Raw genomic sequence first — 1,153,433 nt, forward strand, 5'->3', positions numbered from 1 at the left:
CAAAAAGGTTGGGGACCACTGCTGTAGGGTACTTGTGGTGTGTGAATGATCACTTTAGTCACATTATTGTGTCTGTGCCATGACTTCAACTTTTTCATTATACTAGAAGAGCAAATACCAAATGTCCTTGTTTGTGTATAACTACAGTAATTTTATGAAGAACGGCCTCTCCCCAAACGTTTGTGTACATGAAAATCTATTTGTGTGAATGCTTACAAATAATGAGTAATAAGGGGCACTCAACGGTCAACAAAACCCACATTTGGAATTCCAATGAGGGCACATGAACTCAATGTGGTGTCACATATATAACTTCAGGGCAAGGAACAGCAGACAATGGGTTCATGTTCATTAGTGCTAATTACAGTTTAACTGTACTAATGGGCTCTATTCTCTTGACATGAGCATGTAATCCATTTAACAGAAATGAGAACTGCACATTTATATGTGGAAAAATAATCTCTTTACTTAGCAAATGCAGATACAAACCTCTCTTTTGTTTTGAGAAAGTACATTTGTGTAGTACAACGGGTAGGCTCCATTGATCCTGATATGCACTGAGCCACTGTGGGAGAGATGGAGAGCTACCTGCCTCGAATCCATTCTGCCACAATGGCTGCCGGAGATCTGTGGTATGACTGCTCTCATACACCTTAATTTGCATGCCTGTCTCTGCTGGCCAATATGGAGCGGGGGCAGGGTCTTTCCCCCACTACTGCTTTGCCACTTTTGATCCTAGCATCACTATCTAACCCACAAGAATCCTTCTGTTCAGGGGAGTATAGAGGCTGTTCTTGTGACTAGCCCAGGCATATGGAGTGCAAGGGGGGAAAGGATCCTCCCTTGTGCTCCTACACAAGGGCGAGGCAGAATCTATCCTATATTATTTTTATGCTACAGTTTAATACAATGTCCTTTCTGTGTGTGGGATAAAAGTGTTCACATCTGATCTGCCCTTCACCATAGTATGTCTGAGTAATCCCTCTGAAGAGTTCCGGGAGGGTTGGTGAATGAGGTGAGGAGCAGAATGACTTTTGGATGAATAGTTTCTCTAGTCATTGTTGTTCTGTGCTTGTGCACGCTATTGCCTCTGCAGAGTTTTGGAGGAGATACATTATGGACGTGCTAGTACATTTTATGACTTGTGATCACATTCTAACAACAGAATGAATCAAAACAAAATGCAGCTATTGAATGACCCCTTTCCCGTCCCCTCTTTCTCCCATGTAATTTGGTTTTCACATCTTTCTTTTAATAAGATTGGGAAAATGTTACCTTTCTCTTTGGAATGTAGCTGACAGCCATTAGGTTTTCAGTGTTCTAGTAAAACTTATGTACCTTGTTAAATCTGACTTTTCCCAATTGTCTGAGAAGAAGATAGACTGTGTAATTATAAAACAACATCTTCACCTACCATTAGATAAAACAGTTACAAAATAATTTACTAAGTGTAATAATGCACTCTAGTGTGGGTGGTTACAAAGGTGTCATTTTCAGGAGCTGGAGTCATCCGGCCTTCACCTTCATGCATCACATGAATCACATTTCAGCTAGAGTGTGCTTATTTAGGTCCTGGTCGTGCAAGTCAGTCTGCTAGTGCTAGTGCCTAAGACCCCATCATAATACCATTTTGTGAAGACAGTGAGTAAAGTGTGCTGATTTCTACTTGTACTATTAGACTCACTGCATAAATAATACTACATGAACCACTTGCCATATCTTACAAAAAAGATTGTTTACAGCTTATGATCATTTCACACCTTTGTATTGTCTGTACAAACTAAACACATACTTTGACTTTTTATAACAATATTTAGCATAATAAAATCTGACCTGGTTTGATACTACTCACCTTATCAAAGCCAACTTCCAGCTGAAGTCCGTGGGAAGTTTGGCCTGAGTGAGATATGTAGGATCAAGCCCGTAATGCTTGCTTGGTAGTTCACAATTGTTTTCATTATTAGGGGGAGGTTTTCCAAATCATGCAAAGGATTTAGGAGCACAAATCTCATGGAATTTGTGCTCTTAAATCCCTTAGATGCTTTTGAAATCCAGTCCCTTAATTAGTTTTAAATAACTGTTTGCAGTACTGAAATTTTATCTAATGGGGAGCCACTCATCATTATCATGCCAATCTTACACCCGTGTAACTCCACTGATACTGACTATGTTTCTCTGACATCTCTTTGTGGATGTCCAGACATCAGCTTAAGCTTAACATGGCCAGCACAGAACTCTTAATTTTCCTGCCAAGCCTTCCCCCCAGCCTCTTCTTTCTTGGTCACTATGGAGAACACCACCACCCTCCTTTTCCCTCAGGGCCATAAACTGGTTGTCATCTTCAACTCTGCTTTCCCTTTATATCAGGGGTCTCAAACTCGCAGCCCGCAGGCCATTGGCGGCCTGCGAACCTCCCCAGTGTGGCTCATGGGGCTCCAGCAGTTTTGGGGATGGGTCTCTCCCTTGGCTCCACCTGCTGCCTCCGGGTGCTCCCCCCAGGTGATTTACCATGGCCAGGGGCCCCACTCACCACCGGCAGCATGGCGGAGCTGAATAGCGTCTGCCTGCTCGCTCCACGTGTCTGGCAGCCCCTCCCTGCCTCTGCCTCGAGCACCCCTGCTGTCAGTGGGATGCTGTGGGGGCAGTGCCTGGGGGCAGCAGCGTGCGGAGGCCCCCCGGTCTGCCTCTCTTGGAGCCCCAGGTAAGTGCTGCACCCCTTGACCCCCTCTCAGAGCCTGCACCCCCACTCCTTCCTCAAATACCCCCTCCCGCCCCCAAACTCCCTCCCAGAGCCTGCACCCCCACCTCTTTCCCACCCCCCCACCACCAAAGTTCCTCCCAGAGCCTGTGCCCCTCCCCCTTCCTCCCTTCCAGAGCCTGAAACCCCACCCCCACCTCCTGCACCCCCACCCCCTGCCCCAGCCCAGAGCCTGCACCCAGCACCCAAACTCCATCCCAGAGCCTGCACCCCAGACTCCCTCCACCACCCAAACTTCCTCCCAGAGCCCAACCTCTCACTCCTTCTGCACCCAAACTCCCTTCCAGAGCCTGCACCCCAATCTCCTCCCCTGAACTCCTCCCCCACTCAAACTCCCTCCCAGAGCCTTAGGGGGGCAGAGTTTTGGGGGGCGGGTTCTGGGTGGCATGAGTGACATTATTGGCCCGCTGGGAGGATTTGAGGACTGGCACTGGCCCTAAGGTAAATTGAGTTTGAGACCCCTGCTATATATCTTTGTGTCCAGATCTTGCTGATTTCTCCTGCTGAACATCTCCTAGTTGTGGCCTTTCCTATCCTGGCTAAAACTCTCATCCAAGTGCTCATGATCTCACATCTCGATTACTACAACATCATTTTCTCTGGGCTTGACAAATCCCATCTTGTTTTATTCAAATCCATTCAAAAGGAGCTGCAAAGATCCTTTTCCTAGCTCATCCTTTTGACGCTGTCACCTCTCTCTTTGAATCGCTTCACTTGCTCCCCCCTCCCCATGACATCAAAAACAAGCTATTTGTCTTCACTTTTCAGGCCCTTCATGGCCCACCCTACCGATCATCTCATTCACTACTGAGATTTTGACTCCCGCCTCTGATTGGCTTACGATGCCAGCCTTCATTGGCCACTTGTTACATTTTCAAACAAGCACATTTGTGCTTTCTCCCATGCTGCTCTCACGCTTGGGAAGAATTTCCTGTAAACACCTGCAAAGCCTCCACATTGGGCTCTTTCAAATCCCTTCTTAAAGGGAAAAACAAATACAAAAAACTTGACAACAGTTAGGTTACTGGTGTGCTGAGACCACTGCTTGTCATACTAATACTGTCTCATTGTTTCCTTGTGCTTCTCCATCTGTATCCACCAGTTGTCTCTAGTCTTAAACTTAGATTTTAAGTATCTGTGGAGCAGGGCTTATCTTTTTCTTCTGTGTTTGTACAGCACCTAGCACAATGGGGGCCTGGTCCATGACTGGGGCTCCTACGTGCCACTGCAATACTAATAAATAATAACGATGACTAAAAAAATGACTGAAAAAATATTTGAACATTTCTACTGATCTAGAGTCTCCTTCCTTGGAAGCCTCTGTTTGTAATTTCTGGTGCTATTTTTCTGTTCACAAAACAGTGGCTCGAAATTCTCCTAAAAACTTAGGCCAAAAGCAAGGTTGTGAAGAGTACAACCTAGAAATGGAAAACATTCACCATCTGTCATTGGGAAGGCTTCCAAGAACATGCTGTAGCAGAACAACAACAACAACAACAAAAATCTTAAGCAAAGATTTGCCCATTGATCATTTTTAAAAATAAAACACAAATAAGTCCTTAAAAATAAAAAAAAGGAAATTCAATAGGATTTCTTTTGATTTAAGATGAAACTCCTAGAATAAGGAGGAATTCAACTGAATACAAATGAGATTAGCTGATTGCCTGGGACATGATAGCTGCTGGAGCTGCCATCTGCCTGATTTCAAACTCAGAGATCTGAATCCTTTTGTGATTTTTGGTCCTTCAGTTTTCACTGTGTGTGATCAGAACTGAATTCCTTTATTATTACTACTATTACTTTGCAATTCCATAGACCCCCTTCTATCCGAGGATCTCAAAGCACTTTACAAACATTAATAAACTAACAATCCTGTATAGATGGTATTATTATCCCTTCCTACCTATAGGGGAAGTTAACTGACTTGCCCAGGTGATGCAGGAAGTTTGCCACAGAAGCAAGAGTAGAATACATCTCCTGAGACCTGTGATTTAACCAGAAGACCATTTTCTTTCTCTCTCTGAGAAGGCAAATTCCTTTATAAAGTGGCTTTCAAAAAGAATAAAAAAGTAAACAAGCTGGAGCAGAAAAAGAAATGAATTCAAAGGAACGCCTTCTTCCTCCCAACATGGCTAGACAACAATTATCTCCATGTGATGAGGGAAAAATCAAACAGTTTTAACCTTAAAACTGGTGTCTGCCTGACTATCCAAAGACCTGATCCACCGGACCTAATTCAGACAAACCTCACCCTTGAAATCAATGGTGCTGCATCTGCTTATTACACCACATCCCAATCTGGCCTATAGACTAAATGGATTAGCAGTATGAACCGTATGCACGAGAGGACAATACAAATTCCAGTAAAACTGGACATGCACAGTTCAAGCAGCAGTTCCCAAATCTGAAGTTTTCATTAATAAAATATTTCCTCTCCTTTGGGTTCTTGACAACATCAAGAAAGTTTCAATTGATACAAAAAGCAAACACATGAACTACTTAGGCATTTCCCTGCACATATGTGGAAATAGACAACAGAAGGGTGGCTTTTAAACTCAGTTTTTATATAGATTACTAACTCATAGAGATTAACTTTAAGGCTGAGATTTTCAAGATTTTAGATGCCTAAACAAGTAACCTGGTTTCAAAAGTACTGATCAACCATCAGTTCCCAATTATTTTAATCAGAGCTGATAGATCTTCAGCATTTTTTTTTAAATCAGGCCACTCCTAAATTTGGATTTAGAGTTGGAATGTTCAAAAGCACCTAAGTGACTTAGGAGCACAAGGACCATTTCAATTGAGGGGACTTGTGCCCCTAAATCAGCAGAGCAATGATGAAACTTAGAAATCTTGAATTCCATTGCACATTAAATAATGTTTGTATAGCACTCAATACTATAGTGATGTCCTCATGAGGAAATAAACAATTTGGTCATTGAATCAGGGTTTGAATAGTGTGCAGAAAATAAGGCCTGGGGTCACACATTGAATAATGGGGGGAAAACAAAATATTGAAGCTCTGGTCATTAAATGTTCATCCTGATTACTGAATGAGTTCTTGAACTTGCACAATGAATAGTGTTCTTTTCATACAGTTTGTGTGTGTCAGAGCATCAAATAGTAGTGTTAAACAATCCCAACAGGATGAGTTAAGGGCTAAATTTTAGTCATGACTCTAGGATAATGATATGATATGATGGGATAGCCTAATTTTGGCAATTAATTTGGCAATTGATCTTTGATTATCCTCAGGTAAGTATGCCTAGTGGTCTGTGATGGGATGTTCGATGGGGTGGGATCTGAGTTACTACAGAGAATTCTTTCCATGGTGCTGGCTGGTGAGTCTTGCCCACATGCTCAGGATTTAACTGATTGCCATATTTGGGGTCGGGAAGGAATTTTCCTCCAGGGCAGATTGGCAGAGGCCCTAGAGGTTTTTCACCTTCCTCTGCAGCATGGGGCACAGTCATTTGCTGGAGGATTCTCTGCAGCTTGAGGTCTTCAAACCACAATTTGAGGACTTCAATAACTCAGACGTAGGTTAGGGGTTTGTTACAGGAGTGGATGGGTGAGATTCTGTGGCCTGCATTGTGCAGGAGGTCAGACCAGATGATCATAATGGTCCCTTCTGACCTTAAAGTCTATGAGTCTATTTTTTTTTTGTACAACTTTTTTGTAAACTGCAGACTAAAAAAGAATAACCTGTGGAAATTACAAGAGTTAATTCTATAAACTGCACGACTGTAAACACTGATGACTTCTTTACTGACACTAGTGTAATGACTCTCTTAACTGCAGTTTGTGAATTTCCCACAATCATCACCACAACCCCTACATTTTACTATGGCACCACTGTTTGCAACCAATTGGTAGTAACTGTATGGGACTCCTATTCCAGAGTGAATGGAACACTCAAACCCCTAAATGTCTGTTACTTCAACTCGATTGGGGAACAATGAATAATTCTGGATAACAGAGGAATTTTTAGCATAAGCAATAGACATTGGGAGAGATGGTCAGATTTCAGGTTACAGGGAGTTTTGGATACTTGAGGTTCTGATAATGGAGATTGACACATACATCATGTATTTACCATAATAAGTTAAAAGAAACAAAGTGGATGAGGAAATATCTTTTATTGAACCACCTTCTGTTGGTGAGAGAGACAAGCTTTCGAGCTTACAGGACTGAAGAAGAGCTCTGTGTAAGCTCGAAAGCTTATCTCTTACACCAACAGAAGTTGGTCCAATACAAGATATTACCTCACCCACTTTGTCTCTCTAATATCCTGGCTACATGGCTACAACAACACTGCATATAGGAAATTCAAAGTCAGACATGTTTGGGAATATTTCCTCTCGTTTCTGGTTCTTGACTGAAAACCGAGAAGAAAAACATCCATTGTAAACATATTTGAATAGGATAGCATGATTCCAGGTCTTCTGGGAATGTGGACACAATTTGGCTAATATTTGTATGTACTTTATAATTTTATTTGGTTGAAGCCAGCTGATAAGTTCAGAACATTCAGAACTGATATCTTTAGGCTGGCTAGCCTAATTGTTAGAGCTGTACAGGAGTCCAGAATCACAAGTTCAAGACCACAGAATGCTCATTTTTTGGTTTTAATTGTGGGTTACCACCATCATAATCTTTACTGGAGAAGTCAGAGCTGTCACCCGAAGGCAGGAAGGTCTAATAGTTATGGCTATAGCTCTATTATGTTTAAGGTTTCAGGCCCAATACTAAAGTATGTTTATTGCATTTGATGACCCTATAAATGCCTCTCTAATTTGAATTAAACCCCAAACCTTGGACTCAATAGCACTACAAATTTGAATCATTAAGACATGTATATATTTATCCTAAGGTTATCTAACCTTGGTTTTTCTTCTACTTAACCAATGGATTTTACAAAATAAGTCACAAGGCCCCTCAAGTGCTATTAAATAAATGAAATAAATTAGCCTTCTTGGCGCCTCTTCACCCAAGCAAAGTGACACCATGCCAATCCCCCTCTTGCACAGTGAACACTGGCACAGTTCGTGGCTACTGGTACAGGTGTCTACAATTTTTACCCTCCTTGTGCCAATAGGGGCAGCTTGTGCTGTAGCCCTAGGGACTCATCCCCAAGGTAGGGGAGGGAATGTTTGCACTAACTCCCTTCCCTAAAAATGTTCAGCTGGGAGAAAGCAACTTAGCGCAGGGTTCCATACAAGCTTTGTTGACAGAAACTGCCTGGCAGCTGCACCAAGCTGCCCATGGCACATCTCCTGCCAAATAACATCATCCACTTTTGATGCTGCACTCTCTGTCAGCAAGTCCCCTAACAGATTGGGGGCTGCCATCACCTTTTATCACTGCAATTACCCACAGCCCACTTGCTAATGTTGGCCCTTATCCTACCATAGATTATTTGGACAGAAACTGGCATTATCCAAGCTGAGTAAAACCCCTGCTAGCTCCCTGACTCTCTGTCCCCGATTCCACTGTCACTCCACCATGTGACCTTTAATTCACCATTTTCTTTCTGTGTCCTTCTCTCTACAAAACTCCCATGCCTCTGATTTTAGCCATTTATTTATTTTCTTCAACTAAGAGACCTGGATGGCGTACTTTCCACAATACAAGGAGTCTACCAAGCCTGCTGTTCACTTAAAAGTAAGCTAGAGGTCAGGCCCAGATCTTGCGCTGGTGATTGAGATTAAAATTTGTTTGAGTATATTTTCTACCAGTCACATGTGTGAAACTCTGTTTGGCTGCATGTAAATTTGGCTAAAATGGGTTGCATGAGTGGAAGTGATTGCAAAATGTAGTTTGGCGCATACAGGGGGATTAAGGTACAAACCCTTTTCATTGTCAGATGCTAAAAGCATAGCTAGAAGTTTTAAACTCAGGATTCAGAGTAAGGAAGGGATTTGCAATGGAGTCATCTTGCTCACAGCAGTAAGCTCCTGAATTTTCTTTTTTACAACACAGAATCCAGCCCTTTATTTTTCAGAGGAGGAATGGGGTTCGGTTCCCAATCTCTTTCTTTCTTTCTTTCTTTCTTTCTTTCTTTCTTTCTTTCTTTCTTTCTTTCTTGGAGTTTAGGTTACTTTTATTTCTCAGTTCCAGTATAGCAGGTTGTCTGTTTGAAGGCCCAAAGTCCAGACAAAGATGTCCTGGACACTTTCGATAAAAATGTAAAATACCATTTAGTACAGCGTAATAGTGCCCTTGGTGGGTTAGGTGGCCTTGTGGTTAGCAGACCTAGTGGCTCCTCCCAGTCCTGGTCCTCCTTTACTCAGAGGTGTGGTGAGGTGGGCAGGTGGTTTGGGGTCCCTCCTGTAGTAGGGGCCGTGGTAGAGGAGCCCCGGCCCACCCACTCCACTGGGCTCTGACCCAGGGCCCTAGGAGGGCCAAGAGTGTCTGGCACCTGAAGATGTCCTCTGAGTTACTCTCCCTGGCTCACTTCCTACTGCTGCTGTTCTCTCCCAGCTTCCAGTACCAGAGAAGGTGAAAAGAAAAAGGTAACCAAACCATCAGCCCCAACAAGGCTCAGAATATAGTCTTATTCCCTCATGGAGACTTCTCTTGAGCCCTTGTTGGGACCCTTCAGGGTAGGTCTGTCCTCCTCACCAGTCTTCCTCCTTCTGATCTAGATTGCTCCCTTTTCAAGTTGGAGCAGGATCTGCAGAGCTGGAAGGGCAGGGCTACCTGGGTGCAGTAATGTGCTTTAACCTGTTCTGGCCCAGTGTGGGATTTGTATATCCCATCACGTACAGCATCAGACTATGTAACAGAATGTACACAAATAAAAATGCAGATCAAGTGGTGAATACTTTGTAGGTGTAAGTTATGGTGAGATAATTTCCTTTCCTTGGATACCTCTTGTACTAGCTATCTTCCAAAAATCAAATAGAATGCAGAGGAGTGGAGCTATGCTAGTTTATGCCAACTGAAGAACTGGCTCAGAATAGCTGAGATGAAAGAATCCTTTACCTAGTCTACATTACTTAAAGATGATCTGCAAAGGGAAAAATTGGTCCTGGGCCATTTTTGCTTCTTTATGACCGCTAAAGAAAGCCTGAAATGTCTTTCCGTCTTTCTCTTTTTTTAAAAAAAAAGTTTTTAATTTCTGCTTACAACTGGGGTAGCTGGGAAAGCTTTATAGAGACCAGTGAACAAACAAAGTTATATTGTGGGGTTGAGACTGAAAATTGAGCAGTTGAGGGGGGGGAAAGGATTTTTAATCAGACTATTTAAAACTCTGTTTTTATTAACACCTAGTTACTTATCTCCACTGATGAATAATTATTTTGGATAAAGATACAGGACTGCCAACCTTTCAAGCAGGGTTTGAGAGCTTTGAAACCCCCAGGAGGCTCCTCCAGCATAACCAAGCAACATGAGATTTCTGTTATTTGCATGTTAAAACCAAGCAGGATTTAAAAACAAAACACCTTTCAGGGCTTCTTTAACACACTGTAATAAAACAATAAGGGGAACAAACAATTTAAAAAAAAATCTTTTGTATGCCACCTTTGAGGTTGCAACATCAAGCTAATAAATCATTTGAAAAGAAGCAGAGTAAGTCAATATTATTTGATAGCTATTTGATTTATTTTTGAGTAGCTGAGTATCCTTCTAGTTTGCATGAGTGTATAATAAGGGCATTACAGACAGTTGCACGGGTCAACTCTTTAAGAAAACTATCTTCTGAAACAGTCTAGTACAGCATGACAAGAAGGGATGCCATAAAACGCTAAGAGACATCTAAAGGAAATCGAAAGAAAACCTTTTTTTTTAAAAGGATGAAAACAATAGCGCTAAATAAACCACATTTACCAGAATCAAAGAGAAGAGAATCAAAGAACTTGATCTTAGCTGGCTGCAACAAGGAGTGAATTACTAAAACATTAAACCTTTTTTGGCACAACAATATCACTGCCAATCATCAAAAAGGAGTAACAGCACATGTAATCAAGGAACATTAAGCATAGCAAAGGATTATTCACATTGAGTGGGAGGATTAAAAAGAAGTCCTTCTGCTTCTCAAGTGTATTTTTCACTGGAGTGTTAAAAGATTCAAACTTGGCCTGTTCAGTTATGATCCTGATAAAGTCAGCCTTGACTTGTCTCAGTCTATTCCATCAATCATGAATGATTCTTCCCCTGATCTATTCAGCGCTTTTCTGACACATGTTGGCTTACTTTAAAAGGAAAGAAGAACTAGCACGCTCCCTTGTCCAATCCTTTTTTATTTAAACTACTTGCATCTCATGTCTCTACTTTCCTTTGTGAATGAAGAGCTTGCCCACAGCTCCTTTGGCTGCTGGGCTGGAGCTGGGTGCAGAATGTGAAATAGGCCAAGAGGAGTTGCATAAGGCAGGGATGAAGTACCTTGAAACCTTTCTCCAGCTAAGACAAATGGTATGTGCCACATTAGAATGAATCTATTCAGAGTTGAATAGTACAGTAATGGTACCCACCATTAGCCCCTACACAGAAGAATGAACTTGCAATGTACATGCCAATTTGGAATGACAGCATTAATTGCTCAGTCCCCTAATTCTGCAAAGCATTCTGAGTGGGTGGTTCCCTGGGGCTGTGCTGAGCTGACCGCAGGATCCAGGACCTTGTATTGCATCAATATTGTCAAAAGTGACTAGTGATTTTAGATGCCTCAGTTTTTGGGTGCCTAATTTGGAACACCTTACATGGGCCTATTTTTCAGGGTGCAGAAGCTCAGCACTTTCTGAAAATCAGCCCCCCCCCTTTAAAAAAAAAGAGAACAAACAACTATTGGCCCTTTAAGAGAGGAGAGGGTTTAAAATGGAGTGAGATAAAAGGCAGTGAAAAAAAACTTGCGAGAGAATGCCAAGCAAATGGCAAAGGAATTTGACTGAGTGTGAGGAACTGTTGCTGAGAACATAAATAAAACTAGTTGGGGTCTGTGGATGGCTAGAGAAAGAGAGAGAGAGAAAAAACCCAAACATATACCACACAATGTACAGAGTGTGGCTGGGAGTCAGCATGTAAGCAGTCAGCTCCATTGCATATCTGAGCCCCAGGCACTCCCTAAGATGGAACAAGAAGCAGAAGGAGCATTGGAAAAAAAAGATTTAGAAGAGCCTTGAGTAATCAAGGCTACCATTTCCGCCCTCTTCCCCACCCCCCGGAAACTGGTCCAAGTGATTTCTAGATTGCCCCAACTTCCACCCATGCATTGAAGCCAAAAAAAGCTCCAGTGAGCCAGCCTTTTGTGAATTTACCATGGTGGCATGAGGTGTTTTGGAAGTAGAGTTCTAGAGATGAGTACAACAAAAGGCCAAAGTGTGTGATCAAATGTGACCAGCAAAGAGGCTGTGCTAGTATACAGATCAGGTGGAGTCCTGGGAGGCATACCTAGGTTTGACGAAGATTCAAAGAGAGAGAGGACAAAGAGAGATACTGGGATTAAGTGTGAAATGCAGCCTAGAGATGGTTTGAAAGGGCCCACGAATATTGCTTTCAGCAACCATGTGGATCAAATGAGAAACAAAAGATTGAGAAGAGAGGGGATCTGGTGGATTTGGTATTTTTATGATTCACTAAATACGTAAATCTCAGACTGCACTTACCAGCTACCCCTTGAATGTGATATGGACATGATCATTGTGATACTTCCCAAGAGCGTGGAGGGTTGAGGCACCTCACCACCACCTGCTCATAGAGAGAGAAAGTCTTGTCTGTGCCTGCTGTGGATCAGCCACATGACTCCACCAGCTTCTGGCAACACAAGCACTGCCTTCCAGGCCTCCACAGGCCACCTCACTCTCTCTGTACAAGTTAGTGATAGATACACACCACCCCTTAAGTCTCCGAGTGTTCCCTGTAGCATCCAGCCCCTTTTCCACTGAATGCTCACAGAAATACCAGGCCTGCAATTCCCAAAGGAACAATGTACACAATAGCTTGTAAGTGTCAGCTCAGGACCAGCACTGTGCTTAACACCACAGCACAGAGATATACTTATAGAGAAAACAAGTATTATCAAAGAACAGAGATTCAAGTGATCGTGAGTAAAAGTATTGGAAACAAATGCATACATACAAAACAGAATCATAACATGCTTTCTAGAGACTAAACTTAACTAACAAGTTATCCTCTTGGTTAAAGAAGCTTATCTCATCCAAAGTTCTCTCCAGCCTTTTCAGTCAAGCTTGGTTGAGACCCCTCTTTCATGATGCAAACTTGCTGTCCATTTGCTTCCTCAGTGAAGGGTGGTAGGGAATCCTCTTTGTCCCCACAATATAGTAAAGAACACCTTTGATGTGCACCTCTAGGTAAGGTTCTCTTACACCACCCCACTGTTTTCCTCTTCCTGTTACTTTTCTCCCTTGAAGCTTTACAATCCTTCACTGATATTTAGTTCAGACTGGTGAAAGGAGACCCACTGTGAACCATACAATACTTAATTTACATGTGAATATCCAGCTAGATAAATACATTGTCTGAAACGAAATCTGATTTCCCCTTTGCTGGTGACCAGTCCCTAGCCAAAGACGTTAAGAATATATTTTCAGTATATACACTGCTCCTTACGTAGTGTCTGTGCATACATTCCACAATGAGGATGATGATCAATGTGACAAAGGCGTTTATTAGAGACCTCACAGGACACTCTTTTGGTGAACCAGAATGTATATACCAGACGCAGGAGATTTCTGTAACCGCTGTGCACCCCCTCTGTACTCCTTGCCAGTTGGCACTACAAGGTTCCTGTGTCACAATAATAAAATAAGTCAAAATAATTATTAAGGACTTTTGATATATAACCACTGTCTTACTTTGGGATAGTATGGAGCGACTGCAACCCTTTGTGGGCTACAGTTGCTCCTGCTCACATGAGCAGGTGGTTCTGCTAGCTGGGCGGAGAGGGGGAGCCATAGCCCTGACCCTGCACACATCACCTGCCATATTTGCAGTACGAATTGGGGGAGGTATTCAGGCGGCTAGTGAAAGACAAAATTCACTAATCTCTTGGTAACTATTCTTTAATAATGTTGGTAAGTTTAGTAATTAGCCTGTATTACCTGCTACTAGAACTGGCAATCACTACTGTTATCATAATTTCTTTTAAAGATTAAAGTTGGCTTGAAAAAGAGAAAAGTAAATGGAGCATCTAATGAAAATAGAAAATCTTAAAGTATGGTTCTACCCTGAAAAATGATCCTCTAAAAATGTCATCGTGGGGTTCCCTGTTTATTGAGTCTCATTGATTCCATTTCAAATTTGGTTAGATTACAAATACATGTGGTGTTACTTATTGTCAGCTTACAAATTCACCCTGGGATCTGAAAGTCACCCTAGGTTCTTCCCTTCTGGTGCATCAGCCCCAATAATAAAGATTCTACAAGCCAAGTTATCCCTCAGATACTCTTATCCAATTCCAATGGCTTCAAATTATGCTGTCAGTAGTCATCTGTACTTTATATGGCAGCTCGGTGACCCCTTAAGGTACTAGGTAGTGCACTTGTTGTTCCATGACTCTGAGGCAGGTGCTGTAGCTGTGAGGCCCTATAGCCTCCAGCCCTCATGAGTCCCATGAAGCACACAGACACGTGGCCCCAAAGGACTGGCAGCAAATGGAAGGGTTGAATATAAAGCTGACTGGACAATGGAAATTGGAAAAAAATGTCATGTTTTTTGGGGAAAAAAAGGGGCCCAAATTGAGGTGAAAAGTCAAAATTGCAAATTTTTTCAAGGGGACGGATTTCTGGGAAAATTCTTTTTTGTGAGAACTGAAAGACTTTTCTGGTTTACTGGCTGTCTGCCTAGAACACTCTTGTCCATTTAACTTTATTCCTACAGGCAGAAAGTAAAATTTTCCAGGCTAGCTGCTGGAGGCCGAGCCACGTAGATTCTCCACCTCACAAATCTCCACTGCCTTGAGCCTCCACCTCATCCTAACCCTGCCAGCAGGAAGCCAGAGTGTATAGCTTCCCAGCCTCTCTCCCCAACCTGGCTACTGCACAACTAGGGCACTCAGTCTTCTCATCTATTTCAGGATTCTAGGACAAGCTGTTGCAAGAAGCAGTCCTTGATGGTATCTAGACATTTTATCTCTGCATCCCTTCCTGAGACTTAGTCAATATGAGGATTGGTGAAATATCCCAATATTATTGCATTTTCTGCCTTTGTACCTTTCTAATTTCTTTGAGCATTTCACAGTCACTGTCACCATCTTGGTCAGATGGTCAGTAGTACATTCCCACTACCATATTCTTATTGTTCAAGCATGGAATTTCTATCCACAGAGATTCTATGGTAAAATTTGATTCATTTAAGTTTTTTACTTTATTTGACTCTATGCTTTCTTTCACATATAGCCACTCTCCCCCGGCACATCCTACTTTGACATTCCTATATATTTTGCATACTGTATTGCCACATCCTATTGATTATCCTCATTCTACCAAGTTTCCACAGTGCCTATTATAGCAATATCCTCATTTAATGTCAGGTAGTCTAGTTCACCCAGTCATTCCATGCCTCAGTGTCCCCATTTGTAAAAGGGGGATAATGATATTGACTTCCTTTGTAAACACTTAGAGATCCACTGACAAAAAGCGCTATAGAAGAGCTAGGTATTACTGTAGTACATGAGATATATAAAGGTATATGAGATATATAAATCAGTTTTGAGAACATGAATTAAAGCAATATTTTTCTATATTCATTTTATAGGTTGACTGTACAGGAGAAAAAAACCCTCCATGTACTGAACTGAACATCTGAATGCTGTAAGAAGATGACAATTTAAGTTATAATTTTGTAAGTGTCTCTACTTGTTACTCAAACCATTTTGATTTTCCATAATAGATTTGATTGTAGGCAGTTTGATTGCAAATAACTTACCTGTAAAAATTAATCCTGATAAGTTTTTTTTGGCAAACCTAGGTAGGCAACAGGGGCATATAATAAAAACAGAAAAATATTTATGTGGAAGGATGCCTTTTTAAAAAGGAAATTATGTAAAATAAATTATTTTAAGTTGCAAGTTTTGATTTTTATGGTAGAAAAACCTCAAATGTTTCACTGTGTAATCCTTGAGATAAAGATGAGAACACACTCTTGAAACTGATGCAAAAGTATGCATGGCTGAAACAAGCCAGCAGCCACTGGAGCCAAGAGTCTAATTGAAAGGCTAAAATATAGGCTGATGCCTAGATTCTAATTGCAGGGCAGAAATGGAGGACCAGCAGCTTCAGCTTCTAGATTTCATCAATAATCATCCTCCCTCTCAGACTGATGCATATTAGGAGGTGCTCCACTAAATCAAAGGAACTGAACTGCTGTAAAATGGGTGTGAAAAGAGAGTTGGGTGCAATTATTCTAACTGCATGGATGGGGAAGTGGAAAGCAGCAGAAGGCTTTATTACATGGAGAAACAAGAAAGTCTTGGCTCCAGTTGCATGGTTTATGTGGAGATGACAAGCAGCCAAGGTCTAGGCTATAATCATGTGGTTTATTGGGCAAGAAGAAGCTAAGACTTGGTTCTAATTTCAGATATTCATGTATATACTGAAGAGCATTGTGATTACTTCAAATGAACAAGCTAGTGCAGTAGGAAGTTTCTTTCAGCACACAGTGCTTGCCATCATATCTGAGATTATAATCAAGCCCTTAAAAAATGAACCTAAAAAGCCAAAGAAATGGATATGCAGTGTTGTTGTAGCTGTGTTGGTCAGAGGATATTAGAAAGATAAGGTGGGTGAAGTAAGATTTTTTATTGGACCAACTTCTGTTAGTGAGAGACAAGCTTACACAGAGTTCATCTTCAGGTCTGAAGAAGAGTTCTGTATGGCTCAAAAGCTTGCCTCTTTCACCAACAGAAGCTGGTCTAATAAAAGATATGATCTCACCCACCTTGTCTCTGTAAACAAAGAACTGTCAGATAAAGAGGACTGGAATTAATGCGGACACTGTGCATAAAATTATCCTAAAACGAAGTTAGTTGTTTTAAGGTTGTCTATAACACCAGACTCTGTAGCATCTAAGGGCTTGCTATGTTAATTATGTCAGCACAGTGAGGTTTTAGTGTTGTTTTCAGCTTTTCCCTCTTCTGTGGCTATGGAAAGCTCTGCTTAGGGTCTATTTTTTCCCTCTGGCATTTGTTAATCTCATTCCAGTTGTTGTGGAAAAAGAGGAAGGTCTTGCAGTGTGTCTTGAAGCCAGCCTCCATTATACTGAATTACAGTGATCTCATCTGGAGGTAACAAATGCATGGATCTTTACAGCCTGGTCCTTGTCCAGGAGGAAGAGGCAGAGTTTCATAGCAAGTTGCAGGTGAAAGGTATTTTTTGCCACAGGCATTCTGTAAACAGTGTGGCACTGCCCACTGATGAGGCAGGAGTTTCTAGCTCTCCCCTCCCTCCTACACTGAGATAGCAGGGGCTGGGACTTTGAATAATCAGGTCTGCTCTAGTAGGCCTCAGGCAAAGTCTCCCCCCACTTGTTGTGCTATCTGCTGTGTGGGATAGGGGGGCCCAGGCCCACCCTCTGAACCAACTGCCAATCCAGGGTCCAACCGTGGGTAGCTACAACTGGCCCCTTGGGGTATCAGGCCTCCATCCTCCCTGGACCACTTCCTATCCCAGCCCCTGCCAATTGCACTAGCATAAAACCCTTCTTTTGGGGCTCTGACCTGCACACCCTGTCACTTCTCTTTTGTAGATTTTCCTCAGGTCCATGCAGGGAGATCTCAGACAAGGTGCCCCTAGGGTAATACTTTGACCCACAGACCCCATTTGTTCCCTTCCACTTCCTGCCCCTCTTCTGAGCTGCTCTTCTCCTTTTTTTAAGCCCTGCCTGCAGGTGCAGCTGAGCAGGCTATGAGCTGCTCTTTAATCTCCTACTTTCCAGTGTGTAATTTGTAAACCACATCACACATTTCCTTACTATTACTTATGATATATGGAGCTATACCTATCTCATAGAGCTGGAAGGGACCTTGAAAGGTCATTGAGTCCAGCCCCCTGCCTTCACTAGCAGGACCAAGTACTGATTTTTGCCCCAGATCTCTAAGTGGCCCCCTCAAGGATTGAGCTGACAGCCGTGGGTTTAGCGGGCCAATGCTCAAACCACTGAGCTATCCCTCCCCCCAATTCAGTGATGGCGTTAAACAGGACTGCTTAGACTCCTGCACTTTAACAAATTGAGCAGTGGGCTGGGGGGAGGTTGATGCCTTTGATGGAAAGGGAGGACAGTGTCCCAGCTAGTTTTCCAAAGCATTTTCTCCCTTCTGACCAGTACCACTTCAGTTTTGCCTGCATTGAATTTAAGAGAGCCGCTCTTCATCTGGGATCTGATATCCTGTAGGCAATCTGACATTTTAGCAGTGACTTTGGTTGCATCTGTGGACAATGAGAGAGATCTTGTTATAATGCTGTCTCATTATCTTGCCAAATAGATATTTGCAAAGAAGGGGGTACAAGATGAGTATTGGATCTCTGGGATCCTTGAGGAAGTGGAGCAATTACCACACTCTGGTTCCTGTTGGAAAGGAATGATAGAGCAGCTTCTGTGCTATGCCACCAAATCCAGCTACATGTATGTCCCAAAGTGGACTTAACTCCTTTTTGAGTATCATTAGTTTCTAACACCAGTATTAATTTGTATGAAGTTATTTCATAACTTCAACATTGGCACTAGTACAATAGGGTATTTAATAGTATAATATTCTGCTGTGGACTGAAAATTGGCTGACTATACACAAAAGTTTATGTAAACAAGTTGAAGGATCATAAACCAGGCGTTATAATAAATTGTCAACTGGAATGTAAACAAAGGATTTTGTTAAAAGGCAAAGTGTCAGATTGAGCAAAAGTATCTAGTGGAGGAATATCCTTATTCATGAAGTAGAAGAGGGAATAAACAGAACATTAATAAAACTCAGAGATGATATAAATTAGGAGGATTTGCAACTATCAATGAAGATAGAGAAATAATAAAAAGAAACCTAGAGAAATTAGGAGCAGAGGCCCAAAATACAAGAGCAACCACTGGATGGGTAGAAACTGGTCTTGCCTGCCCTGCAGATTGTGGCTTTAAAGCACAACTGAAACCTTTATGTTTATTTATATTTATAAAGTATTTGATCCATATATGAGAGCAACATCTATAGTTAATGTTGCCTAACACTTTCCATTATAAGCCCTTTTTCAGTGGCTTATCACTTTGCCAAACTTACTGTTGGGGCTGAAATTTTCCCTGCTTGCTGTTTGCTTCAGGCTGAAATTATTAGGAAAGTTTCATTGATAACAATTAAGCCATTTCAGAAATGAGGGAAAGATATGTAGTTTTGACAATCTCAAATTTTCTCCAAAACATGTCTGAGTAGAGCTCCAGTGTTTCAGGGCTTTGGAGCAGGAAGTAGAGATTCATAGAGTTTAAGGGAGCATCAGATCACCTGGCCTGACCTCCTTATGTTGCAGGCCATTACGTTTCACCCAGTAAGTCCTGTATTGAGCTACGGTGACCAGATAGCAAGTGTGAAAAATCAGGATGGGGATGGTAATAGGCACCTATATAAGAGGGTAATAGGCACCTCTATAAGAAAAACCCCCAAATATCGGGACTGTCCCTATAAAATAGGGACGTCTGGTCACCTTAATTGAGCCCAGTACCTTATGTTTGTTTTTGGCTCAAGCATATTTTCCAGAAAGGCATTCAATCTGGATTCAAAGACCTCAAGAGATGGGGAATCTACCACTTCTCTTGGTGTTTGTGCCAATGGTTAATAACCTTCAGTATTAAAAAGTTGTGCCTGATTTATAATTTGAATTGTCTGAGTTCAACTTCCAGCCATTGGTTCTTGTTATGCCTTTCTCTGCTAGATTAAAGATCCCTTTAGTACCCAGTATTTTCTCCCCATGAAGGTACTTGCACATTGTAACTAAGTCTCCTCTCAGTCTTCTTTTTGATAAGCTAAAATAAATTGAGCTCTTTAAGTCTCTCACTGAAGATCATTTTCTCCAACCATCAAATCATTTTTGTGGCTCTTTTCTGCACCCTCTCCAATTTTTCAACATATTTTAAAAAATGTGGTGACCAGAACTGGACATAGTGTTCCAGTATTGGTCTCACCAAGGCTGTATGCAGAGGTAAAATCATCTCCATTCGTGTCAGGATTAACCAATGTGCACTTGGTGTATTTGCACAGGGCCCTCATTTTACAGGGGATCCCAATCACCAGTGAGGGGAAACACCCCAACCCAGGACTAGGAAAGGGTGGGGGCCCTGCCTGCATGCTGTGGAATGAGACAATGTACCAGAGGGAAGTTGGGCCAACCACTGTAGGGTGAGTGTGAGGTGGTCTTGCTCTCTAATGACCCCTTACGGACAGGGAAAGTGGGAGGGCCCCAATTGCCATAGTGCACAACTAAAATTCTTTAATTTAGCCTTTCTCCCTACTCTTGCTCACTGCTCCCCAATTTATACATCCAAAGATTGCATTGGCCCTTTTTGCTATGTCATCACACAGTTCTTAAGACACTTAATGTGTGATTTTTAAATAACGTATTGTGGAAATTTTCAGTCAGAATGTTGTGTGGTAATAAGTCAAACTATGCAATTGCCTTAATCAACCAAACTAGTGATATCATCAAAGAATGAAATCAGGTTTGTTTGACAAGAGCAATTTATCCATAAAATCATGTTGACTCTCTTCTAATTATATTCCTATATTTTAGTTCATTATCAATTGAATCCTATATCAGATTTTCCATTATTTTGCTCAGAATAGATGTAAGGTTAACTAGTCTATCGTTATTCAGGTCATCCCAGCTGCCCTTTTTGAATAGTGGCAGAAACTGCACTCTTCCTGTCTTCTGGAATTTCCCCCTGTATTCGAAGATTGATTAACAATTAACATGAGCGGGCCAGAGATATCTTCAGACAACTCTTTCAGGACTCTTGGGTGCAAGTTATCCAAGCCTGCTGATTTAAAAAGGTTTATCCCTAGTAGATATTGTCTAACACTTTCCTCAGTTACTACTGGACTAGAAAGTACTTAATCTTCATGTGATATGAATACATCATCCTGCTTCTCTCCAAAAATAGAACATGAATATATATTGACCACATCTGCCTTTTCTGTATTATTAACAATTTTACCATCCCAATTTAGTAGTGGGCCTATTATACCATTGCTAGCATTTATTTTAGTTCTAATATACTTTAAAAAAATCTTCTTTATTCTTAGCCCTGACAGATATGGATTTTTACCTGATGTCCTTCCCTTCCCTTATCAATTTTCGGTATTTCATGACTTCTAATTTATACTATCTGAGAGCTATTTTCCCCCTTTTGCATTTGTTATATATATATATATATTTATTTCTAATTGCTGCCTTCACTTTGCCCCTGAACCAGTGTGAACTCTTAGCCAAAGGTGTCCTCTTTCTTGATTATGGAACTGTGGCTTTTTAGCTATCTAGTAAATTCTTCTCAAAGAACTCTCAATTTTCATTACATTTTTCTGTCTAAATTTTTCCTTCTTATCAATGTTGCTAATAGTTTCCCTCAACTTTGCAAAATTAGCCCTTTGAAAGCACCAAATATATATATTATTGGGTTCAATAACTTTTGTGTTAAAAATTATCATCTCTAATTCAGCAGAGGGTTGTTCTTAGGTTGTCCATATTAAAAAAATCCAGATTTGGTTAATTTGTAAGTCTTGGAAAATTGTTATTTGCCCATGTTCAGTAGAGCTTATTAAATACTTGCTGCTAAAATCTCTGGACATGCTATTTGCATTAGGCATGCTTCAGCCCCATAGATCTCTTTATATGTGTAATGAAGTAAGCATGGCCTCAGCCTTCACTGAGCTCCGGTTGGGATGAGAAAGAATGCAAACCTTCCCTTCACCTTTGGCTAAGAGAAAATGCACTGGGCTGAAAGCCAGGAGGAGACTTTGAATTCTAGTCTCAGCTCTTCCACTGAATGGTGTTAATTCTGTTCACTTCATAGCCCTTATTCAGTATTGCCAATCCTAAACATTAAAGAATCATACAAGAGCGACTTAAAAACCATGAACTTTTAAAAATAATAATGTTAGGGTTCTTTTTATTTGTGTTCTTGGTTTTAAGTCTGTAGGCTCAAGTTTCCTAGCTTTTCTCCACAACCATGAGTCAAGAAACACTTGCCTTTCTTGATGAAAGCTGAGAGTCTGAGGTAATAAACTGATTCCATCAGCTGAACACCCCCTCTCCCAAATCATAAGACTTGTGATTAAGGGTGCATCAGATCAGCTAGTATTGAGCATGATCCCATATCTTAGTGTATTTCAGAAAGAATGTAGGAATGTACCCTATCTGTGCTGACTGTTGCCACTACACAGCTGCTCAGAAAAGACACCAACCCCTTCCTCCCCCATAAAATTTCATAAAAATTAAAATACTGAAATATTTTGGCCACAATCTGAAATATTTCAATTCAGAAATGATGCTGCAGGAATTGTAGTTCAAGTGCCTCATGCATAGGCTGGGCATCATCATGGGAAATGTAGTCTTACAGAGGAGAGTAAGGACATGAGGCAACTAAACTTTAATGCCTGTGAGGCCCTCAGGCAGCATAGTCAAATCAAAATATTTCAGTTTTGGGGTGTTATTTTTTTCAATGAAAAACCAAAAATTTCCACTGAGATTGGGATATTTCAGGGGAAAAAAATCTGTAATCAAAAATCTTATTTTCCTTAAAAAAAGCATCCTCATGGTAAGTTTTTGGCTAGCCTTAAGCCACTACCCCACACCGCTCTCAACAATGAGGAATGGGACCCAGTATTGCTAAATCCCATCATTTCTCTGCTGTCTAGCAAATAGTTGTGCTGTCAAAATATGCGTTGCATCTCCTTCTCATCCGCATAAAGTTTAACAGCCTACTACAACTAGTGTTTCTTCTTGAACTTCTATATAAATGTCTCTATTGTGCATCTAAAGGTTCTGGGATCCAGCTCTACTGATGATCCATATGGGGGGTGGGATCAATGTGGTTCCACTTGATTAAATTTTGGGGTTGGGGCAATTTTCTTTTTCTTTTTTTTTAAACCAAGCAAATTACAAGCAACTTTGTTATAAGAAAATATTAAAATGGCTAAGCTATGCACTCAGAAGATAGGAAATGCTATAATTAAGATTGTCTGTGCAGTTGTATATTTTACTTCTCCTATTGGATGCTAGAACTTTTCCCACTTAGATCCACTGTGAACCCTCTTTATTCATTTCCACAAATATGGGCTCTCTTTGTCTTGATTTTTCTTGAGAAAAAAATCTTGTATGGATGGTTCAGCTACAGTGTTAGCTTTAGGTCTGAGTTAAAGATATTATCTCTGCAGTACTGGTTATGTTACTGAGGGATAAAAGCCTTCAATCTCTAAAACACTTAGAGCTCTTGTGGTTAACATCCAGGCTGCAGAAAAACAAACAACCAGAAACTGACTGATAGACCTGAAAAGCCTTCTGTGCAACCTAAACATTAATGATTTTCCTACTTTTACTTACTACTGCCTTTGTTTGGCTAGTGGTTCTATAGAGTCTGAACCGGTTGAGAAAAGTTAATGTCTGGTTCCTTATGAGTAAATGTCCCACTCTGTCTCTCTCATTCTACTCTCATCACTTTATTATTGGAGATTGAACATAAATGTCATTAGCAAAATTGAGCCCAAAGTTTGGGTGGCCATATCCCCTGTATGAAAGATTATTCAAAAACACGATAAGCTGAATCATGGTAAGTGTCCTAGATCATCTCTTTCCTCTCTCGCAGGTTTTTCTGAATGGGGATAAAATATGGCCCAATAACAGAAGCTACCGTCCCTCATCCCAATCTTAATTAAAGAACTGACATGCAGTCCTCTTCTTCTGTCCCTACACAGATGGAATCTCAAGTTCATCGCTTCTTCATGCACTCTTCCGGCAATCCATGTATATCTAGGAACAGCAACAGCAGTTACATCCCATCCAATACAAGAACAGACACTGGATTTAGCACTTAGTTATCATGTGTCTGTGGCACATAATAGTTTAGTCTCCTGTGGGCTGTAATACTTTGGTTTAATTTGGGTTGTTGGGTTTGGTGTGCAGATGCTGGATGATATTAGGGTCTTGTGATATACAGGAGGGCAGACTAGATGATCTGGTTGAACCTTCTGGCCTTGAACTCTATGACTTATACCACTAACAAATATAGCATTGCATTATTGCTCAGCCTACGAAGCTGAAAGCAGTGCTGATAATTCCTGCACCTAGGTGTCAACATGGTTTAGCATTACATGTTAAGTCAGATATCAGAAAGAACACTAAAACTACTGGTTTTGCAAGGCTCACTCCTATTAGAGGCTATTCAGCCTAAGTATGATGGGAGAAAGCAATCCTCTGGAATTTTGCTTCTGAGCTATTAAGAACCGCCCTCCCCCCCAAAAAAAGTTAAATTAATTCTTTCTTTAGCTGGGTGGATGGGTGGATCTAGATTTTTTTTTTTTACTTCTTATTGTAAGTCTTGTAATTCTTGTTATCCATATAAATGTCCAGTCCTTTTTGTTGATGAATGCTTGGTCTCACTGATCTCTTTTGGCAATCAGTTCCACAGGCTAATTGTGCTTTGTGTGAAAAATTATTTCCTTTTATTACTTTAAAATTTGCTGCCTTTCAGTTTCTTTGAATGTCACCATGTTTTTCTATTGAGAGAAAAGCTGAAGAGAAGTACCTTTTCTATACCATTTATTATTTTGTATGGCTTTATCATATCCCCTACACAGAAAACAAAAGCCAACACTGTTTATTTCAACACTACATAGCTTAGGATAGAATGATTAGCACCCATTAGAATGATGCAGGAAGCTGGGGTTTTTTAATATTGAGAAACTTCATCTTCTGTGTTTTGGTTTTAAAAACCAAACTCAAACCCAAAGGTAGTTTGGATCCAAGTTCCTTTATCCAAGCTCTCTCTTTTTGGTCGTTGTTGGGGGTGGCAGCGTTTAGGGGGAAATATGGGTTCAGAAGGAAAGCTTTAGTTTTATAGTTTCTAGCATGCCTCGACAGAAATAGCAGGAAACGTGGGGATGTTCTGCTTTTTGCAAAACAACATCAGTCAGGTTTCAGTTTTGCTTAAATAAAAATAACATTTAGGGTGGTTCAGACATAGGTTTCATTTTGTCTGAACTACCAAATTTGGGCAAGGAGGAGATCAAAAGTTTTAAGTTCTGGCTTATCTCCAGAAGATTTATATTTGATTTAGGAAGTGTGATGCCAATTACATTGGCATCAGTAGCATTTATATGTGGTCACTTTGCACCATGCCATGATCCCGGCACTTAGGAGATTATTTGATTTAGTTTATAGACTACCTTGTTTTTTCTCAAACCTTCCCCCCTTCTTCCTTGTCCTCAGATACAGTCTGTGACAGGGTGAAACAGGCAGGAATGGGTTAAGGGCAACCTGTCATGTCTCAGCAGGGTGTTTTAAGGAAGGGCATGTCCTCTTTCTGGGACTGAGAGAAAGGCCTCTGGCAACTGCAGTCTAGCTAGGACAAAGGAATAGCTTTCTTTGATGTTACTGCATGAGTTTATGTGCTTGAGTAACAATACATTGTGCCCTGAGGCAAGGGCCAGAAATTGGCTTGAGTTTGGCATTGATTCTTTCTTGGGCTGGTGAGAGAGCCCAACACCTTACATCTGGTGGAGAATATGATCAGTCGCCACAGCCTGAAGATAGGACTGGATCCAGAAGTGTTGTTAAAATGGCTGAGGGAACATCAGCAGCAGCTGCAGCAACAACAGCAATTACAGCAACAGAACTATTGGATCAGGATGGCTGAGACTCACAAATTGATGTGGTGCCTTGGGGTATGTCTACAATGCAGTGTAACTCCAGGGTTAGTGGGACTTGACCCATGTTACACAATTTGACCCATGTTACATTTGACCCATGTTACACAATCCTGGGTTTGAGTGTCTATACTGATTCTTAACCCTATATTAGGACTTTTCTAACAAAGGCTTGAACCTGGGGTTCTGGCATCCACATTGCAGCATGCGGGCCTGAGTCACTCCAGCCATATCCCAGAGTCCCTAGTGCCCTCCTGAAATGTGGCTGCTCTAGCCTTTGACCATGAAGCACTGTGGGAAAACTTTGCGGCCAACCCTGCATATTACAGGAAATTTGAACAGCCTGCTAACACAGCCCGCCGAGCAATCATTTTGGTCTGTGTGCTCCCAGCAACTGGAGCCAGCAACATGGAGGTGCCTTTTGAAGAACTTCTCTTCCTTGCGCTTTCACTCCTGTGTCAGGAAATGGGGAAAGCTTCTGTGAGGTGCTGGTGGACATTTTGGCAGTGTTTTCTGACCCACCAAAGGTACCTGATGGATTTCATGATGGAGCAGACAGAGAAGGCATAGAAGGAAGAGTACCCTGGCATGGCAGACTTGCACTGGCAGATGCTGCTCAGTACAATCAGCATAGTTGCTGATGTCCCCTATATAGACCAGCGTTTCTGGCACAGGGCCACAAACACAGACTGGTGGGACCGCATCATTACACAGAGCTGGGATGACCAGCAGTGAGTCCAGAACTTTTGCATGAAGCAAGCCACATTTCTGGAGCTTTGTGAGCTGCTTACCCCACCATCTAGAATAAAGATACACACAGGAGGTCACCCTTGCTGCTCCAGAAGCACGTTGCTATAACTGCCTGGAAGCTGGTTACCCAAGACTGCTACAGGTCCACTGCCAACCAGTTTGGTGTTTGGAATTCGATAGTGGGTAAAGTGGTGGCGGAGGATTCTGAGGCAACCAGGCATGTGATTTACCCCAAGGTGGTGGGCATTAAAGATATTCCTGAAGTAACTGCTGGCTTTCAGAGAATGTGATTTTCTAACTGCTCTGGAGCCATTGATGGGACCTATGTTCCCATACTTTTCCTTCCTCAAGGAGCACATGAGAACGTAAACCGCAAAAGGTACTACTTCATTGTTATGCAGATCCTTGTGGACGACAGAGGCTGATTTATGAATGTCAATGTGAGCTGCATTCGAAAAGCTCCCAATGCAAGAGTTTTTCACCACTTGGGAGTCTACATTCATGGACAGGCTGGGACATTATTCCCATCAAATGACATTGTCATAAATGGAGTTACTGTCCCCACCATTATTCTGGGGGACTCCGCATACTCCCTCTTGCTTTGGCTATGAAACCGTGTCCTGATTTCAGAGGCCCTGGCAACAGAAGGCTGGATGCCAGTGTTATTAATGCTGTTTGCATTACTGTGACTTGCTGTGCTCTTCGCAATCTTTGTGAAACCAGAGGTGAGCCATTTCCCCCTGAAGGGCCACTGAATTGGTGCCTTCAGCCAGAAAGTGCATCTACCTCAGTTGGTGCTGACTGCACCTGTGCAACAGAAGTCAGGGATGTTTTGTTTTCTTACATTATGAACTTGCCTGGCCCAATGCAAGAGGAAGAATAGTACCTGTAAGAATGTGCTTAGAGAAATAGTGTTTGCCTAGTAATGTATAATTGCTCCTGATCACATTTTTAGCTTTATTATCTCAAGTCATGATTCTATGATGTGATGCAATGATAGCAATAAACTTTCTTGATGACATAAAAGGCTTTATTTGTAAACGTGTAAAAACAGAACAACAGTCACCCATTGCTAGGCTGGCCAGCTGCCATTACAACACCCCAAAACAAGTAACAGAAGAACATTTCCAAAACAAAACAAACAAAAAATAAATAAAATAAAAGTGCAGGAACCAGTGCAAACATGACACATCCCCCCTACTGCTGCTTGTTCCCTGCTCCCACGTTCTCCTTTCCCTTCTTTCCCCATTTTCCATGCACTTGGGGCCGGGGTAGCGGGATAGAGGTATACACAGGAGAGGGGTTCAAGAAGAAAGGCTGCACGCAGTTAATTGCCCTGCCCAGCCAGTCATGGGGCTTGAACGCTGCCACGAACGATGACATTGAATTGTCCAAGCTACTTCTGGACTGAGGGTACATTGCAGGGGGATCAGGCCATGGTGCGGGAGAGGCAGCAGGAGCCAGTGCTTTACCAGCCATGATGAAGAGGAGTCACTCAGACAGTTCTCCTTGTTGCGCTCTGTCCACCTCCTTAGCCACCATTCCTGTTCCAGGAACTGCGTTGCAAGTGCCTGCTCCCTTGCTGAAACCCTGTCCTCCATCTGTGCAGCAGGACCCACCCTTTCCTCCTGACTCTCAGCATGCCAGTGCTTCAGTGTTAAGTCCCTCTGTTTCTGATAATGGACTTGCATGTCAGCCCTCTCAAGAACTTTGACCATAACTTCATCACGGAAACCCTTCCACTTGGAACGGTCTGTGAAGGTACGTTGGGCCAGGGCTAAAGTTCTGGATGTACAGCAGCCAGCGGAAGTCGAGGGTCCTGAAATAGGATAATAAACAGAGGGTTATTGTCTCAAACAGCTCAGTGGAGGAGCACAGAATTAGTTCTTGTGGAATCTCAAGGGGATACAATGTTACATTTCAAAATTGAACTAAAATATATTGGGAAAGGGATGTCTGTGAAGGTACGTTGGGCCAGGGCTAAAGTTCTGGATGTACAGCAGCCAGCGGAAGTCGAAGGTCCTGAAATAGGATAATAAACAGAGGGTTATTGTCTCAAACAGCTCAGTGGAGGAGCACAGAATTAGTTCTTGTGGAATCTCAAGGGGATACAATGTTACATTTCAAAATTGAACTAAAATATATTGGGAAAGGGATGCTTCAGTCGACAGAGGGATTCTCTCTGAACATGGCTTGGTTAATTGCAGTTACAAAAGTGCAGAGATGGTAAGTTTAATGTTGTAAGCGTTTTCTGTTTTATAAAAATTGCATAAGTACTTGGGTTGTTGGGGAGTGTGGCAAGTGGCCTTGCAACAAAAGGCTTTTTCTATCATTTCAGGCCTTTCACATTTTGAAGGACATAAGTGTTCTTGTGGTGCCTCATTGACAAAGGGAGCTGTTATTCCAAGCTGTGATGGGACCCCTGAAACATATGCAGCTGAAGTATTCAAACGTATTGTAACTAAACAGCACATCTGTGAATGGAATGAGCTACCGAGGTGGCCCTAGAAAATACGCTCTTCCCCAAAATGTGACTACCTATCTGGAGTTCCTGCTTCACAAAAAGTTTTCAGCTATCAGCAACCATGATTGGGTCAGAATCCATGAGGGAATTAACAGGATGCTGTGTTTGCTTCCACATGGCTTAGCCTGTTGTGGCTGCATGCAAACATGCAGAACTCCACAGCTTTCCTCCTCCCTGATCACAGCACATTTCTGGACAAAAATCAACACTCCAGTCGTACTTGGGAGAAATGATTTTGTTACGTGCCTGAGTAACCCCTACATGGGTTACCTCTACCAGAAATGGACTAGATTTGGAAATAGAACACAGTTTCCAAAACACATGCTGAGTTCACTGTTTCCAGACAGCTCCATAGACTGTTGAGCAGTTATAGAGTGGCATACGTACAGGCACGGCAATGTAAGGTTATTATTTTTGAGAAACAGGAATGGCCCTGGCAAAAAATTGTGCCTTTCAAGTAAAAATACTCTTTAAAGCTGTTCTTTATTGTTTGTATTTCCTGACTGCCATTTTGAACCCCATGTGGTGCAAGGGTAAGAGGAGGAGAGGGAGAGGGGACGCCGAGGCGCTGGGATACAATCTACCATTAGAGGATATACACTGGTAGCAAGGCTTCTCATAACTGTTGCACTGGTTCTTAGAGTGGAAAACCCTGCCATTATTGTAGTAATAAACTTTATATTGGAGTCAGAAAATTACCAGGCTCAGGGACGGCTTCTGTCTCTTCTGGGTTTTCTGCAGGCTTGGCAGTTGGGATGACATCAAAGAGCTCTTCTGAGTATGGGATGTTGCTGTCCCTCAGCCTGCTTGGGACTGGTTTCAGAAACAGAGTCACTTTCTGCTCCTCAATTGAAGACTGCTGCTGGCTCCCATCAATTCCCACAGTAGATTCAGGAGTCAGCCTGGCACCATCTCAGCTGACCAAGTCATCATGCACCCTGGCTGGCTCTGTGCTGGGTGCAGTGCCCAGCATCTGGTCAAACTCCTCATAGAAAGGGTCTGAGATTGGTGAATTGCCTGAGGTGTGGTTCTGGTCCATGGTCTTCTGGTACTCACTCTTGAGCTGCTTAATCCACTCCATGCACGGGTTCTCAGTCTGGAAAATTTGCAAAGCTGTCAACTTTTTAGCTGTCTGTTGGTACGCATGGTCATTGCTGGTATTTTTTCCTAAAGTTCACAGTTTTACTGACCTAACACCAGAAATTTACCAAAATCTGGCTGTGCTCCTGTGACTATGAAGCGGCGCACTTTGCAAAAGGCTTGTTCTGTTCAATCTCCATTGCAAACACAGAACGCTCTCCGATGGTATGCTGGCAGCTCAGTGATCAGAAGACAATGGAATGGTTAATGCTGAGTCTGACTCACTGAGCTGCTGCTGTACACCAAGAGAGGTGGCTTCCATTTTCCTGAGATTGTTGGGATAGAGAGGACTAAAGGTATGTCTACACTACGAAATTAGGTTGAATTTATAGAAGTTGATCTTTTAGGAAGCGATTTTATACAGTCGATTGTGTGTGTCCCCACTAAGCAATTAAGTCGGTGGAGTGCGTCCACAGTACCGGGGCTAGCATAGACTTTCGGAGTGTTGCACTATGGATAGCTATCTCACAGTTCCCGCAGTCTCCACCACCCATTGGAATTCTGGGTTGAGCTCCCAATGCCTGATGGGCAAAAACATTGTCGCGGGTGGTTTTGGATACATGTCGTCAGTTGCCCCTCCCTCCGTGAAAGCATCGGCAGACAATCATTTTGCACCTTTTTTCCGTGCGGGCGCATACTGCTTTCAGCAGATGGTGCAGTAGGACTGCTAACTGTCATCATCGAACGACTGCTTCTGCTGCAACTCTGCTCTCCTGCTCTGGTCCCAGACGGTGCAATAGGTCGGAAAAACTCGTCTTCCAACCACCGCTTCCGCTGCTACTCTGTTCTCCTGCTCTGGCTGCAGATGGTGCAATAGGTCGGAAAAACTGGTCTTCCAACCACCGCTTCCGCTGCCTCTCTGCTCTCCTGCTCTGGCTGCAGATGGTGCAATAGGTCGGAAAAACTGGTCTTCCAACCACCACTTCTGCTGCCACTCTGCTCTCTTGCTCTGGCTGCAGATGGTGCAATAGGTCGGAAAAACTGGTCTTCCAACCACCGCTTCTGCTGCAACTCTGCTCTCCTGCTCTCAGGAATCTACCTCACAGGTCCTCTCGTCATTCTCTATAAATATCTATTCTTGTGGCATCCGTCGTCAGCCACCGTTTCCGCTGCAACTCTGCTCTCCTACTCTCCTGCAGATGCCATACCACAGCAAGCATGGAGCCCGCTCAGATCACCGTGGCAGTTATTAGCATTGTAATCACCTCACATATTATCCCGTAGTATGTTCAGAACCAGAACCTGCAAAAGCAGGCGAGGAGGCAACGGCAGCGTGGTGATGAGAGTGATGAGGACATGGACACAGACTTCTCTCAAAGTACAGGCTCTGGCAATTTGGATATCCTGGTGGCAATGGGGCAGGCTTATGCCGTGGAACACCAATTCTGGGCCTGGGAAACAAGCACAGACTGGTGGGACCGCATAGTGTTGCAGGTCTGGGATGATACCCAGTGGCTGAGAAACTTTCGCATGTGTAAGGGCACTTTCATGTAACTTTGTGACTTGCTTTCCCCTGCCCTGAAGCACAAGAATACCAAGATGAGAGCAGCCCTCACAGTTCACAAGCGAGTGCTATTAGCCCTCTGGAAGCTTGCAACACCAGACAGCTACTGGTCAGTCTGGAATCAATTTGGAGTGGGCAAATCTGCTGTGGGGGCTGCTGTGATGCAAGTAGCCAACACAATCACTGAGCTGCTGCTACCAAGGGTAGTGACTCTGGGGAATGTGCAGGTCATAGTGGATGGCTTTGCTGCAATGGGATTCCCTAATTGTGGTGGGGTGATAGACGGAACGCATATCCCTATCTTGGGACCAGACCATCTTGGCAGCCAGTACATAAACCGCAAGGGGTACTTTTCCATGGTGCTGCAAGCACTGGTGGATCACAAGGGATGTTTCACTGACATCAACGTGGGATGGCCAGGAAAGGTGACGTTCGCATCTTCAGGAACTCTGGTCTGTTTCAACAGTTGCAGGAAGAGACTTACTTCCCAGACCAGAAAATAACCATTGGGGATGTTGAAATGCCTATAGTTATCCTTGAGGACCCAGCCTACCCCTTAATGCCATGGCTCATGAAGCCATACACAGGCACCCTGGACAGTAGTAAGGAGCAGTTCAACTATAGACTGAGCAAGTGCAGAATGGTGGTAGAACGTGCATTTGGACATTTGAAAGCACGCTGCCACAGTTTACTGACTCGGTTAGACCTCAGCAAAACCAATATTCCCATTGTTATTTCTGCTTGCTGTGTGCTCCACAATCTCTGTGAGAGTAAGGGGGAGACATTTATGGCGGGGTGGGAGGTTGAGACAAATTGCCTGCCACTGATTATGCGCAGCCAGACACCAGGGCAGTTAGAAGAGCACAGCAGGGCACGCTGTGCATCAGAGAAGCTTTGAAAACCATGACTGGCCAGGCTACGGTGTGAGAGTTCTGATTGTTTCTCCTTGATGATGACCCGCCCCCTTGGTTCACTCTACTTCCAACCGCCCTCCCCTCCCCTCTTCGATCTCCGCTTCCAGAGGCAATACAGTCATTGTTGTTTCAAAATCATGCAGTCTTTATTAATTTGTCACACAAATGGGGGGATAACTGCCACGGTAGCCTGGGTGGGGTGGGGGAGGAGGGAAGCACTGGGTGGGGTGGTGGAGGAGGGGAGGAGGGAAGGACAAGGCCACACTGCACTTCAAAACGTATTGTATGCCAGCCTTCTGTTGCTTGGGCAGGCCTCTGGGATGGAGTGGTTGAGTGCCCAGAGTCCTCCCACACACACGTTCTTGGCCATGTGGGTGTGGAGGCTATGGAACTTGGGGAGGAGGGCGGGCGGTTACACAGGGGCTGCAGTGGCAGTCTATGCTCCTGCTGCCTTTTCTGCAGCTCAGCCATACGCCAGAGCATATCAGCTTGATCCTCCAGTAGCCTCAGCATTGCATCCTGCCTCCTCTCATCACGCTGCTGCCACCCCTCCTCTTGCTCCCACCACCTTTCGTCTTGCTCGTCCCTCCTGTCCTCGTGTTCATTTTCTGCTTTCCTGGACTCTGCCATTGTTTGCCTCCACGCATTCTGCTGAGCTCTTTCAGTGCAGGAGGACTGCATGAGCTCAGAGAACATTTCATCGCGAGTGCCTTTATTTTGTGTTCTTATCTGTGCTAGCCTCTGGGATGGAGATGATAGGGGGAGCGTTGAAACATTTGCAGCTGTGGGAGGAGAAAAAGGGAGAGTATTCTTTAAAAAGACACATTTTAGAGAACAATGGGTAGACTCTTTCACAGTGAACCAAGCTGTTAACATTACATAGCACCTTTTAGTACAAGGTCGCATTTTTCCTCTTATATTGAGGGCCTGCCAGTTTTCGGAGGGGCTGTGGTTTTTGGGTTAACGTGCAGCACAAACCCAACTAACCCCCGCTCCCAATTCTCTGGGATGATCGCTTCACTCCTCCCCCCACCGCGTGGCTAACAGCAGGGATGACTTCTTTTCAGCCACAGGCACACAGCCCAGCAGGAACGGCCACCTCTGAATGTCCCCTTAATAAAATTCCCCTATTTCAACTAGGTGACCATGAATGATATCAATCTCCTGAGGATAACACAGAGAGATAAAGAATGGATGTTGCTTGAATGCATTCCAGTAGCTGTACTGGCCGCGAATGCATCCCAAGTCTTCAGGGCAAATTAATCATTAAACACACTTGCTTTTAAACCATGTATTATATTTACAAAGGTACACTCACCAGAAGTGCATTCTCTGCCTTCAAGGTCCGGGAGACCACCTTGGGAGGGTTGGGTGGGTATTGGCTCCAGGGTGATAAACAGTTCCTGGCAGTCGGGAAGAACGGTTTCTCCGCTTGCCTGCTGTGCGCTACCCTCCTCCTCGTCATCATCTTCCGTGTCCCCAAAATCCTCATCCCTGTTGTGTGAGACTCTCCCCTTGCAGGAGTCCACGAACAGGGGTGGGGTAGTGGTGGGGCACCTCCTCGAATTGCATGCAGCTCATCATAAAAGCGGCATGTCTGGGGGTCTGACCCGGACTGGCTGTTTGCCTCTTTGGTTTTTTGGTAGGCGTGCCTGATCTCCTTAAGTTTCACGCGGCACTGCTGCAGGTCCCTGTTATAGCCTCTGTCCTTCATGCCCTTGGAGATTTTTTCAAATATTTTGGCGTTTCATCTTTTGGAACAGAGTTCGGATAGCACAGTTTCGTCTCCCCATATAGCAATCAGATTCAGTACCTCCCGTTTGGTCCATGCTGGGGCTCTGTTGCGATTTTGGGACTCCATGGTCACCTCTGCTGATGAGCTCTGCATGGTCAGCTGTGCTGATCAGCTCTCTACGCTGGCCAAACAGGAAATGAAATTCAAAAGTTCGTAGGGCTTTTCCAGTCTACCTGGACAGTGCAGCTGAGTTCAGAGTGCTGTCCAGAGCGGTCACAATGGAGCACTCTGGAATAGCTCCCAGAGGCCAATACCGTCGAATTGCATCCACACTACCCCAAATTCGACCCAGCGATGTCGATTTTAGTGCTAATCCCCTCGTTGGGGCATAGGCGCCAACTTTCTCTGGTGCCAGTGGGTGCTCGCACCCTCCAGCCCCTGGCCCTGCCCTGAATCCACCCTTTTCCTGCCCCTGGCCCTGCCCCCATTCCAACCCCTTCCTCAAAGTCCCCACCCCAACTCTGCCCCTTCCCTGCTCCTTCCCTTCCCCAAATCCCCACCCCAGCCCCGCCTCTTCCCCCAGTATGCCACGTTCTCCCTTCTTCCCCTGTTCTCTCCAGCTGTTTCGTGGCGCAAGTGCTGGGAGGGAGGGGGGAGAAGCAGGATGCAGTGCCGTGCTCGCGGAGGAGGCAGAGGTAGAGGTGAGCTGGAGGAGGGGGGTGGGGTGGGGGCACGGGGAGCTGCTCAGCACCCACTAATTTTTCTCCGTGAGTGCTCCAGCCCCGGAGCACCCATGGAGTCGGTGCGTATGCATCGGGGAGGAGTACAGAACTCGATTTTAAGAGCCCTTTAAGTCGACAAAAATGGCTTCGTCGTGTGGACGGGTGCAGGGTTAAATCAATCTAATGCTGCTAAATTCAACCTAAACTTGTAGTGTAGACTAGGGCTAAGGTAGTTAGTCCATAGGCAGCGGCGGCTCCAGGCGCCAGCACTCTAAGCGCGTGCCTGGGGCAGCAAGCCATGGGGGGTGCCTTGCCAGTCCCTGTGAGGGCAGCAGTCAGGCTGCCTTTGGTGGCTTGCCTGCAGGAGGTCCGCTGGTCCCGTGGATTCGGTGGCAATTCGGCGGTGTGTATGCCGAAGCCGCGGTACTGGCTGACCTCCCGCAGGCAAGCCGCCGAATCCATGGGAATGGGGACCTCCCGCAGGCAAGTTGCCAAAGGCTGCCTGACTGCCATGCTTGGGGCAGCAAAAAAGCTAGAGCCGCCCCTGTCCATAGGATTGTGGGATACTTCTGCTGCATTCCCAGGATATGAGTCAAGTGGCACTGTGTCTGTACTGCAAAGCAATAGGGCTCGAATCCTGGGTCCTGGCTTGACTCAAGCTCGGACCCTCCATCCTCACAGGGTCCTGGGACACTAGGTCTGAGCCCTGGGTTACTGTGATTTGTGTGTAGATGGAAGAGGGGTTAGGCTTGACCCTAAATTTGATCCTGGGTTTATATTGCAGTATAGACGTACTACCTCTGGATGAAGGAGGATTTCTCACTAAAATGGAGTTGGAGGCCTCTCTAGAGTCCTTGGAACAGGTGACAACTGGTCACCAATTGCCCCAAGAAATAAGGACTATCACGATAGCTCCATGCTTGACAGCGGAGTCCCCAGCTGCCTATTGTGCTTTGGGACCTTTGCAAAGGACTATGGTGTGCTGAAAGCAGACATCTGGGGCTATTTGGGGCTCATCGGGGAAGGAAAACCAATTTAGATGGGAACAGTTTTCCCTAGATTTTTGGCCTCAAGCAGTGGCAATGGCTATGGGATTTCTGCCCTTGATGGCAAAGGAGGATGTACAGTGCTTTGAGGAAATTGTGCAGGTGATGCACTGGACTGTTTTGTCTGATCCTACCAGGAGGGCCCAAAAAAGTGGATTTGCCACCACCAGGTAACACACCTGAAGAAGGCATCACGACTCATAAAGAATTTCTTGGTGGCAGAACTGGACTATGGGATAATTGAGAGACCTTTGAAACAGGTCCCCCTTTTGAGAGTGAGGCCAGCAGTGGCTGAGACTGAGGCTGTGGCCAGGAGATACACAGACTTCTATTGAGAAGGTTCCAATGGGTCATGGGGCCAGGTTACAACCCCCAGGAAGGTAAAGACCAGGGTGTGAATTTGCTGGGTGCAATCTGGTCTGTTAAAGCCATAGGTGCAGGAACTGGGGATGCTGGGGGTGCTGCTGCACCCCTTGGCTTGAAGAGGTTTCCATCATATTCAGGGTTGACAGCCTGGTTCAGTTGCTCTCAGCACCCCCACTGTACAAATTGTGCCAGTACCTCTGGTTGAACCGCTCTGTCCGTTTTAGTTCTTCAGTCCAGCATGTCTTTTACAATGCTTTGCCAGTGAACAACAAACCCCTCCAGGCTCTGTTCACTCACAGCCACCAGCATGCAAAGTCACACCCAGCTGAGTTACATGAATGCTGTCCCAGACACTCATGAACTACACAAGAGACAACACCCACAAATTCCCCAACCTCAGCATCGCACCCCAGAAATATGCATCTCAGCACCCCCCACCCCAAACAGTGTAAGCTCATTAAAAGTTTGTTATTCCATCAGAGAGTAATGAATATGCAACAGCCTTTGTTAACCTGAGTAGAGAGCCCCCAAACACTTCAGCCAAAACACATTACTTTACATAAAAGAGTGAAACAAGTTTATTAGCTAGAGACAGATAGATTAAGTGATTATAAGGGATATAGGCATAAAAGTCAGAATTGATTACCAAAGAAATAAAAGACAAAACTGCAATCCAATTCCTAACCTTTACCATGCTAAATAAGATTAGAAAGCAAAATGGTGTCTCTTACCCAAAAACTGTCAGCAGACCATACTGACTGAAAAGCTTTCCAGACAGGACCATCCTAACCCCCCGCTCTGCAACAGTTCCGTGATGGTTGTCTTTCAAACAATCTTACTGCTATGAGTAGAGGTAGGGGAAGAGAAGTAATGGGGAAGCCATTGTCTCTTATTTTATACCCTCCTCCTCTCGTTGAGGATTACCACCCCTTCCACTAGGGTGCAGACAATCAATCTGTGGCTTATGTGAGAGTCAAAGCTCCTTCCAGGTGAATTGTAAATTTCTTGTTCATGCCTTCTGCATACATGAGGATGTGATGTTCTGTACCTCATGGGAACACCCAGCCCCACCATGTTCATCCTTATAAAATGATTGTGTGGTATCCAATGCAATGTTTGTCATGTTGGGTGTCTTCGGAAGGCTCATGAGGCACTGAACATTGTTGTTATAGTCAAGGATTGGAGTGACCTAGCAGATGCCCAGTCTAGATAACACCAGGGAAACGTCACAGAGGGATGACATGCAAATCCTTTGTTTATATTCCCCACAATGGCAAATGGTTGCTTCAGTAGCTAAGTTCTCTAACTCCTGTGGTCAGTCTTTTGTTGACACTGAAGAGCGAATCTGCAGGTGTTCCTCAGAATTGCAACATGTTTCAGTAGCAAACATATAGCAAAATCTTATAACTCCATATAAAATGTACACACATTTGAACAGAACAATGATGCTCAGCAGATTATGAGTTTTCAAATGATACTTCAAAAGGCATACTTTGTACAAAATATATCATAACCATATGAAAGTGGTGAATGTAGGATACAGGTGTCATATGGGGTACAGTATTAGATCCCAGTTTGGGGTTTGGAGTTGGTGAGGGAGTCCATGACTAAAGGTAAGGGGGAGTTCCATGGTGGGGTTGGGAAGTCCCCTCATTTACTTCTGCCTGGTCTTTCTGCCCACAGAGTATCAGGACTGTCCTCATGTAGGGGGATTATTTACAAGACTTTTATAGTTTCACTCACAGCGAATGGCACAGAGATGTTAGGCCTGGTGGATTCAGGTTCCTGGGAGATATTTGTGCAGGACCAGCTGATAACCCTATAGACCAATAGGCTTCATCCATGGGGATATCCAGCCCTATCCCATGGACAATGGGAGGTTGGAATACTGTAGCTAGACAGTTAGCTTACTTGGTGGGTTTGGCCCATGTCTGTGGTCCCAAAGCCAGTCTCTGAATGGAATCAGTTGAGATAGACCAGAACTATCATCAACACCTAGAAGAGAACTGGCCATTGGGGGGTCTTTCTATTCTTTGATCTTGAACCCTTTGGTCCCTGGCCCAAATCTCTAAGGGAATGTCATCGTACAAAGAGGGAGGCTTTTAGAGCCCAGCAGCCTCTGGGAAAGGCAGAATGGGGCAATGTAATGTTGAACCTACATTCTGCATTTGTAAGGACAGGACCCCTCTAAACCCTCTCCTGGGGTAGATGCTCAGTCCAGTCAGTCAAAACCAAAGGGATGATGCAGTGTTCCATTGGCTGTCTGGAAGACTGGCTAGTGTGAATGGGGTATTAGTCAACCCTGCCTGGGATTCTCTGTATTCTTACTGTGAACTTGAGGGGAACATCCTGGATAGGCCAGACAGAAATAGCTGAACCAAGCTCCTTGTTCCCAAACCAGACCAGAGAAAGGTATTGAATTTGGCCTGTCATACACTATGGTCAGGTCATTTAGGGGAAGAAATGATCCAGGAGAGGGTGGCAGGTTGATTCATTGGTCTGGAAATCTACCAAGACATTAAAGACTATTGAGCTTCTTGATCTCAATACCAGTTGGTGACAGATATGCCCACAAGGCTTCCTTAGTCTCTCTCTGCTGGTGGGAGCTCTGTTTGATCAGACTGGGGCGGGCCTAGAGGGACCCTTAAAGCCAAGTCTGAGTGGTTGATATTTATCCTAGGAACTGTGGACTGTGCCACTGGAAACCCAGAGATTATGCACCCTCGTGCTTGGCATCAGCACAAGATATAGTTAATGAGGCACTTAAGGTATTTTCCCACTTAGGGATCCCAAGGGTGATCAGAACACTGTGTTCATGTGCTGGCTAATCTAGGAGATATTGCCTAGATTAATATATGGTTGTCTTAATATATGATTGTCAGGACCCTGCTTGCCACCTGCAGACAGATGGGCTAACAGAGCACTAAAACTTTAAGTTAAAGTGAATGCTGCAAAAATTTGTGACTACTGAACCTCAAAACTGGAGTAAAATGGTACAATACTTATTGTTCACAGTCGCAGAGGTCCCACAGGCCTCTATGGGTTCCTCATTGTTTGGCTTATTATAAGGTAGTCAGTACAGGGGTAGTAGTAAGAAGCCCCAAAACAAATGGTGCAGTCTGAATGTGCTGGTGCTAAGCTGAATAAGATTATCTGGTTCGGCATTGACTTCAGGAAGGCTAATACAGTGTTGAGGTTTGACACCTATCCCATGGACAAGCTGTGGGATAGAAAAGGAAAGGCTACTACATAGATAACAATCCTGGACCACAGCAAGGGGTTCTGGCAGACACCCTTTACTCCAGAGTCCAGGGAGATAACATCATTTGGACTACACCAATTTTGGACCCTTCCATTCGGGCTCCATGGGTCCCAAGCCACATTTCAGTGGTTGATGGATAAGGTGATTTTACCTCACCAATCATATCCTGCGGCCTGTCTGCGATGTGGTAATCTATTTAACCATTTGCTTGGAACATCCTGAGGGGGTGTGGCAATACTACTGTCTCTTAGGGCAACGAGACCAACAGCCAACCAGGCCGAGTATCAAATTGGCAATGCAGAGACGAAATATTTGGACTACATCTTGGGGAATGGGTAGGTCAAACCTCTGGCCAGAAAGGTTACGATCCTTTTAGAATCTGTGAACCCCATTACAAAATGGTAGGTCACATCCTTTCTGAGGTTAGCGAGGTATGGTCAATGCTCCGTGCCTCAGTTTTCCACGATAGCTACTCCCTTAGCTGATCTCTCGCACCATAAGGCACCCCGGAAGGTACTGTTATTCACTGGGTGAAACCTTGTTTTGGACTGAGTTAACCTCAGTGAGGTTGATGGGTGTGAACACATCCTTTGATTAGCATAACTGTAAGGCTAAGAGTCATGAATGCCCACATAAGACAAAAGGGTAATGTGAACCCGCCCAGGAGTTTTTAGACTGGGTGGGTGAAGGGGCTTTTGCTGAGTATTATTTTGGGTAAAGTTTTCTTGTGTGAGGGAATAGAGACCAGAAACTAATAAAAAACCACCCCCCGAGTGATGCAAGTTTCAGTGCTGTAAAGTGGCAGTGTAGACAGTACACCAGCGCTGGTAGCTACTTCCCTCGTGGGGGTGGTTTTTATTACAGCGCTGAGAGAGCTCTTTAATGTTGGTAGTAAAGACATATGAGAGAGACAGGTAAAAAGCAAGAAAACCTAGCCAAGCAGTAGCCTGTGAACTCAGAATATGACCCTGCTAAAAGCTAGAGAGAGAGTTTTTAGGTCTCCTGTTGGCTAATGAGGCTTGGGGCTGTAAGCTAACGAACTATTCTTTTGTTTCTAGTTCCTCTTGTGTCAGAGAAGAACTTGTACATTCCTGGTAAATAAACAAGATTGCAAATAAAAAAAATACCACACTATCAACGTTTTTTACCCCCAACTGAAACACCCCTAGGGTCCCAAACTTTGACTAGATGCATGGGTTGAAAAAAGGAACAGTACATTGGCTCCCAGTTTGTGCAAATGCTTTTGGGGAGTTCAAACGGCTCCTCTGCAGTAAATGGTGCTGTGTAGTCCAGACTTCGTGAGGAGTTCATCCTGCAGATGGATGCCTCTGAGCAGGATCTTGGAGCCATTCTCTAGCAGGGGCACGAGAATGGAGAGCAGAATGTCCTACATCAATTCTACAATGTTCCACAGAAAATTTCTGCCCTTAGAGAGAAACTGTTTGGTAACAGAGGAGGAGAGTTTAGCAATAAAATAGGCAGTCAAGGCCATTAGATTTTACCTGCTTGGGGCACCTTTTGCACTGGTTACTACCCAATGTCCCTCTGAAGTGGCTGCTTACACAATCAAAACAAAAATTTACACTCTGTCCCTCAGCCTTGGAGTGGGTGATAGATTACATGACCCGCTAGTTTTATGAAAAGCATAAAATTGGGCTTCTACTAGATTGACTCCATAAGCAAGAGATCCCAGGCACAATAATCCAGTCAAGGTTCTAGAGGCTGTGCCTTGGTACCATATTCCATAAGATATTTCCCATTTTTTGCAAATTAAATTATTAAAATAAAGATATTTATTATGGAATATAAAAAAACTTCAACCACTTTTGAGACACTAATGCCTTTACAAGCAGCTTTGAAAAATCTGTTTGAAGCTATGATGAAGGAACATCTAATGTCATTAATCTGACATTAGAAAAGCACACTATTTACTGTAGATTCATCTATAAAAAATCTTGCATACAACTGTTTAGCAGAATTTATTTGGAAGTCAGGTTTAAAATTAGTGCTACATAATTTAGAGAGGAGACAAATAATAGGGGATCTGACAAATATATAATAAATGGCATAGGAAAGGCCCTATTTGTATTTTCTCAAAATAAGAGAGCCATGTAAAACTCAAGGAAATGTGAGATCTAAATGCACAACAACCAGTGGAGACTGGGAGCCTTAGGAGTGGGAATCTGGGGAAGGTGGGGTCCAAGAAACTTGATGGGCAAAGGAGAATGGGAGTAGAGACCTGGAATCTGAGGAGCAGGGGCCTAAAGTCTCATGGAGAGGGAACTGTTGGGGACGGAGGGCTTGGTGATGGGGGCCAGAAGCTGGGCTGGGAGCTAGAGAGCAGTAGTTTCAGTGTAGGAGTTAGGGGGGTGTGAGGGCTTGGAGCTTTGGGGAATGGGGGCCTGGGAAGAGGAGAGAGAAGCCCTAGGTAGGATGCACATGGAGCATATACAAATCAAGGCACCTGGTCACTTTTGTAAATGCTAATACAATTTCTTTAAATAATAATTTGGTGAAAATCTAATGTCTATATTTTTAAAAGTCGAATTTAGTTGTATAAAATATATTGGCCAGAGATGGATACAAGAGCTGTTTACTATCCCATCTGATTTGCAGAATGGGACTACTAAACAGCATATGATTGTATTATGGTGCTGACATTGAATATGACTCCAAAACTTGGTTTATGACCTTGAGCCCTACCATGAACTTCTATCCAGGAAGTGGCTGAGACACTAACCAAGCCAATTGTCTGAGAGATGGTTTACTTTTTAATATTGTCCTTTTTTTTTTTTACCAATGTTTGTCTCTTTTTTAATGGTGTGAAGAGCAGGTTGTTTATTGTACACATTTCCTCATCAAAGCCAGAAGTGGCAGCAAAGGGTGCACACAAAGGGATCTTTCTGTTGATTTGCTCATTTCATTTCCTTTTGGCAGAAAGAAAAGGCATTTGATTTTCTCATTTATTGTCAGATGAAAATAACAACCTGTAAATTGCACTAAGGAGGTTGAGAATGGTACACCTACAGAAACACACACTAACAGCTTAAACAACAAACTGTAGAGATATGACTGGATATGAATCACAAACTGGCAAAATTATTTGTTACAATCCATCCGATTGGTCCTCCCACTATTTTTTTTAATACAAGTGGCAGAAACCTCCAGCCCCATAAGGGCAGTCTATAATTTTCTCACCAGTGCTAGCAGTGTTTAGAGCAGTATTGTTCTGCCAATGGTGCATTTACCACTGCCATTTAACCTTACTCAGAGCAGCCTTAGATGACGCAAGGGTAGAAATACCAGCTGTCAGGCTACACTCACTCTTCCACCACGTCTTGTACAGGTGGAGCTGTCTCTGGTGTTTGCACAAGACTGGGAGAATTTCAGCAAATTGTAGACACGGCAAGCCTCAGAACTGGTGAGAGACTTGGGACAGGGCTGCTTGTCTCTCACCAACAGAAGCTGGTCCAATAAAAGATATTGCCTCATCCACCTTATCTCTGCCTTTAAGGAATGCAGCCCAGTAAGCTGCTACCTCCATTTTTGCAGAGGAAACATTCACAACTCTTCTTAGTATGCGTTGCTACTGAATATAGTGTAGTATACTATAGTGCAATGACGCATTGGGCCACAGAGTAATTGTACATTACTTAGGGTGACCAAACAGCAAGTGTGACAAATCAGGAAGGGAGTGGGGTGGTTACAGGATCCTATATAAGAAAAAGACCCCACAATTGGGACTGTACCTATAAAATTGAGACATCTGGTCAATATTGCAACTGTGCAGCAGGCAGTGGTGTAGGCGTGCGGGGTGTCACAGGCGCGCACATTATAGTGCGTGCACAAAGTGCTCCGGGCAGCGTGCTCTGTTTCGCCTGCACTTTATGCTGCCACGAAGCATCCTGCAGCGGTGCGTCGGCTGCTTTATTCCAACTGCGCAGCCAGCGGGCTGCTCGGCAATGGTGCGATAGGCTACAATGGTGCAGCGGTGCCCAGCAGCGCGGGGGTAGGAGGAAAGCAGCGCGTGACTCGCCCACGTGGGTGGCTGCCCAGCCGCGAGCCCGGCTTCCTCCTGCCAGCTACAGCGCTGCCCGCCCGCGCGCCCTGCAGGCACCTGTGCGTGTGGGCGGGGCGAGGGGGAAGCCGGGTGCGGCGCCTGCGCAGTGCGCCGCCCCGAGTCGCCGCGGCCGCAGTCACTTCCTGCCCCTGTGCCCATCCGGCTCCGGGGTCAGTGGTCGCCGCTCCCGCTGCGCCGGCGGGACACGGGACGGTGAAGTTTACTTCGGAGGGGGAGGGGGGGAAAGAGTCCGCCCGGCGGAGGCTGGTGCGGCGGCTCCCTGCGGGCGCAGCGTCCCGCCCCGCCCCGCTCCCTGCCGCCGCCGGCCGCCGCCGCGCTGCTTTGGCGCCCGCTGTCACCTGCCGGCTCCGCGCGGGACCCGCCTGGCTCAGCCCCGGCCGCCGCCCGCTCCCCGCGGGGCTCTGGGAGAGCCGCGCCCCCGCGGAACGGGAGCTGGCGGCTGCCCCGCACTCCGTCCCCAGGAGCCTGCGTAAGTGCAGCCCGGCCGGGAGCCCCCCGGCCCCCGCGGGGCGGCCGCTGCTGCTGCTGCCCCGTGTGCGGGGCGGGATCGGATCTCCCAGCTCCGGCGCCCGACTGTCCCGCTCTGCCCGCGGGCCGGGCCGGAGTGCCCCGGGGGGAGGCTGGGCCGGGTTCATGGAAGGGGCGGGGAGCAGGGCTGGGTTCCTGGGGGGTGGTGGGGGGGCTGGGCCGGGCAGGGCCAGGGAGATCATGGGGGGCAGGGTCTGTGTTGGGGGCGCTGTGGGGTGGGGAGGGGAGGGTTCCTGTTGCTGGTGTGGCAGGTTCCTCGAGGGGGACTTAGGGCAGGGCTTTCCTGTCTGTAGTATGGAGGTGAAAAGAGTTTGTGGTGGGGCCATTCATGAAGTAACATACAGTAAATGGGGCCTCAGTCACACTTCAGTATCCTGCACAGAGCAGCAGTGGAGCTGAAAATTTGGCAGCTGTGTGGGTCAATATTGTTAATAGCAGTTATAGTTTGGTTTTCACAACTGTATGGGTGCTTGTTATTATTGGGGGATGAGTCAGAAGAATCTCATCAACTAGTAGGAGTCTAGGTGGGATTTAACAGTTGTGGGTGCTATGGTAGTACAGACAATAACTGAAAAATAGGTTAAGTCCCTACAGCTGGGCAAAGTGGTGTTGACAGACATAAGGGCCCCAAAAACATGGATCTTTGTGCAGCCTTATTTTTTTACACATGCCTAAGATTGGTTCTTGTAGGAGCCAGGGATTCAAAATGTTGGTTATTTTATCTTTTGAGTTAGGGATATGACTGGAATTTAGGAGGAAGAAGGGTTTCCTTGATTCTATAGCTCTTGAAGCGTTTTCCCTTCATTGAAATGCACTGAAGTAAACAGATTTTTTAGATTTGAAAATGGTTGATAAACACTATAGACTTTCCATCTTAAAAAAGGCACAGTTGACCTCTGAGTGGGTTCAGTGCAGTTTTAGTCTTTAGAAAGTGGGGGTATGATGTTAGTGTTGTTTAAGTCTTGTGGTCTGGGAGGTGACAGAGAATTTGTTTATTTTAGCAGAAACAAGCTGCTGGATGTAGAAGGAAAGTAGGTCGTGCACACAGAAAATGCCTCTAAGGGATAAGTGTTGTCAGACTGACCATCATCACCATGGGTGCTGTGAACCAGGTATAGTGCTATGTAATACTTTTTTTTTTTTTAATTGAATCTGTCCTCTAAGAAGCTTTCAGAAACTGGCAGTGACATCAAAAATGTGCAGTAATAATGAAGCCATTACATCAGCAAATATGAATTTTCCTAATTTCAGTTTTTAAAATGTTTTTTAAATATCCTAAAACTGTCACAGTAAATTACTTCAGGAAGATCAATTTCTCAGTTCTTACAGGGTGCATAATAACCCCCAAGCTCACATGGGCATTGTGTGCACTGAACTGAGGGGAAGGCAAGATACTAAAATCATAGTGTTCTGATTTTTTTCTAGTCTGTACGTTCTTTTGTGTTCTGTTATGCTCAAATATAAGAGGATGTATTTACTTTGTACCTTATCTGTTAAATGTTGACAAAGTCGTAAGTTTTGTTCTTGAGGGGAAAAAAACAACTCAAACTACCACTAGCTTGTTTTGAAATTAGGTTTGTATAATAACATGGAAAATGTCATCTATAAAGGTGAAAGTGTGCACTGTGGAGTTCAACCATCATTTTGTTAAGAGACTTTTCATTATTGTTTTACTTAATGTTTATAGTTGGAAGTTTCAAACAGAAATCTGTTTCCTCACCAATTTCTTCTTCTTTTTGTCTATTGCTTTGTTGTAGTAGGGCTGTTTATGAGGAAGTTTCCTCTTTTTTCATCTCTTTCCCCCAGTCCTCCTTTTTTTTTAAAGTATGAATGGCATGAATTTTTGGGACTGATGGGGGAAAGTGTTGTCTACCAACTCTGAAAGTGTATCTGTAGCTTAGCTAAACGTAGTTTGAGAAATAAATTGAATAGTCTCAGCAATAAATCTTTCTATCTAAATAGACACTTTCAAGTTACTGTAATTTAAAAAAAAAACGACTATACAATTCTTGCCTTAGAGCCATGCATTTTTTCCAGTTCACATATGAAACTCCCCTTGATGTCAAGTGGAAGTAGCACACACATATCAGAGGCAATATATAGCCTAAAGTGTACTTTTTTTATTAAGAATGGCAAGTAGGTTAGTAGGATACAATATGTGATTGTGCTAGATATCACCAAGCAATTAGATGATTTGTAATGGTTGTTAAATATGTTTGTGTTTAAGGTATGGGCATAGTTGGATAGAATAAAAAGTCTACTGTTCTTAGGCTGTTTTTTCCTAAAGTAATCATTGCAATTTGAATTTGTTTATAACTGCTCATATTCTAGGGCAGTATTTCCCTTTATCTTTGAAACATGTCTAAACTATTTTTTTAATGTTCAGAAATAGTTTTATCTTATGCATTGACCCCGTTAGTATAAATATATGTAATTTAATTGCAATGTAGACATTCTGGGACCCTCCCATCTCGCAGGTCCTAGAGCCCAGATGCCAGTCTGAGCCCAGACATCTACACTTCAGTTAAGCAGCCTGAGCCCTGCAAGCCCAAGTCAGCTGGCACAGGCCAGCTGCAGATGTCTAATTGCAGTGTAGAAATACCTAAGGAGATCTGAGCCCTGACTTTGCGAACAGTTACATAAGTAACTTTGCGTTTGAGTAGCCTCATTGAGTTAAATGGGGCTATTCCTGTGTGCAAAATGATTCATCTGTGTGTTGCCTGATCAGGGTTATGGTGTCCATATCAATATGGATATATACTATACATCAGTATATCCCACTTAAAATATGACTATCTTGACCACTGGGGATGTTTTAGCTTTTTAGTTACATGTCACTAGAGTTTGTAAATATATTTTAATATTGTTTACAAAGAATGGGAGGTGAATCAAAATCAAATTTAGAAAAAGTGTCATTTTAGGTGGGATATCATTTCTGAAGTTTGCTTGATTAAAAAATGCTTGAATATAAAATGAATAAGAATTGAAATATATAATTTGCAGTAAACATTTACTAGATATGTTCATACTTATTTAGTACATTTGTTCTAAATAATAGTTCTTTTGAGGGCATAGTCAACCCTTGAATATGAATCCGTACCTTTGAGTAAAGTCACTGGGATCTGCCCATATGAGTGCAGATGTTGAATTTAGCATTTTCATTTTTTTTCCACATACTTATTTTGTTTTCGCTTGTACCGAAAAATGAGACGAGGCTTTTGTGAAGGCACAATCTAACAGGCAATTCTATGAAGTGAATAGTCTAAGCTGGCAGAGACCACTAAGTTATCTACAATTCTCTTCTATTTTTGTGTATGTACATCATACACAGGACTATATGAATATACATTTAAAAAAACTAATCAAAATCACAACATATTGCCTGAAATAAGCAGCTTTGGTAGAAAATCTGTCACTCTTCAAATTGATTTCAACAGCAAGGAGGTGAGAGTGCAAAATTCCAAATGCCATCCCTAAGCCCTTATTATTACAAGGAATAGAGCTAGTCACTTTTATTAACTCTCAACTTCGATGAAAAAGGGAACAAAATTTTTCCTGATGACTTTGTCCTGTTTTTCAACCAGCCTCAATTATTGAGAGAGAGGTGTGTGTGTGTGTGTGTCTCCTCTAACTGTCATCCTTGATGTCTTGCAGTGTATTTGTTAGAACCTGGTGATCCTCCTTTGTTACAGCAACCTCTGCAGATGTCAAAATCTGGTATTCAACAAATTATTGAGTGTTTTCGATCAGGTATGAGTACTTGTTTTTGTTTTTTTATTTCCTTGCTTCCAAATATATGATAATATAAGTGTGTCAGTAAGGTTACTGATTCCATAGAACCAATTTTCTACACATAATTGCAAAATGTTTGGCTGAGATTTAAGCTCTGTTCTTGTGAGATCACCAATTCCTGTAGAAAGTATTTTCATACAAGATGATGAAAAGACAGTCCCAATTACATTATGCTATATTCTTAAAACCAGAAAGTTTCAAGGAATTTTGCTTTTGTGACACAGTTGTCATTATCTCAGATACAATTTCTGCTAAGGGTCCATGCCCATGTATCACCTTTGCTTGATGTTTTTTCCTTAAACTTTGAAAAGAGAATAAAAAAAAATTAGTGTCCGTCTTGCACTGTTTTATATAGATAGTAGTGTAACAGCACTGCTATTACAATACTAGGATTTTTTTTGTGTTCTCCAGTACTGTCGGGGGTTGGCTGTGTACTCCAGGCTGGCAGCATTGCCTAATGGTGATACTCCTGAGTGTAACATCTAGCAGCAAGATTCCAAGGGTCGATTTCCCCGGCAGTTACAGTTTAGGGTAGTGTCGCCCACTGGGGAGAATCCAAAGGCCGCTTTGCCTAGTGGAAATAGCTCGGGGTAGAGTTGCTCACTGGCGAGAGTTCAAAGGCTGCTTTGCCTAACGCAGGCAGCTTGCGGCCCAGTTAGCGCACACATACGGCCTAGCTGTGTGCTAAAAAAAAATTCAGTTTGCTGCTCCCTGGTCCTGGCAGGGGTGGGACTGGCTGAGGAGGAGATGGTGCCATGGAGCCCTGCTGGAGTGGAGGGAAGGTGAAGTAGCCCTCTGTGGCGGGGGAGGAGCTCCCATGCTGCAGGGACACACTGTAGGCTTGCCAGGGTAGGGGGAGGTGCTGGGTCATCAACTCACACCACCCATGGGCATAATTTGGAGGGACATTGCCCCCTTTTCCCATCCTGATTTCAGGTCTTGCTCTGCTCAGCCTGTGTGGGCAGGAGGTGGGAGCTTCTGTCCTTCCCATGCTGTGCCAACTCGCTCAGCACCTCTTCCCTGGCTGAGCTGGCAGCTGTGAGACACTGCCTCCTGGTTCCTAGTGCCTGTCGTCGTCTATGTGTTCTGTTTCTGTACAATGATGAGGGTCCATATTGGGGCAAGACAAGGCAGTGGGGAAGGAAGAGGGCTGGGATAGGGCAGGGAGAAGAGAAAGGGATTGGGGAATGGGGCAGGACGGAGGGGGACAGGGGACAGTGTGAAGAGGAAAGGGGATGTGCTGGGGAGGGGGAAGAGAAAGGGATAGAGGATGGGGAGTGAAATAGGGGCAGGTGACAGTGGGGAAGAGAAGGGAATGACTGTGAGTGCCACTGCTGGGGTGAGTGCTGCCTCCTCGCTTCTGGGCGTCCATGCCAGAGGCGTCCGGAGAAATAGTGGGGTGGGGGGAACATGTTCCCCCACTAGCCACAGCTATGTGTCACCTCTGGGGTGAATAAGCATGTTCCAGGCTGCAGTGCACCCTGAATTTCCTGTACCAGATGGCCAGCAGGGGACAAGCAGGCAGGCGCTATGTCCTGACCTGGAGCTCACAGTCAGAGCAGGAGGCTGTCCTGTAAGTCTCATCTGTGGGGAAGAGCTGGTGTGGGGTGGAAATGTGTCCTGTGGGCAGCTTCTTAGCCAAAGTCCCCCATGGCTTGGTGGATGGGTTCAGCCCTGCCTCTGACTGTCTGGGATCAGGCATCGAGGGACATGTACCTGACTGGGCAGCCACAGCAGACGGGGTGGGCTGTGTGTGTGTGTGTGTGTGTGTGTGTGTGTGTGTATATATATATATATATATGTGTGTGTGTGGATGTGGCCCATTTAACAGAGAGCTGTATATGCGGCCCACAGTGGTAAAAAGTTTGAGAACTGCTGGCCTAGTGGCTATTGTTCAGGGTAGTGTTACCCACTGATGAGTGGGTAGGGGAACCTGGGCCCACCCTACTCCAGTGGGTTCTGACCTTCGAAACAGTGGCCCTTGCACAGGGCTCAGGGCCTGAAACCTCTAAGTGCACTCTCTGGGTCACTTCCTACCCATGTTTCAGTTCCACCAACATCATCACAGGTTGGACTTGGGGTCCCTCCTGTGTTATCAGATCTGTCTCCAGAGTCTCTTTCATTGGCCATAATGAGTCGCCACCCTCGGCTTCTGCGGTCAACTAGCGTCCAGCGGCTTGGCTATGGGATTCTGTCCTGGTGGTGTAGAGTCTTGGTGCCTTTCCAGCAGGAGGCTGCTGCACGTGACTTCTCTCCTCCTCAGTCAACCCAGACCGAGCTGAGTTGCTCCCTTTTAAATGCTCCCTCCACTGGGATCATGCCCAGCAGGGGGAAGGGGGCGTAGCCTCTTGGGTCTAGAGCAGCTCTTTAACCCCTGCCCACCAGTGCGGGATTGGTACACCCCATTACAAGTGCCAGTACGTAACAGTGAATATATGTGTCTGATAGTAAAAACTGAGTTTTGATTGGTTCTGTAGAAGCAGCAAAGAATCCTGTGGCACCTTATAGACTAACAGACGTTTTGCAGCATGAGCTTTCGTGGGTGAATACCCACTTCTTCGGATGCAAGAGTTTTGATTGAGCATGCTCAATATAGGTAATGTTAGAAAACTTTGACCCATTACAAGGGTAAACCCATCTGAAATGTACTAAAGTACATTTTTATTTCCATAGTTCACTGCATAAAAACATAGAGATTCAGTACCAGTGTTAAAGTTTTAGGAGATTTCTTTAATGCTAAAATCTAAATTTATTTAGAGATTTTCCTTTTAGATCTGTGGCAACACAGTTATGTGTGTGATTGAAAGACTTGTGAATCATTTCTCTTACTATATAACTACCAAGAAATATGTCTGTGCTAGCTTCTGCAGATCAGTGTGATCATTGTTGGCTATCCTCGGTACGAGGATGATGTCTGCCAGGGCAAAAAAAGTTATTGATGAGACTTCTGTATTCTCCCTTCATTTGTATTTAAGAAACACATAATACAGTGACCAGAGGGAAAATGGGATGTGAGATATGTCATCTGTGACCTTTTATAAGGAGATGGAAATTTGGATGGAATTGCCTAAGACCTCAAATTTGTGTGTACGCCCTTCTCCCACCTGAAGTGGATTAGCTGGAGTCTCCTTGGGTAGCAGAGTGACCTAATTTCAAGTAATTTGTCCCCAGGCCGTTCCAGAATATCTTTGCTGGCATGCCATAAATTCATGGCTGACTTCCCTCTTTTTTCTCATTTGCATTAAGAGAGTTGGTCAGAAAGAAAAACAACTTTTGACTAGGGTTTTATTAGTTACCACTTTTGAACAAATGACATTTCATTATGGAAAAAGTGACAGAGTCCTGTGGCACCTTATAGACTAACAGACGTATTGGAGCATAAGCTTTCGTGGGTGAATACCCACTTCGTCCCATGAAAGCTTATGCTCCAATATGTCTGTTAGTCTATAAGGTGCTACATGACTCTTTGTCGCTTATTACAGATCCAGACTAACATGGCTACCCCTCTGATACTTGACTTCGTTACGGAAGAAACCTTTGATTCTTTCAGTAAACTTTTAAGTGAAATAGGGCAAGAGAGCAGGATGTTTAATAAGCAGTTCCAATCAAGGTTTTTCCTAATTTAACAATATTACATATAAAAAATACACATGGCTTTGTCCTCATTGTTAAGGGAGTATGCATGCTGAATGCTATTATACCAGGAGAACAAATTGCTGAAGTTTTGAAAGATAAAATTGCATATATGATACACAAACAATCTCAGTTCCCTCAGCCTCTCCTCGTAAGTCATGTGCTCCAGCCCCCTAATAATTTTTGTTGCCCTCCGTTGGACTCTCTCCAATTTATCCACATCCTTCTTGTAGTGTGGGGCCCAAAACTGGACACAGTACTCCAAATGAGGCCTCACCAGTGCTGAATAGAGGGGAATGATCACATCCCTCGATCTGCTGGAAATGCCCCTACTTATACAACCCAAAATGCCATTAGCCTTCTTGGCAACAAGGGCACACTGTTGACTCATATTCAGCTTTTTGTCCACTGTAACCCCTAGGTCCCTTTCTGCAGAACTGCTGCCCAGCCATTCGGTCCCTAGTCTATAGCAGTGCATGGGATTCTTCCATCCTAAATGCAGGACTCTGCACTTGTCCTTGTTGAACCTCATCATATTTCTTTTGGCCCAATCCTCTAATTTGTCTAGGTCCCTCTGTATCCTATCCCTACCCTCCAGCGTATCAACCACTCTTCCCAGTTTAGTGTCATCTGCGAACTTGCTAAGGGTGCAGTCCACACCATCCTCCAGATCGTTAATGAAGATATTGAACAAAACCGTCCCCAGCACTGACCCTTGGGGCTCTCCGCTTGATACCGGCTGCCAACTAGACATGGAACCATTGATCACTACCCATTGAGCCCGACCATCTAGCCAGTTTTCTATCCACCTTACCGTCCATTCATCCAGCCCATACTACTTTAACTTGCTGGCAAGAATACTGTGGGAGACTGTATCAAAAGCTTTGCTAAAGTCTAGAAATAGCACATCCACTGCTTTCCCCTCATCCACAGAGCCGGTTATCTCATCATAGAAGGCAATTAGGTTAGTCAGGCATGACTTGCCCTTGGTGAATCCATGTTGACTGTTCCTGATCACTTTCCCCTCCTTTAAGTGGTTCAGAATTGATTCCTTGAGGACCTGTTCCATGATTTTTCCAGGGACTGAGGTGAGACTGACTGGCCTGTAGTTCCCTGGATCTTCCTTCTTCCCTTTTTTAAAGATGGGCACTACATCAGCTTTTTTCCAGTCATCTGGGACCTCCCCCGATTGCCATGATTTTTCAAAGATAATGGCCAATGGCTCTGCAATCTCATCGGCCAACTCCTTTAGCACCCTCGGATGCAGCGCATCCGGCCCCATGGACTTGTGCTCGTCCAACTTTTCTAAATAGTCCCGAACTACTTCTTTCTCCACAGAGAGCTGGTCACCTCCTCCCCATACCGTGCTGCAGAGTGCAGCTGTCTGGGAGCTGACCTTGTCTGTGAAGACAGAGGCAAAAAAAGCATTGAGTACACTAGCTTTCTCCACATTCTGCGTCACTAGGTTCCCTCCCCCATTCAGCAAGGGGCCCACACTTTCCTTGACTTTCTTCTTGTTGCTAACATACCTGAAGAAACCCTTCTTGTTACATCTCCAGCTAGCTGCAACTCCAAGTGTGATTTGGCCTTCCTAATTTCACTCCTGCATGCCTGAGCAATACTTTTATACTCCTCCCTGGTTATTTGTCCAATCTTCCACTTCTTGTACGCTGTTTTTTTGTGTTTAATACGAGCAAGGATTTCACTGTTAAGCCAAGCTGGTCGCCTGCCATATTTACTTTTCTTCCTACACATCGGGATGGTTTGTTCCTGCAACCTCAATAAGGATTCTTTAAAATACAGCCAGCTTTCCTCGACTCCTTTCCCCGTCATGTTATTCTCCCAGGGGACCTTGCCCATCAGTTCCCTGAGGGAGTCGAAGTCTGCTTTTCTGAAGTCCAGGGTCTCTGTTCTACTGCTCTCCTTTCTTCCTTGTATCAGGATCCTGAACTCGACCATCTCATGGTCACTGCCTCCCAGGGTCCCATCCACTATTGCTTCCTCTACTATTTCTTCCCTGTTTGTGAGCAGCAGGTCAAGAAGAGCTTTTCCCCTAGTTGGTTCCTCCAGCACTTGCACCAGGAAATTGTCCCCTACACTTTCCAGAAACTTCCTGGATTGTCTGTGCACTGTATAATAATTGGAGATATACCAATCTCCTAGAACTGGAAGGGACCTTGAAAGGTCATTGAGTCCAGCCCCCTGCCTTCACTAGCAGGACCAGTTTTTGCCCCAGATTTCTAAGTGGCTCCCTCAAGGATTGAACTCACAACCCTGGGTTTAGTAGGCCAATGCTCAAACCACTGAGCTATCCCTTCCCATTTCCATCCCCATTTCCCATGAAGCTGGATGAGATCTTTCCTCCTCCTCTTCCCTTTCAGTGTGCCCACGACAGCAAGGGAGGTTGTCTCTCTTCTGCTGACAGTTTCCCAAAACTTTACAGTTAACCAGATTCTTGAGTTTATTTTCACTCTTGCATAGTACATACTTGGGCAGTAGTATCAGTGAAATTGACTATTTCCTTGTAAATTTCATTCTACTGTTGCTAGTGTGGGAGAGGCATGCTACCTGCACTGACCAGAAAATCTTTTGTCAGGTGCCATTAACAAGTTGGAGATCTCCCCTCCCCACACTAATTACTGCACTTAGTAGAATTTTGTCTGTATGTAGGGAATCTTCAAATATGTTTAGGTATGTTTTCCTCAGTGGTTCCACTTTGTGCAAAAATTCAACTGTTTCTGGATGAGATCCAGGTAAACAGCTTTCCCTCAGAAGGGATTCTTTGCACATTTTTCTCTAGTTTGAAGTTGCTCTTAACTCTGTGTCCGAGTTGGGGAGACTGGTTTAAAAAACAATACCATCTTCCACACCCTTCCACCAAAATGATTAAGGTGATGGTAGAAAAAATCATTGCTATTACAAATATATTATAGGTATATCAAAAAAGTATTTGAAGAAATTTGATTCAAGGGATTCTAACTTTGAACTTTTATTTGAAGGGAACCCTTCTTTGAAGTGTTACGGTGGGCCCTGATTGGTTTTTTGTTTTTTTTTTGGCATTCTATGTCAACTTGGAGAATATCTTGATGTTAAGAGATGTGACGATAACACCTGTCTGTCTACGTCAATATTTTTGACTTGGGATTCTGAAATTAACCATAGCGCATATTTTTTTGACATATTGCATTGTATGATGAATGATCCTGTAGTATGGTGCTTTACTACACCAACAGTTTAGGTAAACTCATATTTTCTTTCCAGTGGATGTTTTATGTGAACTGTTTACTTGTGGATAAAGTGCAGATATCTTAGGTACTTGTATGGCTCCTGTTACCATAGTCTGAACATCTCACACTTTTTAATATATTTATCCTCCCCAAACCCCTGTGAGGTAGGGAAATATTATTGGGAACTTGGCACAGAGAGATTAAGTGACTTTCCCAATGTCACACAGGAGTGAGCAGAGCAGAGAATTGAACCCAGGTCTTCCACGTCCCAGGCTAGTGCTCTCACGCAGTGATTCTCAAACTTCAGCAACCCGAGGACCCCCATTTTGATTTAAAAATTTTCAGGGACCCCGAAGCCTCCCGTTCAGATCCAGGCCCTGCCCCCACTCCACCCCGTCCCCCCAAGGTCCCACCCCGCCACACCTGTTCCCTTCCCCCGCTCACTCCATCACCCCTTCCTCTCTCACTCTCCCCCACCCTCACTCACTTTAACCAGGCTGGGGCAGAGGGTTGGGGCGCAGGAGGGGGTGCGGGCTCTGGGCGGAAGTTTGGATGCGGGAGGGGGTGCAGGCTCTGGGCTGGGGCAGTTGGTTGGGATATGAGAGGGGATTCAGGGTGCGGAGCTTACCTCGGGCGGCTCCCGAAAACGACTGGCACATCTCTCTGGTAGCGGCTCCTAGGTGGGGGGTCAGGCGGTCTCCATGCGCTGCCCCTGCCTGCAGGCACCACCCCTGAAGCTCCTATTTACCACCATTCCCAGCCAATGGGAGCTGTGGAGTCAGTGCTTGGGCGCTGGCAGTGCATGGAGACCCTCTGCCCCCACCCCAAAGGGCCACAGAGATGTGCCGGCCACTTCCGTGAGTGGTGCAGAGCCAGGGCAGCCAGGGAGCCTGCCTTAGTCCCGCTGTGCCTCTGGAGGGAGAGGAGTTAATCAGCGGGGCCTGCAGACCCTCTGGAGTATCCTCAGAGACCCCCAGGGGTCTGCGGACCCCAGTTTGTGAAAGGCTGCTCTAACCTATGGGCCAATCTTCCCTGATGCCAAAGACCAAAAAAAGTCTCTAGATAGTCCGTAACTACTTAATATACTAATCTTTAATTAAAGAGTCCCTGTATGTTTTATTGGAGTTGTTTAAAATTGTATTCTTTTAAAGTACCTGAGTAAATTGCCACAGTAGATTAATCTTTATAGCTTCTTGGATTTTTATAAAGTTGTTTATATATTATAAAAATATCTAAAATCACGGCACTTCATTGAAAGATTCTTTTCATTTTTCAGCTCTCTTTACAAGAAAACTCACATTACAGTTAATAGGGTTTGTCTTAAACTCTCTAAAAGCTAATATATTGGGAAATAATGCTGCCATTTCTAACTCACCCTGTTGTACCTAGTTATTGGTGGTGGTGCTCAGAAGCCTGCAGCACAGCACCATTACCCAGTTCCTACAAATGGTATTGCTACCTGCCTGATAAATGTTACAGAGGCGGACAGCGGCAAAACATTTGAAGGAGAGGTGAAGAAGAAATGGCAGTACTGCAAACAGTGCGGACCTGAAACAGAAAAAGACTTCCAGCCTTTCACCACAAATGAAATAGAAGGGGCAGTTTAAACACTGAAAACATGTAAAGCCTGTGAGCTTGATAACATCTCCCCTGAATTCCTGAAGAACCCTGGAAAAACTAGCAGACAGTGGCTAGCCATGTTTCTCTTTAGTCATCCAGGAGAATAAAATATCTAAGATCTGTCGCAGAGCAAAAGTAATAGCCTTGCTAAAACCTGAGAGACTGTTGATTTGCAACAAGTTAACACCCATCTCTTTGCTAAGCCGTGTGTGCAAAGTATTTGAAAGGATTATCCTTCAGAGAATTTCCCCAACTATTGATGAGACTCCTGCGTAGATCATGCAGGTTTCAGACCAAACCACAGTACTTGTGACCAAGTGCTGGCAGTCACTACCTACATTGAGAGTGTTTCTGCATGGTCTGGAAGCCAGGCAAAAGTGCAGTAGGACCCCGTTTATCCAGCCCGCCATTATCCAGCTCTCCATATTAACTGAACAAACAGCACCCAAAGGTCCAGAAGTGGGTGATCTCTCCTGTGGCCGCTAGATGGTGCTGCAGCCTTGCACTTTGCCATTCTCTAGATTATCTGAATTTTTGATTGTCTGATCTGGCCCCAGTCCCAATTAGATTGGATAAACAGCATTCTGCTGTATTCCTATTTTCAAGCTTCAAATGTAGCTAATGCCTATCATGATGAATCCAACAGACCAGCATCCTGATTTTGATCTTCCATGCCATCTTGGGGTAAAGCTCAATCATTTCAGATGTGGAATGGTCAGATGTGCTGCTAATAACTACAAGTGGGGGCCTTTGACTCCCTGCTTTGTCGTAGTGGGCAGTTTAGACCATGTACTTATAGGTTGCAGCCATCGGCAAGAGCTGTCTGGTTTCCCTCATGGATGTGCATAATGCCCTTCCCTCACCTGTTGAATGGTTGAGACATAGATTAACCTGTGTGACTTGATTGTGTACGTAGATGCAATTGCAATATGTATGTGTATGTATAGTGTTGACTGGGGACTTCGAGTGACACTTATACATTTCATATAAACTGCAGTATGTAGGCAGAGGAGATCTCCAGATACAATGCCAGCCTTGACGTTAAATGTTATTTGCATAAAACTTCTGTTTTCTACCTTAAACTGAGTAACTCATAATATCCTAGTGCAGGGATCGGCAACCTTTGGCACGCGGCCCCTGGCTGGCCGGGCTGGTTTGTTTACCTGCCGCGTCCGAAGGTTCGGCCGATCGTGGCTCCCAGTGGCTGCGGTTCGCCGCTCCAGGCCAATGGGAGCTGCGGGAAACGGTGCGGGCCGAGGGATGTGCTGGCAGCAGCTTCCCACAGCCCCCATTGGTCTGGAGCGGTGAACCGCGGCCAGTGGGAGCCGCGATCGGCCGAACTGCGGATGCGGCAGGTAAACAAACCAGCCCGGACCACCAGGGTGCTTACCGTGGTGGGCTGTGTGCCAAAGGTTGCCGATCCCTGTCCTAGTGTAAAGTTAATAATTGTGTGCATAATGCCAGGTCCACAACCTGTTAGGTTCAATGGGAGCCTTTCCTTTGGCTTTAAACATCGAGTCACGATCATACAGTCTTTGTCTGAACTCTCGAAGCACTTAGATATTATGGTGTATGTAGTGCTATCTACTTTTGACTTCTGTTAAGTATATCTTAACCTTATGGTCAAAACACTGTCAAGATATACTTTTTAATTCATATTTAAGAAAACCCTCTTGTCGTTTTTATCATACAATATAAAATTTAAAAATAACGTAATTTTAAAATCTCTCACTTCACCATTTAGGATGTTTTATTTTTTGTGTTTTACTAAAGTTGAATAATCTGGGTTCACAACTCTGCAGAAGAATCTTTGAGTCAAAAATATTTGTGGGTGTTTTCTGCCAGTAAATGAAAACAATTGTATTTCTGCTAAATTGTGGGACTATAGGAAGTTTCTTTTCTAGTTCCATAATTGTGTAAGAAGATATGTAAGCCACACAAAAACTTGTATATTGTCTTATTTTCAGCTGTTCAATTTTATAGACTGTTACAAATAATTTGGTTATACTAAATCTAGAGGAAATACTGTTGAGTTCTTGACTTCCACTGCAGAAAGTCACGGTTAAATTTATCTTTTGTTTTGCTTTTAATATGTATATCAAAGTTAGTATTTCAGTGACTATTATAGGTTTCACTTTTTGTGTTTATGGCAGCTATTTTATTATTTTAGTTCAACTTCCCAAAGCCTCTATAGATACTAGTTTTTCTGCATCTGATCTCTGTATATTCTGTATAAATTAATACTAAGTTATATTTTCAGAAGAGGTAGTAATATCTACACCTCCAATTGTTTTTAACAGGAGGACTTCCACTTAGTGAGCTAAAATCTCTTAACCCACAATCCAACATTTAAAAATACTTTTTAAAGGGACAGTATACTTATGGTGGACTAGATGGCTCAACTGTTCAGTAATTTATAGAGCTTTTCACTGATTCAAACTACTGACTTAGTAGTTATTAGGGCAGTCAAGCGATTAAAAAAAATAGAATGCCATTTATTTAAATATTTTTGGATGTTTTCTACATTTTCAAATATATTGATTTCAATGACAACACAGAATACAAAGTGTACAGTACTCACTTTTGATTACAAATATTTGCACTGTAAAAATGACAGACAAAATAAATAGTATTTTTCAATTCACCTCATACTAGTACTGTAGTGCAATCTTTTTATTGTGAAAGTGCAATTTACAAATGTAGATTTTTTTTTTGTTACATAACTGCACTCCATAAAAAATAAATGTAGAACTTTAGAGCCTACAAGTCCACTCAGTCCTACTTCTTGTTCAGCCAATCGCGAAAATACACAAGCTTGTTTCCATTTGCGGGAGATAATGCTGCCCGCTTCTTGTTTACAGTGTCACCTGAAAGTGAGAACAGGCGATTGCATGGCATTGTTGTAGCTGGCATTGCAAGTTATTTGTGCCAGATGCACTAAAGATTCATTTGTCCCTTCATGTTTCAACCGTCACGCCAAAGGATATGCATTCATGCTGATGACGGATTCTGCTCGATAACAATCCAAAGCAGTGTGGACTGACGCATGATCATTTTCATCATCTGAGCCAGATGCCATCAACAGAAGGCTGATTTTCTTTGTTGGTGGTTTGGGTTCTGAAGTTTCTGCATCAGAGTGTTGCTCTTTTAAGGCTTCTGAAAGCATGCTCCATATCTCCTCGTCCTCAGATTTTGGAAGACACTTCAGATTCTTAAACCTTAGGTCAAGTGCTGTAGCTATCTTGAGAAATCTGATATTGGAACCTTCTTTGTGTGTCAAATCTGTCGTGAAAGTGTTCTTAAATCAAACAAAATATGCTGGCTCATCACCCGAGACTACTATAACACAAAATATATGGCGGAATGCGGGTAAAGCCATGGAGCAGTAGACATAAAATTCTCCTTCAAGGAGTTCAGTCACAAATTTAATTAACTTTTTTTTTTTTTTTTAAAGAGCATCATCAGCATCAAATCATGTCCTCTGGAATGATGGTCGAAGAATATTTGGCACGTAAATACCAGTTTGTCATTGAAATCAATATACTTGAAAATGTAGAAAAACATCCAAAAATATTTAATAAATGTCAATTGGTATGGTTTAACAGTGCGATTAAAACTGCGATTAATTTAGATTAATTTTTTAATTGCATGAGTTAACGTTGATTAATCAACAGCCATAGTAGTTATGTAAAGTTATTATCATTTTACGTCTAATAGATTGACATTAACTGGTAATCTTGCTCCATTTTTGTTTTGTTTTTTGTTTTGGAAACTTCTCTTTTAATGACCTAGCATACTAAAGAAGTTTGAAATAAAAACTCAGTTAAACCCCATGTCAATTAACCAGTGTGTCACTAAAGTTTGTAGTGGACAAGTGTCCATGTTACAAAACCCACCATCACTATATGCACTCTTGTTAGCAGTTTCAGCACAGAGGCCGATGAAGGAATGGATTTGGAGCATGAGCTATTCTCTCACCACTTTAATTGGTTCTTCAGGAAAAGTCAGGGTTGGAGTACATTAGCAAGGCACGTCGGCACTTTATGTATGTGATTTTTAAACTATAACATTTGCATGCTCATAAACACAAACTCTACACTTGACACACAACATGCTAATTCAAAACTAATCTTAAATTTTGTATTTTTCTTTAGCGAGGAAGACAATGGGCAGACTAAAGATATGAGTCCAAATTCTGCTCTGTAATATAAGTGCAACTACATTGATGTCTGGTACCCTCATGCAACAGTCTAGAATTTGTCTATTATTCGCTTTTCATTTTGTTGTGTTCTTTACAATTTTCTGCCCCGTTTGACAGTCTTTTTGAGTGAAAGTGCTTTGGTGTACATCCTCAGCGCTGCCTGAGGACCTTGGAAAGGTGCTAAATAATTATTTAAATGACTAGGTGGCTGTTCTTTCCTGCCAACTGATGGGCAATTATAACTCATTAACCAAAAGCTCCCTTTCTGAATTTAGTTCTTGGTTTTAATCTTAAATCTTTCAGTCCTTTTACTTTTAACAATATCTATAATCTTGATTTTTTTTCTTCAGCCTAGTCTTTATGCAGTAATCCAGAATGTATGTAGCTGACTTACAAATGACAATGATAATGGCATTTTGTCTTGCATTATTTCCTGCTTTAGCACTGAAATTTGTTTGATTTTAAAATGTTTTTGCTTTAATGAGAGAGTGTGACTTAAAAAAAAAAGTACCTTATTTTAAGTGTAACATTTCTTTTGTTCTAGGAACTAAACAACTTAAACATATCTTGTTAAAAGACGTGGACACCATTTTTGAATGTAAAATATGCCGCAGTCTCTTCAGAGGATTACCAAACTTAATTACTCATAAAAAGTTCTATTGTCCTCCAAGTCTCCAGATGGATGACAGTAAGTTTTATTCACCAAAATATTTAATCAAACAATCTAGAATTGAGTAAATTTTCCCTTTTATATTGTACGTAAAAACACCATCAGAAACAAGATGTAACTAATTTAACAGGTAAATTAGAGGATTGGTGAAGCAATGAAGTACTTCACTTTTATTAGCTTGTCACTTTCAGACTCATTCTTCAATTTGTCTGAAACTCTCTCTGTCAAATGGGAGTTTTCTATTAAGAGAAGGAGGGCAAACAATGCTCCAAAGATATTAATTTGTGCCATGTGGCAATTTAAGGCCTTGGTTCTGTAAAGGATGTATGTACGTTTTACTCACATGAGTAAAGTTGTGAATGTGTTCAGTGTTTTGCAGAATCATGATCCAAGTCATGAAATTCAGGGTAGTTGAAAACTCCCGTATTTCCACAGGAAAAAAGAGTGAGAAAATATAAAAGAGGTTAGGTCTTGTATATGATGATTTTTGAAGGTTTCTCCTTAGAGATCGAAAGCCAGGGCCGAGAGCATTATGATGAGCCATACGGTATTAGGTAATTTTCATGTTGGCCTTGATATGTTATTGAACAAGTAGTGAAAGTGTCTTTTTAAAATTAATAAAATACCAAGATCTAAAAGTCGGTCACTTTTACCTTTACACACGCCTCTTGTTAGCATATGCTTCCTTGAACTCTTAAGATTTTTGTTATTTTCCTTCAACCAATCCTTTATGCAGTGAGAAAAATGCAAGATTATTGATGGACTGACACATAATTTGCTGTTAAAAATGATTAGTATATTATGACAAAACATTCCCTAATTTAAAATAATGTATACCCAGATGACAACCTGAATTTGGTTTTGTTCTTATGGAGGTTGGGGAGACAAACATACAAATGTGATAGACCTAGAACTTAGCTTGGCATAGGCTAACACCTTGCACAGTACCTCTGAGTAAAAGCACGTTTTAAATAGCCCAGACAGACAAAGCGTGGAAGGGGCAATGAAGGGATAGAGAGGTAAATTGCCTTGCTTGGTGTTATGTCACAGGTTAGTGACAGCTGGGAATAGAACCCAGGTTTCCTAGTGGTATGTCTGCACTTAAAATGCTGCTGTGGAGCTGCTGTAACATGTCAGTGTAGATGCTACCTATGCGGACAAGGGCTTCTCCCCTTGGTGTAAGTCATCTCCTTCCTGAGAGGCAGTAACTAGGTTGACGGAAGAATTCTCCCATTGAGCTAGTGCTGGTCTATGCTAACGGTTAGGTTGGCATAGCTACACCTCTCAGGTATGTGGATTTTTCACACTTCTGAGACGTAGCTATACCAAAGTAAATTCCTAATGTAGATCAGGCCTAAGTCTTTCTCTTATGCCTTACGTATTGGCTTACAGTACCTTTTTGACCAGCTAACGGTCTGCTTCCTCATTCCCATCTTACTTTAAAGCTATACTCCTGCACAGAGGTTTTACTTGTGCCTGCTGCTCCATTAAAGTAACAAGGATGGGTTGATGATGTTCTAATAAATTTCATTTAGCAACTGAAGATGTGGGTAAAGCACTTCTGTTATTACCATGCAAGTGTATGGCATTAACTTTCTCTCATACTTTCTGGACTGAACTGGAAAAAAATAAACCAAAAATAAAGGGAAGAGGGTGAAAAGTTTAGGAAAACATACTTTGGACTCCACCATCTAATTTTTTTATTCTATGTAATTTTTATCCATAGGATTATATGGAATTGAGCTATTAACATTTTGCAGCTCATGTGTCTAACAGTTTATTAAAACGTTTTGGGAAAGGACCATATCTATACTCTTTACAGCAATGAACACATTGGCAGTTTCAGTTTTTAAAATATATTTTTACCGAGCATGCTTTTTAAACCATGTTATTAAGAGTTTCTGATTTGAAATTGAAAACACATTGAGCAAAGGCAATTGGCAGTATTCCTGGATTAAATTTCTTTTTGTTGCACTTATCCTTCTTGCTGAATTAGATGTAATGGGCAAATATTATGTAGATATTAAATTTTAGAGGAGCATAATGTTAGTTGTACTCACATTTGAGCATGCTGGAGCTGTGAAATTAACAAGGAAGCCAAGCAACTAGAGCCTAGTTGTCCCCTGTGCAGGAAGGTGAGAAGTTCAGGTGGCTGCTGCCCACTCCTGACAGGGAGATGAGAAGCCTGGGTGGCTGTCCCCCACTCTCAGAGATGAGAGCCCAGGGGGCAGCTGGGCTCCTGGTGGAGAGCTGCGTGGAGCTCTCAGGCCCCAAACACTGCCCCTCTTGAGTCTGTGGAAGCACTCCTGGTGAGGATGTGCATCATGGACAGAAGGAGGGTAGTGTGGACATCAGCCACCTCGGTAGTTACTGTGGTGGCTATAAGCTGACCTTTAAGTCTGTTGTGTAGACATGCCCTTAAGGATTGCTTTTCTGTTGCTCTTGAATATTTTTCTGTGTAGGGTTGGATGCTTCAAAAACATGTAGATGTTTGAAAATCTTCTTCAAAGCTTAGAATCTTTATTCCAATAGCCAGAAGTCCCTTTTATGCTAGATTGTCACAGTCCGTACTTGTTGATTGTATCAGGAAGTGAAGAATAAGGCCTCCTTTACTAGTCCCTGTTCAGATTGTGCCTGAGGACGTTGGGAAGCCTGTAGTGACTGCTTGTCTGATACTCCTCTCCCCACAAGAAGGGGGTGAGGCCTAGGAGCAGTCTTGGCTCCCCACTTAAATTATTGGCCAAAGTAGTTGGTCAGTCACATGGGGTGAATAGGCTTTTCCATGAAAAGGGATGAAGTAACTTGCTTCCTCCTCTGAGCAGGAGAGAAATTGTGACCCTAAGTCATCATTAGTTTTCTGGTCTGCTCTGAGATGCAGCTATTCATCACTCTTTATTCAGGGTAGATTATAAAGCTATAGTCTAGCCCTTGGTGTTTTGTCCTCTATTTAACTGTGGGTGGGGAGGGGGTTAGCCTTGACATCTATTATGCTATATGAATAAAGGCATATGAAAGACCCCTATTGTGCCCAACTAAAAATAATCTATCCTAATGCAGAAACTAATTTCACAATGTTTGGACAGTGTCTCCAATGTTGATTAAGTTCTTATGAAGAGATTTTCATAAACGGACAAATTTCTTAATCGGAGTCCTTGCATGCAAGTGAAAAATCAGTGAGAAAGTATGGGAAGAAAAGTGTACATCAGTAAGATACAGTATTTTGAATTTTCTCTTGACCCATCCATACTGAGGAGGTCAGCATGTGTAAGATTTTTGTGATTGTGTTGATTTTAATGTTAGAAAAGTGTAAATCAAACTAACTTAAATTTTTATCTCTGCCATTCTATCTACAACTGTATGTTATCCCACTGAAACAAAACAAACTGCCCAAGCAAAAGACTTACTGTCCAAGGAAAAACAAGTGCTATCAACAGCTTTTTTGTGTAATATATTTAACTCTAGTAAATAGATTGAGTCCCTGTTTCATTTTATAGGTATACATATGAACAGCCTCAATTTTTTAACAAACTTTAAAAGCTACTGTCATGAGCATGAAGGTATAATAAAAATGCAAAGAATCTGTGAACCTTCAACCAGCTATTTTTAAAAACTATTCATTTACAAAGTTTTAACAAGTTTACAAATCCTTGCCATGTAAATATCAGAAACAAAACGATCATTACAACAATTAGCTTTTGTTTAATGAGGAATATAGTCATCTGATCTTTCTGTTTAACAGGGTGTTACTGTGTTACAGACTGAGCATCATTGCAACACCTGTGTGTTGATTCTCGTGGTTTGATCAAACTGAGTGAAATCTCTGTATACGTATAACAGACCAGGCTTGTCTAGCAAATATTAATATTAAAAATAAATAAATAAAATTGGGCAGGAGTGCTGTTTTTTCTCCAGTTTTAATGTACTTTGAGTATTAAAAAAATTTCACCAGTTTTCTAAATATCCATCTGTCCCCCCTTTCTTTCTCTCTTTCTTTCTCTCTCTCTTTCTCTCTTTCTTTCTTTCTCTGGGTACATAATTGGTGTGTTAACTTTTCCATAAACACAACCTCCCTTCTTTTTTCCAATAAGAACTCTGTGGTTGAGCTATTTTTCTTTTTTCCAATAAGAGGCTACCAATAGCAAAGCAGCTACTAGCAGATGAGAGATTAATTTTTCATTTTCTCTTGTGACCATTTTCATTAGGAAGCCCTAGGAGGATTACCAAAGAAGCATTTGGTAATAAATATCCAACACTCCATGATACTTAGTTATGGATAGGGGTCTACCAAATTTGCAGCCATGAAAATCATGTCACGGACTGTGAAATCTGGTCTCTGGCCGCCCAGCTCTGGAGGCAGTGCCACTTGCCAGCAGCATGGAGAAAAGTAAGGGTGGCTATACCATGACCCTTAATAGGGTTGGGGCCACTAGACTGAGAAATGCTGCAGAGAATTCAGACATTTTTCATGGGTTGGTCACCATGGGTTGGTCGCCATGAAAATTGTGTGATTTCTTTGTGATTTAAGTGGACCTACTTATGGATTGCATCCCAGTACTTTCTAATGACTGGACATGTTGACCATATATACATACAAATCTTCCCTTTCATCACAATTTCTATATTAATCACCATTCAGCTGATATTCGTTTTTTAACCTGATTGGTGCGAGGTACCACTGAAACGGTACCTTAAAGAAATTTTCTTTTTTTCTTTTACAGACTGAGGTTGTCTTGTTCTCTTTTCCAGATCAAATGCCATTTCTCTGTGGTAATTTTGTCTAAACTGGTCCTTCTCCCAGCTGTCATATATGAACTTTCTTTTGTTGGGAAAGATGTCTGCAAAGATTGATATCAATTAATTATGTTTTTTGTTTTCTAATTGACCAGATGTCATTGCTTCTATTAAAGTTCGCTTTCTGTATAAAACAGGTTTTCTAGGAAGTTATAATGCCTGACTTGAAAGTACTGGTACCAGGGGAGAGCAGACCAGTTTAAGTTAGTTTTGATCTTTAAATAAGTTAGAAGAGTTTCTTTACTGTGTAGCTAGCCAACCGTGTGTATTTCATGGCTTCTCCAATTTTTGAAGTTCTCTGATTTGCAATGTGGGTTAAGATCAGGATTATTTGCAATGAGTGTCATTGGCAAGGGAAAATAATTTCTTACGTCTAATTCTATTCCAAACCTGTAGAGTAGCCTTTGCTAAAGAATGTGTATAAATTTCTGGAGAGTGTGTTTTTTGTTCATTAAGCCTAGTAGCCTAGTGATGTCTACATTGCTGCAATTTTCTTGTTCAATAAAGACCCAGTGTTGGCTGGGTTAAAGTGTCCCCAATCCATTACTGCTTTGAGCTGGCTGGCTTGATAGTACCAGAGATTATTTGGAACAGGTAGTCCACCCTGTTGAATGGGACTGTACAAAATATTTGCACTCACTCTTGGTCTTTTCTTATTCCATATAAATTCTAACATTCTCTGTATTCCTGTTAGGGTTTTATCAGAAATTACTACAGAAAGATTTTGAAACAAGGAAGATATCCATGGCAGAATGTTCATTTTAACTCTGGTTATTCTTCTCCACCAAGAAAATGTTTTGTTCCTTCAGCATTCAAGGTCTTCTTTCATTTGCTGAAGGAGTAGTTTGACATTTAAATCAGAGAGCTCTTTTTAGGTTGTTTGAGATTTGAATTTCCAAATATCGTATAGAATTTGTTGTCCAATTGTACCTACATGTTTTCTGGAGGTGTTACTTTTCAGAGTCTGGCAAATTTGTAGCTAGCATTTCATATTTGGCATAATTTGCTTTAAATCCAGATGCTTTCCCAAAGTCCTGGACTTTGTTAGAAACTAATTTTAGGTAAATATTTGGCTTAAATAAAATTATTACATCATCTGCATAGAGTGCTATTTTCTTATGTGCTCCTGCAGGTTTTATTCCTGTGATTAATTCCTTGTTCCTTATCTGCTGAGCAAAAGACTTCATGGCCAGTGCCAAAATTACAGATGGCGACTAAGCAAGGATTTAATTCAAATGGGAGATTTAACCCCATTACTTGCACAACTGCTTTTGTGCTGGTGTAAAGAGCAGTTATCCATTTAAGGAACTGGGGGTCCTGTATAGGACAAGACTTGAAACAGCAAGTTGTTCTTTGAGGAGTGTCCCTGTGGGTGCTCCACTTCAGGTGAATATGCATCCCTGCACCTTTGGGCTTATCTACACTACTGCTTAAGTCGATGCAACTTATGTTGCTCAGGGGTGTGAAAAAAATCCCGGTGATCAACGTAAGCTACATCGACTTAAAGCTGTGTCTACACCGTTCCATGTTGGTGAGAGATGCTCTTCTGTCTCCATAGCTTCCGCGTCTCATTGAGGTAAAGTAATTATGTCGATTGGCGAGTGCTCTCCTGTCAACATAGCATGTCTTCACCAGACACGCTACACTGGCACTGCTGCAGTATGGTAGTGAAGACAAGCCCTCAGCTTGGAGAATTTCAACAATAGTACTTGTCTGGGTTGCTCTCCCCTCTCTCACACCATTGTCAGTGCCTATATTGTGTGCGTGACAGTTCCTTGTCAACCATCCTTGGCCTGAGATGGAGCTTCCAGCAGTGTGAAAACTGATAGCTTTATTTAGTGTTTAGAATAGGTTTTTAAGAGTAGTCTTAGGGTATGTCCATACTACCCGCCCGGGTCAGCGGGTAGCGATCGACTTCTCGGAGTTCGATATATCGCGTCTCATCTAGATGTGATATATCTAACTCCGAACGCGCTCCCGTCGACTCCGGAACTCCACCACCGCGAACGGCGGTGGCGGAGTCAACGGGGAAGCCGCGGACTTCGATCCCGCACCGTCAGGACGGGTAAGTAGTTCGAACTAAGGTAGTTCGAGTTCAGCTACGCTATTCGCATAGCTGAACTTGCGTACCTTAGTTCGAACCCCCCCCAGTGTAGACCAGGCCTTAGTATACTAGTTAGAATCCCTTTTTACTTTCCCTGTTTGTTTTTTCGTTTAAAAAAGAGAGATATTTTCCTGCCTCTTAGAATAGTTCATGTTCACCCTTAGGGCTGAACCACTATAGTTTGAGCCATTCCAGATTCACTGGGCTTCAAGTGCTGCCTTTCCTGCTGGGACGCAATCCCAGTATTGGATGGGCACTCTCATTGCGTCCGGTGCTTAGGTGAGACACACATCCCACAAAAGTGCTTTCACTGCAGCAACTTAAAGGTTTGCGCCAGGAAACCCTCTTCACAGAGGAAGGCTAATTCCTCCAGAAAAGGTAGCGAGGAAAAGAGCATCAATTTTTCCCCCTTAAAGAGCCACCGAAAAAGATTGTGTCTCCGGCTCATTCTGTATCCTTGGTACCGACCACTCAGCGGCTGAGTACGTACAAGGCACTGGGATCTTCTGGTACCATGCATACTGTGGAAGCCAGTGACCCCAAGCAAGGCGGCTCAGAGTCAAGAGGCAAACAGAGGCCCACCTCCTTTGCTACGGCACCAATGGAGCTGCCTGAAGACGCGATACTGAGGTGCTCCCTGCAGCGCCGCCACCTGCTCCAGTAGCGTAGAGCACTCAGATGTTGGCACCGATGCCCGCAACTGCAACAGTGTTGTTGGCACCAACCACTTCGGCTCCAAAAACAGTGGTACACCATTTCCTGCAATACAAAGATATACTTATTTCATTGACGTCGGAATCACCACTCTGTGGTAACTGATGTATCTCTGGTATGCATGGTACCGTGTCAACTGGCTTCACCTCTGGCCACTCCATTTTCTAATGAGGAGGGTTTTTTCATCTCACCGCTCCTCTGCCATTCAAACTACTGCAACTTTAGGCCCACCTGTACAGCCTAAATCTCACACAGGATTGACACCCAGACCTGGGATGGCCACCCCTGGATGCCACCACCTGTGCCATTTCCCATGCAATGGCCCTGTTGGGACCTCTGGGCAGCATACAGGAGACAATACTCCAGGCCCCTGAACTCCTACAGGGAGGGGATTAGATTTCCTGCACCACACTCAGTGGGGCTACACCATAATTTGCCCTTCCTGAAAATGAGTTTATTGAAGTAGAATATTCTGAGTGGGTTTTTAAAGTTCTGCTAAGGCTTTGTCCTTTTAATGACATTATTTTGCCCTTTGACATTCAAAGATGTTACTTTTAAATAAAAGTAAGAGTCATTGGGAGTAACTATTTAGCTTACTGGAAAAACTTGAAATGTTTAATTCTTTAGCTGTTTGATTAAATGAATCCTTGTGTTGCCAGTATCTCTGGTTTCTGATTATTTTCTATTCACAATTGTGTGCCTGAACATGACTTGGTTTTTGTTCCATATATCTTTCTTGTATTAATTCTCCCCACCATCCCCAGTTCCCTCCCCTCTCCCCTTACTCTAAATCAACAAATAAAATGCCAACATAACATGTAAAACAGTCCCAAAATGATTGTGCTTTGCTGTATTCTCCTTGTGAACACTTGGACTGCTTCTCTAGCAATCCAAAGAAGGTACATTTTCCACCTATGGAACCTTGACCCCTCGCCCTGAGGGATAGATCAGCATCTCATCATTTGAGTTACAAGGAAAATTTAGACATAACCCCTAAAGGCTCTTCCCCATCCCTCTATTTTTTTTCAGTCTCTTTCATCCTGGGGATCCACCTCCATTCCTCCCTTATAGTCCTTTATTTTGTCTGTCAGGGCTGGCCAAACTTACAGACCCTCTGAGCCGCATGTGACAGCCTCTATCCCCACCACTCTGCAACAGGGCAGAAGCCCCAAGCTTTGCCCCCAGTCTCTTAGGTGGAAAATGGGGGGGGAGATGCCACAAGCCACACTTGAACTGTAAAAAAGCCACATGTGGCTTGCAAGCCGTTGTTTGTCCACTCCTGGTCTATGTTTTAAAATGCAGAACACAGCTATTACTGATCATCCCAATTAAAGCATACTTCATACTGTTTTCTTTGTAATTTTAACGTAGTTACTGTTCAGTTGGTCATTCCTGGTGACTCCCAAGAAATCTCTTCTGGTTAGTCTTTAGGTTACTCCTCTAGTATCAGAGTTCTTTTTTTCATTTTCACTTCTGCCATTGCCAGTATGGTCTCTAGAGTCTTACGTTTTTTCTTTTCCCAATTCCCTTTTCCTGGGTTTTATCATTTGCTAAGGGTTTTTCAGTGGCTTATCTGTAGTTACTACCTCTGGAGAGTCTTTTTGTACATTTGAGATTTGGATTTCTATCCCAAGCATCTTGAATGTACTTTCTCCTTGTTTAAAATATTTTTCTGTATAATACTGATTTTTGAAAGCTAAGTGGGAGTCAACTTTTGCAGTGGATATCTGCCCTCCTGAGTGCTGCTGTAATTTTCTCAGTGCTGCTTTTTTTTCTTTTCTTTTTTAAAGTTAGGGCAGAAAGGTCAAGGCCTTTGAGTTTGAGCTCTAAATTCTCTGACTTTTTTTCATAATTAAATTTTTCTGCTGATAATAGCAACATTTCAGCATTAGGTCTCAGGGTTTATTAATTTATTATTATGAGGTCCAGGTGTGTGTGTGGGGGGGCAGGGTGCAGTAGTGCCCCGTGTGCTTTCTCCACCTTTACCTTTTACAGACAGCTCAGCTGTAATGACTCCACAATTTAAACTTTTTACATACCAGATTGGGTTTCCTCCTTCAGCATTTTCAGGCAGTTCCTTAATTCTGATGTTGTTCCTTCTCACTTTGTGTTCTATGTAATCCAATATAAACAGAATCGCACTCTGCTCCAGCTCTGCAAGTCTGTTTCTCTCTGTGTATGTCTGTGCTGTATTTAGACATCTGTGGTTAGCCCACAGTAGCTGAGTTGGGCTTGTGGGGCTTGGGCTTAGAGGCTCTTTAATTTCAGTGTAGACTTTTGGCCTTGGGTTGCAGCCCAAGGTCTGGGACCCTACCACCTTGCAGGGTCCTAGAGCCCATGCTCCAGCCTGAGACCGGAAGCCTACTCAGCACTTAAACAGCCCCTTAGTCCAAGTCAGCTGGCACAGGCCAGCCAGGTGTGGGTATCTACTTGCACTGTAGACTTACCCTCACTTGCTTCTCTTAGGCCATTCTCTAGCGTAGGGCTCGCTATTCCTTCTTGACTGCAAAAAGCTTGGTCGTCATATCATCTCTGATGGAATTATACTCTGAGATCATCTCCAGAATGCCTACTTTGGAAGCCATTTGATTTTCTTCAGCTCTGGCATTTCTGCCTGATTTGGCTGCCGTGTGTTCACTTGGAGTCTGAGAAGTCCCACCACGCTGCCAGAAACACTCTTCTGAGTGAGGTCTCTTTACATTTTCAGATTTTCTTGGAGAATCCATCCTCTGCAACTTTGATCTCTTTTTTGGGGGGAGCTTAGTAGGTTTTGGGAATTGATGGAGGCAGTTTGCTTTACTATTACCTCAGAGCATACGCTGCAGTTAGCCATTTTATTTTCGTCTCCTGTCACAACCAGCCATTTTAGTGAACTCGATTGACTGATCTAATGATTGTTTTTAGGAAAGGTGTTAGCTAGTCAGTGGATTTTAGAGAGACCGAGAAATGTAGTATTGGTTTAATGTTCACATCCTATATCAAGAACTGTAACTTGCATCTTGTCTGGATGATCTAATAGAGCTTCATCTCTAGTTAACTGTAAGGTTATTGACCACTCTTTTAAAAAGCATCTTAGAGGTAGTTTATAATATATTCTAATATATTGTCATATGCAGATATTAATATATCCTGGAAATAATAGAATTGCAGGGAAAATGTGTCCCAGTTCTTAATTTTGTTTTGGTGATTCAATAAGACTCTCAGGATAATACATTTTGAAGGACATACCAGGAGTATTTTTTAACTGGTTGAGGGCTCATTATAAATTGAACATATAACTAATTTCATTTGGAGGGAAGGATCAATAAGTATACTTTTTAGTCTGTTGTGAATATTTACAAGCAAAATCTCATCTGAACTTAAAACACCTTATGCTTCCTTGACCTTTCCATTGCAAGTTATTTTAATATTAATATAGCTGTTTACAATTGAAACATTTAAAGTAAAATTTAAAGTAGCTTAATTTTTTGATTTGTTTACACAGATTTAAATGATCTGAACGCTAATCATATTAAGGTTATTTTGAAAAGTGCTGATCGAATTTCTGTTTTATGTATATCTTTTTTTCAATTTACCAAGCACCCATCTAGCTCTCTAGGCACTTCCCATTTTATAAAAACATATAAAAAGTTCTTTCTACCAATGAAACTCCCAACCCGCCACAAATGAAATTCTCCTTTCATCCTCATACCCTATTTGTTGTTCCCTTATAGAAAATGTGCGGTTGTATAGGCCTTGTAGTGTGTCCTAAAGGTCAGTACATCTGGGATCTGATGGACAAAGTTGAGGGTTGGAGGGAGGCAGGGAGAAGTAACATCCAGAGTTGCAGGTCCTTCATTGAAACTACTCTACCTCTAGCCCCCGGAAAAGCTCTCCCTAATGATATTGTACACTAGGTAACACTCACGAAGAACAAGGTCAGGTGTTGCATCTTGATAATTTTGACGTTGGCCAGTAGTTGGTTTGTTGTTTTCCTAGAAAAGAAATTCATTACAGACACAAAGCACATCTTAAACTTGGGGGCTGCCGGTTCAAGTATACCAAAAGGAGTTAGTTGATCTCTGAGGTAAACCAAGATCCTTAATAATTCTAAGGACATTTATACTGATGTAATAAGATTTGTTGATTATCCAGAGAAAATCCACTACTGGACATGGTAACTGGTGGTTGATTTGGCAAATTAAGCAAGATTTCTCCCTAGTAGGCTGGCTGTAATTATAGCAATTATTGAAAAGTAGTACAAACATGAACTTTAAATTAAAAACTAAATTTGTGGGCACATAATTCAATGATTAGGCTGATATTCAAGGCTCACTTTGAAATTTAAAAACGTAATATAGTAACTTGAGATTTCTAGATGATTAAACAATAACCTTTTGTTTTTACAGACCTTCCAGATGTCAATGATAAACAAAGCCAAGCCGTAAATAATCTCCTGGAAGCCATTTATCCTAGAGTGGACAAACAAGAATATGTAATTAAGCTGGAACCTATAGAAACAAATCAGAATGCTGTGTTTCAGTACATTTCAAGAACTGACAACCCAGAAGAGAACATTGAGATTAGCAGTAGTCCTGAACAAGCTCCATTACAAATACAGGAACCTACCACTGAGCAACCCAAAACTGTTTCAACTCCAGATACAGAAACTTTAGAGTTGCCACCTGCTGATGCTGTAATAAATGTAATACCTACTCCTGACGAACAACCTCCAGCATTAAATCCTGAATTGGACTCTTCTGATAATTCTGATTTTGGCCACCAGTTGATTTGTTGTTTATGTAGAAAAGAATTTCATTCCAGACGTAGTGTACGTCGGCACATTAGAAAAGTACACAAAAAAAAGATGGAAGAACTAAAGAAGTACATAGAAACAAAAAAGAAACCAAATCAGCGCTCTACAAAAGGACGAAATAAGAATGTGCTTGTAACATTAGGTAGAAGTTGTCCTGTATGTTATAAATCATTTGCTACAAAAGCCAATGTAAGGAGGCATTTTGATGAAGTTCATAGGGGGTTAAGGAGGGATTCCATTACTCCTGATATTGCTACAAAGCCTGGGCAACCTTTGTTCTTGGATACAGTTTCTGCTAAAAAATCTTTTAAGACCCGAAAACAAAAGTCTTCCTCAAAGGCTGAATACAATTTAACTGCCTGCAAATGCCTTCTGTGCAAGAGAAAATATAGTTCACAAATAATGCTTAAAAGGCACATGCAAATTGTTCACAAGATAATGCTTTCCGGAAAGAACTCTAAAAGAGAGAAAGGACCCAATAATACTACCAACGGCACAGAAATAAAAGTAAAAGTTGAACCAGCAGATTCTGTAGAATCTTCAACCCCTTCCGTCACCCTTTCTCCACAGAATGAGTTAAAGGGAACAAGTCATTCAAATGAGAAAAAGAACACACCAGCAGCACAGAAAAATAAAGTTAAGCGAGACCTTGAAACCCCTAAATCAACCAATCCATCTGCTGCAGGTGGCCAGCAAAAAACAAGGAAGCCAAAACTTTCAGCTGGCTTTGACTTCAAGCAGCTTTACTGTAAACTGTGTAAACGCCAATTTACTTCTAAACAGAACTTGACAAAACACATTGAGTTGCACACAGATGGAAATAACATTTATGTTAAATTCTACAGGTGTCCTCTCTGCACTTATGAAACACGTCGCAAACGTGATGTGATAAGGCATATAACTGTAGTTCATAAAAAGTCATCACGTTACCTTGGTAAAATAACTGCAAGTTTAGAAATCAGAGCAATAAAAAAGCCTATTGATTTTGTTCTAAATAAGGTGGCAAAAAGAGGCCCTCAGAGGGATGAAGCAAGACAGATTGGTTCAAAACAGGATGTCGCCTCTAACTCACCGAGTAAAAAGTTTGAAGGAGCTGATGTTGGCATAGAAGTAAAAGTCACAAAAAACTTTTCTCTTCACAGATGCAATAAATGTGGAAAGGCATTTGCCAAAAAGACTTTTCTAGAACACCATAAGAAAACTCACAAGGCAAATGCATCTCATTCACCAGAAGAAAACAAAACCAAAGGCAGAAGTACAAGATCAAAAGCTCTTGTCTGGTGAGAAACAACTAGTGTTTTGCCTCTATTTAAAAACAAACACCACCACAGCCCCCACCCCCGTTATTTTGTTGCCTGAACATATGCTTTCCAATAGATGATGGTGTAGGAGACCCAAAAGTAATGTGGCTATCACATTTGCCTCTTCAGCAAAATATGTTTTCAGTGGCTTGGAGACAAGTCAATTTCCAAACTACTTCTTTTTTTCTTCAGGAAGTTGCAACCTAATAAAGTTAGGCTGTACAGTTCTTCTAAACTGTTTTAATATTATAAAAATCAATTTATATTGGCTTATGTTTACAGTAGACATTTTAATTAGTTTTGCACTTGTTTGGTACTTGTTCACATGGTTTATCCTGCTAATGTACACATTTGTAGGATAGTTACAAAAATATTATGGTACTTTTATATCTGATGTAAAAGTGCATTACAGCAGAGTAAATAAATCTCTACATCTAACTTGGAATGAGCAGCCAGCAGTAAACTTTTATTTTTCTTTTAACTTATTCTATTAAGTTTTCCTCACTCTCCCAACATCATGGTATAATCCTAAAAGCATCTCTTTGCATGAGTAAGCGTTTCCAGGATAGCGCCTTAAATATGAATGTTTTTTCTTTATTGTGATGACTTACTGTTTTTCCGCAGTCCTGCTTTATAGAAAAAATGGTGGCACAGGTAGTCTTCTAATTATAAAATATATTTCTTGGTTAAATGGAAATAACCTATAGATGGCCATTTTAGATTTCAGAATCATCATGAAGGCTTTTTGGATATTGCAGATATTTGTAATAAAAACAGGCGTGGGTGTGGGGAGGGGAAGCAGTCTTCAAATTATTACTTTGGAACTCTCTCCTTATAATAAATACCTGTTAATTGAAAATAAGGCTAAATACATATACCTTGTCCTGTATGTGCTATTGACTTCAACTCAGAAGTGCTCTCTTCCCGAAGACAACTGTCTTGGTATACCTTCTGCAGTGGATTACCAGTCAGGCATACGTAGGTGGGTTTTCAGTGGTTTGGCAACCACTTTCTGCTAAAGAAAATGCAACTTAACAATGAGCTGGGTTCTCTCTTAAAATCCCACTAATCTTGTCTGAGGAAGAGAATGTTTTTAAATTTTTTGTTTATGGTAAATTTTAGGTACCACCTTGCATTTAAAAATAGTTTCACTGTTGTATAACTAGTAAACAAGTTGTTTTGGTAAACTCAAAATATTAATTTATTCCCATTTCTCCTCAGATAACTTCAAGTGATGTACAGAAAGTTTGGAGTTCATTTGAGTGGAAAGACTTTAATTTGGTGTTAGAACTACTAATATCTTGAAAATGGTACCATAAGAAAAATGAGGAAATACTTTAGTAAACTATTGTTTTCTTACTAAATTAATAACTATTCTCATGGCTTGTTGTGACAGTGCCTCATCCCAACACTGTCAGGTAACTGTTGATTTGCAATGCACAAGCTGCATCTATAGACTAGCAATTAACTACCCTTGTCTCTAAGCAGTTCAGCAAAGTTATCAATAGAAAATGAACTTTCTGTGCTTTAAAAACAAAAAACCCTTTACAAAAAGCTTTTTTTTGAAGAAAACTTATTTTTATTTAGGAAATCAACTTGAGAGGTCACCACAGATACTGACCTTAGTACTGCTAATACTGATGAACCAATTCTGTGACTTTTTATGTGGTATTCTACTTGGCTGGCAAACTTTTGCTTTGTTATGTACTGTTTTAAATTTATTACAAATGAATGTATAAGAGCAAACACCATATTAGTGTATATTGGCTGAATTGTTCTAATTTTTAGTAATTGTCATAACTTCAGTTTGTTCAGTTTGACTAATTTCCCAACTTTTGGGTGTACTGAATTTCACTGTACTAAAGTTGCTGCAGAGATATTGCCAATACTTTTTTTTTTTTTCATGCATGGTTCATAGGACAGCCTTTCATTTGTAAACATTTAGGAAGTTTACAAAAATACCTACATCCCCTATTCCATATTCTTTAATTTTGTGTTTAAATTTTATACACAAGCACTTTAATGATAGTTGCAGTTAATTTTTCAGTTATTGTTTTAAAAAACACACTAATGTTAATATGAAGGTAGTGAATATTTTCTGATGTTTTATAGACACAGACAATCCATGCACAACCACTTCTTATAATGCTAGTTTTATTTCTTTAAATATTAATAAAAGGGAGGATAGTGTGAGAGAAACTCAGAATATTTTTTTCTCGCAAGATCTTAAATGACCACTTTAGGTAGCACTTGACTTTATTGTAGGATTTGCAAAATGCTTACTGATCCTTTTGTCTATTTTATAATCAAGATATTAGCAAAACAGTAGCACACCTGCCATTATGGAAATCTTGGCAGGCTTCTGTGCATCAATTTTTTTTTACTTTTTAGAAGATATTTTGTTTAGTGATTTGTGTCAAATTGCCACAATTTGAAAGGTACTGTACATCAGAAGAAATACCATGTTTTTATAGAGGTTCACTCTCTTGCTTAGGGAGGTGCCTTGTCATATATACTTTTTGTATTAAAAAAATCTAAAAATGTTGATCACAAGGTCATCGATTAAAAAAAAATGCTTTTATGGATAGAAGAATGTTTGGCCTTTTTAGTGCTTTGCACTAAAAAAAATACACTGTGAATGGGAACTGGACTATAACTGTTGCTGGAAATGTTCTATATTGAATGTACATGCTCTTGTTTGGATAAATGTACTGTATTTGGAAATAAATCAGACTGGAAGTTACTTTAACAAAGTGTGCTTAGAAAAAAAGGTATATTCTAGTGAAACTGGAATGCCTTTCTTCAGTCATAAACCAATTCAATTACTACCACCAGCTACACTTCAACATTTGCATTTCTATAAACTTTATTTCTCTATCATTGGGTCTGGTTTGTTGTATTATTCCACTGGAATTAAAAATACTTTTTGCCTTATGAGAAACTTAGCAGTTGCAGTGAACCCTTTTTTCCTACACTTATAGTGACCTCCATTATGTAATTAAGAAATCCTTGTCTAATCTTAGTTTTTTGTCACTTGTAAAAACTATCCTTGTCTTGATTTTAGTTAAGCAGAACTTTGTTATGGTCCTTGTTAATAGAGTTGTGAATCAAATACTGATGCTCAGGAAGAATGAATGTAGATTTTTATAAGAAGGTAGGATCCTTGTTTTTTATATAAAGAATGAGCGAGGCTTTTGTAACAGTTACCCATTTTCATTTGGTTAGAATATGCACAGAGAACCCCTACTGTTGGCTTATGATTTTAATATATTAAAAAGTAGGTTGCCCTTACGTGTCCAGCTCCTTAACACCTATTCCGGGATCTCTGTGTTAAGATCAGGAAAATAAAATGCAGGAGCGGCGGTAGAGTGACTGGAGGTTATTCAGCTAATTTTAGTATTGTAGTGAGGCTTTGTGGTCTTACTGTGCTACGTCCTTCATGTCTGCCGTAAGAAAAAAAAATTGAAGTATTCATAAAGATTTTTATAGATCTTGTGTTTAACATGCACTTTAATACAGGAAACTTTCTGTATTAAGTGCCATTTTGTTTGGTAAGTAACTGGACCTTAACAAAAGGACCCTGAAATATAATAGCTTTTAAATTATCCAAAAGCATAGACCATTTTTTTACATATTCCTTTAGCTTTTATAACAGGATCTGTTATCCCAGAGCCTCTTTCCAGTACAGTTTCCCTCTTCTATACCATAAATATCTCAATTCTTCTTCTTGCCTTTCCTGGTATCTTGTTCCGATTCCAAGTGACTTAAAAGTATCCGTATTCTCAGAACTATTCAGGAGATTACATTGTAAATATTTTTCCAATACACCTAAATCATTTTATAAGTTTAAACCTAATCAAATCATTAACTTCTAGAATTAGCTAGGCAGTTACTTTTTTTTTTAAAGGTATTAATAATGAATCATTTATGTTGAAGGATTTAGATGGAGGAAAAGTAGTATGTTGTAAATGTGGGGTTTTTTTTGTTTGTTTGTTTTTCCTGTTGGGGTGAGAGGTCAGTAGGATAAGAAATCATTAAGGTAAGACAAGGGCTGGCTCCAGCTTTTTTGCCGCCCCAAGCGGCAAAGAAAAAAAAAAAACCTGATTGAGCTGCTGCCGAAGTGCTGCCTATGAGGAAGAGAGGGACTGAAGGACCCGCCGCCGAAGACCCGGATATTCCGCCCCAATAACGGATGGAGTGCCGCCCCTTTCTGTTGGCCACCCCAGGCACCTCCTTCCTTCGCTGGTGCCTGGAGCTGGCCCTGGATAAGACTCCCTTGGTGAGATACCTATGGGTCTAAACTCTGGCAGGGACGCTGGTTATAGGTGATGATGAGATCAGAAATGTGGGCAGTGTGGTGTGAGAGGCCAGGAGGTGTCATAAACTTGAGTGAATCATGAAATTTGAGAGGATAGATGAAAGGGTTTGTACCATTATGAGAACAAGTCTTTTGGGGTTATGAGGTGGGGATGATCTTGAATTCTCTCAGCTAATTTCATGGAAGTGGGACTGATTGGACTGGGATGCAGAGACAATGGGAGTGGGTGATTGTGTTGATGTTGCTCTCCATATTTGGCAATAACAGCAGAGTGACGATACACACATTTATAGACCTGCCAGGGATCAGTGCAACAGCCAGAATGAGTATGGGTGATGGCGTTACACAAGTGAAGAGCCTACAAATCCATGAATCTCTGGGGCAGACCTTCAGGTGGCTCTGTGAAGGTGCTCCAAATCTGCCTGTAGGAGGGTCCAAGTTTCTGACCTTTGTAATAAAACAGGTAGTACACAGGCTTGATCCTGAACTTTGTCTCAGTGCAAAGACACTTTTGCATCCATAATCAAGACATATACTTCATAAGTATCAGAGGGGTAGCCGTGTTAGTCTGGTTCTGTAGAAGCAGCAAAGAATCCTGTGGCACCTTATAGACTAACAGATGTTTTTGCAGCATGAGCTTTCGTGGGTGAATACCCACTTCTTCGGACTTGCATCCGAAGAAGTGGGTATTCACCCACGAAAGCTCATGCTGCAAAAACATCTGTTAGTCTATAAGGTGCCACAGGATTCTTTGCTGCTTATACTTCATAAGGAGGCAGCAAGACCTATTTGCTGAAGAACATCTGGTTTGCTACTACTATTTGAACTCTGCTTGTTATGTAGATGAATTCATCAACACTCTCCATGGTACTCGATTCCACCTGCACTGAGGTTCTGGTAGGCCAGCTCTGAGGTTCTGGACCTTGATCTAGTGCCAGGAGATAGTCAACCCCATAGTGCAGGTCGTGTCTTGGAGGGGAGGGCTGAAATTCTCTGACTTTTCCACAAGCAGGGTGATATCACTGGTGTAGTCTTGGTCGGTAAACACTTCTTGACTAGTCTTTGTTCCAATGTGTGGAGTGGCAAGTCCTAATGTCAAAAGCTGTGAATTGGTGCTGGTGTGAAAATTGTGCTCCAGAGTTAGCACAACATTTTGAATACCAACTCCTTTTAGCATAAGCGAAGGTGGAGACCTGTCAACTGAATCAAAAGCTGCTTTGAAACAGCAGTTAAATCCTTGGTGCAACTGAGTCAGAAACCAGAGGGTAAAGTACTAGCAGAATGTGATCAATGGCTCCATGTCTAGTTGGCAGCCGGTATCAAGCGGTCGGTCCTGGGGCCGGTGTTGTTCAACATCTTCATTAATGATCTGGAGGATGGCATGGACTGCACCCTCAGCAAGTTTGCAGATGACGCTAAACTGGGAGGAGTAATAGATACGCTGGAGTGTAGGGATAGGATACAGATGGACCTAGACAAATTAGAGGATTGGGCCAAAAGAAATCTGATGAGGTTCAACAAGGACAAGTGCAGAGTCCTGCACTTAGGACAGAAGAATCCCATTCACTATTACAGACGAGGGACCGAATGGCTAGGCAGCAGTTCTGCAGAAAAGGACCTATGGGTTACAGTGGACGAGAAGCTGGATATGAGTCAACAGTGCCCTTGTTGCCAAGAAGGCTAACGGCATTTTGGGCTTTATAAATAGGGGCATTGCCAGCAGATCGAGGGAAGTCATCATTCCCCTCTATTTGACATAGGTGAGGCCTCATTTGGAGTACTGTGTCCAGTTTTGGGCCCCACACTACAAGAAGGATGTGGAAAAATTGGAAAGAGTCCAGCGGAGGGCAGCAAAAATGATTAGGGGGCTGGAGCACATGACTTATGAGGAGAGGCTGAGGGAACTGGGATTATTTAGTCTGCAGAAAAGAATGAGGGGGGAGGGGGGATTTGATAGCAGCCTTCAACTATCTGAAAGGGGGTTCCAAAGAGGATGGATCTAGACTGTTCTCGGTGGTACCAGGTGACAGAACAAGGAGTAATGGTCTCAAGTTGCAGTGGGGGAGATTTAGGTTGGATATTAGGAAAAACTCTTTCACTAGGAGGGTGGTGAAGCTCTGGAATGGGTTATCTAGGGAGGTGGTGGAATCTCCTTTAGAGGTTTTTAAGGTCAGGCTTGACAAAGCCCTGGCTGGGATGATTTAGTTGGGTTTGGTCCTGCTTTGAGCAGGGGGTTGGAGTAGATGACCTCCTGAGGTCCCTTCCAGCCCTGATATTCTATGGTTCTATGAATGGAAAGATGGCATTATAGTCTCCCCGTACAAGCCAAATAACCCCCCCACCAAGTGTAGCAGTTTTCATCGCAGGGCTGTCAACAATGGGCACTATCCTTACTCGCTGGCTTCTGGCTGAGCTGCACTGAGTGTGACTATGGTGGGAGGAAACAATAGGTTGTAATGATGAGGGGGATTTATGTTTTGAGAGGGATGGCATTATGGGGAGGGGGAGTCCCTAAGATGTAAGAGCCCGCCAGTGTGAAGTTCTGAATTGTGGTGAAAAGTAAAGATGGGTTAGGAAGAGTTTATTTTAAGATGTCTTTTTCAGCTAGCCCTGGGTCTTGCTGTTTGGGGTACCTAGTTGCAGCAACTGAATTCCTTTAGAGGTCACTGTCAAATGGACAAAAGTACAGAACAGTGCTGCTGTATGCTGGAATATGTAAGCCCAGGATGGGGTCTGGTTGCAGGGCTTAGTTCCTTGATCTCCGTGACAATTGGGGGAGGGGGAGAGTAATTTTGTAAGGAGAAATCAGGAACAAGATGTTTAATTTCTCTTTATTTTTGGTGTCACCTCAGGAGGCTTAATTGTCAAGAGACAAGGTTCCTGGCTTTCAGTTCCTGATGATAACTCTTAGAGGGAAATAAATCATCAACAGTCTGTGCTTTAATAAAAGCTTCAACTCCTGATCCTGTGCATCACTGAAAACAAGGTAAATGATTCTGCTAGTCTAATGTTACCCACGTGGTGTTAACTGCTATTTGGTACATTATAAACCTAGTGGGACTCAGCAGGGAGGAGGTATGGCCATGCTGATTGCATCCAGCCTAATGAGGTCTCCTTCTCCAAAACTGGATCTGATAGTATGTTCACTTAAGTCTCCCCCCGCCCCCAGTGTAGATCTAGCCTAAGATACGCAACTTCAGCTACGTGAATAGCGCAGCTGAAGTTGGCATATTTTAGGTTGATTTACCTGGCCATGAGGATGGCGGCGAGTTGACCGCTGCTGCTCCTCTGTCAACTCCGCTTCTGCCTCTCACCACGGTGGCGTTCCGGAGTCAACGGCAGAGTGATCGGGGATCAATTTATCACATCTACACTAGACGCGATAAATTGATCCCCAATAGATCGATCACTACCGCCGTTCCGGCGGCTAGTGTAGACGTACCCTTACTAGGAAAGTCCCAGGATGGGATTAAGATGGGACTGGTTTCAGTTTGTTGCTTGACCTGTTACACTGCTATGTCAGTTTGAACTGACTAAACTGATTGCTAGAGTGGCAAAATTTAATTGTTTTCTGATTTCAATTTGCATGTAGATGACGACTTTTTTGGAGTAGCTCAGGATTTCCTGGTCAGTTCATATAGCTCGTCACACTCTGGATCTGGTTTTTGGATTGAGATTGGAAGTTAGACAATTGGCTGTTAATTGTTGATCCTTGACACAAGTTTAACTCCTGTGCTTTGAGGTTGTCAAGGTGAAGGACCTGTTTCGATGATTTGTCCTCAGATTAATGGAACAAGAAAAGATCCAGATTGCTCTGAGGGAGAATCTTGTTTCACTAAAAGACCCTCCTCATGGGCTAGTAGAACAATATACTTTTTGTCCTCCACCATTAATGAGGTGACCCCTAGGCATTCTCTTCATTTTCCGAAATTCTGACTTCATTTTCATAGGTCACCCTTGTTTGTGGCTGTTCAGTGATGAATTGAGAGAGAAAATGGCTAGGGTACTGGTTGTGGAAGTCTCATAATAAGACTGATCAGTTGCAGCATAAAGAATTTTTAAAAACTCTTATGTGGCTGTCAGAAGGCAAATAAAAATTTATTTTCCACCACCACAATATCCACAAAATCTCAGACTACAGATTTGTTTCAGATGGTAGATAATCTGATGAATCAAGACAGTCTGAGCTCACTCACTAGTCTGACTACCCCACATTGTGAGCAAATTGCTAGTCATTTTGCAGGAAAAATTAATCAAATTATGGATGGACTGTCTGTGGTGGCAGAGCAAAATCTTGAAGGAATAAGGGCAACATCTTGCCTGCTAGAGTTTCAACTGGTGCTCCCTGAGGCACTTGAGATGTTGAGAGAACTTTGTCCCTCAGTCTTTGGAGCAGTGCCCTTCCTAGCTGGTGAATTACTGGGTCCCTTGCTTGTGGAGATAATCGGCACCACCTATAGCATTGAAAGAAGCATTAAACAGTAATCTAGTCACCTTTTTAAAAGGTTGAGACCTTTCCTTTCTGATGTGGTCATTGCCATTGTTCATGAGATAACAAAAACGAGACTGGGCTCTACAATGGGCTCTACATGGACTACACCCTTAAGCCATTCAGAAACTGAAGCTGCTGCAGAAAGCAGCAGCTGGCTTACTGAGCAGGGCACCTTGCTAGGAGCATATAACACCAGTGCTCTGAGATCTGCACTGGCTGCCTGTTTTCTGGGTGGAGTTTAAGGTGTTATGACCTGTAAAGCCTTAATGTCTGTGACTGGCTTCAGCCATGGCATAATACCATAGCTGTAGTCAGGAAAGGTGCCTGAATAGGATTCTCCTGGTTACAAAAGAGAGGGTGTGTCTGGCAGCGGGCTCTAAGCTATGTCTACACTGCACTCCCCTGGCAGCTGCACACCCCTGGCAGTGGCATGTGGTGAAAGGCTCTGGCAGCGGGAGACAGTGGGGAAAGGCTCTGGCATTGGGACATTACCCTACTAAAAACCCTACCCTTAGATGGGGGAGGTGCTGCTTGGGCATGTACAGAGCCCTGTAGGATACATACCCACTGGGTTCAGGCATGTCTCTACTTGTTCATGTAGTGTCATTATCTACACTGCTACTTATGCCTTTGCCAGGGGAACGGGGCATGTGGTGTATATACTTTCCACACCACTGTAAGTGGGCAGTGTAGATGTGCCCTGAGACTCTGGAACTTGTTTCCCCATTTGTCTGAAATAGCCCAAATTGGGTGACCTTTCAAGCACCCTGCAAAAGACATCTGTTTGTTGGGGTTTTTGGATAGAGTTGAGGGTATGCTTTCCGTAATGGTGAAGGATTTCTGAACACCATTACTATTATAAAAGCCCAAACCAAACAAATTGTGTGATATTGTGGATTCTTAAATGAGAATATTTGCATAATTGCTGTGGAGGTCACGTAAAATATATGCTTGGAACTTGTAACAAATTACAGCAAATGGGAAAATTACTAACGCTTCCAATCTTCACAAGCAGTCCACTCTTTCACACTTTAAAGATTTAACGGACTGTTTTGTTTTATTGCGATAGTGCCTAGAGGTGCCAATCAAGGATTAGGTCTCCATTGTGCTAGGCACTGTTGTTGCATGCTATCTAAGTACAATTTATGAGGTGTTTGCAATTTGTTACTCTGTCCATGTTCCAAGATACTCAGTTTAATTAGTATTACTGTTTCACAGTCCTAATTTTATAAGACTTGCTTCGTCTATTCTGCCTTGCTACTTGAGATTACATTGGAGTCAAATTTCTATTAGATTGGCAATTTTTGTTCAAATTTTAGCTTTTGAAAAAAGTGTTTTCATGGTAGTCAGTTACTTGCCAGCTGCAATTATATTGAAGCGTGCAATTTCTCCTACCCGATTCCCTTGTTCTCTGTTGTGTTTTGAATTTCAGTGAGCGGCACCTGGCTGGTTGCAACAATATGGCATCAGGTAATCACAGGGAGGAGGTTAGGTCACCTTTAAAAGAAATTTCATATTGCAAAGGGAGTTTTACCCTGGAAAATGCTGGGTTATTTCTCTGAAACTATTCTGAGTTACATGGCTGAAGGCTATGGATTTAAATACTGCAGAAATTGGCCGCCGATTATTGGCGAACAAAGCAGCAGTTAGCATCCTTGACATTAAAACGGCTTAAAACTCAAACACAGAGAAATGAGTTTGGTTTTTTATCTTGATGCCAATTTTATAATCTCAGTATGTTGGTAACTGAAATACGATGTTGGAGTCTAGGCCAAGTGTAGGCCAAGTTTCAGCATAGTGTGAACAATGGATAAGTGATAAACCCCTGGAAACATGAGGCTATAATAGAAATGCTGACTGTCCTTTACTGTAGTATAGCTGTATTAAAACACTTATCTCTGTTCCCATTGCAGTCGAAAATATCTTTTAAAAAGTTCCATTTAAGATTCCTTGAAAATGCTTAGTTTGCCAAGTTTTTATGGTTTTCAGTTTTAAATTATTCATTAGTACATAATAGCAAAAAGGTACAATAAACTCTAAAAGTAGTAATCTTGTTTTGCTTTGAGATTAAACTCTTACATTTCAGCTGATGAATGAGATTTGTTTTTACAAAAACAGAAATATTTTCTCAGGTGTAATTGCCATTAAAACAGTACAGTTGTACTGAGCAAATGTACTACACTTCTGTTTACAATTCCCGAGCTGAAGTCTCTATCAATGTTACTGTGACAGATTTGGAGTTCCTCTGTAATTTATGAATACTGTGTGCTAGCCTGTTTGTTGGGGTGTTTTTTGTATGACTATATTGGGATAGCTCATCAAGACAGAATGCTGAGAGGTGGCTCATCTTCAGTCAAATACTGAAGTTGTTAAGGGACAATGCCACAATTGCTAGCTTTGATTTCCCCTTCTGTCAAGTCAGCCTACAAATTGGTTTGGACTGGAACAGGAGAAGACTTGGAAATATAGAACAAAAGAATTCCCATGGGCTTAAAAGGGACCCTCAGGAGACAGAGGGAGTAATTGTTCCCTGAACCTAACTAGTGTTCCTAGAGAAGTTAAGCCTGCCTAGGTCATCATCAAAGGATGGGTAGAGTAAGGTAGACAGATGTGTGTAGACTTTTCTCAAAAAAGAGAGAATATTATGTTTTGTCTGATCACTCTACATGACTGGGCACCAGAAGTTTTTCTTTAGGAAGTCTGTGACTAATCTCGGACGTGAAGGATAAGAACAATTGATATTCAGGGTATTGTAGTCCAGCACCTGGTAATGGAGTAGGAGAATCTCAAAGTGGGAGATAATCATGTCTTGGTCAAAAAATTTGGCTGTGTGAACAGAGAAAACATCATGTCTTGGAGCTGTTGTGCAGAAAAAGTGGCAAGATTTAGAAATGGTATGGATGCATGATCAAAAGAGGGCTGAGTGAAAGATGAAGCCAATATAATGGGCTTGAGTGACAACGAGACAAGTGACAATTGAGAACCTTTGAAGGTTGCTATCCTGTAAATTCCTTATAGTAGTCTTCTATACAACTAATTCACATAAAAGATTTACTAATACATGTCACCCTTTTATACATCCAAAAGGTGGCAGCACTCCTCATTATTTTTCAGACATATGTAATTCCTATAGAGCAGGGGTCGGCAACCTCTGTCACACGGCTCGCCAGGGTAAGCACCCTGGCAGGCCGGGCCAGTTTGTTTACCTGCCGCGTCGGAAGGTTCGGCAGACCACGGCTCCCACTGGCCGTGGTTCGCCGTCCCAGGCCAATGGGGGCAGCAGGAAGTGCTGCGGGCTGAGGGATGTACTGGCCGTGGCTTCCCACCACCCCCATTAGCATGGGGGTGGTGGGAAGCCAGTGGGAGCCGTGGCCAGTGGGAGCCGCGGTCCGACGAACCTGCCGACGTGGCAGGTAAACAAACTGGCCCGGCCTGCCAGGGTGCTTACCCTGGCGAGCCATGTGCCAGAGGTTGCCGACCCCTACTATAGAGTTCCCCCCCATCTGTTACTTTTAAGGAAGTGCAAGTATATATTATAAATATAAGATTAGCAACCTAAAAGGGAAGAAAACTTGCATTAGAAAGGTCAATGGTGCTTGAGTCTGACAAACAAGTTAGTCATTAATGTGTTTATGGAAAATATCATCTAAATTGTGGCATTTGAAATTCATGACTGACATCTCTCCAAGAATCAAGATTTGTGGTATGGGATGTTTGGCAGGCCTTAACAGCATTCATTCTGTCATCAGTGCTGTAGTTCAGTTTAAGGACAGTGGTGCTGCATAATTCCTTAGTGAATATCAGGATATGAATTGCACCTTATCAGTGTCTTTTACCAGCTCCAAGCTTCATTTACCTTTTATCTCTGCATTTTAAAATAGCAAAATACTTAGTGACAGCAAAATTACATCTCCCTTTCAAAATGCAGTTGTTTTTCCTTTTTGGGGGGAAAAGTCTCAACTAGAATTTTTCATTTTGCTGCCCAAAAGCCAACTAGAAGTACTCTACACATGAGGATGTCTCTTTTCCCAGCCACACCTAGTCAAAGAGCCAGTGCTTCCTTTCAATCCTCCTTCCTGTGACAAGCTAGTGTCCATCTGCCCACAGACCTGCCAGGTTGGAGCTAGAACCATCTGCTTCTCCCCCAGTCCAGTTGCTCATTGTTGCTAATAACATGAGCGGTCCCACAGTAAGGAGCAGTGCTTAATTGTGGTGTCGGGGCTCAAGCAAATTTTTTTTTTTTTACTTTCATAATTGATGAGGCAAGCCCAGAGGTGTTGGGGCTATGAACTGCCATGCAGTGCTGGGGTTCAGCCCTGGCACAAATTAAGGACTGGTAAAAGGAGTATATAGATCACTTCTTGAGGAGCCTAGGAGTTTTCTGGGTAACAATATTTAGCAACTTTTTTTCCTAAGAGCACTTAAAAGTGGATGGCATTGAGGAAGCCAAATGACATTCTTCACCCCGATAGCTGTCTGGTAGACGGGAGAGTAATTCTGAAGCACAAATAGGACTGTAAGCAGAAATTTCACAAGAAAGGGAGGTTCAGCTGCATAACTGTGGGATAGAGAGGGCCTTGAGATACTGTAACTACTGAACTGTCATTGCATCACCTGCTTATCTGTTGTACACTTGTGGGTTAATTGGTAATATATTTACTGTGGTTGCCATTAAGAAATTGACACTTGCCAAGAAATACTAGGCACTTAGTACAGTTTGCTATTCTAAGGATGGGCAAGACCTGTGATATCTCAGCCTATTGGCAAATGCTTGCTTTTTTTAAGGTGACCACTTTACCTGCAGTATAGGAAACCGGTGTTTGCAGCTAGCTGTGTGATTAACCTCTAACCTATGCAAAATATAGTTCGCCTTACACGATACTGAAGTCTAGATTTTATATAGCCTGGGTATAATTTTCACCAATCTTTCCATTTCATTTTGTCTACCCTCTATTTTGAGTTACACCCTCTGTGATTTAATTGAATTGGTTTTAATAACTGAGTGAAGCAATTTAAATATTACAAGTTTGTGGTATTCAGAGGGACATTGACTACCACATAGTCTTTTCTTCTTTTGGTTTTTGATTGCCTCTGTGTCTGCTCTGTTCTGTCCACTTCATACTCTTCCTACCCTATCTGCAAAGGCTCTGACTGTACTTTCCGAGGGGGTAGCTATACCAGTGCAAAGCACAGGTGCACATGCAATATGCCAGTGTATAATGGGGATTGTATCAGTCCAACTGATTCTCTAGTGATTTACTGGGGAGTCAGACCAGTGGAAGCCTTGTTCTGTATTGGTGTAGTGTGGTTAAGTGAGGAGTTTTCACCAGTGTACATTGCTTCCCTAGTGTAGTCAAGCTCTTATTTTTTTTACTGTATACTAGCTTCATGCTTTCAAACCCTTTGGGCTTGTCTACACTTGAAATGCTAGTGATACAGCTACTGTAGCATCTACAGTAAAGCGCTACCTATGCCGATGGAGGGGTTATCCCACACATGTAGGTAATCCACCTCCCCAAGTGTTGGTAGCTAGGTTGACAGAAGAATTTTAGTGCTATCTACCTGGAGTTTTCACACCTCTGTGAGACATAGTTAAACTGGCCTAATTTTCTAGTGCAGACCAGGCCTGAGTTTCTCTCCTTATACTGTGTATTGATATTTAATTCCTTCTACCTGCACTTAGCAACAGCTTATCCTCTTTCCGATTGCTACCTCGGTTTTTATTGGCCAAGCAAAGCTGGTTCTGAGTTCAACTTGATGGCATTTCTTTGTTTGCTGTTTGGTTGTAACATGACAACTTTTGTATGCTGCATCCAGTCACTTCCAAAAATCGAGGCAATGATCTAGGCACCCGTCATTAACACCTACCACTGTAACAGTCCCCCCATCTGCAGTTTAACATGTTGATGCCCTGAATGATTATCTCCCAGACAGACAAGAAATAATAATGGGGGAAGAGGGAGGGGAAAACACAGGGCCCTGGTATCAGGGAATTGTGGGGCAGGAATGGGAGACACAGACCCTGGAAGGGGGAGAATGGGGACTTCAGTATGGGTAAAGGGTGGAATAGGGGATACAGCTCCTGGCATGGGGGTAAGAGGAGGGACAAGGGGAAATACTCCCTTGTATAAAGGTGGAGGAGAGGATGGAGGGGGACACATGAGTCCCTGGTATATGGCAAAGCAGGCAATTGAGGGGGTGGAGTTAGCCCCTGGAATGCGGGAGAGATTGGGAGAGTTCCACAGAGTCCTGAAATAAAGGGAAAGGGGAGTTTGACCCAACGAGAGCTTGTGGGGTGGAAAGGAGGAACGCAAGAGCCTGTGGCATGTGCAAAGAGCTCAGCTGACAGAAGCTACAAAATGTGAGACCCCCTAGTTTTATCATGGTGATACAACTCTAGCTCTCCATGGTTTTGTCATCATTTCTTGATTTATGCCTTACTTTAATGTTTACTTCTGTTTTCACACAGATACTTTTTAAATCTTTTTCCCTCCTATAGTTTTAAGGCTAGAAAGAACCATTATGATTATCTTAGTTAAACATAACACAGTTACAGAATTTCACAAAGTAATTCCTGCATCAAATCCATAGCTTTTGTCTGAGCTAGAACATATTTTTCAGAAAGAATCCAACCTGGATTTAAAGACTAATCTTTCCATTGTTCTCATTTTCCAGCTTTCTATTGTATTCTTTTTACCTCTCTCCTGCACCTCTTGTCATTTTCCATCATCCTCCATACCTTTGGAGTTCCCTTAATCTTTAGTTAATTACTTTGCTGTCCTCGTAAGGTCTGAAGATTTTTTTTTTCCAGTGTGGAAAAAGGAGTGAGTGTGTGTGTGTATGTTTGGAGCCTTGGTGTGTATGTTTGGAGAGAAAACATCCATCATTCTCTGTATTGGGACTTTAAAAATCCTACATTTAAGATATGTTCTAGGTCAAGCATACAGAAAGCTGTTATAAACCACAATAACATTAAAATGATTTTCCATACTAGGCACTAGGCTTCTATTAGAAGCTGAAAAATGAGGGCTGGTGACTTTGATTTCTGGTCCAGTTACCTGCTTCTCTAATAGTACCCATTGTCCCTGCCCACTGAAAATTTAAAATAAATAAAAGTGGAAGTGTTAGTGTCTGGAATCTGCTTACATTATTTAGCTGTATGGTATCTACATTTTGAATTATATATGCTGCTTCTAAAATATTTTAAAGGTTTGTAAGTAATATGCCACATAGGAGGAAGAGTCAGGTTACATGATCTATGGACCATAGGTGGTTAACAAAAAACAGACAAATCTGTAAATGATTATTGGTGACATGTATTGTATATAAAATATTTTCAGCTATTGAAAAGATGAAGTTAGACATTTTTCTGATTAGCTTCTGTGATGCAGAGTAGTTCTCTTTATGTTTATATCTTCTTTCTTGGGTAGCAGCAGGAAAAGAGTGACTGTTTTGTCACCCACAAAACAGCAGCTATCATGGTAGAACATTACTCACCACACCAGTTTCTTTGTGGCACTGCTATCTTGCAGAAGGGTCCTCCAGAAAAACAAAAGGGATGCAAACTAAGATGCTGAACTGTGTTGCTTTCCTAGGATTATGAGATTATGGAAGAGAAATTTAATATTTAAGGAAAGTTATACTCTCCCTTAAACTGTCCCCAAGGACTGTGGAATTATTTATTTATGGCAGTGCCCTCAATGTGCTGAACACTTTTCAGACATTCAGGAAGAAACTAGGGCTGTCAATTTAATGGCAGTTAACTCACGTGATTAACTCAAAAAGTATCACGATTCATCGCACTTATAACAATAGAATACCAATTGAAATTTATTAAATATTTTTGTTTTTCTACATTTTTAATATTGATTTCAATTACAACACAGAATAGAAAGTGCACAATGCTCACTTCATATTATTTTTATTACAAATATTTGCACTGTAAAAATGACAAAAGAAATAGTATTTTTCAATTCAAGTACTAAAGTGCAATCTCTTTATCGTGAAAGTGTAACTTACAAATGCAGATTTTTTTTTGGTTACATAACTGCACTCAAAAACAAAGCTGTGTAAAACTTTAGAGCCTACAAGTCCACTCAGTCCTACTTCTGATTCTGTCAATTGCTAAGAGAAACAAGTTTGTTTACATTGATGGGAGATACTGCTGCCTGCTTCTTATTTACAGAGTCACCTGAAAGTGAGAACAGGTGTTCGCATGGCACTTTTGTAGCTGGTGTTGCAAGATATTTACATGCCAGATATACTAAATATTCGTATGCCCCTTCCATGCTTCGGCCACCATTCCAGAGGACATGCTTCTATGCTGATGATGCTCGTTTAAAAAAAAAAAGCGTCAATTAAATTTGTGACTGTACTCCTTGGGGGGAGAATTGTATGTCTCCTGCTCTGTTTTACCTGGATTCTGCATATATTTCATGTTATAGCAGTCTTGGATGATGATCCAGCACATGTACGTTTTAAGAACACTTTCACAGCATATTTGACAAAATGCAAAGAAGATTTAAGAATCTGAAGTGCCATCCAACATCTGAGAGGGACAAGGTGTGGAGTGTGCTTTTAGAAGTCTGTAGTTTCCACATCAGAGTGTTGTTCTTTACAGAACCCAAACCACCAAAAAAGAAAATCAACCTTCTGCTGTTGGTATCTGACTCAGATCATGAAAATGAACATGCCTCAGTCCACATTGTTTTGGATTGTTATCAAGCAGAGCCCATCATCAGCATGGAAGCATGTCCTCTAGAATGGTGGTTGAAGCATGAAGGGACATATGAATCTTTAGCACATCTGGCACATCAATATCTTGCAACGCCGGCTACAACAGTGCCATGTGAAAGCTTGTTCTTACTTTCAGATGATGTAGACAAGAAGCAGGCAGCATTATCTTCTGCAAATTGTAACCAACCTTGTTTGCCTGAGTGATTGGCTGACCAAGAGGTAGGACTGAGTGGACTTGTAGGCTATAAAGTTTTACATTGTTTTATTTTTGAATGCAGGTTTTTTTACATATTTCTACATTTGTCAGTTCAACTTTCATGTTAGAGATTGCGCTACAGTACTTGTATGAGGTGAATTGAAATTTTTGTTTTTTACAGTGCAAATATTTATAATAAAATATAAATACAAAGTGAGCACTGTACACTTTGTATTCTGTGTTGTAATTGAAATTAATATACTTGAAAATGTAGTAATCATCCAAAAATATTTAAAATAAATGGTATTCTATTATTGTTTAACATCGTGATTAAGATTTTTAATCGCTTGACAGCCCTAGAAGAAACAGTCCCTGCTGAGGAGCTCACAGACTCTGGTGAGACAAGACAAGTAGACATAGATTTAGGTATCTTTACTGAATTTCAGCTAGGTCTAAAAGGAGGTTTGCTTACCTGGTATTTGAAATGCAAAAGTCTGTTTATGCCTAATCTGTTTAAGAATAGTTTTAATTAGAGACTGTTTACTTATGATTTGTCTCACAACACTTTTCTCAAAAGATAGATTTATCACTATCTTCTATTTCAGAACCACCATGTACATTATAGTGTGAGTAATTTGAATATATTTAAAAATCTAGGAAAACTTTACAATGAAATATATTAAAGTGGAGTGAAGATTAACACTGTAGGCTTATTTAAGAAGATCAGAAAGCCAGGAATTTCAAGCTTACTGTTGTACTTAAATAAATAAAAAGTCTGACCTATATAGAGCAGGTGACTATACAAAGTGGGACCTGGGAGAGAAAATGCTGATATCAGTGGGGGGATGTACTCTTTTGTTTACTGCTTGCTGTGTTTTGGTTTGGATTCTTTTTTTGTTAAAGAATACAGTTCTTAGTAGTCATCCCTCCCACCCCCACCCGCCTCATCCAGCATACTGCTGAGATGCTGACTTGAATCTTTTCAGCCACCTGGTCCTTTTCAGAGGGTAACTTTTAGAATTTGATGTATGAACATTAAAAAAAATATTGCTGACCTTTCATTGGTTATTGCTGGGGTCCAACCCCCCAATTTTACCTGCACTACCTTCCTGTTAACCTAATGTTGCCACTATTTTTGGTGGCCTCAGAGTGCAGCCACCAACTTTTGCTAGTGGTCACTCTCACACTAAAATACTTCATTAGCTTTAAGAAAAACAAATAAATATGCACATATTCACATCAAAATCATTGTAATTTGTTTATTGGTAGCTAGTAAGTCTGTTGTAAAAAGTGATATTAACAAACATAAAAGTATCACAGTTTTAACAGAAGACTTACTCAGCCCCGGCAAGCCTGGGGACAAATAAAGCCCTGGATGGGGAGGGGGGTCGGTGTAGGCAGTAGGGGTGAAGGGTGACGGAGTTGCGGGGGGGGGGAGAACTGAGGGACAGAGCCCAAAGACCCATGGCCAGGGGACAGGGATGGAGCCTGCCACCCCATCAATGCACGGGTGAAGCCCAAAGCCTGAGCCCCACCACCCCAGCTGTTTCTAGAGAGGGGCAGGACTCAACCCCTCTTTGAAGTCCCAGCAGGCAACGCCAAGGCCTGGTCTACGCTAATCAGTTATTTCAGAATTAGCAGAGTTAATTTTAAAAAAAATGATTCCGTCCACATGACCAAACTGGTTTTTTTGATTTAAAGGGCTCTTTAATCCAATTTCTGTACTCCACCTCAGCAAGTGGAGTAGCACTTAAAGTGAGATCGCAATCCCAGGTTAAAGGTATTGTGGACACAATTTGATGTTATTGGCCTCCGGGAGCTATCCCAGAATGCTCCCTTGTGACCGCTCTGGACAACACTCTCAACTCCAATGCACTAGCCAGGTGGGCAGGAAAAGCCCCGGGAACACTTGAATTTCATTTCCTGTTTGGTCACCACAGTCCACCATCATAGGCGACCTTGCAGAGTCCACCATCACAAGAGATCACGCAGTCCCGGATTCGTAGATGAACTCCAGCATGGTCTGAACGGGAGATACTGGATCCCCTCGCATGTTGGGGAGACGAATCTGTTATGGCAGAACTATGTTCCAAAAAGAACGCAAATACGTACGCTACAGTCTCCAGGGCCATGATGGAAAGAGGCTACTCCAGGAACAGAGAGCAGCGTTGTACAAAAATGAAGGAGCTCAGGCAAGCGTACCAAAAAGCCAGGGAGGCGAATGAGTGCTCTGGGTCACAGCCCCATACATTCTGCTTCTACTGTGAGCTGCTTGCAGTTATGGGGGGTGACGCCACTACTACCTACCACTGTCCATGGATACCTGCAAGGGGGGAGTTGCACGGAGAGAGGTGGATGAGTTTATTGGAGGACAAAGAGGAGGAGGAGGAGGACAGTGCACAGGCGGCAAGTGGGAAATCCGTTTTCCGCCCTAGCCAGGAACTATTCTTAATGCTGGAGCCAATAGCCTTCCTCCACTCCCAAGGCGGGCTCCCGGACCATGACCCTGGAGAAGGTATTTCTGGTGAGTGAGAGCCTGATGGGAGCCACGTGGTAGGGGAGAAACCCAGCCGTGCCGGGCTGTTTGCGTTTAGTTTAAAGGGCTCATCTCTGCTCAGAGCCTCATCAGAGCCACGCGTTGGGTGTGGGGTCGGGGGTCGGGAGGGGAGGGGTGTTGTGTGACGCGATCATCCCAGAGAGCCCGCAGGCCCTCCTTTTATATGGCAAACCCACAAGGCATTGCTTGCTGTGGGAGAGGGGGCCCTGCAGTTTGAAAGCATTGAAATGAATGTGGAAGAAGCAGAACCCCATGTACCCCTAGGGCTTACCATGGCTGCCTGTAAGATGAATTCTGTTGCCTGGCCATGCTTTGGCTTACTCACACTAAAGTGTCTGCCACTTTGGTGTAAGAGGCAAAATGCTAACTTGTACAGAAAGAACATGTGCTGTGTACTATGAATTGCCTGTTTCACTGAGAAAGTGTGTCCCCTTTGTTCTCTGAAATGTATATTTTAAAATACTACTCTCCCTTTTTCTCCTCCCACAGGTGCAAATGTTTCAACGCGGCCCCTATCTACTCCGGCCCAGAGGCTGGTCCAGATTAGAATGCGGAAAAAATGAACTCGGGATGACATGTTCGCTGAGCTCATGCAGTCCTCCCGCACTGATAGGCCCAGCTGAATGCATGGAGGCAAACAATTGCAGAGACCTGTAAAGCGTTTAGTGAACATGAAGAGAGGAGGGACGCACGCGATGAGAGCAGGCAGGACGCTATGGTCAAGCTCATGGGGAAGCAAACTGACATGCTGCGCTGTATGGTGGATCTAATGTGGGAAAGGCAGCAAGACCACAGACTGCTGCTGCAGCCTCCATATAACTGCCCCCCTCCTCCCCAAGTTCCATAGCCTCCTCACCCAGATGCCCAAGAACACAAGGGGGGAGGCTACGGGGACCCACACACTCAACCCCAGAGGATCTCCCAAGCAGCAGAAAGCTGGCATATGTGAACTTTTGATTTGGTTTCTGGACTTGTCCTTCCCTCCTCCTCCACTCCTCTAATCCAATTTCTCCCCCCCCCCCCGCCCCGGGTCTACCTTCTGATTTCTCTCAATGTATTGTGCAACAAATAATAAAGAACGTTTTTTAAACAATTGTTACTTTATTTCCTTTTATATATATATTTATTTCCTATATATATATAGGGGGCAGGTAACTTCAAGAGAAACAAACACAACTGTCACACCGTACCTTGGCCGGTCATGAAACTGGCTTTCAAAGCTTCTCTGATGCACAGAGTGCCCTGCTGCACTCTTCTAATTGCCCTGTTGTCTGGCTGTGTGAAATTGGCCGCCAGGCAAGTTGCCTCAGCCTCCCACCCCGCCATAAATGTCTCCCCCTTACTCTCACAGAGATTGTGGAGCACACAGCAAGCAGAAATAACAATGGGAATATTGGTTTTGCTGAGGTCTAACCGAGTCAGTAAACTGTGGCAGCGTGCTTTCAAATGTCCAAATGCATGTTCTATCACCATTCTGCACTTGGTCAGTCTATAGTTGAACTGCTACTTACTACTGTCCAGGGTGCCTGTGAAAGGCTTCATGAGCCATGGCATTAAGGGGGAGGCTGGGTCCCCGAGGATAACTATAGGCATTTCAACATCCCCAACAGTAATTTTCTGGTCTGGGAAATAAGTCCCTTCCTGCAGCTGTTCAAACAGACCAGAGTACCTGAAGATGCAAGCATCATGCACCTTTCCCGGCCATCCCATGTTGATGTCGGTGAAACGTCCCTTGTGATCCACCAGTGCTTGCAGCACCATGGAAAAGTACCCCTTGCAGTTTACATACTGGCCGCCCCGGTGTGCTGGGGCCAAGATAGGGATATGCGTTCTGTATATTGCCCTGCCGAGTTAGGGAACCCCAGTGCATTAAGACCATCCACAATGGTCTGCACATTTCCCAGAGTCATTACCCTTGATAGCAGCTGGTCAACGATTGTGTTGGTTACTTACAGCACAGCAGCTCCCATAGTAGATTTGCCCACTCCAAACTGATTCCTGACTGACCAGTAGCTGTTGGGCATTGCAAGCTTCCACCGTGCTATGGCCACTTGCTTCTCAACTGTGAGGGCTGCTCTCATTTTGGTGTCTTTGCTCTTCAGGGCAGGGGACAGCAAGTCACAAAGTTCCATGAAAGTGGCCCTACACATACGAAAGTTTTGCAGCCACTGGGAATCATCCCAGACCCGCAATACTATGCGGTCCCACCAGTCTGTGCTTGTTTCCTGGGCCCAGAATTGGCGTTCCACGGCATGAACCTGGTCCAATGCCACCATGAGTTCCCAATCACCACATGCTGTGGCATTTTCCCCCCTAGCCAGGAACTATTCTTAATGCTGGAACCAATAGCCTCCCCCCACTCCCAACTCAGGCTCCTGGACCATGACCCTGGAGAAGGTACATCTGTGGAACATCTGTGTCCTCATCAGTATAGTAATCACACTGTTGTTGCTTCCTCGCCTGGTTTTGTAGGTACTGTACATACTGCTGGATAATGCGCGAGGTATTTACAATGGTCAAAACTGCAGTGGAGATCTCAGCGGGCTCCATGCTTGCCGTGCTATGGCACCTGCATGGGTAATCCTGGAAAAAGGGCACGAAACATAGGAAATGTGTTTGGTTCAAGATGGCCAATAAAAGGTGGGAAATGATTGTCTTCTGTAGCTTTCACGGAGGCAGGAAGCTTGCTAGAACTGCAAGAGCGGGAGAGCAGAGTTTGCGGCGGAAGCTGTGTGGCTCAGTTCACGATGGCTGAAAAAAGGCGGGAAATGGTTAGATAAGAGTAGATAGACGAGAGGACATGCGAGGTGGATTCATAGTACCAGGACACAGGCAGTGCACCGTACTACACCGTCTGCTGGCAATATGATGTCTGCCATAGCTTTCACGGAGGGAGGAGCGAGTGACGACACACACCCAGAAACACCCGCGAGAATGTTTTAGCCTCATCATGCACTGGGAGCTTAACCCAGAATTTCTATGGGCAGCAGGGACTGCGGGAACTGTGGGATAGCTACTCACAGTGCATCACTCTGACATTCGATGCTAGCCTCGGTACTGTGGACGCACTCCGCCAAATTCATGTGCTTTAGTGGGGACACACAACACCGAATATATAAAATCGCTTCCAAAAATTTGAATAGAATAATTTCAAATTAATTTAGTACTGTAGACATACCCATAGGCAGTGCATCCAGGAGCAACAGTGAGGAGGAGGGGCTGCTGCTTTGCCCCCCCCCCCCACCTCCTCCCAATCATAGCCCAAGAGGATGTGGCCACAAGGAAAGCTCCATCTGAGAAACACTGATCTTGTTTGATTTCTTACATAGAACAAGCCGTAGAATTTAACCCAATAAAATCCTCCATCAAGACCATGAGTTCTAGCTGAGTTGCAGCATCTCTTTTAGAAAAACATCCACTCTTAAATACTTCAAGTGATGGAGAATCCAACATATCCCTAGGTAAGTTTTTTCCAATGGCTAATTCCTCTCACTGTTAAAAATCATATTTCTAGTCTGAATTTTTCTAGCTTCAACTTCCCACTGTTGCATTTTATTTTGCTAGATTAGAGCCATCTTCTATCAGAAATCATGCCATGTAGAATTTAAAGGCAAAGATCAAGTCACCTCTTAAATCTTCTCCAGGATAAGCCAGATCTCAGCTCTATTCTAAACCTTTCCAGTTTTTCAACATCCTACTTGAAATGCGGACTCTCACTTTCAGTATTCCAGTAATGATCTTATTAATAGTTGGGTGGAAAAGTTTCTTCCTCGCAAGAACAAGATTTTCAATTATTCCTCCACCAATCTCAAATGTTCATGAAGTGATCATTGGAAAAAATTCTGATTTGGGTAAATGAAAATGTTTCATACCTATTATTTTGAAATATTTTATTTAAATTTCAACCTATTTTTTATCTTGTTAGTATAAATTAATTAAAATAGTGAAATGAAAAGGTGTTTCAAGCCAGAAAGTGAAACTGTTTAGCAAATATCATAATGGGATGTTTTGTCAACTTACACTGTTGTTTTTCAAATTGGGAGATTCTTCAAAACCAGCCCATTCCCATGGACAATTTTGATTTCAACAAATCAATATTTTCTAATGAACTTCCCCAGGCAGTCCCATTCATTAATGCTGAACACAGAGGTAATATCACCTCCCTGCTTCTACTCAATATTCACCTATTTACACATCCAAGGTTCACGATAGTTCCCATAACTACAGCACTGCAGGTCATGTTCCGTTGGCTATCCACTGTGAACTTAAATCCTTTTCACTGGTTTATAGGAAAGTATCTGAATGTGTGACCTACATTCTGTTTCTAGATTTGACTTGCCATTTGGTAGTATTAAAACACCTGTTCTACTGAGCCCAGCTCACCAAACAATCGAGATAGCTCTGTCCACCTGACTTATCCCTATTATTTACCACTCCACCATTTTTTGTCATCTGCATACTTGTGATAGTAGTGATTTTATATCCAGATTGTTAATGGGGATATTGAATAGCATTGGGTCAAGAACAGATTGCTGTAGGATCCCACTAAAAATGCTTAAATAGATGGTGATTCCCCATTTACAGTCACTTTCTGAGATCTGTCATTTTTAAATCCATTTCATGTGTGCTACAGTGATTTTTTGCATCATGTTAACTGTTTAATCAGAAAGTCATGCAGTACTAAATTAAATATCTTTCCAGAGTCTAAGTAATTATATTGTCAGGTACCTTTACCACCCAAATTTTTCATCTCATCAAAAAATGTGTGTGACATCTGTTTTCCATAATCCTCATTGAATGGCATTAATTATGCCACAGGCCTTTAATTTTTTACTGATTTGCATCCATATCAGCTTTTCCATGATTTTTTTCCAAGAACAAGGTCAAGCTCACTAGCTTATGTATCCATTTTAATTAGCAAACTTACCTTTCCCCAGTCCGTCCTTCCTTCCTTCCTTCCCCACTATTTCAAGATTTGTTAAAAATGAGCTTTATTCTTGCCCTAAAACTTTTCTGCTCCCTGAATGAGCTCAAGAAAATACGCCTCTAAATCCATAAGGAACACCAAGCCCAAGTCCTTATGAATTGTTCTCACAGGTTTTATTATCAGATGCTGAGTAACCTTTTGACAGGTAGTTGCATTCCACTCAATCATACACAGTAGAGAAATGTGGTCCAGGTAAAACTTCCCGAAGGACATGGAACTAAACTTGATTGACTGTAATTTTGAAGAAGTGGATTAGGCTGTAACTTCTTTAACTTTCTGAAGTGATCTTGGCAAGACTGCCCACAATCGCTTCATCTTCAAACTAGAGCTTGAGAACTGGCAGAGATAAGGAAAAAAAAAAGGGGGGGGGGTAACATAAGGGAGGCAGCATGGTTGAGTTCTTAAAACAGGGACCAAAGCCAGGACACCTGGGTTCAAATTCCAACTCTTTCACTGGCTCAGTGTGCGACCTTAACCTTTCTGTTTCCCTAGCTGAACAATAAAGGATAATGCTTCTCTCTTTTGAAAGATGCTGAACTCCTCAGAGGGCCCTGTAACATAATGTTATATTAGAGGTATGCCTATTTCCTTATAGCAGCATTCACAACCTTTACAGGTTGGTTATTCCTGATCTGAAGTAAAAAATGTTCAGCCTCCCTCAATTTACTATAAAAGTATAAATGGTAACCATATGTAATTTGTGTCTGCTTTGAGATGTTGACAAAGAATACAGGGGGAGGGGATAGCTCAGTGGTTTGAGCATTGGCCTGCTAAACCCAGGGTTGTGAGTTCAATCTCTGAGGTGGCCACTTAGGGATCTGGGGCAAAATCAGTACTTGGTCCTGCTAGTGAAGGCAGGGGGATGGACACAATGACCTTTCAGGATCCCTTCCAGTTCTATGAAATAGGTATATCTCCATTTATTTATTTTATCCTGAAGGACATGGGAGGGGGGGATGTAACAAAGGATTTTGAGCTTCTCTTTTGTTTCTTAAGCACAGCACTGGAAAACCTTGATCTGCCACCATTAACTGAAAAGAGGAGTTTGACTGGGGTCCCTCAATTAGGGTGAACTGTAAAGAATGGGGCAGGGAATCCCCAAAGCTGGGTGATAGTCTAATACTTAGATTTACCAAGCCAGCACAAAACAGCTTCTGTTACCCCTCACTGGTTACCTAGAAGCCAACAACACAATTTCCCTTAAAGTAACCCAGTGTTAGGTCTCCATCCAGACACCAAAGTCAAATATGATGAGGATTACTTAAACTCTTATTCATCATATAAAAAAGTTCTACCAATCCCAAAGGATCAGACACAGTACCTCCCAGGGTAATGAATATTCCAGATCTTACCCAAATACATGCTTATAGCCAATTTTTATTAACTAAACTAAAATTTATTAACAAAAAGAGAGAGGGTATTGGTTAAAAGATCAGTATACATACAGACATAAGTTCAATTCTTGACTTTGTTTCATAGCAGAGATGGTGAGCGTTGTAGTTGCAAAGAGTTCTTTCAGAATTAGTTCATAGGTTATAGTCCAAATGTTTATATTCAGAGTGGTCCAGTCAGGACTGGGTTCTCAGCCTTGTGGCTTAAGCTTCCCCTGCATGAAGCATCAAGCGGATCTGAGATAAAAAGGATTGGGACCCAAGACATCTTTAGACAGTTTTCTAGCAGCAACTTAACCATACAGTCCTGGGTGAACAATAGGCTTTTGATGTAATCTATTTCCCAAACCTCACCGGTAGTAATTAACTACATGGATTAATATAACATACTTTATCCATTAAGCAGTCTTATCACAAACTTTAAAGAGACATATAGACAATAACATTATTTCACTCAAGATTCATCTAAATGTTAATATTCTCCTTTGATCTCTGAATTAATAGCTACAGGGACAACAGGAACTGTCTGTTTACATGGCTAATCATTAAACAAGATAAGTAAACACATACAATTAGTATCACCTTTAACTTCTAACAATATAGGTTTGCATTTCAAAGTTCTAGCCTATTTAACATGCAGTGGGCCTAATTATAATTTACATACCTTTCTAACATGTCTCTAAAGGTTGACTCTGGGTCAATTAGCCTGCAAGCTGCTTAATCCTTTCTGGCTATCTGAAAATGAAGTAAAGTTAATTAAATTGGTAGGAAATGGGATGGCAGCAGTAGACCATAAGGTGCATAAGTTAACAATTAAGCAAATACTAAAGAAATAAGATGATGGTTTATAGTTTAAAAGTTTGGTCATTTAAATGTGTGTACAATGTTGGCACACAGCTAAGGACAATGAGATGGCAGTTTTAAGCAGTTTAACCTATGGCCGGTATGTTGGTAGGCAGAGTGTGGACTGAGGTTAGGAAAAGATCATTCCAGAAACTTCAGGGAGGGGGTCAGTCAGGCATGCTCAATCCAAAACTAGGTGAGGCTCACATCCCATAATAGTAAACAGCCCATAATACTAAAACTTGTTGTGCAACAGCTTTAATTGACAGATTCAGCAGTTGTGATTGGTCTACAAGTATGGACAAATCAGCGAAGGACTGAAGGTGACTGGAGGGATAGGCATGCTAATGCAAACAATGAAAAATAAGCCAATCAGAACAGGCCAAAAATTGTATATAAGGCAGAGATCAACCAGACAAAAGTGAGTCCAGCTAGGAGCAAGAGAAGAAGGAGAAACAGAAAAAGATCAGAAGAAACCTAAAAGAGCAATGGGATCTGAAGCAACTGCAGAGTGATGGCGGCAGCAGCAGTGGTGTTGCTGGACAGAGCAGAAGGACCCTGATGGAACAGAGGGACAGAAGACTACAGAGAGTAAGCATGCCAGTCGTCATATAGGTTATAGACTAGAAATAGAGTTAATGAATGTGTATGTTTGGGATAATAAAGATGATTATCTCTTCTGTTTTACTATGTATGACGTTTAGGGTTTATTAAGTTCGCTGTCAGTGTCCTGCACGTGACTGATCACCATGTACAGAACAGAATCACTTAAGCCATTCCAACTGTGTGACACTACAGTCTTGGGTATTTTAACTTGTATACCTGTGCTAAGGGAGTTATGTTTGTTTTGATTAGGTTTAGATGAATTGTATTAGGAAAAGTTGGTTACACTAAATAAAGAAAATACCTTGTTTTGGAAAAGTACTGCCCCGGTGTCAATCCTTTGAGCGGAGGGCTGTATCCATGTCCTCCAGGGGTGAACAGATCTAGTCTGTTCTGGGGAGTTTCTGGAAGGGCATAGGGAGATCCTTGATAAACACTGGCAATTCTACAGGCCCCCTCCTTTGGCCTTGCAGGAACAGATTAATAGGCCAACATCTTGGGAACCTGGAAGTAAGCAATAGGTGGGCTACTCTGGGATTTTTGAATCTGTTCTTGTGGTAACAGGGACAAAAAGATTTCTTTGCTTTAGACTGTAATAAAACTTAATCCTTGCCACACCCCCGATTGTCATTTGTGACCCCCCTGGGGGGTCACAACCCATTGGTTGAGAAATGCTGTAGAGGCCATATATATTGCTTTGTGTTAATGAACTTATTGTGGATTGGAGATCCAGAAACATCATCTACAATTTATTAATTTCTTGTAGAAGTTACAGTCTGTGTTTCTAAAATGACTGATTTTAAGTCTGAGATGATGCTCTTTAGATCGGCCTCCCTTACTCACGTTCTCTTCATGGAATTTTAAGTAGGTACCCAAAAACATAGGGATCCTTATTCTCTGTTCTGTTAGGTCTCCTTGATACTGTTCTAGCAGTGCCTTAATGTAATTAAGAATTGGGTCCATTTTATGTAGGAATGAAAACGAAAAAGGTCCAGATGACATAATTGGAGATAATAGGCCAGCTTGTCAGCTGGTGTAAATCTGAATCTCTCTAGTATTGAGCTGAAAATGGGGTTAAATTTTTGTGCTGATTCAAAAGACTCTTCATTGGAAGTAAATCGGTATTGACTTTGGCCTGATTTATTCCCAGCTATAAAATACACTAGGGAAGAGCTGGAGCAATGGTCCACAATAAATTTTAACATGAGAGGAAGAGTAAACATGATTAAAATCAAATCAACATCTGTTTAAAATCTGTCAGATCATATCCAGACTGTATTTCTCTTTGATAAGAAAATATTTTAATACGCTTGGAACAAAAAGAAACCTCAAATATTTATTTAAAATATAAAAATGACAAATAATAAAACTCACTACTTCCATTCAAAATGCAGCTCTTCCACTAAGCTTCCTTTGTTAAAACTGTAAGAAGGAAGGAGAGTTATGGTTCATAAAAGACAATAACAAAACTTTTTCGTTACTAAGTATTTCTACCAAATGGACACAGCACTGGATGACCATTTGGCCTCCTGCTCAGTAGATATCTCAGGGGAGGATTATCTCTTCTGTTTCTATGCACTGGGGCAGAGTTGGCATTCACTAATTATTAATTTTCCAAACAAGCCCTGTTAAAAATGGACACATTGCCAAAAATCTAAAACTCTTTATCAGATCATATTTGTTCTCTCTTTTTCATGCTGTATAATGAATGAGACTATCGGGTGACAGTTGAACAATGCATTATGAAATTACGTGCACATGAGGTATTTGTTTTATGAAGTGACAGGTTTAAATATTGATACATCCAAAAACAGGATCAAATTCTTCCTTTGGTAAACATCTGTGCAATCCCACAGAAGACTATGGGGAAAGTAATTATACCTGAAGTGTTAGATGCTTGTTATTTTCCTTTACCTGAAGATGATCTAGTAGTTTAAATTAGCAAAATTCCCATTGGTTTCAAGTTGAAGTGTTGACATCATTGTTTCATAGATTCCAAGGCTGGAAGGGACCATTGTGATAATCTAATCTGACCTACAGTATAACACAGGCCATACAACTTCCCCAAAATAATTCCTAGAGCAGGGGTTCTCCGACTTTTGAACTGGTGACCCTTTTCACACAGCAAACCTCTCAGTGTGACCTCCCTTATATCTTTAAAGACACTTTTTTATATATTTAACACCATTATAAATGCTGGGAGTGAAGCAGGGTTTGGGGTGGAGGCTGACAGCTCACAACCCCCCATGTAATACCCTCGTGAGCCCCTGAGGGATCCTGACCCCCAGTTTGAGAACCCCTGTCCTGAAGCATAGCTTTTAGAAAAACTTCCAACCTTGATTTAAAAATTATCAATAATGCACAATCCACCAAGACCCTTGATAAATTATTCCTATGGTTAATGATTCTCACCATTAAAATATTACTCTTTATTTCCAGTCTGAATTTGTCTAGCTTCAGCTTTCAGCCTTTGGATCGTGTTATGTCTTTCTCTGCTAGACTGAAGAGTCAATTATTAAATATTTATTTCCCATATAGTTACTCATAGACCATAATCAAGTCACCTCATAACCTTCTCTTTGTTAAGCTAATTTCCTGAGTCTATCACTATAAGACATGTTTTCAAAACCTTTAATCATTCTTGTGGTTCTTCTCTGAACACTCTCTAATTTAACAACATCCTTCTTGAATTATGGGCACCTGAATTGGACACAGTATTCCAACAGAGGTCACATCAGTGCCAAATATAGAGGTAAAATAACCTCTCTACTCGTACTCTAAATTACCTTGTTTAAATATCCCCGGATTGCATAAGCTCTTTTAGCCACCACATCAGACTGGAAGCTCATCGTCTTCTTTGAGTGATTGCTCGTGTATTCCACACTAGATGTGCGTGCTCGCCACGTGCACCGGTGCCAGAAGTTTTTCCCTTAGCAGTACCCATAGTGGGGAGCGTCCACTGGAGTGGTGCCTGCCTGGCGCGGTATAAGGGGAGCAGCACACTCCCCCCCCCAGTTCCTTCTTGCCACCAGTGAAGGTGTGTCGGAACTGCTCTGCTCCAGCTTTGCTCTAGCTTGTCCCCAGAATTGTTCGTTCATTTAGTACCTGTAGTTAGTTAACTGAGTAGTTAGTTTTAGTCAGTGAGTGAGCCTGGGCTAGGGCATGCCCTGGGATTTAAGTTGGGCGGTTCTTGTCATGAACCTATGCCAAGAAGCGACCCGCACACAGACTGTTTGTGCTGTGTGGGAGAAACCCACATCAACGAAAGGCAAAATTTGCAAATCATTTACGCCCCGGACTGCAGCTCTTGGGTCATATGTCGGCATGCACGGTATGTGGTCCATCACACCAGACTCAGGATGAGACCCCTCCAGCTCTGGCTGGCCTCGAATTTCTCCCAGGCCACGGACGGGATGGACAAGCTCCTCACAGTGCCACACTCAGTGATCACCTCCCTGAGGCGGTGGTCCACCCCAAGCAACATGCTCCAACGGGTCCTGTTCAGGGACAAGGCCCTATCATTGGAACTGGTGTCCAATGCGTCAGATCTCGGTTGGGGTGCCTATGTGGGGAGCGTTTAGACCCAAGGCCTGTGGTCGGCTCAAGACTTGACCCCACACATAAATGTCAAAGAACTCAGGGTGGTGCGGCTGGCATGTATTGCCTTCTGCTCATGCCTGGAGGGCAAGGTAGTCAAGGTCCTCATGGACAACACGGCTTCTATGTTCTATATCAACAGGCAAGGCGGGGCCCGATCCTCTGCCCTCTGCCAAGAAGCCCTCGGGCTGTGGGACTTCTGTATAGATCACGTATCAGAGGGGTAGCCGTGTTAGTCTGGATCTGTAAAAGCAGCAAAGAGTCTTGTGGCACCTTATAGACTAACAGACGTTTTGGAGCATGAGCTTTCGTGGGTGAATACCCACTTCGTCGGATGCATTACATTCACCCACGAAAGCTCATGCTCCAAAACGTCTGTTAGTCTATAAGGTGCCACAGGATTCTTTGCTGCTTATATAGACCACAATATCCACCTGAAGGCCTTCCACTTCCTGGGCATCTGGAACAAGAAGGCGGATCACCTAAGCAGGGACTTCTCCCCACTACACGAGTGGTCCCTCTACCCGGAAGTGGCCCACCGGCTCTTCTGAAGGTGGGAACTCCCCAGGTGGACCTTTTCGCGACTCACCGGAACCAGCGATGCCCCCAGTTCTGCTCTGAGGGGCCTGGGGAGGGGCGCTATCTCCGATGCCTTTCTCTTGTCCTGGTCAGGCAGGCTTCTGTATGCCTTTCCCTCGTTCCCTCTAATCTGCAGGGTCTTGGAAAAGATAAAGTTGAACAAGGCATAGGTCCTCCTGATCGCCACGGCGTGGCCCAGGCATACTGGTACAGGACCCTCATGAGCCTGGCAGTAGCTCTGCCGTGGCTGTTACCGCTCCAGTCAGACCTGCTCTCACAGGACCAGGGCCGCCTCCTCCATCCCAACCTAGTGGCTCTCCATCTCATGGCGTGGCTGCTCAATGGTTAGGGGGAAAGGAGAGGGCGTGCTCAGAACAGGTTCAGCGCGTCCTTCTTGAAAGCAGGCGACCCTCCACTCGCCGCGCTTACTTGGCTAAGTGGTCATGATTCTCTAAGTGGGCGGCAGACCAGGTTGTCTCCCCGGTGTCCGTCCCATCCAGCTTATTCTTGATTACCTCCTCCACCTGAGGGCCCAGGGCCTGGCACCCTCGTCAGGCAAGGTGCACCTGGCGGCCATATCGGCCTTCCATCTGCCGATGCAAGGACACATGGTGTTCTCCCACACTATCACTGGCTGGTTCCTTAAAGGTCTGGAACTCCTCCTCTTCCCATACTCTAGGCCCCTGGTTCCACAGTGGGACTTATACTTGGTCTTAGCTCATCTCAGAGGGCCTCGTCGGCTGCCTATGTGGCCCATGTCTTCATCCAGGACATTTGTAGGGCTGCCATGTGGTCTTCGGTTCACACGTTCACCTCGCACTATGCGATTGTCTCCCAAACCAGGGATGACATCAGGTTTGGCAGGGCCATCCTGGGAACTTGTGAACTCCTACCCACCTGCAACAGATATAGCTTGGAATCACCTATTGTGGAATACACATGAGCAATCACTCGAAGAAGAAAAGACAGTTACCTTTTCCATAACTGGTGTTCTTCAAGATGTGTTGCTCATGTCTATTCCGCATCCCGTCCTCCTTCCCCTCTGTCGGAATTGTCTGGCAAGAAGGAACTGAAGGTGGGGGGAGCACGTGGCGCCCCTTATACTGCGCCAGGCAGGCGCCACTCCACGGGTCGCAGGGGGTGCTCCCCCCTACGGGTACTGCTAGGGGAAAAACTTCTGGCACTGGTTCACATGGAGAGCACGCACACCTACTGTGGAATAGACATGAGCAACACATCTCGAAGAACACCAGTTACGGAAAAGGTCTTTTCAGCTAATTGTCCACCATGATGCCAAAATCTTTTTCCGAGTCGCTGCTTCCCAGGATATTGTCCCCCATTCTGAAAGTATGGCCTACATTCTTTGTTCCTTGATGTGGACATTTACATTTAACCATATTAAAATGCATATTGTTTGCTCGCTCCCAGTTTACCAAATGATCCAGATCACTCTGAATCAGTGACCTGTCCTCTTCATTATTTACCACTCCCTCAATTTTTGTATCCTCTGCAAACTTTATCAGTGAGGATTTTATGCCTTCTTCCAGGACACTGATAATGTTAAATAGAGTAGGGCCAAGAAATAATCCCTGCAGGACCCCACTATAAACACCCACTCAATGGCCATTCCCATTTACATTTTAAGACCTATCAGGTAGCAAGTTTTAATCCATGTAATGTGTGCCATGGTTAATTTTATACTCTAGTTTTTTAATCACAATGTCATGATGTACCAAGTAAAATGCCTTCAAAAAGTCTAAATATATAACATCAACACTATTACCTTTTTCAACCAAGCTTGCAATCTGAAAAAAAGATATCCAGTTAGTTGGACTGGATCTATAAATGTATTAATTATATTACCATTCTTTATTAATGTAGTGCCATATCTTCCACTCCATTGTCTTGCCAGGGATCAGTAATTATTAGGCCATCCTGTTTACTCTTTTTAAAAATTGGCACAACACTAGCTTTCTTCCAGGTTTCTGGAACTTCCCCAGTGCTCCAAGATTTATTGAAAAATCAACATTAATCTTCCACTGAGCAGCTCAGCCAGCTTTTTTAAAACTCTTGGATGCAAGTTATCTAGAGCTTCTGATTTCAAAATGTCTAACTTAAGTAGCTTCTGTTTAACATCCTCCAGAGATACCAATGGAATGGAAACAGAGTTATCATTACCATGTGAAATTATATCATCATTTCCCCCCCATACACAGAAACAGCAACATTTAAACACTTGTGCCTTTTCTGCATTATTATTGATAATTCTACCATTTCCATCTAATAAATGGACCAATACCATTGTCAAGATTTTTTTGTTCCTCATATACTTAAAATAACTACTTATTGTCCTTGACACTGTTGGAGTTCTTCTTCTGTCACTTTGATTTCCTTATGAATTGTTATTCTATTTATTCTGCCCCAGAACTAAAATTTAATGTTTACCATTCTGTTTTATGATTCGATTTCACTTCAGCGGGAGGATCACCTGTGGTAAGACTCTTAGATCAGCACACATAGATGAGAAGAAGAAATATCAGAATTCCCAACTATACAATGTTGTATAACTTCATCTGGGAATTCATTACCCTGGTAATTTATCTGTGACAGGAGTATAAAGATCTCATACCTATTCTTTATGGTGATATTTTTGGCTGGATGCTTGAAGGCAATGGAATACAGAATTACAGTTGACTCAGACTACTAAAATTGGATACTTTGGATTCCATACAAAATGTACAAATTAGGGCTGAACTCTGGGACATGTTAGACATGCTTTCTTGAAAATTACCTGTCTCATGCTCTCTAAGCAAACCAGCAATGGGCAAAGGCCTTGATCATCAGGAGTCCAACACTGCTGACCTGCTTTCAGGGTTGAGGGCACAAAAGTTTTAGACTCAATCCCAACATGTTTAGATGATTTATTTATTTGTAAATCTGGCCAGCTAGAGCCTTGTTCAGGAATTACTGTTTTTTTCCCCAGGAACATCCAAGAAAGGTGATTTCTCCAGCTTTATGGCTGTACAATCTTGTGTGACCTGCATGAGCACAAAGAGGGTAAAGGAGTGGGTGGCAGATTGGCATAATCTCTCCTTCCTTCCACCGCTAACTCTGTAACATGCAGCTGCAGAGCTAGAATTGTTTTCACTGTGATTTGGCACTGGCGGCTTTCCACGGCTTGTATAGCTTGGAATATCATGGTTATTTTCAGCTGGCTCTGGACCCTGCTTAAGTGATCTATATGTGCTATAACTTGCAATAGTTTCCTTCTTCCTGCTCTTCAGTGCACCATAGACTAAATACGTGAACTATAAAATAACAGTTCATCCATTTAAAGTTTCTAATTATCAAATTATTTCATTTGTAATTGGACACTATGTAAAGTTGACCAGAGGAGCAGGTAAATTGCAGTGTTAGCAATCCTCAATATTTTATTGGGAGTGTCATTATATATTTGGTGCCTTTCTTAAAGCACCAGTTACTGGATTCATTTGATTATGTGAGAATCCCAGCTTTCATTTTTTTAAAAGTAAGTTTCTAGCCTTCATGGTTGCAGAGAATAGCTTGAAAATATGAACTGAGTATACCTAAAAAGCGCAGAAACCAGATGACAAATAAAACGAACTTCCAATTTAAAAAAACAAAAAACTTATAATTCTAAAGCCAATTATGATTTCTGACTGACTGGTGGTTGGCAATTCTGAAACTGACCAATGCATGGAAAACTTTACTGAGTACTGGATGTGGAAAATGATGGTCTAAACAAATCATGCCAGAATCGGCTCAGTTCTTCAGCCTTCCGAGATATTGCAGCCAACTTGAGTACTATGAAGTTTAACATTTGTGGGTTAAATCGTTAGGATAAGGTAAGTTCCTTTCTTCTCTGTGGGAACATTCTGATAATTTTCAGAAGAATGAGTGGCCTCAGATCAAGTTTTCCCTTTCCCCACATTTTTGTACACCCTGCTGGTATAATGCCTCCTTACACCCAAGGAGTTAGGTATACTATGGGTACGTCTACACTACCTGCCAGATTGGCAGGTAGTGATCGGTCTATCGGGGATCGATTTATCGCGTCTAGTATAGATGCGATAAATCAATCCCTGATCACTTTGCTGTCGACTCCTGTACTCCACCACGGCGAGAGGTGGAAGTGGAATCGACAAGGGAGCGGCGGCAGTCGACCCCGTGAGGACGCGAGGTAAGTCAACCTAAGATACATCGACTTCATAGCTGAAGTTGCATATCTTGGGATCACTCCCCTCCCACCCCCCCAGGGAGACCAGGCATAAGTGCTTTGATATAAAAGATAACGGGTGGATGTATAGTAATAGTATTAGCTGCCTGGCATTTTGACAATATCTGCTGATTGTAAATTACTTTTTTATTGCTAAAAATATCAATAACATGCCTGTAGCTATTCTCACAGCAAGTATTGCCATCAGATGAAAACATGCTATTCTAGCAAAGTCATCTCTGAAAGAAGGCATTAATCAATGTGAATATAACCCAGAGCTTATTTTACATTTTTAATGAATCACACGTAGTCTAAATATTCATCGAGCCATTATTATTTTATATGGGATTCTTATGAAAAGTCCTTAAGCAAACATCAGATGTATGAGGAAAAAAAGTCTGAATGGTGATATTAGCTGTACATTGAATCAAAAAATTAAATGGGTTCCACTAAGTAAAGATTTTCAAAAATTATCCAAATTAACCCAATTAGCTTATTTTGGGGCTTTAATGTGGATTATAATGGGTATATTTTTAAAAGAGAACGTCAGATTAATTTTCTTTTAGTAAATACATTTTTAAAATATCAAATTTGCTTTCATTTAATTAGGTTCTGTTCATGGTCCATGTGACATGACTTTAAGTACTACATCTTGGAAATAAAAGCATTTCAGAGTCTTGATTTTAATACTCTAGTGAAATTGTTAGAATTATGAACATCAGACATGAAAACCTAATCTATAAAAGAACTGATTCATGGGAAGTACTAGAGAGATCCCATGCTTTGGGAATCCTCTAGGAACCCTAGAGGAAAATTCAGCCCCCCAGATGCTTGTACTTGTACTGTCAAGCATCTGGAGATTTAAGAGCGTGAGCCACTTATGTCAGCTTGCTTAAATTTCAATTTTGTTATTAGGTTTGTGGATAGAGAAATTTTCACAGGCCTGGTGTAAAGTATAAAAAAAGAAGGGGAGGCACAGACAAGTAGTTAATTTTTATACAAGTAGTGAGGTCTTCATAATCACACCTAATGAGCAAACAATACGACTTCTGTGTGGAATAATGGTAGCAGTTTGTTCCCAGTGCAAAACTGGATGCTGTTCCTCTTCCCTGCCCTGGCAGAAAGTCCCTCTTTTCCACGGGCTATGTTACTTCTACTTCCCTGAGGCTGTAAGAATTTCTATACCCTTGCTGGAGTTGTCTAGATTAAGGGCTGCTCTACACAGAAAATCAGCATAGCTATGTCTCTCGGGGATGTGAAAAATCCACCCCCCGACAGACATAGCTACATTGACCTACCCCTGGTGTAGACGGTGGTAGGTCAGTGGAAGAATTCTTCCATCAATCTAGCTACTGCCTCTTGGGAGGTGGATTACCAACACCAGTAGTTCTCAAACTTTTGTACTGGTGGCCCCTTTCAGACAGCAAGCCTCTGAGTGAGACCCGCCCCCCTCCCCTTATAAATCAGAAAACACTTTTTTTTAATCTTTAACACTATTATAAATGCTGCAGGCGAAGCTGAGTTTGGGGAGGAGGCTGACAGCTTGTGACCCCGCCCCCACGTAATAACCTCGCAACCCCCTGAGGGGTCACAATCCCCCAGTTTGAGAACCCCTGACCTACACTGATGGGAGAACCCCTCCTGTCTTTGTAGTGAGTGTCTACACTGAAGTGCTACAGTAGTGCAGCTGTAGTGTTTTAAGTGTAAACATTGCCTAAGGAAAGTGATTGAGGTTAGGTTGGGGCTAGTTAATATAGGTATGACCCACAGTAACATGGGGTGGCTCATTTCTTCCCTAGTGGCTTGACCACATAGAGAGGTTTGTGGGTCTGCTACTGCTGTTGAGCTAATGCCAGTTTGGCCAGTAGAGGCTCACTCTCTAAATGTCTACATGTGGTCTAATTAACATTTGTTGGCTAACCCGGACCTCTTTTTCTAAATTAGATAACACCACTCTGTGTGGGGCAATGGCTGGTGGACCTTAGTTCACACCTAACCAGTCTTTGTTTTCTGCAGTGTTCAGGCTTTCAACATTTAAAATAAATCACTGACATGTTTGTCTGGATGTCAGAACCTCATTTTAAAAAAAGGTATTGTCATTGTTACTCCTCCCTTTCCTGCTAATTCAATGATAAATTCACACCGAGCATATTTGTTAGTGTGTCAGTACTGCTTGAGCTGTGAAATCAGAAATCCTCCTCCCCCTCTCTAGCTCACTCCAGCCTTCTTCCGACTTCTCCTCAGGGATGTTCAGGAGAGAGAGAGAGACATCATGTGGTGGGACAGCATCGCTTGTTTCCCTTGATTTTCAAACTGTCATTTTATTTAGTCACAACAGGTAAGAGGAAGGATGGTCCAGTCATTAGGGTGGTAGCCTGGGGCTAGGGCAGGGGTGGGTAAACTACAGGGCATCCAGCCCTTCAGATGTTTTAATCAGGCCCTCGAGCTTCTACTGGGGAGTAGGGTCCGGGGCTTGCCCCACTCTGCATATGCCATAGCTCCGCATGACTCGCGCAGCTCCCATTGGCTGGCAATCACAGCCAACAGGAACTGCAGGGGCGGTGCCTGCAGACGGGGCAGTGCCGCCTGGCCACACCTGTGCGTAGGAGCCGGAGTGGGGACATGCCGCTGCTTCCAGTAGTCGCTTGAGGTAAGTACTGCCCGGAGCCTGCACCCCGACTCCTTCCCATGCCCCTGTTCTAGCCCTGATCCATGTCCCGATCTCCAAACCTCTCGGTCCCTGCCCGAAGCCTCCTCCTGCACCCCCAGCTGGAGCCCTCACCCACCCACACCCCAACCTGCTGCCCCAGCCCAGAGCCCCCTCCCAAACCCTGAACTCATTTCTGGCCCCACCCCAGAGCCTGCACCCCCAGACGGAGCCCTCACCCCCTCCCACACCCCAACCCCCAATTTTGTGAGCATTCATGGCCTGCCATACAATTTCCATACCCAGATGTGGCCCTCAGGCCAAAAGGTTTGTCCACCCCTGGGCTAGGGAGTTCATTGCTCTGCTACTGCCTTCTTGTGTGACCACAGGCAAGTCTCTCTGTGCCTCAGTGCCCCATCTGTAAACTGGAGATAATAGCACTTCCCTGCCTGAGAGGGCCGTTGTGAGGATAAATGATTAAATATTGCTCAGCTACTACAGTAGTGGGCACCATATCTAAAACAGACAGAATAACTGCAGGTCAATTACAGTTCTCAGCAGAGGGTCTATGGTTAGTTTCTCTAACGCATTATTAAACGTTGCTGTAATATACATGTAGTTTAAATCTTTAAGGGCTAGATCTGTAAAGAGCAGGGGAGGCTCTATGTTTTTTGCCGCCCCAAGCACAGCAGGCAGGTGGCTTTTGGTGGCGTGCCTGCGGGCAGTCCGCTGGTCACGCGGATTCGGTGGCATGCCTGTGGGAGGTCCGCTGGTCACGTGGATTCGGTGGCATGATAAGCTTGACATAAGGGGAGGACATAAGTGATTGGTCCTTACATGATCCATATGATGTCCAAACCAATTAGATTCAAGAAGTATAGGTGTCAGTAGCTAAGAAAAATGTATACACATGGTATAGCATGTGACATGATGTGGAATTGCAATATCAGCCTGTGCCAAAAGGCCATGTGCTTGAGCCAGGCCAGTTTGGGTGTAGTGTTGCTGTTTGCCAAATAAAGGTACCCAAGTGACAAATTCCAGTGAGTTTTTGGAAACTGAATGGAAGAGGGTCTCAAGGGAGCCCAACACATACAGGGATCAATTCTTTCCCTACAGCCTTCCTCAATCTCTGCCTACCCCAAGGGGGACTTCCTCAGCCTTTTCTGGCAAGGAGGCAACTAATCACTCCCAGGTGTGGAGCATGACTAATTGGAATTATTTTCTTTGCCTTGCAGGTGATGGGAATTAAACCCAATCACCAGGCCCTGGTAGTATAAAGTCTTTCCAACTCTTCCAGAAGGGTGGGAGCCCCTTTGGACAGAAAGTCCTGTCCATCTGCTTGATTGGACAATGGAGGGACAAGACTGGTAAGACTGGAGTGGAGCTGGTAATGTTGGACCAGAGAAGAGCTCATTGGTTGGAGGCAGACCTGTCAGAACTGACCTTGGCTGACCAAATCAGTCCGCAGCAGACAATGCCCAGGGCTTGTGATACCATGTACAGGAGCCCTAGCTGCTGGTTCAAACTGGGGTTGGTGGATCAGATTTAGGCGAGGATTTTGTGTTGAGATGGAACTTCAGAGTCCCTGATGAACCAGTCAACAAGTTCTAACAAATACTTTGGAATCTGCCATACCTCCTGCACACTTTGGGGTTTCTACTTAATTTCATTTTTTTTTATCAACAAGTTGTTTGTTCTTCCACTAGCTAAAATAGTTGTGTTACACTCCCCAAGACTCCTGTATGCCTGTTGAATGGAGAAGGTATACTGTTACGGTGACCATGATTATAGTTTTAAGTTCCTAGGACCTGTAGATGTGAACAGGATTTTAGGTGGTAGTTTGGTATAAGTATTTGTTTATTTTGAAGGGGACCCTAGCTGCAAGCTAAGTATCAATGATAGTGAACGCTGCTCTTTTTTCTGCTTTGGTAGTGCCCTATCTATACAGACACTGATTAATGTGCTGGCCCTGTCTTCTGGCCAAATGGTCTGTGATGATGGACTGATTGTATAAACATTAATAGAACATGAATCTCCATTTTATCGGACACCTATCCTAGATGTTTCTACAGGTCTCATTACCATAGTATAATGTCTCACAACACCTCAGTGAAATAGAGAACTGCTGCTAGACCCATTTTATGTTTGACTTGCCTGAGGTCACACATGAGGTAGAGGAGCAGGTAATTGAAGTCTGTTTTTCCAATTTCATGCTAGCATTCCTACCACTGGACCATCCTTCAATGTCAACTTGAAACTGCTTTGGACATTTCCGACCATTCTTGGCGACGTCAATCCACTTGCTAACTCAAAGACATTATTTTTATAAGTCTTACTAAGAAGTTTATTTCTGACAAGTAATCTGATAATATGCTTGTGAATCACTCTTTCAGTATCACTATAATGTATGCTGCCATTCGTACAGGAAGTAACCAGGTTAAATAATGTTAGGCAGAATATAAAAATAGAACCATTTTTTTTAATTGTAGGGCATGTGTTCATTTCTGTGCTAGGCTGAGTGGCATGTGAGTATAGACTTGCAGCCATACCACCGTGGGATTTGATCCTGCAGTGAGCAACGTGTGATTGCATAGGGCTGCCTACACAAAGCTCATTACTGGCTCAGGGCTGGTAATCCCCCTTTATACCGTACTGTACAAATGGCTAGTTGCATTTTTTTCATCATCTACTTTTAAGTACAGGCTGTACAGGCCCTTTAAGTCCTACTCTTACGGCATATCAGCCCTTTTAAGGCCAGGATTTTAGAGCACTTTCAGTTATAAGAGACGGCCTCTGATTGAACGGGAGCATGTGACTGGACATGAGCACAACCCGCTGGTGAAGCTGCCTGTTCTGTGTGTGTGTGTGAGGAGGGGATTTGGAGGGGAATAGCGGAGTGCTAGAAGATATCAGAGCATGACAGGGGGCAGGGTTTGAAGAGGACCAGCTCTGGGTTTATGGCTGAGAGGGAGCTGGGGAAAGAGGCTTGCGACAGAGCTGGGGTAAGAAGCCTTCCTGAAATGAAAAGAGAAGTAGTAGATGGAAGCCAGAGCAGATGGCTGCTTCTCTGTATAAAGCCTGGAGTAAAGAGAGGGCTTAGATTTCCTTATTTGCAATAGTGAACCTTGTCATGGAAGGGGAAAGGGAAAACTTATCTTCACACTATCTCCCACTGTCCAGGAGTCTATTGGTTGAGTGTCTGCAGTGTAAGTACTGGTCAAACCTTTAATTACAAAATGTTGACCAAAAAAAGGGAAAATGCAGACTTCTTCCCTTCTCACCCATCCTCCAGCCTAGTTTTCAGCCAACACTAATGGGCAGGAAGTAGGAACCTTATGAAGCGTCATTATTATGTGCTCATGCTGGCCCATTATTCAGCACTGCCTCCAGAAGTTCCATGCTTTCCTCCAGTAAGAGCACTCATAAACCAGTCAGGAAAAAGCACCAAGAGCGTCTTCCTTTTCAGCAGGAGTCAAACAAGGCTGGCTTATGGCATTTCAGTAAATTGTTTTTTGGGGGAGAATGAAGGGGGCAGAGGCAGGGAAGAGGCTACCCATTGGTGCCCCAGAGTCTAAGCTTGCATTTAAAACAAGTCTCTTGCTTTACTCTGTAGTCCTTAGTATGATAACCTTCAGAACGTGCGCCAAATAGAAACTAATGCGGTGATGCCTTTCACCCATGATTTGGCGAGTGAGAATATAGGCACAAATGGGGATTTTGAGGGAGGTCCTGCTAAAATGACTCCTTGTGGTGAAATGATAGTGTGATGAATATTTTTTTTCTGAAGGGCAAGAATAAAGGACACATAAATCAATTATTTAATCAACTGATTGATTGCTGATTCCCCCTCATGGTTAGGTAGATTATTTGTAAGCAGGTCTAATCCACTGCATGGTACTTGGCTCTCTTCTCATTACATAAAGAGTAAAAAATAAATGAAATATTTCAATTCAAATGTCATTAAAAATGTCAGTGCTGGAAAATAGAAAGCTTTCAATAAAATACTTGTTCAAAAAAATTCCTTCATCTCTAATAATTTAGTCCAGACATCACTGTACAAGAAAAATTGTAGGTTAAGGTTACAACACACTTGATTCCTGTAGCAGGGTGGTCACCCCGCTCCGGTTAGGAAGGAGTGGGCTGAGCTGGGTTTCTCAGGGCTGGTGACCTCCCAAGCTGAGGCCTGACAGGAAGGCCTAAGGAGGTACTGGGCCTTCAGGGAAAGGCAGCAGGTCCAACCCCCTAGCCAATGATGAGTGGCCATTTCAGACTGCAGTTTGCCCCTGAGTAAAGGGGCTAGATGAGGACTGGCAGTGGGTCACTGAGGCGACGTGGGCTCAGGGGATAGGGGTTCCCTGGGGAGGGGAGACCCAGAGTGTGGGGGCACTGCTGTGGGGCAGCACCTCAAGGTAAGGGGCACCGGGGTCCGGGAGGGATGCGGGGCCTGAAGTGCTATAAGTGGTGTAGATCAGGAGGAAGCAGGCACCAGCAGGAGGTGCTCTGAGGCTGGAACTGAGCTAATTCCCGGTTGACCAGCAGGAGGCGCCACGGCGGTGAGTGCCTGCCGTGCTACAATTCCGTTCACTATTCTTTTTTTTCAGACACACCTATACGAATTGGAAGCCTGTTTATTTCTGTGCATTTCAAAGATCTTTCAGCCATTTCAAAAGAACTCTTTGAACCCATTTAAGGGAGACCTTTCAGGTGCGTACAAAATCGTCAATCTTTCTAAGGATCCCTCACATCCCATTTTGGGTCTGAGTGGATTGCCTACTTGGAGTTATTTCTGTTAGCATGTTAATGAACACTTTACCTGAGGGGTTCTTTTTGTTTCCTAGCTAAATACAATTTGGAACATTAAAGTACATAGAAAAAAATATAAATCTAACCTACTGCTATAGCAGATAGAGTTCATATCAAACAGCAACACATCAACTGTCAGTCATAACATGTCCCATTAAGATGACAGATGAAGTAGCAGTTAATGATTGTTAATGTTTCCACCACAGAAGAGTTCCTGTTCAGTAAATAGCTGGCCTAAATGCTGTCTTTAATTATACGATCGGTGATTACCATTTTTTAGCCCACAGTTAAGCAATGAAACACAATAAGGCAAGAATCATTAGCCTTAATACCAACCACAAGAGTGAGTGGCTTTTAAATGTCCTCGGTGAGTTTGTTAGAAGAAAAATATGTCTGTATTGTAGCAACTTATTACAATTGGCCATTGATTGTTTTGTATTTAAAGCAAAGTTTAAGTACAAAACCGTCAGCTTAATGAATTCACCATATCGTTCACAAATGAGAGTAATCAAAGTGTTTTGTGGATACAGAACATAAATTGAACAGGGAATTATTTTGTGGCTCTGAGATGAGTCTTGTTTCATGATGGGCCTGCTCCCACTCCCACCAAGTCTATGGTAAAACTCCTATTTATTTCAGTAGTGCAAGATCAGACCACTGAGGGGAGGAAGGACGCATGTGTATGTACCGGTATATGCATTTTCAAATGAATAGTAAATGTCAAGTGTAACAATAAGTGAAATGAGTGTCTCTTGCGACTGTAATAAAGAAGGATTAAGATAGGATGGGATCATGCTATCCCTTCAGTAGCAATAATATGTAGCTCTCTTATAGCATTCTTTACCCATAGATCTCAAAGCACTTTACAAAGGAGATGGGGAAACTGAAGCACAGAGAGGTGACGTGACTTGCCCAAGGTCACCCAGCAGCTAGTCAGTGGCAGAGCTGGGAATAGAAATCAAGTCTTGAGTCCCAGTCCTGTGCTCCACTAGGCTACATGGCTTCTCTCTTTCTGTAGAAATTACATAGGGGAAAACTATGTTATTTGTTTTAAGAAAAGAGGTTTAAACTGATACATGGCTCTCCCTTTCTCTTGTAGATAGAAGAAGAATAATTATGGGTGAGGATGCATTGTATAGACCCTCCTATCTGGTTGGGAAAGGTTTTAGTGTTATCCCTGAGCAGGGGAATCTCAAGGGAAAAAAAATGTTAGCATAAAAATTATTTGCTTTCTTTGTAGAGTCTGGACACTGGGAATGGGACTGACCTCAGGTGGAGATGATTGTTCCCTTAAGTAAGGGGATTTTGAGCTTTAGAAGAGAGGCTGTGAAAGTCACTGGCTCTAGAGTTTCAAGGAACAGGGAACAAACAAGTGAGAGTCGCTCACCTGAAGGCAAGAAAAAGCCATTTGTTTTGGAAGAGAGACAAGTGGATGAAGTAATATCTTTGATTGGACCAACTTCTGTTGGTGAGAGACAAGCTTTCGAGCTTACACAGAGCTCTTACTCAGGTCTGGGAAATACACTGTCACAGCTTAATACAAGATGGAACAGATTGTTTAGCACAGTAGTTAACACATATTTCAAAGGACCATTCAAGGTGAAGTGGCCTGTTAACCATTCTCCAGTCATAGGGGGAAATGAGAAGGAAAAAAAACTGGTTGGGGGGGGGGGGAGTGGTTTAGTGGGTTACAGATTGTTGTAATGAGCCATAAATCCAGTGTCTCTATTCAGTCCATGATTTTTAGTGTCTAGCAAAGATTTTTGTTTTGCAAGTAATCTGGACCATAGGAAGACTAGTTTTTGCTGTGGTTGCTGGTCAGAGTGGACTGGTCAGTTCCAACCGGGGTCTGTCTGTAAACTTACACAAATGTTTTTTCAAAGATTTTTCTCTTTCAATATCTAACGCTATTGCTCTCAGATATAATGGGTTTGATGTTGGCTTTAGGCACAAATATTATAAAGTTTTATTTGGGGTGGGAATAAGAAACAAGGGACAATATGAAAAGAGAAGAGGACAATACCAATTGGCCTGTACCAATGTGGTGACCTCCGGTCCTAGGTGAATGTCTCCTAGTGGTCTCCTGTGATTAGATCCAGTTGAGTAGGAAGTCTGGAGGGGAAAAGTATCAGAGGGGTAGCCGTGTTAGTCTGGTTCTGTAAAAGCAGCAAAGAATCCTGTGGCACCTTATAGACTAACAGACGTTTTGCAGCATGAGCTTTCGTGGTATTCACCCACGAAAGCTCATGCTGCAAAACGTCTGTTAGTCTATAAGGTGCCACAGGATTCTTTGCTGCTTTTGGAGGGGAAAAGTTGTCCTCAGTCTCTGAGGCCCTCCACTGCCCATCTGGACGTATGTCTTTCCTTTGTGGCAGGACACGTGTGGCCTGCTCTTATATTTGGCATTGTTGCAAGAAATAACTTTTCCTTCTTAAAAAAAATTCACCCCATCTTCTAGGCTGAGCACTAATACTATTTATTCAAATCACAATAATGTCTGTTTCCCTCATTCCAGTCAGCTGTTCTTATTGAGCCTCTGCATGAAAGATGAAGAGCCAGTGACTGCAGATTGCCTTGTGTATGACACAAGTGTGGTGTCCAGACACCTCTCCTACTAAGGTTTGGCTGTGGAAGACCTTGTGAAGTTATTGAGGAAAGGTTCTGAACTTCAAAAGAGACCTCGGAAGCTAAATCGATATAGTGAGACTGTATTACTTACAGCTGAAGTTTAGAAACTACTAAAAGACTTGAGGCTGTTCTAGCTTATGCCAGGGACCAGGCTGGTCTCTGGTTAGCCTCAAGATCCTGGGATGTAAAGATGGTGTAAATAGAGCAGCTCAGATATAGCCCAGGAGTAGGGCCAATATCTTAAATCAGCCTAAGTACTTGCACCTGCACTTGCACACACACCCACTTAAGCAATATGTGTAGCTGAGGAAACGCACCCAAGTTTTAAATGTACCTCCCAACTAAGGGCTTGTGTACACTGTTGCAATGGTGCAGCTTCAGTGAAGACATTACCTACACCAATGGGAGGGTTCTCTCGTCCACAGAGGTACTCCACCTCCCCGAGAGGAAGCAGCTACGTTGACAGGAGAATTCTCCCATTGTCCTAGTGCTGTCTACACTGGGGGTTAGGTTAGTTTAACTGTGTCACTCAATGGATTTTTCACATCCCTCAGCAATGTAGTTATACTGACCTAATTTCCTAGTGTAGGCCTAAGAAGCTAAGAGATGTTCACACTTCAATACAGTTGTAATCTAAGGTGACTGGGATCTGTGCTGTTTAACTAAAAATCACTTTTTCTACAGTATTTTATTACTTTAAATGGAGTCTGAATTCCTGAGTTTGAATTATACCTGAAATTACATTTCTACTGCTTGTGTGAAAATCCACAAAAACGTAGTGGTTTTGTAGCTGAGTTGGTCCCAGGATATTAAAAAGAGAAGGTGCATGAGGCAATATCTTTTATTGGACCAGCGTCTGTTGGTGAGAGAGAGAAGCTTTTGAGCTTACTGTAAGCTGGTCCAATAAAAGATATTACCTCACCCACCTAAGCCATGAAAAGTAATGTTTGGTTTTGCAGTGTAGTGCATCGAAGTGTACTTGACAGATTTATGTTAGATTTCTTGCCATTGAATAGGCAGTAATAAAAGTAGAACCTAGTTTATCTCATACTGAGATAAGTACACTTTCCATTTTGAAAGAACATGGCATTTTGTGCACTTAGTGTAGCAAACAATCTTCTGTTAAATTCTGTTATGTACACGACTTACAAGAATGCAGGGCTTGAATATTAGGTAGTTTCATGCCCTTGCAGGCCAAATCCTGCTCCTAACCTCAATGGGAATACTAGGGCATGAAAGCCAAGCCGAGGTCATATCCTAAGAGGCAGCTGGGACCACTGAGGATCAGTGACTCTCCAGCAGAATTTGGTGGGAGGGAAGAGGCTCACAAGTGTTTAGCTGAAGTGCATGTTAGATGAGAAAATCAGTGAAGGGTAGCAATCTACAGTGATTTTCTTTTGGGCAGGGAATGGAGTGCTGCCCACCAGATGCCATTTAAAAGTGAAGGTTAGACTCCACATGTGGAAAAAAATAATGTGGCTTTATTCTCTGCTTTATAAATTGTTGCTGAGTCTCACCTCAAGGATGGCTGCATTTCAGTGGTGAGTGAAACTCTCTCTCTAGTTTTATATCATTTTGCGAAGTGCTCAGGGATGAAAATCACTATATCAACATTTCCTTTTTTCACTAGTAGAAAAACAAAATGGGAGACTTGTTTTCAGAAGCTACAGAAGTTGGTACATACATGGAGATGTTATTAAATGTATATAGAACCACATCGGCCCCACCCTAGAGGGAGCTGGACTGGAGAGTCCCTGTGAAATAGGTATAATATGTACTTCCCTACATTGGGTGTTGTGATGCTTAATTAATTAGGGTTTGATTCTGATCCTCTTACTGAACAGTGCCCTATTCTACAGGGGTTCACAACCTTTTGCTTTCTGAAGCCCCCCCCAATGTGCTATAAAAACTCCATGGCCCACGTGTGCCCCAACTGTTTTTCTGCGTATCCAGTAGATTAAAAGCCAGGGCTGCTTTAGAGGGTAGCAAGCAGGGCAACTGCGTGGGGCCCCACACAACTAATTTGCTCAGGCTTTGGCTTCAGCCCCAAGAGGCGGGGATCGGGCTTCAGCTTTCTGTACTGGGCCCCAGAAACTCTAATGCTGGCCCTGCTCTCTAGTTTATTTTGGCGGACCACCTGAAACCTGCTTGTGGGCCCCCAGAGGGCCATGGACCCCTGGCTGAGAACCTCTGCTGTTCTCCAGGTGACCCCACTGATTTCAATCGGACCACTTGCAGAGTAAGACAGTATTTCAGAGAAATAAGAATATCAAAATCTGACTCTCATTTCATTAGTAATTATAGGGGTTAAAATAAAAGTGCAGAGTTCTGGCTTGTGTTGGAGAGGATTTAACTAGTTCGTGACACTTCCATTTTCTGGAAGGACCAGGTTTGATCCATAAACTTCATGCGTCTTACACTTGAATTCATATGAGCCCACTGTATTCTACTTCTGGAGGGGTCGCTCCTTCAGATTTAAACCATATGGAGAGGCATATGTTTAAAATCCTCACTTTTGTAGCAAGAAAATGCATCAAGTTATGTCACAGTGCTCAAGATGGCAAGTCTGACTGCAGTGATGTGCATTTAAAACAAACAAACAAACCAAAACCCAGAGATCCTGGCATGGATATATTCTAGTATACATCAGAATCTCAAAACCTGTTTACTGAATGGTGGGCTCGAATGTATTTTTGCTTTTTCTAACAGAGGGGTAGTTTCCAGTAGCTGAAACCTTTAAAAAGCTGTGGATTGTAGGCTATTCAAGTTTGAGAATTAGGCACTACAAATATTCTGTTTCATTAAAGTATCTCGATTCAGCTATGTGGTGCTCAGCACCTCTGCGACCTGATAACTATTTCCCTGCTTCACACTCCCAACTCTGGTATCTCAGTCATCTCTGAAAAAATTATCTGCAATAAGAGTCACAATCAAGGTTTTCTATATATATATTCTATCTTAGAAGATTGGGTGCTTCCTTTGCTTTCAGATACCAGTCTGGGTATAGATCCCATTCTTTTTCCTCTTTTTTTTCACTTTTAAATTCTTAAACATGTTTTTATTGTTATGCTTCATCTCATAGAAAAACTTAATTTGTTAGAATACACAATACACAAGAGTTGAGCTTGTAAATGCTGCGATCCTCCTACTCACAAAATGATATGTGCTTGAAAAATTAAATCTCATAAAAGATACTCAAGATGGGGGTTAAGTGAGTATCAGTGAGCACATCTTAGTTTGTAAAAATCAGCCATAGTAATAATTAGCACTGAGTTCCTTATAATAATAGTGTTTTTAAGCATGAATTGATCAATGCTAACAGTACCATTATGATATAAGTAGGTATGATACCTATTTTATAGAAGGGTAAATAGAGGCACGAAATAATTCAGTGAGCACATCTTAGTTTGTAAAAATCAGCCATAGTAATAATTAGCACTGAGTTCCTTATAATAATAGTGTTTTTAAGCATGAATTGATCAATGCTAACAGTACCATTATGATATAAGTAGGTATGATACCTATTTTATAGAAGGGTAAATAGAGGCACGAAATAATTAAGGCAGGGCCTTCTTGGAGTTAAATGTGCTCAAAAGTAATGCTTAAGTGGAACATAGGCCTTGTGCTGGTCATCAACCCAAGAATGGATTTCACCCAGGTGTGTAGCCAATTTACCCTGGATGGTTCATTCCCCTGCACTAATAATTAGAGCTGGGCATATAGCTGATATTTCAGTTTTGCCAGAAAACTGAAAGATCAGGGGAAATATTTGGTTCAGTTCTGAAGACATAGGTGCTGGAGGCACTGCAGCAACCCCTGGCCTGAAGTGGTTTCCATTATATACAGGGTTTACAATTTGGTTCAATGCACCCCCACTATAAAAATAGTTCCAGCACCTCTGTCTGAAAATGTTTGGAATGTCAGCAAATCAGAAAGTCCAATTCTTAAAAGTTTTGTAACTTATCAGCCAGTTGGAAATGTCGGTCTTAGGCTTCAGAAAACTGTGTGTCCTTGGTTGTGTCTATTATAATCTTTAATCCTGTGGTTAGGGCACCTGCCCGGGATGTAGGAGACCCAGGTTTGAATCCCTACTGTGCAGCAGGGATACAAACTCAGATCTCCCCCATCCCAGGTGAGTATCCTATACACCAGACTCTTATAGGCTCATCTGAGGTGGTTTGCTCTTGGGGTATGTCTACACCATATGCGCTTCAGTGGCGATGCTGCAGTGTAAACACTTGCTATAGCAATGGAAGGGTTTTTTTCCAATCGATGTAGTAAATCTACCCTCTCAAGAGGGGGTAGCTGGTGAAATGTTTTTTCCACCTAGCAGTGTCTGTACCAGAGATTAGTTCAGTTTAACAATGTTTCTCAGGGGTGTGAATTTTTCACACACTAGAGCGATGTAGCTAGGTTGACCTATGTTTTAGGTGCAGACCAGGTCTTAGTCTCTCCCGTTGAAGCTGTTCCAATTTACCAATCTACTAGAATTCTTTGAGGGGGTCGACAAGCATATGGACAAGGGGGACCCAGTGGATATAGCATACTTAGATTTTCAGAAAGCCTTTGACAAGGTCCCTCACCAAAGGCTCTTAAGCAAAGTAAGCTCTCATGGGATAAGAGGGAAGGTTCTCTCATGGATCAAACAAAGGGTCAGTTTTCAGAATGGAGAGAAGTAAATAGTGGTGTCCCCCAGGGGTCTGTAGTGCGACCTATGCTTTTCAACATATTCATAAATGATCTGGAAAAAGAGATAAACAACGAGCTGGCTAAATTTGCTGATGATACAAAACTATTTAAGACGGTTAATTCCAAAGCACACTGGGAACATTTACAAAGGGATCTCACAAAACTGGGTGACTGGACAACAAAATGGCACATGAAATTCAGTGTTGTAAATGCAAAGTCATGCACATTGGAAAACATGATTCCAACTATACATATAAAATGATGGGGTCTAAATTAGCTGTTATCACTCAAGAAAAATTTTGGCGTCATTATGTTCAATTCTCTGAAAACAACCACTCAATGTGCAGTGGCAGTCAAAAAAGCAAACAGAATGTTCGGAATCATTAGGAAAGGGATAGAAAATAAGACAGAAAATATCATATTGCCTCTTTGTAAATCCATGGTATGCCCACATCTTGAATACTGCATGCAGTCCTGGTCACCCCATCTCAAGAGATATATGGAATTCAGGAGCGGCGCCAGAGTTTCTGGCGCCCTAGGCAGAATTCGGGGGGGCAACATTTTGTGAGCTCCCCACAGGGCGCATGGGAGCTTCTGGTTCCGCTCCTGTCACACTGCTGAAGAAGGACCCTCCGCCGAAATGCCGCAGGTGACAGCGGCAGTCATTGAGCTGCTCAATTGCTTGCCGCTGTTTTCCGCGGCATGTCAGCAGAAGGTCCTTCTTCGGCAGCACGATGGGAGTGGAACCGGAAGCTCCCGTGCTCCCAGTGGGGAGCGCACAAAATGCCGCCCCCCGAATCTTGGCGCCCTAGGTGACCACCTAGGGTTGCCTAATGGAAGCGCCGACCCTGATGGAATTGGAACAGGTACAGAACAGGGCAACAAAAATGATTAGGGGTATGGAACAGCTTCCATATAAGGAGAGATTAATAAGACTTGTACTTTTCATCTTGGGAAAGAGATGACTAAGAGGTGATATGATAGAGGTCTATAAAATCATGACTGGTGTGGAAAAAGTAAATAAAGAACTGTTATTTAGTCCTTCTCATAACACAAGAACTAGGGGCCACCAAATGAAATTAATAGGCACAGGTTTAAAACAAAAGGAAGTATTTCTTCATACAACGCGCAATCAACTTGTGGAACTCTTTGCCAAAGGATGTTGTGATGGCCAAGACTATAACAGGGTTCAAAAAAGAACCAGATAAGTTCCTGGAGGATAGGTCCATCAATGGCTATTAGCCAGGATGGGCAGGGATGGTGTCCCTATCCTCTGTTTGCCAGAAACTGGGCATGGGTGACTGGAAATGGATCACTTGATGATTACCTGTTCTGTTCATTCCCTCTGGGGCACCTGTCATTGGTCACTGTCAGAAGACAGGATACTGGGCTAGATGGACCATTGGGCTGACCCAGTGTGGCCATTCTTATGTTCTTATATAAACACATTGGCCAAAAGGTGAGAGTGACAATGACATTATAGCTGGGTGATTAAGGCACTCACCTGGGAGACAGGAGATGTGGATCCAAATCTTTCCTTTGAACCAGGCAGAGATTTGCCCAAACTTACTAATAACTAAAGCCTTTCTCCAACTGCCATTAGCTGCAATAGAAGCCGGATGAGTGTGTGTGTGTCTAAATAGTTAGAGATACAAAAGGCAGAATTTATCATTCAACCTCACTGAACAAAACCATTGTAACTTAATTTTTTCTGAAAAATAGAAGGTAGGAAACCTTATCTTCTGTGCCTCTACTTGTGAGAAATCTACACAGCTCTGTACTTGCATGTTTGCTTATTACAGTGGCTAGGGCACTCATTGAAGTCTGGGAAACCTATGTTCACTTCTCCTCACCTGGCAGACGGGGAACTGAGCCGGAGCCTCTCACATCCTGGAGGAGTTCCTTAACAACTGGGCTAAAAGTTGTAAGGGCAAGGACGCTGGAACAATTTTTATAGTGGGAGTGCTAAGAGCCACTGAACCAAACTGTAAACCCTGCATACATAGGTGCCAAATTTCCCATGCCCCCCTGCCCCTGTCTCCACCTTGCCCCTGCCCCACCCACATTCTAACCCCTTCCCCAAAGTCCCCACCCCAACTCTGCCCCTATTGGACCACTTCCCAAATCCCCAGCCTTGCCTCTTCCCCAAGCGCACCGCGTTCCCCCTCCCTTCCAGTGCTTGCCACGCGAATCAGCTGTTTCATGGCGCAAGCACTGGGAGCCAGGGGGAAAAAGCAGGCATGCGGTGCACCCAGGGGAGGAGGCAGAGTGGAGGTGGGGGGGGGAGGGGAGCTGCTGGTGGGTGCTAAGCACCCACCAATTTTTCCCTGTGGGTGCTCCAGCCCCGGAGCACCTACGGAGTCGGTGCCTATGCATGCATATGATGGAAACCACTTCAACCCCTATACCATGCCACCCTTACTTCTGTACTGCTGCTGGCAGCAGCTCTGCCTTCAGAGCTGGGCTCCCAGCCAGCAGCCACACAGAATTAAAGGTGGCAATACCGCTGTTGACTGGTTTTAGGATGGCCAAGATCAGTCGAGAGATTCATCTCCCTATCTGCAGCTATCACCGGGGTTTAAGCTTGCCCAAAATAAAAACCAACAGGAGTAAAACTCAGGTATGTTTATTAGACTAACAACAGTTCAACAAGGTAAGTAAACTGGGTATGCTATAAAGGACTCCCAAGACAGGTAAGTAAAGTAAATAGGCAAAGGTGACACTATGATTATACTGACTGTGACCAAAAGGGTTTACTCCCTCCCCAAGATGGATCCCAGATAAGAGGTATGGAGGATTCAAAAGGTCTCTACTATATCTTGCAGCTTGTCTGGAGCCTCCTGACCTCATGGCGTGGATCGGGTCCAGGACCGACCAGGTGACTCAGCAGGGTGAGAAGTGGACCTCAGGCAACAGGTAGGTGGTAACTCGGTTTAGTGCTGGTGATTCTTCTTCCTTCTTCCCTGCGGCATCGTGGGTGTAAGTAAGATCCGGATGAGAGGGTGGCAGCTCACCCTTGTGTGCAAGTGTGTTAAACCCTCCCACAACCCTAAGGTGCGGTGCTCTGCCTTACGCACCTGAGTACAGAACTCTGCCCCTCAGATGGACAGCACCCTGCTTTAGGTGTGCTAGCCCTTATATGCCCTGCTGTTACTGGGCAGATTGCATGTCACATGGTTGCCCGGTTTCTCACCTTTTGGCAAAAAGGGTGGGAAACTCCCTAAGGAGGGGGAAGAATGGCAGCCAAGATGGATTCCTAGTTATTGTTAGGAATTCAAGATGACGTGTGGGTATTAATAACTAGAACAGAAATACAAAAATTCTCCCCCTACACTAGCTTTGTTGACCCCCTTTTGGGTCAGGACCCCCCAGTTTGAGAAATGCTAGTTTAGCCCATGTAAGTGTGTCCTAGATTTCTAACACACGACACCACTAACAGAAGCTAGCCCAACACCCTGATTTTCTTTGTTAGCAAAGGATTAACACCCTCCCCAACACCCAAATCCTCAATGACAGCCTGGCTCAACATGTTCAGGATAACAGTACATGAAGTTTCCAGGGCAGATGTTTGTGACCCATTACAGGATAGCAATTACAGGCTCGGAAGACCCAGCAAGGGCTGGCAGTGCCCTCCAGCTTGCCTGGGGCAGGCCATTTCTGCACAAAGCCAAGCAGTAACAAACAACGAAGCCCAGGATGACAGCGTCAGCGGGCCTTATTACATTATATATAAAACCCCCAGCCCCACTATGCACAGCGCGCAAGCCCACCCTGGAGCCACCCTGCACCTCCTTCCCAGCAGGCCTTTGAGCACCAGCTTTTAATAAAGGTTCCTTGTGCCTCACTTGAGCTCAAAGGAAACAGAAAGTTCCGGGGGGGTGTGTGTGTAATTAATTCCACGCCCCATTGCACCTGTTCCTGCCCTGTTGCCATAACCCCTGCTCTGCCCCGCTCTTTCATTTCCGTGCTGCCCCTTCCCGTTCGCAGCTCGGCCTCTGCCCCCGCCTGTGCGCGCGGCAGCCTCAGGCTCTGGGGAGGGATCTTCCGTGCGTCACATTCACCCAGCTCCGGAGCGTGCAATTACCAGCCGCTGCCTCCAGATGGAGCCTGTTCACCAGGCCCGGCCCGGCCCGCTCCGCGGGAGCCGGGAGAAACCCCAGCAGCGCCGGGCGGGGAACAACCCGGCGCGGGGCTCCCAGCCAACACATCCCGGCCCGCCCGACGCCCCGGGGAAGCCTGAACGCCGATCCCGAGAGGAAAGCAAAGCTGGGGCGTCCCGTTCCTGCCTGCCCCCACCCCCCACGCGGGCACAAGCACCAGGGGCGGGGGCCGCGATGCAAGATAGAGAAACCCCCCTCGTCCCAGCACCCTCCTCCCCGCCCCATTGGAGCCCCCTCCCCGCCAACGCTGGTGCTGGAGAAAAGTCCCCCACCCCCAGGGGAGCCTCTGGGAACAGACCAAGACGCGGCCACTTAAGGCATCTGCAAACTTTGATGGGCAACTGAGGTGAGAGCCGTGATGTTCTGACTGCCGCCTGCGGCCAGCTGCTTGTTAATTGCCAAGCGCGGGCCACGTGTTCCTCGATGGCCCGGTGATTATTATTTATTGATCACAGACCAGCACCGCCCGGAGCCTCAGGAATGCCCCGCCCAAAGGGTTCCCTCGCTGTGTCTGAATGACTTAGCTCCAGCCCGGGCAAGAGATGTTAACAGCCATGTTCCTTAGGAGCCCATATGTTTCCCCCGCCTTATCTCCCTCCCTCCCGCCACCCTCATAATTGGCTTTTACTGCAAATCAAACCTGATAGAAACACTTGTTTACCTGAACCTTGTGGTCTCAGGCCGCCGCCCTGGGGAAAGGCGCGTGTGTGTTAACTGCAGTGTGTGCAAAAGGAGGCGAAAGCTTGTAAGACATGGGAGGCGGGGTACCCGAGTCTCAGCCTTCATAGCCAGATCCAGGGGGCTTCCTATCAGCGGGGTTGGTTTATTCTGCATCCCAGATGAGATTTGTTTGGCGCTAAACGGTGGGGATTAGCCTGCGAGATCCCGGGCAGGGAAAGCTCCCTTTGCCCCTGGCCAGGCTGAGTGCCTGATAAGAGGTGGATTAGGAGAGTTAGACAGACCAATAGCGGCTGCCAGTGGGTGTATTTGTTATTCACATGGAAGAGACTTCGCGTCGTGCTCTGGAATCGCTGTCTCGTTCAGCACCAAGAACAGCTACAAGTGCAGCTCCTCGCGCGCCGGCATGCATTGAAATGGGGCTAAGGGCCACCGAGCCGGCTCCTTCCCAGCAGCTTCTTCCCGAGCCAGGGTAAGACCGGGGGCGTGTGTGTGTGTGTAGCCAGCCAGCCAGAGCCCCCACTATGCTAAGAGCGCGGGGGCTGCAGCTATTTATCCGAGTCTTGGATGCATCAGGCTGGCCCGTTCTTGGAGTTTGGTGATTTGATTTACTGCGAGGGGGAGGGAATTAATCGGGGTATCCAAACGCAGGCTGGCGATTGGGGAGAGGAGAACAATGGTCCTTTGCTTAGATTCATTTCAAATGCCAAGAGGGGGCAACCCAGAGCTCAGCCCTCGCGGGTGAAAGGCAAAGCAGTTGGGCTAAGAGAGCAGCACTGGGGTTTGAGCTCGAAGCGGTCCCTAAAAGTTTTTTTTTCCGGAGTGTTTTTGGTGGGCGAGGAGGTACCCGGGCTGGTTTTGCTCGGCTGCTCTACAGTCTTCTGCAGCAGCATTGAAATAGCTCTCTGGCTACCTGTCCCGGTCTGAGCTCCGGCCCCTCCAGCTGACGTTACCGGGGGCGATAGCTGAGTCGCGGATCGTAGGGAAATTACCGAATGCTAGTTCCCAGCGGTAGGGTTAGGGCGGCTTTGATCAATTCCCGGGACTTCTTCCACCGGTTCTCAGCAATACGGACATGCAACTATTTTTGATCCAATGGAGGCTCAAGGTATTTGTATCATTTTTTTGGTGCGGGAGAGGGGGAGGGGAGAAGGAGAGAGGGCAGTCAACAAATAAGCGTCAATGCAAGTTTTGTCCTAGTTAATATCTTCTGCTAGACAGTATCTGCTTGATTTGTGGGGCTTGAAATAGCCTGGGCTTTTATTGTCAATTTCCTCCTAAAACCAGCTCGAATTAAATGGCACGTTAAAAAGACAACGAGCAAAGAACTCTCCCAACAAGGACATTTGTAGCCCTGAATTTCAAGATCCCCCCTTCCTCTTTTAAATGCATCCGATTATAAACCACAAAGAGGGGCAGTTTTCCCTTATAAGCACCCGAGCTTTCCACCTCCTTATTTGTTTCGGTTTCTGCGCGCTGGGCGGATAAATTCACATTAAGTATTTAACCTGTTTATTAAATGCGTAGTGATAAACATTGGGTGAGTGCAGGAAGCTGCTGCCACAAACTTCGATTCTAGCAGGGTGGGAATATCCAGGGGTGGGACGCGTAGGTAAGGGCACCAAGGATTCCCTTCTTTCCGTTATTTTCAGTAGCTTTTTTCTTTTGTCTTTTTTTTTAAATCAGCCTGATTCTGTCCCCTTTCCCCAGCGGTAGGTAATTCCAACCCCAGGCACCACCAGAAAGGAGCCGGGCGGAATGTTTGTTAGAAGACAGAAAGCCCCCCTAGCAATACTGAACCCAAATCCATCTGCTCAGCGAAACAGCGCGAAGATCCCTCGCAGCTTGTTCGAAGCTGCTGAAAATATATAATAGAACCCCACAAGATACTGGCTGGCTGACACGTGCCGGCTTGTGACAATGAAACGGCCACCAAACTGCGCAAGATATGACAGACCCCCCTGACAGCCAACACGAATTATTACTTCAATCCGGTTGCAAGTACCGGGCGGGGGGGAGGGATAGATATCTGAGGGGGGCACGGTGTGTGTGTGCGGGGTGGGGGAGAATCCCTCTGCTCCCTTGATGTTTCGTACAATACTCAACCCAAAATAAGGCTGTTAATGGAGAGGAATCTGCACCTCTCCAAAGTAATCTCACCTCTGTTCGGGAAGTGTTAGCTCTCCCACTGGATGATGAGTCTTTTCACAGCATTGTGCATGTGTTTAATGTGAGAGTCATAAGTGTTTGCAAGGGCTGCGTGAATAACGCATAACCCTCCCCCCAACCACCAATGAAAATCGATTACCGATCCGAATTGCACGCAGACCCGGTACAGGATGGGCATTTGGCGTTGGAAAGCTTCTGACCTTTGGGATTGGGGATTCGTTAAAAGAATTTTTGTTTTTGTTCAATAATAACCTGTCCCATTAAAAGTGACCACTTAATTTAAGGAGAAAAAGAAATCGCCCGTAGCTGTGCATAGAGGCTGATGATCATGTATAACCAATTGGAAAGTTTGTTTATTTCACGTTAGATTTTTTTTTAATTAACTGTAATGAACAACAGGAGCATTTGGTTCTAATCTGGTCATTTGCATAACTACCTTGCACACCACTATTTAGGTTCTAAGGAAGATTGGTGGGTAGTAAAACAGTTAAAATACTACAGCTGCTAATGATAATGAAAGACGCCCGGAATAGTGGGGATAGCTTAGCTCAGTGTTTTAATAGAATTCCTCAATAACAGAAGCAAATTGGTATGGTAGATATGAGTGTGGGAAGATAAAAATGGCTTAGTTAAGTAAAAGTAGAGAACAATAGAGGGCTCCCTGCTAAGAAGGCTCACACCCTAGATAATGGTTGATTTTTTGTGTAGTTTAGCAGGAAAAATTGGTGAAATGCAGCTTATCCTATTTCACTGCTGAAATGATTACTGGACCTTTTCACTATGCAGTAAAGGACCCTTCCAGGTGGAACTAGTCTAAAAGATCCACTTAATGTTTAAGTAGTTTGAGGTGCTGGAATGAAAAAGGCTACAGAAGTACAGAGTATAATTATTAATATAAAGGCAGCCAGGAAAGAAGAGGGAAAGGAAAGGAAAGATCTGCCATAAAGAAAGTAAATGAGGATGCTGAATGTTTCAACTGAGATATTGGATGTGCAAATTAAAGCTACTGATAGGTAGCTTTGACTGTGTATTGGCACTTATACAGCCAGTAACCCAAGCTGACAATGACCTTGACAGTATTCAGATGGTGATCTTTATGTTGGGATGAAATTATTCTTGAGCAATTTTGATAGTGTATTAGGCACAAGCAGATTTTCCTTTTAATATTAACTTTCCTGTGCCACCTAATTATTTTTCTTGGACAAATACATTTCCTAGAGCTTTTGCAAAAAAAAAAAAAAAAAGAAAAGAAAAAAGAAAAAATCCTATTCTGCACTTACATTTGAGTTCCCCACTGTCCCTGTTAGGGTGTTCCAGGTCCTGGATGAAGCATGGAATCTTGCTCTAAACTACAGCTGGTGGCCAGAGATTTGAGCTCTGGTGAAGAAACTCCTCTAGGCTGACCTGGAAAATTTCACTGCTCTTCTTCACCTGTTAGACCGGGGGTGAAAAATCAAGTCTGAAAGGTGTGAATATTGATAGTTTGTTCAGTTGTAAGATCAGTCAGGAACAGAGAGAATTGCTTACTATGATTTTCCTTTGGAAGATTTATGTATTAGCGTTAAGCTTTTATTAGGCCCACACTTGGAGAGGATTTGTTTTGATTTTTAAAGATAGCTTGTTTAAAAGATGGAGATTCACAGGGTAGGCTGTGAAGGCAGAAGCTCTGGTGGTACTTGAAGTTGCCTTGAAAAGAGTCTGAAATAGACTGATCTGAGACATTTCTCCCATGCCGTATGATGAAAAAATAGTTCATGTGGACTGGATGCTGATGGTAACTTGCCTTGTTTTTTTATTGTGTAAAGGGTTCCCTCAGCAGGAAGAAGTGATAAAATCTTTACTCATAGGACTGAGTACTCCTTAGGGGTGCTGGAACATTTTGTATAGTGAGTGGCTGAGGGCCATTGAACCAAACTGTAAACCCTATATATGATAGAAATCACTTGAACCTGGGGGTGCAGCAGCACCCCCAGTTCCAGAACCTAAAGTACTCCTTCAAGTTAGGGTTTTAAGAGTCAGGGGCTGAGACTTCCACAATCCACTTACATTGTTAACAAAAAGAATCAATCTGCTTTTATATGAAACTCAAATTGTTGTGTTCACCTGGCAACACTTTTATGTGCTATATAGTCCTCTTCACATATTTTCTCATCACTGAATATAGTGCAGTATAAGAGAAAATATTTCCCAGGAAAATATGAGTGTTCACATAAAAACTAGGAAGATAACAGTCTGTTACTATAAATAGCTTATTTTCATATTATAAAGAGGAAAGTAAAAAATACTTGCAACATCCTCTCCCCAAAATTTTGAAATGGAAGATTTTTACATTTTCATTTTATGAAATCAAATCAATTTTTCATAAATCTGAACAATTTTGTGTGTTATCACTTGAAAAGAAGATAAATTTGAGAAAAAATAGCCTCTTTTTTCTCAAAAATATTCTTTTTTAAAAACAAAATTTTGATACGATTTTAATGAAAACCTCATCAACTCTTCAAAATGCTGTGAAAAGTGAAATCAGGGAAATGTGAAATGGCCTCAAACATAACTGTCAATATTTTCTTATAGAAAAAACTTGCTCTTTTCACACAGCCCCAGTAAAGAGTCATGTCTGTTAAACTGTCTAATAGGTCATTGAGATAAAGATCCATGAAACTAGAGCAGTGGTTTTCAAACCCAGTACTGGGTCGTGGAATGTAAGGCACTGGGTCGCGGTGGCTTTGGTCAGCACCACCGAGCGGGCCATTAAAAGTCCCATCAGCGGTGCTGCCTGGATAAGGCAGGCTAGTCTCTACCTGTTCTGACACCACACTGCACCCCGGAAGCGGCCAGCAGCAGGTCCAGCTCCTAGGCGGGGGAGCCACGGGGCTCCGTGTGCTGCCCCTGCCCAAGCACTGGCCAGTGGGAGCTGGGCGGGCAGTGCCTGCGAGCAAGAGCCACGGGGAGCCGGTTGCATGCCTCCGCCTAGGAGCCAGACCTGCTGCTGGCTGCTTCCGGGGTGCAGTGTGGTCCGCGGTGCCAGGACAGGCAGGAAGCCTGCCTTAGCACCCGCACTGCACCGCTGACTGGGAGCTGCCCGAGGTAATCCTGTGCCCCAATCCCCTGCCACAGCCTTGAGCCCCACAAACCAGGAGTCCCTTCCTCCATCCCAAGCTCCTCATCCCCAGCCCCACCCCAGAGCCTGCACACCCAGCCCCGAGCCCTGACCCCCTCCTGTACCCCAATCCTCTGCCTGAGCCCCCCACAATCCAGACAACCCTCCTGCACCCCATGCCCCTCATTCCTGGCCTCACCCCTGCACCCCAACTCTCTGCCCCAGCTCTGAGCCCCTCCCACACCCCAAACCCCTCACCCCAGCTCTGTTGGGTCATGGGCATCAACAATTTTCTTCAACTGGGTCAGCAGGAAAAAAGTTTGAAAACCACTGAACTAGAGGAAAGATATTTCCCTATTTGTAATGCATAGAGTGCTACTTGAAATCACAGCGGGGGCATATGTGATTTTAAGAATATTTTTTGTGGGAGGATCTCGTCACGATATTTGTATTCATTTTAGCTGACACTACTGTAAATTAAAGGTCACTCTTTCAGTAGTTTTGTTACCAAAATAAAGCCACTGTCTAACCCATTTCACTATTTATCATTTCAGCTTATTATTTAGAGTTCTTTATATTAATGAACTCCAGTAATGGGACTGACTAGTGTAGAAGTAATGCGTTTGTGATCAGAATAATGAACAGTCCTATTACATAGTGCGCATGTGCACACACTGTCATTGCAGTATTCATGAGACCTTGCGTAGTGCAACACTGAACTCCAGTTTGTACTGAGCCTGAATCTTTTATAGCCATGCTTTACCAAACAAGAAATAGTAATATTCTTAAAGATCTGGGTGATTGCTGAAGGAAGTACTTTCAGAAGTTAAACAGTATCCTAGTTCGATGATAAAAGCTTCCACCTCCACCCTAACCCCACCTACTTATGTATTAAAATGAATGTACATGATAATCTATGGAAATTTGTACTTTAAACTTTGCTTTAAAAAGGAATTAAATTAAGTTACTACCAGATACAATTTTAAGGCAATTAAGAGCAAGCAACTTGTGATCTTTTATGTTTGAAGTGAAGCTCTGTGATGCACTTCCTCTTGAATCTATATGCTCAGTGCTGAGGAGATGTGTACATTTCTTCTCTGAAGTTATTTCCCAGTGAGCACTGACTACTACTATAAAAAACCTGGTAAATTGGGAACACATTTGGATTAATCCAGATTTATGGTCAATCAGAAAGGGATTATATTGTACTTTGAATGGGAAACTCTGAACATGAAACACAATTGTCTGGATTTGTAGCACAGAAGGTTAATATTTTTCATATAACTAAAAATCATTGATAAAAATAAAATGTTTTTAAATAAAACTTTCTACTTAGCTATACAGGCTCACAACAACATAGTTGTAAAATTTAATCAATATAGCCAAAGTGCTGTGATACAAATAAATTAGGCAATATAATAAAAGCTTTGATTTCTTAGAAGACGTACAATAAGACTAAATCTATTAAAATTTAAAATTAATACTTTATAAAGAATTTCCCTTCCATTTTATAGGCAAGTTATGGCCATTAACATGAAATACACATTTATTTTTGAAAATTAACAATATCTAATGATAGAATGCTTGATGACTAATCAAGTATTATGTAATATTGCAAAATGCTTATGATGAGATTTCTTTAACCTTCCAATTATTCTAAACTTACTCATCCTAGATAAGTTACTGGGCCCACTTGTACTCCAGAAAATCCTTTAGAAGTCAAGCCCACTGTGTTTGACCTGCCACTGTACATGTGTACAAGGATTGATACCTATTTTTGACGCTTCAATTTCTGAGTAGAATATTCTTCATTAGAAATGGACTTTGGTCTAACCATGCAGCCAAATGGAAAAAAAGCAGCAGTTTTCTTATCAGTATTCTGAGACTTTTTAAATTCTCTACTCTTGCCTCCAAAATTTCAGCATATTGTTAAATATGAGCTGTTTTAAATTTTGTTAATTCAAAGAACTGATTCTGAAATTCTTGAAAAGTGGTGCTAGTATGTATAGTCTAAAGACTTGGCTGTTCATAATGAACAGGGGATCAGTAAAGAAGTATCTCTGTAGATTACTTTAGATCATGTAGAGACGCTCTTGTCTCTGGATGCTTAAGATGATCAGTTCTGATTGGTTAATGGTTCTCTTGTACTCATCAATATATTTTTGAGCCAATTTCTGCCCTCAGTTACTCTGATGTAAATCAGGATCAACTCAACTGAATCCAATGTAGATTTGTACTTGGAACAGAGCAAATTTTGTCCTACCGTCTTTAAAGCTGGAAGTAAACTAATTGGGCTAAAGCCTGCACTCATTTATATTTTGTATATTTACAGTGAGGCCAATGAGATTATGTCAATCGGCACAGAATTTGGTCTATTTAGATTCAATCCCCAAGTAAATTCAAACAAACTAAATATTTAGAGGCATTGAAAGTTTTGTGCTTCATGCACTTCGGCACTTTAATATTCCCAATGGCACTGCTTTTATTCACACCAATTATACATGGTGCAATTTCAAGTCTTAGTTTTGTTACCGGCTCTTGGTGAGCTACTTCTATATAGATGACACTCCACAACCAATCTTTTTCACAGGCCTTCAAACATCCATTATTTTAGAATTCTTCTGTAGCTTCTGTGATTTGAGTAAAATTTGTTCTGAGAAAATTGAGGAACAAAATAATATTTAGTGGAAGATGATCAGTTTAAGGGATTATAGAATCACATTTTTATTTATAATATATTATAGCAAGTCATATTAAGACAGGGGGCTTAACCCGTCCCCCCTCCAATATGATATCCTTGGTACTTGTAACAAAATGCATTTAGAGCTAGACTTTTTAAAATATGGGTGCTAATTAGGTAATTTAAATGTCTAAAAAACTAACAAAGTCAAGTTGACAAAGTTAGTTACTGGTGCTTGGATACCAAGGTAATAGGTACCTTAGAAATATTTAAGATAGTGTCACTCTAATTTTTAGATACAGGGTGAATTCCTGGCCCCATTCAAATCAATGGGAGTTTTTCAATTGTTGTTAGTGAAGCAAGGATTTCACCCCAATTTTGCACACTCAAACCGCAAGCACAAAACAGAGGCCCTGTTAATGTTGGGCCTCAAATTAAGTAAAATATAACTGAAAGATATATACCTTATCTGGTAAAATATATTGTGAAACTTTTTCTTGGGAACTCTATTTTCCCATGAACTATATTCAGAGTTTGAAATTATGATTGATTATGGAGCACTATAGATGTACATGGAACTGAACAGAAAATGAGTTGTGCCAGAGAAGTAACACCGTTACTATCAAGTGCTTAAAAAACTCAAGTTTGTGCTTAACTTTATGCACATTAGTAGGCTGCTGAATTCAATGAGACTAGTAAGTGTAAATCTTTGCAGGGGAAGAGCCTTAGACTGTAATAGGATGGATGGGTCCAATACAATATATTATGAGATTTAATATATTGCAGAACAAAACCCAAAGAGGTACTTAGTCTTTGTATCTAAATGTTCCTTTGTATCTAAATGCAGTGCAATTGTAAATAAAAATTACTGATCTGACTGAGCATCAAGCTAGGCTTTGTTACCTCAGTGTTGCTTCTGCTTTGCTGGTATCATCAATCTCTCAGCTTTTAGTACAGTGCAACCAGGTGTTCAAATTCACAGTGGGCCAAGCATTAGTCCCTTACATAATGTGGAAAGTAAAACCTATGCAATGTAACTCATATTCCAAAGTAAATACTGTTGACAAGTGCAAAACTGCTGAACTAAATAATATTTTTCACTGATTTTTCAGGAGTACCTCAGCTGCAGGGCAAAATGCAAGGACATGAGTCGCTGACTTCCTCCCAACATCAGAGCCATAGATATTAATCTATATTTCAACATCAGTCTACAATAGCTGAAAACACCTCACCACAAAACAAATTAACCCATGGTACTGATGGGCGTTTTTTGTAAAACATATTTTAAGAACTTTTGCTGAGATCTATTTTCTACTTGTGGCGCAATTCTATATTGTTACTTATTGGGCACTGATGGTAGCTTTCAGAAGGTGCTGCTTCAAATGGTCCACCTCCTCTTTTAGCAAGAAGGAACTTCGGGTCTTGGATAGCAACAACATCTTCAGGAAAAATGCTATACGAAGGAAAGCGGCTCGTCTCCTGCCATTGTTTCTTCCTATTAACAGCCAAATTCTACTGGATACTCAGTACGATGCAAAGAACTCATGGCCAGGAATATGCCCACTCTATTCGACTGGATGGGGACGTCATCTTGGGAGGACTGTTCCCTGTCCATGCAAAAGGGGATAGAGGGGTGCCTTGTGGGGAGCTGAAGAAGGAGAAGGGGATCCACAGACTAGAGGCAATGCTATATGCAATAGATCAGATCAATAAGGACCCCGATCTTCTTGCCAATATCACTTTAGGAGTCCGGATCCTAGATACTTGTTCCAGGGACACTTATGCATTGGAGCAGTCCTTAACATTTGTGCAAGCTTTGATAGAGAAAGATGGTTCAGATGTGAAATGTGCTAATGGAGACCCGCCTATTTTCACTAAGCCAGACAAGATATCAGGTGTAATAGGTGCTGCTGCAAGTTCTGTATCCATCATGGTTGCTAATATTTTAAGACTTTTTAAGGTAGGTAAAGTTTTCTACTCTTCATTTAAATAACAACCATCATGATAATACGTAATATGACTGTGGTATTTCCATTTTCATAAATAAAGGGCCAAAATCAGAAGGTCTTGCCTAGTTATTTCTCCAACAAAACGTTGAGCAATGATAGAAGGCACTATTCTTCGAGATGCGGAGTGCCTCTTGTGAAGTGCTAAGTACCCTCCACTCTCGCTGGCTACACTAGGCATTGCGAGTTCTCAGCATCTTGCAGGAATCATTCAGTACATCAGCCCTGGGCAAACACTATGGGATTTCACTCAAACTGTGTACTTGTTAATATTATGACTGCCCTACTGTTTAGTCCAGGGGACAGATTACATGTATAGTGCCACTGACTGCAACAGAGCAAAAGGGGCTTCTCATGCGTGTAAGATGCTCAGGATTTGGCCCCGGGTTGTCAGTGTTTGCTTCATAATTTAGTATTTTCAAGGGTCCTAGAACTCAGTAGTTAAATTTCATCTTAGGGAAACTGTTTTCTTAGAATGGAAAATTCTGCCAGGAGTTACACCCCTATATAGAGTCTCATCTAATCTGCTAGGTGTTAGGAACATTATTAAATATATGATCTTTCTAAAAGAAAACAGAGAGTTGTCCTTTTAAGAATTTTTTCTATCCTGGGGTGAGTATCTGGCAAGTAACTAGACCATAAATCAGGCTAATCATGCTGGATATTTTGAAAACAAAAATTCTAAGGGTATGAAGTTTTATAAATTGGCTATCACACCTGTATTATTTTACCATCAGATCTGAGAGCTGAAAGGCGTAACAGGGAATCCCTGGGATACTTTCACAGACTAGTGTTTTGTATTGGATGTGTACCTGCTTCACATTGGGACAAATGGATCCTCATCTAGGAAGTGTTTTGACCACAAAAGGGGACAATTGTTGTATGTTGCCCCGCTAGCTGAGAACTCACTGTTCAAAGCCTGGGATCAATGTTAGGCCAGTTCACTTGAAATATTTACTCATCATCCTCATCATCCTCAGCAGTTACTGTAAATGTTGCATACCTCTATCTGCAAACATGTATTCCTTAAAGTAAAGGTTTTAATTGAAACACAAGCAGCTGCAGTCAAGAATGTAAGATAGACTTGGCATATACTCTTCAGTACTTTAGTTCCACAGTTTTTTGGGGAGCAGTTTGAGACAGATATATTCACATCCTCATAGATCATGCTATTTAAAGTAATACCATACAGTTTATTAAAATCTACTGTGCTAAAAATTCCAAATGGAAGAAGCATCTCTTGGCGTAAACATACTTATATATAAAAATGAGGTATGCACTATGGCCTGATTCAGAAAAGCACTTAAAGTGATTAAGGGCTGAAGTTTTATTGACATTTTATTGGCATTTAACGTGTGCTTAAAGTTAATAGTGAATAGATGTCAGATTTCTTACATGTTTAAGCATGTGCTGAAGTGCCTTGCTGAATTAGGACTGTGCCTTTTAGCTTCAATGAGATATGTCACACGCTAATGATAATGTGACCCCCTTCTCACATGAGGCCTATTCCAAAGTCCCCTGATGTTATCAACTTGTGAAATTTCACAGCCGTTGGATGGACATAATGAGTCCAATTTTTGTTTAACTAGTTACAGACTATACTTTCCAGATTCCTCCTTGGTTTAACTCCCCTGACTTAAATTGAATTACACCATGGATGAATTTAACTCAGAAAGTCTGAAAATATAACAGGCTATACATTATGCATGCAAAATGAGCCTGCTTCCATGATTTCAAAGGGTTTGGGTCAGGCCCAATATGCAAAGAGGGTACATCTCTTCACCTAATGGGATACAAAAACCTTTCTAGAAATATTTTCAATTTGGTCTTAGTGAAAAAAGGAGGTTAAATATAAAAATAACATGAAAGTTATACTCGGGCCAGCTTCACTCTTGCTTTGCACCTTGTGGTATTATTTATGTATGTGCACAGTGGTTGTAAAATGCTACTATTCTGATGTGATACCATTTTGCACTCACTCCGCACATGTATAAATGACTACGCAAAGCTGCAAGACAAAAGACCATCAGGCCCATGATGTCTTACTGTGACAAGCACCCCAAAACATTACAAGTAGTACTTTGTCAATAAACTGATTATGACTGAAAAATAAAGTCTGTTGGAATGAGGAGAGAACGGCATGTTGGCCATATGTTTTAATGTTCTTTATTTTTTGTCACTGCTAATCTTCTTTCTGTATTTAATTCTGTTCTTCAATACTAGATCTGACCCACTTTGCATATTGCCAAGACAATCAAATAAAACGTTTAAATATAAATCCATCTGTAGGAGGACCAGATAATTTCTCTAAATGGGAATATATGCTTGTAATAAACTAGTGATTTGATATGCATGTCCAGTCAAATGAAGTGTAGCAAAGCATCATCTCTTCTCTTGAAATCTTAATCTCTCCCGTAAATTTCACAAGGTGATATTTTTTCCATTCAGACTAGTTACCATTTTTGGCAGATCACTTCAGTCCAAGGGTTGTGTTGACTTACTATTCTTTGTCTTCAGTGTGCTTTATTATGTTCTATGGTATAAACAGTTGAAAGGTGAGCCTGCCACATCTACACTGGTCAATTTGGATGGGCGGATGAATGAATTCTAATCAATAAACTCAGTTGGAAGTGATTGGTCAGCTAACATTTAATTTTAAATTCTGCTTGATGGTAAACAGATAATGGTAAATTGAACGCTAGATGCTTCCAGTACACACAGTGGTTGTAGCTTCTGTCTGAAACTGTTCCATTGCCTGTTAATATTCATGCTGATTCCTTCCATTAAAACATCTTATCTCATTTCCTTAAGACTTGGTGCCCATTGAAACCCATATAAACCCACTGAGTTCAGTGGTGCAGGAACAGGCACTTGCGTACTATCGAGACTATTGAGCTCAAATGTTTACTCCGCAGTTATATAGCCCTGCAGCCAGCTGACCCGGGCCAGTGTGGCTGTGCCACAGGGTCTTTTATCACAACATAGACATACCCAGAGTGTCACGGACTCTGGGGCTATAAAATTGCATTGTAGACATTCAGGCTCCGGCAGGAGCGCATGGGCCCTCCCCACTCTGAGTACTTTTCCCAAACCCAAAGAAGAGCTCCATGTAGCTTGAAAGCGTGTCTCTCTCACCAACAGAAGCTGGTCCAATAAAAGATACTACCTCACTCACCTTGTCCCTCTAATATCCTGGGACCAACGTGGCTACAACAATGTGCTTACTATAACTGTTTTGAAAACTATTATCTTCCTTGTTATTTATTAATTTTGGTGCATGTTTGACTGTTGAAAAAATCATAAGAAAGGAAGAAATTTGAGTAGAATTTAGAGTGACCAGCTAGCAAGTCTGAAAAATCAGGATAGGGGGTGGGGGATAATCCTATATAAGACAAAGCCCTGAATATCAGGACTGTCCCTATAAAAATGGGACATCTGGTCACCCTAGTAGAACTTGAATGTCTTCTTGAGGGACTCTGAAGCTGGAGTAGAATATGTTTTCAATTGTTTTAAGGGGGATTTCTTTCTGTCCTTTCTTCTGGCTTTACACTTCAGCTGAGAAGCAGCCTGTGCACTGGAGACTTGTTAAGTCTGTGTTGTAGGCAACGGGTTGATCTCAGGCCACAGTCACTATGAAAATTTGAGAGCATGAGATTTGCACCGGTCAAATTATTTGCTAACTGTGAAAGTCAAGGTACAAATGAGATTTTAAAATATTCTATATTGATAACAGCCTTTTATTCTTTTGAGTTATGCCTGGTTGAATTCCCGTCTTTACTGGTAATAATCACACTGGCTGTTGAATGTATCTCTTTTTAATTGATGCCCTTTTTGAAGTGGTTAACCTATTAAATAATGCATAGCTCTGAAGTAATGGTCACTTTAATGCTTTTCTTAATGCAGAATCACCTAGATTACCACTTCCACTCTTTGTTACTATTGAAGACAATGTAGTAGACTGATTTAAGAAACTAAGCCTTGTAAGACATGTATTAGCTGTGAATTGAGAGCAGCTAGAAGGAAAGAAACCTATGAATTGTCTCAGATGTCAGTAATTTGTCTTCTGAAGCCATGACAGCTAACTCCTGATTTCCATTATGCAATAAGATTGCAAATAACGTTCCGCTGCAGACTTAATCAATATAGCATCACATGGCACCCCTCTGGGGAAAGCTCCTATTTACTCATTTAATTGATGTAACACAGTTGCTGGTGAAAGAAGGAGACATCTCTCTTACATTTAATTATAGACCCTGCACAAGTGCCCTTAATGTACAAATTACATAGGATGATTTTTAATGTTTGCACTTTGGATTGGACTCAAAAGGTCTGATTCTGCGACCCTTACATGAGTAGCCCCATTGACATGAGTGGGACAACTTGCTTGATTAAAGGCTTCAGGATCAGACCCTATTTCAGTGCCATTTTAGGAAATATTCCCAGTGATTTTATGCAAGCAGAATAGAAACTATTATTATTATTATTATTATTTATTATTATTTACCATTAATATAACACCATAGGGGTTCATGATACTTTACAGGAAGACTTGGGGCTAGATTCTCAGCTGGTGAAAATCAACATAGCTTCAGAGCTGAGCATAAGGCCCATAGTCCTTGTCTCAAGAAGTTTGTGCTCTAGATAAGAAATTAGTGCTCAGTAAATGTCGCTACATATGGGGCCAGATGCTCAGCTGATGAAATCTATGTAACTTTATTAAAGTCAGTGATCACCACCATACAAATCTGTGTTCCACACTATTTTCAAGATACATGTTATTCACCCATATTCCAATCATAACAGTTCTACTTAACAGCTTGAACCTGTAGTCTGAAGTCCAATATTACTTGTGCACTCTGGAGCTACTAAATGCAAGGGTTGCATACTTTGCTAGATCTGCACGTGCAATTTATCAAGTGGAAATCTGTGATGAAATTATGGGCCATATATTAGATAGTCCAAGTATGACTATATGTATATATGTATAAAGTGGTTACAAAAAGATTCTGAACAGTAGCTGGGGTTTTTATGCTGCTGTTGCTCAATTTAAAAAAAATATTGATTCAACAACATAAAACACACGGGTCGATAAGCCTAGCTGATAATCTGGTTGGCAACGTAAACTGATTGATATTCATAGGATCCTTCTGTCTCAGTTCCTTTGCAAGAAGCAAGCAAATTGGGGACCAAAGAGAGAGGCCATTATCCTCAGCCAGTCTCCTGACAAATTAGACAAGCTACAGTTCTGGGTTTTTTTATGTTTGTATATCTCCACCAATATCATATGGGGGTGTTTTTTTCTTCTTCTTTTCTGCCAGCTGTTAGACTAGGTTGAGTTAGACTAGATTAGACTAGGTGTTAGATCCCAGCTGTTGCAATGAGGTTGCTTGTTGTTACACTCTATACTAATCAAGGTGCTTGGTGCAAACTTTGTCTTGTCTTTATCTTTGTAGGAAGGGAAGGGAGAGGATGTGAAAGATTATGGTTAGAAACATAGGGTACATTTACACTTCGAGCTGGGGTGTGTGATTTCCAGACCAAGGAGCCATTCTTGTGCCAGTTTGCTGAGAGCTACTAGGAATATGTCTTCTCGAGCTGCGAATCATACCCAGGGGCGGCTCTAGGCATTTTGCTGCCCCAAGCATGGCAGCAGGGGCGGCTCTAAAAATTTGGCTGCCCCAAGCAGTCATGCCCGGGAGGCGCCCCCGAGCCGCGGGAGCAGCGGACCTCCCGCGGGCATGACTGCGGAGGGTCCGCTGGTCGCGCGGCTCGGCTGGACCTCCCGCAGCTGCGGGCGGCTCGCTGGTCCGGCGGCTCCGGTTGAGCTGCGGGAGGTCCAGCCGAGCCGCGGGACCAGCGAACCGTCCGCAGTCATGCCTGCGGGAGGTCCACTGGAGCCGCGGGCCGAGCGTCCCCTCTGCAGTCATGCCTGCGGCAGGTCCGCTGCTCCCGGGGCTCCGGTGGACCTCCCGCAGGCATGACTGTGGCAGGTCCGCCGGCCCAGCCTGCCGCCCCCCCGGGAAAGGGCCGCCCCAAGCGGGTGCTTGCCCCGCTGGGCTCTGGAGCCGGCCCTGCATGGCAGGCAGGCTGCCTTTGGCAGCTTGCCTGCAGACGGTCCGCTGGTCCCGCGGTTTCAGCGGACCTCCCACGGCAGCTTGTCTGCCGCCCTCGTGGCGCCGGCAGAGCGCCCCGCGCGGCTTGCCGCCCCAAGCACACGCTTGCATGCTGGGGCCTGGAGCTGCTCCTGATCATACCCCCAGCTTAAAGTGTAGACATACCCATAGATTCCAGTGCCAGAAAGGGTCACTGGTCGAGTCTGACCTCCTATAGATCACAGACCACAAGACTTCCCCCAGATAACTCCTGTTTGAACAAGAGCTTAACTTTTAGAAAAATATCCAATCTTGATTTAAAAATTGCCAGTGACGGAGAATCCATCAGGACCCTGGCAAATTGTTCCAATGGTTCACGACCTTCACTGTTAAAAATGTGCCGTTATTTCTAGCCCAAATTTATCAAGCTTCAACTTCCAACTGTTGCATGCTTGACTTTAATAACAATGCAAGATGTCAAAAATAACAGGCTCACATGGAATTATTAATCGAAGATTAATAGAGCACTACACAGGACACAGAAAGAAAACATAGGTCACCACCTTCTGTGAATGATGAAAGGATGGCATTCTGTTCCTTCCCTCTGTAACTGGAGGAATTCTGTCAGTGTTCATTCCCAATCTCCCTTTCCAAACCTGTTTCCTTTTATAGGGTGTGAGGCAAAGAAATTCCTGTTGGAGAAAAAAAAATACTTTCACATAATAGATACTGTTTTGAGTATCTCAGTTGAGCTAATTATTAATGGCATTTCTTTTGTGATATCTTATCTTATGTGATTGACAGGCTAAAGGACTTCCAATTCCATTAGTATTCAAAACACCTGTTGTGCTAAGACATCCTAGCATCTTCCAATGGGTCATTACTTCATAAATCATAGAAAACATCTGTGGTAATAAATATCCCTTATCAATTACAAAGCATAATTGGGTTATATTAATTACCCAGTCTAGTTTACTGCAATATACTTTTGTAGGTCCCTTCATTAGTTTTGAGAGACTCATTCCCTGGATGTCTGGACTCTCACAGACTCAGAGGTGCAGGGGATATTTAGGTGCAGGCAGCCCAGTACTTAATTACATGTATTCCTGAGCATTTTCATGTCCTAAATTCAGTTTAAGGACAGCACTTTTCGGCTTCATACATTCAGGGGACTAAATTTATAGATACACAACATAAAAAGGATTTTGGTTAACATATACAAGAATTCTGAGAGTTTAACATATAAAATGTTAATATTTATTAACATAACCTTTGGATCTTATCCTACCTTCATTTGCGAGAGTAAAGCCTATTATCAAATATTTTTCCCCATGTAGGTACTTACAGAATGTGATCAAGTCACCCCTTAACCGTCTTTGTTATGTAAATATAGTGATAGACCAAAAAAGCACAATCTAAGGCATGTTTTCTAATCCTTTAATCATTCTCTTAGCTCTTCTCTGAACCCCCTCCAATATATCAACATCCTTTTTAGCCCAGGATTAATTGATATCTATTTATTCTTTTTCAGTTCCTGAAATTGGCTGGGGATTTCACAGTACAAATAGGACATGGGGTGAGATTCTAAACTGCACCTTTGAGAACTCACAGCCCAGGGGGAGGTGGGTCTAAATGGATTTAAGTCACCTATGCACCCTCCGGATTGTGGGCTACTCTGGCTCTTTTACTCAATATAAAAGGTCTGGAGTGATGGTGAAGATCTCAGCCATGGCTCTTGTCCCAAAGAGCTTCAAAGTGGGATAACGAACATTAGAGAGGATTTTTTTGTTGGTGGGGAGAAGAAGGGTGGATTACAACAATATGATGTCATGGCTCCCGAGTGAAGACTAGGGCACAGTGTGCATTTATTTTTTATTCCAAGGTTTAGGGTTTCTGGTGGTAAGGGTAGGTCTTATTACTGTCTACAGGTATAAGGCAGACACTTCTGCCTTATAGCATAGCATCCCTTATTCTTCCAACAGAGAAAGTGTGGGTTCTGCATCTCTGTTGAGCATTTCTAACGTGGGGTATCTAGGCGTCAACTCAATTTTTATATTGAAAACAAATTTGCAGAGTTTGAAAACTTTACCAGACAGAGGTAGGGAGATGCAAAAGGTGAGATTAGGGAATCTACCAATGAGGGAATCTCCCCTACCATCCACAGCAGCTCAGTAGGGAAGGGTATTGGACGTTCTCTGTGGCTACTGTCCAGCATCCTGCATGGTGGCTCCAGCTCCCATAGCAACATCTGGCTGGGCAGTATTGAAAACACTTGAAGCTCCATTTCATTCTTGCAGCTGTAAAACAGAAAGAGCTTTCTGTTCCTTCTCCCACCTCCACACTCTTCTGGCTGTCATGAATACAGGATCTTCAATAGCCTATCCCTCCCTCAGAGCCTCCTCGCTGCTGAGAGGTGCTCTATCACTCCATCTCCGGGCAAGCTGTAGGGAACTTATATAACATTGTGAACCTTGACGAACTTGTCAGCCTGGCTGTTTGCATGTGTTACTTACACACACAGGGCCAAATCCTGTGCCTGGTTTCCATGGTAATGAGTTTGATAGCTCCGTATGGCTGTGTAAACTGATGCTGGGGATGTTCTGTTTGTGAACAATGGGGAAAGGAGACAACCTGCAGTGGCAGACAAGGACGTGCTCAAGGCAATAGAGTAAATGAGCTGCGCAGCTACCTACTCCTCTGGATCCCAGTGCAGATGTTCCCCAGCTGAGGCTGCCACCAGAGCTTCTGCGGCTCTAAAATAACATTTTTTGCTGCTCCCATGCATGGTGGCTGGGGAAACTGGGGAGATGGGATGAGATCAGGGTTCCTCCATTGTTTTGGTAGGTCAAAGGTCACTAGTTCCCCTGGTGAATGGGAGGAGATATTTTTGGGCGCATTGTTTCTTCCAGGCCAAAATCTCCATTTCTCAGCTGTCTGCCATGGAGGCTTCTATGCAGTCTATAAAGACCATTTAGTGTCTGTCTCTCTCCTGGGCTGATTGCCGGTTAGCATATCACGTTGATATATGCCATCATGTGCCAGCAGTGCCCCTCTGCCATATACATTGGCCAAACCGGACAGTCTCTACGTAAAAGAATAAATGGACACAAATCTGACATCAGGAATCATAACATTCAAAAACCAGTGGGAGAACACTTCAACCTCTCTAATCACTCAGTGACAGACTTAAAGGTGGCAATTTTGCAACAAAAAAACTTCAAAAACAGACTCCAAAGAGAGACTGCTGAACTTGAATTAATATGCAAATTAGATACAATTAACTTAGGTTTGAACAGAGACTGGGAATGGTTGGGTCATTACACTAATTGAATCTATTTCCCCATGCTAAAATATCCTCCTCACACCTTCTATGGGTCATCTCGATTATCACTTCAATGGTTTTTTTTCTCTCTCCTGCTGCTGATAGCTCATCTCAATTGATTGGCCTCTTACAGTTGGTATGGCTACTCCCACCTTTTCATGTTCTCTGTATGTATAAATATCTTCTGTGTGTTCCATTCTATGCATCTGATGAAGTGGGTTTTAGCCCATGAAAGCTTATGCTCAAATAAATTTGTTGGTCCATGCATTTAAGACTAGTATTCTTTAAAATGTCTGAATCTATATTGAATGGTTAAAGTCTGACGGAAAATAGAGACATTTGCCTACACTGGTTTCCTCCCATCTAAAAATCTCAAGCTATCCCTAATCTTCCCAGCGCCACTCCATCTGTCGCTTTGACTAGGACATGTGTGAATGTCACCGTGGGAGCAGCCCAGGGACAATGGTTTGCGTGTGAATCAAGATGGGTGGACAATATGCTTGGAGAACTGGCATGTTAGGCTTTCTATTTTTTTGCCAAAATATACCTTTAAAATATTTTTGTTTAAACAATAGAGGCCTTATTTACCCTGTACAGACAAATTCTCCTTGTTACACTAGTGCAACCCTATTGACTTCAGCTGCCTCTTGTTGTATGAAAGGAATTTGGCCCATAATATTTACTTTAAACATGTTTACCTTATGTGGATTATATGCATATGTATCTATAAGGCAGGTGATTTTCAGGAGCTTCTGTTTTGGGTTTACATATAATTGTCCAGAAATTCAGGAGGCATTTTTTTGCAAATAAACACAAAGCTTGAAATTGCAGTTCTCCAAGCATGTTCTGGCAATTTCTTTGCCTTGTGTTGTTTCGCATGAATACCCTCAGCTGTCAGCCTTGTGCTGCTCCTACTGTGACATTGATTAAGACATGCATGATATGTGAGTGTGTGTGTGTATTCAAACGACTCATTTGTGACTTTTTGCCACTTGCATTGGGCACATAGTCGCAGTGGGAACAATAATCAGGACAGTGTCTCAATCCCTCCCTGATTGCCCAGGCAGGTCCCCAATGAGTGATAGGAAGGAGCAGTCCCTGAACTAAATGGAATATAGGGACTGCACCTGTATAGAGCCCTGCCCAATATGGCCCCCATATCAATATATCTGGATGTCCTGTGTGTATGTCCTCCATGATCAAAAGTTGGGGGGAGGGATAGCTCAGTGGTTTGAGCATTGGCCTGCTAAACCCAGGGTTGTGAGTTCAATCCTTGAGGGGACCATTTACGGAACTGGGTCCTGCTTTGAGCAGGGGGTTGGACTAGATGACCTCCTGAGGTCCCTTCCAACGCTAATATTCTATGATTCTAAGTTGGTTTGAAGAAAATATATGCCCTTTGGTGGCAATTTGAATTGTGTGAACCCTGATCCTGAATCCACAGGGGGGTTATTTGTGTCCTTGTGAAGTCTCATTGACTTCAGAGACTCCATGTAGGTGCCAGACCCATTCAAACCTGGCTACAGTATTTAGGCCATGGTTTCTGAAATTTATAAAAGGCCTACTCCTCTTGTCAAGGAGAGTTTGGCCATTAACTTTGATGGGAGTAAGAGCAAGCTCTAGAAATCTACCCAAGACATTGGCATACTCATCAAAATGTGGTGATTAAACCATACTAGTGTTCAGTTTACTGTATCAGCCTGTATTTGTCATTAATATTTTCTGCAGCAGGATAGTTGAACTAATTAGCTACTTAAAATTAATTAGGATGAGATGATTTTCCCCCTCTGTAGTTAAAACCAAGCTAGAAAAAAATCTTATCTGAGATGTGAGAAAATTTTTCTTTATTTCCCCCCATTTAAAAAAAGGGTTTAAAATCAACTTTTTAAGATGAACAGATTTGTCGTTAGTTGTTTTCTAGATATTTTCAATTTCTGAAAATATTTAATTATAAAAAGAAGCCATAGCCAACACAGCTTTTATTTTTACAGTATTTTGTCGACTTTATTACAAGCCCGTGTCTATTTAATGCCTGAACATCTTGCCTATTATTGGTTAGAATATGCCATTGAAAATGATTTGATTCCCCCCCTTGTTTTTGACAGTTCTGCTGCCTTTACATAAAACAGCTTTTATATCTCTTTATGTTTCCATGGTAATAGATACCTGGATCACCTTAGAACACCCTAAGATTCAACTGTGATTATGCTGTCAGTGACAAGTGTAAGTGTCATGGGAGAGAAAGCAAATACCAGGGCAACAGTATAGATAACTGAAGTGTACAGCAAATACTTTACAACTATCAATAATGAAATAGTTTGGAAATATTTTAACTGCAGCCAGAGGAAATAATGGATTTCCAGATTCCATGAAAACTGTTCAGAGTGATGAGCATCAATTTTAATTTGTGCTAAGATGTTCAAGGCAAGGGAGTGCAAAATCAACCTGATACATTTGTATTTTACAGTATATTAGTAATTTATGCTTCTAAAGTTCTAATATTTCTTATCCATAGCTGAAGGTAGTAGTGACTAGTGGATACAGAAAAGGCCTAGCAGTCAGGACGTTTGGGTTATATTCCCAGGTCTGCCACTGATTCACTGTGTGACTGTGGGCAAATTACTCAACCTCTTTGTGCCTCACTTTCCTAATCTCTATAATAGTTAATAATATAGAAAGGTCATGTGAGGCTCAATTAATTTTTATAACATGGTTTTGTTGTTGTTGTTGTAAATAAATCTAAGATGTTCAGGTTTCTATATCATTCCATGTGTATATCAACCTGTGTATCTGAACATCTTACAAAGAGGTTGTAAAGAAAGGCCAATGCTCTAATTTTCTTCCGACATCCCCATGGCAAATGGGACAATGTGGTTTGTTTTATTTTTCTTTTCTCAGATGAAGGACTCTGCATAGGTGGAAAGCCCTCTTTTACCCTGTGACAGAGTGGACTAGGCCCAAAGGCCCCCTGCTGGAAGGCTCAGAGTCCTACCACATCCATCCCAAGAAAGGAGCAGTGGAGAGGTCCTCCAAGCAGGCTAGAGTGGCTGCAGGGGAAGCAGCCAATCATAGAGACTTCAGGAAGCAGCCAATGAGGGTCTAGCAGGCTCATATAAAAGAAGCTGCAGGGCTAGAGTGAGTTCAGTCTGCTAACAGGGTCTGGGGGAGCAAGAGGTGCTCTTGGCAGGCTGCATGGGGGGGGGGTTAAGGCAGGTAGTTGCTGGCATGGACCTGGGAAGCAAAGGGATAGCTTCTGGCTGGCTGCCAGGACTCGATTAAGATGGGCTATGGGGAAGTGGACCTGGGAAAAGCAGTTAGTTAAAGGGACATGGCCGAAGGCTGCTACTTAGAGGATCCCTGGGCTGGGACCCCGAATAGTGGGAGGGCCTGGATCCCTTCACCCTCTACAGCCTGAGAGAAGGGAGTTTAGACAGGCCCAGGGAAATGACCTCATGTAGACCTCATGCATCCGATGAAGTGGGTATTCACCCACGAAAGCTCATGCTCCAATACATCCAATACTCTATAAGGTGCCACAGGACTGTCTGCTGCTTTCTCATGTAGACCTGTTAGTCCCCTGGAAGGGGACTTTACTGAGACTTGCCCAGCTGGGGTCAGAGAACTAAAGGGCATGTGAAGAGCCTCCAGGGAGGAAGCCCTGCGGGATGCGGCTCCACCCCAGAGCAGGATGCACATAAGCTACCAGCTAGGATTCTGAGATAGGTCCTGTTGGTCAGATTGAGGATGGGAGCCTGGGGAGAGCTAAAGAGATGTTTCCAACAGAGGGGTACCATGATGGACCCGGTTGGACCATTAAAGAACTGAGCCCAGGGAGGGCTGTAGGACATTTGGAGAGAGTACTCCAGGAGGGGTTTGTTTGCACATGGACTGTGGGTGCCTTGGCCAGAGGACTGAGTCACTGGAGACCTGCTTGACACATGCAGTGGCTGACAAGGGGCATGGTGAGCTGCGAAATTGAGAATACTGCAGGCATGCACACAGTCGACCAGGGGCCGCTTGTGAGAGGTGGGTGCCACCCCATTACATACTCTTTCAAAGATGATTTTTTTTCCCATGAGATCCTGTCCATAATAATATAAATACAGCACAATTCACTGAATTATTTCCCCTGTCACTTATATTTTCTTTAACAGTGCAAATAAATGCTAGTTTCACAAAGAATTCCAAAAACAAGGCCCAAAGGCTAACGTACAGAGTCCACTAAGGGCCAGCTTCTGAACTGGAACATGAATCCCATGGCGAAAGCTTTTTAAGAGACTTTGTCAATAGAATACACATTTTCTCAGTGTAGAGGTCTCCTGCTGCTACATAAATGTGAGGTGAAGCCAAGACATTTATTTTTAAAGGAGACATTGATCCTGTGACAGTGTTTTAGTGCAATGATTTTATTTTTATTAGCCCAAATGATATTTATTTTTCTGAAGGATGTCTGCTGTAGTAGAGTGACAGTTGTACGATATTATTACTGACCTCCTGCGTTCTGACGGTCATTGGAGAACAAGCACTACTGTGTGCTACAGCCAACTAGTAAAATAACCGAGGTGTGGTTTTTTTGTTTGTTTTGTTTTTTCTGAAGCACACTGTGCTTTTAGAAAGAAACTGGCTTCTAACTAGCTAAATGTTTCTTCTTTTGGTAGCATTTATCAGTGAACAATAGTCAGCCATACAAGAGTCTTACTGAAAGGCACAATTTCTACTTGGTTTAATTGAACAATGAATATCAAAATGCTTCTCTGGGCTGTGATCTGCATATGGACCCTAACCAGAAAAGCTTTATGCTGTCTGTGAGAGGAGAATGGATGTTTCTTCTGCTTGCTCCCCTCTCCACGCAGAACTTCTTCACACATGGAGGGCTTGAACAGAGCCTGAGATTCCATACCATAAAAGGCAAAGAAGGTCTTAGATATATTTACTGGAAGGTTATGCATTGATATGGGTGTGTGTGCGCCTGTTTCTTAGTCTTGTTGGTCCCTCTTCCGTCGTCATCTTCCTATTTTTTTTTAAAGAAAATTTTACTTTATCACCACCATTCCCAGCACCTTCACAAGAGAATACTCCAGTCAACATTCTCCAGTCAACATTCTCCAGTCACATTCAGGCAAATGTTCCCTGGCCCTGCGCTGATAAATGAATGAGGCTCTACCTCGGGGCGGGCAACCTACGGCCTGAGAGCTGCGTCCAGCTCTTCAGACCTTTTAATCCGTCCTTCAAGCTCCCACCAGGGAATAGGGTCAGAGGCTTGCCCCACTCCGTGTGGCTCCTGGAGGCTGCACCCCAACCACCCCCATGCCTCAGCCCTGATCTCCCCCTCCCGCCTTCTGAACCCCTTGGTCCCAGCCCAGAGCACCCTCCTGCACTCCAAAACCCCTCATCCCCAGCCCCGCCCCAGAGCCCGCACCCTCAGCTGGAGCCTCATTCCCTCCCTGCCGGCACACCAACCTGCTGCCCCAGCCCAGAGCCCCCTCCCACTTCTCATTTCTGGCCCCATCCCAGATCCCACACCCTCAGCCAGAGCCCTTACCACCCCCACAGCCCAACCCCCAATTTCACGAGCATTTGTGGCCCGCCAGACAATTTCCGTACCCAGATGTGGCCCTCATGCCAAAAAGTTTGCCCACCCTTGCTCTACCTCAGGGGTCTCAAACATGCGGCCCGCGGGACGCATGCGGCCCTCGGAGCTCTTCCCTGCGGCCCGCGGAGCTCCGCCAGTTACTTCCTGTCGCCGCCAAACTCCCCTCACCCCTGCCCCCCTCCCCGAGTTATTTTCTGTGCCTAAGCTCCCTGCGCGCTGCTCCCCAATGTTTGGGGCCGGGTCTCTCCCCTGGCCCCACCTGCCGCCCCCACACGCCTCCCCCCAGTGTCTCCCGGCCCCCACTTGCTGCCCCCTCACCGCCCGGGAGCTCACGCTGACTCCACTCCTCCGCTATGCGGCTTCCGGCATCACCTGCTGCCGCAGGGTCCTAGCGCCCCCCCTGCACTAGGGCCAGGGCAGGCTGCCCTTCCCCTGCCCTTCTGCCCTAGTCCTGAGACTCTCCAATGCCCCGAGCCTCTCCAATGCCTCAAACCCCTCACCCTCAGCCCCACAGCCCTCACCCCTGCACCCCCTCCTATCCCCAAACTCCGTCCCAAAGCCTGCACCCCCACCCCCTGCCGCAGCCTGGAGCCTGCACCGAGCACAGAGCCTGCACTCCAGACCCCCTCCCCCACCCAAACTCCAGCCCAGGGCCTGTACTCCAGACCCCCTCCCCCACCCAAACTCCCTCCCAGAGCCTTAGGCAGTAAATCTAAGTGCGTGTTTTGTCCTTTGAGTGAGGTGCATTACTGAGTGTATATATTTATTAAAACTGCTTGGAAATGACTTCGTCAAAAAAAAAGAACACTCATGGAAGAAAAGAGAGTTTTCCAAGACAAATGGGAGAATTTATATTTTTTCACAGAGGTAAAAGATAAAATTCAATGCCTTATTTGTCAGCAAACGATTGCTGTTCCCAAGGAGTATAACGTGCTTTGGCACTATGACACGATGCACCGTGAAAAATATGATGCATTCACTGGAAAAATCCGAGAAGAAAAAGTTCAGCAACTTAAAGCAGCATTTGCCAAGCAAAGAAATTTATTTTCAGGAATTAACAAGTCTAGCGAAGATTCAGTAAGAGCAAGTTTTGTGATAAGCGAAATGATAGCTAAATCATCGCGACCTTTTACAGAAGGCTTATTCATAAAAGAATGTCTTATGAAGGCCAGTGAAATTTTATGTCCTGATAGGAAGAAAGTTTTTGAAGGCAAAAGCTTGTCTGCAAATACAGTTGCCTGCAGGATAACGGATTTAGCTGATAATGTGCAAAAACAATTGATTCAAATGGCAAAAGACTTTGAAGTATTTTCAATTGCTCTTGATGAGAGTACAGATGTATCAGATACCGCACAGTGTGCAGTGTTCATTAGAGGTGTGGACTGCAATATGAATATAACTGAAGAATTGCTAGACTTAATGTCACTGAAGGGTACCACAACGGGACGTGACATATTTCAAGGATTGGAAGAGTGCATTGAAAAAGCTGCGCTGCCATGGAACAAACTCGTATCTTTGGCTACGGACGGTGCGCCATGAATGTGCTCTGAAAACATTGGTGTGGTTGGATTATTGAAGACCAAACTGAACAGCCTCAATATACCAGGAATTAGCTTCACCAGTATACATTGTATTTTGCACCAAGAAGCCCTGTGTAGTAAAAGTCTACAAATGAAAGAAGTTATGGATGTAGTTGTTAAAACTGTTAATTTTATACGTGCACGAGGGCTGAATCACAGACAGTTCACTTCTTTTCTAGCAAGTATGGACAGTGAATATGGGGAACTTCTGTATCACACTCAAGTTAGATGGCTGAGTCGTGGAAATGTTTTGAAGCGTTTTTTTGCACTTAAAGAGGAGATTGATTCCTTCATGAAAATGAAAAACAAGGAGGTTCCACAGCTTGCTGATTCCACTTTTATCTGCAACCTTGCTTTTCTAACAGATGTAACTGATCACCTGAATGCACTGAACTTGAAACTTCAGGGTAGAAAACAGGTGATAACACAGATGTATGACAGTATTAAGTCATTCAAAGTCAAGCTTACTTTATGGGGGAAACAGCTGACTGCTGGCAATTTGGTCCATTTCTCAACTCTGAATTCCTTAGGAAAAGTTGAACCCAAATCCTTGAAAGAATATGCAGAGATCATTTCTAACTTACACAAACAGTTTGATGTGCGGTTTAAAGATTTCAAGGCACTTGAACCACATTTTCAACTTTTTTCCACACCATTTGCTGTTGAAATTGACAATGTTGCAGAGGAAATGCAGATGGAGTTAGTGGAGCTTCAGTGTGACACGATTTTGAAGCAGAAGTATACAGATGTTGGAATTCCAGAATTCTACAGGTTTCTTTCACAAGAAAGATTTCCCATGTTATTCTCTGCTTCTGCAAGGATAATGGCAATGTTTGGAAGTACATATATATGTGAACAGTTTTTCTCTTCCATGAAGATTAACAAATCTGTGTTAAGGTCAAGGGTCACTGATGAACATTTGCAAGCAACACTGAGATTGGTTTCGTCTCAGGATATCAAACCTAATATTGATGCTCTGGTTGATGCAAAACGCTGCCAGCTAAGTGGCCAAAAATGAAATGACTGTCAAAATTAGCACTGATGTTTCACATTACAGTTAAAGAAGTTAATAAAAAAGTTAATAAATTGACTTTTAATAGCATACTATATTTTAATACTATACTACTATATTACTCTTCATTTTTTTTTCTGCCTACCTCCAGGCGCTTCCCGCCGCCAAGCCGCCAACAGCTGTTGGTGGCGCTTAGCACTTTCCAGGAGGGAGGGGGAGGAGCGGGGAGCCGCGCGCTTAGGGGAGGAGGTGGAGAAGAGACAGGGCAGGGGCGGGGCCTCATGGAAGGGGTGGATTGGGGGTGGGGCCAGGGGCAGCAAGGGGGCGTGTCAGTGATGCGGCCCTCGGGCCAATGCACTAGTCCTCATGCGGCCCTCGGGGTCATTTGAGTTTGAGACCCCTGCTCTACCTGGTCTCAGCTTGTGGAGGCAGCAGGTGCTGAATCTCAGAAGGAGGAGCTGGAATTTGAGTAATGAGGGGGACCACATACATGCTGTGGTTGGGGGCTGGGAGCGGAGTATACTGGGAAGGCAACCTCATGGGGGTGAGGGAAAATACTGCTTGTTGAGAAGATTGAGCGCTAATGGGACAGAGAGGTAAAAGATTTTCACTTAGGGTACGTCTACACTACGGGATTATTCCGAATTTGCATAAACCGGTTTTGTAAAACAGAATTTATAAAATCGGGTGGAGCGCGGCCATACTAAGCACATTAAATCGGTGGTGTGCGTCCATGGTCCGTGGCTAGCGTCGATTTCTGGAGCGTTGCACTGTGGGTAGCTATTCCCTAGCTATCCCATAGTTCCCGCAGCCTCCCCCGCCCCTTGGAACTTCCGGGTTGAGATCCCAGTGCCTGATGGGGCAAAAATCATTGTCGCGGGTGGTTCTGGGTAAATGTCGTCAGTCACTCCTTCGTCTGGGAAAGCAACGGCAGACAAGCATTTCGCGCCTTTTTCCCCTGGATTGCCCTGGCAGATGCCATAGCATGGCAATCATGGAGCTTTTTTTGCCGTTTGTGACTCTCACCGTATGTGTACTAGATGCCGCTCACAGAGGCGATTCAGCAGCGCTACACAGAAGCATGCTTTTGCTTTTGCATGACAGCAGAGATGGTTACTAGCCATATTGCACCATCCAAACCCTTCCATAAATTGGAACTGAGGATGATCATGGCTACCAGTCCTTTTGTACCATTTGCTGCTAGTGCCCCTGGTCAATCAGCCAGGGGCGCAAAAGCCAAGAGTGGTTACTAGCCATATTGCACCTTCCATCGTTTTGTACCATTGGCTGCTGTCATAAGTGCCCCTGGCCGATCAGCCAGGGGCGCAAAAGCAAAAATTGGGAATGACTCCCTGAGTCAATCCCTCCTTTTTGGTATCTAAAAATAGAATCAGTGCTGCCTAATATAGGCAAGTGTGCTAGAGAACCACCTGCTCTGTGTCAGAGCCCGCAGAAATTATTATCTGTATGCTATTCACAGGGGGTGCTCCTGTAACAACCCCACCTGTTGATTCCGTTCTTCCCCCAGCCTTTCTTGGCTACCGTAGCATTGTCCCCCCACTTGTGTGATGAATTAATAAAGAATGCAGGAATAAGACACACTGACTTGTTAGTGAGAAATGAGTGGAAGGCAGCCTCCAGCTGCTATGATAGTCCAGACAGGACATTAAGCAGTGTGTAGGAGAGAAGCCCAGCATCCCACTGCTAGTCCAGGGGCAACTGAATCTTTTCTTTACACATGAAGGGTGGGGGCTGATGGAGCTCAGCCCCATGTTGCTATGATGAGGATGGTTACCAGCCATATTGCACCATCCATCCACCAGAAAAAATTAGGGCCAATAGGCTGATGACGAGGACGGTTACCAGTCCTTTTGTACCATCAGCTGAGGCTGATGATGAGGATGGATTTCCATCCTTTTGTACCATCAGCCGCCCATGGCGGGGGGGGAGCAAGGATGTTGGTGTTGAGTGCTGCACTATCGCGTCTATCTGCAGCATTCAGTAAAGATAGGGTGACATGTAAAAGAGTCAGAGGATTGTTTTACCTTTCGCTTCTGGGGGTGGGTGGGGGGTGGGTGAGTAGATTGCCAAGCTATGCCCTGACCCGCGGGCACTGTGTTTGACCCTAGAAGCATTTGGAGCTCAGCCAAGAATGCAAATAATTTTAGGAGGCTGCAGGAACTGTGGGATAGCTTCAGTCCTCCAGTCCATGCGCATCCATTTGATTCTTTGGCTTTCCGTTACGCTTGTCACGCTGCAGTGCGCTGAGTCCCTGCTATGGCGTCTGTCTGGAGATTTTTAAAAAAGGATTCTGAATTTCATCTTCTGTAACGGAGCGCTGATAGAACGGATAGAACGGATTTGCCTGCCCTTACAGCGATCACATCCGCATGGTCCATGCGGGAGCTCTTTTTTTTATTTTGATTTCGGACTGCATCGCCACCCGTGCTGATCGGAGCTCCACGCTGGGCAAACAGGAAATATTCAAAAGTTCGCGGGGCTTTTCCTGTTTACCTGACCACTGCATCCGAGTTCAGATTGCGGTCCAGAGCGGTCACTGGTGCACTGTGGGATAGCTCCCGGAGGCCAATACCGTCGATCAGCGTCCACACTAACCCTAATCCGATATGTTAATACCGATACTAGCGTTACTCCTCTCGTTAGGGAGGAGTACAGAAACCGGTTTAAAGAGCCATTAAAATCGATATAAGGTGCCTCCTAGTGTGGACGGTTTTGGCGTTAAATCGGTTTTACGCTCCTAAAACCGATTTAAACGCCTAGTGTAGACCAGGCCTTAGGCCTGCCATGGGGAGTTGAGTCAGAATGATACTGCTAATGGGGAAAAAAAAAGAAGGGAGAAATCTGACTTTCTCTTGTCTGTAACTTCATTTTACTCTAACACTTACCAGAAGAGAATTACTTTTAGTTTGGGCTTCTGAGATATAGCAAAACAGTTTGGGTGAATGTTAGGGAAATAGTGCTTACTATACCCCGTCTTCCATTGTCTCATGCACTGTCTCTTACTTCCTAACCCAGAATGGTGGAATAGGAGTGGATTGGACTTCTCTCTACTCCACAGGAGGAGCAGCTTGCCAGGTGGATAGGGGCAATTAGTCTTCTCTCCCTTGCCTGCTGCTGTGTCAGAACTTCTCTGCTGAGCTGCCAATCCAGCTTTACACTACAAGAGAGGCACCTCAGCAGAGTAGCTGGCTTGAAGCAGCAGGCAGCTAGCACAAAAAACTCATCTCCTCTTTGGCTGGATAGAACAGTAATTTCTTAAATTCTGGTTAGTCAAAACAAATATGGAGTCCGAGTCTCTTGTCAATCAGGAGTAACCTCAAGGAGGCCAAAGGAATTATACTCATGTAAAATTGGATTTGAGAGAAAAATCAGGATAACAGAGTCAAGTTGTAGAAGTTGAGTGCTATTTTTCATACTTCTACTGCTCTCAGTGGGACTACTGGCATAGTCAGATTCTACTCCAAGTGAATAAGTACAGAAAGAGCAGAAGTAGGCCCTTCATTATTTCATCATGCTAGGATCTAATGATCCTCCTTTTATCTTAGGCTGAGAGGGATACAAATGCCTCCCTTGGGAGCAGATGATGATTTATTTCTGAAGGTCAGCTGTTGGTCCTGTAAGAGTGGTATGACTAGTATATATTTCAAGGACATATCACCTCAGAAATGGCTTTTGTATTACTGGCTAGATAGAAGATGCATGGCCTATATTCTGATCTCATTTATTTCATAGGGAGCTCCATCTGTGTTTCAGAACAAAATTGAGCTTACATCAATCTAATTGTGTGTGTGGTCTCTCTCCTCTCTCTTTCTAATGTGTTTGCATTGGTCCATATGAATATTTGAAAGGTATAATCCTAAAAAGGAAGAAGAATTAGTGTAAGATATATGGGGTGACTAGGAGTAAACTGTACACAAGTTAAGAAAGGAGAATTTGGGGCTGAATATCAGGAAAAAATGTGTTGGGATGTTCCCTATTGTCCATTGTCTATGGCTTTGTTCATTTGCAATAGCTTGTGTAAAAGTCTCCCAAGAGAAGAGGTGGGGACCTATTTGCTTAGAATCTTTAAAATTAGACTAGGCAAAAGTACAAAAATGGCAAGTAGGGAACATGCCTGCATTGGCAGGAAAGTGGTCTAGGTGAGTGACTGGTCTGTTCCACTTCTAACTTGGATTCTGAATGAGATTCTTTCCATAACAAAGCCCAGGACTTAAAAGTTACGAGCTGCAATATTTACTTGCCAAAGTCTGAAGGCAATACATATTGTCTGGAGGATTAAAGGACTGATTCTCTTTGTGCTCTACTGAGGCAGAACTGAAATGTTTATAATGAAAATAAAAGCTATTATAAAGCATGAAAAAAGAAACCAGGCTGTAAGTCCTCTTTACTGGATAAAATATGATCGTGCCCTTTGAACATTTAAGTGTATACATTGATCTCATTAACAATATGTCTTTGTCTTTCTCAGTGTTACAAAAAAGGGCTATATTCTTTTTTCAGTTACACCTCTGCAACCTCACTGAAGTTAATGGTGTTGGATCAACCTACTGGGAACAATTTGGTCAACTATATCTAGAAATTTCTGAAAATCAGAAATTTATCATTTTGGGGAGAGGGACGCTGTCTTTAGCTCCAGCTGAACAACAATACAAAAAACAGATACATAGGAGACTCAAGACAAATTGACTAGTAACCTGAGGAAAAAAATATGGTTTGGAATGTGTGTATAACGGGAAGATTTTTCAGTGCTTTGTGGTGGAAGTTACGCCTGGGACTGCTCTTGGAAAATGTCCAAATGTAACTAGAACTGTCAGAGTACAGAGGGGATGGTTAATCAGAGAACTTGGGGGTAGGGAGGGGAAGAACCACAAAAGACCTGCCCATTTGGAATATCATAAAAATGTCTTGAAATCAAGGTATTATTTTCTGAGTGTATCACCAGTTGGAAAGGCCAGTTAATATACATATAAAACTTTTACTGTCAATAATGAAGGACTTACACTTTGGCGATAAGCATCTGAAATCCACAGTTCAAGCTTTACTTATTTTATTTCCTCATCCATTTATAGTTGAAAACCTTTTGTATCTGGTAAGGGAGGAGTGATTGGCAAGGGGGTGTGGGGTGCCCACAAGGAAACAAAGTGCCATCCTGCTGATAGCCCACGGGTCCTAAAGGATCCACTTGCTTTGGGGGCAGGCCTTGCAGCCTTTCCTCTGAGTGGGGCAAACCACCTCCTCCTTGGTGGGAATGGATGCTGTGTGCCTGGGTACCTGGAGAGGAAGGATGATATGGGTGGTTAGGGTGCTAGTTTAGGACTCAGAAGACTCAGGTTCAATTCCTTCCTTCATCACACAGTCACCTAGCCTCTCTCTGTGCTTCAGTTTCCCATCTGTAAAATAGAGGTAATATTTCCCAACCTGACAGTGGTGTTTTGAGCATTAATACATTAAAGAATGTTGGGTACTCAGATAACTATGGTGATGGGTGCCATAGAAGTACCTAAAATAGATAGAAAGATCTTGATAAGAGACTCCTCCTCCACAGCCCACTGCCATGGGTTTTCCTGTGGGAAAAGATGATCTGACCCACTATAGGGTTTTAATGTGCAAATTATCAGTTGCTATAAGCAAATGTTGAAATCCTGCCTGAACTGTAATTACAGATTGTATATCCCCAAGAGAAAAGCATGACAGTCAAAGAAAAACAGCTCAACTGACAGGAAAAAAATATTCAGATTATTGCCCCTGAAAAATTAAAACTGTTAAAGTTCAGTGCTGAAATTTATTTTAAAATCAGTGGAAGAACAAATGGCTGTCATTACCACAACAAAGCATGATATTAAATACTATGTGATAAAAGAAGATTAAGATAGAATCTGGAATTTACATTAATTCTACCTAGCCAAGTGGATTATTTTTTTTTCTTAAATGCTTGAGAAAAATGACAGTCAAATTGGATTTGAAAATGACTTGCATGACGATTATTCAAGTTCACTCTTGTGCCTTAGGAAACATTTACAAAAAAAAAAGATATTTTGTTTTCACTAAAAGCTTGTTTGCTTTTCTGTATCTGGGGAATGAGTCCCTGTAGGGCATAGCCCCTGGAAGTCAAATGACTGACTGATCTAGTCTGAATGGAATGCATCAGTAACTAGGGCCTGGTCTATGTGAGGAAATTAGGTCAATATAACTACATTGCTCAGGGGTGTGAAAAATCCACCTCCCTCAGCGATGCAGTTAAACTGTCTTAATCTCCAGTGTAGACAGTGCTAGGCTGACAGGGAAATTCTCCCATCAACCTAGCTACCACTGGGAGCCACAATAGACTGAACCCGCGGACGTGGCAAGTAAACAAACCGGCCTGGCCCGCCAAAGGTTGCCAATCCCTGATCTATGCCAATGGGAGAATCCCTCCCGTCAGCATAGGCAACATCTTCATTGAAGCACTACACTGGTGCAGCTGCCCCACGGCAGTGTTTTAAGTGTAGACAGGCCCAAAGATTAACTCTGATACATTCTAGAAAATACAGCTTCATATATTTACTTTCTGCTATTTCTATTTTTACCAAGAATTAAAAAGCATCAATGCAATATTATGAGCAAATATGAGGTACAGTTCTTTTTTTCCACTTACTCTGGTGTAACTCCTTTACCCTAGTGGGAGAGCACAATCTAGCTCAAGCAATTCAACATAACAAATATATTACTACTGAAACAGTGAGTGCTCAGTCTACTAAGAATAACCATTAACACTGTATGGAAAAGGACATTAATAATCCAGAACTACTATATGCTCAATGACAGATTCACTATATAGTTGTTTTAGCCATTAATTATCCATTTGGGAAAGTATTGTACATCAACTAAGGAACAGTTCAGAGCTTGTTTAAAAGTGGGTTCCATATTCACTTCTTGAGAAAAGCCCTGTGCCTATTATTCCAGCTAAGTATTGGGTGAACTGGTAGAACTGAAGGGGCAGTTGAAAACAATATGGCAGATTACAAGAGGATTCTGTTTTAGGGTCTGATTAAAAGCCCACTGAGCTCAATGAGGCTCTTTCAATTGATTTGGCTTGATGGCTTTGGATCAGGCCTGCAGAAATCTAGTGGATTCAGAATAGAGCCAGCTCCTGCACTCCCGCAAAAACCAGTGTTCACAGTTGGTTTCAGAAATGTCCTCCCTTTTTCTGATTGTTGAATGGCTGTAGCTGTTGGAAAAATGGGGGAAAATTAATGGGAAAATGGTTTGAAAAAATTCTGAATTAAAAAAACAAATTTCAGCAAAATTTCAAAATTCAAGAAATGTTGACCCGCTCTAGTCAGGCTACTAAAGGGCAATCCTTAAACATTATCTGAACCATCTGAAATTTTCGCATCTGCAAAACTAGACTGGAAGACCAAACCCTCCATGGAAATTTCCATTGAAGTCAATGGTTCTGTGCCCATTTATACCAGCAAAAAATGTGGTTCTTAGATTAAAATAGTTGGTGGTGTGAGGTTTTTAAGGAAATCTGAAATCAGGTGAGTGTAGCAGGGTTTCAAGCTTCATAACAAAATTCCAGCATCTTAGTTCTTTTTGTCCTATATAAGGTCTCATCACACAAGTCTTTTGTGCACAGAATGTTCATTGAAGCAGATGGGAGTTCTGCACTCAGAGCTGTTGCAAGATCAGGCCCTTAATCATATACTATTCAGAGAGAGAAAACTGGGAAATAGCTTTCAAAAGAGCAGGTGCACAACTTTAAAGCTGCTGTATATGTTGCTATTGCCAGGTGAGGGGGCCCTTTACAATGTTGGCTGCTAATTGTCAGTGTGCTTTCAGGATATGAATGTTATACTCTATCCATGCTGCAGAACAATGGGAATGCTTTCCTCAGAAAAATAAAAGCCAGACTATTCTATTTGTTCTTGGTTCACTATTTATAAAAATCTTAAGGGATCTGTCCCATGATAATTAAACTTTAATTGCAAAATTTAATACCAGACACAAGAAACCACCTTACCTTAAAAATCTGTCACAGATATTTTAAGTAGGAATATGGGGATGAATTGAGAGCTGGTATAAATGGGTTCAATTCCATAGACTTCAGTTAGCCAGAATTCCTCCTGAGGGCTCCAAATGAGTGTGTTGCAGAAGAATCATTCTGCATATACCTGGATATATCACCTCATCAATGACCCACCCTATCCTGACTCTTGAGGAGGCAAGAGACACTGGCAGCATTATCTGTGTACAGTACCTGCATTCCCCAGGTTCACTATCATCTGTCCATGTTATGAACCTAAGGAGGAAAAAGATTTGTGTACCTGCCTATGACCTGCCAGAATCTATCCATAAGATCATAGCCATCTGTTACAGTTTCAGCATAACTGAACCTGTATTCACCCTTTGTGCTCCCTTGAGGGAACCCACTTAGAGTTCCTGGCTCCAAGATGTCACCTTTCTTGGAGGGAGATCTGTGTGTGTCTCTATCTCCTGACCAGGGTTTTTAAAGCTGCATAGCTCCCTGTCTTACATTGTGATATCCCCAGCAAGCTAGTCTTCCCAAAAGGCCAATGCTTGTGCTCTGCTTCCTCTTTCTAGGGCTGTGAACAGTGTATGCCAGCAGTTACAAGTTACCACACAGCTCTTTCTAAGCAAGCACATTTATTCATAAGGTAAAAGCACCACAGAGAAAAGATATAAAAGCAATAAAAGTTCCTATATGCATGCTAAAAGATTACCAGAAGTCACCCATCAGTCTTATGGGACCCTAGTAGGCCAAGATCTTTACAAAACTTCTGCAAGTTTTGGTCCTCCTTTGGACAGAAGGTCCTGTCTGTCTGCTGGATCAGAAAAAAATGTCCTGAGTCAGTTCAAATGCAGTCTTTTTATGCCCAAAGCCCTTTGTTGTCTGTTGGCCTCTGAAAACCCAGATGGGGCCTGTATTAGCAAGCATTCCCAGGGGATGGTACCTCTCTGGAGGTGTTTACGACCTGAGTGCTTCACCATAATTCCCCACCCATGCCCTCTTCTTAGTTCCTGATAGAGCTGTGGTGACTCTCCCCCGCTGGAGCTGCAAACATTCCCTGGGCCACAGTGATACTTAAACCATTGATACACTTAATACAATAAGGTTCCCAAAGGTACTGCGTGCAGTCATCCAGAATGCCGTGATATAGCTAAGCCATGATTTGGTACCCTGGTTTTTGAACATGAATGAGGCTGGTGTTTTGAAAAGAAACTAAATGGCCAATTAACTTGAAAAATGCACAATCCAGTATTATTAATAGTGTCTGGTCAGAAAATACTCAGAACTGGAAAAGAAAGAGTGGGTGCAGACTGTGAATAAGATGAATCATAGAAATGAGAATTTTTCCTGCTATGCGACCTAAATGGTCCTTTTCTTTAGTTCATCTTATTATTTTTAACTATACTCCCTTGTATGCTATATCCTACATGATTTTTCTTCATCCTTGGTGTGTACACTCTTCCAGGAGTTGTAGATTCTTGTCATCTCCTTATATAGTTGCTGCTTAGCTAAGCTATCTCTCTAAATCTCTTTTGGCAAACCAACTTTCCACACTTAACCCATTCAAAAACAAGCCAATATTTAAAAAAAACAAAAAAGAGACTAGTGATTTTGGGTGTCACAAGTGCTAAACAATCTGAGAATCAGGCTCTTTTAAGTGGGGAATCCACAGTCACTCATCATTTTTGAAGAAGTTCACCATAATCTTTTATGCTCAAACAGTAAATGCACCCCCAAACTGAAAATAAATAAAAATTATCCACTGTGGTTGTATTGTAACATATTCTTTTTCTGTTACTTTAAAAAGGGTTTTGGAACTTGCAACAACCCTTTCTAGGTCAGTGTTGGGCTTTGGCTCTGATGAGGTTCCACATGGATGTAAAATCTGCCTGCATGGGTTAGTCTGCAGGATTGGGGCCCTAGTCTCTCTGTGGCTCATTTCTCCTTCGGGGGTGTGTGTGTGTGTGTGTGTGTGTGTGTGTGTAAGATAAACTCATGCATGCATGAGAGGTACTCGTGTACTGTAGTGACCAGAACCATTGAAAAGCCTGCACATAAACGAAATCCAACTAACTGATTGCCTATGGGAGATTCTGGGAGTTCAACACTTCTGGAGATCAGGTCACTTATTTAGTTGCCTAACTATGGATTTATGAGACTATCTTTTGGTATTCAGGTGAAAATGTTGAAAAACATTTCTGAAGACCACATTTTGTGTAAGGGGTTTGGTCCTGGTTCTGAGCAGTCTGGTCCCAATCAAGGAAAGCACTAAAGCACTTGCTTAACTGTAAGATTGTCGTTCCATGGCTTCAGTAGAACTATGCATGTGCTGATACGCTTTGCTGGATCATGGCCAGGGTGCTCAGCACCTTGCATTGTTGAGCTGTAGGCACATAACCACCCCCTCCATAAATGCAGATGTTGCATGTTCTTAGGATAAGACTCTAAAGTTTCTTGGCTTTTTTTTTTTTTTTTTACATACAGCTTTCTATAAGGACCTTAAAGATTTTTCCATTTCCAGTATGCAATATTATAGGACCTTCCATAGACAGGCTATTGCTCCTCCTTCCTTTAGGATATTGTGACTTCTGTTGGTACTGAAGTCACTTAGGTGGACTAATGTAATAATGATAATAAATAATGCTATATTTTAGTTTATGATGCCTATCTGCTGCAGCACTTCAGCCACTTCCAAGTAACGTAGTTAAAAGCATTAAAATATTAAAACACAGAGCAAGTGAAGCATAAAAATAATGCCACATGGATAAATAAAATAATTGGGCTGCGCCAAAAGCTTTTTCATATAAAGATGCTTCTCTCTCTCTCTAAACAGCACACGTCTGTGGCGTTTCTTAACTCTGGGGGCAGCATGACACAGAGACATGGGGAGGCAAAGATACTCCCTGTAACGAACATCTTCTTGGAAGCCCTAATGAAAGAATATAGTAGTCATGACTTTAATTGGGATACTTTTTCAGGCCCAGTGACTAAAAACATGAGTTACAGTGTTACATGTCAATAATAATGAATCTCACTGATGTTACTAAAATCTCTTATTGAAAAGATTAAGGAAAAGACTTTGCTAAGAAATGCTACATACGTATTTATTCCTACTTGGTAAAAGCTAACTGCTGCCATTGCTTGCACTGGGGCACATATTGGGAAAGAGGGGACATCATAGTGGTAGTCCCAAACCAGCACTCACGCAGTGCTGTACAGTCTCTGCTGCCACCCAGAATCCCTTGAGAGAGTACTAGGAGAAATAGCTGGCAAGACGGTGAGCCCATGGCCTGAGGCATGGTTGTCGTGGGGAAAATGGAGATATCCTAGGCCATAAACCAGCCTATGCATATGCTACATTAGCAGCAAATACTGTCTGGCAGAATATCAAATGCGGGCATTGCTACCATTCAGAGAACTAGCAATATATGCCATTTGATATGTTAAGCTGCCCATACTAGGCCAACATGTTAGAAACTGCCCATCCTATTGACAATATCAGGCTGTCTTTTGTGCTAGCCAAGCCTCCAGCACTATACCACTGGATTTGCTCAGGGCAAGATTTCACTCTGAGTATTTTGAGACTAGTTCTGCTCTTGAAGGCATTTAAACAACTCCCATGGAAATCAGTGAGAACTTCTGAAGTGGGTCTGAGGGAAGAATGTGGTCCATTAAGACGTACTGCCATCCATGTGTGCAAATTGCTTCTTCATTTGGTTATTGTTAAAAAGTGATTTACAAAAGAGTTCTAGGATGATGTAAATTAAGAAATAACTTTTTGCATTTGACCTAGTACTTAAAGAAATACAGTACAATCTGGATGAAATTCACCCTCTGAATTAGGACAACACAAGACCTATACACTGCTTAATCCAATTTAAGACCTAAATAGGGTTGATTTTCATTCTCTGAGAATTGAAAAATTCATTTAAAAGCAAGTGAACAGATATTGAAACTGACAGTGTCACTAAGACAAGTTCACCATACTCTGGAAAATATCCAGCTAGAAAGGCTCAGGAATATTGTATTTTTTTTAAGTATGAGAGTATCGAATAGACATTAGCAGTAGCTGAACGTTATACTGTCATACAATTCTCTTGCTAGTAAAGAGTTGGAAAGCAGACAGTAACAATAGTTCCATACATCTCTGACCATTTTACAGAGCTACATGTGTTTGTCCCTTATCTGAAAGCATTACACTAAATGATCATTGAACTGGCCATCTATCATGGAGTTCACTCCAAAGTACTTACAAGTTTAACACCCAGAATGATGAGGGTAATTACTTGTTCCTGAAACATATGCCATAATTTATGAATATTAAACAACATAAGCAAGAGATCAAATCTTGGTGTGAGCAGATATCCAAGCAATCATCTTGACATTTATTCCATTAGAACCTTTCTTTCACTAAGACAGTGAGAACATACTTATGTAACCATATAAATCAATGCAACAAGAGGCATATGTAGATAGATATCAATTATTATACATAAGCAAAGAAATAGGTATAGAAACACAATTTGTGCACTTGGATTTCAATTACATTTTGCAAATGTTATGATGCAGGGGTTTATCATGCTCTTTTATTACTCACCAGAGAGGAATACTTGGAACATAAATAATAAGGTTCCTTTTCCCCTGTCATTTATGCCCTACATATTTCAATGTTCAGTGTAATTTAGTTGCGAAAACTGTGTACTCTGAATTAAACTGCAGAAAACTGGTGTTCTGTCATCCTACAATATTTGACCCAGTTTCTTTCCTAATACTAGGATCCAGTAGGTGCAGGAACAAAGAGGAGGGTGGCACCTGTTATGGTTCCCTGAGCTTATGGGTTGATCTGCGCTAGCCCAAACTGCTCTAACTCATGCAAATTGGCCGTAGTCCCCAAATGCACCAGTGAGGATTGCTGGAGCGTAGCATGCTCAGGTTGCATCACTTCCCCACCTCTTCTCTTTCCACCTACATGTGGGGCATAGAAGCAGGCTGTACTGGCTCTACGCTCACTTGGAAATCCTCCATGCAGAAAGAATCTCCATTTGGGAGTTTAGGAGCTTCCACTGCTTTTGTGATGCAGGAGTGGTGGAAAGGGGCGGAGCCAAACACTACTCAGTAATTTATGGAATTTTGTTTCTACTCCCCATTGTCTATTACCCGCCGAGGACCTGAATCTGTCTCCTTTACTCTGGCTGAGTATTAGCTTACTTCAGAAATGGTTCAGCTAAAGTCAGACAACTGGAAGAAAGCCAGTATATAGACATGGTAAAAGGAATGACTTAGATGCAGATAAGCTGGTTAGCTTGACATCAGTCCTGGGCAAAATAATGGAACAGATGATATAAGATGCCATCCATAAAGAATTAAAGGATGGGAATTTAATGAAGGTGGGTCAATATGGATGTCTGGAATGTAGTTCTTGTCAAATGAACTTATTATACTTCTTGTTGTAAAGGTGTTGATGTGAAACATTTAGACTTCTTCAGGGCATTGTTAGTACCACATGGTATTCTGTGAAGTGCTGAGCTAATCCTAACCCTTGCTGCCTTAAGGGCTCTCAGCACCTTGCTGAAAACCCCTAATGACTGGTAGTTTATTCAGTTCTTAGCAATGGGGTCAATGATGGCTTTAGGGTTTAGCTAAATAAGCTTCTGTTTAGGGGGGGGTCACACTGCAAAATCCCCTGTCCTGAATTTCTGCTGCCATTGCTCCTATGCCAATATCTGACTGAACTTTAAGAAGAGGCTGCTTCCCCCTGACCTGAGAGACTCACAGGCTTCATTCCTGGGCCTTCTGGATGCCATTTCCCAATATTCATGCCAGCTGGTGTTTTGGGGTTTGAGATTGCCGGGGTTCTTTGCATCTATATATTTTATCTAGCTTTGATATTTCAAAGTTACTTATCACTTTGCTATATCAGCAAGGGAGATGACACAAAAAATTAGCAATGCAGGGGCAAGCAGTGGGTCTGCCTGTAGCTGCATGCCATCAGGAGCCTCTTCCCATGGATGTGGAGCTGGAGTAGATGATGTACTCTAGTCAGATTATCCTTTAAACCAGTGGTTTTCAAACTTTTGTATTGGAGACCCCTTTCACACAGCAAGCCTCTGAGTGTGGCCCCTTCTTATAAATTCAATTATTTTTTATATTTAACACTATTAAAAATGCTGGAGGCGAAACGGGGTTTGGGGTGGAGACTGTCAGCTCACGCCGCCCATGTAATTTTGTGACCACATGAGGGGTCACAACCCCCAGTTTGAGAATCCCTGCTCTAAACTCTCCAGGAATGGGTCCCTGGGGACTGGAACAGGGAGGACAACTGGCGTGGGGCTGAGTGCTGAAGGAGACTGACATCTTGCTTGAAAATCCCATATGCCTGCTGAAAGTATGCAGAGAGAAAGAGAATATAATCAGGAGTAGACAGAGGGAACCATGGGAGAATAGAGAAAATAAGAGAGAGAAGATAAGTATGCGGGGGGAAAAGTATGCTATAGACAAGTTACAAAATTTTTTCTTCATCGCCCGAACTGTAAAAACCCAGAAAAATAGGAGCAGTGAGTCTAACAAAGCCAACCCAGTTCTGCTGAAGATAGTGAAGAGCAAAAAGAACTTTGAAAAATATAAAAAAAAGAATAATAAGTAAAATATTACAATTCCCCCACTGTGAATAGGAGGAATACATTTGTGGTAGCCTTTTGAATATCTGCAGTATTATAATTTGCAGAACATGTAGCTAACCTACAAATGCTCCAGACTTATGCATTTCATTTCAAATATAAGCATAACAATTCATTAAAAAGTGCTCATTTTCTATCTCATGTAATCTATGAAACCAGCTCTGAAAAGTGCACATTAGCTAAGGGCATCATCTATCAGTGTCACTGTCTGCCCAAACTTTAATGAAGAAATTACACACATGACAAATTTGGAATGGATGGAATATTATTTTTTAACATATTGTCATTGTGTTTTTCAAAAGGGTCTAACTTCAAGTTATACATATTAAAAAAAACCATTTTTTCCTTCTCTATCCCTGAAGTCAAAATTATCAAGTCAGGTATTCATTGTTTTTGCCATTCCAAGTCTTTCCCTTTGGTTGGTTATAAAACCCAGAAAGAATATTTTCTTCCATCAGGAGCATCTGCCTCCTTGGCAGAATCCTCAGGCACTTGTGTTGGCATTCTGTAGTTTCTTGATGGTTGGCCATGTGGTTAAGCTATAGACTTACTGTCTGAACTGCCTTATCCTCTATTTGACTCACTGTTAATGCAAAAGTGCACTCTACTTCTTATTTTCCATATGATTGTGACTGATACTTGGTATCAACATAGGAAGCTATTCCCCAACATGTATTACATTGTTTGAATTTGTTGTCTCCCAGGTTTCAGTCCAGTGGGCTGAGTTTTCTGAATTGTTTCAAGAGAGAAACACCCTATCCGTCTAAGGAAATAGGATTTATGATTTGGGAGTATTTATGCTATGCCAGTGCAGGGAGTATGTATGCAGCTGAACGTAGTATAATGACCAGTATATTACTTGTATTTAAAAAAAAAAGATCAAGCAAAAGCAAGCTTTACAGGAAGGATAGTGCTCAAATTGTCCTCTAGAGAGCTCATCCAAAAAACGTGATCGTTTATCAAGAGATTAGGAGATTATCTACTGCTTAGTTCATGCTTTGACCCTAAAGGTCAATAGGAAATACAAGGTTGGGGAAGAATAGTCAGGAGGTAGATCTGGGACTCCGTCTTCTTCCATAGAAAATATTCTTGAAAGGCAGACAGGGAATAAGGGAGCAGAGAAAGAAGGATGGTATGGTGAAAGTGCCTATTAGCACTATTTGGACAGGGGGGCTGCAATTACAGTTCTAAATTTCCTATTAAAAATAGATGTATTTTCAGTCAGGATATATAACATGACCTTATGGTACCTCAGTATCACAATAATAGTGTCATGCAGGTTTCCAATCCGTCGCTCCTATTAAAGGATTAATTGGCCATAATACGTTTGTTACCTGAAATCCTACCTCTGCTGTCTTGACTCTTGGACTGATAAAACCTATGTTTCTCGGCATTTGAAATGTCTCAGAAAAGGCTTTTCAGGCTGGGAATACTGTATTTCCAGAATTGCACCAAAGCTGTGCTTATTCATTGTCAAACATAATACTATGAAGAACGACGGAACAGATAGATGTGAACATACGCACTTAATGTTTCCCGCAAACACTGTCCATGTTACATTTTTGGGCAGATGTATTACTTGACTGAAAATTAGCTGCCTTGAACTTATGCACATTTACTGGAAGAATCAATGGTATTCCTCTGAGGTGTTATTTTTACTGTTGTTCACTTTACTTGGGAGATTTTGGGGACTGATGTTGCCATGTAAAATTGGGGATTAAATCACATCTGGTCAATAAAACCCCCATGGGACATTTTACAAGGGTTGGGGTATTATTAATTGCACTGTCCTAGCCCATTTTCTGTAGGAGTAATTACATAGGGCCCCATCTAGCACCCGACCCCTATAAATTTGTATCCACAGTTTTAAAGGAAGGTATTTATACTTAACTTTCCTAAAAGCTGTTGTGTTGTAAAGCACCAGGGACAACTCTAGAGGCAGTTGTATATCACTGGAGGATGAAGCAGCCAGCGGACACACAAATTATTTTCTAAAGCACTTTGGGATCCCTTTGGAAGACAGATGCAATATACATGCAATATCTGTTATGATTATTTGTTACTTTTAGCACAGGCACCAGGCAAGCCCTAGCTTCATCTAAACATACTGAAAACACTCGTGGAGAATGAGATCATGACACAGTGACCTTGTTCAGCAGCTCCACTGGCCCTCGTTTTTGATAAAGTCTGAAATTTCCCTTGGTTCGCTGGCAACAATTTTTTACATTGTTTTATGCTGCTCTTCATTGTGAGCCCTCAATGGACTCACTGAGACTCATGATAAACAGTGAACCTGCTGGGTAAAAAGCTGATAGGTCATAGACTAAAGCTCATGAGCTCTCAATGCCCAGTTTTGCTGCAGTTAGTATCAGCTCTGGAAAAAAGATAAAACAAAACAAATGACCGAAAACCAATACACGGGATTCGTTCTGTCAGCTATGCGGCCTTTTTTTTCAGGAATTTGGAAAGGAAGAAAAGTTAGGGGTGAGATTTAAATGCACCTGGCACTGGCTGCTGTCAGAAGACAGGACACTGGGCTAGATGGACCTTTGGTCTGACCCATTATGGCTGTTATGTTCTTAAATGAAACTCCAGTTCTTTAAATGTACTTTGTCAGCCATTCAAAATAATGTTGCATCATTTGCCAGCAAAGACACATTTTCCTCTTATGTATTGATGCTTTGTAAATCTTTATTTGGGAGTAGAAAAAGACACTTCACATATACACCTCTACCCCGATATAACACGAATTCGGATATAACGTGTTAAAGCAGTGCTCCGGAGGGCAGGGCTGCGCACTCTGGCAGACCAAATTAAGTTCGATATAACGCGATTTCACCTATAAGATGGTAAGATTTTTTGGCTCCTGAGGACAGCATTATATCTGGGTAGAGGTGTATATTGTGTGCCCCAGATAGCATTTCACAATCTGGATCAACTGCACAGCTTTCTACATTGCTTTGCTTAACATGTATAATAATGCCAGGAGCAGTGGTTAAATAATCATTGTTTTTAAGTGTGTCTTAAAATAAGCAAAACAAAATACATATTTGATCAGTTTTTTTATGGAAATTTTAACAGGGATGAAAAAGTAGAAATTTCAGTATATGTGACACTAATAAATTTAGCAGCTCATGCTCCAGAGAGGAATGGAAAATTGCAGCCTTAAATCAATGTTATATGGTAACAAACCAAAACAACAGATTGTTTGGGGTTCTTGAGGAAACCACCTCTCCCTGGTAATATATGGTTGTCAGTATCACTTAGCATCACATTCTTTGGCAAGTTTATAGTGAGAATACCTGACAGAGGCAGGGGAGGAATTAGTTTTAAGGCTCATGTCCTTTTGGTGACTCATGCTGAGAATTATATTATTTATATTAACTGGCAAAATAGCTGGGAAGCACACAAGCAATTACCTCAATTTTGTGTTTAGTGTTCTGCTCATAAATCTGTGTAATGATGGCATCTCTCTGATGAGACTATATTAACTTATTGGTTGGGGTAATTGTATTGAAACAAGTAAATGTCCACTATGGGAGGAAGGTACCAGGGTTAGGATATCTGCAGTAAGTTATTGGTTAAAATATAAATAGGAAGAACAGATTAGGGCTTTAAGAAAGGCAATTTTTCAATTAATTGTGTAATTAGCTACAGTTTGAACAATGATCCTTTTTATTATGTATGTTTATGTTTTCTTGGAAGATACGGTCTCAAGAAGGCTAAGGGCACAGGAAGTTGAAATTCTCCATTTATTCACATACTTATCCCCTCCCTGTGCAGTGTTTAAAGCCATCAGATGAGATAAAACTATATGTGGAGGGCTCTCCCCTTTTGTTTGGTCAGAAGAGATTTCTTTTTTCTGATACCGTAGGCTGAGCTTTCCTCCTAAGTAAATCTAACAGCATGAATTTTTGCCTGGTGGCTGGGGTTTGGGACTGAGCTGGAATTTCAATACCTATACACTCAAGACTTCAGGCCAGACTTCAATCGCAGCCCCAGATGCAAAAATATAGAGCTTCATCCAAAAAACTGGTGTCTTCATAGAAAATCATTAAAACTTTTGATTCCCATTTACTCAAGTCAAATAAGACAACCTGACATCACTTCAAATATTCTTTTATCTGTTAAGAAAGATGAATTGTAGCCTGTATTATAGTAAGAAAAAAATAAAACAAGTTGCAAAAATATTTCCCCCTTTAGGAAGCCCAGAAGTTGATTTTAATGTGCCCAGCACATTTAAAACAGATATGCTGAAGTAAAAATAGCTTCTGAATTGGCCACTTGTTAGAAGAAATTACCCATTTTGAGAGGTTACTTGACCTACTAAGTATCTGCAAAAAATTCACTCCAGTGTTGTCTGTCCAAAGCGGTTTACTATCTGACAGCAACTGTGTGTGCAGGGCTGTCAGCAGGAGTTAGAAGAACATATTAGGAAAATTAGAAAAGTATCTGTTGTAGGGCATTTGGCCCACTACTCATGTGTACACAAACCACTGCAGAATAAAGCATCAGAATCAGACTTGCCAGAGAAAGGAGATGAGACAGACTGTCATAGACCTTCCTTATTGACTTGAAAATAAGGATGCCCCCTCTCTCTAGGCTGTTTCAAAATGAAGTGATTTTGGTGTTCTGAGATGAATCATCATGTACACAGATCTGGCATTGAGAATTACCGTTGTTTAGGGAGAACATCACCAGCAGCAAGGTTTTGGCAGGGCCGGTGCAAGGATGTTTTGTGTGCTAGGCAAAACTTCCACCTTGAGCCCTGCCCCCGCCCTGAGGCGCCCCCCTTGCGGCACCGGCCCTGGGTTTTGGGGTTCCTTGCAGTTAATAAACAAACCAATTTGTAGAGATGAGTCAGAAAATAGCCACTACTTGCTGATGTCTGCAGGTACCTTTAAAACACCACTGCTCAGGCCACTGCTCTGGGATGTCACAGGAAAGGGAGGGAGGGATAGCTCAGTGGTTCGAGCATTGGCCTGCTAAATCCTTGAGGGGGCCATTTAGGGATCTGGGGCAAAAATCTGTCTGGGGATTGGTCCTGTTTTGAGCAGGGGGTTGGACCAGATGACCTCCCGAGGTCCCTTCCAACCCTGATATTCTATTCTATTACTTCCAGGGATTATGCCATAAAGTCAGCTAGCATTCCTGGAAGTGCCATGTCATTTCCAAGTATTATGGCACTGGCAATTTTGGAAATGAGATGGAAATTTGGTGATTCAACTCATGTAGAAGGAGTTACAAAGTACTTGCTTTCAGCCACTTTCAACCTAATGTTTATATGATGATTTAAGAAAAGGCACAAGTCAAAGACAGCTTACCTCTTCAGAGATGTGGGAATACTTAGGGCTTTTAGCTGTTGGATGAGTACAGTGCTGAAATCCTAGCTGTTACAGATTACTTGCTGCGTAGCTACTGGCAGGAAAGGGTGAATGTCACAAGAGCAGCCCTAAGGGTTTTGATGGGTATTTTCTTGGCAAGGTAGATTGAAATAAGTAGCAGAGGGAGAGAGAAGATGGGAATGATGAGATAGATAATGCAGTAAAGAGAAATAGAGTGATTTCCAGTCTGCAAATGTTAAGAAAACTAAGGTTATTTTTGGTTTACTTCCTTCTAATAATAATAATAAAAATGATATTAGAATTCTGACATCAGCGGTAGGAGTGTTGCTTTGATCCTTCATATAGTCAAAGAGCACAGGTTTGAAATCAAAATTACTGACTGCTGTGACATGATGAGTATATTTTTCCTTTAAAAGGTATCTTTCTGAAAATAGATTTGTCTCTGCTAAGCAAAAAGCAGATGAAATGTACCAAAGCATTCAAGAGAGACTGTGTTATAATAATAACATGTATCATTTCATTGTGAAATGTTATTCACTGAACTGTCTGGGCCTCTTTTTGTCAAAAGAATTTCTCTCTGAACTAGCGGCACTGTGTTACTCCACAATCTCTACTTTACATAATGGCTGGTTCATTCCCTGGTTTGTCTCCATCTCAAATAAACCAATTATGTATATCTCCCTCATCATTTAAAAAAGGCCTTAGTGAACTTTTCTCATAGATCCCTGCCCATAACAGTGCTCATGATAGCTCAAAACACTATACATTACTCAGATAGCTGGGTTTTGGGACATGTTACTGCATAGATTTCTAATACTTCCTACATTTTTTCCCCTGATCTGTCTTGAGTCTGCAGATCTGATGTACTTTCATTGTTAGTTAGGTCTCTTTGGGGTTTTTTATTTTACAGGTATAGTTAGCATTCATTTATACTTACAAGACCTGATCTAAAGCCAATTGAAGATAATGGAAAGACTCTCTCAGACACCAGTGGAATTTGGATCGGGTCAATATACTGTACAAATAGGGAGATTACCTGCTATGTATTTAAGGGAAGTATTTTATTTGATGCTTAAAATCCTGTGACCAGGGCCGTTCAGAGGATTCAGGGGGCCTGGAGCAAAACGAGGGAGCTGTGGCGCTTGTACTCACCCGTCGACGGTCCGGGTCTTTGGCAGCATTTCGGTGGCAGGGGGCTCTGCAGCAGCACTGAAGGGCCCCCTGCCACCGAAATGTTGCCAAAGACTCGGACCGCCGCTGGGCCAGGGCTCGTGGGGCCCCTGCGTGGCCTGAGGCAAATTGCCCCACTTACCTCCCCGCCAGGGCAGCCCTGCTTATGACATCTCCATTAAACAGCTACCAACAAACATTTGATCAGATAAAATGGATGTTGTTTTCAGCAACAGATGTGCTTTCGTACCACAACTAAAACACAGGGGAGAAAAAGAATGTTCTAACAAGATTGAACCCATCATCATCCTGATCACGATGCTTGCATATTGTCCCACTTTCTCTGGACCCTTGTCTAGCCAGGGCAGTCCTGTGGGTGGTTCACTTGTAGAAATAACTAATAGACCTCAGATTATTCTCTTTCTCACCTAAGGTGCACGGGGTGCATGTCAGGAGCAAGGGCCTGCAGCTGCACCTGCTCAGTCATCAGGCAGTGAACAAACATAGTTGTGCCACAGGAGAACTCCCTGAATGTCTCAGGCAGTTAGGTGGCTTGCTCTTAAGCCCAGCACCTGCACAGAGTCAGTGGCTGCTCAACGCATATGCGTGTGGATTCTCTACCTCCCTGTGCTAGCTTCACTTCAAACCCTGCACCCAGACGTGTTCCAGCCTTGCTCCTGCCCCGCATCCGGCCTAGACCCTGCCTTCCCTGGCTCCAGGTCATCTGGTTCTCACTCTCAGCTCTGATTCCTGGCTCTGACTCTGTCTTGACTCCTGCCTGTGGCATTTGGACTCTGAGTTTGTTTCTGATGTTTGACTCTGAGCCCCAGCTCTGGCTCTGCTTTGACCTTGGGCTCTGGCATTTGGATTCTGACCCCTAGGCTGGGCTTCTGTTCTGATCTGGTCTCCTGACAATGGGGAGAGAGAATGTGTGCCATTCCTCCGCTCAGCTGACCCAGTTTGCACCTTCCCCATTTGGTGGAGAAGAGCACATTGTATGGGGTTGTGGAGGGGTAGGTGTGGACCATGTGTCTGTGGGGAGATCTATGTGAGGTGGGATCTAGGAGAAAAGGTTTGGATCTTGTTAATGAACCTCAGCCAAACCAATGTAAAAATAATGCCTGCTATAACATTACTGATGGAATTTTCAAATGCACAATTCTCATCCAGCTTAGGAGCCCCTTAGCACAGGCAGCCAACCAGCAGTGCTGATTTCCTTGTCACCCGTGACAACATTACTTTTGAGAACACTGTAGAACACATGGAGAAATATAACAGGGGATGTGGTTCTGTAATATGAGGCTCTGAAATATGAGGGCAAGGGAATGACAGGAAAACTATTGAAAATGCATAGTATAGTGTATGCTTTTTGCATTGGTCCAAACCAGTGGTATTTTAAGGTAATTCTATTGTTTCTTAAGCAAGGAAACCTGGGGTCTGCAATTATCTAGAGAATAGCTAGAGAATCAGATAATGATGATGAGGCATGGGAGAAGTGGTTTGGAGAAAACCTTCACTGAAAGCAGATGCTACATCCACTCCTTTCCTTTTTGTGAGTGAGATTTGTGGCTCCTTGTACAATTTCCTCAACCTTTACGTTTCTACCACTGAGTTTGCCAGATGGGCTTAACCTTATTTCTTAGTTACCAAGTCATTTAGGGCACTAGGTGGACGGGAACTGGAGAACTCTTCCAAGCTTAGGAGGCAGCATGAATGCTGTGAAAGCAAGACAGGAGAACTGGGATAAGACACAGTAAGGAGAAGCCAAAGACTTAGAAGTGAACAGCATGAGGGAAACCTCTGAGTCAGTAATGGGGCTGAAGGATAAGAAAATAGGATGGAAGACATGAGAGAGATAGGATCAGGGAGGAAGAAAACGTTTACTGGATAATATTGATGTCCTTGGATCTTGTCAGAGAAAGAGGTGGATGAGAGAGAGAAGGCTGGGAAGAGATTTTGAGAGACTCAAAGACAGAGAAAGCAGTGCAAGAGTTAACCATCAGACTGAGACAGAGTCCTATAAAGGCATTCAGGTAAGATAACTAGAAAACATAATATTAGCAAAATGTGTAATAAATGTGTTGGTGAAAATTGGGTGGGGGAAAGGAGGATTAGTGAGAAAGTCAGGCCATTAATAAATGAGAAGGGTGCAATTTGGTGACTTAAAATAACCAAGATATTGAACTGTTTTTCTTATTCTGTCTTTAACAAGAAAGATTAAAAAAGAGGTTTAAATAGGAAATAATGAAGACCTTGTAAATTAGCTATTGTTAAAAAGCAGTGAAATAAATACTTGGAACGTTTCAATAGATACAAATCAATCATTCCTGGTTACATGAATATAGCATGTTAGGGAATTAGCAAACAAACTCACTGAACACCTGATGGTTTTGAAAAGTCACTAAGAACGTAGATGGTATCATAGATTGAAAAAAAAATTACTCCCTCAAGACGAAGAAAGAAGACTGATAATGGCAATTACTACCCAATAAGGACAGCTAATTAGACATAAGATTGCAATGTGATAAAACAGCAGAAAAAGGCCAGTGTGATTTTAGTCTGTATGCAAACTTTTAATTTGTATGTCATTACACTACACAGCAAGAAGGTAACCATTCCTGTGTCTATACTTTTGTATAATTATTCATATGTATTTTGTTCAGAATATCAGAAAGATACTGAAAAATTGGAGGGAAGTCAAAGAACAACAAGACTGATCAGAAGTCTAGAGGGATAGTCTTCTGAGGAAAGATTAAAAAAACTAGATATGTATACCTTGGTTAAGTGGGACTAAATGGAAGGAATACAATGACTGACTTTGTTTATTTAAAAGATGTAAAGACAAAAGAGAAAGAGAGACACGTATAGAATGAGACATCAGCTGAGAAATAGTTTCCAAAGGGACGCGGAGAAAGCTCAATTGCTTGGTACTCATTAGGCCAGAGAAAACACACACACACACACACACACACACACACACACACACACACACACACAAAACCAAAAAAACAAACAAAAAACCACATTGTTGTAACTTTCTGCACTGGCAGGGAGCTGGATGGGATAATCCAACAGGTCTTTTCCAGCCCTAACTTCCATGGGCTTGATTCACCATTCTGTTGCTCCAGTTTTACAGGCATGCAACATCACTGATTTCAGTTGAGGCATGAATGGGTAAGAGAAGGTTAATAAGACCCCTCTGATTCTATCTCTTGGAAAATATTGGAACAAATTAGAGAATAAATTTCGAAGGTCCAAATTCTATCTCCAGTTTTGGAGTATAAGAGGGTCCTAGATAGGGTGACCAGATGTCCTGATTTTATAGGGACAGTCCTGAATTTTGGGGTCTCTTTCTTATGTAGGCTCCTATTAACCCCCACCCCATCCTGATTTTTCATATTTGCTGTCTGGTCCCCCTAGTCCTAGACTAGCAGAATCACCAGAACTAGTATGATACTAATCCAAAGGAACTGTAGACAGGATTTGTACACCCCAGGCCTCAGCAGGATGCACAGTCCCTATTCCATGGGGAAGGTCTGTGTCCCAGCATGAAGGACAGGAATAGGGCTGAGCAGCTGTATCTACATCTAAACAGATCCACCATCCATTCATTCAGTTCCCACCCTCCCTGAGACAGAAGCAGCAGCCATGTGCACACTATGGAGGCAGATTCCTTCCAGCCAGCACCCATTGAGATGCCCATTGTATAGCCTGGCTACTCCAACTGAGCAGTGGAATCTAAAGTTTAGCTCTAAATAGCTAGAAGATTATTGGCCCAGGAGCAATTTACTACTCGGGTTAATAAAAAACAACCCCCCTGCCACAACCCAAGAATTGCCACATAGAGCTGATTGCTGTTTTTGATAGAATTGCACAATGAAGATGAAGGGAATGTGGCACATGATGTGTTTGGATTCTGGTAAACCATTTTGTCCAGTGTCCCATGAAATCTTACTTTCAAGCAAATTCAAGTTGGCTTGGAGTCATGAGAACTGGCATGTAGACTTATCTGCTATACCATAAACAAGAGGCAATAATAATTGGCAAAGTAACGAATTGAGGAGTTGTCTAGCAGAATACCACAGGGAATGGTATTAAACCCTATCTTATGTAACATCTCCATCAATGTCTAGAAGAGGGGACAAACAGCAAACTAATAACATTTTCGGATGATGCTAATAAATGGAAGAAGAGAATGTAGAGAACAAGAAGAGAGAGGTAAGAAGGAATAGTAGGAAAATGCAGAGAAGAGCATCAGCTGGGTTGTAGGCAGGCAGACCTAGTAGTTAGAGTGCACAGTCACAGGACAGGAGTCAGGAGTCAGCATACCAGGAGAAAAACAGGAGATCAGAACCACAAATCAGATGCCAGGAGTCATGCCAGGTCAGGATTCCAGAAAATCAAGCTAAAGGAGCAGGAGTAGTAGGCAGCACAAGGCACACAGTACAGGGTGGAGCCCTGTTGTCAGACAGCTTCCTGTTCCTGCTGCTGGCTTAAGTAGGGCCAGCAGGCCAATCGGCTGCCCTGGGACTCCGCCAATAGGACTGCAGGGGTGGAGCCTCAAACTGGGGCTGGACTTCATGGATCCCAGGTGAGCAAGCTGCCAGATGGAGGGTTGGAGGGAGCCTGTTCCTGCAGACCCACGTTTGAGACCCATGGATCATGACGGAGAGATGGAAATAAAAACTCAAAGAAAAATAAAACAAACAAGAAATAAAATAGAAATATTTGCCCAACTGCTGTGTGGAACTAGGTAGGAGAATTATACTGCAGGACATTTCTAGATTTGGGAGGCACTCAAATATCACAATAATTGTCACTGTAATAAATACCAATAGCTAGGCAAGAGTTAAAGATGGCTGAAAAATACATTTTTTCCAACAAAAATGTGCACAAAAAACCTGACTTTTTAAAAATGAAAACAGACATTTTTTCATGATTTTTTCTGTTTAATCAGAAAAGCCATTTTCTGTCAAAAATGATAAACAAGTTTTGATGGGAACTTCTTGACAAGCCCTAAAGGTAAGTTTTACAAACATCACTGATAGAGAAATAATGCAAGTGGACCTAGAAAGTCTACATTTAATTGCTGAAAATGAAATGTGAGTAATTTGGTAAAAAAGCAAATTAGCCCATTTCAGGGAATATGTTCAAATGTACAAATATTCCATAGGGGGGGAGAAACCTAGAAAGGTTTAAGATGGAAAAAGATCCAGGGTAACAGTGGACAGCAAATCTGATGTGAGATTGCAGTGTGGTGAGGGAGCGAAAAAGGCCAGTGCGATTTGGGACTGAATGTGCAGCGGCGCCAAGTCACAAATAATTCCATTTCTGTATTATGGTGCTACTGCAAATGCAATATTGCCTTCAGTTCAGGGCACCTCTGACCCCAAAAGATATTTACAGATAAGGAACAATTCAGAGAAGAGTAGCAGAAATTTGTATAAAAAGTTATAAAAAAGATTAAAAGTTAATGGCCCCAGTTCATTCCTGGTATCAGCCATACAATGGCACAGAAGGAAAGTGTGTTATGCCAGGACTGAATTTAGCCCATTATCTGTAATTTGGCAAGGTGATGACAATGGGGAAGGGTGAGAGAGGATGATAGTCTAATATTTGAAGGGTGTAAACACAAAGGTGGGCAGGGGAGGAGAGAATTTTTTAAAAAAAGATAATTACAAAATGAGATATTGGGTGAAATCCTGGCTCCATTTAGGTCAATGGGAATTTCCGCATTGACTTCAGTGGAGACAGGATTCCACCCATTATGTATGGATATAACCTACTGTTATTTAATGTGGTAGGGGATTTATAATGAGTCAAAATTCAAAAAATGGAACATTGACCTTGAATATCAAGCAAATTAACTTAATACTGTGATGTTATTGGGGGAAATTAGTTTCCCAAACAGAGCATGGAAATCCCCTCTCTCTTGAGATCTCTACAACTATACTGAACAAAGTACTAGAAGTTGTACTGTAGGGAATAATCATATATTGGCAGGGGGATGGACAGGATAGTAATAATACTAATTATTGTTATTAAAGATGGATGTTTTTCATCTTTAATTTCTACATATCTGATTCTACAATTCAATATGATAATTCTGTTGAAGTCAGTGGGGATTGTACCTGCATATCTGAGGACGAAATAAGCTCCTATGATTCTATTCTGCTTCTCTCATTCAGTTCAGGCATGTCTCCTCAGTATTTAGGGTGTTTACACTCAATCATGCTCAAGCACATCCTTCTCATCTTTCATGTAAACAATTTCAAGTCTTAAAGGGTTAGATTCAAAAGAGGAAGGCTTGTGAATTTGCTTCCAGTAAGGAAAATGTATCATACAGGAAATGAAAATGAGCTAAAAAAAACTTTCAGATTTTCTGTGAAAATAAACCACCTCTTTGAAATGCTTTTCACTGGAAGCCTCTGCATCTGAAATCAGCATGACACAGGCTAATTTATTTGTTATTTGAGAGCATTTGTCCTGGGCTCTTGTTCATCTAGTCTACAGCAGGTTCTTACAGAAGGTATGTGCATATCTGTAGTGGATTAGAGAAGAATTTGTGAGTCATGATGAGGGGAAAGAGACTGTTGACTCTGCACTTCTGTTTAATGACCCACTGTATAGAGCTGTGGGCGAAACATAAAGTCTGGAAGACTCCTATTGTTGATCAGCTTTGCTGTAAGTTTGTTCACCTTGCTAACAAAATAGAGATTTTATCAGAGATGAATGAAATAGCATCCTATATGTAAATTTAAAGAAAGAGACTAGAAGGTATAGCTGGAGAGTTTATTGCTTGATAATTCACATTATGAATTGTTACTTGAGTTGCTGGGGTAGCGTCAAAGCAGAGAGGCTCTAAATTTATATGGTCTTAAGAAGTTAAACCTTAAGAAGTTAATTCTTAAGAAGTTAATGCCTAAACCTTTTACGTTTCCTAATCTGAGTGGCTTGAGGCTCTACATATAATAAAAAAGCTAAGGAAAAAGAGAGGATGTGAATAGAAGCATTTCTATCAATCACAACGGATTCCAAAAAAGGCGAGAAGGAACTCCAACTCTCAATTGTTCTAGCAATCTTACCCTACCACTTCCTGAATGCTGATTTACCAGCAGGAGTATAATCTCAGAGAATTACTACAGGTGACACAGTAGTCCCATATACTAAAAGCAGGGTATATACTTCCTTCTAAAAGAGCCTTTTACACTTTTCTAAATCAAATACTGGCTTTGCTTTTTGTGTGGAGCTGAAAACCTAGGCAAAAGTTGAATTATCTTCCTGTTCAAGTCACTTAGTTCAGATATAAAGTATTGCATTGCTCAGTGGCTATAACTGAAAGCGTAGGAAACCTTCAGCTTAGAGAGTGGAAACACCAGCTGTGGATGCTCTAAAGCATGCACCTCATTTGACCGTTTTTATGCTAGATGATATAACAGTACTCCCTTCCCCTAACTCAGGAGTGGGGGCATTTTATCAGAATGCAGGGAGAATGTACACATCTACCTCGATATAATGTGATCCGATATAACACAAATTCGGATATAACGCAGTAAAGCAGCACTCCGGGGGTGAGTGTGGCTGTGCGCTCTGGTGGATCAAAGCAAGTTCGATATAATGCGGTTTCACCTATAACACGGTAAGAGTTTTTTGGCTCCCGAGGACAGCGTTATATCGGGGTAGAGGTGTATTGTCCCTGGAAAGGAAGCGTATGTGAGGGAGAAGAGTCAGTACTTGAAAAATGCCTTCCCTCTGCCACATTGGGTCAGGGGATTGTGGTGGGTTGGGCGAAGAAAGGAGATGTGCTTCTCCCAGGAGGGAGAGGATGGGGAAGTAGAATAGCACTTGCAGAAGTCATCCTCCCACTCAAGTATCAGTGCATCCCATTGGCCAGCCAAGGGAGAAAGATGGTAGCTGATTGGCTCCCATTCTCCTATTTCCTCCACCAATAATTTAAATCTAATCTTGTGCTGCTTCAGTCTCTTGCCTTTCTAGCTGCCCTGTCCTCCCTCCCTGTAGCTATAGGCAGTGAGCTGTGGTTTCCAGGATGCTGTGGGCCTGACAGATGATCGGTTTTTCAAGATCAGGAAGGAATATTTTCCCACTGGCTCAAATTGGCTGAAGTCTGCTGGGTTTTTGTGCCTTCGTCACAGCATTGGTGTAAAGAATAGGATTTAGAAGCCTAATATGAGAACATATGGGAATGTTTAGTTTGTCACAACTTGTGGCCAGTGTTGAATGCAGGTAAAGACTAAAAGGACCAGCCTGTGATTTTCATTGGTGTACCTTGTGCACATAAGGGGAGTCCTGAAGTCCTTGCATACCGGGATCTCCCTCAGTACTCTATGTGTTGTGGGGGGCAAGGCTAGAGGACTCAGTAATGAGCTGAGTCCTGGGGCAGTAGGCCGAGGAGGGTCTACTGTGAGATACTGATTATATGGTAGGGGACCTGTAAACCTGCACTGGAACCAGTGAAATGCCTAGTAAGTGAGATGGGTGTGCATATACCGTCTCTACCCAATGTTAAGTTAGTAAAGTTGTGGCCTGCTGCAGTGTCTGACTTTCATTTACCTGCATGTCCTGAGCAAGTACTTCTGAGAACTGTGTTCCTTCAATGACATCAGATGTAGCCAGTGCATCCAGATGTCCCATAATATGGAATGCACTTTAAACCTCAGAACTGCTGCTGCAGAGACACTTGCAAATTTGTGTAGCTAAAAGAGTCTGGATTGCTTGGATTGGCTAAACTTATAGTCTGTTGTCTAAGAAACAGTCTCCCAGGGAACTCCTTGTGTGACATTTTGAACAATACTTTAAAAAGAACAGATTACATTCGGGAGTAACCTAAATATCTGTTCACAATAAAGGGTATCTAAGAAAACCCATCCAAACTGCAGTATCAGTGTTATGAACCTGCTAAACTGTTGTACAATATGCAAAGAGCAACTACCAATTTAGCATAACTCTTAATGATTCAGCCAGAGGGCTACCACTGTGTCACCTGTCAGTGCCACCTGCTGTGGTCCACACAGATCCGAGCTGGAGTCTCAGCTACAGTAATGCACTGGACCCTTGCTTAAAGGCCTAACGTTGCCCTTGTTATTCAGGTAAAATTTCATTTCAATGGGAGATTGGCCTGAGGAAGGAGGACAGGATTGGGGGCTTAGTGTGTTCGGACACTGAATACTGTACTTCAGGTCCTCTGTAGCATCATCACTGTATCACTTTTAAAGAAGGATGCATTGGTATTCACAGCAGGTTAGGCTAGATAATTCCAGCAATAATTTCAAAGGAAACTCCCAGACCAAAACTTCAAGAGATTCCACAGGAGGCTGTAAGCTTTTCAGGGCAGAAATCGGCTCTTTTCTGTGTTTGTACAGTACCAAGCACAATGGGGGCCTGACTCTGATTGGAGCTTAGGGCGGGGCTACCATAATATATTTATTACTACTACAAACCTACTCATCCAAGGGTCTGGTACAAAGCACAATGAAGTCAGTTTGAGTCTTTGCAAAGACTTGAACATGGTTTGGATCAGGCCAGAAACGAGGAAGGCTTTTACAGGTATTCATGGGGATGTAGCAAGTATTTGAAGGTGACTGTGTCCATATATCCTTCAAAAGTGACCTCTGTGTAAGGCTGCTATATTTAATGAAAATGTCATCTCCGCTCTGTCAGGAAAAATAAAGCCTTATGTGGTTCTTTGAATTTGTATCTGCCACTCCCCCTTTTTCTGAGTTTTAGGGAAAATGGTTCATTAGGGGGGGAAAAATACTGATTTAAAATCTGCATCAGCCCTCTGTAAAGACACTTGTTTGGACATTTTGAGAAACATTAATATTAATATAGACATTTCAAAAAATCCCATTAATTGCGCCAACTCCTAAAGTCCTTACTCAATTTTTTTACTCATTGGAGTTTTGCTTGAATAGGAACTGAACAAATACTAAGGGCCTCATGGTGATGCTCTTACTCCCAGTGAGTAGTACCATACATCACGTGTAGTCTCGTTGATGTCAGTGGAACTGCTTCTACTTAATGTAACTAGGGTATCTGAATCTGGCCCTAAGTAAGGACTTCAGGATTTACTTTATTTTTTTTAATTAAATACAGAATAATTATACTTTTTTCTGTAAAGGATATATTGAAACTAAAATGGGGACTTCTACTGGGAAAAAATAAAAATGAAGAACATTTCTAAACAAAGGATGAGAATTTATTAGCATCAAGTGAAACAAAACTACTTGTGAATAAATACAGAAGTCTTCCGGTTTTGCATACTAGGATAACAAGTTTCCGTAAGATTCAAGAAATGACTGCAACAAAGAGCAGCAAATGCTGCTGAATTCAGCAGACTCAAAGTTCTCAAAATGTTCAGTGATTCCATGGGTCTAATCCTGGTTCCACTGAAGTCAATGGAAAATTTGCCTCTGTCTTTGGGTTGATCTCAAGAAAGTATTATAAAATATCCAAGTTTCATAACTGGCTATGCCCTGGCTGTGGAATCATCTCTTATGCTCCAGAATAAAGAGAGAACCATTTGAAGTAACTAGCACTGAACTGTTAAATCATTTGGGAACCAGTTTTTAGCAACAAAAATGATTTGTATGTTTTATTTTATCTACTATTTTATTTAGCTTATCAATCTATATATTCCATTTGTATTAGTTCAGGGCTTCCGCTCTGATTAACAGACCAGTAGCTGCAGGATGGCAGAGTTTAATTCCTAGAGTACAAGACTGAATTACATACATGAATGTTTATTCTTATTGTCACAGCTCACTCTTTCAATCTGCTGTACTGTATTCAGTGCTTTGCAGGCATAGTTAACGTATATCTTTTTTGCTGGAATGACAGAAGAAAATAATCTAAGTCATGCAGTGGTAAGATATTAAAAACTGCATTTCAAAGTGAAATAAAGTTCTCCTCCTCTAATGTAATGAATGGCACTGACAGATGACAATTATAATATTTTATCCAATGCTCAGTTGAATGCAAGATTATTCATTTGTTATAAACACTGAAAGTTCACAAGATTTATCTACTCTTACTTTGTCATTCTGTTTTTACTCCTAGGCTATTCATGGCTCTTTTAAAAAGTAATTGCATCTAGAGAGAGACAACTCTGATTTGAAATATTTTTCATGCACAAAAATCCATGAGTCAGATCTCCATCTGGTACAAATTGATGTATTAGTTGCTGATTTACACCAGCTAGGATCTTGGACCCAAGTTAAATAAAACAAGAGGTTCATACATATAGTGACAAAAGCAGCCATGTTAAAAGAGGTTACCTGTTTAAATGGAAAAAATTAAAAATAACAATAGGGATTAACATACAAACCATTCCTGCAAATCTTACTCAAAAGAGCATTCTCACTGAGTGATTAGGCTACTTTTGCGAATAAGCACTAAGCTTGGAGGATAGATATTTACTTTCTCTTGGAAGAGGGCGATCCTATTTCAGTCTGTTTTAACCACTGCAGTTGGTAGCTTGGAATAGATGAGAAAAGAGCTCCTTAGCCCTAATTGTCTCTTGTTTAATTTGACCTTTGAAATGACTAACCCTGTTCTAACACAGGTGCTTTTCTAGATCAGCCCATTTTTCTATGTCTGAATTGTTGTTTCTCTGAACTGGATTTCTTTTTTACTTACAAAATGTTCTTGTTTAACTGTCATTTCTATTATTTGGTTAAAATAATAGCAAGGTTCTGTAATTGCAATGATGGAGAAAAGGTAAGAGAATGCAATGAAATGACAACATCAAAAATGTCAAAGTCATATGGCTAAAATCAGCCTCCAGGCAAGGCCCATTTAAGTCCATGAATAAAATTAATATATTTATACTGACAAAAATAAACGCTGGCTATAGAGTTCATAGAGTTAGGGTTTAGTTGACTCCTCAAACACAACCCTGTAATGTGGAAGTACAGAGCACCACTGACCCAGCAGGAGCTTCTGGAGGCTCTGTATCTGATTTAGACACAATGGACCTGATCCAAATCCCAATGGAAAGACTTCCAAAGACTTCAGCTGGCTTTTGATCAAACCCCATGCCTGCCTCTATGAACTCCAGGGAATACATGATGGACAATAGCTGCCATTTCCAGGAGTGCAGTGGCTGCTTCCTCACCTCTCCCCCAATAAAGGGCAAGTTCCATTGTCCAGTGTGTTGGATGGGAGGAGGTGATGGTGGGGAGCCAAAGAGTGGGGCTGGCTCCATCCCTAGCCTCCATGGAAAGGCCCCTATGGAAAGACCAATACTTCTTTTCCACAGCAGATTGCTGTAGACATAGAGGACTAGAGTGTGCAATTTGCACAAAGGCATGTACCTCAGGAGGCACAGTCTTACCTGGAGCTGCTCAATAGAGCTGTGTGAATACTTCTTCTTTTTTTTTTTTTGAACTGACAGTGAACCAAAAAAATTGACATTTCAGGTCAAATTAAACATTTAGATTTTCCAGGCTAGATTCACAAGGAGACTTAGGCACCATTCACAAAATGCTGATATGGCAGTGTATAGTGGGCAATGCACTCACCGGGGATGTGGAAGACCTACATTTGAATCTCTGCTCAGGTGGTGAATGCTCTAACCTCCGGATTATGTGGAATGAGTCTCTCTCAATCCCTGCTGTGGAAGCTGTTCCACTTTGTATTAATAATTAACTATTAATTGGAGCAGGGACTAGATCCTGGGTGTTACCTTTCATTGGGGAGTGCCCTAAACCCCAACCTATAGAGTCATTGTCACTTTCTTTATCTGGACCGATGGATATCTAAGTATTACTACGAAGTGGTGGTGAAGGCACTCACCTGGCACGTGAAAGACTTGGGATGGCATAGATTGTTCCTCACAGTAGAACTCCTGGCCCCATTTCAAGCAATTTGCTTTCTGGGGGCAGGAAGGGCTGACCAGTGTGTTACATCAGAGGGACAGCTAATGTGATTGGCCCTTGTCTATGGAATATGGAGGGAGGTGAGGATATTATTTGCGTGACCATCCCCTGTAGAAGAGCCATTCACAATCTGGCCATTCTTTACATACACATATTCCTAATCAATCATTTGTTTTTTTCCCTTTGGAAAATATCAATATTGTAAAGATTATTATCAACAAATATTTCTTCTTTTAAATGAAGAGTATTTTTGATGATAGAGATAATTAAGTAGTGAAAATATGCTTTGCACTTGACATTGAGAGGAGATAGGTTGCAGTTGTTTTTATGGTGTGTGTGTCTGTGTACCATACACATTCCAGCTGGATTTGAACTGTAGAGCCCTAAATCTGCCTCAGCCACATGGGTGCCACCCCTATATTGTACTAAATGAGAGCTGCAAACATGTAATTGAGGGCAGAATTAGGGCCAATACCTTTGAAATATAAGAGATTCTTCTATCATTTACACCAGCTGTTAATCCAGAATAACAACTCTGATGTCAATATTGTTACTCTACATTTATACTGATGTAAAAGAGCAGAATCTGGCCCTATATCTACTAGACCAGTGGTTTTCAACCTGCGGTCCGCAGACCCCTGGGAATTCACAGACTAGTCTAAGTCTGCACCTCCATTCAGAAATTTTTATGGGTGCAAAAAAGAAAAAAGGCTGAAAACCACTCTGCTAGACTAACTGGTTACAGTTAAAATCCACAAGAATTTAAAGGTACTATTTTGCCACCAGAGGGTGTCCATATTGTTCTAGGAATGCATAGACATTGACTGAGAATTATAAGGAAATGTTAATAAAATCCCCTGGATGTTTTAGAGCTTTGTAATGGGACACAGACACTTTCACCTCTAAATTCAAATTCAGCTCATTTCAGTAGTGAATGAAAGTTCATTAGAAACGTAGATAGCTGGGTTTGTGATGACCGGGAGAACCGTATGGTGACTTGCCTGCCTGGTGCGAAGGTTGCGGATCTCTCGAGGCATCTAGACAGACTTATGTGTAGTGCTGGGGAGGAGCTGGTGGTCGTGGTTCATGTAGGTACCAATGACATAGGGAAGGGTAGGAGAGATGTCCTGGAAGCCAAATTTAGGCTGCTAGGGAAGAGACTGAAATCCAGGACCTCTATGGTGGCATTCTCAGAAATGCTCCCAGTTCCACGCGCAGGGCCAGGTAGGCGGGCAGAGTATCAGAGTCTCAATGCGTGGATGAGACGATAGTGTAGAGAGGAAGGGTTTACATTCATTAGGAACTGGGGAAACTTTTGGGATGGGGGGAGCCTATCCAGGAGAGATGGGCTCCACCTAAACCAAAGTGGAACCAGACTGCTGGCACTTAACATTAAAAAGGTTGTAGAGCAGTTTTTAAACTAGGAGATGGGGGAAAGCCGACTGCTGCAGAGGAGCATGTGGATCGGACACAGACTTCTCTTAGGGGAGAGTCTGATGATAGAGAATCTCCAGGTTATAGTCAGGAGCAGAGGACGGAAGAGGATAATGTAAGGGCCAGATCAGATGATAAACAGTCACATAAAAAAGAATCTGGCACATCAGAAAAGGGCAGACAAATAAACAGGGACAAGTTTTTAAAGTGCTTGTACACAAATGCTAGAAGTCTAAATAATAAGATGGGTGAACTAGAGTGCCTTGTGATAAAGGAGGATATAGATATAATAGGCATCACAGAAACCTGGTGGACTGAGAGCAATTAATGGGACATAATCATTCCGGGGTACAAAATATATCGGAAGGACAGAACAGGTCGTGCAGGGGGAGGAGCGGCACTATATGTGAAAGAAAATGTAGATTCAAATGAAGTAAAAATATTAAGCAAATCCACATGTTCCATAGAATCTCTATGGATAGAAATGTCATGCTCTAATAAAAATATAACATTAGGGATCTATTATCGACCACCTGACCAGGACAGTAATAGTGATGATGAAATGCTAAGGGAAATTAGAGAGGCTATCAAAATTAAGAACCCAATAATAGTGGGGGATTTCAATTATCCCCATATTGACTGGGAACATTTCACTTCAGGACGAAATGCAGAGATAAAATTTCTTGATACTTTAAATGACTGCTTCATGGAGCAGCTGGTACGGGAACCCACAAGGGGAGAGGCAACTCTAGATTTAATCCTGAGTGGAGCGCAGGAGCTGGTCCAAGAGGTAACTATAGCAGGACCACTTGGAAATAGTGACCATAATACAATAGCATTCAACATCCCTGTGGTGGGAAGAACATCTCAACAGCCCAACACTGTGGCATTTAATTTCAAAAGGGGGACCTATACAAAAATGAGGGGGTTAGTTAAACAAAAGTTAAAAGGTACAGTGACTAAAGTGAAATCCCTGCAAGCTGCATGGGCCCTTTTTAAAGACACCATAATAGAGGCCCAACTTCAATGTATACCCCAAATTAAGAAACACAGTAAAAGAAGTAAAAAAGAGCCACCATGGCTTAACAACCATGTAAAAGAAGCAGTGAGAGATAAAAAGACTTTCTTTAAAAAGTGGAAGTCAAATCCTAGTGAGGCAAATAGAAAGGAGCATAAACACTGCCAACTTAAGTGCAAGAGTGTAATAAGAAAAGCCAAAGAGGAGTTTGAAGAACGGCTAGCCAAAAACTCCAAAGGTAATAACAAAATGTTTTTTAAGTACATCAGAAGCAGGAAGCCTGCTAAACAACCAGTGGGGCCCCTTGACGATTGAAATACAAAAGGAGCGCTTAAAAACGATTAAGTCATTGCGGAGAAACTAAATGGATTCTTTGCTTCAGTCTTCACGGCTGAGTATGTTAGGGAGATCCCAAACCTGAGCCGGCTTTTGTAGGTAACAAATCTGAGGAATGGTCACAGATTGAAGTGTCACTAGAGGAGGTTTTGGAATTAATTGATAAACTCAACATTAACAAGTCACCGGGACCAGATGGCATTCACCCAAGAGTTCTGAAAGAACTCAAATATGAAGTTGTGGAACTATTAACTAAGGTTTGTAACCTGTCCTTTAAATCGGCTTCGGTACCCAATGACTGGAAGTTAGCTAATGTAATGCCAATATTTGAAAAGGGCTCTAGAGGTGATCCCGGCAATTACAGACCGGTAAGTCTAACGTCGGTACTGGGCAAATTAGATGAAACAATAGTTAAGAATAAAATTATCGGACACACAGAAAAACATAAACTGTTGAGCAATAGTCAACATGGTTTCTGTAAAGGGAAATAGTGTCTTACTAATCTATTAGAGTTCTTTGAAGGGGTCAACAAACATGTGGACAAGGGGGATCCAGTGGACATAGTGTACTTAGATTTCTAGAAAGCCTTTGACAAGGTCCCTCACCAAAGGCTCTTACGTAAATTAAGCTGTCATGGGATAAAAAGGAAGGTCCTTCCATGGATTGAGAACTGGTTAAAAGACAGGGAACAAAGGGTAGGAATAAATGGTAAATTCTCAGAATGGAGAGGGGTAACTAGTGGTGTTCCCCAAGGGTCAGTCCTAGGACCAATCCTATTCAATTTATTCATAAATGATCTGGAGAAAGGGATAAACAGTGAGGTAGCAAAGTTTGCAGATGATACTAAACTACTCAAGATAGTTAAGACCAAAGCAGATTGTGAAGAACTTCAAAAAGATCTCACAAAACTAAGTGATTGGGCAACAAAATGGCAAATGAAATTTAATGTGGATAAATGTAAAGTATTGCACATTGGAAAAAATAACCCCAACTATACATACAATCTGATGGGGGCTAATTTAGCTACAACGAATCAGGAAAAAGATCTTGGAGTCATCGTGGATAGTTCTCTGAAGATGTCCACGCAGTGTGCAGAGGCGGTCAAAAAAGCAAACAGGATGTTAGGAATCATTAAAAAGGGGATAGAGAATAAGACTGAGAATATATTATTGCCCTTATATAAATCTATGGTACTCCCACATCTCGAATACTGTTTACAGATGTGGTCTTCTCACTCAAAAAAGATATTCTAGCACTAGAAAAGGTTCAGAAAAGGGCAACTAAAATGATTAGGGGTTTGGAGAGGGTCCCATATGAGGAAAGTTTAAAGAGGCTTGGAAAAGAGAAGACTAAGGGGGGACATGATAGAGGTATATAAAATCATGAGTGATGTTGAGAAAGTGGATAAGGAAAAGTTATTTACTTATTCCCATAATACAAGAACTAGGGGTCACCAAATGAAATTAATAGGCAGCAGGTTTAAAACAAATAAAAGGAAGTTCTTCTTCATGCAGCACACAGTCAATTTGTGGAATTCCTTACCTGAGGAGGTTGCGAAGGCTAGGACTATAACAGTGTTTAAAAGAGAACTGGATAAATTCATGGTGGTTAAGTTCATAAATGGCTATTAGCCAGGATGGGTAAAGAATGGTGTCCCTAACCTCTGTTCATCAGAGGATGGAGATGGATGGCAGGAGAGAGATCACTTGATCATTGCCTGTTAGGTTCACTCCCTCTGGGGCACCTGGTATTGGCCACTGTCGGTAGACAGTTACTGGGCTAGATGGACCTTTGGTCTGACCCGGTACAGCCGTTCTTATGTTACGTTGTTCTTAGCCGTGGGCTATTTGGTGGCATATATGAAATGAGTTTGGTGATCTCAGTCCAATTTTCAGGGGACAGATGTCCACATCACAAAACAGTGCCCACAACTGGCACCCTGTTGGCAGTCTCAGCAGCAGTCAAATTTACACGAAAACATTTGGAGGAAAAGGAAAATGCAACTTTTTAATAAAACATGTAAGGACTAGAAAATGTTCCCTATATAGCTAGAATATACAAGGAGACTTAGACACCGTTCACAAAATGCTGATATGGAGTGGAATACCTTATACCCCAGTGGATAGTGCACTCCCCTGGGATGTGGGAGACCCACATATTATGAAAAAGATAATGTAATGGATTTTGCTTTTTTTTTATCATGAAGCTAACATGGAACAGGAAGATGTTACAAACCAATTTGCCTATAATTCATTTACTAATAGAGCATCTATTAAAATGATTTTCATATGTGATGTCTGAATGAATGCGTACTAAGTTTCAGTGGTTGGAATGATCAGTGTAATGGACCAGATGACCTATTACCTTATTTGTCTAACTTGAGTTTGAGGCGCTATTATGTTTCAGTTGAAATTTTAGCAGGACTGCAATAGGAGTTATACAAGAAAAAAACAAAACAAAGATATGATTTGTCTTGTAAACAAATCTCATGCTAGCATCAAGATTTAGGAGACAAGCTGCCACAGAAAAGTATCTCACAAATGCGCTCCTAGAGATAGCAGTGAATAACTATGGTCAGCAGATCTGTAACCTTCTGAGATATTTTAAATTATTTTTAGATGAAACCCAGATAAAAGAAAAACAGACTCATAAAACATTTCTGACCCATGGCTTTATCCTATTTGGTTATACATCCCGGCCTGATTTTTCAGAGGTACTGAGTGCACACAACTCCCACTGAAGTGGTAGGTGCTCAGTATCCATGAAAATAAGGTCCCATTTGTCTTAAATGAAATACATATACTGATGCCCTTTGGGGCAGGCCATTTTCACCATTCTAGGGGAGTAATCATTTTTGTTGTATGGAGCAAACCCAATTCCATAGTCCATACTGGAGTGCTCAATACTAAATCAGTCCTTATGCCAACCCTATGTGCTCCCAAACTACTATAATCTCCACAGACTGAAAAGACAATGTATTTGGGATTGGGCTCAAGAGCAGATACCCAGCATTCCATGCTACCCAAAGTGGCTGGCCATCAGCCCCAGCCTGCCTGAGAATCTACTTCTACCCTATATTTGAAATAAGTGTCACTATGCAAGAGCAGCAGTTACTGAGACACCTGAGGGAGTAGTGGCCAGAAAACAAAAGACTCATGCTGAACAATCACATGTCCCTTATTTCCTTCTATGTATGGGTTCAAGGTTAATGTGTTTCACTTACGATATGCTGCTACAGTAGAACAGACTGGACATCATATATACACACACTACTGCCTGATTAACCTAATTGCCTTCTATGAGGAGATAACTGGGTCTGTGGAGGAGGGAAAGCAGTGGATGTGTTATTCCTTGACTTTAGCAAAGCTTTTGATACAGTCTCCCACAGTATTCTTGCCAGCAAGTTAAAGAAGTATAGGCTGGATGATTGGACTATAAGATTGATAGAAAGCTGGCTAGATCGTCAGGCTCAGCGGGTAGTGATCAATGGCTCCATGTCTAGTTGGCAGTGGATTTCAAGTGGAGTGCCCCAAGGGTTGGTCCTCGGGCTGGTTTTGTTCAATATCTTTATTAATGATCTGGAGGATGGCGTGGACTGCACTCTCAGCAAGTTTGCAGATGACACTAAACTGGGAGGAATGGTAGATCTGCTGGAGGGTAGGGATAGGATACAGAGGGACCTAGACAAATTAGAGGACTGGGCCAAAAGAAACCTGATGAGGTTCAACAAGGACAAGTGCAGAGTCCTGCAGTTAGGACGGAAGAATCCCATGCACTGCTACAGACTAGGGACCGAATGGCTAGGAAGTAGTTCTGCAGAAATGGACCTAGGGGTTACAGTGGACGAGAAGCTGTCTATGAATCAACAGTGTGCCCTTGTTGCCAAGAAGGCTAACGGCATTTTGGGCTGTATAAATAGGGGCATTGCCAGCAGATCGAGGGATGTGATCATTCCCCTCTCTTCGACATAGGTAAGGCCTCATGTGGAGTACTGTGTCCAGTTTTGGGTCCCACACTACAAGAAGGATGTGGAAAAATTGGAAAGAGTCCAGCGGAGGGCAACAAAAATGATTAGGGGGCTGGAGCACATGACTTATGAGGAGAGGCTGAGGGAACTTGGATTGTTTAGTCTGCAGAAGAGAAGAATAAGGGGGGATTTAATAGCTGCTTTCAACTACCTTAAAGGGGGTTTCAAAGAGGATGGATCTAGACTGTTCTCAGTGGTACCTGATGACAGAACAAGGAGTAATGGTCTCAAGTTGCAGTGTGGGAGGTTTAGGTTGGGTATTACGAAAAACTTTTTCACTCAGAGAGTGGTGAAGTACTGGAATGGGTTACCTAGGGAGGTGGTGAAATCCCCTTCCTTAGAGGTTTTTAAGGTCAGACTTGACAAAGCCCTGGCTGTGATGATTTAGTTGGGAATTGGTCCTGCTTTGAGCAGGGGGTTGGACTAGATGACCTCCTGAGGTCCCTTCCAACCCTGATATTCTATGATTCTATACTTCAGCTGGACCTAAGATAAGCCTAACTCTCTGAAAAAGATTTTTGGGTCATGGAGGATAATCAGTTGAACATAAGCTCCTAGTGCAGCATAAGGGCAAAAAGAGTTAATGTGATCTTTGGATGCATAAACGGGAAATTTGAGTAGATGAAGAGAAGTTATTTTACCTCTATATTTGGCACTGGTGTGACCGCTGCTGGAATACTGTATCCAGTTTTGGTGTTTACAGTTCAAGAAGGATTTTAATAAATTGGAGAGGATTCTGAGAAGAGCCCTGAGAATGATTAAAGGATTAGAAAACATGCTTTATAGGGATAGACTCAAGGAACTCAATCTGTTTATTTTAGCAAAGAGAAGGTTAAGATATGCCAGTCACAGTTTATAAGTACCTACATGGGGAACAACTATTTGATATTGGTCTCTTCCTACATAACATAAAAAGGTATAACAGCTGGAAGCTGAAACTAGACAAATTCAGACGGAAATAAGGTATTAATTTTTAACAGTGAGAGTCATTAACCCAGGATTGTGGTCAATTCTCCAGTGATTCTCCATCACTTGCATTTCTAAATCAATATTGGATGTATGGCTAAAATAAATGCTCTATTTTTGGGAGGTTCTATGGCCTGTGCTATAGAAGAGGCAGGAGTGGCTCCAGGCACCAGTGCAGCAAGCGTGTGCCTGGGGCGGCAAGCTGCGGGGGGGGGGGGGGGGGGGCGGCGTGCTGGTCGCTGGGAGGGCAGCAGTCGGGCAGCCTTTGGCGGTATACCTGCGGGACGTCCGCTGGTCCCACGGCTTCGGCGGCGGGTACGCCAAAGGTGCAGGACCAACAGATCACCTGCAGAAATGCCACTGGAGCCGCGTGACCGGTGGACCTTCCGCAGAAACGCTGCTGAAGGCTGCCTGACTGCCATGCTTGGGGCGGCAAAAAACAGAGCCGCCCCTGAGAAGAGGTCAGACTAGATTATCACAATGTTCTCTTCTGGCCTTAGAATCTATGAATCTACTTGAGTGGGGTGTTCTGTTTTGAAAAATAATGGTTTGGCACCAGGTTTGAAATATTTAGCCTCTTTGGTGACACAGGTTGAATTGTTGGCAAGTTTGGTTCATTCCTTCATCCTTGAGAGAGAGATTGAATTCTGTGCAATTTACTGTGTGAGGTTTTCCAAACGAGGAGCTGTCTAATTTACTGAAGTGCTCTGCACTCCTAGCTCATAGTAGCTGTGGGTGCTCAACATGTCTGCAAAGCAGGGCACTTTTATATAGGTTCCTTAGCATGTATTGAGATGCCTAGTTTTGTGCACACAAGTTTGAAAATGTGGGTCCAAGCAACTACTGAAGACTATACGTACCATAAATTAGTGTTGTATTACATTATATATAATGTAACTTAGCAAAAGGAGAGCATATTTTAAGAGATTAACTCTGCTTCTGTGTGTCAAAGTTAAATTTTGAACTTTAGCTGTTCATTAACGGACTTTTGAGTACTTGATTTTTAAGTCTTAATAATGCATATTCCTTTACATTAGCTATTCCTTTACAAAAATTCCTTTTTCTTCCACTGAAGGATAATATCTTTTGTTTGGTCTCTTTCATGTGCCAGGTTAAATGGACAGACTTAATTGACAGCTGTTTGCAATACCCAGCAATTTTCAACTACCTATGGACATTAATATTATTCTTGCTGTGATTTTGGCATCAATCACATGCTTGTAATTTTGTGCCAGTGGCTTGCATGAAAGAGCTTTGATGTCCTTGCAAACCAGCCTTTTGCTGTGATTGTAAATAAAGCATTAGATTAATTCTATACTTAATAAATGAATGAAATGGAAAATGCGTGAGTGACTTTTGGAATGGTGTCCTAATATTAGACTAAGTACACAGTGTTTTCTACTAGGGTCTAATACGTTGTCTTATACAGCACACCTTTTAGTAAGTTAATTTTGATCTTGTGATTATTGTTGTTTGATGTGCACAGTGGGATCAGGGTTTCTCAAGTGAACTAATCCCCATGCCTTTTTTTTTTACAAGAATTATAATTATTAGTTTGTGAGCTATTAAGTTGACTATCTAATTAGTTAGCTATAATGAGCTGGTACCATAGATTGAAAACACATGTAGTTTAATTTTGATTGACAAATGATCCCTTTGCATTAACAATTTAAAAAAAATAAAAAGACTATTATATCAACAGTAGGATACCAGCACCTGATGTAGAGATATTTATATACATGAGCCTGAAAATATTTTATTCATTGTCTCCAATGTGGGGAATTTTCCTTAAGGGTCTTTTAATTGTCTTCAACTGTCATCAGCTGTATTTCTAATTGCACAGATTTCTGTACTTATAATTTCTGCCTCCGTATCCCCGCACCCGCAACAGAAAGAAACTGCACAACAAAAATAAAGCAAGCAACAAATGAGAATCAGACTCCCTAATCCAAATGCCACGTGTAGGAACAGTACTCTTTGTAACTGTACCAGGAAATATAGTTGTTAAAAACTTAATGACGGAAAAATAAATCAAAGTATCTTGCTTCACCAAAATAATGTTTTCAAAGATATAAACCTTTGGAAGAAAGACACATCTGAATGAGAGCTGGTTGCATTTTTTCATTGGAAAAATGGTCTTTTTGCAAAACTGAAAGTTTCAGTGGGAAAAGATTTCAATTTTACTGCCAGCTCTAATTTGAATATAGAGGCTGCTATTAAATATAATGTATAGGTATAGCTTATATTATTAAACTGAAATTGACTCTTCTTAGCTAAATGGAATACTAGGATAATTAATTGTTACTGTCCCACTTACGTCTCATTTCAGCAACGCCCTGAAATCTGACTGGCTGAGGAGGTTTGATTTGCCTAAGTAATGACTAAATGGCATTTTCTGAACAGCTATAGAGTGCATATGCCCTGTACACAGAACTCCTTGCTCACATGCCCATGATAAACATGGTCCTCTCCAACTTCTGACTCCCTCTCCACTCTGTGTTCTTACCTAGCCCCAGATATTATGTATAATTTGAATTTAAAAAAGGAATTACTCATAGGCTCATTTTTCTTTATCCAAGAGACATAGTGGGGCAGGAGGGAAGTGGTGAGAAAAGATGGACAGCTGAAGACTGACAGTGTTTGTTGTGGGGCCTATGAATTGTAATTCTGAGGCCAGTACACATATTAACAGGCATATTTATGATAGCTAATGAAAGCAGAGATGATAGGAACAGGAGTGCATTTCAGTACAAGAGTAACTAGGATTTGTCCAGTCAACTCAGCTTTATACTGTAATAGTAGTGTCTCAACCAGTCAGAGCCCAAGGTTACTATACAGTTATTGATGCATAACTGTATATTTTTTGTCATTTATGCAAATCCCTGCAGCCAGATTGGCTGAAGGGGTCTGATTTGCATAATCGCTGCATGATTATTTTTCAATAACTCTACTGTATGTAAATCCCTTAATTCTGATGGTTATTTGCCATTATTAGCCAATCAGAGCCCAGGTATTTGCATAATCACATTAGGGTTATTGCTGAATAACCATAGTGTGACTATGGAAATCACTTGCTTGATTGGCTGCTGTAATCATAGTGGCAGACTAGTCACCAATGATTACAACAGTCAGACTGAGAGAGCAGCTGGGTCTATTTTTGATTTGTTGGGCCCTGCTGAGATGGCGTATTGCTGTTAGGAAGGCTTTGTTCAGTGATGGGTTGTTGGGGATTGGTTGCGATGATGAAAGCCTTACTCTGGGAGGTCATAGAGAGCTAGCACAGGTTTGTCAAGAGAGGCATCCCTCAGCAGCATTTCACCAAGAGCGTTTTGCTGGAGGTTTTACTTGGCAGGAGATTTGTCTAGGGAGGCATTCCCTAGAAGCATTTTCTCTTTCAGGGGCTTGTCTGTATTCCCCTGAGGCTTTCTTCCCTAGCAGGGGACTTATTTATGGCATAATATCTTTGATGTTTTCAAAGCATATTCTGTTTTTGTATGATTTGTGTCATTCTTTTTCTGCAAGAAAAATACTGCAGCATAGAATAGTTATAGCCTGAGAGTGCCTATTTATCCCATGTCACACTGAGGTGCTCTGGCTTCCTTGTCTACTTAGTTGTGTGCAGTGGTGTTGTAGCCATGTTGGTCTCAGGATATTACCTTACCCACCTTGCCTCTCTGGTATCTTTTATAGGACCAACTTCTATTGGAGAGAGAGAGCCAAGCATCAAGCTTACAAAGAGCCTTTCTTTGGAGTCTTTTATCATTTTCTTGTGTGTGTTCATTCGAGGGTGTAGTGATTATCCTGTTTCACCCACATAGTTGTTATTGGGGCATGTAGTGCACTGGAGGAGGTACTCCACAAGACCTATGGATCTTGAAAAGTGTGTGGTGGCAGGCGTTGATCATTGTAGCAGTGGAGATATGTCTGCAGGGTCTAGTGCAGGTTTGAGTTGGTGTGTCCTGGTCTGGGGGGAGCTTGCCTTTGATGATGAGCTTGGAGAGTTTGAAGGCAAGAAGAGGGGGTTCAGGAAAGATTTATTTCAGGATATGGTCCCCATTGAGTATGGGTTTTTGTTGTTTGGCACCCTGCATGGGCTCCAGGGTGGAGTAGTAGGTGACAACTAGGGGTGTGCAGTTAGAGGGGGTTTTATTTCTATACTGAAGAAAGGAAAGCCCATGTGTAAGCCTGAAAGCTTGTCTCCGTCACCAACAGAAGTTGGTCCAATAAAAGATATTACCTCTCCCACCTTGTCACCTCTACTTAATGGTTTTAACTGTGTACCAGCAACAAAAATGGTCATGTCAGTTCATCAATTCTTTCAACTGAAGCAGAACCACCCACTCCAAACAACATATATTTTATGAGTGCCGTATTTAATTACTCCTCCCTCAGTGCACATGCATCACTCTCATTACCGCTAATGGGAGTTGTGCATATAATCAAGGCAGGAGCATAGCACCATATATTTGGCTCTTTCAACCACAGGAACACAAATAAGCTCAATGTTCCCACTTTTTGGCTTCACATTTCTCCAGTGCTAGCTGGTGAAATGTTCAATTACATTTACAGAGTTTCTAAATTTGTCAGTCACCTTTTAGTGAATATGAAACTCCACTGCTTCCTTTCCAGCATTCAGTACTGTCTAGAAAAATTGCACTGTTTGTTGACAATTCTTACTAAGCAAAACATGTGAGCGAGTGCATTCCTGCTGATTTTCCTCTCATCCTGAGCTTACATACCTTGACTTCAATAGAGTAATTTCTGATTTAAACCAGTATGAATGGAGAATCAAGCCAAGGTCTTTAGAAGTAGGAAACTAGTGCATCCACACGCTTCTGTTGGCTGACTAAACTGTCTTTTAAGCCCTGATTCAGGAAGGTATTTAGGTATGTGATGTCAATGGGACTACTTATGTGCTCAGAGTTAAACATGTGCTTTGCTGGATTGGGGCCTTAAAGAGCAGTATTTTCTCCTCTTACTGGAACAGCCACCGGGAGGTAATCCTTTTGCCCTAAGGTATAGAGTAAAGTCAAAATCAGGGAATTTAACAATATAGTCTGAGTGTTGAGTTTCAGACAGCTGCATGCTTCATTGCTGCTACAGCATTTACTATAGTCTCTCTTAGGACTCTCTTGTCCTATTTTCAGAACTTGGCCTTGAAGTACTACTGATTTTCTGAGGCCTCAAATACTATGTGATGTGAATACGATTTGCCAAGATGTTTGTATTGTCTTGTTATCACTGGTTAGTATGACCATGCAGCTGTTCAGCAATTATTTCCTATGGAAACAAACAGAAACTACAGAACTGAGAAGCAGTTCATAGAAAGTTTGGTAATTGCTAAAACCTGGCCCAAACCACACTCAAATGCTACAAAAATAGAAACGTTATCTGTGAATGTTGCGCTGGTTTGGAATGTCGTTATTTTCGAAGTAATATCTACATGGCTAGAATTGAGATCAGCAATGTTTTCTCCAGTAGAGAAAATTAATTTAAAATGTTATCTGTTTAATTATTGTTTGTTATGCCTAATTAAGAATGGTAATTTATTAGCATACTTAATATGTTGATTTACGGGAAAAAAATTACAAGAAATTTGTTTTCTAGTGTCAAAGTTTTGGGAGCTCTTTAAACATCTCTTACTATGGGTCAAATTAGGGTCATGTGGGCAACATGGGTGCTGGCAGGGCACACCTACCGTTCCTAAGGGATGTGCAAGGGGGGAGGAGGTATTATGTCTGCATAATAAGTGCTGCTGGTGGACAGAATGGTGAATGCTAGCTCTTGTGCACCTTTAAAGAGACATAGCACCCTGTGCTTCACAGTGCAGACCTGCCAGTGCCTCCTAATGTTCAGGGTGGATGGGGCCACAGCAGTGCCTATGTTCCAACAAGATACGTTTCTATTGTGCTAGTAAGCGCTGGTGACAGAGCTAATCTATCTCCCTTTGTATTACTCAGGGCATGCAGCCAAGTTATGGGTCCCACTCCAATGCACCTGGGCAAAATCAGCCATAATTTACTCTTTTTAGGATCAATTAAAAAGAACACATTTCTAACCATAGAGGATTTGGAGGACTGTAGATGTCCATCTACAGTATCTATTGATGGCGTTGCTTTGTGGCTTGAATGCCTCGATGCACAGAACTGGACCAATAATTGTTCCGGAACAGGAACAACAAAGGCTGCTGTTAGGAAGCAGAATAAAACTGAAAAATAAAGATATAGTCTTCATTAAGAGCAGAATGCTAATGAAAGTTAATCAAATGCAAAAAGTTCTCCGAAAGCTGTTTTAATGTAGCTTTATTCAGGAAAAGAAATTGATTAGAAGAGATGGACTTTGTGAAAAGGAGCCATCTTCAAAAAGCTGTGGGAAAGGGCAGAAATGCAGATAAGGGTTTTCATCATTCTCTGCTGAAGTGACATTGACCTTTCTAGCTATTTCATGGAACTGATGTGCATTTTAGATACTCTGTTACAGATATGTAAGGAATATATGTTGCCAAAATGTTTTGAATTCTCTTGAAGGCAAGAGCCCTAATTCTCGGTATATCCATATCTGTGCTGAGCCTGGAGGGATTAGGAAAGGTGGGTTTGTGTTCCCTGTGTTCCTGGAAGCTGGTGTAGCCCCCAGTGTCATTTAGAGTAACCTCAGGGCTCTGGGCCTAAAGATGCAGAGACTAGCAGAGTGCAATGTGCCCCTGACCTGACCCAATATCCGGTCCCACGGATTCAGCGGCATGCCTGCGGGAGGTCTGCCGGTCCTGCGGCTTCGACGTACCCGCTGCCAAATTGCTGCCGAAACCGTGGGACCGGTGGACCTCCCGCAGGCAAGCCGCCGAAGACTGCCTGACTGCCTCCCTCATGACGACCGGCAGGGCACCCCCCGCGGCTTGCCGCCCCAGGCACACGCTTGGAGCACTGGTGCCTGGAGCCGCTGCTGCCCAATATGCTCCTCGTGCTGGGGGCAAGGAGCAGGACCAGTCAACGTCTGCTACAGTAGTTGTACATTGGTGATGGAGAGCACTTACACAGGGAACGTTCCCTGGGTTTTATATTAATATTGTGTAATTCTATCCTCTTCTATGAGCCTTTGTACCACCAGAGTATTGTAAAGGGGGTTTAGCACAATGGAGAATCGGACCCCAGTTTTCACTGTTCCCTTTTTTCTCTGTCCTGTGTCTGTGTGTGCATGCACACACCACCTTTCAGTTCATGAAGATTTTTATTTGGCGGAATGCAAAACAGATCTGTTGTGCTAATTCAGGATGAGTTTCTTACACACACTGCTGAGAAGTTCCCAATCGTTTTTCATGGAGTACATGGCCTTTTTTGATGTGTAACTTTTTTTACGTGTAACTGATGCTATAATGCAACTTGGCAGCATTTTGTGACTCTCTCCTCTAGAACTTTTGTGTCTTGCTGAATGAAAATTTACTTGCTCTTCTTTGTATGGAAAGACTTAAAGAAAATGCCCTTATAAACTGAACACAAAAATGAAGGATGTCACAGCTGCAGCTTCCTCCATTGGCACAGATCCTGCTGATGCACTGAATCTAGTATGTTTAACGTTGACTAAGATGTATTGTCTATTGCAGGGGCACTCACACTGCCTTGGTCCTGGCCACTGGTCCAGGGGGCTCTGCATTTTAATTTAATTTTAAATGAAGCTTCTTAAACATTTTAAAAACCTTATTTACTGTACATACAACAATAGTTTAGTTATATTCTTGACTTATAGAAAGAGACCTTCTAAAAATGTTAAAATGTATTACTGGCACGCGAAACCTTAAATTAGAATGAATAAATGAAGACTCAGCACACAACTTCTGCCGACCCCTGGTCTATTGTAAAGACTTAGAAAAGGACCAAAGTTAAATCTGGTGACTCCTGCTTACTTTTTAAAATTGTGTGAATTCTGGCAGATATTGACTGGCTGGTGGTATATGCTTGAATATTTGAGAGGTTCTGTGTAGAAAATGTGTCCACCAGCTCAATATTGATACGATTACTAAATATAAATGTAACCCTGCAAAAGACCTACTATTGATATGCAGGTTTCTGTAGTAGGATGGCATTTTCTAGGACTCCACATAGGAATGCAAGGCTTCCTGTTGATTCAGATTAACAGATTTATAAAGCGGGACCATTGCAGAGGTGAAAGTAAGCTGGTATGGGCCGATATGGTGTACCAGTAAAAAGTGGCTGCCAATACCAGCTCATATGCAGCCAACATTAAAGCATTGCTGTGGCAGCACTTTAACGTTGCTGCCACTTTAACATTGCTGCCCAAAAGGAGCAGCTGCCCCGGGGCTGGTGATTTAAAAGGGCCCGGGGCTCCAACTGCCACTACTGCAGCAGCGGATGGAGCCCTGGGCCCTTTAAATTGCCACTGGAGCCCTGGGTGGTGCGGCCCAGGCAGCACAGATGGGCTGGCCGGGGGATGCTGACCCCCCAGCCCCGCCCCTTCGGCCCGTGGCCCTGCCCCTTCTGGGGGCCAGAGCCAGCCCCCGTACCGGTAAGTGTTGAATGTTACTTTCACCCCTGGACCTCTGTGATCATCTAATCTGACCTTGTGACTAACACAAGCCATAGAATTTTACTCACTAAATCCTTCAGCAAGCCCATAACTTCTGGCTGACCTAAAGCATGTCTTTTAGAAAGAAATCCTAGCTGATTTCAAGCGATGGAGAACCGACAAGATTGTTCCAATGGTTAGTTATCATCCTAGTTAAAAAATTGCAACTCCTATTCTGAATTTTTCTACCTTAATCTTCCAGCCACTGGATCTTGTCATGACTTTGGCTGCTAGATTAAAGAGCCCTCTACTGTCAAAAATCTTGTTCTCCTCTAGGTGCATATAAGCAGCAATCAAGTCACCTCTTAACCTTCTCTTGAATTCACCCTCAGCTCAGATGCTAGAAACCTCCATAAAGAGAGAGAGTTATTAACTGGGGACTAATGCAAGCAGGTGGAACTCATTAACTCAATTAGGCTATATCAAATTTTGAGGACTGTCAAGGCAGATGTAACTAGATGTTGTGACAGAGGAAGCCCTGTAAGGAAACCCTATGAATAGCCAAGTTTGGGGAGAAAGCTGAGGCCTATATTATATTCTTATTGTCTGAAATAACAATAAAGCCAAAATCTAAGGAGAACGTAAGTTTGGACTCTATACAATGTATGTAGACTGTTACCAAGCAGGAATAGACCACCTTGTAACCGTTCTTTGGATAGTCAATCGAAGGGATAACACAATTTTTACATTCGGACAAAGATTTAATATTTGATATTATTTCACCTGATGCTTTCTGAGTCTGGAGTAACAAGAATAGAATGAATAAATTCATGATATGTAGGCAAAACTGATGATTGCTTGGTAGGTTTTGACATATTATTTTTATTTTCTGGCTTCTTAGATTTCATTCCAGCTGTACGTATGAACAAGAAGTGAGATGAGGTGGGGGAATTGATGCAATTTTATGTTTTGATGCATGTGAGAAGAATCTCAAGTGCTTTTGTTTCTTGAGAACATGGGAGAGTGTGTTAAGAAGTAAAAATAAACAGATAAAACAAAGATAATACTGTGAGTTCGGCTTTTATGTCTATTATGACAGAGTCAGATGATCTATTTGATTTATTTGATCTATTTGGGCAACAAAATGGCAGATGAAATTTAATGTTGATAAATGCAAAGTAATGCACATTGGAAAGCATGATCCCAACTATACATATAAAATGATGGGGTCTAAATTAGCTATTACCACACAAGGAAGAGATCTTGGAGTCATTGTGGATAGTTCTCTGAAAACATCCACTCAATGTACAGCAGCAGTCAAAAAAGCAAACAGAATGTTGGGAATAATTAAGAAAGGGATAGATAATAGGACAGCAAATGTCATGTTGCCTCTATACAGAGGTGAAAGTAAACTGGTATGGCCCGGTACGGAGTACCGGTAAAAAAAAGGTGCAGTAGTGTACCCGCAAATAAGTGGAGCATTCAGTACGGGCTTACTGTCACCTCTTTTGGCTGCATAACAAAAAATTCAAACTCAAAGCTAATAAAAGCTTGGAAAGGGAAAACTCACTGTCACATTTTTCTCTTTGTCCTCCCTCCTCCTCCTCCAGCCAGGCTGCCCCACGCAGCTAGGCTCTGTGTTCCCCCGCACTCAGCAGGGGCTGCAGCGGCTCCCCTCTAGCTTGTAGCAGGGAACAGGGGGACTGGCTGAGGGAGAAGTCTCCCCAGGTAGCCTGCTGCCTGCATAGGAACAGTTTAAATTTAGCTGTTCACCCCCCTCTGAACTAGGGGATTAGGGGCTATTTCTGGTATCCTTGTTAATTTCACTCAGGGTTGTTGCTGGGAGCAGTGGAGGGTAGGTGTGGGAGACCAAGGCAGGGGAAGAATACAATAGGTATTTGACTGCACAGCTTAAAGCCAGTGGAAGGGGAAAACTCACTGTCACATCTGTTTCTCTCCTCCCTCCTCCTTCAGCCAGGCTGCCGACAGGGCTAGGCTCCCCATTCCCCTGACCAAACCACTCAGCAGGGACTGCAGTGGCTCCCCTTTAGCTTGTAGCAGGGAGCAGGGGGACTGGCTGAGGGAGAAGCCTCCCCAGGTAGCCTGCTGCCTGCATAGGAACAATTTAAATTTAGCTGTTCACTGGGAGGTCTGAACCTGGATTAGGGGCTGTTTCTGGCATCCTTGTTAATTTCACTCTCCCTTGTTGCAGGGGGTGCCTGGGTTGGTGAGCAAAGCCGGGGCAGTTCATTTATATTCAATTTATATTATTGAAGATCGCCTCATCCAGGGGGCAGAAAAGAACTGCCCCAGCTTTGGTCACCCACCCACCTCCAACAACCGAGAGTGAAAGAAAAGAATATTGTATTCTGTATATGTATTCTGTGGAAGAGAATATTGTATTCTTTATATGTATCAATGAAAAGTTTAGTGATGGAGTGCAGTGAATGAAGTGAGGGCTTCCATGAAATCTTGAAAGCCTTAACTTATTTATTGCATGTCTTGCAATTTAAAAGCTGCAGGCCTTCTAAGGCTCTCTTCTGTGAACCTCGTTAGATGTTTGGTATATGTTTGGTGTTCTGGTGATGGCTACCTAAATAGTACCACAGAGTAATAATTTTCCTCTTAAAACCTAGGAAATTCCATTTAAAATAACTGTTGGGAATATGCATGCACAGCCTTAATTCTTCTCCCTTGCACATATGCCCTACAATTCAATTTTTTTAATTACATCATCACATACTATTTCTTAAATATTACAGTATATCATTAAAAAAACTACATTCTTAATACATATGTGAAGCATCTTGTAATACTATTTACCACTGCATGTATGTCAGATACATTGCATTAAAACTGTGTATGTGAAGAGTACACGGTGTACTGGTCTTACACAATACACTGCATAGTAGGTATATAATATAGAATAACGGTGAAAACTTGCTGGCATAGAAAGATCACCAAAATTGTTGGTAAGTTATTTTTGTGGCTAATTGCCTCATCTCCTAAGGATGGCAGTGCTGCTGATTGAAATGAATTTGTATAATACATGGTTGCTGTTTCAATGGCATGAGTGGACATGAAGAGTAGAGTAAAAAGTGTTTCTTCTGTTTTTTTTTAGCTCACCCCTTCCCCCTGGGAGCTGTCCACAGCTGTATTCCTTCCACTAATCTGTATGAAAGGACTGTGCAGGGTTAGCACCACTAGGCTACCATCTAAGAAGGAGAGATGGGACCATAGCCTTGTGCCACTCAAAACATTTGCTGGCAATACTGCTCAGCCCAATAGGGGAACATATGCTGCAGCCCTTTTAGGGATGCAGCAGTGAGTGAAGATTCCCCCACACCCTGAACAGATCTGTCTCCCAGATCTCTAGCTAGAGCGTTGACTTCTCTTGCAAAATGGGTTTGTATCTACAAGGCAAAATTGAGAGCTGTGGTATTAAAATACATACCTTAGCGCAAAGAGAGTGTATCCTAATAACCCCAATGCCAACATATTCAAAACCTGTAGGGTGTAAAGTTAGGATCTTAAATCCATAATTATGTGCCTAAATATAAGTGATTTGATTTTCAAAGCTTCTCATCTCTTGCAGCTCTCATTGATTTCTGTGGGATTTATGGGTGCTCTTACATTTCTGAAAATGAGGCCATGTATACATTGGAGCACCAGGTTTGAAAATTTGACCTAGGTCAATAAAGATACTTTGTACCATTATGGCAATAAAAATAAAGTCAATACAAAAGAATGAAAAAAATGCTAAATGTGCGAATCTACGGTAGTAGAAAAGAATATATGAAGCTCTATTGTAGTATATGACAAATGTGATCATGTAATTAAATACTATTTCATAATACTTATTCAGGGTATAGTTCACCTATCCATAGCACTTGCAAGAGATCTGGGCAGAATCAAGATTGCATTGGCAACTTTAGCTTTGTAAATTTCTGACACTTTAAGTGCGTAAACATGCAGCTATTACGTTTGCTTATTATAGCTCTTTTCAGATGGAATTAAATACCAGTTTTTGGGGAATAAAGTATATATATATTTTCAATTCTTAATAGATACTTATGAATGCCTGTAGAACAAATGTAAAGAACTCTTAAATTTCCACTACAGAAAAAAACTCTGACAGAAACCTAGTTAAAAAGCTTTTCCACAAACTGGGGGAAATTGGAATCACAGTGCTATGACAATTAGGTGTAAGGAAATATATTTTAAATATCTACATCACAGAGTAATTTATTCATCTTTTGGAGACCATTTAGTGTAGCAAGCAACTGAATGAATGGAATGAGATTATTGCTACACAGCCCTGATTTTATTCTCATGTCTGGCGCACTGTATTCATCTGTTAAACTGAATGCTAAGAGTATGTTTGAAGCCAGCCAGTCTTTTTGTTAGTATCCGACTGTTGTGACATCTGCTTCTATAAAGCCAACATTTTCATCTTTCCTTAGTAATTTTATTGTTAATAGTTGTTTCAGTATACTGCAGCCAAATTAAACCCATTTGAAGGATATGTATTATGGAGTGTGAAAAGACTTGCATCAGCAGTAGCATACATTTATAAAGACTGAGTGACATAAAAGTCTATAGAAAACAACTTCATTCATGAATGGTTAGGCTTGCTAGTGTATGTTGATGACTAGAGTTGATTGACTGGAGCTAGAATTTCCTTTATGCGGGAAATTCTGACAATTTGAAATTTCCTTTTGTCCTGAGTTGGAACAAAAAATCAAAATTTTGAAACTTCCTGCAAAATGAAAATTCCAAAATGTTTCATTTCAAATATATTGAAGTGGCCTTATTGAACCTTTTAGTATTGATAAGGTTGACATGCTTCATTGAGGCTTTTCTATTATTATTTACAATATAAAAAAATCAAACAAAGAAGTCAAAATGAAGCACATCAACCATTTTTTGATGAAATCAGTATGCTCCTGCAAAAATTTTGGATCTTGTCAAATCAGGATTTTTTGATGGAAAACTTTCTTCTGAAAAATTTCAACCAGTTTTATGGTGACGACTGAAAATGGATTAGTGAAACTGAAATGTAAAAAATTCACTTGGGACTAATTTATATTAGCAAGTGAAAATCAAATTGTGTATGCATCACAGGTTGTCTTGGCATTGTGACAGATTTCTGTTACCAATCTGCCTGAGGCGTCAGGTGATCAGGCTGAGGCCGCAGGATCATTAGAGGAGGAGATGATGAGGCACACCAAGTGTCTAAGTTTTAAAGCTTTATTAATAAAATAACAGCGGCGAGTGCTGGGAATGCTCCCACGTCACTCACAGGAAGAAAGAAAGCGTTAGTGCCCCAAGCCCTAACCCACTTTCATACTCACACCGGCACTACCCAAGGCTGGCCAAGCCTGGGTGTAACAGAAGAAGAAGCGGGGGAAGGGTGGACACGAGTTCTTGTCCCATGCTCAGGTCATCCAGGGTCCTGTGATTTCTGGCTTGCTTTGGCTCTTGGGAGGGTTTTAAAGTCCTGGGTTCTTTTGAGGGAGTTTCGTTCAGGGACCTCTGCTCCTGGTGCTCTTTGTACCAGTCCAAACTGGCTTTCTGTGACCTCCTCAGCTTTCCCGAAACACACTGGCTCCAGGGATGTGGGACTCGCTGGCCTTCACCCTCTTGCCAGTTTTGCAATCCCCTGCCCAGCTGACTCCCCGCTTTTCCCACAGTTGGCTGGGGTTGGGTAAGAAGCCGATGTGGTTGCATAGAGTCTGTTCAAGTGCCGTGACCTTGGACTGGAGCCAGGGTCTTATCTTCAGGCTGAGCTGAGACGTTGAGTTAACCCGTTCTCTTCTCCCTTCCTCCCCCTTCGGCCTTTCACAACCTGCAAAGGAATCTTCCACCCCACACTCGTACCTTTAACCCTTCCCAGAATGCCAACAGCGTTAGCAACATACAGTACTGATCTGCCTCCCCAGGGGACCCCCTGAGTGAGGGGGCCACTGGGTTGTGACAGCATTTCTAACCTGACTTGTCCTCAGAAGCCACCACTTGGGTTTTTGAATTTTCCAATATTTATTCAATGCAGTTGGCACATTTAAATTTGGTTTGGTGTCATCTTGTTTATTATGAGTTCTTTTAGCATATGCAGCCACAGACTGAAGGAAGAGCATTTAAAAATAAAAGATGTTCGTTCATCAAAATCTGCTGTGGTATTCATAAATAATACAGTATAGAGCCCCTAATACAAATCAACTGTGCACTGTGTACAGAAATACTTCTTTAGAGAGATGAAGATTGTTGGCATAGAGAGATGCAGATTGTTGGCACAGTGTATCTACTAGCAAAGTCAGACATAAGCTATCCTGTGTGAGGTCTCTTTACAGAGAGTGATGATAAAATTGTGTTTAGAAATCTGGATATTCTTCATCCATCAAAACCTTTAGCAGGTTGTTAAAGCATGTTGTAGACTCCTGCAGGTTTAAATCACAGCAGGGCCAGAACAGCTCCTCATTCTACAAAAGTAGAGAAAAGGAATTCCATGAAGTTTACTGTGTAGATATCCTGAAACCAATCTCAGCCAATGAGTTTCTGTCTTCTCTGACTGATCAGGAAAATTCTCATGATACTTTTTTATCGGGGTAGGGGTTTGCGTGGAGGTCCCTGACCAGCATTCCTTCTCACTCCTCTGATATGCTATGCTACATGTTCTGGTCATCTCCCTGGCTACGAATTTCCATCCCAAAGGTGGTTACATTTCAGAGATGTGATTTACTTTATGTGTATGGTTTATAGCATTCTTGGGATCCTCTGGGATGAAAGACAAAATGTTTCCATTTTGCCTAAGAGGAGTGGAGGGAGACAAGATACGACAACATATATGCACAAAAGCAAGACTGAGGAGATTTGACAGACTATTTCTTCAGAGCAAAGGACATTCAGGTTATCACAATGAATAGTTCCCATGGCTACTGGAATATGCACATATGCATCCCATGAACCTAGGGTAGTTGTGTTAACTGAATTCTATTAAGCTTTCCCCGCAATGCTGCTTACTCCTGCTCACCCATGCTCAGGTATGTATCCCACAACACTTTGCAAAACTGAATTCAGATCTTGGCACTGGCAAATACTAAATCTGTCAGAGACAAGATATGTTCATTCTACATCCTCTACAAGCAGGGAATGGCTTCACAGACCCTTGGTGCCTAGAAAGTGGTATCCAAAGCAGAGATAAGAAAGGAACAAGCTGATTGGTGGGTTTAGCCTTGAGTGACCTATAGAATGTTCTCTAACTTGTAAACACAATCATGCTATATATACAGCTAGTGAATACATATAGCGAGACTCTGCTATCCAGACTGGATTGGTAAATATTAACTCTTTCCTTTCTGTACAGTTCTTGTCACAGAGTAGCTGTAAGCATTTCCCTGGGGCACAGTGAGTGCAAACTGTGTGTGAAATGCTGCCATTCTTATTTGGTGGTGGGTTGTTGGGTTTTTTTTTTTAATTCGGTGCTTACTTCTCACTGGTGAGAAGCAGGGATTTTTCAAAGGGGCAAAAAACTTTGAAAAAGTCACATAAGTTTTGAATTACATGAAAGAAACCAAAATTTTTCAATTTTTGGGTGTAATATACTAACTTTTTTGACTGTAAGTGTGCTACAGCTCCCAGTTAGAGGACTTGAAGCCAAATTTACATCCATATTAAGACATCTGAAGATAGGTATTTCTGAAAATCCCCCTACTCACCTAAGTGAGTTAAGTACTTAACTCTTATTGAAGTCAATGGGAGTTAGGCACCTACCCTGCTTAGTACCTAGTGGGATTTACTGAGGTTGCTAGGTGCCTAAATCGCTGTCCCTTATTAGTTCTGTAGCTCAAACTGTAGAAGCTCATACTTTAGCTCTTCAATCCATGACAATAGCCAAGATGATGGTTGTTACATCTGTGTATAAGTGCTAGCTGGGGAAGCTCGGAGGCAACTACAATGCATTTAAGGGAGTATATTGTCCTTTAAAACTTCAAACACTTCTTTAAAAGTGGGTGATCTGACTTGGTTTAATACTAACACCTCATTTACGTTTTTCACCCTGACTTATAATTCTGTCCCACCTCCCCCAGTTATATTCTCTTCAGTCATTACTGTACCAGCACAACTGCCACCAAGCCAATAGTTCATGATCAACAGTGTGTGAAAATGATACAAAATCTGTTTTCACTTCTATAGGGTGGGAGGAGAGGTGAGGGCAGGGGAAGAGAAAGGACAATCATCCCAATGGTTAACTCCAGAAATTATCCAGTCTCTGATGGGGATCTGGTAGCAGCAAGAGGGTTAATACAGCAACTTTAGTCACCGGCATAAGTAAGTGCAATTCCTACTGACTTCAGTGGAGATTCTACCTTGCTACTTCAGAGCTGAATTTGGCCCCTGGTGAGTAGAACCACCAGGGCAGCTCATTCTCCTATTGACTAAAACAGAATTGCCGATAAAGCAAGAGATTTCCCCCTTCTTCAGGATGTTCTCTTAAGTCAATAAACTGGCAGCTGACTATGCGAGATCCTACATCCCTTAAATTACTAGCTATATACTCTATAGCACTAATTAGCAAATGAATTTAAAAAGAGAGAGCCGACTGGAGCAGAATCCAATTTTCCAGCTACCACGTAACTTTATTGTCCCTGAATTAAAAAAGCAGCTGTGCTACCTCATCCTGAGACTGATCTCTCTTTACATATTCTCATAATTCATCACAAGCAATTACACTTCTTGAAAAAGTGGGTAACTTGACAGACCCTAATGAAGTAAATACAGCTAAGAGGGCTTTGAAATATCAGAGCTCACACTGAGCTCAGAGTTCTGAGCAAGATGAACAAACTGATGCACATAATTAAATCTGGGCCCCCCAATAAGTAGAAAAGGAATTTGAATGGGTTAAGAAGTCCCTAAGGCTGTCTGACCATTCTTAGTTTCCTGTTTGATCTACTGATTGGAGAATGTGTGAAATGGCAAAAGAAGAATTAAGTCATTCCCAAGCTCAAATCTCCTCCCCATATGCTCTGATTTCAGCATGAATATTATCCATTTGATCTACATTTTTTTCATCTAAGGCTGTGTTTAAACCTCAGTTGAGTTTAAAATATTTAGAAAGTTGCTTACAGATGGTGGGATAACTTAATGTGGTTGGTATTCAGAGAGGCAAGAGACATGATGTAAAGTGATGTGAATATATCAGAGTGGAGCTCCCTTACTGGGAAAACGCCACCGTTAAACATTTTTCAATAGATTTTTGTTGCATACAACACTGACAGTTAAAGCTGTCCTTACATGGATTTTCATCCTCCTGGAGTTCCATAGCAGTGCTAAGCGTGGCAAGATTTGTTTCAGATGTAAAAATGTGCATAATACATAAGTACCTTTTTAATGTTTTCCCCTTAGTGTATCACAGTGCATAGAGAGATGTGTGTGATGGGTTCAGTCACAGAGAGCCCCTTGGGACTGTCACCTGATGTGCTGAAACTACCTCTGAGCCTGTTTTCCCTGCCAGCATAGGACTCCAGAACCCTGCCTTGTTCAGCCAGACATGCTGGCCTGCTGCAACCCAGACTCAGGGTCTGGGCCATGCCCCCAAAGCTGCAGACTTTAACCAAAAACAGCTCAGCAGGTTACTTTTCGAGCACCCAGACACCCAGTTCCCAATGGGATCCAAACCCCAAATAAATCTGTTTTACTCTGTATAAAGCTGATACAGGGTAAATTCATAAATTGTCCGTCCTCTATAATACTGATAGAGAGATATGCACAACTATTTGCTCTCCCAGGTATTACTCTGGATTCATTAATAAACAAAGGTGATTTTATTAAGTATAAAAAGTAGGATTTAAGTGGTTTCAAGTAATAATAGACAGAACAAAGTAAGTCACCATGCAAAATAAATAAAAAACACACAAGTTTAAGCCTAATACATTAAGAAACTGATTACAGGTAATATCTCACCCTCAGACATGTTCCAAAAAGCTTCTTTCACAGACTAGACTCCTTCCTAGTCTGGGCCCAATCCTTTCCCCTGGTACAGTCCTTGTTAGTTCCAGCAGACATCTCAGGTGGTAAGCAGGGGTTTTCTCATGACTGGCCACCCCTTTGCCCTGCTCCACCCCCTTTTATAGCTTTGGCACAAGGTGGGAATCTTTTGTCTCTCTGGGTCCCGACCCCTCCTTCTAAATGGAGAAGTACCAGGTTTAAGATGGATTTCATTATCAGGTGACATGGTCACTGTAAGACCCCTAATCTCCATTCCCCATGGGCTGGCCCACAAGTACACAGGGAGACTTTCAAGTAACTAAGGCCATTTACAACTGATTGTTTCTGGAGCACCCTTAATGGTCTCCACTTAATATGTTTACATCAGTGATACAAGCTTATATCTTATTCTCCTAACTCCAGACATAGAAATAATACATGCAAGCAAATAGATAAACACACACAGTAGATTATAAGCTTTGTAATGATACCCTTACAAGAGACCTTCTGCATAAAATATATTCCAATTACATCATATTCACATTCATAAGCATGTTTTCATAAAGCATATGGAGTTCAACATCACAACATGTATGTTTCAGGATTGGTTGATTTGTTGCTGTATCTTACATAGGATTCAAGGTTCTGGTATCAAATTATATTCCTTTGTGGTATCCCTTGTGTATAATTACAAATAATGACTTCTGATAAGTCCCTGACTTTCTTCAACCCATTAGAAAAAAACTACTTTCCAAATTTTTAACACTTCATATTGTACAAGATAACCACCTTGATTATATCCTACTATACCATGTTGGCACAGCAGATGATGAAAACTAACATGTTTTGTCGTAATGTCACTTATTAAACTTTACTAAAAGGTACTTTCTAGCTAATGGATAAAACTCAGGTGGTGCTAAGTATCTTAATTTCTGCTACCCACAGCCTGCAAAACAATTACCCATATTAAATTCAATAAGTTTATCTTCATTTTATTAAGAGCCTGATCCTACAGACCATTATCTATTTGCGTAAACCTACTGATGTGAGTAAGGATGTGGATGATTGGCCTTATGTGTGTAAGGCCTTTTGGGCAGGGACTATGTTTTCCCTTTTATAGAAATAATAATACTGTTACTAGCAAACAACCATTAAGAGTCTTAATTCTGCTCTGTGCTCATGAAAACAACAGTGTTGCATCTAAAAGCTGACCTCTGCTCAGGTTCACGGACACATGGGGTTAGCCATTAGTCAAGACAGCTGGAGGGAAGCCAGGGAAGAGAATAGATAATGAAAAGAAATGTAGTAATGATGTACGCTTCCTACCTCAAAAACATATAAGATGTGACAGAGCATGATGTACATCTTCATGATGCCTGCACAAGTGATGCCAACAACATCTATACACATGCACACAAATGCTCTGCCTCACCATACTACCCATGAGCCTTTGATGAATTTTTTGTTGTCACTTATGTCCTGAAACGCATGGGACTAACAGAGCTGTAAGGTGCTATTCAACATAATGAGGGTGCAAAAACTGGACCATAGAGGAGATGATAAAGGAGGAAGGCAACAGAACAATAAGAAGAGTCTAATGCATAATTAATGGCACTGATAGCAAGTATGGTACATGAGTGAGGAAAGAGGAATCAGGTCCTTACATGGAAACTCTTCAGGGCAGGAACCTCATTGCCTTCTGTGTACTGTAAGGTACCTAGCACATATTTAAAACTGTTCTACCACCATGTGGGTGTCCATGTGCAAACTGACAAATTTTATTGGAGTTTCAAAATAAACTGTTATGAATCATATCCTCATTTTTTAGGAAAAAATGGTTTTTGTTCTACTGATAAAGAGCAAAGGTTTCATTGCCTGACATTCTGTGTTAGCATAAATGTTATCTTTATACAGCAACACTTACGTACATAGAAATCTTCCAGAGGACCTGAAAGTAGCTGACCATTAACTACCGATGTGCAAGATATTACTGTTCACAGGAAACAGGGCAGTGTGTATTGTTAACTAACGGGAATCAGAGTGATTTACAACCAGCTGATGGCAGCCTATAGATTATACTTTTGTACTTCACTTTTCAAATACTTGTAAGTTCTACTAAATTTTCTTTTTTCTAACCAAAATGGATTTTAAATTGCAGACAGTTAGATGCGGGGCATAACTTTTTTTGCTTTAGCTAATATTGGTAAAATATTTTTCATAGTAAATGTATAATGACTTCTTGAACCAGATGCATTATTGGACACCCAAATTACTTCTGTGGTTGATGGGTGTCCTGCCAACTATGTCACACACCTCAACTTAGATGAACAGCTAATATCTGTACTTCTAAAATGTACGTATAAATGCTCTACCAACAGGGAATCCATCGCTAAAAAATTATTGGGACAAACTACCTGCTCCCACTGTAAAGCCCATAGAAGGAGGCCTGAAGTGTAGACGTATCGCTTCATGGGAGGAGGGTTTTGTTGTCCCTGGAGTTGGCAGGGGCCATACTTCTCAACATTACAGATCATAGATGTCTATGGAGCTTGACACGCCAGGCATCCTAAAGGGAAGGCTCTGTGTTGATGCTCTGGTCACGCTTTTCTGGTGGTACTACCACTGGGTGTTTCTCTGATCTACCTCAACCCCATACCTGTGGGTTTGTGGAGCCCCAAGAGAGTGGTCTTATCTTGGGCAGGATAAATTACTTCTGACAAGGGTCTCATGTGAGCAAAGAGACTCTTCAGCCCCTTTCAGAAAGATTTTAAAAGCCATCGTCAAGTCAAATTTGGCTCCTATCTAGGTTTCAGACACACTGGCATCTACAACCGCTAAAGAGCATTGAAGTGTGTGTTCTCCTTTCAGCACTGAGAAAGTCAAGGGGAAGAGCCCTGAAAGCTGTGCCCACAGTGGGCACAGGAACTGCTTTTGTTTTTGATGTTTTGCTTAAGTTTTGTATCTGGAGAATAAAACTGTGCCTGGAAAGAGACGTGGCCTGCGAAGGTTGGGGGATCCAACCTGAATGAGGGGTTAGCCTGAAGCCAGACTGGGTGGCAGCATGTCTATAATCAATTTTTCTTTAATTTCTGTGGAAACCAATTTAAAAACCAAACCAAACCCCCACTCTTTCAAGGTCTACAATTCAAGCAATGGAGCACTGATAATGTTATATTGCGTGAGAAACAAAAGCTGACTACACAACAGTGAAACTGGTGAGACTATTTTCCTGGCTGAGTGAAAGGCCCAAACACAACACGAAAAGTAAATCAGACCATTACAGTTATCTCAGCTTTTAAAAATCGGAAGTGTCATGAGTAACACAGGTAAGGTCTTTTAAAATACAATTTTTAACCTGACACGAGATCTTTAATGGCAGAAGTGAAACAATCACAAAGCAGGTATCAATGGCTCTCAGTAAGTGAGTACAGATGGTTTAAAAACTGTGTAGGCATTGGTTTTTCATTTTTGTTTTTTTCATTCAGCCCTTCTGAGGGTTTTTAGTCTCCTTTTTAAGGAAAGGATCTCAGGAATGTTTATTTTGTAGCCTGTGAAAGCTTTAATCACCCTCTTAAAACTGAAGATCCAGAAACTTCTTGTGCCATGCTTTGGAATCTTTGCTTTACTCCAGAGTGATCCCCCTCAGGAAGAGGGAATGTGTTTGTCGGGAAGAAGGAATCTTTGGAATCCAGGAGAGTTTGGAGGGAAAACCTAGATTATTGCCTTGCTCCAGGGCCAGAGATTGCATTACTAAAGTGTGGGATGGTGTGATGGGGTATACAAACTTCCCACTAGACAACAAGGTGTTAAGGAACTTCTATGGGCTCAGCCAGCCCCGCCCTGGCCCACCACACCTGCAAGGCATGCACAGGCTGAGCCCTTCACAACGGGTGGACAAAGTGGGCGTCCTTCCCACCCTGGATTGGGGGGAGGACTGACTGAACCAGACAGTCAAGTACCATCGACCGAGAGACATGGGCTGGTAGGTCAGACAACATAGACCTAGATCATCTCCTCAAGTCAGTGATTCAGAACTAAGGCTACGTTTTAGTCATGGGTATTTTTAGTAGAAGTCACGGACAGGTCACGGGCAGAAAACAAAGATTCGTGGCCTGTGACTTGTCCATGACTTTTACTACATACTCCTGACTAAAACTTTTTTTTGGGGGGGGCCTTCCCGGGGGTGCCATGGGTGCTGGGGGAGGGGTGGCAACACATGGCCTGGGACCCCACTGGTGCTGGGGTGGGAGGTTGGCAGGGCTGGCAGACTCCCTACCTGGCTCCGTGATTCCCCTCCCCCGCCAGCAGCAGCAGAGCTTGGGTGTGAGAGGGGGCAGTGGATTGGGGCACTAGGATGGGGTGAGGCAGATTCTGGGCAGCGCTTACCTGGGGGGCTCCCTGGAAACGGTGACATCCCCTCGCTTAGCTCCCAGGGGGAAGTGTGGCCAGGCAGCTCTGCGTGCTGCTTCCTCCCTGAGCGCTGGCTTCGCTGCTTCCATTGGCCAGGAACTGCGGCCAATGGGAGCTGTGGAGGTGGTGCCTGCAGGGGAGGCAGCATGCAGAGCTGCCTGGCCACGCCTCCAGGCTCTTAAAGCATGCCCATATCCAGCCACGAAAAAGCAAGTCTGAAGGTTTTTGGGGCTCACGGGCTGCTACTGCTGATTTGTTCCTGGGTTTTTAACAATAGCAGCCCCTCTCACAGACCTAATTAAGGACAGGAGCCCCAAGAAGGTGCACTGGTCAAGGCCTGCGAAAAGGCCTTTCAGACGTTGAAAGACCTCTTATGTAAAGAATCTGTCCTGTTCAGTTCTGACTCCTCAAGGGATCATTTTATAAGCTGATGCCTCAGAAGTGGTGAGCCGACCCCTTCACAGATGGCTTAGGATTGCCTTCTTTCCCTGCTACCATGGTATAGCAGTGAGTGAGATGACCCCAGGGTGAAAGTAACTTACAGGACTGCCACCGCAGAGCTCCGGACCCTTTAAATCCCCACCGCAGCTCTGGCTACTGGAGCCGCGGACAGGATTCAAAGGGCTCTGTGCCCTTTAAATCCAGCCCCAGCCTGGCCACTGGAGCCGCAGGTGGGATTTAAAGGGCTCTGGGTTGACCGCAGCTGTGGCAGCCCAGAGTCCAGCTGTGGCAGCCCAGAGCCCTTTAAATCCGGCCCCGGCTCGGCCGCCTGAGCCACGGGTGGGATTTAAGGGGCTCTGGGCTGCCCGCTGTGGCGGGGAGCCCAGAGCCCTTTAAATCCCCGCTGTGGAAGCCGGTGTGGTCGGGCACGGCCTACCGGCTCTTGCCGGTACACCGTACCAGACCGTACTGGCTTACTTTCACCTCTGGATGACCCCATTGCAGCTGCACAGGGAGACTGGTTTACTACTGTCTGATTGGGAAGAATGTCCCCTACTGAATCACCAGTAAAACTTACTGCATCTCCAAAATGTTGATTTGAGATCTCTGATCAAAGTAGTAAAACAACACGCAACCCTGCTTACCTTATTTGATCACAGCATGAGATGGTATTAGCGCAGATCAAACACTTGAGTCCTGATTATCCATACCATGGAAGCTTTTATTCAGTGAAGGGAGACTAAGATGATGATCTGATGGATGGCAATTTGCAGATGTGACTAATAGCTGGAGGACAGTGACCTCGGCTCTCATCCAGCAAGTGTTCAATATCTAGGCCCTAAGGATCTATTTCACTTCAGTGCGGCTTTTGTGCTCTCAAAGCTTTTCTGTACAGAAGAGGTGGTGATAATTTTGAAAAGACAAGGCTTTTAATGATTAATGATAGACATAAAACATGAGAAATCACCAATATGAAAATGTTTGACTGTGCAAACTTCTTTCTAAGCATTTATACTCCTTAGCAAAATTGTTTTGTTTATTAGTAGCTGGCAAAATACCAGTTGAAATTGAACTGTTGCCAACAATGTTAGCTGTAATAACTATTTTTTTAAAGTGTCATTGCTGATATACTGGGGATGGAAGTCAGTTGCATCAGTGACTATTACAGCTATGTCATTGTAACTTCTCATCAACAACTTTCAAGATTCTTGGCTGCCTGTTTATAGGATCATTCTATCTCAACTCACTTCCCTATATCTGGTAAACTGCTCCCAAGTCATCTGTCTTTGTCTGAAAGGATATAGAGAGATTTCATATGAAACCTTTGGCTAATGTTTTAAATTGACAAATCTAGTGGGCAAGAACCCATTGAATATTTGTCCAACTCTTGAATGGAACAGGTGCAGAAGGGAAGGACTTTTAGAAGCAACGTGCCCACTGGACACTTGCATTGGAGAAGTATAGAAGGGTCATGCAGTTTTCTCTACTATTCTTCTCTGTCTTGGGCCTCCCTTAGGTTAGTCTGGACCCTATGTTGGGAACACCAGAATAAACCCATTAGTAACATTCCCTATTCAGTGGTCCCTGGATCAGAAAGTGTTGAATCTTCCTTCTGTGGAGGACTCTAGGCATGGATCACCACTTGCCTGAAAATAAATAAAAGGTGCTAGTCTTATGCGTCTGGCACTAAGAGGCTTCTTTTTTCACGTGTCTCCTTCATCTAATGGGATAAGACCTTTTACTGGTATCTCTGATAGCTGCCTGAGGCATTGATGTTGTCCTGCCCATGCTGATGTGAGGGTGTCTGGTATTTCCAGGAGGAGTAGGTCAGCATATTGCAGGATCAAGACCTAAGACTATACATACTAAAACCTATGGGTCTTTCAAAATGGTACACTATAGCTTTAAGTGACAAAGTACTAAGGAATGAACATAGAAATATATATAGTTAAATAACTTTAAGGCTGTGGCATAAACCAGCCCAAGCTAACAAATTCAAAGGCTCCCCCATGTGTCTCTCCTCCTACTGCCCCACAATTATCAGGACTGCATGTTATATGAATACAATGGGGATATTGTTATATGTATTTGTGTTTAATTTTAAAAGATAATAAAGGATAAATATAAGAAAAAATCCCCACAGGGGATTTTTACCCCAGTTACCAGTAGGATCTATAGTGTAGATAGAGACCATATTTAGGGAGTTTTGAAAATACATATTACTGAATTGACAGACCATAACAGCTCCTTTCCATAGGAAGCATTGTGCTCTGTCATGTAAAAATGTTCCTAGGGATATGTAAAATATGGTTTATTAAATCTACAGTCTGTAACCAGAGTTGTTCCAGTTAAAGTATAGATTCCTAGTTCATGGTTTATTGATCCAGTGCATTCTAACAACTTGCCTGCATGCCAAACATGCTTTTGAATTTTGTTGAAAAAAGAGTTAGTGTGTCTCTTTAGCTACTTTTTTCCCCTCTTGTAACCAATGATAAGGCTGTATTTCCTCTCTCCCCTCCCCACCATGAATAAATGTAACTTTTCACAGAGCAAAATGGCAAATATTAAGGGGAACATTAAATGTTATAACAAACATGTTTACAAGCCAGTATCTACCTATTGCTTTTTAAAGTGCTGGAAATGTTTCAGAACATCCCATGAAGGAATTTATATTTCCTGTCAGTTGATGAAGCTTTTCATTGTTGATAGTAGCATTTTCTTTGAGAGATCACCTGTATTTTACATTTTTGAGATTATTTTGTCCTTCTGACCATTTTCTAAATGGCTTTGTCACCCTCAGCCAGTTGAAACTAGTAACCTGCCTTTTAGACTAGACCTTAATAGTGGCAGAGGGAAGGGACAGCTAATTTAAGTAAGAAGCGATTTAGTAACTTGCTCAAAGTCACAAAGTCTCTGACAGAGCTGGGATAAGAAACCAGATTTCCTAAATACCATTCCTTTTGCCTTAATCACAAAATCATCCTTCCTTCTTGTGCTAATGACACAATATTTCATTGGACCTCAGACAATAATTTTGGGGTAATTAGCTGGTATTCCACATTCCCACTCAAAGTATTTTCTGATAACTTTCATGACTAGTTGGTGAATATTTCAAGTGTATCCCATCACCACTGTTTTCAAATCATACTCATTATAAAACATCAAAAACATTCTTTGGTGAAAAAAATTATAATTTAAATATTTTTGCAAAAGAATTGACAATAAACATTACCTCTAGACAATAACTTTTTAACCTCCCCAAACTTTACTTATTTCAGAAAGCAAAGTTATGACTGAACCCTATCAGATTACCTATTTTGAGGCTTTTCTAGATGCATAAATGCAATGTAGATGTTTCTTTAAATATTTTAACTAGTCCTCAGAAATAGCATAACCATATTTCTTTGCAGTTATTTAAAATCTCTTCTGCTCTCTGCATGCAAAATAATTGTGATGACAAGCTGTATAAAAATCACTAAGGCCCTAATTTTTCCTATATAGGTATATAGCTAATATCTGTTTTTAAAAAGATCTTCCTGCATAACCCAATTACTTAGACTTTGTATTCTTGTGTGATGCTATGAATGATGCCATGTTAAATCATGAAAAATCAAAACAAAACATGAAAGAGACAAACCTTATGAAATAGGGAAAAAAATCTTAAATGTCTTCCAACTATAAAAAGTAACATTTAAACATTAAGCTCTTCAGAGATGTGACCTTTTTTCTTGCTTTGTCAGTTGTACAAGTTCTCTTTCTTCCTTCACTTTTGCATCAGTTCTTAATATGGCTGGAATGGGGTAAAATGTTGTTCTGGTATGTCACCAGGAGTCATGACTCATGACATATGGAGAATAGCAGAATTCATTATTCACTGGGGGAAAAAATTATGCAATGAAACTTAACTGACATTTTACAATATCTGAAATGGTTTCTGATTAGTTGCTTTAATTATGACAAGCTATTCAGTTCTGTGCTGCTCCTGTGCATAATCTGTTTTAAACTGAAAATTATTTTAGATTGGCTTGAATTACTTGTCATTTTGTTTGCAGATACCTCAAATCAGCTATGCATCTACAGCTCCAGAATTAAGTGATAACACCAGGTATGACTTTTTCTCTCGAGTGGTTCCACCTGACTCATATCAAGCCCAAGCCATGGTTGATATTGTGACAGCACTTGGATGGAACTATGTGTCAACACTGGCTTCAGAGGGAAACTATGGAGAGAGTGGTGTAGAAGCATTTACTCAGATCTCGAGGGAAATTGGTAAGTGTACATTTATCAGATTTTGTATTTATAGCTGACAGGTTACTAAAGTCTGAGCATCACTAAACACTGTCTGGTCTATGTGGGATAATTAGAGCTCCTACAGATACATGACCTAGACTGTATTCTTGAGAGAAGTGGAGAATATTATGAATGATTTTGCTGTTCATGGGTTTGTCAAGGTGACACTTTGGTGCTTATTTAGGAAGGAGAGCTCCTGACAAAGGCAAGAAATTAAAAAAGATCACCCACTTTGGAAAGGGGAAGCTCTTTGACAAATTAGAGACTCTACAGGTTTGATAAATGGGATATAATATGGTCATTTAGATTGAAACTGATGTTAGCAAATTGTCATCCTTTTAAAAAAATGGCAGTTGGACTGTAGCCAGAGAGGTTATGATTGAGTTGTTTTTAGAAAATCCTAATCTTTGTGACCCCAAAGTCCTGGCAAATCTTTCTCACTGTTGTTCATGGAGTTTTTAATCTTGTTGCTCTAAAAATTCTATAAAGTACAAAGACATACCCTGGTTGTTTTTATTTCAGCATGAAATGTGTTATATAAACATTGGCATATGATGAGGAGTATTTTTAAGGTCTGTTTAATCTTTCCTCAGTGCAGTAGTTATTTCTGGCCTGCAAAACTGGCTGTTTTTCAGGAGCAATGGATTTTAGACTCCAAGGAGGGGAGCAATAGGTGGTATGAAGGCGAGAGAAGTAGAGGTCTGGTATTGATATTTCACCAACTAAACCAATGTTAACAAACACAAATAACACCTCTACTGTACAAAAACCTCAAACAGCTTTGCTATTCTTCCCCATATAGCATGGATTAATTTATTGGGCTTGCAGCATGCCTTGAAGCTCAACAGACTCTGACTTTGTCAGGACAAATTGTGGGGGGAGGAGAGAAGAGTATGCTAGAGCAGGAGCTCCAATCTGTCCCCAGCTTCCACTTACAGATCTAGAGACCATCAGCTTGAACTTCCAAGCTGTCTAGATAAGGCACAAGGGGAGAGGCATCTCCTAGCTACCCAGGGCTCAAACCATAGAGGGCCTTGTGAATCAACAACCTGAAATGTGCTGGATCCCATGCACTCTATACAGAATATAATGATCCATGTGAGAACCATCACTAAGTAACGACACCACTTTCATTCAGTACACTCTGGTTTCCAAGTGGTCTTCATATGTCAATCCAAGTAAAGTACCTTCCAATTGTTTGATCAAGAGGGGACCAAGGCATGGTTGACTTTGGTGAGGTCTGCTTTCAAAAGACAATACTGAAATTTTCACACTAAGCACTAACAGTAGAACATTCTTTGCCAGTGATGCAATGTGGACTTCCACTAGCACCTGAAAATGCAGCAGGATCCCCACAAGAGAGAGCCCTTGCAGCTCATAATCACTTAATACTTCCTATTGGAAAGAACAGTACAGAGTGACTCAAGCAGTACTGTGTATCTGCCAGGGGCCACAGGTGCATTAACAGCATCTCTCTCTGTCAATGATATCAAAGGGAGCTGTTAGATCTAAGTGGAACAGTATGGGTGTTTGACCGACATCACGTGTGTGTATTAGATAGAATTGCAGTCTCCCTGCCATGTACTAGTATAAAACTAGTTTGAAAGGAAATGCATTGACTCTCGGGATCGACAGAATAACTTTCTCAGTCTTCCTTTACATGACTTTACATTTGTCCACCCCAAGTATAGCTCTGACACTGCAGAGGCCAACAAATCATTCCTAGTCCAGGTTATCTTGTTTGCACAGTATACAGAAATATCTTGCTGATAAACATTTGTCTCTGTAACCAAGTGAAGATTCATCAGGCTGTTTACTACTTAGTACTGTTCTGCTGATCAAGACTCCATGGATGCTATGATGGAGAAGAATCATTCTTGGTTTCCAACATAGCCACAGCACAAGAGTTCAAAAATTCTTTGTCAAAATCTATTCAATTTGGAATAGAAATACTGCCTAGAGCTAGTCAAAAAATGTCCCATGGAACATTTTTCTGCCAGAAAATGCTGATTGGACAAAAGCTAAACATTTCATGGAAATGTACTGATTTTTGTCCAAATTTTCAATGGGAAATCATGGAAATGTTTTGTTTTGATAAGCTTGACACATTTTGTTATGTTATAATTTATAAAATTCAAAACAATAAAGTTGAAACATTTTGTTTTGACTTTATCAACCTGAAATATTTGGATAAGGTCAGTGAAATCTATCAAATATTTCATATTATGACTAATTACGTGATTTTAAAACTTTTAAATATTGGAATTCCCACAGGATATAATTACCCCCACCCCAACACCTCTACATCTGCCACTGACATTGGCTTTTCTCCGCAGGCATAGAACCATTTTTGTTTAAAAATGAAAACATAACGGCTCACATAATCACTGGGCTCCAGGACCTATAAGAAAGCTACTAAATATGAGACTCTCCAGATAATAGCAAAGGATGGCAACACTATAATAATAATAATAATCCTTGTATGGTGACACTCAGAGGCCCTAATCAGAACTGGGAGCCTGCAATAGGGTGGGCTGCAACTTTAAGGGCAGGAGACATTTGGCCAGCCAGCACTAAATTAAATTAGCCCAGCCCCACTCCACCTGTGCAGGATGTGGGACTTCAAAGAAAGAGAGCCCATCAGCTGAGGGCTGTATACAAGTGGATAAAGGATTTCTTAAGTAAAAGAACTATGCAGTCAGAGTAGGGAAATCCGACTCTAGCATATACACATTCACAAATGACACTCCTCTGCAGAGTGCCATCAGCCCTACTTTATTCAGTGTAATGATAAATGATTTCCCAAAAAGGATGAGTGCAGAAGTAGGCTTTTCCTTGTTTGCAGATGACTGTGCCGAAGGGACTATAAACAGAAACCAGGAAATAACTGAAAAGTGAATTAATTAAGCACTTAGGAAAAGTGCAGAATGGGGAAACAGAAGGGTATTTACATTTGCAATAAGCAAAACTAAAGGAATGATATTCAGTAAAAGGAAAATTAAAAAAGATTGGAAACTGTGTCTCTATGGACAGCAAATAGGTATAGTTAAAAACTACAACTTCCTGTGTGTGACATTTGATAATGAACTAACATGGAAGGATCACACTGAAAATATTGTAAATAAATGTAATAGTAAACTCGGTCTACTTAACAATGTTTCTGGAATCACCGGGGGCGGGGGGTTGGGGTACTGATAAGACAGCAGCGGTAATGCTTTATAGAGCATCAATAAGACCAAACATTGAGTATGGATGCTACATGTTTAGTTCAGGATCAAAAATTAACCTGAGGAAGCTAGACTCAATCCAAGCCAGGCATTGCCTCATCACAACATTTGTGTGTATAACATTTGTGTGTATAATGCAGACAGGAGTTGGTGAAATGCCTGTTGTGTTAAGAATGAAGTTACCCAAAAGGTCACAGGGAAGATGGAAACACTAGACAAATATATGAAGAATACTGGGAATTCAGTGGACAACATGGGGTGAGGGACCCCAAAATACTTCATGTGAATAGGATTAAAGTATAGACAAAGGAACTAAGAGAAAGGAAAGAGTTAAAAGTAATTAGCAAATAATGCATTTTCCATGGCTATCTGGATGTAAAGTCATACCCTGATATAAATGTGGAACTATATAATGAAATTAAAAGGAGAGCTAAATGTATTAAAATGTAGCAAATCTCTCTCTCTCTCTATAATGATACATGGGGCAAACATTGCTAAATATTTATAGATGGGTCTAAAGAGGGGGACAAAAAGGAGAGTGGGGCCAGCATTCTCTGTCCTAACACTTGAAATAAAGGAATCCATAAGACTATCAAATTTTGTAACCACTAGGATGGCCAAACTAGCAAGAATAATGTTGGCATTATACTGGATTCTAGATGTGTGACCTACCTCAGTTGTCATCTTGTCAGATTCACTATCAGGACTACTGGCTATGAAAAATGGGATTCAGATAGTAGAAATGATATTACTAACAGAATTGGCAGAGATGGGCATAAACATTGAAATAGCATATTGGGATATCAGAAAAAGACGTGGCTGAAAAAGTAGCAAAAAATGCTGTAAAAACGCAAAATTTGACAGATTCCTCTAAGTAAACAGGCAACTAAAAATGTAATGAAAATGAACTAAGAGAGGAGTTGCAGGAAGTAGGGACAAAAGAAACCAGGGGGGAAAGATGCCATGAAGTATGCCCTAGAATTAAAAATGCTGACATATTGCAAGCACCTGAGAGAAAGAAAGAATGAGACAGCTTTACTCTGAGTAGTTACTGGACACTGACTTGAACAGTAACTTTGACTTAATTAACAGATACAACGATGGGCTATGTGAGACATACAAGGTCAAAGAAATAGCTGATTGCAACCTCTGGTGTTGTAATGAGTGCAATAGCGATATGGGGATTTTGTATGAGAAACTCAAATACCTGAAAGTGACGAAGTTCACAATGAAATACCTTGTTAACAGCATTAGGAATACGGGGCACCGTTCAGAAAACAATATTACAATTTTTTAAAAATACTGTGAAAAGACGGAGATTGTAACAATATATCATGAAATCCAGCCCTTGGTGGTCACAGAATGTGTATCTGCTACATCATTAAATACAAGAAGTAGTAGTAGAAGTAGTAGTAGAAGAAGCTGAAGGCTGGCTGGGGAGGAGAAGGGACAAGTTGCTCATAATTTGGGGCAAGAAGCCTGGCTGAGGGACAGGAGCTGTCTGAGGACTGTAGCTGTCCAGAGCCCTTTTGTAGAAGGGTGAGTCTAGACTGGATTGGTTGACTAAAGCCTAGATACCTATTAGTGGGGTAGACAGGCCATTGCAGCTGGGGTCTGCCTGGAAAGAAGGGGGCTGGATACTGAGCCCATTTGAATCTTTTGGTTTTGGGATTTTGTTGGATTTCATTTAGAGGACTCCATTGCACCAGAAGGGATGGAACTCTCTCTAAGGCAGCTTGGCTGGAGAGTCAAGTAATCTCTATGACTGGAGTTGGCCAAAAAGTGTGGTGAGGAAGCTGTCAGAGCAACTGCAGTGCCACACTATGCTGCAAGAGGGCACTCTGGGATAGTGACTCTTGTACAGACCCTTTATGCTGGATGATGTCTGAATTCAGAAAGACACAATTCCTAACTGGAATCACTTACATTCTAACTTAAAAATGGTAAGTGTTACTAACAGCAGGAGGCAAAGTGGGTGTCAAGATACAAAGGGTGGTAATAGTAATAAGACTATTATGCAGTAGAGGAAAATTATTAATCTGTGGAAAGAATGTGAGACAAATTGTTGTCTTCATTACTGTTAGAAGTTCAGCACCAGAGGGAATATGTGAGATTGTAGTCGTCAAACTCTAAACTAGAATGAGTTTCCATTTTTTTAATAAAACTTTTTCCAGTCTGGTAGGAATTACCATAATAAGAATGGAGTTAGGAAGTGCTGTGGTGGTGGGTTTTTTAAAATCCTCTTCAAATAGAAAATATTTTCAGTGCCTTGTATATCTGTTGGTTATAACAATGTTTGGTTTGTCACTGTGTTACCTGGGGTTTTGCTGAACCCAAAGCTCTTGGTAACTTTAATCTTTTAGCGAAGTATTGGAAGGAAATAAATCAATGGAGACATGGAATTTCCAGCCAACAGATAGTTGATGCAAGCAGGCAAACAAAAGTGCTTTCACTCAAAGCTTCAACTTTATTTAGTCTCCAGCACTTACACATATCTGCAGCAGGTTAGTAGAGCACCCCAAATTAACCCCAGATTAATATTTACTCAAGGTCTTGAGAAGGTCTTGAGTGGATATCTGTAGACTTCCAGCGGCCAGCCTTCCATCTGCAGGGGAACATGAGAGGTGTCCAAGAAATGTCCAAAGCGTCACAAGTGTTCCAGAGTTCCAATTTCCCCCCCTTTTTTTACCCTATTTGTTTGTATTACAAAGCTTGTTCATTAAAACCAAAACCAAACCAAAAAACTTCTGCTCAGCAGTTGGGATAAGTGTGGAATTTTCCAGCCTGTCAGGCGGGGAATTTTCCATCAGTTAACCCAATGTATTTCACATAGCAAGAGTTAACTCTTGCCAGACTTCCTATCTTGCACAACTGCATAGTTCAGCCAAAAGCTCAAATCAAGAGCGCTCAGGGTCATGTTTACTCCTCATGGTCACTCACTTCCTCCTCCCACCGGGTCTGTTAGTCATGCTAAGATCTCAGAAATGACCTTTCTAGCTGCTTTAGCAATGAGCTATAACAATTGGTATTCCAGTTGCTGGCAGTGGTTTAAGCATGTTACTGGGCTCTGGGCTACCAAAAATCTCCCGCTTTTACAGTTAGTTTATTTTTTTTTATTTTCTAATTTGATTGGCTGTCCATTCAGTTTCTGCTCCCTAGTCACTAACTTGTGCAGACAGGGAGTAATGGCCTCTCAGTTGAAATGAAGAATAATGAAAATGTCAGTGGTACCACACTAATGTGCCACAGAATATAGTAAGTATCAAAATCTTCTCTCATTTTAATGACAAATATAATATCTGGTACAAAACATAGCTGAAAATTAAATTATTTTACATGACAATGATTGGAATGGGAAAAGGTAGTAATTCTAACTCTTTTACTGTACTTTATCATCTGAAGGCAATGTATTAGAGTTTTATTATTTGGTTCTCTTATTACAAAGTTTCCCAATGATATCATCATTATTTAGGGTGTTGAGTTCAGTTCATGGTAGTATATTTGCCCCAAGAATGAACTGATATAAAAATATAATGCTTAAGAAATCACTGACTTGCTCAAGGCAACTTTACAAAAGCAAACATATTTTACCAAGTTCCCATTAAGCTGTCAGGCACAGTACTTCTTTTTTGTATTTCCTTTCCCATCAGTGCTGCTTCCCAAAATGTTTGTTCGTAGATCAACGCTTTCTCCTCTCTAATAAGCTTCATCTTTCTGCTAGATTCACTCAGGCATAGTGTACTCCTAGTCAGATCACAAATTCACCACCAGAGAGGCAACTGTGGGGGGGGCTTTCATTTTCCAGGGTATGACAGTACGCTGTGGAAATTGATTAAAGAAAAGTCTCTTTTGGGGTTAGACTTCTTGCTTGGTTTAGCTAGTGCCCTGTTCATATTGCAAAACCTCCTCAGATGCCTTAATGGGATGTGAAATGCTGGAGGATATGTTTATCCACACTAGTGGCCAATGAAGCATCAGTATGCATCCTGATAGGAAGTATCTGTTTCTTATGGCAGACTATTAAAGGAGAAGATAAAAATGATAAAAGCAGAAAGCTGTAGCTTATTAAGGACAGATAAAAACATTTAGCATTTTGTCTGTCTTTGCTCATACGTCTGCAAAATAGCATATATATCCTGCCAGGAAGAGAGGGTAGAGAATGTGGGAGAGACAGAGAAATGTAGGGCCAAACATGGGCAGTGTGTGACTCCTCTATGTGGGGAGGCTGGGCATGCCTGGATCGTGGCCCCATCCCAAGGCCCACCCCTGCTCAGCCTCCTCCTGCTGAATCCCTGTCCATGCTTCAACCCCTGTCCTGCTCAGCCCCCTCTCCCGAGGCCTCCTGGCCCACCACTCACGCCTCTTCCCATGAGGGCCCCCCCGCCCACTGCTCATGCCTTTTCACTTCCTCGCCCAGATCCCCTGCCGCTTGCTGGTCAGTCAGCTGGCGCTCCCAACTCTCGCCTCTTCGCTCCCTCCCTCAGGCCCCCGACCCACTGGCCAGCCAGCCACTCACCACTCCCTTGCACCTCTTTGCACCCGCAGCCAGCCTGCTGCTCACCACTCCTACGTGCCTCTTCACCCTCTCCCCCAGGCCTCCCCTGCCCACCTGTCAGCCAGACACTCACCATTCCCGTGAGCCTTTTCATCCCCTCCACACTCCTGTTGGCCAGCCGGCCACTACTTGCATGCGCTCTCTTTGCCCCCTCCCCTGAGGCTCCCATGTGGGTGGAGTGGGGACAGGAAGAGGCGGAGGGAGTGCGGGGCCTCGCGGGGGGGGGGGGGAAGAGGCCAGTTGGAGCAGAGCCTCGGGGTTGAGCACAGGTGGGGCTACAGCCGAGGTGCCCTTTTGGTCATTGTCATAGGTCTCACCCCCACTTGGAGCTGTTGGGTTCCAATGTGGGGACCTGCCTTAGTTTCCCTCTAAACTAAAATCCTAGTTTAGGTCTGGTTCTCGCTGCCACCAGTCAGGTTAAAGTGTCTGACACACTGCCTGTCCCCCAACTTTCCCTGGGGAACACAGATTCAATGTCCCTGAATCTCTACACACAGGGAAGCAGCCCACTTCCCCCCTCCCTCTCTCCTAGCCACTCTGGAGAGATATACACCGAGTCAAATCCTTGACTCAACACAAAGAGGGACTTACCTCCCCCTCCCCTTCCCTAGTCCTGGAAAGAGATACCTGATTCAAACTGCTTGAATCAAACCCAGGAGGAACTCTCTCTTCCCCCCTCCCCTTCCCCTGAATTTCTCAAGAGAAGGAATTAACCAAGTCCAAAGAAAAGAAAAGAATTTATTAAAGAATAAAAAGAAAGTAACTTGTCTCTGTAATTCAAGATAGAACAATACAAGGTCTAAACTTATCAGTCTCTGGAGAGAATTCCCCCTCCCCCTTTCTCAGTAAAAGCAATATCAGCAAACAGGAATAAAGAATTTCCTTTAGCAAACACACAATTGCAAATGTAGAAATCAAATTATAAGACTAATTCACCTTTCTAATTAATACTCACTATTAAATAGTAGAAACTACTCCAGGAGAACTTGGAGACATGACTGTCCTCTCTTAGATCCAAAGAGAGCTCTCACAAAGAACACAGACAAAGGCTTCCCTCCACAGAGATTTGAAATTCTCGTCTCTGATTGGTCCTTTGGTTAGGTGGTCACCAGGTACTACATGTTAACCCTTTCCAGGGAAAAGAGACCTTAACCCTGATCTGTTTATTTATGACACGCCCCCCAAATCGCAGACAGTGGGGGAACCACACTGGCAGTGATTTCCTTCTAGAACTTTAAAATAAACAGATTAACAAAACACATGCACTATTACATATACTACTAAGTATGTAAACAACAAGGTATTTGACATTGAAGAACACTTTTTATGCATTTGACCGGACATACTTGGCAACGTCCTTGCCCATCCCCTCCCAGTGGAAGGACTTCTCCAACCTGTCCTTGGTTCTGTTTACCCCAGAATGACCACTGGGATGTCATGGCCCAAGCTTAAGAGCTTGTACCGGTACTTAGTTGGAACTACCAACTGTTTTTGAGGATTTTGGCCTTTCTGGTGTCCACCAGAAAGAATCTTGTTATATAAAAGTCCTTGTTTTACAACAAACTGGGATTGATTAGAAGAGCTGAGAGGCGGTGGGTTGCTCTGTGCCACCGCCCAAGCTTTTTTAAGGCTGTCATCGGCTTCCTGCTCAGTCTGGAACTGTTTTCTTGAGGCTGGAGACACCAGTTCCTCCTTAGACTGTGGACTTGGGCTTGGTCCCTCTGGAAGCGATGTAGGTGATGAGGTTGTTTCCATTGACTGTGAACCGCTTTCCGCTGGTGCACAAGGTGATATTTCAGGCTCTGGCTGAGCCTCTTGGGTAGAGTTTTCTGCTGCTTCTGCCAATTCAGGCCCATTGGCATCCCCTGGCGGTGGAGTTGCAAGCGCTGGCGTCAGTGCTGGCGCTGGTTCTGCCGCTGGTTGCTTTTCCAGTTCCGGTCCTGGGACTGGATGTACTATGGCTGCTGTAGTTGTTGGTATGGGATCCGGTTCCACCACCTCTGTCTGGGTGTCTGGTAACACAGACCGGGTCTTGTTGGATGGCTCAGGAACAGGGATGGGAGTGCCTGCTTGTTCGGCCTGGCTGCGGGTGACCACTCCCCCCCTCTTGGCCAGCTGCACATGGTTGGCCAACTCTTCCCCTAGTAGCATGGGGATAGAATAACTGTCATAGACAGCAAAAGTCCACTTTCCTGACCAGTCCTTGTACTGGTCTTCAGGGATGCTGTACCCATGGCAGGTCCTTTTAAAATTTTTCAAGAAGGCCTTAGTGTCCTCACCTGCCATGTAGGTGGGAAATTTCTTGGGATGGGGAACAGTGCCTGGAGAAGGATTGTTAGGGTTGGCTGGAACATGTGGGTTAGCTCTGGCTAATTCCAGGTCTTTGTTTTTTAACTCCATTTGTCTTTTGTGCTCAGCCTCTTTGGCTGCCTCTTTGGCTCTGTGGTCAGCTTCTTGTTTCTCCAGCTCCCTCTTGTGGTTAGCCCCTCTGGCTTGTTGCTTCTCCATGTCTTTGTGCTTTTTGGTGCTGGCCACACCCCTCTGCATTCAGGGAATTGGGTTGCTTGCTTCCCAATTCCTACCCTGTCTACTCGCGATTGAATAGAAAGAAACAAAAGCTTTTGATTTGCAAATGGTGTTTGCTTGTTTGCTGGCTTACAAGAAACTAGAAAATCTGGTTTGGTAACTTGCCTTTAGCAATTTTTAAGTACCTCACAGTAGGGGTCCTTCTAACAAAGCCTGTTAGAAAAACTAATTCCCTCCAGCCAAACTGCTGAAACTGCTTCTAACAATACCAGTTAGAAAAGAAATACTTGTAAACCCCTTCTTCTCTCAGGTTGCTTTCCTGCTCTAGAAGAAGAGAATAGCTCTTTTCAGCTAAGCCCAGCTGAAAAAAAAAACTGCCTCTAACAAAGCCAGTTAGAAAACCTTGTCTGTTTGCCTTCGGGGTATCTCTCCCTCCTAACCTGCAGTCCTGCTTTAGGAGAAGAGAATAGCAATGGCTCTCTGGTTCAGAAAAAATCCTCACCGCTGCCCACCATGTCATAGGTCTCACCCCCACTTGGAACTGTTGGGTTCCAATGTGGGGACCTGACTTGGTTTCCCTCTAAACTAAAATCCTAGTTTAGATCTAGTAAACTGCCACCACTCAATCAGATATGTGGATTGAGACACAGTCCTTCCCCAAAATCCTAGGGGATTCCAAGAGCCCCAAATCCATGGAGTTCTTACACCCAGGAGAAATAAACCATTCCCCCTGCTTCCTCCCCCCTCCCTTTTCCTAGGAGAGATACCGGGATCTAACTACAGAGGGATACCTCGCCCTTCTCTTTCCCTGAGAATCCACCCAAGGAAAGACCAAACAAGTCCTTAATAGAAAAGAAAAGAATTTATTAAAGAATAAAAAGAAAGTAACTTGTCTCTGTATCAGAGGGGTAGCCGTGTTAGTCTGGTTCTGTAGAAGCAGCAAAGAATCCTGTGGCACCTTATAGACTAACAGACGTTTTGCAGCATGAGCTTTCGTGGGTGAATACCCACTTCTTCGCATCCGAAGAAGTGGGTATTCACCCACGAAAGCTCATGCTGCAAAACGTCTGTTAGTCTATAAGGTGCCACAGGATTCTTTGCTGCTTAACTTGTCTCTGTAATCCAAGATAGAACCATACAGGGTCTAAACTTATCAATCTCTGGAGAGAATCCCCCCTCCTTTCTTTCTCAGTGAAAGCAAAGTAACAGCAAACAGGAATAAAGAATTTCCTTTAGCAAAACACACAATTGCAAATGTAGAAATCAAATTATAAGACTAATTCGCCTTTCTAATTAATACTCACTATTAAATAGTAGAAACTACTCCAGGAGAACTTGGAGACACGACTGTCCTCTCTTAGATCCAAAGGGAGCTCTCACAAAGAACACAGACAAAGGCTTCCCTCCACAGAGATTTGAAATGATCTCGTCTCTGATTGGTCCTTTGGTCAGGTGGTCACCAGGTACTACATGTTAACCCTTTCCAGGGAAAAGAGACCTTAACCCTGATCTGTTTGTTTATGACAGTCATGACGCTCTCCAAAGGCAGTGGTCAGCTCTTTGGGAAGGCTTAGCCTCCCTTGGACTCGTATACCTACCACCGATGGGGTCAAATCCTCGCTGGGATAAATAGATGTAGAGCCACTGAACTGAATGCAGCTATGTAGATTTACCCCAACTGAGGATCCTGCCCTTTGTTCTGATGGGTACCCTGTTCATTTGGTTTTAAGACTGGTATTCTGCTGGTGGTATTTTTATCTGCTCCCTTCATCTTGATAGATTCTTGTGGTATGTAACAGGGTGTGGACTCACCACCTAGTGCCTCCCACTGGTGACTCTAGGAATTAGCTCACTGCCGGCAGAGCGCCCCCTCCTGGTGGTGTCCCATCCGTCTTTCTGCCCTCCGTTGGCATCTCTGGACCCGCGTTGCTCCCTGCTCGGTGGCAACCTCTTCGAGGCCACTGCCCTCCAGCAGTGCCCCTCAGTCCATCTGCACCCCCTTCCGGGGGTCGGTGATCAGCAGTCCTACACCCCAGCTACCATGTCCAACCGCCCTCTGAGTCCAATCCCTCCTGTCAGGGATCTGGCGTAGTATAATGGCCACTCCCTATGGCCAATGGCTGGGTGTACTGCAAGGGGGGATGTGGGGGACCCAGGCCCACCCTCTACTCTGGGTCCCAGCCCAGGGACCCTCTGGCAGCAGCCTTGCTGTCCTCCTTCTCTCCCCTCCACTGTCTGTTTCCCTGGGGCGCTTCCCCTATGGCCCCTTGCACCCGCTAGGCCCTTCCCTTCAGGGCCTGCAGCCTGGCGGCTATGGGCTCAAGCTCTCTAGCCTCCCCGAGCCTGGCCAGCACTGCACTGTCCGCGGTGCTAGTCTCCACCCTTGGAGACTGACCTTCCCCTCTTGAAGGCCTGGGACAGACTGACTGCTCCTGCTCTGGGCAGCCTTTATATATGTCTGAGCCTGGCCTTGATTGGCTGTCTCCAAACTGGGCCCTGATTGGCTCACAATAAGCCCTTCTTTAATTGGCTCCCTGTCTGCGCAGGCGCCCTGGCCTGCTGCAGCCCACACTCTCAGGGAGTGGGGCAGTCCGCCCCACTACATGGTAAAATAACATTCTTCTGTGAGGGACCTCAATGACTGGACAGTGGTCCTTCATATAATAATTTTTTACCATGAAAAATGGTGTCATGATAATCACACCAATCACTATACATATATAATTGATTGATGAAGCTACAGTTTTTGTGTATTTTTAAAATTTGATAAGTACATTTTATGTAATTTCAAAGACCGACTGACATAGATGAGTTATCACATTTTCCTAATCTTAATGAATGGCCTATTGAAAAAAGATATGCACATAAATTGTTGGATCATCTGTCTTTTGCAAAGGGTTTATATGGCCATGTGAATACATTGTGTCTTTGCTTTGTAAATATTCCCAAACTACTGCATTGTCTGCTGCCTTTTAACATCTCTTGGACTTGAACAGTCCTGCTTAAAAAATGAAGGTACAAAGTTTAATAAATAATAGTGCAGAGAAACCCAACCCTTCCCTTCCACTTAGAAGATTCTTATTGCCCTTAGCTACCACAGCAACAGGTGCCTTAGAAATAAACAAGACTGCTTGCATTCACATTTCCTGCAGTTATCTTTTAATATCAAGCCTTTTTTGGTCTTGGAAAGTACATGGCTGACTTTATATTAAAAAACAAACAAACAGTGCAAAGAAAAAGAGGTTACATTTCATCTTGTATTATTTCTTGTCAGAGAATTTTCCTGCTTTAGAAATGGATTCGAGCTTAACAAATTAATGTTATAAAACTAATAATATTCTAACACGCTATCACAAAAGGGAAATATTTTAATTCAATTGTGAGTTTTATGTTTATATGTATGCAGCTGAACTCTATTGATAATACTCCATTTCAATTTGCAGACTGTATTACTAACACCATATAACTGTCAACAAAAGCTTGTAATGTTTGGAAAATTGCAATATCATACTGTAAGTGCATTAATATTGCAATCTATAAAAAGATTCTAGAATTTTTAAAATAATTTTACACAATTTTTACAGAACCTGATAAAGTACAGCATAATTTTAAGGGCTTATTATGAAGGTCCCATTTTAATTCCTTACCTTCACTGGTGCTAATCAATATTTTTTCTCTTAACTGTATTAAGTTGGGCATATTACGTCTCTATTAAAACAATATATAGGACATTTTTGTGTCTAACTTAATTGGATTTCTACCTACATTCTATGAATGTTATGTTAAGAGTTAAGAAGTTGCCTAATGGATTTAGAGACCCAAATACCATTAATTGTGGGAAGCATTAATTCCCATGCTGAATGTGTTCTCCTTATGTTCCAGTTCCAGAGAAAATTATGTATAATATTCACTCAACAATATATTTTTTTGCTTGTATGATGTGTTTTGGTTTGATAAATGCAGCACAAGAAGACGCTATGCTGAAAGCAGTCTATTTGTAGTGCTCCCATTAACTACAATTGGAGCTTGCTAGACTGTTTTATACCTCCCCCAAACAGAAAATTGTGAGCCATACTGTACTGATAAAGGCAATATAACTAACCCCGCACCTCCCCTTTCCCCTGTCCCACGTAAACAAACAAAAGACACAAAATGAATGTTCTAGGATATGTTCACAAGCTTGAAAGAGTTATTTTCAGTTTAACATGTGTGGAGGCCAGGAAATAATTAATAAGGATTTGAAGAGATCTTAAATGTTTTGCTGCACCCAAACAAAAAGCGAGAACTGAGTTTTTCTTCGACACATGCTTAATTCTTTCCAACCAACTTAATACATTTCCAATTAAGTAGCAATAGCTGTTTTCTGGAGATTACAGGAGAAGATAGATGACTCACCAATAATAAAACTCCAAAGACACTGGTTTACAAGCTTATCAGGGTTTCTCATGGGCTCTTTACCTAAGGAAAATTATAGTATCATGACATATTTAAAAACTATTATATACATTTTTCCCATTGTTCAGTGTTATCCTATATCTGCTCCTTGGTACAACACCATAAAGATGTCCTTCTAAGTGCCACTCTAAATATATATTAATTTTAAAGTGAATTTGTTGGTCATGAAAGCTGCCAAAGTGGGTACCCTGGAGACTTAGTCCTCACAGAATATGTACAGCAGAGGAATCAGCAGTGCAAGTCTCCTTGCTTCCTCACCACTGGGTTTCATTCCTGTTCATTTTGCGGGAGAAAAAATGTAATTGAGACCTTGATTCAGGAAAACATCCCTATTCAAGAAAGCACTTGAATACATGCTTACAATGGGACTTCAGCATGTGCTTAAGCACTTTCCTGAATTGTGGGCCTTCATTTGTATTTAATCATTGTCCTGTCTTGTGAGACTGCCCACAAGGATACCAGCTGTGATGTGGATAGTGGTCAAATCTGAGACCACCAACTAATTTCCCATTGACCCCCTAAACAGCCTGCAGATGCCACTGACTTCCAATGTCTCCTATACCATATTGGATTTGAACCTGGCTTCATATTTGAAGTTGCTGTGAACTTTCATCAAGTGTGAAGTAGATGTGATATGACAAATATAAGCTATTTGGAGTGAGGACTCGTATTACATTTGTATAGCCCTTTGCACAATGAAGTGCAGCCTGGCTGTGGCCTTTTGGAGCACCCACAATAGAAATATTAAATGATGATGATATATAGGCCCCCACTCCTGCAAAAACTTATGCATGTGTTTAACTTAACTCATGTAAGTAGACCCAGCACTGCAGCCATTCACTTGAGTAAGTTAAGCATGTATGTGTGTGCAGGATCAAGGCAATAGTTTTTCTTTTTAATTCACTTGAACATCAGATAATACAACGATGATAACTAATGCAAATTCAACAGACAGGTCAAGTGGAATGAAAGCAAACATTTATTTTAGCGGTACTTTAAATGCAATATCTTGTTGGTACAGCATTATAATTTATCTGTTAACTAGTTCAAAATTCTTAATCGCACTAAATTAACCATATGTTAATGCTAATTTTAAGCAAATATTGCCATTAGATTAGAAGTGTGGTTTAGTTGAAATATAGTGTATAGCTATTTAATACACCTCTACCCTGATATAACGCTGTCCTCAGGAGCCAAAAAATCTTCCTGCATTATAGGTGAAACCGCGTTATATCAAACTTGCTTTGATCGGCTGAAGTGTGCAGTCCCGTCCTCCTGGAGTGCTGGTTTACCGTGTTATATCCGAATTTGTGTTATATTGGGTCGCGTTATATCGGGGTAGAGGTGTACTGAATGTGTTAATAAAATGGTTTTGAAAATGAAGGGCTCATTAATGTAGTAGACAAAGAATTGAGATTACAAGATTCAGTGTCTGTATATTGAAGTCAGCAATTCAGACTGGAAATAAGATGTACATTTATAACGTTTGAGATAACTAACCATTGGAACAAATTATTAAGAGATGTGATTTATGTGTTGCTTGCAGTCTTTAAATCAAGACTGGAGATCTTTCTAAAATATATGCTCTACTTTAGTTACAAAATGTTGGGCTAGATGCAGGAATCACTGGTTAAATTTTATGGCTAGGGCCCTACCAAATTCATGGCCATGACAAACGCGTCACGGATTGTGAAATCTTGTCTCCACCGTGAAATCTGGTCTTTTGTGTACTTTTACCCTGTACTATACAGATTTCACAGGGGAGTCTAGAATTTCTCAAACTGGGGGTCCTGACCCAAAAAGGGGTTGTGTGTGTGGGAGGTTTGCAAGGTTATTGTAGGAGGGTTGTGATATTGCCACCTTTACTTCTGCACTGCCTTCAGAGCTGGGTGGCCAGAGAGTGGTGGCTGCTGGCCGAGGGCCCAGCTCTGAAGGCAACAGCACAGAAGTAAGGGTAGCAATACCATAGCATGCCATCCTTACTTCTGCACTGCTGTTGGCAGTGCTGCCTTCTGAACTGGGCTCCTGGCAAGCAGCTGCCACTCTCCAGCTGCCCAGCTCTGAGGGCAGTGCCAACACCAGCAGCAGCACGGAAGGAAGGGTGGCAATACCATGACAACCTCCCCCACAATAACCTTGTGACCCCCTCATTCCCTCCCTTTGGGTCACGACCCTTACAGTTACAACACAGTGAAATTTCAGATGTAAATATCTGAAATCATGAAGTTTATTATTTTTTAAATCCTATGACCATGAAATTGACCAAAATGCACCATGAATTTGGTTGGGCCCTATTTATGGCATATGTTATGCAGGTAGAGTGACCAGACAGCAAGGGCGAAAAAGCAGGACAGGACTGGGGTGTAATAGCTACGTAGATAAGACAAAGCCCCAAATATTGGGACTGTCCCTATAAAATCAGGACATCTGGTCACTCTATATGCAAGAGATCAGACTAGATGATCAAAATGATCCCTTCTAGCTTTAAAATATATTATAATAAAGTAATATTAATGCCTACATATTTGTCAGGTCTTAATCATAATAGAAATTAAGTTCCTCCAATGTTGTTGTTTTTCACCTAGGAGTAGAACTGGGTGAATAACTGATTCCCTTTTTTTTTTTGGTTCATTGGCAGTTGGAAAAAAATTAAAGAAAAGCGAAATCAGTTTGACTTGAACCAAAACCAAAAGTGCTAAAAAAAAAAAAAAAAATTCACTGAATCTAAAAATTCTGACAAATTTCATTTTGGGTTGAATGAAACTGCGTTTTTCTGCAAGTAAATTATTTGTGCAAAATTTTTTGCCCAGCTCTCCATAGAAGCTCCCCGCAAAGGATTGAGATCCTTTTGTGCTAGGCACTGCACGCGTGTGCACACACACACTCACTCTCACTCTCATTCTCTCTCTTCAAAGAGCTTCAGTGTCTAGAAGTAAATGTAATTCTTATAGGTGATTATGGACAAACTGCTTTTTAAAAATGAAAGCCTGTCAGGACTCTGGATTACCGCCATGTTGATCTGAGTAGATTTCCTATCACAAGTTGAGAGACTCCAGAGAGAACACTGCAGGGCAAAGCATCAAGTGATAACAATATAATAGTATCAATATTAGAAAGGCTGCTTGTGTCTTGTTTCCATCAGTCCATAGGGCTGGTGGTGCAGGGGATACAGGGCTTTACCATATGCATTGACAGCTTAGTCTCCACAGTGGTTGTAGGTTGTTCAGAGATTCCTGGAATCTCGAGTCCCAACAGCGCCACAGACTTGTACTACTTCCTAAGTGAGATTTGTTTCCCTTCATCAAGGGCTTGCAAACAGCTCCTTTGTCTTTGTCTGTCATCGTCCCCCCGCCCAGCAAGTTTCAATATGGTCCCTTTTGTATTGTTGAAGTATGAATAATCACTGAAGCGGTACACCTTAAATTAGATACACAAGCCACTGTGGCCTTATTCAGACTCAGTGTGACTGAACCTTTCCAATACAGCCTCTAATATTTTAGCTTTCATATCATGTAAGTCTTTGTCAGGTGTACCTGTGGTTAAGTGCACTGTCAGAGCACAGAGAACAGGAAGGACCATAAAGACACTGGCTTGGTTTGCACTTACACTGTATCTTTTGTTTGTGTACATAGTGCTCTCCATCAAAGGGTGTTAATAAACGTTCCACATCCAAACCTAAAAAAAAAAAAAAACCTCCTCAGAGGGTTCCAAGTATTACAATCTCAGCAAGATTCCACTACCCTGGGGCCTGTGGGTAGGTGCACCAAAAAAATCTCACCTGTAGATAAATTTGTTAAATTTCACACCTCTTGATCCTGTGCAGAACACTTTTGCTCTTGGTTTAAAAAAAAAAAAGAAAGGGCCAGTGTTGTGCTTAGTAGTTTTACAATTTTGCTTTCCAACCAATGTCATGATCAAATCAGGAAAATACCTGCTTTCATACAGTATAAGCAAGACAAGATTTCTTGACTAAAGTATTAGTATAAGTAATTTGTTCTTGCTAATTGCATTTTAGTTATCAATATCTACAACTATACATTGGAATGTGGGAATTAACAGATTGAACTAGACCATCTAGATCAGTGTCTTGTCTCCAACGGTGGCCACAACTAAATGCAAGAGGAAAGTGCAGTCTCAATAATCTGCCCGTAGTGCTTTATTAACTTATTCCCAAATGCACAAGAGTTTATATCCCTGACATATTTTGATCCTTTCTAATAAAAGTGTGGAAGTTCCTATTAACGATGTACATGTCTAGCCTCTCTTTGAACCCTGCAGCAGTGATTCCATAGGCAGTGGTGAATGAGCCACTGGGCCCACGGGGCCTGTGCCCAAGGGCCCTGGCCAACTGGCGTGCCCCTGGCTTCCACCTCCCGGCAGGTCAGGCAGGGGAAGCCCCTGCATCCCCAGACCCTCTCCTTGGCAGAAGCCAGGGGAAGCTCCCACAGCACTCCCTGACCTCTATCCTCCTCAGAGCCCCTCCTCCATGTCCCCAGCAGAAGCTGTGGGATGGGGGAAGCCCCCTCAGCCCCCCCCCCGAATACCATCCCCATCAGAAGCCGTGGGACAGGAGAAGTGCCCCCAGTAGCCCCCCCGACCCCACCCCTGGCAGAAGCCGCAGAGCAGGAGAAGCCCCCCACCCGTCCCTAGCAGAAGCCATGTGGTAGCAGGGGAAGCCCTTGCACCTGACCCCACTCTCTGGCAGAAGCACCGAGTGGGTGGGGTGAGAGAAACCTCAGCGCCCTGATCCTGGTCCCCTACAGAAGCGCGGGGGTGTTGGGAGAAGCCCCAGCACCCAGACCCCCGCTGCGGCCCTGGGACTGCAGGAGCTTTTACTCCCCGCTGTGGCCTTGGGGCCATGGCGCGGGGACAGAACTTCTTCGGTTTTGGGGCCGCAGTTTGGGGGGGGCGGGGCTCAGAAAGGAACAAACGGGTTGTGGGGTGGGTGAAATGGGGGAGGACCCTGAGTGGAACAGGGGTGGGGCCTTGGGGAAGGGGCAGAAAAGGGTGGGGCTGTGGGTGGGGCCACAGGTGGAAGGGGCCGAATGGGGGTGGGCCCACAGGTGGAAGGGGTGGGAATCCCCCCCCCCCACTTGCTCTGGCCCCAGGAAATCTTAATTCACCTCTGTCCATAGATTAGTTATGCATTAGCCACAAAAATACTTCATGAGTTTCAAATGTTATTACCTTTCTGTTTCATTGATTGTCCCCTTGTTCTGGTATTATGAGACAGGGTTAATTAGGAGTTCCCATTTATCTTCTCCATAACACTCCTTCCTATTTGCCTTCATTCTAAAGTAAACAGTCCCAACCTTTTCAGTCTCTCCATAGACAGTACTTTTCCCCATACCTCTAATAATTTTCATTATCTGTCTTTTGGACCCCTTCTATTTTTCAGTTATCTCTTTTGAGATAAAGTGACCAGAACTGAACACAGTACTCAAAATGAGGCCAGACCATTGATTTATATAATGCTATTATAATCTCATTTATTTTCGATTCCATTTTTATACATGCTAACACTTTGCTAGCTTTTTGATGGCTGCTGAGCACTGAGCAAAGGATTTCATTGAGCTGTTTACAATAGCACTCATCTTTTTGCTGAATGCCTACAGATAATTTAGAAGTTAGTGATGTGTATGAATAATTCGGTTTTCCTTCTGATGTGTACTGCCTAGTATTTGTCAATAGTGAATTTTATCTACCATCATTTGCCCATTCACCTAGTTTGTGAATGTCCTTTAGAGTGTCTCACTTTTCTCTTCTCGTAAATCCTAGATAATCTTGTGCACTCTGCAGATGTGGCCACCTCACTGTTCTGTTCTTGATCAACAGCACTAATCATAGCATGGATCCTTGGGGTACTTTTTCCATGTTAAAATCTACTATTTCTTCCTATGCTCCGTTTTCTAAGTTCTACATTGTATGTGCGGGGGGTGGGGTGGGGGTAGTGGAGGGGAAATCCCATCACTTACTTATTGTATCTTCTGTGTAAATTCTGATTACATAATTTACAATTGAATTTGATTCAATTCTATTCTAATTCAAAACAACTTGCATTATATATCTATCTTGAATACTTATTGTTATATCCTTGGGGCAGCCAGTGTAGGAAGCAATCACTTGAGGCCAGAGAGCAGGCAGCTAACCAAAATCTCCATTTTATTTACATATATACAGAGAGCTCCTCAGCCGGTTGAAACCGGTTGAGCTAACCCATAATAATCTAACTCGGTTGCCATAGCAACAAAACCATGACAACCAAATACACAACACTTATAGGGCACCATTACCATAGTATCTGAGCACTTCACAGTCTTAAATGCATTTGTGGTCACAACACCCCAAAATTTCTGACCAGCCCTAACCACTGGACCATCCTTCCTCTCCATGTCATGGGCAAAATTGTGTTCTTAGATTAAATCTGGTGTGTGGCTCTAGCATGTAATTCCATCTTAAGTACAAAACTACTAGTTTTAAGAGCCGGGAAGCTGTTAATTCAGATAATTATTTATCCGCAAAAGGTAACCAGAACAAAAAAGGAAATGTACCTGTAGGTGTGCATGGTTGTCCCTCAGTGTCCGTCTCCAAGGGTGGCCATGCCTCTTTGCTGTCACACACCTGTCTGTACAAGGGGGAAATTAGCTGTCTCTAGGGCTCAATCCCACAGTCAGGGTACAGCAGTTCAGGTGCCCAGGCCCTTACACAGGGTTGGGCACCTTGCAGTCTAGTGCTCCAGCCCTCAGGCAGGGGCGAGCACCAAGCAGTTGAGGGGCCCACCCAAGGGTGCATGCCAACTGCAGTCTCTGGGGCTCAGGCAAGAGGTGAGCGCCAGCCATAGTCTCTGGGGCTCAGGCATGGGTGTCTGAGGACAGCAGGCAGGAGTACTGCCACCCTAGGGGTGGGGTGGTAGAAGAGACATGGGCCTGCCCAACTCCACCGTGTCCCAGCCCAGGGCCCTAACAGTGGCAAAGTGGTCTGTCACTGGGTCAGCGGGGAATCCACCCCATGTGACTGTGTCTCTGGCAGCACTATAGCCAGAGGGTAGTCTGGTTCCCCTGGGCTGCTTTCTATACTCCTCCTCCAGCCTATCTGCTTTCAAGGGTCATCCTCCATCTCCCCGGGATACACTGCGAGCGGCAGTCCCAGCGACTCCTCAGCATCAGGTGTGCCTGGCCGTTCAGGTAGCTCGGGGGCCTCTTCAGGACAGCAGAAGTCTTCTGCGGGCTCCTGCATCAGCAGTGGGGAGAACGCATCTGTCTCCTTTGGCAGCTGCTCCCCAACTGAACTAAAGGGGCCCTCTTTTCTACTTCCTGTTCCTGTCCACCCCTCTGCTTCCGGCGTGGAGAGCGTGGCCTTCCTGGTTCTGCCCACCCAGGGGCGTCTGGCTGTCCCTCACTGTCAGTCTCTGAGGGTGGTCACGCCTCTTTGCTACAGTACCCCTGTGGGTTTGTTGCATAATATGGCATGTGACATTACACACGTTACAGCGTGGCATGTGCTGCGCTGTGACATATTGCTATGTCCTCTTTAACAGGATGTACCATAGCCAAACTGCTGCAGCCTGCAGTGTCTGAGTTGCTTGGCAGCTGCCTCGAGATTGAACGGATCTATTGGCACATGCCAAGTTTAGCATCCCGATTAGTTCTCTAGTGTTCTTTAATCTGATAGATAAGGACTGAGAGTGTAAATAAAAACAAAACAAAAATGCCCCGGGACCTAGCAAAAGGACATAACTATCGCTATTCTTCCTTAACATACTGATGAAGGCCCACAGTGTTGAGAGTCTTGTCACTTGGATCTTCACTCATAGTTTTACAGACCGTAACTTGTTTCTTTATGGCTCTCTGCACTCCTTCTGACATTCTCGCTCCCCTTTTTTACAGTAGACGAGAATCTAGGGCCTGTAGGGATTAGCAGAAAGTTGTCACTGACTGTTATTTTTAATATTATATGCTAATACAAGACACTTCAGTTTTGCTCATCTGCTTGATATAGAATGGTTGAATGAGTGGAATGCTGCAATGATGACAATGCTCTTGTAAAATTACAAGACTAGAGTGTTTGATTGGAAATGTCAAAACAGCATTGTTTTCCATTTCAGTTTGTTTATTTTCTTATGGAGAAGGGGGAGGGGCCAACTTCTGCTTTGGGTCAGAGTGGGTACAAGTCTGCTATTGAAGTCTATGGGAGCTACCCCCTTTCACTAATAGAAGAATTCAGTTATGTGCAGTTGTGGCAGGATTGTCTGTTTGATCAGCAGTCCTAGTGGTCAGAGCTGCCTCAGTCTTTTAGATCTGTGTGTCTGGGCCGCCCCCCGTAACAGGGTTCAGCTGGGTCAGTTGACAACTCTTTTCCTGCCATCCCATTGCTTGGCGTAGGGGAATCTGGGTGGGTGTGGGGACCTGGGCCCACCAGCCTCACCGGATCCTGGCCCAGGGTCCTGAAAGTGTGACAGCATGGGATGGCCTACCTCCTGCTCATCTTCCCCTGCATCACTTCCTACCCCATCCATGCCTCAGTTTGGAAGTGGCTACTGTTCCATTATAGCCCTTGGCTCCCAATGCCCAGAGTCTCAGGGCTGATTCAGGTAAACCTCTGGTGCCCTGGATGTGGTTCTTCCCACCATTGGGGTGATGTCTCAAAGGTGAGAGACTCACAGCCAGGCCTTATCCTCCTGGAAACGGCTTCTTTCCTCTGCCTCCTGGGCTGTGGAGCTGTCTTTATACAGCATGGTCATCAGTGCCAGAAGGGTGGAGCTTTCTGGGTCCAGGATTTCTCCAGCCATTCCCCTGTATTGGCTTTACTGTGGGGCTTGTAAACACCATTGTACGCTCTGTCTGTGTGTGAGTGAGTGAGAGAGAGAGAGACTTGGTATAACCTATTTACCCACATGTCCCTTAAATTTCCATTACCTAGTTAACTGTACACGGAACTTCAGAGAATTATGGCTAATTCTAAAATAATTGCATCACTTATCATTACTCATTCAGGAAAAATGGGCAGTTGTGTGTGCTTCAGTAATATTTGGAAAGACTGCTACACCTATTTTTTTAAAAAGATGCCTGATTTAAATGCAAATTACAAGCTGTGATACCATCACTATAAATCGGGATGGCAGCAATATGCATATTTTGTAGAACTTAAAAAGAAAGAGAGGGAGAGCGCTTTTATCCCTTGCTAAGACACAAATGATTTCTTTAGTCAAAAAATCCTTTCTCATTTAGTCTTTCTGCTGTGGCCATTCTGTTTGTTCTCTCTCTGTAGTGTCTCACTAATATCGAATGATTAGTGACTTCTGATTTCTGTTTAGAAGAAACTCAACTGGAACTAATTGTTTCAACTGCTGAAATTCTACCAAAAATATTGGCCTGTCTCTTTTACTTCCAATAATTCAAGCAGGGCCTTTGGACTATAGAATTAATTAATCAAGAAGTGGAGTTATAAAATAATATCCATGAACAGCAGTGGTTGTCAACCAGGTAAGTCCCCATGCATTATTGGAGACCATACCTGTAGAAAGAAGCCTAATATATATTGATTATATGTAAGAAGTACAGTACGCTTAAGTGATTTTGTATTGCTGCTTCTTCATGGCTCCCTTACAAAAATAAGATGTGTCCCATGAGGCTGAGCAAATTTTAAGTACATAAATGATGGCAACAAGGAAACTGCTTCTTTCTAAAGTGAGACAGTTCATTGAATTCCCCATGCAGAGGCAGATTATGTAATTACAGCAAATGGAAAAAATAGATGTCCAGTCACTTCCATAAATAAGAATAAGGCCCTGATCCTGCAAACACTTGTGTTTTTTACTTTCACATGTGAGCAGTCTCATTGACGTCAATGTGCTTAAAGTTAAGCACGTGCATGTGTTTGTAGGATCAAGCTCTAATTAAGGTAAGAACATAAACAAAATGACCTAATTACTTTGCTCAGAAACTGTGCTATAATTAGGATTAGAGGAAGAGCCTCTAACGACCCTCTCACCAAAACAATAGGAGGACACAAGTCCACCATTTTAAAGAGTCTATATTTACTCACAGTGCTATCTGAGACACAACGTTTTAACAGCTGTGTTATCTCAGCTACTCAGTACTATGTTTTGTTTCTGTATTGGTATTTCTATCTCCTTCTCTTTTCCCCCTTTTTTCACAGTCCTAATATTTCTCTTGTGCTCTGCCTGCTCTCTGCACCATTTTCTTCCTAATTTGTCACTGGTTTTGTAAGTCTCTCCTAAGCAATATGTGAACCCACTAACCTCTGAAATAGAGTCAAACTTTCATATCTATAATGAACTAAATTCAAACTCTGTTCCTATTGAGGATCACCCATTAGTACTTGAGATGTAGAGAAACAGACAATGGTAATCTTCCTGGAAAGGTCCCTGAAGGATGAAAGAAGAGGATATTTTGTGGTCCAAAGAAATGAAAAGCCTTAGTTTTATTAAACTTAGCGCTCAGACATGGCATGGATACTGTGAACCAAGAAAATCTCGCCTTGCAAAATGGAATGCTAGATAATGTAACAAATCCTCAGCTTCTAGGCCTTCAGAGTTGTTGTTGTTGCAAGTAATGGCTATTTGGAACTTCCCAGGGACAGCAGGGATAGAACACAAATCCCTGTCTTTCAAAACCACAATTGCCTAGCAACTGAGAAGTTCTGATTCTAGCCATTAAAGGAAAGTCTATCCAATAGGCAGACACTAGCCGGGTTATTGTAATAACTTTTGCTTAGCATATGAGATCTCTAACTAGATGTGTTTCAGCATTTGGGAAGTCCAGTAAATTGAGTGATATGGTATTAAGTGCTTTTACCAGGTATGTTAATGCACTTAATGAGGTGCATCGTGCTCAATTGGCAAGATTTGCCAAACTGTAATTTTCCTTTCATTGTGGTTTTGAGCTATTTGTTGCATTACTTCATTTTAGTGCTTATCTAAGGGAATGGTGATGGGGAATATGATAACTTTAAGTATTTTATTTTCATCAGTTTAATCTTGTTGACTGCCTGAGGATAATTCATTTTGCATAATGTCTCTTTCACAGTGCTGGAAGGATGTAACCTGCTAGCTTAGTAGTAGTAGTAGTAGTGAGCTGTAGCTCAGTAGTATCTAGGAACTCTAATCAAGGATCAGGATCCCTTTGTATAAGGTGCTGTACTGACAACTAGCAAAGACAATCCCTGCCCCAGAGACAGGATGCCAGAAATGGATGAAACATACAAATTGGGGTGGGGATGAGTTGAGGGTAGGAGGAGATGACAATGAGACAGACAGTTTGCCAGAAAATTAAAACTCATTATTTGGCCAACCAGTGACAGATGGTAGTGATTTGTAGGCATCCCAGTAGAAAGTTTGAGCAGGGTCAAAGGAGGATAAGGTGGTGATATGAATTTTGATAAGTAGTTTTCTCCATGTGTTGGGGCTCTTTGGGAGAAAGGGTGGAAGTACCTGAGGAAGAAGGTACCATCAATTTACAGAATGGAGTGTAGGAGTCGACATCTCAGTAACTGGTAGATAGGGTGGGGCTTGTTAGCCTGAATTGTTCAAAGGGTGCCATTGCTTACAACAAAACAGATTAACACCAGGTGTTCCAAGTGTTCAGTTCACTAGAGAAAACAGCAAATACATGCATAACTGTGATGTGACTTTGAAAATCACCAACTGGTACAGGGGAGAAAGATTGAGATTTTCAGAGTTTGAGTAGGAGATTTGTCCATACAAGTGGTATTGAAAGTAATGGGAGTTGCCTCACAGTATATCTAGTAGATAGATCACTGGACTGGGAACAGGAGCCCTTGTTTCTATTCCTAGCTCCACCACTAGCCTGTTGAGTGACCTTAGGCAAGTTGCTTCACCTCTGCGCCTCCATTTCCCTGTTTATAAAATAATGATAATGATATTTCACCTCCTTTGTAAAGGCCTTCACAGCTATTGATGAAAAGTGCTATATAGGAGGTATTCTAAATCTCCTAGTGGTCTTTTAAAATCTCAACTGAAGCAATCAGCAAACCCCAGCCCAGCAATCAGATCTACATGGACCAATGCTTATGCCTACACAGTCCATTAAAATCAATGGGGGCACTATAAGAGCATAGGTGTCCTTCCATGCAGACTTCATTGCAAGATTGGGACCAAAGACAACACAGTGGCACAGAAAGATTTCAACTGGCGGGAAGTGGTCAGCACAGATGTAGTATGGCTTCCTAATTAGAACGGGCTTGGAAATGAACAGTTTTTCACCGTAAGCATCATGAAACAATGAGGCACATTAAAACCTCGTTAGTTTAAATGGAGCTAAACTTCTCAGCTTCCTTTGTCTTTCTCAGATTCCTTTGTCTTTCCAGAAGACTGGAAAAGGGCAAATATAGTACCAATCTATAAAAAGGGAAATAAGGACAACCCGGAGAATTACAGACGAGTCAGCTTAACTTCTGTATCCAGAAAGATAATGGAGCAAATAATTAAGCAGTCAGTTTGCAAACATCTAGAAGATAATAATGTGATAAGTAACAGTCAGCATGGATTTGTCAAGAACAAATTGTGTCAAACCAACCCGATAGCTTACAAGCCTTGTGGATGGGGGGAAGTGGTAGATGTGGTATATCTTGACCTTAGTAAAGCTTTTGATATTGTCTTGCATGGCTTTTTCATAAACAAACTAGGGCAGGGATGAGCAACCTTTGGCACGCAGCTCACCAAGGTAAGCACCCTGGTGGGCTGGGCCAATTTGTTTACTTGCTGCATCGGCAGGTTCGGCTGATCACAGCTCCCACTGGCCACGGTTCACCGCTCCAGGCCAATGGGGGCTGCAGGAAGCGGCAGTCCTCGGCCTGTGCCGCTTCCCGCAGCTTCCATTGGCCTGGGACGGCGAATCGTGGCCAGTGGGAGCCGTGATCAGCCGCACTTGCGGACATGGCAGGTAAACAAACCGGCCCGGCCCACCAGGGTGCTTATCCGGGCGAGCCGCGTGCCTAAGGTTGCCGATCTCTGAACTAGGGAAATGCAACCTAGATGGAGCTACTATAAGGTGGGTGCATAACTGGTTGGAACAGCATTCTCAGAGAATAGTTATCAGTGGTTCACAGTCATGCTGGAAGGGCATAACGAGTGGGGTCCTGCAGGGATCAGTTCTGGGTCCAGTTCTGTTCAATACCTTCATCAATGATTTAGATAATGGCATAGAGAGTACATCTACAAAGTTTGTAGCTGATACCAAACTGGGAGGGGTTGCAAGTGCTTTGGTGGATTGGATTAAAATTCAAAATGATCTGGACAAACTGGAGAAATGGCCTGAAATAAATAGGATGAAATCCAATAAGGACAAATGCAAAGTACTCCACTTCGGAAGGAACAATCAGTTGCACATGTACAAAATGGGAAATGACTGCCTAAGAAGGAGTACTGCGGAAAGGGATCTGGGCGTCATAGTGAAGTACAAGCTGAATATGAGGAAACAGGGTGTGACACACTTTATATGATTTTATGAAAATATGCTAATGTAACTGGAATATGCTTCATGCAAAAGGTCTCTTGTAAGGTATCATTACAAAGCTTATAATCTACTGAGAGTAATTATCCTATTTGTATAAATGTACCATTCTTGTATCTAAACCTAGGAATATGAAATATAACTCTGAGGGCCTATTGTAATTATGCAAAGTGTGGGCCATTAATGGTGGTTTGGAATCTTGATGACTCCCATTAACCAGGACAATTGACTGCACATGGCTGTGTTTTACCTGTAAGTCTTCCTGTATATGTGTGTGCTGGCAAGTGGGTAATGAAGTCTTACAGTGACATGTGATCATGTCACCTGAACTGAAATTCATCTTTAACCTGGTGCTTTTCCACTGAAAAGGGGGAGGAGGGTGGAACAGAGAAAAGAGGGGCCATCATGAGAAATCCCCTATCTACCACCTGAGCTGGAACAAGGGCTGTACCAGGTGAAAAGATTGTGCCCAGTCTAGGAAGGCATCCAGTCTGTGAAAGAGACTTATTGAAACTTCTTTCAGGGTGAGATTTTATCTGTACTCAATTGTATTACTGTATTAGGCATAGATTTGTGTGTTTTATTTTATTTTGCTTGGTAATTCACTTTGTTCTGTCTGTTACTACTTGGAACCACTTAAATCCTACTTTCTGTATTTAATAAAATCACTTTTTACTTATTAATTAACCCAAAGTATGTATTAATACCTGAGGGGGGGGGAAACAGCTGTGCATATCTCTCTATCAGTGTTATAGAGGGCGAACAATTTATGAGTTTACCTTGTATAAGCTTTATACAGAGTAAAATGGATTTATTTGGGTTTAGATCCCATTGGGAGTTGGGCATCTGAGGGCTGGTCCACACTAGCACTTTAAATCGAATTTAGCAGTGTTAAATCGAATTAAGCGTGCACCCGTCCACACCAGGAAGCCATTTAATTCGACATAGAGGGCTCTTTAGTTCGACTTCGGTACTCCACCTCGACAAGGGGAGTAGCGCTAAATTCGACATGGCTATGTCGAATTAGGCTAGGTGTGGATGCGAATCGATCTTAGTAGCTCCGGGAGCTATCCCAGAGTGCAACGCTCTGCTGACGCTCTGGACGCCAGTCCGAGCTTGGATGCTCTGACCAGCCACACAGTCAATGCCCCTGGAAAATTTGAATTCCTTTTCCTGTCTGGACAGTTTGAATCCCATGTCCTGGTTGCTCATCGGGGCGAGCTCAGCAGCACCGGCAACGATGCAGAGTTCTCCACCAGAGGAGTCCAGGCAATCTCACACTACAAAGAGGTCCCCAGCATGAACTGACCGGGAAGTCTCGGATCTGATTGCTGTGTGGGGCGATGAGTGTGTGCTTTCGGAGCTGCGCTCCAGCAAACGGAATGCAAAGACCTTCAAGAAGGTCTCCAAAGCCATGAGAGACAGAGGATACAGCCGGGATACAACGCAGTGCCGCGTGAAAGTCAAGGAGCTGAGAGAAGGCTACCAGAAACTCAGAGCGGCAAACGGACGCTCCGGAGCCCAGCCCCAGACATGCCGCTTCTACGAGGCACTGCATGCCATTCTCGGTGGGTCTGCCACCACTGCCCCACCAGTGACCGTGGACTGAGAGGATGGGATACTGTCGACAGACTGTTCCTCGGAGATGTTCGCGTACGGGAAAGTTGAAGAGGACGAGGCAGTCGACAGCGCTTACAACACAGATTTCCCCGACACCCAGTATCTCTTCGTCACCGTCAATGAGATCCCCTACCAACACTCCCCACCCGTTACCACAGACCCTGAATCAGGAGAAGGATCAATTGGTAACTGCTTCAAACATGTTAATTTATTTTTTAAATAAACTGGGAAAACAACTAGGCGAACACAAGGTCTATGTACAGGTGGATGGAACTGTCATCTTCCTCTGACATCTCCAGGAAGCTCTCCAGGAGGTAATCGCCAAGCCTCTGCATGAGGTTCCTGGGCAGGGCTTGCTTATTGGGTGCCCCGAGGAAGCACACTTTTCCACGCAACGCTCTCAGCTGGAACTCGGGGACCAGCGCCTTCACGAGCATGGCAGCATAGGCCCCAGGGTTGTGTTGGCTTTCCTCCAGCATGCGCGCTCTCTCTCTCCGTGACACTCTCCTCAGTGTGATGTCGCGCGCAGACTCCTGCATGTAATTAGAGTAATTTGTGTACCATTAGTAATGGTTGTGCTTAACTGTTCCTTTGCATAACAAGAAGCGTCACTGTACAGCCACGTGTAGGAGGCTGCAGAGTGGGAGAATACAGGGATCTCTAACAGGGAACGGCCGCGAGGGGCTGCAACAGGGGCACCGATTCTGCTTTCATGTTTGCCTGCATCAGGAGGACAGTGCTGTAGATGCAACTTAAAGCTGCAAAAAAAACTAGGCTTACTATGCCTGGCCGCTCCACGGATTCTTCTTTCCTGCCCCGCTTCTCTGGTCTGCAGTGCAATACCACAGGCAATGAAAGCGAACCCAGAGAAATCGAACTTTCCCCGAGTGAGTGCTCATGAGAGAGGTGCTGTGCTTGCTCTTGTTCACACACACTGAGTAGACTTTGTTTCTTTTTTGACCAAAAATATCTCTCTATGGAATTCACTCACTTTTTCCCGTCACACAGGTGCAACTGTATCCCTACCTGATCCAGGCGCCTTGTCGATGTTCTGCAGCACCGCAGGAAGGAGGACGGAGCTCCCCTTCACTGCATCTGCGACTGCCGCCCCCCGCCGCAAAGTCCAATCCCACCATCACCCAAAATGACAAGAGGAAGGGGCACCAAGGGCCGTGAAAAATGTTAATGCACCACAGCAGAGTGCTAAACTTACAAAACGCTCTCAGTACCTTACTTTTGAGAAGTCCTTCCCTTAATGTGCTGTTCATTATAAAAAGTTTTTATTTTTTGGTAATTTCTTTTCCCGTCAGGTTTCTTTGCAGAATACTTTCCGTGAAGGGGGGAGAATGGTTTGGGAATTGCATAGGACTTTCACTGTTAATAGTGGTACAGATATGGGGGCAAGATCAACAGCTGGTCACTCACAGAGTGCAGCCTCTAGTCACCCTGGTCAGTCTGTGGGGTAATTTTCATGTTCTGCTCATAGGCGGAAGGTGCCCTGCGCCAGGTATATTTGCAGGTGGGTCTCTCCACCGGCCATGCCTGGATCATGCCCTGTCCCACGCGGGTCTCCCCCAGCCCCGTCAATTCCCTGCCTGGAGCAGGTACCAGCCCCCACCTGCCACCCCTCCCCCGGCGTGTCGTCTCGCACACCCCCCGCCGCGCCGCGTCCCTGTCTCACAGTAGAGAGGCTACCCGCAGAAATGCTGTCTGCTGCCCCAGGGTCATTGAGCATGCCATCCACAAGTGGCAAGGCAGGTTGCCCTCATCCTGCCCTTCTATCGTAGCCCTGAGCCTCTACAATGCATCAAACCATCAGCCCCCAGCCCGCAACCCCCTACACCTTCTCCCCATTATCACACACCACTCACACCTTCCTACGCCCCCAACCCCCAGCCCAGAGCCTGCACCCAAACTCCGTCGCAAAGCCTGCACCCCTCACCCATTCCTGCACACGCACCTGTACCAGTCCTCACCACAGAGACCGCTGTACGAGCAGGAGCCTATCAGTCCTATAGTCTAGAAGCGGTCTCTACATCACTGCACACCCAACCCACCACAGTCACCGTCCCTGTGTCAACCCTTTCACGCGAAGTCAGTAGTCCAGAGAAGGTTGTTGCTGAACAATGCTCTATTAACTTTATTTGTACACGTGTGTTGGAAGGGGGCAAACGGGGTGAACGGGATATGAAACTGTAGAGGAGAGTCAACAGAAACTGGGTAAAGAAACAGGGGCAGGTTCCGCTTCTCTATACACAAAGTTAATACACAGGTTACCCTGCTCGCTGAGGAACCTGGCTTTCAAAGCCTCCCTGATGCACACGGCTTCCCGCTGTGCTCTTCTAATCGCACGGGTGTCTGGCTGAGCGTAATCAGCAGCCAGACGATGTGCCTCAAGCTCCCATCCCGCCATAAACGTCTCCCCCTTGCTCTCACACAGATTGTGGAGCACACAGCAAGCTGCAATGACAATGGGGATATTGTTTTTGCTGAGATCCGAGCGAGTCAGTAAGCTCCTCCATCTCCCCTTGAGACGTCCAAAAGCACACTCCACCACCATTCTGCACTTGCTCAGCCGGTAGTTGAAGAGTTCCTTGTCAGTGTCCAAGGCGCCTGTACAGGGCTTCATGAGCCAGGGCATTAGCGGGTAGGCTGGGTCCCCGAGGATCACTGTAGGCATCTGCACATCCCCAACATTTATTTTGTAGTCTGGGAAGAAACTACCTTCCTGCAGGCGTCTAAACAGACCAGAGTTCTTGAACACACGTGCGTCATGAACCTTGCCCAGCCACCCGACGTTGATGTTGGTAAACTGTCCCCTATGGTCCACGAGTGCTTGCAGCACCATGGAAAAGTAGCCCTTGCGGTTTATATACTGGCTGGCCTGGTGGGCCGGTCCCAGGATAGGAATGTGAGTCCCATCTATAGCCCCACCGCAGTTTGGGAATCCCATTGCGGCGAAGCCATCTATGACAACCTGTACGTTTCCCAGGGTCACCACCTTCGAGAGCAGGAGATCAACGATTGCGTTGGCTACTTGCATCACAGCAAGCCCCACGGTAGATTTGCCCACACCAAAGTGGTTCGCTACTGAGCGGTAGCTGTCTGGCGTTGCAAGTTTCCAGAGGGCTATGGCCACTCGCTTCTGCACAGTCAGGGCTGCTCGCATCCGGGTGTCCTTGCGCGTCAGAGCAGGGGACAGCAAGTCACACAGTTCAAGGAAAGTGCCCTTACGCATCCTGAAGTTTCGCAGCCACTGTGATTCATCCCAGACCTGCAGCACTATGCGGTCCCACCAGTCCGTGCTTGTTTCCCGGGCCCAGAATCGACATCCCATAGCATGAACATGACCCATTGCCACCATGATCTCCACGGCACGGTGTACCGTGCTTTCTGAGAGGTCTGTGCCACTCTGAGACTTCATGTCCTCACCACGCTGCCGTTGCCTTCTCGACCGAGTTCTCAACATCTCACTGTGGAAGAGGTGTTCGATAAGGTGCGAGGAGTTGACAATGGCCATAAGTGCAGCGATGATCGCAGTGGGCTCCATGGTAGCAGCGGAGTGCTGTGGCGTCCGCGCTGTCACTTATAGCAGGAAAAGTGCGCCAACTGATTTCCCGCCGGCGGGAGTGACGGTTGAATAATGACAGTTACCCAAAACCACCCTCGACACAGTTTCCCCCCCCCCAGCATGCATTGGTGGGAAATCCCAGCATTCCGATGGGCGGCGGGGAGTGCGGGAACTGTGGGATAGCTTCCCACAGTGCACTGCTTCAAAAGTCGACGCTTCGCCCGTTACTGTGGACTCACGCAGTCGAATTACTGTATTTATTGTGGATACACAACTTCGACTACATTAGGTCGATTCCAGAAATTCGAATTAAGATGAATCGAAATAGTCTTGTAGTGTAGACGTACCCTGAGTGTTAAAGTCAAGAACACTTCTGTAAGCTGCTTTCAGTTAAGTCTGCAGCTTTGGGGCAAGTAATTCAGATCCTGGTTCTTTGTTGGAGCAGATGGGCATGTCTGGCTCAGCAAGACAGGGTGCTGGGGTCCTCAGCTGGCAGGGGAAGCAGGGGCAGAAATAGTCTTGCCACATCAGGTGCAGCTCCCAAGGGAGGTTCTGTGATGCAACCCTTCACACAAGGTAACACTGTTTCAAAAAAAGTGAACATCATTCTGGGATGTATTAGCAGGAGCGTTGCAAGCAAGACACAAGAAGTAATTCTTCCGCTGTACTCTACACTGATTAGGCCTCAACTGGAGTATTGTGTCCAGTTCTGGGTGCCACATTTCAGGAAATGTGTGGACAAATTGGAGAAAGTCCAGAGAAGAGCAACAAAAATGATTAAAGGTTTAGAAAACATGACCCATGAGGGAAGATTGAAAACACTGGGTTTGTTTAGTCTGGAAAAGAGATGACAGAGAGGGGACATGATAACAGTTTTCAAGTACATAAAAGGTTGTTACAAGGAGGAGGGAGAAAATTTGTTTTTCTTAACTGCTGAGGATAGGACAAGAAACAATGGGCTTAAATTGCAGCAAGGGAGATTTAGGCTAGACATTAGGAAAAACTTCCTAACAGTCAGGATGGTTAAGCACTGGAATAAATTGCCTAGGAAGGTTGTGGAATATCCATCATTGGAGATTTTTAAGAGGAGGTTAGACAAACACCTGTTATGGATGGTCTAGATAATACTTAGTCCTGCCTCAGTGCAGGGGACTGGACTAGATGACCACTCGAGGTCCCTTCCAGTCCTATGATTCAAAAAGAAATAATTAAAAAAGTGATAATTTTCTGGAAAGGGAAGCTGTTTGTGTTCAGGAAACATGTTGATGATGGAAGAGCATGAGCAGGATTTGTGAACGTATGCTTCCTGCAGGCTCAGCTACCTCTCTTGAAAATTCCCTATGGTTTACATGTTTTAGGTCGCTCTTGGGGCCTAAAAGACTTTGCAGTTGGCAGGAAGCCACTTCTATCTTCTTCTGAATTAAACTTTTCTTCCATTCTTTTTATTTGGATATATTTATTGTACTGAAATAATAGACACACACAACAGTTTCAGAAGGAAAAAACCTCACATTACATACAGATAGCTTTTCACTAATCAAAATTACAGTGAATCTAAAAAGAAGATAAAAGAAAACAGAGGAAAGAAAGGTGAGGGGGAAAGAGGAGATAAATTAGGATAAAATGCCAGGATCAACCTTATGACCTACTGCAGCACCTATTTATAATTTGTGTTCAGCATTTTAGAAACACTTCCTGGAATGTTAGCTACATTTTTAGAGAGAATGATGTTCTAAAGATAACATTTTTCTGAGCAGTAGGTAAATTCCTTATCTCTCCCCTATATTCATTTTGACAATGTGGTTCTACTCTGGTATCACGAGGTTCACCAGTCATTGGCTCTCAATAATTCCAGATCAAGTATGCTCTCTTTCCAAGTACATATACTTTGTCTTCTGTCAACTCTGCAAACTCTGAGAATCAAGCTTGGCTCATTCATTCTTGCTTATCTCCACCACTAACCCATTATACCCTTTGTTAAACCTATGAATCTCCCTTCATATTATGTCCTTGTTGATTCCAATGGGTTATCTCAGAAGTAACTGGAATTTAGGAAATAGTCCTGGTGATGCACAAGGAGAACCAGATTCCAGCTCACTTTCTCTTAGCTGTTGTTGGCTCTGCGGAGGCAATAGGAATAAAACACAGTAAAAATGTGGTTTTATCACTTCTAACTTTTGCAGTGCTTGCCAAGTCACCCAACAGCAGTTTCATCTGCACAATTAAGGGTCCTAAGGCCACCACGAAATCTAGCCAGTTGCCACTTGTTGACATGTGGCATTGACTGATGAAAACCACAGTGACAAAGTGGATCATCACACAGACCCCATGTGTAGAGGTTGGCTGCACATATTCCTTGGCCAGTTTGGAACCTGTTCAGCAGAGTCCAAAGATGATGTGGCAGGTGAAAATCAAGCAGCTGAATGGTCAGATCAGTGACAAGGAAACCATTCCAAACTTCTTTAGCTGACTACTCACAGCACCATAGGGTTGCTTCTGACAGATTCCAGTCTGGAAGTTGAGACCACAATGGATGCCTCGACATAAATTATGCTCTGGGGTGATTGGAAATGTCTGTGTATGGTGGGAGACCTGGATTGGCACATAGCTTTTCCACCAGTCTGGCTGTAGACTGTCCATGATGAATGTGTGGAGGGGCTATGTTGCTCAGAACTGGTAGCTATGGGATAGGAGTGTGGTGCAAGGTATCGATGATGATATGCATGGTCGAGTTCAATTCAGCATCAACCAATTTAATCTGAGGCGAACGAAATTACAGAGGGCACAGTATTCCACTGAGGAATAGCACAGCACCACAACCGATGTGCAAAGTGTCTCTGCTCTTGTGCACCATGTTGAACTGGGTAATTTCCTGATTAGATGATTCCTAGTACTGACTTTGGCAGCAGTATTTTTTAGATGATCATGGAAAGTCAGAGTAACACCAAGGTAGACCAGTTTTGCCGCATGTTTCAGTCATTTTCCATTGAGGAAGACATCTAAGTCACACTTTATCATAAACAGATAGTTAAGGGTTAATGTCTCTTTTACCTGTAAAGGGTTAAGAAGCTCAGTAAACCTGGCTGACACCTAACCAGAGGACCAATAAGGGAACAAGATACTTTCAAATCTTGGTGGAGGGAAGTCTTTGTTTTGTGCTCTTTGTTTTGGGGGTTGTTCGCTCTTGGAACTAAGAGGGACCAGACGTCAATCCAGGCTCTCCAAATCTTTCTGAATCGGTCTCTCATGTTTCAAACTTGTAAGTAGCACAGGCAAGGCGTGTAAGTCTTATGTTTGTTTTCTCAACCTGTAAATGTTCCTTTAAGCTGAGAGGATTTTACCTCTGTTTGCTGTAACTTTGAACCTAAGGCTAGAGGGGTTTTCTCTGGGCTATATAAATCTAAGTACCCTGTAAAGTATTTTCCATCCTGATTTTACAGAGATGATTTTTACCTTTCTTCTTTAATTAAAAGTTTTTTTTAGAACCTGATTAATTTTCCTTGTTTTAAGATCCAAGGGGATTGGATCTGGACTCACCAGGAATTGGTGGGGGGAAAGGAGGGGGAATGGTTAATTTCTCCTTGTTTTAAGATCCAAGGGGTTTGGATCTGTGTTCACCAGAAAATTGGTGAAGTCCCTCAAGGCAGCCCAGGGAGGGGAAGGTTTTGGGGGGACAGGGAGTGCACCAGACACTGAATTTCTGGCTGGTGGCAGCGTTACCAGATCTAAACTAGGAATTAAGCTTAGAAGGGTCCATGCAGGTCCCCACATCTGTACCCTAAAGTTCAAAGTGGGGGAGGAAACCTTGACACACTTACATTGCGGAGGTGGAAGACTCTCGAAACTGTCTTAGTCATGCTTGGTTGGAATCAGTAACTGCTACAGTAGACAGCTATATTGGTCGGCATTCAAGATGTTCTCCAATTTGGTGAAAGAGCTTCACTGCAGCAGGTGTCATCTGGCATAGATAAATTTGCATGACTGAGTCAGGTCACTTGTATACAGATTGAACAGGGTAGGCACAAGCACAGAGCCTGGGGGTAAGCTGTTGGATTGTGTTCTTCATGAACTTGTTCTGTCTCCTATATGTACCTGAAAATACCTGTTACAAAGTAGAATTTCAACAATGTCCACCACCATGCTGAAAGACCTCTCGACAGTTTTACCAGAAGACCAGTATGCCATACTGTATTGTAGGCTGCTGTCAGGTCCAAGAAAACAGATCCTGTCTTCAAGTTCTGTTGAAACCCATTTTCTATATATGTAGCGAGGGCTAGGACTTGGTTGTGTGTGCTTCGACCCTTCCGAAAGCCAGCTTGGTTGATGCTGAGAGTTCTCTTTGCCTCTGGAGATTCACGGAGGATAAGTCACTCAAAGATTTTGAAGACGACAAATAGCAGAGAGATTGGTTGGTAGCTTGCTGCATTGTGTGGGTCCTTTCCGGGTTTTAGAAGGGCGGTCGCTTTTGACATCCTCCAAATCCTTGGCAGGTTACCCTCATTAACAACTCGCATTAGGAATTTGGATAGCCATTGATGGGCATTGATTCCAAGGTGTTTCAGGAACTCTGGTGAAATACTGTGATATCTTGCTGCCATTCTGGGTTTGATGCTCCTCAGTACAGTGTCTAATTCAGTGCTTGTGAAGGGTGCTATGCACTGACAAAGCAGATTATATCATCTGAATTGCTACCACTCGTTGCAAATCTGCTGTTTTATGAGATTATTCAGAGGAACCTTTGCAACCTGAAGGAAGTGGCTAGCAACTTGATTTGGAGTGACAGCAGACAGGGCAGCACTGGTGGTTGTTGTGCAAGTTGACCCAGAGGGTTCCAGGATTTCTGTCTGGAATGGGTGAAATTTGTATTACTTGTGATGTAACTGAGAACAGAACCTGCATCTTCTGCATGACACTGTAGAACAAATTAGTAAGCTATGAGACCAGGCAAAGAGTTTGTTATTTTCATCCATTTTAAAATCTCTGAATATTTTCCAATTGCAGTTAGATAACATATAATACAATTAGGTGGCATGCGAAAGTAGTAGTAACATCACTTAAAAAGGGATAAAAACCTCTTTAAAATGCTTACTTGAGAAAACTGATTGAGGTCATCAATATTTCTTTGACCCACCTGAAACAAACAGATTTCTCCTGAGAAATCCTAATGACGCTGGTATTTCTGGCCAAATCTCTCATGCTTGTCCAGGAAAATTGCTGCTATTTCACTAAGGCCACTATTGGGTCTTCATGACATATGGAAGACAATACTGCTCAGTTCTGTTTATTGGTTTGTGCAACACCATATCTCGTGAAAGTATAAGGGTCAGACCACTGCAAAAATAACAGCAGCTCATTACAATATCTCATGTAGTGAAATAGAAGTAAATAAAACCACTTGGTTACATCTTGCCTTTGGGATTAACACTCAACAGGCAGGTGGCAGGCAGAGAGGAGAGAGGGCAGATTGTGTTTTATGCTCTCTGGAACCCTGGGTAAAGAAGGAAAATGAAAGCGATATGAAGTGCAGTTTTAGAAATGGACTTACTAGTGCTGCAGAGGTACAGTTTTTCTCTATAATACTGGAGAATTAAAGGCAGGTGGGAAAGATATCCTACAAGAATGATCTGGATGGAAGACAATTCTGATTCTTCATCAATAACCTGTGCTGCAATAGGAGGGCAGTAAACACTAATACAAACAAAAGTGAATCCCAGTTTCTCTTTCATGGGCCTCACTGAATAATATATTTGCTCATTAAAATAGTGGCTGAATCAAACATGCATAACTAAACTGGTGAGGAAGAGCACCCAGGTTGTGCTTAACACACTGCTGAAATTGTTCCAGGACAGCGTTATCCTCATGAAAAATGTGTCCCATCTCTTAGAGACATGTTACTTCTAGCTTCTATGTAAACGGTGCTGCATAAGTTAGAACTGATAATGGAAGAATCAGTCAAACTTGTTCTGGTCCAAATTCTGCTCTCTATTAAAATTCTGCAATTCCACTGAAGCCAATATATTAACAAAGCAGGTGCCCAGTATGTATTATATATTTCTCAGTATTATAAGCACCTTTAATATTTGTGTGCATTTGCATTCTTTGACAAATGCATTTATAAAAACATTATTTGTATCCTGAAGACTTTGAGCATAATCAAGAAGAAAATCATAATGTTTCAAATTACATTGCAGCAGTGACAATTTATTCAACTGTGTTGCTGTTATACTTCTGTACACGCGGGAGTGACGTTATCACAGAAAACCATTTCTCCTCTTCTTTTTCCTCATTCTCTATCCCACATTCCTTGTTGCATACCCCAAAGCTACCTACTAACTACTTCATCCATTGAACAGCATCAGCTAAACTATGTTGACAAATCCCTTTGTCATATAACTTCCTGGGAAGATGCTAATTACATGCTTGTTCCAAACAAGCTATAGAAAACCCATGGTGTTGTAGGTGCAATTAAAACTTGACATTTACTACACACAGTACAGTAGGTAAAGTTACTGTGGTATTTACAGTATGCCACATTCTGAGTGTAGGGAACACCACAAATACCATGGGGATGGTAAATACTGCAATGCACCAAATATGATTGTAATGGAGCTCAAGGTATATATGGTGCATAATTCATGATAGTCAAATCCTAAATTAGGTTCCTCTAGCCTTCCTTTATCTGTTAAGTTTGGGTAGAGATTAGTCTCTTTTTCTTCCCCGAACAAACCTTGACTTCCAAGGGAAAAAAAGAGCAGTGAACATTTTGAATCAATCTTTCATTTTCGACTGAACAGTTCTGACTTGGGGGAGAAAATGGATAAAAAAGGAGCTGTTCGCTTAGCACTGCAAAGTGGATTTTGACACTGCCCTTTGCACACATTGATTACCTTAATTGGTTTTTCTTTAATGTTCAGAAATAGAAATCAGCAGTTTAGGAAACCCCAAGTCACTTACCTGCTCTGTCTCAGGAGCTAGTGAAAACACCTGATGATTGTTCTAATCAAAATGATCTTTCACTTAACACAGCCCTTTCAAACATGTTATATAATCACCTATGAAAAATAGCTTAGGTATTTAGTATCACTGTATTTTTAAAACAATATAATCTCTGGTATTCTGTATTCATATTTATGATGTTAAATGATATTTTTTCAATGGACTCAGCTATAATTCCTAGAGGAAGGAAGGACTATCATCAAAATTTCTTATTCTAGCATGGAGTTCATATGGTTTCTTATCCTAAATCATCTATTTTCTCTCTTTTGTCCTTATTCCTCTCTCCTTCCCGCGAACTACACCGCCATCTTAGTTTTGTCTGGAATAATTCAACAAGCAGCTCTCTCAGCAACAAAAGCTTTAATTTACCCAAGAACCTAATGGTAAGCATATAGTATTATATGCCATCAGTGGCACTGCAGTTTCCCCAGTTTTTTTTTCATCATTCTTGGGATTAGGAGCTCTGCATCTAGTCTCAACGATTGCCATTCCACACCCACAATAATTTTAATGATTCCTACAATAGTGACAATGCATCTAAATCATTAATTGAAAGCATCTTATTCTATAAAAAATCAAGAGTTACTCAGTGCTTAGAATAACTAGCAGAGGATGCTGTAATAAAACCTAATTTCACTAGCTGTGAATGCTGGAAAAGCCCATTCAACAATTAGCTTGATTTATGAAAATACTGCAAGTCTGACAAATTCTTTTTCAGTCTTCTTTCAGAAGACTGTGATGCATGAGAATAATAGTTCAGCTTTGTGCTTTACCTCTCAGAAGTTCATTTAGTTTAATGCTTCCCCTTTGTTTTATAAGACACTAGCCTACATGGGAAAAAAAAAACCTATCAGAGTAGTTAAGCCCTAGAACAAATTGCCTAGGGAGGTTGTGGAATCTCCATCATTGGAGGTTTTTAAGAACAGGTTAGACAAACACCTGTCAGGAATGGTCCAGTTATTATGTAGTCCTACCTCGAGTGCAGGGGACTGGACTAGATGACCTCTCGAGGTCCCTTTCAGTCCTATACTTCTATGATTAGATGCCAGAAACTGAAAATGCAGTTAGACAAAACTGACATTTTTATAATAAATCTAAATTCAATCAAAATTAGAATGGGGACTCTAATCTATTTTAGCATTTCTAATGTTCCTATCACTTTATTATCCAGGGACCCAAATACAGGCGCAGGGCTCCTCTATATTAGAATTATAAGTATTTATCTAATACAAAAATTATACTGTCATCAGCTCTCTGAGGCTGGCTATACCATGGACTGATTGCTTTCTCCTCAGTTTGATCAGTGGTGAACATTAACTTGCTAGATCAACATTTTAACTCTCAGTAATGATTAGCAGAGAAGGCTGAGAATTCTAATCTGCCATATCCTACAGTCATCAGTATCATTTCCATTCCTTCCCTATACATTATGAATATATTTATATAGATAGGTGAGAGGGAGTGGATTGGGATTGTGCATGACTTTGGGGTTTATGGAAACAGGGCATTAATAATGTTGGGTATGCTAAAAGGATAGGCAGCATATAAACGTTCCCACAACACCTTCAATAATGCACACCACAGACTGCTAACCATGCTGAATTGTGCAGTGATTTTATTGCAAGAGCAACTATCCAATCCACTCATAAGGCTTGCAGAGCACCAAAACCTCTTGACTTGCCACCCAAATGGGATTTGAACCCATTTCCAGAGGTGGGAAAAAAAGCATACTAACTAATCCTCTATAACACCAGTGAGCTGTTTTCTAGGCTTAAAAATTTTAGCAGAGATTAACAGGTAATTCAACAGAGCATTCTGGGCCAAAATTTGACTTATCCTACATTCCATGTAACTGCACTGATCTCAATAAGAAAATGTTATTATTTGTATTATAAAGATCAATGCTTCTCTAAAAAGTGATGAAGTCTAAAAGACACCTTGTAACTCAACAGATCTGCTCTTTGGTTATATTCCCGGGTCTCATTTCCTCATTTCAGTGACACAGCCACCCGTGCACACTGGGAACTGCCAGTGTTACCCACTCTCTCACCCACCCAGATGAGTATGTGGGTGATTTCAACAGCCACCACACTGACTGGGCTTAGTCAGAGCCAGACCCAGATGGCAAAACGACTAGTGTATCGGGCATCAAACAATGACCTTGTTCTTGTACATGACCCAAACAGTGGGTACGTTTCACTCGGCTACATGGTCACATGATTACTCACCTGACCTCTGCTGGGAGACATCCCCAATCAGCATTGTGTGTGGTCCTGGACAACTTTTCACATAGTCAACACAGACCATTACTCATCCCTGTGAGCTGCCCATTGTTAGAAACTTTAAGAAAAGAAGATGGAATTTCAGTGAAACTCTGGAATGAAGTACCATTACCATCCCGTCACATTCTGTCCCAATCGACGAAGCCTACAACTGTTTCCATCGAGTCATCTTCAAGGCAGCCTGAGTGTCCAGGCTATCGCCCTGTCTACATAACTTGTTTAGATGCTATATGTTCAGAACTATTGAAGCTGTATAACTGGAAATCCAGATATTGCTGACCACTTAGAGTCCTTAGATGCTGTGAGATGAGCAAGATGGGAAGAAACAAGGATGGCCAGACTCTGTTCCTGGTGGAAGAGGGTGTTTGTGTCTTTGGCCAATTAAATGTAAGCCTCAGAGCTAGAGGCTTTAAAGCAGAGGCAGGCAATTTTTTTGGCCTGAGGGCCACATCGGGTTTCGTAAATTGTATGGAGGGCCAGTTAGGGGAGGGGGTCGAGGCCCGGGACTCCTGCCCCATCCAAACCCCCCTGTTTCCTGACGGCCCCCCGGGACCTCTGCCCCATTCACCTCCCCCCACTCCCTGTCCCCTGACCGCCGCTGGACCCCCGCCACCCTATCCAACCCCTCCTCTTATTCCTCGCTGCCCCCCCAGGACCGCTGCCCCATGCAACCACCTCTTCTCCCTATCCCCTGACTGCCCCCAGAACCCCTGCCCGATTGCCCCCTGCCACCCCATCAACCACCCCTTCCTGACTGCCCCCCGGGACCCCTGCCCCCATTCAACCTTCTGTTTCCCCTCTACCACCCTGACACCTATCCACACCCCCACTCCCTGACCACCACCCCAAACTCCCCTGCCCTCTATCCAACCCCCGCTGCTCCATGCCCCCTTACCGCTCTGCCTGAAGCATCAGTGGCTGGCGGCGCTACAGCTGTGCCGCCCAGCTACAGCTGGGCCACACTACCGCCACCGCCACCACGCAGCACAGAGCACCAGGTCAGGCCAGGCTCTGCAGCTGCGCTGCCCCAGGAGCTCACAGCCCCACTGCTCAGAGCATTGCACTGGTGGTGGCACAAGCGAACTGAGGCTGCGGGGAGGGGGAACAGGAAGGGAGGGGCCGGGGGCTAGCCTCCTGGGCCAGGAGCTCGGGAGCCAGGCAAGAGGGTCCCGTGGGCTGGATGTGACCCGCGGGCCATAGTTTGCCCACCTTTGCTTTAAAGGAATAGGAACTTTACTTTCCATGTAGGAAGAAAGAAAGTGGCTAGGCTTCATTTATATGAATTATAATTGTGCCCTAGGGGATTTTTGAACTCTCTTGTTGTATAGTTAGCAGAGCTGGTTGAAACTTGGAATTTGAATTTTTTAGGAAATTCTGAAGCTTTGAAAAGGTTTTTCATTCTGATTTGGAATGAAAACTTGAACATTTGAAATATCCTGCAGGAAGGAAATGCTGGGAAAAAATCATTTTGGGAAAATCAAAAGGTTTTCAATACATTTTTCCAAAATGAAAAGGAGAAGGAGGCTGTCCCCACTCCTGGGGAGGCTCCAGGAGTCAGGAAAGTCCTCCACTGCAGAACAGGGAGTGTAGAAGCCCTGAGAACCCTGGGTCTGGCTGGGGCTCTGAGGGCTTTCAGTCTCCTGGGAACCGGGTACTGGTCCCAAGAGGGTACTGGTCCCCAGCCCCAGGGCAATCTGCATGCCATGGCTGCCCAGCGCCACCAGCCTTGAAAGCCTGGTTTCCTTAGCAGCCTGCCCAGAGAGCTGGCAGGGAACCCTACCAGTGTTTCAGTGGAAGTCCCTCAAAACCAAAAGGTTTCCACAAAACATGTCAGTTTCAACGAACCAGCATTTTCTAACTAAAACCCCATTTTGTCAGAAATTTGCCAACCAGTTCTGTTAGGAGTGAATTTGTCTGGTTTTGGAAATCCTATGGTATATGGCAAGTATGCAAGTGGGGAAATTATGTCACCTTTAGCTGACCGGTAATGGACTCAAGTTGGATAGGGAATTAATATTTAACAACAAGGCATTTCTGTTGCAAAGACATGGGCTTCCCTTTGTTTTGCTCTGGGTTTTCTATCCAGAGACTTGAGTTCTGTGTACAGCTACCTCAGAGGGAGCAGACTTGACCAACAGCAGAGCTGATTTCGCAAGACCAGACCAGTGGTGGCAGAAATGACTTCATAGGACCAGACTGGAGTGAGCAGCAGCTGAGCTGGTGGAGCTGGACCATGTAGCCATGAGTTTGAAGCAGGATCTGGTGGCATGGGCTTTCCTGGCTTAGAGCAGGCAGGCAGAGGGGATCTGCCCACTTGATCACCACTGAGTCTGTTTTGGATTCTTCAGTGGGATTTTAGAGAGGAGGGGCTTGTCTTGTGAATAAGAACTCCATTGTCTGAAAAGGCCAGGCAGTTAATAATTGGGATTGGGATGTCAGCCATCCCCTTGACATACGGTTTCAGTTCTGTCATCTATTTCTATGTAGAAGTGCTGCTAGTAAGTGTGCTCTGCTCAGTACTTCTAGTGACATTATGCTTGTAGAAGTCAAGTTTAGGGCATGGGCATTACCATAACCAGTGCTGCTCCTACTCTTACCCTCCATGGCTCAAACTTACAAGGCTCGATTATCCTCTTACTTTGTAGTGTACAGGAATATGATAGTAACCCTTGAAATAATTTGTGAGCCCCGTAATGACACTTACTGTGTTCTATGTTTTAGCAGCTGCCAAAAACCAGTTATAGCAGCAGTATGTATGTATGTAGCTAGGCCTTGCATGATTGGGACCCAGCTGTGCCAATGTGGTATCTTCATATCTGCACCAAAATGAAGAGTTCCACTGTGTTCATGAGAGGAGAGGTCTTTCTGAACCCATTAGTGAGAATAAAAAATGGAGAGGTTTTGGTATATTTCATGATCAGTGCCATGCATACCTTTGAGATTAGACACGTCCCATAACTGCTTCTCAGATGCAACAGGGAAGAAGCTAGCAATGACATCACTTAACTTGGTATCAGCCAAAAAGGGGGCATATGACATTAATTTTCCTTCCCAGTGATGTGCATGTTAAAATGCAGACGCCTGTATTGCTTTATTTTCAAGTATGATTTTTTGATGACAGTAAGAATGACAGGAAGGACAGTTCAGTAAAGGAGTTATCACATATTGAAAATGGGCCATTTTGGAAACATTTTATCTCAAAGAACATTGAATAATCTGTCCATTCTGTCTGCCTGTTGAAACCCTGGTGTTCTGATACTTGCAGTGAACTGCTCATGAGCAAGCTGCCCATTGAGAATTATTCACAGAAAACAATTGCAGTAGCACTCACAATGTTCTAAGTGCTTTCTAAACATAGAAGAAGAAACAGTCTCAGTCCCAAAGAGCATCCAGTATAAAAAGCCAAAGACACACAAAAGAGAAAGGGGCATAACACACAGGCAACACAATCAGGGTGACAGGCATGTACCTTATTTGCTATACATTTGCTGTTAGGTTACTTTTACAAGTTGAATTCACTTAATTCTCCTCCCCACTCACTCCTGTCACAATTAATTTCTCTTCATTTGTTTCCCCACAACAATGCCCAGCATGGGGCACCCTCCAGTATCCTTACACATCTTACTCCTCCTTCCTGCATTCACAGATGATGGCAGTTCATCTACAGGATAAATAAATGCAGCTGTAAATAGATCACCGTGTAAGCTAGCTTCTCGTTGGTGTGGCAGAAGAAATCAATCTTCAGGAATTGAGTTATTCAAGAGTTATTTGTCCAGCCCTACTGATGGACGTAATGTTAGGATGCAGTTATCACAACATGCTGTCAGAACACTGTGATTTAATTATTTTGTGGCTTCCTGAGGATTAATTCAATGACACATATTGTGACTGTTACAGTTTCAATATGAATTATATAGCTACTGCTCTGGGGGCACCCCAAATTAGTTAAACTATGGGTTGTGTGAGGCAATACTGCTCCAGAACAGAGAGCTGCAGAGCTGCAGAACTAAATAAATTGCAAATTCCAACCATTTCATTGCATTTAATGCTTCTGTCATTCATACAAATGACCAATTATATAAATTGCAAATTTGTGCCATTTCTTAGCATTTATTCTTCTTGTGGGCAATTACAGCAGTCAGCATACACTTTCCCGTCATGTGCAGCAGCTGTCACATGGAATTACTGAGAACAAATTCTCTTTTGACTACAGAGCATGAACTGGGACTAAATTTAAATGTAGAAATGAAACAGAATCAGGAAAAATACAAACTGTAATAAATTGACACCTCTTGGCAGTCAAACAAACAGCACACATCTTGATACCTGGTGATGATAACGCCGGCGCAAACATGAATTAAGACTGAAATGGTTTCCTAGTATGCGCTTTGTGCAGATGCAATTTTAATTTTTATTATTTTATTGTTTCTATTACATTAGTGCCTAGATACAACAGTCAGGGATCAGGGCCCATTGCGCTACCCACTAGACAATCCCTGTCCCGCAAGCCTATAATGCTGATGCTGAGTTAAAACAACATGGTTTAGACGCAAAAAACAAAATGGAGATGATGAATAGAAAGTCTTGATTGGGGCTAACTTATAACTAAGCCATAAAAACATCTCTTTGTAGATGATGGTATGATCAAGAACTATGCATTCTGGTGAGCTTGAAAAGGCATTAAAGATTCAGTTGGACTATATCTGAACCAAGTCTTATACTGGCCTTGAGCTGTTGGGTTTTGTGGAAGTTGGTCAATTCCAAGCGCAAGTTATTAGATCTAAAGGGCTCACTAAAAACCACACTGTTATTGTAGAGGCTGGCCTGATCTGAACCTCCGCTGAGATCCAATATAATAAGATAAGAATCAGAGCAAATTCTGCCTGAAGTCTAACCAAAATTGTCCGCACACCCATTGTTCAATTTGCTGGTTACTGTGCTGAGCTCTTTATCTTCTCTGTTATTTGGGAAATGCTTTTGAAAAGTGATGAGAATAGCAATTCAGGGCCACCCAGAGGATTCAGGGGGCCTGGGGCAAAGCAATATTGGGGGGCCCTTTCCATAAAAAAAAGTTGCAATACTATAGAATACTATATTCTTGTGGGGGCCCCTGCGGGGCCCGGAGCCTGGGGCAAATTGCCCCACTTGCCCCCCCACCCCGGGCAGCCCTGCAATTCACACATCCAAGGTAAGTATTATGTTGCAGGTGTTAACACTCTGTTGGCATAACTCACCTTGATTCTGTGGGAAGACATGGCTCTTCTGTGCAGATAAGGCAAGTTGCAAGGACCCATGGGGAGTCATGGCAAGATCAGTATCCAGAAACATGTCTTTCTCCCATCCACTCTCTTGTGTGATAAGGAAATATTCTACACTGCTGCTTGTACTGGGTGGTGGGAAGGGATAAAAAGTGTCTTTATTCCTCCTCCTAGCACATTCAAAGGTAGGATCCTGCCCATGGCAGTTGTCTGGGTATCATATGGTTTCTGTGACCTCCTTTTTCTGTTTCTGTCCTGCCCTGCATCTGGCGTAGAGCAAAGTAAGGGCAGAACATTTAAAAGATTAAGTCATCTGAATTTAACAACAAGCCAAGAGGGGTAGGCCATAGACAAAGTGGAGCCACTCAATCTGGAATCCCATTGGTATAGAAGAGGGGGACAGCTGGTGAGATGTTCTCTGTGGGAGCTTTTAGACTTTGCAATTCTCTCTCTCCTTGTTTCAAAGGAATTGCTTCAAAGACTTTCCCTGGCTTTCAGAGATGTCTGTGTTGAGGGTGGTAGGGAAAGAAGGTGCAAGGATCGAGTGCAGTGAATGGTGGACCCTATTTATTTATTTATTTATTACCTGACCATATGGGGCATCGGTGAAACAAATAATTGTGGGTGAAATCCTGGCTCCATTGAAGTTATTGGGAGTTTTTCCTTTGTTTTCCATGGAAGCTAAGATTTCATCCTTTGGATTTAAATAATGCCCAAAGTTCCTCGAAGCATGGGTGGATGCATTTTTATTTTTTTGATGTCAAGATAAATTACAAATAATTATGTTTGCTGAAAGGAGACTTCTAAGAGAAAAAATATTGGAGGAGGTGTCTTGCATTTGGAGAAGAATACTTCCCTCTTTCCCTGAAAAGTCTCTGAGGAACGGACTGCATGTTTGTTATTACTGTGTCCCACCTGTTGGTGTGATATCTATTCATCTGAAGAGAACCATACAAAACATAAATTGTCTGAAACTGCAATTTGGAGTCCTCTGAAACTTAGTGCAATTAATTATTAACTGAGACTGCCCTCGCTAAACAAAGGCTAGCTTATACAACCAAGGTCTTTGTTGAACTCTAACATAACTTTTGCTGTTTGCCAATCTTCACTAGCTTTATTTATGCTCTTTTTCTTAAAATATATTTGAGAACACAAACCATGTAATTCCCATTCTCATGATGGATTATTAGTTCCCTTCACTATCACCAAGACCATTGTAAACAAGAGAGCTATTAAAGCAGACAGCCGGACAATGAATAAGGGCTACAAAGATTGGATCAGACGTGCAAAGAAAACCCTGGGTACTATGGGATTTCTTGTTTTAGCGTGTAAGTAATGTTATATTAAAGCCACATGGGTTTAAGAAGTGAATAGTGGAGTTGTACAGATTTGGATAGTGAAATGGCATACAGTTTTAATTGAAAATGGACTTGGCATGTCAAAATATTTGGGCATCTCTAAACATAACCTTGTGTGTCTAGATCAAGAGGATATCTTACTATTCTGAGTGTTTCCTACTCTGCTACTACATCTGTTGGCATGGATTATGTGCATTAACTAGCACTAGAAGAACTTTGTACAAAAGATGCTTTTAAAAGCTCAGAAGTAAAGCTGGGTGGAAATTTTGACAAACTTTTTTTTTTTTTGAGAAAAATGGAGATTGAGATGCAAACATTTCATGAATTTCTGTTGGTTTCACTGAATTGTTCACTTTGAGGAAAATTAAAAATCAAAATATTTTGTTTTGACATTCTCAAAATAAAATATTTTGATTTCTTTCAGTTTAAAATGACTTTTTTTCTCATCATTTCCTTTAAAAAATTCGAAATGCTCAATCAAAATGAAATGTTTTGTCTGATCTGAAACATTTTTCTTTTACTTTTTGATTTGTGAAAAGTTAACATTTTTTTTTAAATTGTCCATGAATTGGAAAATCAGTTATTTGTCCTCTGTTTCTACTCAGAAGTAAGAAAAAACAAATAACAAACTTTCTAAAAGGTTTATTTTTTGTTGGACATCTATACGTAGTGGTCTTCAAGCTGCCTAAGATGAATATTATTACAAACAGCAATATATAAAATCTTACATTTATAAAGTTCTTTTCATCCTAAAAGAGCTTCAGTACTCTTTAAAGTGTCTGAGAGAGATGTATTTATATATACACAAACTCACACAAAGGAACCAAGTCATCTATCCCTAAAATGCAACCACTTCAGGGGTGGAGCACAACAGTTTTATAGTTCCCACCAACACTATACAGGAGTTTAGGGGAAGAAACATACCACATTCAGCTGGAAGTGAAAAAATTCAGTTAGGCAGAGTGAAATTATCCAGATTAAACTTTGTTCCAGTCATGGCCACATCACCAGCTCAGCTGACACCACTTAACAGTGCAGTTACAGAGTATGGCTTCTATGCCTTCAGTGTCTTATCCGGACAAGTATTTCTCATTTTGGTGTTTCAGTGGCTTCTTGAAGTCTAGTTATACTTTAATACAAAGTAAAGGCGAAAGGGCAATATATTATTTTTATCGAGTGTTTGTTTTTTAAAGGTCTGTGCTATATAGGCACACTGGGCAATTTGGTGCACCGGCACTGCCATTAATTTCATTTTCATCTCACAGCACTGACAGCACAGTCACATATCATGAAGTTAGTAACAGAGAAAGCAAAGAAGAAATAAACATTTTTGCATTGTATGAAAGTTCTTTACCATCTCTGTGCTTTGTCCACAGAGATTTTATTTCCATCTCACTGCACTAACTGTACAGTAAAACCCTTCATTGCAAAGGGAGCAAAGGAAAATGCATAATTGAAATAAGACATTGTTACCATGGGTGGCGGGAATTTAAGCACCCTGAGTACCATTGCTCCATTTCTGCCCTCACTGAGAGCACAGGCACATCCTTAAGAAAGTGCTTAAGGCACAGAATATCCAATATGTTTTAAAATGTTCTTCTCAGTGCTCTGGCACGGCTGGCTCCTGATTCACTGCAGCGGAGCATCAAAAGCTTCACTGTCACTGTACTCAGTTCTCCTGGAGCCAGCCCCTGAGAGCAGCAGGGAGAGACCCAGCTCTGCCTTCCTACCCCGTGAGGACATGGATATTAGAAATGGGACCCCTTGTTATGTAGGTTCGCTATGCAGGGGCTCTGTTCACAGCAACTCCCCTGCTCCCAGCCATGTGGGTTAGGGAAGCAGAGCTTTCACAGTTTGGCTGTTGTCAGTGGACTGCTTTTGTGTAATTTCAGTGCTAGAAATGATTGCTGCTGGATGGCTGGTTGTTGGCCCCAGCCTCTGCCCACCTCCCTCTCTTCCACAATCCCTTTCTATGTTCCTCTCCATCCATCTCTCCCTCTTCTCTCCGTTCTTTCTTCTCCCTCAGTGTCCCTCCACCCCTTTCGTCCTTTTCCCCACTCCCTTGTTCTGACTCCAGTACAAACAATACATAATTAAATAAAACCAAGTTTCATATATAAAACAAACACGAGGGCTCCAGTCTTCGCATGCATATTCTACTCTCTCTCCCCACCCTTTGCCTGTTGTGGTTTGGTTTTTTTTGTCTTGTCTTAGATAATAAGGTCATTGGGCAGAGATCACGTTAAAATATGTTTGTATATATGCCATGGTACAGTGACAGCATGTCCGGGGCTCTACCAAAATGTGAATAATACCTTGAGCACCTACTGACTTTAGAAAACTGAAGTGCGATGTGAGTTTATGATGATGATCCAGATGGCTTTCCTGATGCTGATATTTTAGATGTGCAGGTTATTCCAAATGCCCCTGAAATGGGTAAAATGTACCACCTTTCCATGCCTGTGGCTCCTAGGTGCTACAGTGATACAAATGAATAATAATAATTCCCTTCCATACCATATACAACTATCACTCCCTTCCCTGTCTACTTAAAGGGACACATAACGGTGAGCATTTGCACAAGTAAAGCCCACATCTGTTACATATACAAATAGAGTAGTTAGACATGTAATTACCTGATTTGCTCATACATTTGGGAGCATATGCAAAATTTGCAGGCCTAATTTTAGAATTGAGCTTGAAAATTTGGCCCTGGGAATTTGGTTTCCCCCCCTTCAGAGTGGGCTCATTTCACTGAAACTATTTTGCAACATGAGATTGAGCATTTTGTGGTCTGTATGGGATCATCCATTGAAGTTGTACAGTATGACACTAAGGCTTTGTCTACACTACATGCTCGGGGTGTGGTTCCCCGTTCAGGTACACATACTCAATGAGAGCTCACTTGAGTATAGCACGGGCTGCAGCGGCATGGTTTGGCTGGGCCGAATACAAACCCAGCTCAACCCTGTGGATATGCACTCGGCATGGCAAAGCTGTGCCGTCACTGCCCATGTTCCAGTGGCTACGCTACTATTTAGACTGGCACTAGCATGAGAACATGTATGTGAGCTGGGAATCAGACCTCTCACTTGTAGTATAGAGGCAGCGTAGGGCTCTCACTGCTGAGTTAGTTTGGCATGGGAACAGGCTTATGCTCATCACCAGGTAAAGCTGCTTTGAGTGATGCATCCTCCAGGCAATAGACCTCTGTTACCGTGTAATGAAAAACGTAATTCTTCCTGTAATGGAGTCTAGAGAGCAAAATTGTAAGCACATTTTTTTTTAAAACTAGACCTTTTAAAATATACTTAGAAAAAATGAATTACAGGCGAAACAGATTTTGCCTAGGAGTCCCTGTTGTGAAGTTTTAAAAGTAATAGTTTAATCATTTGTATGGGCAGTGTTGCCTGGGGGATGGAAAAGATTGGTTGAGAGGCTACATATAACTCTGTAGTTTAAAATATATATTTTTGAAAGAGATAGCCAGACCTGGATCCAGCTCTACATTTTGCAAAGGGAATGTACCTTCATCTTACAGGGATAAAACTCCAGATCTGTAACATTTTGTGACTTGAGCTATGTCAGTGGGAGTTGCAGGTGCCCAGCACGTCTGAAATTCAGGTCCTGTGTGTACCGTAATTGTCAACCATTTTTTTTTATGACCACCTACAGGGTTTTTTCTTTGAACAGCTACTGTGACAGGGCTCTGTGTAAGGCACAGCAGTGGCTCTGTTGCAGCAAGAACCAGTTATTTAAAACTCCAAGACACTGATGTGGCCTAGCCTGCATATTCCCAGAACAGTGGCTATTATTCCTAGGTTATCCTAGGCAATTGAGGACATCTGGTAGACTTGTCCCAAGGTTACTCCTGAGAACACATTGCTCCCATCTGTGCTGTCACATCCACTCAAAGTTTCTGAATCTTACCTGTCAGGGGAAATGATATTCCTCAGGAACCTTCACATAGGTATCCAAATTATTATATTTTTATCATAAGAGCGGTGTGACATTCTCTCAGATCTCTTAGATTAGATACCAAAGTGGCATTTTTTGCTGTGATACTCCAATTCTACACTGCTGAAATTCCACTGGTTTCATTGTTGTGGTGAATCAGGGAACACAGTGGAAAATCAGACCTTGAGGTTAAAGATGTGTTAAAAATACTTAAGATAGCCAGCAGGACACTAGAATAGTGAATAGCATACACTAATGCTGCTTGTTCTGGTTTGGGAGTTATTAAAAAGCATATCTTCTTGGGCCATCCCTGAGACTTTGGTTGGAAGCAGGGTCAGAAATCAACATTTCATGTTAATCAAAATGGAAGGGTGTGAATGAGGACGGAGAAGAAAAGACTAGTGTTGCAGTGAGAGACCAAAAGGGAATGGAACTTCTTCATAAACTCCCCTTCTGCTTCCAACCTATTCTGGGCTATCCTCTGAACTGGCCATGAAGAAGAAAAGAGTTCTGTGTCTGTTCCTTATCAGTGCACCTGAGAACCTTAGTGTGTCAATCAATTCAGTCCTTTTCTTGCATTTCAGTTCTGTAAAGGAGTTATAGTATTATTGTTAATACTGCTCAAGGGGCTCAATCAAGATTGGCCTCGTCCAATACTAGGCACTGTACACATTCATAGATACAGCTCCTGCCCCAAGAGCTTTCAGTTTCTCTTGAAACAAGATAAAAGACGTGAGTATAACAAATGGGGAAGGTATAATGACAAAGGAAGGGCAGAGGAGGATAATGAAATGAAGGCTATGTAGCCTATCTGCCTGAAACTGTAACTACATGCACAGCTTGATTGTTCCAAATAATATGAATGTTTTAAAAATAACAACTTAAAATCATCTGGTACCCAAGGGCTGCCCAATCAGGACATCCCTGGCCGGCAGATTTCTCAATACGTAATAGAGTGAAACTGGGTTTTGGGGAGGGACTTGAAGGAAGAGAGGAAGGAGACTTTATGGGGTTTTTTTTATATCAAGGATAGTGTCCCATGTGCCAGGGAGGCACGGAAGATAATAGAATAAAAAATGTCCTCTCTATTTTCTTTTTTTTTTAATGGAAGCCTCTTGAAAGTCTGCAGAGACTGAGTTTCTCACCGTATTTGAGCCAATATTATGAACAAAATGTAATACCAGTCTTCCATGTGGAACAGACCGTGCTCCCTTTACATTGAGTTGTACCTTATTTGACATAAGTAAGTCACAATCTGGCCTATTATTATTATTATTAAATTCTTTAAAATGATTTGAATCATAACAGAGACCTCACAATGGAAATCTGTATGAAAACTACTCACACTAGATTTTTATGCTGCTTTGTAAGTCACAATCTTGGGCATTAGAAATATGATTTCCTATGGAAGGTTCTGAAACCTTATTACTGAAAAATAACTTTTAGGGCTCAAAGTCACAAAGGAAAATGAAAAATGGAAATAAAGGAGAAAAGATTAACCTGTTTGTTCAAGTCACACTTACAGGGGACGTTAGAATAGGAAGTTTTCAAATAAAATAAGACTGATGCAGCACAGTATTGACCACAATAATACCCTGATAAAGTTCCACTGCCACATCAAGCAACAGATTAAATAAACCCCATAAAACCCATTATACAGGTACTGTTTGTGTAAAAATGCACAGCTAAAAGATGTGTAGAGTATGTAGCACAACAGCTAAATAACATTAAAAGAATGTTCCTCAACAACAAAAATGCAACTCTGATTTACCATTGTCATATAATATCAGGTCTCCATGGAAATTTTGACAAATGAAAGACCAGATTATGCTATCTTTACTCCCATGGAGCATGGTCATAGTTTACAGGGGTAATGGGATGGGGTATAGTAAGCTGCTGTGTTCAGGAGGTAAGAATAGATGATCTGATTCTCTCTGCTGCCTTTAAATTCTATAATTCGGTGATACACCTGGAGTAATTCCCATGATTTCAACTGAACTACTTGAAGAATAAGGATCACTTGCTTTGAGTAAGGATGGCACAATCTGGCCCCAAATCAGTCTGTTATCCCAGTTGCTACTGTTGTACCAGCTAATCATCTTTATTTTTCATGCAAAGAACTAAAAAATAATAATTTTAAACAGCGGTGAGTTGGGCAAAGAGAATGTGGAGTGGTCATGTAGAACAACTGATACAGTGCTTCACATTATTTTATGCAGTCTTAGAGAGGCTTTGAAATATGGGCAGGAAATGAAATAAGATTGATTATATCAAGGGATAAGTAATTCAAAAACACAGATATTCAACTGGAAGAAGATTAATGGAAATCAATAAGGTGGTAGAAAGTCCTATAGGCAATAACAGACAATTAGATATAAGTTTGCTATGCAATATTGCAGCAAAAACCCAGTGCAGGCTAGAGATGCAGCATATTTAGAGGATTACGTTTTTAAAACAGGGAGATGATAGTTCCCTTCTCTGTGTGGTCATGCAAAACTACACATAATAAAATAAAATAATACAGTCCTGGGCATCTTTATACCAAAATATGGCAACAAAATAGATTCAAGGAAGAGCAAATAAAAATAAAAAATTAATGAGGTGCTTAAGGGAATGGTTTAGGGTGGAAAGAATAAAATAACCAAACTCATTGATTGTGAGAGCTAGTCAAAGTTTTTTTTGTTGTTTGATGGAACAGGTTTGGATGGAACAAAATGCAGCTGTGTCGAAACTGAAATATTTAATGGAAACATGTCCGTTAAAATGGACAAGTCTCGGAACTGAAATGGAGTTTCTCCTTCCTACTTTCTTGTTTCATTTGGATTTTTTTAATTTTTGTTGACTTCCTCATTTAGTTTCATTTTATTTAGACTTTTATATTACCACATTAATTTTAAAATATATACATATATTCTATTTTAATGTTTAAACATTATCTAAATGAAATGTTTTGACAAGATCATTTGCATTTCCCACATAGATTTTTTTTTTCAGAATTTCCATTCTTTGAAACATTTTGATTTTTTTTATCCCAATTAAGGATGAAAACAAATGTTGTAAAGTTGGAATTTCCTGTGAGCTGGAAATTCCATTTTTCCAGCCATTTCTATCTGTGAGGTGAATTTCACTGAAATTGTGTTTAAAATTGAGGGTGCAGAATTGATTAATATGCCCTAAAAGGGGTAAGCTAAAAAGTACTCAGGTGACACAACATAGGAAAATCTAGGCTGATTATTAGGGAAAATTTCCTTCAGTGAAGCTTCTTATACTAGACTGTCAAACTCTTAATGGAAGTGGTAGAAGCCTCAGTCATTTGAATCTTCTAAATCTATGCACAGCATACACAGTGCTAGATGGAAAAAAATAGTACTTGCAGGTGAAATAGCTAAGACCACAATGTTTTTTTTCTGTCTACTTGCTATGATTTGAGGGTTGGTGTAAAAGACGATATGCTGAAATGTACTAGCCGTCCATCTTTAGAGATCCAGGTTCAAAATACACCTCTACCCCGATATAATGCGACCCGATATAACATGAATTTGAATATAACGCGGTAAAGCAGTGCTCCAGGGGGGCGGGACTGCGCACTCCGGCGGATCAAAGCAAGTTAAATACAATGCAGTTTCACCTATAACGTAGTAAGATTTTTTGGCTCCCGAGGACAGTGTTATATCGGGGTAGAGGTGTGTATATATAAGTCACATGTGCAAATGAATTAGTACTCCCATTCTGGGTTTGTGTAGCAAATTAGTCTGGTATTTGTCATGATTAGAAGTCTTTGCTGAAAACAGACTTATGTTAGGGCTGACCTAGCAGGGGTAATTTGGATTAGGATTGGGGCACACTGGCAGAAATGTTTTGGGGTAATTTGTATAGCAACTAGCAATATTTTTTCTGTATCTATATTCCTGTGAGTTGCTACTAATCTTCATTTTCATGAACAAAAATTTGCAAACATAAATAATAAATAACAAAATATCTTCAAAGTACTTGAAATGGGGGACTTCATAAAATATTTCTCAAAAAATGACATTAAAGAGTCATTAGATTACACAGCTGAGCAGTAAAAAGTCAGGAAATGTCACATTAAAGTAGCATGTGCAACCTTAACTCAGCCCTCTTGATTATATGCTTGACAAAGCCCTGGGTGGGATGATTTAATTGGGGATTGGTCCTGCTTTGAGCAGGGGGTTGGACTAGATGACCTCCTGAGGTCCCTTTCAACCCTGATATTCTGTGGTTCTCTGATTCTAATGCTGGTTGAAATCAATAGAATGACCAGGATCAGAATGAGGAAAGGCTCATATGGAGCCCTAGTTCATTCCATATATATATGTACAGTATAACCTTTGTCTCTCCAAAACTGTACCAGTTATTACAAAAGCATGAGGTCTGAATTTGATTTCTGTCCTATCAAATCCAATTTTTGCTGGAACAATGTTAACATAGCACCCATCTTTAAAATGGGGGAGGGGGAGGAGCCGGGGAACTATGGACCAGTCAGCCTGACATTGATACCTGGGAAGCTACTAGAGCAATGAATAAAACATTCAATTTGCGAATACCTGCAGGATGAAGGGGTAATCACGAGCAGCCAGCATGGATTTACCAAGAACAAATCATGCCAAACCAGCTTGATTTTCTTCTTTGACAGGGTAACTGGTTTGGTGGATGGGGAAAATGGTGGATTTAATAGACCTGGACTTTTGACACAGTCCCACCATTCTGATAAATACACTGAAGAAATGTGGGCTTAACAGAACTACCATTAAGTGGATACATAACTGGTTAAACAACCGCAAACAAAGAGTAACTATTAATGGAATGATGAGGGGTTGGAGGAAGGTCTCAAATGGGGTTCCACAGGAATCTGTTCTTGGTCCAGTGTTGATTAACATCTTTATTAATGACCTGGATGTAGGAAAAGAGAGCATACTGATCCAATTTGCAGATGAACAAAGCTGGGGTCGGGGTTTCCCAACACTTTGGAGGACAGAGCTAAGATTCAGAGGGATCTTGTAAACTGGAGAACTGGGCTATTGACAACAAAATGAAATTCAGCAAAGACGAATGTAAGGTGTTACACTTATGGAAGAAAAATCAAATGCACAAATGCAGAATGAGGGGAAACTGGTTTGGAGCAGCACCGCTGAGAATGATCTGGGAGTTGTGGTATATCACAACCTCAACATGAATCAGTAATTCAATGCTGTTGCAAAAAAAGCAAATGCAGTTTTAGGTTGCATTAATAGTGGCATAGCATGCAAGTCACAGGCAGTGACAGTACCACTCTACCTGGCACTGGTTAGGCCTCAGCTGAAGTACTGTGTCCAATTTTGATCACCAGTGTGAAAGAATGTAGGAAACTGGAAAGGATCCGGAGGACATATGGCATTCCAAGCCATATGAGCAAAGGCAAGCCATATGAGCAAAGGCCGAAGGAACTGGGTATGTTTAGTTTGGAAAAGAGGAGATGAATGGGGGACATGATAGCAGTCTTCAAATACTTGAAAGGCTGCCATAAAGAAGATGGAGAAAAGCTGTTCTCTCTTGCCACAGAGGGCAGGACAAAGGTAATGGGTTCAAACTACAGCACAGCAGATTTAGTTTAAATCTCAGGGAAAAACTTCCTAACTGTAAGAACAGTAGCACAATGGAACGGACTGCCTAGGGAGGTTGTGGAAGCTCCTTCACTGGAGCTTCACTTTTCAAAGGAGGCTGGGTAGCCATCTGTCTTGGATGGTTTAGACACAACAAATCCTGCATCTGGCAGGAGGTTCGACTAGATGACCCTTGCGGTCCCTTCCAACTCTATGATTCTATAACAATCAAAAGTACTTTTCAATGAGAGCAATTTCCATGCCCTTTCTACAACAAGCCATCTAAAGCTTCTCAGACTCAAAAGCAGTCAAATAATTTGGGCTCAGAGTTGCAAGAAATATTCAATGTTTAGCAGAGACCAAACCTTGAAAAACTGAGCTCCATATGTCAAACTTTTGGCAGTTACTGAATGAACCTTTATCATAATGCATATAAATAAGAGAGCAGAGTTAAGTACTCAACTGTGTGTAAGCAAGGGAATGTCCCTGCAATTGTGGGGAACTTTCCTGGTTTATACACTACCCCGGTGAAATGGGTTAGCGAAAGAATCTGAGTCCTCGCTCCCACTTCGTTTACCCAAAGATCTACCTGACCTCAAGGGCTCCCCTTCCATCCTCCTGTGTGGCAGAGTCCTTGTAACCCCAGCAAGGCTGGGCCCAGGATCCTGGGGGGCTCAACCCCCAACCTTGTTGTGGTCACTTAGGGCAGGGGCTAGGGTGTCCCCATTCTGGTCTCTCCGCACGGGATGCTTCCCTGACCCACTGATCATTACATACAGTTCAAAGCATTAAACAGCAATCAATTAAAAATAAGGAAAAAAAATTAGAAAGGTTAAAGGAAAACCCATCACCCCACTCTGTGGCACGGGGACATCACAACCAGTGTCTCTGGAATGTAAGGGAAGTTCAGTTTGTTCCTCACAAGTCCCAGATCTCCTCCTCAGGCCCTGCTGTACTGCAGGGATGCTGCGGGTCAAACACTTGTTCTGGCAGTGGCCACACAACCCCTGGCTCTAGGTGGCAGGACCCTTCTTCCCAGCGTCACCCCCACCCCATTGGGGTTACTCAGTGATGAGCTGCCAAAATCTTAACAACCGGTTCCCTATAAAAAGTTCTGATTTAAAGGGGGGGGAGCACGGGAGGGGCCAGGGAGAGATCCTCATGGGGCCGGAGGCCCCTGCAGGGCCTGGGCCAATTATCCCACTTGCCCCCTCCCCTCTCCTCTGGCCAGCCCTGGAGCTTGCAGCAGCCCCCCCCACCTTGCTGGGCCATCAAAAAGTGGCAGCAGGACGACTCCAGAGCTCAGCTGAGCTGCCGAGCTGGTGCCGGCAGCTGGCCACGCTGCAGCTGGGGGGAAGCGGGGGAAGGGCCGGGGGAGCCTCAGCCTCCCCAGCTGGGAATCCTGGGAGCAACAGGATCGTCCAGCCCACGGACCAGAGTTCTTTGCCCACCCCCTGGCCCTTTAACAACCGGTTCTCCATGGAGGTCTAATTTTAGCAACCGGTTCTTGAGAACCTGTGGGAACCTGCTCCAGCTCACCACTGGTTACGATCTCCCTCCAAGTCTGGCCTGCAAGGCTTCTTGGCTGGGGGCATCTCCCTGCACTGGGCCTGCTGCCCAAGGTCCCCCTCACTCTCCCCAGCTGCTCACCCGCATCTGGCTCTGGACTGCTCCAGCCCCAGCTCCAGCTCCACTCTGCCTCAGCACGGCTGCTGCTGCTGCTCTGCCTCCAGCTCCCTGGGCTGCTTCTCTGGCCCCTCTGGTTGCTACAGCTTTCCTCCCAGCGCAGGTCTGCTCTGTGGGCTACTTCTGTGACTCTGCTCCCGGCACTGACCTGCTTCCTGAGCTGCTTTTCTGGCCCCTCTGGATCTGATTGCTCTGCTCCTGACTCCCTGATTGGCCTGCCTGCCCTTGTCAATCAGGCTGACCTGGAGCACTGGCTTCTCCCCATTGTTCCTGGGGACTGTCAGTCTCAGGGTCCTGATTTCCTATTGACCCATCCCCTTTCTTTTGATACTGGGAGCTAGCCAACCAAAACACCCCCACTGAGTTTTAGTAAGGGGGCAACAGTCCCCTTATATGTGCAATCTAAAGAATCTTTCATGTCACTTTTTGATGAATCAGTAATTCTGCTGACTGATTCACAGTACAAAAGTTAGTATTTCTGGCTAAATGGAAGCGAGTACACAAACCTCCTGGTGTTAACATATTTGTGACATCCTAACAATGCCAGAAGATCGCAACTTACTTACCAAGGTATTAGTGGAAGCCCAGGCATCAGTAAAGGGTTTCTCAGTACAATGAGACCATATAATGTTTCCAGATTTGTTGAGAGAGTTGTTTGGAGTTACTGTTTTTCAGCATAACAATGAGATACTTTCTCTCTCCACTCCAAATCAGAGCTCAGAAATGTGTGGAATTGCCTACAAGGCAAGGTTGTCAATTAAAAACACTAGCTTCATTGGAAAAACTGGACAGCCTCAAGGGAAAACATTTATTGAAAATGGAGTAAGATGTAGTGAGCCAAATTGTCTTCATATATTTGCTTAAATTTCTTAGGTTCATACATACTTAAAGACCTGGACCACTTATCTGTAATGGGAATTAAGATTGTTATTGATTTTTTCTAAGTACCCAAAATTAAGGTACTAAATGAACATTAACAGAGTATAGGGTTTAATTGTCTTTAAAGTACTAAAATAGCAAGATTACAAGAGTGTTTTTAGCCCACATAATGTATACGTGCTGTGTTATCTGGAGCCCAAATGCCACACACCTGCATTAATGGGTGAGGGAACCTGATGGGGCCAGTGGTGAAAGTGGGACAGTCCCAGAAGCAAGGAAAGGAGACACTCGCTAAGGACAATAGGTAGCTCCTCCCTCTGGGAATCTCTGGCATCTATTGGCCACTTGGGGGAGAAGATTGCTGACTGGTCAGCATTCTCCAGCTCCTAGGATTTAACCCAGTGTGGGGGCCATGTGGAATATCTTTTGTCTCCATTCCAGCAGATCACCTGAACTAGGAATGGGAACCCAGCCTGACAGATATTGCAGTTGTAGCTGATTACATGTTTAGGAGGTCAGGAAGGAATTTTTTCGCTCATTGGCCAATTGGCAGAGGACTAGGGACTTTTTTGCCTTCCTCACAACATCTTCAAGCCACTGTGGATTAAGTAGGAATGAGCTTAGTACCTAACTGAGGTATTGGGGTGTTGGTGTTTTGTTCATTGCAGCTTGTGGGCATTTTTCAGTGCGGTTAAGATAATAAAATGGAAATGTCTTTAAATATGTTGCTTTTGGAAATGCTAGTAGTGTAGGGTGAAAGTTGAAATTGATGAAGCAGCAAGATTAGGGATGAAGCATGTCAGGAGATGTAGGAAACTCCTGTGTATTGTGCATCCTGGAATGTACTACTGTTTTTTAAAAAGTGGTTATTTAGAAGTATGTGTAAGTGAATAAAACTTAAATTTTTTTGTGTGTGTTAAACAGTTTTTATATAATCAGCAGTATTACCCCAGAAAAAGGTTTTTTTTTTACCCTTTCTGATTATTTTTCCCTTCTACATTTCTATTTACAGTTGTTTATGTTCAGTTTGTTAGCTCTGTATATCCACATAATGGGCTACCGGGGAGACACTGGCCAATCCTACAGAGTGCTGAGCATTTCTGTCAAGGTGCTGAGCATCATCAACTCCCATTGACTTCAGTGAGAGTTGAGGATGTTCATCAGCTCCACAGAAGGTGCTTGGCCCCTTGCAGGATTGAGCTTTCATACTGCAATTGCTTTCCACAATCTGAATTGCTCTGATGAGGCAAGTTGGCAGGATGTTCAAAATCACAGGTGTTTTCAGAAGTGTCTTTATTTCAGAAAACTACATAATCGCTTAATAAGTGCTCAGTTTTTAAGCCTTTCAGATTTAGCTCTGAATCAACAAATGCTCTTATTTTCAAAAGCTATTTTCCCGTGCTCCTGTAGGTCCTACAACAATAAAATGTTCTCCTGGGAGTGCTCTGCTGGCTGTTCAGCAATACTTAACCAATACACAAATTGCTGTGCAAACATTAGAGAGATAGAAACACGAGTAATAAATATGGAACCTTTGACAGCCAACCAGATTATTTGATCTCTCTTCCTAAATTCAATTTAACAGTTTTTCACTTGATGAAATAATCAAAGCAGGTGGCTGCTGAGCTGGAGTTGCTTTGAAATGTTAAATTAATAATTTGAAACTTAAAGGGTTCATGGACATGACTTTAGACCCTACACATGACCACTTGTTACTGTGTATCTGATGGTGAAAGTTCATGGACCCTGAATAGCTATTGTCGTTTTTAAATCTACCACTCTAGTGAAAGGCTTATCTTTTAAAATAGCAGCTGAACTTGCACACATCATTCAGATGACATGCAAACTGAATTCAAAAAAATGTTTTGGTTCAGGAAGGAGTGCAGAAATATGCCCAGTTTTACAAAAACTCTAGGGGGCACATGTGAGACTTAGCCACCCGCCTGAGTTGGGCAGTACAGAACCACATAGAGCCATGGATACTTCAGAGAGGGCTAGTTCCTCCGAAAGCACACCAAGTGTATTGGCCCCGCATTCCCCTTGGAACAGGGACTGCAGTTGTGGCAGACCTTTGTGAAAGCCCTACAAGAGGAGGCATGCCATTTTCATTCTTCTCTCCTCTCCACCTGGTTAAGGGCCTGTTGAAGTCTAGTCCTATACTGCATCTCTGGCTAGCTGTCCAGTAGCAGGAGAGCTGTGCTGGCATCACCTGGTGATGCTAATCTACAGAGATGCCTTGTCATAATGAGGGAGACTGTGTATAAACTGAAGGACCAAATCCAAACCGCTCAGGTGAATAGTCGCAATAAAGTCAGGAAGGTGTTGTTTTTTTAGAGAGCCACTTTAATTTCAGGTTTCAGAGTAGCAGCCGTGTTAGTCTGTATCCGCAAAAAGAACAGGAGTACTCGTGGCACCTTAAAGACTAACAAATTTATTTTAGCATGAGCTTTCGTGAGCTACAGCTCACTTCTTCAGATGCATAGAATGGAACACACAGACAGGAGATATTTATACATACAGAGAACATGAAAAGGTGGAAGTATGCATAACAACAGGAAAAGTCTAATCAATTGAGATGAGCTATCATCAGCAGGAGGAAAAAAACTTTTTGAAGTGATAATTAAGATGGCCCATAGAAGGTGTGAGGAGAACTTAACATAGGGAAATATCTATGAAATATCTAACATATCTATTTCCCTATGTTAAGTTCTCCTCACACCTTCTATGGGCCATCTTAATTATCACTTCAAAAAGTTTTTTTCCTCCTGCTGGTGATAGCTCATCTCAATTGATTAGACTTTTCCTGTTGTTATGCATACTTCCACCTTTTCACGTTCTCCGCTCATACTTTAATTTCAGTTGCACTGGGAACAGAGAAGAAAAATACTCGCCAAATGTTGAAGGAAAAAAATGGTATATTTTGAAACTTCTGAGTTGGAAGGCTGATAAAATTTGAGGGTGACATAGAGATGGGTGGAGTGGTCAATATTGATTAGGGCAGCTCAATTCTACAAAATGATCTGGATCACATGGTTGAGACGGGCACAATCACACAATATACATTCTTTGTTCCTAGATATATGACCTTGTGTTGTACCAATATAATAAAAAAAAAACCAGCAGGATCTTATTAAGAGGGATAAGGCAAAGATGCCACATTTATTGTAAATACCATAACAAAACAAAAGACAATGTTTTCCTACTTGTTTCCATTACTACTTATTCCTTATACACACACACACACATATTCATCCACACAATCATTCATTCAGGTTCTGTATAGATGTTATAGTTACCAGCCTAGATGTTGCTCATGCCAAGTTACTGGCCAGGTATCTTGGTCATGAGGATGGAGCCAAGTCTGTGTCAGATGCATCTGATGCTCCTGGAGGTTGGTATCAGAACCATAGACTCAAAGTCCTCAGTCTTTAGAGTCCAGTTTTATAGGGATTTTTCCCTATGTCAGTTCATGAGAGTTGCTTCATTCTGCTGTTGCTAAATCAATCAGCAGATGGCTGGCTCCATGTTATTAGATGTTTTGTTTTTCCTTCCTTTGAGGTGTGGTGGGTGGATTCCAGTTTGCCCCCCGGGGGTCATCTGGTTGATCCCACTTGACACCTTCTTCAGCCGACATTGAATTCTTCAGGCTGGTAACTCCCTAACCATTCATTCACATACATTCTCTATCTTAATCACATTTATTTCACTGTTTCTTTACTTTTTGGGGTGTTACCAATTTATGTGAGACTCCCTGTCTTTTAACAATCAAAGATAAAGTGAGGTGAAAACTTACAGAGGGTGGGGGTCTCTATTTATACACTATAACAGCTACTGTTTTGGCTTACTTAGAGTTAATTAATGTTTAACAAGTTTTATACAAAGTATTTATTTGAGCAGGCTTCACACAGACACAGCTGGTGGCTTGCAGGTTAGAATCACAAATTTACTTTTAACATAAACCTTTAGTTATGAGGCATCAATTAACAATAAGTCATTTTTTATATAAACCATGTCTAATATAAAACTTCAATATCCCTACACTTGCATTTGGCTAAATTAAAATGCAAGTCCCATTTATGAGATGAAGGATTGTATCAAATAAGCCGGTGACTCTGAAAAGAACTTTGGGATCATGGTAAATAACCAGCTGAACACGGGCTGTGAATGAGATGTTAAGGCTAAATGGGCTAATGTGATCATTGTATGTATAAACAGAGTAACACTGTGTAGGAACAGCAAGGGGGTTTTACTTCTGCATATGGCACTGATGAGACCATGACAGAAATATTATGTTCAGTTTTTGTGTCTATGGTGTAAAACCATGTTGAAAAATTGGAGAGAATTCAGAGGTCAGAATGATTTAAGGTCTGGAAAACGTGTGTTACAATGAGAGACTTAAGGAGCCGAATCTACTTAGCTTATTGAAGAGAAGGTTAAGAGGCAACTTGATCGTTGTCTGTAAGTACCTAAACAAGGAGATTTCTTTTACTAGAGTGCTCTTTAATCTAGCAGACAAAAGCATAACAAAATCCAATGGCTGGAAGTTGATGCTAGCCCAATTGATTATTGGGGGAAAAAGCACATGTGAGGGTATTTAACCACTGACGCAACTTGCTAAGGGAAATAATATTATATATTCTCTCTTGCTTGAAGTTTTTAAGTCAAGATTGGATATCTTTCTAAAAGAAATGTCTGTATCTGAACAAAAAGATATGGGCTTAATGCAGAAATTACTGGGTGAAATTCTATGGTGTATATTAATTACACAGGAAGTTGAGTTTTGCTTTTACATCTCTGAATTACAACTGTTAAGAATAAAACCCCAATTGATAAAAATATGTCTCTTGGGGATTTTTCTCCTTCTTAGACAGGTGTTATTGTCCATTGCCAGAAGCAGGAGACCAACCTTGATGGACAAATGATCTGATCTGGTTGTCAACCAGAAACTCCCAAAATATTAGGACCAATTCTATGAATTGTCATAGCTCTATTGAAATAAATCGAGCTATGACAATGTATATCAGCTGAGGATCTGTTCCATACTCCCTTTAATTAGGACTGTGTGGAACCGTTTCATACATGAAATGAAGGTGGAAGATTCTGGCTTCTTGCTACGTTTTCAAAAAGCAAAAATAAAAGTCACTTTTCATTGGTGGAGTTTTGCTTCTCTTCACCAGCAGCTTTTGCAAGCACTGTGTCTGTAATTGTTATGTATATAATTGTCTGTAATTGGTCTAGTCTTGGCCCCCTACCTGTCACTTGTCTTCTCTTTCATTATGATGAACAGGGTTGTGCTTAAATATTTATGTAACTTTAGAAGACACTGACTGGTTCTTCCCTTTTGCACTATTGAATGCCCAAGAGCAGCACTGTTAATGCAAAATTTCTGTGGGGATGGGCACATTTTCTATCAAGCCTTTGTTCATCCTCTCTTCACATTGTGCATGCACAAGCTTGCACTTGCTAAAAATTCTAGCTCTATGCTTGCCGTCCTAAATAGTGTAACCTGTGCAGGAGAAGGTGTTAGAACTTGCATCTGCAAAACCACTTAGATCCTTAATGGGTATAGAAGTAGAAATGTTACCATCTGCACAAATGCAAGGCAAGTATAAAAGGAACATGCAAATGTTAGTGTATGCAAGTGTTTGCAACTGCAACATGCAGGTACATGTTTGCATATAGGAAGAAACGATGGATGGGGGCTGAAAAATCTGGCCCTCCATGTTTCACCTTGTAAAATGAAATTACAAAATTGAGAAATCTTTGGGTATGTCTACACAGCAAAGAAAAGCCCACTGCTGGCCCGTGTCAGCTGACTTGGGCTTGCGGGTCTTGGGCTGTGGGCCTGCTTCATTGCAGTGTAGACTTCCAGGCTCGGACTGCAGTACAGGCTCTAGGACCCTGTGGGGCAGGAGGTTCCAAGAGCCCAGGCTTCACAGCCCAAGCCTGAGTCAGTTGGCATGGGCCAGCCGCAGGTTTTTCTTTGCTGTGTAGACAAACCCTTTATGACTAAGGAATAGTGGCCTAATGGCAATGCTGGAGGCCGTGTCACAGAAACATTTAAAAGTAGAGTGGATAAAACACTAGGACATATGTTGCAGGGAACAATTATACAGTGGTAAAAAGGATGCAGTAGGTGACCTTATTATCTTTTCCACCTCTTTTTTTCTTCTGAGTATATGAAATTTCAGAAATCTTAAGAAATTCCTATAATCTTCATGAAAAGAAGTGTATTTTTGTAAGGGACACGACTAAGAGCCAGGAGCCTTGGATTATAGTCACTCCCAGCTCTGCACAGACTTCTTGTGTGACCACACGTAAGTCATTAAAACATTCAGTGCCTTGGTTTCTGCATCAGTTAATAAGGGTCAAAAATACTTTCCTCACACTGTTGTTCTGAGTCTTAACTAATTAATGTTTGCAAAGAAGGTTGAGATTCTCAGACGGAAGGCGCTATAGAAGTGCAAAGTACTGTAAACTCCTGTGCCTTTCTTTGATATTTCACCCAGCTCTATCCTGTATTACTTAAGGCATCCTCTGTTATTCATGCCATCACTAATCCAGCCTTCAGTGATCTAATTGTCTATGAAATTATGCACAGTCAGTTAGAGAAGACAATAAATTAGTCATCTGATCCATTGAGGTGCTGAACACTTCTTGGAATCTGCTGAGGAACTTTAACTTCCAGGGAAACTAATGAAAACTGAGGGTATGCTTCTAGGAAGTGCTTAGTCCCTTGCAGGATCAGGCCCTTCTACAAGAAACCTCTCTGCAAAATCCCAATACAATTTGACAATAAATTAATATTATAGTTGAGTTTTAGTAATTTATTTCCTAGTCAGGAAAATCAGAACCATTACGTGCTGCTTTAATATGCTGCCAAGTATTAATTGCTCAGACATCAGTGCATGGAGTCTGACCATATATTGTGTCATCAGCATTCATTCCCACTGCAGTAAACTGAAGGGAAAAAACAGAAGCTAGGGAAGGAGACAAATGGAACAAGAGAACAATGAGATGAATAAATACATGCTGCAGCTGCTACTGGGCCTGATTCTATTTTCACTCATGCCTAGAGTTGGGTGAAATGTTTTGCATGAATAGTTTATTTGCCAAAAAAATGCAGTTTGGTCAACCCAAAACTAGTCATGAATGTGCCAGATAGTCATGGAGGAGACTGCTTTGCCTGATGAGGAGAGAGGCTTTGCACTTGGGTTCCCTACATTGTAAGAGTGTCCTGGCTACAGAGCTAAGGGAAGCCTGCGGAGTTGTTGCTCAGTCTCTCTGGTTGAAGTTGTTCCACTTTGTATAAAATATTTGAATAGCCACTGAGACTGAGGGAGAGAGAGCTCGCCGGGTAGGGTACACACCTGGGATGTGGCAGACCCAGGTTCCAGTCTGTGTGCCAATGAATATTTAATTACCTTCACAAAGTGAAACAGCTTTAATAAGAGAGATATGTCCTGGACTATCTTATAGCCCAGGGCTTAGGGTGAACTTCTGCTATGGGGGGGACCACAGTCCAAATCCCTTGTCCATATCAGACAGAAGAGAAAACTGAACCCAGGCTTCCTACAGCCTGGGTGAGTGTTCTACTACTGGGTTATCAGGGGAGGACGTTTCTCTTCCTCCAAACATTTTGTGAATCTGGACCTTTGAAAATGCCAAGAACAAAATGTTTTGGGTTGAATGAGATGTTTTGTTTGATCTGAAATGGGCTTTTTTGATTCACTGACGGATTTTGGAATTTTCAGTTCAACCCAAACTGTCTTTTTTATTATTTTTATTCAGACGTGCCATTGAACCAAAAAAATCAGTTATTCACCCCGCTCTGCTTACACCTGAATTTCACTGAAGCAACTCAATTGCCTTTAGTGGCATTATTCTTTAGTTTACAAGAACTTAAGTGAAAGGAGACTCCAGGCCTCTGCATTCCCCAATAAATCTCTATCCCAACATCTGAAATGGGGATCAGCAATGACACATATACGGTATCGCTGTGCATATGTGGGACATGGATGATTGGTTTTAACTTTGCTATTTTGCCAGCAGTCATATATTTAGGTGGCAGTGGCAGGTTGAGGAAAATCATCTATCGATGTTGCCTAGAGAGAATCTGTAACTTAATTTACAGCACAGATAATCACGTGCTCAGTGTTTTCATGTGTAACACTTGCTATAAGTTCTTTAGTGTTTTTTACCTCAACAGCAGCTCTTTATCATTCACTCTTTTTTGCTTAGCTGAGAAGAGGGATTGAGGATCAATAAGCTCTTGGTTATCTCCAATTGTCAAGGGGCTGTGTACTTCTATGGGCTGTTATATCACTAGATGTAGTGCTCGTAGATGGCATTTGAAGATGTGTGCACAAGGATTGCAGACCTTATTTCCTTTTTCCAAAATTGCCTGTAATGTTTCCAAAAGTCAGAGGCTGCTACGAATAATACAGGCACTTTTACTGGTGCGTGTAACACAGCTGCTTGCTTCCTTCTCTACTGTGCTGATGAACATGCTATGTAATTTTCTTCAGACACAACGCTGCATGCTTACCTCACTTGTAAAGCCTGGTATTCAAATTGCAAGTTTCCTCTGACTAGGATCTGACAGCAATTATGGTAATCGTTACTGTGATCACTTAGGGTGGTCACAAAATTGGGTGACAGGAATTTCAAAAGGATTGAAAGACCAGTGATGACTAGGCCTCTAAATAACAGAACAGATTAGGTGTGAGATTGTAATTTACCATAGGTGCCCACACAGGGGAGCAAGGGGACGTCTCACACGTAGCACAAATGGGAGAAGAGCCTCCATAGGTCTGGTATTCCCCAGAAGTAGACAGGACATGGGTGGGCCAGGATAAGGAATCAGTAGAGCCTTGCCTTACCTCCCACCCCTGCCATCCAAAGCACTGGCCACATCAACTGAGCCAGCGCAGAAGGGAAAATATTCTGCACTAGGTGTAGGAGTAATACACTATATCCAATTCCCAAGAGCAAGGGGGAATCTAGGGAACAGTTCATAACTCTGAGTCACAGTCTGGATAGTCTATTTCTGGGGCAGCGGAGCAACATGCCATCCCTTACTTAATAGTTATAGCAAATCAAGCCTTAAGGGTATTAAGAAATAGTTTGAAATTGGAGTACATGCTGCTGGGACCTAAACTATATCACAGTCATCAGGAAAGGGAGCTATGGATCATTGTAAATAGTTAACTGAATATTACCCTGCATCAACTAGGGATGGCTGGAAAGAATGGGATGCTCCAGCAGTAGAGCTGGTTGAATAATAATTGATGAACTGTAAAATTATTTGAAAAACACTGAGACATTCATCAAATAATTGGGCAGCAGTTGGACACATCATAGTGTGGCAGAATATAGCAGGGGATGCTGCCTGTTGCCACTGGGGATTCCTGGTAGAGCTGGAACTGCCCCAGAATCCACAGGCTGCAGGGCAGGCAGAGCTTGGTATTTTGACCATCAGAATAGCTAATTCTAGAACCGCCTTCTCAAAGACAGAGCAAGGCTCCTCAGCACCTGTCTCATACTGCCTGCACCCTATGCAAGTGAGACAATGGGGGTGATTCTCATTTAGACTAAGCTCTCTTACTTTGCTCTGGTAGTGGAAAGGTATGTCTTCAATGCGCAGTTAAACCCGGCTCTTACCCAGGTTTTAGTCCAAGCTCACTCCCCCCACTACCTCCAAAATCCACTGGGAGGTGCTGTAAACCCAGACTGTTTTACCTGGCTGGGGATATAGATTAGTACCCATGCTCCAGTTTCACTCGGGCTGCAACATGCCCACTTTTGTTGGGAAGATGCGGGCTAAATCATTCGAGTGCTGATAGTGCTCCAATAGCTTCTCACAATTCCCCGTGAAGGACAGACAAGTTTTCCCATGACTGTCACAGTTGACTCCAATCCTTGAGTGTCTCAGCACCCAGAACCATGGGATATGCACCCAGACACACGTGGTTGAGTGCAGAAACAGTGAAGAGAGAGTAGGGTAAGTAGAGCTTTGCTGTGGGATGCTCGCACCAAGCCTAGGTTTACTGGTCATCCTGGTTAACTGTCAGGGCCGGCTCTAGGTTTTTTGCTGCCCCAAGCAAAATAAAATTTGGCTGCCCCCATCCCAGCCCTGGGCTCCCCCCGCACCCCCCTGCTGCCCCAGCCCTGGGCTCTCCCCCCTCACCTGCACCCCTTGCTGCCCCAGCTCTGGGCCTCCCCCTTCCCGCACCCCCCTACCGCTCCAGCCCTGGGCTCTCCCCCCCCCGCACCCCCTGGCACCCCAGGCCTGGGCTCAGACACACCCCGTGCTGCACCAGCTCTGGGCACCCCTCTTTCCCCCCCACCAGTGCCCCCCGCCGCCACCCCAGTCCTGGGCTCTGCCCCCTCCACCCACACCCCCTGCCACCCCAGCCCTGGGCTCTTCCTCCCCCTCCCCCACCTGCACCCTCCTTCTGCCCCAGCCCTGGGTCACTGGTAACTCGCTCCCAGGGCAGGTCATTCAGCAGGAATTTTGGATGTGCACAGAATACAGACAGGATTGGTTCCAATATGGTTACAGAACTGCAGTAAAGTGGAACAATTTTCAGCTTGTGTGATTGGAGGATATCTGGATGCATATTATAAGACTGTCCTCCATAAATGAGGAAAAGTCAAGGTGCCTTTATTATTCATTTGTTCCACTCTTTGTTTCTATGGGGAATTTGCCAATGCAATATCACTGTCTTTCTTTTAAACAAATAAAACTTAAAAAAAAAAAGCAATGGCTGTTGAAAATGGCAATTCCAGTCCTAAAAACCACTGGGAAGCATTTCTTGCTCAATTTTATCTACTTTTTCTACAGCAAATTACAGTGGATCAGTATATTTGATTTGGGAGAAATGAAGTAACAGCTGCCCAAATTGAGCTTGAGCACTCCTGAATTTTGAGGTGTTCAAATCTGGAAGGCAGGTGCTAGATTCCCTTTCTGAATATTAGCTAAATCTGGAAAGGAAAAGTCAATTTCTGCGTCCATGGCTCAGAAGTGGAAATCCTCCTAAGTGCCTGGTACTGTATCTAAAGCGTCCCAGGTCCAGTGGAGCCTCCCCTCCCTTACTTTTCATTTTAATCCACGAACCTCATAGACTCATAGGTCGGAAGGGACCATTATGATCATCTAGTCTGACCTCCTGCACAACGCAGGCCACAGAATCCTACCCATCCACTTCTATAACAAACCCCTAACCTATGTCTGAGTTATTGAAGTCTTCAAATTGTGGTTTGAAGACCTCAAGCTGCAGAGAATCCTCCAGCAAGTGACTCATGCCCCACGCTGCAGAGGAAGGTGAAAAACCTCCAAGGCCTCTGCCAATCTGCCCTGGAGGAAAATTCCTTCCCAACCCCAAATATGGCAATCAGTTAAACCCTGAGCACGTGGGCAAGACTCACCCGCCAGCACCCAGGGAAGAATTCTCTGCAGTGACGCAGATCCCATCCCATCTAACATCCCATCACAGACCACTGGGCATACTTACCTGCTGATAATCAAAGATCAATTGCCAAAATTAATTGCCAAAATTAGGCTACTCCATCATACCATCCCTTCCATAAACTTATCAAGCTTAGTCTTAAAGCCAGATATGTCTTTTGCCCCCACTACTCCCCTTGGAAGGCTGTTCCAGAACTTCACTCCTCTAATGGTTAGAAACCTTCGTCTAATTTCAAGTCTAAACTTCCTAGTGTCCAGTTTATACCCATTTGTTCTTGTGTCCACATTGGTACTAAGCTTAAATAATTCCTCTCCCTCCCTAATATTAATCCCTCTGATATATTTATAAAGAGCAATCATATCCCCTCTCAACCTTCTTTTGGTTAGGCTAAACAAGCCAAGCTCTTCGAGTCTTCTTTCATAAGACAGGTTTTCCATTCCTCGGATCATCCTAGTAGCCCGTCTCTGAACCTGTTCCAGTTTGAATTCATCCTTCTTAAACATGGGAGACCAGAACTGCACACAGTATTCCAGATGAGGTCTCACCAGTGCCTTATATAACGGTACTAACACCTCCTTACCTTTGCTCGCCTGATGCATCCTAAAACTGCATTAGCTTTTTTAATGGCCATATCACATTGGCAGCTCATAGTCATCCTGTGATCCACCAATACGCCGAGGTCCTTCTCCTCCTCTGTTACTTCCAACTGATGCATCCCCAATTTATAACTAAAATTCTTATTATTAATCCCTAAATGCATGACCTTGCACTTTTCACTATTAAATTTCATCCTATTACTATTACTCCAGTTTACAAGATCATCCAGATCTTCCTGTATGATATCCCAGTCCTTCTCTGTGTTAGCAATACCTCCCAGCTTTGTGTCATCCGCAAACTTTATTAGCACATTCCCGCTTTTTGTGCCAAGGTCAGTAATAAAAAGGTTAAATAAGATTGGTCCCAAAACTGATCCCTGAGGAACTCCACTAGTAACCTCCTTCCAGCCTGACAGTTCACCCTTCAGTACGACCCGTTGTAGTCTCACCTTTAACCAGTTCCTTATCCATCTTTCAATTTTCATATTGATCCCCATCTTTTCCAATTTGACTAATAATTCCCCATGTGGAACCGTGTCAAATCCCTTACTGAAATCGAGGTAAATTAGATCCACTGCATTTCCTTTGTCTAAATAATCCGTTACCTTCTCAAAGAAGGAGATCAGGTTGGTTTGCCACGATCTACCTTTTGTAAAACCGTGTTGTAATTTATCCCAATTACCATTGACCTCAATGTCCTTAATTATTTTCTCCTTCAAAATTTTTTCCAAGACCTTACATACTACAGATGTCAAACTAACAGGCCTATAGTTACTCAGATCGCTTTTTTCCCCTTTCTTAAAAATAGGAACTATGTAAGCAATTCTCCAGTCGTACGGTACAACCCCTGAGTTTACTGATTCATTAAAAATTCTTGCTAATGGGCTTGCAATTTCATGTGCCAGTTCCTTTAATATTCTTGGATGAAGATTATCTGGGCCCTCCGATTTTGTCCCATTAAGCTGTTTGAGTTTGGCTTCTACCTCGGATTTGGTAATATCTACCTCCATATCCTCATTCCCATTTGTCATCCGTCCATTATCCCTAAGCTCCTCATTAGCCTTATTAAAGACTGAGGCAAAGTATTTATTTAGATATTGGGCCATGCCTAGATTATCCTTAACCTCCATTCCATCCTCAGTGTTTAGCGGTCCCACTTCTTCTTTCTTTGTTTTCTTCTTATTTATATGGCTATAGAACCTTTTACTATTGGTTTTAATTCCCTTTGCAAGGTCCAACTCTACATGGCTCTTAGCCTTTCTCACTTCATCCCTACATGTTCTGACCTCAATAAGGTAGCTTTCCTTGCTAATCCTGCCCATCTTCCACTCCTTGTAGGCTTTCTGCTTTTTCTTAATCACCTCCCTTGCTACGCTTCAGATAGAGAGGGGCACTGTCCATTTAGTCCACCCAATTCCTTCTTTGGGGGCTGCAAGGTGAGGTCACACCAGTATCCCTAAGCCAGTCTGGGGATGTCTTCTGAAGGGGATATCTGGGCCAAAGCCTTCTACTCCTTGGGCACACTTGTTCCCCATTCACAGTGCCACTCCGCTCTAGCAGTGAGCTCAAGCTGTAGCATGAGGTTTCAGCTACCATACTCCCTCCCCCACTTTCCTGTTGGTAGTGGCCAAGGGAATACTGGGAAATGTAGTTCTTTCCCTGCTCCAGGGCTGGTTCTATAGGCAGGGAGCTAACCAAGGAACTACAGCTCCCAGGGCCCCCTGTTGGTTCTCAGCTCCCAGGCTCAATCCCTGCTAGCTGCCGCCCCTGCAAATGGGCTGCCCCAAGCAGCTGCTTGCTTTGCTGGTGCCTAGAGCCGCCCCTGTTAACTGTGCAGTGAAGACCTAGCCTAAAGCCTCTAAAGTGGGTGTAACTTCCTTTTATACCCACTTTAAAGACTGCTTTATGGGGCTTACTGAAAATGAAAACAAGGCCCTCTCACTACTGAACTTCAAGAAGTTCAGAGAAGGGGAATATGATGGTGAAAGGTTAGGCCAGGTTTATATATGAGGAGTGAGTAAAGAGATTTGGATCATTTAGTTTAGAGAGGGCAATAAAATGTGACATGATAGAAATAGTTTGAAGCAATAAAGGGCTTAGTTAAGACTGATTACTTATTCCCCTTCATTCAGTCTCATAATATACTAGTGGACATTCATTGATTTGTAGCAAATTTAGCACAGACAAATTTAGAAAAGATACTTCTTTACACAACGTAATTAATGGGTGGAATTCACTTCCATGCGGAAATGGAATCAAATAGTTTAAAGGGAGATGGATGGATGTGTGAATTACAACAGCATAAGCAGTTAAACCGAGACCCTAGGTTAGTTCAGCATGATAATGGAGCATACCCATTCTGCTTTAGGCCTTAAGATGACTACATGAAGGAGATGGGAAAGAATTTCTCCCGCAGATAAAATCAGTTGCTTAAGCTGAGTCAAGTGCTTAAAATTAAGTACAGAACTGTTATAAATGCTTTGCTGAGTAGGATGCTAGTATTATTACATTAGTATTTTATTTTTTGTTTCACTTCCAAAATGCAAGGCTGAAACTATTTTTGGTTTGGTTTCTAAAACTGTTGATATCATATTGTTAAAACTGACAGTTACATGATTTGTAATTGCAACTAAATATACAAAAAATACCACTAAAATTGAGAACATTCCAGAAATCAAAAAAAATTGTCATATCCGATGATGCAAGGAATTTGTCAGGCTAGAATACTAAACAGCAGGGTGCAGGTTTTAAAAAGGTCACTTATAATTTCAAATTAATATTTCATATTTTAAAAGGAAATTTTCTATACAGGTAGAAAGTAAAAGTGCCCTGTGTTAATATTTTTTGCCTTGAAGTTTGATATCTTCAAGACAGATTTAATAAAGTAAATAGATAAAATGGCAGCTCTCTAGTTCTATGTTTACGGTAGCAATCATATAACTAACTCAGGAATGAGCTAGCTTTTATAGGATTTATAAATAATATATAAAATCGTAAATATGGACAAAACAAAGCAGTGGAATATCTACAGTAAACCTTTGCAAGTAATTGTAGAAATCCTATTCACATTGTCTTGCTATTTTACGAGAAGTTTTCCCCAAACTGCAAATTCTTCAGGAAATACAATTTGTAGACATCATTAATAATTATACTGTGGGATTTGTATTGTAAAGGAAGTACTTTTGCCAAGTAAGGTCCTACTCCTGTGTGATGTTCAATAACTCTTCAACACCCTCAAGTCCCTTGGTGGATGAGACTGCTCAGGACCTCACAGGACAGAGCCCTGAGCAGCTGAAATTGAAGGTCTTTCTGTTGTTACCATGAAACCTTGATTAGTTCGTGCAAATTCTTCTCTGGTTTCAACCATTGAAATGTTATTAGCCCAGCTGCTGCTTACTTTACACTTTAGCAGTCTTCTTTTTCTGTCAGTTAAGTAGATATTTCTGGACCAAAGACTCTGAGGCAGGGATGTCCAATTTTTAACCAGTATTGGGCCTATGGGTATAGACCAAACCCAGACATTCAGACATATATTGTATGGTTGGGATTTTCCAAAGCAGCTGTCAGACACCCAAGTCCCAGAAGGAGTCTTGCAAAGCATTTACAGTATGGCACATGTAGTTATATTTTTACTGAGAAAATTACTTTCTTCTCCAGCAATGTGTATGGAATAGTTTGTGTTTTCTTTGTGTTTGTTTCCTTATTTGTAGAAAGAGGAGATTCTTAGAGAACTTTTCCTGTTAATTGAAACTGCTTAATTTTTGAAGCCCAAGTATTTATCTCTCTCATAAAAGATGCTTTACCTGTGGGTTCCCAGCTTCAAGCCTTTGGTTGGGTTTTGCAAACTATAGTAAAATGGAAACAATATAAGCTATGTTAGACAGAGGACCTGATAGTATTATTATTGAGATATGGTCTATAGTGAAGGTTGTGAGTGACTATAGCTTTCCATGCAAGAGTGATTTTTGACCCTCCCCAAAGTAAAGTAATCCTCCTGAAACTTCTCATATGCAGTCATGGGACTTTGGAATATTTTAATCCAGGAATTTACTGTAATCAGTGAAGGAAATATAAAAGTAATTAAATCAGAAAAGTATTTCAGTTCCCTAACGTTAATGAGAATAGGGTGCAAACATATTGATGTGGACTATATTCTGAAATGCAGATGAGAGTTTAGCACAGACTAGGGAATGGTGGCAATGGTGTTTAATATGCATGGAAGACATTTTCATGTTCCATAATACATTTTTTGTAAGGAATGGAAAAAACTGGAAACTGAAGTGGGTATTTATTACACAAAGATTTTGGGATGGAATATGAAGCAACAGGAGTTTATTTCTAGCGTATTAAGGAGCTATTGCTTTGGGCTGTATAAAACAATCAATGCACTTCGAAAAGACGCTGTCAAGGGTTGAAATGGACTGGCTCACAAAGAACAAACCAAAATAAAGAAGCCAACCAACACACCAAAACAACTTGTAAGCATGAACTGATGATCACTGCATTGATGTCTACCTGAATATGCAGATTGACTGAAACTATAGCTACGGTTGCCAGGTGTCTGGTTTTTGACCGGAATGCCCGGTCGAAAAGGGACCCTGGCGGTTCTGGTTAGCACTGCTGACTGGGCTGTTTAAAAGTCTGGTCAACGGTGTTGTGTATTTGGTTGTCATGGGTTTTGTTACTATGGCAACTGAGTTAGACTATTAAGGGATAGCTCAGCCGGTTTCAACCGGCTGAGTGAGCTCTCTGTGTCTGTAAATAAAATGGAGGTTTTGGTTAGCTGTCTGCTCTCTGGCCTCAAGTGATTGCTTCCTACACCGGCTGCCCCAAGGATATAACACTGGTGACGAGGATGGGATCCTGGTGCTGCTCCAGTAACAGAAGGAAGTAGAAGTCAAGGTAAAGACCAAACAAAGAAAAAAAGCTGCTTGTTTGCACTGACTGTGAAAGTGAAACTAAAAATCATGGCTACTCTGACCAGGCCCCTGGAGCCTTTTGATGAGAATACAGAGCAGTGGCATGTGTATACTGAGCGTTTTGAGCTTTTTGGTATTGCAAATGACATTACAGAAGTGAAGAAGGTGCCAATATTCTTAACTGTTGTAGGGGCTAAAACCTACTCTCTGCTACGCAGCTTACTACACCCTGTTAAGCCTGAGACTAAATCTTACAGTGACATTGTGGAAATCCTGGGGTCTCATTTCTCCCCAAAACCACTGGTAATTGCTGAAAGATATAGGTTCCACAAAAGAGACCAAAAGGAAGATGAAACAGTTGTACAATTTGTAGCCATTTTAAAAAAGCTAGCAGAACACTGTGAATTTAAAGAGATGTTAAATGATGCCCTGCGTGACAGGTTAGTGTGTGGCCTCTGCAGTGAAGCTATACTGAAGCGCCTACTGACAGAGGCTCAGCTTACATTACAGAAGGCTGTTGATATTGCTGTCTCCATGGAACTGGCTACAAGGGAGGCACAATACATCGGTGCACCCCCTAGGGTGCAAAAAGTGTCACAAGAACCGACCCACAAAACTGTGCAGAGTCAAGAATGTTACCGCTGTGGTAAGCCAGGACACCAGGCATCAGAATGCTGGTGTAAGGACCTGGTGTGTCGACACTGTGGCAAAAAGGGACACATTGAGTGTGCCTGTAAACAAAAGAAAAAGAGGCCTGTGGTCTGGCCGACAAAAAGAGGAACCTTGCATACCCTAGAGCAGACCCAGGATGATCAAGGTGACACCGCCTCACAAGAGGAAGTGCCACTGCATGTTTTGTCTTTGGCAGCGGGCTCACATGAATACTGGGTAACCCCCTTATTGGAGGGCAAACCTATACGCATGGAACTAGACACCGGTGCAGCTGTCTCGCTGGTTCCTGAGACTGTGTATAAGGAAAAGCTACAGCATCTTCCGCTTAAGGCAACAAAAACTGTTCTGAAGACGTATACAGGTGAAGCTGTGCCCATGTTGGGCACTATTGATGTTAAGGTGGAGCTCAATGGACAGGCGGCTAAATTGCCACTGTTTGTGGTGAGAGGTAACTACCCAGCCTTAATGGGTAGGTCTTGGCTTGGGAAGATTCAGCTGAACTGGGCAGAAGTGCACCGGATGACTAAAGAAGAAACCAGTCTAACCCCTATACTAAGGAAACATGCTGCTGTTTTTGGAGATGATGTGGGAAGTATGAAGGGAATCACTGTGACATTGAACATTAAACCTGGCAGTCCACCAAAATATCTGAAAGCCCGAACTGTGCCATATGCCATCAGGCCAAAAGTTGAAGCAGACCTGGAGCGCCTGGTCACCAATGGAGTCCTAATACCAGTTACCCATAGCTCATGGGCCACTCCTATCGTTCCAATAGTGAAGAAAGATGGCTCTCTCCGGATTTGTGGTGATTTTAAAGTCACTGTCAACCCAGTGTTGTGTGCAGAGCAATACCCACTTCCCCGCATCGATGACCTCTTCGCAGGCCTGGCTGGGGGACAAAAGTTCAGTAAGATTGATCTGAGTCAAGCATATTTACAGATGCACGTCGATGAAAAGTCCCAAGAGCTGTTGACTATTGTGACTCATAAGGGGCTTTATCGATACTGTCGCCTACCCTTCGGAATCACATCGGCTCCCGCCCTGTTCCAGAGGGCTATGGACCAGATCTTGTGTGGCTTGTCAGGAGTTCAGTGCTATCTGGATGATATCCTGGTCACTGGAAGAAATGAAGAAGATCACTTAAAGAATTTAGAGGCTACCCTACAAAGACTGGAAGAGTATGGCCTACGAGTTCGCAAAGACAAGTGTGAATTCTTCAAGCCCTCTGTTGAATATTTGGGACACATCATCAATTCTGCAGGTCTTCATAAGGCCCCTGCAAAAGTTAAAGCTATTGTGGAGGCTCCCCCACCTCGAAATGTAAGCCAGCTGCGCTCATTTCTAGGACTACTGAACTATTATGGAAAGTTCATCTCACAGTTAGCCACACTGCTAAAACCACTTCATGAGCTCCTTGGGCAGAACAAGGCCTGGAAGTGGACTGAAGCCTGTGATGTTGCATTTAACAAAGCTAAGGATGCATTGTTAAATTCTGAAGTTCTAACGCACTTTGATCCATCCTTACCCCTGCAATTGGCCTGCGATGCTTCCCCTTATGGAGTGGGAGCGGTCGTGTCACACATTATGCCTTCGGGAGAAGAAAGACCTATTGCTTTTGCTTCACGCACTCTAAGCAAAGCAGAAACTAACTACGCCCAAATCGAACGTGAGGCATTAGGAATTGTTTTTGGAATTAGGAAGTTTCATCAGTACCTGTTTGGGCGAAAGTTTACTCTTCTTACAGACCATCGACCTCTGACATCAATTTTTGGACCCTACACAGGCATTCCCCCATTAGCTGCTAGTCATATGCAACGTTGGGCATTGATACTTTCTGCACACACATATGAAATCAAATATCGTAAATCCACTCTGCACGGCAATGCAGATGGCCTCTCAAGGTTGCCTTTACCGGTCAAACATCAAGATAGTGCCCAAAAGGAAATCTTCTACTTTGAACAGGTAGAGAATACACCCATCACTGCTACTCAGATAAAGAAGGCAACCCGCGTTGACCCAGTATTATCCCAAGTTATGGACCTGGTGATGCATGGAAAATCTCAACAAACCTCTCCGGTCTCACCCGACCTTGTTCCCTACATGTCCAGGCGGACGGAGTTATCGGTCCAATCTGGTTGTTTGTTGTGGGGGAGGCGTGTCATTATTCCACCACCCCTGAGATCACAGATGTTAGAACAGCTACATTCCGGTCACTGTGGAATAGTGTGCATGAAGGAAATTGCACAAAGCTATTTTTGGTGGCCTAGATTGGACAGTGCTATTGAAGAGAAGGCAAAAGCTTGTATGTCATGTCAGGGTGTAAGAAATGCACCCCAGTTGGCACCCCTACACCCATGGGACTGGCCTGAAAACCCGTGGCAACGTATTCACGTTGACTTTGCTGGCCCCCTTGAAGGAAGCATGTTCTTGGTGGCAGTAGATGCCCATTCTAAATGGCCAGAAGTCTCTATAATGCAGTCCACTACTGCAGAGAGTACTATTCAAAAACTACGAGGACTCTTTAGTCGTTTTGGTCTGCCAGAACAACTTGTGAGCAACAACGGACTGCAGTTCGTCTCTCGGGAGTTTCAAAATTTTATGAAGGAAAATGGGATACACCACATCACGTCAGCACCATATCATCCGTCCACCAACGGATTAGCTGAAAGATTTGTGCAGACAATGAAAAATGCTTTGAAATCAGCAAAGGGACAACACTCCATTCAAAAGCGTCTGATACCTTCTTACTTTCCTATAGAAACACACCTCATGCTACGACCCAGGCTTCCCCAGCCTTTCTAATGATGGGACGACAGCTGCGCACTTGCTTTGATTTGCTGAAACCTTCTGAACCCAGACAAACTGTGCAACATCAGCAGCAATATCAAGTCATCAGACGGGCACCCAGAGCAAAAGACCGAACCTTTAGCCCAGGATAGCCAGTTTTGGCTCGGAATTATACTTCCAGAGCTAAATGGGTCCCGGCCACAGTCATCACTCAAACAGGACCTGTTTCCTATACAGTCCGGACTGCAGAGAATCTTACCTGGCGGCGACATGTAGATCAGCTGTTGCCAGGTCATGCCAGTCTTCAGGACGCATCTGCAGTTGAGGGGTCTGACTTCACCCCTCCTGGTGAGACACCGAATCATGAGTCACCTGTTCCTGACTGTTCTCCTCCATTACCGCCGGCAGCTGAGATACCCCTTTGCCCAGCACGAGCTGATACCACCTCCTCACCTATTCGTGCTGCGGACCCTGAGCCCCTAGTACTTTCGGGTGCAACAACACCAGAAGTTCGCCGTAATCCACCTAGAGACAGAAGGCCTCCTCATCGGCTGGATCTTTAGTTAGGGCGAACCCACGGTTATGGGGCAAAATAATCCCCAGGGTTTAGCCGGGAATGGAGGCAGTCTACCCTCTTTCTCTAGTTTAGTGTGTGTTTTATTTTGGGGATGTTCTTATTAGGGGGGGAGGAATATGTTGTGTATTTGGTTGTCATGGGTTTTGTTACTATGGCAACTGAGTTAGACTATTAAGGGATAGCTCAGCCGGTTTCAACCGGCTGAGTGAGCTCTCTGTGTCTGTAAATAAAATGGAGGTTTTGGTTAGCTGTCTGCTCTCTGGCCTCAAGTGATTGCTTCCTACACCGGCTGCCCCAAGGATATAACAAACGGTGTTGCAGGTCTAAGGCAGGCTAGTCCCTACCTGTCCTGGCACCGTGCTGTGCCCCAGAAGCAGCCAGCAAACATAGTCTGGCTCCTAGGTAGGGGGGCCATGGGGCTCTTGCACACTGCCCCCGTCCTGATCACTGGCTCCGCACTCCCATTGGCCAGGAACTGTGGCCAATGGGAGCTGTTGGAGCGGTGTCCATGGGTGAGAGCAGCGCACAGAGCCTCCTCATCCCCCCACCTAGGAGCTGGACCTGCTGCTGGCTGCTTCCAGGGTGCAGCACGGTGGCAGGACAGGCAAGGAGGCTGCCTTAGCCCCGCTGTGCCACTGACCAGGAGCTGCCCGAAGTAAGTGCCATGCCCCCCCCCAAACCTGGAGCCCCCTCCTGCACCCCAAACCTCTCATCCCAAGCCCCACCCAAGAGCCTGCACCCCGAGCCAGAATCCTCACCCTCCCTGCACCTCAACCCCCTGCCTCAACCCATAGCCCCCTCCTGCACTTCAAATTCCTTGGCCTCACCCCGCCCCAGCCTGCAGCCCCCTCCTGCACCCCAAAACCCTCATCCCCAGCCCCACCACAGAGCCTGCACCCCCAGTTAGAGCCCTCATCCCCTTTGACACCCCAACCCCTGCCCCAGCCCAGTGAAAGTGAGTGAGGTTGGGGGCGCCACCAAGGGAGGGGGAATGTATGAGTGGGGATGGGGCCTCAGGGTGGGGTGGGGATGGGGCCTCAGGGAAGGGGCGGTGCTGGAGTGTTTGGTTTTGTGCAACCCTAATTATAGCTCTGAGAAAGGTGTCAGCTGCTCTTATTCATCTTGATGGGGTGTGATCTCTGAATCCTGATGATAATGATTTAAATGGCAGCATTCTGACCTATTTCACTGCTGATCAAACACACACACACACAAAATATAGGATGAAGAACTTCACAATCTACTATTTGTGGCATTTCATTTTGGAGTCCTGAGAGGGTGGAGTTTGGGAAAGTACCACCATTTATTTTGTTCCAATCTAATCCCCAAACAGTATTGATGTCTAAATTATACAAACGGTGAGAAATAAAAAACAAAAATATCTAGATGTCTGTTTTACAGTAAGATATATAACCAATGAGTCTAGCATGGTCTACCCAGTTTCACAAAAGTAAGGAGGAAGAATGGTAGTTCCAGAGAATACTGACTGATCCCAACAGGCTATTTGAAATAGTAGAAACTATATATAATCCCCCCTTCCAGGTCATTAATTAAAGTAAAAAAGGGGAAAGTATAAGACAGTAGTTCTCAGAATATGGTCTATACAGCAGTGGTCTATTCCAGGATGACTGCAGAATGCTCCTTTCACATATCAGTCTCCAACTCATGATGCTTCCTGCAAATCCAAGGCTAACTTAGGTTTTTCAGTCTTTCTTGTGATTACTTAACCCCCTCGCCAAATCAGGAACCTCTGTTCACCCTGCATGACTGATGCATGTCTGTCTTTGTCTAATGTTCCAGTGTATGTTCAGCTGTATTAACCCCTCCACTTTTGTTTTCATTACACACATTAGCGGCAGGGATGAGGTAATGATGAAGCATTTCATATGCTTTCTGTATGTATCACAGCACACAAAACTAATGCAAGATTGAGATGAATGCACAGACCTCAGCAACACTAGATCACCCAAATGTGTCCCAATTAAGCAGGGTTACTGGGGACCAACTGGCTAAGCAGCAGTTCTGCAAAAAAGGACCTGGGGATTACAGTGGACAAGAAGCTGGATATGAGTCAGCAGTGTGCCCTTGTTGCCAAGAAGGCCAACGGCATATTGGGCTGCATTAATAGGAGTGTTGCCAGCAAATCGAGGGAAATGATTATTCCCCTCTGTTCATCACTGGTGAGGCCACATCTGAAGTATTGCCTACAGTTTTGGGCCCCCCAGTACAGAAGGGATATGGACAAATTGGAGAGAGTCCAGCAGAGGGCAACAAAAATGGTTAGGGGGCTGGGGCACGACTTATGAGGAGAGGCTGAGGGAACTGGGATTGTTTAGTCTGCAAAAGAGAAGAGTGAGGGGGGGATTTGATAGCAGCCTTGAACTACCTGAAGGGGAGTTCCAAAGGGGTTTGATCTAGGCTGTTCTCCATGGTGGCAGATGACAGAACAAAAAGCAATGGTCTGAAGTTGCAGTGGGGGAGGTTTAGGTTGGATAGGAAACACTGTTTCACTAGGAGGGTGGTGAAGCACTAGAATGGGTTACCTAGGGAGATGGTGGAATCTCTATCCTGAGAGGTTTTTAAGGCCTGGCTTGACAAAACCCTGGCTGGGATGATTTAGTTGGTGTTGGTCCTGCTTTGAGCAGGGGATTGGACTAGATGACCTCCTGAAGTCTCTTCCAACCCTAATATTCTATGATTAAGAAGCAGTCATTGCCAATAAGTATCATTGGGCTTAAATGTGCCTGCTTGAGAGACATCCTGAGTTAAGCAGATTTCCTAATAAAGTGCATCTTGATTAAAGGGTGTATCTAATACTAGACAGATGTTTATAACAGGTCACTGGCTTAATTACAATATATTTCTATATTTCCACTGAGTTAGAACTTAGAAATTTGGTATACACGGGATATGTCTGCTTTACTGATATTATACTGGGATGGTTATGGCAAGGTAGCTATGCTGGCATAACCCCATGGAAGAAGGTCTACACTGATGGAATAGGTTTTTCTGTCACTGTAGGAACATGATGTCCTCAAATGACACTATTCAAGTTGACAGAAGCATTGTTCTATCAACCTAGCTGCATCTCCACTGGTGGTTAGGTCACTGTGCGAACGGTGCTGAGAACTGTAGTTGTTTTCATTCCAGATTTAAAATTTTGACATTTCAAGTGGATGCCATAATGTTTTATTGGTTTTAATCCATTCAAGTATCTTTGTATGGGAGTTAGGGAGCATGAGATTTCCTGTTTGAAGATGGGAAGTTGACCAGAGGCCACCAGTTCTGATTACTGGATTCTAATCAAGTAAATTGCTGAAAGACAAGTTAGCGTGCTGGTGCCATGTTTGTCCAAAGGGTGGAATGCTCTTACTTAGTGCTAAATATTGCTGCAGCATGTATATATTAAACGCACTAAATAAGAAAATTGTTTCATTCAGTTATTTAGGTTATAGCAAATAGCATGATAATAAAATCCCATGAAAGAGGCAGATTCATGAGCAATAGTCTTGAAAAACTACAGGAGTGATAACTCTCCTATATTTTGCAATAATCAGTATATATCACAACTGTCTGTTTCTAGTAGCTATTTTCAACACTTTTCAGCTATCTTCTCTCTCTGACATGGAGCCGGTACTTTGGATAATCCTGGATGAGAAGAAAAGGAGAACAATGAATTATAAGAAAGATGAGATGGGAGTGCGAGAGAGGGCAGTAGTTACAATTTTATTCTCCCCCCACTCCCCAACAATGAGATAGTCTGGGCTTTAAGCACCTCCCAACTCGAGTCAGAGGTTTTTGTGTGTGGATTTTGTGGAAAGAGGGGGGGAATGAGCTTAGCACTGAGGAGGAACAGTTAAGTAAGTAAATGAAGAGTTGAACTGAAGTGTGTGTGAGAGAGAGAAACGGGGATACAATAGATGAAGTAAAAAAGAAAAAAGGGAGAGGAAGGAAAGAACAAAAAAATAAAACACTGCACCCAATCTGAGCCTTTGAACTAAGTCCAATTTATAATTTCTTTTCTTGTGGAAATTGAGGGTGCTGAAAGGGATAGAATCCTCACCTCATAACCTGCACCCACACAACTACCTTCTACAGGGTATGGGGAGGAATAGAGGGCATGGCTGGCTGCTCTTTCCATATGTCTGTTTTGTTGGCATGAGTCTCTCCATGGATGGACCCACTGGCCATGCCCCTTTCTGCAACCTCAAAATGTCCACATTCCTTCCTACTTCACAACATGCTGTACAGATCTCCATCACGTACAAAAGAATGTAGAATCCACTGCATGAGATCTTAGTTGTCCCCGCTCACCCAACAGTCCCACGTTTTTTTCAAGCTTCCATGAGCATGCTAGGTCCCTCAGGATTTGTTACTAGAATAGTAACAATGTGAATAAGTGTTTATTTTTAATAGGTTCAACTTTGTAGGCTTCTGAGAATTGCATAAAATTTATAATGACACAATTTTTCTAAAAGGCAGTAATGCCCAATAACCAGTGACGAATTTAAGAGACAGATGGGAAGGTAAAGAGGGAAAGAAAATGCACTGTATGATATATGATTTCAGTGCACAACAAGCTGCTGCCACATAACGAAGCTCTTAATTTTTATCATTTGAACATCTGCCACATAGCTGCTTTTACCTCCCAAGACTCGCAATTCTCATTTTCGGTAAGGATTTATGGTCTTCTACAGTTATTTTCATATTTTCCCTTAAAAGAACCATGGAGCAATGGCAAAAATTCTAGCCTCTTGAGAATTCAAGTTGTGCTATTTTGTAGAATGAAGAAGCAACATTAGCCTTGGCCAGCAGAACATTTTTGACTGCATATCAACCAGGTATTTTATTAAAACAGTCTTTTCAGCATTTGCATGCACACACATCCACAGATTTCTCTTTTAAGAAACAATACCTTATAAATCAGAGCTGGCAAACTTTTTTTAAAAAAAGGCTTCCATAACTTCATGTACAACTTTGTCTGCACAACACTTGTGTGTGCATTTTCAGCATTCTCACCACATATATGACAGAGGGGAAGTATTTGCAGGTACACAAATGGGAGACCAAGTCAAGGTCACTTGAAAATCCTTTTACAGGATCATGTCCATTTCTCTCCCACAGTAAGACTGCTTTGTTTAGCGTAATTTCCAGCAGCTCAAGACATGCTGCTTCTGCTAGTTCTCTCAGGAGACCATTCTACAATTTATTACCTCCCTGTGTTATGAAATCTTTCCTGACATCCAGTCTACATTTCTTTTAATGTTACCCCATGTAACAGTTTGTGCTTTCACCACCGCAGTGCCTACTGTTGGTCAGCCAGCAATTAGCGCATCCCAGCCTCGGAGCGCATCCTGCTGGCCGGTGTCTCTCCTGCTGTCGCAACTTGTCTTTTCATTATCAATCTCCACCACTATACTTCAGGTCCTGTGTCCCTCCCGGCCCGCAGTGCCCCTTCTCCTGGGTACTGCCCCACAATAGTACCCCCACACTCAGGGTCCTCCCCTCCCCAGGGAACCCCAGTCCCCTAATACCACCTCGCCTCAGTGACCCACTGACAGTCTCCATCTAGTCCCTTCCCTTAGGGGCAAGCTGCAGTCTGAAGGGCCACTCATCATCGGCCAGGGGGTTGGATCTCTTGCCTCTTCCTTCACTGGCTGCCTCCCCACAGCCCCAGTACCTCCTCAGGCCTTGGAAGCAAAGCCTCAGGCAGGGAGTTTGTCAGGTTGGAGCTCCTCAGCTCCTCTTAGCACTACTCTGTCCAAAGTAACCCTTTTCTCCTTCAGGCAGCCAGGTCCATCTCTCACCAAAGCTGGAGAGAGACTGACTGCCTTCTGGCCCTGCAGCTCTTTTATAGGGCTCAGCCTAGGCCTGATTGGCTGCCTCCCAGCCTTTTCTGATTGGCTCCCAGCCCTCTTCAAGGGCTGGCTTTTAACCCTTTCTAAATCAGAGCGGTGTGACTTCCCTGCTACACTCTATTAATCCCCATTTGGACCATCGTAAATAACATCTCTCTTCTTGCTATTTCTCCATTAACATACTAATAGACAGTTAGTCATATCCCATCCAGTTCACCGCATCTGATTAGCAAAATTCCCCAAAGACCATAATGATAAATTCTCTGTAATTATACCACACCCCAAATTCCTTGATAATGTTTGTAAAAACTTGGATTTTTTTAAAGCAAATTCACTCAAAACATAAACTAAGAGTGTGGGGTTGGGTTATCGATTAAGTTTACCCTAGGTTTTGGGGGTTGGATTTGATGCCCTATCAGATCTAGGGTTCAGGTTCAAGTTTCTTTTTGGATCAGATCAAGAATTCATAGGAAAGGTGGATTCAGATCCAAGGATTTAATTCTGAACTTTTCCAAAATTTGATGTGACTATAATCCAATGTTCTTGTTTTAGCTCATCTCCAGTTAAACTCTTAAAAGTATATTCTGCAACTCTTGCTTACGTTCAGTGGTATTTATTCACACAATTACTTCCATTGAACTTCCACTGACTTCAATAGAACCCTAAGATCAGGCCCTAAGTGAACGAAATGAACAGCTACTCCATGTGGCACCATTTCAAAAGGGAAAAGGAAAAGTGAGGGAAACCAAAATAGGTGTGAAATGATTTCTGACAGATGCACTTGATTGGGTGAGAACATGAGCAAGCAAATTACCTAGCTTTTGGTCAAATCTGCCATAAATGTAATGCAAAAATTATTTTTCAAAAGTATACCAGTTACACAGTTAAGCTGAGAATGTCCATGTGGTATTTGAAACCATTGTGGTGTATGGACTAATTGCTCATTTGTTCACTTAGGGCCAAATCCAGTTCCCACTAATTAATTAAGATATACATATTTAGTTCTTTTATGGGGATACAATTCTCTCACCATTGAATATGTTTTCAAATGAAAAGCATCCCTCATAGTGTACTCTGCACATTGTATTATTGTATAGATACTTAGCTAAATCGAAACAGAAATGCTGAAGTAGTCTGCCCATGTCCTTTATTTAAAAATCCCTCTGCATAGGTTAGTGTGAAGATATTGTATATGTTGAACAAGGAGTTGATTGACACACAAAGGTGAAATTCTCTACTGTGCAGAGACCCAGCACAAGCCCAATGTACCACTTAAGCCCTATTTTGAGGCCTTAAGTGGGGCTTAATTGTACCTAGACTTTGGACTGATCCTCTGCATAGGGAGAAATTTCATCCCCAAATGATTAAGTATATGCATTGGTATAGGTATGGGTTAAACCATATGTGCCAGAAGCATGGATATAGGCATGTAACTTGCAATTAGACTGGCGAAAATTCAAAGGACGGGATACTATATAACTTTTAAAAAAGGGCAGAATTTCACTCTCAGTAAGGTAGATAACATAAGTAGAATAGACTGTGGCTTGAAATGTGATGTGGCATTTCCTGAGCTGCCCTTAATTTTAAGTACTCGTGGTTTGATTCTGAATAGCATGTCTCTCATATTCAGTAGTAGCCAAATTAAATTTAAATTCTTCATCACCCGATCTTTAATCTAATAATTTCTATAATTAAAAAGCTAACATTTAATTAGGGAGGTTAACATTAAAGTATCATATACCAGAACATTCTACAAATCCCCTTTTTGCAGCTTTGAAGGACAGTATCTCTTGCTTCTTTTGTAATTGATATCAAAGCACTTTTGCTAACGTCCTCGTAGTTGTAAAGCAGATGACGTGGCCCTGAGCATTCCTCACAGAAAGAAATCAGTGGCCCCCACCTTTTATAAACTGTAATATTTCCCAGGTTATGCTGCAGTCTGAAAATAGAATGAAAATTCACCAGTGACAAAGCAGTGTTTTTGAGATTGCAAAAATTGAGAGTAAATTGGAGGAATAAAAGAATAGTAATCAAAAATAGAGGAGGAGGATGGTAGGATGGAAAAATAAAGATGACTCATTTCAGTGGGGATAGAAATTTATATTAGCTTGTTCAGAGAAAAAAAGTTGCAAGAAACAAAGTATTAAGCAGTCAAAGGTATTCTGCTAAGGGATATTTCATAGAAATGATTCCTCTAGAGGGAATGAAAGCAAGGCAGCCTTTTCATGCTAGCAGAGACAGTGTAAGCTAAAGTATTCCTGGGGTAGAGAGTTACTTCAGTACTGTAGCCTCCTCATATCTAGGGGCATGAGGTATTTAGGAAGTTTCATCTTGCTTTGTTTAATTTCATATGTTTTTGACAACAAAGCTCTTAGCTAATGGTATGAAGAAAATCACCAGAGGAGATCAAACTGTAGGTGGAAGAAAGAAGTAAAAGATGAATTTAGTTGTAGCACATGATTTATCTTTTTTTCTCTCCTTTTGGAGGGTATTAGTTCCCTTGGTGCATGCTTTCGATTAGCAGGCATTCAGAGAATTAAACAAGGTGCATGCTAGAGATGGAATTCAAATAATAAGTTAGATTATAGGATAAGCCATTATTAGCCCAAAGGTTGAACATGACACTGACCATGCCATCTCTATATAAATGTCACTATATCTGTAAGATTTTTGTGATAGCATTGAATTTCTATTGTGTTACTCATTTTTGTGAATTAGCAGAGATATGTAAGCTTTTTAAGTATGACTACCTAGATTCCAGAGGATTATTGATCTAAATGTAAAACAAACAAACAAAATCAGTAGGGTAGGTACCTGCTAAAACCAGGCTTATATGTAGGGTTACCATATCTGAACATTCAAAAAAGAGGACACTTCACGGGGTGGGGTGGTGGTGGTATTTGCACCAGTATCTACCAACTCGCATTGTATTAATGTGTTGTTATACTGTTATATATGCTGTGCGCTACATGTCATCTATATTGAGTGTATATATAAGAAAAAGTGATATGGCCTCCTTACCCTCTTGCCCACTGCTGGCTCTCTCACCGCTCACCTCTTCACCGTCCCCGCCCTCCCCTTGCCTCCTCACTCACCCGCCAGCCAGCCAGCCACTGGCTCCCTCGCCTCTTCACCACCCCACCCCCGGTCACTTACTCACCCCCGCACCCACTGCTGGCTCACCGCTCGCCTCTTCACCCCGCCCCGCTCATCTACTCACCCCTCCTGCTGCAGGTCCCTCTGGCTCCTAGGATCGGGGGAGCCGAGGGGTCTCCACGTGCTGCACCGCCACAAGCGCAAGCTCCGTGGCTCCCATTGACTTGGAAAAGCGCCAATGGGAGCTGCCGGAGCCGCGGAGCGGGGCTTGCAGGTGCTGGCAGTGTGCAGAGAGCCCTCTGCCTCCCCCGACCCAACCAGACCCATCCCGACACTAAGAGCCAGAGGGACCTGCCGGGGGGCAGGAGGTGGGGAGTCCTGGCGGTGCTCACCTGAGGTGGCTCCCCGGAAGCATCCGGCAGGTCCCCCTGGCTCCTAGGGTTGGGTTGGCTCGGGGGGGGCAGAGGCCTCTCTGCCAGCACCTGCAAACCCCGCCCCTGCAGCTCTGATTGGGCAGGAGGGAGCCAGTGCAGCACGCAGAGACCCCCTCTGCCTCTGTGCCTAGGGGCTGCCCACACTGCAGGCTCTTGCCGGTGGGCAGGTGCTGGGAGCTGCCCAAGGAAGCACCACCAGCCCTGGGACTTTGGTGTGCGCGATGAGGTGAGCGGTCCCCGATATAGGGACAAAGGGCATCCCAACTGATGTGGCAAAATCCTGGACATTTTTAGATATTTAAAAATTCCTTCTGGACGGTGATTTAAGAACCAAAAAGCCAGACATGTGCAGGAAAATACGGATGTATGGTAACCCTATTGTATGGCCATTTCATTATAAGGAAAGCTAATGGAAAGGGAAACCTCAGTTTCTGTCTTCCAGAAGTCTGGCTGGTATGATTAAAAAGATAACTGGTATGATTAAAAAGATCTTACAGTGGGCCAATTTTTTCAAAATTTTGCTGGTATAAATTTGTGCAGATGCACTGAAGTCAAGAAGAAAATAATATGGTCCATTATTTTGATTGCAACAGATAAATAGATGCTGAAAAACCAGCAAAATTTATAAGACAGAAAGACAAACAAAATATAATTTCAAATTCCCAGGTTAGTGAATGGATAAATACATTTCTGTTGCTTTTACATTCCAGAAACTATATACTTCATCATTCTCTTCCAGCACTGGAAGAAATAATTTTATTACTTATGGGCAGAAAATCTCTGAATAAACTTCAGTCTACACTTGATCGTATGTGAATACAGGTAGATATGAAATAGTAATCCCCCTTTAAAAATCAAAATTATGCTCCCGTAGACTGAACTGCAGGGCCATGTAAACAAGCCCTAGGTATTTACACCCATTTGGCACTTATTCTGTCCAGTGAGACTTCCAGCAAGGATGCTTCCCTTCCCATGTAGTCGACCCCTTCCTAACTAAACCCACCCCAACCAAAAATATAATTATGGAACTGACAATACATTTGCCACCATCCTACTATTCATTCCATTTGTGTGTTCTACCCTAAACTATGTCTGTATTGTTTATTTAGATTGTAAGCTCTTTGGGACATGGGCTGTCTCCTATCCTGTGTTTGTATGATGCCTCGCACAATGGGGCCCTGTTCTTGATTGGCCCCAAGGCAGAGCTATAAAAACATGATTAATAATAGTCATGGTGGGGGGTGGGGTTGTGTGATGTGATGTGTTCATGAAGCACTAAATTGGAACTACCAACTCATTTTACACAGTCATCAATGGTAATTGCTTTCAGGCACTATAGATCAGGGCTAGATTTAAGACAATGATTCAAAGCTGCAATAGCCTATTACTATTCTTCTGAGTTATCCTCTCGTTATCTATTTCTTGATGGCAACACAGGCTACTTTCATCTAGATCAGCTTTACCTAAATCTGTCATTTCCTTATTCCCCACTCACAATAGTTGGCCTTCTTGGCAAATAGACTGTTGCTTTTGTTCTCTGTAAGAAATGAAACTGATTAACCTGGTTCAACAGGAGCAAACTGGAGAGGGAAAAGTTTGTCACTTTTTGCTCTGGATGCGAGACAGGATCTAAGGAAATAACATGAACCTCACAGGAAAATGAACAGAAAAAAACCCATTGGTTGAGGGATCATAGAGATTCTCGGACCTTATTCTATTCTGTTTAACTATTGTGCAGCTAAAGGTTGAAAGGCTGTTCATTAAATAGCAATGTTCCATTATTGCCTTAGGATTGGTAGGTTGCAAGCTGCTGTATTTGTGAGCTCTCCCATACAGTTTCACAGCAATTTTCCTGTGAAGGCTAAAAATAGTCTGTGAAAGTATTTTTTCCCTCACTATTTCTGCATTTTCTGCTGATGTGACATATTGTATTTGACATCCCTTGCTACATAACATCATAATGTCATGGGCATTGACTTCACATCACAGAAAAAATGTGGAAGTTTGCAATTGTTTACTTGCTGTGGGTGTTGGATGGAAAATCTCAGCTGGGGTAATTCACTCTGTTAGCTGTGGCTCACATTTAATCTGAAATGTTTTATGCAGCTGTGCTGGCAATACTTCAGCCAAGGGAGATTCAGACTTCCCTAGTCTGAAATGAAATAATTAATTTCTGAAAATATTAGAAGATGAAGAACTGATGTAACCTGCATTAACAGGTTTTTGGTATGCATTTTCTGGGGTGGAGGAGGGGGATCCCTGAACCAATTTGCAAAAACCTCACTTTATAAAATCTGTGTGGGAGCTCACACCTTAAGAAAGGTGCTGAAATCAGCTATGAACAGTATAGGAATCTTTCTGCTGTGCAGCCCTGTTCTAATACAGTGCTGACAAATGTGTTCAACATATTTCCATAATGTCCTATATTTAGTGATTCTCTGTAGTATTTGCAGCTAGTTGATGTTTGCCTTTAGATTTGCTGTACAGAAAAGAAAGGAAAATATGCAAATCATAAGCCTTGAGAGAAAAAAATCATTATTTTAAAGCAGATTTTGTTAATGGAACATTCAGATTTTTATACTGGCACTGAAGCAAATGATAAGAGTGTAGTATAGTAAGATACTCCTTTCCTCAGCAATTCTTCCCCCCCTCACCCTCAAGCTGAGCCCTCCTTCTAAATATGTTTGCCATTTTAATTAATAAAGCTAGTAACTGAATACTATTTAAAGATCTCCTACACGTCCCCCTGGGCGTTCAGTTCCCTGTCATGGTGAATCAGCATGTATAGAAACATTTCTGCCTCTGACAAGCATTGTCATTGGAGATAGTGCTGATTCAGCAGGCTCCGAGGTAGGAAGCCTAGCAGCCTCAGTAGGGAACCATTCACATCCAAATCCAATATTTCCAGATGCATCGAGTTACCATAATTACTTGGGCATTTGGCAAAGCTGCTTTCCATCCAAAATGCAAAGGGTAAATCTTAATTCTGAACACCTGTCTTTCAAACCCAGACATTGACAAGACTTGAGGCATCCAAATGTGTCTGATGACTCTATCCTCAAAATGAAGGGTTGTGCTCTAAGTGCTTTAAGAATCAATATGTTTTGTTAGTGTATCAGGGAGAGAGATGGGGCTGCTCTGAAAGAATCACAAGGGTGTTGCTGATATTGACCAGGCCTTTATTAATGTAGAAATCAATGGGTATAAAAGAACAGATTAATAAAAACATGAAAAATGTATTGCTATGTTGATAACAATGATAATTAAGATTATCTATCAGCATTGAAAGGACTCCTCACAGTTCTGTAGCTCAATGGATACACTCTAGCCTTATGATGTATAAGTTCAAAAGAGTGCAGGCTGCTAAAAATAAGATGATTCCATTTCTTAGGCCTGGTCTACACTGGGGAGGGGGGTTCGAACTAAGGTACGCAAGTTCAGCTACGCGAATAGCGTAGCTGAACTCGAAGTACCTTAGTTCGAAGTACTTACCCGTCCTCACGGCGCGGGATCGAAGTCCATGGCTCCCCCGTCGACTCCGCCACCGCCGTTCGCGGTGGTGGAGTTCCAGAGTCGACGGAGCGCATTTGGAGTTTGATATATCGCGTCTAGATGAGACGCGATATATCGAACTCCAAGAAGTCAATCGCTATCCGTCGATCCGGGCGGGTAGTATGGACGTACCCTCAGTATCAGAGACTCATAGAAACATAGGTCTGGAAGGGACCTCAAGAAGTCATTTAGTCTTATCCCCCTGTGGTCCTCTAACTGATAACTCTGTTATGTGGCATATATATTATAGAAGCTGGGCTTACATATCTTGGTCTATCAGCTCTCGCATTTAATGTGTTAGTTAGCTTACAATTTTATAAGTAATCAGTGGGAGTTTGTGTGTATGAAGTAGCGATGGACAAATACCAGAGTGAGAAAACTGTTTTATAAGCGTTTCAGAGAATTAGTAAATACATTTTGATTTGCCAGATTTGTCCCCACTTTAGGTTTGCTTTTCACAAACATTCAGATGAATGGAGCTTTGCTTGTATGAATTTTCACCAAAAAATGAATTTCAGGCCCATCATCAAAATTAGTTTTGTGATGAAAGCCGAAGTAGAATGCTAGACATCTGTCATTTAATGTACTGGCCTTATTTATTGGGGGTGATTAGTGAAAAAACCAATACACTTAGCTCACAGGCTTGTGGCAAACATAGTAGGTGTCCTCAAACCCTTTGGGGAGAACTAGTGGAATTGGTATAATATGGAGAGTGATTTGCTGGGATGACGAATTCTTGGTTGTGAGAAGGATGTAAACAGGGTCTGAATGAGCTCCCCCCGATATCTAGTGATAAACTCGGGGTGAAAGATTTCAGACATGCTTACTTTATCTAGGTATGCAGCAGATGGAACTGCTTTGCCAAAATAATCAATTTTAGGTGATTTTGGGCTACAAATCACAGTAGTATTTGAATGCAGGAGTAATAGTCTGTCGTTATCCTTATTGTATGAGTAAAGGGCAACAGAACTGAGCTTAGCATGCCCTGATTGAGGGGACACCCTAAACCAGTGGAGCCGGAGCTGGGGCCGGAGCAGAGCTGGGGGAAGACTGGGGCTGGATGGTGCTCCCTCCCTGCCCCCTGTAGGGGATGGCCTGGGCCCCCCTGTACTCCCTGAATGTTTCTCCATGCCCCCTTAGAAGGGCACGCCCCAAACTGCTTACCATTAAACTCAACCTCACTTGCTAAGCAAGGGATAGGGGGACTCCAAAGCTCAGTGAAGGTGAGACTGGGTGGGAGCAGGTGTTCCTACCTGGTGATGTGGACTTTGCCTAAAGAGTCCTAGACACCATTTGACCTGCCACTCTCCAGTGTTTAATGACAGATGCACTCAACCTGTGGAACTCTTTGCCAGGGGATGTTATAAACGCCAAGACTATTACAGAGTTCAAAAAAGAACTAGATAAATTCATGGAGGATGGGTCCATCAATGACTATTAGGGATGATGTCCCTAGCTTCTGTTTGCAAGAAGCTGGGAATGGGTGACAGGGGTTGGATCATTTGATGATTACCTGTTCTGTTCATTCCCTTTGAAGCACCGGGCAGTGGCCACTGTTGGAAGACAGGATATTGGTCTAGATGGACCTTTGGTCTGATCCAATATGGCCATTCTTGGGTTCTTATGTAGAGCTGATTAGACTCAATTGAGATTCCTTGTTTCTGGCTGATGATTTTTTGTGCTGACATCACTGTTGAGCTGGTTTAAGAGCTAAGCCTTAGAGTGTGTGTGGGGAGAGTGCAAGACAACACAGAGACTACAGTGGCTGTAAGGTCCCCCACTACTCTTTGAAATCATTAAGAGCTGGGTTAAGTGGAGGAACCTCAGAACATGGTATCACGGAGGCAGCAAACATCTGTGGCCATTGGCAGCAGATAGTGTCAGCAGAGAGACAATGGCAGTTGTGAGCCAGTTGCAGAGGCATTGATTGATGCTTCTCCCTGCCCTAATAGGTGGGAGGTGAACTCTGTGAATGCACCTCTGATCTCTGGGTCTTTGTTAACCAAGAACAGCCAACGGTGAATGGGGTGCAGTAGAGGGAGAGGGGAGTGATATGTTAAAAGGACATTTGTTCATCAGACTTTACCACCACAAGGTGGGGACCTGAGGCAAAGGACATTGGCCAATGCACTGTGGAAATGCGTTTGTTTATGGTCATATGCTTTAGAATGTGGTTATGTTGTTTCCCCAAATGAATACTTGGCTCCCTCTCCCTTTCATTAAAAGTTCTATTTTGTTATACACAGATTCAGTGCTTGCCAGTGGGGAAGTATTGCCTCTTATAGGTGCCCAGGAATGGGTTAAATTTTCCCAGGTTACTGGGTGATGGCTCGGGTCAGTCCTGTTTTGTATGATCAAGAGGAACCCCTAGATATTGAACCTGGCCCTTGTTGCTACCGACTCCACTTGGCAGAAGGGTTACAAAATGTTTAAATGTGAATGGAAATAATCACCCACACTTTCTGTCTCAGTGGAGAGATCGTGATGTATGTGGGAACTAGCGTGGCCTGGGGATGGGTGGGGAGGGGAGCGAAGGGCAGGAATCAGAAGAAACACACACAATTAGTTAAGCTACAGCTAACCTTGTTTCGTGATTCTTCTGTTTTTGTCAGTGAGCAGAATAATTTAGCAGCAAAAGCCTTTTATTTATATTCATGTGGGAGAGAGAAGGTTGAAGAGAAATTGGAGAGACAAAGACATTTATTAGAAAAAAATTCTAAAAAGTGTTTTTTCAGCTGAAGGAGCTTAAATGAGTGTAGACACATCCCACATTTACATTGTTATCCTACACATTTCCAACAATTGCAGATGCAAGAGAATGTGTCTGTGCACCAGCTCAAAGAAGAGATACAGTAGGTGCCAACCAGATGGAATTCCACCAGCTCTGTCTTGAGTGACTCTGAACAACAGACCTATACAGGCTATTAATGACCTTTTGCAATTATATAGAATAATGAAGAAGAGGCACTTTCACTCTGACACCCACAGTAGGGATCTTGCAGAAAACCTAGCATCCTGACACCTTACGATGATGCCACAAAAGCACAAAATGACAATCCTGATTTTATACAAAATTTCTCTCATTTGACTGAAAAGACATAACATCATTTTGAAGCAAATACACTGTATGCTGCATTTGGTTGACAGTGGGATTTTTCCATGCTAATTTAATTTTTAGAGTGTTAGTTTACAGATCTCCTGGCATATGAGTGGGTGAGAAAGATTCAATGTCTTGTATTTCTATGTGATTTCTTATTTTATTATTTGCTTCACATCTCAAAATATTATTACTTTCTTTTTTTTTTTTTTTTTAAAGCCACCCTATTGTTGGGAGTGATTTTCCCGAATACTTGGGGTATGTGTGCACTGCAATCAGAAGGTGTGATTGCAGCAGGTGTAGGCTTCCTTAGCCTAGCTTCAATGGAGCTAGCGCTCTGAACATAGCAGTGTAGTCACAGTGGCACAGGTGGTGGCTGAGATAGTTACCTGGACACAATCACCCCTAGGTATGTACTTGGATGGCTAGCCCATGCTGCTATGGCTACACTGCTATATTTAGTGAGCTGCTTTGATCAAAGTTAGCTTGGGTATCCATGCTGCAATGCTGATTATAGTGTAGACATGTCTTCAGTGTTAGCATAACTCTGCTTCTAGTGAAGTCAATAGGAGTTTTACCTTTGACTGCAGGGGGTGCAGAGTTTGGCCAAAGCTGGGAACTTCTGAAAATCCCACCCCAGAGTTTTATTTCTACTGTTTTGCCCAATCTGTTTTATCTCCTGTGTTTCTATTGCACTCACTACCCTAGTACCTGGTCACCCGAAACAAATATTTGGCTTGCATATGTGTATAAAGGGATCTGCTCCCTGCTGTCAGGAACTGGGACATGGGCAGTCATGTCCAGTGGCTAAAGCTGTAGGTGATCAGGCCTGAGGGCTTGAGTCAGAGGTGGCAGCTGGAGTCTAGAATCAATAGCCAGGAACCAGATGGCAGGGTAAGGAGGCAGGAGTCAGGCGGGTCTATTTCAACAACAGGTCAGGGATCTGTCTTTTTGCACAGACAATTTCTTGCTACACCAGGCTTAAATAGTAAGTCTGGGAGGAGCTGCCAGTCATCTATGCTGTGGATGGCACTTCCTGCAGTGATTGGTCTCCCAGAATGTATGGTGCATTGAGAGTAGCTCTGCCAAAGCTGCCTTGTGGCAGTGTAGATGCCCCACCCACCTGGAGTCCTGCTGATGCAGGTTTGAATCCCCACATCACCATTCTTACTTGGATGTTTTTAAATTATTTTTTTCCAGCCTTTGTTTTGTTGTGGCTTGTGAAAGGGCTGAGACATTGACAGAGATCAGGTGCTTTTGGAGTTTGGTGATCAACACACTGTGATTCTCCTTAGGAAAGAGAGATTGATGAATAAATGATAGATGATGAGATTGTTGGCATCAGGTTTTGGTTTCAGATGTATGTAGATTCCCTTTTGTGAAAGAGGGAACAATGATTATCTGAGGTCAGTGATGGGCCTGATTATTGTTACCTGGTTTTCACTATCTGAAAGTGGCTGGGATCTTTCATGTATATTTTAGTCTATAAGGTGCCACAGGATTCTTTGTTGCTTTCATGTATATTGGATCAGACATCTCTCAAAGCTTCCAGGATCTCCATTTTTTAAACTGGGCAACACACCTATGTTTTTATTTGAACTTTGAAGAGGTATTTCCTATACATCTTGAGCCTGATTTTTGAGACGTGCTGAGCACCGATAAATCCAATGTAAGTCAATGGAAGCTGCAAGTGGTCAGCACCTCTGAAAAATCAGGCCCATAATAAGGAATTCCAATGGAATTTTTAAGTCTCTCAAATGGTCAGAAATATTGTAAGTGTGACTAGTGTAGTGCTAATCCTATAGATCAAAAAGCAAAACTACAATGTAATTGCACTGCAGTTGCAGTGTAACTACATTGTAACTAACATCACTATATCATAAAACAGGGGTTCTCAAACTGGGGGTTGGGACCCCTCAGGGGGTTACAAGGTTATTACATGGAGGGTCGTGAGCTGTCAGCCTCCACCCCAAACCCCGCTTTGTCTCCAGCATTTATAATGGCGTTAAATATATAAAAAAGTGTTTTTAATGTATAAGGGGGGGTCGCACTCAGAGGCTTGCTGTGTGAAAGGGGTCACCAGTACAAAAGTCTGAGAACCCCTGTCATAAAAGGTTAACTCACATCTAAGTATTATTATGAACTTCCTGTTAAGCAGTTGTCTGGCTTTTTGCTTGGCTTTTTTCAGTGACCTGTGGAGGAGAGATTGTAGGAGCTTTTTTCGGGCTTCCAGAAGTGTGAATAAGGAAAGGCCAATAATTTAGGCCTTTGTCCTTAGTCAAAGTTGCTCAGGCAGATCCCTGTCAATGGGAGTTCATGCAGGCACAGGGACCTGCCTGCTTAGATTTCACTGCAGTGTTGAGGCCATAAAATGCATTTAAGCTTTCAAATGAACTTGATGTACAAAATAGATGCTTTGAAATTGGATTAAAATATGATCTAGATGCTATCAATTAGAGGAAGTAACTAAGAAATTTGATGAGAGTTTTGGAAGGATGTTGCTGATATTGTAGGCCAGATCTTAGGGTCCAGTCTTTCAGCACCTAGAGCAGTTCAGGATAGGGCAGATGCAAGCCACCTTTGCTCGGTCCTGAAACTCAGGTCTCTGGATACTACTTCTCTAGCATAATGTACTGCCTGAAAGGGCTGTTTTGGTCACCAGAAAACACCAGTCACATCCCCTTTTGTGTAGCCATGCTCTGTCCAGAAGAGCAGTGGGGCTGGATTCTTCTTTAAGGCTTCTTTATATCAATGGAGCCATGCAAAGCAGCTTTAGCAGGGCTGAGGATCTGGCTCTGTGAATCTGGAGTTGGATTGGAACTGAAATCCCAATCCAAATACCCTTGAACTCTGAGGAAGTTCTGACACAGATCTGGAAAACAACAGTTTTGTCTCCTATGTCTATAATGGACTGGACCAAAATTCTGAACCCAGATGCTTATATTGTGGGGAAGTTTGAATCTAAATCTGTGTGGCCTGATTCTCCACTGCCTTGACCCTTGTGTAGTCCTCCACATCTGTGCAAATTTGCAAAAGGCTACCATTCTGATTTACACTCATTTAGCACAGGCATGACTACGCAGTACGCAAGGCAGTGGAGAAACAGGCCACAGTGATCCTGCTCTGTAAAGCCTTACATCTTCATAATTAGACAGGAGTTTATTATCAGAACTCTGAGCACCCAACTGACTCACTGTTTCCCTTCACGGGAATCAACAGGGACCAATTTTTATATATGGGCGTTTTAATAGGCTATGTACATTCTGCATTTGGATGCTCAGCCTGGCACTTCAGTTCTGGAATCTATACACTTAAGAATCAATTGTAGCATTGAAATGTAAGCTTTGAATGTTCTGTTAAGGACCCATGTTTGAAAATTGGTCTAATTAGGACTAATGCAATAATAATCTCAGCAACGAAGGGCACTGGAAGTTACAACAGCTGGCTGAGCAGAGCTTGAGAGCGTTCGCTATGAAAACTCCGCATTCTAATATATTCCTTTGAGCCAAAATATGCCCTTAGATGCATGTCTGAATAATCTAGTGGCTTCAGTGGCAGCCGCACGCACTAGCATCTGATGACAAAATTTGATGATTGGTGATTACAGGAAGGCTTTGATCTTATACTGTACTATTTTTAAAACCGCTCACTTTTGGCCTACGTCTGTTACTGTTGAAGTAAATGGAAATTTGGTCTTTGACTGCTATGGGAGCAGAGTTAGGCCAGTGCGGAGAGACTCTGAAAATCCCACCATTAAGTTTAAATTCATTTTTTTCAAGCAAAAAGCTAGAAGCTCCAGTCCAATCCCCACCGTTAGCCTACCTTGTAAAAGAAGAGGTTCAGCCCATCTCAATAGATACGTAACGGGTCCGACTCCCCCTTGCGGTGCCTCCTGCTGGTGACTCTGGGGAATTAGCTTTTTCCAGCGTTCGGAGCGCCCTCTGCAGGCCGGTGATCCACCTGTTTGCTACTGGCCCCGTGTCCCTCCCAGGACCCCGGTGCCCCTTTAACCGGGTTTCCCCTTCCCAGGGGAACCCCCACCCTTCTATCCCCACTTCGCCTCAGTAGTGGCTACTGCCCAGTCTCTATCTAGCCCCCGTTCACTGGGGCAGACTGCAGTATCCAGTACTCATCATCGGCAAAGGGGGTTTGGACCTGCTGCCTTGGCCTACCCCTAGGTTGCCCTCTGCAACCCCCAGTACCTTTTGCCCTATGCTAGGCCGCAGCCTGGGGTTTTCTAGGCTGGAGCTTCCCCAGCTCCTCAGCCTTTCCCCAGCCCTGCTTCACCCTAGGTACCTTGTCTCAGTTCCCTGCAGCCAGGCCCTTCTCTCTCTGAAGGCAGAGAGAGACTGTCTGGGCTCCTGGCTCATAGCCTTTTATAGGGGCCAGCTGTGGCCTGATTGGGGTGTGGCCCAGCTGCGGCTACTTCCCCAATCAGCCCAGCTTTGACAGCAGCAGCTCTCAAGCCCTGCCAAGCCACTTTTAAACCCCTTAAAACCAGGAGCAGGGATCCACCCTGCTACAAGGTACCACCCACCATTTCAACCAGATTGAATGCACACCTCTAACACCACATGGGCATACACAAATTCCTGTTCAGAAAACATTGTGCATTATGTAAAATCAAAAGAAGCTTTTAATTTATAAGGCTTGCTATTGATGTGATACATGGTACATAGTACAGTCTTTGAAAAGACAGCCATAATTGTAGGTGTATTTTTTCTAATTGTATTGTCATTTCTAAGTAAACAGTAAAAGTCAGTGTTCACCTTAGAGATTAAATTCTTCCCTCAGAAACACGCACACACCAGAGTTGTGCATACACATTGTCATGCTATCTGGAGTGGCTCACAACTGTGAGTGCCAAAAAGGGCAGACACCCCAAACTGGTGGTATGTTCTGTAGTTAGATTTCACCAAGCCAATAACAAAGGCGAACTCCTGGATCACTATACCAGTCTTACCATGGAGTCACAGACAGTCCCCTTAGGCTCTTCAGTTTATTTTCCCAGCTGGACAATCTGGACTTCATGATAAAAGGTTGTATAAACCAAAAATCAAACCACATCAGGTTACTGCCAATCGCAAAGGATCAGTCGCTCATCCCAGATCAATTTGGTGCTCTGGATCTCACACCAAAAACAATGCTGGCAGCCAATTCTCTAGTAAACTAACTGTAGGCTTATTAGCTAAGAACAAAGAATAGAGTTATTGAGAGGTTAAAGCAGGTAAAATATAAGAACAGGTGAGTCAAAGTGTGTAAGTCCAAAATGATAGCAGTTCATGTAATACAGTGCTAGTTTCCCAAAAGTTTTTTCAGGGAATCTAGATCTTTCTGGGGATCACTATTTTGCATTTGGTATCTTCCCTGTAAGAGTCCAAACACTCAGAGATAAAGGATCTGCCTTTGAATCAGCTTCTCCAGACAACAATCTGATAAGTGTTTTTACTCACAGTGATCAATTGCTTTGAAGTTAGCACTCTTCTTCATTTACATTTCCAAGGCTCCAACTGAGTTTGACGGGTAATTTTATTTATAGTGATATACACAATATAAAAGGTAATGTAATTAGCAAACAACAATCCTTCATTAGTTTTCATGAAGTTTATACATCAAGTACATTCTCATCTGAACACTAACACACACTTTTGATCTAGGTTTAACAAGTTACAGGCATATACATAATGTAATGTGATAGCAATCAACAGGTTATAGATACATGAAGACAATACCATTAACATTTCCTTTGAACTAAACTAACACACAAGAATTGGCCTGATTACACTACAATACCCTTTGACACAACTTTGATTTCTATTAGCATACAAGTGAATTAGTCTGTATGCACATTAATACACATAACCGTTGTTTGATATGCATATACAAGTTAACTGGCTTTGGCTTGAGCTGGTCTGTCAGTGTCACACCCATAACTGCACAAGCCCAGTTTGAATGTACACTAAGGAAGATGTGCACCTAAGTCAGGTTGATATTATTGTATCACAGGCTAATGCTCACAAAAAACTCTAGCATAACAAGGAAAAATACATTCTCAGAATAATAAATGTTACCTCTAAAATATGTATGTTGGCCTGGTCAAAGATAGTGGCGATAGAATCTCAAGCGATTCAGAGTTTGGGCTGAGTTTGGGTAACCTCAGAAACAGTGGATGATCATCTTAGTTAACTAAACTTTTTGAGCCTCTATGATTGGGCTGGACATCCCATGAGGAGAGACTTTCTCATGAGACTTCCAGCATGCCTGCTCCAGTCATGGGCAGAATTACAATGATGAAAAGTCTTGCAGTATTTCATTTCTTTTGGTTCTGATCTTGACAGGGAATTGGAAGCCGGAGGAAAAATAACACAACCCTTTAACTAAATATTTCAGAAACTTATACAAAGTTTAGTTTGATTTTTCTTCTACAAATAACAAAAGTTCAGTGTGGGTAGGTTTATTTTTATTTTGCAAATGATTCTCGTATCTGTACTTAAATGCAGCTCACTCACGTGGAGCTTGGTGGTTACAAATGTACAAGAGAGAAGGGCAAATCTTTAATATAGTAAGGAATTGTTTGTGCTCAATTTCTCCCCAACTTTGAGCTTGTTTAGGATAGGTTTCAATTAGAAAGTAGAGTCTTTTACAAGGTCAGACACATTTTTTCACCTTTCTTGCTTAGCCTTTTGTATGCAGTGGAGGTCTATTCTTCTCACTTTCATTCGGTTTCAATAGAACAAAAAGAGATTCAAGTGAATGCTTATTTAGTCTGGTATATGAAATTGTAGTAAGGCAAAAAAGCTGTCAAAACAAATCTGTGATACATATCTCCCAAGACTGAAGAAATTCAGGGAGCAAAAAGCTGCTGTGATGAGTTATAATGAATATCTGATGTATAATGTGCTTATTCTGCTTCTTAAATAGGTTTAAAAAAAAAACAATTGTCCACTGGAGCTACAAAAGAAGGCTTTAGATATATAGATTTAAAACACTTGCCTGGAGTTTTATGCAAAATAATGGAGGCTATTTATCTGCATAATGAACTGAGTTCTACATAATAGCTGTCAGTGCACTTAAAAATTAGATACTCTTGACTACATTCTTACATTTCTTTCATCGATGCATAGAACTGCTTTTGTAAACCACTTGGGCATTATATATTAGCAATAGCTGATATGCTGTATAAATATAGAACCTATTAAGGTTATTTGATTGCTGTCTCACATGTTGTAATACTCAGATAATGCCATATTTGCTAGGTTGACTGTACTTTTGGTTGCTTAATAATGACTACAATTGCATTTGCTCAAATGTGTTTTAATTATGGTTCCCAGTAGGCCAAACTGCAGTATCAAAATATAGCAGGCTTTCATGTTTTTTGTATAATGAGCAGAAGCAGAGTCTTTAGCACAAATGGATTACAATTCCCAGTACTGGATGAAAATGCTTTAGAACTGCAGTATGCTTTCTTTTGTTTGACAACCTCTTGACCTTAGTGTTTTTCTAATCCTATTAATTCCTTTCTTCAGAAGTACAGAATCCAGTATCTGTATCCCTGAGAGGACAGGACAAACTGACAAGATCACTGACTGCATCATGCTGTGTTGAGAGATTGTTTAAATCCTACATTTGTAATGCAGATGGAAATAAACAGTTTCTGAACAAAAGCTGATTAAAGAATTTAGTCAGAATTTTGTAGCACAAAGAAATTGCTTATTTAAGCAGAATAAAAAAGTTGATAGAGCTCACACGATTAAGGAAAAAAAGTAATGAATTCTTCAAGGTGCTGAATGCTCTGTATTCCACTTGTTAGCAGTGAGTGTTTTGTGTGCTCAGGACAAGCACCTCTCAGGAGGCAAGCAGCACTTAACAGAACTGGGCCCAAGGTAAATGACTTATGATTCTAATAAGGAAAAAAGTCCTATTGTGAGAATTACTCTAGCAAACTACAAAGGACACTTTTCCAAGGTAACCACTGCACAAGTGATTGTGAAAAGGATTTGCTCCCTGCAGTTACCACCATGTACACTTTTAAACTCTGATTTTAATTGGAGATGGGCTCAAACCAAAAATACGAGGTCCTTGAACTTTTGTGAAGGGGGGTGGGGCTTGGAATTCAGACCTCAATTTCTTTGATGGGGTGTTTGTAATCCAGACCCAGGTGTGGGTCTGGACCATTTCTAGTCTCAATAATGATCTGTTATATATAACATTGTGTAAGCGTATATTGTCCCATTCTCTTCTGGAGACTATTGAATGCAGTATATTTTTCCTGCATTCCCCAAGGCCTTCCCTTGCTTGCCAGTTGCCACCCATCTCTAAGCTTTCTTAAAAAAGATCTTGGCCTTTCATATTGCATTTGTTTAATTTAGAACTACCCTTTGAAACACCTCAGTGGGATTCATATTTTACTTCTGCTTTTACAATAAACCAAAAACTGAGCCTACCGTTACAATAAGAAGTTTAACATTGGAGCCGTTCTATAAATTTTAAGCTAACAAGCTGGATGTACAATATTCTCAATGAAGTATAAAAAGAAAGCTAAATGAATAAAATGCAACAAGACTGGTGACCTATAGAAAAAAAAGAGAGGGATGGGGACTACTGAATATAGTCACCGAACAACTATATAAATATTACTTATTGGTCGATATTTATTTTTATTTTTCCTTCCTTAGAGGTTTTTAAGGTCAGGCTTGACAAAGCCCTGGCTGGGATGATTTAGTTGGGTTTGGTCCTGCTTTGAGCAGGGGGTTGGACTAGATGACCTCCTGAGGTCCCTTCCAACCCTGAGATTCTATGATTCTATTTTGTACCCAAGAAATATAATAAAATCCACTGACAGTATGGAATCAGTTTTCTTCAATAAGCCTTTTATTGATCTCAATTTATATTTTGTTATTGGTTTTGTTATGGTGCCATTCATCCCAAACCACCCACCCGTAGGTAAAACACAACCAGCATTTAACAAAATACAACACCACTAGCTAACATTTGGGAAGGAAGTGAAGAAGAATACAGCACCTAACTGTGAAGCTACAGTATGAATTTAGGTGGGTAAAGTATTAACTATCAAAACAGGAATTTAGTCAGGACAGTGAATGATTAGAAAAGTAACATAGGATCTTTAATGACTTCATATGGGCAGGACTTTAGTTTTACATCTACATGTCTGATGCAATATGGGACTTGCATCTAAGGTACTTATATGCTCCCATTACAACAGTATTTGAATACCTCACAATCTTCAATACATTTATCCTCACAACACTCTGTGAGGTAGGGAAGACTATTTCCTATTTTACAGCTAGGGGGAACTGAGGTACAGAGAAACTAAGTGCCTTGCCCATGGTCACATAGGAAGCATGTGGCAGAGCATGGAACTGACCCAAGTTTCTCAAATCCCAAGCTAGCACCTTTTAAGCACTGGGCCAAGTGTCCTCTCCTACCCCCACTTGCAGCATCAAAAAGCCTCCTAGATCTGTGGCAAGGTATTACTGATTTCTTAATATTACTTAGGGACGAATTCTGGCACTCCAAGCAGTTCCGGTGACCTTAATAGGATTGACTTCCTGAGGTTTATTTCGGTGAGCAGTTCTGGAGATATTTTCTCTTCAAAGCCCTTTGCAAACATTCATTAATCCTCACAACACCCCTATGCAGCACATAGGCCCCCATGCCTTCACCACTCAGAAGTTCCTGAAAGATTCCCTCCAAATTTGACCCCTAGGGATTTTACTTATTTTCTGAGATGTAACAAAATCACAGCTGGAGGTGGCTTGGGTGCAAGATTTGAATACAGCTTGTCAGTGATGTTTCTGTTTATTATAGTGATCGCCCCCAAACTAATACTGTGAAGTGACTATGAAGCCGATGGCCAAGATTTTAAGAAGTAACCGGTGATTTTGGGTGCCTCAGTTTTCAAGCCCTTTTTAAGGTGTCTCAAAATAAAGCAACAAAGGTACCCGAAATCACTAGTCACTTCTGAAAATCTTGACCAATACAAGCCATTGCATAGTTTTTAGCTCTGCCATACACGTCCTAAGTGATTCCGGACATCACAACTTCTATCAGCTTCAGTGCTTCCATCTATAGTGATCAACTAGAGTGTGAACTAATGTAGCAGTGTTAACTTCAATACAGTTGTGCTGATTTATACCCATTGAGGTTCTAGCCTCTTAGTTCCTAAAAAAAGTCTCACCAAGGGGAGTTTTCTTGATGTTTAGATCCTTTTTTGCTCTTGCAGTGAGGTAATTCCAGCACAGTACTCTTTCTGTGAAGCTGACCTGCAGAAAGCACTGGTATCAAAGGATTAATAGGAGACATTGACCATTTTGCAGCCATCTTTTTTGGCTCTGATAACAATGTCAAAGCTTTAGATCTTTTTTAGCCTCCAATTAATAACTAGAATGTATTTATCCTGCCCCTAAATGTTTGACTATCATAAAAAGCAAACGTGATAGTGAAAAGGGAGCATAACACACAGAACACATAAATCTCTAATCTGCTTTTGGCAATGAACATATTAAATGGCACTGAAGTCTTATACCTTGCACTGTCTGCTGCTGGCAATGGTTATTTGAAGTTTAATAAGTACTGCTGGAAAAATAAATATGATAAAAATGATTCGTTATAGACGCAGGTATAATAGCTATACTGTAGAGAAGATTTATTGTAAATATGTGATACAAAACTCTAAAGCCAGAATAATTTACAAGGTATTTTCCCTGAGAACTGATGTTTGCTTGATTATGATTTATTAGTTTAACTCTCTCTGGAAGTTAAGATATTTCATTCAAAAGAGAGCAATATAGTGTGAGTAGTACTGTTAGGTCTTGATTTGGATCCCACATATGCCTTGCGGTGCATAAGAAGCTGAAGCAATTGATATGAAGAGGCAGTGTAATGACTGCCTATCTTAAATTATGCAGCACTAGTATTCTCTCTCCTACGATTTTGTGTGCATTTCAAGTAACTTGCCAACCATGCAAAAGGAGAATGGGATGATTGAGGTGGGGTGGATGGGAATAAAACATATTAAAAAGGAGATGAAGAAAAGGTGGGGGGGAGGAAGGGGAGAGGAAAGTGGCCCATGAAAATAGATCTGATATTTTGAGAAAAACTGATGTGCAAATTGACCATTTTAGAGACGGTTTTTACAGGTGTACGGCCACCATCAAGTGAGCCGATGACCACAGTCCAAATCCTGACACAAAACTCCCATCAAACTACAATGAAAGTTTTGCATGCATAGGGTGAGCAGTATTTAGCCCCCTAAGACTTATCACTTGGATCTTCAAAGGTCATTTTCATATTGCTGGGCTAGTTTTGAATAAGTCTCCAGTTAATTAGGAAGCCAATACTTCGATTTAACACTGAGCAGACATGTCTTCCCCCCCACCCCTTCTTGAACACAGTTATTCATGATCATGTAAGCAAAACACTATTGCCCTTGTATTTCCTTCCCTCTCAAAACATCCAAGAGCTGTAATAACGGAGAACAGAATCTGACTCCTCACTTCTGTCTTTTTTGGGGTTATCTCCCTTTAGGATTACTGTAATGGTTGTGGCTGTTGTCTAGGAAAACTTCTGTTCTTTTAGTGAAACAAAAGGTGGATTATCCTCATGGTGAGAAGACCCTATTTTCCAAGAGTTTTGACTACCACTTGCAGCACAGTATATAAAGGCATCAGCTTGTCAGGGTCAGAAATGGCTGCATTAGGAGCATTGGAATCTGCAGGCTGCACTAGGACAGTTTGACCTGCACATTTCCTGTGACTCCCATAGGTTCATGAATGCTTTTTACATGTGTCACAGATCCTAGTGAGTGAACCTTCCTGGCCACCCACTAGGACTGCTCTGAGGGGAGCCTTTGTGCTGGGGTCCCTGGGGTTTCAAGCCCCTGGAGTCTGAATGGAGTCCAGCCACTGCCCCAGTCTCAGGGTCCTTAGGCACACACTCATGGTGCACACCATCTATCTGGCACTGAGTGTTAGAACCTGTTGTTCAGCCATGTAGCCCCTCTGGTCACAGCACAGAGCCTTCAGAATCCTCAGTACTTAACCACACTCCTCTCCCGGAACTCCACCAAAAGGTGTGAAGCTTCTGGTTTACAGCTTAACTCTCTCAGGGATAAGCAGCGCATGTGCACAGACACACACACACACACACTTTGCGTAATCTAACAACTTTATGCTCTTTACTTAACAGATAAAGCACAGCAGAGTACCAACCCTACAAAACAGTAAAGTGTCCTCAAAGCAATGTCCCTCAGTAATTCACCCTTCCCTTGGGAGTCTTTGGCGAACCATCTGGGCCCAGGAAAGCAGGCAGGCAAGGCATCCCCTCTTTATGCAGGCTGTTACATGCTAGTTGGTCTCACTCTTTCATGCACCCCCAACCCAGCTTTATGATATTGCTCTATCCTGCCTCACATTTCCTGACCCTGTCCCTATGTTTTCCTTTGTTTTAAGTCCCTCCTAATCATCGGATCGCTCTTGTCCTGGTGGGTTTCCATTACTCCCCAAACCCCCCTCCCTTCAGGCAAAAGGAGGGACTGTCTTTTCCTAGCTAAAGCAAACCTATTGTCTCAAGAGTAGACAATCATTGAGTGCCGATCACTCACCATTGTTTCTGACCTGGCAGAAACTTAACACAACTCTGCTAAGTTGAGTGGATCCACATACATATAGACTTTCTAGGACACTAATTTGATTATACAATTTGACTAAATCATCCACAATTCAGAAGGGGTGCAGACAAAACCCCAGTTCGTCACAACGTGGTACCCTGTAAAATGTCAGTTCCTTTTTATGATATGAGCTTTATATAGTCATATTCCTATACAAAGCACTAATTTGAAATACACCTCTACCCTGATATAACGCAACCCGATATAACACGAATTCGGATGTAACGTGGTAAAGCAGCACTCCGGGGGGGTGGGGCTGCGCACTCCGGTGGATCAAAGCAAGTTCAATATAACGCAGTTTCACCTATAACGCGGTAAGATTTTTTGGCTCCCGAGGACAGCGTTTTATTGAGGTAGAGGTGTAGTTTCCCCAAATCTAATATAGAACCTGACGATGCAATCCTGCTCCCTTTGAAATCACTGGCAAAGCTTGCATTGAGTTAGTTGGGAGCAGATCAGGCCCTTATATTGTATAGCATCTTTACAATGTGTTTTGTAGTGCAGCTTATATGAGAGTAGATGCTACAGTGAAGAGAGAGAGAGAACAGTGATAGACATGGGGGGAAATGAAATTTGAGAAGAAATAGCAAGTTAATGAGGTTCTGAGATAAGATATCTATTCCATGTGGCAGAAATACGAGAAGGCACTAGTTCCCAAAAGTGCTAAGACAGTGCTAGATGAGCAGAGGGAACTGTCAGAGAATTAGTAATACTTTCGCCAAATTCACTCTTGGTATATGCAGGCACAACTCCATTGAAATCAAGGGACCAGAATCACCGGTATGCTTTGTGTTGCTCAGGTGATGCAAACAGCCATCAACCTGGCTCATCTAATCAATTTATCTAGTGATTCAAAGCAGCTGGAGCATAGTGGTGACTCTGGGCAAAGATCTGCAGAGCAGACTGGAGAAAGCGTGTGAAGGGTTTTAAAAACATAGCAGCCAGTTTTGAACTGAATTCTCATATTCATTATTCTTTTGTAGATCTTCATAGCCATAGTGTAAGCAATTGTCACAAACTTTAAGGTATTAACCTTCATAGCACCCCCGACAAGTCATAAACACATAGTACACCCATTTTACAGATGGAAGCACTGAAGCTGATAGAAGTTGTGATGTCCGGAATCACTTAGGACGTGTATGGCAGAGCTAAAAATATAGCCCCCAGATTGCCTGAGTGCCAGGTCTTTGTCTTGATCACAAAACGTCCATCCTCCCTCAAGTCATTACATCTGTTGGCCCTGCCTGCCAAATGAACAAAGAACCAGAAATGTTGTTAGAAGACAGATTTTGCTTGTGGCTGCTCTTCCTTTTAATATGGGAGAAGATGGGAAGCAGCACTTCACATATGCTAGAGTTTGTAAAGGTGGGACTTGCTGAAGCCATTGCAAAAGGAGTTTCAATAGTGAAGATTAGCGGAGATGAAGGCATGTATCAGGATTTCAACACAAATCAGGTCAAGGCAGTGTCATGCAAAGAAAATGTTGCAGATTTAAGCACATGCAGCAAGGTACATGAGTATGTACATAACTTTAAGCACACCAGTAGTCCCAGTGAAGTTAATGGGACTATTCACATGCTTAGTTGGGAAGAGGAGCTAAGTTCGGGATCTCAGATAATGCCAACATTATGGACAATAGAGGTAAATTGGAATCTGAGCAAACAATGGCGATAAAGTTGATTGAGAATGCAGTGAATTTTGGACAGTCTTTCTGTAGAATACTCTTCCTGTAGTCTACTGTGTAATGAACTGGACCGCCTTTCCTTACCTGCCAAATCCATGAAGAGGAATAGAGATGATACACATGGTTCAGATGAAGACATTTACGGTAGGGCTGAGCTCAACCGGTTACTGCAGACAGCATGATTTCTTCTAATGACAGGCATTCAAAAATTATTGTGTGTTCTGAACAAGTACTTACTAAAGAAGACTTGGTTGCAATAGGAATTTGTGAGTTATTAAAACACAGTATGTATAAATTAATTATTCTAAAATACATTATGACATTACCAACAGCCTTTTGGAAGCAGACCCATTGTATTGGACTTCCTTTGTGTATTATGACAATGTAAAACTTAACAATTTAAGTCCGGGTTATACGTGGCTCCAATACGTGTTTGCTGTGGAACAAATTCAGAGAGAAATGGATTGCAAATCAATACACTTTTTGCGCTGCAGTCTTAAATTTATTTATTCTCAAGATCTTTCTCTCCATGTACTGTACATTTCCCAGGGTTGTGACTATTGTGGAATAAAATGAGGTTGCAACTTGAATAATTTTGTTTGGTGTGATTTGTAAGACGAATGACAGTTAACTTTGATTCAAATGGCATGTCTGCACCTGCCTACGCATCTCTGGGAGGTAAAGAGAAATCACCTTCCTTCCCACCTGTGAAACACAACACAAGGGACCTGATTTTTGATAAATTGTGGTGGTCATGGTGATTATATATAATGCCTGTTGTTGGGATAGCTTTATGTTGGATTTAAGGGCTCAACACCAGTACTGTAGGTATGTCAAAGAACATATAGGGGAAAAGGACTTCAATGAGCCCTTCATTACACCAAAATAAGAAATAATTTAATCTGCCATCATCCTGCTCCTCCACCTACCTTAGTTAGTATCTCAGAGCCTTCTCTAGTCTTGACTACTCTAATAATTATCTTCAAATTTTGCCTCAACACTATGTATCCCCATTACCTATTATCTATAATAATTATTTTAAACAAAACTGATCTTACTAAAGATCCTTGGGACACCTTGCTGACAAGCCTCTAAAATACTACTCTGTGAGTAAGGACTGCTCATGGACAAAGGTACTTACCAATGCAAATAAAGGTGGAAGAATCAGGCCTTAAATAAGTAGACCTATGGCTGCAGGCTGCTTATGCTAGGAAAGTGGGTAATTACAAACACAGCTAAGGTATATATCAGGGTCACTTGGCTATCTCAGAAACAGAGTTGTTTCAAGAACTGGAACATGTTGGTCAGCCCCACGGGCACAGACCGCTTCAGCACCCAAAGGAATTAAATCCATGTTCTATATCGGAGCAATATTTGTTTTCTCTCTCAGCAAGACAGGCAGAACTTCCATGAACTGGCACAGGAATCTCTGTATTTTAGTGTTATGCTTTGGGGCCCGTTAAAATTGTCTCCTTTTCTTTTCTCCTTTCCCAGTGTGGAAAGAGCATTGGTTGAAGGGACACAGTAGGATGAAACATGAGGCTGAAAAAAGCTCTCTGTCAACCCTCCTCGTTCTGCTTCCTCCAGACTGTTCGGCTGTGTTGTTCTTTTTCTTATGGCCCACTCCCCCTCACCCCCAATCCCCCAAGCTCCAAGAGCAGATAGATCCACTTTCAGCTGACATTTTTTCCTAGTACACAGGACTTCACTTCAGCTCAGGATCTTTGATTTTAATGGTGCTGTGTGAGGCGCTCTCATCATACTGTTGTGTGCAGTCGGCACAGATTCATGCTAGTGTTTAAGACTGTTCTCCATCTAGCGATCTATTCAGTTCTTATACCATGCTCATCACTGGTGTATCTGAGTGCTAGTGCCAGTCAGGGCCGCCCAGAGGATTCAGGGGGCCTGGGGCGAAGCAATTTTGGGGCACCCTTCCATAAAAAAAGTTGCAATACTATAGAACACTATATTCTCGTGGGGGCCCCTGTGGGGCCTGGGGCAAATTGCCCCACATGCCCCCCCCCTCTGGGCAGGCCCTGGTGCCAGTGTGCAGTGTCTCTAACAGGAGTGAGACACATCCAAAGGGGAGTGACTTAGGAAATTCAATGATATATTCACAAATAAGTTGATGTGAAGATCTAATGGTGTTAAATAGTAATGTACATGTACTGTAAATTATACTAAAATAAATCAAAAGAACTTTTTAATTAAAAATGACAGCTTGACTAATGAACATTTTTTTAAACAATTAAACCTGGAATTCTGTAATGGCCCTTTGATCAGCATCTGCAGTGAATGACAGATTTTGCGTCTTCCAATAATTTTTTTGCAAAACATATTAATAGCAAACTTGATAATCGTACATGTTTTATATGCTTAATCTTTTTACGTTTAAAAAGGATTTCCCTTATCTTCATTTAATACAAGCCTTGGATAATTTAGCTCAATATAGTTTGACATTGCACATTTCCATGCTTTGGATCAATGATACAACTATCGAAGTCAATATGCAAATGAAGGAGGAAGGATAATTTACAGTCTTACTTTTAGCTGGTGCAGCATGATGGTGTATATTGGGTGCAAAGAACAATGGAAGAATGTACCTGATTGCTTAAGAAAATGGGAACAAATCTGTCATTTTGCCTTTAAGAAATGGGAGGAGGTGTGAAATTCAATGAACTGATGCGCAGCAGTAAAACCCTGCTGGAGAGTGCGAAGTATGTGGAAAAGATTATGATTAGCTGAACTGATTGATACCTGAGCCTGCAAAGAAGCCTAAGTGGAGTCTGGATGTGGATGGAGAGAGAACACAGCGTGTAGCAGAGTGCTGGGAACCATAATGTAGGCAGACAGTCAGCTTCATGGGATGTTTGAGCTCCAGAGCAGGCATATGGGCATAGAAATTGCAATACCAAATCAGAGCAGTAGTTTTCCTAGTCCAGTATCCTGTCTCTAACAGCAGAAAATGCTGCAGAGGAAGATATAGTAAAGATTTTGAAATTTAGGTCAGCCCCCATAGGGGGCATGGACGGAGCACCACTGAGTCTGGCTCACAACCCCAGCCCTGCCCCCAGCCTCAGCCCCTGGCTGCTCCTTTCCAGGCCCCACTCCTACACAATCCCCGACACACACCTAGCTGGGGCCCGAGCCTCGGTGCCCTTACCCCTGTCCACATCCCCCCTCTCAGCCCTGCGCACAGACAGGAGTAAGGGGGAGCGACCCTGAAAAGTTTGGGGACCACTGAGTTAGTGGTTGGCTTATGCCCTGAATTGTAGAATCATAGAATCATAGGACTGGAAGGGACCTTGAGAGGTCATCTAGTCCAGTCCCCTGCACTCATGGCAGGATTAAGTATTAACTAGACCATTCCTGACAGGGATTTTTCTAACCTGCTCTTAAAAATTTTCAGTGATGGAGATTCCATAACATCCCTAGGCAATTTATTCCAGTGCGTAATCACCCTGACAGGAAGTTTTTCCTAATGTCCAACCTAAACCTCCCTTTCTGCAATTTAAGCTTCTTGTCTTATCCTCAGAGGTTAAGCAGAACAAATTTTCTTCCTTCTCCTTGTAACAGCCTTTTATTACTTGAAAACTGTTATCATGTCCCCTCTCAGTCTTCTCTTTTCCAGATTAAACAAACCCAATTGTTCCTTCCTAAGTGGAGTACTTTGCATTTGTCCTTATTGAATTTCATCCTATTTATTTCAGACCATTTCTCCAGTTTGTCCGGATTATTTTGAAATATAATCCTATCCTCCAAAGCACTTGCAACCCCCCCACTCAGGTTGATATGGTCTGCAAACTTTATAAGTGTACTCTCTATGCCATTATCTAAATCATTGATGAAAATATTGAACAGAATTTTCAGAATAAACAGTTTTTCATGAGAAGATCATGTGAGACAGTATCAAAATCTTTACTAAAGTCATGATATACCATGTCTACCACTTCCCCTCTATCCACAAGCTATCAGGTTTGACACAATTTGTTCTTGACAAATCCATGCTGACTGTTACCTTATTATCTTATTACTTAATTATCTTCTAGATGTTTCCAAATTGATTGCTTAATTACTTGCTCCATTATCTTTCTGGATACAGAAGTTAAACTGACTGGTCTGTAATTCCCCAGGTTGTCTTATTTCCCTTTTTATAGATTGGCACTATATTTGCCCTTTTCCAGTCTTCTGGAATCTCTCCTGTGTTCCATGACTTTTCAAAGATAATCTCTAATGGTTCAGATATCTCATCAGTCAGCTTCTTGAGTATTCTATGATGTATTTCGTCAGGCCCTTGATGACTTGAAGAAATCTAACTTGTCTAAGTAATTTTCAACTTGTCCTTTCCCTATTTTAGCCTCTGATCCCACCTCATTTTCACTGGCATTCACTATGTTAGATGTTCAATCACCACCAACCTTCTTGGTGAAAACCAAAACAAAGAAGTCATTAAGCACCTCTGCCACTTCCACATTTTCTGTCCCCGACCCCAATTGAGTAATGGGCCTCTCCTGTCCTTCCTCTTGCTTCTAATGTATTTGTAGACTGTTTTCTTGTTACCCTTTATATCTTTAGCTAGTTTGATCTCGTTTTGTGCCTTGGGCTTTCTAATTTTGTCCCTACATACTTGTGTTATTTGTTTATATTAATCCTTTGTAATTTGACCTAGTTTCCACTTTTTGTAGGACTATTCTTTGAAAGATCATTGAAGATCAGAGTGGTCTCTTGCTATACTTCTAATCTTTCCTACGCAGTGGAATAGTTTGCTCTTGTGCCCTTAAAAATGTCTCTTTGAAAAACTGCTAATTGTCTTCAATTGTTTTTCCCTTTAGACTTGCTTCCCATTGGATCTTACCCACCAACGCCCTGAGTTTGCTAAAGTCTGCCTTCTTGAAATCCGTTGTCTTTATTTTGCTGTTCTCCCTCCTACCATTCCTTAGAATCATGAACTCTATCATTTGATCACTTTCACCCAACCTGCTTTCCACTTTCAGATTCTCAACCAGTTCCTCCCTATTTGTCAAAATAAAATCTAGCTCAACCTCTCCCCTAGTAGCTTTCCCCACCTTCTGAAATAAAAAGTCTCCAATACATTCCAAGAACTTGTTGGATAACCTCTGCCCTGCTGTGTTATTTTCCCAACAGATGTCTGAGTAGTTGAAGTCCCCCATCACCACCAGGTCCTGTGCTTTGGATGATTGTTCTTTAAAAAATGCCTCATCCACCTCTTCTTCCTGGTTAGGTGGTCTGTAGTATGAGAGTTCAATGCCCAGTAAAACCATTTTTATCCTATCTAATGTAGCAATGGGCAGTCTAATTTTTCATGTAAGTGCCTAATAAGGAAAATCAAGCCTTTTCTATGACCTCAGTGGAGCTACTCACATGGTATGGTGGAAAAATATGGTCCCTACTACAGATGGCTTGAAAAGAGGAACCCTTTACAGCGAAAAATTGTGCTTTTTTATTATTATTATTATTTATTATTATTTATTATTTATTATTATCCTGAATTGGGATTAATTGCCAAAACATTAACTTATTTTTTGCAATAAATAAATAAATAAAGGGGGAAAAAAGCATTTTCAGGAGAACCTAAATAGACTTTTTTCAGCTTACTGGCTGCCCACCAGGCTGGCTGCCCGCCCACCGGAAGGCTTTAGTCAGTTTCATTTGTGAAATTGACAAGAACCTTTCAATCCCCCGCAGTGGAAGTCCTAAGCACTCAGCCTGACCCTGCAGCACTGGGAGCTAGAGAGGCAGAGAGCCTGGATGTCCAGGCTCTTTGTCTCTCCATTCCCTGGAGCTGAAAGGGAGGCTGAGTGCTCTGACTGTTGGCTTTGCCATCCCTGGAGCTAGCGATCCAGGAAAGTTTTTGTCAGTTTTACTGGCAGAAAGTGAAATTCACAAGAATATTCCAGGCAGGCAGCCAGAGAGTCACCAGTATGATTTTTCCCAATGGAAAATTGATTTTTTTTCAGCTAAATTTTCTTATGGAAAATTTTGGTTTTGCAAAAAGATCATTGTTGCCAGAATATCATTCTGATGGAAAAAATTACAACCAGCTCTAGTCCCTTGTAACAAGCTTTTAATAAATTTGGTAATTTGCCTATAAAATTACCTTGCACTTAGACTGGAAAACGATTTCACCTTCTGTAGTTGAGAGTTACAGATGTAGTCACCTCCCATCTACAGAGGAGAAGGATACCAAAAATGTATCATATGAGAACTGTATAAAGAGCACAGTTGTTGCAGATATATAAAGGAAAGTAGATTTTTGCAGGAAATAGATAAACTTTTGTAAAGTTAATAGAAATCAAAGGAAATAGAAAAGGCTGGTCACTGTCAGAAGCAGCATTAACTCTGGGATGGACTATCCTTAATAAACTAGGTAGAATAGCTCTGAATCCATTCTAGGATTGTTATTTTCAGGCATCTATAAAAATACGGTTCTCCCACTTCTTTAATGCTGTGTTAGAGCACCAAACTTTCTGACTACCATATAGGATCACTCCATATATGTTGTCTACTAGACTGTAAAGGCCAGTATTTTAAAAAAACTTCCATCCAGCCTTTAAAGCTTCTGCATTCACATTTTTGCATGTGCTATTTTTCATGGCCAGTTTTTTTTTTTCGGGGGAGGAGGGGCATGAAAAGTTATGTATGAACACACATCAGCATAAGAAGCAAGACTTTCTGCTGAGTCCATTTTTTTTAATCCCATAAACACTGTTTTATATCATCATTGGTCATATTCAGGAATTGTTGCTGAGTAATCAAATCACACATTCCTTTAAAGCTAGTTACACCCCTGCCGTTGACCCATTTATCTAACAGATCCTTCATCTGGTTCACATAAGTGACATTACTTAGTCCAGGCCCTCTCTTAAGGGCTCTAAATTTTACTCTGTAAGTTTCAGGTGTAACTTGAAATTGTTTCAAAACCAAATCCTTAAATTTACCATAGTCAGAAGCCTCCTCAATAGGCATCTTGTTGAATATGTCCAGAACTCTTCCAGTCAATTTTGCTACCAATGTGGTCATCTTATGATCGTCAGGAATTGCATGGAGTGTGCACAGTCTCTCAAAGGTGAGGAAATATTCAACAATATCACTGGATTCATCATACTGTGGACATAGTCGCTCCCATTTGTGGATTTTTGGAGAAAAATTGTTAGGGTTATCTGGTAGACCATCTTAGCTCTTTCCAGATCTAAGCGCTTCAGTGCTAACTCCGTCTCCAAGCATTTTGCCTCTGCCTCCAAGCGGTGCTTCTCTGCCTCTGCCTTCATCTCTAAGTGGTGCTTCTCTGCCTCCGCCTCCATCTCCAAGTGGTGCCTCTCTGCCTCCAAGTGTTTCACCAACATCACCGCCTCCAAGCATTTTAAGGCTATCTGTCTCTCATGTTCTTTTTGTCTCTCTTCATCTTCAAATTTAGCTGTTCTGTTGGACATTGCGTTTCACCATCCTAGCTCCTGTTTGCCTAGTTTACCTGAGAGCTAGAAAAAAAAACACCTGCTTGTGAATTTCCTGGCAGTAAGCTAACACCTGTGCCTCCAGGCAAAGCGAGAAAACTCCAGCTGTTCTCAGCGAAAAAAAAAATTCCTTTGTTAAAAAACCTAACACCTCTGCCTCCAGGCAAAGAGAGAGAAAAAACTCCTAGGGTCTGTGCTTCTGGTTCAAAATGATCCCACCGCTCTGCCACAGTGTCAGGCTTCCCTCCCCACTCTGAACTTTAGGGTACAGATGTGGGGACTCGCATGAAAGACCCCCCTAAGCTTATTTCTACCAGCTTAGGTTAAAACTTCCCCAAGGCACAAATTCTCCCTTGTGCCTTGGATTAGGTAAATACTGTCACCCCCAAGTGATTCAAACAAACATTTAGGGAGGGCCACTTGGAGCCCTATCTCCCCCCTAATAGTCTCAGGAAGATGCTGGGAACACTGATACTTCATAGAGCATTCCACAAGGCAGCTCTATCAACAGAATCAAAGGCTGCTTTTAGGTCTATGTATGCTACTATCAAAGGCTGGCTAAATTCATGATGGATCTCAGATAAAAGACAGAGAGAGCAAGTATAGCATCCATTGTGGATCACCTGGCTGTGAAGCCTGATTGCTCTGGCAGGTGATGTTTCACAAGGGGAGGCTACAGCTGGGTGGGTAGGATATGTGTGAAGACTTTTCCAGGAACAGAAAGCAGAGTTATTGGCCTATAGCTACTGCACTCAGTTTATGGGCCTTTCCCTTTAGAGCAGGATAATGATTCCCTCCTTCCACTCCATTGGTATCTTTCCAGTAATACAAGCATGGACAAAAAATCAGTGTAATACCACACTTATGGGCTCTATGGAGCAACTGAGAAGTTTGGATGTTATGCTGTTGGGTATGGCAGTACACCCACTTTGCAGGTTCTTTATGGCAGAGTGAACCTTTTCCAACGTAGATGCATCTATACATGTTTTGGGTTCAGGTATTGTATCTACTGCAAAAGCATCCAGAGCTGGATATGGAGTCACTTCAAGATGGTTAAGTATGGACTCATAATATTCTTTCCATCTTTGCAGGACTTCTTGGTCAAGCATGTTTTACCAGCAGCCTTGTTTATTGGCACAGACCCTGTGCAAAGTCCCGTTTTGGATCAAAGTGATTGAATAGCTTTGAATCTAGGTCATAATTTATTAGATCTTATTCCCTCTTCTGCCTCTTTTGCCATGTTCTCATAAATGCATTCACAAAATTATGCTCCCATTTTTAGACATACTCAGATACTTTGATGAGGCAGTCCACTTTGCAGATGTGCTTTCTAAAGGAAATATATATAATGTATGGGTTGCATGGGGTACTATCTTTGTTACAAGAGAGAGCTGAAAACTGTCTGCCAGAATTGACAGACCTGATCACTGACTGAGCAGAGTTAAACAGTGACTGACAGCTGCTGAGTAGAAAATTATAATAATGAAGAAAGCCAGGAGAAAATATATCTTTAAAGACTGCCTGATTCAGAGTTTCGTGATATGGAATGAAAACTTGAGTGTTTTGAAACATTCAAGTCTGGAGCATCGCTGCCAGAATGGAATGGGATTTTGTCAGGAAGATTGAACTAAACTGACATCAGTCACAGAACTGTTGGGCTCAAATATGTTACAACAACCAATCGGAGTGGAAACATGTTGCCAAATCCCTATGATGAGACTCAACAAGAAAACAAACATGGATAACACAGAAAAGCTGCCAACTCTTGAAAAATGCCTTGTGTGAAAAGTCACTAGTGAGGAAACAGAAGTCTTCTGTCCTCGGTGGTCTCAGTCATGCACTTTTAACAGAAGGGAAAAGTTTTCAATATTCAGGCTTTTACCAAGAATGACTCTGAAGCTGTGGTTCTGTACTAGAGGAGGGTAAACAATATACAACAAATTTATTCAGTGAATTTACCCTTATTTCGGTGGGCAAATTATCCACAAACATGTTCTGATGTTTATAAATTTGTTGGGTATTCATAATTGGTCAATCAATATTTGGTAAAAATAATTTCCAGCCAAAGGATTTCTCAAAAACTGTCTCTCAGCTGTTGTTATTTGCAATCTATCAGATTTTACATATGATGCTTGTTTCAGCTAGATCCTTCTCTGTTTCATTTAATAGCTTCTTTTCTGCATGCATCCAATCAAGTGGGCTGTAGCCCACGAAAGCTTATGCTCAAATAAATTTGTTAGTCTCTAAGGTGCCACAAGGACTCCTCATTCTTTTTGCTGATACAGACTAACACGGCTACCCCTCTGAAACTTTTCTGGGGCTCTGTCCAGCCGGTATTCTTCCTTATCATATACAGCAAACAATGCACATATTTCAGATATGGACTGAATCCACTGACTTTGATTTAAACCTCACTCTTACTGCCAGGGCCCAGCTCAAAATGCCAAGCAGAGACATGCAACTCAGAAAGAAGTGCAACAGCAGCATCACAGTGGTAATTAAGAGTGGGGAGGACCCTGTGTGAAAGAGTCTAGCACAGGGGTCGGCAACCTTTCAGAAGAGCTGTGCCGAGTCTTCATTTATTCACTCTGATTTAAGGTTTCGGTGCCAGTAAAACATTTTAACGTTTTTAGAAGGTCTCTTTCTATAAGTCTATAATATATAACTAAACTATTGTTGTATGTAAAGTAAATAAGGTTTATAAAATGTTTCAGAAGCTTCATTTAAAATTAAATTAAAACGCCGAGTCCCCCGGACCGGTGGCCAGGACCTGGGCAGTGTGAGTGCCACTGAAAATCAGCTTGCGTGCCGCCTTCAGCACGCGTGCCATAGGTTGCCTACCCCTGCTCTAGCACTTTGGCCTCCATGGTGCTGCTCTTTCTCCTGGAGGACTGAGCTGAAGCTAGAGGCTGCTCAGATGGTGAATGGGTATCTGTAAGACACTATTGTTATATCTCCCAATACAGATCCTTCACTGTATTGGCAGCTCAAGAAGGATCTATGGCTGGTTCTATTTCACATAGTATTGTAATGCAGGCTGTACTCCCCATCTCTTTCCCCACACATAAGGGTTTACTCAGACCTCAGTGGTTCAGGAGCCACATTAGCTATCAGCATTACCCAAAAGAGCCACAGGAGTGTGAATTCATTGTTTCATTTACTAGAGTACTATATATTCATTTTAAACAGTATGACAGGAAATATTTAGGTTTTATATATATATATATAGAGAGAGAGAGAGAATTCTCACAGCAAAATGACTGACCAAGTATTATGATTTTATTCACTACAATTAGTAATAACATAGTAAAAGCATCCTGATTGGTTAATAATAAAATCACACAGTGTTTTATTATCATGTGCTGCAAAGAGCCACAGGAGACACATTAAAGAGTCATTTGTGAGCCTAAGTCTGAGTATCACTGCTCCAAACACTTCTTTAGCATAGCAGATATTATAGGCTCTAACAGGCATACCTGTCCATAGGCAATGGGTCGTAGTTGGCCTTCGTTAGAATGAATGAACACCTGACTCCATCAATAACTGAATGCCAAATCATGTGATTAGCAGTGACAGAGAAGACCATAATAACATAGAAGACAGGTTAAAGGAGGAGGTTAACACAGAGCACTGATAACTTCATAAACCAAAATATGTTTCTTGGTGAAAAGCTGCCAGTTTTATTTACGTTGGGTTATATTCATCCCTGTGCAGGAGGCCGTCACAAGCCTGTGATCCATTTATGCCTTCAGGAAGAGGGGTCATGTGAGACTAAACTGGTGTGTAGCCCTTATGTTGGTCCTCTGCACAGGGGTGAAATAGAGAATCCAGGCTGCCTTTCCATTTATTTGTGTTTGATTGCACAATAGTTAGATCCCTCTGTGTCAGTGGTGGGTAATCTGCTGGCAGGCTGCCAGTTTGTTTACATTTGCACGGCCACCCGCAGCTCCCAGTGGCCGCAGTTCGCCCTTCCCGGCCAATGGGAGCTACGGGAAGTGGCAGCCAGGACATCTCTGTGGCTCGCGCTACTTCCCGCAGCTCCCATTGGCCAGGAACGCTGAACTGCAGCCACTGGGAGCTGCGGGCAGCCGTGCAAATGTAAACAAATTGGTGGCCTACCAGCGGATTACCTTGATGGCCATGCGTGGCCCACGGGCCGCAGGTCGCCTATCACTGCTCTGTGTACATGATCTAAAAAAAAGATAGGGGAGAATAATCCTGCTTTTGCTCATTTTTGATTTTGAAAAATGCCGTCTCCTGGTCCTCTGTGACAGCCTGATTCCCGCCTTGCCCTTCCAGCTTCCAACCCACAAAGAGCTCTCAAAATGGCTACAAGAGGGATTCAGATAAGAATACTCTTGAATATTATTTCACGGGAGCGTGTGTGCATGTTCCACTGTTGGAAAGTGCCTTGGTATGTTGAGCTAGTTTGAAAAATGGGGAAGGAATTTTGTGTGTGTTTTGTTTGCATCAATGTTCAAAATTTGGATGGGATTTCAAGGAAAATTTTCTAAATTCAGAACATTTCCACTAACTTGACCTGAGGATGAAAGAAATTTCTAACTCAAATGTTCCTGAGTAAGGAAGCAAAAAAAAAAAAGTCACAAAGTGACAAGGCAAGTTTTAGCTGCAAGTGTATTGGTGAATGCCCCTGTGCAGTACTCATTTCTCTCTACTGTGCATTGTACAGATTTGTTGGCATTATGGTATGGAACTACTTGAACAAGTAAAGGGAGAAAGTTGTGTAGAATTTTTTGAGAACAAGGTGACTCAGTCCAAGTAATATTTTTTCCATTCAAAATCTGACAGTGATTAAGGTTAAGGCATTGCAAACAAATGCATAATATTTCAAATGGTAATATTTTAGTTTGGAATGCTAAGCAATTGGTGAAGGTTTTATTTTAGGACCAGTGCTTTATTTGTGCATTATTCAGAACATTGAAAGCTCTGGCTGTTTTTATTTCTTTTGTTATCTTCATTTTTCATCTCCACTCCCTAACTTCATCTAGTAAGGTAGGATAGACTTTTATTACTGTTTGCAACATGGAACTTCTTTCTCATGAGTCCACTGTGCTAATCATATTTCTTTATTCAATGTATTATACATGGCAAATTGAAGTACCTTATTATTTCTTCCATTACCTCTATGCCAAGGTTGAATCGATAATATGTTTGTAGAATTAATAATGCTGAAAACAGGTACATATCTGCAGGGGTGCTGGAACAATTTGTATAGTGTGTGGGGTGCTGAGAGCCATTGAACCAAAATGTAAATCCTATAGATGATGGAAACCACTTCAAGCTAGGGGGTGCAGTAGCACCCCCAGTTCCAGCACCTATGCAGATCCGCATATTTTTGTGTTGATAATGAGCAGAATGTGCATGCTCCATGTATAATAGACCTTTGTGTAGTATAAGTTTTCTTATTTTTTTCTTTAAAAAATAAGACTGTTTAACAAGTGTTATGTATAACAGAAAGGGAGAGATGTCAAATTATTGTAACCAGCCGAGCAGCCTGGTAGTATGGATGGAGAATAGACTATCCATCAGATGATGAGTATAAAAGAGGTGAATAGCTGGTAAAAAGATCTACCTGGAGATTAGCTTCACAGTAAAATAGGCTTTTATTTCAGCATGAATTACAGGAAAAATTGTGTTCATGAATTCACAGTGTTCACATTCTGTTCTAAAAGTAATTGTATACCTAGTGTTTGCAGGCTTTTCAGAGCCTTAGCTCATCTCTGGGTTCATTGTCTACAGAGTGTGGTGGTTCTGGTTAGCGGTTTATTAAATGCAGCAGAGCTACAGGAGTCTTTTTGGCCAATCACTGGTCACACCAAGATTCTTTGCTGTTATACCACTGCTACTTCTCCAACTGCTGCCTTCCTTTCTTCCTACTGATAGATGTGCCTTCTAGCATAACATTTGCATGGAGGGAGCAGGGCACTTACACCTCTTCTGCCTGTCTCTGTAAGTTTAACAAATTAAAATCCATGCAAAAACAAAGACTGGAGACAATTTCAGAATTACGCCTCTACTGTATTAGTCAATTGTTCTTGTGCATTTAAAATACCTACCTATTGTATTTTCACAATAAAAATAATACCTTTGAGCTAAATTCTGCTTGTAGTTCCTCACATTCACCTGAGGTCACTGAATTGGTTTGGCAGGATTCCCCTAAGATCAGGTCTAAACCAACCACTGTCAGCATAGGCCCATAAACAGCAGTTTGGCCTCGTTGGGTAGAAACTCCTCTTCTTTCCTCTTTCCCTCTAAGCTGTCCTTCTAAGTCACCGCTTTTTACCTTTGCTATCTTCTTGGGGAGGTGTGCTGAGTCCACTCCTGTAACCTTGTAGGGCCAGATTGTTACCTCCTCAATATCTTCCTGGCTGGTAAGTGGCAAACTCTCCCCACATCTTCCTTCTTTGGGGTTGGAGTCTGTGCTATGTAGAGTCACTGCCCCCTTGAGTGTATCTTGTTTTGAGTTACTCCAGACTTACATTGCTACATTTAAGAGTAGAAACTGAATGGCAGTTTTGTCTGAGTAAACACTGCTACATTCTATTGTGCACTTCTACAGTTTGGCCCAGATTCACAAAAGTACTTAGGCTCCTAACTTCCATTGATTTAGGATCTGAGTGTTAGTGCTTTTCATCCAGGGATAGGGATGATTAAAACACTTCACTGGAAAACTTGATCTAAAGCCTTCTTTTTCTAAAATGGCACTTCATGGCTTAAAGCACACTACCATGTGTTACCTCCAGTCTACAAGCTCTCTCAAAGATATCATGCTTAGAGTTCCTGAACATGTCTCTGCTAATGCATTTGCCTCTAAGTCATGGAAATCACAATAGTGTTCCAAAAACACATTTCCTCATTCACCATATTTCAACTAGTGCCTCAAACTGTTAGGGCTTTATTAATTAAGCTAATCATTCATCACACAAGACACAATTAATTCTAATTAGTGGATCCACTCACTTCTAAACTTCTTCCCCAGGGATATTTCCCCTCCTCGTATTAAACATGTAAAGCTTGTCTACGCTGCCCCAGCAGTTTGGATTATGAGGGTGTGAATAGCAGTGTGTAACAAAATCTGCACTGTAACGTCCCTGTGTGACTGCTGGGGTGGGAGCCAAAAGGTTCCCAGTTCACATTCATGTAATACTCTTCAAACGGGACTATATTAGTGCAAAAAGGAATCTTTTAGTTTTTGCCCACAGAGTCCACACAGGGGAGTTACAGTGCAGCATTCTGGTGTGCACTACTATTCACACCCCTGTAGTCCAAGCAGCAGGGCAGTGTGGACATAGGCCTTGTCTGCGCTACAGGTGTAAGTCGACCTACATTACACAACGTGAATAATGTAGCTTGAGTTGGTGTATCTTAGTTGGTAAATCTTATCAATTTACTGCTGCATCTACACCACGCTGCGTCAACAGGAGATGCTCCCCCATCGACTTACCTTACACTTCTCAATCTGGTGGAGTACCGTAGTCGATGGGAAAGCAATCTGCAGTCGATTTAGTTCTAGTTAATCTTCACTAGGCCTGCAAAATCAACCCCCGGTGAATCGATTGCAGCAGTGTTGATCCCTGGTAAGTGTAGACATGCCCATAGCCTTAGAGACTCCAAACCCACTCACAAACTTTATTCTCCGAACCAAAACTCGTAACAAAGCCATGCAGGCTTCTCTTAAAATTGCAGTGATGATGATGCCTGCTCCAATTTGATTATGTGTTTTAAATTATGATTAGGCTTCAGTAGAATTATTTCGGTGAAAGGGTACTGAATGCCTCCTTTACCCACTCAGTAACTCATTCTTCTCTTTTGCTGTTGTGTTATTGAAGAAGTATTGCTGTTTCTTAATATCATTAAATTCTCAGATAGTGCCTAGAAATATGAAGAAAAGAAGCAATACATAAGGTTTAGTTTTATTCTCTTCATATTTTATAACTCACAATGGGAAGAAGTGGGCAGAGGAAAATTCACTAACACAATTAGATTCAATGGGTTATTACCCAAATTTTCAGCTCAGAAAGTATTGTAAACTGAAGTTCATACCTTGTGTTCACACTTCAAAAAATTGGAAAGAGTTCAGAAAAGAGCTTAAAGAATGATCTGAAGGCTGGAAAACCTGCTTTACAGTGAGCAACTAAAGAAGCTTAATCTGTTGAGTTTATCCAAGAAAAAGTAAAGAGGTGATTTGATCACAGTCTACAAGTAACTATGAGGGGAATAGATTTCTGAGAGTAGATTGCTCTTTAATCTAGAAGAAAAAGGTATAATGAGAGCCAATGGTTGGAACCCTGAAGCTAGAAAAATTCAAACTAGAAATAAAGAACATTTTTTTAACAGTGAGGATTATTAACCATTGGAACATCATATGTAGGAATGTGGTGGACTTTCTATCCCTTGAAGTTTTTATCATGGCTGCGTATTTTTCTAAAATATATGCTTATAACTCAAATAGAAGTTATGGGTTTGATGCAGAAATTACTGGGTGAGGCTTTTTGCCCTGTGCTATTTTATAGGACTGGTTGGAAAATAGAATTTCCATTGCACAGACAATTCTGACCTTACAGAAAAAAATTGTTCCAAATCAAAATGAAAAACTGACATTTCATAATTTTCTGTGAAATGAAAATTCCCCCAAAATGTCACTTGAGATACTTGAAATGTTTTATTTAGATAAAGTATCATTTGATTCTGATAATGCCAAAATGTTTAGTTTTGATAATTTTGAAACATAATATAATATGAAGCATATATAAATATATTAATATTTTAATAGAATATAAAAGTCTAAACACAATGACTCAAAATAATAAAGACAAATTGAATTTTGTTTTAACTAAGTGAAACCTTTCAGCATTGTTAAAACAAAACAAGAAAGTCAAAATGATTTTTTTGCTATTTTCCATTGTCTTTTTTTTTAATCAGCACATTTTTATGAAAGATTTCAGTATCAGTGAAACTGCATTTTCCAAGGAACATTTCTGTCAAAAACGCTTCAACCAGCTCTAGTTATGCGGGAGGTCAGGTTATATGATCACAGTACTTCTATCTGGTCTTAAAATCTATGAATTTATTAAACTAAAAAGTGAACAGAGAACCACACTATGTTAGCACTGCTGGAGATAAATGTGACATGCAAGAGCAATTAGGGCTTGATCCCGTCTGACAGTAACATCAATGAAAGCAGATTGGAACTTTTGGGTACAAGCCTGTAAGTGAACATACTAGGAATACTACTTGGAGAAACCATATAATGGCAGCAGTTGGCCCCATGAAATGTTTTACAGCAGACCTTGGAACTATGTGAAATTTGTCTCGGTGGTAATAGATTTCATTACAAATTCAAATCAAATCCAGGGTTGTGAAAGGATTTTGCAATCACTTGTGGATTTTCTTTATGATTAGGTCTGATGATTTGGAGTCAAAATCATGCAAAGTTTTGTTGTTGTATGATTTTTACAGAAAACCAGATGAAACTGAGAGGTTTTTACTTTGAGTTTTGGAATGGCTTTTGAACTCCAAATGTAACTCAACAGTGCAAACACAAACCTATAATTATTGAAATGAAAGGAAATGTTTATGTGCACAAAACCAAACCATCCATTTTAACCCAATTCATATATTGACATGAAGCATTTTAAACTGCATCAATCTTTGCTTGGACAATTTTTTAAATAACTTGCTGAGATTGAATTGCTTGGATAAGAACATACATAAAGAAAATCCTTGCCAGTTAGTAGCCTGGAAGATGGTAATGGGAAAAAGAGATTTCTTTTAAAATTCCTATAAACCAATGATTTCTTTTAATTAGGGCTGTTAATCACGATTAATCGCACGATAAAAAAATTAATCGTGATTAATCACGCTGTTAAACAATAGTAGAATAACATTTATTTAAATAGTTTTGGATTGTTTTCTACATTTTCAAATATATTGATTTCAATTAGAACAAGAATACAAAGTGTACAGTACTCATGTTATATTTATTTTTATCACAAATATTTGCACTGTGAAAAAACATAGGAAATACACCGCTACCTCGATATAACGCCACCTGATATAACATGAATTTGGATATAACACGGTAAAGAGGTGCTCTGGGGGGGCGGGGCTGTGCACTCTGGTGGATCAGAGCAAGTTCAATATAACATGGTTTCACCTATAACGCGGTAAGATTTTTTGGCTCCCAAGGACAGCGTTATATTGAGTTAGAGGTGTAGTATTTTTTAATTCACCTAATACAAGTACTGCAGTGCAATCTCTTTATCATGAAAGTTGAACTTACAAATGTAGAATTATGTACAAAAAAGACCTGCATTCAAAAATAAAACAATGTAGAACTTTAGATACTACAAGACTACTCAGTCCTTCTTCACCCAATCACTCAGGCAAACAAGTTTGGTTACAATTTGCAGAAGATAATGCTGCCCGCTTCTTGTTTACCATGTCATCTGAAAGTGAGAACAGGCATTTGCATGGCACTGTTGTAGTCAGCGTCGCAAGATACTTATGTGCCAGATGCACTTAAGATTCATATGTCCCTTCAGAATGGAGAGAGGTAAATAGTGGTGTCCCCTAGGGATCTGTACTGGGCCCAGTCCTATTTAACATATTCATAAATGATCTGGAAAAAGGGGTAAACAGTGAGGTGGCAAAATTTGCAGATGACACAAAATTACTCCAGATAGTTAAGTCCCAGGCAGACTGCGAACAGCTACAAAAGGATCTCACAAAACTGGGTGACAGGGCAACAAAATGGCAGATGAAATTTAATATTGATAAATGCAAAGTAATGCACATTGGAAAACATAATCCTAACAATACATATACAATGATGGGGTCTAAATTAGCTGTGTCCACTCAAGAAAGAGATCTTGGAGTCATTGTGGATAGTTCTCTGAAATCATCCACTTAATGTGCAGTGGCAGTAAAAAAACCAAACAAACAGAATGTTGGGAATAATTAAGAAAGGGATAGATAATAAGAAAATATCATATTGCCTCAATATAAATCCATGGTATACCCACACCTTGAATACTGCATGCAGATGTGGTCGCCCCATCTCAAAAAAGATATATTGGAATAGGTTCAGAAAATGGTAAAAAAATGATTAGGGATATAGAACGGTTTCCGTATGAAGAGAGATTAATAAAACTGGGACTTTTCAGCTTGGAAAAGAGACAACTAAGGGGGGATATGATAAAAGTCTATAAAATCATGAGTGGTATAGAGAAAGTAAATAAGGAAGTGTTATTTACTCCTTATAATACAAAAACAAGGGGCCCCCAATTGAAATTAATAGGTAGCAGGTTTAAAACAAACACAAGAAAGTATTTTTTCACGCAACGCGCGGTCAACCTCTGGAACTCCTTGCCAGAGGGTGTTGTAAAGGCCAGTACTATAACAGGGTTCCAAAGGGAGCTAGATAGATTCATGGAAGATAGGTCCGTCAATGGCTGTTAGCCAGGATGAGCAGGAATGGTGTCCCTAGCCTCTGTTTGCCAGAAGCTGGGATTTGGTGACAGGGCATGGATCAGTTGATGATAACCTGTCTGTTCATTCCCTTCGGGGTACCTGCCATTGGCCACTGTCAGAGGACAGGATACTGGGCTTGATGAACCTTTGGTCTGACCCAGCATGGCCATTCTTATCTTCATGCTTCAACCACCATTCCAGAGAGGCGTCCATGCTGACGATGGATTCTGCTCGATAACGATGCAAAGCAGAGAGGACTGACGCATGTTCATTTTCATCATCTGAATCAGATGCCATCAGCAGAAGGCTGATTTTCGTTTTGGTGGTTTGGGTTCTGTAGTTTCTGCATCAGAGTGTTGCTCTTTTAAGACTTCTGAAAGCATGCTCCAAACCTCGTCCCTCTCAGATTTTAGAAGGCACTTCAGTTTCTTAAACCTTGGGTTGAGTGCTGTAGCTATTTTTAGAAATCTGACATTGGTATATTCTTTGCGTTTTGTCAAATCTGCTGTGAAAGTGTTCTGAAAACAAAACATGTGCTGGGTCATCATCTGAGACTGCTATAACATGAAATATATGGAAGAATACGGGTAAAACAGAACAGGAGACATACAGTTTTCCTTCAAGGAGTTCAGTCACAAATTTAATTAACACATTTTTAACTAGCATTATCAGCATGGAAGCATGTTGTCTGGAATGGTGGGACATATGAATCTTTAGCGCATCTGGAATGTAAATACCTTGCAACACCGGCTACAAAAGTGCCATGCGAACGCCTGTTCTGACTTTCAGGTAACATTGTAAATAAGAAGCAAGCAGCAGTATCCCCCATAAATGTAAACAAACTTGTTTATCTTCGAGATTGGCTGAACAAGATGTAGGACTGAGTGGACTTGTAGGCTCTAAGGTTTTGCATTGTTTTGTTTTTGAGTGCAGTTACGTAACAAAAAAAATCTACTTTTCTAAGTTACACTTTCACGATAAGGAGATTGTACTACAGTACTTGTATGAGGAAAACTGAAAAATACTATTACTTTTATCATTTTGACATTGCAAATATTTGTAATAAAAATAATAATATAAAGTGAGCACTGTACACTTTGTATTCTGTGTTGTAATAGAAATGAATATATTTGAAAATGCAGAAAAAATCCAAAAATATTTAATAAATTTCAATTGGTATTCTATTGTTTAACAGTGTGATTAATCATGATTAATTTTTTTAATCGTGATTACTTTTTTTGAGTTAATCATGTGAGTTAACTGCAATTAATCAACAGCTCTACTTTTAATATTTCCCCATTAGTGACTCCAGCAATGCACACCTGAAGCCAGACAGAGACAGAGGGTCTGATCTTGCATTTTTTCATGCCAGAAATGACTGGTTGAGAACTGGACACAGTGAGACAGAGGGGCCTTTTTTGCTGTATTTTAAACTCACTATAAGCAATGCATCTGTTACAGTCCTGCTATTTCGATAAGGGCAGAAGCAAGGCCATGGGGACTGAGCGCTCAGTGCTTGGAGTCCCTGGTGGTTATTACTTAAAGGAAGCCACAGGCTGTGAAAAACAGGCCAAACAGATCCAAAATAACAAGAAAGTTATTTTTGTTAAAAGCCTCAGAAAAAACAGCTCTTGATGACTGAAAAAAATACAAAATACAACAGGCAATTTGAGGCCAGTCTTTGACCATCACAACAGCAAGAGGAAGCATGCAGGGGAAGATGGGTCACCAGGGAGCCATTGATAACACACAGTCTAGAGACTTTAAGAAAGCAACACAGCCCTCATCTGTAACTGATTAAATATTAAAAATAAAACAAAAGGCGGGGGTGGAAATGAAACTTAAAAAAATGTTAAACCAAAGATTCCTGCAGGGGATGGATTAGCCTAGAGGAGGGAAGGAGTACATTTGTATAACTAAAGGCTTTGGGCAAACTCCAGCCATTTCCCAAGTACAGGAAACCACATACAAACAGCTCTAGGAATGCTAGAAGCTTCTGTGTCAGGCCTGTGGTACCAACTGCGCATGTTCTATCAGCCGGAGGCCTATCAAGCCCCACCAATCAGCTCGTGTGTATGCTGAGGAATGTACAGTAGCCAATGGAGGTGGTAAGATACTGACCCCTTTTTTACAGGGATATATTCGCCTTTTGCAACCTAGTCCCATGTCATGTGAGTAGGATCAGATAATAAGCAATAGTTTCAGAAATAAATGAAATCTTTGAGAAAATGGAGCACCTGCTCTGATCGCCTCTATACTTGGAGATGATGGATTTAAAAAACAACAACAACAACAATAACAAAAAAAAAACAGGCTTGGAAATGATCTTTTTCCTCACCTGGACCATGTTCTCTGTAATACGTTAAATCAAAACCCTGGATCTGTACTCCCTGAGACTTCGGGAAAGTTTGGATACAGATCTGATTTTTATAACGTAGACACATCTCTTTTAATAATCATAAAGGTGTGGGGATGGGGGGAGAAGTGGAAAAGAAAGGGCCTGATCTTTACACAACTGAACAATGATCTAAATTAAGAATAAGATGTTTCATATATTTCCAAAGGCCTTATTTTGATCTGATTTGATGATACCAGGTTTGAGCCCAATACATTTTGCAAACCTTTTAAATTTAGGGGGATTAGAAATCCCTGCTGTCCACAACTTCCCTACCCCCCTAAAAAACAAACTAAACAAACACCATTCTTCCTGCTTTACTAAAAAATTACCAGTGTCCAATAAGAAAGTGGTACCACAAATAGTGTCATTGTCCCTTTATTTACACACTATATGCAAGAACAACATGTTCTCCAATTTCCAAATCTACTAGCAGTAGAAAGTGCCACTTATCCTGAGGAAGAGACATTCAGATCAGCTATTATGTCTACAAAAAACATGACTCATAAAAATTGCAACACATGAATAGCAATTGTAACTGAAAACGAATTACAGTCAGAATCTATTGGCCACAGACCATGCCTGAGTTTGGCATAGCATCCTGTGTCCACTATAGTCCAGCTATGTAGATATTGACCTTGCAACCCTTTGAAAAACCCATTTATTCAGTCTTTTGGCAGGTGATGTGATATTCACCCATTCATAAGTATTCTTACTACAGATGAGCTTTTCTCTCAGCCTCTCACTTCCAGGACTATAAAAGCTGGCTTTCATTTTCACAAATAGCAGTGAAGAGCCAAAGCAAGAATGAAAAATGTGTTGCTTTTTTTGCAAACCTGCAAAAATGAGATTTTTCATTAGTTTCACTTATGGTGATAAAATCCCTTGAAGTTATTTCTCTTCCGGTGCGGAGGCGGATGATGGTCACACTTTTCAATACTGCTGCTGCAGAAACTTTTGCTATTCAAAATAAAAGTACAAAGAAAAACACTTCCCTTTTCTTCACGTTATATTAGAGCTTGATTCTGCTCACTGAAGTCAATGGCCAATTGTCTTCTATGGGAGCAAGGCTGAGCCTTTACTTTTTTCGCCTCCTTTCTTTAAATGTTACGTTTAAAACTGGTTTTGCCTATTATTTTATATCTAGATAGATAGCTACAGCTATAGATATCTGGGTTTCTGGTTTCTTATTCACACCTATCAGAAATGTGGATGCTCTTTGATGACCACATGCAATTTAAGCAAATACATTTTTAAACATTTCCAATACCACCAAGCCATAAAATAGTTCGGAAAAGCTGATAAGTCATCCTTAAAAGACCATCTACTGAAATAATGAGAGAGAGTAATTGACACAAGCTTTGACCTCTCTGTTGTTGTTAGCCATGAGTAGGGGAGCTAATGGCTTCATGTACGTATTGAACACACTACCATTCAGCTATTAAAGATTTCTGCAAAAGAATACGTGCATTTTCACTAAACCCCAGTAACTTGATGTGGGTCTAAACATGCCCCCCTTTCTGGCTTTTAATAGATCACAACAAAATCTCATATCATCCATCAAAACACGATATGTTTTAGTATATTGGACACTGAGTGCTGCTTGAAGCTTTCAAAGCAAAGTATTATAAATTATTAAATGTTTTTCTTTCTATTATCTACATCAAAGAACATTGCCATGATGGACTGCAGAATCAGCTAATGTTGTAGCTGTCTGCTGGGGTATTGTGCAGGAATTTGTGGGAATGATAAGCCACAAGATTTTTGGTTTTACAAGAAGCAAAACACTGACGTTGAAAAATAAACCTGTGAACTTTAATCTTTAGTTTGTAAATTTATCCATCTAGACTTGAACAACTACAAATTTAAATTACAATAGAAAATGGTTGGGGTTAGCAAAGATAGATACAAGCAGCTGATTTTTAGCCAACTGGTTGCAACTTAAATGACCCTAAGACAATTCCTAAAGGTGCCCTGTCTTGGTAGCAGTGAAAGCAGGAGCATAGCTGTTACTCTGAACTGTCACTTGCCCGCCCTTCTTCCAATATTCAAATTCTAAGCAACCACACTGTTCAAGATCTGAACAGCTGCTTAAACTGAAGGCCTTCAACGTAGGGTGACCATATTTCCCTATATTGAATGTGGGACACCTGGTAAAATTACTCATATTCAAGTGAGTTCAACAGCAATCAATCAGAACTATGCAGTACAAACATTCAAATTAACATCAAGTTGACTGAGCGCCTGTTAAAAAGAAATGCTGCACAGCTGGATTCTTTTTATTTACCTTATCTTTAAGGCTCACACAGGGAGGGGTGACACACACATCCCTATCCCTCCCATGCATGGGGAGAGCTGACACACACACATTCCCGTACACCACGAAGGGTGACTGACTGACCTGACCCTCCCTGCCCGGTGCTCTCTGCCCTCTATGCCTTTTTGGGCCCCCAGGACAGACCCGCCTCTTTTGGTACCCGGCGCTACGTCTTCCTGAGGCAACATGTGGGTGGAGGGCCACACAGGGCCACATAGGGTCACATGCTCCTCCTCCCCAGATTTCTGCCAGGGTTCACCCCAAAATGTGGCCAGCAGCAGATTTTTGACACTATGTGGGAGGGAAGGGACAGGAGCTGCTGCCAGCCCAGGGGAGGAGGAGTGGGGGAAGGGATGACCTGGCCTGTATTTTTGCGGAGCTCATCCCTTCTTCTCCCACCTCCTCCCCCGCACCTGTGGCTGGAAGCAGCTTGTCCCTTCCTGCTCGCACAGCTAACACCTCCAGGCTGCTGCTGGCCACCGACCAGATGTCCTGATTTTATAGGGTGACCAGATGTCCTGATTTTATAGGGACAGTCCCAATTTTTGGGTCTTTTTCTTATATAGGTTCCCATTACCCCCCACTCCCATACTGATTTTTCACACTTGCTGTCTGGTCACCCTACACCGACATAACCCAGCTGCCTCCTGTTTCTCAGCTACAGTGCAGGCAGGAAGGGGTTAAGCCCTAAGGATGCATTGTGCACCAGGGCCCAGGGAACCTAACTGCAGGGGCTTCTGCGAACCTGGCCAGAGAGGTGGCTCAGGAGGGGAGGGTGCCTAGGGAACGGAGCATCCCCGCTCTCCCTGAGGGCAGGACCCAGGAGTGGTTGGAGGAGGTGGGAGAAGAGGGTGCTAAGCTCCTGCCCTGGGGGCTGCTGTGGAGCTTGCGGGTTCGGGGTGTGAACAGGCTGGAAATTGTTTCCCCCCTCGACCACTCCACCAGAGCTTAGCTGAGGGGTGGAGAGGCTTCCCTGTGCCAGTGCTGTGTGCGGGGTTTGGCCAGGGGCGGCTCTAGGGATTTTGCTGCCCCAAGCATGGCAGGCAGGCTGCCTCCGGTGGTTTGCCTGCGGAGGGTCCGCTGGTCCTGCAGCTTTGGTGGACCTCCCACAGGCGTGCCTGCAGAGCGCCCCCCGCGGCTTGCTGCCCCAAGCACGCGCTTGGCGTGCTGGGTCCTGGAGCCGCCCCTGGGTTTGGCACTACAGGGCCTGGCTCCTCCTGGCCAGTGCCCTGGGCTGGAGGGTCTTTGGCTTTCGTGGGGCACTGGCCCAGCCAGAGGCAGTGGGGAACGGAAGGAGCCTGTCAGCCAGGCTGTTTGTGAGCTGAGCACTCTGCCTGGGGGCTTGTTCTCTGCACCGTGCTGGGAGTGAGATGCACCCCATCGGAGGGGGTGGGGGAGATGGAGGAGCAGCAGGGCTCTGTGTGTGTGTGTGAAGGGGCAAAGCAGGGAGAGGACAGCACGAGGGGGAGAATGTAAAGGGCTGATGGGCGGGCTGCAGAGGCAACACATAACCGACCGCTGCCTGTCATCTGCCTGCACTCACCAGCCACCGCAGATCACAGCGCGCAGCCAGCGCCGGACGGAAATGGAACGGGGAGCAGGGTACTGCTGGCTGAGAGCCAACATGCAGCGGGAGCTGGGCTGACAGACCAGCAGGGGGAGCGGTTGGCCCCAAGCACTGTATCTTTGCCCTGACATCAGCTTTGCACACCCACCCCCAGCGTCAACCACTGGACCCCACCACTCACCGCAGGTGGGCGAGTGGCTGGCAAGCAGGCATCTGTCCAGCAGCAGAACCCACCACTACTGATGGGGAGGAAAGAGGGGTGGGGAGACAGAAAGTACAGGACAATTTGCCTGTTTTTAAGAAAAAGTCAGGGCACCTGCAGGCAGGGCCGGCTCCAAGCACCAATGAAGAAAGCACGTGCCTGGGGTGGCACATGCTAAGGGGCGGCATTCCGTCTATTCTTGGGGCGGCACAATCTGGGCGGCATTTTTTTTGCTTCGGCGGTTTGGGCGGCAGTCCGAGTGGCTTCTTCTTCTTCTTTTTTTTTTTTTTGCTTGGGGCGGCAAAAATGGTAGAGCCGGCCCTGCCTGCAGGAGGGCTTAGATAGGGGACTGTCCCTTTAAAAAAATTCTCCCTACTTCAAGGGCCCACGCAGTCCAAGATCATTGCATAGGGTAACACTGAGCCTTGCCATTTAGTATCACTTCCACCAACATCCACTTCTACTAGCTTGAATATTTGTTTACAGTGAGAACTCCACCTTGTGACCTTGTGAATTGTCCTGCACTTATTTTACCTCTCATGGACAATTCATGAATTGTCCTGCAGGCCTGACCCTGTTTGACCTAAAAAATAGGTACATGTGTAATTTTGCAGGGAAGTGGATTTGGTCCATTTCCTCACATCTGAAGGGCTGTACTTAGAACCTGTAGAAAAATAATTGTATATATTAAAATTATGGTTTTTTTAAACAGAAATTAAGGCAAACCTCTGCCCAATAATATAACCCCCAAGAGCAATTTGGCCTCTACTGTGAAAGCAAACCACCACAGCTGCCACTAAGCACTGATCTTAGCTTGCATACCTCACCAGCAAATCAATTCTCAATCCAGGTTGTTCTATCCAGGACTCAGAACATCTGGGTTCAGTTCCTGGCTCTGCTGTGGACTTCTTGTCTGACTGTGGGAGAGTCATTTAATCTCTGTGTCACAATTCCTCATTTGGATATTGGGGATGATAATCCTTCATTTCTCCGATCTTTTTTTAGTCTCTGTAAATCACCATCCTGCTACCTCTCTGTGGGCATAGTCTGTGCCTACATGCAATCCTATTGACTTCATTTTGCCCCAAATCTTCACCATTCAGTGAAGTCTAGTGAAAAGCCTTCAGCATAAGGGACCAGTTGTCTTAGAAAATGATGCCTGGCTGAAGCCTATTCTGAGTCCCTGCTGCCAGTTCCCCAATTTGGAGCAAAGACTTTGGAATTTGACTTTATATATTTATGAAGAGTTACCTGGAGACTATCCATACATATGTATTAAGAATTTATTCGCTTCTTTTGCCTACTGCTATGCAGATTCTATAATCTTTAAATTATTTTAGAAATAAAAAGGAGTAACTGAGAGCAATTGAGAGCAAAGGATGGCCATACAAGGGCAGGACTGCCCTTAATAATGCTTCTGTTATTTTCTAGTGAGTCTGTACGAAACAATATGGATTACTCCAAAGCTGTTGTGAAAAAACTGTGTGCCATAAGTGATGATTGAGGGATGAGACAAATGCCTCTATTTTCTGAGAAACGAAGTTATGTCAAAGCATATACAGACCTTGATCTATGCTTTTTCATTTTTACAGTGTTACTGTTGACTGTATAAATGAGAAAACAAAATAGTTTAAAAAGCTAAGTAGTTCTGAGCTGCGTGGTTGTGGTCCCAAAACTGACTAAACTTGAACTTCAGGACTATATTCTGCCACCCTACCTGGAGCAATAGTTTACTCCCATTGATCTCAATGCTGTTGGTCTAAAGCATGCAGTGCTTAGGTACTGCTCAGACTGGTAGAACTAGGGTGACCAGATGTCCCGATTTTATAGGGACAGTCCCAATTTTGGGGTCTTTTTCTTATATAGGCTCCCATTACCCCCCACCCCAGTCCTGATTTTTCGCATTTGCTGTCTGGTCACCCTAGGTAGAATGTGTCCCTTAGTTAGCCATTCAGCTTGTTCCTTGTGTCCTGTTTATTTTTGGAGTCACAAGTGTACTACAGTGTCTGCTATTATTTTCTAAATACCCATTTAGTATCACTTCCACCAACATCCACTTCTACTAGCTTGAATATTTGTTTACAGTGAGAACTCCACCTTGTGAATTGTCCATGAGAGGTAAAATAAGTATTTAACACACCATAAGATTAACCTGACATAAGCATTGTACTACCATTTTATCAGAATTTTGCCCTTGTTATAGAAACACAAAGGAAGGCAAAAGCTATTGATCCCAAGTACTGGTGTTATCTTCTAAATCTACAGTACTCAGTATCTCACGAACATGCATTGCCAGCTTGATATCTTGTTTCCCACAGCTGTTATACATAGCGCCTGTAAACTGGCCAAGTCTGGCAATGAACAATTTGTTTAGGACATGATTTCTAATCACAACAAACAAAACAACTGAACAATGCATTGTCTGTAAAACCAGGTCTAACTGTATCCTGTGTTTAAAAGCACACAGATGATTAGCTGTTAAGTGAAAGACAAAACCAGACAGTAATTATCACTTACATAGCACTGTTCAAACATTAACCTGCTATAATCTTCACATAATCTGGTCGGAAATTCTCCAATACAACAGTTTCTTCAAAAAGTGCCAATTCATTGAACCCAAAATGTTTTCAAATAATTTGGGCTCAACAATCCCTGAGAGGATCCCTGCCTGGTTCCCTGCCATTTCCCCTGGCAGGCTTCTGGACAGACCCGGCTTCTAGAGTCCTTGGTTCCAGGGCAGACCCCTGCCCGTAGTTGAGGCTCACAGGGCTTCTGGGCTTGGGAGATTCTCAGGCTTGCTGGCTCCTTAGACTGCCTGAGTCTCTAGGCTTCCAGACTTCCTAGACTGCCAGACTGGGGAGCCAGCTGGCCACTGTTGGTAGGGCTGGAATCCCTGGTAGCTGCTGAGTGAAATTGACATGATTCTTGTCAGTTTCACAGCTGCCCACCTCTCAGGAACAGCTTCTGCCAGAGATCATGGGGAGTATATTTTGTTTCAGAAACCCTTTTTTTTGGTGTTTCTGAAGTGAACTTTTTTAGAATCTCCATTTTGCAGGAAATTTCAAATTTGCAATAAATAAAGAAATTAAATTAAATTGCTGAAACCAAAAAGTCAAAATTTCCTGTGAACTGGAAATTCTGAGTTTCAGTCAGCTCTACTCACAACAACCTCTCTGGGTAGTTAAGTATTATCCCCATTTTACAGATGGGGAAACTGAGAAAGAGAGAGTACATGGGTTGATAGAGGCATCTCTTCTCTCTCTTCAAGGGAGCACAGGGACTGCTCCTTCTCATACTTCCATGGAGGCACATAATGCACCAAGGATGAGTCATGATTTCTGCTGTACAAACTCTGTGCATCTGTATAGGTCTATCAGTGCAACCTATATAAAGCCCTTTTGTATAGCAATTTCATTGATCATTTTTAACAACACTGGTTTTAAAATCAGAAGTGGATTAGACGACGGGAAATGTCCATTTATTAGATGTTGGGTTTACCGCTCTTTATTTAGAAATGGAATATTCTGAATATAGTATGTATTGTTTGTTTATTATATATTAATATTATGAAAGGAGAGAGAGAGAGACCAGTAGTAATGTATTAGCAAATTTTGGGCTCCAGCTGAACTGTGGTTTGTATCCAGGGCCCTGGTTCTGCAAACACTTACACAGTTGCATAACTTCAAAGACCCAAGCCGTCCTATGGGCTTTAATTTACCACTCATGGGAGTACAAGTCAAGCACATGTGCAAATGATTGCGGGATAGGGGACTAGATTTGAAAATATGTGTGAACACATTTACTGCTAGAACTGGGTAAAATTTATTGCCTGAGATTTTTTGTTGACAAAAATATGTCTGCAGAGACACCAAAATGTTTTGCAGATTTGAGTTGGTTTTGCTGAATTGTTAATTTTGGGGAAAAGACGAATTCCAAACAGCCAGAATAGTTTGTTTCAGCATATTTGAAATGAAACCCTTCAATTTTTCAGTTCAAATAGACTTTTCATTTCTAAATTTCCTACAATGTATATAGTATACATATAATATACCCTAAACATGCTCAAAATCCAATTTAAAAGATCCCAAACAATTTTTAAATATTTTGAGTCTCAGAAAATTTTGAGATTTTTTTTTTGATTTGACCTGAAACAGTTTTTTCCAGAATTGCCAGCAAACCCAAATCTGTTATGCACTGAGCTGTATTTACAGCCAACTACAAGAGGCATCACAGTATATCAAGAGGCATCACAGTTTTGTTCTAAGAAAACCATTACCAAGGCCATATTGTAAATCATATTTGTCATAGTATGTTGTAAATTTAATTAAAATATAACTCCATCTCTCTCTAGAAGAGTGAGAATTTCTGTGCAGGAGGAATTCTTGGGTAAAGAGAGTGCTTAAACATAAGGATATATAAGTAATCAGCCTGTGTCAGAAAGAAACATGATTTGTATGCCTTGTATAAAGGCCTCTTCATGAGTATGGCAGGCAGTAATTGTAACTGTTCAGATTTTCTTCACAAATGCTTTTAATAAATACAAGATGGGAAGATAAGTCATTGGTTTAGCCATGTTAGGTAGCAGCTATGTAACTCACAATAGTTAGCAAATAGGAGAGGAAGGCCCAGATCCACAAGGGTATTTAGGCTTCAACTGAAATTAATGGAAGAGAGGTACCTAACTAGCTTTATTGATCTGGGCTTGTAAGTGACCAAGTTGCTCTCATGCTCATAAGAGCTATTATCATTCACTGACCATACTGATAGTTCTCACAGACTGTAGTTTGGCATTTCTTTATTAAGTTATGAGTCCTGAACTGAGAACCTCTAGGGTGGTTCCATTGACTTCACTGGGGCTCTCCTTGGATTCCCCTGTGCGGTTCTCATTGCAGGATTGAGTCATAAATATGCATGTCTGAAATGACTCCTTGTGCTAGTTAGATAATTTGCTCCTTCAGTTTTTTCCTCAACAATAGCAGAAACCAGTTTAGAATCTGATCTTAAAGGGGGTGAGCACCTGCAACTCAATTTCAGAGTCTAGTTTCTGTCTGGCAGCTGTTGGTTAGGAAAAACTAAGAGACTTGTGCATTTTAATGATTGCAGTTTGAATTCTTGTCTAGGGCACATGCAGGCCTGAGTAGGCATTCTTTTAGCTTTCTGAGCATGTGCTTATCTAAGTCTAAGGAAATCAAATAAGTAAACTTTCATTTGACATCAGTAGGACTTGTGGACACTCAGTGCAGACTGCCTTAAATGAAATCACCCCAGGAGTCTGGCAATACGTCCATTAACAGATTGATATTTTCAAATTTTCATAATTAAAGGATACTAAAAACATAACAAAACATAAGAAACACATAAAAATACTACACTGATCTAATGTTGTTTTGGACTTGAATGAAGGAAGTGTAGATATTTGCATTTTAGGATCAAATCTGCAGTACCTACACACAATTGGGTGTCACCTTAATGTTGTTCTGTTATGCTTTAGGAAGTGGAGATTTGATCATTAACTGTAATGATATATGCTATTACTTGTTTGTCACAATAGTATAAGTAATAAATAGATATGGATATACACAAAATGTTTTATATGTCAGAAGATAGCTTGCAGAAATCATTATAAATGTAACAATAAGGCTGAAGTGCATTTTGTTTTGTTCCTAATAGACTTCAGTGTAGAGATGTTAAGTTGCACAGTGCAGTCATGACTGAATTTAATGCTATAATGATGAAAAGGTGTTTTTGCTACACCATTTGGACTCCAGGAAAATAACTTTTCAGCTACTGTAGTTTTTCATTCCTTGATATCCATTCCATGTAGATGGCAATATGCAGCATATAAAATATATGCATTTGTAATGTTTGAGGTTGCATTTCATGTAGAGAGAATGTTTTTTTCCTAAGAGCCACTGCATGAGTAGAAAGGGTTCAAAATTATACTCAAGAAATTTATGAGGTAATAAATTATTATTATTTTATGTCATTTTTCATTCCCATGCCTGGATGACTTTGGCTACTGTTGAGAGCTTAATGTTGTTTTTCAAGCCTTTACTTTTTTAAAACCAGAGAACTCGTATTACTTAAATGACAAACATTTACAGTACATCTGTTCAGTATTTCTTTTAGCATTCATTGTCAGGTGTGCAAATCTGTTAACTCAGAAATAGCTTAGAATGAGGGATTATTTTCTGATTGTATGTTAGAATAGGTTAGTTTATTTTTAGAAATATTGGCCAAACATTTTCATAGCATCTTGTCATTTATGTCACCATTGGATCATCATAAATACCTGGTAGATATTAGGATCACCTAATATTTGTTCTCACTTCTTGTTACTGACAAAATAGCAGTCTTTTGTGGAGACCCTGGTTATTAATACAGCTATGAGAGAAAAAATTGTTGCCAGCAAAAATGGTAACATCCCACTGGAAACAAATGTAATAATTTACAGTTTATTCTATCTTTACCCTCTTTACAGAAGGAAAACAAAAACAACCCCCCAAACCTATTTCCAACACAAACATTGTTTTTGCAGCAAAATGGAAGGTGTTTTCACATGCAAAAATGTGTTTTTGTTTTAATGTGAAATAGCAAAACACCATGTTTTACTTTCAACTTTTCTCTTTCACCAAACTGGTGAGATTATGATTGTTGTCATAAAGAAGTCCATGACCAGTGATGAAAAAGGTGACATTTTTGTCCTTGACCAAATCCACTGATTTTCATAAGAACTTTAAAAAAATCATCATTTTTATTCATGACAATTGATAGTTTCATACTGTTTGATACTGTGTTAGCTGCTAGTGACTTGCTTAAATCCTGACCCTGCACTGTGATCTACCTGAGTGGAGAATAGTTGAGGTCAATGGGATTGTGCATAGTATAGTGGTAAGTGGTCCAAATACAAATCTGGATCCTATATTTGAGCAAAAACACCAGGTTATAACCAATTTTTAAGGTTTAAAAATTATTCTTTAAAACTCCCTAACATGAGAAAACCTTAGCTGTCACTGTTGGGATCTTGCACTTCTTCAGTTTCCGTTGCTCCTGGGCTGTATCACCTCCACAATGAGGTATTTCAGAAGATCTAGGACTGGAGTGAAGGCTATTAGGGAGCCTGATCTTAAGGAAAAAGTAATTACGGTAAATAATATTTAAAAAACCCCAACAAATATATAAGGGCTGAAAACCCTGATGTACAATGATTTGGTGCCCTTCCTGACTAAGTGTGCCATAAGAGAGGCTCTCAGTGAATTTCTTGCCTAGTATTCTCAAAATGTATATAACCATGGTGTCTTAAAATTCCACCTGTGCTGCAGAGAGCTTCCAAAACTGCAGGATTTATTCCATTGGATAACATTGACTTTAAGGATCCTTTCCTGCAGAACAGTTAAGATGTAAAGGTTCTAATTAGCTCCAATTCCTGCTTCTGTCAGGGAAAAAAACATAAATATTGCCTCTAAGTTTGTGTTTATTCAGCAATTAGTAAATTAGACTTTTCATTGACAATCCAGATGGTTAAATGATTGACAACTTAATTAAAAATGCTGTAATAGCAATTGGAAAAATTCAGTGTATGAAAGGATTACAAGTTTGCTATCTCATTCCTCTAACCACAATATTTACTATTAATCATTGTCCTGCTTACCCACCCCTGGAAAAGAAGTTCTGAATGCAGGGTAACTGTCAACCCACAGGTATTTTTCTAGGCTAAATGTAATCCTGTGACAAAATGATGAGCCAGATTCTCAAGAGGTGTAAATCACTGCTATGGCGATTTACCCCAGTTGACGATCTGGCCTGATGTGTTCTTTAAAGTTTTGGATACAGTGAATGACAAACACATAGGTAACTTGCACTAGGTGTCATCATGTTTAAGCTTTGAGTTGCATGTAATCATTGCTGATTTTTGCAAGTGTTTAGAAGAGTTAGACACTCCCTCTGGACATGATAGTTTTTTTTGACTGAACTGTCTCCTCCAATCAAACTGTTATCTTGTTTTCCTTGTCTGTTTTGCCATGGGTTTATTAAGTTAAGTATTAATAAACAGTTCAGAGTTTCACCTCAATTAATGAGTTTTGCTTTTTTGTGTGTGTGTGTGTGTGTGCGCGTATGCAGGTGGCGTTTGCATCGCTCAGTCACTAAAAATCCCCCGTGAACCAAGACTGGGAGAATTTGACAAGATCATCAAGCGCTTGTTGGAAACTCCTAATGCTCGAGCAGTGATCATGTTTGCAAACGAGGATGATATTAGGTGCTTGTTTTCTTAATTTTTTGTGTTGAAGTAGTCACCTCTTTGCAGAAAGTCCCTTTCTGGGAGCCCGTGTCTGATTTCCTAAGAGATTTCAGATTTCAGTCTAATGTAAGGTTGCCATTATGCGGTATGCTATGCCACTGCTCCACTGAGGCCCCAAAACTTCTTAGTTACTAAGAATGAAGATGCTGTATATTGTAACTTGAGGACTGAAAGAGATAAAACAAATAAGAATGATAGACAGAATAATATGTTTAAGGGTAAGGATGAGGCAAATTAATATTTACAGTACTGTAGCTTGAGTGCTGAACTCTGTGTCTTTTGAGAAATATGCTTTAGACTGTCAGAACAATTGACTAATTGGTTAAAGACAGGCTATTTATGTATAGCCAGAACCAATGCTGCAGGGGGACTCTAGTCAGTAACATTTCTTGGTAAATGCGTTGTATCTAATTAGTCGTTTGTTTATTTGCAGGCGAATATTAGAAGCAGCCAAAAAAACTAATCAAACTGGACATTTTCTTTGGATTGGCTCAGATAGTTGGGGGTCAAAAATTTCACCTGTTTACCAACAGGAAGAGATTGCAGAAGGAGCAGTCACCATTCTTCCCAAAAGAGCTTCTATCGATGGTAAGAACTTATAGTAATGACACAAAAGACACACTTATATTTAGTTGATGAGAATCTCCCATTTACTTCATGGGGTATTGAATGCAATGCAGACCTCCATGGGAATTGAGGGCACTTGGCACCTTGCAAGATTGGGCCTTTACTGTACATTGATGTTGAATTGGAGAGTTTATTGACCACCTGCATTGCATTTTCTTCAGCTATAGTATTTCACAGCAGCATTATCGATTTGGTTTCATCAAATAATTGCTATAGCAGTTTCAAGAACATTTTTTTCTAAAACAAATATTAATAGCAAATGTAGTTATTTTTATTTCCCAAATACCACTTCATTCTTTTAAAAATCTGTATTCAGGTTGTTTATATGACTATGCAATGCAGATATGCATTGCATTCTTTTCATGGAATCCAAACAAATCCACCAAAAACTTATAAATATATTCTTCTGCATCCTGTGTCATATTTTTATGGTTTTTTTATTTTTTTTTATTTTTAGGATTCGATAGATATTTTCGGAGCCGTACCCTTGCTAATAATCGAAGAAATGTGTGGTTTGCAGAATTTTGGGAGGAGAATTTTGGATGCAAGTTAGGATCACATGGAAAAAGAAACAGCAATATCAAGAAATGCACAGGTAACACACTAGAATAAAATATTTTCTTCAAATTCTTTGTAATGCATTACAAGAAAGACTGGTAAGAAACTTGCTTGGTCCCTTGAGTGGTTGCTTAAGACAAATTTCATTGTATTCTTATACCAACCTCATTCCACCTTGAAATATAAATTCTAATACCTTCTTGTCTATACTGGAGTGTGCAAACTCTTATTAGGATGTCACTTTAGTCACATGTTTGTTAGCCAGCCTTATAGCATGTCTCACTTTAGGAGAGCACCATATCTTTTACCCTGTGGAACTTACAAGATTTGAAGAGAGCACCAGCAGTGATTGCTACACCTGCAAAGAAAATGTGATGAGTTTCAGCAAAGTCAAAAGGCAAAAGGAGGCCTGTTGGGGAGCAAAAGGGGGTATTTAATTTATCCACATCTAAAGATGGTTCAGGTTTGGGTAAATATTTGGACTGAAGTTCAGACTGGGTCTTATTTTTCACTGAAGTACTGTTTCAAACTATATATATATATATATATATATATATATATATATATATATATATGCTCTTAATGACAATGAAGACAAAACTGATGTTCTTTTTGCGCTTGACACATGTAAGCTACAAGTGAGATTACTTGTCTTCTTTACTTTTGGTCAGATCCTGAAGTCCTTACTCAGTTTATATACTGTGCTTAAGGACTAAGAACTGAATAAAGAGCTCCCTGTGGGAAGGAAATGGTCATTCTTTGATATACTCTTGTGAACACTGCATAAAAAGCTTGATACATCTAGTGCATGGTTCTAATTTTAACCAGGGACTGTTAGCTCAGGTGTCCCAGCTCATCACATTTATGAATTTGAAGCACCACAAGTTGGTCTCTGAGATGCACAGGATACAGGCTATACATGTCTTTATAAATCCAAATCAACACTTTCAGTTGCAAATGGAAACAAATTGGGAGCCAGCGCAGTTTATGGAGCACAATTGTAATGTGCTCCATGTGTAAATTATTGCTACGGAACCTCACATTCTGCATTCTAACAGAAAAAGTGAGAGCTTCTTTGTTAACAAAAGGTGGAATGAAGTACTCTTGGACACCAATATTGTCTGCGCATCCTGAAACAGACAAAGATCTAACAGGGCCCCTAGACTATGGACATTTTTAGTTATAACTCTTGGTTATACATATGAAGGGGCAGACATCTCCTCTTTAGCCAGACACTGGGAATGCTGAATGACCCGTCCATCTGGATCTGATGAATCATAGAACAGCTTCTTGGTGGCACTGCAGCCCACACTATTTCATTCTCTCATTATGGCCTCCCATGCACAATCAGGGGCGGCTCTAGGTTTTTGGCCGCCCCAAGCAGTCATGCCCGGGAGGCGCCCCCGAGCCGCGGGAGCAGCGGACCTCCCGCGGGCATGACTGCAGAGGGTCCACTGGTCGCGCGGCTCGGCTGGACCTCCCGCAGCTGCGGGCGGTTCGCAGGTCCGGCGGCTCTGGTTGAGCTGCCGCAGGCATGCCTGCGGGAGGTCCAGCCGAGCCGCGGGACCAGCGAACCGTCCGCAGTCATGCCTGCGGGAGGTCCACTGGAGCCGCCGGCCGAGCGTCCCCTCCGCAGTCATGCCTGCGGCAGGTCCGCTGCTCCCGGGGCTCCGGTGGACCTCCCGCAGGCATGACTGCGGCAGGTCCGCCGGCCCAGCCTGCCGCCCCCCCCCGGGAAAGGGCCGCCCCAGGCAGGAGCTTGCCCCGCTGGGCTCTGGAGCCGGCCCTGTGCACAATGCAAAAAAAAGTATGACAGACTAGAATCTTGTGTTACCCCCCATAAGAGAGCCATTGAGGCAATGAATCATAGCACATTACTATATTCTAGGTCCTCTCAGAGACTAAAGAATAAAGTGCCTGAAGCATGACTTCATCTAGGCCTTTTCAGGTCCAGCGATGTGTTAACAATACTTCATGGTCAAGTGTGTTCTGATACAATGGTGGTAAATGTTAAAGCAGTAAAAACAGCGAATGTCTTAAACCAAGTTTTATTTTAGAATCAGAATATCAAAGGAAAACATAACTTCTGCAAAACTTTGATTTCGAAAATCTTAGGGTAGCTTTTACCTAGATCCCTTGTCCCTCCTTCCCCCAGCCCCAAGTTAGGATTTCAGTTTCTTCCCTTTGGAACTATTGCATCTGCAATTCCCTGTTCACATTGGTCTCACCTTCCTTAGAAACTTTTCCCCTCTTGTTTTCCTGCTAGCTGTCCCTTTAAATTTGAGACAGGCAGATGCAGCTGCAGTTTGCCATATTGCAAATGTAGGCTGTACGTATGTGACCTCTGTCTACTATCCACCAAAGGGACCAACCCAGTCTCTGTGCCACGCCAGTGCCCAGTGCTGCATTGAAAGGGATGGGTCAAGTAAATCTGAGGCCTCTAGATATAGCCAGTGATGCCTCCACACAACCCTCTCAATAATCTTCCTCAACAAAGAAGTTTACTGGCAGGGTGATAAGTGTCAAGTTTATCAGCTTCAGAAGATGGTTTTGTTATCAGGCTTTTGCTCATTCTCTCTTTTAAGAGATGTGGCTGCTTTGTTCTTCTGAGGGGAAACATCTATATTCTCCACCAATAATGAAATAAATTTTCCCACACTATTTTAACAACCCAAGTGGGGTTTGGCCCTGTTATCAGCTCACAGCCTGAAGTACTTAGAGACAGAGATACTAACTTTCTAATGTGCCAGGGGGTGCTTGACCCCTGCTCTGACCCAGGCCCTGCCCCCACTCCATCCCTTCCCTCAAGACCCTACCACTACCCTGCCTCTTCCCGCCTCCACTGCGCAGCTGCACCACCTCTTCCCACCCCATTCTGCCCCTCCCCCAAGCATGCCCCACCCTCTCTGCTTCCCCTCTGAGCTGATCAGTGGCTGGCAGGAGGCGTTAGGAGGGAAGGAGAGGTGCTGATTGGTGGGGCCACCAGTGGGTGCTCAGCACCTGCTGTTTTTTTTCTGTCAGTGCTCCAGCCCCGGAGCACCCATGAACTCAGCACCCAGGCCTCTAGAGTGTGTGAAACTGGATGGAATTCAAATAAGGCTTCAGATTTATATTACATCTGTCTGCTACCAAGGCTTCTGCCAATCTAATCCAAATCCAAATAGTTTGATCCATGAAGTTAATAGAAACCACTTCAGAGTGAAAAAAGCTCGATTGTAATCCAGAAAAAGACAAACTGGATTCACCAGGTTTCTACTGTTGGAACAGTTCTCCTGATCAGGATTTTCCCTGCATCACAATTGTGGTATATAGAACTGGGTGAAATATTTCAGACAAATAGTTTATTCACCAAAAAATGCAGTTTTGTCTGACTCCAAAGTAATCGCAAATTTGACACACATTCACTACATAGTTTCAGCCAAATTGTTTTGGGAGCTGTGTTCCCTCTAAGCTGTGCGGTTGGGTGGTCTCCCAGGAGTGATTCAAGTGCCACACACTTGATTAGCAGAGCTGCACACATCTGTCAGGGTGTGTTCAGGTGTCCCTATCCCCCGCTGCTTTGCAGCCACGTTGCACCTGCAGCTGCTCTTGGGACCCTCCTGCTGGCAGTGCGAACAGGGGGGAAGGGAGTGCTGATTGTCAGGGTGTCCCCTTCCCCCCACCCCTGTACCTCATCTCCACAGAGCAGGGGAGACAGGACAGCCTGGCTCAGGACTCGGAGCAGGAGAGAGCTGCTGTGGTCTGAGGTCTGAACCAGCTTTTTAGATGAGTGAGTGCCTTAAAGAGGCAGCGCCCAGTCTCTGAGACCCCCCAGCAGCCAGCACACACACTCTCTCTTTCTTTCCTCCTCCTCCTCCTCCTGCCCATGCACCCCATCTCCGCAGATGGGGGAGGGGAGACAGAGCTCAGGACGGAGCAGGAGAGCTTTCAGTGAGTGCCTTAAAGAGACAGTGCACAGCGTCTCTCAGAAACTTCCCCAGCAGCCAGCACACACACACCCTGTCTGTCTGTCTGTCTCTCTCTCTCTCTCACACACACACACACACACACACACACACACACACACTCACACACAGTCTCTTTCACACTCACCTCCCAACACATACTTGTATTTATTGTTGTTGTTACTTCTTGGTACTTCTGCAATGCACATATATTCTCTGTAAATTTATTCTTTCTAAGTGTCTTATTTTAGTTTTTTGACTGGTCTACGCATTTCATAATTTTTATTTCTCTTACACTTAAATTTAATTCTTTGAGTAGTGAGTTCTAAAATGCCTAACCTGTACTGGCTGGAGTAATTATCACTATGGTAACTTTTTAAAAAAAAAATTATATCTAGGTTTTTTGTTTCTACTGGTGGCACACATCTGCACATACCTCCGTGCACATAACAAAATTTATTCCGCACATGGATGGAAAAAATTAGAGGGAACATTGGTGAGGGCTAGATTCACAAAGGGACTTAGGCATCATTCACAAAATGGAACCAGGAGATGGAGAAGGGGATGAGGTTCCCCCCACCCCATAAAATGTAGCCCCCTGGTTAGGGTACTCACCTGGGATGTGGGAGACATAGGTTTGAATCCCTGCTCCAGCGACTGTTTAATTATTAATACAAAATGGAACTGCACCAGGAAAGACTGAGAAGCCTGCTCTAGAATAGCTAATAGCCTGATGGTTTGGGCACCCTCTCATCTGGAAAGGAGAACACCTGGGCTCAGATCCCTGCTCTAGAGTGGGGATTTGGAGTTGGATGTCTCATTTCCTAGGTGAGCATCCTAACTACTGTGCTTCAGGTTATAAGAAGGTGAAGGAGGCTCTTCCTTCACCACCTGTTCTCCTATTTTGTGAATGTAGACCTTCATTAGATGCCTGGGAACAAAATAGTTTGAGTGAAACAATGTGTTTTGTTTGACCGAAAATTAATTTTTAAAAAACTTTTTCAAGCTGCTAAAAATTCCAAAGAAATTGGATTCAGTTTGACTCGAAACAAATTATTGCGGATTATTTTCAGAACTGGCAGCAAACTGAAAAATCAGATGTCCATTCAGATATAGAGAGAGGATATTTCAAAAGACTATATACCACTCAGAGTGCTTCCTGCCTCCCTCAGGCCTCTAATAATATTAATTATTCTAAGTATAGTTATGGTTCACTAGGTCATACTCTGTTTAATGACAATTGCATTTGTAAAAAGTAGCCTTTGTTTTCAAATGCACTTCACTGTTTATACATGTTTGTTATTGCTTTCTTACCTTTTAAACATTTTATGCTTCTGAGCTGAGCGAAATTAGTGGAGTTTTCCTTTCAAGTTTTCCTGATAATATACTGCCCTTTTTTTGGCCAACTCACATTCAGCAAGCATTCACCTACATACTGCAAAAAATAGTTGTGGTTTCTTACTATTAACTTTAGCAACAGGACTCTAAGTGTTTGAATGTATAATTCAAGTGATAGAGACTAGAATGGTATATTGAAGGATAAGAGGTTGTTCTTGTAAAAACCTTCCTGGAATTAAAAGTTATCAAATCAGACCATTAACTTAGTATGGATGAAACAATAATTACAAAGTTATCCGTAAATCCTTTCAAAAAAAGTAGAAAAGTCATGCATAAAGATGGTTCTTTCTGTTGCTGTAATTTAATGTGCAGGAGTTGTGCAATTCACAGTTTTGACCCACACATGGAGGCTATCTGGAGACCATTTTGCATATTCATTACGTTAGCAGAGCTTTTCCTTCCCAGCAAGTCAATATTCTGGAAGGGAAGATTCTGTCAGAGAAGCTTGGCAGCTGTTTTTCCTGCACATAGGAGTCTTATTTGCGAGGAAGGAATGAGGGAAAGCTCCTCTATCATTATCCATACTAATGCAGAAAAGACAGAAGTGATCAATTAATATTTCTGTTCTGTATTTGGGAAAAAAACAGATGATATGGTCACAATATATAATATTATTTGCATTCCACTAGTTTCTCAAGACAATGTTAAACAGCAGCTACTAAAATTAGCGCTTTTAAATAAGCAAAACTGGATAACTTGGATCCAAGAGTTGTAAAAGAACTGTCTGAAGAACTGTCTGGACCATTAATGCTGATTATAAAGAAGTATTGGAACATTGGGGTTGTTCCAGAAGACAGGGAAAAATCTAATGTTGTGCCAATATTTAAAAAGTGTAAATGGGATGACCTGGAAAATTATAGGCCTGTCTGTCCGAAACTGATCTTGGGCAAGATAATGGAGAGGCTGATATGGGAGTCAATTAATAAAGAATGAAAGGAGGGTAATATAATGAAAACCAGTCAACATAGGTTTATGGAAAATTGATTCTGTCAAACTAACTTGATTTTTTTTTCTGAGATTACTACTTTGGTTGATAAAGGTAATAATGTTCTTGTAATATACTTACATTTCTGTAAGGCATTTGACTTGGTACCACATGATGTTTTGATTAAAAACCTGGAAAGATATAAAGTTAACATGGCACAGATTAAATGGATTAAAAACTGGCTAATGGACTGGTCCTAAAATGTAATTGTAAATGGGGAATCCTCATTCAGTGAAATCCCATAGGGACTAGTTCTTGGCCCCACACTATTTAACATTTTTATCAATTACCTGGTAGAAAAATAAAATCATCACTGAAAGTTTGCAGATGATTGGGGAGTGGTAAATAATAAAGAAGACAGGTCACTGAAACAGAGCAATCTGGATTGCTTGGTAAACTGGGTGCAAGCAAACAATATGCATTTCAATATGGCTAAATGTAAATGTATACATCTAGGAACAAATAATGTAGGCTGTACTTACAGGATGTGGGACTCTATCCTGGGAAGCAATCACTCTGAATGTTGTGGTATATAATCAGCTGAACATAAGCTTCCAGTGTAATGCTGTGACCAAAAGGGCTAATGCGATCCTTGGATGCATAAACAGGGGGATCTCAAGGAGTAGAGAGGTTATTTTACCTCTGTGTTTGGCACTGGTGTGACTGCTGTTAGAATATGATGTCCAGTTCTGGTGTACACAATTCAAGAAGGATGTTGATAAATTGGAAAGGGTTCAAAGAAGAGCCATGAGAATGATTAAAGGATTAGAGAACCTGCCTTCTAGAGAGAGACTCAATGAGCTCATAGATTCTATAGCCAGAAAGGACCATTGTGATCATCTAGTCTCACCTTTGGTGTAGCACAAGTCACAGAACTTCCCAACGTAGGTACTTGTAGACTGCAATAAAGTCACCCCTTTCTTTTTTATGCTAAATAGATTGAATGCTAAATAGATGTTAATAAAATTAACATGGGACCCATTAAATGGATTAAAAACTGGCTAACTGATAGATCTCAAAGTGTAACTTTAAACAGGTTATCTTTTGTAGGGTAGAGAGGCTTTGAGACCCTCCTCTCACCCACATCCTTCAGGAGGAAAGCTTTGTGCCTCCCCACAACAGTAGCAGAAAGTGGCAGAGGTAATGGGCCTCTTGCCCCGCTTTTGAATACTTTAATCTGGAGCATTTCCAACCGAAATTGAAGACTTAGGACAACTTGGGAGCTATGTGTATTGTAAGGTGTCTGATGTTGCCAATTTAATGGTAAGTGTCATGAAATTTGATATTTTGTTTAAAACCTTGGCTCCTGGAGTCATGTTATTACTTGAAAATTTCAGCTTTCATTTAAAAAAAATAAGTTTCTAACCGCCATGGTGGCTGATGAAACTTGAAAACATGAATTTAAAGGACTCAAACCCAGAAGGGAATAAAAAGGTTCACATTTTATTATTTTTAATCTTACAATTTTTAATCCAATCTCATGATTTTGGAGGACCTGTCTCATGATTTTTGAATGCTCGGGGTTGGCTATACTGGGAGTCACTAATGAGGAAGATGCGAAGTGCAACAGCAGAGGATACTACCATTAAAGGTTGAAAGAGCTGAGGTAAGGGATTGGGGTTAACTGAAATTGATGTTTAGACTTGGTTGAGTTCTAGGAATGGACAGAAGTTTGTCAAGGTTATTACTTTAACTGAAACCATTAGTACATATATCCAGCAATTTAATGTAGGCTAATGTAAAAGGCAATGTATTATGTTTTAATGGATCAAATTGTAGAGCCAAATTCATACATGACATAAGAGGTTGCAACTCCATTGAGATTCAAGGTCTGAATTTGCCCCATAATGTCCCTTCCAGGCCTGCATTTCACATAGTACTTTAAGTATTTTTGAACAGGGAAATCTGGTTCTCTAATACATATCTCAAGAGCAATGTTAATTAAAAGGGTTCTTCCATGCATAACTTTTACTGTTAGAGAAGAGGTATCTTTCTGTTTCTGTATGGTTAGCATTTTGTTTAACTATTCTGCAAACCTAATCAGCCTTTAAATACCTATAATGACTGACTGCACTGCTAAAAATAGAGATGGGAGAAAAGATTCCAGAAGCATATAGAGACCTGTGCAAATTAGGCAAATGTGACTTTGCTCTATCAAACTGGGTTATTTGTTTTACTGAAAATTCACAGTGCAGTATAATAGATTTTAAATCTATTTACTGCATATTTGTGAACTTTAGACATGCATTAGTTAAATCCTCCTTGCTTTTAACTAAGTTCTTTTTTAATGCAATTGAAACCTGAAAATATTAATGGAAAAGAAACAGATTTAGTCATTGGTATCACAGTCCTGAGCCATGATCTGAGAAATCTGTAGGACACATTAGAAAGTTCACGAACAGAATGTAAACCTTCTTAGTGCACAGTTGCTGCCTATTTAACTTGGGTAATAGCCCCAATCCTATTTAATGTACTCTTCTTAAGTACGCTTTACAATGGAATGAAAACCACCGAGAATGTGAAAAGCACCATATAGTCGCTCAGGGAGGACTAAATTGTGTGCAACTTGCACAGTGGTCTTACTCAAGAGGCATTATGGCTCAGGAGGTTCTCCCTCTCAGCGATCTGGCATACAGAAGGATGGTGCACAGGCTTCCCAGCTTTGCCTGACTTCACTCTGTGCCTGGCTAATATGATCATTTTTTGTATCTGCCCTTACTCCTCCTCCCCCTCTGCTATTCTTTGTCATACTCTTGGGTATCATGTCTGACATTCAGATTGTAAGTTCTTTGTAGATAGGACATCTCTTTCTCTATTTTTCTGAAAAATGTCTGTTGCACCTTTGTGTTCTGTGAAGTAATACTAAATTATAGTCATCATAGCTATCACCATATTGCAATAAGCAGGATTGGGGGGGAGCTATTTGGGGTATTTGTTGGATTCATCTGAACTGCCTGCTACTCTTGTTTTGATATTATCTCAGACTTTGTGAAAAATAGGTGTTAGACAAGGCACTTAGGGTGCAGAGGTCCCATGCTGCCTAATGTAACACTAAATCAAATGACTAATGTAAAATGTGTCCTTAAGTAATGTATAGAGCTGGAGAGCATTTAACTTTGCCTTTTCTACAACAGATCATGTTCCAGGTGGCCCTGCCAACCCTTCTGATAATTTAATTAGAGCCTAATCTGTTTACTGCTGTGACGGAGCGATTCTGGCGGGACCCAACTGAGAGTGCCAAATCAGGACCAATTGCTCAAACAGGGCAGTCACAGCCCTAGGCTGGAGTTTTTCCACCTCTAAGGCCAACCAAACCAGCCAGACAAAAAGGACTTTGGTCTCACCCCACTGGCTAACCACAAGTCACACAAGCAATTTCCTTAGACACTCCAGTCTCCCAGCATCACCACCAGTGCACTCGTCCTGGGGATGAATGGTTATGAAAACCAACACCCCAATAAAAGAAAACGGTTCCCTCGATCCCAAAGGACCAAGCCCCAGACCCAGGTCAATATACACATCAGATCTTACCCACAAATCACGCTGTTGCCAATCCTTTAGAATCTAAAATCTAAAGGTTTATTTACAAAGGGAAAAAGGTGGAAATGAGAGGTAGAATTGGTTAAATGGAATCAATTACATACAGTAATGGCAAAGTTCTTAGTTCAGGCTTGCAGCAGTGCTGGAGTAAACTGCAGGTTCAAATTGAGTCTCTGGAATGCATCCCCCACTGGGATGGGTCGTTCAGTCCCTTGTGTAAAGCTTCAGTTTGTAGCAAAGTCCTTCCAGAGGTCAGAAGCAGGATTGAAGACAAGATGGAGATGAAGCATCAGCCTTATATAGGCTTTTCCAGGTGTAAGAATCTCTTTGTCTTCACTGTGGAAATTTACAGCAAGATGGAGCCTGGAGTCACATGGGCCAGTCCCTGCATACTTTGCCGAGTCACAAGGCGTGTCTGCCTTCTCTCCATGGGTCCATTGTGTCCTTAATGGTCCTTAATGGGCCATCAAACAGGCTAGGCAGAGCTAACACCAGCTTGTCTGGGAGGCTTCCCCCAGAAGCACAGCACAAACTTGAAATACAGACAGCATAGAGCCAACATTCATAACTTCAACTAAAAATGATACAGACATATAGACAGCATAATTATAATCAGCAACCCAGAACCTGGTCTTAGACACCTTATATGACCCCTTTTACTTAGGATTTGGTGCCACTACAGGACCTTGGTTGCAACCCATGTTCTATATGGTCCCCATTTATATCAATAACGTCACACCCCCAACGCAAAATTGATGCAGGAAGGGATGACAAAACATCGCAGACTGCATCCCAAGAGCCCCCTTTCCTTGGGTCTGTCTCACTACAGCTAGTGTTGGGCTAGAGGCCGTACCAGTGTATAACCGAAATGGTTTATCAAAGTCCTGTTCAATAACATGAATGGATCTCTTTACAAACTTAAGGTATAACTTGGTTAGCTTTTGCAGCATGGTTCCTGTATGTTTCAGGTGATCTTGCCAAGAGCTAAAGAAAACAGCTACTTTATCCATACCAGCTTTGGCCAATGTTTTGAACCCAATTAACATTAAACCAATGTAGATATTGATGTTGTTCATAGTACAGGACTTTTGGCATTTAGCCATGAACGCAATATGGTAGTGTGCCTCAGTTTCCCCTTTCATACAGCACATCAGGTCTGGAATGTATTTTCCCCTGTGAAAAGTTCCAACACTGTTTACAGGCATTAACTGTGAAACATCAGTATAGCAAGGCCCTTTAACATAAAGTGTGTTTTCATGTATTCCTTTCAACATGTTCAAGGGATTTTCCAAAAGATTAGGCACATTATACATTATTACAGTTAGCATTAGCAATAACAACAAACTGATTGCAAGTGTCCATCTACAAACATGTTTGTCATGCCACACCCTTGGCTCAATACCATTGGAGTTTGGGCCTTTTAGGGTTAACCTGTGGCTTCCCTTTGCAAAATTCAGTCTTCTCTTTCCTTCTTGTCCTGCAGGATTAAACCCTGACTTCTCTTGCTTAACAGAATTCACTGGCTGATGGGGTGGGCCCTCTGTGCTAACAGCTATTAGCAAGTCTTTCTTCTCCCTGCCAGCCAAGTAATTCGCATCAACACAGACACTAGCTTTTAACTTCTTAGCTGCTATGGATTCCACGGCTGGACTTTGTCTAACAGAGATACCACACAAATCCCAAGAGTCTGAGGGTGAGAGCTGGCTTGCTCTCCCCTGCCTCCTCAAGCATTTAGCCATAAAACTGTTCTGCTTTGAAAAACCAGTAACTGAATCTGTCCTCAGATCCTGAAGCACAGACTGCTCACTTACCGATTCAGCATGGAGACATTCCTGTCCCAACAGCATTGTCTCCCCAACAAGCTGGCTACACACAGCCAGGTGGTTATAGGGCTGCTCAACTTCCTTAACAGCTTCTACTCCACCTGAGACCTTTTCAAAGCTGCCCACACTGGATCTTTCAAAAGGAAAGTCAGTGGATCCATTCACAACAGAAAATTTCTGGCTGTTAGGAACTGAAACTTCCCTGATTAAATCACTTTTACACCCTTCAGTTGCAGTAAACTGCTTGCACAGGCTACCATGAGGATTCCTTTCCCTAGGAGCTTCTCTAAGCAGCAATTCACCCCTCACAGAAATTCTGCCCTTCCCCTCTCCACCTAGGGCTTGCTTTACAGGAACACTTCCCTGAGCAACCACAGCCGCTTTCTGGGTCTTACCTACACTTAGACTCACTTCAGGCCCCACAGGCGGATTTCTACACAATCCCCTTTTAGGCACACCTACAGACTTTCTAGATAACAGGTCAGAAGCAGTCTCCTTCCCTTGGCCATGAACAAGTTCAGGAATCTTTTCCTTCTTGCTACAAGTTGTCAAACTGTCAGTAAGTAACACCCTTAAATTACTTTCATGCTCTCCTTGTGCCTTGGCTAGGGTATCTCCCTGATCAGACAGAGTTGCTGCACCCTTTTCCAACCACACATTAGCAACTGGCAAACTACAAGCACCAGAATTGTCTGTTCTCTGGGATTTTGCTATGACACTAACTGGATGCAACCTAGTCACAGTGCCATTCTCCCCAGCAGACACAAACTCAGGACTATTCCCTTCCTGGGCTTTAGCTGTATTTACAACCAACTCCGAGACAACTGAATCACCCTCAACCATCACAGGCTGAAAGGCCCCTTCTGTTTGCTCCACAGACACAGAAGAGCCGGAGACACATTCTCCTTCACCAGACACACAGCTTGGGATTTCACTTCCCTTGTCCCAGCACACAGGGCTGTTCACAGACAACTGCTTGGAGACTGGGGTAGCTTCCTTCATAGGCAAGTCAATACTCCTGACAGAGACAGGCACATTCCCTCCACTGTCACATTTCTCCACACAGGAAACAGGTAAGGGATATGGACACTCATTTTCCACTATCCCTCCCTTCCCAAACTGCTGATTAGACAAAGCCATCAGCTCACAAGGCTGCCTAGGCTCCTTCAAACTTTCCCTTCCAGGCACATTGCCTCTCCCAACAGATAAGCTGCTGCTCTTTTCACTACACTGAGCTACTTTTAGCAAATCACAGTTACCCATTTCAGGTTTACTTCTACAAGCTGCACTAGCCACCAATCCATTACCTATCACAAATTTACCCTTTCCTTCCTCAGTTAGGGCTTTAACCTGACCATTTACTTTAATCTGCTCCTGAGAAACATTTTCCTCATCCATGAGATCTTTCTGCTCTTGATCTAACTCCAGATTCACTTCTGAGACATCAGACAGACATTCAGAAACTTCATTCCCAGACACACTGCTTCTTGGCACAGACAAACCTTTGGAGCAACCCACCTCAGGCAAATCATTGCCCACAATAGACACAGGTTTAAGATCATTCCTCTCCTGTGACTGGCTACCTGGACTGAACCAATCTTTAACATTTTCCCCAATTAAAAGATCTTTAGGCAATAACTTCCTGACGCCAGCTATCACTTCATGCTGAGCCCCATTCCACTCAAGGTGGATTCTGGCTAAAGGCACACGGACAGTAAACTCACAGAGGATCACAACATTCACACTCTGATTTGGTAAATAATCTTCCTCTTTGACCAGATCTGCTCTAACAAGAGTGATGTTAGAAGCCATAATTTGCCCTAAACAGCTTTTACCATTGACTTTTACACACTCTATGAATTTTCCATTCCCATTCCCATCCATAGCACTGGCACAATTTATGGGGCCACCCCCTACTGAACACACAGTAACAGCATTGACATAAAAGGTGGCATTGTTGGGGTACATTTGGTTACCCCCAGACAACTGCTCAGAGTTATACAACATACCAACATTGTTACAAACTGGACTTTCAAGAGGATACAGTCTCTGCTGTTCTTCCATTGCTTTTTTGACTTGGAGTTGGAGTCTAGCTGTCTCCTGTTGCATCTGTCGAGTTTTCTCCTCGGCAGCCAGCAGCTCCAGACGCCTCTTACGAGCTTTTTCTTCTCTCTTAGCAACTTCTTTCTTTCTCTCTCATCAGCCTCTTTCTCCATTCGAATTTCTGCCAGTTCTTGCTCATAATCAAACTGCAGGCTGTCTCTCAAGGCTTGCAGTTTCCTTGCTTTTCCTGATGCTTTCTGTCTCATGGTCACTGACCTTTAACCAACCAAACTCTCAATCCCAAAGTTAAAATTTGGATAGCGTGGGGTTCTGACCCAAAGCTTAATTGACCTGGTCCTGTGGATCCAAGCACGACTACGCCACTGTGACGGAGCGATTCTGGCGGGACCCAACTGAGAGTGCCAAATCAGGACCAATTGCTCAAACAGGGCAGTCACAGCCCTAGGCTGGGGTTTTTCCACCTCTAAGGCCAACCAAACCAGCCAGACAAAAAGGACTTTGGTCTCACCCCACTGGCTAACCACAAGTCACACAAGCAATTTCCTTAGACACTCCAGTCTCCCAGCATCACCACCAGTGCACTCGTCCTGGGGATGAATGGTTATGAAAACCAACACCCCAATAAAAGAAAACGGTTCCCTCGATCCCAAAGGACCAAGCCCCAGACCCAGGTCAATATACACATCAGATCTTACCCACAAATCACGCTGTTGCCAATCCTTTAGAATCTAAAATCTAAAGGTTTATTTACAAAGGGAAAAAGGTGGAAATGAGAGGTAGAATTGGTTAAATGGAATCAATTACATACAGTAATGGCAAAGTTCTTAGTTCAGGCTTGCAGCAGTGCTGGAGTAAACTGCAGGTTCAAATTGAGTCTCTGGAATGCATCCCCCACTGGGATGGGTCGTTCAGTCCCTTGTGTAAAGCTTCAGTTTGTAGCAAAGTCCTTCCAGAGGTCAGAAGCAGGATTGAAGACAAGATGGAGATGAAGCATCAGCCTTATATAGGCTTTTCCAGGTGTAAGAATCTCTTTGTCTTCACTGTGGAAATTTACAGCAAGATGGAGCCTGGAGTCACATGGGCCAGTCCCTGCATACTTTGCCGAGTCACAAGGCGTGTCTGCCTTCTCTCCATGGGTCCATTGTGTCCTTAATGGTCCTTAATGGGCCATCAAACAGGCTAGGCAGAGCTAACACCAGCTTGTCTGGGAGGCTTCCCCCAGAAGCACAGCACAAACTTGAAATACAGACAGCATAGAGCCAACATTCATAACTTCAACTAAAAATGATACAGACATATAGACAGCATAATTATAATCAGCAACCCAGAACCTGGTCTTAGACACCTTATATGACCCCTTTTACTTAGGATTTGGTGCCACTACAGGACCTTGGTTGCAACCCATGTTCTATATGGTCCCCATTTATATCAATAACGTCACAACTGCATTATATTTTGGGTCATAAATTCACCAGGTTGGCAGATGTTGTCTGGCTCCCAATTTCAGAAGCCTGGGCAATAAACTCCAGATGAAAAGTTGCTGTCCAACTGTGAAGGCTGACATTTAAGAACGTGGCATTCTGTCAAAATAAAAAAAGGATTGTAATGTGGACTCCCCTGTGCCCCATTTCAGATTGGAATGTTTGTTTAGCTGGCTTTCTCTCATGGTGGGGAGTTAAACAGAATTCAGACACTTAGATTTTCATCATCTCTCTTCTATAAAAGCCTTAACAGAATGCTTTGAAATATACCATATTAAATTAGAACATGCTTGTTCCACAGTAAATGTATATTTGACACAAGTCAGTCACAAACAGTATACCATCAAATCCTTTGCCCTTAGTGGCAAATCCTGAGCATGATTGTGCAAACCTTACCCATGTTGAGTAATATTTAATACCAGGGACTGCTAGTGTGAGTTCAGTACAACATGGTGCCCTGAGAAACGCTGAACATTTACAGCTCTCACGGACCTCACCTCTCAGTCAGGGCCGGCTCCAGGCACCAACGCACCATGCAGGTGCTTGGGGCGGCCAACGGGAAGGGGCAGCAGGTCTGGATCTTCGGCGGCAATTTGGCGGCGGGTCCCTTGGTCCCTCTTGGAGGGAAGGACTTGCCGCCGTATTGCCACCGAATAATGAAGTGCCGATCGCTTTTTTTTCTTTTTTTTTTTCTGCCGCTTGGGGCGGCAAAAACGTTGGAGCCAGCCCTGCTCTCAGTATTCAGCCCACACTTTACTGGCTCCCTTTTTGGCACTATAGTGCATGGGGCTATTTGGAAAAAGGTTGCTTAGCCTTGGTCCAATATATATTCATTGTAAGACACAGTATTCAAGCCTCAGATTCAGTTACAAACAGCAACATTTCAAAAAGTTGGTTATTCTAATATGTTAAAACCAGGGGCGGCTCTATGTATTTTGCCACCCCAAGCACGGCAGTCAGGTGGCTTTTGGTGGCATGCCTGTGGGAGGTCAACCGGTCCCACGCCTTCAGCGTACCCGCCGCCGAATTGCCGCCGAAACCGCAGGACCGGCGGACCTCCCACAGGCATGCTGCCGAAGGCAGCCTGACTTCTGCCCTCATGGCGACCAGCAGGCCACCCCCCGCAGCTTGTCACCCCAAGCACGCACTTGGTGCGCTGGTGCCTGGAGCCACTGCTAGTTAAAACAAAACAAAGGGTTGCTGTTTCTTTCTGTGCAATTTGTATTCAGGACCAAGGATTCAAGCCTGTTAGTAAACATATCATTTTTAGATTTGTAATTTCCCCGTTATGAGCCATGCCCCATTACACAAGCATTTGGAAAACAGCTGATCTTACCAATTTAAAACTGATATTCTTAATGACAAATTGTGGCTTGAATACTTGGAACTTGTATGTATATAGTACTTCATAAAGACAGGAATGCTTGATTCCAGCTGCACTCTTCAGAGCAAGTCTGCAAGACTGGTGAAAGCTGGGCCAGTTGTTACTTTAAGCAAAGGCTGTAAGTGTAACATCTCAGGCATAGCCCTGGGAAGCATTGTAATTCAGGCACATCTCACAATGCCTCCCTTTCTCACTCTTTGTTCCTGGGGGTAAGTAGTAAATTGCTCCCTCACCTCCAGGATGCTCTCAGCTACTCTGACCAGGTGCTAATAGGAGGGAAGGAGCCCCTGGCCCAGACCATTCCCAACCCATCCTCACACACTTTCTACCATCCCTCTGGAATAACTAAAATTTACTCCTTCATGCCTGGACCCAAGGTCCAGATAGTCCACACAGGGTATGTCTACACTGCAATAAAACACCTGAGGCTGGCCTATGTCAGATGACTCAGACTCACGGGGCTCAGGCTGTGGGGCTATAAAATTGCAGTGTAGATGTTGGGGCCCGGGATCCCAGGGCCTGGGATCCCAGAGCCTGGGCTCCACTCTGAGCCTGGACATCTATGCTGCAATTTTATAGCCCCACAACCTGAGCCCTGTGAGCCCAAATCAGCTGACATGGGCCAGCCACAGGTGTGTTATTGCAGTGTAGACATACTGTTACCCCAGAATTTGACAGTACTGCAGTCAGCCATTTTATATGTTCAGCCACTGCCAGCTGAAAAACCAAACATCACATAGCTAGGAAGATCTTAGGACTTTGTGAGGCAAGGTCCGACAGCTGCATGCATACTTGCAGTTTGTTAATCAGAATGGGAGGATGGGACAGAAAGTTAACAAGTATGGAAGAGAGTGAGTGAATAGCCACCATTGTTGTTATCACTAGAAATGTTTTGATGATAAGAGATGAGTAGTTTTGCTAAAATTAGAATTGGTGACCCACTAGGAGTCACTACAGATTATGTGGTTTGTTTGAATTTAGCTATAAAAGATTAGGTGAAAGAATATGCTTTGGAGCAGTCCAAGGAAGCTTTCTTTGGACAAGGATTTGACAGCTAAGTTTCCCAGCAGCTAGACAGAGGGCAGGGCCCTCCAGAAGCCTGGCTGCTGATCCCTTGGAACCATTTCTTAACTTTGGGTAACTGTAAAAGTTTTGAAATGCTCTAACCCTACCGTGACAACGTGTGTGTGTGTGTGTGTGTGTGTGTGTTGAGATCTAATAAACAAGTAGTTTTAGATGAAAGCACTTCTGGTTTGTATCAATTATTTATCAGACAGATGAGCTGTGCCCCACTCCCTTTGATTTATTCCTGACACTTCCTGGAAAGAAACAGTTAAGTTATCACTGCTCTGGGTTCTGAGAAACCCAAGGTAACAATATCTGTAAGGTTTAAGGAGGATTCTTACTCTCTATTTCTCCTCTGTGGGGGTATGTAGTCAGAATCACAATCTAGCCACGTGAGAGGAACTGTCAAACTGTTATAATATTTAGTTTAATATATTTACATGGTATTGTCCAAGAATTCCACGTTCCAGTGTATACATAAAATATTATGTTTAATATGTATTCATGACATACCACCCAATCTGCTAGCTACATCCTTAGAATAAGGGTTAATCATACAGCCATCAAAATAGTGTGCCTACCTCTTTTCATCGGTAGAACTCAAAGCATTTGACAAAGGAGGTATTATTCTCCCCATTTTACAGATGGGGAAACTGAGGCCCAGAGAGGTGAAGTGATTTGCTCAAGTTTGCCCAGCAGGCCAGTAGCTGAGCTGGGACTATAAGCCAGGGCTCTTGATCACCACTCCAGTGCTTGTTCCACTGAACCACAGCATATAGCAATATGAAACAGACTAAAAGATAGTGAAAGTCTCTGAAAATGACCATTATCTACATAATTTCCAGTATCTGGCATAAAAGACACAAATGTTCCATGACTTAGACATCCACGCTTGGGTGTCTCTTACTATCCCACTTCCCTAAAGGACTACGTACCTGCAGGGTTCCAGCATGGTGGGGAGAGCAGCCTCCTGGGGCTACTATTCCCCATCCTGCACAAGTAGGCATGGGGACACAAGGACTGCGTGAAACCCTGGGTCTAGTGCTCCCCAACATGCCAGCAGTTCAACCTGAACCAGTGTGGCCGGGGAAGTAATCTGCTTGGTATAGTTCAATAGCAGATGACTTCTCCTCTGGAGTAAGTCAGGAGCCACAATTCTCTCCTTCATCTGCTCCTGGGGTGGAACACTTGTCCTTGGTCCTTTACTCCTAGCAGATTGTCAGCTAGCCCTATATTATTCCATTGACTGACTGTTCTGAGAAAAATAAGCCATTTAATATTCAGTTCAACCTTCGTAGAGTAATATTTTCTTCATATTCTGGCAATATGAGATGATTCAAGATACATATTCAAATCCGTCAATACAATTTTAGTAACAGATACAGGAAAAAGCAGCTTGGTCTTTCTCAGTTCCCCTTATGTTACTATAAAGAAAACCAAGGCATTTCACATATAAATTAAGTTACAGATTTAATTACACCATAAATATTTGTGGCCCATCTAAGCAACTTCCTCTTTATTAATCAATGTTTTACTTGTAGGATGTCAACTACTCTAAAAATATGATGAACTAAAGTAAAAAGATAATTCTTTAAGCTTCTTATTACCTATTTTTCTTGACATTTTGAATGCAAACTTTTTTCTATATTCAGATTTATGTTTCATTTTAATCCATATTTAAATTACACTTGTAATAATATTTAGTACAGACTTCAATGAGACTGAACTGATGAGAAATTACTCACCCATGAGGGTGAAGTGTTCACAATGGTCCTTTGTAAACAGCAATACATGTTTTCTAGCCCCCGTGATGAGAAGCACTTTACTGCATGAGCAATCTCATTAAAATCAGTGGGACAGTGTGTATAGAATCATAAAAATGTAGAACTGGAAGGGACCTTGATAGGTTATCTAGTCCTATCCCCTGCGCTGAAGCAGGACTAAGTATTATCTAGACCAGGGGTCCCCAACCCCCGGTCCGCGGCCCGGTACCGGTCCGCGGCCTCTTAGAAACCGGGCCGCGAACCGACCCAGCGGAGCTTCCGCAGGCACGCCTGCGGGAGGTCCAGCTGAGCCGCGGGACGAGCGCTCCCTCCGCAGTCGTGCCTGCGGGAGGTCCGCTGCTCCCGGGGCTCAGCTGGAGCTTCCGCAGGCACGCCTGCAGAAGCTCCACTGGAGCCGGTGGACCTCCCGCAGGCGTGCCTGCGGAAGCTCCAGCTGAGCCCCGAGAGCAGCGGACCTCCCGCAGGCACGACTGCGGAGGGAGCGCTCGTCCCGCGGCTCAGCTGGACCTCCCGCAGGCACGCCTGCGGAGGGTCCGGCAAACGAAACCGGTCCCTGGACCTAAAAAGGTTGGGGACCCCTGATCTAGACCATCCCTTAGAGGTGTTAATCTAACCTGTTCTTTAAACATCTACTGATGACAATTCCTCAACCTCCCTAGGTAATTTGTTTCAGTGCTTAACTACCCTGACAGTTAGGAAGTTTATCTTACTGTCTAACCTAAATCTCTTTAGCTGCAATTGAAGCCCGTCTCTTCTTGTCCTATCCTCTGCAGTTAAGGAGAACAATGTATCACCCTCCTCTTTATAACAAGCCTTTATGTACATGAAGACTATTATAATTTCCCCAATCAGTCTTCTCTTCACCAGACTAAACAAACTCATTTTTTCCAATCTTTCCTCATAGGTCATGCTTTTAAGATCTTTAATAATTTTTGTTGCTCTCCTTTAGACTTTCTCAAATTTGTCCACATCTGCCCTGAGGTGTGGTGCCCAGAACTGGACACAATACTCCAGTTGAGCCCTTTTAATTGCTGAGTAAAGTGGAAGAATTATTTCTCATGTCTTTCTTACAACATTCCCAGTAATACATCCCAGAATGATGTTTGCTTTTTTGCAACTATCCCATTATTGACTAATATTTAGTTTGTGATCCATTATAACTCCCAGATCCTTTCCTGAAGTACTTGTTCCTAAGCAGTCAATTTCCATTTTGTATTTGTGCAGTTGACAAGTCCTTCCTCCATATAGTGTTTTGCATTTGTCCTTACTGAATTTTGTCCTTTTTATTTTAGACCATTTATCCAGTTTGTCCAGATTATTTTGAATTCTAATTCTGTCCTCCAAAGTGCTTGCAACCCCTCCCAGCTTAGTATTGTCTACAAACTACTCTCTATATTATTATCCAAATCATTTATGAAATTATAAAAAAAAATTACCCAGGACATATCCCTGTGGGATCCCACTCGATACGCTCTTCCAGCTTGAATGTGAACCATAGATAACAACTCACTGAGTATGGTTTTCCAACCAGTTGTGCACCCACCTTTCAGTAGGTTCATCTCTAGGCTATATTTTCCTACTTTGTTTATGAGAAAGACGTGAAACAGTATCAAAAGCCTTTCTAAAAGTAAGGCATTCTAGAGTGCTACTCAATATGAGAAAGGGTGTCAGAATTTGGCCCTTAATAGGTCACTAATAAACTATTCTTCAATATTTCAAAAATTGTTCCAAATAATATTTGAATAAAACATTTGAAACAAGCAACTTAAGCTTTTAAACTACTTAGCAACTGAAACATGATAGTAGAGTCTCAATAGAAAAGCTCAGATTGGAAGTTTCTTGGTGCCCTCAAGTCAGAGTCCCGGGGAAATGTGTGAGGTGTCTACTGGGTTGATGATTACATAGATTCAATGTACATATATTTAGGATGGCCATAGTGGAACTTGAAATCCCATTTGTAGCTGGTCAGCACCTGTCTAACTATCTCATGCCCAGCTTATGAGTTAGGATACAGTTCATTCCCCAACCCAGGTTTTGTATGAAGAAGGGTGTATTTAGCCATAATACTTTTTACTTCATTAGCTATGTGGTCACTATTCCCCAGCACATTATCATCAAGATTTATAATGTTACTTATTTTGTCAAACTTTCTCATAGTGTGGGCTACATGTTAGTAGAGAGATTGTCTTGTCAACACCATCCCCTGCCATTCATGATTATATGGATCACCACTCTGCTAATACAGCAGGCCCTCTCCTGACCCACTTATGGTCACATAACATCCCCATCGGAACTACAGTAATTGCCTCTATGGAAGGGTAATATCAGAAAAAAATTTAATGTATTTTAGCTTCATTTAATGCAATTTAATAGGTGGAAAGAAGGAGAAGAGCCAACACCATGTGACAGCAGAGAGTTGAAGAATATTCGGTTTAGATGACGCCAAAATAGTTCAGTATGTAGCATTTTAGTGGACTATGCAAAAAGTTCCCAATGGATGTGTATTTTCAAGTGTTAATTTGGACTGCCACATTCATTATAATATTAATAGATTCCAAGACAGAGGTCTCAAACTCAAATGACCACTAATACATTGGCCTGAGGGCCGCATTACTGACACCTCTCCCGCACCGCTGCTCTCGGCCCCTCCCCTACTCCATCCCTACCATGAGGCCCTGCCCATGTCCCACCTCTTCCCACCCCTTCCCTGCCCCCATTCCAACCCCTTTCCCAAAATCCCCACCCCAACTCCGCCCCCTCCTTGCCCCAGGGGGTGCAGGAGGGGTGTGAGGTGTGGCAGGGGGTCAGGGTGCAGGAGGGGTGAGGCAGGGGGCTCAGGGCAGGGAGTTGGGGGTGCAGGAGGGGTGAGGGGTGCAGCAGGGGGCCAGGGCAGGGGTGAGGGGTGCAGGAGGGGTGCGGCAGGGAGCTCAGGGCAGGGAGTTGGGGTGTGGAGTGCAGAAGGGGTGCGGGGTGCGGCAGGGGGTTGGGGTACAGGATGCGGTAGGTGGCTCAGGGAAGGGGGTTGGGGTGCAGGAATGGTGCGGGGTGTGGCAGGGGGCTCAGGGCAGGGGGTTGGGGTGCAGGAGGGGTGTGGCAGGGGGTCGGGGTGCAGGTTGTGGCAAGGGGCTCAGGGCAGGGGGTTCTACTGCAGGAGGGGTTCAGGGGGTGGGCTCTGGCCCGGCGCGCACTGGGGGCAGGGCAGGGCAGGCTGCCTGCCTGCCTGCCTGCCCTGTCCCCATGCCGCTCCGGGAAGTGGCCGGAACCTGGGGGAGGAGGGGCACAGGGGTGTGTGGATTGCTGTTGCTTCAGGCACTGGCCCCAGCTGCTCCCATTGGCCACAGTTCCCCGTTCCTGGCCAATGGGAGATGCTGGGGGCGGTGCCTGAAGCAACAGCAACCCACAGACCCCTGTGCCCCTGCTCCCCCACGTTCTGGCCATTTCCTGGAGTGGTGCGGTGGCAGGGCGGGCAGGCAGGCAGGGAGCCTGCCGTGCCCCCGGTGTGCATCGGGCCGGAGCCATTCTAGGTAAATTCTGGGGGAGGGCAGGGGGGCCACGAGGAGCTCGTGGGCTGCAGAAAATAACTTCAGCCCACGGGCCGCGTGTTTGAGACCCCTGTTCTAAGATGATGGTTTTGTGTTCCCAGCTGTGGTCATTTTACCCAGTGATGACAGAAACCCAGCAGGTAAACAAAATAAGACTTTTAAGACTTTGATGTGCCTGTGTAATGTATGCAGTCTGCCACTTAGATAAGAACAGCTACTGTTCTGACCTCATATGTTTCATATCTTGCAAAGAGTAACTCACTTTCAGATTTATTAAAGTGACATTGTAAGAAGGTAATGTGCTTACACTGTTAATAACTTCAGCAGCACTCTAATAAACAATAGGTGGCTTATGTTACTTGGTTCTACAACTGCAATTTCTCTTAAAGTGGAGGTAGTCAAGAAAAGTGTTAGTGGGTTTGTTACCTTCCCAGAGTGAAATTCACCCCTTCCATGGAGAAAGCCACTGTAGACCTATGCAACACTTAAGTTCCACTTGAAACTTCAACATAGGTCTTAAAATGGATGTAAGTAGTCCATAGGTTACAGGCCTACTAACAACTCAATAGTGATTAGACAGCTGTCATGCTGACCAATATTGCCTCATTTTTCCCTTTGCTTCTATATTTGTTGTCTGTATTCACCTGTTGTCTCTTGTCTGACACTTAAACTGTAAGTAATCCCATTGGGGCAGGGAAGATGTGTTTGTACAGGACCTAGCACAACGGGGTCTTGGTCCATGAGTGGAGCTCCTAGGTGCTACCACAGTGCACATAAATGATAATAATGTGTTGACCCTCTATACACATGCTTTTAAAATCCATTTTAGGGGTCAAATGGGACTGAAGCGATGCATAGTTCTTGTGCTGGCCATCTCCATCAGGGTGTATTTCACTCTCACTGCTCAGTTTTGGCTCTTGGTAAAAAAAAAATATTGTGCCATATCCTCAACAGAGCAGTTCTTTAAGGAATCTCATAAAGACAAAGAGAAAGAAGTATTCTCTTTGGTTGAGGTGAGAAATTCACTTCTATCAGCAGCTGCAGCAGTGCCTCAAGGTGGCATTATTGAATTATTTGTTTATTTTGTCTTCCCCCATGGCTTTTGGTTGTCTCTGATGAATTTGTTTCTAGTTCAGTAGTCTGATGTATTCCCATTAAGTCATCAAGGGGTACTGAGGAGTGTAAAAACAGTAGTTTTTAGGAATGTCATAATATAAGCATTGCCTTGGAAAGTATAAAATAAGCGTTGCAATTCACAGTGCTCTCTTGCAAAATATATTACTTACAAAACCTGAAAATATGAAAAACAAAGAGCTCTGTAGGCTTTTGTGGAATTTTTCACACAGAAAGCAGATTTTGATTTTTTACTAGTTTCACTTTGGATATGAAAATGTTGGTATCTGCCCAAAATGTCTGCAGTAAGCCATTTTCATAATTGAAAACTGATTCTAGGAGTTGTGCTCCTCCGATCTAGGAACACAAATGACATCATGTGATCTGTGTGTCCTGTCAAAACTAGACAACATAGCTTGAATTTCAAGATTCTGAATACTGAGAAAAAACAATGTGCAGATCACAAATGACTCAGACCGTTTTGGTGAATAATTCTGAATCAATAATAAATAAGAGAAAACGGTAAACATCTCTCAGACAGTTTGGGAACAGAAAAGGGCTAAATTCATTAAATAAATTATTCACTGTGAATTATTCACTGATAGATGAACCACAAAAATTTTGTAGATTTTGTCACTACAAAACCTGAACTTCTTGGGTCTAACAACCAGTCTGGACATTTATCAAATTGATTTTCTCTGTAAGATTAGAGGTCTGGTGGGGATCTCTCTCATGATTGTTTGATGCCTCTGCTGGCATTTCTGGATGAAACCAGGAAATTGCACTGATGTCTTAAACTGAAAACAAGTAACATTTATTGGACTAGCTTGGGGCAAGCCTTTACGTGGGTGCCTAGGGCTGGAGGTGAGCATGCTCTGAGTTTTGTACAATGGCCATTTGTAGTTGCAGTTCCTGCACTCAGTAAAGTAACAGGGAGTGCAAGGGCTGTTCCATAGTAGACACTGTTGGTTCGTGGCTCCCTGAAGGGAACAGGGAAGAGAAGAAACCTTGAGGGTGTGAAGTTTGTCAGCCACACTGCAGGAAGCAAGTGGCGGCATCATAAAAGATGATGTATCCTGCACAGTTCCCCTGCATACTGGGTCATTCTCATTGTCCCCATGGTCAGTCCCTCTGTCATGGGGGAACCTCTCACCACTGGGCTGACGCCTTCTCCTGGTCACTCTGTGGATTCATTTGAGGTTGATACCCCCATCCGCAATTTGCACACCGTCACTCTGGCTCGCCATCTGGCCCATAGCTCCTCTCTCAGCCACTTCCTCTTCATGAATCAGCCCGCCAGCTAGGTCATTCTGTGTTACCCACCCCACTCCCAGGAAGGGGGAATCACTGTCCAATAATCCAGCCACTTCCTCAGTGGTGAGTGGGGGGATCCGGACCCGTCTACTACTCTAGGTCCCAACCCAAGGACACTATAGATAGCAGCCTCTTGCTGTAACTCTTTAACTACTCCCAATGCTGCTATGTCTCCCTGGGCCACTTCCTCACAGCCCCAGGACCTTCTTCACCCTTGTCTAGGGGCATAGAACTACTCAGTCCCAACAACCAGCCAGGAGCTCCCTCTTGCTCACCCAGTTCCTACCAGCAGTTACTCTGCACTGAAACTCTTCTTATATAGGTTTGATGGTCGTGGATTGGCTGCTTTCTGCAGCACTTCTCTGATTGGCTGCACTCCACGCAGTCTTTCTGTGCCGCTTGGAGGACTCACATCCAATGCTCCTTTCTGGGGCAAGGTATGGAAGGACCCTGGGCCCTGCCTTTACCCCTTCCACTTGCGTATGGGGTGAACACCCCATCATACCCTGTTGAGCTGTCCATGAGGCAGTGTGCACTGCACTGCTCTTTATTTGGGCCAATGGTAACATGCCACAGTTTGACCTTCTAGCAAAAAGTTTCAGTTTGAATTTTGGGTGATGGTTCAGATTGGTTTTCAGGTTAATCAATCCCTAAATAAAATCTCTATTCTTAAAATTTATTTAATGAGCACTGACAGTGTGCTCAGAGCTCTAGCCCAAGGAATTTATAATCTAGTTCAGACATATTAATGGTCAGATCCTTAGCTGGCGTAAATTGGTGTGGCTCTATTGACATCAATGAATCTGTGATGGTTAACCGCAACTGAGGATATGGCCCCACCAAATGATGTTACTAACTTGAGTTGGTACAAAAATCATTATGAGGACATTGCTGAAAGTCCGAATAAAAGCAGTTTGCTTAAAGGAATGATAAGAAGGAGCGCTAAGTGGTATGGCAGTTCAGCAGAGAGAGAGAGAGAGAGAGAGTTTCTGAATTAGACAATGCTAAGGAAGAAAGCACAATAATGAGAATGGGAGAAGGTTACTGAGGCTCACAAAAAATAATTGTTTGCATGATCATTGCATAAAATATTCCCAGAGTGTGGGACCCCACGTGGGTGTTTATATATCTAATAAATACACATAGATGATGATAATACTGTAATTATATGTATAACGTGCACACACACACATATATATTATACACTTTTAAATTATTATGATTAATCACATGCAAAAAGTTGATACACCAATTAATTTTGAAAGTCTCAAGTCAATAGATCTACATCTCAACAAATCATTAGCCATTTTTAAAATAAGAAAATACCTAATTTGTTTATTTAGTCAGTTCCTATAAATAAAAACGTGAGAGTACTGAGGAGAATCATGTCAGGGAAGGGGTAGCAATGCACACAAGTCAATACATATAGGTTTCCTTAGATCCAGTTATGTCTGTAACAAAAGGAGGCTGGGACACACTGGGCGCATTTTTATTTATTACCAAAAATTGCTGCATCGGTGCCTTTCCTCTTGCCTCAGTTCTGTTAACCCCAGGAAAAAAATAGTGCACGAAAACTATAACAAATCATTGTAGCTGAATCACAAAGATGAGTTACCATGCATTTCTGAGAGACTATATCGTCACTTCAGCAGTCTCTTTACACGAAAAGGGCATTTCTGATTCTACTGTGGAAGTTACTGAGACATGTATCAGAAAAACATGCTTTTCCTGGTTTATTTTTAATTCTTAGTGCAACCTAAGGCATTATCAATAATAATGGGGGATTTCAACTATCCCCATATTGACTGGGTACATATCACCTCAGGATGGGATGCAGAGATAAAGTTTCTTGACACCTTTAATGACTGCTTCTAAGAGAAGCTAGTCCTGGAACCCAGAAGAGGAGAGGCACTTCTTTATTTAGTTCTAAGTGGAGCCCAGGATCAGGTCCAAGAGGTGAATATAGCTGGACCACTTGGTAATAGTGACCATAATATAATTACATTTAACATCCCTGTGGTGGGGAAAACACCACAGTGGCTCAATACTGTAACGTTTAATTTCAGAAAGGGGAACTCCACAAAAATGAGGAGGTTAGTTAAACAGAAATTAAAAGGTACAGTACCAAAAGTAAAATCCCTGAAAGGTGCATGGAAACTTTTTAAAGACATCATAATAGAGGCGCAACTTTTAAAAGTATACCCCAAATTAAAAAACATAGTAAGAGACCCAAAAAAGAGCCAGCATGGCTAAACAACAAAGTAAAAGAAGCAGTGAGAGTCAAAAAGACATCCTTTAAAAAGTGGTAGTTAAATCCTAATGAGGTTAATAGAAAGGAGCATAAACACTGGCAAATGACATGTAAAAAATAATTAGGAAGGCCAAAAAAGAATTTGAAGAACAGCTAGCCAAAGACTCAAAAAGTAATAGCAATATTTTTCAAGTACATCAATATCAGGAAGCCTGCTAAACAACCAGTGAGGCCACTGGACAATCGAAATGCTAAAGGAGCACTCAAGGACAATAAGGCCATTGCAGAGAAACTAAATGAATTCTTTGCATTGGTCTTCATGGTTGATGATGTGAGGGAGATTCCCAAACCTGAGCCATTCAATTTAGGTGACAAATCTGAGGAACGGTCCCAGATTGAGGTGTCATTAGAGGAGGTTTTGGAACAAACTAAACAGTAATATGTCACCAGAACCAGATGGTATTCACCCAACAGTTCTGAGGGAACTCAAATGTGAAATTGCAGGGCTACTAAATGTCATCTGTAACCTATCATTTAAATCAGCTTCTGTACCAAATGACTGGAGGGTAGCTAAGGTGATGCCAATTTTTAAAAGGGCTCCAGAGGAGACTGTGGTAAGCCTGACTTCAGTACCGGACAAACTGGTTGAAACAATAGTAAAGAACAAAATTGTCAGATGCATAGATGAACATAATTTGTTGGGGAATTCTCAACATGGTTTTTGTAAAGGTAAATCATGCCTCACCAATCTACTAGAATTATTTGAGGGGGTCAAAAAGCATGTGAACAAGGGGGATCCAGTGGATATAGTGTATTTAGATTTTCAGAAAGCCTTTGACAAGGTCCCTCACCAAAGGCTGTTAAGCAAAGTAAGCTGTCATGGGATAAGAAGAGAGGTTCTCTCATGGACTGGTAACTTGTTAAAAGATAGGAAACAAAGGGTAGGAATAAGTGGTCAGTTTTCAGAATGGAGACAGGTAAATAGCGGTGTTCCCCAGGCATCTATACTGGGCCCAGTCCTATTCAACATATTCATAAATGATCTGGAAAAAAGGATAAACAGTGACGTGGCAAAATTTGCAGATGATACAAAACTACTCAGGATAGTTAAGTCCCAGGCAGACTATGAAGAGCTACAAAAGGATCTTGCAAAACTGGGTGACGGGGCAACAAAATGGCAGATGAAATTCAATGTTGATAAATGCAAAGTAATGCATATTGGAAAACATAATCTCAACTATACATATAAAATGATGAGGTTTAAATTAGCTGTTACCACTCAAGAAAGAGATCTTGGAGTCATTGTGGGTAGTTGTCTGAAAATATCCACTCAATGTGCAGTGCCAGTCAAAAAAGTGAACAGAATGTTGGGAATCATTAAGAAAGAAATAGATAATAAAACAGAAAATATCATATTGCCGCAATATAAATCCATGGTACACCCACATCTTGAATACTGCATGCAGAAGTGGTCAGCCCATCTCAAAAATATATATTGGACTTGGAAAAAGTTCAGGAAAGGGCAACAAAAATGATTAGGGGTATGGTACAGCTTCCGTCTGAAGAGAGATTAATAAGACTGGGACTTTTCAGCTTGGAAAAGAGATGACTAAGGGGGGATATGATAGAGCTCTATAAAATCATGACTGATGTGAAAGTAAATAAGGAAGTGTTTACTACTTCTCATAACAAAAGAACTAGGGGCCACCAAATGAAATTAATAGTCAGCAGGTTTAAAACAAACAAAATGAAGTATTTTTTTCCCACACAATGCACAGTCGACTTGTGAAACTCCTTGCCAGAGAATGTTGTGAAAGCCAAAACTATAACATGGTTAAAAAAAGAACTAGATAAGTTCATGGAGGATAGGTCCATCAATGGCTAGTAGACAGGATGGGAAGGGATGGTATCCCTAGCCTCTGTTTGCCAGAAGCTGGGAATGGGCAACACTTGATGATCACCTGTTCTGTTCATTCCCTCTGGGGCATCCAGCATTGGCCACTATCAGAAAACAAGATACCGGACTAGATGGGTCTTTGGTCTGACCCAGTATGACCGTTCTTATTGTTCAGAAGATCCCTCAATCTTCTCTCTTCATTTTGTAAACACACAAAATTGCTTTGTTTTGGCAGTTAGCAAAAACTAACCCTTCACATTTATGGAGAGCCTTTTTGTGACAGGTTACTCCAAACATTAGAATCTGCTTATCTCTCATGCAATGGACACTGGGAAATTTTCTTTCTTTAAATAGTAAGGTCCACAGTTGTGACATACCCTGGGGAAAATGAGAGATTGCTTTTCTGTAGCTCAGTGAACAACAAAGTCCTCATGCTGTGCAACAGATAAGTTCACACAATTCACATAATTCATGTGTTACCCCAAGTAAAAATTTATTCAGTTGGATGGGCATAGTTTTCATCACAGCTGTGAACTTATTTCAGTTGGCAGGCTTTTCAGTGGAAGTGGAGTATCCAGTGATTGACAGAGCTGAGTTCCGACCTCAAAGCTCCAAGTAGGGAAAAGACCATAGTCAGGTCAGTGTGGACTTTGCTACCTTAAGAAAGGACATTTTGGGAGTCAGCACATATAAAATTTATGCACTGTAGTCATACATTTGTTCCAATGTAACTCAGTTATTTGATTATTAAGATGCAGGCGTTCCCTCAAGATTACAAAGTGACAGCAGATTTATAGAGTGCTACTAAAGAGATGCCCAGAATGGAAATATTTTAGGGCATGATATTTATTAAGGTAATTACTTGTACCAGCACAGTTCGATAGATACATCAGCCCATGCATGATAGAGTGCTGCTCATTAATAATTTTTTTGCAGGTCAGAAAGAGGATATTTTACTTTCTAAATCATGCATATCCAGTCCCCACCAGCAGCTGTCTCCTTTATCACTTCCCCACTGAGTGAAGGGGTTGATTAAAACGATATGTAACCCAGGCCTGCTGGATATGGTGCTCTGTCCCCATCTAGTGGTACTAGACTACCTAGAGTCTGATGAGTCTGCTACAGCCTTGGCTAAGTCTATGGCTTTTAACTCATGCAGTAGAGGCTTGTAAACAAGCTTCAGAGGTCCCAGGTTCGATCCTGATGATGACCGGGGTCTGTCGATGTTACAGTCCCTATCTCTTATGCTTCCAAACAATGAACAATGGACAGTTCTCATGCTGATTGAGTCAGACTCATATAATGTCCTTTCTCTGTCTCTTCCCTTAGGCCATGTTAGTTAGATTAATTAATCTTTGTGAAGTGATTTGAAAGTGCAAAGCATCATATAAACACTAACTATATGTTATTAAGTCATGAGGTGGCCTGAGAGAGCACCATGGACTTACAGATGCCTATACATGGCCTATAGTGTTCAGTTTTGTGCCATGTTGCCTGTTGCTCCTTGCAGTGACAGGTCCCTTCAGCCTCAGGCACTGGGTCTTCCCTTGACTGATAAGAGCTATATCCCTAGCCACACTGAATTGTCATTATCCTAGGATAATGGAGATGATGTTAGGAAGTGAGTTCTACAATGGCGAAGCACTTTAGGTAATTTAAGATATGCCAGAAGTTAACTCAGAACCTGAATTTATCCATGTGACCGTATCCTTTTTGAGATATTAAAAGTTGGTTGTATTTTGAAAAGGTTTTTCATGTTCTCACATCTCTGAAATTCCTACTGCTGAGCAGCGTTGGAATTGGAATAGCCAAATATTATGAGGGAAGCTTTTCTTGTGGTGTTCATAGCCTAACGAGCAGCTGGATGTAGAGAGTGGAAATTTAGCCTCCTAGAGGCAGATAAGGGGAAAGGATCTTGTGAAAACAGGTTGTGGGAAGAAGAGGGACATAACCTGGGGTCAGAGATGAGGAGTGGGAAAGAGAACCCACCTCATCTCGGAGTGGAAGATTTGTGTGGAGTGGAGTGGTTTGGCCCTGACATACCATCGTATAAACTTTATGGGAAAGAAGACAGAAAGAAAGAAGTAATAACTATGGAAGAAAGCACAATAAGTGTGAACTTTTCTATTGCTTTATTTTTTATTTTATTAAAGGTACCATGGGAAAATGTTTCTTGGCAATCATTGTTGCCATTTATCCTATTTCTTCCCCTCTGGCATTTTTTCTTTTATTGTTCTTTCTTTTCCCCTATAACTTCCTTGTCTTGTCCTTTTCTCCATTACTCCCTTTTTCTTTAGAGCTGATTGAGATGTAGCTCTTTCATGCCCCTCTGTCAGGCGCTTTGGCTCTTGGGCTAGATACGCTCTGTCACACACCATATAAACTGTACTATGGTCACAGTGTACTTCTAAGTACAGTAATGCATAGCTGAAATGAATACATTGCACCAGTTTTCTTTGTATCTATTCTCTGAGGAAATAGCATCCTAGACGGATCTAGAAGGCTGCATATTTTTGCCTATTACCACTCACAGATGTCATTAGTCTCTTATGCTGCAGCTAATACCAAGGACCAGCTAATGTATGGGGTATGTTTGATCAGTTGAGTCTCATTCTCCTTTGCAGCTTGACTGTGTGACTAGTTCCCATTAACTCTGCCAGCGTATTTAGAATTGCAAATTTGATGCCCTTATACAGCAACTTAATATTAAAATTTATTAATAAATACTTTTAGCAATAATAATAGTATTTACACAGGCTGTAACAAACATTCAGAGTCTAGGGTAATAGTACCATGGACTTGGCAAGAGTTCACATAAGGATATGCTTAATTGTTATGCTGTGCTAAAATCCTTGTGGAATGCTGAGTGCATTAGAATCCATGGTAACAGTGCTTGGGTACTATACCTTATTACTGAGATGTTGATAATAGAAGTCCATTTAACAAGAACCAAATGTCAGGGTTCTAAGAGTAGCAGGTGGCACTATTTGTGCCAGAAGTAAACACTAACACAGTGCTTTTGTTTAAAAACAGAGTTAAAATAAAAGCTAATTGTAGTGTTTGTTGTAGTTGGTTTGTTTGTTTCTTTTTTTTACTGTCTGAATGTACAAGTTCCAAGAAAGAGTAGATAACTGTTTGAACTCCATCCACCAGAAATATAATTGCTAACTTATCAGTATTAATACCAAAGCTCCTCGCTTACAATATCAAATGTTCTGTGTCTGAGTCCTGCTAGAACAAAAAACATTCAATTATATGGTCTTTGGAGTAGCAATAGGGGACCAGATGTCCTGATATTATTGGAACTGTCCTGATATTAGGGGTTTTGTCTTATATATGCAACTATATTCTCCCCTCCACCCCCCGAAAAAAAACAAACAACCCTCCTGATTTTTCACACTTGCTATTTGGTCCCCCTAAGCAGGGACTACGTTTTCCCTGTGTTTGGAAGACACCTAGTACATTCTAATAACAAGGGCCAGATTCTTTCTGCCTTTGACTTCAATAGGAGTTAGGCATCTAACTGGCTTAGGTGCTTTTGAAAATCCTATTATATGCTACCTTCATCTTTATGTGCCTAAATACCTTTGAAAATCTGACCTTAAGTCACTTCTGAAAATGGAATTCAGGCTCTTTTGAAAATGTTATCTATTACCTGACACCTGAAGTAAAACAAAATAACAAGCTTATCACTTCCCGTGAACTGTGCAATGTACATAGTGCGTGTGTGTACATACTTTCAGTGACACCAAATCTCTCATATTTAAAAAGAAACACAAATTCACAGTAAATTATAATTACAATTCCTAATCTCCCACTCACATGTCTCATTCAGGCAACGTTTACTATGGGTGATATGTTTGCCATAAACCAATTTTAGGGGGTGGGAGTTGATCTCTGTTATTTTCCTGAAAATTTGCAGGGATGATGTAAAGGGGCTGACCTCATGATTGAGCACGAGAATAAAAATAATTCATTTCTAACATGAAAGTCTGTTGCTTCCCCTCAGGATTTTATAGATTTGATACTCATATTTTCTTTAATTCTGGCCATGAAAAATGAAAAATGTTCAGTGTAAAAAATCTTCTACAGGAAAGTAGTACCATGAACAAAGTAAGTTCCCACCTAGACATTTTCTGTCCTTCTGGGATGAAGTTCATTTGGAAATATTTCATGATTCTCTTACTTTGTTACACCACTGCTCATTGTCCCTCCAGAAGTGTATCTCCATATCCTGTCTCTTCCATCTGCATTACATCTGGCACAGGGAAAGCAGAATAGATCAGTGAGAGGTTTGAGGCCTAAGGAGCAGCACTAACCAGAAGAGAGATAGAAGATACTTTGACAATGTGAACTTGACTCTTAGGGTACGTCTACACTACGGGATTATTCCGAATTTACATAAACCGGTTTAGCAAAACAGATTGTATAAAATCGAGTGCGCGCGGCTACACTAAACACATTAAATCGGTGATGTGCGTCCACGGTCCGAGGCTAGCATCGATTTCTGGAGCGTTGCACTGTGGGTAGCTATCCCGTAGCTATCCCATAGTTCCCGCAGCCTCCCCCGCCCCTTGGAATTTCCAGGTTGAGATCCCAGTGCCTGATGGGGCAAAAATCATTGTCGCGGGTGGTTCTGGGTAAATGTCGTCAGTTACTCCTTCCTCTGGGAAAGCAACGGCAGACAAGCATTTCACGCCTTTTTTCCCTGGATTGCCCTGGCAGATGCCATAGCATGGCAATCATGGAGCCTGTTTTGCCTTTTGTGATTGTCACCGTATGTGTACTAGATGCCGCTGACAGAGGCGATTCAGCAGCGCTACACAGCAGCATGCTTTTCCTTTTGCATGACAGCAGAAATGGTTACCAGCCATACTGTACCATCTACCATACCATAAATTGGTAATAAGATGATCATGGTTACCAGTCCTTTTGCATCCGAAGAAGTGGGTATTCACCCACGAAAGCTCATGCTGCAAAACGTCTGTTAGTCTATAAGGTGCCACAGGATTCTTTGCTGCTTTTACAGATCCAGACTAACACGGCTACCCCTCTGATACTTGAGTCCTTTTGCACTGCACCATTTGCTGCTGTCATAAGTGCCCCTGGCTGAGATCAGCCAGGGGCGCAAAAGCCAAAATTGGGAATGACTCCCTCCTTTTTGGTATCTAAAAATAGAATCAGTCCTGCCTAGAATATGGGCAAGTGTACTAGAGAACCACTGTATCATAGAACCAGAGAGCACAGCTGCTCTGTGTCAGATCCTGCAGAAATTATGAGCTGTATGCTATTCACAGGGGGTGCTCCTGCAACAACCACACCTGTTCATTCCATTCTTCCCCCAGCCTTCCTGGGCTACCGTAGCATTGTCCCCCCACTTGTGTGATGAAGTAATAAAGAATGCAGGAATAAGACACAATGACTTGTTAGTGAGAAATGAGTGGAAGGCAGCCTCCAGCTGCTATGATAGTCAAGACAGGACATTAAGCAGTGTGGAGGAGAGGAGCCCAGCATCCCACTGCTAGTTCAGGGGCAATTGAATCTTTTCTTTACACATGAAGGGTGGGGGCTGATGGAGCTCAGCCCCCTGTTGCTATGATGAAGACGGTTACCAGCCATACTGCACCATCTACCAGGAAAAATTAGGAGCAGGCGCCCTTGATAGACCTCACTGATGCTAGTCGGCATGGTTACCAGTCCTTTTGCACTGCCCCATGTGCCAATAGGCTGATGATGACGATGGATATCAGCCATATTGTACCATCAGCCACCCATGGCGGGGGGGGAGCAAGGATGTTGGTGTTGAGTGCTGCAGCATCGCGTCTATCTGCAGCATTCAGTAAAGATAGGGTGACATGTAAAAGAGTCGAGAGGATTGTTTTCCCTTTCACTTCTGGGGGTGGGTGGGAGGGGTGCGTAAATTGCCGAGCTATGCCCTGACCCACCGCGGACACTGTGTTTGACCCTAGAAGCATTTGGAGCTCAGCCAAGAATGCAAATGCTTTTTGGAGACTGCAGGAACTGTGGGATAGCTTGAGTCCTCCAGTCCATGAGCGTCCATTTAATTCTTTGGCTTTCCGTTACGCTTGTCACGCAGCAGTGCGCTGAGTCCCTGCTATGGCGTCTGTCTGGAGATTTTTTTAAAATGATTTTGAATTTCGTCTTCTGTAACGGAGCGCTGATAGAACAGATTTGCCTGCCCTTACAGCAATCACATCCGCATGGTCCATGCTGGAGCTCTTTCTTTATTTTGATTTTCAACTGCATTGCCACCCGTGCTGATCGGAGCTCCACGCTGGGCAAACAGGAAATATTCAAAAGTTCGCGGGGCTTTTCCTGTCTACCTGGCCACTGCATCCGAGTTCAGATTGCTGTCCAGAGCGGTCAGTGGTGCACTGTGGGATAGCACCCGGAGGCCAATACCGTCGATCTGCGGCCACACTAACCCTAATTCCGATACTAGCGCTACTCCTCTCGTTAGGGAGGAGTACAGAAATTGATTTAAAGAGCCCTTTATATCGATATAAAGGGCCTCTCAGTGTGGACGGGTGTGGCGTTAAATCGGTTTTACGCTCCTAAAACCGGTTTAAACGCTTAGTGTATACCAGGCCTTAGACATGATGGACATGACTGGGAGTGGTTTTAGTTTAATGAACTTTCTCTCGGGAAATCAAAGTCAAAACTGGTGTCCAGGTCATATTTTATACACTCAGATTTGCTGGGTTTGGAAAAAAATGATCTAGTTTGGGCTTAGTCTTAACTAGAAGGGCATCTAGACAATTGCAGGAACTACAGAGCCTAGAATTCAGTTTGAGGTACTAAATGTAGTTATCTTCCTATATTAACTCTAATTTAAAGGAGGGCACTACATTTAATGGGGAGTACCACTCGCTGCTGGTCACACAATGAATTTGAGAGTCTCAAGTAAGAAAAGGCCCAACACTGAGCTGATGTACAAGTTGAGTTGATTTTCAGTCTAGAGGGTGGACACGGGTAAATGATACAAGGCTGTAGCATACAACATGGATTAAATACTCTGTGCTTCCAATAAAGCCTGGCTTGTTGTGTATTTGGTTGTCGTGGTAATATAATCTTGTTGCTATGGCAACAGAGTTAGATTATTAGGGGCTAGCCCAGCCAGTTTTGGCTGGTTTTTGGTTCGTTCAGTGTGTGGCAATAAATGGCTGCTTTTCAAGGTTTACAGCTCTCTGCATCTCAAGTGATTTCTTCCTAAAACTGTTGCCCCCAAGGATATAACTACGTGGTGATGAGGATGGGATTCCTGTGCTGCCCCAACAACATAAGGAAGTAGAAGTCAAGGTACAAAAGAAAAACCTTTTTGCTGTTGGAAGGAGGTGAGAACTGGCTTGTTTGCACTGACTGTTCAAACTGAAACTAAAACCCTGGCTACACTTACAGGGCCGCTGGAACCTTTTGAGGAGACTATAGTGCAATGGCACATATATACTGAGAGTTTTGGTCTTTTTATTACTGCAAATGACATTATAGAAGAGAAGAAGGTGCCAATATTCTTAAGTGTTGTAGGGGCTAAGACCTACTCTCTGCTATGCAGCCTACTACACCCTATTAAGCCAGAGACAAAATCTTACAGTGACACTGTGGAAATCCTGGGGTCCCATTTTTCTCCAAAACCATTGGTAATTGCTGAAAGATATAGGTTCCACAAAAGAGTCCAAAAGGAAGATGAAACAGTTGCACAATTTGTAGCAACTTTGAAAAAGTTTGTGGAACACTGTGAATTTAAGGAGATATTAAATGACGCCCTATGTGTCAGGTTAGTGTGTGGCCTGCACAGTGAAGCTATACGGAAGTGCCTATTGGCAGAGACTCAGTTTACCTTACAGAAGGCTGTTGATATGGTGGTCTCCATGGAACTGGCTACAAAGGAGGCACAATGCATTGGTGCATCCCCTAGGGGATGCACCAGGTGTCACAAGAACCTACCCACAAAACTGTGGGGAGTCAGGAATGTTACCACTGTAGTAAACCGGGTCACCATGCATCAGAATGCTGTTGTAAGGATCCGGTATATTGACACTGTGGCAAAAAGGGACACATTGAGTGTGCCTGTAAACAAAAGAAAAAGAGGCCTGTGGTCTGGCTGACCAAAAAGGGAAATCTGCATACCCTAGAGCAGAGCCAGGATGACCAAGGAGACACCTCATCACAAGAAGAAGTGCCACTCCATGTTTTGTCTTTGGTAGTGGGCTCACATGAATACTGGGTAACCCTGTTGTTGGATGGCAAACCTATACACATGGAACTGGACACCAGTGCAGCCATCTCGCTGGTCTCCGAGACTGTGTATAAAGAAAAGCTACAGCATCTTCCGCTTAAGGCAACAAAAACTGTTCTGAAGACATATATAGGAGAAGCTGTGCCCATGTTGGGCACTACTGATGTTAAGGTGGAGCTCAACGGACAGGCTACTAAATAGCCACTGTTTGTGGTGAGAGGTAATTACCCAGCCTTAATGGGTAGGTCTTGTCTTAGGAAGATTCAGCTGAACTGGGCAGAAGTGCACCGAATGACTAAATAAGAAACCGGTCTGAACACTATACTAAGCAAATACGCTGCTGTTTTTGGAGAGGATCTGGGAAGTATGAAGGGAATCACTGTGACTTTGAACATTAAACCAAATTATCTGAAAGCCAGAAATGTGCCATATGCCATCAGGCTGAAAGTTGAAGCAGACCTGGAGTGCCTGGTCACAAATGGAGTCCTAATATCAGTTACCCATGGGCCCATGGGCAACTCCTATCATTCCAATAGTGAAGAAAGATGGCTCCCTCCGGATTTGCTGTGATTTTAAAGTCACTGTCAACCCTGTGTTGTGTGCAGATGACCTCTTCGTGGGCCTGACTGGGGGACGAAAGTTCAGTAAGATTGATCTGAGTCAAGTGTATTTACAGATGCATGTCGATGAAAAGTCCCAAGAGCTGTTGACTATTGTGATGCATAAAGGGCTTTATCGATATTGTCGCCTGTCCTTTGGAATAACGTCTGCTCCTGCCCTGTTCCAGAGGGCTATGGACCAGATGTTGTGTGGCTTGCCAGGAGTTCAGTGCTATCTGGACTCCATCCTGGTCACTGGAAGGAATGAGGAAGATCCCCTTGTGACGATGCGGTTCTGGCGGGACCCAACTGAGAGTGCCAATTCAGGACCAATTGCTCAAACAGGGCAGTCACAGCCCTGGGCTGGGGTTTTTCCACCTCTAAGGCAAACCAAACCAGCCAGACAAAGAGGACTTCGGTCTCACCCCACTGGCTAACCACAAGTCACACAAGCAATTCCCTTAGACACTCCAGTCTCCCAGTATCACCACCAGTGCACTCGTCCTGGGGATGAATGGTTATGAAAACCAACACCCCAGTAAAAGAAAAAGGTTCTCTCGATCCCAAAGGACCAAGCCCCAGACCCAGGTCAATATACACATCAGATCTTACCCCCAAATCACGCTGTTGCCAATCCTTTAGAATCTAAAATCTAAAGGTTTATTTACAAAGGGAAAAAGGTAGAGATGAGAGGTAGAATTGGTTAAATGGAATCAATTACATACAGTAATGGCAAAGTTCTTAGTTCAGGCTTGCAGCAGTGCTGGAGTAAACTGCAGGTTCAAATCAAGTCTCTGGAACATCCCCCGCTGGGATGGGTCATTCAGTCCTTTGTGCAGAGCTTCAGTTTGTAGCAAAGTCCCTCCAGAGGTAAGAAGCAGGATTGAAGACAAGATGGAGATGATGCATCAGCCTTATATAGGCTTTTCCAGGTGTAAGAACCTCTTTGTTCTTACTGTGGAAAATCACAGCAAAATGGAGTCTGCAGTCACATGGACAAGTCTCTGCATACCTTGCTGAGTCACAAGGCGTGTCTGCCTTCTCTCCATGGGTCAATTGTGTAGCTGATGGTCCTTAATGGGCCATCAAGCAGGCTAAGCAGATCTAACACCAGCTTGTCTGGGATATCACCCAGAAGCACATCACCAACTTGAAATACAGACAGTATAGAGCCAATATACATAACTTCAACTAAAAGTGATACATGCACACAGACAGCATAATCATAACCAGCAACCCATAACCTGGTCTTAGACACCTTATATGACCCCCTTTACCTAAGATTTGGTGCCACTACAGGACCTTGGTTGCAACCCATGTTCTATATGGTCCCAATTTATATCAATAACATCTCACCCCTAAAGAATTTCGAGGCTACCCTACAAAGACTGGAAGAGTATGGCCTACAAGTCTGCAAAGACAAGTGTGAATTCTTTCAGCCCTCCGTTGAATATTTGGAACACATCGTTGATGCTACGAGTCTTCGTAAGGCCCCTGCAAAAGTTAAGGCTATTGTGGAGGCTCCCCCTCCTCAAAATGTTAGCCAGCTTCACTTGTTTATAGGACTATTAAACTATTATGGAAAGTTCATCTCACAGTTAGCCACGCTGCTAAAACCACTTCACGAACTCCTTGGGCAGAACAAGACCTGGAAGTGGGCTGAAGCGTGATGTTGCATTTCACAAAGCTAAGGGTGCATTGCTAAATTCTGAAGTTCTGATGCACTTTGATCCATCCTTACCCCTACAGTTGGCCTGCGATGCCTCCCCTTATGGACTAGGAGCAGTTGTGTCACACATTATGCCTTCGGGAGAAGAGAGACCTATTGCTTTTGCTTCACGCACTCTAAGCAAAGCTGAAACTAATTATGCCCAAATCGAATGTGAGGCATTGGGAATCATTTTCGGAATTTGGAAATTTCATCAGTACCTGTTCAGATGGAAGTTTACTTTTCTCACAGACCATCAACCTCTGACTTCAATTTTTGGACCCCACACGGGCATTCTCCCATTAGCTGTTAGTCATATGCAACGTTGGGCATTGTTGCTTTCCGCGCACACACATGAAATTAAAAATCAGAAATCCACTCTGCATGGCAATGCGGATGGTCTCTCAAGGCTGCCTTTGCCAATCAAACATCAAGATATTGCCCAGAAGGAAATCTTTTACTTTGAACAGGTAGAGAATACACTCATCACCGCTACTCAGGTAAAGAAGGCAACTCGCATTGACCCAGTATTGTCCCAAGTTATGGACCTGGTGATGCATGGAACATCTCGATGAACCTCTCTGGGCTCACCCAACCTTGTTACCTACATGTCCAGGAGGACAGAGTTATCGATCTAGTCTGGTTATTTGTTGTGGGGGAGATGTTTCATTATCCTACCACTACTGAAATCACAGATGTTAGAACAGCTACATTCCAGTCACTGTGGAATAGTGCACATGAAGGAAATTGCACAAAGCTATTTTTGGTGACCTGGATTGGACAGTGCTATTGAAGAGAAGGCAAGAGCTTGTATGTCATGTCAGGATGTGAGGAATGCACCCCAGCGTGTATCCCTACACCCTTGGGACTGGCCTGAAAACCCATGGCAACGTCTTCACGTTGACTTCGCTGGCCCACTTGAAGGAAGCATGTTCTTGGTAGTGGTAGACACCCATTCTAAATGGCCAGAAGTCTCTATAATACAGTCCATTACTGCAAAGAGTACTAGCCAAAAACTACGGGAACTCTTTAGTCATTTCGGTCTGCCAGAACAACTTGTGAGCGACAACGGACCGCAGTTCATCTCTCAGGAGTTTCAAAATTTTATGAAGGCAAATGCGATAAACCACATCACTTCAATACCATATCATCCATCCACCAATGGGTTAGCAGAAAGATTTGTGCAAACAATGAAACAAGCTTTGAAATCAGCAAGGGGACAATTATCCATTCAAAAACATCTGGACACCTTCTTACTAGCCTACAGAAACACGCCTCATGCTATGACCAAGACATCCTCGGCCTTTCTAATGATGGGAAGACAGCTGCTCACTTGATCTTGCTGCTGACATTACACAATTTGTCGGGGTTCAGAAGCCTTCAGCAGATCAAAGCAAGTCATCAGGTGTGCACCCAGAGCAAAAGACCGAACCTTTAGCCTGGGACAGCTGGTTTTGGCTCGGAATTATACTTCTGGAGCTAAATGGGTCCCTGCCACTGTCATCGCTCAAACAGGACCTGTTTCCTACACAGTCCGGACTGCACAGGATCTCACCTGGCGGTGACATGGAGATCAGGTGTTGCCAGGTCATACTAGTCCTCAGGACACATCTTCAGTTGAGTTGTCTGACTTCACCACTTCCGGCAAGACACCGAATCAAGAGTCACCTGTTCCTGACTTTCCCCCTCCATTACTGCTGGCAGCAGAGATACCCCTCTGCCTGCAACGAGCTGATACCACATCCTCACCCATTCACGCTACAAACCCTGAGCCTATTGTCAGGCCTGAGCACAAGACACTTTCGGGTACAACAACACCAGAAGTCCGTCGTAATCTACCTAGAGACAGAAGGCCTCCTCGATGGCTGGATCTTTAGCTAGGGCGAACCCATGGTTACAGTGCAAAATAATTCCCGGGGTTTAGCTGGGAACAGAGGCAGTTTACCCTCCTTCTCTAGTTTAGTGTTTTTTTTTATTTAGGGGATGTTCTCATTAAGAGGGGAGGAATATGTTGTGTACTTGGTTGTCGTGGTAATAGAATCTTGTTGCCATGACAACTGATTGGAACTATATAGTTGTAGATGCTATGTCGTCTCTCCTCATCTGTCTTTCAACCTACCCTCCACATTGGCATATGTATGACTGGCATGTAGGTCAGGGATTCAGAGGACTTCGCCTCATGTGCAGCCAGACCACACATCTACACCTTGGAGATAAAGTGGCATTTGGATACTATGCTGGTAGGTCCCTTAGAAAAGTGATAGGGAAGTAGGTAGACAGGTAGATAAGTGGTGTAGAGGACTTTGAATGGGATAGCCACACCTCTGTAAATATCACCAAGTATGACTCCATAGATAATTACTGCAAACAAAAGGCTTCATTTTCATGCATTGCAGTATTCTTAATCTTCTCACACATGAATATTCACTAAAAATGATATATACCTTCTATATGAAATTTCTAAGCTCTTCCTCTGAAATTGCTTGGTTGATTTGGTGGCTAATACATAAATAAGATTTGTAATTCCATTTATAATATAAAATTAGTGTGCTCTCTTATATTATAAAAATGTAAAGAAAAAATGGCAAACACCTATTAGATAGACTGTCTTTTATTCCCTTTCATTTATAATATGAAAATGGAAAATGGTTTTTTATGGCAATTTGCTTATGTGAGAGAGTTTGTGGTGAGGAATTTTTAAAGTATTTACTAGAGGAAACCATTTTTTTCCGCAATTAATTGAAAAAGCAGAAAAAGGCATTTTAGTAATGTCTACCAGATCTACAAGTGCAGAACATATTGTACCAAGAAAAAAAATACATAGTGAAAAGACGATGCACCCAACCCTCCTCCAAAAAAGATTAAGGCACTAAGCTAAGTAATAAGAAAATATATTAAAAGCAGCCTTTCCAAATATAATAACGTACTCATCTCTATAGTCATAGAGAAGCACAAGGAACCAACTAGTTTAAGAAATAAATTCTCAAGACAGACTAAAAAAAGCAAATAAACCTGTTTTTTCAAAATAAAAATTAACTACTCATGAGAAAGCAAATATGTCAATATGGAATAATTTAAAAACATTACTTAAAATAATATTCAAGAAAACACCCTTCAGCACAAAATAGAAATTGATTTAATAAGAAAAAAATCACTCATTTGTATTTGTTTAATATGTTGTAATAGTTGCCTTGCTCATATTGAGTTAGTTCATTAGTGTGTGATCTTGCCCCTAGGAAGGGGCAGCACATTATTGTTCTCTGTTCCGTGACATGGAACATCACAATCTCATTCCCTGGCTGCCTTTGCTTTGGGGAAGGAGTAAACTGCAACAGGCATATATTTGTCACAGTATAGGATGCCTGATGTGCTTCTGTAATGCTAACAGACTCCGGTTGTTGTCGGCTGGGATCAAACCTGGGACCACTGCAGCTTAACACATAAGCCTTTACTACATGAACTAAAAGATGCATGTCAGTTAACCAAGGCGTAGCATGCTCATCAATCTCTAGAGCAGTGGTGGGCAACCTGCGGGTCGCATGTGTGTGGCCCATCAGGGTAATCTGATTGCAGCTGCGAGACATTTTGCTGACATTGACTGTCCACAGGCATGGCCCCCTGCAGCTCCCAGTGCCACGGTTTGCTGTTCCCAGCCAATGGGAACTGCAGGAAGCAGCAGCCAACACGTCCCTGCGGCCTACTGCTTCCTGCGGAGCCTCTTGGCCAGGAACGGTGAACCGTGGCCACTAGGAGCTGCGGGGGGCTGTGCCTGCAGATGGTCAATGTCAGCAAAATGTCTCGCGCCCCGCAATCAGATTACCCTGATGGGCCACATGTGGCCCACGGGATGCAAGTTGCCCACCACTGCTCTAGAGTCTACATGCCACTAGAAGGGGACAGAGAGCCACACCAAGCAGGCATGAGTTACACTTACAGAACTCCCAACCCGCTCCTTGCCCCCTTCTGCTCCCTTATGCAAGGGTAGGATGCCGTGGCTTTGCAGGGCCTGCTAGGCACCAAGCACAGGGACCAGCAGTAGGATGCACTGGCATAAGGGAATAGGGGGACACTTTGTGCCCTTTTAGTCCCGTGTGGTTGCTTGCAGGATGAGATGTGCTTTTGCCCACTCACCATCTTAGGGCCAGATTCTGATTTCTCTGCTCATATTAAATACTCTACCAACTGTCCCATTGAAGTCCATGGGATTATTATTGGAGTATAATTCTACCCTGTGTGAGTAAGGTGATCAGATCAGAGTCTGGAAGCTGGAGATGCTGAGGAGAATGAGGTATTAAACTTTATCAAAAGCATCTTTTTGCCTGATTCTAGGGACAAATATCTTTTTAAATGGACATACAGAACTTTCCATTAGTCTTAACTAGAGTCTTGTGTAAACATCAAGAAGAGAAAAAAGCCTCCCTAATATAGAAATAAGAGTTTTAGAGCTTTGATGTTGTGTGGGAAGCCCACCAGAGAGAGTGAACAGTAATCATTTCCTTTGCTTATATGGTGGTAATAGTGTCTGTGAATCATACCATACAGGATTTTTAAGTTGATGAAGAATAATCTTTTAGATTTGTCTGTTGCAAGAAGCTGTCTATAAACTGTCACAGTATCTATCATATCCATGCATATAGAGTATTATGCCTCCATAATAAGACATTAAAAGGCACCATAGCACAATACCAGAATACAAAAAAGATCTTTGAAGCAATTCAATGTGCTTGCATTTACTGTGTTGGTTATTTTCTGGAGTCACATGGGCACATGTAGTATTGCAATGATCATTCTGTCATGATTTCTGTCCGGTAACTGTTATCTTTTACATTCCATTAGAGATAGCCTTCACCATAAGTGCTGCAGCACCTCCTGACTAGAAGTGGTTTCCATTATATACAGGATTTACAGTTTGGTTCAATGGCTCATAGCACCCCCACTATAGAAATTGTTCCAGCTCCCCTGCCCTTCACGGTTCCTTTTCTTTAAGAGAGATGGCTCCCTTTGCAGATTTTTAAATGTGGCCCTATGGGTCTTTGATTTTCTGCAATACTGCTTGAAAGATGGAGATGTCAAGCTGGTTGACAGCTAATGAACTGAATGTTCAATAGTTCATCACCTAGGTTTTACCAGAAACCATTCAGCATCAGGTGTGCAATAATTGTCCTCTGCCAGAATGAGATTGCTAGACTTTTTAAAGCGGCACCTGGCACTAGTCAGAACACGGAGGGTATTTCTACATTGCAGTAAAAGACCCACAGAATGGCTGTCATAAACAGATAGTTAAGGTTAAGGTCTCTTTTACCTGTAAAGGGTTAACAAGCTCAGTGGACCTGGCTAACACCTGACCAGAGGACCAATCAGGGGACAAGATACTTTCAAACCTCGGTGGAGGGAAGTCTTTGTTTGGGTTCTTTGTTTTGGGGGGTGTTCTCTCTTGGGATTAAGAGAGGCCAGACATATATCCAGGCTCTCCAAGCTTCCTGAAATATTCTCTTCTATTCAATATAGTGAGTATTAGAAAAGGCGGATTAGTCTTTTTGATTGATTTCTGTATTTGCAAATGTGTGTTTTGCTGGAGAAATATTTTATTTTTGTTTGCTGTTACTTGTGCTTATACTAGAAGAGGGGGGGTGGAGTCCCTCTAGTTTTTATAAGCTGTATACCCTGTAAACATTTCCATCCTGATTTTACAGAGATAGTTTTTACTTTTCTTTCTTTCGTTAAAAGCTTTTCTTTTTAAGAACCTGATTAATTTTTTCCCTTGTTTGAGACCTCAGGGGATTAGTTTGACTCATCAGGGACAGGTGGGGGGAAAGAAACAATCCCTCTTTGTTTTAGATTCAAGGAGTTTGAATCAGTGTGGAGTCTCTGAAGGCAACCCAGGGAGGGGAAAGTCTGGGAGGGGGAATGGTTTATTTCCCTTTGTGTTAAGATCCCAGGAGTTTGGATCTGGGTTCCCCCTGGGAAAGGTTTGGGGAAACAGGGAGTGTGCCAGACACTAAAACCTGGCTGGTGGCAGTGGTACCAGATCTAAGCTAGAATTTAAGCTTAAAAGGATCAATGCAGGTCCCCACCTTTTGGACGCTAAAGTTCAAAGTGGGGAACAAACCTATGACAATGGCCATGGCTGGCCTGGGTCAGGTGACTTGGGCTTGTAGGTCTCAGGCTGTAGGGCTATAAAATTGCAGTGTTGATGTTTGGGCTCGGGCAGAAGCCTGAGTTCCGAGATACCTTTAGGGGACAGAATCTCAGAGCTTGGGCTCCAGCTTGAATGTCTACATATTGCAGTTTTCAGCCTCACTGCCAAAGCTCAACAAACCCAAATCAGCTGACCTGGTCTCTGACATTCGCTGCTGCAGGTTTTTTTATTGCAGTGTAGATGTACCCACCGGATATATTTACATTGCAATGTAAGCAAAAGGGTAGTAGAACTTGAGTTAGCAGATTTGGGTTTGTTAACCTAGGGCTTGAGAATCTACACTTATTTGGAACTCCAGGTTAGGAACTGCTGAACACTGGATTCCAACCTGAAGCTGCAGCATCTACACTGCATTATACAGGCCTGAGTCACCCACCCATGTTCCAAACTCCCTGGCACCCTCCAAAATGTGACTGCTCTGGCCCTTTGTTTGTGATGCAGTGTGGGAAAACTTGACTGTCCCCCAAACTTGACAAAGAAAGTAGGCTCATAGGATTGTGAAATACTTCTGGCAAACTCCCAGAGCATGAGTGCAGTGGGGCTGCATTTACACTGCAAAGCAATAGGTCTTGAACCCTGGGTCCCAGCTTGACTCATGCTCAGACCCTCCACCCCTGTAGGGTCCTGGAACCCTGCGTCTAAACTCTGGATTAGCATGATTTGTATGTAGACAGACGGAGGAGTTAGGCTTGAGCCTGATTCCAACCCGGGATTTACATTGCAGCATAGACATACCCTAAATGTTCAGGAAAGGGCAAATATAATCTTTGTGTCACAAAGCATTCCTCCAAAAAAGTAGTTCCATTGTTAGAACAGGCATTTGTAAATAACGTGTGAAGATCTCTGCAGCTGCTGAAAATGGCTTGCCCGAGTTGAAGAATGGGTGTATGTCAAAGAAGTTTCCTTGTCAAGCGTGTTTTCAGAATGATGGGAAGTTAAAATTTGTAATTTAATTAAATGAAATCTTCAAAATATATCTAACTAAAAGGTGTATTCTCCAATTGCTGCCTGAAAAAAGTGTAAGTAACTAGTTAGTTACTAGTGGTTTTCAAATAAGCTCTTTGTCCATTAACATCCCAGTTCAACAAGGTACTTAAGTGGGTGAGTGGTCCTATTGACTTCAGTGGGACTACTAATATCCTTAATGTTTGGCACACGCTTACGCACCTTCCTGAATCTATGCTTACATGAGAAACTGAATGATAATTCTGTATTGTTCCATCTAAGACAGGTCGATGGAATTACAGTTAGGAAAGAATTTGACACAAAGCTCAAAAATTATTGTTGGAGGGCTACAACCTGACACTAGGCATGTGAGCACGTGCTTTTTCCAGTTTTCTCTCTAACACTTCACACACTATGTAGAGTCCAACTCAGCTTATTCCTAGGCAGTTTGTTTATTAAAATTGGAATTAACAAATAAGATAAAATTCTGCTCAAACCTTTTATCCAGGTTTGTCTGCTCCTTGGACTGCTAAGTCCACACCTTAGATCCTCTTTGTGTAGACAACTACTGCCACATCCCCAATATCTAAATGGGGTAACAAATGACCTGCCTTTGTATGTGAGCAGAACTACTTATAATTCTCCCCTGAGTCAACATCTGCTAACAGGGTGGACTCTTTCAGTGTGGAAGAAGATGGAGTGCTGACATTAGAGCTCATCATAAAATGTTGTTTTTTCCCATAAAAATTGTGATTTATTGGTAAAAATTGAAAATAGAAATGTTTCAGCTAAAAACAGAAATATATTGATAGAGAGATGCCACTTTGATGTCTCATGGGAATTGTAGTTTGTGTGCCTCATGCTCCCATTCTCCTGTGTGTGTTGAGCTCCATGGTTGGACTACAACATAGTCTCCCCCCTTGGTAAGGAGAGGCAGTGTAGCCTGGGATTTGCATGGCCATGGTGGTGCATCATGGGAGATGATGTGTAGCTGGGTGTAGCCCACTCCACAGAGGAGAAAGGGAACATGAGACAATTGAACTACAGCTCCCAGGAGGCACCACAGCAGCACATCAAAATACTAGAGTATTTTGGCCAGTGCATTTAGATTTTCAGATTTCTTTTTTCAGTGAAAAATGAAACTTTGCCACAAGAAGACACTTTCAACAAAAAATTTCATTAGTGAAAACCCCAATTTTCCACCAATACCCAATTTTGATGGAAAATTTTTGCCCAGCCCTTTCTGATGTCGAAAGCATTCCAAGAGAAAATTATTATTTTAAAAAGTGTTAGTCTATAGAATTGTAATGAATTCAAGCACTGATTTGGAATGTCTGCTGCTTTTACAAATGCTACCCCCTTAGCAAATTGAGAACATGGTCCACAAGGAAACCTCTTATTTGAAACTCACTTCTTCAACAACAACATGTTTAGCAACTGCAAGGATCAAAAGTTATTAACTCAGAGGAGTTAGATGAGAAAAAAAATTAGTCCCTTGTGCCTTTCCATTTTTTTTGTATCCTAAGGATTTATTGTTTCCTTTCCAATGGCTATGGGACAGTATTCATATCTCATTAACAAGCAACCTAGCATGTGTTCCATAGTACATACTTCCAATATTTTTTTATAAACCAAACTCTAAAATAATAGTGATATTTATTGCATAAATAGAATCCTCACTATTTCATTGTTTTAAAAACTATTTTAATTTTAAATACTTTCAGCTAATGTCCTATTTTCTATTACCTAACCAATCATACAGATAAAACTTTTCTAGTACCATTATCTGATGGGCTTCCTTTTCATTCTTTGAATGTATTAAAATAGGAACAGCTCACAGAAAACCTTTTCTATAGAACTAATCTTTGGTTCTCAGCCTGGCTTCCATTTTTAAGGGCACCATTGAAGAACAACTAGCTTACCTCTGTATGTACTGAACAATTGTGTTTATTTAATTGATCTGCTTTCTAAAACATAGTTAAGTGCGGAGGAAGACCTAACGATTATAATAATGAGTAGTACTATAAATAAAACTATTCGCTTTGGATTTAGTTTAAACAACAACTGTTTCAACCACTCAGATTTGAAAGGACAACTTGAACTCTTCACAGGAAAGTAGACAAAGAGTTTGGAAGCTACTTCAGTTTTCTCCCGATGCACTGTGATCTCAATTGATGTTTCACTATCCTGCCTTTGTAAAATAAAATATTAGATTACAGGCATTATGTCTGAAGAAAGCCTATCAACTTCATTTAATGTTAAGATTAGAATGGTTAGTGCTATGAAGGGACTTTGCTGCAACGAAGATTAAGAATGCATTTGTGCTCATAACATGTTATTGAGGTATGATAGTTCAATTACTACTTCTCCTCTGGACTGTATTCAAAGTTATATTATTCCTTTTGTTTAATCCAATGTAACATGGTTGCATTCATTTGTTTGAATTGCCAGCGGACAATGTTTGGCAGAGAGACTAACCTGATAGATTAAAATGTAATTTTTTTAAGACAACCATGCAAAAACAAAGCAGCTATCCTTTCAAATTACAGTCCTCACAGCAAAGGTTTTGTTTGCTTGTCACTTACGACCAGTGGTAGCAAAACATTGGTAATAAAATGTTGTTGATATTGTTTTGGTTGGAACATGCATATCTTTAAGTTCACAAATCTTTCCTTTTCACAAAATATCTTCTACCAGTTTTGCCCAAGCTGTAATTATGATTTCTAGGGCATGACTTTTTAATGTAATGTAAGGGAAGGGAAGGGTTCAGTGCTACTCAATATTTTCATTAATGGCTTGGATATTGGAGTGGAGAGTATACTATTTAAATTTGTGGATGACACCAAGTGGTGGTGGGGGGGGCGGGGAGAGGGATTGCAAGCACTGTGGAGGATAGGATTAGAATTCAAAAAGACATTGATAAGTTGGAGAACTGGTCTGAAATCATGATAAAATTCAATAAAGACAAGTCCAAAGTCCTACACTAAGAAAGGAAAAATCAATTGCATTAATACAAAATGGGGAATAATTGGCTAAGCAGTACTATGCTGAAAAGGATCTGGGGGTTGTACTAAGGGATTTTTTGGGGGTGATTATTAATTTCCTTTTTAGGGGGTCATTTTTAGCAATATTTGAATTTTATGTAGATATCCAAAAGTTGGGTTTTTGAGACTTTCTCTTTGTATACTGTATATAATATACATTACTCATTACAGTCCTGTAATGAGTAATCTCTTTGTAATGGTCCCCAGTGCATTTTAACATATTTCATACAGCACTGTGTTAAAAGGCACTAGGGAATCTTTAATGCGCACAAGAAGGGTCTTATAGGGCAGTTAATGCACAACATATTAGTGCTCTTTAAAAATCACACACCTGTGTATTATTGCTCTGTGTAGAAAAGCCCTTAGATACAAGTAACCATTTTCAGTGTTTTTCTGGTGTTGATTGGATAAATACCGATTTCTTTTTTTGTAATTGAGGGTGTTTTATCAGAGTTTGTGGTTAAAACTGAAAATGAGAAACCCTAGTTATAATGGACCACAAATTGAATATAAGTAACAAGTGTGATGCCATTTTGAAAAAAGGCAAATATCTTTCTTGGATTTATTAACAAGACCTTCATATATAAGACATGGAAGGTAATTGTTCTGCTCTACTTGTCACTGGTGAGGCCTCAGCTTGAATACTGTGTACAGTGTTGGGTGCCACACTTAAAGATGTGGACAAATTGGAGAGAGTCTAGAGTAGTTTCGCCATGACTGGTCCAAGGATTGATGTCAGTCCCTGAGATCTCCCTGACACAGTTTAGGAAGGCAGTAAGCCAGTCCCTGGTATCAAGAAGGTTGAGAAACATTGCTCTGGAGAAAAGTAACAAAAATGATAAGAGGTTTAGGAAACCTGATCTCTGAGGACGGATTTAAAAAAACAACTAGGTGTGTTTAGTCTTAAGGAAAGAAGATCAAGGGGGAACCTGACAACAGTCTTCAAATAGAGGAGGTGATCAATTGTTCTATAAATCCATTGATTGCAGGCGAAGAAGTAATCCTCTTAGTCTGCAGCAGGGGAGATTTAGGTTAGATATTAGGAAAAACTTTCCAACTATAAGGACAGTTAAGCACTGGAATAGGCTTTCAAGGCATGTTGTGGAATCCCTGTCATTGGTGGTTTTTAAGAACAGGTTGGACAAGCACCTGTCAAGGGTAGTCTAGGTATATAAGCTCCTGTCTGAGTATGGAAGGTGATAACCTCTCAAAGTCCCTTTCAGCCATACATTTCTATTATTCTATAACATTTGGGGTGAAATCCTGACTGTGCTGAACTCAGTGGTAAAATATCTATTGAACTCAATGGATTGAGCATTACCCCCTCTGTCTCTTATTGCAAATAACTTGTAATTTATATTTGCCAGATATGCTACTTCTTTGTCCGGGTTCATATTACATGGACAAATTTTCAGTCAATACAGCCATTAATCCCCTTGTTTGATGTTCCCTGGGTGAAACTCAGAGATGGATCTATTCTACTGTATATCAAAAGGGGATGGGGGTTACATTCCACATATGTTTTGCAACCAAAAGTAGTGTAACCTCCCGATCTACCCTACTATTTTGTTGACTTGTTTCAGTGAGTCAGGGCTGATTGTAAACTATTAATACAGGGACCATGTCTTTTTATATGTGGTTTCTAGTACATTTTTGACTGCTGTAAAATAATTAATAATGATTCAGGCAAATTAAGCTTATTTTTCCTCCAAAAACCTGTTAAAAAATAAACATATCTACTTATGTGAGCAGATAAATGAAAAATCGAATTAATGTCCCTTGTCCTGAGCAGGCAGCGAGCTTCATTTGGTATATCTCATTGCTTTACAATGAATGCTAACAGAAAGCTAATATTGCTTTCCTTTGGATGTAATTTTGTGTTACTTGAATAAATAGCTGCTTGAGAAGATCAGCCCTTTCAGAGGGCTTTCCTATTAGTTTATAATTAAAAGAACTCACACATCCAGACCATCAAAGAGCTCATGTGTAAACAGTTTCCTGGCTTTAGGCAAGAGGGGAGGGAAGCTTAATGAACATTGTCCATTCCTGAGGTTTCTTTGGTTTCATTCCCTTGATTTTGATTATTATTGATTTTAAATTGCCCCAGTGATTCATGCAGTTATAAGGAATGGCAGTTAAGTTACATCTTCATGGATGAAATCCAGTCCACCTGCATAAAGTATTCAGGCTCTCTGTAGTTAGAATGTGGTAGGGCTGGAGAGGTGGAATCTCCCCACATAAAGGGGATTACATGAGGTGTTGGAACCTTTGGGTGTCTTTAAATATGAAGCTCATTGACTCTCCCTTGGTCAGTCTTTCTCTATCATGGCCTTTTTTTCTGGCTTATGCAAAGTTACCACGGAAACTCTTTCTGCGACGCAGAGGGGATGAGCTGACACCCCTACATGGCTGCTCTGCTCATTTTCCTTGTATAGTGCCTGTTTGGGACTAAAATTGTGCAGAGTTCCTTGCATTGTGGGTGTGATCCTGTCATCATTCATCATGTGGCACTCCCACCCACATCAGTAATAGTTTTGTGTATCAGTGGCAAGCCAGGCTCTAATTAGTTTATCACTAATGATAGTTTATCACTAATGATAGTTTGTCACTACTTAATACATCAAACTAACTTTGTGTTGTATGAGGTTATACATGCAGAGTTGGGAGAGGCGTGTTAGTCTCTGTTTCTCTCTCTGGTTAGTACACTTTCTTCTTGGACCCAATTTCTTCTCTTTTCTATTTTTTTTTAAAGTATGTCTAAGATCATCTGAGATGAATGGGTTCAGAGGGCTCACAAAAGTTCATTAGCAATGAATTCCGAAGTTCATTAGCAATGAATTCCGAAGTTTAATGTCTTATGTTGTCAGGAATCAGGGTCCTCTGCAGACCCAGTCTTGAAGCATGGTCTGCAGCTGGCCTGTAGTAGGCTGCCTGATTGGCTTCGCTGCCTGATTGGTTGGAAGAGTCAGCAGACCATCTCTTAAGCCCAGCAATAGTAGCCGTCCAGTGGACACTCAAAGCATTTCCCCCTTGGTGTGATAGTGCCCGTGTCAGCTTGTTCCCAGCTCTGCTCTCGCCTTGCACCCAGCCTTGTCCTTGTCTTGGCACACCCCGTCCTGACCCGTGGCTCTGATTTCTGACTTTGTCTCTGAACCTTCGCTCTGGAATTTGGCCTCTGACTCTGGTTCTGATGCTGGACTCTGATTCTTGACTAATGACTCGTGCTCAAACCACTAGGCACAACCAGCCATGTCCCAGTCACTGACATACATCATCTCAAATATCAAACTTTATTGTGCAGGTGAGACAGGCCTGTTGAACCAATGATGCTTAGGCATTTCCTCCTACACATTGTTTCATTGGTATTTTACTCTCCCTGCTGCATTAGTGAACACATATGAATTATAACCAATCTTTGTTTCCAAAGAATTGCATAAGGCTTAGCTACATAGGGCCCATTTAGACCCTGCCCTGCAGAGACTTGTGCACATGCTTAACTTCCTGCTCTGCAAATAGTCCCATTGGGTTCAATGGGTCTACTCACAGTATAGAAAATTAAGCACATGTGCAAGGCTGTGAAAGGCTGAGGCCTTGGTTGCGTGGCTAAATCCCCTAAAATTCTGATCACCTTTGCCACCACTTAGTATCCAAGGCACTACTAAAAGTGAAAATATTCCTTGAGCTTTTTTCATTAAAAATCATTTTTACAAGTTTTGTTTAGATATTATTTTTGAAACTGGAGGAAAATTCAAGAGAAAATGGTGAAATTACAGTACCAAGTAAAGCAGGGATTGGCCTCCTTTGGCACTCAGCCCTGGTGGGCTGGGCCAGTTTGTTTACCTGCTGCATCCGCAGGTTTGGCCGATCGTGGCTCCCACTGGCACGGTTTGCTGCTCTAGGCCAATGGCGGCAGTGGGAAGCAGCGGCCAGCACATCCCTCGCCCTGCACCACTTTCTACAACCCCCATTGGCCTGGGAGGCGAACCACAGCCAGTGGAAGCTGCGATCAGCCGAAACTGTGGACACGGTAGGTAAACAAACCAGCCCGGCCCGCCAGGGTCGCATGCCAAAGGTTGCTGATCCCTGAAGTGAAGCGATGACAGCCAGTCCCATTCAGATTGGGGATGTGTTGCATTGACGCTGTCTCTCGCAAACACAGATAAATGTCATTATGTGGGTCAGTTCAATGCATTTTGCCATGCTGTGATTCAGAATAAGGACAGAAGTTACTGCTGACAACACATTTTCACCTGCTGCTTGTTCTTTTTGATTAACCAAGGGACTCTGAGGGCTTCAGGAATTTCTTTTCTTTTCCTTTTGTTGTTTCTATCTTCTTTATTCTTTGCCCCTGTTCATTGTATGGGATTCTTTTTCTCTACCATCCCACAATCTTCACTTTCCCTTCTATCCACAATACCATAACTTCCTTCTTCCTCGACACCACAGAAAGAGTATAGTGTTTTTAAAACTTACTCACTCCCCAACTCAGCTATAACATGTAGCAATCAACAGGTATGGAGCTGAGAAAGAGAGAGGAGAAAGAAGTGTGCTTTGAGAATCAGAATGCTGAAAATAGCACTCTCAAGTGCAATTACTATTATAAAAGCAGTGGAGATAGAGAGATGGTGAAGACAGAGGTAGGAATGGACTAAATTCAGAATAACTCATGTAGGCAGGACCAAATTAAGGCAATCCAAGGGTCTAAGTACTCTTTATGGTGGGCTCCCAAAGCTCTTCCCCAGCTTTTCATGAACCAACTCTCCTGGGCATGGCCCTGTTTCTCTTTGGGGCAGGTGCTGATTTCGATGTTAAAATGAATGAATTGGTTCACACACCTTGGAATTATTATTCCAGGCTATCTGCAGACTCAGTCACTTGAGTCATTGTTTTCAAGCTTTTCTTTTGCATCCATGAAGACTAATCTGGGACACTAGGCACAGACCTATAGTTCCTATGCCTTGATCCAAGACTGCTCAATGAAGTCATGTTTTTGTCTTCAGTGTTTGTTTTTCTCTTAAAGGACCAGATTCTGTAAAATGCTTAGCACCCTGATGTCCCAATGTCCTTAATTATATTCACACCTATAACTATGTCTATCTAAAAACTCTAGCTAATGTGCAATGACAGTCTCAGCTCCTCACAGGAGATGCTCTGCACCTTGCAGTGTTGGGCCTAGAAGCAGCAAGGGCAGCAAAATATACATCAACATAAAATTACATCAAAATAAAGTTCAGAAAACAAAGCAAAATCCCCCCTCCCCCTATAATCTTATTTTGACATGCCAATGGTTTGTGAGCCTCAAAAGAGCCCTCCTTAGTGGTTACTTTATTTGTGTAAATTGATTTTAATTATCATTCCTTCAGCTTAAAAATTTGGGGACTTTTTAAAAATGACCTCTGCCATCAGGAGTGTTTTGATGTGGTTCAATAATGAAGAGGGGGTTGACAAGTTTACATAGCTCTGCAGCTTTTTCATTTTAAAACTTCTTGCTTCTGTGGCCTGATTTTTATCAGCCTGTACCACATATTTTTCTATATTTGAACTGAATGTTTCATCTGCTACAATGTCTCTCTGGTAAAATCATAAACAATAAATCAAAGAAACTGTCTTTCTCCCTGAAATTTGGCTGTCTTCTAAAACGCTAGAAAATCATATCACTTGCCTTCTTGGCAGTGATCCTGGATCCTTGTTTAAAAATGAACACACAAATGGAATGAGAGATACTAAGACCTACTACATTTCTTCATGTCTAGGATCCTGTCCTGTATACAGTGATCCAGGTGAGTAACTTGACTGGCCTGGCTCCCTTGAACTCAGTGGGACTACCCAGATCAGTAAAGTTTTTCCCATTGACAAATAGCAGGTCCAATGGATAGGACTCTGGGTTGGAACTCAAGATAGCTGAGTTCTCTTTCTGGTTTTCACATTACTGTTTGGCCTTGGCCAAGTCACTGCCTTTCTATTTCCCCTCCAACCTTTTGTCTGTCTTGTCTATTTAACCTGTTAGCTCTGTAGCGTAAAGAATGTATCTCACCAAGTGTTTGAACATTGCTTAGCACAATGGGTCCCTGGGGTAACATTTTCCAAAGGGAAAAAATGCAGGTAAGCATCTAGGGGAATTTTCAAAAGCCACTGGGAGTTAGGCACCTAGGTACTTTTGAAAATCCCAGTGTGCATCTATTTACATGGTTAGGCATCTAAGTACTTTAAAAACTCTAGCCCTAACTGCCTACGTCCTTTTTGAAAATGGGACTTAGGCTCCTAAGTCATTTAGGCACTTTGGGAAATATAAGTCTTGATCTTGTTTGGGGCCTCATGGTATTATTGTAATACAAATAATAAATAATAAGGACCAAGGCCTTAATAATGAGCAAATGAGCAATTGTTCCTAGTCGATGTCATTCTGTTTTCCTGTTCTAGTCACTATATAAATCACAACAGTAAAGCACCAGTGCTTGATGCAGACACTCAAACCCTTACATGGAATTACAACACAGTACTAATGTTCCTCTTGTTTATTTTAGATAATACATAGATTCAAGTCAATACCTGGAATCACGTCCTTCAAAAGCTTGCAACTTCCCCCTTTTTGCTACTTCATTCACCCTTTATCCATTCATTACTGCTGCTGCTACTTCTCTCACCCCCATGCCCATCCCCCATTGACCCCTTCTCTTCTGTCCCCTGATGCCTTGTACCCCAAAGCTGATCCTCTTCTCCTCACATGCTGCTACCTCTAGCTAGATTTGCCCTTCTTCAACTCTGGATCAGCCTTTCCCTTCTGACAATCTCTTCCAATGTGCCTGACATTGTTTTCCTGAGTGCTTCAGAAGCCACCATTCAGCGTAGGTGGAATATCACTGAAATGCTCTGGTAGTATTTATTGGTGCTATGTTGTAATTCATGGGCAAGATCAATCATCTATGGGTTATCAGGGATTAAATTTATGTGGATTGCAGTGTGGACAAAGGTAGGATGGTCAGGTGTTAGCTTAACTGAGACAGTCTAAGGTATTAATAGACTGCTCCCTTGGCTAGACAGTTTCTAACATGATCTCTGGTTTCATTTCTCTTTTTGTGGTAGAAGATTTTGAAATTTTATCCCACTTTCTTTGTACCTTCTGCTTAAATCATCCTATGCAGTGAAGGCAGAGAAGGTTACAACAACAATCATGCTCGGTGATGCAAAGAGACAGAGCCAGCCCAGTAGTTTTTTAAAATAAATTGTCACTTTGAATTCCTAAATGTAAAATATTTGGGCGCTAGTGCTGATAGTACCAGGTGCCAAAGGGATCAGCACTTCTTGTTTGACCTTCAGATATTGTAACACTCAGGATTTCACCATTGCCATCTTTTTGCAGTATTTTATCTACAAATGATCATTTTCTGGACCTCATATTTTTTCCATTTTATCTTTGTTCCTTTTTTCCTTTGGTGAATGAACTTATGATCTTATATAGTAATGTAAAGGTGAATTGCTTCAGTGCCTATCTCACTGAAATGACAGATAGAGACTGAGGCTCTGAGGAGCAGGATAGATTCACTGTGTCCATTCCTTTTCCTTTTGTAATGTTTATTTGAAAATACACTCCTTAATTCAGCTCCTTTGTTGAAATTCAGTCTTGTAAACATTCATTTCCATTAGTTTGTATTGAAGCTACAGTAATGATCCATCGCAAGTACAGAATGGGCATGGTGGAAATACCACGCACTATAACTATCTGTGGTTTATGGCTGAGATTTTAAAAGTTGTTTTGGAGATTTGAATATCCAATCCCCATTAAAATGTATGGGACTAGGGCATCCATATTCCATAGATTGTTTTGCAAATCTCAGCATACTTCTTTTATTAGTTGAGATGCATAGTGACATTGCAGTCAAATGCATTACTTTAACAGTGTAATATACGTGTCTGGAACTGTAAAAAAATGAAAAACAGTGTTCACCCTCCAAACAGCTTACAGTCTAAGGGCTTGATCTTACTCATATTAAAGTCAGTCTGAGTTTTTTCACTAGCTTTACAATGGAGCATGATCTAGTCCTGAGTTAAGAAAACATGACACGAAAAGAACTGATTATAAACATTCAGGAGAAGGGGAAAGGAAGGACGGACAAGGTAAGAAGATGATGTTAATTGGTTACCAATGCATGCATCCTGGGAGGTTATTTCTTTATGTATGCATGTTATGATGCTGTTTCAGGAGAATTGAGGGAACTATGGTGTATGGGTCTTTTAGGGAGAAGCATGCTATTAGGAGGAATCACATGTGACTGGGTCTGAAAGGGAGTTCCAACCAGGGTAGGGAAAGGTGATCAAATATAAGATGACAATGATAATGAGAGTGGGCGGGAGCAAAAGGGATGGTTAAGTGCCTGGCCTGGGCAGAGTGGAGGGAACGAGGAGCAGATCGAAAAGAGACAAAGCCTTTAAGTGCAAGTGGTGACACTTTGAACATTCCTGCCTTTTTGAAAAATTGTACCAGAGATTCCATATGCCTGAAATGGCAATACCTCTGTAACTGGAGATAATTCTCAAGGAAGAAGAGACCTTTCAGTGTGAGCACTATGTGCCTCTGTTTAAAGGACAAATTTCAGCTGTTGGAGCACATTGTACCTTTTCCATGTTCTATCACCAAGCAAATATAATCTCCATGGAAATTCCATTTGGGGATCGAGTGCAGAATGTGCAGTAAGGTCCACACTGCAGATGAAAGAGCCTCAGGTCAGATCCAAGGAAATAATATTGTTCTAAATCATGGCCCAATCCACTTCCTATCTAAGTCAGAGTCAAAACTTCAATGGGATCAGGACTGGGTCTTTAGTAAGCAAATTTAAAAACAGGAGTCTATAATAATTCACGACTAAAGGAAAAAATGCCTTATTAGGATCTAATAACTGGATTATTACAAAGGTTGAAACTGGAAAATAGTGAATACACAATGACTGGATGATGAAGTCGATAGGAGTTTTGCATGTGAAAGGACCTGGTCCTCCATGTACAATGCACACTGTGCCAAAAGCAATTTAAACTTTGCATAGCTTAACAGGAATGTGAGGCATTTTACAATAATAATAAAAAATAAATAATAAATACAGTTGAAAATCCCGCCCCCCCCGCCGCAGGATTCTAATTAAATCATTTAAAAGCTGGTGAAAATAAATCTGCCTTTAATTTAAATAAGGGAAAGGTAATTAGTTAGTAGGCAATTGGTTCTCCTTGAGAAATAACTGAGTTATAATCTTGCATTGGCAGGGGGATGGGCAGGTGACCTAATGTGCCTTTTCCAATCTATACTATCAATGGTTCTAATATCACTATGGACAGCCACCCAAAATGATACAGTTCAGAAATGAAGATACAGAGAGACTTGGATGAGTTGACAACAAGATGAGCAGGAGTCAGTAATTCACAAAGCTAAACTGAATCCTGTTTTTGAAGGTCCTGATAGGTCAACACAACACTTTATAACTAATGAAAAACATGACTGAAGTTAGGGTCACATAATTGAACTTCTTAGAGTCAGAGAGATAAGGTGGGTGAGGTAATATCTTTCATTGGACCAATTCCTGTTGGTGAGAGAGACAAGCTTTTGAGTTTACACAAAGCTCTTCTTCAGGTCTGGGAAACTTACTTCAATTTTCAAAACCCTGCCACTTCTGTGCGCCTGTCACAATTTCCAGAATGTGTGTTACATTATCAGAGTGAGTATACTAATTTACCGTATTTTATGTGAAAAAGCCACTGCGATGATTTGAGATATCAATCTGTATAATTCATGTGTGAGATTAGGAACTCTTGTGGGAGAGTTGGAGTTAGGAGTGTGATTCTCACTTCAAGAAGATGTACTCAGGTGCATTCTCATCGAGCTAGTGCACTAAAAATAATAGTGTAGTCAGGGTAGCACGGGCAGTGGTGAGCTAGTTGCCTGATGTACAGACCTGCCAGGACCCTGGGGGTATGTATTCTGGGTGGCTAGCCTGCACCACAGCTATACTACTATTTTTAGCATGCTAGCTCAATGAGAGCTAGTTCAAGTATGTCTAGTTAAACTGGGGATCACCCTGTAGCTTCAAGGGTAGACAGTAGCTTATGGATCTTTATCAAGCTGCACACACTCCATTTTGAATGTTAAGGCTAGTCTCTGTCTTTTTGTGCTTTTGCCTTCATGTTCAACTGAAGTTCTGAAGGTGGATGTTAAAGGGCTAACAAAAGAGGTTCGTTGACTTAAGTGCTTGACCATTGAAATGTAATCACTCTAGACAAAAGGCCAGCTCCTGCCCAGTGGAACTAGTTTGGAAGAAGAGAGGTTGCCTAGCAATGAATTCTGCTGTTGACTGACCAGGAGGCCTCCTGACAGAGGACCTGGAAGGTTATGAAAGGAGAGGAGCTGATCTCTTTGGCCATTTTCACTAGCTCAAGCCGAGAGGAGCTGCATGTAGGAGCCTGATGAGGTAGAAGGAACTTTGCCTTCTGGAACACAGGTGGATCCCCAGGGATTCCAAAAGGAAGAGTGAACTAGAGTGAGGGGCGTTGTGTTCAGGATGTTTCATGTTTTCTACATGATCTGTGCTCTGTTGTGATTTATCTGTTAAGTAAAGAACAGTGGTTTTAGAATTCTGTGCAGAGTGTCTTTATGAGACACTTATGTACCCCCTGATACTTTGAGGTAGGTTACACTTAACACGTGGCCAACCGGATAAACCAGAAGTGTCACATGTTTAGGTAGAGTTCTGGGAGAGGGTGTGTTTAAGCTACAGAGCTATCTTGGAGGTCACTGCTGGTCCTGAGGGCTTAAGGGTATAGACTGGAAGTTGGTTTGCAGAATATGTGCCAGAGAGTCCAAGGGAGGAAACAGTGATTCAGCCTGCTGAGACCAAGGGAAGCGTACCTGTGACAACCATGTAGCTTTCTCCTCATCCCCATGCCCCTAAAATATCCTTACCTTTGACATACTGGGAAGAATAGCACACTAGTTAGAGTATTAATTTTTTTCTAAAATGACAATTGATATATTTCATTGACACCATAAAAAATGGTCCAGTAAAAATAACCAAGCAAGGGTTGCCCTTCATATGTCACTTATAGTCCTTTGGTCCTGGTAAATCTTTCAAAGAGCCATTGTTATCAACTTTACGAAGATAACTGAGCACTAAGCCTACATCACTTAGCAAATTATATTTAGGTGTAATTGATTTAATGACCTGACATTGCTCTAAGGATCTGAAATTATTTTCCCTGGGACGTAATGGAGGAAAAGGTTTACCTAGAGGGCGAAGCTGTGAAAATTGAGAAATCCCTGTTAATCTTAACTTTGACTAATGTTATGTGCCAAGCAGTTAATAACTGAAGTCTTCGTTTTTTTAGAGGAATCTCTCTCTCCTGCTCTTTTTTTCATTCTCGCTTATTCTTTTTGGACCAAAGAAGTTGAACTCCCGCAAGGTTTTGTCAGAAGATTTGGAGGGCTGGAAGCTGAAGATACTTGAGCAATAATCAGGACCAGCTGAATTACGTGCTGATTAGAAGGGTTATTTGCTATAAGACGTGCAAAGGACTGAATTTGATGTTTAGTGTATTGTAGACGATGGACGGGAATTGTGTCAAAAGGAAAGTCAGGGGAAAGTGCAACTAATGAGCCAAGTAAATAATTCCAACATAGTTGCACTATATCCTTTCAAGAAGGCACTTTGCTTACCTCAGTAAAATGAAATCTTTCATTATGAGGAGAAATGCGAAGGAGCATAGTAAATAACACCAATGAATGCCTATCTTTAGAAATCCAGTTTCTCTTGATTGAGTTCTCAGGAGTTGGCAGACATGGAACATATAGCAGGAAGGGACCATTAGTGTTATGCCACCTACAGGATATATTTTGATTTACCAGGAAATAGATAGTAAGGGACAGCTTCTGGCCACGACTATGCCAGTAGAAATCCATTTACTTCAGTAGAATTACTCTGGGTTTACATCTGTGTAACTGGAGCATCTGGCCCCGAATTCTACATGGACAAACTACAAATCTTAACAATATGCTGTTTAGACAGGAAAAAACACAATCCTCAATTGGAAAATTCTTTCCTTCACAGGAACATTCTGGAGCAGTTATTCATTGGGATACTTAAGCAAAACATTGGTTAAATCTACTTTTTCATAAAGAGCCACTTTGAGATCAGTTCAGAATGATTTTTGTTACATGAAAGAAGTTTAGTGCTTTTAAATGTAACAAGATTAAATACACCTTCTGCTTTAGTACTGCAGCTAATATATTAATTGATCCTGCAATTCATAAACATGCTAACTTCCACTTACTGTAATGGGAGTCATATGCATCTAACCAAATTTGCTGAGTTTGGTGTCAAGGAATTACAGTTATAAGAGTTCCTGAAGCAAGATCTACTTCTGTTTCTGGCTTGACCAACCTTTTGACTTAGCCTTCAGGACAAAACAAACAAACAAACAAAAAGCTTAATTGAATTGGGTTCCTTCAAACTGGAAGTATTAATTTGAGTGTCATAATGAAGATGAGAGGAAAGCTCACTATTAGTAATAATGATGAGCATTATAAAATATAATTGGACTGGGATGATTATTAAAGGCTAAAATTTCTTACACATCGCACCTTCTGGATTAGGTGCCAAAGGTGGCTAGTAAGTACATGTTGCTGTGATTTCAACTGCTGTGTTGCCTAATCCATGATAGAAGAACTAAACCAGCTTGGCTGTGAGCTTGTTAGGTTCCATACTGATGCACAGTAGAGGCTAGGCAGCACTTTGATGTGATTGAGATCAGCAAGGAAACCCCAGGTGGTGCAGGGCTTCACAATTTCTCCTTCCTAATATTTTGTAAAGCTAAGATCATGCTTATTCCAAAACTTTACTGGCCGAATATAAACTTTCTCAGCCAGCCTAAGGAGATGATTCAGCCATGTGGGGGTGTTGGTGCCCAAATCATTTCATTAGTTTGGTTGAGAAATTTTAAGTCTCTTGCAAAGTGTGTCAATCTCCTTATATTCCTCAGAAATTATGTGTGTGTGGATGGTGGTGGGGGTGGGGGTGTTGGGGGAGAAGGAGAATGATAGCCTGTGAAGGTTGCAAAGACATCTTCTTTCATTGGGGCATTGTGAGGATTGTTGAATTTATCTTTCAGTAGATCATCACTTTTTCTTAAGGTCTTGAATAAATCCTCCCGTGACATGTTCGTAACGATGCTGGGTTTTGGCTTGGACGATATTCTGTAGACTATGTTTTTTTAAGGAGCCTTTTAGCTCTAATATTGGCATGTTTTCAATGAGTTTCCACTCCAATACCAAGGGATTGTTCATAGATGAGAAATCTGAAGTTCAGCAAATCCAAAGTATAGCGCTTCTGCTTAAAAGGACGCTGCCAAGTTCAGACCAAAAATTAGGTTTACAAAAATTATTATGGAAGATGTTATAAAATAAAAAAAAATCAGTGCAGATGTTTTTTAAACATTTAAACATTATCCTGCAGAACTGCGAACATACACAAAATGCGTGAAATCCTGGCCCCATTAAAGTCACCAGCAAAACTTCCCAATGACTTAAAAAGGACAGGGTTTCATTCAATGGTGTTGTGCTGGTGCTGAGAACCAGAGTGTGAAATTGATTAATCCAGTTTCGCCATCCAGTCTTAGTGAAGTGCAAAGATAAAACAGCGTAAATGAAGATAATGAAATTAGTTTCAAAAGTATGTCTACCTTTATTATCATATTAAAATAGGTAAACTATTCTTTTAGATATTTCTGATTCTTTTATTTTTTGGTCACTAATCTATAAACATTGATGGGCTGGTTGATGGATTGAGAGGAAAGCATAAACATAGGCCAAATCTTAAACTTGTGTGAATCAGTTTAATTCCAGCTTGAACTAGCTGAGATGCCCATGTCACCTGTGAGTGAAATGTTACAATTCCTGTGAGGCACGGCTGCAGAATTATAGTTTAGTCAAGGTGCTGTGTGAGGGCCCAGTCCTGAGAGGCGCTTAAACTCCTCTTGGCTATAGTGGGAACCAAAGTCACTCAACACTTTGCAAGGTCAGGCCCTAAGGTTTTAGTTACAGAATTCTTTTTCTTTTGCAACTGTTCACTGTTTTCCATGCAGACACAGAATTGTGTGTTGCTAACTGCTACTGTCAGTTGTCACCAGGACTCTGCAATGCAGTGTACAGCATCTGTACATACTAAATCCCAGTGTCAGTGAATACAAATAGCTGGAGATTTTTGTTCAAAAGTAATATTTGATAGCTTTTAAAAAAGAAACTGTAAATCAATTATTTTTAATTAATAAAACAATCACCGTAATAGGTACTGTTCCATTGTTTATTGGGAACCTGGTATCACTCTCAGAATAAGTGTCTTCAGTTAAATTATAGTGTTTGTTAACTTAAACTTACTCTGTCCCTATGAGGGAAATTAATCTTTGTCACTGGGGAGAGTTACCCTGGAGATCAGGAAAACTGACACTAACCAGTTGGGACTAGTAGTAATCCCATGCTGGGCAGAAGGTCTAAGAGAAGACAGTCTACAAGGTTAATGTGCTGGTTCTTCAAGGCAGTTTCCTAGCAGAAAATATGTAGATAATTAACTCAGCTGGTGCCACGGGCTGTTTTATGTATCTAGTGTCATTATGATGACAAAGAGAGACTAAACAGATTTTCTCTTTTGAGACTCCTTGCTCTTGTGAATTATGGGAGTTCAAATAAAAAAAATTGCAGTAAATTTTAATCCAATAAAACATCAGCAGAGCAGGAACAATTAGCTGCTTCTGTCTGGTCAAATGTCTTTGTTTTCTGACACCATCTGAACTGGCAGGTTGGCCTCATGTTCTTCTGTCACAGATCCAAAATCACCAAAGTAGCAGCAGAAGCTGAAGTAGAACAAATGGACACAAACAGATTTAACATTTCTTTTAAAATTAACCCTCCTCCCCCAAACCTATGGGCCAGATCCTTCATTTTGTTACTGTTGTGGGCTGGGTTAAACCTTGTCATTGTGAATTGAGTGCAACTTCTGCCTTTTATTCAGGAGAAATGTAAAGAGGTGCTTAAAACAGTGCACCTAAAACAGAGTCACATGGAAAAACTTGAGTTAGAAGCTGAACCATCTGGCCCAAGGGGTTTCAAATGCAAGGGCTATGCCTTTGATTGGTGGAACTGTTTGTATCTCTGGGTATGTCTACATTGCAGCTCAGAGTGTGCTTCCCAACTGCAGTAGACAGACACACCAGCTCTAAAACACACTAAAAATAGCAGTGTAGCTGGGCGTAACATGGGCAGCAGGTTGGGCTAGCCACCTGAGTACACACCCAGGACACCCTGATGTACCTGGGTGGCTAGCCTGAGCTTCCGCCTGGCTACACTCCTATTTTTAGTGCAATAGCTCGAGCGGAGCTAGCTCGTGTCTGTCTACCCAAGCTGGGGAGCATGCTCCCACTGTAATATAGATGTACCCTATCTGTAGGTGAGACAGAAGCAGAAAGAAAGTCAAGCAGACAGTAACAGAAGTAGTGTAATGTGGCCATAAAAGAAAAGTATTTAGGCATACAGTGCAAGGGGAAAGAGGCTAGGACCTGTGACCAAGGACACTGTTGCCCATTGTTTGATTTCTCCTGTGTTTGGTCTATTACAGGAGTGGGTGGGTGAGGTTCTGTGACCTGCAATTTGCAGGTCAGACTAGATGATCATGATGGTCCTTTCTGACTTTAAAGCCTCTGCGTCTATGAGACTTTGTACGTAACGAAGCAAAAATACATCAAAGAAATACCTGACTCTCACCAATTCATCTCCTAACTGGAACAACCTACAAGTCCCAAAATTTTGGCTAGCCACTCAGGTCAAAAGGGGTAACATTAAGCTGGTGTGAATCCATTGACTTAAAAGGAGTGCCATAGAATCTATCAACTTTAAGGAAATAAGAAATAAAGAGAAATATTAGAACAATGCAAAGGGTTCCTAGGGGCTACAAACGTCATGCAAAGGTGGTTACCATATTTTGTTTCTTAAACATACAATCATTTTGCTGACAACCCTCATGTATGGAGTCTCACAAGACTGAATCTTATCTGTCCTATTTATTATATATGCGAGGTTGCTGAAGGAGATTGTGTGATGCATTGGATTACAATGCCACCAGTGTTCTGGTGACACCCAATGTTTCATTGCTTTCACTCAAGTGCAGATAGTGTTGAACAAATGTCTGAGAGAAACTGGGATCTGGATGAAAAACAGGCTAAACTCTACCTCGTAAGGCAGAAGCAATCTTAATCAGTGAGTGGAGGCACTTAAGGTCCTAATAGGAATGTGACAAATTAAGAAGCACTTTTAGCAGTCATATTTCAATCTTCCTGGGTATTTTCTGTTTAGAGCCCATCCCAGTGCTATATCAAAATTCTGTGTTTCAGAACAGACCTCCGCAGCCCCGTCTTTCCCTCACTGGAAAGTTACTCAAATTATGCTTTATGTTATAATAGAATTACAACAGGCTCACTTCAGATTAATCAGTAACACAGAATTTGTTTCCCCTGGGATCCGTCTTTAAAATGAATTTCTCTGGACCGAATGTGCAGGACATCTTTACTGGTATTTATCAGATACAGTGAAACCCAGACCCAGTTCATCTACTATAATTGTTTCCCAAACCTTTTGCTCAGTTCCCAGATGTCCAATCTTTATATACAATTTTTAGATTGGTACAAGCTCCTTGCTACTGTCTCCATATGAAACCAGCTCAATATTAGAACCTCTACCACATTTTTTTGCAGATCTGATATAATTATTGTTATATTTGAGCAACAGTCCACTCTAGGTGTGCATTTTAAAGATCAAATTTTAAACTGCAATATTCCCACTGTCTCTATTTAAGGATCCTCCTGCCATGCTCCCATTATCCTTATTTAACCACCTAGTTTTAAGCAAAATTTAAGCAACCCTCAAGTGTTGCTCTTTTAGTATGTCGTCGGCCTGTTTCCTGAACTGGGTGAGAGTACTTTGACCCTTAATATAGATACAATACTCTTTTGTTTCTCTCTCAATCCATTCATTTGAGATATAATATTAATTGTTCAAATAAGCCTCCCAGAAAGATTTCCCTTCAAATTGAGTATGCTTCTGTATTATATGAATAGGGAAAGTCTGATCTCTCCCTTCTGGGAGCCTCTGTTCTATTGACTTTAAGAATGGTATGTAGACTTCTGAATTTCCTGCCCAGGCATTTTTCCAGACCCTTAAATCCTATCATTAGCAAGTTTCAAGCTGATTTGGCTCTTGTCCATAACATGGGAAACTCTATTGTCTATGGTGGTCAACCTCTCCAGTTTATTTTACCAGATCAGCCTGGACATAGTGTAACTGTAATCCCATGCCTTCTTGCACAGTTTGACTCTGGATGGTTCTGCTATGGTTCTGCTAAAGCTGCTTTGCTCTTGTTGTAATGAACGGCTCATGCATCAATAGCAAACCAAGAATTATTTCCTGAAAATTGTTTGGCAAATAATTTCAAAAAAATACATTTGAGCCAGATTCTGCCATCCTTACTCAAGTGGAGTAGTTCCTTCCTCATGTGGTCCCATTCATTTTAATGGGATTATTTGTTATGCAAGGTGTTACTGAAAAGGCAAAATCCTCACCTGTGTAAACTGGCATAGCTCCATTCACTTCACCAGCAGAGTATCCAGCTCCTGGTGATTAAGAGTGGCAGAATCTGGAACTTTGAGAAGAAATCTTTGGCTCCCAAAGAGTTTGTGAACAGAAAGAGAAAAAAAAATTCAGAGACTATATTTACAATGTATTTTTATCCAGTTCTGGGACATAGACCAGACATATTTAAGCTTAACATCCTACTTCATATTTCCACAATGCTAATAATAGGATTTATGATTTCCTTTTAATAGAAATGCACAAATGTGTAATAAAACAACTTTGTTTTGTTTAACTAATCATCAACATACACACTTTTAACATCCTTCGTGTCAAATATTTTTGTCATTTTTTATCTGTTGTAAGCAATGGTGATATTAACTAAATAATGATGGCTAGTAATGAGTTGGTCTATCAGTAAATAAAGCAAATGATTTTTCCATCCATAGTCTGATTTTGCAGTTGCTACCAGATAATTCTCCCATTAAGATATACGTGAGGATGCCACTTAGGTTTCATTGAGATTAATTCCTCCAGAGTTTAGTCATATAACATCTATAGTCAGTAGTCCACCAAATGGCTTTTCAAATATATTTAATTCAACTGGTAGACCAGTTGAAAATGTTATTAAACCTGTTTAAATGACATGCCTTTCTTAGAGTCATGACACTGAAGGAGTTAATATCATCGACAGAAAATGGCAGTTTGGCCTTTCCATTTTAACGTTACTGAATGAGTTGCAATACCTGATTGTTGCTGTAATAACTTCATCTTGTGAAAAACATTTTTCATTTTATTCAGGCTTGTTAGAGGTCACATGGTAAATAGGAAATCTCTTTTTTCTTCATGCTTTGCTAGATATATATGTTTAAAAAGTGTGGTGTTTGTTATATTCCATGGAGTTTTTCTTATAAATTAGCTTCCCCAGAACATTAACCTGTACATCTGGATGCTGTTACTAATGAAGAGAGCACTAGCCCCCAAACTGCAGATTTCCAGTTGTCTGTCAGGGCAGCGAAGATAAAGAGTCTAAAGAGACTATACATTTATAGCATGGAAGCTGGCTGGTACTTTCTAGCAGTTTCATTGTGTTGCCTAGTTTGCAGGACTGTAATTATAAACTGATTACAACTAGGAAAAATGTCTCAGTTGTTCTCGACCCTGAATAGTAATTACTGTGTTATTGTGTTTCACTCCCATCCCTTTCTGCTGTTCTTTCTGAACATTACTAGACCTATTTTCGGCTTTACTGTAGCTTTCAGGAAACTGAAATTACAAAATAAGTATAATCTGGCTGACATGTTTACATGGATGATTGTATTGTGAATTACATATTAGTTATATATCTATATCTAAACATACATATTCATTAGAATTGAGGGTGTTAAGTGAGAGAGTTACCAAAACTTCTCTGAGCTACCCTATTTCTAGGGTTTTTTTAATTGTACTGTATATGAATTTATTTGAATTTCCATCACTTCTCTCTTTTTCTGTCTCTCTGGGCTTCTGATTTAAAAACAAACACTCAAGAAAATGAAGACATTGTTCCACTGTCTTGCATTGCAAGAGAAGGCAGTTTCTTCATCTCTCCTGAAAATTAGAGTTCTCAATATGACATTGCAGACATGGTCACAATAGTGCAGTCTGAGAGCTATGAGGACAGATCCACATCTGGCGTAAATCAGTCTAGGACTATTGACTTCAATAGAGCTGGGCTGATTTACTCCAGCTGAAGAGCTTTGCCTTGACAAATGCAAGTGTTCAAAGATCATGAATCGGATCCTCAAAAAAAAAATCCTTCTGTTTTTTAATTTCCTTCTTCTCGCCAAGATGGAGTAATGATGCCAATGGGAGAGCGCTCTTCCTTCGGCATAGTGCATCTTCACCAGATGCACCACAGTGGCACAGCTGCATTGGTGCAGCTGCACTGATGTAGCACTGTAGTGTAGACTTGCCCCTAGTTGTCTTTTTCTCTTACTTTCATTTGGCTGTCTAACTCTTGTCACCTGTATTGCTGAGCCCCATGGTCTGTTTTCCAAAGCTGGATTAGCTATCATGGCTGAGACTACTTTGCTTCTTTCTATCACAGCAGGTGTGGGGCTTAAAGTCAGCATGCTCCTGATGCAACAGACAGGAACAAAGAATTCTGGGGCATAGCAGTGGCAGCTGGCCAGTAGAAGAAAACAAGCTTAGGATTTCTCTGGTTGCTACAGACAGCTGGAATAGGTGATCCCACAGTGGGAGTTCAGGGAGCAGGACCAAACAGGATGGAAAGCTAGAATGGTGGGAAGTAAAGTGACAGGTGAAAAGAGAAGGTTGGAAATGAGACAAAGTTTCACTTGTTAAATTGGAACATGAACTGTACAAGGTGACATTTTTCTGAGGAGTTCTACAAAAGACTATTAGTAGAAGTAAAATGCATTACATGAAAGTGGCAAGAGAAATTCAAAATGATATCAGGAACAAGCTGAAAGTTGACTTTTAACCAGATTTTGCTTAGTGTATAGTATCAGACTGACTATAACAAGCTGTCTTTTCCTGCAGACATAAGCATCATAAATTCTAAAGTGGCATGTCCTTTTTCATTTGATTTCTCCATGTATCAGAAAAACCCAGTAGATTGAAGCTGTCCATAAGCTAAGATTGTATGTTTGCCTCAAGTTTATTGTGATATGTACAAGCCACTAAAGATTAGCCTTTTTGGTTCATACTAGCTCTAGAAATCATTGATAAAAATACAGCTCCAATCCAGTAATGCACTGCATACTGGTATAGCAGTTTAAAATGGTGCAGCTGGCTATAACTCATTCTACAATTACACCTCTACCCGACTTTGGATATAACATGGTAAAGCAGTGCTCCGGGCGGGCGAGGCTGCACACTCCGGTGGATCAAAGCAAGTTCAGTATAATGCAGTTTCACCTATAATGCAGTAAGATTTTTTGGCTCCTGAGGACAGCGTCATATCGAGGTTAAAGGTGTCTTGTTGGTATCAATATGCAAAATGTAACACTGTGGGTACATTGCATCAAATGAATGATCATACTTCATTTAACACTATTTTGTGTATTGCACTGATTATTATTATTTATTATTAATAATGTATTTATTTGTCAAAGACCCCTGTTTTGTTAGTCATTAAACAAACCCAGAACTAAAAGACCCATCCCTGCCTCATACATCTAGGTAATTTAGTTGTATAACTGGTATCAACACCTGTAAATAACCCAGACTTTTTCCTCTGCCAACCTTGCCTTTCCCCATTCACACTAAAGGTAAGGTAAGATTAAACAGAAGCCCCTTGTGTCACCAGGACCGACTCTAGGGTTTTTGCCTCCCCAAGCATGTGCTTGGTTTGCGGGTGCCTTGAACCAGTCCTGCATGTCACAGTCAAATAGTCACCAAACTCAGCTTCTGGTAGACTGTTTAAAGTCCTCTCTCAAGAACACAGTACTGGCTAAGAGCATGAGTTGCAATACCGTTTAATTTTAGTAGCAATGCACAAGAGGTGAAAATGCAGTAACAGGGTACAGTGAGGTACAGTTTTAAGTGTTCAGATCATGTGTTATTTGAAGACGTGTTGATCCATGAGCTTCTTATTCAGTGCTGCCTAATTCAGTGCGTCTCAGGCAAATCATTCTCAAATTTGCTGAAGCACTCTGCCAGCGCATCATCGCCAGCCCTGAGAAACACCAACTTGCTCTCTCTATCGTAAACCACATTGTTTCTAGATAATGAGCCTGATTCATCCACATGGGAACAGGGGTTGCAAATTGACCCGCTGTGCCTGAAAGTGACAGCTGTGCCAACGAAGGGAATTCTATACCAAGACAGGGCAGGCAGCAATACTAAGTGAGGACAGCTTAAATTTATAGCCAAGGCTCCATAAGAGCTCTGCCAGTGGAAACTGCAGGAGATGCACTGAATCAGCACATCTCCCGCTTGCCCTAGCCCTATGCCCTTCCCAGTCAGCCCTAATCACTTTCTGAGTAGTGTTAGCTAGCTCCAGGCCCTTTGGCAGAGCAGCATTTGAGGGTGGTTTGCATTGATATGCACCCATATGAGCAAAATTTCTTCCACCGGAGGCATGCAGTCTGTGGCACTGAATCAAGTCCATTAGATTTAAGCCAAAAATATAACTTTAAATAGAGATGGGGAAAAAAAACACCTCTAATTAGAGCTGCAGAGAAATTACAGATTTTCACTTTGTGAATATTCACATGTGAAAAACTGCCTATTTCAAAGTTTTTTGTGAAAATGTGTTAATTTGGATTGGAGATGAGTGATATTTCTCCATTTCCAGCAAAGCAGATGCATTTATTTTTGCTGCAATAATTGATGAAAGCATACCCTGGAATCGTTCACAGCTCTTGTTACAAAGTTTCCCATTTTAGCCTTCAAAAATTTTCTTCCTTTTTCTGGAAAGCTGAAAAAACAAACAAACAAACAAAAAACCCTCAGTTAAAAGGTAGAATATTTAAATTTTCACAAAAGTGTAGGGGTTTTTTATTTTTATTTTTTATTAGTTGCAACAGCGATGCTGATTTTTTCCCCCCACTAAGCTCTAGTTTTTATAAAATATTAAGGTCCTAGAATCAGGAGTGGGAAGATACTGGTGCATAGAGAAGTTATCTTATAATTGTGTTTATCAGTATTTCTAAAGTATTATAAATAAATATTTGTAATTTAATAATTTTTATAATTAAGTTACCAACACCAAATGCTCCTGTTTGTCTCCTGAGAAGCACCTATCTTTCCTACTCCCATGTTTGGCTAGAGAAACCCTGGAGGGGAGAAGGAGGACCAAAAGGGACAGTTTGTCCAGGTTCCCCATTTGAGAAGGCCCTCAAGAATGTGGAATTTGAGTTAATGGCTTTGCGACCTGGCACAGAATCACTCAGGTTTGGCCCAGCCGCCTCTCTGTTGACCTGAGTGGCGCTGTGCTTGGTCACAACACCATTCACTCAAATGTGGCTCAGCTGCCCCTCTATCAAAGAGGGGTGGCTGGGCTAAACCTGCGTGGCATTGCAATACTGGAGCAGGGAGCCAGGCCCAGCCCTGTTGGACAGGAGGTGTTGGTGTGGGGTGAGCATGGGACCAATTCACTTTCCAACCCTCCCCCTCCCATCCCTGAGTCTTTCATTGCCATGGCAATTTTTTTGGAAGGATCAGGAGCCTCAGTTTCAGATTCTGCCCCAGTCCTCCAAAACCTCTTTGTGGTCCTGCTTGCAGCTGACCATTTCTTCTTCATCCTCCCTTTGCTTCCTCCTTACAAAAGTACCTTTAATCCTCAAGTGCTTAACTCTGTCACTGACATTTCTTTCCTCCCAAGTTGCTGAATGCAGCCATTTGACTGGTGCCGTTCTCCTGGAGACCAGATACTTTTGTATGGACTAAGCATTTATTTTAAGACAGACAGCTCAGTGACCAAATTTCGTTGTATATCCACAGTGGGATGCTATTCTGTTCCATTTTGACTCTTTTATTTCAATTTTTGCTGAGATCCTTTGTAACAAGTTGCATTAACCACAAGCCATTGTCTCCAAAACAATAGTGCGCAGTCCTGAAAGTTAATACAAACATTACGGACACTGTATTTGCTCAAGGTAACCACACAATTAGTGTGTGTAACTATACATGTGTATACCATGGTCTCCTTTTGGATTTGAATTTCTATCCCAGTATGCGTAGGAAGCAGACCCCAATATGCAGTAGTACAGCACAGCTGTATACAATGAAGAAAAAAGAAAAGAAAAAAACTTAAAAACCATTGTGACGAACAGAATAAGATAATTAAATTTGTGCTCTCTCAATCTCTCCCAGTAGTTGGAGCACTCCACTGGGATGTGGCAGTCTCATGGTTCAAGTCCTCCCTCCACCTGAGGGGAAAAAGGGATTTGTACAGGGCTTTGCTGCCACTCAGGTGGTTGCCCTAACCACTGGAGCTATGGGATATTCTGATGTGAGACTTATTCAGTTTCTTCTGTTGAAGCTTTTGCACTGTTTGACCTGGTAGCTTGGGAGTTAGAGCACTCACCTCGGTGGTGGGAGAGTCAGGATCCAGTCCCCTGCTCAACTGAAAGAAAAGGTTATGAATCCCAGTGGGGTCTGATTCTGGGATTTAGGTGCCTACAGCAGCAGCTAGACACATAAGTCCTTTTGTGAATCTAGCTCAGTAGTATTGTAGCTGGATTTCTACAAAGGGGATGATCTATATGTAGCTTTGCCATCCATATCTGTTCAAGGTGAATAATATGTATGCACATTTTGTGCCTAAAATAGGGAGAAAATACAAGGAGTCTGGCATAACTTATTTCACTTACAGTGGGAAATGGACCCCAAACTACTGAGTAGTTGGTGGAAGGGCACCAGTATTATCGTGAAGTACTGTTAGTCCAGGTGGGACTTAGCATTAAAGCCCACCTGAATATTCTGTCTAGAATCTCTGCAAAACAGAATCGCCTCAGCCAGGTGTAGTCTACTTGAGCTTTGAGGTATTATTAATTAAGGCAGAATCTATTTTTAGATTGTCACAATTCAAAAACTCCTTGGTCATTTCACTTTGTATTTGGTTAAAAAAAATACCTCACTCCCATACCAAACCTACCAGTTTTGAGACCAATATTCCCTTTTTGGTAGCTATTAGGGAAGGGAGATTCAACTTGATGCTTATAATAGTAACTCAGTTACAGCAACCTAAGTATAGAGTGATTGCTACTACTCCATAATATTCTTAAATATGACAGTTGTGAAACTTGATTCAGTTTTTATTGAAATTTATAACCCTGGGTTGAACTTTTATGTTCATAGAAGTTGCAGCAGTGATAACTGGAGGGCTAAAGAACTGTAGCACCATGATAATATAGATCCACATCAGTCAGATTAATTCAATGTGCATTAAGGCCTGGAATAAAGAAAGAATGAAAGAGACCATGAATCATTAACACTCTTCTAAATGGCCTGTGATATAAAATCTGCAAGACCAAGGCCCTTAATCAGAATGGAGATACAAATCTCTGATTTAAGTGTCTTTTTTTCTAGCTCAGGAATGGAGGAAACAAGATGCGATTCGGTGGTGTTTAAATTATTATGTAAATAGTTAAGAAAGCTGCAGAGGGCATGGATTGAATTACAAGTACAATTTCACCAAATTTGATGATAGTTAGCTCTTTGACATAATAACTGGAGAAAAACTGTAAATGCCCTCGATGATGTCAGATTTATTTTAGTGCTATAACTCCCTCCTGTGTAATCCAACTTCTTCTTTACTTTATAACCCACTCTTGCAGTGTCTCCTATGGCTTCTGTACACATTTTTGGAGTGATTATGCTGTATCAGGCACAAAGTACAGTAATTCCTACCCTAGAAGTGATCAGTAGAAATATAGTGATAAACTCCAGGGGCACATTCCTTTTGTGAGGAATCTATTGGAGGTATCTTTAGCATTATGCCTGTAGCTCAATGGCTACAATTTACTGATAACAAGTACATTTCCATTATTTACAGTTTTATGCACAGGGAAAGATTCTGCTGTTCTTACTCGCAATGAGTAAGTAGTACTTTACTCCCTGAGTAGCTTCCTTGAAGAAAACAGACTGCTGACTACTAATCAATGTGAATAAGAGTGGCATAGTCTGACCCACTGTAATTTCAACAATAGACAATTTATGTGTAATGCACTTCGTAGATTGATTTACAATTGTTCACGCTCAAGACATTGTATCAAACAGATATGGTGATGACAGACTATTATTTGAACACATTTATTATTACTAGAAATAGCATATGCATCATAGTGAATTTCCAATTTACTGATCACCCCTTCTTCACTGCATTTCAACAGTTGGTTGGATATGATAGATGCAGGGGTTCGGAACACACCAAGGGTTATATTCTCGTTTATTATGATTAAGACTAAATTTTTTTATGTGACTTAGTAAAAGTCATGAACAGGTCACAGGCATTAAACAAAACTTCATGGAGCCTGTGACTTGTCTGTTACTTTACTAAAAGTAACCCTCGGCCAGGCTAGGCTAGGGGGAGGACTGGAGACCCATGGAGGGGGAGACTGACAGGCTGAGCCCCCCGCTATGGCAGGGGGCACAGCACCGACTCCAGTGGCCACAGTAGGGATTGCAGCCATGGGGGACACACAGCCCTTGCTCCAGAGCTGGCCCATCTGTGGGATAGGGGTGTGTGGCCAGAGAGACGCCAGGGGGCTGGAGTGCGCTTCCCCGGCTGCAGCCCCACCAAGCCCAGGACACCACAGGGCTGGGGTGCATGGCCCCGGCTGTAGCCCCTGCCAAGCCTGGTCCCAGCTGCAGCCTCTGGTAGAAGCCGCAGAGCTGAGGTGCACAGCCCCAGCTGCATCCTCTGCCACGCCTGGGAAGCCAGGGGCCAGAAGCACTCGGCTCCGGCTGCAGCCCCCAGAGGAAGGCACGGGGCTGGGGCTGCAGGGTCCTGATTCCAGCCAGCCCCAGTTGCAGGGCAGGGGCACACAGTCCCACCTACTCCTCCTGAAGCTCTAGAAGTAATGGAGGTCCGGCAAAGTGACGGAGTCCATGACTGCCGTGACTTCCATGACTAAATCCTAGTCTTAATTATGATCAATCTAATCAGTGGTTTAGTGTTTTGGGGGCTGCAATTAACAATGAAGGCAGATAACTAGAAAAGGGGAAACCTTCAGAGAGTCTTAGAAAGTGAACGGAACCTGAAAAAAAAATGATCACGTCACTGATGAGACTTGAATTCCTGTCGATTTCTACATGATTACAAAATGTGAAACTGTTAATAATGTCACAGACAGTATTAAAACAATAAAAGCTATGTGTCTAGAAGTACGCTAAGTTAACTAAACTACTGTATATACTGCTGACTAGAACTGATCAAGAATTTTTCAACAGGACTTTTTTATTGGAAAATGTTAATTTATCAAAATGAAAACTTTTTGAAGGAAAGGTTGGTTTTGATCAATTTTTCAGCTTGAAACATTTCATTTTGACATTTTTTGAAATGAAAAAATCTGTTTTTCTGATTTCAAATGACATTTGGTTTTGAAATTTAAACTAAAATAAAGAAAATAGTCAAAATAGAAATGAAAAGTTTCAAAATTACCCAAGGGAAACATTTTGTTTGACTTGAACTGATTTTAATATTAGGTTCTTAAATATTTTTGAGATTTTGACTTTTTGTCCTGATTCGGAATAGGGAAAATGTTTGAAATCTCAAAAATATTCACAGGATGGGAAAAACATTTCCTGCCCTGCTCTACTGTGAAGTGTCTCACAGTCTATTATTTGGTGGGATAACACAAGCAGGCACAATCTCTAAAAAAATAAAAGTAACAGCAGACACAAGTTCATTAAATGAAAGAACCACATCTACTGATTGATGGAGAATACTCAGTCCCTTCACATCCTTCTGCTTGCATTGCGGTTACTTTCCCAACTTTCCCTCTCAACGAGTCAGGAAAAAACAAATTCAACCCTTAACTTCCTCTCAGAATTGCTTCTTATTTGGCACCCTTCCTGTGTGAAGGAGCCAGCACTTTTAGAGGCTATTTGTGAACTGTCACCCACTCAGGCAACATACTAACTCTGTTATGATATATTCTGTTAGAAAAAGCCAATAAAATTATCATCACCTTAATATCTGAACAACTTAATATGCTAGCCTACATTATATTATTTAGTCCAAGTTGTATTTGCTTTGTTATCTATATTAAGATAAAGTTCTGCAGTCCTCTTGAGTTCTATGGGAATTTTGCCTGAATATGCAGTGCAAGATCACAAACTGTAGAGCTTGTTAAGGAAATAATTTAAAAAGTCTGCTGCAAGATTTATAGTGTTGTATTCTTTCATTAAGGCTCTATTATATGTAGAAAGATGCCCTGTAGACCGTAGTTTCTAGCTATAAATGAAAATGTTATAACTTGATACCCATGGCTAAATAAAAACAATGTTTGATAATAATGACTACTAAAGGTGTGACTTTTTTGTGGGTGGTTGCCATATTTATAGCATTGACAATATGCACCATTTTACAGCTATACATTAACATTTACTTTTGGGAAGTACAGCATAATCAAATTTTACAGCCAATTAAGTTGATGAGTCACTGTCATCTTTGGAAATTACTGTTTTAGATGTTTGAGAATGCTAGAAAGGGAAAACTGGTGAAAATCTCAAGAAGAATGACCTGCACAAAAACCTGATTTGCAATTTTCCTCTTGCACTTAATTATGGAAAGCATAGAGCTTTGGTGTAAAATATTTGGTTTAAGAGCTACTTGCAAAAGGTCTTTAGCATCTTTGAAACAGAATAATCCCGTTATGTCATTCTCCCACCTTTTAATTAAGAAAACACATAAAGTACTACTAAAATAATAAAACTGTTTCTAAATTTATGGTGGTAAAGTGATTTATGACCACATATTTATGAGGAATAAAAATGAAAGATTATAGCAAATAGTGGCTGTTTATATAAATCTCATGTGCACTGATGAGAAACTAGATCTCTGAATTATGAGCATTCATAATCTAAGATAGGGGAATTGGACTACATATTTTTCTTTAATTGTTTATCAAAAAGAAAGTTTGCTGTTTGCACATTTGTGCCATTGATTTACTTGCATAAATGTTTGTGAATTTCAATGTTTTATGCCAAATGTGCATGCTTGAGTATTTGCAAGGAAGACCTTGTAAACTCATCCAGTCAGAGAACAGGTGAAGTGCCATGTGATTTACCCCTCAAATCACTAAGTAACACAGCTTGGAAAATGTCTATCCGATAGCTTACAATCAATCCAAAATGTACCCAAAATGTATGTTATTTCAAAGAACTAGTACCTTTGCAGAAATTGCAATGTTCTCACTAATATTCCATTAGTAGATAAAGAAGGTAGTGAGCTGGTTTTCAGAGGTACTGGGTACCCACATTACCCACAGAAGTCTATTGGCTTACTGAATATGCTGGTAATTAACAGATCTGTGGATGAAATCTTGGCCCCACTGAAGTCAGCGGGAGTATTGCCATTGATGTCAGTGATCCAGGATTTCACCCTGGTATATGGTGAAATTCTAATTCCTTTGATGTCAATGGCAAAATTTCAATAGACTTCATGACATCTTGATATCTACTTAAGTTAACTAATTTTCCCTTCCATTTTTTGTTAATTCTTGCTTAAAATATCAATCTTTTTCTAAGACATAGAAATCATAGAAATATAGGACTGGAAGGGACCTCAAAAAGCCATCTAGTCCAGTCCACTGCACTGTGGCAGGACTAAGTATTATCGAGACCATCCATGACAGGTGTTTGTCTATCCTGTTCTTAAAAACCTCTAATGACGGAGATTCCACAACTTCTTAGGTAATTTGTTCCAATGCTTAACTACTCTTACAGTTATGAAGTTTTTCCTAATGTTTAACCTAACTCTCCCTTGCTGCAGTTTCAGCTCATTACTTCTTGTCCTGTGCTCAGTGGTTAAGGAGAACAATTTTTCATACACCTCTTTATAATAACCGCTTACACATTTGAAGACTATTATCACATCCCCCCTCAGTCTTCTCATCTTCAGACTAAACAAACCCAGGATTTTTCACTTTTTCCTCATTGGTCATGTTTTTTAGACCTTTAATCATTTGTGTTGCTCTCCTCTGGATTTTCTCGAATTTGTCGATATATTTTCTGAACTGTGGTGCTCAGAACTGGACAAAATACTCCAGTTGAGACCTTATGATTGCTGAGTGGAGTGGAAGAATTCATTCTTGTGTCTTGCTTACAACATTCCTGTTAATATATTACAGATTGATGTTTGGGTTTTACAGTATTGTACTGTTGACTCATATTTAGTTTGTGATCCATTATAAACCTCTGATCTTTTTTTGCAGTACTCCTGCCTAGGCAGTCACTTCCCATTTTGTATTTGTGCAATTGAGTATTCCTTCCTAACAGTAGCACTTTGCATTGTCCTTATTGAATTTCATCCTATTTATTTCAGATTATTTCTCTAGTTTGTCAAGATAATTTTGAATTCTAATTCTGCCCTCCAAAGTACTTGCAACCCCTCCCAGTTTGGTGTCACTCACAAACTTTATACATGTATGCTCTATGCCATTATTCAAATAATTTGTGAAGTTATTGAATAGAACTGGATTTCAGACAGATCCCACCTGGGCCCCACTCAATATTCCCTTCCAGCTTAATTTTGAACCATTGATAACTATGCTCTGTGTATGCTTTTTCAACCAGTTTCACACCTACCTTATTGTAGGTTTGTTTAGGCTATATTTCTCTGGTTTGTTTGTGAGAAGGTCATGTGACACAATATTGAATGCCTTACTAAAGTTGAACTATATCACATCTGCTGCTTCCCCTCATCCACAAGGCTTGTTACCTTGTCAAAGAAGGATATTAGGTTGGTTTGACATGATTTGTTCTTGAAAAATGCATGTTGACTGTTACTTATCACCTTATTTTTTCTACGTGCTTAGAAATTGATTGTTTGTTTCCTCCGTTATCTTTCTGGGTACCAAAGTGAAGATGACTGTTCTATAATTCCCTGGATTGTCGTTATTCCCATTGTATAGATAGGTACTATATTTGCCCTTTTCCAGTCCTCTGAGATCTTTCTCATCCTCCATGAGTTCTCAAAGATAATCGCTAATGGCTCAGAAATCTCTTCAGCTAGTTCACCAAGTATTCTAGGATGCATTTTAGCAGCTTCTGCATATTTTAAGACATGTAACTTGTCTAAGTAATTCTTAATTTGTTCTTTTCCTGTTTTATCCTTAGATGCTATCCCATTTACACTGATGTTCACTAGGTTAGTCGTCCAATCACTGCTAACTTTTCTGGTAAAAACTGAAACAAAAAAGGCATTTAACACTTTGGCCATTGCTGCATTTTCTGTTATTGTCTTTCCTCCTCACTGAATAATGGGCCTACCTGTCTTTGGTCTTCCTCTTGTTTCTAATGCATTTATAGAATCTTTTCTTGTTACCCTTTATATTCCTTGCTAGTTTGATCTAATTTTGTGCCTTGGTCTTTCTAACTTTATCCCTACTTGCTTGTTTATATAATATATATATTCATCCTTTGTATTTTGACCTAGTTTCCACTTTTTGTATGACTCTTTTTTGAGTTTCAGGTCACTGAATATTTTTTGGTTAAGTCAGGGTGGTCACTGACCATACTTCCTATCTTTCCTTCTCATTGGGATAGTTTGCTGTTATGCGCTTAATAATATCGCTTTAAAAAACAGCCAGTTCTCCTGAATTCTTTTTTCCCTTAGATTTGCTTCCCATGGGCTCTTACCTGCTAATTCTCTGAGTTTGCTAAAGTTGGCTTTTTGAAGTCCATTGTCTTTATTATGTTGTTTTCCCTCCTACCATTCCTTAGAGCTGGGGCGCTGGAACAATTTGTATAGTGGGGATGCAGAGAGCCATTGAACCAAACTGTAAACCCTGTATATGATGGAAACCACTTCAAGCCAGGAGGTGCAGCAGCACCCCCAGTACCCCTTGTTCCTACCACCTATGCCTTAGAGTCATGAACTTCATGACCACTTTCACCCAAGCTACCTTCCACTTTCAAATTCTCAACCAGTTCCTCCCTGTTTGTCAGAATCAAATCTAGACTAGCCTCTCTCCTAGTTGCTTTCTCCACCTTCTGAAATAAAAAATTATCTCTAGTGCATTCCAAGAACTTGTTGGATAATCCATGGTCTGCTGTATTATTTTCCCCACAGATGTCTCAGTCACTGAAGTCCCCCATCACCACCAAGTCCTGTGTTTTGGATGATTTTGTTAGTTGTTTAAAAAAAAACTTCATCCACCTCTTGTTCTCGGTTAGGTGTGCTCTGCCCATCCTAACCACCCATACCTCAAGCTACTTCATGTGACCCATGTGTGGCAATCATTTGGTCTGAATTTTTTTCTATGGAAAATAAAAGCTTTATGAGAAAAAGAAGCAAATAAATTAGAATAAGATACATGATTCTTAATTTGAGGAATAACTTAGTGTTAAATATAAGAAAAAGACCTCAAAATAGGCTTTCTTAAACACAGAGACAGATGGCAGCAGCACTTGGCAAATATTCACCTTCTTTTCAACATGTTTAAATAATGTTTATCAAACAATAGATGTAGATAAAAGTCAAGGTATTCACTAAATTTCATTTAAACCAGAATGGCAGGCTCCTGTAAAAGTGTCCTATAAATAACAGTAACCAGCTGTTCAATGAGAGTCAGTAAGCCAGAAAGAGAGATTTTGGAAATACAAATCTCTATATTTTTTTCTATTTTTCTCATAATCAAATATTTTCTCCTCTTTCCCAGCCCAGAACGCAATATACAGTTTATAAACCTGGCGTAGTAAATAATGATTAGAGGTAAAACCAGATGGCCATATTTTATCTTGTTTCTTGTGTTCTACTGATGGATATCTGGGCCCTAATTTGATCTATCAATTGACTCTAATTGTTTATGATGTACTCTAGGAATGCACATAGGATTATGCACATACGCACAAGCACAAAGTGATCTGATTCTTTTTTTCCCTTTCTTTTCCATAGGCTTAGAAAGAATTGCAAGAGATTCAGCTTATGAGCAAGAAGGAAAGGTCCAGTTTGTAATTGATGCTGTATATTCCATGGCCTATGCACTACATAGCATGCATAAAGAGCTCTGTCCTGGATATATTGGTCTGTGTCCAAGGATGAGCACGATTGATGGTAAAGAGCTACTTAGTTATATCCGGGCTGTAAACTTTAATGGTAAGTTATGAGCATTTTTTTCTTCTTCTCTAAATTCTTCAGAAGTGACAGGATTTCTTCTATATATAGGACACTTTCAGGCACAGTGGAAAACACAGGATTAGAAGCAGTTCTCTTTTTAATCAGAAGTGTGAGTTTTTCCACCTGCTTTGAAACCCCATCGTAACATGAAGCTGCCGCTAAAAGAGGCAGACGTTTAAAAATAAGAATCTGTCAATCAAACTATTCTGGTGGAAAACTGCTATTATAGAAACAACTGGAGGACTCATGCAGTCCTACTGACAGATTAAATTCCTGTGATGGTGCTTGTTCGTGCATTTGTTAGGGAATGAATTGTAGAAAATGTCTTTTTGCAAATTATTTTCTTTTAAAATCAGTTTAATGATTTTCCTACAATAGTGAATAATTTGGAGGTTGCTTTGTATTTACATATTTAAAACTTGATTAAATAATTGCTATCTGTTCTGGGTCCTGTTCTATGTCATTGGTTTTGATTCAGTGATTTAGTCAATTTTAAGCCATGCACGGTGCTAAAAAAAACAAACAAAAAAACCCCAACAAAACCCACCACCACAACAACCTACACTGCATAAACTGCTATGCAGCTGGGATCTGCCTGCTAGAGAAATATAGTTACAGTTGCTTATGCCGCTGACAGAAGAGGCTGTTAAAGAATATACTTAATTTATAGGTATTAAATTGAAAAGAGCAGAACATACTTCATGGCAAAACAAAGTTACTGAAAATGTATGTTCTTTCATGAAAGTCATAATTGTTGTAGATTACATCTGTCATTATTTTCAGATGAATTGATACAGTATTCTTTACCGGATTCCCTCCCTCACCCCCCGCACGCCCCCATTTGGCTGTAATCCACATACTAGACATGCCTCCTAACCATACGCAGAGTAGCGCTGTCTATCACAATATACTCCAATGACCTCAGCTGCCAGCCTTTTATAAAACAGCACAAGGTCATTTTCAATTTAGCTTCCAAGTGGAAGCTGTTTTTGCTTCAGGTAATAAACCAGACCATTTGGTTGATATGAACATTGTCCGTAGTTTGCAATATATTCATGCTTTCCTAAAAGATTTTTCTTTTTTCATCCTATGAAATTTTCTTGAACAGGGAATCCCTGTCTAATTCAAGTGGGTTTGAATGATTCTTTAATGATTTTAAAGAGAACCTTGAGCAAAATAGGTAACTGACAAATGGGGAATGTTAAAATGACAAAGTATGCAGCATATTATAAGTTTGCAGTGATGTTTCCGATGTTTCCAATAAATATTCCTTTGAATCTAAGTTGTTAAGGCATAAAGAAAGTGACCCATTTTCATTTGGTTGGTGTAGAAGTTTAACATATAAAGATAATCTGTACAGTTTATTTCAAACCACTCTCACCCTAAAGATTGATGTATTTGATTAATACCTGTTGTGATTTCTCTGGTCTGCTGTAACTGTTGCTGTAAATACAAGAAGATGAAATGTGGCATGTTTTATAAATATCATGATGGACACTGATGAGAACATTTTATCTTTTTTTTACATTAGTGATTTATCAGAAGTGGAAAAAAATGCAGATGAGATCAATTTTTCAAACCCTAAGAAATAATTGTGTTAATTAATCCCTTATATTGGTTTAGTCCACATACTCTATTAAAGGTAAACTGCACTCTTCAGTCCTTTGGTCTGTGGAACTCATACTGAGGCCAGACAGTGTGCAGCAGAATTTGAGGACCAAATTCAGCCTCTTCCCTAACTATAAAGGTCCCCTACGAAGTGGAATTGATGTGGTTCTCAGGGTACGGTGCAGGAGAAAGGTGGACACAAGACTGTGTGGGCCAGGACTAGAAGACTTGTTCTTGTATGGATCTTTCCATCATTTAACTGTTGTGGTGGTGGTAGTAGGGAAAGCTGAATAAGGGCCTGAAGCATCTACAACCATTGGTCTGGAGAAGATATGAGGAAAGCAGTGGACATGATATACCTTGACTTTAGCAAAGCTTTGGATATGGTCTCCCACAGTATTCATGCCAGCAAGTTAAAGAAGTATGGATTGGATGAATGGACTATAAGGTGGATAGAAAGCTGGCTAGATCATCAGGCTCCATGAGTAGTGATCAATGGCTCCATGTCTAGTTGGCAGCTGGTATCAAGCAGAGTACCCCAAAAATCGGTCCTGGGGCCGGTTTTGTTCAACATCTTCATTAATGATCTGGATGATGGGATAGATCAGCAAGTTCATGGATGACACTAAGCTAGGGGGAGAGGAAGATACACTGGAGGGTAGGGATAGGGTCCAGAGGGCCTAGACAAATTGGAGGATTGGGCCAAAAGAAATCAGATGAGGTTCAACAAGGACAAATGCAGAGTCCTGCACTTAGGATGGAAGAATCCCATGCAGTGCTACAGGCTGGGGACCGACTGGCTAAGCGGCAGTTCTGCAGAAAAGGACCTGGGGATTACAGTTGATGAGAAGCTGGATATGAGTCAGCAGTGTGCCCTTGTTACCAAGAAGGCTAACGGCATATTGGGCTGCATAAGTAGGAGCGTTGCCAGCAGATCGAGAGAAGTGATTATTCCCCTCTATTCAACACTAGTGAGGCCACATCTGGAGTATTGCATCCAGTTTTGGGGCCCCCCACAACAGAAAGGATGTGGACAAATTGGAGAGAGTCCAGTGAAGGGCAACAAAAATGATTGGGGATGGGGCACATGACTTATGAGGAAAGGCTGAGGGAACTGGGCTTATTTAGACTGCAGAAGAGAAGAGTGAGGGGGGATTTAATAGCAGCCTTCAACTACCTGAAGGGGCATTCCAAAGAGGATGGAGCTAGGTTGTTCTCAGTGGTGGCAGATGACAAAACAAGGAGCAATGGTCTCAAGTTGCAATGGGGGAGGCCTAGGTTGGATATTAGGAAAAGCTATTTCACTAGGAGAGTGGTGAAGCACTGGAATGGGTTACCTAGGGAGGTGGTGGAATCTCCATCCTTAGACGTTTTTAAGACATGCTTTGACAAAGCCCTGACTGGGATGATTTAGTTGGGGTTGGACCTGCTTTGAGCAGGGGGTTGGACTAGATGATCTCCTGAAGTCTCTTCCAGCCCTAATATTCTATGATTCTATTAAGTCTCAGTCACTGGAAAAGCTCCAGAGCCTCTGTAGAAGATACCTGGCTTTTCCCTACATGCATGTGGTATGCTGAGCTCTCACTTTGACCAGTAACACATCTCAGACACCTTCATGGACCTTCTGTTGTGGCTGAGAGATATGTACATGTGAAACATTATAGTCCAAACTACAAGAATTTAAATGTAACAGTGCCCATGCCAGTAAGTGCAAAATAAATTTGCGTGTGCACTTCCATTTGAACTGCTAACTTCAATGTACCCAATGTACCATTGCATTAAAGCTCTTGGTTCTAGAAAGATTAGAAATAAATGTTGGAGTTGGTCATGGGGAATTCACTCTGCCTTAAAACGTTGGTAAATATTTTAATAAGGAAATGGGTGGAAAAGGGGTAAAAAGGGAATGGCACATATCTCTAAGGGATTTTGCTAGCCTCTTATCTGAGAGGAGGTCACTCGTGATGATGACGGCAGTGTGGGGAAGTACCTTTCGCATTCAGACAAAATACAGCCTATAAAATACTAATGAAATAAGCTGCAGAAGTGTGTTCCTATGATCCACAAGCATAAAAGGTGGTATTTTAGTTATTTTCATAAAAATTGCCAGTATTCCTGTTGGTAAATAATACATAAATACACTGAAAGCAGCATTAAGGGAAAAAAGGGCAGAAAGTTAGAGCCTGATCTTGCAAGCTCTCCAAAGTACAGCTCTCATTGATTTCAGATGGCCCTTCCTGCTGGGAAGGCTGACTGAATCAGGCCTGGTTTTGCAAGAATGTAGCAATTTTCAATAGCCGGGACAATGAGCATTTTACCAGCTATGTAGATTATTTTTTGGTTTGGCTTCAGACTATCCTTGCTCCGTTCTGTCCAGACTGTTTAGATGTTGGGTCACTTTCTCCTCTCTATTACTCCCATGCAACCATATTGACCTCAGTGGGATTTCATGGGTGTAACTGCTATTACTATATTGTCACATTGAGTCCTATACCCATGGCTTTGTTAAAATTGATTAAACATGATGAATGATATGAAGAATACTTTCACAGCACCCAGAAAGCTTTGATGGACAGGGAAGAATAAAACTCTGTTACCTGGAAATAATTGTTTAGCTTTTGAATGCAGGTAATCAGTCTTAAAAGTGCTTATTTTGATGCCTCTTTGTTTACTTATATTTATATTGCAAAGAAGATTTTATTCCCCTGAAGGATTCTTCCATGTAATATTCTGTGACACTTTCATGACAGCAGGGTCATCATAATCTCCAAAGCACAGTGTATTGATGTAATTGATATGACATTAGTTTCTGCTTAGATGAACTTCCACAAGTTACATTTTAAATCCAGAATATCACATAGCAGAATGTGATCTTAATAGGGATAGAACTTTTACATTTGTAATGGGAATGAGGAAATTTGATGGATGTGTCAACTTTTGCACATGAATCCACTTTAGTGAATTGTTCAACCTTTTCTGGAGTGTATGTGTGGGTATTTGTTGTTCTTGTTGTGCTTATTATTATATTTGGTTCTTGGGACACCTACCAAACAAAGCAAGGTATATTGAAAGCACAAACAATTGCTTTTCATATATAAGCAGCAAAGAATCCTGTGGCACCTTATAGACTAACGTCTGTTAGTCTATAAGGTGCCACAGGATTCTTTGCTGCTTTTACAGAACCAGACTAAATAGTATATGAAAAGTATCAGAGGGGTAGCCGTGTTAGTCTGGTTCTGTAAAAGCAGCAAAGAATCCTGTGGCACCTTATAGACTAACGTTAGTCTATAAGGTGCCACAGGATTCTTTGCTGCTTTTACAGAACCAGACTAACACGGCTACCCCTCTGATACTTTTCATATATAGTGGCAGTTTAGTAGTTAATTTGGTTTGATAGGGGAACCTTGAACAACTATATTTTTGCAGCATTTTGTAGTGTCATCTGGAAATGTAGAGTTTGTGAAAGCTGGGAAAATCCTAAGAACCCTGTTTTATCTCCAGGCCAAAACTATTGCAGTATTGCCAACTCTTGTGAATTTTTTGACTAGTAATGGATTTTGGAGGGTTCTGGAATCTGTCTCATGATGACGTGAAAAGCTCTAGCCCTTTTAAGAAGAAACTTGGGCCCCCGCCACACTTGACCCCTTAGGCTGAAAAGCCCAAACTCCAGCCCAAGCTGGAATATCCACATTGCTATTTTTTGCACACTAGCTTGAACCCTGCAAGTGTGAGTCTGTCTATCTGGGCTGGAAGGCTTGCTCCCATCCCAGTGTAGATATACCTTCAGTAGCTATCTAAAAGGGTGAAAGAAGGTGGTGGCTGGGCTCTATGGCCACTGTCCCCTTCACAATCCTCAATTCCTATACATAAATTTGGGAGGGAAATAATACAGCTCCAAGTTATACAATGTATATCCCCTGGGTCTTCTCTGGGGTTACTGCTGGCCCAGCCACTAGCAGTATGGATCCTGCAAAAGCCACTCTGCAGTAAAAGGTGGAACCAAACAAGGCAAGTAGAGTCAGATACTGTCTGTACCTATGGTTTTTGTCTTCATAAATTGATGGGTCCTTCCCAAGGATCCTCAAGGAACAAAGCTTGGAAGTTCTCACTCTCTGTGGTCATTACAGGCCCTCTGGCCAAATCCCCACAAAGAAACAATTAACAGAAAACTCCAAAAGGAGAACCTCCTAAAGGTTTCCTACCTTCCACACTTATCCCCTTTGACTTAGATTTTGTAATATGGTAAATTATTCTTTGTCTGAAGGTATTTAATTAGTTAATTTTTTCAGCAAATGCACAAAAGATCATCCTTTGTTAAAAAAGCAAACATGGAAAATTTCATCCCAAAATGTTAAAATGGTGGGTGACTGAAGACTGAAGGCAAGAATAGACATGAATATTCAAACCCACATATAATTGTGGCTGCTATCATGGAATTAATTTAAAAAAAAGTAATTATATAATGTATTTTTAGAAAAAATGAAGTAAATATTCATCTACAGAAGACAGGTTTTAATGAATGAAGACAGAAATTTCAGAAAGGATTTTGAACCAACAAGTGAGTCATAACTATAGCATCAGCTGTTTGTATAATTCATATGCCACTCCAATAACTTCCAGTTACTACTAGATTGACCTGAATCTTGAAATTCATTTACTGTTAATATGCAGATCACACTTCATATAAATTTTTTTCTCAGATAAATATTCACCCTCCATTGCTCTCCTCAAGTACACTCAATACATGATGTTTCATTAGCAAATTGTTTTCCAATATTTGTGTTCTTATTAGGCATAAAAATATACTCTTGGCTTAAAATGCAGAAACTTTGAAAAACCAAATCAAGTTTTATTTTCTCATGGGTCAAACTGTTAATACATACTGTAGGAAGATTCAATGGATTCCTCAGTTAATACTGGATTTTACTTTTTGCATACACAATTGTTAGTTCTGGGGAAGTGCATGTACAGACCTGTACATAAGAACATAAGAATTGCCATACTGGGTCAGACCAAGGGTCCATCCAGCGCAGCATCCTGTCTGCCGGCAGTGGCCAATGCCAGGTGCCCCAGAGGGAGTGAACCTAATAGGCAATGATCAAGTGATCTCTCTCCTGCCATCCATCTCCACCCTCTGACAAACAGAGGCTAGGGACACCATTCCTTACCCATTTTGGCTGATAGCCATTAATGGACTTAACCTCCATGAACTTCTCTAGTTCTCTTTTAAACCATGTTATAGTCCTAGCCTTCACAATCTCTTCAGGCAAGGAGTTTCACAGGTTGACTGTGCACTGTGTGAAAAAGAACTTCCTTTTATTTGTTTTAAACCTGCTGCCCATTAATTTTATTTGGTGGCCCCTAGTTCTTACATTATGGGAACAAGTAAATAACTTTTCCTTATTCACTTTCTCCACACCACTCATGATTTTATATACCTCTATTATATCCCCCCTTAGTATCCTCTTTTCCAAGCTGAAAAGTCCTAGCCTCTTTAATCTTGCCTCATATGGGATACACTAATCATTTTAGTTGCCCTTCTCTGAACCTTTTCTAATGCCAGTATATCTTTTTTGAGACAAGGAGACCACATCTATATGCAGTATTCAAGATGTGGGCATACCATAGATTTATATAAGGGCAATAAGATACTCTCCGTCTTATTCTCTATCCCTTTTTTAATGATTCCTAACATCCTGTTTGCTTTTTTGACTGCCGCTGCACAGTGCATGGACATCTTCAGAGAACTATCCACGATGACTCCAAGATCTCTTTCCTGATTAGTTGTAGCTAAATTAGCCCCCATCATATTGTATGCATAGTTGGGGTTATTTTTTCCAACGTGCATTACTTTACATTTATCCACATTAAATTTAATTTGCCATTTTGTTGCCCAATCACTTAGTTTTGTGAGATCTTTTTGAAGTTCTTCACAATCTGCTTTGGTCTTAACTATCTTGAGCAATTTAGTATTGTCTGCAAACTTTGCCACTTCACTGTTTACCCCTTTCTCCAGATCATTTATGAATAAGTTGAATAGGATTGGTCCTTGGGGAACACCACTAGTTACCCCTCTCCATTCTGAAAATTTACCATTTATTCCTACCCTTTGTTCCCTGTCTTTTAACCAGTTCTCAATCCATGAAAGGATCTTCCCTCTTATCCCATGACAACTTAATTTATGTAAGAGCCTTTGGTGAGGGATCTTGTCAAAGGCTTTCTGGAAATCTAAGTGCACTATGTTCACTGGACATATGTTTGTATTGACCCCTTCAAAGAACTCTCTAATAGATTAGTAAGACATGATTTGCCTGTATAGAAAGCATGTTGACTTTTGCCCAACAATTTATGTTCTTCTATGTGTCTGACAATTTTATTCTTTACTATTGTTTCAAGTAATTTGCCCAGTAAACACAAAAAAACATGAACAAGTTGAGGCTGGGTCTGAAATCAGGTTCTAATGTGAAAAGGACACCACTGAAAAAAAGAAATATTGAGGAAATCATGGTTTTAAAACAACGAAGTTCATACATTAATTTTTTTAAGAAGAAAATGTAGCCCAGTGGAAGAATTAATCCACATGATGTTTGGGACCAAGTTCTGCAGGATGCCATTTGCCTTCTGGAGGTGCTGAGTAATCTTAGCTCCCAGTGAAATTAGTGTGAGCAGAGGATACTTAGTATTTCATACGATTGGGCTCTGTGGTGGGATCTTCAAAACCATGTATGTGATTTAGGACTACAAGTTCCACTGAAAATCAGTGTGCTCCCAACTCACTTAGGCACTTTTGAAAATCCAACTCCAAAAAGAGTTACTACAGAAATAAAGGTTTGCTGTGGCAGCTCAGGACACCGAGAGTCTATATTTTTTAAAAGATTTCGTTTATATTGTCATTATTAAGTTGTAGTTCATTGGTTCTTAATGCCCACAGCCCTTTTATGTTAGACACTGAAGAGCTTATAATCTAAGTATAAAATGAGAGACCACAGGTGGGTACAACAGGCAGATGGGAGAGCACAAAGTAAAGGGAAAAGGATCATCTATATTGTTCTTGCTGGCTTGTGCCAAACATCAGCTGAATCAATCAGTACCCTAGATACTGGACAAGCAAAGGGAAACCCGAGGACCACAGGATGGCAAAGTAGCAGTGGAGGAGGAAAGTCTATTAGCAATGGTACTAACACTTGTGATGTTATCACCACTCTTGTGGCGATCAGTTTTCTTTTAAAGCCCCAGCTCTGTACTCTATTGATTACATAAGAAACTTAACTTAAGGGGTGTTTTTGTTTTTTTAAGTTTCTAGCCATTATGGTTGCAGAGAAATGTTGGAAAGTATGACGGGTGTGTAAACTGAAAACATAAAAACCAGAGGGCAAATAAAAAGGACCCCAAATGTATTATTATTTTAAATCTCATTGATTTTTTTGGGAGGTGTGTGTCTAACTTTTGATTTTTGAGTGCTTGAGACAGGCAATTCTGTATCAGCCTTTCTTTTTCACTATATAAGAGCCAGGCGGTGGTATAATTATTATCTTGTATCACAGAAGCCTGATGTCCAGTTTTTCTGTTCTTCTGTGCTAAATTGGATAAGGTTTAGATCTCTTAACACCTTATTGGGAATGTGGCAGGGGGTGATTCCAAATGAATTCAGTTTTGACATGCTAATTTCTGAAATGGAATTAATCTAGCTGGATATACAAGAGGCTAATATTGTTCAGTGGTCTGAATCCCTATTGCTGGTTTTATGTAACATGAGGTTTTAAGCTCATACAGGGGACATAGTTTGGAGACACCGTGATTCTTAGATACCTAATGAACTTAGATGACTAGAATGATAGGTTGCACAGAATGATAGAGGGGCACAGCATAAAACATTTTATTAACTCTTAAGGATGGATATGAAGAGCAGCATTTATTATATGCAGATCTATCTATCTATCTATCTATCTATCTATCTATCTATCTATCTATCTATCTATCTATCCACATAATATTTCATGCCATGGAGGAACAACATCAAACACTCTCAGCAGCTGTTTAATACTTGATGCATAAAGGAGAGGTGATAGAGGACAGTCCTTACTGGTTACAATGAGTATGCAAAACCTGAAATGTATCCATTAGTTGTCACTTGGGATGCAACCAGGTTAAAATACATTGTCCCTATGTGATCACCAGAAGGCCTAAAGCCCCACATTTTTGAAGAGCCGTCAATATTAATCTCCACCTCATATGGAGAGAAGATTTATGAGCACCAAAGAAGTGCATCCGTAATGGCATCTTTTTCTTAGGCAGATTTAAGAAGTATCTTATTCAGGCTGGGTACAAGTCTCTTAGGTGCTAAGTGCTTTACAGTTGTTGAGCACCCTTCATGCTGAGATGAGAATCCTCAAGATGTTTCAAGACCAAACTTATTGTTAGCAAAATGCCTTAGTGATAGATTAAGTTGTAAGAATCCTCTCAATAAACTCTGATCCCATGAATCAAGCAAGCAGGGATTATGCAGTATGTTTCTCTTTACATATATTTATCTAAGTCCTAACATAAGAACAGGCATACGGGGTCAGACCAATGGTCCATCTAGCCCAGTATCCTGTCTCCTGACTGTGACCAATACCAGGTACTTACGAGGGAATGACCAGAACAGGTAATCAAGTGATCCACCCCGTCACCCATTCCTAGCTTCTGGCAAACAGAGGCTAGGGAAACTTCAAAGCATGGTTTTGCATCCCTGCCCATCATAGAATCATAGAACCATAGAATATCAGGGTTGGAAGGGACCTCAGGAGGTCATCTAGTCCAACCCCCTGCTCAAAGCAGGACCAATCCCCAACTAAATCACCCCAGCCAGGGCTTCATCAAGCCTGACCTTAAAAACCTCTAAGGATGGAGATTCCACCACCTCCCTAGGTAACCCATTCCAGTGCTTCACCACGCTCCTAGTGAAAAAGTTTTCCCTAATATCCAACCTAAACCTCCCCCACTGCAACTTGAGACCATTACTCCTTGTTCTGTCATCTGCCACCACTGAGAACAGTCTAGATCCATCCTCTTTGGAACCCCCTTTCAGGTAGTTGAAAGCAAATCCCCTCTCATTCTTCTCTTCTGCAGACTAAACAATCCCAGTTCCCTCAGCCTCTCCTCATAAGTCATGTGCTCCAGCCCCCTAATCATTTTTGTTGCCCTCTGCTGGACTCTTTCCAATTTTTCCACATCCTTCTTGTAGTGTGGGGCCCAAAACTGGTCACAGTACTCCAGGTGAGGCCTCACCAATGCCCAATAGAGGGGAATGATCACATCCCTCGATTTGCTGGCAATGCCCCATCTTATATAGCCCAAAATGCCATTAGCCTTCTTGGCAACAAGGGCACACTGTTAACTTATAGCCAGCTTCTTGTCCACTTTAACCCCTAGGTCCTTTTCTGCAGAACTGCTGCCTTGCCACTCGGTCCCTAGTCTGTAACAATGCATGGGATTCTTCCTTCCTACGTGCAGGACTCTGCACTTGTCCTTGTTGAACCTCATCAGATTTCTTTTGGCCCAATCCTCTAATTTGTCTAGGTCCATCTGTATCCTATCCCTACCCTCCAGCATATCTACCACTCCTTCCAGTTTAGTGTCATCTGAAAACTTGCTGAGGGTGCAGTCCACGCCATCCTCCAGATCATTAATGAAGATATTGAACAAAACCGGCCCCAGGACCGACCCTTGTGGCACTCCGCATGATGCCGGCTGCCAACTAGACATGGAGTCATTGATCACTACCCGATGATCTAGCCAGCTTTCTATCCACCTTATAGTCCATTCATCCATACTTCTTTAACTTGCCGGCAAGAATACTATGGGAGACTATATCATGCTGTGCTGCCCAGTGCAGTAGACTGGGAGCTGACCTTGTTCATGAAGTGAGTTCCAGAGGTTGACTGTATGTTATATGGAAATACTTCCTTTTGTTTATTTTTAAGCTGCTGCCTATTAATTTCATTTGGTGACACCTAGTTCTTGCGTTATGAGAAGGAGTAAATAATACTTTCTTATTTACTTTCTCCACACCAGTCATGATTTTATAGGCCTCTGTCATATCCCACATCTATCATATCCCCATTTGGGAAGGCAACGCTTGCTCATATCAGGAGGGCAATCACAAGGGAAATGCACATTTTCAGTATCTATATCTCTTTATGTAGCAGAGTAATATGGGCCTTTTTCATTGTCTAAAATTAACCCTCATTTATGAATTAAAATAGAGATATGCATGTTTGCCTTCATCTATAGGTCATTTAAGTAAAAATGCTACTGATTAACTGACAGGTGACCAGTTTAACAAAAATGAAAAGCCATCCTTTAAGGAGGTCACCAACAGTGAAATAAACTCGGCACGTCTTTTCAGATTTCCTTCTGAAGAGGAAAATAGCAGCTTCTCAATCTTAAAGTGAATGACAGAGAAATCAGGTAGACTTAATTCTCTAGAGCAACAATTACAGAGGGAACTAGAAGAAATGTATGATTAATAGACATTGCCTATATTCAAACAGACGTATTGGAGCATGAGCTTTCATGAGTGAATGCATGTCCACTACATGCATCTCACGAAGTGGGTATTCACCCACGAAAGCTCATGCTCCAATACGTCTGTTAGTCTATAAGGTGCCAAAGGACTCTTTGCTGCTTTTACAGATTCAGACTAACATGGCTACCCCTCTGATAATTGCCTATATTATTAGACATTATTTAATTTTAAACTTCTCTTGTGGATTTCAGTATTTACTAGCAGTTAACTGAGTTTCAGTCTAGTAATCAAAACTTCCCACTCCAGGCCAATGGGGGCTGCGGGAAGTGGCGTGGGCCGAGGGATGTGCCCACTATGGCTTCTTGCAGCCCCCATTGGCCTGGAGCAGAGAACCGCAGCCAGTGGGAGCCGCGATCAGCCGAACCTGCAGACATGGCAGGTAAACAAACTGGCCCAGCCCTCCAGGGGGATTACCTTGGTGGGCTGGGTGCCGAAGGTTGCTGATCCCTGCTACACAGCAAAGAACAACCTGTGGCTGCCCTGTGCCAGCCGACTTGGTCTCGCAAGGCGGTTTCATTGCTGTGTAGACATGTGTGCTCTAGGACCCTGTGGGATGAGAGGGTTCCAGAACTTGGGCTCCAGCCCGAGCCTGGAAGTCTACACAGTAATGAAACAGCCCTGCAGACCAAGCCTTGCAAGCTCAGTCACCTGGCATGCGCCAGCCATGTGTTTTTCTTTACTGTATAGACATATCTTTAGGCACTATTCTCAACACAGAGAGGAGGAGGTGGTTCACCCCCTCATAACTTTTAGTCCTGTGATTGAGGCATTCATTTGGGATGCAGGAGAGCCAGTTTTGAATCCCCACACTGGATCAGGATTTGAACCCAAGTCTTCCCTCTCCCAGGTGAGTGTCTTAACCGTTGGGCATAGGGTAGTCCAGAGTGGGTCTCCTTGAATCTCTCTTGTTGAAGCTCTTCCACTTTGTGTTAAATACATTAATAGTAATTGGAGTGAGAAGGACTATCTAGCCTGCTGGTTAGGGCACTGATGTGGGATACCCAAGTTCAAGTCCCTGGTCCAATGAATATTAAATTATTTATACAAAATGAAACAGCTTCAATAGGAGAGAGTGACATTTGTTCGACCTGAAACTGAGTTTTTTCAATTAACTGAAAATTCTGAAAAAAATGTTAGAATCAGTTCAGATTGAACTGAATTCTTTTTTTCTCCATTTTTGTAACTGCCAGCGAACTGAAAAATCAGTTATTGACCCCGCTTTAGCTAACCTTGTTACCAGGTTTGATCTCAAGTGAGATCAAATGACGAGAACTTAACCAAACAACCTGGCTCACCCAGGAAACAAAGGTAACATTTTCAGGAGCACCTATGTGACTTAGGGGCTTTTGAAAATTTCCCCCCAAGAGTCTGTCAGCCAGATCTAGGTTTACACTGAGTCTGATTATGACTTCTTCAGTGTCAGAAAGGAGTCTGAAAGCTGGCTTCTGGGGACCCCTGAGGATTCCTCTAGGGTAAGAGAATTCCCCTAGTGTAAGAGACCTAGAATTCTGTGCCTCGTGTTCTAAGTGGTGGAGAATTAGTATAGGTGGCCCGATGCTGCTGCCACCCTCTTCACAGCACTCTCCAGTGGTGTGGCCAAAATGTTGCTTTGCTCTAGTAGTTGTACTTGTTGAAGTCTGTTGTAACTGAAGGTAAGTTAGGACATCCTTGAATCTGCTCTAATTTATTTCATGGGAGAAAGCATCCCTTATCGTTCCCCATGAATAGAGGCTCATAAAGGTGGTATCCAGCCATCTTTGCCAACCCTCCAGCTTAGGAACGGTATTGAGCATAGCTTGACTGGACCTGAAGATTGGGCACCAGAGGTTTAGGCTAGTCTGATCATCTTGAACATGAAATAAAAATTATATGCCTCAAAAAGTCCTTGAAGCTTCCTATTTCAGTTAATGAGGAGATTTCTCTCTGAGTTCTTCTATTACTGCCTTAATCAAATGTTACTGACATGATTAAAAGTGAAATCATCCTGAAGCAAGGATTTGGTTGTAATTCTATAATCTCTATGGGTACATGATCAGGATGATTATGCACTAGTGAGGTTCACTTAAGCATGACTCGATCTATGCTAATTTCTTAAGGTTATTAACTTTTATAATTATGTTAAAGTTTAATTAAGAAATTAGTTTGAAATGTGGGAAATATAGAGGCCTCTTCATTAGCAGTTATAGTTGCAGGCCCAAAGTCTTTCAAACTCCGCCATAGAAGCCTGCATAACTGGGTGAATTTGAAAAGGGTGCGTCTCCTTGTTAGTTACAGCTCAGCTAATGAGTGGCAACATTGTCAATTTGACTGTTACAATACTAAGGCTACTTTGATTTGCTAGTAGTTGTACTTTTTTGTAAAGATAAGATTGTGTGATAGACCCAGGCCATTTGGGAACAGCAGAGTAGTAGAAGGGAGATATACAGCCTCAGGTGAGGCAGTTAAGCACCTGACTCTAATTAAGGCCCCTCTGATGCTATAAAAGGGCTCACTCTAGTCAGGCCAAAGGGAGTCAGAGGAGAGGAAGTATGTATGAGGAATTGGGAGCAAGAGGCATGCAAGAAGCTGAGAGTGAGTAGGCATACTGCTGGAGGACTGAGAAGTACAAGCGTTATCAGACATCAGAAGGAAGGTCCGGTGGTGAGGACAAAGAAGGTGTTGGGAGGAGGCCATGGGGAAGTAGCCCAGGGAGTTGGAGCTGTCACACAACTGTACCAGGAGACACTCTAGACAGCTGCAGTCCACAGCACCCTGGGCTGGAACCTGGAGTAGAGGGTGGGCCCGGGTTCCCCCCAAACCTCCCAACTCCTGATCAAACACAGGAGGAATTGACCTGGACTGTGGCGTCTACCAGAGGGGAAAGTCTCTGGGCTGTTTCCTGACCCACAGGGTGAATCTGTGAGGGGGGGGCAAATCCGCCAATAAGCGCAGGACCCACCAAGGTAGAGGAGGAACTTTGTCACAATTGTCAGAAGAATAAAACAGGTTTTATAGTGCTGACTTCTGTGACTCTGCCTTACAAACCTCAAGGATACCATTCCACTTGTCAGGGTGCAAAACTTTAAACTAACGTGTCAAACTCTAAAAACGCATAATTACCCCTCTTCTGTGTTCACTGATTACAATAGCTGCAAGTTCAGAAATGGCCAAAAAGGAAATTGCCATTTCAGAAATAATAGTTCTTCTTTGAGCGCTTGGCCCTATGTGTGATACTCTTCAGTTTGCACATGCACTCCAGGACCAGAGAAGTCTTCCCTGTAGTGTCTGTTCAGTCACACATGTGCCCCTGCTCTCCTTCTGCTCCACTCCAAAGTATAAAGGGGGTTACAGGATCAGCACCTATCCCTTCCTCCTCACTGCTCATGGTCTGGGACCGAGCCCAATCTCAAGGGCACCTATTTCCACATAGACATCCATCCAGCACACAGGAGATTCCTGACACTTGTCACTAGCTAGAAGTACTTACCAGTATCAGGTGCTCCCCTTTGGCCTCTCCGCTGTGCTAAGGGTATTCACCAACATGCTGTTGGTGGTGACAATGCAGTGTCACTGGCAGGCTGCAGTAATCGACCCCAACTCGGAGGATTGGCTCCTAAAAGGATGATCTTGCCAGAAGGCGTGGGGGCAATGGCCATGCTCCTAGGCCTTTTTGAGAGACTGGGTCTCGGGTGAAGCTCGACAAGTCCATCCTGGAACTGACTCAACTATAGAGTTAATTGAGGTGCATCTGGATGCAGTGATGGCCAAGGAATACTTGTCAGACAACCTCTTTCTAGCCATCAGCGGACTAATAGAGCAAATGGCTTTTTGGGTTATGTGGGCACAAGCACTTACATGACCCTGTTTGTGAGGCTCCACTTCAGATTCCTGCAAGCATGGTTATGGGCTGTGTATGCCCTGGGCAGACAACCTCAACTTGCTAGTTTTGCTTCCCCAAAGGGTCCTGGACTTTGTTGGCTGGTGAGAGGACAGTTCTATTCAGTTCCTCGCTCTCGATAAGAACTATGACCACGGATACATCCCTTGTAGGCTGGGGAGTTCACAAGTAGGGGTAGGTGGCCTAAGGGACATTGTCCCATCAGGAATCAATATTCCACATCAGCAGGCTGGAATTTGGATGATTTGGCTGGCGTGTTTCATCCTGACTCTGCTAATGCTACTTTAAACTATCCAATTTTGAACATGATGTCATCTTTCATTCTTGCTAAGATAGAGCATAATTGGTCCATACATTTTTCCACAAATCTAATGTAAAAATGTTTGTGAAAATAAGATTAAATTCAGGGCCCTGATCTGAAGTCCTTACTTTAGGAAAACTCACATTTACCTTAGTGTGACCAACAATTACAGGCCTGAGCCCTTAGACCTATATCTTCAGAAGGGCTTAGTCATCTAACTGCCACTTAGCCACTTCAGTTCAACATTTGGGTGGCACTGATATCCTTAAAACCCCTGCTCAGCTGCTGCCTAACTCTCAAGGTGCCTAAATTCTGTAGATGCCTACGTTTCCAGGGAATGACCAGTTCAGGAGATTTTGGGGCTGGCTGGCTGTGTGTGTTCCAGGACAGTGGCTCTCAACCTTTCCAGACTACTGTACCCCTTTCAGGAGTCTGATTTGTCATACGTACCCCCAAGTTTCACCTCACTTAAAACTACTTGCTTACAAAATCAGACATAAAAATACAAATGTGTCACAGCACCTTATTACAGAAAAATTGCTTACTTTCTCTTTTTACCATACAATTATAAAATAAATCAATTTGAATATAAATATTGTATGTACATTTCATTTCAAAAGTGTATAGTATACAGAGCAGTATAAACAAGTCATTGTCTGTATGAAATTTTAGTTTGTACTGAATTTGCTAGTGCTTTTTATGTAGCCTGTTGCAAAACTAGGCAAATATCTAGATGAGTTGATGTATCTCTTGGAAGACCTCTGTGTACCCCCTGGGGTACACATACCCCTGGTTGAGGACCACTGTTCCAGTATATCCAATAGGAGGGTGGTTATAGCATTCACCTGGGATGTTGGGAGACCTGTTTTCAAATTCCTTTTCTCAAAGTGGAACATCTCAGAGACCCACTCCGGACAAACTAATAGCCTGGTGGTCAGGAAAATCACCCTGGGATATGAGAGACCCAACTTCAAGTCCCTCCTCCAAATGTGGCAGAGAGAGGAGAATCAAAAAGAGTCCTACCACATCCCAGCCGAGTGCCCTAACTACGGGGCTGTAATGAGGTGGGTATTTCTCTCTGGTTTTTCCATGAGAAAGAGCTGACCTAGTGTCAGCAGCTAATTCCAGTGCGGAGGTTCATGGCTGTGAATCCTGAGCAGAGACAGATAGCTTAGCTACTGCTGAGTTTCCTACTGGCTAGCTTAGGACAGCTCCCTGCTTATCTTGCTGGCTTCTGATAATCCCTTTCTTAGGTGCCTAACTGTTCCCATGCATTGTATGGGAGCTTGGGTGCTTAACTCAGTGCTTTTCAAACTTTTGTACTGGTGACCCCTTTTACATAGCAGGCCTCCAAGTGCAACCCCCCCTTGTAAATTAAAAACACTTTTTAGTATATTTAACACCATTATAAATGTTGGAGGCAAAGTGGGGTTTGGGGTGGAGGCTGACAGCTTGCGACCCCCCATGTAATAATCTCATGACCCCCTGAGGGGTCCTGACCCCCAGTTTGAGAACCCCTGGCCTAACTCATGGCTGAGGATTCCACTAGGTGGCAGAGCAACTAAAAGTTAGGCATTGCAACACCTAGGTCCCTTTGTGGATTTAGCCTGTTAGTGACCCTAGCCAAGACTGCAATTAATTAACCTTATTTCAAACATTGGGAGGAAAGGGAGGAGACACAGAAAAATGTACCTCTGTGTTATGAAGATGTTTGGGGACTATACTGTCAATGAAGGGCATTTTAAATTCTGTGAAAGCAGAATCAGAGGAGAGGTGATCAGCACAATTCCATCCCCTCCTTTCCACCTCCAGCCAACATCAAAATAAAATATGTAAGTTCACAGACATCTGGTGAAAAAAGATCTTTCACCTGCCTTGTGCAGAAGTAAGGGTGAACTAACTGCCATTTGTGCATAGACTGGCTGCAGGGTTGGTTGTATTTTATTGCACTAGTTTTGATGCATGTTCACTATCAACAATGAGTGATGTGCTCTTAAATTTCAGTATGTGAAAATAAAGAACAAAAAACCCAATGAAGCCTGTAATATTTTGGGTTTACAATCAAGATAAAATATATAAATTACATTTTACAGCAGTAGAATTACATCAGGACGTGTTGTAGCCTGGGAATGGGTCAGTACTATGTTTAAATGATTTGAGGATCTAATGTAGTTTATAAATATGATATTATGCACTGTCCCATAGGAAAATTTAATTCAGTCAAGGTGAAATGAACCACTGATAGATTATCAGATTTTTAGCCTAAAGGAGAAAATTAGAACTTATCATTAAATAAATAAATAAAAATCAAACCAGTGCATTTTGATAGTTCTTGTATAATAATGATGGCTGATTATTCCATCAACTTCTCTTATTTTGTTTAAACTAGGAATAAAATGTTAGATGCCATGCTAACATAAAATGATCATGTTTATACAAACAACATAAAAGGAAATCTGATTTTTATTTTGTTTTTATTAAGGGAAGGAGATTTTTAAATGGTCAGTTCAAGAAAGTTCTTCATCTTATACTTTTTGTCCTAAAGTTACAGACAAACTAAAAATATCATACTGGGTACTGGGTAAAGTTCTCTGGTATTGTCCAAATTTGGTATTGTTTCAGAACTATTCCAAACCAGTGGGATATGGCATGTTTTTGAAATTTTGAAAGAACTTCTTCTGATATGATGCTTTTAAAAATTATTTTGTAAATTAGTCAATCCATATTTTCCATTACTGTGATTAGAGCTTGTTAAATAGGAAAAAAAAAGATTTTCTGAAATAAAAACATCAAGTTCAATTTTTATAATGTGAGAAGTCATGATACTTGTGGTTATTCTAACAGCCACTGTGTATTTGTGAAAATGTTTGCAAATCCTGTGCTTGTCACAGATTTTAGCAAGCATGCTTATTTGTCTGAAAATCATACCCAAACTGTCACCTTAAAGACTAACAGATTTATTTGGGCATAAGCTTTTGTGGGTAAAAAACCCACTTCTTCAGATGCATTTTACCCATGAAAGCTTATGCCCAAATAAATCTGTTAGTCTTTAAGGTGCCACCTGACTCCCTGTTGTTTTTGTGGATACAGACTGATACAGCTACCCTCTGATACTTGATACCCAAACTGTGTTATTTGTTGTTTGATTAACAAGCTTCCTTCATCCAGTCAGGGAAATGACAAAATACCATTTAATTTACCTGACCAACAACACTCTGGGAAATCCTGCCGCACTAAAGTCAGCAGAAGGTTTGCTGTTAACTTTCTTGGTTCAAGATATCACCCACTATGATAATTTACAGACAAAGTAAATAAACCATAGTCTAAAGATAATTTGTTCCAGCTATTTGGTCAAATACTGCTAATGAATTAATTTAAAGAAAATCAAGGTCAGTTGCTAACCAAACAAGGTGAAAATTTATAATTAATATTACTCATAATTAGTAGTTCACCTGCCTTTAGTCTTCTAGCTCTGTCTGTAATTTCACTATTGGAATTAATGCTTAGACAAATCAGTACAAGAATACAATTCACACTGGAATGGAAATGATCAGAGAAGTATAATAATTACCTGACCTATCTGTGGGCTTCAGAACAAGCCTGTGTTCAGAGATTTGCTCTATGTCACACATTTGTGGTATTTGTTGTTTGTGGTCTGGTATTGTGTAATGGGCACAATCAGTATTTGAGTCTCATTGTGCTAGGTGCTGTTAAAGACATACTGAGCAAAAGTCTTTGCTATTCACTAGATACGTTCCTTTGGGAGCTGAATGTTTCAAGTGGAAAACCCTCCACTTTTGAGGATTTTGGTTTGGCTTTGTATTACATAGTGTCGGTACAGATACAGTGGATGGAAAGATGATGCGTCATTTCCTGCTGCCCTGTGTGTGTTTATTTCCTTGGAGGTCTGCCATATATTACTGACCACACCCTTTAAATAGAAATTCTCTAGTCTGTCTATGTTTGATAAAATGATAACACTAGAACTTTAATAGTGCATTACTTACATTTTATTAGAAGGCTAAACAAACAGAAATGACCACTGAAGAAACACTACTTCACACTGAGCTCCATTTGGATCAGCATTTGATTCCTTTTGTTTGGCCCTGCAGCCATTTTAGGACTTCCCTGGTTTGGCTCCAATTCAGCCTAATCCTGAGTCAGGAGCCAAAAGTTTATTGGTGCCATTTCTATGCCATCCATAATCAACATTTTTGAAAGGATGCATTACACACTTCCTTGTTTCTCTTGTGGTTATGTCCCGTCACTGGAAAATGTACTGTATATCTTGAGCGAAAGATTCAGACACTTTGTTTGGATAAACAAAAGTTTTATTTCTTCTCTAAATCTTACTGAAAGTATCTGAACCCCTCTAGCCTATTAAACTAAGCAGGAAATCTCATGAGAAAAGACTCATTGGAAAGTTTGTAGAGCTTTATTTATTGTTATCTGGAAAGTAATGTGAGAAGAGCCCTTGTTGGAGTATTTTGACCATTAGGGAGTAGAAAAGTACCTGAAAAAATAAACCACTACCACCACCACAATATTCAGGCAATTTTTCTGTAACCTCTAATAAATGCGGTTCCAGTTATGGCTGAGGTGGGGTTCAGGTGGTTTCTTATTTTATCTGCTTTGCTCCATAGCTAACCCTGAACTTTGTGAGATTCACTATTATTTCTTTGAAGTTCAGTTGGTCTCCTGGTGATTCTGTGTCGTTGGATTACTGTCACATGCTATCACACTACTTCATTTTAATTATATTTTGACACTCCTCAAGACAGCCCCATAGCTTTTCAAGGCAGTCTTATGTGCTACAGGCTCTTCAGCTGATTAATCACAAGTGCCCATAAGTGCTATGGGCTCAGATCTCAGGTCTGTCTAAGCTCCAATTGGTGCAGTATGTGAAGGGTTGAGGCATAGGTGGCTCTGTGTCTCCTATCCTTCCCCAGTCCTTGGGCCAACCAGACCATTCCAAGCTATACCCAGCTACAACAGATGTTAATGAGTTTCTTATTATTTTTTTATATTACAGTAAAGGCATCAATCAGAGGTGAGGCTCAGTGCTGTACAAACATGTAGTAAAAAGGAAATCCCTGACATAAAGAGGTAATAGTCCAGATTCCACTGTGCTGTGGGCTCACCAAGAAGGAGCGGTATTGGGATGGCAATGTTTTCTTTTCAGCATTGGAGGAGAACCCGACAGAAGGAAAATCCTCAGGTGGCCTTGTAATCCCTTTTGCAACTCTTGAGCAGCAAAGTAGATTTAATAGGGCCAGACTAAGAACTTGTCTGCATCAGTTTAATTTGGTAATTTTGAAAATTAATGCACTGCTTTAACTGAATCAATGTTAAATCAATCCTCTAATGTGGATGGATTTTAACCATCCTTAAATTGATGTAGTTAAAATCAGTCAATTGCTGAATTATATTAAACTGATTTAAACCAGTTTAAGTGCATCTACATTAGGGATTTACTTTGGTGTAAGAAGGCTCAGTTAAAGTGGTTCAAGTTCTCTTATGTAGACCAACCCCTAACAGGAGTGGCCAGGCATTCCTTTTTAGCACATAAATATGGAACATTTAAATCCAGTGCCAGAAGAGAAGTAAAAGCAATGTTTCCAAAAGGGCATAAAGAAAAGACTTGATATAAAAGAAATTACATTTGTATTGATTTCTAAGCAGCCCATTTACCCCAGAACTGCATGACTCTTGTATTTCATGGCAGGGGTCTGAGAAAGTATGAGTGGCAACAATGCCATGAGTATGTGCAGCCAAGAGACCACATATATGCTTTTAATGTATTTTGTTGATGTCAGGTTTGCTAGCAGAGAATATCCAAAAAGCTATCTTTCCTGAGCTTTCATGCCCGTGGTTTATGGGATTTTCTATTACTAACACACTTCTGAAGTCCATTGGTTTTCAAGAATAAAAATGGTTCTATTACCAAGTAAGAAATTATTATGTGATTCAAATCTAATAAAATATTGGTCAGAGCATACAGACTCATTGTAATGAAATCTCCTTATCTATTTTCTCTCTTCTATAGCACTCCTTTTGCTTTCATAAGGTACAAATAAATATATACTATGTTCACACCAGGAATGAAAATAAAATGTTACAAATGTCTAAATAGTATTGCATCAATCTGTATAATATATTGATTACTAGGCTTGAGATGCCTATGACCATGTGGAAAATGTATATGCAATTCTAAATCTGACTTGTTCGTGCATGCAAGTTGTATTTGAATTTGCAAATTGCTAGTGAAATGACTAAATGGCAATTTGTACTTGCAATTATGTAATTTCACATTTATTAGGCATGCATCTGCATGTGTGTTTTTCTGCGTGACCCTGGGCATCTCAGGTTTTAAAAACAAGCCCCTAAATATCTTGTACTCCATTTTTATTGTAAAGATTGCAGCTAGAATATAAATTACCACACTCAATAATCCTTTGCTATGACAAAGATTGTAATCAATTGTATTGGCCGAGCTCACGACACTCAAATCTTTCGTCTACTGTAAAAAATCTACAGGCATAGTTATTGCCTTTTTTGCTGTAGCATAAGCCCCCTGCCAGTGGAATTATATTGGCATAATGGCAATGTGTTACATGCACTGATGTTTCAGCTTTAAAACAGTCTTTTTACAGATCTGATTATAATCCGTAAGCTTCATTATCAGTCAATACCCAGTGTAATATCTACATATGCCACTTAAAAAAAAAAAGGAGGCTTAATTTTTATTTGCTAACTGTCTGACATGGGTTAAGACTGATAAACCACTCTGGTTTGTTTGGGAAACTATTCACAGTGAATTTAGTATTCGGATTCAGAAAAAGAGCAGAGCAAGGATGGTCCAGTAGTTGAGGCACTAAACTAGGAGTTAGGAGACCTGGATTTGTGTCCCAGTTCTGCCACTTGATCTTGGGCAAGTCATCTGGCCTCCCTGTGCCTCAGTCCCCCATCTGTATACTGAAGATAATCGCACTGCCCCACCTCCCAGAAATATTGTGAGGATCAATACATTAAAGACTGTGAGGTGCTCAGATACTCTGGAAATGTGGACTATAAAGTCTTGAAGATAAATAGATTGTGCCTAATGTAGTGGCCATGTGAGGGAATAATTATTGTGAGGTATATTGCCTTCTGGGGCGACTCTTAGGGCGATGCAGCAACGCATTATCCCTTACTGAGGGCTGTGCAGAAAAACACATCTAGCCCTGTTTATATTAACTCTCCACTTAAATATCTTCTGGACTGACTTTATACATCTGCTACTCCTCTTGTGTTGTAAAGCTATTCGTAAAAATTATGTTTGCTTTTTTGGTATAGTCACAATTGCTTATCATCCCATGCTCCCTTGGAGACATTCTGGCACAACCCGTAACATCTAGAGCAGTGACAGAATATTTTTGAAAATGTAAAATATTTTATGTTGGTGGCCATGACTTGCTAGTGACTTGTAATGGAGTGTTTAATAGTCTGAATTGCCAGGTTGATATTTAATAATGGGGTGCCAGAGAGGGAGTTCTAGTGAGATAATGAAACTTGATGATACAAAAATGTGGGCAGACAACTGAGGATGAGAGCAAATGAGCACGACTTGCATAGAGCAGGGTTAGAGGCTGGTACCTGACTTACATGATTCATTGTATAGAAGTGTAAAGTAGTAAGGCTAGGCAAAAACAGCAAGGGGAGGGATTATACCCTCAACAAGTCACTACGACAAATATTGAACACTAGATAGATCTGGGGTAAATCCTGGTTGAAACTCTAAAGCTTTATTCACAATGCTTAACAGAAGGGGAAAGAGCAAACAATATTCAGATGCATAAACAAAGATAGAGGCTGTAAGGCTTAGTTTATTCTAGCATTGTGAAACATCTTATCTGGAGTACTCTGAGCGGTTCTGTTCACCTTATTATAAAAAAGGATATTATAAAAAGGATAAGGCACAATAGAGGGCAACCAGAAAGATACAGGGACATGAGGAGCTTATTTATTCATAAAGGTTAGAGAAGCTATGCTTTGTGGGGGGGAAAGGAGATTAAGCAGGGATGTCATTGAGGTACACAAAACACTGAAGGGAATAAAGAATATTGATATTCTAAGACATCTGAGTTAACTGCTACATAAAAGAGGCATGAACTTAAACTAAGGAATGAACAGACACAACAAGAATATAGGTTAATATAGGAATCAAAGAGTTTGATTCCTATATTGAGAAGAGTAACTAGCATAAATTAATTAAACATGGAGTTAGTCTAGTATTTAATGGGGAAAATATATGATGGTACAAATTGCTGCTTTAAAAGAAGTGAAAGAGAGAGTGTCTCTGTATAGGTTCCCCCCCCCTTCTCTCTTTCTCAGACACACATTTGGTTCTTTCCTAAAAATTCACGTTCTTACAACATGTTAATTTAACTAAATTATATTTCAGCAATATAGTATCATGAGAGATAAGCTGCTGACACTGCAATGACATCAGTGCTGACTAAGATATAGTGTATTGGTTAAAAATTACTTTAAATTGTAGTGGTACAAACATGCCTTTTAGAGCCTCTAAAAAGTTAGATGGAGCTTGAAAAAGTTAAAGACAAGAAAAGCACCAAGGAGGAGGTGAGAAAGGACCAATCTTAAAAGTTTAATATAAAAATTATACCCTTGAAAAGAGCCTGTAAAAAGGACAAAGGGTAGAGCAGGATGTGGGGGAAAAACCCTGTAAAAGCAGTGGGTCTTTGCAGAAAAGATACAATAGCTACAGAAATAAATCAAGCAATAAATTGTAGACATTGATGAGACTGGAGAAAGGGGAAGTAGGTTATGGAATATAGTGATAGTATTTGTCAGATTATTTGTAATTCAGGAACTTCATATATTAGGGATATTAACTAGGAAAGAGAATGAGATGGTGGTAGAAATGTTCTTCATTTAATTCTGGAGGCTATTTGGAAACCAAAGGGATGATACATTAATTTTTTAGTTGTCAGCACCTTGACAGTTGTCAACATATTGCTGAGGAAGAGAGAAATCCTGACAACTGTGGCTATTGAAGTGAGATGAAAATATTAGTTATATAATTCATTGTTCTGTAGTGTTCACCCCCTCCATCACAATAGCATCTGTCTGTCCAGTCTAAATGGCTGGGCATTTCCTAGAGAGAATAAAATATATTATGAGTAAAGTATGTAAAAACCCATTGTGGGGTTGCAATCCAGATAGTAAATGTTTATGTTATTGCCTTGTAACTTTGGTTGCCTCACAATGCTTTGCTGTTGTAGCTCCCAATCTGGACCACTCAGAAAAAGTCTGCTAGCATGCAGGTCACACTCCGCGTGTCTGTGTATATTTGCAGCCCTGGTCCAGAAGGCGCTGACCCTAGCAGCCTATCAGTGACACACCAGCCACACTCTGGCTTCCACCAGCCATGGTTACTATTTGCAGGGTCACCGCAACATACTCCCAAATTTTCCCAAAAACATGTGTTCCGCAATGTCCAGCCCTCTCCTGGACAGTTCAGATATTAAGGTTTGTTGTTCCTGTACAGAGTCAATATTCAACAGTTTTTTACTGTATCTGGAGTTACTAAACATTTCAGTTTAAAAACAGCACTGGAGTGGTTTAGATTAGAAAAAAAGGAAACAAGTTTATTAACAACAGAAGACAGTATTTTAAGTGAATTCATGTATAAGAGAGAAAGTTGGAAATGGTTAAAAGCAAATAAAAGTGAAAACATGCATCTAAAAGTCTAAAACTTAATCTAGCAAGTTTTGGTTCAAGGCTTTGTTTAAAATGGCCTTTCTTACCCCCACACTCCCAGCAAGATGGTGACTGACCTTTTCCTTGGTCAGAATCTTTTCCAGAGGCACAAAGGTGCTGGTGCCATTGTCTTTTTAGGTGAAAGACATAATTTGGGATTTCCCCCCCCTCTCTTTTATAGTCCAGTGAACCTTTGAAGTGGATTTTGAGTGTTAGCCTTCAAAATAAAGTTTATTCAAGCAGTAAAGAAGGTGACATGGAGTCTGGTGGTGAAGGAGGCCTCACCGGTGTTTGCTGAAATGCAAATTTGATTAGTCTCCTGCCATTTCCCTCCTTGCTGTCTTGAGGACCCTATGTCTGACATAGGTTAAAACTGAGAAACCACTCTGGTTTGTTTTGGAAACTATTACTTTACTTCTATGTAAACTGAGGTAAACACACATTCCTTTGTTTAGGATAGACCTGTTTAACAACTTTTGCCTGGGTAGGCCTGTGTAGTTTTGAAAATGTGCTAACAACTTTGTCAAGTGGATTTCATAACTTTGCATATAATATTGCTATATACATTTCACCATGATAATATTGACTAGTGAGCTATTAGTTTTCAAATGATACCTCACAAGACTTATTTTGTACAAAGATAATTACAGTGGTGTGTAGGGTGTGAATATGACATGCTTTCTATCACAAAGGGCAGTTGACAAGATTTGCGAAAAGCACTACTTTCAAAGCTGGCACTGGCTGTTGGCAAACTGGATTGAACTTATATTATCTGGAGATATCTTAACGAATTTCATATTAACATGAGAGTCACAATTAGTACTGAAACTAAAAAATAATTCCTTGTTAAGCAGTGGCAAAACTTAATCTGCGATTTAGATTTCTGTTGCAGTAATAATATCTAGTGGAGGTTGTAATTAATTTCTAAATCAATGCTGAAAGCACAGTTTAGTACAAACAAGAGAAGGTGCTATTACAGTAATACTTGATAGCCATCAGCACTCGATAGTCCCCAAAGAGGTACAATTGAACTTGCAATATCATCCTGCTGTCAGTGGCATGGAACAATTTTTATAGTGGGGATGCTGAAAGCCATTGAACAAAACTGTAAACTCTCTATCAGGGAAACCACTTCTAGTCAAGGGGTACTGCCACACTCCCAGCAGCCCTAGTTCCAGCACCCCAACCTAATGCACTGAACTGTGCCATTATTCCCAAAGTATGGCCTCTAAAAGGTATAATCATTCCTGACAATGTACTAACATTCCTACATACTAACATTTCATAGGCCACTTCCCCTCCCATTCGTGATTATGTAAACCACATTGAATTGCCATTTATAATTACATAACATCCTCGTAGACACTACCCCAATGATTCAGATGGAAAAGTAATGGGCTGAACCCTGAGCTGCCCTGAGTTTAGGATTTAGCAACTGAAAGGCAAGGTGTCTCTAAGCCACTTTTTCTACTATCTCTACTCCTGGGGCCATACTGGCCCCTGATACTTGTTTGGGTAGCCACATGGCTGTTCTTACTTATGCCAAGTGGGATGGTCATCTCAGGACTCTTCCAGTAGCCCAGGATCACTGGAGCATATACTTCTGTCCTCTTCTCCTGCCCTGAATTGCCTCTTCTTAACCGCTTTCCACTCCTGATAAGCCTCTTACTCTGAAGGGAGGTGGGAATCCATGCCAGCGGAATAATCATCTACCCATTTAGGACTGGTTTAAGGCTTCTTTATGTTGCTGCCACTGCTTTTACAAATATTTGAAGTATTGACATGTAAGCAGAGTCAGAATGAGCTCTACCCTGACATCTGGTGGTGAGCTGTGGAAAAGGACTTCAGGGGCTGATCTCGTTTGCATGGGCACACCCACCCTGCCTAGCATGATGGACTGCCTGCCCAAATGGTTACTTTAGCCGCTGTGGGATCCCCAGTCTCTTTGTTATTGGGGCAGGAGTAATAAAGTGGTGTTATCCTGGTTATGTGAATCAAGGACAGTAGAACTGTATTAGGCATTTTATGATGGAAGGACTCGCCCTCAACTTAGTAGCACTCGCTAGGCAAGGGACATGGGTTCCAAAGCCTGGTGAATTCAGAGAAGTTGGGACAAGCATGTGTACCTGCTAATATGGGCCCCTTCTTAGGACCCCCTAACACCACTTTGACCCCTCCTCTCTCCACGGTGTAATAATAAAGCTAATTTTGACTCAGGAGTCTTGTTGGGTGCTGCGGAGCTGAAATCACTGATTCCTAGGTCTAAGCATGACCTACTTTGGGTGAGTGGTTCTGAGTGTGCCAGTACTGAGGCCCCCCGTACTAACAGCTGAAATCACTGAGAGCTGAAATCACTAAAAAGCTGAAGTTGCTAAGAGCTGAATCACTGAGAGCTGTGTTAAGGGGTGGGGCTGAAGACAAGTTGGCGAGCGGCTAGCAGGACGGCTAGTGGAGAGGAGTGGATAGTGGAGAGGAGCAGATAGCAGGGTGGCTGGTGGAGAAGAGCGGGACCCTGAGGGGGAAAGGACCCTGCCAAACTTACTTGGAGGTGGGTCTTTGGTTCATGGTTTGTGTTATGAATCCTGTTTGTGGTGTTTCCCCAACATAATGGCGCATTGTTTCCCTCCTTTTGCTACACTCAGACTCTGTGCTTGCGAGAGGGGAAGTATTACCTCTTAAAGGCACCCAGGGGGGTGGTATGTAATTGTCCCAGGTCACTGGGTGGGGGCTCGAGCTGGTTTTGCATTGTGTTAGTGGGACGGAACCCCTAGATACTGAACCTGGCCTTTGTTGCTGCCAACTCTGACAGGCAAAAGGGTTACAGAAATAATAATAATCTCATCATAAGCACATCAGCATGTCACAGGAAATTGCTATATGGATTTTGTATTTACATGGGATCAGATTAGTCCATCCTTACATATGGTGAATACTACTGTGCTCACTGATTTCAATAGAACTAATTGCCAAGTAAAGTGCTACTTAGAGATCGTCAGAGTGGCAGAATCTGGCCCTTATTTTTCCTCACAAAGTAATTATATTTCAGTGTAAAATGTGAAGGAACTGAGATTTGTTAAAAGAATGCATTGATATTAAATTGGATATATTGGTAAAATACTTTATAGGTCCAATCCTCGATTTATTCAAGCAAAACCTCATTGGTCCAGATGATAGTTTGTCTGTGGAGAGAATGGAGGGAGGATCCTATGTGTAATATTGTTTTTACCTACAATTTAAAAGAGAAAAGAAAAACCTACTAGCACTTCCTAGGCAGTCCTTGAGTCTGATACCATTATCTCTTAAAATCATTTGTGTGACCGCATTTGTAAATAGCGTAAACGTTCAGTGCTAGTGCAAAATGAACTGGAAGGTAATATCAAACAAGATTTAGAAGCCAAGTTTATAGACACTGATCCAGCAAAGCACTGAAACACCTGCATACAATATAACAGTGTTTCTCAAACTGGGGTCGCCGCTTGTGTAGGGAAAGCCCCTGGCAGGCCGGGCTGATTTGTTTACCTGCCCCGTCCGCAGGTCCAGCAGATTGTGGTTCCCACTGGCCGCGGTTCACCGCTGCAGGCCAATAGGAGATGCTGGAAGCGGCGGCCAGTATGTCCCTCAGCCCGCACCGCTTCCAGCAGCTCCCATTGGCCTAGAGCAGCAAACCATGGCCAGTGGGAGCTGTGATCGGCTGGACCTGTGGATGGGGCAGGTAAACAAACCAGCCCGGCCCACCGGGGGCTTTCCCTACACAAGCGGCGACCCCAGTTTGAGAAACACTGCAATATAATCATGCGAGTAATTCCACTGACCCATTGAACATACTTAACATTACCCATGTTCTCAAGTGCTTCATTGGATCCAGTCCTCAGTGGTACTGTATATTAGCATTCAAGTGGTGAGTTTGTTAGCAAGTCCTGAAAAATCCACCTTAACTATTATTGTAATAAGTGATGACATAGGATATGTGGAAAAAGTTCTGACAATAATTAAGCCTTCTGTATGTGGTTCTAGGAACAGTCACTTGAAGACTCACCTGAAACATTTAAATAACAAAAGATGTGTGAATCAACAGCAATAGCTAGAGTTTACAAGTGTGCATACACACACCCACAGACTGGTGGGAATAAATGGAGATTGGTAATACATTCAAATGATCTTATTTATTATTTAAACAGACAAGCTAGCAAACAAAAATATATTTTGCCTTGGATTCATGCAATCATATGCACATTACTTTACTGGGAGTTCACACAAAGTTAAAGGTACACCTGTAATGTTCCAGTTGCAGCATTGGGGTCTTAGGGTACGTCTACACTACGGGACTATTCCGAATTTGCATAAACCGGTTTTGTAAAACAGATTGTATAAAATCGAGTGCGCGCGGCCACACTAAACACATTAAATCGGTGGTGTGCGTCCACGGTCCGAGGCTAGCATCGACTTCTGGACCGTTGCACTGTGAGTAGCTATTCCGTAGCTATCCCATAGTTCCCACAGCCTCCCCTGCCCCTTGGAATTTCCGGGTTGAGATCCCAGTGCCTGATGGGGCAAAAATCATTGTCGCGGGTGGTTCTGGGTAAATGTCGTCAGTCACTCCTTCCTCTGGGAAAGCAACGGCAGACAAGCATTTCGCGGCTTTTTTCCCTGGATTGCCCTGGCAGATGCCATAGCATGGCAATCATGGAGCCTGTTTTGCCTTTTGTGACTGTCACCGTATGTGTACTAGATGCCGCTGACAGAGGCGATTCAGCAGCGCTACACAGCAGCATGATTTTGCTTTTGCATGACAGCAGAGATGGTTACCAGCCATACTGTACCATCTACCAATCCATAAATTGGTAAAAAGATGATCACGGTTACCAGTCCTTTTGCACTGCACCATCTGTTGCTGTCATAAGTGCTCCTGGCTGCTCTTAGCCAGGGGTGCAAAAGTCAAAATTGGGAATGACTCCCTGAGTCAATCCCTCCTTTTTGGTATCTAAAAATAGAATCAGTCCTGTCTAGAATTTGGGCAAGTGTACTAGAGAACCACTGTATCAGAGAACCAGAGAGCACAGCCGCTCTGTGTCAGATCCTGCATAGATTATGAGCTGTATGCTATTCACAGGGGGTGCTCCTGCAACAACCCCACCTGTTGATTCCATTCTTCCCCCAGCCTTCCTGGGCTACCGTAGCATCACTTGTGTGATGAAGTAATAAAGAATGCAGGAATAAGACACAGTGACTTGTTAGTGAGAAATGAGTGGAAGGCAGCCTCCAGCTGCTATTATAGTCCAGACAGGACATTAAGAAGTGTGGAGGAGAGGAGCCCAGCATCGCGCTGCTAGTCCAGGGGCAATTGAATCTTTTCTTTACACATGAAGGGTGGGGGCTGATGGAGCTCAGCCCCCTGTTGCTATGATGAAGACGGTTACCAGCCATACTGCACCATCTACCAGGAAAAATTAGGGCCAGGCGCCCTTGATAGACCTAATGGATGCTAGTCGGCATGGTTACCAGTCCTTTTGCACTGCCCCATGTGCCAATAGGCTGCTGCTGCTGATGGGTATCAGTCTTACTGCACCATCAGCCACCCATGGCGGGGGGGGGAGCAAGGATGTTGGTGTTGAGTGCTGCAGCATCGCGTCTATCTGCAGCATTCAGTAAAGATAGGGTGACATGTAAAAGAGTCAAGAGAGGATTGTTTTCCCTTTCACTTCTGGGGGTGGGAGGGGGGGGCGTAAATTGCCGAGCTATGCCCTGACCCACCGTGGACACTGTTTTTGACCCTAGAAGCATTTGGAGCTCAGACAAGAATGCAAATGCTTTTCGGATACTGCAGGAACTGTGGGATAGCTTGAGTCCTCCAGTCCGTGAGCGTCCATTTGATTCTTTGGCTTTCCATTACGCTTGTCACGCAGCAGTGCGCTGAGTCCCTGCTATGGAGTCTGTCTGGAGATTTTTTAAAAATGCTTTTGAATTTCGTCTTCTGTAACGGAGCGCTGATAGAACAGATTTGCCTGCCCTTACTGCGATCACATCCGCATGGTCCATGCTGGAGCTCTTTTTTTAATTTTGATTTCGGACTGCATCGCCACCTGTGCTGATCGGAGCTCCACGCTGGGCAAACAGGAAATATTCAAAAGTTCGCGGGGCTTTTCCTGTCTACCTGGCCACTGCATCCGAGTTCAGATTGCTGTCCAGAGCGGTCAGTGGTGCACTGTGGGATACCGCCCGGAGGCCAATACTGTCGATTTGCGGCCACACTAAACCTAATCCGATATGGTAATACCGATACTAGCGCTACTCCTCTCGTTAGGGAGGAGTACAGAAACCGGTTTAAAGAGCCCTTTATATCGATATAAAGGGCCTCTCAGTGTGGATGGGTGTGGCGTTAAATCGGTTTTACGCTCCTAAAACCAATTTAAACGCCTAGTGTAGACCAGGCTTTAGAATGTAAAATCCTGATCCTTAAAAGAGAATTGCATGAGCAGGCCTCTGTGCCCTTGTAGAGTCCCACTGAAATTGACTGGGGTCTTTGGGTGGTCCTCTAATACAAATACATTAATATAATTATTATTAATGGAAAAACAGCTTGAAGCCCATTACAAAATTTAGATGCATAAAGCAGGGATATGAATTAATTTATAATGTTGAAAGGCCTCAAATGCACAGATTTTAGCCTTAAATTCTAACACAAAGGAAAGGTAGTGCTCGGGCAGAGTAACATATTTCCCCTGGGCTCACCTCACACGTTGAAGCATTTGGGTTTTCAATGTGATTATGATTGAAGTCTAATCCAGGATCATTTTTAAAACTTGTCAGACATGCTTCTGCTGGGTATGATGTGAAAAGTGGAATATTTTAATAGCACATGTATTGCAAATCAATCTCCATTTTGGGCACATTACATTGTGAGTCTCCAAATATTTAAAACTGAAAATAGTTGAGATTTTTTTCATTGGATCAGAATTACAGCACATTAAGCTGTAATATATGACTCTAACTGTAAGGGAGAATGACTTTTTTTAACTGCCATGTTATATCCTTTAGCAGAAATACCTGATGTATATGCTCCTGGGTTCAAATGGTTACCCCAGAGTCTATTTTTTATATTAAAAATTCAGGTACTCATTTTGTAGCTTTCATTTGTTCATACTATCAGCAAATACCCTTGTTGTCAAGTATCAGCAGGTAGCTGGGCATAGTTTTTAGTAAAGTGGTCAAATATTTTTTAGAGAAAGGTCTCAAAAATAGGTTGCTTTGCTTGCTGTACTTTGTGGTATTGTGCTACAGCTGTTGTTCATATAGCGACATATAGTCAATGGACAGTACTGAATGATATATCTTCACCATGCAAGGTACTTTTAGCAGCCTAATTGTGCAGCATTATCAATATAATTTCAAAAATCTGTATGTTGGTATCAGGGGTTTTTGCAAAGAATTTATATCATTTGAATTTACTTGTTTAGAAATGCTTCAGTTCAGGTATATTTACCTTATTTATGTACTCTTCTGAGTAATGTTTGGATTATTTTTATAAATATTATATAGTTGCCAACTAATAAGTTATTTCATGTATCTAATTCAGAAGAATTGATGTACATAGTGAATGGTTTGAAAATGCTTGATTCATATAGAAAATATTTGTCTTTTGAACTTCTTTAAAGAATCCTAGAAGAAACAGTGGTGGGAAAGGCATAGTTAGACATCTTCAGTGCTGGAGATGATATAGTTAGGGCCTAATTGTCTGATGTGCAGAACTCCTGCTGTTTCCACTGAATTCAGATAGAGTTGTGGTTGTTCAGTACTTCTTTAGACCTTTAGAGCAAAAGTTTCCACTATTGCCTGCCCAGACTATCTCAATACCGGCATTCTGTTCTCTCTGATTAAATAGATCTCCCAGAATATTAGAGTCAAGACCTGCTGTGCGGATCTGAGAAATTTTTTTTAACCCTGGCACGACCAATTATTTTCAAGGACTCACATTATTAATGCCACCTAATTAAAAAGAAGTGTGTATTTTTTGTACAGGTGATTACATTTTATATAGGAAATGCTTTCTATAATTTGAACTGTTAGCAGAGTCAATAGAAAACATGTCTATGTTAATTCACCAAGATCAAACTCTGTCTTAAAGTTGGTTAAAATCATTCCACCGCAAAGAAGAATATAGAATGTATTGACAAATAGCCTAAAAATACTCTCAACATTCAAAATTTATTCAGCTTAAATATGAAACCAAATCCATACAAACCCATACTATTGTAGCTGTACAATATTAACTGTTCTTAACTGGAATTCTCCAGTTAGAAGTTAGCAGCAAGAAAAAAATTTAACCCTTCTGTTTCCTAAGCCCACCATTTGTTGTTTACTCTGGAATCTAATTACAAGGCAAAAATATATTGCAGCTTGATAGTGGCATAAAATAGTGTTTCATTGCCAAGCAAGGTGGCTAACGTATTTATTCCAGGTTTGTAAATTTCCCTGATGGTCTACCATTCACTAATGAAAGGTCTTCTCCTTGGAACTTCTTCTACTTTTCATATCTCATTTAATGTATATGGAGTAATGAAGGATCATAGTTGGGTTGGGCTGGAAAAAGAAGGCTGAAATGAAAAAACAAAATAATTTTAAAGTCATGTTCACAGCTATCAGCGTTACCATCATTAAAGCCAATCCACCTGTGAAAAACAGTTCAAGTTGAATATTGACAGTCTCTGTGACAGGAGAATTTTAATGCATTCGCGAAGCTCTAAATGTGCACGTGTATGAGGGAAGGGAAAAGAAAGAGAAATGTGAAGTGACACTCATCCATCAGTTAAACAAAATTAGAATCATAGAATCTCAGGGTTGGAAGGGACCTCAGGAGGTCATCTAATCCAACCCCCTGCTCAAAGCAGGACCAAACCCAACTAAGTCATCCCAGCCAGGGCTTTGTCAAGCCTGACCTTAAAAACCTCTAAGGAAGGAGATTCCACTACCTCCCTAGGTAACCCATTCCAGTTCTTCACCACCCTACTAGTGAAAAAGTTTTTCCTAATATCCAACCTAAACCTCCCCCTCTGCAACTTGAGACCATTACTCCTTGTTCTATCATCTCCTACCACTGAGAACAGTCTAGATCCATCCTCTTTGGAACCCCCTTTCAGGTAGTTGAAAGCAGCTATCAAATCCCCCCTCATTCTTCTCTTCTGCAGACTAAACAATCCCAGTTCCCTCAGCCTCTCCTCGTAAGTCATGTGCTCCAGCCCCCTAATCATTTTTGTTGCCCTCCGTTGGACTCCTTCCAATTTTTTCACATCCTTCTTGTAGTGTGGGGCCCAAAACTGGACACAGTACTCCAGATGAGGTCTCACCAATGTCGAATAGAGGGGAATGATCACGTCCCTCGATATGCTGGCAATGCCTCTACTTATACAGCCCAAAATGCTGTTAGCCTTCTTGGCAACAAGGGCACACTGTTGACTCATATCCAGCTTCTCGTCCACTGTAACCCCTAGGTCCTTTTCTGCACAACTGCTTCCTAGCCATTCGGTCTCTAGTCTGTAACAGTGAATGGAATTCTTCCATCCTAAGTGCAGGACTCTGCACTTGTCCTTGTTGAACCTCATCATATTTCTTTTGGCCCAATCCTCTAATTTGTCTAGGTCCCTCTGTATCCTAGCCCTACCCTCCAGCGTATCAACCACTCCTCCCAGTTGAGTGTCATCTGCAAACTTGCTAAGGGTGCAGTCCACACCATCCTCCAGATCGTTAATGAAGATATTGAATAAAACCGGCCCCAGCACCGACCCTTGGGGCACTCCACTTGATACCGGCTGCCAACTAGACATGGAACCATTGATCACTACCCGTTGAGCCCAACCATCTAGCCAGTTTTCTATCCACCTTACCGTCCATTCATCCAGCCCATACTTCTTTAACTTGCTGGCAAGAATACTGTGGGAGACTGTATCAAAAGCTTTGCTAAAGTCCAGAAATAGTACATCCACTGCTTTCCCCTCATCCACAGAGCCGGTTATCTCGTCATAGAAGGCAATTAGGTTAGTCAGGCATGACTTGCCCTTGGTGAATCCATGCTGACTGTTCCTGATCACTTTCCCCTCCTTTAAGTGGTTCAGGATTGATTCCTTGAGGACCTGTTCCATGATTTTTCCAGGGACTGAGGTGAGACTGACTGGCCTGTAGTTCCCTGGATCTTCCTTCTTCCCTTTTTTAAAGATGGGCACTACATTAGGTTTTTTCCAGTCATCCGGGACCTCCCCCGATCGCCATGATTTTTCAAAGATAATGGCCAATGGCTCTGCAATCTCATCGGCCAACTCCTTTAGCACCCTCGGATGCAGCGCATCCGGCCCCATGGACTTGTGCTCGTCCAGCTTTCCTAAATAGCCACGAACTACTTCTTTCTCCACAGAGAGCTGGTCACCTCCTCCCCATATTGTGCTGCAGAGTGCAGCTGTCTGGGAGCTGACCTTGTCTGTGAAGACGGAGGCAAAAAAAGCATTGAGTACATTAGCTTTCTCCACATCCTGTGTCACTAGGTTCCCTCCCTCATTCAGCAAGGGGCCCACACTTTCCTTGACTTTCTTCCTGTTGCTAACATACCTAAAGAAACCCTTCTTGTTACTCCTAACATCTCCGGCTAGCTGCAACTCCAAGTATGATTTGGCCTTCCTGATTTCACACCTGCATGCCTGAACAATACTTTTATACTCCTCCCTGGTTATTTGTCCAATCTTCCACTTCTTGTAAGCTGTTCTTTTGTGTTTAAGACGAGCAAGGATTTCACTGTTAAGCCAAGCTGGTCGCCTGCCATATTTACTTTTCTTCCTACACATCGGGATGGTTTGTTCCTGCAACCTCAATAAGGTTTCTTTGAAATACAGCCAGCTTTCACAATGACTAGACAGAGGTAAATGATTGTGTCCATAATAGCATTTCTGTTTGTCTAGATTATGCTTGACCAGCATTTCCTCTAAATACATAGCACCAGAACATTTGGAGAATTTGCAACAAGAGCAATTAAGACTGAGTTCCCTCTGCGATCATCCTTTTGAAACATTTCTTTGGACCTCATCCTGATAATGCTGATGCACTGGCAAATATAATCATGCACTGTTTCCCGTCTGTACAGTGCAACAAATTATCTTTAATATACTGTATTATAACATTATTAAAAGACAACTTCAGTCTTGACAGCATGTGTTAAATTTTATAAACATGTTAATTCTAGGAAGGTAGCATTAAAAACAAAGGCAAAAGAAACAAAAAATCTTAGTTAGTTGCAAGGAAATTATTTCAGATATCCTTGAAGCATCAATTGTTCTTAGGTGGACAGTTTAAGAGACTTTTGCTTTTATTTTGCAGAGGTAGAGACAGACTTACTTAAATAAAATAACATATTGGATTTCTGTAGGGAGTGCTTTCTAACAGATGCACTTTACTGTTAGGCTGCCATCACCATTAATAATTTTCTTTATTGCCTTTCTTTTTTTGTGCTTTATAGTTTGTACAGTATTTATTGCATTTGTTATCCCCAAAACCTAGTTTATTGAGAGTATATGTAGATAAGGCTTTGAGCATTTTTGTTTTTCAAGGAAAATAGAAATGCAGGCCTAAGCATGTGTCCGTACACTTCAACCATTTTCATGAGGGGTATCTGAAAAATAAGTCTGCATTTGCTGTAATTACATCCACATTATAATGATAGATAATGAACAATCATTGCTAATGTTTTAATTTGAATGGGATTATTTCTTATCCACCAATCTTAAATGTGGGCTCAGAAAATGTAGGAAGGTGTTTGGACTTGGAAGCATGTGGTCGGTCTCTTTGCCAGGAGTTAATATTAGATTTTAAGAAAAAATATATGTTCAGTTTAATTTAAGAATATACTTTGAAGAGGGAGATAGCCCCCCCCTCCAATATCAAAAGCTGGTGGACACAAGGGGTGACGGATTATGCACAGTCTATATGTAGAGTATTACATTGGTATTGGACAAAACATTGCTTGTTCGTAAGAATACCTCATCCCTCCTCTATAGGACACACCCCAAAGTTTTACCTTTCTACAGGCCCTGGTGACTCATCATACTTGTTTTTTTATGGATTACATGTAACAAAAGCTGGAAGGTTCATTTGAAGGAATATATTCTGAACTCACCTGTACAAGTTCCATTGATGGTCTGGGTTCTCCAAACTCTACATCCCCTAGAGAAAACCACACACCCCTTGCCTTTCCGAGGCATGCCAAGCTGCATTCCAGTCATTAAGAACCTCTGTTTGTGTTCTTCAGGAGTCCCAGTGGCTTGACTTCCACCCCACCACCACCCAACTTATTCTTTCCTGGACCCTAAGGGAACGGTGTCTCAGGGTCTTCAGGATCTCACCTTAGTGTGTGTTAGGGGTGAGACGAGTACTAAATAAGGCCTTGTCCTCCCAATCCAAGAGGTCTTCTGGGGAGCAGGAAGTGGAGAGGGAAAAATGTCCATTTCCCATTGAAACTGGCTGTAAAATGAGGTTGGAGAAGAGTGTGCCCCATATGTCTAGTGTGTAGTTAATGTGAAAATCCCAGGGGATCACTAGCATCAACATGCTAAGGAATATAGCCATAGAAGCTATGTGTTTGAAATTTGCTTGCACATTCTCTGCACCCTCAAAATCTGTATTTGCTCATGCATACTGTTGGCAAGGTGAACAAATTCAAGTTCTGTGTTTGCAGCTGATGCATGGAGAACAAAATTGAAGGTCCAACGTAGGTGACACATTTAAAATGCTTTCTTTAAGTTGCACAGTTACATGAGGTCATACTTTCAATGACACCTTCTAATTCTTACAACCTCAGAAATGCAGCTATCATTTGCATGGGGAAAATCTAGACTTGAGGATTTAGATAGCCAAGAATTTGTGTGTGCTGACTGGGAAATGTGACACACACTTACCAAATTTACATACACACATTCCCATGTGTGCTTAAACTCAAAGGCTGGTTTTGAGGATAGCTGAAAATTGGGCCTTTGAAGACATTAAGAAGAATAGGGTGACTATATTTCCAAAGTGAAAAATCAGGAGACCTGTCATGGAAGGTAGAGACAGGTGGGTGAAAGGTGAAAAAGATGAAGTCTGAGTTTATTATGCTAACAGACTGGTGTGTTTTTCATATCAAAGCATATATACTTCACACCTATTTTGCACTGAATTCACATGTATTTCACATTCATAAATTGAGGCTCAAATGGCCTTAATCAGACCTCATTTACATTGGTATAAACCTGGAATTCTCTACTAAATTCAAGAATGCAGTCTAGATCTCCACAGTGCCAATTCGATTTCATATGATCATGTCTCCTCCAGAAACACATTAAATTAGATGCATTTTTTCTGATTTCCAGATTGCTGTTACTCCCCACTCCCTCTCTCTCTCTATTGGAGAAGTTATGCTTTTGGGCAAAAATCATGTGTGTTGTCAAGACTTATGGTTAATTAATGTTAGTTCACTGCATTCAAAGTAAAGTCCCTCCTTCTCTGCTACACAAGGTGAGGTCACTGGAGTGATTACTAAGCATTTTTAAAAGACAAAGTGAATGCTGTAATGGCTATTGATTGCACACATCGTATATGAAATGAAGCTGGGGATATTATGACAAATTGATGTTGAGATAGCAATGAAGATAATTCTATGAATGAATCACCGTCTGGGTACTGAAGTTTAAGATACCTAGGATTAGAGCGCTCGGGGGACGGGGAGACATTTCTGGCAAAACTGGAAAAAAAACCATGTTTTGCCTGAATTTTTCTCAGGCATGAGATTGCCTTTTATTTAGCAGCTGCTATTAGAAAAGCTATATCCACTCCCTACATATTTGCTTACCTGCTTTCATGTTCCATACGGCTTGGTGGTCTAGTAAGATGTGAGGCATCCCTCCAGCATTGAGCTGCCCAGGACAGTGCTACAGCACTGCTGTCAGTGCTGACTGCAGCATTAATAAGCTTTGTTTAAAGTAAGGTGACAGAGGGACATACTGGCCTCCACTTCCAGCAGCTCCCATTGGCCTGCTTCTGATCTTGGACCACTGTAAACCAGGAAGAATGCTGGTGAAGTCAGTGCAGTTACACCAGATTAAAGTATAGGTTGCTGCCTGTGGTAGCATTTTGGGGTCTGAACCTGTAGTACTTTCACATATGACTTTAATGGGAATTGTGTGCACATACTATAGAATCAGGTCTAATTAAGCAGCTTTCTGCCTGATTCCTGTCCTGTATTTTAGGTTGTGTAATACCATTCAAAGAACTGCCAAGATCTCTAAGGCCTGGTCTACACTATGCGTTTAAACCGAATTTAGCAGCGTTAAACCGATTTAACCCTGCACCCGTCCACACAATGAGGCCCTTTATATCGATATAAAGGGCTCTTTAATCCGGTTTCTGTACTCCTCCCCGACGAGAGGAGTAGCACTGAAATCGGTATTGCCATGTTGGATTAGGGTTAGTGTGGCTGCAAATCAACAGTATTGGCCTCCAGGCGGTACCCCACAGTGCACCATTGACCGCTCTGGAAAGCAATCTGAACTTGGATGCACTGGCCAGTAGACAGGAAAAGCCCCGCGAACTTTTGAATTTCATTTCCTGTTTGCCCAGCGTGGAGCTCTGATCAGCACAGGTGGCGATGCAGTCCCAAATCCAAAAAGAGCTCCAGCATGGACCGTACAGGAGATACTGGATCTGATCGCTGTATGGGGAGACAAATCTGTTGTATCAGAGCTCCATTACAGAAGACGAAATGACAAAGCATTTGAAAAAATCTCCAGGCTATGATAGACATAGGCCACAGCAGGGACTCAGCACAGTGCTGCGTGAGAAGTGTAACGGAAAGCCAAAGAATCAAATGGACAATCATGGAGGGAGGAAGGGGGTACTGAGGACTCCAGCTATCCCACAGTCTCCGAAAAGCATTTGCATTCTTGGCTGGGCTCCAAATGCCTGAAGGGTCAAAAACATTTTCCCGGGTGTTTCAGGGTATATGTCATCAATTTACACCCTTCCCCCTGCCCCAAAAGAAAAGGGGAAAAAATCGTTTCTCGCCTTTTTTCAATGTCACCCTATGTCTACTGCATGCTGCTGGTAGACGGGGTGCTGCAGCACTAAACAGCAGCATCCTCTACCCTCCCCTCCCCGGTGGCAGACGGTACGGTACAAAAGGACTGGTATCCGTCCTCGTCATCATCCTGTGAGTGCTCCTGGCTGGCCTCGGTGAGGTCGGCCGGGGGCACCTGAGTAAAAATAGGAATGACTCCTGGTCATTCCCAGCAGATGGTACAGAACAGCTGGTAACCGTCCTCATCATAGCAACTGGGGGCTGAGCTCCATCAGCCCCCCCCGTCATGTCTAAAGAAAAGATTCTGTACTGCCTGGACTATCACAGCAGCGGAAGTCTGGTCTCTCTCCCCGCTCACCCTTTAATGTCCTGCCTGGACTATCATAGCAGCTGGAGGCTTCCTCCCCCTCATTTTATCTCAGTAAAACGTCAGGGTTTCTTACTCCTGCATTCTTTATTACTTCATCACACAAATGGGGGGACACTGCCATGGTAGCCCAGGAGGGGGTTGGGGGAGGAGGGAAGCAATGGGTGGGGTTGTTGCAGGGGCACCCCCTAGAATGGCATGCAGCTCATCATTTCTGCGGGATCTCTGGGGCTCTAACCTGGAGCAGCTGTGCTCTCTGGTTCTCTAGTAAACTTGCCCCATATTCTAGGCTGGACTGACTCTATTTTTAGACAAAACATAGGAAGGGAATGACCCGGGGAGTCATTCCCATTTTTGACTATGCACCCCCGGCCGACCTCAGCAAGGCCAGCCAGGAGCACCCATGATAGCAGCAGATGGTATAGAACGACTGATAACCGTCATCTCATCACCAATTTACAATGGCAGATGGTGCAATATGACTGATAACCGTCTCTGCTATCTTGCAAAGGCAAATGAATGCTGCTGTGTAGCAGTGCAGTACCGCGTCTGTCTGCAGCATCCAGTACACATACGGTGACAGTGACAAAAGGCAAAATGGGCTCCATGATTGCCATGCTATGGCGTCTGCCAGGGCAATCCAGGGAAAAAGGGCACGAAATGATTGTCTGCCGTTGCTTTCCCGGAGGATTGAGTGACGACATTTACCCAGAATCACCCGCAACACTGTTTTTGCTGCATCATGCATTGTGATCTCAACACAAAATTCCAATGGGCGGGGGAGACTGCGGGAACTATGGGATAGCTATGAGATAGCTACCCACAATGCAACGCTCTGGAAATCGACGCTAGCCTCGGTACATGGACGCACACCGCCGAATTAATGTGCTTAGTGTGGCCGTGTGCACTCGACTTTATACAATCTCTTTTACAAAACCTGTTTATGTAAAATCGGAATAATCCCGTAGTGTAGACATACCCTTAGATACAAGCATTTTCCTTAGGCAGAAATGACAACCACTTTATTCACCTCAGGTGTGTAAACATAACAAATTAATAGCAAGATGCTAGATGCAGTTTTATTGATGCGGATAGCCATTTTAATGCCCTCAAGTCATATTTGGGATACCGAGTAGGGGAATTTAGAGTAGTAAAGATTCTGGTGCTCCCTAGAGGAAAAAATAGCTCTCATATGATTCACTCTTTGCAATATTTTGTAGCTTCAGTAATAAAACAGCAAAGTATTTATGAGTCACATTTAGTTCTTGCTGTCTTTAAATTATGCTCTCTAAATATGAAGTTTAATATACTCTTCTTGGTATCATGGTGAGTTTCAAACAAAAGAGATAAGAGGCCAAAATCATCAGATGTTTCCTGCAAGCTGCTGCCTCCCACAAAGAATACTTTAAATGGCATTAAAATTAGGATCAATGCTATGTTTTCTTCCTCTATTTTAAATAATGGTCTTTTTATCTACATTTTATCTTCCAGTGATAAATTTAATGGTTACTTTGGGCTACTCCACTAGCTTCAGATTTAAAAGCTAGACATCCTGATAAAACTTAAAGTGTTTCAGATTAATACATAGGAAATTTACATTGGTAATCGTGATTGGTTTCTTAATACACTGACATTTCTTTTAAACTGGTATATTTAATGCAAGCTCAATAGAGCAGGATTGAGCAAATGTAGCACATGGAACCAGTTTTAAGATTTTTGTGCAAAAGTTCACATGGGTAATTTGTGTGAGTAATCATCATGATTGTGCACTAATTCATTGCAAAAGGGTACACAATGACCAATTAGTTATGGATTTAAACATCCCTTTTGTAGCACTCCCCATCCCAAGAACACTCTCCCTTCCCATCCACCCCCATACATCCCTGGGAGTCCCCTTTCTCTTATCCCAGAACAACTTCCCCTCCTACAATCACCTTCCCATCTATAACTGCAGGATCCTTCCTCTCTCCATGCAGGGCCAAATCACCCATTGCTTTGGCTATCTCTACCTCCCTCTCCTTCCACACATTGGGGAAATTCACTTTTACCCACTTTTCCATTCAGGCTTTGAGGGTGGCCTCCTCTATGGGCTTCTGTCCACTCTAATCCTAAGAGATCTGTCTAAAAAAGCACCAAGACTAAAACACTCTTTTGCTACATTGCTTGTATATATCTAGTTATATTCACTATATGTGAAGTAAAACTGCCATTGTAATATCTGCGCTGGTGTTAATATTGGTGTTCATGTGATGTCATAACGTGGCTTATACCAGTCATTTCTTTCCCCACACAGTCTAATCTGCTTCCTCGCACTAGTCAACTCAGATGATATGATGCATGAAAAACATCTTTCTGTCTCTGGGCGGAATTAGATCAAGTGTGTGTGATAAGCATATTTTCCATTACTTCTGGATAGTCTGCCGTGGCATCGTATTTATTATTCCTCCTTATAATGCATAACATAAAAACTAAAAAAGCTGCAATCTCTGGTTATCAAGCCCCTTGCAGACTTATTGCCATTGGCATGGCAGACTTGCTTTTCCTCTCAAGCATGTTAGTTAAAATCGTGATGACGACAGAGCCTAAAGAGACAGTGAAAATTGTGCTCTTGAGGCAGCAGGAAATTCATATAGCTCCAAGCACAGGAACAAACCAAGATGGTGAACTGTAAAAGTAATAGTCAGAATGACATACAAGGAGCAGAAAAAGATGAAACAGGACACAAGAGGAGGGCAAGAGCTGACCACCAAAATAACAAGTTTGATAAACTTTGCGAGATCTGTATCATTTGCCCTCTCATATCTGAACCAAATGAAGGAGAAGAAAAGACAAGTGCAACATCTCTTCAAAATGCTTTAATATTTTGTTCTTAGAAATTTATTTAGTTTTATTATTTATACATAGAGGACACTAATGTGAGCTTCAGATAAAAACTGCAATATTCATTATTCATTGGATTCAGTAGGTACTATGTAATAGTAACACAATCACAATTAATGTGGCATACAAAATCAAAAAAAGTTAAAGCTCTGTGATTATAAATAGATACCTTCAGTGAGACCAGGAGAAAATGAGACATCCTTGTACCACACTGGGATGCCATACAAAAGTAAAGATAAAAGAAAGAGGTGAGCAAACCTGAAGATTACATCAGAAATTCCCCATCAGGTTTTATTTATAAAGGAATTTATACAGGATCCCAGGCGCTAATCAGTGAGAGAGAGAGAAAAAAATGAGTATGCAACATTCATCCTTACAAAATTCAACATATGCTCTCAGGCGAGAAAAAATAGACGAAAGCAAATATACTTTCTAATGGATTAACCAAGAAAGGAGGAAAAAACCTCATGGCATTTTTATTTCTCAAGTCTACTCTAGATAACTCCATCAACTTATGGCAAAGGTAAAGTAATCATCTCTCCGGGAGGCTTCTTTGCTAATGGCCTAAATCCCTATCCTGTCTCAGTGTCGTTGCCTTCATATAACTTTTCGGGATTGGGTGAAGCACAAAAAGAACAGAGAACTTTGATCATATAGTAATGGAACAAAACGTCTATAATAGTCATTTGGGTGACAGTATTTCCATATATAATTGAGTTATCTGGACACTGTTATGTCTGCAATAAAACACCTGTGGCTGGCCCGTGTCAGCTGGCTCAGGCTTCTAGGGTTTGGGCTGCAGGGCTATACAATTGCAGTACAGACATTCTGGCTTAGGCTAGAACCCAGAATCTGAGACTCTTCCCCTCCATCCTGAGCCCAAACATCTTCACTGCAGTTTTATAGCCTTGCAGCCTGAATGCCGTGAACCCAAGTCAGCTGACACAGTCCAGACACAATGTTTAACTGCAGTGTAGACATACCCTATAAATACTCTCATTCTTTGGATCTGTTATAAATTCAGTATACTTGGTAAATATGCCTGTTCAGGTAATATTCCTCCCCACCTCCTGTTCTGGATTGCAATCTTGCCTGCTGACTTGCTATATCAATTTGTAATTGGAAATGTAGGTACCCTAAAGCTTGCATATCGGATTGCTTTGATGCCTAATATTTCCAGAGAGGATATTGCAATCACAGTTTAGCTTTGTGGTCATTTTCTTTGATCAAAAGGGACAAAGTATTACAGGCTTTGTTCTGTGAACAATCCCAATCCCCAGGTATAGAGTAGATCACTATCTATATTGTCTGGATGGTGTAACTTTTGTTATAGTAGACATAGTCACTGGGATGTATTTGCCATAGTCTATATCAGTGGTTCTCAACTTTTCCAGACTACTGTACCCATTTCAGGAGTCTGAGTTGTCTTGCGTACTCCCAAGTTGCACCTCACTTAAAAACTACTTGCTTACAAAATCAGACATAAAAATACAAACATGTCACAGCCACACTATTACTGAAAAATTGCTTACTTTCTCACTTTATCATATAATTATAAAATAAATCAATTGAATATAAATATTGTACTTACATTTCAGTGTATAGAGCAGTATAAACAAGTAATTGTCTGTATGAAATGTTAGTTTGTACTGACTTCGTTAGTGCTTTTTATGTCGCCTGTTGTAAAACTAACCAAATATCTAGATGAGTTGATGTACCCGCTGGAACACTGCTGTGTACCCCCAGGGGTATACATACCCTTGGTTGAGAACCACTCGTCTATGTGGTCAGATGCTCTTAGTTTACCCTGTACATCTAAGCCTACATTTCTTCTGCTTTGGGGTTTTTCATCTATTTTTAGTGTAGGATTTTCAAAAGTATCTAGGGGATTTGGATGGCCAATTCTCGTTGATTTCTAATAGGGATTGGAGAGCCAAATCCCAGGAGTTGTCTTTGAAACTCCCAACATTATATTATTTTACCTCGTTAAAAAAATAAAACAAAAAGCCAAAAACAAAAAAAACCTAACCAACCAACCAAAAAAACAAAAATCCACAACCAAAGCTTGACAACAATATTTACAATTTTCTTTTGCTTTTTTATGAATAGACAGACAATCTGCTGACATGCAACTCCAAATGAGATTGCAGTTTGCCACTAAAGCACATGAGAAAACATGCACTGTTGGTGGAACTCTGTGGTGAAAGATTACTTTAAAGCTGCATGAAATCTAACCATTGCCTGGATCCTAAAAGAATTAGGATCTGGTGCCTTGGTAATAAATGATTGCAGCTGTTGAAATTAATGCTTACTTAGGGAGGAGATTTTCATCACATCTGGGAATGCTGATAAAGAGAGACCAGACTTCCATATTCAGTAGATCTGACATTCATATTTATTAGTATTTCTTATTCAGGAAGCAAGGATTTTAAAATAGTGTAAAATTCATAAAGAAAGACCATCATAATACAATATGATATTCTAATTAATGAGAGGGATTGAGGATTATCACAGGCTGTATCAAAGCTGAGCCTGGTTTTAGTCCACAGATGAGTGAAGTGTAGCAAAAATAACCAAAATTATCAGAAAGCAGAAAAAGCGTACTCCCACCAACCCAATAGGCAAAACAACAATAGTACGGAAGAGTGAAACTGCTGATTTTTGAAATACCTGGCTTGGCCGCTGCTAGGGTCAGTAACAGTTGATTGCTAATCTACTGGCACTGCTTTGACCGTCCATTCAATGAACTTGTCATACAAAATAAAATATAGGAACGGATGGGAATGTACCACTAACATCACTTGAACAGCCTTCCCTCTGTCCTTGTAAAACCTGCTATCTCTGCATACCCAGTATGAAAAAAGAAGTTGTATTAGATGTTTGTGGTTGTTATTGGCTTCACTATGAAGAAAGTTTGTCTTTTCGTAGAGTAATCTGTTCATGTGAACAAAATGCACTTCTTTTTTTACCTTTGAAAAATACCATTTATTTTATACACGGCAGTGTAAATATTTGAGGGGAAACTGCAAAATTGAAGGATAAAAACAATTTGCAGAAACCATGATAATGGGATTTTCCACTAGTTTTTACAGAGATTAGAATATTTTCACATAACTCTAGCTACTTATACTGTCACAGTTGGTGAAATATACTCTCCTCCCTCATCAGTATGAGAATCTGTCATTTCAGTTCAAAATTAACACCTAAAATGAAATCCTCTGAAAAGGAGTACAAAGATATGAGAACAGAATTAACAAACTCTATCCTTCCTGAGAGGGATATGCCATAATACACAGAAAAGATAATGGACAGAATAAAATAACTTCAAAATAACATTTTTTTTCAACCAAAGGTCCATTTATTTGTTTTTCCACCATCTGGCTGAGTTTTATTTCATACAGACAAAGATGATAATGACAAATTAAGGGACACAATGGGAAATAAAAGAAACACACATGATCTTGTAATATTTTTGGCCTTTCTTCCCACAGTGTCAAGCACCAGATATTAATACACAAGCTTTCTTAGCAAATCCATTGTACACTCTCAGCAGAAAATTCCTATTCCACTGGCCCCCCAGCCCAGTAAATGTATTCTAAAGCCAGGTTTCCTAAGAATAGTTTCCATTTGCCTTTTCTTATCTTTAACATATTCTACCCTTTAAATCAATTATCATTAACTTCTGATCCTTTTGACTTCTCCTGGACAACTTTCAAATGCATTGGTAGACATTTTCCCCCATTTCTTACTACTTTAATTTTCTTGTCACTTTGAAATCTTTCATTGACTGTAATTAAACTTGCCCTAGGCTTGGAAATCTATGAAACTTTTTTTTAAAGATCTGACTTCCCAACTTGCCCTGGTATAAAAATAGCATAGTTATATGAATATACTGTATATAGTACATTAAATGAATCTATAGCGGAAGGTTAAGTGATATAAAATGTTGGATAATCTGGTTATTTAAAATGTTTTATTACACTGAAATGATCCCAATCTGTTTCATGGTGATTATAAGCTACAGTAAAAGTACACAAAACAATTATATTACATTAGATGCATCAATATCAGTTAAACCTATTATACTTGCATCTGTATAATATTGAGATTATTATTACTGCTTTTTTGAAGTAAAGCAAACAGAATTATCACTGTCAAAAATAGCTGTTTGCCATATTCTTCTTGGGTCTTTTTTGTTTTGTTTTGTTTTTTGTATAAAATACGTATTGTGCGTCATGCAGAGACACAAGTTGCCCAGGTAAACCAGGAAACTTAAATATTTTCCATACTATGATATAAAGGTTTTAGAAAAAAAAATGTAAAGGGTAAGGAACTAATCTAAACCCCATTGGGTATGATCTCTGGATTGGGCCCTACATGAATAAATAAATTAACCACCCCTGCACGCCTAGAAAAAAATACATTAAGGATGTGGGACTGCATGCTGGAGAGAAATGACTCAGAAACAGACCTAGAGGTCATGGTGGATAACCAACTGAGCATGAGCGCCCAGTGCGATGTTGTGGCTAAGAGAACAAAAGTGATCCTTCAGTTAGAGTGACCAGATAGCAAGTGTGAAAAATTGGGACAGGGGTTGGGGGGTAATAGGAGCCCATATAAAAAAAGCCCCAAATATCAGGACTGTCCCTATAAAATTTGGACATCTGATCACTCTACCTTCAGTGTATAAACAGGGAAATATTGAGTAAAAGTAGAGAGGTGTTAATATCAGTGTGTACAGTATTAGTGAGCCCATGACTGGAGTACAGCATGCAGTTCTGTTTAAAATAATGTTAACATATTGGAAAGGGTTCAGGAAAGAGCTACAACGATTAGAGGTCTGGAAAACTTTCCTTACAATGAAAGACTTAAGAAACTCAATCGATATAGTTTATTCAAGAGAAGATTAAGAGGTTACTTGATCATTGTCTGTAAGTACTTACATGGGAGAAGATTTCTGATATGGAGGGCCCCTTAATTTCATTGGCAAAGGCATGACAAGATCCAGTGGGTGGAAGCTGAAGCTAGACGCTTTCAGACGAGAAATAAGGTGTGCATTTTAAAGTGAGTCGAATTGGACATTAAATTACCTAGGGGGCTGGTGGATTCTCTATCACTTGAAGTCTTTAAATCTAAGATAGATTTCTTTCTAAAAGGAATGCTTTAGCTTAGCCAGAGGTTATGGACTTGATAAAGGAATCACTTGGTGAAAGTCTAGGGCTTGTGTTATGCAGAAGATCAGACTAACCATCTATCTGCATTGGGTACCTCCATTACCATACCTTCTCAGCTCCTCACAGTCTTTCAATGTACTTATTTAGATTAGATGGTTACAATGGTCACTTTTGCCCTTAAAATCACTGAATCTATAAAATATGCAGTGTGACATGCCTATTGCTGTCTTTCTGCCTATCTAGCTATGTAGCTTCATGTACCACATGCATCACTCAAATATCTGTGTGTTGTGCCACGTTCAGAGAACAAAATAACAGTATCTTTGTCATGGATTGGGGGCAGCTTGCAGCTCTGTTGCCTTTTCTGTGGTCTATCTGAGTGCCCCACCTCAGATGTTAGATATCATGACTCCACCTGAATTGGGGTACAATTTCACAACTCTCTCACTTTTAGACCAGGATCTGGATACAATAACCCATCTATTCCAATCACTTATACCATGTAGGTCTGACTGGACACCTAAATAAAGTCATAGAGTCATATCGTTTAAGGCCAGTAGGACCACCAGATCATCTGGTCTGGCATCCTATGTGTTACAGGCAGGGACGGCTCTACCATTTTTGCCGCCCCAAGCAAACCAAAAAAATCCCCAGAATGCTCAGACTGCCACCACCTGAACTGCCAAAGCACCCTCCCCCCCCAAAAAAAAAGCCGCCCGGACTCTGCCGCCCCAGCAATGGACAGAATGCTGCCCCGTAGTATGTGCCGTCCCAGGTGCTTGCTCAGCTGGTGCCTGGAGCTGACCCTGATTACAGGCCACCAACACCACCTAGAACCCCCACACTAAACCTAGGACTGAAATTAAACCAAAGCATTAGAGCTCACAAGAGACTAAACTATTCTGTGCCACAGGGAGAGAATTGGAGAGACTGAAGTGCAACAATGCCCGAGGCTCCTGCAATGGCAGGGAAATGACTAAGTGAGATATACCCAGATAATCCTGGCAAGTGACTCCCATCCACACACTGCAGAGGAATGTGAAAACCCATCAAGGTCACTGCCAGTCTGATCTGAGGGGAAATTCCTTCCTGACACCACATATGGCAATTAGTTCGAACCTGAACAAGTGAGCAAGAACCACCCAGCTGAGCACTTCATGCCACTTCAGAGCCATGTCCCTTGCTGTCCAATGTCCTGTCTACAACTGTGGTTACCCCGATGTTTCAAGGAAGGAGACAAAACCCCCCACCCTAAAATACACTGGGAAAAGAAATCCCTTCCTGTCCCCATAGATGGCCAGCTGAAACCCTGAAACATGAGATTCAGGGAACATAAGACATAAACTAGAAATGAGCCCTAGGGCTGCTGAACCTTTCCCCCTAACACCATGCACAACTTCATCTTACAAATGCACTCATAAATTTGTCCAGCTCTCTCTTAAAACTAAGTTGTCTGCTCCCATAACTCCTAGTAGGAGGCTGTTCCACAACCTCATCCTTCTGGTGGTTAGAAACCTTTCTGTTAATTTCTAGTTTGCTCATGGCCAGTTTATATCCATTTGTTTTTGTGCCAACATTGTCCTTTATCTTAGATAGCTCTTCACCCTCCTGCTGTTTACCCCTCTGATGTTTTTATAGAGACTCTCATCCCCTCTGCCATCTTTTTACAATGCTAAAGAAGCCCAGCTCTTCCAGTCTGCTCTCATAAGCTAAACACTCCATTCCCATATCATCCGAATAGCTCATCTCCGCTCCTGTTCCAGTCTGAATTCATCTTTCTAGAACATGCGTGACCAAAATTGTACACAGCATTCTAAATGAGGTTTTACTAGTTTCTTGTTCAATGACATTAAAACATGTCTATTGCTAGTGCAAATGTCTCACCTGATACATCCTAGGATTGCATTTGCCTTTGTCACAGCCACATCACATTGGTGGCTTCTATGAGCCACCCGGACACCCAGGTCTCTCTCCTCCTTTTTCACTTCCAACTGATGGGCTCACAGTGCATAGCAGAAGTTCTTATTATTAGACACAAAGCACATGACCTTGCACTTTGCACTATTGAATTTCATCCCATTTCTGTCATTCCAGTCTTCATGGTCATCCAGACTTTCCTATGTGCTGTTCTAATCCCCCTGTGTATTGTCAATGCCTCCCAACTTTGTATCATCAGCTAATTTCATTTCAGCAAATACTTTTTGGGCAAAGATCTATAATAAAAATAACGAATACATGTATTATTTATACATATAACCATATATTTATTTATATAGATATTAAATATAGGAATTGCCTTTGGAAACAATGTATTATCCAAACATTTGGGGAAAACATTTACTGTCAATTAGGAATATTCCTCTGTTCTTGCAAGTAATAGAACCATAGAGTATAAGAATTACAGATTAGCAACATCATAAGGATTTCACTGCTGCAGTTCATGGATGCCGTATCCTCTACAAGGCAACTTTATCTCAGAGCAGGGGATAGAGTATGTGATGTGATATTCCCTCAGAAACCTAAGAGAACCCTCCTGTAGGTGTATCTTTTGTGTAGAAAATATGTTTCCATTGATATAAATACAAATTAAATTAGCTTGAATAGACCTACTCAATTATGGCCTGATAAGGAAAAGCTCAAGTCATCCTGATGAGGAAGAGCTCAAGCTCAAGCCATCAGCTTGGCTGGCCCAAGTTCACAGAAAGTTTGTTACTACTGGAGATAAGGATTTTACTTCTCTAATCTGCAGTCCCAATGTTCCTTCAAGATAGACAAGGGCAAACAAGAAGTTTGGGTTCAGAACTGTGTTAAACACAAATGCTCAAACAAAGCCTCTCTTTTATGTCTGTGGTCCAGAGATAGTCAAACTTCTTGGGTGACATTTTCTCTGTTTGACAGCAATGAAATTTATCTTTACCAAATATGGGGTGACCAGACAGCAAGTGTGAAAAATTGGGACAGAGGGTGGGGGGTAATAGGAGCCTATATAAGAAAAAGACTCAAAAATCAGGACTGTCCCTATAAAATTGGGACATATGGTCAGCCTAACCAAATATGAATTTGCAATAATTTAGGATTAGTTTGGGAGACATGAATACATGGTGTTTCAGTGGGTTCAGATTTGCATCCGAATCCCTAGTGAAGTTGAGATTTCAGACTTGAGATTTCAGATTCTCAGCCTGCGATTACAAATTATATAATCCAGTTTTACTTTATTAAGCAGATAAATATGCCCTGTGCCTGCAATATGACCAGAAGAGAACTTATGGAGAAGGAAAACAGCTTATCTTGTAGGATAAAAAGTATGTCTAAGACATTCGTATCTTGGTTTTCTGCTAATGTGAGTGCATTCATTAATATTGTTTTTGCTTTCAAATTAAATTTACATTATTCCAAGTAATATTGTGAGGAATTAGCAAAAGCGATTGGTGGCCACATCTCTCTGAATGGAGAAAGCAATACTAATTTTCCACATTATTTAGCACCAATATGTTCATTTCACTTCTGCACAATGCAACTGCACATATATTAAGTATATGTATTTCAAAATGCATAGTGTTAAAACTGACCATGGGAGGCAGGCTTTTGCAAGGTTGCAATCCAGATCATTTGGTATAAACTACATATTTAAGTGATAATAAAACACCACTGTTATCTGGTTTCTACCAAGAGCTGACCAGTTTTTTCCCCCAAATTTGGAGTTTTTGTAGACTCTTTTCATTGTGGATTGATTTTTGATGATTTATAGATTTCAAGGCTAGAAGGGACCATTGTGATCATCTGGTCAAGCCTCCTGCATAACACAGACCTTAGAACTTCCCCCAAATAATTCCTGTTTGAACTAGAGTGTATCTTTTAAAAAAAATCCAATCTTGATTTAAAAGTTGTCTGTAATAGAGAATCCACAAAAACCTTTGGTAAATTCTTCCTCTGGTTAATTACCTTCACTGTAATAAATGTACAATTTATTTCTAATCTGAATTTATCTAGCGTCAACTTCCAACCCCCGATGATTTCAGCCAAACATTGAGAAGCTGGGAATTTGTACTTATATTATTGGATGTACCTCCAACCGTATTGGAAATTATTGGGTAGACATATTAAAGTAATTCAATATACTATTATACTGTTTCGTTATTTCATGTATTTTCTAGTGTTTCTGTGCATCATGTAAATGAAACACTGGCCTATGTTTTTCAGCAGTTTTGCTCAGTGTGGTCAGTGAAAGTCCAACAAACAAGACCCAGAGTTCAGAGGTACATTCATGTGAGTTCCCCTCCTATCCCAGAGGAACGGGGAGGCACTGAGCAACATCTCAGTTGCTGCAGCTGCCGCTGCTGATGTTCACTCTGACACTGCCCTCTGTACCGCTGCTGCAGCATCACAGTCCGAGGTTCCACCATTTAATCCAGCTCTTAGTGATTTCAGCAGGTAGTGGGCAGCCTCACTACTAGTGCAGGCTGTGCAATGGCTTTCACTGCAACACTATCCCATACCGGGTCTAAGGCTCAGCACCTGGTTACAGGTCTAGTGATCACTGAACAAAACAAGGAGACTCAGCTGAATATAATCAGCTCTGTCTTTAAACAGTGGAGAGGGTCAAACTGGTCCAAATGGCATCTAGGACTCCTTGGGCAGAACCCTCAGGTTGGGGTTGGGTGTTCCTACCTGGTGCTTTCTCTCCTTTAGTGAGAGTTGGCATCACAGGCCCCTGCTTAGTGAGTGAGGATCCATTTAGGGGGACCCCTCAGTCAGGGCATGCTAAGTAAAGTTCTGGTGCCCTTTATTCATACAATAAGGATAACAACATTTCATTACCCTGCACTCAATGTTAAAGTTAGGTAATAGGGTAATAACTGGAGATATACCAATCTCCTAGAACTGGAAGGGACCTTGAAAGGCCATTGAGTCCAGCCCCCTGCCTTCACTAGCAGGACCAGTTTTTGCCCCAGATCCCTAAGTGGCCTTCTCAAGGATTGAACTCACAATCCTGGGTTTAGCAGACCAATGCTCAAACCATTGAGCTATCCCTCCCACCATTTGTAACTCAACACCATGGTCATTTTGGCAAAGCAGCTCTATCATTCTGCGTACCTAGGCAGAATCAGTGTATCTATGCAAATACAGTCTGCTCCTGAAATCTTTTTCTCCAGCTCATCAGTAGACGTTATGAGAGAGCTCATTCAGACCCTGCTTAAGTGCTATTAAATAGTTTAGATAAACATTATTGTAAAACATTTATATGAGTCATCTCAACATTTTTCCACAACAAAAAACTTAATATTAATTGAATGTTTTGTCATGAAACTTTAAAATATTACTTTTGTATTTTTGCTATGACAAAGCCATAGGTTATTGTATTTTCCTATTCACAAGAATGATTAAAGGACTGGAAAACATGCCTTATAGTGGTAGACTCAATCTATTTCTCACAGAGAAGGTTAAGGGGGACTTGATTACAGACAATAAAAAACTACATGGGGAACAAATATTTAACAATGGGCTCTTTAGTCTAGTAGAGAAAAGTATCACATGATCCAGTGTGTAGCCTTTAGTGCTGGTTTGCCTTTATTATATTCACAGGCTTGTGTTCATTGATTTCTGCCTTTATTATATTCAGCAGTAATGCAAGGAACCTACAGGTTTGTATCCTGTAAGACAATAGCTTCAGTAAGTTACCATAAGGCTTGAGGCCTATGAACTTGAAACAGATATATGGCCCAATGGAAAACCCCAAGTATTGGGGAGCTGAAAAGAGAGTGTTTAAGGGGAACTTTTGACCATAGGAACATGAGACCAACCACAAGAAGGCCATGTCAATGAATTAACATATATGATAATAAGTTGAGATCAGGAGAAGGATATGCCAACCTTGGTAAGGTGAGGAAATACAAATAAGGAAAAGGGGAAAAACCCCTACTGAATATGCATCTGACAGTGGCGTCAACATAACATATTAAAAAAATTGCATCCCAGCCTAGGGGCAGTAGGAGAGAGAGAGAGAGAGATGTAGCCCTGGGGCGGTGCCAGAATGATGGCCACTGGTGATGAGGGGAAAGGTGACAGTAATTAAAAAGATGATGGCTAATATTTCAGATTGTTCTGCTAGGGATGGTGTGAGTATATGGATGTACAGATGTACATTCTGTAGTACCTCTATCTACCTTACTGAGCTGGGGTGTTTCTGACTGTGATAAATATATTAATAAAATATTTGTAAATATAGAAGAGTTCCTACAGTGTGAGTGTTGTAGCTGTGCACATTGGGGTTCCCAACTATACGATACTTTGAATAAAACTGGGCCTGATCTTGGGAGAAGAACCTGTCAACCCTCAAAGTAATAACAGGGAATTCTTAAGTAATCAGTATAATAATTATGTAAGCTATAGCAGGCTACAAATGGATGCGAGACAATTCAGACTGGAAATAAGGCTTAAATTTTTAACAGTGAGAGTAATTAACCATTGGAACAATTTACCAACCGTCATGGTGTACTCTCCATCTTTGACCATCTTAAAATCAAGATTTGATGTTTTTCTAAAAGATACGCTCTAAGGATTATTTTGGGAAAGTTCTGTGGCCTGTGCTATAAATGAAGTCAGACTAGATAATCTCAGTGGTCCCTTCTGACCTTGGAATCTGTGGCCTGGTCTACACTACGCATTCAAACCAATTTTAGGAGCGTTAAATCGATTTAACGCTGCACTCATCCACACTACGAGGCCCTTTATATCGCTATAAAGGGCTCTTTAAACCGATTTCTGTACTCCTCCCCAATGAGAGGAGTAGCGCTAATATCGGTATTACCATATCGGATTAGGGTTAGTGTGGCCGCAAATCGACGGTATTGGCCTCCGGGCGGTATCCCACAGTGCACCACTGTGATCGCTCTGGACAGCAATCTGAACTCGGATGCAGTGGCCAGGTAGACAGGAAAAGCCCTGCGAACTTTTGAATATCATTTCCTGTTTGCCCAGCATGGAGCTCCGATCAGCACGGGTGGCGATGCAGTCCCAAATCCAAAAAGAGCTCCACCATGGACCGTACGGATGTGATCGCTGTATGGGCAGACAAATCTGTTCTATCAGAGCTCCATTACAGAAGACGAAATGCCAAAGCATTTTTTAAAAATCTCCAGACAGAGGCAACAGCAGGGACTCAGCACACTGCTGCGTGACAAGCATAACAGAAAGCCAAAGAATCAAATGGACGCTCATGGAGGGAGGGAGCAGGGACTGAGGACTCAAGCTATCCCATATTTCCTGCAGTCTCTGAAAAACATTTGCATTCTTGGCTGAGCTCCCAATGCCTGTAGGGTCAAACACATTGTCCGGGGTGGTTCAGGGCATAGCTCGTCAATTTACCCCCCACACACCCACCCCCAGAAGGAAAAGGGAAAAAAATCGTCTCTTGACTTTTTTAAATGTCACCCTATGTCTACTGAATGCTGCTGGTAGACGCGATGCTGTGGGAGTGAACTGCAGCATTCTCTCCCCCCCTCCCTGGTGGCAGATGGTACAATATGACTGCTATCCATCAGCAGCAGCAGCCCGTGAGTGCTCCTGGCTGGCCTCAGGTGAGGTCAGCTGGGGGAGCCTGGTGGCAGATGGTACAGTGCAGTAGGACTGGTATCCATCCTCGTCATCAGCCGGTGAGTGCTCCTGGCTGGCCTCAGGTGAGGTCGGCTGGGGGCGCCTGGGTAAAAATAGGAATGACTCCCAGTCATTCCCAGTAGATAGTACAGAATGGCTGGTAACCGTCTTCATCATAGCAACAGGGGGCTGAGCTCCATCAGCCCCCGCCCTTCATGTGTAAAGAAAAGATTCTGTACTGCCTGGACTATCATAGCAGCGGGATGCTGGGCTCCTCTCATTTTATCTCACTAACAAGTCACTGTTCCTTATTCCTGCATTCTTTATTACTTCATCACGCAAATGGTGGGACACTGCAACGGTAGCCCAGGAAGGCTGGGGGAGGAGGGAAGCAACAGGTGGGGTTGTTGCAGGGGCAGCCCCTGTGAATGGCATGCAGCTCATCATTTCTGCGGGATCTGACGTGGAGCGGCTGTGCTTTCTGGTTCTCTGATACACTGGTTCTCTAGTACACTTGCCCCATATTCTAGGCAGGACTGGTTCTATTTTTAGAGACCATAAAGGAGGGATTGACTCTGGGAGTCATTCCCATTTTTGTGTTTGCGCCCCCGGCCGACCTCAGCCAGGGGCACCCATGACAGCAGCAGACAGTACAGAATGACTGATAACCGTCATCTCATTGCCAATTTACAATGGCAGCAGATGGTACAGAACGACTGATAACCGTCTCTGCTATCTTGCAAAGGCAAATGAATGCTGCTGTGTAGCGCTGCTGTATCGCCTCTGTCAGCGGCATCCAGTACACATATGGTGACAGTGACAAGAGGCAAAACAGGCTCCATGGTTGCCATGCTATGGCGTCTGCCAGGGCAATCCAGGGAAAAAGGGCGCGAAATGATTGTCTGCCATTGCTTTCCCAGAGGAAGGAATGACTGATGACATTTACCCAGAACCACCCGCGACAATGATTTTTGCCCCATCAGGCACTGGGATCTCAACCCAGAATTCCAAGGGGCGGGGGAGGCTGCGGGAACTATGGGATAGCTACGGAATAGCTACCCACAGTGCAACGCTCCAGAAATCGATGCTAGCCTTGGACCATGGACGCACACCACCAAATTAATGTGCTTAGTGTGGCCGCGTGCACTCGACTTTATACAATCTGTTTTACTAAACCAGTTTATGTAAAATCGGAATAATCCCGTAGTGTAGACGTACCCTGTGAATCTACTACTCTGTTTTCTGCCATGATAAAGATCCAGTTTAATAGTATTGAAATGGGTAATAGCATGCCCCTCATCCTACAGTAACAGTTTTGATTTCAGGCAAAGATGCAAGCTGAGAAGCACAAAGAAAAGCAATAGTTCAGGAAGCTTAAAACAGTGTGGGAATAATTCCTTTGGTATAGAAGAACTTTTTCTTTGACCTCAGTTCCATGATTCATCATTAGTAATATAAATAATTTCGCGGAAGACGTTAGAGATGGAAAGACGTATTAGATCATCCTGTCCATTTCCCTGCCAACTTGCCATTATAGAACTGAGATAACAGCAGTTTGCGTGGGACAAAAGTAATTGTGGCTCTAAAATGACCGATAGAAGCAGTTAGAAGCTGTTGAGACATACAGTAAATGCAAATATTTTTGTAAAGTTATTTTTACTCTTCAGAGCTTTAATATCACTTTAAGCACATAGTATGCTTTCCCTTCCTGTTTGTCTTTTCTTGTATAGCACCTTGAAATTGTACTGTGCAGCAAACTATGTGGGTTAACATTATATCATTAACTCAATAGCAAACTTTAGATTTTTCTTGTGTTCCTTAAAAGCACAAACCAACATAGCTTTCTTACATTCTTTCATTTCTAAATTATAATTATTTGACTCTGATACCATTGTAATAATGGTACAACAAAGCTATCGTGGAACAGAAAGCCAGAAGTCCTCTGGCCCAGCTAAAGTGCTCTTGGTGCAGGATTTGATATAAGGATGGGGTGTGGGGGAGATAGGAAGGTGGCTGTACATTCCCTGAACTTGAGTGTGTCTGGAAACTGATTTGTTTTTTGGGTCTACTCAGAACAGCCTCAGGGCTACTCTGTGTTACACATGGGTGTAGCAGCTGCCTGAGTGCTCTGACTTATACTGGTGACCATTTTGGCTCCATCAGCATCCCAACATCTGGGCAGTGCAAAAATGTCATAAAGCCACCTTTCCCCCTCTCCTCCTGGTCTGCATCTTCTGTGCAGCGTCTCTCTGAAGATGCAGCCAAAACTAAAGATCTGAATGTTGATGACAAACACATTTTTTAACTATGCCATCAATAACACTTTTAATTACTATGGGTCTAGTGGTATTTAGCCACTGGCCTGTAGGGGGAGCGGGGGAGCGTATAGCATGGAGCCAGAGTACCCCATTTAGAACCCAGAGCTCAATTCACTCCTTCCCCAAAGCCCCCCCCCCAATCCTCCAGTGATGTGCAGAGGAACCGCACAAGTTGCACCATCCTTGCACTCCCCTTCTACCACATGCATCTGTGTAAAAGCCCATCACAATCTGACCCTAAAGGAATCATAGAATCATAGAATATCAGGGTTGGAAGGGACCTCAGGAGGTCATCCAGTCCAACCCCCTGCTCAAAGCAGGACCAAACCCAACTAAATCATCCCAGACAGGGCTTTGTCAAGCCTGACCTTAAAAACCTCTAAGGAAGGAGATTTCACTACCTCCCTAAGTAACCCATTCCAGTTCTTCACCACCCTACTAGTGAAAAAGTTTTTTCCTAATATCCAGCCTAAACCTCCCCCTCTGCAACTTGAGACCATTACTCCTTGTTCTGTCATCTTCTACCACTGAGAACAGTCTAGATCCATCCTCTTTGGAACCCCCTTTCAGGTAGTTGAAAGCAGCTATCAAATCCCCCCTCATTCTTCTCTTCTGCAGACTAAACAATCCCAGTTCCCTCAGCCTCTCCTCGTAAGTCATGTGCTCCAGCCCCCTAATCATTTTTGTTGCCCTCCACCGTACTCTCTCCAATTTATCCACATCCTTCTTGTAGTGTGGGGCCCAAAACTGGACACAGTACTCCAAATGAGGCCTCACCAGTGCTGAGTAGAGGGGAATGATCACATCCCTTGATCTGCTGGAAATGCCCCTACTTATACAACCCAAAATGCCATTAGCCTTCTTGGCAACAAAGGCACACTGTTGACTCATATTCAGCTTTTCGTCCATCGTAACCCCTAGGTCCTTTTCTGCAGAACTGCTGCCCAGCCATTCGGTCTCTAGTCTGTAGCAGTGCATGGGATTCTTCCGTCCTAAGTGCAGGACTCTGCACTTGTCCTTGTTGAACCTCATCATATTTCTTTTGGCCCAATCCTCCAATTTGTTTAGGTCCCTCTGTATCCTATCCCTACCCTCCAGCGTATCAACCACTCCTCCCAGTTTAGTGTCATCTGCAAACTTGCTAAGGGTGCAGTCCACACCATCCTCCAGATCGTTAATGAAGATATTGAATAAAACCGGCCCCAGCACCGACCCTTGGGGCACTCCACTTGATACTAGCTGCCAACTAGACATGGAACCATTGATCACTACCCGTTGAGCCCGACCATCTAGTCAGTTTTCTATCCACCTTACTGTCCATTCATCCAGCCCATACTTCTTTAACTTGCTGGCAAGAATACTGTGGGAGACTGTATCAAAAGCTTTGCTAAAGTCCAGAAATAGTACATCCACTGCTTTCCCCTCATCCACAGAGCCGGTTATCTCGTCATAGAAGGCAATTAGGTTAGTCAGGCATGACTTGCCCTTGGTGAATCCATGCTGACTGTTCCTGATCACTGTCCCCTCCTTTAAGTGGTTCAGGATTGATTCCTTGAGGACCTGTTCCATGATTTTCCAGGGACTGAGGTGAGACTGACTGGCCTATAGTTCCCTGGATCTTCCTTCTTCCCTTTTTTAAAGATGGGCACTACATTAGCTTTTTTCCAGTCATCCGGGACCTCCCCCGATCGCCATGATTTTTCAAAGATAATGGCCAATGGCTCTGCAATCTCATCGGCCAACTCCCTTAGCACCCTTGGATGCAGCGCATCCGGCCCCATGGACTTGTGCTCATCCAGCTTTCCTAAATAGCCCCGAACTACTTCTTTCTCCACAGAGAGCTGGTCACCTCCTCCCCAGACCGTGCTGCAGAGTGCAGCTGTCTGGGAGCTGACCTTGTCTGTGAAGACAGAGGCAAAAAAAGCATTGAGTACCCTAGCTTTCTCCACATCCTCCGTCACAAGGTTCCCTCCCTCATTCAGCAAGGGGCCCACACTTTCCTTGACTTTCTTCCTGTTGCTAACATACCTAAAGAAACCCTTCTTGTTACTCCTAACATCTCCGGCTAGCTGCAACTCCAAGTGTGATTTGGCCTTCCTGATTTCACACCTGCATGCCTGAACAATACTTTTATACTCCTCCCTGGTTATTTGTCCAATCTTCCACTTCTTGTAAGCTGTTCTTTTGTGTTTAAGATGAGCAAGGATTTCACTGTTAAGCCAAGCTGGTTGCCTGCCATATTTACTTTTCTTCCTACACATCGGGATGGTTTGTTCCTGCAACCTCAATAAGGTTTCTTTGAAATACAGCCAGCTTTCCTCGACTCCTTTCCCCGTCATGTTATTCTCCCAGGGGACCTTGCCCATCAGTTCCCTGAGGGAGTCGAAGTCTGCTTTTCTGAAGTCCAGGGTCTCTGTTCTACTGCTTTCCCTTTTTCCTTGTGTCAGGATCCTGAACTCGACCATCTCATGGTCACTGCCTCCCAGGTTCCCATCCACTATTGCTTCCTCTACTATTTCTTCCCTGTTTGTGAGCAGCAGGTCAAGAAGAGCTTTTCCCCTAGTTGGTTCCTCCAGCACTTGCACCAGGAAATTGTCCCCTACACTTTCCAGGAACTTCCTAGATTGTCTGTGCACTGCTGTATTGCTCTCCCAGCAGATATCGGGGTGATTAAAGTCACCCATGAGAACCAGGGCCTGTGATCTAGCAACTTCTGTTAGTTGCTGGAAGAAAGCCTCGTCCACCTCATCCCCCTGGTCCGGTGGTCTGTAGCAGACTCCCACCACGACATTACCCTTGTGTTCATACTTCTAAATTTAATCCAGTTGGTGATTCAGAAGGTGATTTAAAAAAAAATCCAATGTACCTGTCTTTGTTTATTTGTTTGTATTTCTTTCAGTGCTGAACAATGAAAACCAATGGTTCAATTTTGTTTAGTTAGTTCATTTGAAGGCTTCTAATACTGAAAGGTTTGGGTTTCAGACACTGCAAGGGAATGTTAGCAGGCTGAATAATCTAGTGAGGAGGTTTAAACTAGGTTCACTGGGGGAAGGAGACCAAAGCCCTGAGGTAAATGGGGAAGCGGGATACCAGGAGGAAGCATGAGCAGGAGAGCACAAAAGGGGAGGACTCATGCCTCATAGTGAGAAAGCAGGATGATCAGTGAGTTATTTTAAGTGCCTATACGCAAATGCAAAGAGCCTGGGAAACAAGCAGGGAGAACTGGAAGGCCTGGCACAGTCAAGGAATTATGATGTGATTGGAATAACAGAGACTTGATGGGATAACTCACATGACTGGAGTACTGTCATGGATGGATGTAAACTATTCAGGAAGAACAGGAAGGGTGGAAAAGGTGAGGGAGTTGCATTGTATGTAAGAGAGCAGTATGCCTGCTCAGAGCTCCAGTATGAAACTGCAGAAAAACCTGAAAATCTCTGGATTAAGTTTAGAAGTGTGAGCAACAAGGGTGATATCGTGGTGGGAGTCTTTTATAGAACACCAGACCAGGGGGATGAGGTGGACGAGGCTTTCTTCAGGCAACTAACAGAAGTTACTAGATCACAGGTCCTGGTTCTCATGGGGGACTTCAATAACCCCGATATCTTCTGGGAGAGCAATACAGCAGTGCACAGACAATCCTGGAAGTCTTGGGAAAGTGTAGGCGACAATTTGCGGGTGCAAGTGCTGGAGGAACCAACTAGGGGCAGACCTCTTCTCGACCTGCTGCTCACAAGCAGGGAAGAATTAGTAGGGGAAGCAAAAGTGGATGGGAACCTGGGAGGCAGTGACTATGAGATGGTCAAGTTCAGGATCCTGACACAAGGAAAAAAGGAGAGCAGAAGAATACGGACCCTGGAGTCAGAAAAGCAGACTTTGACTCCCTCAGGGAACTGATGGGCAGGATCCCCTGGGAGAATAACATGAGGGGGAAAAGAGTCCAGGAGAGCTGGCTGTATTTTAAAGAATCCTTATTGAGGTTGCAGGAACAAACCATCCCGATATGTAGAAAGAATAGTAAATATGGCAGGCGACAGCTTGGCTTAACTGTGAAATCCTTGCTGATCTTAAACACAAAAAAGAAGCTTACAAGAAGTGGAAGATTGGACAAATGATCAAGGAGGAGTATAAAAATATTGCTCAGGCATGCAGGAGTGAAATCAGGAAGGCCAAATCACAATTGGAGTTGCAGCTAGCAAGGGAAGTTAAGAGTAACAAGAAAGGTATGTTAGTGACAAGAAGAAGGTCAGGGAAAGTGTGGGCCCCTTACCGAACGGGGGAGGTACCCAGTGACAGAGGATGTGGAAAAAGCTAACATACTCAATGCTTTTTTTGCCTCTGTCTTCACAAACAAGGTCAGTTCCCAGACTACTGCACTGGGCAGCACAGTATGGGGAGGAGGTGACCAGCCTTCTGTGGAGAAAGAAGTGGTTCAGGACTATATAGAAAAGCTGGACAAGCACAAGTCCATGGGACCAGATGCACTGCTTCCGAGGGTGCTAAAAGAGTTGGCTGATGTGATTGCAGAGCCATTGGCCATTATTTATGAAAACTCATGGCAGGGCCGCCCAGAGGGAGGGGCAAAGGGGGCAATTTGCCCCGGGCCCCGGGCTCCGCAGGGGCCCCCAAGAGAAGAGCGGAGGCTCCCGCCTCCGCCCCTCTCCTGGAGCCTCAGCGCATCAAGCGCCGAGTCTCCGCCGGGGCCCCTGAGCCCCGCCCCGCTCAGAGCCGCGTGGGGAGGGGGCGGGGCTGGGAGCTCCAATGGGGCCTGAGCCCCACCCCGCTCAGAGCCGCATGGGGAGGGGGCGGGGCTGGGAGCTTCAACGGGGCCTGAGCCCCACCCCGCTCAGAGCGGTGTGGGGAGGGGGCGGGGCAGCTGCCTCCGCTCGGCGTGGAGCTCACAGCCCCGCCCACTCACCACGCGGCTTTGAGCGGGACGGAGCTCAGGCCCCGCCGGAGACGCGCTCGGGTAAGAGGCTGGGGCTGGGGCCGGGGCCGGGGGGGGGAAGCGGGTCTTCGGCGGCAGGGGGCCCCTTCTGTTCCGGGACCCGCCGCCGAAGTGCCCCGAAGGCCCGCGGCGGGACCCCCCCCCCGCCACCGAATTACTGCCGAAGACCGGGCTGCGCTTCGGCGGCGGGTCCCGCTTCGGCGGTAATTCAGCGGCGGGGGGTTCCCGCCGCGGGTCTTCGGGGCACTTTGGCGGCGGGTCCCAGAACGGAAGGGCCCCCCGCCGCCGAAGACCCCGGGCCCCCGGAATCCTCTGGGCGGCCCTGACTCATGGTGATCGGGGGAGGTCCTGGCTGACTGGAAAAAGGCTAATGTAGCACCCATCTTTAAAAAAGGGAAGGAGGAGGATCCGGGGAATGACAGGCCAGTCAGCCTCACCTCAGTCCCTGGAAAAATCATGGAGCAGGTCCTCAAGGAATCAATTTTGAAGCACTTAGAGGAGAGGAAAGTAATCAGGAACAGTCATCATGGATTTGTTAAGGGCAAGTCATGCCTGACTAATCTAATTGTTTTCTATGACAAGATAACTGGCTCTGTGGATGAGGGGAAAGCAGTGGACATGTTATTCCTTGACTTTAGCAAAGCTTTTGACAGGGGCGGCTCTACGTTTTTGGCCGCCCCAAGCAGTCATGCCCGGGAGGCGCCCCGGAGCCGCGGGAGCAGCGGACCTCCCGCGGGCATGACTGCGGAGGGTCCGCTAGTCGCGCGGCTCGGCTGGACCTCCGGACGGTTCGCAGGTCCGGCGGCTCTGCTGGAGCTGCCGCAGGCATGCCTGCGGGAGGTCCAGCCGAGCCGCGGGACGAGCGCCCCCTCCGCAGTCATGCCTGCGGTAGGTCCGGTCGTCCCGGGGCTCCGGTGGACCTCCCGCAGGCATGACTGCGGCCGGTCCGCCGGCCCAGCCTGCCGCCCCCCGGGAAAGGGCCGCCCCACGCGGGTGCTTGCCCCGCTGGGGTCTAGAGCCGGCCCTGGCTTTTGATATGGTCTCACACAGTATTCTTGCCAGCAAGTTAAGAAGTATGGGCTGGATGAATGGACTATACGGTGGATAGAAAGCTGGCTAGATCATCAGGCTCAACCGGTAGTTCTCAATGGTTCCATGCTAGTCCTTGATAGCATACCCAGTTTACTTCTAGTCTAGTTGGCAGCCGGTATCAAGCGGAGTGCCCCAAGGGTCCATCCTGGGGCTGGTTTTGTTCAATATCTTCATTAATGATCAGGAGGATGGCGTGGATTGCACCCTCAGTAAGTTTGCAGATGACACTAAGCTAGAGGGATATGCTGGAGGGTAGGGGTAGGATCCAGAGGGACCTAGACAAATTGGAGGATTGGTCCAAAAGAAATCTGATGAGATTCAACAAGGACAAGTGCAGAGTCCTGCACTTAGGAAGGAAGACTCCCATGCACTGCTACAGACTAGGGACCGAGTGGCTACTCAGCAGTTCTGCAGAAAAGAGCCTAGGGGTTACAATGGACGAGAAGCTGGATATGAGTTAACAGTGTGCCCTTGCTGCCAAGAAGGCTAACGGCATTTTGGGAGCATTGCCAGCAGATTGAGGCACGTGATCATACCCCTCTATTGGGCATTGGTGAGGCCTCATCTGTGATACTGTGTTCAGTTTTGGGCCCCAACTACAAGAAGGATGTGGAAAAATTGGAAAGAGTCCAGTGGAGGGCAACAAAAATGTTTAGGGGGCTGGAACACATGACTTATGAGGAGAGGCTGAGGGAACTGTGCTTGTTTAGTCTGCAAAAGAGAAGAATGAGGGAGGATTTGATAGCTGCTTTCAACTACCTGAAAGGGGGTTCCAAAGAGGATGGATCTAGACTGTTCTCAGTGGTAGCAGATGACAGAACAAGGAGTAATGGTCTCAAATTGCAGTGGGGGAGGTTTAGGTTGGCTATTAAGAAACTTTTTCACTAGGAGGATGGTGAAGCACTGGAATGGGTTACCTAGGGAGGTGGTGGAATCTCCTTCTTTAGAGGTTTTTAAGGTCAGGCTTGACAAAGCCCTGGCTGGGATGATTTATTTGGGGATTGGGCCTGCTTTGAGCAGGGGGATGGAGTAGATGACCTCAGGTCCCTTCCAACCCTGATATTCTATGATAATGTTTACTTGTTTAAATGTTTTAAAATATTTAAAAAATTGAAACATTTATATTGATCTTGTTTTTACAATACATATTTTAAGCCCAATTTAAGTTGCCAGTGACCCATTAAGTATAGATATCCATGCACTTTTCCTATGCTGAAACTGTTAATCAGTAAATGTCAATCAAAATTCCACCAACTCCAGCCCCCAAGATGTTTATGTTCAGAGTAATGTGCAAATGTCATATAATCTTTCCTGAGTGTTTGGGCCAGTCTTCGCACACACTGAAGGCAAATGGGGATAAGTACTAAAGCAAGTGTATAAATCTAAAATCTAGGCCATAGGTGGTAAATTAAATTAACCCAGTAGTACTCAATATCCAAAAGTCTCTGTTGCAGCATTCAGTTATGAATATTGCCAGGAATTGTCCCGAGCTATGAGTTTTATCTGGTTTTGTAAAGATTTTACCTTTCTGAATACATTTAATGAGTTTAAGCTCCCACCTCCATGCATCCAATTATAAAGTAATAAGCATTAAGTGAGCCAATTTCTCTTTGGTTTATCTGAAGATTCACACTTTTTTGCTGTGTGATGATCAACTTTTTTATTTTTTATAAAAGATACTTCTTGATGCCAATGGATAACTATCGTGTTTGTTCTATTGCAATGAAAGTTACACTGGTAAATAAATAAAAATAATATAAACTGATTTATTTTATTGGTGTTTATAAAAAATCAAATCAAACCAAAACTTTTGAGTTTTTGTGAAGTATAATAGGTTTCAGAAAAACCTACTATATGTTACAACCGATTAAGGTGTGTATAGTTTGTACCAGGGGCGACTCTATGTATTTTACTGCCCCAAGCACGGCTGTCAGGCAGCTTTCAGCGGCGCGCCTGTGGGAGGTCCACTAGTCCCGCACCTTCAGCATCCCCGCCGCCGAATTGCTGCCAAAACCGCAGGACCGGCAGACTTCCAGCAGGTGTGCTGCCGGAGGCAGCCTGACTGCCACCCTCATGGCGACCGGCAGGCTGCCCCCCGGCGGCTTGTCACCTCAGGCACGCGCTTGGTGCGCTGGTGTCTGGAGCCACCCCTGGTTTGTACAGCCTCATGCAATGTTTTCTCTCCCCGAAGAGCTGTGGGTCAATCACAGGGGTGTTGGTCAGCATGATGTAGACTGTGTTTAAGAACCAATAGTTTTCTCCTGGAAATTCATGATTCACTGTGCCCTTCTCATTCAGGCTGAACAGCATCCTAGTCTCAGTATAAGGGTCTTTCTTACAAAGCCGCAGGGATGTTTCTTTGTTCTTCTCTCAGCTACTGGCACTCCTACAAATATGCTACTCTCTGTAGCACAATCTAGAGGATGGCAGTATGCCCCTTACTGTACCCAAAAATAAATTCCCAGGATATCTTTGCAATGTTTGCTCATTATTGAGGTGATGTCTCTATATCATCATGCCTGCAAGAATCCATTTGTAAAACACATAAATGTGATAACATTTGAACAATCCCACAATTTTGAAAGCAGTAGGTATCCTCCACATTCATACTAGCTAGGATTCATTTGATTGGTATCTGTATAAATCTTGCATACATTTTCATAGGTCTCTCAATCCAATTTAATATTAAATATTAGTTCAATAACATCAAAATAAAGAATATGTCAAGGAGATTGTTTGTCTGTTTACACCATTTACATATAATCCACAGGGTGAACATTGATAAAAGATGTCTATAATTAGCTGACCACTTGAAATATTTATCTTATATTTAAAATTCCACTGCATATAATGAAGGTACTAAAGATTCTTCCTTAAATTGGATTTCTCAATTAAAATTCCATATGATGGCTATTCAATTTATGAATGTACTATTTCCATATTCTGAAGTAGAATGATTTGTCTGAGCCACTTCTAAAAACATTTCACACATTTTCTGTGCTATTTCAATCTCCACAACACTAAGATAATACTAGAAATTGATTTTTTGAACTCTTACAGGAGTGCTGTACATATGACATCCTTGTTAATATAAAGTGAGTTAATGTAAGAAGTCATAACAGGCATGCCGTAATGGTCCATTAATACACACCTGGGAGGTATTTATGAGCCTGATAAATATGGTTTCATGCCTTCAACCATCTGATATGTATATTAATGGGCTGGGAAAATCATACCCTAAAGCACCTTAATGCTATTAGAATTACTAATACATAAACCTCTAAAAATGTAGATATATTTGGTTCAAATAAGCTTCTAAAGGTCCTGCTGCTTCACTAGTGCTTATCCAAACCTCTGTATTTTGAAAAACTGGTATGGAAATCCTGAGGAAAAAAGGCTTTTTTTTTTTTAGGTTCTCAATAATTTCACTTCTATTTAGGCCACAAAGTGGAAGTGAAATATCCAAACATTTTTAGAATTTTAAAAGGGCTTATTTACTGTTTGTTTCTAGAATGTACATATACTGGGGGGAAACAGGCTCTGATTTGTTTTTCTAACCAGTCTACCCAACCATCATTCAATCTTTAAGATTTAATTATAAATGTAAATAAATGGTTTTACCTGAACTTTTTAGAAAAAGTTCTGTTAAAAAATAAAATTTTTCTGGTTTTCATTGAAAAACAAAAAGGTAAAAATTCAGATTTTTTTTTCAAAAACAGAACAAAATCTGAAAAAAAATCCATTTTCATCAAAACGTCATTGTTTTCTGAGAAAGTTTTGATAAAAATATTTCTACCAGCTTGGATTGGTTTTGAAAACTATTTAGGAGACTTTTATTTATTTATATAACTTATCCTTTTACTGCAGGAGATGTTTCACAGTGGAATCATAATAGGAAACATCATGAAAGGTGAATGAAGAAAACTAATAACTAATAATTAACAACTTACATTTACACAGTGCCCTTCACCCCAAAAGAGCTTCATAGCTATAGACTTTGTTCTATGTAGAACCATTTCCCTCATACAAGCACTTCTGATGTGGAACACAGAAATTTGCACAGCAACATTACATAACATTTAAAGACTTTGGATGAAATCCTGACCCACTGAAGTGAATGAAAAAACTCCCATTGATTTCAACAGGGGCAGGATTTCATCCTGGAAGAATACTGTGTCCAATGAAAGCTGAAGGCAAATTTAGATGGGCAGAATATGATTAACCAGAACTGATTTTGGACAGGATGCTGGGGTTAATGCTCCTAACGGTATGAACAATTATGAGAGATGTTTGACTGTAAGTGATCGGGACTTTAGTTTTTTGTGTAATCTGAAAGCACTGATTTAGTCTTATGCCACAATATTAGGAAATGATCATTCTAGACATATATAATAAAGTTGGACCTCTCTATAGAAGTATTTAAAAGCAATTAGATCATTGTATTCAAGTGTTACTTATTGAATTATGGCTGTAGTCCGGCAATGACAGCTGCACAGGTGGATTCCGGCACCCATGTGAAGCTCTGCTGAAATCAATAGGGATTTGCCTGTATGAAGTTTATTGAGAATTAGGACTATAGCAAGAAATCTGAAACATTTTCATAGTGTGGACCACATCCTAGCAGAGAGAGAGATTGCCTCATGGAACCTTCCCATTCACAATCTCCTAACATTCCTATGACAACTACAATAATTGCACATATGGATCATAGTAAGAAAGTGTTTGGTATATTGTTAGCTCTCTTTTAATGTGATTTAGTGGTTGGAAATAAGCTGGAGAGCCAACACTATGTGAAAAGCCATCTTTCCACAGACCACTAGCTATGTTTGGATAATCAGTGGTCCACAGGACAGAGTCTGGGAACCTTTGCATTGTTACATGTAGCAGCGTTGCATTTTTCATTGTTTCAGGTTTGTATGTTGGTCAAATTCTCAGCTGCTGTAAGCCAGCATAGCTGCATTGATTTAAATGGAATTTAGAATTCATTTCAAGAATCTGGCCCATCATTTGTGTGTCTTCACTTCATCTGAGACTGCGCTTATTTAAATACTTTTTAAAAAGCTAAATTTGATTCCCTGACCAGAGTTTGTTCTTCTCACTCAGAGCCACTCTTGGTGAAATCTAGCAATCTGACTCAGAGGAGAGTGAATGGATTTGAGAGGGCATCTTAAAACAATCAAAGCACTGTATTAAGTCTTATTCTTAGTAAATAGATCCAAAATGTCGCACTTTAACGCAGAGAAAGAGGGAGAAAAAGGAGAGCAGCAGAAGGCAAGCTGTGAAATGTATATTTTAAGTGGCAAACACTTCTGGTGGCTTAGAATATTCAACATATACTATTGCTATTAAATGTTTATTAGTTGTGGTGATGTAAAGAGCTTACAGTAACACCTCTGTCCCCATTCCAATATACTGTATGCTAGGCTAAATATCCTCATAGGCTATAAAGGCTAGGGCCTACCACTTAGAAAACATGAGTTATTCTCTAGAAACATTCTACTGCATGGTTGCTCTAACAATGTCCAAGACCATACTCAAAGAGTAGTTATCAATGGTTCACTGTGAAACTGGGAAGTGTGTCGATTGAGGTCCTACAGTTGTGGTCCAGTACTATTCCGTATTTTCTTTCATGACTTGGATAATGAGTTGAGTGTATGTTTACAACATTTTCAGGTGACACCAACCTGGGAGACGTTGCAAGCAGTTTGGAGGACAGGATTAGAATTCACAACAACGTTGATCAAGTTAGATAGTTGGTTTGAAATAAACAAGATGAAATTCAAAAAAGACATGTGCAAAGTACTACACCAAGGAAGGCAAAATCAAATGCATAACTACAAAATGAGAAATGACTGGCCGGGTGGTAGTACTGCTGAAAAGGATCTGGGAGCCGGGTATAGCGAATAAAACATTGAATACCAGTAAACAATGTGAATGCAGTTGTGCAAAAGGCTAATATCATTCTAGAGTGTATTAACAGATGAGTCATATGTAAGATATGCAAAGTAATTGTCCTGCTCAACTGGGCACTGGTGAGGCCTCAGCGGGAGTACTGTGTCCAATTCTTGGTGCCACACTTTAAGAAAGATGTGGATAAATTGGAGAAAGTCCAGAGGAAAGAAAAAAGAATGTTAAAATGTTTAGAAAACTTGACCTATGAGGAAAGGTTAAAAAAAAAAAACTAGTCATGTTCAGTCTTGAGAAAAGAAGACTTGGGGGAGACCTGATAACAGTCTTCAAATATATTAAAGACTGTTACAAGAGGATAGTGATCAGTTGTTCTCCATGTCCACGGAAGCTAGGACAAGTAGTAATGAACTTAATCTGGAGCAAGGGAGATTTAGGTTACATATTAGGAAAAGCTTTCTAACTATACGGGTAGTTAAGCTCTGGAATAGCCTTCGAGGGAAGGTTATGGAATCCCTATTATGGGAGGTTTTTAAGAATAGGTTGGACAAACAGCTGTTAAGGATGTTCTAGGTTTACTTGGTCCTGCCTCAGCACGAGGTGCTGGATTTGATAACCTCTCAAGATCCCTTCCAGAACTATATTTCTATTATTCTATTAATTTGATTCAATTTGTCCATCAGCATCAAGCCATCGGACATTGTTTCTCTTTGATTCAGATCTTTTTAAGTGAATCTCATGTGCACTGCAAGGTGTGTGTAATAGTTGGAGAAAGAAGCTTAGGGGGACTGAGGCATTAAAATATTTCCCTTATTTTACAATTCCTCTTTAACGAGATCTGAACTAACGCTTTCTGATAAAATACTTCAGTTGACTAAATATAAACTACTACCCTGGATTTCCACCCCACATCTCTCAAGGGGATGATCATTCTTTAATAATTGTGTAAAATAACCCCATCAATAAATCCCTTCTGAAGTTTCATCTACAGTGCCTTGAAGCTCCAGCATTTTCTTAAAGATGGGGTATGCAATCTTCATTTAGTCACAATCATCAGTTTAGCTGAGTGAAATTGAAGACTGAGTGTGATGTGGTGCGGCTCACCACAGCAGTGCCTCCTGCTGTCTCTCCTGAGGATTAGCTCTGCTTGCCAGGGCACCTTCCTCTGGTGGTGCCTTGCCACCGTCACTTTCATTCCAGGTCCCGCGCCACTCCCAGGACTGCAGCGTCCTCTTGAGTGACTCTACCCTCTGGCTCTCCCACACTCTCTTCTCCCCTTCTGGGGGACCTGCAATCTCTGTCCAGCCACTACCTCAATAGCAATTACAGTCCTTTGTTCCAGGGCCACTCCCCATGTGACTCCAGCACCCTTTTCTGCCCTTGCCTCAGCCTGAAGGCCATAGCAGCTCGCCAGGAGCTCTGTCTAGCTCCCCTGGTCCTTGCTTGCAGCACTGAATTGTCCCAGGTGCTGGGGCTTCTTCCTTCTGCTAGGAGCCATGTCTTCTCCCCTCAAGCTCCAGTCAGCTACTGACCTCTGCTCTGCTCTGCAGCCCTTCTTATATGAGCCATGATTGGCTACTCTTCTCAGCCACTTTCTAGTTGCCTCCAGCGCAGCCTCCCTAGGGCTGCTTTTAACCCCTTTTCTGCCAGTCAGGGGCAGCTGCCCCATCACACAGAGCCATACTATATTTGCAAAACCATCTCGCTATTCTTAGATATTATGGTAGCTCATGATCTGAGACAACACCCACTGAAACCAATGGAAAACCTTTCACTGACTTCAGTGGGAGCTGGACTGGGCCCATAAGCAAATAGTTCCAAAATTAAAAATTGGCTTTTAACTAAATTATATAATAAAATTATTCCCAAACTTTTGTACTGATGACTCCTTTCACACAGCAAGCCTCTGAGTGTGACCCCCCCCTTATAAATTAAAAACACTTTTTAACTATTTAACACTATTATAAATGCTGAAGGTAAAGCAGGGTTTGGGGGCTGACAGCTTGTGACCCCCCCATGTAATAACCTCATGACCCCCTGAAGGGTCACGACCCCCAGTTTGAGAACCCCGATATAGCACATATAGAGAGTAAGTATCACACACTCCATAGAAGGAGTCATGTAAGCAGATACACACACCAGTATGCCATTGCTTTTTCTCTCCTTAGTTTTTGTCAGTGGGAATATTCAATAATTCTGGGAAGAAATGCAATCAAGTTTATAAATATCTGCCTTTCAGACCTAGGCCTGGTCTACGCTAGGAAATTAGGCTGGTATAACTATGTCACTGAGGGCTTGGCTACACTTGCGGGTTACAACGCATTAAAGGAGCCCCAGGTGCACTTGCTCACTACCCATCTACACTGGCAAGGCACATAGAGCGCTCTGACTCCATGGCTAGAGCGCTCCTGGTACTTCACCTCAGTGAGTAGAATAACATTTGATGCGCCCCCTGCTGGAGCACCCCAGCGTCAGTGTGATCGAGGTGTTGCATTACTGCGCTCTGATCAGCCTTCGGAAATGTCCCATAATCCCCTTAAGTCAAGTGGCCATTCTTGTCATTGTTTTGGATATGCCCTTTGAAAGCTCCATTTGACAACTGGCATGCTTATCTGTTCCGAGACAAGCAACCATTACTGTGGAATGCTGTGTGTGAGAGAGAAAGGCGGGGGGGGGAGGTGAGGGGGAGGTCTGCTGCTGTCTGAACTTACAAGACGTGCTCTCAACCCCCCCAAAACCCACTCTCTTTCTCCCCACATACACACAACACACTCCCTGTCACACTCCACCAGCGCCCCCATTTGAAAAGCATGTTGCAGCCACTTACATGCTGGGATAGCTACCACAATGCACTGCTCTCTGTGGCCATTGCAAGAGCTGCTAATGTGGCCATGCCAGTGTGCTGTCAGCTGTCAGTGTGGATGGATTGCAGCGCTTTCCCTACTGTGCTCTACGAAGGCTGGTTTAACTCAAAGTGCTCTACATCTGCAAGTGTAGCCATGCCCTCAGAGGTGTGACAAATCCACACCCCTGAACTATGTGGTTAAACCGATCTATTCCCAGTGTAGACAATGCTAGGTTGACAGGAGAATTCCCTCATCAACCTAGCTATTGCATCTCACGGAGGTGAGTTACTTACGTGATGGGAGAACCCTTCCTGCCAGCTTAGGTAGCATCTCCGATGAAGCACTACAGCAGTGCAGGAACTGGTATTTCAAGTGTAGACAAGCCCCTATGTAGCAGGGTGCTGGTGAAAAGGCACCTAATTAGACCCTGCTCAGCCAGCCCCAATCAGGGGAAATAGATTGGGGCTGAGGAGTAGTCTGGTGCCTGGCCTTTAGAACTTGCTGCACCTGTGGGCCTGAGGGTTCAAGGGCTATAAAGGCTGGCTGGCAGGCAGCCAGAAGACAGGGGAATGACCAGGGGAAGGTTAGTCTCCAGGCTGAGGGCAGACTCTGGGTGGAAGAGAAGACTGTAAGGCCTGCTTTGTATATAGTATATGACTGGTGGTGGGAGAACATGTATAAATAAAGCCACGGGTGCTGCAGAAGAAGAAGCCTCTCTGTGATTTATTGGGGCAGCCAATGGGCCCCAGGAAGAGGGACAGGCAGAGGACTTGTTACACCCTAGTATAAAGGTAAGACAGAGGCAGAAAGGAGCTGAATACTTTAAAATCTGTCTAGCTACAGAGGAGACAGAGGCCTTCTTTTTAAAGGGCATAATTCTTAATCAGTGGTCATAAAGAAGTTATGACAATAGCCACTCTGAGAATAAATCACAAATGCAAGTAAACCTTGAGAAGGAATGTGAATGGCTTGTGGAAAGCCTACAGCAGGGATTGGCAACCTTTGGCACGTAGTAAGCATCCTAGCAGGCCGGGCCAGTTTGTTTACCTGCCGTGTCCGCAGATTCGGCTGATCGCGGCCAGTTCACTGCTCCAGGCCAATGGGGGGGGAAGCGTTGGCCAGCACATCCCTTGCCCCGCGCCACTTCCTGCAGCCCCCATTGTCCTGGGATGGCGAACCACGACCAGTGGGAGCCGCGATTGGCCGAACCTGCGGACGTGGCAGGTAAACGAACCAGACTGGCCCGCCAAAGTGCTTACCCTGGCGAGCTGCGTGCCAAAGGTTGCCGATCCCTGGCCTACAGTATACACTGAAGACTAACAGTTGAATGTCAAAGCCAGAGTAATGCTAAGAGCAGTGACCAACCAAATCAATATTATGCTTGGGAAAGTGATACTTAACTTGTACATCAGTACAACCTCAGTAAAGACATGTAAGTGAAAAGAGCACCATAAGTAACCAGAAAGAATTCGTATACCACCACTCTACTGAGATTAATTGCTGTCCTGAGGATGGCTGTCAGGGTTCTTACTGGTCATCATTTTCTAACAGGAGCTCAGTGTAGACATCTTTTCAAGATCATCAGTTTCAAACATCGGCTGCCGCCAACCCTCTCTCCCCCTCCCATGCACAAATACAAACAGCTACAGTAAAACTCCAGAAATTTGTGGATCTGGGAATTTAAAAAAGCGTTACAATATTTTATTAGACTGGAACTCAGCCTATCTTTCTTTCCTTTATTTGAGGATGAGAGATAGTGATTGACTATGATGGATATATTTGTGACAGGGGTATGTGATGTGAGGGAGGAGGGCAGCAACTTTTTAGACTGTTTATGCTGGAAGGTATTAATGGCTTTCATCAAGCGGGTCTTTGACCATTAGACAATCACAGACCTGGTTTAAAGTCAATGGGTGGGCTAACCACTCTTCATTCAGTTTCAAATGAAGGAGCAATTCAGCCCCTCTATGCAGTGAGATAGATGGAAACAATAGAAGCCTCTGCCCAAGACACAAGCTAATCCAAGTGGGTTGAGAGGTTCCCTGGTTGCAAGCCAAGGTGCTAGGGTTTATGCCACCCTTTTTCCTGGATTTCCCTGGCAGATGCCATAGCACGGCAGCCATGGAGCCCATTCACCCTTTTTTCACTGTCACCATATGTCTACTGGATGCTGCTGACAGACGCGGTACTGCAGCGCTACACAGCAACATCCTCTTGCCTTTGCAAGTTAGCAAAGATAGTTACCAGCTCTACTGTACCATCTGCTGCTTTGCAAGTTGACAAAGATGGTTACCAGTCATACTGTACCGTCTGCTGCTGTCATGGGTGCTCCTGGCCGGCCTCGGTGAGGTCGGTCGGGGGCGCCTGGACAAAAATGGGAATGACTCCCCAGGTCATTCTCTTCTTTAAGTTTTGTCTAATGGAGAGTCAGTCCTGCCTAGAATATCAGGCAAGCCTACTAAAGAACTACTAAAGAGAGGCAAAAGGCCACTCCGGGTCAGAGCCCCAGACATCCCGCAGAAATGATGAGCTGCATGCCATTCCAGGGGATGCCCCTGCAACAACCCCACCCATTGCTTCCCTCCTCCCCCACCCCTCTTGGGCTATCATGGCATTTATCCCCTCATTTGTGTGATGAAGTAATAAAGAATGCATGAATAAGAAACAACACTGACTTTATTGCCTCTGAAGCAGAGATCAAAGGCGGGAGGGGAGGGCAGTTGACTTACAGCGAAGTCGAGTGAACCACCATTCTGCACTTGCTCAGCCTATAGCTGAAAATGGGAATCTGTGATAAGCACTAGGATAGAAGCACAGGCAGGACTGAATCTCCATTTGTGTGTGGGCCTTTGGTTGACACTGGTAAAATACAAAATGTCCAGGATATGTATGTTGGGGGGACAGTTCTAAACGTCAGCTTAATTTTTTTATTTGCAACAAAATGTAGAGGTCTAATTATCTAATTGTGAGCCCTGGTAGCAAGGAGTAGGCTGGGGTAGGCGTGAACATGTGGTGCTGCTGACTGGGAGAGCAGCCTGAGGCAGAAGCCTCCAGCGGCCATGATATTCAAGGCAGGACTGAATCTCCATTAGACTGGTAACCATCTTTGTCAACTTGCAAAGCAGCAGACGATACAGTAGGGCTGGTAACCATCTTTGCTAACTTGCAAAGTGTAGCACTGCAGCTCCGCGTCTGCCAGCAGCATCCAGTAGACATATGGTGACATTGAAAAAAGGCGAGAAACAATTTTTTTTCCCTTTGCTTTCACGGGGGGAGAGTGGGGGGCTGACGACACATACCCTGAAGCACCCACAACAATGTTTTTGACCCTTCAGGCTTTGGGAGCTCAGCCCAGAATTCAAATGGTTTTCGGAGAGTGTGGGAACTGTGGGATAGCTACAGTTGTCAGTCGCCCCTCCCTCTGTGAGCATCCATTTCATTCTTTGGCTTTTGGGTACTCTTGTCTCAGCTCCTTAAGTTTCACACAGCACTGTGAGTCCCTGTTGTGGCCTCTGTCCATCATGGCCTTGGAGATTTTTTCAAATGTTTTGGCATTTCGTCTTTTGGAATGGAGTTCTGATAGAACAGATTCATCTTCCCATACAGAGATCAGATTTAGTATCTCCCGTACGGTCCATTCTGGAGCTCTTTTTTAATTCTGGAACTGCATGGTCACCTGTGCTGATCAGCGCTCCACGCTGGGCAAACAGGAAATAAAATTCAAAAGTTTGCGGAGCTTTTCCTGTCTACCTGGCCAGTGCTCCCGAGTTCAGATTGCTGACCAGAGCAGTCACAATGGTGCACTGTGGGATAGCTCCCGGAGGCCAATACCGTTGAATTGCGGTCACACTAACCCTAATTCAAAATGGCAATGTCGATTTCAGCGCTACTCCCCTCGTCGGGGAGGAGTACAGATATCGATATTAAGAGCCCTTTATATCGAAGTAAAGGGCTTCGTTGTGTGGACGGGTGCAGGGTTAATTCGATTTAATGCTGCTAAATTCGAGATAAACTCGTAGTGTAGACCAGGCCAGTGAGAGAAGCAGTCATGAGTATGGCCCTGTGAAGGAGTAGAGAGTCAGAAACTTGGCGCACAGAACTGACTGGAGGGACACACTTGGAAACTGTGAGCCAGGAAACTGCCTGTTGTTTGTTTGTTGTGTTAAGTGAAACAGGACCTTGTGTAAATTATTTGAAATATGTGACTCATATAATGAATTTATCTTTCAAATGGAAACAAAACTGCAAGGTTGTGAATACTGGCTAACTGCTCAGGCCAAAGGATTTGAGAATTTGAAAAAAGCTTTTTATATTTAATTGGACTGGAATTCAGCTTTTATTTCTTTTGTTTATTTGAGGCTTAAGAGATAATGATTGGCTATTACAGATATATTTGTGCTGGGGTGGGTGGGGGGTATGGCAGGAGGGTTGCAATGTTTTAGTAGGCTACACTGATGGAGCTCGGACCTTGACAGTAACTAAAAGCACCTCTCCACAGCTGAGACTAAAAGAAAGGTGGCAGCATCACTGTCTTCTCTTCTTAAGGGCTTGGCCCCTCCTTGGGCCAGGCTTATGCTGGGAGATGCAAATTACGTTTCTGTTTGCCAGCTTCAACAAAATTGGCTCCCAGGCTTTAATCCTTCCAGGATACTATGTGGAGTTAATTACCTTGTGGTTATCATTTTATAAAGTCAGCTCAAGAATATTAGTCTTCTCACATGCTGATGTGATATGGCATTAGCTAAAGTTGCATGAAATACATATACAGCAGGATCAATAAATCATAAATCTTGAGCACTTTGGGCTTAATACTATCCCCAGAAAAAAACAGTGCAATTGTGATTGAAGTCAGTGAATATCTGGGAATAGTACTGGGCCCTGCATATTGGAAAAGACCAGTCCCATCGCATTTGTCCTGTTTCTTGGTCTGTAGAAGCACCTAATGATGATCATATTTTATTTTTTATGGCGTCTTCTAAAATGCACCTGAAAGAGCCCAAGTTGGTTTTACTTTTTATAACAGGAGTTGGTCTATTCTGAAGAAAGAGGGCTGCAGAGGCAAAGATCTGAGATGTATCTGTTCTACCCATATATGGGACCTACTTCCTCAAAGTTAGAGAGCAAGAGGGCGAAAGGACGTATATGGTATTCCTCCTATTTAGGACTATACAGTTATAGCCAAAACTGTATGTTCAGTTTGTGGCCTGAGAGCAAGCCAGCCCAGAAGGAAACAGTAGGGAAGTTGCGTGCATGCAGAATCCCTTCTATATACCCCTGAGAATAATCAAACTGGTGTATCCTGGTAGGTCTACAGGTGACAGGTCAGCTTCTTGGGTAGCCTCAAAAGATCTTGTAGTAACAAAATTTTGATATTGCATTAGAGCAGTGTTTCCCAAACGTGAGACGCCACTTGTGTAGGGAAAACACCTGGCGGGCTGGGCTGGTTTGTTTACCTGCCACAGCCGCAGGTCCGGCCGATTGCGGCTCCCACTGGCCACAATTTGCTGCTCCAGGCCAATGGGGGCAGCAGGAAGCGGCGGCCAGTAAGTCCCTTGGCCCGCACCACTTCCAGCAGCTCCCATTGGCCTGAAGCAGGGAGCCGCGATCGGCTGGACCTGCGGATGCAGCAGGTAAACAAACCGGCCCACCAGGGGCTTTCCCTACACAAGCGGTGTCCCAAGTTTGGGACACACTGCATTAGAGTTACCAGGAAAGGAGGGGCTACATTCCAGTGACATTTTTAAAGCACAAAATTATGGTGACCATGGCCAACACACAATGCTGAAATATTAGTCACAAGTTGTGGACCTCATCACACTTCAAACTGGCCTTCTGAAACAACACCTGATGAAAGATTGTGAAACCCAGTAAAATCTTTCTATGTTTATGTTTCTGTTCATACTCAAACTAATCCACGTACTTTGTTTGCTAGGATTCAATCTTAGCCAGTCCCTAGACATCCCATCTCAGCAATGTAGGTACTATATAGTACTCTAGGTACTATATAGTACTCTCAGACTCTGAAGATAAAGAAATATTTGTCTGGGTATTATCTGCATAATAATGGCAAAGAGTTCTGTGGCACCTTATAGACTAACAAACGTATTGGAGCATGAGCTTTCGTGGGTGAATACCCGCTTCATCGGTGGCATGTAGTAGAAATTTCCAGAGGCAGGTATAAATATGCAAGCAAGAATCAAGCCAGAGATAACGGGGGTTAGTTCAATCCGGGAGGATGAGGCCCTCTTCTAGCAGTTGAGGTGTGAACACCAAGGGAGGAGAAACTGTTTTTGTAGTTGACTAGCCATTCACAGTCTTTTTTGCAGATGAACTGAAGCTCAACAGTTTCTCTTTGAAGTCTGGTCCTGAAGTTTTTTTTGCTGCAGGTTGGCTACCTTTAAATCTGCTATTGTGTGTGCAGGGAGGTTGAAGTGTTCTCCTACAGGTTTTTTTATATTGCCATTCCTAATATATGACTTGTGTCCATTTATCCTTTTACGTAGGGACTGTCCGGTTTGGCCGATGTACATAGCAGAGGGGCATTGCTGGCATATGATGGCATATATTACATTGGTGGATGTGCAAGTGAATGAGGTGGTGATGGTGTGGCTGATCTAGTTAGGTCCTGTGATGGTGTCGCTGGTGTAGATATGTGGGCAGAGTTGGCATCAAGGTTTGTTGCATGGATTGGTTCTTGAGTTAGAGTTACTATGGTGTTGTGTGTGGTTACTGGTAAGAATATGCTTCAGATTGGCGGGTTGTCTCTGGGCGAGGACTGGCCTACCTCCCAAGGCCTATGAAAGTGAGGGATCGTTGTCCAGAATGGGTTGTAGATCCCTGATGATGCGTTGGAGAAGTTTTAGCTGGGGACTGTATGCGATGGCCAGTGGAGTTCTGCTGGTTTCTTTCTTGAGCTTGTCTTGCAGTAGGAGGCTTCTGAGTGCAAGTCTGGCTCTGTTGATATGTTTCCTTATTTCCTTGTGCGGGTATCATAGTTTTGAGAATGCTTGGTGAAGATTTTGTAGGTGTTGGTCTCTGTCTGAGGGGTTGGAGCAGATGTGGTTGTACCTCAGTGCTTGGCTGTAGACAATGGATCGTAATAATGATATCCCCAAACCATACATTCCTAATAGCGATACATTCTCCAAAAGTAGGATATCATATCTATATCTTTAGCTTGTGATTTTGTGTGTATATAATATAATATAATATATAATTTTTCTGAAAAGCACCAGAAGCAAAACAGGCTGATATTATCCAGTATCACTGACTGGGACTCTTCTGTCAGGTATGACCTTACCCAATTCAACGCATTTGATCTGCTCCCCAGGCAATTCAACAGTGACCTATAATCCAATGTATTGGAAGCTTTAGATAGACTTAAAGCAACATGTATGTCAGCTGAAACATATCTATTTTGACAAGCAGCATCATTGCTGTGTATGTGCTTAAACTCAGACAGTGATGATATATATTATTACTGTACAGATGTTCCTTCAGTTGTTGTGATAACACTTTCTTTAGGACTTAGGACAAATATGACAGAATTAAATATGTATATTATTAAGATCCGGGATGACTTTACCAAAAGAAATTTGGAATCGTAGTAACATATGACATTCACTGTACAGTGGAAGGATGTAGGGACTTCATCTGTCTGTGAAGTTGTAGAATGCAAATCATGGTGGCAAACCTGACCTACAAATACATAGTACACCTCTACCCTGATATAATGCGACCCTATATAACACACATTCGGATATAACGCGGTAAAGCAGCTCTCCAGGGGGGCGGGGCTGCGCGCTCTGACGGATCAAAGCAAGTTCGATATAACGCAGTTTCAGCTATAATGTGGTAAGATTTTTTGGCTCCCAAGGACAGCGTTATATCGGAGTAGAGGTGCAGTCTCTTAATTTAGAAAATAAACATTTACCTTCAGTATTCAATATTGAACTGTATATACTAATTGTAAACAAGAGAATAATCATGATATTTAAAAATATCAAAATTGTGGACCCTTTTTATTTGCGTTCTATTTTTTTTCTTCAGTGTACATGTGGGTCACATTTTTAAGCTTTTCTCTGCAACCATGGGGGCTAGAAACATTTTTTAAAAAATGAAAACTGAGATTCTCACAAATTCACATGACTTCAGGACCTGGGACTATCAGACAAATACCAAATATTGTGCAACTAGCAATACAGTTGCATGGTATGGTAACACTGCTGGCTTATTATTCCTCCTGGTAACTCCATTTGTATATGGCTGTCTAAAACAAAAGATTAAATTGGGGGTAGAGATTAAGGTTAGTAGCGTATGACTCCTCAACTCACAATCTCTGTCTCTAGTGCATTAACAATGTGACATATGTTGATGGCAAAGCAAAGCACATTAGGATATTGTAAACTCAGTAAGTGAAAGAACCTTATTCAGCTAGTTCCACTAATGGCAATCTACAGACTGTTAACAGGTATTCAGAGGCACAGTCACTCTCACATCCATCTGTTTGCTGTTGAAAAATAGTTCTGTGCATTTGTCATGGAAGGAAGCAGATTACTTACCCGTGTATCTCTGCTTCTGCTGTGCTGCATGTCCTTCAGTATATATACACCAACTCCAAAATGGTAACACCTGTATAGGCTTCTCCAGATTTAGCTCTAAAGACTTCATTTCACAAAGGAACATGACAATCTCCAAAGCAGGAGTTCCTTGTTCCGCACCTATCTCTTCCTCCCTCCACAAAGGTTGGAGGTGAGGGAGTGAGTCTGTAGCTGATAGATGTATAAAACAATCACCATTCCAAATTTGTCAGTTCATAAATAAAGCTGTAACCAATAATGTATTTCCAAATTCTTGTAAATTAAAATGCCGTCTTAACGTTTTATAGATTGGTTGAATATTGCTTTGTCTTTGGGAATTACAAATACAGCCTGAAATAACCAGTAAATTACACTTGTTACACTAACCAATTATTCATGGACAGTTGCTGTAATTGCAAAGAAACAAGATTATTAAAACAAGAAATGATTTGTTATTCTTAGTCTCTAATTCATAAATTATTAGCTGCATAAAGCCCTACTTTAATGCAGTAACTGCTGAGAGACTATGGAATTTCAGCGTTTTTATTTTTATTATTACTTTTGAATGCAGTACCTCAAACGTCTCAACATCTGCTCCTGTGGTGTCTGCCCTGTCTATGACACAAGTAATACTACTTAGAATGAATAAAAGATATTAATTCTGAATCACATTAGAAAACATAACATTTCGGAAACATCTAAAACAAGATATGACAAGGACATGTGGCCGTGAGAGAACATAATGCCTTGGATACTTTGTGAGAAATGAAGCACTGATTCAAACAGGGATATCTCAGCGTGACACTACTTTATATGCTTCTTGGTAATTAAGGAATAACCTTAAAGTTAGTTTTTAAAAAAGTTAGTTTCTTTAAGGTATAGATTTTATAAAGGAAATACAGGTTCTGATATAGAACATTATTCCAGTGCAAAATGCTTTGCTAAGATGGTGTTAAGAGTGTGGGTACATAGTTCCTTAAGGTCTTCCTCATCCTTCCTGGACATAAGAGTTTAAATTCTCCAACTGAAAATGTTGAGCTAAGATCCTATACAAAATCCATGCTAGAACATTAGAGACAAAATGAAATCTAAAATAACACACGGAAAACTAGAAAAAGCAGAGTTAAAAATTACACTTCTCAAACAAGATGCAAGATTCATTCTTTGGAGAGTGACTGCACTGCACATTAAGTGGTTGAGGCCATTGTCTGGCTTGTAGGAAAAGCATGGGGTCCCTTTAAGGGCTAAGCCAGAGAGAGACTTGCCAAACATAAGAACGGCCATACTGGGTCACATCAGTGGTCCACAAAGCCTAGTATCCTGCCTTCTGACAAAAACAACGAGGAGTCCTTGTGGCACCTTAGAAACTAACAAATTTATCTGGGCATAAGCTTTCATGGGCCAGAACCAACTTCATCAGATGCATGAAGTGAAAAATACAGGAGCAGGTATAAATACATGAAAGGATGGGGGTTGCTTTACCAAGTGTGAAGTCAGTCTAATGAGATAAATCAATTAACAGCAGGATACCACATGAAGAAAAATAACTTTTGAAGTGGTAAGAGAGTGGCCCATTACAGACAGTTGACAAGAAGGTGTGAGTAACAGTAGGGAGAAATTAGTATTGGGGAATTTAAGTTTAGGTTTTGTAATGACCCAGCCACTCCCAGTCTTTATTCAGACCTAATCTGATGGTATCCAGTTTGCAAATTAATTCCAGTTCTGCAGCTTCATGTTAGAGTCTGTTTTTGAAGTTTTTTGGTTGAAGAATTGACACTTTTAGGTCTGTTATTGAGTGACCAGAGAGATTGAAGTGTTCTCCTACTGGTTTTTGAATGTTATGATTCCTGATGTCAGATTTGTGTCCATTTATTCTTTTGCGTAGCGACTGTCTGGTTTAGCCAATGTACATGGCAGAGGGGCATTGCTGGCACATGATGGCATATATCACATTGGTAGATGTGCAGGTGAATGAGCCCCATGTGGCTGATGTGATTAGGTCCTATGATGGTGTCCCTTGAATAGATATGTGGACAGAGTTGTAGCAGGGTTTGGTTCCTGGGTTGGTGTTTTTGTCGTGTGGTGTGTAGTTGCTGGTGAGTATTAGCTTCAGGTTGAGGGGCTGTCTGTAGGCAAGGACTGGCTTGTCTCCCAAGGTCTGTGAGAGTGAGGGATCATCCTTTAGGATAGGTTGTAGGTCCTTGATGATGAGCTGGACAGGTTTTAGTTGGGGGCTGTAGGTGACGGCTAGTGGCATTCTGTTACTTTCTTTGTTGGGCCTGTCTTGTAGTCAGTGACTTCTTGGTACCCTTCTGATTCTGTCAATCTGTTTCTTCACTTCACCAGGTGGGTATTGCAGTTTTAAGAATGCTTGATAGAGATTCTGTAGGTGTTTGTCTCTGTCTGAGGGATCAGAGCAAATGCGGTTGTATCTTAGAGCTTGGCTGTAGACAGTGGATTGTGTGATGTGGTTTGGATGAAAGCTGGAGGCATGTAGGTAAGTACAGCGGTCAATAGGTTTCCAGTATAGGGTGGTGTTTATGTGACCATCGCTTATTAGCACTTTAGTGTCCAGGAAGTGGACCTCTTGTGTGGACTGGTCCAGGCTGTGGTTGATGGTAGGGTGGAAATCATTGAATTCTTGGTGAAATTCCTCAAGGACCTCCTTCCAGATGTCATCAATGTAGCACAAGTAGAGTAGGGCCATAACGGGACAAGAGCTGAGGAAGCGTTGTTCTAAGTCAGCCATAAAGATGTTGGCATACTGAAGGGCCATGTGGGTACCCATAGCAGTCCCGCTGACTTGAAGATATACATTGTCCCCAAATCTGAAATAGTTGTGGATGAGGACAAAGTCACAAAGTTCAGCCACCAGGTTTGCTGTGATGGTATTGGGGATGCTATTCCTGATGGCTTGTAGTCCATCTTTGTGTGGAATGTTAGTGTAGAGGGCTTCTACATCCATAGTGGCTAGGATGGTGTTTTCTGGAAGATCACCAAAGGATTGTAGTTTCCTCAGGAAGTCAGTGGTGTCTCAAAGATAGCTGGGAGTGTAGGGCCTGACAGGAGAGTCTACGTAGCCAGATAATCCTGGTGTCAGGGTGCCAATGCCTGAGATGATGGGGCGTCCAGGATTCCCAGGTTTATGGATTTTGGGTAGCAGGTAGAATACCCCTGGTCGGGGCTCTAGGGGTGCGTCAGTGTAGATTTGATCCTGTGCTTCTTTAGGGAGTTTCTTGAGCAGATGGTGTAGTTTCTTTTGGTAATCCTCAGTGGGGCCAGAGGATAATGGCCTGCAGAATGTGGTGTCAGAGAGTTATCTAGCAGCCGCTTGTTCATATTCTGACCTATTCATGATGACTACAGCACCCCCTTTGTCAGCCTTTTTTATTATGATGTCAGAGTTGTTTCTGAGGCTGTGGATGGTGTTGTGAGGCTGAGGTTATGGGGCAAGTGATGCTGCTTTTCCACAATTTCAGCTTATGCACATCGATGGAAGCACTCTATGTAGAAGTGCAGTCTGTTGTTTCGACCTTCAGGAGGAGTCCACGCAGAATCCTTCTTTTTATAGTGTTGGTAGGAAGCTTCCTGTGTGTTAGTGTGCTGTTCAGTGGTGTGTTGGACATTATTCCTTGAGTCAGAGACATCGAAAGCAGGATTCTGGGTCACTGCAGAACTGTATCATGTTTGTGGGAGTGATGGAGCAGAAAGAGAGATCCTGAGATAGGACAGACTCTTCTGTCGGGCTAAGAGTATAGATGGATAGATTAACAATATTTTTAGGTGAGTTAAGGGAACCACTGTTGTGGACTCTTGTGGCATGTAGGAGTTTAGATAGTTTAATGTCCTTTTTCCTCTGTAGAGATGAAAAGCGTGTATTGTGAATGGCTTGTCTAGTTTTTGTAAAGTCCAGCCATGAGGGAGTTTGTGTGGAAGGTTGGTTTTTTAAGAGAGTTTCTAGTTTTGAGAGTTCTTCTGACAGTGGCCAGTGCCAGATGCTTCAAAGGGAATAAACAGAACAGGGAAATTTATAGAGTGATCCATCCCCTTATTATCCAGTCCCAGTTCTGGCCGCCCTCCCGCACTTTTCCAACCTGCAGTGGTAGAAGCAGACATTTGGCAACAGAGAAGGGAGTTTCAAACTCACATTAAACACTGTGATTAGAATGGATGACACCATAGGGGCTGGTCTCCATGCTGATAGTGTCCTTTTCATTCTGCAGCAAGCCTGCCAGAGGCCTAAGGCTCGTAATGACATTTACTGGGCATTTAATAAAAGTGGTTGTTTTCATGGCATCTGCAAATGTAGGCATGAATGTGAAATGTGCTTTGGGGAGCATTCAGCCAGCAATTTCCTCAGCAACCTGGGAAGGCCTCGGGGAGGGAACAGAAAGAGGGATAAGTCAGGCGCTGCCCACAGATCCATGGGATCAGGAGCAGGGTATGGGGGCCAAGACAAAGAAAGGGGTGGAGGGTGAGCTGAAAAGGGGGGCTGGATAAGAGTACCATCTCCAGTTAAGGTGGAGGTGTTAAGGGTGCTCTTGTGGGATTATCTTGATGCAATGAAAGGGGCATATTTGTGGGATGGGTTCACCGCAGGGTTTAGGATCCTCTTTCTGGGGGAAAGAAGTCATGTGATGTACAAATAATTGATATCCTTAGTGGGAATGGTTGATATTGTAAAGAAAAAGATTACACAAGAAATAAAGTAGAATAGGGTAGCATGGCCATGCAGTCATCTACCTATACAGAACTTGCAGGTTTCTCCTTTAGGCTTGGTCCCTAAGAAAGCTCTGGGACAATATTGCTTAAGTCACCATTTGTCATACCAACAAGGTAGGTCAGTTAATGATGGAATAGACCCAGCCTTGCATTTATCCATTGATGAGGCTGTGCGTATGGTTAGTTCTTGTTGCCCAGGGGTGCTGATGGCCAAGTGTGCTTCTCTACTGTTGCCGGTGCATACTGAAGTTAACCTTTTTGATTTCTCTGTTGAAGGACAATAATATTTTGATAAAACTGTGTTCATGGAATGTGCAATGCCCTGTTCAGCATCTGAGAAATTTAGTACAATGCAACACTGGGCAGTGATGTGAGAAATTGGTTTACAGCAGGTAGTGCATTACTTAGATGACTTCTTGTTTGCAGGCAGAGTGAATTCATATAATCGTAAACTCATAGAAGATTAGAGTTCTTTTCTGCAGAACTGCCACTTAGCCAGTCCCCAGCCTGTAGCAGTGTATGGGATTCTTCCATCCTAAGTGCAGGACTCTGCACTTGTTCTTGTTGAATCTCATCTGATTTCTTTTGGCCCAATCCTCCAATTTGTCTAGGTCCCTCGGATCCTATCCCTACCCTCCAGCATATCTACCTCTCCCCCAGTTTAATGTCATCCGCGAACTTGCTGAGGATGCAATCCATCCCATCATCCAGATAATTAATGAAGATATTGAAAAAAAAATAGGACTGGCCCCTGGGGCACTGCCAACAAGACATTGAGTCATTGATCACTACACGTTGAGCCCAACGATCTAGCCCGCTTTCTAACCACCTTCTAGTCCATTCATCCAATCTATACTTCTTTAACTTTCTGGCATGAATACTGTGGGAGACCCTATCAAAAGCTTTGCTAAAGTCAAGGTATATCACATCCACCGCTTTCCCCATATCCACAGAGCCAGTTATCTCATCATAGAAGGCAATTGGGTTGGTCAGGTGAATCCATGCTGACTGTTCCTGATCACCTTCCTCTCCTCCAAGTGCTTCAAAATGAATTCCTTGAGGACCTGCTCCATGATTTTTCCAGGGACTGAGGTGTGGCTGGCTGGTCTGTAGTTCCCCGGATTCTCCTTCTTCCCTTTTTAAAAAGATGGGCACTATATTTGCCGTTTTCCAGTCATCTGGGACCTTCCGCAGTTGCCATGGGTTTTCAAAGATAATGGGCAATGGCTCTGCAATCACATTAGCCAACTCCCTAAGCACTCTTGGAAGCAATGCATCCAACCCCATGGACTTGTGCATGTCCGGCTTTTCTAAATAGTCCTTAACCTGTTCTTTCACCACTGGGGGCTACTAACCTCTTCCCCAGACTGTGCTGCCGAGGGCAGCAGTTTGGGAGCTGACCTTGTCTGTGAAGACCGAGGCAAAAAAAGCATTGCGTACTTCAGTTTTTTCCACATCATCTGTCACTAGGTTCCCTCCCACATTCAGTAAGGGTCTCACACTTTCTCTGACCCTCTTCTTGTTGCTAACATACCTGTAGAAAACCTTCTTGTTACCCTTCACATCCCTTGCTATCTGCAACTCCAATTTTGCTTTGGCCTTCCTGATTACACCCTGCATGCTTGAGCAATATTTTTATACTCCTCCCTAGTTATCTTTCCAAGTTTCCGCTTCTTGTAAGCTTCTTTTTTTGTGTTTCAGTTCACTGAAGATTTCGCTGTTAAGCCAAGATTGTTGCCTGCCATATTTGCTATTCTTTCTGCACATCAGGATGATTTGTTCCTGAACCCTCAATAAGGCTTCTTTAAAATACAGACAGCTCTCCTGGACTCCTTTCCCCCTCACATTAGCCTCCCAGGGGATCCTGCCCATCAGTTCCCTGAGGGACTCAAAGTCTGCTCTTCTGAAGTCTAGGGTCCGTATTCTGCTGCTCTTTGGATAAGTGTGTTAGCCTGGTGGACCCTTTTCTGACCCTGGTCAAAAAATTGCAGGTACACCTAGCAAAGGAAAAAACAGAGGGGCCTTCCACTACACTTACCTACCTGGGGATTGAGCTAGGCACACTGATGGGTATATCACAACTTCCTCAGGATAAGCTTTCACAGCTCCTGGACTTGATTAGGAGAGGCAGAGCAGCCAGGAAAGTTTCTCTCTGGGAACTCAATCCATTTATTGGGCTTCTTAACTTTGCCTACCAATGGTAGCCCCGGGGCAACTTGTGGTGAGTTACTAGAAGAGGGAAGGAGGAGTTGGGGGTATGGGAGCAGTCTTTGAGCCATTTTGATGGCGTGTCTATTGTGGAGGGAGGAATGGATACTTGAGGCTGATTTAAATATCCACTCACGTGCTTCAGGAGATATGGGTTTGAGGTATTTTATCAAGGAAGGTAGTGTGCCCAGAGATGACCCTCCACCTGGATACAAAAGTAGTGCAGGATTTAACATTTCTGGATTTTTTTCCCATTTTGGTCATTTGGGAAACAGAGTTAGCTAATAAAAGGGTATGTTTCTGGTGTGACAACATGGCAGTGGTACATGTTATCAATAGCCAGTTGTCCAGATCAAACAGAGTTATGAGATTGGTGAGGGCATTTGTACTACAATGTTTAAACGTTGACATCTTTTCTCTTCCAAACATGTGCCTGGGGTTGATAATGATGTAGCAGATGCAATGCCTCATTTTCAGATGGGCAGATTTTGGCAGCTGTAACCAGAAGCTAGCAAAGAACCTGAATGGATGCCACTAGCACTATGGAACCTTGGAATATGATGGCTGTCAAGGTAGTGCGGAGATCGGTGGGTCCATGAACATTGTAGAGCTATGAGAGAAGTTGAAATGATTTTGTGCAATTTCGGGAGTGGGAGGGCCTGTCACCGATATGGCCCATTATGGAGGAATGGGTGCTGCAGTACATCCCCTTTAGCAACCTGACAATCATCTCCACTTGCCTAGCAGTCCTTACATTTGCCAGTAGGCTGAATGGTTACCCAGATCCTATTAGTGGGTTTTTAGTTCAGAGTTTTCTAACAGGGTGGTCTAGATGCACCAGCCCTAGAGAAGATACCCATCCCATCACAGGTAATATGCTTAGGGATAAGGTATGGATTCTAGAGCCCATATGTTGTTGTGAACAAGAGGTGACCTTTTTCGGAATGGCATTTCTGGTAGTGTTTTTTGGAGCTTTTAGGATCAGTGAACTAGTACCTGAGTCCTGTAGGGACTCTCCTGGATGGGCTTTGGAACTGAGGGATACATATTGGGAGAGTCAATCTGTGATATTAACCTCAAGGAGGTCAAATACAAGGATGCATCCATCATTCTACAGGAGGCTTAGGTGCATCCATTATTCTACAGGAGGGTGGTGAGCCTGGGAGTCTGTGAGGGCATATATGGCAATAAGGTCAGGGTGTGATGGGCCCTTCTTGATTTACCATGATGGGAGTCCCCTCACAACATACCAGTTTGTTACAGTTTTAAGACAAGTATCAGAGGGGTAGCTGTGTTAGTCTGGATCTGTAAAAGCAGCAAAGAATCCTGTGGCACCTTATAGACTAACAGACGTTTTGCAGCATGAGCTTTCGTTGCATCCGACGAAGTGGGTATTCACCCACGAAAGCTCATGCTGCAAAAGTCTGTTAGTCTATAAGGTGCCACAGGATTCTTTGCAGTTTTAAGACAGGGGCTGATGAGGTTGGGGCTTCCAGCGCATGAATTTGGTTCCCACTCATTCAGAAGTGGCCCAGCTGGTTCTGAGGGCTAGTGCAATTCAGGCAATTGGGTGTTGACATTTGAAAGCATGCCGAATGAACATGAGACCACAATTGGGGAATCAGCATTTATTTTCCTTTGTGCTTCCATTCCAGATGCTGACACATGGGCCAGACTGACAGTGTGGATTTGTGGGCACACTATTGTTTACTGGACGCATAGCTGAGGGGACTTCACAGCTCCCTGCCAAACCCATCATTGCAACATGTCCAACCAAATAATTTTAGTTGTCGGGGGTTCACTGCTGGGTCTCAGTGGTGAAGCAGTCTTGAGCTGGTGTGGGTGTGGGAGGAGGGGCATGTTATGAGACAAGCTCTTGCCCCTTCTGTACACTGTTGTGGCCCCTGAGCCTACACCTGGTATGATTGTGGTTCACCTCAGGGAAAATGATTTGTGAACATTTAAAGTGGTGGACTTAATGATTAGAGCTCAGAAGGACTTGGGGCAGATCCTGGAATTTTTCCTAGGAGTAAAAATTATTTGGTTGGACATGTTGCAATGATGGGTTTGGCAGGGAGCTGTGAAGTCCCCTCAGCTTGACAAGGCTAGGGGGTATGTAAATAGGGAGGTGGCCAAATTTATAGTTGGCAAAGGGGATGGGGGTTGGTAATTTTTCATCTGGACATAGCATATGGGGCACCAGAATTATTCAGGGAGGATGAGGTCCACTTGTCAGACTTGGGAGCTGACACCTTTTTGGTCCATATTAAAGAGGGCCCTTAGCAGAAGTCTGGGAACCCAGCTAGATATGGGGGGCAGAGGGAAGATGGGCCAAGCTAATTGCTGGTGCCTCCTTGTTGTGGATGTCCAGTGCAGGCCATATGTAGGGAATGGAGACAGTGGTCAAATAACATGGGTTGGTAAAGGTATTCTTTAAAGGAGTAGAAACATGAGGGGTTTGGGGGCTTCTCTGATTGATATGACAGAGAGCCAAATTCTCCTTCCTTTATAGCTCCTTTAACCCTCATTTAAGAGGGTATGGTGAGGTCTCAGCAGCGTGTTGACTGGGGACCAGGATGGGTAAAGAGGGAGGGCTGACAGAACCCCCCCCCCCGTATATGCAAATGATTATGGAATTACCTGCATGGTACACTTTTATTTCCTGGGCACTCCCTGAAACTTAGGCTATGTCTACACTACTACAGGATCGATGCTGCTGCGATCAATGTACCGGGGGTCTATTTAGTGGGTCTAGTGAAGACCTGCTGAATTGACAGCAGAGCACTCTCCGGTCGACTCTGGTACTCCACCGAGAGCAAGAGGAATAAGGTGAGTCTATGGGAGAGTGTCTCCTGTTGACCCAGTGCAGTGTAGACACCACAGTAAGTCGACTTAAGCTATGTCAACTCCAGCTGCGTTATTCATGTAGACTATGTCTACACTACCGGGGTAAGTCGACCTAAGTTATGCTACTCCAGCTACGTGAATAGGTTGATTTACTGCAGTGTCTACACTGCACTGGGTAGATGGCAGACACTCTCCCATTGACTTATCTTACTCCTTTCATTCTCAACGGAGTACTGGCGTCGACCGGAGATCACTCTGCCGTCGATTTAGGAATAATGTTGTGGCCTAATTAAACAACATCCAGTTCTCCTGTCGTCCTTCCATCATGGTTAGAAAATGGAGCCTTTTGTGACCTGTGTCAACTACTGGAAAAACCTATTAGGAGATTCCCTTATGTATTGTTAGCCTGTTTAATTATTGCACAGCTTATTGTACAGCTGGAAACAAGGAGAGATAGCTCAGTGTGTCTAATGTGATCTTGCTGAACCATAAGCAGTTAATCCATAGATGTACTACATGGTTCTCATCTGAGATCCTGTTGCACTGTGTGAACAGGAGTCCTCATTTGGAGTTGTGGTGGACATACAGAAAAATGATATGTTTGTTACAATGGGGTAAGTTGATGTGATGTTCAGATTTCCTAGTAGCATCCCTAAGGAGGAAGAATTAAGGCTACATCAGTGTCTTGTTTGAGAAGAATAAAACTATCTCCGCATTGCCTGTTTTTCTCGCATTTGATGTATTTTCAAAAAAACAAAAATCTCTAAAACTTTGTACAGGATTGGTGCAAGGGAAGTTAACTATTTCCTGATTTGTCCTAACATTTCAAGGATTTAAACAAGCATTGAGGAAGGGCATGATGGACATAACCTCAACTTCATTGTAACATAATTTTGGGGGGTTGGAATTTCCCTAGTGATTTTTTTATAATCCTTACAGTATAAATTTTTAGAGGAGTGACAGGACAGAGAGAGTAAATATGCCATCAAATACATGCTTCCTTGTATGTAAGTACTAACAAAATTATGAAATTAAAGTAGTGTGTACAGACTTCAAAGGGTGTGGCCATGGCTTAGGAGAGCCTAATGGCTCTGACAGAGTTTGTTATTCGTTTCTCCCCACTGACTCACTCCTCCCTGCCCTTTGTTTTGGTTGGAGGGTGCAGAGGAGAGGAGGAGCCTGATAGCTGAAGGTTTGTCAAGACCCCAGCTACCATTAGCTGTCCCATAGGCTGGCAGATAAAAGTAGAAATTTGCTGAAGAGCCGGTTCACCAGACTGGATCATCTGGCAGGGAGGTTGAAGACCTGAACTCATAGGCAGTGAGTATCACTGGAGACTGGGTTGAAGGTCAGGTAGTGGGAATGAGGCATGTTAGGGGGACATTTAGGTCCTCCCAGTAATGCTACTTTAACTGTCCGCCAGACTCCAGTGGTGCTCACTGCTCTTCACACAAGTGTTGTTCTTAACCACAGGTAGCTGCTCCCTCTAGAAAACCACCATGATTCACCAGAGAGCAACTATGCTCTTGCAAGCCTCAGGGTGTCCATGAGCCTGGAAGTGCTACTCAGGAGGCTGAATCTCATCTCTGGGCAATACCATCTGGCTATAGATAGCTCTGTGGATTCCATCTCATCTACAACTTTCCTGCTTGCTTCAGCTCCCTGTTGAGCCCCTTTCATTGTGCTGTGACCCTCTGCACAATCCAGCTCCCTGCTTGTGCCTTCCACCTCCCCGCTGAGCCCTTCATGTACTCCCATATCTCTACCCCCCACCCACTCCCTCACAACACACACTGGCAATTCCTGGGCTCCCCATGCCATGCTTTCTGGAATCGGGAGAAGAAATCTCTTCTTCCAGTGACTGTGCAATAACTTCCTGTTTGCTGACATTTCCAAAGGTTGTTCCCCAAAATAATCTGAACGATCTTTCTTCTGTGTTTCTATTGGTCTGATACTGGCACTAGTGTGTGCCCAAAGGGAGTCCTCCGATAGGTGTGTGTCATGGTGAGGGCATTTGTACTGTAATATTGGAATTATGAGTGAACAAAGAAAGAGAGAAGAATTTTCAAACAATATGCACCCCTGTATTTGAAGAGACAGTAATTCCAGAACCCCTCCTCCCCACTTTCAGTATTTCTGTAAATTGGTAGGAAATATTCCACCTTGGCCCAAGAAGCATTCTACCAATTTTCAGCTCAATAAGCCTTTATATGAAAAGTTAAGGGGTGTGTGCATGTCAAAAATAGGGTGTAGAATGGAAGTGAAATTGCAAGCAAACTGTGCAGCACAACCCACCACAAGGGCTCAGTTCAGAGGAAATAATCCAGATACCAACGAAAGATGAAGAAGTCTTATAAAATCATGAGTTGCACATTTAACCTCATATAGAGCCCTTTGTAAGGTCCACACTTATGCCTCCTTTTTTTTACATTTTCATTTATTTATTTATTTATTTTGCAATGACACCACTGCTCCAGAATGGCTTGGCTATAAATTAAGTCATCAGGGTATCATGTTTATCTCCTGATTAGTACCAAGTGTTCTAGGGAGAATCCACCTGCTGTACTGCTGAACATGACAGGAATGTCCTAATGGAATGACAACATAGCATGTGCAATGGAGGGCCAACAGTGAAGAAGTAATCATGGTACAATAAGTATATCTTTCTAGGTAAGTGGGGTGGAGCTGCATGAAAGAAAACAGTGGAAAAGTGAAGATTGGTAATGTGACCTGGGAGGAGGAAGGCGGCTCAGGAAAAATGAGTGTGGGAGGATGGTAGAGGAGTCAGAGCTAGGGAGGATATGTGATTTCTGAGGGGAGGGAGTTGGTGACAACTATACTGTTCTCTTGAGCTTTATGTTCTATTTTGGTGACACTGCTGCAAATGAAGTTCAGTTATATTTGTGACAGAGGCTCCCTAGCATTTCTCTACTCACTCAGTTCCCGGCAAACACTTAAGGCAAAAGAGCTCTCATTTTCCCTCTGCAGAAAATCAGGACCATAAGCTGTTCTGAGAAGGACTGTGAAAAATACATCAGCTACTGCTGAAGGTGCAAGATATATTAAATTTTTTAAAAAAAAATATCTTTGTGTATTTATTTATATTTAAAAAATGAATATTATCTGCCCACTGACATTTTGATAGACTCCAGCCTATTCTTTCACACAAATGCAACATTGTGTCTCTGATGCATCCTAATTCTGTGGTTGCTGCACAAGAACTGAATATTTTATGATGTCTCACTGTATCCATGTGATTTGCCAACAGTCACATGGTAGCTGAGATTGCCGCTGCTTTTCTATATAAATAGTATAGGAGTTATGTGGGTGGGAAAATGTTGACTTTTTAATGGATTCTTCTGTATGTTTCCATTTTCATAGAAATACAGTGATGTACTTAATGTGTGACTCTCGTAGTTCTCCTTTAACTTGCTGTACAGTCCAGCTGTAAGCCGGATAAGCTTCTCTGATACACTTCTTGATTATGGAGAGGACGGGCAGAATGCCTCAAGGTTTGCTGGGAGAAGGGAGCACATATGAATCAGCCACTGTGTGCACATACAGTGCAAAGTGCTCTTCCCAGTATTAGCTCTGATATAGCTGATAGTGCATGAGGCAGTGAAGCCATAGGTCTAGTCTACTCCCTTCTGGATATCTGGTACCATTCATGCCACTAACACTTCCCCCTTCTGCACAGGAATACAAGGTGTGAGATTCTGGCTGTCTCTTGCGCAGAAATGTAATGGGTGGCAGGTTTATAATGAACCCACAAGCTGCAGGCAACAGACACCAGACCAATTAACACTCACCTCTGTGGAATCAGAACTAGAATTGTCCAGCACCTCTTAAAATAGTCTTCTACAATATGAACTGTAGTACCTGGACCCCTTATCTTCTCTGTGAGCGAGCCACTTGGCAACAATATCATCTCACAAACACACACAATCAATATATTACGTACCCTGCACTCTCCCAATCACCCTCTAACTCTGTTTGGTGCACTCATATAAGAGCAGCCAGAATTTGGTCCATGATAAGGGAGGACCTTTCACTGGCTTCAGCTTGTGATTGGTAATTCTAGAGTGGTGTTATCAAAGATCTTTGTTTGAAGATGCAAATTTTAATAGCTGTAGGACAATAATTGTTTGCTATTTTAGAGAACATATTGTTCATTGTTTGAGTATGAACTTCTGCGTGGAGATTGCATAGATAATAGCTGCATTTATCAGTGAACCTTACATAACTGGATACAGTGCATATTGCTCTTTTGTCTGCCAGCCTAACATTCGCAAATTAGACTCCCTCAATTCTACTTAATTGTTGATAATTCTTTGCCATTTCTGTCCCTTAACCAAGTATAAAATGTTTGAACAACTCCTCTTTTCTCTATGAGTTGATTTCGTTTAAACTTTCTATTTTCATCTGTCTTGTTGAAATGCATATCAGTGACAAATAGTTCCTTTTACATGTTAAAGATACTTCCGTCTCTTTTGGGATTTCTATGTCTTGTCAGTACAAATACGAACTTTTCCTTTGCTACTTCCCCAATCACATTTTAATTAATGTACATCAGAGATTTTCTTTGTTGTTTTTAACAGTTAATTAAAAAGAGAAGCTATACAAAAATCCTTAGCACTCAAAACTGATTATATTATTAATTATAATGACTGATGATCCTATAAACTGCCACATTCTTCCAATATGGCTTAATGCTAACACATTTTTTAAGCTATAGTACGTTCTGAGATTTTTCTCTATAGACCAGTCTATTGTCTATTGAATGCATCACAAGGACTCAGTCCTATAAGCTGATTTACCTGGGCAGACCCCCACAATGAGTCTTCATTTTCAGTGGGACTTCCAGTGGAAAAGAGGATCCACTCACATGGATCAGCTTCCAGAATCAGGATTTCAATAATGAGTCTTCTGTATTAGCACTTACTTTAAGAAAATAGCTACAGTTTGATATGCTTGTATCATGAGAATAGTAAGGTGTTGAGATATGATGAAATATTATGGAAATCACTGTACTGAATCAGCTACAGGAGAGTTTGGAATTGTTGGTACGTGTCCCTGATTCAGCCTATCATCACAGCCATTTTTTTTAGCATTTACACCATGCCTCTGAAGCATTAAACATTCCTATATGAGGAATCTCAGGACTGTTGATAGAAATTAGCATTTTTCCTCTCTCAAAAAGCCAATTACACTTCTAAAAGGTTGACCACTGCTCTATTTTTAGGGTCCTTTACTGGGGAATCAATTCCTGACTATCAGAGTCAACCACTATCTCAGTATCTGCTTTTCTAGCTGTTCAACTTCCTCCACACACAGCCCCACACATTCATTTTCATTAAGGACTCTTTAATTCCTCTCAGATTCAGTAGTATTAATGCAGAATGTGTTGCAGAATGTATTGTCATACATTATATTCAGCTAGCTTTATCGGGCTTGTGGATCTGTGATATTTTACACCTTCACTGACTTTATTTTTCATGTCTAAGGAATCTCTTGTACAGGGGTTCTCAAAGGGGGTGTCAGAACCCCTCAGGGGGTCACGAGGTTATTACATAGGGGGTCACAAGCTGTCAGCCTCCACCCCAAGCCCCGCTTTCCATCCAGCATTTATAATTGTGTTAAATATATTTAAAAGTGGTTTTAATTTATAAGGAGGATCGCACTCAGAGGCTTGCTGTGCGAAGGGTCACCAGTACAAAAGTTTGAGAACTACCGCTCTTGTAAAAAAATTGTTTACCACAAAGAATCCTTCTTGCTAAAAGGTTTAAAAAATCAAACACTTCTATAATATTGTCTTCCTTTTGCTCCCCTCTCTCATACATGCACCTCATTTATGGGGTTTTTTTTTCATTTTTTTTCTGAATCACAGTGTTGGCCTTGTTTAAACTGACCTCAGTTTTGAAGGGTTCGCATATGATTGGGATCAGAAGGCCATTATTTTAGTACTGTTTAGTAATATGCTAGTTTACCACAAAGAGTCATTTGCTATAAAACTGCTGGCAGCTACCCAGGGTGGGTGGGATTTTTCAGTACTAGATTATTACTTCATATTATGATAAGGAAATATGATTTTAGCCTTAATAACTGGTAATCTTTCCCTTTATATTGTGTTGAACTGGCTGATATGCATTGCCTTCAACTGGATGGAATCAGAACTACCCAGCTATGTGTCATGTTAAGAAAGATTCTCCTTTTGTTCAAGTGTGGGGAGGGAGATCTGAGTTCTAGCCCCACTGTGCCTGTAGAGCTCTGAGGGAGTTGGTATGAGGATGTTAGGAGGCCACAGAAACCTTATGTATGCATTGTCATTCACAGAAACTCCCTTTAAAAGGATGCTAAAAATTGACAAATGCACACCTAAGAGGGAGGGACTATGTTAGTGATATGCAAAGCTCAGGAGACTGGTTCAGATATGCAGCCCATCTGCTTGTCCTTCTTTATCACTCTTTGGGGCTATATCATGGGCTACAGTCCTAAGAGAAGGGATGGTGCACCACTGCACCCCCAGTGGGAGTATCGGGAAGCATTGAGGTTGTGCTGAGAAGAATGTAATCTGCTGCACTTCTTTGAGGGTGCAGCATAGTCACCCCACTCTCTTTTGATTGGCATGTGGGGGAGACTGGTTAGAGCTATGTCTCCACATACTTCCCATTTGGGCTTTTTTAAAATAGTCTGGAGACCTTATGAATACAGATTACTGTACTTCCTGATTCCAGGCAGGCTAGAAGTACTGCAAGAACAGACTTTCTTGAAATATTTTGATACTTTTGGTTCTGCCGATGAGTAAGAAATGGACAACAAGAAGCATAAATGTGTTTGAGCCTCAGAAGAAGTTTGGTTTGTGAGCCAGGTGAAGGTCCAGCTAAGCTCTAAGTTTATCCAAACCAGTTCTCACATTCCTAAGATTTCTACCATATACCTTCTGTTATGAAGCATTCAGTATAGTTACGATGGTGACATGTTGCATATAAGCACCTGAGTCAATCATAGGTTAAAATAATACATTGCATTGTAACTACACTGTAAGTGGAGAAAACATGGAAAGCCCCCACTTACTTACTTTTAAAATACAATGTTAAATGGTTGTTGACAAATGATCACAAAATGACTTTGAACTTATAACAATTGTTTGTAATTTGAACAGAATGTCTAGAGATTTTTGGTATGAGCTTTGCAATATTGCAAAATGTTCACAAAACCCTGAGTCATTTCACACAGGTAGAGCCACCAAAAGGCAACTCCCAGATGTGGACCTCCAACCTGATCCTGTGCTGAAGATATTCTAGCTAAGACATGATTTGATACAGGCCCCCAAAGTCTTTTAACATTATATCATACAAGTAGCTCCCCACTTCTGCAAGTGTAATCCCACATTGCTTTCTTCCCCCAACACTTTGACTGTTCTCTCATTTTCTAATTTTCAGGGTGGAGGGAGTTGGAATTCGCCACACCTTCAGTACACCACTCCTGACAATTGTAATTGCTGAGAAACTCTGGGCTTAATTCCTCACTGAGTTACACCCGTTCTATGCTGGTTTAGCTCTATTGACTTAATTAAGGTTCTATAACTATGCCAGCTGGCAATTGTCCCAGAGTGACTGTTCACTAGCTGAGACCAGCAAGAGTCCAGTAGCACTCCAGCAAAATCCTTTGCTGCTGTTTGCATGCCTCATATGCTGGGCCTTGGGGGGTGTGGTGCAAGCCCAGGCTATGCAAGCTTTAGCTGAGAACTCCCCTATGTCTGGGGAACTCTCAGCTGACTAGACACAACCTGACTCTTGCCTGCACTTTTCTTACACTGTGCTCTAGTTCTGAGGTGAAGGTGTTGACCCTCATTGAAGTCAGTGTGAGTTTTGCCATTGACTTCAACAGGGCCCGGATTTTATCCTGGCTTCTTATAATAGCCATCTAATGTTAATCAGTGTTAAACATTTAACTGAACATTTGTCTTTGTAATTTGGTTTGATTAATTTTACATAGGTTAGCTGGCACTGACGGATAGTTTATATTGTGAGGCAAGTAATAACATCACACAATGGCCTTTTCTTTACAAGCTTTTTAGGTTTATTATAATGCTGGCAACATTGCATGAAAACTTGCTTGATGTGATCATATCAGATTGTCTCATTTTTTCCAGAACATCTTAAAGAAAAAAAAATAGAAGCTAAAATAGATTTATGAGTGTTTTTGGAGGAACTTTATTTCAATTGTTGTTCAACATTTTTGTAGGGAGTGCTGGAACACCTGTTATTTTCAATGAAAATGGAGATGCACCTGGGCGCTATGATATATTTCAGTATCAAATGACCAACAAAAGTGCAGAATACAAAGTAATTGGTCACTGGACAAATCAACTTCATCTAACCGTAAGTAGCAGGTTGATTACATAGTTGTCATTAATGAGAAGTTAGAGCATTTGAGCTTTTGTTTAAAAAATATATATTATTTTTTATAATTGGCAGCAGCAAGAAAATGTCCATTTTTCTCCTAAGCAAGGGAGCTAAACAATATCTTATATTTTAGAACAGATTTTCCCCCTGTGTTCTCTGTTCCTTTAAACTGTATTTTAGAATCTTCTCTATAGCCAGTTAGGGGTAATGGAAGTTTCTTCTTCATAAGTAGGCTATTTCACAAATGTAAATAGGTGCAAGATCCTTGAAGTCAAAGGGCAGATTTGTCAAACAATCACTCCTGACTTCAGATCTCCCACATGAAAGTGAAATACAGGGCTACTGTGCTGCCAGACTGAAAAAATGTTAATTGCTGAACATAAAAAAGGGAGAGACTGGAATGAAGTTATGGCTATATGTTTATATTGTGAATTTGGATTACACTTCAACAACAACAATAAATAGCCCAGATTCATGCATTAAGGTGCCATAAAATGAAAATATACGTTTCTACTGTAGTAGCTGTTGTACATAGTGTTCATTTGGGCTGTGGGAACATTTCACATCAAAACGTGAAAGCGAGCAATTTTACCAGATCCTGGGTTTTAGTATGAATCCAAACCACTGTTCAGGCTTTAGGAAACATCAAAGAAGACTTGAGCTGACTGAAGATCCTCCTTCCCCTTCACAGAATGCTGCTCTAATGATATCCGCCCTCCCAATAGATACCAAATCCCTTCATATCCTTCATGCACCCTGCTTAATCCAGGCAGTTCCAAGCCCATCCCTACCTGGTGGTCTCTGCTGGAAAACAAAAGGCCACTGGTCTTTTCCACACTCCATCAGATCTTCAGGAAATAGCTGGTTGGCTAACCTGCTCCTCATCTAGCACGTTTTTTTAAGTGGGAATCTAAGTCTAATCCTTAAAATGCAGGTGAATTGACAGCCAATCCTGTCCCTTCATTCACCATCAGATCCACTGTTCTTCAGATCCACTGCTGCCACACTGAAGACACTTTACCTCACTCTGGAGTATATTTTCAGCAGAAAGCACAATATCAAATGGGGAATCCCTACAACAAGGGGTAGGGCCAGCTATGCACACTCCAAAGATGCAGATAGCCCCCACCTAAAGGGGAGAGGCTGCTGGCTATGGAACACCACCTTTCCTTCAGAAAATAGCACAATGTAAGAAGCAGGGGGAATTATGGTCCTAGGAGGAGGGTGCTGAAATTCACCAGTTTCAGTGTAAACCAAGCAAAACTTACAGGGTTTGGTGTGAGGTTGGTTTGGAGTCTCTGCAGTGCTTAATTTGTGCCAGGGCTTGTCAGGGCTGAGCCTCAGCACTTCTAGGCTTGACCGTTCATAGCCCCAACACCTCTGGGTTTGCTGCATCAGTTATGAATGTAAAAAAATTGCTTGAGCTCCAGCAACTCTTTCATTACAAATTAAGCACTGGGTCTCTGCAAACCTGAAACACAAAATGCACTTCAGGAAGAGTGAAGCTTGATGACTGGATCCACCCATTGGTGTTTCCTCATATCATGCAAACCTCAAAGAGCTGGTTTCTCACGGCTCTGGTTTTCAGGATAACAGGCACATAATAAGTAATAACAAAAACAAAGCTATAAGTATTTACAAATTATTGTTCCTTTGAGACTACTTTGCAGTAATTATCAGAGTGCTACCAACAGTGGTGCATATAATAGCTTCCCCTTTTCAGCCACTGCTCTGATAAATCACCTTACCATATCTACCGTTTAGTTTCTCTTGCTGCTTGGCCAGATGCCATCAGTTCATTTTTGGGGCCCAAATGGAAGCCTACAAATATGCAGCCTTTGATAACAGGTTATGTGCCTGTGTTATTTCCTTCCGGTAGTCTTCTATGAAAGGGAGAATGCCTTTTTGTATCAGTCTGCTGAGTAGTGTAAGAGAAATAGGAGAGGTGAAAGAGAAGTGCTCAACAGCATAAGGAGAAATGTACTAACCAGTTCCTGAAAACATGAGAACAAGAACTTGAAACTAAATTTATATTTAAAAATTATACTTTTCATAATTATTTGCACTTTGTTCTGTTTGATTTAGTTGTAACTGCATTCATGTTTTCTTCAAAAAGATGACTAAAGCTGCTGTTCAGTCTTTAGCTTTTCAGTCCTGTTGTTGCTGGTTATTTGTTCTTTTCTATATAGCGTCTGTATGTCATATGGTAATTATGATGGTGTGTGAAATAAGGCTAGGCTGGCAAGTACCAGGGACTACTGAAAACACTGCTACGACTGAGTTATACAAGCACACCTGTGTCTGCTACAATCTTGTCCTCCCATCTCTTTCTCTCCTCCTTCATATCCTATTTGATTTCTTATTCACCTGCCACATATTGTCTAAATTTTAGATTATAAACTCTCTGGGGCAGGGACTGCTTCTGTGTAATCGTGTTTGCAAAGTGGCTAGTGCAATGGGTCTTAATCCCTGTTTGGGTCCTTACTCACTCGCACAATAGAAATAAATTAATTATCAATAATGATGATGATAGATTTTGTTTAGGTTCTATTTCTGTATTCACCAAGCTTAGTTCATGTGTGGGTGTTATTTTATCTACTGATTACCTATTGTAACAAAATAATATATTTCTTTCACTAGATAACGTTTATTGGGCACCAAGTAACCTTTACTGCTAATTACCAGCAGTATTAATCATCACACTGCAAACCATATTATGGTCTTTGATCCCCAGTGGAATTTCCATTGATGGCAGTGGGTGTATCAAGGACAATATATTGGTGTAAGATAGACCAACATTTTACATTACAGACCTACAAAGGACAGGCCTTTTTATTTCAATATCTTTCTCACCCTCCAGAGTGGATACCTTCCTTTTAATGAAGCTACATTACATACCCCAACGTCTGCGATTTTTAATTAATATTAACCAAATATCATCTATAATACCTAACTTTTTTCATCAGTAGATTTTAAAGTGCTTTACAAAGGAGCTCAGTACAGTATCAGCATTTCATTTTACAGAGGGGATACTACCCAAGGGAACCCAGCAGGCCAGAAACTAGAATTCAGGTTCCTGCTGTGCGACTCTAACGTTTGATGCATGATGCTACACTTCTGTTCATATGGTCTGTTCCAGCTTCTGCCGACATCTTCATTTCAAACTGCTTTGTAAGCTAATACACTTTTCTTATAAATCTACTTTATTCAGTGTTAGGTTCTATGGAGGCCGTAGGCCCTCCCAAGGTGCTCTGCAAGAATGAGGCCGACACACACACTGTGAGTTATTGGCTTTAATGAAGGTAAAGTGACACACCCGCAATGGGAACTCCAAGCGTTGCTGTCACAGAGGCGGGGAACCCAGCACCCTGGAGCTCGGCCTGGTATGGAGTCCAAAAGCAAGCACAAATCATGCTCATATTTATATAAACAGCAGCAAAGCAGCTCATGCATAATGCAATAGGGGCTTTCCACCCTCGGTGCCGCCCCCTTTGGCCAACGGCGTAGGGGCTTTCCACACAGCCAAGTTATAGCCAGTTGGAACTAGCATGCCGTGCCCTACAATAACCGGGCGCTGAGAAAGCGGAACTGCCTAAGATAGTCCGTAACAAAATCTTCCGTGATTCCCTGTCCTCCTACATTCAGTAAATGCCCTACTTCAGTGAACTATATTTTTTGAGCAGGATAGTGAAACTTCATAAAAGTTTTGTGTATATTCTAAGGGCTTTCTCTGTGAGCAATCAATGGCCACTATTAAGTTTAGCTAAGGATTAGTACATTTCTCTGTTGCGGCGTATTGAACTAGAAATTTTTTCCGGATTGTCCAGGATATTTTTTCTATCAGATTTTGGCTGCTAGTCCCTTCTGTTACACGGGCTATAGTGCATCAGACTATCCTCCTGACTCTAAGCTGGACCTTCAGGATTTGTGTGCTGGGGACTTTGGTTCTTCAGAAGTTTTTTCACTGGCTCCTCCTCAGGGTCTTGTGGTCAACTTGTCCCTCTCTTGGTGTGATATTGGCTTTTCCTTTGGGCAGAAAATACTAACACTAGTATTTAGATAGAGTAGTTAGATAAAGACTCTGTATCTGAATCCCTAAAGGTCTGTTTGTCAGCGGACTTGGCTGGCTTCAAAGCTCCTTCTAGCTAGGATATGGGTTTCTTCCTTTAATCCTCAGTAATGTTAGTGCTTTCCTTCAGGCTGACTGACCTTTCAGATTCCCTCTGCAGCAGCTATAGCTTCCAGAATCAGGGTTTATGATTACTGCTCCAACAAGAATAAACACTTTAACCTGACAATGCTAATATGGAAGCAAAGCAGCTGGCAAACACAATATAGAAGTCAAAATGAAAAAAGCATAGTTAGCTCCTATATATACACACTTTCACACAAGAACAGAATTTTGTTTGGCTTAGAGACATCAGACACTTGACCTCTACCAGACCAGTCTGAATGCAGATGCTTAATCAGATGCTGTCAAATGAATATCACAAACCCAAAGAGCCTGATTCTCATTCACAATAAGGCCATGTTTTACCACTCTGGCAGTGTACATTTACACCCACTTTAAAATCCCTTTACACTCCCAGACAGCTGTAAAGGGGCCTCAGTGTAAATAATAATCAGGCGCAAAACGTTTGATTTTTATATTATGATGATAGAAATTTAGGGCTATTATAAAGTATGATCCTTGACAATAAGTTAAGTGCCTGCTTGTGATTTCCATTTCTTTATTACTAGTAGCAGGCAAGGTATTTCAGAGCAAACATTGAAAGAAATAATACTTGCCTCAAAAAGGTTCTCATATTCATAACAAATAAGAAACACATAAAAGACGGAAGTTTTATTTCCACCAAAATATCATGTTTTATTCATTTAGCTACAGTACTCTGCATGCCAGGTCACATGTAGTACTTCCCAACAAATGTGTGGGTTTAGCAAATTTGAGCCCTCAGCCATGTAATCTCCACAGGAGGAAAGCTGTTAAAAACAAGCTAGCAGTCCTTGGCATTTATGAATTGGCAAATGTACTTCCTTTTATGTTTAATAATGAATCCCCTTTTAGAACTTGAGTCACTTAGCAGTACATGTTGTAACATGAGTGCTAGCTAGAAATGCTTACTGACAACTTCTCTCAACTGCAGTAACTAGACAAACTCCTGAGCCAGGAAGATCAGATCCAAATCTGAACTTCTCCCAAGTTGGTCATGTTGAGCTCTGGGGCTTTGGTTTGACCCAGAATTTAGAACAGCTAATATCTGGGGCTTGGCTGGAATTATCACCATCTTCGAGAAGCAAGACAAGAAGACATCTAAACACAATAAAAATTTTCAGTGAAACACGGAGATTTATGAAACACTGTACTTAATATTAGATTTCTTTCCTCCTACACTGAATAGAAGTTGGGGAAGAAAAAAAAGCATCACAGATTTGCAAGATTGTTTTAACAGTAAGAAGAAGCCTGGTCACTCAGATTAACAGAGACTATACAAGAATGTTAAGTGACTTGTTTATGGCTTTTATTCTGTGGTGGCATCTTCATTTGCAGTGCTTTTAAGCTAAGAAAGGGTTCAATTAAACCTTTGTGGATATGAAGATCTAGCAGAGATGGTCATAATCATAAGAAGACAGTTCTGGCCTTAAGCACAAGCTTTGGTGAACTGGTGAAGACTGGACCCTACAGAGCAGACGGAACATACCTTTTGGCAGCAGTGTCACAAGAAGACGTGTGTCAGTGCTCAGTCTCTGTCCAGTGGCTAGAGGCCTCACAAATTATAAACCTAACCCTGTAGGAGAGAATCAGAATTGAGATCCCTCAATTTTGATGAGTCAGAATTAAAACGATACTGACTTCCTGTCTGCCTAACAGCAGAAAAGCAAACGATATAAGAAGCACATGATGTTTTCTCTACCGGTAGTAAACAAGACTCAGGGCTTGCCCTAGGCCATTAAATTTCATTAAAGGACCCAAAGAATCTATTTTCTTCTGATAAGCTAATATAAATTTGATTTTATAAAAAACTGTTGAATCCAAACTCAAAGAATAACAGTGGAAAACTTTAAAAAAACAAAACAAGAACTCCTAGTAGGAGCACCTAATAGCAGATAAAAAAAATTTGGACCACTCCTCATCATCCTAATATATTTTACTATATGGTAACCAGGGTGGTTGATGGATGCACTTTTGCATGTAAATGATCTCATAGCAGTACAGTTCAGCCTTGCTTTCCAACAATGCAAATGATCAAGACATTGATCAGGTTATCTTACAAATAATACTGAATGGATGGACAAAAGTGGATTTTCTCTACTATTCCTGAAAAAGTTCCAGTGACTTTCTCTGTAGTATATGGTAGCTCAAAGCCAGGCAGGAAAAGACCATTAGATAATATTGAGGAGAGTTGCTAGGCTCCACTAAAATAGACCTAGGTGTTCAATAGAATTGACAGATGAGTATGACTCATGTTCTCCTTCACTAATAGAGTCTGAATACATCAGGGAGCCTCTTTGCAGGAAGTGCAGATGCCAGACTTAACAGCCCAATCGATAACAGCAGACAATGAATGCAGTCTGTGGGCTAGTCTGTGAAATAGGCAGGTTGGGCCAAAAAGGGATTATTCTGTGAGTGCCTAATTAGGAAAAAGGGGAGAAATGGAACATTTGTAGCATTGGGAGATTGCACATCCCAATGTTCTTAAACATTTTACCTTTGAAGAAAAAAGCAAAATGAATACTGAGGTAGAAAAGACATCAGTTGGTATGGAGAAGTACTTCTATTAGATTGGGAAGCATATGGTACATTATTGAACACCTGAACAGACCTTTGATTCAGGGTTCAAAGAATTGAAAGATACATTAAAAAGAACATCATATCTTCTCTTCTAAAGCGTACTGTATGGCCGAATTAACAGTCTTTTTTCCCCCCCAATGAAATAGAAGTCAGGGCTTCCATGAAATGCTATGTACAGGGGAAACAAAGTGACATGCAGAGGAAATGCTGAACTTGGATAACCATTTGTTCATCATTAGAAAGATGCCAGATGCCAATAAAACTGCCTCTGCTCAAGAGCTGAGACAAATAGAGATTTTTCTCACCTTGTCTGGGTCAGTGAAAGTCAGGTTTCTCCAATGAAGTATGGGGTTGCTTACACAGTACAACACTGGGAAGTGTGATGAAAAACTTGACTATGAATTTGTCACAAGCCTCTTGCTTCAGCAGTAAGTATTCTGTCATTTTTGTGATCCTTACATACAGGAATGATTATACTTTGAAAGAACTATGCTTTAATAGCCATAGCATGAGGGATTGCAGATTATTTTTGTGTACTTCTGCTCATTTCAAGAAATATAAAGAGCCCCTATGACATATGATAAATTAAATCATCATTTTCAGTTTTAAAATAAGTATTTCCTCTTTCACATTCAAGGCCACTGTGCAATGATAGAGCAACTAAGAGGCATTAAGTGTTGGGGAAGTTGCTCTATGGAACTTGTCAATGTTATTATATTTGACACAGAGAAACATCTTAACAGGTGGAACATAGGGGCTCTTTATATTTCTTGAAATGATCAGAAGTACACAAAAATAATCTGCAATCCCTCATGCTATGGCTATGAATAATGGAGCAGCTGATACAGGACTTGATTAATAAGAGCTAAAGAAGGATAATATAATTAATACAAATCAACCTGGGTTTATGGAAAATAGATCCATTCAAACTAACTTGGATTTTTTTATGAGATTACAAATTTGTTTGATAAAAGGTAATAGTGTTGTCATAATATACTTAGACTTTTGTAATGCATTTGGCTGGTACTGCACAATATTTCCATAAATAAACTAGAACAATATAAAATTAACATGGAATACATTAAATAGACCAAAAACTGTCTAACTGATAGGTCTCAAAATGGAACTGTGATTGAGGAATCATCATCAATCTCTCAGGGACTGGTTCTTGAGTCTAGACCATTTACCATTTTTTCTATGACCTGGACGAAAACAAAATCATCACTGATAAAGTTTGCAGATGACACAAAAACTGGGGGAGTGATAAGTAATGAAGAAGACAGGTCACTTATTCAGAGCAATCTGGATCGCTCGGTAAACTGGGTGCAAGCAAACATGCACGTTAATTTGGCTAATTGTAAGTGCATACGTTTTATCATTAAATTTGCATATCTAGGAATAAAGAACATACTTACAGGATGGACAACTCTATCCTGGGAAGCAGTGACTCTGAAAAAGATTTGAGGGTCATGGTGGATAATCAGCTGAACATGAGCTCCCAATGTAACATGGTGGCCAAAAGAATTAATGTGATCCTGGAATGCATAAATAGGGGAATCTTGAGTAGGAGGAGAGAGATTATTTTACTGCTGTATTTGGCTCTAGTGTGACTGCTGCTGGATTCTGTGTCCAGTTGTTGTGCCCACAATTCCAGAAGGATGTTGATAAACTGGAAGGGGTTCAGAGAAGAGCCAAGTGAATGATTAAAGGATTGGAAAACATGCCTTATAGTGATAAATTAAAAGGGTTCAATCTATTTAACTTTACCAAGAGAGGTTTAAGGGATGATGTGGTAGGGGCCTTCGGTGACCGGGTGGCCTAGTGGCTATACCATTGGTCAGAAGGGCTAGAGGGGAACCCGGACCCTCCCCAGGGCCCTGTGTACTTCAACCCCTTAACAGGGGAGATGGGTCTGCCTCTTGGCCGGGGTGGGGGCAGGGGCAGCTCTAGGAATTGCCGCCCCAAGCACGGCAGGCAGGCTGCCTTCGGTGGCTTGCCTGCGGGAGGTCCCCGGTCACGCAAATTTGGCGGCAGCCTGTGGGAGGTCTGCCGAAGCCGCGGGACCAGCAGACCCTCTGCAGGCAAGCCGCCGAAGACAGCCTGCCTGCTGCCCTCGCGGTGACCGGCAGAGCACCCCACGCGGCTTGCCGCCCCAAGCACGCGCTTGGCGTGCTGGTGCCTGGAGCTGCCCCTGGTGGGGGTGTTCAAGACCTGTTTCCCTGGGCTACATCCAATTAAAGTCTTTTTAACCTGGAGCATGGCCCTGCTAATTCAATTACCTTGCAGTTGGGGCTTAGCTGCAGGCTCCCCTTGGCAGGGGAAGGCTTATTTGCCTCCAGTGGCTGTGTCCACTGATCCGTCCACTTGCCTCCAGTGGCTTACTTGCCTCCACTGATCTGTCCCTTCAGGCAGGCAAACAGAGAGCTCCTGCCTCCTCGCCAGTCAGTCCCCAACTGAGCTCCCTTCTTGTCTCCCCGCTCCAGGCCTGGCATCGGCTGCATGTATACCGGGGTGAGGCTAGCTGAGCGCACAGGTTTTCTTTAACCCCTGCTGTGCCAGGCGGCCGTTCCTCTGCTCCTTCACAGATGACGTGATTACAGTCAATAAGTACCTACATGGGGAACAAATATTTAATAATGGGCTCTTCAGTCTAGCAGAGAAAGGTATAACACGACCCAATAGCTCGAAGCTGAAGCTGGATTAATTGAGATTGGAAATAAGGCATACATTTTTAATGGTGAGAGTAATTAAACATCTGAACAATTTACTAAGGATTGTGGGTGTATTCTTACCATTTTAAAATCAAGATTGGATGTTTTACTAAAAAGCTCTAGGAATTATTTTGGGGCAGCTCTATGGCCTGTGTCATACAAGAAGGCAAACTAGATGTCACAATCAGGGCTTTTGAGCGGAACCTGGAGCTGGAGCATGGACCCGTAGGTATTTCCCGGAGCTGGAGCGGAGCCGGAGCAGAGCAATTCAAAAATGTGATTGCTCCAAATCCCTGGTCACAATGGTCCCTTCTGGCCTTAGAATCTATGAATCTCTCCAGATTAGTACTTGAATGACAGTGAAGTTGAAGCTCAGTCTGGGTATGAGGGAGGTGATGTTAGTGGTGTGGAGGAAGCATTTGGCAGGGCTGTTACTGTAGGGAAGATTAATGCCTTCAATACTGAGGCTGTTTTCCATTCTTTCCCCAATGCATTCACTAACTTGCAGTGTGCCTTATGCCACTTCAGAGAATTTCAATAGTCAAATGTGCCTTTTAGATCTATTCCTTGCTAGATGCATAAGATCTCTACATTCAGACACAGAATTCACCATGGTAACCCATGCCATTATTACCTCCAGATTGGATTTTGCTCCTTCACATGGGACAATAGATGAAGCCCACTTAATTATTTCTCAAATTGAAATGTGTCCAAGACACAGATGTCGATGCAGTTCCCCTCATTTGTGGGTGGGATATAGGTACACAGGTTACCCCATTAGGGGTAAAACCATGCCTACAATCTGGTGCCCTTCTCATTTACTTTGAGCCTTTCCTTTGCTTTCCCTGACAGTAGCACTTTCCCTCTGGCCAACTGGGATAAATCCAGCATCTCTACTTTTGATATCGCCAATGCTGTATAATCAGGTGGCTGGGAAATCTTGAGGAATGGTGTGATCATCAGCAATCCCCTCTTATTTTCCCCCTTGAAAACAAATTTTTCAACCTCTGTGATATATCTGGTCTCTAGTGTCAGAGCCTGAACACTTTTAACTGGGGGTCTCCAATGCGACATCAGAATGTATTACTTTTACTACTGTTTCTCTAGCCCATCTGTGTTGTTTAATTTTTATTGCAGCTCAAAATGTTTTATGCTTTGAGTCTTCTCTACCTTTTTGTTCATGTTTGTCTTTTATCCATAGCAAAAAGATATTTCTTCTAGTAAATCTTCTTGACAATATTTTCTCTAGCTTAAATTAGTTTCTCTTGCTTGTTTTTTGTGTTCCCACCTCACTAAGTCCCAATGTAAAATTTTCAACATATGTATTGACTCTTCACTATAAGTGGCAATACAGACTTGAAAACAAGCTCTTCCTTTGCAGCTTGAAATCTCAAAATACAAACAAACATTTGTCTCACAGTTCTGAGCCAGTTCAGGCTTTTCAGATGTTTGAATCCAGTTTGTTCACCCAGCCCTGGAATCATGTTTAAAAGGCTGATGTGATTTTCTTTTTTCTATGCAGAACTGACATATCAGGAGCTAATTACAGTAGGAAGATCTGACTTTTCACTAAAAAGAACTGGCATGTAGTTAAAAAAAGAAATATGACTTTTACTATAGTGACAGCTGATAGCACCTTAAAGTAATATCAATATATAAATCTTTGGATTTAGCATGGTGAAATGCTTCAAGTTGAAACATAGTATATAAATAAACAGCTCGTTTCTCTCCTTTGACTCCCTCCCTTCTGCCCCCTCCAAAAAAAAAACGTGCAATAAAGAAAGATGGTGTAGTAGCTGGTTAGTTCAAGTGGTAGTGAAAGTTAAGTATGAAGTTTGAAGTGGTTTCCATTATATACAGGGTTTGGAGTTTGGTTCAGTGGCTCCCAGCACCACTATGCAAATTGTTCCAGCACCCGTGGCCAGAAGTATAATAGATAAGATGCGTCCATTCTTGCAGTTACTCTCTATGATTCATTTGCGGTCATATATTTTCTTTGAGAATACTCCACGGGAAATGTGTTATGTACCAAGTTAAAGTCTCTTGAGAGCAACTTGAGTAGGATACTTCTGGGGCATAAAAACTTTAAGTAGAAGAGGGTAATTTTGTGTATTTCCCTTGAAAGTGAAGAACCTCTCTCCCACTGTAGGTGCTTTTATGGCAATTAAAATTTACAACTACAAAAATATAAATCATACACAAACACAGAAAAATGCATCCTGGAATGCCATAAAAATCCACAGTAATACTTATCTACAGCAATACCAGTAACTCCTTATCTGACATCCCACCAGACTACACTGCACCCTGCCCTTTCCCCACAAGCGTGAGGGGAAAAGATGATCCTTGCAGCCTCCCTTGGTGGTTTACAAATCTGGCTTCTGGCAGACCGAAGAAGGGAATGCATTCCAAAAGTGAGGCTCTGTCCCAGAAAATGACTTATTACCACCGCCTACTTTTTAAACCAAGAGGGTGTTAGTTCAAGTGCTTTTGTTGCTCACTTAGCTGTTTCCCTCTCACAAGAGGAGAGAAGCAGGCTCTTATGTAATGAGGTCCCAAGCCATTCAGTTTAAAACCAACAATTTCTACCTGGGAGCTAATAGGCAGACAGTGCAGATTGTGGTGCAGTGATATGATATGCTCCCCATGTAAAATGCCCATGATGTGTTCCACTTTATAATGTGCAGCTGCCATGAGTTTCATGGCTTAGGATTGCAGGACTGGGCCCTGGGAGTGAAATCCTACTCCACGGCAGTTAATAGCAAACTCCATTGACTTCAGTAGGGCCAGGATTCCACCATAGGTGTTTAGGGGTGTGAGAGATGTACATCCACTGACTCACATTAATTCCTTTCTATTCACCACATTTTCTTCCTCCACTCTAGTCTCCCTTTTAACTCCAGCTTTCTTCTTTCATCAAAATCGTTTCTTATTATGAACATAAGATAAGCAGCACTTCAATATAGCTTTATTAATCCTAGTGGATACTGAGTGCAAGGGAAGTGGAGAGGATAAGAGTTTTTTTGATGAGAACAGAAGCTAATATGCTGTGTACAATGTTTTTTGGTTTCTGGTGTTTATTTTTTGAGAAATCGTTGCTCATGCTTTAAGAGTTTAAATAATTGGTTTCTTTGAATTATAAAAGCTGCGTGTCAATGCATTTCCAGTGAGCACAGAAAATTTATAATGCATGGTTCTTAGGGCTTGCCAGACTGCCACACACATAATTATCAAACCTGCAAATATTTGACATTTGCTGGGTTTCTGTGTCTATTTTATGAAGCCCCATTCTCATATGCTTGCTTCAGTGTGAAGTTATCAGATTAATCATAAGAACATAAGAATGGCTGTCCTGGGTCAGACCAAAGGTCCATCTAGCCCAGTATCTGTCTACCAACAGTGGCCAATGCCAGGTGCCCCAGAGGGAGTGAACCCAACAGACAACGATCGAGTGATCTCTCTCCTGCCATCCATCTCACCCTCTGACAAACAGAGGCTAGGGACACCCTTCCTTACCCATCCTGGCTAATAGCCATTAATGGACTAAACCTCCATGAATTTATCCAGTTCTCTTTTAAACGCTGTAACAGTCCTAGCCTTCACAGCTTCCTCAAGCAAGGAGTTCCACAAGTTGACTGTGCACTGTGTGAAGAAGAACTTCCTTTTATTTGTTTTAAACCTGCTGCCCATTAATTTCATTTGATGGCCCCTAGTTCTTGTATTTTGGAAACAAGTAAATAACTTTTCCTTATTTACTTTCTCCACATTACTCATGATTTTATATACCTCTATCATATCCCCTCTTATTCGTCTCTTTTCCAAGCTGAAAAGTCCTAGCCTCTTTAATCTCTCCTCATATGGGACCCATTCCAAACCCCTAATCATTTTAGTTGCCCTTCCCAGAACCTTTTCTAATGCCAGTATATCTTCCCTGCTTTCTTTTCTGAAGACTCTTCCTACCAGTTTATGCTGGAGCATTGGGGAAATTACTTTAGATCACTAAAATCCAGTTTGAATACCAAGAAGCAGCAGAAAGCAAACGTCAAAGTAACCTCTCAAGAGATCAAAATATGAATAAAATAAAAAAGTAATATAAGCCTCATTCATCTGGGGTCCTCTCCTGGTGGTTCTCTATCTAGGCACCTCACCCCTTCCCCTTAATTTCTCTGGTGGTTACCCTCTCCTATTTGTTTACTCTCCTTAGTAGTTACCTACCCTTCTTTGCCTTCTTGGTAGCTGTTCTCATCTTTGGCAACACCAATCTTCCTGATGGCAGCTTTGACATCCTTTTCCCTTTCCCTGCTCACTCCTCCTTGTTCTCTCCTTTCTTCTCTATGCTATTACCGCCTGATCCTAATATTTCTTCACTCTTTCTACCACTTTGATCCACCTATGAACATTGGGGAAACTGAAACCAACCCACATCCCCATTAATCACAGGAGGAAGAGCAGGCAGTGGTTATGGCACTATCAATGTAGGAGACCCAAGTTCAAGTCCTTCCTCCATCACAGACTTCCTTGGGCAAGTCACTTAGCCTCTCTGCCTCAATTCCCCATTTTTAGAATTGGTATAATAAAATCACCCTATTGTGTTGCAAGGATAAATATGTAAAATATTCTGGTCACCTCATCTCAAAGAAGATATATTAGAAATGATATATTGGAAAAGAGGACAGAGAAGGACAATAAAAATGATTAGATGTATGGAATATCTTCCATAGATAGAGAAATTAAATCATAGAATAGAGTATCAGAGTTGGAAGGGACCTCAGGAGATTATCTAGTCCAACCTCCTGCTCAAAGCAGGACCAATCACCAGACAAATCCGAAATTTGCCCCAGATCCCTAAATGGCCCCCTCAAGGATTGAACTCATAATCCTGGGTTTAGCAGGCCAATGCTCAAACCACTGAGCTATTCCTCCCCCCAAGTCACCACCACAGCCCCAGCACTGCTGTTACTGTGGTGGTCTGGCAGTGATTTAAAGGGCCCGGGGCTCCTGGCCACTGCTACCGCTAGTGCACCAGCAGCTGGAGCCCCGGGCCCTTTAAATTGCTCCCAGAGCCCTGGGGTAGCAGCAGCGGCCAGGAGCCTGGGCCCTTTAAATCACCATTTGAGCCCTGGGCAGTGCAGGCCCAGCAGCGCTGAAGGGCTGGCTGGGGGAATCTGGCCCCGGCCCCGCCCCTTCCAGAGGCCCAGAGCTGCCCCTCCCACCACCTTGCTCAGGACTCTGGGCACCCTGCTTAGGTTACTTTCACCCCTGTCTATAGGGTGACCATAGTTCCAATTTTGGCCAAGACAGTTCGCTTTTTAAGCCCTGTCCAAGTTATGACTTTTTTTTTTTTTGGTGTGTGTGCAAAACTGGGCATTTGTTCCATTTAGTCTTGCTCGGGGGCTCAGAAGAATGTTCAGGAAAGAGCAAACAGGACAAATGTCCAGTTTTGTCAAAAAAGTTGTGGCATCCGTGATGTCAGTTCCAGTGAGCAGCGACACCAGCCCCATGCAGCAGAACTCAGGCAAATGGCGATGCCAAGTGGCTTGGCTCAGGCAAGCAGCGACACCAGGTGGCTTAGGTCAGCCCCGTATGGCAAAGCTTGGGCCAGCACCTGAACACTGACCATCTTTTACCCAGTGTCCTGTTTTCAGGTTAGGAAAATATGGTCAACCTAGACATCTATAAAATCGTGAACGGTATGAAGAGAGTAAGTAGGGAAGTATTATTTACCCCTTTCACATAACACAAGAACTAAGGGATCACCTGATGAAATTAACAGACAGCAGGTTCAAATAAACATAAGGAAGTACTTCACTCAGGACACAGAGAACCTATGGAACTCAATGCCACTGGATGTTGTGAAGGCCAAAAGTATAACTGGGTTAAAAAAAGAATTAAATAAGTTCATGGAGGATAGGTCCATCACCAACAATTAGCCAAGAGGGTCAAGGATGCAACTCCATGCCCTGGGTTTTCCTAAACTTCCAACTGCCAGAAGGTGGAACTAGACGACAGGGAATGAATCACACAAAATTGTACTGTTCTGTTCATCCCCTTTGAAACATCTGGCACTGGCTACTGTCAGAAGACAGGGTACCAGGGTAGATGTAACATTGGTGTGGCCCAATATGGCCATTCTGATGAAAAGTAATGACTACTTTTTTCTGTAGTCCATTGTAACTTCTAGGGAAAAAAGTTAATTTTCACAGGTTATTTTCAACAAAATGAATTGCCTTTCACATGTTTTGCTGATTTCTAAGCAAGGGTTTCAAACACAATGGACATACAGTGTCAAGTGGAATACACAAAAATATATTCATTGCACACTTGCAGTCAGTTATTTTGCTGTGGGAGGAATGAATATGGAGAATTTTTCATCTACACAAATGTAACTATAAAACAAACAAGCAGCAACAAAGGAAAAACAATTGGCAGAAGCATAAGATGAAGCAAAGCATATTATTTTTTCTAACTAATGGATCTATTGAAAAAATTGAGCCACACAAATACCAGCAACCAAAAACAATTTATACCTTTTATCCGCTAGTAACATGCCATATAGCTGATGAATATATGTGTCAAATGAATACATTCAATTATCATTCTAATTCAATATCCTGTCAGCAGTCTCGATACCACAACTGTCCTTATCTACCCAAGCTGCTTTTGTGGTAATATTGGGAGAAATATTGGTTACACAAATTCATGTTTGTTGTTTTTACAGTTTTTTTCTGTTTATAAGTTAAAAAAAGTTTGTGAAATTGGAGCATTTAAAATAATCAAATTTTATTTCAAAATTTCATGCACATTCTTTTTACTCTATTGGAATGTTTGAGAAAGATTGAAAATCATTTTGGTTCTGAAAATACATAAATAGGTTTGTAAAAAGTCAAGAGAGCATGGTGGTCTCCAGAGGCTTTGGGGTCTAATGTATTAAATACATGACCGTGAATCAAGTTGTCCAGAATTACTCTATCACTGTCAGGCTTTAATATTACTTTGTTCTGATACAGAACTTTACAGATATTTTTTAGTCAATTGGTAGATGTTATTATTTATATGGACACAGCAACAATAAGACAGAGACACCATAATATGGTTAAATGCAGAGGCCACAACTTTATTTAAAACTAATATCTAGCTGCAGTTGCCATCCCAAAGTACCCAGAAGGGTTGTTCCAATGCAAATGTCAGTGGGCACCAATGGCTTTGGTGGATTATAAACCCAAGGGTTGGTTTTCAGGCCATGCTCCCTTGCAACCTTCAGATCTTCTCAGTGACCTTGATAGGAAACCAGAGTCCTGACCTTTTCCCTTGCTCCACATCGAAGGTAGGAGAAATAATATAAGGGGAACCACAAGCTGAATGAGGCATAGCAGCACACCACCTTATCATATAATGCTATTCCCAGGACCAATGCTGAGGCAGCCCACTGGGTTGATTCAGGGCAGGACTGAAACAGGGAGCCCACAATGGCTACCATACCTAGACAACAAACTGTAACAACCCCCTCACGCTTCATCATCGCCACCAAATGGGAGCCAATCACCCATCCCCACCACCCGATGGAAGCAAGTAGTAAGCAGGACAGGCCCCAGAACCTGGATCCAGATGCAGCATGTGACCTCCCCTCTCCAAACCATGCCCTGCAGCATAAGGGGAAGGATGTGAAAAGAAGTAGCTCCATAGGTTGAAGGCAAAATGAAGGCAAATGGAGGTAAGGAAAGGAGAGGGGAACATCACCTTAGCTGTTCCCACTTGAGGCCTCTTGCCCTGCTCCAGCCTCAGAAGGTGACCACTGCTCCCAGCCCTGTGAAAGCACACCCAGGCTAGTGGGGTAAGAATTTGCATTTAACATATGGGAAAATTGAGGTTCAAAGAGGTTACATTATTTGTCCAAGATCACAAAGGAAGTCAGGGTCAAAACTAGTATCACACAACCCAGGCCTATTGACTCTCAGTCCGATACAAATTCCATTAGAACACATTATTGTCTGTTCATCTTTCTGTACCTCTCTGCCAAATAATGGGGATAATTCCTACTGACCTACCTACATGTAATAGGGGACATCTTAAATCTTATATATTTTCAGGATTTCACATATGGTAAATATCTTTGCCCCATCTTACATCTAGTGAAACTGAGAGGTAGTAAGGTCTGTCTACACTTTGAGCTGGAGGTGTAAATTCCAACTTAAGGTGACATACCCTTGCTAGTGCTGACTGACCTAGTGTGCTGAAAAATACAGTGGGGGGTGGGCAAGCCAGCCTGAGTACATGCCTAGTGCAGGTATGTCTCCTTGAGCTGGAATATACACCTGCAGCACAAAATGTAGATGTACTGTGGCAAAGCACCTGCTTCTCCTCAGCTGGCTCAGACCCTTTTTGCCTCGGAGACACAGGCTTGGGCAAAGCAAAGTTCTTCCAGGTCACACAGGGTCTGGCTGATCCTTTCCTCAGTCAGTCCCTTGCACTGGTTTTCTCCCCTTCTGGGGACAGAGTGCAGTCTTCCTTGCTGGAAGAGTTCAGAGTCTTGCTGCACCTACTCACTGGCAGCTTCTCTCACTCCCCACCCCCTGCTTCCCTGCCAGGGAGGGTTTAAAAAGGTCTCCAGCAATTGGAGCCAGCTGAACCTAATTAGTTCCCTGGTAACCCCTGTTCCAGCTGAACCTTATTTCTCCATGGCTCTCTCTCCTCAATAGATAGGGAGAGGCCTCTTAACCCCTCTGGGACTAATTACTACCCCTCCCATGGTAGCTATTTGTCTTGGGTTTGCCACAGTACCCATAGAGAGGTTCAGTGGTTTGCCTAGGAAGAATTGTGGGCTAGTGGGTTAACAGAAGTCTTAATCTCTCATCCTGGTTCTAACAGCGATTCTGTATGTGATGACTTAGTTTTTCCATGCTTTTCTTTTCCCAGATTTAAAATGGGGATAATGACATTTCTCACAACATTCCAAGCTGGTGCATAAGTGATAATTGTATTTGATTCTGTCATTCAGAATCTTCATCCAGTCTGCTTTGTTTAGGACTGGATTACTTTATAACTGATTGTAGTAAAGTAGAAGACCAGCTAGAAACTAACATTTTTGTCAAGCTTTAGGCAGAAGTCTAAACCTGGGCATCCAGGAAATGACAACCAATATTCAATGTGCAGGAAAACATCAGGCAGTGCGGTCAAGGGCCGACATTTCACAGCAAACATGGTGAAGTTAGTAATGAAACTGACTTGACACTGCCATTGGCAATCCAGATTCCTGACAGTTTTTATCTCTGACTCTGTTTGCGTTCTGATGGATTGGTTGCCCTTGACTTGTTTCCTGTCTACACATCCATAGTTAAATATTTGTAATTTCAGCCTATAAGTATACCCTGCCTGTCTTGGGAGCTATAAAAACTGGCTGGGAGGCAAAATCCAATGATCATCATATTTAGACTCGTAATGAATTACATTCACTTTTGGTGAGCCAGTTTCAGTTTAATTTCTGAATATTATGTTTGAAATTACTTGGTTGGACAAGGTACATGAGAGAGTTTAACTTGTACTTTGGGAGTTATAGATCCATTATAGAATGCAAAAGGCTAAATATTAGACTAAATTGTATTATATCATGGAGTTGTTTCCCTTCACTGATGAACCTTTAGTCAGAAAAGAAATAATTGTAGGGATCTGTGACAGAACTAAGCAAAACTCGTAGAAAGAGCTGTGGGTAACATTTTAATTCTTGGTCAATTTTATAGGTCAGGATTAGAATATGTTTTAAAAGCCACATTAACTGATACCCAGAAGTCTTGATGCTTCTGAAGAACTGAGTTGCCTGACTCTAAATGAAAACATTAGACTGTTTGTTCCATTAATGACATGAGAATACACCATTTATATCCTAGAGAGATACTACTGATGTACGACTTCCTCTGTCTATAGCTAGTATTATTTAGCTCATTACAGCACTATTCTTAAAGAAATATCTTTCTGTTATTGAATTATCATTGGGTAAATATCAGATTCTGAACTAATGTTTTAAATAGTTGAAATACAAGGTAATTTCCTAATTATAAATTATAATATAATATATCCTGAAGCAATTTTACGGGCCTTGCAATATTATTTAAATAAAGCCCTGATGAACACACTATAAAACCATGATTTATTCTTCAGATTCTGTCCTTCCCAGGAAAGTCAGCGGGGCTGCCCCAGCAATAAGATCAATCTGTTTCTCTCTCTCTCTCTATCCAGGTTCCGATATTGTCATAGGTCACTGTAGTATCTGAGGAAGGGCAGAATTTTGTCTGTTTTCATTAATGATGGAAAGTTTGCTTCAAAAATCTGTTATGCAACCTATTAACAACATTAATGGTTGGTCTCTAGTTTCTAAGAGCATTGCTAATTAAATTAGTTGCTGAGTTGCTAAAGGAATGAAGGTGCTGGATTGTGAATATGCCTGCTGTCTGCTGTACTGTGGCATGTACAGATCATGCCTTGTATTAACCCAGCTCTCCCAGCGTCATTTTTTTTGTTTTGTTATTAGAGGTTAAAGAACAAATATAATTGTAATATTCATAAAAGGCTGGCACTATTTACTCAGTGTTGTTATGAAACTTCATTCAGTCAGTGTTTTCACTGGTTAGCTGATATAATGAGTGTTAGGGCTGTAAATCTGAACAAGTTACAACTCCATCAGGCACACATCTCCTACATAGTTGATTTTTATGATGGTTATTCCAGTATAAATAGCAAGGAAGGCACATTCTCTTGTGTCCTGACAAATTAGTTCTGAAACGAACAAATATTGTAATTTAAGGAAATAATTATATACTCTGTTTTTGGTTATTATGCGGATAATCATTAAGAGAGTGGAAAACGGCAGATCATCATCTAATGCCTTTTTGCTAAGGGAACTTTAGACACATCTTGGGTACGTCTACACTACCCACCGGATCGGCGGGTAGTTATCGATCTATCGGGGATCGATTTACTGTGTGTAGTGTAGATGTGATAAATTGATCCCCAATCGCTCTCCCGTCGACTGCTGAACTCCAGCTCGGTGAGAGGCAGAAGCAAAGTCAATGGGGGAGATGCGGCATGCCGCAAGGACATGAAGTAAGTAATTTTAATTCGATCTAAGATGCGTCGACTTCAGCTATGCTATTCTCGTAGCTGAAGTTGCATATCTTAGATCGATCCCCCCCCGCAGTGTAGACCAGGCCCTTGGTAGCACAAATATCCATCAAGGAGTTTGATTTGAAAATTCAGAGGAGCTACTGAAATAAAATTAATAATCAGGTTTAAACTATTACCAATAATAAAATCTGAGCAAACCTGTTCTGTACACACCTAACATGTGCAACAGATTAGGATGGATTTAAGATAATAATTTGCCTGGTCTTGTGATGACATTGTAGTTGAGAGCACTAAGCAGCTGGCACACACAAATGTAAGTAACAAAAATGAGCATACCAGAAATGAAGTTTACCAAGGACTATCAAATAATCGGAGTGAGCCTCAGCCAACTTTAGCAGACTCTGAGCAACAGAAGGGTTGCTTCTTGTTCAGAGTGGGCAAAATAATCCCAGAAGTGGTACACTAATTATTATTTTTTCTGACTGGCACTTTCTCTTCTTTCTCCTCTCTCCTATCTTCTTTTTGTGTTATTTTTATTTTTATTCTTCTAAGCCAAGTTTTTAAAAAATGAGAGTGTAAAGTTAAGCTCCTAAATCACTTTGTATGAGATTTTTAAAGGCATTCAGGCATCTAAAAATGCAGATAGGAGCCATGAGGGAGTTTCCAAAGCACCCAAGCATGTAAGGAGACTAACTTGCATTTAAATCAATGAATCGAATTAAATGCATTCCCTTAGGCACTTTTGAAAATTCTGCCCGTAAGTCCGTATTTAGACACCAACATAAATGACCTGATTACCAAAGGTGCTGAGCACCCAGCAGCTCTCTTTGACTTCAGTGGAAGTTATGGACATTCATCAATTCTGAAAATTAGACCATTTATTTAAGTGCTTCAGTGTGGATTTAGGAACCTAGTTTTAGGCAAACAATTGTGAAAGTCTTGTCCCATTTCTTCTCCGCTCTCCTTTTTGTATCTTACTATCTTTTCTTATAACCAGTGGGTCTCCAGTTAAGTGAAGAGTAAAATGCAATACTGTTAATTTCTGAGTTGATTATGCCTTGAGGTTTGGGGTGTTTAATAAATTTTTATATTGTTCACTTTATGATAGAAAAACTGCAAGGGCTTTTGAGAGTGTTGTAACAGACTCTGGCCATTGTGAAATGTACTGAGTTACTTCAATACATTCATATTAAGTAAAATAAAGTTTTTAAAATATATGAAGTACATAGCATACTGGAGGTTTATAGGTACCTGGGGATTCAGCTAGATGATGTACAGAAACATGTCTTTTCAGTCTTTAATTTATGTAAGCTGGACCGTCGCTTCCTTTTCTGCGAGTAAAGGGGACCTCTAGCAGATGTCTGGGGACATCCAAAGAGAAGTAACACTTGCTCTGTGGTATCATCCCCCTCTCACTTTGCCTCCATGGGAGTGGTCTCTGAGTGATCTGGAGGGATCCCTAGCAGTGGAGGAGGAGGAAGAGGTGGTAGAGTGGGATGGAGCAAAGCTGTGGGAACAGTTGCTTTCTGCAGTATTGTACCCTCCCCCAGACCCACAAGCAATACCCAAGTAAGATCATGCTGGCCCTCTCAGAATTACTTATCTGATATATATCTAAGGTATTTCTAAAGCACCTCAAAGTTAAATTATCAGCTACACATGTGTATGTCCCCCTGTGCTGAGTGATCTCCCACCTGCAATATATATATACTGAAGGGAGGTTAGGGAGAAATGGCCAGCAGGCAAATCCATGGGATCATGGCTTCTATAGAAGCAGTGCTTCATGTGACAGTCTCTGAAGGGAAAAGGACTTTGAAGATCACTGGGTATCCTTGGATTTAGAAGGCCCAGTTGTTTACTACTTCTTCAGGAGCAACCTCCTCTTTCTCCTAAGGTATAATAATGCAATGACAATCCCATAAGCAGAGACTCACAGAATTTCCTGTCTGCTAGGGACCGTTTTTCCATGTCTGGGGCAACCTGGATCTATGAATCTAATCATGAGATTAGCCTAAAAAACAATCACTCAGGCAGGAAAATTGGGGAGAAATAAAGTGAAATAGGGGGATAAAACATACCAACCCTCCCCAGCCTCAAATATTGAATATTTCCTATTTTTACGTACATTTTTTGAGCCTGGAAAGATCACTTTGTTTTAGATAATTCTAGGCTTAAAAGACTGGAATGATTACATTTTTTTTAAAGAAAAAAAGAAGCAAGTTTGCTCTTCTGGTGAGTTTTTCCAATATTTGTAGCATTATATTGTCATAATATGAATTATGTGGTACATATTTTGTGTGCCAGATCTACTGGAATGAAAACTATAATATGAATCATTACTAGTGACCTTCTCAAGATGGGCATTTATTACCACTGTTGTCACTGGATCATGTAACTTTTGAGACATTGAAATGTATTTACTAACTGCAAGAGTTTTGAGGGACATTCAAGAACGGTGATAAGGGCTGGATGAAATTTTGTAAAATATTGCATAGTTGTAGATTAAAAGAACATGTACCCATTTTGCTCAGCTAAACAAGCGAAACACTCAGAAGTACTTAAGTGATATATATATGAATGATGTATTTGTATCTCCCCCCTCCATTACCTTACCAGTCTTTAATGTATTTATCCTCACTGCACCAATGCGAGGTAAAAGTGCTAATACTGTACTTTTATTTATCATTCAGAATTCATAGCAACACTTTCCCTTCATTCCATTCATTAGATGTATTAGGTTGCCCAAAATAGTATGATTGCTAGTCTTGAGATTCAGGAGGACTGTAGAATAGCCTAAGACTCCTAGGGTATGTCTACACTGTGATAAAAAACCCATAGCTGGCCCGTGTTGGCTGGCCTGTGTCAGCTGATTCAGGCTTAAGAGGCTCGGGCTGTGGGGCTAAAACACTGCAGTGTAGACGTTTGGGCTTGGCCTGGAGCCCAGGCTCTGGGACTCTCCCCACTTGCAGGATCCCAGAATCTGGGCTCCAACCTGAGCCCAAAAGTCTACACTGCAATGTTACAGTCCCATAGCCTGAGCCTCATGACTTAAGTTCCCTCTAAACTGCACAGTTGCCTATTAAACCCTGCGCATGGGCTCAGGGCTGCAGCGGGGCGAGATGCTGCTCCCCTAGCACAGACCGCCATGGTGAGGAGAGGCTCCTCTTCCTGCTGGCCCCAGCAGGGACCTGTCTCAGACTCGCAGCGGCCAGGGGACAGGCGTCCCTCCCTCGGCCTCACCCCAGCCCCAGCATGGACCTGCTGCAGCCAGGGGAGAGGCGCCTCTTTCTCCCTCTCTCCCCCACCCCAGGTGCTTCTCTGGGGACAAAGAGCTGGGGGGGAGTCCTATCTCCCTGCTGTAGCCCCCGGGCAGCCTGCATCCCAAACCCCTCATACCCAGCCCCACCTCAGAGCCTGCACCCCCAGCCAGAGCCCTCACCTCCCCCCCACACCTTAAACCTCTGCCCCAGCCCTGAGCCCCTCATCCCTGGCCCCACTCTGGAGCCCTCACCCCCTTCTCCCGCACCCTAATCCCTGCCCCAGCCCTGAGCTGCCCTCCCACACTCTGAACCCGTTGGCCCCACCCCCACCACATGAATTTTGTTATGTGCACTAATATGCAGGTCACACATCACTTCCATATTGGTGCACATAACAAAACTCATTCCGTACACGTGTGGGAAAAATTAGAGGGAACACTGCCATGACCTTGAGTCAGCTGACACTAGGGTTGCCAGGCATCCAATTTTCGACCGGAATGCCCAGTTGAAAAGGGACCCTGGTGGCTCCGGTCAGCACTGCTGACTGGGCCTTTAAAAGTCCAGTCAGCAGTGCAGAGGAGTGTTGTGTATTTGGTTGTCATGGTTTTTGGTTCCTATGGTAACTGAGTTAGATTATTAGGGGATAGCTCAGCCAGCTTCAGCCGGCTGGGTGAGTTCTTTGAGTCTGTAAATAAAATGGTGGTTTTGTTAGCTGTCTGCTGTCTGGCCTCAAGTGATTTCTTCCTAAACTGGCTGCCCACAAGGATATAACAAGGAGCTAAGGCAGGCTCTCTTCCTGCTTTGGCTCTGCGCAGTTTCCCAGAAGCGACTAACATGTCCGGCCCCTAGGTGCAGGGCGGCCAGAGAACCTCCATGTGCTGCCCCCACCCTGAGCGCTGACTCCGCAGCTCCCATTGGTCAGGATGTGATGGAGGCAGGGTATTAGAGAAGGGGTGCATGGCAGGAGGCGGAGCAAGGGTGTTTGGTTTTGTGCAATTAGAAAATTGGCAACCCTAGCTGACACAGGCTAGGCACAACTGTTTTATTACAGGGTAGACATACTCCTATAGACTTGAGTGAACTTTGCATCAGGCCCTTAGACCCAGATCATCAAACCTAAATTCCCATTGACTGTAATGGAAGTTAGATGACAAAATCCCTTTGAAGATCTAGGCCCTAGAGACTTTGAGTGTGTTTATGTTCGATGCATCATTACAGTTGGGCGCTTTTGCTGTGACGAATAAAATGAACCAGAAGGTCCCCTATGGCACAGAAGAGTAGAACAGAGGCTCCACTGTCAAGTCAACGTGTCTATATGGCTGGTGCTTGGCTGCTTAGAGGCAGGGGACTGAGGCTGTCAAGCAGCTGCCTTACACTCTCTGAAATTTGTGGCAATACTGCTGGAACTGCTAAGGCCAAAATTATCACCTTTGCCATACTGGCCTTACTTTGTCCTCTGCCAGCGGAAGGTGAAAACATCCATGCCACATGGAAGTTTATTATTGTTGTTTTACTTATAAATACAATTTATAAATCCAAACCTGTGCTAGGCACTTTACAGGCAAGTATGAAGACACAGTCCCTGCACTTAAGAGTTTACAATCTAATTAAATAATGTATGCATGAAGGATGGGGCACAAAGGAAAGGGCCAGATTCTGCCATCCTTGCAATAACACCTTACTCTGTAAGTAGCTCTATTTAAATCAGTGGGACCCCTTGTGGAGCAAAGTGCTACTCAACCTGAGTAAAGGTGGCAGAATCTGGGCCAAGGTGCAGAAGTTAAGCAAGAATCTTGTTAGATTCATGAGTTTTCTTTACAGATTTTATTTTATTTTTTTGTGGGGGAGACGTCCTATTTGTTATATGTCACAGTGGAGAGATCCAGGATTGATGGGCCTTTTGAAACAAGGTTGCATTGCGTGTATGAATTTTAAACTATAAAAAGATATTGGGATTTTTTAAACCAGGAGGACTGAAGTGCAGCTGTGACATCTCTTTAAATTATTAACCATATTGTGGTGTATAAACATTTTTACCTACTAGAAATGGGGGAAAAAGATATTCTTATGCATTTCAAGCAAAAGTTGAAGGATGAAAACATATAAACAGATAACAGGTTCTCCTTGGAAGAGATAGCATTATGTCTAAATAGAAATGGATCCTTTCCATTCTGTCAGAGTTGATGCATGGAGATTTTAATCTGTCCTTTTGCAGTACCAGAAATTAATTCCAAACCCACATACTCCACATTTCCTAATTAAATGTTTTAAAACTACTGGTATTTATACTTGCATGTGATTAGTTTATAAACTTCTTTATTTAGGACTTTTTGCTTTTAAACTAGCCTGGAGTCAATAAATCTGTTTACAGATGTCAATTTGGTCAGCAGTAAAGAGGTAAATAGAAACTAATGACACTCATCAAGCCCATGGCATGAATGATTTATTGGGCACAATCATTTAACACTTTCATAAAGTCAATATAAGGGAAAGAAACAGGTTTCTTATTATGGTAAACTGTATTTGTACTGTCAGCACACCATGATTTATGACAAACCTGTGGCCAGGATTAGGATATTATAAATGAAGGAAAATGGAAGGCTCATTAATTTTTTATACCCATAGGTAGAAGACATGCAGTGGGCTAGCAGAGATCATACTCATCCAGCATCTGTTTGCAGCCTGCCCTGTAAACCTGGGGAAAGAAAGAAAACAGTAAAGGGAGTGCCTTGCTGTTGGCACTGTGAACGCTGTGAAGGGTACCATTACCAAGTGGATGAGCTCACCTGTGAACTGTGCCCATTTAATAAGCGACCAAATGCCAACCGCACAGATTGCCAGCTTATTCCAATAATCAAACTAGAATGGCATTCTCCCTGGGCCATCGTGCCTGTGTTCATAGCTATTCTCGGAATTATTGCAACCACCTTTGTCATCGTGACATTTGTCCGCTACAATGACACACCCATCGTCAGGGCATCTGGCCGCGAACTCAGCTACGTGCTATTGACTGGGATTTTTCTCTGTTACTCTATCACTTTTTTAATGATTGCCGCTCCGGACACAGTGATCTGCTCATTTCGACGGCTCTTTTTAGGACTCGGCATGTGCTTCAGTTACTCTGCCTTGCTCACAAAAACTAATAGAATCCACAGAATATTTGAGCAAGGTAAAAAATCTGTCACAGCTCCAAAGTTTATTAGCCCGGCTTCCCAGTTGGTGATCACTTTCAGCCTCATATCCATGCAGCTTCTTGGAGTCTTCATCTGGTTTGCTGTTGATCCACCACATATCGTAGTAGACTATGGAGAGCAGAGGACACTTGATCCAGAAAATGCCAGGGGAGTTCTCAAATGTGACATTTCTGATCTTTCTCTCATTTGTTCCCTTGGATACAGTATTCTCTTGATGGTCACATGCACTGTGTATGCTATTAAAACAAGAGGGGTTCCAGAGACCTTCAATGAAGCAAAACCCATTGGATTTACTATGTATACCACCTGCATAATTTGGTTAGCTTTTATTCCCATCTTTTTTGGTACTGCGCAGTCCACAGAGAAGGTAAGTGACAATAAAATTAAGAATCAAATATTAACTTGCCTTTTTCCATTACAATATTTGTAAAATTACCTTAATTCAGTCTTATAAATTACTAATTCTGAATGTGAACACAAATTCCTAGACTATTAGGAAATGGAAGGTAATGGCATGTGTTCTCTGGAAAGATACATTTCCTGGGTTTTGTAACAAGATCTGGGATCTGACTATGACATGATTGCCATAATAGCTTGGTCATTTTCTGGATACATCTTTTCCTTAAATGACTGCTTCCACTAATGCGTATTATTATCCTTTCATGATGCTTCAGTCTGTTATATGAAATACTATAAATGTTTGCTGCCTAGCACAGATCTGATGCAAATAGATGTATTTCAAAAAATCCACAAAGATCTACTTACACTTGTCAAAAATAATGAAGAAGAATGTTTGGGTAGAATGAAAGTCATTACCTTTACCTGTCAGCCACACACATAAGTAAGTAAGTAAGTAAATAAACAAATAAATACAAATATGGGGGAAAAATGCCCAGTAAATTGAATATTGATCTCATATAAAACCTTACAGAAGGGCTCAGCTAATTAATTAATAGCTCCTAGAGAAATTAGGCTCATGAAAATGAGCTCTTTTGATGAGAGATTCAGTCTAACATGTTCAGAGGTCAGTTCTTCCTTGTTCAGTTGACAAGATCCTTATCAGTTAGGGAGAACCATATACAATATCGCAAACATTTAACTCTATCTCTCTTGCTTCTAATGGGAAGACAGAGACATGTCAGCTATGCGAGTTTGTCTCCAGCTGACATTGGGAAAGATGGCAGATCTGCTAGAAAAGAACAATAAAACACAGATCAGTCACCAAAATGGTTTGGAAAATCTTGAAAAGCAGAAATGTAGGGTATGAATTCCTGAACCAGAGTTTCCTCCTGCTCCCACTCCTAGTGGGTGATTTTTAAAAAAATTATTTTTTAAAATACCCAAAATATTTTTCAGAAAATGGACTACAGAATCTATCCCCATCAGTGTATATGGAAACGGCTACATGCTTTCAGCTGGCATAACCCTCTTGGCTTCAAAATTCAAAGTGTTATTGTGTGACTAAATAAAACACCTGCTGATTCAGGCGTAAAAGTTTTCAGGGGGAGCAGAGCTCATTAGTATGATCTTTTTCCCTTCTATAGATCAATGTGGCTTTCACCCAGGTTTCTTTAAAAAAAAAAAAGCATTAAGCACGCTCACTGCTGAATAGGTCAGACTGCCACAAAGCCAAGATCTGTAACCTGCCATGACTTGCATGGCCTTGTTCAGAATGAATGGCCATTAATATTTTATGGAGAATTAAGCCCTAAGTTAGTGGCACAGCGTAGGTGCAGTAAGTAAAGCTGAAGAATTCTGACATTAATAATTGGAACACGGAAATACTTTTAGCTGATAATCATATGTATGAACAGAGTTTAAATGCTGATGTTTTTATGTATAGGTTTAAGTCAGGAAAGACTTGTGTGGATAGAGATGCAATACTTATTATTTGAAAGAGAATGTTTTACCATTCAGGGCATGCTGAGTTTAGCAAGGGATGGTATTTGTGACTAAATAAATGTATTTCTGGATAATGGAAAATGCTGTTTAGCCGGTGGTTCCACAATGACTTTTAATTTACACAATAGGTTCACATTTACTTGATGCAAGAAATGACACACTCTCCACTTCTAAAGAGGAGAATAATAAATCCCTCTGTTTGGTTTCTTATGTCTACTCCCAAAGTGGACATATGAACACAACTAAATCTCCTGGGTTCTGTCACTAAACTTTGTTAGTTAGTTGTTGCATTTTTTAAAAATGATCGGTTATTCTTGTTCTTCATATAATGACTTTCAGGAGGGGAAAAAACAAATTAAAATGCTAATACAGTAGTTTTGCAATTCAAATAATTCTTTCAGCCTTTCTGCTTTTTGTTGTAAATAAAAACATGTTTCCACACCGAGCCTTCTGGACATCATCACAATAGCTCAAGCATGCATGCAATTAAATTGTTTCTCTAAATGGGACAAAAATGTAATGACTAGTGCTCACGTATATAATAAGTGTCTGAATATACTCAGGCAAAGTTACTTGTAGTTTTTTCAGTTAATATAGAACTTCTAAAGATGCATGTTCTAAAGAAAGCTAATACACTATAAAATATGGTAATTGGAATTATGGTAATTGGAATTGCTTTTTGTATACCTATTTTTATCTGATAAGGAAATGAGGGGATAAATTAAATGAAGTGGTGGTTTCTGAGGTGCTTATCACCCTGAACCTTGTCTGCAGTTATTTTAGAGCCCTCATATTATTTGGCTATATGGCTTGAGTTTGTTCAAAGGGAATCTAGCTATAAATTAGGGAACTTAAAGCACTGAATAAGAGCAAGGGTTGCATTCTTGAAATGCTGAAGGGAATAAAATTGAGCAAGGCAGTCTTTACATCACAAATCTATTCCCAACTGGTATTTTACAGCATCTGTATCTCTAGACATGCTCCTATTCATAATAATAAATAATAATAAATAGTTAAAACATCCCTGAAAGTGTTCTGGGGTACTGTCAGGACTGGGGCATGAGCAGGAATCAGGGGCCTAGTGGCCTGAGCTAGAGTCAGAGCTGGAGTCAGAAATCAGGAATTGGAGTCAAGGGTCAGAACCAGTTAACCTGGAGTGAGGCAAGACAGGCAAGGCTGGGTCCAAGGCTGAAACAGGCCCAGAGCAGGGCTGGGGGCAAGCAGGCACAGGAGCTCTTGCAGCTATGGGATACGCTTTGAGCAGTCGCTGTGGTGGTAGTGATGGGGGTGGTGCTGCTATGGGAATTAAGAGCCAGTCTGCTGACTTTTCCAGCCAATCAGTTGGTGTAGCCATTCAGGCATCCCACTATAGGCCAGCTGCACTGGGTAGGTTGCCAAGAGACTGGGCTCTGCTGCAGGCCCTTTTTCCTGATGGGCACTTCCTTATCCCCTAAATGTTATTGATACCCACAACAAGCAGTAGAAACCAATATATTATCTGGAAAGATCATATACACGTATGCAGTTGCCCATTCCAAGAACTAAGGAGCACACAATTTAGGTAGAAAATATTTTGGTATCTCCTATTTGTTTTGCTTCAGTCTTCATAGCTGAGGATGTTAGGGAGATTCCCAAACCTGAGCCATCCTTTGTAGGTGACAAATCTGAGGAATTGTCACAGATTGAAGTGTCACTAGAGGAGGTTTTGGAATTAGTTGCTAAACTTAACAGTAAAAAGTCACCAAGACCAGATGGCATTCACCCAAGAGTTCTGAAAGAACTCAAATGTGAGTTGCGGAACTGTTAACTATGGTTTGTAACCTGTCCTTTAAATCGCTGTCTGTACCCAATGACTGGAAGATAGCTAATGTAACGCCAATATTTAAAAAGGGCTCTACGGGTGATCCCAGCAATTACAGACAGGTAAGTCTAATGTTGGTACCAGGCAAATTAGTTGAAACAATAGTAGAGATTTAAATTGTCAGGCACATAGAAGAACATAAATTGTTGGGCAAAAGTCAACATGGTTTCTGTAAAGGGAAATCATGTCTTACTAATCTATTAGTGTTCTTTGAAGGGGTCAACAAACATGTGGACAAAGGGGATCCAGTGGACATAGTACACGTAGATTTCCAGAAAGCCTTTGACAAGGTCCCTCACCAAAGGCTCTTACATAAATTAAGTTGTCGTGGGATAAAAGGGAAGGTCCTTTCATGGATTTAGAACTGGTTAAAAGACAGGGAACAAAGGGTAGGAATAAATGGTAAATTTTCAGAATGGAGAGGGGTAACTAGTGGTGTTCCCCAAGGGTCAGTCCTAGGACCAATCCTATTCAACTTATTCATAAATGATCTGGAGAAAGGGGTAAAAAGTGAGGTGGCAAAGTTTTCAGATGATACTAAACTGCTCAAGACAGTTAAGACCAAAGCAGACTGTGAAGAACTTCAAAAAGATCTCACAAAACTAAGTGATTGGGCAACAAAATGGGAAATGAAATTTAATGTGGATAAATGTAAAGTAATGCACATCGGGAAAAAATAAACCCAGCTATATATACAATAGGATGGGGGCTAATTTAGCTACAACGAATCAGGAAAAAGATCTTGGAGTCATCTTGGATAGCTCTCTGAAGATGTCCATGCAGTGTGCAGCGGCAGTCAAAAAAGCAAACAGGATGTTAGGAGTCATTAAAAACAGGATAGAGAATAAGATGGAGAATATCTTATTGCCCGTATTTAAATCCATGATACGCTCACATCTTGAATACTGCGTACAGATGTGGTCTCCTCATCTCAAAAAAGATATACTGGCATTAGAAAAGGTTCAGAGAAAGGCAACTAAAATGATTAGGGGTTTGGAATGGGTCCCATATGAGCAGAGATTAAAGAGGCTAGGACTTTTCATCTTGGAAAATAGGAGACTAAGGTGGGATATGATAGAGGTATATAAAATCATGAGTGGTGTGGAGAATGTGAATAAAGAAATTTTTTTTCCTTGTTCCCATAATATAAGAACTAGGGGCCACCAAATGAAATTAATGGGCAGCAGGTTTAAAACAAATAAAAGGAAGTTCTTCACACAGTGCACAGTCAACCTGTGGAACTCCTTGCCTGAGGAGGTTGTGAAGGCTAGGACTATAACAGGGTTTAAAGGAGAACTATATAAATTCATGGAGGTTTAAGTCCGTTAATGGCTATTAGCCAGGATGGGTAAGGAAGGGTGTCCCTAGCCTCTGTTTGTCAGAGGGTGGAGATGGATGGCAGGAGAGAAATCACTTGATCATTACCTGTTAGATTCACTCCCTCTGGGGCACCTGGCATTGGCCACTATTGGTAGACAGGATACTGGGTGGATGGACCTTTGGTCTGACACAGTATGGCCATTCTTATGTTCTTACTGTTCTTTCACTCCCAAGATATTTACACTGATAAACAGAGAGACAAGATAATTTAAACAGCTTGCTATTTGAAACTAACAGAAGGCCTGGTCCAAAGTCCATTAATCTATTGAAGTTGCCCATTGACATTAGGGGTATTTGAAGAAATCCTAGAAGATGTAAGAGTCGAGTGAGTTTTTGAACAGGATGAAGCTGAGTTTGAATGTACAACTATTACAAAAAATATGGACCCTGATCCATTAAGTCAACAATTAAGCACTGATGTTAATTGTCTCAAGCACGTGCCAAAAGTTAAGAATATGCTTAAGTGTTTTTGCTGAATGGGGTAAACCAGGGGTCCTTAACGTGGTGCCCGCGGGCACCATGGTGCCTGCTGGGGTGTCTAAGTGCGCCCGCGTACTGGCCAGAGGACGAGCATCTGCTGAAATGCCACTGAAATTCGGCGGCATTTTGGTGGCGCCACCTCTTGATGACGCTGCTTGCCACCAACAAACAGGCATCGCTGCTGAAATTCGGCAGCATTTCGGTGGCAACACCTCTGGATGACACCGCTTGTCGGCGGCATTTCGGTGGATGCTCGTCCGCCGCCATGGTCCTCCATGGCTCGTCACCAGACGAAAAAGGTTGGAGACCACTGGGGTAAACTGCTGAGTCAGTGTCTTAATGAACCAGATGCTGGATTGAACTTTAGACATACGTAAGAGGCACTGGAGATTGAGGAAGAGAAAAGGTTTATTTGGATATTCAAGATTATAATTACTAGGCCAAATCCTCAGCTGGTGGAAATCAGTGTAACTTCACTGAAGTCAATAGAGCTAGGCTGATGTACCCCAGTTCAGATTCTGGCCCAATGTATGTAGCTTGTTATTAATAGTCCCATTTGATTAATGTTTTTCTACTCATCTTCTGGTCATCTGTAAGTATGTACGTGTAAAAATAAAATGTAGTTGGGAGGATTTAGAAACATATGAGAAAAAATGTAGCAAATAAGCAGACACAAAAACCTTCTGAATCTTTCTTGATTCTAGTCTGATGGTTTTTATAAATTTCCAGACACTTCAGTTATCTTGAATCTCAACCAGCAGAACATCAAGTCAACATGCATGCCTAAGACAGCCGTTCTTCTGATTATCATTTCTGCAGAATTTCAATTTGTGGCTGTTGCTACTAGCGGGATTCAAAGATGCAGATGAGAACAGTAAGCAGGTTTTGTTCATCAGCAGTTTCCATCATGAGCCCAAGTGTAGGAGCAAAAAAGGGTACTGACTCTGCTGAGTATTGTTGGACTGACTTTCTCTTTCGTCATTTTGTCACTTCATGATTATGCTGTTGTCTTCCACTATAAAAAAAGGAAACCTACTAAGAGCAGTGAAAGGTATTTCAAAGCTATATTGGAATAATGGGAAAAAATTGTCCTCAAGACATAAAACACTATATCCTTAATGCAGAAGTAAATGTCACTGAGGTGCTTGAAGTGGAAAGCGGAAAAACTGTACAAGATAGCATTCCAGCCTGCATATCCTTTGACCTCACATTTGCATGACAGAATGTTAAAATATTGGGATTTTCTGAAATAGAGATCTCTTAAAATGTCATAATGGTTGGAATGCTGTAGAATAAAAAGTGAAGTTGGCTGAATGATTAAAACAGATGTTTTATGAACCATTGGGTAAAATTAAGTTACAACGGCAGACTGCACAAGAATCGGCAGAGGATAAATGACTGTCTAAAATACATCTCTATTTGGTGAAAGGATCTACTTTAATTTCCTTGCATTACTTGTTTTACAAGTTTTGACAGGTGTATGAATCATGTTCATTCAGATAATAAAGATATCATTTATTATATTAGCCTAGCACTTTTTGGTTTTGAGTGAATATACAAATACTTGATTTCCATTTTGCAAAAGAAAGGAGGCTGAACTTTTTGATAAGGAAAAAAGACCCACAGAAAACACTAAGTCATTCTCCCATCTCCCCATTCCTCCCCCCACTCCGGAAGCGGTGAAATAACTGAAAGAGGTAATTTAAAGAGACAGGAATATTTCAGTATATTTCCAATCTATGCCTATAACTTTGATCTTTTCTCCAATAAGTGGACTAAAGGCAAATTAAAAAGTATGGCATAAACAGATCATATGAGTGTTCCCATACATCATTATTCTTACTGCCTTACTAGTCCTGCAGTTCTTAAGCTGTTGTACATAGACCCAAGGTGATTGATGGAGCAATAGCTGGTAGTGTGCAGAGAATGTGCTGGTCACATGACATGGCTCTCCTACTTGTTACCAGCTGCTAAGTCACTTAAAAGATCAAAATACATCAGATCATTTCATATTACTAATTGTCTATGGAAACTGTTGCTGTACATCTAATAATAAATTATTCAATTTCCAATGGGAGGAAGATGCGACTCCAGGACACTATCTATTAAAATGTGGTCCAGACGATGAAAAAGCTTGAGAGCTCTGGTGCAGGTAAATTCCCTCTGCCCACCCAACATTTCTGGAGATGTTGGTCAAATCTTTTTCTTCTAATTTTTATTTCACTTATGATGAATTCAAAATGATTTGAAGGTGACATTAAGAAAGCAAAATGTCTGATAATGCTTCATACTTTGCTAATGAAGCAGCCTACACTCAGAGTTTTCTTCATCTCAGAGTATCATCCCCCTAGTTCTGATGATATTCAGAGATGTCTCTCTGAAGGTAGTCCATCGTGTACACATCACAGCACCAAATAAAGAAAGCAGACGTTGAGAAAGGGAGCGCATCATGTTAAAATTTCTTTCATCTTGTTAATAATGTCTGTATTGAATTTAACTGAATCCTTCGCTCCAGTGTAACAAACCACATAAGAATTCAGCTTGCGGTGATGAACACTTTTTTGGCAGACCCATCAGTGTACAGTGTTGGGGTGTGCACACTTAGCAGACTGTGGGACTGATATCCCTCTCACTTTCACTATTTGTGCTTCAGTTGAACTCAACTGATTTCAGTGGCATTACTCTTGATTTGCACCAGTATAAGTGAGAAGAGAATCAGGCCCTAAGTTTTTTGTTGTTCCAAAAATGTATATTATTAATTAAATAGTTCTTCAGTTTTAAACTTTTTCTAGTAATCTCAAATAAATCATGACATTTGATATCTTCAAAGGGCTGAGCAAGGGACTGTGTGTTTTTTATGATGCTCCAGGAGCAGAATGGGAACTATGGTCTGACTCAGAAGCTAGGCTCCATGAGCTCTGTGGGGGAACTACCCTGCTCTAGGCCTATACCTGTGTCAGATAGTGAAAGTCCCCTGTGCAGTTGTGGATCAGAGCCGCTTCTGTCCACTGGTTCAACTAGTAAATGCAGAAGTACTGCAAGGCTATTATCCCTTTCTCTCCCACCCATGATCCAGATAACCCGTGAAAGACAGTAAGCGAGTGCTTATGCTCCATGTGATCTTGGGACCTTGAAGCTTGCACCTGCAGTGTCCAGAGGGGGAATTACAGCATGGAACTTTGGTGTGCACTGCTGTTCACACCCTCTTTGTCCAAACTGTGGAATGTAGACATACCTGTAGTGGGATGTATATGGCGCATAGGCCATGTGCTGGTCCTCTTCAGAGGCAAGAATTTCACCTTATCTGCATACACTCAAGGCCCTGATTCCTGTGCAGTATATATTGTTCCTTTCACTGTGCTCTTTAAATGAATGGGGTGGTTTTCTTCAAAGCTTTATTGATCAAAAATGTGGAATTTAGCCCAAATGACATATTTTTGTCTTAGGCACCAGCTTCTTAGCTCTCTGCAGATAGCTTCTGAGAAAGCAGGGCTATTGGGGCAGCTTGAGGCTATCTACACTGGCAACTGAACAACATAATGTTTGTCTTTCAGAGGTGTTAAAAAACACACAGCCTGAAAGACAAAAGCTTTGCCAACGACAAGCGCTGGTGTGAACAGTGCTCTGTTGGCAGGAGCGCTCTCCTGCTGACAAAGGTAACACTGCTCGTTGGGGGTGGAAGTATTTTGTCGGCAGAAGAGCTCTCTCCTGCCAACAAACAGCAGCTACGCTGCCCGCCTTTTAGCGGCACGACTGTAATGACACAACTATGTGGCTAAAAGCTGCGTAGTGTAGACATAGCCTGAGTGAAGTGAGAAACAAAGTCAAAAGCTGTTGAAAGTATAGACGAACATTTTATGGCAACATATATGAATGGAATGGTTTTTTACGGTAACAACTAGGTCAGTGCTTAGTCTTGAGTGGTTTGTAAAAACTTTAACCGTTGTAATAACATTTGTCTAGCTGCACAACCGTATTGGCTGCGACAGGTGTTTCTGTACCCTATCATCATTCTGAGCAGAATGGCCAACAAAGCCACTGATAGTTTTTCTTAAAAAATAATGGCAGGCTATGGCCCAGACAGTACACCTCACTCTTCATTTTCAATCATTTTGTGCTCCATTGGTCAGGGCATGACAAACACGCCCTTGCACACTGCATCTAAGAAGGATCTTCAGCGATTTTAACAGTTCAGTAAATGTGAGTTTTCCTTGCTTATTTCCAAGCCTAGCCTCAATGTGTACACTGATCAATGTCAAGGTGATCCTGGTAAAGTGTGTATCATAGGTCAAGAAAATGGATTAAAGGGCAGTTCTGTTGTGTGAGGTGAGCACTAGATGTGTGTGGAGGTGCGAGTTTGTATCCAGCAACATAGCACAGAGCCCGTCTCCACAGAGATTTCCTGTTGGGCAGTGCTCATGTTCATGCAAAGTCTTCCAGCTTGCCCTTAGAGGAAGTATGTTGGGACCAAAGCAGGCTGCTGCACTTCATGCATTGTCTCATGAAGCCTGTGTGGAGTGTTCTGCAAGGCTGCTTCATTGCCTGAGGGAAGGATTCCATTCCCGCCAGTCATCTTTAGGGGTAGATTTAAGATTTGGCCTATATGCACTATGTTCTTTCATATTCTTCTTTGTCTTGATAAGAATAGGTTTATTTTGCCCCACTTTAATCCTGTTAATAGCTTTTTGTCCTGAAAATATGGCTTTAGCAGTAGTAATTGGCAAATCTAAAAGAAACTATTGTGTAGAAATCACGATGGAAATCTTGCTGGAACAGCCTTTCTTGTGAGATTTCTGGTACTTCTTAGTTCCTGCTGAGTTGGAAATAGAACAGAAATAGCCTTTCTTGTGGCATCTTAGTATTTTCACTTTGGTCATAACTAGAAAAGCACATGTAAAAAAATTCAAAAGAGAAAATGGTTCAAACATTAAAGAAAGCTTTTGTCTCAATTTTTCATGGAGATTCACTTTATTTTTTATTTTTATCCACCCCTACAAGGAATGCTAATTCTATATATGCTTTGTAACACTGAAGTAGTTTACTTAGATTTTGTCAACATTGTGCAGTTTGATTAATTGAGAATTTCTATTCATCCCCATTTATACGTTCAAGAAGTTGTAAGAGCTAAAGCAGGAAGCCAATTAACATACAAGATATATCCCTGGAGTTTCATTTGGGTATTGATGATGCTGTATTTTAGTCCAGATTTTACAAATCTAGTCAAAGCTTATAGTTTGTTATGGAGGATATTAGGCATTAAAATTACATCTCAGACTCATTATAAAGATGGTAATATTGAGAGTCAAATAATGAAAGAAATCTGATTTACACTCACACTGTGTGGGCTTTATATTTACCATTAAAATAAAAAATTATTTACAGGAATATAGTTACTATTAAATTACTACCACTGAATTTTTTTTTCTATTTTACACTTCTTATTACATGATTGTGGTCAAAACAGACAGACTCTTTCCTCTGTTACTAGAGAAAAAAGTGTCTGTGCCTTTAAAATGGCCAAGTGGCTGTAGTTCCAATCCATATTTGGCAACCCTCCAAGAAACAAACAAACACAAAAAAGTGTAACTGGGCTCAATTAAGTTAATTTTTTCATAGTTTCCTTGGAGCCCTCTTATGAAGAGAGAAAATGAGGGTGGAGATGTCCACAGCATCTAATCCAAGAGGGTCAGAGTTTCACCTTATTAGGACGCTATCCTATTTAAAATTATCTAGAAAATAAAAGATTAATTGTGGGAAATCCTAGAAAGAAAACATTCAGTATGGGCAATCATTTGGATTTTCGCATCATAAGATCATGACCTTAAGATTCATAGATGGCTTATATACATGGTCAATTGTTTACCTGTAATACTCATCTGCTAGAATGACATTGTTATATCCTTGGGGGCAGCCGGTTTAGGAAGAAATCACTTGAGACCAGACAGCAGACAGCTAACAAAACTACCATTTTATTTACAGACACAGAGCTCACCCAACCGGCCGAAACCGGCTGGGCTATCCCCTAATAATCTAACTCAGTTGCCATAGGAACAAAAACCATGACAACCAAATACACAACATATTCCTCCCCCCCAATAAGAACATCCCCTAAATAAAACACACACTAGACTAGAGAAGGAGGGTAGACTGCCTCCATTCCCCGCTAAACCCTGGGGATTATTTTGCCCCATAACCATGGGTTCGCCCTAGCTAAAGATCCAGCCGATGAGGAGGCCTTCTGTCTCTAGGTGGATTACGGCGAACTTCTGGTGTTGTTGCACCCGAAAGTACCATGGGCTCTGGGTCCGCAGCACGAACAGGTGAGGAGGTGGTATCAGCTCGTGCTGGGCAAAGGGGTATCTCAGCCGCTGGCAGTAATGGAGGAGAACAGTCAGAAACAGGTGATTTGTGATTCGGTGTCTCACCAGAAGTGGTGAAGTCAGACCACTCAACTGCAGATGTGTCCTGAGGACTGGCATGACCTGGCAACAGCTGATCTACATGTCGCCACCAGGTAAGATTCTCTGCAGTCCGGACTGTGTAGGAAACAGGTCCTGTTTGAGTGTTGATTGTGGCAGGGACCCATTTAGCTCTGGAAGTATAATTCCGAGCCAAAACTGGCTGTCCCGGGCTAAAGATTCGCTCTTTTGCTCTGGGTGCCCGTCTGATAACTTGATTTTCCTGCTGATGTTGCACAATTTGTCAGGGTTCAGAAGGTTTCAGCAGATCAAAGCAAGTGCGCAGCTGTCATCCCATCATTAGAAAGGCCGGAGATGCCTTGGTTGTAGCATGAGGTGTGTTTCTGTAGGAAAGTAAGAAGGTATCCAGACGCTTTTGAATGGAGTGTTGTCCCCTTGCTGATTTCAAAGCGTGTTTCATTGTCTGCACAAATCTTTCAGCTAATCCGCTGGTGGATGGATGATATGGTGCTGACGTGATGTGGTGTATCCCGTTTGCCTTCATAAAATTTTGAAACTCCTGAGAGACGAACTGTGGTCCGTTGTCGCTCACAAGTTGTTCTGGCAGACCAAAACGAATAAAGAGTCCTCGTAGTTTTTGGATAGTACTCTCTGCAGTAGTGGACTGCATTATAGAGACTTCTGGCCATTTAGAATGGGCATCTACTTCCACCAAGAACATGCTTCCTTCAAGGGGGCCAGCGAAGTCAACGTGAATACGTTGCCACGGGTTTTCAGGCCAGTCCCATGGGTGTAGGGGTGCCCACTGGGGTGCATTCCTCACACCCTGACATGACATACAAGCTTTTGCCTTCTCTTCAATAGCACTGTCCAATCCAGGCCACCAAAAATAGCTTCGTGCAATTTCCTTCATGCGCACTATTCCACAGTGACCGGAATGTAGCTGTTCTAACATCTGTGATCTCAGTGGTGGTGGAATAATGACACGTCTCCCCCACAACAAACAACCAGATTAGACCGATAACTCCGTCCTCCTGGACATGTAGGTAACAAGGTCGGGTGAGACTGGAGAGGTTTGTCGAGATTTTCCATGCATCACCAGGTCCATAACTTGGGACAATACTGGGTCAACGCGAGTTGCCTTCTTTATCTGAGTAGCAGTGATGGGTGTATTCTCTACCTGTTCAAAGTAGAAGATTTCCTTTTGGGCACTATCTTGATGTTTGACTGGCAAAGGCAACCTTGAGAGGCCATCTGCATTGCATTTGATTTCATATGTGTGTGCTGAAAGTAACAATGCCCAACGTTGCATACGACTAGCAGGTAATGGGGGAATACCTGTGTAGGGTCCAAAAATTGACGTCAGAGGTCGATGGTCTGTGAGAAGAGTAAACTTTCACCCAAACAGGTACTGATGATACTTCCGAATTCCAAAAACAATTCCTAATGCCTCACGTTCAATTTGGGCGTAGTTAGTTTCTGCTTTGCTTAGAGTGCGTGAAGCAAAAGCAATAGGTCTCTCTTCTCCCGAAGGCGTAATGTGTGACACGACTGCTCCCACTCCATAAGGGGAGGCATCGCAGGCCAATTGTAGGGGTAAGGATGGATCAAAGTGCGTTAGAACTTCAAAATTTAGCAATGCATCCTTAGCTTTGTTAAATGCAACATCACAGGCTTCAGTCCACTTCCAGGCCTTGTTCTGCCCAAGGAGCTCATGAAGTGGTTTTAGCAGTGTGGCTAACTGTGAGATGAACTTTCCATAATAGTTCAGTAGTCCTAGAAACGAGCGCAGCTGGCTTACATTTCGAGGTGGGAGAGCCTCCACAATAGCTTTAACTTTTGCAGGGGCCTTATGAAGACCTGCAGAATCAATGATGTGTCCCAAATATTCAACAGAGGGCTTGAAGAATTCACACTTGTCTTTGCGAACTCGTAGGCCATACTCTTCCAGTCTTTGTAGGGTAGCCTCGAAATTCTTTAAGTGATCCTCTTCATTTCTTCCAGTGACCAGGATATCATCCAGATAGCACTGAACTCCTGACAAGCCACACAAGATCTGGTCCATAGCCCTCTGGAACAGGGTGGGAGCAGACGTTATTCCGAAGGGTAGGCGACAGTATCGATAAAGCCCCTTATGAGTCACAATAGTCAACAGCTCTTGGGACTTTTCATCGACGTGCATCTGTAAATATGCTTGACTCAGATCAATATTACTGAACTTTTGTCCCCCAGCCAGGCCTGCGAAGAGGTCATCGATGCGGGGAAGCGGGTATTGCTCTGCACACAACACTGGGTTGACAGTGACTTTAAAATCACCGCAAATCCGGAGAGAGCCATCTTTCTTCACTATTGGAACGATAGGAGTGGCCCATGAGCTATGGGTAACTGGTATTAGGACTCCATTGGTGACCAGGCGCTCCAGGTCCGCTTCGACTTTCGGCCTGATGGCATATGGCACAGTTCGGGCTTTCAGATATTTTGGTGGACTGTCAGGTTTAATGTTCAATGTCACAGTGATTCCCTTCATACTTCCCAAATCATCTCCAAAAACAGCAGCATGTTTCCTTAGTATAGGGGTTAGACAGGTTTCTTCTTTAGTCATCCGATGCACTTCTGCCCAGTTCAGTTGAATCTTCCCAAGCCAAGACCTACCCATTAAGGCTGGGTAGTTACCTCTCACCACAAACAGTGGCAATTTAGCCACCTGTCCATTGAGCTCCACCTTAACATCAATAGTGCCCAACATGGGCACAGGTTCTCCCGTATATGTCTTCAGAACAGTTTTTGTTGCCTTAAGCGGAAGATGCTGTAGCTTTTCTTTATACACAGTCTCGGAGACCAGCGAGACGGCTGCACCGGTGTCCAATTCCATGCGTATAGGTTTGCCATCCAACAACGGGGTTACCCAGTATTCATGTGAGCCCATTGCCAAAGACAAAACATGCAGTGGCACTTCCTCTTGCGATGAGGTGTCACTTTGATCATCCTGGGTCTGCTCTAGGGTATGCAGGGTTCCTCTTTTTGTCAGCCAGACCACAGGCCTCTTTTTCTTTTGTTTACTGGCACACTCAATGTGTCCCTTTTTGCCACAGTGTCGACACACCAGGTCCTTACACCAGCATTCTGATGCCTGGTGACCCGGCTTACCACAGCAGTAACATTCTTGACTCTTCACAGTTTTGAAGATCGGTTCTTGTGACACTTTTTGCACCCCAGGGGATGCACCGATGTATTGCGCCTCCCTTGTAGCCAGTTCCATGGAGACAGCAATATCAACAGCCTTCTGTAATGTAAGCTGAGCCTCTGTCAGTAGGCGCTTCCGTATAGCTTCACTGTAGAGGCCACACACTAACCTGTCACACAGGGCATCATTTAACATCTCCTTAAATTCACAGTGTTCTGCTAGCTTTTTTAAAATTGCTACAAATTGTACAACTGTTTCATCTTCCTTTTGGTCTCTTTTGTGGAACCTATATCTTTCAGCATTTACCAGTGGTTTGGGGGAAAAATGGGACCCCAGGATTTCCACAATGTCACTGTAAGATTTAGTCGCTGGCTTAACAGTGTGTAGTAAGCTGCGTAGCAGGGAGTAGGTTTTAGCCCCTACAACACTTAAGAATATTGGCACCTTCTTCGCTTCTGTTATGTCATTTGCAATAACAAAAAGCTCAAAACGCTCAGTATACACATGCCACTGCTCTATATTCTCATCAAAAGGTTCCAGTGGTCTGGTCAGAGTAGCCATGATTTTTAGTTTCACTTTCACAGTCAGTGCAAACAAGCAGCTTTTTTGTTTGTTTGTTCTTTACCTTGACTTCTATTTCCTTCTGTTACTGGAGCAGCACCGGACTCCCACCCTCGTCGCCACTTGTTATATCCTTGGGGGCAGCCGGTTTAGGAAGAAATCACTTGAGGCCAGACAGCAGACAGCTAACAAAACTACCATTTTATTTATAGACACAGAGCTCACCCAACCGTCCGAAACCGGCTGGGCTATCCCCTAATAATCTAACTCAGTTGCCATAGGAACAAAAACCATGACAACCAAATACACAACAGACATGATGACTTTTTTCATGATAACCAAAGTCAATGTTCATTTGACATATTTGAAGTATATGGATGGAGTGAAGTGATGCTCACGACTAGTATACTTTAACTACTATACACCTTGGCTATATCTGAGAAAGGAAGAAATAAAATAAAAATTGCTCTCCAGGCAGTTTTGGTCTCCTAAACATCCCTGCTAGTACAGAGTACTAAATGTGTCCTATCCTTAAAATATAGAGTTTCCTATGTCTCTCCACTTTACAAATGGAGGGCAGCCAAAACCTCTGTTTGAGATGGGAGACACACAAAAGTAGGAAAGCCAGTTTCATGGTACTCTCCCTGTTCCTTCTCTTAGATCCTATGGTAACCCCTTCATAAGAGGTCCAGGGGAAACCATATCTGCAGGTTGGGATGTGGTGGCAAGAGGCAAGTCTTGGGGAATGGCTGTTCTTCGGGCCATGCTTTCCCTTTACAGACATGCTGCCAAGAAACATTGACTCTTGTGGTGCTTGTATGGGTTGTTGTCAGAGTGTTACCGGTATGGTGCTCTGCTCTCTCCAATGTTGATATCACTCAGCTGCGTGCGTGTGTTCCCTCTGTGTGCTGCCCCAGCTCTTCGAAGATAGCTGACACCGCAGACCCGACGAGAACCCCCAATAACCACAGAGTCCAGTAAGATGCAAAGCCACGTCGGCTAGGTTTATTGCGACCTCGGACACAATTGCAGTTCCCTGTAGGTTTCTTAGCCTAATTCAGGGCCTACTACGAGAAAGTGCCTCTTGGCAATGGACTCAGCTCAGTCAGTGGCGGGACCTTCCACTGCCCCCTAGGCTGGACAAAGACACCGCCCCAGGGATGCATTCTTATACACAGATACAAACAAGTTACACATCACACCTGACGTATGCTTCCACGTAGCAAGGTACAACCACTCTATGTATTAAGGTGCCGCCTTCTACCTTGTACATGTTGGTTCGATCAAAACAACTCTATCCATCATTTTACCCTTTTGCCCCTGTCATTGGGATGGGCCAGCCTGTTCTTTATTATCTGTGTGGAATGTGCAAGTATGTGAATGTTCAGTACCTTTTAGGTACTATCAGCCCTTTCCTTGCCAGCTTCTGTGAGCAGGGCCTGCCTCTGGCTCACAGCTTAACTTTGCTTTATGTTAGCAAAGTCTTGACCATTACTTTAGTTCAGACCTCAGGCCTCATACCGGGCCTCTGATACCAAGGTTTATATCTTAGGGCCTCCTCTTACTACATGGGTTTCCTCTTTGGACTCTGGAACACCTCTTCTTCTGGTGGTATGACTCCCGATGGAGCCGACATACCTAACTGTTGTTGAAAGCCAGGGACTCTGTGTAGCAATGCACAGTCTAAGAGCAGTGTGGATGGCCCATACCACTGGTGGATCTCCCAAGAGCACCATGGTTTAAAAGGATCTGCATGTTTGGGGGGTAAACTAGCCTCTGCTGTTTGATGGAAGATAGAGGAGGAAATTCATGTAGGTTCTACTCCACTCTGTGGGAATCACCAATACAGAAAAGCATGGGGCGGGGGATATTATTCTTAGTGCTTCAAGAGAGCTGCAGTAACCAGAGATTAGCTATGTGCAAAGATAGATCAGCTACTGCACATTTGACAAAAGTTAATAAATGCGGAGTTTTATGTAGATTTCATCACACAGAATACACTAATACTATATGGAAAATGCTAATCTTACTGTTTAACTATGAGCCTAATTAATAATTTCTATCTATTGTACATGCCTGAAATAAAAGCTTTTATAAAATTGTACTAGACTTAGTGGAAATTATAAATTCTGCCTTATTAATTATGCTACCTGAATCTACCTGAATACGAATGTGAGCTCTTTGGGGTCTCTTCGCCCATGGATGCACTCACACACATTTTCTATGAATGCTAAAGGGAGCTACACACACACATTAACCAGAGACTAGACCCCTGTGGCTGCAGAATGAAACACTGGGCACCTCTCCAACACATGTAATGCCTCAAAGTCAATGCCAAGACCTATTTTTACAGCAGTTAGCACTAGCATGCTGTTTAAAATGACAGTGTGTAAGCAAGTAAGTTAGATCTAGCCTGTCAGGTTAGCCTGCAGCTATGTGTTTCAGTGCACCAGTGTTCTTCTTTCTCTTCAAGCCCCCCTCCTTCCCCCACCCCCGCTTGTCAGCCCTGCTAAGCAATACTCTTTTCCTCCTACAAAACCATCCATTTGGGTGAAGAATATTTTTACAGAGGCCCCATGGTCAATGCCTTCTTGATGAAATTGCATTTCATCCATGTTTCAATTTATACACAATTCTTTTGTTTTTCAGAGCCTTTAATTTATTTTGGAGAACCAGTGCATTTTTTTTCCTCAGAGATTTTAAATGTGACAATCTGTTTTTATATTAATGTTAATAGGACTATGCATTTTGCACTCAGCAATTTTTGAAGAAAAATACATGAGTGATGGCTGGACTAAGTCTAAAAAAAAGATAATGTCACTTCTGAAAAGACTAAAATACTTATTTTTGTCATAGAATATTAAAGGATCTCTACAGTGCAAGGATGTTTCTCAACCAAATCTTATACTTTATTAAAATAATGCAGTTATCTGCAGCTATCTAGTCATGTCTGATTATTTTCAGATGGCTACTAGGGAGTCTAGTTCCTTCAGAAAGCTAGAAGAAGAGGAGATGACAGGCTTGGTTGCATCAATAAGCAGGAGGTTTTAAACCCCGAGTGCCGACTCTGCAGCTCCCATTGGCCGGGAACTGCGGCCAATGGGAGCTGCGAGGGCAAAGCCTGCAGGCAGGGACAGCGCACGGCGCCCCCTGCACCCCCCTTCAGGGGACGCAGGGACATTCCGGCTGCTTCCGGGAGTGGTGTGGAGCCAGGGCTGGCAGGGAGCCTACCTTAGCCCCACTGTGCCACTGACTGGGAGCCGACTGAGGTAAATGCCCCCCAGCCGGAGCCCACACCCCTCACCTCCTCCCAACCACCTGCCCCAGCCCCCTCTCAGAGCCAGCACCCCAAATCTCCTCCTGTACCCAAACTCCCTGCCCCAGCCCAGAGCTCCCTCCCACACCCCAAACCCCTTGGTCCCAGCCCAGAGCCTGCACCTCAACCCCCTGCCCCAGCCCAGTTAAAGTGAGTGAGGGTGGGAGACAGCAAGTGACGGAGGGAGGGGGGATGGAGGGAGGAGGGCAGGGCCTAGGGCTGGGCAAGGGTGTTTGGGTTTGTGTGATTAGACAGCTGGCAACCCTAATGGTTTTATGGGATGAGAACAGGAACAGAAGGCATGGAAAGGAGCTAGTGGCTTCAGCTTTGTTAAGGCCAGAAGAGTAGACATTCACAATGCTAATTTTCACTTTTAAAAAAAAATTATGATTTCTCACTCTGTGGGGCCTCTGTGGATCTAGCACATCCTTATGGAAAACTTCTAGGCAATTGAATAAAATATCTAACTAAATCAGATAATTTTTTATAGGTGATTTGGATTATCCTGGGGAATTTAATACAGGATGCTAGCCCTGCTATAGAATTCTATAGGATAGGTTATAACACCAGTGGAAAGGATCTCATTCCCTATTAAGGTATGTAGGATTTTACAGTAATTTCTATAGAGCTCTTTTAAATGTATCTAGAATTCTGTGTTTCATCCCTATTATAGATACTTTAGGACATTTTGATAAGGGAAGAGATTTCCATCTGCAACATGCAGGCTGTGCAGACCTCATTCACCCTCCCCATGTTATTTGTTTCAGGGGCATAGCAAGGCCCCAGAGGATATGGTTGTAAAAATAGGTTAGGGGCCCCCTTCCTGATTCCAAAATCTAAAATTTTGCTTCCCTTTTTTCATCTTGGAAAATCAGAATATATCTATCTTATCCATACCTACACAAACATGATATGCAGGCTCTGTCTATACATTTTTGCCAGCTATCTACACATGTTGTGCTGGAACCCTGCAGAATTGATCTCAAGTTGGTCATTCTATCACGCGAGACATAGATATGTGTGATGTCATAAGATAAAGCACCCATAGTCACAATGTAACTAACGTTTTTTCAGTAAATGTGAACTAATTGAAAATCTTCACAACAGCAATTATGAGACTTCACATAGTAGTAATAAATGCACATATTGTACCAACATAAAACATGCATAACTCAACCTTTATATGCCAAACTTTTAACCAAGTAGCAAGGCACATCCAAAGCACACATGTCGTTAGTCAAAAAGCCCAAGGGCTTGAGTCATCATGGTGATTACTCCAGTTTCAAGTTGGTGCACCTCTACTGGACCTAAATGGACAGCTGTAAAAGGGAGTAATGCAATGGGGAATCAAACCTCAAATCTTTATAACTGAACCCATAATTTTGCTATGGAAAATTTTGCAATTTGAGCACAAACAGCATTTGTTTTACATTCACCAATCATGAGCCTGGGCGCCAAATGCAAACAAGTATTGTCACAAATAGGCAGACCATTGAGGGTCTCTGTGTCTCAGAAACCAAACACAGGGATCCATACCGCCATGAAAATAAAACAAAGCAGAACAAAAACCTCTTAAAAGAACTCCATCCTCCATCCTTTTCAAAGATCATGATACCTCGTCCATTTTATGTTACTAAGGTCTTGTCTACATGAACAATTAGACTGTGGTATGCTGGCTTGTCTACATGAACAATTAGACTGTGGTAGATTGGCTCAGTGGGTACCCCCAGGGCTGGGCACCCACTGAGCCAATCTACCCCGTGTTAGCCTGACATGGCTTAACAGTTTGCTAGAGAGCTTTGATCTAGTCCTCTTAGAAACAGGACGTGATCAAAGCACAGTAGCGGACTGCTAGTGTGCACCAGCAAGGTGCACCCAAACAGTTAGTCTGCAGCAGGCTACTGCGGGCTCAATTCACACCGTACCTTACTGTGAACTAAATGCTTGGGTAGACAAGCCTTAAGTCAGGCACTTATGGTATGTCTCCTTCTGTAACACAGAAATGTTACCTGAGCTAGATAAAAAGCCAGCCCTCACCACCATCTGTTACATTTAAGTACCTCTAAGACACAGGCACTCTTCAGATAAGGTTTGATCCTATCCCATAAGGAAGCACTTAAAGGAGAGGAAAGTGATCAGGAACAATCAGCATGGATTCACCAAGGGCAAGTCATGCCTGACTAACCTAATTGCCTTCTATGAGGAGATAACTGGGTCTGTGGATGAGGGGAAAGCAGTGGATGTGTTATTCCTTGACTTAAAAGCTTTTGATACAGTCTCCCACAGTATTCTTGCCAGCAAGTTAAAGAAGTATGGGCTGGATGAATGGACTATAAGGTGGATAGAAAGCTGGCTAGATCGTCGGGCTCAATGGGTAGTGATCAATGGCTCCATGTCTAGTTGGCAGCCGGTTTCAAGCGGAGTGCCCCAAGGGTCGGTCCTGGGGCCGGTTTTGTTCAATATCTTCATTAATGATCTGGAGGGTGGCGTGGACTGCACTCTCAGCAAGTTTGCAGATAACACTAAACTTGGAGGAGTGGTAGATACGCTGGAGGGTAGGGATAGGATACAGAGGGACCTAGACAAATTGGAGGACTGGGCCAAAAGAAACTTGATGAGGTTCAACAAGGACAAATGCAGAGTCCTGCACTTAGGACAGAAGAATTCCATTCACTGTTACAGACTAGAGACCGAATGGCTAGGAAGCAGTTGTGCAGAAAAGGACCTAGGGGTTACAGTGGACGAGAAGCTGGATATGAGTCAACAATGTGCCCTTGTTGCCAAGAAGGCTAGCAGCATTTTGGGCTGTATAAATAGAGGCATTGCCAGCATATCGAGGGACGTGATCATTCCCCTCTATTCGACATTGGTGAGACCTCATCTGGAGTACTGTGTCCAGTTTTGGGCCCCACACTACAAGAAGGATGTGAAAAAATTGGAAGGAGTCCAACGGAGGGCAACAAAAATGATTAGGGGGCTGGAGCGTGTGATTTATGAGGAGAGGCTGAGGGAACTGGGATTGTTTAGTCTGCAGAAGAGAAGAATGAGGGGGGGGGATTTGATAGCTGCTTTCAACTACCTGAAAGGGGGTTCCAAAGAGGATGGATCTAGACTGTTCTCATTGGTACCTGAGAACAAGGAGTAATGGTCTCAAGTTGCAGTGGGGGAGGTTTAGGTTGGATATTAGGAAAAACGTTTTCACTCAGAGAGTGGTGAAGCACTGGAATGGGTTACCTAGGAAGGTGGTGGAATCTCCTTCCTTAGAGGTTTTTAAGGTCAGGCTTGACAAAGCCCTGGCTGGGATGATTTAGTTGGGAATTGGTCCTGCTTTGAGCAGGGGGTTGAACTAGATGACCCGCTGAGGTCCCTTCCAACCCTGATATTCTATGATTCTATGATTCTAAGGGGCAAGATTCACTGGTATGTGCCGGCTATTTTTGAGCCACTCCGTAAACCCAGTTTAACTGGCTGAACAGAACAGGCTGACAATGGTTTTCTATTGTCAAAATGTTGCATAGGAACTAGAGTGCCCTAGTGAATCTAGCCTGATTAGGAGAAACAGATTCTAACAGACAAAAGACATTAATTCTGATCAGGGGCCACTCCTCCAGCCTTCTCCTCCACCCCCAGGACTGGGCACCGCCTCCCCATCTGCCCCCCGCAGCCCTCTCCCAGCCTCTTCTACCCCCAGTACTGGGCACCCCCTCCCCATCTCCCAGCCTCCTCCATTCCCAGGGCTCAGCACCCAGCCCCCATCTGCCCCCCCTGCAGCCCTCTCACAGCCTCCTCCACCCCCAGTACTGGGCAGCCATTCCCCATCTGCCCCCTGCAGCCCTCTCCTAGCTTCCTCCACCCCCAGGGCTGGGCACCCACTCCCCATCTCCCAGCCTCCTCCACCCCCAGCACTGCCTGGGCACCCCCTCCCCATCCACAACCCCCCCCCCCGAAGCTGCTCAGCTCAACTGCAACAGGATGCAGGCACCCCCACCCAGCACCCTACACTCAGCATCCCCAACTCCCCCACCTCCAAATCCCCCTGCAGTGGTAAAGTTAGGGGCATGCTCTCCTTGTGCACCTGGGAATGCTGGGAGGCACTGATTATGAAGAAACACCCGAATCTGCCCAGGGTTTTCTATAGTTCTTTTTCCTGCAAAAGAGATTTGCCGAGCCTTACTACTTACTGTCAGAGGTTACAACTTTGCCACAACCCCACATGCTACAAGTACAGCTACTAGCAGGGGAGTTTGCTTTGTAAAACATGGCTGTAATTTAAAGCAGATGACCTTAGAATGTGAATATGATTATGTTTTATTTCCAGATTGACCCAGCCTGTAATACGTGGCTGGGTGGTTTTACTTCTATCAATTCTGTGGAAGGGGAGAGTGCAGCAGTCAAGTGGGTTAGCGTTTTTAGTAGGATTTCATTCAGGGCCTCTCTTTTTTCCTCTCTTACAATCCTCCTCCGAGGCAGTTGTGCTTATACTATTCTCCAGATGAGCTAAAGGAGAGCCAACCAGCCTCTGGCTACAGTCAGTAGTGAGTGTTGACCGATAACTAAAATGTAGCAAACACATAAGATCAGCACAGGTCCTTCCCCTGGAGAGAGAGGCTGTCAGCACTGCAATTATCCCTGCCTTCGCATCCTGGAGACACTTTAGCAAGTATTATGATACTACTGTTTGTCTCATTCATTTCACACCACGTTTCACTAATCATCTTTGCAACAGGCTTGTGGACATGCTTCAGGATCATTAGCGACACATTTCTTTGTATTATGGAGAGAGAGAGAGCAGTCCCTCTATTGTTCAGAATGGAGCCAGCTTTCTGTTACAAGCTGGGCATTGACCTCCCGCTCCTTTGTCTTCACCAAAACTGACCAAGACTCTCTGAAAATTACAAGGTGTACGCCTCTAGTAGAGGCGATTGTCTAAAAACCTATGGGATAATAGGACAAGCTGTTTGTGAGATAAGACCAATGAAACAATTTGAAGAATGAATGTTCTCTCTTCTTAAATTACACCTCTTTGCATCAAAGAAGGATTTAACCCTTCTTTAGAGTTTCCACTAAACGGGGGTAGCTCCAAAATTCACTGCTGGCTCCCTGGGAGACCTGCCACAGCAGAAGCTGGTGAGGTGATGCATAGATTAATTGCATCTTTTGACATCCAACAACACCTATTATTTGGGCTACCTTCACCCCTGTGGCAGTGCAGATTTTATGCCTCTATTGCCAAGCAGTTAAGGCTTTATCAGCCAGAGTCCAGTAAAAAATGTGGGGCCAGATTCTCAGCTAGAGTAAATCAGAAGTTTAGGAGCTGGCCTTCATTGTTGTAGAGTGAAATATGTTTTTTTTTGTGCACCCAGGATATGAGCATGCTGCTGCTGCCATAATCCTTGATTCTGACAGCCGAGGACTGAGGGACTGAGCTCAAATTCTTAATTCTAATGCCCATCGTAATAGCATTTTATTCTGCTGCTAAAACACTGGGTAGGCCCCCAGAACAGAGTTATATCATTTGAGAATTATACAAAAAATGAACTCCCTGCCCCCACTTGATGAGAATTTAGCATAATTCAAAGAGGGACTGGATTTAAGTGAATAGCAAGAATATCAGTTCATATTTTTAAATGCGAGTGCCAGTTTTGGAAGGGATATAAAACATCATGCTTCAGACCTTAATGCACTCTTTAAATATTAGTGATTAGGATGAAAAGTTCCCCATCAGCCTACTGTGGGGTTTCTTGCATCTTCCTCTAAAGAATCCAGCACTGGCCATAGTCAGAGATAGCACACGGGATTAGATGGACCCTGTGTCTGATCCAGTTTGACATTTCCTATGCTGATACATTCCTAAACATTTTAAGGACAAAATATTTTATATGCTTTTTTTTCCCAGAAGAAACATCAGCTGTTAAAAATAAATTGATCTGGATACTGTAATGTTTTTTATTCTTATGTCTCCGGCCTCTCTCTCTTCATAGTAGTGTGGCATTCCTAGGATCTACCTCCAAGGCAGTTTTCTTACAGTTCTTGAGCTTCTGAGATTGTCTTTTGATGTGCAATCTTGTAAATTTGTGCACCATCTGTTTTTTCCACTTCTTCAGTATGTGAGAGATCTGGTCATTTATTCTGCGTGAAAGATAAAGTGCTGCAAAAATCCCTTGTTAAGTGTCTCTGGTTATAACAAGAAAGGTGTTTCTCTATGTATAGTGGTTGTCCCTGAAGGTTTTAAATACATTTGTATTCATGCAGCTAAGTAAATCTGCATCTGTAATCCTGCTGTGATATTCCACTTGCATACCAACAGTGTATTTCTTAAAGAGAAATACTGCAGGTTTGTGTCTTGATTTTTCCTCATTACCAAGTTGTTTTCCTCTGATAATGCAAGTCACAATGTTTAATACCTTCTAAGTGCATAATGCCTGACTTTTCATCCTAATAGAGGCTTTTACATTTCACACAGTTAGTGAGATTCCCTAATTTGACATAATTGTTGAGGCATCAGCAGTTTACTAGATGAGGCTACCTGTGTATAGTTCTGTTCTGAACTAGGGGAGGGCTAACTCAGTGGTTTGAGCATTGGCCTGCTAAACCCAGGGTTGTGAGTTTAATCCTTGAGGGGGCCACTTAGGGGTCTGGGGCAAAAAATCAGTACTTGGACCTGCTAGTGAAGGCAGGGGGCTGGACTCAATGACGTTTCAGTTCTAGGAGATTGGTTTATATTATATTACTCCTTTCTTCTCTTCCTACCCTTTTAAATGAGGAGAAAGCACCGTGTTTACTAATGATATGCCTAGTTGCAAATTTGGAAGTAAAGACTGCAGAAAGAAAAGATTGTCCCTCCTCTTCTCTTTCTTCTGAACACATGTAGCAGTTCGTCCTGCAAGGTGCTAACTGCCAAGCACTCCTGTGAAATGGCATGGCTCTCAGCACATGGTTGGACTGAATTTATATTCAGACCGTTAGTGGAAACATAATGATACTGCACCAACATAACATAGATCACAGAGCAATCTTGGACTTGTTTTGAAATGTAATTTATGAGCATTATAACTGAGCCTGAGTAGATTGTATCATAGTGATGATACCTCCACTAAAACTCAATGCAGTTTGCATGTGATTATTTTTCTTTTAAAACTGAAGTGCCTTTAACTTGATCTCATGGGCCATGTTTCAATTTTGTTTTTAATAAATTGAGAATGTCCTCCAAACAAATCAGAGTAAAGAGATGGTAGTTTCCCCCCAAAAAACAACAAAACACTTGTAAATTACTTTCCATCTATACTTTAGTTGAAAAGCAAATATGGGAATATTACAAGCATGTGGCAGGCAGGGGACTGTGTGGTGTGCACATAATTATGAATTATTTCATATTTGTATTACGGTGGGACTTAGAGGCTACAATCAAAACTGGAGCCCTGTTGTGCTAGGCACTGGGCAAACATATAGCAAGAGATGGTCCCAACTGCAAAGAGTTTCCAATCTAAATAGAAAAGACGGACAAAGGATGGGAAGGGAAACAGGCAGAAAGAGTAGAAAGGACTTGTTTCTTTTGGGCTACAAAATAGAATGGCTTCAACAGAAGAGACTGAAAATACCCTACTGCAGAACACCCAATGGTCTAGTGGTTAAGGTAGTCCTGAGGCAAGTGGGAGATGTCAGTTTAAGTCTATGCTTCCCCATCAGCAGAGAGGGGGATTGAATGTGGGTTTCTCACATCCTGGGCAAGTGCTCTGCTCACTGGGGGTAAAGGTGATATGGGAAGCAGCAACTCCTCCCCCTGTTTTGTGTGAGGCCCAATTTGTTAGACAGCATCTGAGAATGCCTACCAATTGGGCCCTGAAGGTGAGATAGGAGAGGAGGAATGCCTAGTTTGAGAATCATGCTATGTTTTAGGACTACAATAGATGCCTGGGTTTTCAGGAATGCGGTGGCTGTGTGCATGTCCATTAGCAGATTTTTAGGCACCTAAGCAGCTTTATCAATGGGAACTTAGGTGCCAAATGGATTTTAGACACCTACAGGATTAGGCAGCTGCTGAGTGGGGATTTTGAGGTTCTACATTTTTGATTTAGGCACTAAAATGGTAGATAGGCACCTAAATCCCTGTGGATCTAACCCTTAGAATATGTTGTTATTATGATCACAAAAATAACATGGAGTGATTTTCTAACCTAATAGTTTGATTTTTGCCAGTTTAACTCACCATGAAATATCCCTGGCCTGATGTATTTCAACATGGATGTTTCTGCATTTTACTGATGCAACTCCTAACAACAAATTTTAAAAAAAAATCAGTTCCAGCAGCACAGTGAGAAACAAGAAAACAAAGTTCAATAGCACGGTAAAATATTGATTTAACAAAATGCTGGCAGGCTGGATTCATCCCCGGTATAGTGTCAGCATAGTAACACTAATTCCCTCAAAATGCCACACTCATACACCAGCAGTGAAAGAGGATTCATAATCAAAGGACAGAGGAAAACAGCTCCAATATGAGCATAACATCCAGGACACAAATGCTGTTAATTGGAGCCAAAAAATTAGTTCCAACACTTTCCTCCACTTTCATTCGCTCTTCCCTCACTCCACTTTGCACTCTACTTGTGCATAAGTGCTCCTTTCCCTCACTCTTGGCCAGTGTCTGGAAGGATACAGCAGAGCAATAATGCAGCAACCTAGGTATCTGGCAAGCTACTAGTACACAAGAACTTATATATACTGGCCACTTCTCTTCCAATATACTTCAGTGTCTTTGTCTTCGGTAGAAGGAACTGGCCCAGCAACAGTAATAAGAACAAACTCAGGCATCTGAAACAACCCCTTTAAAACAAATATCAACTACAAGAAGCCCAATGTAAGATTCATAGACTCCAAGGCCATAAAGGACCATTGCGATCATCTCATCTGACCTCCTGTGTAACAAAGACCATAGAACGTCCCCAAAATAATTTCTAGAACACTTTTTTTGTAAGAACATCCAATCTTGTTTTAAAAATTGTGAATGATGGAGAATTCACAACGACCCCTGGTAAATTGGTCCAGTGGTTAATTATTTGTACAGTTAAAAATGTCTGCCTTATTTCCAGTCTGAATTAGTCTAGATTCAACTTCCAGCCATTGGATCGTTTTATACCTTTTTCTGCTAGATTGAAGAGCCCATTGTTAAATATTTGTTCCCCGTGTAGATATTTATAGACTGTAATCAAATCACCCATTAACCTTCTCTTTGTTAAACTATAGTCTATCACTATAAGGCATGTTTTCTATTCCTTTAATCATTATCATGGCTCTTCTCTGAATCCTCCCTAATTTATAGACTCATAGACTTTAAGGTCAGAAGAGACCATTATGATCATCTAGTCTGACCTCCTGCACAACGCAAGCCATAGAATCTCACCCACCCACTCCTGTAACAAACCCCTAACCTATGTCAGAGTTATTGAAGTCCTCAAATCATGGTTTAAAGACCGCAAGGTGCAGAGAATCCTCCAGCAAGTGACCCGTGCCACACGCTGCAGAGGAAGGCAAAAAACCTCCAGGGCCTCTGCCAATCTGCCCTGGAGGAAAATCCCTACCTCCTACCCCCTAATGCCGGCCCTGGCTTTTATATGCCGAAAACCAGTTGTTGTGGCACAGGTAGCCAGGGTGTTTTTATAGCATGTTGACCAGCCTTCTTGAATTGTGGACACCAGAACTGGACACAATATTTCAGCAGTGGCCACACCAATGCCAAATATAGAGGTAAATTAACCTCTAGTCTTACTCAAGATTCCCCTATTTTTGCATCCCAGGATTGCATTAACTCTTTTAGCCACAGCATTCCACTGGGAGCTCATGGTCACCTGATTATCCGCTATGACCCCCAAATGTTTTTTAGTCCCTGCTTCCCGGGATGGAGTCCCCCATCCTGTAAGTATGACCTACATTCTTCATTCCAGGATGTATACATTTACATTTAGCCATATTCAAAGTGCATATCGTTCGTTTGCACACAATTTATCAAGCAATCCAGATTGTCCCTTTCATTATTTGCCACTCCCCCAATTTTTGTAAGTGCAAATTTTATCAGTGATTATTTTGTTTTTTTCTTTCATAAAAATGTTAAATAGCATAGGGCCAAGAACCAATCCTTGTGTGGTCCCACTGGAAACACACCCACTCAATCATTCCAGTTTACAATTACATGTTGAGACCTATCAATTTGCCAGTTTTTAATCCATTTACTGTGTGCCATATTACTTTAGGAGAAAGCCAAGGTGGGTGAGATAATGTCTTTTATTGGACAAACTTCTGCCAGTGGAAGAGACAGAGACAAGCTATCGAGCTACATGGAGCTCTTAGGTCTGGGAAAGGTAATCAAGAGTATTACAGCCAACATAGTTTGGGGCATCGATCACTGGCAGGTTTACAGTAGTGTAAATGGTGGATGCTCTGTAACTTGATGTCTTTAAATCGTAATTTGAGGACTTCAGTAACTCAGTCAGGGTTCAGAGTAGCAGCCGTGTTAGTCTGTAACCCTGTATGTCAGGGTTATGGGTCTGTTACAGGAGTGGGCGGGTGAGGTTCTGTGGCCTGCAACGTGCAGGAGGTCAGACTGGATGATCATGATGGTCCCTTCTGGCCTTAAAGTCTATAAATACATGCATAGGCGTTAACACATTGTAAGGGACCATACACATTGAAGTGGGCCATTAACACTTCTGCAGTCATAGGACAAAGGAGGGTTAGTGGATTACAGATTGTTGCAAGGAGATATAAAACTAGTATCTCTGCTGAGTCCATGGTTTTTAATGTCGAGCAAAGTTATGAATTTAAGCTCCCAGGCTCATCTTTTGAAGGTATTCTTCAGGTTTCCTTTCAAAGTGAAGCCTGAGAGGTGTGATATGGAGTGATTGTTTTGTCGATTGTTAGGTGATAGGGTGATTTTGTCTTTTATCATTTTCCTCTGTGAGTTCATTCAAGAGCAGAGTGATTGTCCAGTTTCACCCACATAGCATTGAATGCACTGGATGAGCTACACGACATGTTGTGATAGGCATGTGTAAGTCCGATGGATTTTGAAAGGTGTGTCGTTGGGAATTTTGATCATTGTAGCAGCAGAGATGTATCTCTTTCTCTTCCACCCACAGAAGTTGGTCTGATAAAAGATATGATCTCACCCACCTTGTCTCTCTCATATCCTGGGACCAACATGGCTACAACATTGAAAACAAAAATATTAATTTTATATTGTTTTAGTTTTTCAGTAACATGTGTGGTAAAAGTAAAATACTTTACAGAAATCTAAGTGTACTACATCAACACTATTATCTTTGTCAACCAAACTTGTAACCTCATTGAAAAATATATCAAGTTGTTTTGAAGGGGCCTATTTGCCATACACCCAGGTTGATTTGCATTAATTACATTACTCTTTGTTTAATTCCTTATTAATTGAGTCCTGTAGCAGCTGCTCCACTTTCTTCCTGGATTGATGTTAGCTCTGACAGGCCTATAAGTACCCAGGTCATCTCATTTACCCTTTAAAAAAGTTGGCACATCATTAGCTTTCTTCCAGTCTTTTGTTACTTCCCTAGTGTTCCAAGACTTATTGAAAATCAACATTAATGGTCCAGCAAGCCCCTCAGCCAGCACTTTTAAAATTCTTGGATGCAAGTTATCTGGACCTGCTGATTTAAAATGTAACTTCTGTTTAACAGCCTCCAGCAATACTACTGGAATTGAAAGTGTGTTATCATAAGATGAGACTGTAATTTGTTTTTTCCCAGATCCAGAACAGAAATATTTAATAAACACTCTGTCTTTTCTACATTATTATTGATTATTTTTGTATTTCCATCCTGTAATTGACTAATACCAACACCAACCCAGCTCATATCAGAAAAGACCCCACAAAAAACAATATCCTGCAAGTCAGTTTATTTAATTTATGAATCATTGAAAAGGCCAACATTGGAGAAGTGGTCTACAGGCTATCACAGAAAGTGTTTTCTAGAAAAGCCAACAAGGGTACTGTCTGCAATGGTCAGAGAATCCCCAAAACTCATCTCTGGGAGACTTTAATAGCCATGTTGACAATGACAATACACAGGACACCCCTGCCCCACCATTTCCATCCAAACCCCCGTGAGATTTTTTCACATGTTTTCTGTTCCCAGCCATACAGCAGAACACACAGTAGATTGAATCTTCACTCTAGATGTGGACACAAGGGTCACAAAAATGACACTACGTCTCTGGTCAGAAACTACCTCCTCCAAGCATAAATCAGGACTCAAAAAGTACATGTTATATTGTGGAATGCCATTTTTGACCAGCCCTAGAATATTTTCACATTTACCAGTATCACGAATGTGGATTTTGCATTGACTCTTGTCTCTGTATTTGCAGCATACGGAAACTTTCAACACAATTATTAACTTTTGTCAGGACAGCAGCAGGAGATTTCTCTGTAATGCATGAGTAAATACATGGCAGTTCTTTGTTGCACAAGGAAAAAATAGAAAATAAAATGTGCTGTAACTGCACATATAAAGCATTTCAGTGATGTTTAAATAGTGAATATTTCAGCAAGTGAAATCTCACTGCTGCAGCACTTCCGTGTAGACACTATCTTTGCTGATGGAAGGAGTTCTTCTGTTGGCATAGGTAATCCACCTTCCTGAGAGGCGATAGGTTGATGTAAGTATTCTTCTGTTGACCCAAAGCTGTCCATACAGGGGGTTAGGTCAGTTTAACTAAGCCACTCACACCCCTGAGCAACATAGTTAAACTGACTTTTAAGTCAACAGTGTGCCCTTGTTGCCAAGAAGGCTAATGGCATTTTGGATTATATAAGTAGGGCCATTTCCAGCAGATCAAGGGATGTGATCATTCCCCTCTATTCAGCACTGGTGAGGCCTCATTTGGAGTACTGTGTCCAGTTTTGGGCCCCACACTACAAGAAGGATGTGGATAAATTGGAGAGAGTCCAGCGGAGGGCAACAAAAATGATTAGGGGGCTGGAGCACATGATTTATGAGGAGAGGCTGAGGGAACTGGGATTGTTTAGTCTGCAGAAGAGAAGAATGAGGGGGGATTTGATAGCTGCTTTCAACTACCTGAAAGGGGGTTCCAAAGAGGATGGATCTAGACTGTTCTCAGTGGTAGAAGATGACAGAACAAGGAGTAATGGTCTCAAGTTGCAGAGGGGGAGGTTTAGGTTGAACATTAGGAAAACCTTTTTCACTAGTAGGGTGGTGAAGAACTGGAATGGGTTACCTAGGGAGGTGGTGGAATCTCCTTCCTTAGAGGTTTTTAAGGTCAGGCTTGACAAAGCCCTGGCTGGGATGATTTAGTTGGGTTTGGTCCTGCTTTGAGCAGGGGGTTGGACTAGATGACCTCCTGAGGTCCCTTCCAACCCTGAGATTCTATGATTCTATGACTTAATTTTCTAGTGTAGACCAGGCCTCAGAATTACGGTACCACACTATCTTTCCCTAAACACTTCTAATGTCAAACCAATTCTGTTCACTTATATTAGTCATAAACTTTGGGTTCTGTAGGTTTTACATTTGAAGGCAATGTTAGTATGATTTACAGTCATTTTTCTCAGAAGAAATAGAACACATTTCCTGTTAAACATTATATTTTCCTTTTCTTGCTCCACTGACATAATTTCCTTGTAGGACTGTGGTCTGCTATGTTACTTTGTCATGATAAAGAGAGGGTTTTTTTTTTCAAATGAGTTTGTTACTGTTCCTTTTCATTAAGTTAAATTACTTTACTACTACTACTACAAAAGAATCTGCAGCAAGACTTTGCAGAATGATTTTCTTAGGGAAAAAATCTTCAGAAGTATTTTAACATTAAAAATTTTGGCTGAGAAGCAAGAAGGAGACAAGTGTGAAATTAAAATATATTGCAATACTTGATTAGACTTTAAAGAGTTCTACCAAAATATAAACTAACCCTTTAATGGTTTGAAGATACATAGCTAAAAAAAAGGCTGCCTGTTCTTGCTCATTTTAAATTGATTTCACCATTTGGTTAACTAGTGTAAATAAAAATCTATTTTACTTGTATTTTTCTACCATCAGGTAATCAGTGATGGCAAATATATCTGTTATTTTGGGAGACTGTGACTCAAGAATTTCAGAAAGTTCATAGGTGATTTTATGCTATTGCGATAATAAGGGTTGGGGGGGATTGATTGTTTTTTTGGAGAGGGTGCTGCTCTTTTCTTTGTTTTAGGGTGTATTTTTTATGATAATTTATTATTTTGAATGGCGGTGGAAAAAAGAGTGGATTTAGATAGAACCATGACTTTCATGGGGCCCTGTGAACATTGAAAAACTATTAGCAGCCTTGCAATTAGTCCAGGGCCTGAATTAGATTTCAGTAGAGGGGCCTAAATCTAAAAGGCAAGCTATGAGTTCCATTTAAAATCCACATTGTCTCCAGTAAGAAATTGGAAACTGAGGAATCTCCAGGCACTTAGGTACTGCAATAACGGGTACCAGTATAAGAATCTAGATAGAAGGGCTTCCTCCCCCAATATAGAACAGTGGTGGGTAACCTCTGGCCCGTGGGCCACACGCGGCCTGTCAGGGTAATCCGCTGGCGGGCCGCAAGACAATTTGTTTACATTGACCATCCACAGGCACAGCCGCCCGCAGCTCCCAGTGGCCACAGTTCGCTGTTCTTGGACAATGGGAGCTGCGGAAAATGGCAGCCAGCACCTCCCTGTCCTTTGGCAAGTTTAGGGTGGTGTGGAGTTGCAATACCGTAGGAGCTATGGATGGTCTTTTAGTAGAAAGCCTCTCATAGTAGCCCTGTATGCAAAGGTAGTTCATTTGGTTTAATGGGTGCAAAGACTGCTTCTCTCGGCAGTTGGTAATCTGTGCTGCCACAGTGGAGATAGGGAGGTGGTCCATGGATCCAGCATCTCCCCATGCCACCCCTTTTGGTAACAGCATTCAGTGATACATGCTCTCTTGCTCAGGCAAATACAAATGCAATCCACATGTTTGCATTGCAGTTTTCAGTGGTGTAAATAAGGGACAAAACAGTGTTATATTTGGACCCAGCAGAGAAGGAGATAGACACAGACACAGAGGGAGCTGATAGAAACACCGCTCTCTGCTGTGATGGTTAGCTGTATTGTTCAGGCAGCAGAACTGAAATTAACATAAAAAAGAGGCTTTGCACTGGGGAGGGAGGAGTGCTTAAACACTTAAAGGGACAGGACATCACAGGAGGATACATAGTTCTTGGTTCTTTGTTTTGGGGGACTTTGTGTGCCTGCAGACTTGCGGGAGCCAGGTGGGGATGACTCCACTGGATGAGCTAGAATCATCCAGAAATTGGATAAAGTAGCTTATTAGCTGTTTAAAGCTGCTTAGTTGATTTCCATTGTGGACAAGTAGAGTGACGGGACACATCCAGAGTCACTCTCTGAGAGTGGAATGAATGGGCACTCAAGGGAAGAGAGAGGAGCTTATAAATGGGAGGAGCCAGACTGGAAAACACAGCAGTGGAGCAGTGCAACAAGGATCAGAAGGGTCTGTTGTCAGGATTGTGTTCCAGGGACTTTGCCAGTTTACTGAGGGAGCTGCAGGCTCCCTCACCCCATGAGAGAAGAAGACAACTAGAATTGCTTCAGACTGTCACTGCAGAGACTCAGAGGGAGTTTGAAGGAGTGGTGGGACTATCATTTGTTTCCCAGACTTTAAGCAGCTTGTTCATTCCTCAGAGACTGAGAACAGTAAATCCTCCCAGAGAAGAGCCCTGAGAAGGTATGCACATGCATAATTATATTTTGTATTTGAATTTGTGATAATAACAAGTACTATAAATTGGGAGGACCCCTCCCCCAAAGCGTTGCCTTTCAAAGAGTTGATATTGACGATATTGACAGTTGTTTCAAGATACAAGTAAACTCTTATGTATTCAAAGAGAGATCTAATTAACCTCAATTTCAGTAAGGCATTCAATATGGTTCCATGTGGGGAATTATTAACTAAATTGGTAAAGATGGGGATCAGTATGAAAATTGAAAGGTGGATAAGGAACTGGTTAAAGGGGAGACTACAACGAGTCGTACTGAAAGATGAACTGTCAGGCTGGAGGGAGGTTACTAGTGGAGTTCCTCAGGGATCGGTTTTGGGACCAATCTTATTTAAACTTTTTATTACTGACCTTGGCACAAAAAGTGGGAATGTGCTAATAAAGTTTGTGGATGACACAAAGCTGGGAGGTATTGCCAATACAGAGAAGGACTGGGATATCATACAGGAAGATCTGGATGATCTCGTAAAGTGGAGTAATAGTAATAGGATGAAATTCAATAGTGAAAAGTGCAAGGTCATGCATTTAGGGATTAATAACAAGAATTATTGTTATAAGCTGGGGACGCATCAGTTGAAAGTAACAGAGGAGGAGAAGGACCTTGGAGTATTGGTTTATCACAGGATGGCTATGAGCCGCCAATGTGATATGGCCGTGAAAAAAGCTAATGAGGTCTTGGGATGCATCAGGCAAGGTATTTCCAGTAGAGATAAGGAGATGTTAGTACCGTTATACAAGGCACTGGTGAGACCTCATCTGGAATACTGTGTGCAGTTCATGTCTCCCATGTTTAAGAAGGATGAATTCAAACTGGAACAGGTGCAGGGAAGGGCTACTAGGATGATCCGAGGAATGGAAAACTTGTCATATGAAAGGAGACTTAGGCCTGGTCTACACTAGGACTTTAATTCGAATTTAGCAGCGTTAATTCGAACTAACCGCTCAACCGTCCACACCAGGAAGCCATTTAATTCGAACTAGAGGGCTCTTTAGTTCGAATTCGGTACTCCACCCCGACAGGTGGAGTAACGCTAAATTCGACATGGCTAGCTCGAATTAGGCTAGGTGTGGATGCAAATCGAACTTAGTAGCTCCGGGAGCTATCCCACAGTGCACCACTCTGTTGACGCTCTGGACAGCAGTCGGAGCTTGGATTCTCTGACCAGCCACACAGGAAATGACCCGGGAAAATTTGAATTCATTTTCCTGTCTGGGCACTTTGAATCTGACGTCCTGGCTGGACATCGGGGCGAGCTCCGCAGCACCTGCAATGATGCAGAGCTCTCCAGCAGAGGAGTCCGGCCAATCCAAGAATAGAAAGAGGTCCCCAGCATGGACAGACCGGGAAGTCCTGGATCTGATCGGTGTGTGGGGCGAGGAGTCTGTGCTGTCGGAGCTGCGCTCCAGCAAGCGGAATGCAAAGACCTTCGAGAAGGTCTCCAAAGCAATGATAGAGAAAGGATACAGCCGGGATGCAATGCAGTGCCGCGTGAAAATCAAGGACCTGAGACAAGGCTACCAAAAAGTCAGAGCGGCAAACGGACGCTCCGGAGCCCGGCCCCAGACATGCCGCTTCTACGAGGCACTGCATGCCATTCTAGGTGGGTCTGCCACCACTGCCCCACCAGTGACCGTGGACTCAGTGGATGGCATAGTGAACCTGGACAGTTCCTCCTCGATGTTCGCCGATGGGGAAGATGAGGAAGGGTCTGTGGAGGACGGCGCAGGCGACAGCGAACACAAAACCGCTTTCCCTGACAGCCAGGATCTCTTCATCACCCTCACAGAGATCCCCTACCAACCCTCCCCGGCCGTTAACCCGGACTCTGAATCAGGGGAAGGATCAGGCGGTAAGTGCTATAAACATGTAAACATTTATTTTTTATAAAACAGGTATAAAAAAATAGAAATGCTATATATAAAATTTTCAATGAAAAACTATATGAAAAGTAGGTCCACACATATAGGGATTGAACAATAATCCTCCAGGGACAATTCAAGAAAGGTCTCATTTAGGTCCTCGAAAAGCCTCCGCAGGAGGTTCCTGGGGAGAGGTGCCTTGTTGGGTGCTCCGTGGAAGCACACTCTTCCGTGCCAGGACATCCTTATGTAGATGGGAATCATCGCCTCCACAAGCATGGCCGCATATGGTCCTGGTCTCTGCACGGCTTCCCTTAGCATCCGCTCTTTGTGACTCCGAGGGACCCGCATCAGGGTGATCTCGTTCATGAAATGCTGCATCTAATTAGGGCAATTAGTGTATTGTTACTGTTGTGAATGGTTGACTTTTACTTTGCATAACAATGACCCTCGCTTAACAGCCACGTGTTGTAGGCCACATAGGAAAAGCATACATTGATCTTTCCCGTGCACTGGCGGGAGTGGCTGGAAAAGGGTCAGAGTATATGATTTCCAGATTGCCTTTAGCGGGAGGGCACAGCTATCCATTAACTGATAAGCAGAATGTACTGTAAGGCTTACCAGGACTGTCTGCTAGACGGATTCAGCTGTCTCTCCCCACTTGTCCGCTCTCCTGTGCAATGCCGCAGCCAATGAGAGCGTATTCCGAAATCTCGAACTTGTCCTGAGATCTCGTGAGACTTGTTGCCCTGTATGGTCTTGTTCAGAGAAACTGACTAGACTGTGTTCACTGTTCGCAAACATGTATCTGTTCAAGGAAATCAGTTACTTTTCCCATCACACAGCTTCGGCTCTTTCCCGGACTGCCCCGGCATCCCCCTCGCAGAGGCTGGCGCAGATTAGGCGGCGAAAGAAAAAGACTAGGGACGAGATGTTTGCGGAACTGATGGCCTGCTCCAGAGCCGAGGCGGCAGAGCAGAGACAGTGGAGGGAGACCCTATGTCAACAGCATCGCACACACATCGAACGGGAGGATAGCTGGCGGCAGGAAGACCAGCAGGCGACTCAAACGCTGCTTGGCCTAATGAGGGAGCAAATGGACACGCTCCGGCGCCTTGTTGATGTTCTGCAGGACCGCAGGCAGGAGGACAGAGCCCCCCTGCAGTGTATCTGCAACCGCCCTCCCCCGCCAAGAAGTCCTGCCCCCCCCTCACCCAAAAGTACAAGACGGAGGGGCGGTAGGGGCCGTGAGAACTGTCACTGCACCACTGCATAGCGCTAATGTACCACACACCTCTCACGCTATACATTTGTAGAAGTGCTTCCCTTACAGGCTCACCCAGTCCCAAATCCAAGTTTCATCCCCCCACTGTGTATTAGATTATCAAAAGCTGTTTGCTGTTATTCACTGTTTCGGTCACATCTTTCGTGTCAGAGGATTTTTTTGTGTATGGAGGGGGGAGGGGATTTATAATTGCAAGGTATAGCCTACATTACCAGGGTACAGACTTGGGGGCATGATCAACTGCAGGGCACACACACACTGCAGTCAGTAGGCACCAGGGTCACTCTGTGTGGTGTATGCTGCCCCGGGTCATTCTGTGATGTGTATGCTTGTCCAGGGTCCTAGCGCCTGCCACCCCCTTAATGTTAAGGCACGCTGCCCTTACCATGCACTTCCACCGTAGCACCGAGCCTCTCCGCTGCCCTGAGCCCCAACAAGAGCCCTCATCCACGGACAGATACTCACCCTTCCCCCACACCCCTCACCCCTTCCTACGCCCAAACCCGCAGCCCACTGCCGTCATCCAAACCCCTATCCAAAGAAGGCACCACTCGCCCCTTCCTGCAAACCCACCCCTTCCTGCAATCCCTCCCCTTCATGCACAACCACTTGCAACCGTCCCCCACCCCAGAGACCTATGTAGGAGCAGGAGGATGTCATTCCTCTATGGAACAAGCGGTCTGTACATCAGTGCACACCGTGCCCAGCACAGTATGCGTCCATGTTTCAACACCTGAACAGAAATGCAAAGTAAAACAAAGATTTATTAATAATGAGTGTAACAATTAATTTGCTTTAAAACGTGCTTTGGAAGTGGGGGAAACTTGGAGAACGGGGTATGTAACCGCAGATCGAAATCGACACATATAGACACAGGCCCAGGGTCAGTTTCTCTTGAAAGCAAGTGGAGAGTCATAGGTTACCCTGCTCTCCGAGGAAACTTGCTTTCAAAGCCTCCCGGATACACAGCGCTTCCCGCTGGGATATTCTCTCGGCACGGGTGTCTGGCTGAGCGTAAACTGCAGCCAGGCGATTTGCCTCACCCTCCCATCCGGACAAAAAGGTCTCGCCCTTGCTCTCACAGACATTGTGTAGCACACAGCAAGCAGCAATAACTACGGGGATATTCTTTTCGCTGATGTCCGAGCGAGTCAGTAAGCTCCGCCATCTCCCCTTGAGACGTCCGAAAGCACACTCCACCACCATTCTGCACTTTCTCAGCCAGTAGTTGAAGAGTTCCTTCTCTCTGTCCAAGGCGCCTGTATAGGGCTTCATGAGCCAGGGCATTAGCGGGTAGGCTGGGTCCCCGAGGATCACTGTAGGCATCTGCACATCCCCAACCGTTAGTTTGTGGTCCGGGAAGAAAGTACCTGCCTGGAGGCGTCTAAACAGACCAGAGTTCCTGAACACACGCGCGTCATGAACCTTGCCCGCCCACCCAACGAAGAAATGGTAAAACGTCCCCTATGGTCTACCAGTGCATGCAGCACCATTGAAAAGTATCCCTTTCGGTTAATGTACTCGCTGGCCTGGTGGGCTGGTGCCAGGATAGGGATGTGAGTCCCATCTATAGCCCCACCGCAGTTTGGGAATCCCATCGCGGCGAAGCCATCTATGATGTCCTGGACGTTTCCGAGAGTCACTACCTTTGAGAGAAGTTGCTCAACGATTGCGTGGGCTACTTCAATCACAGCAACCCCCACGGTAGATTTGCCCATGCCAAAGTGGTTCGCTACTGACCGGTAGCTGTCTGGCGTTGCAAGTTTCCAGAGGGCTATGGCCACTCGCTTCTGCACACTCAGGGCTGCTCGCATCCGGGTGTCCTGGCGCTTCAGGGCAGGGGACAGCAAGTCACAGAGTTCAAGGAAAGTGCCCTTACGCATCCTGAAGTTTCGCAGCCACTGTGATTCATCCCAGACCTGCAGCACTATGTGGTCCCACCAGTCCGTGCTGGTTTCCCGGGCCCAGAATCGCCGTTCCACACCATGAACTTGACCCATTGCCACCATTATCTCCACGGCGCGGCGTACCCTGCTTTGTGAGAGGTCTGCGCCACTCTGTGAATTCCTGTCCTCACCGCGCTGCCGGAGCCTCCTCGCCCGATTTCTCAGCAGCTGACTGTGGAAGAGGTGGACGATAAGGTGCGAGGAGTTGACAATGGCCATAAGTGCAGCGATGATCGCAGCGGGCTCCATGCTCGCAGTGCTGTGGCGTACGCGCTGTAACTGACAAGAGAAGGGCGCGAACAGATTTCCCGCCGGAGCTTTCAGGGAGGGAGGGCGTGATTGACGGTTCAATGACAACAGTTACCCAAAAGCACCCTCGACACATTTTTCCCCCAGGAGGCATTGGGAGCTCTACCCAGCATTCCAATGGGCAGCGGGGACTGCGGGAACTGTGGGATAGCTTCCCACAGTGCACCGCTTCCAAAGTCGATGCCAGCCCCGTTACTGTGGACTCAGAAATTCGAATTAGTGTATTTACTGTGGATACACAAATTTGACTTCATAAGGTCGAATCCACAAATTCGACTTAAGTAGATTCGAAATAGTCTTATAGTGTAGACAAGGCCTTAAAGAGTTTGGCTTGTTTAGCCTAACCAAAAGAAGGCTCAGGGGAGATATGATTGGTCTCTACAAATATATCAGAGGAATAAATACCAGGGAAGGAGAGAAATTATTTAAGCTCAGTACCAATGTGGACACAAGAACAAATGGATATAAACTGGCCGTCAGGAAGTTTAGACTTGAAATTAGACGAAGGTTTCTAACCATCAGAGGAGTGAAGTTCTGGAACAGCCTTTCAAGGGGAGTAGTGGGGGCAAAAGACATATCTGGCTTCAAGACTAAGTTTAATAAGCTTATGGAGGGGATGGTATAATGAGATTGGTCTTTGACTATTAGTGGTAAATATGCCCAATGACTTGTGATGGGATGTTAGATGGGGTGGAATCTGAGTTACTACAGAGAATTCTTTCCTGGGTATCTGGCTGGTGAGTCTGGCCCACATGCTCATGGTTTAGCTGATCGCCATATTTGGGGTCGGAAAGGAATTTTCTGCCAGGGCTGATTGGCAGAGGCCCTGGGAGGTTTTCGCCTTCCTCTGCAGCATGGGGCACAGGTCACTTGCTGGAAGATTCTCTGCACCTTGAAGTCTTTAAACCATTATTTGAGGACTTCAATGGCTCAGACACAGGTTTGATACAGGAGTGGGCGGGTGAGATTCTGTAGCCTGCATTGTGCAGGAGGTCAGACTAGATGATCATAATGGTCCCTTCTGACATTAAAGTCTATGATTCTATGAGAGAAAGACAGTGAGTGAGTGATTTAGTAAATAGTTTCCTTTAGAGAGTTTGGGTCACTCTCCTTCTAACAGAAATTTAATTCTGTATAATATAGACAGATAGATATCAAAGTCCTGAAAAGACTAAACTCTGGCCTGTACCATAGCAGAAAGGTAAGCTGAGGTACAAGAAGGGGAAAAAGTACGATACCTGATGATAGCATATTGTGTCTCCCAAACCTAATGCACAAGGGCTGCAGTTGTAGCTGTATAGGAGATGCAATACAGAAAGAATGTTCCTAATACACCCCACTTTCCTCCTCAGTGCACCCATACAGAGACTAACTACAGTCCAGTCCTATGAAACTTGGGTGGAACTGAACACCCATCGTTTAAACCAACACATTTAAATGCTATTCCATTTCTGTCATATCCTGTAGTAACTGTGGGTAAGGTTTTCAATATTGCACTTATAAACTGGGTGGCCTGTCAGCAACAAACACATAAATTGGGGTTTGGGCTCATGCTAATTCATTTTTGCATTTGTATCGAGTTGCAGTGTTTACAGTGAAAGGAAAGACACAGCAAATCATTGCAATCAATACTTACCTAGCAAATATAGATTTTAAAATTGTGAAATGTGTTCTCTGGTCTTGCTGGGCCAAGACAAAGAAGCACTAATGTTGAGGAAAACCACTTGGTGTTGAGAGTCCCCTGCAATCCCTAAGCACAGGGAGGAGCAATTTAGCATTAACTGTCACTTTCCTCTGTTGGTTCAGTGTAAGTCAAACACAAGAGACAAAGGGAATGTAGATTTAGAGAGAAGATGGGATTTCCAATCTTATGCGACAAAATGTTATTTGCTAAGAGACTTAAAGCTGAGTGAATAGTAGAAAAATGTATTTCTGATTGTATTCACTTAATCTGACTTTTGATTCATTCCAAACACAAACTTTATACTCTTTATAGTTTTTTTAAAAATAACATTTTTCCCAAACATTTTGTTTTTCATTTAAGTACTTTTGTGATGGAGCATTTAGTCATGTAAATATGGGTTTTCAACTCAGCATCCTACCACGCCTGCTCCTGTACACATTGGCTTTGCATATTTGTGAGTCAGGGCATAAGAGAAAGGGATGAGACAAGAAGGCTATTTTAAAATCACTGGTGTTCTCAAACAAAATCAATGCATTGTCAACATGAACATTAGTAAGTAGGAGAGAGAAAAATGTGGGCGAAGAGAACGAAAATATGAGCAGCAGAAAGGTCCCTTACCTAGAGACACTTTGCATGAGGTCCAGCCTCAGGACACTATGGTCAGAAATGGATCATCGCCTGCATCTACCATGGTACAGGGAGAAGTATATCAAGTTACACCAGCTGGTCACCCATCACCACAATGTCGAAGGGGAGGACAATCAGTCCCACTGCTGTTGCCAGTGAGAAATGGGAAGCTGGCAAACATTGGCACCAACCAAGGAGGAAGATTGGGGGATGGGATGGTAATAGTAATTAATTGGTGAGAAAGTGACAGGAGAAAACTGAATGTAAAGTCTGCTAGACAGACATTTAATCTGTTTTAGATTTTGCTCTCATTCTCCCTCAGAGAGGAAAGATCTCAGCTATTTTTAAATCTGGGGTTCACATGTAATCAGATATGCTCTTGTGCAAAAAAGGACAGGAAACAGTTTTAGATGTTCTAAATTTTCTTATGCCTATTTATCTCCTGCTGCTTCTCTCAAACTAAAGTGCTCTTCACCCTGCCCCTAAGACTCAACGCACTAATGATTTTGTCACTCAATGCTCCTGTTTATATAAATTAAGTAATCCAATCAGGGAAAGACAATACCCCATTCCATATAACTTAGGTGCCCAGTCTCATGCCTAGAATATCAAATTACAAATATAAAATACTCTAAAAGACTTGGGGAAACAGACAGCAAGATAAGGAAATAAAGAGAGAATGGGGAGCAAGACAAGGGAAATGGTGTAGACACCAGAGGATTTAATGTAGGAAGGAAGTTTAATATAGAAGGAGTCAAGAGAAAATGGCATGAGTCAGGTGAACACGTTGTCCAAGTGAGGAGAAAGGGTGGCTGGGGGAAGCTGCTGGATGAAGGGGGTCAAACTTTTGATTTTTGCTTTAGGGGCCAACCATATATCATTATGCCTCTCATTGAAACTCAATAAACTGAACACAGTATGTTTATTATCTGTGTTACACCACAGATATATTCTATCTCAAGTTATCATGGTACTTCTCTCTGAAATATTGCCTCGCAGTAGTACAGTTTGCCACTATGCACAATTTACTTAAACCTCCACTGTTTGCTAACAATAGTGTGCTAAATTCCACCGTGGACTATTACTACTTCAAGCCAGATTATTTATACTGTGATAAAGTTGAAGAATAATAAAATAACAATTTATATCTGATTGTGCCATGAAAATTTCCTTTTTGCTGTTTGTGCCGATTGCAGAGCATAAAACAAAATCCATCTTCCCCTCAGAAAACTAATGTTCGGGTTGTCTGCTGCACAGCCCACATTTATTAGCCATTAATTTAAAAAATCTTTCAGGTTTAATAAGAATGAGAAGTGGAAATGTAAAATTCCAACCAAAGTCAGGCAGGAGTTTGGTGAGATTCTGTAGGAGAGAACTCAGTGTAAGCTATCATCTGTTTTCGGTACTTCTGTGGCCCCATTACCTTCATATCTGATCACCACAGAATCTTTTAATTTATCCCTACACCTCTGCGAGATGCAGGGAAGTAATACTACCCCCATTTTACAAATGGCAAACTGAGCCACAGAAAGACTAAGGGACAGGTTTTTAAAGGTATTTAGGCACCAAAAAAATTCAGATAGGCATCTAGGTGCTTTTGAAAATCCCACTAGGCACCTAACTTCCATTGGGTGTTAGGAGACTTGCTTAAGATCACACACAGAACTGAACCCAGGTATTGGACTAGCAATCTAATCACTGCACTATCCTTCCTCCCTGATACATGCACAACATTTTCCAGCTGAAACAAGCTTACATTGACCTCTACTGGCAGGGAAAGGCTCCTTTATTCCTCATGAAGTCAAGCCAAGGCCTATGAACCCTGAAAGTCCAAATTTAAGCCTGGGCTACAGTAACAGGCAAATCCATCATATGAGATTCTGTTTCTGTCATGTATTGTAGGCATTGTTTTTAACATTCTCAGTATTGCACTTACAAATTGTGGCCTGTCAGCTAAGAAAAATGTGTTTGGGTGAGTCCTGTGATGGGTTGGAGGAACTGGCTAATTGGTTAGATTGGCTCCATTGTCTAGCCACCAGTTTGCAGTCTTGAGCCTCTGCATTCCAGTTCCTTGAGTGAAATTCACTAATGGGAAAGCAGCTAGATTTTCTCATTAGTTTGAAAGAAAAGGTTGCTCTTGTGTTCCTCATTTAGCTGCTTTGGAATTGTAACTAATAATTCTAGAGATGACTGTTAATAGTCTATAATGATAGAAAATAATTATTTAGTAAATAGTAATTGGGATATTATATAACTGGTAGCATGCAACAGTTCCCTATACATTCAGTAGTATAATTAGAAGTGTTAATTAAAGTTTGCAAACAGATAAATAGGGAGAAGAAATGTTAATTATTTCTAAAAATGAGTGTGTGGGGAGGATGAGAGGAGAAATTTAACCATTAGCCTGCTAGCACATCTGAACCAGTGTTTCCTTGAAAGGTGGAGTGTCTTCTTATTTGATCATTACAACAGATTTGTAGAGGCACGCCGAATATTCTGAAAAATCATAATCAAGAGGCTTGTCTGTCAGGTTTAAAGCATTGGCACAACTTTGAAAATGAGCAATCTGTTGTGTGCTGGGTTTGAATCCAGCATAGGAATCATAGCACCAGAGAAAATGCTTTATCTAAGATTAATGATTATTATTTATAATAGGGCTTCAATCAATTAAAAAAAATAATCACGATTAATTGCATGATGAAAAAAATCATTGTGATTAATCGCGCTGTTAAACAAGAATAAAATACCATTTATTTAAATAATTTTGGATATTTTCTACATTTTCAAATATATTGATTTCAGTTACAACACAGAATACGAAGTGTACAGTGCTCACTTGATATTTATTTTTTATTACAAATATTGGTACTGCAAAAAACAAAAGAGATAGTATTTTTCAATTCACCTAATACAAGTACTGTAGTGCAATCTCTTAATCACAGTGTTGGGCAACCTACGGTCTGTCAGGGTAATCCACTGGCGGACTGCGAGACAGTTTGTTTACATTGACCGTCCACAGGCATGACCACCCGCACCTCCCAGTGGCCGCAGTTCACCGTTCTGCAGCTCCCACTGGCCGGGAACGGCAAACTGTGGCCACTGGGAGCTGCGGGTGGTCATGCCTGTGGATGGTCAATGTAAACAAACTGTCTCGCAGTCCACCAGTGGATTACCCTGACAGGCCACGGGCAGCCCGCGGGCCACAGGTTGCCCACCACTGCTTTATCATGAAATTTGTACTTACAAATATAGAATTATGTACACAAAATAACTGCATTCAAAAAGAAAACAATGTAAAACTTTAGCATGTAAAGCAGAGTCCTACTTCAGCCAATCTCTCAGACAAACAAGTTTGGTTACAATTTGCAGGAGATAATGCTGTCCGCTTCTTGTTTATGTCACCTGAAAGTGAGAACAGGTGTTCGCATGGCACTGTTGTAGCCAGCGTTGCAAAATATTTATGTGCCAGATATGTTAAAGATTCATATGTCCCTTCATGCGTCCATGCTGATGACGGGTTCTGCTCGATAACAATCCAAAGCAGAGTGGACCAGCGCATGTTTGTTTTCATCATCTGAGCCAGATGCCACCAGCAGAAGGTTGATTTTCTTTTTTGGTGGTTCGGGTTTTGCAGTTTCCACATCGGAGTGTTGCTCTTTTAAGACTTCTGAAAACATGCTCCACACCTCATCCCTCTTAGATTTTAGAAGGCACTTGAGATTCTTAAACTTTGAGTCGAGTGCTGTAGCTTTTTTTAGAAATCTTACATTGGTACCTTCTTTGCGTTTTGTCAAAACTGCTGTGAAAGTGTTCTTAAAATGAACTTGTTTTGGGTCATCATCTGAGACTGCTATAACATGAAAATACTTTCATCAAGCCCTACCAACCTGAATACATCTAACTTATCTGCATATTCTCTAAGTGTTCTTTCCCCCTTTTGGCTTGCATTCCATCCCCCTTGTTTTCAGTATTAATTATGCTGAGAATCTGGTCACTATTGTCTTTTTTCATGAAGACTGAAGCAAACTAGGCATTAAACACCTCAGCCTTCTTGATGTCATCAGTCATTAGCTCATCTTCCCTGCTAAATAGAGGACCTGCACTTTCCTTCATCTTTGTTTTTCTCCTAATGTATTTAAAGAACTTTATATTGCCTTTTATGTCCCTTACTAGGTATAACGCATTTTGAACCTTAACCTTTATGATTTTGTCCCTACATGCTTTGTGCTATTCTGTTGTACTCATCCTTAGCAATTTGTCCACATTTCCACTTTTTTGATTTTCTGGCATAAATCTATCATGCACATAGTTTTGTCTAATTATGACCATTTAAATTGCAGCTTGCTTATTTTTCTTCTAAAAGGTGGGAGAGGACAGTTGTGAAAAATATTCTAATTACCCTATAATCACTGGACCTCAATTGGTGCAGCTTTCTAATTTAATTGAAGTCAATAAACTGTATCAATTTACAGCAGCTGAGGAGCGCTCTTATGTCAGCTGATATAAGAAATCAACTCTACTAACATTTCCAAATAAGGGTAGTGCTCTGTAAGATTTTCATGTACTAATTGCAATTGAAATGCATGCTGAGGTCTAAAGGGACTTGTTTGATTTTCTTTTTGTCTTTCCATTTTAGCTGTTTCCTTGCTCGTTACATTGTGTCCATTAGCATAGTACATTATTTGTGTTTGCACAGATTTTCTTGCCAAAGGCTGCCCTGCAGCTGTACAGCCATTGGGGTAACCAGCTGTTACTTATGTAAGCCTCAATCATTTTGTATGACCCAGTAACTTAATTATGCCCTGCTTAAAGATGCTAAATAAAATTATCTTCCGAACAAATGTACTTCATTTAGTACTTTTTCTGTCAAGTACTTGAACTCTGTCACTTGTGCCATATGCGTTAAAATAAATACAAACATTTTAAACCCAAGCCTACTAGCCGGTTAATTATTATAGAATCAGAGGTTGTTTTATAGCAGAGAGGTAGTCATGTTAGTCTGTATCCACAAAAACAACGAGTCCAGTGGCACCTTAAAGACCAACAGATTTATTTAGGCATAAGCTTTCATGGGTAAAAACCCACTTCTTCAGATGCATGGAGTGAAAATTACAGATACAGGCATAGATTTACAGGTACATGAAGAGGAGACAGTTACCTTACAAGTGGAGAACCAGTGATAACAAGGCCAATTCAGTCAGGGTGGATGTGGTCCACTCCCAATAATTGATGCGAAGATGTCAATACCAAGGGAGAGAACATTGTTTTTGTAGTGAGCCAGCCACTCCCAGTCCCTCTTCAAGCCCAAATTGATGGTGTTAAGTTTGCAAATGAATTGTAGCTCTGCAGTTTCTCTTTGACATCTGTTTTTGAAGACTGTTTTGTTTTCACTCCATGCATCTGAAGAAGTGGGTTTTTACCCATGAAAGCTTATGCCCAAATAAATCTGTTAGTCTTTAAGGTGCCACTGGACTCCGGGTTGTTTTATAGTATTTGTAGTGCTCTCCATTATTTGTTTAGTCAAGTTATATTGCAGGTTAGGTGTTTCAGAAATTAGGAAGTGAAATGTAATGAGTAACATTATGTATCAGCAGGATTAATAATTCTTTTCTGTGTCTTTCAGACATGGAAATGGAACTCCAATAGTGTTGGTTAGGTTATTTAGCAAATACATGCAGAACAGGAACATTCTTTGTTTCATAATTGAACAAGAAATTATAATCTTTGCTGTTCAGCTAAAATACTGCAAATCAAAGGTTGTGCTAGTCAATGAAAGGGACTGTTCATGCTGTAGGAAACCACACATCTTTAAAATCCTGAAGCTGGAGAAATCAAATTCAATCCATATTTCTTCACTTAGCTCATCTCTCTGTAATTCTCCTTAAATCAACATTTCTTTCTTTTCCATTACAAGACAATCATGCATATGAAAGTGACAATTTTGGCACTGCCAATTGGCTTCTTGAGTTTTGAATGTTCCAAAATGTCATCTCCCATATTTTCAAAGGGATTATTATTGAAGATGTGCCAATATACATGAATTTATTTTGAATAGTTGCCCATCTGCCACATTTGCTAGTTGATTTAGCTTTTGGATAGCTAAACTTTGCATTCAGAGAAGATACCTGCAAACTGAATTAATTACAGACCGGCATCTTCTCTAAAAGGATGTTTTGCTGTAAAATTCCAAAAGAGGAAATATAAAATGATTCTTTAAATCATGTTGCGTTCTGTTTAGCTCTATCTATCCAGGTGGATGGTGTAAGTCTGAACAAGACAGCACAGAAGATGGCGTGTTATACATTTCTAAGTACTTGAAAAGAGGTTGGAAATGAGTTGTGAACTTGAACATATCTGTATTGGAAAGTCTTCTAGTATTGACTGTGAAGGACAATTATATAGATATAATAATTGGAAATATGAAAGGTGAAATTCACACCAATGTAGGAAGCCAGCACAAGGCTTAATGTACTGCTTACTTCCCAGCCTATGCCTTATGCTGTCCTCTCCTCATGAGTGAATTTCACCCACTGTGACTATCTGAAATGTACAGTGTTTTAAGACAGAGAGTAACCCTCAATTGCATGTAAGAGAGTTTGTTAGTTTAAAAATGTACATCATTGTGCATTGCTGAGGCAGCAGGGCCACTATAATCTTTACATCTTTCCCATTTTTCCCTTTTCCCAGAAAGTCTTCAGTTTGAAATAATTAAGGTTGAAAATATATTTCTTTTATAGATTATGCAAATAAAATGCAATTATGATAAAAGTAAAACTTAAATGTTCAATACCAAAGAAACTCCTCACTGTGATAGAGCTCTGCCCTCTTTCCACGATGCACTCCTCACTTAATGGTAGGAATTCCTGCCTTTTAGCCCATATGTGCTTCCTTTGTATAATTATATAACCTGCACCAACCCTTCTGGCCTGTAGTGCCTGCAGATCTCAATCCAATAATGCAATGGTGCGACTGGTGTTTGGAGATTTTCACCCCAGAGTGGCTTGATTTTTCACAGGTTGGTGAGCATTGCAGAGTATTTTTCGGATGGAGTGAACCACAGCTCCCACTGAGTGTAATTTAAGTTTTGGGTGTGTATCACTTCTGAATATCAGGATCTTTATGTAGAATGGGCATTTTATAGATTGAACTCAAGCCAGTGTGTACACAGTGGGGCCTCTTCACAATATGGATTGTGGGGTGAATGGATTACATTAGGGTGGACAACCCAAAGTGGTGTAATGAACAGAAGTGGTGTGGTGCATGGAATGTAGTCTGTGAGATGCTGTGGTATCTGATCTGTGTCAGGAGAAGGGAGAATAATCAAACCGTCCACCTATTAGTAATAAGTGAGTCTGGAGTTTTGCAAGCCAATTTGTAGAGTTTTCTCTGAGTGTGTGGAGTGAGCTTGCATTTGAATGTTAGAGAGGATGGACCAAGGTGCAGGAGGAGATTTAAGGTAGTTGTAGAAGGAACTTAAACTTTAAATAGCATTACTTTCAAACATCTGTTGTTTTCTATCTAAAACATAATAACCATTATAAATTAAACAAATCTGAACCATAACTGTTTTAACTTAGCTTTTTTCCTAGGGATTTCCAATGATCACAACATTTTATATCTCTTACTAATTTTTTCCACGTTACAGTACAATGTTTTAAGTACAGCCTCCTTTACCATAGGTTACCTACCAGGCTGCAGGCTGGGTCTCCAGAGGTTATAATGTCTGTGAGAGCTCTTTCAACAGAAAGAAGGGGAAAATGTCTTTTCTGGAGTTTCATTATGAAAGCAACTCATGGAAACTGGGCTGAGTTTCCACTGAGTTTGGAGCAATTTTCATGCTGCTGTGTACTCTGTCTCCCTGCACTGCCTTCTTCTTAGCGGCCCAGACTCCCCTTTACCTTATTTGTTTTCAGGGCTAGAGAAAGCCTAGCGGCCTGTTCTCCCTCCTTTCCTTTGATGCATTAGAATGTGTCCAGATGGCCCCTTTACCAGAACGGGAGTAGAGAAAGCAAGATACAGGTGGTGGTGTATGAAGTGAATGAATTTGTAGGGGGCATTGGATGACCATGAATGGGGAAAGGGGTGCTGCTGGGTGGTCATGACTGGATATTTGGGGCTAGGTGAGGGAACGGGAGTTCACTTGTCCCTCACTGAATGGGTTCCAGGAAGTATGTTTGTTTGGACTAGAGTTGTCCTAATCTGAAATTCTGGTTCCTCTTCATTAGAAACTATCTCTGGAAGCCACCCTGGGTATGTCTATACAGCAGCTGGGAGGTGTAATTCCCAGCTTGTAGGCTCTGCTTCAGCTAGTGAGCATGCTAAAAATAGCAGTGAGGCTGTGGCTGTGCACGTGGTGGCTCAGGCTAGCTCTCTGAATGAGATTCTAGGTACGCACTCAGGTGGCTAACCCAAGCTGCTGCCCATGCCACTGTGGCCACACTTCTATTTTTAGTCTGCAAGTTTGAGCAGAGTTGGTGCACATCCATCCACCCAAACTGGGAATTACACATCCCAGATGCAGAGTAGATGTTCCCAGAGTTTGTGTCAGGCTGAAGTGGAAAGAACACTCTGGGATTTGTTTTAGCGAGCTTGAGAGCCCCACCATAGAATAACGTCAGTCACCCAGTGGGAAAGCATTATGGGGAAAGTACTAGCAGTTAAAAGTAGTTGTTACTTATTCTATCGATGACCTACATATTATTTGTCATCTACAATTACTGGACATACAACCTTCCAAGAGTGGGTTGCAAATTTGAGCCCTTTATATTGTTACATTATTTAAAATAACAAATAAAATATGAAAAGAAAGCTATTCCCTTGTCACAACAAAATAATTTTTAGATAAAAATGAGATGCTTATAGACATAAGACTTAAACGAAAAATATCTGAATAGTGGAGCCATTATCATCATTAATCTTGGGAAGTGCAGGTACATATGGGCTCCATTGAGGCTATAGGTTTCCATAGCTCTCATAACGTCACCTCAGCTTTATACCATGCATTCATGCACATTTAATTTCAAATCTACCCTCAGATCTTTCCTTCCCCTTAAAATCTGAAAGCTACTGAAATGTATAGGTAAAATAGATAAGAAAGCCAGAATTGGTTTTCCCAGTCTCCTGTATAGTACACAGGATCAAATCTGTGTTTACTGTTAATGATAATAAGCAAATGAACATGGTGGGAGAGATTTCAGTTTTCTCTCACAGACTGATTTTAATTGATAGGTTTGGCAAAAGAATATTTAATAAGGATCAAAAAATATTTGATTAGTTCCCCATATTTTCGAACCCACAAAGAAGTTTGAAGCAAAATCTTGTCCACAGACTCCGGCTTTGTATTTTCATGTATTTTGGGCCAAAATAATGAAAATCACGATATCTTTCAATATAATGGTTATATTTGTAATGCTTTCTTTTAAGCAAAGTTGGATCTTGCTTTCACAGTACCATGAATAGAAATAATAAAAATCTACAGATCCAAGTTTTAGGGATTTCTGCAGAGAAGGTGGAATATTTTTATGAACTGTTCTACTTGACCCCAGTTAGAGCTGCTTCCTACCTGGCTTTAATCTCTGGCCTACTGGGTTATAAAACATTTACCTGCAGCTTGACCGGTTTCTTCTGCATCTGTGCTTTCTTATGAAATTGATGCCAGGGTACTGCGCTCTGATTCATCAGTCAGGATGCCTGGATATTGTGATCCAATGGAGCAAGCAGCACCACACAAAATGAAGGACAGCCTCAAAGAAAAGGTCATGTGCAGTTGAATAAAGCATTCATCGGAGTCTAGGAGGAAGGGATTGGATTGGGTCGTCTCTCCCTTCCCTGTCTATTTTCTGTTGTTGCAGGAGGGATTGGGAATGCATGATTTCACTATATGAAAAGAGTCATACTGTGTGCACCACAGCTACAGGGAGACTGGGACTTGTGTGCCTTCCTTCCCCAATCAAAGTGCTAGCTTGCAGTGAGAGAGGAAATGCTATCAGGTGGTCTGATAGAGACTCCCAGCAGCCATGGACCTGGATGGGGCATAAAGCCAGTCTATGAGAAATGAGGACAAAGGGGAAAAGAGCTTCAAAGTCTCAGACATTAGAAAAGCACCAGCAGGAGGCACTGTGGCAGTTGCAGATGGCAGGTAGGAGTTGGTGGCATACAGCATAGAGCAGTGGTTTGCAAACTTTTTGGATCGGTGACCCCTTTCACATAGCAAGCCTATGAGTTTGTCCCCCATTATAAGTTAAAAATGGAGGGGGTAATTTAATTTAGTGGGGGCTCGGAGCTGGCAGTCCCACAGCTTGTGACTCCCATGTAACCACCTTGTGACCCCCTGAGGGGTCACGGCCCCCAGTTTGAGAACCCCGGCATAGAGCCAGGAAGACAGATAGAGTAGATCAAACCTCCATCCAGTCATATATTCTCCTAACAACAATTAGGAGGCAATAGGAAAGTCCCCCACCTCCAAGCCAGCTAGAACAGACCGTCCAACAGGTGCTAAGAATACACCCACTGCCCATATACTGAGACACAGACCATACTATATGTTCCTAAAATGTCAGAGAGGATTACACTACATAGCTAGCAGTCAGATGCCATGGCGATGGACACAGTATAAATACAGTCCTTCCCAGCAGCCAAGTGTGAGGATACAACAGTCTCAGTTATGTTTGGACTTGGGAAGGGGCTTTGCTGGACAAAAGGGGTGTAGTTTGGGAGGGCTAGGCTACACTACAAGTGCTACATCAGCACGCTGTAGTCCGTGTGGTGAAGACATTCTATGCCGATGGGAGAGAGGCATAATAAATCCACCTCCATGAGAGGCAGTAACTATGTCGGCGGGAGAGCTTCTCCCACCAACACAGCACTGTCCACACCAGTGCTTGGGTCAGTGTAACTTATGTCGCTCAGGAGGGTGGCTTATTCACACCCCGCATGATGTAAATTATATCGAAGTAAGTGGTAGTGTAGACCTGGCCTAAGTGTGTGTGTAGTTCTTTTAAACTTACCCCAGTGGTGGCAGCCTAACTCCTAGACTCCTGTATCTTAAGGTTAGCTACCACTGTGAGACACACGGAGGATCATTTAGTATTTGCTAGCTTATTGAACTGAACTGTCTTTGTTGTTGTTCATTTATTTTATTGATTTTTAGTGCAGCTCTTGCTGTAGCAGCCAGCCATTTATTTACACAGAAGGATAAAACTACCCACAATGCATAGCGATTAAAAAGCCACTATCCTTTCGTCAGGAATAAAATCAAACAGAAGATAAGAGTCAGACAAAAGTTAAACCAAATATATAACGTTCTGCAGCTCACTAGACCTGGGCTCTGGCAGGGTGCCAGAGGAGTGAATTTTAAAGATTGAAAAGACCATCATAAGAGTAAGGTGAGGCTCTTTTCCCTTTGCCCTTCATCTTGTGTAGTCATTTGCACTTGCTTTGCATTAGTGTAAATGATGGTACAAGCTGCAGAAGAACAGAGAATCAGGCCTGGAGTATTTAAGCACAGGGGCTGTCAGACTGCCTCCTAGCTGAGCTGAATATTGCAATGGGGGTATGCTGTAAGGTGATCAAGAGACAGCTTTTACAAGTCTAGCAAGTTGTTCAATGCCCTCAGCTCCCATTGGCTTCAGCGGGAGTTGGTGCTTATCACCTTGCAGGGTTGGACCTGCAAAGAAGAGGACACCTCAGCAATGTCTTTCTTGAAGTCAACCAGACACTAATTGAAAGCCAGCTCAATACTCAAATCATGGGTACAACATACTTGTTCACAGGGGATTCCTCCACTCAGGGCTCTAGGCAGTTTTCTTTGTTAGTGGAGTAAGTTTTAGATGATATAAGACACCACCTTTACCCTAATATTAGCCAAATAATCAAACAATTTCATTAAAAATAATTTGCTGTTTCTATAATCAAAACATGAAGCTTTGTTATTAATGGAATATGAGAATTTAACAGGTATGTTTAGCAGCACTGTATTAATCACACCATCTCAATGTTCCTGGTAAAATAATTAGCAGTAAAATGCTTGACAATCTTAGCATTTAAGTAGCCATACTTAAGTTTCAGAGGTAGTGCATCACTGAGAAAAATAGGCTATAGTCACACCTATTTTAGCGCTAATGTTTCAGTATGTCTGGTGTCTGATTAAAAAACACAACAGTTAAAACTTATTGTTAAAACTTATCTTTGCCACCTGAAAGGCAAAAACTTTGTTTTTTTCAGTTGAAGCTTAGATTGGTAAAATCCAGAGAAAATTTCCAGGCAGACACAATTTTAGCAATGGATAACTCTTATAAAGGGGCCTGATCCAAACCATTTGAAGGCACTGGGGCTGCATTAGGCCCAAAGTTTGGGATCTGGGTTTGTTTCATTTGGAATGGAGAAGGACAGCAGTGACACAGTAGAGAGCAAGTGCAATCAAATCAGTGATAGCAGCTCCCAGCAACAGGGTCCTTTATGGGACAAACAGAAAGTATCACAATAAAAAAATTCCTTTTTGTGACAAGGGTGGTAATAGGAATGGGAACTGGTGCAAGCACTATCCATTCTCATTACATGCAGAAAACTGTTTTCTGATGGTGTCAAGGTTCCTTCCCCACTCTGAACTTTAGGGTACAGATGTGGGGGACCTGCATGAGAAGCTCTAAGCTCAATTACCAGCTTAGATCTGGTCTGGCCGCCACCATTCACAAGCACTCCCTTCCTTGGGTAGCCTTGACAGACTTCACCAATTTCCTGGTGAACACAGATCCAAACCCCTTGGATCTTAAAACAAGGAAAAATTAACCATCCCCCTTCCTTTCTCCCACCAACTCCTGGTGGATCCAGATCCAAACCACTTGGATCTAAAAACAAGGAAAAATCAATCAGGTATTAAGAAAAAAGGCTTTTAATTAAAGAAAAGAAAGATAAAAGAAAACCCTCTGGGAGAGATTAGCATACCAGCTACTCTCACAGACTACAGATTCCAAACACAGAGGATGTTCCCCTGGGCAAAAATCTAATACACACAAGAATACCCAAATTTGATAATTCCCTTAATGGTACCAAGACAGTTACAAAGAAAATAAACATAAACCTATTTATCCCTTTCTAAAACTTACTACTCTGATAAGAGGCTGGTTCCTTGATCTTTTTCATTCCGGCTGAAACTGAAAACTAAACAAAGGAAAAAACCCTCCTTCCTTTTGAAACATCTTGTTCCCCCATTGGTTCCTCTGGTCAGGTGTCAGCTAAGCTAGGTGAACTTCTTAACCCTTTACAGGTAAAAGAGGCATTAACCCTTAACTATCTGTTTATGACAGATGGTCTTTGGTTGCAGTAGCAGAAGGCTATTATTTTTCTTTTCTTCTTTCCCCATGCCTATATGTTCTTTACTTATTGTAGAACTGATTGGGCTAATTGGGTTATGAACTACTGTAGAGATAAGTGATATAAGACAAGACGGGCCCCCGTTACAAAGTTTGGATCCTCCCTTCTCCAAACCTGGAAGTGTTTGTATCCTGCATTTTGATTTGGGCCGCTCTCTAAATGTAAGCAGAACTGTGCAAAACTAGGTGGCTCCATTTTTGTGGATTCATGCAACATTGTCTTTGGTCCTGCTCTGTGCACATTTGCATCCCCTGAGTTTCACTTTGAGTTTCAGACTGGAATAAACCTAGAACTTTAAAGTAAAACTCAGTGAAAAGGTCCAAGTTTCACTTAGTTCCAAATGGAAACCGTGTGAAACTACAAACTCCCTGATTTCAATCCACAGCTGAGGCCCAGTTTTGAACAAACCTTGGTCACAGCTAAGCTTTGGATGAATCAGGAGCTAATTTCAAACTAGTGGAGAAATTCCTATTGTGGAGAAATAGGAACGCAGCAGGCATAGTATGGATGGTGCAGCCTGAACACCCACACTATGTACTTGGGAGCTCAGGGAAGGAATTGGCTTCCTGAGACTCATTTCATACGGAGTTTCCCCTTTCACATTGCAGGGCTGTGTCTAAGTGGTGCAACTTAGTCCACAGTAATAAGATCCTTGGAGTGTAAATTATAACTCTTTGGGTTAAATTATGCCAACAATGGGTTTAAGCTTACTTCAGCAATAAATGGAATCCCCTTGCCTCCTTCTCAGTTGGTAAAACACAGGGCATATCAGTTGCGCCAAATAAATGGAACCTGAAAGGACAAACAATTATTAGCTGCCGAATAGTCCTATTGGCAGGAATGGCATCTGTAATGTGCTTTGTCTTCAGATTATATTCACTATTTAAAGCAGTCAACAGGCATTGATGCCATTTGTATGTAAAGTATGCCTTTCATATATGTGCAAACATCTTTCCATAGAAAAACCTTCCAGTTATTTTAACCATATAAGGTTACCTGGACAAATCTTAAAGGATTCTGTGGGTCAAACTCTGCTCTTAGTTATACCAATGTAAATCCAGATCAACTGGATTGAAATTAGTGGCATTACTCCAGATTTAGACTGGTGTGAGTACACAATTGGGGTTTATCCACTTTTGGAGCTATTATAGTGATGTATTATTTAAATGAAGGAAGTGCTACATACCACTTCCAGTAACAAAATGCAAAATCCTTTGGACCTTATTATCCTGACAGTTGCATGCAAACAACTCCATGGAGAATGACAACTCTACATTTAGTATGCGAAGTGTTGTCAGGTTTAAAAGTGCTAGATCTGTACCCAGGTGGTAAATTGCACAGGGCACTGTTGGCTTTTTGGTGAGATTTGACACATTATCTATAGAATAACACCGATAGTTTGTGGAGTGCCCCATGGTGTGAGTTCACACCACTTAAGCAAATCTGTTACACTTTTCATGTAATGGTGCTTTAAGTTATAGCACTGTTTGTGATCTCTAAGGGTAAAGTAACTAATGGAAAAACTTTGTTCATGAGTTGAAGAACGCTCAAAATGTGCTACCGTTTGGGTTATTCTGGGCCAGCTTATTACATCTTTAATTTTCTGCTAAGGTCTGATTTACTGAGGGCATTGGCTGCAGTGAAAACAGCTGATCTGGAGATTGACATTATTGACAGATTCTTAGTACTGTATCTCATGATGATAGTCACTATGCCATAAAAACACATCCCACACTGAGATTAAATGTTGGTGGAGCTGTCAGGAGGTGGAATATGTTTCACTCTGCCCCATAGAGTGGGCTCAGTGTTCCTTCTGATAAAGTCACAGTATTGTCAAGCTAGAAAGAGAAATTGGAGTAAGCCATGTAGAATTGTAAGTAAAATTCTTGTTTAATAATATAAAATCCTCTATGAGAGGTAAATGTTGAACAAAGCCACAATGAGTATTTTAATGTGCTTTTTTTAATAAGTATTTGCCCTCTGTGTTTATTACCATGGAGCCATCATCACCTTTTCTTCCCAGGCAGGCAGGAAAAGATCAGAATAGCTTGGTTTTCATAGTAATAAGTGATAGACAGAACACTCCCTTTGAGATGGTTATTCTTCCTGTTTGTCTATAGGGGATAGAGGTCTATTTCAAACTGGCTCCCTAGAGACACTATATTCCAATTTCCTATTTACAAAGTCCATAGCATATAAGAGTATTTGTTATGTGCCATTTAATAGTATGATTAGAATTCAACTGTCATGTACAAATGTTAAAAGAAATGGTATTCAAACTTCACTGTGGGGAAACTCATTTTCTTCCAGGCACAGGAGCCAAACACTAAATCAAATGTTTCTCATTAGATTCTGTGTTAAGCATGTTGCCATTTGAACAGTACTGCATGCACTGGTGCATCAGTGAATGGCATATTATTCCAGAAGCTTCTGTTTAATTAGAATAGATGATACAGGGCTAACCTTGTTGTCATCCTTGTTGTATATTATGTCTTCACAGACACATTTGTTTATAATCTGAAAATGTAGGTGGTTCAGAGGCTTAATTATTTTGAGGGGAATGGAGTTTAATACGCATTAGCTGCTTCTACCACTCACTCTTTAGTGGAAGAAAAAAGAACACTTGGCTATAATTAAAGACAATCTGAGTGAAGCTTCCTTCCAATGTACACACTGTCACGTGACAGCATGATACCATTTCCATGTTCAGTTAGTATTTTTAAGATAATTAATGTATTTCCCTATGTATTTTCTATCAGTCATACAAACATTGGTTTTTATGTTGTTTTTCCCCCCAGATGTACATCCAGACAACAACACTTACTGTCTCCATGAGTTTAAGTGCTTCAGTATCTCTGGGCATGCTCTACATGCCCAAGGTTTATATTATCATTTTTCATCCAGAGCAGAATGTTCAAAAACGGAAGAGGAGCTTCAAGGCTGTTGTGACAGCTGCTACAATGCAAAGCAAACTGATCCAAAAAGGAAATGACAGACCAAATGGCGAGGTCAAAACTGAACTGTGTGAAAGTCTTGACACCAACAGTAAGTCATCTGTAGACTTTCCCATGGTCAAGAGTGGGAACACTACCTAATAGATGTACGTTGGCAAGAATGCACTCACTTTTAATTGTAAACGTTATTCTTTTCTTTGCTTGTACTGCGTGAATGCAGAGACGTGTCAGAATTCAAGCACCTTTGAGCACAGGTTTGCCAACATGCAAATCTTTTTTATGGGTGAAAACTGGTGATTACAAAAATAAACACATTTTGGAAAACCCACATCTTTTTAAATGATCTGGCCTAGCTAGCACTAATTTGTTGCATCATGTTTTGCTATGGCAGTCTCATTATATACTGACACTTCTTAGGATATATTTAGGTGAGTCATTTTCAAGACTATTGAAAAAGTATGGCTTCATATTCTACATTATATTTTTAAACTACAAATAGACATGGGTGAAAATGTTCCTTCCTTAATCTTCTGCCCTGTACTAGAATTTTTTGTATAACTTGTGCATTTCCTATGGTTTATCTGTAGTCCTAAAAGGGCTGCCTGCTTCCTCCTGGTGAGGACTTTTGGAAAAAAAAAAAGTACTGCATGATCCCATCACCCAACTCTTTGCTATAGTTTTTTATTTTGAACAAAAAGTAGTGGATCCCTTTTCAAATTTACAAAAATTTATCATAAGTATCTATGTTCCAAGTGTTCATTCACATATAGATTAGACACTATATTTTTAGATTTACCAAAGGATAGAAGTGGGAAGAGAATATTTTCCACATCTGGAAGGTCTTTGAATCCTGGCACATCTCTTAGGAATTGATAAATTATTATAACTTCCAAACAGCAGCATGTCATAAATAGAGCTGAGTGAATGTTTTCTGTACTCAGCCTTTTTTAGTGACAATCGCAGATTCAGTGACACCAAAACATTTAGTGAATGCATACTGGCTTTGCCAAAATTGTTCTGGAAATTTAAAAAAATTCCAAAAAAAATTCAAACTATTTCATTTTGACATTTTCTAAATGGACCTTTTTGATTTTTTTAGTTTGAAATGACTTTTCATTTGAACATTTCCTTTAATTTTGATTTTTTAAAAATACAAACATAAAATGGTCAAAACTGAAATGAAACATTTAAATTTTATTAAAATATAATGTTTCATTCAGCCCCAAACAAATTTTATTTTACTCTTTGATTCACCAAAAATGTTGTTTGTTGGGTCAACCTAAAATATTGATTTTAATATTTTTTATTTTTTTTGCAATTGCCAGCAAATTGAAAAATATTTTTTTGCCCAACTCTAGTAATAAAGCCTGATTAACCGTACTTCTGAACAAAAAAAAATGTTTTGAATAAAGCCAATGATTCCCCTTTCCCAAATCCAGTGGTAATAGAACATACGTTTATATGTTGGAATTAGAGCTTCAGTGAAATGGTAGTTCCTGTTATGGTTAAGGACTAATTCCTCCCATTATGCTTCAAATGGATCCTCTAGAGTTTTCTGAATTATTATTACTCCTGAGGTTGAAGGAAAATTGAATAATAATATTTTGCTTGTACACACCGACAAACCACTGCACATAGGATTGTGAAAGTTATTAGACCAAATCCTGAGGTTTGTACTCACTCCTTTCACATGGAACTCCTAATGAATTCAGTCAGAGTTCACCAGAGTGAAGTACAGTGTAAAAAGTGAGTGAGGATCTTAGATTTGTTCCATAACTCACTTGTTGGAGGATACTGGGTACAGATTATCTTTTAAAAATTCAATAATTCGCCTGCTAAACTTATGGCCATTCAAAAGTGTGTAACTACCAGATGAAGCAATGGAGCCACTGCCTTTGGATTTCCATAGTTTCATACTACAACCTATAACAGAGGGGGAAATAATGATGAAATTCTCTCTAGATCAGATGTCAATGTGTAAATATGAAACCCCCTACATCTCTTACAATTCTTCATAAGTGCCAAAAGAAAATGGGTGGAGGGGGGAGAGAAAGAGAGTTTCCTTGCTGAGTTGGCAAAATGATCAACATCAGAGAAAAAGGTCAAATATAGTTCCACAATGGGGTGCAGAAAGAGATGGTAAGAAAGCCCTGCATACCTGAGATTTATCAACTGTACCTAATGAAGAAGAAATGCTGTGTCTAGTATTCTTTTAACTATGACTATGCATAATTCATGAAAACAGCTGCCACTGGAAACAAGTCTGCTTTCTCCAGCAGTGTGACTCACGCAGGAAAGTATCAATTTACCGTATTCTAAACCTGATTTAACACTAGCACACCTATATAATTTTCAAGCGCCTCAGTAGTACATCTCTTCAAGGCTTTGATCCATGTACTGTTATGCTCCATAGGTAAGTATTCAAAAAAATCAAGTTCCCATTCTAGAGAGCTAGCCTCATGTAATTGAGCTGGCTTGGCTAAAAGAATGGGCTATTAGGTTTTCAAAAAACATACTATATCCGTTAGATTTTGTTAACTTTCCTCTTTTCTGCCAAAATAACTATTGTCAAAAAAATTTTGAGGCTGCAGTGAAGGATACATTAAATTAAACTGTTTCCCCTAGATCAGCTGTAATAACCCTCAAAATCCAGAAAAATGTCTCTTTGAACTGACATCTGTAAGCCAGTCTCAAATTGTTATTAGGTGAGCACAGTTCCAGCATGTAAGTCTTACCTAGAGAATAGCAGGCTGTCACTCACACTCCAAAAATGGAGAAAGTTACAGAATGTACGAAATCAGGGTATCACTACTCCAGAAATGGACAGAGAAGTTTCCCTCCCCTTACCTAATCGATGATGCTGATGCTGATGATGACAACAACAACCACAGCTTACTATCAAAGCACAAACAGGAAGAAGTGAATTTGTTTGCTGATTTTTGGGAGGCATCAATGGTGCATTCAATGGATTTCTTATTTAAAGATATGCAGCCAAATTCTGATTCCATTTATATATATGATAAAGTAAAGGGAGCTGTTTGCATGTGTCTGAGGACAAAATTTGCCAGTTGAAGAGGCAGGAGGGCAACAGAGAGAAATCAGTAGGCACAATATATCAGGATAACTACAAAAGGATTGTATACTCAACTGCTGTAAAACATGGACTTTGATGAAGCTATACCAATTTATACCAGTTCAAGATGTGGCCCAGAAGGCTTGATTCAGCAGCCTAGATGCAGAAGTAATTTCTGTTGAAATCAAAGGAAGATTTTCTCTTTCAAAAGGTCTGCAGGATCAGATCCAAAGCAGGGATCAGGTGTGCCTGATCAGTCACCAGCAGGGAGTGAGCAGACAGGGCAGAGTGAAAGTCAGCATGTGGTCAAGTGAACACTAGGCAATAAACAGAGGGACAAGGAGGTTAATACCGGACAGTCACCACATTTGGTTTTCTTTTCTCCGACTCTTCTCATTCTGATGATTCCTCTGACAAGATCTGTATTATTCTTGCTGTCTTTCTCAGGTGCCTTTTTGGTTTTTTCATTGTCCTGAATATTTTGATTTTTTCCATAGTCCACCTTTTTATTGTTCTGTTCTCTGTTCTTCTGCTTGCTCTCTGCCTTTTTCTTTTTCTTAGTGTCCTTGTTTCTGCTGCATTTTGTCCTCCACCCCGCTCTTTTTTGGTACTTTGCAATTCCTTACTCGCTCCCCCCACATACACACTTTTTCTCTCTTCAAATTCTTCTTCTTCCTATGGTTTTTATATACTGAGTGTTGTTTTATTTTTTATTTGCCCTTCCTATTCTTTGTCTTCTGTCCTGTTTGTTTATGTTTTACTCATTACAGCCATTTACTCTATTTGTTATTCTGTGCTTTAGCTCTGTCCTTTATATCTTAACATTTCTTGGGTCCATCTCTTTTAATCTATGCCCCTACTCTCCTGTGCTTGACCATTCACCAATCATTTTTTCCCTGTCAGAATCACTCTTCTAGGCACATGTGCTGAAATCCTGGCCCCATTGAAGTCAATGGCAAAACTTACAGATTTCAGTGGGGCCAGGATTTCAGCCATAGACTGTACCAAATCCATTTGCTTCAGACAGCAGAGGAAAAAAAAGCAAGATAAATTACACACAACTCTTGACATCTTGGAGTAGAACCCTTATCCTTCAGTTCTAAAAGGAGAAACCACTACTGCTTGAGCTAAATGAGATCTCTCTGTCTGCGGTCATGTACAAAACTCATATATTACAGCATCACTCACTGGTGTTTAATTTCTGCCTAACAGGGCTCCCCAGGTGGCTTGATTAAACAGGAGTTCTTAGTCTTCATTCAACCTCCATTCATCCAAATGCACCAGACCTTTGCAGAGAACAAGGGATGACCTAGGGGCTTAAATAATCTCTGTTGAAGCTTCCATGCTACTCCCATTAAAGGCAGGCCAAACAGTCCTCTACTTTAGCTTCTTTTGGGCTGGGATCAAAAACATTGTACCTAACAGAGCACTCTACATGGCTCATATCAGAATCTTCTCCCACAACAGGTAATAGTGAATCTCAGGTGCCCCTCACCCCTTGTCCTCTTTCCAGGCACCAAGGGGCCAGGTATTCCAGCCCTTTCCAATGCCAATTGTTTCCATTAGCTTCTCTGTTCAGCAGTCACTTGTGTCAGCTGATTCACTATCACGTTCTCTGTTAGTTTTCCCCCCCATTCTTTTGTGTTTCTTTCTTCGTTTGTTTACTTTTCTGCCCTCTCTGTGTGATGTTTGTGATTTTACTCTCTGTTTTTGTTCTGTGTTGGTTTATTACCCAAAACTCCATCTTCTGTTTTGTTTGTGTTTATGACAAGCTCCTTCTGGCCTTCTAGAAAGTTGTGGTGAGCTGAAGCAAGCTGTGGGGATCAATATGGGCCCATCAGTAACTTGGTATTCAGTAGAGAACTGTTGAGTCAAAGCCACTAATATCTTCCCAGTCTATTTTCACAAAGCTAATCCTGAATATTCAATGTTAATTTCCATCATTGGCATTGTCTGGTAAAACTGGAAGAACAAATACTCAAACAAGTATGGAGGGGTTCTATGCCCTTATTTTATCCTAATGTTGCCACTGATAAACATCTAGTAAGAAGAAGAAATGTGTAGGTTCTGTAATACAGTATGAAAATAAAATAAATGATAGCACAGTATCTCTATGTAGTAACTTTCATCCAAGACAATTTAATCACAGATGATTTCTATGCTAAATCATAGGTAGAGCTGGTTAAAAAAACCTGACTTTCATTGAATTTTTTCACAAAAATTGCATAACAAACTCAGTGTTTGGAGAATGTTGGCCAGCTGTAATAACTGGACTTAGCACAATCTTCCCTTGGTTTTAATAAAATATAGATTTTAAATTACTTTCCAAATAATATTGTGGTTCTCATTGGTAACCACAATTGTAAATTTATTTCTCTATACTATGAAACTCTTATGCAAATATATGTTCCCACAGATATTTTTTATAGTTAAGTTGTCATTAAGGTTCGAGCACATATCAATGGTTTGACTACATTTTACCTTTCAAAAGAATTAAAACATTCAAAGCCTGGGAAATGAAGATGTGAAATTGTATTTCTCAAAGAAGGCACTTAGATTTCCATATCTCTGAACTCATGCTAATATTAGCCTACCATTATTCCTTAATTGCATGTAGGGGATGGAAAATGTGCACCACAGGATGCTGGTTTTATCATTTGTTTCACGCATATATGTCTCTACACCAAGGCATTGATCCTGCAAGCTATTTGATGTGGGCACATCTCCACACCCATGGGGTGCCACAGGAGTGCAGGAACTGAACCACATGGGGAAGCATGCAGGATCAGGGCCTTGATGTGCTGCTTTGCTTTGTCATTACTAAGGCTATGATTTAATGACTGGTATTTTTAGTAGAAGTCATGGACAGGTCATGGGCAAGAAACAAAAAATCACGGCCTGTGACCTGTCCATTACTTAGACCATAAATACCCCTGATTAAATCCTGGGGCTGGGGGCACGGCACCAGCTGCCAGGGCGGGGGGAAGGCCCACGGCACCAGCTCCAGGCAGGGAGCAATGCTGGGGGTGGGGGTGCCCCATAGAGGCAACAGCAGCTCCGGTTGCCACTGCAGGGGAGTCCCGGGGGTAGGGTACCCAATTTGGGTTGGATGTATACCTGGAGGTTTCATCACATGACATAGTCTTTAATTAAAGACCCCTGCTCTCTACATCCCCCCTTCCCAGCTCCATTTTGCCCTCACTGAAACACAGGTCCCTCTTGAGTGGAGTATGGTGCACATTTATCAGTGTCAAATAAATTATACAGCTGTATAGGACAGGAAATGAAGAAAAAAATGTGCAGGTGGGTCAACTGAAGAAAGAACTATGTCACCTATTTTAAATACGTATAGGACAGCCCATGATAATGTTTCTATGCAACTCTAAATCCTTTTGTTTTGGTTTGCTTCTATTGTCTCATTCCAAGAGCAGAGTAATAAATGGGTTTGAAAAGGATATTTCCAGGAGCATGATGAGTCAAGTTTCTTGTCCTCCCTGGCCAGATAAGCTTGCCGAGTTTGGTCCATGCAACAACTCTGAAAAAGTCACAGTCTTAAAGCGCAATAAACTAGCAGTTGAGGCTCTTAAATCCCAAACAGGAGCTGCAGGCTCATTAGCATAAACTGTATAGATATATAAGGTATTTATCCAAAAAAAGAGAAAAGCTGAATATGCCGGTGGTCTGATTTTTCCAGTCTGGCAGTGGGATTAGTGTTATCACAGTGTGAACTACTATATAAACCCACCATGAGAATACTTTGAAATAAATCTGATTTTATTTTTAAAGTCATACTATGAAGAATACACCTACTTATTGATTTTTACTTTCTTCTTCTTGACTCATCGAACACTAGATGCATCAAAGCAATGTATTCAGACTGGCCGATAATTCAACATTAGTTCTTTTCCCAGACACAAAAAAGGAACCTGTCCAATTTGCATACGTGTGTTCTATTTACTCATGTTTTACTGGGAACAAAATCACTTTATGTTCTAAAGAAATTGGTCCAGTTTCAGCAATCCTATTGTATTCCCAGATGGGAGAATGCAGGGCAGAGTGAGAGCATCTCTTCAACAATCCAGCTGTGGGAGCGTGAGAGAGCTCACAAAGGAGTCTCATGTTCCATGCGAAAGTTCTGAAAGAACATGAATTTGGCTATATTTGCTTGAAGAGGCTTGGTACTCCAGGAGCAGGGCTATTTCCTGTCAGGAATGGGGTACTCTGATCCTTAAGCAGAGTCATATGAAGGCCTTGCCCAGCACCTGCTCAGAGTAGTCTTCTCTTGAAGTGGGATGGCCACCAGTCTTTTATTTTTGTAAGCAACACAATTTGCTTGCTGGTTTTCACTGAGCTGAGTTTCAGAATTCACATTCATTTTCTCAGCTCCAAACCTTCCTAGTGGTCATAGTTCTGAAACTCCAAAACTGGAGGTACCTGTATGTGTGGTGATAAACAACAAGCTCTTTGACAGTTGTTTTGATGTATGTGTTCTCATGATGATGCATTCCCATATCCTAATGGAAAAAGTCAAATCAGATTTGACTTTCAGTGGGCTGGTTCCCTGGTGTCTTCCAAAGCTACAAGTGCAGGATTAGAGTCACATTCCCTAGAAATGAAAACACAAACATGAACTTTACACAGTGTATCTCATTATTTATATCTACATAGTGATCTTCCAGTAACACAGTTCTGAACATAATGTAGTTGGACTAGGGGGTGGGCCAGAGAAGATTGTATTTCCCTGCTTCTATTTCTGTTCTTCCACTATCACTGTCAGATTCCCAGGTCAGGTTTAGACAGTGTGAAGATGTCTTTTCCTATTTCAGCTATGTAACAACATCAGTGGATTCCTACCCAATACTACATAGCAAAGGACTGTACTCAGAGAGAGAGAGAGAGAGAGAGAAAGAAAAAAAGCTTGATTGATACTGCGTTAGCCTTGATTCTGAGCTCACACCAGTTTTACACTGGTGTAACTTCATTGACCTCAGTGGAGTTATATATTTAGGCCTGATCCTGCACTACTTAACTTTAAGCATATGAGCCATCCAAGTGAAGACAATGAGACTGCTCATGGCCTAAGTCTTTGCAGAATTGCAGTCTTACGGAGTAGTGACATCAGTGCAGTTACTCATGATTTAAATTGGCATGCGTATAGAATTATATGGGCCAGATTCTCTAGACCACTAAATTCATTTTGTGCTGCCAGCTGCCTCCACCCACTGGGATAAATAGAGTATGTCAGAGGCAGGCTAGAGACAGAAAGGGGCGTGCTGAAGCCGAGCTCCTCTGCACCTGATGCCCTACAGACTTTATAACAGTGGTGGAAGATAGAGTCAGCACCCTACTGCTCTAAGTTCTGCCAGGTCCATGCAGCTGGGGATCAAGGAGCTGCCTGTGGCTCTCTGAAGCCACCATTGCCAACTCTATCTGAGCACATTAGTGGAGAACTGGGTCCTTCACCTCTAACAACAATAAGGAACCGTGGCTGCCAGGTAGACATGCCCAATACTGTATTTAGGTTCAGTGACTTGTCACCATTTTACCTTAACAATAGTCCAGGAGCTGACTCATCCTCAAATATTGCACCTTTCTGAACAAGCAAGAGAATCTCTGCACTAAGGGGAAATTCACTTGTAAGAAAGGGTGGTGCTGTTGATGCTGTTAACCTCCCTGGGGAATATCACCACAGAAGGGCAGTTTTAAAGCACAGTCTGGGCTCTGTAATAAATACTCCTGTGGACACTTCCTGGAGGAGAGATGTTCTATGTCAGAGCATCTCCTGAGGATGCTGGTCACATACCTTCATCAGCCAGCATTGCCCACTTCCAGGGCTGCATCAGCCACCTTTGGCCTCTTTCCCCTCATATAAGAGGAGTTGTGGATGTTTTGTATGCCTGTAATTCCCTCCTAGGTCTCTGTTCCACCAGTGGATGTCTAGCCTGCCTCAGTCAGCGGAAATTGGAGAATGACTCAAGCCCCAGATGTGAAAGGAATTTACAGCATTTTGCTAATTTTTTTTTAATTAGCCCAGTAAAACATTGAAACTAAGGCACAGCATATTATATTTAAAAAACACAACTAGCCAGCAAGAGATATGAAATATGCCCAGTATCTTGTAGAATAAAGAGCTGTGTGTCCTTTTCTCACCCACCAGCCATCATGTTACCCCTAAACCACACAGAAATAAAATGTCACAAAAAGCACTGTATTTGGGTCCTGTTTCCAGCAAGCTATTCAGAAAAGCACTTAAATGTATGCTTCAAGTTAAGAATATGCTTATGTGGTTTCTTGAATTGGGAACTTGGTGAAGTTGATTATACAGCTGAATGCTGACTAAATACTAAATTAAGTTAATTGCTACACAAAGTGCTTTATGCTGATTCCAAAACCTGAAATATAACTTTGCTCTTTTCTTTTCTTTTTCTTTTTTTTTTTTGCTTTGCAGCTTCCTCTACCAAGACAACATATGTCAGCTACAGCAATCATGCAAACTGAGCAGGGAAATGAAACACACCTGAAGTATGTGAAAATTAAAAAAAAAACAATGAATTTACTACCACCAAAACCTCGGTCTTGGAAAGAGCTGTAGACTCCAATCGACTCAATAGTCAGTCTCTTAATGGACAAAGATTAACCACGAGCCAAAAGCAGGAGGGGCGGGGAAGGGAAAAGCTCGGTTTTATACAATTCAGACCGAATGTCAAACTTCTGAACTGGTTACTCACAAAAGGAAGTAAATCACAAAAGGAAAACAAATGTTAGCTTGTGAAAAAAAAATGCTGTTGAAATAAACCATGTCTGATGTTATACTTGTAAGTACTTTTTTGTGATTGTGAGAATTTCCATTCCTGTCCCACATTGTTCAACTTGTATAAGAAGATGAGTTTGTTTCTTGTTATGACTGACTGAATCGAAGCCGTGGGTTGTGCTAAACTAAATACAAGGATTGACGCATGCACATTTTTATACAAAATAATTTATTTCTAATAATAAAGGAATGTTTTGCAAATGTTCAGACTTGTTTCGTTGCAGTTTTAAGGAAGAAAAAACACATAATATTTTAAGTCCTGACAATATTGTCTGTTTGTTTAGAATGCAGTAAGGGGGGGAGGGTGTTTATAAATAAACAATAATGGTGTCAGAGGAATGCAGTGTAAAGTATAAGCATGTTGATGGAGGTGTCTGTATGTGCGTGTGTGTGTGTGAACTCTCCGAGGTGGGTGAATTTGTTTTTAAAATTGTGACTATTTTAAAATTGCTGGTAGAAGTTTTTCCCAACGTAAATACATTTTATAAGATTTTGTGAAATGAAGGACTCCTGATGTTGTGCTCACCATTTATGATTTAGCAATTGTTTTTTTTTCTTTTGAAAAAATTATCAGACAATTATAGCAAAGATGGTAAAACTAAAAACTCAGATTTCTTACAGTAATCAGAACCAGCAAACTGAAATAAAAGGTTAATCTTATTATCCTGTACAATGCTATTATGTTGCTGATACTCCCCCATCAGCTATGATGGTTTGCCATTGCTGGCAATCACATCTTATTGATGGATGCCTTAGAAATAACAGAGAAAGGAATCAGTGGAATATTTGGAAAGCAGTAAAGTGGATATATGAACTAACTTATCAAACCTTTCAAAATCAAAGGAAATAGCTATTCAAGTACAATTCTGATGTCTTCTAATTTTCAGAATTAAATTATTCAGTAGTTAATGGTGCCATGCCATTAGAAATGGTTGTACCAAAGACAGAGAGAAAACAAGAGAGATTGGAACCAGTGTAGAGATCTATCATGTTAATAAGCCACTCTAGACAAGTTAAAAGCAGACTGCTAGAGGCTTTCAGCTCTGTCACCAATGTCTATGATGTGCTTTGAGACTTTTTCTACTCTATACAATATCTACCATTCATCAAGTCAATGGGTCTTCGCAATCAGTCTGTTATTAAATGTTCTTTCTGCTGATTTAGCCTGGATGGCTCATTGTTCTTCTTTCCGATAGGCGCTATCTCTTTGTAACATATCTTCGCCAAGGAGGCTGCAGTGGACCCTGGATTACATTATTGAATAAGGGAAGGTTAATTTATTTGAAACTGAATCTCCTACATGTTACAATGCCACACTTTAGTCTCCTGTGCAGCCAGCAAACTGCTTTCAGTCAGCTGTCCCCTCAGAGAATGTCCATGTTCCAAAGCCCTTTGACAAAGTACAGTTAGGAAGAATCTAGCCCAATATTTGGACACCTGAGTTACTGACGATGTATCATTCAATGTAGTGTAATTGAAATGTTTATGACTGACCACTCACCAAACTACAAAATAATTATAAATGAAAAAATAAAAAACCAGGGATTAATTACTTTTTCTATTGACTATGCTTGAGAGCCATTAAACGTACTATGGTACCTACCCTGCAAACATACATACACTTAATATTATGCACGACTAGTGCCACTAGCATGAATGGGCAGTACTCACACATTTAAAGTTCAGTAGAGCTGCTTGAAAACTTTTTGATGAAATGTTTATTTGCAGAGAATGCCACTGTGCCAAAACCAAAATACATCAGTTTCAACTAAGGTTTCAATGGGACAGTTTCTTAAGTTTAGGAGGATGTGAGAGAGAAAGAGAGAGAGAGACCTGACCTTTTCTAGCTGTAAACAGGCATTTCAACACAATTCCAGTTTGCGAAAACCTTCAAAAGGTTTTGATTTAATTCCAGTGCAGAATGAAAACAAATGTTGAAAGTTGGCATGAAATGGAATTGTCTTCTGGCCTGCTTGAAAGATCTGCATGAGTGTTTGCTGGGTGAAGCCCTTAATCACCAACCAGCCTCATCCTGAAGTTGTTCTCTGCACATGATGCTGATTGAAGCTAGTGAATTTTCAGGTAAAGTAAGAAAGAGTCCATTAATCTGTTGCGAAGAAGAATGCTAATACCCAATAGGATTCACAAATTGGGCACACCTTGCCTATTTTGCCTTTGGGGCCTGCTGCAGTAGGCATGCTCAGAGCATGCCTAAATCCACAGACAATGGCTGGGATGCACATGGGGAGGGAATGAAGGCAGCCCCTTTATAACTTTTAGTGCAGTGGTTAGGGCACACACCTGCAATGTAGAAGACCCAAATTCAAACTGCTCCTCCACATCAGGGAGAAGGGGGGAATTGAACCAGCATCGCCCACATCCTAGGTGAGTGTCCTATCCCCTGGGCTAAAAGTTATAAAAATGGGGCAGCATCAGCAGCATTCTTGCAAAAAATGGCTTAGGTGCCAAACTCCAGGAGTGGATTCATGGTTGCGAATCCCGAGTGGAGATAGGCACCTCCCTCCAGCCCTTTGAGGGGTGGGATGTAGATCATAACCTTCTCCTTGCCATTTCCTATTGGCTACCTTAGGCACCTCTCTGCTCACCATGCTGGCTTTTGTTAATCCCATTCTTAGGTGCCTAGCTGTCATGATACAATGTATAGGGAACCTGAGCACCTCACTCAGCGTTGTGAAGTCCACCAGCCATCAGTGCACCTAAAAATAAGTCCCTTTGTGAATCTAGCCTGCAATGTCTAACTTACACTACTGGTGTATTGGTTTCACTTCAACAGGCTATTTACACACATGCCTAACGTTCAGAATGTAAGTAGTCCTGTTGACTTCATGAACTTTTAAGTTATGCATGTGTTTATGTACCTTGTTGAATGAGGGTCCACAGTAGTCAGGAAAGAACTTCTTTGTTGGCTCATACTTGCACTGAGTCAGTTGAAAACAAAGGGTAGCATACATTATTAAAATATATTGGTCCAGATCCTGCTTTCCTCGGCATGCAGAATGCACAATGATGTTACTGGTGCAGCATAGAGTCCATACAAGAGCACCACAACTTTCTCAAAGATATGCCAGCATTACTAGTGAACTGACTCAAGACAGAAGAAAGGTTTTGGGTTTTTTTTTTTTGCAATGGCTATGCTGTAACAACTATTTTGTTCTTACCTTATTTGTTTCTTTCTCCCCAATTTAACCACTATAAAAATCCTCCTCCTAAAAAGAGTTTCACTAAAAAGAGAGTAATGCCATGACAGGGTTGGAGAAAAAAATTGCTACAATTTTGGAGCATGGGAATAGACTGGAATGAGCTATGGAAAAATGACTTCTGCCGTACCTTTTACTTTACAGTACCAGGTCCCTTTTTATCAGGAGATTGGGGGAAGTTGGACAGCAATAAGAGAATCCCCCACCCAGTAGCTGTGCTTATTGTGTCTTTGAATACTCAGGCAGCTTCTTCATTTCTCCACACATTCTTCCTTTCTCTCTCTCACTCTCTCTCTCTCTCTCTGAATTAACCGTCACTTGTTCCGTTTATACAGCAAACACATTGCTTTTTTCACAACCTTCTTCTCCCGGTCTAGCTCATTCTGCTCTTTCTTTTATGGTCTCGCTATTCATGAAGCTGTAGTTAAACCTGTCACCATTTTCACTATAAATTGTATTACAGTTGAACCCTGTTATGTCGCCGGCCTAGGGGTTTGCCAAAAAGCGTCGAGATAACCGATGATCGAGATAAACCCCTATCCACCCCCCCACCCCTGAACTCCCCTGCCCTCTCTCCAACACCCCCTCCCTGCCCCCTTACCGCGGTGCCTGCACGTGGCTGGATCCAGCGAAGCGGGACGGGGAAGCGGGGCCGGGCGGCCGTGGACGGGGACCTGGAGCCGGGCAGCCAAAGAAGCGGGACCCGGTAAGCGGGCCGGGCGGCAGGCGAAGCGGGGACCGGGTAAGCGGGGCCGGGCGGGCGGGCGGCAGGTGAAGCGGGGACCGGGTAAGCGGGGCCGGGCGGGCGGCAGGCGAAGCGGGGACCGGGTAAGCGGGGCCGGGCGGGCGGGCGGCAGGCGAAGCGGGGACCGGGTATGGGGGGCCGGGCGGGCGGGCGGGGACCGGGGACGGGGGGCCGGGCGGCAGGCGAAGCGGGGACCGGGTAAGCGGGGCCGGGCGGGCGGGCGGCAGGCGAAGCGGGGACCAGGGAAGCGGGGCCGGGCAGGCGGGCGGCAGGCGAAGCGGGGACCGGGTATGCGGGGCCGGGCGGGCGGGCGGCGAAGCGGGGACCGGCGAAGCGGGGTCGGGCAGATGGGTGGGCGGCGAAGCGGGGATCGGCGAAGCGGGGCCGGGCGGGCGGGTACGCGGGGAACCGCGGGGCTGGGGACGCGGGGCTGGGGAGCCGGGGAGCGGGCGGCCGGGGACGTGGGGAGCCGGGCGGCCAGGGACGCGGGGAGCCGGGCGTCTGGGGAACAGCGCGGCTTGGGAGCCGGGGAGCGGGCGGCTGGGGACACGGTGGGTCGGGGACGCGGGGAGCCGGGCGGCTGGGGAACCGCGCGGCTGGGGAGCCGGGGCTAGGGCAGGAGTCGCGTGGCCGGGGAGGGATGCAGCAGGAGCCGGGCAGGGCCGCCGCTGGAGTTACAGTCGAACCCATTTATCTCGACCTCGGTTAGTGGCAAATTCGGCGCTCTTCTGTTCTCGAGATATTAGGGTTCGGCGAGATTAAAGAATCGACATAACCGATGAGAAACCGATAAGACAAAGAGGGAGTTTGGCGGTTCCACTTCTAAAACGTCGACTTAATAGGATTGGCAAGTTAACCGAGGTCGAGATAAATGGGTTAGACTGTATTTCACACAGCCTTACAAAGACGCTGCAGGATGTAACTTGGCATGTATAGGCTAAGAATGGGTGTGAAATACTTTACATCTAAAAACATCATAATCGTTTTTTCCCATTTAAGTTTTATTTAGGTTAAAAATGAAAAGCATATACACTGAACGTATCCCCCAAACACATGTAACTGAAAGGCAGTAGCAATTTAGCACCTGAATTTTGGCCAGTGATTATAGCATAATGTGTTCCAATTGCTCGTGGTACAGTTTGAAGAATTAAGTTTACACAGTATGTAAGACACATACTAAGCTATAATCCTCCACTAACCTTCAGTGTATCTTTTTTTCTTTGTTTAAGGATCCATAAAAGCTTCCCCAATGATTTTAATAGGTTTTGGATCAGGCGCCATGTGATTTAATCAATAATGTAGGTCACTGCTTTCTCGCCTAGTAACACTGTGTAAACCGATGTTAGCAGGGTTACTCTCAGAGCTACAGTAAATATTATGTACGCATTCTCAGAAGCTGATCCCACCATCACTCATGCACATGAGCAATTCAGGTGCATAAATTGTGTGTGTTTACAAGATTTTTACTTACATGTGAATTAATGTTTAATGAGTACTAAGCATTTTGTATTGGCTTGATTTCCAGAGGCATAGCACCCTTTCAGATCCCATTGGCTTCACTAGGCTCTGCAGGTGCTTAGTCTTGAGAATCAGGCAGTTAGGGAATTGTTTTAGCTGACCCCATGTGGGGGAGCAGAGACAAAAGCCCAGTCCTCAAAGGTACTTAGGCCTTGCTCCGCTGCAGTGTTGCAATGCCTAACCCACAGTCAGCTGATGCCTAGTGGAATCCTCAACCCCAAGCTAAGTGCCCAGGTTCTCATACAATGTATGGGGAGCATTAGGCATCCAAGAATGAGATCCTCAGAAGCCAGCAAGCCGAACTAGCCAGGATTGAAATGCCGAGAAGTGCAAGGACAGGAGAGAGGAAAGGAGCAAGGGCACCTAAGTAGCTGACCAGTTGTGCTGGAGCGAGGGGCTGGAAATAGGTACCTGCCTCCATTCAGGATCCTCATCCTTGAACCCTCTCCTGGAGTTAGGCACTCTGGTTAGGTACCCCTGCTCTAGCAGTCGAACTCCCCACCCCCCCCTCTCGCTTACACTCAAAACCGGTCTCTTGCTCACTCTATATTTCACTGTGCCCTTGGCTATCTTTTGCATGGATGCTTTGTTGACCCCCCCATCCCATCTGTGGGCTGCATCCAGCCCTCCTGTTGCAGGGTCTGATAGGTATCAGATCCCATTCGTGCTCACAGCATGTCTACAGGATTGGGCTCCACTGCTGAGATAGGTGTTCCCTAGTTTGAGACAGTAGTGGAGCAAATGCGGGGCAGAGTGACGTTTAGTATGTGTGGTGCCTTTTCACATGGGGCTGGAGAGCGAACCCACCCTGCACTGACCCAGCACAACCACACAAGTCAATTGCCTCTCCTGTGGGACTGGACCTGGATGTTGTGCCATAGAGCATGGGGCCACATGACACTGAGACCCCATGCACCTTGTCACAGCGCCACTCGCTCACGTTTGGCCTGGTTGCTACTTTGTCATGATAGAGGGGTGGCCATGCCAAACCTGAGTGGTGCTGCAAATCTGTGCACCAGATTGCAATGCCCAGAGTGGAGAGCCAGGCTCAGCCTCATGGGACAGGAGCCACCATTGCCTGTTGACTGCAGGGCCATCTTGCTTTTCAAACTGATGCCCCCCCATCCCAGTCTGGGGCCTCATGTCTGCACCAGTCCATGATGAGGGTTGCAGTACCGGGCAGGCGGTGCTGCTGGTCCCCTTTGGCAAGGAGAGGAGGAATTCTCCCATTGAATAGGGAAGCACCACTAATGACCCATCACCTCACGTTGTTACAAAACCTGACTGCCACTGGTTTGAGAATTCTGCTTTTGGACCTCCAGGACTCAGCTGCTCATTAGCTATGGGGTGGTGTCAGGGCTCACACAGCTTTGTGACTGCTGACTGGTGGAAACGTGGGCACCTAGGGGAATATAGGATCCTAAATAATTAGGTAGCAGCTGGGCATCACTTCTGGAAATATCAGTGGTGGATTTAGGCACCTAAAGAGGTAGATAGGTGTCTAAATGCCTTTGAGGAGCTGGGTCAGAGAGCCTGCCACGTCAGTCAGAATATGGGTAGGGTGTGCCATGATGAACCCAGGCCCCACTCTTGCAAATGCCTCACTCCCAGCCCAGGTTGTGGGCTTAATGCCACAATATGGCCTTTATGACTGACACAGGCCTATATGTCAGTCTACATTCCATTCCTAATTTTTAACCTCAGAAGCCATCACAGCTGTCATTAATTGGGCTCAGCAGAGAGGCCGAAGGCTATATAAGCACAGATCCTGAAGTCACCTCTCACACCACAGCTCAGGCACATTAGCAAGGCAGTGTGTGAACTGTGGCGGCCCATGCTTTCCTTGGGCTTTTGTTAACCAAAGCGTTTCAGTCTTGAGTGATTTCAATCCAGTCAATTTCCAGAGTACTAAAAATTTAACCGCCTCATCTGAATTCTTAATGCGTAAAAGATAAATTGCTACATAGGCACAGTAACTTTCAGCCAAAAAAAAAATATCCATAAAGGTTCTTTATCACACAGACTTAGGGCTCAATTCTGATCACAGAAGAAAAGAGAGAGACCATAGCTTAAAAACACAATTACTATGCATGCATGTGTGCACACAGAAACTAATTCATCAGGACACATGACTTATACTATTATACATTGAAAATCAGATACCGGTCCTTAATGTGTTTTTGTGACTGCAGGATAGATACAATGGACTCTAATGGTGCTATGTATCAGGCCAATGAACCAGAAATTAAGCGGGATTTATAAGAGATCGATGTTAAACATTCTGTAGAAACTATAATGGACCACTGTGTCAAAAATCCACTTTTCAATAAATGCCTAAATACCAATTTACACAGTAGGGTTTTTAACGAATAGCACCAATTCTCTCCCAATGAATAGATAATTTTTATCACTAACCAAGGGAAGAAATGATAGAAGACATTTCTAACATCTCACATTTGTAAATAGGTTGTATTAAAATACAATTACCTTGTTTATGTATCTCATTTTTGCAAGCAGAATATGAAAGTGGCGGACATAATATGATGTATGAAGAGAAAATGTCTCTTTTATAGTGTTCCTTTATTGTGTTCTAATTTTAAAATTCACCTGTATGATGCAGCTTATTGCAATATCATGTCAGCCACTAAGTTAGAAAGATAGTCTAATATGGTAACACATTTGCAAATAGGCTGCTCACCGTACGGTGCACTTAAGACAAACAAATATGTCTCTGCAAACTAGTGTCTGTAAAAAATTTCACTGGGCAACGCTTGAGCATGGAATGGAATAGCACAGTCGCAGCTGGCTTGATTTTGATTTCTCTTATACACGTTTTACACTGATTTCTCTTACACCAGTGTTTAAAGTCATTCATTTTAATGGTTTAAAGGATATCAGAATCAGGTCCAAAAATTCAGCCATAGTGGACATGATCACAACTCTTGGGGGTATATCTATGCTGCAATTGAAGAGTCGCAGCTGGCTTGTGCACGCTAACTCCGGCTCGTAGGGCTTAGGCTAAAGGGCTGTTTAATTGCGGTGTGGCTCAGGCTGGAGTCTGGGATCTAGGACTCTGTGAAGTGGGAGGGTCCCAGAGCTGGGGCTTCAGCCCGAGCCTGAACATCTACACAACAATTAAACAGTCCCTTAGCCCGAGCACAGGCCAGCCACGTGTGTCTAACTGGAGTATAGACAGACCCTTACTGGTTTTAGCCACGTCTGCTCCAATGATAGCTTCAGCTTAATGCTAATTTATTTATTTTCACTGAGCAAGCAAAGGTTACATGGGGAGGTGCTCTTGCAGAGTGGGAGGGGGGCAGGAGAGGATTGCATCCTGGTTTCCATTACGATTGGATCTTTCTTCCTCTTTTATATTCAGATGAGCTTCAGAAGGGAGCCAAACTCATGTAATTGGCAGAAGTCTAATGCATGACTTCACTATGTACTTTCATGATTACTAAGAATAGACAGTGAAATGCACTGTGCACTAGCTGCAGTTGTGTCTAATGGCATCTGGTAAATACTGCATATATAAGAAGTCTCCATTTGTGAACTGTTTTCTGTAGTTTTGGCCCATTTCACCTATTTCCTTGGCCCAAATGTCTGAGTCATGGCATGGAATTTGGAAAGTATATTGTTGGTAGAATTAAATTGCTACACTTATGCCGTGCAAGCAAAGGGCTTGTGTTTGATGTGAAAAACACATTCACTGGGCAATATTACTGTTTAATAATGTAAAGGAAGCAAAAATCTGTATCTAATCAGACAAAATTGTGTTCTAGATATAATGGTAAGAAGAATTCTGCAAAGTTAGGTTGTGCTACACTGACTTTAGAAATAGTCTGATGAAATCTGCAGAAGAGTCATCTACAGTTTCCATGTAAAGTTCCTGACACATTCCATGAATGTTGATACCTGCCTCATCATACTGCAGTACTGAAAGGAATAGTTTTCTTGCTTGGCATTATAGTGTGACAGCAGGTAGTAAGCTCCAGGAACTTTCGTTTTCAATAGTGAGGCAGCAGGAAGAGAAAGGCAAGCAACATTTTCCCTAAAGCTAAATCAAACAACACTGAGTAGCACAGTAGGATCCACAACATCCTGGAAGGCAAGCCAGCCTTTTGTGTATGTTACACAAATGACAAGTACCACTGAGGAAGTAGAACAACATGGCATATTCAGAGGTGCATGAAGAGAAGAGGAAAAGGACTGGTGACAGCATTGTGATAATCAAAGTCCAAATGACAAGAGAACAAAATATTGGGAACCATCTGCTTTAAAAGCATCCTGTTAACCTTAAAAGCTCCATAACAACTTCCATCAAGGGCACACAAACCTCCCTGGAGCATGAGTTTTCATCCATATACACTAGCTAGAACTTATCATAATTTAAAGGGGAAGCAGGAGAGAACTGTTGATTGGAGATCATTAATGCTAATAGTTGATGAGGTAGTAGGATGAACATGCATTCTGATTGGGACAATAAAGAAAAGTTCTGGGAGTGTCCAACCAGCATGCACAGGATCCACTGTGTTGTCCAGCCCCCAGTCACATATTGTAACCCCTTACTCTTAACACTTAACCTTTAGATCAAACGTTGCAACATGATGATAAGGATGCCACCCTTTCTTTTCCAAGCGCCACCTCTGGAGTTCATTTCCCTATCCTGTCTGTCATCCTCCCACCCATGTGTCAGCTGGCATGGAGCTACAGGTTTAGTGTTAGAATGGCCTACGCTGCTGCAGTGCTACATTTATTCTGCTTGGAAAGTGTGTCAGGCTCTTAGGGTACATCTTCACTACCCACCAATCCGGCGGGTAGCAATCGATTTCTCGGAGTTCGATATAGTGCGTCTCATCTAGACGCGATATATCGAACCCCGAACGCGCTCCCGTCGACTCCGGAACTCCACCGGAGTGAGTGGCGGTAGCGGAGTCGACGGGGGAACCGCGGACGTTGATCCCGCGCCGTGAGGACAGGTAAGTAATTCGAGCTAAGGTACTTCGACTTCAGCTACGCTATTCACATAGCTGAAGTTGCGTACCTTAGATCGGAACACCCCCCCCCAGTGTAGACCAGGCCTTAGTGTCTGTTTTCCCATGCTGTGGCTGCATCACAAAAACAGTGTCTCCAAAATCTCTGGCTTCAGGTCTCACAGGACTATTAATTAATACGGTCCTCTATACCAGCCATCAGGAGTTTGGGCCACATAGACATTAGGTGAAGCAGCACCACTTGTAGGCCTCTTTAGTAAAGGAACACTCTTGTGTTACACACAGAAGAACACCTCCTGGAGATGTGCTGCAAGCTACAGCTACAGCTTCCTGACACAGTACTCAGGAAATGGTGAAAGGGGTGCTTGCGGGATTCTCAAAGACCAAAAAAAAAAAAAAGGACTGGGACTTTAACTGGGGCTTTAACTCTGCCCATTAGCAGGGGCAGCTCTAGGAATCCCGCCACCCCAAGCAGGGCGGTGCGCCGCGGGGCGTGCTCTGGCGGTCGCCAGTCCCGCGGCTCCGGGGGACCTCTTGCAGACGTGGCTGCGGAGGTTTCGCTGGTCCCGGGGCTCCGGTGGACCTCCCGCAGGCATGACTGCGGAAGGTCCGCCGGAGCCGCCTGCCGCCCTGCCGGCAAAATGCCGCCCCAAGCGCGCGCTTGGCGCGCTGGGGTCTGGAGCCGGCCCTGCCGTTAGGAACAGTATAAAATTGATGGCAGAGAAAACATTAGGAAATGTGCACCTGGGAGGTAAGGGCCCTCTCATCAGCTGTTTTAAATTAGGGTAGCTCCATTGACGCAGTGGAACTATGCCAATTTATACGAGCTGAGGATATAGCCTGCAGAGAGATCTGGAAAGACAATGGGGGAAAGCTCACCCTATTGAAATCAATGTCAAATCTTCCATGACTTCAAAGGGGCCAAGATTTCACCCATGTTTAGCAGCATTACACAGTTGTGGGCGAAGGGTAAGGGGAGGGACAGTGGCATTCTAAACTCTGGCCCCATAACAATAGTTCCTGTGTACCAAATGCCATGCCTTTAAGTAAGGGAAAGAAAAAAGTGTATTTTGTCTCCCAGAGCAGTAGAGACACATGAAGGTGTCTGTGATGCACAGCAAAGTATCAAACACCACAACATGCTAACAATATTTTCACACAATGTACTGTCAGTGAACTGAATGGGGAGAGAGCTACTGGATTTGAAAACAAAAGCCAAACCTTGGCATCAAACCTCTGAGCTAAGTTCATGGATATTTGTGTTGAGAACTGGTCCTAATTCTACAGCTCTGCCCTGTCTGGAGATGATGAAAAAATAGAATTTATGTCCAGTGAAAAATTCTGAGATTTCTGAATTTGGTTTCATCTCATATTGTGACAAACAGTCAAAATCTTGGCATTATTTGCAAAATGAAATATTCCAAAAAGTGGCCTTTTGACCTTATTGAAACGTTTCATTTTGATAAAAACAAGGATATGATATAATTATAATTAATTAATATAATGTTTTGATAGTATCACAATATTTTGACCTTATTGAAATGAAAAAATTCTATAATTTCCCATACAAATGAAATCAACACATTCCTGCAAAATGTTTTGATATAATTGAATCAACATTTTCTAAAAAAAAATGATTCTGTTGGATATTTTTAAATCAGTTATCTCCAAGTCTCTCACTAACAGTGAGGCACCTGAGTATAACAGCCTGTCTTTTTGCTCTTTGTTCGTATGATGCCTAACACAAGACTGCTGTAATCCATGACTGGGTCTCCTTAGGTACTACTAGAATACAAATAATATATATTTTAAAAAATGTGATTTGAAAATGATGCTTTCCAAAGATTGGGCAACTTCAAAATTAAACCTCCCTTTTTGCTCTCAACTTTCAACGCCCACATAATGTTACCGTGTTGTCTTTTTGAAAAACAAGTAGTGGTGGTGGTGGTGTTTTTTTTAAGTAAATATGACCAACTCTACAAAAAGTAACTGTATATGGAATGTAGGAGGGATGTGTCTGGCAAAGAAGGAGATCCACCATCATGTTTATATGGGGGGGACATAAGCAACAAAGGCAAGGCTATAAATATATATATATATACACCTCTACCCTGATATAACGCCACCCGGTATAACACGAATTCGGCTATAATGCTGTAAAGCAGCGCTCTGGGGGGTGGGGGCGGCCTTCACGCTCCAGCGGATCAAAGCAAGTTCGATATAACACGGTTTCACCTATAACAGGGTAAGATTTTTTGGCTCCCGAGGGCAGCGTTATATCGGGGTAGAGGTGTACATATATATATAGAGAGAGAGAGAGAGAGAGAGAGAGAAATTATGCCACCAGTGACAACTTAATAATCCAAACAGAGGTTGTACCTAGGACATATTCTTTATTGTGTTGTGCAACAACAATCAAAACTCCATCAGGTGAAATGCCTGGGCTATTAGCACACCTTGAGATTAAAAACAAATTTAAAAAACCCATAAACTATTAAGATATTAATATATGTAAGTAGTGGCTATTTTAACCAATTTTAAACAAGAGTGAAAACTCTTTAATTACATGAGCAGATACACTTTTTAAGTCATTAGAAGTACAGTAGTCAGCCATCAATATATAGTAAGCATTTACCCACAAGTAGTCACAAAGAAAGAAATTCTGTGGAGGAGCTATTTTTCAGTGGTGACCATTGTAATATGTAATTTTAATGGTGAATCTGAAGTGGTTTTGTTGAACATGGGCTCAAGGGCATCCAACCAAGTGTTTAAGTGACCTGAGTACTGAAGGTTACCACAGAACCTAAAGTATTCCCCGACTAGAATACTTCGGGCTTGGTATTCACCTTTGGCAGATTACTAAGGTATCAGTCTGTAATAACAATTGAACAAGGGACCTCCTGATATCAGTAGTGTAGGCTACTTAACAACTAACATTTATATAGTATTTTATCCAGAAAAATAGATTAGTAAACCACCCTCCACTAGAACTCAAGGGGATAAGTAGCAGTTCTGGGCCTAAGTGCATTCATCTCCCTGAATGGGTAGAGCATACTCCATCTAAAAAAGGAGCCAGACACCTCAGATGTGGGAACAGGGCAGATCTACCCTGGGAGCTCCTGACCAAAGCTGCCACAGAAGCTGCCACTGGCAACTACAGCTGAGCTCAGCCATGCTAAAAGTTCAGTTACTCTTTCCCCCCCCCCTTTGCTAGTTTAAGTTGGACTTTGAGGCTGCAGAGGGTGGTAGATAGTAGGAAGTGACCCAGGGAAGCAGTCTTGAGGCATGCTCTGGTGCCTGACATTAGCCTCTCATACGGCCAGAGCCTCATGGAGTGGGAGTGTCCAGGATCCCCTACCAAACACCCTCCCATATAAGGACATAAACCTCATTTCCTCCCCTCTCATGAATAGCAAGAGACACTGAAAGCTTCATGGCAAGAACAGGCCACCTCCAGGGGCCAGGAGACAGACTGAGGGTCCATCCCTGTTTCAAGGATGCTGAGCCCCCTACTTCATTGGACACTGCTACCCTGAAAAGGGGGTTGACCTAAATTGGCGACCTGGCTGGAGAGCCAAGTCTTCACCCACCTAAAGGCAGGCTATCCCAGTACTGGAGGAGTTGCTGATGGGAGGCACCAGAGATTGAGAGAGGGAAATTGAGGGCCCAATGATCTAAGCTCTAGATGATGCCACTGGTAAGCATGCCCTCCCAACACATTAGCGTTTTAGAATCTATCTCATCTCTACTGGTTTGATATTGCTGCCTGTCATAATAATATCTGAACACCCTCAAGATAAAATAGATTTGCAATTATCAAGTCTGTGGAGGACTTCCTGGTGTCTCCGTCTCTTCTTTTTTTGTTCAGGCTTTAAAAAGTCTGCTTTACATAAGTTTCTATTTTTGTTTGTTTGTTGCATACCCTGTTTAGGAGCTATATCACCATCTACAGCAATATAGTCATTTCTGAGGTGAAAATTTGCAGCTGTTTAATAGCCTTAAGTGTTACACAACAGTCGAGGAGAGGAAGCTAATTCCTAGAGCTGGCCAGAAAGTACACTATTTATTTTCCATGTAAAACATATTTTGTTACTCTCTAGCATGCTGGGGCATTTTGTATTCCAATATACTGATGACAATATAACAATTGCTCACCTACTTAATCACAACATCACTTTTTTAGCACCTATGAGTTTCTTCTCAACATCACCCATCCAAATATAGACCTATTCTGATACCAGTGGGAAGTCAGCAGTGTAGATGAGAAGACATTTTTGGAAATGCTAGCCAAATAGGACCAGGAAGTGGAGTAGGCCCTGGAAACTCTTTAAAAAAAATCACACTAAACTCCTGGACACAGAAGTGAGAAATTGCCTGATTGTTGAGAGAGATTGCAGCTAACATGAAAGGCAAACATTGTTATCAAACAGCAAACTTAAGAGTAGCATCCACAAACAGCTGATACAATAACTCTCTGTGACAGAGATTCAGTGCCTTTCGGTTTTCTCAATGAGTCTTAACAACTGCTGAGTTAACCCTTGAACCCTAGCCCAGATGATATATATTTCGTTTTAAAGGAAACATACCATCATCAAAAGAGGAGAGAGCGAGTGTGTGAGATAAAATAAGTTTTGGAGCTGAATAAAAATGTTTGCTTACAATGAGCTACACTGCATTTGCAAGCTTTGGGTATCTCAACAGTGATATATATGTATTCCCACAAAGCCCAACTGTCATTAACAACCAGTTGATATTGCTTAAGGGGAACACTTACACAAATTCTTAAAAGCAAGGAAACTTCCAGTTAAGGTATCATTCTGTAACATGCTTTAAGCACATCATATTCATCACATTTATTGTCAGACTTGTCCCGTCTCTAAATGAGTCCCATATGCCTCCAATGTGTACAGCAATAAAATATACATACCATACACTACAATGTAAAACCTTATTCCCAGCCTTAACAGCATCAGTATACATCTCTTAGATATCCATACACCAGGAAACAGTATGATGTATTTTCCAGTAGGTAAGTACAAGGTTAGAATTCAGATTCATATTGTGTACACCTTTTGTGTATATGTATAGAATACATAAAATCATTATTGTATGTATAAATTATACACATACAAATACAGAAATGTATGTATATTTCTCCCACACTCCTGTTTACTCCTCACTAATGAAAATCAAGTGATGGACTTTTCTCACGCTGCCCCAATGTTGATTTCTTCATTTCTACAGTTGGTGCTGTTATCTGACAATACAAAATAAGTTGCTATCGCTTTGCTATGCAAAGGTTATCAATCCTTGTGAGACTTTTCATCTGTCACTATCATCTCCACAGTGACACTGAACATGGAATGACAGAATGATTAGTTTTATCTGGAATTTGGGGTATTTTTCTCTGAATGACAGCTATGAAATGCACAATTTGCAAGGTAAAACAACAAAAATGTGATTATTTCAAATGCCAGCCTGATGGTAGTTTATAAGTTATTGCCTAAAGCATTGAATGTGTTTTGGACAGCTGCCTTGAAAGTGTGTTCTGGAGATAGTTTAGAAAGACGGTGTTTCAGAACCTATTTCTTCTCTTAGGAAAATGAACTGTGATGCCTTGAAACAGGCAGAATGTAAAAGCAGAAAAGAGAAAAAAACGCAGCTTCGGCAATGACAGCACAAATATTATGGAGAAAACAAAGAAGCCATTTGTTTACTCAGCAAGTAAGATTAATTTGATTCATTTACTGCTTATGTTTATTGTTTTGCTAAGAAAATATAAATGAGATAATGCAAATAACACAGTTAAAAACAACAAAAAACAATGCTTTCTGAATGTTCTGCATGCAAAATGTATACCATGCACTGCTTCTCATTCTAAAATGCTGTTACGTGCTTACTTCTGATTTATGGCTTGTATTTGAATTTCATTTAAAAGTCATGCTAAAATCTCCCCTAATAATAAGTCTAATTAAAACACAACATTCAAGAACAGAAAGGGGAATATATATATACTGCAATATCTCTTTATAATTAAGATTGTTTCCCCACTTAAGCAAAGTGATGCTGTCCTAGATAGAAATGTGTAAGTATTTTGTTACTGAATCCTCCTGAGTGCCTGCAGGTACTCCTCCTAATAGCAAGGTGCCTGCCAAAGCTCCTGATCTACTGTCCAATGTTTTCCTCAAAGGCTAGCAAAGTGGTGTGACAACATCATTCTTGGAATTAGTTCCATCTGGGTATATTGCTCTCAGATATGGTGTCAAGATCTGGTTATTGCCTTTAGTGGTAAATGTGGCTATACCAACTCACACCCTCTGTGGATTCACAGGGGTGTTGAGGAAGGAATCTGCAACACATGCTCAACAGTGAGATATATAAAATGGATATTAAACTATTTGTCTTGCACATTGTTTAGTGGCCAATTGGTGCTCTTTATTTGTTTGTTTGTTTGTTTGGTAGAATAATTGTGAATTTCTGCTCTGCCAAAGTCTTTCCAGCACCTGAACTTACTAACCTAACTTCATACTAATTAAGATTCCTCTGAGGTTACAGATTCAGAAGGCTGAAGCCAGGTCATTTTCAACCTTCCAAAGTTTCTTTACCCAAGTCTGTTTTCCATGGTGTTGTCCATTGCTCCCTGACCTGAGCTCGTGTGACCAGGTAAATAATCATATACTGTATATCTTAGAAAGAGTTAAGATGCTTTCTAAATTATTGCCAATGAAACTAAAATTATGATGCAAGTAGGAATAAGGAAAGAAACTCAAAGTTTATTTTAAGATGGGCTTTGGAGTAAGCCTGAAGCCTAGTATTTACCTTGAGGCCTAGTGGTAGTAACAGTTACCATAAGGGCACATTAGGATGAATATAAGTTAGTATTAGTAAGTAACTTGGAGTCAGAAGAATTAACAATATATATTTTGTGATAAGCTGTGTAGACTGTATGGATTTATTTAGCCAGACTTTCTTAACTTCATTGCATAAAGAACATTCTATCTACACAAGTACTTATGACAGTTGTTGGAACCCCCACAAATGGATAGCAGGAATGGCAAATGTGGACAGGAGGCCAAGACTTAATCAACTGGGTCTCAGAAATAGGTGTGAACTTGAGTGCCAAGTATTAAATGAGGATATTGACATAATAGGCATAACAGAAACGTGGTGGAATGCTGAAAGTTAATGAGACACTATAATACCAGGTACAAAATATATAGGAATGACAGAGTAGGTCTTGCTACTGTACCTGCTAACTGCAGGATAGCTAATGAGATGCTAATTTTAAAAAAGGCTCCTGAGACGATCTTAATAATTACAGCCTAGTAAGCTTAACTTCAGCACCTAGAAAATTGGTTGAAACTATGGTAAAGTACAGAATTATCACACACATAGATGAACATGATCCATTGGGATAGAGTCAATACAGCATTTGTAAAGATATCAATATATTAGAATTCTTTGAGGGGGTCAATAAACATGTGGACAAAGGTTATCCAGTGGATATAGTGTACTTGGATTTTCAGAAAACCTTTGACAAGGTTCTTCACTGACGGATCTTAAGCAAAGTAAGCAGTCAGGGGATAAGAGGGAAGGTCCTCTCTGGTTAAAAGACAGGAAACAAAGGGAGGAATAAATGATCAGTTTTCAGAATGAAGAGAGGTAAATAGCCGTCTCCCCAAGGGGTCTGTACTGGGATCAACATATGCATAAATGATCTGTAGAAAGGGGTAAATAGTCAAATGGCAAAGTTTGGAGAAGACACATAATTACTCAAGATAGTTAAGTCCAAAGCTGACTGCAAAGAGTTACAAAGAGACCTCACAAAACCGATTGACTGGGCAACAAAATGGCAGATGAAATTCAATGTTGATAAATGCAAAGTAATGCACATTAGAAAATATAATCCCAACTATACATACAAAGTGAGGGGTCTAAATTAGCAGATACCACTCAAGAAAAAGATCTTGGAGTCATTGTGGATAGTACTCTGAAAACATCCACTCAATGTACAGCAGGAGTCAAAAAAGCTAACAATGTTAGAAACCATTAAGAAATGGGCAAATAATAAGATAGTAAATATCATAATGCTACTATATAATCCATGGTACACCCATACCTTGAATATTGCAGGAAGTTCTGGTTACCTCATCTCAAAAAAGGTGCATTAGGTGTATTAAATGGAAATGGTACAGAGAAGGGCAACAAAAATGATACAGGGTATGGAACAGTTTTCATATGAGGAGAGATTAAAAAGACTGGGACTGTTCATCTTGGAAAATAAATGACTAAGGGGAGGGGGGATATAATAGAGGTCTATAAAATCATGAACGGTGTGGCGCAAGTGAATAAGGAAGTGTTATTTACCTCTTTCATATAAAAAGGAACCAGCAGTCACCCAATGAAATTAAAAGTCAGCAGGTTTAAAACAGACAAAATGACGTATTTCTTCACACAATACACAGTCAACTTGTGGAACTCAGTGCCAGGGCTCATTGCCATGTCATGAAGGCTGAAACTATAACTGGATGTAAAAAAAGAATTAGATAAGTTCATGGAGGATAGGTGCATCAATGGCTATTCACCAATATGGTCAGTAATGCAACCTCATGCTCTGAGTGGTCCTAAGCATCTGACTGCCAGATGCTGGGACTGGATGACAAGGGTGGATCACTTGATGATTGCCCTGTTCTGTTCATTCCCTTTGAAGCATCTGGCATTTGTTAATGTCAGAAGACAGGATACTGGGCTAGGTGGACCATTGGTTTGACCCACTATGTCCATTCTTATGTTCTCATGTTGGTGTAAGGAATAGATGCATAGAAAGTGAATCAAACCAACTATCAGCAGGACTTTAGCATAACAGGTCTATGCTTAATGTCACCTTAACGGGAGAACCCACAGTCCCATGGAGTTGTGAGTATATGTCGTGCAGATTCTGTTGTTATTTTTATCTTGTTTATCTAGTCCTGAGAATTTGCTTATGTAGCAAATATTAATAAAACATAAATCCTCTATGTGTGTCTGACCAATCCTCTTCTTAATTTAGCCCCAAGAAGTCACCAGAAAATGAACATCTTATTAGTGACAAGTGAATTTTGAACCCCAAAGTAATTTTTAAAGCTACAATGGTGAAGGTTGACTTTAACATAAGTAATATGCCTGACGCACGTGCATAGGGAAACTACAGTTCAGACATCCACTGCACGTGCAACTTTTACATCACCTTTTGTGTAATGAAAGTCAGAGCTTCCCTATTTAGAAAGGCCTGCTTGATATGCTATTGCTGTTTTCTGCTTAGATGTACTATGTAAATAACTGTGTGCTGACATATATAAAGAGATCAAAGAACTCCTGCAGTCAGCCACATACTCACTGAACAATTAGATGAGTCTAAAAAGGCACAATTCCTGCACTACAAGAAAGCTAAAAGTCTCCTATATTAAGATAAAACAAATTTCCCAGCATTCTCTGAAAGTAAATAATTAGCATTTACCACAAAGAATTGCCTGTATGTAGTTGCTGTTTTGTATTTGATGATTTCTGTATTTTGCAAAAAATATTGCTGAACCTCATAAATAGTCTAGAAAAATCACAAGTTTATTTATGAAAGTTCTAGCCATAACTTATTCACTTTTTCACTGCATGATAGACAAGTGATGTAGCTGATCAACATGAAGGATCTAATGTTAAGCCCTCCCACCTTGTGAGTTAAAGAGCAAGAGCTACTGTAGACATAAGGAGGATTAAAGTCGGTGATACTAGCTGTGTCAGTCAAAACAGATTCCTTCCCAGAGTGTTATAAAGGTGCCCTGGAAACATGGAACAAGAAATTAGATCATATGGTGCTGCAAAGTCCTCCAGCAGCCTCAGAGGTTGGGCAGTTTTGTCTGGCCCAGGAGAAGAAAGAAAAGCTTTAATGATTGCTTGTGGATACGCAGCCTCCTTATGAGCTGAAGGATGGGCACTCTGTGCCTGGACAAAAGGGTGCTACATAAGCCTATTGGTTCCTGCATACCAAAGGAGAGGATTTCTAAACCCGCGCTCCTGCTTGGGGACAGCTATTCTGTGCTGGGAGAAAAACTCCCACCTCCACCCTGTTACCATTAGTGTAGGACTGGATTGTGGCCTTGCTGTGGGCATCATGTTGCCTTTTTGGGGCTGGAAAGGAATTATTCTGTCTCTGCCAGATAAGCGTGGGCTTTGTAGGGTTTATTCACCTCCCGCTTAGCATCCAAGGGATCCAGTGGGTAGGTTAGGTTGGATTAGGAGAAGGTATCTCCTAAAGCAATTGGTTAATAGAGATGAGACTCCTAATGTCTCGTACTTCAAGTGGTCAATCTCCTCTTCCCCATGCCCTTGACCTTCGTATGAGGGCAGAGTAGTCAGGTCCTAGGAACAGTGCTGGGGTCAAGTGGAATGGAGGGGGCAGGGCAGCGTGGGGGTTGATGTCAGCTCCTACACCAGCAGATGTGGATTACCAAGGAAGGATGGCTGCACTGGATGAGTTACTGCTGGACAGTTCCAAGATGTGTTATCTAATAAAGCTGCAGCCCAGTGAAATCACATTTCTGGTGTCTTATCTGTCTTCCTGCAGAGCAATGTAAAATGAACCTTGCATAACAGGGGCTGCGGAACTGGTGGTTAGGTGCACGGAGCTACCGATCTCAAAATGTAAATATTGCGGGGAAGGGGGTGATGTACGTGTCTTCCCCTCAATGATTACTGCCCCTCTCTCCCAATATCTTGTGGATGCAAGAGCAGTACCAGGCCATGTTCCACCTCCAAGTGCATGCACGGTGGGGCTTGGGTGGGAAAAGCGGAAGTGAGAGTGGGAAGAAGGACTGGAGTGGCTGCCATGGTGCTTGAAATGAGTCTGGCCAACAGAGAGCAGGTAGGAATACCTTTCCTCTCCCTGCTTCCAGTCACCACTGGTCTAGGCAGAGATACCTGGCTGGGGGAGGGGAGTGGGGTTAGGTGGGGTGGAGAACGGGACAAGGCACTGCACTAGGGTGGGGGAAGGGGGACATCAACACACAGGGCACCAACCTTTGAAGGGGGAAGCACTGGGGACCAGCTACCAAGAAATAGTCTGGATGCCCACATGACCCCTTTTCAGTAATTCCCCTCACTCCCCTTCCCGTATCTCCATCCCCCACCTTCACAGTGGCCTCCCCTCCACCCACCCCCCTGCAATCTGTAGCAATTACTCACCAGGCAATCTGAGGCTTACAGCAATAGCATGAGTATGTAGGTAAATAACAATCTCAGGATAGTTCCTTGAATGTTGCAGTGGGGTGCCCAGTCCCCAGATCCAGGTAGCCCACAGAGAAAGGGGTTTTGTGTTACCCTGTACAGGCATGTCATGGTGTAGTCCTTACTTTGTCAATATTAACGCCAGTTCACTTGCCTGAGCAATTAGGAATTTTACAGTGTCCTTGAATTATGTACAATGTTTCTATTTCACAAAATCCCATTATGTTAGTATGTACAAAATAGATGCTCTGGGAGCCCAAATGACTTCTATTGGCTTTGTCATTACAAATCTTTTGACTTCATAATTTAAAGTCAGTATTTAGATTGGAAGCAATATAGTTTTATGGGAATAATGCCATTTAGAAAATTGTCCGCAGTTCAGTTGGTGCATCAACTTGACACCCTTTATTATAAACCGCATTGTTTATACCTTTTGATAGTGTCATTGATCTTTCTGACCATGCTATTTACGGAGGAGTATTGAAGCAGAGCATGTATATTTTGATCCTCAGCATTTAAGAATTTGTAAGAGTCTATAAACCTGTATTTCAGTGTGGCCTTTGGATAAAATTGTGCATTAGTGGCACTGCCTCAGCATGAGCTATTACAGGCACTTAGGCTCATGGAGGCCCAGTTGCTCCCCAAGTACAGCTGCTAAGCCACCTTTCAATAGGTCTATTGTCTATAGAGTTGGTTGGAACATTTGGTGTTTGGTCGAAGTGTTTTGCAGAGCTGTAGTGGTTTGGATTAAGTCTTTTCAGGCCCAGGGCTGTCTAGTCAGTTCCGGTGGGAGAAAAAAACCCTAACTCTCTCACTCTATAGGCTGGTGGATAGGGAACGGGACTCAGATATAGGCAACTCAGATTCAAGTTCCTCCTTTGCTTTATTCACAGTGATCTGGGATAAAAAAAAATCTGTTCTGTATCACGAAGCCCTCAGGTTCCTGTCCCTGAGGCAGTCTGCATAGTTGAGCTGCACGCCCTAGCTGCTGCTGAATGAAAATGACAATCTAGGCCTGGTATACACACACATTTTGAACTTGTATAACTATTTTGGTTAGGGATGTGATTTTTTAAACAAAATAATAATAATAATTAATAATAGCTCCAGTCCAGTGCTGTATCAACTAGGCCACACCGCTTTCAGGATAAAGGCACCCTAGACTGGTGTAGCATGTTTCCCTTCCTTTATAGAATTAGCTACAATGTTTAAGCTCCTTGGTACCAACATAACTGTGTCCACACTAGGTTTTTCTTTTTTTCCAGCTTCAACTACTGTATATTAGTATAGTTACAATAGTAGAACATTTTTTGTGTAGATTTATCATATTTATGTACCCAGAAGACACATTTTTATTCTGTTTCATATCCCAGGGAGTGACTAAAACTAATCTAAGCTAGCTCAGGAATAAGCCTAATAAGGAACTTGACTTCTGATTGTGGCAGAACTTCAGTATAAATACTTTCCATACGCTTTATGGTTTGTGCCTCTTTAATTAAAAGGATTATAAAACAAACAAAACCCTCCTCTTACTCCCCAACCGATCCATATTTAATTTACATTCAGGTAGCAGAATTTAATGGAGTGTATGACAGCTGTTATTTCAAGGGAACAACTGTATTCTGAAGAATGTTGGCAATTTTCAAAAGATGGGATAATTTTGGAGAGGGGAGTTCCTTGAAGAAAGTTAGTTCCCTTTATGATGGAAATGGAAATTTATCTCAAGAAATTGAACTTCCCTTCAGCAGACCCATGTAGGAAAGTGTGATACTAAAAAAATGGTATCTTCTTTCCTTGTGTGGCTTCTGCCTCTATAAAACTGCAGTGCATTTTATTACTTATTTACAGGGTATCAGATGGGCCTGGCAATTTACAGGTGAATAAAAGAAAAAATTTACATTCTAAGTTACCTTGAGAACAAAATAAAATGATGAAAGAACATTGAGGGGAAGGAAGTGACGTTGCAGAGATACAGCAAACAAGAAGGCAAATACTAGTCTGAAGGGGTGTAGTTTTGTATATTTTATTCTGTTTTTTTCCTATTCATAAATAAAATCCCTGTCACTGCTGCATTACTGTTTTTGCCCCATGCATTCCAGAAAGATCTCTCTGGCGATATCTCTTTCATCCATCACCCCTCAGCAGCAGGATTTGAGGTAGGAAAGGAAATGGGGGTGGGGGTCATTAGCACATTTTTATTAAGGTATTAAATTGGATAGATAGTCCTATAACAGGGTCACCATGTGGGCTTTTAAGTCTCCACTTGTTAAGAGGAACCCAAATGTATACAGGCCAGGTTAATCCATCTAGCGCTGGCACTTATTGATAGACGGAGCTATAGTAGCCAACGACTCTATTGTTGAAAATGACCTTTATGTTAACTTGGCATGCATCTCAGATCTTCATAGCAACTTAACACAATCCAAGTTTTATTGGAATGAAGTTTAGGACTTGCAGCCTCTTCAGACTCAGAGAACTTATTTCTCTTTTAGAGTTCCAGTCCCCTCAGGAGGCCATCAAATGTAATTGTCTTTTGAATGGCTCCAGTGGTTTTGCTTTAACAATATTGCCTGGTAGGCTGTTCCACGGATTTCTGATCTTTTTTATGAAAAAGTGCTTCCTGACATCTGCTTGGAGTTACTTTTCCTTTAATTTCTGATGATGTCCTTGTTCTATTATTTCTGGGATGCTAAAAATCAAAACCTTTGATGTGATATATGCCATTAGAGATTTCGTGTGCTTCATTTAAACCCATCTTAACCATTTTGTCCAAAGCTACAGTATATTCTGGCTTAGTGTCTGTCAGCCTGTACTCATATTTCTTTAGTCCAGGAACCAACTTGGCATTGTTTGCTGAGAGCTATAATGGTTGGTTTTTTTATTATGTTTGGCTGATGAGTTATGTTGATTTTTATTTCATATAGTAGCCATGAATAGACCACAAAGCAATTTCCACTGTGCCTTTAAATTATGAACCAGCAGTAGCTGTGCCATAGTTAGGGACGAAACGAGCTTCTCACTGTGAGCTCACGTCAATAACCTGCTAGCCCTCCTCTAAGGTACTAAGTACTCTAAAATCTTAATTGGGAGTAGAGTGCACCTAGCAGCTCACAGAAGTGCCCAGCATGTTACAGAATGGGCTTGCTATGATCCCCTGAAAAAGAAATGAGTCCCATGGAATTTTTATAGGCCACATCTCAGTCCCCATGGTAGAATTTTTCTGGGAAGTTTGGAAAAGCTCAGAGAGTGAGTAGCATGGTCCAGTGGATGAGGTTCTAGACTGCAAGTGAGCAAACCTAGGTTTCAGTCATGCCTCTGCTTGGGCAAGTCATTTTCCTTCTGTTTCCTCTTCCATCCTTTGATTTCTTGTCTATTTAGATGGTAAGTGTTTGGGGGAAGAGACTGTCACTCACTATATGTTGATCTAGAGCAGAGGTGGGCAAACTGCAGCCCATGGGCCACATCCAGCCCATGGGACCCTCCTGCCCAGCCCCTGAGCTCCTGGCCCAGGAGGCTAGCCGTGGACCCCTCCCCTGCTGTTCCCACTCCCCTGCAGCCTCAGTTCACTACGCTGCTAGTGCAATGCTCTGGGCAGCAGGGCTGCAAGCTCTTCCTGGCCAGTGCCACCTCAGAGCCGTGGCTTCACCCGGAGCTCTGTGCTGCACGGTGGCATGGCTGGCTCCAGCTGGGTGGCATGGCTGCCTGTCCTGGTGCTCTGGGCGGCACGGCTGTAGCGCTGCCAGCCACTGGTGCTCCAGACAGTGCGGTAAGGAGGCAGAGAGCAGGGGGGTTTGGATAGAGGACAGGGGAGTTTGGGGTGGTGGTCAGGCGGTGAGGTTGTGGATAGTTGTTGGGGAGGTCAGAGGGTGGGGAACAGGTGGGGGGGTTGAATGGGGGCCGGGGTTCCGGGGGGGGGCATTCAGGAAGGAGGGGGGTTGGATGGGGCAGCGGGTGGCAGTCAGGGGCACAGGTTCTGGGGGCGGTCAGGGAGAAGGGGTGGTTGGATGGGGCAATGGTCCCAGGGGGGCAGTCAGGACTGAGAGGAAAGGTTGGATGGGGGAGTGGGGGGCAGTCAGAGGACAGGAAACGGGGGGGTTGGATGGGGCAGGAGTCCTGGGGGCCATTAGGGGGTGAGAAGCGAGGGAGGGGGTCAGATAAGAGGCGGGGAGCCGGGCCATGCCTGGCTGTTTGGGGAGGCACAGCCTCCCCTAACTGGCCCTCCATACAATTTCAGAAACCTGATGTAGCCATCAGGCCAAAAAGTTTGCCCGCCCCGATATAGAGCCTAGCACAGAGGCACATCTAGATGTTACTGTAATACAAATTCCATCTTTTGTTCTGTGTTTGTACAGCACCTGTCACAACTGGGCCCGGGTCCATGACTAAGGCTCCTTATAATAATAAACTTTAAAGCTACAGAGTGTGACACTTTTTGAGGGCTGCCCAGGAAAGGGAATCACCATGTTATCACCCGGCCTCAGTGAAAGAGACACGCTAGTGCTAAACTGGGTGGCAGATCCCTGACAGGGATCAACCTGTTAGCCTCTCAAGTAATCTACACAGGCCCTCACATTGCCTTGCAGGTTAACATTTAGTGTATGCCGGTCCCCAGGTTCCTCTGAAGCATCCCTGTGTCGTGTCCAGCCCCTGTCACTGAACACACAGTAATTGCCAGGTTTGCTGTTCCCAAGGGAACAATATAAACACACACAGTTTGACTGGTACAACTCAGAATCAGGTCCTTTACAACACCACAGCACTGAAATATATTTATAGTAAATCAAGCACGTTTATTATCAAAAATTAAGTTTTAAGAGCTAGTGAGTAAAGATAATAAATAAAAACAGAATGGTTACACATGTAAAACAAAATATAAAATGCAATCCTAGGTCTACACTTATTAATGGTTACCTTGCCTATTTAATACATTAGATTTTCTCCCAAGGATACAGGCTTCAACCGAGTTGCTTATTTCCAGTAAAAGCCAGGATCCAAAATTTCATGAGTACCCCATACCCTTCAAGAGGTTTTCTCAGAAAATGGATACCAAAATGGCTTTTTGCTTCTCCTTATATTTCTCAAAACTCATTGGTCTCCAGAGTCAAGATGATCCTCTATGGTCCCCTTCATAACTCACTGTCACCACCTCCAGTTTATCCAACCAACCCAGTCTTAATTTTGTTCCATGTTTTGTTTTGCAATGTGCTGTTGATTTTACACATTGTTTATTAAAAATGTTAAAAGATTTCAGAAAGAATCTAGCCTCAAGACACATTATGTCAGATCTCTATGACTGCACTGTCGTCTTGCACTGTGATGATTTAGTGGACCTCACAAATATTTTTAGAATAGAATTGGAATGATTGATCTGTTTTGTCTTGTGAAGTATATTGAATACTGGTATATGGTTCTGTGGACTAAATTATATGTGGACCATGTATTTCAACTCTATTGCATACCAAGTAATGTAGTTTTTTTTGTTTTGGTTGATTTTGGGTTTTTTTTGTAGAAGGTAATGCTATGGTTTATGTTAGTTTGATCATACAGTGTATAGGAAACATAATCCCTTGAATAAAACATGGGATTTTAGTTGCCTAAATTCTGCACTGTGCGGTCACTGTGATACTTCACACTGCTAGCACAAAGTTGTGCAACGTACCTGGTCATGCGTGGAAGGAGCATAGAGATGTTGAATCAGTTACTATATCATCACCTTCTCATCTGTGGCATAGGAGGCATACTTGGGGAACAGGAGGTAGGAAGGGATTATCTGTGCCCAGGCAATAGCAGCTATTTGAGGATAATATCCGCTGAAGCAATTCAGGGCAGTCTTCAGGCTCCTGTATTGTATCTTAAGGAACAGACCTGCGTACAGCTGGTGTAGAGTAGGATTCAAGACTGATCCTTCTCCTCAGATGGGCATCAAATAGCTCCTCCTCCAGCCTCAGTGCTTCTTTTGCTCATTAATTCCCTACTCAGTGCGGCAAAATAGGGAGTCAGAAAAGGGAGATGAGAAGGTAGAACAAAGAAGGGGGATGCTGGTTAAGAGGATTCTATTATTACAAATCCTTAGGCCTGGGGTAGATGGAAAAGCAGATCTGTTGCTGCACGTCATCTCCCCAGGCCTGAATGAGTGTGTGAGATCCACTGTAAACGCCTTCCCCTCAGTTCAGATACTATGTGACCACATTCTGGTGATGAGTATGGTATAAAGGCTTAGATAAGGGTGAGAAGAGTCTAAACTACAGACCTCATACCCCCAAACTAGGAAAGGAGACAAAAGGCAATTCTCTAGATCTGCCTTAAGCATTGCCTTAGAGCACTGTGAAGACTACAGTTGGGGTTGTGGAGAGGGCTGGATATGAAGCAGCAGAAGAGATGGAAATCCAGCAGATGGGTGCGATAGTGGAGGGTTCCACATTGAAGGATAGATTTAGGATGACAGTTAGCATTATACCTGCCCTCCACACTGCCAGGCTACCTCTAAAATACAAGGGAATATGAGTAGTCACTCAGGGCAGCAAAATAATGCAGGGTCTATTTGGTGTGGTTGATGTTTAGCTAGGGGGAAAGGATGTTCGCCTGGAGCAGAAAAGCCCTTCAGAACTGGTCCTTCCCCCTTTCCTCTATCTAATCCCCCCATCCCCCTGTACACACACTATGGAGATTCACTGCCTAAATTAATACTGACTGAGACATCATTACTTTGGATATGCTTCCCCTCTGTGATGCCATTAAATGGCCAGTGGCTGCCTGGGGAAGTTCTGATAGTATGACATTAAGTGAACTGCACGGGCAGGGAACTGGAAGAGATAGGTGGAATTTGGAAGTATTTGGCCTCCAGGTTGATGGCCTGTCTCCTAAGACTTGTAGTAGCCACACAGATGTACAGGATGCTAAGGCCAACACCCCTGGCCACTCCTAGAGGAGCAGATTCTCCCTTCTTTCACTAAGCCAGGAAATTGCACAGAGGTTCCTCTACCCTTCATAGGCTTTCTCCGTATTGCAGATGCTCTGACCCTATGCTGACAATTCTGATGGTGAAGTGTGGTCAGAATAAAAGCCAGTTCATTCTACCATGGCTCTATTGTCCCTGTAGTGCTAACAGAACTAATATTTCTTATGTTAAATAACTTAAGTGGATATGAACTGGAATACCCCCCCGAGACCAGACCTGTTGAGGAAGAAGACACTGTGTTTACAGTGTAAATATTCTGACTTCAAAAAAACAAAAACTAACTTGGCTGGAAATAGCAACTAATCTTTGAATAATAATAATAATAATAACACATATTAATAATTAATAATCTTCCTGTAATTGAATACCTTAAGAATAATGAAATATTAGAATTAAGTCTGGTATTGAAGTTATGGGCAAGAATACATAATTGGAAAGATTTCAATAAAGAATCTTTGTACATTGACAAACTTTTCAATTTGTATGGGACAAAATTCAAAGACCACTTATAGTAGCAGTCCCAAATTATAAATATCTTGATCATGTTTATAATTGTTAATTAATAATTGCCATTATAAATTTTAAATATTTGCATATACATCAGGAGAAAAAATAATTCAAAAGACATGAGAACCCCCAAATCTATGGCATATAGAGATTTTCTTAATGAAGGAAATGGCCTGCAACCATTCTTTGAACTGAAATCTGTCAGCCTGCATTAAATTATAATGTTTTTTTCCTCTTTCCCTCTACAAAAATAATTTGTTTAGATTGGGGTAGTGTTGTTTAGTATGTTGTTCAGAAGTTTCTGGCCAGATGATCTTTTTTCAAAAGTAGGAAAGATAAGACCTTAGGCAAAATATTTCAGAATTTCAGAACGACAAAGAAAGTGATATTTAGTAATCAAAAGATATTTGTCTAACAGAAAGTATCATAATACATTTCAGATAGGCATAATTTTAACATATAATTGATTACACTTTTCATAGAATCATAGAATATCAGGGTTGGAAGGGACCTCAGGAGATTATCTAGTCCAACCCCCCTGCTCAAAGCACGACCAATTCCCAACTAAATCATCCCAGCCAGGAATGTTATCATTCCTCTCATATAAAAGGGATAAGTAACATATACTTTATATATTTTCTAGATTTTTATAGCCAACACATTAGTGGAGTCTTTTAAACGGCCCGTACAAAATTTGTGTAAATCTACATTTTTATTCCCAAATAACCATTTGGAAGCCAAATCAAGTGGTTGCCTGCAAAAATGTTTGCCTGGATACACCCTTGTAGTTTTTTAAATGTAAGTGTGAGGTTTTTGTTCCTGCACAGAGGGATGCTTGTAAATCTTTCAAGCATGAGTTTGAAATTATGACTAATTTTCAAACTACTATCTAAACCTCAACATTTTTTTGGAATAGGCATAGACATACAGCATGAAATCCTGGCCCCACTAAAGCCTTTGACTTTCAAAGGGCTGGGATTCAATCCACAAAGTTTATTAAAAATGTTGTCATAAAAATGTGGGGGACAGAACAGTGAGTTTTATAAGAAACATTAGCTCCTAAGAAGAATGTGGCTTGTTTCTTGTACGTATTTCAGGCTGTGGATAAACACAGAAGGATATGATTAGATAGACCAAATATTAGTAATAGGCAAATGTCAAAAGGTTCAGTTAAGCATCCAGAAGTTCAGAATGTAATGGTCCTTGAGCCCTTGGGATTTTATAAGAAATTGGATGAACTGGTGTAATTTGCTTTAGATTCCCCTACAGGCGCCAGTCGGATTTTTTTAGTGATTAAAGCATATTCTGACAACCTCTAAAACCATCACCTGTATGCAAGAGGTTAATTCCACCCCTTGACTTCAAATAACTCTGCATCAGCCCTTTGGAATTTTGAACTACACTTGAGGCTCTTTACTTCCAATCCTATTTAGTCACAGAGGTAGCTGGACTATCAATCTGGTGAAGACAACACTGTAAAAAGACTGGATAACAAACTGAATTTTGTATATAAAAAAAAATCACTCTTTTCTGTAGGAGTTGTTCCACTTTGTATACATATTTAAATGCCTATTGGAGCAGGGATTTGAACCTGAGTCATTCACATCCTATGTGAGTGGGCCAACCACCATGCTATAAAGTCAACCAGCTGCACCCTCTCTCTGGCCTAGTGAATAATTAATTTTAATACACAGTGGCCCAGCTCTAACAGGAGAGATTGAAAGAACTCTACAATATAATAATACCCAATATCCCTGTTTTTAGAGTGCTCACCTAAAACATGGGAGCCCTGCTCCAAATCAGGCAGACCAGGTATTTGAAAACAGAGCTCTAGTATTCCAAACAAGTGCCCTGACCACAGGGCTAATTGTAGTAATTAGAGGGAGTCCTCTCTAGTGCTTTTTTTTTTCTTGAGAAAGGGCTGATCTGGTTTAAACACCTAACTCCATGAGAGGAGTCACAGCTGAGAAGCCTGAGCAGTGGGAGTCTCCTCCTTCTGGCCCATCAGTCAGGCACCAAGGCCCAAATCAATGGGAATTATATGTCTAAATATCTTAGAGGAACTGGGCCCTAAGTTCCTTTACCTTATATTTCACTCCTGGCTGGCTTAGACAACCTCCTGCTCAGCTAGCTAGCTTCTGAGAATCCCATTACTACTCCCTCATGCATTGTACAGGGAGTCCAGGCACCTAGCTTGTAGCTCTAAATTCCATGGGGCAGCAGGGCATCTAAGAGTTAGGCTTTGCAATTCTGAGTATTGCAACACCTATGTCCCCTTTGTGAATCTGGAGCCCCAAACCACAAAAGTACTTAAGCAGACGCATAACTTCAAGCAGCTAACAGCAGTAGATAGTTTCTATCCCTTTCCTAATAGTTCCTAACATAGTGTTAGCCTTTTTTACTGCTGCTGCACATTGATCTGCACACATGCTCCAGCGTTTTATAGGATCAGGGTCACAGTGCTTAGAACTTAACAAGGACTGAGCTCTAAGCTTCAATCTCACTCTTAATGTGTTCTCTGCACCATTAAGGAAAAGCTTGTGGAGCCACATAGACTTAAGAGAAGAAGGATGGTTCAAGTTGCTAGCCTAGAACTCAGGACATTTCAGTTTGAGTCCTTGCTTTACCACAAATTCCTTGTTTGACCTTGGAGAGGTCACCTAACCTCTCTGTGTCCAAGTACCCCATCTGTAAAATGGGTATAACAGTATTTCCCTACCTCAGAGGAGCATAGTGAGAGTAAATACATTAAAGATTGCGAAGTGCTCAGATACTCTGCTAATGGGACCATATAAATACCATAGCTAGCTAGACCTGACCCAAAGTCTAGGTAGGCTGTGCAACGGCTAAATTATTCTCCTTCACTCTTACTACTTGTGTGGGTATGTAGCCCAAGTCACAAGGTAGCCCCAAATGTAGGAAATGACATTCTTCTCTCTTTTCCACCGTGCTATCACAGAGCTGGTGGGGCACTCAGGCTATATCTGAAACCTTGAAGTTGACTAAAATGAATACATCCCACTGTATACTCTTTATTGTGTTGCTCTGATTGATAATACTAATTTGTATTTTTTTTATTATATAGATCTCCCACTCTTCTTTTGATTCTGCGAGGACATGTATCTGAATCCTCCCTACTACTGGCAAAAGGAGTTGTTTTATTTATAAGCCTATCAACTTTCTTGCATGTACTATTAAGAGGACTGCCCTCTCTCCCCACCCCCACAAGTGCTATAATACTGTATCTTTGTGCTGCTGACATTTAATTGGGAAGGTCTATTTTGTACCTGGAATATTTTAACCAATACAAATTGATGTGATTATACAAAAAGTTAATTGCTTGCCTAACTGAGCAGAAATTGCATTTACACACACTTTAATGTTTTGAACAGGTGGTACTTATAAGTATTAAAACTATTGGCAATCTAAATGAGAAACAACAATAAGTGTGCCTGGGAACATGACCATCTTTTTAAGTTTGTAAGTTCAAAACTTGCCAGACTAAATGATTGTAGATCCTGATTATTTTCCTGGACAGAAGATTCCCAAAGGCACCTAAATACCTTTGGGGATCCGGGGATCTGGGCCCATGCTTATTTTCTTGCTCTAACATTTAATGGCTGGCTTTTACTGTGTTCTGTACCATGTAGACCCCTAGTCATTCAGTGCTTGAGAATGAACTCATTCTGGCAGGTGAATTGAACACCTGGGAATTCAGACCAATTTTACATTGTAAATTTAACAATTGCCATTTAGAACATAACAAGACTATAAAGTGTAGTAGTCCAGACATCCTATAAGCAACAATAGACTAGAAATTCATGGCAAATTCATGAATCTAATTTCATGGATAAAATACTGTGTATGGGGATTGTTAATGTTGATCGCTGTCATAAATACCAAAGGAAGAAGAAAAGAAAAGGTTATAATTTTGCACCAGAGCAGTATTCATTCAACCGCATTACCATTAACTACATTTAAAAGTCTAATAGAATAAGATTTAGGATACTTTTTATATAAAAATATATGTGAAATTAAAGTCTAGTGGAATATAAAACTAGATTCTAACAGCAGAACCAATGGGACTACTCAAAAAATATGGGACTGTTCATTGTAAGTAAGGATGACAGAATTTGGCCCCAAGTTAGGAACTTGCGGGTTACAGAAAGACTGTAAGTGTATATTGTGGCCATTTTACGCTCAATAGAATAGCTAACACAACGCCTTGGACATTTAAAGTGTATTTTACTGAGAATGGACATGTTAGTCAAGGCAACATACAATGTATTCTTTTGCAAAAAATGCCATGATATCTTAAACCTTGGCCTGTCAGAAGTAATTTCAATGTAATATCTCATTCAAGTAATGGAACCTCTAAAAATGAAATCTCTTCTCCCCTCAGAAGTAATGCACTGATGTATGCACTTGTTGTCTTCTGTCTTATACCTAGATTGTAAGCTCTCCTATATATGGCCTATCTTTTTATTCTGTATTTGTACAGCTCTTAGCACAATGAAGTCCTGGTTTATAACCAGGGCCAACAGCATTGCAAACAATAAATAATATGTGATGTTATTAGGCCTGAGCCCACTGATGGGACTTAAACCTGACAATTTTCCTGACTTCTACCATCTAAGCCCTATTAATACACTTCCACAAGACAAAGAGACCAATTTGAATCAACATGTCAAGCCAACAGAATATAAGAAATAAAGGTAACATGGTACTGGCTCAACAATCATCCATCAACAAGTATACTTCAAAAGAAAGAAAGATGGTAATCCATAATATTGACTGTCTTGCTCTTCAATGAAATGCATTACAAAATATCTGCACATCAGCTTCACAAAGGGAATCTAGTCAAGATGCTCATTAGAAGGAACACAGGCCACAAGACTTCCCTGGATATATTCCTGTTCTAACTAGAGCATATCTTTTTGAAAAAGCATCCAATCTTCATTTTAAAATGGCTAGTGATGGAGAATCCATCACAAACCTTGGTAAATTGTTCAAATAGTATATTACCATTCAATTGAAAAATTGCCCTTTCTTTCTGATATGAATTTGTTTAGCTTCAACTTCCAGCTATTAGACCTCATACTATCGTCTGCTAGACCGAAGAGTCCTCTGTTATCAAATTTCTGTTCCCCATATAGGTACTTATAGATTGTGATAAAGTGACCATTTTAACCTTCTCTTTAAATTAACCAGATCGAGCTCCTTGAGTCTTTCAGTATAAGGGATTAATCAATTAATCATTTGTGAGGCACTCCACTGAACCGTCTTCAATTGATCAATATCCTTCTTGAATTACAGACACGAGATCCGTCTTGAATTGCAGTAATCCAGTAGAGGTTGAACAAGTGCCAGCTATAGAGGCATCATAGCCTCCCTATTCCTACTTGATATTCCCCCTTTCATACATCCAGGGACTGCATTATCCCTTTTGGCTACAATGTTGCACTGGGAGCTCATGTTCAGCTGATTGTTCACCATGACCCCCAAGTATTTTTCAGAAGCACTGCTTCCCTGAATAGAGCCCCCCATTTTGTAAGTATAACCTATAGGATTGTTTAAAATTTATATTAAAGATTATAATTCTCTATTGAATTCTACAGATCTTTCCTTAAGGGAAAAAACTACATGAAAAATGTATCCAACTCTCCTCAATGAGAACTGACCAAAAACTAGGGGTTCGTCTTCCTTTGTGACAAGGTAAAGTAAAAGCAGGAGAGTAGCTCCCTATATCTTTGATAATCCTTCTCATCGATTAGCCCAGCAAATATGATTATGGGCTCCAAGCCAGCTACTTCAGACAGATTTAATGCACTAGGTCCTTCCTACTCAAAAGTTACAAGATACATAAAGTTGGGGTAAGTTCTTGGGTCAGATTTAACACTTGATATAAATCCAGAGTAATTCCATTAAAGTCACTAGAGTGACAGAGCAGAATTTAACCAGTTATATTTATTACTCAAGGTCTATATCTACTTGAATTGTCATTCATCCTCCAAAGTGTTTTCAGCCTCTTAAATACTTTAGGTAAATTATTAGGCCTCTAGGTAACTCTTCGAGTGTTTTGGCTATGAGTGCCTATTGGATCATGTCAGTAATAGAGGAATCAACAGTTAGGTTTAAAAATTATGTATAACAATAGGATTTAGAATGATGTTTACCCATTCAGTAAGGAAATTTACTAGACTGAATCAGTCATCTCCTTAAATATGCTAGTGATACACATATAACTGCTTCAACTTTTGCCTTTAAGAAGGGTTATGGAAAGCACAGAAGCAGTTGTAGTTCAGCTGAGCAACATTTTGGCTTTCATTAAATCATAAAAGCTGAGCTTTATCTAGTCTTATCAGAAAGGGCAAGTAGAAAAGAAAGAAGTAAGCACGGAGGATTTGACTGGAGACGTGGAGCCAGATTCACTCCCCAGGTTCCATCTTCTTTTGCCACTCAGGCAGTACAAAAGTCAGACTCTGACCCTCACTGGCCAGCTGAGAATTCCTCTAGTGTGGGGAAGTTCCCAGCAAGCATAAAGCAGCATAGCCAGCTTCTATAGCAACTCCTCCCCAGCACTACAGTGTAGAGACACAAGGGTGGAGCACATCCATTCTCTACTACTTCTCACCTGGCCTATGGTCTCACCTGGACCATAGACAGAAGGTGTAAATAAGGACAATCCCTTAGACGCTCTAATTTACACTGATGAGATGGTTCAGCACAGCTGCACCATGATAATCCCTGCTCCTCCTCTCCCCTAGATCTTAACTGGATATTGATACAGGAGAGAATTTGGATCATGGTCTCAATCATTTCTTAAAATTTCAAGATATGGTCTCCTGAAATAGTTGAAAAACTTTCCTAAGGGGGAAAGGCACCTTATTCATGGAATGGAGCTTTTCTGCTTATAGTTTTGAGTGTGTGCATTTACATATGTACAAGAGAAGTGTGTTGGAATGGAGTAAAATGGCTGCATGTTCACAACTCTGATGAAATGTACATTTTAGCTGATTCAATTCCTCTCTGGGATCAAGTAGTAGGTGACTTGCAACAGGTAGAAGAACTTCTGGAATGTCAGAGTGCTGGGTATGCGGTAGGAATGTGCTCTCTGCAGAGTAATACCTCACTGTGAGAGATTTAGCAGCAGCTTTCACTTTGTACAACCGAACACTATATTACAATACCTCTAACTTCAGCACATTAGAAACTCTTTAATTTATAAAATACTTTTATCCCAAAAGACACCATCTCATAGCATTGGTTAGTTCCCACATGCAGAGCCCAAATCCAGCATGCACACACCTCCTGGGTAAAGCTCTTCCTTTCTTTCCCATTTCCTGGTCGACAGTCTTACTGCATAGGTCAGAGAGTGAGTTCTGCAGATTCTTGGGCTCCCTAATAGGAGATACAGGCAATTCTATTGCAGAGTGATAATGATGACTGATGTGCAAACTGGCATGGGTAACTGAAGAAGAGGGATCTACTCTGTCAGAGCACCTCCTTTGCTTCCCTGCCCCTGTGTAGGTATTTTTAAAGGGCAAATCCATTGTCACCCTAAGGCTGCTTTTTAAACCTTCCAAAACTTTCTGCTCCAGTTGAACTCTTCACTTTGTACTTGAGTAAGGTGATGTGACTGATGCAACCTGATGTGACACATCACAAAAATTTAAAATGACAAGGGTTCTGAGAAATGAGTGAAAGAAAATGCATTTTCAAATGCAAATGAAAGGCTTTTACCAGTCTTTTCTCCTTCCTCCAGCTCCCCCAAATAAATAAATAAACAAGCTAACCATGGAAGACTGGGTACCAGTTTACTATTTTTATAGTGGCAAAATGCTTCAGTCCATTCTCCTTCAACTCACATGATTCCAACTAGCATGTACATCAAGGAAGCTATCCCCTTCCCACTGGCGATGAATTGGAAGGCTTCTTTCCCCCAGCCTCTTAGAGGATGACATTGTTAATTACATGATGAATCTTCCACCTCACCAAACTATCCCAGAATCAAAGAGTTCTGATGATTCCTGAGAATCAGAAACCCTGTCTCCTAGGCAGGAGAATTGTGCACCAGTCACCAAGCTCTCCTCTTTTGCATCTGTAGTTAAAGATAGGATCCAGTTAGAAAGTAACTTCATTCATGGAGAAATCCAATAGCTCTATGTGTAACAAAATGGCATCATGTTTTAAAGGGAGCAGAGTGGAGTTATCTCTTGTATCCAGCTAGTGATTCCAGCTAGGACCAGAAGCAGCCAGGCAGGGACTGCTGCACTGGGGGATAAAATGGGGCCACCTCTCTATCTGTCACCTTTTGGATCCAGAACAATGCAGGAAAGAGCCCCCATACTCTGAGACCAGTGGGACTAAGGTAGTGACTCCTCTGCCCCTCTACCCTGTGTCTTGGGGAACAACTGCAGAGAGCAGCCTCCCAGAGACTCCTGCCAGTAGGAACGGGAACAGTCAAAGCAGAGACTTTTGGACCTCTGGACATTCCAGGCAAAACTATAGAATGTTCTGACTTTCTCTTCCCTGTGCTAATTGGATGTTTGTGTAAGCAGAGTCAGGACGAGCTCTACCCTGACATCTGGTGGTAAATTATGGCGAGTGTGGAAAAGAACTTCAGGGGCTGATCTTGTTTGCATATCACACCCACCCTGCCTAGCATGAGTCCACGGCAGCCCAAATGGTCACTTTGACAGCTGTGGGATCCCCAATTTCTCTGTTATTGGGGCAGGAGGAATAAAGTGTTGTAACCCTGATTATGTGAATGAAGGACTATGAAACTGTTTTATGACAGAGGGTCTCACCCATCAACTAAGTAGCACTTGCTATACAAGAGACATGGGTTCCAAAACCCAGTGAATTGAGAGAGGTTGGGGATAGGTATGTATGCCTGGTTGTATGCCCCCCCCCCTTGAGGGTCTGGAACACCAATTGCACTTCCTCTTCTCTCCACTGTTGAATAGCAGAGCTCATTTTGATTCTATTAGGAGTCTAGCTAGAGGTTACTGAGCTGAATTCACTTTGGGCCAATGGTGCACCAGTACTGGGGCTCTCCTACTACAAGCTGAAATCACTAAGAGAGCTAAAATTAGTGAGCTGAGATCACTGAATGCTGTGTTATCTAGTGGGGGAGCCTGAAGATATATTGCTAAGTGGCTGGCAGAGTGGAGCAGTTTGTGGGACGGTTGGAGAGACCCACGGAACAGCGAGCAGAGTGGAGCAGGTTGTGGGGACGGCTAGAGGAGCGGAGCGGCTGGTGGAGCGGAGCCGTTCGTGGTGAAGGCTGCAGCAGAACTCAATGGAGAGGCAGGGCAGTTGGCCACGGACCATGTAAGGTGCCCCTTAACACCCCATGTGCCCCGCCCCATTTCCAGCCAGGCTGGGGGTGTAAAACTCTACAGATAAACTTTTGAACTCTGGGGCAGCACTGACCAGGGACAGAGACTTTTGGGTTGTTGTACTTTGGGGTGATTGGACTTAAGACCCTGAGGGGAAAAGGACACTGCCAAAACTTACTTGGAGGTGGGTCTTTTGCTCATGGTTTGTGTTATGAATCCTGTTTGTGGTGTTTCCCCAACATGATGCCGCATTGTTTCCCTCTTTTATTAAAAGGATTTTGCTACACTCAGACTCCGTGCTTGCGAGTGGGGAAGTATTGCCTCCTAGAGGCGCCCGGGGGGTGGTATGTAATTGTCCCAGGTCACTGGGTGGGGGCTCGAGCTGGTTTTGCATTGCATTATTGAAATGGAACCCCTGGATACTGAACCCGGCCCTTGTTGCTGCCAACTCAGAGGGGTTACATTTGTGCCAGCTCTCCCCCTCCCTCACCATCTCTTCACCTCAGATTCACTCCACACCTTCCCCTTCTCTGCCCTGTCCTCCTCCTCTCCTTCCTTCCCCTTCCCTTTTCTTTCCATTTAGCTGATCCCCTCCTAGATTCCTACCCCCGCAAAACAAAATCACAGAACTAACATGCCGTTTTCTGCCATCACATTGTTCACCCTGCTGGTGTGTGCTAGCTTGTCCCTCTCTGAGTGTCTTGTCTATTTAGACAACATTGTCCCATTGTTTCCAAGCACTACCCCGTTTGTCGGTATCCTTCTGTTGTTTCTTCTCTTACATTTATTTTGTAAACGCTTTGGAACAGGGATTGTCTTTTTATTCTGTGTTTGTTCAGCACCTAGCACAATGGGATCTTGATCCAGGATTGAGACTACTCGGCTCTACGATAATACAGAAAAATAAGTGTGTGTGATTGGTTGCCCTTGTGAGGAAACTTTTCTTCTTCTGCTCTGGGTGCTCCTGTTTATTCCTTCCCTTGCCCAATCCAATGCTTACTCATGTTCAAGAGTTTGGTTTGGTTTGGGACACATTATGGTCTGTTTGCTACGTCTGCCTGTTTATTTTTAAGCCCAGTATCCACTACTGTATATTTGTCAGCATGTAGTATGTTTTGCCGCATCAGCCTGTTTACAAACCCCTTTGAATTTGACTCTCTGCAATTTCCATGCTCTCTCAGCTCCCCTCACTTTTGCATTATTAGCAAATTTGATTTGTCTCCCTTCGGTGCCAGTACATAGGTCATTTATATTGTTTGAAAGCAGCAGAGGACCAAGCAGTGACTCTGTGCAAGCTCAATTACTATTAAACCAAATTAGACTTAGTTCTCGTGTGGCACATTGTGTGCATTTTCTAGCTTGTTTATTGAAGCCCACTTTTCATTTACAATTTATCTGTGCCATGCCATAGATAAGCAATGGAATGATGATGTTACTGACCTATCATACAATGAGCTGTCATAAGAATTTTACCAAGTGGACAGGGGACACAATATTTCCAAAGAGTATATTATGCTAAAGTGCAGCGATCTAACTATGATTTTTCTCTGCTGTGATAACTATAGAACTTTGCCATCTCAAACATTTATTATTAACCTTTACTTGAGATGTACTACAATAAATGTTTTGAAGCACTACCAACATTTCATTCTTTCTTTTGCCTCTGTGTCTGGTTTCAACATGTCCTGTATATCCCACTAACATTTGATGTAAGTACTTAAATGGTCTTCCTTTGGTTTTGAAGCCCTTTGATTAGAAGGGCCCAGTTTTCAGAGTATTAGTTTTCTGCTCCTCTTTTCTATGTCAAAAGACAGCTCCAGTCCTTCTGAGGCAGTGACTGAATATTTCCATCCATTCTTTTATTTTTGTGTTTCTCTTTTCTGTATAACTTTGCTACACGTATGGTAACTGATGCACATTCTATAAACAAATGCTTCACCTGGGACTGTGAAGTCAAGAAAATCTTCCCCAGAGCCAGTTGCAGGATTATGATACCCTTCACCCACTCTGCCTACTAAAATACCACCTGTTCTCTCAGGGCACCCATGCCTTACTGATCAGAAAATTGGAACCCCAGATTGTCTATACAGCATTGCACTGCTTACCAGCCAAGCTATTATGAAGCCCTTCTTGACTGATCTATTAATGCAAATTTTCCACTATGTTTATCTTTTCTGGTTTAGGCCAATTTAGAACCAAATACTATAACTGCAAAATTATCTGTCATTGGATTTTACACTGCTGTCCATTACTATGCTATCTGAGTGCCTTTCATATACCATTACTACTGTAGTGCCTCAAAGCCCTACTCATGGACCAGGACACCAGTGCTAGGTGCTGTACAAACAAAGAACAAAAATAGATTAGCAGGAGCAAAACTAAAAAGTTTATGAGTGAGTTGCAATTGTCTCTGTCTACTGAAATTATCTAGAACTACCTGTAGTATTCATTCAGTGAATTTGTGTTTAATATGCTGTACATTCTCATTCAAGAGAAATTGCTGAACATATTCATTTGAGAGAATGGAATATATATTTTCATACTCGCTGTCTATCAATATTCTTGTATGGTATGATAAATAAATATCCTCTCTTCTGCAATCTTTTCTATGTTATGTCCTAAAGTAAATGTGATCCTTGAGAAAAGACATTTTATTTCCTAGCATCTTAGTTTGGTAATATCTCTGTAGAGAATTAGCCACTTAAATGACCAAACCCTCTGGCATGTGATAGAGCTGAGACTGGTAATTAACCCTAATTGGATACTAATGATACAAGCATGGAGGGAGAGCTCATAGATCAGGCTCTGATTTATCTGGTAGCCTGGGGACAGTGCTTAACTTTGCAGGTTCTTTCCTTGTGGAGAATTTCTGTTGCACTTGAATGCTACCAATCACTTCTCCATTCTGAAGAAGACTCCATTTTAAAGCCCTTATGGTTAGAGGACCAGGCTAAAGAACTGATTCCAACTATGAGTAACTCACAGACCTGCCCCAAATTACGGAACTGTTGGCTCAGAAGTGCCCCCTCTCTGAAATAGAGAGACTACTTTCAGGAAAAGCAGCTCATTAGTTTTGCAGATAGAGCACTGGCAAGAACCCAAGAGGTAAATGCGAGGGAGGAAACTATAATGGTGACTAAATCACTATCTTCCACAGAACAGTGACCTTTGACCTGATTCCTTTCAGGGAGTGCACAGATACGCTCTGCATGTGTCTTAAAGTAAAAACAACAAATTTCAGAAGACCCACAATGTGGATCATTGCATCTAGGTAATACCCATCTGAGGAGCACAGAGATATCACAGACCTGGGACACACCTGACTTCACAACTCAGAATCAAATAGAATGTGCACTTTATAACCCATTCTCCCCACTGACAAGACTTTTCTGCTTGGTAGCCTGAAGCAGACCTGTGGCAGGCCTTTCTGTTTCTCCTAAAACCACTGGCCTGATCTAGTCTGGCACCTGTTATCAAGGTAGATCTGACATGACTTCCTCCTATAGGCAAATCTAGCTGAACTCCATCTCTCCAGCATATCTGGACTGCATCTTCCTAGAACAATGTCAGATCTAGTCTGGCTCAGCTTCCCTGTTACAGCAAGTTCCCTCTGAGCATGTTATCAATCCTCCTTGTATGTCAGCTTTACTCAATGCCCCTCACTCAAAAGTCTCCAGCCCCCTGCAGTCCTTCACAAGCTAGGGTAACCAGTGCAGGCAACATCTCCCTTTCCCCAACATGCATAAGCCTTTCCAAACAACCCAACAATTAAATAAACTATGCCTATCATAATACAAACTAATGTTACATCTACCAAAAATTCCAGCTTCTTGAGAGCCCTAACAGTTCACTTTGTTGTTCTTTTTCTCCAATTTGAATGTATATATTTATCATATGTAATCTTGTCCATATATTAAAACTTTCAGTAACTGGTCTGACACTCCTTTATTAGACTGGAAACTCTATGAGGCAGCAGCCATCTTTTACTCGGTGTTTGTACAACAGCTAATACAGTGTGGATTGGGGCATGTAGCCTCACTCTATTACAAATGATAAGTAATGGTGACATTAACACATCCCCTCTCTAATCATGTGTTGCATAGATGACTCGTGCCTTATGACAGTGGGGGGCCGGGCACTACCCCAGAACAGCTCTAGTCATGCCCTCACCCTCGGCAGCCCCTCTCCTCTGTGATGGGTTCCCCCCCACGGGGTGCCACCTGGAAATGGGGTACCACTGAGCCCACCTGGCCCACCAGCCTGGGTTCCCTTTACAGTGTACTGCTGTGCCAGGCCCTCAAGTCCCCACCAACACACATACAGGTAGGGACCATCTACACATTCAGATGCTGAGATCAGCTCTGCATGGGAAGGCTCAGCTAAGGCACCTCCCAATTCCTAAATCACTCACCTACATCTGGAGTGTAACCCAAAATTATACCGCCTTGCGCTGCACAGAGAACTGTACAGCATAAGGTCATAAAATTCACCCTCCACCCTCAATGTAGAGAGAGCTATGCAACAGCTTTCTGCCCCAAGTTATAATGTCCACACACTGGTTTTAGACAAAACAAAAACAGGTTTATTAGCTATAAAAGATAGATTTTAAGTGATTATTAGTGATAGCAAACAGACCAAAGTAAATAAACAAAATCTTAAACTGCGCTTAACACACAAGATAGGTAGGATATGAAAGAGCAAATTGCATCCTGAATGATAAACAGGCTGGCAGATTCTTAAGGCACAAGCTGCCTTGGTGCTTCAGCTTGGATTTCCCAGGTTTTCATTCACAGGCTAGAAATCTCTCTAGCCTGGGACCATCACTTCCCACAGTTCCGCCTTTGTTCCTCAGGTGTTTCCAGGTGGGTTGTTGTAGGAGGAGTGAGGTACCCTCATGCTGTCATTGTCCCCCTTTTATATCTTCTTCTCACTTATTGGAAAGCTCTTTTGCTGTGACCTGGGTCAAGCAGTTCCCATTGTGTAATGCTATCTCTGGGAGGTTTCTATTGTACACAGTTCCTGGAGTAATCCTTGTGCTTGTGTGCATTTCCTCAATAAGCCATTAACATTGTTTGGCCTTTTTACTCTTGTACCTGAAAGGCTGTTTGTGGGTGTTTTCAACCGCACAACTTGTTTCAGTAACACACACATAACCAAACTGCATAACTTCACATATGATGATAGCACCTTCAATCCAATGAGATATTAATATCTAGCAGAGCAAGACTTTTAGAATGATACCTAACAAGGCATACTTTGTACAAAACATATCCTAATTACATTATAGTGGTGAATATTGGGGTGCCAGGGCGTCACACCCTCTCCTTCCAGAAAGCAGCAGCCCCTCCGTGCAGCTCTGCCTTTCCATGCCCAGTCGAGCTCACTGGCTCAGCTGCTCTGCAGGGAGGGGGCCTGGCCACACCATGTGACTGAGCAATCTGGGAAGAAGTCATGTGACTCTGCATGCTCCCCCACATGTCGCCTTTGATGTGTTGGCTGAGCAAGTCAAGAGGAGGAAGAATTAAAAGCTTTTCATTTTTTTTGACTAATCTAATCAATATCTATGTCAATAAAGTTTACTTCAAGAAAAACTATCAGACTAGATGATCACAATGGTCCCTTATGGCCTTATAAGCTATGATCCATAGCTCCGTATGCATTTTTTAAATTTTGAGTATCAGCTTGTTATGTCTATTTCATAAGGCAACAAAATGTTGACAATGTGAAGGATGTGCTGATGCCAGCAGGTACAGAACACAACACAGTCTTAAACTTTTTCATAGGTCATAATTTGAATGATGGTCTTACAAGTACTTTTGTTTTGAAAATGAAAAATGAAGTCCTTAAAACCAACTACACACAAGCAATAAACAGCATACAATGGATGGGCTGTGTCAACATTTCAAGACGCCTATTAAAAAATATGGTGATTTCAGTAAAAGTACTAAATATTTAACACTGTGAAATGAACACAGGATCCCCCATTGCCTAAAAATAAGTGTGATCTATCTTTTATAGTTTTGTTTATTGATGACATCATAGCAGAGTTAAGGATAATGTCATGTACAACTTTCCATGCCTACTAACCTTATAGTAAATCAAATATCTTTAATTGGATAATGCAATATCTGATTGCCACAGTAGATAACATGAGGGGGAAAGGAGTCCAGGAGAGCTGGCTGTGTTTTAAAGAATCCTTATTGAGGTTGCAGGAACAAACCATCCCAATGTGTAGAAAGAATCGTAAATATGGCAGGCGACCAGCTTGGCTTAACAGTGAAATCCTTGCTGATCTTAGACACCCAAAAGAAGCTTACAAGAAGTGGAAGATTGGACAAATGACCAGAGAGGAGTATAAAAATATTGCTCAGGCATGCAGGAGTGAAATCAGGAAGGCCAAATCACACTTGGAGTTGCAGCTAGCAAGAGATGTTAAGAGTAACAAGAAGGGTTTCTTCAGGTCTGTTAGCAACAAGAAGAAAGTCAAGGAAAGTATGGGCCCCTTACTGAATGAGGGAGGCAACCTAGTGACAGAGGATGTGGAAAAAGCTAAGGTACTCAATGCTTTTTTCGCCTCTGTCTTCACTAACAAGGTCAGCCTCCAGACTACTGCACTGGGCAGCACAGCATGGGGAGGAGGTGACCAGCCCTCTGTGGAGAAAGAAGTGGTTCAGGACTATTTAGGAAAGCTGGATGAGCAAAAGTCCATGGGGCTGGATGCACTGCACCCGGGGTGCTAAAGGAGTTGGCAGATGTGATTGTAGAGCCGTTGGCCATTATCTCATGGTAATCGGGGAGATTCCGGGTGACTGGAAAAAGGCTAATGTGGTACCCATCTTTAAAAAAGGGAAGAAGGAGGATCCGGGGAACTACAGGCCAGTCAGCCTCACCTCAGTCCTGGAAAAATCATGGCGCTGGTCCTCAAGGAATCAATTTTGTAGCACTTTGAGGAGAGGAAAGTGATCAGGAACAGTCAGCATGCATTCACTAAGGGCAAGTCATGCCTGACTAACCTAATTGCCTTCTATGATGAGATAACTGGCTCTGTGGATGAGGGGAAAGCAGTGGATGTGTTATTCCTTGACTTTAGCAAAACTTTTGATATGATCTCCCCAATATTCTTCCTAGCAAGTTAAAGAAGCATGGGCTGGATGAATGGACTATAAGGTATATAGAAAGCTGGCTAGATTGCCGGGCTCAACGGGTAGTGATCAATTGCTCCACGTCTAGTTCGCAGCTGGTATCAAGTGAGTGTCCCACTTGTAGAAGTGGGGGGGGGCACTGGAGTCATACCCTACCACTGCCATTCCATGCCTTCCCAAGGCTTGCATTTTTGGGGGAGCAGTGCTGCCCCCGCCACCCCAAATACACCCATGTTAAAAAGTGGGGGTATGTCCCCCTGGAACCCTTCCACTGCCAGACTCCTACCATGTGCCGGGCTCCAGCTGCTAGTCCCGGCCAGGCTGGGGAGGCATGGGACTTCCTCTTTCTCTGCAGGGGCTGCTCCTAGGCCAGGTCAGACCCACCTCCAGAAACCTCTCCTGGCTGCAAGAAGCTCCATGGGTGCCCCCTGTATAGTGACCCCTCCTCCTGTGACTAGGGAGCGATGGGGTAGGAAGTGGGGTGAGGGTGCAGTGCTCCCTGCAGCCAAGGCAAGGTTCCTGGAAGTGGGTCTGACCTGGACCTGGGAGCAGCCCCTGCAGAAAAAGAGGAAGTTCCATCCCACTGCAGCCCCCCAGGACTAGCAGCTGGAGCCTGGTGCGTGCTAGGAACCCATGCTGGGGCACCCCTAGTCCTGCCCCTCCCTGGCAGATTTCATTGGGGCGACCAGATTGCATAGTCTTTAACACATTTTTCATGGCTGTGAATTTGGTTGGGCCTTATACATAGTGAAAAATCCTCCTGGTAACTGTGAAATGCCCAATGAGCTGAACTGATGACTGGATGCCACACAACCGAAGAAAACAATGGAAAGGGCCCACGGCCTGAAGGTATTTCACTCTCCAGTGATCAGTTCTTGTCTGGGGGCTAACAATAAAGAGGGAGTATGGTATGAAGATTTAAAAAATAAAAAGACAAACAACTATGGAAAGGTGCAAATTGCACAGAGAACTCCTAACCGCAAAATCAACGCATCCAGACAAGAGGTGGGCCCATAGCAGCTATTCCCTCATCTATATCACTGCAGGAGAATTAGTCTTGCCTAGTAGAACTGGATGAACTCCTGCTTGCTGCATTGCTGTGGTACAAAGTTGAAATTTCTGCGAGTCAGAAATACCACAGCATACAAGGTGGGGGAACTCATCAAGTTAGCTCCCAGTTCTTGGGCATCTCCACAGCTTTGCAGGAATTTGGACTCCTTTGGCAGACTGACATTTCTGTTTAAATAGATTGGCCTGCCATGGAGACAAGATTCACAATCTTTGGGGCTTGTAGGGCCAAAGGTATTTTGTGTTGAGTCAGGCACTTTAAGTTATAACCTCTATTTGACCTTATTCGACTCATTTTGAGCTGTCTTTCATGTCTCCTGGACACTTTCTTTGTTTACCCAGCCTCTCCTACCCCTTTCTTGATTTACAGAAAAAAGCCTGGCTCAGCCATGGAAGAGTGCAATACCTTCAGGCACTAACATCTTTATATTTCTTTTCCAAGTTAACTGACAACCAGCCAAGATTCGAAAGCTTGCCCCCACATTGGGATATTTAATAGAGACCCTAGTTTAATGCCCAAGAGGTTAATTCACTCATCCAACTTTTAGAGCAAGAGCTTATATACTGAAGAATTAAAGTGTCATTTTCGATTGGCTTTGCTGTATAATTTATCTTCAGTTACTTAAAAAGAAAACAAATACTTTTTTTCAAAGCAGTGTCGAATGGGTAAAGTATAGATTTTGGTGCTGGGAAATCTTGTTTCTCTATAGGTCAGCCACAAACTAAAGCGTATTACTTACAGTGTGGTGTTGGGTAAAAATGGTGCTTTTCTACTCATAAGGTCTCTACATTCCATGTGTATGCTTAGTCATAGCTTCTCTTTGCATTAGTGGAAATACTAATTTTTTACCCTCCTTAGTACTGCAGAGGAATTCAGCTCCGAGGTTGTGAACTGGATTATTCTGTTCCTTCTTATGAAATCAGCAACAGAATCACTTAATAAATTCTAGTTACTGAGCTACTCAGCGTTGTGTGCAATCTCATTTAAGTTAATCAGGTTGTGCAGGTATCATCTAGGGCTCAATGTGAGGATAATGAATAGGTGTAATTGAGGGCTTAATTTGGCCACTATAACTTTTAATCCTGGTGATTAGAATTTAGAAGTACTTTTCCAAAGTCACCAGAATAAATTCTGCTCTCAGTTACATGGGTGTAAATCTGGACTAATTCCGTCCTTTGACCCTTACATATTTTTCTGCTAATTTTTACACAGGAGTATTTTAATCCTTAGAACATAGATATTTCCCAGACTGTAAAACACAGTAACAGAGAGGTATGAATAGGTGGACCACAGGCCAAATCTGGACCACCAGATGCTTTTGAATGGACCCCAACATCTTCTTCGCCTTCTCTGGAGTCTAGACCTTGACTATACCTTGACCAAGAAATTTGGACTTTGACAAAAAATAATTGTCTATCCCTGCAGTAGCAGTTGTACTCTGCACATTCTAAATCCCATGAATTAGTAGAGTATATGTGAACCATTAGGTGGCAGTAGGAAATTCTGTGCAATTAGGGCTGGGTCAAGTTTGTTTCTGTCTTGGCCAAAAAGGGGTGAGCAAGAGCCATTCTCCAACTAGCTCCCCTGGTTCAGCTACTCAAGGGCCACACACAATTGCAAGATAGTAGACTTAGGCCCAGATTCATCAATGCACTCAGCATGTGGTTAAGTATCCATTGGATACAAGGTCTATATTTTATTTTTCTCATAATCTTGGAAATGTCTCTGTTCTAAGGATTAGAATATTTCTTTACATCAAGCAACAGCTCACTTCATTAAAAAAATACATGACCACATTCCAAAAAATGCAACATATAACAGTTTAATTAAAACATGGATCAAAGCATTTCCAGCTATATCAAGTATTGAAACTATCAAGTACTCTGATCACATTTATTAATAATTAATGTTAATACTGTAGTAAATTAACATAATAAATACAGTTCTAATTACAGGAACTATACACACAATTACTGAAGGAACAATCATCATTAGCAAGAGAGCTTTGTTATTGCGTTTGAGGGGGCATAATTTGCAGTTTTATTTCTCACTGAAAGTTCTTCCAAGCCAAATAGCAGATTCTTTCGATTGGAAATTAGCAGATCAGTTTTTCCTGAATACTGGAGTTCTCCAGGCACTGAAGGTCACATAAAAGTAAACATTAGGTCCACCTTAGGTTCCTTACTCAGGTTAACCTCCCATTGGCTGCCATGAGATTCTGCTCAGACCTAGCCTTTGCTAGACGATCTAGATGCAAAACTGGGGAACTGTATTTTTTTAATCAAAATGTAGTTAACTTTTTCTGTTTGTTGGCCTCGTGGAAGAAGCAGATGTTTAGGCAGAGTTTTAATGACCACTTATATGAAAAACAAAAAAGGGAAGTTGTATTCTATGCTTATCTGAAATTTGCCTGTTTGATCAACTCTGCTATTTTTTGTTGATAAATTTCATAGATGCCAACCATACAAAACCTAATATAGTTGAATATTGCACATTTTAAAAATCGGCTCACCAATTCTATAATAAAACAAATATTCTTGCAGAAAGATTAATAGGTAATGTAATGTTGGTGTTATATGCTTAATGAGCTATGTATAATAGAAATCACCATGCTATGCCGCAATAATTCTTGTTAACTTGAATCCTAGAAATGGCTTCCATTGTTAAATTAAGTCTTGTGCTCTCTGAGAGTATTCAAAGGTGAATTATAAATATTTACCCTCAGCATAATTGAATATGCCTGTTCTGAATAATCTTATACATGAAAGCTTATGTTAGTGGAGGGGACTGGACTAGATGACTTTTGAGGTCTCTTCCACTCCTATGATTCTACAATTCTATGATTTGAAAGACCTTGATTTCCTGGTGCAAACTATTTTCTTCATTTTCCACGTCCTTTCTTCGTCAATTTGCTAGAGGTATAAGGCCAGATTTGTAAGGGTATTTAGGTGCCCGTAGATGCAGATAGGCACCTAGTGGGATTTTCAGAAGTGCCTAGATGACTAAATCCTTTTGAAAATTAGGCACCTAGGTGCTTTTGAAAATCCCACTAGGCACCTATCTGCATCTTTATACACCTAAATACCTCAACAAATCTGGCCCATTGTTCTCCAGAAGGATTCTCGTTTGTGTTGCTGTGCACATGCCAGTTTGCATACTTTCTATAGATCTATATAGCTAGAGGATTCATAGGTTATTGTAAGCTACACAAGATGATTTTTAAGTTTAGAGATGCATTTTCTATTATTGCTATGGCAGCATGGTGTGTTTCATTATATTTTTGATCAGCAGGAGTAGCAAGAGACAAAAAGAGGTCATCAGAAGAGGACAAGGGGGGTTATTTCCTCAGCATGAAAATGCAGCTGAGCTGTGTACACATCTGATAGCTTAGAAGCAGATCAAAAGTACTACCTTGAATGCATGCTGAAAATAAAATATAAAGTTAGATGTCTGAAACTTTGACTTTTTAAAAGACTTTGATTTAAAGAAAAGCAAGGGCCGCCAGTTGTGATGGAAGACATAATACAAATCACATAGAAGAGAAATAGGTGCAAATTATGAGGAACAAGAACTAAAAGGAAAGAAAAAGAGAGGAAGAAAAGGAAATCATGTAAGAAGCTAAAGTAGAATAGATATGGTTATAACTGATGAACAGGAGGCAAGGTACTGTTAGAGGGCAGAAAGGGTGACTGCAGCATCTGCTCTTAAGGTTCCTTCCCAGATGATTTTCATCTTAAGGAAAATGCAGTTTCGATCTCATCTTCATGAGGCAGCTTCTTCCATCTCTCTGCCTTTCATAAACTGCTAGGTGTGCTCCTTTCCTGTATCACTTTTCTCTCCTGGGTGTGAAGTTGCGGGGGGAAGGGAGAGATGTCTCTCTCTCTTCTCTCTCTGTTTTAGTATATTCTGTCTGTTATTTGTCTTGTGATATGCTCTCTTTTCTTTCTTAAAGCCTGCTGGTACTCTAAAGCGTGTATGTGTTTGTGTTTATGGAAAAGAAATAGCTAGTGAATGCCAAATAGGCATCTAAATGTCTATGCTTTGATATTTGACCTTTCTAATGTTTACGGGTAAGCATACATGAGGTTAATTAGCCAATTATTTTTAGATAATATATGGCACTATGCACATAAACTATTCTGGTTCTTATCTATTGTGGCATTTGCACAGTAACTGCAAATCTATGTACTGCTGTCTACTTATACAGTACAGTGCTACTCCCAATGAAAATGTACTGAATGCTCTTCTAACTCTCAGTGTAACAACTGCATGGTTAATATCTCTGATATTTATAATGTTGCTAATATTAGTGATACTTTCTGTTTACATAATTTAACAGTATATCTTCATGGGTTTTTTGGGCACCTGTTTACATCATTTTGTCTAGATTCAGATATATTCTGCATTGCATCTCTAACTCCTTAGCTATTTCCTCTGTGTATCTGCCTGTAGCTTGCAATGGTAATGAATGATGAATGTATGTTTGAAATTGCTTCTCAGTGACTGTTAGTACCATATGTCCTACCTCACAGCATTAACTGATACAAATAAGAAGTTTAGTTTATTAATTGCTGTCATGTTATGACACTGCTTTATTCACATTCACATAGTCTTGAAGTTCTTAAGTGAAATTTGGATTTCTTTCCAAAAGATATGTCTTACTTCAACCAGACATGACTGGGATCCATGTATAAAGTACTAGATGAAGTTCTATGGCCTGTGTTATTCAGTATCTTGGACTCAATAAACACAATGGTACCTTTTATACTTAAAATCTATGAATCTCTAAGTACCATCTTGACAAATGACCAAATGCACATAGCAACTAACTCAATTAACTGGCAAAGAAGTCAGTGGAGGAACTAGAAACTTGTATTTTTGGGGGAGTGATCTGTACCTAAGCTAAAGGTGCAGTTCCACTAACTCTTGGCAGAAGAGAGATGTTTATATTTTAGCCTTAACTCTTTACAGAAGCCTGCTTAAAAAAAAATGGCAGCATATAATGCAAAATCTTTGATAGGATAAGAACTAGAGATACCAAAGGTCAGAGATGTACTCAAGTTGGATTAAGTGAGGTTAGGAGGAAATAAGGAACTGTACATCTATGTGTTTTTATTCTCCTCCTGAGTAAAGGAAAAATGGGACACTGGAGGAGTAAGATTCATCTTCAACAAACAGTTCAACAGAAATATGGACAACTTCAAAGTACATGAGATAGAATATGTCAAGTCAACATAAAAATCAACTGGCGGTAACAAGCTGAGCATGATTCAACTTTCTGCATCGACAGGCATGAATTGGAGAATTGAATGAAAAGTTAGTCCTGGAAGAAGCAAAAAAGAACCAAACAAAATGGATTTTGAGGATGTAAAAATGAAAGAGGATACCAACTGTTTGAATGGATTTTTTTGGTTTCCTTGAGTCTTAATTGCTGTTCCAGGAAAGGGAATTAGAGGATCTAAAATCAAAGTGAAGTGACAAATAAAATCTGGTACTCATTATAAGCACTCAGGTATTTGATTGCTTTACAAATGCCTGAGCTAGATATATAGATCTCTAAATAATAGATGTTAGTTGTTCTTGCCAATAATACAGTAGCCCTGTCCCTAATATGGGTTGCATTGGAGTGACCAGGTTTTCAGGACATAGGTCATAAGAGTTCACCATCACAGCTAATGCACACTTCCATGAAAAAGGACTCCTTGTAACTATTTTTTAGAGGAAAATCCCTTCAAACTGTCAAATAATAGATCTCTAAAAACTTCCAGGAGAGCCTTCCAAAGAGAACACTGATTATGGTAGGGTTCCTGCATAATACTTCTAAATATTTCAACCTAGGACTGCTAAAGGATTTACAGAATGGTGCCTTAAGCAATACATTTGTCAAAGTGTGCAAACATTATGTGTCACACGGTTACCCTGGAATGGTGGCATTAACCTGATCCAAATATTAGATACTCTATCATTTTTTCTTCTCTTTGGCTAAACAACAGTAGAAAAAAAATGGACATAACGATTCACTGAGAGATAGCCTTAGGCCTATGTAGCTTTATAATTCTCTGTGTTGCCAGAATCTCATACCCACTACCTGGCATCCCCCCCGTCCTGCTCTGTACCAGCATCAGTAGGCCATGCATCAGCATGCTATTTCGTGATCTAACTCTCTTCCCTTGCAAACCCCACTTGTAAAGCTGCATTGTGTCAACAGAGCCTCACAAAAAGGCAGGGAAATGGTTCTAGGGAAAAGTCACCACCACCAGCCTATAGCTGGCTGCCACAGTTCTTGTAAATGTATGCAAGGTACGAAAGCTATTGGTGGAGACGGAGATGGCTGGGGCTGGGGCTTGGGCTTCTGTGTTGTACTTTATAAAAGGACATAGAAAACCTAGTATTGGTTCTGTTTGCAAAACAAATCTGTGACATTACACCCCATATTCTTCATAGAAATATGGTTATGATTTAATATGGCACAACTAAGATATACTTTATGCAAGATGGCTCATGCAGGATATTATTGAAAAGGTTATGATCTACTGAATGTGTTTATCCAAATTGAATGCATGTATCACTTCTGTATCTGAAGTTAGGAATATTGACTATGTATCTGTATTTCAACAGCGCTACTTTGAGTGACACTCACAACTAGCCCCTCAGACGAAGAATGAAAAAGTCAAACAGGGCTGATGACCCATCAGCAGAGACAATGGACTGTGCAAGAGCTTAGTCTTCCTGTGGATGCTTCAAACAGCCTGCGAGTAATAGCTACTATGACCCTGCAGAGACATGTAACTGAGTTACCTGGTACTGGACCTCACCTTGGAATGCCAGGGTTTTTCCACAGGAAAACAAAGGTTCCCACCATACACAAAAGCTAAATCAGACAGGGGAGTGACATCATCGAAGTTCTCCTCTGCCTCTCCACACAAAGAGACACTGGGAAACACCTGGAAACAAGAACTGAAATGTGGGGAGAAGAGTTGAGCCCAGGCTGGAAGGGTGACTAGCCTATGAGTAATAATACCTGAAGTTTCAAGCTGCAGGCCAGTGCAGCTGGCTTTCAAGAATATTTAAAATCTGCCTGAAACAACATTTAGGATGAGAAATTACTATTTGTAGCCAATTTATTTAGTGTATTAAGTTTGGGCTGTGTGTTTTATTTTATTTTCTCAGTTTTAGTTGCTTTGTTCTGTTTGCTAGCTCTTAAAATCACTTAAAATCTGCCTTTTATTGCTAATACATTTGTTTTGTTTATTGTTAAATCCAGTTTGTGCAATTTTTAAGTGAGGGGGCAGGAAGTGGTACATATCTCTCTCCACATTGAGGGAGAGGCAAATTTTGTTGAGCTTGTGCTGTGCAGATCTTTCTATATAGCACAAGACAGTATTATTTTAGGTTTATTCCCTAAAAGGGATATGCACGTGAGTGCTGGGTGAACCCTCTCACACAGAGTTGACTTCAGTCTGTGTCGGTAGCTGGATGTGGCCCTACCTGTGTTTGTATGCTGCAAGAGGCTGGAGAGCCTAATTCAGCAAAACAAGGAGAGGGAATCCAGGCTGGTGGATCAGGAGGGGCTCAGTGAAATCCCAGTGCATCAGGTGGCATCCCAGAAGGGGGGGTCCAACCTGTCACAAAATTGCTACAACTAGGTATAGTAAATGGTCTCAGTTATGCAGGACCATACCGTAGTTTACTGATACCATACTCTGAGGGAAAAGATGATGGCCAGACAACTGTGAAGGTACACAACGATGAGCATTTTAGCATAGTGTAAAAGCCACTAAGCAGCACAAAATCAGAGGACAGCAAAACAGATCAATTTTGCTGCGCTGAAATCATACCCAGATAGGATTTACAGCAGAGTAATGGTAAAGACTATGGCTTTGTTTCTGAAGGGAGTGCTTCCCTAGGACTGTGAAGAGTTGGGGCAAGGATGTCTTTTGTATTTGTAGGACATTTTGCCAACATGGTTTACTTAGTTTCTGGTGCTGCTAATATTGTTTCTATAACTATGTAGCATTTCTACAAATATTTTTTTAAAGAATAATGCATCATCTCTTGCATGAAGACAGTTTTTAAAAGTATGGACTTAGTCAATGCCTGGCAAAATTAATCACTATGGGCAAAATCCCTAGATATGGAATGACCATATGGAATGATACTCTTCTAGATATGGAATGACCCTCATCACCTCTAAAGATTTGGCTTTAAACACCTCCTGTTTTCTAGATAAGCTGCTCACAACTGAGTATGTGTTCAGCATGCATGTTTACTGCTGCTAACTGTTACTGACAGGCAAATCTATTTTGTTTCAGTTTTGGCGGGGCAGAAGAACCATTTTTAGGAGGCCCAGTTAAAGAGAGAGATTTTGGGAGTATTTATTGCCAGTAAAGAAGAAAAGGACAGTAGATTTTAATAAGGGATAGGGTACGTTAATTGTAACAGAAGAATATTGTCTCATCCAGACTCCTGTGCACAGCATGCCGTAGTTGGCTTTTTGAGTTTAGTTAGCCCTCTGACAAGAAGGAAGGATCCCACACAGGTCAGAGGGAGATACACAGCCAGTCAGCAGCAGAGATGGAGCAGGTGTTACAGACAGTGTGAAAAAGAGTATCAAGAGACAGATCAGTTGTTAGATTTAGCTCTTTGAAGATGAATTTAAAATGGAGTGGAGCTGTTTAAATGTGATAGGAGATAACAATGAAATGTTTAGATCTTCAACACATCCCTTTAATGCTTCCTCTGGCTATATAACACAAAAGTGGAAGAAGTGGAACATGTATGAGGATTACAATAGTCTTAATCTCTCAGCAGTTGTTAGTGTTTTAAATGTACTGTGTTTGCTAGAGAGTGCTCCTTCATCTGATAAATCAAATGGCTAAATAAATGATCTATGGACTGGTGTAAGAGCTTTCAAAGTTACTTTTTAACTTAGCCTTTTTAATAGCCTGTTACAGGGTCTGAACTGGTAAAGCACTTACGCACGTGCATAGCTCTATCTTTGTGTGTACTTCCACTGATTTCAAGCGAGAGAGTGGGAGAGGCAAATTTGGACAAGTTGGAAAAAATAGGCTCTTAATGCTACTAATCACTTGCCCTTCTTCCCTTTCCATGTTTCTTTGCCTTAAACTGACCCACTGGGCACTCAGACACACCACTGGTCCTCATCTTTTATGAAGCGAAGCATCCAGCTCACCAAGGGAAAACTGCAGCAAATTGACTGTTGGCTTGTCATGAGTGTGTTGTTGCTGGAGCCCACAGGAACAGTGGAATTTAGGATCTAGGGCAGTGATATATCTCATTTATCCTTGATAGTGGTTACCAGAGAAACTACAGGTCTGGAAAATAAGACACACTAATATTTCCTCCCCTAACTTTCACAGAGAATGTATACAGAATACATACATTGTCCCTCTTAGAAAATTATTCAAAATAGCTTATGCTGATGCATGGGGTGAGGTCAACTGTACATAGACAGTTAAAAAAAAAGTGATGTGAATTAGTTTCCATCATGTAATTGTCCTACATTGAGTCTCAAAATTCATGGTGAAAAGCAGTTTCTACATTCAGGGCTGGCTCTCCATTTTTCGCCGCTCCAAGCAGCGCGCCAAATTGCCACCGTGGGCGGCGGGGGCAGTCCGTGTGCCCTTAGGGCGGCAGGCACGTTTCCGCGGCAGTGGCAATTCGGCGGCAGCTTCTATGTTTAGCTGAAGCCGCCACCGAATTGCCGCCACGGTGGAAACGCCTGCCACCCTAAGGGCACACGGACTGCCCCCTCTTCCCCTCCCCCCGCCCGCGGCAGCAATTCTCGCGCTGCTTGGGGGCAAAACAGGAACTGCCGCCCCTTGCAGATTGCCGCCCCAAGCACCAGCTTCCATATTGGCACCTAAATAAAGAGCTGAGCATTAAAAAATAATAATAATAAAAAAACCCCATCTGACCCTATTAGTGCACAGTTTAGACTAACATTTCATTTTTATGACAAGTTTCATATGAAGATGTCAAGTCCTGTGGCTTGCCCATAACACCATTCTTTCTTTCCTAACAATTTTCATTGTTTTCTTATCAAGGGAAGGGAGGAAGGATAGTCTTATGGCTCAGTCATAGATCTGTGTCAGATGGACAAGGTTGTATTCCTGGAGTTTATACTGGCTTCTAGTGTAACCTTGAACAAGTCACTTCAGTCTTCCCATCTACAAAATGTGGCTACTAAAACCTATCTCATAGGATATTCTTCTTCTTATTATTCACTCCCTGTGGAGCATAAGGCGCCAACCACTCTCCTCCATTCATTTTGTTCTTGAGCGAGACAGCAGAGTTCATCCCACTTCATTCCCATACCTTTCATTTCCTCTTCAATGGTCCTTTGCCATATCATAGGATATGCTGAAGCTAAATTCATTAATACTGTATTTAACTTTGATATCCTCAAAGGTGCTGTAAAAGTGCTTATTATTATTACTATACTGCATATCTCCTCTTTTCCTAGGTAAGATACCTCTGTGCAGAGTGCACAATCCAGAATTATACTGGCCCTTTAAAATACAGAAATATACCTATGAAAAGTGGCTGACCTACATCTGAATATCAGCAAATACTGTCCATTGGCAGCTGCAGCTTCAGACTTTACATCCCTCTACATGATAAAAAATGGTGGGAGCAACCACAAAAATATGATGTATCCCAGGCTGTTGACACTGTAGATCAGTTTGTACCTGATGCTAGAAGGGAAAAAAATGGGAAGGCTCAAGGAGTCTTTCCCCGTCCCCTCCCACAATTATCGCCTCTGTGGTCTCCTGAGCACAGGTCCTGTCTCCCTGTTAGTGTCACCAGGGAGTATTAGCTAACTCAGATGAGATGGGAAAGAGCAGGGAGGTGGTGGGCCTTGACCCCACCCACCTTCTTTATTGATCCCTGTAGTTGGTGGGATGCACAGGAAAGATCATGCTACGCCCTCTTAAAGGGTGGTGCAGCCAGTATGTTCCCTCTGAATGCTGGTAAGTTCCAGGAGGCACCAGCGGTGATGGAACTAGGGGTGTGGTGCTGCTGCTGCACCCGCTGGCTTGAAGTGGCTCCTGTGATGGGTTGGATCACAGAAACCCCCTTGGGAACTGCCAACTGATGTGCCAAGACTACTGCCCCTGCTTTCCCTGCCAGCCTGGGAATGCAGCATCCTGTCTTGTTGAGCCAGACACGCCTGTCTGCGCCAACACAGACCCAAGGTCTGAACGACATGCCCCAAAGCTGCAGACTTAACTGAAAGCAGCTTACAGAAGTGTTCCTGTCTTTAACACTCAGATGCCCTACTCCCATGGGGTCTAAACCCAATATAAATCCGTTTTACCCTGTATAAAGTGTATATAGGGTAAACTCATAAATTGTTCACCCTCTATAACACTGATAGAGAGATCTGCACAGCTGTGTGCCCCTCCCCCAGGTATTAATACATACTCTGGGTTAATTAATAAGTAAAAAGTGGTTTTATTAAATACAGAAAGTAGGATTTAAGTGGTTCCAAGTAGTAACAGACAGAACAAAGTGAATTACCAAGTAAAATAAAATAAAACATGCAAATTTAAGCCTGATACGGTAATAAAACTGAATACAGATAAAATCTCACCCTCAGAGATGTTTCAATAAGTTTCTTTCACAGACTGGAGGCCTTCCTAGTCTGGGCACAATCCTTTCCCCTGATACAGCCCTTGTTCCAGCTCAGGTGGTAGCTAGGGTATTTCTCATGATGACCCACACTTTGCATAATTACCTCAGAGTTATATTTTATATTTCTAGTTTCAGATACAAGAGTGATACATTTATACAAATAGGATGACCACACTCAGTAGATTATAAGCTTTATAATGATACCTTATAAAAGACCTTTTGCATGAAGCATATTCCAGTAACATTATATTCATATTCATCAGCATACTTTCATAAAATCATATAGAGGGGTGTGGGGCTGATGCTGCACCCGCTGGCTTGAAGTGGCTTCCATCATAGACAGGGTTTACAGTTTGGTATTCAATTAGCTAAAATAAATTCTTATTTGATGTTACTTCTGCATGAAAACCCATATCCATTTTAACAGTGACTTTACCCCCACCCTCTCACTCTCCTTAATTCTGTGTTTAGCACTGTGCAGAATTATTTAGACTGATCAGTGCAAATCATAACTATATCTCACCGTATAATTACAGTAAACAAACAAGTCTGTTTAATCATTTCTGGCAGGGCTTTCTCTCAGACTGGAAAAATAGTATCAAGCACAGGACTTTTATTAATGGTAGTCTTCTGTTTCACTGACTCTGTTAAAAGGTTTGTTAATTAAATTATTTGCATTCATATGTTCATAAGTTCCTCCTGAGCTCCAAACAACCTAGTTATTTGTGCTCATAACAGGTTTGTGGATTTCTTTAGGCTTCTACTATGCTAATTTTATTGAGAACTCTATTTGTGATTCATTTACAGAAAAAGAAAACAGCATAAGAAATTATGAGTGTAATGTAACGCTAAGGACTTGACTTCACTAGAAGTTTACTGAAATAGCAATTCCTATATTTACTTGATATAAACCACTGTATGAATATTCCTATTCTGCAAGAGTATTTATACCAAAATAATTATTCTGGAAAAGCTATTTCAGTAAATTTTCAAGTGTAGACAAACCCTAAAGATATTAAGGAAAATCAATTGTATTTTAACTGCATTGTATCAGTTCTCAGCCTGACGATGGTAAAGGAGATCTAGAACAGATATGTGCTCTCAACTTATGCATTATGCGCTACAAGAATTGTGCTACATGTTCAAAAATAGTGCTACATTTGTCTGGTTCAATAATTGCATCAACAGTCTAAGGGAGAGTGCAAACCACTTACAAAGTGATACTAAAGGTATGTTGGGTTTAAAATATAGAAGTTGATAGGTGTGATGAAAGATTTATTGATTTGATTGTACTGAATTTTATTTGCCATTAATATAGGGCTATTTAAAAACTTGTTGCCTGGAAGAGGAGTAAGGGAGTGTTTCCTAGTAGACGAGTAAGGGAGCCCTATGCCCCTGTGCCAGCAACCTGCGTCATGGATATGGCTCTGTATAGGGAAGCTGATCCTACGCAGCTGCTATTCTTCCTCCTGTGATGGTGAGTAAGGAGTGGGTGAGCAGAGAAAACCATGGGACTTGTTTTTTTCCAGTTATAGGGCTAGGACAGGAGATACTGGAGAGGGGAACCAGGAAGCAGATTATAGCCCTAAATTCTAGGCTGCTTCTAGAGTAGCACAACAATGCATTGCACGGGGCTTCAGCAAAGCTGCAGTTTCACCCTTTATCAAGTCAATAGAAATACTTTTCTGCTTTGTGGTGTATGACACACACAGAAAACTGTGATTTTGCATAAGGTTACAGCTGCCACTGACTGCTAGCACCTGAGCCACACCCTTCCATTCTGATCAGCTGGTGAGCATAAACCATGAGTTTGTAATTTTTTCTCTTTATGTGTCAGCCCGGTGAGTGGCATTTCTATAGAACTGGACAGAATGGCATTCCCTCTTCTCCCTGAGCTTGCTCACACAGTTTCAACTGAGCTCAGTTCCAGTCAATTTTTAATTCTTAATTAAATCAGTTGGCTTTTTAATTTTTCTGTAGATTCCTCATGAATTATCACTTTGAACACAGCATTCATCTCTCTCCCTCCTCACCTGTTTATTCTCCATGAATAGATGTTGGTGTTCAAGAAATGGAGAGTTTGGTGCCATAGGCTGTGGTAACCACAGGGTGGTGGTTACCATTAGGAAGGATGGTCCTTTAGCTAGGGCACTAGCCTGAGACTTAAGAGATGGGATTTTGAGTCTCTGTTAGAATCATAGACTTTAAGGTCAGAAGGGACCATTATGATTATCTAGTCTGACCTCCTGCACAACATAGGCCACAGAATATCACCCACCCACCCCGTATAAACCCCCTACCCTATGTCTGAGCTATTGAAGTCCTCAAATCGTGGTTTAAAGACTTCAAGGTGCAGAGAATCCTCCAGCAAGTGACCCGTGCCCCACGCTGCAGAGGAAGGCAAAAAAAACCCAGGGCCTCTGCCAATCTGCCCTGGAGGAAAATTCCTTCCCAACCCCAAATATGACGATCAGCTAAACCCTGAGCATGTGGGCAAGACTCACCAGCCAGACACCCAGGAAAGAATTCTCTGTAGTAACTCAGATCTCACACCACCTAATATCCCATCACAGGCCATTGGGCATATTTACCGCTGATAGTCAAAGATCAATTAATTGCCAAAGTTAGGCTATTCCATCATACCAACCCCTCCATAAACTTATTAAACTTAGTCTTGAAGCCAGATATGTCTTTTGCTCCCACTGATCCCCTTGGAAGGCTGTTCCAGTACTTCACTCCTCTGATGGTTAGAAACCTTTGTCTAATTTCAAGTCTAAACTTCCTGATGGCCAGTTTATATCTATTTGTTCTTGGTACTGAGCTTAAATAATTCCTCTCCCTCCCTGGTATTTATTCCTCTGCTATAATTATAGAGAGCAATCATATCTCCCCTCAACCTTCTTTTGGTTAGGCAAAACAAGCCAAGCTCTTTGAGTCTCCTTTCATAAGACAGGTTTTCCATTCCTGGGATCATCTTAGTAGCCCTTCTCTGTACCTGTTCCAATTTGAATTCATCCTTCTTAAACATGGGAGACCAGAACTACACACAGTATTCCAGATGAGGTCTCACCAGTGCCTTGTATAATGGTACTAACACCTCCATATCTCTACTGGAAATACTTTGCCTGATGCATCTCAAGACTGCATTAGCTTTTTTCACAGCCATATCACATTGGCAGCTCATAGTCACCCTGTGATCAACCAATACTCCGAGGTCCTTCTCCTCCTCTGTTACTTCCAACTGATGTGTCCCCAATTTATAACAAAAATTCTTTTTATTAATCCCTAAATGCATGACCTTGCACTTTTCACTATTAAATTTCAGTTTATTACTATTACTCCAGTTTACAAGGTCATCCAGATCTTCCTGTATGATATCCTGGTCCTTCTCTGTATTGGCAATACCTTCCAGCTTTGTGTCATCCACAAACTTTATTAGCACATTCCCACTTTCTATGCCAAGGTCAGTAATAAAAAGATTAAATAAGATTGGTCCCCAAACCGATCCCTGAGGAACTCCACTAGTAACCTCCTTCCAGCATGACAGTTCACCTTTCAGTACGACCTGTTGTAGTCTCCCCTTTAACCAGTTCCTTATCCACCTTTCAGTTTTCATATTGATCCCCATCTATTCCAATTTAGCTAATAATTCCCCATATGGAACCGTTTCAAATGCCTTAATGAAATCAAGGTAAATTAGATCCAGTGTATTTCTTTTGTCTAAAAATATTTGTTACATTCTCAAGAAGGAGATGAGGTTGGTTTGGCACAATCTACCTTTTATAAAGCCATGTTTTATTTTGTCCCAATTACCATTGACCTCAATGTCCTTAACTACTTTCTCCTTCAACATTTTTTCCAAGACCTTGCATACTACAGATGTCAAACTAACAGGCCTGTAGTTACCCGGATCATGTTTTTTCCCCTTTCTTAAAAATAGGAACTATATTAGTAATTCTCCAGTCATACGGTACAAATCCTGAGTTTACAGATTCATTAAAAATTCTTGCTAATGGGCTTGCAATTTCATGTGCCAGTTCCTTTAATATTCTTGGATGAAGATTATCTGGGCCCCCCAATTTAGTCCCAACAAGCAGTTCGAGTTTGGCTTCTACCTTGGATGTGGTAATATCTACCTCCATATCCTCATTCCCATTTCTTATCCTACCATTATCCCTAAGCTCCTCATTAGCCTCATGAAAGACTGAGGCAAATTATTTCTTTAGATATTGGGCCATGCCTAGAGTATCGTTACCTCCACTCCATCCTCAATGTTTAGCAGTCCCACTTCTTCTTTCTTTGTTTTCTTCTTATTTATATGGCTATAGAACCTTTTCTTGGTAGTCCATTGATCCGATGATGACAAATCTGAGCAAATCGTCTATTTTTGGTCTCATGGTGTGCCCTCTGATGGCTATACAAGCCAATTCTAGAGGTGCACATTTGGCTGCAGATGGTGCATGGGAAGTTCGCAGTCAGTGGGTTGTGCGCTGCTGGTACTCTGTGACGTTGTTCGCGTGCCTCTTGTAGATGCCAGCAGCCGTCTTCCTCAAAGGCAATGCAGGTATTTCTGACTGTTGCACGCCACTGTGTTCTGTCGCTGTCAGCATCCTCAAGGTCCCTGGGTTTGATACTGCTATACTGCAGATTGGCTTTGATGGTGTCCTTGTAATGTTTTCATGGACAACCTATATGCCGGATGCCCTGGGAGAGCTCACCATACAGAAGCTGGCGGGGGATTCTGTTGGCAGCCATGCGACTGACATGACCGGTCCAACGTAGCTGTGACTTCATGATCATCATTTCAATTCTTGTCATCTGGGCTCTCTCGAGGACCTCAAGATTGGGCACTTTGTCTTGCCAGCAGATTTTCATGATGTTGCAGAGGCAACGCATGTGGAATGCTTTGATCTGCTTGATGTGACGCCTATATAGTGTCCATGTTTCACACCCGTATAAAAGAGATGAAAGAACAGCAGCTCTGTACACAAGCAGTTTTGTTGACATCCTGATGTTGCGGTGGTTTAAAACTTTGACACGCAGATAGCCAAGTGCCTGGCTTGCTTTGGATATTCATGCGTTGATCTCATTATCCAGTGATCCATCGCTGGATATGACACTACCCAGGTATTTAAAGTTCTCCACTACTTTAAGCTGAGTGCCATCAATGGAGATACTTGGGACAGAAGCATTTGCTCCAGGTGCAGGTTGATGGAGAACTTCTGTCTTTCCGAGGCTGATACTTAGTCCGAAGAGTTGCGAGGCCTCGGCAAACTTGTTGACAATGTGCTGAAGATCATTTTCTGTGTGAGCCATGAGGGCACAGTCATTGGCAAAGAGTGCCTCAAGAAGGAGTTTCTGCACTGTCTTAGTCTTTGCATTCAGGCGACGGAGGTCAAAAAGTGAACCATTGTGCCGGTATTTCAAATGTATACCTCGATCCAGATCTTTCATTGCATGGTTGAGGACGCATGCACAGAACAGGTTAAATAAGACAGCAGCGAGAACACATCCTTGTTTCACGCTGTTGGTGATGTTGAAGGGGGCAGATGTGGCTCCATCAGACAATACTTCGTCTGTCATGCTGTCATGAAAAAGGCATATAATCCGGACAAATTTTCTTGGCCAGCCAAGTCGTGTTAGAATAGTCCAAAGGGCTTCCCTGTTGACAGTATCAAACGCCTTTGTCAGATCTATGAAGACAGCATACAGATGCATGTTCTGTTCAATACACTTCTCTTGTATTTGTCTGACAGCAAACACCATGTCAACTGTGCTCTGGCCAGGTCAAAAACCACATTGACTTTCAGGTAGATTTGCCTCGGAAATACTGGCTATTAGGCGGTTCAAGATGATGCGGGCGATGATTTTCCCTCCAACAGAGAGGAGGGATATGCCTCTATAATTTCCACATTCTGCTTTGCTGCTTTTGTTCTCGAAAAGAGAGACAATAACAGTGTCGCGGAGGTCCTGTGGTATGTTTTCTTCCTCCCAGATGCTGATGATCATGCTGTGGAACGCTGCTAGTGCTGCTGGACCTGCTGCTTTGTATATCTCTGCTGGTATCCCATCTTTTCCAGGAGCTTTTCCTGAACTCATCTGGCTAATAGCTTTCTTAATTTCATCTATAGTGGGCAGAGAGTCAAGATCTGTCAGAGCAGGATTGTTGTGGAATTTCATTGAGGACGTTATTATTCACGGTTGATGGTCTATTGAGAAGGTTGCTAAAGTGTTCTCGCCATCTTTCGTTGATGCCTTCTTTATCTTTAATCAGCGTTGTGTTGTCTGATGAGAGCAGTGGGGTGGTCCTTAGTTTAGAAGGTCCATAGACAGTCTTAATAGCACTGAAGAACATCTTTGAGTTGTGGGTCTCAGCATAGTGCTCGGTTTCTTTGGCTTTGCTCTCCCACCAGTTGTCTTTTATCTGACAGAGGTCTTTCTGTGTTTTCCTCTGAAGGTACTTGAAATGGTCCCATTTGGAGACTGAGGAGGGATCATTCTGCCATTCGATAAAGGCTTTTCTCTTTACTTCCAGAGCTGAGCATATTTCTTCTTGGTTCTCATCAAACCAATCCTGATGTGTTCTTTTCTTTGGTCCAAGAGATGTTATTGCTGTGTCAGTCACCATCTGCTTGAACTGGTCCCACTTTTCGGTTGCAGTACCGATCAGTTGTCTGTGGGATGTCAGTTTGTCATCAAGACTCTTCTGAAAGTTGTTGAAACATTGAGCATCCTTCAGTTTGGCTATATTGAAAGCCGGTCGCACATGCTTAGGGTGTTTGTGCAGAGAGAGAGCGATGTAAAGTTGGAGAGACGTCCTGACTAATCTGTGGTCTGTCCAGCACTCTGCGCCTCGCATTACTCTGGTGATCATTACGTCTCGGATGTCTCGCCTTCTGACAATGGCATAATCTATCAGATGCCACTGTTTGGACCTAGGGTGCATCTACGTCATTTTGTATTTATCCACTTGTTGGAACAGAGTGTTGGTAATGGTCAGGTCATTTTCAGAACAAAGGCTCAAAAGGAGTAGTCCATTGCTGTTCATTTTGCCTACACCATGTGGCCCGGTTACTCCTTGCCAGTTCTCGTTGTCAGACCCGATTCGGGCATTGAAATCTCCAAGTAGGAGTAGTTTGTCTGTTACAGGTGTGGCCTTGATCAGTCTGTCGAGATCTTCATAGAATTGTTCCTTTGAGTTGTCAGAGCATGTTAGAGTGGGTGCATATGCGCTAATGATGGTGGCATGACATTTGGCATTTAGTGGGAAGCGTAGTTTCACTAATCTTTCATTGATACCCACTGGAAGGTCTGGGAGTTGATGCATCAATGAGGTTTTTATTGCCAGACCAACTCCATGTATTCTGTCTTCTGTCTCAGTCTTACCCTTCCAGAAGAAGGTGTAACCACTTCCTGGTTCATTCAAGAAACCTTCCCCAGGCAATCTTGTTTCACTTAATGCTGCTATATCAATGTTGTAGCGGGCTAGTTCTCGAGCAAAGAGAGCTGTTCTTCTCTCAGGTCTTGCAACAGCTTCTCGATCCATGAGGGTACGAACATTCCATACACCAATGGTAAGTTTTCTCAAATTTTTCTTTTGGTTTCGGCCGCAGATTGGGTTAAACTGCAAGCCGCAGCTTGCTGGCCAGCTGTTGTAGGGCAGGCAATTTTTAGGCCACCTTTTCTAGGCCCCTCCCTTACTAGGGTGAGCAGTGCTGTCCTAAACAGGGCTGCTGAGACGCCTGGGATGCTGCCGGGCAACTCTGCTGCCCCAAATACAGAGCTGGATGACCACCTATCCACAGGCTGCCTGCGTGCAGGATTGGGACTACGATTCTTAGTGGTAACCTCCGCCTGTCGCTTTGCCCCTCCCCTATCACCACAGGACTTGGGTGGTATGATGATGTTTGATGATTTGCACAGGATCTGTGCGTGAAAGCTTTTTAAGTGGTAGAGCCGTTGCACGGGAGCAATCCCACTCTCTCGACCTTAGAAGCCAAACACCAATGGTACGAAGAATCATCACAACTGGTAACTTCTTTGGTTGCAGTGGATGGCCTTGACGTCTTTTGTGCCTCGTCAAGTCCTTCGCTTTCCACAAAGCATTGCAGAACCACCTTCTTGGCTGTTGGAGCATAGTGATCTCTTTCGCCCAGTCCGCCGGAGCTGAAGTCGCATGCGGGTAGGCATATCCATAATTAACTGAGGGTTTGAGTCCCATCAGTTACACTCACCTGGTTTGGCTGGCCAGTTGAAGCTGTTGCCCAGGGTGTGGCCAGTGCGCATGCTGCAGCTACTTGGAACTACAGATGAGAGCTGAGTGACAGGTGGGGACCAAAGTGGACGGACTACCCCCGAAGGGGTACAACAAGTCCCCCCATCAGAGGTACTACCCCTCCCTGGGCACCCCATACACCCCATAGAACCTTTTATATTGGTTTTAATTCCCTTTGCAAGGTCCAACTCTACATGGCTTTTGGCCTTTCTAACTTTATCCCTACATGTTCTGACCTCAATATGGTTGCTCTCCTTGCTGATCACTCCCATCTTCCACTCCCTGTAGGCTTTCTGCTTTTTCTTAATCACCTCTCTGAGATGCTTGCTCATCCAGCTTGGTCTACAATTCCTGCCTATGATTTTATTCCCCTTTCTTGGGATGCAGGCTTCTGATAGTTTCTGCAACTTTGACTTTAAGTAATTCTAGGCCTCCTCTGCCTTTAGATCCACAAATTCTTTAGTCCAATCCACTTCCCTAACTAATTTCCTTAATTGTTTTAAGTTAGCCTTTTTGAAATAAAAAACCCTAGTGTCAGATCTATTTTTGTTTATCCTTCCATTTACTTTAAACTGAATTAGCTCATGATTGCTCGAACCAAGGTTGTCCCCTACAACCATTTCTTCTGTGAGGTCCTCACTACCAACCAAAACCAAATCTAAAATGGTATCCCGTCTTGTTGGTTCAGCAACTACTTGGTGAAGGAATCCATCAGCTATTGCATCCAGGAAAATCTGAGCCCTATTATTATTACTAGCACTTGTCCTCCAATCTATATCATAATTTTGTCACACCTTTGTTTTCCTTCTCTAGGAACAGGCAGAATTCCACTGAAGATCACCTGAGCCTCGATTTCCTTAAGCGTCTTCCCCAGCCTGGCATAGTCTCCCTAGAGACGTTCCAGTGAGAATCTAGCCGTATCATTCGTTCCCACATGAAGGACAATCAGTGGATTCTTTCCCGCTCCCTTTAGGATCCTCTTCAGGCTCAGGTCCACATCCCATACCTTAGCACCTGGCAGACAGCACACCCTTCTGTTCTCTTGATCAGCCCCGGTTACAGGCCTGTCTATTGTTCTCAGTAAAGAGTCCCCAATCACATAGATCTGCCTTTTCCTGGTTATGGTGTGATTCTCCGGTCTATCCCCTGTTCCCTTGGCTGCCAATCCTCTTGATTCCTATTCTCCCTTCCAATCCTCCACAACCCATCCTGTATCCTCCTGGGGCTCATAAATGGTGTTGTTATCTCCATTGACTCTTCCCCTCTTCCTATAGGACTAGCTGCTCTTCTCTTCTTCCTTGCCTTCTCACCTTCAGTGACCACCTGCTGTGCCCCTTCTTCATTTTCCAACTCCACAAACCTGTTCCTGAGCTCTATTTCTCCTTCACTAGCCCATCTTTTCCTCTGCCTGATTCTCTTAGTCATATGCCTCCACTGTCCACTTTCCTCACCCAGCAGTCTGCCCTCAGAATTTTTTGGTCCTGCTTCCATCTGCAAGTCTGAGCTTTTCTCTTCAGACTCCTCATGTCCTTGCTCCATCATCTGCTTGAACCCCCTTCTAAACTCGACCAGAGTTTCCACCTGCATCTCCAGTCCTCAGATCTTTTCTTCCATCAGCTCTATCAGGTGGCATTTCATGCGGACGAAACTCTTTTCAGGTACCCCCTCCAGGATCATATACATGCCGTAGCTTCCACATCCAGTCATCTTCACTGTGTCTTCCACTGCTTTGGTCACTACAACTGCTGCACCTCTATCTGTCATAGCTTTCCCACCTAAATCCTGTTAGTCCGGGAGACACAAACCAAACCTCAACACCACCACCCACAGCAAAACAAACCCCCAACGAGCACCAAAACACTGCCAGAACACCACACACTCCCTTCACTAGCCTGTCTGTTCTTCTGCCTGCCTCTCAGTCTTCCCCCCAAACTCCCCTTGCAAACTCCTACTCAAACTCCACTGTTTACAGCTCTGTTTGCTGGCTGCTGTACCGCTGCAGCTGTGTCTGTTCCATCAATGACTTTCTGTGTGAATCTGTGTGCCTCACTTCCCCCTTTGTAAATTAGGGATAATAGTATTCCCATACCTAACAGGGATGTTATGAGGGTGAATACATTAATGATTGGGAGGGTCTCAAATAGTACTGTAACTCACCCCCCTTGTTGTAATGGGAGCTATCAAACTTGCCAGAGCTGAAGATTGCATCCCATAAGCAATGCTGCCCTGTTGCCAGGTGACCCTCCCTTAAGCAGAGAGGAGGCGGAAGGGAGGGAGCTAAGGCAGTAGCTCCTGATGGCCTGAACGAAGGGACCTCAGAATGGTTCAGTATCTCAGAGACCAGAAGCCTGGGAGAGAGGAGCTAACCTCTCCCTCTGGGGTGGCAATTTAAAGGGAAGAGAGAGGGAGAGTAGCAGAGAGAGCCAGAGACTGGTGAGCATCCAGCTCCCCTCACAGCGTGAATGTTTTGTCAATGTTCCCAGTCCTTAGTTGGGAAACTCTGTTGAGTTAGGTTCCCACAGCACCAGCCACACCACTGTGAAGTGAGTGACTGCCCGACGGATGGCTACCTTCGCTGCCTCCGCCTGCAGCCTTTTCACTGATAGTTACTTCAGCCAGGAGGAAAAGTGGAAAGCTTCTAGCTAAGCTTGTTACCCCAGTGTAAGAAGGATTCAGACCTTAAGAGTTAAAAAGCTATTTTTGAGATCCAGGCTGCTCTACAGATCATTGGACCTTCAAGCAAGAAACATATGCCAGACAACAGTGCCTGGAACATCTACAAATGTACCACTGACAGGGATCTGGAGTTGGGACTGGCTTGTTAGAGGGTTGACTTAACAATTAGCGTCAGGGACACTTTGAGTGGTTGTGTTAAGTGTCTCAAAATGGGGGGGGGAAAAAAGGTTTACAGAATCCTACATGGATAGCTGTGCTTAAGGGTTTTCAAAATCTAGCCATATTTATTTCGTATGACTTGTTCTTTGCATTTTTTTTTGTTTATAATTTCTATTGTTTATATTTAGTTTATTGGCGTTTGGTAATTTGAGAATTGTGTACATGTTTATGACAGTATCCACTGTTACGGTGGATTACCCATCATTTTCCAGGAGGCACCACCATTAGCGTAGCAGATCAGATAATCCAGATCACCACTGGGTGATCACAAGGCTGTCTTTGACAGAAGATAATTCCAAGCTTCAAAACAGCAAGCCAATTACCCTTTCCAAGATGCTGTATTTGTGATTACAGACCTCCTAAGTACTCACTTAAACAAAATCTGGGGACTAGAGTCTAGGTGGTAAATAACAACTAGTTCAGACTATTCTGCTGAAAAGAAATTGCCCTTTTTATTCCCAGGTATATATTTTAATAATATTATGGAGCTGGTCTTTCTTCATCTACACATAATCAGTCACCTACTGCTTCTACAGTTCTCTTATAACTAAAAATGTGCCTGCAGTAAAAGATGTGTTGCTTACTTTTACTTATGGATAGCAGAAACATATTTAGAGCTAGATCATTCCAGAGAGCAATGAGTCCACAGGGGGAGTGCATGCTCTTCTCTGTTTAACCACTCTGGCTTTTCTCTGCAGGCTGAGAGGGTCTTTTCTATTGTTACTTTCCCCCTTCTGGGCTGATTTGTGCTCCCAGAAGTGTATGTCGTTGACATGGGGTACACCTGAAGGATGGATGCCGGGTGGAAAACTCTGCAAGGTCTCTTCATACAATTTCCCCCTAATCATTGCAATGTTGGTATTTTTTGTGGCATCTTTAAGATTTCTTGGGGAGCAGCTGCAGTGTGAGACAGTCAGCCAGCCAGCCTCGAACTAACTTTACTAACAGCAAACAGGATGAATAGTTCACATGAATATCCAGTCACTTGCGATATCATTAGAACCACAATTAGGGGAACATCTGTTACTGACTCCAATACTTTAATACATTTAGGCCTTGATCCTGCACACAATTATGCATGTCTAACTTTGCCGACAAAAGTCTATTAGAAGTTAAACATATGCACAAGTGATGGCAGGATTGCTGGATCTAGTTGTCTCATCTGGCCTGTGGGTAGCAGCAAGCATTGTGGAGGAAACTGAATTTGTGCTTTCATTCCTACAGAAAACTAATTTTATTCTATTAATTCTGCTCACTGTCTTGCAGTTGGCTGGAGGGTGAGCTTAGCAACTTCTGTCTCTACCGTACTTAGAAATGGACTAGTCAGAGCGAATCTGTGATACCAGTTTGAGCCATTGAGATCCCATAGTAGTACCATCTCTAAGCAGTAAAGTGCTTGTGTCAAGCAGTCAAGATCCTGTGACAGAAGATCAGTTTCCCTCTCTTCTTCTTTCATATGTTAAGAGAGTTAATAACATAACACTTAAATAACCAAATCCAGATTAGTGAGCCAGTGAGTAGCTTGGTGTAAGTCTGAGACAAGTTTCCTGTGACAGTAAAGCCTTACAGAAACATCAGGTTATAGGGGTCCATTTTGGCCAGGATTTCCCAGCTGGATTAGATTAATCTGATTTGTGTCTATTGGTTCTTCAGTTAAAGGTGTAGCCATTTTAACTCTATACCATGTGCCTGCCTTTTCATGTAACCTGGAGCTCAATAAACAATTTGTTGTTACTTGTGATGTACATATATATACTGTGTCACTCTTAAAGTTATTGTAACAAGCACAATGTCCATAAAGGCATACTTTGGGTTGAGCCTCCAACTCCAGCCTGGAATGCTTTTTGTTAAGAAGTCAAAAATCTGTGTGAAAAGGTAAACAATATAAGTGCTTTTACAGTGATGATGAATGTTAAATTGTAACTTTAGGGTAGCCCTGGCAGTGTAAATGAATGAATCCCTCCCAGGAAGATGGGGAAAATCTTTAATGCCTATGGGAGCACAGTTGTTCTCTTGATTTGCAAAACAGGCACTTTGTGATCTAAGCACCTGGTTTATCAATTCTATAGGCTATTCCACTGCAGGAAACAAAGAAAATAAGTAACATTACCAATGTTTCCATGAGAATTTCTCTAGAGGAAATATCATTGCAGGTATATGAGCTGGAATATTACAACCTGTGGGGAGCACATAGATAACCCCAGATATTTAAAATGACCCTTGTTTACTGTGAATGCCATAGTTATAGCTCACTATATTTTGATAGGGTATCAGGTACGCAGGGAAGTTTCTATGTATCTGTCCAATTTGCCATCAAAGACACAATGTGGATTAGGATTATATGATCTAGTTTTTTTCAGTGTTGGGGAATCCATTCCAGCTGCTTTGTGGTGGGAAGCCAATTATAAACTATATATTACAGACAGGAAATAATTGCATTCATTTTCTTGGGTGCTGATAAATTTGACAAAATTGATATTTTGCATATTGAGCTGGATAATGGTTAATGTTTAAAAATGCAGAGAATATAGAACAACCAAATTGAAGTCATTTGTGTTCAAAGAATAAAAAATGGTATTATCTCTTGTATTTTCCAATGACAGTAATGGATGGGAAAAATAACTCATGAATCTATTGTAAATGCAATACTTTATTCTTTTGGTTTGAAATGAAGAATTTTTTTCTAAAGTAAACACACACACACACACACATGGAGTACAATAGGTAGTGATGGATATGTGTAATCTCATGTCACAAAGCAATTTTACTACAGCTTGCTTTATGAAGAGCAAGGAGCCTGATTATTTGATGTATTATTAATTCTGAACATATTACATTATTGAGATTCTCATCAGGTAAAGAAAAAAATGCCAATTTACAACTCTCTGGTCTGCAGTGTTATGGCCAATATCAAAGTGTTGATATGCCAATAAATAGTTTAAATAATCTGAGAGGCAGACTTTCTGTGGTTGCTGTCCTTTATACTGTTACAGAAATAAGCGTAAAAATAACGAGGAGTCCTTGTGGCACCTTAGAGACTAACAAATTTATTTGGGTATAAGCTTTCATGGGCTAAAACCCACTTAGCCCACAAAAGCTTATGCCCAAATAAATTTGTTAGTCTCTAAGGTGCCACAAGGACTCGTAGTTGTTTTTGCTGATACAGACTGAAAGAAATAAGTGTGAAGATTTCATCTGAGATGCAAAAAGAACATCCCACAACATAATTCCACAGTCTGTAACCATTATTAAAAAGTTAGCAATAGACAGCAGTCACACACAATGAGACACCACAATTTCCATCTATATTTGGAATAGGGAAATTGGTAACACTGTGGTATATGAAGGTAAAAGGTAGATTTATAAAGTGTCAACCACTTTGCTTCTACAGATGCTCCCTGACTTATGCAAGATGTTCCGGATTTTGCGTAAACTAGGGATGTATACCCAACAATTACACACACACACACACACAAATAGCTTACGGAACTTTTTCCGTAAGTGCGGGTTTGTGTAAGTAGAGTTTGCATAACCCAGGGAGCATCTGTACTTTTATCCAGAAAAGACAACCAAACAGCAAAGTATTGGAGCTATTGGACTACATAGCAGAGCTCAGAATTAATAAATAAGGCATTGTGAATCTATTCTGTTTTTCTTGCTTTCATTTAGAGTCTCATTTGAGTAAAAAACATCACATCTTTGTAGTGATTGAAAAAGACTCAAATTCAGACCTATGAAAAAGAACTAGGATAAATAGTGTTAAACTATGATGAGGGGCACAATTATAAGATCCTATTTAGACAAATAGAAAGTTATAAAATAATGTATCGTAACAGCACATGCTACAAGCTAAGTATCCAAAGCCACTCGTGCCTGTCATGTGTCTTCATTTCATTTTAGATAAGTTAACAAAAACTTTTGCACACAAAAGTATTTCAGTGGGGAAATGATACCTCACAGATAAAGGACACAGATGGAACTGAGCTGTGCATCTTGTTCACTGTTTGATATAACTATTTCAATGTTTGTTCTCCAGTTTTGAGATCTGTTTCCTCCAGACAAATATAATTTCCTCTAGATACTGATTTTTTTTAAATTATTTATGATGCAATGAATATACATGGATTGCACCAGTGTTTTCAGATTCTGTAAGGCGTTATTGAAAACAGTGTTTGCTGTGTCAGAGAGATAGATCTCATATACAGACAAATAGGGGGAGAAAAACAAAACAAAAAACCAAAAAAATTGGATACGGCAAATCAATACTTGATTTGCAGTGCTGGCAGTTGTTAGGTGACTCAGTAGGATCAGGCTGAAATAATCTTCCCCATCACTTCAGGCACTCTAGTTTCTAATCACTTGATGACATATGCTTCGTAAAAAAAAAGCTGTCCTTTTATCTAAACTGTGGTGAGGGCATGGTTACTTGCCACCACATGGTCTATTATTTCTGACAATTAGAATAGCAATTATAAGAATAAAAGAAAGCTCAATGTACCACAATTTGAGGTCAATTGTATGAGATCAGCTATTTGCTGATTACTTGAAAAATTTAGACAATTTGCTTTAATTCATGGCAATTAAGAGGATATTCTATGTTACAAACTTTAATTAAGGCTTCTTAGCTCAAGAAATGTGGAGAAAAATATATTTAAGTACTGTCTAAAATACAGACAAACTCATTTCTGCCTAATATTGAAGTTTTTTTAAGAGTGGGATTTGAAGGATGACTATCAAGGTTTAATGACTCTCCATTGTTAATCCTATGTCACTATGCCTTGGAGTTTCAGTCCAAAATAGAAATAAAAACATAGGAGAGAAGGCAGACCAGCACTGCAATGGAAGTACAATTTGTAATTTGAGATAGATACATATGTAGAGGCCATAATCTCAAACAGGAATTCATAAATTATAAATTCCCCAAATTGTACACAGGCCCACTGTGAAGTTTTCTGGCCATTTTGAATGTAATCTGGTAATTTAATGGGCTGTGGGATAATTAATTGATTTACCCACATACCTATGAAGAAAATGCCTCCTGCATTTCATAAATTTATAAAGTAATTACCAGGGTCGGCTCTATTTTTTTGCCACCCCAGGCACGGCAGGCAGGTGGCTTTCGGTGGTGTGCCTGCGGGTGGTCCACTGGTCACGCGGATTCAGCGGCATGCCTGCAGGAGGTCCACCAGTGCCGCGCCTTTGGCGTCCCCGCCGCTGAATTTCCGCCGAAGTCGCGGGACAGGCAGACCTCCCGCAGGCACGCCTCTGAAAGCCGCCTGCCTGCCGCCCTCACAATGACCGGCATGCTGCCCCCCGCAGCTTGCTGCCTCAGACTCTCCCCAAACTAGTGGTTAACACTGCAGTTAAACTCACCAACCAGTCACAAAGTGTTCTTGTGAACCCCACGCTGGTTATCAAGAAGCTGAAAAAAGGAATCACACAGCTCCTTTGATGGCATTCAAGTTCTCTTGCTCCCAATCAGCACATAGGTCCAGTACAGTTAGAAGTTATTTAAAAACTCTGCTGACTACACAAAATGTTCTTCTGAACCCAAAGGGTCAGCCACGTTACCAGGTTAATATTAGTTTGGATCTTACTCAAAACACCACCCTGCCAGCCAATCCTTTAGTGTCTAAAACAAAAGATTTATTACAAAGAAAAAAGAAAGAACAAGAAGAGAATTGTTAAATGGTTAAGCACTCAGATGCACATACGGAGACTTCAAATTCCATATGCCAGGTTCTTAGCAGTATTGGTGAGTTTGCCGGCCAGAAATTCCCTATGGAACACATCCACAGCTTTGGATAGGTCATTCAGTCCTCTGTTCAGAGCTTCAATTTGTAGAAAAGTTACTCCAGAGATAAGAAGCAGGTTGAAGACAGAATGGAGAAGATGCATCTGCCTTTTATATTCTTTTGCCATGTGACTTGTACTTTCTGTGTCCCAAACACATGCTTGAAGCACATGACATGGAAAAAACTTGTAGTCCCCTGTCCATAGGCATGTCCCTACAACTTCTGCTGATTCATAAGGTGTATCCCCTGGCTCCTTTCAATGGGTTCATTATACAGCTGATGACCCTTGATGGGCCATCAAACGAGCTTAGTGCTGATGGCAATCTGTCTGGGAATGACACCCAGAACCACAGCACAAGTTTCGAAATACAGATACACTATACATATCTATAACTAACAATACGAAGATGATACAAACATAGAAACAAGATTTATAAACATGTCTAAAATTATTTTTAAAAGTACTTTCCAGCTTCAGAGTGGGGAAAAAAAGAACCGTCAAATTTTCCAGGGTTGTTTTGTCCCGCTCCAATGAACTCAATGGCATAGACATATTGATATATAAATAGTATAAAGGAGAGGAGCTACGGGTCCCGGTATTTTGTAAGCATGTAGTCATCCATGCGAAGTCATGCTGTCTTGATAGTTTGAAAAAAAAAACCCCAAAAACCCAAAACATCTATTAGTAGTTACTCTCCCTAATGCTGAATTACTCTGATATTGCAATCATATGTGATTTGGCTGGAGACATTAAGATGATGTTTCCATCACGAATATCATGTATTCTATAATTTATGTGGACATTACTATGAGATATTTTTAAGGACTAATGATTATTGACTCTTATTTTACATTTTTAAATATTAGATCTACTGAAGAGTGGAGACGAAGCATGAAGAGATGGAGGTCACATCAGCCCAGGTCAGAAGGCTCAGTCATGTTGTGAACCAGTGCTTTGGTGGTAGGGCCTATGGCAGGATAGAGAGAAAAGGACATTGGCAAAAATTCTCTTTTCCTCTTTCATTTGGCAAGAAAATTGAACCTAGGGCCGGTGCAATCATTTAGGCGACCTAGGCGGTCGCCTAGGGTACTAGGATTTGGGGGGCGCCATTTTATTCAGCAGTGACCGCGGCGGCCGGATCTTCGGCCGCCCCGGTCGCTGCTGGCATTTAGGCGGAGGGAGCTGGGGCAGGGGAGCGCGGGGAGGGCCGCCTGCAGCAAGTAAGGGGGAGGGGGGTGGCACGCAGGGGAACTCCATGCCCCAGCTCACCCCTCCCCCGCCTCCTCCCCGAGCACGCCGTGGCTGCTTCACTTCTCCCGTCTCCCAGGCTTGCGGCACCTAAGCTGATTGGCGCCGCAAACCTGGGAGGCAGGAGAAGTGAAGCAGCGATGGCGTTCTCGGGGTGGAGGCGGAGCAAAGGTGAGCTGGGGCAGAGGGGGGGGCTCAGGGTGGGAGGTGAGGAGCTGCCGCAGGGAAGGTGCCTCAGGGCGGGGGCTCAGGGATGGAGGAGGGCGCAAGGTGGAAGTTTCGCCTAGGGTGCGAAACATCCTTGCACCTGCCCTGATTGAACCTACTACTCGCAAACAAAGAAGAGCTCTGTGTGACTCAAAAGCTTGTTTGACTCACCAGCAGAAGTTAGTCCAATAAAAGATACTACCTCAACCACCTTGTCTCTCTTACATTGCTACACACAGGGAAACTGAGGCTTGATGTCTTGCCTAAGGTCAAACAGCAAGTCTGTGGCAAAGTGAGGAATAAAATTGATTCCCTGTCCCTTATTCTAACAGCTAGGAAACTGTGCCAGCCTACATGCTGCATGTATTTTGTAGGTATTAAAGGATATTAGATTTCAGTACGTATGACACCTGAGTTCGGGTAATTATGTATCATACTAATTACTGATTTGTGCATGTAAGGTATTGCTTTCCAAGGTAGAGTTTTCCCTAAGACCAACATTGGCTGTAGTAATTATGTTTTCAATGTAGCCAATGTATAGTATAGAGAATGAGCATAGATTTGTAAATGAAACATAGATACATGCATTGTTCATTTGCAAAAGTATGCAGCTACTTAAAAACTCAATACCTGAACACGGACATATGATCCATTCAATTTTTCAGCATAGCCACTACACTAAGGACCCAGTCCTCCTGTACATGTACAATGCAGGCTAAATTTCCATCCACATTAAAGGGGATTTTGCCTGTGAATAGACTTGGGGCCAAATTTTTAAAGGTAATTAGGTGCCTAATTCCCATTGAAATCAATGGAACAAGGCTCCTACATGTTTTGTCCTTGACTGTAAAATCTTTGCTTTACGTTGTACACAAGCCTGCTTGAATATATAAGACCACCAGTAGAGGGCCAAAGGGGTTTTTCACTCCTTGAATAGGTACCAAATACACAGGAATCCTTGCAGGCAAAGAACCATGACTCCATCCTTATCCCATAAAGCCACCCTAGGCAGACAGGCTTGGAAGCTGCACCCTCGGATAGCATAGCAGCTGTCTGCCTTGGATCTGAGTAAGGCATTGTGTCTGATAAGGCACAATTCCTCCTGAAGCTCCTATGGGGTTGTGGTATGCCTCTGTACCTTCTCCAGCGTGGGATTGTGGCTGTGAGCCACATGGGGGCTATTAATTTTGACGTGTTTTATACAGTATGTCAAATTCCACTTTCAGAATGATTTCAGTATGTTATGTTCAAACTTCAAAGGGCCTTTGCTTTGGCCTCTTTCGACCTAATTCTAGTGCTAACACTGAAGACTTACTGATCGGCTAGTGGGTATGAACATTTTAAATCCTATGTATTTTCAGCTTTCATGAACAATGAAGAGGAGGGAGACTCAGAAAAGTTAAAGAACTTGCCTATGGGGCAGTCTGGTTGACAGGATTAGGCATCATTAGCCAAGAAACCTGCATTTGCATCCTGATTCTGATATGAACTTGTGGTGTGACCTTGGATATGTTGCTAACATTACACTTTTTTTTTCAGTTTAATTTCCACATCTACAAAATGTGGGCAATGATGTCTAACACCAGGAAGATCTAATTCAGCATTTAAAGTTTGTATAGGGCTGGGTGTTATTATTATCCTCATTTGCTTATATGAAAACTGATTCTCAGAGGGCTAGAGTCACAAGCAGGCAATGCCTCACTTTTAAGAACTCTTCCAACTAGTGGAATTCATGACCCCAAGTTAGGCACCCAGGCTCCCCATACAGTGCTTGTGGAGAGTTAGGCTCCACAAAAAGGGATTCATAGAAGCCAGCATGCTGAGCAGGAAGCCACTTAAGATAGCCAGTAGGAAATGCTGAAGAGACCGTGTAACCTAGGTCTCACTCCTCAAAGGAAGTCAGGCGCAGAGTGAGGCACCTATCTCCACTCAGCATTTACAGCCCTGAACCCTCTCCTAGAGTTAGCTGCCTAAGCCACATCAGCCCTAACTTATACCCAATAACCCACAGGTTAGAGCACTCACCCAGGCTGTGGGAAAACAGGACTCAAATCCCACTCCATCTGATTTAGAGCAGCCACTTGAGCTGGCATCACCTACCTCATAGAGACATGCCTTAACCACTTGGCTATTGGGTATTTTGTAATGGGTCCCAATCACAATCTTGAAGCTGTTGTACTCTGTTTGATATACTTAAATAGTCATTAGAGCAGGGGTTGGCAACCTTTCAGAAGTGTTGTGCTGAGTCTTCATTTATTCACTCTAATTTAAGGTTCTGCGTGCCAGTAATACATTTTAACGTTTTTAGAAGGTCTCTTTCTATAAGTCTATAATATATAACTAAACTATTGTTGTATGCAAAGTAAATAAGGTTTTTAAAATGTTTACAAAGCTTCAATTAAAATGCAGAGCCCCCCCCCTACTGGTTTCCAGGACATTGTGAGTGCCACTGAAAATCAGCTTGAGCGCCGTCTTTGGCACGCATGCCATAGGTTGCCTACTCCTGCATTAGAGCAAGGCCTGAAACCTGGGTCTCCTAGGAAGTGTGCTATGCACTGTAGAGACATTCTCAATCTCGCTTTCTTGCTCTCTGGCCCAATGAATGTAACAGTGGGTCATGGTCATAGTCTTTCAAATTTTGCTCAGACTAACTAAGTAATTTTATCTCAGTATTGGTAGTAATCCACTGAGGTAAAGTTAATTGAGTTAACTAAGGCAAAACTAGATATTTTTTTAGGTAAGGCTAGAACTCAAAAGGTCAGAACAGTTATAACTGTGAATAATTTCCACTATCCTGAAACTGTATGTGTGTGCACATACAATGTTGGAACTGCAAAATCGTGTTAGCCAAACTGGCAAAAGAAATCAGAAAACAAATCTGGCTGGTTTCACCCAACTCTATCAATGGGCCTTAAGATTTGCAGTAATAAAGATTCTCATTAAATCAGCCATCTACATATGTATTGTCACAGTTCAGGGCAACTCTCCCGTATTCCCCTCTGTGGTACAGCAAAGGCAGCCACTCTCAGGCTTCCAGCTTCCCAGCTATTGCCTTTCTTGGGAGGAGAGATGCATCTCTGGCCTGGTCTACACTATGAGTTTATTTCGAATTTAGCAGCGTTAAACCGAATTAACACTGCACCCGTCCACACAACGAAGCCCTTTATTTCGATATAAAGGGCTTGTAATATCGATATCTGTACTCCTCCCCGATGAGGGGAGTAGTGCTGAAATTGGTATTGCCATTTCGAATTAGGGTTAGTGTGGCTGCAATTCGATGGTATTGGCCTCCGGGACCTATCCCACAGTGCACCATTGTGACCGCTCTGGACAGCAATCTGAACTCGGATGCATTGGCCAGGTAGACAGGAAAAGCCCTGCGAACTTTTGAATTTCAAATCCTGTTTACCCAGCGTGGAGTGCTAATCAGCACAGGTGACCATGCAGTCCCAGAATCAAAAAAGAGCTCCAGCATGGACCGTACGGGAGACACTGAATCTGATCTCTGTATGGGGAGATGAATCTGTTCTATCAGAACTCTGTTCCAGTGGATAAAATGCCAAAACATTTGAAAAAAATCTCCAAGGCTATGATGGACAGAGGCCACAACAGGGTCTCAACACAGTGCTGAAACTTAAGGAGCTGAGACAAGCATACCAGAAAGCCAAAGAATGAAAAGGACGCTCACGGAGGGAGGGGTGACTGACGACTGTAGCTATCCCACAGTTCCTGCAGTCTCCGAAAACTATTTGAATTCTTGGCTGAGCTCCCAAAGCCTGAAGGGCCAAAAACATTGTTGCGGGTGATTCAGGGTATATGTTGTCGCCCCCCGCCCTCCATGAAAGCAAAGGGGAAAAAATCCTTTCTCGCCTTTTTTCAATGTCACTGTATGTCTACTGAATGCTGCTGGCAGACGCGGTGCTGCAGTGCTACACAGTAGCATCCCCTTCCCTTCCCTTGCGAACGGCAGATGGTACAATATGAGTGATATCCGTCATTGTCATCCTGTGAGTGCTCCTGGCTGGCCTCAGTGAGGTCGGCCGGGGGCGCCTGGGCAAAAATGGGAATGACTCCCAGGTCATTCTTTTCTTTAATCTTTGTCTAATGGAGATTCAGTCCTGCCTGGCATATCATAGCAGCTGGAAGCTGCCTTCCCCTCCTCCCCCCTTTTATCTCTGCTTGCAGAGGCAATAAAGTCAGTGTTGTTTCTTATTCATGCATTCTTTATTACTTCATCACACAAATGGGGGGATAACTGCCACGGTAGCCCAGGAGAGGTGGGGGAGGAGGGAAGCAATGGGTGGCGTTGTTGCAGAGGCACCCCATAGAATGGCATGCAGCTCATCATTTCTGCGGGATGTCTGGGGCTCTGACCCGGAGTGGCCGTTTGCCTCTCTGGTTCTTTAGTAGGCTTGTCTGATGGTCTAGACAGGACTGACTCTCCCTTTAGACAAAACTTAAAGAAGAGAATGACCTGGGGAGTCATTCCCATTTTTGTCCATGCGCCCCCGGCCGACCTCACCAAGGCCGGCCAGGAGTACCCATGACAGCAGCAGATGGTACAGTATAACTGGTAACCGTCATTGTCAACTTGCAAAGCAGCAAACAGTACAGTAGAGCTGGTAACTGTCTTTGCTAACTTGCAAAAGGCAAGGGGATGCTGCTGTGTAGCGCTGCAGTACTGCGTCTGTTAGCAACATCCAGTAGACATACGATGACAGTGAAAAAAGACTGAACGGGCTCCGTGGTTGCCGTGCCATGGCATCTGCCAGGACAATCCAAGGAAAGGGGCGCAAAATGATTGTCTGCCGTTGCTTTCACAGAGGGAGGATTGAGTGACGACATTTACCCAGAATCATCTGCGACACTGTTTTTGCCCCATCATGCATTGGGATCTCAACCCAGAATTCCAGTGGGCGGGGGAGACTGCAGGAACTATGGGATAGCTAACCACAGTGCAACTCTCTGGAAATCGATGCTAGCCTCGGTACATGGACGCACACCGCCGAATTAATGTACTTAGTGTGGCCGCGTGCACTCGACTTTATACAATCTGTTTCCAAAAACCGGTTTCTGTAAAATTGGAATAATCCCGTAGTGTAGACATACCCTCTGTCCCGTCTGACCAGACTATGTCCAGGATCAGAGGCGGCTCTAGACATTTTGCCGCCCCAAGCACGGAGGGTCCGCTGGTCCCGCGGCTTCGGCGGACCTCCCGCAGGCACGCCTGTGGAAGGTCTGCCGAAGCCACGGGACCAGCGGACCCTCCGCAGGCAAGCCACCAAAGGCACCCTGCCTGCTGCCCTAGCGGCGACCGGCAGAGCGCCCCCCCATGGCTTGCCACCCCAGGCACACGCTTGGAGCGCTGGTGCCTGGAGCCGCCCCTGTCCAGGCTGAATAGTTTCTTGCTCTCCTGGTTATTCTGAGCAAAAAACTCTGCCCAAGCAGGCCTGCTAGGTATCCCCTCAGAGACTAATAATGGAGTAATCACCCTGTCATTAACAGATAGTTTAGGGTTAATGTCTCTTTTACCTGTAAAGGGTTAAGAAGCTCAGTAAACCTGGCTGACACCTGACCAGAGGACCAATGAAGGGACAAGATACTTTCAAATCTTGTTGGAGGGAAGTCTTTGTTTGTGTTCTTTGTTTGGGGGTTGTTTGCTCTTGGGGCTAAGAGGGACCAGACATGCAACCAGGTTTCTTCAGTCTTTCTGAAACAGTCTCTTATATGTTCAAAATAGAAAGTACTAGTTAGAAAGGTGGATTAGTCTTATGTTTGTTTTCTAACTTGTGAATGTGTATTTCGCTGGAAGGATTTTTTACCTCTGTTTGCTGTACTTTGAATCTTAGAAGGGGGGAGGGAGTCCCTCTAGGTTATATGAACTGAATACCCTGTAAACATTTTTCCATCCTGATTATACAGAGATAAATTTTACTTTTTTCTTTTTTCTTTAATTAAAAGCTTTCTTTTTAAGAACCTGATTGATTTTTCTTTGCTTTAAGATCCAGGAAATTGGGTCTGGACTCACCAGGAATTGGTGGGGGGGGGAAGAAGAGGGGATAGTGAATTCCTCTTTGTTTTTTTAAGATCCAAGGAGGTTGGATCAGTGTAGCCTCTCAGGGTAATCAAGGGAGGGAAAGTCTGGGAGGGGAAAGGTGGGGGAATGGTTTATTTCCCCTTGTGTTAAGACCCAAGGGGTTTGGGTCTTGGGTTCCCCAGGGAAGGTTTGGGGGGAATGGAAAGTGTACCAAAACACTATATTTTTGGTTGATGGCAGCGCTATCAGATCTAAGCTAGGAAATAAGCTTAGAAGGGTACATTCAGGTCCCCACCTTTTGGATGCTAAAGTTCAGAGTGGGGAACAAACCTATGACACACCCATGCACCACTACAAGTTATCACACAGTACTTATTGCACAAGCCTATTTTATTCTTAAGGTAAAAGCACTACAGAGAAAACATATCAAAACAGTAAAAAAGCCTACATGCCTACTAATAAGCTTACCAGAGATCATCCCAAACCTAACATGAGTTTTGGCAGGATCACTCCTCAAAACCCCACCCAAGGGGTTTTGTTCTGGTTTCAAGTTCAGCACAGCTTCAGCTCAGAACAAGCCCACTTATGACGTGTTTATACACCATTCACATAGTTCAGGAGTCTTTGATCTGGTGTTTCCAGAAGAAGGTAATTGGCAGACAATTACTTTCTCTCCCCAGGGCTTAACTTCAAAAGGATGGATTTGAAGTAGGTCATTTGGATTCCTTCCCAAGTATTTCCTAGGAAATGCACTTTAGATGTATTGTCCCAAAAAGTCCATTAAAGTTCCTAACACTTTACATTGTCAAATCCCTAGAAAAGTTATATACAATCCTACAATAACACATAAACAATTGCATTTTTAATATAATGTCCCCAAAGGCATTAAACGTAATTCAGTACAATTTAGCTTAATTCAATAAAGTTCATCTTAATTCCATTAGGTTTTTCCAGGATATTGCAGGTTATTGTCAATCTGTCACAAGTATTTTTATAACATAATTTTCTGTTTCTACAAGACTTACATCTTTCCCACATATTTTATGCCATCTGTTGTATACAATATGATGTTCCTGCATGAATCCTCTTCTGTATTTATTATTTGCAATTACCATTTATGAATGTGTAAAATTTATTAACTGAAACCAGGAACACTGCACAAAATGTGCATGGAATAGTAAAGTGGAGTGCATTAGTAAATAGTACATAATTTTTGTTGGGTGACAATCAGAGCAGAAGATAAAAATGAAAACTAAATCTGGACAAAAAAGTAGTGCATATGCTTTCATTTGGCACTGTATACATTAATGCCAGACTTAGCAGCTCTTTGCTATGATCACTGCCTTCATTACTATGCAGAGATAATGATACAGGAAAAGACTATATTTAACTTGAATGTGACCTCTTTGGGGCAGGGATCACGTCTGCTTCTACATTTGTATGTCACTCAATGAACACTACATAATAATTATTCTGATGTCACTGAACCTCAACTGGTTTTGCTCTGCTTCTAGTCAGGAATATTGTTGGCTCTTATGTGCAGGATTTATTGTTCTCTCCGTTCTTGTTACTTCTACCTAGTTTTTCTAATAATAAAATAAACATAATCAACTAGATATAAACTTCTCATAATACATAAACTTCTCAGACTAACTGCTTGCTACCTTACTTAGCTATACTTGAAACATTTAATTATATATGTATACCAATATAACATGAAAAGTTAAAATATAAACCAATTACATGTATTACTCAATTTACAAACAAACAGAATTTTTTTATAAAAATCCAGCTAGTTAAAAAAAAGATAATCAAGTTTAGATAAAAAACAGATGCAAAGTTCAGAGGAAGGGGATAGAGATGTGAAGGGGAAAAAGTGGGTAAAGAGGAGGGGGAAATGAGGGGAGGCCCCTTGCATTTGATAGGATAATTCAGATACTTCCAGGAAAATATCCCATTTCTCAGAGAATTTTTCTTGGGTATTTCTGTTATGGTATACAATTCTTTCCATGGTGGCCATGCTTATGATGTCTATGCTCCAGTCTCCAGCTGTTGGTCACTTTTTGGATTTCCATTTTTTGTTGTACTAGTCTTTCATCAATTATTAGTTCTCTGTTTAGCCAAAGTTTTTCAGATTTATTCATTTCCAATTACATCCATTAGGTTTACAATTATATGTTTAACTTGCAACACAATTTTATTTGATAGGAAAAAAATAATTTTCAGTTAAATTCTGCCCAAAACATACAGGTGGAGGAGCATTCCCAGAGCATGTGGGTTAAGCTAGTACCTGCTGAATCACAGTGCCAGCATTTGTCTGATTTAGTAGCACGTGTTTTGAACAGTTGGACAGGGGTCCAATGCATCCTCCATAGGATTTTCTGCTGGATTAATCATGAACGGAGGTCCAAAGGAGCACTGGCTAAAATTTGTTTTCATTGGTTAGCAGAGAATAATTGGCCCAGGTCCTCCTCCCATTCCAGGGAGTTTGCTGGTGTGTATTATCTGAACCATGTCTTTTTTTTTTAATAAATGCCACTTGACAGGTGAACTATATCACTCATTGCTTTTTCAAACTTCTTAGCCAATATTTTTAAAGTATTTTTATATCCATCTTGATTAAAGAGATGGGTCGATAGTTATTACCCTTTTGTCCAGCCTTACGCAGCTTAACTAGTACAGTAATTAGGGTTTTTCTCATAGTAGGAGGCAACATACCTTTCTTTAAGGCACCTTCATAAATTATAATGGCTTAGAAGCCAGAATTTCTTTGAGACTTTGATAAAATTCTATTGGGAAGCCATCAGGGCCGGGGGGGTCTTGCCCAGACTCATTTCTTTCAGGGCCTTGATTATTTCCCCTGACTGCAAGTGTAAGGCCAACCTGGCCTGCTGCTCTTCTGAGATTTGTGGTACACTGGGAGTCAGGGGAGATAATAGGGAAAATTCTGACATACAGAATTGAAGTCAGAGGTCAAAAGTCCCAAGTAGTATCACTCAAATCAGAATGAGAGCAGGTTATTACTAATCAAAAAGAGATCAATAATCATTTTTTGAAATTTTACCAGGCTCTTATTAATAAGGATTTACCACCTGTAAAAGTGCTGTCCAACAGCTTCTGCTTTTTAGGATTTTGCAAAAAGTCTGGAGATGGAGCAGCATCCATAATTATATTAAATTCAAAGAAAGGATTTGTAGACTAATATTTGATGAAAATTAGATGGAAAAAACGTGATTCAGTTGCTCATGGTTGTGGATTTTAGGAGATGGGGAAGGGAGCTGTAAAACTATGCGGTCACCATCTCAACTCGTGGCTCCCAGAAGTCTCACTTCTGCCTAGTTTTTAAGCAATTGAGAGTTTGTCCAAACTGGATATGCTACTCTAAGTGGAGCTACCTATCTTCCATACTACAGAATAATTCTCTCCAACAGACAACAGCACTATGAACAAAAGATCATGAGGCGTATCAACAGTGGCACAATAAAATAGCTGTCACTGCAGCTAACCCAGCATGTACTCTGAGTACTATGAAATCAGCTTTGTTCTGTAGCTGTTCTTGCAGTCTGATGTTAAAAAACACAACTGGTAGGAACAGACACTCTCTCCAGGTAGGATGTGACTCTGTAGGGCAGTGTTTTCCAAACTTGGGACGCCGCTTGTGTAGGGAAAGCACCTGGTGGGCCGGGCCGGTTTGTTTACCTGCCCCGTCCCCAGGTCCAGCTGATCGCGGCTCCCACTGGCCACGATTCACTGCTCCGGGCCAATGGGAGCTGCGGGAAGCGGCGCAGGCCGAGGGATGTACTGGCCGCTGCTTCCAGCAGCTCCCATTGGCCTGGACCAGCAAACCGCAGCCAGTGGGAGTCGCGATCGGCTGGACCTGCAGATGCAGCAGGTAAACAAACTGGCCTGACCTGTAGGGGAAACATTATAAAGGTTTGCAATGTTCTACAGGGGCATAAAGGAGTCATAGGGAATAAAAATTCTAACCTAATGGTCAAAATAAATCGTGCTGGTAGGTCTGAAATGTTCTGGGGACAGGTATTAGCACACAGAGAACTTTATCTCTTTGCTTCCAGATTAAATATGGGCCAGGTCTGTAGTGATTGAAAGGTCCATTAGTTGCATGTTTGTGACTATCCTACAGCAAGTAGGGTCTAGGAGCCTTGGGTTCTATTTCCAGTACCTTATTATTTCAATAATAATTTAATATATAATGTGAATGCCCTAAACATTCATACTGATATAATTGGTTTCCCTAAAAAGGATTCTTTACACATTCTGTATACACCACTTTCACTCTATGCCAGCAACTAAAATGCACACTCAGAGACACTAATCCAGCTAATGTTTGTAATTCCCCGTAGCTAACAGCTGATATGTGAAAGGTGTCCAAGGTTTCCTGATGGAGATTTTTATTGCCGGAAGAGACCCTCTTTTAGTTTTAGAAAGTGGTCTTCATTGATCGTCTTTCTTTCAGCCTTAATTTCAGTTTATATTTGGCCATTCTTCCATTTATGTAAATATCCAGTGTTAGAAGGCTGCTGATCATCTTTATGCTTTATGCTGCAATCATCAGATATATCTACGGCTCCTTTAGTCTTAAGAGTTAGTCACTAAATTATAGCTCCTCAAATGTATTTAGGTACCTAACTCGCATTGCAATCAATCAAGACACCTAAATACCTTTAAGACTCTGAGCTGCAGTTAAGATTCTAATACAGTTAAATTAGGTTCACTGGAGGAAGGAGACCAAAGCCCTGAGGTAAGTGGGGAAGTGGGATACCAGGACGAAGCATGAGCAGGAGAACACAAGAGGGGAGGACTCCTGCCTCATACTGAGAAAGCAGGACGATCAGCGAGTTAACTTAAGTGCCTATACATAAATGCAAGAAGCATAGGAAACAAGCAGAGAGAACTGGAAGTCCTGGCACAGTCAAGGAATTATGATGTGACTGGAATAACAGAGACTTGGTGGGATAACTCACATGACTGGAGTATGGTCATGGATGGATATAAACTGTTCAGGAAGAACAGGCAGGGCAGAAAAGGTGGGGGAGTTGTATTGTACATAAGAGAGCAGTATGACTGCTCAGAGCTCTGGTATGAAACTGCAGAAAAACCTGAGAGTCTCTGGATTAAGTTTAGAAGTGTGAGCAACAAGGGTGATGTCGTGGTGGGAATCTGCTATAGACCAGGGGGATGAGGTGGATGAGGCTTTCTTCTGGCAACTAACAGAAGTTATTAGATCACAGGCCTTGGTTCTCATGAGGGACTTCAATCACCCTGATATCTGCTGTGAGAGCACACTGGCCAAACAATCCAGGAAGTTTTTGGAAAGTTTAGGGGACAATTTCCTAGTGCAAGTGCTGGAGGAACCAACTAGGGGCAGACCTCTTCTCGACCTGTTGCTCACAAACAGGGAAGACTTAATAGGAGAAGCAAAAGTGGATGGGAACCTGGGATGCAGTGACCATGAGATGGTCGAGTTCAGGATCCTGACACAAGGAAGAAAGGAGAGCAGCAGAATACGGACTCTGGAATTCAGAAAAGCAGACTTTGACTCCCTCAGGGAACTGATGGGCAGGATCCCCTGGGAGAATACCATGAGGGGGAAAGGAGTCCAGGAGAGTTGGCTGTATTTTAAAGAATCCTTATTAAGGTTGCAGGAACAAACCATCCTGATGTGTAGAAATAATAGTAAATATGGCAGGCGACCAGATTGTCATAACAGTGAAATCCTTGCTGATCTTAAACACAAAAAAAGAAGCTTACAAGAAGTGGAAGATTGGACAAATGACCAGGGAGGAGTATAAAAATATTGCTCAGGCTTGCAAGAGTGTAATCAGGAAGGTCAAATTACACTTGAAGTTGCAGCTAGCAAGGGACGTTAAGAGTAACAAGAAAGGTTTCTACAGGTATGTTAGCAACAAGAAGAAGGTCAGGGAAAGTGTGGGCCCCTTACTGAATGAGGGAGGCAGCCTAGTGACAGAGAATGTGGAAAAAGCTAATGTACTCAATGCTTTTTTCGCCTCTGTCTTCAAGAACAAGGTCAGCTCCCAGACTACTGCACTGGGCCGCACAGTATGGGGAGAAGGTGACCAGCCCTCTGTGGAGAAAGAAGTGGTTCAGGACTATTTAGAAAAGCTGGATGAGCAGAAATCCATGGGGATGGATGCTCTGCACCCGAGGGTGCTAAAGGAGCTGGTGGATGTGACTGCAGAGCCATTGGCCATTATCTTTGAGAACTCATGGTGATCGGGCGAGGTCCCGGATGACTGGAAAAAGGCTAATGTAGTACCCATCTTTTAAAAAGGGAAGAAGGAGAATCCGGGGAACTACAGGCCAGTCAGCCTCACCTGAGTCCCTGGAAAAATCATGGAGCAGGTCCTCAAGGAATCAATTTTGTAGCACTTTGAGGAGAGGAAAGTGATCAGGAACAGTCAGCATGGATTCACCCAGGGCAAGTCATGCCTAACTAAGCTAATTGCCTTCTATGATGAGATAACTGGATCTGTGGATGAGGGGAAAGCATGAACGTGTTATTCCTTGACTTCAGCAAAGCTTTTGATATGGTCTCCCACAGTATTCTTGCCAGCAAGTTAAAGAAGTATGGGCTGGATGAATGGACTATAAGGTGGATAGAAACCAATAAGATTTTAGGGGAAGTAAAGTACTGACCAACTTGAATAAAAATACCAGAATAATCCCTAATTCTTACTATTACAAACTAAAACTAAAGATGAGAACAAAGCTGTAGAAAATACATACTTTTATAATTTCCAATATGTTAAATAGATAGATAGATATAGATATATTTATAGATAACTGATAATGCTAGTCTTATTATTATGTTTATTATTTATGTTGCAATAGATTGTAGGGATGCAAATCATAAACCCAAATCTCATTATGCTAGTCACTGTACAAATGTAAAACAATAGTCCTTGACCCAAGGAAGTTACAATCTCCGTATAGAACAAGAGACGGTAGATGGGTACAGGAGGGCCTCAGTATATGTCTCCCCCTCATCCATCATTTCACACATAGAATCATAGATTCATAGAATATCAGGGTTGGAAGGGACCTCAGCAGGTCATCTAGTCCAACCCCCTGCTCAAAGCAGGACCAATCCCCAACTAAAGCATCCGTCGCTCATCAATAGAGGAACGTGTTCTGATTCATGTTGGTCCCGATCTGCATATACGTTGCCTCACCTTTTGCATGGCTTTTCTTTGGGTGCTTCCCCTGGTGTTCAAGAAGCGCTGGGAGGAAGGAGAGGCGTGGGGACAGGGCATGCTCAGAGGAGGGGGTGGAACAGAACAGGGGCGGAGAAGAGTGGGAAGAGGTGGGGGGGGCAGGAAAAAAATTCCCCGGTATCTGTTGTTTCAGTATCAAGAACCCAACCCTGACATATACCGGGGACCCCCTGAACAACTGACAAACCGGGGACCACCAGGTAACAATGAGACAAAGTTGCTGAGTGTGAAAAGCGGTGGTCACAGCAAACCAGCTGTATGAATTAGGCAAAAGGATTGAAAAATAAGTCAAATTTACTACAAAGATGCATAAGTTTATGTATATTAGGCAGGAGTGAAAGTAAGGTGACACGGGCTGGTATGGTGTACTGGTAAAAAGTGGCTGCCGGTACCAGCCCGTACAGCTGACTTTAAAGTGCTGCTGCGGCAAAGGATTCATTTGGAGTACTGTGTCCAGTTTTGGGCCCCACACTCCAAGAAGGATGTGGATAAATTGGAGAGAGTCCAGCGGAGGGCAACAAAAATGATTAGGGAGCTGGAGCACATGACTTACGAGGAGAGGCTGAGGGAACTGGGATTGTTTAGTCTGCAGAAGAGAAGAATGAGGGGGGATTTGATAGCTGCTTTCAACTACCTGAAAGGGGGTTCCAAAGAGGATGGATCTAGACTGTTCTCAGTGGTAGAAGATGACAGAACAAGGAGTAATGGTCTCAAGTTGCAGAGGGGGAGGTTTAGGTTGGACATTAAGAAAAACTTTTTCACTAGTAGAGTGGTGAAGAACTGGAATGGATTACCTAGGGAAGTGGTGGAATCTCCTTCCTTAGAGGTTTTTAAGGTCAGGCTTGACAAAGCCCTGGCTGGGATGATTTAGTTGGGTTTGGTCCTGCTTTGAGCAGGGGGTTGGACTGGATGACCTCCTGAGGTCCCTTCCAACCCTGAGATTCTATGATTCTATGACCCTACTTAAAGCGCAGAGCTTTAATGTAGTTGCCCTAGGGCTGCTGATTTAAAAGGGTCCAGGGCTCCAGCCACCGGTGCTGCTACTGCGGCAGCGGCTGGAGCCCCAGGCCCTTTTAATCTTTGCTGGAGCCCCGGGCGGCGCGGGCCAGTGAGTGCGGATGGGCTGGCTGGGGGACGCTGACCCCTATCCCCGCCCCTTCTGCCCAAGGCCCTGCCCAAACCGGGGGGCTGGAGCCGGCCCCTGTACGGTAAGAGTTCAATTTTACTTTCACCCCTAATATTAGGCCAAATTTAGCCCTTGCACAAACTCTCCTGAAGCCAGTGAAATTGTGTCTATTTACTCCAGGGCTTAATCTGGCTCTGTATTAAGTATTTCCCTATGGCAATATAGTAATAAAAATGTATTATTAGTACAATAGTCACAGGTAACTGTACTAGTGAGAGACAAACTATGCCTGCTCTTTTCTGTTAATTATTCCTTCTAGTTTGTTAAAGAATGGTAGGTGTTATGTGTGTTTTGAATGGCAATAGGTTATAGCAAGTTATCATGTCACTTGAGTCAAGGTACAGAATCCTGCTTGCTGCAGAGCAATTTCACTCTTTGTTCAACAGAAATTGAAATGGACCTGCTGCCTTCCAATGCCATGCCCCTGCATAGCTTGGAAACATGATTAAATGTGATGGAAGCAAAGCACTTTAATACAGATATAAAAATGAGAAGTGGTTAAGATCTTTAACAATAACTGAGTAACAGTATTTTGTCCAACAAACAACATTTAAAGGGGGATAGGTGTACAAAATGTTTTCCCAGAGCTTTTATTTAATGTATTTAACTGTAATTAGAAGTTGTTAGATCATTAATACATTATTACCTAATTTAACCTATCTGGCACAGACAGTTATGTGCCATAATTTTTAATTAGGAAGCATAAAAGTCACTAATTGCCTTCATCTGAACTATTTGATTAAGAAGGAGACTGATGGCAGGATTCCTTGCTTCCCCAGTTATGGAAGGTGAAGTGGAGATGGGAAGAGAGGGTGTCATGGCATCAATTGTGACTCCCTAAGGGCTAGTCTACACTTACCAGCCGGGTCGACGTGGTGAGTTCGACTTCTCGGAGTTCGAACTATCGTGTCTAATCAGGACACGATAGTTCGAACTCCGGAAGCGCCGGGGTCGACTCCGGTACTCCACCACTGCAAAAGGCGGTGGCGGAGTCGACCTTGGAGCCGCGGACTTCGATTCCGCGGCGTCTGGACAGGTGAGTAGTTCGAACTAGGGTACTTCGAATTCAGCTACGCTATTCACGTAGCTGAACTTGCGTACCCTAGTTCGACCCCCGCTCTTAGTGTAGACCTGCCCTAATTCTCCATCCAGTTCAAGGGTTCCCAGTGCAGGTTAAAGCAGCCTTGGTGCTGACTTAGTTGTGCCGGCCAGTTATAGCCCCTAAGGGACCATCCACCAGTTGTGGATGCCTCTTCCCAACAAAGACACCCCTCCCCTCCAGCACTGGAGACTGCAAGGTGGGTGGCATGCAACAATTACACTAGCTGTATGCCTGCTGGGCACATCCTCCATACCATAGGAATCCCCAGTGTGAGAAACAGGGGCGGCTGGTGTCTCACCAGACTGGGGCAAAGGGAGCAGAGAGGGTCAGCAAATCTACTCTTCAGAGTGTAAGCCCTGGTTTACACTACGAGTTTAGGTCCAATTTAGCAGCATTAGATCTATTTAACCCTGCACCCGGCCACATGACAAAGCCATTTTTGTCGACTTAAAGGGCTCTTAAAATAGATTTCTGTATTCCTCCCCAACGAGGGGATTAAAGCTGAAATTGACCCTGCTGGGTCGAATTTGAGGTAGTGCAGATGCAATTCGACAGTATTGGCCTCCGGGAGCTATCCCAGGGCAGGTCTACACTAAGGGCGGGGGTCGAACTAGGGTACGCAAGTTCAGCTACGTGAATAGCGTAGCTGAACTCGAAGTACCCTACTTCGAACTACTTACCCGTCCACACGCCGCGGGATCGAAGTCCACGGCTCCAAGGTCGACTCCGCCACCGCCTTTTGCAGTGGTGGAGTACCGGAGTCGACCACGGCGCTTCCGGAGTTCGAACTATCGCGTCTAGATCAGACGTGATAGTTCGAACTCCGAGAAGTCAAACTCACCGCGTCGACCCGGACGGTAAGTGTAGACTAGCCCCCAGAGTGCTCCATTGTGACCACTCTGGACGGCACTCTCAAGTCAGATGCACTGGCCAGGTAGACAGGAAAAGCCCCGCAAACTTTTGAATGAGCTCCAGCATTGACAGAACGGGAGGTTCTGTATCTGATCACTGTATGGGGAGACAAATCCATGCTATCCAAACTCCGTCCAAAAGATGAAATACCGGAATATTTGAAAAAATCTCCAAGGGCATGAAGGACAGAAGTTACAACAGGGACCCGCAGCAGTGCCGCATTAAACTTAAGGAGCACAGACAAACCTACCAAAGAACCAGAGAGGCAAACGGCTGCTCTGGGTCAGAGCCCCAGACATGCCGCTTCTATGATGAGCTGCATGCCATTCTAGGGGGTGCCCCTACAACTACCCCACCCCTGTGATTTCCTCCTCCCCCACCACTCTCGGGCTACATTGGGAGTTATCCCCCCATTTGTGTGATGAATTAATAAATAATGCATGAATTTGAAACAACAATGACTTTATTGCCTCTGCAAGCGGATATCAAAGCGGGGAGGAGAGGGCATTGGCTTACAGGGAAGTAGAGTGAACCAAGGGGGCGGGTTTTCATCAAGGAGAAACAAACAGAGCTTTCATACCGTAGCTTAGCCAGTCAAGAAACTGGTTTTCAAAGCTTCTCTGATGCACAGCATGACCTGCTGCGCTCTTCTAACCACCCTGGTGTCTGGCTGCGCATAATCAGTGGCCAGGCGATTTGCCTCAACCTCCCACCCCGCCATAAATGTCTCCCCCTTACTCTCACAGATATTGTGGAGCACACAGCAAGCAGCAATAACGATGGGAATATTGGTTTCACTGAGGTCTAACCGAGTCAGTAAACTTTACCAGAAAGCTTTAAAATGTCCAAAGGTACGTTCTACCATCATTCAGCACTTGCTCAGCCTATAGTTGAACTGCTCCTTACTACTGTCCAGGCTTCATGAGCCATGGGAGCAAGGGGTAGGCTGGGGTAGGTGCGACCGCGTGGTGCTGCCAACTGGGAGAGCAGCCTGAGGCAGAAGCCTCCAGCTGGCATGATATTCCAGGCAGGACTGAGTCTCCATTAGACAAAACTTAAAGAAGAGAATGACCAGGAGTCATTCCCATTTTTGTCCCGGCGCCTCCGACCGACCTCACCAAGGCTGGCCAGGAGCACCCATTTCTGCCCAGGTGCCTCCGACCAACCTAACTGAGGTCAGCTAGAAGCATCCATGGGACGAATACCACAGTTAGCAGTCATATTGTACCATCGGCAAGACAAGGCAAGGCAAGGCAAGGCAAGGCAAGGGGATGCTGTTGTGTAGCACTGCAGTACTGCATCTGCCAGCAGCACCCAGGAGACATACAGTGACAGTGAGCTGAGTGAGCTCCATGCTTGCCGTGGTATTTCATCTGCATGGGTAACCCAGGAAAAAAGGCGAGAAATGATTTTTTGCCGTTGCTTTCATGGAGGGAGAGAGGGAGGGAGGGGGGCCTGATGACATGTACCCAGAATCACCCCCAACAATGTTTTTGCCCCATCAGGCATTGGGAGCTCATCCCAGAATTCCAATGGGCGGCGGAGACTATGGGAACTGTGGGATAGTTACCACAGTGCAACGGTCAGAAAGTTGACGCTAGCCTCGGTACTGTGGATGCAAACCGACAACTTAATGCGCTTAGTGGGGACACACACAATCGACTGTAACAAATCAATTTATAAAAAATCAACTTATATTAAATCGACCTAATTTTGTAGTGTAGACATACCCTAAGAATGAGAGCTAAGGGTGTGACCACCCTGGCAATTCTGCATGGATACATGTGTGGTGTTATGCCACAACCCCCCATGCCCCGTTGTCCAAATATGAAGAATGTTCCTGAAGGACAGTCTAGTGCAGGAAAGCATGAGGGGTCTGAATATGTACACCCCTCTCGTGTGGAATGGCCCTTACCTCTTCGTTAACACAGTGTGGACTGGAGCAAGGGGCAGTTACCAGGTCCTCTAAGGCAGCATTTCTCAAACTGGGATCCTACTTGAGGGGGGCCATGGGCCCCGCTGATCAACTCCACCTCCTCCCTCTCTCAACTACTCCCCCTCCCTCCCAGCACCTCCTGCATGCCGGCAGGTACATGGGCGCCAACTTATATGGGCTCTTGGAGCTAAAGCCCCAGGAATATTCATAATCAGGGGCTCTGCTCCACCAATATTTGGAGCTAGATTTTTCCCCCTCCCCGGAGTTTCCCTGCCTGAATGTAAAGAGAGCGCACAGCACGTCTCTCTCTCTCTCCTTTGCTGCTGCTGCCGGTAGCCTAAGGGCTGCAGCATTAGCATAAGAGGAATGTGCTAACTACTGCTGAAGCACTCAGGAGGGGGAGTGCTCCTCCCCTCTCCTGCCCCTACCTGCCCCAAACGGGCCAGGAGACAGACATCATTCACCTATCACCTTAGCAGCTGTTGGGGCTTCCGTGAGTGTTTGACCCTATGATTTTTTATTATGTTTGAGTGTTTGACCCTATGATTCCCCCCCTGCCCCAGCCCCAGTCCCAGCCCCTACTCCTACCCCCAGTGAGGCACAGCAGGCTGCACAGGGGAGGCAGGAAGCCACATGTGAAGGCAATGCCCCCTCCCCCAGCACCCACCAACCCACCCACCACAGGAGGGATGGGAGAGGGAGGCTTCCTAGACCTGAGCAGCTGGGGCTTGGGTGAATTTTATGACACCCTGCTCCCCCACCCCATAGCCAGCCACCACCCTGCCTACCCCACTTCTGCCCCATGCTGGGCAAGGGGCAGCCCCATCCCCCATCCACAGTGAAGTTATGGTGAGGGGCAGCAACATGGAAGGCCACCTGTGCCCCCCCCAGTACCCATCATAGGGGAGGGGAGTGAGCTTTCTGGACCTGAGAGGGGCTCTAGGAGCATGTGCAGAGTGTGTGTGCCATGGGGGGCAGGAGGGGTCCCTCCCCTGGAGCTTGCTGCTGCCAGTGGTGGTGATGGGGAGAACTCTTTGGCCCTAGCCCTGGGGCAGCCTGTCTGCACCCCAAGTTCCTCATCCTCAGCCCCGCCTCACCCCAAAGCCTGCACCCCCAGCACCGAGCACGCTCCTGCACTGTGAACCCCTCATCCCCAGCCCCACCCCAGAACCCTCACCAGAGGGGAAAAAAATGTAACTTAAATTTGGTGGTCAGTTTGGAGTATCATTGTATTTAGCACAATATTTGATTATTTTACACCCTTCAAAGTATGTAACTGGTCGTATACAGGTTTTTCTCTGAATACTGTCTGTGTGCCTCAGTTTCCCCAATGCATTTCTTAAGGCTCTAGATGGTGGGATAAGGGGGTGTGATTGTTGTAAAGCCCTAGAGGGCCAGTGTGATGCTGTCTGCACAGAGAATGGCCGACACCCTGTCTCCAGGCAACTGATGGCCTGGGCCACTCTCCTGCAAGGTGCCAACTGAAGGTGTTGGAGAACAAAGAGATCAGGTGGCCTCCTAATGCTTGGAAAAGAGACAAAGGCCAGAGGAGGGAGTGTCAGTGCCTGTGCAGACTTCTGGGAAGCGCATGGTGTGGAAGGGGATGCTGGGATGCTTTGGAACAACTCCATACAAAGCCAGTCAGGACTCTAGCGGAGCCTCCTCTCTGAGCATACTGTCTCCAGGGCAAGAAGCCTACACCTTCCTGGGTCTGACCTCGGAGCATTCAGCATGCCCTTCCACACTGTGCACTTTCCGCAGCGAGTCTGCCCAGGCAGGTCCTGGGGCAACCAGAGGTCCCTGCACCCCAACTCCGCAGTCAGATGTGACTCTCAGCCAGACAGTAAAACAGAAGGTTTATTAGATGACAGGGATACAGTCTAAAACAGAGCTTGTAAGTACAGAAAACAGGACCCCTCAGTCAGGTCCATCTTGCGGGGTGGGGAGCCCAGACCCAAGTTCTGGGCCTCTCCCGATTTCCCCAGCCAGCTCCAAACTGACACTCCCTCATCTGGCCTTTGTGTCTCTTCTGGACAAGGAGGCCACCTGATCTCTTTGTCCCCAACACCGTCAGTTGGCACTTTGCAGGGGAAACTGAGGCACCCACACAGTATTCAGAGAAAACATTAAGAACATTCCCACTTTGTCACAACAGGTGCAACAAAATTTAATACCGTATATTAGGTATTAATAGGCAAGTGCTGCTTCTGACTTTCCACTTTTAATTGACCCTTGTAATCTTGTGGTGCTGACGCATTGTAGCTTCATTTTATATCAGTTTACAGGGTGAGAGCGCGGGGGGGGCACCATTTTGGGCCCCACCAAAAATTATACGAACCTGCCGCCTATGGGCAGGTGGGCGGTATGGGCGGTGGCCCAAGGCAGCCCGCCAAAGGGGCGCTGTGCGCAGGATTTGCCTGATTCCTACCTGACCTGCTGAGAGCCAGCTGGACTGGTGGAGGCAGGCAGGCAGAGCAGCAGCATCTGGAAAGGGGGAGGAGGGATCCAACCTGCAGGGAACAGTTGGACAAAAAGCTGACTTCTTGACAGGTGACTTCTCTGAAGCAGGGTTGCCACTTCTCCCCTCTGCTCCATTCTGGTGTGCAGCCTCTGCTGATCCTGTCTCCTGCTTCTCTTCCTCCCCAGAGCCCCAGGCCACTCCGGACTGGGATTGTCCTCCTATCTGCTGTGCAAGGGTCGCGGGGGGAGGCTGATGTCAGGGTGTCCTCCACTGAGCTGGGGTAAGGGGACAGCAGGAATCTGTGCGTGCTGCTGCCTCTCTGGGTCTGGCAGCAGCAGATGCTTGTGTCTGAGCAAGTCTTTAGGTGCCTGATCCTGAGTGCTTTCTTAAAGAGACAGTGTGCTCAGTACTCACTCAGGCACACACACACACACACACACACTCTCCTCAACACAACACCCACTGTCTCTCTCTCTTTCTCTCTCTCTCACACACACACACATACACACACACACACACACTAGTCTCCCTCACACAGTCTCCCCAACACACACACAAGGGCTCCCTGCATCCAGGTCACTTTCTCCACCTGTGCTGGGCTGTGTTGGGAGGCATCAGGAGCTGCTGCTCTCCTGCCCTCTCCTTATGCAGCTCAGGTGGAGAAAGTGACCTGGATGCAGGAAGCCCTCATGTCAACGTCACTCATTGCTCCCCCCATCACAGTCTCCTAGGTGTGCATGGGGCAGAGGAGCAGCAGTCCAGTGGGGGAGCGAGCAGCAGGTCAGTTTTCTCATGTGGGTGCAGGAGGGTGATGCAGAGCTTAGGGGCACAGGAGCGGGGCAGGAATTGGGTTGAAGAGGGCACACTGCAGGGGTTGGGGCACAGGAGGGAGGTGCAGAGGTTAGGGGTGCAGAAAGGAGGTGCAGGGGTTGGGGTGAAGAAGGCAGAGTACAGGGGTTAGAGGCGCAGGAGGCAGGAGTGAAGGGCATGCAGGGATTAGGAGCACAGGAGTGGTGTGTGCAGGGGTTGGGGTGAAGGGAGGGTGGGGAACCCCTGGGGGCCAGAGGTAAAGGGTGTGTGTGTGTGTGTGCCATGCCCATGGGGCCAGGGGCACCAAAATGCAAGTTTGGCCAGGGTGTCATTTTCCCAAAGGCCAGCTCTGCGGTCGCTGCAGAACTGCTGTTTCCCAGTGTGCAGGAGGCACTGGGAGGGAGGGGGAGGAGGGGGGATGGGGCACGCTTAGGGGAGGGGGCAGAAAGAGGCGGAGAAGAGGAGAGGGCGCGTGGAGCAGGGGTGGGAAGAGGTGGGTTGGGGCTTTGGGGGAAGGGGTGGAGTGGGGGCTTGGGGCTGAGCAGGGGCTTGAGGATGCGTGAAAATTTTTAAATCAAAATGGGGGTCCTCAGGTTGCTAAACTTTGAAAACCACTGCTCTAGAGCCATTCTCACAATGCATTGATCCTTTTGCTGCCTGACCCTTACCCAAAATTGTAAAGGTCCCTGACCCTCCATGGTCAGTGGTAGTAGTGACTTGTGCTGAGCACTTCAGAACAATTTTCTGCTGAAAAAGTTCATCAGTACGGGTGATCATGGCTCATGGTTTGAAAGCGGTCATGTGGTCTCCTGAACATACATGGGTGCTGATCAATGTGTGGTCAGAGTACACTTTTCTCCATGATTTTGCCTGGGTTGACCGGAAGATTTCACAGAGGCTGAATGACTCCATCCGTCACTCTGAGAGGGGATCTGGCACATGAGCATGCTATCATGAGATGGACGAGGTGCTTTCCAAGGCTGCAAGTATGGAGCCTGAAGTGTCTCACAATCCTCTCCTCAACCCTATCAGTCTCATCATATGACAGGAAGTGGATGAGGGGCAGGGCATGGAGGGAGAGAGGACATCAGAGGAAGTCCTGGAGGAAGCCGCAGGAAACAAGAAGGAAGAGAAGCATACAATTCAGTAGATCTGGTTGAGGAAGCCACATTGAGGAGCCTGAGGACCCAGAGCCACTGCAAGAACCAGATTTGATGTTGGTAAGTTTTACAATGGACCCCCACCCTCCTTGACAATATCTCCTCTTGCTCCAGTGCTATATGACTCAGCCCAGCCTTCCCTATACACCCTACCCCCTCTCCACCCTGACATGTTCCCAGAGCTGCATGGCTGTAGACCAATGATTTTACTGAAATCCCATGAATCACCATAAAGCATTTAGCAGAAACTATTACAGGTAATTAATGGAAATAACCGTGTCCCTGCATTTCTCTGACAGCCTTGACAGTGGTAGCCCCTTGAAATGTGCGGTGGGGAGGTTGGGAGTAGGGAAGGAGTGAGTGGGAAGGTTGTAAATGGGTGTGGGGGGGAACAGTTGCATGACACTCATGATTGTGCACAGACCCAACTCCCACTCTACCCCCTGCTGTCCTTCCCTTTACAAACAGGAGCCTGGTGAACTGCAAAAGTAGTCTAGAAGAAGGAAACTGTAACAATTGCAGTCCTAGGATTCTAAAAAGTATCAGAATTGTGGTCTTCAGCCCCACAGCTGTGCTCTGTGGCGGGATTTAAGTGTCTTCCCAGGAAAACATGAAATATAAAGCTAGGCTTGTCTTTGACTTGGCAGGACAGTCTGATGTCAACAGGGAAACCATTCCACTAATAGGGCAGAAGCTGCACCACAGAGATTGCAGAGGAAGATGCAGAAGGACCCTGGCCTGGAAGACCTGCTTCTTGGCATAGATAGAAGAATCATAGAATATCAGGGTTGGAAAGGACCTCAGGAGGTCATCTAGTCCAACGCCCTGCTCAAAGCAGGACCAAACCCAACTAAATCATCCCAGTCAGGGCTTTGTCAAGCCTGACCTTAAAAACCTCTAAGGAAGGAGATTCCACCACTTCCCTAGGTAACCCATTCCAGTTCTTCACCACTCTACTAGTGAAAAAGTTTTTCTTAATGTCCAACCTAAACCTCCCCCTCTGCAACTTGAGACCATTACTCCTTGTTCTGTCATCTTCTACCACTGAGAACAGTCTAGATCCATCCTCTTTGGAACCCCCTTTCAGGTAGTTGAAAGCAGCTATCAAATCCCCCCTCATTCTTCTCTTCTGCAGACTAAACAATCCCAGTTCCCTCAGCCTCTCTTTATAAGTCATGTGCTCCAGCCCCCTAATCATTTTTTATTCCCTCCGCTGGACTTTTTCCAATTTTTCCACATCCTTCTTGTAGTGTGGGGCCCAAAACTGGACACAGTACTCCAAATGAGGCCTCACCAATGTCAAATAGAGGGGAATCATCTGCTGGCAATGCCCCTACTTATACAGCCCCAAATGCTGTTAGCCTTCTTCGCAACAAGGGCACACTGTTGACTCATATCCAGCTTCTCATCCACTGTAACCCCTAGGTCCTTTTCTGCAGAACTGCTTCCTAGCCATTTGGTCCCTAGTCTGTAACAGTGAATGGGATTCTTCCATCCTTAGTGCAGGACTCTGCACTTGTCCTTGTTGAAGTCAAGAGCAGTTTTACTTTCTTAGGGAGGAACAGGCTGGTGAGACAGCACAGGCAATGGAAGCGTGCATACATGAAACTCATGCAGTCCCTAATCCAACTAGTGGTGGAATGCTTTTGGGGCCCATCCACCACAGTGGCTGCAGCCCCACTTCTTTCCCCAGCTGTGGCCCTTGCTGCTATTGAGGTGGAGAGCCTGGGAACGATGAGCCCGATGCACTGTCTGTAGCCCAGCCTGTCTTCAGCCCCTAAATTCCATGCAGGAGATGTCCCTGTTTGACGTCCTCCACACATACACTATTCCACAGCAGTCTCCCAGTTGTCATGATGAGAAAGAGAACAAGGGCTAGGAGACATGTCCACAGACATCATGTGTGCCCATTTCCCAGGGAATTTATCCTATTCATTTTTGGTTGGTTTGTTCCTGTTATAACTGTTTTAACTCTGTTTGACCTACGGCTGTAAATAAAAGTTACCATTAATTTCACTGATGTGTGCACCTTGTGTTCTGGGGCAGCAGAATTCACAGGGCCTGACTGTGATTTCTTAAAAGTCCGATGCCATGGAAATGTGAACAATTTCTTCCCTTCCAAAAGGCTTCTCCCTGCCACCATGAATTTCCTATTTTTTAAAAAGGGTTCATGACAACACAGTATTCTGTGAAATAATTATTGCTATGAAAAACAGAAGACAAGAAGACAATTTAACTGAACGTATTTATGGCTTTGGTAACGATTTAAGTGATAATACAAACAAGGGAAACAAAACTAAATTAACATTAAAGAGATCTGAGGGTGCTTTTATACCACCTCTTCCCCCCTACCCTCCCAAGAGTTACCATGGGAGTACTCATCCATAATACTTAATAAGTTCTCTGAGTAGACGTCAGAAAACATTGTAAGGAAGAAATGTGTGAAGTCCCCCCAAAACTTTACAGAACTTTTTTTTAAAATTACTTTAAGAATGCTTCAGTGCTCCCCATAAAGGAACTCAAAATTGAGCCATTAACATATAACAAAAACATTGAGCAAGGATGCCCTTAAAATGCATTATAACTGTCCTCAGCACAAAACCACAGTCAAAGGTATTAATCCTGAGGGCTCTCCCCCAATTGTCATCTTTCATTAATATCAGCTGCAGGGGATCAAAACCCACCAAGGTGTCTCACAACAGATGTATGTGACAATAATCTATTGAGCCTTTTCAGTAGCACAATAGTGTCTCTTAGCGCTCATCTTCTGGCTCCCTGCTGAGCCATGATGCACAACATAGGTGAGGCTAAAGGGGAATGCATCCACAGCAAATAGACACAGGACAGATCTATAGTTTTTCATAGCCTATACAGGCAGATTCCACCCATGAGCACAAAGCTCCTGGTGGGCCAGGGAAATTTATGATTTGTATGCACATAGGTGAGATCTGGCTTCCTGCACAGGCTTTGAAAACAGATCTGTTTTGTGCCCACTTGCTGTGGAAGTATTCCCCTTAGCCTCACATATATAGGGCAAAGTATAACACTCCATGATAATCTGAACTGCATTGGCCACGATGGGATCCAAAAGGGTCTGGAGGCATCACCAACAGGCTTTCAGACACCCAAAGGCTTACTTCACCCTCCTTTTCTGGCTACTCAGTCTGTAGTTGAATTCCCTTTTTCCTAGGTCAGCAATGTCAGGGTATGGCTTCATGTACCAAAGTAGGAGTGGGGTTGTTGTGTTGCACAGAAACACCATAATCTATCATGTCACTTCTGGGGAATAAAGTCTTCCCTTCTTCCCCAATCTCCTGAGCATCCTGGTCTCACAGATCTTACCTGTGTGTCTAACATTAATTTACCAATCCCTGTGATCCACTAAACCTTGTAGAGTCAGTGAATAGTAACCTTTTTAGTTCTGTATTTATTTGGCGCTTGAAGTTCAGAAACCTCATTCTTTGAATTCTGGTAATAATTTCAGGGACTTCGGATATGGGAACCACCCTTAGGTACATTAGTATTGATCACCTGAAAAACCTGTACAACTTCCCCACCCTGAACTGGTTTGCAACTGACCTGTAGTTGTCATGTGTTGCCAACTTCTAAAAGGCAACAACCACCTGCTTTTTCACTGGTATGGGTTTCCAAAAGTGAGTGGCCTGGGGCAGGAGGGTTGGTGTAAGCTACTCACACAACTCAGTGGAGGTCTGCTTCCTCATACTATAGGACTGCATTAATTGTCATTCCAGGTTTCAAGACGATGTGGTCCCACCACACTGTGCTGATTGTACAGGACCACAGGTGGTGGTCCACCAATGGGCATACTGTTGCAAACCCAGCATTCAACACACCTGTTCCTCGAGACCACTGTGGATTTTCATTCCCCTTCTGGGTCAGCCATGTTGGCATCTCAAACATTTCTGGGCTCATTCTGTCCAGTATCCAGTGCTGCACAGCATGAACATTTGTCCATTGAGTATCAGCAGGAGCGGAATAACATCATTGCATACTTACTCTAGGTCTCCAAAACTGTTTGGCAGAAGGGAGAGATGAGCAAGAGCTGCTGTCAACACGTCAGTCATGTTGAATCCTTTGGACTCTTACCATGGTTTGACACAAGCAGCACTTCCTTATTTTAGGTTATATTTATCTGATCATATGCAATCTGTGTCATTTTGCTGGGCTTTTTTTCTGTTCCCTTCCCAGTTTTTTTCCGATGTCCTCCACGAACTTTCATAGTCTGTTGTTGTTAAGTGCTATGGATTGTTGTTGCTACTGCAGTGTTGGAGCTCTGAATGTCAGCTGCAGTAGCAGACAGTGCAGCATGTTAATTCAGCAGATCTCAATGTTGTTTATAAGAAGGACCAAAGGCTTGGTTCAGTGGTGAAGGTGCTTGGCTAGGTTTATTGTTGACAAAGCACAGTATTAGTGCTCCATAGGAGCTAAAGGTAAACTAACACATGTATGCCTGTGACAATGGTACCAACTCAGCACACCAGGATGCTATCCCCACGGCTGGCCAAAGATGCCCCTCCTAGGACTTCCCCCTTTATACATGTATATGAACAAGTTACGTATTACGCTCCAGACATTGCTAGTTACCACCCTTCTGAGTGTTGCCAACTTTCTAATTGCACAAAACAAAACACCCTTGCCCTGCCCCCTTCCCCATTACTTCCCATGAGGCCCCGCCCATCCCACCCCTTCTCTGAAGACATGCCCCCACTCACTCCAGCCCCCCTCCCTCTGTCACTTTCACTGGGCTGGGGCAGGGGGTTGGGGTGTGGGAGGGGAAGAGGGTTCCAGCTGCAGGTCTGGCCTCTGGAGTGGGGCGGGGGATGAGGGGTTTGGGGTGCAGGAGGGGGCTCTGAGCTGGGGCCAAGAGGTTTGGAGTGTGCACGGGGGCTCAGGACTGGGGTAGGGGTTTGGAGTGCCAGAGGGGATGTGGGCTCTAGGAGGAGTTTGGATGCAGGAGGGGGTTCTGACCTGGGGCAGTGGGTTGGGGTGCAGGTGGGGGCGTGGGGTATGGGAGGGAGTTAGGGTGCGTGAGGGGGTGCCAACCTGGCACAGTGGGTTCAGGGTGCAGTCTCCAGCAGGGCGGCGCTTACCTCAGGCGGCTCCTGGTTGGTGGCGCATATGTCCAGCCTCTAGGTGGAGGCACGGCCAGGTGGCTCTGCATGGTGCACCCCGCCTCCACATGCATGCGCCGTCCCTGCAGCTCTCATTGGCCACGGTTCCTGGCCAATGGGAGCTGTGGAATTGGTACTGGGGGCAGCACATGGAGCTTCCCTGATCATCCCTGAGCCTAGGGGCCAGACATTCCGGCCACTTCTGGGGAGCTGCGCAGAGCCAGGGCAGGCAGGAAGCTTGCCTTAGCCTCACTGTGCCGCCGACCGGACTTTTACTGGCCTTGTTAGTGGTGCTGACCAGAGCTGCCAGGGTCCTTTTTCAACTGGGCATTCCAGTCAAAAATCAGAAGCCTGGCAACCCTAACCTTTCTCCTTGTACCTTCTAGTTTGAAGAAAACATCCTTATCCATTATCCTGTCATCCCTCCTTCTTCTACAAGGGGTCGATGTCTTCATGTACTATCTCATAAGAATGTATTCATATATTTACTTGAGAGATGTGGTTTTTTGCACCATCCTCTTCATTCAGGAATGTGCTTACTGGGTGTTAGCTCATAGACTCATAGACTTTAAAGTCAGAAGGGACCATTATGATCATCTAGTCTGACCTCCTGCACAAAGCAGGCCACAGAATCTTACCCATCCACTTCTATAACAAACCCCTAACCTATGTCTGAGTTATTGAAGTCTTCACATTGTGATTTGAAGACCTCAAGCTGCAGAGAATCCTCCAGCAAGAGGAAGAGGAAGGCGAAAAACCTCCAGGGCCTCTGCCAATCTTCCCTGGAGGAAAATTCCTTCCCGACCCCAAATATGGCGATCAATTAAATACTGAGCATGTGGGCAAGACTCACCCACCAGCACCCAGGAAAGAATTTTCTGCAGTAACTCAGATCTCATCCCATCTAACATCCCATCACAGACCACTGTGCATACTTACCTGCTGATAATCAAAGATCAATTGCCAAAATTAATTGCCAAAATTAGGCTATCCCATCATACCATCCCTTCCATAAACTTATCAAGCTTAGTCTTAAAGCCAGATATGTCTTTTGCCCCCACTACTCCCCTTGGAAGGCTGTTCCAGAACTTCACTCCTCTGATGGTTAGAAACCTTTGTCTAATTTCAAGTCTAAACTTCGTAGTGTCCAGTTTATACCCATTTGTTTTTGTGTCCACATTGGTACTAAGCTTAAATAATTCCTCTCCCTCCCTAATATTAATCCCTCTGATATATTTATAAAGAGCAAGCATATCCCCCCTCAACCTTCTTTTGGTTAGGCTAAACAAGCCAAGCTCTTTGAGTCTCCTTTCATAAGACAGGTTTTCCATTCCTCAGATCATCCTAGTAGCCCGTCTCTGAACCTGTTCCAGTTTGAATTCATCCTTCTTAAACATGGGACACCAGAACTGCACACAGTATTCCAGATGAGGTCTCACCAGTGCCTTATATAATGGTACTAACACCTCCTTATCTTTGCTGGAAATACCTCTCCTGATGCATCCTAAAACTGCATTAGCTTTTTTAACGGCCATATCACATTGGCGGCTCATAGTCATCCTGTGATCAACTAATACTCCGAGGTCCTTCTCCTCCTCTGTTACTTCCAACTGATGTGTCCCCAATTTATAACTAAAATTCTTATTATTAATCCCTAAATGCATGACCTTGCACTTTTCACTATTAAATTTCATCCTATTACTATTACTCCAGTTTACGAGGTCATCCAGATCTTCCTGTATGATATCCCGGTCCTTCTCTGTGTTAGCAATACCTCCCAGCTTTGTGTCATCCGCAAACTTTATTAGCACATTCCCGCTTTTTGTGCCAAGGTCAGTAATAAAAAGGTTAAATAAGATTGGTCCCAAAACTGATCCCTGAGGAATTCCACTAGTAACCTCCTTCCATCCTGACAGTTCACCTTTCAGTACCACCCTTTGTAGTCTCCCCTTTAACCAGTTCCTTATCCACCTTTCAGTTTTCATATTGATCCCCATCTTTTCCAATTTAACTAATAATTCCCCATGTGGAACCGTGTCAAATGCCTTACTGAAATCGAGGTAAATTAGATCTACTGCATTTCCTTTGTCTAAATAATCTGTTACCTTCTCAAAGAAGGAGATCAGGTTGGTTTGGCACGATCTACCTTTTGTAAAACCATATTGTAATTTGTCCCAATTACCATTGACCTCAATGTCCTTAACTACTTTCTCCTTCAAAATTTTTTCCAAGTCCTTACATACTACAGATGTCAAACTAACAGGCCTATAGTTACTCGGATCACTTTTTTCCCTTTCTTAAAAATAGGAACTATGTTAGCAATTCTCCAGTCGTACGGTACAACCCCTGAGTTTACCTATTCATTAAAAATTCTTGCTAATGGGGTTGCAATTTCATGTGCCAGTTCCTTTAATATTCTTGGATGAAGGTTATCTGGGCCCTCCGATTTTGTCCCATTAAGCTGTTCGAGTTTGGCTTCTACCTTGGATGTGGTAATATCTACCTCCATATCCTCATTCCCATTTGTCATCCATCCATTATCCCTAAGCTCCTCATTAGCCTTATTAAAGACTGAGGCAAAGTATTTATTTAGATATTGGGCCATGCCTAGGTTATCCTTAACCTCCATTCCATCCTCAGTGTTTAGCGGTCCCACTTCTTTCTTTGTTTTCTTCTTATTTATATGGCTATAGATCCTTTTACTATTGGTTTTAATTCCCTTTGCAAGGTCCAACTCTACATGGCATTTAGTCTTTCTCACTTTATCCCTACATGTTCTGACCTCAATAAGGTAGCTTTCCTTGCTAATCCCACCCATCTTCCACTCCTTGTAGGCTTTCTGCTTTTTCTTAATCACCTCTCTGAGATGCTTGCTCATCCAGCCTGGTCTACAACTCCTGCCTATGGTTTTTTTTCCCTTTTCTTGGGATGCAGGCTTCTGCAGCTTCGACTTAAAGTAATTCCAGGCCTCCTCCGCCTTTAGATCCACAAGTTCTTCAGTCCAATCCACTTCCCTAACTAATTTCCTTAATTCTTTAAAGTTAGCCCTTTTGAAGTCAAAAACCCTAGTCCAAGATCTATTTTTGTTTATCCTTCCATCTAGTTTGAACTGAATTAGCTCATGATCACTCGAACCAAGGTTGTCCCCTACAACCATTTCTTCTATGAGGTCCTCACTACTCACCAAAACCAAATCTAAAATGGCATCCCCTCTTGTTGGTTCTTCAACTACTTGGTGAAGAAATCCATCAGCTGTCACATCCAGAAAAATCTGAGCCCTATCATTGTTACTAGCACTTGTCCTCCAGTCTATATCTGGGAAGTTAAAGTCTCCCATGATCACACAATTCCCATTAGTGTTTACTTCATTAAAAACATTAAAGAGGTCTCTATCCATATCCAAATCAGATCCCGGTGGTCTGTAGCACACCCCAAGCACTATCTCAGGGGAGGCTCTAGTAGCTTTCTTTCCCAGTGTGATTTTTGCCCAGACCGTCTCTGTCTTGTCCATTCCATCACTTCTTATTTCCTTACAGTTAACCTCATCATTGATATACAATGCTACTCCACCACCTTTGCCTTTATTTCTGTCTTTCCTAAACAGCACATAGCCTTCAATACCTGTACTCCAGTCATGACTACTATTCCATCATGTTTCAGTTATCCCTATAATATCCATTTCACTTCCTGCACCAGTAGCTCTAGTTCCTCCATTTTGTTACCTAGGCTCCTCGCATTAGCGTACAGACATCTTAATTTTTGCCGTTTGGCTTCATTGACATTCTTTACCCAGTTAGGCACAGACATTCTACCACCAGAATCACCTATTAGACTGGTATCTACACTACCCTTTCTCCTTATGTCAATTCTTCTGCCCACGGCTGTATCCTCTCTTACTTTGTTTTCTTCCCTCTCAAGGTTAAATTCCGGCGTGGAGATTACCTGGACATCTCCCAACCATCTCCCCCAAATTCCTAGTTTAAAGCTCTCTTAATCAGTTGGGCGAACCTCCATCCTAGAAGTCTATTTCCCTCCTTACTCAGGTGAAGTCCATCCCAAAAGAACAGTCTTCTGTCCATAAATGCTTCCCAGTGGCTGTACATCCCAAAGCCCTCCTTATAGCACCACTGCCTGAGCCATCTGTTGATTGCCATAATCTTGTCACACCTATGTTGCCCTTCTCTAGGAACCGGCAGAATCCCACTGAAGATCACCTGAGCCTCGATTTCCTTAAGCGTCTTCCCCATTCTGGCATAGTCTCCCTTGATACGTTCCAGCGAGAATCTAGCCGTATCATTCGTTCCCACATTTAGGACAATCAACGGATTCTTTCCCGCTCCCATTAGGATCCTTTTCAGCCTCAGGTCCACATCTTGTATCTTAGCACCAGGCAGAGAGCAAACCCTTCTGTTCTCTGGATCAGCTCTAGTTACAGGCCTGTCTATTCTTTTCAGTAAGGAGTCCCCAATCACATAGACCTGCCTTTTCCTGGTGACAGTGTGATTCTCCGGTCTATCCCCTGCACCCACTGGCTGCAAGTCCTCTCGATTTCTATTCACCCTTGCAATCCTCCGCAACCCTTCCCATATCCTCCTGGGGCTCATATTTGGTGTTGTCTCCTGTCAGGTGTCTACCCTCACTTGAAACTGGGCGGTTTCAAAGTGAGGACCCGCATGTCTTCCCCCACCCCAAAATCCTAGGGTAGGTCTCCCCTTCGGCTGCCACCACCCGGTCAATTCCGTGGGCCGGGACACCCCTGTTTCCCCCCTTGGGAACACAGATCAATTCACAGAGGAGGAACCTCCCCCCTCCTCCCTCTCTCCAGCCTGCTCTGGAGACAGAGGTGCCTGGATTCAAACGCCTTGAACCTCTACACACAGGGAAGCAGCCCACTTCCCCCTCCCCTTCCCCTGAATTTCCCCAAGGGAAGGAATTAACCAAGTCCAAAGAAAAGAAAAGAATTTATTAAGAGAACAAAAGAAAATACAGAATCTCTATGAATCCAAGCTGGGCACTCATAGGGTATAACCTTGCTAAGTTCTGGAGAGAATCCTCTCTCTTTCTCAGTACAAGCAATATCAGCAAACAGGAATAAAGCATTTCCTTTAGCAAACACACAATTGCAAATATAGAAATCAAACCATAAGACTAATTCGCCTTTCTAATTAATACTCACTATTAATTAGTAGAAACTACTCCAGGAGAACTTGGAGGCATGACTGTCTTCTGTTAGATCCAAAACCAGTTCTCACACAGACAAAGGCTTCCCTCCACAGAGATTTGAAAAAATCTTATCTCTGATTGGTCCTCTGGTCAGGTGGTCACCAGGTACTACATGTTAACCCTTTACAGGTAAAACAGACTTTAACCCTTAACTATCTGTTTATGACACGCCCCCCAAATCGCCAACAGTGGGAACTACTGGTGGTGATTTCCTCCTAGCACTGTAACATAAACAGATAAACAAAACACATGCACTATTACATATACTACTAAGTATGTAAACAACAAGATATTTGACACTGAAGAACACTTTGTATGTATTTGAGCGGACATACTTGGCAACGTCCTTGCCCATCCCCTCCCAGTGGAAGGAATGTTTTTAATCTGTTTTTGCTTTGTTGACCCCAGAATGCCCACTGGGATGTCAGGGCCCAAGCTTAAGAGCTTGTCCCAGTACTTAGTTGGAACTACCAACTGTCTTTGAGGATGCTGGCCTTCCTGGTGTCCACCAGAAAGAATGTCCTTATATAAAAGTCCTTGTTTTACAACAAACTGGAATTGGGTAGAAGAGCTGAGAGGCGGTGGGTTGCTGCGTGCCGCCGCCCAAAGCTTTTTTAAGGCTGTCATCGGCTTCCTGCTGAGTCTGGAACTGTTCCCTTGAGGCGGGAGACACCAGTTCCTCTGGGAGCGATGTAGGTGATGAGGTTGTTTTCATTGACTTGGAATAATTGTTATAGACAGCAAAAGTCCACTTTTCTGACCAGTCCTTGTACTGGTCTTCAGGGATGCTGTACCCATGGCAGGTCCTTTTAACCTTTTTGAAGAAGGCCTCAGTGTCCTCACCTGCCATGTAGGTGGGAAATTTCTTGGGATGGGGAACAGTGCCTTCTGGTGTTGGCCACACCCCTCTGCAGTCAGTGAATTTTATGTGTGGCTTGCTGGTGTTGCTTTTGGTGAATTTTATGTGTGACATCTCCATTGACTCCTCCCCTCTTCCTGTAGGACTAGCTGCTCTTCTCTTCTTCCTTGCCCTCTCACCTTCAGCGACCACCTGCTGTGCCCCTTCTTCATTTTCCAACTCTGCAAACCTGTTCCTGAGCTCTATTTCTCCTTCACTGGCCCGTCTTTTCCTCTGCCTGGTTCTCTTAGTGACTATAATATGCAGGCCTGCACAACTCGTAAAGCGGCGAGGGCCACATTCATCCAAAGAAAACAGCTGAGGGCCGAAACCTCCCGGCCCCGCGGAAACACCCGCCCCAGAGCCGCCCAGCCCTGCGGAAACAAACCCTCCTTCCCCAGCGCCACCCCACCAAAACAGCTGTGGGCCAAAAAGGGAAGGTTGGGGGTGGGGAGGTGATACTTGATTTTAAATCAACCATAGGCTCCCAGCTAAAGAGGTGGCTGGGAGCCCTCGGGGGCAAATTAAATGGCCCGGGGCTCCAGCGGCTGGGGGAACCCGGCAGGGCCGGCTCTAGGTTTTTTGCTGCCCCAAGCAAAAAAAAATTTGGCTGCCCCCCCTTCCCAGCCCTGGGCTCCCCCCTGTACCCTCCTGCTGCCCCAGTCCTGGGCTCTCCCCCCACTGACCCACACCCCCTGCCGCCCCAACGCTGAGCTTCCCCCTTTCCTCCCCACCAGTGCCCTCCCTCCCTCCTGCTGCTGCCCCAGCCCTGGGCTCCCCACAACCAGTGGCCTCCCCACCACCACCTGCCGCCCCAGCCCTGGGTCTCTGGTAACTCGCTCCCAGGGTGGGTCATTCAGCAGGAATTTTGGATGTGCACAAAACACAGACAGGATTGGTTCCCATATGGTTACAGAACTGCAGTAAAGTGGAACAATTTTCAGCTTGTGTGATTGGAGGATATCTGGATGCATATTATAAGGCTGTCCTCCATAAATGAGGAAAAGTTGAGGTGCCTTTATTATTCTTTTGTTCCACTCTTTCTTTCTATGGGGAATTTGCCAATGCAATATCACTGTCTTCCTTTCAAACAAACAAAAAGGCAATGGCTGTTGAAAATAGCAATTCCAGTCCTAATAAGCATTTCTTGCTCAATTTTATCCTACTTTTTCTACAGCAAGTTACAGTGGATCAGTATATTTGATTTGGGAGAAATGAAGTAAAAGCTGCCCAAACTGAGCTTGAGCACTCCTGAATTTTGAGGTGTTCAAATCTGGAAGGGTGCTGGGGGGGAGGGGGCTGTGGGCTCCACGGGGGAGCATGGCAGCAACTGTCTGGAGCTGCATGGAGCCAGACACGCTGGTCTGAGTGGCACGGTAAGCGGGCTGGGGGTTGGAGAAGGGGTAGGAGGTTCCGGGGGGCAGTCAAGGGACAGGGAGCAGTGGGGGTTCGATGGGGCAGAGGTTCGGAGGGGCAGTCAGGGGACAGGAAGCAATTGGATAGGCATGGGAGTCCCAGAGGTTTATCAGGGGACAGGTAGGGGGTGGGGTCCTGGGGGGGAATTTGGGGACAAGGAGAAAGGAGGCTTAGATAGGAGCTGGGGTCCCAAGGGGCAGTTAGGGGCAGGGGTCTCGGGAAGGGGTAATCAGGGGACAAGGACCAGCGGTGCTTAGATAGGGGGTGGAGGTCCTGGGGGGCAGTTGGGGTAGGGGTCTGGGGAGGGGGCAATCAGCGGCTGCGGGCTGGGATTCAAAGGCCTCTGGGCTGCCGGCAGCCACGGGGAGCCCTGAGCCCTTTAAATCCCAGCCGCGGCTGGGAATCTCTGCGGGCAGCCCAGAGCCCTCTGATTCCCTGCTGCAGCTGGGATTTAAAGGGCTCTGGGATCCCCGCCACAGCGGGCAGCCCAGAGCCATCTGATTCCCGGCCGCGGCTGGGATTTAAAGGGCTCTGGGCTCCCTGCCCCTGCGGGCAGCCCAGAGCCCTTTGAATCCTGGCCCCGGCTGAGATTTAAAGGGCTCTGGGCTCCCTGCCTATCCAGAGCGCCGTGTGCGGGGGATTTAGAATCCCCCAGCAGGCCGCACAGTGAGGCTCCGTGGGCCGCATGCGGCCCGCGGGCCGTATGTTGTGCAGGCCTGCCTTAGTCACATGCTTCCACCGTCCACTTTCCTCACCCAGCAGTCTCTCCTCAGAATTCTTTGGTCCTGCTGCCATCTGCAAGTCTGAGCTTATCCCTTCAGCCTCCTCATGTGTTTGCTCCATCATCTGCTCGAACCTCCTTCTAAACTCGACCAGAGTTTCTACCTGCATCTCCAGTCCTCGGATCTTTTCTTCCATCAGCTCTATCCGGCGGCATTTCATGCAGACAAAACTCTTTTCAGGTACCCCTTCCAGGATCATGTACATGCCGCAGCTTCCACATCCAGTCATCTTCATTGTGTCTTTCACTGCTGCCTCTGTATCGGTCATAACCTTCCCACCTAAAACCTGTTAGTCCAAGAAACACAAAACAAAACAAACCCCCAACAGGCACCAGAACACTGGCAGACCACCACCCACTCCCTTCACTAGCCTGTCAGTTCCTCTGCCTAGGTCTCTTAGTCTCCCCTGCAACCTCCCCCTGTAAACTCCCTCTGAAACTCCCCTGTTTACAGCTCTGTTTGCTGGCTGCTGTGCCACTGCAGCTGTCTATGCCGCTGCCTGACTGGCTGGCTACTTTTATAGGACCCCTAAGCAGACAAGCCCCGCCCCCTAGCTAATACCTAGTGTGTTATTTTGCCAAGACTAGACCTTCTCTGATTCACAGCCTTTGGTTCACACTGTTAGTTATGCCTAGGGCTCCAACAAGGCCTACATTTGTTACTATCAAATGTTTACATTCCTTTCTTGAGTGAATTGATTGTATTTTTGTTTGTATACAGTTAGACACAAACAGATCTGTTTCTCTGAAGATTTTTCATAAATGCTCCTCCACTTACCATTTGATGAAGTTTTCATGAGGACATATAAGGTTGCCCGATAAATATAAAAACTGCATTCTCCTACACCAGTTTCAACCTGCATGCTCTTTTTACTTTGATAGCAATAATATACATTCATCACCTATAGTCCAGCATGTTGGTGTTCTGATTGATTCAGGCTTTACCTTTTGACTGCAATGGTGAAATCGGCTTTCTAACAGCTAGAGAAACATTTCCTGAATTCAGCCTTTCCCCCCCTTTTCAAATGTCGAGACTTTGATCTATGTTTCTAAAGTTCTACAGAATCAATTATAATACTTGATTTATTGGCATTCCAACACATTTGATTAAGAAGCAGCAAGCAGTGCAAAACACAGCTGCCAAAATTTTACCTGGTGCTAAGTTACTTCATCTTGTGACTTTAATTTTCTCCCAGTTGCTTTGGTTGCCAATTAAGTTTAAAATTAGTCACAAAGTGGATATAGGATCTTAAAAAAATATTTTGTGAACACCATACTTATGTAAATTGTTCTAACCGTTAAGGACTCATAGTCACCTGGGAAGATGACTGACAGAAGGGCTGATGCTACATGTTATCAGCATGAGGAGCTCCCATTGAGAATAATGAGTTACACAGCCAGAAGGCTATCAGTTTTGGGCCCTAATTCATGCACACTTCCTTCAAACAGTACCGTATGTTGACTGATCCTGTCTTAAATTCCTCTGCATTTCTCTTCATCGGAGCAGATGTTGATCTCTGTTACACTAGTATCAATCTGGACATACTCTGGATTTTCAAAGAAAATAGGAGTTAGTCTTGATTTACCCAGAAATAAATATAATCAGTGGTAGCCAGCAAAGCTCCTGTATTGCTTTAATATAGAATACAGCTGGGTACAACATGGTAAATATCTTGAAAGAAACACAAAATGTTTAATTTAAAATGTGTTTGCAGAAAATTTCTCTTTTTTTATGATAAAAACCAGACATGTTTTGTGTGGATTTCCTTACTCTTCCACTAGTGTATTTTTCCTGTGATTATATTACATTAGGGTAGCTTTGGCATTCCATTCCTTTCCCCCCCACCCCCCCGAACGGTACTATTAATGTATAAAGGTATTATTTATTGTTCATTTCAAAGGAAAAACAGAATTAAGGTGACATGACTAAACCTTTGAAATATATATTAACTCCCGTTCTCTCTAGATGATTTTGAAATATACAAGAAGCACTTTCTTCCCAGTTGGAGTCCATATGGGGTCCTCATAAGGTCATTTCTTATATGTTCCCAAACCAGGATGTAAAAGGCTCTCTTCAGCTCTCAATTTGTGATGTGCAGAACATCCTCTCTCACTCCTCAAGTTGATCTGAAAGTTATTTCATCCACAGTCCACAAATTGCTATCCAATCCACCCACAGCCCCTCTCATTCACCTCTCCATCAGTGACACTGACATATTATACTCTTGAACCTCAAATGAAGACTGGAAAAAAGAGTTTCTTTTCAGCCTACTGCACAGCCTACTGCTTTAGAGGAGACACTGGTAGGAGACAGAGATATAGATATACATCCAAGATATCTGGTTAAAGGAGGTGAGGCTAATTTTCTTTTAAATGAAACAATCCTTAATCACATCAGAGCCCTCATGATAGGTGTTCTGGACATGGCAGATATTTCTGACTATGACCCTCAGAAATGTCACTGCTTCATTCTTTACAAATCCTATGTAGCTACATCCATATCCAGTCACATTGCAATATGAATTTAATTAGAGTTAAATTAATCTGTGTATTTGGAACCTGGAGTAAGTCTTCTCATGAGCTCGTTTACTATATAAGTTAATCATATATCCGAAGGAGACTGGGGAGTAGGAGAGTGGGAAAGGCAATTGGCCACAGGACAGGATAGGCATATCAGAGGGATCCGGTTTCACTTTCTCTCTGCAGCCCAGGAAACTGGAAGAGGGATTATGCTATATCCAAAGAGAACAATGTCAGTTTGCCCTGACCAAAATTTATAACCCTTGCTGATTGTGTAGAGTAGAACATATTAGTTAAAAATACTATTTCGAATGTGCAACATCATATTTAAAATAAAGTCAAATAAGGTACGTGCTTTTGATAAACCATAGCTAACAGCAGGGATGTACTTCATAGAATAGGATGCAGCTCCTCATTTCCAAAAGTGAGGCAAATAATGGAGAATTAATCTGTTTAAGATTAAACAAGCAACTAAATCTAAAGATACTAAATAAAATGTCTTTACAAGTTATATACAGTTCCTTCAGAAGAGCTCTTAAGAATCCCTTTTCATCATAGTTGCAGCTGTGATTTTAATCACTTAAAAATGAATGATTTGGAGTTGCAAAATGAACTGTGCTGAGCTCAAAGGCATTTCAAGTATATTTTATGTTATAGTAATCAAGTCTATTTTAGGAGTTTATTTTGTCGTCACATGACTGAAATCCTCCTCCATGAAATTTCACAAGTCTGAAAAATCCATTCACACTTTGGCTACATCTACACTTGCGTGCTTCCCTGGGTACTTGTCCATGTACTGCTAGCACATGTACCCCATGCCTGCTCCAAGTGTCCACATAAACCAAGTGGGGCCTGGGTACATCCATACTTCCCCTTTCCAGTATATATTTAGTAAAAGCTGGAACTGTACAAGAATAAAAAGAGGAATTAACAGTGTAGTTTGCACTATAAATATGGAGTTAGTTCACTGACACACTGCTGGAGAATCTTAGGCCTGGTCTACACTACGGGGGGTGGGGGTCGAACTAAGGTACACGACTTCAGCTACACGAATAGCGTAGCTGAAGTCGAACTACCTTAGTTCGAATTTCCTACCTGTCCAGACGCCGCGGGATCGAACTCCGCGGCTCCCCCGTCGACTCCGCCACCGCCGTTCGCGGTGGTGCAGTTCCGGAGTCGACAGGAGCGCATTCAGAGTTTGAACTATCGCGAGTTTGAACTAGATTAGACGCGATAGTTCGAACTCCGAGAAGTCGAACTCTCCGCGTCGACCCGGCGGGTAAGTATGGACCTACCCTTAGAGGGCAAAGATCAAAAGAATAGAAATTAGGCCTACATCTCTGAAGTCACTCCATAACTGGATATGTAGCCAGAGTGTCTTTGTGAGTGCTTTGTGAGTTCATAATAGGGAGCAGAACTGAAACATGCATCCATGCCACCTCATCTCCCCTTCCTGTCCCCAACTCCACAAACCAGGGCTAAGGTCAAGTGCAGTCTCTACATTTGTTGTAACAGAGGGCCTACTCTCTCACTCTTGGATGCACAGTTGTGGGCACCAATATTGAATCTATCTGGACAGATATGCACCCCTGGGGGAACAATCCCATTGAAAAGGGGAAAGGTAGTGCCATGGGAATGGTTCTTGCACAGGTCTGTAGAGCTAGCTGACTGTTGAACAGGGAGTTGGCTGCACTACCTCTCCTTCAGGTTAAACAACTGAGAGAGGGACACATAAGTAACAGTCCTGCCGGGTGTTGTCAACACCAAGAAAGGCTGAAATTTGTAGGCATTTCTCCTGAAAGTGTAAATGATGTTGACTCAAGCCCCCATTCAGAAACCTGGGAGACATATATAATATAATGTGGGCACCCTTGATAGGCAATAGTTCCTCACTGAGTCCTGAGGTGTAAAACAAAGAACACTTTATTAAGGGGAAGAAGAGGAGGCCAATAGAATAAACTTGGGAAACTCATCAATTAATAATATCTATGAAGTAAGACCCCTCCCTCCCTCCCCCCTTTAACAATAGTCCCAACCTGAGTCCTCCTTCTGCAGCTGTGAGTAGCTAAAATGGGTTCTAGCAACTTCCCTATGCCCAAGCTCTCCACTCACAGTTTGCTGTCCTGGGTTGGAGAATTCTAGTAGGTCAGTCTCCAGCTGCTAATGGAAGTATTGCCTGGGCTACTCTAGGGTCTCTGTGTTAATTTTGATGGAATATATGGGTTAAAACTCATTAAGGAACCCCTTCTGGGTAACAAAAGTTTGACATATGATCAGCTCTTACTAGGGTCTTCACCCTATCTCTGGGCCTGTTTAAATTCTAGCCCCTTATTCAGACTTTTTAGTACTAAATTTTATCCTCTTCTTGGGGCTTAGGTCACTTCCCTAGTAGTAAAGACATTCCCTAGTGATGGGGGGGACCCAAGCTGACTCACTACTCCAGGTTCCAACCCAGGCCCCCTATAAACAGCAGACACATTCTGCTTCCCTTTAATAGTTGCTGCAGGATTAACTGGTAGCTTCCCACTCAGTTGTATCACCTTGAGTTTTTTGTCTGTTTCTTGTTTGAACAGGGTCTCTCCCAGGTCTCTCTGCCTGGAGAACTTCACAGTCCTATCTCTGCTTGAATAGGGTCTCTCCCAAGCCTCTTTACCTGTGGAGTTTCACAGCCTTCCAGTTCTTCTTCACCCTTCCAGTCCCAGCCAGCAACTGACTTGTTCAGGCTCTGTAGCTCCTTTTAACTAAGCCTGCTGAGCTCTGATTGGCTACTTCTCTGCACCCTTTCTAGGCAGGTCTGAAAGACCCACCTTCCCTGCTCTTTTCCCTGGGATGGGGAGTAGTAGGACAGCAAAGACCCCAAAGAGTCAAAGGTGTTAACGTGACCCTGTTATTGTCCAGCACTAAAAAGTGTTAAACAAAGTTTGGTGTACAGAGACTTCAGGCTGCTTAGTACCATGGCAAACACGTCATAAAAATCGGTTAAACCTTTTATTAAAGAGATAGAAGAGGAGGAAAAAGAGTTAAAGGATTGGAAATGTAAAAGATTAAATACAGTTTCCATTTTTACAACATCCCTTGTTCCTTTTCCCTTTAGCTGAAGGAAGTTTTTAAGAAAGAAGCTTTCCCTCTATTTGACAGTCTTTTAGATGGTATGAAAGATTATAATAACTGTCCTTTTTGGGGAAAAGACAAGTTAGTTGAGATGAGCTGGAGCTGATTTCTAGACCCATACTTCTCCTTTACCTCGCATAATCTTAACACAGTCCTTGAGTTATATCGGTTGGACTTGTTTAGACTAATTCAGTCTGTCTCCTTTTTTCACCTTTTCCCACCAACATTATTATAAGTTCCTGTGATGTTTCATAAGCTTTCACTCACTTTTTACAGGTAAGCTTATCATTAGGGTAAATGTGTTGACACCTAGACAATCTGGAGGATTGGGACAAAAGAACTCTGATGAGGTTCAACAAGGACAAGTGCAGAGTCCTGCACTTAGGTCGGAAGAATCCCATGCACTGCTACAGGCTGGGGACCGACTGGCTAAGGGGCAATTCTGCAGAAAAGGACCTGAGGATTACAGTGGAAGAAAAACGGGATATGAGCCAAAAATGTGCCCTTATTGCCAAGAAGGCTAATAGACTATTGGGCTGATCGAGGGAAGTGATTATTCCCCTCTATTTGGCACTGGTGAGGCCACATCTGGAGTATTGTGTACAGTTTTGGGGCCCCCCACTACAGAAAGGATGTGGACAAATTGGAGAATGCAGTGGAGGGCAACGAAAATGATTACGGGGCTGGAGCACATGGCTTATGAGGAGATGCTGAGGGAACTGGGCTTATTTTGTCTGCAGAAGAAAAGAGTGAGGAGGGATTTGATAGCAGCCTTCAACTACCTGAAGGGGGGTTCCAACGAATATGGAGCTAGGCTGTTCTCAGTGGTGGCAGATGACAGAACAAGGAGCAATGGTCTTAAGTTGCAGTGGGGAAGGTCTAGGTTGGATATTAGGAAAAAGTATTTCACTAGGAGGGTGGTAAAGCAGGTTTTTAAGGCCCAGCTTGACAAAGCCCTGGCTGGGATGATTTAGTTGGGGTTGGTCCTGCTTTGAGCAGGGGGTTGGACTAGATGACCTCCTGAGGTCTCTTCCAACCCTAATCTTCTATGATTCTATGATTCAATTATTATAACTTAGGCTGCGATTCTTTCACAGAGGTAGTGGAAGTCACAGATTCCGTGACTTTCCGCGAACTCTGTGACTTCTGCAGTGACTGGTGTGGCTGACTTCAGGGCCACCTGAGCCACTGGCCCTGGGGCCACCGGCTGCTGCTTGGGAGGCCCAGGCCAGCTGGCTCTGGGGACTACCCAAGAGTGGCTGGTTCACAGACAGCCATCTGCTGTCTTGAAGCTGCCTCTGTTCTGACTCTTAGGAGAGGAATAGCTAGTTTATATAGGACACTATGAGTAAATAGGACTCTTAACAGAATCCTCAGCACCAGAAAGTTATCGTAGCAGAAGATAGATTTCCCCTTCTCTCTCTCCTCCTTTGACTCAGTCTAGCTCCCCTTTCCAACAATGCCTGGCTTCAGTCATGGTCAGGGTACCTCTTACCTCAGAAACATTAGGTGCAGTTCTCTTGTCCCCATCAGGGATAATAGCATTTTATTGCCCTCATATTCAAAACTTAACTGTCACATAACTGAAATGTAAATAAGGCCTGTTATTTCCCCTTGCTGTCCAACAGATGCCAACAGAGAACTCTCTTCCCTATGAAGCCCATTCCCATCTGGAGTTCTTAAGCGACTTTAGACTGCTCTTTTCCCTGTTTACCAACAGATGTCAACAGCAAGTTCCCTACTCTCTAAGGGTATGTCTACACCAGTGGTTCTCAACCAGGGGCACACATACCCCTGGTGGTACACAGAGGTCTTCCAGGGGGCACATCAACTCATCTAGACATTTGCCTAGTTTTACAACCTGCTACATAAAATGCACTAGCGAAGTCAGTACACACTAAATTTTGTACAGACAATGGCTTGTTTATATTCCTATATATATACTATACACTGAAATGTAAGTACAATATTTGTATTCCAATTGATTTATTTTATAATGATATGGTAAAAATGACAAAGTAAGCACATTTTCAGTAATAGTGTGCTCTGACACGTTTGTATTTTTATGTCTGATTTTGTAAGCAAGTAGTTTTTAAGTGAGGTTAAAGTTGGGGCTACATAAGGCAAATCAGACTCCTGAAAGGGGTACAGTACTCTGGAAAGGTTGAGAGCCACTGATCTACACAGCAAAGATAAGCCTGTGGCTGGCTCATTCCAGCTGACTTGGGTTCATGGGATTCGGGCTGTGAGGCTGTTTCGCTGCCATGTAGACATCTGAGCTCAGGCTGGAGCCCAAACTCTGGGATCTTCCCATCTCACAGCGTCCTAGAGCCTCGGCTCCAGCCTGATCCGGGAAGTCTACATAGCAGTGAAACAGCCCTGCAGCCTGAGCCGCGCAAGCCTGAGTTGGCTGGCATGGGCCAGCCATAGGTTTGTCTTTGCTGCATAGACATACTCTCAAGGTAAAATAAAGGCAAAGATACATTAATACTAACAATAAAACATGGTCTCAGATGATAATGTCCTTAATATTTAAATTTAAGAGGTTTAATCCACATGGGATTAAAAGCTCCAAAGCACGTCCCAGGCTCATGAGGAAAAAAAAAATTAATTGCTTGAAAAAAAAAATCAAACAATCTAAAAGAGTTTAAAAAGAACTCAGCAGCCATGGGGAAAAAAAAGAGAGAGAGAAATTAAAATCCACAGTGAAAATGATTTTATCTGTGCTGAAGTAAACAGTAGACAGATAATCAGAAAATTCAGTAGAAAAATCTAAATTATTTTTAGGAGGCAAATAAGAGAAAAAATAAAACAATTATACATTTTATGGCACAGGATGGTGTTGAAAAGGAAAAATAAATCTCCTTGACTATAATTTGTTTTTGTTTATAAAGTGTTGTTGTTTTTATATTCTACAATCCTTGACCTTTTCTTGTGGGAAAGAAGCGCCCTTTTTTGTTTTGTTTGCAGGATCTCAGTATTGCTTGAAAGAATTTGCTTCACAGGCAGGAAATCTACTGCAGCACAGGTGGAACTTTAAGATTCCATAACTTTATCCTATGAGTGAAGTTGACTTCAATGAGGCCAGGACTTTATCCTGTCAGTGCAAACATCTGTTCTGTGTCCTCTTCTTCTGTTAACCTTAAAAAAAAAAAAAAACCCAATGTAACTATAGCAGTAACATAAAACTGATGGCAGACCTAAGCAAAGGCTGGTATGAAAATTAATCATGCTAGAAACAGTCTCGGAAGGCACCCTGCCACTGAAACACTGTTCTGAGCAAAATTCTCCCTTTGTTCCTCTCCTGTTTCATGGGAAAAGTAAATTACTGATGTCATTGTAAAAGTGAAGGTCACTCTTCTTACTTTCCAAGTGGGTGTGAGAGGGGAAACAGAGCCAAGGCTCCTCCTTCTCCCCCCTGCTCCATACCCATTTCCCATCCACTTGCTCACAAGGAGAAATATTTGGAGGGCAGGGGACATGCTCAGCAGCAGACCCTTACCCAAGATCCAGAAGGGCTGGGGTGTCATTCTCCTGCATGGCCAACTGATACAAAAGCATAGTCTATCCCTGGAAACATTAATAAATGTTATAACATTCAGTGTCACTTGGATGGCTTCTCTTCTAACAAAGAAATTGGTGTTATACTCAACAATCTTTAGGTGAAAAATAGTGTGAACTGAATAGTTTTACAGTATGATCTATGTAAGAATTACTTGCATGCTTTACATTTAGCATGAAAGAAAATGTTCCCAGAATTAGGGCCTAGTATGCCCACTAATGGGAACCCTGTGAGAAACACCTCTATGTCACAGATGCAGAGATTTTTCATCTGATCTCCTCCTGTAGCCCTTCCACTTGCCCTAGTTGTAGGGATATTAAAGAAGGTTTATATTAGACATGGTTTATATGAAAAATGATTTATTGTTGGAAATTATTTATTGTGAATTGATACTTTATAACTGAAGGTTTATATTAGAAGTAAATGTGATTCCCAAGATTTAGCCTCTAACCTGCAAGCCACCAGCTGTGTCTGTGTGAAGCCTGCTCAAAGAGATACTTTGTATAAAACTTGTTAAACGTCAATTGACTCTAAGTGCCTGATCTCTAAATTGGTAACACCCCGAAAGGTAAAGAGACAGTGAAATAGATGTAATTAAGATAGAAAATGTATGTGAATGAGTGCCTAGTTTAAATAATGAATGAATGGTTAGGGAGTTACCAGCCTGAAGAATTCAGTGTCGGCTGAAGAAGGTGTCAAGTGGGATCAACCAGATGACCCCTGGAGGGCAAACTGGAATACACCCCACCACACCTCAAAGGAAGGAAAAAAACAAACATCTGATAACATGGAGCCAGCCACCTGCTGATTGATTTAGCAACAGCAGAATGAAGCAACTCTCATGGACTGACATAGGAATAAATTCCTATAAAACTGGACTCTCAAGACTGAGGACTTTGAGTCTATGGTTCTGCTGCCAGCCTCCAGGAGCATCAGATGCATCTGACACAGACTCGGCTCCATCCTAATGACCAAGATACCTGGCCAGTAACTTGGCATGAGCAACGTCTAGGCTGGTAACTATAACATCTATACAGAACCTGAGTGAATGATTGTGTGAATGAATATATATATGTGTGTGTGTGTGTGTATAAGAAATAAGTAGTGATAGAAATAAGTAGTAAAACAACGTTGTTTGCTGTTATCTTTTATTTTATTATGGTATTTACAATAAATGTGGCATCTTTGCCTTATCCCTTAATAAGATCCTGCTGGTTTTTATTATATTGGTATAACATAGTAACCCCAACCCATCTCCTGATCTGCCTCATGTCCACTCTCATCCCCTCTCTTATTCATTTTAACCTCTCACTCTCCTTTAGCTCTTTCACTTGCCTCTCCCAATACTGGCCTGTCCCTTTCATCTTCCCTCTCCCTTTCATCTCTAAACTCATGGAAAGTGTTTACAATAATCTCCAGAGTTCCTCTCCTCCAATTCTATCCTACACTCTCTCAACTCTTGCTTCTGCACCTTGCATTCAACTGAAAACACTCTTATGAGAGTCTCTAATGAACGTTTTTTATCAAAATCTCAGAATCAGTACACCATTCTCATCATTCTTCACTTGTCAGTTGTGTTCAACACATTTGACCATGCTATTCTTCTTGAAATCTTGCCCTCCCTCAGATTCCGTGACTCTGTCCTCTTCTGGGTCTCCTCCCTCTTCTCTAATTATTTCTTCAGCATGTTCTTCAGAGGATCTTCCTCATTCTCTTCAGGTTCCACACAGTCCTGCCCGTAGTCTCCTTCTCTTATCCCTCTGCTCCTTGTGTCTGGGTAATATCGGCCACAAACACAAATTCAACTACCATCGGTATGTAGACCCCTCTGCTCTAGGCCTGTCTTGTTCTGTTCAGACTAGAATCTCAGCCTGTCTCTGTGACATCATCTCATGGATGTCTAGCTGCCAGTTGAAGCTCCACATGGCTAAAACAGAGATCTCAAACTTCCCCTCAAAACCCTCCATGCTACCTCCTGTCTCAATTACTGTGGCAACACCACCATTTTGTCTCTCACTCAGACTTCTCACTAGGTCGTCACACTTAGGCTATGTCTAAGTCTTGCAGATTCTTTTTGAATAACATCCTTAAGATACAGCCTTTCCTGTCCATTCATGCAGTTAAGAATCTCCTCCGGGCTCTGATCGTCTCACGTCTCAATTACTGCAGCATCCTTTATTCTGGCCTTGACAAATGTAGCCTTGCCCTGCTCATATCCATTCAGAATGCTGCTGCAAACATAATTTTCTGGCCCTTCACTTTGACACATCACCCTTCTCTTTGCATCTCTCCATTAGCTCCCTTTTCTCTATTGTATCAAACATATTGTATTGTTTTCACTTTCAAGGCCTTTCACAGATTATTCCCTTCCTACCTGTCATCTCTCATTCACTATTGGAAGGTCAACTCCCACTTCTAATAGACCTACAATGCCATCCTCCATTGCCCACTTGTTACATTTGCAAACAAGCACCTTTGTGATTTCTCCCCTGCTGCCCCATACTCTTGAGAGGTATTCCCAAGATCATTCATAAAACCACTTCATTATCCACCTTCAAATCCCTCCTTAAAATCCTCCTGTGCCTACAAAAACTTGACAATGGTTCGGCTTTGGAGTGCAGTGACTACTGACTAGTGTACTGATCAACACTGTCTCACGCTTTCCTTGTACTCCTCCATCTGTCTGTCTGTATCCACTTGTTGTCTCTTGTCTTATACTTAGATTGTAAGCTATTAGGGACAGATACTGTCTTTTTGTTCTGTGTTTGTATGGTCCATGACTGGGCTCCTAGGCACTATGGTAATACTACTACTACTATTACTAAAGTTACCTACAGCATCATAACAACAGCCTTAATGTTAGTACCGATAGTACTTTAGTGCCTAATAATGGACGAGAAACCTATTGTGATAGACACTGTACAAATACAAAGCGAATTTCTTTGATTTTGTGGCTTTGTCTCACCCTTAATGCTACTAACTACAAGGGTTTTATAAGTTCTATAGTCAAGTCTTTGCTTTCTGGGAAGTTAGTAATACTTCATCTTCACTACACAGGTGCCCTTAAGAGCTAAACATTTTGAATATTATAAATAGGTTTGGTTATAATAAGGATGATTATCAAGAGAATTAATGAGTGGAAGCCAGTAAAGGTCCAAAGCTTTATATATCATCAGATGAATGTATTGTAAATGTTCTAATAATTATTTTGATTATTTATAAAGTGGGAGGAATCCTTAATATGTTCTTTGTGGTTACTTCTCTATTCCTTCTGCAGTCCTAAATAATATCATAAAACTTTAGAATTATAGAAAAGAGTTCCATGATCTGTTTTTTTAAATGGTCTCAGTTTTCATTTGTAGTTGTCAATTTACATAGCGACTACAAAATACTAATTTCTGTTCTCCCCCCTCCCAGTTTTACAAGGCATAAAATATAGATTTAATTTATGTATGAAAAATGGCTTTTTGTAGTTTACAGCCCTCACCCACTCTGAAAGACACTACACAGCTAAATATGTAGTTCTAATGTTTACTCGTTGGTGTTTATGATTTGCCAAACTGCAGCAAGTGATTGCTCCTAATTAATCTTCTTTATAGTTACCTAACTGCTAAATTGATCATTATGCTACAACAATATTTGTGCTATCAAAGGTGCTGTGGTACAGAATTAAACACTGGAGTTGCAAATATGCAAGTCATTCACATTAGCAATCACTGCAATCTAGCAGTCATGGTACTGTTGCTATTTTGGGTTCTTTTCAAGTGGGCCAGACTTCATTTAGCATCTGCTGGGAAACATTCAGACATTTACTTTCACTTCAGAGTTACCTCACAGTAAGATTTACTCAATGAATGTTCTTTGCATTTGGATTACAATACTGCATCTGGTATGCATGACTCAGGTTGCTGGTATTCTGCAAATTTTCTTTGCAGCATAATAGAGCATTGTTACAGAAATCAAACAACTCCTTTCCCCTTGCTTCACTTCGCCCCCGCTACCCCCATAAACATACACACTTTCTGCATTTTTATAGTATACCTTCTCTCTGACATTGTCTCTTTTTACGTTCTCCACAGCTGTTCTGCCAAGAATCCTGGCCTCAATACCCCTTTCATTTTCTTCTCCAACTTCCTTTTCTTTACCTGCCTATATGTCAGAGATTCTTAACCAGGGGTACACATACCCCTAGGGGTACACAGTGGTCTTCCAGGGAATACATCAACTCATCTAGATATTTGCCTAGTTTTACAACAGGCTGCATAAAAAGCGCTAGTGAAGTCAGTACAAACTAAAATTTCATACAGACAATGACTTGTTTATACTGTTCTATATATTATACACTGAATTGTAAATACAATATTTATATTCCAATTAACATATTGTATATGTTAAAAATGAGAGACTAAACATTTTTTTCAATAATAGTGTGGCTGTGAGACTTTTGTATTTTTAAGTCTGATTTTGTAAGCAGGTAGTTTTTAAGTGAAGTGAAACTTGGCGTACGCAAGACAAATCAGACTCCTAAAGGGGGCACAGTAGTCTGGAAAGGTTGAGATCCAATGCGCTATGTTGACTCCTAGGCTTGGTTGAAACCCTCCATCAAAATTTGTTCACCAAGCCACCTTTCTCTCCTCATTTAAATCCATCCTGAAAACTCATTTCTTCCATGTTGCCTGAGGGAAAGAAGATGCTAATTACTTTAATTATACTTAGATTTTAAGTTTTTTGGAGAAGGAAATGAGATGTCTTCCCCCCCACCCCGTGCCCCCGTGTTTTTACAGCACTTAGCACAATGGTATCCTAGTTCATGACTGGGGTTCCTAGGTGCTACCATAATACAAATAATGGTAATAAAACTTTTCTGAAAATGATAATAATTCAGTGTAAACAGCAAGATTTGCATATGAGTTATTGAGTAACTATGGCCAAGATACACAAATATATTGAGGCTCCTAACGTCTACTGTAAAGGCTCCTAACGTCTACTGTGTAGATCTGGGCCCATGGGCTCACATTCTTATAACCCTTTACCCACCTCTTTCCTTTCTCTTTTTGTTTATCACTCTCCTCATCTTTAGGGACAGATATTCAGCTGGTCAACTGAAGTCAATGGAGCTATGCCAATATACACCAGCAGAGTATTTGGCCATGTGTATAAAACCTCCCATTGCAGAAAACATCTGCACAGCAGTGGTAATCAATCATGCATCTGACAGTGCAAGCATACTGCTATTGCTGGGCATGATGTTTCATGCTGAGCTGGTACAATGTGTGGTGGGTCATTTATATGTTGGAGAATGAAGCAGTGCTATTTTTCTCTCCTGAGTATGCATGTTGACTTTTAGGTGGAGAAGATCAGAGTAGGTGCCGGAGTGAAAAAGTTCATGCATACTTCCTGTACAGAAGGCTAATTGGCATTGCCTATTGAACTTTTACCTGACATCCTAATGGCTGAATGAATAGGGACTTGCTCCTCCTTCCTAAAACCATTTTTATAGCATCTTTGGCCCCATATCCTGCCAGGCTGATTTCCTTGAATGAGTGGAAGAGAAACTGGCTTGCTTCCCTGGATGTGGCACTAGTTACATTAGGGGAGCTAGAGGAGTCAGGAGTTTACCTTTGCTCTCACCCCCATTGACTATTGCAGTAGTTGAATAGGGCCATTCTCCCTGGACTTCATCTATCCAGTCTTCACCCTGAAGTCACCCGATCCCTGCCTCCATTGACACTTGCTCTTGATCACCTGCCCAGTTTTTTGTGCCTGTCTGACTCCGATATTTATTTTGTTTTGTTTTCCTTATTAATTAATCCACCCATCTGTGACTTCTTAGCCATTCTATTAACTGCTTTTATTTTAACCAACCATCCACGACTTCCTAGCCATTCAAGTGACTGTTTCTAATTGATCTACCTAAATGCAAGTTCCTGGACATTTACTTAGTTTCTTCTAATTAATGAAGCCATCTGTGACTCCCTGCTATTTTACTGATTGCTTCCTAGTCTAGGCATCTGTTCTTTGTAGCCATTTTAATGGTCGTGTCCAGTTGCCCCAGCCATCTCAGCATATAATCATTTCACTACCTTGTTGTTGCATAATTGACTTACTAATCATGGCCATTTGTCACTCCCCTTTGAGTCTCACTCCACCTTTCTGTGCACTTGCTTTCATACTTCCCCTGATATATGGACTGCTCTCCCTGAACTAGCACATAAGGACACTGCCCTCTCCTTCAAATCCCTTTTCAAAATCTGTTTCTACCATGGTGCTTAGAAGAAATTGCTGAATGTTAATGATAGGGAGTCAGTGAGTGTTGTTAATGCTACTTTTTCATATTTTATACAATTAATGTTTCTTCACTTTCCCTCACTTCTCATATAGAGCTTGGCATCTTATAATATGAGTGGTTTGAGGCAAGGACTGCATCTGGTTATATATTTGGAAAGCAACGAGCATATGGTGATTAGTACCATAATAATCATAAACCAGAGAGAAGAGATGATCTAGGGGTCAGGGCACTAGCCTGGGATTTGGGAGACTGGGGTTCAGTTACTTGCTTCTCCTTGCAGCCTGAGTGACATTGGGTAAGGTGCTTAGACTCTCTGGGCTAGATTTACAAAAAGATTTAGGTGCCTAAATCCCAGAATCAGGCCCCACTGGGATTCACAAAACCCCTGCTCAGCTGCCACCAAGCCCTGTTGGTGCCTAAATTTTCCAGTAAAATTTTTCTAGGCAGCAGTCTTTCCTCCTCTGAGCGTGTGCACTGCTCCTTTCTCTAGGCATCCAGACATGTAAACCCCAGAGCAACTCACAAAAAAAGGTGTTCTTCCACCTAACTCACCTGTGGAGCCCCATCTGGTTGGCAGACTCAGAGGCTGCTTACCATGTTAGGCACGAGATGCAAGCTCACAAAGGGTAGCTAGGGGAAGAGGAAGACCTCCCTCTAAGTTGTAGCCCACTAGTTAGGGTGCTGTCCTGGGATGGGGGAACCCCCCCTTCACTTAAGAGGGAGAAGGAATTTGAACAGAGCTCTGCCATGTTTCAGGCAATTGTGCTAACTCCTGGCCAATAGAATATTCTGAAATGGGACTCCCTCAGTCTCTCCTGTTGGAGTGTTTTCAAATCTGGATTAAATAATGGAAGAGTCATTGGGGCAGAAAGGGAGAAAGCACAAACATGAGAATGACTCTATAGCAGGGGTGGGCAAACCACGGCCCACGGGCCGGATCCGGCCCCTCAGGGCTTTGGATCCGGCCCGTGGGATTGCCCCCCGTGGTGCTGCAGGCCCCACACCGGTCTCAGAAGCGGCCGGCACCACTTCTCTGCAGCCCCCCAGGGGCGGGGGGGGGCAGAGGGCTCCATGTGTTGCTCTTGCCGCCAGGCACTGCCTCCCGCAGCTCCCATTGGTTGGGAATGGGGAACCATGGCCAATGGGAGCTTTGGGGGAGGTACCTGGAGGCGCGGCAAGGGCAGCGCATGCGGAGCCCTACACCCCCCCTTCCACCAGGGGCCACAGCGCTTTCTGGAACGGCGCAGCGTGGGGCCAGGGCAGGCATGCAGGGAGTGCGCACCGCTGCCACCCCAGAGCCACTTTAGGTAAGTGGTACGGGCCGGAGCCCGAACCCCTCCTGCACCCCACCCCCCAACTCCCTGGCCTAAGCCCTCTGCCTGCACCTCTCACCCCTCCTGCACCCCAACCCCCTGGCCTGAGCCCCCTCTCGCACTCAGCACCCCTCCTGCACGCCAACCCCCTTCCGAGCTCCCTCATATGCCCTGCACCCCTCCTGTGCCCCAATCCCTTGCCCTGAGCCCCTTCCAGCACACCACACCCCCTCCCACATCCCATACTCCCTCCTGCACCCCAACCCCCGCCCCGGCCCTGCATACAATTTCCCCACCCAGATGTGGCCCTCGGCCCAAAAAGTTTGCCCACCCCTGCTCTATAGTTTGTTGGTTAGATCATTCACCTGGGAGATGAGAGACGCAGACTCTAGTTCTGCTCCTGAGTCTCTTTAATTAATTATCCACAGTGGAACTGCTTCAACGGGAGAGACTAAAGAAGCCCACATTGGAAACTCCTATGGCTAACTAGTTGGGGCACTCAGTTGAGAGGTGATAGATCCCTCTTTAAATCTGTTTTCCCCCTCAAGCAGAAGGGACTTACTTTTTGTAAATGACTGGAAGGTAAAACTTAAAGGGGGAGATGTAATAGCATACTACTCTATATTATACCATTCAGCCACTAGGTGGTGCATTCTATAACAGCTCTCATTTTCCTCACAACAGCCATTCCTGGTAGTGCATTCATGGATCTCACAGTAAACACAACTGATGCATCTCTCTAGGAAGCAAGCTCTGTATCCAGTCCATATCTGGTACAGAAGCCTGACCTGCTAGTAGCAGCTGTGCAACCTACCATGTGTTGACAACAGGGGGAGCTACTATCCCTGAAATGGATCTTTACTGGTTCCTGGTGGAGCAGATTACTGTCATACTAGCGAAAAAGGTCCCCAGTAATTATCTTCAATATACAGCAGTTTATTGAGAAGGAATTACACAAGCGATAAAGGGTTATATTAAGCACATAACTCCTATGTTAGACATTAAGAGCTTCTCAACTGTTTGGAATTGGCCTCGTTAGCAATACATAAGTAATTTTCCCTCTGTTGATATTCATCCCTTCTTGTCAACTGTTGGGAATGGGCCACATCCACCCTGATTGAATTGGCCTCGTTAGCACTGACCCCCCACTTGGTAAGGCAACTCCCATCTTTTCATGTTCTGTATATTTATACCTGCCTACTGTATTTTTCACTCCATGCATCTGATAAAGTGGGTTATAGCCCACAAAAGCTTATTCCCAAATAAATTTGCTAGTCTCTAAGGTGCCACAAAGACGTCTCATTGTTTTTATTAAGAGCTAGACATTAAGAGCTAGACATTCCCCTTAATGAGTCTCTCTTTCACAAACATACACAAAAACGCCCTGAACTACCCTCACGCAGTTCCTGCTTGGCAAGCAGAGAAGGTGGTTAGCAATTTTATAGATGGCTTCTTCTGTCCTGTCTGTTCTTCTCAGCCCTCTGGCCTGTCTCAGATTCCTCCAAGGCAAGGCCTCGGTTGCCTGGAGAACCCTCTGGTTCACAGTCCTACTTGAGCCCATGAAGCAGAGCCCAGGCACCCGCTGAGCAAGCTCGTGCTTGGGGCGGCAGATTCTACGGGGTGGCATTCCGCCCAAACCTAGGGCGGCACAGTCGCTTTTTTTGTTTTTGTTTTTTTTTGTTCGCTGCTCCGGCCGCCCTGTAGGGGACAGCGGCGCAGAGGACGGGAACGCCCTGCAGCAAACTCGGCAGGGCAGCCCGCATCCTTCCCTCCCCGCCGACCAGAGCGGAGCGGAGCGGAGCCCTCCCGGCAGGCGACACGGCGGTCGGGGCCGCGTGGCGAGCGCCCCGCTGAAGCGCTGGCCGCCCCCTTCTCTCTCTCCCCCCCGCTCCCTCCCTTTCCCCCTAATTAGACCGGGTGCGCACTCTGCAGCACAGGGAGTCCCCTGGCTCCGGCCGCCCTGTTGGGTTTTTTGTTTTGTTTTTCCCCTGCTTTGCTGGCCACGCTGTTGTTTCCCGCCCCTCCGCTTTGCTGCTCCAGCCACGCCGTTTTTTGTTGTCCCCCCCTGCTTTGCCGCCCCCCCGCTTTGCCGCTCCAGCCGTGCCGTGTTTCCCCCCCACCCCGCTTTGCCGCTCCAGCTGCACTGTGTTCCCTCTCTCCCCACTTTGCCACTCCAGCCATGCCGGGTTTTTCCCCCCCCCCCCTGCTTTGCTGCTCTGGTGGCCCTGCCTCCTTTTTTTTTTTGCTTGGGGCGGCAAAAAATCCAGAGCCGGCCCTGAAGAGAAGGATTCTGTTCCCAGCTTCCTCTTTTGCAGTTCAGTCATGTCAAGCCATGTTCTCACCATTCATTCAGTATGTCCACTGATTTGGCACCATCCCAACATCATGTACAAGAGGTACCTGACACTGGAGGTCTCCCACATCCCAGGTGAGCTAAAACTTGGCTAAAACTTTGAGGGAGGTCCTCCTCCTGCTGATGCCTTGCACCAAGAGGTTTGCGGCCAAGAATCCCACATAGAGAGACCTCCCTTTAGCCTAGCCATAGGTGCCAAATTGTATGAGAGGGTGGAGTTTAGAACACACCCCTCTCCTCAGCATCATCCATTGGCTAGCTTAGGTGAGGAGCTGCCCATCAATTTTGTGAATCCCATTCTGAGGTACCTATCTCCCTCCATTCATTGTATAGGGAGCCCCACTTAACTCAAGCTTTGTGAACCCCAGTGATTTTCTAGGCATCTATAATTTAGGCATGGTGACACTGAGCAGCACCATGCCTAAATTCCTTTGTGAATCTAACCCTCTGTCCCTGAGCCCCACATCTGTAAACTGGGAATAATAGTACTTCCCTACCTCAGAGGGATGCTGTAAGGATAAATACATTAAAGATTGTGAGGTGCTCAGATACTATGGTGATCGGGCCATACAAAAGTACCTTAGACAGAACTTGATGACTAATTTATCTTGCTCCATACCAGGGATGGGCAAACTTTTTGGCCTGAGGTCCACATCTAGGTGGGGAAATTGTATGCAGGGCCATGAATGCAGGGCTGGGGCAGGGGGTTGGGGTGTGAGAGGGGGGTGCGGGGTGCAGGAAGGGGCTCAGGGCAGTGAGTTGGGGTGCAGCAGGGGGCTCAAGGCAGGGGTTGGGGGCTCAGGGAGGGAGTTGGGGTGCAAGAGGAGTGTGGGGTGTGGCAGGGAGCTCAGGGTAGGGAGTTGGGGTGCAGGAGGGGTGCAGCAGGGGGCTCAAGGCAGGGATTGGGGGCTCAGGGCAGGGGTTGGGGTGCGGGGTGCAGGAGGTGTTCGGGGTGTGGGCTCTGTCCTTGCCTGTGGGTACCACACCCGAAGCTCCCATTGGCTGCGGTTCCCCATTCCCAGCCAATGGGAGCTGCGGGGGGCAGTGCCTGCAGGCGAGGGCAGCGCACAGAGCCCTCTGCCCCCCCCGCCCCTTCCAGGGGCTGCAGGGACATGGGTGCTGGCCACTTCCGGGAGCGGCACAGGGCCAGGGCAGTCAGGGAGCCTGTCTTAGCCCCACTGAGCCATGGGGCTGGCAATCTGGTGGGCTGGACTGAAAGCCCTAATGGACTGGATCTGGCCCGCAGGCCGTAGTTTGCCCCCCACTGCTCCATACCAAGCCTACCTCTGTTACCACCTAGACAAGTCAATGCTCCACCCTCCAAAATGTGATTAAAAAACCCCATCAGACAGTGCAAAAGAAGAGAAAATGACCATGAATGACCCCCCAATGTGAGCCAGTGACAAAAAGTGATGCATGAGGGTGAATTTGAGTCTATGACTGGGGTCCTAGTGGGGAGCCAGCTGTGGTCATTCAGTTAGGGTGAACTGCAAAGAATGGGGCAGACAATCCCCATAAAACTGGTGGATATTCCAATACTTAGATTTACCAAGCCAGCATAAAACAGTTTCTTTATCACCTTACTGGTTATTCAGAAATCCAAACAACGCTGTTTGTTGACTGTTGACCCTGTCAAAGAACTGTAATAGATTAGTAAGGCATGGTTTCCCTTTACAGAAACCATGTTGACTTTTGCCCAAGAAGTTATGTTCTTCTATGTGTCTGACAATTTTATTCTTTATTATTATTTCAACTAATTTGCCCGGTACTGACGTTAGATTTACTGGTCTGTAATTGCCGGGATCAACTCTAGAGCTCTTTTTAAATATTGGCATTATATTAGCTATCTTCCAGTCATTAGGTACAGAAGCCAATTTAAAGGACAGGTTACAAACCATAGCTAATAGTTCCGCAATTTCACATTTGAGTTCTTTCAGAACTCTTGGGTGAATGCCATCTGATCCCGGTGACTTGTTACTGTTAAGTTTATCAATTAATCCAAAAACCTCCTCTAGTGACACTTCAATCTGTGACAATTCCTCAGAATTTTCACCTACAAAGGACAGCTCAGGTTTGGTAATCTCCCTAACATCCTCAGCCATGGAGCAAAGAATTCATTTGTTTTTTCCGCAATGACTTTATCGTCTTTAAGTGCACCTTTTGTATCTCGATCATCCAGGCCCCTACTGGTTGTTTAGCAGGCTTCCTGATTCTGATGTATTTAAAAAAACATTTTGTTATTATCTTTTGAGGTTTTGGCTACTGTTCTTCAAACTCCTTTTTGGCATTTCTTATTACATTTTTACACTTAATTTGGCAGTGTTTATGCTCCTTTCTATTTACCTCACTAGGATGTGACTTCTACTTTTAAAAAGATGCCTTTTTTATCTCTCACTGCTTCTTTTACATGGTTGTTAAGCTATGGTGACTCTTTTTTTGTTCTTTTACTGTGCTTTTTTAATTTGGGGTATACATTTAAGCTGAGCCTCTATTATAGTGTCTTTGAAAAGTGTCCATGCAGCTTGCAGGGATTTCACTCTAGTCACTGTACCTTTTAATTTCTGTTTAACTAACCTCCTCATTTTTGCATAGTTCCCGTTTCCGAAATTAAATGCCACAGTGTTGGGCTGTTGAGGTATTCTTCTCACCACAGGAATGTTAAATGTTATTATATTATGGTCACTATTTCCAAGCGGTCCTGTTATACTTACCTCTTGGACCAGATCCTGCACTCCACTCAGGACTAAATTGAGAATTGCCTATCCCCTTGTGGGTTCCAGTACAATCTGCTCCAAGAAGCAGTCATTTAAAGTATCAAGACATTTTGTCTCTGCATTTCATCCTGAGGTGACATGTTCCCAGTCAATATGGGGATAATTGAAATTCCCCACTATTATTGAGTTTTTTATTTTGATAGCATTTCATCGTCACTATCACTGTCCTGGTCAGGTGGTCGATAATAGATCCCTAATATTATATTCTTATCAGAGCATGAAATTACTATCCATAGAGATTCAATGGAACATGTGGATTCACTTAAGATTTTTACTTCATTTGATTCTACATTTTCTTTCACATATAGTGCCACTCCCCCCCACCGTGTTCTGTCCTTCCAATATATTTTTATCCCAGAATAATTGTGTCCCATTGATTGTCCTCACTCCACCAGGTTTCTGTGATGCCTATTATATCAATATCCCCCTTTATCATGAGGCACTCTAGTTCACCCATCTTATTATTTAGACTTCTAGCATTTGTGTACAAGCACTTAAAAAACTTGTCACTGTTTATTTGTCTGCCCTTTTCTAATGTGTCAGATTCTTTTTTATGTGAATGTTTCTCATCTGATCTGGCCCCTAGATTATCCTCTTCCATCCTCTGCTCCTGACTAGAACCTAGAGAATCTCTATCAATAGACTCTCCTCTAAGAGAAGTCTCTGTCCGATCCATGTGCTCTGCTGCAGCAATTGGCTTCCCCCCATCTCTCAGTTTAAAAACTGCTCTTCAAACTTTTTAATGTTAAGTGCCAGCAGTCTGGATCCACTTTGGTTTAGGTGGAGCCCATCCTTCCTGTATAGGCTCCCCCCATCCCAAAAGTTTCCCCAGTTCCTAATAAATCTAAACCCCTCCTATCTACACCATCGTCTCATCCACGCATTGAGACTCTGAAGCTCTGCCTGCCTACCTGGCCCTTTGCGTGGAACCGGAAGCATTTCTGAGAATGCCACCATAGAGGTCCTGGATTTCAGTCTCTTTCCTAGCAACCTAAATTTGGCCTCCAGGATGTCTCTCCTACCCTTTCCTATGTCATTGGTACCTACATGTACCACGACCACTGGCTCCTCCCCAGCACTACACATAAGTCTATCTAGATGCCTCGAGAGATCTGCAACCTTGCACCAGGCAGGCAAGTTACCATACAGTTCTCCTGGTCATCACAAACCCAGCTATCTATGCTTCTAATGATTGAATCTCCCATTATTAACACCTGCCTTTTCCGAATGACTGGAGTTCCCTCCCCTAGAGAGGTAACCTCAGTGCAAGAGGATACCCCAACATCATCTGGAAGGAGGGTCCCAACTATGGTAAGGTTTCCCTCTGCTCCCACTGCTCTGCTTCCCTGGGCCTTTCATCCTTCTCAACAGCGCAGGGGCTGTCTGACCACAGGTGGGACAAATCTACAGTGTCCCAGAAAGCCTCATCAACATGCCTCTCTGCCTCCCTTAGCTCCTCCAGTTCCACCACCCTGGCCTTTAAAGCCCGTATGCGGTCTCTGAGGGCCAGGAGCTCCTTGCACTGAATGCACACATACGCCACCCGCCCACAGGGCAGGTAATCATACATGCTATACTGAGTGCAATAAACACAATAGCCCCCACTCTGCTGCTGGGCTTCTGACTGCATTCTCTCCTACAGCTACCTAGGTTAATGATAGGGTTTTTGTTTAAATCAAGGAGATTTTATTATAGTTTAGGTTAAAGGTTTTAAAGAATGGCAAGTGTACCTTGCCCCCTTCCTAACTCCCTCTCAAAACTCCCTGTTAGTGGCCCCTGTTCGCAAAGCTCCCTGGTCGCTTGCTCACTGCTTTATAAAGCCCTGGCCTTCCTGGTAGCCCTGCCCTCTGACTAAGGCCCAGCCAATGAACAGAAGCGTCTAGATTTCAAACCTTGGTTTGAAGTTCACAGCTTCCAGCTGCCAGCCACAGCACGTGGTCCTTCAAACAAACAAACAAGCACACACACAAGCTCAGCACACAGCAAGTAACCCCCAAACACAAACACACACTACAGACAGCCACTTACCCCAGATTTATGTCGTTGACTTTGACTTACAGAAAATGCCAAGAACATTAAGTTGTTGCTTCTTGAAAAAGGGCCAATAGATAAAGAGTTGAAATGCAGCAGTGGTGAAGTCATAGAACAAGTAGCATCTTATGTGACCCCAGGAAGCTTGATGAGTGCAGATGGCTCCATCAAGGACGAGGTTAAAGGGAGATGTGCCCTAGCTACTAGCACTTCACAGAAACTGATGAAACTATGGACTGATAAAACATTATGTTTGGTAGAAAAGTGAAAATTTATCAAACCAGTGTATTAATAGTATTATTCTATTTTCTGGAAACAGCTGCATTAAATGAAAGAGACACCAGAACACTGGAGGGAGTAGAGATGAGAGTTCTTCGAAAGATGGCAGGTGTAAAGTGGAATGATTTTAAGACAAATGAAGGAGAGTAAACAATGAAATCAGGATATGGGATTGGCTACAATCAAAGAGATTACTATGGTGGGAACACCGCAGAAGAGAAATAGATGATCGGACACCAAAGAAAATAATGCAAACATAACCATGGTCAGTCTGATCTAGAGGCCAATCACTGGTGAGATGGCAGGACACCATCTGCAGGGACATGACCAGGCTGGGCTTAATGTGAGAACAAGCCATGGACAGGTATGAATGGTGATGTTGTACTGTTGCCCAGGCTTTCTCAGAACCCAAAGCAGTGGTAACTTAACTGTTTCTCTCCAGGCTTTGTCAGGAATAGATCAATAGGAGCACAGCTCATCCTTCTGATAAATGGTTGATACAAGCAAGCGTGATCTTATCTAAAGCTACTGTTAATTAGATTTTAAGCACACATACATATAATATGGAATCCCAGACACAGTTACCCACAGTCTGAGATGGTTTTGAGTGAGCAGCAGCCAGGCTTCCTGGAGCTCTCTTTCTGTCCAGCTGATGGGGAGTTTAGATGTCAGCTCCGTGCCCGAACAAAAGCTCACTCATACTGCTCCAAAGAGTGGTCTTTCGTGTAATCTTTTATAGCTAACTTTAAACAAAGCACATAGTGAGTCACCAATTCTCCCAATTTCAACAAACTACTCATTATCTCAAAACATTTCTAGTATTCCTAGTCATAACAACAATGTGTCAGGGGAACTTAAAACCCAGGTTGCTATTCACTCACTCTCTTCCACAACTTTCTATCCCATCCTCCCTTCAGATTAACAAACTGCAAGTAGGCAGCTGTCTGACCTTGCCTCACAAAGGCCTAAGATTTTTCTAACTATCCTAGCCTAAGGTTTTCCTAGCTAGCTAGTTATGTCAGCTGACAATAGCTGAACATACAAAATGGCTGACTGTAGTACTGTCAAGTTCTGAGGCACATGCAGGAATGTCAAATTCTGTGGTAACAGTACTGCTTCCTGTGTTTGCAAAGATGGTCTGTGATGAATGAGAGATTAATTTATTTATATTACTATAGCGTTTAGGAGCCCTAGTTACAAATACTGTACAAATGAAGAACAAAAAGTATTTCCTGGTAAGTTATGGTCACTCCATCTCAAAAAAGATATATTAGAATTGGAAAATGTACAGAGAAGGGCAACAAAAATGATTAAGAGTACAGAACAGCTTACATATGAGGAGAGATTAAAAAGACTGGGACTTTTCAGCTTGGAAAAGAAATGACTAAGAGATGATATGATAGAGGTTGATAAAATCATGACTGGTGGGAAGAAAGTGAATAGGGAAGTGTTATTTACTCCTTCACATAACACAAGAACCAGGGTTCACTGAAATTGATAGGCAACGGGTTTAAAACAAAAAAAAAGGAAGTACATCTTCACACAGTGCACAGTCAAGCTGTGGAATTTTTTGCTGGGGATGTTGATAAGGCCAAAACTATAACAGGGTTCAAAAAAGAATGAGGGAAGTTCATAGAGGATAGCTCCATCAATGACTATTAGCCAAGTTGGTCAGTAATGCAACCCCATGCTCTGAGTGTCTCTAGCCTCTGATTGCCAGAAGCTGGGAAGGATGACAGTACATGGATCACTGAATAGTTACCTGCCTGTTCATTCCCTCTGGAGCACCTGGCATTTGGTTACTGGGCTAGATGGTCCATTGGTCTGAGCCAGTATGGTCATTCGCATGTTCTCTTAATCCCTTCCCCCAAACCGTTTACAATTTAATATCATAATCATGGCATCCACCACATTTTTGACACTATTGGGCCCTGCCTCATCTCAATTACAAGTATACAGCAAAAGAAACACTGTATGTGGGTGGATGTAGTTTGATTGCACTTTTTTGTTTGTTTTCCAGCACGTTATTTAATCAAAGGAACTACTTTAAGTGAAAAACTGTTTCTTTAACTGTATGGTGCTACCTTCATAAACTACAAATTGAAGTGAGAATCTCTAAAGTCTGAAACCTTAGCATAATGATTTATCAGAAACCCACTATACAATATAAATGTGATCACTGCAAGCAAAACCGTTGTGAGGAGTGTTCAATCATCCCTGTGAAGACCTGATACTGATACTTTAATAAGTAGTTGAGGGCAACATAACATCCTTGAGATATAACTTAGCACATTACTTCCAGTGTTATAGATGCATTTGACCCTATACAAATACTGATAATGGTTCTGTTTACTCCGATTTATTGCTGCCAGAGATGGAGAGCCACAGTACTGTGCAAGAAGTAGGTAAAATACGTAACCTCCAATCACATAAGAAGATGACACATCTAAATCATTAAAATGCAGATGAGGATTAAACTGAAGATTGATTTCATGAATTAATTGTTATAAGGGTACACAATAGCTCTTAAAATAACCTCAATATGATTTCATATGTATATAGTGTGTTTCACAGATGCATTCATCAAGGCAAAGAGACAAATGAATATTTTTCTAGTTAAGAGTTGTAGGTAAGTGTTGTTATAAAATATATAAAATGATCCCTCTTCTAATAGTTTTCACTGTTATCATTTAGAGCCAAAGTTATAAGTCAGCCTCGGTCTGGGCTTGGCCATAGTCTCTCTGAGTCTCTTGCCCCTGGGTTCCCTATGAGACCTCCCACTCTTGGGAAATCTCTCCGTTCTCAGTGGAGTTCTCAGTTCAATCTTGGGGTCCTTTCTGAGTCCAATTACTTCTAGTCTCTGGCGGTGCTCCCCAGGTCCCATCACGGGTTGCTGGCTGAGAGCAATCCTGCAGGGTCCCTCAGGTATATCAGGTGTGTAGTGTCAGTCTGTCCCCAAACAAATGGGGGAAAGGAAGGGCTAATCACTGCCTCAGGCTGGGCTCCCCTGGCTACTGGAACTCACTGGCATTCCCTAGAAGTCTCTCCTCCTGAGTAAACTTCCCCCATTCTCTGTGGCATGTTTCAACTCTTTTAGCTCCCCACCTATAGATGGTGCATGTTCTGCAGGGGAATGTAATTGGCACTGCCTGAGCACAGGAATGTTTGTTAGCCTATCAGTGGGATGGGGGCATGTCCCATCTCAGTCACTCGTGCTGACATGTTAGATAACAACCTTGTGGTTAACTTTTCCTGTTAAGAACAATACTGTAAAGCTTCTGTGGCCACTGGAATTATGTTGCCTTTGCTGGCACTAAAACAGATCTTGGTTATTGCTAAAGGCAGTTAACTTAACAAAGTTTAATTGGAAATATGTGGAAGAACAACAAGATTCCAAAAGGGAAGACATCTTTTAAAGATGCTTTATAGTAAATATTATACTCTAAAGAGTTTTTCATCCTATGGGATTCTATACGACCACTCCCATATTTTTCTTTCATTTCTCGGTGTTATTAAATAAAAAGTGAGGCTCAACAATTTATCCTTGCATAGGATTTTTGTCTGCACTGTGACCTGTTAAATTGAATTTAAATTAATAAAGTAAAATAAACATAAATATTTTTATCAAATCAGCCAGCAAGATTAAAACTCCTATATTGTTTACTATCAGAGGGGTAGCCATGTTAGTCTGGATCTGTAAAAACTGACAAAGAGTCCTGTGGCACCTTATAGACTAACAGAAGTATTGGAGCATAAGCTTTTGTGCCTGAATACCCACTTCATCAGATGCATGGGTCTGTCGAAGTGGGTATTCACCCACAAAAGCTTATGCTTCAATACGCCTGTTAATCTATAAGTGCCTTTGTCACTTTTTATATTGTTTACTTTTGCTTAACTTTTCTTAACATAAAAGTGAGAACTGAACATACCAAAATAGAAAAACAACAAAAAATGTATACACATTGTTCACAAGAAAACCAATACACTCAATATACTCTCAGCACATTGAATTGAATAACATTTCTTCAATTAATGACAAAGTCATATGGTACTGTTTTTTCCTCCTTACTCTTTAGTCTTCTGTAAGGCCAGGTATATAAATAGGTAAGTATGTATGACTAAAGTGTTTAGAAATACACAAACAGCCATGATCTCATTTAGTACTGGGTTGGTGAAAGAGACATGTCTGAATCACTATATCAGGTTCACATAACTGAATTTAAAATGTCTTTGGTAAAACAAGAATAGGTTGATACATATCAGATAACTCCCTGAACAACAAAAGCAAAATGTTGTCATTCAGTGTCATTATCAACACAATAAATACAAAAGTAATAAACATGGGAAAATAAGCAAAAGATTTTCTGCAAATATTCCTTTGATTTTTAATGAATTCGGTTCTGCTATGTATGCACTCTTTTTGTGTTCCATGTCACACACATTAAAGTGAAGTGCTTTGCTGAATATGTTTATTTTTAAAGCAAATTTCAAAAAGTCTTGAACATTTGTGGAAACTGAATTTCAAATGTAAAAGTGCAAATATTTGCCCCAGAAATGCTTGCATACTCATCCATCCAATTAGGAAAAGGAATAAGGCATTTTTAGTTATATGGCCTATCACAGCTAAGCCACAAAGCTTTACAATCATCACACAGAGTAAAATATTTAAATTATGTAATATATTCACCAAATAAATGCAAGGAAATTATGTTCTGCTCACTGATATCCATGAAGAGAAAGGAAGAGGCTAAAGTTATTGAAAAAGTGATTAACCGGGAATAATTTATCTTTTTTTTTGAAGGCTAAACTAATTATAGGTTGCTAGATTTAACAACTATTACTTTTAGCATATTTATCTGATTGTATAGATAATAGTTCATGAAAATATAGAAAGTATTCTCTTAAATGGATGCAGAGAAAAAGAAAATTTCTCAGGCTTTTCTTTTGCTTTGATTTCTTTTGCTGCTTCTCACTTAACATTTTTTCCAGAAGTCAGTAAATCATGTTGTCCTAGAAATTATATGATTTGTCTTTATACCTCACCTGTTGTTTGGCTGAGAACAATATTATCACAGTAATAGTTTCTTCTCAAAAAGCTTTTATAAACACCACAAGATCTCTTTTTTTGTTGTTATTTTGTATTTTGGTACAATAAGACTGAAATTAGTATGAAAACAACATCAGTTGAGAGCTTTTAAACATTTCTTTCTTTTTTCTTTCTTATTTTATTGAGAATTTTCTCTCAGTCCAGATCATAAAGAACTGGAATGGTGGGGAGGTATGTCACAGTGCAACAGTATTCACTTCCTTATATTGAAAAGTTCCAGGGGAAGTTCCAAAAGACTGGAAGAAAGTTAATGTGCCACTATTTAGAAAGGGTATATGGGATGACCTATGTAATTATAGGCCTATGAGTCCGATATTGATCCCAGGCAAGATATGGCTGATACGGGACTCAATTAACAAAGAATAAAAGGAGAGTAATAGAATTGGTACCAATCAACATTGGTCTATTGCAGTGGTTCTCAAACATTTGTACTGGTGACCCCTTTCACACAGCAAGCCTCTGAGTGCAACCTTCATTATAAATTACAAACACTTTTAAATATATTTAACACCATTATAAATGCTGGAGGCAAAGTGGGGTTTAGGGTAGAGGCTGATAGCTCACTACCCCTCATGTAATAACCTCACGACCCCATGAGGGATCCCAATCCCCAGTTTGAGAACCCCTGGTCTATTGACAATAGATCCTGTCAACTACATTTTTTATTTTTTTTGTTTATGAGACTACAGGTTTCATTGATAAAGATAATAGCATTGATTTAATATACTTAGACCTCTGTAAAGCATTTGCTTTGGTACCACATGACATTTTCATTAAAAAAAACCTAGAACATTATAAAATTAATACGGCACACATTACATGGATTAAAAGCCATCTAACTGATAGGTCTCAAAATGTAATTGTAAACAGGGAATCATAATCAAATAGATGTATTTCTAGAAGGGTCTTGAAGGGATTTTTTTCTTAGCCCCAGTCTATTTAATATTTGTATTAATGACCTGGAAGAAAACAAAATCATCATAAATAAAGATTGCAGATAACACACAAATTGTGGGAATGATTGTTAGTGACCGGGACATGTGTGGTCGTACCAAGTGGTTGGATCTGGAGAAAGGTCTAGTGGTCTGAGCAGAAGTCTGGAGTCAGGTGTCAGAGCCAAGGATCTCAGCCAGAATCAGGAACCAGAAGTCAGATCCCAGAGTAAGAACTGAGGTCAGAGGTCAGAGCCAAGGGTCAGTGCCAAAGTCAGAACTGGGTTACCTGGAGTGAGGCAAGGTAGCAGCAGGTCAGGGCGTAAGGCAGGAGCAGGGCAGAAGCAAGGCTGGAAACAAGGACCTACAGGAGTTATTGCTGCCATGGATAATACTTTGAGCTACCAGTGCCCTACTTCAGCCAATGGGGTGGTTTGGCCACTCCTGTGTCTCAAATGGGGCCCAGCTGCACTTATAAGACTTCCTATGGTTAAGTCAGGAGGTAAGCAGACTGCTGCAGGTCCTTAAATCTGATAGTGGTAAATAATAACGAGAACACATCACTGATACAGAGTGATCTGAATTACTTGGTAAACTGTGTTCAAGCAAACAATATGTGTTTTAATATGGCTAAATGTAAATATATACATATAGGAACAAAGAATGTAGGCCATACTTATGTAGGCCATATACAGGGACTCGATCCTGGGAAGAACTGTCCTGAAAAAGCATTTGAGGTCATGATGGATAATAAGCTTCTTATAAGCTCCCCGTGCAATGCTGTGGCCACAAGGGCTAATGCGATCCTTGGACTTCTAAACAGAGGAATATCAACTAGGAGTAAGTTAGTTGACTTTTGTATTTGGCACTGGTGTGATTGCTGCTAGAATACTGTATCTACTTCTGGTGTCCACCATTAAAGAAGGATTTGAGAAATTAAAGACAGTTCAGAGAAGAGCTACAAGAATGATTATAAAACTGGCCTTACAGTGAAAGAGTTAAGGGAAAGTTTTAAGGGGTGACTTGATTATAGTCTATAAGTACCTATATGGAGAACAAATATGTAATAATGGGCTCTTCAATGTAGATGAGAAAGATATAACACAATCCAATGGCTGGAAGTTGAAGCTAAACAAATTCAGACTGTAAATAAAGCATAAAATTTTTTAAGAGAGAGTAATTAACCGTTGGAACAACTTACCAAGGTTCATCGTGGATTCTTCATCAATGACAATTTTTAATTCATGTTTGGATGTTTTCCTAAAATATATGCATTAGGAATTATTTTGTGGTAGTTCTATGGCTGTTTTATATAGGAGATCAGTCTAGATCAAGGGTTGGCAACCTTCAGCATTTGGCCCATCAGAGTAATCCACTGGTGGACTGCGAGACATTTTGTTTACATTGACCATCTGCAGGATTAGCCTCCACTGGCTGGGAATGGTGAACTGCGGCCACTGGGAGCTGTGGGAGGCTGTGCCTGTGGATGGTCAACATAAACAAAATGTCTCGTGGCCCGCCAGTGGATTATCCTGATGGGCTGAGTGCCGAAGGTTGCCAACCCCAGTCTAGATTATCACAATGATTCCTTCTGGCCTTGGAATATATGAATCTATAAAAATTAACAGAAAGGATTACTTTCATTTACTTAATCTTAATAGTTACTTCAGAATATTTCAAAGTAGTTATTTCTTCACTGAAACAGACCATGACATGGGATATACACTCATGGAAAGATTTATAAAAAGAGTATAAATGGAGCAGCAATGTCTTGCTACTTTGAATTTTGAATTCCTAAAACCAAGACCAATACTAATGACATACTTATTTTTAGGCCACTTCAGCTGCTAGAATTATTTACTCTGGTAATACTTAGAAGTGTCATTTTCTTCCTTCCACAGAAGCAAATTTCCCCTGAATCCCTTTAATCTCTCTTCCAGATGTTATAACTGGATACATTGCTCCAAATTTATCTCTCCCATCTGTGCATTACCACTGACTTGAAATTCTTTGGGCCTCATCCAAAGCCCCTTGAAGTCAATGGAAAGACTTCCATTAACTCCAATGCAATTGGATCAGGTCTACTTCAAATTTGTAGGGCTGAATGCAACTGGGACTTGAATTCACTCATATAAAGTATATTGTTAATGATTATATTGATGTTTATTTGATTGAGGAGAATATATACTATTCCATATGCATTGCATGATACCGTTGAGTTAAGTGTTTTTTGTTTTTTTTTCCAACCTTAATAAATATGCCTGGTAAGTTAATGGCTTAATATGGTGTTTGCATTGGCATCTATATCCACTTCCCAGAGAGATTTTATCTTTAAATTACATGACAAATCACTTGAAGTCTTCATATGAGGACTTATATGATATGAGGACTTCAGTAATTCAGCCACAGGTTATGGGTCTATCACAGGAGGGGGTGAATGAGATTCTGTGGCCCGTGATGTGCAAAAGGTCAGACTAGATGATTATGATGTTCCCTTCTGGCCTTAAAGTCCGTGAGTCAATGAGACTAAACTAGTTGCCCTTCATAGATTTGCAAAAACACCGAGGAGTACTTGTGGCACCTTAGAGACTAACAAATTTATTTGGGCATAAGCTTTCGTGAGCTAAGAACATAAGAACATAAGAAAGGCCGTACCGGGTCAGACCAAAGGTCCATCTAGCCCAGTATCTGTCTACCAACAGTGGTCAATGCCAGGTACCCCAGAGGGAGTGAATCTAACAGGCAATGATCAAGTGATCTCTCTCCAGCCATCCATCTCCATCCTCTGACGAACAGAGGCTAGGGACACCATTCTTACCCATTCTGGCTAATAGCCATTTATGGACTTAGCCACCATGAATTTATCCAGTCCCCTTTTAAACATTGTTATAGTCCTAGCCTTCACAACCTCCTCAGGTAAGGAGTTCCACAAGTTGACTGTGCGCTGCATGAAGAAGAACTTCCTTTTATTTGTTTTAAACCTGCTGCCTATTAATTTCATTTGGTGACCCCTAGTTCTTGTATTATGGGAATAAGTAAATAACTTTTCCTTATCCACTTTCTCAACATCACTCATGATTTTATATACCTCTATCATGTCCCCCCTTAGTCTTCTGTTTTCCAAGCTGAAGAGTCCTAGCCTCTTTAATCTTTCCTCGTATGGGACCCTCTCTAAACCCCTAATCATTTTAGTTGCCCTTTTCTGAACCTTTTCTAGTGCTAGAATATCTTTTTTGAGGTGAGGAGACCACATCTGTACACAGTATTCGAGATGTGGGCGTACCATGGATTTATATAAGGGCAATAATATATTCTCAGTCTTCTTCTCTATCCCCTTTTTAATGATTCCTAACATCCTGTTTGCTTTTTTGACCGCCTCTGCACACTGCGTGGACATCTTCAGAGAACTATCCACGATGACTCCAAGATCCTTTTCCTTACTCGTTGTAGCTAAATTAGCCCCCATCATGTTGTATGTATAGTTGGGGTTATTTTTTCCAATGTGCATTACTTTACATTTATCCACATTAAATTTCATTTGCCATTTTGTTGCCCAATCACTTAGTTTTTTGAGATCTTTTTGAAGTTCTTCACAATCTGCTTTGGTCTTAACTATCTTGAGAAGTTTAGTATCATCTCCAAACTTGGCCACCTCACTGTTTACCCCTTTCTCCAGATCATTTATGAATAAATTGAATAGGATTGGTCCGAGGACTGACCCTTGGGGAACACCACTAGTTACCCCTCTCCATTCTGAGAATTTACCATTAATTCCTACCCTTTGTTCCCTGTCCTTTAACCAGTTCTCAATCCATGAAAGGACTTTCCCTTTTATCCCATGACAGCTTAATTTACGTAAGAGCCTTTGGTGAGGGACCTTGTCAAAGGCTTTGTGGAAATCCAAGTACACTATGTCCACCGGATCCCCCTTGTCCACATGTTTGTTGACCCCTTCAAAGAATTCTAATAGATTAGTAAGACACGATTTCCCTTTACAGAAACCATGTTGACTATTGCTCAAGAGTTTATGTTTTTCTATGTGTCTGACAATTTTATTCTTTACTATTGTTTCAACTAATTTGCCCGATACCGACGTTAGACTTACCGGTCTGTAATTGCCGGGATCACCCCTAGAGCCCTTTTTAAATATTGGCGTTACATTAGCTAACTTCCAGCTAAAACCCACTTCATCAGATGCACTGAGTGGAAAATACAGTAGGAAGATATATGTAGCAGTACATGAAAAGACGGGAGTTGCCTTACCAAGTGGGGAGGTTGAGACAATTCAATTAAAGTGGGCTATTATCAACAGGACAAAAAAAATCACTTTTGTAGTGGTAATCAGGGTGGCTCATTTCAAACAGTTGACAAGAAGGTATGAGTAACAGTAGGGGGAAATTAGCATGGGGAAATTAGTTTTTAGTTCTTGTAGTGACCCATCCACTTCCAGTCTTTATTCAGGCCTAATTTGATGGTGTAGTAGTGGTGTTCTGTTACTTTCTTTGTTGGGCCTGTCCTGTCCTACTACAGGACAGGCCCAACAAAGAAAGTTACAGAATTCCACTAGCTGTCACATTCAGCCCCCAACTAAAACCTCTCCAGCGCATCAAGGATCTACAACCTATCCTGAAGGATGACCCCTCACAGACCTTGGGAAATAGGCCAGTCCTCACTTACAGACAGCCTCCCAATCTGAAGCAAATGCACACCACATAACAAAAACACTAACCCAGGAATCTATCCCTGTTACAAATCCCGTTGCCAGCTCTGTCCACATATCTATTCAAGGGATACCAGCATAGGACCTAACCACATCAGCCACACCATCAGGAGCTCATTCACCTGCACATCTACCAATGTGATATATGCCATCATGTGCCAGCAATGCCCTCTGCCATGTACATTGACCAGGCTGGACAGTCTCTATGTAAAAGAATAAATGGACACAAATCAGATGTTCAGAATTATAGCATTCAAAAACCAGTTGGAGAACACTTCAACCTCCCTGGACACTCAATAACAGACATAAAAGTGTCAATTCTTCAACAAAAAACTTCAAAAACAGACTCCAATGAGAAATTGCAACTGGAAACCACCACCTTGTTTTTGCTGATACAGACTAACATGGCTACCACTGTGAAACCTGTCTTCATAGTTTTAGTAGCCAAAGCACCCATTTCCATTACCACTCAATTTGTGTAATCATCAGATTCACATAATCTGATTTCACAAAGGCTTCATCTCTGTATCTCCTGACACTTTCAGTCTACTGGTATAAAAGAAAATCAATCATCCCCAACAACAGTGTATTTCTCTTTTATATAGAGATGGGACAAAAGCAAAGCCCTGGATCCTAACACCCTGAAAATGCCTGGCTGTTCAAAATCCAGTCTCTCCTCTCTGAATATTGTGGCTGATGCTCATCCTTTATTTTCACTGGTAGTTACCAGTGTTTACCTGACTTGTCTGGTTATGAATTGATTTCATTCAGGGCTTCTTCTTTAAATATATCACCTGCCACTGCTCTATTCCACTTGAATTTATGATAGTCTTGTCTGGACCAGCCACATCAGAAAATAATCTCTCTCCAGAATGTTAGATTTCTGCTTGGCACTCACTATTATCTCTCTACCTTAAAATAATTCCTCTTTCCAAACTATTGGCTTCTTTTCTCCACCAGACTCTTTTTCTGCAAGAACTCTCCCATTAATAATATAACCTCTTTATACAGAATACAATACACCATTGATTATTACTAAAATGCCACTATTATCTTATTTGTGCAAGGTTTTCTGTTATAACGGATGAGTCTTTTCTTCCACTAATATTTTTTCTGCAACGGCTGTTTTACTTGACTTTACTTTCTGACTTTCTCTTTTAAACTAAGCTTTCTGCTTATAAAACTCACCTATGGTGACTGTCTCTCCAAGATAGCAATCAGGTTCTCATATCAAATAGAATAACTGGCAGCAGTGTTAACAAATGTCTTAGTTATGGCTGCAAGCACTTAATTGGAAAAGGGAAAAAAAAACCTGGAACTCTTTAAAAAGAGTCAGAACCTTCCCTTGGTAAAATAGTGATTGAAAATGTGGCAAGGTCAGATTAGTGGCCTAGAGGTAGTATCCTCCACTGCCATCTGGGAGACCTGGGTTTAATTCTCTCTTGCTTTTCTGATTGGCAGGAACTGGGAATGTCAAATAGAGTAATCAAGGAGCTTTGCTGATGAACTCTGTAGGGAATTCAGTCCAACCCTCCCCAACTGCGAGCAAGCCCGCCGACAGCAATTCCGGGCCCCAGGGCAGAACAGTCAATGGGCCCCCACACATGCACAAGACACGCCCATGCGGATGCAATCCACCTGACATTTGAGAGGTGCTGCGCCTGCACTGGCTGGTGCCCAGTGAGCTGCCAGCTGCACTGCTTGGCGCGCTCTTCCAGCATGGCCAGGGCTTTCACATGCCTTCCCGGTAGGGTTGCCAACTGTCTAATTGTGCAAACCCAAAGACCCTTTCCCCACCCCTTCCCTGAGCCCACACCCTTGTCCTGCCCCTTTCTGAGGCCCCTCCCCCTGCTCATTCCATCCCCCCCCCCCGTCGCTCACTCTCCCTCACCCTCATTCACTTTCACCTGGCTGGGTCAGGGGGTCAGGTGCACGATGGGGTGCGGGGTGCAGGTTCTGAGAGGGAGTTTGGTTGCGGGCTCTGGGAGGAAGTTTGGGTGTGGGGTGTGGGCTCTGGGCTGGGGCAGGGGTTTGGGGTTCATGAGGGGGTTAAGGGATTGGCACTTACCTTGGGCAGCTCCTGAAAGTGACTGGCACACCCCTCTGGCAGTGGCTCCTAGGCGAGGGGCCCAGGGGCACAGCCCCCCCGCAGCTCCCATTGGCTGCAGTTCCCAGCAAATGGGAACTGCGGAGTTAGCACTGGGGGTGGAGGCAGTCACGGAGACCCCCTGCCCTGGGGCCATTAGAGCTGTTACGGCCGCTTCCGGGAGAGGTGCAGAGTGAGGGTAGGCAGGAAACCTGCCTTAGCTCCACTGCACTGCCAGCGGTGGTGGCCTCCCCGTTGGTGGGCCTGGCTGACAGGATATAGATTTTAACATGGATCCTCCACGTGATCATTCAAATCAGGGGAATGGGAATCCTTCACTGCAGATGTGAAGGAGGTTTCAAGGGGGAAACCAACAGATGTGTTTGCATTTTTTAATTAAAAAAGTAGACAGGCTCCAGCAGCTGAAGACCACCCCAGTTCATCACTTTTTGCAGGTTCTTAGAAGGAATAAGGAGCAAACAAGATTTCAGAAATAGAAGTATGGCATTTTTAGCTGCCAGTAGGTTTGCTTTTCTGACTTTTACTAACTCCATGATTGTATCAAACACACACACACATATATTTCATCATCAGATCTGATACATTCATTCCAGTTTTATCTAGTTAAGCCAGTTCTGCCAAATTGTGAAAGACCATTCCCTATGAAACCATTGATGTTAAGCACAAGTAAATGCCATTGCATTTTATACTGTTCTGCAGGCATACTAATACCTGTAACTACTTTTAACTACAGTTTTTTTTAAATGTTACATCAGTTTTTCCTATTGTTAAATTACCAAATCTTCATTCTACATTTCTTCTAAAATTACAGACTCTGCACCATCTATTTACATTTATATTTATGTTAGCCCAATATGGAGAGAAACCATTCTGAAAACTGTTATAAATGTCAAGCCACCTTGTTATGGACACACAGTTTTTGTAATGGCTATATTCATGTAGCTGCTCTGGTGCATCATCCGAGACAACTATAACATTAAATATATGGCAGAATGTGGGTAAAACAGAACCGGAGACATACAAGTCTCCTCCAAGGAGTTCAGTCACAAATTTAATTAACACATTTTTTTAATGAGCATCATCAGCATGGAAGCATGTCCTCTGGAATGGTGGCTGAAGCATGAAGGGACATACAAACATTTAGCATATCTGGCATGTAAATACCTTGCAATGCCGGCTACAGAAGTCCCATGCATGTTCTCACTTTCTGGTGAGATTGTAAATAAAAAGTGGGCAACATTATCTCCCGTAAATGTAAACAAATTTGTTTGTCTTAGCAATTTGCTGAACAAGAAGTAGGACTGAGTGGACTTGTAGGTTCTAATGTTTTACATTGTTTTGTTTTTGAGTGCAGTTATGTAACAAAAAATACATTTATAAGTTGAACTTTCATGATAAAGAGATTGCACTATAGTACTTATACGAGGTGAATTGAAAAATAAGATTTTTTTGTTTATCATTTTTACAGTGCAAATATTTGTAATAAAAATATAAAGTGAACAGTGTACACTTTGTATTCTGTGTTGTAATTGAAATCAATATTTTTGAAAATGTAGAAAAACATCCAAAATATTTAATAAATTTCAATTGCTATTCTATTGTTTAACAGTATGATTAAAACTGCAATTAATCGTGATTAATTTTTTAATCGAGATTTTTTTAGTTAATCTTGTGAGTTAACTGTGATTAACCAACAGCCCTAAAAATATTATAAATAGACTGAGTGCAAATTGTGAAAAAATAAAAAATGCCAACCTTTACCTCAATAACTCCTATTTTAGGTATTGAGAAAAACTATTACAACGTCAGATACTATTGTAGAGTAACAGATGAAAACTCTTTAATGGTAAACACTGTGGTTGGGCGTTTACCAGACATCTTGTCTGTAGCCCTGTGACTTTGATAAGTACACAATACAACTTTCATAGTATTATAGCCAAGGAAATATAGAAGGATCATATGAATTTATACCCTTTCAAAAGGAAACATGATTGCTAAGGTGTAGATTTTCCACATCCAGTGCATAAATAGTGAAAATAGATCTCACATTCTGGCTTCTTTTCATTGGCCATAAGTTACAAGATGATTCTCAGTAACTGCTTGCAGATATTACAAGTATTAATTTAATTTTTTCATTCATATCCTGAATCAGCAAAAACATTCAGAGTTCAGCTGCCATCTATGGAACTTGAACATACTGATGTTGGAGAAGGAAAGTCTTTTGATTAAAATACTGGACTGGGACTCAGATGATTTAGGTACAATTTCTGGTTCTGTCACAATCTTGTGTGGACTTGGTCAACTCCCTTAATATCTCTGTGCCTCTGTTCCCATTCTGTAAAAATGGGCTTAATAGTTCCTATCCTCATGTTTGTCTATTAGGATTGTAAGCAGTTTGGAACAGGGACAGAACAGGAACCATCTCTTACGAGTGTGTGTGCAAAAGCATAGTACGGTGAGGCACTAAACCTGGTTGTGACACATAATGAATTGTAACAATAATAATAAGACAGAGCAACATTATCATGAGGAAGAAATGCAGTTTTACTTGAGTAGTGATTTGTTGCATGTCTGAGTCAATGACGACTCAAGACTGTTGAATAACAGGCTCAATTGGAATGATTTAACCAAAGATTATCAATAAGAGATTAGTGCAGCATCATATGTGTAACCCTTCTGCCAGGTGGAGCCGGCAGCAACCAGGGACGGGTTCCATATCTAGCTGTTCCTTTTCAACAATACAACACAGAACTAGCTCAAGCCCCTACTCACTAACCTGAGAAAATTACACACCATCCTTGGGCGCCTCTGAGAGGCAATACTTCCCCATTCACACGCACAGAGTCTGAGTGTAGAAAGGAAACTTTTAATGAAAGGAGAGAAGTCACCCAACATTAATTAGAGAAAATGCCACAAGCAGGAGTCAAACATAAAACTGTGAGCAGGACGCCCACCCCAGAGTGCGTGGGGCAGTGCCTTCTGCCTCATGTTCTTGAGTTCTACAACCAAAAGTTCCATTTGCTGTGTCCCCCTCCGCTCCCTCACCATACCCCATTCATAGTGGTTGTCCTTTGTCAATGAGGGCTCTGGGTTCAGAGATGCATCTGTGTGAGTTCACCTCCCACCCAGGGAATAAAGCACCTGGCTTGCTCTGGCTGGCCTCCTCGCCTGCTGCTGTTCCTCTCTGCTGGCCGTCTCACCAGCCACTGTTCCTCACTGCCTGGCTGTCCAGATGTGCTTGCTGCAAGCTGCTCTCACCAGTCACCTTCTGCTGCCACCTTCCTCTCTTCTGTGACCTTTGTAGGTTACCCCCTTAGTGACTGGCAGCTCTTAATGATTTTTAACTCTCAGCAGGCTGGGCAGAAATACTGTCCCATCACAAGCAATTTCAGCACTTAAAATACAAGGCTCCTAATGGAGCCTATTTAGCTCTAGTTTTAAACAGTGAGAAGGAACAGGTTAAATCATACCAGAGACCCTTAGGGAGAGTCCACATCTCCTGGCTGGAATACCTATCCCCACCTCCCTTTGCTTTCACAGGGGGAGGTAGCATTCGAGCCCCTGGCTTAATGAGGTCCTTTCAGCTGAGGGTGACTCGTTGTAACGGGTTGGAACTCACCACCTGGCACCTCCTGCTGGTGACTCTGGGAATTAGCTCTGTCCAGTGGAGCACCCCCTCCTGGTGGTATCCCGTCCGTCGTTCTGCCCTCTGTTGCTCTCTCTGGATCCACGTTGCTGCCTGCTCAGCGGCGTCCTCTTCGAGGACGCTGCCCTCTGGCAGTGCCCCTTAGTCCATCTGCACCCCCCTCCGGGGGTCGGTGATCAGCAGTCCCACACCCCAGCCACTATGTCCAACCGCCCTCTGAGTCCAATCCCTCATCAGGGATCTGGCGTAGTATAATGGCCGCTCCCTTCGGCCATTGGCTGGGTGTACTGCAAGGAGTGAAACGGGGGAACCAAGCCCGCCCACTACTCTGGGTACCGGCCCAGGGACCCTCTGGTGGCAGCCTCGCTGTCCTCCTTCTCTCCCCTCGTCTGTCTTCTTCCCTGGGCCACTTCCCCTACGGCCCCTCGCACCCGCTAGGCCCTTCTCTTCAGGGCCTGCAGCCTGGTGGCTATGGGCTCAAGCTGTCTAACCTTCCCAAGCCCTGGCCAGCACTGTGCTGTCCACGGTGCTAGTCTCCACCCTTGGAGACTGACCTTCCCCCCTCAAAGGCCTAGGACAGACTGACTGCTCCCTTCCTGAGCAGCCTTTATATATGTCTGAGTCTGGCCCTGACTGCCTGTCTCCAAACTGGGCCCTGATTGGCTCACAATAAGCCCTTCTTTGATTGGCTCCCTGTCTGCGCAGGTGCCCTGGCCTGCCGCAGCCCATTCTCACAGGGAGTGGGGCAGTCCGCCCCACTACACCCCCTCATTTGGGCCAAGTTAAGCACAAGTTGCCCTTTACTCAGACAATAAAGACAACAACATAGATGATAACATTTCACTGCGCCTGCATTCAGTACTAAAGTGATTTGTAACCCAATACCAGCTGAAGTTGATCACTTGGAGCTACACAGCTCCTGTCTGCCAGATATCTACACAGAGTAGGTGTGTTCATGTAAATACACTTTGCTCCTGAAATCTCTCCCCCTCCCCAACTAGCTGTCAGGGGAGAGTTCATTCAAACCCTGCTTACATTTAGAATACAAAGACAATAGAGAAATTAACACTCTCTGTTATCAGACCAAGAGCTGGCTCTGTCTCTCTCCTTCACTGTATCTGGAGGGACGTGTCAGATTCATTCTCCAACTAATTTCCCACACCAGTACCATTAGATAGGGTTTTCAAACAAAGAAAATGTCTTTTGCCAAAAGAAACGTGTTCTGATGTTATTTCTATACTTTCTCAGTTTACCTGATTTATGAGTGAAGGTATGATTATTTGCAGCTAAGAGGACTCACAAGATAATATATTTAAGTGGGTCTTTCTTCCCCCTAATTATTCTTCTCTAGCTGTTGTGACAATTATCCCTTATCAGTTTGCCAGGTTTATATATGCTAGTATAGGCATTATATACATTAAGGGAATGGTTTCCCAGACTATCTGGAGTTCTATGGACAAAGAGGTGCTCAGGATTATTATGTACAGTCTAACACATAGAATTTCTGAATAGGAATTATCGAACATGGACTAGTATTCTGGGCTTTGTTAATATCCTAAAGGTTCTAAAGAATAGTTAACATATAAATGTATCAAATATACAGAAAGTAAAGGACTAAAAGGGCTAATATTTACTAACTGGTATTAATAGGTTGTAGGAATAGGCTATGTTTTCCTAGCTGAAATGAGTTAGGTTTTATGAAAATTTACAGTGTTTAGAAGAAACCCAGAGAGGAAAGTTGTTTAGTGTGTAATTATGCCAAAAAAAAAAAAATGTAATGTTTATCGTCACTTTAATGGAATTGACTAACTCATGTGGGAAAACAAACTCTATTTAAAATCTGTGCCATGAGCTGTCTGTATCCATTTATTTATAGTGCTTTTAAAACTTTGTCTCAACATTTTGGGGAGGGGGATGAACACGTAAACATCTGGCCTCATGTTACAAAGACTTTGCATGTGTAAGTGGAGCATGACTCATGGGAGTCTTCCTCATGAACAACGCAGGGGTCAGAATCTCTATTGCCCTATACTTTGTATAGTTATTTACTCTGGTAAAAAGTGGCTGAAAACCTCTGCATCCTAAGTCAGCAGAGCTTTACACCTACATTGTACTGATGTAAATTATAGCACATAGTCCAGGGAAATGGAGAATTAGGCCCCAGACCTAGGCCATTGTCCTCTACAAGACTTCTACCACAGGTGGGGAAACCACTGAAGGAATTTTTAGGCATGGGGCCAGAAGTATGGTATGTGTGAGGGAAAGAACCTGGCCTGGGCCTTTCTCCCAAATTCTGTGTTTAGTTTTTCCCTGCTTGTGTTGGTGCCAAATTGTGTGTGTCAGGGAAACAGGCTCCCAAACCTTGCGTCAGGAAGCTTCCCCCCTTGTGCCCCTGCCAACTCCCACCCCAGTTCCACAATCCTGTGTGTGGTACCAATAGGGATATGCAAATACAGGAAACATTTTCAGAACATTTTATTTATAATGAATATTTTATAATCCTCTAATACACATTCACTCATATTTGCATCTCTAATAAGGGACTTATTTCACTAACCTACCCCAGACACTTCCACTGTGAAACATAATCTAAGGCTATGTCTACATTTGGAGCTAGAGATGTGATTCCCAACTTACATAGACATATTTGTGCTAGCTCTCATTGAACTGACACACTAAAAATAGTAGTGTAGCTGTGATAGCACAGGCAGTATCAAGTCGTGGCACAGGTTAGCCACCCAAGTAAAAACCTGCCTGGACCCCCTCAATACTTACTTGGGGAAGATAGACTGTGTCACCACTTGCTGAAATGTAGGGCTTGAAGGGATCTTGGAAGATCATCAACCCAGCCCATTGAGCTGAGGAAGGACCATTATACCTAGACCATTCCTGACAGATGTTTGTCCAACCTTTTCTCAAAAACCTCCCTTCGAAGCCTATTCCAGTGATTAACTATAATTATAATTCAAAAGTTTTTCTTAATATCTAAACTAAATCTCCCTTGCTGCAAATTAAGACCATTTCTTCTTGTACCACTGTCAGTGGACATGGAGAACAATTTCAGCCCTTAGCATATTTGAAGATTGCTATCAGGTCTCACCTCAATCTCCTTTTCTCAAGACTAAAACTGCCTCATTTTTGTAACCTTTCCTCATAAGTCAGTTTTCTAAACCTTATATTATTTGTTTTGCTCTCCTCTAATCTTTCTCCAATTTGTCCACATCTTTCTTAAGTGTGGCATCCATAACTGGACAAAATACTCCAGATGAGACCTGACCAGTGCTGAGTAGAGTGGAACAATTGTCTCCCGGGTCTTGCATATGACACTCCTGCTAATACACCCAAAAGTGATATTAGCCTTTTTTTACAACTGCACCACATTGTTAACTCATATTCAATTCGTGATCCACTTTTCAGTAATACTAATATCCCCCATTTTGTATGTGTGCATTTGATTTTTCCTTCCTAAGTGATGTACTTTGTACTTGTCTTTATTGAATTTCATCATGTTCACTTCAGGTCAATTCTCCAATTTGTCCAGGTGGTTTTGAATTCTAATCCTATCCTCCAAAGTGCTTGCAACAACTCCCAACTTAGTGTCATCTAAAAATTTTATAAGCATACTCTACACTCCATTTTCCAAGTCATCAATGAAAATATTGAATAGTACTCGATCCAGGAGAAACTTCTGCAGGACCCCATTAGGTAAATCCTCCCATTTGACAATGAATCATTGAAAACTACTGTTTGTGTATGGTTTTTCAACCAGTTATACACCTATTCCATAGTTATTTCTTCTAGACCACAATTCCCTATTTTGCCTATGAGAATATCATGTGGAACTATGTCAAAAACCTTACAAAACTTAAGATATATCACATCTACAGCTTCTCCCCATCCCTAGGCCAGTAACCCTATCAAAGAAGGAAATTAAGTTAGTTTGACATGAGTTGTTCTTGACAAATCCATGTTGGCTGTTATTTATTATCCTTTTAAGCTCTAAATGCTTAAAACTTGATTGTTTATAATTTGTTCCAGTATTTCTCCAGATTCTGAAGTTAGGCAGACTGGTCTATCATTTTCTGTGTCCACTTTGTTTCACGTTTTAAAGATAGGCATTATGTTCACCATACTACAGTCCTCTTGAACCTCGCCTGTCCACCATGATTTTTCAGAAATAATTGCTAATGGTTCTGAGATTGCTTCAACTAATTCCTTAAGTACCCTAAGATTGATTTCATTAGGCCCTGCTGACTTGAATACATCTAACTTACTTAAATATTATTTAACCTGTTCTTTCCCTATTTTGGCTTATGTTCCTTCTTCCTTCTTGTAAATATTTGTGTTAAGTATCTGGTCACAGTTAACATTTTTAGTGAAGACTGAAGCAAAGCAGACATTAAACACCTCAGCTTTCTTGATGTCATCTGTTATCAGCTCCCCTACTCCGTCAAATAGCAGACATACACTGGTCTTTCTCACCCTCCTAATATATTTATAGAATCTTTTCTTATTGCCTTTTATGTCCCTTTCTAAACATTTTGAGCCTTAGCCTTTCTGATTTTGTCCCTGTGTGCTCATCATGTCACCATCCCTGTAGTACACTTTCCTCTTATCTGGAAAGCTGTGTTCCCACTCACTGTACAGCCAGGTGACAAGGCCAGATGGGGCCAAACACACCTCAGCAAATGAGCTACCTCTCTCCCCTCCCATTTAATGCATAGCCCTAAAGTGAACCACACAAGAATGGGTATATTCACACAAAAGTTAATCAGGATCTGGCCCTGTGTTTGTAAATTGGAAGTTTAAGGACAGGTACAATATTTATCATACATCAGTAAATAACTTTTAATGATTTTATGTTTTATTTTACCATCATATAGAAATATGGAATAAATCCTGTTCTCGTTACTCTCAGAGGAACTACTCACCTGAGTAAGGTAACACGGACTTAGTCCTATTTCAATCTATCAATAAACCCCCTTTTCAAAATGTTATCAGAATCTACAAGTTAAAAAAAGTCCAGTTGCCTGCTCACCAGTGTAGTGATTGCCAATATTTGACCCTAAAGTCCTGAATCAGTTCATGCATTGTAGCCCCTGGGAACTATTAATATGAGTCAATGAGGATGTATCTGGTTCTCATATTACCATATATGTTTCCTGATTCATGATGAAACTCTAATGACAATAAAAGCTGAATGCACAGACTCAAGGCAATATATGGGGTTAGACTAGATGACCCCGAGGTTCCTGTCTAACCCTACAGTTCTGTGATGCCATGTTACAATCCAAAATTAATTTTAACTAATCCTAATCCTATTTCATTAAGAAATAATAACTTTTTAAAAAGAACTGTGAGCATGTTTATACGAGCCGTCAAATCCCATGATCTCTCCCCTTTTTGGCATGCCCTTCACTAACATTCATTAACATTCATCCCAAAGCTATGTGCATTCCTTCGTGTATTTTTGATATTGCTAATGTATAGGCAAAAGTGTAAACAAAAGGAAGCTGGTTTCTGCTACATTAGAAACACAGGGGGAAAAGAAATCAATGTTCGCTAAATGGAGGACAAAACCACTACGGGAAAATGCATCCTGAAGTTTCTTAGTGGGTGTTACTAAAATAAAAACTACGCACAAATGGTTGCCAATTTAAGTGAAGCCTACTGCATAACTTAAACAGTATGGTATAAATGCACATAAAACTTATTGAAAATCACTGTTTTCCTACAGACAATACAAAAAAGAGCATTTTAGTGCTGATGTAACATACATCAATGTTAATAAGTGAGCCACTCAGATTTACCAGGGTGAGGCTTTAGCAGGACCAGCCATGGAAGAGAAGACCTGCTCCATGCCCTGATCCTACCCTGCCCCCGATAAAGGATTGGGTGTGTGGTACCCTGCCATGGGAATTGGCCATTTCAAAGGCTAATAGGTGCTTCCATTGAGACTTTCCCCTCCTTATTCCGATAGTTATTCTAATAGTTGAGGATGAGTATAATTGTTCAATGGGGCCAGAAGCACCATTCTGCCTAGAAGATTATAAGATATATTAATATGTCTGAAGAAGGAAGAGGGGGAATAGAAAAAAATTTATCCCTACTTTCAAATGACATAGATAGCTGGGTTTTTTAGAGCTGGCCAGAACATGGAATTCAAGTTCCATGAGAAATTTTGGGTCAAAAAGCCAAAAACTTGATTTTTTTTTGGCATAAGTTGAAAGCTGCAATATTTTTTTCAAGGCATTAGGACTGGTTTGGTGGTCCGAAAGAAAATATGCTACCTGGGATACCCAGCTGTCCATTCAGCTGTGCTGTGAGGAGCCTGGAAACCTTAACTCCCAAGCTCCTTAGCAGGTCATCTGTTGGGGAGCTAGAGAAATGGCCAACCTGGCAGGTTTCCATCAAAGATGCCTTGTTTCTGTCCTGAAGAATAGATCAATTTTCATGAACCAGCATTTTCCAAATGTTATGCTGGAAAATTTCTGACCAGCTCTAGGTTTTTTGTTTGTTTTAGTTTCTCTGAAGCATTTGCTAGGATGGCCTAGAAATAATACTAGTGGGAAAAGTATGGGAATCACTATACATGGTAACTGCTAGAAAGTTCAGACTTGTTAATATTGACTTTAAACAAGATTTGCCGGCCCATCGAAAAATATCTCCAAAATAGTTTCCCCCAATTTCCGCATTGCAATACAAATTTGATCCATAGAAGATGTTTTCAAGATAACCTTTCTGTTCAAGGAAGCATTTTTTTTGAAGTGGTTTCTTTTCCTTAGACAATAAGTAGGATCTTCCTCAAATTCATGACCAAGTTTGTATTCCCTCAGAGTCCAGTTACTGGGCTGGTGTGAATCAGTGAGTCTATAACAGCTCTGGAACTGACTCATGATGTTTAGGTGGGTGCTTAATAAAGCTGAGCTAGAGACATTTTCCCCACACTGGAAGCCCTACAGGGTATCATGAAACAATTACAACTCATACTTGACAGGGATGATATTCTGAAACAATTTTTTCCCAAACCCCCTCTTCTGACCTTCAAATACTTCCCCTCTCCCCAACTTCGCTAAGATCATAATCAGAAGCAAGCTCCTCACAGACAAGAACAAACCAACTCAAAGCAGCACCAGACATTGCCAGAACAACAGATGCAGAACCTGCAGGCATCTCACCACTGCCAAGATAATCAATACTCTCCTCAACACACCTTACACATGCCTATCACAACATGTGGTACATGCCATCCAGTGCACTAAATGCTTCTATAACAACTATGTGGATGAAACAAAACAATCACTATGCTGTTGAATAAACTTGCACACAAAAAAGACAAAAACACCATATCACCCATAGGTGAACATTTTTTACAAACCAATCACTCCATAGCTGATCTCTCTGTCCTCATCCTGAGAAGAAACCGCATAACATCTTCAAAAGATGAGCCTGGAAGCTTAAATTCATAATTTTGCTAGGTGCCAAACGTGATGGACTTAACAAAGACGCTGTATTTATAGCTTGTTACAAAAATCTGTAACCCTTTTTTTTGTCCATGACTGCAAAGGTGTTAACTCGCTACTTTGCCTTGAATAGTCTCTTACAATATGTGCTAATTACTTATGCTAAACAATCTGCTTCACCTTATATTTAGCTGTGACAGTCTGAGTATCTTTCCAGACCTGAAGAAGAACTTGAAACCTTGTATTGTTCACCAACAGACATTGGTCCAATAAAACATATTACCTCACATCTTGTCTTTCTAACATTTTAAGAGTAATTTTAGAAAGGTACTCTCTCCCTACAATTAGTTCGTAATGCATCTATAGTCTCCTCCTAATTTATGAGTGTGACACATTTCTGTATTGGTTAGGACAAAAATTCCAAACACACACTGACGTTTGAAAGAGGAAAAGATTGAGCACGAGAGAGCAGCAATAGCAGAGTAGTTCTATGATACCTAGTAGACTATTGGAGTGAAATATTTTATTATTCTCTTTCCCTCTAGTCTCCAGCAGCCATAAAATAATAAGCCTAGGGGCAACCCCAGCTACACATTTCTCTTCAGGGTACTGAAGACTTGATAAATTAGGTGACATTATATGCTCAGTATGGTGAGAGAAAGAAAACCTGTTTTCCCTTTACTATGCTGAAGAAACAGTAAGGTCACATGAAACAGGAGGCATTAGAGCTAAATGGATTTCACTTTTAATGACTGCTACTGCTGGGAATTTTACTTTCTAATAGCTATACTTAAAACAAAACTAGCTGTTTCTGGATAACTATAACACACTTCTAAATAATGTCTTTCTTCAAGTAATTCATTGTAATTACATTCATAACAAGTTTGGAAAGACACATGAGGTGACAAGCTCAAACAATTAAAAAAAGGATTGGAATACATAAAAAGAAATTTATGAAAGAGATTCTCAATTTGAATTACTATTTTCAAAAATGTAATAGCTCTTGCTCTGTACATTTTTAGGGCAAATTCGCAGTAGTTGATAGACACAGGGAGGAAATAAGTATTTAATGTGATGAAAGGGAAGATTATTCCTAACAGAAGATTCTAGAACAGAAGTCAGTGTTGTATATAGGATAACTTAAGAATGAAATATATTTTACCTTTGTTTACAGTATTAGTGTGTGTGAAGTTTATCATCTATTTTACAGTTTGTTTCCAAATGAAGAAAATAAACAATTCTATTTCATTTCTGAGGCTTTGCCTGAGCAGGCTTTGTTGTGTTATTTCTTTCTCTGTTGTCCGTTTTTTTTACATCCATTTTCATTAACTACTGGTCAATTTTTATCAGTTTGCTTTATTCTGAACAGTGCTTCTTCTGTTTCGTGCTGATTCTGATTTGCTTTTAACATTGACAGAATAAATTCATTCTCAAGACATGAAACATGTGCCAAGAACCTCAACTGCACACACCAAAACAAAATACCATCCCCATTTTTACAACTTTCTATCCGTTGCAATCACTCCTTGTATTCCTACCCAATAAAGCTGAGAAAATATGCCATAAAATATTGTGGATTTAGAATTGTACACAAAATTAAAACAAAAAACATTTGACAGTATGAATTTTCAAATAAAATACATATGTGTGTTATTTTAATTTTCAAAATTATCAGTAGTAGCACTTTGAATCTTTTAATAATGTCCTGATTAAAATATCAGGACAATTTATACAATATTTATAAAGTAATCACTGACCAATGGTGTGTATTAATGGAGGATACTGACCCTTACTGAATGGGGGAGGCAACCTAGTGACAGATTATGTGAAAAAAGCTGAAGTACTCAAATGTTTTTTTTGCCTCAGTCTTCACAGACAAAGTCAGCTCCCAGACTGCTGCACCAGACAACACAGTATGGGGAGGAGGTGAGCAGCCCTCAGTGGTGAAAGACCAGGTTAGGGACTATTTAGAAAAGCTGGACATGCACAAGTCCATGGGTCAGGATCTAATACATCCAAGGGTGCTGAGGGAGTTGGCTGATGTGATTACACAGCCACTGCCCATTATATTCGAAAATTCGTGGTGATTGGAGGTGGTCCCGGACGATTGGAAAAAGGCAAATATAGTGCCCATATCTTAAAAAGAACAGAAAGAGAACCTGGGGAACTACAGACCAGTCAGCCGCACTTCAGTCCCCAGCAAAATCATGGAGCAGGTCCTCAAGGAATCCATTTTGAGGCACTTGGAGGAGAGGAAGGTGATCAGGAACAGTCAACATGGATTCACCAAGGGCAAGTCATGCCTGACCAACCTGATTGCCTTCTATGATGAGATAACTGGCTCTGTGAATATGGGGAAAGCAGTGGATGTGATATATCTTGACTTTAGCAAAGCTTTTGATGCGGTCTCCCACAGAATTCTTGCCAGTAAGTTAAAAAAGTATGGATTGGATGAATGGACTATAAGGTGGATAGAAAGCTGGCTAGATTTTTGGGCTCAACAGGTAGCGATCAATGGCTTGATGTCTAGTTGGCAGCCAGTATCAAGCAGAGTGCCCTAGGAGTCAGTCCTGGGGCCGGTTTTGTTCAAAATCTTTATTAATGATCTGGATGATGGGATAGATTGCATCCCCAGCAAGTTCGCAGATGACACTAAGCTGAAGGGAGAGGTAGATACACTGGAGGGTAGCAATAAGGTCCAGAGTGACCTAATCTAATTGGAGGATTAGGCCAAAAGAAATCAACAAGGACAAGTGCAGAGTCCTGCACTTAGGAAGGAAGAAGCCCATCCATTGCTACAGGCTGGGGACCAACTGGCTAAGCAGCAGTTCTGCAAAAAAGGACACGGGGATTATAGTGGACAAGAAACTGATATGAGCCAGCAGTGTGCCCTTGTTGCTAAGAAGGCCAACTGTATATTGGGCTGTATTAGTAGGAGCATTGCTAGCAGATTGAGGGAAGTGATTATTCCCCTCTATTTGGCACTGGTGAGGCCACACCTGGAGTATTGAACCCAGTTTTGGTCCCCCCACTACAGAAGGGATGTGGACAAATTGGAGAGTCCAGCGGAGGGCAATGAAAATGATTATGGGGCTGAGGCACATGACATATGAGAAGAGGCTGAGGCAATTGGGTTATTTAGTCTGCAGAACAGAAGAGTGAGGGGGGGATTTTATATCAGCCTTCAACTACCTGAAGTGGAGTTCCAAAGAGGATGGAACTAGGCTGTTCTCAGTGGTGGTAGACGACAGAACAAGAAGCAATGGTCTCAAGTTGCAGTGGTGAAGTCTAGGTTTGATATTAGGAAACACTCTTTCACTAGGAGGGTGGTGAAGCACTGGAACGGGTTACCTAGGGAGGTGGTGGAATCTCTTTCCTTAGAGGTTTTTAAGGTCCAGCTTGACAAAGCCCTGGCTGGGATGATTTAGTTGGGAATTGGTCCTGCTTTGAGCAGGGGATTGGACTAGATGACCTCCCGAGGTCTCTTCCAACCCTAATATTCTATGACAGTGTGCATAGAGCACTGGAGTGGAACTCAGAAGACCTGGGTTCTATTTTTGGCTCTGCCATTAGCCTGCTGCATAACCGTAGACAAACCACATTACCACTCTGTGCCTCAATTTCTCAATCTGTAAAATGGGGATAATGACACTAGCCTCTCTTGTAAAACACTTTGATATCTATGGATAAAAGCTGCTGGATAAGTGCTAAATACAAGATGTTATGTAGTGTGACAAAGTTCCTCCTCTACCTTGGTGGGTCCTGCGCTTATTGGTGGATTTGCTCGCCTCAGAGATCTTTCCCTCTGGCAGAACCCACAGTCCAGGTCAACTCCTCCTGTGTCTGATCAGGAGTTGGGAGGTTTGGGGGGAACCCAGGCCTGCCCTCTACTACAGGTTCCAGCCCAGGGCCCTGTGGATTGCAGCTGTCTATATTACCTCCTGTAACTGCTTCATGACAGCTACAACTCCCTGGGCTACTTCCCCATGGCCTCCTCCAAACACCTTCTTTATCCTCACCGCAGGACCTTCCTCCTGCTGTCTGATAACACTTGTACTCCTCAGTCCTCCCAGCTCCTCACAGGCACTTCCTCTCCTGTGACTTCCTAGCTCCCCTGGCCTGATTGGAGTGAGCCCTTTTATAGCATCAGAGGGACCTAATTAGAGTCAGGTGCTTAACAGCCTCACCTGACTCTTAGCAGGTTAATTGGAGTCAGGTGTTCTCATTAGCCTGGAGCAGCCCCTGCTCTGGTCATTCAGGGAACAGAAAACTGCTTATCCCATGGCCAGTATATCTCCCTTGGATCACTCTGCTGTTCCCAACTGGCCTGGGTCTATCACGGTAGATACAAAGATCCAAATACTGCTTTCCTTATACTCACAAATAATCCTATAAACTTCATGGAAATTACTCATGACACTAAGGCAAACAGGATTTGGCCTTTTCAGTGTGCACACTGTTCTTATGACAAGAATAATTGTTAGAGCTCTTGTGTATTAAGTGATTGTTTGGTACTTTCTCTGAGTCTGCAGTATTTTCATCATGATAACATATGGCCTTTTGATGCATAATGAAATAAGTCTGAGGAATCCATTCCAGCCAAGATTACCATGATAACATGAATGATTGTGGCAGCTGCATCTCTTGTATTTCTCTTCAGATACGAAAAAGGACACTCAGTATGCTGATCTGTATTTGAGTGGGTGAACAACTGGAACATTTAGAAAGTTACAAGAAAATTGCAAAATCAACATTTAGATTATAGTCCTAATTAACCCCATGTGAGCATGTGTTAAACAATTACTATTTCATAGAGTATCAGAGTTGGAAGGGACCTCAAGAGGTCATCTAGTCTGACCCCCTGCTCAAAGCAGGACAAATCTCCAGATGTATTTTTGCCCCTGATCCCTAAATGGCCCTCTCAAGGACTGAACTTACAACTGTGGGTTCAACAGGCCAATGCTCAAACCAATGAGCTATCCTTACCTCCTCAGTTTTGAGATCAATAATCAATATGTAAATCTTTAAAATGAACAAAAAATTGTAAATCTTTAAAATGAACAAAAAAAATGACTTTGTTGTCCTTCTACTGCATTTCTATTAAGTGTATCTGTTTAGGAATCCAGTGTCAAGGCAACATTGTGGTAGATAAATACACACACTAATAGAACCAATCTATAAACATTAATTGCTGGAAATGACTGGTTCAATCAGTAACATTGTAAATGATCACTGTCATTGCCAGAAGCCTTATTTGTTTTCTAAATGAGCTGGTTGGCATGACATGAACTTTAGGCATTGCCATGATCTTTAAGTGACATAATATTGCCTCCACATCCGAGGTATGTAACAAGAGTGTCCTTAAATCATATACTTGCTGGTTTTTGTTTTGTTTTTAAATTATAAATGTGATGATATAATTACGATCCAACAGTTACATTTTGTTTAATCATTAGCTTTTATTTCCCCTATGTTCCCCAAGAATAAAGTAAGTTCATGAAAACTTCCACAGTCCTTGACATTCAGATTTGGGAAACACTTCTGTAATCAGCAAAGAATCCTGTGGCACCTTATAGACTAACAGACGTTTTGCAGCATGAGATTTCGTGGGTGAATACCCACTTCTTCAGATGCAAGAAGTCTTGCATCTGAAGAAGTGGGTATTCACCCACGAAAGCTCATGCTGCAAAACGTCTGTTAGTCTATAAGGTGCCACAGGATTCTTTGCTGCTTCTACAGAACCAGACTAACACGGCTACCCCTCTGATACTTGACTTCTGTAATCAGACATTTGGCAACATTAATTGACACATATTGTTATACCTCCCAAATGTCCCTTCTTTCAAGGGACATTAATCATTTTAAACCCAAGATAACTACATTCCACACACATTTGTGATCCCACTCATGTCCCCAAGTCTTATTGCTGAAAATTATTTAATCAGAAATGCAAAATCATTAAACTGAGATTATAGAAAGAAACAAGATGGGTGAGGTAATTTTTTTTATTGGATCAACTTCTGTTGATATTATAGAAAGAGTAATTTACACTAAGCGAGTGAATCCCACAACACTTTAAGTTTCTTATATGAATGGCATGTTCGTGCCTTTTTTTTGGTTCTTTATCATGCTGTGTTTTTCACATTTAGGCCCTGCAGGTTGAGAGAGATTATTATAATAATAATTAATAAAAATCAATGAGTGTGAGACTGATGAAAACACTATACTATAAAGAACCACTTTTTAAAAAAAAAATTAAATGAAGTGAAATATCTGCTCTTCATTTGGACTGCAGACATATTAAATGAGCTGAATTGATTGCTCCAGATGGTAACAGTAGAAATGCATTGCAGTGCTCACAAGCTTCAAAGTATGTTTTCCTTTGTGAAGCTATGATTCCAACTGATTTTTGAGTAGTTAAAAAAATCCACCTCTCAGTTATTTTTGTACTGGAAATGATCATACAACAAATTATTCTTTTGTAAATGTTCCACAAATCCTGCATTGCCAACTCTTTCAATTTTATCTGTGTTTTGAATTGTTTAGTGCTTTTCTTAAAGCTCCACCTCCTGGAATGACGTGTGTGAATCTCAGGTTTCATATAAAAAAAATATAAGTAGGTTACTATCCTTCCTGGATGCAGCAAACAGCCTGAAGATTTGGCTTGAATGAAACCTAAATGTTCAAAAACCAAATAAAACTCCCACACATATTATTATTTTTTTTAAATTCTCATGATTTTTAAGCCAATCTCATGATTTTTTGGGTCTGACTCATGGCAATATTGCTAAGTCTAACTTCTATGTCCTCCTGGAGGTAATCAGTGTGTACAATGCACTTCTTCACTCCAAGGTCAAAGAGTCAGGCCCATCATTAAAAGCCTCCACAACTTACCACTTTCACTCTGCAAGATTTGTTCATTGCAAAACTATTTATTTTTCATGTAATTTCCTACATATTTTAAATGGTGGAATTTTTCAATATTTACTGTATGATGAGGATTTGAAGAACTATGAAGAAATGAGCTGATAAATGTTTATGCAAATGATCTTTAACTCTTGGATGACCATATTTGGGCTGAATGAATCAGACTTTGAGATAGGTGCTTTAGACCAAATTCCACTCTCTGTCAGATACACACGTGACCATATTGAAGTCAATGGGAGTTCTGCCACTGGGGTCACCCACAAGGTCAGTTTGTGTGCAACCACAGAAGACCTCTTTAATGATGTGAAGTGCTTACCTCTATGGTGATAGGTTCAATATAAAAAAATCATATAGATAAACACAATGACAGTAAAAAACGTTTCCCGCTCAGATCACATGTCTATGCCTCAGTTTTCACATGCTCCACAGTCTCTCCCTGATGAGAAGGTAGATCATGCCTCAATTTCTCTGCTGGTGGAGCAGTTTGGTCCTCCAGCCAAACTATAAAGTACTCCCTTTCCTGGGCAAATAAAAAAATTAAAACACAGAACAATCCTTTGCCATCCCCAGGCTTAATAGTCCTTCAGCTTTGTTGACATAGAGCTGCTCCATAGTCTTTCAATACTCCTTGAGCTACAGCTTTCATTCCTGTTGTCAAAGAGTTGCTTAATAATATAAGTAGTTTGCCATCTCCAGGCTACAGGGTTCAGGAATCCTTTCTCCACTAGGATCAGTGCTGGCCTTTCCTGTACTGACACAGGAGTGAAAAGGGGGCTCTCTTTCACACTGACCAGGGGTGCTGGAACAACTTTTATAGTGGGGATGCTGAGAGCCATTGAATCAAACTGTAAACCCTGTTTATAATGGAAACCACTTCAAGCCAGGGGGTGCAGCAGCACCTGTAGAACCCCTAGTTCCAGCACCTATCACACTGACTGTAAGATCCAGCCATGGGCCCGTTTGTGCCTGGTTTCCATCACAAACTCTCTATTCTTTTTGTTCACAGCCTCCTCCTCCACTCATTTCCCTGGGCCTTTTAAGAAGTGCATGGAGAATCTACATGCAGTGTACAGCCACAAACCATTTTACTGGCCCTTCAAAATCTAGTTGCAATGCTGCATATTCTCGAGCACCAGCTAGTGGCATCTCACTTATTAACTATTTACTTTTACCACCATAACTCACAGCCTCTCCCCAGGCTATTTACTCAACTCTCTTGACTGATTACTTCATTCTTGGTATTGTCTTACCACTCTTTTCTCCAGACTGACCCAGATGCTTACCTTACAGTCTGAGCTCACAGTCATATGGTTCCTGGTGACATGTCCCAGAATATCCACGTTCAGGATAAAGACAGAAGCCCCACCTGGCCTGTTGCCTCCCTGCAACGGTCAGTGTGCGCAACATAAGAATCCTGATCACATTTTCAGTTATTCTTATGTCTGTTGTAATTTTTTGCCCTATCAGAATTGAAGTCTATGACATGCATGACATTTGAAAATGATGTGCTACAGTATTATTTTTTCAAGGGAAGAAGTTATACGTGTCTTTCATGATATATATCCCAGAGAACGCAGGCACGGAAGAGCAAATAAAAGACCGTTTTTTGTCCTGTGAACAAATGCTATGGTTTTGTTTATGGTTGTTAAGGGAGAAAATATGTTTTATGGCTAAGATGGTACTATATTTTTTCTGGCACAATCTAAGAAAAATGAAGATGTGAATAAAGATGTGAATAAAAATGAAGATGTGATTTGTTTGATGATAAATTATAAAACTACTGTCCCTGATTTTGAATAATGTTTGAATTTTCATGAGATAACATGACAGCTGTATATATTTGACTTTTCTTTCATTTGTGAGTTTCATCTATTATATGTTGGTGAGTAGCATTTAATGTAATTATGATGAAGGCCTTTTCACTTTTTGTTCATTCAATTCTATTATGACTGTATTAATTATTCTTATTCTTATTATTGTACAATTCCTCTTGTCTATCTCTAGATCTACTTCTCTATGGTACCTTTGGGTCTCTCTCTCTTCTGAATCTCACTTTCAGTTTAAAACAGAGCTGGCCAAATAGTGGGATACATTATTCACATCCATATTGGTGAAACCTCAGCCATTGTTTGATTTGATTATGTTCATTCTATTTTAATCACTTTTTCTAGAATGTTAGTATAAATGGTTTTTGTTCATGCAACTGTTTGGGGAATTTTATTTATGCCTAAAAAGGTTTTTGTGTGTGAATTTGTGCATTCATGTAGAAATACCCATGTTTGAGTTATGTACTGTCAACTGACCCTCTTAATATATGCATTACTTGACAGTAGAAAAGGAAATGTCCGCTAGTCAGCCAGATAGCCTCTATTTTTCTGTCTCCATCAGTCAGGATGAAATGTAGGTCTTTTAAAATCTGGGATGGGATCCACCTATGCCATGCAGCTAAATATATACTCTTCACTGAGCTAAAGGTGACAGTCAAATATTTAAAATGTCCTTACATTTTGGAGGCTTGCTTAACTCTGGCTCTATTTCACATACCAGAGAGTCAATGCCCAGATGATTCCTTCAGGCATGCTTCCTGTTTATAAAGGGTTAGGTAATACAAGAACTGAGCAGAAAGCATACCATGTGACTTTGGTGACTAATCAGACAGCTTGAAGCTCACATTTTGAGTACAGACTTTTTGATAGATTCCTTGGTTGGTGCAGTTTATGAAAATCCATGCCTCAACTCTATTCATTAAAAGAATTATCAACAAAAACATGTTTATAAAAGTTGTGAGATGTTCCTGAGCAATTAGTACACAGGGGGAAAAAACGCCAAATCCAAGTAATAAATTCTTTGCCGCAAGTAAAGTAACCAGCTAAGGTTAATAATTAATTTATAGGCGACAGGTAAGTTTTCTAAGTTTTCATTTTTCCTTTCTCTTGTTTTGTTGCTCTATACTTGTTAGTTGCTATATCCAGTTTACCTTACAGTAGCAGACAGACACTGTGTCTAATCTACGTTACAGTCTGATTTAAACACCAGCTAATTATGAGCCATAGGAATCAGAATGTGTTTTCCATCCCCTTGGTTATCACTTTCCACAACATCTTCGAAAAGCACTTATTATTAAGTATTTTAATGTGACTTGACATAAAAAATAATTAAAGAAAATGTCTTTCCCTGCTGGGTACAACTACAATCTAATTTGGATTGCAACTCACTTTAAACAGTATTATTTCTGCAGTGCCATAGCTGTACATTGTGTTTATGGATAAATAAGAGTTTGTACTGTTCTGTGGTGCTTACAAGCTCAGGGTCTGCAAGTTTATCCACAACTTCAAAATCTTGCAAGTTGTTTTACAAGGCAGACTCATGTGCCTGCCCAGAGCCTTATTAAAATCCATGGAAGCCTGTCTGCATGGGATAACTCAAAGGACCAGAGCCTAAGATAGATAAGTGGCAGAACAAAGGTCCAACAAAAGGAAGCGCACAGAGGAAGGATGGATGCGTAACAGCAGAGCAATAGGAAATATGAATTGCAGAACCAATGGGAAAGAAGAGCAGTAATAAAGTATCAATTTATTGACAATAACCATAGAGATTTTGAAGATGAGCCACAGCATTCGCTGCAGACATCAACCTTGTGTTCTTATTAATATCATAAGATGATATGAAAAAAATGATATGAATGATATGAATGAATGAATGAATGAATGGTATTTTTACAGAGCTCAGAAAAGGAGAAATGAACAGCAAAAAAGAAGTGAGGAAAGAGGAAGCAGCAGCAGCAGTATTTAAAAAGGCACTGCTGTTTAAGACAAGGAGGTGAACAACTGCACCAAAAGGGGTACATTGGGTCATCTCGTATCATCAATCATACATTTCTACACAGAAAGTGCCTGATAGTGAATGGTTTCAATAGTGTGGTTATAAAAGAAACTAACCAATAAGATTTGAAAAGAGAGAAACCCAGACTTTCCAAAGGGTGAGTGGACTACAAGGCTTCTTTCAACCACTGCCAGCAATTTGAAAAATCAAATTAGATCTTGAAAATTAATCATATTAAATAATTAACAATATTAAATAATTAACAATAAGTATGTGGCCAGCTTGCAGCTAATGTTCTCTAAATTCTCACACATAAGGCCCATATCAACACAAATGGAAATGATACCAATTGTGATATGTTAGTCATGAAATATAGAATAATCCGTTAGTTTTTTCCTGCAGAGATGGGCTCTTGCGAAATAATTTTCTCTGTCTCCCTTTTCCAAGTACTGAAATTACATCAGACCACACCTGAGATGTCCTGGGGAATAGATCAGTCCAAGAAAGTAATCATTTTGTCCTTCTGAAGATCTGTGGGTGAAATCCTAGTTCCATTCCCGTCAATGATAACATTCCTATTGACTCCAGTGGAGCTAGGATTACACTCCATGCTGTCCAGATCATAAATAAAACCAGATTGTTTTCATTTCCACAGATCCTTCAGAATATCTCGTTTACAAGCACAATATTATTATTCTCTAGGACGTCCCTAGTAAAATTGTCTCTGTAAATATTTGTACCTCCTTGTATTTAAAACAAATAACATTTTCTGCGTGGATAAATGTTATGTTAAATGGAAGAGGTCCTTAAATGATACCACTGAGTATCAGATTCCCGAACTGTTGAACTAAAATCCAGGTGGAATGCTGAAATTCAGACTACAGCTGCATTTCCTGTATCTATCTAACAAAGCAGATTTGATTGATTTGTAATAAATGTCAGGGAAGACTGGATGCTCCTGAAACAATGATCTTCTAATGAGTATCAAAATATGAACTGAATGGAATCAATGGGAATTGCGTGCATGTATCCACAGGCAGAAAAGATGCATCATTTATCAATAAGCTCCAGGTAATTAAAAATAAACATCCTTCCTGCATCAATGTCGGTGCACATGGCAGAACACAGTCTCTTCCATTCCACTCTGTCATTTGCTGCTGCTTCCACTTGCTCTATGGTAATGAGATCAACTATTGTGCCCTTCTTGCTAAGGGTTCTTGTTTCCTCAATATTTATGATGGTATTGATTACATTATAAAATATATCTATCGGAATGCCCTTGTTTTATGTTGGGGAGTTGACTGAATCTCTAAAGATAAGAATTGGGAGTATAAAAGCTGTTTTAAGAGGAAAGTAATAGCAAAACATTTTGACTAGAGGACATTCAATACCCTCATAAAAGGTTAGATTGTGATACCTTTTCTCATATTGAATAGTACCTTATTTCTTGAGTAGTCCAAATGAAAATACAGCAACTGCAATTTTAAGAGAAATCTAAAAGATCATGTTATGTTTATGCTATTTAAAAATATTATGGTTAACATGTAAGTGTTTTATTTTTAATTCTCTTGCACTGTTTTATTTCTGAAATAAATATACATTAGAATGCATGTAACTGTTGGGAGAAGTCTAGAGGAATTAATTGCCTGTTGAAATTAAATAAACAAGAAATGTCTGTAGCAACATCTGGTAGAAGCAGAGATCACGTCAGATAGTGCTAACTAGGGTCATTATTATCTTACATGACAGAGATGTTGTTGCTGTATTCTAATTGTTTGCAAGATTTGCTCTGTTTAAGAGGCTCTTTTGGTTTATTTGTTCAATTTTTTGCTAGTCTATGCTTTTTACTGGATCAGAAAAATGCTTGTTTAATTGCTGAGGTTTCCAAAATACATCATATTCCTTACCGTCCTATTTTTATCCCATATATGATAAACTAAGTACTTTAAGAAGAACTGTGAGACTCCCAAGTTCACCCACTGTTCATCGACAACTCAGTCTTTCAATGGGATTGGAATTAAGCCCCTTGGGGTTTTGGGGTTTTTTTTCCCAGTTAAAAGGAATACTAATTTCAGAGAGCTATAGATGGAATATAATGTGAAACAGAACTTTACTTTCATTCCTAACATTTTAGTGCAGTTTGAGAACACACATCTGTTAGTGTTACCTTCAGAAGATCCAATTGTAAGTTAAAATGGTGATTCTTTAGCCGACTGCTATACAATGAATGATAGAATTCTAGGTGTTAGATTTCAGAAGGAGTCCTAGGATCACAACCTCTGCAGCAAGCAAAAAGGATTCTTCACCATTGCCACAAACTTATCTCACTTTGAGCCCAACTCTCAGACTGATTCAAGATGCTTCATGCCATTTCACCAGCTCCCTGAAGATTCCCTTCTGTAATGGAAATCTCCAGGGAACATAGGGAATAGTGCCTCTGTGCAGGCCCCTCATTGGCCCTTGGCACAGAGAACATTCAAGGGAGAATGACCCGAGCATCAATCCTGATCAACCTCTGGCTACTAGATCAACTCCTTGGGGCTGTTGGCAGCTGACCATAAGTTAGTGCACTTCTGAGGTTGATTTAAGGTACCTCAGGGAGGTCCAGGCCTGGACTAATGAAAAGGTAGCTGATAATCATCTGTATCGTCCTCTCACACTTTATCTGTGTCAAGCATATCTCAGCTGAAGCTAAAGAACTAGCCTTTTGACATGAACTTCTGTGTGTGCCATGCTCACCTTATAAATTAATTGAAATAGTTGTACATAACTTCCTGTTTGAACATATTTTCCATGCAATGGGATAAGTGTGATGTCTACACAGTAATGATAAGACCATAATGTTCAGTGCAATGCATCACTTTGGCTGACTTTAAGTTTCCCCATAAAGATGAATTAGCTAAGCAGAGTGATTTGACTGCATCTACTTACATGATAATTAGCAATGTAAGAAGCAGCTTTCTTTGAGTGTAGATTGCACTGACTGGTTGTTGCCTTTGTATCAGGAAAAGGAGAGCTGTCTCAGCACAGTCTGATTACCTCCTTTAAACTGATTGCCTTTATCCTGCTGTGCTGTGTGTTACATCACAGTTAGTACCAGTGCCCACCTTTAGGGGTTGGCTCAAAAGGCATCTTCACATGTCAAGGTGAGGAAAATCGGGTTTCATCCACAAAGGGGGAACAGATTTTGCATAAGATCTTTTAACCTGAGATGTCAAAATGCAACGTGATACGCTGTGATCACATTTGATGAATGTTTGACACCAGGGACACAAGAGTCTTAAAAACATTCTTGTAAGCTCAAAGGCTTTTCTCCGTAACCAACAGAAGTTGGTCCAATAAAAGATATTACTTCACCAACCTTCTTTCTCAAAAAAAATTAAACAAAAATATAGAAAAATTGTTTCTAATCCTTTCCCCTAATATACAGTATGAAGGACAGATGAAAAGTAAAACACAAATGGAGATGTGGATTTTTATTGCCCTGACTACATAATGCAAATATTTGTTCAAGATTTTTAAAAGTATATCTGTCTAATTTTAATTAAACTGATTATGGAGTGTGATCTCCTCCTGACTACAATATGTAGGAATATAAAAAAAATCATTGTCATAAATAAAGGTGGGAAAACTGGTTTAGCCAAACTTGAAAATTATAGGGACGGGATTTAGAATAGAACTCAACACATTATAGTAGCAATAGGCCTGAACTAAAACTCTGACCCCAAACACCTGCAGACTCTGGGGTGTTCAAAATCTGGATCCAGGCCAAGGTCTGAATTTTTTGACGTGAACCATCTACTCTTCTTAGGTTTCAGTGTCATTTGGCTTTGGCAAAATATGAGCATTTTATACATTTATTTCACAGATAGGCTTACAAGAATAAATGTCACTGGAGAATCATTATAATATGCACAGGACAGGCAACTGTTTACTTAGAAACACATTTTAAATTTAGTCATCCCGTTAAGAGAAAAAATCTTTTATGAATCTTGAAAAACTGTGCAAACTCCCAAAACCCATGAGGTTCTCTCCTGCCTATAAATGTTATTATTAAGCTTGGAATGATTAGGGTTTTTTTGCACATGTCAATAAACGTAGATTTCACCATACACACACTAACCAACAAAAAATATTCCCATCAGTAATAATTGAAGTTTACAGATAGGTAAAGTAAATAAAATTCTGCTTGAAAACTTATTAGAGTTTGATTTAAGGATATTAACTTTGTATATTTTGACATAACGTTGACAATTTGTGTTTCAACAGTTATAGAGCTTTAACCCCATGAATCTCAATGTCTACTATTAAATGTCTGACTGCCCCCATAATTAGCATTTTACATTCATCATAAATGGATCCTCCGTTTCCCCCGTGACTCTCTTTTTTGGTTATGCTTATCGTCTCACCCACTCACTCCATACTTCACTGTTTTATCTCATCATGGCAGTTATGACAAATGCATATCAATGGGCTCTGACTGAGGGCATGTAACATGCAACAGTCATGTTGTGTGAATTTGTGGGGTTCAGTTTTGCCTTCAGTTAAACCCAGGCATTTCCTGTAGCTATCAGCTGTTATTGGCCTTTTTTTGCATACTCAAAAATCTGCCAAAATCTTTGGAGGAGATTAATGCCCTGATTGTCTACAAGGGGAAGAAACTATTGCAGCAAATTTACTATTTGATTAATGCATCTTTACTCTATCTTTCACAAAGATCTCTCAAGACAGCAGCAAATGTTGTTGATGCTATAACTCCTGGTTTATTCAATTGAGCAAACAATAAAATATATGTGTGGTTCCTAGCCACCAGTATAAAAGCACGGCTGCTGAGGAAAAATGTACTTCAGTGACCTGCATGTCCGAGCAAAAATTGAAATAGACAGAAAGAATTAGGGGATCAGGACAGTCTGAATGAATAAATGTTATCCTTTGCAATCAGGGTCTGAAAACGCAGGTGATTTTCCAAAACATTATTTTGTGCCAAAACACTTTAGAAATAACACAGAAAAGCCAAATAAATACCATCTCCTGGCACCAAGGGGAGCTTTAAACTTTGATTGCAATGGTCATTTTTCTGTGTATTGGCCCATATGTCAGTGCCTTAGATTCAACATGAGCTCTATGAACTCAGCCAATCCATTCTGATAAATGGCTGTGCACAGAAGACACTCACTATGTATAGGTGTCATCAAATGATTCATCTGTGTCATCTCACCCAGCATTTCACTTCCATTTTATTTCCTATCAGCTAGTTTGTTGTGTTTGCTCCTTGGTGAAATGTGATGCCTGAGTGTCAGAATTTCTTTTTCCTCCTTTTGCAGTTTAGTACTCAGATTGCTTATATCTTTACAAAGTATGGCTGTAGCTGAAATGAGAAATTTTGACATGATTCATTAATAGAAGACAAAGGTAAAGTTGTATTTGAAAATCAATAAGTTTCCTAATGTAATATATAACAATATTTTCAACTAATTAGAATGAACTGAACTCATTAATAAAGAATGATCTTGCCAAAAGCGGGATATTCATGAAAATGTGACTAGCAGCATTACTGTATTACTGACATCCACGCTGATCTACTTTTTTGCCGCTAAATAAGCAAACTCTAAATACTTACCTGGCCAAATTTTACAAGCAGCCTTTAAACTTGCGAATGTAATATTTCATGCCTGCAGCTGTTCACACCAACCGTTTTGCCTGTCCAAAACCTTTTGTCCACAGTCTACATTTGTTTACTCAAACTGTGCTGTTGGATTTTGTGTGGGAAAATGCAGTGTACATACTTATATCAATGTTTTTTGCACATGCAAACACTGGAATATGAAAAGTTATGTATGCCTCCTGGCAATGCTGGGTATGTTTTTCATGACTTGGTCCTTAACAGATATAAATACACCAGTGCAACTTTAAAAGTAATTTCAATTGTGTCATCAAATAACAATTCCTTTTGAGTTGCAGAATACATTTTAATCTGTTTTTGAGATTCTTTAATTTGGATGATTGCATTTTGGAATCCAGAATAACTCATGCTGAAATAAACAAGCTATACTAATTGGCAAAAAATGAGTTAATTAATATAAGGTGATGAGAGGGAAAGTCATATAGGAGGAGAAAATGTATCTATAGGTTAGAACATCATACTGGAATCTAGACTTCTACATTCTATTTCTGGCTCTGCCATCAACTCAATGGTAAACACTGGGGAAGTAATTTACCATTTCTGTACCTCAGTTTATCCAACCATAAAATGGGTATAATAGTATCTACATCACAGGGAAAAGCAGGACTTAATGTTTGTAAAAAACCCTTTGGGATGAAAGGTTATATATGAGTACGAAGTATTATTAATATCTAGTAGTAATAATAATAAATTATAATGTCCAAGAGACCAAGTGGTGGCAACCCATGACAACTTTCAAAGAATATAAATTAAATATGCTACTTCCCATCTGGAAATCAAGGAAGTTCAGTTACAATATTATTGTAAAACAGATTATTTGATCTTTCATGTGTATATAATTAATGTCTAGCCTCTTTGCATATTCTATTATCTAAGTTCAGTGTTTGTTCTGTAATTAATTAGAAGTTTATCCAAAATGGCAATGAGGGTCTGAACCAAATGATTAAATTAACTTTCTGTTAACAAGAAAGGAAATTAAGAAAAACTAATTGTTTTAATCCAAATGGTGTCATATTTTGATGAAAGCGAGGTTATGTTATGGTATCTGAGCATCAGGTCAGGCAGTTACTAAAGAACGTGCCTTCAGGGGAACAGAAAGTAACAAATAATTAATCATCTCACCCTTATCCATATTTCAAGGCTTTGTTACTGGTGATATCTATCTTTAGCTGGAAAATAAGATGCCCAATTGATCATAATGCATTTTGGATTAGGTCTTAAATGTGTAAGCAACTTGGACCAGAATGTATCTGGTTCTTATGTTGGCGCACAAGGGAGCAGGTAAAAGTAACATTTCTCCCTGCCTTGCATAGTCTGCAAAAGGGCTTGTCACAATTGTACCCCTGCACTGAAGGAAATACATAGACTGCATTCCTTCCTGTTTCCCTGAGGGTGTGAGATATCTCAAAGTAGGTGGGGGGAGGTGAGGAGAATGTGAGGTCCGCTCACCCATGGACCAATGGAGCTGGTCAGCCATGTGGAGTGGAATATTCTGCTTCTCACGAATGGGTGCTTTTGCAGGTCCAGGAGCACTGGGATGAATTCTAGAAAATGGGTCCTAATGCTTCCCCTGTAACACTGTACTTCTGTACCATCCCTAATGCAAAGTTGTGTCTCATAGACACTGTGGAGTACTTTGTGTTTAAAAGCTGTTTATTTTCTTTGGGACAAATTCTGAGGCCCTTACTGAATTTTTACTCATTCTTATTCAGTCAAACTCTCACTGAGGTCAGTGCCAGCTTGCCTGAGTAAAGACTGAGTAATACTTGAATAAAGTATTTAAAATACTTGGCACACAAGATATGGGCCTGTGTGTTTTCCTGTGTTAGAGCCTCAGTAAGTGCACATGTCTAGCAACAGATTGACAATCATTGTTCAATATTGAGCACGGTCTGTATATCCACTAAAGAGCATTGTCCTAAATAAACCTTTACTGATGCTGATCAAAGAATGAGAACTGTGTATGTTTCATTGCTATGAGTTTGATAAGAGGTTGGAATTGTCAAATACAATTTCTGTGCATCTGAGGATGTCAGGATAATACAAGTATGTGAGTGCAAATCCTGGCAGGAGAGCATGTTATACACAGAATGGAAAATGCCTTATGCAATAGTTACCCTCCTGCTAGCAGGATCTCCCACAATTATGTGGTACTTGGTTGTTCCTCTCCTTTCTGCCGTTCTGGAAATGGTTCACCATTGCAGAGTAGACCATGCTGGCCACATTCCCTTCTCCAGCTGCCCACCAGAAGAGTCATTCCATAGCCGTGCAGAAACTTTTTGAATATTATTGGTAACAATAACTTCAACCCCAATCAGTGAATTATGCAGTATAGGCTCTCTGGTCCATAAACTATACACATACAAAAATAAACATTGTCCCTTGACGACTGAAGTCAGACCAAGAAAGTAGGATTGTGGGAGATGCTGCTAGCACAAAGGAAATTATTGTGTAAAAAATCTGACATTCTACAGCCCAGCATTTCCTACAATTCTGTGATTTGTGGGAAGCAGCAAGTAGTGAACTTTAGGAAAGGAGAGTTCCACCTGAAATGAAAGTATATGTCTGAATGGCAAGTTTGGGTCACCACATACACCATCTTCCTTCTGAACCCTCACAGATGATAGAAAGTCTATCTTATAGTGCTTGATAAAGGTACTGATAGAAGACCATGTTGCTGTGCTGCAAACTTCCTCAGTTGAATCTGCCTATGATGTTGCTAAAGCTCTTTTGAGTGGGCTTTGATTCCTTTAGGAATAGATTCACCTGCTGCCTTGTACGTCTCCACAATGCATAATTTAATCCATTTTGTCAGTGAAGACCATGACATTTTGGAGAAAAGGATACAGCTAAGGATCCTGATCTTCTTGTCAATTTGGAGTGCTTGAGGTAGGTATTTAATGCACTGCATACATCCAGATTATGCTACAACTTTTCTGTAAACTGCTGAGTTTTTCAGATGAAGATTCTGAGGCCTCTGCATGCAACACACTACTTATGGCTGAAACCTGATGATGTATGGTTCTGGGCTGAAGTACTTTGTCCCATATGGTCCTGAAAAAAATCCAGAATAGCTAGCATTCCAAGGCCTTGGGGTTTCTATTGTTTTCTTGACACCATGAGATAAACCATAAACAGATGGAAGAGTAGGCCTTTAGCACTGAAATCTGTTTGGAGAACAAACAAGTCCCAATCACTTTGAAGGATGATCCGAGTGCAATTAATGCTTCCTTCTCAATGGCCATGCTATCAATTAGACATATCCTGTGTCTGGATGGAAGATGGGACCTTTGCTTCCTCTTATCTTTTCTTCTGAATCACCTTCCCTAAAAGTGGAGGTGGTGGGAACGCTTAACCAAGTCCTTTGGCAACCTGCATGCTAGTACATCCATCCTTAGTGACCTGGAATCTACTTCCATGGTAAAGTACATGCCAGTTTTCTCTTCTTGTGACTGGCAAATAGATATACTCCCAGGAGGATGAATTTCTGTGATATAAGTTTGAAGACTTCCTGATTTGGACAATATTCTGAGGGTCCACTGAGCCAATCTGTCTTCTGGTTTGGTGTTCCCTTTATGAGTATGTGTACTGTGTACAGATGTGGTCTCCTCACCTCAAAAAAGATATTCTAGCACTAGAAAAGGTTCAGAAAAGGGCAACTAAAATGATTAGGGGTTTAGAGAGGGTCCCATACGAGGAAAGATTAAAGAGGCTAGGACTCTTCAGCTTGGAAAACAGAAGACTAAGGGGGGACATGATAGAGGTATATAAAATCATGAGTGATGTTGAGAAAGTGGATAAGGAAAAGTTATTTACTTATTCCCATAATACAAGAACTAGGGGTCACCAAATGAAATTAATAGGCAGCAGGTTTAAACAAATAAAAGGAAGTTCTTCTTCACGCAGCGCACAGTCAACTTGTGGAACTCCTTACCTGCGGAGGTTGTGAAGGCTAGGACTATAACAATGTTTAAAAGGGGACAGGATAAATTCATGATGGCTAAGTCCATAAATGGCTATTAGCCAGGATGGGTAAGAATGGTGTCCCTAGCCTCTGTTCGTCAGAGGATGGAGATGGATGGCAGGAGAGAGATCACTTGATCATTGCCTGTTAGGTTCACTCCCTCTGGGGCACCTGGCATTGGCCACTGTCGGTAGACAGATACTGGCCTAGATGGACCTTTGGTCTGACCCGGTACGGCCTTTCTTATGTTCTTATGAGTATCGCTCTCATAAAAGCCAGGTTCTCCTCTGCCAATTCTATTATTTCCATTGTTTCAGAATATAGCATCAAGCTTTGAGTTCCCCAATGTTTGGTGAGGTATGCCAGTGTGGCAAGTGGTTTGACTAGACCAGGATATGGTTGCCCCTGTGGTAGCTCAGGGAACTAGATTCACCATTCTGAGCTCTTGTTTCTCTGTAGCAAGCTCTAAATGTCCTGTGCTGTTCTGTGCCCCAGATGTTCTCCCCACCCTAATATTCTGACATCTGTCATGAGTACCTGAGGGGCTGGATGTCAGATATTCTCTGGAACTGTCCACCATCTGAGGGACTCCAGTACTGGTTTGGTTTGGAATCAGCACTCTATCTTATAAGCGTTCCATATCTTCAGTTGAAACTTCTGGTGACACCCAATGTGAAATCTCCTCCATGGTGTAATTCCTATATATGACACCAGAAGTCCTATATATGACACTCTGAACTAGGGATGATCTTCTATTCCTTGAGAATATGGATATAAGGTTCTGGATTTGCTTGAATCTGTCTAGGGAGGGGTAGACCTTGGCTACAGATGTGTCTATATCCACTCCAAGATGAACTATCTCTGTGGAAGGGATAAAGGAGCATTTCCTGGTGTTTATCACAAATCCATGTGCTTGAAGCAAGGCCAGTGTCTGAGTTGTAGTACCATAAGCTTCCTGCTCTGGTCCCCAGGCCAACTATTTGGAGAATGAGGTCAGTTTTCAATAACCCCCTAATTTATCACGGGGATCTGGTTTTTTCCCCAGAGAACTGAGATCCCCACTTTAGTATACGGGGAGACTCTGAATCCCTTAAGGGGCTTTACATTCCATCCCAGGTCTTTTGCAGAACTTGCCCTCTGAGCTGGCCACATGGTATCCTTCTCTTCCTTAAATTACCTTCCTGAAAAGATCATGAACTCCATGTTGCTCAACTTCTTTACCTAATCTGCAGTATGCAAAAACAAGATAGTCTTACCAGCTTTCATTTTATTATTCATTTATCATTCATAATGTTCACTGGAAATAATTATGCTACAAATGTAACATTATACATAGCACAGATAATGATAGCTACTATTCCATCTCCTTTCAAAATTACTTCATTTTAGTCATTTTTCTAATTTTTTCATAGCATCATGTAATCAATTGGTAGCAATAAAACAACCAGCTCTTTAAATCGGGAAAATAATCCAATAAAGTTGGGTTAGTAATCAATTGTAGATTTTAGTCCAAACCGTGGAGGTTGCAACAGATTATATGTATCAAATATAAAAGTGATACCTGGGAAAATCCATCCTAAAGGAAAGAAGCAGATGGTTGTAGGAAGCCAATTAATTGTAACCTGAAGGTATTAAAGTGTAATGAAGTTAAATAAAAAGTCCCTTTTTGCTTTGGGCTGATAGTCTGTGATTTACAAGATATATGCAGAGGAAGAACAATACGCCAAATTGTCATTGAGAAATCTGTATTTTCCATATGTGAAAACAACACTAAGATCTGCCTTTCACTATATGATGAGGGAACAGGTACTGACTGATGCAGCATAATGTGCCCTGGTATGTTTTGGCATTTAATCAGTTACTCCTCGCTAACTAGTGTTTTACTCATGGTATTTTAGAGCATTTTTTATTTAAAATGTTATGAGCCAAATTTTCAAAGCACTAAGCATTTGCCTTTTCCTGTGACTTCTCTAGGAGATACTAGCCAAAATATTAATAAAGTTTGTACAAATAGAGATCGGCTGACTGCTTCCTGTTCCCAAAGAAGCTCTAACTGTGGGATTGGCATGAGGTACACTCAGCCAGCACATGGGTTCCTCTCACAAAAGCCTGTTAAAGTAACTCATTTTCGTAAAATTTACCAGCTGAAAAGTGATGTGTGTTGCTTTAGATTATTAACTGGGAGATGGCATTTCATTACTCAGGCGTTATCCAGTGTAATGGTGATGGAAATGGCAGAATGATCAAGAAATGGTTCCCAATTAAGGCTTATTTTAAGATAGGCCTTACATAACCATTCACAACAATTTCCAGAGAAAAATTAAGTGCTTGTAATGTCCTCTTACTGGCACATTAGAAAACAACATTTAGCTGATTCCAGTATGCTGTATATTTGCAACATGCTCCTAACAATGTGAGAAATGTAAGGCCCTTTGCATGTAAACATACCATATGTCCTGACACTGCTTTTAATTGTATTTTTTTATAAAGTGGGGACTCTGATGTAGTGTATAGACCCCACGTTGAGGAGAAAGGTGCCAGAGAGCCCTGGGGGCAGGGCTAACTGCAGCCCCACAGCCCTGTCAATCATGTATTGTAGGGAGGAGCACTTTCAAAGGGAGGAAACCACAGTCATATGGGCAGGTTGCAGGATCAATATTGCCCTAAGCAGGAGACCGCCGGAGTAATCCCTGAAGCCACAGAGAGAACTCCCAGCCAGATCTTCACCCCGACCCTATGGGGAGTTCAGTGAACGGCCGAGGTAAGCCAGACAGAGTAAGTGCGACTCAGCATCCCAGACAGAGAGATTTCTCAAAACGCTACATGGTGCTGCATCATTGGCAGCACTGTGGACCTTTCCCCACCCAGATTTGAGGGCTCTGGGGAAAGGGGGACCCTTGAATTCCTTTCCATCCCCAATCTGAAGAGTTTTAATAAGGCCTGCAAAGGGCAGGGCTCCCTTGCAAGTAGCAAAGAACTGGGGCCCGTGTTGGAGCTACCTGCTGTAAATAACTGATTGTGGCCAGGTTCTCCCACCCTCTGGGAGAAAAACCTCAGGATGCTCCTTTACTGGGACCCAAATATGCCATTAAATCTCAGCTCTTATGTGTTAATTTAAAACTCACTATGAAAAAACTTGAAACTGTATTCTTACCTGATCATTTCCTTTGTCTTAATACTCAGAACCACTAAGTGTGTTTGTCCTCTTCCATCTCCTGTACATGGGGGCAGCAATCAGATTTCTCATTGGGTGGTTCAGGATCCAAGTCCCACCTCCAGTCAGGCAACTGGTAGAAGAATGGTTGCAAAATTTCTGACTTCTGGATGGAACATTTCCTCCTTCCTCCCACACATGGAGCAGGGTGAAATTGCTTGCTTGCTAAGGACAGTCACGGAGAGAGGAGGTGGCCAGGCAGGATGCATACTACCTTATGACTTATAAAAGGAGAGACTCCCTTATGACATGTGAATTACTTTTGAGGGACTTTTTAGTGGCTCGGGTTTTGACTCCCTCACTCCTCACCCCATATTGATCGTGTGAGAGTGGATACAACAAGGCATAGGACACATTTGCGTGGGGGATGGAATGGGTTGGAAAGCCATGTCTAACTGCTGGAGGTTAGAGAAGGGGTATTAGAGACAGACTTTATATTTAAAAAAATTAATCATGGAACTAAGAAGTATAACTAATATCACCTCACTTGTTTTGCTTATCACACCTTCCCCTTTTCCTACACATTCTCTCTGTGTTGTGTCTGTGGAACACTTTTGGGTTCTGGGTAAACGAGTGTTTACATAAAAATAATAATGTAAAACATCCTAAACCAAATTCATCCCTATTATAATTCCACTGAAGTTAGCAGAGTGACACCAGGGATTGATTAAACTGAATGCATCAATGAATCAACATAAGAAGAATATGATTGTATGTAATGCAACCCTTTATTTCCTCAAAGCAAGATTAATTTAATTTCTTAATTAAAAGAATTTCAGGGAAGGACCAAAACTTACTGAAATTCGCCTTTGCATTCTCAAAAAGTGGACCAAAAAAGAGGACAAATATGGCTGAATCAGATTAGAAATTCATACAGGAACAAAAAGCCCTATTGATTATGGAAATGCCTTAAAGGACAACTGTGAGAAATTAGTGTCTGAATCTCAAAAACGTATAGGGAAGAACTGCAAAAAATGTATTAGGTGTTCCAGTGCATCTCCTAGACCTGCTACAATTGCTCCTTTCAATAAGCAATTTGGACCATTTCTTTGTTAATAGCTTGTGTAGTGCCCACCTAATGCAATAGGGTCCTGATCTATGACCTGGCACTGCCACAATGCAAATAAATAAATTAAGATGATTATTATTAATGCTTAGTGACAGTTTTTTTTTCTCCATTTTTCCTTAAGAAAATAAGGAGCTGTTCCCAGATGCATTGTTTTGTTCCTTTTGAAGGCAGACATTGCTTTGGTTTTCCAGACAGAAGTTAGTCCTGGAGCCAGTCACTAACAGGTTTGATTTCTTTCCTTTACATATCTAGGAGATAAAAATAAGTCCCTTAATGATTCTTAAAAGACATGACTATGACAGAAACAGGCAATTACTTTTGTGCATTTATTATTACTCTGATGCAAAATTGACCTATAAAACATATACAAAGTAAGACAAAGAAGTTTCTCAAAATTATGTATAATGCAGAAGTGAAGTAGAAACTTTATTGCACATTTAGTTTCTATTCACACCTCATTCAATGGCTACCAATATATTTCAGGCCTCACCCTGTATTATCTGTCTTTTTGGTCATTCTTCTAAGAGTCAAATGCATGCACTGGTAACAACAGCAAGTCACAATTGGAGTCAGTATAATGCAGAGGCAAGATACAGTATCTTAATGCCACAGCTAGCTTTGTACAGAAATTCCCTGAATTAAAATTCTAGTGCAAAAATATATTACTGGAAAAGCAAGGTCCAATAAAATAAAATTCTTCAACTTTTCTTCAAGAAAGCATCTGTGTTACTACCTGATAAAAGACACTCTTTCAGGGAACATTCAGGTATTTCTGTGATGCATATCCTACCATATGCTAGTTGACAATTCAGGAAGGATGAGCACGAAACACCTGATCAGAATGAGTTATTTCAGAGCAGCTCAACTGGAACAGAAGTTAGAATGTGCTATTAGTGGTGCAATTAATTGTTCTTTGACTTCAGAGGGGAAAAACACCTCACTGGTTGAAGTAACAACAGGATTTTTCTCAATACTATTTAGACAACTGGTCTCAAGCCAGTTAATCTATAGGATTAGGTAAAATAAAATGGAAATATACAGTAGGATTGTAGGAACATTTTGATTATTTTAATAAAATATTTGAAAACTCTTTAAAATTACATAAGTACAAAATGATTGTGTCAGTTTTACAAAAGACAGTTCATTATGGAAATGAATCTTTTCTGTTTGATATGTGGGAAGCAGAGCACTGTATTATTGCAAGAAGAGAGCAATGCTTTTTTTTAACCGACTGCTCAATAACAGCTTTGTCCAAACCTGCCTTTGCTAATCTAGAATTCCAAGTTTTTCTCTCTTAGAAAAGCACAGAAAAATAGCACCATTATTAAAAAGAGCCCATGCCTTTTTTCTTTTGACTATTATACAGCATATTTTGAAAATGAACAACAAGAAAGAATTTAGGTACTGGAAAAAGAAATTCAAAGTTGTACTATGTGGTTCATGTCTATCTTCTCTTTTTTATAGATTGTCACAAGAAGTACTCATATTTAAACTGTATTATACAAATGGCTTTATTTCTTATTACTTCAAAATATTAATAGTGAGTTAGTTATTTTTAAATATACTCTAGTCATTCAGCCATGTAAGCTTTTTTATTTAGTGTTACAACTTTCAGTGACTGTAGTTCATATAATTCTAATCAACATTTTATTCCCTTATATTTTAGTGAATCAAGTCATGAATAAGCAGCACTTGCATTTCTGCTGCTTCTAATGCCAATCTCATGCCTAATAACTCACCAATTCTCTTTTTGACTCCCAAATCAATCCTGCTGAAGTTCTCTTGATTAGGGTAGCATTATTCACCCAATTTCATTGTTTTGCAAAGACAGTCAATTATGGTAGTGCAGATGGCACCCACTATCACACTCACTTTCTCCTGTACTCCCGAAATATACCTACACTTGTGGAATTTCTGGAGGACTGTGCCATCAGGTGGTTCTGGAAGGTAGTGTTTTGGCAAATCATGACCCAGGCAGCACTGGAGAAAGTAAAATATTTGCTGCAGTTAAGAGATCTCAAGCAGCACTGTGCTCACAGTTCCCAAATAATTTGGAATAAATTATGCTCATCTCCTGTCTAGATTCATTTTGCTGCTCATGATAAAGGTTAATTCCCTCCTATCATCTAAAGGAATCATAACTTTCCAGTTAGATCATTGTTAGCCTTCTAGTTGGTATATATATACACTCTAGACTTGGTTCTATTTGTGTGCCATATTTCTTCCAAAGTCTGTAAAGGATTAGAACCAGTAAAGAAAAACATTTTTTAAGATTGGATGAGACAATTTTATACAAATTTCCAGACTATAAAAAATGTAGGCTTTCAATTCCTAAATGAGTTTTAAAAACTATGGATCTTAAGAACAAAATGATTAATGCCTGCAGAAATGAATCTTAGCAAGAGATGATGAATGTTTCCTGACTCTGAGGCTTTGCTGTTTCTTTTTAACTTTGTCTAAGCTCCATGACATATACATGAGGCATGGTATCAATGTGCCTGTATCAGCGCACTTTTGGAGAAAAGTGTAAATAATGCCAGCTATTAAAACAGCTCATTTATAAAAAGACAGACATTGAGAAGAAAGTAAAGACACACATTGCAATTTCTAATTTTGGTCCAGATTTTACCACTAAACTGCTAGCTGCATTGGGGTACAGAGAGCAGGAACCTCTGGAATAAGTCTGATCAGTTTATCCAGGGGCTCAGGAGAAGTTCAAGCTGGAGTGGTGTGGGTGTGGCGTGTGCTCTGCACTAAGGGTATGAGCCACAGGATTGCTGACAGGAAACTATTTTTTTTTCTGGACATAGTTAATACGTATAAAATATATATATATTTGAGATGGGGAGACCAGATCTGCACGTAGTATTCAAGATGAGTGCGTACCATGGATTTATACAGAGGCAATATGATATTTTCTGTTTTATTATCTATCCTTTTCTTAATGATTCTCAACATCTGTTTGCTTTTTTTGACTGCGGCTACACATTGAGTGGATGTTTTCAGAGAGCTATCCGCAATGACTCCAAGATCTCTTTCTTGAGTGGCAACAGCTAATTTAGACCCCATCATTTTATACATATAGCTGTGATTATGTTTTCCAATGTGCATTACTTTGCATTTATCAACACTGAATTTCATCTGCTATTTTGTTGCCCAGTCACCCAGTTTTGTGAGATCCCCTTGTAGCTCTTTGAAGTCTGCTTTGGACTTAATCTCTCCTCTAATATTTAGCTCATACTAGCCTAATTGGTCCATTCCTGGAATTTCAAAAAGATTTAGATCTTATTTCACATAGTAAATAAATAGTAACAGCTGTACATTACAAAAATTTACAATATCTATAATCCCAAATATAAACAATATAGCATTGGGAGAGTTTATGCTGATGTGCTTGTGAGGTTATGTGAGATTTTTGCACCATAAACAGCTATAACAAGGTTTGACTGTTGGCTGTAGTAATGACCCATTCTCCACCATCCAGTACACAGGAAAGGTGTATGAAGATGTAATTGTTCAAATTATTGATAACTAAACTTTCTCCATAAAGGTCTGTATGAATAGTGGATATAGGATTATTTGATTATGCAAAAATATGCAATTACAATATCAAATGCAAACTGAACTATTGGATTCAGTGAAGCTGCTCATTCATACTGGTGTTTAAATATATAATATTTATATAAAAATAATGCACAAAAATAGCTATGTAAGAGAGTTTATGAAATGTTATTAGCCCTAAAGATGCATGAAATTGTTCAACCAAAACTATTTTCAGCAAAAAAAAAATGCAAATTCAGTGACACCAAAACATTTTGTGAATTCATGTTGCTTTCACCAAATTGTTTTGACCAGAAGGGGATAGGGACCCTAAAAGAAAAAACCTAAAAAAAAAAAAAAACCCTGAAAAAAATCAAAATGACATTTTGAAACAGTTTTTCAAATATCTTTCATTCATGCGCACCCAAGATTTGACACTTTCTCTGAGAAGTTAGAGTGAGGTTGGAAAATAAAAGGCTTTGCCTACAATATTGGTGGATGTATTAATTCATTTTCCCCACTGTGACTGTTTCTGACTCTCCCCAGACTAACTGTGGCTAGCTACTGCACCGAGGCAAAAAGAGAAAGGCTGTTGGCCCTTTCTGCATCAGTTGTGTACCCATTCAGAGGGACAGTCACAATCTGGCTATTTGTATTTAATTATAAAGACACACTTTGAATCTATATTATAGATTGAAACAGAGAATCATAGAGTATGAATTGACCTTCCTTCAGATTTACACATTTAGGTAGAGAATCTATTAATAATTGTAATGTTCATAAAATACATATGGCAATTCCCAATAATTTTCAGTAAGTAAATTGCATGTATTGCATGTAGGGTGTGATGGGTTTTTTGGTTTTGGTTTTGTTTGTTTGTTTGGTGGAAGATGCTACAAAGCCTTAATAAATTCAGATAATTCAGAGAGCTCTAAACAAAAAACTTGTATTCTCAGTGTAGCGTTACAATATATTGTGCTTGACAGAAAACACTATCCAGACAAGTAGTCTAGTTCCAGGTCTTTTAACATTGAGGCTAATTATATATATCCACCAAATTGAGCCAAATTCAGCTCTGCGGTAAGAAGGTGCATGTCCTTTGGCCCTTAGAACCATTGTATTTATTTGTACATACAGTATTCCTTTACACTACTTTTGTTTTTTAGAAATATCCTACCAAGGTAAACAAGTGCTCTCTTCAGAGCATTCTGCTGGTGAAGGATAATACCAGAGTCAATCTGAATTCTCCGAGTCCATGATTTCGCTTCAATACATTTGTGTGGAGTCCGATGAGATTTTCATCCATTCTGTTACTCTGAACCACCCTTTTTTCCCCTTATAATAATCTCTTTCCCAAAATGGTACATTTCATTCTGTAAAAACGGAAACAAAGATACTGACCTCCTCTGTAAAGCACTTTGTAATCTATGGAAGAAAAGCATGGAATCTATGTAAGAGCCAGGGGATGGTATTATTATTTTATTCCTACTTTTTCCCAGGTGGAACATTTAACCTTTTTGGCCCAATATGCAAGACTTTATTCAGAATCTGAACTCGATCTTGGTCCTAATGAACCACTTCCTATTGAATAAGACTCAGATTAGATAGTTATAGTGTATAATGTAAAATGATAAACAATATGGTTCTTAGTTAGTTCTTTGTTTTTTCCAATAAGTAACTCTCATTAGGCATGAGGGCCCTGAGTCAGCAAATTATATAACTATGTGCTTAACAATAAGCAGGTGAGTAATCCCATCAGTATTCAGTAAAGCATAGGTTTAACTCAACTTAAATTCCCTTTGAAGTTGAGACTGAAGTGCAGAGTTAAGTGCATGCTAAAGTGATTTGCTGAATTGGGGCCTATAAGAGTACCAGATGACTAGAATCATAACTCTGGTATTAGTTGTATGGACGTATGCACTGGCAGCATTCAATAAATCCACTAATATTATGCCAGGAAAATCATATTTAGTAGACTAAAAAGAGGAATTGGGGTAACAGAAGTAAAAACTGCTGGAATAATGAGAAAATATATTTGAAGATAGGTGAAACGTTTTTTGAGTCAATTCTCACCAAACATTTTTCAAGCATGTATATGGCAGGTTGATTTTTGAAAAAAAAATAATTTGCAATTAATTTACATGACACAAAAGAATACCAGCTTTTGTCAGCTAAACTATTCTCAGCTAATAATTCAACCAGCTTTAGCAAGGAAAAAAAGCTGTTTCCCATTAGTATTATAATCATTGTCAAAAGAATAAGACATATGAATTGTGATGCCCTGTAATAGCATTGACAAATGTATAAATATTGAAGAGACATATGAACAGGGTCTTCAAACTTTTCAATATTCTTTCATCTGATCACTAGCCCATTTTACCCCTTCCATCCAGGCTATTGTTGCTGTAAATCAGGGAGACAGGAAATGCCCAGCGAATGAAATTATTCAACAGCAAAACAATCAGAGCAGTGTAGATTGGAATAGCTGAGGTGAGGCATTGACATTCTGATACGGCACCCCTCTGACAAATTGTCTTGAGAACATGAAACAGAACATGAGTTTATTGCCAGGATAATTAGTATAATGAAAATGGGAAATACTACAAATGTAACTGACTCCCATTATAATTGTAAGGTTGAATTTATAATCTGTAATCTTGTTGTCCTCACTGAACATGGTAAAGTCTCTAGGGAGAGAAAAAAAATAACCCACTGCTATATTTTGTAGTGCTTGGGTGGATTGGCATGAAAAACAGAAACTCTTTATTATCTCAATTTGGCTCAAGAAATTACATTTACCAAGCTTGTTGTTAATGCTAAATACTGGTATGAAATGGTGTGTAACTAAATTAATCTACAATTATAGGGCGTGTCCTTGGTAAAGTTGCTGTAGCCTTAATAATTAAGTAAAGTAATAATTCTGGAGATAATATTTCAGAAATTACCAGAAAGTCAGCCAGTTTGAAGCTGAGCTATTACTTACATAGTTCTGCAAATACTGCTTGTAGAATTGATATGATCCTTCTCTATATAGCCAGGAAAGGACTCTTGGGCCTCAATCTCAAAGATAAAATAATCAGTTTACTAGATGATCATGGCATAGCTCCATATCCAAATATGCAGGTATATTTTCGTTGCTGATAATACTTGGTTGTTTATCCTTTCTCAGTTGAGATCTGTAATACATCTTTATAATGGAATGCTGATATGTAATGATAGTGTAATGTATCTTTTCCCATTCACCTCCTCTTCTGGGGACTGATATTATCAACAAACGTGCAAAGCTCCCTACTTCTGTCCTTAAACCATGTTTTGATGCCAGAAAGTTTATTATTTCCTCACCTTTGCAGGGCCGCCCAGAGGGGCAGGGGGCAAGTGGGGCAATTTGCCCCAGGCCCTGGGCCCCGCAGGGGCCCCCACGAGAATATAGTATTCTATAATATTGCAACTTTTTTTTATGGAAAGGGCCCCCGAAATTACTTTGCCCCAGGCCCCCTGAATCCTCTGGGCGGCCCTGCGCCTTTGGGGAGTTAAGTGACCTTTCAGATTCAGGTACACCTTGACTCCAAGGCCATCCTGCACAGATGCTAATGTGAGTTCCAACTTTCTTTTGAAACTGGTTAGCAGGATCATCAGTTATAGTCTACTGGTTTTAAAACATGACCAGGTAGCCATTTGGATCATGATAGACCTGGGTGGCTTTTGATACACCTAGATGCCCCAATGATTAGTGCATTATAGATGGATAGATAGACAAAGAGGTGAAAAATAGTGTTCACAAACATTCTTTCAAATTCCAGACACTTGTTCAGTTCTACCTTATTCTTGTCAAGCTTTATTTGCTATGGCACAGTGTCCAAGCATTTTGGGAAAGGGAATGTGTGGGGTGCTTTATAAATAGGAGAAAGTATTATTACTACAAATAATAATACTATTGCTATTATTGATAAGCCAAGGACGTAATGTTTAGACCTAGATTTTGGTTATGTTTATGTTGGGTTGTAGTTGAAAACTGGTCAAACGTAGCATTCATTTTTACCAAAAATTTCTATATAATTTAATAATGATATCTTTCTATAGTATTTTAAACAATCAAAATAATTATATAGTTGAATTATATAATTCTGCTTTAAAAATCAACCTATGGAATTAAACAAATCTTTGGAAAATACATCTTTAGCTATTAATTTCAATAAGTGTTTACATTACTTCCAATAAAACTTTATTGGTTTCATCCTATTAAATGTTATTTTTTCCAAGAGGACAGTATTAGTTTTGATTAGTTCTCACGGCATAGTATTGTGAGAATTTTGATTTCTTTAAGGGTAAACATGTTGTGAAATCTCTCATGACTTCCACCATTATGAGCCAAAATTTTGTCTGCATTTTAACCAGAACTAGAAAGTAGGCTTCTTCTGGTATGGATCTGACTCATGGCAAGTTCAGGGATTTGAGGCCCTACCTCTCAAAACTCAAAGCCATATTTTTGCATCCAATTTTGGCCCATTTCTCAATGCGACACTCATAAAATTTTAGACAAAAGCACCACATTTTTACGGTATTAATATATCCACATTAATTCAAACCATATTTGGTAAAAATATTTTTAAAAATTACTTTGAGGCACGATTCCAAGTTTCTGTTCAGAGTTGGGCTAGTTGGGTAAGTTATGAAGCTCTGGATAAAGAGGTTTCAAATGAAAACACTGAGTGAATTAAGAAATAGCAGGGGCACCACAATGTTACCAAAATCCCAAAGCTCATTAGAACTAAAATAGCTGCTATTATGTAAAATGAGAACCTCTGCAACTCTAGATTTAAGGTTACTAAAGCATGAGCCTGCTGTTTCTGTTCTCTTTTGCTAAGTCTCAACTCATCTTCTCTGGTTCTTTGTAACTAAACCATACTCAAAGATTCATAGTACAGTGGATCTCATCTCTGAAACAAAAACACAGTGACAGAAAAAGTAACCCCAAGTAGTCACTATAAACATAGCAAACCATGCCTGTCAGTGTAACCAATGTCACAATTAAGCTCTTCAAACCAGTGTAAAGAGCTCCACATAGCAGATATAGTCACTCATTCCTCTGGGATTGCATCTGATTGTCACCTGACTAATTGAGATTCCACTGCTTTGCCGGCTGCTTTTAGGCTACAGTGGAGCCTGCCATCGTGTATTTCTATCTGTCTCGCTGACACTGCATAGGTCAGTCAAAATGGGACTGAAATAAGTTACCATAAGACACATCCCAATAATACCTGAAGGGTTCAGTGCACTGAAGTCACAAAGGACATCAATCTTTTTTTCATTAGGGATTGCCTGTTTCACATAGTGCTGTCTGTCTCCTGTGAGATTCAGAGATTCAGCTGTCATTTTGTTGCCTTTTTCTTAGCAGAAAATACGTTACCATCCATATCCAAAGATGAATACTGCCAGCAATAATGTTTTATTTAAAAGGGCTCTGCATTTTTAGTTATAAATATCACACAGTCCAGAATGCTTGAGAAGACCACCATGGAGAATAAAGTAAAAATTTGAAACAGGTTTTGAAAAATGAGGCACCATCACAGACTAGGCATTTGCCATGTGTTTGTTTTGATCTGGATTCTTTTATTTTTAATGCCTGCACTTTGCAGTTTGATATGCTGTAATGAAAGCAGTCAGACATTTCACCTGTTGCAGGCTTTTGTTCGATTGAACAATCACTAGATATTACTGCTCAGTGTTTTACAAATATTAATTCTTCCTATCAGTGGTAGGTGATAGGCAATACTGTTACCCCATTTTACAGATGTGAAAACAGAGAAGTTAAGGCCCAAATTCTACCATCCCTACTCATGCTGAGTTACACCCTTGAAACATATAAAGGTTGAAAAAAACAAACACAACTTTTTTGATAGTGTGCTTTCTTCTCATGGTTCAAAATAGATTTACAGATCTCTTGAGTTTCAGTCTACTACCTTAACCATAAGAGCAACCTTCTTACCATAAGAATTACCATATTCCACCCTCAATACAGCCCCAAAAGTAGACCAAGATCTTACCTGGTACAATCCAGCCCTTTGTGAATACACGTGCATGTTGGCTGTCATGGATAGATTAGGAGATGATGGTGATCACAGATGGTCCCATGCTGATCCCTCAAAATCAAACGTTTACACATTTATCCAACATCCCTTCACAAAGGATGTGAGAGATTTGTTAGGAGAGGGCATGATGTTGCAGGAGGATGGCAGAGTTGTCATAAACAGATAGTTAAGGGTTAATGCCTCTTTTACCTGTAAAGGGTTAAGAAGTTCACCTAGCCTAGCTGACACCTGACCAGAGAAGCCAATGGGGGAACAAGATGTTTCAAAAGGAAGGAGGGAAGTTTCCTTTGTTTAGAGTCAGTTTCAGTTTCAGCCGGAGTGGAAAAGATCAAGGAACCAGCTTCTTATCAGAGTAGTAAGTTTTAGAAAAGAATAAATAGGTTTATGTTTATTTTCTTTTTGTAACTTGTCTTGGCATTAGGGGAATAATCAAATTGGGAATTCTTTTGCGTACTAAGTTTTGCCCAGGGGAACATCCTCTGTGTTTTGAATCTGTTGTCTGTGAGATCAGCTTGTATGCTATCCCCTTGAGGATTTTTTTTTCTTTTACCTTTCTTTTCTTTAATTAAAAGCCTTCTTTTTTAAGAACCTGATTGATTTTTCCTTGTTTTTAGATCCAAGGGGATTGGATCTGGCGTCACCAGGGATTGGTGGGGGGAAAAAGGAGGGGGGAAGGAGTAATTCTTCCTTGTGTTAAGATCCAAGGAGTTTGGATCGGTGTTCATCAGGGAATTGGTGGAGGAGTCTCTCAAGGCTACCCAGGGAATGGAAGGTTTTGGGGGGGAAGACAGAGTTTTCCAAATGACTCAAATATTTGGATGATGGCAGCATATTGATCTAAGCTGATAATTAAGCTTAGGGCTTCTCATGCAGGTCCCCACATCTATACTCTAAGGTTCAGAGTGGCGGTGAAACCTATGACATGGTGAGCAGCGGTGAGGGATTGTAAGAAACCCAAAGCTAGATTTTTTTTTCCTCCTTTGAATGCTGGGGAAGCAGTGAAGGAGAGATACCCTGGAGGCAAACAGGTTAAGTTTTCTAACAGGGCTCTGTTAGAAAGGACTTCCGGCTGTGATAGTTGGAGGGTAATTAACATTGCCAAACAAGTTACAAAACTGGTTTTACTTGCTCCTCCTTACTGAGGTTCAAGTTACATTCACAAAGGAATTACAAGCTGTGGTTTTTTTTTACCTCTCAAACAAAGATAGCTAAGGCAGACCAGAGGAAAAATGTCAGGCAAAAGAAAAAAAAAACCTCTGGGAGATAGCATACAAGCTGATCTCACAGACAACAGATTCAAAACACAGAGGATGTTCCCCTGGGCAAAACTTAGATGCATGCAGTGGAAAATACAGTAGGAAGGCATATAAACACAGAGAACATGAAAAAATGGGTGTTGCCATACCAACTCTAAAGAGACTAATCAATTAAGGTTGGCTATTATTAGCAGGAGAAAAAAAAACTTTTGTAGTGATAATCAGTTGACAAGAAGGTGTGAGTAACAGTAGGGGAAAAATTACCATGGGGAAATAGCTTTTACTTTGTGTAATGATCCATCCACTCCCAGTCCTTACTCAAGCCTAATTTAATGGTGTCCAGTCTGCAAATTAATTCCAGTTCTGCAGTTTCTCATTGGAGTCTGTTTTTGAAGGTTTTTTGGTTGAAGAATTGTGACTTTTAGGTCTGTAATTGAGTCATTGAGGAACCTATCCTTGCAACAAAGCCCGTTGCCAACTCTGTCCACATATCTATTCAAAGGACACCATCATAGGACTGAATCACATCAGCCACACCATCTCGTTCACCTGTGCAGGCTCATTCATCTGCACATCTACCAATGTGATATATGCCATCATGTGCCAGCAATGCCCCTCTGCCATGTACATTGGCCAAACTGGACAGTCTCTACGCAAAAGAATAAATGGACACAAATCAGACGTCAAGAATTATAACATTCAAAAACCAGTCGGAGAAAACCTAGGTCAATTACATCCCTATATAATATATAATAATATTCACTTCCTCAGAAGAATACACCTTCCTTTTGGTTTGTAAATGAACAAAAACTACCTTGTGATATAAAAATCTTTAACACAATAATAGTTCAAAATCATAAAGACATTTACAAAAATGAATGTGCTCTGAGGAATGAGAAATTGCTTTTGTTGCATGAGTATTAATTTTAGATAGATAGATTGTTTTGGAAAAATTTCAGTAAAGAATGATAATAAAACTTGAAACTAACTTCATGAAACTTTTTAAAAAAATTACTATAGAGAATTATGAAATGCTTGTGCCAGATTTTGTTACCTTTAAAGAGTATTAATGTGCAATCTCAGTGAAAACCAGTTTGGCATCTGACAGATACACTACCCATCTGCCTTGAGACACCCACTGAAATCTTTAAGATAATATTTTGATAAAGAAGGTGCTGCTACTTCTGTGAAATGGGTGGGTATCTTATTACAATGACATAAGAAATTCCAGCATGAAATAAATTATCATTTGCTTTCCTCTGCAAGTGGACTGCGTTGTTTTGTATACAATATGTGTATGAGACAGAGATTGCTCATTATGGCTGGTTAGTCTTCTTGTACCTCCTTTTTATACACTATACTGTGTTTCTGATATAACTGCCTATTAGATGGAATGTGCTAAGTATTTAAAACAAGCAGACAGGATGCAATTTTCTTATCAAAATTGCAGGGAGAAAAAAATAAACAAAAAATCTACCTTCCAATAATATAAACTAAATTAAAATAAATCATATTGCAAAATATTCACTGGAAACAAAGATGCAAAAAGAATATTTCAAGCTTTTAAAGAAGGAAGTGAGTTCTATTTTCTGGAGTCATACATTTTATCAGAGGTGAGTGAAAGTAATCAGAAGCTATCACAAGGTATATCTTCAGATTTACTAAAGAGACTGGCAAAGCACAGGCTAGAGGGAACAGTATGGAGGATCCTATAATAACAGTGAAAAGTGTGATATTTTGCCCAAGTTTGGGGTCAAACTCTGAGGACCTTCTCAGTTTTTACTCAAGCAAATTTACATTGACCTTATTACCTGAGCGAAGATTAAATAAATTGTTACGGCATTCAGGATATGCAGTTCAGAACGGTTTTGCAACTTGTCATAGTATGCATCTATCTATTCTCCTGACTTGGATTCCATGACCTCAAAAGAGTTGAAAGTGCTTTCCAACCTCCCAAAACCCCACAATCTTATCTTCCACCTCAGGTTCCCTTGACTTTAACTTCATTGTGGAGTATAACAGAGAAGCTGGGCCCTGCTCCATTATTAAATCTTTTTGACTGCAGGAGAGCTTGACTGTAAGAAAACATGGGGACTGTGGAGGAAGAGAAGGGTAAGGGGGTTCCCAAAATATAATATCCATCTCATCCTCATGTGTGTATCTAAGTAAGACCAAAACAAAACCTCACAAACTAGGCTGATGAGTCAGAATAAACTTTGTGTGTCTACAAAGCTGACATCTCCCAGAATGTGGAAATCTGATTAGCTTTACTACTGAAGACAACCTTAAAATCCAAACTATGCACTTTGATTAGACCATATGTTTCACTTAAGGACTGAACCATGTGAAGGAGACCACTGACCCATCCCCCAAAGTTATCTACCTTTTTTTTTCCACTCTGCTGTATTACTCCCTCTGAGGGGAAAGGCAGATGGCAGATCAGAAGGCAGAGCTTCACATCTTTCCCTGCAAATCTTGGCATGTTCAGGGTCCTCCTCTCTGATCCTGAGCACTAACAGCAAGGATCTTGTCTTTGCTGTGCCATTGTTTGGACTCCTGCTATCTGCCGTCAGATTCAATCTGAAGTTTGGGAAAGCCACAGAAGGACATTTACAGCTGTTCTTGGCGACAGAAACATACAGTACTTTTACAATAATAATTTTCACTGACTTGAGGAAGGAATATGCTGCATAGTGCATTTGTTCCTTGCTGCTATTGTCAATCTCTTTTGCCATGCCATGCCATGCCAAGTATGTAGAACTGATCTCCTGCATCATAGCTGGGATACAGATGTTTTTATGAGGCAGCCGCTCCACTTGCTGCCACTTTTCCCCCACTACTGCATCACCCTCCCCTTTTGCCACTCACGTTTACTCCCCTCCACACCACACATAATGGAACATGAAACCTTTCCACCGAAGCTCACAGAGGCACCTCATAAAATAAGAATTAGTCATCTATCAGCACCACCAACGGACACAAAAACTTCATTGGCTATAACCATCTTCATGATTTTACTTACATTGTTGTAAATCAGGATTCACTCTAGTGAAGTCAATGGTGTAAAACTTGAGCAATGGAGATCAGAATCAGGCCCCATGAAAAGGTCAGATAATTGGAATGTAATTTCCAAAACTGGCTACAAGGTATCAATAAATATATGGCTCAGTACAATTTTATTCACCATCAGCTCACTCCAACATAGCAGAGATTCTTTATAACTATATAATAACTACAATGCATTGTTTATGATAATATCAACAAAAAGAACAAGGTGGATTTTACAATCTTACATTTACAAGGGTAGCAAACCAACAATTCTTGTATGCATGTCAAAGAAAAGAGACTCTTTGCATATTTCTTTCAGATAGTTTATCTAGTTTTCTTACATTTTAAACCTAACATATGAATTTATCTTGTGGTCCTAATCACTACATGCACAATGCAATGTATAGTGCACTTACATCTATATACATATGTATGAAGATGTACTACAGTTCTTCTTGTATTGTGTATATATAGTGCTTACCAGACATGTGCGTATACACACACACATAAAATATAAGGCCAGATTCTCTAGCTGGGTTATGACTCCTTTGCACCACTGAGGTACCATAAACGGAATCATAATCATAAACTGCAAATGCCCAGCCAAGAATTCCGCTGGCATATGGGAACTGCTGCAGGTGCATCTGCACCACATCCAAGCCCTGGCTATCTGCCCCCTTACTGGTGCAGGGGATGCTTTGGGGGCATGGTGGAGTTCTGCACTCCCAAAAAATTCCTCCACTGGCATAAGATCCATTATGGTTCTTAAACCAGTGACAGAACTTCAGAGTGACTGCCATGCAGCTTTATTTACTTGGGCCAGCCCCAAGATTCAGGCATCTGGAACTGCCTCCCTGACATTTCCCCTCTCCCCAGTTACAGTCTTTCCAGCTTTGCTCAGTTATTTTAGTACAATATTTTAGAGAAAAGATTATTAATAAACCACATCAAAGTGTCTCTATCACACTGTGCGACTGCTAATTTACAGATGACAATTTTGCTTTACTTCTTCTTTCATTTTCCTTCTTGCTTCCATTTCTCCCTTCATCTCTGTCAAAAACTGTATTTTCTGTCAGACTGTTTTTTTTCTATAATGTTCTGTGCCTTTTAAATCAATTGTTTATTTTTCCCTCTCTGAGGAGACACTCAATTTTGTCAAACTCTCCTGTTTTTTCAGGATAACTTATTCATTTTTGGTTCTGCTTATTTCCTCAGCTTTTTATTTTTCCTCCATCCTACTTGCTCCTCTTCTATTTTTGCCTTAATAGTTTTTTCTTCTCTCTCCCTCTTCCTCTGCAGCATGGTACTCCAGGTTAATTAGCACTATCTGTACAGTGCTTTTATACACTACCACTTCCCCATGGGGTACAAGCTGCATAGCGATAGCATTATCCTACCTGTTTTCTTTCTGCTGCTTCTAATGCCACGCTGAAGGGCTCCTTTGTAAGAGCTCTGTCCAGATGGTGTTAATTGTATTTTGTACGATTCCTTCCCTTTGGGTGAAAAAATCCTGCTCAGTCGTGCTGAGTGTCTCCTGGGAGATGTCAAGCTCCTTCAACTCCTGCTGACTCCAATGGAATTTGAGGCTATTCAGCACCTCACAGGATGGGATCTTTGACACCTATGTACTCACATCTAATAAGTTTCATATTCTGACTATTCATTTTCGAAAGTACCTTTCCACAACGAACCCAAGATCTTCTAGGTCAGATAGTAAAAGGTGCATCATACTCCAGCAGGGGTCACTAGTATTCATATTTATATTTGCGAGATGGTACAGTAAGATAAAATGGCATCAGGCCAGAAAATTCATTTATGATGCTATAATAATGCAAAGATCAAAAGTTACTTTTTTAAGTGAGGTGCTTTCAGTGGTGGTATTTAGCTGGACAAAAATTCAAAGTGTGTTTTCTCCCATAAGCCTGGAATAAAATAGCCAGTATATTCCAAAGCTATAAGCAAACAATGTAATGTGATTTGCAAAATCTATTTCTCTATTTAAAGTTAAAAAGAACAAATTTCACGCCTCAAAGGAATGCAGCTGCAGATAAACGATGTATAGTAAAATCCCCATTTCAGAGACACTAACTACCAACCATGAAGAGACACAAACCTCACATACCTCTCACATCAGAACTGTTTTCCTTTCTCTTCCTTCCTTCTTTTGTCAATTAGAAGCATTTAAGCCCATGGTGAAATATATACAAGATGCATCTGCCCCCCAGGAAGCATCATCCTGAGCTGGGAAAGAGCTTTGTAATGTGGAGCTCACTGAAGAATAGGGCTTGGTGAATCTTTTCAAATTTCAAATGATTTTTTTCATCAAAAAATCAGTTTTTGATTAAAAAGAAAAACCTGAACATGGGGGGGAGGGGTGATTCCAATCACCTCTAGTGACAAATACTGACTTATTAGACAAAGTTCACACTTTTTTCTATTCAGGAATTGTACCAGAACAGAGCATGATTTTATCATATGTATTCATATTTCAGAATTATTTCATGAACAATTTCTGTGAATAATTCTTAATTTGTAGGTTTTTCACAAACAGTTAATTATTAGTATTTAAAATCTGAGCTGTTCTGATTGGAATGTTTCTTCTCTGATTGGGTGACTGTCACTCTTACAATCAAGTTTCCAAGGCAAACATTTATGTTTACAAAACTGAAATGTGTATTCTGCAAATATTATGCACTGTCCCCTTAAAAATCACTGACCGTTTAAACATTCTTTTAAGTAATTTAATATGCTAAAATATTATTGCAATGCAAACACAAAAGAGAAGTGAAAATACTTAATATTTTAATCATTGTTATTATTGATTTTCAAGGATGCAGAAATGTTCTAGAAACCTCAAAAAAACCCAAGGAAAGTAATGGGGCCATATTCTGCTTTCACTTACGTCAGTCAATGAAATTACTTACTATACATTGTATTGTGTTGTAGCTTTTTCACAACAACATGAAGAAACCACAGAGGCACAGCTGGGTCCCAAATAATTGTGTGTATTAACTACAGACAAACATGCAAGGCCTAGCTACATACATACTGCTGCTCTGGCTGAATTCTCTCAGTTTCTGAAACACAGAACACTGTGAATACCACTAAAGGACTGACAGCAATTTAAAGGGATACCATGCTGTTCTTATAGACCACACTCTGGGTTTACAGTGTTGTAACTGAAAGAATATATGCAACGGTCCCCGAGCAAAAAAGCGTGCAATCTGAGGCCCCAATTCTGCAAACACACAAATGTGGGTACTTCTATTGAATTGAAAAGGACTACTCAGGTATGTATAGTTAAGCACATGAGTAAGTGGCTAGGATTTGAGGCCTACATTTATGTGAAGGTCATGAACAGACAAAGAAAGAGCTAGAAGGGAAGAGAAAGGTCAAACTCACAATAATAAGAACAGGCAGTCACTCAGCTTAGTAAATCATATACAAATGTTGGCGATCCAGTTAATTGCATGTGTGTCATTGTGACTGTCTTTGAAAATTCAAATGAATATCCTCAGAACATTTTTGGAACATTCAGACAGCTCTGTTCTTATGTGATATGAAAGATTAAAAAAAAAAAGCCAATCAATTATATTCCTCTGATACTGATGTTTTACCTTTGGCAAATCGTTGGGGCTAAGGCTCAGCAATATGAATCAGAGTCACAGGAATTGGAATTGAAAAGTTCCAGGTGACTTTCAGCCTTATACATATGGCTGATGAAATACTGTATATTATTTAAACTGTGTGTCATCATCCATCATCTTAATCTTCTTATAGCAGGTTCAAAAGAACATCTTCCTGTGGAAAGGAAATGTTCTTATGACAGGTCAACTGACGTTTTTATCTGGTGCCCCGAAAGATTTTGTCAAACCAGCTTTGCATTCTTTTCAGCTAGGTGTGCAAGAAGCTCAAGAAGGTGGAAAAATGTCATAGTTCATGTCGTAGACATTGGCTAATTCCACTTTTTTTTGTTTGTTTGTTTTAGTACAAATGTCAGTATATTTTGGTGCTTAAACCAATTACATATTAGGACTCTTTTTGGACTAAGGTATAGAAGTACACACTATATGGGAAGAATAAAGAATGTAATGGTGCATCTCATTCTCATTCAAAACACAATAAGTTATTGATTTCAGATTTAGAGGAAATCTCACAAGAGATAATTGTAATGTATAAGAAAAAATAATAATGATACATGAGCCCTTCGGTATCTTCTTAGTACATACCCTTTTACTAACACTGGACAGGTATTAAGGTGTATTAGCACTTGGATACTTGCCGTGTTATTAAACATTGAATTTTCTCATGGAATCATGATTACAGAATCACCTCTACTAAGCTACATTTATGTAAATAAATGTTGAAAATTTGATGTTCATTGGCCTTGTACACTTCTCCATGGGTTTCACTTGTGGAGTGATCTAATAGTTGTATAATAGTCTGCAATATAAAGCATTAGTCCAAAACTTCATAAAGACACATTTACATTGCTGAAGTACTATATTTGTATTTCTTTACATATTAATATGCATATCATATTTGGCATAAAGAGATCTGTCTGCAATTCTGTAAGCTTGTTACTCTACCCTGGAAAGAATATCTAGGGGATAGTTAAGCAGTCTTTGCAATGGTTCAGGATCTGTTTCCAAACATACATCTCTGGCAATAAACTATATCATTGATATTTTAATAATTAGACTTATAGAAAAAAAGGGGGGGGTCTGGAAATAATATGAGAATCAGTAAAACAAGTTTAAATACTTTAAGTATCCTGAGGAATGTGTAGCAGAGCATGCTGTGTAACAGTGAATTACCCATCTAGCTATTCTCCTGTGCTCTCAGTGACCTCTCCTGCTGGCATCGTAAGAACATAAGAGCAGCCATACCGGGTCAGACCAAAGTTCCATCTACCTGTATCCTGTCTTCTGACTGGCCAATGCTAGGTGCCCCAGAGGGAATGAACAGAACAGGTAATCATCAAGTGATCCATCCCCTGTCGCCCATTCCCAGCTTCTGGCAGACAGAGACTAGGGACACCATCCCTGCCCATCCTGGCTAATAGCCATTGATGGACCTATCCTCCATGAATTTATATAGCTCTTTTTTGAACCCTGTTATACTCTTGGAGTTCATAACATCCTCTGGCAAGGAGTTCCACAGATTGACTGTGCGTTGTGTGAAGAAATGCTTCCTTTTGTTTGTTTTAAACCTGCTGCCTATTAATTTCATTTGGTGACCCCTAGTTCTTATGTTATGAGGAGTAAATAACACTTCCTTATTTATGTTCTCCACACGAGTCATGGTTTTATAGAAATCTATCCTATCTTCCCTTAGTCGTGTCTTTCCCAAGCTGAAGAGTCCCAGCCTTGTTAATCTCTCCTCATATGGAAGCCATCCCATATCCCAAATCATTTTTGTTGCCCTTTTCTGAACTTTTTCCAAGTCCAATATATCTTTTTTTGAGATGGGGTGACCACATCTGCACACAGTATTCAAGATGTTGGCATACCACGGGTTTATATAAGGGGAATAAGATATTTTCTGTCTTATTATCTATCCCTTTCTTAATGATTCCCTACATTCTGTTCGCTTTTTTGACTGCCGCTGCATATTGAGTGGATGTTTTCAGAGGACTATCCACGACTCCAAGATCTCTTTCTTTAGTGGTAACAGCTAATTTAAACCCCACAATTTTATATGTTTAGTTGGGATTATGTTTTCTAATGTGCATTACTTTGCATTTATCAGCACTGAATTTCATCTGCCATTTTGTTGCCCAGTCACCCAGTTTTGCGCAACCTTAACTTCGACGTCTTGCATATATGCATTCTGATGCATTCTTTAATTACGTAATCACATCATATTTTTCCAGATGTATCCTGCCTCATTCAGTGTACATAATGGCCCTAAGTCTGAGGATGAATCAGGATTCTACAGTGAACGAGAGTGTTGTCTTATTTGTTGCAGAAATTTGTATTTATGTAGTGAATGAGGCAGGAAATTGCAGGGATATATAGGAGAGTGTCATGGTTAGGACAGTCTAATGCTGCCCTGGAAAATTAGATTCTATTCTTATCACTGCCACAGAGTTCCTACTAGGTGGTAGGCAAGTCACTTAAATAAAACTTTTCAAAGGCTGATTGTATGCTCCTCGTTTTCTGCATGCTGAACTTGAGACCCTGAAATCTGGTTCGCAGCAGTGCTGAGCACTCATAGTTATCATAGAATAATAGAATTGTAGGACTGGAAGGAACCTTGAGAGGTCATCTTGTCCAGTCCCCTGCACTCAAGGCAGGATTAATTGTTATCTAGAGCATCTCTGACAGGTGTTTGTCTAACCTGCTTTTAAAAATCTCCAATGATGGAGATTCCACAACCTCCCTAGGCAATTTATTCCAGTGTGTAACCACCCTGACAGTTAGGAAGCTTTTCCTAATGTCCAACCTAAACTGCCCTTTCTGCAATTTAAGCCCATTGCTTCTTGTCCTATCCTTAGAGATTAAAGAAACAATTGTTATCCCTCCTCCTTATAACAACCTTTTATATACTTGCAAACTGTTATCAAGTCCCCTCTCAGTCTTCTCTTCTCCAGATTAAACAAACCCAATTTTTTACAGTCTTTCCTCACAGATCATGCTTTCTAGACCTTTAATCATTTTTGTTGCTCTTCTCTGGACTTTCTCCAATTTGTCCACATCTTTCCTGAAATGTGGCACCCAGAAATGGACACAAAACTCCAGTTGAGACCTAATCAGCGTGGGGTAGAGCAGAGGAATTATTTCTTGTGTCTTGCTTACAACTCTCTTGCTAATACATCCCAGAATGATGATTTCTTTTTTTGCAACAGTGTTACATTGTTGACTCATGCAGGATCCCACTAGATATGCTTGTCTTGCTTGAATGTGAACCACTGATAACTACTCTTTGGGAAGAGTTTTCCAACCAGATATGTACCCACTTTATAGTAGTTCCGTCTAGGCTGTATTTCCCTAGTTTGTTTATCAGAAAGTCATGCGAGACAAAAGCTTTACTAAAGTCAGATATACCACATCTATCACTTCCCCCCATCCACAAAGCTTCTTACCCTGTCAAAGAAAGTTATTATGTTGATATGTTTTTTTCTTGACAAATACAAACTGACTGTTACTTATCCACTTATTATCTTTTAGGTGTCTGAAAATTGATAGCTCAATTTGCTCCATTATCTTTCTGGGTACTGAAGTTAAGCTGACTGGTCTGTAATTCCCCGAGATGCTCTTATTCCCCTTTTGATAGATTGGCACTATATAATTGCCCTTTTCCAGTTCTCTGGAATCTCAGCTGTCTTCCAAGACTTTTCAAAGATAATTGTTAATGGCTCAGATATCTCTACAGTCAGCTCCTTGAGTATTCTAGGATGTATTTCATCAGGCCCTACTTCTTGTTCAGCCAATAACTAAGACAAACAGGTTTGTTTACATTTATGGGAGATACTGCTGCCTTCTTCTTATTTACAATCTCACCTGAAGGTGAGAACAGGCATTCATGTGGCACTTTTGTAGCCAGCATTGCAAGGTGGTTACCTGTCAGATGTGCTAAACATTCATATGCCCCTACATGCTTTGGCCACCATTCCAGAGGACATCCTTCCATGCTGATGATGCTCGTTAAAAAAATACTGCATTAATTAAATTTGTGACTGAAGTCCTTAGGGGAGAATTGTATATCTCCTGTTCTGCTTTACCCGCATTCTGCCATATATTTCATGTTATAGAAGTCTCAGATGATGACCCAGCACGTTGATCGTTTTAAGAACACTTTCACTGCAGATTTGACAAAACCCAAAGAAGGTACCAATGTGAGATTTCTAAAAATAGTTACAGCACTCAACCCAAGGTTTATGAATCTAAAGTGCCATCCAAAATCTGAGAGGGACAAGTTGTGGAGCATGCTTTCAGAAGTCTTAAAAAAGGAACATTCAGATTTGGAAACTACAGAACCTGAACCACTAAAAAAGAAAATCAACCTTCTGCTGGTGATATCTGACTCAGATGATGAAAATGAACATGCATCGGTCTTCTCTGCTTTGGATTGTTATTGAGCAGAACCCATCATCAGCATGGATGCATCATGCATGTCCTCTGAAATGGTGGTTGAAGCATGAAGGGACATATGACTCTTTAGCGCATCTGTTACGTAAATATCTTGCAACGCCGGCTACAACAGTGCCATGTTCTCACTTTCAGGTAACATTGTAAACAAGAAGCAGGCAGCATTATGCCCTGCAAATTGTAATCAAACTTGTTTGTCTGAGCGATTGGCTGAAGTAGGACTGAGTGGACTTGTAGGCTCTAAAGTTTTGTTTTATTTTTGAACACAGGTTTTTTTGTACATAATTCTATATTTGTAAGTTCAACTTTCATGATCAAGAGATTGCACTACAGTACTTATTTTAGGTGAACTGAAAAATACTATTCCTTTTGTTTTTTAAGTGCAAATATTTGTAATAAAAATAAATATAAAGTGAGCTGTACACTTTGCATTCTGTGTTGTAATTGAAATCAATATAGTTGAAAATGTAGAAAACATCCAAAAATATTTAAATATTTAATATATGGTATTATATTATTAACAGTGTGATTAATTGCACGATTAATTGCAATTATTTTTTTAATTGCATGATTAATCATGATTAATTTTTTAAATCACTTGACAGTGCAAGTAATTTTTAACTTGCTCTTTCCCTATTTTAGCCTCTGATCCTACCTCATTTTCACTGACATTCATTAAGTTAGATGCCCAATTGCTACTTAACTTTTTGATGAAAACTGAAACAAGAAGTCATGTAACACTTATGCCATGTTTGCATTTTCTGTTATTGTATTTCCCCCTCATTGATGGGTCTGCCTTGTCCTTGGTCTTCCTCTTGCTTCTAATGTAATTGTAGAATATTTTCTTGTTACTCTTTATGTCTCTAGCTAGTTTAATTTTATTTTATGCCTTGGCTTTTCTAATTTTGTCCTTACATACTTGTGATATTTGTTTATATTCAACCTTTGTAATTTGACCTATTTTCCACTTTTTGTAGGACACTTTGAATTTCAGATAATTGAAATTACCAGGGTGGTTGCGTGCCATATTTCTTATCTTTCTTATGCAGTGGGATAGTTTGTTCTTTTGCCCTTTCATAGAATCATAGAATATCAGGGTTGGAAGGAATCTCAGGAGATCATCTAGTCCAACCCCCATGCTCAAAGCAGGACCAATCCCCAGGCAGATTTTTGCCCCAGATCCCTAAATAGCACCCACAAGGATTGAACTCACAACCCTGGGTTTAGCAGGCCAATGCTCAAACCACTGAGCTATCCCTTCCCTCTTTATAGTGTCTTTTTGAAAAACTGCCAACTCTCTTGAACTGTTTTCTCCTTAGACTTGCTTCTTAAGGAATCTTACCTACTGACTCCCTAAGTTTGCTAAAGTCTGATTTCTTTAAATATATTATCTTTATTGTGCTGTTTTCTCTCCTACCATTCCTTAGAATCATGAATTCTACCATTTCATGATCACTTTCACCCGAACTGCCTTCCACTTTCAAATTCTCAACCAGTTTCTCCCTATTTGTCAAAATCAAATCTAGAACAGCCTTTACCATAGTGGCTTTCTCCAATTTTTGAAATAAAATATTGTTTTGAATATATTCAAAGAAGTTGTTGGATAATCTGTGCACTGCTGTGCTATTTTCTCAACAAATGTCTGGGTAGTTGAAGTCCTTCATCATACCATGTCCTGTGCTTTGGATGAATTTTTTTAATAAACAACTAACAAGACTCAGCCACCTCTTCTGTCTGGTTAGGTGGTCTATAGTAGACCCCTACCATGATATCACCCTTGTTTATTATCCTTTTTATCCTTACCTAGAGACTTTCAACAAGTGTGTCTCATATTTCCATCCCAGTCCAAGTGTATAAATTTTTATATATATATGGCAATGCTTCCTCCCTTTTTTCCCTGCTTGTCCTTCCTGAGCAAGCTGTACCCTTCTATACCAATATTCCAGTTATATGTATTATCCCGCCAAATCTCTATGATGCCAGCTAAGTCAATGGGAACTTTGCTTTGAACATATAACATGTTATATAATATTAAGTACTCTGAAAAATCAGGTCATAAGTGCCTAAACTTGGGCACCGAAAATTAATAGATAGTTCCCTGTCTATACAGTAGGGATAATACCATCCCCCTCATCTGACAGAGGTGTTGTGAAAATAAATTCATTAATGTTTTTGAAGCACTCAGATATTATAGTGATGACAACCGCTGAAAAACCCATGAAGAAATTAATAATTCTGTATTCAGAACTGGGTTTGCATAGTGTGCAGTAAATAAGGCCTGGGGCCACACATTGAAAAATGAGGAGTAAACAAAATATTGAATAGCCGCTCTAGCATTCCATAACATTTCAGTGCTTGATTTTGCAACCTTAATAATATTATTTTAACATAGTTCTTTCGAATATATAGACACACACACACTCAGACTTGTATTTTTATAGCAGGACTTGAGCAGTTAAGCTTTTATAACTTTTAAGGAGGGTAGGCTAAGTGATAATTCACACTCATCATGAATTAAAGTAGTGGCTATTTGAAGAAGATACATATGCATACAGATTTACATCTTCTCTAAAGATATATTTCTCAATTTCTTATTCCTCACTGAAATCAGTATTGTGTTGGTGGTACACAACCTCATGCTTATTAACTGTAATCATCATTCCTAAGCGGCTGCATATTCAGTGTCTTAATCTATCTAGATAACATTCAGCAGTCCCTCTATGTAGAGTTCACATACTCAATTTACCTTCTGTGCATTCAGGGAGTTGTGATAAACACAGCAAGCCACAGACTCTCCAAAAATCTCTTGGTTTATTAGATTGGAAATTCTCCCATGAAAGATTTAACTTTGATCTGTCTATATATAACAGAAAAACAAAGTCTGTTCCATTGGCTCTTCCTCCTGCTTTTCCAGCTTGATATTTTCTGTTCCAGAAACATTTAAGAGATTCTTTCAAGCCTTAAGAGGAACAGAATAAGGTCTCAGTTAAGTAGGTCATAATTCTCTGCCATCTCTCTTCTTATTTTGGGTTATTTTGTTGCTGAGGGAACAGAATTCCTTCCGTTTTACTTAACACAATAAGAGGGGTCTGAATGAAAAGCCCCTTAAAATATTTCTGATTGAGAACTCTATGGGGATCTGCACTATAACTGCCGTTTGGATTTTTTTCCACAGCCTTTAAAGGGCAAAGCCACTTTGGCTCGCTGAACAGCTGAGGACTACATCAGGAAAACACAAAATAACTGTTAAAGGGAACAATGCCTCAGTATTAATTTGAGGGAAAATATTGAGTCCATATGCAATAAACTTATTCAAGAAGTCTAATGGTCACTATTATAAATTAGAAGCAGTTATCACACTGTGGAATCTGAGATACCTCAGTAATATTTCAAATATGACTTGTAATGGTGACCACTGGACAGTAAGAGCTGTCATTCGGTACATAGATTGCCAACTACTCACTGCTGCAATATCTCTTGAAATGGCAGCATGCTGTGCTCAGTGTACACAGCAAAGCATAGAAAATAAAGCAATATAAATGTAAGGGGCTCAATTCTGATCTTATTCATACTCTTTTTTACTGGTGTAAACTTCATTTATTGCCTTCAACTTATTTACACTGCTGTAAGTCAGAACCAGGCACAAGGGCTATGGCATTTGAAGTTGGGCTGAAAATGAGTGTGCTATATCTTTCCTAAGAAGGAAGGAAATATGTGTTTGTTTTCATTTTTAGTGGCCAGCGCTGTTTTACTCTAAATTATAAGACATGCTTGTCCTAAAATTCTGGGTAAAGAAAAAATTTGGTGTTCAAAGCTTCCTAAAGTGAAGCCATAAACACAGCTTTACTGAAGTACTCTCAGCTGAGTATCGGGGTGGGTTTCAAAGCACTAAAGAAACATGCCCTACTACTACTGAACCTCCTCCTCCCACTGAAAATGCATCACTGATTTGGTTGCTATCACTTGCCATTTCATTCTTAAGTTTGCTGTGCAGCAAATCAGTCAAATCGTTTTTTCCCCAATGCCCAAGAGAAAGATGAAATGGAGAACACATCACATTCAATGTCCTTGGACATTTTTTGTTGACTTTAAATCATATCCAACTCTTCATAACAGAAAAATCATTCCTATTTCAGAGCGTTAACCACCAAAATAACACAATGGTAGGTAGCCTACCACTAGTTCATTAAATACAGAGTTAGAGACACTTCAGAATGTGTCCTTGGCCAAAGTCTTGCCAACTGCATTTAATAAGGTCAGATAATCCATTCCAGAGCAACATATTGAAGATCATGCCTCTGGTTATTCTTCAGAGCAAAGAAATGTGATGGTCACAACTCGCCATGGACTGAATGTCTAGCTATGATCTAGTCAAGATACCCGGTTAGAATGGTACTTGGGTGGATAGGGATTTTTGAAGTCATAAAGGTGGTTATTATTAATTATTATTATTTATCTAAAACTCATATTGCACCACTGTAATAACCTGTGTCCATTTATATATAAACATCACAGTCATCAAGGTGAATTGAACATGGGACGTCCAATATTATGGCCTTTATGCAGCAAAGAACTTAAGCCCATGCTTAAGTGTTTTTCTGAAACAGGGCCTATACTCCAGTTCTCCCATGCACTATCTGAAAAAACTCTATCAGGTATGAGAAAGGAGGTTGTAATAGCTACTGGGACCAGCCATTAAAGATATGATATCATTTTCTTGAAACATGTCATTAAGTCATTTGATGTCTCTGTGCTATATATCATTCCAGACATGGTGGAGTCTCTAGTAAATAAGGGAGACAAAGCTAGAATTCAATGTGTGTGGAAGCCTGCTTGTAGCTTGTAGTTGTTTTCTTTATTAAGGGCCTACTGTTTCAGAGTGTCTGTTATTCCATACATCAGGACATGATGAACATCCCATGATTGAGTTTTAATACTATGAATGCTCATTGGCAGAATATTTTAGGCATGCAGTCTTGAAGAGTGAATTTTCAACTTGCTTTCAACTTGCTTTCCATGATAAGAGTTGTGTTCAACCCATCATGGAATAGAAAAAAATACCATATAACCCAGTTTAAATAAAAAGAACGAGGAGTACTTGTGGCACCTTAGACACTAACAAATGTATTTGGGCATAAGCTTTTGTGGGCTAAAACCCACTTCATCAAATGCATGGACTGGAAAATACAGTAAGAAGATAATATATCTATATATATTCAAAAAGATATATATATATATCTATCTATATATATATATATATATATATATATATATATATATATATATATATATATATATATATTTCTTCTTACTGTATTTTCCACTCCATGCATCTGATGAAGTGGGTTTTATATATATACAGAGAATATGAAAAGATGAGGGTTGCCATACCAACTCTAACGAGACTAATCAATTAAGGTGGGCTATTATCAGCAGGAGGAAAAAAATCTTTGTAGTGATAATCAGGATGGCCCATTTCAAACAGTTGACAAGAAGGTGTGAGTAACAATAGGGGGAAAATTACCATGGGGAAATAGTTTTTAGTTTGTGTAATGACCCATCTACTCCCAGTCTTTATTCAAGCCTAATTTAATGTTTGCAAATTAATTCCAGTTCTGCAGTTTCTCATTGGAGTCTGTTTTTGGAGTTTTTTTGTTGAAGAACTGAGACTTTTATGTCTGTAATTGAGTGTCCAAAATTAATCAAATAAACTATTTATTTATTGAACTCAATTCTCTCTGGACTGAATTCAGCAAAATATTTAAGCACTTAAATTAAGCAAAGCACTTAAATACATTCTTAACTTTAGTCATGTGTTTAATTCTCATTTGAAGTTAATGGGATATAATCATGAGCCTAAAGTCAACCACATGTGTATGTGCTCTCTTGAATAGGGATGATTCCCTACATAGGGGCCTAAACAAATGGACTGAAAAAAATGTGCCGCAGATAATGTAATGGAGAAATAAAATTTTATATAGGGCCATAGTAAATCTACACTGTAAATAAGAGTTCATTTTAAGGTAGTACAGCCCACAGTGAATGCATTATTGAAAATTAATTGTCAGAAATATTATCTCCTAGAAGTTTCTGCTTCCAGAAATACTTTTGCAATATCTGAAAAGCAAGACTTCTAACACTGAATCTGGTAGAAGCAACACACATAGAAATGGTGAGAAGCCTGGAGAGGGACATAGCAAAGTCCGATGTGTAGCAAAATCTCTGTTGTATACATTTCATAGTCTATTTTACATTAGATGGTGTTACTTTATCACGAAATATTTCAAAATGTGTCATAGTTGTATAAGTTATTTACCACTGAAATGAAGCCACTTTCTGGTGGCAAGCAAGAAGCAGCTAGAGATAACGAGGTTAGTTCAATCAGGGAGGATGAGGCCCTCTTCTAGCAGCTGAGGTGTGAAAACCAAGAGAGGAGAAACTGGTTTTGTAGTTGGCAAGCCATTCACAGTCTTTGTTTAATCCTGAGCTGATGGTGTCAAATTTGCAGATGAACTGAAGCTCAGCAGTTTCTCTTTGAAGTCTGGTCCTGAAGTTTTTTTGCTGCAGGATGGCCACCTTAAGATCTGCTATTGTGTGGCCAGGGAGGTTGAAGTCTACCCAGAAGCCTCCTACTGCAAGACAAACCCAAGAAAGAAACCAACAGGAGTCCACTGGCCATCACATACAGTCCCCAGCTAAAACCCCTCCAACGCATCATCAGGGATCTACAACCCATCCTGGACAATGATCCCACACTTTCACAGGCCTTGGGTGGCAGTCCAGTCCTCACCCACAGGCAACCTGCCACCCTGAAGCATATTCTCACCAGTAACTGCACACTGCACCATAGTAACTCTAACTCAGGAACCAATCCATGCAACAAACCTCAATGCCAACTCTGCCCACATATCTACACCAGCGACACCATCACAGGACCTAACCAGATCAGCCACACCATCACCGGTTCATTCACCTGCACGTCCACCAATGTAATATACGCCATCATATGCCAGCAATGCATATGTACATTGCTATGTACATTGGCCAAACTGGACAGTCTCTACGGAAAAGGATAAATGGACACAAATCAGATATTAAGAATGGCAATATACAAAAACCTGTAGGAGAACACTTCAACCTCCCTGGCCACACAATAGCAGATCTTAAGGTGGCCATCCTGCAGCAAAAAAACTTCAGGACCAGACTTCAAAGAGAAACTGCTGAGCTTCAGTTCATCTGCAAATTTGACACCATCAGCTCAGGATTAAACAAAGACTGTGAATGGCTTGCCAACTACAAAACCAGTTTCTCCTCTGTTGGTTTTCACACCTCAGCTGCTAGAAGAGGGCCTCTTCCTCCCTGATTGAACTAACCTCGTTATCTCTAGCCTGCTTCTTGCTTGCTTATATATACCTGCCCCTGGAAATTTCCACTACATGCATCCGACGAAGTGGGTATTCACCCACAAAAGCTCATGCTCCAAAACGTTTGTTAGTCTATAAGGTGCCACAAGACTCTTTGCTGCTTTTACAGATCCAGACCAACACGGCTACCCCTCTGATAAATGACACTGGCACCCAGGTCTTTGTGGAACAGTCTTGATCTCTCTATTTTGAGTGTTTTTGGTGTGATAGACATGTGGTGTGCTGTTCTATGGGGATCTATTCTTTCAATTTTCTTACATGAGGAAAAAACAAAATTCTTTCACAAAAAAACCCTGAAGGAACTTCCAGCATGTGCTTATTTCAGTAATTTGAATTCATTTCCCCTAACATTTACCAGGAAAAGATATCAGAAAAAGAAGTCTGCAGTGCCTTTGTGATGGTATCACAATGACTGCTTAAATAATTAATGTGTGCTTTCACAGTGGGCGCTGTAGAAAGAAATTCATTAATGTCAGAATGATTCAGATTTGATCAGATCAAAGATGAACTTTTACATTTTAGCTATTGTTTGTCATTACTTCCAGACAAATATATAAAGTGTATTTTTTTGGTGATGAATCAGACCTATTAAATGCTTGTATCTTTGCATAGTGCATGCTATTTCTGAGAGATAGTATAAAATTTGTTTTGGTTACATCTAATTGTTCTACTGTTTCCAACAGTGCTCAGAAAGAGAAATACATATATCAGGTATTCACTAGGAACAGCAAAGCCAGTTCATATGAAATAAGCACACCCCAAATCTTTGACCGTAATTAGAGATGGGGTCAAACCAAACCACAGGTCTGAACAACCCATAACTTTAGGTATTCAGAAACCAGGCCCAGATTGGACTTTGAAGGTTGACCTCATCGCTATCCAAAATTCAAACCGGAATAAAATCCTTTTTGAATCTTTGAAATGTTCAGATAACCTTTGTCCGAGGTCCCCTAATGGCCTTTACATAATCCCATTATTTTATCTGGTTGCAGTGTGTAAAGTTTGGGAATAAGTCTATGTACATCTTTCCACAGTCCAGTTGCCCCTTAATGAAAGCTTTTCCTAATACCTAACCTAAATCTCCCATGCTGCAGATTAAGCCTGTTACTCCTTGTCCGGTCTACAATAGACCTAGAGAACAATTGATCACTGTACACAGATACATGTCACAGGATTCACTTACTGCAGGTGGTGGCTCCTCGTGGCCACTCTGGGGAACCTGCTCTTTCCAGGTCAGAGGTCCCTTTCTGCTGCTTGCTGCACACTCTGTTGCTAATTTCACTCTCTCATTTTCTGCAACTCCAGGTACTCCTTCTCTGTGACTTGGCCCTCTGGCCAGGTCACTATGCATGTTTGCCCTTTTGGGCTTCAAGGTCTTTTTGGGGAAACTGTTCCAGGAAGTCCACTCTTAACTGCCTGGTCTGTGCCACTTTCCCAGTGGCCGGTGGGGGAACTTGGGCCTGCTATCTACTCAGGAACTCTCTAGTTATCAGTGAAGGCCTGGTTCCTCCTGGACCTTACTGATTTTCCCTACTTTTCTGGCTCTTCCCCCTCTCTGGGTTTTCCAGTCTCACAACTCCCTCCTCCCAGGGAGTAACTGCAGACTACTTCCTGCAGCCCTTTTCTGCTATCAGCTTCCTGGCTTCATAGAAGCCCCCCTGTTCCCACACAGGTGAGCTTCCTCTGAGCCTTTCCTCTGAGCCTTAATTCTCCCAGCTTGTAGCCTAATAGGTAAAATGCCCACCTAGCCAACTTTAACCCCTCCAGGGGAAGTGTGAGGTGGACACCCCATCACAGCATTGTCGTGCCATAATCGCCCTATTGTCCACATCTGAAACCCTGATGTATGTTCCTGAAGGACAGTCTAATGCATGAAAGCTAGCACGCATGAAGGGTATGGGTATGAAAATGTCTCTACTGTGGCATAGACCCATACCCATTCTACAGTGCAGGGTGGACAGCGAACAGCAGAGAGGCAAACAGAAGGAGTTTGCCTGGGATCAGAGTGAGCAGAGGTACGCTAAGTGCTGCAGTAGGGGGACTGAGCTGGTGAGTATCTGAGTGTCTGTTGGGGGGGGGGAGTTTGGCAGTTTGACTGTGTGCTTGATTGTTTGATTGCTTGTTTGACCAGTTTGATTTGGGAGTGCTTTGTTCCAGCTGGGCCTGACTGTTATAAAAAGGCAGTCAGCTGTGAACCAGCTGAGCAGCGAACAGCAGAGAGGCAAACAGAAGGAGTTTGCCTGGGAGTTCGCCTGGAGAGAGCTCTTAGAAGGAAGAGACCATGGATGCTGAGCGATCTGCCGTTGTGACCTGCACAGGATGCGCCATGTTTGTCTTCCTTCCACAGGATAGAAGCAACTTTGTCTGTACAAAGTGCAAGCTGATCTCCATATTGGAGGAGAAGATTCAAGGTCTGGAGAAACGGATATCAACCCTGCGTTCCATAAAAGAAAATGAGGATTTCCTGGATAGACGTCAGGATCAGCTTCAGTGGGCACAATATTCTGAAGATTCAGAGCAGGCTACGCAGCGGGGACAGAAGGCCAGTGAGGATAACTGGCGGCATGTGACATCCAGAAGAGTAAAGAGTACCAGAAACGTCCATGTACCAGAAACACAGATACAGGTGAGCAACCGTTTTTGTGTTCTCTCCACAGGTACTAGTGCAGAGAGTGGAGTGGATGATACATCTGAGGGAACAGAGCAGAAGGAGACTCCACTGATTGGAAGACATGAGATGCGCCATCCCAGGGATGGGGGTTCCACGACCACCACTCCCAGGAGGAGGAGGAGGAGGAGGGTGGTGGTGGTCGGGGACTCTCTCCTCAGGGGGACTGAGTCATCTATCTGCCGCCCTGACCGGGAAAACCGAGAGGTCTGCTGCTTGCCAGGGGCTAGGATTCACGATGTGACGGAGAGACTGCTGAGACTCATCAAGCCCTCGGATCGCTACCCCTTCCTGCTTCTCCACGTGGGCACCAATGATACTGCCAAGAATGACCTTGAGCGTATCACTGCAGACTACGTGGCTCTGGGAAGAAGGATAAAGGAGTTTGAGGCGCAAGTGGTGTTCTCATCTATCCTCCCTGTGGCAGGAAAAGGCCAGGGTAGAGACCGTTGAATCGTGGAAATCAACGAATGGCTACGCAGATGGTGTCGGAGAGAAGGGTTTGGATTCTTTGACAATGGGATGGTCTTCCAAGAAGAAGGATTGCTAGGCAGAGACGGGCTCCACCTCACGAAGAGAGGGAAGAGCATCTTTGCAAGCTAACCTAGTGAGGAGGGCTTTAAACTAGGTTCACCGGGGGAAGAAGACCAAAGCCCCGAGGTAAGTGGGGAAGTGGGATACCGGGAGGAAGCACAAGCAGGAGACTGCAAGAGGGGAGGACTCCTGTCTCAGACCGAGAAAGTGGGACAATCAGCGAGTTATCTTAAGTGCCTATACACAAATGCAAGAAGCTTGGGGAACAAGCAGGGAGAACTAGAAGTCCTGGCACAGTCAGGGAATTATGATGTAATTGGAATAACAGAGACTTGGTGGGATAACTCACATGATTGGAGTACTGTCATGGATGGATATAAACTGTTTAGGAAGGACAGGCAGGGCAGAAAAGGTGGGGGAGTTGCGTTGTATGTAAGAGAGCAGTATGACTGCTCAGAGCTCCGGTATGAAACTGCAGAAAAACCTGAGAGTCTCTGGATTAAATTTAGAAGTATGAACAACAAGGGTAATGTCGTGGTGGGAGTCTGCTACAGACCACCAGACCAGGGGGATGAGGTGGACGAGGCTTTCTTCCAGCAACTAACAGAAGTTGCTAGATCACAGGCCCTGGTTCTCATGGGTGACTTTAATCACCCTGATATCTGCTGGGAGAGCAATACAGCGGTGCACAGACAATCCAGGAAGTTTCTGGAAAGTGTAGGGGACAATTTCCTGGTGCAAGTGCTGGAGGAACCAACTAGGGGAAAAGCTCTTCTTGACCTGCTGCTCACAAACAGGGAAGAAATAGTAGAGGAAGCAATAGTGGATGGGAACCTGGGAGGCAGTGACCATGAGATGGTCAAGTTCAGGATCCTGACACAAGGAAAAAAGGAAAGCAGTAGAACAGAGACCCTGGACTTCAGAAAAGCAGACTTTGACTCCCTCAGGGAACTGATGGGCAAGGTCCCCTGGGAGAATAACATGACGGGGAAAGGAGTCGAGGAAAGCTGGCTGTATTTTAAAGAAACCTTATTGAGGTTGCAGGAACAAACCATCCCGATGTGTAGGAAGAAAAGTAAATATGGCAGGCGACCAGCTTGGCTTAACAGTGAAATCCTTGCTCGTCTTAAACACAAAAAAACAGCTTACAAGAAGTGGAAGATTGGACAAATAACCAGGGAGGAGTATAAAAGTATTGCTCAGGCATGCAGGTGTGAAATTAGGAAGGCCAAATCACACTTGGAGTTGCAGCTAGCCGGAGATGTTAGGAGTAACAAGAAGGGTTTCTTTAGGTATGTTAGCAACAGGAAGAAAGTCAAGGAAAGTGTGGGCCCCTTGCTGAATGAGGAAGGGAACCTAGTGACACAGGATGTGGAGAAAGCTAGTGTACTCAATGCTTTTTTTGCCTCTGTCTTCACAGACAAGGTCAGCTCCCAGACAGCTGCACTCTGCAGCACGGTATGGGGAGGAGGTGGCCAGCTCTCTGTGGAGAAAGAAGTAGTTCGGGACTATTTAGGAAAGCTGGACTAGCACAAGTCCATGGGGCCGGATGCACTGCATCCGAGGGTGCTAAAGGAGTTGGCCGATGAGATTGCAAAGCCATTGGCCGTTATCTTTGAAAAATCATGGTGATCGGGGGAGGTCCCGGACGACTGGAAAAAAGCTAATGTAGTACCCATCTTTTAAAAAGGGAAGAAGGAAGATCCAGGGAACTACAGGCCAGTCAGTCTCACCTCAGTCCCTGGAAAAATCATGGAACAGGTCCTCAAGGAATCAATCCTGAACCACTTAAAGGAGGGGAAAGTGATCAGGAACAGTCAGCATGGATTCACCAAGGGCAAGTCATGCCTGACTAACCTAATTGCCTTCTATGATGAGATAACCGGCTCTGTGGATGAGGGGAAAGCAGTGGATGTGCTATTTCTGTTTAGGAAGGACAGGCAGGGCAGCAAAGCTTTTGATACAGTCTCCCACAGTATTCTTGCCAGCAAGTTAAAGAAGTCTGGGCTGGATGAATGGACGGTAAGGTGGATAGAAAACTGGCTAGATGGTCGGGCTCAACGGGTAGTGATCAATGGTTCCATGTCTAGTTGGCAGCCGGTATCAAATGGAGTGCCCCAAGGGTCGGTTTTATTCAATATCTTCATTAACGATCTGGAGGATGGTGTGGACTGCACCCTTAGCAAGTTTGCAGATGACACTAAACTGGGAGGAGTGGTTGATACGCTGGAGGGTAGGGCTAGGATACAGAGGGACCTAGACAAATTAGAGGATTGGGCCAAAAGAAATATGATGAGGTTCAAGAAGGACAAGTGCAGAGTCCTGCACTTAGGACGGAAGAATCCCATGCACTGTTACAGACTAGGGACCGAATGGCTGGGCAGCATTCTGCAGAAAAGGACCTAGGGGTTACGGTGGACGAAAAGCTGAATATGAGTCAACAGTGTGCCCTTGTTGCCAAGAAGGCTAATGGCATTTTGGGTTGTATAAATAGGGGCATTTCCAGCAGATCGAGGGATGTGATCATTCCCCTCTACTCAGCACTGGTGAGGCCTCATTTGGAGTACTGTGTCCAGTTTTGGGCCCCACACTACAAGAAGGATGTGGATAAATTGGAGAGAGTCCAGCGGAGGGCAACAAAAATGATTAGGGGGCTGGAGCACATGACTTATGAGGAGAGGCTGAGGGAACTGGGATTGTTTAGTCTGCAGAAGAGAAGAATGAGGGGGGATTTGATAGCTGCTTTCAACTACCTGAAAGGGGGTTCCAAAGAGGATGGATCTAGACTGTTCTCAGTGGTAGAAGATGACAGAACAAGGAGTAATGGTCTCAAGTTGCAGAGGGGGAGGTTTAGGTTGGACATTAGGAAAAACTTTTTCACTAGTAGGGTGGTGAAGCACTGGAATGGGTTACCTAGGGAGGTAGTGGAATCTCCTTCTATAGAGGATTTTAAGGTCAGGCTTGACAAAGCCCTGGCTGGGATGATTTAGTTGGGTTTGGTCCTGCTTTGAGCAGGAGGTTGGACTAGATGACCTCCTGAGGTCCCTTCCAACCCTGAGATTCTATGATTCTATGATTCTATGAAGGAGCATGTACCCCCTTCACAGGTCACAGGTATTGATAAGCCATTCCCACAATGCATTGATCTTTTACATTGATCTCATGGTCTTACAGCACAGTGACTTGGTCTCTGGAGAGCACATAGGTGCTGATCAATCTGTTGTCATCCTCCAGAATTTTGCCTGTGCTCGCAGGAACATTCACCTCTACCTGGAGATTTCACAGACTCTGTCCCAGTGCCAGGAGCACATGAAGCGCCTTAGGCTCCTGTATTGGAGGGTGAAGAATTCCAACAGATGCTCTAGGAGGGCACCTAACACATGCCCATGCTATGATGAACTGGACTGTGAGCTCTCCAGGGCTGCAAGTAGGGACCCTGAAGTGACTCGCAACCTCCTCTTCAACCCTGCTGGTCTCATCATATGACAGGATGCTAATGAGGAACAGAGAGTGGGGGTAGTGGGGACCTCAGAGGAAATCCTGGAGTAATCCCTAGGAAACAATGAGGAAGAGGAGCATGTGATTCTGGACTTCTACCTGGTGAACCCAGTTGAGGAAGCCCATCCTGGGGAGCTTCCAGAACTAGAGCTGCTGCAGGAACCAGAATCCAATGCCCATAAGTTTTACAATGGACCCCCCACCCACCCTGACAATACCCCTCTTGCACCAGTGCTATATGTTTCAGCCCAACCTCTCCCCCAAACCCTCTCCCCCCCACACACACACGCTTCTCCTTGACATGTCCCGAAGCAACACCTGGCTGTAAATTAATGATTTTATTGAAATTCCATGAACCACTGTAAAGCATTCATGGAAGCTATAACAGATTATTAATGAGTAGTAACTGTGCCCCTGTGTCTGTGAATTTGTCTGCCAGCCCTGACAGTAATAGTCCCTGGGCCAAGCAAAATGTGGGTTGGGGGAGGAATTTGCCTGGTTTTAAAAGGGCTTAGGTGGAGAGAACAGTTTTGTGACACTTATGGTTGTGCAAAAACCCAACAGCACCATTCTCCCATTCCACACCCCTCTTTCCTTTTCTTTCTGAATGGAAGCCAACCAAAGGGAAATGGGAGGGAGGGGTTGATGGCTTGTGTGCAGGCTTGACTAGGTTTGGAAAGGAAAGGGAATTGTTTGGGTGTCCAAAGATGATCAAGGTGGTCCATTCTGTGATAATTTCAAATGTTTTGTACCATTCCCAGTGTCTGTCCTCTCACTGCACTGAGACACTCTGTGGAGGTTGGGAGAAGTAGAGTTTGGTGAAGCATCTGCTCCAGGGGTTGCACAAATGTATGCCATATCTCTTAGCAGTGAAGAGGTGACAGACTTGCAGTGCTAACCCAAAAGTTCATGAATTTTCCTGGCTAGCAGGGAACCAAGAGTTGTGTACACATGGGTGGGATCATTCTTCCTTTGGATCAGCCATCTTTACTGTCTCAATTTTTTCTGGACTGATTTCATTCAGTATCTAGTCCTGCATGGTATGAGCATTTGTCCTGTGAGTAATAGCAGGAGCAGAACCATATCCTCATACGTTTGCTCCATGTTTCCAACACAGTTTGGCAGAAGGGAGAGATGATTAGGAGCAGCCATTGCCAAATGTTTGAAGACAGCATATTGTTCAGCAACATGCAGCAAGATTGTTCCCAGAGTGTCTCCTATGATACATAGGACTCCGCAGCACAAGTATAGGATACATGTGCTAGCAGTACACAGACATGTACCAAGGGAAGTGCACAAATGTAGAAAGAGACTATAGGTAAGATGTTTATCTTAACTTTTTAAAGACCTCTCTTGACATTCAATAACCATCCCTTACTCTTTGCACTTGGATATTGTGGTGACAGATGCTATAGGAAACCTAGCTGAAGGGGAAGTTGTTGTGTGGAGATTGTGAATTTTGGGGGCAGGGCTTTAAACAGTTAATTATCTGAATTCTGGGATGCTTATTATACTGAATTCAGATTAGAACTTTTTCAGATTGCTCCATTCCTAGTGCTCACCATCCACTAATTGTGCAAAATATATAATATTAGGTGATTGCAGTCTATGAGAACTTTAGATAGGATGGCATATTGCTCCTACAAATGGCTTGCATTTTCTGGCTAATGTTTATTTTCAGAAAACTTTGCCTCAGTAAAAAAAAATTAAAAGTTGTGAGTTAAGCATGTCTCATTCTCTACTTTTGTTTGTTTGTCTGTTTGTCCTCTAGAGAAAGAGAGAGAGAGAGCAGAGAAGGACCGAAAATATTTAGCACAGATTTATTCAAGGTATCAATTTCAAATGAATAAATCAATGTCAATAAACAGTCCAAAATAAAGACCAGGTTGTCTCAAATTATCTGGATTATTTGAATATATTCTTGGTTGTTTTTTTTTACGTGTGTCTTTCCCCAGGGCTATGATCCTCCCCATTTTACTGTGGTATTCTTCTCTCGGAAGGACTTGCTCCTAGGGCACCCAAAAAGGCTCCCCAAAGCCCTCTTCTGGAGAAAAGCAGTTAGGGCTGGGGTCTCATGAGATCTTCCCCAAATATCTCTAACAATATATGCTAAAGTTGGTGGCTTTGCCAAAACCGAGGTTTGATGAAGCTCACACAATATGCAGAGATCCATGAAGAAGACAAGGGAATAGTTACTGCTCACATGGGGCACTCTGTATAAATCTTTTTCCATCTGTATTCATAACATCAGGGGTTTCACCCTATCAGGAGGCAGAATGTCTCCATATTATCAGTATAGCAGGATGGAAATGGTAACATAATTTGCCAGATTCTCTGGTGCAGTACAGCTGCTTTGCCTCACATCTCCAGCATAAAATGGAATTACCTAATTAGCCTGGGAAGGATCATCACAAAGCAAGGGTCACCCCCTGCCTCCATGGTATGGCCCAGCAGAGGAGACAAAGAGGTGTGGCTAGGACAAAAGATCATGAATGGGATGCCTCTTTACAATTTCAATCCCCTGCTGCATTTATGATTTTGTGCAGCCTGTGGTATTGCTGCCCTCAAGTTACTGTACCCAATCACAAGGGGACTAACACTTCACAGAGCTGCAGGAGGCTCAGGGTAGTGCAAGGTGAAGCTTTAAGCTACTTTTGCACTTACATCTCTGACCTGTGTATATCTGTTTGATCCCCGGCTCTTGCCAAAATATTTTCAGATTAGAAAACCCAAAACCTCTTTTAAAAGTGGACTTGTACATTTGGCAAAAGGTCATATCATTTGGTGCCCCCATTGGTATTAACATCTTGGAAAAGTGTTTGGGAGACTAGTAGGCAGTTTAGCATGTAAACTAATCTGAGTAATATACTAATCTTAAAAATTCTTATGGGGCTCCATACTTGCTTTACATATAAAATGATGTTCATATGAAAATCTGAAAAGGTGGAAAATATTGTTGTCCCCAATTTGTCTTTGGAGAAACTGAGTCACAAAGAGGGGAAGTAACTTTCCTAGGCCACACAGCAAATTGCTAGCAGAACTATGAATAGCATCAAGACATCCTTAATCCAAGTCCTACAGTATAACCACTGTGGCAAAGTACCTGCTTCTCTTCAGCTGACTCAGTCCCTTTTTTCCTTGGAGACACAGGCTTGGGCAAAGTAAAAGCCTTCCCAGTCACGCAGGGTCTGGCTGATCCTTCTCTCAGTCAGTCCCTTGCTGTTTTTCTCCCCTTCTGGGGTCAGAGTGTAGTCTTCCTTGCTGGAAGAGGGCAGAGCCTTGCTGCACCTATTCGCTGGCAGCTTCTCTGCTTCTCTCACTTCCCCCCTGTTTCCCTGCCAGGGAGGGTTTAAAAAGGTCACCAGCAATTGGGGCCAGCTGAACCAAATTAGTTCCCTAGTAACCCCTGTTCCAGCTGAACCTAATTTCTCATGGCTGTCTCTCCTCAATGGATAGGGAGAAGCCTTTTAACCCCCCTGGGACTAATTCCTACCCCTCCCTTTGTAGCCATTTTGCCTGGGTTTGCCACATATCCCCCCCCCCGCTCAACACTACGGGGTTGGGCTACTTGGGTCGGAAAGCAGTGCACCCTCGACAGGCCATCTGCATTGCCATGTTGGGTTCCAGACCTATGTCGTACTTTGAAGTGGAAGGGTTGAAGCGACAGAAACCATCTTGTTACCCTCGCATTTTTGTCCTTGTTTTGGTGCATCCACTGCAAAGGGGCATGGTCCGTGACCAGGGTAAACCTCCGCCCAAATAGATAGTAGTGGAGGCTTTCTATGGCCCATTTTACTGCCAGGCATTCCTTCTCCACTATGGCGTATTTCCGTTCCCTAGGTAGGAGCTTCCTACTGAGGAAGAGGATGGGGTGTTCATCATCTCCGACCATTTGTGAAAGCACCGCCCCCAGCCCTACTTCAGAGGCATCCATTTGTAAGATAAACTCCTTCCCCCAGTCCGGCGTTACTAGTATGGGGTCTGTGCAAAGGGCCGTCCTCAGATCAGCAAAAGCGGCTTCGGCTGCAGCAGACCATTTTACTATTTCTGGGCCCCGAGCTTTGGTTAGGTCTGTTAACGGGCATGCCCTGGTGGCAAAGTGGGGAATGAACCGTCTATAGTACCCCACTAGTCCCAGGAATGCTCTGACCTGTTTTTTCTGGAGTGGTCGGGGCCACTTCTGTATAGCTTCTAACTTATTGAGTTGGGGCTTCACCACGCCCCTCCCCACTATATACCCAAGGTACTTGGCCTCAGCTAAACCGATTGAACATTTGGAGGGATTTGCAGTCAGTCCTGCCTTCCTCAGAGTGTCCAGGACTGCTTCTACCTTCTCCAGGTGTGTCTCCCAGTCGGGGCTATAGATAATGACGTCGTCGAGATAGGCTGCCGCGTACTTTCCATGGGGTCGTAACAGTTTGTCCATTAGCCGTTGGAAGGTAGCGGGAGCCCCATGCAACCCAAAGGGGAGAACAGTGTACTGATATAGTCCTTCTGGAGTTGCAAAGGCCGTCTTCTCCTTGTCGGCCTTGGCCAGGGGGATCTGCCAATAGCCCTTGGTAAGGTCAAGGGTAGACATAAACCGTGCCTTTCCCAATCGGTCAATCAGCTCATTTATCCTGGGTATAGGGTATGCATCGAATCAGGACACCTCGTTCAGCTTGCGGAAGTCATTGCAGAACCTCATACTGCCGTCCGGCTTAGGCACTAAAACCACGGGACTGGACCATTGACTATGAGATTCTTCGATGACTCCTAAGGCCAGCATCTTCCTGACTTCTTTCCTAATCTCTTCTCTCTTGGCCTCCGGGATCCGGTATGGCTTGATGTTCACCTTCACTCCGGGCTCTGTGAAGATGTGATGGTGAACCTCAGTCGTCCTGCCTGGTTTTTCTGAGAACACATCCTGGTTGCGTTCGATCAGGCTGATCACTTCTGACCGTTGTTCCGGAGTCAACTCCAGGGATATTCCCACCAGGTCAGGCTGGTTGCTTGTAGGGGATGGTGCCCCCAGTGCAACTACCGGAGCTTCTCTATCCTTCCAAGGTTTCAGCAGATTTATATGGTAGATCTGCTCCAGCTTCCGGCGACCTGGCTGTCGGACCTTATAGTCGACTTCTCCTATAGCTTCTATTACCTCATATGGCCCCTGCCACCTGGCCAGGAGCTTGCTCTCCGCTGTGGGTATGAGCACCATCACCCGGTCCCCTACCTAGAACTTCCGGGTCCTCACTTGACGATTGTAGTACGTCCGTTGTGCCCCTTGGGCCTTCTCCATGTGTTCGCGCACAAGGGGAGTGACTCGGGCTATTCTGTCCTTCATCCCCAGCACATGTTCCACAACGTTTCTCCCCAGGTTCGGCTGTTCTTCCCAGTCTTCTTTAGCCAGGTCCAGTATGCCCCTGGGGTGGCGACCATATAACAGCTCGAAGGGGGAGAATCCAGTGGAAGCCTGAGGGACCTCCCGCACAGCAAACAGTACATAAGGCAGCAGGGCGTCCCAGTCTTTCCCGTCACGACTAATCACTTTCCGCAACATGTTTTTCAATGTCCTATTAAAACGTTCAACAAGGCCGTCGGTCTGGGGATGGTAGACCGATGTTCTAAGGGTCCGTATGTGGAGCATGGTACATAGGTCCTTCATCAGTTTAGACACAAAGGGGGTCCCTTGGTCCATCAGGATCTCCTTAGGTATTCCTACTCTGGAAAAAATTTGGACTAATTCTTTGGCTATGGTCTTGGACATGGTATTCCGTAGGGGTATGGCCTCGGGGTATCGAGTGGCATAATCTAGCACTACCAAAATGTACTGATGGCCCCAGGCTGACTTCTCTAATGGCCCTACTATGTCCATAGCTATTCACTTAAATGGAACCTCGATAATTGGCAGAGGTACCAGAGGGGCCCTCAAGTATGGTCGGGGCCCATGTATTTGGCATTCCGGACTGGAGGTACAATATCGCCGGACTGCCGCATAAATACCAGGCCAAAAAAACCTCTGTAGGATCCGATCAAGGGTCTTATCTACTCCTAGATGGGCCCTGAACAGATGACTGTGGGCCAGATCCATTACCGCCCTCTGATGCTTCCGGGGGACCAAGAGTTGTTCTATGACTTGCTCTTGGACCCGGACTACTCTATATAGTAGATCTTTCTTAATCATGTAATATGGCCCTGGGCCCTTAACTCTCCCCTCCACTGGGACCCCATTTACCTCGACTACTTCCTTATGAATATTGTGGTATATGGGATCATTGGCCTGATCCTGACCAAAATTCCCGTGTGCGGTCCCCATTTGACCAAATTCTGGGGGGTCTATCTCTGTCTCCCCCTCGGGAAGAGCCCCTGGGGAACCAGGCCCGACGATAGAGTTGTTGATGGCCGACCCAGTCCCGCTGTCAGCCGAGCCCCTTCTTTTCCCTGCCAGCGTAGACTTCTGGTACTGGGTCAGGATCCTCGTCCCCCTCCTTTTATCCGCCCTCCGTTCCCTCCGAGTCTTCCTGGGCTTCCCTGGCAGGGAGAACAAATCCTGGCTAAACTCATGGAAGGCTGGGGAAGGGTCATCTATCTGGACCACACCTTGGGTCCCAGGGTCATTATTTTCTTCTATCTCGTCCCTGGGGAGTAGGCCATCAAACCCCGGGAAATCTCGTCCGATAAGGACAGGGTAAGGGAGTTTCGGAACTACTCCCACCGTCAACTTAGTGGGGTTTCCGAGAACTTCTATGCTTACGGGGGTGGTTGGATAATAGTTGACATCCCCATGCACACAGGATATTCCCGAGCGTTTGGCCCAGGATAGTTGGTCCTGCCTGACCAGCTTCCCCGAGACTAATGTGATTGCACTTCCCGAGTCAATTAATGCTGTGGTCTCTATACCGTTCATCTTAACGGGCCTAGTGTATCTATGCGGGACCATCGTAACCCCAACCAGACTTATTAGATCACATAGTCCCCCTATGTCTCCCAGTTCACATTGCATAGGCTCTCCTAGATTTGGGCATTGGGCAGCAATATGCCCCAATTCGCCACAGGCATAGCATCGGTACCCCACTTGGGGCAGCCCCCTATTTTTCGGGCTGCTGGGATTTATCCCCCGAGTCTTTTTCCCCCTGTCCTCCAGCCTCTCCGGGACTGCCGGCTGCTCTCCCGCCTCCTTCTTCCCCTCCATTGTCCGGCCTGGCGCTAGGGCAAACCGGGGGCCTCGGCGCAGAGACTGGTCTCCGATTCTGGCGCCTCCCTTCCTCGGTGGTCCGAGAAAGTTCTTGGGCCGTTAAGTGTCTCTCTACGAGAGCAACTAGTTCATCACAAGAGGAGGGATCATTTTGGCAGACCCACCCTCGTATGTCTGGCGGCAACCCCCTCATGTACCTGTCCAATACCAGGATTTCCACCACCTTCTCCGGCCCATGGGTCTCGGGGCGGAGCCACTTCCGGGCGAGGTGTATCAAATCAAATAGCTGGGACCTTGGTGCTTTGTCAACCCTGTATTTCCACTCATGGAAGCACTGGGCCCTTATGGCCGGCGTCACGCCTGTCCTCGCCAGGATTTCCGCCTTCAACTGGGGGTAATCCATAGCTGCTTCTGTGGTCAAGTCAAAGTAGGCCTTCTGGGCCTCCCCACACAGGAATGGGGCCAGGAGGCCTGCCCACTGGTCTTGGGGCCATGCCTCCTGCAGTGCCGTCCTCTCGAATGTGAGGAGATATGCCTCTATATCGTCATCTGTAGTCATCTTCTGTAAATAGTTGCTTGCCCGTAGCAGCCGGGTCCCCTGGGCCCCGTGGGTCAGGGCTTTCAGCTGGTTCACTACTTCATTCAGGGTGGCTCGATCTTGGGCCGCCTGGTTCATCAGCAGCTGGTTTGTCTCCTGTTGGACACGTACTGACTCTTGCTGGGCCGCCACCTGTACTCTGGTAGCCTCTTGCTGGGCCGCAGTGGCCTGTAACAACGCCTTCACTACGTCCTCCATTTTTTGTGTGTGTGATTTACCTTGCCCTGAGATGGCTTGCCACAGAGCCACACTCACTAGCACATCCCACCCCTGACACCACGTGTGGCAAAGTACCTGCTTCTCCTCAGCTGACTCAGTCCCTTTTTTCCTTGGAGACACAGGCTTGGGCAAAGTAAAAGCCGCTGATCCTCCTCTCAGTCAGTCCCTTGCTGTTTTTCTCCCCTTCTGGGGTCAGAGTGTAGTCTTCCTTGCTGGAAGAGGGCAGAGCCTTGCTGCACCTATTCGCTGGCAGCTTCTCTGCTTCTCTCACTTCCCCCCTGTTTCCCTGCCAGGAAGGGTTTAAAAAGGTCATCAGCAATTGGGGCCAGCTGAACCAAATTAGTTCCCTAGTAACCCCTGTTCCAGCTGAACCTAATTTTTCATGGCTGTCTCTCCTCAATGGATAGGGAGAAGCATTTTAACCCCCCTGGGACTAATTCCTACCCCTCCCTTTGTAGCCATTTTGCCTGGGTTTGCCACATCACTAGAAAATCCTTCCTTCCAGTAGATGGGCTGGGTTATAAGAAAGACTCTCAGAGGTATGCCAAGTATCCAGTTGCCTGGATATTTAAAAATGTGGAGTCCGCATCAAAAATCACTTTGCTCCAAATGATATTTGATGTTTATTCTCCACAACCTTTTTAGCTTTATGCCCTGGATTCTCACAGGTGCCTATTTCAGGCTTCAGGAAGCTTCTCTGCTATATCAAATAGGGGTAGGGAAAATGACACCCTTGACATAAGTCCTAACCGGGGAAGAAGGGAAGAAATGTTTATATTCCCTTCCATCTCTATATCCAATAAATTGATCCCAAGGCAAAATATACAGAGCCAAATGTAAAATGTAAGTAGTCCCAACACACCTTGTGAAAAGCCTTTTCTTCGGGATTGCCAAAAGGTGTTGTCACAGTTCAAGGCAACTGCACTGTATTCCCCCAGAGTTGTCCATTGAGGGCACCCACTGTAGGCTTCCAGCTCCTCAGCCATAATCCTCTCTTGAGTGGAGGGAGACCTACATTTTTCTCCCTTCTGAATGTTGTATTTTTTCAGACTGGCAGTTCCCTGATTAAACTATGGTATTCCTAGCAACCCAGGTGATTTAAACAGGGCAGAATCTGTGCTTTGCTTTCTCTCCAGAGGTTATGAACTGCTATAATTTCCAGCAATTTTAAGTTATTACCCAGCTCTCTTTAAGCAAGCACATTTATTCTTAAGGTAAAAAGCATTACAGAAAAAATATAATAAAAACAATAAAAGGAACTACATTAAGATAATAAGCTTACCAGAAATCACTTCCAACTCCAACAAGGACTCTGGTAGGAATCAGTCCATCCAACCCCACCAAGGGGTTTGTTCTGTAGTTTCAAGTTCATAACAGCCTTAGCTCAGAACTACCACACCATGAATATTTCAGAGTTTTTTCTACACCTAAAATTCTTCAGTGGCACAGTGGCGCAAATGGGATGGATTCTTCCACTAGCGTAGGTAATCTACCTTCATAAGAGGTGGTAGCTAGGTTGATGGGGACTTAGGTTGGCTTAACAACACTACTCAGGAATGTGGATTTTTCACACCCCTGAGCAATGTAGTTATGCCTACTCGATTTTTCTAGTGTAGACCAGGCCTTAGTCTTTCCTTGATAAAGCTTGGCCCTTTGATCTTGAGACTCAGAGAAAGTATGAAACCCTTACTGAATTTGGGAGGCAACCTAGTGACAGACAATGTGGAAAAAGCTAAAATACACGATGTTTTTTTGCCTTGGTCTTCACAGACAAGGTCATCTCCCAGACTGCTGCACTAGGCAACACAGTATGTGGAGGAGGAGGAGAGCAGCTCTTAGTGGTGAAAGAACAGGTTAAGGACTATTTAGAAAAGCTGGCCATGCACAAGCCCATGGGTCCAGATCTAATGTATCCAAGGGTGCTGAAGGAGTTGGCTGATGTGATTGCAGAGCCAAAGGCCATTATCTTTGAAAATTCTTGGTGATTAGGGAGGTCCTGGACGATTGGAAAAAGGCAAATATAGTGCCCATATTTAAAAAGGGAAGAAAGAGAACCCAGGGAACTACAGACTGGTCAGCCTCACTTCAGTCCCCAGCAAAATCATGGAACAAGTCCTCAAAGAATCCATTTTGAAGCACTTGGAGGAGAGAAAGGTGATCAGGAACAGTCAACATGGATTCACCAAGGGCAAGTCATGCCCGACCAACCTGATTGCCTTCTATGATGAGATAACTGGCTCTGTGGATATGGGGAAAGCAGTGAATGTGATATATCTTGACTTTAGCAAAGCTTTTGATACGTCTCCCACAGAATTCTTGCCAGCAAGTTAAAGAAGTATGGATTGGATGAATGGACTATAAGGTGGATAGAAAGCTGGCTAGATTGTCGGGCTCAGTGGGTAGTGATCAATGGCTTGATGTCTAATTGGCAGCCGGTATCAAGCGGAGTGCCCCCGGGGTCGAACTTGGGGCCAGTTTTGTTCAACATCTTTATTAATTATCTGGATGATGGGATTAATTGCACCCTCAGAAAGTTCGCAGATAACACTAAGATGGGGGGGAGAGGTAGATACGCTGGAGGGATAGGATCCAGAGTAACCTAGACAAATTGGAGGATTGGGCCAAAAGAAATCTGATGAGGTTCAACAAGGACAAGTGCAGAGTCCTCCACTTAGGAAGGAATAACCCCATGCATGGCTACAGGCTGGAGACCGACTGGTTAAGCAGCAGATCTGTAGAAAGGACTTGGGGATTACAGTGGATGAGAAGCAGGATATGAATCATCAGTGTGCCCTTTTTGCCAAGATGGCCAAAGTCATATTGGACTGTATTAGCACTGGCAGCAGATTGATGGAAGTGATTATTCCCCTCCATTCGGTGCTGGTGAGGCCACACCTGGAGTATTGCGTCCAGTTTTGGTCCCCCCACTACAGAAGAGATATGGACAAATTGGAGAGAGTCTAGCGGAGGGCAACAAAAATGATTAGGGGGCTGGGACACATGACTTACGAGGAGAGGCTGAGGGAACTGGGGTTATTTAGTCTGCAGAACAGAAGAGTGAGGGGAGATATGATAGCTGTCTTGAACTACCTGAAGGGGGGTTCCAAAGAGGACGGAGCTAGGCTGTTCTCAGTGGTGACAGATGACAGAACAACAAGCAATGGTCTCAAGTTGCAGTGGGAGAGGTCTAGGTTGGATATTAGGAAACACTATTTCACTAGGAAGGTGGTGAAGCACTGGAATGGGTTACCTAGGGAGGTGGTGGAATCTCCATCCTTAGAGGTTTTTAAGGCCCAGGTTGGCAAAGGCCTGGCTGGGATGATTTAGTTGGTGTTGGTCCTGCTTTGAGCAGGGGATTGGACTAGCTGACCTCCTGAGGTCTCTTCCAACCCTAATATTCTATGATTCTAAGACTCCAGGAACAGGTTATCAGCAGACAAACGTCCTCTCCTCAGGGTGTAGCTTCAAAAGTCAGGGTTTTTGCATATGTGGAGGTGGGAGGTTTGCACTCACCTGCACCTAAAGATTCCCCAGGAAAACACTTGGCACTGTTTGTCCCAAAACTCCATTCTTGTCTGGCCCATTGTTCAGTACAGTACTCTGAAGTTCATAACACTTCCCAGGGGTCACATCACATCTCCCTACCTAGAGAGATTACCTACAACCCCAGCCCACAATAATAAATAACTTTGGCATTTTGTACAATTGACTCCAAATATACTTAAACTTAATTCAATAAAGTTTTTCAAGGCTGTCACAGGAAATTGCCATATCTGTCACAGGAACATTGGAATTTTGTGACATAATCATTAAACTAATATAATGCTGTAGAAATTATATAAATAATTAGCATGCTCTCCAGTTTTTTAACAAGTGCTTTTAAAAAATCTTGCATTTTGTGTTTAATAAGGATATGGGATAGTAACTTACATGTTAAACTGGAGGCTTATCCAATTTAAATATTACTGAGCTCAAGATGACTCATTAAACATGAATAAAAGAGAAAAGGAGAGACTGAATCAAAGGGAGTAGTGTAAAGGTTGCCAGTTTTTACTTAAATCAAAACCAAGTTATAGAAGCTCTTCCCCTTTTTTTTTTATACCTGGGCCTCTTTTTTCATCTTTATCACGTGACCTATGAAATCACTGAATGAAACAAGACATAGTTAGTGTAAAAAAATCAGGGCCTGTAGAATGATGGATACATGTAATATCCCAAATACATAATTTTGAACCAAATTTCTTGGCTTAGAGGCAGAAATCTCTTTTTAAAGAGACATTTCCTATCTACATTCACATCATATGCAGCTGAGCAAGGCTTGGAACAATGGAGGTAAATGAGAGAAAAATGTCAATGCCTCAGTCTTATAAATGTCCTTTTTTCTTGCATTTATTATGTCTTCCTGTGTCTAAGCTAATTCAAAGTTTCAAAGTTCAGTTTGTAGTTTGCTCAGTTTTAATTTAAAAGCTGCATCACAAAGCTATAAAAGTTCAAGCAAAACTCAACCTTAAACTAAAGCAGAAGCCTGACACCTATAAGAAAATAATGAACTTCAGGGGGAGATAGTCTCAGAAACCTGACCAGGATTTTAGAAAAATCAAAGAAGAGACTGCTCCAAGAATCCTTCCCAAGATATAACCTGAGCCCAGTGCATCCTGGAACAGGATTTTGGGTTTCCATGCACATCTGACAAATAAAAATTCTAATTATATACACCTTTCAATATTAAATCACTGTGCCTTGATTTAAATTCACAGTAACCAGAGCCACAAGCAACTTTTAAAAGTTCCTAAATGCTTCTCAAGCTACACATAGAAAATTACCTAAATCAATAACCACACAATTCATTAACTTTATATTAGCCATATTACAGCAAAAGCTGTTTGAAAGAGAGCAGATTCAAGGTTACGGCCTGTGACAGACTGACAATATCCTGCAATATCCCAGAGAAAGCTTATGGAATTAAGATAAATTTTATTGAATTAAGTTAAGCCTTATTGAATTAGGTTCAATATGTCTGGGGTCCATTGTATTAAAAATGCAACAGTGTATGTGTTATTGTGGAACTGTATGTAACTTCCCTGGGGAGGGGGACAGGATGCTAATGTAAATCTTCTGGTTAGCCCTGTGAAGCCATCCTCTGGAAAGGTTCACGTATGCTAGTTCCAACTATGTTCTCCAAGGACTAACCAACAAAGAAAGGAGTTTTGGATAAATGACCTGGTTTTAAACAGGTTCAGGGCCTTCTTCCTGATCCTGCAAATGGACAGGACCTCTGGTCCATGGAGAGCCCGAGTCCTTAGGGAATGGTTAGAAGGACTGGGTCTACTGAGGCCCCATAAGACTGTGGGCTTGTTCTGAGCTGAAGCTTTGATGAACTTGAAACCACAAGGAAAACCCTTCAATGAGGTGTTGAAAGATTGATCCTATCAGAGCCCATCTTAAAATTGGGGTGATCTCTGGTAAGCTTAGTAGCATGTGTGTAGGTTCTTTTATTATTTTTAATATATTTTCTCTGTAATGCTTTTACCTTAGGAATAAAACAGACTTGCACAGGAAGTGCTGAGTATTACATTATAATGGTGGGCAATTACTCTGTTATTAGTCTCAGAAGAGAAAGTATTAAGCAGGTCTGCTTAGGCAGAGTCTCTTGCTGGGATATCACAGTATAGTCAGGGGACTGTGCAGCCTGGAAATATCCTGGTCAGAAGTTATGAGACACGTGTCTCCACTCAAGAGAGATGACAGCCACGTGAGACTGATGCTTAAAATAGATAACCTTGCTGGAATATAGAGGGGGAGTACAGGTGTTGTTACCTGGGGTTCTTTCAACCCAAAGCTCTTGGTAACGTTACTCTGTGCGATGAGGTGTCAGGAAATAAATCAGGGGAGACACGGCTGTCCGACTGATAGATGGCTGGCACAAACAGGACAACACAAGAGTGCTTTCACTTAGAGCTAAACTTTATTTAGTCTCAAGCACTTACACACGTCTGCAACAAGTTAGTAAAACACCCCCAACCCTTGATAATTACCAGAGCTGAGTGTGGCTTTCGAGTGATACAGTGGCAGCCCGTCTGCTGCTGGGGAACACAAGATGCATCCAGAGGGAGAGGCCAGGCCTGAAACGAGTCCCACCTGTCTCAAGCTTTTTCCCTTTATTTATACATTAGTAATTAAAGAAACCTTGTTAAGTAAGCAGTTTCAAGCAAAAGGTTCCTTCTGATTATTGATTAACCAGGTGTAGGTCTTTCCAGAACTTGCAGCCTTGAGACCTCAATAGACATTTCTGGGGCATATCCTACTCTTTGAAAATGCATGTATCAGCAAATTTTAACACAGTTCTTATCAGGAAGGATGCAGGGTCAAGCTGCCCTTTCGGTGGCACCCTAAATCCCCCCTCCCCTCCTGCCTTGGTCAATCTGAGTTTGCTGAATGATCAATTTACAGCTTGCTGACTAGGTTGCTTTTTAACAATACGCCATAGTGGTTTTAGGCACTTTACTGGTTTGCCAAAGTCTCCCCGTACAGTGTAGTTGCCCTGAACTGTGCCACAGCCAGCCTGGCTTTACCTAACCATCATAAAAATGGGGACACAGTCAACATACCTATGCCTAAGAGATTGTAAAGAGTTATTCACACAAAAATAAATGGCAGAACATACTACACAGATATGTGTGCGAACGGCTTTAAACTAGTATTTCAGCAACAAAACCTGATTAGGTTTTGAAATATGACACTTATGACCATGATACATGGAATTTGTTTCTAGAATGAAATCCACCTATGTACTGAAATTGAATAGGAACTGTCAGAAGCTCAAGGCACTTCAGAATTCCTCATACTCAGGCAGCAGAAAGACTAGAAATAAAAGGAAATAGAGCTAGAAGAGAAGACAAGCATTAAGAATGATTCTGTTATGCCTTATCAGCATAAGAGACTCCATATCCACCATCCTGTAACTTGAATACTAAATTAAAAATGTACAGCAGAATTGTCTCTTTTCTTTATTCTGCTGTATTTGATATGGCACAGAACTGTCTACTTATGTCTGCCTATGGGTTGGAATTTTAATAACCAACCTCTGGCAAAAATCAAAATTAAATCCCATCCCAAACATGCGGGTATTCTGACTTGCTTCAGATTGACACTATACCTAAAAGCACTATGTCCACATAGGAATGCTACTATGCAGATCGTACCTTCAGGAAATTTACATCTCTGATACTGCAATACTTATTCTGGAAATACAAGAACAGCGCATGCCCATAAACATCTTTTACTGTTTTGAGAGATATTATCATTGCTCCTATTAAACCCCATTTTAACTTTAGGAAATAGGTCTCCTGCAGTTTAAATCAGAAAGACTTCATAAGTGTGATCGTTGTACTATGCGGTAGCTAGTAATTCCAAAACTGATGTAAAAACATATTTATGTGAAGTTGTTTAGAAGAGTCAATGGGAAGTATGATATTCACCCTTTTAGTATTAGTATCCATCTGTATTGTATCAGTGCCACATGCTCAATGAGAATAAATGCCCCATTGTGATAGGGGCTTACAAAAACACAGGTAGAAACAATTCCTGCCCATAATTGCTTACAATGTGGTTTTGAAACAAAACACAACAGTGAGTAATGGAGAAAAGAGGAGGAAAAAGGGCAAAGCAAAGAGGATGAGGGAAATGATGATGAACTCACACGTACATAGGTTAATTATTGCTAACCAGTTCCAAATCATCTGAAAGCTTTTTTAAAAAAATCAAACAGTCAATCAATCAATCATCCCCGGATTTACAGCACAAGCACCAAAGAGGACAAAAAGGGTGGGTTACAGTTTAGGGCAATTGTTGTCCAGAAAAGAGCACCCACTCTAGGCTTTTAACTCCCAGCTGTCACCTCTCTTGGGCAGAAACCCCTGGTTCTCTCCCCCCGACTGGGGTTTTTCTATGCTGCACAGTTCCCTGCCTACCCTGGTTATTCTGAGCAAGCCAGACAGCCTAAACAGGCCAGCATCTGCACCTTGCTCTCTCTCTTCAGAGGTTATAAACAGTGTAATTGTCCACAGTTATAAACTACCACACAGCTCTTCCTAAGCAAGCACATTTATTCTTCAGGTGAAAGTACTACAAAGAAAACATTTAAAACAATAAAAGAATTCACACACACACTAATAAACTTACCAAGGGCCACCCACAGTCTTCTGAGGCCTTTGTAGGCCAAAGTCCTTCCAATCCTCGCCAGGAAACACTGGGGGGGGGGGTGTGACCGCTGGACAGAAGGCCCTGTCTGTTTGCTGAAGGCCCTGAGTCAGGTTAAACTCAGGAAATTTAGCCAAAAGTTCCCTATTTGTCTGTTGGTCTCTGGAAAATCCAATCTGAACCAGTTTATATGAGCCTTTCCAGATGGTGATACCACTCCATAGATGCTACAACTTGAGTGAATTTGCCTAATCAGTCCCACTGATCTGAAAGCTATGTGGTCACCCTCCTCTTGGAATTACATGCAATCCCTGGCTTGCAATGATACATAAACTTAATACAGTAAGATCTCCCGAAGCTATTGCAGGAAATTGTCATAGCTGTCACAGAGTGATCTGTGGTTAAGGATAGGACTGTGAGTCAGAAAATCTGTGTTCTTCAGTGATACAGAAGATATTTACTATATAGTTATATGTAATGTGATTAGGATATTTATCAGACATTTTTGCAATTTCTCTCCTTTTATATACCTTGATGAAGATTTTTGTTGTAATGTGACAGGAATCTTTTACTTCCTGATAAAAGAAAGAGGAAAAGCTACAGATATACAACTTTTGAACTGAAAAAAAAAAACAGTTAATGTAATTTCTGTTTTTAAAAGATTGCTATTTGAGTATGAGGGACACATTTTTTATATATAAAAAAATAATAAATAAAAATGACACTATACTGATGTTAACTTTCACACCTAAAATAAATAGTTCTCTCTATTATTAAATAAAAATAACACAATTTACCGGTGTCAACTTTCACACTTAAATAATTGTAGGAGATGCTCACCAATCTCAAGATGAATGTGTTGAAGGGTTTTTTATTATTATTATTCTTTGCATTACAATAGCACTCGGAGGCCCTGTAGGGCTTGGCATATTATGCAGTCTAGCAATCTGAAGAATCTAAAGAGTAAAAGTGGTATGCAACTATTTTCTTCTCGAAATATTACTATCAGTTCAGACAATGATTTTCCCTACAGAAAACTGTAGCTCCAACAAATAATGTACATTTAGGTATTTCCATAATAATAATTGTAGACTAGGAAACAGGACACGTACTCTCTCTGAATTACTGGTGAAGCAAAAGAGACATTTTTATATATGCTAGAAAATGACATGTCCACAATATCAGTTTCAGTCCATTTAGTCTCCCTCATTACTGTCATCCATCATCTCTTTCTTCAAGCAGCAACTTGTTGAAGGGAACTCTTTCAAACTGACATTCAGATAACAAAAAAAAAATCACTCAGCTTGTTAATATTTCTGGGTTTTTAGAATAGGTCTTGCTGGGTCCCATCAACAGCCACTAAGGGCACAGAATATGTGCTGTAGGATCTGTGGTACTGAGCAGTTGGTAAAGATGACCGGAAAGGGCTGCCAATGGTCCAAGAATCCCATTAACTTTAATTGTCGTTAGATCATAATTAATTGTTTCATGTGATATTACTACTTTATCTACACATAATTTGAGAACCTTTCCATACAGGTGTGCAGATGACATGAACACTGACCTTTGTTATTGACTTAAAGGCCAAGCCTGCTCCTCCCTAAATCTCCTATTCATCATCTAGTAGGAATCAAGTAGTCATCAACAGGTGTGTGTCTAAGTAAAAAAGATATATAGCATGTAGATCAAATCTGTGAGGTTTTTATATTGCATAAGGCACTGGTTATAATAGTTCTCCCCTGAAAATCTCAGGTGCAGTTTTCTCACTATTGTAAAAAGAGGAATTAGAGCAGGGCAAATTTTTTCAAATTTTGAAACCAGCTCTAGTATGAATATTTTTGTGCTGAGAGCATATAGAACATACAGCAGCCAGGGTTTAAGAATTTTTAATATGCAGAAAGGCTATGGTGATTAAGTTTATTTTCAACAGAAAAGAAGGTCCTGGCTGTGGCAGGAACAAGGATTTGGGAGATGAAGAGAAATTTCTCAGGAGTCTGAGGTTATCAGACACTGTGGTATGAAATGTAGTTTTAGCCATGTTGCTCCCAGCATATTAGAGAGACAAGGTGTGTGAGGTAATATATTTTATGGGATGGACTTCTGTTGGTGAGGGAGACAAGCTTATGAGCCACACAGGGCTCTTCTTCAGTTCCGATTGTGGTATTAGTATAAGAACTAGCATAGGTAAATAGCTAGATAAGTAGATAAGAGTATAAACTAGGGCTGTCTAGCAATTAAAAATTAATTGTGATTAATCAGGTGATTAAAATAATCATGATTAATTGTGCTGTTAAACAATAATGGAATACATTTTATTTAAATATTTTGGATGTTTTCTACATTTTCAAATATATTGATTTCAATTACAACACAGTGCTCACTTTATATTTATTTTTTATTACAAATACTTGCATTGTAAAAAACAAAAGAAATAGTATTTTTCAATTCACCTAATATAAGTCCTGTAGTGCAATCTTTTTATCATGAAAGTTGAACTTTCAAATATAGAATTATGTACAAAAATAAAACAATGTAAAACTTTAGAGCCTACAAATCCAATCAGTCCTACTTCTTGTTCAGCCAATCGCTTAAACAAGTTAGTTTACATTTGCAGAAGACAATGATGCCTACTTCTTGTTTACAATGTCACCTGAAAGTGAGAACAGGCATTCACATCGCACTGTTGTAGCTGGTATCGCAAGATATTTATGTACCAAATGCAGTAAAGATTCATATATCCCTTCATGCTTCAACCACCATTCCAAAGGACATGCGTCCATGCTGATGACGGGTTCTGCTCGATAATGATCCAAAGCTGTGCAGCTGATGCATGTTCATTTTCATTATCTGAGTCAGAAGCCACCAGAAGAAGGTTGATTTTCTTTTTTGGTGGTTTGGTTTCTGTAGTTTTCGCATCAGAGTTTTGCTCTTTTAAGACTTCTGAAAGCATGCTCCACACCTCATCTCTCAGATTTTGGAAGGCACTTCAGATTCTTAAACCTTCGGTCGACTGCTGTAGCTATCTTTAGAAATTTCACATTAGTATCTTCTTTGCAATTTGTCAAATGAACACAATTTGCTGGGTCATCATCTGAGACTACTATAACATGAAATATATGGCAGAATGCGGGTAAAACATAGCAGGAGACATACAATACTTCCCCTAGGAGTTCAGTCACAAATTTAATTAACTCATTAAAAATAACAATACCTAGCTCTTATATAGTACTTTCATCAGTATTCCTCATTATTATAATTCATTATTTTTTTAATGAGCGTCATCTGCATGGAAGCATGTTCTCCAGAATGGTTGCCGAAGCATGAAGATTGATATGAATCTTTAGTGCTTCTGGCACATAAATATCTACAACAGTGCCATGTGAGTGCCTGTTTTCACCTTCAGGTGACATTGTAATTAAGAAGTGGATAGCATTAACGCCTGTAAATGTTAACAAACTTGATTCTGTTAGCAATTGGCTGAACAAGATGAACAACATCTTGTAGGACTCAGTGAACATGTAGGTGCTAAAGTTTTACATTGTTTTCTTTTTGAGGGCAGTTATATAACAAAAAATATATACATTTGTAAGTTTTCCTTTCATGATAAAGAGATCTCACTACAGTACTTTTATGAGGTGAATTGAAAAATACTATTTATTTTGTTTATCATTTTTACAGTGCAAATATTTGTAACCAAATATAATAATATAAAGTGAGCACTGTACACTTTGTACTCTATGTTGTAATTGAAATCGATATATTTGAAAACGTAGAAAAACATCCAAAATATTCAATAAATGTTAATTGTTATTCTGTTGTTTAACAGTTTGATTAAAACTGCAGTTAATCATGATTATTATTTTGTAATCATGATTAATTTTTTTGAGTTAATCCGTGAGTTAACAGCGATTAATCAACAGCCCTAATATAAAAGTGTAGGGATTTGAAGTTATAGTTACAGGGCTGTTGTGGAACCAAAAGAACATTCCACTCCATTTCATTCCCCCTCCTAGGCTCCAATGAAATTCCATTTACTTGCCTCAAACCCTTGAACTCTGACTAAAAGTAGCACAAAACAATATAAACTGAGCAGCCCTTCTCCTCCTTCCTATTCTAGCCTCCAAACAACCACCCCTTTCTCACCTGAATGCAGCCTCGCTTCTTTTTAAATATCTAGTTTAACTAGGCTCAGCTGCATCCACTTACCTCCCACCTGGCAGGGCACGTCCCTGAACTGACCTTGAGAAATCCTGCTGGCATGTAACTCAAAAAGTCCCTCCCTTTGTCATACTCATCACCAGTGTGGCAATTGCATGGTGGCCCTACTGCAGGTAGTGTTATTGCCCTATCAAATGTTTGCAAATCAGGAAGGGGTTCAATGAAAACCTGACAGATAACAACTGTACTTTCAGGTACTTTTCCCCTTCTCCCACCTCTTTTTCATGTACCTGTCCATTAATTCTTGTCATTTCCTTCAAACTCTAGCTAATTTTCCTAAATTTTCCTCATCACTTTGTATATCAATAGGAGTGCCCTTCAGTTACCTCACTGTCCTTTGTGAAAGCTTTATCCAAATTGACTATTTAAGGTGAGTGAACAGTTCAGGCAGAAATCTAAATCCCCAGCTTTGTCTGAACATGGTGAATCTGAGTTCAGAAGATGCATGGAACCCTTCTGCCAGTGTCACTAGCAGCAGTAAGGGCCACATTCAAATGTTGTCTAGGAGTTTCCTTTAAATTAAATACAAATGATTGGCTTGATCCCCCACCTATTTGTCTACTCTCACTTCTGGAAATTAAAATTGAAGACCCCAGTCCCATTATATGATCTTGTTGTCTCCTTATTGGTGGGTGAGCACAACCACATACAGTCCTGAGAATACTGACTTTGGCAGTTTAAGAACAGAACATTATCTATTTATTATTGGAAAAGGTGACAAGACAGCTCCCCTCCTGCTGCTGGTACAAATTCCCTCCCTCTGAGGCAGTTAATTAGGCGGTACATTGTAATCAAGCAATATAGCAATTATTAAATCTTGTGGACTAGAGGATAGCACAGTGGACTGAGAAAACAGAGACCTGAGTTCTGCTGTTGGTTTATTTGGTGACCTTGGGCAAATTATCCATGTGGCTTAATTTTCCCCTCTGTAAAATGAGGATAATGATACTGACCTCTTTTGTAAAGTACATTGAGGAATACTGATGAAAATACTATATAAGAGATAGATATTATTTTTCATTTCTCCAATTGGCACATGATGAAAAATATGATTCTTGCCATGTAATGGCAAAACATGATCCTCTACTCAATTTTCTCACTAGCTAACTGGCCAGTCACAACCTGTACCTTCCTCTAGTAGCAGATGAATCTGAGACAGCAGCTCATCACTCTAATAGGGGAACTGTGTTAGATCTTATTATAGTTGCCCTTTGGCCTGAAGGTTAGCCGATATTTGAGGGTTGTTTCCGTTAGAATGAGAAATCGATGATACTAATCAGTTCAGGTATATTCTTTGTTGTAATCTTGTTCATTCAGTGAAAATACACAGAAAGTCCTGTTTCCCTGAACACAGGAGAAACAAACAACAGAAGGCAAGTTCATTGCTCAGAAATCTCTGAGACTGTCACTCCATCAAGCTCTGTGTCTAAGAAGCTTTGTTTCTCTGATTCTTCTCGGGATGACACAATTCTTCTTCAGGCTTTCTGCCTCTAAGGCCTGGGCTACACTAGTGTAGGGGTTCGAATTATGATATGCAACTTCAGCTATGTGAAGTTGAAGTATCTTAGATCGACTTACCTGGCCGTCCTCATGGCGGCAAGTCGACTCTGTTTACTCCTCCTGCGCACGTGGAGTACGGGCATCGATCTGGGGATGGATTTATCGCATCTAGATGAGACACGATAAATCAATCCCCGATACTTCGAACACTACCTGCTGATCCGGCAGGTAGTATAGACGTACCCTAAGGGTATGTCTGCAGTTCCAGCTGGGTGAATAATTCCCAGCTTGAGGAGACATACCCGCAATAGCTCTCCTCAAGCTTGCACGCTAAAAATAGAATGCAGTCATGGTGCCATGAGGGGATAGCTGCCCTGAATGCATCCCATGTGTTTTGGATGGATTTGAGCTTGGGGCACCTGGCCTCTTCTGCTACTAGTGCCGTCATGACTATACTCCAGTTAGTGTGCTAATTTGGTCAGAGCTAGGGATGAGTAATCTCCTCCTCAAGATGGGAACCACACCAACAGCTCAAAGCATAGATACACCTATCATACACAGTCTGCCACCAAACCAATATTCTAGCCCCTATATCTGCATCACAGAAACCCCTCAGATCACAAGGCTTAGTTCAGACCTGATGCCCTGTGCCTTGCATATTTTTCCTTGTTTGTAGCTATCTTCACTATGTAATTGCTCTTTCCATTGAGTATGAAAGAATGCATGGCACACCCATTGACTTTAACAAGGTCTTTTGATTGTCTTTGGATCAAAGACTTACCTGATAGCAGACATTAGCACCTTCTAGCAAAACATTAAATTAGGTCAAATTAATCACTGATGTAATTTCATTGATGTGAATGAAGTTACACCAGGAATACAACTGTTCATTACGGTAGAGGTGGGTGAACAGCTTGAAATTTGACAGTTCACAAACCTCTAGAAATGTTTTGGGTTTGCAAGATTTACAAAACTAATCTTTCCCCCCCTTATAATTCAATCCCATATGTTTTTCCACCCCAAGAAAGAGGTAATTTTACAATCAATACAACACTCACCAGGGAAAGTCAATGAAACACAAGTTAATTTTATACTTTTCTAGCTAAAAGGAAACCTATGTTATGATGTATGAGTATGGGTGATACCAATCCCCAAAATCTAAACTGGGACAAATGGGTGCATTGTATACTATATTTATTTTTTCATTAGCTTATTTTATTCCTCATCTCTGGTCCCTATTCACAGTCTCTCTCTCTATTTGTTTTTCACTCTTCACTGTCTCATCTCCATTTATTGTTTCTATTTTTTTTCTTTGTTCCTTTTTCCCTGCAGTCTGTCTAAAATGAATGCAATAACACTTCAGGTTGAACCAATGAAGTTCAAGAGGGTTTGAAATCAAACAAAACAAATTCCCCAATCCCATGTTATTTTCCAAGTTGACCTTTGTCCTTGTTTATTTGAAATGGCCGCTGTTTTCTCTCTGTCAATACACCTTGCTAAAAGAAAACTCTTTCCTTTTTAACTTGAGATCCATGTCTTGTGTTAACACTGCTTCAGCAATTCTTTACTTTCAAACTGATTAAAATTAGATTGAACAGTTCTTTGGAAATTCAAACAAAGCTAAGTCTGATCTGCCTGCCTGCCTGTAAATAATATGAATAATCATAGTCCTTTGAACTTCTTCACAGTGTCTTTATTTCACTTGAGAAAGAACACTAGTTATTATATCACGATGAATTTATAGTAGTTGTCTCCAGCTGCAAATAGGTATATATCAGTGTTTTGTTTTCCAGCAGGGAGCTATTTGCTTTGTCACTTCAGTTCATGATATTTTACAAGAGATCACCCTGGTTAGAAATGTACCTCCTTATTATAGGACTGATCCTGCCATAGCTTACAGTATGAAATCGTGGGTGGAAGGTGAAGCAGAAGGTGATGTGTCTTGCAATTTCAGTGATCTGTCAGCCAATGCAATACAATAAAAATCTCTTTTCATCAATAAAAATAATTGTACCTGAGTTGAAACAAAAAGAAGGGGTTTTTTTTGTTTGTTTGTTTTAAATGGAACATAAGTCTTTGTATGCTAGGAAGGATAAGATGGAAATTTTAGCAGCTAAGACATGTTTTTAAGCAGAAACAAACAAAAAAGTTGTACTATTGAGTAAGTAAAACCAGAAATCCCAACTGCACTGGGATTTTTATTTAATTTGTAAGCATTCATGTGTTCTTGTATAAAAGAATATTTTATTTATAGTTTCACATGTATTGTATATGTCTTGATGAATTAGACAAACAGTTATCAAAAGGAAAACATGAAGATAACACATTAGATAAGTTTTGTCAAGTAAAGACATCCAAACATCTTGGTTATAGAATAAGATACTAGTATATGGCTATATATTTTAATAAACAAATAAGTTAATTGAACATCAGAAACACTGCTGTCTGTTTTGGAATAAAATGTCTACAGTATACAAAGTACATCTGGTCTTTATTTGAATACCTAAGAGGGAGTTAATCTCTTTGGAAAACGTGGCCCCAACTGTGAGTGTTGAGCCCTAGAAAATCTGTCCCTGAGCTCTTTTGGAAATCTGGTCCCACATCTACCTAAGCACCACCAAAATTATCACCAGCCAGATGATCACCCTTCGTTTTGTTTAAATGCTCAAGACATAAGGTTTTGGGCCAAGGTAATAAAAAAAGATGTACTTCTTGTCTTCAACGACTACCTGGAATTTCGCAGACCAGGGTAAGAAGGCAGATAACATTTAGAAAGCTGAAACAATAGTCTCAAAGATATGCCTGTGTTCATCATATCAACACTATTCAAAAACTAAGGGCCACATCATCAAATGGTGAAAATTAGCATACAGTAGAACCTCAGAGTTACCAACACCTCAAGAATGGAGGCTGTTCGTAACTCTGAACAAAACATTATGGTTGTTCTTTCAAAAGTTTACAACTGAACATTGACTTAATACAGCATTGAAACTTTACTATGCAGAAGAAAACTGCTTCTCTCCCCCCCTTTTTGTCTCTGTCACTGCTGCTGCATGATTTTGTACTTCTGGTTCCAAATGACGTGTGTGGTTGACTGGTCATTTTATAACTCTGGTGTTTGTAACTCTGAGGTTATGCTGTAAATCCACTGACTTCACTGACTGAGGATCTGCAGGCTGAGGATCTGGAGTGAAATCTACGACAATAGCAAAACTCTCATTGACTTGAATGGGGCCAACATTTCAGCCATGATCCCTAGATTCCTATTATGCTGATGTAAGCATTTCTTTTAGCTTCCCTTAGACAGCCGTGAACTCTGAACTTTGCGAACTTGTGTTTTGCTTTGTCTCATTTTACATGACTGTCTTCATGCATGTGCTCCTGTAAATAATGTGCACAGTTTGAATAAACACATTTTCTGTTTGTTAAAACAGTATTTGGTTAATACACAAGGGGGGATTAGTGTGACTTCCATCTTCCAATGTACCTGCCACTCAGAGAAGTAATCACAAGTAAACAGGAGCAACTTTGAAAGGCGTGGTGGTACCACATAATATCTGGAAGCAGCAAAATAATGAACATTTGGATTAGAGGCTGATATCCCATTAGAACTTAAGCTGAGATGCATTACCACTGTTATATTTTATTGCACATTTTCTGATGCTACTAATTATTTTAAAAAAGTAATTGGAAGAGGTATCTGGTGTAATTTGGTTGCTCCATACTGTAACTGCACCCTTTAGTTTCACTATTGGTCTATATATGAATAGCATAGCACAATAAAATCCAAATGAAAATAACACTCAAAAATCTAAGAGTCCAGTTAAAAATAATAACTTTTAAAGAAAAATAAGAGTTAATATGAGATTTTTGAAAATGCCTAAGGAAGTTGTGTCCAACTCGCAATGACTTTTGCTTAATTCCCTTAAATCCCTTTTTGAATCTCAGCCATAATAAGAAACAAGAAAGTAAGAAACAAGGAGCATAAATGAAAGAAACCCTAAGTCTATCCAGATGAGTTTGTTTATATATATATATATATATATATATATATATATATATAAACTTATTGAAGAACTTTAATTTGACTTTTTTCAATATGACCTGTGTGTTCAGGTATACCAATATTTTAAGCATATAAGTGAATAATTAGATCACTGACTAGAACAATATTCCATTAGTATCATCCCACTCAAAATTAATGTTGCGACTAAATAAATCTAATCTAAAATGTCTGCAAATGAAATAAAGACAATATCCAACAACCCCACTCCTAAACAAAATACCAAAAAATCCAACAAACCAAACATGTTAAAATAAACAATTAGAAAGATTTCAATTGCCATATGCACAGAGAAATATTTCAATTAGTTTGTGCAGATTTATGTGTGTTGGTTCTCCAACATAATCTGTGCTTCCTAGAAACATTCTGATCTCGATTTCTGCTTCTCCTACTGAAACCCTTCCTTTCCAGATGGGATGTTCAAACTAGAGCCAGTTGGAAATTGTGACAGACAAACATTCTGCCATCAGAGAATGCTGATTTGTCAAATCTGAAAGGTTTCCAGAAGACAGTTTGATTTCAATGAAGTTCTGTTAGAAACCTGCCTTGTTTTCTGCCAGCTCACCTGCATTGGTCCTCCACAGCCCATCTGATAGACTTTCAGGCAAGCTGACAAAGAGGCAAGAGCCTGTAAACTCTTGTAGCCCTGGCTTCAAGGGTCCCCACTCAGCCAAGGATTCCAGGCTCCTAGCTCCATTTTAGCTCACCAGGTGGGCTGACGGGGAGCCTGGAAGCCCTGCAAGCTGCAGTTCCCAAGCTCCAAGGCTCACATCAGCAAGTGCTTTCAGGCTCCCAGCTACCCTTCTTCCTGCTGGGCAGGGTTCCAAGAAGCCAGAATCCTGGAACTCCTTGGTAGCCATGGATTTCAAGCTCCAAAGCTCTTGGCTCAGCTGAGGCTTCCAGGTTCCTGGCTCCTCTTCATCCCATCAGGCTGAACGGGCCATGGGACCTTAGAAGCCTGGAGTGTGCTGAATTTTAAGCTCTCAGGCTCCTTGGCATCTCAGACTCCAAGGCTTCCAAGGTCCATGACTCCAGGGCTGCCATCCAGGCACCCTGAAATGGGGACCCAGAGCTTTCAAGATTGATTGCCCAAGAGCTGCTCCACTCCTTTTGCAAATAATTTTGAAATGTTTAGTTCTAGTTGAAAATGGGAATGAAGCCTAATTTCTAAATCCTCCATGAAACAGGTTCACCTTTCTCTGTTCATCTCTGGTTAAGGGTGAAAATAACCATTTCTCACTTTTCAAGCATCCATTCCCGGAATTATGATTACTTCCCATACACATCTGGAAATGTCATGGTGGAGTATGGGCGTGCAGGGGAGAAGCACTTACTGAGCTGATAGGCTGCCTCTACTATTCATCATTAACCCCTCCTCTTCACTTCCAGCCCGTGCAATAGGTGTACAAACTTTTCTAATGTTTTAGACTCTCCTCATATAGCTCTCTCATTTCCTGCTATGCATTTTTCAGAGGAACATTAAATAAATGTGCCTATTTTTTTAACCGTTGTAAGAGAATGTGTCATCACATCAAATTAGACAGAGCCCAGTATTGCACCCATTGAAGTCAAAGGGAAATTTTCCTATTGATTTCAGTTTGAGAGAAGAAGCAGGTGCATAGGATACATGTTATGCCAGTACAAATTCTGGAGGGCATGCTTCTGTACTTGGGGGAGAACCCAAAGTTTGCAGGATGCCATTGCTAAAAGAAAATTAAAATGTAATTTTTAAAAAAAGCCATATATTTATGAACTTAGTCATTTCCCCCAACAAAATAAGTATGTGTGTGTGAAGCATGTGTGCACATGCACTTGTGCATGCAGTGCTTACAGTGATCTGGAAACAGAGGGGTCTCTGTCATAATCCCAGCTGAAACAAATGTTCATGTGCTTGATTCAGACAAGACTTCTCCTGTCAGTGTAGGTACTCCACCTCCCTGAGATATGGTAGCTATGTCAATGGGTGAAGCCCTTCCATCAACATAGCACGGTCTAGGTTGGTATAACTACATCGCTCAGGGGGTTGGATTTGCCACACCCCTAAGCAATATACTTATACCGACATAAGTTTGTAGTGTAAACCAGGGCATAAACACTATGTGCATGTGTGTGTGTGAGTGTGAATGTTTGCGTAAAGCGAGGGGGGAGAGAGAGTGAAAGGAGGATTGAAACAGGAAGATAGTGAGAAAAAGAATTAAAATTAGAATGTAGTGAAAAAATCATCATCATAATAGATTGATTGTCAAAGCTTGGAAGGTATTTGGAAAATAAACAAGCTGACAAGCATGCAAATAATCATGTGATCTGGATAAAAGGAAGACTTTTTTAATTAATATTTCATACCATTCTAAAGTCTCAAGTTTATCTAGTACAGGGAATGAACATGGTGGATGATATTCCAAGATGTAGTTATCTCAAAGGAGTATAGGATGTCATGTGATCTTGATCTTTGGTTGATGCAGATTTATGCAAGGTTAACCACCTATAATTGAGTTAAGGCCTTCAATTTTGCATGTTTCACTGAAACTGAGTGGCTTATACTTCTAGCATGGTTTTGGTGCAGTTGTCTCCAGGTGAGTACTTGGTATAGCATGAACTAAAAAGGGATTGACAAGATGTTGATTTAGCTGCATTAGTTGCATCCAGGAAGAAATACTGGGGATCCTCTACCCCAAAACGGAATGTGATAATTATGTCCATCTTGAGGTTTGTTGTTGCCGTGTAGATCATGCCACTACAGCATGAATTCCCTGCATGAGCTGATGAAGCCTGGTGGCTTTAGCGGCTCAGAGGCTTATAGTGCTTAGTGACTTTAATGTTCATGCTGATGATGAGTCTTCTGAGTCAATCCCATCTATGACATAAAATTCTGAGCTATCACAAGTAGATGCAGACTCAAGTTACACAGCTGACCACTCTCTCGTCTTATGCTATTTGGGCTAGGAATAGAGGTTGGGTAACTGGAATTTTGTCTCATGTCATGGACTGATCATTACTTCCTGGAGTTTTAAGTTGGAGTGCACCTCTCTTATCAGAGCTGAAGACCTGTTTGGATGGTTGTGCCTATGGCTAATGTAATCAGCATTTCCTGAGGTTTCTGAAAGAGAATCCAGTTTTCCAGTTGATTGCCCTATTAATGGTTTGGAAGGACTTTATAAATGATCTTATGATCTCACCTATGATCTCACCTGCTGTGTCTGCCTCCATTGCTTTGACCTCCTGTCACCTTGAATTACATATCACCTGTGACAGTTTGTGTAGGAGGGGAGCTAGGTAGAGTACTAATGGCAGAAATCTGGTTGATCTATCTTGTCAAAAGATATTTATACTGCCGGTGGAGGGGCCAGGCACTCTCTGGCTCCCTGTGCTAACCAGGGGAGTTTTTTCTGGTAGTTACCAAATGGAAATAATGGAGTATTTTTACCCAATATCCTGGCTAAAAGACAGACTGTGTTTATAAGCTATACCCTGAGAATAAACACATCACTTGAACAATCCTTCTCAGATGCCAAGTTTTCCTTATTTTCCCTAGAGGGTGTTAAATTAGACACAAAATACACAACCAATACACAAAATATTAATCAAAGCCTACCGTACTTTATTAGACAAAGCAAAAAGGAGGCAGAGAGACAGAGAAATTCTGTAAGTGAAAAGACAAGGAGACCAAAGAGCTTCAGAAAAGCTAAAAAAGGGGCAGATGTCTGTTTGTGCTAGTTTTATTGTCACTCTCAAGCTGGCATTGTGAGCTTTTCTTCAGTGAAGTCACAGATGTACCTTAGCATAGAAAGATTAGAAGAGGCAGATGTGACCTGATTTATATTTCAGTTCCGAGAACTTTTCTTCTAATTGTTTTCTCTTTTTGTCCCACTTCAAGATAATCACAGGAGTGTCAAGTAGATGAGGAGAAAGAGTGGCTCTAGTAGTGACAGCCCCTTATGTTAGCCAAATCCAGCTTGGTTTTTATTTTGCTTCCTCCAGTTGTCTCTGATGTTAGTGTCCTCTGATCATACAAGTCACACAGATATTGTATTGAATAAAAAAATAACATTTTAATGATGGTTGTTTCATTTCCCCAAGGAACAGCAGAGAAAGGTGGGCACTAAATTTTGTACCCTTCCTCGTCTGAAAAGAATAAACTGTGAATTATTAAGGAACTGTCCCTCCTACAACAACTAGACAATGTAAAAATAATATTCAACAGCTATTATATTCTTTTTTAATTCCACCATCCCAAATAAAAAAAAGTTGTCTTTGCCCCTTATAATGTACAGCTATAACACTCCCCTTGTCTTGCTCCTCAGGTCTGAAGCACAGACCAGAATTCTGTCTTTTCAGGACTTTTCAGAAAGTGTTACACAGAGTTCAACTTCAGGGCTCATGTGCATAAAAGCTTGACTAGTCTGTGTTAATAGTTCCCAGTCGGTTTCAGGGAGAAGGTGTACTTTACAATTTCTTATTAAACAAACATTTAATTCACATAGAAAATATTTTAAATTGTATGAATCATTGTGCATAGTATTTGGAATACTATGAATGACTTTTAAACAAAAGATGTTAGGCAGTAAAGTTTACTAGTGGTGCTTTTATGGACTGCCCCACTTTGTTGCTATTGAATATATTGAAATGTAAGCTTCCAACATCACATTTACCCTTCCATATTTCAGCGCACACATATAAACACATTCATCTCTGATCTTTTTTCAGAGATGATTTCTCGTGCTTTATAGTGTGGCCATAACTTGTAAAGTTTGTCACCTGATTTCTTCAGAACTTGAACAGAAAGGCAGCGTCTCAGTTCTTTTCCAAACACTTCAGAACACTATCAAAAAACAATCTGTGGAACTCCACAGCTAGTAGCATTAAAATTCTAGGGTAATACCAGACCTCAGTTGCTGGTATATTTATAACTCCCGCTCCTCCATAGCTCTCTGATTACCTCAGCTCTTGAAGGATGAATATATGTGAGACCCACCAAGCTGTTCACTCAAAATGAAGTCTTTCTATACAGCTTCAGAAACAGTTACTGAGCATGTCTAGCAACTGCCATCCTACTTCTGGATGTCCCTAGGCCCTTGCAACTGAGCTGGCTTGTCCTACTCTCTGCACGTGTGCAAAGACAGAATATTCAAACAAAAATCCATGTCTCTTCCCCACTGCTTCTCTCCCTTTCTTTGGGCCACAAAGCATGGAATGTATGGCTGTAAAATGGTGAGCTGTGTTTTTGTGGTGGACAACCTGATATGGTGGGCATCATAACGTATCACCACAAAGACATGGTAAAAAGATACCACGGCATGATGGTAACCTGCTGTTGGCCAAACCAAAAATTATCAGGCCTAGATCAGCAAAGGCATAACTGAATTTGGTCCTCGGTGCTGAAGGTTGGTATGGCATATTGAAGTGCTTCATAGAAAGCCCATTGAAGTCAATAGCAAGATTCCCATTAACTTCAATAGACTTTCCTTTGTGCACACATTCACCTAACCCAATCATTCTGGTATTGCTAGAGTTCACATTTTATTCCTCTGTTCCAACAGAATGCAGTCTATTCAGTTTCTGAGCCTGATGCAGCCATTCAGAACACATGAAATACATGAAGCTCCCCAGAAACGATTTGACGATTTCCCTGCTCTGAGCAACCTCTCCAGAAACCATGTTTTCTCTGGGTTAGAACTTAATGAACAGGCTTATGGGCTTCTAATACACATTTCAAATTTTACAGTGAACAGATGCTACCCAGCATTCCTAAATCACCATGGATTGTGTTATTTTTAACATATTGAGTCATGTGGCTTTTCATTATCATATTCAATAAACATTTTCAGCATACACAATGAGGCTGAACTATAGGTGAGAGGAAAAACACTAGCTAACCTATCAATACAAAGCAAAATACCCAATGTGATCTACTATGTATTAATGGTGGCTGGTGAAGCACTAGGATTGCTGCATAGTACATTTTTCACAAGAATTCAATCACCATGAAGGGGAAAAAATGACTGAACTCAGTAAATGGCCCTTGGTTTTATTGTACAGTCATTTTAAGAGTCATATTTATATACTAAATACAGTAATGTATACAGTACCTGTAGGTTTACATTAATGAAATGTTTAAATGTTACTGACATAGAAGATAACTCCCCAAGCAAATAAACTCTTTACTTTAAACCATTACATTTTATAACAAAAAAGAACTGCTTAATGCATCTATGGAGATTTACATCTTCTATAGTGTCTGACATTATTATAATACTGACATCTTACAGGATTTGGCATACAATCCAAGACATAGCTGCTGAAACATGCTATTGTCACTTTCATAGATTTTACTTTTATTTTCATGGCCAAGGGGGAAAAAAATCTGTGTATGCTAAGGACAAATGTCAGATTTTACAAATTAGTCTTCTTTGAGGTCAATTGGTTTTCTCTGTAAATTCCTGGGGGTGCAAATTTCTATAGACTTGAGAGAGCTAGTAGGACTCCAGCGTAGTACTTATGCATTTACTGCATCCAAACAATGTTCCCTGAAGAGTAAGATTGTCCCCTATGCAATATGTGAGGGACTTTTCCTTCTACAAATCTTCTTGAATTAAGAAATGGGTTATTTTTCATTTGGAATGGTGAGAAACTCATCATACAAGGTCTTGAGCCAATGGAAAACCCAATATGTGGAAAAATTTGCAATAAAAATGTGTTCTCTGGACTGTAACCCTTTGTAGATTTTTTTTCTTGGTCTAGAATTGCTAACATACAGAGGTGGTTGACATTTTGTTCATCAAAATATGTAGTTTTGTCAAAATAAAATGTTTTATGGGAACATGTCAATTTTGATGAAATTTTCAGTAGAAGAAAATCAAAAAGATTTGTATGGATTTTTTCATTTCATTTCAATAATATCAAAATGTTTGTTTTGAGTATTGATTTGGTGTTTACATTATACTATAACATGAATTTTAATATTATATAATCTAATATATAACATTATACATATTATACGGTATTGTATTACATTATAACATTTTTACATGATTGGAATTCTCAGTATGAAACTATTTGATATTATCAAAACAAACTTTTGCAGAATTTCCATTCCAAAGAATTTTTTCCCTATTCAGAATGAAAATGAATTTTGAAATGTTAGAATTTCTCCTGAAACAGAAACTGTCATTTATGACTAGCTCAGACTGTTCAACGAACTATGTAATATTTTGCATCAAATTCAGAACAAATGTTAGCAAAATTAATGACACAGATCTTGAATTTGTATAGCCCATCAGACAATGGATCTTAAAGTTCTGTTCAAATGTTACTGTCATAAACAGATAGTTAAGGGTTAAGGTCTCTTTTACCTGTAAAGGGTTAACATGTAGTACCTGGTGACCACCTGACCAGAGGACCAATCAGAGATAAGATTTTTTCAAATCTCTGTGGAGGGAAGCCTTTGTCTGGGTGAGAACTGGTTTTGGTTTTAACAGAGGACAGTCATGTCTCCAAGTTCTCCTGGAGTAGTTTCTACTAATTAATAGTGAGTATTAATTAGAAAGGCGAATTAGTCTTATGATTTGATTTCTATATTTGCAATTGTGTGTTTGCTAAAGGAAATGCTTTATTCCTGTTTGCTGATATTGCTTTTACTGAGAAAAGGGGGAGAGGGGATTCTCTCCAGAGATTGATAAGGTTATACCCTATGAGTGTCCAGCTTGGGCTCATAGAGATTCTGTATTTTTCTTTTTATTCTTTAATAAATTCTTTTCTTTTCTTTGGACTTGGTTAATTCCTTCCCTTGGGGAAATTCAGGGGAAGGGGAGGGGGAAGTGGGCTGCTTCCCTGTGTGTGTGAGATTCAAGGCGTTTGAATCCAGGCACCTCTGTCTCCAGAGCAGGCTGGAGAGAGGGGGGAGGGGGAAGGTTCCTCCTCTGTGAATTGATCTGTGTTCCCAAGGGGGGAAACAGGGGTGTCTCGGCCCACGTAATCGACCGAGTGGTGGCAGCTTGAAGGAGACCTACCCTAGGATTTTGGGGTGGGGGGAAGACATGCGGGTCCTCACTTTGAAACCGCCCAGTTTCAAGTGAGGGTAGACACCTGACATGGTGGCAGCGGAGTTTCGATCCCATTGTTAGAAGGAATTTTTTTCAGCTGACCGCCTCTCAGCTCTTCTACCCAATTCCAGTTTGTTGTAAAACAAGGACTTTTATATAAGGACATTCTTTCTGGTGGACACCAGGAAGGCCAGCATCCTCAAAGACAGTTGGTAGTTCCAACTAAGTACTGGGACAAGCTCTTAAGCTTGGGCCCCCACATCCCAGTGGGCATTCTGGGGTCAACAAAGCAAAAACAGGTTAAAAACATTCCTTCCACTGGGAGGATGGGCAAGGACGTTGCCAAGTATGTCCGCTCAAATGCATACAAAGTGTTCTTCAGTGTCAAATATCTTGTTGTTTACATACTTAGTAGTATATGTAATAGTGCATGTGTTTTGTTTATCTGTTTATGTTACAGTGCTAGGAGGAAATCACCACCAGTAGTTCCCACTGTTGGCGATTTGGGGGGCGTGTCATAAACAGATAGTTAAGGGTTAAGGTCTCTTTTACCTGTAAAGGGTTAACATGTAGTACCTGGTGACCACCTGACCAGAGGACCAATCAGAGATAAGATTTTTTCAAATCTCTGTGGAGGGAAGCCTTTGTCTGGGTGAGAACTGGTTTTGGTTTTAACAGAGGACAGTCATGTCTCCAAGTTCTCCTGGAGTAGTTTCTACTAATTAATAGTGAGTATTAATTAGAAAGGCGAATTAGTCTTATGATTTGATTTCTATATTTGCAATTGTGTGTTTGCTAAAGGAAATGCTTTATTCCTGTTTGCTGATATTGCTTTTACTGAGAAAAGGGATTCTCTCCAGAGATTGATAAGGTTATACCCTATGAGTGTCCAGCTTGGGCTCATAGAGATTCTGTATTTTTCTTTTTATTCTTTAATAAATTCTTTTCTTTTCTTTGGACTTGGTTAATTCCTTCCCTTGGGGAAATTCAGGGGAAGGGGAGGGGGAAGTGGGCTGCTTCCCTGTGTGTGTGAGATTCAAGGCGTTTGAATCCAGGCACCTCTGTCTCCAGAGCAGGCTGGAGAGAGGGGGGAGGGGGAAGGTTCCTCCTCTGTGAATTGATCTGTGTTCCCAAGGGGGGAAACAGGGGTGTCTCGGCCCACGTAATCGACCGAGTGGTGGCAGCTTGAAGGAGACCTACCCTAGGATTTTGGGGTGGGGGGAAGACATGCGGGTCCTCACTTTGAAACCGCCCAGTTTCAAGTGAGGGTAGACTCCTGACAGTTACTATGTTAGAATTAGATTATTGTACCCTCTGTACAACGTAGCAGAATAAAATACAAGTCATTTTTAGGGGAAAGAGTGAACAAATGCCATGGTTTGTATGTTTGATACAAAGTTTGCTCTTTCCTGATTAGCCTGGGTTTCTCCTGGCTTTTTGGGATGCTGACAAAAGTTAACTAGGGTGATGGTTTGCTCTTTTGGGGAGCATTTCGTAGTGGTCAGGGGGTTAAGTGCTTCCAACTGTGGAGGTGGGGTTGGGTACGGGTGCCTGGGCCCTCCCACTACTTCAGGCTCTAGCCCAGGGCCCCATGAGTGCTATCAAGGGTCTGAAATCCAAGAGAACCCTAAGACTGCCTTTCCTGAGCCATTTCCTACCACCCCACTATAGTCCAAAGTTCACAGTATGTGGCAAGGAGGTGTGAAGGGGCGGAGGGATCAACTCACCTCCTGGGCAGCTCCTCATGGCCAGGCGTGGTGTTGCCATTCTCTCTCACTCAGGGCAGTGGCTGCCTCCTCCTGTGACTTGGCCCTCTGGCCAGGTCAGTTCCAAGTCTCCCCCCTGTCAGGGTAACCCATAAACAACACAAGAGGAATTAATACAGAGTTAACATGAGAGAGAGAAGGAAATGCCTACCTCAGGGTGTATATGAAGCAGGTCATCCCTTCCCTCAGGAAGGACCTTTGGGCAATTGTTGGGAGAGATCCTGCCTTCCCTCAGCCCTTTCCTCAGGTGCTGTAAGTTGCTGGTCCACTCTCTTCTCTGGTCTACCATCAAGTGAGTTTTTCTGCTCCCTTGTAAATTCTCCTCCAGTCTGTGAATCTCTTGCAGGTGTGGCAGGCCAGGGCTGGCTGAGACCAGAGTATCTCCTTAACCCTTTGTTGCCCAGCGTGGAGTTTCTCACACCAGTGAGAAATACACATAACTAAAGCCAAGTCAAAAGAGACAAAGATCATATGGTTCCCCAGAATGCAGAGAATACATTTCCTAAAGGCAGCCTTACATTTTTTTACCATTATTCCATGGCAAGTTGCTGAGCTCACATTAATATTCATTTTCAAGAAACACACCACATGCCAAGAAGATACCATAAAGATGACAATGGGATGTTTTAGCAGGCAGCAAATATTAGGAGATTCAGACAGATGCAGACAGTGATGTATTTTTATGAGGCAAAAATTCCATCAACTGCTATGCGAGTGGAGTGGGAGATTTATGCTGTCTCCAGAATCCCCTGGTGATGGTATGATGATCTGAAATTTCTATTTTAGTTGCACCTGTAAACCACAAATAAGATTGGGGTCCCATTGTGTTGGGCATTGTACATACATACAGTGACAGACAGCCTGTGCCATGATGAGCTTACATTATAAATAGACAAGACAGACAAAGGGATCAGAGGGAAACAGAGGCACAGAGAGATGAAATGACTGTCACCCAGTAGTTAGTGCCAGAACTAGAAACAGAATCCAGGTCTTCTGACTCCCAGTCTAGCATCCTGTTGGGATTCCCTCCAAAACCTTAACCTCTCAGTTCCCAAGAACTCAGCTGAAATACAAACTCATCACTCATGTTTCTTTATTCGATATATCATGGAGCTGATCAGATTCACATGTAGGGAGAGTATACTGACAGCTAGGTATAACGACAGCCAAATACAAAATTATTAATGAGCTACTATATGCCTTCTAAAACAGACTATTGCATATGCCTTCTATTCTACATCATATCACACATTCTATTATTGATTCATTAATTTCTGGGAACCTGTCTCTACACAGATCATGAGCTGTTCACACACTACACTTATGCTGTCTGTTGGACACTGTCTACTTCCCTACTATCTCTTTTCTACTAGCTACATATTTTACATATTTACAAGGTTACTGTGAATTCATGCTTTGTTCACGGTTTCATGTCCTTGCTCAGAATAGACCTATACACACTGGACTATGCTATCTAAAATGGAATGAAACCCAAGTAACAGTGTCACTTGTGTATGTTTATATTGAAGGGTTTTTTATTTTCCATCTAATTCATACAGAAAAAAGTGCTAGTGTATGAATATAATGATTGCTTACTTTTTCAAAGAAATAAACTGTCACCTCAGAGAAGGTTGTCAAAGCCCCAGTGCACTTCCAAGGCAGTCAGACAGATAGCTGAGTAAAAGAGTATCTTAAGGATCAAGGCCTTCTTCAGTGCATCTAATGTCAAATAAGTCTACAAGAATTTATTGCAATTTGTCCATAGGGTAGCTAGATAGGTACTGCAAGTAATTATTTCTGATGGTTTAGGAAAGGATTTTCGCTCCCATTATTATCTCTAACATGGTATTGTGAGCAAGACAAATTTGTGTCTAGGCTGATAAATTTTAATCACAACTTTGTAAGACTAAAGTAATTGTAGTATAATTACCAATAATCCTGTTATATCATCAAATCCTGGGGAGTTTTGGGGGGTTTTGGGACTTTGCAATCATATATATGTTCCTGAAAGCTAGGTCAGAAGGTCTCTTAGGTATGAGGTCATGAGAGAGAGTGAGCTATGAGCCAATTAGAGAAATTGGGGAAGGTGGGAATGGTAATTGAGGGTAGCAGAGAAGAGGAGACTATTACTGAACCATAAGGATGAAGTAATGTTGCTGGACCTAAATATTTTTTAAACAGATTCTGAAACATATTTCCCAGAAGAGTAGAGCCTCTTTAATTCACACGTAACCATAATTTACACTAAACATGTTGATCCCTACATCCTGCTCAGCAAAAGTTTATTAATGAGTGCTGTAGTATGCTTTCATGTTACTGAAATTTCATTTCACAAACTGTATTACAGAACATCTATTAAGAAATATTAACAATGTACATAAAATTCTGTGACATCATTGTTTTTATTATTTTTGTTCATTTACTCATTAATTTGCAATGGTCTCCCAGTCAATGGTGTGAATTAGCAAGTGATACATGCATATTCATAGTTTGCAACCTAGTTTAAATTCAACATACAACATTAAAAAGTACAGATTTCTGTGTTAAAATGTGAGTGAGATGATTTACTCTATTTTTTTTTTAAAAATAGGACATTTTGCAAGATTTTCACATAGGGGATTTGAATTCCTAATTTCCATACATTTCTACTGGAAATTAAACATCAAATTTGCATAGGTGGCTTTGAAAAACTCATCCTTTGGGTTTTCAATCCATCCTTTAGTCATTTGTACAGAGGAGCGGCAAATAAAACCCAATGTACTTTCTGAACATATAAAGGGGGAAAAATACCAACAATTTTTATCCATGGGCATATTTGAAGCATAAAATATAGTGAGACCTGAACCAAAATCTTCCTACATAGACATAAGTAGAGAAGTATTTTTCTAGTCCAAAAGATATATTGTTCACTCTAGTCCTCTGAGAAACACTTAGTGTCAGGAACCAGGGACTGCAGCAGATACACTCTTTAGGTAACCTAATAAGCCCATCTGGCCTGAAGTAGGCTGCCTGATTGGCTACAGGGCCTGGTTGTTCAGAGGAGTCAGCAGACCAGCTCTTAAGCATTTGCTCAAGGCTGTGATAGCTCCCAATTCTGCTTCTTCCTTGTTCCCAGTCCAGCTTCCACCTTGTTCCCAGTCCTACTCCTGCATTGTTCCTGCCTTTGACTCAGCACTGTTCTTGCCATGGACTCTCAGCCTGCCCCTGCCTTGCCTCACTCCTGCTAGCCCGACCATGACCCACAGTTCCATTTCCTGACTTCTGACTCCAGCTCTGACGTTCGGCTCTAGTATCTGGCCTCTGACTCCAGCTCTGACCCTAGGCTTCTGTTCCTGGCTTCTGACTCCTGCTCTAAGTGCTAGGCATGGCCACGCAAGTCCCAGTCTCTGACATTTAGGCACCCAAGTGATAGAATGTATCAGAACTAACTCATAGTCTAGTTCCTCCAGATTTATTCTCTTTATTGCCAACATCTATTGGGTCTACCAATGAAAGAAAGACAAGAAAAAAGACAAGAATCTACATCTGGCTTTTATTCTGTGTGCTCATCATACATAGGCCTCAAATATATTTCTTTGGCTGTTATTGTAGCTCTCTGTGATATTTTTGTGAAGTTTCCTTTTCAATCCATGCTGAGCATAAGAATCACATAGGGTTATGTTGAGAATCCAGATATCTCTCTGGAGAATCCAGGTATCTCTCTGCAGCAGTGACAAAGCAGGTGGCTGTCCCTAGGGAGACTAGAAAAGGAAACTGTATCTGAGTTGTATTCAAGCTGCTGGCTCAACAGCTGGCATTATCCAGTAGTGACTGTTGTGGGAGTTAAAATATAAATGCAGGATCAAATACCAGAATACTGTAATAATATGCAAATTAAAAACTATGGGAGAATAATTTCACAGTGTAAAAAAATGGCACTTAACTTTAAAATTGTGATAACTTTAAAGCCATAGGCTCTACTCAAATCTATACACTACACAGCTTTAATTAGGACTGGACTCTCAGACCACAAATCCCCAGAAATCCTGTTCTTTACAAAGGTAAGATATTTCCCTTATGTGAGTAGTATGATTCTTCACAATCGGGGCAAGTCAGTGAGATTAATTTTTGTCTGTAGTACCACATGCATTCTTTTATGCCCCGCATACGACTCATGTAGAGTCCAAAAGTGTAACTGAAATGCCTCTCATGCTGCCTGCTGCCAGAAAGAGTGAGGAGGGCATTGATCACAGGCGTGCTCCCCGTGCTGCCTGACACATGAAACTGTATGGGGAGAGCCATGAACAAATGGATCCAAGTCACTGGATTCCCTCTCTGACTCATGAAATTGGAGAAAAGGGGTTACAGGAGGAGGGATACAGATGAGAAATGAAACGCCTGTATGCACTTCCTTTAAGTAGCCAGATGAAAAAGGAAGCGGAGGAGAGATTAGAGATACAGTGTCACATAGTTATGGAGAGCCGCATTATAAAGCTTGATGCCTTGATGTTGCTTTGCAGTGTTTTCACTGTGATATTGCATCAACACATGAATACATTGGGTCATGTTGGGATGACATGCTGCAATTATTTTGTAGCTCTGTGTGACTTTGTTCATTGACTTCATCTTCTCTTCAACTCTTCAAGTTTGAATAACGCTGGGTCAGATGTTTAAAGCACTGAATGCCTATTACTATGCCCTAAAATCCAGCACTTAGGTGTGCAAGTTGATTTTTAGACTCCCTAGAAAGAGCTTGATGTGAAATGAATCTCCATTAAGCTTGAGAATTAATGCATGTTGCATTGGTGCAGATAGCCTGACACATCACGAAATAGGTGGGGATCAGGCAAAACAAAAAATATATTTTGAATGGAATTTTAAAAACACTATGTGTACACGGGCCACTCTAAATGAACAAAATTCTTTAATAAGAAAAACTGAATCTGGCAATGTTTAATATAATACAGCTGGAATGACTGAATTCCTTCGTATTAGCTTTAAATGTATCCCATGGTGATTTAACTTGCAGAAAGAAAACTATTACAATGCACATGAAGCAAGATCCCATTGATTCAAATTGACCCACAGGAACATTACAGATGTAGCACAGTTAGAAACTGAGAGACATCTACAGAACTACAAAAAAACGTAGTGAAAGATCCTGGAGCCACACTTTAAATATGATGAAAATAGCTCATGCATAATTTTTCAGGCCACAGATTTAGGATTCAGTTTTATCTCTTGTGATGTGGAGCCATGCTAGGGAAGGGGCAACTGAGTAGCATGTCCGAACCAACAGAAGTGCTCCCAGAAGTGTCCCTTGCTACTCGTAGGTCACACAGCAGAGGCATCCCGCCCGCAAAGCATGCAAAAATTTGATACCCCTTTCACCATCTCTGGTGAAACTGGTGAGATTATCTGTATTCAGTTTGATTAGACATAGATTTGCATGTTTTATTTTATTTTGCTTGGTGATTTACTTTGTTCTGTCTGGTACTACTTAGAACCACTTAAATCCTACTTTCTGTACTTCTGTATATAAAATCACTTTTTACTTATTAATTAACTCGGAGTATGTGTTAATACCTGGGTGGGCAAACAGCTGTGCATATCTATCAGTATTATAGAGAGTGAATAATTTATGAATTTACCCCGTATAAGCTTTATACAAGGTAAAACGGATTTATTTGGGTTTAGACCCCACTGGGAGTTGGGTATCTGAGTGTTAAAGACAAGAACACTTCTGTAAGCTGCTTTCAGTTAAGCCTACAGCTGTTAGGGGACGTGATTCAGACCTGGGTCTGGGTTTGCAGCAGGCTAGCGAGTCTGGCTCAAACCAGGCAGGGCACTGAAGTTCTAAGCTGATGGGACTGGAAAGCAGGGGCAGAAGTAGTCTTGGCACATCAGTTGGCAGCTCCCAAGGGGGGCTCTGTGATCTACCTTATCACAGAAACAATCTTTGGTGATCCGTCCCACATCTAGAATTCTGAATTCTGCATATGGAATTGTAAGGGTCCAGTGTGGGGGCTCGGCCCTCTCAGGAGCGGCCGGGAGCCAGGCCGCCTCACTACGTGGCCTAAATCAGTCGTTCAGTTTCTGAAGGTCCAAGCCCTAGGTCAGGGCGGGAAACAAACAATAGTCTAAGGGCTCAGACCCCCAGGCAGGGGCTGAGCAAAAGACACAGTCAGTGAAGCCCAAGCCCTCAGTCAGGGCGGGGCAACCACTAGTGGTTCAAGGGGCTCAGACCCTCAGGCAGGGGCTGAGCAAAATAAACAGTGATTTAAGCCCAAGCCCTCAGTCCGGGCGGGGCAGTAAACAGCAGTTCTAGGCTCAGACCCTCAGGCAGGGGCCGAGCACACAGAGTCAGTAGTTTAAGCCCAAGCCCTCAGTCAGGGCGGGGCAGCAAACAGTAGTTCAAGGGGCTCAGGTCCTTGAAGCAGGAGCTGAGGAAACAGCACTAGTTCAAGGGGCTCAGGTCCTTGAAGCAGGAGCTGAGCAAACAGCACTAGTTCAAGGGGCTCAGGTCCTTGAAGCAGGAGCTGAGCAAACAGCAATAGTTCAGGGCTCAGGTCCTGGAAGCAGGAGCTGAGCAAACAGCAATAGTTCAGACTTCTGGGTCTGAGCATTGGTGTGAGGGGGAGACTGCCACCCGTGAGTGGGGTGGCAGGGGGGACACAGGCCCACCCACTCCACTGTGTCCCAGCCCGGGGCCCTAACAGCAGCAGTTAGTCTGCTGCTGTGTCGGTGGGGTCCTGACCGCAACACACCGACATCGGCTCAAAGTCTGCTGTAGCCAGACTGGGGTCAGCTACCCCCGGGCTACTTTCCATTTCCCCCTCCACGGGTACCTGCTCAGTACTGGTGTCCGGCGCTGGGTCCCACACCATGGGCTCCTCGCCGTGCTGAGAGCCGGCTAGCTCGGGCTGCTCCTCAGGACTCCGGTCGGGGTTATGCTCAGGCAGCTCCTCGGGGTACTGGGCTCAGGGAAGGCTCGGCCAGCCTTCTTCAGGATACCGGGCTCAGGGAAGGCTCGGCCAGCCTTCTTCAGGGTACCGGGCTCAGGGAAGGCTCGGTCCAGCAGGAGCTCGGTCAGGAGCGTCTGTCCTCTCCGGCTGCCGGGCTGCAACTGAGCGCTGGGCCGGGGCTTTTATACTTCCTGTCCCGCCCCTTGACTTCCGGGGGGGCGGGGATAGGCGGCAGTGGCTCCGCCCACTGTGGCGGCTGTTCTGGCTCCTCCCTCTCTGGAGCGGCCGGGAGCCAGGCCGCCTCACTACAGGAATATATGAATGAATCAACTTGATATGAATAGTTTCCATAAACTGTGTAGCTGAAATTTGTTCACATAACTTATTCTTTGCACAATTTCCAATTACAAACAAATTAATAATAATTGTGATATGTTCACAGACAATTTAGGCTCAGAAAAAGGGCTACATTTTTAGAATAAATTGTTCACAATGAGAAATTCAACCAACTCTAGTCTCCATTCAATGAACACACAGAATGCCTATTAGTGTTAATGAAAGTAGTGCACACACATAGCAGGGAGAATTTGCAAGGACTACAATTGCCTAAAGATTTTTTTCTTTTCTTTTTTTTTCTTCAAAGCTTTTAGAAATTTTAATGCGGATGCATAATTATAAAGATAATTTCCCCTTTAATTGTAAACACCCTCATGTAGTGATACCCTACTATTATGTTGTATTAATATTAGAACAGAAACACAGCAAATCCAGGTCCATAACCTGCTAAAGTAGGTTTAAATACCTTTCATACTGCCAAGATATATTTTGTCAAACGACGTGGAGTTATTGTATTACTTTTCCTCCATTGTTAGATTTTTATTTACTTCTCTGAGAAATAGGATTTCTCATTGTTTTATAAACCACAAGCTGGGACAAATCATTATCAAATTTCCTCTACAGTGGTTCTGGTTATATTCATGTATGATACACTATCAAACCTGTTTTTTGCAATCATCTACATTTTGTGTGTAACATCAACCATCACTTTATTTCATATGGTAATTAATTGGAGCCCCTGTTAGACACAGAACAGATTCTGAGAGTACAAAGAGCAGAACTGTAAATTAGCTTGTCAAGGCTCATAAATCATCTGCTGTCCAAAGAGTACAAATCCTGCACACTGTTTTCTGTTTCAGATTTGTGCTATTGAATTTATTTGATGCTTCCTCAAATGGGGAGTGGTTTTGACATGGAGTCCATTGCTACAGAAGATAAAGATCATTTTAAGACGGAGGCCTGAAAAAGGAGATTCCAAATTCACTCCCCTAGGGATAGCCAGGTATAATCACTCACCAAACTGAGGAATCATGGTCTAGTGGCTAAAGCACATGAGTCAGCTTCCCTGGAACTGGGTTTTGTTTCTAGCCCTCCTACTGGGCTGGGCTGGCAAACCCACACCAGAGGCTCTTAGAGAGGCTGCTGCTTTCTCTTCAGCTTCAGCCCAACATGGCTCAACCCTGCTTCCACCACGGCTGCTCCATTCTGTCTCTTCAAAGCTGCCCTCAGTTCTGCACAATCTACTATTCTGCAGCAATCTCATTTTAGGTGGTTAGACATAGACCAGTAGTATCTATGACCCTTTATAGAGTCCAAATCACCAGAGATCTATTCCCAGCAAATGGCAGAAACTCTGTCCAGGATCTATGCCTGACAGTCTCAGGGAGGCTGGCCACAGTCACTGTCGTATTTCCCAACAAGATAAATAAGCATGTTACTATTCCCAGACTCAAAATGTATCTGTTGTTTAACCAAAATGCCTCAAACTGTCACATAACTAAAATGCAAATAAGAACTGGCCTATTCAGTCAATTCCCTTTGCTCTCCAACAGGTGCTGACAAATAGCTCCCTCCCCAACATAACCCCTGCATATCTGCATAAGCTGCTCTGGGCCATTCTTCTCCCTTTTCATCAATGGATGACAGTAGAAAGCTTTTTATTCTCTGACTTCATGCCACGGGGATGGGTGGATAGATAGATTCATTCTATGGCCTGATCCTTTTCTCACTCATACCACTTTCATAGCAGTGGATAATCAGAATATATAGTTATTGTGCAACTATCACACAAACATGACTTGCAACAACCATACAGTTAAGATTAATCTGTAATAGTGCTTATGGTTCCAGATTTGATTAAACTAACTTTTAGTTAGTTAACCAGACACTTTGGGTTTTGTTTTATTATTTTTCCCCTTCAGAGGGTCACAACAGGGTGCAGCTGAGGTTGTTTTGGGGCCTAAAGCTCATGCTTCTGTATATTATTAAGCATGGATTTCTTTTAAGTGACAATTGCTAGTTAAAAAGTTTTGAAAATATAAGCAAAAAATGACAAAAGAAATTAAGGCATCTGTAGAAAAAAAATACTGTAAAAGTAAATATGGATGTGCAAGATATAGGTACTTCAAGGGTGACTAAAGGGACGTAATTACATGTGAATGGATAATAGAGAAAACCCAACAACAAACAGTAAGCAATGTATAATAGCCTTTTGCATGAGCAACACTGTGGTTGGTAAGCACAAAAACATCAATTATGTTTCCCCTTAAAGAGTTACTATATTTTTAGCATGTTTAGAAAACACATTTTTCAAAGTGATTAAATACTCCTTTTCAACCTGGAAAATAACTTTAGATCAGTGCCATACACAATGCAAAGAAGATTACTTACTATTTTATTTAGGACAGACTCTGCCACCCTTCTTCACGTAGAGTAGTATTTTATTCCATAAATAATTGCATTTTCTGCAACTGGACTCTTTATGGTGTAAAATAGGTTGGTTCTGCCACTATGTTGTTTATATTTCAATACTAGTTAAAGGCCCCAGCCGTGAATGAGACAGATGCTGTACAAAGACATAAGAAGATATGGTCCATGCCTTGAACAACCTAAGACCCCAGTCCTGAAACTTGTGGGCATCGAATTAGAGAATCAAGGCCTAAAATGAAATGAGCAATCAAAATTACATTTTCCAACTGAAACTCTAAGCCTTAGAGTCTAAGGGATTGAGGCATAATGTAATTGTGCTTAATTTTCATTTCCTCAGGAGACTGGGATGAAGGCTCCTACTCTTCAGAACAGTGCTACGATCACTTTAAAAAAAACATAAGTGAAGGTGTCAGTTCTATGCTCATGCAAAGAACGATACGTTCAGGTACACACCAGGCTGGAATGCTTCACTATTTACACATAAGAAAGAATACTGTCCAAGGAATACCAGTACTATTTCATGAAGCACCTGGATTTAATATAGAATTTGCCATCCATATACTGAACGGGTCCAGCACCCTTTTATCTGATGATACAAAATTAGATCAAAGCACAGTTTACTCATGCAACTATGCCCATTAGCAAAAAGAACAGGAGTACTTGTGGCACCTTAGAGACTAACAAATTTATTTGGGCATAAGCTCTTGTGGGCTAAAACCCACTTCATTGGATGCATGCAGTGGCAAATACAGTAGGAAGATATATATACACAGAGAACATGAAAAAATGGGTGTTGCCATACCAACTCTAACAACACTAATCAATTAAGGTGGGCTATTATCAGCAGGAGAAAAAAGAAACTTTTGTAGTGATAATCAGGATGGCCCATTTCAAATAGTTGACAAGAAGGTGTGAGTAACAGGAGGGAAAAATTACCATGGGGAAATAGTTTTTAATTTGTGTAATGACCCATCTACCCCCCCTGCCTTTATTCAAGCCTAATTTAATGGTGTCCAGTTTGCAAATTAATTCCAATTCTGCAGTTTCTCGTTGGAGTCTGCATTTGAAGTTTTTTTGTTGTAGAATTGCAACTTTTAGGTCTGTTATTGAGTGTCCAGGGAGGTTGAAGTGTTCTCTGACTGGTTTTTGAATGTTCTAATTCTTGATGTCTGATTTGTGTCCATATATTCTTTTACGTAGAGATTGTCCAGTTTAGCCAATGTACATGCCAGACAGGCATTGTTGGCACATGATGGCATATATCACATTGGCACATCTACCTAGGAAATCTATGAGCTGCCTGTATTTCTCCTTCAGATAGTAAATGTTTGTTACCCATTTTAGAGGGAAAGTTGAGAGAGGAATTGGGATGGAGGAGATGAGAACAAAAGAGTATGATATATAGAAATGCTTTGTTCTTCTCTTCCAATGTGCTCTATTTTGCTACATAATTGTGGTTTGAATGTATAATACCATGACTGTGAAATTCATATTTATAGACCTGTTTTTATTGACTACTTGCTAGATTATAGTTTACTTTCAGCCCTGTGTAGAGGGTAGCGTATGGCTGCACACTCCATAAGGCACTCTGGTAAGGGACTGTGACAACCTTCTGAGTCACATCTTGTGTAGAGTCTGTTTTGCTTAGAGGGAGACAGGGGGAATATGCTGACTTTGCATCCAGGTAGATACGGCTTGTGTATAATGAAGGCTCCATCCTTTTCCCATAGTTTCACAGAGTTGAAAGCCAAAAGAGGAACTGCTAGACCATTTAATCTGATCCCCTGTGTAACATAGGCCCTTAAATTTGACCTAGTTATCTGAATATGGCACCCAATAACTTGTTTGACTAAAGCATATCTTCCAGAAAGGCTCCCAGTCCTGATATGAAGACATCAAGTGGTGGAGAATCTACTACTTCCCGTTATAGTTTGTTCCATTGGTTAATCACCCTCGCTGTTAAAAATTTGTCTTATTTCCAGTTTGAGTTTGTCTGGCTTCAGCTTCCAGAGGAAGTTGTACTCATCGTTTAACTAGCGTGGTTCAATCCCCATTATGTGGACAATTTTATTCTAGTTTAAGAGATTCTTATATTGATTTAGCTGAAGTTGGTAATGAAACATCTTAATCTAAATTGATGTGAGCCACTCTCAAACCAAAGTAAGAATGTCTACACCAGAGGATTGCAATCGATACAACTTTCTCATGGAGGCAAAGTCTAAGATTGAGAATAGGGATCCAAATGTATTTTGTGGAGATTTCAGCATTCAGAAAAACAGAGAGACCCAAAAGCACAAATTATTGTATCAATCAGCTGAACAGAACTTCAGTTCTGTCACCTTCCTATCAGGGCTGGAAAACTAGTACATGAATAGAGAATACACAACTAAAACAACAAAATAATTAAACATCCATGCACTATGTTCAAGGGTAAGTTGGTGCCCCACCTCAGGAATCATTTTACAGTCACTGAACAACATCTAACAAAGCATATAACAAAGCACAGATAAGCAACCATAGTCAAAGAAGCACATCAGTTCAGTGTTCCTTCTGCCGAAGGTTACTTTTCAAATTTTCATGTAGTTGATTTTTCTCTTCAATAATCTTTTTCCAGCAATTTCTGGGTCAGAGGAAAAGATTATTGTTCTTTCTAGAACAAGAACATTTTATTTGCATGAATGACTAGTGTTTGACTGAAAACAAAATGGAAGCAGAAATATTGTATTTTTGTATATTGCATTCATGAGACATTTCTCCTTTGATGGGTGACTAGACACAGATCTGGGAATATCAGTGGGTGCTAGTTTTCATATGAATTTCTGATTTTCTTTGAGCTGCAGCAAAGTTTTATCCCTTGCTTAAGTATCTGTGAAAGTAAAAATCATGGTGCCTCTATCCACAGATTACCCATGTGTAGAATCCTGTAGCTTATTTGTTATGCATATAGGGTCATCTTCATATTAATGTGGGGGAAGGGATTTTATTTTTTATAGCTTCACTAACTGCAAAATGACTGTCCTGGCAACCCAAGGATCCTTAAGATTTGTTTCTCTTTCTTGCATATCCAGCTATTCTATCTGCCTACTGACTCTCAGAACTTGTTTCTCCTGGGGTCTTTTAATTACCGCAGCATCATTTCATTCTTTGTTTCCTCAATTTACTTTACATAAGTCATCAGGACTTTCAGTTTAAAATCTACCATGATAAAGGAACAGTTTCCACCTTCTTGTCAAAAGCTTGACATTTATATTCCAGCATTCTGTGTATTATATTTTGTCTGACTTCTTTTAATTGGGAGCTCTCTGTTGGATATTATACACTGCTGAAGATGGGGGAGAAAAAGAAATCTTTGTATTGACCTTGCAAGAAAGTTAACGGAATTAGAACCATCATTTTCCTCACTTTTTTCTAATGTAAATTAACCTTTTTCTAATTTACTCTGCAGGCCACTAGTAAATTACTCCCACCCAATCCAGAGAAGGTTTGTAACTCAGATGTGCATCTCTGTATGTCACAAAACCTCCTTGTTGCTATCCCTGGGTTGGTGCAACTTAGTCACTACTCTATGCCTTACTTTTTGAAAAAAGTCACAAGTAGTCAGATATAATATAAATACTGAGGTCTTAATACACTGAGACTTTTCATGTTGGGTCTTAGATATTTCCATGATGGCAGTGAATGACTGAAATTACTAATACAGGGATATTACTACTGTGTGTTTCTCTTTGTGTGTGCACATATAATCAGTAGTCAGTAGTAGTGGAATGAGGACATGTATATAATCTCTATTAGAAAGGAGTAAAACTCACCATTTGAAAATATTTTAGAGAAGAGATATCAACTGCAGGGAAGGGAAAATCCTAAAGGGTTCAGTGTAGTAAAGTAATTTACAGTAGGACAGTTTTCTCATGGAAAATTACTGAGTATGCAATGAGGCACATTTTTCCAACAGAAAAAAATAATTTTACTTCTTGTGGATATGAATAATTGAAGTTTTAGACTCACAGCTTTTGGCTGTTGGATCTCCTCCTGGGACTGACTCCTTCAGCAGTGCTTTCAGCATTAGCTTTTTTAAGAGCCCCTTTTCTCTGCTCTATGACCCTCTCATTATCTTCACTTCAAGCCCCTTCTCCCAATCCTCTAAAAATCAAATCCTATATTGCTCACATGTCAGACATGAATGCTTGAACAACTGAGATCTAAAAAGTGGTATTAGGATCACAACTTTCCTGCTCTATTCAACCACCCACAGAGAGATGTGGTGATATGACGCTCCCAACCCCAGCCCTGAAATATAAGCACTGTGCACAAAACAAATGCACTTCAGATGTAGAAGAGTGGAAATTTGAGGAGGGGGTTGGAGCTCCAAGGATGGCTCAGAGGCTGGTAATGAGATGCATTCCCAGCAGCTGTACTAGAGGAATTCTGCAGAGGCAGTGTTTGTAAACATTCATTTGAATTCAGAGCAGCTGTTCAGTTCGACCATGCTTTTGCCCCTTATTATTTACTATTTGTGAACATTCATGCAAATTGTTTTTTGTTGGCAAAAATGTTTGGAGAATACCTGCTCTTGTATTCATATGTGAACAAGGGAATCGAGGCATGAAGAAAAGTAAAGTACCCATCACTATTCATCACTGTTATCTTTAAAAGTTTCTGTCATCTGATGAGGGAGCTGAAACAATCCCACGTGATATAGGTGAGTAACTACACACCACAAATACCAAACAACGAAGAGTGGAGGTGAACAGTGGGTGAACAATTCATAGGCTGAAAATTATGTGCCATAAACACTGGCAAATACTTGCACATAATTAATATATCCATAGACAACAGCATCAGTTCATGATTTGCTCTCCAGCTCCTCAGTTGCTGTAAATCAGCATAGGTCCACTGCAGTCTCAGCAGGACCACCAAGGATATAATGGGTCACGGAAACCAAGTTAACCTCTGATCTTTGAAAGGATCCTTGAGGTCATTGTTAAGACTTGTTCTTTCTGCAGATTGGAGTCGCTTCACTCCTACTGATTATAATACACTGCACTTTTCTAAATTTATTATTATTTTATTGTACCAGATATGCATCATAAAATAAAATAAGAATAATTAATAATAATGACACAATGGGTAGTCTACACTGCAATTAAACACCTGTGGCTGGCCCATGTCAGCTGACACGGGCTCATGGGGCCTGGGCTGTGTGGCTGTAAAACTGCAGTGTAGATGTTTGAGTTTGGACTGGAGAAGAGCTCTGGGGCCCTATGAGCCTGAGCCCAAATCTCTACACTACAATTTTACAGTCCTACAGCGAGAGCCCTGTGAGCTTGAGTCAGTTGACATGGGCCAGCTGTGGGTGTTTAATTGCAGTGTAGACATAGCTAATTATGTTACAAAGTGCCTGCACTGGAAACTCTGTGACAAGTATGGATTTAAACGAACCATATGGTATTGCATCCGAAGAAGTGGGTATTCACCCACGAAAGCTCATGCTGCAAAACGTCTATTAGTCTATAAGGTGCCACAGGATTCTTTGCTGCTTTTACAGAACCAGACTAACACGGCTACCCCTCTGATACTTGACACATATGGTATTGAGATCAATGAATTGAAAGTGCTCTAGAGCAGAGGTTCTCAAACTTCCTTGTACCATAAGAACATAAGAACGGCCGTAAAGGGTCAGACCAAAGGTCCATCTAGCCCAGTATCTGTCTACCGACAGTGGCCAATGCCAGGTGCCCCAGAGGGAGTGAACCTAATAGGCAATGATCAAGTGATCTCTCTCCTGCCATCCATCTCCATCCTCTGACGAACAGAGGCTAGGGACACCATTCTTACTCATCCTAGCTAATAGCCATTTATGGACTTAGCCATCATGAATTTATCCAGTCCCCTTTTAAACATTGTTATAGTCCTAGCCTTCACAACCTCCTCAGGGAAGGAGTTCCACAAGTTGACTGTGCGCTGCGTGAAGAAGAACTTCCTTTTATTTGTTTTAAACCTGCTGCCTATTAATTTCATTTGGTGACCCCTAGTTCTTGTATTATGGGAATAAGTAAATAACTTTTCCTTATCCACTTTCTCAACATCACTCATGATTTTATATACCTCTATCATATCCCCCCTTAGTCTCCTCTTTTCCAAGCTGAAGAGTCCTAGCCTCTTTAATCTTTCCTCGTATGGGACCCTCTCTAAACCCCTAATCATTTTAGTTGCCCTTTTCTGAACCTTTTCTAGTGCTAGAATATCTTTTTTGAGGTGAGGAGACCACATCTGTACACAGTATTCGAGATGTGGGCGTACCATGGATTTATATAAGGGCAATAATATAGTCTCAGTCTTATTCTCTATCCCCTTTTTAATGATTCCTAACATCCTGTTTGCTTTTTTGACCGCCTCTGCACACTGCATGGACATCTCCAGAGAACTATCCACGATGACTCCAAGATCTTTTTCCTGACTCGTTGTAGCTAAATTAGCCCCCATCATGTTGTATGTATAGTTGGGGTTATTTTTTCCAATGTGCATTACTTTACATTTATCCACATTAAATTTCATTTGCTATTTTGTTGCCCAATCACTTAGTTTTGTGAGATCTTTTTGCAGTTCTTCACAATCTGCTTTGGTCTTAACTATCTTGAGTAGTTTAGTATCATCTGCAAACTTTGCCACCTCACTGTTTACCCCGTTCTCCAGATCATTTATGAATAAATTGAATAGGATTGGTCCTAGGACTGACCCTTGGGGAACACCACTAGTTACCCCTCTCCATTCTGAGAATTTACCATTAATTCCTACCCTTTGTTCCCTGTCCTTTAACCAGTTCTCAACCCATGAAAGGACCTTCCCTTTTATCCCATGACAGCTTAATTTACGTAAGAGACTTTGGTGAGGTACCTTGTCAAAGGCTTTCTGGAAATCTAAGTACACTATGTCCACCGGATCCCCCTTGTCCACATGTTTGTTGACCCCTTCAAAGAACTCTAATAGATTAGTAAGACACGATTTCCCTTTACAGAAACCATGATGACTATTGCTCAACAGTTTATGTTTTTCTATGTGTCTGACAATTTTATTCTTAACTATTGTTTCGACTAATTTGCCCGGTCTGTAATTGCCGGGATCACCTCTAGAGCCCTTTTTAAATATTGGCGTTACATTAGCTAACTTCCAGTCACTGGGTACCGAAGCCGATTTAAAGGACAGGTTACAAACCTTAGTTAATAGTTCCGCAACTTCACATTTGAGTTCTTTCAGAACTCTTGGGTGAATGCCATCTGGTCCCGGTGACTTGTTAATGTTGAGTTTATCAATTAATTCCAAAACCTCCTCTAGTGACACTTCAATCTGTGACAGTTCCTCAGATGTGTCACCTACAAAAGCCAGCTCAGGTTTGGGAATCTCCCTAACATCCTCAGCCGTGAAGACTGAAGCAAAGAATCCATTTAGTTTCTCCGCAATGACTTTATCGTCTTTAAGCGCTCCTTTTGTATTTCGATTGTCAAGGGGCCCCACTGGTTGTTTAGCAGGCTTCCTGCTTCTGATGTACTTAAAAAATATTTTGTTATTACCTTTGGAGTTTTTGGCTAGCCGTTCTTCAAACTCCTCTTTGGCTTTTCTTATTACACTCTTGCGCTTAAGTTGGCAGTGTTTGTGCTCCTTTCTATTTGCCTCACTAGGATTTGACTTCCACTTTTTAAAGGAAGTCTTTTTATCTCTCACTGCTTCTTTTACATGGTTGTTAAGCCACGGTGGCTCTTTTTTAGTTCTTTTACTGTTTTTCTTAATTTGGGGTATACATTGAAGTTGGGCCTCTATTATGGTGTCTTTAAAAAGGGCCCATGCAACTTGCACGGATTTCACTTCAGTCACTGTACCTTTTAACTTTTGTCTAACTAACCCCCTCATTTTTGTATAGTTCCCCCTTTTGAAATTAAAGGCCACAGTGTTGGGCTGTTGAGGTGTTCTTCCCACCACAGGGATGTTGAATGCTATTGTATTATGGTCACTATTTCCAAGCGGTCCTGCTATAGTTACCTCTTGGACCAGCTCCTGCGCTCCACTCAGGATTAAATCTAGAGTTGCCTCTCCCCTTGTGGGTTCCTGTACCAGCTGCTCCATGAAGCAGTCATTTAAAGTATTGAGAAATTTTATCTCTGCATTTCATCCTGAAGTGAAATGTTCCCAGTCAATATGGGGATAATTGAAATCCCCACTATTATTGGGTTCTTAATTTTGATAGCCTCTCTAATTTCCCTTAGCATTTCATCATCACTATTATTGTCCTTGTCAGGTGGTCGATAATAGATCCCTAATGTTATATTTTTACTAGAACATGAAATTTCTATCCATAGAGATTCTATGGAACATGTGGATTCGCTTAAGATTTTTACTTCATTTAAATCTACACTTTCTTTCACATATAGTGCCACTCCTCCCCCGGCACGACCTGTTCTGTCCTTCCGATATATTTTGTACCCCGGAATGATTGTGTCCCATTTATTGCTCTCAGTCCACCAGGTTTCTGTGATGCCTATTATATCAATATCCTCCTGGCTGTGGTTGTTCTAGAAAACAAGACAAACAAGACCATGTTAATTGATATCATCATACCAGCAGATGGAAACAGAAAAAAAGAAGCAAGAAGAGAAGACAGTGAAATATGAAGAACTTTGCCACAAAGGGGAAAGATTATAGAAAACTAGAACAAAGACAATCTTAGTGGTTACTAGAGCACTTGGAGTGATCCCTAAATGTGTGAATGAACAGCTTAAGAACATGTTAGGAGTGCAAGACATTACAATCAGTGATCTCCAGAAGACAGTGCTTTTAAGCACTGTAAGAAGATTAAGGAAAGTCAAAGAAAAACAAATGCATTTGAGCACCTAAAATGAAGGAATTCTGCAGAGGGCTTAACAAAACTCCTGACTACTCAAACATATAGAATTGGTTTGTGGTCAGCACTTATTGGTCACTCCTGGGGCCTTTAGACAGTATATTCCCCTTTTTATCCTTAAAGATCTTGTATGTTGTGACAGCTGTTTCTAAGTGTTTTCAGGATCAAGGCCTAAGATGACAGACAACTTATAAAGGTGGGAGAGAGGAATACAATCAAAATATGTGTAATTTCTAAACATGCTTCATCTTATCCAACTGTCCATCAGCCTATCCTTAGCTGATTGATTACCTGTAGGTATCATGTAAGAAGTGGGTCTTGAGGAGGAATTTAAAGGAGAAGAGAATAGTGGCCTTATGGACAATTTCAGGGAAGGTGATCAATATTGAGGGGCAGCAAAGAAATCAGCTGTTGGAAAAGGAGTGATGGACAAGTAGCAAACAAGTGTGGGAGTGATGCCACTAGAGACAAGAGACATTAAGTATGGAGAGCTGCAGAAGGACCATGAAGGTGAGAACAAGAAGCTTGAACTTGATACCATGAAGAAGAGGAGAGCAGTGGTGAGACTGAAATTGGAAGAAGTGAGTGATTAGAATAATAGGCAATAATGATGACATTTGCAGCAACATTTTGAAGAGATTAGGGTGGAGTTGATGAGGGCATCAGAGCGGAAGAGGTATTGGTAATCAAAATGGGATGATAGGGTCTGCACAAAAGTATTGGTTACGTGGGTAATAAAGGTTGGATTTTTGATATATTATAGAAGAAGCAATAATATTGAACACAGCCTTGCTGTGCAGGGGAGGGCTTAGAAGGAAAACCTGATTGATTTTTAACTTGTTTTAAGATCCAAGGGGATTGGATCTGGACTCACCAGGAATTGGTGGGGGAAAGGAGGGGGGATGGTTAAATTCTCCTTGTGTTAAGATCCAAAGGGTTGGATCGGTGTTCACCAGGGACTTGGTGAAGAAGTATCTCAAGACTATCCAGAAAAGGGAGCTAGTATTTGAGAGTGGTGGCAGCGAGACCAGATCTAAGCTGGTAGTTAAGCTTAGAGGTGTTCATGCAGGTCCCCACATCTGTACCCTAAAATTCAGAGTGGGAGTGAAACCTATGACAGCTAGCCATTCACAGTCTTTGTTTAATCCTGATCTGATGGTGTCAAATTTGCAAATTAACTGAAGTTCAGAAGTTTCTCTTTGAAGTCTGGTCCTGAAGTTTTTTTTGCTGCAGGATGGCTACCTTTAAATCTGCTATTGTGTGTCCAGGGAAGTTGAAGTGTTCTCCTACAGGTTTTGTATATTGCCATTCCTAATATCTGACTTGTGTCCATTTATCCTTTTACGTAGGGATTGTCTAGTTTAGCTGATGTACATAGCAGAGAGGCATTGCTGGCACATGATGGCGTATATTACATTGGTGGATGGGCAGGTGAATGAACCGGTGATGTTGTGGCTGATCTGGTTAGGTCCTGTGATGGTGTCGCTGGTGTAAATATGTGGGCAGAGTTCGCATCAAGGTTTGTTGCATGGATTTGTTCCTGAGCTAGAATTATTATGGTGTGGTGTGTGGTTGCTGGTGAGAATATGCTTAAGGTTGGCGGGTTGTCTGTGGGCGAGGACTGGTCTGCCTCCCAAGGCCTGTGAAAGTGAGGGATAATTGTCCAGGATGGGTTGTAGATCTCTGATGATGCGTTGGAGAGGTTTTAGCTGAGGACTGTAGGTAATGGCCAGTGGAGTTCTGTTGGTTTCTTTCTTGGGCTTGTCTTGCAGCAGGAGGCTGCTGGGTACACATGTGGCTCTGTTGATTTGTTTCCTTATTTCCTCATGCGGGAATGCTTGGTGAAGATCTTGTAGGTGTTGGTCTCTGTCTGAGGGATTGGAGCAAATGCGGTTCTACCTCAGCGCTTGACTGTAGACGATGGATTGTGTGGTGTGTCCGGGATGGAAGCTGGAGGCATGAAGATAGGCATAGAGGTCGGTAGATTTTCCGTATAGGGTGGTATTAACGTGACCATCACTTATTTGTACCGTGGTATCTTGGAAGTGGACCTCCCGTGTAGATTGGTCCAGGCTGAGGTTGATGGTGGGGTGGAAGCTGTTGAAATCGTGGTGGAATTCTTCCAGAGTCTCCTTCCCATGGGTCCAGATGATGAAGATGTCATCCATGTAGCGTAGGTAGAGAAGGGGCATGAGTGGACGAGAGCTGAGGAAGCGTTGTTCCAGGTCAGCCATAAAAATGTTGGCATATTGTGGGGCCATGCGGGTGCCCATAGTGGTGCCACTGGTCTGGAGGTATATATTGTCACCAAATTTGAAATAGTTGTGCGTGAGGATAAAGTCACAGAGCTCAGCAACCAGTTGTGCTGTGTCATCACTGTTCCTGACAGCTTGTAACCCATCTGTGTGTGGGGTGTTTGTGTAGAGAGCCTCCACATCCATGGTGGTTAGGATGGTGTTTTCTGGAAGCTCACCACTGCATTGTAGTTTTCTCAGGAAATCAGTGGTGTCACAGAGATAGCTGGGAGTGCTGGTGGCGTAGGGTCTGAGTAGAGAGTCCATATATCCGGACACTTCTTCAGTGAGAGTGTCAATTCCAGAGATGAAGGGGCATCCAGGATTCATAAAGGGAAGGGTAACAACCTTCCTGTATACAGTACTATAAAATCCCTCGTGGCCAGCGGCACAAAATCCTTTTACCTGTAAATGGCTAAGAAGCTCAGGTAACCTAGCTGGCACCTGACGAAAAGGACCAATAAAGGGACAAGATACTTTCAAATACTTTGTTGTGTCTGTTCTTTGTCTGTCTGTTCTGTGTGCTTGCTGGAGACAGATCAAGAAAGCAAGCAATCCAACTCCATTAGGATTAGTAAATACAAGGGAATGCATTAGCTTACTTTTATTTTGGCTTGTGATTTTCTCTGTGCTGAGAGGGAGGTGTATTCCTGGTTTTCTTTTTGTAACTTTAAAGTTTTGCCGAGAGGGAAATCCTCTGTGTTTTGAATCTGACTGCCCTTTGAGATTATCTTCCATTATAATTTTACAGAGGTGCTTCTTTTAATTTTTGTCTTTCGAATAAATTTCTGGGTTTAAAAAAAATCTGGTTGGTTTTTTTTAGTGGTCTAAAAAAACCTAATGTTGGTTTGTGCTCATCTTGTTTATTTTCAAGCCTCCCCAGGAAACGGGGTGTAGGGCTTGGGGGAGTATTAGGGGAGAGTAAGAACTCCAAGTGGTCCTTTCCCTGAGTTTTGTCTAATCACTTGGTGTTTGCAGCGTTACCTAATCCAAGGTACAAGGGAGAATTTTTGCCTTGGGGAGTTTTAACCTAAGCTGGTAGAAATAAGCTTAGGGGGTCTTTCATGCAAGTCCCCACAACTGTACCCTAGAGTTCAGAGTGGGGAGGGAACCCTGACACCCTCCATACTCTATGTTTAAGTTTTCATCAAAGACACCTTGGTTCTGTCCATATATTATGCTTTCTTTCATAAAGCTACTATCTGCAATGCTTGGGGTTTATTGCACTTGGAAGAATTATTTTTTCATCATAGATATTTCGGCTCTCAACTTCTTTAAGGCATGGTGCCAAAAACAAAATCATATTGTTGTATTACCTTTATATAACCAGACTTGGGAATATGAGGTTATTTAGGTTGTTGCATGCAGAATGCCATAAAATGAGGATGAATTAAAGCCACGTATCACTGGTTTGTTTCATCGTATTAAACTTGAAGTGTTTCATCCCAGAAAGTAAGTGTGTGTGTGTGTGTGTTGTGTGTGTATGATTTTGGCTAAGAGACATTGGTTTCTTTGTCAACTTTAATCGAATGTTAGTCATATTCCTTTATAGAACAATAACCTCCCATTATATAGTCAGTATAGCATGTCTTTTTTCAGTGGTGATGTTTTACTTGTAAATAACATTATTTTACAACTGAGGTGCTGCAGAGTTCTTGGATACAGCCTGGTGAATTACAACTCGGTTATTTGATATAGCTTATTAAAAATTAAAAACAGAATTGTTTTCTCTTCTTAAACCGCAGTTCAGTAGTTAAATCAGGCCAACAAAAATGTGTTTTTAAGTAAAGGTAACATACCATTTTCCATATATTTCCCATTCGGTGTGTGTTCTCAAACAAAGGGAGTATCAATTATTCATGTGACCCTGCTGTGGAACTGCTCCTTTCCTCGGTCATGCAGATGAACTGTTCCATATTTTGCTAGCCCTAGTTAATTTAGTGTGAGGTTTCGCTTCAGGAATGTTTATTTTTCAGTCCCCTTCCATGAGTTCAGCTCTCAAGGAGCGTTCTGATTCATGAACCTCCATGATGGCCTGGACCTTGACAGCTGATATTTTGTCTGAGAATAGTATACTCAGAACAAATACTTGCTTTAAAATGGCACGTTCCAGTGCTTGTGGGTATTGATCCAGAGTCTGGGTCACTGTTACAGCATAGTAATGTAGAGGTAGCTGATTCAGCACAATCAGTTGATAACACCATGTTCAGCTAAAACTTTGATTCTTTCTAATAGAGTATCCATAACCAACTGATCTAGCATACCATTTAGGAAGACACATTAGATCTTAGCATGACTTCTGAAATGCAATATTCTTCTAGTTATCCATTTCTCTGATTCTCATTGGTTTAGCAATTTGTATTTTTTCAGATGTATAAACACTACGTTTTCTTGCAATCCCTTTCTGGCAGTTCTGTGTTTCACAGAGAACATTGCAGACAGGTGTCTGGCAAGATTTCAGTGTTTCAGAACATGGAGATGTCCTGCTAGAGATGACTGTTCAGTTGCCACAATAGCAGGGGTTCTCCAACTTCATTGTATCATAACCCTCTTCTGACAACAAAGTTATTACATGATCCTGGGGGTTGGGACTCAACCCAAGCCCCGCAACCCAAGCAGAGCTTGGACTTCAGCTTTGCCTCTGGGTAGCAGCAAATCTGATGGTGGCCCTGGAAACCCCATTAAAATGAGGCTACAACCCACTTTGGAGTCCTGATCCACAGTTAGAGAACTGCTGCACTACACATTCATTCTCTTGTCATTCAATTGCTTCTGGCAAAAAACGAACTCCAGGGATGAAATTACAATGACATGGTGTTTGGTTGGGATTTTGAGACAAGCAATAGTAAGAGGGATTTGATTATTAGAAATATAGATAGTTGGGTTTGAGATGATCAGGAGAACCACATGGTAAATTGCCTGTCAGGTGTGAAGATTGTGGATCTCTCAAGACATCTTAGGCTTCTAGGTAACAGATTGAAGTTCAGAACCTCCATGGTAGCATTCTCAGGTAGGCAGGCAGAATTGCAGAGTGTCAGTGCATAGATGAGATAATGGTGTAGGGAGGAGAGGTTTAGGTTTATTAGGAACTGAGGAACCTTTTGTGAAAGGAGGAGCCTATACAGGAAGGATGGGCTCCATCTAAATCAAAATGGAACAAGATTTCTGGTGAGTAAAATTAAATAGGTGGTGGAGAAATTTTTAAGCTAAGGGTTGGGGGAAAGCCATAAGGTGCAGAGGAGTACATGGTTTGGACAGAGACATGCCTTAGGGGAGGAAATATTAATGCAGATTCTTAATATCTTAGTAAAGAGGAGAGGATACAAATCAATAAAGTAGAGTGGCTGAAGGCTAAAGTAGGAGCTGAAGAGAAACAGTAAAATGAAAAAGAATCCCATTCAATTACATCACACGAAGGCAGACAACTAACTATTGACAAATTTTATAAGTGCCTGTATACAAAGAAGTCTAAATATTAATATGGGTGAACTTGAGTGGCTGATTTTAAATAAGGATATTGATATAAAGTAATAGATATCATATACACTTGGTGTAAAAATGAAAATCAACTGGACATGGTAATGCCAGGGTACCAAATATATAGGAATGACAAAGTAGGTCATGTTGGTTGAGGGGTGGCACCATACATGAAAGAAAAATATAGTAAAAATCTTAAATGAATCAAACTGTACCATAGAATCTTTATGGATAGAAATTCCATGCTTGAATAATAAGAGTGTAGCAGGAGGAATATACTACCGACCGCCTGACCAAGATGATGATGATGAAATCTTAGGGAGATTAGAGAGGCTATAAAAATACAAAACTCAGTAATAACGGGGGATTTCAACTTTCCCATATTGACTTGGTACATGTCACCTCAGGATGGGATGAGGAGAAAAAATTTCTAGACACCATTAATGACTAAGGCTACGTTTTAGTCACGGCCATTTTTAGTAAAAGTCATGGACAGGTCACGAGCCATAAACAAAAATTCACAGGCCATGACTGGTCCATGACTTTTACTAAAAATACCTTCCATGATTAAAACTTGGGAGGGGGTGCTTTGAGAGGGGGGAGCTGGTCCAGAGGCACCACGGGTGCTGGTATTGGGGGAGGGGGGTTGGTGGGGCTCCCTACCCCACTCCGTGTCCCTGCAGCTCTTAGGCAGCAGAGACAGGGGCCAGGGCAGGAGCTCCTCTGCTACTCCCGCCACAAGTGCTGGCTGCTGCAGCTCCTGTTGGCTGGGAATTGCAGCCAATGGGAGATGTGGAGGCAGGGCCTTCAGGCACCAGCAGCACGTGGCGTAGAGACTCCCCCACCCCTCCATTGCCTAGGAGCTGCAGGGGGCCCCCCACCCCAGGCCAGCGCCCCCCCCCAAAACTCTGCCCCTAGCCCCCTCCCACACACCCAAACTGTTGCTGCTGGCCTAGGGGCTGCCCAGCTTCCAGCATTCTTCTAGCATAGCTGGACAACATTCAGAACTAAATTGCTCTATTCACCTGAGCAGCAAAAGAATGTGTGCATAAATGCTTTCACAAATATCTGTTTGTGCTGTCCCTTGCATACACACACTCCCCATTGTATCCTTCCATTCACATTCTATTAACAGTAGAGCTGGCCAGGAATTTGTCGATGGAACTTTCTTCCATCAAAAACGCTGCTTCATCAAAACTGAAACATTTTGAGGGAACGTATCAGTTTCAACAAAACTTTAATCAGGGAGGCAGAGGTGAAAGTAAGCTGGTACGAGCCGGTACGGAGGACTGGTAAGAAAAGGAGACTGACTAAGGGAGGGAGACAGAAGCCTGCTCCCTGCATAAGAATAGTTTAAACTCAGCTGTTCCCTGATGGTTCAGCCCCCAGGGCTAGGTTTCTGGCATCCTTGTTAATTTCACTCACTGTAGCTGGGGGGAGGGGGTCGAGGGGAGGGTGTGTTTGACCATGGCAGGGACAGTCCTTTTCTGCCCCCATGATGAGGGGATCTCTCCAATACTAATATATACAACAAATACAAGCATTTGGCTGCACAGCTTAAATCCAGAGCTAATAAAAGCAGGTGGAAGGGGAAAACTCACTGTCACATTGATTTCTCATCTCCTTCCTCCCCCAGCCAGACTGCAGACAAGGCTCTGCATTCCTCCCTCCCCCTCTCCCAGCAGAGGTTTTCCTCTAGACTCTAGCTTGCAGAAGGGAGACCGGCTGAGATGTCTGCTGCTGCTGCCTGCAAACGAAAAGTTTAAACTCAGCTGTTCCCTGTGCAGTTCAGTGCCCAGGGTTAGGAGCCGTTTCTGGAATCCTTGTTAATTTCACTCCCAGTTGTTGTTGGGTGTGTGTGACCTTGGCGGGGCAGTTCTTTTCTGCCCCTGGGATGAGGGGATCTCCTAAACACAATCAAAATCAGGAACCATTTCCAAGTTCAAATCTATCTCATTCCCTCCCCAGCAGAGGATCATGGTTGTGATGTCCAAACTGCTTGCTGATCTTCTTTGAAATGTTACTGTTTAAAAAAAACAACACAAAAAACATGGAGAACATGGTGGAAAGATGTGTCATGATGATTAGGGTTTATTTTGGGCAAAGCAATTTTGCTAAAGCAACTAAAGATTCACAGGGAAAGCAAATAGCCCCCATAGACAAAACCACAAAGGGATTGGAGGGGAAAACTGAATATTCAGGGAAATTATTGTGCCTCCTTTGAAAGAAATAGTAGTTTTCATTCCAATCCAACCTCTTTATATATTGATTTAAACACCTGAAATGTCCTTAGGACATCGGGTAAAATCTCAGATCTCTTTTTGTTTTGTCCTGCCTGCAGAGGCTGAAATTGACAAAACTTTCTCTAAATATCTTGTATATTTCATGAAGGCTATTCCAGTTGTCCTTCATTCACCCCTGACTCCCCCCGCCCCCGCCCAGCTCCCTCCCTGGCTGGCTGGCTGTGGTTTTTGCCTTGGTTACTTACTCCTTGGCAAACCCAGCCCAGCGGCACCTGCTGGCTCTCTGTAGGCAGCAGCCCACAGGGGCTGGTTGCTGGGGTCACTGCTGGTCGGTGATAGGCTGCAGCTGCATTGTTTGTGACACATTCATATATATACACATACATACAAGAGCCAGTACGCCGTGCTGGACCCCATCGACTTCCACAGTGGGGTTTTAAAGGGCTCAGAGCTCCCCGCGGCTGCAGGCAGCCCTGAGCCCTTTAAATCCCAGCCGTGGCTGGAATTTAAAGGGCTCAGAGCTCCCCATGGCTGCGGGCAGCCCAGAGCCCTTTAAATCCCAGCCATGGCTCTGGTGGCCGGGCTGGGGCCAGGATTTAAAGGGCTCTGGGCTTCCCTCAGCAGCAGGAGCTCAGGGCCCTTTAAATTCCTGCCCCAGCCCCGCAAAGCTCGGGGTTCCCCCTGGCGGCCAGAGCCCTGGGCCCTTTAATTTGCCCCTGAGCCCCGGGGGGCTCCCAGCCACCTCTGCAGCTGGGAGCCCCTGGTTGATTTAAAGGCTCTGGGTCTCCCAGCCACAGCTGGTTCCCCAGGGCCTTTAAATCTTGAGAGGCACTGCCTCTTCCGGATGAGGCCACACCTCCCTCAGGACTCTGGCAGTACCGGTAAGTCCTGTAAGTTACTTTCACCCCTGCAGGGAGGTTTCTCAGATCCAAAATAAAAGATGTCATTTCTGGTCAAAACCAGAGACGTAGAGGAAGAGAGACCATGAAATAGCATGATGGGTAGGGCATACCCCTGGGATGTGGGAGAGCAAGGCTCAAGTCCGAGTCCTAAAATCAGACTCTCTGTCTGTCTGCATCTCTCTCTCTCTCTCTCTTTTCTGGTTTGAAAGATCTCGGTTTCATTCTGCATAGAAATTAAACCAAAATCCAAAACCTAAAAAAAAAAAAAAAAAAAAGTCTTAGCAGAAATTCTGTTTCTAGCCAGCTGTAATTAACAGGTATGAAATCAGTTTTCGATTGTCAGAATATTTAGGGAATTATAAGTAATGACAGAACAATGATGGTCATGTAATTAAGGCCTTGGAATGGGAGTCAGGTGAGGGTTAAATTCCTGTGTGACTTTGGGCAAGACACTTAGGGTGAAATTTTCAAAAGCACCTAAGTCACTTCTAAGCCTACGTTCCATTGACTTTCAACTGTGGTTGGTTGAAGCTACTAAATTGCTTAGGCACTTTTGAAAATTTTACCCTTTTTCCTCTTTGTGCTTCAGTTCCTCATCTATAAAATGGAGTTAACAATGCTCCCTTTGTCCCACCTTTTGTCTATTTTATCTATTTAGATTGCAAACTCCCTGGGTCAGGGACTGTCTCTTACAGTGTGTTTGTACAGCACCTACCGCAAAGGGACCCCATTCTCAGTTGGGGCCTCTAGGGCTTCTTGGCCTATGGTAATAGAAATAATTAACAATAATTTGTATTTCATAATAATACTACTACTACTAATAGGTGCTATTGTCATGCAAATAATAAAAATAGCTGATAATTTTATTTAAAAAATAAAAAATACAAAACTAATAGAAAGACTCCATAAAGGCAGAGACAAGTAAAAAGTACCTGATGGAACCAACCACGGATTGGTACCACTAAAAGAATTGCATCTGCGTGGTAGCAGGAATTGTGCCTATCTAGTAATTTTTCTTGGATGATTCTCTGTTTCTTTTGTTGTTTTCTGGATGTGGCTCATCTCAGGCTCCTCTGCAAAAGTTATGTATTCTATTGTTTCTGAAATATCAGCTTTCCCTTTTCTGACACAATGGATTAGCCATGTTTGCACATTACAGTCTGCATTCTCTGAACAGGAATGTCACGTACAATTCCATAACCTAGGTTTACAATCATACTCTGTACATAAAAATATATTTATTGTAAGAATATAAAACTGAAGTACATGCTGGATGATGGGTAACTTGCATAGAGCTAGATTCTGGAACCTTTATGGTGTAGTTATGTTACATGAGATGTCGTTATCTGGAATCTTAGGATCTGACTCTGCAAAGGGCATGAGTTTTATGTACTTATGCCAGAGGTGACTATCACCCTACAACTCTAAGCACAGAGCAGTAAACCTAGGAGGATGTTCTTTGAATACAAAATTATTCACATTTTTTCAATGGCCATGCACTGGCTAAAACAATCCTATGAAACAGTAAAAATATATAGAACTATTTTTATTTTAGATTATTTCACTTTGCCCCAAGTGTCATTTGAAACTGCATATGCACAAATTCCTGGAACATCTCCGGGGCAAAATCACTAGGGCACAAATATACTGATATCACCAGCAGTAAAAAATATTAGACACAATAGTATTGGCTAGGCATATTTTAAAAATCCAAATATATATGTATATAAAGACATCAGTGTGCCCCTACTAATTCTGAGGATATAGATATGTCATGTCAGGTGTGATATGGATGTGATATGTATTGTGCTATGCATGTCTTGTGTCCTTTCTCATTATCTCAGCCTGGGGCAAGACTCAGTGTTGCCTGACAGTGGAAATATACTTCCTAATGAAAGGGAAGCAGGGTCAAAAACTTAATGCATAACTGCATAACTGCATTAATGCATTGACTGTAGCAAAAAACTGCTGTTACAGCCAGATTCTTCAGCCTACACTCACGATGAGAAGCCCTGGATCAGATGAACAGGCCCACTGATACCAATGTAGACCTAGTTGTGCAGGGCTTTGAAGGCAACAGCAAGAAGCTTAAACTTGATACAGTGGGTAAGAGGTAGCCAATGGGGGGATTTGAAGAGAGGAAAGGGATGGTCAGAACTGACAGGCAAGGAAGATAATTTTAGCTGCTGCATTATAGATATATTGTTCCTTTCGCCTGAGTGATAAATCAATAGTTGAGGTTTGCTGTGTTGGTTCTGTTCGGAGGAGAAATTGGTGATTTGAGTCAGGTATTCTCAGGTGTATACTCTGTGTAATCTTGTTAATTACAAGAAATGTACACAAAGTCCAGTTTCCCTATGCACAGTAAAAGCTAACAACAGCAGGGGGTTTCCTTGCTCAGAAATCCCAAATCTGCCATTCCTGTGAACTCTATGCCCAGGAAATTCCATCTCTCTGCTTCTTCCCAGCATCCCACGCACAAATGCTTCACCGGGTTTTCTTCTGGCTTTCTACCTCTTATCCACATTTTACAAATCCCTAAATTCCTAGGCCCTGTGTTTGTAACCAGGAAATGCTTCAACCCACACAGATTAATTCTGACCTGCTGTGCACCTTGGACAATCCCTTCCATTGTTTATATGTGCTTTCCTACATAAAGGGGGCTTAATTGTTCCATCCCCTGACTCTGAAAGAGTCCATGAATGTGTCAAACACTTTAACAAGGTCTGTGATTGTCTTTGGATCAAAGACTCACTTGATGGCAGCCATTACCACCTTCCAGTATAACAGATGTCATGAGGAAGAGTGATGTGGGAAACACCATAATACATGCTCAAATTAAATGTATACCCCAAATTAAAAAACAAAAATAGCAAGAGGATCAAAAAATAACACCATGACTAAACAACAGACTAAAAGTAATAGTTAGAGGCAAAAAGGCATCCTTTAAAAAACAGAAGTCAAATCCTACTGAGGAAAATAGAAAGGTGCATAAATCCTGGCAAGTCAAGTATAATTAGGCAGGCCAAAAAAGAATTTGAAGAGCAACTTGCAAAAGATGCAAAAACTAACAGCAGATTTTTAGGGACTTCCAAAGCAGGAAGCCTGCCAAACAATCTGTGGGGCCGCTGGATGATCAAGGTGCTAAAGGAGCACTCAGGGAAGATGAGGTCTAAACTAGCTGTTACAACTCAAGAAAGAGATCTTGGAGTCATTGTGAATAGTTCTCTGAAAATATCTGCTCAGTGTGCAGCAGCAGTCAAAAGAATTATAGGGGCCATTAGGAGAGGGATAAATAAGAATACAGAAAATATCATAATGCCACTATATAAAGGTATGGTATACCCACATCTTGAATACTGCATGCAGTCCTGGTTAACCCATCAAAATATATTAGTATTGGAACAGGTACAGAGAAAGTCAAGAAAAATAATTAGGGGTGTAGAATAGCTTCTATATGACAAGAGATTAAAAAGACTGGGACAGTTCATTTTGGGAAACAGATGACTAAGGGAGGATATGATAGAGGTCTATAAAATCATGAAAGGTGTGGAGAAAGTGAATAGGGAAGTGTTATTATCCATTCACATTACACAAGAACCAGGTGCACCCAATGAAATTAATAGGCAGCAGGGTTAAAACAAACAAAAGGAAGTACTTCTTCGTACAACACACAGTGAACATGTGAAACTTGTTGCCAGGGAATGTTGTGAAGAACAAAAATATAACTGGGTTCAAAAAAGAATTAGGCAAGTTCATGGAGGACAAGTCCATCAATGGCTATTAGCCAAAATGATCAGGGATGCAATCCCATGCTCTGGGTGTCCCAAGCTTCTAACTGACAGAAGCTGGGAGTGAACAACAGGGGACAGATCACCCAGTAATTTCCCTGTTCTGTTAATTCCCTCTGAAGCACCTGTCATTGGCCACTGTTGGAAGACAGGATACTGAGCTAGATGGACTGTTGGTCTGACTCAGTGTGGCTGTTCTTAGGAAAGTCAGAAAGAGGAGGATGCCGTAATCAAGACAGGACATGACTAGCATGTGGACAATTATTGTAGCCATCAGTACTGAAAAGAAGGGCCAGATTTTTTTTATCAAAGAATAAAGTAGACCTGATAATAGCTTGGATGTGTGGGGGGAACGAGAGGTAAGAATCCAAGGTGCAATCACCATCACAGCAATCACAAAAGGCACAACAGGTAAGATGATGTTGTGACGCAGTAGGGAGTGGAGTGGATTGACCTGGGAATGACGTTTAGTTTTACTGGGACTGTCTACAGCGGGGATAGGAGAGCAGGGGATGACTTTGGGTGAGGGACAGTACCTGAGCCGGGAGGGGAGGTGGGGCGAGTCCACACCTTTGCCCGGGAAACTGGACAAAGGGAGAGGGGGAGAGAAGGAGGGGCAGTGAGCCTGCTGGAGGGGTTTTTTGGTTTCAGTTTTGGGCTGGCTGGGAAGAGGCAGGGTACTCCAAGTCTGAGGTCTAAGATCCTTGCCCCTCAGAGTGACCTGGCTGAGGGTTCCTGGTTGTACCTACAAGCCCTGCTTGGGACTGTGTTCCTGTTGTCTAATAAACCTTCTGTTTTACTGGCTGGCTGAGAGTCACGGTGAATCGCAGGAAGTGGGGGGTGCAGGGCCCTGATGCCCCCACACTCCGTGACAGATGTGATAGAATAGGAAGCTTTTGGCCATGTTGATCTTGAACTTGTGGCACAGCATCCTGGATGATATGCCAGAGAGGGAATAAGATGTTCAAGAATATAGGTGGAGAGGAGTACATTGGGGACAAAGGAAATTTAAAAATGTAGGACTTAGATGCCAATTACAGAATCCTGTACTGCTGCACCAGGGCCAGCACACAGAGTGCCATTGTGCAGGATCCTGGAGAGGGGTTAAACTAAATCCTTGCACTCTCTCTTCCTTCTCTCCCAGCAAATCTGCACAGAGCCAAGCACAATCAATCTCTTAATTTATGATACAATACTGGTGAGAGAATACTTAACTTCCCCTAACCAATGTTATTTTAATAGGTGTGAAAATACATGCTTAACTTCAACACATCCTATATCAAACCAAGTAATTGTATGGCATTTTACAGGTGTTACCTACCAAATTATTATTAACCTCATGTATGGGGCTCAAAAAACATCATAACAATGCAACATCCATTTTTCAATGGAGAGGGGCTTAACTGTTTAATATTTAAAGTCTCAATCACAGCACAGAAAATAGAAACAGCTTTCCAAACCACCAAATGAAGAGCCATTACAACATTCCTAATGAACTTGCTAACACAATCTGAAATATGTTGGCAAATACCTGTAAATAAAATTAACAAAGCATACATCATGTTCAAAAAGTGTTAACATTCATATAAAGCAAACAGGACATATTGTTCAGCAACTGAAAGAATTTCACAGAATGAATAATGATATCTCTACACAGCGAGTGCTGTTCATCTGCATTCTATTGTATATTAAACAACTACCGTATTAGTTTAATACCGTAATATCGAATAGCTTGAAAGAACAGTAATTTTTGTAGGCTTTGTTTTACAGTGAAAAGTACATGATGGAAGACACTACTGAGAGGGTGCATGCAACCCAAATGGCAAACCATTATCTTTTTCAACCACTAGGTCAAAAAACACCAGTGGCAGAATCTCATATTTTGTGTTTCAGTTGAAAACCTTTTGCAAATATTAAAAAAGGCACCATACTGATTTCCCTGCAGAACCCTAGGATTGACATGCTTTTGCCATCAGCATAATAACCCCCTCTTTAAAATCATCTTTCAGATTTTGTTAAAGACAGTCAGCCAGGAAGTACAGACCACTGTTGTATGAACAAGGTAATTTGATGGTTCTGGGGTGAGATGCATGTTAGAAATAGAGCTGGATGAGAAACTATTTTCTCTGCCCATGAAAATTTTTTTATTTCCCATTCTTATCCCATTCTGCACTGAGACAAACTGGAGACCTCTAAAAAAAATTACAAAGAGGAAAAAAAAAAAGGAGCACAGGAGAGAAACACCTTTATCCCCCACACATGCCAGAATAACCCTATAGCTAGAACATTCACCTTGGATGTGGGAGATCTAAGTTTCTATCTTTGTTCTGCCTAATTCAGAGGAGGGATATGAACCTGTATTTCCCACATCCCAAGTGAGTGCCTTGGGATAATGGCTATTCTGGTATGGAGGTTTTTTTGAACAAAAAATTCTCTGTATGTAAGAAACCTTCCCAATGAAAGTCTTACTGAAACTGATGCAGTTTTGGAAAAAAGTTTCAGTTTTGATGAATTAGCATTTTGGGATGAAAAATGTTTTGTTGAAAAATTCTCAGCTGGCTCTAGTAAAAAGGTCACATTAACATATGAATTTTTCTGTTATTCATTTGGCCATTAAGGAAGGCAAACAAAAGCAGTAGAATCAGTGGAAATGTTTTGTGCACATACATAAAATAAGCAGTGAACAGAAGTGAATATATAGCCTTCCTTCTCTGCTTTACAGTCAGGGCTTGCTTTTGTTTCCATCAGAGCAGTAGACACATTTAACTGATCTGGCCAAGGAAAGCGACAGACACAAATGAGTTCCAGAACTTTCTAAGGGAAAACACTCTGCACTCTGTAAATGTCCAAGTAGTATATAAAACGGTTGTTGTCTTGGTCTCTCCCAGTACAGTGACTCCTAAGTAGAAGTGATTGAATGTTGCAAAAGATTTATGTGACTGTTCACCCATTTTAAAATGGATTCACTTTTGCCACATTCACACTCCTTTTTTATTCACTTTCTGTGAATACCTGAATAATTGAAGTTTACTACAGACTCCAATGAGAAACTGCTGAACTTGAATTAATATGCAATCTAGATACTATCAATTTAGGTTTGAATAGAGACTGGGAATGGCTGAGCTATTACACACATTGAATCTATTTCCCCATGTTAAGTATCCTCACACCTTCTTGTCAAACTGTCTGTAATGGGCTATCTTGATTATCACTACAAAAGTTTTTTCTCTTAATTAATTAGCCTCTTAGAGTTAGAGTTAGTAGGGCAACTCCCACCTTTTCATGTTCTCTGTATGTGTGTATATATATCCTTACTATATGTTCCAGTCTATGCATCCGATGAAGTGGGCTGTAACCCACGAAAGCTCAAATAAATTTGTTAGTCTCTAAGGTGCCACAAGTACTCCTGTTCTTTTTACTAGCATAAATGTGTCCAGAAAGGATGTGATAAAAGTCACATATGTGACCAATTTTGGAAATATTATATTAAAATCATACACAAAAGTAGTCATGACAAAAGTGCTCATCCTTACTTCCAGGAGGCAGATGATACCAGAACTAACCAATGGAGCTTGAAGATAAAATATCTAAAATAAGATAACAATCTCACAATTGTTTCAGACTTTTTCTATAAAGATAAAAAATTGTCAAACAATTCACAAAAATTGTTAATTTTCAAACAATAAACCATCCAAAGATGCTTCAATGGGTTTGAAGCTATTCTGTGAACAAAAAGAAGAATGCATTTGTCTGAGATATTTGCAAATTATTAACTAAATTCTACTTATCAGTGACCTCTCTCTGTACATTGCCCTCACACTTCACCTTAGTATATGGATGAGCTGTGACAGATTAAACAGATGGCTCTGGTGGCAGTTACACTCCCAGCATCGGATATGTTATAGAAAGGAGATTTGTCACGAAGACCATGTCATGGTCTGGTGGAGATTGGAAAGTTTTTTTTTTTTATCTTCCACTATTCCATCCACAAAGTCATGAGAAGTGAAATTGCTCCAAATGGTTGACATTCACAGTGTGTTAAATGTCTGTTGTCTTGGCCCAGTAACGAAATAAGGGCTTTCACTTTGTGTGAAGATTTCCTTGTTGTCTGAGGACAAAATTAATCATACCAAGTGGGGGAAACAACCATGTACTAAGGAGACAAATGCAACATCTTCTTTGGATGAGTTTTTTCAGGAGTTCCTGAGTGGCTTCTTTAAAATTGGTGTTTGTTTGGGGGGGTTTTGCCTTTGATAAGAGGCAAGTTTTAAATTTAATTTAAAAACAATTGTAATTAATTTAAATTAAATTTAAAACTTTCCTCCTATCAAAGGCAATAAAAAAACACAAACCAATAGAAAAGACTAATCTTAAAGAAGCCAGTCAGGCATTACTGCAAAAATTAATATTATACGTCTCTATACACATCCAAAGTCAATGGGCTAAACTGTCTCCTGTGCTGAACATTTCCTAACTCTAAAAAAACCCCAAACAATCAAATAAAATACCAGGAAAGTCATTCATTTTCATAGCACTGAGTCAAAAACTAAAACCCTGCACACTTACATAGTGTATGCATTCATCCAGGATTCAAATAAGTAGAAAATAAAGTGCTACATTTAATATTTAGGGCCAGATTCCAATACCCCTACTTACAATTAGTAGTATTCTTACTTCATAAACATCAGTGGGACTATTTGTGGAGTCAAGTGCTCCTCAGTATGATTAAAATTGTTATGATTGCATCAGTAATCATCCTGATATTTTCCATTTTTTCTATCAAAAAATATGTAGGCAGAAAATATAGTTCCTGCAAAATGGAAACTTTCCATAGGAAAATTTCAATGATGTTAATTTTTTCCATTTTCCTTTTGAAAAATCAAAATAAAATGTTTGGGTTTATTTTGGTTTGACCCAAACTGAACATTTTGATATATTGAATTGAATCAAAATACTTTGTTTCTGAGTGACTTTGACATTAAACTGCACTTGCCTACTGTGCTGTGATGCCTCATGGGAATTATAGTTCAGGTACTTCATGCCCCCATTCTCACCAATGTCCCATGATGCATTATACTCTCCCTTATGAACGAGCTGTATTGTGAATCATGGCAGAGCAGTGGTGCCAGGTATGTTGGCACGTAGGGAAGAATGACAGCATGAGGCACCTGAACTACAACTTCCATGAGGCACTAGGGCCACCATAGACAGATGCAGGAAAATGTTGATCTGATTTGAAATGACCTGTTTCAATATTTCTAGATCCAGGTTAGTTTGTTTGTTTTTTAATTTTCTGTTCCTTGGTAAATGTAGATATTTCAACTTTTCATCCAGTTTGGAGTGAATACAGATATTGAAATATCTGAATTTCCCAGATGGTAATTCCGATTTTCACTCAGCTGTCTCCATAAGCATCTTACACAAAAAAAGATGCATAGATTGCAATTTTTTTAAAGATATCTGTTTGGGGGCAAAATACAATAGCTAAAGAATTACTCACATAATCAATAAATAATGAATCCTCAAAAAATCCTCCTTTATAAAATTAACATCATCTAAAGTCTCCATGTTGTAAGCTCATTAACTGAACATATCCATGTTCATTTGTCAATCTGGTCTTATAATATTCCTGTTACCCAATCAATGAGTGGCACCATCTTGGATTTTCGTAATGCACTTTACAAACAAAGAAATGAATGACCTGCAGGAAAGATATCACAGCATTTTTATTGGTCAAAACATGGATTCCTAATACATGGTCACACTGGAAACTCATAGAGGGAAGGCTATTATTTACTCTCTTCAAAACTCAGATCAGCGGAGCATTTAAGAATGTGCTTATGTCCCAAATGAAATAGATAGGATTTATGAAAATGCTTAAAGTTAAACATGAAGTGTTGTTGTAACTATGTTGGTCCCACAATATTAGAGAGACAAGTTAAAGCTCTGTGAAAGCTTGTCTCTCTTACCAACAGAAGTTGGTTGTAGCAGGGTGGACCCGGCTCCTGCCCGGAGGGGCTTGAAATGCTGCCTGCCAGGGCTTGAGAGGCGTGGCTCTGCAAGCTGGGCCGAGTAGGGAAGTGGCCACAGCTGGGGCCACGCCCCAAACTGAAGCCCTGGGGCTTATAAGAGGGCAGGGAAGCCAGAGCCCAGGCAGTCTCTCTCTGCCTTCAGAGAGGGATGGGCCTGGCTGCTTATGAGCAGAGGTAAAGTACCTGGGTGAAGCAGGGCTGGGAATAGGCTGAGGAGCTAGGGAAGCTCCAGCCTGGAAAGCCCCAGGCTGCGGCCTAGCAAAGGGCCAAAGGTACTGGGGGTTGCAGAGGGCAGCCCAGGGGTAGGACAAAGCAGCAGGTCCAAACCCCTTTTGCCTGTGATGAGTGGGCTGATACTGCAGTCTGCCCCAGGGTGTGGGGCTAGACCATGACTGTCAGTGGCCACTACTGAGGCAAAGTGGGGCTAGTAGTGTGGGGGTTCCCCTGGGAGGGGGAGACCTAATTATAGTGAAAGGGGCACCGGGTCCTGGGAGGGACACGGGGCCGATAGGAAAAAGGGGGGATCACCGGCCTGCAGAGGGTGCTCTGGGCTGAAAGAGAGCGAATTCCCCAGAAAAACCAGCAGGAGGCGCCGCGGCGGTGAGTAGCCCGTTTACATTGGTCCATTGAAAGATATTACCTCTCCCACCTTGTCTTTCTAAACTTAAGGATGTGTCTTTAAGATATTGCTTAAATAGGCCTATTTATTTAACTAAGTGAAGCCCTTTACTAGTTTAGAGTACCATAGCCTATAGCTACTTTAGGCATTTTGGAGACACCTGCCATGTACATCAGGTATTTCTGCTCTAATTCTTTCTTTCTTTTCTAATTTGAAATTTGGTTATGGAAAATTGGTGTTACATGATGTACAGGTTCTGTGAATAGACATAGCATCTGGCATATATAAGTAGAACACTGCTTGATTGATTTGACAAGGTAATTCATTTAGATTTACTGTATTTATCTGTCAGTTTTTCAATGACCAGAAAAAATGTACATCAGATAGCTTGAATTATGCTTGATTTTACCTGTCCAAAACCTCTCTTAGGCAAACACGAGCTGTTTCATCAGACTGCCCACGTCCTGTCTTTATCTCTTCCATTTCATAAAACTCGCTAAACATTAACTGATTTTCTCCTCTTTCATTTAACCAACTAAACATTCTGCACAGCAAGCCTGAATAAGTATTTCTGGTCTCACATGAAATAATCATTCCTTCTAATTCTCCAGTAATTTAAAAATTAGTGTTCTGACCCCCAAATCACATGATACTGGCATAGTTTAAACATAACAATGACTTAAGCTGTTATGTTTAGACACTTTTCAGCCCCCACAAAAATACAATTACAATTTTGTATTCGTTGATAAATGAGTTGAAATATATGCAGTGTAGTTATAGCTGTGTCATCCCAGGACAGTGGTGAGACAAGGTGAGTGAGGTAATATCTAATATTGGACCAACTTCTGTTGGTGAGACAATGTATGTAAAATAGACAACAATTTAAAATTGATCTAAAATAAAATTCTAAATAAAAACAGCTCTGTTTATTGTTAATAAATAAGTACATATTTTTTATTTTAACAACCTAGGCCTGGTCTACACTGGGGGGGAAGGGTCAATCTAAGTTATGCAACTTCAGCTACGTGAATAACATAGCTGAAGTTGATGTACTTAGATCTACTTACCGCAGTGTCTTCACTACGGTGAGTCAACTGCTGTCACTGCCCCATTGACTCTGTGTGCGCCTCTCGCTGAGCTGGAGTACAGGAGTCGACGGGAGAGCGCTTGGGAATTGATTGATCACATCTAGACTAGACATGATCAATCGATTCCCACTGGATCAATCTCTGCCTGACAATCCAGCCAGTAGTGAAGACATACCCCTAGAGTTTCTTATAGTGTAAGGTATGAAATGACCATTAGATTATCTAGTCAGACCTCCTGTATATCACAGAAAAATACCCAAATACCACATTACACCCTTATGCCATTTGTTAGAAACAAAATTCCTATGAAAAATGCAATGTCCATTATGTTTTGGGTTCTCTTGAATGTACTTTGGGTAGTGGAATTCAACCCCCATCATTCTGGTCATCTTTCCTCCATTAGAGTTCATGGTGAGTGCATAGGATTCAAAGGCCTGAACCTGTGACAGGTTGAACACCTTCTAGTCCCACTGAAGTCAGTAGGACTTCAGCAGAAGTTGGGGGTGTTCTGCATCTCACATGATTGGGCCCCAAAATATGCAAACAGCCCCAGAAATAAATCCCAAAACATCACAAGTTTTCCGTCCCTAGCCAGGGGAAGATAGAATCAAACTGGAAAAATACACAACTTATCCAGCTCTAATTTCAGTTTATTGTGGTACTGAAGTTGAGTTGTTTTGCTGCTGGTTTTGGATGCTCACTTCTTACATTTTAACATTGGGTGCCTAAAGCTTGTTACTTATGTCCATATTCTCCATCTTTTTCATGGCTTAAAAACAGCAATGCTAGATGTCCACATCTAGGCTGATGATCCAGTTGATTGCTTCAGGTGATGCAGAGTGGATGGAAGAAATACTACAAGGCTATGATTGTTTATGACACTGGTTCTGAATGTATTCTGTAGTTTGAAGTTCATTTCCACAGTCACAAATAGAATTGTGCCTCGGTCCCCATTTATAGAGGCGGTAGGAACGTCTGCCATGTCATGCAGATGTGATTAGAATTTGACCGTATTTTCCGGGGAAATGAAAAGCTACTGGATTCTTTCATTGGGTCTTTGATGTGGCTTACATTTGAGACATTGGCATTCTTTGACCGATCTTAGTCACCATTCATCTTCATGGCAGAAACTTAAGTCTTAGAGCTCTTGTGCTGCAAGCCAAAATATTTTCTAGATTTGAGTCAAAATCTCAGTATATTATTTAGATGTTCATGTACTCGAACATCCGTGTTCCCTCAGATATGATGGAACTCCCAAAGGATTTTAATGTCAAAATTAATTTGGTGTGTGTAGATATATACCAGTGCAGGAACCCATGGTTATGGTATTGGTTCTACTGTGCCCCACAATGATCCACATGATGGTGTTTAGTTGAGGATCAACAAGCAGTACGTAGAAGCTCTGCATCCAGGTGAGTGAGCAGTATTTTGCAGTAGAGTAGACAAGGACCAGCGAAGCGGTCTGTAGAGTTTTCACATTGGCTCCCCAGGTCATTCCTGCCAGTTTCTGGATTTTCATGCATCTTTAGTTCATGATGGGTATTTTTCTGGTGCTGGTGGTAACTGGGTCTAATGTCACACCAAGATATTTCGGAGTGGAATTGTGTCTTATCTGCTGGCCACAAAAGTCCACATGCAGCTCTGCTCTAGCCTTTTAATTGTTTAAATGAAATGCTGACAAGACAGTCTTAGTAGGGTTTTGTTTTAGCTGCCAATATAAGAAATATTGTAACAAACCTTAAAACCATGGTTCTGTCGTAAGTAGATCTCATGTCTGTGTAGTCAAAGCAATGATATCAGCTTAGACAAATATCCATGATGATGTTTTGGGAAGGTAGCTAATGTAGACATTAAATATTAGATACCAAAATAAATCACCTGCTCTCAGAGACTCTAAGCTTGTATAATTCTCAGTGGCTTTGTACACAAAGACAAAACAAAACAATATGCTGATCAATTAACTCGAGCTAACATTATCATCTCTGATGTGAACATTACAGGTGTGAGTAAATTGGACTCCATCTGAAAGAAAGTGTGGTAAGTCTTGATTAGAAATGGCACAAAATTCACTAAAACTGATTAATAGGAAAGTAGTACTTCATACTGTATGGTAGTACCTAGAATCACAATACCAACGCACCTAAAATGCACCAGAATCTGATTTTGATACACCAGAACTGATCGTATATAATAATGTTATTTGAAGTTCTGAAGAGAGATCAGGGACTCAAAATGAAATAATGTTAATTCTTGAGAACTAGCTAAAGGGAAAGTCCTTGATTTTATAAAAATTCTAAAATTTTCACAGTCACTTGAAGACGAAGCTTTGTAAAAATATCTGTTAACGTTCATTTTAATGTTATATGAATGGGATAGAATAATAGATTAGGGTTTGAAGAGACCTCAGGAGGTCATCTAGTCCAACCCCTGCTCAAAGCAGGACCAACCCCAACTAAATCATCCCAGCCAGGGCTTTGTCAAGCCAGGCTTTAAAAACCTCTAAGGATGGAGATTCCACCGCCTCCCTAGATATGCCATTCTAGTGCTTTACCACCTTCCTAGTGAAACAGTTTTTCCTGATATCCAATCTAGACCACCCACATTGCAACTTGAGACCATTGCTCCTTGTTCTCTCATCTGCCACCACTGAGAATAGCCTAGCTCCATCTCTTTCGGGTAGTTGAAGGCTGCTATCAAATCCCCCTCACTCTTCTCTTCTGCAGACTAAATAAGCCTAGTTCCCTCAGCGTCTCCTCAAAAGTCACGTGCCCCCGCTCCCTAATAATTTTCGTTGCCCTCCACTGGACTCTCTCCAATTTGTTCACATCCTTTCTGGGGGGGGAGGGGGAGGGGGCGGGGCAAAACTGGACGCAATACTCCAGGTGTGGCCTCACCAGTGCCGAATAGAGGGAAATAATCACATCCCTCAATCTGCTTGCAATGCTCCTACTAATGAAGCCCAATATGCCATTAGCCTTCTTGACAACAAGGGCACACTGTTGACTCATATCCATTTTCTCATCCACTGTAATCCCCAGGTAATCCTGCAGAACTGCCGCTTAGCCAGTCGGTCTCCAGCCTGTAGCGGTGCATGGGATTCTTTCTTCCTAAGAGCAGAACTCTGCACTTTTCCTTGTTGAACCTCATCAGATTTCTTTTGGTCCAATCCTCCAATTTGTCTAGGTAACTCTTGATCCTATCCCTACCATCCAGCATATCTACCTCTCCCCGCAGTTTAGTGTCATGTGTGAACTTGCTGAGGGTGCAATCTATCCCATCATCCAGATCATTAATGATGTTGAACAAAACCAGCCCCAGGACTGACCCCTGGGGCACTCCTCTTGATACCGGCTGCCAACTAGACATCAAGCTATTGATCACTACCCGTTGAGCCTGACAATCTAGCCAGCTTTCTATCCACCTTATAGTCCATTCATCCAATCCATACTTCTTTAACTTGCTTGCAAAAATACTGTGGAAGACCATATCAAAAGCTTTGCTAAAGTCAAGGTATATCATGTCCACCACTTTTCTCATATCCACAGAGCCAATTATCTCATCATACATAATGTTGATTTCTTCATATTTTTCCATATCTCTCTATATAATATTGAAAGAAAGTCTTTTGGATACCTGAATTTAATTTATAAACTAAAATCAAAATTAAGCCTTTCAGACTGTTTAATTAACTAAAGGCAATTTACTACATTCCCCACCATGGGGAAAATTAGTCTGAATGAAATAATCTGTTTCCATCCATACAGTCTGATATATTGTTGCATTCCATCTCCTTTGAGTCACAAAGGAGCTGTGAACCCCTCATAACTGACCAGTTTACAGCTGCTCTCCATCACCAGAGCAGTGAAAGCAGCCAGTGTTCCAGTGAATCTGGTCCATTACCATTTAGTGTTAAAGTTTAGTAATAGCAACTTGCAGAGACTCTAGACATTGCATGTCCCACAGAACAAAACACAAACAATGCCATATGACCTGTAGGTCAGTTCAAAACTAACCAACACACCTTAAATTTTGAACATTGAAAACTTGCAGTGAACTGCTCACATATGTCTACTTTCCAAGTATTATTAGCAGACAGTATTTGGTGCATACTGCATTCTACTTCTGGGTAAGTTATAAAGAGAAAAAGAGGGTGAAATTTGCCAAATAAATTACCTATGAATTATTTAGAGAGACAAAGTAGGTGAAGTAATATCTTTTGTCCCTTCCAACAGTAGTTGGTCCAATAAGAGATATTACCTGACCTACCTAGTCTCTCTCATATGCTGGGACCAACACAGCTGCAACAACATGGCAAACAATGAATTATTTACTCAACTCTAATTTAACCATACACAAAACAGTAAAATATTCTTGATTTATAAAACTGAACAGAAACTCTTTAAAGTCAGGGCAATTCAGGAGCACTTTATTTAAGCTAAATGAATCAACCCAAATTCACACCCCAATCCAAAGTATATTCATATCCAGAGGAGTGGTTTTTTGTACTATATAAGACCCCAACCCATTGAAACAATTAAGCATGTGTTTCACGTTACACAGATGCTTAAGTTCTATTACCGTCAATGTAATTTATGCACATGCCTAATTGTTTTGTTGAATGACTAAATGAAGTGCCTCCATTATTTTCCTGTGTCCACCTAATTTGATAGCTAAGGTCTCTTAGAATGAGCCTCTGAATCCATGAGTACAGTACATCTGAACATTCCAGAAAAACTATTAAGCAATAACAAAAGTAGTAGGTTTTGCTGATGAAAATTACCCGTCAGTACAATGGAATGATTTTCTAATGTGTAATTTGCTCTCCTGCTTGTTACACCACTATGTATCTATCTTTACACTCATTATTTTGTATTTAAGGTAAAAAATATAAACAAATGAAGAGGCTACAAAGCAAAAGGTATCTTGGGCAACAACAAATGCATTGTGCTACAAAAACTGCCAGATAATGAAGGGTAACATACATTACCAGGCAACTGAAGGATTTCCTGTTTTAATGGTCAAGATATGCAAAATGCACCAGCTTATACCGGATTAGAGTAATTTACATGGTATTATGGAAGGCTTAATACAGTATAATAAACTGTCATTTTTTTTTAAATTACAGCTGCTGGACATGATGCTGTCACTTTTATGTTTGTCAGCGAACTCTAATTTTGACACGCTTCTTAATGGATACCTAGCTGTCAAAAACTCAGAGTGCTGACAGTCCAAGAGCCTTTTTACAAGATGAATCTGTGCCACTGGAAATCAATGCAAGACAAAATAATAATAAACTAAAATACTTCTAGAGGCTTTAAGCCAGAACCCATAGTCAGCACAGGCAGGAATGTACTGCACACACATGCTCAGCGGATGCATAGGCAACAACTGCATAGTGTATCCTGATTAAGATGATGAAACATCACCTTGGGCTGCATCCTGTTTTGCACATGAGCATTTATCACCCAAAGTAAGTCATTCTTTGGTTCAATGCTGGTGAGCTTTCATCCATTGTCTGCAAATGAGGTATGCAGCAGCCACCGTGGGCTCAAGTACACTCAAAATACTACAGTGGCACAGCAGAATTCTCCCATTGGCACAGGTAATTCACCTCCCCAAGAGGTGATAGCTAGGCTGACAGAAGAATTATTCTGTCGACCTAGCATTGTCTATATGGGTACTTATGTTGTCTTAACTATGCCGCTCAGGGGTGTGGATTTTTCACACCCCTGAGCAATGTATTATGATGACCACATTTTCTAGTTTAGGTCAGGCCTGACTAGTGTTTCTGATAGGAGCAGGAGTCTAGCTGGTACTCTTCTGCTCCCTCCCTGACCTCCAGTTTGGAGGGTGTGCTACATCATCCTTTTCTTATACTGCAACTCAATGATGGTTTCAACACATTTCCTTCTGGCCCATGCAAGATCGAAGTGAAGAATAATGTGGAGAAGCTTTATTTATTACATTAAGTGAAGAAACTGTGAAAAATTGTTCATTATGAAATCTTAATCTCAAATTTGTGTGTATTCTGTTGCAAACTCAAAACCCTGGTGCTAAGGCATTAATATAAATGACTTTTACAAGTACAAGCTTTGGATTAATTTTTATGCAACCTACCTGTACTGATTTATGGTTTCACTTTAGAACATGTAAGATGTGTAGTTTGTCCTAGTTTCAATGCAAAACCAAGTGAACTTGCAGTTTTGACAGAGTTTTACTGAGTTATTGGATCCTGATGATCAAAGTGAAACTATGGGGTAAAAATAATGCAAGAATAGAAAACAAATAAAATGTTTTCATGGACCAAACCCAAGGAATACTGAACATCTGTGCATGAGACTTTGCTGTCCATAACTCCTTTACTAGATCATCTGGTTTGAAAGGTACTCACACCTACAGCTGTGTGAAATTTTTCACATTAATAGTTTATTCATCCAAAATGTTGTTTCAAGTCAACCAAAACTATTTGCAACTGATGTTAATTTGCTGAATAGTTTTCTGCCCTCCTCCCAATTTATTTTTGAGGGACATAGATCACAAAAGGATTTAGGAGCTATTCTCAAAACCAAGGAGCTCCCCCTCCCACTTATATCCCAACATTACAGCTAATACTCTGGATCTGAGAAACCCAAGTTCAAGTTCCCTGACCACTGATCGCTTTGTATAAATAATTAAATATACATTGGAGCATGAATATAGAGCTATTCTCACTTTGCCTCAACATGAGAGATCCAGGTGCAAATCCCTGCTCTGAATCAGGAGAGTAGGGACCTGAGCCTAAGTCTCCCATATCCTAAGTGAACACTCTAGCCACAGAGCTGTCCCTTGGGTAGGGTAAACTGGGGCGACTGCTCCGGGACCCGCACTTTGTGGAGCCCCACAGGTCAGTGCGATTGGCTGGTGCAGTCAGTCCCAGAAGATGTCAATCATTTCCGGAGGGCCCGCCATCTTGTTGGCAGTTAGCAGAGAGAGAGCCTGGCTCAGCTGTCCCATTTTGGTGCAGCGAGTCCCCCATCCCAGCTGGAGCCCTGAGCCACTGTGGCACTATGGTCAACAATAGCCCCGCAGTAGGCGCTGGCAACTACCAGCAGCAGCAGGTGGCCCAGCACCAGGCCAGATCCATCCCGCCAGCCCAGCCACCGATGGGGTGGGGACCCCAAGCCGGCAGAGGCTGATTTGTCCCAGGCCCCACATCCCCCTATGTGTATAGGCTATAAAGGGGACAGCTCTACAACCTCCTCCTCAAGTTTGTGAAGGGTGTTTCCAAATTTCCTTTGCTTAATAGAAAAGACCTTAAAAAAACTGAAATTGAAACAAAACATTGAGGGCATGGCTACACTTGCAGATATAGAGTGCTGTGAGTTAAACCCACCTTCGTAGAGCGCAGTAGGGAAAGCACTACAGTCTGTCCACACTGACAGCTTCAAGTGCACTGGCGTGGCCACATTTGTGGCACTTGCAGGAGCATTGGGAGCAGTGCATTATGGGCATCTATCCCAGCATGCAAGTGACTACAACGTGCTTTTCAAATGAGGGGGTGGGGTGGAGTATGACAGAGAGTGTGTTGTGTGTATGTGGCGGGAGAGAGCGTGGGTTTATGAGGTGCTGAGCATGCTGTCTTGTAAGTTCAGGCCTCCCTTCCCCTCCCTGCCTCTCTCTCACTCACTCAGAGCTCGGAGCTGATAAGCAACCAGCTTCTCTGAAACGGAGCTTTGAAAGGACATTTCCGCATTCCTGCGGCCAATTTCACAACAATGACAAGAGTGGCCATTTGACTTAAGGGGATTATGGGACATTTCTGGAGGCTGATCACAGCGTGATAACACAACACCTGATTCACACTGGCACTCCAGCAGGAGCGCAGCAAACATTATTCCACTCGCCGAGGTGGAGTATCAGCAGCGCTGTAGCTGCGGAGTCAGAGCGCTCTATGTGCCTTGCCAGTGTGAACGGGGAGTGAGCTAGTGCGCCCGGGGTTCCTTTATTGTGCTGTAACTCACAAGTGTAGCCAAGGCCTTAGTTTCAGTTCATACAAAATGTTTTGTTCAATGTGAAACAATTCCTCTCCTCCCCCCCGGTCTTTGTTTTTTGGAGAAAACAGACCAAAATAATCATTTCAGATAAATCCAAAATGATTTTTTTTTGGTTCAGCCAGTAAAATCAAAAAAACTTTGCAGTTTGCACAGTTCTACTCACACCATAGGATATGTAAAATGAAACCAACAAATCATCTAAGCTGTACTAGCTGATATATTATTTATCTCAGCCTTTAGAACATTGTTTCGTATATTATCATGATTGTGCTTCAGATGATCCTCAAGGGAGTTTTTACGAGAGATCAATAATGCTTTTGAATTTCAGTGACCGAGAAAGGTGCTTGAGTTACTTTCAAGGACAGACAATAAATACCAAATTTATGGGAAGAAAGGGATTAATATAATAGATGTGAAATGAAACATAACCTCTTTAAATAGACACCATCAAGGCTGGTAGGCCTAAAATTAGACCGATCAGCTGTGTTTTGCTTTATGGGGCACATATACACACTGTACCATCCCCTCCACTCTGCCTGTCTGCTCCATTCTTGTGATCAAGCGGGATACTGAACTATATAGAAAACCCTTTCAGCGCTGTCCCTCTATATCAGTGTTTCCCAAACTTGGGACACCGTTTGCAGTGGGCCGGGCCGGTTTGTTTACCTGCCCCGTCCCCAGTTCTGGCCAATTGCAGCTCCCACTGGCTGTGGTTCACTGCTCCAGGCCAATGGGCAGGGCCACCCAGAGTGGGGGAGCAAGTGGAGCAATTTGCCCCAGGCCCCTGGCCCTGCAGGCGCCCCCACGAGAATATAGTATTCTATAGTATTGCAACTTTTTTTATGGAAGGGGCCCCCAAAATTGCTTTGCCCCAGGCGCCCTGAATACTCTGGGCAGCCCTGCCAATGGGAGCTGCGGGAAGCGGCGCGGGCCAAGGGACGTACTGGCCGCCGCTTCCCACAGCTCCCATTGGCCCGGCGCAGCGAACCGCGGCCGGTGGGAGCTGTGATCGGCCGGACCTGCAGACGCGGCAGGTAAACGAACTGGCTCGACCCGCCAGGGGCTCTCTCTACACAGGTGGCATCCCAAGTTTGGGAAACACTTCTGTGCATCACAAACAGTAGCAGGGTAGTACCAAACACACACACCTGCCATCCAAAGGACACCCAGGGCCAAGACTCTGGTGCTCAACAGAAACAATAAGATTTTAGCAATGTTCTTGCTCAAGGTGAGAAAAGGGATAAAATTGTAATGTGGATTTTTTAAAATAACTTTTTTTTGTTTCACTTGCCATAGTTATTTCAGATTAGAGTTGGTCAACATATATTTTAAAATTTGTATTAGTTTATTCATTTAAAGAGATAAAGTTTGGATACAAGTGAAATAAATACAGTGGGTTGAAAAAGAAAACAATTTGGAAATTTGGCAAAGAAAGAAAGAACAATCAAATGGCCTCATTCACTTCTGGTGGTGGGTGCAGACATTTTTGTGATGAATGTGGTGGAGAGAAATTGAAGCATCTCGGTCAGTGTGGGAGGATCATTGCCCCTGCCAGAATATGAGACAGATTCACCAGGCTCCTCATACGTGGACATCCTGCTAGGAAGAATATATGGATACAATAATAGGCTAGCAGAGTGACTGTGCTAAATCTGTGGTGCAGGCTGGAATGCTGTTCATGGAATGAACATCTATGGAGCTTGGCACCCCAAAGAGATTCCTGGCACTCATGTAGCCTCATTTCACTGAGAGAGCCATCTGTTTTGGGGCCCATGCTCTATGCTCCAGCTTCATTTGCCTGATCCCAGACAGAAAGTGAGAGTTTAGGATAAGAGAACTTCCTATGACTTGGTTAACTCTCTCCTGGTCCTCAGCAGTCACACCTTCAGTGCACACGCTCACAACATTTTGACCTGACTTTTACAAAAAATAGGCACATACAACAAAATTTTATTTTTGAAAGGATTTTCAAAAAGAAAGGGGGCTTAAGCCCTGGCCATTTGTAAGACTGGACACTGAACTAAACAGTTCTTGAAATTGTACCATGATCTTTTCAACCCAGATACTAAATATACTTCACCACTTGCCACTGTGGGTAGGCTGATGAAACATGCCCCGAAGAGAAACTACAGGCAAAGCTCTCCATTTCTTCTAGGAAGTATCTATATAACCCTGAGACCCTAACCTTTGCTTTCTAAATCCTATTTAATTCACACTCTGCTTTATAACAAACAACTGGGATAAATCAAACACAGCATTTATCTCCCCCATCCACATTCCCTACAATCATTTTTTCATATCCCTCTTTCATTCAGTATGTGGCCTTCAGGGGGGAAATTTGGAATGGGGGGAAAGTTCAAGGCTTCTTACCCACCACGGTATTATATTTGGAAGAATAGGGTTAGCAACTGAGAAACAAAATGAAGATTTACACAAGGTGGCTACTTTTTTTTCCCCATCGCCACCTGCTTTTAAAATGATTTATAGGCCTGTTGGGCTTTTATAACAACAACATATTGAAACAGTCACAATATTTACTCTGATTTTACTTAGTTCTCCTGAGTCTGCATCCTGCCATAAAGAGGGAGCATCAAAGTCAAATTCCAGCACAGCAGCAAACTGTCTCGATACAGCAGTAAAACAGTTCACTCTCTGATATGTTGCTTCCTTTCATTAGAAAATTAAAATAAGAAAAAAGTAATTTTGCTCAATAAGCAGTTTCCAACTGCAGAGGACTGGAGCAGGAGCTATAGCAGTGTCTGAAAATGTTAACCACACACATTTTGAGTGAGCAATATGCTCAGTTAGGGGAAATTAGTGTAATTGCTGAACTTTCATACTGATTTTTCTCCCCTCCTTTCTTATTGATTTTTCTACAGTTTGTTTTGCAACATATGCTTATTATGTAGCAAGGTATTTTATGTTCTTAGGTCTGGGCTACACTACGGGGGGGGTCGAACTAAGGTACGCGACTTCAGCTACGCGAATAGCATAGCTGAAGTCGAACTACCTTAGTTCGACTGACTTACCCGTCCAGACGCGGCGGGGTCGAACTCCGCGGCTCCAAGGTTGACTCCGTCACCGCCGTTCGCGGTGGTGGAGTTCCGGAGTCAACCGGAGTGCGTGGGGAGTTCGAACTATCGCGTCTTGATTAGACGCGATAGTTCGAACTCCGAGAAGTCGAACTCACCGCGTCGACCTGTGCGGTAAGTATGGACCTACCCTTAGAGAATCAACTATGCATGTGGAAAGTAAGCGAACAGTCATATTAACAGCAGTACAAAATACCCCAACTCTTTGAGATCTATGGACTAGGACATTTTTTGTCTGTGCTGACACATTCACCTGCCACACGGTAACATCACCAGCTGGCTGTGCACAGCAGCCGTTAATTCTTATGAGGACTGGAAGGTCAGGAAGGTTGTGTTAAGTTACAGTAAAGGGAAAGTAAAATTAAATAAAAAATTACTATTGATTATTACACTGCATATTAATTTGTAGCTCTAGATCATTGTTGGCAGGCTAATGTTGGGAAAAGCAAGAAGAATAAATACATGAGGTTTTTTTTTTAAATAACATCACCTACTTGGCATTTTAAGCCATTTGAAAATTAGCTGTTACACTTTGTGCACATGCATGCACATTTGAGACAGAGAATATGTCTGAATAAACACTTTTAACATAAGGAAAACCACTAAATAAGAAAGAATGAATATAAAGCCTGCATGGAGGGAAAACAGTGACTTTAGAGCTGGGAAAAAAAAATTGGACAAAACTTTTTCAGTAAAAAAAATCCAGATTCAGTGACACCACAAGTTTGCTGAATTCATTTTACTGTTACCCAATTTTAAAAATATTGATATGTATTTTGAAAATGAAATTATTGTTTTCCAGTTCAAAATGACCTTTTTATTTCAACTTTCTTTAATTTTATTTAAAAAAAAACATGCATTAAAACATTTTTGTTTGACCCTAAATTAATTATTTTTCAACTTTTGGATTAACAATACAAATTTGGCTCAGTATGAAACTTTTTTTTCAGAATTTCCAGCTAACTAAAAATCCATTATTTGCACATCTCTAGGTGACTTACCCTATAATTTTCAGAGTCTGAAATGAAACACTTAATGACAGATAACAGGAAGTCTATATGCAAAGGTGTAGTATACAGTAGTAGTAGTGTATTACACATTTAGAGGTGTAGTCAGGTCAGGCCATGCCTGCAACCATAATGAGAGTTCACACACACTACACAGGAAACAAAAAAGACTACATGTAAATTTTTTAAAAGTTCCTAAGTTATTTAGGATTGGAGCCTGAGTTCCATTTTCAAAGGTGACTAAAGGATCTCTTCAAAGCTGAAAAGATTAAGTTCCATTGACTATTAATGAAACTTGGGCTCCTAGATCTTGTTTGAAAATGGGACTGTAACAAGGTTACCATTCACCATTAGTGCATCTCCTTGTGCCTGCGTCTGGGAAAGTGGCTCTGATGGCATCAGATGCCCCTTCTGCTCTCCCTTAATTAGACTTTTTTCTGGTAACTTGGTCTTCCATCCAGATCCCTGTTTAGTCCACCTCTTCTGGGGTTATGAAGTCCAACAGAACTACTGTCTAAATGCCTTCTCTGGATAGTGTTCAATCCAATGGTGGAGCTCTGTGCTACTATACCTGCAGTAGGTAGGGGAAACTGGGCCCACCACCTGCACTGTGGTCCAGCTGAGGGATCCTAAAACCAGCAATCCAGGTCTGCTCAATCCCCATTCCCGTTTCTGTTTCCCTGGGCTTCTTCTTGCCCAGCCTCTCTCTCTCTTCCCTTGCCTGTTTCTAGGTTTACCATGGAAGCCTACTCTACTCCCCATGGCTACTTCACCCCCTCCTAGCCTCTTGTTAAATTGCTTTCTTCAGGGCAAGATCATAGGTCTCTCTCTCTCTCTGGACTTCCTCCTTGTTCCTGATGACCTCCCTCATCCCAGGGAGTGACTGTAGCCTTCTTTCCCTGCAGCCCTTTTCTGCTTTCAGCCTACTGGCTTTATAGTGCTGTTCCAGCCCTTCCCCAGTGGGGCTTCACTCTTAATTAGCCCTGGCCCTCCCTCTCAAAGTTGATGCTGGATAACCTAATTGGCCTCTCAGGCCTTTGTTAATCCTAAAAGGGCTGGTGTGGGATGCACACCCCATCACAGAGAATTAGGCTCATAATGACCAAAGTGCTTTTGAAAATTTTACTTGACAACTCTTTGCTTCAGTTACATTGCTACAAACTGCACATCAGCAATCGACTGTTCACCAGAATTTCAAATTCTGTGAAATAAGAGTCTGAACTCTCAGTAGAGTACTGTGGTATATAAGGATAGGAACCATAATCTGGTACCATGCACAACCTAACTTCTCCTAATTATTAATATACTATTACATTTTTACTCCCAAGAGCTGTTCATATACCTCCAAAAATGACGAAGGCTGCAAATGCCTCCTAATATCTTCTGATTATGCCAACATGCTACCGGCTCACTTGCATGTATGTTGTTTTGCTCTTGTTTTGTAATATCTTTCTGGGAAAAATCACTACAAAAGATAAATTGAATTAATTGTATTTTCCTTTAACCATCCTTTTTCTAGTCAGTTTGAAATCTCACACAAATAAGGAAATGATTGGCAGTTTCTTAATTCTCAGGATAAAACTCATCTTAACTGGAAACACTTTTGCAATTTGCATATATTGACAATTGCTGATCTCTGGTATCTCCAATGCACAAATAGACACAGATACAGGCCAAGAAAAAATAAGTCTCCCAAAGTACTGTAAAATATGGGAACAGTTAATATTTGAAATGAATGGTAATCTCTTGATCTTTGTCCTTATTTTTAACTTTGTTTTATAACGTAAATACAATATAGGGTCATTGATGTTAAAATATTTCAACGTTTGTTCAGTTCTACAGTGTTGTTTCTTAGAGGAAGAAGTAACTGCTAAATCTCCGATTAGATAAATATTGATATTTTAATTACATCAAGTATGGGTAAAAATATTGTATGTCTCCAAGATAGATATGCAGCCCAGTTTATGACTTATGACCTGTACCTATACCTACAGATACAATATTATTATCAGTTAGATCCTGAGTAGCATTTTATAAATCTGCATTGTGTATTATTCATGCCCAATGCTCAGTAAAATTGAAGCAAGTACAAATTCCCCCAGAGAGATAATACTGTTTAACTTTTTTTAAGGAAACACCCATGAGACAGAAGATGGTTTGGATTTTTCTTCTTTGAGAATAATTTTGTTGTCAGTTTAATTATACCATTCAGGAGAATCAAAATGATGGCATTTTCCTTTAATTTCTTCAAATTTTGTTTAAAAGCATCTTGCCAGTATTCTAGATGCTTGCTTAGGCAAATAACATACAAAACATTTAAAGGATGAAAATAAATAAAAAGACTATTCAAACCAACCTGAATACACAAAATATAAAGTGACCAACTGTACATGAAGATTAATCTTCACCATCAAACCATCTGCTGAATCAGGCACCAAAGGAACTCAAACCTGGGCAGCTCATATCCTAGGTGACTCTTTTAGGATGGGTCTGTCTTTGAATGTGTTCTTGGGGGAAGGTCTCTATTTCGTTCTGATGTGGAACAAAAAAAATTCAAACTCGCCAACATTTTTGTGAAGTGAAATTCTTGTTTTCTAGCCAGCCTGACTTCTTGCTTCCTCACCCCAGCACCCTGTGGCACCTGAGAATTCTACTGAATTACCTGCGTTCTGTCTTTCCTGGCTCTTAGTGTGTGTCATAAACATTTTAAAATGAAAAAAATGAAATGAAATTAAAAAATACTAAGGACATTCCTGGACATTAAACTGTAGTTAAGATTGAGACCATACTCCAGACTGAAGAGTCAAAGCCCTTATTATTTCATAGCTGTTAGAGAAACCAACAACAGCTCTGCTAAAGAGTAACTGAAAGAGTTCAAAAGTCCTCTGTCTTTGCATGTCATGCTTTATCAGTTCAGAGAAGCAGGTATGAAAATACCACACAACACTAAGTTCATTATTTTTAAAAGGAAGTAAAAGCGGTCAGTTATAATATGCACTCAATATATTCTACACTTGATAGATATTACATGTCTCAAGTAACTTATCTTCCTGTTAGTTAATTTTGCATTTCTTTTAGTATCAATATTCATTTATGTAGGTTTAATGTAGAATACATAATACAAAATAAGATCCTACAGGGAGCACTAGGTGAAAAATGTGTCACAAAATCCAAAGCCACAGGAAATTTGCATGATATCAGGTATTGTTTCAAACTTCTAACTCATAATAGGTTTGCTGATAAGTTCATAAAGTATTGAACAGATGGTTTTGCATTTAAATTATTTATATTTTTCAGGTTTTCAATGCCAAGAGAGTGGCAATTCAGAAGTTGTGAGTTACACCTTTAACTTGTAGTTTGCTCAAACCCAAAAGTCAAAGTGAACCATGAGGTGTCAACCTACACACACCAAAACCAAGGAATATAATTCACAAACCCCTGAATGGCATATAGATCTACCCCAGGTACTTATGTGACCCCATTACAGTAGTGTCGGAGCACCTCACAATCTTTAATGCAATAATCCTCATAGTGCCCTAAACATGGGACTATGGGACATTCTAGCCTAGGACTCTCTCTTGTTGAAGTTGTTCCACAGTGTAGGAAATACGTAATTAGAAATATGTTGTACCAGAGAGACAATGAATCTATACTCAAATGGGTAGGACACTTATCTGAGATGTGGGGGGGGTCTATGTTCAAATCCCTTCTCTACACCAGGCGGGGGAGAGCTAAACTGGAGTCTCCAACATCCCAGGTGCAGACCCTACCCGTGGAGCTAACAGTTATAAGGGAGGATGGCTCCTCCTTTCCTTCCCCTGCCAGCTGTTCTGTATGGAATTAGATGTGCTCTGAAAAACCGATCAGCCCCCACAATCAAGATACATGGGGCAATGCCTATTTTCTGAATCTCACTGAGGGGCAGTTGGGAGCTAATGCTGAGCTGCTGGGTGGCATCAGAAGTGAGGCAGCTGTGCGCATGCTCATTGCTGAAATTTAGGTGTTTGGGATTTTAAGGGTAGAAACTGAGGCACCTTGGGAATTTAGGTGCCACAGGGTTAAGTAGCTGCTGAGCAGGGATTTTGCTAATGTCATTGGCACCTAAATACTGGGCTTAAGCACCTAATTCCCCATGTAAATATAGTCCTAACTGATTTGACCAAGGTCACACAGGAAGACTTTGGCAGACCAGAAAATTGAGCCCTAGTCCCTTATGTTTCGGGCTAACACCCTAAACACTAAGTCATCTCTCCTTTCTCGTCTATGTTTCATGAAACAGCTTAGATCATTTTAGTAGACATTTGGATCATTACTAGAATTTGCTGTCTCTCCTCCTAAATACTAATATCCATATTTTAACAGAACAGAGAGAATCATTAGAAAGTAGTCTTAGCACAAGACTTATTAAGAAATATTACCTTCTAATAATTTCAGTAGCAACAGAAATGTTTCCTTTTTTGAGTTAATATTTTATGAATAAGTTTATTTTAATATTTAAAAAGTAATTGATTTAAACTCTAAGCATCTATGGATTAATATTTCTTAACAAATTTTATTAGATTTGTGTAACTTTAGCACGTTCGTGGCCAAGATGGAGTCTGCTCTGCAAGCAGCTCTGGCCAAGAAAAGGCATGTACAGGAACGCAGCAGGGAAAGTCCCTTCTACTGAAGTGATCACAAATACACTGAAACAGTACAATGAATACAGGAAAGGGAAAATATTGATTTACAGAGGGATGAATACAGAAAAACAACAGGCGGGAATATAGTGGAAGTAGTGAAACATGGTTACATCCAACACAAGGCCCCACAGGCCCAGTGGTATTACATGCTGAAAAGGCAGACTCTGAGCAATGTGTCTGCACACAGAGTTCAGGAGTCCTGGGCAGAGTTCCAGACCAGCAGTGAGTTTTGTGTGCTCCTGGTCATCTTCGGCACAGTAAACTTTCAACAACAAACCCCTCCAGTGCCCTCTTCTGCTGCTCTTTGCAAACCCACACAGAGTGACCACCTCCTCACTTAGCTAGCTACAACCTGCCTCCTTCTTCCCAATGCAAAGTCACAGACCCCAGTTCTCACGGGCCCCATACAGCTCTGGGCAGCAGTGATACTGGGTCCAGCTTAGGTTTGCCCTTCTCGGGCACAGTGCTCTTCCTGGATCCTGTCCTGGGCCATCTCCCGTTGGCCACTCTGTCCCTTCTTGGCTTCCGGCTGATTCTTAGCTGCTTTACTATGTAAAGGCCGTCGCAATGTAGCCCTCTTGTCTGGAACTAAGACACACTCACCCTGTCCCTATCCACTGCCCTGAGCAATCATCACTTTCTCTCCAGCAGGACAAGGTTTTAAAGGGGCCAGGCTCTCTAAACCCCAAAGGGGTTTTGTAACAGAAGAAGGATGGCCAGTGCTTCATATTTCAGATCTCAGGGTCTGGTTTAAGCTGCATTACATAATTATTATATTATTCAGAAAAAGGTAAATATTTTCTGAAATAAATAATAAATAAATGTTTTAAAAATCATATTTCAGTTTTTTATCCTAAAATCAGAAAATGTGGAAAGAAACAAAATAATCTGTCTAAAAAGGCCATTTGATATAAAATAAATATTTGTAATGGAAAATGTCAATCATCTGTAGATATTAATGCAAAGTAATGCACATTGGGAAACAATTCCCATTTAACATGTAAAATGATGGGGCCTAAATTAGCTTTTACCACTCAAGAAAGATCTTGGAGTCATTGTTGCTAGTTATCTGAAAACTTCCATTCAATGTGCAATGGCCGTCAAAAAAGCGAACAGAATTTTGGGAATCATTAGGAAAGGGATAGATGATAAGACAGAAAATATCATATTGCCTCTGTATAAATTCATGGTACGTCCACATCTTGACTAATGCGTGCAGATCTAGTCATCCCATCTCAAAAAAGATATATTGGAATTTGAAAAGGTACAGAAAAGTGCAACAAAAATGATTAGGGGTATGAAACAGCTTCCTTATGAGGAAAGATTAATAAGATTCAGACTTTTCAGCTTAGAAAAGAGATGACTAAGGGGGGATATGATAGTGGTCTATAAAATCATGACTGATGTGGAGAAAGTAAATAAGGAAGTGTCATTTACTCCTTCTCATAACACAAGAACGAGGGATCACCAAATGAAATAAATAGGCAGTAGGTTTAAAACAAACAAAAAGGAAGTATTTCTTCACACAATGCACAGTCAACCGGTGGAACTCTTTGTCAGAGGATTTTGTGAATGCCAAGACAGGGTTAAAAAAAAAACTAGATAAGTTCATGGAAGATAGGTCCATCGATGGCTATTAGCCAGGATGGGCAAGGATGCAAAACCTTGCTCTGAAGTGTCCCTAGCCTCTGTTTGTCAGAAACTGGGAACAGGTGACAGGGGGTAGCGCTCTTGATGATTACCTGTTCTATTCATTCCCTCTGAAGTACCTGGCACCGGTCACTGTTGGAGGACAGGATACTGGACTAGTCTGACCCAGTATGGCGCTTCTTATGTTCTTATTATAGTTTAGTCAATTATTTCCTGTCTCTTGACTAGTCACAAATCTTTCCATTGAACTCAGTATGACTCTTTGTTTGAGTACAAATAATTATATATTGCACTTACATATCACATTTGATTCATTGATCTCAAAGTGTTCTAGAGCCTGACCCTAAGTCCACAGAAGTAAATGGACTTCAGATCAGACCTTTATAAACCTGAATATGGATTATCCGTTTTTTCCCCAAAGTGGATAACTGAGGGTATATAACTTGCCTAAGGTAACCCAGGGATTCAGTGGAAGAATTGGGGAGAGGAACAGGTTTTCTGGTACCCCGGTACCTCATGCTGTGTTCAATCCATTAGAGTACAAGTTCCTCAGACATCAAAAGGCTGCAGGACATCATCAATAGAAGTAAAGAGAGTCTTCAAAGTCTCAGAAGAGCTTCCTTACCCATTAACCTTCTCTCATGAGTGCTGGATAGGAAATAATGGGCAATCCCTATCCATGATTTGTAGCATTAACATAGCCCAGGGGTTAGTTTTTCCACCATGCTGAATCTGGTCTCCCTGTTACAGGTGCAATGCGTACCCAGAGAATTTGCAACCACATTTTGCTCAGGCAAAATGAATGGTGGGTACAGAAATCTGGCTGAAATGTTTGCATGAGCATAATATGGCTTAATTGGCGTCCTGAGAATTAGCCTTGTGTAAGGGAAATTCCTCAGGCAATGTCAAGCTGGTATAGTAGCTGTACACTCCTTCATTTCCGAGGCCCCTGAAGTAGGGCTGATTTCCAGGACAAAAGGGGCATTGCCTTGAAAGTTATTAGTACACCATGACAATCCCAACCAGACAAGTCCTTGAGGTTGTGGGCAGTCATGCATAATAGAGAGCAGATCTGAGGCTTCTCTAAATTATGTTGGAGACCAGCCTGCCTACAGCCCCCAGAATGGGGGAATGCAAAGGTGACTTAAAGCTCAGCTCCATATATTGAGCCTATCTCAGTTGCAACTAAGGATCTAATCCATTCCCATGTAATAACTTTCAACTGCAAATGGACCAGGAGTGAGATTACTGATCCAACAAGTCTTTTTATTAACTTCATTGGCTATTAAGACCCCAATTTAGCAACATGCTTAAGCACAAGTGTAACTTGACTTCAATGGGACTTCCCACATATCTGAAGTTATACAGACTCTAAAGTGCTTTGCTGATCCAGTCAGCTCTTCCATTGCCTCTAGTGGGCTGTGAATCAAGCTGCTAACAGGTCCCCTTCAAGAAACCGATTTGCCTTCCAGTATTCCAGCAGGAAACTAACTAATTTGTTGCTGGCAGCCCTGGACATTAATTCTCTAAATTGTGGTCCTTCTAGAAATAATATCAATAGTTAATCAAACAATAATGCTAGTTCTGTGAAGTTATTCTTGGATATACTGTACTTTTGGGGTATACTATTTGTACTATCATTTACAATGTTCTGTTGCAATGTGGTTAGTTGTAATATTTGACCCTTACATGAAAAAAGTATCAAATAGACATCAAGCTATGTTGAAAAAATGATCTTGACAAGAGAGTAAAATCAGAACGGAATATAGAAAGAAATGTTAGTTCTTTAAAACAAATGTTACACACAAGGAGCAATTATTGCTACATACAGAGTTAAAAATGCCCTATAAAAATCTTTATGGCCAAATTACTGGCAGCTGTGTAGCAAAGTCACATGTTATAAATGTACTTCTCCACTGTATATCAATTTATAGTTAGTAGAAACAGCTAATTCACTCTAGATTTTATAGACATTTTTACAGCATATCCTCATTGCAGTAAAGAAGCAGTGTTATCCTTCTGTAACATACTTGAAGAGGACAATAAAGTAAGCAATAGGCCCCATACTAGCAACTATGAATAATTTATACTGTAGATATCCTACGTGGATATCTTTTTATTGTCTTACTTTTTGTTGTGGCTGTATTCATCAGAGTCAGGGCCAGAAATGGCTTGATGGCAAAGTGACAAAAATGATTAAGCACTAAAATTAAAGCTGCCTTGAAAGTATTATGAGGGATGGCCCTTCAATTCTAAATATTTTATGTATTTTTAAAATTGCCAAGAAATTACTTTAATGAAATATTTTTATGGTATGATCCTATATTTTTTGGTTCTGCGTTTACATAAAAATATACAAAGATAGAGTTCCTAACCTGTTCTGAATAGAGTATGATGTGCATAATTCCACCCATTTCTCTCAGTTGGCTTTATCGATAACTCAAATAACAAACACCAGTTATAGACATCAGCCTGAGCTTTCTCCTCAGTCTTGTCTGTTCCTCAGGTTTTCCCTGCAGGACCTCTGATACAGATCCAGTAGGGCTCCCTCTGCTAGCCACCCACTAGACTGTTTTGAGGTGTTTTAAACAGCCTTGGGTCTCAGCAGGTTGCAGTACTCTTTCCTCCCTTGGCCTCTCTGGCATATTTTTTTGGGCACCGATTCTTAATTAGTTACCCCTTCATGGAAATGGAGTCCCTCAGCCCACCTGCCTTAGGCCCCCAGGTCCAGCATTGACTTCCAAGATACTCCAGTTGCTTAAACACTTCCTCTCCCAGAATCCCATCAAAGGTATGAGCCTTCTGGGTTACAGTTTAGCTCTCTCAGGGGGCACATGGAAGTTGTCATGCATATGGCATACAGAGAGTTTGCACTGAGTCTAAGACATTATATTCTCTTTACTTAATCGCACGAGAAAGACACACATCTGTGCAAAAATAATAAACCTTCCATTCATTTCCCCTGCCTTGACATCGCCCTTCCTTTGGGAGTGCTTGGGGGACCATCTGAGTTCAGGTAGGCAGGGTTTCCTCCTACCACAGTTCATCCAGCTCCCGCAGCAGCTTCCCTCATCTTAAGCTGGGGAGAAAAAGTCAAAGGAGAGCAAATAGATCAGCTTCTGCCCTATAATAAACGTCCAGTCCCTCAATCAGCCTCAACAAGTGACCAAAGACTCCTACCAGGTGACTTATCTGCTGCTAAAGCAGTTCCAGAAGCCAGCCTTTCCTCTAGGATGCTTTCTTCTTGAATACAGGACAATCAAGATTTAACAACCCTTTTTTGTTAGCTCTTTGCTGTTTCATTCACAAAGAATGAAGCTGAATGCAGGTTAAGTTGAGCAAGTCGAAGTTTAGTAAACCCTGTAGAGCCTACTCCATCCATGTGGCTGAGTTGCCCCAGCCTAATTGACTGGTGTTCCCTGTTTCTCTGGTGTCCTATCAAATAATCCCTTAAGGGGACTGATCCTGATACATTTGCCACTATCCCATTTGGAATGTTACTACAAATTGGAAGAGAAAGGGCCACAGAGAAGACAACTGGCTTCACTTTCAGAATGGAGTTTGCAGCTTGGTAAAAATACCTACAGAGAGTTCATAATTTCACACTGAATACATAAATTTTACAACAGATTCGGCAAATCATCACAACCTCCTGTGTCCCAGTCCTTATTTTCATCTGCCCCAGGATAACTTTTTGTAGTTACTTGGACTCTTGATCTAGCCTTAACTTGACTTAGAAAAATTACCTGCACCTTTCTATGCCAGTTCAAGGACTAAGGCTGGCCTTGGGGGCAGTTAAATCAGGGTGGTCGCTGGGGGCATGAAATCAACATCTGATGTGTGTGTGCCAGATGGTTTTTGTTTTGTTTTTAAATTTGCCATTCGGGGCCAGAGGACACAAAAAAAATGTTCTGCCCTAGGCAGCAAAACAATAACTGACAGCCCTGAAGCCCTATGTCACAATTCATAGAATCAATGAATCATGGAACTGGAAGGCACTTCGAGAGGTCTTCTAGTCCAGTCCTCCTGCACTCAAGGCAGGACTAAGTATTATCTAGACCACTGTGACAGGTGTTTGTCCAACCTGCTCTTAAAAATCTTCAATAGTGGAGATTCCACAACCTCCCTAGGCAATTTATTCCAGTGCTTAATCACTCTGACAGTTAGGAAGTTTTTCCTAATGTCCAACCTAAACCTCCCTTGCTGCAATTTAAGCCCATTGATTCTTGTCCTATCCTCAGAGGTTAAGAACAATTTTTTCCGCCTCCTCCTTGAAACAACCTATTATGTACCTGAAAACTGTTATCATGTCCCCTCTCAGTCTTCTCTTCTCCAGACTAAACAAACCCAATTTTTTTCAACCTTCCCTCTTAGGTCATGCTTTCTAGACCTTTAATCATTTTTGTTGCTTTTCTCTGGACTTTCTCCAATTTGTCCACATCTTTCCTGAAATGTGGCGCCCAGAACTGGACACAATACTCCAGTTTAGGCCTAATCAGTGCAGAGTAGAGCGGAAGAATTACTTCTTGTGTCTTGCTTACAATACTCCTGCTAATACATCCCAGAATGATGTTTGCTTTTTTTGCAACAGCGTTACACTGTTGATTCATATTTAGCTTGTGATCCATTATGACCCCCAGATCCCTTTCCGCAGTACTCCTTCCTAGGCAGTCATTTCCCATTTTGTATGTGAGCAACTGGTTGTTCCTTTCTAAGTGGAATACTTTGCATTTTTCCTAATTGAATTTCATCCTATTTACTTCAGATCATTTCTCCAGTTTGTCCAGATCATTTTGAATTGTAATCCTATCCTCTAAAGCACTTGCAACCCCTCCCAGCATGGTATTGTCAGCAAACTTTATAAGTATACTCTCTATGCCATTATCTAAATCATTGATGAAGCTATTGAGCAACACCAGACCCAGAACCGATCCCTGCGGGACCCCATTCATTATGCCCTTCCAGCATGACTGTGATCCACTAATAACTACTCTCTGAGAATGATTTTCCAACCAGTTATGCACCCACTTTATAGTAGCTCCATCTAGGCTGTATTTCCCTAGAAAGGTCATGCGAGACAGTATCAAAAGCCTTACTAAAGTCAAGATATACCACATCTATCGCTTTCCCCCTGTCTACAAGGCTTGTTACTTTGTCAAAGAAAACTATCAGGTTGGTTTGACATGATTTGTTCTTGACAAATCCATGCTGACTCTTATTTATCACCTTTTTATCTTCTAAGTGTTTGCAAACTGATTGCTTAATTATTTGCTCCATTATCTTTCCAGGTACAGAAGTTAAGCTGACTGGTCTGTAATTTCCCGGGTTGTCCTTACTTCCGTTTTTATAGATGGGCACTATATTTTCCAGGGCCGCCCAGAGGATTCCGGGGGCCTGGGGTCTTCGGCAGTGGGGGACCCTTCCGTTCTGGGATCCGCCGCCGAAGTGCCCCGAAGACCCGCGGCGGGGCCCCCCCGCCGCCGAATTACCGCCGAAGCGGGACCCACCGCCGAAGTGCAGCCTGGTCTTCGGCGGTAATTCGGCGGCGGGGGGGCCCCACCGTGGGTCTTCGGGGCACTTCGGTGGCGGGTCCCGGAACGGAAGGCCCCCCCCCGCCGAATTACTGCCAAAGACCGAGCTGAACTTCGGCGGTGGGTCCCGCTTCGGCGGTAATTCGCCAGTGGGGGGTCCTTCCGCCCCGGAGCGGAAGGACCCCCCGCCGGCGAAGACCGGGAGCGGAAGAAGCTCCTGGGCCCGGCCCCGCAAGAGTTTTCCGGGCCCCCCGGAGTGAGTGAAGGACCCCGCTCCAGGAGCCCCGAAAAACTCTTGTGGGGGCCCCGGCGGGACCCAGGGCCTGGGGCAAATTGCCCCTCTTGCCCCCCCCCGGGCAGCCCTGATATTTTCCCTTTTCCAGTCTTCTGGAATGTCTCTCTTCTTCCATGACTTTTCAAAGATAATTGCTAATGGCTCAGATATTTCCTCAGTCAGCTCCTTGAGTATTCTAGGATGCATTTCATCAGGCCCTGGTGATTTGAAGACATCTAACTTGTTTAAGTAATTTTTTACTTATTCTTTCCCTATTTTAGACTGATCCTACCTCATTTTCACTGGCATTCACTATATTAGACGTCCAATGGCCACCAACCTTCTTGGTGAAAACCAAAACAAAGAAGTCATTAAGCACCTCTGCCATCTCCACATTTTCTGTTATCGTCTTTTCCCCCTCATTGAGTAATGGGCCTCCCCTGTCCTTGGTCTTCCTCTTGCTTCTAATGTATTTGTAGAATTTTTTCTTCTTTCCTTTTATGTCCCTAGCTAGTTTAATCTCGTTTTGTGCCTTGGCTTTTAATTTTGTCCCTACATACTTTTGTTATTTGTTTATATTCATCCTTTGTAATTTGACTAAGTTTCCACTTTTTGTAGGACTCTTTTTTGAGTTTTATACCATTGAATATCTCCTGGTTAAGCCAGGGTGGTCTCTTGCTATACTTCCTGTCTTTCCTATGCAGTAGGATAGTTTGCTCTTGTGCCCTTAATAATGTCTCTTTGAAAAAATGCCAACTGTCTTCAATTTTTCCCCCTTACACTTGCTTCCCATGGGATTTTACCTACCAGCTCCCTGAGTTTGCTAAAGTCTGCCTTCTTGAAATCCATTGTCTTTATTGTGCTGTTCTCCCTCCTACCATTCCTTAGAATCATGAACTCTACCATTTCATGATCACTTTCACCCAAGCTGCCTTCCATTTTCAAATTCTCAACCAGTTCCTCCCTATTTGTCAAAATCAAATCTAGAACAGCCTCCCCCCAGTAGCTTTCTTCACCTTCTGAAATAAAAAATTGTCTCCAATACATTCCAAGAACTTGTTGGATAATCTGTGCCCTGCTGTGTTATTTTCCCAAGGTACTTGAAGTCCCCCATCACCACCAAGTCCTGTGATATGGATGATTTTGTTAGTTGTTTAAAAAAAGCCTCATCCACCTCTTCTTCGTGGTTTGATGGTCTGTAGTAGACCTCTCCCATGACATCACCCTTGTTTTTTACCCCTTTTATCCTTACCCAGAGACTTTCAACAAGTCTGTCTCTTATTTCTATCTCAACCTCAGTCCAAGTGTATACATTTTTAATATATAAAGCACCTCCTCCCTTTTTTCCCTGCCTGTCCTTCCTGAGCAAGCTGTATCCTTCTATACCAATATTCCAGTCATGCATATTATTCCACCAAGTCTATGTCATAGTTGTGTTTATTTACTAGAATTTCAAGTTCTTCCTGCTTATTCCCCATACTTCTCGCATTAGTATAAAGACATCTAAGATACTGATTTGACCCCCCCCAGTTCTGTCTTGTCTCTCCTTTATTTCTGCTATAACAGCTCATGCTCCCTCTAGATTCCAATCTTTCTCCCAGGTCTCCATGTTTTTGACTTACCTGTGGTTTTGGTCACCTGCATCTGTTGAACCTAGTTTAAAGCCCTCCTCACTAGGTTAGCCAGTCTGTAGCCAAATATGCTCTTCTCCTTCCTCTATAGGTGGACCCCATCTCTGTTTAGCATTCTGGATTCTATAATCTGCAACTCTGTTACATCAAGGTGTCAAGGTTCCTTCCCCACTCTGAACTTTAGGGTACAGATGTGGGGGACCTGCATGAGAAGCTCTAAGCTTAACTACCAGCTTAGATCTGGTCTTGCTGCCACCATCCAGTTTTCTCAGTGTCTGGAACACCCTCTTTCCCCCCAAAACCTTCCCCTCCCTGGGTAGCCTTGAGAGGCTTCACCAATTTCCTGGTGAACACAGATCCAAACCCCTTGGATCTTAAAACAAGGAGAAATTAACCATCCCCCCTCCTTTCTCCCACCAACTCCTGGTGGATCCAGATCCAATGCCCTTGGATCTAAAGATAAGGAAAAAATCAATCAGGTATTAAGAAAAAGATTTTTAATTAAAGAAAAGAAAGGTAAAAGAAAACCCTCTGGAAGAGATTAGCATACCAGCTACTCTCACAGACAACAGATTCCAAACACAGAGGATGTTCCCCTGGGCAAAAACTTAGTTACACAAAAAATACCCAAATACCCAATTTGATTCTTCCTCTAATTGCACAAGACAGGTTACAAAGAAATAAACATAAACCTATTTATTCCTTTCTAAAACTTACTACTCTGATAAGTGGCTGGTTCCTTGATCTTTTTCACTCCGGCTGAAACTCAAACTGACTAAACAAAGGAAAATTTCCCTCCTTCCTTTTGAAACATCTTGTTTCCCCCATTGGTTCCTCTGGTCAGGTGTCAGCTAGGCTAGGTGAACTTCTTAACCCTTTACAGGTAAAAGAGGCATTAACCCTTAACTATCTGTTTATGACACAAGGTAACCAAGAATTCCTATTCCCAGAACTGTGGTGATAGTTTTCAAAAGCAAAAGTAAATAGTCCATTCCAATGTAAGTGAAAAAAGAACAATAGTACACTAGAAGATGGTGGGACAGTACCTAAAATTGAAGAAAAAAGGCTGTGATATAGAACTATGGTAGATTCTAAGAACCTTCTTTGTACTCAAGACCTTGTCAGAAATACCTTAAACAATCGATACTTGACACAAGCACTAGCATATAATTAGCACACTAGCTGCCTTTAGCTTTTTTCCAATTTTGACTTAGCTAATTAGTCAGTTTCTTTAGTTTTAATTTCATATTTTAATATAATGACTATCTAGACAATAGTGCAAATATTGAGGTAGATTGTTTAATTTATCTGAGATAATAATTTTAGAGGGCCGCCATCATAGATCATTTCTATTATTCCTAGAAAGGTCACCTTCAGAGTTATTTTAGAAGAATAGCTTTAGGTCATGATGAAAAACCTGATTTCTCTTTTGCTTTGTTTACCTCTTCCATTTTTGCAGAAGGGACAGCACCTGAGGCCACTCTGGAGCCCTAGCTGGCCAACACGGAGGCCATATGTCAAGCTGTGCAAACCCTTTCCAGCTTTAGCATTTGGTTCCTTGGCAACTCCCCAGCAAACTGTGTAGCAGCTTTCAAGTTGCCCATGGGCCTGTCATATGATTTGTCTTTTGTGAGCCTGAATGCACTGTCTTGTTGTTTCCCCGAAAACTAATTTGCTTTCACTCACCTGGTTTTAGGGATTATGCAAACAAATTGTCAGCACTACATGCTTGACATTTATTTATAGCTTCCTAGGTGTTAGCCTTATTTTTTCCTAGTACACAGGGATTGTTTTTATCTTGTGTGATCTTGTGAAGGGGGATAGATGAACTAAAGACTCTTTTCTTAAGATTTTTTTCTATATATGTAGAGTTTTCCCATCCACATGAAGATGGCTGTTGTGATAATACCTGTCATTTTGGTCAGAAATACTACTTCTCATTGTGCTCTGCAATCTTAACCGCTTTTCAGTTTTAATTGTTTGATAAGTCAGTTCAGATATTCAAAGACATCTCACAGAAACTGAGAAAGAAGCTTTGTTTTATGGATGAATTCAGGTGTAGAACTGTTCAAGCTTCTTAATTCAACAATAAACTCTAGGAGAAGCTAGAACAGCAGAAACTGGGACAAGTAAATGCCCCAACTATTAACATTTCAAGGATTTTTTCTGCACTAGCATAGGGATATTCACACAGGTCTTGCCCATCCATGTCAATGGTGTCACTCCCAATGTCCTCCAGTGTGAGATCAGAATCAGGCCCTACCAAGCATGTATTTCACTTTATTTACCTGGAATGGCTAATCCTTTACAATGATTATATGTTCCATTTATCACACTCAGTTCAACCTATTTTTATTAATATGACTTATGAAACTATAAAACACAAAAGTGTATCAGAAGGTTTTTCTCATTTTCCAAAGGAAGAGGTAGCAGAACCTGCTACTATATTTTGCATGAATCACAACAGTTTTGTTCACACTAAACCCACCTGAACTTGTCTTTTCTAAAGAGAATTACTTTGTTTGAGTAATCAATATTAGGTTTACAGTCAGCCTGAGCAGATAAAACTAAAAGCATGTTCCTAACAACTGAGTTCTTCTAGCGTGTTTAAAACAAGACACAAAATATTACAACCCAGAATTGATACTGAACCTTCTTTGAAGTTCAGAAAAATGTGGATAACATTTTATTCATATTATTTTTTCATTTTCACATTTGTTCATCCTTCCTGGTCCCCATCTGAATGCAAAAATGTAGAAGTACAATGAGACATATTGTTCCCGCTGCATTGTAGGAAGAACCAGAAATCTATGGCTTCTAGTTCAATGTTAGCAGACCTGAGGTTAATCCAAAGCAAACTGAGCCGGCAAACCTTTTTAGGTTTGTCAGTGAGTCTTGGACAATTGTATGCTGAAGATTATATATAGTAGTGATATACTGTACATTTTGCATAGCTTATGTGCAATTACTTTGTTCCTGGCTCTGCACAGAGTATTTTTCTATACACTGTAAGTCATTTTATTCTCTTTTAGGATTTTATATAGCACCCATCCTTCAGTATCCAGACATTTAGAAATTCATGTTGTATACTGAAAATGAATATTCATTTTTTGTTTTGGTTTTTACTGTACCTATTATCTTCCTCTAAAAAGAGAGAGAGAGTCCAAAATCTTCTACATGAAAAATGTAAACCAGATATAAACTAGATAATGCTTAGTCCTGCCATGAGTGTAGAGGGCTGGACTAGATGAACTCTCGAGATCCCTTCCAGACCTATGATTCTGTGATTTACTGGGCTTATATAAGATATTCAAAGTAAAAGTATTGATTGTTGAGCAAACCCAAATTGAAGCATCTCCATATTCTGGTGAACTCAGGGCAGTAGGGAGTGGTTAGGGCAAGTAGTGTCTTCTTCTTCTTATTCACTCCGTGGAGCATAAGGCGCCAACCACTCTCCTCCATTCATTTTGTTCTTGAGCGAGACAGCAGAGTTCATCCCACTTCATTCCCATACCTTTCATTTCCTCTTCAATGGTCCTTCACCACGTCCCCAATGGTCTACCTCTCCTCCTTCTTCCTTGTGGTGTCCATCGTAGGGCAATACGAGGGTGTCTATCAGCATCCATTCTCAACACATGCCCCAGCCACCTCCATCTTCGTTGTTTGGCTCCATGCACTAGTAGTAGTAGTGTAGAGGCTTGAATTATTTTAAACTTTAATTTCTGACACACTGATGGACAAAACCATGAATGAATTTTATTCATCGAATCAGTGAATACTCAATGAAAATGTTAGTTTTAGCTGTGTCGGACAGCTATAGTCATCAAACATAGAAACTTAAAACTGTCTGTAAGTAAATAACTTACACCTCAACGTCTGCAGTATATCCTGTTGTAAGTATAGGAATTTTTTTCCTCTGTATAACTGGCAAACTTTTAAGAGTGACCAGAGTAACATATCCCAAAATGGAATTACCACATTTTGGGGGTGTGGGGGAGAGGGCACTCTTAATCTGACATACCTAATGTGGTTATTGCATTGGAATGCTGTCTAGCTTTTCCCTTTCACCCAACTAATATTTATGGATGAAACTTCTGGTGAGCTACTAGATTCCTCTTTGGTTTACAAAACATCTTGGAATGTTCTGTATGAATGATGCAGTGTAAAAGTAATTTATGTATGGGACTATGACTGTATTTCTTAAACCAAGACTTTTCATAAACTTATGGTCTGATAAGTACTGTCTTAAAAATTACATCTCAATCTGTTATGCAAAGTACTTGATACTTGTTCTTGACTAGCCCAGTTTGGGAACTGAATTTCCAGAGAGGATGTGATAGAATAATTATAAAAATATAGTAGAACCAATTTAAGTGAAAATACAAGTATAGTTCTCTTTAATGAGCAACTGTAAGTGCAACTCTATTCCATGTTTTGTACAACCTTCTTTGAGGGAAATTCACCACTGTGCAGAAGACCATCGTGAAGCCTGTGCTAACAGTTAAGTCTAATCTATGACCTATTCTGAGGACTTAAGTGGTACGTAGACCTTGTGCTGTCCCCCTGTACGGTGGTGAATTTTATCTATAGTCCTTACCAAAGCTGGTTTTACATTGTATCTGAAGAAGTTCAACATTTACTTAGTGAAAGCCTGAGGAGCTATTAATAAATTATTTATGAGAAGTTTCAAGAGACTGCCTTGTGCAGCTCCAGTGTCATGGAGTAGATGTTTAGAGACCCTCAGAAGCCAGTAATTCTGTCTCTTGATGATGGTGCTGTGTTTTCACAGTTTCCAACATGGCAACCTAGAGCATACCACTTGCCTGATCGCCAGAGATCACATGGTGCCTAGATACTCTGATGACAGACACAAATAAATTTGGTCTAAAATTTGCCAGTGCCATAAGGTACTGAGATATCTACATTCTATAATTCTCAAAGGCCAAGACTGCAAAAGCCATAGTCAAGGTCCTAGTCTGACAAGTTTTCTTTTGATGGGAAATCCCTGTGAGAATAGAATCAGACCTGGGATTACACTTCACCACACAGTTCTTTAAGGACTGCCTTAAACTGATGGGAGTCCCACAGAGACTATATGTCCCATACAGACCACAGTCACCTGGGATAGTGGAATGAACCACATCATAAAAGTGATGTTGAGAAAGTTGGTTGATGCCAATGGGTGTAACTGGCACACCCTCATGTGTTTGATTTTAATGGCATTAAAGTCATCACCAGTGGTGTCCACTGACAAAACACTCATTGAGGTGATGACAGGCCAAAACATGAAGCTGCTAGAACACAGAATATAGCACACATGTGGCCCTCAACTTGAGGGAATCAAAATGCACACCTACCTGCAAAATCTGCCAGAATATTTAAATCAGGTCCACTTGCAAGCAACTGCTATATTGGGAAAATCCAGATGTAAGGCAAAAGACTACTTGGAGAAAAGCCAATGAGAGAATGTTTAGGAGGTTGGAAACCAAGTAATACTGTTGTCCTATAAGGCATCAGAACATGGGCTAAGAAATCAATGAATCAGACCTTTCCAAATCATTGATAAATTAAGTTTAGCAGTGTACAAAATCAGGGTGACAGGAGGTAAGTGTCCCAGACATAAAATCTACCATGCTAATCAGCTAAAGCTGTGTCAATCACCCAGGTCACAGGTGGATAAACTTGCTTTTCAGGGACTAGGTGAACAACACTGTGGGAACACCAAGGGTGAAGCCAGCAGACAGCAACCATGAAGTGGACACTCGTATTTCTGATTTATTACACGCTTGTCTTTGCTTCAAGGGTAGGACTCTACCAAAATCAGAAAAAATACAGCAGGATGCCCAAGACCAAGAAGTACGACGACACATGAACATCAAACCATTGAAGCACCTGAGACAAAACTCACCCTTGGAGGAGATCCAACAGGCTGCTGCTGACGACCATAAGGTTGTCTTAGAACTACACAGCAATCCTTTAGCAAGCGTTCCTACTTTACTAAGGTTGTAAATATTTTGCAGTGGTAAATATTGTGTGAAATCGAAAAGATGAGACATGGAATCAGAAAGATATGAGGTAAATTGGGGATGGAAATATACAGAGATACTGGGGAGACCAGTAACTACAATATGGGGTGAGGCCAAATTTACCATATGGACCATTAAATATATAGAGATATACCTATCTCATAGAGCTGGAAGGGACACTAAAAGGTCATTGAGTCCAGCCCCCTGCCTTCACTAGCAGGACCAAGTACTGATTTTGCCCCAGATCCCTAAGTGGCCCCCTTAAGGGCTGAACTCACAACCCTAGGTTTAACAAGCCAATGCTCAAACCACTGAGCTATCCTTCCCCAATTGGAGCTATCCCTCCCCCATTGAGACTGCACTAACAATACACATACTCTTAAACATGTCAGGCAGATACTGGGTAGGCATTTGAGTAGCGGCCCACAATCCCAAATTCCCTGACAACAGTGTTTAGTGGAAACATATTCGGCTAATTGTTGAACCATCAAACTCAAGAAAACAATTCATATGTGAAATTCTAGATGTTGTAAACTCGGGCTCTGACTAGCTCTGTCCAAGAGGTTAAGGGACTAAGAGCTGAAAATGTTAGTTTTGAGTGTAAATTGGCAGAAGTAGCTTTGCTACCATCTAGCAGCTAGAAAAAAAGATATCATCAGAAGCTTCATCTGACTCCATTCCACTCAACTCCAACTCCTACTCCAAAGGAGCTCAATTAAATTTTCCTAGCTAGCTTAATTCTAAATTTGCACAAACTTAGCATTCAATGTGGAAGCATCCCTCCCAAAATGGTAACCCCTTGACCTAATTAACAGCTTAACAATTATTTCTCTCTGAATATTTCCAAAGGCTAAGCTGGATCCATCCTTACGGGGGTATGTATGCCAAGAATTAACCTGCAGAATGGGGGTTGGTTCCCTCTCTTCCCTTGTCAGCTCATGTGCTTACTAGGATATCAAGGGGGTGTTTACTCTGTCAGGACCCACTGGTCACTGTGACAGCTAGGGAAAAGCTTGCACAGTCTCTCCAAGATGGATGGCTCAGGCTTGCAGTGCTCAGGAGCTGGTGGGACTTAGATAAACTCTGCCAGTCTATCCATAGATATAGACAGATTCTGAACTACTGCAGCCTGTTGGTGACTAAGAATAGAATATAAAATCAGTTCCATCGCTTCGAAGTGTGAGTCTCCGGGCCCCACTGCTACTGCTAATTCAACTTTAGGTACCTTTAATATCACAACACAATTCAACATACAAAGCACACTTAACACGTGTATCAACTTTAAACAGCACAATCTCTCCCTTCTTGCAAAATTCCAAACAACAAAGAAACCACACAATAAAATATGACTAATCGATAAATCAGTGTGAATTATGGATGTGGAATTGGCCAAGCAAGATAAAAGAAGAAATACCTCACTAGCCACACCAGGAATAAGAAGGAAAAACAGCAAAAGAGGAACTATCATGCCTGAACTAATTCAGAGCACAGTACATGCTGGCTGAGACAGCTGCTTTGATATCTAACTCCAGTTTGGCCAAATGTGAGACCAACCCATCCCAGGGGTCTAAGCCACAAGATGGGGGTCCCCACCATGCATCCATTTGGGTCCCATCTGGGTTGCCACCTGTTGCCAGATTCTTCAGTGGTTGTTCATTATTGATTTCCAGTCAGTGCCAATTTAAAGAGTTGAGGATTGTAGGGTTCTAGTCCAAGAATTAGGCACAACAGAATCAATGTTATCAAGTTCAGAACCCCTATGTGAACAGTGACACCCACACTGAGGGCAAAGCAAAGCTTTAACCACTTTTATTAAGATACAAATACTCCAAAACTCATAAAAAGGTAGCAAACATGCAGAGTTAAGGTAATCTCTCATACCATTCCTCACATTTTCACCCTCTCTTGGGGATCTGGTGGTAAGAGACAAAGGTCTTGCTCTGTCCCTGGCATACCATACGAGTCCGATGATCCAGATCTCCCTTTACACAGTAGTCTGGTTTATTATAGGGCTTTGAAATTGTCATGAATATTCATACATATGCTCAGCCTCCCTTGTCCATCTCTAACTTCCTCACCCTAATATTGTTGGGTTGTCCTTGTCCTTGTCCTATAGGTTAGTGTTAATGATTTTATCTTACTATCATACATGTCAACTCATTGTCAAGGCAAGTTTGTGGTTAAGCATGTGCCAACATTTCTATCCTACAATATCCAAGCCTAGTATTATTTCAATGTTCTTGTGGTTGCCCGGTATCGCTTTATACAGACTCCCTGCCTAAGCACAATGTTCCCAGTTCCCCAAAGCACAGGTTGACTTATCCATGCTGAAGTTCATAGGTGTCAAAGTCTGACTGCTAACTGCTTAAGTTAATGCCTTTCAGGATACAGGTCTGTAGGTTCCTTGTATTCCTGATAAGTAAAGTAAAATGCTACAGCTAGCTCTGTGGGTTACAATAATAATAATTATTCGTGTTATGACAGTGCCCAGGGGCTCCAACCTAGGTCAGGTCCTGCTGTTCTACACACCGTACAAGAATATTACTTGCTGTCCCAGAGGATTTATGATATGAATAAACAAGACATACTGAAGATGTGGTGGGGAGAGGGAGAGTAGTACTATAATCCCCATTTTAAAGATGGGGAATTGAGGCATAGAGGTGCAGATCCTGAAAGGTTCCTAACTTCCATTGAAATCAGTCTGGAAACTGAACTATATCTGGGTTTCAGTCTGGTACCATAAGCCACAAATGCATACTTCCTCTCCAATTTATTTAAAATTAATTAGCACCCCCCAAGCAATTATGAGTGCAAAAAATAGAATAGAATTCATTTCTGCCATTAGGGTCAAATCCGGGCATTTGTCTTCATCCATGCAGCCTCGCAGGACTACATAAATATAAGAGAAAAAGTCTCTCAGGAATGGCATAGGGTAAATCTAGGGATTATTTATTAGCATATGTTATTTCCTTTCCAACTTCCTCCCTCTCCCAAGCTCAGAATCTACTTTGATGTTGTGGTTGTGTGTAATTCATCAAGTTACAGGACCAATGGCCCTAGACGGGATCACTTTGTTTGACTCTGATGAAACACTTATTAAGCTTGACATTCATGAAGTGATACAAACACTTATTCATTAGCATTTAGCAGCCTCATTTCATTGAAATTCACAACTTCATTGCATGGATGAAGTACCACATTTTAGATAAGAATGTGGAAATAAACCCAACCAAAGCTGCTTTATAAAATGGGATTCGAAAGGAAGGGGGAGAAAAACAGATACAAAATCAAATTCGTTTACAATTCATGCCCAGCAAAGGGCTTTCCTTTGCACAGACTTGATCCCAGTAATTCATGTACCATTTTAATTTTGCTGCTTAGTGCTTTCAGGACTTCATTCACAGAAGAATGCCACATACCTCAGCGAACATGTAGGTCCTAGCTTTTTAAATAGTAAGGGTTTTTTTATTATTATTTTATTTTAGCAAGTACTTTAATTTGTTCTCTTTTCACAGTTTTTGTAACTGTTTGAAAAATGATGCATTATCTATTACTAAGCCTGGCACACTATACAAAACCTAATGTTATGAAAAAGTAAGAGTGGGGACAGATAGGGAGAGAACTGGATGAACCATTGTTCGGTAAAACTGAATGCCATGTCACTGGAATAAATTGAATGTCAGAAAACTGCACTGGACAGCCATGAACAAACTGAATTTGTTGATTTATAATGGCACAGGATGTGCGTAAAAATAAGTGAAATATTTTTATAAGCAGCAGATAAATAATCATTTGTCTTATTGAAAAAATAGCATTTTGGGGATGAAAATGTTATCAAAGGACAAAAAAAAGAAAAAAACATTTTCTGTGTCACCGACCTAAAACAACAAAATAATAATAAGTTAATATTGTTGTACATTGATTTTGGCCACACTATGTCTCTATATAGGGACTAAAGAATACTGACCATATAAATTCAGAGTCTCTTGAACTACATGGAACATTTCTATTCAATCAGTTTCATGGAGACCCAGACTGGCATATTTATTGATGCACACTCTTTTAAACAGAAGGTGGGAGTTTCTCTAAACCACCATTCCAATTGCACTTGGCTGGTACTAAGTCTGTATTGTGAAAAGGGATTGATCTCTCCTCACAGACAAATCTGGTTGTTTGCAACTTCTTTCTTATACCATTACAATAGTTGGTACTATTTGCCTGGCATTTAACAAAGGCCCTAGACCAATCTGTCGCTTTTTGCAGAATGGAATTTATGATAGGGAATTGTGCCAGGGTACTAGCTGAGAACCAACATAAGAGTGATCAGTGTGTGCCATTGCAACAAAGGAGAAATAATGCAAAAATCCTCAACACCCCAGAGTGAAGACCCACTTTTTCAGGCTGTTACTGTGGTGTCAGGCACATGGTTTCAGCTGGAAGAGCTTGAATATAGTTTCAAAATGCAATATATGAGATCATGAAAATGTAGAACAACATACAATTTGTATTTGGCAGTACAATTTGATTAGAGGTGATAAAAAAGGAATTATAGAATGTTTCATGGATGAAAGGCACAGGTGCAACCATGCAGATTTATTTTGGGAAAGAGAGTAAAGGAGAGGGACGAGGATTAAAAACAAAAAATGGGCCAGTCTCTGGGTCACCTTCAGAACATTTCAACATACAGATGCAAATCCCTGCATTTTAGAAGACTTAAAGACATTTTGGAACTATGATTTTTGCTGGGATTCTATCCGCTAAGCCAACAATAGCGCATTGTATTATATTACAACACAGAAAATGCATACAAAAAACCACAGAGCCACCGATATTGTTTTCATCCTCCCTTCCCCGCATCCAAGGTCTCCAGTCTCTCACTTTACCCCACCCCTCCAATATGGCATGCAGATATCGCAGTGATCAGTGCACTGTATTTAGACATATACTATGCCAGATTCTGGTTCCTGCTACAGATGCTTTAGGTTGCTCCTGTAGCATAAAGGGGCTTCACCAGTGCAGCATGAACATACGAAGGATGCTGGCAGCCCTACACTACTACGGCCCTTCTGTGTGAGAAACGGTGGGGGCATCTGAGAGTGGGAACACAAAAACTCTGTCAATTCTGTGAGGCCCTGGAATAGCCCAGAAACTAGGAAGTGCAAAAGTGGAGCAAAGCTCCCATTGTTCCCCCTTTCCTTTGGCTGCACCTCCTGAGAAATGGAGCACTGAATGTGGCTTTATCACTGCCTTCTACGTTCTCTTCTCACTACTTCTTACTATTAGGTCCTTTCTACTTCCTGTATATGCTGTTGGCTTCCACTCAGGTTGTTCTGACACTCATGCTGAACTTCCCTTCATGATCTAATTCACTAAGGGGGGTATGGGTGAGTCAGGTGGAATCACTGACTCCAGAGAGCACTCAGCAAAGAGGCACAGCCTTATCTACCAGCCCTGCAGCGATTAAAGGCCAGGGGACCTTCACATCCTCTTGCTCTTGAGAGGGATGGGCAGTCAACCATAGCCCCCAGGCTCTACTGTCAGCCTCACTCCAGATGGGAAAGCACGTCTTCTGACTTCCAGTATCCTCCTCCAGTGGTTCCAGATGGACAAAATGAACATATATCACTGGAACATCCGAGTATTTATACCCTGCTTCTTGTAAATTTTAAACAGTGGTTTGTCCAATTAGTTATTTATGTGTACATTCAGCAGACTACCAACGGGCTGGTGAAATTGCCAGCAGGTTGGCCGAGCATGCATGCACCCAAGGAATCGATCACAATTCTGCCACACCATAAAATTGCTACTCTGACATCTGTGAAGCCTTCCAATGAGACTCTTTCTTACCCCCAAACCAGCCCCCTACTGCACATAGACAGAGCTGTTTGGAGTCTGAGACACTGGACACTGCTGTGAGTGAGCACCTACAGGCAACTCAGGTATATCACTGTCATATATAAGTAGTTAATGAGCCAGCCCAGAACAAGTTGCCTGTTTTTTCACCTTGAAAATCTGGTCTCTCTAAATCTAGAATAGAGTAATGTGATATCTATTCACTCTCACCCACACCAACTCTCCATGCTGCAAATAGGAACAGTTGATAAATGGACCGTCTTCTCTGCTGAAGTAAGTTGGCACAACTGCATTAACTTCAATTTGACTGCACCAATTTATACCAGCAAAAATCTGACCCAATATCTTTACTGCTCTAGAGTTATGTTTTAATCTTCTGTGTGATGCTTAATCAGGCAATTCAGCTAATGAAACCAAGCAGGTGAGGGGCACTGTAAGCTGTGAATGACCTCACCTTTGCTTTCCATATTAAGGGACTTTTTTGATTTTGCTAAAGTTGACTACTTGGGCTGCTTCATTTCATCCAATGCCCTTGAAGAATTAGGTGTAGTGAGTCGGCTGTGAAATAATCTCTAATGTTTCCTAATAGTTATAAGGCTTTCAGGAGTAGTAAAGGGAGATTGGTGACTCCCACAGCTAGCAAAGATAAAACATGTGGGAATCTATCCACAGATGCTACAGTCTCCTATTTTCTCAAGAAAAAACAAAAACATACGTTTTATCATGTTTATAAAAAGGGAATTTTAAGAATCTTAAAACTGTGTCTCAATGCACCATTGAGACAGAGCAAAATTAAGACACACTGCTACTTTTGAAAAGGATTTGGTATTTCCTTTGGCTGGTTGTCCTACTGCCCCTTGGCTGTAAGGCAGAGTTAAGGCCCCATTTCAGCACCTTTCTCTCTCAGTTTGATAGTCAAAATTTCTATTACAGGGAGGGTTGCAATCCACCTTGTTAACAAAAATATATTTAATATAGACAGCTTATCCATAACTGCAACAGCCCATAGTCTACTTATCTGAATGCTGTCATGCAATGAAGAATTTTTTCTTTTATGTTCCCTTTCCTAGAATAATTTTAGGATTAACTAAGAAATTGTTTAACAGATTGAACATTTATTCATGCAAAAATTACATCCTGGCTAATAACATGAATGCTAAACTCCAGCCTGCCTTAATTTGAAATGGCTCAAATGTTATTAACTCTCCCAAGTCAGCACTTAAAATGGCAAAATTAATCAAATCTGAACTCCTTGATCTTATTGCTTTTGATATTTGGATTGCTGGCAATGGACAGAAAACTTGGAAAATTTTACTTCCAGCAGTACACAATTAACCACAGTGGCACTGTTGGTACTGCTGTGCACTGCGCTTGTGCCTAATTTTTGGAAGTGTTGTGTGTCCAAAACTCCAATGAAATTAATTGAGAACAATGGGCACTCAGCATCTCTGAAAATCAGTCCCATAGTCTTGAATATTTTTGCTTGATAACTCTCAGACTGATTGCATTTGGACATGGTGATCCTGAAGTTATGGCTCCATAATTAGAAAATTGTTCAGTGGTTTTAAATGGACAAATCACAGTTTATTATTAATTTGATGAGCTCCTTATTATGTAAATATTCCAGCATGGTTTTTGGTATGACACAAGAATTTCTGATACACTAAGTATGTTTTCAGAGTTAGAGTCTGCTGTTAAATGCACCCAAGTCCCAGTTCAACCAGCAATGATGCATCCTCATTATTATGTCATACAAGGGGGTACAAACTCTACTTGGTATATGTCTAAGTAATCCTCATTTGTAAGCACAAAGATGCACTTGCAAAGTGAAATTGGGGGTTTAAAAAAAAAAACAAAAAACTCCCCCCAAAACAGGCCCTGTTTTGTGTTGTCTTTTCCAGTGTGAATCATTTGTCACTTTTTTCTCCCCTTCCACAAATTACCTCAAGTTGCTCTGCTTCCCAGGCCTGGCAATGCATATCACTTACCTCTTGCTGTGTGCTATGATGCTATTTTTTCATATCATGCTTATTCATTATGCATGTGATCCCTTTCTCTTTCTCTGTGCCCTTATTGCACAGAGGCAGCCCTTAGTTATCACACTTGGAACTGTAAGTGTAAGGCTAGATCTCCCTGGGCTCACTGAGAGCATGTTTGTACTTTTATTTTGCTCTCCTGCCTTACCCACAGCAGGGAAATAAAGGAAAGAAGTCTAGGGGCCGATCCTCAGTTGGAGTAAATTCTCATAGCTCCATTGAATACACACTGTTTATTCTGCCCCACATTGTTTATGGCCATTCTAAGCTCCTAGTCAATCATTTAGCATTTTTATAGGAAATATTTCACATCCCTACAGCTGCTACACCACCAATTGTTTATGTTAACAGAATTATTTAACTTCTACCAAAATTATTTACATATGATCCTTACTCTCCACTTAATGTCACACATGCATTGGTGATGTACATTATCTACCCACCCTCTGAGACATACTGTCTGATCATTGCATGCTAGCTCTCACCTGTCTGTACTGCCAGCAAGTCACTGTCTTCATGGAAAAGTATTGCAGAGAAGTGTTCACTCCACTGAAATCACATTCTTAAGTGGCAGCCAGAAAGATAACCTGTGTCTCGACTTTAAATGGTGATTTGTGCTTTCTTTATCTCACTCTTTTCAAAAAAATAAAGTATGTTTCCTATTTTATTCCACGTTCAGTTTTATCTACACTACCCACTGTAATTCAAGACCAGACATCTCTGTAGTTTAAGGTATCTTAGTTCCATACTGATGCAAGATTTGCTGCTTTAGCCAAAGCAAAGTTTGTTGTTTTAGACTGTAGAGTAGTTTGTAGCAATATTACACATGACTTGCAAGTCATTTCTCCCTGTGCCTTCAGGGTGTCCCTCAGGTAATTTCTCCCTCATATGAACAGAGGCCACAATCTCTCTTTAAATTCATGACCAGCCACCACGCTGTTATTCACACAACAAAGGCATACACATATATATGTATTAGGACTGTCAAGAGATTAAAAAAATCACAACTAATCACGCAATTAAAAAAATTAATCATGATTAATCGTGCAATTAATCACATGTTAAAAAATAATAGAATACCATTTATTTAAATATCTTTGGATGTTTTCTACATTTTCAAATATATTGATTTCAATTACAACACAGAAAACAGTGTACAGTGCTCACTTTATATTTATTTTTATTATAAATATTTGCACTGTAAAAAACAAAAGAAATAGTATTTTTCAATTCACCTCATACAAGTGGATAAGGAACTGGTTAAAGGAGAGACTACACCGGGTCATACTAAAAGGTGAACTGTCAGTTTGGAAGGAGGTTACTCAGGGATCAGTTTTGGGACCAATCTTATTTAATCTTTTTATTACTGACCTTGGCACAAAAAGTGGGAATGTGCTAATAAAGTTTGCGGATGACACAAAGCTGGGAGGTATTGCTAACCGAGAGAAGGACCGGGATATCATACAGGAAGATCTGGATGACCTTGTAAACTGGAGTAAGAGTAATAGGATGAAATTTAATAGTGAAAAGTGCAAGGTCCTGCATTTAGGGATTAATAACAAGAATTTTTGTTATAAATTGGGGACACATCAGTTGGAAGTAACAGAGGAGGAGAAGGACCTCGGAGTATTGGTTCATCACAGGATGACTATGAGCCGCCAATGTGATGGCTGTGAAAAAAAGCTAATGTGGTCTTGGGATGCATCAGGAGAGGTATTTCCAGTAGAGATAAGGAGGTGTTAGTACCGTTATACCAGGCACTGGTGAGACCTCATCTGGAATACTGTGTGCAGTTCTGGTCTGCCATGTTTAAGAAGGATGAATTCAAACTGGAACAGGTACAGAGAAGGGCTACTAGGATGATCCCAGGAATGGAAAACCTGTCTTATGAAAGGAGACTCAAAGAGCTTGGGCTTGTTTAGCCTAACCAAAAGAAGGTTGAGGGGGGATATGATTGCTCTTTATAAATATATCAGAGGAATAAATACCAGGGAGGGAGAGGAATTATTTAAGCTTAGTACCAATGTGGACACAAGAACAAATGGATATAAATGGACACTAGGAAGTTTAGACTTGAAATTAGATGAAGGTTTCTAACCATTAGAGGAGTGAAGTTCTCGAACAGCCTTCCAAGGGGTGTAGTGGGGGCAAAAGACATATCTGGCTTCAAGTCTAAGCTTGATAAGTTTATGGAGGGGATGGTATGATGGGATAGCCCAATTTTGGCAATTAATCTTTGATTATCAGCGGGTAAGTATGCCCAGTGGTCTATGATGGGATGATAGATGGGATGGGATCTGAGTTACTACAGAAAATTCTTTCCTGGGTGCTGGCTGGTGAGTCTTGCCCACATGCTCAGGGTTTAATTTGGGGTCAGGAAGGAATTTTCCTCCAGGGCAGATTGGCAGAGGCCCTGGAGGTTTTTCGCCTTTCTCTGCAGCATCGGGCACAGGTCACTTGCTGGAGGATTCTCTGCAGCTTGAGGTCTTCAAACCACAATTTGAGGACTTCAATAACTCAGACATAGTGTAGGCGTTTGTTACAGGAGTGGGTGGGTGAGATTCTGTAGCCTGCATTGTGCAGGAGGTCGGACCGGATGATCATAATGGTTCCTTTTGACCTTAAAGTCTATGAGTCTAAGTACTGTAGTGTAATCTCTTTATCATGAAAGTTGAACTTACACATGTATACACATGAAACTGAAATTAAAGATGGGAAAAAGATGAGAGTAACTGATAATTGCCAATGTCTCCTCTTCTGCTGTCACAGGAATTTACCATTTCTCTGTATCTCAGGGATCGGCAACCTTTGGCATGCGGCCAGCACATCCCTCGGCCTGCGCCGCTCCCCACAGCCCCCATTGGCCTGGAGCGGTGAACCGCGGCTAGTGGGAGCTGCGATTGGCCGAACCTGTGGATGCAGCATGGCAATAAGAAAATACATGGTAACTCCTGCAAACTGGGGGGGGGGGGAAAATGAGAGCGAGAGAGATTAAATCCATTAAAAAGCATTTCCTCCCAGGGGTAAACAAACCCGCCGAAGGTTGCCGATCCTTGCTCTATCTAGATATTTATTCTGTGCCCACAACTGCCTTATTTGAGCCCCTTTCAAATATTCAAAACTGATCCCAAAAGTGGATTATTCCTCAGTTTTTCATAGTAAACTGGGGAAAAGAAAGGAATACTAGTGGGATACAGAAATTTCCTTTCAGACTCCAAGTTTGCTAAGCACTCCAAATTTGTGGGTGTAAGAATCATCACCATTTACACCTAAGATACAACTGGATAGCCAGGTGGCTGTCTGGGTTATTGCTCCAGTAACGTAGATTATCCCAGTATTTACCTGAAACTTTAGAATTCCACCTGTTTAGCAGAAAGAGAGTGTTCTTCACTCAAGAACTCAGCTGTTCACTGCAACAATCCTGAAGACAGGAAATCCTCTAGTGGGAATTTTAAAATGTACATTTGCAGCTCTCAAGGCAGAGAATTTTAGCATCCCCTGGGAGGAAATGCTTTTTAATGGATTTAATCTCTCTCGCTCTCATTCCCCCCCCGCCAGTTTGCAGGAGTTACCATGTATTTTCTTATTGCCATGCTGAAGTCCTTGTTATTGGGCCTGGACGCAAACTAAGAATTCCATTCCATGAAAAATTTTGAGGTTTTGACATTTATTTCCATTTTAATGTGCAGCAAAACTAAGACCTTTCAAAATTTCTTGCATGTGCACATGCGTGCGTATACACACACAGATACACACACACACCCCCCAAAACCAAAAGACAGCCTAGAATAGCCAACGGTCATAAATGCCTGAACCAGAGGATACTGCAGCACCCCTTGGCTTGAAGTGATTTCTATCATATACAGGGGTTATAGTTTGGTTGAATAGCACTCAGTGCCCTCACCATAAAAATGGTTAGGGCACCCCTGCCAATAGACCAGTGGTTATGACACTGTGGTGGAAGTTCTAGGTTCAAAACCCTGAGCTACCTCTCACTTTATCAGAAATTCCATCCTGGATCTGAGAAACCTTCTGATTGAAAGTTTAAAAACGATATGAAAGGTATTCTGTTTGATGGACTGGCATTCTTTGAAGGAACAACATGTAGGTGAAAAGATACTAAATGAAGTCATGTTCATATTTGATCTCATAGCTCATATCACCTCACCAACTCTCTTAATGGCCTCTGGGCCGCCCGGGGCGGGGGGGGGGGAAGTGGGGCAATTTGCTGCAGGTCCCCCCACGAGAATATAGTATTCTATAGGATTGCAACTTTTTCTTATGGAAGGGGCCCCCGAAATTGCTTTGCCCCAGGCCCCCTGAATCCTCTGGATGGCCCTGAATGGCCTCACGTACATTTAGAAGACAACAGAATGGATTTTTCAGTTGTATGGGACCATACATGACAGAATATTTCAAGCAGATGAGCAATTATTCAGTGCTATTTCCTGGGGTCTTACAATAAAAAACGGAGCACAGTCACTCAAAAATGCATGTGCCCTGTTAAGGGCTACAGGTGGACCAACAATACTTTAGGGTCAATGGGATCAAAGGCTCTGGAGCCTCTGTTGCTAGACTTTAAAACCCATGGAGGAGAAACCATGATTGCTTCTTCATTTGGACAGTTCTGAGCACAATGACAGTGACTAATGACTAATAAGAAGAAGCCTTGCTATAAAGCAGTTTAAAGACAAGTAGTATTTGCATTTTATGGTCTATTTAACTGGCACCAACGGAGCAAGCTAAATAATGATATAATCAAATTTGCTACCATATTCTGTACAGAGTACAGATTAGAGATAGGTAAAATGGGAAAACCAACCAATAAACTGTTATAGCAGGGCTCTTCTTCCATGACAGCCACCAAAGGGCGAGAGGCAATCAGGTACAATGGAAGAATTTGTATTCATTACTTATAAAATGCATACCCGTGTGTACCTGTGGCTATGTCTACACTTACAGCAGCATGTAGAATACAAACTCTACATGTAGCAACACACTCTAGTGAAAGGCAGGTTGTGTCCACACTTATTCCTGCCGTGTGTAGGTACGTGTGGCAAAGAAGGCTCCGGCAGCAAGAAGGCAGCGGGACACTACACTACTAAAAATAGCAATGTAGACATGGGAACTACTGCTTGGGGGCAGAGAGCCCATATAGGGTACATGCCCTGGGAGTTCAGGCGTGTAGGGCACTCTACTCTACTCACCAAAGCCATGCCGCACCGACAACACTGCTACTTATGCCCGTGTTAGCTGGGCATGCAGCATCTGTACTGTACACACCACCATAAGTGTAGATATACACTAAATCAAATAAAGAAGATCCTAGATAAGTGGGTTTCAGGCAATTTTATATGGAAAAAACAGTATCTTAAAATCCATCCAGAAACCAAAAGGAAGCCAGAGAAGGTCACAGAGCATACATTCAACGTGCCCGTAAAAAGGAACACTGCTGGTGACCTGGACTGAAGGCTTAAATTGTAAGTGTCATGTACAGTGCCTAGCACAACAGGTCCCCAGTCCTCACCGTGACCCGGGGGCACTATTTCAGTATAGCCTATAATTCACAACCAGAACAATAGTTCAGTTGTGAAGTAACAAGAGTTAGCACTAATAATTTGGCTGCTGCCATGATCATATATATTCATATTTTAAAGGTTAAACAAATGGTAGAGGCATGACAACTTTGGTGCTAATATGAACAAAAACATGAAAGGACACTCTCAATTGAGCACCTAGCCAGAGGAACTGGACATACCAGGAATAACTGACCTTGAGACAGTAAGAGACAGGAAGGGAATGCTGACTGTCATCTTGACCCAGCAGCAATATCTCAGGGCCAGATGCTCAACTGGTGAGGTTGGTGCAACCACACTTCTTTGCAGCAGCTGAAACTCTGTCCTTCAGTCTTCATCATATTTATGGACAAAATAGTTCTGACACAATCAGAAAAAAAACCTTTGCCAGCCGCTAGCGCTACATTACCTAATCCCATCTAATATGGACAAAGGTGCATGTCTGAATATTGTCAGTATAAAGAACATAACTAAAGTACTTAGTTGTAAGCACTTTAGGGAAAGGACTGTCTTTTATTATATGTTTGTTCAATGTCCAGTATAATTCAAAGCAGTTCCTGCTTGGGTCACTGAGCATTGCATTTCTATTATTTGTATTAACAATAAACAACACAAATATATAAAGTAAACCATATGATTAAACAGCAGCCTCAGGAGGCAATAAATACAGTGGACAAAATTATGGACTCAGGACCAATCCTTAGGGGGTCCACACATTTAGATTAGAACTTAAGAATTCAGACCCACCGTGTATTCAAAAGGAATAGCTGGAAATACAGACCCACATTGCTGAAGTGTGGGATCCTAAAAAATCAAGGGAAGACAGGCAGTAAAACAATATCGTACAGTGGATTGTATCTAAAGTGGTAGATCAAGTAAATTCACAGCAGACGGAAAACTAGTTTTAAATAGACTTACTTCTATCAACGCTGTTTCTTTAAAGTCACTGGGCCAAATTGTGATCTCTTTTACCACTAGTAGAATTTGAAGTAGTTCCGCTGGTTTATGTGAAGTTACTCTAGATTTACACTGATATAACTGAGAACAGAATGTAGCCTGAAGGCTGCAAAGTGGTAAAGGAACTGCTTAGGGCCATGAAATAAGACAAACTGATTTAAAGAAATAGCAAGGGAAAATTAGACTTATAAATCAACAATTGTTTCAATGCGAGACTAGATTGTGCTATAAACGCACAGCTAATAGGGGCTATATAGAGCTGCACTGCTCCTTCAGGAGCAGGGGGTGGCATTGAGCCTCAAGGGGGCAGGATGTCATCTGCTACTCCTAGGTGTACATAATCGATGCAGCCTTTACTGGACCCCTGTGTGGAGTGCTGCTTATTCAGCATTAGCACTGGTACATGTGTTTCACCAAACATCCTGGAAATGTGTTGCTTTCTTGAAATACTATGCCAAAACAGTCAAAAATTTCAAATTTTTCAACCAAAAAGAAAAAAAAAATAAGAAAACCAAGCTACCAGAATGTTATGATTTTCAGTTATTGCTCCCCCTCTTTTCTCTCTGTATTTTCCCCCCTTCCTCCCCCACCCCCACACTGCTATTAGAGAAATAGAGTTGGGGTGAGCTGTGAATTGCTGGGCTAAAAGACGGGGACTGAGGGTTGGGGGGGAGCGAGAGAAATTAACAGTCAAGGGCAGACTGGAACTTCGACAATAAGCCCTGATGGGGAAACTAGGGCTGCCTGGGCAAGGAGACTGTGACTGGAATGAGAATTCTGAAGAGTGGATGTGGGCTGGGCAGGTAAGGAGCATGGAACTGTGAGAAGGGTGGGGAAGAGACAGAACTGAGACAGAGAAGGTTAAAGAGAATGAGTAGAAAAGGCTGTGCCCACTAGAGCATGGAATGGAACCTAAGATTCCCGAGTCTCACTATTTCACTGCGGTAAGCAAATATCTGTGGAACTCACTGGCAAATGATGTGTTTCATACCATTTTAGTGATGGTCCTCAGAAAGTGTGACAACCTACTATTGCTGTTGGTTACTCCATTAGCGGAAGTGACAGTGCATAGGATAGACCTGCTTTGGGGATGAATCAGGATTGTGTAATGAAGAGGACTCTTTTCTGTAGGAACCTTGCTTCATTTGTTGCTGAAATTGGAAGGTGTCACTGAATGAAGCAGGGGATTGCAAGAAAAGACAGGAGGGTCTGTTGTAATAATTGGACCTACAAATATATCCTAATTGTGAATTCAGCTGTAAAATGTGAGTGCAAATTCATAAAATATCCCAATAACCTATAACAACAAATGCAGTGAATCTAGCAGTTCCAACTAGAACTGGTCAGAAGTTTTTGGATTGGATGCTTTTCCATTGGAAATGCTGATTTTTCAAATGTGAAATGTTTTGCAGAAAGTGTTGCTTTTGAAGAAATTTTAATGTTTTTTTCTTGGTATTCTGTTTCATGGGATATTTTGAAATTTTGTGATTTTGTTCCATCTTAGAGCACAAAAAAATTCAAAATCAAGGAATATTCTAAGAAATGGAAAATCCAGTTCCTGACCAGCTTTTATCCCAGTTGATAAACCAGGTGGGTTGTCAATATAATGTCACGTGATGGAATTTTCATTTTTTTAAGTTGGCTTTTAAAAAAAAAAAACTATGAAATTACACACCAAAGATATTAAAAGTATATTATTAAGGTTGAAAAATCAAGCACCCAAAAGTTAGGAAATGCCATTATTAAGATAGACTGTGGAGCCTTAATTCGCACCCAGCCCCACCTCCATGCATATGCATTCTGATACAGTCTTTAATTAACATAATCACATGGTATTTTTTTCCACAGGACACCTGTCTAATTCGGTGCACAGGATGGACCTGCTTTGGGGATGAATCAGGACTGTGTAATGAAGAGGATTGTTTTCTGTAGGACCCTTCCCAATTTTTTGCTGAAATTGGAAGGTGTGCACTATATAAGGCAGGTGATTGCAAGAAGAGAAAGGAAGGTCTGTTACAATAATTGTGTCTACAAATATATCCTAAGTGTGAGTTCAACTGTAAAATGTGAGTGTAAATTCATAAAATGTCCCAGTAACCTATAACAAATGTTGATAGGGAAAAATATGAAAGGGAGACAGAAAGCCTGAACTGGTCCAAACAAAAAGGCCTACTGATATAACTCAAGGACTGTGATAAAACAAAACAAGAAAAGTTTGGAACCAAAAACCAGTGAACCAAAATTGATGTGTTGGAAACTAGGCCTAATTGGTGGACAAAATAATGAGGCTAATCCACTCACCATTCCCTTTGTGGGTCCTTAAGCAAACAAACAAAAAAGAATGATTTGGGGAAGAAAAATTGGCTACTGGAGCAAGTTTCATCATCACGGCTGCCACCATCTTCTAGGACCCCAGGCCCTAGTCATCCTGATCCTGAGAGATATCCTGACCAGACAGGGCCAGAGAGAGATTACACAGATTACACCACCACCTCTACCGGCTCCAGCTGAATCCTAAACACCAACTGGGATGAAACAGGATGAGACATTAATGGCACCAGCAACAACCAGAGTTCCAGTTCATGTCTACTAACTTCTCTCTTCCCCACTAGGACAGTTATTACCATCTTTGATACCATCTAAGGAACTGTCAAACAAAGGGTTTTTTTTTCCTTCTAGAAACTCACTCCAGCTAAAGATAAAGGAAACAAGGGATGTTGTCAATATGAAAGTCTTAATACTTTACATTTCAAATGCTTTAACTGTTTTTCCTTCTTTTCTTTATCTTTAATAAAACGTTAAAGGGGTTTTAATGCTGTGTTTTTCCATAGATCTAAAAAGACTACGGTCTCTGTATACCAAATCCCACACCTTGTCTAACACTGTTTAATGTTGGATAGTAACTGGGTTATGTTAACACCTTTGGCCCATTTATTCTATTTAAATTAATACAACAGGTCTCATAATTAAGGCAATCCTGGAGAATTGGATTCTGTCCCTGCCTCTGCGGTGCTGGGCATGTCACTTAAACTAAACTTTTCACTGGTGGTCACTAACTGTGTGTTCCTCCTTATTTGGATATTGAACTTAAGACCTTGGGTCTAATCTGCAGCAGTGCTGAGCATTCAGAGCTGAAGCCAATGGGAGCTGTGCTTTGAACATATAAGGTGCCATAAAATGTTAAATACTATGAGGAATTAAGTCCTATTTTGCACACCCTAGATTAGTGGAAAATCTCTGTGCCTCATCTCTACTTCTGTAAAATGGGGATAATACCACCCCCTCACCTCACAGCTGTGTTGCAAACATAAATTCATTAATGTTTGTGAAGCACTCAGGTACTATAGCAGTGAATATAATAGAAAAATCCACGATGACATTAGTTATTCAATCTTCAGAGCAGGGTTTGAAAGTGTGCAGCAAACAAGAGCTAGGGCCAACATTGACCAATGATGGAAAACCTAAATATTGATTAGCTGCTCATTAATTGAGCATCAGATATCCTGTGCACTAAATGAGGCAGAGGTACTGTGAAAAAAATTGTATGTGAGCATGCAATTAAAGACTGCATCATAGTGCATATATACAAGGGAGGAAAATTAAGGTTGCACAGGCAACTTTAATAATGACAGTTCCTAGCTTTTGAATGCTTGATTTTGCAACCTTAATTATTTTTTGACATACAGTATTTTCTGTTGTTCTACACACACACATACAGGAGTTGGTTAAACATTTTTTAAGCTTGTGGTACAATCACACACATATATATGTTTGTAGTACAAACTGTTTCATGCTGTGCTGTTTTCATACCATCATTTCTCCACATAACTGATATTTTTACAGCAATAAGAAAAATCCTAGGTAACACTTGCATCGGTATGGATCTGTTTTTCCTGTGCCGGTTAAGATGTTGAATAGGGATGCTTCCAAAAGCTTTCTGGATAAACAATAACAATTATGAAATCCCTGTTTAAATTGCTGATTTACTACATATGGGGCACAGAAAAAGCAGTTCTTGGGAAGTTGTAAACTGATACCTGAATTCTTTATCCTAAACTAACTGAATGTGATCATATAATGCTGACATGTGACACACATTCCAATTTTAAAGCCGTACGTATAACTAATTTTACCAGTTATCACATCTGACATACAAAACTCTCATTAGTCTCATTTTATATCTACTGTAATGAGATCCAGGGTGCATATAAACCACTATGACATATGACCTATTAAGATTACATTGCTTCTGGCAATAATTAGTAAATGTATCTTGAATTTTAAATAAATAGACATGTGAGTAATAGAAGATAAAAAAGTACATAAGCCATTCCCTAAAGTGAACAGAAAACTTATTTCTGACTATTCACTGCTTTAATGTCTGATGTGAATATCAACAGGAATAACAAAATACCTGCACCAGACCCGCAGTTATCTGTCTCTACGTAAAAATGTCTGCCAGCAGCACAGAAATAATTATTCAAATAAGCCCATTGAGATAAAAGAGCTTATCTTTACTCTCCAATTTACTCTGCAGTATCACATATTTGCAAACTATTCACTGTTTTTATCAGGTATGATGGTCTAGGAAAAAAACTCACTTAGTCAGCTAGCATAGTTCTCCATGGCTGCTAGATTTATGAGCTCAGGGAGAGCCTAATTAAAACCAATACAGGTTTTTTTTTCCAAATGAAGAAATAAACAGGACAACAGCGGAAACCCTGATGTTTCTTAATTATGTTTTGTATTTTTTCTCAACTGGATCTTCCTACCAACTCCTCTAACTAATGCAACTAGCATGTGGAGTATTTTTGCCTGTGAACCAGAAGCAGCAGACACACAGCTGTGAATATTTGGCTTACAAGTATTTGATTCTTTTATTTGTTAATCAGTTAAGATTTTTGTTTGGGGATTGGAGGAATCAGTCCTCTAAGAAGAGATAGTGAGAGTAATCAAATGGCACAGATAATCCTCCCCAAGAACTTCATCTAGAATCCTGCACCAGTCGATTACTTAAGCACATACCTGCCTTCCCTTCAAGTGGACAACTCACATGCTTTGCTGGATCGGGCCACAGTGCTCAGGATTGTGTCCTCTAAAAGAGTGTCTAGTTCCTAAGGAAGAATGGGCTAAGGCTCAGGGTAGCCAACCCTGATTACAGAATGAAGCACACCTGGGTTGAATCTGGTCATTTCCTGTAAAGGGCAACAGGTGGCTATGATGAAGGGGAATCTAGGATGCTCTGATAGGGTTTGCAAAGAATGAGGAAAGACCAGGAGAGTTGCCTCAGGCTTGGAGGCCTTGCAGAGACCCTAGCCAAGCAGGGAAGGGACTAATGTTCTCCTGACATGGAGGAGGAAATAAAACCTTGTGTTGGATGGATGTAGGAATTAGGATTGTGAGTTTTATTTGCAGTTTATTTTATATTAATAAATCTAGTCCCTAAGGAAGAGTATTTTGACTAAGAAAACACTTGAAGGGAAATTTTATTTGAACAGTCCAAGTGGGGAAACTGAGGCAGACCATGAGGCGGCTCACAGGAGGTAGCCAGCACAGATATGTGCTGCAAAGAAGATTCAGTACTTTACCCATTCATTTCATTCTCCCCATCCCTACATCTACAGTGGGTCTCCACCTGTCTTCACAACTGAGAGTCCTAAAAGAAGATTACATAGACTGTAATTTGATAGGAACATTAGTGATTTACAAATAAATAATAATAGCTTCTTAGAGTCTTAGTCATAGACCCATGCCCCATGGTGCTAGGAATTGTACAGACACAACAAAACAGAATAGATGGAAATATTAGTTCAGGTACATTATAGTACCACTTTTGAAGAGGAATGGTTTCACCTTGATAACACTAGTACCAGACTTACCTCTCTGGAGAATTTGGAGGAAGAAAGTCGGGGGGAAATCAGGCTTACAATGGAAAGCTACTTCAACCTTCCCTTTAGAAATGCTGCCTCTCCATAAAAAAACAACAAACCTTAAGCAGAGAGGAAACCACACCTGAACATTTAATCCAAAGTCCGGATCTGGTTTTGAATTTCATGACTTTGGCACATTTCTAGACTTAACTATGTGCTATCAAGGATATCCTCCAGGAAGTGTAAAGGTTCCATGCTTCCTGTGCACTCTTCATGAAGTGGTATTCATGTGAGATGCTAGGTAACAGAAACAACAAAGGAGCCTAGGACAGGGCAGACCAGTTGCAGACTAAAACCAGATAACAGTAGGCAGTTGTATTACTTTTTTTTTTCTGAACATAGTTTCCTTCCTAATGAAGGGTTTATCATATGCCCAGTCTTGTTTGCTAATAGGACATGGTACTAGAAGTGGAAGGCATAGTGTACTGGAAGACTCAGTGAGTGAGAAATGTGCAACTGCAAGTAAATTTCACACAAGCCTGAGAATCAGGGGAAATACTGAAAATGGCTGGAAAGGGATCAAACAATAATTTAAACTGTTGATGCTCCATCTATAGCCTCCATCTTTTTCTTTTTTTCCCTTTGTACCTTTTCTGTCTTTTTCTCATAATTTCACTAACCATATTACCTCCATTTTCCCTCTAGAGTGTTTCTTCTTGCACTTGCACAGGCATCTGCTTACTGCTCAGCAACCACTTTTAATGCTGCTCAGTTCATTCACTGTGCTTAGGTTCACAAGAGGAATCACCTCCCTAGATACAATCAGGTTTTCTCATCAATCATCCAGATTGACAATGGCCCTAACTGAAAAACATAAGTGTGAGATGAGAATTATTATTATGTGTATTATGGTACTGCCTAGAGGCTCCAGCTGAGATCAAGGCCTCTTTGTACTAGGTGCTGTACAAAAAAATACAGAGAGACATTTCTTGCATCAGAATTCACAATTTAAATAGACAAGACAAGTGGAGCATGGCAGGTGGAAAACAAAGATGAGATGACTTGTCTGAGGTCACACAGCTAGTCAGTAACAGACCTGGGGAGAGAGACTAGAACACAAGTCTCCAGGCTAGTGCTTTATCCACTGGACAGGGAATCAGCCCTCTCACATTTGATGTCACTGAAACATGACTAGATCAGGGGGCGGCAACCTCTGGCACGTGGCTCGCCAGGGTAAGCACCTTGGCAGGCCGGGCCAGTTTGTTTATTTGCCGCGTCGGCAGGTTCGCCGTCCCAGGCCAATGGGGGAGGTGGGAAGTGGCGTGGGCGAGGGATGTGCTGGCTGTGGCTTCCCGCCTCCCCCATTGGCTTCGGACGCCGAACCACGGCCAGTGGGAGCCACGATCGGCCGAACCTGTCGATGCAGCAGATAAACAAACTGGCCCAGCCCCGAGCCACGTGCCAGAGGTTGCCGACCTCTAGACTAGATATCCTTAGTCAGATGACACATATCTCAACAACCTTTAATAAAATCCTTGTGTGATAAAACTGGCTGTAAGAAAAGGGCTTTAAAAGTTAATACTCTATAGAGGACAGGAAAATCCAGTAGCAGACATTCTTTCACAATATGTTTCAGAGTGTGTGTCTATTCAGCAAACCAATGCTTGAACATATTGCCTTCTGTGTTTGATTAGGCACAGCTGGGTGTTGTATTTTTGATCATGGCATGATACAAAGAAATTCTCTCTTTTTCTGTGAGAATAAATGTACCCCATATTTCCTTGCTCTAGCAGGTTCATAAGTGGCTGAACAAATCCAAAGCCTCTTGGTTTCCCTTGGTCCTAAAGTCTCAAGAGCATTTGAGTATTTATCACAGTATGATTTTGCAAGAAAAACTGTATTCATATTGTTTCAACTGGGCTCCCACATTTCTTATTTTGATTGAACTGCCTATAGACACAGCTCCAAATGTAAGAAAAGTCCTTTTCATTTAAAATAATATGAGACTAATGAGTAGCTACAAACTTGAGGCTTTGGCCTCCATGCATCCAGTCTGAAAGAATATTAATCTGAGCTCAATAGGACAAATCCAGCCCATTTCCTCCCTGGCAGCTAAAAGGGTGTCGTTCAATATCACAAGCAGGGCTGAATTTATGATGCGGGTGACAACAGAGTACAGCTACTTGAGGACTACCTGCCTGGGTGTATACGGAAGGTGAGCCAGGGACTTTTCACAATTGCCAACACCTTTGCCTTCAGGGACTGCTCTCTGTGGGGGTATAATACCTCAAGAAGACAGAGAGGAACAGGGCCATGGTCCTATCCACCCTACCCTGTGGTGTATCGAGGTGGCAGGGGGTGGGTGAAAGCAGGCTGCACCATTCTGTCCCCTGTGCAGCAAACATTCAGATTCAAATGGATCTTACTGCAGACATAAAATAATTCTACATTTGTGCAACAACTGTTGCTGTCTCTAAATATCAAGGTGAGCGGTGGTAGTAGCACTTATAGCACATTCATTTTACAGCCTGTATGGCCATCTGCTCACAACACAAAGAAGTGGCCATTTTCAGCAATTGGCTAATGTGTTTTGTAATATTTGCAGAGTTTACATTTTCATTCCAGAGTAAAACAATGGACTTCCTAAATGTCTTCATTGCTGTTACCTTATTCTCTTTCTTTCTGTTCGTTAAGGTCATACATTTTCCAAGCACAAATCCTTACTCTAAATGTTTTTATTCAGTGACCTTTATAGCTATTTTAAAATCTGATAGGCTCTTATTTGATTTAACCGAGTTCAATTAACATGTTCACATTTAGCTCTAACAATCTCTCTGCGGGGGGGCGGGGAAGTACCTTCTCCACTGATAGCTCTACGGTTCTTTGCTACTTATAAATGATGCATTTTTACAGTCAGTAATGCTGAGATTTGGACAATGATAAGCAGTTTGTTAGCTATTATATAATTAATAAGGCGTATGTTTCTGAAGCTTTGCAACAAATCTACAAATAAAAATCCTCTCCTTTTCACACTCATCTAGCTTTCCTCCCACCTCCCCATTTTCTTGATCTTTTCCATTGGGTATTCTTCATGCCATATTTTTTTCCTGCTAAAAAAAATTAAGATATTGTTGTCAATGTCTTTGGTGCTAGATAGCAGAGCTGGTTGGGAACCAGAATTTGCATTCCATAGGAAATTCCATTTTTTTTAAATTGTATTTGGAACAAAAAGCTGAAGCTTTGAAATTTACTGTGAAATGAAACATCTGTTTGTTTGTTTTTTAAATGGGGGCCATTAAATATTTCATTTTAATACTATCATCTTAATTTATTTTGTTTCAACTTCTCCGTCATATTAAAATATTTTATATTTCTCATATATAAGTAACATAAAATTGAATACAATATAATAAAATATCATAATGGGATAAATTCAAAACAAAATGAATCAAAACATGAAAGTCAAAATGAAACATTACTGAAATGAAACATTTTTACTTTTTTCCTACTGAAAAAAGTATCAGAATCAATATGTTCCTGGGAAACATGTTGAGTCTGATAAAACAGTTCCAATTTTCAACTTGTTCTACTAAACAGGTCACTGACTTAGCCACTGCAGTGGAATTAGCATTGACAAACTGTGAAGAAGCAGGGCTTGCTCAGCAAGGGCTTGCTCCTGCACCATTGAAATCAACACGAGTTTTGCCTTTATCTTCAATGGGATTAGATTCAGGGCCCACTGCCTCTTTCAGGAAATTTGGGACGCTGTAGTCTAGTGATACTAGCTCACAAACGGGGATTGCAAAGTTCAAACAGGAAATCAAACCCCTGGATTCCTTGCATTATTCACCATGTCTATGCTTAACTTTTAAGCATGATGATCAATATTTACTGTACCTTTAAATTTTAATGTATTGAAATACATATTATTTCTTATGTTTACTAATGTAAAAGTGCAGGAGTGTTCTGTACTGAATACACTGTAAAATAAGGGCCCCATACATACTAGTAACTCCCTTTAGCAGAGAGTACAGGCTCTTTGAGTATCCAAACTCTGCATCCACAACTCTTTGATTACCATCTACTCACAAGTAGGGGCAACTAAAGAAGCCACCATCAGGGGCAAGCTGGGAGCTGCTGGTATGCACAGATTCATATTCTCCAAGGCCAGAAGGGACCATTGTGGTCATCTAGATGGCCCTCCTGTATAACATCAGCCATAGAACTTTCCAAAAATAATTCCTAGAGCATCCCTTTTAAAAAAACATGCAATCTTGATTTAGATTTTTTTTTAGGGATGGAGACAGCTGCAGCGGCACAGGAGCCAGCAAACAGAGCTGTAAACAGGGGAGTTTGAGTGGGAATTCTGCTGGAGGAGAAGGTATTTGTAGCTAGTTGTATTTGTAGTTGTATTTGTATGTGTGGAGGCTGGTGGGGCAGTGTGCTGGGAGAGAAGCTGAGCCCTGATTAGGAGGTGGGGCTTCTCTGACTAGGGGTCCTATAAAGGTAGCCAGCCAGTCAGGCAGTGGCATAGCCAGCTGCAGTGGCACAGGAGCCAGCAAACAGAGCTGTAAATAGGGGCGTTTGAGTGGAAGTTTGGGGGAAGACTAAGAGGCAGGCAGAGGAACACACAGGCTACTGAAGGGAGTGTGCAGTGTTCTAGCAGTGTCTTGGTGCTTGTTGGGGGTTTGTTTTGCTGTGGGTGGTGGTGTTTTGGGTTGGTTTGTGTTTCCCAGATTTACAGCATTTAGGTGGGAAGCCTATGACAGATACAGAGGCAGCAATTGTAGTGACCCAAGCAGTGGAAGACACAATGAAGGTGACTGGATGTGGAAGCTGCAACATGTATATGATCCTGAAGGGGTACCTGAAAAGAGTTTTGTCTGCATGAAGTGCTGCCTGATAGAGCTGATGGAAGAAAAGATCCAAGGACTGGAGATGCAGGTGGAAACTCTGGTCGAGTTTAGAAGGGGGTTCAAGCGGACAATGGAGCAAAGACATGATGAGGCTGAAGGGAAAAGCTCAGACTTGCAGATGGAAGCAGGACCAGAGAACCCTGAGAGGAGACTGATGGGTGAGGAATGTGGATGGTGGAAGCATATGACTAAGCGAACCAGGCAAAGAAAAAGGGAATTAAAACCAATATAAAAGGCTAGTGAAGGAGCAATAGAGCTCAGGAACAGGTTTGCAGAGTTGGAAAGTGAAGAAGGGGCACAGCAGGTGGTCGCTGAAGGTGAGAGGGCAAGGAAGAAGAGAAAAGCAACTAGCCCTATAAGGAGAAGGGAAGAGTCAATGGAGATGACACCAAACATGAGCCCCAGGAGGATACGGGATAGGTTGCAGAGGATTGCAAGGGTGAATAAGAATCGAGAGGACTTGCAGCCAGAGGAAACAGGGGATAGACTGGAGAATCGCACTGTCGCCAGGAAAAGGCAGGTCTACATCACTGGGGACTCTTTACTGAGAATAGACAGGCCTGTAACCAGAGCTGATCCAGAGAACAAAAGGGTGTGCTGTCTGCCAGGTGCTAAGATACAGGATGTGGACCTGAGGCTGAAGAGGATCCTAACGGGAGCGGGAAAGAATCTGTTCATTGTCCTTCATGTGGAAATGAATGATATGGCTAGATTCTTGCTGGAATGTATCAAGGGAGACTATGCCAGGCTGGGGAAGATGCTTAAGGAAATCGAGGCTCAGGTGATCTTCAGTGGGATTCTGCCTGTTCCTACAAAGGTGTGACAAGATTATGGCAATCAACAGATGGCTCAGGCAGTGGTGCTATAAGGAGGGCTTTGGGATGTATGGCCACTGGGAAGCATTCATGGACAGAGGACTGTTCTCTCGGGATAGACTTCACCTGAGTAGGGAGGGAAATAGACTTCTAGGATGCAGGCTGGCACAACTGATTAAGAGAGCTTTAAACTAGGAATTTGGGGGTGAAGATGGTTGGGAGATGTCCAGGTAATCTCCACCCTGGAATTTAACATTGAGAGGGAAGAAAACAAAGTAAGAAATGATACAGCCATGGGTAGGAGAATGGACATAAGGAGGAAGGGTATTGTAGATACTAGTCTAATAGGTGATACTGGTGGTAGAATGTCTGGGCCTAATCGGGTAAAGAATGTGAGTGAAGCCAAACAGCAAGAATTAAGATGTTTGTACACCAATGTGAGGAGCCTAGGTAACAAAATGGAGGAACTAGAGTTACTGGTGCAGGAAGTGAAACCAGACATTATAGGAATAACAGAAACATGGTGGAATAGTAGTCATGACTGGAGTACAGATATTGAAGGGTATGTGCTGTTTAGGAAAGACAGAAATAAAGTCAAAGGTGGTGGAGTAGCATTGTATATCAATGATGAGGTAGACTGTAAAGAAATAAGAAGGGATGGAATGGATAAGACAGAAATCACATTGGGGCAGAAATCACATTGGGGAAGAAAGCTACTAGAGCCTCCCCTGAGATAGTGCTTGGGGTGTGCTATAGACTGCCGGGATCTGATCTGGATATGAATAAAGACTTTTTTTAATGTTTTAAATGAAGTAAATACTAATGGGAATTGCGTGATCATGGGAGACTTTAACTTCCCAGATATAGACTGGAGAACAAGTGCTAGTAATAATAATAGGGCTCAGATTTTTCTGAATGCGATACCTGATGGATTCCTTCACCAAGTAGTTGCTGAACCAACAAGAGGGGATACCATTTTAGATTTGGTTTTGGTGAGTAGTGAGGACCTCATAGAAGAAATGGTTGTAGGAGACAACCTTGGTTCAAGCGATCATGAGCTAATTCAGTTTAAACTAAATGGAAAGATAAACAAAAATAGATCTGTGACTAGGGTTTTTTATTTCAAAAGGGCTAACTTTAAAGAATTAAGGAAATTAGTTAGGGAAGTGGATTGGACTGAAGAACTTGTGGATCTAAAGGTGGAGGCAGCCTGGAATTACTTCAAGTCAAAGTTGCAGGAACTATCAGAAGCCTGCATCCCAAGAAAGGGGAAAAATTCATAGGCAGGAGTTGTAGACCAAGCTGGATGAGCAAGCATCTCAGAGAGGTGACTAAGAAAAAGCAGAAAGCCTACAAGGAATGGAAGATGGGCATGATCAGCAAGGAAAGCTACCTTATTCAGGTCAGAACATGTAGAGATAAAGTTAGAAAGGCCAAAAGCCATGTAGAGTTGGACCTTGCAAAGGGAATTAAAACCAATATAAAAGGTTCTATAGTCACATAAATAAGAAGAAAACAAAGAAAGAAGAAGTGGGACCACTAAACACTGAGGATGGAATGGAGGTTAAGGATAATCTAGGCATGGCCCAATATCTAAATAAATACTTTGCTTCAGTCTTTAATGAGGAGCTTAGGGATAATGGTAGGATGACAAATAGGAATGAGAATATGGAAGTAGATATTACCACACCCAAGGTAGAAGCCAAACTTGCACAGCTTAATGGGACTAAATCAGGGGGCCCAGATAATCTTCATCCAAGAATATTAAAGGAACTGGCACATGAAATTGCAAGCCCATTAGCAAGAATGTTTTATTAATCTGTAAACTCAGGGGTTGTAGCATATGACTGGAGAATTGCTAACATAGTTCCTATCTTTAAGAAAGGGGAAAAAGGTGATCCGGGCAACTACAGGCCTGTCAGTTTGACATCTGTAGTATGCAAGGTCTTGCAAAAAATTTTGAAGGAAAAGGTAGTCAAGGACATTGAGGTCAATGGTAATTGGGACAAAATGCAACATGGTTTTACAAAAGGTAGATCGTGCCAAACCAACCTGATCTCCTTCTTTGAGAAAGTAACAGATTTTTTAGACAAAGGAAATGCAGTGGATCTAATTTACCTCGATTTCAGTAAGGCATTTGATACAGTTCCACATGGGGAATTTTTAGTTAAATTGGAAAAGATGGGGATCAATATGAAAATTGAAAGGTGGATAAGGAACTGGTTAAAGGGGAGACTACAAAGGGTGGTATTGAAAGGTGAACTGTCATGCTGGAAGGAGGTTACTAGTGGAGTTCCTCAGGGATCGGTTTTGGGACCAATCTTATTTAATCTTTTTATTACTGACCTTGGCATAGAAAGTGGGAATGTGCTAAAAAAGTTTGTGGATGACACAAAGCTGGGAGGTATTGCCAATACAGAGAAGGACCGGGATATAATACAGGAAGATCTGGATGACCTTGTAAACTGGAGTAATAGTAATAGGATGAAATTTAATAGTGAAAAGTGCAAGGTCCTGCATTTAGGGATTAATAACAAGAATTTTTGTTATAAATTGGGGACACATCAGTTGGAAGTAACAGAGGAGGAGAAGGACCTCAGAGTATTGGTTCATCACAGGATGACTATGAGCCGCCAATGTGATGGCCGTGAAAAAAGCTAATGTGGTCTTGGGATGCATCAGGAGAGGTATTTCCAGTAGAGATAAGGAGGTGTTAGTACTGTTATACAAGGCACTGGTGAGACCTCATCTGGAATATTGTGTGCAGTTCTGGTCTTCCATGTTTAAGAAGGATTAATTCAAACTGGAACAGATATAGAGAAGGGCTACTAGGATGATCCTAGGAATGGAAAACCTGTCATATGAAAGGAGACTCAAAGAACTTGGCTTGTTTAGCCTAACCAAATGAAGGCTGAGGGGAGATATGATTACTCTCTATAAATATATCAGAGGAATAAATACCAGGGAGGGAGAGGAATTATTTAAGCTCAGTACCAATGTGGACACAAGAACAAATGGATAAAAACTGACTATCAGGAAGTTTAGACTTGAAATTAGACAAAGATTTCTAACCTTCAGAGGAGTGAAGTTCTGGAACAACCTTCCAAGGGGAGTAGTGGGTGCAAGAGATATCTGGCATCAAGACTAAGATTGATAAGTTTATGGAGGGGATGGTATGATGGGATAGCCTAATTTTGGCAATTAATTCATCTTTGACTACTAGTGGTAAATATGCCCAGTGGCTTGTGATGGGATGTTAGATGGGGTGGGATCCGAGTTACTACAGAGAATTCTTTCCTGGGTGCTGGCTGGTCAGTCTTGCCCACATGCTCAGGGTTTAGCTGATTGCCATATTTGGGGTCGGGAAGGAATTTTCCTCCAGGGCAGATTGGCAGAGGCCTTGGGGTTTTTTTGCCTTCCTCTGCAGCGTGGGGCACAGGTCACTTGCTGGAAGATTCTCTGCACCCTGAAGTCTTTAAACCTTGATCTGAGGACTTCAGGGTCTCAGACAGGTTTGATACAGGAGTGGGTGGGTGAGATTCTGTGGCCTGCATTGTTCAGGAGTTCAGACTAGATGATCATAATGGTCCCTTCTGACCTTAAAGTCTATGATTCTACGAGTCCACCACATCCCTTATTAAATTGTTCCAATGGTTAATTACTCACTGTTAATAATCTACACCTTATTGCCAGTCTGAATTTGTCTACCTTCAACTTCCATCCATTGCATGGTGTTATACCTTGTCTGCTAGATTGAAGAGACCTTTATTAAATATTAGTTCCCAATGTAGATACTTATAGACTGTATTCAAGTCACCCCTTAATCTTCTCTTTATTAAACTAAATAGATTGAGCTCCTTGAGTCTATCACTACAAGATTTGTTTTCTACTCCTTTAACTATTCTCATGGCTCTTCTCTCAATTCTTTCCAATTTATCAACATCCTTCCTGAACTGTGGGTACCAGAATTGGACACAGAATTCCAGCAGTGGTCATACTAATGCCACATATAGGGGTAAAATAACCTCTTTACTCGTACTCGATATTCTCCTGTTTATGCATCACAGGATCTCATTAGCTCTTTTAACCACAGTGTCATATGTTCAGTTGATTATGCACACCCTCCCCACAAAAAATTCAGAGTCACTGCTTCCCAGGCTAGAGTCCTCCATTTTATAAGTATGGCCTACCTTCCTTGTTCCCAGAAGTACACATTTAGTCTTGTTAATTCTTATATTGCTAAATCATATTACTTAGTTCTCATATTGTTTACCAAGCAATCTAGATTGTTCTGAATCAGTTACCTGCCCTGTTCTTTATTTATTACTCCCTAATTTTTATGTCATCTGCAAACTTTATCAATGATTTATGTTTTCTTTCAGGTCATTAATAAAGACATTGAATAATATAGAGCCAAGAACCGATCTCTGCGGAACTCCATGGGAAACACACCCACTCAGTGAGGATTCCCCATTTATAGTTACATTTTGAGACCTATTAGTTAGCCAGTTTTTAATCCATCTAATGTGTGCCTTGTTAATTTTAAATCAGTCTACTCTTTTAATCAAAATGCCATGTGGGATCAAACACCTTCCAGAAGTGCCAATAATATGCCAATATTATTCCCTTTATTAGCTCCTCCCTCTGCTTTGGAAGGTAGCTTATGGTTGGCTTGGGAATGATTCAGAAAATGAAGGTTGAGCCTATTGCCCTGAGAGATGCTATTTTAGATGCTGCTAAGGTCTATCTCAGAGGCAAGGAAGGAGAAGAACTTAGCAGTTATAACAACAAATCACTTAGTACCATTCTTGCAGAGTAATCTCGAAGTGTTTAAAGATGGTCTCAGATTTCCCTCTCAGTCACAGAGGTTCAATTCTGGATTTATACTGGAACAATCAATAAGATCAAAATTTGGCTTTATATCTGTAAAGATCCCTTTACCCCTCACTGAAATAAATGCAGGGACTTCTCAGGCAGGAATATCACACAACAGGTTTTAGAAGTGATTAAACTGAAAGTGTGAGGGGAATTTAGATTGCTAGAATGAACTGGAGTTTGCCCAAGAAACTGGAGCTGATGAACTTCTTTTTCTTTTTCCAAAGAAGCAACTGTGGCCCAGCAGTTTGAGGGTGGTGGTGGGAGTCAGAAAGCTTGGTTTTATTCTCATCTGTGTCCCTAGCCTGTTGAATGACTTCAAGCTAAATACCGAGCCTCACAGTGTTTCATTTACACCATCTGATAAACAGAAAAATAATATTGTTTACTCACCTTTGAGAGCCGTGGACAAATATTGCTATTGACCGTAAATGAAAGTTCCAGCAATATTTCTTTATTAATATTTCCAAATAGAAAAAAGGAAACAAAAATAAATCTGATTTCACATATTGGTATATTGGTGTCATGGGATTTGAGAAACTGACTAGGGTTGTGGGTCTTTATTACTTTATTGGAATTTTTTTTTTCCAATTGCTTTGCCATCAGAGCTTGGTGAAATATTTAGTCGTTTTAAATATAATTTTTTTAACAATCTCCAGGCATTTCCTCATGTTTGAGGAATTAAAAGAAAAAAAATTCCAGTGGAAACAAAGTGCAAGATCCTCAGGTGGTATAAATAGATGTATTTTCATTGACTTCAGTGGAGCCAGTTGGATTTTCCACAGCTGGGATCTAGCTCTAAGTACTGATGAAAGGTGCAAATGTGTCTCAGTCCTGTCCTGGAAATACTATCCCTTGGTGTAAGAACATCATTAGGTCTCAAGGGATATTCTGTCTCTGACATTTCTTGAAGACTTTCAACCAAGTTACCAATTAGTATCCCTTGTGATAAAGGTTGTTGTCATACAGGAATCTAATATAAGTAAATTAGACAAAGTTCTATTCTCAGTAAGACCCAGGCCACCCCAGTTATTTTATTCCTTAACACATACTGAGCTTCATAATCTATTTTACTTTAACAGCATTTAGCATCTTGAAAGCTATAGTGTATGTTCTTCTTCGAGTGATTGCTCCAATGCATTCCAGTTAGGTGTGCGCGCCGCGCGTGCACGGCTTCTCCGGAACTTTTTTCCCTAGCAACCCCGGCGGGCCGGCTGTCGCCCCCTGGAGTGGCGCCGCCATGGCGCTAAATATATACCCCAGCCGGCCCGTCCGCTCCTCAGTTCCTTCTTACCGCCCGTGACGGCAGTTGGAACTGTGGAGTGCTTGATAGCTCTTCACGTCCCTAGCTTTCTCTAGTTCATTGTTGTACATAGTTAGCATTCGAGCCTATGGCCACGTGTTCTCTCCTCTACCTCTCCTATAAAACGGCCTTCCTGGTTGCCATAACATCGGCAAGGAGAGTCTCGGAGATCCGAGCATTGACGGTGGGCCCCCCATACACCGTCTTTCACGCGGATAAGGTGCAGCTTCGTCCTCACCCAGCCTTCCTACCAAAGGTGGTCTCGGCCTTCCACCTTAATCAGGACATCTTTCTCCCGGTCTTCTTCCCGAAGCCCCATGCTTCGCCCCGGGAACAACAGCTCCACACCCTCGACGTCCGTAGGGCGCTGGCGTTTTACATCGACCGGACAAGGTCCTTCCGGCGTTCCACGCAGCTCTTCATCGCAGTCGCTGATCGCATGAAAGGCGAGCCGGTCTCTACCCAGCGCATTTCCTCCTGGGTGACTCAATGCATCAGGTCATGTTACGAGCTGGCTCACGTGACACCATGCCGACTCACCGCTCATTCTGCGAGAGCGCACGCCTCGTCAGCCGCCTTCCTGAGCCATGTCCCCATCCAGGACATCTGCAGAGCGGCCACCTGGTCTTCGGTCCACACCTTCGCCTCCCACTACGCGTTGGTGCAACAGTCTCGAGAGGATGCAGCCTTTGGCTCTGCGGTATTGAATTCCGCCACGTCTCACTCCGACCCCACCGCCTAGGTAAGGCTTGGGATTCACCTAACTGGAATGCATTGGAGCAATCACTCGAAGAAGAAAGGACGGTTACTCACCTGTAGTAACTGTTGTTCTTCGAGATGTGTTGCTCCAATCCATTCCAGACCCGCCCTCCTTCCCCACTGTCGGAGTAGCCGGCAAGAAGGAACTGAGGAGCGGACGGGCCAGCTGGGGTATATATTTAGCGCCATGGCGGCGCCACTCCAGGGGGCGACAGCCGGCCCGCCGGGGTTGCTAGGGAAAAAAGTTCCGGAGAAGCCGTGCACGCGCGGCGCGCACACCTAACTGGAATGGATTGGAGCAACACATCTCGAAGAACAACAGTTACTACAGGTGAGTAACCGTCCTTTACATATTCATCAGTCTCTTTAATACAAGTATGTACATAGACAAAGTTCATGTTAATAATCACACATTGGACCTCATCTTCTTCACTCATTAGTCATGTAAAATACTCATTGAAGTCAATGGGAGCTGCAGGTGCAAAGCACCATTAAGCATCAGACCTCTTATTGTGGTGCCTAAATTATGGATTAAGTGACTAATTTGAGGTACCCAAGTTTGAAAATTTTGGCCAATGCTATTTCCTTTATATTTTATGATTTTCTGACAGAATTTTAAAGTCTAGCCCACCATGACAAACTTCCTCACTAGAATCATTAACATTAAGAATTTCTAAGTGTTTACATTCTGTTCACACATCCTTAAAGGTATTTTATAATCTCACTGTGAAAATCTGCTGCAGTCTCAAAGCTAACATTGAGAACCCATTCAGGGTGAGTGGGTGGAAACCAAAAGGAAATTAGACAGACACACACTAAAATGTTTAACACATCGGATCAGCCTGAACTAAAATCTTTCCTCTTAACACTTCCAAAACTGTGGGGAAGCTTGGCTCTGGAGTTGAGTTCTGTAGCTTCATCCTATCTCTGGTTAAAACAAATGAAATGTCTGAGAAACTCACCACAGGAAGGAAATTTAAAATTATGGATTCACCTTCCTTCCCTAATTCATATAGCTGGAGTTTGGAAATATTGGTCCATCCTAGATGCTATGTTGCAATATCTCTGCAAAATGGCAGGAGTTAAGATCAGCATCTGCTATTGGCAAATATCTCCAATGGTAGGAGATGGGACACTATGTGGGGAGAGCTCTGAATTACTATAGAGAATTCTCTCCCAGGTGTCTGGCTGTTGGGTCTCACTCTCATGCTCAAATATGATTGCCATATTTGGGTTTGGGAAGGAATTTTCCACCAGGTCAGCTTGGTAATGACCCTGGGTTTTTTTCACTTTCCTCTGCATTTTGGGGCATGGGTCACTTGCTGGTTTGAATTAGAGTAAATGGTGGATTCTCTGTAACCTGAAATCTTTAAATCAAGATTTGAAGACTTCAGTAACTAAGTCAGAGGTTAAGATGCCTATAGCTGGAGTGGGTGGGTGAGGACCTGTGGCCTGCGATGTGCAGGAGGTCAGAATAGATGATAACGATGGTCCCTTCTGGCTTTAAAGTCACTGAGTCTAACATAGAGTGACAGCCTAGATTCCAAACTTCATGTGCTCTACTGCACTGTAAATCAGACTCTGTTGGATATTTTAACATTTTGTGTGTTAATATAAAAGTTTTTACATTGTTTTTATTCTTTTCTTGACATTGATACCTTTAACTGCCTATACCTAATGCTTCATTCAAGATATTTATCATGCTCTTGGGATTCTCGGTTGTGAGCTTCTTATTTCTTATAGCCAAGCTCCGAGGCTATCTGTCTGCTCTGTAACATGTAATCTTAATATTTCTATAATTCTGTTTTCTCTGTTGAAATTTACCCCTGGGAATAGAGAAATAGATTAACTGAATGCTATGAATTCCATAGTTACTTGTGAATGAAAAATTAAGAACAGAAAATCAAATTTTAAGTTCTCATTCCATAGCCAGCATTTCAGGTAGAAGTGCCCTTCATGGCAATCTATTACTGTTTCTGGTGACAAAATTGAAATGGCTGGAGTCCAGATTAAGGCTGTGTTTCTGCCAATCATTCTTTCAGCAGCAAGGTGGTTTCACTCTATAGTGCTGAGCTTTGCTTGATGGCACTGAATGAGAATTTCTTTTTCTCCTGTTTAATGTATTGCTACAACACAGCTACAGGACCAATTTTACTGGAATAATCTTGAAGAATTATTAGTTTCTGAAATGGAGTAGGCAAATAGAGCTGCGAGACTTTGATTTAACAACTGAAAGTTCAAAATGTAGAAAAGGTTACTCAGACCTCTCAGTGTCTGGAAGGCAGCTCTGTGGTTCAGGTGCCCTACTGTAGGTTTGGGAGAGACCTTAGATCTTTTCCTCCCTATGTTAGCAGAACTCAGCTGAATCACAGAACTTTTGTTCTTAGGCTTCACAAAGGAAATTAAACTGTCATTTTCTCTGTAAGTGTCTGTTGTCAGTCCATACGCCGAACATCATTGTGTTGTTATCATAGGCTGCTTTCCTGTATGCCCACCCAGCAACGAAAGGAATGTAAAGATTCAAGGGGACAAAGAAGTTCCCCTATTGAAATAAATGCTTGTTAGTTACTTCTTAGAGAATACATTTTATACCTTGTTAAATAATGTTCTCCTTGTGTGCACCAGTTGCATTTTATACCTATTGTATATCATGGGTTTTTTTAATAGTAAAGAAGAGCTAGATAATATAGAGGTACAGAGAGAGAATAGATAGATCTGCATTACTCACAAGCAATTTATACAGATTGTCCCAAACAAATTGCCAATGAAACCTTTACACCTCACCAGGATGTATTGTGTAGGACACATTTTACAGAAAATCTTATTTTAGAAGTGTTTGAGAATTTTTCAGAAATCATTGGGACTACTTGTCACATCAGTCGCTATGATTCCAACAGACTTCTGAAGGACAGTAAAAACATATAAAATTGATACATTAAAAACGCATGTAAAATGACCTATGAAAAGGGATTTGATACATTAAAACATCTTTAAATTCTGGTATCTGGAGGGGAAAACAGGGTTTATTAGTGGGCAGAGTGCAGGTGAAGTGGCCAGAGGTACATGACAAATGCAGTTTATCACATGGCTCTGAATTTTATCACATGCCTCCACAGTTTATCTCATGGATACATGCATACTCCTGTGATCCTGTAACCTCATCTGGATCAGGTGTTAGTTTTAATTAGACATGACAAAGGGAGACAATGGCTAAATGGATGAGGGAGTGGGGAAATAATAATAAGAAAACTCACTGTACAGCTGTTATTCCTAGATAATGGGGTGGATTTTGTTCACCTTGAATTCAACGAGAGATTTGCCTACTTAAGCTGAATTGGAATGGATTCAATGAACCTGTTATTTTAGAACCTGTGAGTGAAACAGTCTTTCATTCTGGCAAGTTACCATGACCCCATTTGTTCAATACAAACACAAAAGAAAAAGATAGCCTCTGCCCCAGAGAATTTACAATCTAAATATGAGACAAGAGACAGCAGGTGGATACAGACGGCAGTACAAGGAAACAATAAAGTAATATTAGTCAGCATGATGGGCAGTGGCCTAACAATTGTCAATTCTTTATAGGCATCATAGTAAAGGAGATTTTAAGGAGGGATTTGAAGGCAGGGAATGTGATAGCTGCCTGGATGTTTCTGAGCAGCTCCTCCCAAGGATGAGGGGGAGCATAAGAGAGAGCAGGAGGGTGCTTGTTTGAACATTGCTAACAAAAACAAGAGGAAAAACTGTAGCATGTGAGCACAACCTCACCAAAGTTGATGGATGCTTTTATGCAGTATTGTGCTTTAATATTAAAGAAAGAAAGACATAAGGCGCAATAGCTGTAAAAATGCAAGCAGCCCAGCCAGTCAGAATACTAATGCATAAGAGGAACAGACAGAGACAGAGCGAGAGAGAGAGAGAGATCCTTTAAGCAACAAATATCATTTAGTTCTGTCTGGATTCCCTCTAAAGTGAAGCCCTAAAGGAATCCTGGCAGGACCATCCCATTCATCATGATATGACACTTGGTGTTCACTATTTATAACCCAACTTGGTGTGTTTAATATCTGTCCATTTTATTATCTTACCTTACGAGAAAAACTAAAGTTTAAGCATAAAAGAAAAAGAAAAAAAGAAAGTATAATGACTATGATCTCAGCCAATAAGAAATTAATGCATTTCTATACCAATATATCCCCACTAAATAACTGGAAGAAGGCACAGACACACATTCACAAATAATTCATAAACCAGGGCTCCTGGGCACAAAGCTAGTAATTTTTACATTACAAATAGATTTGTGCAGGGTATAGGAATTTTTTAATGGCTAATTCTAATTACAGTGGATGCTTTTAGCAGATAAATCTCTGCTGGGAAAAAAAGTATCATGTGTAGCATTATTGTGATATACAAATCAATTATATAGCAATCAATACACTGTATTTAGCAATGGATAAGTGTGCCTTTTACAATACTGAACCAGTCATGCCTCTTTAGCACACATCTATTGACTTACTGTATTCATACCCAGATATATGGTCTTTCCAAATATGTAACGTCACTGCTGTTAGAGTTCAACTAAATAAATATAGTTGCACCTGCTGGAAGATAGGTAGCATCACTGGTAGCAAGATATCTGCCCTATGTATGGGTCAAGTGAGGGCTCCTAGTATGTGGCTTTTATCCAAATCATCATAGGTTTATCCTGAGCTGGGAACAATATCTGATTTCTAGCAAGAACTGAAAAAGGTTCCTGTAATTGTGGTTAGTTACTTGTCATTGCAAATTTAAAGTAGATCATGCTGTGTGCATACAGCCCATCTTAAGTGTGGTACTCAGGTGCACTGCCTCAGAGATACACCTGGAAGTATTGCGCCCACTGGCTCTAGGGAGGGAGTAATTTACCACATGACTAGAAAAGGTGAGCATACCCCCTCTACTAGCCAGCATGTGTGTGTGTAGGATGGGACGGAGGCAGAGCAATGTCTCTATTTCCTCTCAGTTCCTCCTAATCCACTTACTTCCAACAGAGGTATACGGATGCTGAATCTATGCTCCTCTAAATACCAGTATAGCCATTGTGACTGATCCTTATGCAGCCACTTAAGAGGGTGGGGAAATCCTTACTCCCGCCTAGTCCTCTGCATGGTCACCTAAGACCCAGTCACAAACTGTCCCTTAATTTGTGAAACAAAAGCTATGAAATACAAATGGCAAGAAAGTTGTTGCATGACAAGGTCAGAAGGTGATGGCATTCATAAAACATACCTCTGCCATAAATCACACCAGCTGGAGCATTGCACTAGCTGAGGGTCAGAGTACTATGAGTGCCTCTGCCCATTTGACACATCTGCTATACAGGTGTGTTGAAACGGGCCCTGTGCTGGGTTTTTGGCATCCAAAGATTCTGCTCCACTCACAGAAGCCTCAGGGGTTGTTTATATAGGGACATCCATGAAAATTAATCTGAATTAATGAAAGGTGTGAATTTGAAGTGGATTAGTTAAACTGCATTAAATCCCTGTGTGGACACACTCATTCAGAATTAATTCAGTTTATCTTAATTCACTTCCAAAGGGGATAGATTCACAAAAGGATTTAGGCACCTAAAATGGCAGAGTTCCAGAATCAGGCCCCACTGGGATTCACAGAAGCCCTGCTTAGCTGCGACTAAATCCTGTAGATGCCTAAACTCGCTCAGCACCTAAATCTTTGCAGTAAATGTTCCCTAGGTGCCTATTGCAGCACCACATCTGGCATCAGGCATCTGGACACATAAGCCCCAGAGTGATTCATAGACCATGGAAAGGTAAGTGTTCCTCCAACTAATTCACCTGTGGGGCCGGATTTGGTATAGGGCTCACAGCTTGCCTTCCACATCAGGCCCCATAGGTGAGCTTACCTAAAATGGCTGGGGGAAAGACTTTTAGCCATTGCTCAGGTATTCACATGGGATGGGAAAAGACCCCTGGTTCCAGTCCCCACCCATGCTCCCGAAGCCTGCTACTTCTCAGGTTAGTGTACTAACCACTGGATTATATGATATTCTGATGTGGAGCTCCCCCAGTCTCTCCTGTGGAAACTGTTCCACTGTGCATTAAATAATTAGGATCTTTGGGCCTCAGAGTGAGAAAGTGAAAGCATGAGAATAACTCTGTAGCCTTGTGGTTAGAGTACTCACCCTGAGCCATATCCACCCTGCATATGGGAAAGCCATATTCACCCTGCTCTAATGACTTTTTAAATTAATGATTCACAGTGCAACTGCCTCAACAAAAGAGATTGAGGCCACCTCCCAGACTGGAATATCCTATAGACCCAGTGGTTAGGACACTCATCAGAGCTGTGGTAGCACCCTGTTCAAAGTCCTTCTCCCCCTCAGGTAGAGGGGGACTCGACCAGGGGGTCTCCCACATCCCAGGTGAGTACCCTAACCAAGTTATAAGGGAGGTCTTGTTTTTTCTCCTCCCCCTATCCTTCCACCAGCTTCTTGCAAAAAAATGGTGTAGGCACCTAACCCCCAAAGAGTTGCACCTATTGAGTTCCTGGAGGCGGGTGAGCACATGGCCACCCACATCTAAATGCCCCTCCCACGGCCTAATGGGAGGAGCCACTGGACTCAGGTCTCACATAAATGTGGGGAGCAACGAATGAGAAAACAGGGATAGGAGCGAGAGTTACAGGGTCAAAAGAAGGCAGCCTGAGGGGGATGCCGAGCAGAGAACCCTGGACAGCATCCACTGCTCCTTGAAGGCATCCAGGGAACCAGCGGACATTGCCCAGAGGAACTCTGCCCAGAGATGGTACTTCAGGGATGAGCAGAAATAGGCCCCACAGTCGCAGAGCACCTCCGCATCCAGCATCCTCCTCCTGATACGGTGAACGGCCACCTTGGCCAGTGCCAGGTGGAGGTTGATGAGGAGGTCTCAAACTTTGTGGGGCCGCGGATGGGGTGTGCGAAGATCAGGAGGTGCAGCCAGAACCTGAGGAAAAGGTTCTGGAGGAACCAGAAAAAGGGCTGCAGCCTGGCACACGTGATGTAAATGTGTGCCAGAGTCTCCCTCTCACTGCAGAAGGGACAGGTGTCAGGGGAGGTGAACCATGCCAGGTACACACCCATGATCATGGTTCCATGAAAAAGCCACCAACTAATGTCCCCAGTAGGCTGTGGGACCAGGGTGGAATACAGACTGGCACACTGGGGCTCCTCACCCTCCACAGAGGGTTGGAGATACCACCACTTGGTGTTGGGGTGGGATATGAGGGTGAGGAAATGAAGTGTATGGAGCACAAGTGTGTACAGTTGTTACCTTGGCACGGCTTGGAGATGGACTGGCTGCAGTTTGCGCAGCCAGCTCAAATGGTGTGGACGGGGAGGCTCGCGGGGTAGGGGCCTAATGGTGAGGTCCTGAGGGCCAGGGAACACTCTCCCACAGGACCCAATTGAGGAAAGCCCAAGAAGTGGGTGGTAAGGCTGCCCTCACCTCCTAGAGTTTATGCCAAGGGACACGAGAGGTGGAGAGCCCCATGCGCTGGCCGAGTGCTAGGGGGTCCACCCAGGCCCTCCGATCATACTCTGGGATGTGTCTGATCCTGGTGGTACCAGCCTTTGCTTGCAGCTGAGAATCTCAAGAGGGTGCCAAACTCCCTGAGAAGGGCAGGGTTTAGGACACATCCCTTACATCAGCCTCTTTCATGGGCTAAATAGGCCATCTGCTGGCTTTTGTTAATCCCATTCTGAGGTGCCTACCTTTCCCCATTCATTGTACAGGAAACCTAAGCACCTCACTCAAGCTTTATGAATCCTAGTGATTTTCTAGGTGCCTAAAGGTTAGTGTGGCAATGTCCAGTGGCACCTGACTATTCTCCTTTGTGAATCTAGCCTTTGGTCCATACAGTGCAATACATTTTGAGCATTATTATTTTGCTGAATATGTTGGGCCAAACTCTGCTGTCAGTCTGCTGCCTTTTCCTAGGCTTGCGGTCACTGGTGTGGAAGAGAGGGGGAGAAAGACAGATACTATCGTTCCAGCAATGCTTTCCGCTCCAAGTGATGGTGAATATAACTGCCTTGTTTTTGTTTCCTGCCACTTCCTAGTTTCTAGTTGCCTGCACAACTCTTCCCCGGGCCATTGCTAAAATTAATACACAAATGCACGTTGGAATTAGTTTCTTCTGGATACAGAGTTATCATTGTATCATCGCACTTTAAATAAATGACTCCATTTATTTCAAAAGGGAAGTTTTTGTGGGTATTGCATCCTGATAGTAAAACAGAATAATGAGGAGTACTTGCCTGCACACTTTATGGGTACTATACCTCGTGGCCCAATTTATCACATTTTTTAGTTGGCACCCACCCAGACCTTTGGGATACAGTGAAAAAAGCAGCTCTATAAATAGTCAATTTCTAATAAAAAGACTTGTTTATAGGCTTAATAAATACATGATACATTATTGAATCATGAAGCACCTAATTAGTTTGGTGAATTTAAAGTGCTATGTTTGCACATTAAAACTAATTAGTGATTATATGCATTCCTGAATCAGAGATCCTTCCTTTTGCTTTCCCTATGATTGTAAACTTACATTCAACAGAGGTTGGTGGGCTTTCATTTTAAAACAATTGTAGGAACTTATAGTCAGTAAATAATCATATTGTCTACATCCTAGAAGTCTTCTGTCTCGTAAGTCTCATCACCTGCAAATCTTATTTTAAATCATCACAAATAATTCACATTTTACCCAGCATTACACACTAATGCGTATATTTGCCTCACTATTATGCATGAGACCTAACGTCAGTCGGATTCAAGCAATTAATTCCCTGAGAAGTTAAGGCTCAATTGTGCCTAGCCCAGGTGCAGCTGGGTAGGGGAATAGGAGACAGTCAGAATTCCTGTCTCTCCTTTTGTGGCTGCATTAGCACATAGCCACTCCTGGGAGCTGGGGGAGAAAAAGGCTTGCATGCCAGATGCTCCCCCTGGGAGCAAGTGATTGAAAATAGATAGGGTTGGGTAGGGTGGGGCGTGGGGTAGGCAGACCTACTATTCCCCTCGTGACCTTCAGCACTACTGGTTATCCACTTGGGGATGATGGGCAAGCAGAAGCCCATAATGGGTGTAGCAGAAGACTATTATCCTGCAGGATATTAGCAGAGCCCCAGTAATAATTGTACCTCTGAGGGGTTTCTCTAAAGCCTCTTCAGGTGGCTCTAAATCACTCCTTGATTTGGGCTGTGTGTAGTTGGCACAAATTAGCCCTTAGCAGGGAATGCATCTTCATAGTAGGGGCATTTTCCATTTACGTTGCTCATATATAACTTCAGTAACATACCACACACCATAACGACAGAACAATTAAACATATACAGTATTCTTATTCTAGGTGCATATGTGTGTGCATACACACACACACACACACACATACACTCACTTCATGAAAAGACCAATAGAAAAGGAAGTTAAAGTGGTAGGGAATGAAGTTATTAATCAGGGTACTATTAAGTGGAAGAAGGGAAGCCAGAGGCTCAAAATTCCTTATGAAGAAAGGAAGGATGTTGTAATTAGGGTCCCAGAATGGCCTACAGAGACCTGGGTTCAGTTCCTGAGTATATCACAGATTTACTATGTGAACTTGGGCAAATTACATGAGGTAAAATTCCTCCATATTCCCTTACTGACAGTGACTAGTACCTTAGTCTGCAAGTACTGGTTGTGATAGCACCGGTCAATGAATAAATTATATTTCAACATGAGAAGAGGTGACATAATCTGACCCTAATTAATCTCCTTATGCGTCAGTTCCCAATGTGCAAAATGAGGGGATAATAATACTTCCCTACCTCAGAAGGACATTGTGAGCATAAAGTCATTAATATTGGTGGGGTGCTGACATACTACAGCAATAGGCGCCATAGATAAATAGCATATAGTAGATGAAATGCCTGTTAGTGATTAATTCAAATACCACCACGCATAAATTATCAAGATAGCTATGAATGACATGCAATTCAACTGCATTTTGTGTAGTGCATTTCATAGAGACTATATCCTAAAATGTCTCACAAAGTTAGAGTACATGTTTACAGATTCAGAGTGAATTCTACCCTCAGATACACAGATAATTTGAAATTGCACCCGATTCTGAGAGCAGAATTGGACTCATAAATAATAAATAATTGCCAATGGAAAAGGAAATTAAGAAGTATAGGCAAGGGAGCAAAGATATGCCCTTAGCTGAGATCTGAAATTCGATGGAGAGTCAATGAGGCAGAGAGACACAGGACAGCTGTTCCAGACAGCAGGAGCCGCAGAGGAGAAGGCGATCACTCTCAAAAGTGGGAAAATGTTTTTTTACAGACAGAGAGATTCACTGAAGCATTAACTCCAACTCCATGCTCTCTTGTCCCCTCAGCAGTGGTTGAGAGGGCACAAGATGATATTCAAGGGAAAAACAGTTCCTGAATAACCCGAACTGTCAAGGTGAGGGATGTCCCAGGGAATAACACTGATTGGCTCTTCAGGCAGATGCCTCAAGATCCACAGAGGTGGATGCAGGGTTCCCTATGAATCATTTTTATCATAATGGGTTGGAGTCCATTATCAATACTCCTTCCATGGGCCTGTGAGGTCATCCCTCTTCCTGCCCCATGGGAGATAAACCATAATAAAGTTCCATAGTTCATTTTCCCATCTCATTTTTTTTCCATGAGAGGGAGTGATATAATGCTACACTTATACATTTTGCAATGTTCAGAGACTCCCTCAAAATACATATTGGTTCATATAGAAGGAGTAATTGGTTAAGGCGGTAGGATGTGGCAGTTAAAGTGGATGATGGATGAAACATGAGTCAACAATGTAACTGTTGAAGAAAAAGAAAATACCAACTGGTTAGTAATAATGGGAGTCAATGTAAAATACTAGACATAATTATTCTGCTCTACTCAGCTCTTCTAGAACTTAAATGAGGCACTGCATTGAGGCACATAGCAACAACAACAACAACAAAAGTTGGAGATGAAAGTATTTGAAGTAGAAAGTTTAAGAAAACAGGTAACATTTATAGTTTTCCAAAAAGACAACTGACAGGAGATGTGATAACTATCTCTAGAAATACATAAAGGGATGTCTCAAGGAGGACTCAAATTTTCTCATTAGTCAGAGGAAAGAACATACAGCAATGGCCCACACTGCAGAAGGGCAATCTGAGATTAAATATTAGGAATATATGTAAAATTACAAGTACAGTTATGGAAACCAAGAGCTCTGTGTAAGATCAAAAGCTTGTAACTCTCACCAACAGAAGTTGGTTCAGTAAAAGCTATTACCTAATCCACCATGTCTCTCTAATATCCTGGGACCAACACAGCTACAGCAACACTAAGTACAGTTACAGGAAAGAAGCAACCAAAGGAAGTTCCTGGATGTTGCCTCACATTCCGCACTCCTCTATGCCTTTGTCTGATTTCAGCACATATATTTTTTGCTTCTTCAGTTGAAAATATGATGTTAGTGACTGGAGGAGCTCAACAGTTTCAGGATCTACTCACCAAGGAGATGTGCAAAGGCCTCTTTTCCTCCTAATAGTACTTTTTAAATTATAAAGTAGTAGTGCAGTAGGATGCAGCAGAGGAATTACCAGGTCCCACTGTGCTACAACAGAGTAATGTGCTCTCGGGTCCTATTCTGAATATTAATGATTCCACTGAGGAAGTGGGTTTACCAACTTGGATTCTGTACCAACCTGCACAGAGGATACTGAATGTCAGTGGAGGAGTGGAGTACTTGGTGAGGTGCCAGTGCTGGAGGAAGGCCCTGGGTTTCCCGTTCCTCCAAGACCTGCCAATGCATAAAAGAATTGGGAAGAGGGAAGTCTGTAGGGACCATACTGGCATGTCTATATATCCTCCTGAGGTGATGGGGGACAAGTCAACCGAACATTTTCAAACCTTCAAAGCAGTTTGGTTTATGTTCAGTTTGAGAGATGGGTAAAATACTCAGGGTGTTTCTTTTTTTTCAGAACACACAGCGCTACTAGGCTATATAAAATCCCTAAAAATGCTTTAATCCTAACTGCAAAATTAATAGGGGCGGTAAGTAGCAAATAAGAAATCAGCTATACACACAATGTATTAAAATGAGTGGAAAAAATTGTTGCCATGACATATTCAGAGGAATTCATGTGAGAAAGAAAATTTTGTAGCTACAACATTATAAAAGCCAAGTGGGCATGCCTCCATTCGTAATTAATTCCCAAAATGTTTATTTACTCATCAGTGGAATTACACTTTTCTCTGTACAAAAAGCATTTTCTACCATAAAAGAAAATGAATGGTCTGAAAATGAAGTTGGTGCTTCATTATTACTCTATAGTTCTTGTAAAGAACTTTTGAGATAAAAAATATCCAACTTTCTTATAAATTCTATGCATAATAAAGAGCTTGTAAATAATTGATTGAATAATACAGTTGTAAACCAATGATACAGAAACATATGTAGGTGGCTAGAACATGATCATAGGTGTGTGACTTCTTCCAGCTGGACTCTTTAAATCTATTATATAAAACAAGGCAACTAATAACCCAAAGAGAATACTGGATAGGATATTATGATTATTAAATATATACATATTGTCCCACCACTTATGCATATGCCGAAATTAAAAAGAAATGGAGCCTGCCCCAAAGAGTTTACAATCTAAATTAGACAATCTTAGAATATGAAGTTAGTGGACAAAGGCAGGGGATAGAAAAAGACATGATGAGTGCTAAAAGAAGTAAATAATATGAACATAACACATAGCTATCAAATGTTATACATTCTGATACTTTTAAGTAATGACAGAGAGAGAGGAAGAAGGGAGGAGCAGACAGCAGAACAGTGGTAGCACAGCAGTGGGAGACTGGTGAAAAGGAAGGTAAAAGAATATTTATTGAGCCCAGCTGGTTGAAATTCCTTCATTTAAAAAAAATGGTAAAAATTCCTTTTTGACTAAAGCAAATATTTTCAGGAAAAATTGTCATTTTGATTGACATTTTCAGGTCTTCATTGAAAAATTGAAACCCAAAATTTTTCAGCAACTAATTTTCCCCCAAAATAAAGAAATACATTAAAATTATACTTAAAACCAATACTTGATACTCCCTTGAGGACTCTGAGTCCATAAACTAATGAATGCAACATAAATACTATATGCTAGTTTAATATGTGAAAATCTTGTTACAGCATTTTTTATATTCTTTAACAGGAAACTGAACTCTTATTATTCAATCTAGAAGCCTAAAAAGTTTGGAAGCACTTCTCAGCATGATCAAACTGTGAAATGTATTTGAAAATAATTGCTTCTGACAACTGCCATTAGACACATATTTGCAAATATATTTTATAATTCATTAGTGGTGGGAAATGCTTGCTATCTTTTGAACTTTTAGGCTATTGGAGTGAGCAAACATGAGAAAATACAGTTTTGTCTTAAACTGACCCTGTGTAAAAAACACAGGGGGATTGGAAATTACCTGTACAAAATGATGGACTAGCTACTGGCCAAACAAATTATGCTGGTGGATTGTATGTAGTTTGCATAAACGCAAGGTCATTTGCATGTACAAATGTGGGGTTTGTGTTCAATTGCATATTTTTTTGTCAACCCAAATTAGGTGGCCATGAAAGAAAATATGGACCTTGGCATGTTGTAACTTGACTTGAGTAGATTACCTCTGAACCAACTATGTATGATTTGGGAGATGTTAAAAGAACTGGAAAATATCTCAACTGGTTCACAATGAAGTAGTCTTCCACACTAGTTATAGGACTGGGGGACACACTGTTTTACTTCTGTAGACTGACTTCATTGAATAAACCAGGGGCTCCTTGCATTCTTCCATTTTCCCTTAAAAGGTCCCTGTGTACCACTTTGCATATCTCTCTATTTCTGGAATTTACTGCTACTCCTCCAAACCCCTCCCTCATGCCAAGGACTCTGTGTAACCACCATTCCCTCATCCATCCATTCCAGTGTCCCCCATTCTTCTTGTGATGGGGTATACAAACTCCACAATGGGCAACAAGAGGTTAAAGACCTGTTCTGGGCTCAGCTAGCCCTGCCTCATCAGACCTGCAAGAGATGCACAGACTAGAGAAGGAGTTAAAAGGGAGCAGAACAGCTCCCTTGGGGGCAGTCCAGGGAAGAGAACGTACCTTTACCTTATAGCTCCTGAGGAAAGGGCTGAGGGAAGGCAGGATCTCTCCCATCAGCAACTGGTTATTGCTCCATAGTTTCATTCTGCTTTAGGAAACAACAGGTCCTCAGGGCTCCTAGGAATGCTCTGAGGCTTGAGACAGGGGTGAGATTCAGAGTGGTGCAGATTTCTCTGCCTTGTGCCCCACTAAGGTAAAATAAGGCTTTTACTTTCCTGCTGTTGTCATCCTCCTGCATGGCCAGGTCCATGTACAGCTCAAACTCCTCTTTCCACAAGGTCCATCACTTGGCTACTATTGTGCCTGCCAAATCCAGAGTTTCAGACTAAGTTCCATAGCTCACAGTGCCAGCTGCTGCACGTCAGAGAACTTAAAGCTCTGCTGCTGCCACCATGTTTCATGCTGCAGCTTGTGACACTGAATGCTGGTTAAGTTGAACAAGTAGAAGTTTATTCATCCCTGTGTATTGTTCTGTCTATGTCTATGGTTCTCCTTGTGTCCCATCAGTAATAGTCTTTACAAAGAGCATGGGCTCTCTGACTCCAATTCACTGATCATGCTACACATGCCAGGGGCTCTGTCCATGCCCCTTTCCCCATTCCCCCTTTCCTCTCCCTACCAGTGTCCCTCATCCTTCTCTCTGTCAAGGGTTCTGTGTGCCTGCCACCCCCATGTACTGCCATGCTGGTCTCCCATTCTCCCTTCCAAGTCCAGGGCTCAATGTGTGTCTCTCTCCTCCCATCCCCCCATTTCTTAATCTTCTTTTCTTTCTCTTCCAGGGTGTCAACATTTTTAAATTGTATTGGGAAGATGGACAGAGCTAAAATGAGAGAGATTGTTCTGCGGGAATGTGTTATGGGCTGCCATCAACTAGTCCTATGATCTATAGACAACTACACAGATGCTTGAAGCTGCTAGCTTTGCTTACTAGATGTCAGAGGCTCCATGTGTCACCTCTTTCCCCCATCCAGTTTTCAGTTTTTTACCAAAATCAAGAGGATTCTGCCCACTGGTGCCTAGAACATTCCCTGAAATGTTGGAACTGGTCTGATATGGCATTCAAAAATTACCACATTACACCCAAACAGTCAAATAGAGATATGCCAGCAAGATATGTGTAAGACCTTGCAAGCTTGCCCCGGAATATTTTCTGACAATGAACCCATTTGCGCCTAGATGTCTGTAAAGTATAGTTCATGTGGCTTGTGAAGTACTGAAGTTTCTTAGTTGTAACCCCATTTGTAGCATATTGTCTATCCTAGCTGAGGATTTTTCTTTCCTCTCATTAATACTGATCCCTATGTTACAGAATTCAACTGTAACCCAAGGAGGATAGTATCTTTTCTCTCTTCTCATCACTACTCTTCTCAAAGAAGGGCCTCCCCCGCAAATCACTTGTCTTTGCCAAGTCAACAGAGACAAAATATCTAAATAATCCAGTATATTGCTTGCTCATTCACTGTGTATTGTAAAAGTGAAGTAAATTCTGCAGAAAAAACTGACAAAGCCATCTGATAGGCTTTATGAAAGCTATCAAAGTGATGATAACCATTATACCTGAAAGTAAACAAGTCAATGTCATTGGGTTCATTGTAAAAACTCATTCAACATGGCAGTTTTTGCCCTTCCTACCTTATTGAACCAAATGAATGGCTTGATCCACTTTGGCATATCAGAAAACAGAGAGGAGAGAGTGGGAATTAAATCATTAACTGAAATATAGTACAGGTGTGACCAATGATGAATTAATCTATATTTGTTCAAAGTCTTTTTGGCCAAACAATGAAGTTTTTAAACTCAGATTAACCTCATTTCCTTAGCATCAACAATCAGTAGAAACTCCAAACATTTCAGATTCTTTTGTGAAACTAATAATATGTAGATCTCTGTTTAGAATATTAAATCTCTCTGATGTCCTGTATGAGCTGTCTTTTCTTGTCTGGATAACTACACAGTAGCTGTGTAAAAATGTCAAATTAATTGGATTTCAGGTTGTTCACAAAAGACTGCTGATAGCTCCCTTATGAATATGCCTTTGCTCCAAATGTGTCTGGCCGTTGCATTTAATAAGCATATGAAGACATGTATTTTGCATATTAAAGCTATGTTTGTATCTTTATGAGGAGGAAGGGGGACAAGGGAGGGGGATAAAGCATGACTCCAGAGGGCAAAAGGTAGTTCCCAGGCCATCATCTGGCCCATGATGACTGACCTAATCTTTCCATTTTGACTCACCCAGAGAGCTCTTCACACAAGGATGCTCAGATAAAGATGCTGGAACAACATTTCAGTACAATGATCTGTATGCACAGATTAGGGTAACAGTGTTAGCAGCATTTATTAGCAAAGCATACTTAAACTGGTTTTTGGGAAGTTAGAGTACCATCATCGGCATGCATCTGACGAAGTAGGTATTCACCCATGAAAGCTCATGCTCCAATATGTCTGTTAGTCTGTAAGGTGCCACAGGACTCTTTGCTGCTTTTTTAGATTACCATCATTTCCCTGATGCGTCTAGATAGGGTTTAACCATGCTACAAGCCTGTTTACTAAACTATGCTGTAGACTATGATCCAATCAGCCAGGAAAAAAAAACATGACACATAGCACCTTTCAAGCAAGAACTGTGTTTAAGCGTGATTTGCTAAAAAAGTTTCCTTCACTAATATAGACAGGTACTCAAAGATGACAGAAGCTATAATCTCCTCCATTTTATGCAGCTCAGCAAGCCATAGCTCCCCTGGGAGCCTCCAGCCTGTATGTTTCATGCTCTTAAGAATGTCATTATCAGTTTTCCACTATTTCTGAGAGATTGTTTTGTGGTGTTCTGCTCCTCTGCACTCTGTTATTTTCTGTGACAGTCTCATACAGATACTGTTGTACTTTTGCAGTATGTTTACGTTTATGCCCTCCGCTTCTTTCTGTTGTTCACATCCAATCTTTTCTCCAGTCTTCTTCAGCATTTTTTCTTTCTAATCCAGATTTTTCTCTGCTCTCCATCCCTCTTGTTCTATTCTCTTCCCACTTCCTGCTATCCATTATTTGTATTCTCTTTGTGTTCTGTTATTAATCTCTTTTGTTTACTGATTTGAAACTCCATTTACTGCTGTTGCTGCTGTCACCATTATTCCTCTAGTCCCGTTTCCTTCCTTCCTTTCTTTTTCCAGTAGGCCAATCCCCATGCTATCAAACATAAAAATTAACATGACTCGGAGTCAGTCAAGTAGAACCTAGTTCTTTGCATCTCCATTAGTGTTGGCTTTATTCCAATTAATCTTCTTTTTGGGAGAGAATATGTCAGAATATTGCAGCCTTCATAGAGAGGAGGACTTTGCAAGGTGTATGTCTTAAACCCTGCTCTGAAGCATCCCAAAAATGTATTGCATCTGCACTCCTTCAGTTATATTTATTATTCATACTGTGGGCATGCCCTGAGGCCTTGTGAGGGGGCCTTAGAACATGGCAGAGTAAACTCCTGAGTGCTCTAGGGCAATCCACCAGCATCCACTATCACGTGTTGCTGGGTACCATTCTTTCCCCACCACAAACCAAAACCCATGCACCTTAAACTGTGCTGATGCTGACTTGTGGCTTAGCAGCAAAGGCAAATTCATCTTTGATGGTCAAATCCAGAAGAAAGGAAACCTCTCCCCTGCCCCCAGCCAAATAGCCATAACTGAGGACAGTGAGAGTGTGTTGACTCTGCTGAAAAAGGGGGCTTCAGACACCGTCACAATTAAAGCCACAGTCACCACTCTCCAAACAATGTTTGCTAGGGATTCCTCCTTGCAGCTACTATCAAGTGGGATAAAAACAACGAGGAGTCTGGTGGCACCTTAAAGACTAACAGATTTATTTGGGCATAAGCTTTCATGGGTAAAAAACGCATGCATCTGAAGAAGTAGATTTTTTTATCCATGAAAGCTTATGCCCAAATAAATCTGTTACTCTTTAGGGTGCCACCGGACTCTTCGTTGTTTTTGTGGATACAGACTAACACGGCTACCCCTCTGATATCAAGTGGGATGTCAGAAGCCAATGGCCCAGTTTCCTCAGTACAAGATAAAATGCTAGGCATGGCTGCCCAAATTGAGAAATGCCTCAGGGACTGAAAATTAATTAAAGCTAAGGAAGGCAGAAACTATGCTAGAATCAGAGGAGTCCCTGAGGGAACAGAACAAGGGAAATCTCAGGAATTTATTCCCAGACTTTTAATAGAAATTCTTGATCTGCCTGAGGATTTTATATTTGAAATTGAAAGAGCCCACAGGTTTCTGGCCAGCAGGCTTGCCCATCAAGCTAAACCCAGAGCCCTGATAATCAAATCAGGTTTACAACACTAGAATCCATTCTATGCAATGCAAGGGAAAAAAGAGAACTTCACTGGGGCAATTCCCCATCTAAAAGAATGAATTTTCAAGATTTTGTAAGGGAAGTTGCAGAGCAAAGGGCAGCTTTTGTCAGGGTCAGGCCACTGGCAAAGAAAAAGGGGCTAAACTATTACATGAGTTCCCTGCATTGTTTCATGGAGAAGTGACCCATTCATTCCAAAAAACCTTAGGAGGTGGAGAGCTTCATAAATATTATTTTTGGTGTGATTTGTTCCCGAATACTCCAACTGCTGACACTTTGTTTGCCTTGACAACAATGCAGATCTATCTATTCCCCATTATGTTTAAGCCTCTTCCTCCCACCCCCCTCGAATATGGGACATGGGCTCCTGGCTGGGTGTGATGAATTTGGAGTTCATGTATATGATTTGTGTTTTCTGTATGAGGGTTTTGAATTTTGACAATAATATAGCATGGACATGCGTTCACTGTCTCACTATTGAATTCAGAATGCCACACCTTTGCTAACTGTGAATCATCTTGGCTGCAATAGCTTTAATGCTGCTGCCTGATGCTGAGGGAGAAGAAACATAAAACTGCCCCACACAGACTGCACGCTAGTGGTCAACAGCAAACCTAATCTGATTCATTTCCTAGCAACCACTAGGTGGCTCTATTCATGTTGGGTAGGCCTCTCTTAAAGTAGCTCTGTAGCAAACGCTTCTGCAGCACTGAGGAGCTGAGCAGTGTGAAGAGGCACATGGACACTACTGTGAACAGCAGTGGGTCAGGGCTGTGTACACACTGCTGGAAACCCTCAGAACAGATCATCTCCTCTGATTTAGATTGGGCCATGCCATCGCTGGAGAATACCAGCAGTATAGACCTGGAGACTACTGAGGGTAGTTACCCATCATCACTTTTGCTTTTCTTCTTCTATCACGCAAGACCATAAAGTAGCTTTCAGACATGTTTAGTGCACAAACTGAATGTCTGGGCATGTTGATTTACTTGCATGCACTTACAGTTTGGATAATAGTTGGATTATTAGTTTTGCATCTGCTGAAAAGACGGATGTGGAGAAATATGATGTCTCTTGAGAAAAAAGCAAAAGAGCTTGATTTGTCTTCTTCCACAGCCCCATCTCCAAATTTGTTGCAATTCCTGATCAATTCTAGCTATGTATTCAACAAGCCATATTCAGCATAGGCTGACTTCAACCTATTTTTACTCAGGCATGATTGCCAGGAATCAGTGAAAAAGCTGGCAAGTTGCTGGCATACTGCCTACGAAGCAAGGCCTCTGTGTGTAGAATCAGTCATCCATGATAAACATGGTAAATTATGTACATCTAAAGATATTAATAAAGAGTTCTTTAATTTCTATAAAGATCTGTACAGATTGGACACAAATCCCTCCACAGACGCTTTGGATCAGGTTTTAAAAAACATTACATTACAGCAAATTAGTGCAGCCCAATGTGGAAACTTTTACACTCCCCTAACAGGGATGATTTAATTGAGATGATTAAGAATATGAAAGTGGAAGAACTGGCTGAGCAGGGGTATCAAATGGATTTCCCAATATGTCAGTGTTGCAGGCTTTTGTCCCTCTTCTAACATAAAGAAATTATTGGATAAATAAAGAATCATTGGCCGGAGAGAAAGAGAGTGAGAATGATGCAATATCCTGGTTGCTAGGGCACAGAGACTGAAGATGTAGGGTTCAGTTATCATGCTCCAATCATGCTAATGATTTATCCAAAGTGGAGCAGCTTGCACAGGAGAGACTGATAGAGCCCCATATCAGTATAACCCATCACTCTGTAATTACATCAGTTCCCTGGGTGGTGGGACACCCCTATTCAAATCCTTTCCCCCTCAGACAGACAGGGAAATTGAACCTGAGTCTCCTACATCCCAGCAGAGGACTAGAAGTTATAAGGCTGGAGTGAGGCATCTGCCTAACTCGTTCTCACAAAAAACAACATAGGCACCTAAGCCATGCGACTGCAGGAGAGGGGCTCCTGGTTTTGGATCAGTACAAGAGATAAGTGCCTCCCTGCAGCCCAGACTTATGTGGTTTATGAAAGGGTTTAGGGCATGCCTCTCTCGACAGCATCTCCCATTGTCTAGTTTAGGTAGTTCTCCACCTAGCGTGCTGGCTTTTGTGGATTGCATTCCATGGCACCTATTCCTTTCCATTAATTGCATAGGAAGCCTAAGCACCTAACTCAGGCTTTGTGAATCACAGTAGTGTTCCTGTGATTTTCTAGGCACCTACTAGTTAGGCATTGCAGCACCCAGACTTACAGAGCCTCCCTTTGTGGATCTGGGCCTTAGTATTGGTGAAAGGAGGCAATTTTTGATAGCACCAACTCAACAGAGCATAGGTGGCTGAAGCAACTAGAACAAGAGAATGTGCAAAGCTGGTTCAGTGTCGGGCAGGTAAAAATTTCAACTATCCTGGGCTGGAAAAAAATATAGCGGGCAGAATAGCGTAGATAACCACTAAAAATATATAGTGTTTATTGCTTCTGATAAGCAAGGCCAGACCTCATTCCTTTAATAGGCAAGTGTCTTCCTTGTGGAGGATACTTCTCAAGTCCTTTTTTACCTGCCTGTCTGATTGAGAAAGGGAGTTTCTCTACCTCAGAGGACAAGGCTATATTTTTATTTCATAGAACTCCCACAGTAACTGACATTTTGATAGGGAAGCTTAACATATTTGCCTCTTATCCTTTCATCATAGCAATGCATAGGACATACTGTATTTGCAACTAACGTAACAGCTGTGCTGCTTTATTCTGATAGTGTGACAGAGACACACATATCCAGCTGTCAGAGATATGCTATTTGTATTGATTCAGAAGACATCAGAGCTCCTTCAAACAATATTGCACCTGAGCAAACCATAGCTCCTCAGGGAGCCTCTGCCATATGTGTTTCAAGGTCTACTCATGACTCGTAAGGATTTCATTATCAGGTTCCCACAATTGCTCAGAAATTGGTTTGTGGTGTTCTGTTCCTTTAGGAGTCTTCCTTTAATATAAGAGTATTTATTACCTGATCCAAGCAGGCTTGCTATAGACTACCCCACTGTAGCGCCCATATAAATACATGGATCCAAGGAATATGCAACCTGTAGGAGTCTGTGATGGGGTGTACCTGACTCTTCAAGGCCCATGATGGAGGCCCTGCAGTCTGACTACATCCCTCCCCAGGAAAGAGCAGTGGAGGTGTGTCCTCCAGGCTTGCTGGAGAGGCCTCATGGAAGCAGCCAATCAGAGCCCGGCAGATGCATATAAAAGGAGCTTAAGGTCCTTAGAAGGTCAGTTCCTGGCTGGGACCAGAGCAGTGCTGAAGGGTGCCAAAAGAGCTGGCTGGGCTGTGTTTGGTAAACCTGGGAGTGAAAGGACCTGAGAACTCTAGTCTCAAGGTAATGGGAAGAGGTAAAGGAACCAGGTGGGAAGACACCCAGGGAATGTAGCGGTAACTAATTCAAGGAAGCAATATGTGGCTGCTGTTGATAGGATTCCTGGGTTAGAACTTGGTAGGTAAATTGGACGGGTCCAGGTTCCCCCACTGACCACTGCCACAGTGATGTAAGCCCTGAGAGGGAGACAATGCTCCTTTAGAAGCCCAAGTGAAGGACTGGTTTTAAAGGGCTCAGAGCTGGATCTGAAGATCCTAGTGGGGGAAGACAGAGTTTGTTGAACTCTTTGCTAACCCTGAAGGGGTCCATTTTTGACTCACCTAGCAAGATTGGCAACATACAGGGGACATGGGAAATGATAAAAACGTTGCAATACCACACTCAGCCACCTGGAGTCACTCAAGAATGAGTGCTCTTTCCTGGTCTGCTGCGAACCAATTAGAGCTTGGCTAAACCAAAACTTAAAGAAGAATTGCCCTGAAAGTGGAATGGATTCAAAATCCAAAACCAAATCTAAATTTCTCAAAGGGCCTCTATCTTTAAGGGCCAAATCACAATCTTGGATATGGAGGTTACTTACCAGTAACTGAAAGTGTTTTTGAGATGTGAGGTCCCTATCTGTATTCCACACCTGGTTACACATGCCTGCCATGCACCAGAGTCCAGAGATTCTGAACAAGCACTTTCTGTTAGCCCACTGGCAGTTGCTCTCCTTGGGCTCCAGACTGAGGGCATAAAAGTCCGTGTGGGCTGTTGCCTCTCCAGTTCCTCTGCTTACCATGAATCCAATAGGATCTGAAGCAAAGGGGATGGAGGGTGGGTAGTGGAATACAGATAGGGACCACACATCTTGAACAACTTATAGCTACAGATAAGTAATCTCCTTTTCTTCTTTGAGTGCTGGTCCTTTATATGTATTCCACATGGGAGGGGAGTGAGAAGATGCCAGCAGTAAAGATGTTTGAAAAACTGCAGTGCCCTCCAGTGCATGTGAAATGGAGGGCCTAAACTAATGCGTAATATTTTGTGAATGGAATTCCAGGTAGCTGCTTTGCATATGTCCAGTATTGGTATTCCCTTTAGAGGTACTGTAGAAGCAGCTTGCCACTTTTGTGGTGTGTGCCATTAATACATCCAGGGGAGAGAGATGCATTATTTGGTATCACATGATGATGCAACCAGAAATCCATTTAGAGATTCTCTGAGAAGATATTGCTTGTCGTCATGACCTTTCTGCTATAATGAGAAATAGTCTTAGTCATTTTCTGATTGATTGTATCTTCTGCAACTAGGATGCCAGGGCACATCTGACATCCAGGGAATGAAGTATTTTCTCTTCAGTGGAAGCATGGGGTTTTGGGAAGGAAACAGATAAGTGGACAGATTGATTGACATGGAATTCAGAAATTACCTGAGAGAGGAATTTAAGATGAAGGGAGACCTATTTCTTGAGAAAAATGGTATATGGTGAATTGGTTCTGAGTGCGCCAATCTCACTCACCCTTCTGGCTGAAGTAATAACAACTAAAACGGTGACCTTACGGGAAGGTGGCCACAGGTACAAATGGTGGTCTGGTGAGTGTTGAAAGGACAAGATTGAAGTCCCATTGATGTGTAGACTTGACCACCGACAGAAAGGTCCTGACTAGGCCGTCATGAATCTAACTCTTGGGTTCCCTAAAAATGGAATGCTCATCTACTGGAGAAAAGAAGGTACCGATTGCTGCAAGATGGCTTTGCAATGAGCTAATGGAAAGACCTGAGTTCTTCAATGACAAGATATAATCTAAAGTGTTAAGGATATTTCTAGAATCTGAGGAAGACTGATTTCACTGTGCCCACATAGAGAAACATCTCCATTTATCTCGGTAGCAGTTCCCAGTTGAATCTTTCCTTGGACGGCTCCTGAACATAAGTGTTCTAGATCTGATGGCCATGAAAAAGCCAGGCTGTGAGGTGATGTGAGTCTAGTTTGGGCTGTCTGATTTTGCCATTTTCCTGAGTTAGAAGATCCAGGAAGGAGCAGATCCTGATAGGAGGACAGGTTGACATTCCAGGAACTAAAACTGCCTTGGTCAATTGGGTGCTATGAGAATGACACTAGCCCAGTTGTGATAGATCTTTCTCAAGACCTGTGGTAGGAGGGGGATGGGCTCAAAGGTATATATGAGTTTGTATAACCATGATAACAGGAAAGCATTGCCCTGGGAGTTGTGAACCATAGCTAACAGAGAAGTGCCCACATGGGTTGTCCACTAGAGAATTCTGAACACTGGATAGGTATGTGGCTTGGATAGTGATGTGATTTCTGATGCACCAAATCCAAAGCCTGACACTTCCAGGAAGAAGGAAAGGGATCTTGCACCATGCTGCTTGCTTATATAAAAGAGTCGGGTGATTCTGTGAGACATTATTTGGACATTCAGTGAATGTATGAACTGGAGAAAGGCCTTGCAGGCCAGGTGTACCACTCTCAGTTCCAGCAGGTTGAATTCCAGTGTGAGGGTCCAAGTGCCTGGTACAGTCTGGCTTTTTCAGGTAAGGGGGCCCATCCCCAATAGGATGCATTGTTACAATGGTGGGTACTATGGGTGGCCGTGATAAAGGGGACTCCCACTCCCATTTGTTCCAGGTTCAACCATCAGGTAGGAGAGACAATGACCCTGGTGACAAGAGTTACACTGATGTTCACGTGGTCCTTGTCTGGCGAGTAGACAGACCTGAGCCAGGTTGGTAGGCAGCATACATTACATCGGGTGAATGGTGTCACATAAGTATACAAGGCCATGTGCTTAGTAGAGGAAGACATATTTTACATGTAATTTTTGGTTTATGACTAATCTGTGTTATCAGATTGCTCACTGACTTACTGAAATTGTTTTGTGTGGAGGAAAGCTCTTACTGATATCAAGTCCAGTGTCGCCCTGATAAAGTTTTTTTGGTCTGTATGGGGTCAAAATGGACTTTTATTTGTTCATTCAGACACCCAGCACTGCTAGAAGATGGAAAACAAAGTTGCTGACCTGACCTTGTGTTTGGAGCATCCTGACCTCGTTGTTGAAGAGACCCATTAGGAGCCAGTCAACAATAAATGGAAAGACTGTGCAGCTGTGATGCCTCATTTGGGCTGCCACCATGGAGAAAACCTTTATGTATACCCTGGGTGCTGTCGTTAGTCCAAAGAGAAGGGGTTTGAATTGGTACTGTTCTTGTCCTACCAAGAACTGAAGAAACTTTCTGTGGAACTGATGAAGGAAGACTATTTTCCTATAGATATTCATGTCAAGAGCTAAAAAACACATTCCCTTTTATAGAATAAACTTTTAAATGCATCTATTGTAACCATTGTATTTTGCCCAGGTCTCAGTATACTCATAAGTACTCTAGCAGCTTCTCATTACACAGCTTGCCTGACAACTTTTACCTAGTATCAGAGGGGTAGCCACGTTAGTCTGGATCTGTAAAAGCAGCAAAGAATCCTGTGGCACCTTATAGACTAACAGACGTTTTGCAGCATGAGCTTTCGTGGGTGAATACCCACTTCGTCGGATGCAAGGTGAAGTGGGTATTCACCCATGAAAGCTCATGCTGCAAAACGTCTGTTAGTCTATAAGGTGCCACAGGATTCTTTGCAACTTTTACCTAACACAGCATTACCTAATCAAATGCAAAAGTTCCTCCAGATATCCACCCCAAACACATCACCAAACTCATCAATTTAGTCTTCATCCATAACAATTTTACATTTAGAAACAAACACTTTGTCCGAACCATGGTAACATGGGTACTAGGATGACTCGCCAGTATGCCAACCTCTTCATGGGCCAACTTGAAAAAGAATTTCTGGACAAATGCACCACAAAACCAATGACATACCTGAGATACATTGATGATATTGAGGAGTCCAGTGGCACCTTAAAGACTAATGGATTTATTTGGGCATAAGCGTTCATGGGTAAAAAACCCACTTCTTCAGATGCATGGAGTGAAAATTACAGCTACAGGCATAAATATATATTGGCACATGATGAGAAGGGAGTTACCTTAGAAGTGGAGAACCAATGTTGAAGGCCAATTCAGTCAGGGTGGATGTGGTCCACTCCCAATAATTGATGAGGAGATGTCAATACTAAGAGAGGGAAAATTGTTTTTGTACTGAGCCAGCCACTTCCAATCCCTATTCAAGCCCAAATTGATGGTCTTAAATTTGCAAATTAATTGTAGCTCAGCAGTTTCTCTTTGAAGTCTGTTTTTGAATTTTTTTTTGTTGAAGTATGGCTACTTTTAAATCTGTTGTTGAGTGTCCAGGTAGACTGAAGTGTTCTCCTACTGGCTTTTGTATGTTACCGTTCCTGATGTCTGATTTGTGTCCATTTATCCTTTTGCATAGAGACTGTCCGGTTTGGCCAATGAACATGGCAGAGGGGCATTGCTGGCACATGATGGCATATATCACATTAGTAGATGTGCAGGTGAATGAGTCTCTGATGATGTGGCTGGTGTGGTTGGGTTCTATGATGGTGTCACTAGAATAGATATGGAGACAGAGAAGGCAACGGGGTTTGTTACAGGGATTGGTTCCTGGGTTAGTGTTTCTGTGGTGTGGTGTGTAGTTGCTGGTGAGTATTTGCTTCAGGCTGGGGGGCTGTCTGTAAGTGAGGATTGGCCTGCTTCCCTCAAGGCCTGTGAGAATGGGGGAATCATTTTACAGGATAGGCTGTAGATCGTTGATGATGCACTGGGGTGTGGTGTCCTTTCTCTTCCTTCCTTCCTCCTAATACTTCTGTGTTCTTATGCATTTCTCACTAGTGTGGTATCTTGTGTGTGTGGAGGTGGAACAAAAGCTGCACTTCGAATATATTTGTCTTCACCTGAACCTAAATATTATAGGGTGATGCCTTTCCCTTTAGACACGTATGCCAAGGAAATATTAAATGAACATACTGATTTGGAAGTTTGATCCATGTTCTGGGTTATTATAGTAATCATTTCATTTAACCGATGAGGAAGAAGACAAATCCGACAACTTTTGAAACATCCAGAAAACTGATGTTTATCTTCCTGGGAAACTACTGAGCACCCATATGGCAGAGTGAAAAGTCAACATGTTAATTCCTTGAGCAATACAGTCCTTAGCAAAAGGCTATGTTGTGTTCAACAACTTATGTTTATCTTCAATCTATTTGTGTTTGATGAAACAAAACCATCAGGGATGCAGTTTTACTTGTTCTACCACTTCCTATATATTTCCCTTTTTGCTTACTGTCTCTCATACACATTCTACTATTGTTCAGAACTTGTTTGTGGTGAATCTGCTGATAAGTCTCTTGTGCACAAAAGAGGAATATTTGATTTGCATTGTTATTTCTAACTTGAGTCAGTGTCCAGTATCTCTAGAGCGCAATTGCCCCTCCTCCTCTTGTGGTCCAACACAGCTCTAGCTGTTTTCAGATGTACAGTACTATGTAAATGCAAAATTTTACTTCAGGTGCTGTTTCGTCCTATACCCCATAATAGCAATTAAAGATGAACTGAGAAGCTAGCTGTTCCCGGGGTTATCACAGATCTGGTCATGAGCCCCATCGGCAGCTCTCCACATTGTTGGGAGGGGACCCAGCCACTGGGGATCCCATAAGTTTTAAGATTGCCGGGGTGGACTCTAAGCAGGCTACAGCAGTGTTTCCTCCCTTGGCCCCTCTAGCTCACTTTCTGAGCACCAATTCTGTCTGTTGCCCCCAGACCAGCGCTGATGCCCAAGATAATGCCCCCCCCAGCTTAAACACACCCTCTCCCAGAACTCCCCATAAAAGTGTGAGCCTTCTGGTGTGGAAAATCCACACCTTCAGAGCAATGTAGTTATGCCAGCCTAACCACCAGTGTAGATGCAGCTAGCTCAACCTAGGTCCCTTCTGTGGGGACCTACTCTCTGTTGCACCCTTCCGTTGGTGTAGGCTGTCTATGCCAGTGGTTCTCAACCAGGGATACATGTACCCCCAGAAGACCTCTGTGTACTCCCGGGGTACATCAACTCATCTAGATATTTGCCTAGTTTTACAACAGGCTACATAAAAAAGTGCTAGCGAAGTCTGTGCAAGCTAAAATTTCATACAGACAATGACATTTATATTGTTCTATATACTATAGAACGCAATGTAAGTACAATATTTATATTCCAATCATTTTATTTTATAACTATATGTTAAAATGAGAAAGTAAGCAATTTTTCAATAATAGTATGGCTGTGAGACTTTTTTGTATTTTTGTCTGATTTTGTAAGCAAGTAGTTTTAAAATGAGGTGAAACTTGGGGTACACAAGACAAATCAGACTCCTGAAAGGGGTACAGTCATCTGAAAGGTTGAGAGCCACTGGTCTATGCTACAGGGTTGTGCCTTCATAGCTACAGCACCATAAGCTACTGTCCCTGTAGTGTAGATATGACCGTAGCTCTTTATTTATTTTTCTTTCAGCTTTTGTTGCTGACACAATGTCACAGCATGGTTTTTAATATTTCTTTAGGCTGTTGGAGGTGTTTATTGTGGGCAGGGTTATATAAGCGACAATTTCAAACTTTTTGAAGAGGGTGCCAGTCTAGTGCTGTGAGGGGTGCTCTGTATAGAAGCACAAAAAAAGGTAAGATTTTGTTCTTCAGTGTGTCCCAGATGTGTGATCTGCAGTGGTCCGAATGAATGCAGAGGAAAAATAGGGATGAAATCTTTGAAACAGAAGAGTCTCAGTACAGGCAGAACTTCACTTGCCCCAGACTCTGAATTCTGCTGAGGGTACAAGAACAAGCTAGTGTGATCATTGATTTATTATGTAAAGTAACAGTCAGCATGGATTTGTCAAGAACAAATCATGTCAAACCAACCTGATAGCTTTCTTTGACAGGGTAACAAGCCTTGTGGATGGGGGGAAGCAGTAATATGGTATATCTTGACTTTCATAAGGCTTTTGATACTGTCTTGCATGATGTCTCATAAACAAACTAGGGAAATACAACCTAGATGGAGCTACTATAAGGTGGGTGCATAACTGGTTGAAAAGTTGTTCCCAGAGAGTAGTTATCAGTGGTTCACAGTCATGAACCACTGGGGGCATTGGCCTGCTAAACCCAGGGTTGTGAGTTCAATCCTTGAGGGGGCCATTTGGGGATTGGTCCTGCTTTGAGCAGGGGGTTGGACTAGATGATCTCTTGAGGTCCCTTCCAACCCTAATAATCTATGACTCTATGCTGGAAGGGCATGACAATTGGGGTCCCACAGGGATCGGTTCTGGGTCCAGTTCTGTTCAATACCTTCATCAATGATTTAGATAATGGCATAGAGAGTACACTTATTAAGTTTGCAAACGATACCATGCTGGGAGAGGTTGCAAGTGCTTTGGAGGGTAGGATTAAAATTCAAAATGATCTGGACAAACTGGAGAAATGGTCTGAAGTAAAGAGGATGAAATTCAATACGGGCAAAGGCAAAGTACTCCACTTAAGAAGGAACACTCAGTTGCACACATACAAAATGGGAAATGACTGCCTAGGAAGGAGTACTGTGGAAAGGGATCTGGGGGTCATAGTGGATCACAAGCTAAATATGAGTCAACAGTGTAACGCTGTTGCAAAAAAAGCAAACATCGTTCTGGGATGTATTAGCAGGAGTATTGTAAACAAGACACGAGAAGTAATGCTTCTGCTCTACTCTGTGCTGATTAGGCCTCAACTGGAGCATTGTGTCCAGTTCTGGGCGCCACATTTCAGGAAAGATGTGGAGAAATTGGAGAAAGTCCAGAGAAAAGCAACAAAAACGATTAAAGGTCTAGAAAACATGAGCTATAAGGGAAGCTTGAAAAAATTGGGTTTGTTTAGTCTGGAGAAGAGAAGGCTGAGAGGGGACATAACAATTTTCAAGTTCATAAAATGTTGTTACAAGGAGGAAGGAGAAAAATTGTTCTTCTTAACCTCCAAGGATAGGACAAGAAGCAATGGGCTTAAATTGTAGCAAGGGCGGTTTAGGTTGGACATTAGAAAAAACTTCCTAACTTTCAGAGTGGTTAAGCACTGGAATAAATTGCCTAGGGAGGTTGTGGAATCTCCATCATTGGGGATTTTTAAGAACAGTTTGGACAAACACCTGTCAGGGATGGTCTAGATCAGTGGTTCTCAAAGCCGGTCTGCTGCTTGTTCAGGGAAAGCCCCTGGCAGGCCGGGCCGGTTTGTTTATCTGCTGCATCCACAGGTTTGGCCAATCGCGGCTCCCACTGGCCACGGTCACAGAGCTCAGCCACCAGGTGTGCCCTGGCCTCATCAGGGATACTGTTCCTGACAGCTTGTAGTCCGTCCTCGTGTGGAATATTGATGTAAAGAGCTTCTACATTCATGGTGGCCAGTATAGTGTTTTCAGGAAGATCACCAATGAATTGTAGTTTCCTCAGGAAGTCGGTGGTATCTCGAAGATAGCTAGGAGTGCTGGTAGCTTAGAGTCTGAGGAGAGAGTCCAGATAGCCAGATAATCACTCCATGCATCTGAAGAAGTGAGTTTTTTACCCACAAAAGCTTATGGCCAAATAAATCTGTTAATCTTTAAGGTGCCACCGGACTCCTCGTTGTTTTTGTGGATACAGACTAACATGGCTACCCCTCTGATAATTGATGATAATTTCATCCTCTGGACAGAAAACTTAAACTTCCTCATAGATTTTCACCACAAATTCAACAACTATCACCACTCTCTATGGAACATTCCCACACCAGCATCAACTTCCTGAACGCATCAGCTTCAACAATGGAAGCCTATAGACAGCCATATGCAAGAAACCCATGGATCATTACACCTACTTGTATAGACCCAGTAACCACCCCAAAGACACCAAGAAATCAGTTATCTACAGCTAGGCACTCAGATAGCATAGAATATGCTCTGAGGAGAAAGTTCAGGATACACACATTAACACACGCCTTTACCAAACAAGGACACTCCACCAGAGATATAGATCACATCATGGAATGGGCCACCCGAATACCGCAAGAGAACCTGCTTCAATAAAACCCCCTCTGACCGCACACCACTAGTTGTAGGGTACCACCCCATGCTGGAACCCATATGGGGTATCTTCAAACAACTACAAACCATACTTGATGGGAACCCCATCCTGAAAGAAATCTTTTCTGAACCCCACTTCTGGCCTTCAAACAAGCCCCCAGTCTCTCCAAGCTCATCATCAGAAGCAAGCTCCCCACAGACAAGGAAGCACCAACTCAAAGTGGCACCAGACCCTGCCAGAACAACAGATGCAAAACCTGCAGATACTGTATATCTGACTACTACAATGATCAAACCGCTCCCTCACAACACACCTTTCAAGACTCTGGATTCTACACAGGCCTATCACAACAACATGTGGTATACCTCATCCAGAGCACTAAATGCTCCAATAACAACTATGTGGGTGAAACCAGACAGACAATCACTACACTCTTGAATGAACTCACACAGGAAAATGATAAAAGACAAACATACCCTATCACCTGTGAGTGAACACTTTTCACAAAGCAATAACTCTATATTTGACCTATCAGTCCTCATCCTCAAAGGAGACCAGCACAACACTTTAAAAAGGTGAGCCTGGGAGTTTAAATATATTACTCTGCTAGACACCAAAAATCATGGACTGAACAGAGACACTGGATTTATGGCTTATTAAAACAATCTGTAACCCACTAACTCCTTTTTTTTGTCCTAGGACTGCAGAGGTGTTTATAGGCCACACTACTTTGTCTCTCTCAAAAATAGAAGTTGATCCAATAAAATATATTACTTCACCCACATTGTCTTTCTAATATCTGACACGATTACAACTACACTGCATACAAAGTTACTTCATAGCAGTCCCTGAGTATAGGGGTTTTCAGTGTCCCTAATTCTACAGTTTCAGCATACGGTTGTGCTTGTTTGCAATCATCATTTGCCTCTCTCTCACTATTCTACAAAACTTTTCCTATACTTCCCTAAACAAGTTTCCACAACTCATTTTTATAATCCTTCCCCAGCCAATGGGAAACACCTGGGCCTCCCAGATGCCTTCTATAAAAGAGGCTACAAACAGCTACCTTGGGCCCTAGAGACTCTGTTCTAACCATACAGGAAAAATCTTTCCTCAGAGCAAACCCATCCTGATGGGAGAGTATTTGAATAACTCCCAACACTTTTCCCTAAGCTCTTTGGACCCCAGAGGCTCAGTTATATTTGCTAATCACTAATTTAGTATATCTGCTTATGGCAAGGAGTTTGTCAATCAGTTTGCAGAGAACTTTGGAATATTTCTGGAGGAAAAGCATTATATTAATGTAAATAATTTACATTATTCCTTTCAATGATTAGGGACAACAGGGGATGCATCAGGAAAGTATTTAGACTAGGGGGAATGTGTCTCTTTCTGGATGACTAAGTTAATGCCTAGTACATGATTTATTTAAAATTTCCATGTAAACCATGAATTAATTGATGTCAGTTGATGCCAGGCATATACAATGTGGAAAGAGCAACATAATACACAGCAGTAATAAAGCCCGGAGCAGATTTTTTTTATTATTCTTATTATTTTCATCCCTGGTGTCTGTATTTTGTGGTGAACAATTGTGATGAGTAAGCCAGGTTGTCCAGGCATCACCTCACGACTTCTTTCTGAGGGTTTCATTGAGTACTATCTTACCAGTATTCCAGTCACTAAAACTGCCAACAGATGAATGAGAAAAAATATACAAACAGAAGGAGAGGAGATAACAGGCAGAGCAATGAGCATAAAATTTTCTTAACTCTGTGCTGCAGATTTTCTCAATCTCTTAGGGATTCCTTTTCCCAGCCCACCCTAAGGCAACTAGATGTAAGCTTGGTCTGTGATCTACAGTCCCACATGTTCTGCTGTACTTATCAGATACACACACGTTGAAGCTGGTATTTTCTACTTAGCCAGAAATCAGAATTTTAGGAGTTAATACAACAAAAAGGAAGAAAGAGGGAAAAACAGAACGGGGAGGCCCATAGCCTCTGACACTAATTTGATAGTACTATACAATAACCATTTATATGACACTTTATTATGTAAGCATCATAAGGTGCCTTACAATAAAATCAATAAAACTAGCTGTGAAATACAGCTCAGCCTTAGGGTAATTTAAAAAGAAAACACATGGCTTTAGACTAAAAAACAGCATGAGAAAGTTTGAAGGCTTTCACATAGCAGCCGATAGGGGTGGAGGATACATGATCACCAAAAGACTGAAATCCAATCTTTAGAGATGAAAAGGTATCTGACTGAAGAATTCAGAGGTGGCATATATGACTTCTATGGCATAAGTAGCTAAAAATACTGGATAAACAGTGATAGTGTATACTAAGCCAAAAGAGCCTTAATATATCAGACCACAAATGGTAAAATCAAGCTGATAAATAGCTTTACGTGTTGAGGAGTAACTTGCACCTGTGCAAAGAGGATATAAAATTCTACCAGATCAGGAATCACACATGCAGCCAGATTCTTGTCCATTCAGGCTATACTTGGTGCAGGACCAGAGATAGTGGGCAAAGATGACATTGAAGGCACCATTATATTATCCCAATTTAGGGACCAGCCTGGCCCCCTGTATAAGTTAGCGCAACCTTCTAGCCACTCTAATTTACAGTCAACTGTCCACAGCCCCACTGCATTGTTCTGAAAGCTGGAGTTTGACAGTACGTAGAGCTGCCCTGGCTACTCCCTTCCCCCTGGGAACAGTTTTGTGTCAGGAGCAAAAGGGCACAGGTGGTGCCATAGAGCTGCTATCCTGTCTCTGTGTGTCGCAGTAATTCCCTTTGCATAATGGGCTTAGATTTGAAGTGATGCAAACAACTATAGTGGGGTCAGGAACCTGGCCCACTTTGTGTAGGCACCAGTGATGACACAAGGTGCCAGGCAATGGAAAAATAAGGCTGATGACATTGTGCACAGGGGGTGCATACTGAAACACTGTCAAAAAGCTATAATGTCAAGTGCAATGCCAGCATGATACTTGAAAAGGATTATTTGTTTTCATTCCTGTAGGACATTTAATGAATTTTTGTATAAGAAAAATGAAATGTATCTCACTATGTGGTACTGGATTTGTATCAATTAGTATGGTTATTTTGGTTTGGAAGGAAAATATTCAAATGTACCTTGATTATAACTTGTGTTTGAAAAAAGAAGAGATAATAATTCCTCACTTTGGGAGCTACATGACAATAATAGCATTGGCAATATCCTTTAATTAGTAACACAGATGTTGTTTATATTACAAAAATAGCATTACCAGTGCAATGAAGATTGTGAATGAAGACATCAAAACATTAACAGTCATAACAAATCTCCAACAATGACTGCATGAGTAAAATGGCACCCTAGCCTGCTTCTGCCCACACTCTGTTGTGTTGGGATAGCTAAAGCTTCATCCTTAAATATAAATTGCCAACCTTTTAAACAGTAAGTGCTCATTATATGGGGCAAACTGGGGAATGTTCTCCTTCTGATGTTCATGCTTATATCATTACTGTTATTGGGAATGAAATGAGACAATGGAAATAATATGCCCTACTTTTATTAGTAATATAAGTATTCTTTGCAGCTGTTTTGACATGACATTATTTTGCATGCATTGTAACAGGGAAAATAATGTCACAGCATGACCTTATAGAAACATTTTTTAATCTATAAAATTAATTAACCAACCAAGTTAACTGATCCTCTCTTTGAGAATGTTCTATGAAGTCATTTACTAGTAGACTTTCTAAAATAGCTGCCACAGATGCTAAACTCGCTGTCACAGATGTCTCTGGTCACTTGGCTGATAATAGGCTTGTGTCAAAACATGACCTTCTTTTGCCAAAGAATCTAAGCATGCTAATTAGACCTTTGAAAAGGGAAAAAATCTTTACTTTCACATCTCATATTGACCTTTGCTATCTCTGAACACAATGTTTTGTGTGCGTATGTGTGGTCTTCCTAACTAAATGTATCACAGCACTCATATCACATAGCAGTCATATTAATTGGTGTGAAATCTCCATTGGGAGAATGCAGATATATCATTTAACATATTGTGCTGGATGCAATTTTATTTCACTCAGATTATGATTTAAAATCTCACTTTGTGAAATCAATTTATTGACCATTTTACATATAAATTTCAGAGAGCTAACATTAATGAATTTGCAATACATCAGCTTGAACTGACACCTTAATAGATTGTAATTGGCATTTACAAATCTCTTTTGTGGGAGCAGTAAATTCTACAAAACTACAGATATTGATCATTAGCACAATGATCCATGTCACAAGTACCTCAGTTTATCACAACCTCATTTTCCCTAATGACATAAGTAAGCATTTTAATTCAGGAGATATACCAATAAATCAGCATGATACTGAAAGTGAACGCTGTCAGTGAAATCACCATTTTATAGAAGGAGAAAGTAGAATACGGGGTGAATAAGTGAAAAAATGATTTTGTTAAGCAGGTTTGCTAAATTTACATCATGATTCAATTGGACACAATTTGTCCCTCCTTGTTTACTTTTCTGTTAGCCTTTGGAGAACCTACTAACATTCAGGAGGCAGCCCTTTATTTGTATGAATTCAAGTATTCATGTGACAATGATTGTAGTTGCATGAGAACAAATATACTAACACCAGAAATATTCACCCAGGCAGCCCTTTATATACTTGCTTTATGTATTTGGTGTTAGGAGGTAGAAGGAGAACAGAATAGTAAAAGCCTGTGGTTTAAAAACAAGTTATCACTAAGCATGACCAGTGGTGAGGAGCAGAGGTTATAATAGCAGAAAGTTCCCTTGTCTGGAGACACTGTGAGTATAGTCAACTCCAAAGCATGGAGCAAGTTCTCTGCACTGTGGTCAGATACTAGGGAAAAAATGTAGAGATCAGTTCCTCACAACAATTGCCCTGTGCAACCACTGTGGATATACAGCACACAGATGCATTCTGCTATGTGATTTGGCTGAAGGATGATTTTCCATTGATGCCATACTGAAGAGCTGCTATTAGGGAAGAAGACCTATCATTAGAGAGAAACTAGGAGTCAGCAACCCTCAGCAATGTCAAGGAGAGAAGGCAAGATACAGTAAAAGCCACAACAGATATAAGGCAACAGCAGATATCAGGTGATGTACTGAAATGTCCAACAAAAAGCTGTTTGGAAATTTTCTGATGGAATGTTTTTCTATCAGAAAAAAAAGCTCTGATTCATCAAAAGCAAAACATTTTGTGGAAACATATTGATTGATGACATTTAATTTAGGAAAAATAACTGAAAAGTCAAATTTTGATAAGGTCTAAACAGAATATCTCATTTTTCCATTTCAAAATGACTTCATTTAATTTTCATTTTATAATATAAAACAAAAACGGTCTAAATTGGAATGAAACATTCTGAGCCATTCAAAATGACTTTTTGTCCTTCAGAATTTTGATCTGAGAGAAATTTCTATTTTGTCTTATTTTGTTTCATAATGGAAAAAAAATAGAAATCAGGAATGATCCCATGATACAAAATCCAGTTCCATTCAGTTCTAGTCCTAATCCATCTTGTCACCTTTGATACCTTTCTCCTTAAAATACTTCCCAGACCTTCCTTGCAAGAATCAATGCCTTCATACATTGTTCCTGTTTATAAATGGCAAGGGAAGCCAATCAGAATAGAAATCATATCATGTGTTTTACATGATCAGTCACACAGACCAAATACCAGATTCCAAATATTGAGTGAAAATACGGTCCTATTGAAGTCATTGCCAAAACTTGCCACTAACTTCAGTGGAATGAGTATTTCTGCCACTGAATTTTTGCAGTCTCATTTGCTATGAACATCTTATGAAAATCCACAGGCCCAAATATGCTCATAAAAACATTCAAACATTTACAAATAATGAACACAGTAATGACACAGTAAAACAATCAGTTCATGGACATTTACAAACAACTGAAAGAGCAAAATCCACTAAATAAATCGTTTGCAATAAATAGATCGACCAGCTCTCTGTTTTGACACACGAAGCCTCAATTTGTTAAAATGGAGGGAAGGGAAGGAAAAACGATGTGAAGCAGATATCAGAAATAAATAAATTAAATACATAAATAAAAAGATTTCTAATCTTAAGCTGTTAATGACACAGTTTTCCAATTGCCTGTGTTATTGAGAATTTGTTTCCTTCAAAGAAGCTTTAAAGCAAACAGAATTACAGCATGTTGAAATTAAGGAAGCAGGAACATCAGCCATTTACCACTCAGAAATAATATGATTTTAATGGTGGTATTACAGAGTTGGAACAACAGAAGCTTTCCTTGATATTGATCTTTGTACATTTGTGCATTAAATCTTGCAAAGATACTGTGAACCCTTGTAGTCTAAAGTTTATTATATAATTGTGGTGCAATGCTAGAAGTTTTTGTAATAATTAAACATGAATTTGTGTAGTTAGTAGTTCAACAGAAACTTGTTCAGCTGAAAGGAGAATAATTTATTAGCTAAAATATAAGGAAAATGAAGCATAGTTCAAGGACCTGTTTTATGTGCCTGTGAAAGACTCTGAATGCTATTAAGGTAGCACTTACCTTGTAATATCAAAACATAAATGGCAGATCCGTATTTTCAATTCAGCATAACTTGAAGATCTGTCTTTTTCACTGTCTGGGTGACATTTAAATGAACTGTCTGAAGGAATAACCATGTCCATTTCTCTATGCATAGCACAAAAGGGAGTAAATTATGTTTAGCATATTATTCTGGAAGTTGGCAATCTTTTCATCCACGTTTTCAAAATGACTTACATGCATTGTTTATAACTAAAGTTGTATTCTTAATTTTCTTGAGGCAGATCTTGCTCATACATTTATCTTGTCATTCTGCGCATTGTTTTGATAAACACTTATGTATATTGCGATAGAAAATTCAGTGTAAATAAATGCACATAAAACTAAAATGGGAAGTGGAATCCCCCACATATGACAAACTAGGGAGGAAGAATGGCCTATGACTGGTTGTCAGGGCACTAGCTTGGAACTTAGAAGACCTGAATTCCATTCCCTGCTCTAACACAGGCTTCCTGTGTGACCTTTGGCAAGTCACTCAGTTTCTCTGTGACTCAGTTCTTTATCTATAAAATGGATACAATAGTACTTCCCTACCACAGGGGTATGGTGAGGGTAAATGCATTAAAGATTGTGAGATGCTCAGATGCTACAGTAAGGCAGGCTGCATACGTACCTAAGATAGACAGAAGTCATATGAAAAGTCTTTTGCTAAATTTTCTTCTTTGCTTTAGTCACTGATGTGTACAATAGCTGTCAATTCAGTGAATTTCAATAAGAAATATGACACCCATTTGCTGGTAATGCCTTGACGGTTGTTGTAACCAGGATTGGCAGCAATGTCATACATGGATATTCAGATATACTTGACAGCTAACAAGAAACTGTATTTCCTTGGTTGTAATTGTCAAAAGTTATACCACATAGGACTGTGTTGTTATACAATATGGCAATGCAGAGGTCTGGCTCAGCCTGACTGCAATATGGATGTTTGGATGCATTTATTATTTAAGGTTGGTTTGTAAATGCTGTTGTCATGACAGTCTCTATGCCTGTTCATATTTATTACATTAAAAAATTAACAATAGCCAAAAATTACAGTCATTATAAGAACAGACACAGATAACCCCCCAAAGCAAAACATACTCTGTCCCAGACCAGTGCCCCTGTAAACTAAAAGGTCAATCCAAAATCAAAGACTCCCAAGCCACATGCCCCATTTCTCTGCAGTCATTTGTTTCTACTCAGCCAATGCTAGGGACTAAATGGCAGCACAGAGAGGTTCAAACTAGAGCCTTTCCTCCCATGCTTGAACACTGGCTGAATTTTAACTCTGCCATAAGTAGTCTAGAACTACAGCATTAATTACTGCAAGAGTCTCTAAAGAAAATTTCCTAGCAAAATTTCCTGCAGACCTATCCAGTGGGAGGATTCCATAACTCTACCATACATAACCTGCTGCATTCCCCATTCCTTAAACCATGCAAATGTATCAGAAGAAGCTGTCCCACCTCTTGTCATCCTATGGTCCTTTGCAAAATTGGCTCATTCCAGCTTTCTTCTTCAATATTTTCTTAACTTCCTCAAAAACCCTCAGGGCCACTCATTCCCAATCTTGCATTCGGCCCAGCAACACCAAACAACCCTTGTGTTCTGCTGCATACAAATGTCCTGAAAAAGAGCACAGAGAAGACACCAGACTCTTCTTGAGCAATTCCCATCATTCCATCTGGGACACGAAATATTCCCGAACTATTTCTCCTTCTATAAAGACCTTTCTAATTGCAGTTTTATTATTGAACAGGCAAATATTTAGTTTCTAATGAATCCAGCCAAAAGTGAGTGTGCTATATCCACCAAGTTCCATGTGAACAAAGCAATGGTGAGAGACCTGTGCAGTCTGCACTGAATAATGCCCAGTCATTGTAGTAGTTTTAAAAACACATCTGTCTGATTGACTATCTAATTCTTCCACTAAAATGTACTGGCTCTATCTCTTCTTAAATGAGGATGCCCAAAATCATCCTGTTACCTTGCAGCATCACCTACAGCCTGTCAATAAATTTCATCAGCTCTTAACTCTGTCAGTTCTTCTACTCTGTCAGTTATTGCAGCCAAACAATTAAAATTCCCCCTTGATAAACAGTTGTCAATCTATTAATAAGAAAGGAGCATTTTTACAAAAAGATCTTTCCTCAGATTCTGACATTGTGGGCCATAAATTGACGCACACTACCTCACACACCAAATAGTAGGAATCCATTATAACCCACTTCCTGATTGATATTCTACTACCTTCTGCACTGATACTGTAAAATTAAAAACAGTGTCCCTACTTCATCGAAAGGCCCAATGGATGAAAAATTTGGGTTCCTCAACCAGTCCCTCTGAGCTTCCAAAACATCATGCTTACTGTCTTATTTCATGGATCCGCTCTATATCTAAATCATGTCTCTCCAAATTACTGAAAGAGGATCTGCCCCCACAAACACTCAGGGTAGAGATACATTCTAAGTTACTCCAGGGCTTGTCTACACTACATGCCGGATAGTATAGACGCGATAAATCGACCGCTGAGTGCTCTCCCGTCGACTCTCATACTCCACCAGAACGAGGAGTGCAAGCGGAGTCGACGGGAGAGCGCCAGCTGTCAGCTTACCACAGTGAAGACACCGCGGTAAGTAGATCTAAGTGCATTGACTTCAGCTACGCTCTTCACGTAGCTGAAGTTGTGTATGTTAGATCGACCCCGCACGGTAGTGTAGACAAGCCCTCAGTTTAATACCATCTAACAAAGGCTAACATTTGAGATTCAACGTGTAACCAAAAACTGCCCAGCTGCCAACCTAAAACTTAAAGTTCCTTAAACTTGCTTTTTTTCCTCTGTCTCCCCCTTTCCTTTTCTTTGATCATTTTTTTCTTGCTCATTGCTTTTTTATTCTCAACTGGATTGTTTCCTGGGCTCCTTTTCCTGGCAACCAACTCAGATGCTAACCTTGAAACTGACTCTGGTACCAGCCACTAGGCAAAACTGCCCATGTCTTAGTCTCTGACACAAGGTCACAGAAGAAGTCTATGACTGAGCATGAATTTAAACACAAATCTCTCAAGTCCCCATTTAGTACTATCCTTCCTACTACTAGTATACAACCATGAAGTTCTATCAATGAGAAACTTAATATTTCCAGGAAACAGTTCATCTTTTTTCCCCCAGCCAATTGGATAAACAATAAGAACATGTTTGTAAAAAAGTTGTTTTAGATATACAGGGAAAAAACTTTCCAAGAAAATGTTTCATGTTTTTTGACTAGTTCTACTGTTGGGTAGTTTTTACTTTGACTCTGGCAAAAAAAAAAAAAAAAAAGATTAGCTTCTCACAGCATTTCATTATTTCTGTTCCGAATTCCATCCACAAATTCATGCAAAAGAAAGCTTATTTTAAAAATAGTTAATTGAAACGTTTGTACCTCATATGAGATTTGGCTGAAAAGTGAGTGAAGAGTTTATTCGAATGGGTTTGGCCACCCCTACCTATCTGAGGCTAGATCATGCCTATTAGATCTTGCATTGAGTACTCTTCCAGGAGACGATTAGCAAGGGATTCTATCTCAGGATGACACAAGGCATCCCCAAACACCCTTTGTGCAGGTGATATGCACAGGCTAAGTGTCCTTAGACTGATGCACAAGGCCAATTCCACAGGATGATTTAAAGTGGGCGGGTGGGACCATGATTCTGCCTTCTTCTCACACTCTTTGGGCTGATATACAGGACAATGAGTTACAGAGGGAGCACTTCGTGACTTCAGTTGACTTTTATGGAACTATATTGATTTACACCAGCTGAGGATCAGGCCCCGCATCTATTACCAGAAAATAATAAGATGGCATCAAGGGAAAGAGACCATAGCTAATACCATTACTGAAAATCTGGTTCAATGCATTCGATATTCTTTTGCAATATCCACATATTGCTAATGATATTTGCTTCCCTGTATGTGACTTCAACTACTGAGAGACAATGTTTTTTTTTTCACTTTTGCTCCTTTGGAAAACTATCAGTGCATTACAATGATTCAAATGGAAGAAACTGATAGTAAATACAATTGACTTCTTTGCAAGATAGCAGGAATCTTCTCAATGCTTGTTTAAAGTGTTAGAGATCATGCAATTCTTTGTCTTTCATAAAGATTCTACTAACTAGCATTATACTGATTTTCATAACGTTACTTCTAAATTACTGATCCTCCCTCCATCTGCAAAGTAGATCTACCCCTGTGGAGTATAAAGTCAGCTTAAAACACTATTCTAATACATATTCAGGGATGTGTTCTGGTCTCTTGGGTAAATACTATGCATTTTACAAAACTAACTAATTATGTTTACTCAACAGATTGGAATACTCAGAAGGATATTTCCATTTTTTCCAGAAAATAATATGTATTTTATAATTACGCTTAAAGGATGTATGCTATTTTTTTTAAAAAAGAAGGAAACTAATAAAAATAAAAAAGTGGGCCAGACACACAGATGGTGCAAATCCACATAGTCGCTGGAGATATGTCGATTTACACCAGTTGAGAATATGGCCCACTTTGTTTAAATAGCATTAAGGGAAATATTCTCCCCTCATTCCATGCCTTGAAATTCCACTAGTAGCAACAAAGAGAACGAGGGGAGACTATGCTCCTAAAGACCTAACATTAATTGTCAAGAGCCTTGAAATACAGAGTGAAAGCTGTCCTGTCCTTACTGCAAGTTTTTCCTATTGTTCCCTTCACAATGAGAACGATAATAATACCAGAGAGTCAGTCTTAACTTTGATTTTCCTGTCTGCTGTCCCCTTATATTATTTCAACAACTTTTTTTCCCCAGTTGTATAATATGAACATTGTCAGGTAAAAGGATTGTAAAGTTGCAATATTTTCCTGAATTAATGACACTTGCACGCCTAGTTGAGATAATAAAACTCTTTACGCTAGTAGTTAAATCAGTTCCAAGCTGGCAGGCTAGTATTAACAATATTTCCCCTGCCCCCGCCCCCAGCAAACCGATTCAGTTCTTCTATGGCTGCAGCAATCCTGTTGCTGTATGGATTGTTAAGCACACCTACCTCTGTTATTGGCATTATATAAAAAAAAAGCTAAAATTCTAAAATCAAGGACAACTTGGCTGTAAAATGTGCCAGGAACAAAAAAAAATTAAAAACAACAGGTATATTCACAGCAAATACATAAAACCAGCCAGTTTTACATTTATTTTTATGTATAACATTAAAAAACTCTACTTTAAACAGGCCTTTGAAGTTATCAGCTAGCTAAATCATACTTACTATGTTATTTTCTTTTCCATTAAATTTTCACTGTCTTCCCTGAACAAAGAATTCAACTCCTGCATTGGTTTAGAGTTGTATCCTCCCCCACACCAAGACACCTTGTCCCCGAGAAGTCTTAGTACCAGGGGTGGCTCTGAAGAGGCTAGAGAAGGAATCTTTTTTTCCTCAGCCTCCAGCACAGCAGCAGAGCTGCTCCATGGCTGTTTCTCCAGCTCTGAGGCTGCATTGGTGCCTGACATTTCTGAGCCCAACTCTGCTGGTGTAATTCAGTTGAAGTCAATAGAGTTATGCTAGTAGAGAATTTCTTGGTTCCTTTTGGGGTAGCAGTGACTGATAGATCTGCGCCATGGCAATACCACAAGCCTTCCTCCTTCCCCAGCCTCTTCCTGACCCACCCACAGTCCCTTCCTGTGTGAAATATTCAGGGAACCCAAATGGAACTAAACTCTGCAGTTCACCAAGGGTTTAGAATCCTTGGGTGAGCTCCCCATATCCTGTACCTATGTGCGGCAGACCCACACCATTTCTGTTGTGTCTGGAAACCTCTTGGGTCACAGAGAATGGAAAAGTATGTGCCTCTTCTATTCTTTTTAGGCAGGGGTGCTTATAAAGAGAAGAAATTTCAAACTATGATTATAACACTGAGGACACATGGCATATAGGAGCATTATTACAAAGTATGGCAGTACTTTTGTAGAGGAATATGCAGTTTACAATGAAAAGCTAAAGCTGGCTCCACTTCTTACTAGAGAGAAGGCAATAAAATAAAGTAAAAGAAAACGGACAGTGTTGTCAATAAAGGTCAAAGGATTATAAACTCTGGGATCTAAGGGTTAGGGGCATATGTGTTGAATTCAGTGTACATAATGAATAGTACCCCATTGGCAGAGCAGTGTAAGAAAGTTTCTTTTTGTATTTCAGTGCTATGTCCATAGCAAGAAAATCTTACAACTGATTGAACCAAGTAATCTTGGAGGGAACACAGAGATGACACCATGGAGGAGCTATGTTGAGACAGGCTGTGACAGTTGTGATCCTCTGGGACAATACAGGTTTCAGAGTGGTAGCCGTGTTAGTCTGTATCAGCAAAAACAACGAGGGGTCCTTGTGGCACCTTAGAGACTAACAATACAGATCACAAAGCCCAGAATGAAGCATGTGAGAACTGCAGACAAAGCATTCATAGCAAAGGGTATCCAGCTAAGGAACAAACTTCCAGATGAATCCAGAATCTCTGACCATTGTTAGGAACTGCTGCAAAATCTTCCGCTTCATAATGGCCTTTCCACCATAAGAATGATACTCAGAACACTGACACCCCGCTCTACCCCCAAAAAAACCTTACGCAGTCCCCCGGCCCCCAAAAGAAAAAAAATATAATAATGCAATCCAACAGAATAAAAAACAAGAACCCCATCCTAAGCAGTTTGTACCCCAAAAAGGAAGAATGAAACACTCCTCCAAGTTCACTAGGGACTTTGCTATTGCTATTGACAATAAATGGAAGGAGCTCAGATAATATGGTGACTGAACAACAGTACAAAACCATACAATAGTTTCGTAGTTTCACAAAGTTTAAAGCCAGAAGGGACCATCAGGTCATCTAGGCAGAATCCTGTGTATCACAAGCAATTAATTTTCACCCTTATACTTGTATATTAAACCCAAAGCCTTTAATTAGACTAAAGCATTTCAGTTCTCAAGAGATTAAACTATGTGCCACAGGGACAGAATAAAAGATACCAAGATGCCACTAATACCTGTTAAGATGGACAAGCTACAATCAAAAGATGAAAAAAGGAGGGGATCTAATTTATACCTGGGATTTACTGTCAGCTTTCCAGAGGGTGATGGACTCTATCATGATTAGGGCCATTTAATGAGCTAGACTGATCTTAGGCTTCCCTGTACAACACAAAATCTAAGTACATTTTAAGTAAATGTTTTTACTTAAACATTTCCCATGTCTTTTTGAAAATTGACTCTTGTCACCATCCCTGTCAAACCTGGCGGTCTCTCAGGGTTGTGCATTTTTGTCAGCTGATGAAAGTTTTCAGTCAGTGACTCAACAGAGTCTGCACTGCACCTTCAAAGTCCTCCTGCAGACCTCAGTTCATCCTCAGCAGCTTGTAGGTGTAAAGATTTACTGCAGCCATTTTTAATCCAATATTACCCTAGCCATGCATTTTGGGTATGTGGGTGGCAGCACATAGTTCTCTGATACCAACAATGTTAAACTCAACACATTGTCTTGTACTGGGACAAAGGAAATGGGATACCAGAACATGCCACAATCTTGAAACCCTGCCATTTTGTCAACATGGCAGTGGACAGCAATTTTCTCTCTTGTGAAGTCTCTCCCACCCCTTAATCTATTTGCAGAGAAACTGGCACAGACCTAAGTCCTGACTCAAAATTCTCAGTCAAGAATAGATCCTTCTCTGTAAAGACTGCATTTATGTCCATGATGGTCAACACCACCAGCTATGCCATGATTTGCCTCTGGCTGGCCATTTTAGCCAATGGAAAATGTTGAGGTTGGTATCTTGAAATTTTTGGTGGTCAAGACTGCATTCATTCATTTAGTCTTACTCCAATATCATGCACTCGAACAAAGACTCCCTATGCCAAACTCCTGGGCTCTTTGATTTCCCTGCCAACGCCATTTTCATGGACTTCACCATTGACCTTCCCAATTCCTAGTGCCACACAGCTATACTATTCATTGTTAACTTACTTGCAAAAATGTCCCATTTTGTGCTGTGCCACTACAGAGGTAACAGCTTAACTATTTTTCAGCCATGTTTTCAAACTCCATGGCCAACCATCTACCATTACATCTGATCAAGAATTGCAGTTCATTTCACATTTCTGGCAAGAGTTGTTCAAGTTACTGGATGTGGATCTATATGTGCCCTCAGCTTATCACCCCAAGACAATGGGGAATGAATGAACCAAATCCTTAAGCAACACTTCTATTGCTTTATCAATTACCAGCAGAATGACTGTGTTTCGCTCCTCCTTTTGTCAAATTCAGGTACAACTCCAACCACAGATCAACCGACTAGAGTCCTTTTTATGCCAACCAATTTCCACCTCCACTTCCATCCATCCAAGCCACAAGTCTCCCATGTACGCACAGCCTCCAGACTAGTTGAACACCTGCACTGCATCCAGGAGGAATTGCAAGCCCATCTAGAACAGGCCAAAAAGATTACAAATGCTATGCCAACCTTTGTCAGCAGGGAACCCCTGATATCATAATTAGAGATAAACTATGGCTCTCCACATAGCACCTTGTCTCTACCCAACCAGTTCTCAAACAGGAGTCTAACCAGCTGACCCCAAAGAAGGTATCCAGGCTCCTAATGAAAATAGCCACGCCAGTCTTCTCAACATCACTACCTTGCTGGGAATGCTCCCTGTTACCTGGTAGTTCTGACAGATTATGCCAGCTCCAGCTCCTGCGCATACCATGGCCGATCACCCAAGTGTCCTGACACAGAGTTAGATGGTCTCAAGAGAAGACGGCAGGTCGATGGCTTTTTCACGCTGTCTTTTGTCTAAATTTTAAAAAACTTTTTTTTAATTGAGCTCAAATAAAGTACTGAGGTGCAGGAATTATGGAAGTGCCTCCATGTAACTGAGAACAGAGTATGACCCACTGAGAAACCTGTACCTCTTGTGTCCTGTACTGGGGGAGAAAAAAAAAACCTGGGGTGTGTGATGTGAACATTCATGTAAGCACATTTACCGTATGGATTAATTCAATGATGCTATAATATGCTCATGATAATGTGGAATCTGTTCCCTTGTTTGTTGGTTTGAACCTCAGATCATACATTTAAATCAGACTAGTTCATTTATTTTAATGTGTGATTAAAAGTCTTTTATTCCCTCCTCTCTACCCACCCCCAAAGAGAATAAATGGAAAAATAAAACACCTCCACCAGACAAACTTATTGCAGTTGTGGGGTTACTTAGATTTTCCTTTTTTTTTTTTTCTGTTAAACCTCCAATCAAAATGATGCAGTAATTAAAAACATTGAACTTTGAATATATTTTTTCTGGCTAACAAATACATGGGTTCATGGCTTTTTCTCTGTAGGTAGCATGAACTACACAAGGGTGAGGAAGCATTTTCAACCTCAACATTTAGTTGCTTAGAATGTTGACAAAATTACCTTTGGGGCAGAGCTTTCTTTTGTAAGAAATTAGATGTGACTATTTTTGTTGTTGTTATGAAAGGTTTGATAAAATCAATTTGGCACTTATGAGTTAGAAGCTCAAGTTGGAAAGGTGGGGGTACGTTTTAACTGAAGAAATTGAAAATGACCTTTCGGGAAAAAAATAGGGCTAGATTCTTCATTGCTTTCCAGTTTGTCAGTGCAAGGTGAGTGTGAAACCCTGGTAAATCAGGATAAAAAAATTTGCACCCAATTTGTATTGGTAAGTTTACTACACGAGGTGAAAGGGAATGGAAATCTGGCCCCCAAACTTGGTCTCTGTAACCTAGTGGTCAGTATGTGTTGTGTCCTCCTCTGTGCCTGATCCCCAAAAGACATGGGTCTGTTTATAGCCCCAGTTACAGAGACTGGATCTTTAGCTCAAACTGAAGTTATTTTTGTTTTTAGCTCTGGTTCCCAAAACAGACCTTAGTGTTGGTCAAGATGGTGGTCGTTCCACAAGGATTTATTGGAATTTTCAATGAGGCATGGTTGAAATTTTGAAATAAAGATGAAACTATATGCTGCTGTACAGTGTTTTCCAGCAACTTCAGTAAAATATATTTGGTACAACTTTTGACTGTTTGCAGGTCTGATTTTTATAAAAATCTCTTCATCATACAGCCTCTGACAATTCTTTAAGAGGAGATGAACTTTGACATGTCCTGCTAATATCTGGAAGACTCAAAGCAGTTAATGGGGAATAAGTCAATATTCACTTTGCAATATTCCTAAGAACATTATCTGGCATTCTTTTAGCGAGCAGCGGTGCAGTTTTCAATGTTTCTCCATATTGCCATCAGATATTTATTGTGAGAACTGCAATGAAATAGTGAATTACTGGTTAATTATTCTATGATGAAGCACATCAATGGAAAGGTTAAAATAAGAGTGATAGTGGGGGAGAATAGAAGCCTGTCCTCTGCTAATCACAGAGGGCAGTCATAGAAGAAGGAGGGGGAATTTGACATGTGGTGTAACACTGGCCATTGGCCTTGTTGGATACTAACCCCTTCCACATGACAAAGGAATAACATTTTGTAACCAGACCTAATGTAAGCCAACTAGAGCTAGGAAATAAAGACCAGTGTCTTATCACCCTTCTGTGGGTCAAACCTTTATTACATAGTGGTATAATTAAACTAAACCATTGGCAGAAAAGGAGCAAATGAAGCCACCTGAATCAGTGGAAGGGAACTATTAATTATTATCATTATTACCATCATTTAGGAGCTCTAGTCAAGGACCCAGGACCCTATTGTGTTAGGTATTGTACAAAGACAGAACAAGACCATCTTTGCCCCAAAGAGCTTTTTAATCCAGACACATTTCAAATAACTGTGCCCACTGGGAGATAAAGGTTAGTCGCTCACATGTGGGTCATATATTCATTACATTAGGGAGTTCAGCTCCTCCTCCTTCTCCACTGGTGCACTGAAGATTCAGTGGAGAGGAGAATCTCAAATGGAATGAGCAGACGGCTCTGACATAAGATTAAGAAGTTTCTGGAACTTCAAAAATGTCCTGCTAGTAGAGGGAGCAGTAGCAAGACCTGACAGAAGAGGAAAGGGTCTACTAGCTGTAGTCACTGTTCATCTCCTCTCCTCTAAAGGATTATCTGCCCCACCCATTAGCATCTTACATATTCCATGGAAAGAGGGGAACAAAAGAGAACCTCCCTACCACTGCTACACACATACACACTGCTTCTTCCAGACACTGTAGAGAAGAAGGACCTCCCTGTAAATCCATAACAATCTCTCTTGAAATGCCTTATTCTAAAACCTGGGACATTGCATTGGATGTTTCAAAATTTTCCAACTAAAAACTATCTCATTTATTTTTGTATCAGCGCTGATTCTGTATCCTGATAGAAATTCATGTTGGAAGGAGCAAGGAACATGCCTTTACTCAGCTCTTACATACCATAGCTGAGTGGTTACCAACCTTCTTGGGAAATAGGAACCCCTTTTGGATGCATTCCTTGTTTTCTTTCCTCTTCTCATCCCCCACTTTTCTTGCCTCTGGTGCTACATCACTGGGAAGTGTTGCCAGTTAGAGCCCTAGAAACATACTGTTTTTAAAAAACTGAAATATAAGATTCTGATGTAATCGTGTGACTTCAGGAGCTGTGGATTTAGGTCTTTAGTGCCTTTGCCTTAATCCCCCAGTGGTTTTACTTACTGCATGAAGTGAAATTGTGGGACCCAGATATAGACACCTAGATACCATCACAGGACCTTGTTGAATTTGGGCTTATCCTTTAGAAATAAAAGAACCTCTAAACCTACAAGTTCTTAAAAGAAATAGTCAAAGACACTTGACCAATTTTATTGTAAGCTACAGGACTGGGTTTACTGAAGTCAGCAATGGGAGGTGTAAATTATCTAGTCATCTTTCACCTCAGTGGAAACTCACCACAAGAGAAGACATGAAATATTACTGTAACAGTCCTTTTTCCAACAGAGTGGAAGGCAGCCAACTTTATTTATTGGACAGAGCTCTTTGAATAGAAGCTTGTGTGAGGATGTGGGGAATGAGTGTGCATGGACACTGTCCTTTCCCAATTAACACCACCAACATTTTGAGCACTGCAGGTTCCCTAACACGCAGGGAAGAGTGGATGTGCCCAAGAGTGGATGCAGTATGCTCTACCTGAGAGTTGGCTTCTGTCCCATGCTTTGTGCCAGTAGAAATCAGCATAAACCATGACTGAACTTTACCTATTACATTTTGGAGCTTTACTGTAGAATACTATAGTGGTGTATTCATTTAATAAGGGATGTCAGTGAAACCTATAGATTATGCTCTTAAATTTCAATAATTGCCACTTAATTCATGCTATTTAAATATAATAATCTTTGTTTGACACTAATTTGTTTAAACATGTAATGATTTTGCATTCTACAATAAAGAAAAATGAACTGCTTACATGAGTGTTAAACCAGAGAACAACAAAACGGATGCCCTATTTTTCTCACTGGGAAGGAAGCACATAGAAGCTATTGCAGGATAACATCTGTGTCACTGAGCTTATAATGTGATAATGAAATAACATGAACAGACTGATTTGAATAATAAGATTGTAGGGTTCATGGTGTGAGAAAATCCCATGCTGTGCATATTCTGTCTTAATATTTGCTATGAAAGATTTTACTGTAAGAATCTTTTCCAGTTCTAAGATGTGGTGGAGGGAGGGGAGAGATTTTTCCTAACATCCATTATTTCTCATTTGATGGCATGTTGCAGATCAGACACAGATTGGTGTGCAATATGAAGCTTTTAATTATTAGTGTATGGATGTTGATAGGTTATTTAATTACTATTATTCTATTTGAATGAACAAAGAAGCATAAATAGTAGTAGGAGAGCAGAAAAATGCATTGATTTTTAAAAGGCTTGGTTCCTGTTTAGTTTGCAGGTGAAAATTGAGGTTGGTGGTTTCATAGCCTACCCAAGGAATACCGCCCTTCTTAACAACTAATTAATGATCCAATTATTTGGTGTAACTGATACTTACTTTTTCCATACAGGGCCACAATAATACTTTCTGTAGACATTAAATCATCTCCTTTCTAATCATTATTGTTATATTTCTCTGTGAATAATACATTGCACTATAGCATACTTTCTCTACTTTAATTCCAAGTATGCTTAAAATTTTAATGCCCTACAAAAAGCATTGAAATCTTTAGCAAAATTTGAATAATATATTAATTCTTATTATCAGGAAATTTAATGGTGAAAACATGCTTAAATCACTTCAGCTCCTCCTACTTACCATCCAGCATAGTGGTGCAACAGTTTCTGCATGATGAACAGGTGAAGGAGGGAGTGGGTGAGCATGTATTAGATATCAGGAGTATATCATTAGGCTAAAAACATTAGCCATAACTAAAAAAAAAGAAAGCAAATTTTGATCTTTATAAAAGACAACCTCTTTTGGGATCTGAGGTCTTTACTGTGACAAACCTTGTTTAATGCAAACTGAGATGAATAGAGCAGGGTGCTGGCAGAAAATGTCTCCAGGGCTTAAGCCCCCTCAAAAAAATGTCTAAACAAATTAATCTAAAAATCACACTAAACTGAAATTGTGACTTTCTTCTGGCATGTCTGTACTAACTCCTTTCCACAGGCAGACTAGCTAAAAAGCCTTGACCCAGTTTTCCTAAACCTGATGTGTCATTCATTTAACTACACCTCACACCCTTCCCAGACACTAAAATTGTTTATCTGGTTATTTAATAGGTTTGAATGTAATTGTTTTATATTTTTAAAGGATGAACCCCAGCATTCCTTTTTCAGTGCTGATTCAGGGCTATCTTGTTTGGCAATAAATGGGAGAAAGTGCATAAGAGGTTGGGGTTTCTCCCCAAACCTTATTTAGACCCTGTTTTCTGTGACACCGAGGTCATTCTAGCTATATGGTTTAAGCGTTCTTGGATCAGGTCCTCAGTTGATGCAAATCAGCATGGGTTCACTGAGGCCAATGACCTTTTACCTGACCAGCTAGGATAGGAAACTGTTAGAAACATGTTATAAAACTCTACTATAAATGAGCTAGAAATGTATGGTATGGTTAACATGGGTCTCAGGGGAGGATGGGGGGAAATCCATGCCTACATTGGTCAAGGAAACCAGGCTTGACCAAAGGCCAGGCCTGTGTCCAGTCCTAAGGGTACTGCTTGTCTGGTTCTGCCACAGACCAACCCAGTTTAGTGATTCAGTTTTATTATGGTGCTGGATGGGCCAGGCCTCACAGAGTCCACCCAACTCTGCTGCTGTCCACGGCATCATTTCTTGCCATAAAACAGCAACAGTTCTTGCAGCAAAGTCATCGCTCTGCGTTTTTTCATGCAGTGAAGTCACCATGGGTGTAGGGTTCTGCCAGGAATAAAACCTGGGCTTGCTGACACTTCCACGCTGCTATCTGGCAGCCATGATAGGGCCATATGCATTATCATATCAACCATATGAAGAGAAACACCACAGGACCTACCACATCAGAAGGCTGGAATGACAGCTTCCCTCATGGCCCATGATTGGCTCAAGGGCCCAATTTAAGCCCAAGAGAAGTTCCACAGAGATCTGTGCAACTAAGTGGTTTCACTAGCTGGTTGTAGTGACAGACATGCCTGTTGGCTTGTTCCCAGACTTTGATCCTGACTCAGACCCCAGCCCTCACCCTTGAATCCTGACTCTGAACCCAGCCCCTAGCTTCGGTATTTGGACCCCGCCTCCAGCTTTAACTCCTGGCTTTGGGTCCTGAACCTTGACCTAGGCTCTTGTACACAAGCCCTGACCACTAGGCATGGCAACCCAAGCTTTATTCATGATTATAGGTGGGGAGCCAAGAACATTTAAGACTCTTTAGCGGGGTCCTGACTACTTGGAAGTGAGCACTTCGCTCATTTCCTCTCCCTACATTTCTCTGAGTGCCCACTAACCCCCAAATCCAAATTTGTGTATAGTTATGGTGATTACCCAAGTTTCCCTAGAGGAATTGGGGGTAGGACATGTAGGCAAATGAAGCTCTCAATGGCAGCACTCTCCCTTGTCACCCACAGAGAGAATAGAACATTCTTCCCCCTTTGGCACTCCTGTTCATAGGCTTTACAGTAATAAGTAAGGATATGTCATACTATCAGTTTTTCAACAGAACTCCTCCATTGGTTTCAACAGGATAGTTCTGGTTAAAAATTCATGTCGTGGTCTGGCTGATAAACAGTAATGAAACTAGTAATATTTAAAGGATAATATTTATGTTGGAGATGTATAAGGGGTAATAAATAGCATGTGTGAATGATTAAATGGAGTAAAGCTTATGAATTTGATAACCCAAAACCTTTTATTGTGAATACTGTATGCTTACAATTGCAAGAATGTTCTCAGTGCTCAATGAGACAACACAATGTTCCGGCAAAGGAAACAGAAAGGAAAAAAAAAAAAGGAAAAATGTTGAAACTTCTGAAGGTTTGAAAGTTCACTGCTGCCATCTGCTAGGACAGGCCATTGATGTTTCTTTGGGAATGAGGTTTAGGTGAATAATTCTTTTATGGGAGGTTCATGAGTGTTATAAATCAAGGACAGGGCTGAAGAGTGAATAATTGTCAGGAGCGACAGGTGTTGAAAGGAAACAATGTCACTTGATGCATCGTATTAAGAATTTCAAAAGCTTATGAGTTATGATAATGTTGGATATTTCTCAGGCTGTAATTAATTGAAATCTTTCACATAATACTCTTCTTGTATAATACTGAATAACACTATTGTATGTTTAGTGCAGAGTGAAAAAGTTCAAGGAAAAATTACTTTATTTCCAACAGTGCTGATGCTAAGTAGCAATAAACATGCTAGAGATAGGAAAAGATCATTGTGGATGAAATTAATGTAAAAATAATTGAAGATTACAAAAACTGATAAGAACAAGATACCAAGAATAAAGGAGGATGTGAGCATTCATCAAGTTAAGACAACTTAAAAAAATGTATAACAAAATAGTCAAGTAAAAATATGAATATTGTTCAAGAAGTAGAGTCAAACTGAACTATTGTCAAGGAAGAAGGAAAAAAGTGATGAAAGTGTAGGAGCGCTAGGAGCTGGTAGTGGTAATTAATTTATGGTTATACTGTGCTCATGTCTAATACAGCTGCACAGGTGAATACCCCCATTCTCTTGCATTGCTGTATTCGGTCTTCTTGAATTGCTGCCCTAGCACATGTGAGAATGTAGGGCATACAAATGGAAAGGGACTGGGTGAGTCATTGCTTTGTCCCATGCATACAGGGCCACCCAGAGGGGGGGGCAAGTGGGGCAATTTGCCCCGGGCCCCGCAGGGGCTCCGCAAGCCCTGGCCTGGCGGCGGTCCAGGTCTTTGGCAGCATTTCGGCGTCGGGGAGCCTTTCAGTGCTGCTGAAGACACGGAGTGACTGAAGGGCCCCCTGCCACTGAAATGCAGGGACCGCCGCCGGGTGAGTACAAGTGCCGCAGCTCCCCCGCTTTGCCCCAGGCCCCCTGAATCCTCTGGGAGGCCCTGCATGCATAAACCAGAACAGTGCTCTGGCCATGCAAAGTGAGAGTAACTTGTGCCACATCAATGGGCATGCCATGGTGTCACTATGGAATCTTGAGGAGTACAGCAAAGGAAACAGACACCTTGCATGATGCTCTTTAAAAGTTCATTTTAAATTCATCAGGAGTGCATTAGAACAAGCAGAAAAACACTTATAGTATCTACTTGTAAGCAAGGATCTATACAAACCTATACATTTAATTTATGACAATGAGGAGAATATTGGGAACATTATGGGGACTGGATAGAAGCTTGCTTAAGGAAAAACACTTACAATATGGTAATTGGCAGATTCACAAAAAGAAAATCTATGCTCAGTGAACCTGAAACAATAACATAAGATGAAGGAATTTTATTTATTCTGACTGGAACAAAGTAGTAAAGAGAGTAACTACTGATCAACAGGGGGAGAAAACAGAACACAGAGATGATTTTTTTTGAGGAGATCGGTTTGATTGGAACAAATGAGTTTAATCATTTTTTTAACATGTTATAGCTGAACTGGGTTATGACATAATTGAGTCTGCTGTATGGACAGGGCCTGGCAATGCTATAATCAAGATTAGTTCCAGGGCATTCAGGCACCTGTTCTCCTGCCTTATAACAATAATATTTGTAATAAACAGCTTTTCAGGTCAGAATACAGCATATTTTGGCTCTATTTACAATAGCTGGACTAAACTGTGTCATAATCCAGAGTAGCCACAACTAATTTAAAAAAGTCAAATTCAGTTCTTTTAATTCTAGAGAGGGATTCTCTGAAAAGTAAAGAAAATCCAGGTCTGATACAAACCACTTGAGACAGTAACTATATAGAGGGTGGCAATCAAATTCAGAATGGCATGGACAGAGCAGGAGCAAGGACTGACAGGTGACTCCATGAAGGGAAATATCAGATCATGTGTCTGGGGATAAAAAGACTAGCAAACCACTTTTTTCACAACAGTGCTTTGTTGTGAAAAAAGCTGAGAGGAGTTGAATTCATTCACAAGAAAACATTAAAGTTAAAGTCATTCACAAGAAAACATTAAAGCAGCTCCTGGTTCAAGCTTTGAGCTTACTGTGAATTAGTATTATTCATGAGATTGGCAATGGACATAAATCTTCCTTTGTGCAACACTGTAGGTGACCCTGAAAAGAGATCTGTCCAGTTAGAAATTACAACACAAAATGCATGTGAGTCTATAGGCAGTCTGGTTATAATACTGCTAGGTATTGCTGCTTTAGTAGGGCAAGGTAGGCTATCAGAGCTGGCTTAATTCCAGCTAGCATGGCTAATGGTAGCAGTGATGACAGCACAGTCAGAGTGGGCTAATTAGCTGAGTGCATACCCAGGGTCTCTTGTACTACCCGCACTTACCGGTAATAGCAGTGAAGACACTGCCGCATGGTCTTGTTACCCATGCTGGCTGGCAAGCTATGTCATGTAGGCTAGCCCATGCACAGCTATTGATGTGTGGACATATGCTAAGGAGGGGGAGCCACTGAGCAGGAAAACACCAGGGCATAATTTGGAACCACCCCACCAATTCTTTAATTTTAAATTAAAGTACTGCGGATGCCAGTGCCATTAACAGAAAATGACAGAACTTTCTATTTATTATTACTTATTATTTACAGGCTTTTCTATGGCTTTCATTGCTATAGTATCTAAGCTCCACACAAACATTCATGTAGCCTCACTATACCCTTGTGAGGTTAATCATTCAGTTTCATATACATAAGCAGATCCTGTTTACTGCAATGAAGCTCTGTGTTGGTCGAAGGATTTGCCCACACATTCAGCTTGCAGAAGCAGCGTCTTATCCAATATCCAACTGACTTACCCAATACCATGAATTGAACCCAGGTTTCCTGAGTCTGAGTTAAGTGGGCATAAGCCCAAGATAATTATTCCAGTCTCTCTCTCTCTCTCTCTCTCTCTCTCTCTCTCTCTCTCTCTCTCTCTCTCGTGTTAATTAGTCCTGTACATTTACAGTATTTTTTTAAGAAGAAAATATTCATAATTTAATTCTGGGTCATTTTGCAGTTCCAAATTGTTTTTCAAGTGTCTTTTGCAAAATTGTGGTTTTCACATCAAAACACAAAATGTCATATTTTCTCAGCTAAAATTGATCTACATTGGAACAAAGCTTTTGAATTTCAAAATGATAACACTTGAGTAATATCTGGTCAATTTGGTGGAGGAAAGAGCTGCAAAATTTCAGCTCTATCTAAACTGGAACAGTATTTGTAATCTCAATAAAATGTGCAAACATCAAGCTTAGAAACTTAACTCAATTCCTATCTCTTATATGCCATGGCAAAGGAATTTCTATGCTGGACAGTGATGTTTATCTCCCATATACCCAACCTTTACCACCCTTTCACAGTGGAAGTGCTCCACTTCAATGGAAAACGGGCCTCCATGGCCATGAATGAGGTGTTTGTTTATGTCCCTAAGGGCTAAATCCTGCTCCCAGTACCCAGCCTGAATAACAGTGGGGCTGGATACTGGGGAGCTTCACGTAGTGGAAGGAATCCTTTTCCCTAAGTTGTGGAGCAGCGACAGGTCCACTCTTCAGCCATCACTATTCCTCATAACTGGAGCAGGGTCCTGTGATGGGGCGTCTGCCCCACACTGGCAGAAAAGGGGTTAAAGGTAGCCCTAGGGAGGCTGTGCAGAAGGCAGCCAATCAGAGAGAGGATGAGGTGAGCAGCTAATCAGGGCAAAGCAAGCCAATATAAAAAGGGAGCCCAGGGAGGAAGGATTGGGTCCCTGAAGGGCTGAGAGAACTGCCAGCACCCAGGGTAGTGCTGCCAACAGGGGCCCGGGGAGCAGGAGACAGCTCCTGGCTGGCTATTGGGGGTTGCAGATTGAAGCCCTGATGCAAGGACAAGGATTGTGCTGGAACCACATGGAAAGCGGCTAGACTGTGGACTGCAGTTTGCCACTGAAGGAAGTGGCCCTACAGTAGACTGAAGGTCACCCAAAAAGGGGGGGAACAGAGTGTGGCACAGCCAGAGGGCAGTGTCCCTGAAGAGGATGCCGCTGGGAATGATGTGGGTCCAGGAACAGTGGTGACAGCGGGCAAGATGACACCAGAAGAGGGAGCAGCACTAATTCCCTGGATAGCCAGCAGGAGGTGCCACAGTGGTGAGTCACGCCCTGTCACAGGTCCATATCCTGTTCTAATGGCTGTTGGCTCTGGACTGAAGTGAATTCAGCAGCCCCATCACACTGACTCCCTGCCCTTACATAATTTGTAGGAGGTGCACACCTCTTCGTGGGCTCCTGAAACTTGTTTACCCTCCAGTTGTGGAAAGAACCAACATAGGCTCCAGTGCATCTGGGCCCCCATGCTCCCACCGAAGGAGTGTGCAAATATTTACTTCTAAATACTCAAGTCATTTTAGGTCACATGTGTGATATTCCCTACCTATATGTCCTATCCCACACAACTCAGACAGGTAAGGCTCCTCTGACTCTGATGGACCTTTGGTCTGACCCAGTAGGGCCATTCTTATATTCTTTTGTTCGCATTCCAGGATTAATGGAAGGATCAGATCTATCTGAAAAATATATGTTCATGGAAGGCAAATTTCAAACTTGTATCTGAGCATTTGGGAAAACTAAATGTGTACATGCAAATATTCAAACAGGAAGTATGTTTGCTCTTATCCAGTTTCTCGTGGTGGCACCTCTGTTCCTGGACCCACGTCATTCCCAGGACTGTGGCATCCTCTTTGGTGACATTGCCTTCTGGCTGTGCCACACTCTATGTTCTCCTCCCTTTCAGGGGGACCTTCGGTCTACTGTCTGGCCACTCCCTTCAGTGGCAAACTGCAGTCCATGGTCTAGCCACTTTCCATGTGGCTCCAGCACACTCCTTGACCTTACATCAGTCTGCAACCCCCAACAGCCAGCCAGGAGCTGTCTCCTGCTCCCCGAGCCCCTGTTGGCAGCACTGCTCAGGGTGCTGGCAGTTCTCTCAGCCCTTCAGGGACCCAGTCCTTCCTCCCTGGGCTCCCAATAGAGAACTTCCCTCCTCTGCCCTGGATCTCCTTTTTTATATGGGCCTGCTTTGCCCTGATTGGCTTCTCCCCTCATCCTTTCTCTGAATGGCTGCCTTCTGCACAGCCTATGGCTGCTTTTAACTCCTTTTCTGCCAGTGTGGGGCCAATGCCCCATCACAGGACCCTACTCCAGTTGTGAGGCGTAGTGATGGCTGAAGAGTGGACCGATCGCTGCTCCACAACTTAGGGGACAGGCTTCCTTCCACTATGTGAAAAGGACATGGGCATAACCTAGGTTTCATTTAAAATTGAATTCATTCAAATAATTTGAACAAATATTCAGTTAAAGATTCTGTTTTAGCCATCCAGCTTTAGTCAGAACAAACCAGAACTTATTTTCATTCACTGCTTTGATTTTTCTTCCAACCCTCCCCAAAAGACAGTCAACCTCTCCTTTGGAATATTTTTCTTTCTTCTTTTACAGTGACTCTTTCAAACCTGTTGAGCTTCTGCCCAAGCCAAGAGAACAAAAAGACAGCTTTGGTCTTCACACACAAAAATGGTGTAAGATTAAAATCCCTGGAAAACCTGAATACATGTGGTAACTCCTTAGTGAACTCTGTCTATAATAGTGAACTTTTCCATTTTCATTAAAGGTATAATGGAGACTGGAACTGTCTTCATAATTGCCTTCTTAAAATCATTTTTTTTAATGATGCAGAATTCACATGGTGAACACATTCCTCATCCATATCAACAGAGCAGAGTGAAATGAACCATTATGAACATTATGTAGCTGAGCATGACAAAATGTTTTTAATCTGCAATTTCCAATGTTTTTCCATTTACTTAGTTTAATTCTGCTCATACATTTGCAACCCTTTACATTTTTAATTGGCAGAATCAATTCTACATCCGTTTAACGGAGATTAAGCAGTTCTGCCGCTTTGTGGAAGTCAATGAAGCTCGCTACCCTTTTTTCACTGCACATTGCTTGTGTGGCAAAGAATTATCAAACTATCAATGAGCAAGAGTTTCTGTAAAACTACAGTGCTGGAGTGTGGTATATCTACTAGATAGCTCAACCCGAAAAAGGTATCTAAAATACAATAATTAAGGCAGATTGCCATCAAAAGTGAGAGAGATTTTGTGCATGTAGTTACAATCAATATTCACACGTGTATGGGCTGTAAAAGTGTAGCCCTCACATATTTCTCATTTAAAAAAAAAACCTTGAACTACCACTCACAGAAATAAACATTTTAAGTGACCTCTACTCTGCTGACCTGATTCAGTGCTGGAGTAACATATAGGCTTAAGGGCCGGGCCACAAGGCCAATGTTCAGATTTCAAATTTCAACCATTTCTGCTATAGCCCTGTTCAGGAACATGTAAGTAATAGTTTCGTTAACAGTAGGAAAAGTGTATCTTCAGTTGCTTTCCCTAACTGTTCATGGAGTTTGCTTTCCAAAATAGCAAATAACCAATTTACGGTTTTGCAACAAAACCAAAGCAAACATCAGCATATAATTGTGCTGTCCAGAGGGAAGACCATATACGAGATTGTGACTTAGATGGTGATATCTGGTCCCCAATATAGTTCGTTGGGAAATAGTTTTTTCTATTCTGCAAGAATTTTTGAGATTTCAATTTTTTCCCCATTCCCCCCCCCCGCCCCAAAAAAGGTCAGATTAGGTCAAAACATTTTGTGTTGATAGTTTCAAAACATTTTGTTTAAATTTTCACATTTTAAACTTTATGCTTTTACTGTAAATTAACTTAAATTTCAAAACAAAAGTCCTTTTGACACACCAACACAATTTTTTTCTTTTAAAGAAAAAATGTCAAAATGAGAGGTTTCAACAATTTTAAAACTTAAACGTTTTGTACAAAACCAGGAAATTAATCAAAGCCAACTCTTTGCCACAAAGTTTTGGTTTTGATAAATCAGCATTTTCCAGCGAAAAAGTGTTTCATCTAAAAATTTCAACTATCTCTAGTCCCCAGTTTTCCACTTGCTGGGGGAATTTGTGTGTGTATGGTGTGTGTGAGAGAGAGAGCAAGAGAGAGAGAGAGATGATGGAAGGTAATCTGTGCCCTATACTTGAAATAGATGACTTCCCTGATTATACTGGCACTTTTGGGTGGGGCAGAGGGCGGAGCCAATGCTCCACCCACTCCCCTCCCCTGCTTGCCCTCTTGCATGGCAAGGAAAACAGTGGCTTTGAAGTTTTTGCACTCTTCCATTCCCACTTGTACTCACAATATCTTATGTCCTTTTACTCCCAGGCATGGGTGTGCAAACAAGGTTCAGTCTGGTCTTTACTTTTGTCTGGGGGGGAAGCATGATCATTTTCAGGATTTAAGAAAGGTGTGTGTGTATGTGTGTGTGTGTGTGTGTGTGTGTGTGAGTGTGTGTGTGTGTGTGTGTAAATGGCATTATAAGACCCGTCGAGATCCCAACTGTCCAAACATTTATGCATAGAACCCAAAAGTACTACAATAATTTTGAGAGCAAAAATTTACCTCATTGTCTTTCAAACCTCTGTGAACCAATTTCACTGTCTTTTGTCTATGATAAATTCTCCCAGTTCAGATGCTTTTTAGTACCTAGAGAATTTTATGCTCTCTTTGCCCCTGCGAAGATTGGTGTTTCTTTTAAATGTTTCCCTCCATAGTTTGCTTTTTTATCCTCAACGTCAATTTAAGTGGTCATCACTCAGACAGCTAAGCGCTCATACAGGTCAGAATCTCCCACCCTTATTCCCATTGAGTAGCACCTTATTCAACACTCCATTGCCAATACAAAAAGTTTTTTTTCTCTCCTGCTGGTAATAGCTCACCGTAACAGATCACTGTCGTTATAGTGTGTATGGTTACACCTATTGTTTCATGTTCTTTGTGTATACATATATCTTCTTATTGTATTTTCTACTGCATGCATCCGATGAAGTGGGCTGTAGCCCATGAAAGCTTATGCTAAAATAAATTTGTTAGTCTCTAAGGTGCCACAAGTACTCCTGTTCTTTTTGCTTATTCAACAAGTAACTCTATTCACCTGGACTATTTCTGGAGTAAAGTGCTATTCAGAATGAATAAAGGTATCAGAATTTGGCCCACAGTGAACTGCTCAGAGGGCAATGACTCCCTGTAAAACAGACTGCCTATGGCCCTCAGAGGAGAGGAAATTCTGTCAGTTTTCATTCCTGGCACTTCCCTGGCACTACTCGTTGGGGCAAAGCTTGCTCCTCCAGGCCCTGGCCCCGGATCTCTTGGGCTCATTGTAGTTTGTAGATAAATCACAGAGGCCTGGTGGTTGACAATGCACAATGTGTGTTACACCCCAACCTTGCATGGACTCCAGTGTACAGAGTACAGGGACTTGCGATGTAACACACATTGTGCATTATCAACCACCAGGCCTCTGTGATTTACAGGCCGTAGCAGGATTAGTGCCTTAGATATTTTTCACTTTTCTATATTGCTTTTACTTTAATTTGTTGTGGTATATGCAATTTGTCACCAATGAATGTGTTATATTGTGGGAGTATTTCTCCCTCCCTCCCCAATTCCCCTCAAAAAGAAGCAATACATTTTCTAAATGAAATATCATAATCTGTAGGAATCAACTATATTTGTCAATTTGCTTGGAATACAAGTCAGAACAAAATATAGTTGGTGGTGTCTTTCAATAAATCATAATCACTTATATGTACAAATACATTCAATTTGAATGCATAATTAGGTGACTAATAACACTGAAAATCCAATTGCATGCTTAAATAGACAATTCACCCCGTAGGCCCACTCTACTGTTAGTGTGCTGTACTTTAAATGCACATTAATTTCTTTGCTATTAAGCAGCAGCTATTGAAAGATCAGAGTCTGCTACTCTTACTTTCATGAAGTAGTACTATGCGGTGCAAGCAACCTCAATGACATCAGTGGAACTACTGAGTAAAGTAACTTCAAAGGGTATGTCTAAACTGCAAGTGTGATTGCAGCCTGGGTGGGCAAACCGACACTGGCTTTAATCTAGCTAGCATGGCTAAAAATGGCAATAAAGATGCGGTGAGATGGACCCTGGCACAGGTTAGCAATGTGAATATGTACCCATGGCTTGCACAGGAGGGCTTGTAAGAGGTCCTTACAAGGCAACTTTATAGCTGTCTCTCTAGTTGCCTATTGTGGAGGGGAATTCTCCCCTAGCTGGAACTGGGGATTTTAAAGCCAATTTATACCTCTCCAATCTCTTTGTCCAGCAAGAAGGGGACAGAGCAAAGATGAGAATGAATGAATATGACTGTCAGGACTAGGTCTGAAAATTGTAAAGCTTGTCCAAGGGCAGTTGTATATTCGGGCACTAATTCCTGTTTTTTATGACATGTAGGACAGGAACATCATTTTGAAAAAATTAGACCTGTATATCTCAAACATTTATGAGCAAATGCCATATGATTTTTATATAGTACTTCTGTTTTGGGGGGTTTGTTTAACCATTTTGGGTTCTATGTAGAGGTCCAAAACCTGGGTATTGAGATCATTAGGGACAATGAAAAGATTGACAAAGCTGCTAAATTCATTAACTAATTTCTTAATTTGAATTCAAAGTAATTAGCGGATTTACTTGTAAATTCTGATAAGATTTATTATTTACTCAAAGAGTAAGGGCTATAAATTTGGGGAGGATGGGCTGCATTATTTATCTATAGCAAAAAAGTTGTATCCCTGCTTTAGGTACAACCAGTACTCAACTTTAACTATGGAATCTCAACTCATGCCTCATAGTGAGACCATGGTACAGTTAAAAATGGAATAAAATGACATTTCATTTGGCCAGAGAAGATATACATTGTTATAGCATCACAAGTGATTGATCCATTTTGTTCTAATTCTTATTTGCTATGATGCCTGTAACAGATAATAATCAGCTTGTATACTTGACATAATTCCTATATTATTAAGCCAGAACTTTTGTTTTTAATTTGTTTTAAATGAAACCAATAAAGGAGTCTTAATAGAAGCATTCTAAGAGAATCCCAGCACTTAATCATTTTTCATGATTACTATTATTATTATTTATTGAATGTAATGCTTATGAAAAGTGTTAAAATTACAATCATGGAGACTGCAAGTCTCTTCCTATAGAAGAGCAATGACATGGGTAGCATCAGTGAAAATTTCCATATGATATCCTTGACGAACCACCTCCAGATGAAAGAGGTTATGGGATAGACAAGGTCAGCTCCCAGGCAGCTGCACTCTGCAGCACGGTATGGGGAGAAGGTGACCAGCTCTCTGTGGAGAAAGAAGTAGTTCAGGGCTATTTAGGAAAGCTGGACGAGCACAAGTCCATGGGGCCGGATGCACTGCATCCGAGGGTGCTAAAGGAGTTGGCTGATGAGATTGCAGAGCCATTGGCCATTATCTTTGAAAAATCATGGCGATCGGGGGAGGTCCCGGATGACTGGAAAAAAGCTAATGTAGTACCCATCTTTAAAAAAGGGAAGAAGGAAGATCCAGGGAACTACAGGCCAGTCAGTCTCACCTCAGTCCCTGGAAAAATCATGGAACAGGTCCTCAAGGAATCAATCCTGAACCACTTAAAGGAGGGGAAAGTGATCAGGAACAGTCAGCATGGATTCACCAAGGGCAAGTCATGCCTGACTAACCTAATTGCCTTCTATGACGAGATAACCGGCTCTGTGGATGAGGGGAAAGCAGTGGATGTGCTATTTCTGGACTTTAGCAAAGCTTTTGATACAGTCTCCCACAGTATTCTTGCCAGCAAGTTAAAGAAGTATGGGCTGGATGAATGGACGGTAAGGTGGATAGAAAACTGGTTAGATGGTCGGGCTCAACGGGTAGTGATCAATGGTTCCATGTCTAGTTGGCAGCCGGTATCAAGTGGAGTGCCCCAAGGGTCGGTGCTGGGGCTGGTTTTATTCAATATCTTCATTAACGATCTGGAGGATGGTGTGGACTGCACCCTTAGCAAGTTTGCAGATGACACTAAACTGGGAGGAGTGGTTGATACGCTGGAGGGTAGGGATAGGATACAGAGGGACCTAGACAAATTAGAGGATTGGGCCAAAAGAAATATGATGAGGTTCAACAAGGACAAGTGCAGAGTCCTGCACTTAGGACGGAAGAATCCCATGCACTGCTACAGACTAGGGACTGAATGGCTGGGCAGCAGTTCTGCAGAAAAGGACCTAGGGGTTACGGTGGACGAAAAGCTGAATATGAGTCAACAGTGTGCCCTTGTTGCCAAGAAGGCTAATGGCATTTTGGGTTGTATAAGTAGGGGCATTTCCAGCAGATAAAGGGATGTGATCATTCCCCTCTACTCAGCACTGGTGAGGCCTCATTTGGAGTACTGTGTCCAGTTTTGGGCCCCACACTACAAGAAGGATGTGGATAAATTGGAGAGAGTCCAGCGGAGGGCAACAAAAATGATTAGGGGGCTGGAGCACATGACTTATGAGGAGAGGCTGAGGGAACTGGGATTGTTTAGCCTGCAGAAGAGAAGAATGAGGGGGGATTTGATAGCTGCTTTCAACTATCTGAAAGGGGGTTCCAAAGAGGATGGATCTAGACTGTTCTCAGTGGTAGAAGATGATAGAACAAGGAGTAATGGTCTCAAGTTGCAGAGGGGAGGTTTAGGCTGGATATTAGGAAAAACTTTTTCACTAGTAGGGTGGTGAAGAACTGGAATGGGTTACCTAGGGAGGTAGTGGAATCTCCTTCCTTAGAGGTTTTTAAGGTCAGGCTTGACAAAGCCCTGGCTGGGATGATTTAGTTGGGTTTGGTCCTGCTTTGAGCAGGGGGTTGGACTAGATGACCTCCTGAGGTCCCTTCCAACCCTGAGATTCTATGATAGTTCTATCGATTTGATGCTTGGCTTGCCTGGTCCAAAGTTCATTAAAGTCAATGGAAAGACTACCACTGATTTCAAAGAATTTTGGATCAGGCCCTGTGAGACTTACAAGGATTAGCAATTGGGCAGGTGATTTCTGTGATATGGGAATGTTGTCTCCTGGGAAGTGGACTATGGTGATTAACTCTTCATGTAACTAACCAAACATTGATCTGATGGCAGCTATTTTTAGTTACATGTGATCTGAACTAGAACAATAGAGGCAAGCGATGTATTTTAGTGCCAGAAACCAAGTCATTTAAATACTGTCCTAGTAAACCTGATGTTGGATTTTGTTTACTTAATTTCCCTTTATAAAAACAGTATAATTCACAAAGACATTAATGGTTTGTTTCAAGCCCACTGAAGTCCATAGGAGTCATTCCATTAAGCTTAATGTGCTTTGGATCAACCTGAAGTGATACCAAATTTGTGTAGATAGGTAAGTTGGGTCCAAAATAAAGGGAAAGAGCTGGTAATACAGGGCATTTCTGATGTATACACATATAATCACCATTCTTTTGGTGGATAAGGTCAGTGGATTTGATTCACCACTGCACTAGTTCAGTTTTATATCAGTATCATTCTCTTGAAATTGATGAAGTTACATCAGTGTAAAATTGAAGTAATAAAATGGTGAATCAGGCATATTATTATGATAGTCCTCAGTCATGGATCAGGTCCCCATTCTCCTAGGCATTGTACAAACACAGGGTTTGTGTGGTTAAGCCCTGAAGACCCTAAATCTAATTTATCATTGATATTTCTAGGAGTTCGTGTAACATGTAAATGGACACAATGTACACCAGATTCAAACTGGTTTCTAAATTACATCCAAATGTTATAATTACTTTTTTTTTCTTTATTACAGTCACATTAGTTAGGTAACACAGTACATTTTTTTAAGGATGGATTAATAGTGTGGCAGCATTTATTGATATGGTACAGTACCAAAAGAGAGGTCATCAGTCATAAATACCATGGACCAAAATCATAACCAATATAAATCGGGGCAACTCCATGGAGTTCATGGTTTATGCCAAACCTGAATTTGGCTCTGCTTCTGCATAGCAGTTAGTCAGGTAGCTTTCATGAGTGGTGCAAAACAAGAGAGACAGCACACTAGCAAAGTAAGAGCACTTGCAAACCTGTAAGATCTAGTTAGTGAGTCCAAATAGAGTCAGAAATTGTGAGAATGCCTCCACCTCATCTAGAGCATAGATTATAAACTCTTTGGCACAGGCCTGTCTTTTTCTTATGTGTTTGTTTAGTACCTAGCACCATGGGGCTTTGGTCCATGACTGGGGCTCTTAGGCACTAATGTAATACAAATAACATATAAAAACAAAATAAAAGACTGAAGCTGAATTTACAATGAACTGTGAATTGCCTCCCTGTGACATTTATGATGACTCACAAACATTTTCAAATAAACTGAATTCGGTGTCTATACATAGTTATCACTGCAGCCACTAAATTAATAACAAATCAGAAAAAATGAGACTGTTTGCTATTATGCAATCTGCATATAAGCATTTAGGGATTAAAAGGAATTTAATGCTGATGTTCATTTTCATAATATGCATTAATACAGTGCAAAGATAAAACACTGAAAACTGCAGCTAAAACATTCTTAAAGAAAATAGCATAGATAGTGTACATATGAAGTTGTCTGGTTGCTCTTCCTGTAATGTTTTTAGATAGCCATAGTGGGTAACATGCAATATCATGGAAAGAAAAATCAATAAGGCATGTTTGAAACTGGCATGAAAGGCCTACTTGAAAATCCTGAAAATCTTTAGAGGTCAAGGGACACTCCCTACATTTAGAGGGGCAATATATGGACTCAGAACCAAATCTTATAACAACAGCCAGTGGCAGCTCCAGGCACCAGCGCTCCAAGTGCGTGCCCGGGGCGGCAAGCCACGGGGGGCACTCTGCCGGTTCCTGCAAGGGCGGCAGTCAGGCAGCCTTCGGCGGCTTGCCTGTGGGAGGTCCGCTGGTCCCGCGGATTCGGCAGCAATTCAGCGGCGGGTACACTGAATTTGCGGGACTGGCAGACGTCCCGCAGGCATGCCACCGACGGCAAAAAGCTTGGGGCGGCAAAAAGCTAGAAGCACCCCTGACAATAGCTGTCATTGTCAACTTGTTACTAATGAGAAATTATCAGGTAACCAAAGTAGAGACTCAAGAGTCAATTGTCCAGAGAACGAAAGTGGCAAGAGATTGGTAATATTTTATTTCAAACATTGCCTTTTCCTGCAGAACAGCCTGAATGAGGGCGGAGAGTACCTAATTCCTCAGCTGCAAATATATAATTGCATTAAGAACTATGTCTCTGTTCAACTATAAAACAAACCAATGATTTTATGTTTGCTCAAGCGAGCCTAGAGAACATGCTTTTATTACAGAAGAAGAGAAGTGTAATTAAACTCCTAATATCTTCTAATTAAAATCTGAGAATATCTGTGTGTGGAGATGAAGATAACTTTGTGATTTCTATTTATTTAGTAGTCATATTTAATTATGGTTCCTTATCTCTCAAAATCCCGTTTTCTGTAAAATCATGGAAGAGGATTAAAACTGTGTCATCCCAGTATTAAGAGATTTTTTTGTATTCCATTTATTGTTTCAACAAAACAAAACAAAAACAATTGATGTCCCAAATCCTCACATTTTGTTTTCTCTTAAATGCTCCCTTGAATGGATTTAATATGAAGATTGGTTTTACAATCAAGTACTGCATGGCTAAGCAGCTTGCAGATTTACTTTCTGTCACCTGAGAGTTTTTATGAGCAAGTACCAGGTAGTGAAAAAGACAAATTTCCTTTCTTGTTTTAAAAAAAAATGAAGCTTGCAAGACTTGATAACAAGACTAAAGGTTCCAATTTTAATCTGATTAGAAATAAGAAGCATTTCCTACTACATACACACAAAGCACTAGGCTACTTTCTATGTACTTACTGGAATAAAATACTAATTCAACTTGAATTAAGGTTTAGCCTCCAGAAAAAATAATCAATATGTTACATTATCTGACATTTCATAATGCAGTGTTGGGGAAGAGAAACCACAGGAAAAGAGCTATTTTTACATTACATATTAATACTCTGTTAGTAAATGGCACATGAAACTGACATTTCTCTCAAAATATGTTTGTGGCCGGAGTTTAGATTAGCCTGTGTGTGTAGGTAGTGAGCATACTATGCTGCTTCTAGTAATTCCATAGCTGGTTAATAGTTTAAAAAAAAAAAAGATTCCAAGACTATTTTCCTGAATAAAAGCACTGAGTTCTGTTCACTATGGTATGGGAACCCATACTATTAATTATTTGTGAGTATTCAATGGGGCTGGTTCAAATTTTTCCATCAAAATGTTCTTTGATTGAAAATTGGGGTTTTGACTAAACAAAAAATTTCATCTCTACATTATCATCACGTGATCTATTTGTACTGTATATTTCTGTTCTCTTTTAGCAAATTGTGGTTTAAACTTGCTAAATTCCCTTTTATTCTGGCACATATTTTGTAATTCATCTTGGGTTTATTTTTATCTTACATTTAATAGGGACCTTTGGCTCATCTCAGAGTGTCATCATTTAATTCTACTGTCACTGACCCTTGCTATATCTTGACAAGACTACATATACTGAAATAAATAGACAATGGAGCAGAAAAGGCTCAAATCCTATTTGGCTTACTCATGAAAAAACTTCCAGTGAAATTAATAGTTTTATGTGAGTCAGGCGAGCAGAGTTTGGCCCAAATGAAGGCACCTGAACCTTGAGTTTGACTTCCTTTGCTATTGTCATAACTTCCACACTTGCAAATGTTTGTTTTAGCTGTGTTTCCCAAGGATTTAAATGGGAATCAGACTGTTAAAAAACAAACAACCCTCCTCCACCAATCCACACATACATTTTCAAAAATATATACTCTTTGTAATTTTTGTAGCCTTTTAAACTTGGTACAGAAATGTCAAAAGGTAGATTGTTATTCAGTAAAATAATTAGAAATATCATTTTATATATACATATACCTGCATACTTACATGCACACATACATAGATTAATAGATTCCAAGGCCAAAAGGGACCATTATGATCATCTAATCTGACCTCCCATATAGCACAGGCCATAGAACTTCCCCGAAGTAATTCCTAGAACATATCTATTAGAAAAACATCCAATCTTGATTTAAAAATTATCAGTGATGGAGAAGCCACCACAATGCTTGGTAAATTGTTCCAATGGTTAATTATGCCTTATTTCCAGCCTGAATTTGTCTAACTTCAGCTTTCAGCCATTGGACCATGTTATACCTCCACTAGATGGTTGAGCCCATGTCAGGGTTCCCTCCTCACTCTGAACTCTGGGGTGTATAAGTGGGGACCCGCATGGAAGACCTCCTAAGCTTATATACTACCAGCTTAGGTTAAAACTTCCCCAAGGCACAAATTCCTTTCCTTGTCCTTGGACAGTATTGCTGCCACCACCAAGTGATTTACACAATAATTCAGGGAAAGGTCACTTGGAATCCCTGTCCCTCCAAAATATCCCCCCAAGACCCTTCACTCCCTTTCCTGGAGAGGCTTGAGAATAATATACCAACCAATTGGCTAGCAATGTGAGCACAGACCGGACCCTTTGTCTCAGGACACTGAAAATCAATCAGGTTCTTAAAAGAAGAACTTTATTATAAAGAAAAAAAGTAGAAGAATCACACCTGCAAAATCAGGATGGAAGGTAACTTTACAGGGTAATAAAAAGCTTTAAAATACAGAGGATTCCCACCCTGGGCTCAGCTTCACAGTTACAAAAACAGGAATAAAACTACCTGTGTAGCATAGGAAACTTCACAAGCCAAAACAAAAGATAATCTAATGAATTTCCTTGCCCTACTTACAATTTTTGTAATTTTAGAGGGATCATTCCAGGTATATTTTCAGGAAATGTTGTACCTGTTTGGTCTCTCCCTCTGTCCGGAAAGGGAACAACAAAGAGAGAGCACAAACAAAACCTCCCACCGCCCCCACCCCTGCCAGATTTGAAAGTATCTTCTTTCCTCATTGGTCCTTCTGGTCAGGTGCCAACTAGGTTATTTGAACTTCTTAACCCCTTACATGTAAAGTGATTCAGTACAGCTGCCAAGGAGGGATTTTATGCTACCCTTTTCTCTATATTTATGACAGCCCATGATGAAGTATTTGCAAATATAGGTACTTAGAAATTGTCAGTTCACCTCTTAACCTTCCCCCTGTTAAGCCAAATAGATTGAGTTCCTTGAGTCTATCACTATATGATATATTTTCTAATCCTTTAATCATTCTTGTGTCTCTTCTCTGAACTCTCTCCAACTTATCAACATCTTTCCTGAACTGTGGGCACCAGAACTGGCCACAATATTCTAGAAGTGGTTGAAATAACCTCTCTATTCCTATTCTAGATTCCCCTGTTTATGCATCCCTGAATGGCATGATCTCTTTTGGCCACAGCATCACACTGGGAGCTCATGTTCAGCTGATTATCTACCATGACCCCCACATCTTTTCAATATCACTGCTTCGATAGCCATATTAAAATGCTTATTATTTGTTTGTGCCCAATTTAACAAGTGATCCAGATCAGTTTGAATCAGTGACCTATCATATTTTTTATTTATCACTCCTCCAATGTTTGTGTCATCTGCAAACGTTATCAGTGATGATTTTGTTTTCTTCCAGGTAACTGATTAAAATGTTAAATAAGATAGAGCCAAGAACCGATCCTTGCAGAACACCATTGTAAACACACCCACTCGATGATTCCCTGTTTACAGTTACATTTTGAGACCTATCAGTTAAACAGTATTTAAGCCATTTAATGTATGCCATGGTAATATATATCATTCCAGATTATTAATCAAAATGTTGTGTGGTACTGTAACAGGGTGCTGGCTAGGAGAAACAAGCCAGGCCCCTGTTAGCCCTGTTCCAGTGAAAGAAGAGTATTAGTTGGGCTGGCTGAGGGGCCACACCCTAATTACCAGAGTGGATCCACCTGCAGGCCTGGGTAGCCAGCCTGCCCTATAGAGCTGGCTGAGACAGGAAGCAGGGGGAGCCAGAAAAGGGAGGAGTGTGGGCTCTAGATTCCTGCTGGCTGGGAAGTTAGTAGTCTCCCAGAGTATTGGTCTCTGTAAATAGCTGTAAATAACAGGTGGTGGGAACAGACACAAACAATAAAAGGACACGGGTGCTGCACGTCAGTTGGTCTCTGACTGCATTCTGTGGAGGGGCCGGGAGCAGGAACCACTACAGGTACCAACTCTCCGGTTGACCTAACTTACTCTTCTGAGAGAGAGAGAAGGAGTACCAGGGTTGAATGGAGAGTGCTCTGCTGTTGAGTTAGTGGGTCTTCACTAGACCCGCTAAATCAATCCCTGCTGCATCGATTGCAGCAGTGTCGATCTCCCCATAGTGAAGACCTGCCCACAGTGTTAATTAAAAATAAATAAATAAAAATGCAATGAGTATACTTAAAGTTAATTCCAATTGTAGACATATTACTCATAATAGCTATGTTCCTCATTTTTAATTTAGCAAATAACCATGACATTTGTAATATCTCTAAATAAAACCAGAAAAAAACTTTTCAGGATATTTGAGGATGATTAAAGCTATGGGCCAGATTCAGCCCTGATGGAATTGCATGAATTTAATTGGAATTGCGCATTCTTACTCTAGTATTGAACAATATGCACCACTCTAACAGGTAACATGCATTTTTTAAATTGTATTAATGACACAGCTACACATTCAATCAAGTTGACGTTTAGGATGGGCCAACAGAGCCAGCTTAGTTAAATGCATATGTGTGTCATTAACACAATATTTAAAACACATGCTATCTGTTAATTAGTGCATAAATAACTCTGCTGGAAAGAAAACTATTTATGAAAATAATTACTAATGAGTCAATCTTAAGAAAAAATAAAAATTTCAGATATTTTTCAAGTTTAAATGTCTCATGAGTGAGTCTAAAATTTAATCACAGGTATTTTTAGTAAAAAAAAAGTCATGGACAGGTCATAGGCAAAAAAACAAAAAAGCACAGCCTGTGACCTGTCCATGACTTATACCATAAATACCCATGATTGAATCGTAGGGGGAGAGGAAGCCCTGAGGGGAGATCCACTGCCACTCCAGCCGCGGTGTTGGTGGCGGGGCTGAGGCTGGGGCCAGCTGCTGCTCCAGCTTTCCCTCACCCCAGGATTACTGTCTGGAGCCCCTGAGCTGTGACTGCTCCCACCGCCCTGGGGACTGCTGCTCAGGTGGTACCCCGGGCCAGCCGAATCAGCCTCTTCCCAAGGCTGCCAGAGCAGGAGCTGCTGCAGCTGGCTGCAAGGCTGTCATGAGCGGCTGGCTGCAGAGCTGCTCCAGCAGCAACCAGTGCGGCTGGCCCCAAGACTGCCCATGCAGCTGGCTCCAGGACCAGCTGCTCGGGTGACCCTGGGATCAGCCACACTAGCTGCTGTAGAAGTCATGGAGCTCACAGGAAGTCACAGAATCTGTGACTTCTGCAACCTCCATGACAAACATGGATCCTTACTCATGTGCTTTATTATTTTTTCTATCATGTGCTGTTAAACCATAACCCAAAAAACATTTCCAAAGTTAATTGTTCACATCAAAATTATATTTTAACTATATAAGCAAAATAGACTGTGTACCAAGAAAACTTCCATTAAAAAAACCCCTAAATCTGTAAAAGAATTCATGGGTTGAGGCCACACTTGGTGGACTCTATTCTGGGAAGCAGGGACTCTGGAAAAGATTTGGGGGTCATAGCAAATAATCAGCTGACCATGAGCTCCCAGTGTGATATGTTGCCAAATGAGCTAATGTGATCCTGTGATGCATAAACAGGGGAATCTCGAGTAGGAGTAGTGAACATATTTTACTTCAATATTTGGCACTAGGGCAACCACTGCTGGAATACTGTGTCCAGTTCTGGGGCCCAGAATTCAGAAAGGATGTTGATAAATTGAAGAGTTCAGAGAAGAGCCAGGAGAATGATTTAAAGCATTAGAAAACCTGCATTATAGTGACAGACACAAGGAACTGAATCTATTTTGCTTAACAAAGAGGTTAAGGGGTGATTTGATTACAATCAATAGCTACTTACATGGGTAGCTAATAAGCTAATAGTGGGCTCATCAGTCTAGCAGAGAAAGGTATAACACAGGGGTCGGCAACCTTTCAGAAGTGGTGGGCCGAGTCTTCATTTATTCACTCTAATTTAACGTTTCATGTGCCAGTAATACATTTTAACATTTTTTAGAAGGGCTCTCTCTGTAAGTCTATAATATATAACTAAACTATTGTTGTATGTAAAGTAAATAAGGTTTTTTTAAAAGTTTCAGAAGCTTTAATTTAAAATTAAATTAAAATGCAGAACCCCCAGATGTGTGGCCAGGACCCGGGCAGTGTGAGTGCCACTGAAAATCAGCTCGCATGCCACCTTCGGCACGTGTGCCATAGGTTGCCTACCCCTGGTATAACACTAGCCAATGGCTGAACGTAATAGCTAGACAAATTCAACTGGAAATAAGGCATACATTTATAGCAGTGAGTAGTTAATCATCAGAACAATTTATCAAGGGTTTTGGTTGATTCTGCATCACTGACCATTTTTAAATAGAGATTGGATGTTTTTCTAAAAGATATACTGTAGGAATTTTGGGGAAGTTCTATGGCCTGTGTTATACAAGTGTGTGTGTATATATATATATATATATATATATATATATATATAAATGTGGCTTAGATAGGTCATTAACTATAGCCATGATAATGAATTACTATTTAAATGATTCATCATGTTCAGGTAGAACGTATATTTCTCCTGCCAACAGATAAAATAATTTAGGTTATCTTGAGGATATTTTGCTGAGATATGAAGAGAGAAAATAATGATGATGGGGAATAAAACTGTTTGAAAGAAGCTAACTGTAATGTTTTAATTAAAGTGATTACTTACAGAAGACTAGGATTATGTGTCAAAATATTATATTAGGAATAAAATTAAAAGCTTTTCTGTAGGATGATTAAATTGCTTAGAGAATTTGGTAATGGGTTAGACAGTTTTTCACTTGTAGGTCAGTGATTCATATTCAGCCTATATTGTAGTGAAAAATTATTATAATTATGGTCTGATGGATGTTCAATGATCTTTTCAAAAATCAATTCTCAGCCCAGAACATACTAAGAAGGTAGCTACATTTCCCCAGACCACCAGCACTGACACCCTTGGTGTGATAGACTAGGAACTGAACCCCTTTCTCCTACAGAGTGCTTCAAGAATACAAGACTGCCCAAAAGGATTTCTTTTAAATATTAATTAGTCAAGTAGGCGATATCACCATCTTGCTCTGAGGACTATAGCTCAGAGATTAACAGCTGAGTTTCTATAAAGTAATAAGTCAACAGTTTCTTTAGCACATATCCTGGGGCTAGTTGATCACAGAACTGGAGAAACATAAGGCTCAGAGGAAGATGCTTATCCACTCCTACTCCTCTGGAAAAATTGTGAAATCTAAGCAGAAAAGTGATCATTAGAGGATAGAGAAGATACTAAAAAGAGAAAGAATCACATGGGGTTACCTTTCTTCTCACTATATGTTCTTCTCACTATGTGTCTGTTTCAGAATAGATTCATTTATTTACACCCTTGGGGCATGTTGGAGGAAATAAACCCCTGGCTACTGATGTCTCACATCTGGGTATTTCACATCAATGTCTATGACAAATAATTTTCTTTTGTAATTTTGATGTCATGCTGACTCAATATTCTAGTCAAAATCATTTGTTTGCCACTTTCAGTCTCCTTCACAATAGATACTTTATGAAAATTAGATGGTAATCTTGCCGCTGCATACTTCATTATCTTGAATCACCAAGAATAATCATTATAGAACCAGTTTTTTTAGTTATCTTTTTATTCTTGTTGACAGTGATGTATATAAAGAAGAAAGAAGCAGCTTGATGCTCATAAGGGACATTGAACCTGTGGTTCAGAGAATTATAAAGACGTGTTTTGATTTGTACATTGAGCAGAACATCATGAAGAATAGATATTGGCAGTGCCAAAGTGTCATATTCACAAAAGGACTCTTAAAAAAACTAGTCTATAAAGGAAAGTAAATGGGATAATCTTATGGTACAGCAAACAGAAGTGTGTTCAGTTTCATTATTTACACTGGATATTTATCCTAATGTAATTATATGCTGTAATTTCATAAATGTCATCCAAGAAGATGAAGTCATTGGGAACATTCTAGAAAGACATAAGTTGGCTGAGTAAATTGTGTGTCAGTAAACTTTAATTTACTGTACTCTGAACTGAAAACAACAGGAGAGAGAGGAATAATAAATGAGAATTTTGTCATTGTTGACGAAATCCACCCATGTGCACAAGGCGTCTACACCAGTTATGGTCCTACTTTGCAGGACGTAAGTGCTGCACAACTCCAAAGCCCACTGCACGTGGGTGAATTTCACTCTTTGAGTCTGATTTTTCAAACCTGGGTGCCTTAGCAGGAGATCCTATGACTAGATCCTCAAACCAGCATTTCCAGACACATAAATAGCTCTTTTATTTTCTTAGGCTCTTTTTTGTGGTAACCAGTTGAAGAATTTGAAGCTACTGTTAAAGACCCCACCTTTGAATATAAGGTATAATGAGCCCGCTACTACAAGCCCTCTATATGTGCAACTATTTCAAGAGGTGTCAAGCCATAGAAATACATTTAGGATTAGATCCAAAATAGACAATCATACTACTGGAGGTTCCTAAAGTGGAAAATTCTCCTGAGATGTGTCTTTGGAAGAGGCCTGCCCTCTTATTTTGCCCTTACTCTGATGATAAGCCCGCCGAGTACTTTGTTTTGAATCAGATAGTAAGAGACGTGTTCATTACTCTCCTGCTACCTACATTCTGGGTATGGGCTCACAATCTGAAATCCTGGCCCCAAAGATGTAAATGGGAGTTTACCATAGACTTCAGTGGGACCAGGCTTTCACCCTCAGGATGCCATTGACCTGTAACCCCAACCTAATTTTAGGGTGAAGATTAAATTGTATATAATTTGTTTTGACATATTAAAATGCTTTAAGATAGTAACACTATTAGAGCTGTAACAAAAATAGGGAAACATAAGAATCTGTATAACAATTAAAGGTTGGCAATCAGCTGAGGCCTAGTAGGCCGGTGAGAAATTTTGATATTTAGCCAAAGTAGCGGAGGAGTTAGCATGACTGCTTAACCTAAGGTTATATAATTTAATAATATTTTGCAATATGTAGCTTGTGATAAACATGTACACCACAGAACCTTGACAAAATGGATTTCTGGGGGGTTTGGGGGAACATGTAACTATGGAAAACACACAATTTATGTATCAAAGCCATTATGAAATGCATGGCACAAATAGTTTATGCTAGCATCAGCATCTTAACTATGATCCTGTAGAATGACAAACATGGGCAGGGGGCTCAGACCTAAATCAAATATAGTCCTAGATTTGTGAGGGATCTGAGGAAAAAGGTATATAGAAAGATGGTCAGATCAACCACTAATTGGGACACCAGGGATAACCAAATGGCAGAAGCCTGAATATGAACAAGCCCTCTTCTGGTGTGCTCCACTGACTGTTTCTTCCATCTTTGCGTCTACATAAGATTGTATGTATATCTACACTGGGGGACTGCTTTATCTTGTAACAGCCTACAGATGTAAATATGCATTATCCTGTATATCATGCTATACTTTTTGTACTCTATCTTGTTTTCCTGTGATTTCAATTATACTTGTCTGTACTAACCAAAGCTTATAATGTTCTCTGTGTGCTCCACCAATCTCCAACTCAACAATTTTTTTTGTATGTAGCTGCAGAGTAATAGCACCTATTATTCATGGCTTGTGTAATTTTACACCACAAACTAATCCAGAGCTCTTTGGATGAGCTGCAGAGAAGTGAAGCCCTATCTTCTCTTTGTACAGTCTAGAGAGAGGCTACCAGAGTGTATGACTTTCCTTAACTAGTTATTTTCAATAGCACCATGACACAATGATATTTGCAAAATGATATCTTGATGTAAATGTCACAATAACATGAAGTGATTATACTTTACCACTGTGTCAGCCAAAGAGAATTAACTTTATTAAGGATAGATTTGGCAAACTCAAATGCAGCTGGTTTGGCCGGCTTCAGATTTTCCTGAAGATGCTTGAAATTTTGCTATTTTTACTGGTAAAATTTCATCCCTGGACCAAATTCACAAATTTTAACCAAGGGGAAACTAATATGTATAATTTTAAATGTTTCTATAAACATCAATCCAAAAGGTGCCCAGGAACTCTGTCTTCTTTTCCTCTTCAGTTCAGGGGCTGTTTGGACACATTATATTTTAAAAAGCGAACAATATTATCAAGTATACAGAGATATGTGGCAGAAATGCTTCAACTCTGTCACAGATGATGGAATATCAGCAGAAGAGATGACATTTGTAGAGGTTAGCAAGTTGTTCGTTTAAAACTACTGTTGCCCTAAGGCCAGGGTCAGAATAACCTGAAAGCAGGCAACATACTGTTCATTTCAATGAGAAAAACAGATAACAGCTTGCGTGGTCATGTAAGATTCCCCCCCCCTATTTATTTATTTTGCTCTAAACTGGGGGACACAGAAATCAGGACAAAAATATCTTCAACTCCCCTATAAAATTTCATGTGTTTAGTAGAAGAAGTAGGCTAATTATTTTAAGAGGGTTTAATTGGGATTATTAACCATGCTGAGTCCTTGCTGCTGAATGGCTGATGGATGAAAAGAGGAAGAGATATTCTGAGAGCTAACAGACCAAGTGGAAGCATTGGATATAATGGTCATTCTTGCAACAACAACCACCAAAAAAAATTAGCTAAAGTTGTCCCATATTTGAATGTCTGCCCTTGTGAATAAGATCAGACCCATAACCCCTGACCAAGGACATATCATATATATATTTAACAGATACTGGATTTGATTTTAATCAGCAGGCCAAGGAGTAATTTAGGATTACTTTTCTAGAGATTGATATGCAAATGCTTCAAAGTGTCTGTTTCCTTTTTCCCAGTGGATTTAAGAAGCAAGTCCCCACATATCTCCTAAGTGAATTGAAATAAGTAAACGTTTTACCAGCAGAGCACTTGAACTCTTGCCAAACTGTTCAGCAGGTTTTTTTTTCTTCTGACATTCTTCAGAAACATGGTACATAAAGTAAATGCCTTTCATGCCTTTTATCAGCAAGGGTCCACATCTAAGCATTAGCAACAACAATAAAATCAAAGCACTCCAACACATAGCACAAAACCTAGCCATACATTTCTAGATCACTGAAATTTTCATAAATCAAAATGGCTTTACTATAATATCCAATTAACTGTAAAAACTTTAGGGACAACCTATTAATTGTTTTTCTCGTGAAGAAAAAGGCCTGGTGAGAAGTCAGGCCTGAATATTGTTACTTAACATAAAAAGCATGGCCATAGTCATAAAACTTAATGTACATGTTCCAATGGCTACACAGTATAAAACATTAATTTACCTGCAATAGCAGCAGTGCCTGTAAATGCTATTGCAAATTACAGCAATTTACCCTATAACAGTTTAGGCTGAATGTATCTTTATTGTACTTTTGCTAGGGACTTGGAGGCAATTGATATTTTACAGTTACTGTGAGTGAATCTCACATTCTCAAGCAGTAGTCATTTTAGTTTTGCGCATAATTTCTGAAGTATGCCACCAGCACCTACTCTGTGTCCTGAGTCTGCTTAATCTTCTGCAGAGTACTTGCCGATCAATATGTCTGGCTTGTCAATTTAAGATTGACAGGAAGCTTGTGGTGGCAATTTTTGTACTGCATTCACTTATCTTCACACTGTGTTTTTACATTTCCCCAGTGGTAACACTATCAGTATGAAAATGTAGCCAAAGGAGATGTTTACCATGGGAATGAAATGTTGCCTAAATGAAGTTCTTTTCATTAAATCCTTATCTGGAATAGTTGTAATCACAGAACTCTCATAATGATGCCAGTAAATATAAATATATGTATATTTCTGACATGCAGAGAATTTCTAAAAGTTGATTAGTAGCTTGGGATCTATCAGCCACCTGCTGTTCTGAGATTACAGAGGAGGGACTCGAAGGGAACAGAACTGAAAGGTAAGATAAAGGCAGGAAAAAAAAATCTTAAGATATCCAGTGGTATTGTTATGATTTTTATAGCGGGGGTGCTGAAAGCCATTCAACAAAACTATAAACCCTGTATATCTAATGGAACCACTTCAATCCAAGGGGTGCTGCCTTACCCCTAGTTCCAGCATCTCTGAAAATACTGCAGCCTTGATTTTTATCAGGAAGCTTTTTCCTACTTTATAATCACTTTTCCCTACTTACGCATAAAAGACACTAGCACATAGTAAATAACAATGAAGCACATTTTATAGGCTACTCTTTCACCATACTGTTTTACCTTTCTGTAAATGAGGTCACTGATTTATCAAATATGGTACCCTTCTGAAACACACAAAACGTAAGCCAAGCAGATTATTTATTAAAAGTACTGATTCAGAATAAGCAGATAGTGTACTGAAAATAGACAACAATGCTAGACCTAAATATGAGAGATGCAAGAGGAATAGTGTTTTATCGATCCCAGAGAGGGAAAGTATTTTTAAACTGTAAATTAAAAAGCCATAATTAAAAGATCAACATGTGTTACACTACAGTTTATAGACACAGCTTTAAAATATTAAGATATTGATACATATCTTTTAAAATACTGTCTATCTTTGGTAACTTCAACACTAGGGTTGCAATGTGCTTTGCAATCTGAGAGTTCTTGTTTTGAAATAAGCAGCACCGTGATTGCCTGTTAAGTAGCAATAAAAACACTGTCCTAGATCCTAAGCTGTATCCAAGTTATGATGAGGAGAGGAGGCAAATGTATCTATGTCCCCTGTATAGCCCTAAGTTCTAAAGCTAACAGGTGGCTAGTCAGGTCTCCAACAGCTGTTTAACTTGCATCTTGCAGGCAGCAGGCCAATGGGGCTATACCAGCATGCCTTTTTCCCCAGACACCCTCTTCTCCCACAATATTAGCTCTACACAACCCAGGCAGGTGTTTCCCTTAGAAAAGGAGACTTTCCAGGTGGTCCATGCCATTTTGATAGCTGTTTAGGGCTGCCAGAGTGGAGGCCCAGAAACTGGATCTCAGTCCCTGAATTATATTTCATCTGATTCTGTTTACAAATTCACCCACCTTGTCTCATATTGGAACCCAAAGTCAAAACATGATTCTGCTAACTGGTTTAAAACTGCAAAATAGGTTCTTTAATTATTTTAGGCAAGAGATTGTTGGCTGTGGAAGTACCTGTGATGTCAATCCAGTTTTAATGCGTTCATCTCAGGAAAAGTATGGTTATATTGTGCACATCATACAAAGATTATATTATTATCACCACCATAGTGCTTAGCTGCCTTAATCATAGACCAGGATCCCACTGAATATTAAGCATATTCTTGACACTATTTTTTTATAAATCATTTATTTGTTCTTTTTCCCTATTCTTGGGTTAAACAAAGAACTAGATGCAGATCAACATTTAGTTTTATTTTAGCTTCTCTGACAGAACAGTTAATGTGTGCAGAAGATGTTATTAGTCTGTGTTCCAGAGTTCACAATGTAACATGCACCTTCCATTTTACTGGACCAATGACCCAATCCAACCAAAACACAGATTTAGTTTCTGTGTAAAAACTAGCTTAGCAGCATGAAAGCCAGCTGTCTTTTCTGGGAGGGGGCAGGAGCAGGATTGGGGGGATTGCTGAATCAAGCTCTTTGTTTCTATAGGATTCTAATCAGCTGTGGTTTGTGAGGTTTTCCTTAATGTGAGATGCCATAAAAATTGTATAATATACGATTTTTCCATAAAATTCTCCCCAGCATCAGGCCACAGGAAGGGGAAAGTGTGGGCTGTGTAGTGCATGTCTCATGACACTGACCAAAGATAAATGCATGAATCTCCATGGAAGGGCTGAGAATCTCAATTACAGTGGCAGAGACTTTCTAGACCAAGATAGCTCAAGTGTTGTAGGTACTGTTCAGAGTGATTTACCATCTGAAGAGCCAGTTGTTGGATCTCAGCCTTTCTGCTCTGGTTTCCTTGGATGGATAAAGGGAAAATGTGTTTCTAAACCTATTTTGCCTACTAATAAAAAATGACATCTGCAGAGGCATAATCAACACAATACTGTGTTCAGCAACGGTGAGGCCTGCAGTTTATCAGCTCTGCTCACATGAATAAGTATCATTTCATTCAATGGGAATTCTTATAAAGGGGATCTCTGGGTGTGGAGATAAATCAAGCAGCTAAAGAGGCATAAAAAATCTACAAGGATGACAGGAGGGTACAAGCTGCTTAGCATGTATTTAGCCAGAACACAAAGGAGCAGAGCTTGGTGCTGGCATGGTTCTAATGTAAAGAATTTGTCAGCATCCCACTTGTGCAGTCACCTAAATGACAGGGAGCGGAACAGAGGGAATAGAAAAAATATATCAAAAATAAAAGCTTTAGATCTATTTTACTTCATTTTTGCTGTTGTCTTTTATTACCAGATTACAGGTGAAACATAGGGACATGCAGGGGAAAAAAGCCACTTGTGCTGGTGAAATGGGCTAGAACTTTGAAGAACTGCCCTTGTAGGACATAAAAGGGAATTATATACCCAACAAATAAACCTCTCAATTTTGTTATTGATATGAACAGCAAGCAAACAAAAAACATCATATCCACATGCACATTTTAATGATTCCAATTACGTTTTCTTTACTCTGCTATTCGGCTGAAATGTCTAGCTGCATATGTAGTAATAATGTGTCACTTGAACACCTAAACAGCATCATTTTCACATGCACCGCAATCAGAATATCTTTTATCTCTACAATTAAGGTTATTGTTTAGTAGTTGGCACTCCCACCTCTTGATTGTTTTCTATTACCGTGTTGTTCTGGTGCTGAACAACAGGGAGTTAAACATTAGCATTGCTCATATTTTTGTATTCCTTGCATGCTCTCAGAGTTGTAGCTGGAAAAGTGAATATTAAGAAAGGAAGGCCTCGCCTCCCCAGCTGGAATAAACATGCAGCTGGTTGCAAATTAACTTAATGTGACAATGCCCAAAGTGAAAGACCTCAGTGTGCCTCCAGGGTATAAATCTGTTTCCAAACCTTAGCAGTGGAAAAAACGTCAAAATGTCTATAGCAATGGAAAGACAAAATGCAAACTAGTTAATAAGTTATTTAGTACTAATGCTTCCGCCATTTATTGCTTTGCACAATGCTCTAAATAAAACAGCTGAAAGGAAGAATCTGGCTATGATGCAAATTTGACATCCTTGTTAGCTGCCTATAGGAGTAAAGTTTAGGTTAGTGAGCCAACTTCATCCCTGGTGTACCTGTGTTGCCTTCAGCAGTTACGCTGGGGATGAACTGGCCAACTGGCTTTTACAAAACAATTGATTTTATCTAAATTAAGCACAAATGGTGTTTAATTTAAGCAAACAACTTTAAGGGATGCTATGGGAGTTAGCTGTGCACTTACATTGCTAATTGCTACATAAACAAGCGACAGAGGTGAAGCAGAAGCAGAGATGCAAAGCACTAAAGCAGTGGAAATTTCCTCAGTATGTAGATTTGGCATGAAGGAATCTCTTTCTATAATCGGTTTCTCCCTGACACAGGCATTGCTTTGAACAAGACTGTCATTGCATGGTATACAGTATTGACATAAATAGGTCCTCAGCAGGTTGTTTAACAGGTTTAAATTATTTAGATTCTGCACTCATCTTGCTGTTTATTGTTCACTGTTTTATTTAGTTAGCACAACAGATTTTTTTTACTTAATTCAGAGAGGTTAGTTTTAACATGCAGGATTTAAAGAATGATGCACACACACAAAAAAGAGTATTTTAAAGGAGTGGTCAGGTATTTTCTTAGGTATTGTTGTAAAGCCTTGCCTGGGGATTGGACAGAGCAAGAAGCCTTTTCCCCCTGCTCAGTAGAGCCAGGAACAATAAAATTATCCACACAGGAACTATTCCCTTATATGGCATTGTTAGGTAAAAAGCAAGTCCTTACTCACCTCTCCAGCACCCGAGTTCGTGCGGAGTTGGTATGGGGCTCACAATCTGTCAGAGACCAGACACCACTTCGTTGATCAACGGGCTCACACTATCCTTAGCTTAAAAGGCTTCGGAGTAAGTGTGGCAAGTTTATTAGGGGTGAGCATCAATATTTATACACAGAAGTAAACAAAGTGATTAACAGATCATAATGGTCATGCATAATCAATCAAGATTCCACAGGATAAAACAGGTTAAAATGTAAATTTAAAAAGACAAAGGGGGAGATGGCTACTTAAGGGGAGGGGGGTGTCATGAGTAGTTCGCAGGTCAGAGCTTTGATTAAAAGTTTCAGATAGAGACATCAAGTCTGGGTTAAGTTTAAGCTCATCAAAAGTTCAGACTCAACAGCATTGGGGAGGGAAAATCACCCCACATGTAGCAAGCAGGAGATGGAGCAACTTTTCAGCTCCCCTCTCTCAGGGCTAAATCCCACAATTTCAGTTTTAGCCTTGATGCCCTCTAATAATTCAACTCAGTAGATTTGCAGCAAGGGATATCTAGATATGTGGCAGAAACGAGTAGCCATTGACAAGGGAAAAATCAATGGGAGAATGAAAAGATGCTGATAGAAGTACCTGGCAGACACTGCTAACAGCCAAATGGACTTAGAGTTGTCTGTTTTTGTAACCATTAAATAAAATCAAATTTGAAGAAACTATTTGGCCCATTTCAAAATATTTTACTGATTTAAATAGCTTCTCTCGTTTTTTGTGCTTGGAAAAGCAAAATAAATGCCCTCATAAAAACGAAATTAGGAAAAAAAATGAAATACTTTTAGTGTTTTAGATCATTTAGTTTCCCCATGCATGAACAACAGTTGAATAATGTCTACTGAAGTGACTATTATCCCACAATAAAATCAGTCACAAAGGAAAATCAAGGTATAAATTATAACTGAATTACAGCCCTGCTCTAAAAGCATGTTCTCTAGTAATTCATTATTTTATCTTATTTTTTTGTCAGTGGGAGGGTGGGGGTTACCAAGTGTCACAGTCTCATAACAGGATTATTTCAACTTTAGTATGGCTGTTTGGTACAAAAAGAAAAGTATGCTAATACAGAACAAAGTAAGCTCATGAATAAATTGTTGTCCCATTCTAGGATCAATGAAATCTATTATACTGCTAGCCTGAAAATTTCATCTTTTACTTCAAAAAAATCTTTTTTTTTTTAAACTCAAATGCAGTGGGAAAAAAGATCAATCTTCATTCAGGTGGAATTCAATGCGACAAATTACAGCATCTTATCAACTTTTCCCAGCTTCCACTTGAGATTGTTATTTTTATGCTCTTGTGACATTTTTCACTATTTGCTTTATCCCACTCCACCGCTTGACACTAAACTTTTTGCCAAGTACAAGAGAGAGGTGATTACTTCAATGCCTGAAAAATGCTGAAAGATTATCCATTGTTTAAGGTTTCAGCTACTGATCAAAACCCAGAAAGAACATCAAAATTTGCCCTTGGATTAGAAAAGTTTTAATCATTAAATGCCATACTATTTTCTTTTAATTTGCTGGGTCCTACTCTACAATATATTACATTGCTAAGTTGAGACCTATTTTTACACAAAGTAAATAAATATACAATGTACCGGATATTCAGTTGTGATAAATTGGCATAGCTCCATTGACTTCAGTTTAGCACCAAAAATTTACACTAGCTAAGGTTCTGGTTCAGGATGTTCAACAGAAGTTTATAGATGGTCACCAATTTTATGAACTCATTAATCATTGCTGAAAAATTCTGAATATTTTCCTGAGAGGAAAGAGACACATGGGAAGCTCTGAGTTTCCACCTGTGGAATTCCCAGCACATTATCTGGTCTGGGACAAGGGTAAGTAAGTAGGGTAAGTAGGCAATAGGGAGGCAAGGGATGCAGGCAACAAACACACAGATACCCTGAAAGTCACTGTTTTACAGGCTTCCCCTCACTGCTGACAACATGGTGCCCTCAGAAAACAGGCTGCTTTCTTCTCCCCAGCCACACTTGTGCAATCCCATCCTCTTCTCAGATAGGTTTGAAGTTTACTAGAAATATGTTGAAGTAATTGTTGACTGGCTCAACCGTAGTTCCCGTATGTATTTTCCCCTGGATTTCCTGTGGGGTGAGGCCATGGATAGTGGTGCTCTCTCATTTCTGCCCCTAGCATCATAAACTCAGGGAGAAACCATAATCACTGGAAACCTCTGCACTCCGCACAAATGATATCTACTCAAAGGGGCTTCTATGGGTTTGGAGTATGGAGAGTTAAGGAGAAATTATGCTCATATATATATATACTTATATGTCTCATCCTCTTCATGCCCAAGAGCAAAGGGAATGATATGCCCTTCAACTTTTACATAAATGTTTGCCAGGAACATTTTTCTGAATAAGTTGGGGCCCAGGAGATGCCCCATGACTACATTCTCTTTCCTCTTATTTTCCCTTCCCACTGGCTGTGTTCTCTTCCCCTCTACTTTCCCTTACCCCTATGGCTGCTTCTGTCCTCCAGGGAATGACCTTCATGCAGTCTCCTTTCCTCAGCTATTGAAGGCTGTCCATCTCTCTCTGCAGCAGCCAGCTTCCAACTCTATCCCCTGAACAGCTGAGAGGAAGCCACCGTAGGTAGAAGTTGCATCCAGCTGCTGCTGGCAGGAGACATTTCCAGGGAATGGGACCAAGGCCAATGAGCGACTGGGAAAAAAAGAGTATCTTAGTTTAGAAAAGCTGCCTACTAGTGGCTTACAGTCCTGGCACATTAGCTAGTTGTAACATCCAGAATGGGTTTCAAAATTGGAGACTGGTCCAGCCAAACTAGTGCATTGGCAGCTATGCTTTCATTTCAGCTATAACATAAAGCCATCCACAGGCTGTGAAGAAAATGTTAGACATTTCCTATATGCCAGGGGTTCTCAAACTGGGGGTCGGGATCTCTCAGGGGGTCACGAGGTTATTACATGGGGGGGTTGCGAGCTGTCAACCTCCACCCAAACCCTGCTTTGCCTCCAGTATTTATAATAGTGTTAAATATATTAAAAAAGTATTTTTAATTTATAAGCGGGGGGGGTCGCACTCATAGGTTTGCTATGTGAAAGGGGTCACCAGTACAAAAGTTTGAGAACCACTGCTATAGGCTGTCATTCCCCACTGTTTTCTAATCTCACACACAAGCAAGCAATTCCCTTAGTGATGTGAAAACAATCAGACAGTTTGTCAAAACCCATCCCCCTAAAAGCCCCATCCAGTTCATGACATTTGTCAGGAAGTTCCTCAAAACCCACAGTCTGCTCAGAGCTGGCCCCTGAGACACTCAGCTTTCACACTGTAGAGCTATGTGCTTTGAACTGAAAAGTTTTAGAGCAGGGTGTTAGCTCAAGGACCTGCCGATCCAGACCTTGTTTACATACACTTCTGTACATCTGTCCAGGAAAGAAAGAAATTTCAACTGAATTGCAAGGTCAAAACCAGAGAACAGCTTTAAAGGAATAACATTTTTATGTTGACAGGCATTCAGCATTCATGAAGTGCTCAAGAAACCCTGAATGACATACCAGGGATTATTATAAACACATTTTTGGATACAGCATGTGCTTTCCATATTGCTGTATTTTACTCCAATAATAACTAAATGGATAATTAACTCACAATGGATGGACTTGGACTAAACTTGAATCCAGATGAGTTGCTGTATTCCTAACTAGCTAGAAGTTAACAGAAGTGATTTCAAATCATGTTCTGGTTTGCCACTGTGTATGTTTATTATTTGTCTGGAGGAGAAAAGTGCTGAGTACTCACGAAGCATGCTGGATTCCATACTAGTTAGATTGGGCACTGAACCTTTGGAAAAGCTCCATCATTATGCCTCCAGTTTTGAACATTCAAAATTTAAAGCACATATGTGTCAGACAAGATTATCATAATGGACCCTTCTGGCCTTAAAATATATGTTTTCACTTTCCAAATATCATATCTGTGTGCTTGGTTTAAAATACATGCACTTCCAAGAAACTGCATACTCAGACCTGGCCAAAAAAAAAATTGGTGACAATGTACAGCAACACTTGGACACATGCAGAGTGTAAATCTGTTGAATGTGTGTACAAGTGTTACATTCTGTGCAAGTTTTCACACATTTAGAATGTGCACTGGTAGATGGGCACCTTTACAAATATCTTCAGTATACTACGCACTTAACTGTTTTTATTTTTTTTTAAATATTTTAATGCATGTATTGAAAGCAGGACATGAATTATGTATGGATTTCAGCAAAGCATAGTGATATGCTGTCTCATGCCATGTTACTTGAATAACAAATGCATAATGGCTTTGCTACCCTTTGCTATCCTGTGGACTGAAAACTGTCTGCAAGATTGTAAGGAAAGGGCATTAGTAAATTGGAATGAATCTAGTTGGATGATATTGTGTAGTGAAACAGTACAGAGAAGTATGTGCTGATTAGGAGACAGGAATAAAGGTGAAAGTGGTGGGGTAGTGTTGTATATCAACAAAGTGGTAAACAGTAAAGAAATATGAAATGATAATATGGGCAAAACAGAATCTGGTTCAAAATCAGTTTGTGGAAGGATTGTAAAAGAGGTTCTATTGGGATTGTATTAGGGGCTGCTATAGACCCCTAGGGTCAGACTCAGATGTGGATAGAGATCTCTTTAGAAAGATAAATACTTTTGAGAATTGTGTCCTAATGGGAGACTTTAACCTCCCGAATATGAATTGGAGAATAAATGCTACTAATTCCGGTAGGACTCAGTTATTGCTGGATGTGATACACAACAGTTTTCTTCAACAAATTGTCATCAAGCCAAAAAAGGTGATCCAATTTTAGACTTGGTTTTACTAAATAGTAAGGACATCATAGAATAGCTGGTCACAGGAGATGAACTTGGATAGAAAGATCAAAACTTCATTCCGTTTAAATTAAACAGAAGGAAATGAAAACCAGGGCATCAGCTATGAGTTTTTATTTCAAAGGGCCAGACTTTGGGGAATTAGTTAAAGAAGTCAGTTGGACTGAAGAGCCCAAGGACTTAAATACAGAGGAGGCTTGGAATTTCTTCAAATCAGCTATAAATATGCACCCCAAGCAAAAGGAAAAAAAACTTATAGAGAGGCTCCAGACCCAGCTGAATGAATAACCACACCCAAAAGTTATTAGGAGTAAGCAGACAGCCTATAGGGAATGGGGAAAGCGGTTGATCAGCCAAAAAATTTTTAAAAAGCTACATAGTGGTGTTTAGAAAATATAGAAATAAAGTGAGAATTGCTAAAAGTCACATTGAATTAGCTCTTGCCAAGGAAATTAAAATAAGTGGATTTTTTTTAGTTATATAAATAAAAAGAAAAAAGAAGGATCAGTGTGGTTTGGAAGGAAATTAACCATAGTCTAGGTATAGCCCAATAACTAAATGCATACTTTGCCTCAGTTGTGATGCTGTATGATTGAAATATGACCATTTATATCAATGATATTGGTAATGTTAGATAATTACAACAAATCTTATATAAAGTAGATCACGTAAAGTATCCATGGGAAAGTTAAGATTTGCTAAATAAGATTATCCTGTTTAAATCCATGTATCATCGTTGTATCTGAAGTTATGAATATTGGCTACGTATGTATATCTGAAATGGGTTTGCTCCTGGGGTAACCGCCCACAAAGTAGTTTACATCCAGTCTAGCCAGCACATTGTGAATGGATTATTCAAGTTTGATGGCTCATTAAGGACACTTCACAGCAGCACTTCACTTGCTAACTACCTATTCTGTTAATTTCCTCTGAAGCACTTGGCATTGACCACTGTCTGAAGGGATAGTTGGACCTTTGGTCTGACCCAGCATGGCTGTTATTTTATTCTTAATGGTCCATAGAAGAAACTCATTCTGCTCAGACAGATCTTCCTGGGGATGCCTCAGCAAGAATATTGCTACCCGCTGTGTGTCATCAAGCCATGTAAGGACATGTGGTATGCTCATGTGACCTGGAACTCCATCTTGTGCCAGTAACTTTACACAAACTGGGCTGCGAGCTTTGTTTGAAACAAAATTTCCAGGCACATGGCAAAAGATACAAAAGACCCCTGGGGTAACTCCATGTTGCCTCTTTCCTACCCTGATTCTCCGGACTGTGGATTTACAATTAAAAGGAGCATATTTAACTATGGACAGAGGATCTTCCAATCTTTTGGAAATTATTAGAGAGACTTTATAAACCAGCAGTCTGTAACATCACAGCTACAAACCAGATAAAATAATTTTGCAATATTGTATATATATGTAATATATATTGTATATATGTGATCTATTAACCATTTTAAACGCTCTTCTTCTTTTATTAATAAATCTTTAGATTTTAGTTACTAAAGGGTTGGCACCAGAATGATTATTTGTGTAAGATCTGAGTTATATATTGACCTGTCTATATGGCTGATCTCTTGGGATTAGACACTAAATGTGATTAAACTGCTTTTCAGTAACCATCACTGTAGAGTCCAGTGTCTGGGTGGTGAGATAAGGGCTGGAATGCCTAAGGAGACTACATTTTTGGCTTTTTGTTAAGCACTGTGGTGAGACAGACGTTTACTTTTGTTACTCACTTGGTCTAATCTGATGACAGCATAACCACCAGTTTCAATTGAATCTGCCCTATTTCTCAGCAGTTTTTCCTGAATCTGGTATTCTCGGCTGTGGCCCACTGAGGCACAGTGACATCAGTTTTCAGTAAGGAAAATGTTATGATACATGTGCATGAAGACAGTATGGGTGATAGAAATGAGTGTCAATATCTCAGATGGAAGAAAATGTATAGAGCTTGATGCACTCATCTTAGGGACTGGATAATTTCCACCCCAGAATACTGAAAGAACAGGCACATCACATTTCTAGTTTGGTATCAAGCATTTTTAATAACGCTATCTATTTAGGGGTTGTGATAAATGAAGGTGGGGGAGCTCCCTTTTATGGACACACAGCCAGCCAGTAGCTATAAAATCCCTTTTAGTAGTTGTTCTCTAATTGCTCTACCTGTAAAGGGTTAAAAAGTCTCATTGCTATGCATAGGTAAAAGGAAGTGAGTGGGCACCCGGCCAAAAGAGCCAATGGGAAGGCTAGAACTTTCTAAAATTGAAACAAGACTCCCCTTTTGTCTGTCTGTCTGTTGTTCTCCCGGGGAGAGGTGGACAGGGCAGTAGCTATGCTGTAAGACACTTGGGCCAGGTATGAAAAAATCATCAGTATCATACCTAGTGACTACTCATTTAAAACCCCAGATATGTAAGTAGATCAGGAAATGTTTAGGAAGACATGATTAGGTTGATCTCTTTTATTTTGTTATGGCTTGTGGATTCCTCTGTGCTAACCCCAAGTGCTTTTGTTTTGCTTGTAACCTATAAGCTGGACCTCAAGAAACCTATTCTTGGTGCTTAATCCCTGTAGTTGCTCTTTTAAAATCTAGCAGTAGCCTGAGTTCCCAGATGCATTTTCTTTCTTTTTCTTATTAATAAAATTTACCTTTTTTAAGAACAGAACTGGATTAAGAGGTGTGTGCACATGTTGTTTAATTAGCTAGTGGTAACAGCTGATTTCCCTTTTTTTTTTTCTTTCCTTTCTCAGCTCTTCTCCGGAGGGGGGGTGAAAGGGCTTGAGGGTACCCCAAAGGAAGGAATTCCCAAGTACGCCTTCCTGGGCTCTCAAAGGGGTTCTGCACTTGGGTGGTGGAAGCGTCTACCAATCCAAGGTCAGAGAGAAGCTGTGACCTTGGGTGTTTAATACCAGCCTGGAGTAGCCAGTATTAATTTTTAGAATCCTTGCGGGCTCCCACCTTCTGCATTCAAAGTGCCAGAGTGAGGAATCAGCCTTGACATGGTAGCAAAGCGGTGGGATCATTTTGAACCAGAGGCACAGACCTCAGGATTTTAAAAGGACACATTTTTCCTTTTGGCAGCCTGCAAAGCAAGGGAGTTTTGTTTTTTTCCCCCTTTTCTTTTCTATGCTGCCAGGGGGAGGGGGGCGATGACAGGCATGCAAAGGGTTCAGCCTGCAAAGCCAGGGAGTCCAACAAGCAGTTTATTTATTTTTTTCCTAGCTTCATGGCAACAAAATAGCTAGGCTAGAGTAGGGCAGCCCTGAGCATGAGGTTGTGGTCGGGCAATGAAACTGTAGAGCAACCAGTCTTCCCAAAAGCAGCATGCAACGGAGAAGATAGACCCAGATCAAGTCCAGACATCCAGCTCCATGACAGAAATGCAGGGAGGGGATGGGGGACAGGAGATTTCCCGGGAGGGAATGGTCAGCCTTCCCCTTCCCCCCCCCCCCAACCCAAGATCCAGGTTCCAAGATGGAGAGATGCCCTTAACCCAGACTGGGTTCTAACTGCAGAAGACAGGAATTTCTTCGTACAGATGAAGTGCTTGGAAGCGGAAATGAAGGCAAAGCGCTTACAAACAGAGACAGAGCTGAAGCGCTTAGAGCTGGAAAGGGCTAATCTGGGTCAGCCAGGCAGCCCTAACAGTCCTCCTCCAGGTATCGCACCCTATTCCAAGAAATTCCCCACATACAAGGTAGGTGATGATACAGAGACCTTCTCAGAAAATGTTGAAAGGGCCTGAGTGGGGCATTAGCCTTGACAGGGGTAGCACCATGTGACTGGAAAACTGCAAATGATGTACCTATATTTAAGAAAGGGGGGCAAAAAATTGATGCAGGCAATTATAGACCTGTTAGTCTGACCTCAGTAGTATGCAAGATTTTAGAACAAATTGTGAAATAAGGAATAATTAAATTCATAGAAGTAAAAAGTAATGGGCATGTAATGCAACATGAGTTTACCAAAGGTAGATCAAGCCAGACTAACCTGATTTCCTTCTTTGAGGAAAATAACTGATATTTTTAGATAAGGGAAGTTCAGGAAATGCAATATACTTCAATAAAACATTTGACATGGTACCGCATGGGAAGTTATTACTTAAATTGAGGAAGATGAAGATCATTACAAGCATTGTAAGCTGGATAAGGAACTGGCTAAAAGGGAGAAGGCAATGGGTTGTGCCTAAGGGTGAATTAATGGACTGGAGGAAGGTTACTAGAGGAGTTCAAGGATCCATCTTGAGACTAAAACTTATTCAATATTTTTATTCATGACCTTGGCACAATAAGTAGGAGTGTGCTAATGAAATTTTCCAATGATACAAAGTCAATATAGTGAAGGATTGGAGTATTATATTTGAAGATTAGGTCTGACCTTGAAGACTGAAGTGATAAAAATGGGATGAAATTCAATAGTACAAAGTCATAGACTTCAGGTCTAATAATAAGATTTGTTACAAGCTGAGGGCTCATCAGTTGGAAGTGACAGAGGACAAGACAGACTTTTGGGTGTGGTGGATCACAGGATGACTCTAAGATACAAATGTGATGCAGCTGAGAAAAAGACAAAAATGTGATCCTAGGAGATATCAGGCATGGCATTTCCAGTAGAGATGGAGAAGTATTAATGCCATTGTACAAAGCACCGGTAAGACATCATTTGGAATACTGTGTACAGTTCTGGTCACCCATGTTCAAGAAAGGGTAATTTAAACTGGAACAGGTGCAGAGAAGAGCCACTGAATGATCAGGGGAATGGAAGTCATGTCTTATAAGAGGAGACTGGAAGAGCTTGGCTGGCTTAGTCTAGCAAAAAGACAACTGAGAGGAGATATGATTGCTCTCTACAAATGAATTGTGGGGGGGGGGTAAAAACCAGGGAAGATAAAGAACTACTTAAGCTAAAGGACAATGCTGGCACAAGAACAAATGGTTATAAACTTGCTAAGACCAAATATAGGCTAGAAACTAGAAGGTGGTTTCTGGAACAGCCTCCCAATAGGAGTTGTGTTGCCAGATAACTCACTTAGTTTAGAGAGAGAACTGGACAGATTTATGAGCGTAATTGTATGATGGGGTTGCTTGTAATGGTAGGGAGCTCACTTCCAGTTTGTCCTATGTTCCTAAGAGCTCATGCTTCAGGATTTCAGATGTTGGGAAGGGATTTCCTCTTCCTCCCCCATGTATTCTGTTTTGTTATTTCTCCTTCCTCTGAAGCATCGGGGTGCCAGAACTGGAGATGGGGTATTGGATGAGGGGGCCTTGGCTCCGAGGTGGCACCTAGCATTCTTTGTCTGACATGTTCGGCTGGCTGGTTCTTGCTGTAACTGATCTCCATATGTGGGGGCTGGAAGGAATATTCCCCCAGGTCAGATTGGCAGTGACCTTGTGGGGTTGTTGTTGTTTTGCCTTCCTCTGCAGTCTGTGGGTGGGACTCACTTGCCAGGATTATCTGGGTATATTTCACTGAATCATTTCCCTGCCATTGCGGGGGTCTTGGGCACTGGTGAACCTCAGTCTCTTCTATTCTTTGCTTCTGGGCTCTAATACTTTGGTTTAATTTCAGTTGTTGGGTTTAGTACGCGGGTGCTGGTGGCCTGTGAGATGTAGGTGGTCATATTAGATGATCTGATGGTTCCTTCTGGACTTAAAAAGTCTATGACTATATGACTTTAGGATAGGTCTTATCTCCAGTCTTGTTTGACATCTCTATTAATGATCGAGAAGAGGGACTAAATGGCATGTTAGCGAAATTCACAGATAATACTAAATTGGGAGGAGTTCTGAATATCAACGAGGAGAGAGAAAAACATATAAAGAAATGTAGAGAGACTACAGCTGAACATAACATAAGAACATAAGAAAGGCCGTACCGGGTCAGACCAGAGGTCCATCTAGCCCAGTATCTGTCTACCGACAGTGGCCAATGCCAGGTGCCCCTGAGGGAGTGAACCTAACAGGCAATGATCAAGTGATCTCTCTCCTGCCATCCATCTCCATCCTCTGACGAACAGAGGCTAGGGACACCATTCTTACCCATCCTGGCTAATAGCCATTTATGGACTTAGCCACCATGAATTTATCCAGTCCCCTTTTAAACATTGTTATAGTCCTAGCCTTCACAACCTCCTCAGGTAAGGAGTTCCACAAGTTGACTGTGCGCTGCGTGAAGAAGAACTTCCTTTTATTTGTTTTAAACCTGCTGCCTATTAATTTCATTTGGAGACCCCTAGTTCTTGTATTATGGGAATAAGTAAATAACTTTTCCTTATCCACTTTCTCAACATCACTCATGATTTTATATACCTCTATCATGTCCCCCCTTAGTCTTCTCTTTTCCAAACTGAAGAGTCCTAGCCTCTTTAATCTTTCCTCATATGGGACCCTCTCTAAACCCCTAATCATTTTAGTTGCTCTTTTCTGAACCTTTTCTAGTGCTAGAATATCTTTTTTGAGGTGAGGAGACCACATCTGTACACAGTATTCGAGATGTGGGCGTACCATGGATTTATATAAGGGCAATAATATATTCTCAGTCTTATTTTCTATCCCCTTTTTAATGATTCCTAACATCCTGTTTGCTTTTTTGACCGCCTCTGCACACTGCGTGGACATCTTCAGAGAACTATCCACTATAACTCCAAGATCTTTTTCCTGACTCGTTGTAGCTAAATTAGCCCCCATCATGTTGTATGTATAGTTGGGGTTATTTTTTCCAATGTGCATTACTTTACATTTATCCACATTAAATTTCATTTGCCATTTTGTTGCCCAATCACTTAGTTTTGTGAGATCTTTTTGAAGTTCTTCACAATCTGCTTTTGTCTTAACTATCTTGAGCAGTTTAGTATCATCTGCAAACTTTGCCACCTCACTGTTTACCCCTTTCTCCAGATCATTTATGGGCTGGGTGCCTCTCTCCTGTGTTGTGAATTCCACTAGCTCAGAGGCAAAACAAAACTTAAAGTGAAACTTATTGAAATTCCACGGCAGTCAGGCTGCAGGCAAGGGGGAAACTAGGCTACAAAGGCTATGGTAAGCTACATAGAAGATGAAGAGGCAACAGAGGCTCGGTGGAGGGGGTTACAGGAAAAGAGGCAGTAAAGGGCAAGAAGGAAACAGTCTAGGAAAACAAGAATGAAGGATAAGAGACAACTGATCAGCAGGAGTCCTATGTCTGATACTCTAGGGTGGGAAGGGTGTCCCTCAACCAGAGGTGTACTACTCTGTTCACTTCCCCACTCTTGGCCATACTATACATCTGGTGAGGCAGAGAGCAGTGATCATTACAGTGAGTTGGGGGAGAACAGTGAGTCGGCAATAAGCATTTCCACACTACATTCCCTTTCATATAAGCAGCTCTGGTATTCACAGTAGCTGTATAATGTAACCAAAGATAATACTACTGTAAAAATAAAGTCCTAGAATAATATACATTACTCACTGTTAGATTTTAATTACTTTGATTCCTTATTCCCAACCGAGCTCTTCTTGGTGAACTCCACTTGTTTTATTGAAACAATATAATTCCAGCAAATTAAATACTAATTGTACCAACAGAATACAAGAAGTCCAGTGCATTTGGTGCTCATGATCTTTGAGTGCAAAGTGCAGGGGAGTGACAGTGCAGCAAGAAGGGGGAACATACCAAGGGGCCATGACCGAGTGGGGGGTATGACAAAGGTCACACCTTTTCTCACACAGACTGGCAGTCTGGGGAAGGTAGTAATGGCAGTGAATGCCACACCTCCAAAGGGGTTGAACCAACTGCTCCTTAAAACCCAAAGAATGCCTCTGGCCACCAGCACCACTACTCAAACAATGTAGCTCACAGCCCTTAATGTGGCTCAGGCTTTCAAAGATATATTCTAGTCCTTAATCTTAATCAACCACATGGTTCCTGAACAGCAAATTTCACAGTATGCCTGTTGTGTGTGGTTTAACATGCACCCATAAGAATCCTGGCTAATGCCTAGTTTGTCAGTTAAAAAAAAAAGTCAGCACAAACCACAGAGTGTGTTTGAAGCATTTTACAAGCATCCTTCCAAGACAAATTGGTGTAATGTGAAGGAATGGACACAGAAGACTAACAGAAAACCTCAACAAAGAGATGCAGATAGTCATTATGTGCACATACTAACTAGTAGAGCTGCTTGAGAATTTTCTGTTGGAATGATTTGTCAATGGAATATGCCCTTTTCACAAAACTGAAGTTTTCTGTCAGGAAAATTAAAATACTGGCTAATTTCTGGTTGCCTGGACAACAGAGCACAAAATCTTTCGGAGAAAGAGAATTCCATTTTCCAGACAGCTCTACTGGTCACCTATTGAAAAATGAAAGCCAGAAGAAATGTTACATTTTTAAAATATGACATACACATAGTAGTTGTTTCAGTAGAAGGAAAAATTAAAAAAAGTAGTAACAAAGAACAGTTGCTTTTGTCTGGCTTGGTTCTAGATTTTTCAATTGATGTTTCAGCATTTATCAGATCTTTAGCTGGATTTCCTGACACACTTGTCCCTCAAACAGTTTTATATTCAACGATGGACAAGAAACACTTCCTAGACTGAGCACAGTGTTTCAAAATGTAGCTGCCAGACATTGATGAAAAGATGATATACACAAGTTTATCACTGCTGCAATCCAAGAGAATAAATTCAATTTTAGATACAGTCTCTGCTCTACAAATTCAGCATATTCATAGAAACACTGCTTATGCATGTGCAATATCAAACCAGTCTGCTTTTTAAATATATGAGGCATTCAGTGCAATCCTATACTAGTTGTTGCTATGTTTTAAAACTTCAACCCTTCATAGGTAACTGCCAACTCTTGAGAGATTTTCACTGCAAGTAAATATATTGATTTTGTTTATCTGTGTCAAAGGACCTGGCTTCTCTCTATAGAAAGTGCATGGACTCCTGTGGTTGTGCCTTCTTGGTACCCTTTTATTTTAAGTTCCCTCCACCATTTCCACAACAATCCCTGGGTAACAGACTATTTACAGCACCAACAGCACTTTTGGGGCCCTCTCTCCAGGTCCTGAGATCCTTGAGGTGTCCATGTAACTGCCCGCCCCCTCTCCCTCTCTCCTCCTTAGGGCTTCCTGCCTGCCTCTTTATCAGCTTTGAGCTGATGAGTAATTGACTCCTTATCTCATCCAGTGGGCCAGCCTGATTGTCTAATTACCACCATTAGCTTTCTGTAGGGGAACTAATTAACATCAGAATGATAAGAGTGCAGGCTCACCTGTTTGCTCCCTGCACTCTGGCCCAATCCTATATATTTTAACAAATTAAACCAGCCAAATAAACTGTTAATTTAGTCCATTAGAAACACACAAGGTTTTAATGCTTTAGCACAAATAAAACTTACAAGCATGACAAATTGTATTGCCCTTGGGGAAAGGTAAGAAGATCATTTTCTTTGGCCATTGACCAAAATTATAAGCAACATTCAACAACACTCAAGTTGTAGAGCAGCAAGCCAATGTCCAAATCATTGTTGAAAAACAGCAGGGGCTAGAAATGTGATAGAGCTAAAAATAAAACAAACCTCTTTTATGTTTATTTTCCTGATAGTTATTGTAAGGCAAGAAAATAAACAGTCTTTTGGGAACATAAGAAATCTTTATTTTAAAATAATATTTTTGAACATGTTCACTACTCTTAATGATCTATTTTTGTTCTGGTTTAGATTCCTTGTTAGTTGGTTTATTAATTTAATCTAAATCCAACATCTAAACTATCTTCTTCATTGTGAAAACCAGGAACTGCATGGGAAATTCAAAACTATGAAAAGGAGAAAAAAATTTACACAACGTGATTAAACTGAGGAACTTCTTGAGGCCAAAAACCTGACATGATTAAAAAATGGATTAAACATTTATATGTATCATATAATATCAGGGGTGGAAGGGACCTCAGGAGGTCATCTAGTCTAACCCCCTGCTCAAAGCAGGACCAATCCCCAGACAAGTTTTTGCTGTAGATCCCTAAATGGTCCCCTCAAGAATTGAACTGGTAACCCTGGGTTTAGCAGGCCAATGCTCAAACCACTGACCTATCCCTCCCCCTAAAAAAATCCCAAATTATCATAACAAAAATTTTGTGAGGGATATTAAACTTTGTGCTTCATGGCTTACACCAGTTTCTAACTATGAGAGATGAGGATGAGATCTGATGTGGAGGGCAGATTATCCCACATCTGCCTACTGCAGGGTTTTTATACCTTTCTCTGAAGCATCTGGTGCTGGCCACTATCAGAGATATGATACTGGATTAGATGGACAACGGGTCTGACAATTCCTGTTTCTGTATTCCTGTTTGTTTTTAATTTCTGATACTTTGAATTGTCATTTGAACAGATTTAATGTGGTTAAAGTATAAAATGGGATCTAACAACATATCATTATCGGAGGGCACAATACAAGGAGAGACTTGGGGCTTGTCTACACTTATAGTGCTGCTGTAGCACTTACTGAAGATGCTACCTAAGTTGACAGCAGAGATTCTTACTTTGGTGTAGGTATGCCACCTTCCCTAGAGGTCATAGCTATGTTGACAGGAGAAGCCCTCCCCTCGACATAGTGCTGTGTACACTAAAGGTTAGGTTGATATAACGGAGTCATTCAGAGGCGTGAATATTCCATGCCCCTGAGCGATGTGGTTATACTGAAATAAATTGGTAGCATAGACCAAGCCTCAGTTCTCAAAGGGACAAATTCTGGGCCTGCAAGCAAAGTGCATAGCACATTTCTTTGTCCATGTAAATACGATATTGGTTCAGAAAGGAGGAATCCTCCCAAGCCTTCCATGAAGGCCTGAGCCAACTGCACAGATGGCTCATGGGTGTTTCTCCAGGGAATGGGGAGAAGTAGCAGACATAACTCACTGCTCACCCTATTGCAGTCAGTAGCCTCCAGTGGATATTTACTGTGCCAGCAACATAGACTATGCTCTCGCTATGCCCCCAACATGGCCCCTTCTCCAGTCTGAGGGAATTACCAAGTGAACCTGTGTAGCCTCTTTAATGCGTGGCTTCATTTTCACTTGCATTTGGGAACTGATGTGGCCTGCACAAGAGGTGCAGGATTTGCCCATGAGCGATAACTGGAATATAATTGTTGTATTCTATTTCTAGTATAACCCTAAACTGCTTTACACTACAGGATGTGATCCACTGACCATAAAAGTAACTGGAAAATCTCCCATTGACTTCAGTGAGTGCTGGATCAGGCCTCTGGGACTGTATCACCACACATTGAAGTCAATGGGAACTCTTTCATATACTTCAGAGGGCATTGGATCAGGCCCCAGGTGATTCACTGGGAATGTATACCAAAGCTTCTCTTACATTAGTGAAGGGGTAAGTGGCATTCCTCATATTACATTAGAAATTAGTTACATTTAAAGAAAAATACTTTCTATTGTCTTCTCTGTTCTATTTTTCCATCTCAAAATAGATATAGAGTACCTCCAGGCTGAACCTATGGAAGCATTGTCACAACACAAGCCAGGAGCATTTATCGTGTGTGTGTGTGTTCTTTATTTTTCAGTCTTTTGGTTTGCTACAGTGATAATTCTGAGTGATATGTTAAGAGTTTTTGTTTTCTGGAAATAAAGGCTTTGAGATTTGCAAGTGTATTAGATCAGTCTAAGAGAGCAGGGCTCTCTAGTGCATACTCTAGTTATGGTTGAGTTTCAGACTCCAGTTTCAATTGATATATCTGGACATGGAAAACACACTCTTTCCCCATATGTTCAGACCAGAAGGTCTTTCCTTGGAAACAAGCTGCATTTGAAGAAAATTAAGTGAGTAGTTTGAGAGCTATGAACATTTAAAGACAGTAGTTACATGCTTTTGTATTAGACCTCTTTGATCTACTTGTTCAAAAGGATTTTAAGAATAAATTTTTAAATGACTGGCCCATGGTTTGCTGGTAAATCTGGCAGAACACATACATGTTGCATGCCAATTATTTTAAAGTGATACTACATGAGCCAACAGTTTAGTTTATGCATACACCCTTATGAGAATCTGCATATAGAAATTCCATCGATGTCAACACAATTTGCATATATAACAATACAATAGATCTGTCATAAAGAGATAGTTAAGGGTTAATGCCTCTTTTACCTGTAAAGGGTTAAGAAGTTCACCTAGCTTAGCTGACACCTGACCAGAAGAACCAATGGGGGAACAAGATGTTTCAAAAGGAAGGAGGGAAGGTTCCTTTGTTTAGTCAGTTTCAGTGGGAGTGAGAAAGGTCAAGGAACCAGCCTCTTATCAGAGTGGTAAATTTTAGAAAGGGATAAATAGGTTTGTTTATTTTCTTTTGTAACTTGTCTTGGTGCAATTAGGGGAATTTTCAAATTGGGTATTCTTGTGTGTATTAAGGTTTTTGCCCAGGGGAACATTCTGTGTTTTAAATCTGTTGTCTGTGAGGTCAGCTGTATGCTGTCTCTCAGAGGTTTTATTTTTTCTTTCACCTTTCTTTTCTTTAATTAAAAGCCTTCTTTTTAATAACCTGATTGATTTTTCCTTGTTTTAAGATCCAAGGGGATTGGATCTGGACTCACCAGGAATTGGTGGGGGGAAAGGAGGGAAGATGGTTAAATTCTCCTTGTTTTAAGATCCAAGGGATTTGAATCAGTGTTCACCAGTGACTTGGTGGAGGAGCCTCTCAAGGCTACCCAGGGAGGGGAAGGTTTTTTGGGGGGAAGAGAGTTGTCCAGGTACTCAGAAATCTGGATGGTGGCAGCGAGACCAGATCTAAGCTGGTAGTTAAGCTTAGAAGTGTTCATGCAGGTCCCCACATCTGTACCCTAAAGTTCAGAATGGGGGTGAGACCTATGACAAGATCCAACACTGTTAATTCCTGTTTTACTTTAGCTTATCAATATAAAAGCTCATCTTTCCTCTTACAGTGCTTAGAATACTTGTCCATACAATGCCTTTTAACAAGACATTTCTAGCTTCTTATATCCATTCAAGAAGCTTTACAAGATCATTGAAAGTCCTCCATTTAATTACATAGACATTATTCCATATCTGTTACAATACTTTTGCTTCTGTTGTCAATAATTCAATACTTCCCATGCTCTTTATCCATTAGAACAATATATTAGCAACAGAATGCCAGATTAAAACCCCCCACAGTATTCATGTTACTGTACTTCAGTACCTCAGGAACGTGTAGAGAAGGGTGGGGGCAGAGGAGTGGGGGGGTTACACTCTTTTAGAGGAGAAAATGGTATGACAAAAACCAAGACCTATTTTAGAGATAAAAAGAATTAACGTGCTTCCTGGCATTAAACAAAAAGAAACCAAATGACATATCACCCTGCTTGTTCAGACCAAATCAGTTTTCTACCCATAATCAGGAAATTATTCAAAGTCAAGAGATTCAATAAGTATATAAAACCATTGTCAACTTTCACGTGGTAAATAACCACCCCAACTTTCACAATAAGCCAAAAATCAAGCTAATCCCATTTCAAAACAAGGCCAAAACAAGCCAATCCCTAAGAACCTCACCACTCTATGTGACTAGATCCCCCCGGCATGCAGTTTGGGACTGTGGTGGGCCCGCTGTGCACCCCTGACTCTCCCCCCGCCCTTGCCCCTGCTTGCTGGGAGCCAATCAAAAAAAAAAAAAAAAAAAAAGAGGCAACAAGCTACAACAAGCCGCAAGCCAAACAAGCATCAATTAGCCAACAAGTAACTCACAAGCCAATTAAACCAAAAACAATCCCAATTTCTGCGGGTTTTTTTGCAGGTTTGGCATGTCTGATATTGTCATAGGTTTCACCCCCCACTCTGGACTTTAGAGTACAGATATGAGGACCTGCATGTGAACCCCTAAGCTTAATTACCAGCTTAGATCTGGTTTGGCTGTCACCACCCAAATCATATAAGAGTTATTTGGGAAACTCTGTCTTCCCCACCAAAACCTTTCCCTCCCTGGGTAGCCTTGAGAGACTCCTCCACCAATTTCCTGGTGAACGCTGATCCAAATCCCTTGGATCTAAAAACAAGGAAAATAGATCTATGATTCTATGGTCTTAAAACAAGGAAGAATTACTCATTTCCCCACCCCCCGTTTCCCCCCACCAATCCCTGGTGAGTCCAGATCCAATTCTCTTGGATCTAAAAACAAGAGATCAACAAAATCAATCAGGTTCTTAAAAAAAGGCTGTTAATTAAAGAAAAGAAACTTAAAAGAAAAAAAAAACCTCTGGGAGAGATTAGCATACCAGCTACTCTCACAGACAACAGATTCAAAACACAGAGGATGTTCCCCTGGGCAAAAACTTAGTATACAAAAGAATTCCCAATTTGATTATACCTCTGATTGCACAAAGACAAAGTCACAAAAGAAAATAAACATAAACCTATTTATTCTTTTCTAAAACATACTACTCTGATAAGAGGCTGGTTCCTTGATCTTCTCCACTCCAGCCAAAACTGAAACTGACCAAGACAACGGGAACTTCCCTCCTTCCTTTTGAAACATCCTGTCCCCCCATTGGTTCCTCTGGTCAGGTGTCAACTAGGCTAGGTGAACTTCTTAACCCTTTGCAGGTAAAAGAGACAGATATAAAGGCTCAAACTTTAGTGACCCTGAGGAGCAAAGTATCATAGAGTGAAGGTGAGAGTGTTGTGTCTGAGACAAGATAAATGTACTTTTAGGGATACTGTTGAGTGAGAGCCTGTCAGCAGAGGCAAACAATTTAACTAAACTGCCCGGAATGTCAAGCTCTCAGATCTATACAGGTATTGTACAAAAGGTCTCTATAAACAGCCACTGATGCCAGTGGGCACAAGAAGAAAGAGACAAACATCAGCAGTTTCCTATGTTAATCTAGCAAACAAGTTCTTATCTATTTCCAAGAAGGTGGCATTTGCTGTGGGATTTTGGCCTTAAGAAATTATGTACAAATAATAGAAATAATTTTCTACTCAATGATAGCAATGTAATTTAATTGAACCACTCCTCATTTACACTAATGTGAGCTGAGAATCAGGAGGAAAAGACATGGCTGGAAAAGTGGTAGGATAGTCAAAACTCTGCCCAGAGGGGAAGAAGGAGAAGCAAAACAAGAATCAGTCAATTAGTTTCAGTTGCTCCCTTGTTCAGGTTCAGTTCAATTAGCTTAGTTGCTCTAGGACATTGACATTTTATTTTGTTGCCTGCAGTAATGTCCCTATAGAATTTAGGATTCCTGTCAACAGAATCTTAAAACTCCTCAAATAGATAAAAAGAACAGGAGTACTTGTGGCACCTTAGAGACTAACAAATTTATTTCAGCATGAGCTTTCGGATGCATAGAATGGAACACACAGACAGGAGATATTTATACATACAGAGAACATGAAAAGGTGGAAGTATGCATACCAACAGGAAGAGTCTAATCAATTGAGATGAGCTATCATCAGCAGGAGAAAAAAACCTTTTGAAGTGATAATTAAGATGACCCATAGAAGGTGTGAGGAGAACTTAACATAGGGAAATAGATGTAATTAGTGTAATGACCCAACCATTCCCAGTCTCAGAGACTGTCTGTGTGTTCCATTCTATGCATCCAAAGAAGTGAGCTGTAGCTCACGAAAGCTCATGCTGAAATAAATTTGTTAGTCTCTAAGGTGGCACAAGTACTCCTGTTCTTTTTGCGGATACAGACTAACACGGCTGCTACTCTGAAACCTGTCAAATAGATAAGGTAGTGAAAGCTAAAATCCTTTTGTTATTTAGTCCACTGCCCTGCCAACTCTGGATTTCCTGCTACACAATAAGAACATATACTTTTCTTATATTTTGTCCACTCTACAGCAGTTCTTAATGTCCCAAGTATTCAGTTTCCCCACTTCTTTTAGGAGACTATTCCATAGTTTAATACATCTCACTTTCAGGAAGTAGTTACTGAAACTTCTCCTTCCTTAGTTTCATCTCATCACTCCTAATTCTAGCTCCCAGTTGCTAGCCTAAATAATTCTTCTGTATTCTTATGTTTATACCTTTCAGATATGTGTAAACTCATGTTCACCCATTAGTCATTTCTTAAGAAAGCCACACACTTTTAATCTTGAATCATAACTTAGTCCGACAATCCTTTGCTCACTTTGTCATTAGTCTTCTCTGAACTCCATGCAGTTCAATATATTTCTGGCATTGAGGTGTGGACAACTAAATGCAGTGGCATAGGTGTTGGTGCACCAAAATGATAGAGAGAATTACAATTCTGTTTGCATAAGCAGTCAAAAGTACATTAGACTATTCTGTTTGCATGAAATTTAAAAACATCCAAAACAGAACTGTAGCAGAGTGCTTACTCTGCTCCTGCCCTGAAGAGCTTGGAACAGCCCTGGGGGAAGGCTGTGGCTGGGAGCTACTAAGCTGGGCTGATTGGGAAGTGACTGCAGCTGGGCCATGCCCCAATCAGGCCACAGCTGGCCTATATGAAGAGGCTGGGAGCTCAGCAGTCTCTCTCTAGTTGTAGAGGGAGATGGGTTTGGCTGCAGGGAGGTAGACATAAGGTACCAGAGTGCAGCAGGGCTGGGGAAAGGTAGAGGAGCTGGGGAGCTCCAGCCTAGAAAGTCCCAGGCTGTAGCCTAGCATTGGGCTAATAGTTACTGGGGGTTGCAGAGGGCAGCCCAGGGATAGACCAAGGCAGCAGGTCCAAACCCTCCTTGCCAGTGATGAGTAGGCTGATACTGCAGTCTGCTCCAGGATGTGGGGCTAGACAATGACTGGCAGTAGCGATATACTGAGGCAAGGTGGGGATAGAAGGTGGGGGTTTCCCAGAGAGGAGAGACCCTGAGAGAAAGAGGGTTACTGCCAAGGGGCAGCACCCTCGGTAAAAGGCACCGGGTCCAGGGAGGGACAGGCAGATCACTGGCCTGCAGAGGGTGCTCCTGGCTGGCAGTGAGCTAATTCCTGAGGACAACCAGCAGGAGGTGCTGCAGGGGTGAGTCTGCTCTTCTACATGAACTAATAGAAAATGAACATAGAAAACAGAGCAACTGTGTAGTACTTCCAGGGACTGGTCACTGAAGGTGCAGAACAGCAGCTACAGTACAAAAAAAGTATGAGTGAAATGCATAGGCTACAAGTGTTTAGGCAGTGGATGATTCCTTACAGAATAGATAAGAGCAGGAATATATGCAAAGTAGGCTAGACTGATCATGCAGGAAGTTGGCAGAAGCCACACAGTATATAGCATTTGGTTTCATCTTTCTCACTTGTCCAAGAGCATTTCTAGTATTTCTTGGTCTTGACTGGTGTTCAAAGCTGTTCCCGGTTCAGTATAACCTGAGTTTTATTAACATTATAATTGCTCTTCTAGTTCATCAAAGAAGATATTAAATAGCAGACTCAACTCTGATCCCTACAGTGCCCTTAGACACCTCCCACCTGCTCAATACATTGCTAATTTTCATTACCATATTTCACTCTGTGATCGAGGGAGTGGTGCAGGGGTACCCCTCCTAATGGTTATAGTCCATGATGGCAGCAGCTCTGCCTAGTGGCCCTAGTTCAGTGGGTGGCAGCTCTGCCTAGTGGCCCCAGTTCAGTGGGCGGCAGCTCCATCTAGTGCTTAGGGTTTCTGTGGTGACAATCCTGCCTAGTGGTAATGACTTGAGTGGGAGTAGGGGAACCCAGACCCATCCTACTCCACTGGGTTCTGACCCAGAGCCCTGTGGGCTGACTTGGAGGCTTATCTGGCTCCATAGGGTGTTCAGTTTCCCATCAGCTTCTCTGGGCCACTTCCTACTTCAGTCCATGCCCCACCTAGTCGCCACCCAGCTCTGGGGAACATTGCCCTCAGGGCTGCCAGCCCTCCTTCCTGCTGCCAGGTGCTGAGCCTCTCCTGCTCACCAGCCCCAGGCAGACCACATTCTGATCCTCCCTGGGTGCTCCCAGGGTACGACTTCTTCTCTGGATGGTCAGCCCCTGTTTGGATGGCCTGGCTTACTTTTAAACCCTGCCTCCAGGCCTTCTTGGCCAGTGAGGGGTCTATACACCCCACCAAACGCTCCAATAATTTCAAGACCATTTATATTACATTTAAGGTAAAACATAATGAACCAAATTTCCATTCCAATGACAACAGTGTAAATTCAGCAGAGCTCTCCTGAACTCAACAGAATTATTTGTATTTTTAACACTGATACAGCAGGGAATGGAATCTGACCCTGTGTGTCAAGTACTTTATTATCAGTTTTATTTTTTTGTTTTTTAAAAAAAGCATTAAAGTGTTCCAGGCAAGGTTTATCAATGCTTCCTTGCCGCCTATTATTGATGAGTCCACTACTTTCAAGGGCCTTGATCCTAACCAGTGTTAAGCGCACTTGACACACATTGATTTCAAGGTGCTCAGCACTTTGTAGGATTGAGCCTTCAGTATCAATTGTTTAGTGATTTTTCTCTTAGGTCCCAATCTACGCATGTGAAACTTTATGCATCTTAGCAGTCTCACTGAAGTTAATAGTACTACTCGCACCTTTAGGTTTCACACACACTTACAGACTAGATCCTCAGCTGGTACCCCCTGTGTTTGCCAGTCTTCTGGGACCTCCCCAGTTGCACATGGTTATTGATTCAAATGCAGTGTTACATAGTAGATGTGGATAGTATTTACAGACATGAGGAAAAGGAACACTGAATGTAAAAGTTATTTAATTTCATATAATTCTTGCTAGTTTGATGTTTGGGTTGTAGTTTGTGTGTGTGTACTTAGCTGGTTGGTAATATTTCTAAGTAATGAACAGGTGTCCCTCTAAAATACACCTCAGTGGATGTCCCTCAGTATGTTTCAGCAGAGGAAAGCAAAGAGTGATTTTTGACGAGGGAGGCCACTTACAGCTTATGGCTAAATTCTGTTCTCAGCTATATGTCTACATTTCCCATTTTCTTCAGCAGGTGATATGTGAACCCCAACCCTCTGTAGGCTGGTAGGCTCAGTCACCAACTTGGGTCACTTCCAATTCAGTTTATAGGCAGTACTTCAGGGCTCCGTTTATTCTCCATAAGAGAAAGGAAACACTGAACAACGTAATTAAAGGTCCTGTTCCTCACCTGTCTTGTGGGGCCTTTGGCAGCTAAAAGGTCAGGATCTTCTCCTGTCTAGCAGGTCCCACAGGGCCTATTTTCTTCCACTGCAGCTACGGAATTCACAGCTCTCACACGCTTTCATGAAGATGGAACACCCATTTATATCCCCCAGCAGGGAGTTATCACTTGATGCTATCGAGCTTGCTTAACTGATTCCCGGCATGTGTCTGCAGGGTTCTTCTCCAGAACACGGCTGCCTACTCCCTGCCTCATATTAGTTTTTCAAGGGGCAGAATGCCCTGTTACACCATCCTGGGCCTTTTATATTTAAATTGAACACTGAGAATAAGGAAGAAGGGGAATGGTTGTTCGCCATATTCAGGAATTCCATGATGTTCAGCCCCTTCCATGAGCTATGATGTACCAGGCACTGGCTACCTACACAGCTTGGCATACCATACATTAATTACCTACACAGCTTTATTATGTTAAGTAAAGGGAAGACATCATTCCAGTCTAAACTCAGTGACCCTCACACATGGAGAGTATTATAGATGCCGAAAAAAGTGGTAAATGTACATCAGGAGGACCTGTAATGTCATAGCTATCTAATAAGAGGCAACTGCCATCTCCTAGAAAGGAAAACTGGAATTTTTCTGAATAACTCATACCTCCAGGCTTAAAATAAAAACACTCCTCTGATGACAGATTAATGCTGACAGTTACTGTGATCTCCAGACATTTTTTCATTTACTTCATAAGTGTAGTTGAGCACTTTACTTTCTTCCTTATACTTTATTCTTCACTAGAGAGATCACTGCTCAGATTTATCAAGATGGGTGGACAAGATGATCTCAAGAAGCCCACATGCAGCATATTCCTACCATAACCAGTGTGAAGGCAATGTTCAAATAATCAACTTCAGGACCATCGTGTTTAAATCTGCATGTGACAGGCTAAAGACTAACCAGGAAACAGAAGAAAATTATCTGGCCACCAAAGTAAGGAATCAAAGATACTAACAATCTTGGGATTAGCTTATTCTCATTAAGCACATGAGAAAAGATGCACTGCCTGAGGGGAACCACTAGGGCACAGGAAGTCTCTTAGAGCTTCCTGGTATGTGAATAATATGAATCTACTACTACCCCTCTTCATGGGATGCAGCAGGTTCAGGGAGGCATGACCTCGACCCTTCCTAATGTGTTTGTGGTGACATGTTCCTACGAGGAGTAACTATGGAGCAGTCCCTCTGCTTCATATAGTATTCCAGTGAGGTTACCATTTGCACTAGTGTTTGTTTGATTATTCAGACACTGTTGCACTGGAAACTGAGACCACCAATTTATTTTACATAAGCCCTTGGAGAAACTGGTTGATGATGAAGTCTTCTGTCTGGGTCAAATTTAAACTAATACCCAAGGCCTTGAGTTATCCCTCATATTGCTCTTCACAATAGTGTGTGGAGTGTACCTCAATGACAATTTCTACCCATTGATACCATCCTGCAGAGATTTGGTGTCAAGACTTGAAGGAGTAAGACCAGGAGACTGGCCATGCATTTCAGCATCTTCCCCGGCAGACCCACCACAAATCCAGCTGGAAATCCAGTTAAGAGTTAGTGCAGTTCAAGAGCTATATTAATTCTCTATGGGTTCTATTGAATGGACATTGCCAGCATGACCCCTCTAAGGATCCACATTGTTAGGGAAGGTTGTGGCTCAGTGCAGAGCTAGGAGTACAATTCCCTGCTATTCTCAATATCCTTGTGGTAAAGAGGCATTTCCCTCTTCCCATTCCATGGCCTCCCGAAGTTCATCCCCACATGAGTTAGGAAAGTCCATAGGACTGGCTCTCCACTGTTGTGCAACTTGTGTAGTTACATATGGTTTGTAAAAGGCTATTACTCTGCTTTTGTAGCATTTTGCACCCATTTTTTCACTGAGGTAAATGCTACACAAATTCCCAGGCATGAACAGTTCTCCTGCCCCTCTGCCCCCTCTCATAAGTTTTTACATGAGGATGAGGTGTGGGTTCTGGATCCCATTGAGAAAAGGTTCTGTCTATTCTCTGCACAGGATTTTACACAAACACTGAATGGGGGAGGGATAGCTCAGTGGTTTGAGCATTGGCCTGCTAAACCCAGCATTGTGAGTTTAATCCTTGAGGGGGCCACTTAGGGATCTAGGGCAAAAATCAGTACTTGGTCCTGCTAGTGAAGGCAGGGGTCTGGACTCAATAGGTATAGTTCCTATTATTATATGAATTTTAAATTTCTTCCATATGCTGCCTTTACAGCAGAGCAGAGAAGGGTGTTGATATTACTAAACAAACCTTGAGAATGCTTATTCAAGAACCGCTACATCACTGGAAAGGCAGCAAATCTAGTGGAATTCCTTATGATTTATTCCGTAACGAGAACTGAACAACACTGCCTAGGCCTGAACTAATTTTAATAAAACTATCACTGATATATTGAATTGTTAGATGAAGCTCATACTGTATTATGATGTATGGATAGATGACATTCATAAATGTTGAAAAAGAAAACAAAACTTTAGACTATATTTGCTGGAAGTGAGATTAAAATAAGAGTATTGTCTAAAAAAAGGTTGAAAATAGTAACTTCTATGTAATGTAACAGTAATATTGCTAAAATATATAGCCAATTGCTTAACTAATACTTGTGGTTTGTTATTAAAATGTTCAAGACCAAATGACCTAGCTTAGCCAAGTTTATTGATTAAAACAAAGCAGTACATGAAGGGAGTCATACAAACTACCCTTGTGGGAAACTTTCATAGTATTCACCTGACACTGTGGGCTTACTTTAAAGATGCATCCTCAAATTTATCCTATATGTATGGTTATTAGCCAGCTACAACCACTTTATACATCTGTGACGTTGCACTCTATATGATTTTATGAAAATATGCTAATGAGTTTAAATATAATGTAACTGGAATATGTTTCATGCAAAAGGTCTCTTGTAAGGTATCATTACAAAGCTTATAATCTACTGAGTGTGGTCATCCTATTTGTATAAATGTATCACTCTTGTATCTGAAATTAGAAATATGAAATATAACTGAGGGATTATTGTAATTATGCAAAGTGTGGGCCATTAATGGTGGTTTGGAATCTTGATGACTCCCATTAACCAGGACAATTGTCTGCAGATGGCTCTTGTTTTACTTGTAAGTCTTCCTGTATACGTGTGTGCTGGGAAGTGGGAAATTAAGTCTTACAGTGACATGTGATCATGTCACCTGAACTGGAATCCATCTTTAACCTGCTGCTTTTCCATTGAGAAGAAAGGGGTGGGAACCCAGAGAGGGACAAAGGTTTCCCGCCTTATGCAAAAGATATATAAATGGGTGGAACAGAACAAAAGAGGAGCCATCATGAGGAATCTCCTAGCTACCACCTGAGCTGGAACAAGAGCTGTACCAGGGGAAAGGACTGTGCCCAGACTAGGAAGGCATCCAGTCTGTGAAAGAGACTTACTGAAACTTCTCTCAGGGTGAGATTTTATCTGTACTCAGTTATATTACTGTAGCAGGCTTAGATTTGCTTGTTTTATTTTATTTTACTTGGTAATTAACTTTGTTCTGTCTGTCACTATTTGGAACCACTTAAATCCTACTTTCTGTATTTAATAAAATCACTTTTTACTTATTAATTAACTCAGAGTATGTATTAATACCTGGGGGGCAAACAGCTGTGCATCTCTCTCTATCAGTGTTATAGAGGGCGAACAATTTATGAGTTTACCCTGTATAAGCTTTATACAGAGCAAAACAGATTTATTTGGGGTTTGGACCCCATTGGGAGTTGTGCATCTGAGTGTTAAAGACAAGAACACTTCTGTAATCTGCCTTCAGTTAAGCCTACAACTGTTAGGGGATGTGATTCAGACCTGGGTCTGGGTTTGCAGCAGGCTAGCGTGTCTGGCCCAAACCAGGCACTGAAGTTCTAAGCCGCCAGGGCAGGAAAGCAGGGGCAGAAGTAGTTTTGGCACATCAGTTGACAGTTCCCAAGGGGGGCTCTGTGATCCAACCTGTCACAACATCAACTTAAGTTTTACCTACCAATTTGTACTAACTTTGTCTTTGGTACCTCTGTGTAACTTTCCCATATCTCATTTTGAATATGACATTCCAAGTGTTGATGAGCCATGAAAGCACACCCTAACTGTACCAGTACAAAGTATTCATGCATCTTGCCTTTGATAGGTTTCATAGTCACTAGTGCCAAAGCTGAGCTCAGCTGTTGCAAGGGGTTGTGAAATATATATTGGGTGAACAAGAGTGACCATAACTTTGTGCCAACGTTCACATATAATGTGTATAATAATGTGATGTGTTTTTATGTATTAATATGGTGGGCAGTACATTTAATATGTACATTGTCTAACATCAAGAAAGCAAAATCTGTAGTTTTACTCTATCTGCTGTCAGATTTTAACAGCACCCAGACTCTTTTCTATGAAAAAAATAAATAGTTGGTACATGGATTTCATATCAATTGCTTAACCTGCCTTTACACAAGCCCATTTTTTGTATTGTATTTTTCTCCTTCAGTTTGCATCACAACAACAATTGTGCATCAACAATTCTGTGGCATATTTACCCATCTACAAGGCTCATTTCCATCCATTTACATGAAAGAGCTGTTGCTCTGAGAGCACTAATGCCAGCATTGAAGAGTTTAAATGAAAACTATACTTCAGAAGCTAAGGAAACAGTTCCCAGGTGCACAGTAGCTTTTATGATGCTTTGCAAATAGGCAACAGGCCTGCTGATGGACCCTGATGACATGAAGAACATGTGGAATGACAATTATATCATGTTAAAACAATGATTTGATTCGTTTCAATAATGAGCCATAGCCCTGTGCTAATTGATAGTGCATTAACTTTTATGGGATGTGGTGCATGGAAGTAAAGGGAACAAATCAACTGTATGCTACTCTGTTGCATGCTAATCTCATCTGTTTAAAATGCAAGAGGAGTGGATAAATAAAAGTTATGAATTACAATAAAGGTGTCAATAGTGCTGCAGTGAAAGCTATGAACTGTACAATATCCCCACACTTCATCTGATTTTATAATATTTTAAACAAAATTACTATGTTCATTCCAAAGTTCTTGCAATCTTGCCTTACTTTTGCACTAGGATGTTTATATCACATAAACTATTAACAAGGACATATGCTGAAAAGGAGGACCTGGTAGTGAATCAGACTGGGTATGTATGATCCAAACGTATAAAGTTCAGGTTTATTGCATCAAGTGGCTTAAGGCTATCTGAAGCATACTAAAGTGAACACATGGCTAGAAAAGGATAAAGTCAAAGACAATACTCATCAGTCTCATTTAAGGTTTAACAAACTGAATGCAATATTCACGCTGTAAGCAAGATCAGTTAATATGTGGGAAAACATTCCAGTAGCAAAAATAAGTGCTGTTCAATGATCCTAAACAGGAAAAATTGTTAGTTAAGTCAGTGGGCTTGACTGTCCCTTGTAGCTGAGTTGTGGTCAGGGGATGGGAGGTGAGGAACCACCCCCTAGTGAGCTATAGCTCCCTCATTCTGCATAATCTTGTTCAAGTCTTAAGTTTGAACAGTTTATGGGCTACTCTAATATTCAGCTCTGTCACACACCCACTACATCTCCTCTTTCTTATTTGTTCAAGGTACTTATATGGCTCCACCAATACAGTATCTGAGCATCTCACAAGCTTTGATACACATTTTTCTATCATAAGCCCCAATGAAGTAGGAAAGTGCTATTATCCCAATTTTATGGATGGAGACCAGAAAGATTAAGTGACTTGCTTAAAGTCACACTGGAACATCTGTGAGGAAAGATTGGACTTGAACCCAAGTTTCTAAACACCCAGGTTAATATGCTAACCATGGGACCATCTTTCTATTGCATGCTGCTGCTTTTTTTTTTTTGCTGGTGGGGTAGTGGGAGGTGGCTGGTGCAGGCACTGCCTATGCTGGGTTTCTGCCAGTGCAGTGTTTCCCCTCAGCAAAGGAAAATTTATCATCTGGCTTTTTACATCTAGAATTGTACCAGAAAATCTGGCCCAATAGGAGTTTAATCTGCAAGATCAGATCCAAACTCCTTGTTTTAGAGGGACATAATGAAGCTCCAAAACTTGTTCCATCACAACTTGATAAGTAACACAGAAGCAGCACAGAACTAAACGTGTTTTGGTAATACTGCTTTGACAGGAAGTTTTGTTTTTTGTACTTTCTTAAAGAGGGGCTTTGTGTCACATTTATTTTTATTACTTGATATCCCTCCCCACAAATATGTTGTATATAAATATAAAATGCGATGAGTGGAGAGGAAATGGGCCTCTCTTTTAAGTTCAATTGATACAACTGGAATTAACCTGTTGATCTCCCTCCCCATCCCCAAATATGTCTGTCTGTGCTCAACAAGTGTACAACCCACAACTACGTCCTGGACATGGGGAAGAACTAGAACCAGGTAAAAAAATATATTTCTTTATTCTGCATGGATCTGTCCAGGGCCTACTGACTACTCCACACCTGCCCACTGCTCTTCCAGTTTGTCTCAACAGGAACCAGTCCTCCATTCAAGAATGCTGGAAATTCTTCCCTGAAAAAAAAACCCTGATATTGTACGAACGTCCATGGGGACACAGTTCCAGATTTTACAATCTAAATTGGAATAGGTGAATTCAGATTGAACAGGGCAGAACAATAACATTGTTACAATGGGAATGATGCTTAAACAACTAGAGCAGGGGTAGGTAACCTACGGCACATGTGCCGAAGGCGGCACGCGAGCTGATTTTCAGTGGCACTCACACTGCCTGGGTCCTGGCCACCGGTCTGGGGAGATCTGCATTTTAATTTAATTTTAGATGAAGCTTCATTTTAAAAACATTATTTACTTTACATACAACAATAGTTTACTTATATATTATAGACTTATAGAAAGAGACCTTCTAAAAACATTAAAATGTATGACTGGCACGCGGAACCCTAAATGAGAGTGAATAAATGAAGACTCGGCACACCACTACTGAAAGGTTACCGACCCCTGAACTAGAGCAAACAGGCTAACTCACCAGTCACTACAAAGACTATAAAGTTCAGTGTGTGAGGGAAAAAAAGAAAACTTCCAACTCCTATGAAGATGGGATACTTGAGGTCCTTGATAACTAAATGCATTAGATATATCAGGCTCCTGGGACAAAATTCCAAAACAAATAATTGATTTAGTGGATGGTGAAATCCCAGGACTCCTGCATCTGGATGCAAAATGGATCTTTTGTATATGGAAAGGTGTTATCAAGTTAGACAGAGGAAACCTTGCACCAGATGCCAGTTGTATAGTGAATCCCACATTTCTGAATACTACTGATAAGGAAGAAACTGCTATGTGAACTTGCAAGAAAGTTAATCTAATTATTGATGGGCATAAGTTACTAATTTTCCCTGACATAAGCATGCTGCACAACATCAAAGGCAAGAACTAAATGTTAAAAAAAAAAAAGATCAGTGAGGATGTCACTGCATCAATCTTGTATGCAGCCAAACCTTAAGTCCTGCACAGACAGGAAATTTTAGGACTTGGCTTCTATGACCCACCTATTCAACTGAATCTAGAATAAGAACATGCAATTTGCCACCTCATCTGATCCTGACTCTTTGGGGAATGATTAGATTTTCCTAACCCTTCCTGAGAAATCTTAATTGTATGGTTGTTAGATAGATAAAAGTTAATTATGAATGTTGTCTGATGCCCTCAATTCCCCCTGCCCACTTTCTGTTAGATTTAATCAAATTTTAAATCTGGTTTACTGAGTCTGTTAGTCATTATGGCAATACTTCAGCTAAGGAAAGAACTTGCTTAAATCAGTTGTATATGTTAGTCTGTTTTGTTAATGGAATACTAGCAATTCAAAGTGTAGTCACTTTCAAAAAGTGAATTAAACGTAATTTCAGGTATTACATCTGCTCTTGCCAGTTTTTGTGGTTGTGCAGTCATATTTTCCCATTTAAAAAAAAGACTTTTCACTCTCCTGTTGCTGTATGAGAGAGACAGCCAAACCATGCATGAAACTAGCTGACTATAGAGGAGAAAAGGTAAAACTGCCTCTGCACAGAGTAGTGCATAGTAAGAAACAGAAAAAGAGAAATAATTATTTCAGTGAAGAAGAAGACTGTCTAGCTCTTATATAGCAATTTTCATCCATAAATCTTAGAGTGCTTTACAAAGAAATTCAGTATTTTATGTCCATTTTACAAATAGGGAAACTGAGGCACAGTGGGGTGACGTGACTTGCCTAAGATCAACCAGCAGGCTAGTAGCAGAGCTAGGAAAGAACTCAGCTCCCTTAAGGCCCAGTCTAGTGCTCCAGCCACTAGGCAACACAATGACTTGGCTTATACAGGAGTGTAAGGGAGTGAAGAGGTTTAAAGCCCCATTTACTCCCTTGCATCAGCGTAAGAAGGATGGGAGCCTTAGTGGGACTGCTACATCTAACTCATGCACCAGTGGGCAGAGCCTTGTGTCTATTCCCCTAAAATTGGCACATCTCTGTCTTAGACATTAAAACAAACATAACAGCCAATCAGCTGCATCCCAACATGTAATAAACTTTATTCATAATATTTTCAAGGACAAATTGCAGGTATTATCCGTACTGAAATGGCAATTGCCCTATCCTACACATTATCACAATGGGACAAAAACATCCATGGTTTATTTCCACTGACTTCAGTGGATTTACATAGGGAATACATTTAGCTGTATCACACATCTGCTCATTAATTTTTCAGTGATACAGACTGAAGTGATAGATCAAGTCAAAGATCCCTTAATTAACCTCTCCTCACTATGGATTGACATGATACATGGTAACTACTCCAGAGGTGGGATAAGTCACCTGACTCCATGTCACTGTTTACTATGAAAGTACTGACAGATGCTTATTGACTGGATAATGTTATTTCAATTTAGGCTGATGGTAAAAGACCCAAACTAATCCAAATACTCATTTGCACTCAGAAATAAAACAGCTGCATTAATATTACTTTGCTGTTGGTGCCACTCAGACTTCCCAGTCTCCAAATCAGTCACTATGGAACAAATGATTAAAGCATGGGTCATGTGTTCAGTTGCATCTCAGCCTTTCTGTGTGTTTTCCTTTGCTGTCACAGAGGTGAGTGGAGGCTGCCAAATAGTGGTGTCAATTTCCAAAGAGAAAAACAATTTACAGAATGTTGAGTATGAAAAAAGATTAACAAAGACAAATACATCAGACCCAGGTTAAGAAATAATTAACAGCTCACTTGTGTAACCCTTACTCCTGGTGGTGAGGATTTATTCATGCTAATAATCTCATTGAAGCTAGAAGACCTAAGATGTAATTTTCATCTTTAATTTCTATCAATACACTATTTCAAACAGCACTTTTAAATTACTGCAGTACTTCAGTATTACAAATTACCACAGGGTAAACTCAGCACTTAACATGTACATTTTTTCTCTTGCATACATACTCTTATTCTCTTCACATTGTCAATTCTCCTTCCATCCTCTTGTCCTTCCACAGTCTCTTACCCAGATCTTTTCATACAGTCCATGATTTGACTCCCCCACACCCCAAAGTCCTCCACACTTTCCCTCATTGCCATTTGAGACCAATACCCATGTGTGATAGGCAGGGGCGGCTCTAGACATTTCGCCGCCCCAAGCACGGTGTCATGCCTCGGGGGGCGCTCTGCCGCTTGCCAGTCCCGTGGCTCCGGTGGACCTCCTGCAGGCATGCCTGCGGAGGGTCCACTGGTCCCGCGGCTTCAGTGGAGCCGCGGGACCAGCGGACCCTCCGCAGGCATGCTGCCGAAGGCACCCTGCCTGCCGCCCTCCCGGCCACCGGCAGAGCGCCTCCCGCGGCATGTCGCCCCAAACACGCACTTGGCGTGCTGGGGCCTGGAGCCGCCCCTGGTGATAGGGAGCTCAGAGGGCCTGGCAACCTAGGTGCACCCGACTTCCAGCCCCTTGCCTCTCTGTCAGGGCAGCAGAGGTACCTTTTCCTGACTTAACCTAGGGATCTTCAGCTTTACACTCACAATAAGTGACTAGGCGCTTAAGGGGATGTGGTAAGGGGACATGGGCCTTCCCTCTTCATCAGGTCCCAGCCCAGGACCCTGTGGAAAGCAATATTGGCCCTGCAGTGCATCTAAGTTCCTTCCCTGGGCTACTTCCTACCTATAGATTCCTTCAGTTTGGGACACGGCTCCTATAGTCCAAACAGCCAATTACCTTACAACAACAAAGCAAGGCTCTGCAAGTTTTCAAAAAGGGTAGTAGGTAGAGAAGGCTCTACCTGGGGACCTTATCCATTCCATTTTCCCCTCTCATGCTCTCTTCTGTCTGGCTTCCTGGGGAAGGATTCCTCTCTTATGAAACCTGTCCACCATCCTTTGTCTGGGCTTCTGAGCTCCTTTTAATCCATTCCTCCAGTTGGAGCATCCTTGGCAGGTCTATAGAGGCGGGGCTACCTGGGCCCCATAATGCCTTTGAAGCCCTTCAAGTCCAATATGGGGTTTGTATACCCCATCACACCATATTAATCCTTCACTACTAGTCTCCCTTCCCCCCCGCCCCTCCTTTCTACATCTGCAGAATCTATTATTGAGGAGATAGAACTAATAGTGCAAGACCAGGAAATGTTGCATAGGATTGTGAGACACTGCAGCAAAACTGCTAGAATCTAAGCCATGCCATTAAATCCAAACCATTTGAGAGGTCTGGTGCTGCTTGTGCGGAAGGAAATGCAGCTGATTTGCCTTCCATTGCTGCTACTATTTTCTTAATCTTATGTGAACTCTGAGGTCTTCAAGGGAAAAACATATCAGTGTTCAAAACATGGTGTGTGTACAGTTATCACCCTTTGCTGTCCATAAAATGTTGGCACCATAATCTAAAGTAATAAATCTTCGTCTCAGAAATTTGGGGCCATTTTAGTCTGGATCTGTAAAAAGCAACAATGAGACCTGTGGCACCTTATAGACTAACAGACGTATTGGAGCATAAGCTTTCATGGGTGAATACCCACTTCATCAGACGCATGACATGACATGCATCTGACGAAGTGGGTATTCACCCACGAAAGCTTATGCTCCAATACGTCTGTTAGTCTATAAGGTGGCACAGGACTCTTTGTTACTTTTTACAGAAATTTGGGAGTAAGCCAGTTTCCAAATGGTCGATACAAATCCTGAAGCAGGTGGACAGCCTTGTGGTATTTTTCACAGTATTCAGTGTTACATTTCCTGACGGTACTTGATGTGCAAATGGATAGGGCACAGATGTCAGATTGCAAAACTGTGAAATATATTACAGAGGCCATGTAATCAAATGTTTAGTCCCCCGGTCCATATGGCTGTCATGACATGAGGAGATAACACACATTGTCACAAAAAGCTTCCTCTTTCTCCATTTCAGTATTACAAGTTATATGGATCTCCTGAGGCTCAAGGTCATGGGATGTATATACTCCATGCTGGCCTAGAAACCTAGGGTTTAATGCAGGACCTGCCAACTAGAGCTGATTAGCAGCCTCACAGCAGCTGAGAGAATAAAAGAGCTGAGAAGCATTGGGCTGGGCTGGCTGCCAGCGGAGCAAGCAGGTTGGAGAAGGAAACAATGGCCATCAAGCTGCTGAGAAACTGCCCAGAACAGGGATGACCAGCTCTACAGGCTTAAGAAGCCGACAGATACCAAGGGAGGTAGGAGGCAGCTCAGCTGTGCCCTGATTCTGCCTGCTTGAGTTAAGGGCCTGAGTTGGAACCCAGTAGAGTGGGTGGGCAGGTGAGCCTGGCTTCCCTACTGATCCCTTCAAGACTTAAGAAGTGAAGGGGTTTCCAGGCCCCCTCAATACTAGAACCAGCTGACTCTGCCAAGTACAAGGGGAAAACCCACACTCCCCAGCACGGCTGAAATGAACACCTTTCATAGCCTAGAATGGGACTTTCACAGGGTATGTCTATGCTGCAACTAAAACCTTGTGGCTGGCCTGTGCCAGCTGACTCTGGCTCAGGCTAAGGGGCTGTTGAACTGTGGTGTAAATGTTCAGGTTTGGGCTGAAGCCTGGGCTCTAGGCAGGGCCGGTGCAAGGATGTTTCGTGCCCTAGGCGAAACTTCCACCTTGCGCCCCCTCCCTGAGGCGCCCCCCTTGTGGCAGCTCCTGAGGCACCCTCCCCATCCCAGCTCACCCCTGCTCCGTGCATGAGCACCCCGAGCACGCAGTGGCTGCTTCACTTCTCCCGCCTCCCAGGCTTGGGGCGCCAGTCAACTTAGGCGCCACAAGCCTGGGAGGCGGGAGAAGTGAAGCAGCCACGGCGTGCTCGGGGAGGAGGTGGGGCAGGGGTGAGCTGGGGTGGAGAGTTCCCCTGCGTGCCGCCCTCCCCCCACTTACTTGCTGTAGGTGGCCCTCCCTGCGTTCCTCTGCCCCAGATCCCTCCGCCTAAATGCTGGAGGCGACCGGAGCAGCTGAAGATCCGGCCGCCGTGGTCGCTGCCAAGGAAAATGCCGTCCCCCAAATCCCAGTGCCCTAGGCGACCGCCTAGGTCGCCTAAATGGTTGCACCGGCCCTAGCTCTAGGACCCTTTGAGGTGTGTGGGTCCAAGAGCTTGGACTCCAGCCCGAGCCTGAATGTCCACACTGCAATTAAACAGCTCCTTAGCCCAAACTTGTGAGCCTGAGTCAGCTGGCATAGTCCAGCTTTGGGGGTTTAATTGCAGGGCAGACATACCCATAGAGACTCTAGCAAGATAAGATGACTGATGCCTTCCCCCCCTCCCCCGCTGCATCCCACCAGATTAAGTGAACTCTGGGCAATGCCCTGTCTGATCAAAGGGGCTGCTGTTCCACCAGCACAACAGTTTACCCTCAATAAAGGGAGAAGCTCTGCATTCTTCTCCTCACCTACCCTACCTACAAGTAACACCATTAGATTCTCTGAAGTTTAGTTTCTGCAGAAGGTGTGTGCAAAGGGTGCTGAGAAGTTAGTTCTACACTTCTTTTCGAAGGACCTGCCTTAGTAATTTAGAACTGGGCTGAACCAATTGTTATGGTTACAGGGTTACCATTCCCTTACTCCTTTGCTGGTCTCTGAGTGCATCCTCTTAAGTGTCAGGACTTTACCTATCCTGGGGTGCAATTCCACAATTCTCTCACTCTTAGACTAGGCTGTGGGCTACAGTACCCTATGTAGCCACCATTCTCACTCTGCAGGTCTGGCATCCACAGTACTTCCCTTCTGGAGTCAGTGACCAAACAGCTGCCTTCAAACTAGAGTATTGTCTACAATTTTGTGGTAGATACAAAGAATTAGAGAAAAAGGATTTTTAAAACAACAAATAGTTTGCACATGTTTATTGTACCAAAAGCCCTCCCCTCCCGTGAGGGTGACCTAGGCTGGCCTAATTCTTCAGACACCCCCACAGCTCCCTTATCTCAGTCTGTCCCTGGACCCTCATCCTGACCCCCTTGAATAAATGTTCCTTTTTAAACCTGCTACTGCTATTTTGTTGTTCCATGTTCACTGGCCCTTTCTTGTCCTAACTCAACCAGTTTTATAAGTTAGCAGGGGAGAAGGCAAAATCTCCAAAATGAATAGTCCTGGTATTGTCCCTTAACAACCATCAAGCATTGATGAAAGATGGCTTATCTCAAGCCATTCTGTTTTCTGCTGGCCTTTCCTGGCAGGCCCCAGACCTGAAGAAAATTGTTTGAGCTACACAGAGCGCATCTCTCACCAGCAGAACTCGGTCGAATAAAAGAGATTACCGGTACCTCACCCACCTTGTCTCTCTAAGATCCTGGATCTAACATTGCTACAACAACACTGCAAGCAATGGACTATATTGTGATTTGGACTAGACACCCATGCAGGGGAGTGAGAAATCCCCTTATCATCCCAAATGGGTCATCTGAACAATGGGTCCAGGCATGTAGAAGTAAATGGGGCCCCTGCATTTGTTTATCTCCCGTTCCCAAAGCAGCTGGGTTGGGAGTGGATGAGGAGAGGTAGGGAATGAGTGAATGGAGCCAGTGAACAGGCCAACAGAGCTGAGCTGGGTGGCACATGAGAGAGAAGGGTAGTAATTTGTGGCCCCTGTCAGCCACCAGTGAGTTAGTTTCCCTCCTGGCAAAAATTAAAGGGTAGATGAAAGTGTGCTCACTTGGGGAGAGCAATCTACTGCTCTCCCCACACCCCAAATTAGTGTCTGTGTTTTGTATATTATCCCCCATCCAAAAAAACGATTGTGTATTACAGAGGAAGCAACTGTGACCCACATTTATTCTCCAGTGATATCTGGTATGCAGGTGTTAGTTTGTTACTTTCACATTAGCTGGGGAGAAGGGGAAAGAGCAGTCAACTAGCTTTTTAAATAATGCCTTCCTTTATGATAGCTCAAGGCTGGGAACATGTCCACTGATTTCTCCTAACCCATGAGTCACTGTCAGATTCTGCACCCTTCTACTTGACTAGAGAGGACACAGTGGTGAGTATAGCTGACACAACAACTCTTGGTTCTATCTTTAGTAATACTCTCTGAAAGTAATTCTCACATATTCAGGGGGCAAGTCTTAGTGTTAAAAATGTTTGATCATGGACAGGAATGGAGGATGAGGGCACCATAATATGGTTCAGCAATATTACTGTTGCTTTCCTCTGACTGCACATTTTGTGAATACCAGGCGCTTTGATACATTTTTGAGCCCTTTGCCATTCTCTTGGTCTTGAGGCTTCAAAAGTGAACTGTCTCAGCTGAAAACCCCCCATAGGTATAGAGTGTATGCATACATACCTCACCTGGAGCCTGTGTGTACTGGCCTTCTCTCTTGCCACAGCTGGGGGGCTGGGGAAGTAGGATGAAGCTAACAGGATGATACTACTGTGGTTGCTTAGTGTCTGTGTCTCATATACACAGGCCATGTCAATGCTACAGAATTACGTTGACCATTGGCATATAGCCACTGCAGTTATTAAATTGCTTGTGTGTATCACACTTGGCTCCTTGAGTCATCTGTGCGAGTACTCACCAAGAGCACTTGCATCAATTGTATAGTGAGTGTGGGGCATTGTGGGAGAGCTCCTGAAAGCCAGTAACAGTCGACATAAGCAAGGCAGTGTCTCTGCTGACACTGAATTGACCTAATTACATCAACTGTGACATCTCTCTGAGCAATGTATTACTAAATCAGTGTAGAGGGGTACTTACGTCACCGGGAGCCAAATTTAACTGAAGACACTTCTACAGCTAGGTTGATGAGCGGCAGCTTACATGGACCTAACCTTGTAGTGTAGACCATGCCACACAGTGACAGAACGAGCAAACATACACATCTAATTGAATGAAACTGATTGGACAGAGTCCCAGGTAAAAAGCAAAGTTAGACAACCGCCTGTCACTGGCCTTCAAGAAATAGTGACTGACAGACACAATTATGTATTACCTAGACACACAGATGCAAGCCAGAATCTCCCACTGGTGACTGTGAACTAGCAAATTCCTACAAAAGGTTCTCAATTGGCCCATTTACACAGCAGAAGATATGGTCCCATGAGATCAGGGTGTCTCACTTTGAATCGCAAATAAGAAAGACCACCCCAGAGGCTATGCAAAGAACTTATTTTTTCACAATTCATCAAGTAACTTCAGGGACCAAGTAAATTCAGTAAAATTGAAATTTTGGTTAATAAAAAATACAGAAATTGATGATTGACACATTTTCCCAACCAGAATGACATTTTGAAATCAAGACTTTCTGGCGGACAGTGTCAGGACAGTGCTGATTTCTATTAAAATTTTGTTTTGGAAAAAAACCCATTTTGACTGTGTCTAAATGTTTCATTTTTCATTTATTGAAATGGAAAGTTTTATTTTTTCCAATCCAATTGACTGAAAATTATTTCATTTTGCTGAAATTTTTGACTTTTGCTTTTGTTCTGATTTGGAATGAAAAGAAAATCAAAACGTTGCAACTTCCTGTGGAATGGAAATTCCAAGTTTGACCAGCTCTAAGTGGGACTATTTTTTTTTTTTAAACTCTGTCTCAAAGTCACTGTGAGACTTTGGGCAATTCAATTAGAACAGTGACCTGCCTTTTTGACAGCATACAGGGAAGTGAAGTTACCAGCCATTCACAATGTTAGGAAAGTTAGGTTGAGAGCAGCATCCAGGGAACTTACTCCCTTCCAAGTAGATGGAAGGAGAATGAATGGACCCTTAGCTTTGCCCCTTCTCTCCATGTGTCAGCAAATGCAGCTGTGATGGTGCAGAGGCGGAAATAATATGCTATGAAAGTAGTCAAGTAACAGATTACTTGCATCCCTGAAGCAACAGGAGAAACAGAAAGGGAATTGTGAATGTAAGAGTCACAATCCCCTCCCTTTTAATGCCCACTCCTCAGGGCAGATTGTAGCATAACATTTGGCTTGACATAGGGTGATCTTTCATACCAAGGTGAGAGATTTCATACATAAGATGTTTGGGGTCCTGGATGCTGCACTCACTTGTTGAAATGGTCTAAGAACAGAATACCCTTTGTTTGTTTTATTAGTCTAAGATTCTTTCTTTGTCTTGAGAGACCAATATATCCCTTTCTCTCTTTGCTTTTCCAACATAATTTTCTCAGATTCTGATTGCTTACATTCAGGGTCTTGTATACTGCTGAGAAAATGCTTATTTCCTCAATATGGGGAAAGGAAATGGATTGAAAAGCATTCATGTGCACTGCATGAGGCAGAGTAATACAACCTATTTGTCAAGAATGCCCTTCTCCCCCAGCAATGTAACACAGTATAATACTGGGTCAAAATTCTATGACTTTGACCCAATAGCATGACATTCCTGAGTAGGGGGAACTGTAAAAGCCTTTCAACTTAACTTGCTTATGTGCTCAAGTCTGTATTGTATAGAATATTTTAAGACACATCTAATACTCATATTATTTCCAAACAATATTTTTGTGCATAAAAAAGTTAGGATTAAACATGTGTTTTATTTGAGTCCAGTTAAAGCAATTATTTTTAGAGTATTTTCCTTATGGAAATTCCATGCTATAAAAAAGTAAATGTATAATTATATATAATGTCTAATGTATATAGTAAAAGTATAATTAGAATGTCTGAAAAATGAACCCCTAAAAGATCCAGACAGTTTCCCACTACCATAATCCTCCATCTGTTGCTATTCCCCTACCTCCTACACAATAGCCAGCTGTCCTTAACCTTACCCCCTCATTTTGTTCTGTAATGGAAACACTCTTGGATATATACTGTTGACTTTATACATTGTTTATTAAATATGTAGTAAAAGAATACAGATTAGAGAGTCAGCAATTTATTAGTTTATATATATGAACACTTGCAACTCTGCTCTGTATACATATGAAAGCAGCTCTGTATTATTGGGGTTCCTGCAGTGACCTCTTTCACTTGGTTCCCCAAAAACTCAGTTAATCTCCAGTCCTGTCACTCAGATTTCTTTATCGTACAGCAAAGCTATGATGAATTTATTAGTCTCAAGTGTAGCTGGTGGGTGTAGAGCATAGCACATATCCAAAGTCATACAGCAAACCTTTTCCTTTTTATCAAACTCTACCAACACATGCATTCTTAATTATACATTGCATTACACGCTTCCAGAATAGAATCATAGAATATTAGGGTTGGAAGAGACCTCGGGAGGTCATCTAGTCCAATCCCCTGCTCAAAGCAGGGCCAACCCCAACTAAATCATCCCAGCCAAGGCTTTGTCAAGCTGGGCCTTAAAAACCTCTAAGGATGGAGATTCCACCACTTCCCTAGGTAACCCATTCTAGTACTTCACCATCCTCCTAGGGAAATAGTGTTTCCTAAAATCCAACCTAGACCTCCCCCACTGCAACTTGGGACCATTGCTTCTTGTTCTGTTATCTGCCACCACTGAGAACAGCCGAGCTCCATCCTCTTTGGAACCCCCCATCAGGTAGTTGAAGGCTGCTATCAAATCCCCCCTCACTCTTCTTTTCTGCAGACTAAATAACCCCAGTTCCCTCAGCCTCTCCTCGTAAGTCATGTGCCCCCACCCCCTAATCATTTTCATTGCCCTCTGCTGGACTCGCTCCAATTTGTCCACATCTCTTCTGTAGTGGGGAGACCAAAAGTAGCTGCAATACTCCAGGTGTGGCCTCACCAGTGCTGAATAGAAGGGAATAATCACTTTCCTCGATCTGCTGCCAATGCTCCTACTAATACAGCCCATTATGCCATTGGCCTTCTTGGCAACAAGGGCACACTGCTGACTCATATCCAGCTTCTTGTCCACTGTAATCTCCAGGTTCTTTTCTGCAGAACTGCTGCTTAGACAGTCGGTCCCCAGCCTGTAGCTGTACATGGGATTCTTCCTTCCTAAGGGCAGGACCCTGCACTTGTCTTTGTTGATTGGCTTGGTTATTCTGCAGTCACGAATCCTGTACAGAATACTCTGTCAACACTCAGTCCATGCACAACTTCTTTATCTCATCTTATGTTCCAGGCTCCATCCTGTCCATTGTTATCTTGTCCATTGTAAATCGTTCCCTGGGTGTTTCCCCTTTGTTAGCTTGTATAGACATTTTATTTCCAGCCTGTTGATCCATTTACCTCTCTAATCCTGTCTCCCAAGAAATGAGGCCTCACCCTGCTTTTGTTCTTCTTTTTTAAATTAGCAATTGTTTTCTTTTGCATTATATTAAGTGCTTTGTGCTTTTTTTTCTTAAATTCGCTATTTAGCAATACAGTTTTAAGACTATTGTAGTTGTAATTATTTGAACCACCGTTAATACTCGGTTTAGAGTATAAAAAAAGGAGCAGAGGCTCATCTCCTTCGGTATAGCCCACCTGGGTATAATTTCACCCTGTGAGCTTGTTTTGTTTTTAAAGCATTTTTTGGTAATTTTATCTTTGCTTTATTTTAATTACATTATAAAAAAAAACTAGAACTAGCTATAATTGTATTTTTTACCACAGGAAACTTAGATGTAAAACAGAACATAGGCCAATTAAAATAACATTCCCTGGTCCATACCAGAAGTGGTTATTTTTAGCCACCACACAATACTGGCCATTTTCAGTATCAGTGTAAATACATAAACAGTCATTGGGCCAAAGAGAGAGAGAGAGAGAGAGAGAGAGAGAGAGAGAGACGTTTCAGTGCAGGGGTAGGGACTAGGGCACCAACCTGGGAGCCAGGAGACCCAGGGTCCAGTCTCTCTGTTCCAATCACTCTTAATTATCCACAGTGGAACAGCTTTAACAGGAGAGAGTGAGGAAGCCCTAGAGCAGAATATTCCATAGCTCAGTTGTTTAAACACTCTTCTGTGAAGCAGCAGACCCCCATTCAAATCCTCTTCTATTGAACCTGGATCTCGCTTATCCCCAGTGAGAGTGCTAACCATCGGGTTAAAAGTTCTAACGTGGGCACCATTACCCTTGCTTTGTGTGGAGCAAGGCAGACACTTAATTCATTCCCACAAGAAATGCCTGAGTCCAGGAGATGGGTTCCATTTGTGTATCTCTAGCAGTGATAGGCATCTCCCTGTAGACCAGATTTAGGTGCCTATCTCTGTTAAGCCCCATCCCTTTCACTCACGCCTCTTGTTGGTGTCTCCCATTGGCTAGCTTAGACGGTTCTCCGTCTAATGTGCCGGCTTTTGTAGACCACTCCCCCTTGATTGTACCGGGGGTCTAGGCACCTGACTCGGCTTTCTGGGTTCCAGTGTTGTTCCTGTGATTTTTTTTTCCCCTAGGAACCTAAAAGTTAGACACCATGACACTCAGCATTGCAGTGCCTAAGTCCCTTTGTGGATCCCACCTTTCCATCTAGTCTTATGTCAAAACCTGTGTATACTAAGTACAGCTCGGGAAAAATGTTGAGTACAGTAAGTGACTTTTCTTTTGTTGCTGGATCAGTTACACCAGTTCATTCACCCAGATATGCATGTATGTATATCTATTTCTTTGAGCAATATCTCTCTTTCCCTTGTTTTCACTCCACATCCAAGTCTTCACTAGCATCCACCCACAATGATCTGTTGTTACATTTCCATTATGTGTTGCAATAATCAAATTGCAATTGTGCCCTGATGAGTTCACATTTTTTGTCATCTTGCACAGCCACAAAGCATCACGTACATCTATTATATTGCCACTTACTTAGCACAATAGATGATGCCTCTATACAATAAGTATAGTGAAAGCAGAATATTTACCACTTACAGGAGTTACACTTACTACAGATTTATAGCATTTCCCATTCTGAGTATAAAGAATACCAAAAACAACATGGTAAAAGTATAGTAAAAATGAATTTAAAATAATGTGCACTGGATAGCACTTCAATATATAAATAAAATCAATAATCTAGATTAAAACAATTCTGACAAAATTATGCAGGGTTGTAATCCACATCTACAAAATACATGTCAGCCAATATGTGTGTTTAGTCTTTATTGTTCACTCATAAAATGCTTTATGATATACAAAAGTGTCTATCATTATTCATTGCCTAATCTCATTTAACAAAATTAAATCTTGGGAAGTATGGTAGTAACCTTGTTGTACTTTGTATTCGGAAAATCTTTATCATAGATTTCACAGATTTTTGAATGCATGCAACATGATGCTGAAACTTTCAAAATAATTATCTCAAACACTGATCTCACTCAGCTTCTTTGTTAAATGTTAACATATTAATTCTAGACATAATTAGATGCATATAATTCCAAATTTAGTTGTCCTGAGATCTTCCTCTGATGTTATTGAAAGCCCTATACTGCATTTTATGTGATATCCAGTAATGACATGCTACTGTGGCTTCCAATTAATGTCAACAAATTAAATTTGGCTTTCATGAAATATTTTTATCAAGCAAATTACAAGAAAAGATGCAAGAATACATTTGCATTCCAAGTTTGAGTCTTATAAAATAAAAAGCAGCTGTTGTGCAAACTTTTACACGTAGGTAAAATATGCTTATGATGACTTAAATTAATACCTGTGCAGTGTGACAGAATCAAGTATTTTAAAAGTTTAGCAATTATATTTTATATACTTTATTATTTCTGAATACAAATTGATGTGCTATGTTAATTTTTTGATTTATGCACATAGTGTTTATTGTTTTTTTAATTTATTTGCATGGCCAGATTGCAAATACACTGCACAATTAACAAGACAAAACAAGAACACAACACAGTCAAGCACATAATAGAAATTAAATATATTTCTTTATATTTTTATTTTTTTGGTAACCAGAAAATTTGCCCAAAACTACATTTTTGGAGCCCACCAAAATGATTTACAAATTCAGCTCATTCCAGGTTTTGGCCAGGAAAAAAAAACCTGAAGGAAAAAAAATGTGGATACTTTCTAACCACTTTGTGCCAAGATTTTTACAATAAGCTACTTTCATTCAAAATGATATTTTCGAAATAAAATGTCCATTCAAAATTAGTGTTTTGAAAATACATACATATACTCATGTTTTTAATATGAAATGTGGATTCAAAATCTTCAATGTTCTAAATGGTTTGCTTGATCTGAACAATGTTGTGTTTTTTTTCTTTTTTTCATTTCAGCTGGAGTGAGGCGGGAAATCAATTTCAATTCAAAACAAACTAAATCTATCAGATATTTTGGTTAGGCTTCCAGAAAAAAATTAAATATTCACTCAGCTCTATCACAAACATGGAAAGACGGAAAGCCATTCATTTGAATGTAATAAATAGCTATATAGATTTAAGGTGGACTACTTATTTTAAAAGCACATAGTCAAGTGCTCCAAAATCTTTGACTGAAAACTAATCAGTACTGAGTTTCCCAGTTTCCAAATTTGAGCTGCTTCTTTCTAAATATTTTGTCAGAATTGTTTTAGTATCCCTAAAACTTTTGCAGAAGTTAAATACAGAGCAGCAGATTCCCTTCTTTCCCAAAGCTTTGCTCAGTGCAGATGATGTGGGGGCAGGATGTCAGGGAGCTTGTTGTTCCTCCACATGAATGGTGCAAGGGACCCCAATCAGTTAAGAATTGAATCCCAAATATTTTGTGCTCTCTGGCTGTCAGTAAAAATTTGAGGAAGGGTTGAAAACAACAGACTTCAGGATGTCAGGTTTCAGAGTAGGTTGGTGACTTGTTGGAGGCCACATGATTAATGTCACATGGTATTCTATTTCTCTTAGGCCTGGTCTACACTGCGGGGGGAGGGGGAATCGATCTAAGTTACACAACTTCAGCTACATGAATAATGTAGCTGAAGTCGACGTACTTAGATCTATTTACTGCAGTGTCTTCATTATGGTGAGTTGACTGCTGACGCTCCCCTGTCAACTCTGCCTGCGCTTCTCACTGAGCTGGAGTACAGGAGTCAACGGGAGAGCACTTAGGGATTGATTTATTGTGTCTAGACTAGACGCGATAAATCGATCCCCGCTGGATCGATCGCAGCCCGCCAATCCGGCCGGTAGTGAAGACATACCCTTATTGACAGACTCCATTCCTCCAGATTCCATCCAGACTCCATGGAGAGTGAAAGAAGTCATTTTCATTTGGCTTCTCTGAGGATGAGTACTTATGTGAGTGAGCACTCTGCTAAGTAACTATTTTCAAACTCTCAAATTGTTCTCCCCACTTGGTTCTCTTGCAGGTAATGGGCTAATACACATTACGTTTCTTACAATTCCCTTCATTAGTGGGATTTATTATTTGATATTTCTCCATTACTATGGCCTGGTCTACAATGAAACTTTAGTTCAACATAGCTATGGTGCTTAGGGGTGTGAAAAATCTACACCCCTGAGAGTGATAACTCTGATGAGCTAACCCCTGCTGTAGCTAGGTGGATGGAAAAATGTTTCCATTGAGCTAGTTATTATAGTTCAGGGAGGTGGCATTCCTACAGCAACAGCAAAATCCCTTTCATTTCTGTACACTGTGTCTACACTATGGGGTTATGCTGCCATAGCTACTGTGCTGATCCCTAAGAGCAAACAAATTTCCGCTGCTTTTCCTTTGTGAAATGGCACTGGTTTCAATGAGGCTACTTGCATGAGCGAGTGCTGAGCAGTGAGAGTAAGGCCTCACAGATTGGCCCTTTATGAATACAGAGAACAGTTCATGTGAGCAGTACAGTTAATAGTGTCAATCTTGAAATCACATAAGGCCTACATTACAGATCAGTCAAACTTTTCAGATTTATTATGTTTGTCTTAAGATTTTGGCCTGAGAGAGGAGTAAATCAGACCCGCCAACAAATAACTGTCATTTTCTATCACTATAAACTTAACCACTAACCTGTACACTCTAAGTGCACTGCAATTTTGATTCCCCCCACCCCATACTTGTCCTATTTAAAAGGAGGAAGAAAGAAATCTTGAATCTCCGGCCCAATCTTCAGGCACCACAAACCTTCCTCAACCATTTCCCTTGGAGGATGGACCTTGAAGGTTTATTACTTAACTTTTGTTTAAAGAAAAAAATATTAAAAGATCTTTCACTGCTCAAATGCTCAGCCTACCAAACCCACTCTGGAGTTTTTGGTCCAAATTCACCATGGTCTAAATCAGCTTTCGTTGCCCTAGACCAGTGTTCCAGACTGTGGGTTGCTACTCTCAGGAGGGATGAAAAAGAGTGGGACAAGCGACATCAATACAGCGAAGGGGTAAGGAGCAAGGGCAGGGGATAGGCGCTCTGGGAGGACTGTGGCCGGCACCCAGGTCCCACTTTGCCTGCCAGGCCCTTCTGCCAGAATTTGCAGCACCTCCTCTTGGTGCTGCAGGAAGCCTTGAGCAAGCAGGAGGGAAGTTAGGGAACAGAGATCCATGGATCCAGCTGTGGAGAGGCTGGTCTCTGCTGGGGACAGCAGAGTCCAGTGGCTGGTGGTGCTAAAAGGAACCTCCCAACCTGACAAGGAGCTGTGGTGCAGGGAAGAGAGATTCTGTGATGTCGCAGCTGCTGGGGCAAGCGTGGTCCTGCCTGTACCAGGCTGCAATGGCAACTCCCTCCTGAATAATCCACCCCACAAAAAAAATCTAAACTAGAGCCATTGCCCTTGGGGAGTGGGGAGTTGGGTCATGTTTACAAAAGTTATCCCAAATGGGGTTGTGGCATGAAAGAATTTGGGAAACGCTGAATTTGGTTAAGTCCATTAATGGCTATTAGCCAGGATGGGTAAGGAATGGTGTCCCTAGCCTCTGTTTGTCAGAGGGTGGAGATGGATGGCAGGAGAGAGATCACTTGATCATTACCTTTTAGGTTCACTCCTCTGGGGCACCTGGCATTGGCCACTGTTGGTAGACAGGATACTGGGCTAGATGGACCTTTGGTCTGACCCAGTATGGCCGTTCCTATGTTCTTATGAAAATATGTGCACTGAAGCTCATGTTGCTGCTTTGCAAATTTCAGTAATTGGAACATTTAACAGTGCCAGGGAGGCAGCCTGGAATCTTGTTGAATGGGCCATGACTCTTGAAGGGGAGTGAATATTGGCAATCTGGTAACAAACAAGAATACAACTGGAAACCCACTTTGAAAGTCTCTAGGCAGAAATTGCGGATCCTTTGAATCTGTCTACAACTGAAATAAACAGTCTGTGATACTTTCTGAATGGCTTAGTTCTGTCCAAATAGAATAATGCAGTTCTAACATCCAAGGTATGGAAGGCAGCTCCCCCTCTAGAGTAGTGAGGCCCTGGAAAGAACACAGGTAGGCAGTTAACTTGGTTAGTGTTGAAACTGGGCATATTTTAAGTATGAACTTGTGATGTGGGCATAATGACATCTCATCACTGAAGAAAACTGAAGGGAGGATCAGTCATTAATGGTCCTAGTTCCGATCCTGTATGCTGTTTTCACAGATAAATACACCAGAAAACACTTAGCTAAGAGCTCAAAAGGAGGTTTCATAAGAGCATTAAGGACCAAGTGCAAATCCCATATAGGAGTTCTCTAATTTGTGGGGAAAGGTACCTAATGCCTTGATAAATCATGTCACTGTGGAATTAGCAGAAACTGAAAATCCTTAAACCAGGTAATGAAAGGCTGTAATAGCTGCCAAATGGACTCTGATGGACCTTTATAGAAAGACCTGGCTTCTTTAAATCTAACAGGTAATCACGAACTGTACAGTGGGAAAAATGAACAGGAGAAAACTAATTCTGGGTGCATCAGTGGTGAACTGTCTTCCATTTCTGAAGATACGTTTTTTCTAGCAGAGATCTTTCTGCTGTTTAGTAAGATCTGTTTTACCTCTGCTGAACAGGAAACCTCTATCTCCAAGAACCATCCAGGAGCCATGTTCTGAGTCAAGGAATAGTCACAAAAAAGAAGCTTACAAGAAGTGGAAGCTTGGACAAATGACCAGGGAGGAGTATAAAAATATTGCTCTGGCATACAGAAGTGAAATGAAGAAGGCCAAATCACACTTGGAGTTACAGCTAGCAAGAGATGTTAAGAGTAACAAGAAGGATTTCTTCAGGTATGTTAGCAATAAGAAGAAGGTCAAGGAAAGTGTGGGCCCCTTACTGAATGAGGGAAGCAACCTAGTGACAGAGGATGTGGAAAAAAGCTAATGTACTAAATACTTTTTTTTGCCTCTGTGTTTATACACAAGGTCAGCTGCCAGACTGCTGCACTGGGCAGCACAGCATGGGGAGGAGATGACCAGTCCTCTGTGGAGAAAGAAATGGTTCAGGACTATTTAGAAAAGCTGGACGAGCACAAGTCCTTGGGGCCGGATGCATCTGAAGGTGCTAAAGGAGTTGGCAGATGTGATTGCAGAGCCATTGGCCATTATCTTTGAAAAATCATGGCGATCGGGGGAGGTCCCGGATGACTGGAAAAAAGCTAATGTAGTGCCCATCTTTAAAAAAGGGAAGAAGGAAGATCCAGGGAACTACAAGCCAGTCAGCCTCACCTCAGTCCCTGGAAAAATCATGGAGCATGTCCTCAAGGAATCAATTCTGAAGCACATAGAGGAGAGGAAAGTGATCAGGAACAGTCAGCATGGATTCACCAAGGGCAAGTCATTCCTGACTAACCTAATTGCCTTCTATGATGAGATAACTGGGTCTGTGGATGAGGGGAAAGCAGTGGATGTGTTATTCCTTGACTTTAGCAAAGCTTTTGATACGGTCTCCCATAGTATTCTTGCCAGCAAGTTAAAGAAGTATGGGCTCGATGAATGGACTATAAGGTGGATAGAAAGCTGGCTAGATTGTCGGGCTCAACAGGTAGTGATCAATGGCTCCATGTTTAGTTTGCAGCTGATATCAAGCAGAGTGCCTCAAGGGTTGGTCCTGGAACCAGTTTTGTTCAATATCGTCATTAATGATATAGAGGATGGTGCAGACTGCACCCTCAGCAAGTTTGCACATGGCACTAAACTGGGAGGAGTGGTAGATATGCTGGAGGGTAGGGATAGGATACAGAGGGACCCAGACAAATTAGAGGATTGGGCCAAAAGAAATCTGATGAGGTTCAACAAGGACAAGTGCAGATTCCTGAATTTAGGATGGAAGAATCCCATTCACTGCCACATACTAGGGACCAAATGGCTAGGCAGCAGTTCTGCAGAAACGGACCTAGGGGTCACAGTAGACGAGAAGCTGGATATGAGCCAACAGTGTGCCCTTGTTGCCAAGAAGGCTAATAGCATTTTGGGCTGTATAAGTAGGAGCATTGCCAGCAGATTGAAGAACATGATCATTCCCCTCTATTCGACATTGGTGAGACCTCATCTGGAGTACTGCATCCAGTTTTGGGCCCCACACTACAAGAAGGATGTGGAAAAGTTGGAGAGAGTACAGCGGAGGGCAACAAAAATGATTAGGGGGCTGGAGCATGTGACTTTTGAGGAGAGGCTGAGGGAACTGGGATTGTTTAGTCTGCAGAAGAGAATGAGGGGGGGATTTGATAGCTGCTTTCAACTACCTGAAAAGGGGTTCCAAAGAGGATGGATCTAGACCAGGGGTCAGCAACCTTTTGGAAGTGGTGTGCCGAGTCTTCATTTATTCAATCTAATTTAAGGTTTCGCGTGCCAGTAATACATTTTAACATTTTTAGAAGGTCTCTTTCTATAAGTCTATAATATGTAACTAAACTATTGTTGTATGTAAAGTAAATAATGTTTTTAAAATGTTTAAGAAGATTCATTTAAAACTAAATTAAAATGCAGAGCCTCCCGGAGCAGTGGCCTGGACCCGGGCAGTGTGGGTGCCACTGAAAATCAGCTTGTGTGCCGCCTTTGGCACCCGTGCCATAGGTTGCCTACCCCTAATCTAGTACATCCAAAAACTTATGTTGTGACTGTTGGACCTCCTTCAATGGGATCTGGAGAGAGTCAGCAATCCATTTAATCTGGTCATGAAACCATCTAAAGTAATCTGCATAAAAAGGTTCAGGAGGCATCAGGAGGTGAAGATGAGGAAATGTTAGTTTGAGGTATTACCACCTTGGGAACCTTAGCATCTTATATTTTGAAAGACTCCTCCATGAATTTGGTTGTTGATGAGGAAGAGATGGCACAGGAGAGTGCCTTTCACAATGATCCCCCACAGGAATAGCAATGAGCTCTCTAAAACTGTTGGCAGTAGGCTGCCCATGTGTCCCAATATAGCCACTGAGCAGGACCATAAGGTAGAGGAAGAGGCATCAACTGCTGCCCAGAGCAGTGGGAAAGTCCAAGAGATTTTCATGTCCATGATGCTTCTTTCTCAGTAAAAGGTACCTAGAAAGATGTTTCTGCAATGGTTTGTAGGAGATTCCTGCACTGAGATCTGAGAGACTAGAGGAGGGCCAGAAATTGGAGGCAAAGATACTTATTCACCTGGTGCCAATGGCACCAGGTAACCATAGAGTACCAGAGAAAGATAAGGTCTGGAAGTTCTTGTAGACCTCAATATTCATTAGTATTGGTGATAGGTGTCAGTATCAAGGATGTTGCTGGTGGTACCTGCCTGTCTGATGGTGCTAGTACTGAAGATCCTGGCCTCCGAGGTTCCAATGTTGCAGTCTGGGGTTACCAGTTTAGGTACCAGGGTTTGTAATGAAAAGTCTGATGATGATCCAGATTTTTTCTTTCAGGCAGAGTTTTTGGATCTCTGCTGGAATGGTCGTGCTTGGTTGGTACTACAGAAAATTTTAGTACCAAGGTAGGTGTGAGTTTTGGAGAATCTTGAGGTTTTCATCAAGTTCCTAGTACTGAAAACACCTGGGGCCTCAGTGGTACCCTTACCGGGATATGAAGTTTCCAGCAAAGAAATAACACATCCAAAAA

General features: G+C 41.8%; 2 protein-coding genes across 9 annotated transcripts; both read left to right on the top strand.

Moving 5' to 3' along the window:
* Positions 1–43,843: 43,843 nt before the first annotated feature.
* ZNF800 (zinc finger protein 800) lies at positions 43,844–103,431 on the top strand. 6 transcript variants are annotated; one of them, XR_006573108.1, is made up of 7 exons: positions 43,844–44,123; positions 45,184–45,294; positions 47,837–47,932; positions 61,200–61,343; positions 73,323–75,009; positions 75,942–76,012; positions 76,252–77,783. XR_006573108.1 is itself a non-coding variant. In XM_044984971.1 (6 exons), the coding sequence occupies exons 2-6, from the start codon at positions 45,234–45,236 to the stop codon at positions 102,814–102,816; spliced, it is 1,998 nt and encodes a 665-aa protein (XP_044840906.1). In that variant the 5' UTR covers positions 43,844–44,123; positions 45,184–45,233; the 3' UTR covers positions 102,817–103,431. The 6 variants fall into 6 exon arrangements, 5 of the variants coding, with proteins under 5 accessions (XP_044840906.1, XP_044840912.1, XP_044840925.1 ...); XM_044984971.1 differs by lacking the exons at positions 75,942–76,012; positions 76,252–77,783 and adding an exon at positions 102,807–103,431; XM_044984977.1 differs by lacking the exons at positions 75,942–76,012; positions 76,252–77,783 and adding an exon at positions 102,807–103,431 and having other exon boundaries at positions 45,187–45,294.
* Positions 103,432–130,977: 27,546 nt separating this feature from the next.
* On the top strand, positions 130,978–656,024 carry GRM8 (glutamate metabotropic receptor 8). Of its 3 annotated transcripts, XM_045001072.1 has the most exons (13): positions 130,978–131,643; positions 134,648–134,806; positions 140,230–141,077; positions 228,028–228,244; positions 374,727–374,862; positions 375,338–375,492; positions 375,989–376,126; positions 458,649–458,849; positions 512,689–512,754; positions 559,796–559,932; positions 586,458–587,393; positions 645,841–646,087; positions 655,518–656,024. In XM_045001072.1, exons 3-13 carry the CDS (start codon positions 140,568–140,570, stop codon positions 655,565–655,567), a joined length of 2,793 nt encoding a protein of 930 aa, XP_044857007.1. In that variant the 5' UTR covers positions 130,978–131,643; positions 134,648–134,806; positions 140,230–140,567; the 3' UTR covers positions 655,568–656,024. The 3 variants fall into 3 exon arrangements, with proteins under 3 accessions (XP_044857007.1, XP_044857009.1, XP_044857008.1); XM_045001074.1 differs by lacking the exon at positions 512,689–512,754 and having other exon boundaries at positions 645,841–646,142; XM_045001073.1 differs by lacking the exon at positions 512,689–512,754.
* The last annotated feature ends 497,409 nt before the right edge of the window (positions 656,025–1,153,433 follow it).

The sequence above is a fragment of the Mauremys mutica genome, chromosome 1 (genome assembly GCF_020497125.1).
Source record: "Mauremys mutica isolate MM-2020 ecotype Southern chromosome 1, ASM2049712v1, whole genome shotgun sequence".
Taxonomy (NCBI): domain Eukaryota; kingdom Metazoa; phylum Chordata; order Testudines; family Geoemydidae; genus Mauremys; species Mauremys mutica.

Coding starts and splice junctions, on each gene's coding strand:
- ZNF800 (XM_044984971.1), top strand. CDS start 45,234: ATGCCTCTAAGGGATAAGTGTTGTCAGACTGACCATCATCACCATGGG. Junction 47,933..61,199: donor TATTGAGTGTTTTCGATCAG/GTATGAGTACTT, acceptor CTTTTGTTCTAG/GAACTAAACAACTTAAACAT. Junction 61,344..73,322: donor AAGTCTCCAGATGGATGACA/GTAAGTTTTATT, acceptor TTGTTTTTACAG/ACCTTCCAGATGTCAATGAT.
- GRM8 (XM_045001072.1), top strand. CDS start 140,568: ATGCTATACGAAGGAAAGCGGCTCGTCTCCTGCCATTGTTTCTTCCTA. Junction 512,755..559,795: donor GAGTTCAGAGGTACATTCAT/GTGAGTTCCCCT, acceptor ACATTTTTGTAG/GGAGTGCTGGAACACCTGTT. Junction 646,088..655,517: donor TGAAAGTCTTGACACCAACA/GTAAGTCATCTG, acceptor TTTGCTTTGCAG/CTTCCTCTACCAAGACAACA.